This window comes from Schistocerca serialis, chromosome 6 (genome assembly GCF_023864345.2).
Source record: "Schistocerca serialis cubense isolate TAMUIC-IGC-003099 chromosome 6, iqSchSeri2.2, whole genome shotgun sequence".
Classification (NCBI taxonomy): Eukaryota; Metazoa; Arthropoda; class Insecta; order Orthoptera; family Acrididae; genus Schistocerca; species Schistocerca serialis.
In genome coordinates this window covers 333,506,901-334,660,333 of record NC_064643.1, presented here as the reverse complement: position 1 = coordinate 334,660,333, position 1,153,433 = coordinate 333,506,901, and the positions used below count along the sequence as shown (strand labels likewise).

General features: G+C 42.6%; 5 protein-coding genes, 1 non-coding gene and 1 pseudogene across 11 annotated transcripts; 3 read left to right on the top strand and 4 right to left on the bottom strand.

The window, feature by feature from the left end:
- Positions 1-18,048: 18,048 nt before the first annotated feature.
- Positions 18,049-20,788, bottom strand: LOC126483656 (ubiquitin-conjugating enzyme E2 N). The gene has a single exon (XM_050106718.1). It carries the CDS (start codon positions 20,617-20,619, stop codon positions 20,164-20,166), a length of 456 nt encoding a protein of 151 aa, XP_049962675.1. The 5' UTR covers positions 20,620-20,788; the 3' UTR covers positions 18,049-20,163.
- A 140-nt stretch (positions 20,789-20,928) lies between these two features.
- Positions 20,929-117,700, top strand: LOC126483655 (COP9 signalosome complex subunit 2). The gene is made up of 9 exons (XM_050106717.1): positions 20,929-21,105; positions 21,369-21,563; positions 40,553-40,678; positions 55,711-55,878; positions 64,762-64,936; positions 65,311-65,449; positions 75,018-75,208; positions 96,145-96,286; positions 117,001-117,700. The coding sequence occupies exons 1-9, from the start codon at positions 21,052-21,054 to the stop codon at positions 117,143-117,145; spliced, it is 1,335 nt and encodes a 444-aa protein (XP_049962674.1). The 5' UTR covers positions 20,929-21,051; the 3' UTR covers positions 117,146-117,700.
- A 32,946-nt stretch (positions 117,701-150,646) lies between these two features.
- On the bottom strand, positions 150,647-151,633 carry LOC126485123 (THAP domain-containing protein 1-like). 3 transcript variants are annotated; one of them, XM_050108757.1, is made up of 4 exons: positions 151,422-151,633; positions 151,090-151,348; positions 150,840-150,977; positions 150,647-150,734 (listed from the first exon to the last, which is right to left on the bottom strand). In XM_050108757.1, exons 1-4 carry the CDS (start codon positions 151,490-151,492, stop codon positions 150,684-150,686), a joined length of 519 nt encoding a protein of 172 aa, XP_049964714.1. In that variant the 5' UTR covers positions 151,493-151,633; the 3' UTR covers positions 150,647-150,683. The 3 variants fall into 3 exon arrangements, with proteins under 3 accessions (XP_049964714.1, XP_049964713.1, XP_049964715.1); XM_050108756.1 differs by having other exon boundaries at positions 150,672-150,977; XM_050108758.1 differs by having other exon boundaries at positions 150,672-150,977; positions 151,090-151,267.
- Positions 151,634-169,572: 17,939 nt separating this feature from the next.
- On the top strand, positions 169,573-227,223 carry LOC126484295 (nucleolar protein 9). Its single transcript, XM_050107722.1, has 8 exons — positions 169,573-169,811; positions 169,892-170,118; positions 190,479-190,686; positions 193,681-194,015; positions 204,885-205,013; positions 208,894-209,067; positions 218,367-218,510; positions 226,848-227,223. The coding sequence occupies exons 1-8, from the start codon at positions 169,634-169,636 to the stop codon at positions 227,127-227,129; spliced, it is 1,677 nt and encodes a 558-aa protein (XP_049963679.1). The 5' UTR covers positions 169,573-169,633; the 3' UTR covers positions 227,130-227,223.
- Positions 227,224-252,239: 25,016 nt separating this feature from the next.
- On the bottom strand, positions 252,240-1,145,980 carry LOC126484579 (semaphorin-1A). Of its 4 annotated transcripts, none has more exons than XM_050108140.1 (18): positions 1,145,678-1,145,980; positions 997,662-997,796; positions 734,849-734,945; positions 500,491-500,536; positions 364,416-364,478; positions 336,350-336,457; positions 333,519-333,606; positions 330,966-331,085; positions 328,905-328,993; positions 321,172-321,313; positions 304,244-304,446; positions 295,492-295,637; positions 287,113-287,195; positions 274,117-274,348; positions 271,035-271,177; positions 267,145-267,300; positions 265,569-265,779; positions 252,240-256,716 (listed from the first exon to the last, which is right to left on the bottom strand). In XM_050108140.1, the coding sequence occupies exons 2-18, from the start codon at positions 997,771-997,773 to the stop codon at positions 256,356-256,358; spliced, it is 2,400 nt and encodes a 799-aa protein (XP_049964097.1). In that variant the 5' UTR covers positions 997,774-997,796; positions 1,145,678-1,145,980; the 3' UTR covers positions 252,240-256,355. The 4 variants fall into 4 exon arrangements, with proteins under 4 accessions (XP_049964097.1, XP_049964098.1, XP_049964099.1 ...); XM_050108141.1 differs by having other exon boundaries at positions 1,145,732-1,145,980; XM_050108142.1 differs by having other exon boundaries at positions 1,145,785-1,145,980.
- LOC126485619 (U5 spliceosomal RNA) lies at positions 627,357-627,488 on the bottom strand (annotated as a pseudogene).
- On the top strand, positions 765,506-765,579 carry Trnat-ugu (transfer RNA threonine (anticodon UGU)). Its single transcript has one exon. It is a non-coding gene; the product is annotated as a tRNA-Thr (tRNA).
- Positions 1,145,981-1,153,433: the final 7,453 nt, after the last annotated feature.

Here is a 1,153,433-nt window from a genome sequence, read left to right as displayed (position 1 = left end):
CTTCAACTCTTTGTCATTGTGGAAATGCTGAATGGAGAATAGGAATTCCTTGAGATGCAGGAAAAGGGGGATATCACAGGGAGCAAGATCAGTTATGTATAGTGCATGATCAAACAGGTTCCAGCTGACCTCCTTTAGAACAGCTGTTGTGTGCCATGCTATATGTCAGCAAGCATTGGTACAGATCAGTACAACACCGTACGCTGAGAATTACACACCTTTTGTTCTGAGTGACCCAGTGCAATTTCTGTAGATTTTCACAGTAACAGTCAGTGTTCACTGTTTCAGCTTCAGAGAGGAAGTCAATAGGCACAATGCCCTTGCTGCCCAGGACACTGTGAACATCACTTTCCATACCAACACAATCTCTTTGAACTTCGTGTTCGAAGATCAACTATGACACCAATGCAACAACTCTGACTGGTTTCCAGGTTAAAGTCAACAGCCCAAATCTCCTGCCAAGGAACTTGACTCTGTCATCATGGTACTGTTCAGAAATCTCAGTACTGCTCTTAAAGTAACTTATTTTGTGTTTGGGTGTCAGGTTTTTTGGCACTCACCTGACACACACACTTACTTGAACAGCAGGTGCTTAGTAACGGTTTCATGCAATAGGGATCATTATATCTCTGGAAAATGACAGCTGAGATCCTTAAGCATGGAGTCAAAATTCCAATAACATGCTGTTACACCAGCCCCAAAAAGTCATCACTGATGAGGGATGGTTGCCCATGATCCTATTCAATGTGGACAGTTTGATGACATTCAGAAAATTGCCTCCACCAGAAACCATCTTTATGCTCATGCCCTGTGGCTCAAGCTCCTGACAGATGAAAATAATTTTGATCAGCACTATGTTTTGTGCATTACTCCAGAGGTATCAAAGACTGAACTTCCAGTGGGAGAACGAATAAGATCTGCTGTTTTCAGCCACTACTTCAGCACTGGTGACAACAGCCAAGACTTGCCCGGTCATTATATGATTGATGCGTCATGGGTATGCCATGCATAAAGTACATTTTTATTTAAATATGTTTACTTAACAAAGGGAAACTTAATTTCGGGATGACCCTCACATAAGCTGATGATACAGCTCTCCACATGCTGGATTCAGATGTGAATGAGATGAAAAGACAAATACAAACAATGGCCAAAACACTGGCTACTGATTTTATAAAAAGAAATTAACATTAAGCAAAATCAAAACTGAAGTAATATATTTATTTCTCAACACTCTCGGTGAAAAATATGAGTTTTATTCAGTGATCCCCTCCCCCCTATCAACCGTGGGCCTTGTCGAGGGACCGAGTGATGTGGCACAATGGCCAGCATACTGGACTCGCATTCGGGAGGATGACGGTTCAATCCTGCATCCAGGCATCCTGATTTAGGTTTTCCGTGATTTCCCTAAATCACTCCAAGCAAATGCTGGTATTGTTCCTTTGAAAGGGCATGGCCGACTTCCTTCCCTGTCCTTCCCTAATCTGATGAGACCGATGACCTCGCTGTCTGGTCTCCTCCCCCAAACAACCCAACCCCTTGCCCAGGTGGGGTGACTTGCTGTCTCAACAATGCAGATAGCCATTCTGTAGGTGCAACCAAAGTGGAATAGTATCGGCGGAGAGTATCTGTGGTTCCTGAAGAGGGGAAACAGCTTTTCACTAGTTACAGGGGCAACACTCTTGATGATTGACTGATCCGACCTTGCTTTGCTGGTACTGCAAGTGGATAAAAGAAAGCATTTTTTTTCTGAAGTCATGAAGCTCTGCTATGTGGCTTAATGATGATGGCATCTTCTTGGGTAAAATATTCAAGAGGTAAAATAGTTCCCCATTTGATTCTCTGACCAGAGAGGACTCAAAAACAAAGCTGGCATTCTATGGGTTAGACTGTGTGGGTAAAGAATTTAAAAAGGGAGACAGATACATTTAAATTTGATATATTGGGTTTAGTGAACTGCAGTGGTGGGAAAATAGGGACTTCTGGTCAGGGCAGTACTAGTTTATCAACACGAAGTCAAATAGGGGTAATGTACCCCTATTAATGAATAAGAAAATAGGAGTGTGAATAAGCTACTGTGAACAGCATCGTGAATGCATTATCGTAGCCAAGATGGGAATGAACACCACGCAAGTACATATTTAAATGCCAATCAGTCCCACAAATGAATGAACATTTTAAGGCGGTAAAGGGAGAATATTCAGATAAACTGCCTGACAAAACAAAACGAAGCACGTAGAAGACATGGTCAGATGTCAAAGTAACATTTTACATGTACACACCATTGGCAAGTATGTAAGTGACTTAGAGTTGTAATTTTCTGTGACAGGTAGAATGGCCACCAGAGTGCAGTAGCGTTGTTGCCAGGGCTGGTATGGTATACAATGGGTGTGAACAGCAACAGGTGTTTAGTGATCACTACAAAGAACATAGAGACACCTTGTACTCATGTGAGGCAGTGTTATCAGCACCTGACAAGGTTTAGAAGGGGCTTATTGTGGATCTATATTCAGCCAGTTAGTCACATCATGCAGTATTCAGATCTGTGTGGCATTCCAATGTTACAGTGGCCCAATGTTGAACTGCATGGGAAAGTGAGGGCAGGCACACCAGTCATCAAGTTGCAAGACAACCATATCTGACCATCATGTATTGTGCACCAGGCACATCATTACCCCTTCACATCTGCACCTGCTATCTGAGAACAAGTAAAGGGCTCCCAGCAACATTCCGTATCGTCCCGCACCGTAGGTCAGAGACTAGCAGAAGCCAGACTAGGCAATTACCATCCCACTTGTGGGTTGCCACTTTTAACATCACAACACAAATGGCTGCATTTGGAGTGGTGTCATTATCGAGAAGCACAGAGTGCTCATGACTATTGTCACATTGCGTTCAGTGGTGAATCATTGTTCTGAACTATCCCAGATGACCATTGTCGACGAATATGGTGGTAACATGAGGAGAGGTCACATTGTTTTGGAGATGCATAGTGGTGTTACTCCTAGCATCACAGTATGGGAAGCCATCAGGTGTATTATTTCAGGTTATGACTGGTAGTGTTTGAGGGAATCCTGATGGTACGTCACAGACATACTGTGACCTCATGTGTTACCTCTCATGCGACGGTTCTGTTTTTCCCTTTCACAACAGGACACTGCTCAACCACACATAAAATGTATGTGTGTATCAACTGCCCATCTGATGTAGAGGAAGTCCCATAGTCAGAAAGATCACAGATCTGTCCCCAACTGCATATATGTGAGACTAACTGAGACATCAACTATATCCCAAGCTTGCCTTGCATGAGAAAATAATGACTTCATGACAACCGTCCCCACCAAGTCAGTGGTTGCATCCAGGATAGAGAGGTGCAACATCATACAAGGGAGTGCACTCATACTGTCAAGTTATTTGTAAATTTGACTCAATTTTGTAACTGCTGAAATAACATCACATACTCTCTCAACCCATAAGGTGCATTTCATTTCGTCCACCCCTTATGGATGCTTCATGTTTTTTGTAGGGCAGTGTTCTCACAGGAGAGAAAAATTTTTGTGATGGGTGACTGGAATTAACTAGTAGGAAAAGAAAGAGAAGGAAAATTTGAGGAGAATGCAGGTTGGGAGGGGGGGGGGGGGGGGTGTCCAAGGAACAAAAGAGGTAGAAGCCGCCAGGCAGGAACAGATGTGGGATCTAACCAAAATTTATTGGTTATGAACTGCAGATTAAAACTGAAGAAATTGCAGAGAGGTAGGAAATTATGGAGATGGGACCTTGGTAAGTAGAAAGAACCAGGGGTTGTTGAGAGTTTCAGAGGGAACAGTAAGCAGCATTCAACTGAACCAATGGAAAGGTATACAATACAGACAAATGAGTAGCTTTGACGGATGAGACAGTAAATGCAGCACAATACAGACAAATGAGTAGCTTTGACAGATGAGACAGTAAACACAGCAGAGGCTTACCTAGGCAAAAAGCCAAGATCTAGTAGAAATCATTGGATAACACAGCAAATACTGAATATATTTGACAAAAGGAGAAAATATAAAAATGCAACAAATGATGTAAGAAAGTTCTAGTAGAGTGTAAATAGTTTTTGTATTAAAGGAGGCCATTCACTGAAAAGCGTAAGTGTTGAGTTATTGATAGGCACACATGTGTGTCTAATGACCACTCTGTGCTTCTGTTTTTTGGTTTGTGGTCTCCTTTATTCCAAAAGTATTTACATAATGCAACAAGTGAGGCAGGTAAAAGGCAATACAGATGTCTAAAAAATGAGACTGACAGGAAACGTAAAACGATGAAGCAATAATGGCTAGAGGACAAATGCAAGGCATGATCACAGGAAAGACTAGAGAGTTTTGTAGAAAAGAGAAGCAGCTATATGAATATCAAGAGCTCAGATGGCAAGCCAGTACCAAGCAAAGAAGGGAAAGCTGCAAGGTGAAAGGATATATAGACTTGAGGACAATATAATTGAAAGAGAGGAGGAAGTAAGTGAAGATGAAATGGAAGATATGATACTATGAGAGGAATTCAGTAGGGTGCAGAAGGCCCTAACCTCAAAGAAAGTCCATGGAGTAGATGACATTTCCTCAGAATCAGTGAGATTCTTGGGAGAGCCATCTAAAATATATGAGCTAAAAGGAAGTGCCCTCTGGCTTCAAGAAGGACGCAATAATTCCAGTTCCAAAGAAAGCAGGTGCTGACAAATGTTAATACTAATGAAACATAAGTTTAACAAGTCATGCGGCTGGTCCCAGCGGAGGTTCGAGTCCTCCTTCGGGTATGTGTGTGTGTGTTTGTCCTTAGGATAATTTAGGGTAAGTAGTGTGTAAGCTTAGGGACTGATGACCTTAGCTGTTAAGTCCCATAAGATTTCACACACATTTGAACACCCTTTTTTTTTTTTAACAAGTCATGGTTGCAAATTACAGACATGAGTTATTTGCAGAAGAATGGTAAAAATCTGTAGAAGCCGACTTTGGGGAAGATCACTTTGGGTTCCAGAGAATTATTTTAGGAACACATGGGACAATACTGAGCCTATATCTTATCTTAGAAGATAGGCCACAGAAAGGCAAAGACTACATATATAGCTTTCATAGAGTTAGAGGAAGATTTTGACACTTTTTGACATTTTTGAAGACAGCAGGCATAAAATATGGGGAGTGAATTGTTACTTACACCTAGTACAGAAAGAAGACTGTGGTTACGAAAGGTTAACGACATGAAAGGGAAACAGTAGTTGGGAAGGGAGTGAAACAGGTTTGTAGCCTCCCCCTAAAGTTTTTCAATCAGCATATTGATCCAGAAACCAATGAGAAAATTGAAGAGGAGATTAAAGCTCAGGGAGAAGAAATAAAGACTTTGAGGTTTACCCATGACGTTCTTACCCTGTCAGAGACAGTAAAGAAATTGGAAGAGCAGTTGAACAAAATGGGTTGTGTCTTGGAAAGGAGTTTGGAAGATGAGTATCAGTAAAAGTAAGGCAAATAAAAGCAAGGGCAATGAATGTAGTTGAACTAAATCTGGTGTGTCGAGAAATTAGATTGGGAAATGAGAGACTAAAAGCAGTCAATGAGTTTTGGCATTTGAGCAAAAAAATAGCTTATTATGGCCAAAGCAGGGAGGCAGAAAATGCAGAGGGGCTACAACATTGGAAGGAATAGAGATGACTCACGGAAAGGTAGAAGCACTGCGTCATTGACAGGTAACAACAAAAGGTACAAACTTTTGCTTTGCTAGCTTTCAGAATGAAATTCCTTTCTCAAACTTGTTTTACAGACACATACACCTTGTTTTTGGCAACCAAACTGTTGTAAAAAACAAGGTGGACTAGCTGGTGTCAATCAAAATGAATAACCAACACGAATCTGCTGCCAAATACGGTGGCACAACATGCCGCAGAGCACAAAATGCGAGATTTCAATGGCTGCTTTACAACCTGTACCATCTGGATCCTCCCCACCACCACCACCTTTTCTGAGCTGGGCAGATGGCAGCTATCCTTCCCCTTCCCAGTACCCCCACCCAATACATGTCAGCTAGTTGTGTAGTGCCATCTAGTCTGCCCCCTCCAGCTAGCCTGCAGACGGCTCCTCATTTTTCCATGAGCCTCTAGAAGCTTCCCCGCAGCCTCCTCCTTACCTCTCTTCATCTCTCACCCCATCCTGTGTACCTTTTGCTTGTGTGCCTGTCAATGACACAGTGGTTCTGCCCTGTCAATGACACAGTGGTTCTGCCTTACAGTGAGTCATCTCCTTTATTCCTAAATAATTCGTTATTCTCAACCAGAACTTTCCATACAAATTATTATTATTATTTCTTTTCTTTCTCAGACGTTATGTCTGGTTAAAAATGGAAAGTGATGCGGATCTTGATCAAGCGTGACTTCCTTTTAACTGTACGGTATATATCACATTGCATTTAGGAACTTTCGGGTAATTGAACAAGTATCAATGATTACAGATTTCTGTAGTTGTATATATACGTTTGGATGTAGCTGTATTGCGTTGATGTACTGGTGGATATTGCGTGGTATGACTCCTGTAGTTGATAGTACAATTGGTACAATGTCAACTTTATCCTGATGCCACATGTCCTTGACTTCCTCAGCCAGTTGGATGTATTTTTCAATTTTTTCTCCTGTTTTCTTCTGTATATTTTTTTTGTATTGGGTATGGATATTTCAATTAGTTGTGTTAATTTCTTCTTTTTATTGGTGAGTATGATGTCAGGTTTGTTATGTGGTGTTGTTTTGTCTGTTATAATGGTTCTGTTCCAGTATAATTTGTATTCATCATTCTCCAGTACATTTTGTGGGGCATACTTGTATGTGGGAACGTGTTGTTTTATTAGTTTATGTTGTATGGCAAGTTGTTGATGTATTATTTTTGTTACATTGTCGTGTCTTCTGGTGTATTCTGTATTTGCTAGTATTGTACATCCGCTTGTGATGTGATCTACTGTTTCTATTTGTTGTTTGCAAAGTCTGCATTTATTTGTTGTGGTATTGGGATCTTTAATAATGTGCTTGCTGTAATATCTGGTGTTTATTGTTTGATCCTGTATTGCAATCATGAATCCTTCTGTCTCACTGTATATATTGCCTTTTCTTAGCCATGTGTTGGATGCGTCTTGATCGATGTGTGGCTGTGTTAGATGATACGGATGCTTGCCATGTAGTGTTTTCTTTTTCCAATTTACTTTCTTTGTATCTGTTGATGTTATGTGATCTAAAGGGTTGTAGAAGTGGTTATGAAATTGCAATGGTGTAGCCGATGTATTTATATGAGTGATTGCTTTGTGTATTTTGCTAGTTTCTGCTCGTTCTATAAAGAATTTTCTTAAATTGTCTACCTGTCCATAATGTAGGTTTTTTATGTCAATAAATCCCCTTCCTCCTTCCTTTCTGCTTAATGTGAATCTTTCTGTTGCTGAATGTATGTGATGTATTCTATATTTGTGGCATTGTGATCGTGTAAGTGCATTGAGTGCTTCTAGGTCTGTGTTACTCCATTTCACTACTCCAAATGAGTAGGTCAATATTGGTATAGCATAAGTATTTATAGCTTTTGTCTTGTTTCTTGCTGTCAATTCTGTTTTCAGTATTTTTGTTAGTCTTTGTCTATATTTTTCTTTTAGTTCTTCTATAATATTTGTATTATCTATTCCTATTTTTTGTCTGTATCCTAGATATTTATAGGCATCTGTTTTTTCCATTGCTTCTATGCAGTCGCTGTGGTTATCCAATATGTAATCTTCTTGTTTAGTCTGTTTTCCCTTGACTATGCTATTTTTCTTACATTTGTCTGTTCCAAAAGCCATATTTATATTATTGCTGAATACTTCTGTTATCTTTAGTAATTGGTTGAGTTGTTGCTGCCAGTAGTGTTAGATCATCCACATACAGCAAATGTGTGATTTTGTGTTGGTATGTTCCAGTAATATTGTATCCCTAATTTGTATTATTTAGCATGTTCGATAGTGGGTTCAGAGCAAGGCAGAACCAGAAAGGACTTAATGAGTCTCCTTGGTATATACCGCGCTTAATCTGTATTGGCTGTGATCTGATATTATTTGAACTTGTTTGGATATTGAGTGCGGTTTTCCAATTTTTCATTACTATGTTTAGGAACTGTATCAATTTAGGATCTACTTTGTATATTTCCAATATTTGTAGTAACCATGAGTGGGGTACACTATCAAAAGCTTTTTGGTAATCAATGTATACGTAGTGTAGTGACCTTTGTTTGGTTTTAGCTTGATATGTCACCTCTGCATCTTATTATTATTATTATTATTATTTCCATATATCAGGTGGCAGACAGCCTCGTGTGGAAATGAAACATGGACAGTAATCAGGGCAGACAAGAACAGAAGAGAAGCTTTTGAACTGTGGTGCTACATAAGTAGTTTGAAAATGAGATGTGTAGATCGAGTAAATAATGAGAAGTTATTGAATCACATTGGGGGAAAAATTCATTTATGGCACAACTTAATTAAAAAATGGGATCAGTTCATAGGACACATCTTGAGGCATCAAGAAATTATTGATTTGGTCGTGGAGGGTTATGTAGTTGGTAAAAGATGGAGGAGGAGACCAAGGCTGTAATACAGTAAGCAGGTTCAAATGGACGTAGGTTGCAGTAATTATTCAGAGATGATGAAGCTTAAACAGAATAGAGTAGTGTGAAGAGCTGCATCAATCCAGTCTTCAGACTACAACAACCCAACTTTAGTGAGAGAGACATACATACTGAACGAATATTTGGAAGGAATTTATGGAAGCGTCTAATCAACAAATGTTTTTATAACATGTAGTTCTATAATAGTGTCTTATTGTATATGTAACTTGGAATATTTAATGTAAAATCTTGGTTATAAAGTCGATAATACTGATTCAAATAATTTTTGACTAAAAACTAACAAATACATTGTATTAGTCCTATACCGTTTAGCCCATGGTGGAATACAAATAATGAAATGAGTGCAGGTAACCCAGAGCCATTGCAAGGGTAAATCAGCTGTAGCAATCACTTGAAGTGACCTCGTGCTTGCAGCGGGCTTGTGCTGAACTTGTGAAGAGCAGTGCTAGACAGAGCAAGTGAATTTTCATAAATGCAAAGAAACCGCGCAAATGAAATTTTACTTGCTCTGTGGTGCTAAGTTTGTCTCTGGTCTAATAATGGATATAGTACTAATCTGTGGTACTAAACAAGTCTGTCTGTGGATATAGTATGACATCTGTGGGCAGGCAGAGGGACAAGTGCAAAAGTAGTATACCAGCCTCAAGTTGGGCAAAATCTGGCAATGCTGGAACCAGCTCAATGCTGCGCTACAATCAGCTAAAAATGAGAAGCATACATTGTCACTTAGGGTGTTTCTGTAACACTGCTGCTCTCTTTGGCTCTGTTCATCCAGCCTGAACCTACTGCTGCTGAAGGCAAAGGGACACCAATGGCATGCGAAACATTTGCACACTTCGTTGTCTGCAGATTGAGGAAGGGCAGAGTTTTTGTTTTGAGAACACCAACATGAAAGAAACATGTGAAAAACATTTTAACAAGAATGATTGTTGCAGTGGAATTTTTGGCACAAAAAAAATCACCATTTTGAGGTTCTTTGTCAATAATTTACCATTTTGACAGTGGAAATTTCCTGAAAGTGATAGAAATGATTGCATCTTTTGATGCACCGATGAAGGAACACTTACGTCATATTTATGATGAGGAGACTCATTATCACTACCTTGGAAGGCAAATTCAAAAACAAAGTGACTGAAATGTTAGGTAAGTTGTAACTGTATTTGTGTTGGGTCCAATAGCGAAATAACACATGTGAAGTAAGTAAGGCAGTGGGAGGTGGAGGGAAAGGGGGGAAGCAGAATAAAGACTGAGTATAAAAAATTATGTGACAAAATAACAAGATTTATGCATCACCCGTTATACACCCACCAATTTTTATGCAGTTTCATTAGATATTTGAAGTGTCTATTCATCTATAAAGTGCCATTTAAAATAAATGGGCACAATTCCACTCAGGTTTACTACCATTCAAATCTTCCATAAGAATGCATGCTATTTGACAGATGGCCAGCACGAACAAACAGCCTCACTCTTAAATATTTATTCTGCAACCTTTTTTGGAATCTGATTTGCCGCACTGATATTTATTGTGAGTGAAGGTCATGTTAACGATGGTTGATATTTACCATTGTCACGCATGACAGCCTGCTGCACTCATAATTTCTTTTTTTTACCATCATGCATGTTTCCATGTGCCATTTGAGGCAATGCTCTCCCCCACTTTCCTGTATCACTTTAAAGTAAATTTAACGATTTTTTAGTGGTACCGTAAAAATGTGATGTAGTATAAACATAGTGAAATAAGACACTGGAGAATAATTTTAAAATATAGGCAAAAAAATTGTATATTACTGATAGGATAAAGGCACCGAGCATATATGGTTCAAGTGCATCTGTTTGCGAGTGTGGCAGCGCTTCTCTTGGCAGCCGCTCAGCCAACATCCATGCATTCAAACCATGCACCGAGTACATGGCCAGATGCGCTTGGATCGGTCAAGGCTGTGTACAGTCTTGGATCAGACACACTGTACAGTTCAAATGACCACATTATTTTCCCCAAGTATTACCTCCCTCAATGTTCTTTGAAACTAACAGAAAACCCTTAAATTCTTAAAAATATCCTTCATATTATTTTAATTATTTTTTTAATTTTTCTTTACAGTTATGACAACTAAGGGAAGGAATCTAGATGATATTCAAGTTGAAAAATATTATGCCATCATCCTCAATTACACTCCAGACATTAGTCATCAAGAACAAATGAGTTTTATTACCCGTTATGTCAAAATGTCCGGTGTTCCAGTTCCAACCACAGTCGAAAAAGTCATTCAGTTTTTAGTAGAGAGAGATACAACCAGAGAAGGACTAATGAAGGTTTTAATAGAAGTGCTGGAAGAAAACAGTTTAAAAATCATGGATTGTTGAGGCCAATGATATGATAATGGAGCCAATGTGAAGTGAAAATCCACATGAGTACAGGTTCAAGTTTTGCAGATCAACAAGCAGGCAATGTTTATGCCTTGTGTTACTCACAGCCTGAACTTGGTCCTTGGAGACATGGCCAAATGTAGGACAGAGGCAATGACATTTTTCGGCAAAATATAGTGATTGTACACTTTATTTTCTGCATCTATAGAGAGGTGGAATATTCTGACTAAGATCTGTTCTGAACTAAGACATATGGGAGTCTCATGTTGAGAGCGTCGGACACTGGCTGGGGAAAATTTGTGAAGTGTTTGAAAAGGCTGCCAAAACAGCAAAGGATTCATCTGTCTGATCTGAAGCAATGTCTTTAGTAAATCATTCCCTCGGCCCTTTTGAATTCGTTTTAGCTCTTATGACATGGCACAACTTCTTACGTGCTGTCAATGAGATCAGTTCAGTTCTTCAAGAAGGTATACAGTTAGACATTGCCCTAAAGAAATAAGTGGATTGAATGACAAGCCATTGATGGCAGATTTAGGATGGGACACAGTTTTCGACTCATTGCTGAAAAAAGCGCAAATGATTTTTTGACGGGACTGAAGGCAAGCCAGACATTGGCTCTGATGAGACTCTAAAGCACCACGAAGCCGAAGACAGATTTAGAATTGAATACTTCTCAGTGGTCATTGCTGAAGCTTTGAGTGACAAGAGATCAAAACTCAGAGAGCTGATGAATTATTCCAAATACTTTGGATTTATCTTTCACCTGTTCATACTTTGTGACACGAAAAATGAGGAAATTGAAACAAGTTGTCAGAAACTAGTGAGGTGAACTAGCTGATCTACACACATCTGAACTTGTCTCAGAAGTAAAACTGATGCGGTTTACAATTCCTTCTACAGTGAAGACAGTGTTGCACACACTTAAATACTTAAGTCTCACTCAGAGAATGGTATGCCAATATCATCACAGCCTATCAGATTTTGCTGATGTGTCACTGTGGCACCTGGAGAAATAAGTTTTTCAAAATTAAAACTTATTAAGAACTAACTAATATCTATCACGGCACAGGACCATCTTAACAAGCTCACTATTCTTTCAATCCAAAATGATGAGGCGCTTCAGCTGAAGAAAGAAGACATAATTCGAGAGCTTGCTTCATGTAAGGCATGCAGGAGTTCCATATTTGTAAGGAAACACAAGGGAAATTGTGTAGTTCGCAGCTGTCAGGGTATAATTTGCTGATTGTAAAATATTTTACTTACTGTACATGTTCTTGTGTTTGCTGAGATCTTAGTGTGATTTAAGACATGTTTATTGATAATGATCAGAATTCTACATGCATGCAAGTAAAGTGTTTAAGGTAGCCAAAAATAACAGCACAGGTTTCATCAGTTTTGTTTAACTTTCTGCTCACCAAATACTTTGCATACCCAGTGATGTCTTCTATGATTTTGTGTGTTTAAAATGAGGTAATTGACAATTTTACTTAAAGTTTTATTTAATTTTGTCAATAAAGAAAATGAGTTATTTTGAAGAAAGTTTTCAGACTCTGCTCCCCTTCCCATCATTCGTTGCCTCATCTGCCCTAGCATCGGGCCTTTACCACACACCATACAGTGTGGGCACTGATTAGCCTGGTCAGGCTACACTGACAGGACAGTGTAGCCATATGTCTTTGTTCACCTGAAAGCTGAGTCTTGTTTGCATCTGATTACAGCTCAGCATGTTAACTATATTGTGAGTGAACATCTTTACACTTAAATTAAAGATATTATGTTGTATTGTGTTCTACTGAATGGATCTTCTTGGCTGATGCAGTGGCAGAGCACTGCATGTTTTGATGATTCCTGATACCTTCTTCATCACGTTGATGGGAGGGCGCGAATCCATCGTCCTCCAGGGGCACAGCTCCTTGACACTGTACTGCAGGATAGAGACAAACTGGCAGCGGCTCCATTATGCTCTGGGGAACATTTACTTAGGCATCCATGGTTCCTGTGGAGCTTGTGCAAGGCTTTATGAAGGCCAAGAAGTATTGTATACTGGTTGCAGACAATGTACACCCCTTCATGACTATCATGTTTCCCAATGGCAGTTTTTCAACATGATTATGCACCATGTCACTATATCAGGAGCAAGACAGAATGGTTCGAGGAACACAGTGGCAAATTCCAGTGGATGTGCTGCTCCCCCAACTTGCCTGACCTGAATACCATAGAACACATTTGGGATGTGACCAGGTGTGGTGTCAGAGCTCATTGATCCCTTCCCAGAATTTAAGGAAATTAGGTGGCTAGTGTTTGCAGATGTGGTGCCAACTCCCACCAGCATCCTACCAAGGCCTCATTGCTTTCATAGTCACAGTGTTCTGGCTGATCAGTGTATGCTGCCACCTGCCTTAACATGTCAGAAATGTAATGGTTGCTGTTCAAATTATCAGCTATGTAAACTAGATACAATAGTGTTGTGTGCTCAATAGCACACTATACCATCACTCCATGGTTTGGGCCCTTATGATGATGACAAAAACAATTGGGGAATGTTCATTCTCTTTGGAGCCTCCACACATGGATATGTTCATCTTAATGCTGTATACCAGAGGTCACCAACTATTTTAACAGCCGAATAACTGACTAAATGATGAGTGCAGACCCCATCATCATTCTGTACAGTACCTAGACAGAGTAATTTAAAACTGAGCATAGTGAATTTAAAGCACATAGCGGTCAGGAGATCTCCACAGGTGTGAACATTAAATTGTATCATAAAGTATCACGCTCCACATGTTTTATCAGGCATAGTCAAGAGCCGTCGGTGGGCTGGATGAAGTGACTTCGCGGTCGGGGTCTGGCCCATGGGCTGTAGTTTGGTGCCCCTGCTATACACTAATTGTGACTTACCTGAAAAAATACTGTGGTGCCACTCCTGTGCCCAGTGTTGTCATACAGTGCATCACTGTCAACCTGCTTCCCTCCGCTGTCACATTAAGGGAAGCTGCAACAATCGTTACTATGCCTGGCAGTCCTTGGTGCTCCAAATGTTGTCTCTCTGTGTGGTTGTATTATCATGTGCAGCTGAGCAAACAATGTCCATTCCATTAGGTGCTAGTCCACTGAAATCCTGCATGGCATTGAGTCTGGTCCTTTCCAGGTTCACATGACACTCAAGGGATGCTGATCAATGCAAGCAGTAGTATCATGGAACGATAAATCCTAGTTTTGATAGGTCATGATCCTGATGCTGTTGAATTCTGAGGTGTGCCAATAGACGTTTTTCTCCTTAAGAAGGTGTAACACGATCTTCTCATACACAATCAAAATTGAAATGCAATTTCTGAATGAGAAACCCCCTGCGTAATCCCTTATATACAGAATGTAGATGCAATTATGCCTACCTACTTTTTGTGGTAGTGCTGAAATGCTTATCATTTGCATATCCAAGTATGTGGTACACTTTATCCCAGTTTATGTTTGTTGCATGCCACCTTTATGGCACTGCTAACTTCAGTCATACATAATCCGTATGGAATTCCAGCAGAGTATGATTTCAAGATGGATAGACTCTTTATCAAGGCAATTTTCATTTACAGCTTACAAAAAAGAAAATTGTGCATTAAATTTTAGTATTGTTTACCTGTCTGCCTGATGCCAGGCAGATCCTATCTCCAGTGTCAGTTTATTAATTTGCTCTGTGACATTTATGTCATTATTGAAACTGATAATTATGATATTGTCTACTTTGAAAGGTAGGCAAATCTTCCACATAGCCAGTAAACAGAAAAAGTATTGATACAGGAACCACCCTCCCCCCTCCCAAGTTCCTTTAATACAACAATTAGAAAGCCTAAACAACCATTTGTTTCTTGTTGGACAGGTAACATTGTAATAGTGCCAGTTTTTTTTTTTTTAAAAAAAAAGAAAGAAGAAGAAGAAAAAGAGAGCTGTGACTGAACAAAAACACCACAATATCACATAATATTGCAAATATGGTAAAACACTATGGATAAGGGGGGAAAGCAGAACATCGTACAATGTGAGACTTTTCATGACCTTGGTTTAGGCACTGTGCAAGAATTTTGACACTGTAACTCTGGCACTGCTTCATTTGATTTGTTGTTAATGATATGGTTTCATTCAAAAAGAAGTATTTTCTCAGTATCTCTAAACAGACAAATAATTTGCACTGAAGCACATAATAATCTTCTATCTGCACTGTCAATTTAAAGATTTTTAGTGGAACACATTTATTATTATACACAAAAGTCCCTTAATATAGTTTAGAACTTTATTGTTCTTGCGTACAGGTGTACCATCAGAAAGCTTGTTTTCCTATTTTTCCTCTCAAGTATATTCTGTTAGCAATGTTAATAACTGAAAGTTGACCATAATCAGGTAAAAGAAGACAAGGTAACTAATTATGTAAATTACCATAAATATCAGACCCACTAGGTTTCTGATATCTGTGAAGACAAGAGTAGACTAATTACGGCATGCACAGAGAACTTTTAAGCCCCACTCCACACACATCTGGAATGAGAAGCAGCTCTAGTAAATGGTACAATGGGAAGCACCCCTCTTCCACGGACTTCAGAGTAGAGACGTAAATGTACAACTTATATGCACCGTGTTCTGTAGTAATTAACAGAGCACGCATGTTAGTTGCTATTCTATTTGCTACAGAGAATGTGTGACAGTGGACCAAGTATAAAAGTCTACTACTTTTTTACCTTTCCACTCAGTTATGCTTTGAAACCTTCTTTCCTAGTGTACATCTCCACTGAAATATTAATTTTTTTTTTAACCCTGAATATGTAACCTCTGACAGACACCATAACACACAAATAATTTTAGTCTACTAGCATGTTATGTATGGCTGTATTAGGCTTCTCATACAATATTTATACATTAAATAAATTAGGAACAGTAAATTTTGCAATTATGCAAGAGTTAATATACACAATATACCACAATGGAAAAATGCATAGGCTATTACAGAAAGTAAATAAAACACTAAAAATAGTCTGGGCAGTGTACAGTTTGTCATTTAAGAATCACTGAGATTTCTGTTCAGTCCAACATTCCCTGTTAGCATACTGAGATTGACAAAAATGAAGTTGAAAAAGTGTCTCACTACATGTACTTCCGGTAAAGGTTGTTTTTAAATTATCACTACTTCACTTCAAGTGTAGTTGATGTCCTTTTAATTGCATATTACTGTGAACCTTTTTACCTTTATACAAAAAAATCCTTAACATTTTCCTTTCTCCATAAACTGCTATGCACAGTACATAGTAACATGTCACAGTCATATATACATAGTCTAGTACATCAGAGTTCTAAGTGGTGTAATTGATAACCACTGCATTACATATACTTGTATGCCTTTCACTGGTGACATATAATGTGGATAACCTACAATTATACTGGCCAGTGTCTCACTTGACAAGACCTAGGACTACGGCCATTCTGATGGATTACATTTATGCACACATTTAAAAACTGCTTCACAGCTGAAACTGGACAGTATGAAAATAAAATAAAAGGAAGAGTAACTTTATGCAATGATTGCCAAGTGGTCACTTGGAGACTAACACACAGCATGTCAGCATATAAACTGAATCTGTGAGATGTAGTGAAAGAAATATAGTATTTGGATATTTCTGTGCGTTTTTCTTCCCTGCTACTAGAGAAATTTTCCGATAACATACCGGTTTTTCTATTTTTCTAAACCATTACTATTTCACATATTGTATACCATGGGTGTTACAATTTCATTATGCACGCTGATGCTTTTGCATCATATTCCTCACGTGCCAACATCTCCAGAGAATGATTTACTGCTGTTTCTTAAATAAACAAAGCCCTGCCCAAAAGAATGACAAACAAATCTCACTGAACATCATGTAACTGCTGATATGAGGACTGGATATATTTTGTTTTGCCATTACAATCAACAGCTTTTACAAAGCACTGTACTGAGACCAGAAGAATCCAATGAAATAGAAGTAGGCATAATGAAATCTGGAAAGAAAAAATAAAGTAAAAAATACTGCCCTCCATTCAGACCACTGTAACAGTGTGTTCTGTGTTACCTGTCCCTTACTATTTCATAAACCGCTGAAGACACCAAAACAAGGATTACTGGAAAGTGAATACATAAAGGGGAAAACAGCTAGTAGTGTATTTAAAACTCTAAATATTTTTACATATCAAGTGTTTTCTTAACAAATAAAACTTAAAGAAAACAGGGTTTGAGTGCTCCTGATGGGAATGTTACAGTAATATAATAAAGTCAACATTTTGGAATGATTAAAAAATCTCACTGGGTGCTAAATCCGACATTACGAGCTCAACAAACTATTGCCCCAATTATGTTCAGATAACAGGTCTGAAAATGCACTATGCCAGCACATTTCGTGTATATGACAGTTACTTCTGCGAGGCACTGGTAAGTTAATATGAGCTAACTGTTTTTCAGGAACTAATACTGACACAAAGAACATTTCATTATAGTAGTAGCTTTAATACTTCACCAAATAAATTGTTTCTAATATTGACCACCCTCCAAAATTCTTATCATTTGTATCTCTCTCTCTCTCTCTCTCTCTCTCTCTCTCTCTCTCTCTCTCTCTCTCACACACACACACACACACACACACACACACACACACACACACACACTAAATTTATACTAGCACCTTTTGAGAACTACCACAAGACTTCCAAGTCTAAAAACTCGTCCGTGCAATACCACAGGCATGTAGTTCCAGGAATGAAAAAGATTGTTGTATATTGTAACAGCAATTTTACTAACTCTGAAATACAGAAATAAATATGTTGCCTCTACATTAATCTCTTAAGGAAATTCAGTTAAAACTGATATATTGAATGAGAGGCACTGCACACTCAGTACCTGTTCTGAAACCACTACACAGAGCTATTTTGGATGGTTGAAATCATTAAGAATAATGTTTATAATGGTGAGGATTTTTTCATGAAACATGTTCTACACTTAATAAAACAAAAATCACAAAATTTGTAATGTTAGTTTAATAAATGAAACAAATCACTGCCCATAGATCCTGCAATTTCAGTAAAATACATCCACAGCAAACTTCCTGCTGATAAAAGCACACACAATTTGTGTCAGCACAATTTTAATTGTGCTGCACAGTAACAATATTGATATTTGAGTTAATAACCGTAAATGGTATCCAAACATCTAAAACTAGAATTGGACCTACTTGCTCAATCAATACACAAACCTCTGTTCATCAGTTCACATATTTACCAACTAATACACAGCCAGTTAGTTCAGTCATCATAAAAACAATGCCATAATATTCACAGCTGGAATTGGGCCTACTACATGTAAATTCCCTCTACAACCACGATTTATTAAATGATTTATGCCTTCGTTTACAAGCTACAAAACATACCTGAGCAGATTTCAGAAAATGCGCTGCCCTTTATACACAATGAAGGTGTGCCGCATGAGAGTCCCAGCACAAAATAAAACTGCACTCTACCCTTTTGAGCAATGTATGGCACAATAACAAATTGGAGTTTACACAAACTATCACTATGCTGTAATAGTATTTTCTCTGTCTCAAAGTTATGAAAATAAGTATTTTAAAGACAGCAGTTTCGCAAAAAGTAAAGGAATATCATTTGATAAGCTTGTAGAATAACTTTTTTCTGAAGATTTTGGCAATTTCTACTACCAAATTTAAGACAACAAAACATACAATCTGTTTCAGTTCCAACCAAGTATTTCTTTACATGACTGTCATTTAACTTTGACAGTCCAATGAAAGTTACAACTGGATGTTAAATGCGTAACTCCTCACATGCTAATGGTGTTGAGTGTTAAAAAAAAAAAGTTACTGAAAATGGAAAACGGATTGCACGCATTTATTGTGGTATAAAATTCAAAACAAAAATGTATATTTACAAGTCTAATATTTATTAAATCTAAAGACATTCATCAATTTAAATTTCTTGCTGTGACTAAACATAAGTAATTAAACAGCTCCAGAAATAAGTTATATCAACACAAGGTCAAGACATTCTACAAAGCCTTTAAAACCAAAGGATTGCTAATTTTTCAACCACTGAAACTGCTCAGTGGCAAACAGGCACATATTGCTGGTAAAACAGATAAATCCACATAAATCTCTAGTCACATACAATACAATTACACAGATACTTTCAACGAATAAAATACATCAGTACAGTTTCTTAAAAACAAACTGGAAATGAAAGATCTCCTGTAAGTTGTTTCTGTTAATGTGTGTATGCACCTTGCCTTCCTAGAAGCCAGATAAGAGAGATCAAGTAGGTAAGTATTCACACTGGAACATTCATTCATTCGTAGTTTGACCGGCACTTGTTACGAAGGAAATAATGTTTTAATTCACAATGCCTGACATAAATTTTATATAAAGGTGTCTTACTTACCACTACTCTTGGTGTTACACCAAGTCAGACATAATTTAAAGCTGTCCATGACAAAAGGCTGCATCAATACCACAAAATCAGAAATCACAAATAATACATACTTTATGCAGCAAAATTATCAATATCATACTAATGTCTGCTCTGATAAAATTTGCCATAAACAAGGTGGACTTTACAATTAATATGGACATTATTACACTGGTAGTACATCAAGCCGCATTCATTAAATTGGTCTCTGGTGACAAACTGAAGCCAGGGCGAAATGTCAGAAGACTTAGCTGAAGGTACTCTCCAATATTTACAGCAACAGTAGCTAAATGCACATGATCTGTAAGTGTGAAGTATTTCGAAAGATAATAAACACAAAAATGAGAGTACACAATGAATATAAATGGACAGATTCATGGAATAACATCTGAAATCACCGCTTTTTCTGTTTTACCTTATACTATACTCTCACGCGTAAATCATGATTGTAATTAGCAACGTATGGGTTTCATGGGAAATTTCACATTTACAAAAGGTATGACAAGTTTAGTGTATTTTTCCTACCAGCGACAACCTAGCTTGGCAAAAAACCTTACTTAAAATATAACATGGTGATACAGATTCAGTGAAATAGTTTTCATAAAAAAAATAAACCCATACAACGCTCTTAACCTTTCCTTGGAATCGATGCATATCAATTGTCCATTGCATATCTTCTTGTCCACTCTTTCGCGTTACGGATGGCTTCGGCTTCATTTACTTTCCACAGTTCAGCAACATCGTTAGCCAACGGGTCATCTGGATTTGGAGCACTAAGAAGGGCTTGAATAGACAAAAGCACCGTTCTAATTTGAAGGGCCGGGCTCCACTTATCTTTTAGAATGTCCAAGCAAATGCGGCCAAGTCTGTCAATGTTAGGGTGGTATATTTTCGTAATAAATCGAACCTTTGGCGCAGACATAGGATAATCCTCCGGTAGAAAAAGCTCCAACTTAAATAATCCTCCTTCGAACGGTGAATCTTCAGGACCGGTGACAATTACATGAAAGTATCGTGCGTTACTGTCGTCCGGCACAGCACTTATTCCTGGAACAGGCTCTTGCATCAAGCGTTGAGTTTCCTTGATAATTCTCCTAGGTAATGCTGTCATGTTGACGTAAACTTCTTAAAAATACAAGAGTTACGCCTTGTACTGCGTACAAGACAAAATGCTACCTAATCACAACTTGCCACAGCTTCTTACAACCGTAGGAATAAAATTCCGAATTCGCAACAGAGGTGAGTGTTTCTTTTTTGTCTTTGTAGCTCGTCCTGTCACAAAGATATCATTTTATGCTGTTCCGTTTTCGTGAGTCGAGTGGGTCCAAGTCACTTTGGTAAACAAACCGAAATTTTTTATCAGAGGGAAAAATTACTTACCACGGATACAGCCCAAGTCTGTAATTTATTTGAAAATTAATGACAACCACAGTGCTTCTCGATTCTTCCGCTTCAATATCTTCGTGGTGAAGTTCATTGCATCTGTGTAGATTAGTATATATGTATACAGAGGACGGCAGGTTCAGCCGAAGTAAATATTAATATGTCTGATTGTGAAGTTGATTTCATGTGTGAAGAAGAGGAGGACTATGGCTTGGTATTGGATATTACTACATGTTGCTGCAGTTAATCATTCCGTGACATGTTAAGACAAATGAGTTTTGTTTTCATTTTCATCTCTTTATCTAGTCATCGTATAAACATTGTCGAATTGTTTTATGTTTTTCTTTGTAAATCTGGCAACTAACTTCTGATATTTTATAGACTGTGTCCACAATATTCTATAGTGAACGCAGTATTTCAAAAAGAAGTCAAAATAGAACGTTAAGCTGTAGATGTTATTGCTTGCCTCTCCATTAGGAATACTCCGAAGACAGCAACTCTGAGCCAGATGTCGATCTTGAGAATCAATACTACAATTCGAAAGCATTGAAAGAAGATGATCCAAAAGCAGCCCTTGCTTCGTTTCAGAAAGTACTTGATCTTGAAGGCGGAGAAAAAGGAGAGTGGGGGTTTAAGGCCCTTAAACAGATGATTAAGATAAACTTCAAATTGGTAAGTTTTGTACTAAGATTTCTCTTTAGAAATAGTAAGTCAGAGGACCAACATTGGTGTTCTTCCTTCATCACATGAACAGCTTGACAGATCTGTTAGAGGACAATTTTAATAAAGGAAGAACACTTGGGTGGCATCTTGCTTTACTGCCTCCCATAGGAAACGACAAGGAGGGAGTCAATATATTCTTCAATGTGTGGCGTTTATGTAGAATGTTTTCAATCTAGATACTCGTGAGCTGGACATTTAGTGTTAACTACCAGAAGTTCAATGCGTTTTTCAATATCCTACATGAAACTGGTGCTAGTTGTAGCTTTCCATCAGTAGCACCTCCTGTGAGAGCTTATGTTTGGAAGAGCCTTTGAAATTCCTGCCCAGTTTTTGTAAATTTAGTCTTGCAGGTGTCCGTAATTCATTTCAGATGGCTAAATTTACCACTCCAGTTAAGTGACAAACCAAGTTTGGACTCCACCTTCACACTCTGTGTAATAAAGTGCAAGCAAAAGTGAGACAAGAAAGGATTTAATGACTTACTGCTGCAGCTGCCAAGGAACAGAATGCCAGATCTTTATAAAAACCTTTGGGTGATAATTACTAGCTACCTAGTAATGTTAAACCAGTTGCTGTGCTCAGTGAGAGCAACTATGATTCACACTTCTTGGAAAAGATTTTAGTAAGATGAAAGTAATGGTGCAGCAATAGTTTGGATTGCAATCTTAATTAATCAATAGAAGATATCATCAGACACATTGCTGAGAAGACTACTTATACTATACCTCAGCCAGAATAACAAATTGATTAGCTGTTGAGTGTGGGAGAAGACAATATTCTCAGTTCAAATTTGTCTGCACACACAGTATGGCACTGAAGAAACACATAAACAGCCTTATCTATGTGGATCCAAGCTTGAGTAAATTCTAGTGACCACTCATTGACTTTGAGCAATGACGTCATATACGTTGTGATCAAAAGTCTCCAGGCACTCCCAAAAAAAATGTGTATTTCATTTTAGGTGCAATGTGCTGCCACCTACTGCCAGGTGCTCCATATCAGTGACATTAGTAGTCATTAGACATCGTGGGAGAGCAGAATGGGGCGGTCATACATCCGTAAGTGAGATTTCCACACTCCTAAACATCTTTAGGTCCACTGTTTCCGATGTGATAGTGAAGTGGAAACGTGAAGGGACACATACAGCGCGAAAGCGAACAGTCTGACCTCATCTGTTGACTGACAGAGACCACCGACAGTTGGGTCGTTATGTGTAGTAGGCAGACATCAATTGAGACCATCACACAGGAATTCCAAACTGCATCAGGATCCACTGCAAGCACTATGACTGTTAGGCGGGAGGTGAGAAAATGTGGATCTTGTGGTCGAATGGCTGCTCATACGCCACACATCACGCCGGTAAATGCCAAATGACGCCTCGCTTGGTGTTACAGGTGTAAACATTGGATGATTGAGAGCGGAAAAACATTTGTGGAGTGTTGAATGATGGTACTCAATGTGGCGATTTGACGGTAGGGTGTGGGTATGGCGAATGTCCGGTGAATGTCATCTGCCAGCAGGTGTAGTGCCAACAGTAAAATTCGGAGGTGTTGGTGTTATGGTGTGTTTATGTTTGCGCTCCTTGTTGTTCTGCATGTTGGTATCACAGCACAGGCCTACATTGATGTTTTAAGCACCTTCTTGCTTCCCACTGTTGAAGAGCAATTCGGGAAGACCTGACTCCTATAGAACACCTTTGGATGTTTTGGAATGCCAACTTTGTGTCAGGCCTCACCAACTGACATCAATACCTCTCCCCTGTGCAGCACTCCATGAAGAATGAGCTGCCATTCCCAAAGAAACCTTCCAGCACCTGAGTGAACGTATGCCTGACAGAGTAGAAGCTGTCATCAAGGCTAAGGATGGGCCAACACCATATTGAATTCCAGCATTACCTATGGAGGGTGCCATGAACTTGTATCTCATTTTCAGCTGGGTGTCCGGATACTTTTGATGACATAGTGTACCTAAGGCAAAGATGCAGTGTTTAGGCAATCTGTGAAAGCAACAGATTATACTCACAAGCAACTGAATGCAGCATACGGTCATATTTCTCGCAGTTATTTACTTAGTTATGAATTATATCAAAACAAATTGAAGGTAATGGAAATAGTTAAGAACCAGAATTAGCAACAAATTTTCGTGTCCAATAAGAAGTATTCCTATAATTTATGCGAGTAGAAAAACACAGAGCACCTTTAAATTGTATTACAGCGAAGTGCATGATGAAGTCGTATTGTTATAAAACAGCATTAATTTTACTATTAATTATTAAATCTAACAGGAGAAGCACCGGAAAATTGTGGTTTTGGGTGGGGAGAAACTAAAATATAACAGAAAATCAGGAAAATGAAATGAATGACTGTTATGAAACGGTAGCGTGAATCCCGGGAGCGGAAAGACTTACCTTTGGGGGGGGGGGCGTGGAGGAGGAAAGGACAGGTATACACTCGCACGCGGGCGCGCCCACACACCCACACCCACCCACACACGCGCACACACGCAGTGGTTAGACACTGGACTTGCATGCATTCAGGAGGACGACGGTTCCCCCGGACTGATTTAGGTTTTCCGTGATTTCCCTAAATCGTTCCAGGCAAATGCCGGTATAGTTTCTTTGAAAGGGCACGGCTGACTTCCTTCCCTAATCCGATGACACCGATAACCTCGCTGTCTGGTCTCCTTCCCCAAAACAACCCAACCCCAAAAATATAACGAATATTGGAATCGATAACTAGAATTAACCTACATAGGTAACTTCCAGTTACCGATCCCAACCGCTCCATGATTCATTTGTAAATTATTTTTGCAGTTGTTGTTTTATGCTGAAACGTAATAGCATTCTGACATTTGTAATTGCACTGTAAAAGTACTGCAATATATAAGAGAAATTGGCCGGCCGGTTCTAGGCGCTTCAGTCTGGAACCGCGTGACTGCTACGGTCGCAGTTTCGAATCCTGCGTCGGGCATGGATGTGTGTGATGTCCTTAGGTTAGTTAGGTTTAAGTAGTTCTAAGTTCTAGGGGACTGATGACCAAAGATGTTAAGTCCCATAGTGCTCAGAGCCATTTGAACCATTAAGAGAAATTGGAATTGGTAACTAGAACTGACTCTCTATATAGGTCAATTCTAATTTTAGAAACTTTTTTTGCAGTGGTTCAGAGAGCAATTAAAAGTGCAGAAATGTTATTAGCGTAAATTCTTGTGCACACACCTGCTGAAAAAATTATGTAATTAGATGAATCATCGATTGGCTGCAATTGGTAACTGGAATTGACCTATATAGGAGGATTCCAACAGTTGGAATATACCGGAAGATCTACTAGTACTTTGTGACATGTTATTTAAAATCATAAAATGCAAATAGTACACTACATATTGTAAAATAAATTAATATGTAATGCAGATGTAATGTGTGAAGTCTAGTGTGCAAACATAATGTATTACTGCAACTGTATTAATTAATTCCAGCTGTTTCATGTTCCAAAGTTTGGACATTTTTGCAGTAAACCTGTGGACTGTGTTTTTGTTTCTAGATTTCTTGTTGATCCCAGACCTACTATTAAAATGTAACTAATATTGTAGGTACAGCTTCCAAATTTTTCTTTTTTTTTATAGTAGTGAAGAGAGTAATACCATATGTAGAAATCCTGTAACACTTTAGAGCACACATTTGTTAATATGGTCTAAATAATGAACTGTGGGATGGTTGGAATCGGTAACTAGAATTAACCTATATAGGTCAGTTCTAGTTACCGGTTCCAGTATTTGGGAATTTTTGTTTCTTGTGTACTAGTCCCGAAAGCTGACGAGTGGAATTGGACACTTGAATTGATCCCAAGCTGGTATATCATTGTAGAACCAGTAAAATGAAGCGGAGTGGCTGTGTTTACAGAAATTAAATGAAGTCCTATAGGATATTGAATATTGTGTTTAAAAGCTCTTTGAATGTAGATCAAGAGTTGACTTGGCTACCCAAAAGCTAGAATTACTGGCAGTTGACAAGCTGACGCAGTAATTATCTTAAGAGTAGAACAGATTTATTTACCTTAGAGCATTTTCCTTGCATTTGATGTCACTGAACTTTACGTAAACTATGATAACAGAACTATTTTTATGTTTATATAGCAGACTTTGCGCATTACATTAATGTACTTACAATAATTAATTAATACAGTTGCAGTAATACATTATGTTTGCACACTAGACTTCATGCATTACATATTAATTTATTTTACATTATGTAGTGTACAATACTGCATTTTATAATTTTAAATAACATGTCGTGAAAATAGATCTTCTGGTATACTGGCTTTAAATTCATTCACTATGTTGTTTTCTTTACTTAAAATTCACTTTCCAGTCTTGTTTCTGAATTTATTTGTACACACTGTGTAGGCATGTTATGAATGTTTATTAAAAGACTAGTTGACCATGAAGTGGATAGATATATACCCAATAGAACAGTTCATGATGGGACTCTTCATGGTATACAGACACTGGAAGAAACTTTAAAACAAACAGGTTTAAAACAAAGCATGGGGCTATAGATAGATGCTGACTTGAGTTGCATAACTCCCTTGACTCAAGCAAATGTCACATGCTGTGATTTGTGGACATAGACGTCTCAGCAGTGTGGTTTCGAGTTACTCAAACAAGAATGGGAATTGCAGGGGACAGTGGATGTGTACATGAAGTAGTAATGGAGAAATTGAGAAGACTGCCACTTTCATTGTGACATTCTATTCTGAAACACTGCCTGAACAGATTATGGCAGGTTTCCTTTGGCTTAAGGTTAAGCCTTACATAACTCACCCTATGCAGTGTTACAAATTTGGCAAACAGTGCTGAGTTGCAGAGGTGAATTGACCAATAGGAAGTGTGGAAATGCAACTCATGAAGCTGGGATTGACTTTATGTCCCAAGCAATCTGCAGCAACTGCTCTGGGAGCCACCCATTCTGGAGCTGAGACTGCCCTGTTTTTGCTGGGGCCTGCAGACTTTATGAAATAAATGGCCAAATGGATCTGCTGTCCTGGAACCAAAATGGAATATAAGGCAGCGAAATCTCCTCTTTTGGCCACTTTGAATGCTTTAGTGGTACAGAAACCTGTTATCAGGGTTGATGCCTCAACACAGACGACATCCAGCGTACCATTATCTGTCAACAGCACCTATGCTGACAGCTGTACATGGCAAAGGCGTAGTGATCCAGGCAGCTACGACAGGACAGACCAGCAGCATTTTTGCAGCAAGCATTGTGAAGGAATCCTGAAAGCAGAGTGCCTCTCAACAGCCTCTTTCCCCATTGTCCTCAAAGGAAAAGGGAGCAGGGAAAGGGTCACAAAATTCAGGTCAGAATCTGTTCCAAGCACAGTCTGATATAATTCTGGAACATTTGACTAATGATGACAATGTGGATTTTGATGCTTCATCATCAGACCCTGGCAGCCCATCCACTCTCCCTCACTCTAAAAGTGCCTCAACAAGCCAGTGCAAGGATAGAGTAACTCGAAACCACACTGCTGAAATGGCTCCCATACTCCAGAGGAATACGAATGAATAAAAGACTCATCTGAAGGAATTGAGACTTCTCATACGGGACGGACCTCATTCATTTTAAATAGAATGGTGAACATGTACCTGGAGGCTATCAACTCTACAGAAAAGATGACTTTACTGGTGACAGGGTGAAAGGTAGAGTAGCAGTGTTCATCAATATCACTTTCCACTCCTCACCTGTGCCCGTAACCACAGCGCTACAAGTGATCGATGTTCAGATAGGGGCCCATGATGTGCTCTGTGTGCTTACCTCCCCATGAGCCCATTAACAGTTAGGTCCTATCACATCACCTTGATGAACTTACCTGGCCATTTAGGGGAATTAAATGCATACAGTGCACCAGTGTCTTCTAACACCATTTGCCCTAGGGGTTGATTACTTGAAGATCTGACATGAGCCACAGGTGATGTATTGATGAATGTGGGTCAAGCTGCACTTCAGCACTTCTGCAGCTTTGTCTATGGCTGTTGACCTCTCTTTCTGCTTGCTTGCTTGCATTTGCAGACACTGCTCAATGGAGAGTGAAAGATGACCTTCATGCTATTTGGATCCCTTTGCCGATGGAGCAGATCCTGGAGGGAAGCAGCCACAATGGCTCTGCAGGTCTAGCTGAATGTTTTACAGGCAGTTGGCTCTTTTAGAATATTGTTACAGTATCAACAACTGGGTGAATCATATTACAACTGTGAACCACCACGCTGCACATGCATTCATCCCATAGACAGCAGGAACATCTGGGAGGCAGCCTGTTACTTTGTGGGATGATGATAGTCATTCTGCAATCAATGCAGCAGGACTCCTATGCGAAGATTCAATCAGTGCTGTACAGATGTCACTCTTGCAACCTTTTGAGTGGTGTAGGCAAAGGCAGGGAGGAATAATTCAGGAGAGTAAGCAGAGGTTTTGACTAGAGTTCGTGAACTCTGTTACTAGATCCACATTTGCAAGTAAAGCCATTGGCAAGATCTCGAGGCAGAAATCACGACCACAAATTGCAGCCATATGAGAGCAAGGGTGTCTCCTAACATTGCCGAGAGACACTACTCACTCAGTGGATCACTTGTATAAGTCCATTATAGCTGTTCAAAACCAGAATCCAGCTTTCCATAATTATTGCGATATGCAGTAGAGTGTTGAAGGGACTGATAACCTTGTAGGTTAGTCTCTATTATCTCCAACTAACCAAGCAGGAGAGGGTTGGTTTTGATTTCCGTTCCACCAACATTGAGGAATACAACCAGCTTTTCTCTCTATGAGAGTTGGCTTCTGCATTGTCAGTAGCTCGTGATACTCCACCCAGTCAGGACCGTATAATGTCCAGAATGTTGGAGCAGCTGGACCTGCATCAGAGGTGGTCCTCCTTCAGCTCTCTAATGCAATTTGGATGACAGGAGACTTTAACAATTCGTGGAAATAATCTATTTTAATCCTCATTTGAAAATCTGGGAAGGAGTGGACTAACGTCAGTAGTCAAGCTGCATAGGAAAGACATTGGAGTGTATGATCAACTGGCACCTAATGTGAGTTCTCGAAACCAAGTCCCTACTAAGTCGCTCCCAGTGTGGGTTCAGGAGGTGTAACTCAACTCTCAATGACCTAATGTTGCGGACAGCAACAATTCACCAAGCTTTCTCTATAACAAACACCTTATTTGTGTCTTGTTCAATTTGGACAAGGCCTGCAATACTACCTGGAGGCACAATATTTTTTTGCACCTCTATCAGTGTGGGTTGCATGGATGCCTACTCACTTTCGAATTATCCTTCCTTTCAGACAGGAATTTTAGATAAAAGGTTGGGAATGTCCTGACTGACTGTTGTAAACAGGAGGATGGTGTTCCTCAAGGAAGTGTTCTAAGCACCACGGCATTTGCTATTGCAATTGATAGTATTATGTCCACAGTAGGGCGTCATGTACTGTGTTCCCTATTTGTGGACGACTTCTCCATCTTCTACGTGTCCTTACATCTTGCAACAGCTTCTCAGCTGTTGCATATGACAATCAAGCAGTTGGAGGAAGAGTCTAACACCAAAGGTTTTAAATTCTCTATGGAGAAAACTGTTTGTGTCGATCTTAACCGCACCTGCTATCTTTTTAATATACCTGCTTTACGTGGGATACTGTGAATTATAAGGGCCTCACTTTTGATGAGAAGCTAATGTAGCTGCCACACTTTAAAGAACTAAAACTGAGGTGTCTCAAAACTTTAGACACCCTTAAATGCATCAGTCATAGGTCTTGGGAAGCTAACAGGGCACATGTGCTCCAACTTTATAAGGCTTTTGTGTGACCCCAGATGTTAGGTTTATGAATCAGCGAAGCCTTCATGCCTCAAAATGGTGAATGCGGTTCATCACAAGTGGATCTGGCTGTCAAGAGGGGTTTATCAAACAAATCCAGCTGCTAGCCTGTATGCAAGGCTGGTGAGCCTCTGTTGGCTGTTCGAAGTAATCTCCTCATGGTACGCCAAGGACACAGGGCTTTGACCATTTCAAAGTCACTAGCATCCATCTTAGTCAAATAGCCACCACAGGAATATCTGTTCTATCACCATCCATGGGCAGCAAGACCGTTTGGGAACTGTGCTAGGAAGAGCCTTGAGTTACTACTGTTAGGGGTGGGCATTAAGGCCTCACTCTTGGTCAGATGTACCCTGCAGATTGGATGGTACAAGAAGTGCAGGAAACTCTCCTTCTCTTGCACAGGCATGACAAGGAAATATTTTTCTGCTGTGTTAAGGGGTGCATACGGATCTTGGGAAACTAACTTGTTGATGTAGCTGCCAAGGAGGCTTGTTGCCTGCCACCTCCTGCTCGCTGTTCAGGCCCGCTACATTCTCTTAAGGCTCTTACCTCATCTGTTACCAAGACAATCATGTGTTGGTGGGAGGCTCAGTGGATGGAAGTGAGGAGTAATAAGCTGCATTCTGTAATACCCTCAGTACAACCACGGCTTGCTGCTTTCTGACCACAAGGAGCTGAAGAAATGGCACTTACGCAGCTTACAGGGGGACATTGCCTCTTGACATATGGCTTTCTCTTAAGTCGTTAGGAACTACCAGTGCGTCACAGGTGTGGGCACAGCTTTTGATAAGACAGATTTCAATTGTGTGTGTTTTATATGACAACCTGAGAGCTGATCCAGATCTCCTACAGGACCTGTTTGTTTTAGCTGATAATGAGGTGAGTGTGGTTCGTGTATTAAGATTTTGTGTGATGTCCGAAATTCTTCCAAAAATATTTAGTGAGAGATTTTAACGAGTTGCAGAATTCTTTGGTCAACCCATTATTTCTTGGTAGTCATCCAGCCACAGTCACCTGTCCCCTTTTTAACTGTGTCCCTACTGGTAATTTATCCTTGATTTTTATCTAAGTATTCTGCTGTGTTTCATCTGACATTTATTGAGGGCTTTTCTGATGCTCACCATATAGGGGTTATCTTCTCAATTCTTGTGTGTGAATGCAACTTGGTTTTCCAGTTTATTATTATTATATTTTTTTTTTTAAATGAAGTGTGACCACACATGTCTGCACACTGCTGAGCCAAAACATTATGACCATCTGCTTAATAGCTTGTTTGTCTGTCTTTGGAATGAAATACATCACTGATTCTGTGTATCAGGGATCCGACAGTCAGTTTTACCCCTGACGAAGATGACGGAGGTAGTCATCGAAAGCTTGGGATTTTATCCAAATTTGACACGGCAAGTAAACCGAGAACTTTTTATGCAGGGATGCGACAGTTTGTGGGTAGGTCTGTGCAGATATGTGGCATTAGATGTCTACGCACAGGTCATGTAATTCCTATAAATAATGGGCCACTTACCTGCGTATGCAGATCGTGCTTGATAGTGACCCACATGGGTTCCACAGGTTTTACATCAGGTGAATTTGATTGCTGAGACATCAGTGTGAGTTCCTCAAACCACTGAAGAACAGTTCTGGCTCCAAGACACTGACAATTCTACTGCTGAAAGATGACATCACCATCAGAAAAGACATCAAGCTTGAAGGGATGCAAGTGGTTTGCAGCTGTCAGCGTGTTTTCGATTACCACCACAGGTCCAGTGCAAGCACAGGAGAATGTCTCCCAAAGCATAATACTGCTCCCGCCAGCATGCGTCCATGGTGCACTGCCCTTTCCTAGTTGCTATTCATTTCAATGATAGCGTTTGTGGAGACAACCAGCATTCTAGTCTAGCAAAAATGTAATTCACCCAAAGAGATGACATGTTTCCATTGTTCAACGGTCAAATCCTGATGGTCCCATGCCCACTGCAATCATAATAGGCGATGTTGTTGGCTCAACATGTGAACACGTTGGGGTGGTCTGCTGCGGAGCTCCTTGTTCAACAATGTTCGATGAATGGTGTGCTCTGAAACACTTACCCTTGCACCAGCATTGTGCTCTTCTGGCAGAGATACCACAGATCACAATCTATCCCACTTTAGAGAACAGACATGCCTCCGAATCCCATCTTTTGTGAAGAGTTGTGGACATCCAACCATTTAATACCTTGTGGTAGTTTCTCTACCTCTTTCCGTAAATACTCAGAGCAGTCGCATGTGAACATTCGACTAGCTTCACTGTTTGAGATACTCATTCACAGGCTCTGTATAATAATATCTGCCCTTTGTCAAAGTTGTTTATTTCAGTGGATTTCCCCTTCTGTAGCACATATTGTTGCTAGGGGGATCTCCTGTCCGTGTTTGCTCTGCCTACATACTATTATTACTGCGTCCACATGCCCGCGGCACCAGCAGGTGGCATCCAACGTTGCAATAGGCCCCGGTCATAATGTTTTGGCTTATCAGAGTGTATCATTCATGCAAGGCGCTGGTGAGTTTGCTCTTTAGTGCCCTCGCCCACATATTGTCATCATCATCATCGTCTAATTATAAGGAGTATGATTGTATGGGATAACAAGCAAAATTTGTTACTAGATTGAGACTTTTTGGTAGGGAGGACACAGCAAGCTATCTTGGAAAGAGCATTATAGACAAGTGTAAGAATAACTCAGTGTCCCCAAAGGAAGTGTGTTGGGAAACTTATTGTTCATGTTGTATAGTAATGACAGTGTGGATAACATTAGGCTAATAGTAAACTCAGACTTTCCGCATGTGATGTACTCTCTGAAAGAAGCTGTGCAGATATTCAGACATAACTTGATCAGATTTCAAAATGGTGCAAAGATTTGCAACATGCTTTAAATGTTCAGAAATATAAAACTGTGCACTTCATAAAATAAAAAAATATAGTATACTATGACTGCAATATCTGTGAGTTGCAGTTGGAATTGGTTAACTTGTACAGATACCTGGGTGTAAGCATAGTGTGGATACAAAATGGAATGACCACATAGGCTCAGCTGAGGGTAAAACAAGTGGCAGGTTTTGGTTTATTAGTGGAATACTGGGGAAATGCAATCAGTCAGCAGGGGACTGAGACAAATTACTTGTGTTCCCCATCATAGAATATTGCTCAAGTGTGTGGCTCCCATAATAGAAAGGATGAACAGGGGATTTTGGATGGATACAGAGAAGGGCAGCGTAATTAGTCAAAGATTTGTTTGACACCCGAGTGTGTCATAGAGGTGCTGAAGAAACTGAACTGACAGAGTTCTGAAGACAGATGTAAACTATCCCGAGAACTTCTGCTAACAAAATTTCAAGAACGGGCTTTAAATGATGACCCTAGGAATATACAGGGTGGGTGAAAAGTTGTGCCTTAGTTTTAAATGCCCATATATATTTTATTAATGAATATTTGCATACGGAACAAGTTTCAGTTGGTTCTCATGACCATGAGAATATGTGAACTGCACTAAAATCCCACATACTCTCCTGTGTTGTCATCCAAACAACGTAAACATATAGGAATGTCATAAGTTGATTTCTGTGGGAAAGTCACAGGTACATACCTCTTCTCTCGCCAAACCCCACAGTAAATTGCAAGAGGTGAGGTCGGGTTTCTTGGAGGCCATTCTTGGGGTCCCTGCTGTCCAGCCAATATCCTGGAGAGTATTCGTTAAGTCAGTCATGAACGATGCTGTCAAAATAAGGTGGTGCTCTGTCTTGCTGAAAAAGGAAATCTGCAACATTGTCCCACTGTGTTGTCAGTGTCCTTATGTATTCATTCAGCACCTGGTGATACTGGTTCATGGTGTCTTACAGTATGAATGGGCCAGTGAGACAATCCATGGTGTACTGCACCAGACTGTCAATTTTGGCCAACTCTGTGATTTTTCAATTGCTATTCCTGTATTTTTCTGCCCAATAATGGTAGTTGTGTGGATTGATGAGGGCCCCAATGTGAAACACCAACTCATCGTTCCAAATAATGTGCTTGAACAAATAATTTGTTATGCCATGACAGCATAATTTCCCCGTATACCATCCGCCTGTTGTAGTCCTTCAATGATAACTTCTAAGTATAACGAGATCTCCAGAGCATGTCCTTTAACAAACATTCTGAGAATGATGGATGAAGGGCAACATGCAGATTCCATATTTCTAGATTTCCGGAAAGCATTTGAGACAATGCCCATTGCAGGTATGTGCATATGGAATAAGTTCACATACTCAAGTGGCTTGAATACTTCTTAAATAATAGAACCCAGTATGTTGTCCTTGACGGCGAGTGTTCATCAGAGACAAGGGTATCATCAGGAGTGCCCCAGGGCAGTGTGATACAACTGTTGTTGTTCTCTGTATCCATAAATGATTTGGCCAACAGGGTGGGCAGCAATCTGTTGTTGTTTGCTGATGGTGCCGTGGTGTATGGTAAGGTGTCGAAGTTGAGTGACTGTAGGAAGATAGAAGATGACTTAGGCAAAATCTTCAGTTGGTGTGATGAATGGCAGCTAGCCCTAAATGTGGAAAAATGTAAGTTAATGCAGATGAGTAGGAAAATTATACCTGTAATGTAGGGATACATTATTACTCGTGTCCTGCTCGACACAGTCAGATATTTAAATATCTGGGCGTAATGTTGCAAAGTGATAAAAAATGGAATGAGCATTTGGGAACTGTGGTAGGGCTCATATCGAGGCATACAGAAGTTTTTTCCCTCACTCTATTTGTGAGTGGAACAGGAAAGGAAATGACTTGTAGTGGTACAGTGTGCCATGCGCCACACTCCGTACAGTGGCTTTGGAGTATCGATGTAAATGTAGAACTTACACTGTGTGCATGTTGATTCCATTCGCTTGAGCTGACTGGAGTGTTGATTTATCAGGACCTAGTGTGCAAATGTCCTTCACTGCCACTACATTTTCTGGAGGTCACACCGAATGTCATCATCTTTGTGGTTTATCAACAACTGAGCCAGGTGCCAATAGCTTGGTGTGATTCCTAATAGTTTCAGCATCAAGTGTGGTCTGAGCGCCATGAACACCCGTCACAATCGTTGAACAAGGGCTAGATCACCACACTTCAAACCACGAAGCAACCTGGGTGAACTCTTGTAAAGTTAACTTTCCTGCCATCTCGTCATTCACCATAAGTAGATGCTATGGATGGTCAAAATATTCTCAGGTGTCTTGTAACTAAACACAACTATATTCATTAATAAATATCAACAATCGCAAAACTTATGGGCATCTAAAACTAGGGAGCAAAGTCTCACCCACCCTGTACTACAAACCCCCTACGTTTCGCTCCCGTAGAGATGGTGAGGATAAGATTAATTACAGCATGCACAGAGGTATTTAAGCAGTCTTATCTCCTGTGCTCCGTACACGAATGGAACGGGGGAGGGAAGGGGGGGGGTGTTTACAATGGAATGTACCCTCTGCACTGCCATCACTTCAGTGATTTGCAGAGTATAGACATAGATGCAAAGATGTTTATAATGGTGGTAGAGATTTCCTAGTGTAGCGTATGACATGTAAATTGTATTTGCTTTTCTTGTGAAGCTGTGTACTGGGTTCCTACGATTAAGCTAAATAACATTTTCCTTAGTATAGACCAGGCAACTATAAACACAGTGGTAAATGCTAGTTGTTTAGAACACATCACAGTGGTGTAGAGGAAGTTGAGACGAATGAGTTGATACAGGGCACTTCTGGAAACTACCACAACTGGCATGCACAAAGTTTTCACTGTTCTCTTGCTCTCATTATGCAAACTATTGATCCTAGAGAAAAAATGAATAGGACTTTTACTGTAGGAAATTTAATGTAGTCTAATTTTGTGTTGTGATAAGTTTTCACCACAGACTCTCATTTTAAATTTATTAAAGAAAAATGGAAAGGAAGGTGACCTTCAAACCACCTCCCTCCCCCTCAAACCATCTAATCAGCCACCACTGGTCAGGATTTTTAGTACGTTATTTGTAGCACTGTACAAAAATTTGAGGCTACACTAATTTTCCCATATTCAACCTTCTTTTGATTTTCATTGACTAGACAGTTGTTAAGCCACTGGCTTACTCATAGTTACAAATTGTAAAATTGACATTTATGTAGCTAGTGACTTTTAACAGTACGAAATGAACAATTAAATTGCATTGTTTGTCTGGGCATCTTACCATGAAACTACAGTGCTTTTAAGGGTGATTTTGGATCGAATTGTAAATTTACTTAGTTTTTGCACAATGTTTACAAGTCTTGTATTTCCTTGTTCTCATGGGAAAGTAAAATTAATGGTGTTAACGTAACAGCCAACTAAGCCGATTGCGTAACAGCCCAGTCGGTGATGACAAAAAAGGTCGAATGTTGGAAATAATTTGCGTAGTCACAAAGTTTTGTACAGTCCTAGGAGGGAGTGCCATGAACAACATACTAAACATCCTTTCCAGTTGGGGTTGGAGGGGTGAGCGTGGGATGGGGTCGCATTTAAAGGTGATGTTTGTGCATTTTTCTGGAATAACTCATAAAGAATGTGGCCTCTAGTGAAAACGTATCCCATTTCAAAATTAAAGTACATTAAATTTCAAAAAAAAAAAGTCTTACTCATTTTTTTCTCTAAGACCAAGTTTGCACAAAGAGAGACTATTGAAAATCTCCTGTGGCATACATGCATTGTAACTTAGGTCGTTTTTTGTATGCCAGTTTGTCATAGTTTCCTGGCTTGATAAACCACAAATGTATTGCACCAGATTGTTCATCTTGACCTGCTCTTTACCACCATGGTACATTGTATGCCCCCCGCTGAAGGGGCTTGTGGCTCTTTCATGAGTTCGTGTAGGGTGCACATGATGCCCTAAGGTATTGCAGCCCTTTCAGCCCTTTCCTCCTTCCAGGGCTGTATTCCCTTCCCTGTCCTTCTCTCTCCCTGTCCCCTCTCCATGCTCTATGTTCCATCCTTCCCCTCTCTTTGCTCTCTATTCCATCCTTCCCTCCTCCTGGTTTCCTTGCTTACATCGGCCTGGCTATCCTTGTGCTTTCTGGCACTCCTGTTTGTTTGTTTTTTCTCTCTTGCTGTTTCATTTTGACTTTTTTTGGTTCCCCTTTGGGGGTCTCGCCTCCCCTTCTAAATTTTCTTTCTGTAGTGTGAGCCAACTGGGGAAGGACACTTTGCTTAACATCTTCGGTGTGTGGCCTTCCTGTCTCTTCCATCTTTTCCTCGATGCCAATGTCCTATAATGTTAGATAGCATGGAAGCCAGTCCAAGTGGTGGAGTCAGTATGTACCATTATGGTTGAGCCCTCTGACAACACAGGGATGACACTTCGGATACCTAAGTCTGAGTGGAGCATCGGAACTCCCAGCAATAGCCGCCTTGTCTGACAGTCCTTTGCTAGGTTGTGTGTCAACCTTGGAAAGAGCCTCTGATCAGTTCTGGTATTGAGGTGCTATGACTATAAAATGTGTTAAGCTTCAATCTGGCTGTTCCTCTCTGGCCATCTCTTTAGTTGACAATGGATATTTTATTGCTGCTTCTTATACTCCTGCATCCTTCCCTTCCCTGGCTACACACTGGCAGGTGAACCAGGGTCGCCAGCTTAGGGTGAAACCCTTTCCATGCTACCTGTCTGCACCAGGTGGACACTTTCATCACCACCAAGCCATTATTTTTTGTGGATACTGTTGAAGACAAGTTTGGCATAGTGGATTGTCTGAGATGTTGTCAGGTTTGCTTTTGATCAAATGTGCTTCTATCATCCAATTGGCAGCCCTTTGTGCCTGTGACCATTGTAGCAACAACTGCAGGTCCATTGTGTCTCTTGTTGACAATTGCCTTAATGGCCAAAAGCTATAATTGTGAGTCTTACTGTTGTGCCTATCTGCAACTCAGATTCTCCGTTGTATGGGAAGTAGCAACTTTCGTTCTCATAATATTGTTACATTCTGTCCTGGATTTTCCATTCTTTGAGTCGGACCTCTTGTATTTGAATATCATCCCATCCTTGTTGCTGACGGATAGTTAGCTGACAATTGATCCCATTTCGTGTTTATTCAATGGAATTGAAATGGATGCTACCATCACCTTCTGGCATTGCAATCCTTTATTTCCTTTTACTCAGCAGCTTCTGTTGTTCTCCAGGAATCTGTTTTCTGATGCTCACCCATCAAACCTTCATGGGTTTACACTGCAGTCATGGTTTGCAATCTCTATCCCCCTCCTAACAGGCCACCTATGCCTGATATCCAGACTTCCCAGCTTCAGCAACTACCCCCTCCCTTCTTCCTCCTTTGGGTTTTAATGCCCATCACTCCTTATGAAGCAGCACTTTTCATCTAATCGGGGTCCCCTCGTAAACCAGTTTCTTGCAGACTGCAACCTTTTTAATGATGGTTCCCCTAGCAATTTCAGTGTCACTTATGACACTTCTTCTGTCATAGATCTTTCGCCCACTTTCCCTTCCCTGCTCCTTTCATTACACTGGTCACCACATGATGACCACTGCGATAATGATGAGCTCCCGTTGATTCTCTCATTCCCTTCCCACCTTCTGTTGGTCAGATTGCTCCACTGGGCTTGCCATTGCACTGATTGGTTTCTATATACCCCCAGGTTGTGTTCACCCCCTTTTTATCAGGTTTCATTGATGTCAGTTCAATTATTCACGTTGCCAGCATTGCCATCCCTTACTTGACTGGCTCCTTTCATTGCCGGTTGGTCCTGTGGTGGAGCACACTTTTTGTCATCACCATCTGTAATCGTTGTTGGGCCTTGCAATGCCGTAAACAGCATCCGTCCTCTGCCAATCTTATTACCTTTAAATGTCTTGTTGTCAAAGCCTGTTACTTAATCAAACAGAGCAAGTGGGTGTGTTGGGAACATTTTGACTCTTCTGTAGGTTCTTCTGTCCTCTCATCACTGGTGTGGGGTACAGTCCGCACCCTCAAAGATTGCCAATGGCAGTTTCCATCCCAGGCCTTGTCCTTCTGGGTGGCCTTTGTAGGGATCCATCGGTTCTCGCGGAACATGCTGCGATCCATCTTGCAATAGTGTTGGCATCAGTCACCTATCCAGCTGCCTTCCTCCTCTGGAAACAATGGGCTGAAGCTTCCCTCTTAAGTTGTATCCCTTGTCAGGTGGGGTTCAATAGGAAACCATCTTCTGGATGGGAACTTCTTCTGTCCCTCTCCTCTTCCCATGATTCAGCCCCTGGCTCTGATTCTATATGTAACCAATTTCTTAAACGACTGAGTCCTCCACAGTAGCAATATTTCCTCCAGTGTTTAATTGTATTTGGCTCCAAGTCATCTGATCCTCTCATTAGAGAGTCAGGTTGTGGTTCCTGTCCTTAAGCCTGCTAAGAATCTGTCATCCCTCAATAGTTACCGGCTTATCAGTCTAACCAATGTCCCCTGAAAGTTATTTGAATGGATGGTGGCTTGTCAGCTTAGTTGGGTCCTCGAATCTTGGGATATTTTACCTCCTTAGCTGTATGGCTTTAGGGAGGGATGGTCTCTGATAGATCATCTGCTTTAATTGGAAACCACAGTTCAGTAGGCCTTTTCTCAGCACCGCCATCTTATCACAGTTTTCTTCACTCTTCATAAGGCCTATGACACAGCTTGGTACTATAACATCTTACTTACACTCAGTGAGTGAGGTCTTTGGAGCCCCCTCCCAATTGTATTCACCAGTTCCTGTCCCACGGGTCACTCTGAGTTTGGGTTGCCAATGTTCTTTGCTCTCCACAGACCCAGGAGAATGGTGTTCCACAGGGCTCGATATTAAGTGTCCTTTTGCTCATTGCTATTGATGTTCTCTTGGCCTGTCAGAGCACTGATCACCCCTGCTCTGTATGTGGATGTTTGCTTTATTTGGGCTGGTTCCCACTTGGTGGCCTCTGCGTAACAACAGCTCCAGGTACCATCTGGTACACTTGTGTGTGGACACGCTCACATAGTTTTAAATTTTCTGCCCCCTATTAAATCATGGGTGACGCATTTGTTGCCGTATTATGATCAGTCCTGACGATAGCTCTACACAGATGTCCAGTGCCCGACTGTGGTCCCCCTGTTCCTTTTCTTGAGTCTTCTTTTTGACAACAAGGTAACTTGGTTGCCTCATATCTGGCTTCTGAAAATTTGCTATCTCTGTAAACTCAATGCCCTTCGCTTCCATGCCCACACCTCTTGAGGTGCGAATCATTAGACTCTTCTCTGCCTTTATCGGGCATTAATTCTGTCCTGTCTGGATTATGGCTCCACACTGCTGCTCTTGGACCTGGTCCACCATTGTGGTATGTGTTTAGCCAAAGGTGCCTTTCTCACTAGTCCTGTCTATAGTCTTCGGGTTGATGCTGCCAGCAATAATATAAAAGTTTGTATATTCTTAATGGAAAGTAAACAAATTTACTTGTATAATAATCTTTGCTTCTCTGGATATTCTGGAAAACTACTGCAGATACATGTCTGACACGTTTTATTCGATTCACCAGACCAATGACAACAAAATAAATGGAAAGCCTGCTTTACTTTAACCTCGTACAGTTTTGTGATGGCTTTGTGTTAGCAAAGTGGCTACATTTCTGGCAAAATCTTTTATTACCCATAACTCCGTAACTAATCATTTGCGGACCTATGTTTATATGAACTTTTTTCCTTTAGTTTTACTTGTAGAATAACATATTAAAATATTTGCCTATCTTCATGAATCGCCCTGTATTTGTAGTCTTCATTGTTGTTATTAAAATTGAAGATCAAAATTTCACAAAATTCTGCCCTCGCTAAGACTGATATTCACTACGAAAACCATAGATAGGATACAAGATATTTAAAAGCAGCATATGTGGATTATCTGTTCAAAATTTTAAGAATGCTTTTGCTGCTGTAAAGGTTGGCTGTTAAGACATAACGGAGTAAAGTGTTGCTATTATATTATCCATATTATCCATGTAATCAAGTATGCATGTTGCAGTAGTTGTTTTACATATTAATTAAATTGATATTTTCTTTCATTTATGTACATTACAGGGAAACTACAAGGAAATGATGGCACGATACAAACAACTTCTAACGTACATAAAGAGTGCAGTCACTAGGAATCATAGTGAGAAGTCAATCAATTCTATTTTGGATTATATTTCCACATCCAAAAACGTAAGTAATTCTGAATACCACACTTTTCCTCAACTATTATTTCATTGTTATTGTTGTGGTCTTCAGTCCAGAGATTGGTTTGATGCAGCTCTCCATGCTACTCTATCCTGTGCAAGCTTCATCTCCCAGTACCTACTGCAACCTACATCCTTCTGAATCTGCTTAGTGTATTCATCTCTTGGTCTCCCTCTATGATTTTTACCCTCCACAATGCCCTCCAATGATAAATTTGTGATCCCCTGATGCCTCGGAGCATGTCTTATCAACCGGTCCCTTCTTCTTGTCAAGTTGTGCCACAAACTCCTCTTCTCCCAATTCTATTCAATACCTCCTCATTAGTTATGTGATCTATCCATCTAATCTTCAGCATTCTTCCATAGCACCACATTTCAAAACCTTCTATTCTCTTCTTGTCCAAACTATTCATCATCCATGTTTCACTTCCATACATGGCTACACTCCATACAAATACTTTCAGAAATGACTTCCTGACACTTAAATCTATACTCGATGTTAACAAATTCCTCTTCTTCAGAAACTTTTTCCTTGCCATTGCCAGACTACATTTTATATCCTCTCTACTTCGACCATCATCAGTTATTTTGCTCCCCAAATAGCAAAACTCATTTACTGCTATAAGCATCTCATTTCCTAATCTAATACCCACAGCATCACCCGATTTAATTAGACTACATTCCATTATTCTCGCTTTGCTTTTGTTGATGTTCATCTTATATCCTCCTTTCAAGACACTGTCCATTCCGTTCAACTGCTCTTCCAAGTCCTTTGTGTCTCTGACGGAATTACAATGTCATCAGCGAACCTCAAATTTTTATTTCTTCTCCATGGATTTTAATTCCTACTCCGAATTTTTCTTTTGTTTCCTTTACTGCTTGCTTAGTATACAGATTGAATGGCATTGGGGATATGCTACAGCCCTGTCTCGCTCCTATCCCAACCACTGCTTCCCTTTCATGCCCCTCGACTCTTCTAACTGCCATCTGATTTTTGTACAAATTGTAAATAGCATTTTGCTCCCTGTATTTTTACCCCTGCCACCTTCAGAATCTGAAAGAGAGTATTCCAGTCAACATTGTCAAAAGCTTTCTCTATTTCATTATAAATTCAAAAATAGCACTTCAGCTTAATTGGCTTTAATTCTGTTGATCCTTAAAGTGACACTATTAAAGACGTATACTACTGGTAAACAAATATAGTTACCATGTATAATTGTTTCTCTTGATTTATTGGCATGCATGTTTACCAACTTATACCTCATGGTAGTTAAAAATACATCATAAATTAAACAGGTTTATTCATTACTATTCCCAAAGAGTACAGATGTAGAGAAATACGGGATGCAGCAGAAGACTACTAAGAAACTTCTAATAAGATTGGTGAAAATCGCAACAGGAAAAGGAGAGCTCTAGTGGTAGGTAGGAGTCATGGGAGGGGTGTAAGCCAGCAGCTACCATTTTTGAAATTAGTAAAAAGATAACAAAATTAATAATGACAAGTCATTAAAGACACCTTGGATCACTACAGGTATTAGTACCGCCACAGCATGGAAAAAAAATAATTGCCCAGAAATGTTGTAATATAAACAGCACTGTAACATACTATAAAAAATCAAGGGATATGCACATCTTGTAAGAGGAGCTACCTTTATGATAAGTTCTACAAAACTGCCTGCAGAAAGAAAATGGAAAATTTCCTGTGCACAGACATCAAGTTGCAGTGTCAGGTTGTCTTAATAATAAGAAAACCATCTTTGGATTACTGCCATTTGCAATAATTTGAAACATACTGCAATAAAAAGAATTGAATAAACAGTTTGCATTGAAATTAAACAATGTTCATACTGTCATTTTTTACTGATAACCATAAAAGATAAACTCAAAATTGGTAATGTTTATGCAAGTATCAAAATTTACAGCACCGCTGTAAAAGTGTCAGGTCTGTTGTTCCAATGTTAACTGCTTAACTCATCAACTGCTGACAAATGGAGAAGTGTCAACTAGTAAAAATAGTAGATAACAAAAGGAAGGATGCAGAAAATAATGAAACTTAGGCTACACCTCACTACAGTAATATTGCATTGATAACACATTTCTGATGATGTTTCTTGATGTTGTAGTAGTAATAGTAGTAGTAGAAGAGTTTGTGAAACACTAACAAACCTTGGAAAAAGGTGTGTTCACAGAATTGCCGTCATGTCTTTGGAGCTGCTACAGGAGATGACAATATATGAGCTTTCGGTGGTGGGGAGGGTTCCAGTTAGCTAGCCACTAGGTTGGTGGAATTGGCTACTGTCGCACTGGAAGAGAACCCAACACCGTTAGCCCATATTGCCACCAGCTAAATGTGTTTTTGATGGCTCCAGTCAACCACAGCTCAGACAGCACTCACAAAGGCTGGAAAAACTGCAAGTGCAGTATTCATGAAGCACCACTATTTCTTTATCACTAAACTCGACACTAATCTCGGCTACAAAGCGGAGCTGCATGTGCCCTTAGTAACCTGTATCCTTCTTGGAAAGCATTGCAACAGAGAATTGCAGATCAGACAGACTAGATAATGAGAGGCCTGATACCAATACCAGCACTGGGGAAGTATGTAATGGAAAAGAACTGAAAACCTCAGAGCTAAATTCAATACAGCAGTCATGGAATACAGAGGAATATCTCCTATAGATGCTGTGAATCCCCAAGCACAGCATCACCATTATACCAGAGTACCTGTCACAAATGCACTTAAGTTTTGACTGAGTTTAGACAGTTGTCTATGCAGCAACACATTTAAGCAGGTGGAAAGATAGTGCCAGTATATGAACAATGTATTGAGACTACATACCGCCTTGGAAAAGATGTCTCACTAATAGTACAGGAAATTTTAGGAAGGCTTTTCTAACAGTACCCCTGGGAGGAGGAACACTCTGGAGCATTACATGCAGAGTCTTGAAGCCTATGTGGAAGGGAAAGCAAACTCACTGTGCCCTGGACACGTTACGCCACAGCTGACGCAAGAATTCTGTGTTCAGTGGGAACTACGGTCGGTTGTGGGAAGTCCTGTTCCTCAATTGAAGAATACTTTTTTAAATTGAGAGAGATGGACGTCCTGCAGTGCCTCATATGTCACAAAGTATTTAATTCTGCTAAGAAGTACTTCATACAGTGTCATTATGCACATCTTCACACAGCCCATTACGAACAGATAGGATGTGAAACAAGCAAAGAGCTTGTAGCCAGCCTTAAAAATAACATACCTGGGGATGTAAGTTTAAAAAAATAGTTCTTAGGTCAGAAGTTATAGAAATAAACAGCATAGTTCATGTACTGTAATGAGTTTATACTATTCAGGTGAATGACAGTGAAGAAAACAGAACTGAGCAGCAATTTGTGCAAGCTACAAAGTTGCTCACATTATTTATAGTGATGAGTGGCAAGCTGTTTTCTGTGCGGCTTTTGTAAAATTGTGCATGGTAGCAATTGAAGAATGTTTGTTTCAAAGGCGGCTGCAGGTAATCGAAGGGGTTTGCCTTTCAAAGCATACAGTGTCTCGTCGAATCCTTGACCTCGAAGCGAATTTAGCCACAACTCACAAAAAAAGTAAATACCTTTGTTGCATTTTCATTAGCACTTGACAAAGTCACTGATGTATGTGACTGTGCTCAACCTTCAATATTTGTGCACGGTGTCAATATGGGGCCGGATGTGGTACCATTCGATTACACTGCAACAGGGCTAGATATTTTTTTTTAGCTGTCGGTGAATCAGTGGACATTATGAATTTGCCTCGGGCTAAGCTCCATTCTGTAGCCACGGACAGTGTGCCACAAATGGTGGGGGGTGTCATCAAGGTTTGGCTTCTCTTTTGAAAAGAAAACGTGTGAATGGATTAGAAAAAAGATATTGGACTTTTTCACCAGAAGGCAGTGTGTGCTGAAACAGTGGAACTAAGTGGTGTAATGAAAGTTGTGGTCAGGTGTGTGAATTTTGCATGTCATCGTGATGTAAATCACCACCATTCAAAAGGATTCTTGAAAGATGGGGAAACATAGTGTGGGGCCATACCTAAACACAGCACAGTTCATTAGCAGCACAGTTCATTAGCAGAGTTGACGAGAAGTGCTTGATGTTTTCTTTGCCATTAGTGAGGAAATAAATCTCTTTTTGGAAATGAAAGGGGAAAAAATTAGTTGCCAAAACGATGTTAAATTGACATCGGACATAAATTTAAATCTGTCATTGCAGGGTAAAGAGTAGCTAATAGTTGACATATACAACTAAATCAGTGTGTTCATAGGAAAGTCAAGTTTGTCTGAGAGGCAGATTGGTAAAGGAATTTAACTTTGTTCAGGTGTCACACTTATTTAAAATTACCTGATGGTACCAGTTTCAGTGATTATCAAGCTGAGATAAGGCAGCTCATCATATCTTTTAAATCAAGATTTTGAGAGCTTGAATTTTTGAAATGGAAATGAAATTGTTCTGCACGCCTTTATCAGTTTCACACAATGATTTACCATCTTCGCTCCAGTTGGTAGTTATTGATCTCCAAAATTCAACATTGCTGAAAAACAAATACTACAGCAAACTGGATTTCTTATGGTGGTATCGTTCATTACAGCAAAAAACATTTCTGAAGCCCCACAAAAATGCCACACAGATCATGTGCATGTTTTGATTTTACATATTCTAGTGAGAGCTTTTCTCTGCAATGAAAAGAATAAAAACCAAGGAACAATCTTTTCTTCAGGATGGGACACTGAAGGCTATCGTCCACATTAACACTGCAAACACTTTGATGCTTGATACTTCCACTCTTGTTGTGGAAAAAAAGTGTAATTTCAGATGCCCAATAAACGTATGCAATGTCTTTTAAAATAGTTGTTTCTTATTTATTTTCTTAACTTCCCATTTCCCCAAGGTAGCATACTGTTATCTCGTAGCCATTAAGAGTAAGACTTTGGCAATCATTGAAGGTGCGGCAGGCAGGTCAAAAGGCTTGCCCTGCAACTACTATGCCACAGGCTGCTGGCCCATTTGTTAACAGCACGTGACAACGCTCTGCAGCTCAGCACAGGGATCTTAAGCTGGAACAGCCTGCTCTGTGTGGAAAAAAGAAGTGAATTATGACCCAATTGACATCTGGATAAAAGTGAGAAGGAAATAGTGAAACAAACGTAAGAAGTGGAACACAACATCATCACTATATAAGTTGCCACTGTGGCAGTAGCATAAACATTAAGCTGGAAAGTGCCAGACCCAAACAGTATTCAAAATGTCTAGCTTAAACTCTTCAACCTGACTTAAGACTATCAGGTTCAGTACCTTTGTTCAGCAGCCAGATATTATCCTCAAGGCCAGGCACGATATACTTTCTGCCAAAACAGAGAGCATGACAAATACTACTAACAACATGCTTAAAATTATTTAAGTGAATAGATAAAAAAATCCACTCACAAAGTGGCTGCAAAACACATACATAAGACTATTGTGATTGGTAAACTTTTGGAGCCAGTGGCTCTTCTCCAGGCAGAAGGGTTGAAGGGGATGGAAGAAGGGTGAAGGAAAAGGACAGGAGAGGTCTAGCAAAAGAGATAGATTTCGGGAAAGTCGCCCAGAACTGCGGGTCAGTGGAGACTTAACCATACTAGATGAGAAGGAAACCACATACTTATGCACATTGTAAAGTGTTCACTTTATGTGTAAGGAATATGCTGGATATACATTTGATGCAAATAAAAATACTAGCAGAAGAACATAAATGCTATGTGAAGGAATCTAAATGTTGCAAAGAACAACCAATCATAGATTCGGTCATTGTAAAGTGTGCAGCAAATAAAAAAAATAAATAAATAAAAAATAAACAAAACAATTTCAGCTTACAATGATTATAAAAAGAATTTGACTCTGTTCCATATTATTACAGATTTGCAGATTTTGTAAAACAAACAGTTCAATCACCACCACACTGGAATTGTGGTTTATTCATCTCATGCAGTACATTTGCAATCCATTTGGTTTGCATACAGGAGACGTGTCAAAAATTTATAATACAGTTACAGTGATTTTTACATCAATAAATAATAGGACTAAAATAAATAACACTATAATGATATTTCTTGGAATATGTAATACATTCTATCCATCTCAAATTTCCAGTTCATCGTACATGAATTCAGCCACTGAGTAATAACCTTTCGGTATCAGTGCCTCATATAGCTTTCTGTTAAGTGGACCTAAATTCGTCTGCGTTAACTTGTTCCCTTTTAATTCATCACAAATTTTCATTCCCATGTATGCGGTACCTGGGCATATAGTCTGAGGTGGTGTGTGGGGGGCATAAAACATTCTCATCTGTTATGAAGCAATACCTTCAGCTTAAAAACAACAAAATAATAATACGTTAATAACAAAGCAAATTAGGTTCATGAGAGGCATATTTCAAGGATGAAAGATTAAGCCAATTTTGGTTATTTTTAGCACTTCAAAAGTTCTCCTCTGTATCCAGTCCAATTGGATATGGGTTTACCATCGAAAATATCAACTGCTTAAGCTGTATGTTAAATCATCTGATGTACATGGATGACACGTATCTGCAGGCCTCAACAGGTCTACACTCAGACGGGATAGGAACTGAAATTGAGAGTAGCAGAGCAAAATCTGAAATGCTGAACTGTGTTCAAATGTTCCTTTACAAATGGAAAATCCTAAGGTTTTGCCAAAGTTTAAATCTTGTAACACTGCAAAGATGACCGATAGATATTAGTGTTTGATGTTGATGGAAAGCTGAAATAACTATTATTGAACAAAGCTCCAGAGGCTAATGGCATACCTATCAGATTCTATACCAAATTTATGGCCACATTAGGTTGTCTCTTAACTATAATATACCATACATTACTGAAGTGTAAAACTGTGCACAGAATTTGGAAGAAAGCATAGGTTACACTCATCTGTGAGTAGAGTATCAGAAGTGATACATTAAAGAAACATCCAATATCGTTGATTTCCTTCTGTTACAGAATTTTGGTATGTATTCTGATCTCGGATGTAATGAGGTATCTTGAACAGAATGACTCCCTTCATCCCAACCAGCATGAATTGGTTACGGAAAAAGCTGCTCATGCTTTTCCCACATAGCATCATGAAAGCCATAGATCAAAGAAATCAGTTAGGTGCTGTATTTCTAGACTTCCGGAAAGCATTTGATTTGATACTGCTCTAACTATAGTTAATGAAAGTATTATACTGGATATCAAAAGAAATTTGTATCTGGATTGAATATTTCTTTGAGAAGACACAGCACATTATTTTGACAGGGAATCATTACAGATATACTGTGTGGTTATAATTAAAGTGCAATTATTCACAGAGGTTCAGTGTGGGATGCAATTATGGTACGTCAGTGAAACTTGATAGTATTCCAGTGCATTAATGCAGGTTACACTGGAAAAAATTGGTTCAAATTTTGGCCAATACGTGCAAGTTTGGCACCGCAAATGCTAGAAAAACTTGTGGAAATATTTCCATATGCAATTTATTAGGAATGGGACATGGGTAGAAAAAGTTAAACAAGTGAAAAGGGCATAACGTTGATTTTATTATTAACCTTTGCTTGCACAGTTTGTTTAATATGAGCTCTGGAGATATCGAGGATATGCTGAATCTGTAAAACTACGTGATCAACAGTTGCTTGCAGCAACTCCAGTGGTATCTAAGCAATGTCCCTGATGATGAGTGTTCTTTTAGGTATTCCCCCAGCTAAAAGTCACATGGATCAGGTGATCTTGCAGGCCATTAATCTGGAAAATCTAGAGAGTATGGAAGCGTGTATTAAGCAGATTGTTCAGTGGGTGAGGGCATGAGGAGTTGTCCCATCCTGCTTGAAAACAGTGGTTTCCACACAGTAGTGCTCTCCCAAAATGGGAATCACATATTGCACAAAAAAGTCTTGACAACATGCAGACATCACGGTACATCTGACTGTGGCCTATGGTTGTATTCTTTTCGAAGAAGAATGAACTGAGAATAAATATGCTTGTGAATCCACACCACACAGTCAAATATAATGAGTGCAGTTGCTTTTTATACACAACACACAATTTAACAGTACTCTAAAGTTGCCAGTGCTGTGTATTATCTGCAACCTGTAGTGTTGTAACATGTACCTCGTCACTCCATAGAATACTGCCGAGCCACATGTCATCAATTTCGATCTCTTCCAGGAATCGAGGAGCAAATCCAGAGTGTTGCTGCAGATCATGAGGTTTCACTTACTGCATTGTCTGGATCATGTGCGGGTGCCAGTGTAAAATGGACCACAAAACTTGCCGTACTGTTGACCATGGGATGGACAATTCTCGTGACACTGCACGAACACAAGCACCAGTATTTCGGGAGCACGTGCTGCATCATCAGTTACAGCAGTAGCGACCTTGTCAATAACTTCCACTGAGATTGGACACCTTAGTCTTCCAGGTGCCACACCAAGCTCACACATGTTTTCAAATTGCATTATCTTCTCCTTTAAACCATTTAATAACATTGGGCCTCTCCTCAGACCTTTCAGTCAGTGGTACTCTCTCACTGCAGCACCGTAATTGGTGCTGTTCACATAAAACGATTTCACTAACAGTGCACGGTCTGTCTTCTTGATAGCCATACTGTTCACTCGTGCTGTGGCATGTCAAATGACAGCTTGGATGTCATACTATCATATAGTGCCAGAGTTGCACCTGCTATTGGAACTAATTTTTCTGCAGTGTAAATAAATTCCGTATAATGCATTAGCACATCTACTAAGTTTTGGTGCCCTACAATAACTACAGCCCACAATGGGCCTCTGTGAGTAAATACACTTTCATTACGACCAACTGGTAGAAGCAACATAGGGTGTCTCAGACAAGTGTGTCAAGATCCTTTCTGTTAAAGTTATATATTAATGACCCATCAGACAATGTTAATAGTATTGCAGCGTGGCGGGTTAAAAGTTGTGTTGTGTGGCGTAATTGTTTGACCACGGTCTTTCGTTGTACTGTGCGCTACAAAAAGTTCCACCTACCTCAGTACGGCGTCTGGTCACCATCCCGATTCTCTGCATACTTAGATACTGATCAGACGATGTTAAAAGCAGCGTTGAAGAAAAACATTGTCAATACTTAGGTTTGCAAAGTCTGCCTAAACTCTGGTAGCAAGCTATCCTGTAATATCTTATAACGATTTTCAGGTGCTTCGTTCTTTTAAAGAAAATGTCCAAATTCCGCAACAAGTTATTCATTTAAGGTTCAAAATTAATGAATTAGCCATCACCCCGTATTTGTTCAAATGACTAATATCAGTGTCTTCAGCTCACAGTTCATACAACCGAGTATACACGTACGACAGCCAGAAATAGAAATGTACTTAAGTCCGACCCGAATTACTGTGATCTACAGTCGATGCTCTGTTACAATATACGAGTTTCACATTTGGTCTTCTTTATTTTCAGTGAATTTCTAATAAAGGAACTGCTCACCAACTAATCCATAGATGAATGTGAAACATGCCACGCGGAATTCTACAAAGGCCGAAAGTTCACACATATTTATCTTTCCAACTAAACACTTCACAAAGCTTAAATTAACACAATCTATCCGTAAATGAAACTGCTTTTGCGTCAATACCATCCAGACGCGAAATACCAGTAACTTCCTCATTTTACTCATAATGTAGATGGACACATCCAACATGACCTGTACGTCCAATAGCTAGCCAATGACTCCTTCCGTGCTGTTCCTTCCAGGGCCTATAACTACTTGATAGAGTGCAGGAAGTGCTTTACTATGATTGGTTGTTCAGAATGACTAGCCAATCGAAACAATCCTTAGAGTTCTATCTCACGCCAAAACTGTCCTACGCCAATCAATATTCACAGACGCATTTACGTCACTTCATCATGCAAATCTTAATAAAATGTTTAACAAAACCAAACGAAAAGAAAACTAATCTTGAAATGACTTTAGAAAATCATTACTCTGTGTATGTCTATTCTGGCTGCCTTCTTACAAAAGCAAGTACCCTTGGACATACGTCACAGCAAGGTAGGGAAATTACAGCTTTCATTGCAACTGCTTGCTTCACACTTTCCCATGACATAGTTACGCAATGTTTAACATCAGATAATATTGAATCTTTACATATGTCCCACATGTACACTCTCACTCACTCTCATTTATTCACACAACAAAACAAATAGTTATTAAATAAATATTAATCCTTTCTGAATTCTTTGACACGAAAATGAGAAATAGTGAATGTTTTTAATTATATTATTGAACTTCAGTAATAGTTCCAAATGATACTAAAAGACAAGACTGCTCTAAATCTGAAAGTATTTTGGCTAGATATCTGAGATTTTAATATCACCTTCCTTTTAATGACAAAGGGCTGTATATTGGCTTTCAACAAAATTGAATAATATTTAATACTGTTTAAGATTCTTAGGGAGCCTGAATATTCTGTCGCTCAAACTAACAAAGGTTGCGCTTCCCATGACTAGCCTAGTTACAGCCAACGGCTCCAAAGCTACGAGCCTGTACTTCAAAGTAGCTTACTGCAATAAAATGCTATTGTGTATTGACTCTCGACGTTACAGTATCCTCATCATTTTTGCAGATGGTGCAGCTATTTATTGTGAAGTTCCATCTGAAAAAAGCTGCATGAATGCGTAGGTAGATCCTCATGAAGTTTCCAAATAGTGTGACAGTCTGCATCTTGCTTTTAGTGGACATAAATATAAAAGTTGTGTACTTCCCAAAACGCCAAACGTAATAAAGTGCTGTTGTTGACATTGATATCTTCAGTCCAAAGACTCATTTTATGTAGCTCTCCAAACTAGTGTATCCTGTGCAAACCACTTTCTCTCTCCATAACTGGTGCAGTGTACGTCCATTTGAACCTGCTAACTGTAACCAAGCCTTGGTCTCCCTCTACAATTTTTACTCCATGCTACCCTGCATTACCAAATTGATGATTCTCTGATACTTCAGGATGTGTCTTTATCAACCAAGCCCTTCTTTTAGTTGAGTTGCGTTATGAATTTTGCTGCTCCTCAATTTGATCCAGTACATCCTCATTCTATGCCTACAATATCAATGAGTCACAGTTGGAATTGACGAACTTGTGAAATATCTGGATGTAACAAATGGTTCAAATGGCTCTGAGCACTATGTGACTTAACATCTGTGGTCATCAGTCCCCTAGAACTTAGAACTACTTAAACCTAACCAACCTAAGGACATCACACACATCCATGCCCGAGGCAGGATTCAAATATGCGACCGTAGCAGTCGCGCGGTTCCGGACTGAGCGCCTAGACCCGCTAGACCACCGCGGCCGGCCTGGATGTAACAACTTGCAGGAATGTGAAATGGAACAATCACATAAACTCAGTCATATGCTCAGAACTTTGGTTTTTATTCAAATATGTAGGACAAATACCAGGAAGGTCTGACAAGGTACATTGAACATAAAGCGGACATCAGTTATCTCACCAAAGCCTACTTTAAGTTTCAAGAACCAGTATGAAGTGAAGAATCTAGGATTGTATAACAGCCCTGTATGTATTGCTCCTATACTTGTAGGGTGAAGAGATTATTAGTGCAAGTACAGTGCATACAGAAACATTTCAGCACTTTCTCCCTGTGCTCGATACATCAATGGTATGGGAAGAAATCGTATTATGTTGTACTATGGGAAGCACCCTCTGCCACTCACTTAAATTTGGTTTGCTGAATATGGATATAGATGTAAAAGGAAAAAGAAAATTGACTTGAAAAAGTTCTAAAGTTCTGATATTACAATTAGAGAGAATGGCTTGCCAGCACTTACTTTCAGGGGGCATATTCCAAGTAGTGCTAACATACACATTTGGAAGGAAGGAAGGAAGGAAGGAAGGAAGGAAGGAAGGAAGGGGGGGGGGGGGCGGGCGGGCAGGGAAGAAGGGAAAGATTGGTGAAGGTGGGAAGGACGAGCAAGTCGCTCAGATTGATGTTGGGAGGAGCCCACCTGTTGATAGGGCACTTGTTTATTCACTCAGCAGTTATGGCCATTAGTTTTTATTAGACTCCAAATAAATTTTTTTTTCCTTCCAGAATGTCAGAAATTGTCAGAGTCTTAGTAAAGTCTCTGAATTAGATGTTGATAATCAAATAAATTTAAAAAATGAAATTTGCGTAATGAAAGAATTTGAGCAGTTATAAATTGGAAGAGGGGGGGTTACTTAAGATACACCAAAAAATGAATGATGTAACAAAATATCCAAATGCCACAATTCTGTAGGTGTACATTGGCTTGCTGATTACAGATGTAACAAGTTATTCCTTGACTGAAAGACAGAAAATATCAGGAAGATATTACTTTGTATTGAATTGCTAATTTTGGGCATGTAAACTGTAAATAAGAGCAATGTCACAATGCATCAGTTTTTTATCTCTCAGCTATGAGGTTACCGTTGATTTAATTTGTAAATAGATTTTTAATAATACTCTTCATATTCTTCACCATTTGATGGTATGTTCTTTTCCAGAACACAAAACAAAATGAATAGAGATTTTTGAACAGCAGCTTTTTTATTTTATGTGTAACAGCATTGAGGGATTTGATGCCAGCTGTGAAAAAGAACATCTTCTTATATTGTAAGCTATACTGCAGACAGTAGTTTAAGTTCAATATAAGTTATGGTAGAAGATGATTTTCTCTTGTTATTTGAAATTTTAAAGGTGGAGGAAACTTATATCTCCTCTAATGCAAAAGTAAATCCAAATAAAAGGGCACAAATATATTATGGTGTTGTTTACATACATTTTTTTTACACCATACTTTTCTTTCCCTTTTGTAACAGCTATCTATTGTTGTTGTCTTTGGTCTACACCCAGTTGAGAGTGTATTTTACTTTGAGCATGCATTCAGTTTCACATTTGGCATTAAAGATAGACGTTAACCTCTATATATAGGAATTGTTGACTATTGGATTGACTTAATATTCTCTCTCTCTCTCTCTCTCTCTCTCTCTCTCTCTCTCTCTCTCACTCACACACACACACACACACACACACACACACACACACACACACACCTCATATCATGTTATTAAATGTGGAACTCTTAAGTTCCATCAGTCAGTCATTATAACTTGGGTGTGAAAATACCATGAGCGAAATTGTATTTGATGTGATAGCTTTCAATTCTGTCGATGGTCTGCATCTTGATATTAGAATTCTGTAGCTGAATGTTATAAATTATTATTAATTTTTCAGTCTAATGTATAATTTAATTTACTTTCAAAGAAAGAATGATTTCAAAATTGCGTGGTTGATCATGTTTCATTATGTTGGTGCAGTCTGAATTTTCAAATGCTAGGTGCGTTTTCAACTGTTACTTATGTACTGGGTGATCAAAAAGTCAGTATAAATTTGAAAACTTAATAAACCACGGAATAATGTAGATAGAGAGGTAAAAATTGACACACATGCTTCGAATGACATGGGGTTTTATTAGAACAAAAAAAAAGGTTCACAAAATGTCCGATAGATGGCGCTGGACAGCAAAATGTCAGTGACTGCGCATGACAATCATGTATAAAAAAGGAGCTGTAATGAGAGAGAGAATCAGATGCGCCAGCAGTCGCAGCATGTTGACGTTACCTGAAAAGGCGCTTTTCGTGAAGCTATATTATCAGAATGGGGAATGTGCTAGTTCAGCATTACAATCCTATCGCCATAGGAAGGGGATTCGAACGAGTAAAGGTCCGTTGACAAATGCAGCTGTGGCGAGAACGATTTCGGAGTTGGAAGCCGCGGGTTGTTTAGGCGATAGACCCTATAGTGGCTGACCGAGCACAAGGCGTAATGCTGCTGAGACAGTTCAGGAAGAAATGGAGATTGTAGCGGGTTCGTATATGCATGGGGAAGTCAGTGCTCATGCAGTCGCACGTCGCACCGGCATTGCATACACTACTGTTTGGTTGGCACTGAGGCGTACCCTCCAATGCTATCCGTACAAAATCCATCGGCATCGTGAACTGTTACCTGGCGATTTAGTGAAGTGGAGGGCATTTGCGGTGTGGGCGTTTCAAAAGATGGCGGAAGATGACGATTGGTTGAGTAACGTGTTGTGGACCGACGAAGCTCATTTCATGCTTTGAGGGTCTGTCAACGCCCACAACTGCAGAATTTGGGCTACCGAAAATCCTATAACTGTTGTGGAAACTCCATTGCATGACGAGAAAGTCATGGTATGAGTTGGATTTGCCACATCTACTGTTATTGGGCCTTTTTTCTTCGAGGAAATGCGTGATTCTGGTTTTGTAACTGCTACTGTGATGGGTGAGAGGTACGCCGATATGTTACAGAATCGCATCATCCCCAGCCTGGCTGATAAACACCTGCTGGAACATACTATGTTTATGCAGGATAGCGCTCCACGCCATATTGCTAGGTGCGTGAAACATCTCTTGCTCGTGTCATTTGGTGGTGATCGTGTGCTCAGCCGCCACTTCCGTCATGCTTGGCCTCCCAGGTCCCCAGACCTCAGTCCGTGCGATTATTGGCTTTGGGGTTACCTGAAGTCGCAAGTGTATCGTGATCGACAGACATCTCTAGGGATGCTGAAAGACAACATCCGACACCAATGCCTCACCATAATTCCAGACATGCTTTACAGTGCTGTTCACAACATTATTCCTCAACTACAGCTATTGTTGAGGAATGATGGTGGACATATTGAGCATTTCCTGTAAAGAACATCATATTTGCTTTGTTATGCTAATTATTGCTATTCTTATCAGATGTCGGACATTTTTTGAACTTTTGTATTTTTTTTGGTTCTAATAAAACCCCATGTCATTCCAAACGTGTGTCAATTTGTAGCTCTCTATCTACATTATTCTGTGATTTATTCAGTTTTCAAATTTATACTGACATTTTGATCACCCGGCATTTTAAAGAAATAATTTTTAATTGTACCAAATATTGGCTTTGTTGTTAGATGGAATTGCTACAAGACTTCTATGAGACAACTTTGGATGCCCTGAAAGATGCCAAGAATGACAGGCTCTGGTTCAAGACAAACACAAAGCTGGGAAAACTCTACTTCGATCGTTCAGACTTCAACAAACTTGCCAAAATACTAAAGCAGCTGCATCAATCTTGTCAGGTAAAAGAGTAGTCTTGTTAAGTCTCATCCTTTCTACCTTTTTATAAAGTGATATTGTTATGAAAGAGTACGATTAAGCAGGTAATATGGTAAATCCAACACAAAAGTATCTCATTAATGCAAATAAACACAAACTTTGGTATGGTAAAGTGACATTTAAGCAGCAGAAGTGTCCATGATGTTGTACACTGTCTTGAAATTAGGGAAAAAGTCTGCTTTGTGGGTGACTGTAGGCAGAAATTGGAGGAGAGGTAGGTGTGTGTGTGTGTGTGTGTGTGTGTGTGTGTGTGTGTGTGTGTGTGTGTGTGTGTCACAAGCAGTTATTTTGTGGCGATGGGACAAATATATTCATGAGCCAGAACATTATCACCACTGCCTACCGCAATATTTAATGCTGCCTTAGAGCATTGCGGCACATGATGCGATACACAAAGTCTATAGGCAGAGCATAGAGGAAGATAGAACAGTTCTAGCGACAAAATGTGCCATTTATGGGGAAATGCAGGGCAGGTTGTTATGACCTGTTGCCTGAGAATGAGCATTTTGGAAAGGGTGAAGGTGGTTGGCTATCCACTTGATACTGTCGTCAGTATCTGTGGAAAGTGCTTGAAGGTAGGTGAGACCATGAGTAGGGGACAAAGTGCTGGATGTCCACACCTCGTCAGAGATGGTGGGTCATATGACTGCCTGCTCTGTAAAGCTGGATAGTAAGCAGTCTGTGGCAGATTTGATGACAGAGCACAGTGCTGGAGCAAGCAGAAGAGTTTTCAAGTACACTGTTCAGCACACATTGTTGAGGCCTATGATCACCAGAAACATGTCACCTGTTCAGATGAATTGTAATCCTCGTTTCACCACGTTGATGCTCGTGTCAAGCTCCAGTGTCATCCAGGCAAATGGCTGCTGAAAATGTGCACTGCGCTGTGAACACAGGACACAGGCCAGTAGAGGCAATATTATGCTGTGAAGGACATTCGCCTCGGCTTGAATGGGACCTGTGATAATAATTGAAGGCATCATGACAGCTGTGGACTAAGTGAACATTGTTGCGAATGACTTGCATCCCTTCTTACTTGATGTCTTCCCCAACTGCAGTGGTATCTTCCAGCAGTGCTGGGCGGGAGGGTTTGCATACTTCGTTGAAGTCGATAGCTGTGCAGGCAGTAGCATAGCTACTGGCAGGGTCACCCAAGTCGGACAGGTCTTGACTGAGGAGTCAGACAAAGTGTGTCCCACAACATAGGGCAGGGAGGCACTAGAGGTGTAGTGAAGCCAGCTTCCCTATAGGAGTAAATGACATAAAAATCCTGGTACTCCATGTTGGGGTCGGGCATGGGGCTAATAATCCCATACTGGGGAAAAAAAAATTATGTAAATTCAACAGAAGCTTCAGAAACTGGAAGGAAAACATGGATCAAGAGCTCGGCAAAGGAAACAGATAAACGATCTGACAGTAGCGTCATGGAGTGTGAGAACAATGCTTCAGCCTGTAAAAATGAAAGAAATAGCCAATGAAATTTAAGTATTATGTTGTAGGGCTACAGGAAATAAGATGGAAAGGAAATGGCCATATAGATAAACCTGAGTACTCATTGGTATATAGTGGACCAGAAAAAAGAATAGGCCAACTTGGAACAGGGTTCATAATAACTAGGGAATTTAGTAAAAGCAGGGTAAAATTTGAACCCATAAATGAAAGCATGTGCAAACTCGGACCAAGAGGGAAATTTAGGAATATAGCAATAGTGAATGCACATGCACCAACAGAGGAAAAAGTGGCTATAATTAAAGAACAGTTCTACGAAGATTTGAGAAAAGTATGCTGAGCAGTACCTAAATATGACCTGAGATTTTAATGCAAAAATAGGGAGGAATGAACATCCAAATGGAGTTTCTGGAAAATATTCACTACATGAAGAAAACAGTGAAAATGGAGACTTACTATGCCAATACGCAGCAAGGAATAATATGATAAAAGTACGTGCTTCCCACACAAAAGGATCCATCTGAGTACTTGTAAGTGTGCAGTGAATGGAGTAGTCAATCAGATTGACCATATTTTAGTGACTGCATGCCACTTCATGTCAGTTATGGATGTATGGAGGTGCAGAGGACCAAACTGTGAGATGGACCACTTTGTGATAAAATCAGTCTCGAGAGAGAAACTGTCATTAACAAATGGCAACAGAACTTGAAAGAAAATGAAACAATATACTGACAAACTGAGGATTCCTGATGAAAAAAAGAATTAGAAAGTAACACTAAGCAGAAAGTTGAGCAGTGAAGAGACTGCAGTAGTAGACGATGAAAGGTGGAGCAGGATTGACAAATCCATTAAAGATACTGCAGAAGAAATAATAGGCATAAGAAGGAACAAAAGAACCCAGGAATGGTTTGAAGAAGATTGCAGGTCAACTACAGAGGAAAAGAACAGGGGAAGAACAAAAGTACTACAGAGAGAAACCAGAAGACATGTGGAACAATATAGAGAATTAAGAAGAAGAGCTAACAGACCATGCAAGAGAAAGAAAAGAGAGTGGACTAAGGAGAAATTTCAAGAACTAGAAGAGTTAAAGGAACAGAGTGAAATAAGGAAGTTCTATCGTGCTGTAGGAAAATAAAGAACAGACTCCAGCCAAAAATAAAGGCATGTTCCAGTAAAGATGGGAAAATAAGGGGGGAAGAACGGATAGTGGGAAGATGGGCAGAGTATTTAAAAAATACATAGCATAGAAGACGAAGCGATAGCTGATGAGGAGGAAACACATGGAGCTGGAACTAGACAATGATGCCAATGAGGCGAGAAGGCCAACACTAAAAGACGTCTCCCAGGCTGTGCTCAAGACAAAAAACAATTGAGCCCCTGGGGAAGGAATTAATAAAAACTGATGGTGAGGCTATAATAAAGGAACTGTACACATTAATATCAGAGATATGGGAAGTAGAAGCCTTAAAAATTGGCCTCACAGTAAATGAAACAAAACAAAACAAAATATATAATAATGTCACAATTGGAGGCCAGGAGAACCCTTAAAGACCTATTCATCAATGGGAAATGCTTCAAAGAGTGTCCTCTTTTTATCTACTTGGGAGCCCTAATAACAAATGATAACATTATTGGACAGAGTATAAAGGTAAGAATACGAACAGGAAACAGAGCTTCGTTTAGAAATGTGCAACTTTTCAGAAATAGCCTTGTTAGAAGAAAAACAAAATTGCTACTATATTACTCCCTAGTCCGCCCAGTTATCGCATATGAACCAAAGGTATGGATGTTAACAGAATATGATAAAAATGTACTAGGAACCTCTGAGTGGAACATACTACACAAAATCTATAGTCCAATAATAGAGGAAGAAGGCTGGAGAATACACTACAATGCTGAATTACAAGTGTTAATACAAGGTAGGGGCATAGTAAAATTTGTGAAATTGCAGTGAATACGATGTCTGGGACACAGGGAGAGAATGGCAGAGAATAGAATTCTGAGGAAAATGATGGATGGTGTGATCCATTAAGCTAGATGAAAAGTGAGACCTACAATTAGATGGACTGACAATGTAATAATGGACCTCACTAGTATGGGAGTCCAGAGGTGTAAAAGAGCAGCAAACAACCAAGAAACAGGGAGGAAGATCGTTGAAGCCAAGGCTCACCAAAAGCTGTAACACTACTGAAGAAGAATAATTCTGACTTCTGGGGCTGTATCAGGCACCAGGTCCCCACTCCCACCACCATCACCACCCCTTAATTTATGGGAATTGCTTGATCTGTGCATACATGACACCTGACGCTACATGCACCTGGAAACCTTCAAGAACTCATTGAATCCATACTGTGCAGAAACGTTGGGTGGATGAACACACTGTTAAGCGGGTAGTCACAAGGCTCATCAGTGGACTGAAGAAGCAAAAAAGTGTTGGATCTGACAAATACACTTCTCGAGTTTGCCTCTGAACAATATTTCATCATGCAACTACTTGACATCATCAGGTGGTGGTAGCTGCTGCTGTCACTGCTGTGAGGCGTGACTGACGAGCTATGGAGCTATATTTGCAGGCCACAAGTTGCTATCACCCTGGGCAATGTGATACTGTCTTACGCTCTTTGGTGCACAGAGCACATGTGGTCACAGATGCTGACAGTCTACCTGGTGAGCTACAACACCTAACAATGATATTCTGACAGAATGGCTATTCCGATAAGGCAGATATGCTGTGCATTCCGTTGTAAGCAAATTCGAAGCAGGAATGTAAATGAAGATGTGGAGGCACCCACTGCAATAGTGTTCTTGCCCTATTTTGGCGGCATGTCATCAAGAGTAGTAAGAATCCTCAAAAGGCGTGACATAAAGTGTGTATTTCAGTCACCATCAGAATTGAGGAATTTATTGTGCTCAGTGAAAGATGACCTTTGCCTTAGGAAATGTGGTGTGTAGAAAATCACATGCCAATGTGGAAAATCTTATATTGGGCATACATGCTGAACTGTGCAAGAACATTGCGCCGAACACCAATGTCATACATGACTGGGCAACCTGATAACTCTGCAGTAGCAGAGCATTGCCTGGACATGGGATATCGTGTGCTGTATGAAGAGACTGAAATTTTATCCCCAGCGTCATCTTTCTGGGACTGTGTTGTTATGGAGGCCATGCATATCCATACGACGGACAATCTTATCAATAGGGTTGCAGGTTTTCAACTAATCACCACCTGGAATCCAGCACTGGCTGCTGTTAAATCAAAACAGGGAAAATAAGACCTGATTCGTCATGTGATGCAACACACAACTGAGATTTAATTCAGCCTATAACCATGGGAGGGTCCAGCAGCACAGTCATCGCCCATAGCGCACACATGGGTGGCCTTTCTGCGGCTCCCAGCACGGGGGTACTAGGAGTGCTGCTTTCCCCCAACTATGAGCGGCTCGTCGCACACACTTATTGCCTTCTCCTGCCATGATAAATTTCACCACCATTGTGTGATTTTCATCAGTCGTGCCTTGCAGCAGTGACAGCAGCAGCTACCACCACCTGATGATGTCAAGCAGCTGAGTCAATGAAATATTGAGTGAGTTTCACAATACAATTCAGTGGCAAACCCGAGAAGTGTATTTGCAACAGATACATCGGGAAAGCATGAAACGTCACATAGAGTATTGCACTTTGTTTATATTACTATCAATTCAGGGTTGCTGATGTTTGTGTGTAAGATACTGCAGTTCTTCGAAAGAAATGATATGCTAAGTCATTCTTTGATTCCATTTGGTGAACTGCAAGAAAGCACACATCTTCCCATGTTCTTGATGGGATAAGTAGTATGTTGATGTTTGCTACTGTTTGACACATCATTATTATAATATTATGACTTACCAAACGGGAAAGTGCTTTCCCGTTTGGTAAGTCACAGCATCTTTCTTAGGAGACGAGGTACTGGCAGAAGTAAAGCTGTGAGTACCGGGCGTGAGTCGTGCTTCGGTAGCTCAGTTGGTAGAGCACTTGCCCGCGAAAGGCAAAGGTCCCGAGTTCGAGTCTCAGTCGGCGCACACAGTTTTAATCTGCCAGGAAGTTTCATACCTTTCTTAATATTTTTTTCCCATGTGGAATGTTTCTTTCTTTATATTTATAATATTATGAAGTAGTCTTGCATTCTGCAGCTGTGCATTGGCATCAGCTATTTGCAACACATGATAATTTTTGCCGGACTGGGACTTGGACCAAAATTTCCCACTTATCACAGTCGGTCACCTCTGATGATATGAGGGAAATCCAGGTTTGAGTCATGGTCTGGCATAAAATTCTGTGTATGCATGTCTAAAGGACATTGTAATGTAAAGGTGCATACACTGTATAATTACAAACATTATAACCATCAATGATTACTATAATACTATCAGATAAGAATGAAATAACAACAGTAGTGCCATTTTGGACTTTACATTGTTTTATTTGTGTCAAATCAGGAGGTGGTTACAACCAACCAAAAGCAATATTGTGTATATTACAATGAAGTGACAAAAAGTCATGGGATATCTCCTAATATTGTGTATGATCTCCTTCTGCCCAGTGTAGTGCAGCAACTCAGCAAGTTGTTGGAAGTTGCCTGGAGAAATATCAAGCCGTGCTGTCCCTGTAGCCATCCGAAACTGCGAAAGTGCTGTTGGTGCTGGATTTTGTGTACAAACTGACTCCTTGATTACATCCCATTTATGTTTGACGGGATTCATGTCTGGTGATCTGGGTGGCTGGATCATTTGTTCGAATTTTCCAGAATGTTCTTCAAACCAATTGTGAACAATTGTGGCTCAGTGATGTGGTGCACTGTCATCCATAAAAATTCCATTGTTGTTCCTTCAATAGCTGCAGATGGTCTCACAGTAGCCAAACATAACAGTTTCTAGTCTGATTGGTTCAGTTGAACCAGTGAACCCAGTCCATTTCATATAAATGCAGCCCACACCATTATGGAGCCACCAACAGCTTGCACACTGCTTGTTGACAGCTTGGGTCCACGGCTTTGTATGCCTGCACTACATTCGAACCCTACCATCAGCTCTTACCAACTGATATCAGGACTGATCTGAGAAGGGTACAGTTTTCCAGTTGTCTTGGGTCCATCCAATGTAGTCACGAACATTGTTGCACCATTAGTGAAGGAACTTGCGTCGGTTGTCTGCTGCCATAGCCCATCAATGACAAATTTTGCTGCGCAATCCTATGGATATGTTCGTTGTACGTTTCATATAGATTTTCTGTAATTATTTTGTGCAGTGTTGCTAGTCTGTTAGTACTGACAACTCTACACAACCACCATTGTTCTCGATCGTTAAGTGAAGGCTTTTGGTCACTACATTCTCCGCGATGAAAGATAATGCCTGCAATTTGGTATGCTCAGCACACTATCGACACTGTGGTCCTCAGAATGTTGAATTCCCTAACAATATCCGAAGTAGAATGTCCCACACGTCTAGTTTCAACTACCATCCCACATTCAGGTTCTGTAATTCCCGTCAAGTTGAAAACCTTTTCACATGAATCGCCTGAGTACGAATGACACCTCCGCCAAGGCACTGCCTTTTTATACCTTGTGTACATAATACTACTGCCATCTGTATATAAGGTGTGTCCAAAAAGGCATGAAATACATTCTTTTTAAATATTTGTTGGCAATATATTTACAAAGCTTTAAAATTCTTCAAATTTGTTACATCTAATATTTTTTCCAGCATTTCACCCACGATGATAAGCCCCCTGGAGGGCCTCGACTGGAACCTCATTTAAGAGCATTGTAACAGCCTTTTGGATGCCCTCAATGATCTCAAAATGATGTCCTTTGAGTGTGGTTTCAATCCTGGGGAACAGGAAGAAGTCTGGCTGAGAGAGATCAGGACTGTAGTGTGGCTGCAGCAGCGTTGGCATATTGTACTCACGGGTGCACAGAGACGTGTGGCTGGGGAACTGTTGTGATGCAGCAGTCAGGTAGTGGCAGTGTCTTTTCGCACTCCGAGGACCCAATTCTTAATCTTTCCAGTACGCTGAAATAGTGCATCACACCAATGCTTTCAAAGAAGACATTCAGCATCATTCTCACCTTAGATTTGCTCATCCTTGCCTTCTTGGGTTTTGGGGACTCTGGGGTGTGCAATCCTGAACTCGGACACTTCGTGTCCAGGTCACCACTAATAATGTTGTCCAAATAATTTGGTTCAATGTCCATACATTCTAACAGTTCACTCGTGATCAACATTCGATTGGCCTTTTATTCGTCTGACGGAATTTTTAGCAGTAGCGTGCTGCAGACCTTTCATTTGTGCAATGCCTCCATAACAGTACAGAGCACAGAATTCTTTGGAACGTTCAGTGTCAGCTAAAAACCAGACACTCAGTCAGCAGTCAGAATTCGAAAATTTACAAATACAATTCACATTGTCTTCATTTTTGCTTGTTTGATGGTCTTCCAGAGTGAGGATCATCATTTACCCATTCCCAGCCATCCTTAAACTTCTTCACCTGCCTCGTAACTTGCACATAACTCATCAGACTCCCTGTAGGCCTGCTTTAACATTGCACGAGTCTCGGAAGGCTTTGTATCAAGCTTTGTGCAAAATTTGATCACCAAACATTGTTCGACTGAACCAACCTCTGCGTGTCGTGACAAGGTTGCGAAACAGAGGTGCACTTATTCAATGATGGTGATGCTACTGGTGCTTGGAGCAGTTTGAGCTTTGATGTGATGTAAAGTTGGAGGTCTGCTCCCCACTCAACCCACTCTACCAGAGTGCACAGTGATCAATAGTGTCATGAGAAAAAGAAATATTTTCTGATTTCTTGGACATGCCTTGTATGTACATATCACTGTATGGGGCTTTTGTCACCTCAGTGTATTATATTTGGATGTACTTTAATAAAAGAATTTGTGAATAGGGTGTGGATGTGGGAGTTAGATTGCAGTGTACATTCCAATCTATCTTTATAAAGGATCATAGAGGTGCATTGATGTAGGTATTGTACCCTCTTCCCCTGAGAGTGAAAATGTCCATTGCAGTTAACAATAAAGATAAAATTATAAACATAATTACAATCTTTTATCTGGAAAAATACTCTGTATCACTTTATGAACACTTTTGCCGCAAATGATAATTTCTATCGTCATCTAAAATATTCATATTTGCTCCTAGAACTTGCAGTATGTTGCTCCAGTCTTTCAGATCTACCCAGAAATCATTTTCCATTGTGTCTTGAAATCAAAGAACTGAAATATGCATATAGAAAGAAGGTTTTTGCATAGAATTAGTCCAAGTGTAGCACATTGGAGGTCCCAGATGTAACAAATGAAAATCTACTGATGCGTACATTGAAAGAAAACATATGCCATTTTTCAGACAGATGAAGGTGAGGATGACTTGAAGAAGGGTACACAGCTCTTGGAAATTTATGCACTGGAAATTCAAATGTACACTGCCCAGAAGAATAACAAAAAACTAAAGACGTTGTATGAACAGTCATTGCACATAAAATCTGCCATTCCCCATCCACTGATCATGGGTGTCATAAGAGGTGGGTACATAATGTATTACTGGATATCACAGTCCAAACTTTTTTAATTTCTGGTTCTTTGCACATAGCTATCTAAACCCACAGTGCATGGTTGCACTGCTCCATTTTTGTAGCTCAGTATTGAAAGAATTGGAACCCATTCACTGCTCTACAAATAGTGTCATCAGTTTTGAAATTGAGATGCAGAATGTGATGCCTGTGATGTTTCTGGATTTTGATTCAATAGTTTTAATGTTTTGTATGTAAATTTAGCATAACAGTTAATTACACTGCAATTTACTGGGTTACTTATATTTTAAACAAATTCTGGAACAGTGTCATGTTTTACATATATGTTTATGTTTACAATATTAAAATATTTGCACTCATTTTAGAATGTGGGGGTAAAATGCATCTGAGAGAAGGAGAGTTTGAGAAAGCACACACAGACTTCTTTGAAGCTTTCAAGAATTATGATGAATCGGGCAGTCCACGTCGTACTACATGTCTAAAGTACTTAGTGCTAGCAAACATGTGAGTATACGGATATGTCTTAATTGATGTATCTAAATTTTCTCCAGTTGCATTTGTGAAAATAGTGAATCATAAATACTACCTACTTTGCCCATGAAACATGGTCTGAATAATGAAGCCATAGATTTTTATTTGCAATAATACTGCATCTGTGTTGCATCTTCTAGCAAATAACCATTCTGATTTTCTTCTTTACAGGTCTAATTTGTATAAATTTTTTTGTATATGGTCTCTGTAGTTGTGAGAATTCATTGTCCTTACTCCTGAAAATTTTAACAATGTTAACAATAAATTTTTCCTGCTGTTGTGTAGGAATTTTGTCTGGTTGACATAGAGAATCAGTAATGTACAGTCCCTGAGCAAATTAATATGGATTCTTATCGCTAAAAGGAAGAAGAAAATTAAAGAAGACAATTTTCTTTCTTCTAATTACCAGTGTGAGCTAGTTGTGTTAGGTATATGGTGGCAAGTATATTTGTCTTAAAGAACTGTTTTCGTCCAAAATCAGATAGCTGGAAAAAGAACCCCCCTTAAACACAGTAGCCATACAAGATGTTCTCCTTTTTCCTCTTTTCGACACTTTCAACTCACCATTTGAGACATCATGTTGTAATACTATATAATTGAGTGAGATCCAACACTGATTAGAGTTGAAAGTATTTGCCACCAAGACAAATTTAATGAAACAGCAGACTTAAATACAATGTCAAAATCGGAGAAATTCCTCTAAGTATAACTTCAGGAGTTTTGGGGTGCTCTCATTCTAAGTTATACAGTTCTGTTTATAGGTACCAGCTAAAGTCTTAACACTAGGTCTGTATAAGTGGTCAAATATTGAAGTTTCATCTATGTGAAGTGATTCTTTTTCTTTGAAATTTTGCAACTCGTACTAAGCTTCACGCTTCAATGGAGATTTCCCTGATGATATTAAGACCTTAACCTTACTCATTGGTATTATTTCTCACTACACTCCTAGAACTGACAGCAGTCATTTTGACAGCTTAACACAGGCTCGTCCAAACTGTGCCCCTGGGGCGCTAGCACCCTTGATCGCCCGCAGCCAGCGCCCCGGGCGAATTCGTATGTTGTAGCAGTAGGCGAACTGTGTCGCTTAGCTGGTCATTTAAATATTTTGAACATTTCACACCAATGGGAAAATCACTATGTCGTTAATTTAGTGCAGACGATTCAAGCATTTCAAAAAAAAAAAAAAAAAACTTATTTTGTGGGAAAAACAATTGCGCGAGAAGAATTGTGGACACTTTCCTGCACTAGACAGCGTTAAAGAAGATGTGGATTTTTCAGATTATGTTGCATTCATTTGCGAATTACAAGAACGGTTTGAAAACAGATTTTTTGAGATAAGTGAGCTTCAATCGGCCTTATATATATTTGTTCGTCCGTTTTCCCTTCGGCATAGGATGTCTCACAAGTGCTTCAACTAGAGCTGATTGACCTGCAGTGCGATATCCGCCTGAAGGACCGCTTTCTCATTTTGTAAAACTTTGGATGATTTTTACAGCTGTCTTCCACGAGAGAAATATCCTCTTTTGCACAAGCACGCGGCCTAAGTTCTCTCAATGTTTGGTTCCACGTATATCTGTGAGCGCTTTTTCTCTCTTTTAAAGCTTGCTAAACTAAGAACCGTTCATTACTTGGTGATAAAAATTTGACCAATTCTTTGAGGTTATCAGTCTCAGGGAATATTGCACCAAATATTGACAAAACCGTTTCCTCGAAAAAGAAAAAAGTGTAAAATGTTAATTATCTTCTTTAACAATGTTGACTGTAAGAATTAAAGAGCTTTATAACTTTAATTCTATTTTTAGTAAGTTTTCAAACTTGGTCGGTTAAAATTATTACGTACAAAACAGCAAACTGAGGATCCGATTTCTAAACTCTGGAAAGGGATACAAAGAGATGTATCCCGAAGTATAACAAAAAATATTTACTTGTAACTGCTAACAGTAAGAATGAGTCACTATATCCCTTACATAAAGTTATTTCTACAATAGAATATTTATGACTCTAGTTCATTTAAGAAACTGATATATTTTTCAGAAGACGCCTATCGTACATATGACAAGTGTGCATGTGGAGTACTAATAGAATGAACCTGTGGGTCAGAAAAAAACTAAGATGTTCTTTGATTCTTGTTTTGGATATTGTTGTCTAAAGCTTTGCGTAGTAATTCTGCCACACGAACTCTAGTTGTTACCTAAACGGTAAATGGTTTGCTTGTTTTACCGCTCATCGGCTTCTTTTACAGAGGTGCGCTTCCTCTGTTACGGTATTTTGTTTGCGTTGGATCTGACTGCGGGACAGTCCACCGCAGAACAACGCGGTGCTGTGCGGTCTCACTCGCTCCGCAGCTCCCTCTCCCTCTCCCTCTCGCTCGCTCTTATGCCGACACTAGTGACGCACAGTCGCGGATGGGGCGCTGAACTACACTGCCTGGTGCCCGAGGGGTGCGGGCGCGACAGTCGGGCACAATTCTTGGATGAGCCTGGCTTAACATGTCATTTACCCCCCTAAGTCTACAGAGACTTCTGCAAATACATAGATTTGCAGAAGAAGATTCTGCAGTTTTTGGCCAAAGCCTTTTTTGGAAAAGAAAGAAGGGAAACACACACACACACACACACACACACACACACAGATAGATAGACAGACAGACAGACAGAGAGAGAGAGAGAGAGAGAGAGAGAGAGGCATGCTTCATGCACTGATGACTGCTGTCTCTGGCTGCTTTAGCTGGTCTGCAACTGTTGCACTGAGTGAATATAGCAATCAAGATAGTGCCGCCATGCGTAAAATATAACTGTGTATGGAGACAGAAACCCACGGGAAACTAGGAAACAGTTTTCTATTCTCATGCCTCTCATTTGCACCAAGGGAACTGCTATTGTTAGATTATTTTGTTCAGAATACTAGATCAGAAAAAGTTTTCATAATTATAAGGTAAAGGAAGAGATTTAAAGACATTATGAAAATTTTTCACTTCGGTATTTTGGAACAAAGTTCAATAAGATTCAAAGCAGACAGCTGTACTTTGATTTCAGTTGTTTGAAATTGTTTCATTGAAAGTTATTCCCTGCTTTACAGCCTTGGATAAAACATCAGAGTTGAGAAATAACTCTTTCTTACTAAGACAAGAAACTGATTTGCACAGTACATAGCTCCTAAGCCAGATAAATTTGGCATCAAAATTTGATTAGCAGCAGATGTAGACATTAAATCTTGTTCAATGAATTTCCATTGCTGGAAATTGATAATTTCGTGTGTCGGTGGTCTGGGACATGTCTTTCAATTGCACCCCACTTCGGTGACTTGGGCGTCTCTAACCTATTCCATTTATCTGACTGGGAAAATGGGACCTGCAGTGTAATGCAGAATCTGAACCATGTGTCATTTCTGGTGAATCTTCATGTCATTGAGAGGTGAAGGCTAGGCTAAAGACACAGGAAAAAAAATCCAAAGTCTGACTACGATTTGATCCCACAGTGTTTCAGTTTTGAGGTGCAAGCTATACCACTAGACCACCAGGCCCAACTTGGAAGTGGACAAACATTGACCAGAGGATCAAACACATTCTGAATACATTTGCAATGAAGCTTATGGCATCATACCTTAGATGTGGATAGAATGTGACACCAGAAAATGTTTTCACATCTTTGCGCATCACTGTTACATCTGATAACAATGGCATAATGCTAGTGAATTGTTTGGGTAGAGAAATACCAACATCTGGTGGTAGTCAGGTCCTCATCCTCCTCCTCCTCCTCCTCCTTTCCAAAGATTGGTTTCATGCAGCTCTCCATGCTGGTTTATATTGTGCAAGTCTCATCTCTGAATAACTGCTATAGCCTACACCCATTTCAACCAGCTTGCTGTTTCCATGCCTTAATTTCCCCTCAACACACACTTTCCTTCATGCATCAATATGCGGTCCTTTTTTGTTTTTTTTAGTTGTGCCATAAATCCCCCCCCCCCCCTCTCTCTCTCTCTCTCTCTCTCTCTCTCTCTCTCTCTCTCTCTCTCTCTCTCTCTCTGTCTGTCTGTCGCTTCTTCAATTCTGTTTGGTACCTCCTCATTAGTTACTTGATCTGCCCATTGTTCTACAGCACCATATTTCAAAAGCTTCTATTCTCTTCTTGTCTGAACCACTTATCCCCCATGTTTCACTTCCATCAGACAGCTACCTTCAGAAAAGACTTGATAACTATTAAATTGATATTAGATGTTAACAAATTTCTTTTTTATGAACACTTTTTGTGCAGTAGTCAGTCTGCATATTATAACCAACACAAGTTATTTTGCTGCTTTAACAGTAAAACTCATCTACTAAATTTAGTGTCTCATTGCCTAATCTTAACTGCCCCATCATTGCCTGATTTAATTCTACTACATACTATTACCATTGTTTTACTTTTGTAGATGTTCAGCTAATTACCTTTCTTCAAGACAGTGGCCATCCAATTAAACTTCTCTTCCAAGTCCTTTGCTTTCTGTAATAGAATTAAAGTGTCATCAGCAAACCTCAAGGTTTTTATTTTTTCTGCCTGAACTTTAATCCCCCATCCAAATATCTCCTTGGTTTCCATTGCTGCCTGCTCCATCTACAAAATGACCACTGCTTCTTTCATGCCTTTCAGCTCCTACGGTTGCAGTCTGGTTTCTGCACAAGCTGCAAAGACAACCTGTCATTCTCTGAATTTCATCCCTGCTAGCCTCAGATATTTCAGGAGTGTATTCCAGTCAACCTTGTCAAAACCTTTCTCCGAATCTACTAATGCTATAAACATATGTTTGCCTTTCTATACATTTTCTTCCTAGATAAGTCATAGGGTTAGTATTGTTTAGCATGTTTCTATATTTCTCAAGAAATCAAGCTCATCCTCCCTGAGTTCCATTCTTCTGGAAATGCAAGGGTTGTTTGAAAAATTCTTGGAACAGAATAGAAGAAAAAGTACTTACATCACTTAAACTTTTTATTTTTAAATGTATTCTCCTTGCAGATTAATGCACTTGGTCCAACAGTGTTCCAGTGCCTTGATCCCATCTCAAAAATGAGTTTCCTCCAGGCCTGCAAAATAGCTGTCAACTTCGGCTATCAGTTCTTTGTTTGAAGTCAATCTTTGCACACCAAGAAAAATTTTCCGTTTTTGGAAGAGATAGAATTCTGATGGAGCCATATCAGGTGACTTAGGCAGGTGTGACAACAGTTCATACCTTAGTTCATGTAATTTTGTCATGGTGATGGCACATGTTTTTAATCCAGCGTCAATAGTCACGACACCGACCTTGCAGATAATTTTTTTAATTTCTAATTCTTCAGTTAAAATGTGAGATCCCCTTTCAGATGACATGTGGCAAGCGTGAGCAATTTCACGCACTTACAATCGACGATCCTCCATGACCATTTTGTGCACTTTTGCAACCATTTCTGCAATAGTGACATCTTGGCCAACCACTGCGTGGATCATCATCTTAAGCTCTCCTGACCGAATTTAACTTTATTTGTCCACTTCGCGACAGTTGAATATGAAGGAGCAGAGTCCCCCAGTATATCCTGGAAATTGGCATGAATGTCCTTTGCTTTCATACCTTTCTTTACAAAGTACTTAATCACTGCTCGAATCTCTCTCTCTCTCTCTCTCTCTCTCTCTCTCTCTCTCTCTCTCTCTCTCTCTCTCGCTCCCCCCATTTTTCCCCCCTCATCTTCGCAAATCACTACACAGGAACAACAGAAGAACCACATCACCACCACAGCTCTCTTCCAAGAGCATTGACATGGCACGCTTTTACAGGCAACAGTACAATGAATATTGTGTAAACAAGTTGTTGTGCTAGGGCTGACCTCTCGTGGTGATTCCGAGAACTTTTAAAACCACCCTCATAATTCATATCAGTATTTTAGGAGTGTGACTTATTAAAGTGATATTTTGGCAGTATTCATACCGGTCAACACCTGCTTTCTTTGGAATTAGGATTACTACAATCTTCTTGAAGTCTGAGAGTATTTCCCCTATCTCACATATCTTGTGCACCATGTGGAATTGTTTTGTCACGGTTGGCTCCCACAATGATCTCAGTAATTTTGTGGAATTGTTGTTTATTCTATGGGCATTGTTTCAAATTAGGTCTTTCAGTGCTTTGTCAAATTCTTCTTGCTGTATTGTATCTCCCATCTCTTCTTCATCTGCTCTGTCTTCTCTGTTCATAATATTGCCTTAAAGTTAATTTCATTTTACAACCCTTCTAGATATTCCTCCTGCCTTTGTTGCCCCTTCTGTGCTTAGTGTACTGGCTTGCATCTGAGCTCTTGATATTCATGCAGCTGATTCCGTTTCCTCCAAAGATCTCGTTAATTTTCCTATTAGTGGCATCTATGCTTCCCTCAGTTATACATACTTATGTAGTCTTGCATTTCTCATCTAGCCATTCCTACCTCACCATTTTGCACTTCTTGTCACGTGTTTTTTAAATGCTATATGCCCTTTTGCTGCATTGTTGTATGTTCTTCTTTTGCCAATTAAATTAAATGTCTTGTGGGCTAGCCAAGAATTTCTACTTGATTTTTTTTTCTTTTTTCCCCCCATTTGCATATTTGGTCCTCTGCTGCCTTCACTATTTCATCTCTCAAAGCTACCCATTCATCTTCTGTTCGTTCCTTACCCCTATTTTTGTCAGTTGTTGCCTAATGCTGCATTTAAAACTCCAAACAACCTCTGGTTAATTTCATACCTTCCTGCAATTTCTTTGATTTTAATCGTACTTCATAATCAATAAATTCTGGTTTTGAAATCTCTGTCTCACTATTATAATATCTACCTGATACTTTCAGATGCCGACAGATATCTTCCATGTACACAGTCCTCTTTCGTGGTTCTTAAACCAAGTGTTAGCAGGGATTAAGTTATGTTCTGTGCAAGACTCTGCCAGAAGACTTCCCATTTCATTCCTTTCCTCCAGTTCAGGTTTTGCTATGAATTTTCCTTCCCTCCGTTGTTGTACTATTGAATTCCAGTCCCCCATCACAATGAAATTTTTGAATTATGTAAATAATTTCTTTTATCACTTCACATGGTTTTGGCATATAAACTTGTACTGCTTTGGTGTGTTGTGGCTTATGTCTCTTGGCTGCGAAAATGTGTTAACTACACTGTTCCTAGAAGCTTACCTACAATCATATTTCTCTATTATGATTAGGCTTTCTCCTTCATTACCCATTTTGGTTTTATATTTATAACACTCAATTAACGTATTCTTGCAATCACAGTTCACCAATTCCAACTGTATTCGACTTCAACCTATCCGTTTTCCTTTTTAAATTCTCTATCCTACATACCTAATTAAAGTATGTACATTTCATTCTCTGACCCATAGAACTGCAGATTTGTATAAATTAATAAGAGCATCCTCCTGAATAGTCCCCACCTTGAGATCAGAATATTTTGTCCAAGAGGCTGTCATCATTATTTAACTGTACAGTAGAGCTGCATGCCCTTGGCAAAATGACAGCTGTAGGTTTCCTTTGCTTTCAGCCATACCAACATCAGTAAGAACCTCGAAAACACCGCTATATGAAATTGTTGTTGTGAAACATGGAGAGAGTCGATCCTTTTATCAAGGCAGGAACATAATAAAACACTCGTTCTCAATATTCATTCAAGTGTAGTTTTTGGGATTGATTCAGAACAGTCTTATAGAAACTGCAGCTCTTTATTATAAAACAAAGTATTGAGTGTTTACAGGGTATTTGGAAATTCCTGTTTCAAACTTCTACGACTTGTAGAGGAGAGTGAGTACATAATACTTTGAATAGGGACCCATGTTCAGGAATGTACAGTTTCCGTTCCACAATGGTTTCAATTCAGATGTTTAATTCATCCACTTCTGCTTGGGGAATTGAATTAGGCATGATGCAGTGAAACTATTACGTATGAAATATAATAAAGCATCCATTTATCACTTAAGCACATCTGTTTGTATTAACACTTAAACATTACACGTTTACATTATTCCAAAACAAAACAAAACAGGACCCTACATACCATACATACAGTACGAGCTTTGCAAACTGTCTGCTCACATGTACAAAGCACGCAGCTCACTAAATTTAGAGGGCTTGGGCTCACAGGACATTTCTTTAGAAATCATGAAAATTTTTTTTAGTGGGGGGGGGGGGGGGGGGGGGGGTTCATTTTACAGGACCCTCATGGAGAACAGCAGTGGTAGGCATAGTTTAACCTTTGCTTCTCAATAAATGTAATTTTCCTCATCATCTGTCTCTAAAACTTGGAGAATATGCACTGAAAGCGAATTTAGCTTAAGTTGTCTCCAAAAAGTATGACAGATTTGTACTGTATATAAACAGTTTTAAGCACCATGTATTCAGATCCTGGTTACTTACATGAGATGATTACTTAAAATGTGGTCTGTACTCAACAAATGCTGTAGCCTGTAAACTTAACATTCAATATGTAGGCCCCTGTAAACCCCCCCCCCCTCAATATGTAGGCCCCTGTAAACCCCCCCCCCCCCCACTCTCTCTCTCTCTCTCTCTCTCTCTCTCTCTCTCTGTCTGTGTGTGTGTGTGTGTGTGTGTGTGTGTGTGTGTGTGTGTGTGTGTGTGTGTGTGTGTGTGTGGTTTTTTTTTCTCAGTGAATTAGTGTCGTAGATTACTTATTTCACATAGAAGTTTGCGTACTGTCTCTTTATTTATTCAATGATAATGAGACTAAATTCTTTCGACAAAGTTGTTGTGTCTTTCAAGGCCATGTGTTGACAGATTGCCTGTTTGTTTCTGGTTTTGGATCTTGCTCAACATTTAATGATTTTCCTGGTGTTTTACCAGCACAGGTGGCCGGCATTGTTAAAGGTTCACTCTTCATTGCTGTTGCTGGACTGGAGCCAAGCCTGCAGGCAGTTTTTGTATGTACCGGTTGTGCCAATCCCCGAGGGCTTTTCCCTGGCTGTTGCTGTTTTGATACTCCCTGGCTTATGTCTTAGTCCTAATAAAAAAGAAGAAATCCTCGAGGCAAATGATTCTGGATACTTTTGCTACAGTGAACAACTATCGAAGGTAGCTGGGAAAAATGATAGTGGTAATGGCCAAGAGAAAGCTCCCAGATGTTGACACAGTGGGTGTGTGTAATCTCCATCTGCAGGCTTAATTCTAGTCCACCGCTAGGAATGTAGAAAAACCTTGTGACATTGCCAAACTCTCATGCTGCATAAACATCGGGAAACCAGTTGAACAAATGTTGGCTGAAGACCCCAAGACAGAAGCCAATAGACAGTTTGTCTGATTCTTTTTGATTGGGACATCAATATTATAGAGGTGTATGTTTTATACATATTAGAATTTAACATCCACAGAAATCATTGTGGATATTGTAGCTTCATCTCTAAAATGAATGTATCAATATAGCTCAGAGTTTGTCACCTAGGTACTGTTAGATAATTGTTCCTGTACTGTGCATGAAAAGGATATGCTGTATCTGATATGATGCATTGTGTGTTCTGTTCTGAAATTTGTATTAATTGTGACTTCTGTTTGCAGGCTTATGAAATCTGGAATCAATCCTTTTGACTCCCAAGAGGCAAAGCCATATAAAAATGACCCAGAAATATTAGCAATGACCAATTTAGTTTCTGCATACCAAAATAATGATATCAATGAGTTTGAGACCATCCTCAAACAGAATAGACGGAACATAATGGATGATCCATTTATCCGAGAGCACATTGAAGGTATGTTGATTTTTCTTCTTCTTCATACATGAAAAGTACATATGTTTTGAAAATATTCATGCTGATATCATTGCTTGAATGTAAGTATTTTGTAGCATTTGATCCCTAAAAATAAATTTATGACAAAAAGCAACTTCTCTGAAGTCCATCCCAAATCCTGTATCATATCAGTAACACTCTCTCCCCTATTTGGATAATACATAAGTGCTGCCCTTCTTTGAACTTTTTCAATGTACTCCATCAACCCTATCTGGTAAGGATCCCACACCACGCAGCAGTATTCTAAAAGAGGACGGATAAGTGTAGTGTAGGCAGTTTCCTTAGTAGATCTGTTAAATTTTCTAAGTGTCCTGACAATAAAATGCAGTCTTTGGTTAGCCTTCCCCGCAGCATTTTCTTTGTGTCACTTCAAATTTAAATTGTTCTTAATGGTAATTCCTCTTGTAGTTGTCTCATCAAATATTGTTCATATTTTACTTTCTTCATTTATTTGATGCAAACTGTTACATAGCCACTGTTTTGAATATCATGTTAATGTTAAAATGCAGTACCACCACACACTCAAAGATTGCATTTACTGTAAGTTCTCTCAAACACCTCCATTTTCCTGCATTTAGTTATTTCTGTTTGTCTTACTGATATTGGTTAAGTTCCTTAAGTATTCTGTAGTTACACTGATAATTGTTTCTTATTTTGATTGGTTTGTGTATCACTCTCCATGTTTCATACCTCCTGATGTAGCCTTGTCTAGTACTAATTTTATTTTATCTTAATAGTTTTGTTCATTAATAGAAAGTGTTATGTAAGCATGCTGTTCCTATTTTGTGTTAAAGATTTTCCTGTCTACTCCAGTCTTATTTATTTACTGTTCAATTTTTACTTTTTCATTGCATTGCCACCACACTGTCAAAGATGTTACTGTATGTTTGTGCTTCAGTCCAGACATGTTACTTCTCTTCCAATGTTGTTTGCAAACATTGTAACTTCTTTGGTGACAATACTCTGTAAATAGAGTATTGTCACCAAAGAAGTTACAATGTTTGCAAACAACATTGGAAGAGAAGTAACATGTCTACTCTGTAAATCCTCCCCATGAACCATGGACCTTGCCGTTGGTGGGGAGGCTTGCGTGCCTCAGCGATACAGATAGCCGTACCGTAGGTGCAACCACAACGGAGGGGTATCTGTTGAGAGGCCAGACAAACGTGTGGTTCCTAAACAGGGGCAGCAGCCTTTTCAGTAGTTGCAAGGGCAACAGTCTGGATGATTGACTGATCTGGCCTTGTAACAATAACCAAAACGGCCTTGCTGTGCTGGTACTGCGAACGGCTGAAAGCAAGGGGAAACTACAGCCGTAATTTTTCCCGAGGGCATGCAGCTTTACTGTATGATTAAATGATGATGGCGTCCTCTTGGGAAAAATATTCCGGAGGTAAAATAGTCCCCCATTCGGATCTCCGGGCGGGGACTACTCAAGAGGATGTCGTTATCAGGAGAAAGAAAACTGGCGTTCTACGGATCGGAGCGTGGAATGTCAGATCCCTTAATCGGGCAGGTAGGTTAGAAAATTTAAAAAGGGAAATGGATAGGTTAAAGTTAGATATAGTGGGAATTAGTGAAGTTCGGTGGCAGGAGGAACAAGACTTCTGGTCAGGTGACTACAGGGTTATAAACACAAAATCAAATAGGGGTAATGCAGGAGTAGGTTTAATAATGAATAGGAAAATAGGAATGCGGGTAAGCTACTACAAACAGCATAGTGAACGCATTATTGTGGCCAAGATAGATACGCAACCCACACCTACTACAGTAGTACAAGTTTATATGCCAACTAGCTCTGCAGATGACAAAGAAATTGAAGAAATGTATGATGAAATAAAATAAATTATTCAGATAGTGAAGGGAGACGAAAATTTAATAGTCATGGGTGACTGGAATTCGAGTGTAGGAAAAGGGAGAGAAGGAAACGTAGTAGGTGAATATGGATTGGGGCCAAGAAATGAAAGAGGAAGCCGCCTGGTAGAATTTTGCACAGAGCACAACATAATCATAGCTAACACTTGGTTTAAGAACCATGAAAGAAGGTTGTATACATGGAAGAACCCTGGAGATACTAAAAGGTATCAGATAGCTTATATAATGGTAAGACAGAGATTTAGGAACCAGGTTTTAAGTTGTAAGACATTTCCAGGGGCAGATGTGGACTCTGACCACAATCTATTGGTTATGACCTGTAGATTAAAGCAGAAGAAACTGCAAAAAGGTGGGAATTTAAGGAGATGGGACCTGGATAAACTAAAAGAACCAGAGGTTGTACAGAGTTTCAGGGAGAGCATAAGGGAACAATTGACAGGAATGGGGGAAAGAAATACAGTAGAAGAAGAATGGGTAGCTTTGAGGGATGAAGTAGTGAAGGCAGCAGAGGATCAAGTAGGTAAAAAGACGAGGACTAGTAGAAATCCTTGGGTAACAGAAGAAATATTGAATTTAATTGATGAAAGGAGAAAATATAAAAATGCAGTAAATGACGCAGGCAAAAAGGAATACAAACGTCTCAAAAATGAGATCGACAGGAAGTGCAAAATGGCTAAGCAGGGATGGCGAGCGGACAAATGTAAGGATGTAGAGGCTTATCTCACTAGCGGTAAGGTAGATACTGCCTACAGGAAAATTAAAGAGACCTTTGGAGATAAGAGAACGACTTGTATGAATATCAAGAGCTCAGATGGAAACCCAGTTCTAAGCAAAGAAGGGAAAGCAGAAAGGTGGAAGGAGTATATAGAGGGTCTATACAAGGGCGATGTACTTGAGGACACTATTATGGAAATGGAAGAGGATGTAGATGAAGGTGAAATGGGAGATATGATACTGCGTTAAGAGTTTGACAGAGCTCTGAAAGACATGAGTCGAAACAAGGCCCCGGGAGTAGACAACATTCCATTGGAACTACTGACGGCCTTGGGAGAGGCAGTCCTGACAAAACTCTACCATCTGGTGAGCAAGATGTATGAAACAGGCGAAATACCCTCAGACTTCAAGAAGAATATAATAATTCCAATCCCAAAGAAAGCAGGTGTTGACAGATGTGAAAATTACCGAACAATCAGTTTAATAAGCCACAGCTGCAAAATACTAACACGAATTCTTTACAGACGAATGGAGAAACTAGTAGAAGCCGACCTCGGTAAGGATCAATTTGGATTCCGTAGAAACACTGGAACACGTGAGGCAATACTGACCTTACGACTTATCTTAGAAGAAAGATTAAGGAAAGGCAAACCTACGTTTCTAGCATTTGTAGACTTAGAGAAAGCTTTTGACAATGTTGACTGGAAAACTCTCTTTCAAACTCTAAAGGTGGCAGGGATAAAATACAGGGAGCGGCAGGTTATTTACAATTTGTACAGAAACCAGATGGCAGTTATAAGAGTCGAGGGACATGAAAGGGAAGCTGTGGTTGGGAAGGGAGTAAGACAGGGTTGTAGCCTCTCCCCGATGTTATTCAATCTGTATATTGAGCAAGCAGTAAAGGAAACAAAAGAAAAATTCGGAGTAGGTATTAAAATCCATGGAGAAGAAATAAGAACTTTGAGGTTCGCCAATGACATTGTGATTCTGTCAGAGACAGCAAAGGACTTGGAAGAGCAGTTGAATGGAATGGACAGTGTCTTGAAAGGAGGATATAAGATGAACATCAACAAAAGCAAAACGAGGATAATGGAATGTAGTCGAATTAAGTCGGGTGATGCTGAGGGAATTAGATTAGGAAATGAGACACTTAGAGTAGTAAAGGAGTTTTGCTATTTGGGGAGCAAAATAACTGATGATGGTCGAAGTAGAGAGGATATAAAATGTAGACTGGCAATGGCAAGGAAAGCGTTTCTGAAGAAGAAAAATTTGTTAACATCGAGTATAGATTTAAGTGTCAGGAAGTCATTTCTGAAAGTATTTGTATGGAGTGTAGCCATGTATGGAAGTGAAACATGGATGATAAATAGTTTGGACAAGAAGAGAATAGAAGCTTTCGAAATGTGGTGCTACAGAAGAATGCTGAAGATTAGATGGGTAGACCACATAACTAATGAGGAAGTATTGAATAGGATTGGGGAGAAGAGAAGTTCGTGGCACAACTTGACCAGAAGAAGGGATTGGTTGGTAGGACATGTTCTGAGGCATCAAAGGATCACCAATTTAGTATTGGAGGGCAGCGTGGAGGGTAAAAATCGTAGAGGGAGACCAAGAGATGAATACACTAAGCAGATTCAGAAGGATGTAGGTTGCAGTAGGTACTGGGAGATGAAGAGACTTGCACAGGATAGCGTAGCATGGAGAGCTGCATCAAACCAGTCTCAGGACTGAAGACCACTCTGTAAACGTCTGAAGATGGCCTTGTAAGCCAAAAACCAGCTAACACAATATAAAAATAATATTGTTGAACAAAAGCAAACTGGTGCTTTTCATTTATTATAATGTTGTTCCACCAAGAACCGACAGAAGATTCTGTTAACATGTATTCAGTTGAATTTAGGGCCTTTAGATTTGACTGATTTATCATGTAACCAAAGTTTAACGGATTCCTTTTAGCACTCGTGTGGATGACCCCACACTTTTCATTATTTAGAGTCAACTGCGAGTTTTCAAACCATGTTGTTGTTGTTGTTGTTGTTGTTGTTGTGGTCTTCAGTCCAGAGACTGGTTTGATGCAGCTCTCCATGCTACTCTATCCTGTGCAAGCTTCTTCATTTCCCAGTACCTACTGTAACCTACATCCTTCTAAATCTGTTTGGTGTATTCATCTTTTGGTCTCCCTCTACGGTTTTTACCCCCCGTGCTGCCCTCCAATGCTAAATTTGTGATTCCTTGATGCCTCAGAATATGTCCTACCAACCGGTCCCTTCTTCTAGTCAAGTTGTGCCACAAATTTCTCTTCTCCTCAGTTCTATTCAGTACCTCCTCATTAGTTATGTGATCTACCCATCTAATCTTCAGCATCCTTCTGTAGCACCACATTTTGAAAGCTTCTCCTCTCTTTTTGTCTAAACTAGGTATCATCCATGTTTCACTTCCATACATGGCTACACTCCATACAAATACTTTCAGGAACGACTTCCTGACACTTAATTCTATACTCGTTGTTAACAAATTTCTCTTCTTCAGAAACGCTTTCCTTGCCATTGCCAGTCTACATTTTGTATCCTCTCTACTTCGACCATCAGCTATTTTGCTCCCCAAATAGCAAAACTCCTTTACTACTTTAAGTGTCTCATTTCCTAATCTAATTCCCTCAGCATCACCCGACTTAATTCGACTACATTCCATTATCCTCATTTTGCTTTTGTTGATGTTCATCTTATATCCTCCTTTCAAGACACCATACAGATATCTTTTCTAAATCATTTTGCAATTTGTTTCGATCTGCTGATGACTTTACTAGTTGATGAACGACAGCATGATCTGCAAACAGCCTAAGACGGCTGTTCAGATTGTCCCCCAAATTGTTTATATAGATAAGGAACAGCAAAGGACCAATAACACCACTCTGGGAATGCCAGAAATCACTTCAATTTTATTTGATGACTTTCCATCGTTTACTACGAACTGTGGCCCCTCTGACAGGAAATCACGAATCCAGTCACATAAGTAAGATGATATTCCATAAGCATGCAATTTCACTGCAAGCCGCTTGTGTGGTACAGTGCAAAAGCCTTCCAGAAATCCAGAAATATGGAATCGATTTTAAATCCATTGTCAGTAGCACTCAACACTTTGTTAGACTAAAAATCTAGTTGTGTTTAACAATAACAATGTTTTCTATATCCGTGTTGCATGTCAGTAGATTGTTTTCTTCGAGGTAATTCGTAATGTTTGAACACAATATACATTTCAAATTCCTGCTGCATATTGACGTTAATGATATGGGCCTGTGATTTAGTGGATTACTCACACTAACTTTCTTGAATATCGGTGTGATCTGTGCAACTTTCCAGTCTTTGGGTACAAATCTTTCTTCGAGTGAATGGTTGTATATGATTGTTCAGTATGGAGCTACTGCATCAGCATTCTCTGAAAGGAATCTGATTGGTATACTGTTTGGACCAGAAGACTTGCTTTTATTAAGTGATTTAAGTTGCTTCACTACTCCGAGGATATCTGCTTCTATGTTACTCGCGTTGTCCGCTGTTCTTGATTCAAATTCTGGAATACTTACTTCGTCTTCTTTTGTGAAGGCATTTCGGAAGGCTGTGTTGTCAAATTAAACTGTCTAGTGGGTGAAAGTACTGATCCTTGCCATATTCCGTGACAGTCTTGATTTGCACACCCCCTGCTTCCCAAAAGAATGTCTTCGGCTTCATAAGAAGCATCTTTGTCAGCCATATGTCATGTGTGATCAGCAGAAATGTACTTATTAACAGTCAGTGTTCAGTTTCTGTAAGGAAAGTTTAGAATCACCTGTGTAGTGATACCTTACTAGCCTAGTAATTGCACATTTGTCTTTAGTTTGTAGTAAATTTGGTATCATCTTTTCTACTGAAGAAGGGAAGTTTCATTCTCATAACCATTCACCCGTGAACTATGGATCTTGCCAAGACTGCATGGTTTGTGTACTTCAGTGATAAAGATAGCCAAACTCTAGGTGCAACAACAACAGAGGCATATATGTGGAGGGGCTAGATAAACCTGTGGTTCATTTAGAGGGGAGGTCTTTTCAGTAGTTGCAGTGCCAACAGTCTTCATGATTGACTGAGTGTAGTCGTGTAACATCAGCCAACAAGACCTAAGTTGGTACAGCAAACGCATTGTTGGGTTTGACCTACCATTTCTCCTCTAAATTTTGCAGAAATGTGGATCATTTGGGGAAGGTCACCCAACGTGATGTACATTCCACCTTTTGTGCCTTCTTTCTTTGCACCCTTCCATTCTGGCAAAAGTAATACATTGAAGAGCCAATGTGGTAACCATCACTCTGTGTGTGTGTGTGTGTGTGTGTGTGTGTGTGTGTGTGTGTGTGTGTGTGTGCGCGCGTGTACGTGGCGCGGGTTCATTGGCGCAGCACGTAGTGGTAGTCATCAAGTACCTGTATCAAGTGGCCGCACAGCCCCAGCAGTATCATCTGTAGGAAAGGATAATTACAATGCAGAGTGATGTGGCAAACATGACCATGTGGCAGTCTTTCCTTCATGCTTCTCACATGGAATCTACGATTTTCTGTTGACTTCGCACTGGTCACACTTGGCTGATCCATGGCCACATCCTATGACATGAGAATCCATCCCACTGTGAGTGTGGTGCCAACATTGTACTGGACTGCCCCAATTTGGTCACCTTGTGGTGAGACCTAAAACTTGCTGAAACCCTATCTCTGGTGCTAGTGGAAGATGCCAAAGTAGCTGATTTTGTTTTACATTTTACCCTTGAAGGTAGTTTTTACTCCTGTTTCTGAGGTAGGGCACTTCGGCCTCATTGGCTGCCTGAGGTATTGGAGTGGTGTCGCACCATCTGCTCTGTCTCAGAGGTCCCATCACTGCCATTTTTCATTTGCTCATGCTCTTCGTACCTCCGTAATTCTTTTTATTCTTCTACATCTGTCGTTAGATTTCTTTCTTGTTGTCGTTGCTCTTTTTCCTGAGATTTTATCAACTCATTTGAGTAGTTAGTTTTGTTTTGGCATTTATCAACTAGTTTGCATCGTTAGTTTTCTTCTGTTAATGGAGAGTAAGGAACCACTGTTTGGATGCAAAGGGTGCATCTCCCATCACATATTGTATCTCGGTGGCCTCTAGCTGCTTTCTGGGTGGAGAAACTCTCCCGCAATTGTCCTCTTACTGCTTTCTCCCTTCTACTTGCTTCTATGTGTTGGTTATATAGGTTCTCAGTTAAAGTTGGGTTCATCAGGATTTGTCTTCTGTGTCCTTCCTTTCTGAGGCCTCTTCGTGGCTTGACACATATAGAAAGGAAAGACTGATGGCCTTGTAGTTTGGTTCCTTTTAATCCCACCAATCTTGCACATAATATTCTGAACGTAAAATAGTTCCCATTCAGATTTCCAGGTGGGAACTGATCAAGAAGATATTGTCATCAGCAAAAACAAAACTGTCATTCTGTAGATCGGAGCATGGAATGTTAGATCTTTAATTGGATAGGGAGACTAGAGAATTTAAAAAGTGAAATGGATAGGTTAATGTTATAGTGGGAACTAGTAAAGTTCGATGGTAGGAGAAACAGGACTTGTGATCAGGTGAATACAGGGTTGTAAGTACGAAATCAAATAGGGGTAAAGCTCTAACAGTGATCAGAAAATAGCAGTGCAGGAAAGGCTCTGTGAACAGCATAGTGAACACATTTTCATAGCCAACACCCACCGCAATAGTGCATGTTTATACACCAACCAGCTCTGCAGACGATAAAGAGATTGACAGAATGCACAAGATAAAATGAATTATTCAAATAGTTAAGGTAGATGAAATGTTAGTTGTGATGGGTGACTGGAATTAGATAATTGGAAAAAGGAAGAAAAGAAAAATAGTAGTAAACGGACTGGGGGAAAGGAAAGAAAAGAGGAAGCCCCCTGTACATAGCATCATTTAACCATCACTAACACTCGATATATGAATTGTGAAAGAAAGTTGTATATGAGAAAGAGACATGGGAACTCTGGAAAGTTTCAGATTGGTTATATTATGGTAAAAGCAGAGATTTCAAAACTGGGGTTTAAAGTTTGACATTTCCAGGGGCAGATGTGGACTCTGACCATAATATTTTGGTTGTGAAGTGAAGAGTAAAATTGAAGAAATGCTAGAAAGCTAGGGAGTTAAGATGGTGGGTCCTGGATAAATTGAAAATACCAGAGGTTGTAGACAGTTTCAAAGGAAGCATTAGTGAACAATTGACAGAAACAAGGATGTGAATACAATAGTTGAGAGATCAAATAGTAAAGGCAGGAGGAGAATCAAATAGGAAAAATAAGAGACCCAATAGAAATGCTTGGTAATACTGTATATCAAACTTCATTGACAAAAAGTGAAAATATAAAAATGCAGCACATGAAGTTGACAAAAGGGAATCTCATCAAGTCATTTCATACTCCTGATGACATGATGAATAATATCCCTCCATGCACGCCTGGTTTTTGTTTTGGTCCTCAGTCTGCAGGGGTCATTCCAGTCTTTCTTTTATGTCCTTCATCCGTCTTTTTGTTTTTTACTATGTCTTTGACTATCTGCGCATTTCATCTTTTTCTACTGAATGTCCTGCTCTCATGATATATCCAGAGTATCAGAATTTCATCTGCAGTATTTTGATCTCTGAAGATATTTTTAATTTATTTTTTCCATGGTTTTTATTTTTTACTTTTTTAATTAATGGAATCTTCAGAATCCTTCCCAAAACCCAAGTTTCAAAATAATAAGTTTTCTTGCAATCCATTTTTTTTTTTTTTTTAATTGTCTATGACTTCTGTCTGTATAAAAGTATGGGGAAGATCAAAGTTACAGCCATTTTTGTTTTGTTCGGTAGTGACAATTTTCTTTCCTTTATAAACTTGCTTAATTTAATCATAACTGTTCTTCCCTCCTCACTTCCTCAGTGCGGGAACTTCTTTCTGCTATTACAGACCCTAAAAATATATACACTGATGGAAAAAAATCCCAACACCACACTTAATTAATATAGAGTGATGAAATTTTGGGATTACATTTGTCTGAGTAACACATTTAAGTAGTTAGTGTTGCAAGGTTACAGGGTAATGTAAGCATGCGAAAAGCCACTGCAAAAGTGAAATGCTGGTACATTAATAACTGGTGTAACTGCCAGTGTGTCGAATGCAAGCATGCAAATGTGTATGTAGTGTGTCATACAGGTGCCAGATGTCAGTTTGTGAGGTGGAGTTCCATGCCTGTTGCATTTAGTTGATCAATACACGGATGCTTAATGTTGGTTGTGGATAACGCTGGAGTTGTTGTCGGATGATGTCCCGTGCATGCTTGCTTGGAGACAGTTGGTGATCGAGCAGACCAAGGCAACATGCCGACACCACAGAGCACATTGTGTTACAACAGCAGTATGTGGGCGAGCATTATCTTGCTGGAAAACTCCTCCAGGAATGCTGTTCACAAATGGCAACACAATAGATCTAATCACCAGACTGACATACAAATTTGCAGTCAGGGTGCATGGGATAACCACGAGAATGCTCACGCTGTCACACGAAATTATACATCAGACTGTTACTCCAGGTGTATGTCCAGTGTGTTTAAGTTACAGACAGCTTCGCTGCAGGTCTCACCTGGCCACCTCCTAACCAACACACAGTCTTCATTGGCATCAAGGCAGAACTGTGCTTTCATCAGAAAACACAGCAGACCTCCCCTCCACTCTCCAGTGAGCTCTCACTTGACACCATTGAAGTAACAAACAGTGGTATTTTGAGGTCAGCAAAATGCATACTACAGGGAATCTGTCTTGAAACTTTCCTTGAAATAACCAATTTGTAGTGATTTATTGTGTCACTGTGGTGCCAACTGCTGCTCAGATTGCTGCTATAGGCACTTCCTGCCAAGTCTTTCTGCAAGACCCTGGAAGGAACATTCAGCTTCTCGTATCCCTATAACACAACCTCGTTCAAACACTGTGAGCTGTTGATAGTGACACTTTTGTCATCTAAAAGGCATTCTTAACTAATGTTATCTCACAGCGTCCAATCTCAAAAGAAACTAATGCTCATCACAGTTACATTGGCTATTTAAAACAAACCTGATTTGCCTCCTCGGAGTGGTACTACTAGGGCCACGCATATGCTACTGGCACTAAATTTCGATAGTCGTTATCTTCCAGGTGTAGAGACATGCCTACTAACTTTTGTTTATCTTGCACAACTTCTTGGTGTTCAGATTTTTTTCAATCAGTGTATTTATTGACTTACTGATTTCTTGTCCGTCCATCACCACGTGAGTCTCTGTACCTTTTGTCATAGTTTTTGCTTCTTGAAATTTGGCCTCAAGTCAGTTTTTTTCATTTTGTTTACAAATTTTTTCTGATATGCTTTAATGTCTTCTTCACTGCTTGCTGTAAGTGTTGTTTCAACCATACATCTTATGTTGAACACAATTGTTTAAAAAGTGAGATTGACAAAGTACACAATAGCTAATCAAGGATGCCTAGAAGACAAGTCCAAGGCTATAGAAACATGTTTCAATGGGGGGAAGGATAGATGCCACTTGCAGGAAAATGAGAGATACTATTGGGAAAATGAGAAGCAGCTGTATGAATTTTAAGAGCTCTTGAGTTCTGACGGTGGTACAGTGCTCACCAAAGAAGGGAAATCTGCAAGAACGAAACAATGTATAGAAGAGCCATACAGCAGAAATAAACTTGACGATGCTTTTGTGTAAATGGAAGAGAAATTAAATAAAAGTGAGAAAGGAGATAAGATACTGCAAGAATAATTTTATGGAGTACTGAAAGACCCAGGTCAAAACAAGGCCCATGGCATCAATATTATTACTTTAGAATTATTGAGATCCATGGCAGAGCCAAGCAAACCATACAATCTTGTGTGCAAGATGTAGTACAGGCAAAATACCCTCAGACTGTAAGAATAAAGTAATAATCCCTGTTCCAAAGAAAGCAGGTGCTGGCAGGTGTGAATATTTTTGTACCACCAATTGAATGAATTGTGGGTGCAAAATACTGACTCAACTTATTTACAGAAGAATGGAAGACTGCTAGAAGTGATTTAAGGGAAGACCATTTTGGTTTCCAGAGAAATGTAATAACATCCTTGTCACTACAGACTATGTGACTTGACATAGAAAATCAGTTAAATAAAATAAAATCCGTGTATAACATTTGCAGGTTTAGAGAAAGTGTTAGACAGTCTTGACTAGAACTGAAATTCTGAAGTTCATTTACAATTTTTACAGAGATGTCATAGTGAGGTAGTAATTGTTAAGGGAATGAGGCAAAGTAGTAGACATCCTCGATGCTATTAAATGTGTGCATTGAACAACCAGAAAAGGGAATTAGAATTCAGGGAGAAGAAATAATAATGTTGAGGTTTGCCAAGAACATTGTAATTCTGTTATTTGTAAAGGACTAGGAGGAGCAGTTGAGCCAAAGGGACAATGTCATGAAAAGACATTAAAAGATGACATCAGCAAGTGCAATGGAATGTAGTTGAATTAATCCAGGTGATGCTGTGGAACTTAGGTTAGGAGATGACACTAAGAGTAGGAGATGAGTTTTGCTATTTGGGTAGCAAAATAATTGGTGGTGGCAGAAGTAGAGATGACATAAAGTGCAGACCGGTAATAGCAAGAAAAGCATTTCTGAAAATGCCGAATTTGTTAAGATCTAATACAAATTTCAATGTTTGGAAATCTTTCTTGAACTATCTGTGTAGAGGGTAACTTTTTATGCAAGAGATATTTGGATGCTCAGCAGTGCAGACAGGAAGAGTGTAGCAACTTTAGAAATGTGCTACTTGAAAAGAATGATGAAGACTAGATGACTATCTAATCACGAATGAGGTACTGAATGAAATAGGGGGGAAAAAGAAGTTTTGGCACAACTTGACGAAGGGAAGGGATTTGGTGATAGGACACATCCTATTACAGGAACCATAGCAGTTATAATCGAGTGTCAGGTGGAGTTTGCGTTTATGTCCTAAACTCAGTCTGTAGTGAACCTGTGCCTCTTCAAACCCCTCTTGAAGCTGTGGCTGTCAGAATAAGGATGGCACAGGAAATAACGGTCTGCAATGTCTATCTTCGTCCAGATGGTGCAGTACCCCTGAATGTATTAGCTGCACTGATTGATCAATTCCCTAAACCTTTACTACTTTCGGGAGATTTTTAATGCCGATAACCCATTTTGGGATGGCGCCATGCTTACTGGCCGAGGCAGAAATGTCTCAGTTCAACCTCTGTCTCTTAAACACTGGGGCTGCCACACATTTCAGTGTGGCTCATGGTAGTTACTCGGCCATTGATTTATCAGTTTGCAACCCAGGACTTCACCCATGTATCCATTGGAGAGCACATGATGATCTGTGTGGTAATGACCATTTCCCCATCTTCCTGTCACTGCCCCAGCATCAGTCCCACGGATGCCTGCCCAGATGGGCTTTAAACAAAGCGGACTGGGAAACTTTCACCTGTGCTGTCACCGTTGAATCTCCCGCACACGGTACCATCAATGTCATGGTTGAGCAGGTGACTACAACAATTGTTTTTGCGGCAGAAAACGTGATCCCTCGCTCTTTAGGGTACCCAAGGTGTAGGGCAGTCCCTTGGTGGTTGCCGGAAGTCGCTGAAGCAATTAAGGAGAGTCAGTAGGCTCCACAGTGGCATAAGCAGCACCCTTCCCTGTAGCACCTCATAGCCTTGAAACGGCTCCGTGCCCACATTCGCCAACTTATCAAATGACGGAATCAGGACTGTTGGGAGAAATATGTCTCAACCATTGGGTGCCACACATCAACTTCCCTAGTCTGGGCAAAGATCAAACGTCTTTTTGGATACCAGGCCCCAACAGGTATCCTCGGTGTTACCATAAATGGCGTGTTATCTACCAACGCAAACGCAATTGCTGAGTACTTTCCTGAGCACTTTGCTCGAACCTCTGCATCGGAGAATTACCCCAAGCCTTTCGCACACTTAAACGGTGGCTAGAAGGGAACATCCTCTCATTCACTACACGCCGCAGCAAATCCTGTAACGACCCATTTACAGGGTGGGAGCTCCTCAGTGCCCTTGCACATTGCCCTGACACAGCTCTTGGGCCTGATAGGATCCACAGCCAGATGATTAAATATCTCTCATCTGACTACAAGCGACATCTCCTCGTCATCTTCAACCAGATCTGGTGCGATGTCATCTTTCCATCGCGATGGCGGGAGAGCACAATCATTCCAGTGCTCAAACCCGGTAAAAACCCGCTTGGTGTGGAAAGCTATCAGCCTCACCAACATTCTTTGTAAACTGCTGGAACGTATGGTATGTCGGCAGTTGGATTCGGTCCTGAAGTCACGTGGCCTGCTAGCTCCATGTCAGGGCGGCTTCCTCCGGGGTCGCTCTACCACTGACAATCTTGTGTCCATCGAGACTGGCGCGTAGCGGGATGTGACGTCAGCGATAACCTGCTGGGTTACACTGCGCCGCAGCACAAAACGTTATTCGCTCTGCGAACATCAAGGAGTGCGGACGCATAGCACTGGGTCTTGCTGGGCGTTGGCTTGCTACGTTGACTTGTGTTAACGTGCCTCAGCAATGCCTCTGCGATGTCTAGGTTACCGTCGTCGCTGGCGGCGCAATGTACCTGTGTATCGGAGCTTAAAAGCAATTGATATTACTTGGCTGGGCAGTTTAATAAACAGCAATTAATTGGAGGTCCAAATGTGTTTCGTGGACTTCGTCTGAACTTTACGTGTGATGTACAAGCTGTGTTTGGAGGCTCAACATGGCTTACCTTGGCTGTTGTTTGGGGCAATCATGCTGACTATCGTGGCCTTGAAGCATTTCCAGATACCAATATTATTGCTTGGAAGACTTGGAGTATTGCTGAGACTACAGGACTGTTGGCTAAACAGCCTTATGGTACATTGTTTCCCAACATGCCATTCATTTTGTCTACGAGGAAGAAGAAGAAATTAAATGCTGATGAGTATTTGTTCATATGGGCCAAAGTCGGAAATGGCAATTGTAAAATAAATATTAATGGTGACCATATGTTGTATTATAGACAATAAAAATTCCTTATCTCGTTTTTAAGAAACTATTAACAATAATCTTTATTTGAACTGGACGTAATATCTCTGACTTGGAATATTTTATTTGTGGCATTAAGCTCTTCGGCCAACATAGCGGCGCCAAAGGGCGCACGGGCCTTAGTTTTACTAGGCCCGTGATGCTGGAAAATCGCGTTCAAGGTCACCTTCGGCCGCCGCTTGGCCAGAAGTTGCGGTTGCTGCTGCACGCTGAGACTGGCGCGTAGCAGGATGTGATGTCAGCGATAAGCTGCTGGGTTACACTGCGCCGCAGCACGGAGCGTTATTCGTTCTGCGAACATCGAGGAGTGCGGACGCATAGCACTGGGTCTCGCTGGGCTTGGCTTGCTAAGTTCCCGTTTCGTATCAGCGCACACTCCACTGCATAGTGAAAATCTCATTCTGGAAATAATCAGTCATAATTTTTTAAAAATATATGTTCAATTTTTTTTAAATCCAGTTTTGTTTCTGTAAGTAAAAAAAAAAAACATTGTAGGTAGAAATGTTTTGGTGGTTCAGCAGGAGCAGATACTAAGAGGTAACATAATGTAAAATTAGATACTCATATCTGTAATAGTTCCTGAGATAAGGGGTCGTATAATTTTTAAAATAGTCATTTTCAGGAAACCGACTTTAAATGTTTCATTTGCTATTAAATCGTGAATGGAGGCATGCCAGCTCCTAAAAACAGCCAGGCGCATAATCAGCATTATATGGATCCTGTTCTTGGTCATCCTGCAAACCTGAAAGCTTCTTTCTTCTCCTACCTCATACTTCTTTAGTCATTTCCTCTGTTGCACACTGGGCTTTCATGATCCTAAGTTGATCCATTCGTTGGGAGGCTTGCAGTGTGTTGGCTCCTGGAGTGATACCAAGTTTCTCTAGTGCCCTAATTCTTCCCTTATCACTATCATTGAACGATGTTACAGCATCTGCATGAGCTTTGAGGTATTTGCACCATGAATCAACACCAGGTGGGCAAAGACCCTGTATAGATGTATCATCAGTGGCTAATTTTTGGGAGAATGTAGCCCACACTGCTCTTTTCATCCCTTGTAAGTCAGGTGTATTGTTTCTGATTGCCGTTCTATAATGTTGCTGGAGTTTGTCAATATTTTTGTGTGCAAGTCTCCCTTTACCATTTAGAGTCTCCACAGAATGCTTGTGGAATACCGCCATTTCTGTTTACACACTGCATCCAACCTTTTAACACGAACATTGATATGAATTCATGGAATAAATAGCTGAAAACCACAGCCTTCTAGATTGAATAGTTCCAGAGACATAGATACTTAAGGAAGTAAGTGCAGAATGACTGGATTTTTTTTAGACTTGCACTATTCAGTTTGAAATAATAAAAACTATGCTTTGTTGGAATTAATCAACAAATGACCCATCAAATTATTCGAGAGAGATAAAATATTATGAAGAGATAATAATTGGAAAAGATCACTTTTTGATCAATTTTGCCATATACTTCCCTAAAGGAGCTCTGCACTCAGGTCTGCCACCTAATCAAAGCTAGAATGCTGGGAACGGTATGTTTCAACTGTCGGATCACATACCTCTCCTTTGCAGGTTTGTTCTAAGATCAGACGTCCCTATGGTACCAGACACGTGCACGTGTACCTGATATTACCTTGAATGTACTGTCTGCTGACCCAGATGCTGTTGCTGAACATTTTGCTCTGCATTGTGCTCGAGCCTCAGCATCGGAATCGGAGAATTATCAGCTGGCCTTTCGTGTCCTAAAACAGCAGGTGGAGTGAAAGCAATTGTCTTTCACTACTCATCACGTGGTGTCATATAATGCTTCGTTCAGCAAGTGGTAATTTGTCATGTCCTAGCCCACTGCCCCAGGGCCACACTGTATCGAGAACCAAATAGTCAAGCACCTGTTGGTGGATTGTCGCCATCATTTCCTTGCCATCTTCAATCACATATGGAGTAAGGGCAAGTTCCCGTCGCAGTGGGGAGAAAGCATCATTGTCCCAGTGCTAAAATGAGGTAAGCACCGTCTAGAGATAGACAGTTACCGCCAAATAAATCTCACCAATATTCTCTGTAAGGTGCTTGAATGCATGGTGAGCTGACAGCAGTGTTGGCTCCTTGAATCTCGGGGTCTTCTGGCTCCATCCCAGGATGGTTTACGCAAGGCCATTCCACTGCTGATAACCTGGTTTACCTGGAGTCTGCCACCTGAATAGCTTTGCTCAACTTCAGCATCTTACAGCCATCTTCTTTGACCTGCAAAAGACTTATGACACCACTTGGTGACACTATACCCTTGCTACCTTACAAAAGTGCAGTCTCTGGGATTGGCTCCCAATTTGTATCCAGAACTTCCTGTTGCACTGTATGTTTCAGTTTCAATTTGGTACTTCCCACATTACCCCCATATCCAAGAGAGTGGGATCCCACAGGGCTCTGTACTTAGTGTCCCTCTCTATCGACATCAAAGGTCTAGCAGCAGCTGTGGGGTCCCCAGTTTCACCCTCCTTGGATGCTGATGACTTTTGCCTCTACTATTCCTCCTCTAGTATGGGTATCACTGAACATAGACTGCAAGATGCCATTCAAAAGGTGCAGTCATGGGCCTTCATTTTTAGCTTTTCACTTTCAGCTGTCAAGACTCAGGTCATGCATTTCTATCAACATTGTACCCACAACCAGAACTTTACCTCGTTGTTGTGAAGACTTGTTGCTTTCTAGGACTGGTCTTTGATTCTCGGTTGGTACAGATTCCCCATGTTCACCATCTTAAGTGGTTGTGCTGACTGCACTTTAAGGCCTGATAAATCTCATCTTGATTATGAGGGTCTGTCTTATGGTTCAGCATCACCCTCAGCATTGAGTATACTGGATCCAACGCACCACTGTGGGGTTCAGCTTGTGACAGGAGCCTTTGGAACTAATCCTGTGAACAGCTTACTCGTGGAGGCTGGGTACCTCCATTATGGATCAGGCATCAACAACAACTTGTCGATCATGCTACCCATGTTCACAGCTCCCCTAAGCAACCGAACTACCGTCTCCTCATTCCAAACACAGAAATCCATCTCCCGCAGCAGAGACCCAGATCAGGGATTATGATCACTATTCCATTTGCTCTTCCACCTCTCTTCTGAACCCAATCACGTACACCTCCATGGTGCATCCCTCTGCCACAGCTTCATCCTGATCTACCACATGATCCGAAAGACTTGGTCCCTCCGCCACCAATTTTTCTCCAACCTTGGAGCATCTCGAAGGTTGCTGGCGGTGTGGGCTTTGCTTATACCCTCACGGGACATACTGAACTGCACTCCTTGCTGGATGGCTGTAGTGTTTCCATTGCTGAGTTGGTAGCCGTCTCTCATGCTCTGAAACATATTCATTCCTGTGTCGGTGCGTCCTTTCTCATCTGGAGCGTCCCCTTGAGCAGTTTGCAAGCTCTCGACTAGTGTTACCCTTGCCAGCCCATGGTCATTGCTGTTCAGGACTCCCTGTATGCCCTCGAGCAATGTGGACACTCGGTGACTTCTGTCTGGGCCCCGGACCACTTCAGGATACCCGGCAATGAACTCAGTGATAGCCTGGCCAAACAGGCTACCAGTAATCAGCCTCCTGAGATAGGTATTTTGGAAGAAGACCTCAGATCGTATTATGCTGCCAAGTTTTAGGAATTTGGAATGGCTTACTCTGACTTCACCAAACAAACTACGGGTGATAAAGGAGACTATGAATCTTGGAAGTCATCCACGCACGCATCTTACAAGGACTGTAATGTCCTTTGCCGGCTCCTCATCAACCATAATTGGCCGACTCATAAGTCACCTCCTCTGTTGCAAGGACCCACCCCACTGTCGTTGTGCTTCCTGTTTGCCAGTGGTCCACATTCTGCTGGATTGTTCCAACCTATCCACCCTGCGACCCTCTCTTAATCTCCCTGACTCGATACCCCTGGTCTTAGGACATGATGCCTCAACAGCTGGCTTAGTTTTACGTTTTATTTGTGAAGTAAGCTTTTACCTCTCTCTTTAAGGAAATGCATTTAACCTTATTGGCCCATTGAGGGGTTGGCAGAATACTGTTGCCTCTTCTGCCCAGACTGGGCTGTGGCTATCTGGGCTTGGTGGTCCAACCTGGTCATCACCTTACCTGCTCTTGTACTCTTCTTCCCCCCTCTCACATGATCCATCAGACTTGTTCATCTTTTGTCTCTCTGTGCATTTTTTGACCCATCCATGTTGCTAATCTTTTGCAGGAAATTTTTGAGTGGAGTACCTGTGGTAAGTGGTAGGGGCTGAGGGATGTATGTCCCCTCATTGCACATTGCTTTTGGGAGCTTCTGGCTGCTCACTAGATGGGGCAACTCGTCTGCCTTTCTTCGTCTGTCTCCTTTTTTTGTGTTTGTCCTTTATCTCACCTTTGTTGGTGTTTCATAGACCTTTGTATTCTATTCCCCTGGCTTTTCTGTGGTAGGTTATCTCTGATCTACAGTCATTTAGATGTGTTTGTCTGAGGAAAAATGCTGATTACCTGGTAGTTTGGTCCCTTTAATCATCCAGCCAATGAGTAACCTGTAGCTCAAGTAGAAGATAAGAATTGATAAATGAAACTTAACTGCAAAATATATACACTCCTGGAAATTGAAATAAGAACACCGTGAATTCATTGTCCCAGGAAGGGGAAACTTTATTGACACATTCCTGGGGTCAGATACATCACATGATCACACTGACAGAACCACAGGCACATAGACACAGGCAACAGAGCATGCACAATGTCGGCACTAGTACAGTGTATATCCACCTTTCGCAGCAATGCAGGCTGCTATTCTCCCATGGAGACGATCGTAGAGATGCTGGATGTAGTCCTGTGGAACGGCTTGCCATGCCATTTCCACCTGGCGCCTCAGTTGGACCAGCGTTCGTGCTGGACGTGCAGACCGCGTGAGACGACGCTTCATCCAGTCCCAAACATGCTCAATGGGGGACAGATCCGGAGATCTTGCTGGCCAGGGTAGCTGACTTACACCTTCTAGAGCATGTTGGGTAGCACGGGATACATGCGGACGTGCATTGTCCTGTTGGAACAGCAAGTTCCCTTGCCGGTCTAGGAATGGTAGAACGATGGGTTCGATGACGGTTTGGATGTACCGTGTACGGCCAGTGTAGGAGATCGCTCCCCACACCATGATGCCGGGTGTTGGCCCTGTGTGCCTCGGTCGTATGCAGTCCTGATTGTGGCGCTCACCTGCACGGCGCCAAACACGCATACGACCATCATTGGCACCAAGGCAGAAGCGACTCTCATCGCTGAAGACGACACGTCTCCATTCGTCCCTCCATTCAAACCTGTCGCGACACCACTGGAGGCGGGCTGCACGATGTTGGGGCGTGAGCGGAAGACGGCCTAACGGTGTGCGGGACCGTAGCCCAGCTTCATGGAGACTGTTGCGAATGGTCCTCGCCGATACCCCAGGAGCAACAGTGTCCCTAATTTGCTGGGAAGTGGCGGTGCGGTCCCCTACGGCACTGCGTAGGATCCTACGGTCTTGGCGTGCATCCGTGCGTCGCTGCGGTCCGGTCCCAGGTCGACGGGCACGTGCATCTTCCGCCGACCACTGGCGACAACATTGATGTACTGTGGAGACCTCACGCCCCACGTGTTGAGCAATTCGGCGGTACGTCCACCCGGCCTCCCGCATGCCCGCTATACGCCCTCGCTCAAAGTCCGTCAACTGCACATACGGTTCACGTCCACGCTGTCGCGGCATGCTACCAGTGTTAAAGACTGCGATGGAGCTCCGTATGCCACGGCAAACTGGCTGACACTGACGGCGGCGGTGCACAAATGCTGCGCAGCTAGCGCCATTCGACGGCCGACACCGCGGTTCCTGGTGTGTCCGCTGTGCCGTGCGTGTGATCATTGCTTGTACAGCCCTCTCGCAGTGTCCGGAGCAAGTATGGTGGGTCTGACACACCGGTGTCAATGTGTTCTTTTTTCCATTTCCAGGAGTGTATATATGTGTGTGTGTGTGTGTGTGTGTGTGTGTGTGTGTGTGTGTGTGTGTGTGTGTGTGTGTGTGTGTGTGTGTGGAGCATACTGTTTGTGATGATGATGATGATGATGATGATGATGATTTCCCCTCACAATTTCAGCAATTTGTTATTGTAATTTTTGGTTCCAGATCTGTTGCGGAATATAAGAACACAAGTACTTATTAAGCTCATCACACCATACACACGAATTCACATCCCTTTTATCTCTAAAGAGCTGAATATTGATGCAAGTGAAGTTGAGAGCCTACTGGTGTCCTGCATTCTGGACAGGTAAGCTTACCGAAACATTACTGATAAAATCTAAAGAAATGGCATAATACGGATCTACTAAGTACCCTGTAGTAAATGTTGATCGCACCAGCAAAAGTAGATTATCACAGCAGCTCTTTTTGAGCAGACTGTTTGCAACATTAACACTGAAAATATCACTACAATTTGTAAGTGCACCTAAATGTTATATTTTAGTGATTAAAATGCTGCTGCATAAGTTAAAGGTAGTTAAAAGTTCAGTTTTAGTGCATCTGCAGCTGTAAGTGTGTTAGTATGTGTGTGTTTGTAGCAACAAAGTGTATTTTGTTAAAATGTTGGTTTATTTTTATGCTGGGGTAGTGAATATAACGTAACCATGTCTCAGACTCTACCATAGTGACAGTTAAACTATGCATGCAAACACATCTTTGCTCTTCAGACATGTTGTACCTTAAATTTTAGCTTATTCTGTAATATTTAATACACTATCTGACAAAAAATGGAGACATGCAGAAGGTGAGGAGGAAATAAATTGAAATTTCATAGGTAGAGATTGTATGTGATGGTGTTTCAGTAATAACAAAATTGAACCAAATTTACAAAGAACTTAGCAGTGGAGCCCACTTATCAGTATGAGACTGCACCCTTTCTGGCCTGGGTGCATGAACTGATTATGCTGGGGAACATGTAATATAGCTGTTGCATCCTCTCCTGAGGCAGGTTGGACCGCAGTTGTTAAAATTGGTTCTCGATATCCAGAACACTGACATTGGGGCAAAGTTGACATCCTGACTGATGCTGCATATTTTGTCAGAGACAGTTCTGGGGATCTTGCTAACCATGGGAGTACCTCAACATCACACAGGCAGTTCATTGAGACACGTGCCATGTGTGGATGAGCATTCCCTGTTGAGAACTGGTACCACGATACTGTTGCATGAGAGGTTACACTTTTATGATGCAAGGTGTCCATGACATTGAAAGGTTACTTATCTGTGAGTCCTATTCTGCACTTGGTGTGTCAATAAGGAAAGTTCATTGGTTTGCTGTAATACAAGTTTTATGGAAAATATTCCAATAACATATACCACACAACTTGTAATTAATGTGACTTTGTTCACATTTATTTTGACTATTAGCAACATGAAGACCAGTTTTGGCCCTCAAATAAAATGTTTATCTCAGGCAGGCTCTTCCAACAGCCTGTTAATCTGTATGACAGTGGCAAATTACCTAAAGTGCACTTTCACATATGAAGTCTCACAGTTTAACATCAAAATTGGCTTTCAATTACGCGGTCATTGAATACAATAAACTTTCTGATCACTTATAGAAATGAACACAAACGTGACCAGAACCGCTCCTACAGCTGTATCGTGGTACCAATTTCCAACAGAACAAGGAATTTATTGACAGAATGAATCAGATTCATGATGTTTCTACGAGGGCTGTTCAATAAAGAATGATCATAATTTTTTATTTTATTTTACAACATACCTTTACTCATCCTCACAACTTTGATGGTCCTTTTCAAATTAGTCTCCCATGAATCGATGCACTTGTCCCAGCGTTTCTGCCAGTCTTCAAATACATGCTGGAAACCCTTTTCCTTCATTCAAAATTGGCTCCGCAGCCTTCACCACTGCTTCTGATGACTGATAATGCCTCTCACGAATGCGTTTCTTCTTGTTAGGAAATAGAAAAAAGTCACATGAGGCTAAATCTGGGCTATAGGGAGGGTGAGGGATGCACTTCACATTGATTTTTGCAAGATTTCAATAACAACAGTGGCAATATGTGGCCGCGCATTATTGTGGTGCAGCATCCAGCCTGGTTCACGGAAATGTGGTCTTTTGTGCATGATATGGACTTGCAATGTTTTCAGGACATCCCTGTAGTATTGTCCAGTTACTGACGTGTGTGCAGGTACAACAGGCTGATAAACCATTCCATGAATATCAAAAATGAGATGGCCATAACTTTCCCAGCAGAAGCAACCACTTTTGCTTTTTTGGGGGTTGGTGATGGAGATTTCCAAACTGAGCTTTGCTGTTTCCTCTCAGGATCAAAATGATGTAGCCAAGTTTCATCAGCAGTGATTACATTTGAAAGAAACTCTGGATCTTCCTCTAATATCAGCTTCAACTGCGTGCAGATCAGCACGTGAATGTTCTTTTGTTTGGGAACCAACAGTTGTGGAACCCATCGCGCACAAACACGTGTCACATGTAATTTTTTTGTCACCAATGTGTGGGTGGCACCCAATGAAATGTTCAGTATTTCAGAAAGTGTTCTTAAGGTAATTCATTGATCCTCTCTCACGATGACAGCAGCAGTGTTGATGTTTTCTTCCGTTAGAGCAATAACTGGAGCACTGTGTCCACTTCCCTTTGAAATTGATTGTCTCCCTTCTTTAAACATTTTAAACCATCTTCGAGCTGTGCTGTAGGGAAGAAAAGACTCAGCTGAAGATTTGTTGAGATGAAAGCAGAATTTCAAAGCCACATATTGTTCCTCACGTGTTACCTCCATTGCAGCAATAGGCGATACTGAACACATCTGAGCTGAAGATTTGTTGAGATGAAAGCAGAATTTCAAAGCCACATATTGTTCCTCACGTGTTACCTCCAATGCAGCAATAGGCGATACTGAACACATCTGACCTTGCCTGCCTCTCATAGGCGGGAACCAGGTGTCTCAACATTGAAACTATTACGGTGTGTTTGTTGCACATTAAGCTAACAGAATATCATAAGATTAAATTTCAGTGCAAGAAATTATGATCATTCTTTGTATTGATGTCATGTATTGATCTGGCACGGACTAAAGATTTTTGGGTTGAGTGTGCTATTTAAGGACTTGTGTATGAATGCTTTTGGGTTTGTGAAACTACATATTTGTCTGAAGAACCTGTATGTTTGAATTTACTAATTTTGTAAACTAAATGTCTCAACAAAGATGTGATTTACAAAGTATGTAGTGAGTTAATAAAATACAAAAGATCACTGAACTATTTTGTATGTCTGTGCTGATAATTATTAATTTATAAATACAGTTGTCATATTGAAAATTATTATAATTTATGCAAGTTCTTAATTTATTAATGAAGGATGTCATTAGGTCCAGAAAAATTACAGCATCAAAAGCATAGTGTCAAACTTTATAACTAAGCAGGTATAATGGCACAAAAGGCAATAGTAGTTTTGTGTTTCTAAACTTCAGTACCAATTATATTTTAAATTACTTAGTTTCAGTAAAATTAAAACATGTTATTGTAAAGTCTGGAGTCATGGATCTCCAGTGATATGTGTTGACATGTTCACGTTGAATGATTCTCAGTCAAAATTCTGTATTCCATTTTGTAATAAGATTTTCAGGCAGTAGTAACTTCTAATCAGAATGATTTCTAGTAAAATTAAATGTGCTATTGTAATCAGCATGTGAGTAATTGCAGCCTGAATAATGAGTTTGCATAAATTTACACAAAGTGCCATGTGATTAACATTTTGAAAGATTCAAGCATATATTACATATACATTATGCAGAAGAGTAAATTAAAAATCAGTACAACAGAAATAATTATTAGTAGTAGTGGAACAGTAGCAGCTGGTCCCAGCTTGCTATGTTGTAACATACAGTTGTGCTATCGGAGTTCCCTCATCCACTACCAGTCATGACCTGAAGTCACATCCTATGGCTCCTGAGGGGGCTCATGACAGTTATGTACATGCGCAGTGAGCACAGGACCCCCAGCTATTGCTGCAGTCTCTCATCTCAGACTATCTATGCTTCTTTTGCTTACTTCTCACAGTAGCAGCCTTTGATGTTCACCTGGCTATCCCCCAGGTTCTGCATGTCATTTATTTTAAATAACCTTTGGGCTGAAGCAATTTTTGTTCCTCTTCTGGATGGACCTTTATTCTAATTTTTTATGTAGTGTGGACAGACTGTGGAAAAACACCTTAAATAATTCCTACTGCATGCAGTGTTATAGATCACCTGCACATAGTACCTGCATAGTCTCGTACGCTTGAAAGACAACATGGTAGCCAATCTGATGTGGTGAGATCTTTATGTATCCTTTTGGTAGAGGCCCCAACACCACAGATGCACACTGGTGTTCCTGAGCTGCTAGGTCCCAGTGCATGCCACGGATGAGATAAGAGTCTTCCTGGGGCATCAGGACTCCCAGCAATGTCTCTTGTGCCAAATGTTCTTTACTGTGACTGCGTGGCACCTGTGGGGAGAACACTTGACTGGAGCTGGTAGCATCAAGGCTGATGCGTCGCACACGATGCGTACCAAATTAAACCAAAACATTGACCATTCTGACGTGGCTATTTCATCAGGGAGGTATAGAAATTTCAATGTGTGCAGTTATAATACTACTGATTTCCCTACTCTGGCTGCCTTGTGGGTAGGAGGAGCAAGTCAAATGATAGGGATGAGACAATTTATCCAGTATATGATATATACTCAAACAGATGGAGATACTTTTACTGCGACAAAACCATTATTTTCTATGGAACACATTGAAAATAAATTTGAAGCAATTGCGTCTCTGGGAAAAATCCGCAATGGATCGTTATTGGTTAAAGCCTCCACTGCTGCACAGCCTGCAGCTTTTGAGGCATATGAATGAGTGGGTGATATACTAGTGACCAGTGCTCCACATAAAACTGTGAATATGGTCCAAGGAGTCATCTGCCAGAGAGACCTTACCCTCCAGACAGATGAGAAGCTAGGAGCTAATCTGGAGTGGCAAGTCATATATTTCATTCAGCATTTACAAAAATATCCCAAGGATAACCAGACATTCAGTTCTTCTGTAGTTTTAAGATGCTACTGACTTTTAAAGAAATAGTTCTATAACAGCTGTGGATAAGACAAGACACGTTTTCACATCTCCTACCAGTCAGGAACACTAATCGTTGCCAGGAAAATGTATTGTTTTTTATGGTGCTGCTGATAGCTGTAAACAGAGCCCTCTGTTTTTTAAATGGGTCTTCCTTGACTGATTTTTAATACATAGTGACTCAGTGGGCAATCTCCAGGTCATTGACCAACATTACTCTTTACCCTGTGGTCTCTGCTATTCATCACTTTCCTGCTGAATTCAGTCATACTGACTGCTCGATTGTCTTTCTCAGAGTCACAAGTCATGTAGATTTTTCCAGGGAATGAAGTGGCAGAGCGTTTTGCTAGAGAAGCAATCCCCCTCCCTCACTCACTTCGACAATCCCAAGTGCTGATTTTTCGGTGCAAATAAGACCTCTTTGCACTTGAAGATGGAATTACATCTGACTCTAACAATCTCTGCACCATCAAGGACTACTGCTACGTGCCACTGCTCCTTCCGTTCCTCCTGGAAGGAATCAACCATCCTATGTTGCCTCTGCATTGGTCATACCAGGCAAACTCATAGCTTTTGTTACGTAACAAGCCTTGCAGACATTGGCTCATATCCCCCCCCCCCCCCCCCCTTCCTTCTGGCCCTCAGTGCTAATCATTATGTTCTGAATTCCTTGCCTCCAGTATTAGCAGGCAATTCATGGACACTTGATCTGGTTTTCCACTTTCTTCATGAAAGTGGTTTTTATTCTCAGATGTAAGGTTTTAACCTATCTTCAGGGTGGTTGTGGTTGGGGCATCATCCCTCACTGCATCTTGTGTCTGTGGGACCTTTCGTCCTCGACCAGTTAACTCTTTCGTCCCTCTTTTACTGTTTTAATTGCTGTTAGATGCACTTTGCCTCCTTTTCTGCTACTTTTGTTTACCTTTTTAGGGGTAGTACTCTATTGAATAGTGGGCACTCCTTATTCCTTGACTGTAATGGATCATGGGTGGGACAGCTGTGGGTGTGACACCTCTCATTGTGCACAGAGCCCCAGGGACACCCACCTGCTGCTTTGTCTACTTCTCTCATATCGGTTTTTTTTTTTTAATTTTTTTTTTTAATTGACCAACTCATGTCCATTGTGTTTCAGCCTTCTCATTTTTAATGTTCTGAATCTGCTCTACAAAGCATTCTTTGCTCTGTATTTGTCTGTGACGTTCAGTGGGCTGGCAGTGGTTGGATGTGGGCGAGGTCTCTGTCTCCTTGGTCAAGTCCTGGGAGACCCCTTGGCTACTGTGACTTCATGCCTGCATGACCCATACACTTCTCCATAAATACTAGTATTGCCTTCATTGTCTTGATTTTATAGCTCCTCTGTACTTTTGTCATTAGAACACATTCCTGGTGGACATCACTAATTTTGAAATAACTTGGATTGAGAGACTGATGACCTACCTTTTTAGTCTCTTAAACCTCAACCAACAAATCCTAACAAATGGCTCCCAGTACCATGATGCTAGGAGTAACATTACTGTGACTCTCCAAAACATTGAAAAATGGGACCTCTCACCATGTCACTGCCATATTCATTGACAGTAGTCATACAAGTTAGCACAGTTCATCGCTAAACACCATTCATCCGTATTCCATGATTCCTGGTCACAGCACCACTCCGATAGCATAAGTTTGTGTAACTGAGTAAATGGCAGCCTATACCTGGGGGTGAAAATTCCGTAGTCCAGATGTTGCTAGTCTCAGAGCAATGGTATGGGATGATGTAGAACATTGTAGAGAGTCCATTACTTGTTCTCAGAAGACAGGTGCAGATATAAAGGAATTACAATATGATTCGTGCACAATATGGTGATCCTCCCTTCAGATAGTCAGACTTGGTTGACCGGAACCTTGTCGACATCAGGTCACTGTCACATCTGAATGCCTCACGTATCTGGATATTGCGTGATTCAACTGGCTGACCAAATGGGTGCACATAATGAGACCCCTTTCAAACTCTGTCAGGTGCTGATAAATGTTGTCTCACACAAGTACATGGCATATATGTCCTTCACAGTGATCACTCAACAACTGACATGGACTTGTTAGCAACACTAAACACAAATAACACCAATGCACACTTTTTGCCATTCAACCTCTCATGGAGAATTGCAACTCAAATCATTTACATATGTGCTAATGATGTGTATGAAGTTACACTGATGTCTGACCATGCCTTTTGACTTCTTCACTTTTTTGTCATGCATCACATCTTGATGATTCTTCTGTAGATTACATGCCAGTAGCCTAAGCAAGCATTTGTGGGGGGGGGGGGGGGGGAAATTAATTGCAATTTCTTGTAGAACAGTGTCACTAAATTATATGTATATCAGTTAATCAGGCAGGCGGTGAGGCAATTGGTCAGTCAGTTAGTTATTTGCATGTTTCATGGTTCATAGTAGCGACTTCTCACTATGCTATGGAGTCAGTCAGTTTCACAATTGTACAGTGACTCTCTCTCTCTCTCTCTCTCTCTCTCTCTCTCTCTCTGTCCTCCTTTTTACAACCCCCCCCCCCCCCCCCCTCCAACACCACACTCAAATAAACTACACATTCCACAATTCTCCTGTGGAGTAGGAGCATTTTCAAGCATGTATCAGGTATGTTTCCAGCTTGAACTTAATTTTATCATCTACGAGCCTTTTGCTCATGGCTTTACCTGTGTACTAGTTAAACATACATTGCACACAGTGCCTCCTCCTCCCCCAATTTCTGCCCATCTCCTTCTCCCATCTCTCTGCCAGTACACTTATCCCCTGTCTTCCCACCTTGACCCTGCTGCCCTGTCTGCCCACACCTTGTTCCTGCCCCCCTGCCCCCCCCCCCCCCCTCCTCCGCTCTGCACACTCCCTCTCCCTCCAGATCTCTGTCAATAGTCTCCATCCATCTCCTCCTGCCCCAATCACCTTACACCTCCTCCCCGCCCTCTCTCCATCGATCTCCTCCTCCTCCTCCTCCTCCTCCTCCTCCTCCCCTCTGTCTGTCCGCTCCTCTATCCATCTCGAAGTCTCACCAGCAATGCACACCTGGATGAATAGCTCTGCGTAACAGATTGATAAAATAGGCGACACTACTGCAACACACCTGTCATGGCAGGCACCCTACACGTCAAGGGCTGGGAAGCCTTTTTCCATGTGATGTATGGGCTGCGTTAGTGAAACCAGTCGATAAGACAAACTGATAATGCTACTATTACTACTACACAAGAAGACTGTCTTACAGGGAAGCCTATATGCAGGGGCTAAAAAAAGTGGTTGCCATATCTCCACTAGTATTGGAGATCAGAGGCTATAAATACTACAGTGCCAATCCTTGTGAAGTTTGTTTTTTGTGTGCCATTTTTCGTTAAAATTGATCCAGAGGATTTACGTCACTGGGTAGACGATCAAACATTTTTATGTCTAAATACCTCATTTGTTTCTGTGCCACAACAAGGCCAAGTGATAGATAGTGTAAATAATTTCAACTTCTAGTGTTGTATTTATGAGTCTTAACAGTTATTTTGAAACATTGATTGATTGTTGACAACAAACCTCATTAGAGAAATCCGTGAGGCTGTTTTTATATGCCCAACTGTGTAAAGATCTGTCAATAAGGGATTCTAGATGGACATCACATACTATCTTTATCATGGCTCCTGTGGAGCAAGCACTTGCTCCTTGATGAACTAGCATCACTCACCCCCTCCGCCTCCCCCAGATATTAGTGAGTCGATATAAGGAGAATATGTTGACTTTCTTAAATTTTTAGCTCCAAAGTCTTCTATTATATATAATGTAAAAGTTGATGAGCCTAGATGTTTAAGATGACCGGTAACATGTGACTACCAGTTTAGGTTCTTATCAAGATAAACACCTAAGAATTTAGTGGATTCTGGTCCATTTATTATATTATCCTCAAACTTGTTTTTTCTGATTGTGTGGTCATGCCTTGTGCACCACTGAATTGCGCTTACCTGTTTTTCATTTTAATTCATTTACAATCCATTTCCAGGGAACTGGTTGGTAATTTTCATCAAAATATTACTTACGTTTTTCAGTATGGTGATTACTCCATTAGGCTTCATCAAAATACATGAATATTGAACAAAGAGAGATACTTCTGCTTCTTGGGTATATAGGATGTGCATGAATACAGCATAAGGCTTTAATACCTTTAAAACTATGCTAGATATTAACAAATGGTTTTCAACATATGACAACTCATAAAGTTTTGTTTCTTCATTCATACACATCAATGTGTGCACCCTTAATGGCATGGTTAATGTATAGTTGGAATTCCATGTCTCTCAGTGCACTGTTAAAGATCTCCCGAGTGACATGTTCAAATGCCTTGTGAATGCATGCCTTAAAGTCTTGTAGATCCCTAATCTTGGTTCGGTACACCAGATCCTTTACAAAATCCCACAGAAAGAAGTAGAGTGGTGTGAGGTCAGGGGATCATGACAGCCATGGAATTGGAACATCTGGTCCAATCCACCTATCTGGAAACTGTTTCCATAAATGATATTTGCCAGTAGTTGCTTGGGATGGTTCAATACCATGTTCGAAAATTTTGTTGCACTTTGGTGTCGGACCTCACCTGTGTGAACCAGGCCAAATACAGATCTGCTGTGGACTCCACGTTTTCTCAGGTTTTCGTGTTTGATTTTGCATCAAAATTGCATCACCTAGAAGGTTAAAAAAATAATAATAAAAAAATGAGTTTTTGTGTCACACGTGGAAAACCATTTGTTGATATCTAGTATAGTTATAAAGTCATCAGAACCTTAAACTTATGTTTTAAAGCTAATTTATAGACACCCTGTTTTGTGGAAAATCATTTTTATATAACAAGGACAGAGAAGACCCAATATTAATCCCTGTGTTACACTTGCAGTGATTATTCACCAATCAGAAGGTGCCCATTCATTGTGTATACCCCAAAATTTCTCAGTGATACACACTACACCCTTTCATCTAGATATGATGAAAATTGTTCAGCAGCAAGAGTTTTGACACTATAATGTTTGAACTTGTCAAGTAGAGTACTGTGAACAGCACAATCAAATGTTTTGGACACATCACAGTGGACAATATTTTGTTGTTTAAATTTGTTATAATCTGGTCCATTAACTGAAAATTAGCATGCTCTGTCGAGAAACAGTTTTGAAATCCAAAATGAGACTAAATATTTTATTTTGAAAGAGGTATGTTGGGTGGTTGCATACATAATATTGTTAAAATACCTGAGAGATGGTAAGTAGTGAGATTGAGATTGGTCAGTAATTATTTTGTAAAATACCTGAGAGATGGTAATTAGTGAGATAGAGATTGGTCAGTAATTATTTTTACCTGTCTTACCATCTTTTTTGTAAAATGGTCTGCCAGTAGCATAGTTAAGTCTTGAAGATTTTACTTCCATTGGGATCGACAACCTCTTAATGTTTAATAAAAGAATACATTTCCGTCATAGGTTGTATTGTGCTTTATTAAAATCATGCTATTAGCTAACATAAAATGGAATATGATTTTTGGTTTTATGTTTGTAACATAAAGAGTGTGAGGAACACAATATTTAATACTTTGTGTAGTGGATGGGCTTGACAATGGCTCATGGCCAAAATTAGCTAATAGCATGATTTTAATAATGCATAGTACAGCCCACAACGGACAACATATTCTTTATTTATATTTCAATCTGCTATCCCATGACAGCAGTATATTTGCATATGCGACTGTATATGTTGCATGTAAGTGAAGACCAGGATTTCAGTGCATTACTTGAGCTACTGTCAATTCCGTGAGAATTAATGGCTTTGAGGAAGTTAATTACATTGGTTCTTAATTTAATTATCAGGCTGAAGAGTTCTTGTGATTTACCTGTGCATGCTTGCAGTGTTGCTTTTTGTGTGCATTCTCTTTCTTTAATGCTTGCAGTGACCATGCCATTCTTCTAATCTAAGAAGTGATTATTATATATTTGTGATAAATCTCTTTCGTCATCTTCTACTTTCACAGCCTTGTTGGACTATTTCAGGCAATCATTTCTAGCCGTCTTCTTCAGTAGGTTTTCTTTCTGATTTGCCCAGTATCTCTTCATTCTTCCTGATTTTTTTGTCATTCCCTCAGCTGTAAATAACCTCTTCATTATTTTCCATCTGTCTATTTTTTGTTTAAATCTTGTTTTTATGTTTTTCAGTTTTATTAAAGTCTGTTTAGTTTTGTGAATTGCCCAGGATTAATTCTAGCTCTTTCATATTCTCCCTGGAGCCCTTTATCCATCGTACTTGTTGCTTTGTGTCCCAAAAATTCTTTATAATTTTTTTGGGTAATCAGGTTTCTGGTGTCCTCATAATGTGACCAGGAAGAGAGATCTCTCTCTCTCTCTCTCTCTCTCTCTCTCTCTCTCTCTCTCTCTCTCTTTTTTTTACAGTGCGCTGGATTATCATACCATGATGCACAATTGATTAACTTACAAAACTTAGCAGGGTGTACAGTTCAGAAACCATTAAGCAAAAGTGTAAGGTTGCCCAAAGCACTTCAGAGGAAGTTTAAGAAATGTTAATTGGGGAGATGTGCATAATGATCGAAATGCTAATGATAAATGCAACATATTTCTTGATAAATTTGTATCCCTTTTTGAACATTGTTACCCAAAAAAATTACTAAATGTAACACCAAACAGCTTTCAAAGAAACGGTGGATTACTACAGATATTGAAGTATCTTCAGAAAGAAAAAGACAACTACATGAGACAGCAGAAATTAGTGAAGACATAGAAGTAATTTTATACTATAAAAATTATTGTAACATACTGAGAAAAGTTGTCAGGAAATTAAGAAATATGTTTATTAGAGATGAAATTAACAACTCGGGCAATAAAATCAAATCAGTATGGAATGTTGTTAGAAGGGGGACAGGAAAAGTAACCACTGGGATAGGTAGTAGTACTATTAAAGAGAATGAGACAATCTTAACCAACTGTACACAAGTAGCTAATGTACTTAACAACCATTTCTTAAGTGTAGGTGAAAAAAATTGTGAGAATAGTTCAAAAGAAAAAGCCAAGCAGTACATGGAAGAGTCCGTTTTAGAAAAACCTAGTCAGTTTTGAGAAATCTTAGTTAGATTAATTTTCATCTAACAACCTCTTGTGAAAGAAGCAAAATCATTAAATCTTTGAAAAATAAATGTTCTGTTTGAGTAGATGACATCTCTAACAAGATATCACAACAATGTGGGGCAGTTACAGCTGATGTTCTGAGTCACAAATGTAATGCATCACTAACTCAAGATATTTTCCCAGACAGGTTAAAATATGCCATTGTCAAGCCTGTCTACAAACAAAGGGGACACCATAGATGTCAGTAATTACCTCCCAGTATCCTTGATTACAGCATTTTCAAAAATCCGCAAGAAAGTAATGTACTCAAGTGTGATTAGCCATCTCGACCGTAATGGAATACTTAGTAAATCACATTTCAGATTTCAAAAATGCTGTTCCACTGAGACTACAATATACAGTTGCACTGCCCACATAATAGTCTAGAAATAGTAAACTGTCACGAGTAGGAATTTTCTATGACTTACCCAAATCAGTTGAGAAATTACATTAGAGAAATTACAATTCTATGGTATAAATGGATCAGCATGTGAGTAGTTAGTCATTTCTACACATAAGGAAGCAAGAAGTTTCTTTATGTGGTTTAACTGATTTAAGAAAGTTTCCCACTTCATCTAACTGGGGTGAAATTACATTAGGTGTTCCATAGGGTTTGATCTTGGTTCCCCCTTTTGTTCTTGATGTATAGGAATGACGAATGACCGCTCTTCTTAACTGAAACAAGAAGCTAAATTGACACTGTCTGACAATGATACGATCATTATTAATCCAGTAAAAGAAACTCCAATAGAAAATGATACAAATAATGTATTTGGAAAAGTTATTGATTGGTTTTCCGTGAATGGACTTGCTCTGAACTTTGAAAAACGCAGTACATCTGATTATCTACTCAAGGAGCACAGTTCCTTCAACAAATATAACACGTCAACAGAAGTCAATAGCCAGAGTAGAGCATATTAAGTTTTTGGCTGTATATGTAGATGAGACTCTTTGTTGAAAAATTCATATTTTGGGTCTCCTCAAGTGACCAGGTTCAGCAACTTTCGCAATCAGAATAATTGCCAATTTTGAGGATATAGAAATTAATAACCTAACATACTTTTCATACTTCCACTCTCTGATGTCATATGGAATAATATTGTGGGCTGGTTCAACACTTAGGCAAAAAGTATTCATTGTTCAAAAGAAAGTGGTTACAATAATATGTGGGGCTCATAGTCATACATCTTGTAGGCATCTGTTTGAAAGGCTAGAAATTCTTACAACAGCCTCACAGTACATTTGTTCAGTAATGAAATTTGTTCTCAGCAATACTGATCAGTTTAAAAACAACAATGACATTCATGCGTATAATACCAGAAGAAAGAAAGACTTTAACTATCCTCAACTTAACCTGTCTTTGGCACAGGAAGGGGTAAAATATGCTGCTGTAAAACTTTTCAATAAATTACAAGATGAAATAAAATGTCAGACAGACAGAGCGGTAATAGTTTCAAAAATAAATTGAAATCATTTCCCTGGGAAATCTCCTTCTGTACCACAGATGAATTCTTTAATAGAAATAAATAAATCTGTACGTATAATATATGCATTTTGTGCCACTTAAGGGAATGGGGTAGGTAATAAAAAATTTTAAGCTACCCCCCCCCCCCCCCACTTTGATTCATGTGTGCATTTCTTATGCACTTGTCATTTCCTCCTCATAATCATCACTGAGAGATTGATCAATGGAACAAGTAACTAACTACACCACTTCATTTGGCACTATCCACCATTGTCCATCTTTTTGATATTTTGAATTTATGTACATTCTAGCTATTCTTCTCTCAGCTTTTAGGATTTTTGTTGGTTCTGTTTTTCTAGGTAACTTTTAAAAGAGTTTGACTTCCTTATGTCACCTCTGGTTGAACCACCGCCTTGTAATGTTTTAATTTAATTTTGATTGTTAAGACATTTTTTATTGTATGTATACCATGTTAATTTTTGAGCTTTTTATCATTTTGTTAGTTATTACTTGCCATGCACGTTTCTTATCCAAATTGTATGTTAAAATTTCAGCTGCTATTTAAATTGTTTCACTTTCCTGTTATTTACTGTTATGTGGCTGATTATAGGTGGATCTCAGCCTTCTCAAATGATGTGTGAACTCCTGTTTCTTGTGCTGTATTTTGTAGGCTCTTTATAGTATAGTGTGATTATTGATGTCTTCTTCTTAACATAATGTTTTGTAAATATGCCCTCATTGTGACACATCCATCAAATGCAACAGAAAAAATTAAAATTAAAAATCAAAAAATTGCAGAATAGTTATAAAATATTCAAAAGGATATTTTATTCAAATACCAATAAAAAGTGTGATACTGTAAATTAAAAATGTAAAATAGAAAAACATCTGAGCTACGGCAATAATGGTGTTTGACATCAACAAAAATAAGTGCTTTTGGCCAGGTCATTTCTGATTCTTTACTTTTGTAAAGATTAAAAAAAGAAAACTGAGACTTAAAGAATTTGACATTTCCAGTGTTTTTCACAAATACCTTTACAAACATTTGTGGCATATTAGACCAAAATAAAAAAGACCATATAGACATATGTCCAAAACTCCTCCATTTTACACATAATGTAATCGGAGCTTAAGGTCAATACATTAAAGGTAAAAGTCAACAGAAGTGTTTAATCACTAATTAAAATTCATTTGTGATTATCTCATTGCAAGTCACTCCACCTGATTAAGTCATTGTACTGTCAGTGGTGATATGTTGTCATGAAGTCATTTTTATATAATTTGATATTCATATACATTTGAGATTAGTTTGTCTTGAATGTTTCCTCTGTGTAGTAGAGTTGACCTACCTGATGAATGTTCCATCTACCCGAGTTAGGATATTCGTTTTGTGAGTAGGCAAATGTAAGGTCACATGAATGGTAATAAATATGTGGCTATATAAAAACATGTGCTCAGGTAGAATACATCATATGCTGTTCATTGTGGCATTGCTGGAATAGGCTCCATAGCTCTGCAAAATGTGGATTGACACAGATCTACAGTTGCTCATATCCCTGACCAGGAAGAAAGCATTCTGCAGACTGCCTGTCAAAACAAATCCAGGTAGCGGCACATGATTATTCCTTGGCGTGTGATACATGTTGTACTACCACATGGGACAGTTGATGTATTTGAATCATCTCACGCTTGTACAGGGCCCTTGCCTACCAATAATTGAACAGGGAAGATCATTTTCCTGTGACTTCTTGCAAGAGCTGCCAAATCCTTTGTTTGTATCTTCAGTCTTGTTTACAAATGAGGAAACATTTTGAAAAGATGAAATACCAAATTTTCACAAACATTTTTTTGTTGGTGGAACACATCCCATGCCATCAGTCTGACAAGTTGTTGAGCTGCCAGAGTGTTTCAGAACTCTATAATTCTATCTCTGCATGTTGAGTTGTGTTGCTGCACTCTTGAAGATGTCAGTTCCTCTAGATAACATATCTTCTAAGTTTGGTTGAATTTCATGCCATTCTGTTTCCATTTCTAGTACAGGAAATGTTGTGTTTCCATTTGAGACCTTTGGGTCCATAGCTGAAGTGTAGGAAAACAGTCTTACTGTAGGAAATGGTCTTGTCTTCATTGTCTAGTACAGTCTCTGTGTTCATGAAGCTCATTGTAGTCCCAGCAAGCAGCAACCTAAGTCTAATCTGTGTGTGAATGAAAGAGGTATTATTGAGCTGATTATGTTGTGTAGAGTCGAAGGTGATGCCATGCTCATATTCTACATCTACATGACTAATCTACTATTCACACTCAAGTGCTTGGCAGAGGGATCATTGAACCACCTTCAGACTATTTCTCTACAGTTTCATTCTTGTTGGAAAAATGAACACTTAAATCTTTCTGTGCAAGCTCTGATTTTTCTTTTTTTTTATTATAGTGGTCATTCCTCCCTCTGTAGGTCGAAGTCAACGAAATGTTTTTGCATTCAGAGGAGAAAGTTCTTGATGGAAATTTTGTGGAAAAACATTCTGTTGATGAGAAGGGAAGGAAGGTCCAGAAAACTGGAGATGGAATCTAGGCTCCAGGGTGTAGGACAGAGCATTTAATGCAACTCAGTAACGATGTGTATGAGTAAATGACAGAGAAAAGTTAGGAACCCAATTTGACTTTGTTCGGCAAAGGTCCACCACACCTGTCTTCATTGTAGAATTGCACCAAAGCTCCCACTCATCTTGCGGAAATAGCAAAATTTTTCCACCAGCGGCATGACAAACAAATAGTCCTACGAGGGTGGTTTGAAAAGTTCTCGGAATCACCACAAGAGGTCAGCCCTAATGCAATGAGTTGTTTGTGATGTTCATTGGACGGTTGCCTGTAAATATGTGCCATGTCAGTGCTCTTGGAAGAGCACAGTGACGGTGATGTCATTCTGTTGTTCCCAAGTAGTGATTTGCGAAGATGGAAAAAATAGAGATTCGAGCAGTGATTAAGTGCTTTGTAAAGAATGGTATGAAAGCAAAGGACATTCATGCTGATTTCCAGAATACACTGGGGGACTCTGCTCCTTCATATTCAGCTGTTGCCAAGTGGACAAATGAATTTAAACTTGATTGGGAGAGCTTAGATGATGATCCGTGCAGTGGTCTGCCAAGATGTGTCACTATTGCAGAAATTGTTACAAAAGTGCACAAAATGGTCATGGAGGATTGCCAATTGAAAGTGCATGAAATTGCTCACCCTTGCCAGATGTCATCTGAAAGGGTATCTGAAATGAAAAAATTATCTCAATGATGGGTGCCGCGACTCTTGACGCGTGCCGTCGCCATGGCAAAATTACACGAACTAATGTATGAATTGTTGCCACACTCGCCTTATTCACCTAATAATGGCTGCATCAGACTTCCATCTCTTCCCAAAACTGAAAATTTTGCTTAGTGGATGAAGATTCACTTCAAATGAAAAATTGATAGCCAGAGTTGACAACTATTTTGCAGACCTGGAGGAAACTCATTTTAGAGGTGGGATCAAGTGCATTAATCTACAAGGAGACTACATTGAAAAATAAAAAAAGGTTCAGTGATGTAAGCACTTTTTTTTCTATGCTGTTCAGAGATTTTGCCAAACCACCCTCATAAGTTGTGTAGCAGTTGTGAAGAGCATAGTATTTATAATCACTCTCAGCAATATAATGCCAGGATAGACCAAAACCACAATGTGGTCCATTCACTGTTAAGTATTTCTAGAAATGTGGAGAATTATAGATTGAATGAAAAGTGTGTGTCCTGGATTCATGCCGCCCCCCCCCCCCCCCTTTTGCAAATGCCTATAGATTTCATCTACGTAGAAAGATTTTCGTAAAGATTGCCATGTAATGATTTTCTGTAGGTGCCAGGAACCTCAAATATGCAATTGAGCGTAACATCAGGCACTTTACTGGGAACACTCCTCATCCAAATTTCAAGATTACTTTTAGAATGATACAGTAAGTGCTGGGTGAAGTCTTCATTTGAACAAGTAAACACAGGGGTTCAGGTGTTGCCCAAGAGGGTGGGACGATTATGCACGTGTGATTGATCCTCCTCCTCTTACATGCTTGCGTCACATATGAGATGGTTTACATCTGAATTTTTTGGTGAGAAGTTACTTGCAAAGCTAATTTACAGAAAATTTCTGTGTAGCTAGGCATTTTCTGGCCATTCCCTGTAATTTCCAAATTTTCGTTTGGCCTTTTAGCGTAAATGTTTGTTAAAGACAAAGCTGTCAAGAAGCTGTAGGTGCTGTTACAACAATCAGTGGAGAAATGGAAAGGTAGTTTGGACAGTACAAATGGTAACAATTACAATATTTGTACTTCTCTATCAAAAGATACGATTGTTGTGTTAGAAAGATGAGCTTTGCACATCAGTACGTAACAATGAAAAATCTAAAAGCTTTTACAGATATACCATGCATAATTGAACATCATTTGGAAGTCACAGAAATTGAACAGGTACACCTGAATGGATAAAATTTATTATAATATTATTTCCAGCTTAAAATAATGAATGAGGAATGGCAACATACAGACATAGTAGAATAAAAAGTCCTGGGTCACAGTCCTCAGTGAGCTCTTCACTGAGCAGTTCAATAATAAACATTGAAACACGCAAAAAGCATTTCTGACTGTCCACAGGCCTCCCCAATGGGAAAACTTCTCAACTTCTTTAGTGAATGAGAGGGTGTACTAAAGTGAAAAAATAATAGGGAGACTATTGTACGTGTAAGTTTCAATTAATCTCCAATAGATCTGATTGAGGGCACTTTGAGTTAATGCTACCTAGCCTGTGTTTCCTTGTCACAGCAACATCCCCAATAAGAATAGGATGACAGTGCAACGATGGTTGATAATTTGTCTCTAAATCTGTCTGTCTTTCATGAAACAGATGTGTACCCTACAGTGTTTATGTGACCATGATGTCCAGATGGTAGCAATAATGCATCCCCGTCAGTCTGGATTAACTACAAATGGAAAAGTAAAATTCCACAGAATTATAAATGTTATCTCAGTTATACCATTGTGGGAGAATTTACAGTTTGAAGAATGGAAAGTGGTTTATCATGTACACAAAGTAGATGGGAAATTTAATTATTTCCAAAAAATATTTTTACAGCATTAAGAATCCAGGTTTTTTAAAATAATAGCTTAAGGAAAATGACAGTATAAAAAAGAGGGACAGCATGTGTGATAAAGATCATCCTACAATAGGAGCTTTATTTGATGTAGAGAATTAGCTTTAATCAAGGCTTAAAAATGTGCTACAAACACTGTTGCGAAATCTTTCACCACATCATTGAAAAGGTAAAACCATGTACTGTGCACAAAAAAATTTGAAATTCTTGGAACAAGGTAGGAACACTCTGCAGCATTGCTAGGCATTAAGCAGACTCTCTAAGGCAAATGATACTTATCTCCCTAATGACAGCAGCAGTGAGACAGATGATATTAAATTTGATTCATTGACCACAAAATTCAGAGTTCTTCCTAGATGTAGCTGAAAACACAATCACAGAAATCATTAAGTCACTAAAAAGTAAGAATGTGGACCTTGTTCATGTCTCGGCCAAAGTAATAAAATTCTTTGCTGACTTTGTTACCTGTGTAACCAATCAGCGCCAAGGTGTAAGCCCTGAAATTATGCAGTCGTAACAGCTACTTACAAATGTAGAGATAAGCAACTGACCTCTGCCTACGGATGCAGATTCCCCTGCCCTTTACCTACCAGCTACATCCCCTGCGTGCACCTCCACAGGCCACACCATTGTCACCCTCTCCAATTTCCTCATATGCTGCTCTTCCCCCTTTCACTTTGCTTTTTTTCACGTTACCACCATCTACCCACCTAAGATCACTGCTTGCCCTATTGGACCAGCACAGTAGCTTCTGTGAATGACATGCCTAATTTTTGGCATGATAAAGGTGATTGTAATCTCTGTTCACCTAGACAAATAGTGACCAGCGGCTCACGAAACAATCAAAAACATTTTGTAATTTCATTGACAAGAGATCCAGAGTTCCCTTTATTAATTTGTTGGAACAAGGGTTTTTTCATGCCAAAATAGTAAAATAGGCTTTGTACGGAAGAAATTCAATGATATGACTCATATGTAAGTCTGACCCGAAATTTTGTAGTAATATGTATTGAATATTGCAATTTTATGTATATGGCTAGCTTGAAGTTTATGCCACTCTTCCTGGAAACAAGGACATATAAATGAGTTAATGATGATATGAATATAATAGAGGGAAACATTCCACGTAGGAAAAATATGCCACTCTCCCTGGAAACAAGGACATTAATGAGTTAATGATGATATGAATATAATAGAGGGAAACATTCCACGTAGGAAAAATATCATATGAATATAATAGAGGGAAACATTCCACGTAGGAAAAATATGTTTGTGTGTGTATATGTGCGGATGGATATGTGTGTGTGTGCAAGTGTATACCTGTCCTTCCCCCCCCCCCCCCCCCCCCTAAGATAAGTCTTTCCGCTCCCGGGATTGGAATGACTCCTTACCCTCCCCCTTAAAACCCACATTCTTTCGTCTTTCCCTCTCCTTCACCCTTTCCTGATGAAGCAACCGTGGGTTGCGAAAGCTTGAAAATTATGTGTGTGTTTGTGTGTTTTTTATTGTTTATATTGTCTCTATCAACGTACCAACGCTTTCGTTTGGTAAGTTACAGCTTCTTTGTTTTTAGATATATGAGTTAATGATGAGTTCGATTCGTACACCTCTTTTTCTGTGCTGGAAAAAAAAAAACATAACTCTTAGTGAATAATGAAATTGTGAAAATACATTTGTTTTTTCTTTTCACAAGCCTTTGGCCACTATTAATCTACTTCCGGGTTGCTATTCCTATAGGTGAAAAGAGGTAACAGACATCTGTGAGGAGTCAGAATCTGGTTTAGGTGAAAAAGTTGTCTGCTGACACACTCTCCCCCCCCCGTCCCCCCCCCCCCTCTCTCTCTCTCTCTCTCTCTCTCTCTCTCTCTCTCTCTCTCTCTCGCGAGCGCACGTGCGTGCGCGCGTGCGTGCGCGCGTGCGTGCGCGCGTGCGTGCGCGCGTGCGTGCGTGCGCGCGTGTGTGTGTGTGTGTGTGTGTGTGTGTGTGTGTGTGTGTTTTATTATTTTATGCATTATTCTCACTTTAGAAGAGATTTGCCATATTATTTGTTCTAATGACTTTTAATTTTGCCAACAGCACCATCCGTGGTCGCATAGACCAGGTAAACCAGGTTTTGGAGCTGGACAAGCAGTCACTCTGTGCTACGAGGTACTATGCACTGGACAAGTGGACGTCACAGCTTGCAACCCTACATGTGGCAGTTGTCAACAAAATGGCGTAGGAACTACACAGTTTCTCCTTCCCTCCATCCAGATGTTTCCTCTGTGTGAAACTCGCATATGGAGTCTTCATATCTTCAGCAGTGTCATTTCACATAGTAATGATACTCTTCATTTCATCCATTGTTTCTACAGCACTGCTACAGGGCATTTACTTTCCTCCAGAATGTGAAGAAAGATTTTCTGTGATTTTTAAAATGTGAAATACTAGTAAAATGACAATTGGTGTTAAGTGAAGCAACATTAAATTATAATATGTACTCTTGCTGTGTGCATCTGTTGCTGTGAGGGATGACAGAAGCTAAAAACGTGAATTTTGCAGCTGTCACAAACAGTGTGCTTTCTTCCAAAGGAGTAAAAGAAAATTATTTGTCCTTAACATGTGTTGTTACATTATGAATGACCTTTCAGTGTTTGAAGGACTCTTTGGTTAACTTTTATCAGCTAATGTTATTTATATCCCTGTGTGCAAAAATGCTGGTATGTTTGAGTGTACCAAGCATAGTTAACAGGAATTTTGTTGAATGTCTACAAAATTAAATGTGTTTGAAAAGTAACATTTAGCAAATAACCTATGTTTTGTGCTCACAAAGTGGTGAACATTTGAATAGATAGTTTAAAAGAACAGCACTTCAGCTGGCAGTGAAATTGCTATTGATGATGTTGTGTGCCAAAATGCAGGAGTGATGAAATTTTACTATAGTAGTCTGATAATTCGCTCACACACACATGTAGATAGAAACCTGCAACACACACTATTTTATCACAATGTATGGTTTAAGTATCAGCCAAACTATCAGGGATTTAACGTGTGTGCAAACCCCCCCCCCCCCCCCCCCCCCACACACACACACACACACACACACACACACACACACACACACAACTTAAATATTGTTTTATGTGTGTGATGCTACAGGGTCTAACGAGAAAAAAAGAGTAAATGTTAATTCCATATAACAAGGGTAATACGATTAATTTACAAAAAAAGTTGCAGGGAAAATAAAAAATGTTTAAAGATTAGCACATATTGTGTAACACTGTACGACGACAGACAGTAAAAATATGTACATAAAATAAATATGTACATAAAATTAAAAATGGGAAGCAGCAATCATAAAAAAACTAAAGATCAGTGACTCAATAGTTCATTATTGTTGTCTCCCAAAATATAGTCAGCAGATTATTATTATTATTATTATTATTATTTCATTAAAATATGGCACCTTTCCACACTGGAAAGCCCCACAGCTAAACCCTCATCATCCTTACCTTCTCACAGACTAAAAACATAATTTTCATTTTTCTCTCCATCCCCCTTTTTATTATTATTACTATTATTATTATTATTATTTATTATTATTATTATTATCACTATGAATTCAATACTTTCATTCTTTGAACTTCACACAGGAAACAAATCTTGCCTGGTAAAACAGACTACCTACTGGCTAACTATTGACATACTTAATCACAGTTCACACATTTGTTCTTTTCTTTCATGATAATTAAAAGGAAAAACTGTAATAAATGCCTGATTTCAATTTAACATTAATATAAACTGGGAAACTGGCAAACTGTGTCTGTGGTACTCAGCAAGCTGGGACTTATTGGATCCATGTTTAGAATTATACCCGCCAAAGATAAACTCGAATGTATTTTCTCTCTTCCTAACTAAGCTTCATTACTTCATAGAAAAATCATTTAACAGCTCTTTACTTCAAAATACCCATGTGCTACCTTTAGCCAGCCCTAAAATAATAATTGAAAAGTGGGTTAAATTTCATTGCAATAGTTTCAAAAAAAACAATGGTCATAGCTGTCGTTTTTCTTATACTTCCTTTCATTATAAATATATCATAATATTACTATTATGACAATAGAGAATTACCTGCCACTATATATCTTCTCTGTTTGGTGAGTAACAATCCATCCATTTTGTACTGTCATCTTCTATGCTTATAAATCACAATTACTTTGTGTGTGTGTGTGTGTGTGTGTGTGTGTGTGTGTGTGTGTGTGTGTGTGTGTGCACATCTATTGTTGACAAAGGCCTTAATGGCTGAAAGCTTTATTTGTGACAGTCTTTTTGTTGTGCCAATCTGCGACTCAGCATATCTGCTATATGGTGAATGGCAACTTTCCGTTTCATAATATTGTTACAGCCCACACTGGATGAGAACAAGGTTTCAATATGGTGTTGTCTAACTTACTATTCTGCACTTGGAAGAGAAAGGAATGGAATTCATAATAATTAGAATGCATGGTTTGTTATGCCATCTGGACAATCAGGCACAGGACTGCAGTAGCACTTGCATAGGCAAACTTTCATACCTGTGCAGAAGCATCACAATCTTTACTACTCAAAGGGAATAGATACCTGTTAACACTTTCATGGTGTGTGCAGAGTGCAAAATTTATTGCAGTGGTGTTTCAGCATGGTGATTAGGATTTCTCACAAGGGAACCTCCCCATCGCACCCCCCTCAGATTTAGTTATAAGTTGGCACAGTGGACAGGCCTTGAAAAACTGAACACAGATCAATTGAGAAAACAGGAAGAAGTTGTGTGGGACTATGAAAAAAATAAGTAAAATATACAATCTGAGTAGTCCATGTGCAAAATAGGCAACATCAAGGATGGTTGGAGCACAGGAGCGCCGTGGTCCCGTGCTTAGCGTGAGCAGCTGTGGAATGGGAGGTCCTTGGTTCAAGTCTTCCCTCTAGTGAAAGTTTAATTTTTTATTTTCAGACTATTATCATCTGTCCGTTCGTCCGTCCGATGCGATCACTTTTTTGGGAGTGATTATCACATCCACAAGAAAACCTAAATCGGGCAAGGTAGAATAATCTTTTTACCCATTCGCCAAGTGTACAAGTTAGGTGGGTCGACAACATATTCCTGTCATGTGACGCACATGCCATCACCAGTGTCGTATAAAATATATCAGAGCACTTGCCCGCGAAAGGCAAAGGTCCCGAGTTCAAGTCTCAGTCTGGCACACAGTTTTAATCTGCCAGGAAGTTTCATATCAGCGCACACTCCGCAGTAGAGTGAAAATTTCATTCTAGAAACATCCCCTAGGCTGTGGCTAAGCCATATCTCCGCAATATCCTTTCTTCCAGGAGTGCTAGTTCTGCAAGGTTCGCAGGAGAGCTTCTGTGATGTTTGGAAGGTAGGAGACGAGGTACTGGCGGAATTAAAGCTGTGAGGTCGGGGCGAGAGTTGTGCTGGGGTAGCTCAGTCAGTAGAGCACTTGCCCGCGAAAGGCAAAGGTCCCGAGTTCGAGTCTCGGTCCAGCACACAGTTTTATTCTGCCAGGAAGTTTTTATATCAGACGTGTTTTCCTGTGGAGGAATCGGTTGACCTATGACCTTGCGATCAAATGTTTTCGGTTCCCATTGGAGAGGCACGTCCTTTCGTCTACTAATCACACGGTTTTGTGGTGCGGTCGCAAAACACAGACACTGAACTTATTACACTGAACAGAGACGTCAATGAACGAACGGACAGATCATAACTTTGCGAAAATAAAGAAAGTAAATTTTTCACTCGAGGGAAGACTTGAACCAAGGACCTCTAGTTCAGTAGCTGCTCACACTAACTACAGGACCACGGCGCTCTTGAGCTCACTCTCTCCTTGATGTTGCCTATCTTGCGCATGGACTACTCAGTTTGTATATTTTGCTTATTTTTTTCATTGTTCCACACAACTTCTTCCTGTTTTCTCGATTGATCTGTGTTCAGTTTTTCAAGATCTATCCACTGTGCCAACTTATAACTAAAGGGGGGGTGCGATGGGGAGGTTCCCTTGTCAGTGCTGAATTGTCAGTGCTGCACACCATCTGACATTTCTATCACCTTCATTGTAATTATTTAATTGTTTGAAAGAATTAATAGCTTTTTGTTCAGTAGAAATATTTATAGCAAATTATTTCATTATGAAACAGTTTCTTGTTTTTTGAAATATGAAGCAATGCGCGATTCAGTGCTGTAGCTTTGTTCCCACAAATGTATCTTGATTGTAGGCCCATCTTTCGTTTTACCATACACAACACATGCTCTTGTTGAGATTTGAATGTCAGCTATTTCAAATGGTCTTGAGAGTGGCAAATGTGCTAATTACCTCTTTCACAGCATCCATGGACATTTTGCTTCAGACCTTAATCTCTCCTGCAGCAGCATACGGGTTAAGATGAAAACTAGAACTGAATTTTCAGCATTCTTAAATCTATGATGTAGTTTTCATTTCACCCTAAATAAATAGCCCAAGGCACATAACATAATATGCACATATAGAAAGCAATTGCTGTCATAGTCCATTGTAAAAGTTAACGTGTAACTGCATGTCTAGTGCAATATTTCATATCAAACTCTGTCTTATTCATATGCATTTTTGAGTCAGGAACACAAGTTACTTCAAGCCAATCTAATTGAAGGAAATTACAATGAATGTTTGCTACATGTGGAACCCATTGGAGCTTGCTGAAGGGGTTGAGAACAATCTCGAGCATTAAACAGAAACAAAGAGGATGTAGCAAACAGAATTATTAAACAGAAAACTTAAACCTGATTTTATAATGTAGAAGATAAGAGGAGTGGCAGTGAATCCATTAAATCAGTAAAGCTCTCAAATAGAAACTGTGTGTGAATTCAGATGTTAATCTTCTTCTATATATATAAAACAAAGTCGGGTTTGTTACAACACTTATAACTCGAGATCTGCTGGACCAATTTTCATGGTTTTTGATTTGTTGGATTTGTCTCTGCCCCGAATAGCAGAATACATCTTAAAAATAATGAAAAATTGACGATTAAAAATTTTCATGGGATTTGATTTGTTGGATTTGTCTCCGCCCTGAATAGCAGAATACATCTTAAATATAATGAAAAATTGACGAATACTTGAATATAGTGAATATTGTGTGCCCCACATTTCGTGCAGCATGTCAAGAGCTGAATTTGCTTGAAAACGATACTCATTGGGACACGACAATCGCTGAAGCAATTATTTCTGCATCTCCAAGTCAGATACACACATTATTTGCTGTCATCATTTCGACATGCTTCCCATCGAACCCACGTGACCTGTGGAACAAATACAAAGATAACATGTCAGAAGACATTTTATATCGAATTCGTGTCAGCTCAAGAAATCCCGATCTTGAGGAGGTGAATGAGGAGATGCATAACCAGGCTTTGCTCTTGATCGAAGATATGTGTTACCTCATGTGCGGCAGTTTGTTAGTTAGGTTAGGAATGCCAGAGCCAGATCGCGGAATGAATGACGCATTTAATAGAGAATTGGAACGTGAACGTGAATATGATCCACATAAACTAATCCAATCAGTTCAAACGAATGTACCACTGTTGAATCCTAAGCAGAAGGAAGTCTATGATACACTGATTAATGCAATTGATGATGGAAATGGTGGCTTATTTTTTTTGGATGCCCCCGGTGGAACTGGGAAGATATTCCTCATGTCATTGATTTTGGCCACTGTACGTGCGAGATCCGAAATTGCGGTAGCAATTGCTTCTTCTGGAATAGCGGCCACATTGTTAGACGGATGCCGTACGGCTCACTCAGAGTTAAAATTGCCGTTAAACTTTCAAACTACTTAACAACCGACATGTAACATTTCGAAACACTCCGCAATGGCCAAAGTTTTAGTAGCATCAAAAATCATCATATGGGATGAATGCACAATGGCGCACAAACGCGCATTGGAAGCACTAGACCGAACATTAAAAGATCTGCGCAATGACTCGAGATGTTTTGGTGGTTCAATGATTTTATTATCTGGCGATTTCCGACAAACACTACCAGTAATTCCAAGATCTACTGCTGCCGACGAAATAAACGCTTGCCTCAAAGCATCAAATCTATGGCGATATGTAAACAAACTTCAACTGTCTGTAAATATGAGAGTTGCATTGTTGAACGATCTATCTGCTGATGAAGTCTCGAAGCAATTGCTGACTATCGGTAATGGCCGCGTTCCTGTTGACGAATCGAGTGGTTTGATTTCATTTCCTCCAAATTTTTGCAATTTCGTCTCATCAAAAGACGAGCTTATCAACAAAGTATTTCCGGATATCATTGCTAACCACAAAAATACTAAATGGTTAAGTGAGTGAGCAATTTTGGCGGCTAAAAATAAAGATGTAGATGACCTCAATTTTGTAATTCAAAATCAAATCGTAGGTACTCTGTATTCATTCAAATCTATTGACTGTGTAACAAACGAAGAAGAAGCCACTAATTATCCAACTGAATTTTTGAACTCCTTGGATGTGCCTGGTTTACCACCGCACAATTTACAACTGAAGGTTGGCTCAGTAGTCATCATGCTTAGAAATTTAAACCAACCAAAACTGTGCAATGGAACGCGTTTGGTGATAAGAAAACTGATGAGCAATGTGATTCACACGTCGATACTTAAAGGAAAATTTAAAGATGAGGAAGTTCTTATTCCAAGGATTCTGATGATCCCAACAGATATGCCCGTTGAGTTTAAACGAATTCAATTCCCGATTCGTCTTGCCTTCGCCATGACGATCAACAAATCACAGGGCCAATCCTTGACTATTTGTGGCCTCAATCTAGAAAATGCATGTTTTTCTCATGGTCAATTGTACGTGGCATGCTCACGTGTCGGCAAACCAACCGCATGATTTGTTCTTGCGCCTGACCAAAAAACAAAGAATGTCGTTTACCACAAGGTGCTTGAATGAAAATCCGATTAATGAATTAATCAGAGTGTATCCCAACCTGCACAACATAGTTTTCAATGATTTTTTTCTGACATGTGTTTGAAATACTTAATTATTATTATTTTTTTAATTTTTATTCTCATTCTGTATGTATTCATCATCATTCATCAAAATAAAATACTTTTATATTTCTATCTATATTAATATTATTTTGTATCATTGTATTACGTTCATCAAAGCCTAAATTAGTTCAGCTAAAAGGTAACACGACATTCATTGACTGTTAGGCGGTACGAAGTTCGCCGGGTCAGCTAGTTTTAAATATATTGTTGAACTGTAAAGAAATATTAACATACACATCAACAGGTTTAAAATGTTCTGAAATAATAATAAATCAGCTTTAGCTGGAACTGGGATCTGCAATAAATAAAATTAAATGTAAGTTACCTATATTTCAAAGAGACAGTGTGCGAACATGTGGAAAGAGTTAATGTTGACTACAAATTGAATGTCCAACAAAGCAGCTCAGCAACTTTTTGCTACTTTCTTGTATAGTACAAATAACAAAAACACTGTGGTGATTGGAATACAATAAATATTGTTCCATTTCCTGCTTATGTACAAGGTGTACAACTTTGCTTCCACCGTTTTTCCCCAACATTTGACGCTTTAATGAAACAAATTGGTTACAGGTGTATCATTCAAAGTATTTTCCATCATTGGTCACTACTTTCTCCCATCTTTTGGGCAGTCAAAAAAATTGTTCATCTTTTTAAGCGGTCCACGAATCGATCCAATTTGTGGATTCTTCATAAGATCGGAAATGTTGGTCAGCCAAGCCATGCGCCATTGATCTAAACAGGTGATAGTCAGAGGGAGCAATGTCTGGAGAATACGGTGGGTGAGGTAGGACTTCCCATTTTAACGTTTCCAAGTACATTTTGACCTCTTTTGCAGTGTGGGGTCAAGCTTTGTCGTGCTGCAAAATCACTTTATCGTGTCTCTCGCTGTATTGTGGCCTTTTGTCTGTTAATGCTCTGTGTTTAGGGTTATTGTAATGAACCCATTTTTCGTCTCCAGTCACAATGCAATGCAGAAATCCCTTTCATTTTTGCCTCTAAACATAACTGTTCACAAACACACAAACGCCGTTCAATGTCTCTTGGTTTCAGCTCACACGGGACCCAAGTTCCTTCTTTCTGAGTCATGCCCATAGCCTTGAGACGTTTTAAATGGCTTGCTGTGTCACTCCCACTAATCGTGCCAATTCTTCTTCAGTTTGATGCGAGTATTCACTCAGCAATGTCTCCAATTCTGCATCTCTTCCACCACTATGCCAGTCTAAGATGTTAAAATCACCATCCTTGAAGCGTTGAAACCTTTTAAGACATGTTCTTTCACTAATGGCGTCCTTGCCATACATACTGAGAGCATTCGATGAGACTCAGCCGCTGTTTTCTTGATATTGAAACAAAACAGTAACACCTGCAAATGACAAAAATTAGGCTCGTATACTGACATTTTCAATCAAGAACAACTTTATGATGCAGACACAAATCGACTAATGTTTGAATGAGGTTATGTTGACCAAGGTCCAAGCTAACTTCCTGATGTCTGCAATCTGTTTCTTTTGACTGCTACTTACTGTTGTCGCTACCTATCGGCAGAATGTGGAAGGAAAATTCCAGAGAAATCTAAACCTTTAGAAAGAAACCGAATAAAATGGGATGTTTTATCCTTGTCAGTCTCAAGATGAACACATGTACACTCTGTGCCTTTGCAGTGTAGTTCATAGAAAGACATTCTTTCTGAACTGAGATCTGATGTGCATAGCTGTGTTCTTCCTGCAGTTTTAATGTCTTATCACTAAGTTTCATAGAGAGTTCACTGTATCAGATTTCATTATACTCTGAAACGTTCATGCCTCAAAGATGTTGTCTTTTTGAAACACATGACAGAATTGACAGATTCAGCATTAGTTCCTTAGTAGAATTATTTTTATTGTTTCTCAACCAATAAGAGAGACCAACGGAGTGATGTGTGTGTGCATTTAAGACTATAGTAGAGTAGTTTCAGTAGCAATGATTGTTGAATTTGAAGAACACATATGTCTATCTCAGTTATTACTCATAAAGTATCAGTCAGGAGTGTTTATGATCACTTTCTAAATTACAATTTACACTTTGTGATGCTGCACTAAAGTACAAGACCCTTCAAATTACTTTATGTGAGACGTACTGCTTCCATGATATAATGCACATAGCTCATGGATTTGACACACAGTTGCAATCTTGTATTATTATTTGTTGACATAGCAGTACAGTCCTTTATTTGTTACATCAAACTTTGCCTATTTTTGTTGGGATTTTCACATCTCAGCTCTAACAGCATATAACAAAATTGTGTGGGGCAAATGATTTTAAATTCCCTACAAGATGATGATGATGATGATGATGATGATGATGATGATGATGATGATGATTCATCATAAAAGCATTGGTGTGACTGATGAGGAGACATGAAGTAAAGATTAATCAATTGTTTGATAAATCATCTGAATGATATTGATGCTGATGGTATATCAGTTGTAAAATATTTACATTGTCAATACATCAGGTTTCTATACATCAGAAAGAGTCTTTCTTATTTAAAATGGGTTGTAATATTCGAAAAAGGAATTTAATATTGTTTAAATTTGCCCTATAATAGAGGTCTGTCATTGTTGATTTAACAAATTAATTAAAAAAGTTTCTTTACTTTTTGTAAAATATGATTTGGCATTTTCTTTGCTTTTAAATGAAACAAAATCAATAGAGCTGGTTACTTATATTAATTATACAATGGTTCTAAATTGTATTTTGAAATCACCAGCATTGACATTTTTTAAAGCTCTGTTTAGTATCTTAATTCAGTGTTAGCTGGAAGAGACGATATTCAAGAATAGTGTCAGTTTACATACAATATGCACACATCTTAAATAATTTTAAGATGTGCCAAAAGCTGTAGAACACTGAATTTTAAAACTGAGAAGGGTCTTCTTCTTCCTTCTTTCTCTCTCCTCCCCCCCCCCCCCCCCCTCTCCCTCCTACAGAAGGTCTCATTTCTCTCTTTTAAATGTAATGGTTACACTTTTTTTATGCGTATATTCTCACTTAAATGGATGAAATATTCTCATTTCCTATATTTTTGAGCAGTCCAATCAAAAATTAACCTTTGACAAGAAATTACTACACATACCATTTCTTGTTTTGCTGCTGTTGCTACGTTTGAAATTAACCCCTTTGCTGGGACATAATAAGTAACACCCCCCCCCCCCCCCCCTGCCAAATGTCTCCGTGCATCAGTATTATAATCCATGCTTCATTACACTTAGTTACTTGCGTCACACTCAGTGAAGAATCAACTTCATCAGCGGCCATCCACCAATTATTCACACATGCAACACTAGATGGACTTAACTGATCAGTGGGACTCAGCAGGTTGAGACACACAACCAAATTTAGACAAGTAGAGGAATTACTGACTTGGCGATAGGTATATATGGGGTTGACTGACTGGGCAGCTATGTTATAGAGTGAAGGACATGAAAAAGTATGATCCATACAGTCCAGTCACATTAATGTGACCACTGCCTACATTTGACGTCAAAAGTGCAATAGCCACTCAGAGACAGCTGGTGGCAGCACTAGCAGTGGAGGGTATATAAAGCATGTCAGGCAGGAGGTGGAAAAAAGTGCAGTTGTTGCCATAATGTGGGAATGGAGCAATTTATCTGATATCCATAAGGGCATGATCATTTTCTTTTGGGCTAAGGGTGGAAGAATTTCTGAAAGAGCTAAGTTTGTAAAAACTATTCACGTGCCACCAAGGGGAAAGAATACCACGCATTGCAAAATGGCACTATTCAGAATTGGCACCAAGGCAACTTGATATACAGGGGCCATAATTGACAAGGGTAATAGATGGCTATGGAGATCTGTAGGGGTGAACAGATATGCAATTGTTGAGCAACTGACTACTCAGGTCAGTGTCTCCTCAACACTGCACAGTTTCTCTTGTTTGCATTCAGTGAAAGTTGTTGCGTATGGGCCTCCACAGCAGGTGCCTGGTTCACGCGCCCGTGTTGGCTACTGTTAATCAGTGATGAAGGCTGGAACTTGTATACCAATACCGCTGAGTTGCAACAGGTGGCCTTTTCAGATGAATCGTTTTATGCTCTATCTGGCAGATGGCCATTGGCGTGCACAGCGTGAGATATCTGAAAGCAAACACCCTGCAACGATCATCGGATGGGTCCAGGGCAAAGGCGGGAGCATTATAATTGGAGGAATGTTTTTGTGGCATTCCCTGGGTCATCTCGTCATTCTGGAACTCACAATGAATCATGACAAATATGCATCTTGGGGTGTATTTTTTCTTTCTGTCCTGCTGTTGTTTATTTTGTAAGATTTGTGGTGGGTCTTATACCAGCACTAGCGAGAAGTTGCTTCCCTGGCCGATATAACAGGACAATGTTTTGACGACCCCAATACACCGCCAGATGGAAGTAGTATTACCTACATCCTCTCTTCTCAGAGTGGTCCAGATCCTTTGGTGCCACCTCCCTGTCAATCCAACTGCGGTGAAGATCCCCGGAATGCTTCCGCATGTTCTCTCTATTGTGCTACTAAATAAATAGCCACTCTTCTCACAAACAGGGGTACATTTTGCCTAACATTTGCAGTATTACTTTCCACAACACAACTAACAATTGCTACAGTAATACCACTCTCTTGAGTACATTCAAATGTCTGTACATACATACTGTAGGACATGAGAGAAAAACCAGAAAACCAACTACTGCTCTTCAATTGTTCATTATGCCCTTGTTGGTGCATCATTTACTCTATGCCTCGGATTCAGGCACTTGCTGCACCATGGCATAAATGACTCTTGGATGACCAGTGGTTGTAGTACCATTTCTACTGGTCCCCTTCTCACTGGCTCCACCACTGCACCACATTCACTGCATACAAGAAAGGGAACACACACAGTTTCCCTTTCCCACTACATATCCTTATTCAATTTACTCAAGAGCATCTCTTGTCGACAGCTTTCCAGTGGTGCATTGGGATGTCTATAAATATCCCAAAACACTACATATCCCTCCGCTCAGACAAGAGATCTTGTGCTTAAGTCTCTAGTTACATAAACATTTCTAATAACAATTCTATTATTATAATTATCCTACTCTTAGATCTTTAAGCTGCCTTTATATTATCTCCCCAACATAACTTTTTATAATCATTAATGGTCACTCATGACTATGTTCATTCTACTTTGTTCCAGTTTGGCAGGATTCATTCATTTTCTTCATACTTGCAATGTTATTTCTCATATCTTATTACTTTCTTTAATTGTATGGCTATCATTGCTAGATCAGCCGAAGTTCTTGAGGAACATGCATAGTAATACAAACATATTACTTGTCATTAATGTTATTCTTAAGTTCTTTTTATTTGTGATCCTCTTGACCTCATAACTAATTACCTGTTTTCGATTTAAGACAATTTTACTATCTATCAACTGGATACTTTGAGACATTTATTTTTGTATGCTTAGACATAATAATATTATTCCTCTTTAAATAGGCAATTCAATATTAACCTTCTTTACATAGGTAGCTCATCTTTCATTATTGTACTGATTATAAACTTTCAGAGTTTCCATTGAACTGACATCTAGTTCTTCTCTTTTTAGAGAACTTAACTTCCTTAATATCCACCTTCCAAGAGTACAGACTAGTAATCCAAAGCCTTTGTGCGCAATTATGTTAAGGTGTAATTGGCTCGACCAGTGCACTCAAATCCTTTCACTTCTTTACTATAAACAATTGGGAAAAAATCTCTTGTTATTTATAACCAATTTTAAGAATAATCTGTGGATTATCCTTTTAACAAAACTTATCCTCACTTTCACCAAAGACCACTTCTGTGTATTATGTTTCTAAGTACTGTAAAATATTTCTATTTGATTCAATGTGGTAGTGTCCCATATTAATTCCTATTCTACTATAATGCAGGTCATTCCCTTTCTTGATGCCCCTGCCTGCACAGTATAGGTCAACCTTTCTTAAGTCTGCCTATGTGCCTTTTATTCGTCATTCCTAATTAGAGAGTACAATCTGCATTTCAGATATATTTATATCTTCCATTACATTTCCTTCTACTTTTTCCCATATTACTTTGAGGTTCCCTTTTGACTTCCATGTCTGTACTTTATTTCAGGTGTTAAGCCTTTTGCTTACAACCTTCTTCATTTTCAACTCGTAGATTACCAATTCAAAATATTACTGTTTCTTCTGCCCTCTTCTATTAATCCATTTTCTGTACCTGTACCCTATCTTTCTATTTGTCATCCTATTATTACAGTCACGTCAAATACTATTTAGTACTTTGTTTGTTTTGTCCTCTCACCCATTCCTAATTTATGACATGATAATTTTTAATTTAGTTATTGCACAGTTTAATTACATTTCTTTAGTTTGTCAGTATTATATAAACCTTTCTCCTGGGCAGTTTGTGGGTCAATTAAATAGTATGCTCTCGGGTGTGGGCTATTCATGATCTTAAATGATCTTGCATATTTCATAAAAAATTTCTGAGTTTCTTTTTTAAGATTAGAGCTATGATGTACGTCTTTTACCAACAAAAGATTGTTTATTTCAAATGTTGGGTTTATTGCTGATGTATTATAATTTCATAATCTCTTATCAGTGGATCTACACAATTGATTTTGTACTATTTTGTCTAAGTTAGTACTTTCTTCTTGCAGTACCTCTAGCCATTTGAAGAATTTTAGTAGTGGTTTCCCCATAAATTTTCTTCATAGTATTTCTACGGAGACAGTTCTGTTGACAAATGGGGTAGTTCATTCAAAACCATTTGAAATTCTGGCACTAGTTTTGCCCAAGTTGTATGTCTCAGTGAATAGTGAGTTCTGCATAAACATGCTATCTCTTTCATAACCCTTTCACATGGATTCGATTTTGGATTATGTTTTGATATTGTGACCTGCCTTACATTCTCTTTAAATGATTGACTCACAAACTGTGAACCGTTATCCGTTAATAATCTCTTTCGTTTTCCTACCTCTAAAAATATTTGCGCATATAGTTTATAACTGTCTCTGTGTTAGTGTGTTTAATTGGATATGATGTAACATATTTAAACCAACACATTAATAAATCATAAATATATTTGACGCCCACTTGGCTTGTTGGTAGTGGTTCATAAAAATCCGAAGCTGTTAAATCATGTAAAGCTCTAGATATTATAGGATGCATTGTGTAATGTGTTCCTTTATAATTTTCCTTCACCTTTTGACAGACTTGAGAGGTTAATAGTAATATTACAACTTTCTTACCTAGGTGTATAAAACGGTAAAACTTTATTATATGTTTTATATGCTTCCTTATTCCAAAATGCCCATAACCTTTATGTATAAAACAAATTAAATCATTTTTTGCACACTCAGGTACACATAATTTCCAGAATGATATATTTGTATTAGCTCTCCAAAACAATACTTGGTTGAACAGTGTCCAAAATTTGTCTTCTGTAGGTGGTAACTCATTTTTCTCATACTTTAACATTTTAAGATTTAACTCTTTTTCGTCTTTCATTCATTGCCTGATTTTATTAGCTAATACACGTACTTCGTCTTTCATATAGCTTATTTTCATAAAATTTATATTAAAAATTGTTCCTGGTCCAGTAGTTCTCTGAGAATTACTCATTCCTAACGGCATTCGTGATAATGAGTCTGGCATGCAATTTAATGTTCCCTTGGTGTATACTATTTGTATCTGAAACTGTTGTAAAAACAATACCAACCTCATGAGCCTCATATGTAATAAACGACTTTCCATTAAAAATATCAATGCTTGGTGATCTGTATAAATAACAGTTTCTGAACCCCAACTCAGTGTTTCAGATTTCTTTAATCTCCATACCACAGCAAATAATTCTTTCTCCGTTGCAGTATAATTCAGCTCATGTTTGTCTAGGCTGCGACTAGCAAAAGCAATGGTTTTACGTTCTCCCTCTTGCGGGTCCCATTTCCCTTGAAGTACTTCTACCACTATGCCATATTCTGATGCATCTGCTGCGATGCCAAATGGTTCGCAAAGACTTTGGTTTAAAATAGGAGCATTTACTAGGGTATCCTTTACTCCCTGGAATGCATTTTATGCATTTTCATCCCATACCCATTTTGCCTTTTGCTTTAATAGTGATAGTAGATGTGGGTTATTCGTGACTTGTATACATTGACCACAAAATCCCGCTAATCATAAAACGGAATGTAACTGATTCACATTGTGTGGATCTGGACAGTCTTTAATTGCCTTAATGCGTTTTGGATCTTGTTTCATTCCTCTTCTTCTTCTTCTTCCGTATCCGGATGCACCAATTATATCTTCCCTTCCCAGTACTTAGCAACGTAGTTTGCTTTGTCATTGACTTTCAAAATATCATCTTTAGTGCATGTTATAGACATATCTGGGCAAATCAATAGGTGGTCCAAGTCCTGTATTGCTCCGCATTCACACCTATCGCTATCACTGTAACCTCATTTAAATAGGTTTGATTTACACCCAGTTACTCCAGTGCGCAGCCGGTTTAATGACCTCCAAGTTGTAAAAGGTAGTTGAAATCCTGCAGATCCCTCCTCAAGTAGTTCCATTGTGGAGTGTGGCACCATTTCTTCCTCTTATTCCTATGAGATGTCCCAAGAATTTTAGTTCCTCTCGCCCAAAATGTGATTTAGTGAGCTTAGTAGTCATTCCCTTGGTATAAAATTTGTCTTGTGTTCTTGCAAGTAAATCACAGTTTTCCCCCCAGGTTTTTGAAACAATAAGTATATCATCTACGTAAATCAATAGCTCTAGTAACAACTTTCTCCCTAATGCTTGATCTAATGCTCTTATAAACACAGATACTGGTATGTTTAACCCAAATGGTAAAACTTTAATCTGGTATGAATTTCCATCATACAGGAATGCAGTATAAGGTTTAGATTCTTTAGCCGATTTTGTCTACCAGTACCCATCTGTGAGGTCCAGGGAACTAAAATAATTTGCTTTTGCAAAATGAGCAAGTAGTTCGTCAGTGCTTATGGGATGATCTCTCTCCAGTTCAGTGTGATGATTCAAGGTTCTTGCATCTAGTACTAGGCACACATCTCCTGTTGCCTTTCTGACAACTAAAAGTGGATTGTTGTGTACTTCTTTCTATATATTGTTATCTACCATTTTATCTATTTCCTCCTGTAAGGTCAGTTTTATGTCGGCAGGTACAGTGTAAGGTCTACAGAAAAAAGGTTCCTTGTTTTTAATTTTAAGACTACACACATAATCTTCTATATTCCCTGGTTAGTCTGAAAAAACATGTGAATATCTGCATAATATTCCACATAGCTCTTTCTTTTGAGTAAGGTTTAACGGTAGCGATTCGTAAGCCATTGCATACAAATCAGCTTTATTTGCAGTTTGTTGTAGATTACTTACATCCTTCTCCATTGAACTGATATTCACTATTAACTGTAAAGTAGCACTCCAATTTAGTCCTTGACAGCAATCTGTCCTAAACAAGATCTCTTTATTATAGTTAAGAACCACTCTGAAAGTCTATTACTACTGCATATTTCACTAACCAATCTACCCCTAGTAATGCGTCTTTATTTTAGGGACTATTAACATGGTTTGTTCAAACACCAGTTGATCTATTTCAAAAGTAATCCTTGTTTCCCATTTCACTACATTGCTCTTAATACCTGTAATACCTACAATATGTACTCCTGTAACAGGTAACTTAGGAAATTCTTTTATTCTTCCACTTAATAGCCATTCCTCCGAAATTATTGATACTTTGCTACCTGAACCAATGTAAATTTCCACTCCTTTATTGCTTTTCTTCCAAATACAGTTGGTTTGCGTTACACATTTTCTAAATTTTCCTCTTCTGCTAATAACCAATTGTTAATAGGTGATATTTTACTTTAAGCAATGGTTTTACTTATATATGGACTGAGTATTGTTCTGTGACATCCTGGATTCTAGCCCTTGGCCCAGGATTGTTCTCATTTTTTGTCGCTATGACTAGATACCGGTTGGAACTTTCTTCAGTCATAAGCTGATTTGCTTCTCCGTCATTATTTTGTTGCATATTTATTTGCTGGTTTCAGGTTTCAACACCTGCGGGTTTATGTTATCCGTCTGATTTCTTCCCCTCTATGGTTATTGTGATTTAGACCATTATCGCTTCTTTCAATATTCAGTGTGTCTAAACCTTCACTAAACGTTAATTACTCATTCACGGTTTCCCACCCTCTGCACAATATTCCTTGTCAAGCATGGTAAACATCTAATGAGTACTTTTACTAAGTGCATTTCATCTATTGGTTCGTTTTGTCAAATGCCTTTCTGTGTACTTTTTATATGTATCCCCATGAATTATTGTATGGAGTAAGGTCTAATAACTTTAAGATTAATTTTTCCTGAGTACTTGATGACCAGTACTTCCTCTTAAAGCTTTCCTCAAAATCTTCCCAGGACACAAATTCTTCTGCATGAGCATTTCCCCATTCCTCAGCGTCTCCCATTAAATATTGTAGTGTGAAATCTATTTTCTTTAAGTCATCCCACTTTTTAGGTAGAGATCTGGTAAACACACCCAAAAAATAAATTGGGTGTACATCACTGTCTGGTTTATACTTTGGAAATAGCTTTGCTAAATTAAACCCATTTCCTATACATAAATCCTCTATTACATCTTTAGTTACTCCTGTCATAGTTTCAGTTGTCTAAGAAAGCGTAGTAAACACGTAATGAATGGAAAATATAATTTACTGTCACAAATCTGAAACAGAAAGAATGAATTTCTTTTTATTGTTGTCTGTTGCTTCCCATATCCTATCAAGTTCTTGTTTACTGTTAATTGTACCTTCCCCAGCGCAGTGATTTGAGAATTTCTGTGTAAATTGTAGAACCACTCATCTTTATACCGTCTCGAACACATGATATTCTAGATACGAGTGTGGGATGGTAAAATCTTACCTACTGTGCGTCACATGTCTGTGTGTGCAAGTTTAAAATCAATCACCAGAAGATGACTGAAGCGGCGGTCAAACAGCACCGACAAGTACCTGTCAGACAATTCATAGATGTGTTAGTGCATGTTTATGGAAGAACAATGGCGTTGTTATGCAGCTCTGTGCGTATTGTGACACTTGGCTATTGTTATGCGAAGGAAGAACAGTTGAAAAAGTAATCTTAAAAACTCTTAATCCAGCCTTGGTAGAGGCAAGACCTCTCTTTATGATTCATGAGAAGTAGAATCATGGCTATAAATGTAATTAAATTTGTTTCTCACGTTGGACAGAGTGAGTGACTTACTGGAAGTCTATATGTATGTGGAAAGTAAGAAGTTGATTGTGTATGGAGTTCAAATATGCCGTTGGTTAATGAAAAGTTAAGTTCACGTATCTACAGTACTTATTTCACAAGTAGAGAGAGAGAGAGAAGCTTAAATATTCCCATACCTAGCATCATTCTACAGAGATGAAGTCAAGAGAGTTTTCCAGCCGCCAGCTAGCCAGCAAAGAAAATCGGCTGCGAATCTCAAGTAAGTCACCTTGTATAAAAGAAGTGGGAAGTTTGTAAGTCTACTTCACGCTTTAAATCACTGTCAAAAACATTAGACCAGAAGTGATTTTTCTCATTTATTTCTGTTTTATCTTTTACTTCTTGTTCTACAAATAACTGTAAACGTTTTTTGAAATGTTTTATAGCATCAGGTGTCCCTATTACAGCATATTTCTGTATGGACGTGATACGCTTATTTGCGTCTGAAATACTAGCTCGTACTGCATGGGATCGGGAATTCACAGTATCTACATAGCCCATCTGCTGTCGGGTTGTTATTCTGTGTGCACTTTCTTGTAAATCATCTGTTAATACTTGTTTAGCAACTTGTTGTACCTCTAGTGGCACTGATTCTCATAATTCATTTACTTCAGAGTTTATTTCCATTATTTTAATGTTTTGATTATTAATTTGTGCGTTAAAGTTAGTTTCTAAGATAGCTTTAATGTCTTGTATTTTATGGCTTGGTATTTCATGTACTGATTCAGTAATTTGTCCCTTAATGGACTTATTTAATTCTTCTTGTTCTGCTTTCCATCCTTCTTTTCTTGTTCTGCTTTCCATCCTTCTTTATCATTCTCTGCTTGTTCTTTAATTATACCATCTATTTTCAATCTTAACTCCTCGTTTTGCATTGCCATCTTTCTTGTGATCGGCATGCACTATTTATTATCATTCGACAATATTAACATTAAACTCTGTACTCACAGAACTGTTTCTACTTTGTAAATGTTCACGGCTCACCCTTCTGCGTAACTGTGAACTGCATGCTGATTGTAGAGCAGCTGATGCCGAAGCCAGTGCTGAAGCTGAAGCCAACGTCTGCTATTGTCCTGTGCGCTGCCGCTGACTGGACAACACAGCGCCCCACTCTTGTGTAACTGCTCACCACTCTGTGTTGATAACTCCCCCCGGATCGACGTCTGCTCTATGCATTATCCAGTTGAAACATTTTGTTAAGTTTTGAACTAATTCTGTGCACTCATAATTGCTTCTAATATGGGTGCACTTTCTGCTGCCACTGTCTTCTTCTTTCTTTCTGTTTCAGATTTGCGACAGTAAATTATATTTTATATTCATTATGTGTTTATTACTCTTTCTTAGACTATTCATTCAAAAGAAGCTCTTAATTATTTTTTATTTCTTGTTACATGCTTTATAAGGCACTGTTGTTGATCGCTAGTTGTCAGGGGCAACTTCTCTGTCTTCTATTCTTTGGAGTCATAATTATGAATCAAATCAATTTTCTACATATAATTGCTGGTGCATTCCCCATTCACATTTACCGGGTCACCGTATGGGGTGTATTTTTTCCTTCTTTTCCTGCTGTTGTTTATTTTGTAGGATTTGTGGTGGGTCTTATACCAGCACTAGTGAGAAGTTGCGTCCCTGGCCAATATAACAGGGCAATATTTTGCCGACTCTCGGACGACCAGTGGTTGTAATACCAGTTTTACTGGCCCCCTTCTTGCCGGCTCCATCACTGCTCCACATTAACTGCATACAAGAAAGGAAAACAAGCGGTTTCCCTTTCCCACTACATTTATCCTTATTCAGTTTATTCATGAGCATCTCTTGCCAATGGCTTTCCAATGGTGTGTTGGAATGTTTACAAATATCCCGAAACACTACAATCTATCCTTGGACGCCATGTCCACTCCTTCATGTGATTTTTTTTTTTTTTTTTTTTTTTTTTTTTTTTTGCCCCCACCCATGATGGCATCTGCTGGCAGGACAGTGCAACATGTCATGCAGCTCACAGTATACGTGCATGGTTAAAAAAGCAGCATGATGAGTTTAACGTCCTCCCCTGGCCACCAAACTCTTTGATTTAAGCCCAATCGAGAATCTGTGGTACGACCTCGATCAAATTGGTCACATTAATGTGACTGCACATTGTATGAGAAGTGTCTCGATTGCTAAGACGACTTTTTCTTCACGTCTTTGTAGATCACGCTGGGAAGTGTACATTTCCAGAAAGTGACCAAGACATACACGACTTGGGTGCAGGTGTAAGGGTCAGTGGTTTCTCATAGACATTTAATTGGACCGATTAATGAATGATTTGTTCCTTTCTCCTGTGTTGTTTTGTAGTTATGTTTAAAATGATTACACTTCCCCTAAATATTTCTATATGGTCATTAATTCTACTTTCAACTTTCTCTCTGGGCAAGGTGGCAAAGTCTTGGTTCTCTCACAAAACTAAGGGTTGGTTCAAATGGCAAAAGCATTACAGAGATGATAGATAAACTCCACTGGAAGACTCTGCAAGAGAGACGCTCAGTAGCTCGGTACAGCCTTTTGTTGAAGTTTCAATTTCATACCTTCACCAAGGAGTCAAGCAGTATATTGCTCCCTCCTATGTATATCTCGCGAAGAGACCATGAGGATAAAATCAGTAAGATTAGAGCCCACAGAGAGACATACCGACAATCTTTCCTTCCACGAGCAATACGAGACTGGAATAGAAGGGAGAACCGATAGAGGTACTCAAGGTACCCTCCACCACACACTGTTAGGTGGCTTGCGTAGTATGGATGTAGATGTAGATCATGCATATCAATTGGCCTCATTTTTATTGTGCTATGTTTGTTTTGATTATACCGAGCAATTATTTCTGGGAGGATATCTGTCCATTTGTATGAGCCCCAAAGACTAAAACACATCTACATTCGACCTTTTATTGTTCTGTTCAAATGTTTCGCATTACTCATCTTCAGATGGGTGAATGTTGAATAGTAATGTATTCCATACTGCTGCGTCACGGTCTTGAAACACCTATTAACTCTCCACTGTGAACGGTTTGGAGGTTGTCTGGGCATCAATTCGTCCCTGTCTGCAGTAAACACTGAAACACATCCGCAATATTTCTCCTCTTTTTGTTTTTACAGGTAATGGCCAGGTAAATTTGGAGTATGTATCAACAACCATTAAAATATATTTGCATCCATTATTCTCATGTGAATGTTCCCTCATATCTACAAGATCAGCCAGCCATAAGTCATCCAAAGCTTTAATCATTACATGCCTATGAGGGTATGTTTTGCGTGCTGATTTGTGCAGTTCTCGAACTACTGTCTCCATATGTATTTGATGATACCTCCCTCTCTAAGCTCAGAGACTATTGAAACAGCCTCATTCGAGTAAGCTGTATTACCTGCAGCAGCTGATGCTACGAGCAGACATAGTCGATGTATATATATAATATATATACTGCGGGATTCGATTGTTCATTTCTTTATGCTCAATGTCAGTACCATCACCACTGCTGCTGCTGTTGTTTTCACCATCAGGTATTGGTTTTATATTTCTTGTTGCTCCAGCTTCTTGTGATCTTATGTACATCAGTCAAATGCAGTATTTCACAGTACATTTGCCTATCATTAACAGACTAATTTATGGTTTTTTCATGGGTTTTAGGAAAAGAAGATTCATTAAACCCAGTGTTCTCTCAGTTACATTTTTAGGCTGCATATTCAGCATGTACAGTCTTCCCCTGCTGCCGTCGAATGTCCTATCTACCTGGCCAGGGGCATGATGGATAATGAACTTGTCAATGGCAACACCATCGTTATCGTGTTGTTTTGTTTTTTTGCTGAGAGGTGCCTTAGAGGTTCATTAACCGGCTTAAAGGTCTCTCTTAGTGTTTGCTGTTGGTCCATATGCCCTAACCTTAGCAACTGTAATTTCTCTCGAAAGGCTTTCCATGCCTGAATGACTTTATGCTTTGTCGACACCTAGGTGTATACCAATAAGATGTCTCTTCAGTGTGAGGCTTCGTATATCTGCTATTCTTCCTTTTATTATGTGCCTGCTCCCCTTCTCAACAACAAGGGCCTACATCTGTTTTGCTCTCAATAGTCTGAACCTTTTCAGTTAAGTAGATTACTTTCTTACCGATTTCATTAAACAACTCATTTAATCCATTGATCATTCTAAGAAGAGTGTGGTAATATGTCTCTAGTTCCCTGCCCATACCTCCAACTTTATGCACGATAGCCAGAACTTTTGTTTCTATGTACAAGCGAATGTTATGTCAATATACACCCATTCTCTCGGTTTGAGAGCTGGATATGAGCATGAATTTGTCCATGGTGCAGTGTGTACTCACCTCTCTTACCAGGCTATATATATACAGAAACTCTTGGAAGTTTCGCCTGTACCTACCTTCATTCAGTTTTCTTGTTTTATCAATAATGAGAAACCGATACTGTGAATGATTCCAAAAATCGCCACATATGTTTCAAAAATCATTGAAAGACTTGTCAGTTCCTACATGTGCCTGGTAAGTGTGTTTTAAATTCAAAGTGTCTTGTTTGAAGGCTATAATGAAGTTTGGATTATACGTAACTAACTGTTTCGGCACTCTGGAATATGTTTGGCTTAGATAAAATACACCAGTGCCCATATGGCGATCGAAACATATGTGTTTTCGAATTTGGTAGTTGTTTTCCACAACATCATTATCAAATATAAACTCAGTGTTTGGCTTTACTTTTTCACATGGGGGAATATAGCCGCTTCCACTGAATGTCGTGTATGTAACGCCTTTTACACCACACAGTATCTCCTGTAATAGCTGATGCTTGGGCTGAAACAATGTTTTTGAAAGTACACAAACATTTTCAAATCAGACTCAACCTACATGTGTTAGCAGCGTCATGAGGACATTAGTCTTGTCACAACTGGGTGGACCTACAGTAACTCCTCATATATTATAAGGAAGGAGTATCCCGTTCTTCTTCTTCTTGAGGTCGTCTTTTCGTCTTCACAGGACCAGTCACCAAGAAGAAAGTGGCAAGGATGTTTCACCCATCCTGCCATGATACTGACTACATCAGGTACTGACAAGTAGTGGGCATATATAGAAAGATACACTTGTAAGGATGCTAATAGTACGTGTAGCCATTATAGCTCTGTCACTTAACCAACTGAGCTGTGTTGGCTACACAGAGAATTCACTCAGGTGTTTGAGGCAATTGTCTGTTGCTGCATGATTATAGGCAGCAATGAAAATAAAGATATTAATAACTGTAATACTTGGACTATAAATTAACATTAATATTATATTAAATAAAACACAAACACAGTTTGAGATTATATATACACATTATTTATTTAATATCGTACATAGGATGCAGAACTTCAAAAAAAAAAAGTCAGACTCTTTCTTTATCTTCTTTGCACTTGTACAATATTTCCCAAATAAAGCTTTTTGAGATGCAATAACTTCCATCCATATCTCCTTCAAACTGATGGGTATCTCACAATACTTGGGTTTTTCACATGCACACTTAAGTTGTTTCTCTTTTGGCTCTTCGCTCATGTGCAAATAAAGATACTGCTCCAAATGATCAACATGTTCACGTAGAAAGTTGAAAACATCATTGTATGTGGGGTCTATGCTTGGCAACCAAAGACTCAACCTCTCCAGTGCAAAGCCTAGTGCAGTATCCACAATGCATAAGTTCATAACTGAGGCATTCTATAGATAAACACACTTGTCACCTGATTTCACAAAAGACGAATGTCCAGGTGGTGGTGGGGGGAGAGATTTGGATAATACTACTCTGTGATAATTTTCTTCTTGTCCAAACTATTTATCGTCCATGTTTCACTTCCATACATGGCTACACTCCATACAAATACTTTCAGAAACGACTTCCTGACACTTAAATCTGATGTTAACTAATGTCTCTTCTTCAGAAACGCTTTCCTTGCCATTGCCACTCTACATTTTATGTCCTCTCTACTTCAACCATCATCAGTTATTTGGCTTCTCAAATAACAAAGCTAATTTACTACTTTAAGTGTCTCATTCCATAATATAATTCCCTCAGCATTACCTGATTTACTTTGTCTACATTTCAATATCCTCAATTTGCTTTTGTTGGTGTTCATCTTATATCCTCCTTTCAAGACACTGGTCATTCCGTTCAGATGCTCTTCCAGGTCCTTTGCTGTCTCTGACAGAATTGCAATATCATCGGCAAACCACAAAGTTTTTATTTCTTCCCCATGGATTTTAATTCCTACTCCAAATTTTTCTTTTGTTTTCTTTACTGCTTGCTCAATATGCAGATTGAATAACACCAGGGATAAGCTACAACCTTGTCTCACTCCCTTCCTAACCACTGTTTCCCTTTCATGCCCCTCAACTCTTATGACTGCCATCTGGTTTCTGTACAAATTGTAAATAGCCCTTCACTCCCTGTATATTACCCCTGCCACCTTCAAAATTTGAAAGAGAGTATTTCAACCAATATTGTCAAAAGCTTTCTCTAAGTCTACATATGCTAGAAACGTAGGTTTGCCTTTCCTTAATCTATCTTCTAAGATAATTCGTAGGGTCAGTATTGCCCCATGTGTTCCAACATTTCTATGGAATCCAAAATGATCTTCCCCAAGGTTGGCTTCTACCAGTTTTTCCATTCGTCGGTAAAGAATTCTTATTATTATTTTGCAGCCATGACTAATTAAACTGATAGCTCGGTAATTTTCATGCCTGTCAACACCTGCTTCCTTTGGGATTGGAATTATTATATTCTTCTAGAAGTCTCAGGGTATTTCACCTGTCTCACACATTTTGCTCACCAGATGGTAGAGTACGGATATGAGCACCATTTTTCGTTGAAATCGGTTCAGTGGTTTAGGAGGAGTTGTAGGCAACACACACACACACACATTTATTCTTATAATGTGTGTGGATTTCGCTTTATTTTTGCGTCACTTTGTAAATGGATTTCAAGTTTTTTTCTATAAAAGAGGGCTGATATCTGAAACCGAATAATGTTTTATGTGTTACAATATCTTGAGAGAAAATGCCTACACTATGCATAGATAAGTACATAAATTAATGATGCAGTTTTTAATAACTAGCCTTTTATCAACTGTGAATAACTCAGCTCTATTGAAGCAGAAAAATACAGTTATTTTTGAAATTACTTGGTACATCAAAGAAAACAACACGAAGGATGAGGTAAAAAGACTCTTATGTGTTGCCATCCATACATTGTTTGATGTGTTTGTAGTATACATTTTCTCTAAAAAAATAAATGCTCCCGTTTTTTTAATGTTTGGACGACACTTTACCTGTTGTTCCACTTCTCAGTAATTTACATGTAATTTTTATCGAGAGCATGTCCTATGAGGTGAGGTGAGGTGATATTTACTTTGTCCATTAACAAACTTGATCGTTACGGAGTGATACAGCAACGGTTGTTCAATAAATGATTCTCCAGTTGTTTTTTCAAGCCCGGAAAAGTGCCCTCAGGTGCATCAAATTTGACGTTTCTTCTACGTGTGTGAAGTTTCGAACAATTCCTGCAGATGCCAGAGCTGTAGCGAAGCATCAAAAATAGTGTCTACTCAAGACGGACGCTCGTTACGTGCAGTGTGCTGTAATTGAATTCTTGGTTGCTGAAAAGGAAACCTTGGTGAACGTCCATAACGTTTGCGGACAGTGTATGTTAGCGATGCAGCTGATATGAATACTTAAGAGCGATGACTAAAGGGAGAAAGTTTAGGAAGTGCACAAGTGGAGCTCGATGATGGGCTGCGTTCGGAATGTCCTATTACAGCCATTGCCCCCGACATGATGATTTGTGTGGACGCCATTACTCGGGTAGAACAGTGTATTACGCTCTGCAGTTACCTTTATAGTTTTCAGTTAGCACTTCAAGCACATGTGCAACGAATAACACACTTGGATATTCGTACTGTATAAAAGATGAGCTCCACGAAATCTCGTAACAGGCCGCCACATTCAAAGAAAAGCCATTTCATCTCAACTGTTATAGTTCGCGGCTAATGGAGAGGCGTTTCTGTCACAGACCGCTACAGAAGACGAAACCTGGTGATCACTCTGAGCTAGAAATACAAACAAGTCACTAGAGTAGTACCACCTACAATCGCCTGAAACGGTTAATGTTATACGGCTGACTGCCTAAATAAAACTGCTCTATCACTTCTGTGTAAGAAGGAAGTAATGAACGATGGACTGTGTTAATGACCAACACGAATCACTACCTCCAAACACTCAACTGCTTAGCGAAAATATATAGCAGAACTGCACAAATGTCCACGCTGCATTAATATATGGCTACATTCCACGTCTACACTTGCAACTAGAAAGTTCACACACATGTGCATAAACCGGTACAATTATAACCTTACAATAAAGTTTAATATTTTAGTCGGTAATCAGTTATGTCTCAAAGCAGAAAGAGTTACTGCGTTTTAATGTCGGTACTGCAATTTCCCCGGCATAAAACTATGAACGCATAACTAATTATTTGGAATGTACTGAGCGGTCTGCGTTTAAATCGTGATAACTGAATTGAAACTACAGAGTGAGATAGCTGTAACAAAGTTACTACAGTGTAGTGATGGGGAGCTCGTGAATGACTCGTTCAAATGAACGCTTCACTCCAGTGAACCACTCAATTTCAATGAACTGGTACTTCAAACTAAAGCTAGCGAAATGAGGGATGCTCAACTACCGGACCTACCGATAGATGGCTGTAGCGCGTGCCGGCCAAAGATTATATCATTGAGTGTCCGCCATATCTGAATTTGGCGAGAAACGAAGTGTCAAAACACGGATGAAAATGTTTTTCGTTCTGCGCCCTGATAAGTTTTTTATATTGGATATTCTAGATATCTACACATCAACATAATGAAGTGTTTCTAATCTGACGTGAAAAAACAGTGACAGTTCTGCTATGAAATTCCTAAATTCGAGTGTGTTTTGGAAGTTTGGGGACTAGTGCAGCAGGGGATACAACCCGTCGGCTTTGAACAATGACGTCACAAGTCGCCAGAGAGCATGTATTACAGAGATGAAAGAGCTGAGGAGAATGTTGAGAAACAAAGGAATGCGAGAGAGATAAACATTGATCTTGTCAAAAGCATAAGTGTTTTTTGACTTAAAAAAAATCTCACGAGATAGAATAAACTGATCCTACTTTATTAAGCAATATCTTGTCAAAAGCCGAGAAGCGATTGTTCTTAATGTTCTAGCTCCCTTCAGTACGTAATAAGTGTTTTTTGACTTTAAAAAAAAAATCTCACGAGATAGAATAAACTGATCCTACTTCATTAAGAAAGTGTTTTTTGGCTTTTTTTAAAAAAATCTCACGAGATAGAATAAACTGATCCTACTTTATTAAGCAATATCTTGTCAAAAGCCGAGAAGCGATTCTTCGTAGTGTTGTAGCTGCCTTCAGTAGCTGATAAGTGTTTTTTGGCTTTTAAAAAAAAAAATTTCACGAGATAGAATAAACTGATCCTACTTTATTAAGCAATAGTGTTTTTTTGGCTTTTTAAAAAAAAAAATCTCACGAGATAGAATAAACTGATCCTACTTTATTAAGCAATCAGTAAAAAAACGAAATTGAAACATAACAGCAAAAGCTTATTAGAACACAGAACTCCTTTATTATCTATGCCTCGAAGTGAAGACATTACGATCTATGACTAAGGAATGACGTCATTGTTCAAAGCCGACGGGTTGTATTCCCTGCTGCACTAGACCCGAAGTTTGACAAGCTGACCTATAAATTGTTTCCTATTAATTTTATGAGTGCTTTACTTATTTGCCCGTTTTAAAATACTATTTAAGATTCAATGGAGCTCAACAAATTACATTGGTTGCCAAAGCTTTTAACTACAGGTATAATTCGGAAAAGCAAGTGTGGGAAACAGTGAAGACGTGTCTTGGAAAAAAGTTGACATCGTTTGCTTAGGGGTATCTTTACTGACAACAGAAATTACAACTGAACTATTAAAGTATTACTTAGTTATAAACGGAACAACTTATTTTTCTTTATCTGAAGTGATGTATTACCGATCTGCATATATGCTGACACTGTAATTGCAACATTCACTTACGAATTTGGCTCTCTCTTTGATCAGAAATTTAAATTCCGTAATTTTATTAACGCCTGTACATGACACAGCGTATTTTAACTGAGTGTTAAGGTAGAAGCACCAGTTTTTGACAGTGCTTCAGTCTTCCATACGAGACAAGAAATACATTTAAATGAGACAAACACAAAGGCCAACGTTAAGGCTCCTCTTAAATGCATAACTCGTATCATTTGGAAGTTAAGTGTAGTAATAATATTATATTGGACTGATCCATGATGATGTAGGAAGTGAAGGAACTTGTTGAAAATAACATCGATCACAGCTGTTAATTTTAAGGTTGGGGTGTCTTAAAACTGTAATTTTCCAGTCTGACACCCAAATAATGGCTGGTACCATGGCTTTATTTTAAAATTGAATTCAAAACATGCCAGTGAGCAAAATTAATTAGACTATGAATTACAACCATGGAATTTTATTTCTGTGAATCTCGGTTCCAGTCTTTGACATGGTGTCAATCACTGGAATGACTGGTTGTCATGATATGGCCCAAGCAAAAAACAAACCTGAAAGCAAAAGCTGTAGAAGCTGGCCAGACAGGCACCCCAATGGCTGCTACAATCTGTGTTAGACAAGGGTGACATTATATTGCAAATTTAGTGTAAAAAGTTCCATATTGTCTAAATTTGTCCTATACTGACAGGACATTCTAGTCCAGTCGATTTTCTTATCTGCAAAAGTACACTAGACAATACCAGTGGTACAAAGGTAGTGCCAAATTACAAACTATCCAGTAACAACAGAAGTATTGCTGGACAATGTACATTAAATAACATGTAATAACCTGAGACATTCAGAATTGGTTTGAAGAAATAGAACAGCATTTGGAAAGAGAGTAACATTTTGAAAATAACAAATGACAAGTAGAGTTTTCAGTTCTTATGAAAGCTCGCTTCCTTTTTCTTTTTTTTTCTTCTTCCTCTCTCTTCTCCATTCTCAAGGGAAAAATGTGATAAAATAAAAGTGCAAGAAAGTTGTGTACAATGTTGGAAATGATGAAAAAGAAAATCTCACTATGCTTTTAACAGCATATGCTGCTGTAAAGCTTGCTCCTCCTAAGAACATGATTTTCTCCCATCTCTCTCTCTCTCCCCCTCTCCCATCTCTCTCTCTCTCCCCCCCCCCCCTCTCCCTCCCTCCCTCCTCCATGTGAAGAGTATTCCTGTAATTATAGCTAATAGCATACCATGAACATGAGGGTGTCACAGTGGAGATTTGTTTTCTAAAAAATGGCTCTGAGCACTATGGGACTTAACAGCTGTGGTCATCAGTCCCCTAGAACTCAGAACTACTTAACCTAACTAACCTAAAGACATCACACACATCCATGCCCGAGGCAGGATTCGAACCTGCGACCGTAGCAGTCGCGCGGTTCCGGACTGCACGCCTAGAACCGCGAGACCACCGCGGCCGGCTTTTGTTTTCTGATACAGACGTCTGATACAACTATTCCACAGCAAAACTTACTTTCAACAGGTGTGGTAGCAGTGCATTCCCATAGGATAACAGAATATTATGTCCTCCAGGAATCACATTGGGTACACCACTTACAGCATAAACTGTACAGCAACTACAATGTTTTGTGAGCAAGTAATACCAGTCAGTATCTTTAATTTTAACGCACGTCTTGAATCCCTTAATTACCTGCTTATACATGTGCTTGTACTACAGGTTATTGGTAAAGCAAATACTTATTGATACTTAGCAGAAATTCTGAAAAAAGTAAATTCTTTTATTACTGTATCACCTCTATGGTGAATTAAGAGGTACTGACTGGTTTCGTTGAACATTTAATAGAAGCCTTTATTTTACCTGCTATTGATAAAGAGCCATTCCAAGTTCGGTACATTACAACCTCTCGCATTTTTCGTGAGGTTTGTTATTCTGTACACTAATATTTCTTCTTCTAAATGGTAAATATTGCATTCAGACATTGTCGGTATTAAAGGTAATTCATGAAATAAATTATATTTAAACCAGAAAATTAAAGGTTCCACATGACACATGAAAAGTACCTTGTTACACACATGTATGTACAGATTCCAAAATGTCTGTGCATTTGAGTTACAAACTTTTTTAAATAGAAATATGAAGATCACAATACTTTGGGTCTGCAATAAGTCAAACGTAAAATACTTTAGTTCCCTATGGGAAACTTTAATCTTTACGTGACTCGTGCAACTGCTTTCACTCTTAATGGAAAACTAAATGGTTTGTGTTAAAGTTAACTTGCAAAAAGTGTAACCATTGTTACATAATTTCTGTGAAGTAAGATTCCTTAATGTTAATTCCTTCCTTTGTCATTGTAACTTGATAATTTCAGTTCCATATGGGACATATGACCTAAAAAAAAAAAAAAAAAAAAAAAAAAAAAAAAAAAAAAAAAAAAAAAAATGAAATGCTTTTATTACTATGACCAAACAAAATCTTTTTAACATGTAGTACACAGTTCAAATAAGAAAAAAGTGTAACTGTATAATTAAGGTAAATTTTGATGAAAATTAGGCATGTAACATGAATACTGAAATTTCCTAATCCGCAACTTGTGGTCGTGTGGTAGCGTTCTCGCTTCCCGCGCCCGGGTTCGGTTCCCGGCGGGGTCAGGGATTTTCTCTGCCTCGTGATGACTGGGTGTTGTGTGATGTCCTTAGGTTAGTTAGGTTTAAGTAGTTCTAAGTTCTAGGGGACTAATGACCATAGTTGTTAAGTCCCATAGTGCTCAGAGCCATTTGAACCATTTTTTGAAATTTCCTAGATTTTCAAGTGTAACTGTAATCACTGTATTCAGTACTTTGTAGTGCTAGAAAGATAATTCTATATGATTATTTGCATTCTCTTCCCTCCCCCCTCCCTCAACACAGGAAAATATAATAGAAAGACCTCCTAGCAAAATAAAGACAAAATTAAGAAAATTAGGTTTTGCCTGAATCAGGTCCCCTTATTCTAGAATGGTTCTAAAGTAATAAGAATGCTTACGATCAATTGGAACATTGTGTTCATTCTAAGAAGTATTAAAACAAGAATTAAGAGAGTAACAATTTTATTGCTCTTATGTTGCAGAGTATCCACAAACATTACTGTTTGAAACATAGGGCCACTGCATACTCCATTAGATCACACCCATTCTGTGATTAAACTGCTTTCTTAAAGTGAAAAATTCAAGTTAACATAGTTATTGAGGGAAATATTTTCTCACACTGAAAGCTATCTGTCAAATAAGTCTCAGAACTTTTTTTTCATTAATTTCACACTAATCACCTGTTTTTAATGCAAGTGCATATTTTGTAACACCTAACATCTTAAAATAAGCTTATATAATAAATAATTATAATTTTGTTACAATATCTACACAGGATGTAAAGAGTTAATTTTACTTCAGTGTGATTCATCATTTGAAGTTCATCATTATACAACAACAAATCTATGGACAAAATAGTTTTAAAAAATCTGTCAAAATGTCACACCCATCTGTATGAAATGTCCCAATACATAATCTTTTCCAATCTGAGCACTATACATGATTAAACAATATGAGTTTATTTAACTTCTGCCTTATACGTGATTTGTTGTTTAAGATTTTCTCAGCGGGCTTTTTTTTCCATATGTTTTTAAGCATGTGCAGGAGTACAGGGATGCAATCTTACAAACAAGTTGAGTCTGATGTAAATCCTCAATCCCAATTTCATAATGGTAATCATGAGCAGGAGCAGGAAATGGGTAATCTACGAATTTAATTTTAACACAATGCAAAATCTTGGCCTGTATATATTTCTGTCGCATATCCACAGCAATGACAAACATCTGAAACAGTTTCTGAGTATTCTACAACAGAGTACACGCAGTCACTTGTTTTAAACAGTTTTTCCCAGTTAACAAAATTTACAAATGCATTTTTATTGGCCATATTGGGAAAAGCATAGAGATAAATACATTCTAATGCAGATTTAACATTTCTTGCATGGAGCAGCAATGGAACACCAATGATTTTTAAGCTTTTGATATAATTGTCAGTGTCTGAAAATACCAAGCCAATAAGATTTGTTGTCAAGTCTCAGGGGGCTCTTATACCCTTTACCTAATGGATTTCTAGAGTTCAGTATACCAAAAATCCTATCAATATAATACAAAAATCCTACTGTTGCTTCACTTCCTTTAAAATTTGGATCACAAACCCTCCTGAAAAACTCTATACTATCTGCCATGCTAGAACTCAAAGTCTGTGCAGCTAATGAAACATTCATTTTTCTATTTACACTTCTTATATGTTGTCCTGATAGTTTGTTGGCAAATGTCATACCTTCTTCTTGTTGTACCTTGTTCAATTGCTCAATGAAATGCCATCTAATAATGCCAGTTGGAGACTCAATAGCAGATACTTCTGCTAGAGCATTTCTGGCAAACTTAATCATATGGCACATGTCCAAGATACACTAAACATTGTATTTTTCCACAGGATGATGAAAGTAGCTTTTAAAATCACCCTTATAAAAATTTAAAGTAGCCTACAGCCAAGTGAACGTAAAGTGCTTCTATTTACCTTACAGCCATCACATGTAACACACCAAACCCTAATGCCAGAACTATGCAGCCTCTCTAAAGAAGATTTTATCAGTGTGGCCTGATTATTTGCCTGTACACCATTGATAAAGAATTATGCAATCAGGCATTTAAATTTGCCTTTAATAGAGACAAGCATGAAAACCAGAGCCTCAGATGGCTCTATTACTTCTTTTACTGAGGCACTTCCCCACCAAAGTCTAAAAAACCTGTGTACTGCTTAGTTCCTTGGTCCAAACTACTTGCTTCCTAATTGCCACACTGTCTACAATTAGACATGAATCGCTGAACTGGTCCCTTACAATGTACTTGAAAACATCTTTTAAGAAGCCAGGTTCACAGTCTACACTTGCCACCCATTTTGAAATCAATGGGGCAGAGGCATTAATTTTTTCAGGTATTCATATGCTGCTGGTGAATAAAAGTACACAGTCATCGCAAACATTTTCACATTTGTTGTGTATCTATTACCCTTTGATGAGAGAGAGTTGTTCACTAAATTGCACACTAATTCCACTTGTGTTCCTTTCTGATGATTGAGGAAGTTATGTAACTTTCTTCTTCGAATTTTTTCACGGACACACTTCAGTTTACGTTTTAATTCGTGCACAATGTCTGAGAAAAAAAAATGCAAGTTTCGGTCGCCTTGTCTTCCATTTATACTTTCGACTGTATACCACAATCAATTACTGAAGAACCAACTGCACTCTAAATAAGGAAATAATTTCGTTATATACGATTGAAATAACTGAAGGTTTGATGAAAAAATATTATAAGAAAACGTTGGGGGTGTGAAAACATCCTTATACTAACGTTTTCGACACAATTCGCAGCTTCTGCATTGGGTAAGTGTGACATGCTTTCCACGGAAGAATTCTCATTGACAATATTCTCCACGCAATCAGTAGCGTCTGCAATGGGCAAATCGAGCACGGATTCCATGACAGAACGCTATAAACAAAAATATGGACCTGTATTACAACACTGCTTAGACCTATGTAGCGTACGAAATAAATTCACAAAAGTAAAAGGCGCACACATAGCAAGGAAAGTAATTAGCTACCTCAAATGTAGAATCATCGTTGTCACTCAAAATCCTAACAACATGTCGTCGTGGCTGTTTATTTGGTGCATCAAATGTGTCGGAAACTGATGGCACTGCTTCGGGTTTGAAACGTTTCTTCCACGTTCCAGGGCTCACTGCGTAATCATCTTGTCGGAAATGGTTTCTGTAAAGAAAACTGCAAGACGTAGGATTAAAATCTTTCTGCTTCACGGAAGTAATCCACGTCTTTGGTAGCTCTGGGTGCTTTAGAGGAAACCTGTTCAAAAACATCGAATTAGCAAACGCACTAAGTCTGTATTTTTATCGTATTGTATCAGTAGTCGTATTACCTGTGAAATGGTAAGTCACTCTCCTTACTCCATCGCTTCGTACAATTGAAAGCGGAACAAGAAATCACCATTTCGATAATCCGTAATTCCTTATACACCGTACAGACCGAGAGAAACTTCTTGCCAAATACGAATATGGCGGGCAATACAGACGACAGTAATCAGCTGGTAGAGCCATCTATCGGTAGGTCCGGTAGTTGAGCATCCCTCATTTCGCTAGCTTTAGACGCCTGTCTTCAAACTCTTCACAGATAGCACACTCCACACTTTTTTCTAGTTCACTCACTCTCTTCCCCTTCCCCTCCAGCGCTACGTCGCTCATTCACCCATCACTTCAGTCATCCCTCTACTGCCTGTCGAGTGAGTGTCGACGAATCGCGCGGAGTTTGTGGGGAACGATAGGTTTATGAGGGTTTGTGGCGGTGAGGGGCGAGGGGAAGGCAGCGTCAGCTGCTTCCTGCAGTGCTGACATCATTACCCGTAACTATTTGTGCACTTAAACTTCGCGTCTACGGGTAGCCTACCGTTGGCAGCGCTTGCAGACAAATGAATATTAAAGATACAAACGAAGAGGCTGGCCGTGTGAGCACGTACAGCCAACATGAAAATAAATGCTTACCTTGTGAGTCTGGAACTGAAGCATGCGTGGAATCCACGCTTGAAAGATAATCGTTCATGTAGGAATGTTTATCTCGTACACATTATTGAAATAATTACACTAAATGTCAATTTGAGGATTGTCCTGAAAGATCAACGTATTTGGTGAATGTTCAGGGATTTCCGTTTAAAAACATGATTCGTTCGACGTTTTTCCTGTCAGGCGATTTCTTCTGTCAGTTATAAGGTGTCCTGCCTTCGAGAACACTATTTCACACGGCGTGGAGGTTGCAACAATACACAGTCGTATTTTTTCAAGTTCAAAGAGCGAGGGGTATACTGACAGACGTTCAGACCACCACTGAAGTGGATTTCCTTGTCTCTGTAGCAGAGGCGCTTGTATATACACTCCTGGAAATGGAAAAAAGAACACATTGACACCGGTGTGTCAGACGCACCATACTTGCTCCGGACACTGCGAGAGGGCTGTACAAGCAATGATCACACGCACGGCACAGCGGACACACCAGGAACCGCGGTGTTGGCCGTCGAATGGCGCTAGCTGCGCAGCATTTGTGCACCGCCGCCGTCGGTGTCAGCCAGTTTGCCGTGGCATACGGAGCTCCATCGCAGTCTTTAACGCTGGTAGCATGCCGCGACAGCGTGGACGTGAACCGTATGTGCAGTTGACGGACTTTGAGCGAGGGCGTATAGTGGGCATGCGGGAGGCCGGGTGGACGTACCGCCGAATTGCTCAACACGTGGGGCGTGAGGTCTCCACAGTACATCGATGTTGTCGCCAGTGGTCGGCGGAAGGTGCACATGCCCGTCGACCTGGGACCGGACCGCAGCGACGCACGGATGCACGCCAAGACCGTAGGATCCTACGCAGTGCCGTAGGGGACCGCACCGCCACTTCCCAGCAAATTAGGGACACTGTTGCTCCTGGGGTATCGGCGAGGACCATTCGCAACCGTCTCCATGAAGCTGGGCTACAGTCCCGCACACCGTTAGGCCGTCTTCCGCTCACGCCCCAACATCGTGCAGCCCGCCTCCAGTGGTGTCGCGACAGGCGTGAATGGAGGGACGAATGGAGACGTGTCGTCTTCAGCGATGAGAGTCGCTTCTGCCTTGGTGCCAATGATGGTCGTATGCGTGTTTGGCGCCGTGCAGGTGAGCGCCACAATCAGGACTGCATACGACCGAGGCACACAGGGCCAACACCCTGCATCATGGTGTGGGGAGCGATCTCCTACACTGGCCGTACACCACTGGTGATCGTCGAGGGGACACTGAATAGTGCACGGTACATCCAAACCGTCATCGAACCCATCGTTCTACCATTCCTAGACCGGCAAGGGAACTTGCTGTTCCAACAGGACAATGCACGTCCGCATGTATCCCGTGCCACCCAACGTGCTCTAGAAGGTGTAAGTCAACTACCCTGGCCAGCAAGATCTCTGGATCTGTCCCCTATTGAGCATGTTTGGGATTGGATGAAGCGTCGTCTCACGCGGTCTGCACGTCCAGCACGAACGCTGGTCCAACTGAGGCGCCAGGTGGAAATGGCATGGCAAGCCGTTCCACAGGAATACATCCAGCATCTCTACGATCGTCTCCATGGGAGAATAGCAGCCTGCATTGCTGCGAAAGGTGGATATACACTGTACTAGTGCCGACATTGTGCATGCTCTGTTGCCTGTGTCTATGTGCCTGTGGTTCTGTCAGTGTGATCATGTGATGTATCTGACCCCAGGAATGTGTCAATAAAGTTTCCCCTTCCTGGGACAATGAATTCACGGTGTTCTTATTTCAATTTCCAGGAGTGTATTTGTCCACTTCCACTATTGCAGCAGCTCTCGGGTGTGGATTACTCTGCAGCCTGGAAAACACATCATCAAATTCGAGTCAGAGTCTAGAAGTAGACTCAGTGGTTGGAACTGAGATTGTTGCAGTAGCAGTGGATTGTTCATCACAAATTTCTCACAGTGCCTGATCAGGTTTAATTTCACAAAAAAATGTTCAAATGTGTGTGAAATCTTATGGGACTTAACTGCTAAGGTCATCAGTCCCCAAGCTTACACACTACTTAACCTAAATTATCCTAAGACAAACACACACACCCGTGCCCGAGGGGGGCCTCGAACCTCCGCCGGACCAGCCGGTAATTTCACCTTCTCAGCAGAATTTTTATCAGAAAAACCATCTAATTTGAACCGAGGATCCAATGAAGTTGCTTCTGCGAAAATGGAATTTTCCTCTATATTTCGAAATCGTCGTTTTAGATCTTCAGCTAACTTTTCGGCCATCTGTTGCACGTCTACATGAATTTCAGTGTTCAGTCATTGAAAACTTTCAAGAGGCCACAGACTTGTGTTACACTTGCAATGTCCTCTGCAGTCAGATTTGGAAGATCAGGATAATTCAGAGTAATAACTGTCATTAGGGAATTCTTAACCTCGATTATTCTTCGCAGCATATCATAGGTTGAATTCCATCTTGTAACAGTGTGCTGTTTTAGTGCCAGAACTGGCTCTTTTAACTGTTCCTGCATCTTTTTCAGTTTTGTGCAGGCCTGCGAACTTCTTTTAAAAAATTCAACTTTTTTTTTTTTTTTACTTTATTCAGAATGGGTTGATGTGCGGAAGCCCATTCTGAACAATTAAATTGAGTGTGTGCGCAAAGCAGGGGATGTGTTTCCAGGCTGTGAGTCTTATAGCTGCCACAATATTAGCAGCATTGTCGCTAACAACACACACGACTTTTTCTTGTATGCCCCATTCCCTTGTGACACGTAGCAGTTCTTCCGGGAGTTTTTCTAACGTGTGCCTTTCGTCGTATTAAAGCACTCTAGGAGGGAAGACGGCAGCTCCAGGTCTTTAACGTAGTGTGCTGTCACCGACAAATAACTCTCAGTTTTGGCTGAGGTCCACCCATTCATTGTCAGCACAACCGCTTCCGCAGAATTAATTTTGACTCTCAAACTTTCTTTCATCATGGCATACTGTTATTGTAGTAGTGTATTGGAAATGGTCTTCCGAGCTGGCATTCTGTAAGCACCATTCAGTTTACCTACAAAACTTTGGAAATGTTTGCTTTCCACTATGTTGAAGGGCAAATAATCCTTTATAACAGTCTCCAGCCAGCCGGATTGGCCGTGCAGTTCTAGTCGCCACGGTCTGGAGCCGAGCGACAGCTACGGTCGCAGGTTCGAATCCTGCTTCGGGCATGGATGTGTGTGATGTCCTTAGGTTAGTTAGGTTTAATTAGGTTTAATTAGTTTTAAGTTCTAGGCGACTGATGACCTCAGAAGTTAAGTCGCATAGTGCTCAGAGCCATTTGAACCATTTTGAACAGTCTCCAGAAGTGCGAAATCTATCTCCTGATTTCTTTTGTTCGAAAGAGGTTTCGGAAAATACATAGGTAATGTCTGTGATATTGATGTCTGCTGTCTGATAATGAAGTGATACTGTTATTTTCTGGCACCGACTGCTGTTCGCTTCTGGCATTTGCTGATGTTGGTTCCGGATTGTCCGGGTAATTTGTCCAAGAAGTATTGGAAGATGCAGGAGCAGGGGGCGCTAAGCGCCTGACTCACAATGACACTGTTGGATGCAGTACTCGAACATTACGCGCTAGATTAAATGTATTTCCTCCTTTATACGAAATACACTTAGAACAACAATTGCACTTTGCTTTCCCATCACCTAAATCGGCGAAGAAACCCCAAATTTCACTACTTTTACGCGATCGCGAGTTGCTAGCCATTGTATAAGAGTGAACAGACACAAAAACTGCTTTCCGAATAAAATAAAGAGGGATTGTACCTGAAATCGTACCAATGACTAAAGGTGACAGTTTACGTTTTGAATTTGGAGGGTTATTATTCTCAACAAAAATAAAATCTACAGGAAAACTTCCGAATAATTACTTAACGTAGGTATATAGACTTTGTAACAGTGGTAAACATACTCATTCTATTCTGCATTAAATTTTAAAAGGAACATAAAATTGGATTGAATTTCGTTGGTAGCCCTAGTTTTCAGTCCATGAATACAACAAATAAGGTTTCACTTCGCAGATAAGGACTTTTTTGGGCGCTTCATGAGAAAATTATGTCGAGCAAGATTAAATGTAATACCTTCTTTATATGTGACAGGTTTCTCTGTTTATCTTTCCTTTGTCCCCTTCGACCATGCTCTATTTAACCCTCAGACACTGCAAGAGCGTAAAACGTTACTGCTCGTTACTGCATAGTTCGGTCATCTGTTGGTAAAATTATGAAGTACTGCGAAGCGAGCGTAGCCTCAGCTGAGCGGCGAACTGGGCAACTTCGCTAGGCTTCCGTACTTCGTGAATGAACTACTTCATTTGAACGCTTCACGGCAAAGAGTGAAATGAATGAAGTAATTCACGGGAATGAACGAATTCGACCCATCTCTACTAAAGTGGTGCATATAGTCGAATATGTGCAGTGAATACCTTTGTTATCATACTGATGCAATCTCACTATTCTGCTAATATCTGAGAAATGAAGTTCAATTACAAAGATGAAATGTTTTAATCCAGAGTGAACTAACACTTTTCCTTTGAGACGACAATTTCGGTTTTTTTTATAAAGTAATGTGAATCAGCAAACTGCGCTTATGGTAATACTTAACTTTTATCTGCAGAATATAATGTACTCAGTTTCATTATTTTCTTTGGTAATAGTTATCACTGTTCTGATTTGCTTCGTTGTGGAACATAGTTACTCATCAGTGGCGTGTTCTTAAAGTAACTTACAAAACCTCGTTGCCTTGTGTAAATGGCTCTGTTCATAGATGCACAGCTTTATTTTCTCTTTCGCCTTGGAATGCAAGAAGAAGAATGCTGACTCCAGTTCGATAAATGCTTCGCTTTAAGTTAGTGGGTAGCTGCGTAGACAGTGACAAATCCTCAGTTCAAACATTGAAAACTCTAAGAAAATTATGTTCCTTCCAAATAGCTGTTCCAAAAAAGTGATATGATGGTGTAAGAGCATAAAACACTTCCGGTGAATTCTCTTGATTATATTGCGAACATGCAGTCTTCTGATCTCAACAACGGAGGCTCACCTAATAATTTATGTCAGTGGTATGATGTCAATCGCACACCTAGGGATGGATGTTTTACCATCAGGCAATGACAGGCGCACGGTGTGAGGCTTTCTGTGACCGCCAGTGGCCACATGGCGGTCAACGTGTTAAAATTTCCACGGCTATGGCCATCACAGTAAACGATTTTAACAAATGCTGCACTGTTCCCATTCTGTCTTCAGTAAGAAAAGATCCTTAAAGAGCCACTCTCTGTGGTTTGTTTATTTCTCACTGTATGTAAACATTGCTCTCACTGTTGGCGCGCAGCTGGCAGTACAGTCTGTTTCAAGAGTTTCTCCTCATGAGGTTATCTCGTTATATTAAAAGTCTGAGGTCTGTTCAATTTTTTATAAAAACTTCAAAGTTTGTTAAGTCTACCAACGTCCAGTCGTTGCTGCTAACATATGCACTCGAAGAGCGTTCATATTATCACTGATTTGAATGATTTATTACTGCTTAACAGTTTTAAAATGAAAAACACAGTTTGTGCATATCGACTTGATTTTTGAAGTTCTCGTGGGACACATAGTACAAATATTGATTACTGCTGTGTCTCATAGTTCCACACAACAGACGATCTTTATATCACTTACACAGCAATGATATTTGTTCATGACTACATTTGGTATTACGCCAAAACATAAAGACAAAAATCATGTACTATACTGAGCATCACATAAAAAATTAACTGATAGAATCTTCTAGATTTGTCTTGATCAATAGAAGACTTTCAAACCATGTAGATTTCAGTACATCCCCATAAGTTGGTACGTTTTATTTGCTTATTGTCATTTATTCTCATTCATTCACAATCGAATAAATCTAATAATTAATATTTCGGAACAGATGCACATATTCGGCACAGCTACTAGTAAGTAGCTCAAAGAGCTAATGGCAAAGCAAAACCTGATTGTTACAAGTACCCAAAGTGGTATGCAGGAAGCCAAATGCTCCAAAGAGAGCCAACTGGGAAGTAAGCAAACATGGGGACTAGCACTCAACTAATATCTGTTCGTGTGTGTGCACTACATAAATCAAGGCAAAGTACATTCATGACTCATCCACATTCATAGATGCGTGATATACTTAAAGTATATACATATTTACACCAAAATAACTAAGATAGAAAAAATAAGATAATCATATTTACATTAAAACATTTAGTGAATGAACTTTCAGTATTGAAACTTCAGTGCTTTAAATTCTTTGATTGTTCTCTTGTGGGAACTTAGATTTGATCAGGAATTGAAGTTACAGTTAAACATATCACCTGGTCATACATGACCTGAAATAAATCCTTGTAAACTAAGACACAGGAGTAAAAGAATTTACAGTAAAACTACTCTATAGCTACTATTTACATATTTTACAATAATGCTTGTGCACTGAATATTTTGTTAGTTGCAATCAATGAACTGGTTCTTATTGCAAATATTTTTAAGGTCCCTATAAAAATAGAGTCCCTGCATACTTTCAGTATTGATGTCTTGCAGTAAAAAGCAACTGTCATGAGGAATTGAAAGAATCTTGAATGGCCCTTTGTATAATAGATGCCACTTTTTACTTTTCTTCTTAATCAGCATTGGCTTAGGATGCGTTCTAAGTAGTACTAGTTTGTCGACTGAGTACTTCTGTTTATTGCTAGGCTTCTTGTCGAATTTCGTTTTGCGAATTTCGGCCTGGCGAGTTATATTGTTTAATGTAATATTGAGCTCTTGTTGGTGGGTCATCCTTTGGTCCTGAATCTTTGGAATGGCATTAACCCACTCATTTAGTTCATCTTTCTGTTTCCACATTAATTCAGTGGGTGCAAACCCAGTTGAAATGTTGGGTGGTTAATTATAGATTTCCATGAAGCTGTTAAGATATTCGACCCACTTGGCGTGTTTGTTGAGGGCGTACATCCTAATGAATCAGTTCAATTCTCAAAACGTCCTCTCCACTGGATTACTGCTAGAGGAGAAACGTGAGATGAGGACATGCCTGATACCATTTTCTTTCGTTAGAGCCTTCCATCTGTCTCCTGTGAATTATGAAGCATTATCAGTGAGCACAGTTACTGGGCAATCAAAAGATTTTATATATTCACCTGTTGGCTTTCTCCGAATACTGCTTGCCATTGATGACCGGAGAGGATACATCCTAATGTACTTTGTGAATAAATCATACACCGCTAAAATATACTTCACCCCCCCTCTTGCAGTAGGTATGGGTTCCGTTACGTCAATTGCTATGATTTGTCCTGGACATCCTGCTACAGTGGGATCCAAATCTGCATCCCTGCAAACATTAGTCAGTTTAACCTTCTGACAAATGTTGCTGGTTCTGATAACTCCTTGTACACTTTCTTTAGGTTTTGATAGTAACAGTATTGATTGATCTTCATGGTACATTTGGCAACACTGAAATTTCCCCATTCTTGGTGTGTAAACCACATTAGGTCTCTGGGTTGATCGGAAGGAATGCTCACCCACCAGTTACTATCTGGATTGTCTGATTTGTAGAAGAGGATGTTGTTGTTTATTCGATAGTACTGATGGAGGGCACTGTCGTTTTGTTGCCACAGTGTGTTGTTAATTTTCCTCCACATTGGGTCAATCCCTTGATTTGTGGCACATTCTTCGATAGTGCAAGATAGATCTTCCGATATAGTTTATCTTTAATCAATAAGATCCTGTACTCAGTGAAGTTTTCTACTATTGGTGCAAACTCTGATATGCCCTGTGGCACTCTAGATAACGCATCAGCGACGACACTATCTGGACTGTGGACATGCATTATATCAAAATTATGATCCTGAAGCACGAGCGTCCACCTTGCTAACCTTCTAAACTTTTTAAAAGCAAAGACCACCGCTAATGCCTCAAGTTTGGTTACTGTATATGCTCTTTCGCATTTTGTTAGTGTCCTGCTGGCGAACCCAATCATTTTAATCTCCAGCTTATCTTAATTCTGATCTGTCTGAAATAGACAATGAGCGAATCTGTAATTTGGAGCATTGGTCGGAATGTAAAAGACCTTCGACACGTATGGCTGGCTAAGAATAGGTGCATTTACCAGGGCCTCTTTAATGCTGTTCAAGTCCTTTTTACATTGTGGTGCCCAACATCACTGCACATTTTTCTTCAATAAACTCAGTAGTGCATCGCCATTCAGCTGTTGCGTTGTTAGGAACCTGCAGAAGAACGACGCTAGGCCAAGGAAACTGTTTGGTTTCTTCTTTGTGCGTGGGTAGAGAAAATTCCCTATTGTCTCCATTTTATTCAGATCCGGGCCTTGATTCCGTGAGACGAAATAATTTGCCCAAAGAATTTAATTTCTTGGCAGGCAAACTTCGATTTCTTTAGGTTTACTGTGACACCCCTTGTTGAAAACTTCTGTTAATACATCTTGTATCAATTGAATGTGTTCTTCCCAAGTATCAGAACTAATAATAGGTTGTCCAAATAAGCAGTGTCCTGTTCTAGTAGCTGGGGTCCTAGTACATTATCCAGGGCTGCTATAAATACACTATCACTAATGTTTAAACCAAATGGGATAACACAAAACTGATAACTTCTTCCAGTGAAGACAAAAGCAGTATGCTGCCTGGATTCCTTGGATAGTAATATTTGCCAAAATGATGAGTGCACATTGATGGAAGTTAAATATTTCTTGCCAAAGAACTTTTGTATCTGCTCATCAGATTTTAAGGCCTAGTGTGTACCAGTACAATAATTTTATTTATGTTTCGTGCATCTAAGACTAGCCATATGCTTTTATCAGCTTTCGTGACAGCTAATAAGGGGCTGCTGTAGGGTGAATTTGATGGCTCGATTAATCCCCAATCTTGCATTTTTCTTATCTCTCTCATTACCTCATTCTTCTACATGCAAGCTATGAATATGAAGCTTTACAATAGGTCTGGCGCAGGCATACTTTCAAATGATAAATATAACCTTTTATAACACCTGGGCGTCCTATAAATACTTTTTCATAGTTAGACAATAGATTTACTAATTGCCTAGCTTGGATTTTGTGAATGCATGAAGTGTCTTTCACTCTCTCGTCAATCATGGCAGAGATATCACTCACATTGTTGTGAACATCATCCTTTTGGCAAGTATGCCACTCTTTCGATGATCACACTCTAATGTAAGCAATTTTCGTTTGCTGGCCGCTATATTTACAAGTCTTGTCAGCTGGAGGTCTGCCTCGATTTCCTGATTTAGCTGTAAGGTTATCTTTCACTCCTGGTACTTCAGTTCACAGGCTCCTTGGGCGAGATCTATTACTGCTTCCCTATACCAGAGAAATTAGAAGCACAAAATTATTGGTACAGACAAGTTTTCCATAATTAGGAACGTGCACTTGAGGCTATCATTTCAGAAGGAAAGCTCTACCTGCGTTTGGAACTTCACAATCTGTGACTTCTTTCCCAAAGCTCCTATAACTTAACAGTTACTCACTAGCAGAACTGTTAATCGCTCGACTTGTAAAACCCTGTTGAAAGATTGCCCCCTTATCACTGAAATACTTGCGCCAGTATCAAGGAGTACTGAGGTAACAATTACGTTTGCAGGTACACTGACTGTTGCTTGTACACATTCTGCTATTTCATTATCAGAGACGGTATCTTCTTGATATAATTCGTCCTCTAATTTTATTCCATACAGATATATAATCATATTAATTCTGTTGGGAATAGACCTATTGCTTTCATTTTATAGTGTGGTCTCCTGATGAAGGCCTACAGGGACCGAATCTAGTTTGTCGGATTCTTTGTTGTTTGTTCTGTGTCCGATGATACTTCCTCTATTCTCATATTCTGGGTATTATTGGATGGAGGTGTTCTGTTTGGATCCCATGTCTGTTTGGTACAGATACAGTCTGTATATAATTTACAGGCTGACCTTGGTTTGCAAAATTGTGGTGAGGTTGCCAATAACTCAGCTCTGGATGTTGCCAGCACTGATTGTTATTACGTATATTTTTCGGTCCATCCTTGTAAGGACTTCCGGATTTGTTATCGTTTCTCCCTTTTTATTATTTTGATGGTTATTATTTGTATTTTCATTAGAATACTGCTTCTGATTATCATTCGCATCTTGATAATATTGGTTTTCCTGGTAATTAGTATTACTGGGATTGTCTTGTTTCTTGCAATAATTACCTTTTCCATTGTAATTGTTACTATCATTAAATTTATTTTTATCCTTCTTCCAATTGTTTTCGACCCTAGTACTGTTGTTCCCACTCAAAGAGCTTTTCCCATTGGAATAGTTGGTAATAGAATTTCCTGAATCTGAACTTTTTCATACTGATTCGATTAGAGACAGACATTTGTTAGGTCAGTGTCCATAACAATGAACAGATTTCCTCTTTTGTTAATTGGTAACCTTGCTTTTAATACTCTCAGTAGATCTCGGGTAGTGACTAGATCATCCCAATACCAAGTCATATTGGTGTATTTTCATAGAGACCCAGTCATCGGATTATATACTTCTGCACTGTAATCAATTTTTGTAAGTCTTTCTTGTATTGAGGTTGACCAAAACTTATCAAGAAATGCCTTTTCAAAATCACTGAAAAAGTCTCGGCAGCATTTAATGAACAAAGTGAAGCATCTCCTGCAGTACGTGATACCACAAATTGTATCTTCTGTTCCCACATCTAACGATTCAGAAGCACACTTCTGAAGCTATGTATGAATACGACTGGATGGATATTCTTTTTGATCTCTTCATTGAAAATCTGAAATTGACGATATTTAATAAGGCTTTCCTCATGCATCAATGTACTCAAATCCATTGATCAGCTCTCAGTAGTAGGCAGTGTGCTCAAATTGCTACAAGTACAGTCTGCTTCTAGTTTTGAATTTCTTGTATGCATTAGTGGTTGTAGTAATAAAGGTTGGCTACCATGGCATGATTTATCATAAATTGCAACAGGGTTTGCTGGCAAACCTTGTGAATTACTCTGATTTATAACATGGCCAGTGGTCAAATGTTGTGGTCTATTCTGCACTGCCACACTATCAGTTGGCAAATGTTCAATTTTGGTTTCCCCACCAGGACAGGATTCTTAATTACTCTAAGTTTCGATTGTCTAGATTAAAAACTCTGGCTACCTCCATTTGTACTTGTTTTTTTTCACTTTGGTTTGTATTTGACCTTTAATTCTTTCTATGGCAGTAGCCAGCGTTTTAAAACTAGTTTCTAAGTTACTGATTTCACTCTGAATGTCATTTACTTTGGTGGGAATGTTTGCTAACACCTTGATCGTGTCTTTAACTACGTTTATCTCTCCCTTAAAGTGTGCTGACAATGCTTTATCCCTGTTCATTAACACTTGGTTAATATTTTGAACAATTTCTTTCTCCCACTGTATAAAGACCCTATTCATTTGTTCTAAGAATATCTTTCCTGTTCTTTTAATTAACGTTACTTTTCTTTAAGGGCTTCTTCTTCCCTATGTCGCTTTTTTTAAAGCCTTTGCTTCTAAACGCTGCTGCTCTTTAAGAGCTTCTTCTTCCCTATGTTGCTTTTCTATCAACTCTAATTTCTGAAATAACAGGGCTAATATATTACCATCTGGCAATGGCATAAATTGAGCATTGCTGGGTCCTGCCCTTTGCCTGGTGAAATTACTATCAGTTGCTTCTAAGGCTTTCACAACAAATTAAAATCCCCAAAAATATTATGTAACTAACACAAGAAATAATCACTATAACTAAATCTGTGTTTGTGTAACAAGAAAATGTTTGATACTGCTACTTCTTATGGCTGGAGTGATTTTGACTGAAATGCTGTAAAAATTTTGTATCACACCAACAGATCTTACTTGTATGCTGGTATAGTGGGACAATATTTGCATTTGTTCCTACCTTTAGCTGACAGGCGACGTTGTCGGTGAAACAGGACTGTGCACTGCTTACAAATTCCCAAATGAGATCATATAGCACTTCAGATTCAGTTTGTTTAGAAAATTACCATAATATTGCAGATGTCAGTTTGATATTTACAACAGTATTTTGTACGTTCTATGTTGGTACACGAAAAAGCAAACAAAGCAAGCATTAACACTTTACAGTGGCACTCTTCACACACAAAAATACACTGCTTTCAATAAGTACAATTACAATATTTGTACTCTGGCCCCACGTGCCAGGGTACCAATGTGCTGGGTTTTATTCTGTTTTTTTTAAAGTTGTTATGGTGGTGTGTACATGTTATTATAAAACTTATGAAAATGTAGCAGCAAGGATAACAGTATTATTTAAAAGAAATAAACAATCTCTTATAATTCTTATTTATGTGCTACTGAGCCCAACTATAATGAATTATTCTGCCATACCTTATCACTACAAATAAATATTGAAATGCTGTTTCATTAATTCAGTAAGTAACATTAAAATGTATGCACCAAATAATTAATGCATCACACCACAACCTCGTCCCATAACAACATTGGTGTCGTATTTTTTTTTTAAATCACTGATAAATTACTCTGAGAAAAATAAATCTTACACACAGCCTCAAAAATTATTTCATTTACATAAAGTCTATGATTGTTCTATTTTTATTTTGTTTTCACTGTTAAGATAGAAAAATAATAAATTCCTGTGGTTCTTGTCTTCAGAGTTCAAATATTGTAATATCGATCGAAAGAATTAATTTCTGATTATCTCTGCAGTTTGAAATTCCCACTCCGTACACTCACATAAAACACAATCTTGGCTGGGTATTCTTACCAACGTAATTTTCCACAGAAAATCAATAACATCAACCTTTACCTTTATGCTGGATTAAATATCAGAATCCTACACCGTTCTGACTGCTCACAATATCAGTATTATTTCACCAGTTACCAATAATTAAGTATCACCATACCAGGCGCTATTGGCCACTTTGCTGTTTACTGTGGGCACAAAACTTAAAAACATTCATAGCGGTTATCTACTTACAAATAAAAGTCCATACACTAGAATTCCATTTAGTAAATTGTACGTTATATTTTAGTTTACTTGTACCTCTTTCAACACAATTATTTTTTTACTGTATTTAAAAGAACAGACCTCAGCTTAATCTTTGATCTCAGCCGTTTCATACATCATGGAGAACAGTAGAAGAAAAATACTTTCACAGACAGTACAATAGCAATACATTCTTTTAGTGATATTATCTTGCATTGTGCGATTATTCTTTGTACAAAAGTGTTCATAAAAACAATAAAACATATTGTTGTTAGAAATTATTTACATTTACACAATGAAAGAATAAGTCTTTTCTTTATCAGTTTTCACATATAGGGCTGAAAGTCATTTCTGGAAAAATGATTATCACTTCATAAATCTCGAGCACTGTTGAATAGACTGGTGACACAAAATATTGGTGTTGAGATTATAGAGACTATTTTTCACAGATGCTAGAGGACATTCCTCTGCTGACTAGGAGGAACCTGTGGTACCAACATGATGGCTGTCAAGCCCATAGTGCACGAAGTAGCACAGCTTGTCTTCACTAGTTGTTTTCAAATCTTTAAAGTGGATGCAAGGGACCTGTACCTTGTCTGATCTGGTCACTGGATTTGATGCCTCTTGACTTTTTTTTGTGAGGAAAGCTGAAAGACCATGTCTACAAAGACATACCAACTACAGATGATGATATGCAACGAGGTATTACTGAGCCTGTTTGGATACCTCCACTGAAATGCTAACATGTCTGCAGCAGTCATTTATACCAGACTGGAAGCATGTATTGCTGCTACCAGTGATCATTTTGAACACAACCTGTAATGGTCAGTTGTCCCATTACTGGTCGGAATCCACATAACTAGTGTTTGCACTTGTGGGGTTCTTTAGTCTGTGGTGCCACAGGAACAAACACCATTGAATTTCTAATTGACCCTATTTTTAGTATGTTGATGGCAATAGTCATTGTTCCTTTTGAAAAAGTGTGTGTTTGCACAGAATGTATTTTTACAACCTGTTGTTGGCTAACAATCCGAGCCCCTGACTACCAATCCACTCTGTGAAAACCGTATATCAACAACAATTTCCATTTCTGAAATATTTGCAGTGCAAGTTTTAGGTGAATCACTCTGTGTAACAATTAGAATATTGGGTGAACAGATCTTACTAACACGTTAAGCACTTCGTATTTTTTTTTCAGCTTATCACAGTGCAGCCCATTCAAGTTAACTGTCGTGCAGGTCCTCTCATCACCTTTCAGTACAGGTGTCTGACTATGCAAAACTGTATGTTTTTGGTACCCATAAACAGATTTACCTCTCATCAACTTTGCATTGTTTTTATTTTAAACTTTCAGTGTTTGAACATAAATCGTTTCTTGACATTATGAACAATAATTTTTAATGCATGCTCCTTTGTTATAAAATTTACTATCATGACTATCCACATAACACTACATTGAGAAACATAGCTAATTTGCAGAAACTGCCTTTTTTAACATATGGTTCTGCATCAAACATTTGTCTCTACGAGGAGGAACTGCACAAAATTTGCAAATGTATCTTGTTTCACTTCTTTCCTTGTGGCAGCACAGATAGTATAGTTTATGGTACAAAATTTCTTTTTTCCTCTGTCTGAAATGGGCACAGTTTCACACTGCTTCATGACATCTGACAACGTTGTGCTCTTCCTGTTCCACTAGGGGATGGACTGGACACATTTCTCCCTGGTCCAGAGATCATCATTGGTAATTTAGCTTTTCGCCAACAAGTGAAGAAGCGCCTTATACTTTTTTCTCTGAATTCAAGGTATCATAAATCTAAACAAATTGAAAAGTCTACAGTTTATTTGATAACACATGCCTTTTTCGTACATTTCATCAATTTCGTTAGAAAAGCATAGCTTGAAAGCTACTGGTCCACACAATCACCTAGTTTCATATGGATATTGTACTGATTTACACACAAAGGCTTCATTCAATATGTTCTCTCTGGTTTTTCTATTTTTCTTTCCTGTGTTTACAACAGAAGCGCTATGAATTGTTGATATCATTCTGATATTCCGCTTGTCTTTTCTTACGAGGAGAAGAATGTCTGTTTTTCTACAGAAAACCATTCTTGATGCTTTGGCTTCCAGAGTTTGTGGTAAAATTCTGTTCATCCTACTAGTAACACAGACTTTGTTTTTCAGTAGTAACTCTGCAGCAGGGGTACTGTTATGTATGATTATTATCCTGGATGTATGGTGCCACATACCAAGATAAAGGCCAAGAACTGAGAGAACTTCTTCCAGTTTCGCCTCTTCACTAGAGTAAACACTTACATTGCAGATACAGCCTGTGTCATTCTCGCACACTATCCTAACAAGCAAACTGTACCTTGTAATCTTTGGAGGGTTGAGTGTTCGAAGCCTCAGGCGACCTGTCCATGGTGTCATCACCTCTTCCAGAGACTACTGTTACTCTGGTTGTAAAATTCCTGAGTTTACTGAGGAAATTATTCAGGAGAGGGTGAACTTTAAACAGCTATTGTTCCATTATAGTGCCAGTATATTCAAATCTTTTCAAATCTATTGCACTCATAGTCTGTGAAAATATTGGTGTAGCTATTAGAGGGTATATTAACCAATAATCTTTCTGTATATCTTTTCTTGTTTGTCCCATTAGAAGAATAAGGCCAAGGAATTTCTTTGTGTCTCTTTCTGTAAAAGGAGTCCAGTTCAGTGATTTAGTCAACATTTTACACTTCCCTGAGATTTAATCATGGCAGGTGCTCACCTCCTTGTAAAACAATTCGCCGGCTGCTGTGATCGAGCGGTTCTAGGCGCTTCAGTCTGGAACTGCCCAGCTGCTACGGTCGCAGGTTCGAATCCTGCCTCGGGCATGGATGTGTGTGATGTCCTTGGGTTAGTTAGGTTTAAGTAGCTCTACGTCCTGGGGACTGATGACCCCAGATGTTAAGTCCCTTAGCTCTTAGAGCCATCTGAACCATTTTTTTTCTTTTGTAAAACAAGTCATCACCAAACAGCAGTCTAATCACAGAAGCTACAGAGTCACATTGCACTGGAAATGTTATGACTCCATTATGACCTTTATGCGGTTGCAAGTGTGGCTGAATGCCAGTTTCACACCAATCATTGCTATAATTATGACAAAGCGAATAGGTAACCTTCATCGTTATTGTCAAAATCACTTGACAACACTCCCACCTTACGATTCTTTACAGGTCCAAAAATGTCACTGTCACTGGAATCGTCCTCAGAATCACAAATGCATTCCCTCACATACCCATCCAGATCTACATTCTCGCAGGGAACATCTGAACACTCATCGGCAACCCTCCGAAAATATTTCATACTTGTCCATTCCGTTTTCTGAATTGGGCCATTGCAGGAGGATCTTCAAGATGGAAATGGTAACTATCTGAAATGTCAAAATACTGTCACAATGCTAAATCTGCCAATGGTACATGAAGACAAACATGTTTTCTATAATACTCACGATCGTAAAACCCAGCCAGATGAAGTCTATCAGCAGAGTTTATTAAATATAGTAAATAGTTATCTTGTGTCCCGTCCGCAAGAGTTGGCGCACGGAACACACGTAAACTTGAGATTCGTCTGCAATTTGTTAACGAATCTCACAACAGAACAGAAGAGAATGATATTTCTACTCTCCTCCGTGGTCCAGGTTGCTAGCGCACACGCTTGGCCTGGGGATAGGCTAATTCGAATGGTGGCAAAAATTTTCACTGTCAGCATTTGGCTGGCGAGGGGAGGTGATGGCGTAAGGTTCATGATCACCAGACTTGTCCTTGTTTAAATACCAAACCCCCGGAAGTGTCTCATGAAGTGAGGCCATGTGACACGTTTGATGATGATTCCTCTGCTGATAGGGACGTTAAGCTTGGCGGGCCCTTGGTGCTACTCACAAGGTGTAGGTTATGTGCTGGCACTGGGTTTCACCCTCTCCCTTCTCTCATCCTCATCATCATTATCACCACCACCACCATCATCATCATCAAAAACAGTACGCCCCACAAATACACACACACAAAATACATACATGTGGTATTATATATATTGTAAAGGAGTATGTTGCAAATAAAAAAAATTCCTTTCCCTTCACGGCTTCTTTTAACTGTCTCTGGGCGATTTCTTTGTAGGCCCTTTCATAACACCACCAAGTTGCGACGCCGCAGCATAAGGGACCTCTTGATGGCAGGCGGAAATGTCCAATCGCCGTTGCACCTTGGTTACGCTCTGTGTTCGCATGTCAAACCAGAGTGCGCACAGTGGAAAGATCTTCTCATGCTAACTACCTTAACAGCGTCGTTACACGAACATCCTTCATCTGATTGCGAGGAAGAGATGGGACATTGAGTTAAACAACAATGCGAGTTAATCTTCATGAGACGGTGTTGTCTGCAGGTATCGTGACTTATCGGATCTGTGTAAATCGTTCCTGATAGATCGACGTACTGAAATGATCGATAATAAGTGACTTATACCGCAGCACTCAATCGACTGCTGCCTGCAACTAAAGCGGCATGGACAACAAGACTCGTGTGTTTAAACGCAAGAAGAAGTCGTTTTTAAAAAATGCAAGGAAGTATGGCAAGAAAGGAAAATTTGGTAGAGGAAGTCACATAAATGAAGAAACGTACCAATATTTTCTTAGGGTTTTGGAGCTTGACAAAAGTGGTTTCGACAACGCGGAAGAAAAAAGTGAGTGAACGCATATATAAAGAAAGTTTGTTTACAAACATCATCATGAAGTCTTACACGCATTTTCCTTTGTATTACAGAAATATTTGTGGAAAACGTGTTTCAACAGACTGTAGGAGAAGAACTGAATTATTCATACAATCAGGTTGCTTCCAGAGCTCTTGAAAACATTTTGCCTTTTTCAAGTGATGACGTGATTAACAGATTTATTAAGGAATTTGATAAAGAAATAAGAGTCGTTTGTGTTGACCAGTTTGCAAGTCACGTCTTGCAGAAGTTAATTATTGTTGCTGCCGACAGGAATCTGGTAAGTGTGAATGTTTGTCGTGTTTGATTTGCAGTAAACGCTCATACGAACTGCCGTTTTGCCAAAACAATCCTGTTACTATAGTAGAAACAAGTACATCCTCAGTATCTATGATACAGTGCAGTGTCGACAAAATGATTTGCATATAGTATCAACAATCCTGAGTTTGTGGTACCTTCTTTTCACTCTACAACTTTCACAATATGAAAATTCTATACCTAACAAACTTACTTGGTTTTAATGAGTATTTTGTGCATATTATGTCGTAGGCTCTACTATATAACGTAGGCCTACAAAAATGATAAGAGTGAAAAATGCAAAGAAGTCTCCTACAATTTTGTTATGGGGTGAACGGTTAACATTTATTTCAGTAAAAGAATTTTACCAATTAACGTAGTTTCCTTATGAAATACGTATTTTGCAGTAGTTGTTCAAGTTGCAGTGCAACTAACACTCTAGTATTTGTATTATATATCGTAGTTATGAGATGAAGATTGCCCTAAATATTTGAGTCTTAACATGTGTACAATATTGTTTTAGAGAATCTTTAGCTGAATTAACTGTAATGGAAAGACTTTGAATGTGGTGCTGGTTGTGATTGTATGAAGACACCAGTTGTTTATGTAGAGAATGACCACACAAATGACAGATAAAGTAGATCTCCATATTTTTTCATTATAAACTAAGTTAACACAGAAGTGAGTGAAAATTATTTTTCAATTGGGTCATATGATGTCCCCATCACTTCCCCCCCCCCCCCCCCCATATATTTCTATTTCCTTGTATGTAAGTTCGTTTGAATGGCTGGATGCTGTAATTTAATTGTTAAAGGGAACTATAATACAGTTGTTGGGTCAATGGAAACGTCCGATCCCACCTGTCTGCATTGCCCCTTGGCATAAGGGTGTTGTGGTGTGTGACATCATGACGGTGTGGAGTTTAGTTTATGAGTGTGTTGTGTTTGTAGATGTCATCTTGTTTTGGTTGGTGGTGTTCTCTGGTGGTGTGTGTATGGTCCACATGTTATATGGTGTGTTGCGCTTATTTGGGAGTCGGTGCTTGAAGTGTGCATTTATCGGTCGTTACTGTTATAAAAGAACGGAAATTAGTTTCAGTGAGTTAAGAATTAAGTTTCCGTTGTGTTTATGTTATTGCGGTGTCATTTGATGTTATTGGTTTGTCATGCAGTAAGTCATTTAATTCAATTTGTGGCTGCTTTTGTTAGGTATGGATATGACTTCTAAGTTTAATAGTGCATGTCTGTGGACTGAAATGGGGGATTGAGATTGGTCGCTTCCGCCATATTGGTGATGTCATGGGTCAGAGCAGACGGGTGGAATCAGACACTTCTGTAATCCCCAGATGTGGCATACCCGTAGTGTTATGGGAAGTACAGAAACGTCCGATCCTACCCGTCGGCTTTGACCCATGACGTCACAAATATGGCGGAAACGACAATTCCAATATGGCGGATATAAAACCGTTGCATACGTATCATAAAGACGAAAATACACAGATAAACAACACACACACAGGTTTCACAAAAAGCCTAATGACTCTAACGGGACAAGCATGGGAAATTGGGGGTTTTTGGGTGGGGAGAAACTAAATATAAACAAATTTAGCCACCCACCGCCATACAAAACCACACAAGACGACGAAAAAAATCGACATCACAAAACTCAACAAATACCACAAAACACAATCTTATCTGGAATCGGACACTTCCCTTGACCTATATAGATCTACAGTAGCTCCCGATCCCATAAATTGGGATCGAACACTTCCCTTGACCTATATAGCTCAACAGCATCTCCCGATCCCATCCCCCAATACAAAAATCAAAATACACTGCAAAACATTGCGAACAAACACTTCCCTTGACCTACATATATCTACAGCAGCTCCCGATCCCATAAATTGGGATCGAACACTTCCCTTGACCTATATAGCTAAACAGCAACCCCCGATCCCATCTCCCATTACAAAAATCAACATACTCCACCAAACATTGAGATTGAACACTTCCCGCCAACTATATAGCTCAACAGCAGCTACCAATCCCATGACTTAGGATCGACCACTACCCTTGACCTATGTAACTCAAAAACATCTCCCAATACGAATACCAATACCAACCTTCACAGTCACAAATTTCATTGAAACACTTCCCTATACCCCAATACACAACACATACGCCAAAAACAAAAAAAAAAAGGGAACTTACCACAAGAAAGTTCCAGCCCCACAAACTAGATTGGCCACCACAATCACACACACACACACACACACACACACACACACACACACACACACACACACACACACACAAACCAACGAAAAAATACTGAACCAAAAGAAAAACCCAACCCACCCACACCTCAACCCCCTCCCCCCCCCCCCCCCCCACAACCCCAAAATAAAAAACCCACAAACAAAAACCAAATACAACATAAAAAACATCTCAATCACACACTACAACTCAACAAAAACTTCAACAAAATAGATCCTCCACAACTAAAACAAAAAACAAACACACTCCCCCCCCCCCCCCACCTTAACAAACACTATACAACAAAATAAACCACCCACCCCACCCTGAACCACAGCCACCCACCCACCTACCCAGCCCCCCTAACTAACCACTTTCGGCCTATACATTTTACCCACAGCCCTTAAAAAAACCCGAACAATACAATAGCCCTCTGGGACACTCTTCCGCCAACAGTACTCATCTAAATCAGACTGAAGGTTGGAAGAGCGCCTCTTCCCCCTCCCAAGAACTGACTTAACCACCCCCCACATCCCCTCTATTGTATTAGTACAAGCCCCTGTATCATAATTCTTAAACTCTAAACTATGGTTCACTACTAAATGATTAAATCCCCTCTCACCCAACCCCCTATAAGAAGAAAAAGCATCAGAAACTATTGTGGACCCCGGCTCTATATATTCCTCAATTAACCCCACTAATTCAGCCTTCGACCTCCCTTCCACAACCCTAAAAACACATTCGGAACCCCCACCCCCCGGAACAACAGCCCCCCACAGCCAAAGACCAGCCACAGACTTCCCCCTCCCATACTTCCTTTTCCCAAACTGTGACTTGTCCACCTCCACAACCACCCCATGCCCCCCCCCCCCCCCCAACTTACCCCTGTACTTAATAAATTCCGAACACACTTCACGACAAAAGGAATACCAATCTAAAACAGTCCTCTCACTCACACCAGTCTGTGGGGATCTATAACAAAAATAATATGTAACAAGCACAATCTCACGCATGCCCAATCTAGACTTCTCGAACCAGGTACCGCGCCGTATGGAACGCCATATGTCATCTTTACGACAGCGCCACATGTAACCATCCCTGGTCCGAGTGGCCGGAACTTTAACCAATTTCATTGGTTCGCGGCACACGCCGCACTTCACGACTTCGGCAATTAAGCCAAATAGCTGAAGAAATTTAATCAGCTCTATAGCTGTCTCCCCCATCATAGCCCTCAACCGAGCACTATTAATCCGGTCTTTCATATCCATTCCTGAACAAAAAACCACAACCGAATACACTTAATAACAGACTCACCCGACGTACAGCAATCATCATTACATTAACCATCACACAAAACCGTTAACTCACTGATACAAAATTCCGCTTCAAAATGACGCACGCAGCACTCACCACTGAGCAACAGCAAACTGAGCCCAACACACCAAACAAACGAAAACCATGAACATACCACCAGAGGGCACAACAAACAACAACACAACATCTACAAACACGCCACACTCACAAACCAAACTCCGCGCCGTAGTGACGTCACACACCACAACACCCTTACGTCACGGGTCAAAGCCGACGAGTGAGATCGGATCTTTCTGTTGACCCGTGTTATGTATTTTACTTCTCATATGTATAAAAACTCTTTCTTTTACCAATGAAACAGTTGCAGTATGTTATTGATTAGGTGTTGCAATTAATTTCTGTGTTTCTTTTTCTTAATAATTATTAATGCAGATAACACCCTGATGGAATTGTGAAATTGTTATAAACCACTTTGGAATAAAAATGCTGTTGGCTGCTACATAGTGCAGCGAATAATCAGCTAGTTATCAATTGTTGATGCATGTCAGTAATGTGCTTGATCCATGTTTTTATTACTTAACTAGCTGACAAACCTCATATTGCCCCGATATTCATTTTGCCAATTTTCTATGAGAAAAGGAAACAAAAAATGAACTATGTTTATAATGTAATATAAAAAAAAGAAGCTCATGTCTATGTACTTGTGAAAACACCTTTGAAATTATGAAACAGTTTACAAAGAAATATGCATAATGTACTGATACACAAGTACAGCTGCTTTGCGTGTCTACAACACGATTTTGTAAATGTCTCTGACAATACTTCTTCATAGCTCTGTAGACAGCTACTGTTTTTGCCAACAGCTGTTTGAGCTTAACATTTAAAAGCTGTCAGAAGCACTGCCAGTTGTCAGCGATTTCCATGCATTGACTTGACTGTAAAAGAGTGTAAGTAGTGAAGGATAAATGTATTAAAACTTCATGCATGATGCAACATTTTGGAAATACGGAAGCGTCCGATCCCACCCGTCTGCTTTGACCCATGACGTCACAAATATGGCGGAAGCAAAAACAAACACACACACTTTCCACAAGAAGCCTAATGACACTACCGGGACAAGCGCGGGAAATGGGGTGTTTTGGGTGGGGGGGGGGGGGGGGGGCAAACTAAATATAAACAAATTTCGACGCCTTGCGTAGCTACAACGTGTAAGTGAAGACAGCCATGCATGAATACCCACCCACCTCCCCAGGGGTCGTAACCCCTGCAACCCATAAAAGATAAAGATGCTTCAGTAGCTGATTAGTGTTTTTTGTCTTTTTTTTTTTTTAAAAAATCACACGGGATAGAACGAACAGATCAGAAAGATAAATATAATAAACTAAAACAGAAATTCGAGGAAACAGATAATTAAAATAAGTAATAAGTGTTTTTAAATTAAAAAAAAAAATCTCACGAGATAGAACGAACAGATCAGAAAAGTAAATAAAATAAGATAAAACAGAACTGGAGACAGCCACACTCAAACCAAACTCCGCGCCGTCATGACATCACACACGACAACACCCTTACGTCACGGGTCAAAGCCGACGCGTGGGATCGGACGCTTCTGTCGACCCAACATTTTTCACACATCTCAGTGTTTGATGTCATATCTCTGGAACTGTGTGTCGTACAATGATGATGTATTTGCATAGGTGCAGTCAGTGGCATACGTGAATACTGTCTGCAAAATATATTGCAAATAGAATTAGTAGCAAAGAAATAATAAATTTAAACATCATGCATGATGCAGTAGTTTTTCACACATCTCTTTGTTTGCCATCATATCTCATGAAGTATGATAGGCAGTTGGTCCTTATACCAACAACAATTGTTGCTTGCCTGACAGTAAGTAATGTGTGTACCAGGTTTGGCTGAAATTGAACTAGTGGTGTTGATGTGAAACACACACACTCACATTTTTATAAGATGTATCGGCTAACCATTCATAGTGAAAACCACCTGTATTTCTGTTTGTACCAAAGGTACAAGGAATACAGTGGTGTGGCATTTATGTTGCAAAAGAGGTTGTCTATCTTGTTATATTAGTGTTCGTAACTTGGATATTCCCCCTACCCCCCCACGAAACTTATACATCAATTTCTAGAGACTTACCTTAGAAATGTACCTAATACTTGTCCATTGTATGAGCACCTAATCTGTTAACATTATGCTCACTCACAACACAGTCAACAAATTCACCATTGTTTGCTATTTGATGAGTATATAGGCTAATGGATTTAATAGATAAATTGGACGTACTAATACTGAATGATAGGTTTGTCCTGTTGTAACCCTATGTTACTGTGCACGATACTTATTAAAGCCTGTACTATGGTAAGTTGACGGGCTTCGCCTTATAAGAAAGCATTTTTGGTATATATGTTGACCGCGTGTACCTGAATGGAGGCAAATCAGACTTACACCCACTCAGTAATAACAATGATACGTCAATCAATTCCGGAGTGCAACCACATGTTATGGCGGACAAGAAACAACACAGCAGATGCTACCAATTTGTTAATAAAACGGTCACCAGCCTAATTAGGCATTAACTGAGTTTCTTCCCTGTACAAGTTGCTGTACTTTCATACAAAACAACACATAATAACACTGCATAATATGGTAACTTTTAGAACCAGAAAGTTTACTGAACTAATAATTTCACTTTCTGTACTAATATGAACAAGCCATAAATACACAGCAATACACTATAATGTTTACTACAAACTTCGTACTGTCCATTGATCTGATTAAAATCGGTTATAGGTTACCCTAGAAATAGCACTTTCGAAACACACATACAATGTCAATTTTGAAAAAGGTAAAACACTAATAAATTTTGGTTTTTATATTGACTTTAACTTTGCTGGTCAAATCAGTTCAGTACACTTCAGAATTTAAATGAATAGAAAAGAAAAAGGGGGGGGGGGGCTGAAACTGTTATGATCACTGTACTGAAATTTTAATTATTGAGATCATGAAGCACTCAAGATTTCCAATATATGATTTACTACTCTTTTTGTCTTATTTCCTGCTCATTTAATTACTATTTTATCTGCCTCAAATAATTAAACTTCATTACTAAACCAATTTAAACATTATCTTCCAACTTTGCCAGACCTATATATTCATTAACAACAAAGTTCTTTAAACATCATTCTAACATAGATAGGTCTGCAGGTAAGTATTATTAACATAAACTTTAAATCTTCATTTCGGGACACTCGGATTGCACAACATGTGAAAAGGACCCTGTGTAGGTTAGTGATGAGGATAATTAAATGATAGGACAGTTCTGGTAAAAGTTAATTTGTTATTGAACAGTCAGGAACAAAAGTAACACTGGTCCACACGAATACAGTACTAAAAGTTTCAACCTGTTTGTGTCGATGCGGCGGTTGGCGGGCGGCGAGATGGCGAGGCGCAAAGCACACATACAATCACAGCTATGGCTCTTGGTGTATTGGCACTTTGCTTCTTCTTAGCGTCGCAATACTTTTCCATTTAGTGCCTATGGAATATAGCCATGCTGTATAGTCGTCGGAAACGGCACATCCGAGGCTCAATGAAATCACGTTTTCCAGGAGAGCCTCCTCGATCCAGAGCGTGTTTCTCAGACCGATGCCCAACTCCGACTACTACTGCTGAGTCCGTTATGCCGTGCCGCGCCTGTGTGCTTTTTCCCGCGCTCGCCTGCCATCCACCTTTTACCGCTCCCCTACAGACAGGGTATTCACCAAAGGTTTTGCATTCTACATATCCTAATACATTGCCTACGTATGGACCAGGCGCACAATTACATCTTTAACATCTTACAACAGTTTCAGCATTTCTTACATTTCCATTTTGTTATAATATTGCTTGCAATTTGACATAAACATTAATATTCACATCGAAAATTGTTTACAGTTTATTTAACATAATGACATGAAAAAAAAAAAAGAAATGAAATCAGAACATCGCTTACACTAATTTATCGAAAATCAGAAGAAAAAATTATTATATGTACAGTTGTTGTTGTTACACATGCCCCTGTTTCCAGTAAATTTCACTAAGTGCAAATTTGATGGGGACACTAAATTTTATATTTATACAGTGGTTCTGAATCTTTGTGTGAATGTCCCATCAAAAAATTTTATACCACAAACTTCCTTTCACTCACATTATCTAGGTCTATACTTTTTAACATCTCAAGAACATTTGCTTATCATTTACTTAAGTGCCTTTGGCACAGTCCAACCTCCTATCAGAACATGATTTAAATAGCAAATTACTCATTTTTATTAAATTTCTCAAAGAAATAATTTCAAAATCTGGAACACAAACACTTAACTACAAAGCAAATACAAATATCTATATACACTATAAGACAATTTGTTGCTGCTTGCATTGAATGGCAGTCCATTTCCTTACTTACAAAAAAAAAAAAAAACACACTATAATATTTATTAAAATCACTACATCTATTTACTGCATATTATTCAGATTTGGGCAGTCCATTTCACATCATTTTATCACATCTCTTGCATCACACTTACAATTCTCCTTTAATTATTTATCTGCCCTCTTTGGTGTTTGGCAGTCCTTTAGTTTATGACTCATATACTGCCTATTTTGGTTTTTGGCAGTCCCATCTTTTATTTGGCTTGCAGCATTTGCTATTTCTTTTCAGCACTGTTCTCCATACATCTTTACATTTACAGTACATTTGGTTATCTGAAACTCACATAAGTACATTAGCACACTGATATTGGTACACATATATTTACAAAGATTAGTTACATTTGGAATAAATTAGTTTCAGCATAAGATACAGCATATTTAAAGCAAATTGCTCTCTGAGAGTACTTAGGTCACTCACTCCTAGGAACATACAGTTTCAGGTCCACAACGTTTCTTACACCTAAAGGTCTTTTGGATTTCGGGTAGATCAGGTAGTAAGCATTATCGTGTGGAACGTTCTGTATTATATACGGTCCATTATAAATATATTTAAATTTGGAAATTTCATGGTTCAGTTCACTAGACTTTTCGTGGGTTTTTAAAAGAACATAATCACCAATTTTAAATTTGGAAACTTTCAGATTTTTATCATGTCTTTTAGATCTAGATTCAGCTTTTTGCTTTGCCCTTTTTCTGACTAATTCTTTCTTTTGACTCAACCCCAAACTTGTACAAGGTGGAAACTCTAGTTTTTCCTCAATTAAACTTGTACTTTTGCTGCCTAACAAAATTTCTTCCGGTGGGAACCCAGTAGATTCATGATGTAAGGTGTTCATGACATCCTCAAAGTCCAATATAAATCTGCCCCAGACTCTAAATCATGCCCCTTCCTGTTTTTTCCACAACGCACCTTGGTCGACTGTGACATTGTCCCAAGATAAGTTCCTGACCTGTGAACCATTTATATCTGGCGGCTTTTTCGGTTTCTGGAGTTCAAAGTCTTTACTTACTTGAACTCGTTGCAAAATAAACACCGAGTCATCCGGTGGCTCTTTCTTTCTTTGTTCAGTCTCAACATCTGGATTTTGTTTTGAAACTACGTCATCATTAGGTACAATATCGCAGTTAGCTGTACCCCCATTATTTTCACTAGTACCGAAATATTCGTCATCTGAACTATCGTCAGAATCCGACCATTCTGGATCGCTTTCAGGTTTTAACATAAAAGCTTTTCTGAGACAGGAATTAAGTTCTCCCTCTGCATTTTCGTCAGGATTTGATTTTAATTCAATATCCTCTTTTGGCAAAACGGCCTCATTTTCAGCTTTACTCACATCCACTGTTACTTCATATTTAATGTGACCCTCATGGACTTCAATTATTTTCATGTAATCACCTGCCTCTTCCCCACGGTGCCTTTCGGTAGCAGCTTGTACTGTTGGCGGATCATTAACGGAAGTTACTTCCTCGTCTATGCTCAGGATTTCATCCTCCAATTCCTTCCTATCTTTAACCTTCGTCCTATAGGCAGCACGCGTACTTTGCGCAGCGCTATGTACTCTCTCCTCTTCAAATTTGGGCCACGTCACCTTATCGACGTCCCTACTATCTTCTTTTCCACTAACTAACTTCCTTGTCTCACACTCCTTCTTAAAATCCTCCCACTCACATTGCTTTAGGCCCTTGTACAGATCGTCGATCTGCACACTCCAATCAGTTACTTCTGCTAATTCATTCTCGCCATTTACTTCATTGCTAACCCTGCTAACCGCACCTATCTGTGTATCCACAGTTTCATCTATTATTTCCTTCGCCACGGAATTACCACTCGTAATGTATTCACCAGTTCTTACGGCAATGTTCGTACCTAATGCTGCCACATTGCTAGTGGCTTCTCTCTGAGCAGCTGCTCCGCTAGGCTGGGCCGTTGCCCTCTGATGCTCCACTTGCCTGTTAACCAGTATCGCTCTGCGCGGCGAAGATGACTCATTCGTGCTCGCACCTGACGCTTGTTTCGCAACAACACGTTGCTTCATTCCACGTCTGTCTCTAACCTGTCTCATAACTTTACTGTCAGTTCGGTAACCTTTCATAAATTGGGGCCGGTATATACTGTCCGCTTCCGTTTGGCCCGCAACGTTCGCGGAAATCAGTTTCCCGCGTCGTTATTATTTAGTGCGGTGTACCCTCTACCGCGACCTAGATAACTTCCTCGGCCTCTGCCTCTTCCTCTCTGTATCATGTTGACGCGAAACCCATCGCCGTCATTTCTCTCGTCATTATTACGGTTATTCCTGTTACTAAATTTTTGATGATTGGCACAACTATCGCGCCAATGGTCTTCGATCCTTTCGAGAAACGCTTGGAAGCTGCGATGATTGCTTCCCACGTATCTCTTCGAATCTTCTGGAAGCTTTTTATATAGCTCCCATATGATTTCCGACTCGTATCTTCTCCCTCTTAAATCCGTCAACTTCCGGTACCAATATTCGCAGAAATCTTTCAAAGAATTGGCTGCCCCTGTTATCATGAAGCTTGGCCATGATAAACTCGCGCCACAAGTTATCCTGTTTTTGTTCGGACCAATATTCTTCCATAAACTTTTGCTTAAATTCTTCGAACGTCATTCGTTCGGTATTGAAATTAATTCCCCAGCGCTTAGCATCACCTGCTAAGGCGCTAATTACTACGTTTATCTTTTCCTGATCAGACAAGTGTTCAGGAAATATCCTCTCGCAATTTTTGATGAAATCTAATGGATGCCATCCGTTATGTTTCTTGGCGGGATCGAAGCGTTCCTCACCTTCTAACAGCTTCGTAAGTGGTGTGCCATTACAGACAACACCAGGTCTATCTTTAATTTTACTCTCAAGATCGAAAATTTTGCCTTGAATTTTCGAAGAATTTTGTTCACATTTTTGTACACATCCAGTAACTTTCTCACCTAAATCTCTTTCAGTGTCTGAAACTGCCTTTTTCAATTGTGAGATTCCGTGTTTACATTCGTTTACGATCTCAGTTTTAAGACCGAAAACTTTTTCGTCTACTTTGGTTTCAACCAGAGGCCCTACTTTCTCTTGGATGTTGAGGATTTCAACGTCAAATCTACTGTTAATGTTGTCAATTTCCCCCGGCATAGTATCCATATTATTATTATTATTATTATAATTCACGTTTGGGCCCTACTGGACCACGCGAAGTACAATCACGGGGCATTCAGTTATTTTCTTGTAGACTTTCTCTCCGCCCAAATTGTTTTCATTCTCTCGGAATGAGCTCTTTTCCTTTCATCAGACCATGTGGTTCCAGTTTTCTTTGGTTTTTCAGCTTGACCAACTACCCAGTCATGAATTTTTTGCCTAAATAATTTTCTGTCTTGAATTTCATCTTGTTTTATATCTGCCTCTTTCATGTCCTCTTTTATAGCAGCAATCCATTTTATTGTCTCAAATTTAGCTTTACTTCGATTTTCATAGAATTCCACTATTTGTTTAGTTAGTCTGGTAGCATCCATTCTTTTAATATGCCCATAAAATTTTAATCTGCGTTTTTTCATATCCGAATATATGCTGGTGTATTGTTGAATTTCACTATTTGCTCTTAGCCTGTATGTTCCTTCTTCAGTATATTTTGGACCTAGAATTTTTCTGATTACTTTTCTTTCTCTTTTTTGGATTTCTTGAATGTCCTTTTTTCTGTTTAAAATTAGCGTTTCAGCCCCATAAAGGCACTCTGGTTTTATGACCGTGTTGTAATGTCTCAATTTAGAGTACCTCGAGAGACATTTTTTGTTGTAGATGTCTTTTGTAAGTCTAAAAGCTGTCTCCATCTTTTGACAACGAATTTCATTTCCAATTTTTTCTAGACCAGTCTCTGAGATTGTTTCACCTAAATATTTGAATTGCGAAACTCTTTTGATTTTTCCATACTTAGTTTCCAAAAGTTTGGGTGCCAGTTTGTTGCTAGTCATATACTGTGTTTTTTCAAATGAGATTTGGAGACCTACTCTTTCTGCTGTTTCTTTAAGAATTTCTATTTGTTTCTGAGCAATTTGGATGTCCTGCGTTAGAATAACCAAGTCGTCTGCAAAGGCCAAACAGTCTATTCGAATATTTGTTCGTCCTAATTTCACTGGTTGGTCAATTTTGAACTCCAATTTTCGTTCGCGCCACTCTTGTATTACTTTTTCTAGAACGCAGTTAAATAGCAACGGAGAGAGTCCATCACCTTGCCTCACGCCTGTTTTTATTTCAAAGGATTCTGAAATTTCTCCTCTGAACTTTACTTTTGATTTTGTACCAGTTAGCGTGTCTCTGATAATTGCCGTGGTTTTAGGATCCAGGCCTTGTTCTTTCACAATTTGGAAAAGAGATTCACGATCCACTGAGTCATAAGCCTTTCTAAAATCTACAAAGGTACAAACTAGTTTTTTATTGTAAATTTTTTGATGTCTGAGAATTAGTTTGAGGACTAAAATCTGTTCTGGGCAAGATCTATTTGGCCTGAAACCTGCTTGATATTCGCCAATTTTCCATTGAAGTTGTTGTTGTGCTCGGTTCAGAAGACATTGAGAGAGGATTTTGTATGTGACTGGAAGAAGAGAAATTCCTCTGTAATTATTAACATCAGTTTTGTCTCCCTTCTTATGAAGTGGGCGAATCAAGGCGGTTTCCCATTCATCAGGAATTTATTCAGTTTGCCAAATGTTTTGCATGATTGAAGTAATTTCTTTAACGGTTTGTGGACCAGCTGCCTTTAAAAGTTCTGCAACAATTCCATCTTCACCAGATGCTTTGTTGTTTTTCAACCTATGAATTTCTTTAATGATTTCCTCTTGATTTGGTGCAAGTGAAACTGGATTGCGTTGTTGGGGAATTTTTGGTGGAAATCTTTCTGTGGGCTCGGGGCAATTTAGAAGATTCTTAAAATATTTAGAAAGTTCTTTGCAATTTTCTTGGTTGTTAAGAGCCAACTGTCCATTTTCCTTCTTGAAGCAAAGATTCTGGGGTTGGTACCCCTTTATTTTGGTTTTAAAAGTTTTATAAAAATTTCTGGTACTGTATTTCTGAAAATCTTCTTCAATTTCTAAGAGTTGACTATTCTCATATTGTCTTTTTGTTTGTCTAATTAGTTTTGAAGTGTCTTTTTTAGTTGTCAGGAATGTATCATATGTGTCTTCTGTCTTGTTTCTGTCTTGTTGCTATTCCATGCTTTAAATGTCTCTTGTCTGGCTTTGATTGCATGATCACAGTTTTCATTCCACCAAGCATGTTTCTTGTGTTTTTGTAAAGGAATTTGATCTTGAGCTGTTTTGATAATCTTGTGTTTGAGTTGTTCCCAATTTTGTGCACTTGTTTTGTCAAATTCGTCTGCTAATAATGATGGTTGGATTTTACTGGTGTCAAATTTGGGGATTAATGGTGTCCTTTTGTTGAAATTTTGGGGTTTTAGCTTTAGTTTCACACGGGTTAAGTAATGGTCTGAGTCAATATTGGCGCCTTTACGAACTTGAACATTTAAAATTTCTTTGTGACATGGATACGAGATTGCAATATGGTCAATTTGGAATTCACCTATGTCCTTGTTAGGTGATCTCCATGTCTTTTGTTTTGAAGGCTTTTTCTTAAAATGACTTGACATAATTTTGAGATTGAAATTTCTGCAAAATTCTACCAGCCTCTTTCCATTTTGATTGGTCCATTTATGTGCAGGGAATTCACCGACCGTTTTTCTAAATTTTCTCTCTTTCCCTAACTGTGCATTAAAATCACCCATTAAAATCTTTACATAATTTTGAGGAATTTTGGAGACTGTATTCTCTAACACTTCCCATGACTTATTTACTTTTTCTGGATTTGTTTTATTCTCCTGGTTGATAGGCATGTGTGCGTTAATTAAACAGTACATTTTATTTGCACATTTCATGGAAATTGTCATTAGTCTGTTGTTTACTGGATTTACTTCGATTACGGAGCCAAGAATGTCTTGCGAAATTGCGAATGCAACACCCAGATGCGGAGTGTTTTTAAGAATTCTTTTGTCTGTTTTACTTTTAAACAATCGGTAGTTTCCAAAATCCATGGTATTCTCATCAGGCAACCTTGTTTCTTGCAGGGCTAAAATTTTGATATTTTGTTCTTTTAGTGTGTCTCCTAATTTATAGAGTTTTCCTGGTGTCAAGAGAGAGTTAATATTGATAGTTCCAAAAAATGTTTCGACCTTGGGCATGAGTCGGTCAAAAGACTTCGATTTCCTCTGGTTTGGGATATAGCGTTTCAGCCTAGTCTCCCCAGAATCCGATAGACTAGTTGCGCCACTGATGGTGGAGGATTTGTTACCACCTGGGGTAATTTTGTAATTACTAAAACGCTCCATAATAGTACTTAGAATCAAAGGGTTGAGCTCAGAAAAGCTCAGTGGTTAAGACTGGAGTGGTTAGTTCCAGAATTTGTATTACGGCCGCACCTCTGGTGAACAGACACCGACCACAGTGCCGCTTGTTACAAGTCAGACGCAAGGTGGATTTATTGTATTGTGTGCCTCTTCCGCTAGTTCCACCGTACCGAGATTCGTTCTCTCCGCCTTCACTACCGTTGAGGTCTTCGCTGTAACCCTAGCAAAGGGGCCCTGACAGAGTACTATCACCCGGGCCAGGTGAACTCTGGTTTTTTAAACGAGGTTGTTACTCCTCCCCCTCCTCCTTCCTCATCACTTGCATAATGAGGCCCCGGGCTTGGGACCGGTACAGCGGAGTTAGTATCCATATTATTGTTAATTGTGTCAATTTCAAATTTCATAGTATTTACTACAGAGCTTAAATTACCCACTTCTTGTTCTACCTGTTCTATTTGTTTACTAATTTTAATTCCTTGTTCTTCGACCTGTGCTTTAAGCTGACCAACGTGTGTTTTAAGCTGATGGCTCTGTGTTTTAAGCTGCTCGTCAACGTGTGTTTTAAGCTGACTAACCTGACTGCTAACTTGTTTTTGAAGCTGATCATTCTGTGTTTTGAGCTCATCAACATGTGTTTTAGGCTGATCATTCTGTGTTTTGAGCTGCTCGTCAACGTGTGTTTTAAGCTGACTAACCTCATTACCGACTTGTTTTTGAAGCTGATCATTCTGTCCTGCAATTTGTTTGGTTAATTGTTCAAATAAATCGTTCATGCTTAAAATTTTCACACTGTTTTGTTCTACGGAATCTGTGTGTTCCGATCCTACTTCAAAAGTTTCTTTCGGTTCTTTCTTTATCTGTGGTGAATCAAACATGTCAGTGGATTCATTCACATACCCACTATCATCTACAAAGTCACCCTCTACTTCTTGTTTTATCCCTTGCTGTGTTCGAGGCAATCTCGACATTTCAATCTGTTCGTTAACATGTTCGTGATATTGTATGTACGCCAATTGTCTACCGCTAACGCCATCTGTTATCTGGCTGCGTACACTCCTGTCATTGCCAGCCGCATCTTCCATTACGCTCGGCACATCTACCGTGTCTACTTTCCTGTCCATACTGCATGCAAATTCCACCACACTACTATACTTGACGTTCACTGCTATTTACTTTACTAAATATTATTGCAATTTGTGCCACTGAACATCCACTGTTCGGTATTCACATTAATTTGTGACCGACAACAACTGGATGTCCTGTCACGGTCGCCACTTGTAACCCTACGCTACTGCGCACGATACTTATTAAAGCCTGTACTATGGTAAGTTGACGGGCTTCACCTTATAAGAAAGGATTTTTGATATATATGTTGACCGCGTGTACCTGAATGGAGGCAAATCAGACTTACACCCACTCAGTAATAACAATTCCGGAGTGCAACCACACGTTATGACGGACAAGAAACAACACAGCAGATGCTACCAATTTGTTAATAAAACAGTCGCCAGCCTAATTAGGCATTAACTGAGTTTCTTCCCTGTACAAGTTGCTGTACTATCATACAAAACAACACATAATAACACTGCATAATATGGTAACTTTTAGAACCAGAAAGTTTACTGAACTAATAATTTCACTTTCTATACTAATATGAACAAGCCATAAATACACAGCAATACACTATAATGTTTACTACAAACTTCGTACTGTCCATTGATCTGATTAAAATCGGTTATAGGTTACCCTAGAAATAGCACTTTCGAAACACACATACAATGTCAATTTTGAAAAAGGTAAAACACTAATAAATTTTGGTTTTTATATTGACTTTAACTTTGCTGGTCAAATCAGTTCAGTACACTTCAGAATTTAAATGAATAGAAAAGAAAAAGGGGGGGGGGGGGGGGCCTGAAACTGTTATGATCACTGTACTGAAATTTTAATTATTGAGATCATGAAGCACTCAAGATTTCCAATATATGATTTACTACTCTTTTTGTCTTATTTCCTGCTCATTTAATTACCATTTTATCTGCCTCAAATAGTTAAACTTCATTACTAAACCAATTTCAACATTATCTTCCAACTTTGCCAGACCTATATATTCATTAACAACAAAGTTCTTTAAACATCATTCTAACATAGATAGGTCTGCAGGTAAGTATTATTAACATAAACTTTAAATCTTCATTTCGGGACACTCGGATTGCACAACATGTGAAAAGGACCCTGTCTAGGTTAGTGATGAGGATAATTAAATGATAGGACAGTTCTGGTAAAAGTTAATTTGTTATTGAACAGTCAGGAACAAAAGTAACACTGGTCCACACGAATACAGTACTAAAAGTTTCAACCTGTTTGTGTCGATGCGGCGGTTGGCGGGCGGCGAGATGGCGAGGCGCAAAGCACACGTACAATCACAGCTATGGCTCTTGATGTATCGGCACTTTGCTTCTTCTTAGCGTCGCAATACTTTTCCATTTAGTGCCTATGGAATATAGCCATGCTGTATAGTCGTCGGAAACGGCACATCCGAGGCTCAATGAAATCACGTTTTCCAGGAGAGCCTCCTCGATCCAGAGCGTGTTTCTCAGACCAATGCCCAACTCCGACTACTACTGCTAAGTCCATTATGCCGTGCCGCGCCCGTGTGCTTTTTCCCGCGCTCGCCTGCCATCCACCTTTTACCGATCCCCTACAGACAGGGTATTCACCAAAGGTTTTGCATTCTACATATACTAATACATTGCCTATGTACGGACCAGACGCACAATTACATCTTTAACATCTTGCAACAGTTTCAACATTTCTTACATTTCCATTTTGTTATAATATTGCTTGCAATTTGACATAAACATTAATATTCACATCGAAAATTGTTTACAGTTTCTTTAACATAATGACATGAAAAGGAAAAAAGAAATGAAATCAGAACATTGCTTACACTAATTTATCGAAAATCAGAAGAAAAAATTATTATATGTACAGTTGTTGTTGTTACACTGTGATGTAATGATGTTGCAACGTTGCATGTGTGCAGATATTAAGAGAACAGATCATTGTCAATATTTTTGCATCTATGTTATTTTTTTGGAACGTAGGTTCTGGTGACAGCCTGATGTGCAAACGACAGTGTAGCCCAAGATTTGGTTTAGGTTGATGGACAGCAATTTTGTTGGGACTTTGCAAAGTGGTATCAAGGTCTTCACTTAATGCGATATAAATTTTTTGTTAAAAATGTTGAGAAAACAGGCATATTTAGTTCCATCCAAAAATCCAGTGGAAGAGAGAATGACTGAACAGAAATTTATCACTTTTTGTACTGTATGTGAAAATAAGGCTCTAGAGGTGATGTGTCACCTAATTATCGTGTTGATAATAGATCTTACCATTGTTCTACTTTAAATATTTCTATAGTAATGGTTAGTGTTATATACTCTAATATCTTGCTAGGGTCTGTGATTGTATACTTTTAGTGTTGTGGACAGCATTTTGGGTATCTATATCACTTCTCCTGTTCCTCTTCTGTTTTCAAGTGGTGCCTGAGAAGAAAAATTGTGTGTTAGCCAAGGTGACTTATATCCTGTTTCTTCCGTTCCATCTGTTAATGTATTTTATAACAACCAAAATAATCAATTATTGATAATATAATATCAATGGGTAGATAAGAAATCTACTCACCAAGCGGCGACAGGGGAACACATACACAAAAGGATTTAATCATTTTGTGTGTGTGTGTGTGTGTGTGTGTGTGTGTGCGTGCGTGCGTGCGTGCGTGCGTGCGCCCGCACGCTCCCCTCCCACTGCTTGGTGAGTAGATTTTTATCTATCCTTTCATGTTATGTATTTTGTATTTAAGTGCTTTAAAGGTGGTTTTAACTATTAGTTTGATAACTGGTGAGGGAAAGTAATGCTAATACTGACATGTTAAAGTCTCTTGGATAATTTTCAGCATGCACAATGTAGTGTTGTTTTACAAAATAAGCATTTATGTTAAAGTATAGTGTAAGAATGTTATATATTTTCATGATATTCAGTTAGGGCATCTGGGGAGCGGCGGCGTACTGTCGGTATTCCATTTGGAAGGACTTTGTGGTTCACAACAGCTATGCCTGCAGGTACATTGGTTGTTTCATGATCATAAGTATTTGACTCAGTAGTGTGGAATAGTAGTTATAAAAGCTCGCGTAAAAATGAGTGCTCTCCAGTGCTGTCCAGCTCTCCAAATAATGTGTTTGAGGGTTATCAAAAGCTTTCAAACTACTGATTGCAGAATTTCATTGGCTGCAAAGCACAACCATGACTTCTGCACCTACATTTGTACTCTGCAAGCCAGTTTAAGGTGTCTGGTGGGGAGTACATTTTGCACAAATGTCACTTCCCTTATTGTACGTTCAAATTGCAAATGATGCACAGGAAGATAGATTGCTTGTAGTCTCAGTTCCCTTATTTTATCTGCAAGATCAGTGCTTTTACTGTCTTGAGATATCTAGGCACAACAGGTGACCCATTCTCAAAGCCTCAGTTTTCATAGTATCCAGGCTTCACAAAAACATCTTTGACTAGAGCATTGCTCCTGAAAGCCAGACACTGATAATCTCTCAGTTTTTTGCTGAAGGAAATTATGAATTGAATTTGGTTTTTCAGAAGATATAACACAGTACTACTCTCTTCAGCATCGGTGGAACATAAGCTTTCATGCGCAACAATATCAGTTCTGCAAAAAATAAAAACACTTTTTGCAGATGTGTTTGAAAAAAATGATTGTTTTCAAAACTATTCTAAAAGCAACAAAAGGTGCATTTGTTTTACAAATTACAAAATATTGAAACAATAAATGTTTTTGTAGCTGAAATTTATCTTTTATTCTTACACTCATTCATTCACAAATGACAAAGAAATACTGTTATTTCTCATTGACAAATAATGAATAATTTTATCTGTGTTTGATAGTCTTCATTTGAATAAACCTTGTCTATATGTGCTGTCAATCCTATCTGGTAAGAGTCCAAGGTTGATCAGTAATACTCAAGTGTCTGATTATGAGGGTGAGTTCCATAGGATTCTCAGGTTGGTATCTTTCATTCCTGCAGTGAGTTTTATCTGATTATCCCACTTTAAATCCTCCGATATCAGTCATATAGGTCTATAGACATGTTTGTATCTTCATCAACCTCTCTTGATGTCGGGAATGATATGCGTATTTGTTGCTTGGAATATTTCATTCCTGCAGTGATCTATGGTATGGTGCTGTTACAAGAAAAGCAATGTTTTTTGACATACTCTTTGTAGACGTGTGTAGGTATTCCATCAGGTCCAGTTACCTTTTCTGTGTTGTGCAATTTTAGTCGATTTTCTGTCTCACAGTCACTTATTTTGGTATCTGAAATTTGTGTGTTTCTATGACAGTTAAAAGGAGGAACTGCAGTACAATCGCTTCTCCCTATCTTTCTCTCTTTTGATGCCTTTGTGATCCCTGAGTGTCTGGGCGGATGACTTCAATCCATTTTCTAGTAAAAGACCACAGCTTCTGTGGACGCTCTTCTTTTAACGTACTGAAATGTTTGTCAAGAATTAAAGTTAAATTTTCAAAAATCTCACCAAAGCCATTGATACTGAGTTTGGCATATCCATTTCTGTAAATGAAGGTGGACAACAACATTGGAAGATTCATATAAACTTTAGAGCTGTGGTGTAGGTGATGAAACCCTAATGGAAAAGGAACTTGGGGGTACTTTTAACTTACAGCGGATATTTTCTTCTCGGTTATATTGTCTTCAGTTTTTGTGGTAACTCTCTGATTCACTAAATTATGTCTTTGTAGTTTGCTGTGTTTGAAAAATGCTGAAACCATTGGATGTAATGAGCAATTCAGTGTTACCTCTTTTAGCGTGAACCTGGAGGTGAGCGGCTGTGGCTGACAAAAGTTGCGCTATTTGTATTGAACAACATAGAAGAGTTTGTGTGGGACCAGTACGCCAACCACATAGTACGAACTGTGATACAACAGTTAGGAACTCACGCTAATAATCATGAGGAGTTAAAAAAAGTGTTGGTGAGGTATTCTCGTGTGTTGGCTGGTTTGCCTCAACTTAGGGGTAAGTAAAAGTTGGTGTTCTATGTTTTGTAAACTAAATAAGTGCTGTAATATAGTATCGACAGTAATTGGTGTGAAGAAATTAGTTTTATTGTCCTAAAGGGTGACACATTTGAAATTAAAAGAATTTTCAGTCATGTATATTTAGACAAAAATCACTTACACAGTTAATATTTTGATGAACCATAGGCAGTGTTTTGTACTTAAGTGCTGGGCTTGCACTCTTGAAGACTATCTCAAATGCAAACAGCATGTACCTTGTAGGAACAAAAATTCACTGTGGGTTGTTGTATAAAACACTGTTGGTATTTGTATCACATCAAAATAGAATAAAAACATGACACATCTATGATAACTTCCATTGTTTTTGTCAGAAACAACAGACTGGTGTGTTGCAAGAGGTGTGTCTGTCTATGTCTGAGATTCTGGTGGTGGCCAGTGAAAAGTATTTCACTGTGGAAGGTAGTAACACAGTCCCTCCTTTCACCCATTGTGCAAATGTCAAATGACAGATTTTGAGAATTGATCGCTTAATAGTAAAAGAGCTAAAGTTGCTTAGTTGTGGAAAGGCATAGGAACTAGATGAGATATCTATAAGACTCTACAAAGATTATGTGAAAGAACTTTTCCCCTTCCTAGCAGCAGTTTAACATATATCGCTAGAGCAATGAAGGTATCTAGCGACTGGAAAAAAAGCACGTCATTCATGTTGTCAAGAAGGGCTGCAGGACAGTTGCACACAATTATAAACTTGTGTCATTGATGTCAATCTGTTGTAAAATTATGGAACGTGTTTTATGCCCAAGAATTATGATGTTTTTCAAGACTGAAAATCTCCTGTATAAAAATCAACAGGGATTCAGCAAACAGAGCTCTTGTGAAACTCGGCTTGCTCTGTTCTTAGATTATATCCTTAGCGCTGTAGGCAACGGCACATAGTTTGATACCATGTTCCTTGACTTAAGGAAGGCATTTTGCACTGTTCCCATATTGCTAGGTAGTGAAAACATTATGAAATTTTCGAGTAACGGACCAGATTTGCAGATGGCTTCCTTGCAGATGGAACTCAACACATATTTTTTAACAGAACAATATCAGCAGATGTAAAGGTAATTTCCAGAACCGTTATTGTGTATAGTGTGTATAAATGATCTAGCAGAAAGCGTCAGATGCTCTTTAAGACTGCTCGCAGACAATGGGGTTGTCTATAAAAAAAGTGACAATTTGCAAAATTATCTACAGAGGATTGATGAATGGTGCATGCTCTGGTAGTTGACCATGAAGATAAATAAATGTAACATATTGAGCATACAATGTAGATGTAGATAAATAAGAAAAGAAAGCCACTACTGTACAACTACACGATAGATGGGAAACTGCTGGAAACAGTGTCAACCATAAAATTTCTGAGTAACTATCCGGAATGACCTTAAGTGAAATGACCACATAAAACAAATAGTAGGAAAATCATATGCCAGATTGAGAGTCATAGGAAGAAGAGAAATGTAATTCATTCCATGAAGGAAGTGGCTTATAATGCACTTGTTTGACTGATTCTTGAGTATAAAATGTCATATCCAAACACCTTCAGCTCTCTAAATTTCCAGTTGTATTTTACTCTTGCTACCAGTTTCAGTGTTACGTTATGCCACCTTCAGTCCCCTGACCGACATGTACCTCTTGTACGATAAAAATAGGCGCCAGCATACAGTCATTGGTATCCTGTAGACTTCTGCAGGATACCAGTGACTATAAGCTGTCCCCTATTTTGATTGTGCAAAAGATAGGATTGTTTCTACACATCGTTCAGGGGGCCTGAAGATGGTGTAATTTACTGCTGTTACTGGTAGCAAAAGTAAAATGAAACTGGAAATTTAGACAGTTGAAGATGTTTTGATTTGACATTTTACAATGAACATCTTTCAAAAGATGGACTAACAGATTCTTGAGTATTGTTCATCAATATGGGACCCTTACCAGGTAGGGCTGATAGAACAGGTGGAAAAGATACGACGGCAAGCGGCATGTTTAGTCGCGAAATCTTTTAATTGATGTGAGATTGTTACCGAGGTGCTTAGCAAACTCCGTTTACAGAAGTTACAAGAGAGGTCTTGTGCATCATGGAGGGGTTTACTGTTGAAATTTTGAGAGAGAGCTTTCTGGAAAGAGTTGGGAAACATGTTGTGTAATGACAATGATGAGAAAATTTGAGAAATTAGAGCCAGTGCAGAGGGTTACTGATGATCATTTTTACCGTGCACTGTTCACAAATGGAACAGGATAGGAGGGATCAATTAGTGGTATGAGTAGTAGCCTGTGCCATACAAAATTAGGTGGCTTGTAGACATGCGTTTTCCATAAAAAATGGCAATTAGATGAGTGTTGATTTTGCATATATCTGATGCCATAGGTATTCAAATTGAACAGAAAAAATGAAAAAGTTTTTAAAACAAGACTTGAACCAGTCTGTCTTGGGGACTATAGGTGTCAGGATTCGAAAGCAAGCTGCCCGTGTGACAGTGAAGATTCTACCACAGAGCCAGGAGAACCGTCAAAAAATCATCCTACCTCTAGAGAATTAAAGATGCTCAGAGGACTTCAAAGTTTTTTAGAGTTGCATCAAACTGCTTTGGTGTATTGATATTTTTGTGAACGTAACATACCATAAATGTAAAAAAAATGCAATGTGCTCTCCTTGTAAGACTGAACTTGGGCTCGTATGAGCTCACTCATGTGTACATGATGACAAATTTGTTGCTGTATTGTGTTACTAAATTATACCATATGTGTTTTGATTTCTGATGAGACACTTTCAATTGTCATAGGCTTCTTTTCCTTATGTAGTTCTGAGCGTAGTCTCATTTCATTTAGTTCTGAACAGAAGTAGGTGGCAAACGTCAGTTAAAATTCCTATCAAAATTTGCATGTAAAACATTTGATAAATGCTCGTGTTGGACAGTTTACTCTATTCTGACAGTACCCCATTTGTTTTCAGATTTTGCAGGATCAACACTGCCTTCAGGGTTGTTGCAGGTGTCGTTACAAGCATTGGGCGAACACAGCAAACCTCTCATTGAGCGTCTTTTAGCTGACGTATTTAGAGATGAACGTGCAGAAGACAGTGAAAGCGAAGTTCCCACAGAATTGTCATGCGAGGCAAGTTGTCGACTTGCTGAAGCAATTGTCGCAACTGTTGCTGCACACCATCCGTCCCTGCTGACAACTGTTCATAATCAGCTGTCACAAGGACGTGTTGCACTACTTTCTCTTCACCCAACTGCGAACTTCTTTGTCCAGAGGCTGCTGCAAAACTGCTGTGTGCCGTCTGAGGTGAGTGTCTTTCTACTGCATTGATGTATTAGTGGTCAGACGTTGGTAAGATATATGTTGAAAATCCCAAAAGTGCCATTCTGCTTTAACCAGTGATGTCATCATATGATTATTAATTTGTTTATGTAGATTGTGGTAACTATCGGGTCTGCAATCAACACAAGGTCTGGGATAGGTGGGAAAGTGGTAATTTTGTCTCGACTTGGCAAAGCCGAAGAATGTGTCATGACAGTCTTTTAGAAATGCGTTATGCATTCAGTAGTTATATTTACATCCCTGATGAAAGCCACTATTTAGCCACTTTAATAATATTTTGAAGGCTTTAATAACAAAACAACCCATCCAAGATTCTCATATTCTCTCTGTGGTCCTGATACATTGATAGCTAAAATAGAGATTAAAATTCCATGCAATGTTGTTTGGGTAATACTCCGTATCACTTGTTGATATAAACCTATAATTGGGTCCTTATACCAACCACCAGATACCCCCTCCTCACTCCACTTCCCAATATAACTGAAACTTCATCTCCTTAAGTGTGGATGGGTGCTGAAAGAGAGTATTAATTGTCTTCCAAGCTACTTAAATCACATAAACAACTACACTTTGAACCTTCTGTATTCACAATTTCTTTTATAACATCACCATCTTTCACAACACATGCTGTTATACTAAGGGAGAATCAAACAATGGAAACTCTTCAGTTGGAATATCGGGTCTGAACTTCTGGAGATGGTGGTCGTGTGTGCGAGGTGTGCTTGCATGAATGAATGTATGTGTAAATTCTTTTCTTAAGAAGGCTTTAGCCATAAGCTAATGTGTGTCTTTTTGTTGTGCCGGACCGCAACTCAGCATGTTATCTTTATCATGAGTAACCATCTGTTTTTGTACTAAGGAGGTTGACAGGTTTCTTAAACATACGTAGCTTGTGCAAGATCAAGAGAATAAGTACATCTTTTTATAAGCCAATTTGACAGTCATTTTTCATGACATCTATTGTAGCAATGACCTTTCCTTTCTTTTTCCTAGTCTTCTGAGCACTCTCAAAGCATAATGCCAAGGAACAAGTGACCCCGCACAGCAGATGGAGTCGCTCACTTGTCATGTCTCATGGAAATGATGAGTTAAAGTCGTTCTCCTATCTGCACATATCATAATAAAATCTCCCACAGTGAGCTGTCTCAATACTTACTTATTACTAAACATCACGAACATCTTTCATCATTACAAAAGCTTGGAAGCGGGGCATGCCCCCCTAAAAATTTCAGCTCACACTTCGGTCTAATAGTCGACAACATGGCCTATTTGAGAATGCTCACTTTTAAACTGGTTTTAGTTAGCATGGCTTAGTTCCAGCAACAATTATTACCAAAATACGAAGGGCAATGAAAACATGTTGGAAGATTTATATATTAACTAGAAAAGATGCTGTAGTGTTGTATCTCAAGGAAGAACTTGAAACTGTTAAATCTTGATGGATTATGTAGAACTGTAGTTAAAGTTTAGAATGATAATTGACCAAACACTGGCTAAATTTATGCCTAGTAGAAGCATTTGTGATTGGAGAGAGCTTACATAGTGCAAAGGTATGTGATGAAGCTTCTAAAGAAACAGCAACTACTGCACAATAGGTGTAAAACAAAGCAGAGAGCTAGAGAGGTGCTAAATGAAATCCCTATAGCTGTAAAAAGACAATGCTATAATGGAATGTTAAAGACAGCTCACAAAACCCAAAGAAACTTGGATCATTGTGAAGCTGTTAATGGCACAGTAATTAGTGTTCAGATACTCATGGATGGCATAGGATGTGAAACTGAGGATAACATTGTAAACGTAGAAATGTGTACCTCCATTTTGCAATGAAGGAACAAGGTATACTGCCCTAGTTTAACACTCGCACCACAGCAAAGTTGAGCAATATAAATGGCAGAAGCATGCTAAAATCACTAAAACTGAACAAGGCCCCAAAGCATGAGGAAAATTCCATTATATAGAATTTGCATCTGAGGTAGCCTCCGTTTTAACCATAGATCCCTTACACAAATGGCTGTGCACAGTAATTGGAGGAAACCACAGGTCACACCCATCAACAAGAAGGGTAGCAGAAGTGATCAACGAAAGCACCATCCAATCTCATTGACATTCATCTGTTGTAGAATCTTAGGACACATTCTGAGTTCAGATATAGTGATTTATCTCAAACACAATGTCCTCCTCCGTACCAACTGTAATTAATTCCAAAAACATTGGTCTCATGGACGGAACTTGTGCTTCTTGTATGTGATATTCTAAAAACCAGGGATCAAGTCAGTCAGGTGGATGCAGTATTTATTAACATTTGAAAAACATTTGACTCAGTACCATATGAATAGTTACAACAAAAGGACTATAATAACGATGAACTTGCAAATTGCGATTATGGTCCCACATCAGTTGAAGAATATTTCAGAACAAATGAAAATTTGTGCCAGTTGCGAGCGGTCACCTTAACCTCTTTGGTTATCTTCCAGAAGCAGCCACTATCTCCATTTGTCTTTGTGTCTACTCTCCCTTGTGCTCCTGGAAGTGTGCTTGGATAGCCAATCTGGTTAAGGCAACAATTGAGAAAACCGGGTTCAAGTCTCAGTTTCGCATAAATTTGCATTCATTCTTTCTGAAATATTCTAAGCTGATATAGCACCATAATCGCAATTAGCGAGTTCATTCTGTATTGAAATATTATGAGGCGGATAGGTTGCTACTCACCATATAATGGAGATGTTGAGTCACAGACAGGCACAACGAAAAGACTGCTAAACAAGTGAGCTTTTGGCCAAAAAGCATTCTTCTAAAGTAAACACCACACACATACACACACACACACACACACACACACACACACACACACACACACACACACACACACAAAAAACCACAACCACTGTCTGCAGCCGCTGACACCCGACTGCGACCAATACACTTGATGGGAGAAGCGATCTGGGTGGTGGGGTAAGGAGGAGCCTGCGTTAGGAAGGGGGAGGGGTGTGTGACGGTAATGTGCTGCTTGTGTGAGCATACAGGGATGTGGTGGGTCGGGTCAGCTAGGTGCATTCATGTGGTTGGATTGGAGGGGGAGGGGGAGCAGAAAAGGAAAGAAGTGGGATGTTGATGGAATAAAAGGCTGTGTAATGCCAGAGTGGGGGGAGGGAAGGGGACATGTGAATGAAAGGCAGAGACTAATGAAAGTTGAGCGCAGAAGGGTTATGGGAACATAGGGTATATTGTAGGGAGGGTTCCCACCTGCACTGTTCAGAAAAACTTGTGGTTGTAGGAAGGATCCAGATGGAACAGAATCTGAAGCAGTCATTGATGTGAAGAACATTGTGTCAGGCAGTGTGTTCAGCAACTGAATGGTCCAGCTGTCTCTTGGCTACAGTTTGTTAAAGGCCATTCGTGTGGACAGACATCTTGTTGATTATCATGTCCATATAGAACACTGCACAGTGGTTGCAGCTTGGCCTTTAGATCACATGACTGCTTTCACAGGTAGCCCTGCTGTTGATGGGATAGGTGATGGTCATGACCAGACTGGAGTAGGTCCCTGTATGCTCACGCAAGCAGCACTTCTACTCTGCTGTCCCTCCCCCTCCCTGACCCAGCCTTGTCCATAAGGTGCCTTGCAAGTAGAAGCACCTATGTGAGCACAGATGTGAATGCAATCTCACACACCTCAACATGTTGAGGAACAGCCATTCATCTACATGCTTGCCTCTACTTCCATGTAGGGCAAGCGCATTAGCACGGCACATAGGCACAAGTTGTGTAGGTATAAATGTAACTTTGCCTCACCACCCAGATTGCTTCTCCCGTCATGTGCAGTTGCTCGCAGTTCGCCCTTGGCAGTCAGAATAGTGGTCGTGTATGTGTGAATTGTGCTTGCGTGAATGTGCATTTAGATGTGGTGTCTGCTTTAGAAGAAGCCCTTTTGACCGAAAGGTGGACTGGGAGAAGGAGAAAAAGTCTTTAACAAGTTGACTGCCATCTCAAAGATGGTTACATCAGTCTCTCCTCCATATCAAACCTACCATCCACCAGCAATACCTCCACTTTAACAGCTGCCACCCATTCCACACCAAGAAGTCCTTTGCATGGAGCATAGCCACCTGTGGCTGCACCATCTGAAAAGACAATCAGACCCTCGCCAAATATACCAAGGGTCTCACTGAGGCCTTCGCAGACCGAAATTACCCTCCCAACCTTGTACAGAAACAGACCTCCTGAGCCTTATCTTTCCAGTCAGCCAGCACTTCCCGGAATCCCACCATCCAGCCACAAAGGAGCATTCCCCTCGTGACCCAGTACTATCCAGGACTGGAGCAACTGAATCATATTCTCTGCCAGGGTTTGTCATTCCCTGCAACGAGGGATGTCCTACTCATTATCGTTCCAACCTCTCCTACAGTGGTATTCCGCTGGCCATCGGACCTACACAACATCCTCTTATATCATTAGTCCACCCTTGCTCCCAACCCCTTGCCTCATGACTCATATCCCTGTAATAGACGAAGAGGTAAGATCTGTCCCATACATACTCCCACTCCCACCACCACCTCCACCACCACCCATTCCAGTTCAGTCACAAGCATGACCTATCCAATCAAAGGCAGAGCTACCTGTGAAAGCAGCCATATGATGTACAAGCTGAACTGCAACCACTGCAGCGCATTTCACGTGGGCATAATGGCCAATGCCTGCGTGAATGACCACCGACAAACTGTTGCCAAGAGACAACTTGACAACCCAGTTGCTGAGCATGCTGCCCACAACAACATTCTTCACTTCAGCGACTGCTTCGCAGTCTGTGCCATCTGGATCCTTCCTATCAGCATCAACTTTTCTGAATTGCGCAGGTGGGAACTCTCCCTGCAATATATCCTACGTTTGCATAACCCCTCTCGCCTCAGCATTTGTTACTGTCTTTCACCCACGTGTACCGTATTTACTCGAATCTAAGCCGCACTCGAATCTAAGCCGCACCTGAAAAATGAGACTCGAAATCAAGGGAAAAAAATTTTCCCGAATCTAAGCCGCATCTGAAATTTGAGACTCGAAATTAAAGGGGAGAGAAAAGTTTTAGGCCGCACCTCCAAATCGAAACAAAGTTGGTCCATTGTAATATGAGACACAATTTAGGTCAAATGAATGACAATACAGCTACAGTAGTTTGGTTCGAGTCATAAGCTTAGCAGTTAAGCTTTACCAGGTAGCCATTGCTATGCATCAGGCAGTCCGTACCCTTCCTTTTTCACGTGCTTCATCTGGTTTGAATTGATTGATCTGATAAGTGCCGTTCTCTTTGTTTTAGGTGTTTACGTCACTCTAAGCTGAAAATGCATTACTGTACTGTGTCATGCATTGTTTGTCGCATTCTGATAATGCGTGTTTACGACCTGTCGCCGCTCGCAGCATGGCTTGTTTTGTGCACGCTACCGCTGCTTACAATTAAAAAACAAAAAAGAGGAATCATCTCATTAACGAAACAATGGCAAGAGACTACTATTTTTTGTTACTTACACTGCTGCTTTCTTCGATAATGATCAACAAGAACCAAATAATAGACTGTGTATGATAGAAGATGTTCTGAATGAGAGTTTAGCGAAAATTTTCCTCCGTTTGAAAATCTTTGCAGTCGCCTCTTTAGTACATTACATTCTGCACAGAAATTAGAGTCATCTTAGATTTAAAAATCTAGTCAATTGTCGTGCTTCATTTCTGACTGTACCACTATTAGGCATACGAATAATACGAATATAAACATGACATGATATGCATATTCTTCCGCGTTTGCTGTTGTATCACTCAAGTTTCGTAGTTTATTAGGCAGACAGAATTGAAATGAGATAGCAGCAAACACGAAACAATACATGGCAAAATGTTTATATTCGTATTATTCTTATGGTAAAGAGAATACTGTATGTGATTCACAACACATAAAAGTTGCCATTAGCAACCATCTTCTCACAGGTAGGAAAAAATTCAGAACGTTGAGTTGGCCATATTGTCAAACATTCCAAACAGTCTTGCCAGTCGGATTTACATAGTACATTGAAATGCTGCTACATTTGAAGATGAACAATACGGAATTTGTATTTACTTCGTTGGATAATGTATGAAAATGCAGTGGTCGAAACTCGGGGAGGAGAAAAAAGCTCATCTTCCACCTTTTTTTTTAAATTTATTTACTGACACAGAGGTTTTGGCGCCAGTATTTATCTTTGTGCCTGCAAAGCATGCCTGTGTAGCGCTACATATATTCAATGACAGAACTTAGTTGTGGCGGCACCTACCAATATTTTTTCAGAACTTGCACTTACTTTGCACTTGATTCTAAGCCGCAGGCGGTTTTTTGGATTACAAAAACCGGAAAAAGGTGCGGCTTAGATTCGAGTAAATACGGTAGCCTTCTCTGCTCCCACTTAGGCACTATACAGCCTTCTTTTCCACCAACACACCCACAGTCTTTTTACTTCTCTCCTTTTTCGAACTCCCTTTCCTCCTCTGTCGCTGTCCAACCTCCCGATGGCACATAGCTGCCCTACACTGTCGCCACCACAACCCTGTATGCTCACATAAGCAGCACTTTACCACCCCACACCCCTACTGTCCTATTCTCCCCCTCCCTGCCCAGCCTTCTCCTCCCTCTCCCAGTCACCTCCTTATCCCACCACCCAGATACTTCTCCCATCATGTGTAGTTGCAGTCCAGCCTCGGTGGCCAGAGATAGTGGTCGTGTGTGTGTGTGTGTGTGTGTGTGTGTGTGTGTGTGCATGCGAGTGTGTCGTCTTCTTTAGAAGAAGCTTTTTTAGTAGTGCCTGTCTTCAACTCAACATCTTGACTATATAGTGAGTAGCAATCGATCCCTTTCATATTGTCGTTATTACATCCTGGATTTTTCATTGTTTGATTTAATTCTTAATAAATGTGGCTGTTGATCAGCAGTGCAGTGTCTCAAGACACTGCATGCCATAACAAGGTAGTGACGAGAAAAAACAGCGTCTCAAGATATGCGAGAATCACACTGATATAGTGCAAACACATAGGAGAGTAGACACCAGTACACTCCTCAAAGCATGCTCAGATAGCCGAAGTGGCTAAGGCGACCACTTGCGACAACTGGGTAATCCAGATTCGAGTCCCAGCCCGGCGCAAATTTTCATATGTTCTGAAATATTCTACACACTACACTGCACTGTAATAAGGACTATGCCTGTTATCTTGCATGGTGAGTCATCAACAGATGTAGAAATACCTTCAGGCTTGTCTCAGGGAAGTGTGTGTGATCCTTGCTGTTCATATTGTATACTGGTGACCCAGCAGACAATGTTAATATTAACTTGAGATGATGGTGTTATCTATGATAAAGTACTATATGAAAAATGTTGCTCAAACAGATTTTGATAAGATAATGGTGAAAAACATTGGCAACTTACTGTAAATGTTCTGAAATGTAAAACTGTGCAATTCACGAACTGTAAGAACGTAGTGATACTGTGACTACAATATCAGTGGGTCACAATCGGCATCATTGAACTTGTACTGATGTGTAGGTTGGACACTGTGCTGATTTGAAATAGAATGATCACATAGGCTGTCATGGGCAATACTGCATTATTGTGTTGGTACATTGACTAATATTTTGCCCACTGTTGCAATTTGCTACCATCTTCGCCTATTTATGTGCAGTATGTACCAATTTTTGATCGTCTGCATGTCTGCAGAGAAAAGAGAAAAAAAAAAAAATGTTGTCAATTTTCCATCCAACTTCAGTTTTGTGATCATTCTCAAATTTTTTAGAAAAAGTAGCATAAGCTCAACTTCTGCTAAAGGGTTGCGACATTGAGAAGGCTTAACTACACATACAGTGAAAATGTACTAAGTTCCTGTACATCACAGGCTACTGGCATATTTTGTGATGTGTCAAAGTTTCTCATGTATATACCGTGTGGTTATGATTAAACTTTTTGAGTCCCATAGTGCTCAGAGCCATTTGATTAAACTTTCCCTACTTAACACCTTATAACACAATAATCAATTACTGTAAGAGTACCAAACTTGGTAGCATTAATGTCAAGAACATGAGGAAGAGAAATAATTTAGAATCAATTAAATTGAAACACTTTTAATGTTCTGCTACGATACATCATACCATTACATACCGGTACCATTACTGTCCATAGGTACGCTGGCTACCTTTTCTTGATATGGTGCACTTCAGATCCGCACTTGTGTGAATGTTCCTTGATAAACCCTGTCCTTCAAGTAGCGCCACAACCAGAAATCACAGGGAGTGAGATCAGGTGATCATGCTGGCCAAGCTTTTGGAAACATCAGCTGATAATTAGATCATTTCCAAATGTGTTTCAGAGATGCAAGTGATCTCCACAATTTCACTAGCGATGTGCAGTGGGGTCCACATCTTGCATGAAAACTGTTGAGTTCAATGCATCTCTCTCCTGTAGGGCAGGTATGACATGCGGGTGAAGCATATCACAGTAATGCTGGCCAGTCACACTGCACGTCTTCGGTCCTTGAGTGCCAACCTGTTCAAGAAAGAATGGGCCAATTATGAACGTAGCCATGAAGCTACACCGTATGGTGACATGTTCACCACCCAGAGGAACTTCATGCACAGTGACTGGAGGTCAAGATCCCCACACTCGGCAATTCTGTGTGTTCGCCTCATCTATCAGAGAAAAATGAGCTTCGCTTGCCCATAGGATGGTCCAGGGCCAGCCCTCGTTAACTTCAATCCTTGTGAGAAAGTGGAGAGTGTAGTCATCATGTCATTGCACATCCTATGGTGCAAGCTGCTGTACTATATGGATCTTTTATGTAATCCATTTGAGAGTGGTTCGAAGCAACTTCCATACAGTGGGTCATGGGATGTTCAACTGTCGTGACACAGCATGCACACCGCCAGACAATCAGGAATTGCGTTCAGCGTTGCCTGCCATAGCAACAGCTACTTCACCAACCACCTGTGGTGCAACCGGTTGTTAGCCTCTTACCAGAGAGATGGCCAGTTCTCCAGTTGATTCGAACTTCATCATGCTCTGTACAGCAGGTGGAGAAAGAGTACCATTTCGTAATCCTTTAGCTGGCCATATCCTCGAAGTGAAGTTGCAGCATTACTATTGTTTTTATAATAGAGCTTCACCAACAATTCCCTGCTCCTTTTGTCCAAGCTCGTGTTGAGACGTCAGCAAGTGCACTGCGACTGGTCAGGTGTGTGAGACTATGAATCACAGTGACTGATCACAGCACCTGGTGGCTGTAGTGACGCATGGAAATCATGCACCCCAACTCTGGTCATTAATGCTACCAAGTTTGGTACTCATATGGTAATTAGTTTCCATGTTATAATGTGTTAAATAGGGAAAGTTTAATTATAACCACCCGGTATATCAGTGACCTTCCATCAGTGTACATGATCATGTGCAAAGTTTTTTTTTTTTTTTTTTTTTTTTTTGCAGGTGATACGAACATTGCAATAAATAGTAAATCACGTATAGTCTTAGAAAAATCAGTGAGTGAAATTCTCATGGACATTAATAAATGCTCCTAGCCAGTTCTTTGTCCCTAATCCTTGAGTCGTCAGAGACCAAGTAGGACTATGAACATCTGGCATTTACAGAATTAGTTCCAAGTATGGCATTCAGTACATCGGCAATACACATCGTGCATCTCACAGTGATGTTTGGAGCATGGAAAGAGCAGTTGCCTCGGTTAAACTTCAAAGCTGTGCTGTGCCAATGGTTTTAAGGGGTTTGGTAATCAAAAAGGCATTACAAATGTGATTACATGAAAGCCTTGTCAACTAGGACAGTAGTCTCCAATTGAGCCCTGCAAGGGATTTGGCATTAGCAAAAATACGTCAGGAATGCTGTAATGTGAAAGTGGCAGAGGCAGTGTGTCAATAGACAAGCAGCACGAGGACTCAACACCTGGGCCCCTTGCACCCTGCCTGTCTGACCGCCCACCCCCACCCTCTACCCACCCCACCCTCTGGCCCCACCACCACTGGCCACAATATTTCTTCCAGAGGCAAGCAATTGGCCCACCTGTTGGGCCCCTCAGCAGAGGAGTATGTGGTCCAGTGGCTATAAAGGAATGAATTGGACTTGAACACGACACTTCACCTGAAGACAATGATTGGGAAACCCGTCAAAACATTGCGACATCTGACACCACAATTCAGCTGATAATCTGAGAAAATTTCATTAGTGAAATTCAGCAATAAAGCCTGCATTCCCATAATGCATTTTGAACATCACTGCTGCCCTGTGCAAAATACTTAATTCCTTTAGCTACCGTGTTCCCTAAGTTGTATATTTAAGTTTAATAGTTGGGTGCACTTACTTTTCTTCTGTAACTTGTAGTTCCTTTGTTGCATTTGCAGACATAAAACACACCCTTTCACTCCACTGATGCAATGCAGCATTCACCACATGGCCAGCTTATCTTTCTGGAATCCAGTTAGCAATGTTGTATGTTTGAATTTTAGTCAGGAATCTGATCCCTCACTTCTTCTTCTGACCTACTACAACAGACTTCCAACAGGGTTAATATGAAAATTATAATGGTAGTTGTAATTAGTATACAAATTGAGCTCCTCTCGAGCTATTGTGCTCAAAAATTTTTACATAACTCTTTAAATATGGCTTCTTCTTAGTGTTCAATAAATCAATTATATTCTAATGTCACTACACAGAATCCTATACAGCACTCATTACTTCCTTGGTTGTTTTTCATGACTTCCATCCATTTTTGAATTTATTACAAATAGCAGTGTGTAACATGTAATAATGGGTGTAATGTTTCACTGCGCAGCTGGAGAAGATATTTGACGAATTGTCAGGCAGGCTTAGTGAAGTGCTGTCTGCACGTCATTCTGGTGTTCTCTTAAGCCTTGGCCAAGCTTGCCAGCGTCTCGGGATACAGCAGCATCGTTTTATGAAGGTGAGAGGACACTGTCAGCCTTACATCTGCTGACAGTCTTTTTATCCCTAGTTAAATATTTATGAAAATGATGTTAAGGATTTAAGATGAAGGATAGCAAATATAACAAGTAAATCTAAGTCATTTATGCATTTTTGCAATCGTGTCCCAATGTGTCAGGTGTTATTTGATGGCTGTAATATGTAGGCCTGTACATAAAAAAGGTAACTGAGGTAATGTTATGTGCAGCACATAGATATGCTAGTTAGCTAATTGTTAACTTGAGCAAGGGACTCCTGGAGAGGTTGATAAATTTTGCTATCTCAGAAGTAGATCTGAAAGATGAAAGATGCCAGAATTGCATGAGGCAAAACGTATTTCTGTTGAAAAAACACTATAAAGACCAAGGTGTGGATCTTGAGACCAGAAAAATATTCATGGAAGTCTGCTTAGAGCACAGTCTTTTGTAGGTGCAAAATGTAGACTATTGGGAAGACAAATGATAATAGGTACAGAAGTGTTTGAAATGTTGTGTTACAGGAGACTGTTAAATATGAGGTGGGTTGCTTAATAAATGGAGGAGTCATGCAATGAGTCAAAGAGAAAAAAAATTATTTAAGTTGTAGTTTATCTGTAGTTGAACGGATGTGGAAGGAAAGGATTACAGTGGTGGTCAGAGCAAACCTAGGGTTGAGGGCAGCATACCAGCGTAACAAAAGAGAATATTTTGGGTTTTTTCTGACTATGTTTTTTGTGACCAGCCAGTTAGACAACGTAATTTTTTTTACATAGTATTTCAAGGATTCACCTAGCCATTTTGAAAATTGTTTCATTCACATTCAGGACCATCATTATGGTTTGCACAGCGCCCGACAATGATGACAGTGTTCATTGTTAAATGAAATTGTGCATAAAATTAACCTTGCTGGACATCTGAAATTACACCATCCATCGGTCTTGTCTGCATAACCCCATGATTCATACCTGCTTTTTATTTTACAACAAAACACTAACCAAAAAATTTTTCCGTTTGCGTTGAGGTGTCAAATGCATGTCCATATCAAAAATGAATACAGCGTTTTTATTTCAAATACAAGTTGTTTTTTCAACTTAGTCCCCTTTTAGAGTTATATGCATTTCCCAACATCCTAGCCATTTTAAGCCCTCCGAATAACACGAATTGTCAAGCTTTTTAAAAGTATGGTAACAATCTCAAAGACAAGCAGAACTTTTTATGTTTTATGTTCATGAAGTAGAAGCTACTCAGCAATTGACACTCAACTCACTTCAGTGAATCTGACTGTTTGTCAGTGAGAACACAATTGTCATCAAATTGGTGTTGGCAGAGTACCATAAAACTACAATTAATGGAAAGAGTGTTATCCTAAAGAAATGGCCTATGTAGATTCAGTATATGAAGTTGTGCCAGTAAAATTGAAGGTAGTGTGTATAGAATACATCTTGTAAGAGTTGTTGGGCATGTTTTTTGATGTTTTGCAGATATTTAAAATTTTATGTTTACAGTGTGTTAATGGAGTCAACCCAAACCAATACTTTCATCATGTGATTCATGGGACATTCAGCATTATCATAAATAATCAGTTTCTTTCTTATTACAAATGTCTTTTTGTAAATTATAATTTTGTGTGTGCGTGTGATAGAGGTGTCTAAATTTAGTCTGGTGCAGTAACTGGATTAATGACATTTAGTATCAGATACTAAAAAACATGAAGAATAGTGACAATATTATGAAAAGGATAGTTGATACTCACTATATAGTGGAGATGCTGAGTCACAGATAGGTACCAGAAGTCCAGCAGCAACTGAGTACACTGCTGTGTGGTGGTAGCAATTAGACAGCGAGGAAGGGGTGGTGCACAAGATGTCAGATCATGCAAGACATGGAGAACAAACGTTCTGGGGAAAACACCTCAAATGTGATAACTGTATTGAGTTGCATTAGTAATCTGGCTGTTTGGCTTGCTCTTGATCTATCTGTAACAACAGCAGACGCTGAAATATGGATAAACATTTGTTTACCCTGTCTGCCTCGCCCAACATGACTTTTCTCTCATGCTGATCAATGTAGCATTGCCTGGCCACTACCAGCTTACAGCAGCCTGTACTATTTACACATATCGTTAAACCAAATATCGCACTAAAGCAATTCATGACTTCTCTGTTGAATGGATACACAAAATATTAGCGAGAACAAAATGTGAGCACGAAAATCAGCATCTGAAGCTATTAAACAGGAACACATCACAAATGTGCCCTCCATTGTCTGACAAGGCACATCTTAGACACACCTGGTGGCTGGAATCACTGCTAGGAGATGCCTCATGGTGTTTTATCGTTGTTGATTCTAAATATTAGATTGATGAATAAGTTTGTAGCATGTTGGTAATCCAATTGCTATGGGTTTATTTATCAATTGTCATTTTTTATTTCTAGTTCACTGTTGCTATTTTAGTTTATATTTTCCCATTAGGAGATAGTGAGTGGAGCTATGGATGCTAGAAAACGGAGTGCCAAGTGGAGAAATCAGAACATTTCCAACATAATCTTCTGCTTGGGTTCAAGAAACGGGTGACAGCAGCAGAGGCAGCCAGAAACATTTGCACCACATATATTTTGTCATTTGGAGATAGTGAGGGGAGCTGTGGACACTAGAAAATGGAGTGCCAAGTGGATAAATTGGAACATTTTCGACATATTCTTCTGTTTGAGTTCAACAGAGGGTAACAGCAGCAGAGGCAGCCAGAAACATTTGAGAAGTGTATGGGGATAATACCATTTGACAGAGCAGGGCAGGAAAATGGTTTTTCCGTTTTAAGGAGGATCATTTTTTTTTTTTTTTAGACATTAGTGACTCTCCATGTTACGTAACCTGTTCAGGGTTTGATGATGATCGTTTAAATACTTTAATCCACAGTGATCCATGTCAGTGTACTTGAGAACTGGAAAATGCGATCAGTCCACCATTGTATGACATTTTCATGCTAAGGTAAAGGTTAAAAAACCAGGTGTGTGGGTACCACATGCTCTAAGCAAAAAATCACCAAATCAGCTGGGGACCATATGTGATTTCTGCATGCTCGTTATCAGTTGGCTCATGAACAACACTGACCATTCCTATCCTGTATTGTTATTGGTCATGAGAAAGGATGCCTTTGTGCTAACGTAAGGAAAAGAAAGAGATGGATGAGCACAAACAAAGCAAAAACTCCCCATACAGAGACCTGCTGGAGTCCTGAAATGGTAATGTGCGTCTGGGGAACAGTGGCGGTGTAGTGTACTAAAATAGCTTCCCCGAGGTTTAAACCATCACTGCTAACATTTATTGTCAACAACTGAGATGTTTTGCAGACACAATCCAGGAACAAGGACCAGGAAGACTGCATGAAGTGATGCTACTCAACAACAATACTCCCCTGCAGTCTGCTACACAGACAAGAAACATTGTACGTGAGTTGGGTTCGGATGTCATTCTGCACCCACCTTATTCAACTGATCTCTCGGCCTCAGATTTTCACCTTTTTCACTCTGTGTCAAATAATCTTCGAGGAACTTCCTTTCCAGGTGGAAATTTGCTCCGAACACGGCTCAACGAGTTCTTCACTTCAAAACCGTGTGTTTTCTGCAGTTGCAGAATCAAAAAGTTACCCCGCATAGGCGGACCTGTAAATAGTGGAGGAGAACACACCTTTGATGTATAAAGTCTCTGTTATTTTTCTCTGTTGTGTTTATTATACTTACAGAAAAACGCCACAAACTTATGCACAAACCTAATATTTGAGGGACTAATCACCAAGTTGCTTGTTGCATTCTCAGATCAATAAGCATTTCTGTTGTATTTCAAAATAGCTTGCATTTATAATTTTGCTCATTTCATTTTTAGGAACTGTTCCAATGTTTTGAGTGTTGGGAACCTGATGACCGACAGATAAAATCTGCGTGGCAAATTGCCACGTTAAAAAATTTTTCTGAAAATGACTCGGAACAGAAGGTGAAAGTTCAACTTCATGGGTCGCTGCTTCTTCAGGCACTGCTATCTTTCAAGAAGCCTATCAAGGTAAATATCTGTGAGATAATAGCATATTAACATTGTGATATGCTCTAAAATATATGAAAAATAACAAAGAAAATTGTCAAAAGAGAAAATGTGTTTAATCTTTTGATTGCTGTGTACACTCACAGCAGTCAGAGAGCATGATGCCCAGGTGTGGTTCACTGCTACAGCAGATCAGTACTGAGCTCTTGGTGTGGTTGACTGCTGTAGTGGTTTTGAGGTATGCATTTGCTCGTCATTTAGCTGTGGTGGAATACAAGGCCCATTTTGATTGCAGTGCTGCTGACAGACTCTCAACATACCTTATCATTTGCTCTTAACCCCTTTTTTTGTCTGCTTTTGATGGAATTTCACTACACTTTATTGTTTACTATAAGTCCAACAAATGGAATTTTGATAAATGTCCTGCAATTTCTGACAATTTTATAGTTTCGTGTTTGGTTGTTGCTGCAAACTGCAATGAATAGTGTTAATATTGTAAATAAACACTACTAAATCCCTTAACATATGTCCAGGCCTGAAACAATAAAATATTGAGTAGTGGCTAGTGTGTCGGAAGTGTGCAGCACCTAGTATCGGATGAGACCCACAAGATAACACCAAGGCAGTCCCACATGTTACAGTCAAAGGACTGTTGTAGATCTTTTAAAGTATCTGAGCTGTAATAAATTATTATATAAACAGTTGTAGAGAATGGTCTACTAATTTGGGAGGGCGGGGGGGTTACAGAAAGTTGTGGCTCCTACACATCAGCAAAAGGCTAATCATATCAGTAGTGCATAATAGCATGATTTTGTGAATATCCAGGCAGGAGGGTGTATGTCTTAATGAATGTCTGCCAAGAGACAGTGGGATAAAAGCTACTTCTTTGTAGTTGTTGAACTGGGTGATAAGACAAAATGGATAAGTGTACAAATATAGCGCATGTCACAAAGTATTGCCCATCTAATTCATTCCCTAACATAATCTGTTCCATACTTTCAAGTAGAAGCAAACTTCTTCTTGCTCATACTTTGTGTAAATCCCAGCAGTTGAAATATGCACTGGTCTGAACTTGCCACAGTGCTTACCAAAGTACTTTTTCTGACATCATCATCATCATCATCATCTTCTTCTTCTTCTTCTTCTTCTTCTTCTTTGATTGAACAGTCCATGCGTGTACTGCCGGTTCATAGTGTCCGGCACAATGTTTCAACAATCAGATATGTCACCATCATTAGGTATGCTCATGAACTGAGCTCCTGAGGGTGTGCGGCCAACTAATGTCCCCTGCTCCCACAAGCTGCTAAGTCCACAGCTGGGCGGCGGCGGTCGCAGACACCCTAGTACCAGCATCTGTGATAGCATTTATGTAAGTTCTCTGTCCCCCTGGTCACCAGATCAGTTTGTTTGCTGAGAGTCTTCTTAATTAAACTCAGTGCTGGTTCCAAGCCAAGATTATAGTCGGAATCTCGGTTGCTGAGCTCATCCCTGGTGCTAATTTCTATGGCCTCTAATAACACTGTCCCAGTATTTGGAAGTTTGTGAAAGATCCTGGTACGTTCCGTGTGTACTGTCTGTGCAATGTGTGTATCCCACATTGACATGGAATCTGGTACACGCCAGCATTCTACAAACTAAGATTATCTTTGACGCTTCCCAATAGTGCTCGTGTTTTAAAGGGTGGGCAAAGTTTTTGCTTGGTGCTTCTTCAATGTGTCCCATTTTTTCCCGATAGTGTGCCTCTGTGGGGCATAAAGGCAGTGGCTCCCTCTTTCTCTGTGACTTCTTCTGTCTCCAGAGGTTGTACTGTTGCAGTGGGGCGGAGGTGGCACGTCGTCTGCCATTCTGGGTATCCATTTTTTCGGAATACAGTTCTGAGGTGTTCCATCTCCTGGGGCACGCACTCTGTATCTGAAATGGTGTGTGCCATGTGTACTAGTGTTTTTAGTACCCCATTTCCCTGTGAAGAGTGGTAGCAGCTGTCTTCCTCATTGAAGTACTCCATATGCAAATTCACAGCCACAGGAGAGAGTGTGGTGCCTATTGCAAGTCCTTCCGTTTGCTCATAGTATTCTCCATTAAAAAGAAAATATGTGGAAGTCAGGACATGCCTGAAATGGTCGGTGGTCCTCTCCCCCAACAGGAGGAGTTGCAATCGGCAACCCACTCTTGTCTGTGATCACGAATTTATATAAGAAGTACTTGAGAAGGAACCCCTGGCATCATCCATATGGAAACCTACAAATTTTTTCCATTATGTAGATGACACATTCATCACCTGGCCCCATGGAAGGGACAAACTGCTTGGCTCCCTTACACATTTGAACTCTACACATCCCAACATCAAATTCACTATGGAGACCAAAGTAGAAGGAAGATTACCATTCCTGGATGTCATGATCAAGAGAAGAGCTGATGGTGTCCGGGGCCATGGTGTGTATTGGGAGAAAACGCACACTGGTCTGTATTTGTATGCAGAGAGCTGCCATCATGCTTTGCAGGGGAATGGGATACTAAAAACACTAGTACTCAGGGCGTGCACCATTTCAGACGCAGAGTCTGCCCCAGGAGCTGGGACACCTCAGAAACGTATTCTGAAGAAACATGTACCCAGAATGGCAGATTAGGTGCAATCTCCACCCCACCATAACAGTACAACCCGTGGAGATGGAAGAAGTCACAGAGGAAGAGGCGGCCACTGCTACTGTATACTCACACACTATTAGGAGAAATTGGACACATATTGAAGAAGCACCGAGTAAGAACTGTTTTTGCCCACCCAATAAAACACGAGCATTGTTGGGAAGCATCAAAGGTGATGTTGGTTTATGGAAGGCCAGCATATACCACATACCGTGTCAATGTGGGGTACATATGTTGGGCAGACAGTGTGCACTGTCAAAGGTTGTTGCTGAGAACACCAGAAGCACATTCAACTGATGTATCCTAACAAGTCAGCAGTCGCAGGGCACTGTTTGTCCAAGAATTACACGATGGAGTATGAATGTACCAGGTTCTTGGCACAAACTTTCAAATACTTGGGAAGAATCATTAGAGAGGCCATAGAAATTCACACCAGAGATGATCTCATCAACCGAGATTGCTGCTACAATCTTAGCAAAGTCTTGGAAACCAGCACTGCGTTTAATTAAGAAGAATCTCAGCAAACAAAAAGATCTGGGGACAGATAACTTAGATCAACGCTATCACAGACGCAGGCACTAGCATGTCCGCAGTTGCCTGTGTGCAGCCACAGACCATTGACAAAGCAGCTCACGAAGGCAGAAGATATTAATTGGCTGTATGCCCTCAAGAGCTCAGTTCATCAGTGCATGTGACAATGGCGACATGTCTGATCACTGAAATATTGTGCCTGTTGGACGCTGTGAATTGCCAGTACACCCGTATACAGTTTGATCAACAAAAATGCCTGGAGAAACTGAAGAATCACATCATCTTTGTTTACCACCAACAGGGTGTATATGAACCAGGAGATCCGGGAAAAACCCGGGAATTTTTTGAATCAGGGAGAAAACTGGGAAAAACCCAGGATTTTTTTAGAATCCCGGGAATTTTTCATTGTTTTAGTTTTCAGTTAAAAAATTTGTAATTTTGACTGGTAAGGCCTGATACTCTAACAAATAATTTTACTTTAGCCCACTATTGCAGAATAATACTGCAGCAATAAAACATTAACAAGAGAAATAAAACCAAAACAAACTTAAGTTGCAAAAGAAATGCACCATTTCCATCAACAAACGACAGTGCACACGCAAGCGCCTGCCCACACCAAAATGTGTCGAAGGCTTTAGGACGAAGACTATGCAACACTTCATAACAACATACTGCTTCCGATGACTGTGAGGTCACAATGGTTTGCATTAGGTTTTTTTGAGCAGTTGCCAACGGGCTTGTGTGCATGCACAGTTGATTCGCATATGAGCAGAACCTGTTCCTGCTTATGGCTATTTGAAGTGCGGCTGTATCAGCAGTAGCAACAAGCAGTCACACACAGCCGGAAAATTTCTTCTGGAAAGTCCAAGCTGCCAAATTTGCGCATGCACAGAGCAGTTTAAGTATCAGTGGAGAGGACGGTAGTCTTCACATGACGCATGTTTAGCTTTAGTGATTTTGCTGTTTCTTCTTCATTTACAACTCTCACGTCAAATGAAAACAAAAGAAATTTTTGTGGCCGAGAGCTAGCAAGTTAATTAAAATAGTCATATAATCATGAAAGACTGAAATGTTTTTAGTTTTAGTTTCCTGATTTTATTTTAATTCCAGGTTTTTGGCAGTCAAGTATTAATTGCCTTTCATAACACTGAAGTTATTTTTGTCGATTTGCTAAAGAAATTTGGCTTATATTAATCTTTTCTGCAGAGGCAGTCAATTTATTTCAAACAAAGCATTTTATACCACAGTACTGGCTAGTGTCAACTGTTTGCTGAATTACAAGTGCCTGTTTTTATCCCCCGGTACGTTTGGCGTTATGCCATAGTAAAGAACCAAACATTAGATACTGGTACTCCAAGAAAATTTGCAGTCCGAAAACCACACTGAAAAGCTTAACATCAGGTTGGGGCCTATTTCTTTATGGATACAGACATACGAATGTACACTTTCTGCCAAATTATGCATTTTAGTCTGGTTTATGAAATTCCGCTGCTCTTGGAGTACCCTCTGATGATCTGTTTCGTTTACAACGTAATTTAAGATCTCTTAATGCTATATAGGGACGAACATGTGGGCTTCCTACGTCATCGTAGCTGCACACGCTCAGTAACGCCGTTTTCTGGTGCTCTCTGACAACTGCTGAAACGAATCCTAACAGGTCGTGGGAAAATACTGTGAATGGTGGTTGAAAAGCGTTACTTTCTTAATAAATTTCATTTTACACAAGATGAATTATGTTACATGTGCAAATGTGCTTTGAATTTCTTAAATCACGGAGCGTTTGAATCTCATTTAAAGCTTAACATCGTGACGGCCAACCACTTAGCAGAATTTCGTGCCTAGACATTTTATGTATTATTTTAAAATTTACTGGCACATTTGTGTGATGTATATGAAAGTGTAACACATGCAAAAAAGACCAATATTATATGTGAAAGCTTTTCTTGTAGGTACACCATGTGTATTAATTTAAACCATTATCTTTTCATATTTATGTGTTTGCGCTACTGAACAGTGATGTTGGTTGCTGTTGGCTGACTATGTCACATATTGTTTGCTCTGAAGATCTGCTACCATCGGCTGGCGAGATCACATGACATCAGCTGTGATTGGCTTACTAAAGCGCATTGCAGTCTCGATTTCAATTCTTCGGAAACTAACGTGCTGTATTTGGTGGAATTCAAATATATACGAAAGTATGAAGCGTACATGCTGCTGCACATGAAACATCTTCCCAAAACTTTTTTTGGGGGGGGGGAGTGTTCGTTCTCTGAAGTGCCGGTAAGTTCTACGCCAGTGTGTAAAACCTTAACCATTCAAAGGGTTTCCAAATTTTATGGTTCTGAGAGAAAGTTTTCTGTCAAAAGCGTATTTTCACCCGGAAAAAAGTGTATTTTTAACCGGGACATCCAAGAAAAATCCAGGATTTTTTTTCCTTGTCCACGTATACACCCTGACCAACCTCAGTACTGGTTGGCACCTCTTATCCTTTGATCTGAGTGACCTGACCTTCCTTTGTGACCTCTCCAGTCTTTCCCAAGAAAGAAACTAATAGTTCCGAAAGCTAGAATAGTGCCATGTACTGATACCCATCTCTAGCAGCAGCACTCAATATTTTGCCCCCTAGAAGTAATTACTGGCCATGAATTATGTGTCATAGTTTAACAATTTTTACTGATTGTATTCTCCACCTTATAGAAATGTAGGTTTCCCACTTTTTTCCTTGATCAATTAAGGAAAATGGCAGGATGGTTCTTTTGAAATGGGATGCTGCAAGTTTGCTTTTTTATCCTTGTACTAAGCAAGCTTGTATTCCTCAGATGACCTCAGCCTCAATGGAGCATGAGACCTTAATTTCTTTCCTTTAGATCAATACTGGCCAAGATTTGCAGTGGTTGCCACACTGGACTGGCATTCAGTAGGATGACAGTTCAAGCCTGTATCCGACCATCCTGATTTAGGTTTTCCGTGATTTCCCTACACACACAGAGTGCAGCTGCATCCGTCTAACTCATCTGCCACAACTTTACTGTTAGGAGGAGACATGCAGTTAAGATGTTTATATGCTGAAGGCTGGGCAATACTAGTGAGGAAATATAAATTTAGCGATTTGTAAGAATGTGAGTATTGCAGCTCACACTTCCCCTGTTGCCAAAGTAATTTTTCCTTGATGCCTCAGGGTGTGGCTTATTAATCTATCCCTCCTTTTGTACACCATATTTACCTGATGATGAGGTTTTTCCCCAAATCTGTCATTCAAGAAATACAGGTAGTCTTATATTCACAGATCAAACTATTGCTGCTGAGGTTAACATTTTTACATTGTTTAATAGAGCACACAGAGGTTGTCTTATGTTTAGATACTAAGCTTTGGCTATTGAGGTTACATGCAGATTTATTTTGAAGAATTTAGGACAACAGGGCGGGGCAAACGATACTCGCATCCAAACAGGTTGATATGCCAAAGTGCTTGGTACAGTATCGAAGTAGCTCGAACGATCGCGTGACATTTGACTCGTGCGGCTCTAGTGCAAAGGATACGCAAGAAACTATGAACTAGTCACTACAACAGTCTATTGCTGTGCTTAAAATTTGAGTTTTCTGAAACACAGGAGAAAGTAGCACTGAATTCTATCCTCTGACAAGCTCTTGTTGTATTTGAATAGGTTTGCAATACAAGTTCTCATATATGTTTTGGTACTGTGTACAAACATTAATGCTGCATTTTATGTAAAGGTAACATTCAAAAGTAGAATTGTTGTATTTCAAAAAGCGTTACTTGATTCTGAATCCAGATAAATACTTTGATTATGAGAGACTTTAATGACTTAGTAAATGGGTTGCAAATGAGCAGTTCAATCTCATGTTTTAGAATACAGGGTAAGAGCAGTACAAGCTTTTAATCAGCTTTGGAACATGATGATGACATTAAGATGAAACAAGGGAAATCAGTCCAGAATGAAATGTGTAACAAATGAAGTAAATCATAGTAAACTGTCTGTAATTATTGTTGTGAGAATAGATTACAGCAGCAAGACCAGTTGTGGAGATAGTACCAACAGAAATCAGTAAATCACGGGACAAGCAAAAGTTCGAAAATTGGACTGAATTGTGATTGTGATCTTTTATTTATGTTTTAGTTGCTGTTGTTACACATGACTTGTACCCTAGAAGATATTGCAGTCTGTGTTTCACACTTGCTAAAGCTCAACACTATGGGAAGGTTGGAGGGGGGAACACTGATATCCTCTTGACTGAGAACCAGAGTGTGCACCGAGAGGAGTAGCTGGACAGAAAATTACATCATGTTACCAACCATGGGAATCTGTACTGTATACTTTGGCTTTTTAGGAACATCTTCCACATTTAAGCTGTAGTTTGCCTGAATTCATTTGTAATCGGAATTGAATTGACTTTTAAATTGAAGAATACTCCAGAAAAGTATTCATTTCTGCAGGAGACTGTAAAAGCCTACATAGGTGCTAGTGGTGTACTTAGGTGTTTCATGCTGCAGTGTTATTGACACTCACCATGATGTATGATAGAAATGAAAGGGTGTGCTTGAGTGCTGGTTCTATGCTGCCAATGAGAGAGTGGTGGGCAGATGACCAGTTTGAAAGCAAGAAACATTGTAACATCCTCATGTCAGCAAAGAAGCGAAATCTGATATGCATTAGGATAAAAACAGCTTTATTCTCAGGTCCCATGGAACTGCAACCTCAGAAATTGTAAAATATTTGGAAGAAAGAGCCAAATATTTGTGACAGCGAATATGTAAATGTCACAGCTATGCTGTTAAGGTGATGAGATTAAAAATAGTGATACCACAGATGACAGAGCTAGTAAGTGAAAAATGTACAAAAGAAAATGGCCCACAAAGTAACATAACCTTTTTCTTTTTTTCCATGTATTTTATTTCTCCTTTTATTATGAAAATGTAGACAATCAATAAACAGCATAAATTTAGGATAAGTATGGTGTTAGCTTTTTAGGCAGATACTTTATGTTAATAAAACAGTTTGTAATTTTGATTAGTCAGAATTTGTTAAAAATAATTTTTTCTCAAGAAGCCTCTTGAAGAAAGGGGATTGTCTTATAATCAGGGTCATCTTGTACTTGGGTAAATATGGTAATTCTGATTCTTATGGCTGTGATTCCATTTTATTCGGCTGTCATTACTCGTCAATATTGCCCCTCCAAATCTCTGAGGACATCAAGCAATATCACATGAATGGATGAAACTCGAAAGATCCAGAGACTATTCTGAAACACTTAACAAATTACTATGCACTCAATTAAAATCTAGAGAACCAATCTGGGTAAACACTGGCCAATTTGCCCCAGAAAGTTTTAATCTAAGAGATGAGTGGAGAAATGAGTGGATGTCATTCCATGGTTGTAAGAAGTTAGGCAACATTATCCAACCGACCAAGAAAAATGTGGAGCTCCTTATTGTACTGATTCATATTATTTTATCTTACATCAACTTACTTGTATATATTTTTAAAATGTAATTCTGTAAACCATACACTAAATAAATAAAATCCGTACTTTTAATCAAGTTTTGCCATAAAGCTCTTTTCTCTCCAATTTGACTGGGTATCTCTTCATGAGTTACCCAATACCCAATTTATCTTGAGCATTCTTCTGTAGCAACATATTCCATTAGTTTATATTCTGTTCTTGTCTGTACTGTTTATTATCTCTTTTACTTTTCCAGATAGCACTAAATCCATGCAAATAATTCCAGAAAAGAGTTTTTAGCACTTAAATTTATGTTCAGTGTTAACATATTTACATTTTTTGAGTAGCAGTTTCATGTTTCCCAGAGAGATCTTTCTTCTGGCATGCAACTGTGTTGGCAAGTAAGCTGTTAAATTTATCTTTGTTAGAAAGTAGTCTCTCACTATGCTAGTCTACATTTTATATACCCCTTATTTCTACCATCCTCTGTTTTTTTTGTTGCTCAAATAGCAAAACTCCTCTACTATTTTGTGTCCTGTTTCCTAATCTAATTCCCGTAGCATCAGTTGACTTAATTCATCTGCACTCTTTTACCCTAGTTTTGTGTGTTGTCTTATCTCTCTTCGTGACACTCATCATTCTGTTCAACTGCTTGTAAACTGATGTTTATATTTTTGTTCCAGATTGTGCAAAGTCTCTTACAAATGCCTGTATCTAATTTGACTTATCTCATCTGTGATCCCTGTGGAAGTCATATAATGGATGCTTTTGTTAACAGTCCTACTGTGGGAGAGAAAAGCCGGGAAAAGATGGCACATAGGTTAAAGGTTGGTGATTACATCTTCTAAGTCTCATGTTTGGAAAGACTTAAGTGGATTTTAACCATGAGTAATTTTGTGGTGACATTTAAAGTGTCTCAATCAAGATATTGACCGTTTCCTTATTGCTTTAATGGTTCCTGCTGTTTGGGGTCGAGGAGAAGATTCTGATGAAATTAATACAAAAGGATATTCATTACACAATAAACATGCTTGTTAGTGAACCTAGTGTGCAGTGGAGAAACTGGCCGTTTCTTCTGTATGTAAAACAAAGTGGTAATTATGAAGTTGCTTAGGCTGTTGGACATTTGGTTATTATGATGCCTCTGAGACTTTGCAACATTTTTATGAAAAATATGTTGTTAGTCTCCTTCAGGTGGTGAAGTTGACAAAAGACTGTAAGTCAGTAATTATTCTAAAGGTATTTACCGTATTTACTCAAATCTAAGCCGCACTTTTTTTCCGGTTTTTGTAATCCAAAAAACCGCCTGCGGCTTAGAATCGAGTGCAAAGTAACCAGAAGTTCTGTAAAATGTTGGTAGGTGCCGCCACAATTAACTTCTGCCGTCGAATATATGTAGCGCTACAGAGGCATGCTTTGCAGGCACAAAGATAAATACTGACGCCAAAACCTCTGCGTCAATAAATAAATTAAGGTGAAAGACGAGATTTTTTTTCTCCTTCCCGAGTTTCAACCACTGCATTTTCATATATTATCCAACGAAGTAAATACAAATTCCGTATTGTTCATCTTCAAATGTAGCAGCCTTTCAATGTACTACGAAAATCCGACTGGCAAGACTGTTTGGAATGTTTGTCAATATGGCCAACTCTACGTTCTGAATTTTTTCTGGTTGTAACAAGAGATGGTTGCTAATAGGAACTTTTATGAATTGTGAATCAATCACATGCAGTATTCTCTTCACCATCGGAATAATACGAATATAAACATTTTGCCATGTATTGTTTCGTGTTTGCTGCTATCTCATTTAAATCCTGTCTGCCTGATAAACTACGAAACTAGAGTGAGACAACAGCAAACGTGGAAGAATACATATCATGCCATGTTTATATTCGTATTATTCTTACACCGAATAGTGTTGCAGTCAGAAATGAAGCACGACAACTGACTAGATTTTTAAATCTAAGATGACTCTTATTTCTGTGATGTACGAAAGAGGCGTCTGCAAAGATTTTCAAACGAAGAAAAATTTTCGCTAAACTGTCCTTCACAACATCTTCTATCACACGCAGTCTATTATTTGGTTCTTGTTGATTATTATCAAAGAAAGCAGCAGTGTAAGTAACAACAAATAGCAGTCCCTTGCCATTGTTTCACTAATGAGACGATTCCTCTCTCTCTCTCTCTCTCTCTCTCTCTCTCTCTCTCTCTCTTTTTTAAAAAAAATTGGAAGCGTCGGTAGCGCGCACAAAAGCAAGCGGTGACAGGTCGTAAACACTCATTATCAAAATGCGACAAACAATGCATGACACAATACAATAATGCATTTTCAGCTTAGAGTGACGAAAACACCTATAACAAAGAGAACGGCACTTATCAGATCAAAGAAAAATAAGCAATCAATTCAAACCAGACGAAGCGCGTGAAAAAGGAAGGGTAGCCATATAAATTCGGACGGAGCGCCTGACGCGTAGCAATGGCTACCTGGTAAAGCTTAACTGCTAAGCTAACGACTCGAACCAAACTACTGTAGCTGTATCGTCATTCATTCGACTTAAATTGTGTCTCATATTACAATGGACCAACTTTGTTTCGATTTGGAGGTGCGGCCTAAAACTTTTCTCTCCCCTTGAATTTCGAGTCTCAAATTTCAGATGCGGCTTAGATTCGGGGAAAATTTTTTTTCCTTGATTTCGAGTCTCATTTTTCAGGTGCGGTTTAGATTCGAGTAAATACGGTAAACTTTAACTTGCTTGCTGGCATTTATTTTGATTTATATTTGTTTTTCCACCTTCCTTTCCTGTATATATTCGTAGGCCTATCTGCATGTAGTTTCTTTAGTAAAATTGATCTTATCTGAGCTTTCCCTTTCATTTAAAACAAATGAAAATGAATGCCTCTAAAAGGGAGAATGATTTTAATAACAGTAGTTTATCTTATATTGGTTTGACCATCTTCCCCAGTTTTGTTTGTCCTTAAATGTGCTTAATTTTGACATATATCCATCTCAAATTCTTGTCCTTGCTGTGTTTGTGCATTGATGTCACCAAGATAGTTTTGAGAATGTTTCAACTTTGCAGTGAACAATTTTGTTCAGTTTTTGCAGTCCATATTTGATTGTTGTAAGTTTATTACCAACAAATAAAGATGAAAGGCTGCTTATTAAGCAGGAGCATGTGTATATCTAAACAAAAGGCTACAAAATCATTCTCTTATGGAATAGATTATGCCTCATTTAACTATAGAGACAAAAGGTTTGGAGCTAAAAATGCTTTTCAGGGTTACATGGGAAGCTGCTGCTGTTGTTAGTATACGGATAAATTATTTGTAATATTGCGTGATTCTCTTTATGTTTAAATTTGTAGACAAATTTAGTAATCATTTATGAAGTTTTTCACTTTCATTACTATATAAAAACGATTCAGCTTTCCTTGCATGCTGGAGTGCATCATGGGAAGGAGTGTAGAGCTTTTTAATGATCTTAATACACAATTTTACTTCCTCATTTGGATAAATTTTTAACTTCAAAGGTGAAACATCAGTGACCTTGCAGTTAGGTGGTATTACCAGAAACAGAAGTTCTATTGGGGCAAACTCACATATTGGAACAATGAAATTTTACAATAAACTGTTATTGCTTTGTGAACTTCTGGGGAAGAGTAAGTATAAATTTCAGGCTGTAAAGGAAATGATCTCTTAAAGTTAAAAACAAAGAAACAAAAATAGAGGAATGCAGCAAAAGAAATTTTAACACATCCATCAGTGCAATCATTTGGGGTGGTGGACTTGGACACAGTTTGGAAAACAGGAATTAACTGGATAATCCCAGACAAAAGCAGTGTGTGCAGTAACCTTTAAGTGCAAGCACTGATAGTGATAATGCTGACAATCAGATTGGCAACTTTAATGAAATGAGGATAAGAGAAAAATGTTAGAGCATACTTGTAACATCATGGTGCACAAATTGCAGAAGGAATGACAAAATGTCAAATATGGGAGTCTTAGACAGCAATTTCTCATATACTATGAACCATATAATAAAATATGAGGGTATGCTCTAAAGCAATGCATCCATTTGTTTGTGAAAAAACTTAAAAATTTTTAAATAAAATAAATGTTATTAACATTCTGCATCTTTATTCATCATGTCTACATATTTATTTCTGAACATATCCTGGCAATGAACACATTTGTCTCCACTAGAGACCAGGATGTGGATACTGTCACTGTAGAATGTTTGACTTTGTTGATGGAATAATCACCTCACCTCTGCTTCGTTGCGATTAAAATGAAGTCTTTGATGGTGGTGCTTAAGTTTTGAAAACAGATGAAATAGGATGGGGCTAAGTTAGGACCATTTGGAGGATGATCAATGACAGTGAACCCAAGACGGTAAACAGTTACGGATGTTGCAGCACTCATGTGTGGTGTGGCATTTTCGTGCTGATGGAGAGGGTGCTCTGTATGTGGACAGACTCTTCGAATTCGAAGTACGCTTACAGCACACTGTTTCTCATGCACGGACATATTAGCCTTACACACTACAATTCAAAGCTCTCTAACAGCAGATGGCTGCAAATATGTAGTCATGAAGAATAAAGATATAGAATATAAGTAATGTTTGTTTTTATTTAAAAAGCTTTAAGAGTTTTTACAAAAAAAAATTCAGAGCCATTACTTTTCAGCACACCTAGCAAAGGGATTTAAAAAATTATGGGACTTTGTTATAAAAGGTGTCAGAATAAATCCTTTGATAAGGTAGACAGCATTAAGTCAGCAAAAATATGGAAATCGACAGCCTTTACAAATAAATGTTTATGAAGTGATACCTAAATTCTTACCATGATGATTATAAGTAAATAGAAGTTAACATTATGAGTGTGATACATCATCATCAATATCTTGTTTTCAGTACTGTCTGTGTGTTAGAGCTGGCTATTTGTAAAAAAAAGTACTCTTGACACACACACACACACACACACACACACACACACACACAACACTATCATTTCTTCGTTTGAAGGGGGCATATTGGAGGTCTTTCATAATAGAAGCGATCAATTACAGGGTGTGGCAGAACCGACTAAACATTTCGGATCGATTACCGCTGGGACTATGTTGGGGGTATGCAGTTTCACGTAGTCTGCCTTTATTCAGTCATTGACCCCATTGTCAGTGGCTCGTGGTCTTGCAGTAGCGTTCTTGCTTCCCGCGCACGGGGTCCTGGGTTCAATTCCCGGCAGGGTCAGGGGTTTTCTCTGCCTCGAGATGACTGGGTGTTGTGTGTCTTTCATCATCATTTCATCCTCATTCACTCGCACGTCGCCGTAGTGGCGTTAAAGAACTTGTGGAGTGGCGGCCGAACCGCCCCGCGAGAGGTCTCCCGGCCACCAATGCCATACACTCATTATTATTATTATTATTATTATTGACCCCATTTGAGTAGCCAACATGGTCTGGACCAGTGCACATTGTGATTTTGACATTCGCTCTTATTATGAAAACAACAGATCTGTGACCGCTACGCAACGAGCTTTAGTGGGTGCGTGAATAAGCAAAACTTTCACTACTGCACTGAAAATAACCCCCAAATTATTCATGAAAAACTGCAACATTCTCCTAAAGTGACAGTGTGGTGTGCCATATCACAATTTGGCGTGGTAGGCCCTTACTTTTTTGAGGAGGAAGGAATGATAGTGACAGTGAATTCCACACGTTATGTTTTAATGTTGCAAAATTTTCTGCAACCTAGAATAGACGAGATTGTTGAAGAACATGGACTGGGGGGCTTGTGGTTCCAACAAGATCTAGCCACTGCTCACACAGTTCTAATTTCACTTGATGTTTTGAGAGAAATTTTTCCGGGACGCCTTGTCTCTTTGAGGGATGATGTCGGGTTGCCTGCGGGTTCCCAAGATTTGAGCATTTGTGACTACTTTCTGTGGGGATACCTGAAGGAAAAGGTTTTCAAAAGCTGCCCTCTCACCCTACCAGAGTTAAAAGTGCATATTATTAACAAAGTGAATGCCATACCCCATGATACGTGTGCAAGAGCTGTTCAAAACTTCAGGGATCGTCTACAAAAATGTATTGACGCTAGCAGCCGCCGTCTTGAGGACATTATTTTTGAAACTAAATGAATATTGCACTAATTTAGGAAAAAAAAAATATTTTTTCTCTGTACATCCAGATTTACTTTCTATTGCCCCTTAAAACTGCTTATTCGGTTCTGCCACACCCTCTATTAATGGGAGATTAAACTGAAGTAAAAGAGTATCTGAAAATATTGCCACAAAATGACTAAGTCTGCTGTCATTCACTTCAGCAACCATAATCTCGTATAAACGTTCATGACCAATTTCTACACTCATGCTCATAAATTAAGGATAATGCTGATGACTGGTGAAACAACGCTCTGGTGGGTGGTTTACTGGTTTAAATCACCTCGGGGTATGACCATGCGGTGCATTTGACCTGTGGTCGTCACACTGTGGCGCTGGCAGCAGTTCACATACGTAGAGGTGTGTTGGTGCATGTCAGAGTATGGCACAGCGAGTAAGTGTGCAGACGTTTTTAAACGTGCTAATGGTGACAGTGTGTTGAAAATGGCTCAAAAAACACATATTGATGACGTTATGAGGGGTAGAATGCTAGGGCCACTGGAGGCTGGTCGAACACAGCGGGTCGTAGCACGGGCCCTCTGTGTGCCACAGTGTCATTTCAAGATCATGGTAGTGATTCCAGCAGACAGGAAACCTGTCCTTGCGCTACAGTATGGGACGTTACAGTATACAAAAGCACAAGAAGACCAATATCTCACCATTGCCTGCAGATGGCCAAGAAGTATTGCAGGTAGCCTTGCTCGGGACTCTCCCCAATGTTATTCAATCTGTATGTTGAACAAGCAGTAAAGGAAACAAAAGAAAAATTCAGAGTAGGTATTGAACTCCATGGAGAAGAAATAAAAACTTTGAGGTTTGCCGATGACAGGTTTGCCGATGACATTGTAATTCTGCCAGAGACAGCAAAGGACTTGGAAGAGCAGTTGAACGGAATGGACAGTGTCTTGAAAGGAGGATATAAGATGAGCATCAACAAAAGAAAAACAAGGATAATGGAATGTAGTCGAATTAAGTCGGGTGATGCTGAGGGAATTAGATTAGGAAATGAGACACTTAAAGTAGTAAATGAGTTTTGCTATTTGGGGAGGAAAACAGCTGATGACGGTCGAAGTAGAGAGGATATAAAATGTAGACTGGCAATGGCAAGGAAAACGTTTCTGAAGAAGAGAAATTTGTTAACATCGAGTATAGATTTAAGTGTCAGGAAGTCTTTTCTGAAAGTATTTATATGGAGTGTAGCCATGTATGGAAGTGAAACATGGGCGATAAATAGTTTGGACAAGAAGAGAATAGAAGCTTTCGAAAAGTGGTGTTACAGAAGAATGCTGAAGATTAGATGGGTAGATCACATAACTAATGAGGAGGTATTGAATAGAATTGGGGAGAAGAGGAGTTTGTGGCACAACTTGACAAGAAGAAGGGACCGGTTGGTAGGACATGTTCTGAGGCATCAAGGGATCACAAATTTAGCATTGGAGGGCAGTGTGGAGAGTAAAAATTGTAGAGAGAGGCCAGAGATGAATACACTAAGCAGATTCAGAAGAATGTAGGCTGCAGTAAGTACTGGGAGATGAAGAAGCTTGCACAGGATAGGGTAGTATGGAGAGCTGCATCAAACCAGTCTCAGGACTGAAGACCACAACAACAACAACAACAACAATGACACTTCAGGAGTGCCAACAGGCTCTGGTGCAAGAATGGGAGGCTATACCCCAGCAGCTGCTCGACTACCTGATCCAGAGTATGGCAACCCGTTGTGCGGCCTGTGTACGAGTGCATGGTGATCATATCCCATATTGATGTTGGGGTACATGTGCAGGAAACAGTGGCATTTTGTAGCATAAGTATTTCGGGACGGTTTTCTCAACTTATCACCAACACCGTAGACTTGCAGATCTGTGTCATGTGTGTTCCCTACGTGCTTATGCTATTAGCGCCAGTTTTGTATAGTGCCATGTTGTGTGGCACCACATTCTGCAATTATCCTTAATTTATGAGCAAGAGTGTAAATCAAGTAAGTGAAAGTGAGAGCTTCTGTGATGGGGAGGGAGCTTGGTATTTACAGAACTATCCAGAATTTGTTATGATTATCCTGGAAAAAGAAATTTTCAAGTGCAAACAGACCTCTGAGTATACCTCGTGAAAGTTTTATGAATGAGGAGATACATATTTAACATAGAAATGAAACCTGGATTGTTTGGCATGTTATTGGGAGGTTGAGGAGGATATTAATATGAAAGACGACACTGAAAAGTTTTGTGTCAAATCAGATGAGGATGGAATGTGTTGGTATTTCTAAGTGAATGAAATCACTGTGCATGGTCTGGAATAGTGACTGTATGAGGGCTAAGATAATACACCTTAACTTGACGAATGTGTAAGAAGCAGAAAAGTATGAAAAATAAAATACAAAATGAGGTAAGGTAATGTGACATTACAACACAAGATTTGAATCTTGATTGTTTTTCTCCATGCTTTGATTTTTCTGTCATTTTTCTAAATTCTCCTGTTTTCAAAGTATTTCTCCGTATATACATTGCTCTTATAATAGGTACTTCTGTTACTAAAATCCTAATTTTACGTCTCTAATTTTTTTGAGTGTAGGTATTAAATTGATGTGATCTGAAATATGAATGTTTTTAAGTTAGTAGCCAATAATATGACAGAAATCCAAATATCCAAATGTGAGAGGAAAGGACATGTATAAGGTTAGGATCATGAGGAAAATGGTGATTTTTGAAAGAACAATGTAGAATTTGTTTGATCATCTGCAGGGATGACTAGTACCTACATGCCATGAAGTACCTGTAGTTGTTCACCAGCGGTATTCATTCAACAAATAATTTATGTAGAGATTACATATTTTGAAACTTCAACGCTCCAAACCATAATTAATTATGCACACACATTCTGAATTTTCATACTGAAATACTTGTAGATAACATGTTAATCATTATTACAAGTTCATTTCCTGTTTTTCATTGATAATCATCTTTGTTATAAATGGTCTGTTCCGTGATACATTTGGTGCCTCTTTTCTAGGGTAATTTTGTGACCCTGTCATGTTCAAAGCATGGCTCTCGCGCACTTGATGCATTGTGGGCAGTACTGCCCTGTAAGCTTCGGGAGATGATTGCAACAGAATTGAGCAACTCCCGAAGTAAAGTTATTGCAGACAATTTTGGATTTGGTGTGTGGTCACGTTATGCCCTTGATACATTTTGCCACCGTCGGGCAGATTGGGTAGCTGCTCAAGAGGGGAAAAGAAGAGTTCAGAAGTTGTTTGCTGACATCTTGCCAGCAAATTCAAAGTCTGTACAGTGAGGCATTAGAGTTTATATGCATTGCCTTAATAACTGTGAATATTACTGTTATTAAAGACTGTATTTAAATAAATTTTATAATATGATTGAGATAATCACTGAGTGAATGGTGTTCTTTACTCCTAAATTATTCATGTAGGTTGTTATTTCAGCAGAATTTTTAAAAAGTTATTTTGTACCTCCCAATACAAGTGATTTTATGTTTCCAGTATTTTTGTATTTGTTACATCTCAGAAAAGTTTTTTTTTTATCTTTTCCCTAGCTAGTAAATTTTGTAACAGAAGAATCAAAACTATAATTTCTGGAATCTTCAACACTACATAGTAAGAGCAATAATTATTGGAATATTAAATTTTTTAATGACTAACAGATTGAAGTGTGTACATTAAAATATAATTTCAGAACCAAGAATTGCATTTTGGAAAATACTACAAAAAATAAACAGAATATTGGAAAAGTGAGAACTGTGTATTCAGAATCCAGTTTCACACTATCTGAACTTCATTTTGTACAAATAGGGCACGACACCTAGCATATATAAGATGTTAGCTTATCATTCATTGAAGTTTGCTAAAAATTAATTTTTGAAGCTTAATTACCCATCATACCGAAACAATTGTTTTCAGATCACAATTTTGAACCAAAATTCACGTTCAAAGTAGGGGGGAAAGAAAACCACACACACACCCACACACACACACACACACACACACACACACACACTTGACATATAGCTATATATTTTGAGGACAATAACATAAATAAGATATCCAAATGGCCGTCCTACTAAAAATAACTCCCCCCCCCCCTACAGTGGTGTGTGTGTGTGTGTGTGTGTGTGTGTGTGTGTGTGTGTGTGTGTGCGCGTGTGCGTGCGGTCACACTGTTTTTGAAACTTCCTAACAGATTAAAACTGTATGGCACTCTGGTACTTGAACCACAAATTTCGCCTTTTTGCAAGCAATGTCCAAAGTGACTGAATTATCCAAGTGCTACTCATGACCTGGCCTCACAGCTTCAGCACTGCTTGTACCTTTCATATACTTCCAAATTTCCGTTATTTCTCCAGACGTGTTAATTTAGCAAGGTATACAGGTGTGTGTGTGTGTGTGTGTGTGTGTTTGTGTGTGTGTGTGTGTGTGTGTGTGTGTGTGTGTAGTTGAAAGTAAGGAGACAGAAACTGCCAAAATTGAAGCTGTTAAGGCAAGATACAAGTTGTTCATGGATAGCTCATTGATTAAAAGTTATGCGAACAAAGGCAACGCGAGTAAAATCTTACTATTGTGGTGCAATAAATGATGAGAAAAATGAATCATTGCAAACAGTAGTAGAATTAAATTAAAAGAAGAAGAACAGTATCCATCAAAACAAAAAAATGTGGAAACATTTCCAACACTGATTTACCAAAATTACCCATCCCAATATTAAATAAATAATGCTACGATTGCCTTAATGGAGCTTGGAATTTTATATCCGATGAAATGTTACATAAAAAACTACAAGCAGCCAAAGACCATGTGTGTATCGCTTACCACTGTTCTAGTGTCGTATCTGATAGATAACTTGATGATGATAGAAAAGGCATTTTGTTTGCTGGAGATTGGCAACATACAAAGGCTTTCTAAGCCAAGGATCTATAATTTTCACTTAGCAAGAAACACTGATTCTGTCTTGTTTTTCCTCCTGTAAACCTAGAGTTCTGGGTGGTATTCCTGTTTTTCAAGTTCTTTCTCCAGCAAACTGTATCAGCATCTCTAACATCAACCAGTCTTCACATGCTTGGGCACAAAAAAAGGTGAAGAAGTGAAAAAACTGAGCATATTCATGACATAAATTAATACTACGTGTTGTACGTAGTTTATTTCTCATTGATAAATATGAAATTTTGAATTCTTCTGCACTTGCAGTGCTGTAGATGTCTTGTAAGGACATTATACGTATTGGAGGCCAAAGCTCCACTATATTTGAAAACTTTTTATTAAGATATTATTTTCTGGTGCTAAAGCTTATTTCGGCTCCATGGCCATTATCAACCTGTCTGCAAAATATAGAGTTGTTATTGCATATAGCTATGTCTATTTTGTAATGAACAACAATTTTGTATATATCTGTTGTAACACTTCACTTCATTAATGCTAATACCTTGTAGTGCTGTGTTTCATAGATGTAGCTCAGACGAAATTATTCTCTAGCTATGAAATGTCTCAGTAGTGGAATTTGTTGCTGATAATATTTTCTAAGACTTACTTAATATTTTCTGTAAGTTTGAAAGCTAAGTCAACAATGTTATAATGTTACATAGATGGCTTACTTATCATACCTGGATATTTGCAGGTCTGTATGTAGATTGCTGTTTCTTCTAAAAATTCATTATTGTGCCTTCTACTGTAATGTACAGAATTTGTATTGCATTTTTGATCTGGTTTACTTTTTGGTTTTCTCTCTGCATGTGGTTGAAGACTGTGGACGGGTTTGTGTCACTGTGTTTGGTATGTTCTCTGTGTCTGATTTTTAAATTTCTGCTTGTTTGACCTATATAGGTTCTTTTTCTTTCTTTTAAAAAGTCGTGACATCTCCAGACATATATAAAATTAATTGTTGTGACTGCAAAAAATGTATGAAAACTGTGGACAAATATTCATGCTGGGCATCTTAACAGCACAATCGAGGAGCCTGGCCTCTGAACAAAAGAAATGATGGGGTAACTTACATGTAACTGCTCAATAAACAACCATAAATGGAAAAGAAGGACATTGATGATGCAGAAAGTACAAAATTGGAAAATACAACCTCCGTGCTAATGGATTCTGGCATACTGACATTCCCAAATTTGTTGAATCCAAGGATGCTAATCTGCATGTAATCTTTCATGATTAAAGTTCTGTAAACAACTTTTTAATCAAATAAAATAGAAATTACACATTAAAAGTTAATTACAACTAAGAGCCTCCTTTAAATATTTCTGTTGTAGGAATAATCAATGAAATTTTTTGTTTTGGAATTTGAAATAAATATTTGTAACTGGTGTATTAGTCACAGTTACTGCTAACAAAATGTGGTTATAAGTGTTGAAGTTTCCCAAATGGAAAAGTCAGGCTCTGACTTCCTCATGAAATTTGCAAACAAAATGTTGTCACTTTGCACTTCCTCTGTTATTCAGATACTATTTTACCTGCAGTTGCCTTTGTTTTTCCCTTGTGTGTTTGCTTTCCATCACACAAACTTCAAGCAAAGACAGGGTTCCATAGAAGACTGCTTGCTCAATGAGGCAATTTGTTGACACAGGCATCCCATGCATACATGCGTTCTTTCTGCTAGTTTTTATGCATCTGCTTACCTTTAAGGTTTTGTTTTATTAGAGTCACCCACAGGGCATTGATACTGTTAAAGAATCATATCCAAGTAGCATACAACATTTATTCTACAAGAGCAGGGAATAACTAACTACTACAAAATAAAGAATAAATGTATGTCAATGAACATGTAAGTTTATTCCTAATGATGATATGGTACAGGACAGAAATCACCAATAAGCAATTCATTATCAAAAACTGTAATGAAACATAGTAGCACAATACAATTGGACAAGTCATAATTGTGCACAGACACAAAGAGAGCAGGGTCAAAGATCATAACATTAACAATGAACGATACTGGTCTAGAGGTCGATATCACAAAACATAAATACTTTGAGCACTGTGTGACATCCCATAGTCGTCACTGCAATATACGATCACTACATTACTCTCCCACTAGTGTCAGTGATACTTGATGTTGAAACAAATGTAGCTTCCTGATTGCATGGCCATTTGCTTCATGGAGTCTGTTCCTGTATTTTGTGGACTGCCATTTGCTGCATATTGTGCCATAGTCATGTTTGCTGCAGTATCCATGAGTTTGGCGTCTGCTGATTGTTGTGGCTGATTTTTGACAGGTTGGTTTATGGTAGATGAGGGTGCCATATTTCCAGTAGGTGGAGTAGCTGTGTTGCTCACACTAATGTGGGAGCTGCTAAATGTGGCCCTTGAGGCAATCTCCGGAAACTGTGTTGGGAGTACCCATAATATCGATCTTAAGCATCTTTCCATCCCTGGCGAGGGCTGGGTAAGGTCCACCATACTGGGGTTGGAATGATTTGTGTAGTGCATCATACTTGATCACACGCTGGATGCTCGAAAATAAAAGGGTGATTTAATTTTTTTCATTGTATTAGATGTGTCATTTATGATTTAAATAATGACCAGTAACAGATGGAGTTGTCATTATTTTTATCATGAAAGGATGATGAGTGAGTTGCCTTTGTGGTGTAACAATGTGGAGTTGACTGAATTTGTACCCACAGCTTCATCACAGTGACAGATGCCTCGACACAGTAGGTATATGATGAAGGAATTTGTCTGTTAGTAATGTTGTTTGGCATAAAGGAGATCAGCTACTGTGGCCTTGAAATCTCCTTGATGGGTGTGTGGAGGCCTAGAAGCACAGTGGGCAGTGCTTCCATCCAATGTTGAAAATTGTGATATCTTAATGCTGCCTTCAATTGCCTGTATAGTTATTCCACGAGTCCTTTAGTTGCAAGGTGGTGAGCTGTGGTATGTATGTACTTCACACCTAGCAGGACTCGATTGTTGGCCTTGACCTGTGGTGAAATGAAGGACCTTGAAAGAATGTGGTTGCTACAGCATCAGCAGTTATATTACAAATAGGGAAACCTTCTGGCCAATATGAAAAGCAGTTGATGGCCTTAAGGCATTAAGTGAAACCTTGAAATGATGGTGATGGCCTTATTAAATAGATGTGTTCAAATTTTTGATTAGGTGGTAGAGACATGCCAAGTGGTGCTCTGACATGTTGAGAGATTTTTATCCCTCTGGCAAGTTATATACTGAGAGACAAACATTTTACAATCTTTGTCCATATTCAGCCACACAAAAGCGCACTTCACAAGATACAGTGTATCGTGGCCCCTTGGGTGTGCTAAGTTATGTAATGAAGCTATGGCTTTGTGTCAGAACTGCAGTAGGACAAACAGTCACATCTTTCCAGAATGAGATTTTCACTCTGCAGTGGAGTGTGCGCTGATATGAAACTTCCTGGCAGATTAAAACTGTGTGCCGGACCGAGACTAGAGTTCGAGTCTCGGTCCGGCACACAGCTTTAATCTGCCAGGAAGTTTCAGTCACATCTTTGCCATTGAAACTTCAGAATACACCCATATATTTGCAGGTGGTACTCGGACACATTGCAGATCAGTTGGTTACTCCAGTAAAGCACGTAGCTCTGGCTCAAAGTGTTTATTTCTTTGTTGAGAGTCCTCAGTGTTGACGTACTGCATTGTTATACTGGCTGAAAAATGAGGGGGGGGGGGGGGGGGGGGCAGTTCATCAGCGACTACTGTAAATGATGTAGTCAACAGTTTCATAACTGTATTTCAGTTCTTTACTTTCACTGATCACAACCCCCCAATATTACACAATTATTTGGCCAGTTCACTATTGGTACATGTTGATAAGCCTCATTAATAGGTTTCAGGCAACATCATCATAGTGCTACAATAGTTTGCTGTTGATTCTCTGTGAGCAATAAAAACCTAACCACACAGTTCTTGCAGAATAATACAGTACGTGTGACACTATTTTTCAAATAAATTAAACAGACATTGTCATTAATTGTTCTAACATATGGCCTATATGTGTTACACTTATTCCACTGTTAAGTTGATGCATTGTTGTTAATCTAACCAATACATGTTTCACGTCCGAAAATCGGCCTTGGACTAACTGTCTCAGGACCAAAAATGGTCCTTTGTATATCCTTAGAATAATAGGCACTGAAACTATACATTGTTCGATGTTTAAGTTACGGAAATTACAATTAATACATAACTCATTCAATTAACTGAATACATGGAAAAAATCCTTCTTTTTAACAGTACCTTCTACCAAAAGGTTAGGGCAAATTATTTGTTTAAATAATGAAATTAATAGATATAGTTACACAAACAATACTTTTTGACAAACCTGGCAATTATTTTGGAATTAATTAAGGACTGGCTTTGCTAATATGTTTTCGAATAGAGCCAAATAAATACTTTAAGAATCCTAGTAGTTCTTCCAAATGTTTATAATTAGTACAGAATTTATATTTGTTTATAAGTCAAGAAACAATTACTGATTTCACCCTATGGTCAAAATAAATTAGGAAAATTAATTTCATACACAAAACTAAGCACATAATTAGACCTGGTGCTATATTCCTTAAGCCTCTTTCATGGAAATGCAGATTATACTCATGCATGTTAATGGTAATTAGGCAGAAATGAGAATGAAATTAATTTAAGGAGGCAGATGGCAAAACAAGAGATGAAGTAAAGAGATCACAGCTTGCTTCATCACAAGCTTTGTAGTTGATTGTGGTTGTAAGAGTTTCAGAGTAAGTGAGAGCATCTGCTGGAAGTTTCAAATCACCCTGAATGCGAATAACCTGTCATAAGTTGGCCAATATAATCTAGGCGGCATAGCTGTCATGGTGATGCCTTGTCTGGCTTCTGATGAAAGGCAAGTGCCTGTGGTCAATGATCAAAATAAACTGCTGCCCTTTGAGCTTTTTTATGGGGGCATATCTCACGTACAGCTTGTGATTGTATGTTGACCAGCCTTGTTCTGCTGGTAAAAGTTAGTGGCTGAAAAATGCAAGTGGTTGCCAACACTGTTCTGTTTGCTGTTTGCCTATCACTGTTGCCAGTGCATCTACCATCAAAGGGAGGGAGGCCTGGATGACAGGATGCATTAACAGTATAGCTTTTGTGATGACAGTTTTCACTTTGGTGATCGCTGCTTCTGCTTTGCTATTCCACAAGATTTAATCCTTTGGTTTCGGAGCACGTCTTAACAAGTCATTCAGTGGAGCTGTCAACAATGCATGTTTGCATACAAAATATAGATAGAAATTTATTGTGCCTAGAATCACCACAGCTCCTGGATCATGACCAGCCATAAGTATTTGACTATGGCTTCAGCTTTCTCTTGCAGTGACCAAATTCTTTCAGCACTGAAGGTGTATTCAACAAGTTGCACCTCTGTTGCTCTGAATGCACACTTCATACTGTTACTAATCAGTCCCTGTGAACAGAGGCACTTGATGATTTGAGGCAAATGCTCCACATGCTCTGATTCTGAAGCAGACATCACCAAAATATTGTCAATGTATATGTAACAAAAATCAAGTTAGCACATTATCTCTACTATAAAACGGTGGAACATTTGTGCGGTGTTGCGTAATTTGAATTGCATTGACATAAACCCAAAGAAGCTGAAAAGAGTAGAAACAGCAATTTTGGCTGTATCTTTGGGTGCAATAGGTTTCAGGTGATATGCATGTACTAAGTTGGTGGTAGAAAATCTACAACAAATGACAACAAATTGGCCCCAAGGATGAAGTGTCCCATGTTTGCCACTCAGATTTATGTCATAGACCTAAACTGAGAAATAGCCCCACACAGCTACAAGTTTGAATTGAAGATCCAATGGCAGGGAAAAGATGTCATCGTTACAGGTGTGGCATGGCAGACGAGTAGCTGGATACTCCAACACCTCAGCACCTGTGTGCACTAAAACTGCTGCTTCAGATATTGCTCTATGACAAATAGGTGATGGTTGCCATTGGGAGAGCGAGTCACTGTGATCACTAACTTCCTGCTGTGTTTCACATCTCACGTGGGGTTGCATATTCATGCTTCCAGGCTGAAGTTTTTGTAGCACCGACAGACCTTTGCTGGTGATGGTGATCAACTGCACCTCCTCTCCAACCAGTGGCATTTCGGGTGATGATGGGAGCACGAAATTTGCTAAGTGGTGATTTGGGCCATAAGCTCAGCAATTTGTGCTAGTATACTTGTGAAGGCCACTGCAGAGATGCTGTCCATCAGTGGGCCTACAGCTGAAACGCTTGTGTTAGGAAACATTTCTGAAATGTCACATGCAGCCTGAACTGGTGCGTTGAGATCACTGGTGTCCACCATTAATATTTTCTGCACATCATTTGGTAAGTAGACAGGAAGACATTCTAAAGTATATCATCACTGACAGCTCGTACGTGTCCACAGGCAGTGGAGAGGCAGGTAATTTAAAGCATTCTCGATAATTCCATATCGATCGGTGCTTGGCAGTGCAACCAGAATATCTTGCACTTCTGTATCCATATCTTTGTTTGATGCTGCGACAATTAGCTGTACGTAGTCTCATCTGTTGTCAGCTGCACTAACACGAACTGACCCTTTAACATTGCAAACCATAAAAAAAGGACTTTGCTGCCCTTGTAGGCATGAATTACGGACCTTGCTGTTGGTACGGAGGCTTGTGTGCCTCAGCTATACAGATAGCTGTACCGCAGGTGCAACCTCAATGGTTGGGTATCTGTTGAGAGGCCAGACAAACGTGTGGTTCCTGAAGAGGGGCAGCAGCCTGTACACTAGTTGCAGGGGCAGATGTCTAGATGGGTGACTGAACTGGCCTTGTATCATCAACCAAGCTGGCCTTCCAGTGCTGATAATGCGAATGGCTGAAAGCAAGGGAAAACTACATCCATAATTTTTCCCATGGGCCTGCAGCTTTACTGTGTGGTTAAATGATGATGGTGTCCTCTTGAGTGAAATATTCCGGAGGTAAAACAGTGCCCCAGTCAGATCTCCGGGTGGGGACTACTCAGGAGGACGTTGTCATCAAGGGAAACAAAACTGGCATTCTGTGAATCGGAACATGTAATGTCAGATACCATAATAGGGCAGGTAGGTTAGAAAATCTAAAAAGGGAAATGGATAGGTTGAAGTTAGATATAGTGAGAATTAGTGAAATTCGGTGGCTGGAGGAACAAGACTGCTGGTCAGACGAATACAGGGGTATAAATACAAAATCAAATAACAGTAATGCAGGAATGGGTTTAGTAATGAATAAAAACAGGAATACGGATAAGCTACTACGAACGGCATAGTGAGCGTATTATTGTAGCCAAGATAGACACGAAGCCCATGCCTACCACAGTAGTGGAAGTTTATATGCCAACTAACTCCGCAGATGATGAAGATATTGAAGAAATGTATGATGCAAGTAAAAGAAATTATTCAGGTATATAAGGGAGATGAAAATTTAGTAGTCATGGGGGCTGGAATGTGATTGTAGGAATCGGAAGAGAAGGAAAAGTAGACTGTGAATATGGACTGGGGGTAAGGAATGAAAGGAAAGCTACTTGGTAGAATTTTGCACAGAGCATAACTTAATCATAGCTAACATTTGGTTTAAGAATCATGAAAGAGGCCTGGAGACACTGGAAAGTTTCAGATAGATTGTATATATAAAGGTACGACAGAGATTTAGGAACCAGGTTGTAAATTGTAAGACATTTCGAGGGGCAGATGCTGACTGTCTGCAATTTATTGTTTATGAACTGTTGATTGAAACTGAAGAAACTGTAAAAATGTAGAAATTTAAGGAATGGGACCTGGATAAACTGAAAGAACCGGAGGCTATTAAGAGTTTCAGAGAGAGTATTAGGGAACAGTTGACAAAAATGGGGGAAAGAAATACAGTAGAAGAAGAATGGGTAGCTCTGAGAGATTAAATAGTGAAGGCAGCAGAGGATCAAGTAAGTAAAAAGATGATGGCTTGTAGAAACCCTTGGGTAACACCAGAGATATTGAAATTAATTGATGAAAGGAGAAAATATAGAAATGCAGTAAATGAAGCAGGTGACAAGGAATACAAATGTCTTGAAAATGGGATTCATAGGAAGTGAAAAGTGGCTAAGCAGGGTTGGCTAGAGGATAAATGCAAGGATGTAGAAGCATGTATCACCAGGGTAAGATAGACACTGCCTACAGGAAAGGTTGGCAGCCCGGAGTGGCCTTGCAGTTCTAAGTGCTACAGTCTGGAGCTGAGCGACTGCTACGGTCGCAGGTTCGAATCCTGCCTCGGGCATGGATGTGTGTGATGTCCTTGGGTTAGTTAAGTTTAATTAGTTCTAAGTTCTAGGCGACTGATGACCTCAGAAGTTAAGTCGCATAGTGCTCGGAGCCATTTTTGAGCCTACAGGAAAATTAGAGAGACCTATGGAGAAAAGAGAATCACCTGTGTGAATATCAAGAGCTCAGATGGAAAACCCGTCCTAAGCAAAGAAGGGAAAGCAGAAAGCTAGAAGGAGTATATAGAGGGTGTACACCAGGGCGATGTACTTGAGGGCAATATTATGGAAATGGAAGAGGACATAGATGAAGATGAAATAGAGATACATACTGTGTGAAGAATTTGACTGAAAGACCTAAGTTGAAACAAAGCCCCGGGAGTAGACAACATTCCATTAGAACTACTGATAGCCTTGGGAGATGTATTATAATAATAATAAAAAATGATGATATATATATATATATATATATATAATTTAAATGGAAAAAATTGAAGGATAGTACAATTGCATTATTAGTAAATGTTCTGCATTACAAAATTGTGCAATTCTTCATTCACTTTACCTTGTGTGGCTTCTTTTTTTCTGTTTAATACTGTTATTAAGTCTTCCCTTATTCAGAATCACATATAATACAAAACACTCATAGCATGTCATAGTTCGAGCAATACATCTTAACCATCCTTCTGTGTATGAGAGAGTGAAACAAAATCATGTACAAAGAAAAGTGATATATGATTTCCGTTCATCTGTCTGCGCCATACTGCACATTCATAATTAATGTCTTTGCCAATGCTTATGGTCAGTCTTTGCTTCCGTCATTATCATTTCATACTTTTTGTTTTTTAGCCATATCCAGGGGTCTTTCACCATGTATCTACACAGAAAGCCAGTCCTGAAAAAACTCTACCATCTGGTGAGCAAGATGTATGAGACAGGTGAAATACCCTCAGAATTCAAGAAGAATATAATAATTCCAATCCCAAAGAAAGCAGGTGTTGACAGGTGTGAAAATTACCGAACTATCAGTTTTATAAGTCACAGTTGCAAAATACTAAAACGAATTCTTAACAGACGAATGGAAAAACTGGTAGAGGCCGACCTCGGGGAATATCAGTTTGGATTCCATAGAAATGTTGGAACACGTAAGACAATACTGACTCTACAGCTTATCTTACAAGATAGATTAAGGAAAGGTAAACCTATGTTTCTAGCTTTTGTAGACTTAGAGAAAGTTTTAGACTATGTTGACTGGAATATTCTCTTTCAAATTCTGAAGATGGCAGGAGTAAAATACAGGGAGCGAAGGGCTATTTACAAGTCGTACAGAAACCAGATGGCAGTCATACGAGTTGTGAGGGTCATGAAAGGGAAGCACTAGTTGAGAAGGGAGTGAGACAGAGTTGTAGCCTATCCCCAATGTTATTCAACCTGTATATTGAGCAAGCAGTAAAGGAAACAAAAGAAAAATTTTGAGTAGGAATTAAAATCCATGGAGAAAAAATAAGAACTTGTAGGTCTGCTGACGACATTGTAATTCTGTCAGAGACACCAAAGGACCTGGAAGAGCAGCTGATTGGGATGGGCAGTGTCTTGAAAGCAGGATACAAGATGAACATCAACAAAAGCAAAACGAGGATAATGGAATGTAGTCGAATTAGACCATGTGATGCTGAGTGTATTAGATTAGGGAATAAGACACTTAAAGTAGTAAATGAGCTTTGTTATTTGGGGAGCAAAATAACTGATGATGGTTGGAGTAGAGATGATATAAAATGTAGACTGGCTATGGCAAGGAAAGCACTTCTGACAAAGAGAAATTTGTTAACATCAAGTATAGATCTAAGTGTCAGGAATTCTTTTCTGAAAGTATGTGTATGGAAGTGAAACATGGGCAATAAATAGTTTAGAGGAGGAGAGAATAGAAGCTATTGAAATGTGGTGCTACAGAAGAATGCTGAAGATTAGATGGGTAGATCACTTAACTAATGACGAGGTACTGAACAGAATTGGGGAGGAGAGGAGACTGTGGTACAATTTGACTAGAATAAGGGATTGGTTGTTAGGACACATTCTAAGGCATCAAGGGATCACCAATTTAGTACTAGAGGGAAGTGTGGAGGATAAAAATCGAAGAGGGAGCCCAAGAGATGAATATGCTAAAAAGCTGCATTAGTCATTCGGAGATGAAGAGGCTTGCACAGGGTAGAGTAACACGGAGAGCTGCATAAAACCAGTCTCTGGACTGAAGACCACAACAAGAACAACAGGCAGCTCAACCCTAGGTTGCGTGTCCGGCTTGAGTTAATAAATGTCGTGTGACTAGGGCCTCATGTCGGATAGACCGTTTGCCGGGTGCAAGCCTTTCGATTTGGCGACTTGCGTGTCGATGGGGATGAAATGATGATGATTAGGACAACACAACAGCCAGTCCATGAGTGGAGAAAATCTCCGACCCAGCTGGGAATCGAATCCAGGCCCTTAGGATTGACATTCTGTCGCGCTGACCGCTCAGCTAGTGGGGGTGGATGGCATAGGAGTGTAAAAGTAGGATGCATAATGAACATACAATTATGATGTGACTGGCACAGTTGCTTCATGTATGTCAGGCAGCTGGAGTGGCACGGCTGTTTCCAATCACATTGTGTGTTCAAATCACGACAGGGACACCAAAAATGTTGTTTATGAGAGTTACCCACAGGTGTCAATACTCTTAAAGCACCATACCCAAGGAGCGTACAACATTTATTCAACAAGAGCAAGGAATAACTAACTACTGTAAAACAAAGAATAAACATATGTCAATGGACAAAGTAACAGTAAATTTTTTTTTTTTAAATTTCACTGGCTTTATCCATCCAATTTTCAAAATTTTGTTTGTTTATTGTTGATACCATGTTCATGATGTATGTTTGCATTTTCAATTGTTTTGAATATTTAGATTATTGTGTTTTCGAGTGCTGAGTGAAGTTTTACTTTCAAAAAAGACTAATGAAAGAATTTGCATTAAATTTTGCTTGAACAATGGAAGCAAATGCAGCACCACATTTGAAATGTTGACTGTGGCTTTTGGCAAAACTGCTATGAGTAAGACAAGAGTTTATGAGTTGTATAAACATTTCAGAGAGGGTCGAGTTGACACTGAAGATGGCGACCTCCCTGAACATTCTAGCACATTAGTAACTGACGACAATGTGGAAATAGTAAAGAAAATGGTTTCGGAAAATTGCCAAATCACCATCAGAGAGATTGCTGATGATGTCAGCATATCCTCTGGCTTATACCAAGCAATTTTTTTGAATGTTTTGGGCAAGAAATGTGTAGCAGCAAAGTTTGTTCCAAAATTGTTGAATCCTGATCAAAAATGACGTGACATAAACATCACTTGGGAACTGCTGAGTGAAGTCGCCCAATGATCGGAACTTCTAAAAAAGATCATAACAGGTGACAAACGTCTATATGGGTATGACACCAAAACCAACTCACAGTCGCCCCAGTGGAAACAGAAGTACCAAGACAGAAGAAAATTCAACAAGTTTGATCACATGTGTAGGTTCTTCTCACTGTTTTCTTCTATTACAATTGGATAGTTCATCAGGAGTTCCTGCCTTATGGTTATATGGTCAATAAGAAATAATACCTGGAAGTTAAGTGCCATTTGTGTGAAACAATCTGAAGAAAATGGACAGAATTGTGGCAAAACCAGTTGTTGAAATTGCATCATGATAATGCTCCCAATCACCCCTTAATGCTTGTTCGTAATTTTTTCCCCAAAACAAAACTGTTATAGTGACTCAGCCACCATATTTTCTTGACATGGTCCCCTGCGACTTCTTCCTGTTCCTGAGGCTGAAGAGAACAGTGAAAGGACATTGTTTTGCCACAATTGATGAGATGAAAACAGAGTCGCTGAAGGAGCTGAATACCACAACGAAAAGTGAGCTCCAGAAGTGCTTCCAGGATTGGAAAAAGTGCTGGTGCAAGTGTACTGTATCTGTGGGGGATTACTCTGAATGGTGAAAGTTGATGTTAACAAATAATAAAAGATTTTTTAAGAAAAAGATTCCTGTTATGTTTTGATCACACCTCAAAAATAGTTTGAGCAGTGAGTGACATCACTGTTAACATCACTGCAACACTCAATCACTGCAATGTATGTCCACACAATGCCTCTTTCCTCTTGCACAATCACAGATACACAGAATGAAAGGGCACGAATAAAAATTTGTGGAAAGAAAGCATGTATGCATGGGCGCTCTTGTGTCCACACATTACCTCACTGTGCAAGCAGTCTGCTATGGATCCCCTTCGTTGTTTAGTGTGGTAAAATGCTGACAGAAAAACAAAAGGCAGAAGTGACTGTATATATATAAATATCTAAATAACAGAGACATGAGAAATACAAAATGATGACAACATTTTGTCTGCAAATTTTAGAAGGAGGTGACGGTGAGATTTTAGATTTTCTGTTTTAAAACTGCAGTGATATGGCTGGCAATAACATTTCATTAGCTAGCAAATGGTAACTTAAGTACATGTTTGAACTGTTTATTTACGTATAAAAATGTGTTTCAGTGATTATACATAAGGGACACTTTTAGACATTATGTGAAGGTTAATTAACTGTATCATTTTATTTTATTAAAAAAGGTTGTTTACCGAACTCCAATGAAGAATGGTTATAAGTAGATTAACATCCTCAGGCTCAACAAAGTTGGGAATGTCATATATGCCAGGTTCCACTAGAAGTAAGGTTGTATTTTCCAGTTTTGTCTAGGGGTGTAGGTGACTTTCCTTGCATGCAAATACAACCAAAGCAACATTAGTCTATGTAGTGTTGTCCCATGGGATGATGGAAGAACATCTCACTCATATTTTACACGTGTGTACTCAAGTAAAGCACTTTACAAATGAGCTGAGATCAGCAACACAGCAGCTTTCTACAAAAACTGCAGAATGCACTGCAGTTGACAATGGACTTTTTGAACTTTTTTTTGAGAAAATGTAGAAAATTAAAGAAAATATTAGATCACAATGTTTCATTTACTATCACCTGCATTTGACCTGTTCCCTTTTGTTTCCATTAATTTCTTCAGAAACAATTAACAACAGTACTAATGCTGATGTGACGTTTTTTGTTTAGAATCACACCTCAAACCATGTACCTTTTTTCCTGGCCCATCGTGTATACCTATAGTAGCATTATTAAGCATAATAATTAACCATGCTGTGAAATATAGGGTTCATAAAGCCAAGAATAAGACAGCAAACCAACAGTCATTGAGTTTATCCACCAGATTGCTGAAAGACACAGTCAACTAGAAAGAACCATGAGCATTCCTAGGTTAAAATATAAAGGCTTTTCTTTCTCAGAATGGGTAACATCAATTTCAGGCCATCAAACGTACACTTAAAAGTGCTCACAAAAGTGGCAGAAAAACAGTTTCTGCCTGTATTACTTCTGCATGCAATATTCATTATGGCTTAACGACAAAAACTGAGACACTTCTGGCATTTGAATTTTCTGAGGGGAATGGAAAATCAGTACTAAAGAAGTGGGAAAGAGAGAAGATGGCAGGCCTGGAATGGCTCAGGACATTCATTAAACAAAACAGACTTTCATAATGTACACCAAAATAGACAAGTACATCAAAGGCCACTAGCTTTACAGAGGCAAATGTGAAAGTGTTATTCGAAAATCTGTTTTTTCTTTAAAAAATTACAAATCTGAAGTGCAAGAGATTTACAACTTGGAAGAGAAGCTACTGAAGGCATTAGCTGAAATTGGGTGCAGAGCAACTGGACAAGCTTCATCTGCTGAAAGACATGTGACTATGGTTGCAATCATTGGTACAGTGCTCACATTGCTTGTCTTTCCTAATGTGTGCTTTAAAGATTACATACTGTACAGTACCCGCCTGACTGGGGGTGGAGCCTTAACCTGAGGTTGGATGGGCAGTGAATTATTTTCGCCAGTTCTTCAACACTTAGTCACACTTTGTCAACCATGAAATCCTTCATAAAGAACTACAGTCTTTGGCTTTACAGTTTTTCCAGTAGAAAAAAAAGAAAAAATCCTTGCAAGAAGCAGTGGTAAAAAGCATTGTTTTAATTTTTTGGGTCTACGACCTGCTTTTGGGCAACATTCAGCTCCTGTCTCTTCAGTGTTGAAAATACAGTCACCATCAGGAATTACATCATATGAATTTTCTTCTTAAGGTATTTCTCATGTTTCTCAGACCAGTCTCACATAATGTGTTCAGCGAAGCTCTCTTTTCTTTTGGTTACAATTTCCATATTTTGATGTAAAATAGCTGGATCTCTTTATAGGAATAGTTTCACCCATTACTCTCGTGGCTTACAGTTGGCAAAGGGATTGTTTCTTCTTGTATCAGTCATGAATTTTCCCACTTCTCCTTTAACTTTTACAGAACGGATCAGAAAACCAATGTTTGCTTTTCCTAATATTCGGTCTTCCAAAAGCTGTTCTTATTCTGTTGTTGAGCACGTCTGCCTCCTTCAATTGTTTTGCAACGTGGCTTTGTTGATGATAATACTGCTGTTGTACATTGTACTATGCTGATACTTTGCTTAAATTCAAAAGGCCTGATCTTATTGCACCTATTGAATCATCTAATTGTTCATGTTTATTCATCAGGCACTGATCATGTACATGATATTGGTTCTGATATGTATACAATAATAAGATTTTACATTAAGAATTAGACATTATGTATATACAGGGTGTATCAAAAAGAATCATCTGTTTAAAAAAAATCATAACGATTATGTTGTTTGAGATAAGTGCATGAACAACATACTGCTGGAAAGAGAAAACTCTCGAGTTTTACATGGTTCCCACTAGGTGGTAGCAGTGTGTGCCCATTTTAGTTCTTCTAAAGATGGTGTCATGACAACACAAAGTATTTTGTGTTCTACATTTTGCGCAATGCAAGTCAATAATAACTGTTCAGCATGACTTTCGTACTGGGTATGGTGTGCATCTTCCTACAGCACAGAGCATTAGACGATGGCATGAACAATTCTGAGAAAAAGGTTGTTTCTCTAAAGACAAATCGCGAGGCTGTCCCTGAGTGTCTGACACAGACGTTGAACGCATCCACTCTAGTTTCGTAAGGAGTCTGCAGAAATCCGTTTGCTGTGCAGCTCATCAGCTCAACATGCCCCCGATGTCCGTCTGGCATGTGTTGCATCGATGCATAAACATGAAACCACACAAAATTCACTAGGTTACAAGCAGCAATGTGTGGAGTTCTGTAATTTTGTTCTTGGCAGTTTTCCTCCAGACTTGGTGTTTAGTGATGAGGCAACATTCCATTTAAATGGAAAGGTGAACTGTTATAATGTGAGAATATGGGGTACGGAACAACCACATGAAGTTGTACAATATGAGAGGGACTCTCCAAAATTTAATGTGCTTTGTGCAGTTTCATGGGAAAAGGTGTATGGTCTGTTTTTCTTTGCTGAGAACGCTTTTACAGGAAGCATATATCTCCATAAGCTTGAGAACTTTCTTTTCCCACAGTTGGAGACTGATTGGAACGACTTCATTTACCAACAAGATGGGGCACTGCCACACTGGCATCTGGAAATGAGGGCATTTTTAAATCAAAGGATTACTTAACGATGGATCAGTCACACTAGACCAAATGATTCATCCTTACATTACTGGCCTCCAAGGTCACCGGACCTGACTGTATGTCATTATTCCTTGTGGAGGTTTATAAAAGTCTCTGTTTATGTGCCTCTGTTACCAAGAACAATGAATGAACTGAAATATCACATAACAGCAGCTGCGGAAGCTGTAACTCAAGACATGCTCGCTGCAGTGTGGGAACAGTTTGAATACCACATTGACATATGCCGTGCATCTCAAGGGGGCATATTGAACACCTATGAAAAGACATGAAAAAAAACTTTGAGATTCCCCTTTATAAAAAAAAAAACAAATTTATTGTATAGTTTATTAGTTTTAAAAATATAGACCTGCCAAATCAGGTGATTCTTTTTGATACACCCTGTATTTTACATTAAAAATTAAACGTTAGGTTTAGTATGCCACACTATCATATAATTCTTCTAGTTCATAAACACAGCTTTTGATTAATTGGTGCTGTAGGGTGATGATGATGGGGTCCCATACTCTGATGAGTGTAGGCGACGATGCGGGAGACCCGCACCACCATACTAGGCAAGGTCCTAGCGGAGGTGGTTTGCCATTGCCTTCCTCTGACTGTAACGGGGATGAATAATGTAGGGTAAAGTTAACTTCCATTTTGATTTTTTTAATTTATATTTTCAACAACAAGTAAATGTTTAGCACACCATTGTTTGGGTTTCTATATAATAAGTGTCTGAAAAAAATATTAAGAGTTTACCTACATATTACCAAAAGCAGAACAAAATTACCAAAAGCAGAACAAAAATGGAACATAGTTGCGATGGCTGTAGGAGGTTAACTGAACCACTGTCATTAATTGGTATACATTCAGAAACAAAATACAGATGGAAGTAGCCAATGTCTGCAAGCTATGGAACACTGTACAATGACAAACAAGAAATAAATTACAGAATCACAACAGGCTACAAAAGGCTAATAAATAGCTAATACAACATGAAGTCCCTCAAATCAGAATTAAAATAAAATATATTTACACATTGAGCTGATTTTGATTGAAATGTTTTAGGTAAATTCAATATAACATCAGTCTTTTCTATAAAACTGCTTCCATTTGCTCATGAATTTAATTGTTCCAGTCCTACATATAACACTTGAGCTTCATCTTTTAGAACTTGGAAAACTTTAGCAACATAATGTCTGAATGTTGTACAATCTTTGCCATAGACTTTGAAAATCATGAAATTTTCTCAAGAACTCACCATGCTTTCTTCATTTGAAGAAAGACTCAATGCTGATGATGAATGACAAACCTTTCTCTTTAAGTTTTTATTCCTTTCATTTCTAGACCATTTGCCTATAGGCCTGTTAGATTTCTTCATTTTCTTTTTTTCTTTTAATCTAGCTTCTTCTTCAAGGCTGTTTTAGATGGGAGTGCATTTCAGACTCTTTAATTTAGTTTCCTTAGTTTGTTTTCTTCTTAGAACAGTAGTTTTCAAACTCTTATCCTTTTCTGTGAAAATGTTCTTGAAAATATTCACCTTCTTCAACTACAATAACACAGGTTTTATTTACTTCTGTCTTCAAGATTGCAATCAAGGACTTGAAACAGATCTCTTAAACTTAATTTGAATCAGATACAAAGACTTTATCTTCATTTTTCCTCACTTTCCTGACACTGTATTTTTCTAGGGATTCATCCAGTTTTTGCTTTTGTTTTACTGCCTTTCTTCTCTCTTCCTTTCTTTGATTTTTTTAAAACTGCATGATATTCTTTCTGTTTTTCTAGAGTAATTGCGTAAGGAAGTTTATTGTTATTTATTTTCCTTTTTTCATCACTTATTGGGCAATGAAGTTGGTCCTTTAAGACCTCTTAAAATTTTAGATGATTTTCCTGACATGAGTGTGTTATTGCACACACAAAATTAGTATTTCAGGCTGAAGACGTGTGGCTGAGATAGCATATAAAAATACCCCTTCTGTCTGTCTGAGCAACATCTCCTTAATGATGTGACAGGAGGAGTTCTTTGCAGTGCACAGGTTCAGCAGGTTTTCCAAATTCAGTTCCATGTGGGCTAGTTAAATGACTTAATGCTTAATCTAAGGTAATGTTTTGCTTATTTCATCTCACTTTGGTTGAATACTTCTTTCTTACTGAAAAATGAAACTGGCTTTTTAATCTCTTGGTTCTACACATGAAGAAAAACTGTTTTGAACAATTCAAGAGTATCTGAAGGAAATTCAGATTCAGAATCTGCAGAAATATGAGTTCTCTTTTGAGAATGTAGCTCTCCTTCATCCAGTATGTTTTCTTTACTGGCTCTTAATTTGTTTAAAAGAAAAGTTCCATATAAATGTTTGTTCCATTTGCTGACAAACTGAAAGTAAGGATTAGCTCCTCTGAATAAAACATACTTGGTTCTAAGTTAAATGAGATTTGTGCCCTTCCAAAAATGGGCAGAAATGGAAAAGATACAGGTGATTGGAGACATACACATAAAAAGTTAGTGCAAAAAGCACCCTGAACTCACAATTCTGAACACTCATGAGTCACCTAAGCACGGCAGCAGTATCATATGCAGGAGACAACAGTGTTACTTTCGGTTAATGTGTTGTGCCCTAATATTTCATTTGTATATTTAAATTATCTCTATTACAGAGAGTGAGTCTGCAAGTGTTGTACATTGTATTTCTTTTTGGGTTAATTATAAGATATAATTTTTGTACTTTGTGTTTTCATATGACTGTTTTGATTCATAACACTTATTAATAAAATATGGAACTTATTAAGTACTTGTACTTTTTACCTTTTTTAACATATAATTGGCCTTGAAACTACATTTTGTAAAATAATATTCATCTGTGAAGATGTTCATTAGTTCGGTAATGCTGTTCATTTATTTGGTTGTCTCATACTTTTGTAATATACAGTAATTACTCTGAAGATTATAAAAGTTTTTTTTTTTCTTGGTTTCAATTTTTGTACTTATACGAGATAGTTTTCAGTATATGTTTTCAGTTCAAAAATTTACCAACAACTTTTTAAATATGTTGAGTATGTATTTTCCAATGCACTTGTGCCCATAACAGTCCATTCACTGGCTGAACCATCCGTATGGAAGTTAATAAACTGTGATGCAATATAGTTATTTAAAGAAAGAGATTTGAACTATGTTTCATACTTTCTGAGGAAATTTATTTATTTTACAAAACTGAAAAAGGATTACAAAATTTTAAATGAGGGAAAATGAAATATGAATGAGATGATTGACTAGAATTTTTAACATGTTGTGAGCCAGAGAATATGTTATATGAAATTTATCACATAAATGAGTGACATGTGATTCAACTCTAAAGAGCTATGAAATATGCTTTTCTCGTGCAAGAAATTAGTCCTTCTGGTAGTTTTCTTTCTTCTGTGCCAAATAATGCAATCAAACTTGACCTTCAAGAAAAGCAAAATAGCAAAAGAACCTACGTGTATTTAGGACTATTTATTCGAAAAATGATTTTCCTCATTTTGCTACAATTTCTGGGAACAAATCGGATCCATTACACTCACTGTCATTCAAAATTTAGAATAAATGATCCAGCATTACAGTTGATTATTGTTACTTTAAATTTAGTTGTGATGTAGCCTTGTATTATCCTTTTTGGCATTAATGTAATTACACACAAATGAACAAACTGAATCACCTGTTCTCCCTTTTAACACCAGCAGTTTCCCATTTGTGTATTTGGGCATTCTTAAGTATCGCCAATTTACATTGGGTAGTCTGTGAGTTTTGCAGAGTGTTAAGGTATACAGGTGTTCATAACTGTTTCTCTAAAGTGAATTTATACTTGTAACAAAAAAGAATTTAAAGAAAAGTTTGCTCCATCACTGTAGCTATTATTCTACATAATTACAGAAATATATTCTCAAACATTATAACAGAAATAAATATTAACAAATGCATCATTATAAAATCCATTTCTCCAGTGTTAAGTTGGTCTGTTATCCAACATATGTTAGCTGCTTTTTATACCCTACAAAGCTGTTGACAGTCATTGCTACACTTTTTCAGCCACATGCATTCATGTTGATCTTGGATGTCATTGCCACTTCCATTTGATCATCTTCCTTTCCGTACCCCATCTATCCCACTGCTACTGGTACATTTCATTTTGAATGCATTTGTAAATTATGTCTTCCATTCCAGTCTGTTCTGATACATCTACTGAATTTCCTATCTCTTTTACTAATTCCCATTACACGTCTGTCCATCATTCATCGAGTGACCCTCTCAGTTGTTAAATGGTTTTATATTGAAAGTCCATAGTTCACTGCACAAGGCAAAGTTGGCAACACATTAATTGTAAACTTTCAGTTTCAAATGCTTTAGAAGTTCAGTTTTGAAACTCATTTTCAGTTAACCAAAAGTACCAGATACCATTGGCACTCTTCTCTTTATTGCTTTTCTTGTCCATCAATTTTTATACTCAGCTGTCTAAGACACAAAAACTCATCCTCAAGTGGTTCTGTGAGTTCATTGTTCATGTGAAGCATTTTCTTTTCACTGTGTCTTATTTCAGTTTTTTTAAAACCAATTATTAAAATTCAGGCCTTCTCCAGGCTTGTTCTATTAAGTTCTTCCATTCATTGTTAATTTTTTCTATACAAGAGCAAACGGTACACTATCAGCAGCAACATACAGGTGGTTCAGATATATTTATTTACCAGAAATTCCTTGCAAATTGTTGCTTTCATTGTCTTTCCCATCAGCCTCACAAATTTTAGCGGGACTCTGAAATCCTTCATACTTTGGAGAATCTTAGTCCTGTCTAGGCTGCTGTATGATTATTTAAAATCAATATAGAACTTGTGCAGTTACTTGTTATATTCATAAAATTTCTCAAGAACTTGTCTCAACAAAAATATCTAGTCCACTGTGGATCTATTTTCATAAATCCAGTTGATAATCACCCAGTATCCTTTCCACCGAGCATTCTTCCCAAGAAGCTAAAATCTTACTAAACAATGATAATGAGTGTAACAGTTTATAAGGTCATAACAGGAGTTATCAGGAGAGTTCCATGCATGGAGGGGACCATAGCAGAGAGATGTGATCTGTGTGCTACTCTTTATCTTAGCAGTGGAGAATGTAATGTGGCAAATGCCAACAAACACAAGGGGAACAATATTTAACCAGCTTGTACATATGGTGGCAGTGAGGAAGTTACTACTGGAAGTGAAATAGACAATATGCCTGGCAGGGATAGGAGGGAGACATCAATAAAAATAGATGGGAAAGAATGTCAAAGAGTAGAAGGGTTTAATATCCAGATTTAATAATAACAGAAGATAACAGAGCAGCAGAAGAAATTCACGAAAGAATAGCAAGTGAAAAAACATGCATATATTCTGCAAGAAAAACAGCAAGTTCAGAAATGTTACTTGGAATACAAAAGCCAAAATAAATTTCACTATATTAACACATTTAGTAATGTATGTATCAGAAGGGTGAATGATAACTACAAAGTAAGAAGGCTTTTTATTGAAATGGGAAAGGAAGATTTTAAGGAAGATACTCGTGTTTTATCTCATAGTGTGGGTTCTAGAGGGAGAGAGCAAAGAATAATTAGAACAACTGTTGTAATTATAAGGTTTTTAGCTAATGAGTTGCAGTATACACAAGCAGCCAGATCTGATAGACTTTTCCAGAGTGTCCCATTTCATAACAAGAGTTCATTATCCTACAGTCACTAATAGAGACAGAGTCTGTATACTCTCAGGCGGATATCACAAGATGGGAGGGCTGACTGCAGCACGCAGTGGCCTCTTATTCACTTCAATCGCTGTACCGCCTATGCCAGCTGAGGAGGGACTGTCCACAGGGTGGTCGTCAATTGGTGGCTGTATTTGATGTGTGGTTGCCTTTGTCAGCATTACACGTAATGTCTGATGCCGACCTACGAATGACAGAGTGACACGTCAGCATAGTATCTAATGCTAATGAAACCATACTTTGTGGCAGTTTGAGAAAGGAAGAAAGCTGGAGATTACAAATCCAGCATGGAAGATTAATATAGGCTGATGATATACAGAGATTGCCAGAAACTCTGAGCTTTAAGAAAGTGTTTGTAGAAAAACCCAAGGAGGTGAGGAGAATATCAAGACACTGTAAAAAGTAGCTTGAAGATGTGAAAGAGGACTTCAAAGCAATGGGAGTCAGGAATTGGAGAAGGAAAGCTATGGACAGAGAAGAATGGAGGCAGGTGGCAAAGGAGACCAAAGTTCCTCAAGTACTGCACTGCTGATCAGTAAAGTAAAATACCAAGCATTACTTCTTTGTTTTCTCATTTTTCATTATATGAGAAATTTTTCTTGGGCTATTGTGAATAGTTTTGGTTATGAAGAATTTCTTTTCCCAAGTCTTCTATCAATTGTGAATTTCCCACTATCCTTATGAAGCCTGATGGAAGCTGTTGCATTAATGTTTGTGTATCAGTATACTACAATCGTTGAATCAATAACTTTTCCCTCAAGGGTCGCTAGTATATACTTCATTAAGATATCACCAGCTTTCTCAAGATCTATGAATTCCAGACAAAGTGCAATATTATTTTCACTGCTCTGATTTATAATTTTGATCACAATGTGCTCTTTTGTGTGATTAAAATCCAACTTTTTTCCTATACAGTTGACGATATTTTTTAGTGGTTATCTTTAACATTACAGAGAGGAGGCTGATGGAGCTATAGTTTTTATGTCTGCTTTTGTGTGAAGCATAACAGTTCCATCATTGTTCCAGATTTGGAAAATTGACCTCTGCATAGATAATTTTTTTCTTTTGAATCATACAACTGTTTCTTACACAACTATTTCACCTCAAATATTTTGTCACCCATGAAATACTTCATAAATCTATTTCTACCAAGAGAATTGTCACAAGGGGTTCACAAAATAATGACCATCCTATGCTCATAACATTATTAACCACTGAAATACACACACTGATACGATGTTTTGTTGATAAGAAGTACTTGATCAGTTGTGTATTGTCCTGCAAAGGATTTGAATGAAGTTGTCGTTTACAGTAAGTTGTCTATAATATGTTTTTGAGTATAGCAAGGGCAACCAGTTGCAAGAACCATTGCTTCTGCTGTGTTGTCCCATCAAGCCTTTTGACAATATTGATGGAGGCGGGACGAGCCGAAAAATTCTGAGTATTCACTGTTCTACATCTCGCAGTTCATATAGATAACATTTCACTTGCATTAATACAATGCTGATAGTTCTTGCTTGGTAAAATTATTAATCATTATAGGTCTACCAGTTTTTCTTCTCACTGTGAAAATGATTTACAATTCATATGATGTAGAACTATGGCATACTTTACAACATATCATATCTATGCAGGCATTTGTTCCGTAGCACTTCATTCAGTACACAATCTATCAAATATTTCCCATCCAGATGAATCTCTTCACTGTTTAGAGGTGCATAAATTCTTCAGTGCAAGAACAACAAAAAAATTCAAATTTTAATACAGTTTTACTCCAGAATAAAAGTCAGATCTCAGTAGTTTCAACAGTACATTTGTATCATTGGGAACAGCTGCTTGGTCAAGAAAAAGGAGTAGTTGTCTTTATCCAATAATTGACAATGTTACAAAAACACATTTGATCATTATTTTAGGAGACTGACTATTAGGAAAAGTGATTACCATTATCTTTAATGACTCAATAGGTACTTGAGATGCCACACCCTATAAACCTGATCCTAGTTGTGTGTATCATGTGTTGTGTTGTGTTGTGTTGTGTTTGTGTGTGTGTGTGTGTGTGTGTGTGTGTGACTTAACAACAAACAGTTGAATTCTACCTAAAGAGTTGTAGAATGTGATCAATTGTAGCTTTTGTGTACTCATTTTGTCAATAGAGACATGAAGCAAATTTGGTAAGTTTATGGTGGCACTGGAGTGAAACACTGTCTACAGTTCCAATTTAAATTTAAAGTAACTAAGTGAAAGATAAGGCTTTTGCTCATATGAAGACTGTATTAAGATAAAAATATTACATTTTTTAATGAACATACATATCATTCAGTTTCAAAGAACAATAATTCAAAAGCCAGCTAATAAATCACTTATGTCCTCAGCTAATGAAAATCATTTATTGTTTAATTATTAATTCATTACAGTAAATTTACAAAAAATAATAAGGGACAGATGATACAAAGGCAGTTTAATGTCTCACTGTAATGTTCACAGAAACAGAACTGACACTAAGGCAACCAGACCCACGGTCATATAATATAGTGTTTCAAAAGATACTAACAGATGGCACTAAATGCAGTCTCGATACTTGAACAAATCTGACTGAGAACCTCCACCTTCAACAAACACTATGGCTCACTTTTCTATTAACAGTAAATTACACTATTCCTGCAAAGACTGACAATAGTACTTGCACAAATATAAAAAGACCTGCCACTTCAGAACTACGGCACCGACTCCACAGTTTAAAAAACTAACTAGGAAACACCAGTGACGTCCCGACACGTGGCAAGTTACTCGGCAGTCGCTGACTGTACTCTGACTGGCTACATTACAAAAGAGATTCAACTCGAATTCTACAGGCACGAGTCCACAGTGAGGGCTACATTATATACCAGCTCCTTTAGACAATGTCATATTGCAAAGCTGGAAAAATAAGTTGAAAGCCTGATTTCCCTTACATATGAAATTTTAAAGTGTAGGCCTATTCGTAATAAATATTTATTACAGAGAGCAGGTATAAACAATACAAAAAGTAACACTCCTTTCGAGAGGATCTCGAACCGGCTAGGTTCGGAAATCGACAGGATTCTACACTGCAATCCTATGCTGTATTTTGCTACACTAGAGTTCCTCTCAGTTTTCAGTAAGTGTGAATAAGACTTTACTATAAAAAGTGCATTTGTTAATTTTTCACACCTAAGAAGTTGTGTAGAAAGATATCTCGAATTATGACTGGTGAAAATAAAGTTTTCATTATTCTGAAAATTTGCTGTTTGTATTTTTGATGCCATAACCTAACCATTTCTATCTTAATTGTGATGCTCCTGAATTCTCAAAACCTACTTTTCTAAACTGAGAATTGATGAATACGGTAACATGAAGTGTAATGCAGAATTGCTTTTACTGACCACATCTGTGAGTGGTAACAGTCCCTTCCGAGCTTCCTGTGTACTGCTCAACTGTCGACGATTTGTAGGTCATCCTTGCATTACTGGCTGGTTTCCTTACAAATGCAGATCTTACTGTGAAATATGTCTCAGTTCTGTTTCAGAAAGACTACTGTACACTTTCAACAAATCCACACATACAAAGTGCTAGAAGCTCGAGATAAGGCTGCTACATATACATGGTAAGTATCACCTGTGTTAATGCATGTTATGAATGTTGTATAATAATTGCACATAGTACGTACTTTTACAATCTTACATCACTGTCTCAGGAAAGGGAATATTTTTTCGGCACTTTAGGATCGTAACAAAACTGAGTCATCACTCGTGTCGTTGAAATGTCATATATCCATATGACACGTACTTGAGAACTCCACTTTATAAAATTTTTATTTTACAGTACAAAATAGCTTAGCTGGCCCTGCATATAGGAAGAAGCATAATATTTAAAAACATTGTTTTATTTATACATATTAATATTTTTTTAAAAATTTGTTTTTAAACAAAGTGGCAAGTAACACTGAAATTGTATGTAACATAATAACTAACTTGAAAATACATGGCACTTCTAAAAATATTTAAATATTATGTACAAATCATCTTACAATGTACAAACAAAACTGTCTTATTTCTAACAGATACAATAATGAACACTCTCGTTAAATATGGGAACTAGGTTGTGTAATAAATTAATGACTGTGAAAAATGCAAAGCTTAATCCTAAGGATAGTACTTTATCCTTACTGATGCAGTACAAAGAACACTTTTTACTAGTCTTCCTGTTGTAGAAACTCACCTACATAATCACATATCACATTTCTCACATAAAAAATAACAAGACTTTCTACAAGCAGTCCACTTACACATCAAACAAAATTTTGACTTTACACTATCACACAGTGAACAAAATTCCCATTCATCACATCAGATTCATTTCAGACTTCACAAACATCTCATAATAATAAAGAGCACATTATAACAACCTCATAGAAATCTCAATGTGTTCCATGCACTTCAAAATATTAGTTGTAGTCTTTTACTTGGGGTAGAATCAACTTTTCACTCGATCCTAAGTTCTTCCTCATTTCTTTCATGTAACTGATAACAGTTTTTGATGAACTTATCACATGGCTATTCTATTCTTAAAATAAATGTAAAAGCACACAGACCGAGCCTGCTGAAACTCCTGCCCTAAGGCACTAACTAGTCGTCACAGAATCTGTCACGTTAGCTCAAGTCAATTTTACAAATGTTGTCAAAATGAGAACATTGTATGACAATAAGGGAATATACTTTTACTTCACTGTTCTTTCCATAAATCAGCACCTCGCTGGTGATGCCCCTATTTAATGCGGCAGGCTCAAAGACAATACCAAAATGTCTTTTACATATTCTGCTCTCACGATTCCACGTGCAATGACGAGAATTACAAGTTACGTATTATATAAAAATGCACAGAGTTTATTAACTCCAAAATGGAATGTTTGTGGCAATCTTTTCCACACTTGGCTAAAATAAAATAACAAATCAGTTCACATTGCTAAATGAGTATTTCGTCAGGTAAAATTCTTATGTGAAGTACATGAGAAATGAAATTTACAGCAAGCAGTCTACACTGTTCTCTTCAGCTTTAAAACATAACAATGCAAACATACTGAGCCATCACAAGGCACAGAAAAATCTGGAGATAATGTTCTAAGTTGTGTGGAACTTCAATTCGTGCTGCATATTAAACTTAAAATGACTATTTTTAAAATGTTCTTTGGTTTAAAGCATCAACAGACACATTTCTTTGAACCAGAAAGTAAAAAACAGCAAGCACAACCCAAAACCCTGCATGCTCCCTCAGTTGTTACCAGACTCCAGCAAATGAAACCTCAGCTTCTGCACATGTGTGCTGCAGGAACCTGCCACAACACAATTTTCTAGAAGGCAGATATGACATCTTTTCTGGTCACACAAGTCAGTACGCACTGCTAAAAGTGACCTCAGGCACACTAACATCACTGCAGCGACAGAATGCCGAGTACAAGTATCCCGATTCTTCGTTTTAAACAAGCAGTGTTAACCGAGTATTGCAAATGTCAGCATTTTGACACTTTCTGCGTGGATGATATAGCTGGTAATATTTCAGTCTGCCTACAATGGAATCAGAAGCTGATATTCCTAACAGTACATCTGGAGGACCCACACACAGATTACCACAAATGGCGAGCAATTGCCCTCCACTATGTGCGGTATATGTAGGAGCAGGGTGCACGCGAGTGTGGGGGTGGCGAGGGTGAGGACGAGGGCGGGGAGGGGGAGGTGCTGCTGCTCCTGCTGCTGCCAGAGGGGGGGCCCGACACCGACCCCGAAGCAGAGCCCGAGCCGGAACCGGAGCCCGGCGGGCGAGTCCGCCTCCCCCCCGCCCCCGCCCCCGCACCTCAGAGGTACACCTTCTTTACAGAGCGGGTAGTGCCGAAGCCAGAGTCGGGCCCTCCGCCAGTTCCCGGACCTGTGGCCCTCCGGTAGCCACCTCCCGGGCCCCCGTCGTGGGGACGTAGAGTGCCAAAATCGCGGCCCCGGCCATACGGCGAAAAGCTGTCTTGGAACTGGAACAGGGTCTCCGCTGCCTGCTGCTGCTGTTGCTGAGCAGCACTCTTTCTCAGTGTGCCCTTTGGGGAGTTGAGCTTTTCCGGGCCACCTCCCCCGCCCACACCTGTGCCAGCACCGGGTGTGGGAACTAAGACAGGCTCGGCATATGTGACTTCTTCTTGTGGCAGGAGCTTTGGTTCCACAGCCAACCTGCAAAAAAGTCTATTGTAATGAACTTGGCACATGGTGACACAGCTGCTTGTAAGCAGAACATTAATCCTCTGATAAATTCCAGGTTATATGCAATGTGTGAACTGTGAAACATCTCTTAATGTACATTTGTAAATCATAAGACATGTCTAAAATTTGTGATAGGTTTTTAACACAAATGAAGTACAGCATATGCTAGCAACAGTGGCCTAATACTAATAAAACTCTGTTGGGGAAGGAAAGTTACTCTATAAATCTAATAATGCCTTTCTCAAAAATCGTCTGTTCCTTCTGCATCAATTGACTGGGTATGTGTCTGTCTTTTACTTTACTGTATACTTGTAGTTTCATCTTCAAATACCATGAAGTCTGAGGATGTAGTTTCAGTTGATATATGGAAAGCTAAAAATTATGTGTTTCTTATGCTCTTAGTATGGCCAAAAAGATTTTCTACAATTTTAGTTTGCTGTGTAAGAAGATTATAATTTCATAAATGTTTAGAGAGGGACAGTTAGAAGTTGTAGCTTTTGAAATAATGTACAACATGATTAGTATGCCTGTGCAGTTCACATGTTTGACTTTTCTTTTGCAGCTTCAGTATCTCAGATGTGTTATTTGAACTTACCCAGAAAACTACACCATGCTGAGTGCAAGCAAGTAAACTGATAAGTTCATTTGCTAGGAATTCAACATGTTTAGTTCACCTTAAATTCTTGTACAAATATAATCTACAGAACGCCACTATGTTAAATTCTTCTATAAGCTGCTTGTTACTATCTGTTTCAATATTCTGGCATTTTGAATGTTTGGCCTTTAACTACACCATATGGTTTTTGAGGTGTTCAGTTTTTAACCATTTAGGTGAAATGAGTTTTCTTGAATATTCAGAGTGTTCATAATGGAGGTTGGGATTTTTTCTGTTATCATTATGATTAATATAAAGGTACTATCTGCAAACAAAACTGGAGAAAAATTTATATTTATGTCAAATACAAACAGGCAGGTACCTTCCCAATGTCGCTGAAAATATCAAAAGTTATTCCCATTTTCAAAAAAGATTACGATAAAGAAGTGAACAACTAGAGGCCTATCACATTTTCATCCTGCTTCTTTGAAGTATTTGAAAAAAAACTGTGCTCAAAAAATTGATGGGCTTCATTTACAAAAAGGTATGCATGAGTATATCCCAAACATGGGTTTTGAAACAACAAATGAGCAGAAATGACTATATATGAGTCAATCAATATAATACCCTATTTCTTAGATACAAATTAACCACTGTAGGCATATTTTTTTCCTTTGTCTGTCAAAGACTTTTGACTGAGTGTGTAACAAAATATGACTTATAAAAATTGAACAGTATGGTATCAACAAATCGACTGCATCATTCCCAAGTTATTGCTCACTGGTCAGTATGAAGTACATTGCCAAACAATTCAATAACTGAAATCCTCCTGATAGTAAAACTGTTAAGCAAGGTGTGCATTAGAGTTCAGTACTGAGGCCTCTGCTTTTCCTCCTATATACCAATGACTTGAGCCTGAATGTAAATGCTCACATAAACATTATTAATGCAGATGACAACTGTACTCCTCAGAAGCCATACAGAAAGCTGTGAATGCGGCTACTGATCAACTCGGCAACTAAGCTACATATGGAAAATTAACAACCAACAGTAAAAAGACTTTTTCCACGGACTTCTGTATCACACAAAAACAAACCCCTCCCAACCACTTGTAACAGTAAATAACCTAACACTGAAAGCATATTCGTGGGTCTGTAGTTATGACATAACCTGGTATGGAATAAACATACTGAACACACAAATTCCAGTTAGCACCTACTTACTTCACTTAATCAAGTCAGATGTGCTGTACCCCCTTCTTCACACTTATCCATCCACAGACTTGCAACCCACATTACAAATTTTTTATTTATTTTTCTCTGATCTCATTGTGCCTCCATGCCAATTTCAGTTAACTTTTGCCATTCACTATTGACCTACTCCCTCATTTAATCTTGTTTCCCCTTATTTCATCTGTTTTGCGATTTTTTCCCACGTGTTTGGGTGTATTTTTGTGAATTTTTTCAGGTGTAATTCTATGTCATTTATGTATTTTTGCACAATTTTATCCACCACCATGAATCCTTGCTCCTTCCATCTGTGTCAATAGACAAACGTTTCCTTATTACTAGCCGGAAACAGTCCCACATACTTTTCCTGTGTTGTTGCTTGGCTCATGGAATCCCCCCCAAAGGCCTTACCAGCAAATCATTCATCATCAAATCATCCATCAACATATTATTCATCTCTGGTTGCCACCCTCCCTTCCACAATGATCTCAATCTGTTCAGATTCTACCAATCCTTAACCCTCACCAACATAGTCCTGCAAAACCATACCAATCAGGCCCAGACCACATTGCAATACCTTCTCACCCTCTGTAAAATTCTCCTGCTATACAATCCCAAATACCTGCATTGCATAACACACATTGAAACTCTTGCACTCCAGGAACTAGAGCAACATGCACACCACCACCTCAAAAAAACTCTCCACCCTGTTCATTTCCTACTCCTGCCTTGGACTACCACTATCCACCGCCTCTACAACCATCTCGAAACCTTCCCCCACATCCCTTCATAGCTGACAAATCCTCCCTCACAGACCTACTACATTTACCACACCCTCAAAAACTCTGTCCCACCATCATACAGAATCCGGAAAATAAACAGACCTGAAACACAGTCATGAACCTTTCCTCTGAGAGCCTTAGTTCCTGCAGAAGTTTAACTCCTTTTCAAAGCCCTTGCCTTTTTCTCCACTCCTGGATTCAATCAGGCAGGACTTGTTAAAAACTCTGTCCTTCTCCCGACCCCTACAATGTAGACGCTTTTTCACCACCAGCGCTAACAATCACACTCAACCAAAGACCAAAGTTGAACTCTGCCTGACTCAGTTCACTCCTCCATCCAATTATAATCCATCCCCACTGCCCCCTAATCAACCCCTGTTAACTTTACAGCATTTCTTAACCTTGAACCTTGCCTCACCATCATTCCCCAAAACCACCAATAATGAAACTAAACTCACATCCACAGAAAGTACCACCATCTAAAATTGATCCCAACCTCATAATTCTACCTGCTGACAAAGGCTTTATCACTGTTTTGAGAACTGCAAGGATTACCTGGTAGAAGAACTCCACCAACTGTCAGATTCATCCACCTACAAACCATGCCAGAGTGACCCAATTCCAGCAGGACCTTCTGTCTCTCTTCAAATCATAAGGCCCATCCCAGAACCTCTCCCAGAGTCTATCTCCCTCCTCAACCCTACCACTCCCTGCACTCCTATCTTCTACATGCTTCCTAAAGTCCATAAACACAACCACCCAGGATGCACAATTGTGGCCGGTTACTGTGCTCCCACTGAGAGAATCTCTGCTCTCGTAGATCAACACCTTCATTCTATTACCTGCAACCAACCCTCCTAGATAAAAGGTATCAATCATTTCCATCAGCGGCTCTCCACAGTTCCTGTTCCTTTACCACATCGTGCTCTGATTGTCATTATTGATGCCACTTCTCTTTATACAAACATCCCTAATGCTCATGGCCTTACCACTATTGAACAGTAGCTTTCCCAACGTGCAATGAATCCCAAACCTACAACCTTATTCCTCATCACCATGAGCAACAGTATCCTCAACCACAATCACTTCTCCTTTGAAGGCATTATCTAGAAACAAATCTGGAGCATGGCTATGCCATTCATATGGCATCATCCTATGCCAATGTATTCATGGGTCACCTAGAGGAATCCTTCCTAAACACCCAAATCCTAAACTCCTCAACTGGTTCAGATTCACTGATGACACCTTCATGATCTGGATCAAGGGTGAGGACACCCTATCAACATTCCTCCAGAACTTTGGCACCTTCTCCTCCATTCGCTTCACCTGGTCCTGCTCAACCCAACAATCCACCTTCCTCGGATGCTGACCTCCACCTCAAAGATGGCTACATCAGTATCTCCACTCATACCAAACCTACCAACCACCAGCAGTACCTCCACTTGATGGCTTCCATCCATTCCACACCAAGAAGTCCCTTCCAAACACCCTAGCCACCCATGGCAATCACATCTATAGCCAGGAGTGGAGCAACTGAATCACATTCTCTGCCAGTGTTTCGACTACCTCTCGTTGTGCCCTGAGATGAGGAATGTCCTACCCACTTCCTTCTCACAGTGGTGCTCCACCACCCACCGAATTGACACAATATCCTCGTTCGCTCGTATACAACTCCTGCTCCCAAACCCTTGCCTCCTGGCTCATATCCCTGTAACAGACCTAGATTCAGTACCTGTCCCATATATCCTCCCACCACCATCTACTCCAGTCCAGTCACAAACATCATCCATTCCATCAAAGGCAGGGCTACCAGTGAAACCAATCATTTGATCTACAAGCTAAGCAGTAACCACTGCACTTCATTCTATGTGGGCACGACAAACGGTCTGTCTGCACAAATGGCCACCTACAAACTGTGGCTAAGAAACAGCTGGATCACCCCATTTCTGAGCACACTGCCCAAAACAACGTTCATCATTTCAATAACTGCTTTACAGCCTGTGCCATCTGCATCCTTCCCACCAGCCTTTCAGAATTGCGCAGGTGGGAACTCTCCCTGCAATATAGCCTTTGTTTGCATAACCTTCCTGGCCTCAACCTTTGTTAGTCTTTATCCTTACCCTCTAGCCCCTTCCCTGTTCCCATTCTAGCACTAAACAGGCTTCTATTTCAGCAACGCACCCACAGTCTTTTTCCTGTCTCCTTTTCCTCTTACCCTCCCCCGTCTTCCATCTAACCTCCCGATTTCAGCTAGCTGCCCGACCCTCTCTGCACCTCGTCCCTATGTGCTCCCACAAGCACCACTTTTCTGTCCCCCACCCATACGCTGCTATCCCTCCTCCTTACCCCACCACCTGGTTGCGACTTCCATCATGTGTTGCTACTCATAGTGTGGCTTCAGCAGCCAGAGACAGTTGTGTGTGTGTGTGTGTGTGTGTGTGTGTGTGTGTGTGTGTGTGTGTGTTATCTCAGGCCCTGTTGGCTGAAAGCTCTTTCTCTAATTCTCTAACAGTCTTTTTGTTGTGCCTATGTGCAACTCAGCATCTCCGCTATATGGTGAGTAGCAACTATCCTTTTCCTAATATTGTTACATTCCATCCTGGATTTACCACTGTTGAACAGATAAATGCTACAATAAGTACTGGCTGCTATGCACTGAATGAGCTGCAAGCATGCACTAACCAGAAAATGGTATTAAATATTAAGCAATGCAGATATGAGATTTCACACATATTCTAGCTCCTCAGTCATTTTAACAACTTGGGAAAGTTTTCAATACATGTTCTCTGTAATTTCATTCAACAATATGTCACTAATAAAAGTGTGTTGCCCTGTTCTTAGTAAAGACATAACCTGTTTCCCTCTCTCTCTCTCTCTCTCTCTCTCCCCTCCCCCCACCCCTGAACCCAAAACACACACACACACACACACACACACACACACACACAAACACAAAGTAGTGAAATTTTATGGCAAATAATCATATTAATCATCTTGCATCTTGCTCGATGGCCTGATGTTTACGAGGTTCTCAGTTATGTTTTTTTTTTCCCTTATGCTTGGGTCCAAAGCCATCAAACATTGATTTAATGCTGTCATTGATCTACTGAGTCTGTATATTATTTGAATAACTATCAGGCAGTGTTAATTTAAGAGACATTTTCAAATATACATGTTATCAGCAGATCATAGAGGAAATCAAAATTAAAGAGAAAATGTCCTGAATACCTCTTCAGGCTGACTGAATATAAATCGCATTATAGAACATAACACTAGGTGACTGCTTAAACTTACTGCCACACAATGTATACAGCACACATACATCATCCTCTACACGTGTGACTCTAGAGTGACCAAAGATTAGAGTCTTTAAAGTAGAATATTATTTTGGCCACTTTTCAGAAAACTGAAAACTTCAGTCCACTTTCAAGCATGCATATCTCTAATAAAAAAGCATGCACACAGCTTACCCACAATTGGCATGTTCACTCTTACTTCCTCCCTTCTTAATGCACTCTTATTTTCTACTGGCTTTAATTTCATCTATTCACTCCTATCTCAGTCATCCTCTTTGTCTTATTTTCTCCATCACTCCTTCAGTCAGAGTAATGATTTTGAATGAATGACAACATACGTGGTTAACTCTGTTGCTCCTCTTTGCAGTGCCTGTTTTGAGTACAGGTTCCTTATCTCTCCTGATCTTTTATGTTTGAGACTATGACAGTCCATTGTTTTTTCAATATCTCAAATGCTTTCAATCTTTTCTTTTCTGCCTTCCTTGTCAGCTAAGTTTCTGCCCCATACAGGTATATTCTCCAAATGTAGCTAATTAAGAATAATTTCCTGGTAGTCAGGGGGACTGTTTGACATCAGTAGTATTCTTTTCTGGATAAGTGTTTCTTTTTTGTGGGCTACTTCACTTCTACCATTCACTTGATAAAACTTCTACGATACCTGAAGGTAGTCACACATGCCAGCATTTTGCTTCCAAGATGTTTTCTATGTATTGTGTAAATCATAATTTTTGTTTTGTTTCAGCTGATGTTCATCTTCCACACCTGTGTTAAGAAGTGACTCATCTGATGAGTATCTTCTGTAGATAGTCGTCATTAATGTAATCCCATTGCTGCTGGTTTATGTGAATGCCTTCATTTTATTTTTGTACAAATTAAATAATATTAGAGACAATCAACATTCCTGCTTTAATCCCTATAATATTTTTGTCTGTGGTTCATCCTCTCCTATGATAGCATTCTAATTCTTGTAAAGCTGTAGGATTATTCTGTTGTCCCTGAAGTCTATTACTATTTTCATCATCCCTTTGAACAATTTCTTCCACTTAATGTTAAGCAGTTAAGCATTCATCAAAACTTTATTTATGAAAAGGAACTTTGTGGCAAATTAAAACTGTGTGCTAGATTGAGACTTGAACTCGGGGCCTTTGCCTTTCGCGGGCAAGTGCTCTATTGAGTGAACTGCCCAGGCAAGACAACAGACCTTCCCTCACAGCTCTGCTCCTCCAGTATCTTATCTCCTATGTACCAAACTTCACAGAAGCTATCCTGCAAAACTTGCAGGACTAGCACCCCTGGAAGAGAGGATATTGTAGAGACATGGCTTAGCCAAAGCCTGGGGGATGTTTCCAGAATGAACTTCTTGCCCTGCAGTAGAGTGTGTGCTGACAAGATCTTCTGTGAAATTTGGAAGGTAGGAGATGAGGTATTGGGGAAAATAAAGCTACGAGGGCAGGTCATGAACTGTTCTTGGGTAAATCAGTCTGCCCGCGAAAGACACAGGTCCCTGATTTCGAGTCTCAGTCTAGTGCATAGTTTTAATCTGCAAGGAAGTTTCATGTCAGCATACATTCCACTGCAGGATCAAAATTTCATTCTGTAACTTTTTTTATGTCTATGAAGGCAATCAATATTGATGTGTCTATATGATTGCTCAAAAATTACTTGTAAAGGAAGTATTGGTTCCTGTGTTCCCACATTACTTTGAAATGCATACTGGTCATTTTGTAAACAGTCTTCTACTTCCTGCTCCATGCAATGAAAAATAATTCTAGTTAGGCATGTGATATGAAGCCGAGTGCTGGACTAGTTTTGCTTGGCTGGTCTTCCAAAATCATATCATACAAGTTGCTCACAATATTTTCAAGAAGTACCCTGCCCATGACAATCGTACCACAAATAAAATAAGTTGGAACTAGAATGTAAATTCCTGAATGGTACTCTTATTTAGTTAATCTAGATGTAGAATACATCAGAGTCATAGAATGCCAAAAAAGTCAAAAAATAAAGTGTCATGAAGCTGTACAACTAATTACCCCTGCCTATCAGAGACTTACAAAACAGGGAGCTTGAAAAGCATTTCCAAAAAAAATTTAAGTAACGAGTGTGCATGAAATAGGAAATGTTTGGTAGATAATCAGTGTGCACGACTTAAATGTACCTTAGTTTTGGAAGATTCATTGGTTTACTTGTTACGTGACTATACATACTCCGTAAACTCGTCTGTGTTTTATAGTAAACGTACAATTATCACTACAAATGTAAAACTGACAATGACATTTCAAAAAAAAAGGTTGGCTAGTGAGAAAGAAAGACATTCTATCCTATTCCAGAAATGTGCACTTTTTTCTAAGGGTTTGTTGGAGCCTGAAACTAACTACATTTAAATAAATTATTTAGTCAACAAATTTGTGACTAGCTGTGTGGGTCAATGGCATCTTTTTAAGTAGCCATGCTCAGAGTTTTGCCCCAGACTCAGTGAATCTACAGATTTATCAGTGTTATCATGGGAGACTGCAGTGATTGCACTGACACAGCATGACATTATTAAGCATCACTAGTTACCAGTGACTTAATGGATTGTATCAGCATTCACAACTATTTGTCACTATCAAAAATATCACTCTTATTGTATGTAATTCAGCACCGCAGAATGACCCACAGCACTTCAAAGTAATATATAACCCAGCTATTAAGTGTATGTGTTGTAAATAAACTTATTGAATTTTTGTGTTTTTGTGGATGTATGATTGTCTTTATTGGCCACCTCAACTACCAACAGATCAAGTTGCAGTGTTTCTTTTTCATTCAAATTTCCAAAGCAACACTGCTCCAGGAATAACCATTTTTGAATGTGCTGTCTTAATACTCACTTCACATATGTGAAACCATAAAATATTTTGCAGCGATGAAATTTCCCTACCTGTTGACAGTCTGCCTCTGTTCAAAGTATTCATACTCTGTGTCAGGATAAGGCAGGTTGTCTTCTTCTTCCTTATGGCACTTGCGGCCACAGAGGTAGCCTGTCACAAAACCCACGACCAGCGCAGCCACAGATCCTGCCACGACTGCCAGTGCCAGGGTTTCTACAGAGTACTGGGGGAGCGGGCTATCTGCTGCACTCACTTCTGGACCTGAAACCAATCGCATACTTCAACTTTACTTTTGTTACAGCCTGAAGTATCTTGTACATAGTTAATTGCTTAGTTTTATTAAAAAGAAACATCATGGAGTGTCACAGTGCAGTAAAAGAAGCATCTCCTTTACAATGAGTAGCATGAAAACTGCTTGTTCTCATGCTTTCCATAAAATTTTGCTAGTAGAAATGGAAATTATTTTAATAAATAGTTTCTGTAGCAATGTATGCATGGGGTTTTTCTTTGAGGAGAATGAGATACAATTAAATTACACTTGCTATACAGGAGACCATTTTCAAGTAGACTATAACAGCATCTTGTAACACTACATATAAGGCTGTTGATATGGTTGAGTGACAGTTCCCCTCATGCTTGCATGAATACAATGGTCTCTCAATAATAACTTTTTACTGTTGTTTATGCATCTGCTTTTAAATTTTTTAATCTTGTCAAGAAGCATAACATATGGCTTCGCATAATAACAAACTTCTCATTATTTTACTCCTGAAATAGTTACAATGAGATTTCACCAACAAAACTTTCTAAAATTTATTTCTTAATGGCGAATTCTGAAAGTGTTATCCAATTGAAATGTTTTATCAATCATCAGGTTTTTCCATGTGACTGCAAGCTCAGATTTTGAAAAGTGTGTGCAACTGTTTTCTATGTTTCTTTTTTGGAACTTCTGACATGTATCTTGTAACACACCACAATGCTTTTGTGGTTATAGGAGTTTTTAAATACTTGTAGCAATAATAAATTAATGTACTGCAGAGTGGTGATCCCTTTTCATCAGTAAATGTTCACTGCCCTGTTTTCTACAACTTCTAATTGCTCATTATTTTGTGCTTTAGTGACAAAACAGTCTCCTTGACATTAAAGGTGGTTGCTAAGATTTGGATATTCTTATATGCATTCATGTTTATATAAATTTATAACACCTAAATGCATTTAAGTAGATTCCAATTAAAGCACTTTGTTTGAAATGCCAATAAAAGGTATGTACATGGCTGACAGTAAGTTTTTTTGTTGAAATGAGAATGAAAATTTCTACAAAATACTATTGTATCAAACTTGATTTTTAAAAATGTCATTCTCTGTAAAAGTTTGTGTTCTATTTCCTTTGCCTATAACCCTCCACAAACATGTTACTACAACATCTGATTATTTAATGTGACCAATGTTGGATGGGCAAGACTGCTGAGAAAATATTCTCAATAAACTATGTTTCTTAGAATCCAAACTACAAAGCATGTTTTCAAAATTTAAACTGTAGTAACAAAAGCCAATGCCACAAAATGTTCCAATGTTAGTAATAATAAATTGAATAAGTTATTTCACCAAGGTAAATAGTTCACTGACCACTGTGTTGTCCATCATCGTGGACAATGTTGATAACTTCTCCTTCAGGCACATCTTTAGTTGGGCCAGTTCGCCCACCAACATCCTGGTTGTATGGCTTTCCAAAGTTTGAAGACAGTCCCTCTACGCTGCCTGTACTTTTACCCAGTACTTTGCCTGGAAATTATTGAAATTTGTTACACATACTGTAAACAGATGCATTTATTTTTAGTAACATCTGAAATTAAGAACCTAAAATGTAATCATCAGTAAAATGTCTGTAGAGCATTTCCCACTCACATTTCTTATTTAATGTGTCTTATTACAATCCTTACGAAGGTCATGGGTATGTTTCTTTGAACTTCATAATCAATAATTTATTTCATTGTCAAGCTCACTGAATCACTGCCTTTCATAAATCACAAGTCCAGTTCTCTGGTTATGTTGATTTTTTTTTTAAATAAAAAAGAATAAGCGAGGGAATTCTAGCCAAATGATGTTCTCTCAAGGCTGTTCCATCTCCATTGCATTTGTCTCCAGAGAAATATGTTTGTCCTTAATTACATTGTAACATCCTGGTCTTTTTTGTATTGTCATCTGTTACACATGTTGGTAATTTCAATGTGGAATGTGTAAGACAGGGAAGACTACCACTTGTACAACAAAGTTAGTGACAATATCATCCAGTAAAATGCAATTGCCACCTTGTGCACAATTCATTATATGTGCTACAAAAAAGTGTGCACATACTATTTTGAGGTTCTGAAAAATAAAAATGGAGCATCAAACCACTGATGATATAAATAATGATGAAAGATTTGGTATCAATCATCAAAGTCCTACTTTTCAAGAAATGGGATTCCCTCAAGTTGATTATAGTTTTCACAATATGTATAGGATGGTACATAAAGTAGGGTACTGTTATTAAAGCCCTAAAATACTTTACCTGCTTGACACACTTTCTGTTTTAAATCCTTCCCTTACCACAACCCCCTTACTACGAATGGCAAATAAATCCTGTGATGAAGGTAACTTTCAGGCATTGTCATATAATGCCAAATAAATTTTTAATATATATAGATATGATCAGTTCAAAGCTGAATGGTGAGGAAGTTAGATATCACAAATTATTGATCTTGTGTAGCTCATTATGGAATACACAAAGTTATTTTACTTTTTCCCAATCCTATACTTTTCATGTTTCATACTAAGCCAGAAGCTACTCAACTACAGATATTTTCATAGTAAATGGCAGACAAGACCAGCTGAAAGAACAAGGTAGTGTAGTGGTTAGCACACTGGACTCGCATTCAGGAGGACAACAGTTCAAGCCTGCGTCCGGCCAGCTTGATTTAGATTTTCCATGATTTCCCTAAATCGCTTCAGGCACATGCCGGGATTGTTCCTTTGAAAGGGCACAGCCAATTTCCTTCCCCATCCTTCCCTAATCCAATGGGAACAATGATCTTGCTGTTTGGTCCACTCCCCCCAAATCAACCAACCAACCAAGACCAGCTGAACTTACCACAACGTTGTATTTATGTTTCTCGAATATAATGGAAGCATTCCTGTTTTTGATTTTCACTATGCTACACCACAGACTACAATACCAAGCTTTTAGTTACATTTACACTAGTGACAGATTTTGATGCTGTATGGAAATTATCCTGTAATTTTACAATTAATGTCTGTTGGAAACAGCAATTTGCCATGAAGTACACTTTCTTCACCATACGCATTAAGGCACTAAAATGTGAAAAGTCCAGTCAAATTGTTGGGGATAAAAGCCTATGCCTTGTAAAAGGTGGGGTAGATTTTATTTTTTTAATTCATCCACATGTTTGAAAAGATTGGAAAACAAGTTTTGTCAGCAAATTTTATGTGAGCTAAACTTTCTTTCATCAAAACACTACAAAAATTTTCGATTCCAGTTAAAAAAAAAGTCTCAGTTTATTGTGCTCCTAGCACTTTGACATATATTTTCTTTTTAAAAGAGCACAAAATTCTCTTTGCATTTGATTACTACGACTTCTTTCTGCATCGAATACCAAGGATGCCGCAGTTCATCAAAAAATAATGATTTTTCAAGTTTTGTGCAAAATGGCAAAATACCAAGTTTTTGAGTACTTTTACTTCAGTTTATATTTACATAAAAGAAATACATTATACAATGTGTTACACATTGTAATTAAATATCTCACTTTGCGGCAAGGCCAGGATATAAAGCATCACTGACGTTATTCAGTATCTACGAACACAATCAGGTCAGATTGTGAGAGAGAGGTACCGTACATTTTTATAGCTGAATGATGCTATCAGAAAAAGACATGTGCCTTAGTTCTAGTGAAGGAACTCAATTGCACTGAATAAATTTTTTGTTGTTGATGGAAGGTACTTTATACACAAAGTAACTTGGCCTTTAGATCTTTTCTTCAAAACGATAGCCCAAAGTTATGTTTCTTACTTGCATTGTCATTTTCGACTTAATTTGATATTGTATTTGATGAGTAGGAACAGCAATGTCGCACAAAGAGTGCTGGGACAATTTGTAAGCCTAAAAAACATTCTTCAGGTGAGGTAAGTTTTTGTTTGATGAATGAAAGAAGAATTGCTTATTAAAAAGGAATTTTGATATTGTAGCATTGAGATGGGCCAAGCAGAAGAAGCTGATATTATGATTGTAACATATTCCTTTTAAAGAACTTACAGTTTTGGAGTGCGGTTACAGTGGGAGAACATGTTGACTTCCTTGTGTTCATGACTGATTTAGAACAAGGCATCGAAAACTTATTTTTGCTAAAGCCAGGAAGAGGAAGTGCAGAAAACGTGGTTTTTCACAGCATCTCACAAGTCTGACAGTAAACATTGCAAACGAGCCAAAGGCTGAAGTACACTGTCAGAAGTTATGCATTCAGGAGTATAAGTAAATTTTAATGGCTTTTTAATTATAATAAAGCTACCTATGTTTAATTTGTATTACATGGTTCTTTATACAAGTATAAGTAGCTGCCTATTTCAGTTTTTCTATTTCAGCAAATAATAATTCAATTTTTTGTTGCTGGTTCTTAATATATATAATACAATTAATAACAAATATAGTTTTATAAATGTGCATGAGACAGGGCTGAACTGCCCTGGATCTTAAATTTGACTAGCAACATAGTAATCACATAGAGGGATGCCCAAGAATCATGCGATTGCACATGGAGTACAATTCTGCAAAGTGAGATGTTCAATTCATATACATCACACATGCACAAAACAGAAATATGAAATAAAAGTGCCCAAAAACTAGGTATTTCGCCTCTTTGCACACAGCTTGAAAAAAAATCATTATTTTTTGACGGGCTCCAGTGTCCTTGGTACTGGGTGTAGAAAAAGTAGTTGTAATCAGATTTGTTGGAATTTTGTGCTTTTTTAAAAAGGAAATGCATGTCAAAACATCAGGAACATATGAAACTGAGCTTTTCTGAAAAAAAGTTCGAAATTTTCAAAGTTTTTTTTGATTACATGAAGTTTAGTCAACATAAATACATAAATTTTGTTGACAAAACTTGGTATTTCACTCTTTCCAACTGTATGAACGAGTAAAAAAAAAAAAAAAAAAAAAAAAAAAAAAAAAAAAAAAAAAAAAAACAACTTCTTCTCCACCTTTCACAAGGCATATATATTTGAATGGACTAGAACGCATCAACACAGGAAAGAATGTTTAACAAACATTAGCAGCAATAGATGTGAAAAATATATGTAACAAGAGATCATAACCACAGTTCTGTGGTGTACCTTCTGAAAACTGTTATGAGTAAAGATAAGGGTACAAGCAGACAAGTGTATTTTCTATGACCTATGGGATCATCTTTCACATAAAAACTGAAACCATATTTAATCTAATTAGTAAGTTAGCTACTTACTTGCAGGACAACCTGAGTGCACACCAGTGGCAATGCTCTGGATGAAGATACTGTCATCACTCCAACGAGGAGCTCCAACAGCACGGCACTTCTGGCTCTGCTTGTCCCAGGCACAATATGGATCTTGCAGTGCAACACATTCACTGTTGGAAGAAATGGATTTGAAATACAGCACCTCATTATTCTCACAGATCTGATACAACAATTGATAAAATTTATTATCCAGAAATTGCTAGCTCTTTCCCTCTTCACCTCCCTCCATGTGGGGTTAGAAACTGTATACAAATGAAGCAAACCTAAAAGCAACAATGAAAGGACAGCCTCAAGGAATGGGAAACCTTTAAAAAGGCGCCAAGTAATGCTGCATTAAATAATTTTATGACCCGTGTGTACTTTCAGTATAGGAAACTAGATTATCAACATCTGGATTATACTAACAGCTGGAATTCCTCCCCACAGTGTCACCATAAACTGCCTTGGTGGAGGTGAGGATAGCAGATTGTCATGTAAATTATGGGACTGAATTGATTGCTGTGTTCTATGTGTGTTTATTTCTCATGTTTCTACACTCTGACAAAAAAATTTGGAATTTTGATGATCATACGCTAAATGGCTGTAGAAAACCATATTTAGGCTGAGCATTGTGGAAGATAATTTATCATTTACCTGGTGAATGGATCTGACATGGGTCTAGTGCAACTTCTCATCACAGAAGAATTGTGTATTATGATGTCAAATGTTTTTGTACAAATGAAGTCAATCAAAAATGTCTGTATGACATCAGTATAGCTATCAAAATTTTCAACTGATTAACTTCATACACACTGAACAACCACTGGAGGAACAGAATGTGTCATCACCAGGGAATGGATTGATCAAATCATTTAAAACAGAATTTAGTTAAAAGTGACAAAAAAGATGAATTATTGGTGGATAAATCTAGATTTAATCTACAAGATTTACATCATCAGTGCAACAAATTGTTAGTGTCACAATAATTTATCAAATGTCAGCATTTCTAAATGTTTTCTGCACATATATCAAAATGGCAGAAAAATTTTATTGACGAATTTGAGGTTATGTTTGTGGGAAATGAATAAATGGGATTTATGTTTTGCCACATACATTTTGCTTCACTTTTTGCAGCATCCTCAGTGGCAGGGTGTGCTGGTATTGCACTACATGTGTCCTACCTTTTCTGCAGACAATGGTTGAATAAACAGAGGGAAAATCTGAATGGCAGAAGACAAATTGTATTTATTCAGCTGAAGACAAACATAACCTAAAAACCATCAATATAATATTACTAGCAACTGAGGATCGATAGGTTGACAGTTGTCAGACAAATCACTTGTATATTATCAGTGAATATGACGGGGGAAAATTGAATTGTTTCAGAACATTGATGGCCACGTATATTACTCCTAATATTTAATACACAACCACAGTGGAAATCATTCAGTATCTGACAGCCTCTGAATTGCATTCGTAATACATATAAAATGAAAATAAAATTTTCCCTCCCCCTCTCAATCCCTGAAGGGGGGGAGAGGGGGAGGGGGGAGGGAGAGAGAGAAAGGGGGGAGGGAGGGAGAGAGAGAGAAAAGTGGGAGAGGGAGGGAGAGAGAGAGAGAGAGAGAGAGAGGGGGGGGGGGGGGGGGGAAGATTCCTTCTAGGCATCTGAAAGATAATAGCCGCCAAATTTTATCAAAGCAAAACTACATTATTTAAGGATACATGAATGAGTACCATGCATTTAAAAACTATCCAAGATTCTGCATGGTAAAATTAAAAATTAGCTTCATGTGCTTTATCATTCCATTTTTAATCCTCCAATGTGCACATGATACTGCTACTTTGGATTACTATCCACATCTTTTCTCTCTTTTTACTTTCTTTGTTCAGCAATAGAATTGACCTTTTCCTTATATGCTAGATCACTATCTCCTCCAATTTTTAAATTTACATACATATCATAAACTATGCTTTTCAAGGCACATTCATGTTTTGACATCATGCATATTCTCTAGATATAACTGATCTGGATTTTTAGAACTCCTACATTGATTGTTCTAAAGGTTTCCATACCCTAATAAAAGCAGTCACGCTATACTGAGAGAAAAATAAAAAAATAAATACAATCAATATCTCCATCATGGCTGCAACAGCCATTTACAGTAATGACTTTGAGTTTGCACACAACCTTGTGATCAGATGCTACCGATTCCCAGTTTGCAATGTTAAATGGCGCAACAATTTTCTCAGATGTCTTTTTGAGACTGCTGCTAACTTTTCTAGTATATTCCCAGTTAAAATCAATATGCCACCTGCCACTCTCTCTGAGCAATGGGTCAAAGTGACATTGGTGATTGCAGCTGGCCTACGCGTGTATTGGTTCCCACACTACACCAGAAGCAACACTTGTGTTGTATATTAAATACCCTGTATATTAACACATTAAAAGTAATTTAGATGTAATTACCACAATAATCTGTAAGAGTATTAGCACTAGCCATTATTTGTGGTTAGTAAACTTTACGTAACAGTGTGCAGGGTCTGCTTTATGGAACACAATGTATGAATGAATTTCATCACAGCAGCTGGCAGTGGTAACTTAAACTAGAAGAAGAGCAGCAACATGAAGGCTAATGCAACTTACTGTGATGATATTTGATTTTTGGGGTGCTCAACTGCGCAGTCATCAGTGCTCCTGCAAAGTCCTAATTTTTTCATAGTCCAATTTTTTTACACAGTCCAATCTAGTCACTCTCACGAATAATGATGAACATGAAATGATGAGGAAAACATGAACACCCAGTTCCCGGGCAGAGAAAATCCCCAATCTGGCCAGGAATCGAACCCAGGACCCTGTGACCCAGAGGCAGCAACGCTAGTCACTAGACCACAAGCTGCAGAATCTAAACTTACTGTATTGTTACACATGTGTATATGCCATGCATCGTTCAGCTCATGTGAGTGCTTGTATCTTCTAATTTTTGTTCATTTTAATCACTGGTTTTATACATTATAAAATATGGATAAAAACTGTTAATCACAAATTGCATATGTAATTTGAACTGACCTGCAGGACAGTATTTTGTCGGAATAGCAACGATGGAGGCGTAAAGCTTGGACTTCTGTGTCAGCCACAACAACAAGGCGTCCATCAGGCAGTGCAGGATCGCGGACGACTTTCAACCCACGAACAGGCATATGGGTGGGGAACACCTGCACTTCTTCGATGACAACTGGTGATACACGTTCTGTTGTATCTGCTGCATCAGCATTCACAGCTTTTATCACTTTACCATTATCTGCAACATAAATTTAGATGGAATAGTTTATCACAGGCTGAAAATGATAAAAAATACATTGTTTAAATGCTTAGTATAGATGTCGATAATATGTAAATCCAGCTTTTAGGGTATAAGATACTAGATGAACACATCAGCTTTCACTTGACTAATCAATCAGCAATAACTCTTACGAAACAAATAACAAAAATATTTTATGGACTATAAGACACTACGGACTATAAGATACACCTTGATTTTTAAGCAATTTAAAGAAAGATAACATTTTTACCATTCTTATTATTAGATTGCAAAGCCATGCTAAAACAAAGATTCTTAGTTTATAAAACTGAACTGATCATGAGAATCCATGAAAATCATCATCTGAACTTTTTTCTTCTTCTTCTTCTTCTTCCTCTTCTTCTTCCTCCTCCTCATTTTCACTGTTGTCCTCTTTATATACAGATGGTCTTCACTGCCATTGAGAGTGTTACTTACGCTGCACTTCTTCTCTCACTTTAGACCACTTCTCTCACTCTACACCACAACTGTTTTGTCCACTGATGCACTTGTTGGATTATAGGTTGTTTTAAAGCTCTCTTTGGCATGAATTCATGTTTGGGTTCAGTCATCATCCATTTGTTCCATTCCTCTATCACATACAATTTAAATGGTTTTTCTCTGTCTCAATTACTCTTTCACAGAATTTTTCAAATGAAAATTAAACTGATCCAGCACAAGAAGAGAACTCTTCTTCAATAAAGCACCTTTCCTTCTCTCCCACATTCTATTAATCTTTAATTTCATACCAGCCTTGTCCATCCCACTCTTGTAATGTACATGAACAACAACACCTGTCAGTATTTCAGAAAATATTAGCATTGTTTTGCATTTGAAAATGATCATTGGATTAAGTTTAGTACCATCAGCACAACATGAAAGGACATCAGCGTAGTGCATTTTTTTGTGTCCACTTGTTTTTACAGTCAATGTTTTACCACTTTTCATGGCAACAGTTCTGTTACTCAGCACATCAAATGTCAGAGGAGTTTTGTCCATCTTTATTATTTGGCTTAGTTCCACACTGGTTTTCTTTCAGTGTTGAATAATAAAGTGATGGAAAGACAATATTTTCTCTTCATACTCTTGTGGCATTTTATGAGATATTTTGGTTTTGATTCATGTGCTAAGTCCATGATGCTTCATAAACCACGTAGCACCAACCTACTCTATCCTTAAAGTCTGTTAAGTTCCATCGTAGTGCTAGCTTACGGGTACGTATTTGAATCATTTTTGTATTAATTACAATGCCATTTTGATGGCGTCCTTGAATCCAATTCACGATGCCCTCTACTTTAGGCCATTTTGCATTCAGTTCTCTATTTGCACATTTAGTCTTCCTCATTTTTTTCTGTTGGTGGAGGGCTGAAATGCTGCTAGTTGCTCTGTTTTCATGTAGTTCTGCGTATGCTATTACTTTCAATTTGTAGCCCACATCATACAAATACCTTTTATTTTTTCCCCATTACAGACCAGCTAATAATAAAAATATTTTACTGGTGCCGATAACAGAAATCACTTTCAATTTGTCTGTAACAACACATCGTATGCTAGACAGAGTCCTGGATTTGTAATGGCGGGGCAGTGTGAAGTTACATTTTGGTCGGGAACCCAATCAAGACTTAAACTTAGACATAAAATTATAATTAATGACAAAAACAACAGAAAATATTAAGCTTCTAGAATGTATGAACTCCAGTTTAGATCAAGTGACTCTTTTATATATGCTAAACAGGTTGTTATTTTAACACTATATTTAAAGAATTTATCAGATAAAAGAATGCAGCAAGCAGTAACAAAATGATGATCTACATGTTGTAACTACAAAATTGGTAAGTCATATACAACACACTCAGCTGTTGGCTGTAATACGATGCAGTGGAAGAGGTCATATATTAATGTTTCTGAATATAATTTTAAATGTTCCAAAATACTGTCAAAACTACATTTTACTAACGGTCAATACTGTATACTAAGCTGGAATCAATACATTAAAATGTTAATTGTTTAGTATTCAAGAGCAGAAAGGATAAATATTATTTACTGTTAATGTCTAATTTGTAACTTTAGCAGCTAGTGCACAAGATTTGTTATTGAATATCCAGGTGTACAAATGAAATATTAGTGGAGGTATACTAGCACAATACTATGATCTCACAGCAACAGTTACCAGAAAATAAAGGACATGGCAAACAGCAGCAAGCAATTAACATTAACCTCCACAAACCAATATTGACAATGGTAAGAGGGAAACAATAAAAAAGGTCAAGCTAGACAGATATTAAAATTATATTCTGAAGGATACCTGAAAATGTAGAAAGTCAGCTTCAGTTTGCAAAATATTCTGTGCTTTGTGAGAGAAAATACTGAGGGGAGTAACATGACTCAGGCCATCTTTCTGTTTTATAAAAGAAGTGCAACGGAGATTTGACAGTCTGCTACAAAGAAAAATACACACTAGACTAACAGCACACGAAGAAAAGAAAGAATCAGATAAACAAACAAAGAAGATATGATATTAAGAAAGTTCTAAATAAAATGAGAAGATGGTAAGATATCAAACCTGAGAACATGTATGAAGAAAACGAAGGGTCAGGTTAAAGACTGTTACAAAAATATTAAAATCCATTGAGAGGAGATTATGCAAAAATCCAAACACTGAAGTTTTTTGTACTGTATATAAATGATTGTTCTGCCATATAATATGTGACTTGTTTGTGCAGATAGTTTTTGGACCCTTTTATCTTCAATGTAAAATCTTACAACATTTGGATTCTTTTTTTTTTGTGGGGTTTATGGGCGCTCAACTACTGAGGTCATTAGCGCCCAGTCACTGTTGTTAGAGCACATGGAATCTAGTAAAACTCAAGGGGATGGGGGGGACACCAGAAGGACCTGACAAAAATGCAGATAAAATAAGTAAAAAGGTTAGATGTCTTTGGACAAGCCAGTCAAAGTTATAAAATGCAGAATACGAGCAGCTGCTCGAGCGTCATCAGCTAAAACATCTGGTAAAGTAGATGGCAGGGACAGGACAACACGAAATTGACTAAAACGGGGACACGACAATAAAACATGGTGCACTGAATGCCTGACCACAAGGGCACTGCGGGGCTGGGTCACCGGAGAGCAGGTAGCGGTGGCTAAACCGGCAATGCCCAATCCGCAACCTGGTCAGAAGGACCTCCTCTCACCGAGATGGTCGGGAGGAAGTTGTCCAAGCAGTTGGGAGCGGTTTTACTGCCCGGAGCTTGTTTCCTTGGAGGGATGACCAAGCATCCCACCACAACAACACAAGCCTCTTACATACATCCCCACGAACGTCAGATGACGAGACACAATGGGAGGCTGGCCGAGGCAGGAGGACTGCAGCCTTGGCTGCAGCATCCGCAGCCTCATTCCCAGGCACTCCTACATGTCCGGGAACCCACAGAAAGCTGACAGGAGAACCATTATCAGCGAAAGAATGGAGGGACTGCTGTATCTGTTGAATCAAGGGATGGACCGGATAGGGAGCTCCAAGGCTCTGAAGAGCACTGAGTGAGTCAGAGCAGAGTACATACGATGAATGGCGGTGGCGGCGGGCATACTGAACGGCCTGATGGAGAGCAAAAAGCTCGGCCGTAAAGCTCGAACATTGGTCGAGGAGCCGGTATTTAAAGGTGGCGGCCCCGACGACAAAGGCACAGCCGACACCATCGTCAGTTTTGGAGCCATCGGTGTAAATAAAGGTGTGACCGGCAAGTCGAGGACGAAGTTCAACAAACCATGAGCAATACACTGCAGCCGGAGTACCCTCCTTCAGGAGTGAGCTGAGGTCGAGATAAATACGAACCGGAGCCTGGAGCCAAGGTGGTGTCGGGCTCTCACCCTCTCTGAAGGTGGTAGGGAGGGCAAAATCCAATTGTCGAACCAGGCAACGGAAGCGGACTCCGGGGGGCAACAGGGCAGTCACATACAACCCGTACTGACTGTCGAGAGAATCGGCGAAGAAGAACTGGTAAGAGGGGTGGTCGGGCATAGACAACAGCCGGCAGGCATACCGACACAGCAGTACATCGCGCCGGTAGGTCAATGGTAATTCGGCAGCTTCAGCATAAAGACTCTCGACAGGACTAGTGTAGAAGGCTCCGGTCACAAGACGTATCCCCCGATGGTGGATAGAGTTGAGCCAGCGTAAGAGGGATGTCCGAGCGGACGAGTAGACGAAGCTCCCATAATCCAGCTTCGATCGCACTATGGAGCGATACAAGCGAAGCAGGACAGTGCGGTCTGCTCCCCAAGATGAACCGCTAAGAACTCTGAGGACATTAAGAGAACGTGTACAACGGGCCGCCAAATAAGAGACATGTGGAGACCAACACAGTTTCCTGTCCAACGTGAGCCCTAGAAACTTAGTTGTTTCCACGAATGGGAGAACAATGGGACCGAGATGTAAGGATGGCGGAAGGAACGCTTTATATCGCCAAAAGTTGATACAAACCGTCTTCTCTTCAGAGAACCGGAAGCCATTTGCCACGATCCATGAGTATAGGCTGTCTAGACAACGCTGAAGGCAGCGCTCCAGGAGGCATGTTCTCTGGGCACTGCAGTAGATCGCGAAGTCATCGACAAAGAGAGAGCCTGAGACATTAGGTGGAATACAATCCATAATTGGATTGATCGCGATGGCAAAAAGGGCTACGCTCAAGACGGACCCCTGAGGCACTCCGTTCTCCTGGAGGAAGACGTCGGACAATACGGAACCCACACGTACCCTAAACTTTCGATCCGTTAAAAAGGAATCAATAAAAAGGGGCAGGCGACCGCGTAGGCCCCACCTGTGCATAGTGCGGAGGATACCTCCTCTCCAACAGGTATCATAAGCCTTCTCCAAGTCGAAGAACACGGCTACCGTTTGGCGCCTTCGCAAAAAGTTGTTCATGATGAATGTCGACAAGGGCACAAGGTGGTCAACAGCGGAGCGGCGGCAACGAAAGCCGCATCGGACATTAGTAAGTAGCCGTCGAGATTCAAGAATCCAGACTACATCTACATCTACATCCATACTCCGCAAGCCACCTGACGGTGTGTGGCGGAGGGTACCCTGAGTACCTCTATCGGTTCTCCCTTCTATTCCAGTCTCGTATTGTTCGTGGAAAGAAGGATTGTCGGTATGCCTCTGTGTGGGCTCTAATCTCTCTGATTTTATCCTCATGGTCTCTTCGCGAGATATACGTAGGAGGGAGCAATATACTGCTTGACTCTTCGGTGAAGGTATGTTCTTGAAACTTTGACAAAAGCCCGTACCGAGCTACTGAGCGTCTCTCCTGCAGAGTCTTCCACTGGAGTTTATCTATCATCTCCGTAACGCTTTCGCGATTACTAAATGATCCTGTAACGAAGCGCGCTGCTCTCCGTTGGATCTTCTCTAACCGAGCATTAACCATGCGCTCCATCACCTTACACACACAGCTTGTAAGAGAAATGGGGCGGTAACTATAAGGAAGGTGTCTATCCTTCCCGGGTTTGGGTATAGGAACAACGACGGCGTCACGCCAACGCTTGGGGACCTGACCTTCGGTCCAGACGCGATTGTAGGTACGAAGAAGGAAGCTTTTGCCCGCCGGAGTAAGGTGCGCCAGCATCTGAACGTGAATGGCATCTGGCCCCGGAGCAGAGGACCGGGACAGTGCAAGCGCACGTTCGAGTTCCCGCATAGTAAAGGGGGCATTATAAGTTTCCAGATTCAGCGAGTGGAAGGAAGGTCGCCGAGCCTCTTCTGCCTCTTTCCTGGGAAGGAAGGCAGGGTGGTAATGGGCAGAGCTTGAAACCTCCGCGAAAAAGCGGCTAAAGGTGTTGGAGACAGCCACAGGATCAACAAGGACCTCATTACCTGAGGTCAGGCCAGGTACCGAGGAGTGGGCCTTAATGCCCGACAGCCGGCGCAGGCCACCCCAAACGATGGAAGAGGGAGTAAAACTGTTAAAGGAGCTGGTGAAAGAGGCCCAACAAGCTTTTTTGCTGTCTTTGATGACTCTACGGCATTGCGCTCGGAGTCGTTTGTATTCAATACAATTCGCCAACGTAGGATGGCGGCGAAAGGTGCGTAAAGCACGTCGTCGAGCACGGATAGTATCCCTACAAGCCTCGTTCCACCAGGGGACGGAAACGCGATGTGAAGAAGAGGTAGTACGAGGAATGGAACGTTCGGCAGCATTGATGATAACAGCCGTGAGGTATTCGACCTGACTGTCACAACTGAGAAAATCGTGGTCCGGAAAGGTAGCCAGGGAGGAGTAAAGTCCCCAGTCAGCTTTCGGTATGTTCCAGCGCGAAGGACGTGGGGATGGGGTGTGGTGCAGGAGACGAACGACACAGGGGAAGTGGTCACTCGAATAGGTGTCAGAAAGGACATACCACTCGAACCGACGGGCAAGAGTGGTAGAACAGATCGAGAGGTCCAAGTGGGAGTAGGTATGAGTAGAGTCCGAGAGGAAAGTCGGGGCGCCGGTATTGAGGCAGACAAGATTGAGATCGTTGAAGACATCCGCCAAGAGTGAGCCTCTTTGACAGGATGCAGGAGAGCCCCAAAGGGGATGATGGGCATTGAAGTCGCCAAACAATAAAAACGGCGGGGGAAGCTGAACGATCAGGTGCATCATGTCAGCCCGAGTAACAGCAGATGACGGTGGAGTGTAGATGGTACAAACTGAAAAAGTAGAAGCAGAAAGAGTAATACGGACAGCTATTGCTTGGAGTGGGGTGGTCAATGGGATGGGATGGTAATAGACATCGTCCTGAACGAGCAACATAACCCCACCATGAGCTGGGATACCGTCCACAGGGGTGAGGTCATACCGCTCCGAGGTATAGTGGGTAAAGGCAATACGGTCAGTCGGGCGCAACTTGGTTTCCTGGAGACCAAGGACGAGCGGACAGTGCAGGCGGAGGAGCACTTGTAATTCCTCCCGATTAGATCGAATACCTCTTATGTTCCAATGTAACAAGGCCATCGCTAGTCAGAAAGTTGGGGGAACGAGACGGGGGAAGAGCTGGTCACCTCGACGGCCGCGGAGGGTCAGGTTGTGAGGGAACAACGCTACAACCAGCGGGAGGCGGATCCGGTTCCATCGAGTCGTCGCCAGCTGCGGCCGCTGTCCCTGGTTGTGTAGGAGGGGCAGCATCACTTGCCGACGAGAGGCCAGCTGAGCACCTGGCAGCAGAATGTCCCGGCGAAACTGAGGACGGCCGGGAGCAGACGAAATGCGCCGGGGTGGAGAGGGGGATAGAGACTTCTTCTTGGAGGCCTTCTTGGAAGACCGAGGAGGCACAGGGATGGTGGGCTGGACCCAAAGAAGGTCCTCACGCGCGGGGTCCGTTTTGGAACGCCGGATCTCGGAAGCTGAGGTCCGGAACGTTTCCCCGATGGACGCCTGAGAAGAGGATCGCTTCTCAGGTGGCGGGGGGAGAGGAGGAGGAGGAAGGGTGGCCCCTGGGGCAGAGGGGGCGGGGGCCACGGGGGAGGAGGATTTGGAAGGGAGGGATTTGGGAGGCAGAGGCAGAGCCCCCTGAGGGGCGGAGGAGGCGGAGGGGGGACAGGATATGGGTGAGGATACCGCGGAAGGAGTGGACACAACTGAGGCAAACGAAGTGGTCAATGGCACGGGATGGAGGCGGTCATACTTCTTCCTGGCCTCAGAATAAGAGAGCCGATCCAAAGTTTTGAGTTCTTGTATCTTCTTCTCCTTCTGATATGCGGGGCAGTCTGAGGATCTAGGAGAGTGGATGCCAGGACAATTAATGCACCGAGGTGGTGGGGTGCATGTATGTTCCTCATGAAGAGGAAGTCCACAATCGCCACAAAGGGGCTCAGCCTCACACCGTGACGACATGTGCCCAAAGCGCAAACACCGAAAACAGCGCATAGGAGGAGGGACGTAAGGTCGCACGTCGCACCGGCAGCGCATCACCTTTACCTTCTCCGGGAGAACGTCCCCCTCGAAGGCGAGGATAAAGGCCCCGGTGTCGATGCGACGGTCTTTGGGGCCGCGCTGGACTCGCCGGACGAAATGCACGCCTCGGCGCTCCAGGTTGGCCCTGAGCTCCTCATCAGATTGTAGCAGGAGGTCACGATGAAAAATAACCCCCTGCGTCCTATTTAGTGCCAGATGCGGGACAATGGACACTGGGATGTCCCCTAGGCGGTCGCACGCCTGGAGCGCCGCCGACTGTGTGGCGGAGGTGGTCTTGATAAGAATGGACCCTGAAGCATCTTGCTGAGAGCCTCGATTTCCCCGAAGATGTCCTCAATGTGCTGAACAAAGAACATGGGCTTGGAGGTGGCGAACGTCCCCCCAGTCTGAGGATCTAGGTTCGAAAACAGACCAAATAGCGGGGGAAGTACTTCGCCCCAAGCCGGCGGGCCTGTCCCTCCTCCCAGGGAGTGGCCACGGGGGAAAGGGCAGGAGAACCAGAACTAGAAATGGTACCTTTTCTTTTGAAAGACTCGGCCACAGAGCGACCTGATACGTGTTGACGTTTCATCTGCGAAACGTCCGCCCCGATACCACCCACTCCGACCAGGGGCTCTCCCCACGGGCGCCACCCAGCCTCAGCAAGGGCCACTTGGCAGGATGACCGTTGCCGGGAGTCCTGATGCCCCAAGGAGACGGGCATCTACTCCTTGGCCGACGTGGGGAGGGTGCAGCTCAGGTATCGGCAGTACGATCCCTGTGTTGTCAGGGGGCTACAACCTAGAGGGTACATGACGACCCCACCACAACGGGCTGGCTACCGTGCTGGATTTCTGGTGCCATGGAAAGTCCATCATGATCGCTGGTGCAGATGGGGACGCACTATGGGCGTAACTTGTACAACCCATCAGGCGTTTAGGCCCAATTTGAGGAATAGTGGGTATGGTTACAACGCCGGTACAATGCTGAGTGCCAAGGTCTTAGTGCACTTAGGATCAGTGGTACACCACGTAAGGTGTCCTTCCCCGAAAGGCTCATACTTCTGTAGAATTTTGAAAAATGGAGGTCAAACCCCAAGGGGGACCATCACATGGAAGGCCGAAACGGTTGAAACTCCTTTTAGACGGCCTCTTACGACAGGCAACACATTTGGATAATGAAGGGTGGAGCTGTTTTAATGAGATTGCTACTGTTTTTGTTCATCATTGCAAATGCAGTCTTAAAGATTCACAAAAAAAATGAATTGATATTTGAAACGTCTACTTACTGTGATTACATTTAGTGTCAAATAAAAAGATAATGTGCAAATCGTTAAATTAGATATTTTACTGGGTTACAGGCTATGACTGTCGGTAAAAAACAGACCCACCTAGACAGCCACTTGCAGAAGGATTTGAGGATCCACACCAGCCTTAGCTGTAATTCATCTGGTGAATTAACAAGGAGCACTAGTGTGCTGGCCAGCCTGGATGTGGTTTGTAGGTGGTTTCCATACATCTGACTGTGAATATCATTCTGTTGTTCACGTCCTCAGTTATACAAATCACAAACATTAAGAATTCAATTCTAATGTGAGGAAGGGGAAGGCAATGGTGGCGACAGGAAGGGCATCCGGTCATCCTCTACTAAATCCAACAATTAACATCCAACCACATGAAGATATGTGATAAATGTTATGAAGAAAGATTGCAGCAAAAGAAAGTGAATATTCTACAGCCAGATGCAGAACACTGTTGTAAAATGTATTCTGCCACACAGCAAGTATTAGATGGTTACCATCACAATAATGAAATACTTCTGAACTTATAATTCAGAACCATTCCTTCTTATTTATGACTACATATGTATGTTATTTGAATAAATAGGTTTGAGTAAACGGGACCACTTACCAAATAGCAGAAGCACCGAGTCGTCGATTGGCACACGTAAAAATACACTGAAAACTTGATGGCTTTCAGAAAAAAATCCTATCCAGGTCATTACACTTTCCAACAAAAAACTTAATCCTACAGAAGTTTCAGTCCCATCCAAGGACCTTGCCTTCAACCCCACACCAAAGTTTAACCATGTTATATTTGTCAAAGTCTTACTCTTCTTCTCCCAGTTTCTACAGGGGAAACATTTCTCTGCCACAAATCCCTCCAACTAAAGCCAACTTAATCCTATCATTGACTCTTACATCTTCCAGTTCATACCACAATCCAACTGTAATCTTCTCATCTAAACACTGCCTAGTCACCTTTCAGGAACTCTTAGCTCCAATGTGGCATCTTCATCCTATCAGAGGTCCCATCTAAGAAGACAAACCTTATGACAAAAGGAAGGGCAGCCATACACAACCTCGAAACAGACCCCGATTTAATCATCTTTCCTGGAGACAAACATTCCACCACTGTTATGATGCAACACAGTGACTACCTGACAGAAAGCTTCTGCCAACTGTCAGACACCTCCACCTACAAGGTCTGCCATAGTGATCTCACACTACAAATCCAACAGAATCTCCGGTCCCTACTGAAATCCTTAGGCCCATCCCACAGTCTCTCTTGTTTATTCATCTCCCCCCTCATCTCAATGACACCCCACACATCCACCTCCTGCACATTCCCCAAAATCTATAATCCCAACAACCTTGGACACGTCATTGTTGTGCTCCTGCTATAAGGATTTCTGTTCTTGTTGAGCAATTGCCTGAAGCCTAGCCATTCACATCAGTGATACTAAGCACTTCCCTCACAGACTTTTGACCATCCTTCACTTGCATCCCTACTCATCAATGTTGATTCCAGTTCCCTATACACCAACATCCCTCAGACCCAGGATCTTGCTGTTAATGAACACTTCCTCACTCAACGTCCTTCTGACTCCAAAACCACAACCTCATTCCTTGTACACCTTATCAAAGCCTATATAGCCTGACCACTCATGGACAGCCTATCTGCAGTGAAGATAATTCTCTTGTCCAGCATTCTGAAGGTCTCACAAGGTCCTTCACTTATGGGCATTACTATTCAAAGCTACTCTGCAAACACATTTTCCATGGCATATCCTCATACATCCCTAATCCCCCCCAACCACCCCCAAGAATCAACTACAAAGATGTGCCCTCTAATCTCTCACTGGCACCCTGAAGTGGAGCACATGAATCATATTCTTCACCAGGTCTTTGATTATCTATCATTAAAAGCAGAAGTGAGGTATATATTACCCAAGATCATCCTTACATGTCCTAAAGTAGTATTCTGTCAACCAATAAACCTACACAGCATCCTAGTTCATACTCATGTCACATCCACTCCCAACTACTTGCTACAGGGCTTATATCCCTGCAGAAGACCCAGGTGCAAAACCTGCCCAATTCCCCACCAGCACTTCCTACTCCAGTCCTGTCACACGACTACCTTATTCCGTCAAAGCCACCTGTCAAAGTGCCCACGTCATACAATCACTGCACAGCTTTTCCTATCAGCATGACAACCATTCAGCTGTAAACCAAAATGAATAGCCATCACCAAACTGGCTGAGCATGAAGTTGGACATTACGTGGCACAACATGCTGCTGAATACAACATGCTTAAGTTGAAGGGCTGCTTCACAACCTGTCCCACCTGGAACCTTACATCCATCAACAGCCTTTTTGAAGTACACAGATGGGAGTCATCCTTGCACCATCTTTCGCTCCAGTAATCCTTCTGGCCTCAGTCTCCACTAACCCACTGTCCCCACATCCTCTACCCAATAATAGTTCCCCCCTTCTCTGTCCTGTTAGCCCGTCTATATCATCTTCATCATACACCACTCCTATCCTTTTCTCCACCCAAGTCCCACACACTAAACTGAAATCCTATCATTTTTCATATAGCTGGAGCACCGTAACGGCACAGCGATAGCGATAGGTGTGTGTGTGTGTGTGGGGGGGGGGGGGGGGGGGGGGGGGGGGCTGGCATGTGGTCTAGCTCATCACAGGATTCTTTTCCAAAAACTAGCAAGTCTTCATTCCCTTTTATGTGTCTGATTGACTCAGTGCTTCTGGAACTAGGCGAGTGGTCCCCTTTATTCCAAATCATTTACATTCTGCCAAAACTTTCCTTCCCATACTTCTTTCAGTAAATGTCTGATTAATCTACTCAGCTCCCCTCCTTCACTGTCACCCTTACAGCTACTTTTCTTGTTTCTACATTTTTCTGGTTCATCCCAACTTTTTTTTTTTTTTTTTGGTTCTTCTTCTAACACCAGAGGCTACTAAAGTTACATTTAACTTATTTTCTATAGAATTCTCATTGTTATTGAACAAACTGCAACCAGTCACTCTTTTTCTGCCGACTTCCTTTTTATGATGTGGTCAAAGCCAGCCTACGTGTTATCTATAGTACAAGACAAGTCATTAAGTATAATTGTCATACTTACTGGCTACAATGCTGGAAAAGAAGTAGTGAATGGAATAAGAGTTCCAGCTCATGGAACACCATGCTATTTACTTTAAAATGGGAAGGAACTGACATGTTTTAGGTGCTCTCCTAAGCTGAGATTGTAACTGACATTCTTTCCCTGCTGCCTCAAAACACTCTCTCACTCCTGCCCCTTCAAATTGTATAAACTATGCTTTGTATAGTTCTCTCTGTGAAGCAACAAGCCACCTATTTTAACAATTATATGACAAAAATTCAGTTTTTATAAAGACAAATTTACTCAGATTCTTCACAATTACTAAGTCTAAGCAGCTACTCCAAGACAGTTATAGGATTCTGTAACCAAAAAAAGAACACTTACCTGTGCCAATGAACAGCACATCATATGCCTTGCCTCCAGGGGTTTTGATCTGTGGATCTACAGCTATCTGGGAAAATCGGTAGCTGTAATGTGAAGAATTTTACTAATACAAAAGCTGCTCTGAACCTCCATAAACAATAATCTGCTAATAGTAACAAATTTGTTATTAAATTTTAATCTTAGAAGTAGTAACTTTTATTTTCTTGACTCTGAGATAGTAAAATCCAAAACAGAAATAAAAACTTTATTTTACTTTTCAATACAGTTAAGTATGTGAGATATGGAAACTAGAATAAAGCGATCTCTGCAAACAGGCTGTGTACAAAATAAGCTTCTTGACTAATTCAAACAGTGACTCTCTAGGAGTTGTTCTCACATCTGACGCATATTACTTCATAGACTCCTCAATCTGACAATAGAGAACATGACTGTAGGAAACTGCTCTATGCATGTAAGGTTTATGCAGAGAAGTCATCAATTACATATTCTAGGGTGATATAAAATATGTGTATGCATGTGTGTGTGCGTGTGTGTGTGAGAGAGAGAGAGAGAGAGAGAGAGAGAGAGAGAGAGAGAGAGAGAGAGAGGGGAGGAGAGGGAGAGAGAATACTTTTCTGCTGAGGCTGCTTCTTTCAACCATTTGCTCTTTTCTGTTAAGCATTCGGTTTGCGAAATCTGATCTGGAACAACATTTTTTTCTATTTTATTGGGTTACAGTATTCAGAAAGTATTGATTGATTGGATTTGTGATTGCACATACACCTTTATGATAGTGAAATACTAGTTTGTTTGATAAGATAATCTAAATCATCCTACGCATTTATCACACTGATCATGAGCTTCAGTACAAGTAGTTTTAGAGAGAGAGTGACATTTCATGCCACATACTCGTTGCTTAAATTTTTGACTGCAAAACTGATCTTTTATTTCTGCAAGATATTTTGAGTTACACTTTTTCAAGCACTCCACAGCACACACCAAGACTAAAAATTGTCACAGTTAAGATCCATGTATAGGCTAATTAAATGTGTTGTGACCCTATAGAGTGAGTGCACATACTCAAACAGCATCTGCTTACATGGCCTGCCTAAAGGGGTCCTACGCACTGGCACAAGTGATGCAGCAAGCAGTGTGCCACGTGCTAAACAGCTTTGGATAGGCCAGCCCTTGGGCAGACTAACGTTTACCTGATTATATGCCCAACTGTTAGACTGTGCTTAAATGTTTTGTATGGTTAAGTCTGATTGTACTGATCCCTTTTTCAAGCAGTGTCTTCGTGTATCCCTCCTTGTGGTAGTGGATTAAGAATTGGTTGTTGGGAATTTTTACATCACGTTTGTAAAACATTACAACATTTTTTATGATGAGGATGGGATTCTGCTCCACGTGTTTCATTTCTCAGTTCACTATGGCCAGCCCATGTCAGTGTAAATTCTTCAACCTCTCGTTGAACAGCAGCGAGCATTCATTCACCAACCGGCAGCAGGCTCTCAAAGTGGCAGTAAACAACATGGCAGCATTGCTGCTTCATCACTGTTATCACTGTTGGTGCAAGCCCCATTATTTCCTCTGTATAATGATTCTGCAGAAGATTGGGACATACACGAAAAATGCCTCTGGCAACATTTTCAAGCTTTTGGAGTTGCCAACCTGAACATGTGTGAGGCTTTTTTCCGTCATGGATTTCTCCACACGTTTATCACCTTTCGTGTCAACTAACTCTTCTTCAGGAACCTACCAGTCACTCTTTCGATAAAATGTTTCAGCTGCTCTATATTTACCACTACTCATGTTATTGCTGTTATACTGTTGTCAAAAGCAGCTGCAACAGTCGTACAGGGCTCGGGCAGCGGAACTTCGTGGGCTTAGCTGACATTGCCAGTTTATTACAGAAGCTCATCGGGACTCGTATGTTGACTCAGTGGTTTGTGATGCTATGATATGCCTGGCCCCTGACAGAGAAATTCTTGAATGTGCATTAAAATGTGAAAATCCATCACTCTCAGAGGTTTTGAAGAATAGCCAGTCCTTCAAAGTCTCTAGGGCAGCAGGAAATCAGATAGAAGCTTGGTGTAAAATAGTCACCATTGCTTTTCTCCTCCTCAGCTGCTGTTGGTCAGCTCACAGAGTAAAGACGACATCACAGCCATGCGCCACACTGCACGGGGCAGCGCCATGCTAAGTAGCAACAGGAGCCAGTGGCCACCTGCTCCTCTCCCACTGTGCCCTCCCTGTTTTTGGAAGGTTTAGGGTGTGCTACTGATTTTAAGGCTCACATCACAATGAAATCGATGGCAGGGCCCCACTTTTTTTGTCTCTGCCCAATCCCAATAGGTTTACAGGAGAAAGTCAAATTAGAATTGGATCAACTTATGTTTTTGGTTGTTATCACACCTATCTCCTCATGTGAATGGCCTAATCCATTGTTAATTGTCACAAAACCTAATGCAACCTTTGGCTATGGTGATTTTAAAAAGTCTGTAAATTACAGTCTATTATTGATACCTATCCATTACTCTAGCAGGATGAACTCTTAGCACAGCTTTCTGGGAGCCTAATTAATATGAAGCGGAGACGTGTGGTATCACCACTTACAGACATTAACGTGCAGTGTACTGGCTTTATTGCTGTGCCCACGCACTGTGTTCAATGGAGAGGCTTGGTGACGGAAACAACTAAAACAGTTTTGGTCGTGGCATATTTATTCTTCACAAGTCTTACACTAAGTTACAAATACAATTCATCACTAAAGCCCATCTGTACAGACGCACTGCACTGGCGGTAGGGCTCAATCACCAATCCTGGAGGGTACGCACTCCGGCGATGAGCCGTGGCGCAACCGCATGTACCGAGCGAGACAAAAGCTGCGTCGCCAAATGTTCGGTTCCTGGTACGACTGGAGGCACTATGATGTCCGTGAAAGGGAGAAAGGCACTGCCAAACAGAAGGATGGACACCACGCAATGGGTGACTGCATTTAAGACTGCATGTACGCATTTGCAGGGGAGTCACGTTAACTCGCCGCACGCGGTCGGTGGTGCGAGAAGTCAGAGACTTGTGTTGCATCGCGTTGACCAGCTCACACTGTTTGCCTGCTTTGTCCCGAGCGGTCCGGCGTGTGACACACCGTAGCCAAAATTTGGCATAACGGTATAGCTGCACTCGTGAATGCTGGGAATCGCTTACTTGTGTCGGCCGTGCCGTAGTTCAGCCCTTTGCAAGTATGAACGGTGTGGCCGCCACACAGATACCAGTGCCTGCCATTCGGCATTGTTAGTGCCCCTCCTATTTTCCAATGATTTTTGGGGCAAGTCAAGGCCTCTGTGCCAGGATGCATTAACTACCTGGATGATACTGTGGTCTCAGGTTCCTCAATGGATGAACACTTTCATTCCCTTTGTGCCTTGTTCACAGTGCTGCAGACTGCCAGCTTGAAATGTAACTTGGACAAGTCACAATTCTTTCAGCTGTCTATCATCTGTTTCAGTTTTAAAGTCTCACGTGCTGGCATCAAGCTCCTACTCCAGCGTGTTTATGCCATTACAGCTCTGCCACTCCCTACCAATGTCAAAAAGTTGCAGTTATTTTTCGGAAAGATTGCATACTACCATAAATTTCTCCCTGATGTGGCCACATTGACTCAGCCACTTCATTCTCTGGGAAGTAAAGGTGTTCACTTTCACTGATCACCTACCTGCAAGTGTACTTTTACCCTAATGAAGTCGACATTACACTTATCACTGTACTTGGTTACTTTCCAAATGGGCCAACATCTTGTTTTAGCCACCAATGCTTTCTCGTACGGCCTTGTGGCCATTCTTGTAAACGAATGTGCAGATGCTACTCACAAACAGAAAAACAAGCCCTTGCTAAAGTGTACACACTCAAAAAATTGATATTTTTCTAAATAGTTCTAAATTTCATTTGATCACTGATTGTAAACTTCTGGTTTCTCTTTTTCATCCTTTGGCGTCTTTCCTGGACAAAGTAGCCCACTGCATGCAGTGCTGAGCTCTGTTGTCATGCTATAACTATGAGATTAATTTCCAACCCACTGCCTAACATGCTAATGCAGATGCTCTTTCTTGAATCCCAATTGCCCCTGATCCAGCCTTTGATCAGGATGAACTATTGTGTTTCCATTTAGACATTGAAGCCTAAAACACTGTGCATGATTTTCCCGTTACCAGTTCTCAGACTTCAGCAACTGTTGAGAGCTGGTCCTGTCTTTCATCAGGTTGTTCAATACATCCACTATGGCTGGCTGGATAAACCACCAGGCCGAGTGGCGGATCCCTCGTGTAATCATTATCCTCTCTCCCACCGCCTCTCTGTTCTTGACGGTGTGTTACTTTGGGCTACTGAAGAGTTGGCATCCAGCCAGGCCCCCGTGCCACTGAGAGCATATTCACGCTGGTTTTGTGGGTCCGTTTCTTAACTCCTTTTGATCTATAGTAGTCGATGCCTTCTCAAAATTTTCTTATGTTGCCATCCACATTCATGGTGGCTACAGTCACAGCCCTTGCCGAGATTTTTTCAATGGAGAGATTGCCTTATATAGTCGTTTCCATCATGGTTTCCATAGATCGAAATGTAAGGCAATCTATTTTATTCCATAGGTCTATCTGTATCTTACTAGCAAGGAATAAATGTAACTGCAGTAACTTACGGTCAACAGAATCCATCTCTTGTCTTGTATAATGTATCCTCTCTCGAAGTAGTGCTGCTTCTGTATAATCAAATATCCGACTACTAGAAGGCATAAGAAGAAGTTCGAAAAGTTACAAACTTATGCAGAATCTACAAATAATATAGTGATGTCCGAAACTGTTATTAACAAGTCAGACAGAGTTTTATCTCAAGACGAAATTTCAGTTCTTGCAAAAGGAGGAAACTACGCTATAACACCTCCGAAAGTTCCTGTTGAGGATATTATTGCAAATGTAGAAGTAGGTATACATACTCTCCCCAAAGAAACTGCAAATGCAATCCGGATTGAAACCACCAGAGTATTATGCCGCAGTAAACCTCTGGAAAGTAATTTAACCAATGGCGAAAGAAAGGCTCTGAGAGATTTAAATGCAGATGAAGACATAGTGATTGTTCCTGCTGATAAAGGGAATGCTACTGTCGTTTTAAATACAGAAGATTATCAAAGCAAAATTTTGAATCTTTTAACGTCAGGACAATACAAAAAACTTAAGAAAGATCCTACAGCCAGCGTACTACGGAAAACAAATAATCTGATAAAATTGGCCACTTCTATTCAAAAAGAAGAAAAAAGAGCTTTATTGAAGACTGAAGCTATGTGTCCTAGACTCTATGGCCTACCCAAGGTACATAAGAAGGACCTCCCTCTGAGACCGATTGTTAGTACTATCAGTTCTCCTACGTACGAAATAGCAAGATATCTAACAACTCGTTTACAACCATATATTGGAAAAACTGACTCATATATAAAGGACTCACGTCATTTTATAGAGAAAATTGAAGGTTTAATTCTGACTCCTGAAGATATTTTAGTAATTTTCGATGTAGTATCTTTATTTACTATGATTCCAGTTAATGAAGTTATGGATTTTATAACGGATATTTTTCCAGAAGATCTGACTGCTCTTTTCAGACATTGTCTTACTTCCAGTCATTTCCAGCGGAATAATGAGTTTTATGAACAACTTAATGGCATAGCAATGGGTAACCCATTGGGTCCTGCAGTAGCTAATTTCTACATGGAGAAATTCGAACAGTCAGCCTTGGAAAAAGCAGATAAGAAACCATTTCGCTGGTATCGGTATGTAGACGATATATTTGTGGTCTGGCCACATGGTAGAGAAGCCTTAGGCGAATTTTTTGATTACCTTAATAATATAAATCCAAGAATCCAGTTTACCATGGAGAGAGAAAATGATAACAAAATACCGTTTTTGGATGTTTTAGTTATGAGACAGACGGATGGAAGATTAAAACAACAGATTTTTAGAAAAATAACGCACACAGACAGATACTTACATAAAAACTCTAACCACCATCCAAAACAAAAAGAGAGGTGTGATTACAAGTCTCATTGACAGACCCAGACGGATTTGCACGCTGGAGTAACTAGACGACGAACTAAAACATCTGAAGCACGCTTTTGAGAAAAATGGCTACTCAAAGAAAGAAGTAAGCAGAATTCTGCACCCAAACAACAAAAAGCTTAAGGACAAGTCCGAAAAACGATGGAAGAATACAGTCTCTCTCCCTTTTATAAAGAAAGTAACGGATCAGATTGGAAAGATTTTAAGTAAACATGACATTAGACCTGTTTTTAGACCAACGAAGAAAATTTGTCATGTTCTTTGGTCTGTAAAAGATAAACGCGCTCCTCTATCAGCCAATGGCGTATATAAAATTCCGTGTAAATGTGGTAAAGTTTATGTTGGAACAACAAAAAGAAGTGTAAATACACGGTTAAAAGAACACAGAAGTCTTTGCCGATTAGGAAAAACAGATAAATCGGCTGTAGCAGAACACGCTTTTCAGCCAGGAAATCATCAAGTGAAGTTTTTCGAAACAAAAATTTTATCTATGATGACGAACTATTACCCACGGCTTTGTAGAGAAGCAATTGAAATATATAAATATAGGGATAATTTTAATCGGAAAGAAGAGACCATGAAACTTAGTGATATTTGGACAGTAGCACTACAGAATTGCTAGACAGTTTTATCCATGACGAGATTACGATCGATAGTTAAGTTTTATCTCTGACAAAGATTATCTCTGCATATCACGTGTAACTCCGGTCACGCCCACTTTCTACGATATATAAGTCGCTCTCAGACGTCCGACCTGTCAGTCGGTAAGACTCACCAGAGGAGAAACCCCCCCTCTGAAGATGTCCAGCACAGCTCTGGACGAAACGTTACGGAGCTGAAGAGTTTCATGGACCACGACCTTACATCCCGGAAGGTTTACCAGAAGATATGTCATCCAGTCGTGAAAGCTTTCATACTATGATCTGCTGTCTGAGCCCAATGATTTGGCTGGCAACCTAAGTGGATACGAGCAATTGTCCATCACTGCCAAGACTGCCACCTCTGCATCACTTGCATCTCTGATGGCTTAGTGTCATGACACTAAGAGCAGCTCCACCCACACTTAACCAACTGCGCACCACAGAGCCCTCCAATCCTGTGGCCACCTCCGAGGTCTTTGCTGGACCTCACAGTGTATCCCGTGCCTCCTCCAGCTCCTGCGCAGCCTCCGTTCTGCCGCCACCACCAGGAGGAGCAGAGCCACCTCTATCTCTGCAGCCCATGCTGTTGCAACAGCTCTTTTCTCTGCTGTCTCCTACACTGATGCTCCCTTATGGCCTTTTGTGGTGCTGTGAGCACTAAACATCTCCCTGCATGTGTCATTTCAGACCATATTCTCCTGTGATGGCACAATACTTGCTCTAGCAGTCGCTCCCTTCCGATGAAGGCACGGACATCTCCACAGTAAACATTTTTCTCCGAGGGGGAAGGAGTGCTGTAACCCTATACAATGAGCGTGCATAATCAAATAGCAAGTGCCTACACTGTTGACCTAAATAGGTCACTGTGCATCAGCACAGACAGTGCAGCAAGCACTGCACCGTGTGCAAAACAGCCTTATGTAAGCCACGCACTAGGCTCCACTAAGACTACTTGACAGTTGTATGCTCACCTGTTAGACTGTGCTTAAATGTACTGTGTGGTTAAATGTGATTGCACTGATCCCTGCTTCATGCAGTGTCTTGCTGTATCGCTTGATCGAGAAGCAGAATAAAAATTGGTTGATGGGAATTTTGATGTTGTGTTTGTGAAACATTAAAGTAAAATGTTTTTATATTGTCATTTTCCAGAGAAGAGGTGATACATCAAAACATTTTACAAAAATAAAACTATACTTGATGACAAAAAATTGTGGCTGTTAGTGACTTGTTCAAAAACTAAGTTCATTTAAACAGACAGCTTCATTATTTGTGCCACTTATCACCACATCCTTATAACTACCAGTTTCTGGATAAGTTGTGTGTTTGTAATTCAACTGGCTTTTGAGAAAATCTGGCAGACAGAGAGGGAGTGTTAAACAACATGTAACATTTTAATTTCATATGAATCTAAGGTATTTAATTTTTTACAGCTTGTACAGACTTAGTGTACTCTAATGAGACCTGTGTATTCCTAAAAGCAAAATGAAATTACTTTCTTGATGGAAATATACAGAAAATTAACTTTTGAATAGTTATGAAACCTATACTGCCTAGAGCTTCAAAAGAAAACTAGGAAGAAACGCAAAGATAATTCTACAATGTTCTCGATATATAACAGACACTATACATAACTAATACTGGTAAGCAGCAGTTGTACTTACTGGAAGCTAGTCCTTATAACAACAGGCTGGCCAAAGAATGAAGGCACTGACTCATCCATTAGAGAATGTGTCTTGATAAAATTAAGCGTGAGATCAGGAAGAGTTCGTGAGTCGTTGACACACTGTCCAGGACGTGGGTCAGGCACCTACAGAACACACCCAAATAGACTAAGCACATTTTGGCTGAAGCACAAAACATAGTGTTTTGTGAATGTTATTATGTTAGTACACAGGACTACCAAACTGGATCTAAACATCTAGTGTGTGTGTATATATATATATATATATATATATATATATATATATATATATATATATATATATATATATATATATATATATATATATATATAATGGAAGGAAACATTCCACGTGTGTGCATGTTTGTGTTTGTTTGTGTGTCTATCGACCTGCCAGCGCTTTTGCTCAACAAATATATATATATATATATATATATATATATATATATATATATATAAACAAAGATGAGGTGACTTACCGAACGAAAGCGCTGGCAGGTCGATAGACACACAAACAAACATACACACAAAATTCCAGCTTTCGCAACAAACTGTTGCCTCATCAGGAAAGAGGGAAGGAGAGGGGAAGACGAAAGGAAGTGGGTTTTAAGGGAGAGGGTAAGGAGTCATTCCAATCCCGGGAGCGGAAAGACTTACCTTGGGGGAAAAAAGGACAGGTATACACTCGCACACACGCACATATCCATCCACACATACAGACACAAGCAGACATCAAGGTAAGTCTTTCCGCTTCCGGGATCGGAATGACTCTCTACCCTCTCCCTTAAAACCCACTTCCTTTCGTCTTCCCCTCTCCTTCCCTCTTTCCTGATGAGGCAACAGTTTGTTGCGAAAGCTTGAATTTTGTGTGTATGTTTGTTTGTGTGTCTATCGACCTGCCAGCGCTTTCGTTCAGTAAGTCACCTCATCTTTGTTTTTATATATATATATATATATATATATATATATATATATATATATATATATATATATATATATATATATATATGTATATGTATATGTATATATATATATATATATATATATATATATATATATATATATATATATATATATATATATATATATATATGTATATATATATATATATGTGTGTGTGTGTGTGTGTGTGTGTGTGTGTGTGTGTGATATAACAACAAGTTAACAACATAGTCTGGTGTGAAATTTTAAAAACACTAGTGTGATAAAAAGACACATACAGAAAGAAGAGCTTAGCATAACAATCCACAGCAAAAGAACAAAAACTGACTACATTAAACCATTAAGATAGAAGTCACAAAGCCTTTCTCCCTAGTTCTGAATCATTGAAAGTCAGCTGATGTCAGCCCAGTCATGTTCTGTGTCTGGCTGCAACCAGCCTCAGTGATCTAATACAGAATATGTAGCCATTGCAAAGTGACTATTGTGTATTACTGTGTTGCATAGTAAAGTAATACATCTCTTGATGAGAGATGAAGCAGTTGCTGGCATATCAGGGGAAATGCCAGATACTCCTTCCACTCCTTGGAGAAAGACAATGGGCAGTACATTAAGGAGCAGAGTATGAAAAATAATTAATAATGTCATTGAATGATGTGAGCAAGAAAGCAAAAATAAAGAGTTGCTCGACCTTCTCTCTCAACTGATAAGATGAACAATGACACATATAGAGGCAAGCTCCAACGCTGTGAGAAGAGTTTGCAAATTTTGTAAAGATAATACTGGGAAATTTTCAAAAGCTCCTGGCAAAAATATGTAAATTTCTATTCAAATTTTTCAGTTTGACAGTACTTTGAAACTGCCCTCTCCTTTGTCTGGATTACTTTAAAGTGGTCATTTTGTTTGTGTGGGTAAAGGAATTTCTTGTCATCCAGGAGGTGCCTAAAGCTGCAATATCAATTTTTTTGTTTTTAGAAACTCCTATGCAGCATTAATATACTTGGCTGTCATGCAGAAGGTCATTGGTATGAGTCCTGTCACCTGTCAGTTTTTCTTCCACACTTTCACACCATAATAGAAATGGCAGTCATTAGTTTTATTCAATTAAATGTGGCTGCATAGCTGCAGGGACTACAACATAAATTGCCATAAGGTTTTTTCAAAAGGTTGATCTTACGTCTGAGAACCTCTCCTTGTTACTTGTAACTATACATTCTGTAAAGAGTGCAGTCGTACTTTCTGACATTTTTAAGAATCTCTCTTTCACTGGGGCCAAGACCTACTGGTAAAATACAGTTGGATAATGTCAACAGAGTGTCTTGAAACAAACAACTGAACGCTTCACCTTGGTGCAGGAGATTGCTCCCAGTCTGCAGAAACTTTGACAAATACTCAAGGAAAAGATTGACTGGATTTGGCAATTACATCTCCAGAATATTTTGCTGTCCACAGAATTCACAAGGAAAAAAGTGAATAATAAGAGGTTTTTACTGGTAGAGCACGGAGATATTTTCAATTGGTAGTTGCATTTCTTTGTAGGAATTAAACATTTTCAGAAGCAGCAACAGAAATATTCTATCTGGATGAAACTTGGAAAGCCAGATAAATTTTGGCAGAAGGATGATGATGTTGCCAATATGGGGTGGGGAATCTCCTCTAGGGGCCCAATTAAAACTCATGACTAAATTTACAAAAGGTGATTACAGTGGTTAAAAGAATTCTGGAAACTTTGAAAGGTGGTTTGTAAATATAGTTTTCCCAAATCTTCTATCAAGGACAGTCAGTCATGAGGGACAATGTTCCATACCATTACAGATGGGTGGGCCAGCCGGAATAGCCGAGTGGTTCTAGGCGCTACAGTCTGGAACCGAGCGACCGCTGCGGTCGCAAGTTCGAATCCTGCCTCGGGCATGGATGTGTGTGATGTCCTTAGGTTAGTTAGGTTCTAATTTCTAGGGGACTGATGACCTCGGAAGTTAAGTCCCATAGTGCTCAGAGCCATTTGAACCATTTTGAACAGATGGGTGGACAGAACACCCACACAATATGACACCAAAGCAAGGATGTTAGAATAGCTGCAAAAGAGGTGTATTGCATGCCTTTGAATTACCCACCATTCAACTAAAAATAGTGGTTAAGGAAGTTGTTTCTATTCTGATATTTCTGTCATCAGTTGACTCGTTTCATACAGAGTAAAATTCGCTGCAATTTTACTTGCTGACTCATGCAATGGCTCCCTTGAGATCTCTGTTGTCTGCTAGCCGGCTGCTCTTCAGAGGGCTGTGCATGTTTCCATGATAGGTCTGGTGCTATTTTTCTTGTGAGGCTTAGTCAGGTTCCCTGCATGCTACCTGCACTGGCCAGGTGGGACCCCTGTTTGGCAACTGATGTCACAACCTACAGGGCAGGACCTCCGAGACAATGCCAGTTCACTTTCAAGACCAAACAGAACATCTTGTGCCCATCAGCCGACCTGCGATCTTTTTCAAACAATTGTAGAGAAAATATTCAGTAAAAAAATTTAATTCTCTCACATCTTATAGCTTCACTCATCAGCTTCATGATGAACTGCCTATCGTCTCGTTAATGATCATACGTACTGTGATATTTAGGATTAAGTAAACTGTTCCAAGAATTTCAGAAAGTTTGCAGTGAAAAATAGAGGTCACTATGAATTTGTGTTTGGCACATGTTAGGTCATATGTTGCTGCGTAAGAAATGCAGCTAAATATTACATTTTTCTTTAAATTTGGAACATATTGCTATCTATTACCAATCTCGAGAAAATGGATCATATACAGGGTTATTACAAATGATTGAAGCAATTTCACAGCTCTACAATAACTTTATTATTTGATATATTTTCACAATGCTTTGCACACACATACAAAAACTCAAAAAGTTTTTTTAGGCATTCACAAATGTTCGATATGTGCCCCTTTAGTGATTAGGCAGGCATCAAGCCGATAATCAAGTTCCTCCCACACTTGGCGCAGCATGTCCCCATCAATGAGTTCGAAAGCATCTTTGATGCGAGTTCGCAGTTCTGGCACGTTTCTTGGTAGAGGAGGTTTAAACACTGCATCTTTCACATAACCCCACAGAAAGAAATCGCATGGGGTTAAGTCGGGAGAGTGTGGAAGCCATGACATGAATTGCTGATCATGATCTCCACCACGAGCGATCCATCGGTTTTCCAATCTCCTGTTTAAGAAATGCCGAACATCATGATGGAAGTGCGGTGGAGCACCATCCTGTTGAAAGATGAAGTTGGTGCTGTCGGTCTCCAGTTGTGGCATGAGCCAATTTTCCAGCATGTCCAAATACATGTGTCCTGTACCGTTTTTTTCGCAGAAGAAAAAGGGGCCGTAAACTTTAAACCGTGAGATTGCACAAAACACGTTAACTTTTGGTGAATTTCGAATTTGCTGCACGAATGCGTGAGGATTCTCTAACGCCCAGATTCGCACATTGTGTCTGTTCACTTCACCATTAAGAAAAAATGTTGCTTCATCACTGAAAACAAGTTTCGCACTGAACGCATCCTCTTCCATGAGCTGTTGCAACCGCGCCGAAAATTCAAAGCGTTTGACTTTGTCATCGGGTGTCAGGGCTTGTAGCAATTGTAAACGGTAAGGCTTCTGCTTTAGCCTTTTCCGTAAGATTTTCCAAACCGTCGGCTGTGGTACGTTTAGCTCCCTGCTTGCTTTATTCGTCGACTTCCGCGGGCTACGCGTCAAACTTGCCCGCACGTGTTCAACCGTTTCTTCACTCACTGCAGGCCGACCCGTTGATTTCCCCTTACAGAGGCATCCAGAAGCTTTAAACTGCGCATACCATAGCCGAATGGAGTTAGCAGTTGGTGGATCTTTGTTGAACTTCGTCCTGAAGTGTCGTTGCACTGTTATGACTGACTGACGTGAGTGCATTTCAAGCACGACATACGCTTTCCCGGCTCCTGTCGCCATTTTGTCTCACTGCGCTCTCGAGCGCTCTGGCGACAGAAACCTGAAGTGCGGCTTCAGCCGAACAAAACTTTATGAGTTTTTCTACGTATCTGTAGTGTGTTGTGACCATATGTCAATGAATGGAGGTACAGTGAATTTATGAAATCACTTCAATCATTTGTAATAGCCCTGTATAAATCATTTTGCCCTATTTCACGAGCCGGTGAAAAAGCCAGGATGAAATATTCACAAAATTCCTCATGTATCGTAAACGATATCAAAACGATATGGCAAATGACAATATGCAAAGAGGAGAGTGTTTTTCCATATGATTAATATGCAGAACTGTCATATCTATCGCAACATTTAAGTGGCTAAAGATTTTTTCACTGAAATGATGTAAGATTTAAATGACATCAATAGCTGGTGAAACGAGTATTACTGCGGGTATGGTACAACATATGTGAAGAAATTACAATTTATTTTTATACTGAGAATGGGCATTTACATTAAATATTGGCATGTCTTTATGTAAGTTGCTCTTTTATGATTCTGTAGCAATATCGACTGCTTTAGAATGTCAGTGAGATGAATATTTATAAACACAGTTATATATTGGCAAAAGAAACTGGTTAATGTGGAAACAAGGTGTCTTACATTTTACTCAAATCTCATCACTGATAACGTTTCTCTGAAGAAAAATACAGGTCATGATAAGTCTGGAGAAAATAAATCGCTACTTCTGTCAATATTTTGGCAAAATCCAATACCCCCGGGTATTTTTAATAACGAATGGTATGTATTGAAACTGGGCAATGTACACTCCTGGAAATTGAAATAAGAACACCGTGAATTCATTGTCCCAGGAAGGGGAAACTTTATTAACACATTCCTGGGGTCAGATACATCACATGATCACACTGACAGAACCACAGGCACATAGACACAGGCAACAGAGCATGCACAATGTCAGCACTAGTACAGTGTATATCCACCTTTCGCAGCAATGCAGGCTGCTATTCTCCCATGGAGACGATCGTAGAGATGCTGGATGTAGTCCTGTGGAACGGCTTGCCATGCCATTTCCACCTGGCGCCTCAGTTGGACCAGCGTTCGTGCTGGACGTGCAGACCGCGTGAGACGACGCTTCATCCAGTCCCAAACATGCTCAATGGGGGACAGATCCAGAGATCTCGCTGGCCAGGGTAGTTGACTTACACCTTCTAGAGCACGTTGGGTGGCACGAGATACATGCGGACGTGCATTGTCCTGTTGGAACAGCAAGTTCCCTTGCCGGTCTAGGAATGGTAGAACGATGGGTTTGATGACGGTTTGGATGTACCGTGCACTGTTCAGTGTCCCCTCGACGATCACCAGTGGTGTACGGCCAGTGTAGGAGATCGCTCCCCACACCATGATGCCGGGTGTTGGCCCTGTGTGCCTCGGTCGTATGCAGTCCTGATTGTGGCGCTCACCTGCACGGCGTCAAACACGCATACGACCATCATTGGCACCAAGGCAGAAGCGACTCTCATCGCTGAAGACGACACGTCTCCATTCGTCCCTCCATTCACGCCTGTCGCGACACCACTGGAGGCGGGCTGCACGATGTTGGGGCGTGAGCGGAAGACGGCCGAACGGTGTGCGGGACCGTAGCCCAGCTTCATGGAGACGGTTGCGAATGGTCCTCGCCGATACCCCAGGAGCAACAGTGTCCCTAATTTGCTGGGAAGTGGCGGTGCGGTCCCCTACGGCACTGCGTAGGATTCTACGGTCTTGGCGTGCATCCGTGCGTCGCTGCGGTCCGGTCCCAGGTCGACGGGCACGTGCACCTTCCGCCGACCACTGGCGACAACATCGATGTACTGTGGAGACCTCACGCCCCATGTGTTGAGCAATTCGGCGGTACGTCCACCCGGCCTCCCGCATGCCCACTATACGCCCTCGCTCAAAGTCCGTCAACTGCACATACGGTTCACGTCCACGCTGTCGCGGCATGCTACCAGTGTTAAAGACTGCGATGGAGCTCCATATGCCATGGCAAACTGGCTGACACTGACGGCGGCGGTGCACAAATGCTGCGCAGCTAGCGCCATTCGACGGCCAACACCGCGGTTCCTGGTGTGTCCGCTGTGCCGTGCGTGTGATCATTGCTTGTACAGCACTCTCGCAGTGTCCGGAGCAAGTATGGTGGGTCTCACACACCGGTGTCAATGTGTTCTTTTTTCCATTTCCAGGAGTGTATTTTATTTCTGTATCGTAATAATCTAAGAAATATGAAAACAATTAAAAGCACATATCATTCCCTCTTTTTTTTCCTATCCCTATACAGAATGAGGGATTGTACTTTTTCACCACAAACATCTATTTGTCTGTAAAAGATAATGGTAATCTGTTTACACCTTGATAGGTTGGATTTTGCAAATTTAAATGTTTTCATATTTCTCAGATGATTATAGAGATACAGAAACGAAATTCTTTGGCCACTGCCAGACCACATCGTTCGTTCATTATTAAAACTACACTGGGATGTAGGATTACACAAAAATATTCAATAGAAGTATTCATTTATTTTCACTAGACTTCTTATTCCATTTAAGTTTTGTCAGATATGTGTTATCAGTGGCGAGTTTTGAGTAATATGTTAAGTTTCCTAGTTGCCATGGTCAAATCTGCATCTTTCTCTAAAACACAGCTGAATTTATAAATACTCACCTCACTAACATTCTAATACAGTTTAAATTGCTACACAATCATAAAAGAGCAACTTATGTAAAGACATGTCAATGGTTTATGAAAATTCCCTTTCTCAGTATAAAAATAATCTATAATTCCGCCACATGTTGTTCCAAATCGACAGTAATTCTCATTTCACCATCTATCAATGAGGCTTAAATATTACACCATTTCATTGAGGGGGGAAAAAAAATCTGCAGTCACTTGAATGTAAGTGTAGATATGGAAGTTTTGTATATTAATGATATGGTGAAATACTCTCCTCTTAGTGTAGTGTCACTTGCCAAAATCTTGTTTCTATATCTGAAACCATTTATAAGATAGGAGGAATTTTGTGAATATTTCATTCTGGCTTTTTCATTGGCGTGAGAGTTTGGGATGAAGTGGTTTATATATGATACATTTTCTTGAGATTTGTAATAGATCACAATATCCTTCAAAGTTCAGAGAAACATTCAGTATAATAGCTACATTTCATACACAACAATATGTGATCTAAAGGAAATTAAAAGCAATCTATGTATTTCACTGCAAACTCTCTGAAACTCTTGTGGTAGTTTACTTACTCCTAAAATATCACAATAAATACGACCATTAATGAAATGACAGGCACTCAATCATGAAGCTACTAATGAAGCTATAAGATGTGCAAGACTTAAATTTTTTACCAAATAGTTTGTTTACAATCTTTTGAGAAAGATTGCAGTTCAGGCGGCTTGCATGCCTTGCCATTCACGGAGTCCCAGCCAGCTAGCTTCCGTGCCGAATCGCACACCATGTGAGAGGTTCAGCACGCGAAGTAGTCGTCACACCTAACTGCTAGCTGGCAGTCATGCACGCCATCTAGCAAACATACAGGGAACCTTACTCTGTGTGAGACAGGCTTAAGTGAACAGTCTTATTACACGCACAGATTATATTTTACTCAGAAAAATAAGCAGGTTCTTTCCCCATTGTTTCTTTTTCCTCTTATAAAAATTATGGAAAGATAAACAAATACTGTTCTCAGAAATAGGAATTATAGACAGTACACATTCAAATTAAATGGAAATGAAGATTAGCCATGCAACTGCCATGAAGTATGTCATGTTGTACAGATCATATTCTTACCTTGGCACTTTGCACAGGCAGCCAGTTGGAGTTCAGCTCAGCCTGCTCCTTGAAGTTTCCTTCAAAGGTATCAGTGATGTCTTGGAGTGAGAAGGCACACACGGCTGAGCCACTAATGCTGTTAGGGGGTGTTGTGAACACTCCATATATGAGCTGTGCATTCACAGAACCATATGTGCCCTCAATAAGCTCTGTTGTAGATTCTAAAACACACATGAAAACAAATATTTTAACGAAAATATCTCCATGGATATAGTTTTGCTTGCTTCCAGGTCTTAAGTGTGGTGGTTCTATTTAATATCAAAATTTTTTTGTTATTCATGCACACATTGTCAACAGGTAGCATATTTCTTCCAGTAATCTTATGACCTGAACAAACTAGTAATCATCATAACTAGTATCCTTTCTTGTAGCATAATGTTATGATAAAGTTGTTGTGTCTCATAATACATACAGAAGGAAGGAAGGAAGGAAGAAAGAAAGGAAGGTTAGAGTGTAATGTCCCATCCACAGTGTGGTCATTAGAGATGGAGCACAAGACTGGATTACAATAGGATGGGGAAGGAAATCAGCCATGTCTCTTTTTCAAAGGAACAAGCATTTGCCAAGATCGATTCAGGGAAATCGCAGAAAACCTACATCGGGATGGTTGGATAGGGATTATAACTGTCATCCCCACCTCAATGTACTTGGTGAATCAGAAATCCACTGACACACTTCCAGATGTGATTGTATGCATGAAAACAAGAAAAACAGTCTAGCAAATATGGGCCCCAAAATGCACACCTTTAGAGTTGTGACCACCTGTTCATCTTTGTTACTATGAAATACATCTCTTCTACTGAAGAAATACTCATAGCTATTAAGGTAAGCATTTTAAGAGGCTATGTTTAAAGGGATTATTCTTCTTGTTCTGATCCATACAACTCCTGTGAAAGTTTGTCCCAGTTCAGGTCCACCCTGTATGTGGAAAAACACTTCTTTGAATTCTCTCTCTTGCTCTCCCTTTCTCAATCCCTCATAATAATTTTTACACAATGTAAATAATGTTCAAAAATGAAAAGTTTGATAGTAATGGATTTTGCTTATAGTATACAAATAACAGATAAATATATTTTGGAAAGTATCAACTGTCACAGCTCTTATCAATAATTTTTAATCAAAAATTATGCTTCTCTAGTACCAAAACTTTCACTAATACCCAAGCAGTTTCAGCTCTTTCTCCCAAACACTCCACTACAGAAAATCACAGCAGAAATCTGGTCATTGTTGTTTTCAATTTAGCCCTGCAAGTTTTGAGGCAAACGTGAAAGCTGTAGGCAGTGTAAAGCAATTTTTAAGTTTTTCATTTATTAATGCTATGGATCTTAAATGTGCAATAATGAGGAAATTTGGAAAACAGAAAAGTTTAAGTCAAGATATAACAGGTGTATTTGTTAACTATAGGGATCCATACTGACCAGTAAGTGTCCCTTAGGCCAAAGCTCTGAGATTCATTTGACTAGAATGCTTGCTAGCAGGAAATGCTCAAACAATAAATTGGAATTTCAAAAAAGAAACAACCCAAAAGGACTTTAGGAATAGCAAAAGAAAATGGTTAGAACGAAAGATCTCTTAACAGTAAACTGTACCTGCTCACCATACGGAAATGAGGGATGCCTTGTGTTGTCATATAATATGCATTTATGTTGATAAAGCACAGTGACTCCTGCTATCAGCTTAACTGTCTGACTGCTGAACACCCACCTATTTATGTACCTCAATTTGAATATTCACAGGAAGACACTTGATGCATTAATTCACTTACTTAGCCTGTCCATCCATCCATCCATCCACCCAACCACCCACCCACCCACCTGTCAAATTCCACAGATACCATCATAAAGGAAAACCGTCAAGGACATGGAACAGGTTACAGTACACATTACAAGAGGGAACTAGTTGTCACTATTCACACCACAAACTAACATAACGTTACCTGGAAAGCTACTACTTTGATAAATCTGTTGTTTCCTCAATTTTATTACACAGCTGCTGCTTTATTTACTTCTGTTTGCTTAATTTACACATGTGCACTGATAATTGTCTATGTATGCAGCTATCTACACATTGTAAGAACAGATTTTTATTTAACAAAGAGTGTTGTTACTTGTCATGTCACTAGGGATCTAGATAATCACTTATCTGATTTGCTATTTAATATAATTAATTTTCAGAGATTTTCAACATAATTTTTATGCCTGCCAAAGCTTCTTAATGTCTTTTTCATCAAAATACAAAACTCTATTCCGAATCCTAGGTAAAGAGGCAAAGTATGTTATATCCTAATCATATAGATGACGATATGGCTGAAACTAATTTTTATTACAAGGCATAAATACCATTCAGGAGTGATTATTCTGGGTAACAAGTATAAAAATGGAATGATCCTCTAAGAGGCCACTGACAAATATGGCTACCTACTTTTTTGCAACCTTCTTATAACTCATTTTTGCTTTAATTGCATTGCCCTTAGAAGATAATTATGTATCACAACAGGTAATGAAAGTATGGAACATAAAACAGCACCCTTGCCTTAACTCAATGCAATAACAGATATTTCTAAGTGCAAAACGTGTTGGACTGGATATCTTGATTAAGTTATCTGTTTTGACTTCACCTTTATTCGTTATCCAGAGAGACCCTAACAGTATTTCATTTCATGTATGACTGTAAATATCTATTTTGCTTATTTGAACTTCCATGATACAAGACCTTATGTCACTAAGACATTCACTGTTTGCAATGAATCAGCTGCAGCAAGTTTGGCTGTCACCAATACAGTTGAGTCTGGGTCTCTGGAAGAATATGGAAGGTTGTTTGTCTGTATGTTGGTTAAAATTGTTAAAATGTTAAGTAGTGTAACTAGCACTAAAATTTTCAAAATATTGTTTCCTTCTCCCAAATTTTACAGGTTTGTCCCAAAAATTTTGAGAGTAAAATTCTCTAGTGATCCAGAAGGACTAGAGATTGACACAGTTTTCAGTGGAGACAGTGCTGTTAGGTCTTGGCTAATGAAAGCCACTTGGTTCAGTCACCTCTGGCAGTGACATAATGACGATCCTGTTTCGCACATAATGCATTTTAGTGATGCATCAAGATTCAAGGTGCAGTAGTCAATTAATTAGAAATATGCAATCCAATTATGCATTAAACTAAAAACAAAATTCAGCCTCTGGGATGATGGGCCTGATCAGGGAAGCCTAGTCATGAAGGTAGAAGTGGCACAGGATGTTTCCGGAGGGCCGAGAAAATATTGATGGCAATAAGTGCTTTGGGAGTCTGTCAACATCCCAAATGCACCAAAATGGGGAAAAGTGCAAAGAAATGTAAACTGGTTTCCACACTTAAGCATAAACAGCAGAGATGAATTAAACATGAGAAAGGTGCACACAAAGATGGTTCCAAAAAGTATGACCTATAAACAGAAGGAAATCTATGGGCTGCATTGTCACGGGTTGCTGGAATGCCATGAAAGTGACCCTAATTTTTTGGGTAGAGTGGCGACACACGAAGAGACCTGGATTTTTGAGTCAATCCCAAATCAAAATGATAAAGCACAGAGTGGCACAGGAAACATCACCTCATCCAAAAAAGGTATGAGTCACACTGAATGTGTGTTTTAAGGACAAATAGTTAATGGCCAGTTTTACATTTAAATCCTCATCTTCTTGTGGGACAGGGTGGAATGCATCAGGGAAGACATCACAAACAACCAGACTTTGCATCACGAGAATACGATGGCAGAAACAGTGTGGCAATGCTGCCTCAGCCACCATGTAGCCCTGACTTCTTTCTGTTTCAAAGTATACAGAGAAGCTTTAAGGGACACCACCTGAGGGGGTAAAAGAAGCTTTGATGTGCCACATGACAGAGGTTCCCAGAGACACCTTCCAGGAAGACTATGCAGACAGAGTGAAACAGTGGCACCATAGATGCAAAAGGAATTTATTTTGAAGATTTTTAAACTTTTGTGCATCAAAAAACAATAAAAGCACTCCTTTAAAAAATTATTTTGAAACTCTTGGGACAGCCCCCTTCTACAATAGAGCTACCATCTGCAAAGTTATCTGTCACAAAGTACATCTTGAGTCACAGATTTCTTCAAAAAACTTTCTCGATTTTGGGTGTGTCTGTCTGTATGCGCGCGTGTGTGTGTGTGTGTGTGTGTGTGTGTGTGTGTGTGTGTGAGGGAGGGAGGGAAGGAGGGAGAGGGGGAGAGAGAGAGAGAGAGAGAGAGAGAGAGAGAGAGAGAGAGAGAGAGAGAGAGAGAGAGAGAGAGAGAGCGCACATGCAGGTATTGTAAGTTCGTCTTTACTTGTTGCAATGTTTGATTATTTTTGTTTTTTACATAACAATTCAAATTATATTATTTAGTGTGAAAAGTATAACTCTTAACATCTTGTCCTCAAATTTAGATTGAGCACATTCTTTCTGGAACAATATATTTTAAAATGAAATGGCAGAAGTACATATTAACTAAGGTGGCAGCCTTCAACTGGATAAGGCACGAGACATAGCCATTTCCTTCATTCATTCACAAAAGTAAAATTTCATCCATGACAATTAATTTTATCAATTTCATTACCAAATTCAAAGGCCACATGCACATGGTTTGACAGAAAGCATGCATAATGACACAGCTGCACATGTGCTGGTGCATCTCAGATGCAACACTGCTTAATAGTGTGTGAAATTCTACAGTGGGCGATACTACAGCCAAGATCTGTATGCATGGAACATTGCACCAATTTTTTGAATAAATGTAGCAAGTAATCTCCAGCCATAAAGTTGACCTGAAAATGGTGTCCAGGCGGTCAGCTGAAATACCAAGCAAGAAGTCAACATTATTCAGATGCAATCCCAAAATCTTGTGAAACCTTGTTATGATGGGGAAACTTCCATATCCACACACCTCCTCTTAAGGTGCTTTACAAATACTAGTAAATAGAAAACTCTGCAGAGGAGAAAAGGGTGACAGTTTCTGTAAGGAACTACTGTTATATGCTGGAATCCTGCTCTTGAGCACAATTTCAGCTCAATAATACAAGAAAAATAATACTGAAAAGGTGAAGTAGAACAATTTCTTCTTCTTCAGTAAGTGTTGAATACCATTAGTCTTAGTGTTTTTTTTCCAGAATTATGGCATATTCCTTTTAACTGTAGTATGATGCACACTTGCTGACAAAGTTAAGCACTTGGGAGGAATGGAGATGAGGATTAGCGCTTACCATGTCGTCATAGCAATTATGATTATCATTAAGTACATCAAGAAGAATAGGATGAATCTAATACTGGAAATAGCACATAAGCAGTTGTAAGTATCCTACTTTGACAATGAATGGGCATCATTTAGTTAAAATATGATGGGCACACAGGAATTAAGGTTAAAGTATTAACTGACTGTAAATTATGTTTTGGAGAGCTAGCTGCCAACCAAATGTATGAACAATAGATAAGACTCACCATCATTTAATAACAAAATTAAGAAAATACTGAGGAAGCAGAGATTGTATCTCATTCCAAAAAATGACATGGAAAAGTCGACAGGCAAAAGTTAGAAGAAATTTGTGCATCTATAAAATGATCGATGTGAGAATCATACAACAATTTCCACCATTGTATATTAACAAATGAGCTCCCTAGAATTCTGGTCCTACGTAAAATTGTGAAACAGGTCAAAGGATTCTTCGTATTCACTCATCAACCAGTTTGGTATCACAACAGAAGACAGCAAAAGGGAAGCTGAAGTTTTAAATTTTGCATTAAAAAATTACTCATGCCAGATGTCCATATGGACATATCGTCATCTGACTTCACACAGGCTCTGTAACGGGGACACAGTAACAGTCATTCCTGGCACTGAGAAGCAACTGAAAGAGTTGAAAACGAATAAGTCACCAGATATAGATTAAACCCAGATTAGATTTCAAAGAGAGTACTCTTTGTCACTGGCCCCTTACTCATCTTGTTTTTATCAAGAATCTCTTGCCCAGTTGAAAGCCTCAAGTGAAAGTAAAAAAAAACGCAGGTGAATCCTGTATAAAAGAAGGGCAAAATAATGTAATGGACATACAAAATTACAGACCTATGATGTTAGCATATGTTTGCTACAGAATTATTGAACATATTCTATGTTTGAATATAACAAATTTCCTTAAGACAGGAAAGCTTCTATTCATTAGTCACCATGGATTTAGAAAGCACTGCTTGCGAGGAGCTCAGTATGCCCTTTTCTCACATGGTGTCCTGGAAAGCAAGGATGAAGGGAATCAGGCAGATTCCATATTCCTAGATTTCAGAAAGTGTTTGACATAGTGCCCCACTGCAGGCTGTTAATGAAAGTCTGACATTCCCAGACATGCTAGTGGCTTGAAGACTTATTAAGTTATAGAATCCAATACATTGTCCTGGACGGTCAGTGTCAATGGGGATGAGGGTACCATCAAAGTTGCCCCAGGGAAGTGTGATGGATTGTTCTAGATCTATAAATTCTATGAGATGGATAGGGCAAGAAGAGTCTGCATTGCTGATGATGATGTAGCATACAAAAAGCGTCATCATCATCACCATCATTATCATTATGTGACTGTATGAGAGTACAAGATGACTTACATAGAATTTATATTTGCTGAGATATATGGCAGCTTGCTCTAAATGCAGAAAAAATTAAGTTAATGCAAATGAGTAATGTTCAAGTGCCGTATTGCTTGTGTGTTCATTGACATAGTCACAACGATTAACTGTCTATGCATGATGTTCTGAAGTGATATGGAATGGAATGAACACATAAGGTTGGTAGTAGGGAAGGCGAGTGGTAGATTTCAGTTTACTGGGAATATTTTAGGAAAGTGTAGCTCATCTACAAAGGAGTACCGCTTATACATCACTAGTAAGACTCATTTCTGAGTACTTCTCAAGCGTTTGGGGTCCCCACCAGATCAGATGAAAGAAAGATATCAAAGAAATTCAGAGGCAGGCTGCTAGATTTATTACCAGTAAGTTCCATCAAAAAATGAGTGTTATGAAAATATTTTGTGAAATCACGTTGGAATCCCTTGGGGGCAGAGGACATTCTTTTTGCAGAACAGTATTGAGAAAATTGAGAGAAACACCATTTGCAGCTTAGTGCAGGACAATTCTACTGCTGCCAACACACATTTTTCATAAGGACCATGAAGGCAAGATAAAAGAAATTAGGGCTCGTAAGGGGGCATTTAGACAGTCATTTTTTCCCTCACTCCTTTTGCAAGTGGAACAAGGAAGGGAAGTGTTAGTAGTGGTGTAAGATACCCTCCGACATGCATCATATTGTAGCTTGTACAGTAAGTATTATATTTGCAGAATGGTTAAATGCATGCATAACTCCATACACACACAGCTCTGTGAATGTTGCATACATTTATGATGAAATAATTTAATTGGATAGATAAAAATTCTACTCACCAAGCAGTGGCAGAACACACACATGGAAGAGGATTGTAATTAGGCAAGATTTCAGAGCCAGTGCCTCCTTCTTCAGGCAGAAGGGTTGAAGAGGAAGGAAGAGGGGTCTTTCCTTATCATCCCGTGCGGTAAGTCTACCCGGACCCGCATTTCCAGTTGACTTTCCACAAATCTACACATTTTCCTAGGCCTCTCCAGTCCTTTTCCTTCACCTCTCTTCCTTCCCCTTCAACCCTCCTGCCTGAAGAAGGATCCACTGGTTCCGAAAGCTTGCCTAATCACAACCCTCTTTTATGTGTATGTTCTGTCGGCACTTGGCGAGTAGATTTTTTATCTATCCAATTAAATTATGTTGTCAAAAATCGATTGTTTTTGTTGTTAAACATTTATGGTGGCTAGAATAATCACCAGAGGATGTTATAGGTCACTATGTGACCATGTAATCAATTACAAGTTAAGTAATGGGCATGCAATTTATCAGGGGGTTAGTGAGAATTGTGAAAGATTACAGATAATGCCATGTGGTTGCACGAGACAATCTTATCATCATCTGGGAGAGTTTGAAATGGGCTCGTTTTGGATCTACATCTGGTCAGTTGGTCAAGGTGTGCAATACACAGGCATGTGGGGTGTTTGGATACAGTGTTTGCTCACTGTCGGACTGAATGTGAATATGAGATGAAGCAAACATGTCGCTGAAGCTCTGGTAAACCAAGTGTCAACTCACATTGTATCTCCTGCACCTCTGTATCTGTCACTTCGACAAAATTAAAGGACTTATTAAGACATTCTGTATCATCCTTAATCACTGATTGGGGACTATTAAATGCCAAGCTACTGAAACACTGTCCAAAAAGCAGGCTACCTTTAACACCACAGCACACATGGCTGCTTTTAATATTTTCAACATTTTGCGGCACTGTTAGCAGCTGTATAAATATTAATTTTAAAATTAATATACATGGCTGCCTTTGGTGTGGTGCAATATCTGGGTTGAATGGACTGTTGATAAATGGTATTGCAAATAAATGGTGTTGCATCATTTTCAGACGTGAATTTCTGTTCTGAATTACTTCAGATAACTATCGTCTGCAAGTATGGTGTTGCTGAGAGGGAAGGATATGTTGTGTCAGTGTTTTGGAGAGACACACCGATACTACCCCTAGCATCATGCTGTGGAATGCTGTCGTGTGCAAATTTGGATCACCTCTGGTGGTGATTTGAGGAACTCTTTTGGCAGTAAGTCACAAATATCCTGGGCCCTCATGTGCAATACATGGGGATTGTCCTGTGGCTGCCTCATGAGACAGTGTCCAGATGCCCCCTCTCAAAAGAACAACACCTCAACTACATATGGTCTGTGTGTTGTTGAGGTATTCTTGGCCAACAAGAACTGTACCCAACAGAAAACACATGCAATCAGCACAGGGATCAACTCAATCCCAGTTCCAGTATCCAGGGCCATTTATAACAGTAGGGAGCCAACTTACCTCAGGAAAAGATGCTATGGCTGTGAGATACCTTTCCTACTATACCAGTGCACATGTCCAGGACTAATAACTAACAGGGTGTAACACATGATAATGGTCCTGCTATGTGCTTACACTGCCAATTTTGTTAAATATTTAACTTTGTTTTGTAGTGACTGAAATAAAACCCAATAACCTCTCAATCTGTGAAGTTTCATTTCACTTCCTCCTCTCCTACTAGGTGCTTAACTTTCCTGACAGTGTGTGTATTTCAACTGTATTTTTTACAAAAATACTTGCCCCAGATCAAGATGTGTGACAGAATGACTAAATTATACAAAATAATACATGCACTTTCCATGCAACAATATACTACAGAACACTACAGAACTTACATCAAGCCAGTTGCATGACCACAACCATTAATTGCCTCAGGATGGTTCATTCTATACCTAGGACCAGCCATCATGCTCAAGACACACATGCAGCTTCAAGCAATCTTCTTCCAGCTGGGCTCAACCTATATACCAAATCATGACTGTGTCCTCAGAGATGCAATGACATGAATTAATCAAACTATCTCTAACTCATTTAACAGGGGTTTGGAAAGGGAAGACATGATAGATAAAACTTTAAAGAATACAGCAAAAAATAGGGAAAACTGAGCCAATGTCAGAGAATGTACCTAGGACCTTTCATACGCTTGATGCTTGTACTACTGGTTTAGAACAATATAGACGTCAATTATTATTTTATTTAGAATATAGGCTTGTTTGATTTTAGGCATTACAAAATGCAATGAACATTTTTCTCATAAGTTGATCAGTATGTAATCTGTCTGTAACAATTACTTACTGCAGTAAACAAAATTTGTCTCTGCCACAGTTTGTCGTAATCATCCTTACCTGAAAGTGAGTATTTGAGCTTCACTTGCTACATTTAATCCTTTTGGGGTTACTCCTTGTGGGGTTTATGGTTCGAGTGAGGATTAAACAGGGTGATTATAATTGAATTTTTGCTACTTGAGAGGGCACCCACAAAAAATGAATGATTATAGAATAATGAAACTTTGTGGAAACATTTTTAAAGAGATGCTGAAGAAAAATAATGAATAAACCACTGAAAGAAACACACTTTAGTTTCCACATGGGAGGGTACCATTTGTTGATTGTGTCCATGTTGCTCAATGTAATACCGTTTGCATCCACAACAGCCTGAAATCACACTAGAGATTCCGTTTCAAAACTGTTCACAGCACTTTCTAAACGGTGGACCGTGGAATGTTCAACTATCATGACACAGCTCATGTACTGCTTGAAGATCTCGAATTGCATTCAGCATTCTCAGCCATGGCATTAGTAACTTCAACAATCTGTGATGAAACTGGCCATCTGCCTCTCCCAGGAGTAATTCCCAGATCACAAATTAAATCAAACGTTTGAATCATGTTCTCCAACTTCAGTGTGGAAAGAGGAACTTTGATATTCACTACTGCTATTGTTTTGATAAAACAGCTTCATGAGTAAAGCTCTGCTCTACTTGTCCAGGCCCATGTTGACTATCTGCAGCTGTAACACACACTGGTGCTTGTGTTTCATCCCTATGTCACTGTACTATCACTGGCACCTAATGGTAAGTCATGACACTAACACAACTAGCTATGTATGTCCTGCAGTGCACAGTCTGAACATTATTCATATAAAGTTGCGTTCCCATTTGGTAAATACTTTTCTGCCTGCACCTCCACAAGTAATAAAAGTTTAATTGTAACCACCCTGTATCTAGGCAAAATGTTTAACTGTTGCAGTTCAGTTTTAATGTTAATACGTAGTTTGAGGTTATTTTGTTTTCATGTTCAAGTTTATTACATAAAATTGGAATGATGTTTTGACATGTGATAACTTCGGTAATAATGCTTTGTTTTTGGCTAATATATTATGCATGGAATTTTTATGCTTATGGATACTGAACATTTAACTGGGACACATTTTTCTTAAGGTACCACAGCTCATGTAATTGGAGGCTTAAACCCTATCCCACACCATGTGGAATTTGATGAAAACCGCCTCACTTTTACAGTATTACTTTTACTCTTAATTACTTTATTTATTTTATGGTTCTACTAGTCAGTACTGTGGATATGTTCCAGTTAAAACTTCTTGGCTGACAGGCAGTGGTTAATATATAAAACTATTCAGAGTGTGGGAGACAGCCTCAGAGATAAATTTCTAACTGCATCAAAAACTCAAGGGACCCATGAATTTTTAGATGTGGTTCCAATGTATCAACATTCCCTCAGCCAAACATAAAAGGGACAAATTAATAAATGGCCAATAGTGGAGCATGTTTTTCAAACCAGGAACTTGCAATTAAGTGAGATTAATGTTTCACTCAACGCAACATGTGGGAACACTGCTCTGCAAAGTAACATCACTGGTAGTCGACGTGGGTCCCATGCAAGAAACTATTTGACCAGCAATTGGTCCAATGACTGTCACGTTCAGCTCCTTCTATAGTACATGTTTATATCGTCAATAACAGTTTCATACAGAGTATTTGGATCGGGTTATTATTCATTGTAATTGTCTCCTTTACTTTGTGAATCCACAGTGGTGACCTCAATGATCATGATTGCAAGCAAATTTCAACATTCCAGACTACTGCACAACAAAATGTTATTGGTGTGCCCACATTGTGCTACACAGTTTTTGCTTGTTGACAAAGATTCTCAAACCATGATGTAAACCATTATGGATAACACAATACGTGCAGCTCATTTCATAAAAAAATGACAGTTGCACTCTCACGGACAGTGCAACATTAATGTGTAACACCACAGAACAATGGAAGATGATAAACAATGTGCCTCATAATCTCACAAGGGACCCTGTTCCCTTTGTAAATCAAGCTACACCTGAGCCACAGCAATCCAACTGGTTGTACTCATGCTTAACTGCTTTCTAAGAGGAACTGCATTGCACACAAACATGATCACTCAAACTCACGCAACCAGCTGCACTGCCTTGCTCTCTGCCTCCCTCCCACACGTCATGTCATGCTGTGTACGGACAATACTTGTTCGGCTGTCCTACCACTATGAACATTGCCCTGACTATCTCTGGGCCACAGGACACACTTCAAACTATCACCTTTCTGGCCAGACCAACCTACTTTGTCATTTACCATCACAGACAATATCTTCTCATTGAGTGATGTCATCAGCTATGGTAGTAAATTGATCACTTTATTAAGCCACTAGGGGGTACTTGCAGAGACAATAAGTGATATCATCCTCACTCCCCCTCCCCAGCTGACAATAAATACGAGATGGTTGAAGCTGCTCTACTCTGGCACCTCACCAGTACCCTGGAGGAACAAATCTATCAGGTTATATATGATGAAGATTTAAGTGACAAGACCCCATTGCAACTATGACGTTGTCTCCACAAACAACTTGACACCCATCTCATGAACGACCACACGTACGGAGTCTATGAGTTGTGAAATTCCCTGTACAAGTCCAACTAGCAATGGTCACACATGAAAATGAAATCCTGGACACGTACCTTATGCTTGCTGATCAAATACAGTCAATCATACAACACAGACAGTACATCAATAATACTGGAAGTGTGACTTGCAACTTCAGTGGCAGTACAAGGAATGGACAGCCAACTACGAGCCAAGCTGACCCCATCTGACCTCTGGTGATGCTGATGTCACTGCGCCCAGCCACAGCGATGACCTACGTGCGACACCAACAAACCCAGGCCTTTGCAGAACGTGGTCGACTGCATCGTTTCTGTGACTCAGTAATGCAGCGACAATCTCGATGTAACGCTGGCACAGAATCATTTTTGTTGGTATCGTGCAGAGGTGCACTAGGCCATCCAGGATTTTTAAGTCACCTCGATATCCTGACGGCAATGATTTGTTGCATCTAACCCAATGCCTCCACGATAACAGACTTTATATGTGACCGTATCAATGGCTATTCATGCCTCATCGACACAGGCTCAGAAGTCAGCACTTCGGCATCCTCCTTCCCAGATCAAACACCATCCTGTGCATTCATTTAATTCTGTGCAGCAAGTAATTCCACAATCCAAGTCCACACTCACAAGCCTACACACTAGACCTCGGCCTCAATGAACAATTTACTTGGACATTTACCATTGTGAATATAGCAGAACCAATAATCAGCGCAGACTTTCTCCAGCACTTCCACTTGGTTTTGGGCCTGACTAATGTTATGCCTTGCTCCTTTGGAGACCCAACATAATGGCAGAATTTACTTCTTGTGACAACTCCCGCTCCCCGTGGACACATCCAACAGTCGACAGATCCTTCAGGAGTACCTCCACACCATCAATCGCATTCAACACGTCTGACAACTCTACTCCGACATGCGTGAAATAAACTTTCACCTGTGACACGGTAACAATGTCATCAAAAATCATGTCAGGTGAGAACTCCATGCTACATCAACTGGTACAACTCTTGCCATCAGCTTGCCAACATCTCTACCACCATCCATGGAGATGCTTACAGCAATACTTCCAGGTACCCCTACAGAGGTCAGTACTGCACCACTTGCTTGCCCACCTGCCTCCGAATCTTCTTGTGTCCTCCCGCCAGAACAATTCAGACAGTGTGACATTACATACATAACAGTCTGCAAGATCATCAAAACACCAGAACCTGCCAGGATGCCACAGACCACGTTGACTACCACCAAATTATTTATGGCCATCAAAGTAGAAGTAGACGAGCTCTTACACGCAGGGATAGTTTGCCCCTCCAGAAGTTGTGGGCTTCTCCCACAAAACTGGTCCCCAAGATGAATGGTCTCTCAGGTTGTGTGGTGATTACAGCATACGCAATGCTCCTGTCATTACGAACAGCTAGCTAGTACCAAACATCCAGGACTTCACTCATTATTTAGCAAACACTTCTATTGTTAGAGTCACTGATTGTAAGGTGGCGTACCTACAAGTATCCATGTATCCAGATGATATTTACAAAACAACCATTGCCACATCTTTTGGTCTGTTCAAACTTACATTCATGCTGTGCAGACTTAACAACATGGCAAAAACATGGCAATGGTTTACTGACGGTTTACTCTTCAAATTCCCATTCTCCTATGCCTATCTCGATAACACTGTAATTTTCACACAGGATGAGGAATCTCACAGTAAACGTCTCACAAAAGTTTTTGACACCCTCTTTCACAATGGTATCATAATCAATGAAGTTAAATGTTAACTCTGATTCAGAGAAGTCTTCTCCCTTGGACATTATTAATACATTGGGTATTCGTCCCACACCAAAAGGTATAGAGGCTTTTCAACAACTGATTCTATCACCAGGCTGGCAAGAAATACATTGGTTCTTAGGTATGATAAATTTCTACAGAAGACACCTTCCACAGGCAACTTCCCAGAAAGCACCCTTAACACAAGCCATCACTGGCAATAATACCACTGACACTTTGGCTGCCCCACGTCCATCACAACAGACCAAGGGAGGCAGTTCAAATCTGCTCTCTTCTTTGAACTTCGCAATACGACAGGCACTAAGTGCTCAGAACTGAAGCACACCATCCTCAAAGCAATAGTTTGGTCAAGTGGTGGCAGTGCGCATTAAAAATGGCCCTCATGTGCCACAGAGGCACGGACTGACGCACTCCTGTGGGTTCTTGTGGGAATTCAGGAGAGAGACTTGACCTGAGCCTCAGTGTCAAATTTTATACGGTGAGATGCTGTTTCTCTCAGCATACTTCATGCTCCAAGAATCATCACCTATGCCCCCAGACCTACCGGACTAATTGTGCATGTGAAGAGTCACACATCACACCACCTTATACCGCCACCGACCCCCTCCCCCCTCCAAACTTGTTGTCTAGAGTCTTTGTTCACAGAGTACTCACAGACTGTGACTTCATAATGTAATGAGACAACATGGGACAACTTGCCCTACAGACCTCTACACGGGCCCCACAAAGTGCTCCGAAGGGATGACTGAACCTTCCACAGATTAATAAATATAAAACTGACAACTGTGTCCATCAGCTGACTCAAAACAATGTGGGCACTTCAAGATGCCTCACCAGATGACAACACATGCCAAGCGTTCCTCTCTCCAACACTTTCTGACTCGCTTGCCAGTGACACCGAACAGTCGACCTTCGTATTACGACCGGAGATCCACGACTTACTTCCTGAGGACCTCCACGTCAAGCTCATAGACAGCAATCTCCTCATCGAAGGTCAGCTTGCTGATCACCAGGTCGCAGACAGCTCCATCTCATAGTACTTCTGGAAGACTGCAAAATTTCCATACCACCATCCTCACATACCACATTTCCAGCAACGCTAGCCTCACAATCATGGCATCATGTTTACATCTGATGAACCCCATACTATTGCTGGCACCACCCAGCCTTGGCAATATACCCTCCAATCCACCTCTCCTGATGCCACCACACACACACACTATGGCCGGCCCCACTACATACTGGCCTGCTTCAATTATCACCACCTGTACGCCATCCGGCATACGTCACTGCCGGATGTCCTTGACGCTGCAGATGACGATGCACCCAGGAGGCCTACCAATCCATGTCCAATCTCTCCACCTGAACACTTCATGCAGCCTCCTTCACCACACTTTGCACAGGCTCCATTGCAACACCTCTCCACTGGCAGTCAATCTGGGTCCCGTGCAGGAAACACTCTGACTGGTAGTTGGTCTGATGTCTGTCAGATTCACTTGCTTGTACAGGTTACGTTTATATTATCAATAAAACTGTTATGCAGAGAATATGGATTGAGTGATTATTCATCATAATTGTCTCCTATACTCTATGGATCCACAATGCATTAGTATGTGTGCTTGTATAGAGAAGCAATAGAGGTTTATAAACACCACAATAATTTTGATAGGAAAAAAAAAGAGGGAGTTTAATGTAATTTAATTTGGGTGCCAACTTTGTACCAACGGAGCAACGGTACACTCATGAATAATTTTTAATCATGAATAATGTCAACAGCCAGAGCTAATAACGCATTCTGCGACATAATTATCATATGCCCACTATACACTTCTGTAAATTTGGGCTCCCAATGGCCTCTCAATATTTTTTATTACTGCCGTTGTCTCTCAAAGCAGGAGGGACAGCCAATCAGCCTCAATGTTTTAACTGAAGTAAACACCAACCACGAAAGCCACATCATATTTTTGTAGTCATGTTTAACAGATGTCTAAAGAGGAAGGAATAATTTTGTGAAACTTAAACTGGTAACGTCTGTTACAGGAGTTTGAACGAGAGGATAATTTCATTCATGGAATATTTTTCTCTTACATATTTGTGACTAATTTGAATGAAATAAAAGTACTAAAAAGGAAATTCTGGAGAGAAAGAGAGAAATAACTCATTAAAATAAATGTGAGAATGACTGGACAGCAACCTGACAGTAGTCTACAATCAGCACACAAGAACAGTCTTAAAAAGTGGAAGACTAAGATGTTTTGATACTAATCATTACACACAATGGTTAAATGTTTCACTCTCAATGCCCAAAACTCTACTATCACAAAAATCTGTATTAAAATTGAGGGATGTGAATATCTAAAAAGATAATGATTTTTCCTTTTACACATCAAATATGGCATTTGATTCTTTCCGCAAGCATATTCTTAGTATCATTTTTATCATTGCATCTCAAAAAATGTTAACTCCTCAAAGCATGCAGAGAAGTATACTGAATACTTGTGTTATTAACCCTCAACACACTACAATACATATAATTTGAAAACAGTAATGGAAGTAATGTAAAAATAAATTATCAGCATTATTAAAAGACAATGTGTGGTACACTAATTGCAGTGAACTGTTTCAAACCAGATAGTGTTTTCACAATGCTTTTCTACTACATGAGATGATCATGCAAAAATTATGGAGGTACTCACGGATTTCATTGAAGTAGAAGGGGAAGTCCCCCTGAACAGAGCAGTTGAGACGTGACTTGAGGAACGACGTCCAACGGTTACGGAAGCGATGGGGACCACCACGATCATACTTGCAGACACGGGCTACTCTCGAATACACGGCCTGTAAATAGGTTTTAGGATTGTTCTTCTCACTGTAAAGGCAAACACTAAGTGTATCAAATTTTCAACATGTCAGTAAGCAAAATGAAGTATACCACATTTCTGCCTAGCTATGTAAGCAGTGGTACAACTTCAGTATATGTTCTATAGGCCTAGAGAGATACTTAAATGACTTGTATACATCAGAAGCAGTCCTGTTCATAAGCCAGCTGGGCAGGTATATTCGGTTGATATGCGAGTGATTACTGAATTGTCTGAGTTATAATATTTTCTGTGCTATTGGCCATCAGGTAGCCAACTTCTTTTCTGACACTTTCAGTTAATAAAGAATGATTTCTTTTATTACAGAAAAGAAATTATACCTTGTATTTTCTCCTTTTCATGGTAGACTCAATCTGCATAATTTTTCCTCCTACACACAAGTTTTTCCTATTAACAGCATTAGCTGGCTTGAGACTTCCTTTCTAAGTCTTCTATGGAAAAAAATCTAGTCTGTATTTCCTTTCCGTCCTACCACTGAAAACGCTTCTTGTCTAATAACTGGATTCTTATTAGAAGAGTCTTCATGGTACTACTAATCTACTACCACTGTTGTTGTTGTTGTTGTTGTTGTTGTTATTGTTACGGTCACAAATCCAAAAACTGGCTTGATGCAGCTCTCTGTGCTAGTATACACGGGATAGGCAGAATAATGCGAACACATCTGTACTTACTTGGTATGGTTTACTAAAAAGGGGTTGGACTCCCATTACCCGTAACACAGCACGATTCTTCTTGGAATACTGGCATATAATGATTGTATTGTTTCCAGTGAAATGTTATGCCACTCTTCAATCAGAACCTCTTCTAACTCCTGTAGTGAAGAGAAAGGTGAAAATCTGCTCCAGAGTCTGCGCTCCAATACCGCCCACAAGGGTTTGATAATGTTCAAGTCGAGGGACTGTGTTGGCCAGAGAAGACACTGCAGTTCAGTTGCATGCTCCTCATACCACAATTGTACTGTCTTGTCTGTGTGAATGGGTGCATTATCGTCCTGAAATATGGCATCGTTGCTGAGGAACAACATTTGAATCATGGGGTGCACCTGATAACCTAAAATATTCACATAATTGTTAGCCGTAACATGGCCTTTTGGAGTCATGATGGGACCAGCAGAATAATATGCCTACAATATTCACATAATCGTTGGCTACAACACGGTCTTTGAGAGTCATGATGGGACCAGCCAGAACACCATGTTATGGTTGCCCACACCATCCACATTTCCACCTCCAAGCTTAACTGTTGGAATCATGCAATCAGGACTGTAGGCTTCTTTAGTATACTCCAGATGTCAACCCGGCAATGATGGGAATAACAAAAACATTGGCTCGTCAGACCATTTGTGACATTACCAAAGAACAGCCGTCCAGGATTTATGCTCCTGACACAATGTTTTACATTTCCTTGCATTGGTTGTCATCACTAGTGGTTTTGGTATAGCAGCTCATGCACGAATATTCACTTTATGGAGTTCTCGGTGGACAGTGTCGATAGATATGGGGGTCTCAAAGATGGCTATTGAGCTCTGCAGTCACTTTAGCCACTGTAGTTTTGGGTTGTTTTGACACAATTTGTGTTAGCATACAATGATCTCTGTCATTTAGTTTTGATTTGTGCCCACTATTATGTCCCCTGTATCTTTCCATGTTTTGTAGGCTCTTGAAACATTCAATAAGTTGGCCCCCACAATCTGCCCTCTTTGGAACTCCGTTAGGTCTATCATTGCATGTCAACCTCAACCTCAGCCTCTAAATGCAAATATGAAGTGTGCATTACTCGTAAACAACCTGCACTGATGCCTAGTCCGTACTGAACGCATACAGTCCGGCACAACACATGCCTTACCCGCCGCTGTTGACTGTCAAACACAACCACCCCATTACTGCTACCACTGTTCACATCATTTTGCCTATCCTCTGTATCTTGTACAAGTCCTTTCTTATTTCAAGCCTTGGTCACCCTGTTCTTTTTTCATCTGCATACTTATCCTCATTATCAACATATCCCCTCTTCAGTCAAGCTCATCCAAAAAGATCTTTCTACCTCTACATCTACACGATTACTATGCAAATCACAGCTGAGTGTCTGGCAGAGGGTTCACTGAACCACCTTCAAGCTTCTTTTGTACCGTTCCACTCTTAAAAACCATGCAGGAAAGCTGAAAACTTGAATCTTTCTGTATGAGCTATGATTTCTCTCATCTTATAATGATGATCATTTCTCCCTATGTAGGTGGGCACCAATAAAATATTTTCACAGTCTGAGGAAAAAGTTGTGATAGAAATTTCTTGAGAAGGTCCTGCCGCAGCAAAAAATGCCCTCATTTAAACAATTACCACTCCAATTCACGTATCATATCCATGTCACTCTTTCACCTATTTTGCAATACAAAACAAACTCCCTTCTTTAAACTTTTTTGATGTCCTCCATCAATTGTATCTCATGTTGATTTTACACCACACAGCAATACTCCAGAAGAGGGCGGACAAACACGTAAGCAGTCTCTTTAGTAGATGTGTTGCATTTCGTAAGTGTTCTGCCAATAAACTAATATGTTTGGTTTGCTTTCCCCACAACATTATCAATGTGATTGTTCTAATTTAAGTTATTCATAACTGATTTCCTTAAGTATTTAGTTAAATCTACAGCTAATGGATTTGTGTGGTTTATCATTTAACTAATTTAGCAGATTCCTTTTAGTACCCATGTAAATGACTTCACACTTTTCATTGTTTAGATTCAATCGTCACTTTCCAAACCATATGTATCTTGTCTAATTTTGCAATTCATTTTGATCATATGATGAATACACAGGATTGTAAATCCTCTCCTCCATAGTTTGATTCAGTGCTTCATTAGTTACTTGAGCTACGAGGGTAACTCCAAAAGAAATGCACATTATTTTTGTAAAAATACAGTTTTCATTCTGCATGTGTGAAAGTTTTACAGTGTATAGATACATCCTTCCCGCTTGATTTCAAACTTAGTTCAACCTGTTCCCATGAGTGGCGTCATCACAGCATGTCTTCAAGATGGCTGCTACACTTGACGTTCGTCAGAAGCAACATGCTGTCATAGAATTCCTGTGCTGTGAAAACAAGACAGTGGGAAACATCCACGAGGTTGAAAAAGGTGTACAGAGATGCTGCTGTCAATCACAGTACAGTTAGTCGGTGGGCAAGCAGGTTACATGATGAAAGCAGGCATGGCAATATTGAGGATTGTCCTCGCAGCGGCAGGCCTCGTACTGCACACACTACAGACAATGTGCAGAGAGTTAACGAATTGGAGACTGCCAATAGATGCATCACAGTGAACGAACTGTCATGCTACATTGAGACAGGGGAAGGAAGTGTTGGCGTTAAAAAAGGTTTGTGCCAGGTGGGTTCCCAGGATGTTGACAGTGGCCCACAAAGAAACAAGAAAAACAGTATGCAGCGAACTTTTGGAACAGTACAGGAATGGTGGAATGAATTTCTTGGAATAATTGTGACAGGTGATGAAACATGGCTCCATCATTTTCCACCAGAGACGAAGAGGCAAGTAATGAAGTGGCATCATGCAAATTCACCCAAGAAAAAAAAATTCAAAACCACACCTTCTGCTGTAAAACTTATGGCTACGGTGTTTTTCGATTCTGAAGGTCTCTTGCTTGTGGACATCATGCGAAGTGGAACCACCATAAATTCTGATGCATATGTGACGACACTGAAGAAACTTCAAGCTCAACTGAGTCGTGTTCGACCACATCGGCAAAAGCAGGATGTTTTACTGTTGCACAACAAAGCACGGCCACACGTCAGTCAAAAAACCGTGGAAGCGATCACAAAACTCAGATGGACAACACTGAAACACCCGCCTTACAGTCCTGACCTGGCTTCATGCAACTATCATCTCTTTGGGAAACTGAAAGACACTCTTGGTGGAACAAGGTTTGAAGATTATGACTCCCTTGTGCACGCTGCCAAACAGTGGCTCCAACAGGTTGGTCCAGAATTTTACTGTGCCGGTATACAGGCGCTGGTTCCAAGATGGTGTAAGGCAGTTGAGAGGGATGGAAATTATGTGGAGAAATTAAAATATTGTTCCTAAAGGATGTATCTACACACTACAAAACTTTCAAACATGTAGAATAAGAGACGGATTTAAAAAAAAAAAAAAAAAATTGTGTGCATTTCCTTTGGAGTGACCCTCATACCTACCTAATCTTCAGCATTCTTGTGTAGCACCAAATTTCAAAAGCTTATATTCTCTTCTTGCCAGTACTGTTTTATAGTTCACATTTTATGTCATCATGAAGTTATTCTCCCTATAAATACTTTCAGAAAATGCTTGATCAGACTTGAATTAAAACACTGCCCAGAAAAAAACGATGCAACACTCTCAAGGATGGAGGTGAACAATGGTATGCTGAGGGATTGCGATGTTGGCAATTCATTTGTCACGGCCACTGGCAATCAGATGGTGCTCAGGAGGCCTGTCTGTGTGCCCTATGTTTTGACTCTGCAGGCAGCAGCTACACTTAGTTTAGAGGTGAAATGTTTGCAACATTCATTGTAGGGTACAACCACACTACACTGATGAATCTATACTGCTGTCGAACAGCTTCAGCTATTTGAACAGAGTAAGCAGGGATGGCAAGAGGACAAATGTAAGGATGTAGAGGCTTATCTCACTAGCGGTAAGATAGATACTGCCTACAGGAAAATTAAAGAGACCTTTGGAGAAAAGAGAACCACTTGTATGAATATCAAGAGCTCAGATGGAAACCCAGTTCTGAACAAAGAAGGGAAAGCAGAAAGATGGAAGGAGTATATAGAGGGTCTATACAAGGGTGATGTACTTGAGGACAATATTATGGAAATGGAAGAGGATGTAGATGAAGATGAAATGGGAGATACGATACTGCGTGAAGAGTTTGACAGAGCACTGAAAGACCTGAGTCGAAGCAAGATACTGCCTACAGGAAAATTAAAGAGACCTTTGGAGAAAAGAGAACCACTTGTATGAATATCAAGAGCTCAGATGGAAAAAAAAGCAGGTGTTGACAGATGTGAAAATTACCGAACTATCAGTTTAATAAGTCACAGCTGCAAAATGCTAACACGAATTCTTTACAGACGAATGGGAAAACTGGTAGAGGCCGACCTCGGGGAAGATCAGTTTGGATTCTGTAGAAATATTGTAGCCCCGGGAGTAGACAACATTCCATTAGAACTACTGATAGCCTTGGGAGAGCCAACCCTGACAAAACTCTACCATCTGGTGAGCAAGATGTACAAGACAGGCGAAATACCCTCAGACTTCAAGAAGAATATAATAATTCCAACCCCAAAAAAAGCAGGTGTTGACAGATGTGAAAATTACCGAACTATCAGTTTAATAAGTCACAGCTGCAAAATGCTAACACGAATTCTTTACAGACGAATGGGAAAACTGGTAGAGGCCGACCTCGGGGAAGATCAGTTTGGATTCTGTAGAAATATTGGAACACGTGAGGCAATACTGACCTTACGACTTGTCTTAGAAGAAAGATTAAGGAAAGACAAACTTACGTTTCTACCTAGAGAAAGCTTTTGACAATGTTAACTGGAAAACTCTCTTTCAAATTCTGAAGGTGGCAGGGGTAAAATACAGGGAGCGAAAGGCTATTTACTATTTGTACGGAAACCAGATGGCAGTTATAGGAGTCGAGGGGCATGAAAGGGAAGCAGTGGTTGGGAAGGGAGTGAGACAGGGTTGTAGCCTCTCCCCGATGTTATTCAATCTGTATATTGAGCAAGCAGTAAAGGAAACAAAAGAAAAATTCGGAGTAGGTATTAAAATCCATGGAGAAGAAATAAAAACTTTGAGGTTCACCGATGACATTGTAATTCTGTCAGAGACAGCAAAGGACTTGGAAGAGCAGTTGAACGGAATGGACAGAGTCTTGAAAGGAGGATATAAGATGAACATCAACAAAAGCAAAACGAGGATAATGGAATGTAGTCGAATTAAGTCGGGTGACGCTGAGGGAATTAGATTAGGAAATGAAACACTTAAAGCAGTAAAGGAGTTTTGCTATTTGGGGAGCAAAGTAACTGGGGATGGTCAAAGTAGAGAGGATATAAAATATACACTGGCAATGGCAGGAAAGCGTTTCTGAAGAAGAGAAATTTGTTAACATCGAGTATTGATTTAAGTGTCAGGAAGTCGTTCCTGAAAGTATTTGTATGGAGTGTAGCCATGTATGGAAGTGAAACATGGACGATAAATAGTTTGGACAAGAAGGAAATAGAAGCTTTCGAAATGTGGTGCTACAGAAGAATGCTGAAGATTAGATGGGTAGATCATATAACTAATGAGGAGGTATTGAATATAATTGGGGAGAAGAGGAGTTTGTGGCACAACATGAAAAGAAGAAGGGACCGGTTGGTAGGACAGGTTCTGAGGCATCAAGTGATCACAAATTTAGCATTGGAGGGCAGCTTGGATGGTAAAAATCGTAGGAGGAGACCAAGAGATGAATACACTAAGCAGATTCAGAAGGATGTAGGTTGCAGTAAGTACTGGGAGATGAAGAAACTTGCACAGGATACAGTAGCACGGAGAGCTGCATCAAAGCAATCTCAGGACTGAAGACCACAACAGCAGCATTGTGGGTCTGTGGGAAGCTGGGTGGACCTACTGATGGACTGCTGCACATGTCGGGCACAGTGTATTGGTGGCATGTCACTGCTTTCAGCAATTGTCTGTGGAACATTCCCACACTTGCAGACCAGATTCTGGATGTCAACATAGTACAGATGCACGTCAAGTTCGATGCATTGTGGGAGCAGCAGTGGACACCTATGTTGCACCTGTTGTGTCATCAGGGACCATTAGGAACCGTTCGCTTTTGCAGCAGGATTAAGATCACATGTGCCTAGAAGGCTATCACTGATACCACACCACCATCGATCATAGCTAAACTGATATCATGAAAAAAGTTGACTGTAGAACAGAATAGTGCTCTGTTGTCTATAGTGATGATGATGATGATGATGATGATTGAGGTGGTGGTGGTGGTGGTGGTGGTGTGGACCTGGTGAACTGCCTATTCTGCAGTGCATTTATTCACAACATACAGGTCCTATCCCAGCTTGATGGTGAGGGAAAAGGGGGGGGGGGGAGGAGGAGGAGGAGGAGGAGGAGGAGGAGGAGGAGGCAATCACTTACAACACATGGTCATACTTGATGTTTCTGCACGGTAAAGTAGCCAGTGCCTGCTACGTTGCACAGGTCATTACCCCCTTGCTATAGCCACTTATTTGACAGGAAGGTGATGTGCTTTATCAGCAGGACAGTGAACATCCACATGTAGCTGTTGCAATGCAACACATAATGGTGTACAAGATGTTACGCTCAGGACAATCAATCTTGACGCATTTCCACATAGTGGCTGATTGTCGTTAAACTACAGCTGCACAATTAAATTCATAGAGGAAGGAAATTTTAGTTTCTTGGAGGATTTTCTTGCTCTACAAAATAAAACTACTATTTTAAGTGTTCAGTTTTGAGATGGTACTCACCTTACCACAGTTGATGTACTCAACAGCAGTCTCACGAAAGAAGAAATAGACGAAGTCACCCTTTGTCATTGAACTCACAAAGTTGGGTGCTGTAACATGAACAATACAACACAGCGGATAGACGGAGTTCATTACACTGAAAGGTAGAATTTTTACGTATTAGTCATTTTAAAAGTTCAAGACAAACAATGGAACTGATGTTAAATGGACCTACTGTCTTTCCCCAAATTTATTTAATTTATTCATGAAATATATGTTGTATTAAAATGTATCCTACATAAAAATGTTTAACTTGCTTAAAATAATTGTAATGTAGTATGCCATTTGTGCTGCAATTTATTAATCTTGTAAATTTGACAGTCTTTTCAGTCATGGCTGATAAATAATGCACACCTGATGATAAATTATAACAAAAAATACTACCCCAAGTGATTATAATTTGTTTTAACAGACACTTTTTTATTATATTTTATTCATATTTAACTCCTTCCATTTTTGCTTAAAAGATTTTATTTCACTTGTGAAATTGTAACAGAAAAGAGGGCAGTGCTGTGGGCACTTTGTCAGTGACAAACTGAACATATGAAACAGCATTAAAAAAGGTGTTTGAAGTTAATCATTATTTACCAGAGTCAAAAATACTGACTCCCTTCAAACATAAAAGTCAAAAGACGTTCTGTTAACATAAAAGGCAAAGTAATATTGATAATTTCTTCTGCACTGAGAAATGACTACACATACCTTTCACAGCTCTCGAACAAAGTAGCATTAAATGAGCATGTTGATTAAATAAACCAGTTATCTAACTGCACAGATGACCTTCCTTTCATGACACAAGGCCCCAAATTTTCAGACTTTCATAATTCCCAAAACTATTAAAATGTGTAAATTCAATACTCTTTTCCTTCAGAATATGTATCTCTCTTTACATTAGAAAACATTGGTTCAAATCAGAATTAAGGCAAGGGAATAATGTTAAAAAGGAAAAATACAACTACTCACACAATTAAGCTATCAAAAAAACTCAAATCATCTATATTTAGCTTAGCATCTTCAGAGCACTTTGTAACCTGGCAGGTCTTTACATAAAAAGCACAGCAATGCAACTTTGTTGGATACAAAGAAAACAAAGATGAGAAAAGTAAAGGCTACATAGCCTAAATCATGAATGTACAGATTTTGAACTTGAATTTATTGCTTATTAACAACAGAAAAATGAATGAAATTATGAAATTGCAGAATTGTATGATGTAAAACCTAAAGAGACCAGAGGAGTGACACCACACATCATAAATGCCTTCCATAACACACATCTGATGTTTTCTTTCTGTTTTTTCCTCCTTTGTACCTTCTACCTATGTGTCTAGTGCTATTTCAGGGGGGCAGTAAGATCCTGTAATTTATGGACATAACGTTAACTCAATGAACAATCTGCCTGTATAGCATAATTCATAGCACACTAGCTTGCAAGGCAGGGAGGTGAGTCACACCTGGACCAAATCCACATGACAGATTAATAACTTTAGGCTAGTACATCAGCCAGCCTGACTGTAGTCTTTAGGTGATTTTCCATGCACATTTGGCTAAATGCTGGGCTTGTCTTCCAACTGCACCTCAGAAAATACAGTACACAACTGGTCAAAACACAAGAACACAAAGAACAAAGTTTACACAATTCACAGACAATTGCACCCCTTCCCCTCTCCCCCAACGGCCACCTTGATGATGGTGGTATTAGAAAGGGCATTCAGCTACAAAGTCAAATAATAAAATCAAAGTTGCCATATCTTGAGAAAGTAGACACCACAGCAGATGAGATAAAGATCATTAAAAAGGAGAAGAAACAATAATTCAGTGAACTGTCCACTGTTATTAAAACATTGGATATAACACCGATTCTGAACTGGTAACTGTGATACACCAAGTTGTAAATTAATTTGATGTTTTAAATACACACAGTATTTATGAGATTCTAAGCTTTTTTTTTTTAATTTGACACATTATGAAATTAAATGATAAAAAATAAATTCCTCATACACACAAAAAAAAAATCTTACTCACCATTGAGGCTCATTGAATCATACTGTTCAGTCTGCAAAGGGTGACGATAGATTATTGGATCCATGCCTGAAAAGTCTGCCACTGTCCCTGTGTAGAGTTCACCACCACCTGATGGATTTTCTAGAGACAAAGAGAGAAATAAGTTAAGACAGGGCTCCTCAGCAAACATAGCTGAGCCTGAGCAAAATTAAAGACAGCTAATCTGTCTAAATATTTTATTGCCTCATATCGTTTTACTCACTGATTGTACGTATGAACTTAGATCTTTTTCTTATTTTAATTCGATTACCCACACTTACCAATTGACAATTTATCACATTCTTAGGAAAACTTAGAAGAATAAAGTTATAGCATATGTAGCATTTGTGCTTACTAAGCTATTTGCCTACAGTTATCCTCTCTGAACACAACATGGTACTTATTTTAGTAATTTTCATTTAGTACAGCTGGCCTGTGTCTGCATTTGACAGTTCTTTATCTGACAAAAAGATAATGACATTCAACACTGGGATGACAAAAGTTTAATAACTTTCTGCTCCTAAATTCTAGTCAGTCCTATGTGTGACTAAAATTCTCCCACCCTTCCTAAACTTTTATGTGTTGAATATACCCTTATGTGCATCCATGTAGAATTTGTAAAAGCATCAGAATTCTACCTAAAAAGCATCTTTAACAGGAATCAAACACTGTTTTGTTTCACCTTGTCAGTAAAATGGATTTTCTACTGAAGGAATGGGAAACTTACTTTCAGCTTCTTTATATACTCTTTCCAAATGTAGTCCACAAACGAATAAATTTATATGATTTTTTCCTTGGTCATTTGAAAGACATAAATGGAGATAAATATATTACCAGTTATATCTTCTCTCCACCAACAACTAATTTACATCATATTCAGTTACTTACTTAACACTCTTAGTATCTGTCTTTCATTGTAAATAATGATTTATTCCTTAAATTAGCAATGCTACGTTAACATCAAAAGCGGTTGTGAGTTTGAAGAACAGCACTAGGCAACAAACGACATACAGGGGAAATGAATGGGTAGCTTTCAGAAAGGAAATAGTGAAGACAGCAGGGGATCAAACAGGTGAAAGGACAAGACCCACCAGAAATTGTTGGATTACCCACGAGATATTGAATTTAACTGATGAAAAGAAGAAATCTAAAAATGCAGCTAATGAAGCCATAAAAAGGGAATACAAGCATCTAAAAATGTGATTGACAGAGACTGCAAAGAGCAGAGCAGGAATGGCTAGAGGAGAATTGAAATGCTGCAAAAGATACACTTTACCATGGAAAGACAGATTCTGCCTATAGGAAAATGAAGGAGACCTTTCAAGAAAAAGGAAGCAGCTATATAAATATTAGGAACTTGATGGTAAGCAAGTACTAAGCAAGGAAGGATAGGCTGAAAGGTGGAAGGAATATATAAAAAGTCTATAAAAGGTACGTGAACTTAATACCATGATATAGAAAAAAAAAATGAAGAAAAGCTGGGAGATATGATTTTGTGTGAAGAATTTGACAGAGCACTGAAAGATTTAAGTCAAAGCAAGGCCTTTGGAGTAGATAACATCTCCTCTAGAGTGTAGCCCTCTACAGGAGTGAGATGTGAAAAACAATCAGTTTACACAAGGAGAGACTAGAAGTTTTTGAGATGTTATGCTACAGAAGAATATTGAAAATTATCTAAGTAGAATAAATAAGTAAAGCATCTGAATTATCTGACGCAAAAATTACCATCATTAACTTGAAAATCATCATTAAATGTTTGTACGAACATTCTAAAATGCACCCAACAGATAGGAAGGAAAGAACTGAATTAGGGAGAAGAGAAGTGTATGGCAGAACTTCTCTTTGGTTGATAGGACACTTTCTGAGGCAGTCAGTTAGCTAATGGAGGAAACTATGACTAAGGCTTGACCACAGTAAGCAAGTTTAAAAGGCAGTAGTTATATAGTAATGATGACGCTTTTTTGTGGTACACACTATGACTTATTCATTGTTTTCGAGTCATCAACACAGCTTACACATTTTTTACTATCTTCACATGGTGAAGAACTATTCTCAAAACAGCAAGAAACCAGTCTCACTCTTTGTAGATTCAGCTTGAAATTTACAACAAAATACTCAAATAAGGGTTTTATAACAGGAATCATTTCATATTGTAGTAAATCTAAGTCAATAGGAATTAGACAGTGCTAGGTGAAGGAAGGTAAGTTAGGGTTTGATGTCCCTGTAATTTAGGCAAACCATGGAAAACCTAAAACTGGATAACTGGAAGTGAATATAAACTAGTATTCCTCCAAATGTGAGTCTAGTGTCTTAACCACTATGCCACTTTGCCCAGTAATTGGAATATGAAAATGGAAATAAACACAGCAAAATATGAAGTTATTTAGAACTAGCAAGTTAGGAATTTGGATATTATGGGTGTTACCACACACATGGTTGCATTCCACAAGAGTTGAATACACTACTGTTAACAGCTAAATCTCAACTACAACAAACTGCATATCTGTAGTTCAAATTATTTTGAATCACACTCACTGACAAAGACAGCTGTTGAGTTGTGTCTTGGGTCATAAGGACATAACGCCTGTCCTGCACGCTCCTTCTCCAACGTGTAGCCGTCATTCTATTCATAAACACAAACAACAGTATTTTAGGAACTGATGTCACTATTAACACAAATTTTATCTAAAAAATTAATTGTCAAAGAACGAAGCAGCCCACAACGTAGATCTGAGTCAATGTTTTATCTGTTTTCTAAACTACTGGTCGTCTCGGGCTTCAAAAAATAATAAGAGAAAGAAATGGAACTAAGGAAGAAAAAGGGGGAAAAAAAGACTAATTTTACACAGTAATTCCCTCCAGTGCCGACACTCATCTCTCTTTGGATCTAGTATTATACATGATCTAGTCATTCAGTTATATATGGTATATTTAGTACCTAAAATTATTATTCCGCAAATCCCCATGACAAGTAGACCATCAGTGTTATGCTTTCCTGTTATTATGGCATGCAGTTTGGGATGTCCGTAGAACATTCACTGATTTTAATGTTAATGAGGGCAATTCTGTTATCAAAGCAGCTGAACTCCCCCGAAAGTGGCCCCCTGGCCAACAATGCCATCCAATCATTTCATTTCACTTCACTTAAGTTTGACTGAAAGAATCTGGATTTGGCTACGTTAGTGACACATAGTGGCCAATGCATTTCTTGCCCCCTCCCCCACTTTCCCATGATGAAATTTGTGTACTCCATCTGTCTGCATCTTATGTTACCTACATGAGAATGTTTTAGAAATTTTTGCAAATCTTTCAAATGAGGCAGGATGTTGATATCAGCCCAGTATTCACCTAGTAAGATGTTGGAAACTGCCTGAAAACCACATCACTTTTATTCTGTCAAACATATTTGATTTGTGGCCAGCCTTCCTCCCCAGGTCTCAGAAGTGGCATGATAATGTGTGCAGCTATCCAAGTGGGTTCACTATGAGACAAGACGCAAATGATCAGCAATTTATAAAATCAGTTTGTATAAGGTCTCTTGAATGAGCAATGTATTACAGGCACTTGCTTTTAAACTGCGTATGTTTCATAACAAACAATAGCCTTCAGCATTGACATCAACGGTGTTACCCTGCGGAGAAGAGCTTGTGATATGTCAGTGGTAGAGTATAACGCTGTTTACAGTTCGTAACTAATTGTCAAAGCTGCAGTATTTCAAGCTACAGGAATTTATAAAGATGTAAGAAATATGTAGAGCAGCCAGGACCTAGAGCGCAGAAAGTCAATAGATTGCACAGAAAAAGTTTTGCAAGTGCTGTCACCCTAATCAAGAGATATTTATTGCCACAGATAGAAACGTATGAAAAACTATGTTGTTCGTACCACAGAGAGTGCACCAAATTCTTGAGAATTAATTGTGCACAGAGCAGAACAGAGGATGCAGTATAGGAGAAAGTTCATCAATAAGTATCCATTAGTGCATCTATGAAAGGTGCACTTTCATTATTACAGTGCTGAGGGCACTGGTGGAACAAAAATTACAATCAAAGGGGCCAAATGATGCTAAAAGCAGTGTTCACTTCTGTCTATGTATTGTGGTCCCACATGTGCATAGAGCTGAAGTTGTTGCTACTAGGTAAGTTGCTTTGTGTAACTAAAAACTAAGCATTCATTTCCAACCATTTGTTCCTGATCTCAAAGTTTATCTTTCAAGATCCTAGAACACATGTATAATGTTGACCCACAAGTTTAGGGACAGACCAGTGTACTTTATGCCCAATTAAAAACTTAGAATATTGTCATTGGTAATCTTATGATGCCAGCAGAGACCAAAGTGCGTCCTGCAAATTATTTTAAGTATTTCATATTATGATGTTGTCTTACAACCAGAAACATTTTCATTAAATTGGCATCAGCTGATGAAGACTTCGTGTTTATATTCATCTGGGATGTCATGTACCTGTTCAAATGGAACCGCACCTATCTCAGTATGATGTATCTTAAAGCAACAGCATTCTATTAGAACACGATGAATTTTATTGAGGATTTTTTCTAAGGGAACTTCAGTTGAGTCCCAAACTAAGTTGGCTCAGTAGTGTTTGAACAATCATGTAAAGTTTATTTATCCAATAATAAGCTGTCTTTAGTGGTGGTGGTGCTCAAATCCCTTCCAATCAGTTTTTAATTGGGTCTCAGTCCATTTAGATAATGGTACTGTTACAGTGCACAGAAGTGTTCTTCACCTATTTTCCAGGAACTTGCAACAGCTGTAATGTACATAATTGCAAAAACAAACTGCACAACAAATTTTATGGAATTTAGTGAAAATTTACTTTACTTAATAATCAACACTAAAATGACACCATGTTGTCTCAACTATTTTTCTGTGATATTCCGCAAATTGAATTTTTCTCCAGGTTGTATCGATGTCGCCTTTCTCATAAGTTTGAACCCGAGGATTGAAAGATTCATGTGAATTTTGTCTCACAGCACACCTTTGAATTTTTTTCCTTAAAATACAGAAAGCACTGCAAGAAATGGAAGTCACACAAAACTCAAGAACAAACCTAGATGGCCAAACTTTTGGAATTTTTATCTGACACATGACAAACCAACAAGCCAGCATCTTGCGGTAGGTATTGACAGCATTAAAAACAATTTGCAGCATATATTTTCAGTAGGTCTGTGTTATTCAAAATAAAAGTTTTTGAAAAAATGAGTGATGAAACTTCTTCTTTCAATCAGGAAGTATTCTCCTAAAATGTGAGCTTTGTACTGCAAGACTTACATGTATGAAGTCATCAACACCTTTAAACAGAAATGTTTCAATACACAAAAGGATTTAAAGAACACACAAGACGACTCACCTCAATTACATAATCCCTGCAGACAGGTTTGAAGGAGTTGGTCCCACAGACAAGTAGCTTACCGGGGTCACTCTTTGCCAGGATACGAATGTAGTTCTGGCACGCTTCCTGTAACAAGATACATAAATTAATACAACTGACTACAAGAAAGTATTTTCATAAAATAAAGCTTTCTACTTTGCTGTCTTTCACATTGTAAGAGAAATGACATAAGAAATTAAACCTTATCTGCATGTATTTGGCAGGTGATAGCAGAATGATAATAAGATAAAAGGGGGTGTGGCTTGAAAAATGCACACGATGATAAAGATAGCATTACTGGATCCCCTGAATGAAGGAAATTACACCCATATTCACTCACTCGTACAGTCTGCATCAGAAATGATTTCCTGCAGAGATGTATCAACCTGAAACAGTGATTGCTTTCTGCTATTATTAAGTTTCTAACTGTGCAGTATTTAAGCTTTTGCTATGCTGATTACAGAGCATGACATTTAACAATTACTCTATTAAAAACACTTTAATAAACTTAAATAATTCCCCCCTTACTTTCTGTTTATCTACACACATTCTACAAAGTGTGTCCACCAAATAGGTAATTACTGTTATCTACAAAAACCTCCAGAGTTCTGCTATTCATGAAATACAACAAACATCCCAGAGGCATTATGAACCAGTCACTGATCTTTCAGTCTTATTTGAAAATATCCTCTCCCAACAAACCAACAAACACAATATGGCACTTATCACTTCTGATGGACACCATCTGTTCCTCTTATATCACAAAACAGCAAATCCGTGATATTAGTCTCGTTTGGATATCAAAAAGCCTGCAAACATGTTAAGCATTCTGGTCTCTAGAGAAGTTATACTACAGTATAACAGACAACAAGCTGCTTCCATGAAGTATAGCAACAATGAATTATGAGTAGTGCTAATCTACTCATATTAATAATTACACACTTACTTCTACAGTGATGAGTAAAAACATTATGATCACCTGCTTAATAGCTTGTATATATTGTATATATGAGTCAAGTCAGATTACAAAAACTCATGAAGACAGTCATCTTCCTCTTGTCTTGAAGGCAAAGAATACAATTTTTCCATTTTAATTTCATCAAGATCAGAATAAAACTCTAGATTTATATACAATTACACAGGGTGGTCCATTGATAGTGACCGGGCCAAATATCTCACGAAATAAGCATCAAACGAAAAAACTACAAAGAACGAAAATCGTCTCGCTTGAAGAGGGAAACCAGAGGGCGCTATGGTTGGCCCGCTAGATGGCGCTGCCAAAGGTGAAACGGATATCAACTGCGTTTTTTAAAATAGGATCCCCCATTTTTCATTACATATTCGTGTAGTACGTAAAGAAATATGTATGTTATAGTTGGACCACTGTTTTCGCTTTGTGATAGATGGCGCTGTAATAGCCACAAACGTGTAAGTACGTGGTATCACGTAACATTCCGCCAGTGCGGACGGTATTTGCTTCGCGATACATTACCCGTGTTAAAATGGACCGTTTACCAATTGCGGAAAAGGTCGATATCGTGTTGATGTATGGCTATTGTGATCAAAATGCCCAACGGGCGTGTGCTATGTATGCTGCTCAGTATCCTGGACGACATCATCCAAGTGTCCGGACCGTTCGCCGGATAGTTCCGTTATTTAAGTAAACAAGAAGTGTTCAGCCACATGTGAAACGTCAACCACGACCTGCAACAAACGATGATGCCCAAGTAGGTGTTTTAGCTGCTGTCGCGGATAATCCGCACGTCAGTAGCAGACAAATTGCGCGAGAATCGGGAATTTCGCCGGCCGGTGTGGCCGTGCGGTTCTAGGCGCGTCAGTCTGGAACCGCGTGACGCTACGGTCGCAGGCCCGAATCCTGCCTCGGGCATGGATGTGTGTGATGTCCTTAGGTTAGTTAGGTTTAAGTAGTTCTAAGTTCTAGGGAACTGATGACCACAGATGTTGAGTCCCATAGTGCTCAGAACCATTTGAACCAATCGGGAATCTCAAAAACGTCGGTGTTGAGAATGCTACATCAACATCTACTGCACCCGTACCATATTTCTATGCACCAGGAATTGCATGGCGACGACTTTGAACGTAGTATACAGTTCTGCCACTGGGCACAAGAGAAATTACGGGACGATGACAGATTATTTGCACGCGTTCTATTTAGCGACGAAGCGTCATTCGCCAACAGCGGTGACGTAAACCGGCATAATATGCACTACTGGGCAACGGAAAATTCACGATGGCTGCGACAAGTGGAACATCAGCGACCTTGGCGGGTTAATGTATGGTGCGGCATTATGGGAGGAAGGATAATTGGCCCCCATTTTATCGATGGCAATCTAAATGGCACAATGTATGCTGCTTTCCTACGTAATGTTCTACCGATGTTACTACAAGATGTTTCACTACATGGCAGAATGACGATGTACTTCCAACAAGACGGATGTCCAGCACATAGCTCGCGTGCGGTTGTAGCGGTATTGAATAGCATATTTCATGACAGGTGGATTGGTCGTCGAAGCACATGGCCCGCACATTCACCGGATCTGACGTCCACGGATTTCTTTCTGTGGGGAAAGTTGAAGGACATTTGCTATCGTGATCCACCGACAGCACCTGACAACATGCGTCAGCGCATTGTCAATGCATGTGCGAACACCACGGAAGGCGAACTACTAGCTGTTGAGAGGAATGTCGTTACACGCATTGCCAAACGCATTGAGGTTGACAGACATCATTTTGAGCATTTATTGCATTAATGTGGTACTTACAGGTAATTACGCTGTAACAGCATGCGTTCTCAGAAATGATAAGTTCACAAAGGTACATGTATCACATTGGAACAACCGAAATAAAATGTTCAAACGTATCTATGTTCTGTATTTTAATTTAAAAAACCTACCTAACTGTTCGTCTAAAATTGTGAGCCATATGTTTGTGACTATTACAGCGCCATCTATCACAAAGCGAAAAAGTGGTCCAACTGAAACATACATATTTCTTTACGTACTACACGAATACGTAATAAAAATGGGGGTTCCCTTAAAAAAAAAAAAAAAAAAAAAAAAAAAAATGCAGCTGATATCCGTTTGAGCTGTGGCAGCGCCATCTAGCGGGCCAACCATAGCGCCCTCTGGTTCCCCCCTTCAAGCTACACGAGTTTCGTTCCTCGTAGTTTTTTCGTTTGACGCGTATTGCGTGAGATGCTTGGCCCGGTCACGATCAATGGATCACTCTCTATTTTTCCTAATGTTTGGAAAATTAATCTTTTAAAGCGTTAAAAAATTCTCCTTGTAAGTTCATTTATCCTTCGTTACAGCAAGCGAAACCGATCATCGTGAAATAAATAATATTTAGCGATCTCGGCTTCAAAAGAAATTTCTTTCCAGTTTTCAAAATTATCTAACACCATTCTGTTTTCTAAAACAACTGTGTGTAATTTGTATCGGTCATAGTATCCCTATTGTGCTGCTAGTGGGTCGAAACAACACTAAACAAAAAATTGGCCGCTTGCTCAAACTATAGAAAATGCTTGGCCAGCGTTCTAAAACAGTGTTATCTCTATAACTGAAAGTCATTGATTACGTTGAATTTTTCAGAGACATAAAAGAAAAAGGGTAAATTGTTGCGATAAACACAAACTAACAGAACACTTATCACTTATGTAAAAATCACAGAAATACTATCTCTGAATAGACAAATGTAATCACCGACTTTCCGCGAAACAGAAATTCCATTGTAAACATAAGGCATCGTTGGAGCCGAAGCGAAAAGCTATCAAAAAATAATTTTACAAGATCACGCAAATAAAAAGTAAACATATAAATAACGTGATCATATCACAACAAAAAGACAACCGACATTTACGCTCCAAGATGCCAGGTGGATCACGTCATACCAGCTAAGACGTAGGCATAAGGAGCCATGTGTAAAAGTAGAATAACAGACGCAACGAACAATATTACACCACCTTCACATGTAGACTTGATAATGGCAAATCGCCGAACGAGTTCGTCGTGTAGCTTATATTGCTACGAGTAAATAAATAGTGCAGCAAAAAAATTGCACGTCAAAATAAAATATGTCGTTCTTCGACATCATGCAAGCTGCGGGCCCACTGGAAAGGAAATTGTTGAATTCAACAGTGTTGCGTCGTCAAAATTTTGTGCCCTATAAACAGTCTTATTTTATAGACTGTATCCGTTTTCGTTTCAAAGCAAATTAGGAGCAGCCCTCGAGGAGAAATTGCTCAGCAATAGGACACTCTGGATATACTGTCGCGAAAAGATAAAACATAACAATGTCACGGCGAAGACTCCGGGAGAGCGATTGCTTTGGCTGCAAAGCAGACAGCGCGGTACAAACGGAAATTATTCGAACCCTTGCTCCGCCCCCAATCTGCATTTTAATGGGAGTGCAAGGCAGCGCGCCTATTAAAAATAATAGCGGCGGGGACGGCTCGCGTGCTGCGGCGCAGCTCGGGTGATCGGCGGAGGGGGAGGAGACACGTAACAGCGGCCGGCCCCACACTTACTGGGCGTGGTCGTCTAACACCCTCTCGTCTCGCGTTTAACTAACTGCACTCCAAGCAGTCAGGAAACAAGCCTGATGATATGCTGCAAGCTTCCCGCAAATTGCGGCCAAAGCTGACAGCGGAGACCTCGCGTCTCTACAGTACGATTTAACGTTAACTGGTGAGCAAAGTTTAAATGCGAAACTAACCTTCGCACGATGTGTCATTGTCAAATAACATAGCTCGATGAAACTTGGACCATACATAGCAAGAACAGCTACACTATGGTACGGAAGATGACCGACAGCAATGCGCAATGAGGCGAACAGAATTCTTTTATTCAAAAACAATCATTACACTGAAGTCACGGCTCTTTCTAATGGTTCCCTGGAGATTACAAACGGCGAGACACGGTTTTTAATGGGACGTGTGATCACCACAGACGCAATGCATGCTCTGCAACGTGCTCCCACGCTGGCCGCTAAGTTGCTAAGTTCTTATGTTAGGGCGTTCCTTCCTCCACCAGCGCAATTTCCAACTGCTGGATGGTAGCTCACACGTGCGGATATGCTGCTACACGTCTCCAAAACAAGCCAATGGCCTTGCCGCAGTGGTAACACCTGTTCCCGTCAGATTACCGAAGTTAAGCGCTGGCGGGCTGGGCGAGCACTTGGATGGGTGGCCATCCGGTCTGCCAAGTGTTGTTGGCACGCGGGGTGAACTCAGCCCTTGTGAGGCAAACTGACGAGCTACTTGATTCAGAAGTGGCTGCTCCGGTCTCGTAACCTGACATACGGCCGGGGGAGCGGTTTGTTGACCACATGCCCCTCCGTATCCGCATCCCGTAACGCCTGTGAGCTGAGGATGACACGGCGGCCAATCGGTACCTTTGGGCCTTCATGGCCTGTTCGGGAGGAGTTTTAGTTTTTAGTCTCCAAAACAACCCACACGTGCTCGATGGGATTTAAGTCGGGAAACGGACAGGTCAGTTCATTAACTAAATATCCTTCCGTTCCACGAACATTTCCACCCGCACAGCCTGTTATGGTCGCGCATCGTCATACATAAAAATTGAAGAGCCGAATGCATCTGGAATAGTAGTAGGAGTAATCCACTAAATTACAGGCCCATTTCGTTAACGTCGATATGCAGCAGGATTTTAGAACATATATTGCCTTCGAACATTATGAATTACCCCGAAGAAAACGTTCTATTGACACACATAGGTTTAGAAAACATCGTTCTGTGAAACAACTATCTCTTTATTCACATAAAGTGTTGAGTGCTATTGACAAGGGATTTCAGATCGATTCTGTATTTCTGGATTTCCAGAATGCTTTTGACACTGTACCACACAAGCGGCTCGTAGTGAAATTGGGTGCTTATGGAATATCGTCTCAGTTATGAGACTGGATTTGTGATTTCCTGTCAGAGAGGTCACAGTTCGTAGTAATTGACGTAAAGTCATCGAGTAAAACTGAAGTGGTTTCTGGCGTTCCCCAAGGTAGTGTTTAGGCCCATTGCTGTTCCTTATCTATATAAACGATTTTGGAGACAATCTGAGCAGCCGTCTTCGGTTTTTTGCAGATGACGCTGTCGTTTATCGTCTAATAAAGTCATCAGAAGACCTAAACAAACTGCAAAACGATTTAGAAAAGATATCTGAATGGTGCGAAAAGTGGCAGTTGAACCCAAATAACGAAAAGTGTGAGGTCATCCACATGAGTGCTAAAAGGAACTCGTTAACCTCTGGTTACACGATAAATCAGTCTAATTTAAAAGCCGTAAATTCAACTAAATACCTAGGTATTACAATTACGAACAACTTAAATTGGAAAGATCACATAGAAAATGTTGTGGGGAAGGCTAACCAAAGACTGCGTTTTATAGGCAGGACTCGTAGAAAATGTAACAGGTCTACTAAGGAGACTGCCTACACTAGGCTTGTCCGTCCTCTTTTAGAATACTGCTGCGCGGTGTGGGATCCTTACCAGATAGGACTGACTGACAACATCGAAAGAGTTCAATGAAAGGCAGCACGTTTCGTATTATCGCGAAATATGGGAGAGAGTGTCACAGAAATGGTACAGGACTTGGGCTGGACATCATTAAAAGAAAGGCGTTTTTCGTTGCGACGGAATCTTCTCACGAAATTCCAGTCACCAACTTTCTCCTCCGAATACGAAAATATTTTGACACCGACCTACATAGGGAGGAACGACAACCAAGATAAAATAAGGGAAATCAGAGCTCGTACGGAAAGATATAGGTATTCATTCTTTCCGCGCGCTATACGAGATTGGAATAACAGAGAATTGTGAAGTTGGTTTGATGAACCCTCTGCCAGGCACTTAAATGTGATTTGCAGAGTATCCATGTAGATGTAGATGTAGACCCACATAGAGAAGGACTACAAGGTCACAATGAATTTGATCGCCGAGTGTACCGTGTTCAAAGATTTGGATGTCAGTAAACGCCCATGCAAAATTATGCTTCCCCAAACCCTAACACCTGGACCACCAAAAAGCTCATGTACAATTTTCAGAGGTGCTTTACGTCCAACTATCGCCATATGACGATACGTCCGGAACCACAACTGAAACTGAATCTGCTCTTATGCGAGAAGAGCACGCGACCCCACTCCTCACTGATTCATTCCCTATACTCTAGGCAGCTTCGCAAACGGTACTGCTGATGTACGCGTGTCAGTGGAACGGAGTACTGGTTAGTGGGCAAAGAGGCCACCCTCCTGCAGTCGCCATGTCTGCGTGGAGTTTGAGACTGCGAGACTTGCAGCCTCGTTAAATGTCGCTGAAATTGCACCAGTTTTTGACGTGGGTCCCTTCACGCCTGTTGCACAATGTTACGTTCATCTGCTGTCGCACTACTGCGTGTGATTCGGAACGCTCTCCATGCACGTGAAACAATGCTATAGTTCAGACGGCTCCTGTCGCAAGTCGAGCCCCACATTGATAAAGGGGGTCCAGTATCAGCAAGGCTGAGGGGAACGCTGAACCATATGCAAGACACCCATAATCAAGACGGGACAGAATCAGGGTTTTGTAGAGGCGCAAAAGGGTAGGGCAATCTGCACTGCAGCTAGTGTTACTGTGACCGCCAAGTGTATTGAGATGTCGCCGGCACTTTCACTTAAGCTGGCGAAGGTGGCGAAGCCACGTCAGCCAGGAATCCAGAACCAATCCGTTGTGTCTCAACTACAAAAAGTAACTGATCGTCTAGGTAAAACTCTGGGTGTAGGTGGGCAATACAGCGACGACAAAAGTGCATGAGACGAGTCCTGGTGGCTGAAAACTGAAAGCCATGGGTGAGAGCCCATGGCTGTGCCTTTCGTAAGGCGCCATATAAGCAACACTCAAGATACACACATACTAGAGGAGCAATAATAAATCAAACACCTTCGGCATATAAGGAGGGCGATACCGAAGACCCCACAGCCACCGCTAGACCATTGATGGCCACCAAAAAAACGGGGATATTCAGTACAGAGCCTTGCTGGATCCAATGTCTTGGATATCGCGGCGGGAGGGGGGGGGGGGGGGGGTACTATACTGAATGAAGCACCCACCTGAACCCAAAACATACAGTGCAACAAGAAATTCTTGGTAAAAATCGGGAGGGGACCCCGGAGACCCCACTCATGTAATGTAGTAAAGATGTGACGAAGCTGTGTCATGTAACAATGCTTCTGTAGGTCGGAAAAGACAGCGAAGAAGTGCTGATGATGTGCAAAGGCCGTCTGGATGGTGGGCTGACTGCAAGTGAACCAAATTATCAGCAGTGGAGCAGTCTTTGAAAAAACCACCCTGGGATGCAGGCAAAAGACCCCAAAGACTCAAGGAGCCAACTCAGCCACTTGCTCACCAAACATTCGAGCAACTTATAGAGAATGTTGGTAAGGCTGACTGGCCAGTAACTATCCATTTCTAGGGGGTTATTACCCGGTTTCAAAACCGGAACTAACATGCCTTCTTGCCACTGAAATAGGAACTCACCCCTGTTCCAGATACAATTAAAGAGGGCAAGGATGCGATGGTGACAATCTACAGAGAGACTGTAACGCCGGAAATGCATATCCTCCTATTTCCATCTATTGTACTATTATTTTTTTTCTTTTTTTTCCTTGTTTTGTTACCTCAAGATATGACATTTCTGTCTCTTTATATATTGTAATTGTTTTACTGCTTGTATATATATATTTATGCACTCATGTCGATGTATAATTGGTTTGTTTCGTAAATATTATTTGTATTTTTACGCTGGGTCTTGCCTAGGGAAAACTGCTATCGAACGATTACATCGATGGGTCGTGTGAAGAATCAAAGTGTGTAGGATCTTTGGTAGTGTTAACTCTGCCGCGTGGAGCGCGGGCAGAGAGAGTCTGGCTGGAGTAGCGAGTGGAGCAGGTGTGTTGTGTGACGCTCCCGCGAGTTGCCGCGCTTTCGGGGTTTGGCAGCATGTAATTGCGCTCGACTCGCGATGATAGTTTCTGACATGGTGTCGCGGACGGGAAGCATTAGCTGGCGCACATCAAGAGCCCGTTTCGCCTGGTGACCGTGTCGAGAAGAAGGCGCGCCAACATCCAGCTTCTGCAACAGCGACGGCCGACAATGAGTGACTGTCGCCACCTCCTCGATCGACGGCTTCAAACCTTCAATCAACCAACAAGGAAGACTAAAAGCACGTAAAGTTTCAGAACTGTATGGCAGACCTCAGCTTTTCAAACTGTTCCATTTGCCTCGCAAAATTACAACAACTTAGCATGAACCTTTGTTGCTCATTGTCCCAATTGCATTGCCAAGCAGGGTCCCTTCCTTTTCCGAAATGAGCCCGAGGGTCGTTGAAATTCAAACGCCAGCATCAATCGATTTCACTGCTTTAATTTCAAAGTTCAGCCGGCTACAATATTTAGATTGCACAAGCACAAATTAAGAGTGCGAGTTTTGTTACCGTATTTTAGTTACCTGTGACTGCAGCTCAGCTTGGTACGTACTAAATTTTACTATTGTTAATTGTTCAGAATCATTTAATTCAAGTTCAAAGTTAATTCTCTTATTTCTAAATTGCGTAGATTCAAGTAGCTTTTGAAATGATTGTTGAGGTAGTCCAAGACTAACCTTATTTTACTGAATGTCGATGTGCTTCAGAAAGAAAGCTCACTATTAACTTCAGTCACTAAATTAACTTTCGATTTTCCAGTTTTATTAATTCTTTTGCTAAATTAAGTCAGAGTGTAGCGAAATTTATTACTTCTGACAAACTTTCAGTTTTCACACTACACGTGTCAACCTTCAGTTGCCACGCTTCTAGTGCTAATTATATGTGTAATTACCTTTCTTTTTCAGTTACTATAGTAATTGTCCTTAGGACTGGCGACCGTAATTTCCCCCAAATCTCAAATATCTAATTACCGCTAGTTAATTGGTAACGTAACGGCCGCACGTTTACTTTCTTAACTAACTTTACCCCTTTTCAAAATTAATTTCCACCAGTTTCATTTGCATTTTTCCTTTCATTTAGATGTAACCCTTTCCTCCCTCTTTACCGACAGATTAACTTCGGTGACGATTGCTTTTCCCAAATTTCCATTAGGTACACGCGGTTTAATTTTTCACTGTCATTAAGATCGATAAGTGAGGGGGAGGTTACAAGACGTTTCAGTATTTCGTTGTGGATGCTGTCTGGCCTGGGACCATATCACGGCAATGGGCTAGGGTACCGCAGTTCACATTCAAGAATGGGAAACGTGGTGGGAGCTGAGAGAGTAATGCAGACAGTACATCCTGGGACCCGACTTTACCAGGACGGAGATCAACATTACAGATGATAAAATCCTGATGTGCCCTTACCCGAACAGCCACACCCTCTAATGGTGTATCAACAGACACAAGGTATATAGAGTCCAGAGCATACGTACACACTACATGTGATACTTTCTCATAGTCGGTACAATTCTTAAAGCAACCTCAGAAGCCACAAAGGGCAGAGGTCCAAGATGCTAGATCCACTGACATAGGTTCTGTGGTAGGGAGATCTGGTGCCTCAAGGGTAACCAGGATCTTGGAAACAGAAGGTGTACATGCAGAGCTCAGTGGTGCGGTGGGCCATCAGAGTTTCCTTTGTCTTAGAGGATTTTCTTTTGTCCTCCTAGTCTTCCTCCTCCTCCTCCTCCTCAGAAGACAAGGACTGAAGGTTTCCCTGAATTGGTTTCAGAGACAAGAGGAAGAACGAGAAATCCGATGGCCAGCAGCCTGTCGTTCCTGCAGCCACCAGCTGGCATCTGGGTTTGGACAACCAGAAACCATGGAAGGGAGATTCCTGAGAGACCCCTTCTTTGCTAGAAAAGCCAGAGGACGATGAGGCAACTCCGGCCGGGAGCTGGAGCTGATGTCCCTGGCAGGCAGGGAGCCGATGCTCCCTAAATGGGTAAGCACCAGAAGGGTCCCCAACCACCCAGTGGGCAGGCATTAGTGGGTAACTCTAATGGCCCACTGTAAGGCGCAACAGAGGACAGCACCATCGGCAGAGAAGGTGAAGACGTTGTGGCTGTAGCATAACATTGTGTCATTTGTATGGGATTAAGATGTCAAACTTTTTCTGGCCTCTTAATAAGTGTGCTTCCCCAGGGTCTTGTACTCCTGGGTTTTCTTCTCACGCTTAAAAATTGAGCATTCTGGTGAGCAGGGAGAATGGAGCTCACCAAAGTTTAATGACTATGTTTGGTTTGTGGGGCGCTCAACTGCGCAGTTAACAGCGTCCGTACAAATTCCCAACCTTTGCTCGACACTTTCATGAAAGATGATGCAATGGTGAGGACAACACAAACACCCAGTCATCTCGCACAACAGTTTACACAGATGGGGGAGGGGCACAAGGGATGTTCATGTGCAACAAAGACCAACAATACCTGCAGACAAGGGTAAGTGTGCAACGAGAAGACATATGTCCAAACATCATACACTTGATGCATCTCGTAAGAGGAGGAACATAGGGTTTCTTGTCACGCCGGTACACCATCACCTTGACCTTCTCAGGCCATGTACCGTCCTCAAAAGCCAAAACAAAGGCCCCAGTAGCAACTCTGTTTTCCCTTGGTCCCCTATGGACGCTACGGATGAAGTGCACAACCCATCGCTCTAAGTTAGCCAATAGCTCATTGTCAGACTGCAAAAGAAGATCACAGTGAAAGATGACGCTGTGGATCATATTGAGCCTCTTGTGGGGAGTGACAGTCACGAGACTGCCACGCAACTTTTCATAAGAGAGCAGGAGGGAGCTGCTTTTCATCTTAGAGATGGCTGCAACTTCCTTGTCTGTGTCTTCAAAGTGCTCGACAAAAAAAAAAAAAATAAAGGTTTTGTGGACAAAAAGGTGTTCCCGTTGGTCCTGGCAGAGACCAGATATTGGAGGGGAGTACTTTTCTCCTTGTCGTCTAGTCCAACATTCCTCCCATGGCGTGGTCAGGGAAAGGAAAGCATTGGGATCATATTGCGTTGACTCATACGAAGCATTTCTATTAGGAGAGACTCCTGGACCACGAGCAGGAGAAAGTTTAAGTCGCTTCATGCGCGAACTATCCACCATGGGGTGACACCCAATCTGAACAGGGGCTCTCCTCTTGGGCGCCACCCAGCCTCAGCAATATTTACCTGGCCAGTAATGCATTGCTGAGAGACCCCATGCTCCAGTCATGATGGGCACATACTGTACTCCACAGTATACATGGCGAGTGTGCATTGTACGCACCAGCAGTGCGATACCTGTATCCCCCCCCCCCCCTCCCCCTGGGTTGCAGGTACTTGGTGACTCCCCCACAATGGGGGTTTTCGGTATACTACAATAACAGGTAGGAAGGGTGCCCGGGTGGAAGAGCACAGATGCAAAGCATACACTTCAGTGGGCGATCTTCCCTGCACAACAACCACTTCTGTAATATTCGGAAAAGATGACAGGTCAAACCCAATAATGGGGACCATATAATCGTTAACGGAAGGTGAAGATAGCGCTGGGAGTGAAGCTGGAAACAAGACTAAAATCGTGAACCAAGTCCAAGACGGAGTGGCCGAGCGGTTAAAGGCGCTACAGTCTGCAACCGCACGACCGCTACGGTCGCAGGTTCGAATCCTGCCTCGGGCATGGATATGTGTGATGTCCTTAGGTTAGTTAGGTTTAAGTAGTTCTAAGTTCTAGGGGACTTATGACCACAGCAGTTGAGTCCCATAGTGCTCAGAGCCATTTGAAACAAGTCCAAGAACGGTCAGCACTAAAACGACGATGCGACAGAAAGTCAGACGAGGTAAGATATATTCGAAATTATAACTGCCCAGGTCGTGTTGTGCCGACTCCACTGTAGCTTGAATGGGTTTTTAAGTTTGTTTTATATGCCCGACTTCTAATTTCACCACACAAGTCTCCAGGGTCGAGCAGTTATTGCCCGATGACGACACGCAATACGGTTTGTTAAAGCGGAGGTCGCCGTTATTGATTATGTTTTTAAATTTAATTTTATTACTCGTACAGAGACTCAACGTTCCTTTGTTTAACAGCGCGTCGTCAAAATAAGTGTGAAATGCTAATGTCCTTGCAATACATAACGTCGACTATTGAGTTAAAGTTCGTACCTATTTTGCCATTTTAGAGAAGAGAAACCTTAAGCGCTTCTGCTTCTATAGTCTCAGTATCAAATGTTCACTAATTTCAATTTACTTCCTGTCTCAGTTCAGTATTTAACACAAATTATATATCAATGTCATTTCAGAGATATTACCTCGGTTCCACACTAACGGAATAACACGTAATTGTCATTTAACATCACTTTTATTAATAATCCTTTATCTTATGACGTAAATGTTAATGAATGATCACTATCTAGGAGGAAAGAGGGATTGATCCTAATCATGAGATAATAGCTTTTAATGAGCCCTCAATCGTTAATTAAATAAAAAGTCACGTTCAAGGATGATATGCGAACAACATTCGTTACGTCCCTTTTCACGTATCTCTCAAAACTAATCCTGTCGCCCACAATTCAAATTAACACTGACGTTAACCCCTTTTGTCGGAACATCGAATTGTAACTATTATGTAAAAGTTTATTATAGTCCCCGAATTAATTCCTTTCAGATACGCGCACGACCGAACAGCAGAACGGAACACAAACGACTTCTTTTAAAAACCGAACAACGCAATGACGTTACATTACGGCAATGTCCGCCCAATGAACATCTCTTTGACTTTATCTTTTCTACTCTGCTTAATTAAATTATTCCTAATTACAATTTATTCAGCTATTTAACGAAAACATCTGACAAAAAATAAAATAAATTTATCCCAACGTAAAAGATCCGTTATAAAGTGTAGGTTTGCAGCACAGAAAGTGAAACTGGTGCTGCAAAGGCTGGGGCCCCGTGGTAGCCAACCACATACTCGTCCAACCAGGGGGGGGGGGGGGGTAAGAAGATATCCTATGTAGCTTTTCCCCCTTAAATGGAATAATGCTCTTAGATACTACTAACACATTCGAAATTATGTTAAAATTTTGTGGGCTATATTCACGTCAATTCATGCGCAACGTTCCGTCTGTCCTTTTACATAGATAACAGACTGAAATAGCAAATAAATAAAATATTAATTTTTGTTGCAGTCACCTGATGCCGAAAAATACATTAATTCAGTCAAGTATTACATACTGCTTTAATTCAGGCATTTGGAGAGAATATTAATGGCTCGTATAATTACCTTGAAAAATATAGAGCATTCATCTCTCTGTGAATTCTCCCGTTTTACTTCCTGACTTGAATATTAAAAGCGCATTTGGAACAAAACCAGATTTTCCTTCTGTAGGGAGAAGCAATAACTTATTTTTAAGAGACAAATAAATTCTTCTACTAGTGGCTTCTCTGCCACTGTGTTTCTTCACCCTTCTTTCCACGCGTTATATGACCTCGTTCTACGTTGAGGGATGTGTCTGGATGCATTGAAATCCGTGATAAGCAAGTACCCGTTGTGGGTTGCAGCATCCTTTGCTAAGAGGTAAAAGTAATCTTTTTGTTGAAGACCTTGGTGCGATTAAATTCACAGGAACTTCGCCAGAGTTCCATATTACTGTAGTCCATTCACATTCTTCATAATATTTGTAAGATTGGTGTTATTGCCCCGCCATACTGCTGGAAAACTGAGAGCCGATATTATCACGAGCTTGTTCAGTTCAAACGAGCAGACGAACCGGATAGCTTGCCAGACAACGAGAAGGGGCAGGACGACAGGACATCCGGGAATAAACTCCATGGCACGAAAGGGAGCTGTACAGGGTAAAAATTGTACGGTAAAACAAAGATTGGAAAACACCCAGCAATAATTGTGGATGTAGCGTGCAAGTGCTTTTCTGAAATGAAGAGAATGGCACAAGAGCGAAATTCATGACGGGTCGCATCGAACCAGTCAGAAGACTGATGTAAAAAAAAAAAACTGATAGAGGAATTCGGACGTTGTCCCTTCCTGCGTAAATCAGAGCAGTTGTTTTTATGATAGTGAAGCGTTTTTCATCACCACGAGTGATCTGTCGCGCGCAGAAATTGGTGATAAAGAGCACCAGTAAATTTGTCCTGCAAAGAGTATAAGAGCTTCCAGACCTACAATCATGTCCACACACTAATACTTACATGAAAGTGATGCCTTGACTATATGATAACCAAAAACTTTCTTTTACCCACGTGTACCTAATGTGGCAATTTACTATTCCATTCAACAGTAAAGAACAGTTGTTTCAGGACATATTTATAGGGGTTTTTACAGCATCAACTAGTACCATCTCCTGTAAGATAAAGGGACAGGTCGTCTTTGAACAAGCCGTACATCGATATATCAGAAATATCGATATGATTAATCAGATATCTATATTATACTGGTAACATATCGACAATATTGATGCTTTGCCTCAATAGATTCTGGTTTCTATGTACATTGTTACTAAATATACGAAACTGATATAATGTCGATGCCATAGCGTAAGTTTATCACAGGTGCTCATGTGCCTCAGTATCTATAAACATAGAACAACTCGGTTAGTTCACGCAGATTGTGAAACTGAGCGATCAATGAATTCCTGTTTCATCTGGTCCCAAGAAGATAGTAGCTCTCCTGTTTATCCGAAGCCAATCATGCGTCTCCATCCGCTCAGTACGGCTACCGAAGTGCTAACTTACAGCTGACAAACTGGCCTGTAAATCGTGGTTTTTCCAGAGTGTTGTGTGAGTTACCAAGCTTGTGTGATGAGGCAAGACTTCTAGGAGTGACTGTAGAGACACTTCACAAGCAGCGTTAATGAGTCAATACTAAGTGTCACGTTTACGATAAAACTTTTGGGAACTGAACCTTCAGTGAGATAAGGCCAGATTACAAGTCATTCACAATGAATGCAGTGAAGAAAATGAGGGTAGCCTTGAGCGCGAATCTGTGTACCTTGACTCTGAAGAAATATCCCTCTACTTGTTAGCAGCTGTAGTTATCAGCCACTGACTGAAACCTTTAATATACTGGAAAAATCTTGAATCCATGTTCCTGACACTTTGTTTTAGCGAGTCAGTGTACCTGAGTATTGCTGTGACTCGTCCCAGCATCCGTTGGAAAGAAATCGTGTGGCAAGCTCTTATTAAAGACCCCCTTTTTTAATGGACTGCCTAAAACAATATGGCCAGTAAGCATGTTAAGCCGGCCGCTGTGACCGCGCGGCGCGATGCTGCTATGGTCGCAGGTTCGAATCCTGCCTCGGACATGGGTGTATGTGATGTCCTTAGTTTAGTTAGGTTTAAGTAGTTCTAAGTGTAAGGGACTGGTGACCTCAGATGTTAAGTCGCATAGTGCTTAGAGCCATTTGAAGTAAGCATGTTAGCGTAAATACCAATACAGGCCTTTTCATTGAATTGGAGAAGCTGTCATTTTCACAACAGAGAGAACTGGGCCTGCTTAGATAAAGTAATCTTAGTTTTAATTTGAAAGCAATGGAAATATTTCTGCATGATGGTTTTGCACGTCTTTCATGTTTTAAACCGCCTTACTGAAAATTTTTGTTTATAACGTAGAATATCACTTCTGAATGCCATTCCTTGGGCTAACATCGAACTGAAATAGTAAGAGAAACTGTAGGTTTATCCACAGTTACTCATTTCAAAATACTATTTTATACTAAGAAAAACTACTTTTTCTCTGTTTTCTATATTACTTTACGTTTAGTGTTATTAATCGGTTCTATATGTATTCTTCAATATGCAAGTAATTAAAACGTTAATTGATTACAATAATTAAATAAAGATATTGACAAAACGCGTGTGCGTATCAACAAAAACACACTTATAATAGAACAAATTTAAATCATAAAGATTTTCCAGTTTCAGTCCCATCAGCTTCATTTCAAAAAAGAATCACTCTGTCAAACATACGGAATGTTCGACATATCCACAGTATCGATAGCTCACAGCTAACAAACACAATGGTTGAAATATCGATATTTCAGATAATTTTTCCATTTCTGTGCGGGATGCGTGTTCGGATGGCGTACCTGGCAGCTCACTGTCCGCGGGTTCAGATCCGGGTTCGAATCTAGGTCCAGTAGAGTGTTTTAAATTTTCACATACACTCACGTAACGTTTCACCGATCGGTCGCATATATTTCTGGTTACATTATTGCAAAATCGCTAAGTGCAGCCACTTGATGTACAAATTTCGCATTTACGTTCAAGACATTGACAGCAAAACAGTAGCTGCATTTGTTGCATTTCTGCTACGGCACTGCGTGTGCACTTTCCATCGCCGCTCAATTCGGATATGACATCAAGAGTCTAGTTCTTTGAATCTTCTCTTGGTCCTAAACAGAGTGGGCACGTGAAGCCGTTTTCGACTGCTCCTTCACGGCCTCATAAATCTTTCTCACAGTTCCGACGAGAACCCTAAATATGTACATTCTCCTGAGTAGGATGAAATCGCGTGCAATCATATAAAGGGAATGCGGAAGCTGCTAGACAGGAAGAATACTCTACTCACAGAGAATGCAGAATGACGCGGAGTCTCGTCTGCAGTTATCTGACCGGCCAGCTGAATTAGGAGGCAGTTTCAGTTGCAAAGCGCAGATAATATTTGCGAAAGTCGCGATTCCTCTCATACTTTCCTTATATTACGAAGTGGAACGCCCTTTGTAAGCTCATTCATATCCGATGCACGAATAATCAGAAACGATTTTGCACCGTTCAGAAAGGCAATTTTCACCAAACATTGCGATGGCAAGAGAAAAAATGAAATTTAACGTAATTAACAATGCAGCAGAAGGTATGCTTCTGAGTTTCGAAACTTCTGTTGTTGAAACATCTCCCTGATGGAAAAGCCGAACAACGGCGGGAACTCGAAAGTTGTGACGTCAGCGAGAAGAACGCGTTGGGTGTAACAAACTCGTTGTGCTGTGTGGTCGTTACGAGATTGTTATTTAAGTACACACAAATCAGTGTTATTAAGTTGTGATCGCATGAGTTTAACGCAACATAATACACCTTTATGCAATTTCATCCTCATTACATTATACAGTGTTGCGTGGCAAAAAGTAATTGTAATTCAAGTTTCCTGGAGACGATGTAATGAGACAGACATTGCTTTATTCAATTCCAAGGCAGTATTTCGCAATTCTTAATTATTCGTTGGTAAGTTTCGTTCTGAATGTACTTTAGTAATGTATGTTTTAGATTATGGCATATTATTGTTTGACGGATCACTTGGCTTCAATACATTACGATTAATGTACTTCCTGCTCATTTTTCAGGTGTGTCGCAGTCATTTCAGAGGTAGCGACAGTAAGTAGGAAGTATGTACCACTGACGGAAAAACCATAGCTGCTCCACTTTCAGAACCACGACTTGATTCAAATGTCGTGACAGCCATTTTTTCTAGCTGTCCAGCCTACCTATCTTCGGATGCAGGACCATCCCCAGAGGGACCAGAAGAAGAAGAAAGGAGCGCGTTGGAGGCAGTAGTATTGCGGGAAAGCGCAAAGAATAGTGTAGCCGAACATAATGAGTTTTTAATAAAAAAAATGACAGATAACGTAAAGTCTTTACAGAAGAATTGGATGAAAATAGTGAAACAAGAGTGTATTTTTTATTTGTATCGATCTCTCGGTGTAGTCCTGTTACTTAGTGTATACTGTGATTCGTTATCATTTGAAAGTGGAAGTCTATTCAAAAGGAGTTTCGTTAAATAAAATTCTTGTCACTGAACTTGTTCTGGGAGTTGTACCGGTAACAGAAAATTGTGTGGATACAACCGACTGTGATTTTCATGCCTTAGTGTTTTTGTGTAAAAATATTATTTGGAAAGTTGTGAATGTTTTACTAAACAACTGCTGTACCTTTAAAAATGTCCCAGATGTTCCTAACAATTCATACGCACAAAAATAACGCATTTTTTTCAAAGCCGTCAGTAGCTATGTTTACAAATGTGCTAGTGGTGTTGTCTGAAAGCCCACGAAGCTGAAAAACTCCATGGTCCCACCGCCACGCTGACATCCTCGCATCCTGACGATAATTTACGCAGCGATGAGTATATCTGATCGCTAACATGGCAGTCAGAGCCTAATGGCGGATTTTCTCGTCTGTAATGGTATGGCCATTGTGCTAATGACTCGACAGCTGTTGCGCCCATTACTTGGCAGCTTCGTGACTTGGCAGCTCAGCGCACATAGCAGCTTGGCACGCAATGCCTCACAAATGAGATGACCATCATTTCTTTTCCTCTTATCCTGTCTCGCTTTACGTAGCTCCTTCCTTTGCCCTTATACTGATAATCGTAAAGGGGGAAACAGGCATCCAACTTAGCAGCACTTCCGGGCAGATAAAAATTCCCTTGAGATTCCTGAAAACGATTGAGGGAGGAACGAAAATGTCGCTTGGTAGCTCACACGGTTGTGTGGCCAGCTGTACGTGTGCTTCACATTTATTCTCGTTAATTTTCACGTTTCACCATTTGGTATCGGCATGCTATAGCATGCTCTGCCTAAGATGTTCCAAAACGTTGCGCATAGAAACGGGATTCTTCCGGAGCTCATACCTCGGTTTCTATTAGTGGTAGGAAGGGAGGGTGAAGTGTTTTGCATGGCCCTTGGGCTAGGGACCATTTGTATGCCCAACACAAGGATCGTCTTAGTGTCAATATCCTACAGTACAGGGCCAAAATATGAATATTACACACTTCCTCCCACTTAGGCAAATGAAGCAAACTGGTTGGTTCTTTTTGTATTTACTGTGGTCTACGGTGGACCTTAAGGGGCTCATGGAGGCACCTTTAGTTCATGGGCGGTTCTTTGGAAACAACCCCACCCCCCAAAAATGTTTTTTTAAATCATCTTATCGTACCAAAAGCCAGGAACGGATTCCAAGACGGCTCTGAACACCAAATGGCTGACGTTTTCACTATATATTCGTAAGATCCAGATCTCTAACAAGCTTGAAATTGACTTAATATCTTTATCCGTTTCCAAGAAGCAGAAGTTCAAATTCACCTTCACATGCATGTAAAATACGCACGTAAAATACGGTGGGAGGCTAACACGTACTTTATAATGTGACGTAGCACGGAGAAATACGCCTCCGTCACCATCAGCATGGTTTCGGGAACCGCATGTTGCAGTACTGAAGTACATCCGAAACTTTTTTGCACGTAAAATCCGGTCCGAGGTGTAAAATTAGTTTTACTTTACTTCAGTTTCAATTACGTAAACTATCTAAATTTTATTTTCACATGAGTTACATGCCCTGCTGCGCCGGCCGGTGTGGCCGTGCGGTTCTAGGCGCTTCAGTCTGGAACCGCGTGACCGCTACGATCGCAGGTTCGAATCCTGCCTCGGGCATGGATGTGTGTGACGTCTTTAGGTTAGTTAGGTTTAAGTAGTTCTAAGTCCTAGGGGACTGATGACCACAGATGTTAAGTCCCATAGTGCTCAGAGCCATTTGAACCATTTTGCCCTGCTGCAGCAGGGAAAAGACTGGAATCAGCGGAAAAATGCTCTATCGGAGCACAGAAAATGCGTATATGTTCCTGTTTATTTAGGACTCTGACTGAAAAGTGGCGTATTAGCTGCCTTATTCTACCTTTCTCGGAACATTTAAAAACTTTCCCAAAAATTTTGGCATGCGAACATATTCGCGCTTTAACATGCGGAAATAGAAAACAGTAGTAGTAGCAAAGAGACAGAAAAGTAATAAATACTGGATGATAGTAGACCGCGGTTGGTGTATAGGAAGAACAAAGGTGACAATAGCAGTATGAGAGAAGAAGAGGGATAGAGTGGCAGCGGAACGTAGTTGACAGTGACAGAACAGTGCCAGGAAAAGAGTAGAGGAGGCAGGAGGCAGTGCCGGAGGGGGTGGGGAATGAAGACAAAGTGGAAGTAGGCGAGAGCCAGTGATAACGAGAGTCAGTCTGTGACCATGTCAACGAGGAAGAGGAACCTGAAGTGAATGATAGTGAGAACATGTAGCAGCAATAGGAAGAAATGAGTGAGACACTAGCAGTAAAAGAGGGGAAGACGGAAGCAGTGACAGTGAGAGGAGATTGTAATAGTAGGACAGAACGAAGAGGACTGTGGCTATATACACAATGACCGAGAGATACAGAGAGATACGGAGAGATAATGGCAGTGAGGTGGGCTGAATGTGTGAGTGAGAATGGGCAAATGGGAGTGGATGTGGAAGACCGATTTACAGCGATGGGCTTGTTGGTGTGTGTGAGTGAATTAGCTATAGTTAAGGAAGCTTGTTTGAGTTGCATGTTAAAAGATGCGCGAGAATATGCTCACATGTCGAAATTTTTGGGCACGTTATTGAAGGTGCTGAGGGAGGTAGAATGAGGCAGCTTGTACCCCACTTTTCAGTCAGAGTCTTTTAATGAACAGGAACATGCTTGCTTTTTTTTGTAGCCGACAGGACCACTTTTCTGCTGTTATTTACTTTCATGACATTGCTTCTATTCTTGTAGCATTTAAGTGTGCTGTAATTTTTCAAACCTCACTATGTTTGTAAAATAATCGACCGTGTATGGCGCTGTTTGTCGTGTCTGTCAAATATAGAACGTGTGTGAGAGAAATTTTGACTGACGGAACATTTGAAAAGATGGCGAGCGTTGTGTATTTTGACGTTTCGCCGCGTATGTTTAATGAAAGAGGGTTTTATTAAAATTTATCTCACTGTATCATTAGTTGCCACAACTTTGGAAACTACGATCAAAGATAAAAACAAAAAGACACTGACAATTAGCAAAACTGTAGAGGTGTCGCGTATTTCCCAGCTATATTCTACGAGGTTAAGAGGAAAATAAATACTCTACGCACAACATACAAGCGCGAGTGCAGTAAAATAAAAAATAAAAAAAAATCAAGCCTCTCCGGTTCTTCCACGAACGATGTAGACTACATGTTCCCACATTGTGCTATTTTAATGAACTGTCATTAGAGGACCGTGCAGAAGAGAAAAAAATTCGTTTACTTATGTCTTCTCTTTCAGTGTGATGGGGGAAGTAACTCAATGCTTCCACTTGTAGCCATTCCCAATAAGTCAAAATACAGCATACACGAACAGCGCCTGCTTCAAACGTGAGGTCAAACTGACGAACTTTTTAGACTGTGTAAGGGCTTATTCGGCAACAACTAGATTCGAGCGAGTTGGATAAGTATATGCACAGGGGCCTATATATTTATCTACAGTGACAACATTTGACATTTTGTTTTTTCAACTATTTCTACATAAAAATGTGTCACTGCTGTGTTTGTGTTACTCTGTTCTCTTGCATATCTATCCAAACTGCAAGTCGAGTTGTGTGTTTTACACAATGTGCTAGTGAAATAAGCGCGTCATATTATCCTGCATTAAGACAACTGGCTACTACCAATTAAACTCTCATACCGTCGTATTCCAGAGACACTGTGAGACCTCCTTTACCTGTTTTGGTGAATAACAGTAAACGTTTCATTCAGAGTGAGTATAATGTAATATTCACTCGAAAGTCAAAATTTTATGATTTTAATTATTCCAAGATTACATACAAGAGATCTTATTTTATTAGAACTATATCGTCTTTCTTCCACTTTTAATACGTTTAGGTCGAATTCTATTTCAATTTGAAAGACTTAATAATAATATTTATTTTTATTCTACTAGAAGTAATCACGATATTAAGGAGTCTACCTTCTCGTCACAGATTCCACCCACCATCAGTTTTTCCCAATACTACGGACGAGCCGTCGTCCTTCCTTATGAATGAGTCATTCCTTTTTTTTTAACATATCCTGTACGTATACTGTGCCTCCATACTACAGCCATTGATAGATCTGCGCCAAGTTACTGGACAGAACTGATCAGAGTACCTTGTCTACTTACGCAGTCTATGGAAAAATTTCTTTTCATAACAGACTCAGGGACAGGAAATGAATCCAACAACTTTATCCTTGATAGTCTGAAGAACGGCATACCTTTTAAAAAAATGTATCACCTTTTTTCACAAAATCAAATGTTAACATTTATTTCCTTAATTCAACCAGAATGTTTAACTGTTGAGACTAATAGGAGCTTACGAGTCACTAAACTCATCAAACAGTTTGACTGCGCTGTGCGCTGCCTAAATGAGCTACTTAGTTGACATTTAATCCTCTGTTGCGGAGGAGCGAACTGCTCACTTTGGCTGGAAAGGGATTATCCTGTCGTCTTGTTTAAGGCACCATCTCAAACTTTACTTAACGTGACTTCCGGAAACCTCAGACGTCTGCACTGCTTCCGCCAGAATTCCGTTTCAACAGAGCCGCTCCCGCCCCGCGACACAAATGCTTATTCTGAATATCAGTGTCGAGGCGAGGTAGTCAAAGTCTGAAAAAGTAAATTTTTGTTTGTTGACGTACTACGAGAACAGTTATAAGAATCGGACATAAAAGGGTAGCAGTGGTTGAGGATGGAATGAGATGGGTTTGCAGCCCATCCCCAATGTTATTCAAAATGGTTCAAATGGCACTGAGCACTATGGGACTTAACATCTGTGGTCATCAGTCCCCTAGAACATAGAACTGCTTAAACCTAACTAACCTAAGGACATCACACACATCCATGCCCGAGGCAGGATTCGAACCTGAGACCGTAGCAGTCGCGCGGTTCCGGACTGAGCGCCTAGAACCGCTAGACCACCGCGGCCGGCAATGCAGACTGGCAATAGCAAGAAAAGTGTACAGAGAAAGAGAAAGAGAGAGAGAGAGAGAGAGAGAGAGAGAGAGAGAGAGAGAGAGAGAAATTTTAACGATAGAAAGTCTTTTCTGAAGGTATTTAGAAGTAGCGTGGACTTGTCCTGAACTGAGGCGTGGACGATAAACAGTTAGTTCAGACAATAAAAGAACAGAAGTTTTTGAAATGCGATGCTACAGAAAAATGGTGAAGATTAGGTGGGTGGATCGATTAGCTAATGGTAACGTATTGAATCGAATAGGGGAACAAAGAAATTTATGACACATGTCGAGTAAAAGAAGGAGTCTGATAAGGCCACATACTAAGGCATCATGGAATCAATTTGGTAATGGAAGGGAATGTGGAGGGTTAAAATTATAGACGGGGACCGAGGCTTGATTGATGGCAGTAGGCTGAAATGGACGTAGGCTACAGCAGTTATGAAGGTTGCATAAGCACAGAATGTACTAGAGAGGAGAGCTGCATCAAACGAGTATTCGTACTGAAGACCACAGCGAGAACACCACCAAGACGAGAAATTTAATAGGTCAGAAACTATCTACGGAACAGCATTCTGCCGATAAAAAATTTAACTATATCTTCACTTTCTGTTTCCCCAATCTACGCATAACGATTTCCGGCACAGTTGTGAAAAAAATTGTCTTTTACCAGTAGCAGAATCACCGAGGGATGGAAACAAAACAAACTCCTGGCCTGTTCAGGGATCTTGTGGAATTGCCTTCCTGTTGTGAAGCACCAAGTGTTCATCTGCATGACGTGGATGGGCTGTATATGCTGACCAGACTAGAGCATCCTGGTCGTTGGATAAAACCTACACTGAAAAATATTCCGTCAGAGTAAGGAATTAACACCTAGACTCGACATGCGGAAATTTCTTCCCCGCCTGCCTTGAAACGTATTTGCTTCAAAGCTGAAACACATCAAGTGAGGCAGAATTCCAAAGGGAAGAAGGTGTACCCAGTATCTGTGCGATTGTTTCCAGGTACTTTCATAAATGCTTCTTTTTTCGGTCTCTGCGAATTCCAAAGCAGAGAGAGAGAGAGAGAGAGAGAACCTCTACAAAACCTGTGCACTAAACACATAGGCGTCGCAAACCGTTTTGCTGAACGTGTGTGCTTTTGCCTCTGAACAAAGGGAAGGCACTCTACTGAGCGCTTGCTGGGGAAGCAGGTAAACATAAAAGACACGGCCCACCTGTGTAAACGCAATTTCACGCTGGTAGAACCACGCAAACAATAGTACTGTGCACGGAAAAATTTAATAGGGGGAGATAAGGCGTCAGTTCTACCTGCTGCTGAATAAGCCTGCCTCTCTCTCTCTCTCTCTCTCTCTCTCTCTCTCTCTCTCTATCTCGTATACATGATGAGTGTAAATGTCAAACATTCTAAGTGCCAAATCTCTCATCTGTAAGGAGAATCAAAAAACAGTCTCTTTTTGTACGTAACTTATTTGCATCCAAAAAATTGAGAAGGTGTTTTGATACCACAGAGTTACATTGCTCAACGCATCACCGCAAAAAGAAAGACACGTTTGGAAATAAATACTTCATTAAGAATGTTCTGAGTGCCGCACCAGAAAACTGACTGGTTCTAAATGCCAAAAAGAAAGTTTTTACAAGTTGATTCTTGCAAGGAAGAAAACAAATAGCGCCGCTACCGATTTCGAACGGACAGGTTAATCTTCGGACGACTGTTCACGTTTAAATTACATTTGTTGTCTACATTAGTTGTTTGCCTTTTTTTCGACAACTAATGTAAACAACAATAAAATTAATATAAACGTGAACAGTCAGTCTGTTCGAAACCAGTTGCGGCGCCACTGGTGTAGATAACCACCACTATTGACATCCGCTGGTTGCTGTTTCCTTCTTTGCAAGAACCAAATTGTATTTTGTACACAGCCATTGTCTCAAAAACCTGTTTCCGAAATAATAGTGGGGAAGTAGTTTTTGTTCCTCGTGACACTAACACTGAGGCACTACCTTTTATTTTCGATAGTACACGTACAAAAATACAACACTAGGTTTTTAACTAGTAGAACACAAGTCAACAAAAACTGTTTCTCGTATGTTCCAAATTATCGTATTCCAGAGAGAAAAACATCCGTCAGTAGATGGAGATCTATTGACGGATTTTTGAAACACTTTCTCCATGGTCTGCAAGCTGGATCAAGTTTAGCGACATGCAACAGAGTACCGAGAGCACAACAGCACTGACAACTTTTTATGGGAAAAAAACCTGCGCTCAGAACATTTTCTATTTCCATTTTTGAATTGTCTGAGGTATAAAAATTCGTCAAATATTTCTATAATTTCATCGTTCAGTTTTACTACCTTGCTACAGACATACTGACTGTGCATTATTTTGGTAGTACTGTAAGTAATCTTCCGCTTGTCTGACCACAAAACCACAAACCGAGCGAGGTGGCGCAGTGGTTACACACTCGACCGCATTCGGGAGGACGACGGTTCAATCCCGCGTCCGGCCATCCTGATTTAGGTTTTCCATGATTTCCCTAAATCGCTCCAGACAAATGCCGGGATGGTTCCTATCAAAGGGCACGGCCGACTTCCTTCCCCGTCCTTCCCTAATCCGTTGAGACCGATGACCTCGCTGTCTGGTCTCCTCCCCCAAAACAACCAACCAATCTGACCACAAGTTCTGTCTGCCTACCAGCTCATCTGCACAGATCGTCGGACGGGTAAAAGAAACCGATGTACTTCGGTAGGGCTCACTCACCTCATTTCTCGCGTACGTCAATCATAGATCAGCTATTGTCTTCCATAACAACTGATTGTTTGAAAGCAAAAATTACTGTGTTGATGGAGTATCGTACTCACTGGTTGAGACAAAGTCGCAGTCGCGCACAAGACCTGCAACTATTGCGTGAATATTGATAACGCCTATTCTTCACAGCTTTATTTCGTTTCTAATATCAAAGCTCGTATGTCGTCAATTGTTTTGTTTTTTTTCGCATTTTGGGCACAGCCCATCATCAGAACATGTGCTAAAAACATAATTTAATAAACGTTCTGGTTGCACTTCGATGACAATTATGATCTTTTTGGCAGATACCCTGTGATGAGGGCTATGTCCGAAACAAGTACACAAATAAAATTTTTTATCATCGAGTGGTTACTGTTGCGAGGCAATCAAATACAGCGGTGGAGAGAAGGCGTATTCATTATTAATCTCCAGGCCTACAGTCATACTTGCTCTTTTAATTTTCTCCAGTGTTTGTTGAAATTATTCTGGATAAGACAGTGACATCTGGAAGTCTAAAGTTAACTTGATGATCCGAAGACATCTTCCGTGGCTGCATAAAATAGATTTGGTGACACTGAATCACCCTTTAAAGCCACATTGACTGCTAACCGACTGTAACTGTTCCAAAAATAGGGAAAGGTTTTTCAGAGACCGCTGTCAGTCTCAAAACTCGTTGACAAATTACTTAATGAAGCAACAAGTTTCGAGGTAAAATTCTCAGCTTCAGGCTACACCGGTAATACAAAAACATTTAACAAAAGTACACATAGGTACTAAAGTTGTTCTGTACAGTCTTGGCATGTTCTGTGGTCAGTCTGTGAAGAAAGATAAGAATAACGTAATGTGATGGAATATGCAGTTCTTACGTTGGTTTACTGTTCATTAAAAATATTTAAATAATCACTCACTTTGTTAATACAAAACGGATGTATTTTTTATGTGAACAGCAGACCGACATACGAAGTGAATATTTCTTCAAATTACGTTGTCCTCTTTATCCACAGAGTGGCAACACAGCACATAGCAAGAGTGTACAGAGCAAGTTTAATATCTATGTGTGCTTTTGTTAAATGTTTTTATTCTGACATTGTTGCCTGAAGATCAAATTTACACCTCGAAACATGCTGCTTCACTAAGTGAATCAACAAATTCTGTGACTGGTAATAGCCTCTGACACACCTTTTCATAGAGTCAACTTGCCTAAATCCTTTCTCAGTTCTGAACTTTCCACTCTCTCGATGTAATCTTTCAGCACTTTGTAAGAATAATTTTAAAGTCTCCAGACAACAGAGTAGGAGGGGGGGGGGGGGGAGAGAGAGAGAAATACATGGCTATTTCCTAAAAAGGCATCGAAGGGACAGGGGGAGAGAGACAGCTGTCTAGAATGCAGACGTCTGGGCACCGGGAGACCATGGAGAGCGTTTCACATGCATTGCTGTGCACTACACTACACTACACTACAGTTGGTTGTCACTCACCTCGTCCTTGCCCTTGACAATACACATCTTGACGTCCTCGTCCGGCGAGTACCACGTCAGACGCTGAAACAGAAGGAGAAGCTTTTGTTAGTGGTGGCAAGATCATTAGAAAAACCACGCAGTTGAGGCCTGTAAAAATGGAAATGCCGTGTGGCCAGGGCCACCCGTCGGCTAGACTGTTCGCCTGGTGCAAGTCTTTCGAGTGAACTTGCGTGTCGATGGCGATGAAATTATGATTATAAGGACAACACAACACCCAGTCCCTGAGCGGAGAAAATCTCCGACCCAGCCGGGAAACGAACCCGGGCCTTTTTTTTTCATTTTGTTCGGTATTGTTCGTTGCGTTTGGTCTGGGCGGACTTCACAAGACATCCGTTCAAGTTGATCGTTGATTCCTTTACTCATTTTTTTTTATTACAGAGGGTAAGCGGCCTTCTGACCAAACACGCTGAGCTACCTGCCGGCATCCGTTAGGTACGACATTCCGTCGCGCTGACCACTGAGCTACCAGGGGATGGACAGCTGAGGTCTATGATGCCTTGCAACAAACCAACTGCACCAAATTTTCGTGTCGACGGGTGGAGTTCGTGCGGGTTGCAGGCCGTGCAGTAACACGGGCACGCCTCGCTGTCTCGTGGGATTTCGCAGCCAACAGCGCGCCGCCGGGAAAAACGCGGCCTAGTTGACGCCCTTGGCAGGCAAAGTTGTTTACTCGCTGGGCCAGCCTGCAACATCACCTCTCCCATGTTCTGTATCTCTCCTACTCTGTTTTAGCGTGAAAACATTTATACTTTCGTTGGTCGAAATTTCTTGCGTGACAAAAAACCGTCAGATCTGAATCGCTAAAACAACGCTGCAGAATTTTTAAGCAATTTAAAAAAAATAACATTTTGACCATTTTTATTATTACATTTTTATTATTAGATTGCAAAGTCAGACTAAAGAAATTCTTAGTTTATAAAACCGCTGACCTTTAAACTCCCTGAAAATCGTGAGCTGAACTGTCTTTTTCTTCTTCTCCCTCCTCCTCTACATCGTTACTGTTGTCCTCTTCATTTATAAGACGGTCTTCACTGTCATCGAGAGCGTTACTTATGTCGCAATTATTGAAAGGTTTAACAATAATACCTTCTATCACTCTAGACCACGACTGTTTTGTCCACTGATACATTTGTTTGATTAAAGGTTGTTTTAAAGCTCCTGTCGGCGTGAATTCATGTTGGGTTTCATCCATCATCCATTTATTCCATTCCTCCAACAGATAAAATTTAAATTGTTTATTTATTGAGACATCAAAAGGTTGCAATTGTGAGGTAAGTCCACCCAGAATAACAGCAAGCTCTGTATTTCCCTGTCTCAATTTCACTTTCACAGAATTTTCCAAATGACTGCTAAACCGATCTAGCACAAGAAGATAACTCTTCTTCAATGAAACACCTTTCCTTCTCTCCCACATTCTGTTAATCCATAGTTTTCTTTCCAGCTTCGTCCGTCCAACACTTGTCATGTACATGAACAACAACACCTGGCAGTATTTCAGAAGGTACTGGCATTGTTTTGCGCTTGATCACTGGATTAAGTTTAGCACCATCAGCACGACGTGAAAGGACAACGGTGTAGTGCATCTTTTTCTGGCCATTTGTTTTCGCAGTTACTGTTTTACCACTTTTCATGGCAACAGTTCTGTTACTCAGCACATCAAATGTCAGAGGAGTTTCGTCCACCCTTATTATTCGGCTTAGTTCCAAACTGGTTTTCTTTCAGTGTTGAATAATAAAGATATGGAAAGACATTTTCTCTTCATAGTCTTCTGGCATTTTCTGAGATATATTGGTTTTGGTCCTCATGCTAAGTACAGGGGCCTTCATAAACCTGTAACACCAACCAACTCCACCCTCGAAAAAAATTTGGAAATTTGTGGTTAGGTCTTATGGGACCAAACTGCTGAGGTCATCGGTCCCTAAGCTTATGCACGACTTAATCTAACTTAAAGTAACTTACGCTAAGGACAACAAACACACACACACACACACACACACACACACAAACACACACACACACACACACACACACATGCCCGAGGGAAGACTCGAAGCTCCGACGAAGGGAGCCGCGCGGACCGTGACAAGACGCCATTGAAGTCTTAAGTTCTACTGTAGCGCTAGCTTACGAGCGTGTATTTGAATCATTAATTCCAATGCCATTTTGATGGTGTCCTAGAATCTATTTCAATAAATCTTTTAGTTTTGGTCAGTTTGCATTCAGACATCTATTTGCATGTTCGCGCATTTAGTCTTCCTCTTTTTAAAAAGTTCTTTACTAGCCCATCAATCGCGAATGGTTTTTTCTGTTAGTGGAGGGCCAGAATGCCGCTCATATGCTATTACTTTCCATTTATAGCCCGCGTCATACGAATATCTTATTTTTTCCATTACGAAAATAGCTACTAACAAAAAAATTGTACTGTTACGGATAACACAAATCACTTTCAATTCATGTTCACTGGCAATGTTGACTGCAATGTAGCATCATAGACTAGACAGTGTTCTGGGTGTGTGGTGGCGGGGCAGGAGGGAGGCAGTGTTACCGTGCTTGTGAATCTCCGCAACTCATGTTCGTCGCATCGGTGCACTGCTGCTGCCAGTTAAATTCAATGTTTGCATATACAGTAGGATTAGGTTTCCCGAGGTATCGAATATATGGCCATTTTTAAGACTAGCGGGAATTTTAAATCAAACACTGGATATTTTTATATTAATTTCGAGTATAAGGCGATCTGAAGTTTCGAGGTTATTTTCAGAAGAAAAAAAGTGTGTCTTATACTCCGCAGCCGCGCGGGATTAGCCGAGCGGTCTCAGGCGCTGCAGTCACGGACTGTGCGGCTGGTCCCGGCGGAGGTTCGAGTCCTCCCTCGGGCATGTGTGTGATTGTCCTTAGGATAATTTAGGTTAAGTAGTGTGTAAGCTTAGGGACTGATGACCTTAGCAGTTAAGTTCCATAGGGTTTCACACACGTTTGAACATTTTTTATAGTCCGTAAAATTCGGACAACGCGCAAACAGTGGTTGAGCCCACTACGGATAGATCATTTCTGCACAGGTATCTCGCGTAATATTGATGAAGTCATCGTACCAATGAAGGCGCATGTACGTGATTGTTACAAATTACATTTGCGTAAAGTTATAAATTGGCGTAGCGTGGAAATGCTTTTAGCTAGAACATTGCTTCTGGGGTCATTGTAATGAGTATGCGGAGTTTTAATGGGACCTAAAGGCAGACAACACAAATTCAAGAGTAAATAGGTATTAAACTGAAAATTACAGAGTAATGAAAGGTGTCGTATAACTGGTAAATATGTTCGGAATTACAGAAAACGCAGTTCAGAGGAAAGCTCGCTTCGGAAGGAATCCGAAAAGTCTAAAACGTCCAGCGCCACGCGAATGCGAGCGGTACAGTAGCTTCGAAAAGCAAATGATAAAAACGGTATTTCGCGATTACGTAGCTGGCACACCGCGTAAATAGCGGCCAACGACAGGATTAACTTGAGATTTATCTGTTCTGTAACCACCGCACTACTTTGTGTAACGACTGTACTAAAGATACTGATACTTAAATTACACAATAATAAGAAACACTTATTATAAATTTATCCCAACGTTTTCACAAAAATATTATTGCCCAATCTGGTACTGCGCGCACATTTTTAATATATATATATATATATATATATATATATATATATAATTTTAATTTTAATTTTATTTACTTCGGTTTTCGGTAACATTGACCCCACGGCCAGCAATAGTTATAACTGTACAGAATTAAAGTAAAACGAAATAATAAAGTTAGGTTTGTTGATACAATAACACACGCAGGAACTTCAGGAAGTCGTCTCACGCTAACACCACTAAGCGAAAAGTGTGGTCCATTGACAGCAGAACGTTTCCGGATTTCCTGCAGACACATTTCTGCTACAGTACGAATGACAGGCGCCATCACAGTGTGAGAGTGAAATGGCAACTAGAAACGCACTCTTAAGTTGAAATACGGAGGACAGTACGATTCTTGTGTGCAAAACGTGTGAATTGCACACAAACTGAGCGTGAAACTCTGACAGTATATGACTAAAAACGATGTCGCGTCCTGCCATAGTGAAACGGTGCCAACAATTTGGCCAATGATGCACAGACACCATCCCATTTCCGTCTTTTCGGCAAGTTGAAAACTGATTCCCGAATGTCTCCGTGAGCAAGAAGCGGACTGCTGTCGTCGAGGAACTAAACAACATTTGTAGAACGATCCGACCGTTGTTTACAGATGTTTGGTGACTATGTTGAAAAATAGTGTCATGCATCTGTGTCACTTTGAAACGTAGTGCAGCATTCAATGAAAGTTACTTTGCCTGCCACCAAAATGTGTAGCTTATCTATTGAAGTCTCCTCGTACTAAAGAGATTTCGTTATGCTAAGTCTACTCTGAGGAGACGAAAGTCATGGCACACTTCCTAACTTCGTGTAGGATCTTCTTTTGCCCGGCGTAGAACAGCTACTCGGCATGTCATGGACTCGACAAGTCGATGGATGTCCCCTGCAGAAATGCTGAACCACGATACCTCATAGCCATCCGTAATAGCGGAAGCGTTGCCAGTACAGGACGTTGTCCACGAACTCATCTCTCGATTATGTCCCATTAATATTAGATGAGATTTGTGTCGGACGACCTGGGTGACCAAATCACCCGCTAGAACTGTCCAGAATGTTCTTCAAAACAATCCCGAACAACTGTAGCCCGGTACATGGAATTGTTGTGTGGGAATATGAAGTCCACAAATGGCTGCAAATAGTTTCCAAGCAGTCGTACATAACCGTTTATATTAATGATCGGTTCATTTGGACCAGAGGACCCAGTCCATTCACTATAAACTCAACCCTCACAGTTATGAAGCCATACCAGTTTGCACGTTGCCCTCAGTCTTTGGCTTCGTGGGGTCTGCGCCAAACTCGAACCGTAGCATCAGATCTTACCAAATGAAATCGGGATTCATCTGACCTGCCCACGGTATACCAGTCGTCTATGTTCAAAAATGGTTCAAATGGCTCTGAGCACTATGGGACTTAACATCTGAAGTCATCAGTCCCCTAGGACTTAGAGCTACTTAAACCTAACTAACCTAAGGACATCACACACATCCATGCCCGAGGCAGGATTCGAACCTGCGACCGTAGCAGTCGCGCGGTTCCGGACTGAAGCGCCTAGAACCGCTCGGCCAGCGCGGCCGGCAGTCCTCTAGGATCCAACCGACACGGCCACGAGCCCAGGAAAAGCGTTGCAGGTGGGTCTCGTGCTATTAACAAAGCATTCGCGTCGTCTGTCTGCTGCCATTGCCCAAAACGCCAAATTTTGCCGCGCTGTCCTAACGGATACGTTTGTCGTACGTCCCAGATTAATTTCTTCAGTTATTTCACAAGCGTTGTTGGTTTGTTAGCACTGACAACTCTAAGCAAACGCCGCTGCTCTTAGTCGGCCACTGTGGTGTCTGATGGGAGGCAATGCTTGAAATTTGGTACTTTCGTCACACTTTTGACGCTGTGGATCTCGGAATATTCAATTCCCCAACGATTTCCGAAATGGAATGTCCCATGCGTCTAGCTCCAGCTACCAATTCGCGTTCAGAGTCTGTTAATTCCCACCGTTTCACATGAATCAGCTGGGTACAAATAACAGCTCCGCCATTGCACTGCCCTCTCATGCCTTGTGTACGCGATACTGCCTTCACGTTAATGTCGCTGTACCATGGCTTTTGTCACCTCAATATATTCTAACTACAAAATATGTGGCCATTGGCCAGCCACATCTGCTCAGGCACAAATATAGTTTGTTCCAATGCCGCAGGCGCTCCTCTAACCGTGTCACGTCACGCGTCGAGCATCGCTAGTACGCCCCGTGTTATGTAAACATTACTGCGACGAACTACAACACGGCTGCTGGCACGCCGGCCTCTGGCAACCGGCACCAGGAGCGCCAGCGTCACTCTCCAGCAGCGCGCGCATCGCCGACTGCGGCGCTGCCATCGCCGGAACTGCGTTGCATCCGCCGTCACGTGAAAGCCGAGTGCAGCGCGGTAACATTCCCCCAGCTGCCTATAAAGAAGCCGCTGGAGCAGAAGCCGGCAGCAAGCAGACCAGTTCATGCTCCGGGTCAAACGCCGACTCACTGCCCATCACTGGCAGTTGACAATGGCCGTGCCACGCCGATCCGCTGGTCATCGCTTACGGAGCTTCGCCCTTTCAACGCTCGTCTCCTCCGTGCATCCATGGAAGATACGCAACTGCATCAACAGCGATCCGTCAGTCTTCACCCTTGGTGCCTCGCCTCCTTGGACGCTGCCTTCCCCAGATTTGGTGTCCCCGGAACTGGTATTCTTTTATGTGACCTTGTAATTGACAAGGGATTTCAGATCGATTCCGTATTTCTGGATTTCCGGAAGGCTTTTGACACTATACCACACAAGCGGCTCGTAGTGAAATTGCATGCTTATGGAATATCGTCTCAGTTATGTGACTGGATTTGTGATTTCCTGTTAGAGAGGTCACAGTTCGTAGTAATTGACGGAAAGTCATTGAGTAAAGCAGAAGTGATTTCTGGCGTTCCTCAAGGTTGTCTTATAGGCCCTTTGCTGTTCCTTATCTATATAAACGGTTTGGGAGACAATCCGAGCAGCCGCCTTATGTTGTTTGCAGATGACGCTGTCGTTTATCGACTATTAAACCAAACAAACTGCAAAACGATTTAGAAAAGATAACTGAATGGTGCGAAAAGTGGCAGTTGACCCTAAATAACGAAAAGTGAGGTCATCCACATGAGAGCTAAAAGGAATTCGTTAAACTTCGGTTACACGATAAATCAGTTTAATCCAAAAGCCGTAAATTCAACTAAATACCTAGGTATTACCATTACGAACAACTTAAATTGGAAGGAACACACAGAAAATGTTGTGGGGAAGGCTAACGAAAGACTGCGTTTTATTGGCAGGACACTTAGAAAATGTAACAGACCTACTAAAGAGACTGCCTACACTACGCGTGTCCGTCCTCTTTTAGAACACTGTTGCGCGGTGTGGGATCCTTACCAGATAGGACTGACGGAGTACATCGAAAAAGTTCAATGAAAGGCAGCACGTTTTGTATTATCGCGAAATATGGGAAAGAGTGTCACAGAAATGGTACAGGATTTGGGCTGGACATCAATAAAAGAAAGGCGTTTTTCGTTGCGACGGAATCTTCTCACGAAATTCCAGTCACCAACTTTCTCCTCCGAATGCGAAAATATTTTGAGACCGACCTATTAGGGAGGAACGACAACCAAGATAAAATAAGGGAAATCAGAGCTCGTACGGAGAGATATAGGTATTCATTCTTTCCGCACGCTATACGAGATTGGAATAACAGAGAATTGTGAAGGTGGTTCGATGAACCCTCTGCCAGGCACTTGAATGTGATTTGCAGAGTATCCATGTAGATGTAGATGTAACTAGCAGTCACCGTCATAACATTATTACGAGCCAGGTCACGATAGACTTGACACCGCGTTCATACCAGATCAGGAGGAACCTTTTCAGTTGCATTTATCGTTAAGTTACGTTATATTCTCTACTGTGTTAATAAAGTGTCATACGCAACCCTGAAACTCAGCAGTTAAGTCTCATAAGATTTCACACACATACGTTTAGTACCATGAGTGGCAGGCTGTACACAATAAATGATAAGGTCATCAGTCCCTAAGCTTACACACTACTTAACCTAAATTATCCAAGGACAAACACACACACACCCATGCCCGAGGGAGGACTCGAACCTCTACCGGGACCAGCCGCACAGTCCATGACTGCAGCGCCTATGACCGCTCGGCTAATCCCGCGCGGCACTAAACTCACTAAAGCTTTAAAAATAAAATAAACTTTAGTAACGTTCTAAATCATCATTCCACATATCTACATGTTTATTTATCAACATAGTCACACTGGCGAACGAAACATTTCTCCCAATGACAGACCTATTTGTTGATAACGTCACTGTAGACTGTTTCACTTTGATGACGGAGCCACCACCTCATCTCTGCTTGCACCGTTGATCACTATCAAAGTGATGTCCTGGAATATAATTTTTCAGTTTTGGAAGAAAAAAATATCAAATGTGACCAAGTTAGAACTATGTGTCGGATGATCGATGACATCGATACCAAGGCGTCGAATTGTTGCAGATGTAGCGCTCGTGTGTGGTCTAGCATTTTCACGTCGAAGCAGAGGGTGCTCCCTGTGTGGACAAACTCTTCGAATACGAAACTCGATTACAGCACACTGCTTCTCACGCACAGACAGAGTTACATTACACACCGCCGTGCTGCATGCTACGATTCGGAGCGCTCTAGCGGCAGACGGCTACAGATTTGTATGCATGAAATATAAAGACGTAGAATGTTAATAAGATTTGTTTCATATAAAAAGCTTTAAGAGTTTTCGCATAAAAAATTCGGAGACACACTTTTCGGCACGCTCTCGTACTTTTTACATATACACATAGCAGTTCATTAAAAAAGAAAACAAAAATACGAAGGTACAATGCATTATTCCAACTAGACTGTCTCCATAAAATTACTTTAGCCAAGTGAACTTACAGTAACGAAAAAGTGGAAACCGCGTGATCAGGCCAAGAAGACCAAATGCCGTTCATACTCACTCCCTCGCCATGCTGGGGCATGGAGTCAGTGCACCGCATTCACGGCCGTTGCCGGAAGTTCCTACAATGGAACCGCTACCTCTCAATCAGATAGCTCCCTAGTTGGTCTCACGAGGCTGAGTGCATCCCAGTCCAGTCCTCCCACCAAATAAAAGTCTCTGGCATTACCAGGACTCTAACCTGGGCCCGCAAGGATGGTTTTTTAGTTGACCATTCGGCTATGGAGGCGGACGGACTTAAAGCGCAAAGTTTAAATCTGTATAATATTCTCCTTTACTCTTATTACGTTTAACTATGAAGAACAGGTTGGAAGCGGTTTCAACGAAACTCGCTAACTGTGCCGCTAGACTGACTAGCACTCGGAACTTCGGCCTTTGTGGTCTGCAGGGAAACACTACACCGACTGAGTTATCCAAACATATTTCATGGCTCACTTTCACAGCTTTATTCCCATCAAGTTTTCACACACGGAATAGTTTCATACAATAGCGTACGACTGCATGACAACAGACCGAAACGACCCGACTATTTTCTCTCGCCAGTAGTCTACCACAATCTCACACGGCCAAACGATCTTTCACCAATGACGGTGTCTTCAAACTACCGAATAAACTCAGCTGTTAATACGATACGATAGTGCATCGCCTGTATTCAGAAATACGATGCAGGCATGCATATCTGAAGGAACAGGCACTGCAACGACTACAGTCGTTATGAAATAGATCGAATGTATCCGCAGTTGCGAATATGGACAACCATCAGCTGTATAATGGAATGACGACAATGAAAATATATGCCAGACCGGGACTAGAATTCGGATTTCCTGCTTATCACGAGCGGGCGCCTTACCATTAGGGTATCCGAGCCAGACCCACACTTCCATATGTCGTCAACCATGTTTCTACAAGCTGAGTCGTACACGCATTGTGTACACTACTGGCCATTAAAATTGCTACTCCAAGAAGAAATGCAGATGATAAACGAGTGTTCATTGGACAAATATATTATACTACAACTGACATGTGATTACATTTTCACGCAATTTGGGTGCATAGATCCTAAGAAAACAGTACTCAGAACAACCACCTCTGGCCGTAATAATGGCCTCGATACGCCTGGGCATTGAGTCAAACAGAGCTTGGATGGCGTGTACAGGTACAGCTGGCCATGCAGCTTCAACACGATACCACAGTTCATCAAGAGTAGTGACTGGCGTATTGTGACGAGCCAGTTGCTCGGCCACCATTGACCAGACGTTTTCAATTCGTGAGAGATCTGGAGAAGGTGCTGGTCAGGGCAGCAGTCGAACATTTTCTGTATCCAGAAAGGCCCGTACAGGACCTGCAACATGCGGTGAGCATTATCCTGCTGAAACGTAGGGTTTCGCAGGGATCGAATGAAGGGTAGAGCCACGAGTCACAACACATCTGAAATGTAACGTCCACTGTTTAAAGTGCCGTCAATGGGAACAAGAGGTGACCGAGACGTATAACCAGTGGGGCACCCCATACCATCACGCCGGGTGATACGCCAGTATGGCGATGACGAATACACGCTTCCAATGTGCGTTCACTGCAATGTCGCCAAACACGGAAGCGACCATCATGATGCTGTAAACAGAACCTGGATTCATCCGAAAAAATAACGTTTTGCCATTCGTGCAATCAGGTTCGTCGTCGAGTACACCATCGCAGGCACTCCTGTCACTGATGCAGCGTCAAGGGTAACCGCAGCCATGGTCTCCGTACTGATAGTCCATGCTGCTGCAAACGTTGTCGAACTGTTCTTGCAAACGTCCCATCTGTTGACTCAGGGATCGAGACGTGGCAGCACGATCCGTTACAGCCATGCGGATAAGATGCCTGTCATCGCGACTGTTAGTGATACGAGGCCGTTGGGATCCAGCATGGCGTTCCGTAATACCCTCCTAAACCAATCGATTCCATATCCTGCTAACAGTCATTGGATCTCGACCAACACGAGTACCAATGTCGCGATACGATAAACCGCAATCGCAATAGGCTACAATCCGACCTTTATCAAAGTCGGAAACGTGATGGTACGCATTTCTCCTCCCTACACGAGGCATCACAACAACGTTTCACAAGGCAACGCCGGTCAACTGCTGTTTGTGTATGAGAAATCGGTTGGAAACTTTCCTCATGTCAGCACGTTGTAGGTGTCGCCACCGGCGCCAACCTTGTGTGAATGCTCTGAAAAGCTAATCATTTGTATATCACAGCATGTTCTTCCTGTCGGTTAAATTTCGCGTCTTTAGCACGTCATCTTCGTGGTGTAGCAATTTTAATGGCCAGTAGTGTATATTCCCATACAGGGGAGACATATTAATTGAAAGACGCTTGTCCGGTGCCGGGGGGTAAGTACGATATTCCTGTGCCTGCGTTGTTCTTAAGTATGGCGCAATGTTTCTTTGGATATGCAAGTTTGGGTCTAGACGTGAAGCGTGCTCGGATAGCCTAATGGCAAGGTGATAAGCGAGAATTTCGGGTTAGAGTCCCAGTCCGGCACAAATTTTCACTGTCGTCATTCCATTGTGATGGTTGTCCGTGTTCACAACTGCGAATACATTTAATGTACAGCTGTTGATATGTTCATCTGCTCACTATCTCTCGCACTGATGTACGACTGACAAGTTTTGAAATAATCTGTGGAATCGGATCACTTTGAGAGCAAGCTGGGCTCCTCTACTCCGGGTAAGTGAACCAGCTAAATGAAACTGTGACAAAGCTGAACACGAAGATTATTGTATACTGGTGAAAGAGAAAATGTCCTCCACAAATATCTTTTCGGCGCTTGCTGGTAATGTTAATGATGTTTGACTTTTCTTGTAGTTCTATTTCCCTCCCTATCTCGCTGGATGTTCATGGGCATGTTGGAGAAAATAATTTCCACAAACATGCTAAGGAAAACTGCTCATTGCACCACCACAAGCAGCCAACGAAATAGTGAAAGCAGTAATACTGTTGGGCTTTTGTGTTATGTACATAATTATTAAGAAAATGTTGCCTGCGTTCACAGGAGAAATATACCTAAAGTAAAACTGCGTCGATGCGAGCACGAAGTGCTCCTAGAACCAATGCAAAATTAACACTGGAAGTTGTCCTGTGCATTGATGGCACGCAGTGGTAATGTGATGGACACAGACGTAAAGTTCCGAGAGTTAGCGACACAAAATATGTGCATAACATCGGAGATACAGCCACAGGCTGAATAAATACTGCGGACGCAATGACCCCCACCAAAAGTCTGGTCGAGGCGGTCTTATAGGCTAACCGCACAAATCCCACGCTCCAGAGAAACTCTGAACAGATTAGTAAATCACAGCTGGAATAGTATCTGGAAAACACTTACTGCCGGTACCCAAGATGGCTTCAGAAAAAGAAGGGAAACAGATTCAATATTAACTACTGACATCTTGGCTGCAGTAGGCCGACGCAGCATCCTCACGGAAGTATTCCACAATATCTCCACTTTATTGATAACATCCATATTCCTACACCAACACATAAGCTCCGCGGTCTTAGTATCCCAGATACCTTAATCACAGAAATCTATTAGCTGTCCCACACTCGTTGGGAATATATTCTGTTAAGGAATGAGAATAGTGTGTGCGACGGCAATAACAATTGCTGAATATCTTTTGATAGACTCTTAATTTAGAAATAGCGCAAGTCAAACATACATTGACGGCTAAGGCGTCGTGTTCTTGTAGCGTGGAATGTCTAATCACCACAGTGTAATAATCAACTGGCGTATAGTAGGAATCACTTAGGACATATTGTCAATAGACAATTCTCTCCTGTTCTTAGGAGAGGGTCTGACGTGTGGGTCACCGATTATGATCAAGTTTTGCTAGGACGTTCTCGATTTAAAATAAACAGATACGTGTTTCCATTTTTTTTTTTTTTTGCTAGATACTCCATAGTTTTTGAAAAAATTTAGGTCTAATTTAATGACGGGAAATCATATTTTCAATGCTATACATCGGAAGATCCCCTAAAAAACCTTTTTTTAAATTAATTTAATATGGTGTCCATGGTTAATAATGTTCGAGTTATTCACGTTTCGTGGTTCAAATGGTTCAAATGGCTCTGAGCACTATGGGACTCAACTGCTGCGGTCATAAGTCCCCTAGAACTTAGAACTACTTAACCCTAACTAACCTAAGGACAGCACACAACACCCAGCCATCACGAGGCAGAGAAAATCCCTGACCCCGCCGGGAATCGAACCCGGGAACCCGGGCGTGGGAAGCGAGAACGCTACCGCACGACCACGAGATGCGGGCTCACGTTTCGTGGTTCCCTGTTGTATTTAAGGTACCCGCCATTCTAAGCGACTAGTAGAGTAAGATCTGTGTTCGAGCGTTCGAGGCATTAGGCTGCCAAACCACTAGTCCGTGTTCGATTCTCGGTCGTGGCTTATTTTCCATTCGATATTTTTTTCAGTGTACCTGATAATATTCTGATATTCGAAATATCTTTGTTTGTCTTTTTTGAAATAAAACATAGGGATGTGTGATTAATAATCCAATAAGTGATCCTGATACATGGCGGACGACGAGAGGTCTTCCCTAGATGATTACACTCAGCCGAACTGCACCGTGAAAGTGATACCACCGAAATGTACCTCTCTTTGTCAGCCGAGTAAGTTTAGTTTTTCCGACAGGTAACGAATTTTATTGCACAACTTCAAAATCATGTGGCATCAAAGCAGAGTAGGGCCGACAATATCTAAATTCATGCGTTTGTAACATTACGTTTGGACTGCTTCTAAGCTAAGTCTGCCACCAAGCTTTTGCAACACACACCATTAGACGAAGAGTTAGGGTTACGCAATAATATACTCTAGGTCTATTTTTGTACTATGTATCACGACGAAAATAACTGTCTATACATCATACCATACTTATTTGTTTGTTAATATCTCCCGATGTTTTACTTTAACAAAATGCAAAGAAAAGTTTCAGAATATTATGAGATACGCCGAAATAAATATCAAATGAAAAAAAAAAAACACGACCAAGAACGGAATACGGGAAAGCAGTTTGGTAGTCTAATGCCATGACCGCACGACCACCGACGTCACTCTGCTAGACGCAGAATGACGGGTCCTCGAGTTACAATACGAAAACATAAAAACGTTAATAACTCGAGCATTATTAACTTTGGACACTATACTATACTAATTTTAGATGATCTTTTGATGTATAGCAATGGACTAAGGAGTGTCTAGCAAAAGGCCGAAACACTTGTCTCTTTATTTTCAATATAGATTGCCCTTGCAAATCTGGATCGCAATCGGTAACCTGCATGTCAAAACCTCCCCTTGTCAGGCTTTAGATTAGATGATTAGATTAACGTGTCAGGTTAATAAAAAGTGCCTATACAAGATATTACATTACACAAAATATTACATGTCACTTATTATTTTTAATATTTTTCTTTGTGGGGGTTGCGGAAATTACCCCCTTACTATATTGAAAAATTCATCTAATGAGTAGAAGGAGTTGCCATTAAGAAATTCTTTTAATTTCCTTTCAAATGCTATATGGCTATCTGTCAGACTTTTGATGCTATTACGAAAGTGACCAAAGACTTTTGTGGCAGCTTAATTTACCCCCTTCTGAGTCAAAGTTAGATTTAACCTTGAGTAGTGAAGATCATTCTTTCTCCTAGTGTTCTAGCCATGTACACTGCTATTACTTTTGAATTCGTTCGGATTGCTAATAACAAATTTCATAAGTGAATATATATAATGTGAGGCTACAGTGAAGATCTCTAGCTCTTTAAATAAGTGTCTGCAGGATGATCTTTGATGAGCTCCAGCAATTATTCTGATTACACGCTTTTGTGCAATGAACACTCTTTTACTCAATGATGAGTTACCCCAGAATATGATGCCATACGAAAGCAGAGAATGAAAATAGGCGTGGTAAGCTAATTTACTGAGATGTATATCGCCAAAATTTGCAATGACCCTAACAGCATAAGTAGCTGAACTCAAACGTTTCAGCAGATCCTCAGTGTGTTTTTTCCAGTTCAACCCCTCATCAATGCACACAGCTGGAAATTTTGAATATTCTACCTTAGCTACCGATTTCTGATCGAAGTCTATATTTATTAATGGTGTCATTCCATTTACTGTGTGGAACTGTATATACTGTGTTTTGTCAAAGTTTAATGAGAGCCCATTTGCAGAGAACCACTTAATGATTTTCTGAAAAACATCGTTTATAATTTCACCAGTTAATTCTTGTCTGTTGGGTGTGATAGCTATAAAGTACCAGCTTTGCATCTTCGTGAATACAGAATGTCAAGTCATTATGATATATTAAGAACAGCAGAGGACCCAAGACCGAACCTTGCGGCGCCCCATTCTTGATTGTTCCCCAGTTTGAGAAATCACCAGTTAATTTTTACAGACAGATGGAATGTGCGCCGCAGTACAGAAGACGGACTGGAATGGTGAATACCGCAAGTAGAGCGCTCAGTGAAGCGGTTTGGGCTGGTGAGCTGGCGTACTTCAATAGTTCCAACAGACTGATGTCTGTGGCACCGCAGGCTGTACTGTGATCGCCAGCCCGTGGTGCGCCCAGGCCAGCGTGCGTGACATGGGCTGCTCGTCTACAGCCGGTATCATAATAAATGAGAAAACACCCTCTGGATCACAGTTTCTATTATTAACGAATACCAGTTTCGATCTGCCCCTCAGATCATTAGTCTACAGTGATATGAAGGACAAAAAACTTGAACTGTTGTCATTCATACCACTGTTGACAAAACTACACCTTGCGGCGCCACACCTGATGGTTATCTGCAGGGCAGATCGAAACCGATAGTCGTTAATAAAAGATATTCTCATGCAGATGGATTATTTTCATTTACCATAACTGAGAGCACGGACTCTTAAGACACTGCGTCAATTATGAAATCAGTATGATGTCTAGATTCCTTACCTAAATGTATTATGCCAATGTGGATACCGTGAAATAATCACTGTTCAGTATCTTTATATCGTCGTTTCCCTGTATTCAGGTTTTTATCCCCCATCCCACACGAACTATGACCTAGCTTGCGTGCGTCTATGATACCTCTGAGTGGTTTTTCTGAAAATCTGAAGGAAAACCTAACTGAAACTGAACTTTGAGTCGGTCCAGAGAAGTGCAGTGGACCAATTAGTAAATGCAGCTACTCACTTCTGGTCTGGTACAAATTTTCATTTGTTAAGACGTATTTGATTCAGTATTTCTGAACGGACTGCACTGTTATCATTTCTTATCAGTCCGTTCCATACCCTCAGTTCAATTCATTCCACTCGATAGTAGGAACATTTAGATGAGCGCACATTGCGTGGAAGCGCAATGAGATCATCCATTGTTTGTGCACATGGTTCCTGCTTTAGTTGCTAGATGGCACTGCTGTAACGTAAACAAACAATACGGCTGTTGCGTTGAGCAGTGTCGAAGCTATTTCAGTGATTCTGTTTTTGTATTTGCATGTCAAATCGCCGAATTTAATTCGCGATGGAATGATGATTGTGTAGGGAAATAATTCGCCAGCATACGAGAATATGCACACAAAACAGGAAGGCGTTTGTGTAATTAACGAGGCGCCTTAGAGAGTGGAATCTATTAATTTCGAACATTAAGAGGGGTGAGTGTTGACAAAAACGCCATTATTATTATTATTATTATTATTATTATTATAAAAGTAAACATTGTGAATAAGACTGTCGCGCGGAATGGCCGCGGTGTTTGAGGCGCCATGTCACAGACTGCGCGGCCCCTCCCGCCGCAGGTTCGAGTCGTCCCTCGGTCATGGGTGTGTGTATGTGTATGTTTGTGTGTGTGTGGTGTGTTTTGTTCTTAGCATAAGTTAGATTAAGTAGTCTTTAAGTCTAGGGACCCATGACCTCAGCAGTTTGGTCCTTTAGGAATTCATACACATTTGAACAAATAAGACTACTATGATGGAATTGTATTTTATCACTAGTCTAACACTTCCCAAGCATTCACGACTGCTTGATATCTCGGCGGGTAATTCTTGGAGATCCCAGTAAAGTGACTTGAGTGGCTTCTTGTAGTTTGCAGGATGATATTTTATCGTTGTGAACGATTTTCAAGTCTTTCATAGCTGCCAGTGTGCCGACAAAAACACTGGGACCACTGTCAATAGTTTACGTCAGAATCGCTGTAGGTCGATTTTCAAGTTTCGTATCTGGCAAGTTATTCAAGCTGTTTCTCGCCGATTCTGTTATCACCTGGGACAGCAATGTCAATGATCCGCACTTTGTATTTCTCCACAACAGTGATACAATTATTTCCTCAGTTTCTCTGCAGACACTGTATTTTGGGTCTCCTGCTGATTTCTCGATTCCGGCTTTGACGATTTGTTCCTGTGCAACAAAATCAGACCTTCAGACTCTTTCTTTAGGCTTCCGTTGGTCAGCAAATACTAGGTCTTTTCTTTATCTATTTTGCCTTAGATTTTCGCCAAAGACTGCCCACAAAGTGCTTTATTGTGCAGGCTATCCACCCAGTAATGAAGTGCAATTTTCTAGTATTGTTTCTTGGTTTGCTGTACTTTGAAAAACTTTCTGTTATTGACTTCAGTCAGAGCTAGTTCTTGGCTGTCTTTCACGTAGTTTGTCAAGGTACGTTTCTCTTCTTCCACTGTCTGTCTCATTTGCAACAGTTCTCTAAGCCTATCTTCTGGGCAAGTACAGGCTGTCGACGTCACTACGTGCTTGGAGTGCATGGTCTATTCTTATGAGTTTTCTCGCTGTCCTGTCCATATTATCCAGCTGTACTTGTGTCCAGTTCACGATGTCCGTAGTCTATCTGATGCGGGATTGCCTTGACGGTATTGCCATAATTCAGTCTGATTTTCTAAACTTTTCTGATTCTTTGGGTGTACTCTATGCTGAGCACACTTTAACGTCCCTACGCTTGACACCTAGGTATTGGGTGGACTTCTGGCTGGTGGCACTTGATAGCTTGTCCATTCGGCATTTCAATGTCTTCACTTTCTGAGATTTTCCCCTTCTTTAGTGCCAGTGTTGCGCACTTGTGCAAGCCGAATTCAATTATTTATAAATTCCACACGCATTATTAATTAAAGTCCCTAGTCGCACTTCCCTGTCAACGGTTTGGATACTGTTTTAACTAATGAGGACAATGATACACGAGGAAGGTTTATGGATTTATAATTTATTACCACTACGTCACAGAAGTCGTCTGGTTGAAGATTCTATTTGCTACCCGTGCGAAATCGGGGCAGGTCGCTAATTATTATAATACTTAAATAGGTTTAATTATAGCTCTAAAGTTTTTCGGATACGTCATTCTCTACGGACAGGCTCCTTCACTGCGCCCAAAAGTTTTATGTAATGTTTTCCTTTCGAATATTCTGAGGGCCTCTTCACGTCTTTCTCTCACAGGCCAGGTTTCACATGAATGTTAGAACTCCTTGCATAAGTGACTTATCTAAGGGGCAGTCAAATGAAAACGAGACAGACGTAAAAAGTAAGCATGCTGCTTATTATTTCAAAAGTAATCGCCATAACTGCTAATACCACTTTGATACAGTGTCTTCATGGACAAATCTGTATGATTTCCTACGGGACCACGATCCTTCGGGCGTGCACCTCTTCGTCCGAAGCAAATCGACGGCACCAATGTCTGTCTGCTCCAAAAGCACGGAAATCGCATGTGGGTAAGCCCACATGTTGCCAACGTTGTTTCGACGACGCTGCAGAAGTTTCGCTGGGAAGCCCTTAAAAACGTCCTCCGTACAGTCCCGATCACTCCCCATGCGATTTCCACATTTTTGGAGCCCCGAAGAAAGACATGCATGGCTGTCGATTTGCTTATTTCGAAGGGGTGCAGGTGCACTCATGGTTCCGAAGGCAGTCGCAAGTATTTTTGCACAAAGGCATTGGCTGTCTTAAATCATACTGGGATAAATATGGTAACAGTTAAGGCGATTACTTTTGAAACAATAAACAGTTTAGTTCCATCTGTTTCGTTTTCCTTTGCTACCGCTTATAAATGCATATTTTGATTTTATTAGACACATTTCTACCCTAACCTGTTCTACAGGTCATAATACGTCTTAATTGCATTTTGAATTCTAATTTTGATTTTATCTTTTAAATTATTTGCTATATGGAGCACGTTCTCAGATATTGAAATTCGTTTACTTACTCCATTGTTTCATTTTGGACTTTCAGGTTGTTATTATCAACGGGAGTACGGTACAGGTAAGGAAAATTAGTTTTTTTGACATTTAATTGCAAACATGCGCCTCTGAGGGCTACGACTTACGGCTATAATTTGTCTTTTATTCCCTCTTAAAAGAACTATTCTATCTGCGTCACCTATATCGAAATTTAATTTCAGTTTTTATATCTTTAAGTGTTTGATGTGGTGAGTCATTTTTCCTGTTGTTGTGATGTAGATTAGTTGGTTGATTTGGAAGAGGTGACCAAACAACGAGATCATCGGTCCCGTCGGATTAGGGAAGGAAGTCGGCCGTGCCCTCCCAAAGGAACCATTTCGGCATTTGCCTGAAGCGAATTAGGCAGATCACGGGTAACCTAAATCAGGACGGCCGGACGAAGTCCTTCCGAATGCGAGGCCAGTGTGCTAATCAAAGCGCCACCTCGCTATATAGTGTAGAGAACTAGTTATAATATATCTCCGCGTTTGGGAGCAAATTGGATTCTGCAGCTGCATATAAGGAAATTTTAATTTTCATCTTGAATATGTCAGTTTCTGAACGTATTTCGGTTCAATTCACAATTTTGTGTGCGCTTCCGAATCCTTTCACAGTTTGCCACAAACATTTGCTATTAACTCTGTGAAACGATTAGACCAATAAAAAAGTGCATGTCGTTGTTACTTATATAATATTTCAAACGGAATTATTAGTGTAAATATATGGTACATATGAGATCTGTTCCTCTGGGAAGTGTCTTGCGTCATCTTTCATATCTTTGGCACAGATTGTGAATCTTGATGTAGTGTACTAGCTACGATATTTTATGCTGTATTTATCGACGAGATATCTCTGTAGTTCGCTCTCTACGCTGTATGAGAAACTGCGATTTAACCCGCTCGAAAGGAAAGTGAAAGATCTTCGTGGATACAAGGTTCAGAGTATACCAGAAAATTAACGTCTGTAACCGTCATATCGCGACCCACTATTACGAGCCGAAGATAACAGAAAGGAATAAGTGATGGAGACACTGGCGAACGACAGAACGGGTCGGCAGGAGAGCTCGGCGACTTGGAACGTGGACCACTCACTGAAAGCCACCTGAGTAACAAATACATGAGGGACAACTCAGTCCTTGTGAAGCTGGTGATGTGACTAAAGTGGATGAGCTAAACCAAGACCACGCAGATCTCACGTGCTGACGGACAGGGACTGTGCAGCATTGCACAGAGTGGTTGTACAAAATCACATGAAATCAGTGGAAAGGCTTACTCGTGATGTCCAAAGTGTTACCATCACTCCAACCACTCAATGACTGTCCGTAGGGAGTCAGAAATAGTGTGTTCGCAGCTCGTGATCTAGTGGTTAGCGTTGCTACCTCTCGATCATGTGGTCCCGGGTTCGATTCCCAGCCGGGTTGGGGATTATCTCTACCTGGGCACTGTGTGTGTGTGTGTGCGTGTGTGTGTGTGTTTTATCTTCCTCATTCCATTATCGTTCATGAAAGTGGCTAGATTGGACTGTGTACAGAATGGGAATGTGTACGGGCACTGATGACCGCGCAGTTGAGTGCCCCACAAACCAACCACCACCACCACCACCACACCACCACCACCACCACCACCACCACCACCACCAGAAAAAGTCAGATACAGCGGTCGAGCAGCTGCTCATAAGCCACACATTTCTGTACTCAATGCTAAGTGATGCTTCAGGTGGTGTAAAGAGCAACGCCACTGCATTTGGATGACTGTAATTGAGTGATTCGGAGTGATGAAACCCGCTGTGAACTAGGGCAGTCAGATGAGAGGGTCTGGGTTTGGCGAATGTCTGGAGAACGTCACCTCCCATCACGTGTAGTGTCAACAGCGAAGTACAGAGGAGGAGGTGTTGTTACGGCATTGGCCTGTTTTAAGTTAGGGTATGGTGTCCTTATTACACTTAAATATGGAAGGGTTTGAACACATTGTGTACCATTATGTACTTTGTACAGTAGAGGAGCTGTTCGGAGGAGAATGATTGTTTACATCAGTGTGAGAATGCGCCCGGTCATAAAGCAGCACCCTTGAGGCAAAGGTGTGTGGACCATAACATTCCTGAAATGGAATGGCCTGCCCGTAGTGCCCACCTGAGCCCAATAGAACACCTTTGGGATGAGTCAGAACGTCGCCTTCGCTCCACACCCCTGCGTCTAATATCACCTTGTCTGGTTTCGGCTCTTAGGAACAAAGGGCTGTCATTCCGATACAAACACTCAGACATCTCATTGGAACTGTCCCCAGTATAGTTGAAGTTGGCATAAACGATAAGGACGGACATACCCCATACTAATAAAACGCGAAGGATGGACGCGCCCCATACTAATGTCCACTAATAGTTGTCAGAAATTTTAATCACATACTGTACATCGACTACAGCTACTAAGCCTGAATGATGTGACAGAACACCGACCGCGAAAGCCTTGTTCGTGTCGACCAAGTGCCAATCGTCTTATATTCACTTGGCGACAGCGTCACATGGTGTATATGACAGATCATTTATGTACTTGGAGAACAGAAGTCGTCCTGTCACACTTCCCTCCCTCCCAACCCCCCCCCCCCCTCTCTCTCTCTCTCTCTCTCTCTCTCTCTCTCTGTCACACACACACACACACACACACACACACACACACACACAAAAGAGCGCGCGCTGATAGGACGATTTTATCAAGTACTAGTACCCAATAGACTCAACAGATATCAGCTACAGAATATTGGCTCCGAGATGAAGCATATGTTACTATACTACGCGAGTACTAGCAAACATCGCCCGCATCTCGTGGTCGTGCGGTAGCGTTCTCGCTTCCCACGCCCGGGTTCCCGGGTTCGATTCCCGGCGGGGTCAGGGATTTTCTCTGCCTCGTGATGGCTGGGTGTTGTGTGATGTCCTTAGGTTAGTTAGGTTTAAGTAGTTCTAAGTTCTAGGGGACTGATGACCATAGATGTTAAGTCCCATAGTGCTCAGAGCCAGAGCCTAACAAACATCAAAAGGTTACCACATTTCGTACACAGTTCTGGTCTCACGTTCCAACATTTCACATGTCTCTGATGAAATGCTGATTATAACATGACGCCCGCCATTATGGATTCTTTGCGTAATTAAATTAATCCGGCAGCATATCCACTCAAATCAAACAAATGTGTGCCTGTAATTCAAAAAGGTCTGGAAGCGGCACCGGACGTGGCCATGATAAGATCTACAGAAAGTTCAATACATGTCGCTACGCTAGCGGAAAACCGTGCGCTATCCACAGAAATGACGCTTTTAAAAAAAACGAGTGGTAAAATCGTTATTACTTACACATGAAAACTTCACAGACGCAGCGTTATTTTCGAGTAAACAGCTTGATGAAACTATTACTATGGAGCTGTATAATTTGAGCTACGTAGGTGCCGTATTGTGTGCTCTAAACTTTGGTTAGGTTCTATTACACTGGAACAGGCAGAATACGGCGCTGCGGTCGATGACGCCTATATAAGACAACAAGTGTCTGGCGCAGCTGCTACAATGGCAGGTTGTCAAGATTTCACAGAGTTTGAACGTGTTGTTATAATCAGCGCACGCGCGATGGGACACAGCATGTCCGACGAAGCGATGAAGGGGGATTATCCCGTACGACCATTTCACGACTGTACCGTGAATGTTAATAATCTGGTAAAACATCAAATCTACGAGATCACTCCTGTCAGAGAAAGATCCTACAAGAACGGCACCAACAACGACTGAATAGTGTAACAGAAGTACAACCCTTTCGCAAATTGCAGCAGATTTCAATAGTGGGCCACCAATAAGTGTCAGTGTGGGAACCATTCAAGAAACATAATCGATATGGGCTTTCGGAGCCGAGGACCGACTCGTGTACCCTTGATGACTGCACGAAACATAGCTTTACTCCTCGCCTGGACCCTTCAACACCGGCAATGGACTGTTGATGACTGGAAACATGTTGCCTGGTCGGACGAGTCTAGTTTCAAACTGCATGGAGACAACCTCACCAATCCATGGACCCTGCATATCAGCAGGTGCTGTTCAAGCTGGTGGAGGCTCTGCAATGGTGTGGGGCGTGTGCAGGTGAAGTGATATGGGACCCCTGATAAGTCTAGATAGCACTCTGACAACTGACACGAATGTAAGCATCCTGTATGATCACCTGCATCCATTCATGTCCATTGTGCATTCCGACGGACTTGGGCAACTCCAGCAGGACAATGCGATACCCCACACGCTCAGAATTGCTACAGAGTGGCTGCAGGAACACTCTTCTGAGTTAAAACACTTCCGCTGGCCACCAAACTCCCCAGACATGAAGACTGTTGAGCATATCTGGGATGCCTTGTAATGTGCTGTTCAGAAGAGGTCTCCACCTTCTCGTACTCTTGCGGATTTATGGTCCGTCCTGCAGCATTTCACGGTGTCAGTTCCCTCCAGCCCTACTTCAGACATTAGTCGAATCCACGCCACGTCGGATTGCGGCAGTTATGCGTACTCGCAGGGGCCCTACACGATATTAGGCAGGTGTCCCAGTTTCTTTGGCTCTTCAGTGTATAATGAGTTGACAAAATCAGGGGACACTTTCCAATATCGTGTCTTATTGGCCGGCTTAGTGCAGCAGCTCGATGTGGCATGGACTCAACAAGACGGTGGAAGTACTCTGTAGAAATACGAGCCACACTACCTCTACAGCCGTCCATAATTACGAAAGTGTTGCCGGTGCACGACTTCGTGCACGAACTGACCACTCGATCATGCCCCATAAATGTTACATGGGATTCATGTCAGACGATATCATTCGCTCAAATTATCCAAAATGTTCGTAAAACCAATCGCGAACAACTGCGGCCCGGTGGCATGGTGCATCGTTCATAAAAATTCCATCGTTATTTGAGAACAAGAAGTCTCTCAATGGATGTTAATGATCTCCAAGTAGCAGAACACAACCATTTCCAGTCTATCATTGGTTCAGTTGCGTGAGAGGATGCAGTCCGTTCCATGTAAACACAGCCCAAACCATTATGAAACCACCACCATCTTGCACAGTGCCTTGTTAACAACCTGGGACCATGGCTTCGTGGAGTCCCGCGCCACACTCGAACTCTCCCATCAGCTCTTAACAACTGAAATCGGGTTTCGTCCGACCAGGCCACGATTTTCCAGTCGTCTAGCGTCCAGCCGATATGGTCACGAACCCTGGAGAGGCGCTGCAGGCGATGTCGTGTGTCAGCGAAGGCACCCGCGTCGGTCGTCTGCTGTCACAGACCATTAAGGCCATATTTCGCCGCACTGTCCTAACGGGTACGTCCCACACTGAGTTCTGCGCTTATTTCACGCAGTGTTGCTTCTCTGTTGGCACTGACAACTATACGCAAACGCCGCTGATCTCATTGTTAAATGACGGCCGTCGGCCACTGCGTTGTCCTTTATAGAAGGTAATGGCTGAAATGTGGTGTTCTCGGCACACACTTGACACCATGGCTCTCGGAATATTGAATTCCGTAACGATTTCCGAAATGGAATGTCCCATGCCTCTAGCTTCAACTAACATTCCGCGTTCAGCATCTGTTATTTCCCGTCGTGCCGTCATAATCACGTTGTAAACCTTTTACATGAATCACCTGAGGACAAATGACAGCTCCACCAAAGCACTGCCCTTTTATAGCTTGCATGTGCGATACCAACGCCGGCTGCATGTGTGCATGTAGCTATCCCATGACTTTTGTCACCTTAGTGTCCAATCTGTGTTGCAGCATTTTGAGATTTTCGTTTATTTAAGGAAACAGGTGAAGTAAGCTTAGAGAACATCCAGTCTTCATTGAATGTACACACGACAGATCACCCTTTGGATACGGTTTCAAACTGTTTGTCATAGATCATGAGACTAGAGAGCATAAAATGACAGCTCCACCACCACCACCCACGGTAAATTAGCACCAAATCATTAAAGGCTGACGTCGCGCGGATCTACTGTCTCCCAGCGAAGCACTGCAGACGAACGTGCCATTATTTTTACGCCTGATATCGCTCCAACATGCTATGGTTACAAATGATCGCCGGCACGATTTTAAAAGGTCACATCGGAGCTCTCGCTGTATTACACGGAAGGAAGTCTTTGTCAAACTGCTATAGTGTGTTTGCTGGATCGCATGGCGGACACCTAAATATAGCCAACACTGAAATAGCGTCGCTCGTGACTTGTCGCACGATCCGATAACTGTTGGCAGTCTGTAGCGACCAGAGGCAGTGGCACGCCAGCCCGTGGATACGCACGAGCCACTCACAGGGAGCTAAAAAACAGTGCTTCTAGATACGAGAGAACACAGTTTCTTAAGTAGCTTAACATCGCTCATTTGTGACGACAACATAAGCACACCGGACAAAACAATAAGTTACCCGCCAGAAGAAATCACGCTGACACCATGTAACAGCGCCCTTAGCCTTGATGCTGGCTTCTATTTGGCGAGGTAGTGTCCGCAAGTTGCTTCAGATATACATAGCTCCCAGTACTAAAAAACGATGGATCAGGAGATTCAATTTTGAAAATCGGAAAGTACGAATCATTAAAAACTCCGGCTAATTTTCAGTATGATCCCGAGAGAACTGATGGGATTCTTTTCCTGAAATGTCTTAAAGCTGTACACTGAGCTACCGAAAGTCATGAGATATCGATAAGCACATATACAGATGGCGGTAGTATCGCGTGCGCACCAGAGACGGGCAAACTCGTTCATCCTTGGGGACTAGTTCACTGGTGATCGCTCTTTTTTGGGAACCGTTCATTTTTACTCGTTCACCGTTCATCTGTGTTTGGTATTTGGTTCTTATGAAAAATTGAAAATTAGTAGCATAGGTGACTGAAGAGAAGACGCCAAAAGGGAGCACTTGCCTCCCTCCTGGAGTACAGAGTTTTTATTCATAACAGAATTCTCACACACTTGTCATTTTCGTAAGTCTGTAAAATATCTCATTTAGCCAACTGTAGCGTTACGTGGCCGATCGCAGTGGAATAATATAAGGTGCCGCACGAAAAACCGGCTCCGAGTACAGACTGCTCGCCAATAACACATGATTTGTTGAACAATACGAGCAGAATAGATAAACATGTATTAATTAGGCAGTGAAGAAATAACAAATAAGCTAATGCAAACAAAAACTTTGAAATAATAGATGACGATTGGTGGGCGACAGTGACCAGTCTAGTACTCGGGGCCGATTTTTCGTGCGCCACCCTGTACCACAGAAATGATATTGTAGACGTTATCGTATTCTCTTTACAAAATGTGACGCCAGACACTCGATTATGGAACGCGGGCCTCATTCGGTTGTAAGTCGGTCTGCCTTCCATAACAATGAACATGCTCTTTTACCTTGGATCAAAAAAGGACGGAAAACGGCCACTCGTGTGTGCCGTGCCGACTTCCTTTGCATGTGTAATAACAAAAAAATCTTGCCTTTTTACAAGTATTTCTTCTGCTGTTAATCGAAATAGTGAAGTAAGCTGATACGCCATTTCGTTACCTGAAAAGATGTATGTATTACATACCACGTAATTTTTATGTAATTTACGTAATTATAAAACACATTTTAACTAACGGTTGTGGACGCTGAATAGCCCACGAAAAGAACCTGAAGTTCAGATTTCAAAAACGGTTTGAAGCATCTAGAATGGGCGTGCGCAGTGAACGAAACGAATAACAACTCCATACTGAACTATGAGCAGTCGGCAGAACTGCGACGAGTGGCCACGCGAAGAAGGACGAGTTCGGCCGAGCGAGACCGAGACAGATGGGAACAGGATCAAGGCTGGAACGAGACCGGCCGACTTGCCGTTGCGGGAACGAGACCGACCGATTCCCGATCCCCGTTCCAGGGAACTGTAAGTAGAAAGCAACGACCGTAGTTAACTATGAAAGACCGTTACTTACAATTCGTTCCTCGCTCGTTGCGTTCATCTTGGTGAACCGTTCCTTTGCACCCGTTAATTCGCGAACGACCCATCTCTAGTACACAAGGTGTAAAAGAACAATGCATTGGCGGAGTTACTATTTGTACTCGGGCGATTCATATGAAAAGGTTTCCGGCGTGATTTTGGCCGCACAACGGGAGTTAAGACTTTGAACGTATAATGGTAGTTTTTGCTGGGAGCATACGAGATTGTATCACAAAGATCATTAGGGAATTCAACATTCCTAGATCCACAATGTTAAGAGTGTGCCGAGACTATCAAATTTCAGGCATTACCTCTCACTGCGGGCAACACAGTGGCCGACAGCCTTCACTTGACGACCGTGAGCAGCGGCCTTTGCGTAGAGATGACAGTACTAACAGGTAAGCAACATTGCGTAAAATAACCGCAGAAATTAATGTGGGACGTATGACGAGCGCATGCGTTACGACGGGCGGCGAAATTTGGCTTTAACGGGCTATGGCAGCAGACGACCGACGCGAGTGCCTTTGCTAACAGCGCGACATCGCCTGTTGCGCCTCTCCTCGACTCGTGATCATGTCGGTTGGGCCCCAGGTAGCTAGAAAACCGTGGCCTGCTCAGATGAGTACCGATTCCAGCTGACGGTGGAGTTCGAGTGGTGTTGTCAACAACGCATTGTGCAAGTAGCGGCTCCGTAATAGCGTCGGCTGTGTTTAAATGGAATGGCCTGGATCCTCTGGTCCAACTGAATCATTGATTGGAAATTGTTATGTTCGACTATTTAGAGACCATTTGCAGCCATTCATAGACTTCACGTTCCCAAACAACAGTGTCAGGTCACCGGGCTACAATTCGAGCGAATGATAGACACTAATGTCGCCAGATATGTACCCCATCGAACATTTATGGGACATAATCGAGAGATCAGTTCGTGCACAAAATCCTGAACCAGCAACACTTTCGAAATTATGGACGGCCACGGAGGCAGCACGGCTCTTTATTTCTGCTGGAGACTTCCAACCTCTTGTTGAGTTCATGCCACGTCGAGATGCTGGACTACGCTGGGCCAAAAGCAGATCCGACGCGATATTAAGAGGTATCCCACGGCTTTTGTCACCTCACCTCAGTGTATAGCCTGCGTTATTTCTGCATGTTCAGCTTCAGAATTACGGGGGGCGTTCAACAGGTAGTGAAACACATTTTCCTGAAGGAAGGTTGGTTTTATTCGCGATTCCCATACACCGCCATATTATTGGTTACAAAACATTTTTCCACCATAATCTCCGTTCAATTCGACGGCCTTACGACACCTTAATGGGAAAGCCTGCATGTCCCGTGGTACCCCTCTACTGGTGGACGTCGGAGCCAATGTCTTGCTGCGCCAATAAACCTGCCCGTCGTGCACGCACTGCTTCCCGCGGAGTGCATCCTTCGTTGGGCCAAACCTCAAATGAGCGTGTCCGCAAGTTCCAGCATTGCAAGAGTTACCGGCGTGTGCGAGATCGGACAGGTTTGCGCTACCTCGTTGCGATGATCACAGACACCTTGCCCAATGACTCACCGTGCTTTTTTCACTGCCAGCTCTCCGTAGACATTCTGTAGGCGCCTATGAATATCTGCAATACTCTGGTAGTCAGGCAAAAGAAACTCAATGACAACTCTCTGCTTTAGAACGCGCCTCCGTCTTGGAGTGTACGTCTAGCGCCGCCAACTATCGGAGCGTCAGGAAAGCACAGGGACTAAAGCGGGAATGTTCCACGATGTCCCACAACAAATTCCGCATCTTTTCAACTGAAATGGGCCGAGAAAAAAAGTGTTGCATTACTTATTGAACATCCCTTGTACTTATTTCGCTACGTTAGTTCCAACTAAACAAAATCTCTTCTTTCTGCCATTCTGTGAGGTCTCCACGTGTATCCATCATACTGCAATAACTCCATACAATCGACTGGCACAAAAAATGGTTCACATGGCTCTGAGAACTATGGGACTTAAACATCTGTGGTCATCAGTCCCCTAGAACTTAGAACTACTTAAACCTAACTAACCTAAGGACATCACACACATCCATGCCCGAGGCAGGATTCGAACCTGCGACCGTAGCAGTGGCGCGGTTCCGGACTGAGCGCCTAGTCGACTGGCACATATGCATCATTTCTCTGTCATGACTTACGTCAGCGGGAAATGACCACATGACCGCCTGATGCCAGTCCGGAGCTACCAATTTGCTTTTTAAAGGGTGAAAATTATGTTGTCCGGTGAGATTACTAGCTCAATAATCGGTATTTAACATATGTTTATCCCTACAGAACGAAGAATGCAATCTGACTGAAGTGCAAAAATTAATTTATGAGTGTGCAAAGCAGATGTTGATGCAGGCGTTTATGCTGAAAAAGAGTGTAGGTGAAAAGATACAGCACTGGATAACTGTAACAAACGAATCACATAAAATACATCAATTTCTGTACATACAGAAGGCATTATTACAGCAAATCAGAATTGTATTCTGGATGATCACCATTCAAACCATCCACCCATCATCTGCCTCAATGATTCACGCGTAGCTGTGCGTCATCTAAAGCATAACATCCCTGTCGTTACAACTATGGAAGACACTGAATGCTTTTTGCACAGTTGATGATATGGTCCATCACAGAAACGAGTATAACACGACAGTATTTGCTGCTTCTCTCTCTCTCTCTCTCTCTCTCTCTCTCTCTCTCTCTCTCTGCCGGCCGCGGTGGTCTCGCGGTTCTAGGCGCTCAGTCCGGAACCGCGTGACTGCTACGGTCGCGGGTTCGAATCCTGCCTCGGGCATGGATGTGTGTGATGTCCTTAGGTTAGTTAGGTTTAAGTAGTTCTAAGTTCTAGGGGACTGATGACCACAGATGTTAAGTCCCATAGTGCACAGAGCCACAGAGCCAGCTCTCTCTCTCTCTCTCTCTCTCTCTCTCTCTCTCTCTCTCTTTCTCAACCACTCACTCACACTATGGAATTACACAATCCGATTGCCTTCAATGGAGGGAAGGGAGTTGCCAAGGAGACATGATTTCACTTTGTGTCTAAAGTTCATTTTATTATCTTTTAGGTTTTTTGCGCCATTGCATAGGTACTTACAGATTTTTGTGCCTGAATACTTCGCTTCTTTCTGTGCCACACTAATGCTCAATCGGGGATAATATCCGTCATTTCTCCTTCCAGTATTACACTTACGAATGTTGCTCTTGTATTCGAATTGCCACTAATCGTTGACAACAAATTTGACACTTGAGGGGAAATAACACGTTACCCTACAAAATGTTGTGTACCAAGACTGCATATATACCTATTACATCGTAAACCATACGAACGGTTCTCAGTTCCACCAACAAGTGATAATATTGCGGGATTTGTAGATGACAGATGTTTAAAGTGCCGTTCTTTCCTATATTGTTATGTGCGTTCGAATTCTAGTTTTGCGGCACATCATTTACAAAATGTCTGTACGTACATACATACTGTAGCACTGCAGTACATAACTGGTATCTGAGATTGTGTAAATCCGATTAACTTACTCGATTGTGTCTCACCAGATATGTAAAGAATTGTTTCTTCTACTTCATTTCCATTATCAAAAACTCCCATGATTACAAAACAAATATATGGACAGCTACATGAAACGGTACAGGGCGAAAACCAATGAGTTCCACAGCTCAAATCCATTTTGAAATTTTCTTGAACTCGTTCTGATATGCCAGAAGTTCGAGTATATGGAAAAAAATGTTAACTTGACTCCATATATTTGTTTTAAAAATAGAGCACTCACGGAATACGTTGTATCTTCATAACCCTTGTCTAGAACATTGAATGTGGGACTTTAGTATACGAATATGTATTTGATGATTTTATCTATAATATCGAAGTGCGCACTCCAATATACGCTGTGCCGTCACTCTACGCCCCCCGTCTCGTTGCTGAAAGGAGCAAGGGAAAATTGGCTTACTGCTTCCGTATGCGTTCCGATTTCTCGTGTTTTGCTTGTTTTACAGGATACAGACAGAAGGATCAGCTGGCAGTACCTTAGACAATGTGTACAACCTATCTGCGCAATGATGACTACCTTTTTATTTTTATTTATTTATTGGCCGTGCCCATACAGCCATCACAACAGTGGAATGTCAATTATGGCGATACGAACGTGGGGACAACACAACACCCAGTTCCGGAACGGAGAAAATCTCCGACTCGGCCGGAAAATGATCAATACTTCGCAGAAATATAAAATATTCTAGCCACTGTTTAGCAAGGCTCTACTGCTGAAGAAACTTGGTATACATTACAAGCGACAATATGTATATACTTTCCACAGTTTGGCTTCCCTAATACAAGTAGGGCAAATGTAGTATTACAGTTGACATTGCGTAATTTTTGCGAGGGAGACAAATGTCACTGCATACAGAAATCAAATTGAACAGTTGACAAGATAACTAGGTAATCGTAATTTTATACAGCAGTGTATGGGACTGCATTATGTAATGACGACAATATCATTTTGCGAACTGGAAAGACCGCAGCTGATGGAATGCATGTGTCGATAAATCTGACACACAATGACGATAAATCAAAAAGCACAGCTCATCAATACCGCGAATTACATTTAGCTCTCAGAATGCGAACAGTTTGGAATACATTAGAGCTTTAACAAATTGCCATCATTTCTTTCATTTTGAAAATAAATGGACTCTCAGTTATTCAAAACAAAAAACAACTTTTGCACTACCATTTCCACCAATGCAGAGAAGACCGTTTTGTTACACAGGATAACCATTAATAATACTTAATCTGCCTGTTAATCTCATCTGAGACACTTTCTCGTAAAATTAACAGCTGTGGCGTTCATTTACTGCTAGGTGGTAAAGTGATGTAGATGTAACGCCTAAAATGTGAATGTAGTGCTTCAAACTTAATTATAGATCCGGAACGCGTTAGATTAGCTGATGAAAATACAATATTTTGACAGAGGACAGCGTATTACCAGTAAAAACATAGAACGCCACAGACAGCCCATGAAAAAAAAATATTTTTATAACGTGTTAATCTATTCTCTTCAAATAGCAGAGCTCTACGTACTGACCCTGGTGGACCAATCGGGGCCGACCGACCGCCATGTCACCTCAGCCAATGACGACATCGGATTCCGTGTGGAGGGACGGGGGTCGGCACACCACTCTACCGGCCATTCTCGGCTTTCTTCGTCTTCGAGCCACTACTTCTCATTCAAGTAACTCTTCAATTGGTCTCACAAGGCTGAGGGCACGCCGATCCTCCGCATAGGAATCAAACACGTTGACCACTGAGCTACGGAGCGGATACGTTCTACAAATATACACACATCAAAAAAAGTTTTGCATCACCTCGGTTCCGAGAGTTCCAGAACCTGTACAGAAAATTGGAATAGAGATCAACATAAACATCATTTCCGCCCTTGTTATTGCTCATGAAAACCACATATTGCATGTTGTACCCTCATACAGCGAGACCTTCAGAGGTGGTGGTCCAGATTGCTGCACACACCAGTATCTCTAATACCTAGTAGCACGTCTTCTTGCATTGATGCATGCCTTATTCGTCGTGGCATACTATCCACAAGTTCATCAAGGCACTGTTGGTCCAGATTGTCTCACCCCTCAAGGGCGATTCGGCGTAGATCCCTCACAATGGTTGTCGGGTCACGTGGTCCATAAACAGCCCTCTTCAATCTATCCCAGGCATGTCCGATAGGGTTCATGTCTGGAGAACATGCTGACCACTCTAGTCGAGCGATGTCGTTATCCTGAAGGAAGTCATTCAAAAGATGTGCACGACGGGGGCGCGAACTGCCCATGAAGACGAATGCCTCGCCAATATGCTGCCGATATGGTTGCACTATCGGTCGTAGGTTGGCATTCACATATCGCACAGCCGTTACGGCGCCTTCCATGACCACCAGCGGCGTACGTCGGCCCCCACATAATGCCACCCGAAAACAGTGAGGAACCTTCACCTTGCTACACTCGCTGAACAGTGCGTCTAAGGCGTTCAGCCTGACCGGGTTGCCTCCAAACACGTCTCCAACGATTGTCTGCTTGAAGGTAAATGCGACAGTCATCGGTGAAGAGAATGTGATATCAATCCAGAGCAGTCTACCCGTCATGTTGTTGGGCCCACCTGTACCACGCTGCATGGTGTAGTGGTTGCAAAGATGGATCTCGCCATGGAAGTCGGGAGTGAAGTTGCGCATGATGCAGCTTATTGCGCACAGTTTGAGTCGTAACACGATGTCCTGTGGCTGCGCGAAAAGCATTATTCAAGTTTTTTTTTTAAATTACTGCTACCAGTCACAAACTTTGTCAACAATTATATTATTTATTTATTTAGCGACATGTTTCGAGGGTTAAACCTAATCTTCAGGCTAAATGGCTTCACAAAAACAACTTTACAATAAGGTCATACTGATATTACATAGTCTTTTCGTAAATGCTGTGGTCATCTTTGTTCTACTGGCGTGGCAGCCTCCTTGTGATGTGTTGCGGTGTATGGATACATGCCACGCCAGAATAACAAAGATGACCACAGCATTTACGAAAAGACTATGTAATATCAGTATGACCTTATTGTAAAGTTGTTTTTGTAATGCCATTTAGCCTGAAGATGAGGTTTAACCCTCGAAACATGTCGCTAAATAAATAAGTAATATAATAGTTGCCAAAGTTTGTGACTGGTAGCGGTAATAAAAAATAAAAAAAAATAAAAAAAAGACCTTTACATATTTCTTGAGACAGTCACGGTCCAAAAATAGTCAAAATGGTTTCAAATTCTATTATTCAACGTGGTGGCGTTGCTGTCAGGGTTCCTGCGAGCTATAATCCGTAGGTAGCGGTCATCCACTGCAGTAGCAGCCCTTGGGCGGCCTGAGCGAGGCATGTCATCGGCAGTTCCTGTCTCTCTGTATCTCCCCCATGTCCGAACAACATCGCTTTGGTTCACTTCGAGACGCCTGGACACTTCCCTTGCTGAGAGCCCTTCCTGGCACAAAGTAACAATGCCGCAATCGAACCGCGGTATTGACCGTCTACGAATGGTTGAACTACAGACAACACGAGCCGTGTACCTCCTACCTGGTGGAATGACTGGAACTGATCGGCTGTCGAGCCCCCTCCGTCTCATAGGCGCTGCTCATGCATGGTTGTTTACATCTTTGGGCGGGTTTAGTGACATCTCTGAACAGTCAAAGGGACTGTGTCTGCGATACAATATCGACAGACAACGTCTATCTTCAGGAGCTCTGGGAACCGGGGTGGTGCAAAACGTTTTTTTGAAGTGTGTATATGCTGCTTCCTTGCATTAACAAATAAAGATAAAGGATTACATTACTGGGTATAATGTCGCCTATTATGCAAAACACTGTTTTTTCGTATAGACCCAAACATGTTTCAGCACCTCTGTGCCATCGTCAGTGGGTTTTAAGTAATGGATGGTTGTAATTGAAGTGCAGGTACTCAAGGAGTCCACTGTGGTCTGTAATTATCGTACTGCAGCGAAACGTGGTAAATATACTCTAATACGTTAATGCAGAACCGATTTACGCTGAAAAAAAGATCAGTTCCAATTTTGGGCACCAGTTCCAAATCTGATGCTGTGAATGTATGAAATACGGATGGAAATGTTTCCTAATACAGTGGATCAGGAACGGGACGTGCAATAGAAGGTCAAACAAATGAGAAAGGCATAATGTTCATTTTATTATCAAACATCTTGCATGAAAACAATGGTTTCCACACAGTGGTGCTCTTCCAAAGCATGAATCACATGTTGTACCAAGAGGTCTCGATAATGTGCATACGTTACGGCAAACCTGACGGACCCGCTGGTGTATTGTCTCGAAAGAAGAACGAACCGACAATAACGCGGCGAGTGCAATGGCTCTTCGTACAAAACATGTGGTTTAACAATACCCTAAATTCCGCAGTTATCTGTATTCAATGCACGCTGTAGTGTAAAATGTGCCGTAGAATATTGCACGACCACATGCCATCAGCTTCGATCAGTACCTGAAACTGAAGAGCAAATTCAAACGTTGCTGCCGATCATGTAGTTCAAATTTCTGCTACGTCTGGATCTTGTATGGGTACCAGGGTAATACACAGCCCAAAACTGTCCGTATTGTAGACAATGGAATGGGCAATTCTCACGACACTGCACAAGCACATGCACTAGCACTACCTAAGGCACGTGCTGGATGGTCAGTTACAGCAACAGAATCCTCGTCAACAAATTTTACAGGGCCAGGACGCTTTCCTCTTCCAGGTGGCACACCACGCTGACTCATGGTTTCGATATTCATTTTGATCATCTTTAAATCATGAGTGACAGCAGCGCCTCTCCTCAGATCTTTAAGGCGGCGATACTCTCTCAACGCAGCGCTGTAATTGCTGCCGTTCGCATTAACACTCTCACCAACAACGCATGTTCTCTCTTCTCGATAGCCATGCCGTTCACTCATGTTATGGCTTGTCAAATGACAGCATGCATGTCATACCATCACACAATCTACAGCGCCAGATTTGCACCTGGTGGCCAAAACCGGAACCAATTTTTTTCCAGCGTAAATCTATTCTGCATTAACGCATCAGCATGTCTACAAAGTTTCGCTTCAATACGATAATTACAGCCACACTGAACCTTCATGAGTAGGTGCAGTTTAATTATAACCAGCCAGTAAGCCGGCCGGGGTGGCCGAGCGGCTCTAGGCGCTACAGTCTGGAACCGCGCGACTGCTACGGTCGCAGGTTCGAATCCTGCCTCGGGCATTGGTGCATGTGATGTCCTTAGGTTAGTTAGGTTTAAGTAGTTCTAAGTTCTAGGGGACTGATGACCTCAGAAGTTAAGTCCCATAGTGCTCAGAGCCATTTGAACCATTTTTGAACCAGCCAGTAATAACAACAAAAACAATCATTGTTACTAGGTTTAATTTTCTTAGGTTACTTATCAATTAAAACATATTCACATCTTTTACTACAATATCCGTCACCAATGCGATAATAGTCATTTCTTCGTGGTGGCTCTTACCGCAGCTGTTACGGATATTGGAAGAAAATCTTATGTATGTTCACATATTACAAATATGAGTAAGAGAAATTCTATAACGATGACAAATGTGCGGAAACATGTTTGGGACTACTGGAAAAAACAGTGTTTTACGTAACACGCGGACCTTATGTCCAGTAATTATGTATACAAACACGGCCAATGCGAGAGCGGCAAAACCAAATTATGAATACGACAAATGAACTTCGCACTCAAGACCCGGGGGATCGCGCGATGTCGAACCGACTGCCCATTCCTCCGCTGCCTATGGCATTACTGGGATGAAACTTCTACCCGCCGTCATTCACAGCTTTCGAAACAAGAACTGATATTGTTCTCGGTGCTACTCAAGTACCCTCACCAGGCTGACACAATTGCGTGGCTTTTCTCACGAAAAGAAATATATTATTATCTAACAGGCAAATGTGACTGTGTCGTGAAGTAATACTTACAGAACGTCAGAATTTTTCCAGATGATACAATTATCTATGCGAAGTACTATCAGAAAAAGGCTGCACAAATATCCAGTCAGATCTTGATATGATTTCAAAGTGTTACGCCGGCCGATGTGGCCGAGCGGTTCTAGGCGCTTCAGTCCGAAACTGCGCTGCTGCTACGATCGCAGGTTCGAATCCTGCCTCGGGCATGGATGTTGGTGATGTCCTTAGCTTAGTCAGGTTTAAGTAGTTCTAAGTCTAGGGGACTGATGACCTCAGATGTTAAGTCCCATACTGCTTAGAGCCATTTGAACCATTTGTCAAAGTGTTACCAAGATTGGCAACTTGCCTGTAATGTACAGAAATGTAAAATTGTGCACTTTACTAAACGTAGAGAAATATGGCCTACTACTATCATACAAATACGACGTCAAAGAGTCACCACTGGAATCAGTGAACTCATACAATTATCTGCGTGTAATGATATGTAGAGACATGAGATGGAATAATCATACAGAACCAGTCGTAGAAAAGATTGCTGGCAGACTTCAGTTCACTTGTAGTAAACTTGAAAAATTCAGTCAATCTACAAAAACTGGTAAAAAAATCACTTGTGCGTCCCATACTAGAATATTGTTCAAGCGGGTGGGGCTCTTAGCAAATAGGATTAACAAGGAGTATTGAACATATACAGAGAAGGGCAGCACGAATGGTCACACATTTGTTTGACTCATGGGAGAGTCCCACATAAATGCTGAAAAACCTGACTCGCTCGAAGATAAGACACCAAATACGATGAGAAAGCCTACTTACGAAACATCAAGAACAATATCAAATGAAGAATCAAGATATGTTCTTGCCTACCACGCACCACTACCGTAGAGACTGCAAAGATGGGTTAGACCAGTAATAGTGCGCACAGAGCATTTATCCGTGTGCAATTGTAACTGGAGGAAACCTAAACATGTGGTACAATGCTAAGCACCCCCTGCCATGCACTTCACAGCGGTTTGCACAGTATGCATACAGATGTAGATTTGGCACTTTAAAGGATACAACACGAGTCTTTCATATAGCAGTCATTTTGGTGACCGTTTAACAACGGTTGGGTAGCAATCAAAAGGAGGAAGGAGGACTTGCCCCTCCTCCACTTCACAGTCTAGGGGGTGGGGCACGACATAAGCTTTCTGCCTCCTGCGCCCCCCTCCCTTCCCTCCGCCACCCCTTCCCCCTCCTGCCACTTTTCCACTTTCACTCAGTGATGTACCGTACATGACCTACAGGTAGCAGAGCCAGCGACAAAAGTTATGCTGTGCGCTAGCAAATATGCGACTGGTATTTTAGCAAACGGCAATTTTTCCTCGTAACTGAATCAAATAATCGCATACTTGAAGCTCCTATCTTTCAGGCAAATGATAAGTGTCTAATAACTCCGATTACATTCTGCCTTGCCGTACATTTCAGCGAGGAAATGGACGGTCTTGTAGATTTGTATGTTTTGTGTCCTATCCATGGCACCACAAAAAAAGACCCCAATGCTGCTCACTGCACTGTATTAGGTCTATCCACAAAATGGCGACAAGAATAACATAGAAACAGACGGATTTTTTTAACTCTTTAAGTGACAAAAGGTTTTTTCCAGCGTTACAATGAAATACATGTCAGTACCAACTTTTTGGGAATAGCAATGAATAAGCCTGTGATACCAATGAATCAAGAGAGGAACAATTACACACGATGATTCCAGATGTCTACCAGTAGTATATGTATTTACCAGTGCCACTTTAAGGGTTAAAGATGGTCTCTGCAGCTGGAAAAAAGCTACGGAAAAGTTCGAAATATACGACAGTAGTCTTTCCCATGGAAACTCGCGCCACATGTGCCTTACTCATGACGATCAGTTCAGTCAGGTTCCTGGATCGAGCGCACTGTGAGGGCATGAAACGATCACTCAAAACTTCATGACGCTTCTAGATTAACAAAAAGAGCTGTGTGTCAGAACTGAAAGTCTACCTGAAGATCCCCGACATTTGGTTGACGCCAGCGATACAAAACGAAATACTGGAACTTATAGATCACATGAGAATTTTGCAATAAATAAAAAAATTCTCCATGTTTACTGAATTATGGAAGACTTAGCGATGGAACTGGCTGGCCAAGCGCAGTTCATCCTTCGTGTACGCTGCATCGACAGAGGCGCAGTAATTAAAATAACTTTAAATGATTCATACAGACCGCCGCAGTTCAGGGCACAAACTCTGGAAAAAAATACAGTCTTGTAAGATTCTCAGTGTGAGGATTTCTACGCGCCCGCTGGTTCTAGAGTGCAGTCAGCATTTCTAGGCGAAAAAATGGCGTGAAAGAAATCCTTCAAGACCAGCCAAAGACCTGTTACATCAGCTGCAACAGTCATTGTTCGGACCTTGCACTACAAGAAGTTTTAAGAAGTTGTGATCTACTGTGCAATGTCTAATAACTGTGAAAGACTTCTCGAATATAATTCTGGAATTAAAAAAAAAACATAGATGACGTGCTACCATTTGGAGTCGAGGAGACGAATCCAAATTCGAAAGTTCAACGGTTGATACTAATCTGTCCGACTCAATGAGGTATAAGGGTAAAATCTTTGAAACATCTCTGAAACATAAGATAAAATAAAATAGTGGCCGAAGTATCGAACGCACAGAGCTCAATTACAGACGGAAGATCATCAGTTCTGGGGGTTAAGCAAAGCCACTAGGAATGTCCGAGACTATTTTTTATATAACAGTCCCTATTGACGTGTTCAGATTATGCAAAGAATTGGGCAGATCTCTACATGATCCAAATTTTAATGCAGCCGGAGTGAAGCGTTCTGAACAGACTAAAAGCAGCTCTTGCTAAAATTAGGACTGCGGAAGCTGTGAGGGAAAGACAAGAATCTAAATTTGAAAGACCCAAGTATCTCACGGTCAAGAAAAAACACCAGCGAGATTGAATCAGAGGACAGCCATCTGTTTTAACAACTGCCTCATGAGCGTAGATTTAAGTGTGTTTGAAACTGTTTATCTCTTTCTGAATGAAACTGATCGAAGTTTCAGCCAAGAGGATCTCAAGTGACTATTCCATTTTGAAGAGAACCTTGGTATGTCTCCACAAACAAATCCACCGTTCACATGACGTTGGAAGAAGTGTTTGGAGAACACACATAGCAGACTTCAACCCGCACAGGTTTCATGGGAAACTCGAAATGCTGCGAATCATTATGACTGGTGTACAGCAGTGTTATGTATCCTCCTTTTGCCGGCCGGGGTGACCGAGCGGTTCTAGGCGCTACAGTCTGGAGCCGCACGACCGCTACGGTCGCAGGTTTCGAATCCTGCCTCGGGCATGGATGTTTGTGATGTCCTCAGGCTAGTTAGGTTTAAGTAGTTAAAGTTCTAGGGGACTGATGACCTCAGAGGTAGTCCCATAGTGCTCAGAGCCATTTGAACCATTTTTACCCTCCTTTTGAAAGCAACTTATAGCTGAAAGCGAAGGAAAATTATTCGCCTGATCATTCTGATTATTACACTTCCAGCATAATCGGCATCATCCGAGAGGTCATTCAGCACCTGGCGAGGACATAAAAAGTTGCCTCAGGTCAACAATGACGAAGTCGAGACTCACCCTGTTACTCATAATTCATGTTCGTCAAGACAAGGCTGGGAAAATTAACCTTATGTGCGCTACGAAATAATTTGCTTCTCGAACTGTGAAAAGAAAAGCTACGTTCCGAAACTGTATGTAAAATTAGAAATCAAAATAAATGCTTTTTCTTTTACAAAGCAATAATGATGCGACGCCTAGCGATTCAAAAATGGATAATAATAGCAATAATAATATGTTTATCGATGGCTGATTGTTACTGCCGTCTATAGTGAATCTGAAGTACTATTCGTTCATGGTCTCGTAGGAAAAGTTGAACGACTGAGTTCTTCGTTTTTTAAAGGAAGCTGGGCTTACCGAATTGACCCCATTTTACAACTTTTTCTATTAACGAATTGTTCCTCTTTGCATCACGACATAAAACTGTCTACCCTTCCCACACTATCGATATACATATTTGATTAACGGTTTTGCTGAAAAATGTTTGTCTATTTTACATTATACAAAAATCAGGGGATAGGTTTACCTGCCCATCATTACAAAAATAACTGGTATACTACTGCCGTTTGGTTAGGGAGGGACTCAAACTAAGAAACACAGCTTCATCTTTCTAGCATCTTTGTCATTTACAATTTTGCTATAGCTCTTTGTACTTCTCAAAATCAACTGAATATATTTCTATGCAGTGTAATTTGAGTTTTTACCTGCGTAGAAAAATGTAGCTGGTATTGTTATCTACGAGTAGCATAACAAAATCATAGCGGAAATCGAACCGGCCTACATGCGAATCTACTGAACATTGACATTTAAAAATATTTTATGTAATTTTCGGGTTTGCCGAAGCATGCCATCTGGATATGATATGCAAAAAGAACGCCCATCATTCGGGATGCATTGCGAAACAGCAGGTCTCGTCAATTTATGGTCTTCACTCTTAAATACGATTATTTTGATAAATTTTCCTCTTCTGACACCTATCAGGCACAGATAAATGCGCCATATCCCCACTCTCTCTCTCTCTCTCTCTCTCTCTCTCTCTCTCTCTCTCTCTCTCTCTCTCTCTCTCTCACACACACACACACACACACACACACAGAGAGAGAGAGAGAGAGAGAGAGAGAGAGAACACAGAGAGAGAGAGAGAGAGAGAGAGAGAGAGAGAGAGAGAACGAGCGCTAGCGATCTCTTTAGGGAGAGTGTGAAACATGAAAAGCTTATTGGTGAAACCCGTCCGCAACAGAACCGCAATTCATCCGCCGTGCATCTGACAACAGTGGATCAATAGAGCACTGCCAGCTTATTTAATGCCCATCCTCTGCAGCTACGTCATTCTGAAGTATTTTCCTTGCACAGTGCGTCTGATTACTTTGTATGTTTTCGGACGCTTTTCAGAGATTTAGCTAACTCATGGAAATTCATTTGAGCGGCATCTGTCATAATTACTGCAACGCTGAAACAGAGCAAAATACCTAAAACCGACCCCGTCACGAGCTCCTTGCTCATTTTAACGCAAAGAAACGTGCAGAATTTGCAGCAAAATCACAACGGACGTGCAGGATACCAACGGTGGACAATGTTAATTATTCCATTCTTTCCTACAATACCGGTTGTGTTTACAGAAATAAATGGTGCACAGAGTTATTTATTTATTTATTTATTTATTTACTTCCTCCTGATCCGCAAACCAAAAGGCTTATCTAAAAAAATAAAGATATTTATTTTTCGTATGGCATACATGACAAAATGGCAATACAAATATGCAAGTATAAAACGAATATTTAGACATAGGAGATGTAAAACAGTATGTAGTACTGGAACAGAGTGTATAGCTCGACAAAATGAACCGTAGTCCCAATCGCAGCGACGAATTGGTCATGTGACTGGGTACAGCCCGTCCAAGTTCTTAGTATTACCGTGCGCATTGTCACGTAGTGCAAGCTTGGAAAGTGATCGTGGAAAATGCCTTTGCGGGCGACGATGGCTGACTATATGAATAAACGAGTCGATAGGCAGCAACTTCTGCAATATGACGAATAGTACGAAGAAACACCAACGTCTCAACATCGCCACAGCTTTTGTTGTTCTGAATATGGACTTTACTTCAAGGCTATTAAGGAAACTCGGAGCAAAATTATTCTGATGGGAGGTGAATTATTCACGCATCAGTTATGTACAGCATACAACCACGTTTTTCGTTATAAACCCTACTAGTATTTTAACATCTATTAAAAATTAACCATAAAAATTTTTTAGAAATATCTACTGTGAATGGGGTACTAAAACTTTATTTTTATTCGAAAGTTATTTTCTGCTGTTTAGTTTCGTGTGTGTGAAAATTTTCACTCGATTTCAGATATCTTGATGAGATTACAACAGAGACATGTGATAAATTGTAGATTTATTTCAATTTTTCTTCACCTGGGTCAACTAATATATTGCTTCCTCCGAAGTACATCTCGCGAAAGGACTGTGAAGACAAAAATCAGGGATATTAGAGCTCATCTGGAAGCTTACCAGCAACCATTCCTTCCGCGAACCATTCGCGACTGGAACAGGAAAAGCTGAAACTGGCACTGTTACATGAAGCACTCTCCGCTACACACCAGACAAGAAAGCAGGTTAATATTGCATTGTCATCTAGTTTTGAGCCATGTTGAAATTTTCAAGTCTCTAGCTCATCGGGAAATGACAGTGGTAGCTGAAGTGCCCTCTGTCGACACCACACAAGAAAGAAAATTAATGTTGCCTTGTCACCCAGGTCTGAGCAATGTCGTAAAATTTGTACTGAGATAACACAGAAGAGAGCTAGTAAATACAAACATATTAAAAAGATTCATGTATGTACCAATTTTGGTTGAAATTGTTACAGGTGCCTCTGAGTTGTTCTTCAGTATCACCCCTTTTGCGCTTCCATCCACAGATTTAGGGATGCTAGGGCGTCTTACTGTCACAGTAATTTTTTTCGAAGTAGCCCACTTCGGCAGAAACTGCTTCAAGCGTTGCAGAGCTGCACCTGTAATCGGATGTGTTGTCGCAGACACTTTCTGCAGCGCGTAATTCACATACATTGTGCCTGTAGGGGAAGTGACGCAATCTGCTATGCACAGCCATAGTGCAGGAAATCCAATTGGGCAGGCGTTATGCTTCTTTATCGTCCTGCTCTCGGCCCCATCCCCTCCCTTAATGCAGGTAGGTGGTTCTTACCTCCACACTGTTACATTCTCATCCTGTTCTATGTTTAAAACTTCAAACTTCTAGCTCAATGGTCGTCAAACTTTTATGCTCTAGAGCCAGTACTGACAGTGTGGTTCGGCATGTCGGGCACAATTTACCATTCTTATCGTAAGTCGTAACCGACATAATTAGTGCGTTACGAGTCTCGGCAGACTAGGTACAGTAAGGGCGCAGTACGTTGGCCGCCAACCCCCAAATACTGATAGTTAAAAGTCGGCACTATTCGCAACACTTCGTGTCGACTGTTATCTATTTCAGATTGCTGTCCCCTCATCGACCCCAAAGTCGTGACACTGTAATTTCATGATGATGTGTTGCTGTGTTTTCTGTGTGAACGGAAGATTAATTGATTAATGACAGTATCTGTACTCATATTTAAATACATAATGTAAAATGTGACACGGATACGAATGTTTACTAAATGTTTTTAAAGTCTTTTTTTTCTTGTACTCACTGGGTTAAATTACAGCAGCCTTAATTCTATTTCATATTCCTTGCTACAAATAAGGGTCGCATTTGAAGATGACTGTCTCTGCAACGCGTATTCACGAATCCATGTTACTTCCGTGTCAAAATTTATACCACAGCAATTCATCAGCACGAGTGACGCACGAATGTGAGTTTCCAGTACTGGAAGGTAAGCTTAGAATTCCCCCCCCCCCCCCCCCCCCCACGCATCCTCCATACCCGCAGTGGCCGCACTACTTACCCCTCTGCCTCTGAGATAAGCGGCCAAGTTTACTTTGCTCATGGCCGAATTCAACAACGGCCTTGTCTTAAAATATTACTGCCTCTCTAAGTATTTTTGTTTGTTGCTGAGTAGGAAAACTACTCTCTTACGAAGCTCTTAACGTTATCTGCCGTTTTTAGATTCGGATGTTAGTTTCTAGATGCATTCCCGCGGGCAACACTAAGACGGGTTTCGGGCAGCATGCGACCGGGGGGGGCGCAGTTTGACGACCAATCCTCCAGCTAATCGAGAAGTTAAATTGCAAAATTTTTACTAAACGGACAAACAGACAGAGGAGGAAGATACTTAATAAAACGTGTTAAAAAAGGGACACCACATTTTTACGAAAAACTGAAACATCAGAAGGGAATTGTCCACTCGTTTATTCAGAAGAAACGCGGATCCACACACAATAACTGTTGTGAAGTCACAGTGCCGGTCCACGTGTAATACATTGAAGCGCCAAAGACACTGGTATAGGCATGCTTATTCAAATACAGAGATATGTAAACAGGCAGAATACGGCGCTGCGGTCGGCAGCGCCTATTTAAGACAACAAGTGTCTGGCATAGTTGTTAGATCGGTTACTGCTGCTTCAATGGTAGCTTTCAAGATTTAAGTGAGTTTGAACGTGCAGTTATAGTCGGCGCACGGGCGATGGGACACATCATCTCCGACGAAGCGATGAAGTGGGGATTTTCCCGTTCGGCCATTTCATGAGTGTACCGTGAATGTCAAGAATCTGGTAAACATCAAATCTACGACGTCGCTGCGGCGGGAGAAAGATCCTACAAGAACGGCACCAACAACGACTGGAGAGAATTGTTCAGTGTGACAGGAGTGCAACCCTTCCGCAAACTGACGCAGATTTCAATAGTGGGCCATCAATAAGTTTCAGCGTGGGAACAATTCAAGAAACATAATCGATATGGGCTTTCGGAGCCGAGGGCCGACTCGTGTACCCCAGATGACTGCACGAAACATAGCTTTACTCCTCGCCTGGACCCTTCAACACCGGCATTGGACTGTTGATGACTGGAAACATGTTGCCTGGTCGGACGAGTCTAGTTTCAAACTGTATCGAGCGGGTGGACATGCACGGGTATGGACACAACCTCACGAATCCATCGACCCTGCATATCAGCAGGGGCTGTTCAAGCTGGTGGAGGCTCTGTAATGGTGTGGGGCGTGTGCAGTTGGAGTGATATGGGACCCCTGATACGTCTAGATACGACTCTGACATGTGACACATACGTAAGCATCCTGTCTGATCACCTGCATACATTCATGTCCATTGTGCATTCCGACAGACTCGGAGTGGAGTTAACGAAGCCGACACAGCTTGGGTAACACTCTGTGCCTTGTGTACCCTTATTTGTTACATGCACAGTCATTACTTGCAACTGTCTTACGTACAAAACGGGTTTGATAAATTCACTGCTAATTTATATCATCTCACTGCACATTATTTCAGTCTTACTATATTTCCTTTTCGGACCTAGTTTCAAATGTTCTGTGTTGAAGTTCACCCACACTTGACGCAAGAAATACAACATCGGCGAAACCAAAGTGGTTCAGATACTTTCGTTGATTTTCTCTGTTTAAAGACATGGAAGCCTGCTCTAGGAATGCTGACAATGGTTTTGGAGATGCAGAATCGCTTTGCCTCTCACCTTTTTAAATTCTAAATTTCTTACTATTATGATGATGTTAGCTGTACGGTTGACGCTTGTGTGTTCTTGAGTATACTGATACAGGTTGCCGGCACGGTAGCTCAGCGTGTTCGGTCAGAGGCTTAGCTACTCTCTGTAATAAAAAAAACTGAGTGAACGGATCAACGAAGAAGCTGAACGGGTGTCACCGGACGTCCATACAGGTTGAATCAATCCTTTGTTTCTCAAGGCTTTCACAAATTTTTTTGCTTAATCTGGGTCTGAAGTTTTTCCAAAATATATGAGTCTCACACGAAGTAATAATTCACAGTCATATTCACTTCCGGTACCGCGCGAAGTTAAAGTTAGGTTAAGTAGTGTGTAAGCCTAGGGACTGATGACCTCAGCAGTTTGGCCCTATAGGAACTTACCACAAATTTCCAATTTCACTTCCGGTGACGAGTTCAAATGGTCCGCTGCGGTATACCCACTTTCTGTACCTATTTTCCGTTTATTTGCTTTCGTATGCAGTCCATGAACAAATTACCCGCCGCTGACATTTATTTTTAGATACGAGATTCACAACTAGTCTTTTCACGCTTTGTTTATTAGCACACCGTGAGTCTGCGCCGCTGATATACGGAGGGTGTATCAGTACCACCAGACAAATGAACTGTTTGCTGGTAGGCAGTCTGCATTAAAATCCTCATTAAACAGTTATACGTGGTAGGCTGCTCGTCATTTAACTTTACGGGTTGATACAACATTTGACTGCGGCCCGTTTATTGGCGCAGCTGTCATTTATCTTAATACGGCGCTACAGAATTCCCGGCCGAGTACATTTTCACTGCGCTGCACTGAAAACCTTCATCATCATATGGAGATTAATGACGCGCTGACCAACTTTGTCCGAAATAAATATTTAATCATAACTTACATTACCAAGCAATGCAACAGTTTATATCTCGAATATATCGTTTTATATATGTTAGGCTGACGTATTATTTTGAAGTACTTATTTGTGGGCTAATAATACTGCATTAATACGAGTTTATCAGCCGACATTCATCGTTTCAGCTGCAGCGCTGTAATGATAAACGCAACTGCAGTTATAAATCTCCCGCAATCTTTCCTTACGTTAAAATGATAAGGAAAAGTAACAGCGGTAGCTTGAAGAAAAGAAAAAATAAGTCCTGTGTGCAAGAATAATACAATTTCAGCATCTGCTGTACGGTTTTTTTAAAGTTCGATTTCCGAACAAGTAAAGGGTACCGATGATTTAAACAAGAAGACCGTCGTTACGTCGGTAATTGTCACTTTAGGTCTGTGTTAGAGCAACTGACAAAACCTCTTAATGCACACGCATTTCGCCTTTATCTTTTTGAAAGGCTTGATCATGATGACCGCTCGCATTGCTGGTCTGAAGGCTGCTGTTTGGCTTTCGTGCAGAGTTGCAGCTACAAACCTTGTAAATGAACAATCAAGTTATTATTACGTTATAGTACGTTGAAAAGTGGCAGAACTGTTTATAACTAGAAAGTGCAGTGTCTAGTGTATAATACAAAATTGTCCACAGAAGTATGCATATATTTCAGGCCAAAGATGACGCCGTTCTAGAATATAAAGGCGAAACGCTTATAGCATGTTAAAAGTGGTTTTATTCATTTGCCGATAGATCAATAGTTCCCAAAGTTTCTGATATCATTACCCAGTAAGTGGAATCAGATACTAGCTACTAAGATATTAGCTAGAATTCAATCCAACACCCCCCCCCCCCCCCTCACACTCTCATGAACGTTAGTGGCTAGCTAAAATTTAGAACGAAAAAGAATTTTATTTGAACATTTTTATTTTTAAAATGATGAAAGATAAAAAATGTTCAAATGTGTGTGAAATCTTATGAGACTTAACTGCTAAGGTCATCAGTCCCTAAGCTTACACACTACTTAACCTAAATTATCCTAAGGACAAACACACACACTCATGCCCGAGGGAGGACTCGAACCTCAGCCGGGACCAGCCGCACAGTCCATGACTGCAGCGATGAAAGATAAATGACACTAAGTTTTTGTAGATGTTTATTAAACCATAAACTAGTACGTGAATGAGATAATTGATACTGCTTAATTCTAACAACGTTTTTTTGAGAATGATGAAGCAATTCTCAATCGATCGGTGCTACCTACAACTCCTCCTCGAAAAAGAACGATAACTATCCACACTGGTGCTAGACACTTGTTAAAATATGTTTCCTCTGTACCACAATATACAATAATAATGCAGTGAAGGCGCTACAGCAGTGAAATAGCCATTACGAAGTTAGTGTGGCATTGTGCTGTCAATTAGTTCGTTTATTGTTGCGAAGTGAATAATGAAACAACTTCTGATCTATTGCGGGAAATACCTACAGCTCGGAAGAAGGCATTTTCATGGGGTATTCAATCATACGTGATATACAGGCGAACATTAATACAACCGAGAAACTGCAGGGACGGATCCCTGACTGGAAATGGAGGAAACAAAGTCCTATCAACATGTGTTCGGAAATGCATCGTTGTCATCGTAGATGGCGCTGACGAATGACGGTTCCTCTGACCACGTGCCACGTGTTCCTTGTGTATTGCAGGCTGTGTGACTGGCGCAGCGTATTGTAAGCAGCAGCAAGGTCCGATATTCGTGTCGGGAATAAGTCGAAATTGTGTCTGTGTACGGCCAAGCAGATGGAAACGGTCGAAAGGCAGCACGGCTGTACCAAAACCAGTACCCTCACAGACGCCAGCCAAACCACACAACATATCAAGTCCTTTTAGGGCGTTTGTACGATAATGGGTCCTTCCACATAGACGGACGCGCAGGGAAGCGGCGAACTGTGCGTACACCACATTTAGAGGACCGCGTTCTACAAGATCTTGAGACGAACCCTGGTACAAGCTCCAGGCAAGTGGTCCGTCAACATGGTGTAACCTGAAGTATGATTTTGTGTATGGCTTTCAAATGGCTCTGAGCACTATGGGACTTAACATCTATGGTCATCAGTCCCCTAGAACTTAGAACTACTTAAACCTAACTAACCTAAGGACAGCACACAACACCCAGCCATCACGAGGCAGAGAAAATCCCTGACCCCGCCGGGAATCGAACCCGGGAACCCGGGCGTGGGAAGCGAGAACGCTACCGCACGACCACGAGATGCGGACACAACCGCTACTATCCCTGTCACCTGCAATTCCATGGAGGCCGCTCTGAACATCTGTTGTGTCGTGGATGTGATGCAGCTCTGTACTGTGCTCCGGGACGATTCGTTGTCGTTGCACGCACACTGTCCATTCCCGGACATATGTTGATAGGACCTTTTTCCCTCCATTTTCTGCTAGGAATCCGTCCCTGCACTTTGTCGGTTTTATTAATGTTCACCCTGTATATGTCCCAATTTTACTATCTTAGACACGTGGTACAGAGTATCTGTGTAGTGCCTGACCTATGCGACGAAGGTGTTCATAGATTCGTTTCACAAACTGTAACGTCCATCACATTAAGTCACTAGTTACTGCTAGTATTTGAAATGGAAAAGTAATTATTGCTAACTTATGTAATCAGTATTGCAATAATCGAAAATAGTAATGTTTTAAAAATAGTTCAGTTTCATGACAGAAATACAACTAAACCTTTCTGTTTATACCCTTCAAAAATTTCGTTTTACCTCTCGGGATAATCACCTTCAGGTTGGGAACCACCGCCATACAGAGACCTGACGTGATAATTTAAACGTACTATAAATATACGCAACTGAGGACGAATGGGCTACAAAAGTTAAAATACAGTGCAATACATGAACAGATCCCCGTTCTGTTGAGCACAGATGTAACAAGCAACAGCAAATATGTTCTCTATAGGTTATTTCACAATTCATGTTTTAAACTTCTAGAGGTTGTATAGGGGACTTACTTAGTAGATCAAGTTTTACATAGAAACCGACGTCCGTAACCGTCGCCCGCATCTCGTGGTCGTGCGGTAGCGTTCTCGCTTCCCACGCCCGGGTTCCCGGGTTCGATTCCCGGCGGGGTCAGGGATTTTCTCTGCCTCGTGATGGCTGGGTGTTGTGTGATGTCCTTAGGTTAGTTAGGTTTAAGTAGTTCTAAGTTCTAGGGGACTGATGACCTAAGATGTTAAGTCCCATAGTGCTCAGAGCCATTTGAACCATTAGAGCCGTAACCGTCATCCGACGACGCTGCAGATCGTCAAAGTTGTAGGCGCCGGCACCTGGAAATGCATGTACGTACTGGGTTATTACGTGATGATGCTACAGACTTTCTAGGATGACGGAGAAGGATAGATTTATCAAGGTAAGGGTCCCTACAGGGGAAACGAACGAGTCGGAAGTTAAAAGCGAAAGCGGTGCTGATACCTCTAACAATGCAATACACGTACTGGTACTGTTGTTCAGTAGAGGAGATGCGTTTCACAGTAGCGAAGATGAACAACTGCATCTTAAAGCCCGTGTTTACTGGATATTTTTTCTTGTTTTGGTCTATACTATCACCTCTGAAAGTTTTCTATTCTACAATCTTAGCAACAACGGTACCGTACATGTGTTCCGTTGTGGGAATGGTAAAAACAGAACGGTTGAAACCGGTATTGGTATTTTAGTTCTGAATAACCAGTATTTTTCGATATTTGATTTCGGTTTAACATATGTTTATTTTTTACTAATAACCAAGTAAAAAACGGAAATATCAATTGCCCATAGATGCAGATCCAGAATTTTTCGTTGCTAAATAAACAATTTTCCAAAAACAAATGATTTTTATTCGTAAAATTTGCATTGGTTTGAAATGTTGCACTATTACAGAAAACGGAAAAAGCAATCAGTGCTAGATTAATAAAAATGCTGACAGAAACGAGCTACAAACATGTGGCATAAGAATCAGTGCAGCATTGCTGAGACAGTAATGTCCGTGTTGCCGTGCGTCGTGGTTTAAGGTAGGCGTGTACGTGCAGTGAGCAAGACTTGCCCCCGCCTGGTCTATACGGTAGTTTCTCGCTTTTGTCACCAGACAGCCACTGTATTACAGAATGGCACCAATCCTAGACTGGAAATATTTTTACGATTTGACGTAGCAATGAAGTACAATGCTCCATTTCCTTTAAAACATTAAAGATTTGTCTGTTATTCCTATGCAGTAATAAAAGAGGAAGGAAATTATGGTGACAGTAATAAATTAGAAACTTGACAACATTTTATTCACAGCATGTAATAAAAATAGAACGAACCTGGTCTGCTGGCTGTGTCTACATAATATGCCTTTATCTGGTTGTAGCCCTTGAAAACGGACAAGTTAACACGAAAACCACAGTTCTTGAGCCTCAGTTTTCCCCCTGTGGCACTGACTATTCGTAATGCTCGAATATTGGTATGATCCCAATGATGACATGAATTCTGAGCAGAATTTCAAAAAATTATCAATAGGAGAATACTCGTAATTTTTTGTAGTATTCAACCACGGGTCACTTTTCGAGAAAACACTTTAATTAAATATTTTGATTCTATGTATCTTGAAACTGAGATTGATATTTTTCAATCTTTGTTCAGTTTCTGCGTTTATTACAGCAAATAGCAGGAATAAAAAACGGAAACTGATGATTTCAAAAACCCACTATTTTGAGCAGTTTTAACAATCACGTTAAACCGGCGTGCCAAAAATCGGTATAACCTAAACCTGGTTGATTCAGCGATAACCGAAATCCCTATTCCATTGTCACAAGTATCAGAACGAATTTCGTTTATAATTTTCGACTTGTTCCTTTCCGGACCAGAGTACCTTAACTCAAATTGATACGTTTGTCCTTCTCCATCATCCTACAAAGTTTGTATCATCATCCCAGAATCACCCTGTGTGTCCATACATTTACAGGCGGCTACGCCTTTCACTTCGACGCTCTGCGGTGTCTTGGAATGACGTTTCCGGACATGTAATACTTGATCTACTAAGTCCTCTCTACAACCTCTAGAAGTTTGTAACATGAATTGTGAAACACCCTGTATAATAGCTGGAGAACATTGGCACTTATCGAGTAGACAGGTGGGAGCTGAAGCAGGGGCAGCACCACAGTCTACTGCCGCTGGATAGTGACTTCTGGAGGAGAAGCAGTGAAATCTCTAGAATCGACCACGTGCGAAATGGTAACAAAACGTAATATACGGGGCAGGAGATGCTAATAAATGGAAACCATACTTCTTTGTGTCATCAGCCTTCAGAGTGGTTTGGTGTGATAGGCTGAGACTTCCTCTCCTGAGCAAACCTCTTCATGTCGGAAATAGCACCTACACAGAACATCTTCGATTATTTGTTCGGTAACGTCCAATCTCTGCCTTCCATTATAGGATTTGCCCTTGAGACTGCCTCCGGTACCATGGAACTTATTCCGTAACCTGTTAACAAGTGCATTATGCACTGTCTCTTCTTCTAGTCAGTGTTCCCCATATACCCCTTCCCTCGCCGACTGTGCAGAGACCCTCTCGATTTCAGCATTCTTCTGTAATATCACATCCCAAACGCTTCGATTCTATTATTTCTCGGTTTCTTGACAGTTCGTGATTTACTTACATACAATACTCGGAAATTTCTTTCTCAAATTAAGACCTGTGTTTGATACTCGTGGACTTCTTTTAGCAGAGAAACCTAGATACATTCTGCAAGTATTATAGGACATCACGGAAGCGAAGGAATTCAGACGGAATACTTTATCTTAAGAATAAAAGATCATCATGGAATCATTCACGACGAAAGACCTAGCAAAGAGGAGCACTGCGCAAGTTCAGCTGCAACTGACGTAGACTGCAAAACTACAGTCTGGGAATCTTCCCAAATCCAGTTTAAATTGTTTAAGGCTAGAGAGCCCTGTCCACTACGACTCTGAAGAGATCGACGTCGACGGTACGTTAAACTCTTAATCTTCCTTGTCCCCTAGAATAATTTTATGACAAGTATTTTACCGACCACACAAACTGTCTTTTATATCAATAGCAATACCCTTAGGAAGATAGCAACTGCCTTGGGATAACAAACCAGTTTCCTGCGGCAGAGATCATACTTCATCCATATTACTCACAAGTGACAGTGCATGGCTATTATACGAGGGGTACTCCGTGTTGATTTACGCTTTATTTTTTCCCCTCCTTTCGTGGTTCGCATTTGAAAATTTTGGAAATTTGTGGTAGTTCCTATGGGTCATCAGTCCCTGTGCTTACACACTACTCAATCTAACAAACTAACAACGCTAAGGACAACACACACACCCAAGCCCGAGGGAGGACTCGAACCTCTGCCGGGGAGGGGGGGAGGGGGGGGGGGGGAGGAGGGGAAAGGAGAGAGAGAGCCGCGCAAACCGTGTAAGTCGCCAAATAGACCGCGCGGCAGTTCGCCATTTGACTCATCATTACAGATGAAAGTATGTATTACTTTGCTCTAGCTAGCCGGACAAGCATTAGAAGTGTAATCCCTACACAGTACTGCCCATTATCCCAACTTCTGTGATAACGTGAGCGGACAATCTGGAGCATGAACATCAAGGACAGCGCTCTGTGGAAGGGTAGGAAGGGTATTCGAAGGCAATTAGTGGCAGTGTGTGGAGACTAATCCCGTCACGAGAACGCTCGTTCACTACAACGCTCGTTCACATAAGAATCGGAAAACGACGGCTGCCATCGCTGAAACGGGTTTCCACAGTAATCTCTTGACTTGGCCCCTTTAAGTTCCGTAGGCCCTCCTCGAACCACTTTCCTGGAGGCTGTCGCACCCGACGTGGGACAACTGCTCGCGGTTCCTGCAACTCTATGAAATGATGTCCACACAGAGGTATCTTCATAGCTCCTAATAGGTGGTAACCAGAAGGAGGCAAGTCAGGAGACTACGGTGGGGCTGGCAGTACCTGGAACACCATTTCAGTGACGACAGCCGTAGTTTCCAGACTCGTAGGCACACGAGTGTTGGTTGTCGTGCTGCAAGAGCACTTTTTTCGTGACGGTGCACACTCTCCACACATTGCCACCAATCGCCAGTGAAGATCCGCAGTGTTTAGGCTACTCCTTCCTTCCGTAGAAACTATGTCGTCCAGCGCTGTCCTTTATCATCACACTTCTTGTTATCCGCCTCAGGTAAAGGCATCAGTTGGTAAATTGGGCTGTACTGTACACGGATTACACTTCTACTCATTGTCCTGTCACCTACGTTAAGACCAAAGTACTAGTTACTCGCATCAATGTTCAATGAAATGGCGACTCATGAATGACAGGGGAAAAAGTAAAGTGTAAATCAATATGGAACGCACCTCTTAAATGATCTATTCACTTTCAAAATATGCATTTTCTCGCATATTAAGATTCACAATAACGACCGATACGAACATGCAGAAACTTTCTTTTCATATACTACGTGTCCTCCATTCCTGCTGGATAAGCGACACTTGTCTAATCGTAAGTCCATACAAACAAATATTTTTTGACATTTTCTTATTTCTAGTCACAACGTGCTCGGAATATTTCCTGTGTCAGTAGTGTACTTGCAAAGGAAAATGAAACACGCACAGTTAAATTGAACCAGTTCTGCCGAGATGCATGTGGGGGCCGGAATGTGTGTGTGTGTGTGGGGGGGGGGGGGGGGGGGGGGGTAGTGGACAGGGGTGTGTGTGCTGCTGCTGCACGCCCTAAGTGCCAATACGTTCTAACCAATCCAATGCAGCGATGTGGAACTACTCTGTCCTGGTTGAAGATACGACCCCAAACAAGACATACTGAAGTAAGTATCATCCACCTTGGGTAGAAAATTAAAACTGATCAAAGCGAAAAAAGCACCTGACGAAATGGCAATATGCGCCGGAATTAACTTTCTCCTAGTTCATCTTTATCTACGATCTCTCATTGTCTCGTATCGCTGAAAAGTGGTGGCGGTCACTCCTGTTTAAGGTAGCGGCAAACGAATGTACTGTATCGTACGGCTAGCGCATGCGCTCAAACTACTACTCACACATCTACATCTACATGATTACTCTGCAATTCACCATTAAGTGCGTGGCAGACCGTTCATCGAACTACCTTCAAGCTATACTATGTGATCAAAAGCATCCGGACACGTGGCTGAAAATGACTTTCAAGTTCGTGGTGACCTCCATCGGTAATGCTGGAATTCAATATGCCGTTGGCCACCATTAGCCTTGATGACAGCTTCCGCTCTCGCAGGTATATGTTCAATCAGGTGCTGGAAGGTTTCTTGTGGAATGGCAGTACATTCTTTACGCAGTGCTGCACTGAGGACAGGTATCGATGTCGGTCGGTGAAGCCTGGCACATAGTCGGCGTTCCAAAACATCTCATAGGTGTTCTATAGGATATAGGTCAGGACTCTGTGCAGGCCAGTCCATTACAGCGATGTTATTGTCGCGTAACCACTCCGCCACAGGCCGTACATTATGAACAGGTGCTCAATCGTGTTGAAAGGTGCAATCCCCATGCTCTTGAACAGTGGGAAGCAAGAAGGTGCTTAAAACATCAATGTAGGCCTGTGCTGTAATAGTGCCATGCAAAACAACAACGGGTGCAAACCCCCTCCATGAAAAACACGACCACACCGTAACACCACCGCCTTCGCATTTTACTGTTGGCACTACACACGCTGGCAGATGATGTTCACTGGGCATTCGCCATACCCACACCCTGACAACGGATCGCCACATGGTTTATCGTGATTCGTCACTCCACAAAACGTTTTTCCACTGTTCAATCGTCCAATGTTTACGCTCCTTACACCAACCGAGGCGTCGTTTGGTATTTATCGGCATGATATGTGGCTTATAAGCAGTTGCTCGACCATGAAATCCAAGTTTTCTCACCTCCCGCCTTACTGTCATAGTAATTGCAGTGGATCCTGATGCAGTCTGGACTTCCTGTGTGATGGTCTGGATAGATGTCTGCCTATTACACATTACGACCCTCTTCAACTGTCGGCGGTCTCTGTCAGTCAACACACGAGGTCGGCCTGTACGCTTTTGTGCTGTACGTGTCCCTTCACGTTTCCAGTTCACTATCATATCGAAAACAGTGGACCTAGGGATATTTAGGAGTGTGGAAATCTCGCGTACAGACGTATGACACAAGTGACACCAAATCACCTAACCACTTTCGAAGCCCGTGAGTTCCGCGGAGCGCCCCATTCTGCTCTCTCACGATGTCTAATGACTACTGAGGTCGCTGACACGGGGTACCTGGCAGTAGGTGGCAGCACAATGCACCTAATATGAAAAACATATGTTTTTGGGGGTGTTCGGATACTTTTGATCACATAGTACATGTGTAATAAAGATACTTGTTTTTCCCTCGCTCCATATGCTAATGATTGGGATAGAAAATCATAAATGGCACAAAGTAGTCTTGCTGTTAATATACGCAGATGTAGATTTCCAGAGGTGGGTACCAAGATCTCTCACTGGGAAGATAAACCCCAAATCAGAACTGGGTTTACCATACAATATTCGTCTTAAATAATTACGTATGAGGGTGATTCAAATAAAACCCTAAAAGTGCAATAAATTCCTAAAAGTTGTACTATTGGTTTAGCAGTTGGCAGCAGTTATCCTTATATCCTTACGTTTCGACAAATGACCAACAGTCGGCAGAATAGTGTCCGCAAGATGGGCGTCACGTCAGGTGACTACTGAATTGAGAGATTAACGTGTCTATGCCTGTGACAAACTTTTGCATCGCTTCCAGATCGAAGGTAATGGACTTCTGGGCGAAAGTATTACAGGAGACGAAAGCTGCGTGCACAGCTGTATCTCCAAACTGAAATGAAATGATTGAGCAAGGAATGGTGTCACAGCTCTCCGTAAAAAATAAATAAATACATAAATAAAATAAATATCCGCATTTAACCATCGGCATGTAAAGTGTGGACATTCTTTTGGGATGGAAATTTTGGAATATTACATGGAAAGAAGTCACCAGCAATTCATACTCAAATCTGCTACAAAATCACTTTCGCCCTGCAACAGAGTTGCCGTTGCATAATACGTAAAGTCGCTAACCGGTGTTAAAAAATCCGCTAGATACGTAAAATAAGGGTCACTAAAAATCCGCTAGATGTCGCTAAACTTTCTTAAAGGCAAAGATATGTTGGCGGGCGGGGGGAATTATTATATTTATTTTCAGCTCTTGGGTACTACAACGCCTACAACATATTTTTAATGGTCCTATTTTGCTTTTATTCCAGCGATATTTTAGAAACTTGGTATGAAACACTACAAATCACACTGATTAATTGATAAATGGTACTGAAAGCTTATTATTTTCAACTACAAAATAAGTCTAACATATGCACAGTTAGAAAAATCTGGAAAAATCTGAAAAAAATTAAATTCGTAAACGAAGCCATTAAATGTGCCACTCAATCGAAATTATTCGTGTCTCAAGCTTCCGATCTGAAAAGACAAAATGAAAAGTATGCTTTTAGCTATTAAAATTCTGTAGTTGTAACTATGTACATGAGATTATTAATAAAATACATACACTGCGATATTTTAAACGTGTTACATTGAAAAAAAAATGGCTAAAAAGTGGTTCAAATGGCTCTGAGCACTATGGGACTTAACATCTCTGGTCATCAGTCCCCTAGAACGTAGAACTACTTAAACCTAACTAACCTAAGTACATCACACACATCCATGCCCGAGACAGGATTCGAACCTGCGACCGTAGCAGTCGCGCAGTTCGGGACTGAGCGCCTGAACCGCTAGACCACCGCAGCCGGCTGTTACATTGAAAGCCCAAATAATGTAGCTACTCATAACTCCAACTTTTATTATGAGACAAACCCTGAAATCGCAGAAAAAAATTGTTTCACATAAAAAGACCAATGCCACTCAAAAATATATGGAATAGCTAATTTTTTGCGATTTCACGGCTGGTCCCATAGCAGAAGTTGTTCGCAATGATGAGTAACTTCGATGCAACATATCACGATGTATATATTACACTGCACTTTCATGAAAGAAAATGTAATTATTAGCTGAATGCTTTTACCTAAATTTCAGAATCATGTAAGAAGTCTCCAGGATCATTAACTGCGTTAACTGAAGAAGAAGTTGAAGCCTCTCCAGTTTCTCTTGGTCTTCCTTTGCCGATTTGGTTAATAACATCTTCTGGGAGATCATAAGTCGAGCAACTCATGTTTTTAATCTTGAGCTGGTTTCTGATGATAAGAAGAGAATTTACAGTCTGTTCAGAAAGTCTGCTCCGAAGCTTATTTTTCACAATATTCATGGAGCTAAACACCCTTTCTACTTAGGCGTTTGAATGTGGTAAAGATAGAACAGCAATAGCGAAATCCTTGAGTGTTTATTCCAATCGCACTTTTATTTTCGGCTACTTTAACCCAAATGCTAATAGTGTCCCCGTTTAGCGGATTCCATCAACGAAGTGAATAGTTTGCCACTGCTGCAAGATTTTGTCAGTTTTTTCGTCAGGGTATCCCATTTCCTTTACAGGATTAGTTAATGACGTGTCTTTTGATTGTTTCGAAGTTTCTTCCTTACTCAAAAGTGTCATTTTTTCGTTTTTTGATTTCTTCTCCTAACTTTACGTTAAAATCAATATACCGTTTTTTTTTTTATTCCTGCAATACTAAAATTATGATTTAGTGGAAGCTTCTGCACATGTGACTCAAAAAAAGATATCCGAGGTAGGGGAGAGGATTAAGGTGATCTCTTATTTTGAGATCTATGTAGCCTTGGTCGGTTGTTACTACCGTCGGCAACGAAATTCTTTGGCAGACTGAACGTAGCAAAGACATTAAACAACTTAACAGTTTTACGGGGTTTGCTTTTTCACTCTCAAAGATTTTGATTGTCTGTTGCACCTCACCAAGAATTGTTTTCAGAAAGTACATATAGAGTCATTTCTGTTCATCTGAGAACACATTATAAAGCATCTCCGCTGTGTAACATCGATCTTTAGTAGTCTCAAAATGCAATTTTAATTCATCCCACTGGGATAAAATTCTTGCTATAGCCGGTTCGATAGGTAGCCATCGTCTGTCACACGCTTTCAGTATTTTTAACGGTGCATCCCCGCAATTAATTAGCTGAAAAATATTTTTATACTCAATTTGGTGCTTTGACGAATGTGAGAACAAAGTGTAGGTTTCACGGACCAGAAACACTATGTTTCGTGGCAGTGATTTCTGACGCGTGCGTTAATGCCAACTGTAATGAGTGACATACACAAGGTATCAAAATGAGATGTGGAAGATTGTGTCGAGTTTTCAGAATTGTATACACGCTGTGGCTGGAACCAGTCATAACAGCTGCGTTATCGGTTCCTATTGCAATTACATTCTGTAGTTTGAGGCCCTCAGCTTTTAAACACTGTAAAAGTGCCGATACCATTCCAACGGCATCAGAACTCTCCAGAGGCTGCAAAGCTAAAAACGCAGACACAACTTTTTTTTTATTTAAACTGAAATATCTTACGACGATCCCGGGATATTTCCTGATGCTTACATCTGCTGATTCATCTAATAATAAACTATATTTTTGGTCACCTATCTCACTTAAAAGTTCCTTTTTGAAATGAGGTGCTAGAATATAATTTATTAGCTCCGTGCATTTGGTTTATGTAATTTCATGTCGTTTGTTGATTTCGAATCCTTAAAGCATTTTTTACGCACGTCAGTCAAGTGATCAATGTTGGAAATTGAGCTATGTTCAGCGATGTACAACGCTAACGTGCACTCAGCTCTTGCACATGAATTACATGTTTTCACTGGTACTGCAGAAAATGTCAGTTGCTTATTTTGGGAAATTAGTTCATATTTTGCTCTATGTTTTTTCGTTTCCAAATGCTTTTTCAAATCGTTAATTTTTGCGTACATTTCGGACTGACAATAGCTACAATAGGCTTTAGTTAAGTTACCTGGAACAGGCTTCAACCAATGTTTGAACTCTATGCAGTTTTCCCACTATTTTCTATAACGCTGGCTGTAGACCTTTCTTTTAGGCAGCACTTCCATGATTTTTTTTATAACTGCGTTAATTCCACACAACTACTATCGTTACACACTCAGAACCGATAATTTGTACACAACTGCAAGAACTAACAACACCGCAACACATCGATACAACTAAAATGAATATGACATTCCAAACAGTCCATTTCCAATACAGTATTCTTGCTGTCACTCATTGTTGAGTCACGAAGCTCCTACAGTTTTTCTGCAGGTTCGCTACTGCAGTGCCGCCAAGCGGCTTTTTTTTTTTTTAGTGTCACAATGTTGTTGAACAGGCTTATCGGCTTCGCCGATTTTCCGTGTATTGGTGTAGTTGTGTTTAGGTAGTGCTGTTGGGGCACCATTTATTCACTTTGGGGGTCAGGATCGTGATTTTGAACTTAGAAGTTCACCAATCCGCCGCCCTTGGTGGGGTACTGCGCCTTGCAAGAAGGCTTGGTGTTTGTTTCTCCTTTCCTCTCCTCTTGGTCCTTGGTGTTTGTTGCGGCTGGGTTGCCGCTTTCTTCTTTGTCCATGGTGGTTCGAGGTCTGCTTGTCGTTAGATTGTCTCTAGCAATACGATCTACTTGGTCTGGTTTAAGGTGGTTGGTGTGGTTGAATTTTGCTTCTGACTGGGAGTTGGGGGGTATTTCCTGATTTAATCTGTGGGATCCTCTGTGATGGAGCGTGGCACTCTCTGTTTGTGCCAGGTTTTTGGTCTTTGGGTGCCTACGTCTGTCAGGTGTCTGCAGCTGTTTCTGATATTGTCTATCTTTTGGAAAAATTTTGTAGTCTGTTTCCTAATTGTTTGATCAAGTGTGTCCATCTCCAGCTGTTCATGTAATTGGGATACTCTAGTCCAGTAGGGTGCTCCTAGGATCCACCTGAGCACTTTGTTCTGCACTACCTGCAGTTCATATTTCCTTGTTGGGCAAGCCACTGCCCATGATGAGCAACCATATGTCATTGTGGGCAGCACCGTTGTCTTGTATAGTGTCCGTTTTGTTTGTTTTCAAGTTCTTGCTCTTGAAGAGAGGGTAAAGGGCCTTGGCTAGGTTCAGGGCTTTTGTTTTCTTTTCTCTGATGTGGTGGTGGTACAACAGCTTTCTGTCCAGCGTCACGCCAAGGTACTTGACCTCATCCCTCCAAGGTAATTCCTGGGCGTTGAGTCGCAGATGGTTTTGCAGGACTGGTCGCTTTCGGGTGAAGTAGATGGCGGTTGTTTTTGCGGCGTTTAGCTGAAGTTTGTTTGTTCTACACCAGTTTTCCACGCGATTGAGCTGTCGTTGTAGTCTGCCGATGGATACGTGCTGCCGATGTTCACTGGTGTAGAACGCCGCGTCGTCAGCGAATTGGGCGATGTGGACCCCTGCCTCCAAGGGAATGTCATTGACGTAGATGTTGAATAGAGTTGGCGAGAGGACAGACCCTTGGGGGGTGCCCGCTTTCAGCTGGCGACGAGAGGAACGTTTGCCATCCACCTCGACCACGAAATGCCTCTCGTTTAAGTAACTGTCAAGTAGCTTGGCGTAGACGTCTGGGACAGATGTTTGATGTAGTATCTTCCAGATTAAGTTGTCATGCCACACCTTGTCGAAGGCTTTTTCCCAGTCAAGGAACACGGCTGCGGTAGACTTGTAGTAAGCTGATTGGTCTATTGTTTGAAGGGATTTTTGGATCTTTGCCGGCTTTCGGTATGGTGATTAGTTTTGCTGTTTTCCATGAGGAGGGAAAATACGACAGTTGCAAACACTTGTTGAATATCCTGGTCAGTAGCAGTTTGCGTGGAAGACTTTTTTAGGTGCATATGCGTTATTTTGTCGAGACCAGGTGCAGAACCCCCCTTTCTCTTTCGTATTTCCCTTCTGAACTCAGTTGGGGTGGTTAACTGCGGTGATGTGGAGGGTGGCGTACTCCTCAACGTATCGATGGCCTGTTTAATTCTGTCTTCTAGGTCTTGGTCGTCGCGTGTCTGTAAGTCGTGGGATGGGAGGGTGTTTTGGTCTTCAAAGGTGTCAGCAAGTAACTCGGCCTTCGACAAGGCGTCGTAGATTGTGCCCTGATTACCTGTCATGGCCCTTTTGGGTGGTTGGGTGGCTCTTATGTTCTTTACTACTTTCCATTCGTCGGTGGTTTGTAGGTTAAATGAGTCCATTTAGTCCGCCCATACTTCCGCACGCCACTCCGTTAGCCGTTTGTTTAGCTCGCGCATGAGTTTGTTTGCAGTAGTACGGTCTCTTGGGTCGTGAGTTTGTTGCCAGCGCCTTTTGGCTTTGTTTTTGATGCGACGGAGATCACGGAGGAGGGGTGGGAGTTCGAACTCATTGCTAGGTTGATTTGTTATGGTCGTTGTCTGGCGCGAAACTTTTTGGATCTGTGTGGTGAGTGATTCGATCGCTGAGTCGATCTCGTCCGTTGTTCTGAGCTGGGTATCTGGGCGGATGGTCGCCGTTAGGGTAGTTCTGTGTAAGTCCCAGTCGGTTTTGAATGTTTGGTGCTGTGGTGGCGGTGGTGACATGAGCCTGTGGAAATTAACCAACACAGGCTTGTGGTCAGAGGATAGGTCGTCCTGGACATCCAAGTGGATTTTGTCTGCTATTCCCTTGGTCACAACGATGTCCAAGACGTCAGGCCTCTGTTGTGGCAGTAACGGGACGTGGGTGGGGTCATCAGGGCCCCAGACTGTTATCTGAAGTGCTTCTTCTAAGCTTACTAATTTGTTGCCCTTGGGGTTAGCCACTCGGGAGTTCCAGAAGGGATGCTTGGCATTTAGGTCCCCCCCCGAGTAGTACCCTTGGATGGAGGTCAAACACCTGCCGTAGCTCATTTTCCCGAAGTTCTCTGTTTGGGGCAAGGTATGCTGCCCCAATCAGCAATACTCCAATGGTTGTGTTTATTTTTAATAGGGTGGCTTCTATTTCTTCCAGTGCAGGGGTTTCTACTGTGTCATGGGTAATGTTGTTTTTGATAAAGATAGCCGTGCCACCGCCTCTCTGGTGTTGTCTATCGGTTCTGTATGTGGCCATGTTTCTTAAGCGGAAGATGTCAGGTGGGCGTAGGTGGGTTTCAGTTACGAGCATTATATCAATGTCGTTTTCAGTGATAAAGGCTTGTACTTCAGTCTTTTTGCTTTTTATACCATTGGCATTCCAGATGCATAATGTCATGTTCCGTTTGTGTGTTCTGCGGCCCGCCATCTCTACTCCATGATGGTGAATACTGCCTCCATCAGTATTAGCGCTTTGGTGGCTTTGTCATTTGTTTTTCGGAGTTTTTGGGGCGGTGAGTTTGACTGTGTTCAGCAGTCGCTGCTTGTCAAAGAGCTTGATGGTGCTGAGTATTTCACCTATATCTGCTCCCAGTTCAGTTTGAAAGGGAGTTGGGCCTGGTTCTGTATTTTGTGGTGGTGCTGGTTGTTCGGTATTTTGTGCTGGTGCTGGTTGTTCGGTTTCTGGAGTGGTTGGTTGTTTAGTTTCTGGAGCAGTTGGCTGATTGGGTACTGTTGCGGTTTCCGCTGGGTAGCTTTCCTGGAGGTGTGTAGCTTATAGTTGTGTTGGCTCAGTTGTTGGCACTCGCTCGACTTCGGTGGATTTTGGTCTGTGCCCTGACTCCCTTGGCTTCGGGATTGGTATTTGTTCCCTAGGCTTGGGGGTAGGCGGTGGTTTCGAGGGCCCTTGGATTGCCGTCTTGGTATCATCCCTGCCTTCCACCTGGGTGTGCACTGGTGTCAGTTGCTTCGGTGAGACTGCGCTTGCATATGTGCGGACTGTTGCTTGATCGGGTTGCTGCTGAGTCCTACTGCTTTGTGGTTGTGGTGTTTGGGTGGTAATTTGCCTGACCTCTTGGGTTCCTGTGGTTTCAGGTGCTCCTTGGCGCTGCACTGCATTTTGGTGCTGGGCAGCCCGCTTTGGTGGGTGTGTGCGTTGTTCGGTTCGTGCAGTTGGTAGGAAGGGTTTCAGCTTGCTTTGATAGACTTCGCAGCCTTTGTAGTTTGCAGGGTGCCTTCCATTGCAGTTGGCGCACACTGGGCTGTCTGATCGCGGCTTAGTGCAATCTTTCATCTCGTGTAGGCCCGCACAGATCAAGCACCTGGTGGGAAGAGTACAGTAGTTCGCCGTGTGGTCGAACCTTTGGCAGCGCCGGCAGTGTCTTGGTCCAACTCTGGGCTTGTATGATTCGATACGAATCTTCATCCCCAGGAGGAAGCGCTCATCATACAGGCGGTCGGCTTCGGGTCTGGGTGGTGTGTTAATTTGATAAGTTCCTTCGTGAATCAGTTCCCTCGTTTCATAATTCCTTTTCTTGCACTCAAACACTGATACTATTTCGTCGCCTCTTTCCTCAAGTGCAGTTTTCACGTCTTCCTCGGGCGTCCGTGGGGGGAGGCCCTTCATCACGAATCTCCTTTGCCTGTCTGCGGGCAGCTGGTGTGTGAAATGGGTAACATTTTCCTCTCTCAGGAATTTTTCCGCAGCGCGGAAATCTTCGACAGAGAAAAAGTGATACTTGGTGTTGTCCCCACGGAAGATTGCTTTTAGGGGGCTTTTTAGCTTTGTTTTTAGGATCTTGTTTAGTTTGATATAATCAAACGGCTGGTGGACAATGATCGGTGGTATCGTGGGGAAGCGTGTGTGTTGATTATGGCTTTCACCATCGTGTGGTACTTCCTCTTGTGGTGCGGTTTTTGGTGACCCGTTTCCCTCTTTGGGCTCATTTTGCGTGGCCAGTGCGCCAGGGAGCTCTTTAGGTTTTCAGTCTCGAAGGACAAGCGCTCTGGCACCGGTTCCGGAGAGGGTCTGGGTGATCGCCTACGCCTGGGTGATCTGGCATTCTGCCAGTCGCCTTCGGCCCCTTCCTGTGATGAATCGTTTCCGCTGGGGGATGGTGTTTCCGCGGTGTTGTCTGGTTGTTTCTGAGTGATTTGGTTGCTCCTCGTTTCTTCCATTTCACGTGGTGGCATGTATTTAGGCATTACATTTAGGTGGTTTGGTGGACCCTAACAGTGGAGATGGACACACCTGATCGCGAAATTCTTCACTAACCCTAATCTCTGGCCTGGCCTGGCAGAACGTGGGCTGGCCCCGCCGCAGCAGGGGGCCCTGGCTCTACAGCGTACCCTAACACTAATCAGCCCTAAATTCCAGTTGTCCGAAATTACTAGACGCTATCCCTACTTGCGAAGACAAACCTATTGACAATTTGCTTTTCCTTGAAGGCGGCGCACAGGGCGCGGCGCCGAAGGCGGCGGCGGTGGACTGCAGCCGGCGAAGCAGCAGCGGTACCTCCCCGCCAGGCGGCAGCGACAGTGGCCGCAGCGACCACGGCGGCTAGTCTGCTGTGAAGCAGCAGCGAGCCCCCTCGCCGAACACAACTTTGCCTCAAGCGTCTGCGCCACTGGCGACCGAAGCGAGCGCTACGACTGCCAGCGCGAGACTGCGCCCAGCGGCTGTTTTGCATAAACGCTGCGAAACGATTGTGCGTTTTATAAATGAAATGCAAAATCACATTCAAAATAAAAATGCGGTCGTATTTCGGACTTACTATGGCACTATAAATTGCAGCAGCTTTCAAAACTATCACTTTTCGATTTCCAAAGAATGCTGCGAGGAATGTGAATAATTATTATAGGAATTTAAAAAAAATGCCCATTTTAACGTGCTTATGCTTTTAGGCTTGGGAGAAAATATTTTCATTTTCTATTCACTCGTTTGGCATCAGAACTTTGACACTTAACGAGACTGGCAAAAATCTCTTTATCATCTTTTCATGATGTTACTACTGTGTAAATGTTTCTCGGATACAAATAAGCTTGTCAGTTGACAACTTTTCCAATCTCTACCTATTAATATACTAGTATTTGGTCTCATACTTCAATTTCATGAAAAAAGAAAAGTAAACACAGCTGTGCATTTTTGTACAAGATTTAGGAAATATGTGGATCTTTTTGTACATAATTAAGATAGCCGTGTATAAGTTTCCAAGAAAATTGTTAAAATTCGCAGGTCGTAAGAAAGTTCGTGATGGCAAGGAAGCGTTTTGAATCCCAATTGACTACATTATTATGCGAGTATAAACGAAGGGTTAATTAAAGTCTCTAGCGGATACTGGTGGTGTAAAAGTATTTTCGGTACAATATGCATGCGTTGAGTTTTTCTCCATAGAGCAATCTTTTATTTTTCCTCCCCAAAAGGGGAATTAGGGAAGTAAAGGAATGTTGATATTTATTAGGAAGAGAAAATTAGAACAACACTGAGGATGTAGCGGTGGTCCATAGCCGAAAGTGATGGAGTTTTAAGACCAACTCATACGCAAATGATGTAAAAGGTAACTTAGTCTTGACTGCCTAAAAAGTCGCTAAAAATTTTTTTCCGCTAAAGCCACAATTTTGCCCGCTAAAAGTTCATTAAAACCGCTAGTTCTAGCGACTTTGTTGCTAGAACGGCAACACCGCCCTGCAACCGGAAGTAAACGACGAGGACTTCTGACTGGAGAGGTTTTGTTGCAACACGGCAATGCTCGTCCCTTTACTGCCTGTCCGAGCGCAACAACAATGCAGGGTATGGAATCTGAACTTGTCGAACAGCCCACCTTGCTTACTAAGCCTCGCCCCGAATTACTACCTCGTGTCCAGACAGCTCAAATGAGCGCTAGGAGATGAAGAGATGAAAATCGCGATGCACATTCGCAACCAAAAGAATTCTCCTCACGAAATATTCACGCGCTACCGAAACGATGGCAAGCGTACATTACAGCCCACGTGCACTAGTGGCGTTTGTAGCAGAAACAGTTGTCAAAGGTACGACATCTCCGTGAGAGATACTTTGAGCTGTAGCAGCGCTGGCAGAGTTGGCGGGGTCAGCACTGCGAGAGGGCGCGGTCGCTGCCTGCGTGCACCGCTGAGCGTATGCAATTATGCAATGTTGCCAGGAGGACGTAATTAATTACCGACGCCACTTCCCGTGACTACATCATGTCTCGCCGTGGTGATCCATGGACTGGAGAAAGCCTCCTACGCGAATCCTCGGGCTACGCATAGAGAAATGGTCCACTATTCCCGTTTATGTAATACGAGGGCTGTCCAGAAAGTAAGTTCCGATCGGTCGCAAAATGGAACAACATAAAAATAAGAAATGTTTTATTTGCGACATCTAGCTACACCTTCCATCGACTTCTCTACATAGTCGCCGCTCCGGCTTACACATTTTTCCTAGCGTTGTAATAATTTCGAACACTCTCGCCACAGAAAGCAGCAGCCTTTGTTTGTCGTCACTTCTCTACGCTGGTATGCAGTTCGTTGTTTGTGCAAAATGTTTCATAGCCAGCGGTTCACGTGAGCAGAAATGGACACGGAGGGAACCAAGTCCAGGCTGTACGGTGGGTGTTCAAAGACGTCCCATCGAAAACGCTGCAGTAGCGTCTTCATGGGCCCTGCAGCGTGTGGTAACACTACTTCCCAGGCATCTTTACGTGCTCACTGCGTGCTAATAACTGAAAAGAGTTGCGTATTCGACGGGCCTACTAGAAACACTGCCAAAAAAAATCTGTGCATAGCTTCATCGGATTTTCATTGTGGTTTCAATTGCGCAATCGATCGGAACTTCATTTCTGGACAGCCCTCGTACATTCTATTGGCATCAATGTTGGCAGCGACTCTCTATGTAACGAAGTACGACAATCCGATTATTGAGGCAGCCACACCAGATTTGCAACACAAAAAAAACTATTTAAATTCAGCTGTAAAGTATAGCAAAGCGGCAGGTAATTGAAATCACGATCTGTAGCTGACCCGTTCACATTTCTTTAATATAAGTTTGCCTAAAAACTGTTCAGTTCGTTTCGTAAACAGTGCGATTTTTAAAAAAATTTCAGGCAAGTATTTCTCTTTGGAACATAATGTTTCTGCTGTTGAGAGTGAATGTAGAAAAGTGTTGTTACAATTTTGCTCATGACTTTACATGTTGAAGGTCTTTAATATATGTTTATTGCCTGCGTGTACACATGACGACGCACGCTTATATTTTTTTTGTTTTCTACGCAATACAACAACTGAAATTTAATTGCGTAGTGTATTTGTTTTCTTCGGCCACCCATAAGAAACTGTAAATCGGCCCGGAAGTCCTGGTAGAGGTGTGCGACCATAATAACAGTAACTATGAATGTGAATTTACAAATGTTGGTAAGTCGCGTAAGTAATACATATCCACATCACATTAAATTCTTTATTGGGCTCATGATGCGTTTCGGGCATAGCCCATCATGTCTGCCTCGTTAGCTGAGAGGTCAGCGCGACAGAATGTCAATCCTAAGGGCCCGGGTTCGATTCCCGGCCGGGTCGGAGATTTTCTCCGCTCAGGGACTGGGTGTTGTGTTGTCCTGATCATCATCATTTCATCCCCACCGACGCGCAAGTCAGCGAAGTGGCGTCAAATCGAAAGACTTGCACCCGGCGAACGGTCTACCCGACGGGAGGCCCTAGTCACACGACATTTGCATAGCCCATAATTAGATGACCTGGTAACAAATAATTACAAAATGTGCAAATAATAATATCATACAATACAGCTATACCAAAGAAATGAAGTTATATAAATTTCAAATAAAAATATTTTGCTAATAAAGGAATGGACATTTTAGAAGAGACTGAAACATGTATGCATAATCAGGTAAACCCAGTACTTGTAATTAATGAGCAGATTTCAAACCGTCGTTGGCGGTTCTTTGACTTTTTCCAATGATTTACTTTCGGGTAGAAAAAAAACACTAAAATTCCCCAGCCAACTATTGTTTCTTATAACTTTCTCTATTTTTTATGGAATTCTTAATTAGCACATGTAATTTTATTAGACAACTGTGTTTCCTAAGTCCTATTAGAAACGTAAATATGACATGTGACAGTACGTTTGTTTTACGAAACCTGCACTATTGCATTGTTTTTTACTGTTTACTCTCTTTCACAACTGTGTTTGTAAAAATGAAATAATTATTTCAGTTAACCTGGTAGCGGATGTAATGTCTTCTACTGAAATCACGAACAATCATACCGAATGCGGTTGCATATGACATTGTTGGATAAGAAATATTTTCTACTATTTACACTGTTTTTACATAGTGTTGACTGAGCATTTATTATTTTATATTAACATTTCTGTTTTATCAAGTTACCTTCCATTAGGAATGTGGGTGCACTCAACGACCGTGATATGACTTTCAAATGATAGAGCACAGCAATCAGTCTACCTTTTCTTTCAGCTTTTATTAGGCAAATCAAGATTTCGGCTAGGGCCTACCCATTATCAGTGCAGTATTTCATAGTATCAATGCACGTTCTAGTACATCACTCCCCTGTTGATCGGGCTTCTGTCACAATTCGTTCAAGACTCTTGAGTCTTGCACGAACTGTGACAGAAAGCCTGTCAACAAGGGATTCTCGTACTAGGACATGCATTGATACTATTAAATAGTGCATCGATAATGGCTAGGCACTAGCCGAAATCTAGATTTTCCTAATAAAAGCTGAAAGAAAAGGACGACTGATTGCTGTGCTCTATCATTTGAAATTTCTATTTTAACGTCATCAGAAGTGCTGCCTTCTAACAGAGCGAACTTACGTTACGGCTCCGTCAGCGGTGCCTTGACATTGTTATTGTAGGCAGCTACTGGTTAGGTCTACTTATTGTAAACAGTAGCACATATTTTGCTTGGCATTTATACGCACATTATTCAACGCCCTTGTCAATGCATATAATGATCATAGGTGATACGCACTTACGTTCTTCACGAACGTGTACAATTAATTTAATTTGCGATTTAAATAACCTCATTTCTTTGGTAAAGCTGCATTGTATGATATTATTTGCACTTCTTTTTATTCGTTGTTACCAGGTCATCTGATGTGGCCTATGCCTGAAACGCACCATGAGCACAATAAAGGGCTCAATACCATCTGGCTTGCATTACTTGTGCGACCTAACAGCATTTTTAAATTCACTTTCAATCCGTGAACAAAAGCGCGTGATTTCAAAGCTGCGCGTCGCAGTTGTAACCTCTGTCGCAGAGGTGCCAATAGAAGGGGGTTGAGATTTGGGTAAGGAGAGATGTGACATCATTAACGTCCCTTAAATCTCACCTGAAAGTCTAAAATTTTCTTTTCTTTCCACGAAAAGCATCACGGAGCCACATCTCGAACTTCGCGTTGCAATGGGATAAAATGACGGAATTTCACGAAAGTGATCCTTTAATTATGATGTACAGTGTATTCTCACTCTAAATAACGCACATACATTAACTGTCATATTCTTATGCTAATGTTATTGGTAACTGGCACTCATGTTTTACTTGAGTAAGTTTTGTGGGATTCACAATTGGCAATAGTAACTAAGGTAGGCAGGACATGAACACTGAACACAAATAACCAATTGCAAAATGACTGCATATGATTCCTCCTCCTAGTATCAGGTGCTAGTGCGCACTTCTGGAGTGAAATCAAGTAATGCGCTTGCTGTTGCTCGGCGTCTTCATCGGGTCTTTTTATGGAGGCACAGGAGATTCCCATTCTCAAGAAAGCCCTCGGACACGCACGCATAATTATAGGTCTATATCGGTGACTGCAATTTGTTGTAGGATTATGGAACATATTATACGGTCACGCATTATGTCTTCCTTGGAGAATGAAATTCTCCTCTATAAAACTCAAGGTGAATTTTGCAGACAGAGATTTTGCGAAACTACAATCGCTCTGTTCCTCCATGAGATCCATAACGCTGTAGATAAGAGCGTTCAGGTTCGTGTTGCATTCCTAGATTTCCCGAAGGCATTCGACACAGTTCCAAGCCGTCGTTTAGTGATCAAAATACGAGCTTATCGAGTATTGGAACAGATTTGTAAGCGGATTCAAGACTTCCTTACAGACAGATTCAAATGGCTCCGAGCACTATGGGACTTAACATCAGAGGTCATCAGTCCCCTAGACTTAGAACTACTTAAACCTAACTAAGCTAAGGACATCACACACATCCATGCCCGAGGCAGGATTTGAACCTGCGGCCGTAGCAGCAGCGCTGTTCCGGACTGAAGCGCCTAGAACCGCTCGGCCACTTCGGCCGGCTCCTTACATACAGAACTCGTCTTTCTTAACGGAACAAAAATTGTAAATGTAAAGTTAATTTCCAGAGCACCCCAGGGGAGTGTTGTTAAACCGTTGCTATTTACAATTCACCTGTATGTTAATGATGTAGTGGATAATGCTGGAGGCTCTGTGAGTCTATTTGCGGACGATGCTGTTGTCTAAACGGAGATTGCGAAGTCAACAGACTGTACTGAAATTGAGGGGGATCTGTGCGAAGGAATCAGTTACTGTTCGATTACACTATTGGCGATAATTCACTAAAACATTACTTACCGTAAAGTATATAGGAGTAAACATCCAGAATGACTTAAATTGGAAAAACCACATAAAACAAATAGTACGGAAAGGAGATGCTGATCGAGAATCATAGGGAGAATCTTAAGGAAATGTTATACATTAAAGGAACGAGTGGCTTACGAAGCACTTTGTCGACCGAGTCTTGTGGAGGAGGAGGAGGATTCAGTGTTGAACGTGCCGTCGACATCGAGGTCATTAGAGACGGAGCACAAGCTCGGATTGGAGAAAGACAGAGAAGGAAAGCGGCCGTGCCCTTCCGAAGGAACCTTCCCGGTATTTGCCTTCAGCTATTTATGGAAATCACAGAAAATCTAAATCTGGGTCGCCGGACAAGAGTTTGAACCGTTGTCCTCCCGAATGCGAGTCCAGTGTGCTAACCAATGCTCCATCCCTCTCGGTGATTATTGAGTATTGTTCGTCTATTTGGGACCCCTACCAGGTTGGATTAAGAGGGGAGAGACGCAAGATCAAACGAAGAACTGCACCTTTCGTCACGGGATCGTTTAGTTTACGCGAGAGCTTTACGGAAATGCTCAGCGAACTCCATGGGCAGACACTACAAGAGAGGCGTTGTGCATTGAGAGGTTAACTGTTGAAATTCCGAATGGGTACATTGAAAGAAGAGTCGGGCAACATATTACTTTCTGCCAGAGACAGTACGTCTCGTAAAATGATCACGAAGAAGAAAAAATTGGAGAAATTAGCTGTCGTACGGAGCTTAGCCGACAGTCATTTCTCCCAAGCGCCATTTTTAAATCGAAGAGAAAAGGGGAAAATGTTAGTGGTACCACGTGTGCCCTCCCCCCTGCACCGTAGGATGGCTTGCGAAGCACTGACGTAGACAGATGCGGATGCAAATGTCGATCGTGTCGTTCAGTATGGCCGAAACGTGAATACTACTACTACTACTACTACTAATAATAATAATAATGGAAATGGACTGAATTCCCATGCTTCTTTACAGAGCGTAGGGGAACGATGCGGGAGACCCGCACCACCGTACTAGGCAAGGTCCTAATGGAGGTGGTTTGCCATTGCCTTCCTCTGCCCGTAATGGGGATGAATGATGATGAAGACGACAGAACACCACCCAGTCATCTCGGGGCAGGTGACAATCCCCCGCCGGGAATCGAACCCGGGACCGTGGGCTGGGGAAGCGAGCACACTATCGCGAGACCACGAGTTGCGGAGAACAACAACAACTACAACTATTATTATTATTATTATTATTATTATTATTATTATTATCTTCTTTCCTTTCTCAGACCTTAGGTCTGGTTAAAAATGGAAAGTGACGCGGACCTTGATCAAGCGTGACTTCCTTTTAACCGTACGGTATATGTTACATTGCATTTAGGAGCTTTCGGGTAATTGAACATGTATCAATAATTACAGATTTCTGTAGTTGTATATATAAGTTTGGATGTAGCTGTATTGCGTTGATATACTGGTGGATATTGTGTGGTATGACTCCTGTAGTTGATAGTACAATTGGTATAATGTCAACTTTATCCTGATGCCACATGTCCTTGACTTCCTCAGCAAGTTGGATGTATTTTTCAATTTTTTCTCCTGTTTTCTTTTGTATATTTGTTGTATTGGGTATGGATATTTCGATTAGTTGTGTTAATTTCTTCTTTTTATTGGTGAGTATGATGTCAGGTTTGTTATGTGGAGGTGTTTTATCTGTTATAATGGTTCTGTTCCAGTATAATTTGTATTCATCATTCTCCAGTACATTTTGTGGTGCATACTTGTATGTGGGAACGTGTTGTTTTATAAGTTTATGTTATAAGGCAAGCTGTTGATGTATTATTTTTGCTACATTGTCATGTCTTCTGGGGTATTCCGTATCTGCTAGTATTGTACATCCGCTTGTGATGTGATCTACTGTTTCTATTTGTTGTTTGCAAAGTCTGCATTTATCTGTTGTGGTATTGGGATCTTTAATAATATGCTTGCTGTAATATCTGGTGTTTATTGTTTGATCCTGTATTACAATCATGAATCCTTCCGTCTCACTATATATATTGCCTTTTCTTAGCCATGTGTTGGATGCGTCTTGATCGTTGTGTGGCTGTGTTAGATGATACGGATGCTTGCCATGTAGTGTTTTCTTTTTCAAATTTACTTTCTTCGTGTCTGTTGATGTTATGTGATCTAAAGGGTTGTAGAAGTGGTTATGAAATTGCAGTGGTGTAGCCGATGTATTTATATGAGTGATTGCTTTGTGTATTTTGCTAGTTTCTGCTCGTTCTAGAAAGAATTTTCTTAAATTGTCTACCTGTCCATAATGTAGGTTTTTTATGTCGATAAATCCCCTTACTCCTTCCTTTCTGCTTAATGTGAATCTTTCTGTTGCTGAATGTATGTGATGTATTCTATATTTGTGGCATTGTAATCGTGTAAGTGTATTGAGCGCTTCTGGGTCTGTGTTACTCCATTTCACTACTCCAAATGAGTAGGTCAGTATTGGTATAGCATAAGTATTTATAGCTTTTGTCTTGTTTCTTGCTGTCAATTCTATTTTCAGTATTTTTGTTAGTCTTTGTCCATATTTTTCTTTTAGTTATTCTTTAATATTTGTATTATCTATTCCTATTTTTTGTCTGTATCCTAGATATTTATAAGCATCTGTTTTTTCCATCGCTTCTATGCAGTCGCTGTGGTTATCCAATATGTAATCATCTGGTTTAGTGTGTTTTCCCTTGACTATGCTATTTTTCTTACATTTGTCTGTTCCAAAAGCCATATTTATATCATTGCTGAATACTTCTGTTATCTTTAGTAATTGGTTGAGTTGTTGATTTGTTGTTGCCAGTAGTTTTAGATCATCCATGTATGGCAAATGTGTGATTTTGTGTGGGTATGTTCCAGTAATATTGTATCCATAATTTGTATTATTTACCATGTTGGATAGTGGGTTCAGAGCAAGGCAGAACCAGAAAGGACTTAATGAGTCTCCTTGGTATATTCCACGCTTAATCTGTATTGGCTGTGATGTGATATTATTTGAATTTGTTTGGATATGAAGTGTGGTTTTCCAATTTTTCATTACTATGTTTAGGAACTGTATCAATTTAGGATCTACTTTGTATATTTCCAATATTTGTAGTAACCATGAGTGGGGTACACTATCAAAAGCTTTTTGGTAATCAATGTATGCGTAGTGTAGCAACCTTTGTTTAGTTTTAGCTTGATATGTCACCTCTGCATCTATTATCAGTTGCTCTTTACATCCTCGTGCTCCTTTGCAACAGCCTTTTTGTTCTTCATTTATAATTTTGCTCTGTGTTGTATGTGTCATTAATTTCTGTTTAATGACCGAGGTTAATATTTTGTATATTGTTGGTAGGCATGTTATGGGGCGATATTTAGCTGGGTTCGCTGTGTCTGCTTGATCTTTAGGTTTCAGATATGTTATTCCATGTGTAAGTGTATCAGTGAATATGTATGGGTCTGCAATGTAACTGTTAAATAATTTAGTTAGATGTGAATGTGTTGAGGTGAACTTTTTTAGCCAGAAATTTGCTATTTTATCTTTTCCAGGGGCTTTCCAATTGTGAGTAGAATTAATTGCTTGGGTGACTTCATGTTGCAAAATTATCACTTCAGGCATTTGTGGTATCATCTTGTATGTGTCTGTTTCTGCTTGTATCCACCGTGCAAGACTCTTATGCTGTACCGGGTTTGACCATATGTTGCTCCAGAAGTGTTCCATGTCTGTTATGTTTGGTGGATTGTCTATTTTAATGTGTGTGTTATCTATTGTCTGGTAAAATTTCTTTTGGTTTGTGTTGAATGTTTGGCTTTGTTTCCTTCTATTTTCACTTTTCTTGTATCTTCTAAGTCGTTTGGCCAATGCTTGTAATTTCTGCTTCTTTTCATCTAATTGCTCTATCGCTTCTTGTTGTGAGATTTTACCTAACCTTTTTCGTTTTTTTCCCGACATTTCATTTCTTATAAATTGTGTTAGCTGTCCGATGTCTCTTCTCAGTTTTTCTATTCTGATCTGTAGCCTGTGTTGCCATGCTGGTTTTATGGGTTTCTCCTGTGTGTTGGTTGGTTCTGATCTCTGCCTAGTGTGTATATTTAGTGTAGTGAGTGCTCCTATATAAATCAATAGTTGTAACTCTTCCATAGTTGTATTTTCATTTATTTTGTTGTGTATGATTGTGTTCATAGTTTTTATTGTTGTTTCGACTTGGGGGTTATTTGGCGGTCTATGCAAGAATGGTCTAATGTCTGTATTTGTGTCTTTGTATTCTGTATATGTCAGCTGAAATTTTTCTTCTATATCTAACATGTGTGTCACTTCGTGTTCTATTTGTGCTTGTTCTGGTGGCTGTCTTAAGATTTCGTTTCTGTCTGATTGTTTAATTGATGCGTGTTGTTCTTTGTTTGTTTGCTCTTGGATGTTTGAGTCCATTACTGTATTTTCTTCTTCTTCTGATTGCACATTATTTTGTTCCAGTATTTGTTGCACTTGCTATTTGATGTTTTCTAATTCTGACTGGGGTATCCTGTTATTTTTGATTATTACACGGATCTGATCAGCTAGTCGTTGTTCTGTTAAAAATTTTAATTCTGGGTATCTGGTAATAAATGTTGTGTATACTTGTGATCTGTATCCAGCTGTGTTGGTTCCTAAGTTTGTGGCTTGGTAATAACAGAACATGAGGTGCCGGTTAACTTCATCTGACCATCTCATCCTCTGCCTTTGTTTTCCTTCTAGAGTGGTTGCAGGTAGCATATCCTGCAAAACACCTCTATTTGGATTTAAATCATTTTCCGTGTGGCTAACAGTGTCGTTACCATTGTGGGCGGGCATAGGGTTCAAGCGTCGTCCCCGACCATGACGGCGCTTGTCCGAGGCTTCTTTAGTTCTGTCATGAACCAACTAATCACACTAAAAGGGAGGTTAGCCCTATTAGTGGTTTGTTCTTTTCGTCGCCTTTTACGACTGGCAGAACATACCGGAGGCCTATTCTTTTCCCGGGCCTCCACGGGAATTATTTATTAATAACCTCGGTATTGTGGCACATTAAAAATGGGGGTGAAAGCAAATCTTTCTGGGAAGGGGAACGGAAGCAACAAATTGTAACCTCTCAGAAACAAACATTACTGACGTCCTAATCTAGTAAAGAAAATGAAACCAGCTGGATCTTCTGTTCCAAGGTTCGCTAGCCGAAATGTGATACTCGAATTGATTAACATCCTTTCATGGGGTGTCGCGCAGTAGTACAGGCGAAAATGAAGCAAGGAACAGAAGATTAGAATTTAACGTCCAGGAAAAGGATGGGTGAGAGGCGAAACGGCTGTTTCCTTTCCAAAGGGGAAGCTGCTGAAAACCTAAACGTGCATAGTCGGATTGGTAATTGAAGGCCAACCCTCCCGATCCGATTCTAGTGTCTTAACTACCGCATCTCGCTTGGGCGGAGGATAAAGAGTAAATGGCCGTCATGAACTGGATCCGTGGCACGACAGGAAAGACACGCACTTCTCGTCGAATTCTGACAAGAGTGTGTGACAGTATAACGTTGTCTACCCCTTCCCAATGTGGCGTTTTAAATTTGTCGCAATTGTCTGCGGAATGCGTCTAGAATTCAGGGGCTCCCACGTTCTATCTGACGTTCTGCAACTCTTGCTGCCACCTAGTGTACCGTATGAAAACTACACGAGTTTCTGCTCCACTCCGTGTTATCAATCGTTATTGCATGTGTAATACTTAGGACTGGATGAATAATTCATAGTAAGAATTCATATAGCGAAAGCCAGCTGAGCGGATAGAAAATCTGTCTGGCAGCACAGAGTGCATAATCTGCATGGCGCCAGAGAGCAAATAATGTACGCGGCGCCAGCGCACGGAGGGCGAGAGAAAAAACGTTCACGCCGCCGTAGAGCTAAAAGCGCGCACGTTGCTAGAGAGCAAAAAAACTTACAGCGCTGGAGGGAGCAAGCTTGTGCTGGCCTAGAAAACAAATCTGTGCAGCGAGAAAAAAATTGTGTTTCGGTGACACGAGAGGGTGCAGAGTTGCGTTCAGTGGCCTACAAAGTGGCCAGCCGGAGCACGGAAGTCGCGGGTTACCCTCTTTCACTAACTACCGGGTCGTTGGCAGCCCGGTACACATGTGCGGACAGTGCCTCGGCAAAAGTGAGACTTCTCTGCACAAATCCGGAACGGGCTGCCGTCGTCTCCGTAGACTACCTACACTACTGGCCATTAAAACTGCTACACCACGAAGATGACGTGCTACAGACACGAAATTTAACCGACAGGCAGAAGATGCTTTGATATGCATATGATTAGCTTTTCAGAGCACTCACACACAGTTGGCGCCGGTGGCGACACCTACAACATGCTGACATGAGGAAAGTTTCCGTCCGATTTCTCATGCACAAACAGCAGTTGACCGGCGTTGCCTGGTGAAACGTTGTTGTGATGCCTCGTGTAAGGAGGAGAAATGCGTACCATCACGTTTCCGACTTTGATAAAGGTCGGATTGTAGCCTATCGCGATTGTGGTTTATCGTATCGCGACATTACTGCTCGCGTTGATCGAGATCCAATGACTGCTAACAGAATCTAGAATCGGTGGGTTCAGGAGGCTAATACGGAGCGCCGTGCTGGATCCCAACGGCCTCGTATCACTAGCAGTCGAGATGACAGGCATCTTATCCGCATGGCTGCAACGGATCGTGCAGCCACGTCTCTGTCCCTGAGTCAACAGATGAGGACGTTTGCAAGACAACAACCATCTGCACGAACAGTTCGGCGACGTTTGCAGCAGCATGGACTCTCAGCTCGGAGACCGTGGCTGCGGTTACCCTTGACGCTGCATCACAGACAGGAGTACCTGCGATAACGACGAACCTGGGTGCACGAATGGCAAAACGTCATTTTTTCGGATGAATCCAGGTTCTGTTTACAGCATCGTGATGGTCACATCCGTGTTTGGCGACAACGCGGTGAACGCACATTTGGAAGCGTGTATTTGTCATCGCCATACTGGCGTATCACCCGGCGTGATGGTATGGGGTGCCCTTGGTTACACGTCTCGGTCACCTCTTGTTAGCATTGACGGCACTTTGAACAGTGGACGTTACATTTCAGATGTGTTACGACCTGTGGCTCTACCCTTCATTCGATCCCTGCAAAACCCTACATTTCAGCAGGATAATGCACGACCGCATGTCGCAGGTTCTGCACGGGCCTTTCTGAATACATGCACTCTAGCTATTAGAAGGTGAACATCAATGAAGAAAACGAACACACTGTCCGTTTCATACGTGTGTACCAATACTTTTTTGGATGCAGAAGAGCGATGTTTATTTTCATAACACAGTATGTTACTTTACGGACAGGTGATTTGGACATATTTGTAACCTATGTAATAAAAGTGGCACGTGTCTGGGTTATGTTCTGTTCTGAAGTATATGTTACGTTTAACCTACAACCACTAAAATGTAACTGTGCCAATACTTTTTGATGCGATTGTATTTCAGCTGCCATACACAACGGCAAGCGCAGAGGAAGTGGCTACACAGGGGAGCCTACAATGCCAGAACAGCCACCATTCGCGTATTCGTGACGCTAGCAGTTCACCCTACTAGCCGTCAAATGATACTAGAGTGCCAGGTGAGCTGTGTCTGAGCGTCGAAGATGAGGGCACCGCGAACTGAGCTTGGCCCGGTACTCGCTACTTTACAAAACGCTGCTGCACAACCATGATAACTGTAAAGGGTAAAGCAAGTTCAGAAAGTTAATACGAAAGCCGATAGGGCTTGATCGCTGATTCAAAACAAGGCGAACCCTGAAAACTGAAGGAATAATAATTAAAAAAAAACTCAAGAGCAGCTATAGGATGTTCAGTGAGTCTGAAGGCCGATCATCTGCATTGAAGTAAAACGATCCAAACAACTTTTTGTCATCTGTTAAACACGAGGCAATATCAAACTCATCTAACAAATCTCAGTTGGTGGTTTTGGCAACAACTATCTCCACTGAGCACGGGACCGGCCTCTAGGGATTTTGCACCCCGAGCGAAAATTCCTAGCACCCCCTCCCCTCCCCCTTGCACCATGCGTTTTCAGGCATAGTCGACCTTTTTCCCCAAAGTCATTCGTAAAATCTTATTTTCACGCATCACTGTTAATCATAGGTCTTTATGACATGAATACACCTTTAAGACCAGAGCCAAGTTTTGGGGCAACAGTCAGAACAGAAGAGAAACGTTTACACTGGATATTTTACTGTATCTGTATTTCTTAATCACAAGATGTTTTTCACAGCTATACTACTGCACGTGTTTAAGGTTGCTGTATAGGAGCTGTTAGGCCATCATATGCCGACGTTTATTTATTTATTTATTTATTTATTATGAGAGCATACAAAAACTAATGCCTCGAAATTTTTTATGTAGAAACTCTTACAGGTTTTTAAATCAAACGAACTTTATCATCAGTCTACATAGTCGTTATTCATATCCACAAATATATTTCTCACTATAGTCATCTAAGTGAGAGACCGTCACTGTAGAATGTTTCACTTTGTTAACAGAGCCACAACCTCACCTCCGCTTTCACTGCATCCTCAGTATCAAAGTGAAGTCCTCGACGGTGATCTTTAAGTTGTAGAACCAAATGAAAATCGGATGGGGGCAAGTCGGGACTGCATTGAAGATGATCGATGACACTGACCGCAATGCGTCGGATTGCTGCAGATGCGCAGCGCTCGTGTGTGGTCTGACACGAGAGGTGCACCACGTGTGGACGAAGTTCTCTAGTTAGACGACTACAGAACGCTGTTTCTTACACACTACAATTCGGAAAGGTTTGCAACTTGCGTCAGCGAAGTGAGAAAGTCGACCGAGGAATATGCAGAACGCGTAATACCTCCATCAATATTGAGAAGAGAATAAAAATTTCGGAGGCGTTATTTTCAGCACATCCTCGTAGAAAGATTTTCGCTTCTGTAGGGGCTTTCAAGCTGACGTAGCAACATTTAAAGTGTCGTGTAGGAGTTTGGTTGGGTTGGGAAGTCGTTCCGCATCCACCTTATTGATTTGAACCTTGCTCCCTCAGGTTTTCACCTTTTCCGCCCTCTATCGAACAACCTTCAAGCAACTTCCTCGCCGGATGAAAATGCGCCCTGAGCATTGCTCGACGAGTTCTTCGCCTCAAACTCACGTGATTTCTACAGTCACGGAATCGAAAAGTTATCCTCAGCGTTGGTAGACTGCTGTAAATAGTGAAGGAGAATGTATTATTGGTGAGTAAAGTGTCTTATGTGTATCTGATATGTTTATTTAACATATGGAAAAACGTTTCGAACTTACACACCAATCCAATAGAAACCGTAGACTCAAACGCTCTATTTAGTCTTCCAAAACAAGTTTCCCATCGATATTGTTGTAAGGAACGAAAAGTGACAGATCGTCAAATAAGTGATTGCAAGTTCGAAGAGCAGTTATAATCCTCCAATACAAAAACCGCTAATAGGTCTAAGGAAGTACCTGTTAGATTGCATTTCTGTTATGGGAAATAACTGACCTCTCTTCCAGTAGGTTATCCTAAACAGCTAGAGCAACGGAGTGTCAGAGGTGACTGAATGAACGCAGAGATAGTTCAGTTTCTTTAGAGGGGCACACAACACAGTTCAGCAAGAGAAACAGATGGTCAGCCACCGGCAAACAACTTTTGACACTAGTCTCATAGTAAATATTTTATCACCTTTATGATGTAGTCTGTCCAATCCGCCCTATCTTTTCATAAACGTCCAGTGGGCTGAACAAATGAAATAACAAAGCTAATTCTGCAGCAAAATCACCCTTGTTGCGTCCTCAATCCTCATGAGCCGCTCAGGGGGAAAAAAAGAGGGAAGCTTCGTCTCATCATTATGTGAGTAACGTACACTATCTCATCAAAAGCATATGGACAATCCTACTAAAGCAAAACTGACGACTTGATGTGACTGGAGGCGGACCCGCCAGTATCAAAGGACGCAGGAGAGCACTGCGTTGTCACTAGAGAAGAAGTAATAGTAGAATGGATTTGTCAGGACAGGTCACTCACTTCGGACGTTGACTAGTCACTGGATGTCACCTGACTAACACATCCAACGTTGCTGAAGTCAACTGTTGATGACATCGTTGTGAAATGGAAATGCGAAGGAACAGACACAGCTAAAGCAAGACCAGGCAGGACGGTCAAGAACCGTGAAGCATTACTGAGGGTGATTGTAAAAAATCACATGAAATCATCATAAGGAAACACTCGTGAGTTCGAAAGTGTTATAAGTGGGCCAGACAGCTGAGTGTAGGGAGTTAAAAAGAACAGGGTACAGTGATCGTGCAGCTCCACAGAAGCCACACATTTCTGCAGTGAGTGCTGAGCGGCACTTGATGCAGTGTAAAGAGCGACGCCGCTGAATAGCACATGACTTGTAACGAGTGATTTGGTGTGACCAACCACGCTATACCCTGTGGTCAAGTCTTGGGTTTGGCGGATGCCTGGAGAACGTAACCTGCCATCTTGTGGAATGCTGGAAGTTAAGCAGGGACGTGGTGGTGTTACAGTAAGGGGATATTTTTCGTCGTTAGGGTGTGGTCCCCTTTTGCACTCAAGAAAAACACTAAATACGGAAGGATATGAACATATTTTACAGCATTGCGTTCTCTGTTGATTAAAGGAACAGTTCGGAGCTGAGGATTATTTGTATCAGTACATCAATGCATCCAGTCACACAGTAGCACCTGTGAGGCTATGGTTTGTGGACGTTCCAGAAATGGGCTGACCTGCCCAAAGTTCCAACCTAATCCCAATAGAACATCTTTGGGATGGGATAGAACGTCGACTTCGATCTAGACCCCCAGTATGCAACATCATTACGTTCTCTGGTTTCGGCTGTTGAGGAAGATTGGGTGCCATTCCCCACAGATATTCAGACACCTCACTGGAAGTGTCCCCAGCAGAGTTCAAGCCGTCAAAAAGGCGAAGGGTGCATACACTAATATTATAACGCACTAACAAGTGGACGGATACTTTTGATCAGACGGCGCAACCTGCGAACACCTAGACACTGATGAACAAACAACAACGCCGTACTGATTGATCCAGGGGCCCTATTCTGTATCTTTCCGCCATTTTGCAGATCGGTTCGGTACGCGAGCGCACAGAAGGGTTCTGTTTTCGAAACAGAGTCAAACATTATTCAGTAAGCATTTCGAAAGCGATGCCGAAAGGTCCTAGAGAACCGAAACGCTGTTGTCAGTTCTCCTCGCGCCAACCAATGAAAAGCAATCGGCCCCAGATCCGGGCATGCGCACTGCAGCGCCACTGTGGCACGAACTCTAAGCAGTTGGCAGCCGACACAGACATGCCATTATTCTTCATAGTACCGAAAAGTGTGGTTGGAGTACGTCATACTGTTCAAATTTCGCTGACCACGGGCTTCCACGAATGCGTGATAACGATAGAATATTGACTGTGTTCTGGAAACAGTCGTAAATGTCACATTATGTCATTTTATTCTCATTCACATCGACGTCTTGTTTTGGATTTAACGTTTCGGAGTATGAGTTAGGAATCGAGTGTAGTACCACATTGTACAAATAAATCTATAGAAACACCCAAAAGTTCGTCATTTTTTCTGTTTTCCGTCGTTCCTTAGTTGCCTCATAAATTCATGGAGGTACGTTCCGTCTATGCAACTAATTGAAGGTAGTTTCTTTATTGCCATACGCTTTTCACAAATAAAAGAAGCGAAACGTTAATAAAAACAAAATTTACAAAAATCGCCTCTTCAAGAGCGTTTGGCGTGTGCAGCTATAGAAGTTCGTTGTAGTTTATAACATGCATCTGATGAATCAAAATGTTTCATTTAATTATGGTGGTATAGTCCGAAAATATTGTGGCGGGAACTTTTCATCTCTGTCTAATGTTGTTAACGATTCGATCGCAGACAATACTTGTGACACGATAGAGTATAAGAACAATTGCTGCTAGTTTCATTCGCAGTAATTTACGTTGTGCTCTTAGATTCCTGTCTGACCACACTCTCGGGAATCGCTACGTATTCCGAAAAATATGGTGAATTATTTGCGATAAGAAGAAGTATAAATGCCACTGTCAGTTGTTTCATGCACAGTAATTTCATCTTTCAGTTTTAATACATATGGGAGTCACGAAATCGGAGATACCCGTTACTGAGAAATCGCGATCTTAGTGTAAATTATAACGAATATTTCAGAAAAATGCTTAACTTTGACGATTAACGAAGTCTAGAATGTGCTGCAAACACGAAGAGAAAAAAAAATATTTTCGCAATGAGTGGTTTGGGATGCCTCTGAGTACTAAGGGAGTGAAATCGCCTACTCTTTTCCACAAATGGTTTACTTATTTATTATCTAAACGCGTTTAAAACTTTTAAGTAACAATTCAAAGGAATTTTGTGAAGTCTGATAGAGGAAACCTTCCAAAATATCGTGCATTAACGGCTTACGACCGCATCAACGAAGCCAGCATGCGTCTCTCACCACTGGAATACATAAAATAAAGCGCCAACAGCATGCAAGTTGTAGTAGCGAAGTTGGTAAGGCGACGAACTGCTGTGGCTAAGCACTTATGTTCCTATACCACTGCCGGCCGGTGTGGCCGTGCGGTTATACGCGCTTCAGTTTGGAACTGCGTGACCGCTACGGTCGCAGGTTCGAATCCTGCTTCGGGCATGGATGTGTGTGATGTCCTTAGGTTAGTTAGGTTTAAGTAGTTCTAAGTTCTAGGGGACTGATGACCATTTCAGCTAACACTCATGTACACTACTGGCCATTAAAATTGCTACACGACGAAAATGACGTGCTACAGACGCGAAATTTAACCAACAGGAAGAAGATGCTGAGATATGCAAATGCTTAGCTTTTTAGAGCATTCACACAAGGCTGGCGCCGGTGGCGACACCTACAACGTGCTGACATGAGGAAAGTTTCCAACCGATTTCTCATACACAAACAGCAGTTGACCGGCGTTGCCTGGTGAAACGTTGTTGTGATGCCTCGTGTAAGGAGGAGAAATGCGTACCATCACGTTTCCGACTTCGATAAAGGTCGGATTGTAGCCTATCGCGATTGCGGTTTATCCTATAGGGACATTGCTGCTCGCGTTGGTCGAGATTCAATGACTGTTAGCAGAATATGGAATCGGTGGGTTCAGGAGGGTAATACGGGACGCCGTGCTGGACCTCAACGGCCTCGTATCACTAGCAGTCGAGATGACAGGCATCTTATCCGCATGGCTGTAACGGATCGTGCAGCCACGTCTCGATTCCCGAGTCAAGAGATGGGGACGTTTGCAAGACAACAACCATCTGCACGAACAGTTCGACGATGTTTGCAACAGCATGGACTATCAGCTCGGAGGCCATGGCTGCGGTTACCCTTGACGGTGCATCACAGACAGGAGCGCCTGCGATGGTGTACTCAACGACGAATCTGGGTGCACGAATGGCAAAACGTCATTTTTTCGGATGAATCCAGGTTCTGTTTACAGCATCATGATGGTCGCATCCATGTTTGGCGACATCGCGGTGAACGGACATTGGAAGCGTGTATTCGTCATCGCCATACTGGCGTATCACCTGGCGTGATGGTATGGGGTGACATTGGTTACACGTCTCGGTCACCTGATGTTCGCATTGACGACACTTTGAACAGTGGACGCTACATTTCAGATGTGTTACGACCCGTGGCTCTACCCTTCATTCGATCCCTGCGAAGTCCTACATTTCAGCAGGATAATGCACGACCGCATGTTGCAGGTCCTGTACGGGCCTTTCTGGATACAGAAAATGTTCGACTGCTGCCCTGGCCAGCACATTCTCCAGATCTCTCACAAATTGAAAACGTCTGGTCAATGGTGGCCGAGCAACTGGCTCGTCACAATACGCCAGTCACTACTCTTGATGAACTGTAGTACCGTGTTGAAGCTGCATGGGCAGCTGTACCTGTACACGCCATCCAAGCTCTATTTGACTCAATGCCCAGGCGTATCAAGGCCGTTATTATGGTCAGAGGTGGTTGTTCCGGATACTGATTTCTCAGGATCTATGCACCCAAATTGCGTGAAAATGTAATCACATGTTAGTTGTAGTATAATATATTTTTCCAATGAATACCCGTTGATCATCTGCATTTCTTCTTGGTGTAGGAATTTTAATGGCCAGTAGTGTATATACGTGAGCAGAGCCGATGTCTTGATATTTAATTATCTTTCAACTCTTAATTGCATAAAAATAACAGATATTTTGACAAAATATTGAGTGGAAATTTTTTTTTTATGTTCTAATCATCACAGTAACAGCCTAACCTAACCATATTTCTATCAAAGGAGAATAGTCTATTATGAACTCACTTTCCAACTGGACGCGTCCTGTGGTGATTCTTTAGTAACACAATCACTAAATCCAAAGCTAAAACCGCTCAATATGTTTAAAATAACAAATTATAGGCGTAAATAAACCACAGCTAACTGAACGACAGGGCCATACCGAAATCCAAAACCTCTCGGTACAGTTCTCGAAAAATCGACGGGAAGACTGTTCCGTAACAGGTCTCAGAAGCTTACTGCACAGGAAATTCGGATAAAGAACCGAAAATGACGTCACTACCGAGACTAACCTACTGCACCGATCGGTATGAACGATATAGAATATGGCTCCTGGGTGCCCCTTTGTGATTGCTGGAAAAACTGACAGCAGATGGGGCACAGCGAGCTGACCACGAGCCGTTCGCGAGGAACGTGCTCACTAGCAACCTGCTCACGGGTTGCTCGACTAGCAAGTATATCCGCACCTTTACTTTGTCGGCAGGTGGAAAAACGATAGAGGTAAATGCGGGATTACAGTGGGCTGAACGTTAACTGCGAGCCTACACACTTTTCTCATGGCGACATTTCCGGACAGATAAGCGCGGCCGACCTAGTTGGGCACGCCGCAGTAATGAAAGCAGATCTGGCGCGCCGTCGCGTGGCGGCCATTGCGGCGCTGTCACGCACCTGACGGCGGCAGCTGTCCGCCGCCAGCTGCCTGTTGTCTGGCCGCCGAGGCTGCAGCTGCGACGGCCGGCCCCCACCACACTTAATGAGGCACACTCTGCCGCTGGCGCTCTCCATTACCGCCCCACCTCACGACTCTTCCGCACACAGGGTCTTCTTGTGTAAACACAGACGGCGGGAGGGCAAACTAGAATGAACGATGCAACAGCGCCGAGGAAGCCGCAAATCTCTGACCTGAGTAGTGCTACGTACGGGACAGTGGAGTAACCAGGGTTGAGACGGCTTAAGTAGCGCGAGTTCTGTAGTACATTAGCGGGAGTGTACCTTATCTAGTAATATGTACTCATGTTGTTGTGGTCTTCAGTCCTGAGACTGGTTTTTATGCAGCTCTCCATGCTACTCTATCCTGTGCAAGCTACTTCATCTCCCAGTACTTACTGCAGCCTACATCCTTCTGACTCTGCTTAGTGTATTCATCTCTTGGCCTCTCTCTACAATTTTTACCCTCAACACTGCCCTCCAATGCTAAATTTGTGATCCCTTGATGCCTCAGACATGTCCTACCAACCGGTCCCTTCTTCTTGTCAAGTTGTGCCACAAACTCCTCTTCTCCCAATTCTATTCAATACCGCCTCATTAGTTATGTGATCTACCCATCTGATCTTCAGCATTCTTCTGTAGCACCACATTTCGAAAGCTTCTATTCTCTTCTTGTCCAAACTATTTATCGTCCATGTTTCACTTCCATACATGGCTACACTCCATACAAATACTTTCAGAAACGACTTCCTGATACTTAAATCAATACTCGATGTTAACAAATTTCTCTTCTTCAGAAACGCTTTCCTTGCCATTGCCAGTCTACATTTTATATCCTCTCTACTTCGACCATCATCAGTTATTTTGCTCCCCAAACAGCAAAACTCCTTTACTACTTTAAGTGTCTCATTTCCTAATTTAATTCCCTCAGCATCACCCGACTTAATTCGACTACATTCCATTATCCTCGTTTTGCCTTTGTTGATGTTCATCTTATATCCTCCTTTCAAGACACTGTCCATTCCGTTCAACTGCTCTTCCAAGTCCTTTCTTGTCTCTGACAGAGTTACAATGCCATCGGCAAACCTCAAAGTTTTTATTTCAAATGGCTCTGAGCACTATGGGACTCAACATCTATAGTCATCAGTCCCCTAGAACTTAAAACTACTTAAACCTAACTAACCTAAGGACAGCACACAACACCCAGTCATCACGAGGCAGAGAAAATCCCTGACCGCGCCGGGAATTCTAAGATAAGTCATCCATTTTTTAAATCTTTTACTTTACTTTTTTGTAATATGTGGACGTAATTCTCCATAAAACTTTGTATTACTCGTTTAAGCAGTAAGACAAGCTATACAACTTGATTTTTTAACACTTATCAAACCAATATGACGTTGTCATTGATGTTGCTGTTGTTATTGTAGTCTTACGTCCGACGGCTGGTTTGATGCCGCTTTCTACTCTGGTCTACCTTAACTACAGTAGCCTAACACCCATTTGAACCAGCTTCTCTAAGCAAGCCTTTGTCTCCCTCTACAATTTATACCTTCCGCACTTACCTACATTATCAATCTGACGAATCCTTGATGCTCCAGGTTGTGGTCTATCAACCATTCCTTTCCTTTATTCAAGTATTGCCACAAATTCCTGGTTTCCCCAATTCCATTCAGCACCACCTCATGCGTTACTCGATGTACTACCCATAAAATCTCTAGCATTCTTCTGTTGCACCAAATTTAAAAAGTTTCTATTGTCTTCTCGTCTGCAGTGTTAATCGTCTACATTTCACTTTCGACAAGGTCGTATTTCACACAAATACCTTCAAAAAGACTTCCTGACATTTAAATTTATATTCGATGTTAACAAATCCCTTTTTTTCGAAATGCTTATCTTGCGACTGCCAGTATGCATCATGTTAACATTAATCACATCATTTCGACAAAAAGTTCTTTCTAATTCTCTATGGAACATGTAACGAACTAACTATCCCCTTTATTTCGGCTGTCATCAGTTCTTTTGCTGCCTAAATAGCGAAATTCATCTACTTTTAGTGTCTGATTTTTTGATCTAATTGTCTCAGCATCGCTTTTCAAGTTTCTATCCATTCCGTCTGACCAGTAACCTGGTAAGTCAACTGTGATGGGCAGTTTTTTGCATTTAGATTAATGTTGATCATGACGAATGTAATGAACAATATTCGAGCAGCAAAAACTACCCGTCACTACTGACTTATCAGATCCATTCAGACAGCAAGGAGAAACAATTTCTTGCGAATAATACAGTAGGTCTCTCAAAGACATTCAGAACAGTGAAAAATTCAGATCAAAACTTAAAAAAAAACTTTAAAGGTGTAAAATAATTGAGGATACACGGAAAAATCTTCACTCCAGAACAAATACAGCAACAGAGCGAGCAATTAATCATCCCCGAACGTAAAACAACAGAGCGAGAGAATGAAGAAGTACTGAGAAGATAGGAAGGAGAATCACATTTCAATGAACAGCTCCTCTGAGTGTTCTTCGTGATTAACAGTCAGCAGGATTCGCCGCAAGAAGCAGTACTCTACATCCTAAAGCTGAACTATAGCTTTCGGACCACTGCTTGCTTAAGCCGTGTACAGAATAAAAAAATGGCACTGAGCACTACAGGACTTAACTTCTGAGGTCATCAGTCCCCTAGAACTTAGAACTACTTAAACCTAACCAACCTAAGGACAAAACATACATCCATGCCCGAGGCAGGATCCGAGCCTGCGACCGTAGCGGTCGCGCGGTTCCATACCTAAGCGCCTAGAACCACTCGGCCACCTTTTTTTTTTTTTTTTTTTGCTGATAGGCGTTTATATATATCAACGGGGACAAGTGAAAACGTGTGCACCGACCGGGACTCGAACCCGGGATCTCCAGCTTACATAGCTGATACTTTATCCATCTTTTTTTTTCGTAACCAATGTCAGGCTTACCACCTTTGCTGACATACATTTTGTTGTACTATCGCATAAATAGTGTCTACAAAATCCATATGTTAACAAATAGTGGCTAATTATAAAATTAATTAATTAAAGAAATGAATAAAACTGAAAATGTCCAAATGAAAGACATGAAGACATTGCGGATAGTACAAATACAAAAGAAACATGCTCCTGTAGCAATGAAATGAAATTCGTGTCGGGGGCGACACCTGCTCACGACCCGACGTTCGATAGAGCAAGAGAGCCATCTATCGACTCGTTCTCCAGACGTTGGTGTAAGTCTGGGTCGTCTTCTCGAAATTAACTAAGGGTCCGTAAGTGTGATCGATGTCTATCTCGGCTTCTTCGTCTATCTCATCTCTCACCCGTCACACCCCATCTGGCCCGCGGGTCGGTTAATGTAAGTCGCAGTAATTAGCGAAGTCTTGCCTATATTTCTTATGCTGTTGCAGCTTCGTGTGTCCATCCAGGAGAAAATGCCAAAAATCAATTTTGTCCTTTTCCGATTAGTTATACACGTAGCTCACCACCATTCCTCCGCAACAATGTCACTGTATTGGTTTTTTGGACCGGGAAATAAGATTCTTGGGGGAAAAAAAGTATGTCTGATGAAATTGTGTGAGGGGCGGAGCGTAACAGGAACGCCAATATCTGTTGTGCCAAGTGCCACACTGGAGCCGTCCCACTACATGCTAAACGATGTTCATCAGTGTCCACTGTTGCGCAGCCTAAACATAGTGGAGTGTCTGCCAAATGAATCGCGTGCCGCCGTTGATTCGTTGCGAACTTCCTATTTATCACCACATACCATGTTGAGCGTACCGACGTTGGGAGGTAAACGTTCCGTATAACGCGCCATATCTGTTGCCAGTTCTTGTCTGGGTACTTCTTTTCCAGGGTATTCCTGGGGCACCGGCGCAGTAAGAGTTGGTACACGTCTCGCGTGGTCGGTAGTCGTGTTGTTGGGAAGGAATCTCTGACATAGCTAAGCTCCAAAAAAAAAAAAGACTTGAAATGTGACAGCTTCGGTGAAATATGGCCCACATTGACTGGGGGCAGCATTTAAGTGGGCGCTAGTACATCGGCCAACGCACCCGAGATATTGCGAAATTGACCGCGCCACTGTCGGAAAATCGTACTGACGAATAACGCCCGTGCCTTTTCATATACGTTCACTAGACCAAGTCCACCCTCTCCAGGTGGTAGCGTAAGCGTTGTGTATCGGATCTTAAACAGGTGTCCCACACTCACGTAGGTTCCGAAAGTTGCTTGTATCCGTGATGCCATTGTGCGCGTTAAAGGCAGGACATGCGCTACGTGAGTGAGTCTCGGCGCTAGGTATACGTTAACATAGGTCACCCTCTGAATCATATCCAACGCTCTCAATTTCTGTAACAGCACCATTGTCCGCATCAGCTTCAATATGCGTCGGTAGTTATCCGCTGCTGTCCGCTGCACATCCGTGTGGAACGTAATACCTAGGCATTTTATGGTCTTAACTAAGATGAGCGGGCCTTCCTCCCCCGGTTGTAATCCTCGACCGACATTCATGCAGCGTGATTTTTCTAGATTAAGCACGCTTCCTGCCGCCATCCCGGGTATCGCTGTATCCATGCCAACGCCGTACGTACTTCTTCGCCTGTCCGTGCCACCAGCATCACATCGTCAGCATAAGCGCGGCAATGAAAGGTCAGTTGTGGCAACGGCACTCCCTCCAACCGTCTTCGGAGACCATATAGACAGGGTTCCAAAGCCATTGCATACAAAAATATCGAAAGGGGGCAACCTTGACGAACTGACCTTGAAATAACAATGTAGTCAGTGCCCCGCCCATTCACCGAGACCTTTGATCGTACGCCGTGTAACAGTCGCATGATCACTAGGATGAAGGCCTGTGGGATTCCCAATCTGCCCATCACCGCATGCAAAAAGGTATCATCTACTCTGTCGAACGCATGATCGAAGTCAATAGCGACGAGTGCCCCACGCACTCGGCATGCCGCTGCTAATGCGATGATATCTCGGTAGTCACCGAGCGCCGTATGTACGTTACTCTTACCGCCGAGGCAAGTTTGATCTACGAGGAGTCTATCAGAAAGTGAAGACCGCAGGCGAGCCCCAAGGATGCGCGCGAAAATCTTATAGTCGCAGTTCAAGAGAGTGAGTGGTCTATAATCTCCTGGATTTCTACCACCGCGTGGATTGGGTATTGGGATGATGATACCCTCCGTGAATTCGGCAGGTATCGCAGTCTGCGGTAACAGGAGTTCGTTGTACATCTGAATCCAGGTCCGTCCCATGAGGTATGCAAAGGCGCGGTAAAATTCAATTGGGAAGCCGTCCTGTCCTGGGGACTTGTTCGGAACCCCCCTGGCAATTGCGTCTGTCAGCTCGTCCTCTGTTATCGCTGTGATGAAAGTCTCTGCATCCAGTGGTGGTCCTCTATCTGGCATTTCCGAGATGACATCATGTAGTGTCTCGTGGTTTACATGTACAGGTCCATATAACTGGCGGAAATAGTCGGTAAACACATGCGCAATATCACGCTGGTGCACAACTTGCTGGCCAGTTTCAGAGATTAGTTCCCTGATCAATGTCCTGCGTCGTCGTTGGCGTTCACGTACCACGTGGTGCATGGAGGGGGTTTCGGCAGCAACTGTGACCGCCAGTCTCGCCCGGACCATTATACCTTCCATTCTTAGTCTCGTCAGCTGTAATAACTTGGCTTTTATCCTGCGCATGGCCATGTGCCTTTCCGGCGATGGTTGTTGGGTCATCAGCTCCCTCAGGGCTGTAAAATAAAAATCAGCCGTCGTGCGGTTCCACTGCAATTTGTCCTGCCCGTATCGTATCAACGTTCTCCGTAACGTTGGTTTTGCGCATTTAATCCACCACTGGAGAACCGAGGTGTATGCTCGTTGGCGGCGAACGCAGGTCTCCCAGGCCGCCTCTATCGACCGGTGACATTCAGTGTCACGTAAAAGTGCACAATTCATTTTCCAGTGACCCTTACTCCGCCATATCTCCTGACGCGTTAGTGAAATCGTACAGACGTACGCCATATGATCCGTAAAAGCCGCTGGCCAGATTTCGGCATCCAGTATCGCCGTCCGTAGAGCTCGTGTCTACACTCTATTAAGTCTACTCGCCGAGTGTCCCGTGACAAACGTATAACCCGGTCTGTCACCATGCTGCAGTTCCCAGGTATCCAGAAGCACCATTTCGGTAATCAAAGCACGCAGTTCCATGCATGGCACATAATGAGGTATTTGGTCCTTTTTGTCGACGACACGATTAAAGTCGCCGCCCACTATATAGTTGTCATAACGTCCAGCGAACAACGGTGCTATCTCTTCGGTGTAAAAAGTCGCCCTTTCTCTTCGTTTTGTGGAGCCAGATGGTGCGTATAAATTGATGAAACGAACGCCGTCGACAGTGATCGCTATGCCACGTGCCGAAGGGAGAGACACGACGTCCTCCAGTCCTATTCCTTCCCTGGTGAGAATCGCCACACCGCATCCACTTTCATCGTGCACTGAATAATGTGCCTCGTAACCATAGAACTCTGGCGGCGATGTGAAACGCACTTCTTGTAGGAGTACAATATCCACGTCCGCAGCGCGTAACATATCTTTCAGCATTTGAATTTTAAGCGGTGTCCGTATGCCATTAATGTTTATCGTGGCAATGCGGTACGCCTGGCCTATGTTCATCAGTTGTAGGGCGGTGTCATTAAGCGTCTATCTGCACCCCCGGCGCTCCTCAACACACTAAGTTGTTCAACATTTCCCGACCCCTCTCGGCCTCTGGCCAGGACTATCCTCAATCGTCGCGTTCGTATTTTCATCCTGTTCCTGTTGGTCCATTTCTTGCGCCCAGTCCCCCAGCATATTTCCGGAACTGGTCGAAGGATGGGAGGCAACGTTGTCATCGCTCTGATGTTGGACAGTTGTCACCTCCACTTCCGCCTTCCGATCACCAGAAGGAGAGTTCAAGTTATCGTCGCTGTGTAGTTCCTGCATCGTCATCTCGGTATCTGTTGAATCCACTGGTCTCAGGTCGATACTGTCGTTGTCGTCCACTGTCCCCTCGGGACTATGGATATCGTCAGCAGAAGTCAGTCGACGCTTCTTTCTTCTCTTCGGCGAACGCTGTTTCCGTTGCCTTGCTTCCGCAACGGCTGTTTGGGTTGCATATCCTCCGTCTTGGGCCTGGCCTATCACGCTCTCGGTGGAAGCACTGGCAGCCACCACGGATGAGCCTGGAGCGGCCGTCAGCTGCATCTCTTGTGTGGTGTCCTGTGTCTGCTGTGGTGGAACCGGTGGTCGGAGTTCCAGTCCGTTGGTGTCCATGTTCTCTATAGGGGGCAGCTGCTGGTGCCAATCGGAAATCTCCCTCACGTCGCCTCTCAGGGCTTCCACATAGGTCAACGGTTAGACAGTCGTCTGTTGTGGCGCCTGAACGTCATCCCGTGGAGTTTGCACTAAATGTCGCTAGAGGCATTCCGAGCGGACGTGACCTTCTTTCCCGCACCCCGAGCAAGTGCGAGGTTGCCCATCATAGATTATAATCGCTCGACAACCTCCTATATACAAATAAGAGGGGACGTGCTTTCGCAGTTCTATCCGTATTTGTCTCACCCCATTTAAAACGGGGTACGTGGTAAAACTCGTCCATTTTTCGGCCACATGGGATAGAACTGTACCGTATGGTCGAAAGGCGTCGGTAACAAGTTCAGACGGGACCTCAAACGGAAGTTCGAAGACTCGTATAGTGCGGATCCCCATTCCCGCGTGATCGACCGTAACCGCACCAACATTCCCGTCGGCATGACAGAAACGATACCCGTTCGGTGATCGTTGTAGAAGTCTTTCGCAAGCAGTCTCGTCGACAAGCTTGACATAGACGACGCTTGAAACGAGCGATAAATTGATTCCCACGATTTCCTGTGGATCGATTTTTACCTCTTCTCTGAAGAAACGTTCAATCCCGTGTGCCTTTGGTCGTGTATAGTCGTTCGCAAAACTGAACTTCAAAGTCGTTTTTCTGTACGAGTGTGCCATCTCGTTCTAGACTCACAACACCACACACGCGAAGCTGCTCCGGCGTAAACAGACAGGCGCGCGCACCACAGAGCGGCCGGCAGGCAACACGGTCCGCTCTGTGTCACTGCCGAAGGCAGACTGTGATCCGAACCTGCGACCGTAGCGGTCGCGCGGTTCCATACTGTAGCGCCTAGAACCACTCGGCCACTTCGGCCGGCTACAGAATGAAACTAACTGCAAGCTACCAGCGAGTCTCTTTTCAGTGAGTGAGGCAACCACTGCACCACCTTTAAACTGTCGCTAGTATTATCCGCAAGCAGATGGGACGTTCATACGCCGTTGCTTGTGCTGAACTGTGAATTGTCTCGAAACTTGTTATAAATTAACATCATTTACTTTAAAAGGTAAAATGCACCTTATTACAAATGTATAAATTTTACAACTACTGTCAAGAACAAAACTACGCGACACATTCCATATTTCTATGCCATAATATAAACGCTCTGTCAGATTTTTGGGGCCGGCCGGGTGGCCGAGCGGTTCTAGGCGCTAGTCTGGAACCGCGCGACCGCTACGGTCGCAGGTTCGAATCCTGCCTCGGGCATGGATGTGTGTGATGTCCTTAGGTTAATTAGGTTTAACTAGTTCTAAATTCTAGGGGACTGATGACCTCAGATGTTAAGTCCCATAGTGCTCAGAGCCATTTGAACCATTTAGATTTTTGGGGAAGTCTGACCTGCGTTGTGCTTAGGAGCGGAAGCTGGAAGGGACATAAAACAGCTACGCCACATTAAGGGGGAAGAGAGCTGGAGTACTGGAGTATGTGAAGGGGTTAAACATCAAATAGGGGGTGAAAACTTTGCAGAAATGCGTTGAGACAAGCTAGACAAACATATCGTAAAGACATACTACTACTGACAAGAGCGTGCGACTGCTTTTTGTACATACTATTGTGCTTTTCTGCTAGGTAATTCTCCTTCCGTTACTGACAGTGAACTTGTTGCTGGATAAAGAATGACAAAAATTAATTAATTAACTAATCAAAAATATACATGTACGTTCAGTCAAATTTATTAAGCCTCCAGATTAAATTTTACCATCACAGATGATGTTTGACGTAAGTGATGGTTCCGATTGCATTACGATAATTTGATTGATTATAAACGTAAATACGTGTGACGAGCAAAATTATTATTATTTGATTTTATACAGCGGATTGAGATAAAAATTTACTGCAGGAATTACAAGACCTCGAACAAGCTACTTACTGCACCCTCGCCGCTGTGATGTGTGTGCCAGGGACTTCGGCTGCAGATAAGGATGCTGTAAAGGCAGTTTATAGGCTCTGACGAGTCTTTGATAAGCCAACAGTTTCACCCACCGTAACTTTTCTCTGATGTTATTTACTGCCATTGGTCTGCTTGGCGTTGTTGGCTTCACTCTTCAATGCGCCACACAGTACTGCTGGCGTAACAGATACTGTACGACGCGACTGCCTGTCGCTGTGTGTGGGGTGACGGAGGCGCTGGCGGCTGGGACAATTTCATGATTAACGCCGCGGTTCGCCGCTTCTTGTAGGACAGCCAATATTGGAACGTCGACACCCCAGGAGGGCTATGAGCCAATTTACTCTCTCACGCCACCGTTCTCTCAGCACCTGCCCGATGCTAACTAGGTTGGTGCAAATGGTATTTTGCATTGCTACTCCTTACTGCTGCTACAACCTCAAACTGTCAGATAAAGCAATTCGAAAACACTGAAAATTTTAAAATTTAGCAAACGGAGCAGCTCATAGAGAATAAGACGTGTAAAACAATGGAACTGAAAGTACATTCAAGATGGGAAATCAGGAATGGCTAGAAAAGAGACGTAGGAGCTTGCATAACTATGCAAAAGATAATGCCGCGTATAGTACACTACTGGCCATTAAAATTGCTACACCAAGGAGAAATGCAGGTGATAAACGGGTATTCACTGGACAAATATATTATACTAGAACTGACATGTGATTACATTTTTGCGGTGCTATGCGCTTCAGTCTGGAACCGCGTGACAGCTACGGTCGCAGGTTCGAATCCTGCCTCGGGGATGGATGTGTGTGATGTCCTTAGGTTAGTTAGGTTTAAGTAGTTCTACGTTCTAGGGGACTGATGACCACAAATGTTAAGTCCCATAGTGCTCAGAGCCATTTGAGCCATTTGATTACATTTTCACGCAATTTGGGTGCATAGATCCTGAGAAATCTGTTTAAATGGCTCTGAGCACTATGCAACTTAACTTCTGAGGTCATCAGTCGCCTAGAACTTAGAACTAATTAAACCTAACTAACCTAAGGACATCACACACATCCATGCCCGAGGCAGGATTCGAACCTGCGACCGTAGCGGTCGCTCGGCTCCGGACTGTAGCGCCCAGAACCGCACGGCTACTCCGGCCGGCTGAGAAATCTGTATCAAGAACAACCACCCCTGGCCGTAATAACGGCCTTGATACGCCTGGACATTGAGTCAAATAGAGCTTGGACGGCGTGTACAGGTACAGCTGCCCATGCAGCTTCAACGCGATACCACAGTTCATCAAGAGTAGTGACTGGCGTATTGTGACGAGCCAGCTGCTCGGCCACCATTGACCAGACGTTTTCAATTTGTGAGAGATCTGGAGAATGTGCTGGCCAGGGCAGCAGTCGAACATTTTCTGTATCCAGAAAGGCCCGTACAGGACCTGCAACATGCGCTCGTGCATTATCCTGCTGAAATGTAGGGTTTCGCAGGGATCGAATGAAGGGTAGAGCCACGGGTCGTAACACATCTGAATTGTAACGTCCACTGTTCAAAGTGCCGTCAATGAGAACATGAGGTGACCGAGACGTGTAACCAATGTCACCCCATATCATAATGCTGGGTGATACGCCAGTTTGGCGATGACGAATACACGCTTCCAATGTGCGTTCACCGCGATGTCGCCAAACACGGATGCGACCATCATGATGCTGTAAACAGAACCTGGATTCATCCGAAAAAATGACGTTTTGCCATTTGTGCATCCAGGTTCGTCGTTGAGAACACCATCTCAGGCGCTCCTGTCTGTGATGTGGCGTCAAGGGTAACCGCAGCCATGGTCTCCGAGCGAGCTGATAGACCATGCTGCTGCAAACGTCGTCGAACTGTTCGTGTAAATGGTTGTTGTCTTGCAAACGTCCCCATCTGTTGACTCAGGGATCGAGACGTGGCTGCACGATCCGTTAGAGCCATGCGGATAACATGCCTGTCATCTCGACTGCTAGTGATACGAGGCAGTTGGGATCCAGCACGGCGTTCCTTATTACCCTCCTGAACCCACCGATTAAATATCCTGCTAACAACGCGAGCAGCAAAGTCGCGATACGATAAAACGCAATCGCGATAGGCTACAATCCGACCTTTATCAAAGTCGGAAACGTGATGGTACGCATTTCTCCTCCTTATACGAGGCATCAAAACAACGTTTCACCAGGTAACGCCGGTCAACTGCTGTTTGTGTATGAGAAACCGGTTGGAAACTTCCCTCATGTCAGCACGTTGTAGGTGTCGCCACCGGTGCCAACCTTGTGTGAATGCTCTGAGAAGCTAATCATTTGCATATCACAGCATTTTCTTCCTGTCGGTTAAATTTCGCGTCTGTAGCATGTCATCTTCATGGTGTAGCAATTTTAATGGCCAGTAGTGTAAAACTAAACAAATCTGTACATAACTGTTGAGGCTTTCATGGACAATTGTTGACGTATTGTCTGTTGTATATCCTCTAGAAATTTTTGACCAAAGTCCGTTCAATGATTTTTTGACGTTTCGCCAACACGAGTGGCTGGCATTCATCCTCCAAAAATTGAGAGTTAATCTTTGGCAACGCCAGCCATTCGTGTTGACGAAGGATCAGAAAAATCATGAAACAAATGTCGGCCGAAGATCCCGCGACGAAAGAGAACAGGAAGTACGCAAAGAAACCTTTGGTCAATAGAAAGAAGAAGCTCTACGAATGTCAATACCTCAGAAGAAAATCCGATACTAACGTAAGCAAAAACCAGAAGGCTGAAACGTGGAAGGGATATATACAAGGACTACATAAGAGGAATAAACTTTGAAATATTGTTACACGAGAGGAAGGGGTGGTAGATGAAGATGAGATGCGTGATGTGATAGTTCGAGAAAAATTTGTTTGGGCGCTGGAAGACGTAAGCCGAAACAAGGGACCTGGAGTAGCTTACGTAACCTCAGGGTTATTGAGATCCTTGGGAGAATCCGTGAAAAAGTATTGTATCAGTACACACGCCCGCATCTCGTGGTCGTGCGGTAGCGTTCTCGCTTCCCACGCCCGGGTTCCCGGGTTCGATTCCCGGCGGGGTCAGGGATTTTCTCTGCCTCGTGATGGCTGGGTGTTGTGTGATGTCCTTAGGTTAGTTAGGTTTACGTAGTTCCAAGTTCTAGGGGACTGATGACCATAGATGTTAAGTCCCATAGTGCTCAGAGCCATTTGAACCATTTTTTGAACCAGTACACAAGATATACTTGTATGAGGCGACTTCAATAATAATGTAATATGAATAAAATTTATGACTCTGACAGCTGCAAATCGTCAAAGACATTGAGTTTTAATAAACGCAGTTACTGCATCACCGTAGATAATGTCACCAATTAATAAAATAAAGTACTAATTCCACATCCAAAGAGGGCGAGTGTGTACAGTACAAACCCCCAATTTAGTGTCATGATTGCAAAATACTAACACGAATTATCTATAGTAGAATGAAACGACTGGTAAAAGCTAATCTGGAAAAGAACAGTTTAGGTTCAGAAGAAACAAAAGGACACACGAGGAAATAAATGACACTACAATATTTCTTAGAAGATAGGTCGAAGAAAAGACAGCCGGCCGCTGTGGCCGGGCGGTATACGGCGCTTCAGTCCGGAACCGCGCTGCTGCTACGGTCGCAGGTTCGAATCCTGCCTCGGGTATGGCTGTGTGTGATGTCCTTAGGTTAGTTAGGTTTAAGTAGTTCTAAGTCTAAGGGACTGATGATCTCAGATGTTAAGTCACACAGTGCTTAGAGCCATTTGAACCATTTTGAAGAAAAGGCAAACCTACGATTATAGTATTTGTAAATTTAGAGAATACTTTTTGACAATGTTGACTATGAAGGCAATAGGCACAAAATACAGGGAGCAAAAGGTTATTTACAACTTGTACAGAAACCAGACAGTAATTTTAAGAGTCGAAGGGTACGAAATGGAAACGGTAGTTGAGAAGCTCCGTGTTCGGTGCTCCGTATCGAAGTATTAGTAATTTTAGAATTCCATTCATGTGAATAATTAATTTATTGATGCGAAATCAAGTCAATAAGGATTTGATGCGCTTTTGCCAGCCGGCGCATGCTGCATTTGGAACAATTACAAACTCAAAGTTCTACGTCCACAAACTCGTTTTCGTGTAACACGTTTTTAAAAGGAGACATGCCTAGCATAAAAAAAATCATCAAAAGGATAAGAGAGATTCCATGCAGCAATCGTATGTGAAAATATTTTCGCGGTGGTCTAGCGGTCCTAGGCGCTCAGTCAGGAATCGCGCGACTGCTACGGTCGCAGATTCGAATCCTGCCTCGGGCATGGATGTGTGTTATGTCCTTAGGTTAGTTAGGTTTAAGTAGTTCTAAGTTCTAGGGGACTGATGACCACAGCTGTTAAGTCCCATAGTGCTCAGAGCCATTTGAACCATTTTTGAAAATATTTTCAGTCTAATGAATCATTTTTAGCCGGACGCTAGAAAAAAACTGATGTTCGATACGGTAAAAGCAGATTTTTTCCATTAGTTGTAGTTTGAAGTTTGCAACATGCAAAGACTTTTACCAAAAAATAAAAAGCAACAAAAATTTGTTGGAACGTGCAAACAGCGATAATAAATATAATTTTGAATGTTCACTTACAGTTTTATTGTGTTCACTTTCAGCCCTCAGCTCAACAAATCCGTTTGCCAGGTAATGTTCGGTAATTTTGTCAGTTTAATCTGGCAACCCTAACTGCAATTCTGATAGACAGCAAAGGAGTTGCAAAGTCCGTTGAACTTATGGATAGTGTCTTCAATAGACAACAAAACCAAACAACGCTAACAGAATGTAGTCCAATTAAATCAAACGATGTTGAGGGAATTTAGTTAGGTTCTAGGTACTAAACGTAGTCAGATCAGTTTTTCCTATTTAGGCAGAAAAATAACCGATAATGGCCACAGTAGAAAGGATATAAAATGCAGACTGACAATGGTACGAAAAGTGTTTCTGAAGAGGAGAAGTTTGCTAACAACAGATATAGATTTCAGAGTTATAAAGTCTATCCTGAAGATGTTTGACTGGAATGTAACGAAACGTGGACAATAAACAGTTCAGATAAGAAGAGAATAGAAGCTTTTAAAATGTGATTCTGCAAAAGAAGGCTGAGGATTATGTTAGCAGATCATGTAACTAATGAGGAGGTATTTAATAGAAATGCAGAAAAAATAAATTTACGGCACAACTTGACTAAAACATGGCACCAGTCAATAGGATGATTCTGAGGCATCAAGGAATTGTGAGTTCGGTAATGGAGGAAAGTGTGGAGGATAAAAATTTCAGAAGGAGACCAAAACTTCATTACAATAAGCAGGTTCAAACTGATGTAGGTTGCCATAGTTATAGAGAGGTACGAGGATAGACTATCGTAGAGAAGAAGGAAGATTAGGGTTTAATGTCCAGTCGAGAACGAGGTCATCAGACACAGAACACAAGCTATTAAAGTTTTCTAACAATGCCTGTTGTACCGTATTAAATTCACCAAAATGCTCGAACTGTGTGCATTTATAAGGCGTTCAACATTCTGAAAATGCGCAAATGACCTGTCTCAAATGCTTTATCCACAACATTAATTTTCTTTAAAGCCCAAAACGGTATCAGAAACATTGGTGATTAGTTTATGTGTACCCTGCAAAATTATACTAAAGTCATTCAGATGCTTTGCAAAGTCAGTTAAAAACACGGGATCTAATATTCGCAAGGGGTCTTCCAAGTGTTTTTACTGCCGTTCCTTTCACGTCCACGAATAATTGTTTGAAATAAAACATTGTCCATAGAAGTCTATGTAATTATCTTTTATTCGTTGTGCGACTGGCCAGTTTCGACACTAAGTATTTTAAAGCACTTATGCGTTTATGCGTAAGCATTATGGAATACGTCGTACGTGTTGTGGCATACTTTGGCCGGCCGGAGTGGCCGAGCGGTTAAAGGCGCTACAAAAGTTTTAGTTCTTAGATTGCAATGACGATAAAGTATTTCTCAAATGGTTCAAATGGCTCTGAGCACTATGGGACTCAACCGCTGTGGTCATAAGTCCCCTAGAACTTAGAACTACTTAAACCTAACTAACCTAAGGACAGCACACAACACCCAGCCATCACGAGGCAGAGAAAATCCCTGACCCCGCCGGGAATCGAACCCGGGAACCCGGGCGTGGGAAGCGAGAACGCTACCGCACGACCACGAGATGCGGGCAAAGGCGCTACAGTCTGGAACCGCACGACCGCTGGTTCGAATCCTGCCTCGGGCATGGATGTATGTGATGTCCTTAGGTTAGTTAGGTTTAAGCAGTTCTAAGTTCTAGGGGACTTATGACCACAGCGGTTGAGTCCCATAGTGCTCAGAGCCATTTGAACCATTTGAGAAATACTTTATCGTCATTACAATCTAAGAACTAATAAAACTTCGTCATCTCAGACATGAACCATAAGACTTCACGCACAGTCTGTACGTGCAAGATGACTAGCAGTACGCAAGCCCGCGTCTGTAGCAAACGAACGATGTCAACAGAGAGGTGGAGGCGTAACTACTGGCTGACAGCATCCGCGGGCAAGTAGAACGGGCACACACGGGCACCCGCGTTAGCTCATTTGCCCATCCCTGCCTCACATCGTTGATAGGTGACGGCTATGTTAAAACGAACAATAATCCGGGGTCCGACCGAGAATCGATCCCGCGACCCCTTTGTTTCCAGGCAGACGCTTTACCGCAATACCACCAGGCCCGACACGTATGCAGATACATCTACATAGATCTGCAGGTCTTGAAGAATGAGTCTGCGAGTATCGAAATATGTGACATATATGGTTGTGGCTTTTGACTGCACTGACATTAAGCTTAAATGTTTTACACGGTCAAAGGACCGTAGACCTTAGTATGTGACATAAATGTCAACTTAATACCTCCACCCTCTCCTGAGAAATGGGGTCGGACGCACAGACAGACAGAAAATGTGATCCTGTAAGGGTTCCGTTTTTGCCGATTGAGATATGGAACCCTAAAAAGTATTAGCTGGTGTCCAGACTGCTCAGGCTTTGAGACTCACTCTTTAGATACTCACTAACTCGCCATCGGTGCACGCACTGTGCTGCGACGAGTTACTGGCATAGTCCAGCTGTCGTTGAACGCTCATGGGCCTTAGCTCGAACAGATATCACTGCCACTACCACGGACGGAACACGTTTATCGGGTTTTGCGGACGAAGCTGTCTTCTGGAGCTATACAATGTGAACGACTGCCCAGGGATACATCCCCCATAACAGCCCGACATCCCTGTGTTCACCGTCTGGTCACTCGGGTACAGTGGTAGATTGCGCGGTCATCTTTTCAGAGGGACGATGAGGGGCGGCATACAGCAGAGCTGTTACGTGTACAGCGTCAATACTATCTCACGACAATGCAGTCCGCCTGAACTTGTTACAAAGATGTTTACAACGTGCTGTTCTTCACAGCCGCTGTCAATCTTGCTTCGTGGTCTTTCACCACCAACGTCGCTCCGCAAAGCAGAAGTTGGAGGCTGACATAACTTTTTGTGCTGAAGCAAAGTAAAACATGTATCAAGTAAATGTTCTTTAGCCACCAGAGGACATTAACCGCAATGACTGCCTTTCTTGTAACTTCGTTCGTTTCGAAGACTCAACTGCCGGACGCCCTATTTAAAAAGCATCTAACATATTTTTATCCGGTAATCCACTACCTTTCCTCAAGACCTGTTCAAATGCGCATCACAGTGTACCATTCACCTAGAAATGACATTGTTACAAAACTAACAGAAAACTGATTGACTCCTATGCACCAGTACACAGTCCAGCTGCCCAGGGTAACGTTAACTCTCCCACCTGCTGCAGCTGATAGCACACATGCGGAAATACTAAGAAAAAGCACGCCGCTCATTCAGTCAACCGTCCTTACATGAATGTTTGAGTATACCAACGAAGAGGAGGTACAAGTGATATATATTTAGGGTTTTCGGGGTAAATGGTACACCCTCTATAAAAGTCAATAAAATGGTCGACTTCATCAGCACAGTGAGAAATTCGAAACTGAAAGAGGGGCACACACCAAAAATGACTCAAAGGCCGTAGAAATAGATTTCACATTACCAAACTCAGAAAAGGAAGAAGTAATATTTGCTACTGGAACATTTTGTTTATCTATAGCATGTTTACTGAACACTATCGTAAAAACGACTGTTTACTTCATCACAACAATACAGCGGTATATTCGGCAATGGGCTATACTTTCAGATTCTAGTGGCATTGCTTCCGTAATTTTTTGGTGATTAATATCGAGTTTTTAGTTAGCACGTATTTCATTTATTTTCTAACATAAATAACATTCACTCAGAACATCTAAAATTTTGACGAAGTACACAAGTTGTTTGAAATTAGTATTTTAACCTTATTTTGTCCCAAAACATCGCATCTACCACCAACACTAACTTTTGATTGAGGAGGTTAAAATACATTGTTTCTTAGTTAACTCTAATATTTTTTGTGGTACGTCTGACGGGTCAAGGCTGCATGTCTCTTCAAAGTAAGAACATCCGATTAAAGCTATAATTCTGTTGCAATAACATTATTTGTATGGTAGTGGGCATCAAACTGTGTTTTTCTGCAGGTCTCTTACCGGAGCAAAAATCAACAAAAAGTAAATCTGCAAAAAATGTGGTTGATGTGTTGTTCTTCTCTGACCGTATGCAATGGCCTGGCTCTTACGATGGGGACTTCCCCATCTGGAAGTACTCGTTATTGAAGATAATTCTGTGATCGTCGTCCCTAACCGTTATAAACGTGGCGAGTCTAGTCTCGGTGATACTGCCACTTTCTACGCTATGCTTCTCTCTCTGTGGATCGCACAATTCCGAAGTAATCTGCAGTCAGCATGCCGCCACGAACTGCTACTTTCCGCACAATCTGTGCTATTCTGCAGTCTGCCAAAATAGCGCCCCCCCCCCCCCCCCCCCACACACAAGACAACACAAACACAGAGAGAGAGAGAGACAGAGAAAGAGAGAGGGGGGGGGGATGTCAATGTTAGTTGTCCCGCTGTGGATGAAACCTTCAGGTACAGAGAGCATTAGTGGAGAGAACAACTGAAATTGTAATGAGGTTTTGCGGTTGTGCGGCTAACATGGAGTTCTTCAGCGTTAATACTGAGAATATCTGCGGTGTAGCTGGTTTCCCGCTGAGCGAAATACGCTGCTCTGGCTGCGATGTGGGAATGGCAGCTGCCGCGCTGCAGCCCTGCCCTTACTCATGCCACCGACGGGAACAAAGAGAAACGTACCAGCCCTTACCGGTCACATAACACTTCAACCCCTTCTGCGAGAGGAATCTCTTACCGGAAGCAACAAGAGTGTTTTCGACGACCGTGCTGTATATGTTAGTAATGCAGATTGTCCATGAATTATGTTTACAACTTAAGACATCAATAACTTTAAAATTAGACTAGATATTGACAAATGGTTTTCAGTACGTGATAAGACAACTCTAAGTTTCTTTTCCTTGTGATGCAATTTTGACGCAAAATTGAACTTGGAAACCTGATGATATGTAGACGCCAAAGGAGAAAGGTCAGGGTGTGGTCGCCACCTTGACCTTACACCAACAGTCTTTCTGTGGGCTTTTGTAAGGGATCTGGTGTACCGAACCGAGATTAGATACCTGCAGGACTTGGCGACACGTATTCGCGATGCAATTCAACATGTCACCGTCGATATCTTAAATCGTACGAGAAGAGAAATGAAATTCCGACTATACATTATCAATGCTGCCAAGGGTGTACGCATGAATGAGGATATAAAACTTCATGAGCTATCTTATCACATGTTGAAATCCATTTGTTAATATCTAGTATAGTTTTAAAGGTATTACAGTCTTAAATTGGGAAGTAAATTTATGGACACCCAGTGTTAAAGATATTTAAAATCCACCTGTGTTACTGCTAAAAATACGTTTTTACGTATACGCGTCTCATTTGAATGGCTTGGCCGTGTGCTTGTTGATGATCACTTTGTACGACTGTACTATGACGTCAACAGAGTTTTCAATTCAGATTTCAAACTTAAGACTGGCTGTTGAAGTTCTACGTTTATTTTCTAACACGCATTCACCCTTTTTGCACAGTTGTGGTTAGCTTTTTCTTTGGGATCCTACAAAAGCGAATAGTTCCTGTGAAATTCGATGAAAAGAAAGTGGTTCACATGGCTCTAAGCATTATGGGACTTAACATCTGAGGTCATCAGTCCCCTAGACTTAGAACTACTTAAACCTAACTAACCTAAGGACATCACACACATCCATGCCCGAGGCAGGATTCGAAGCTGCGACTGTAGCAGCAGCACGGTTCCGAAATCAAGCGCCTAGAACCGCTCGGCCACAGCAGCCGGCTGAAAAGAAAGATTAGGGCTTAATTCCCGTCAACATCGAGGTTATTAGAGGCGGAGCACAAGCTCGGATAGTTACAAAGGTCGGGTAAGAAGTCGTCTGTGCCGTTTCAAAGGAACCATCCCAGCATTTGGGGAAATCACGGAGAAATTAAATCTGGATGGCATGTGCCTTTGTTAACAGCACGGCACCGCCTGCAACACCTCTCCTGGAATCTTGACCATATCAGTTGGACCCTAGACGACTGGAAAACCGTTTACTATTCAGCGTGCGGTTCCAGGCGCTACAGCCTGGAACCGAGCGACCGCTACGGTCGCAGGTTCGAATCCTGCCTCGGGCATGGATGTGTGTGATGTCCTTAGGTTAGTTAGGTTTAATTAGTTCTAAGTTCTAGGCGACTGATGACCTCAGAAGTTAAGTCCCATAGTGCTCGGAGCCAGTTGAACCATTTTTGACTATTCAGATAAGCCCCGATTTCCGTTGGTAACAGCTGATGGCAGGGTTAGAGTGTGGCACAGACCCCACGAAGCTGTGGACCCAAGTTGTCAACAACGCACTTTGCAAGCTGGTGGTGACTCCATAACGGTGTGGGCTGTATTTACACACAGTGGACTGGGTTCTCTGGTTTGACTGAACCGAATATTTGACTGGAAATGGTTATGTTCGGCTACTTGGAGACCATCTGCAGCAAACAACGATGGAATTTTTATGTATGACAATGCGTCATTTTACTGGGCTACAACTTTTTGCGACTAGTTTGAAGAACATTTTGGACAATCCGACAGAATGATCTGGCCACCCAGATCGCCCGGCAAGAATCCCACCGAACATTTATGGGACACAGGTCCGCAGCTCGTGGTCGTGCGGTAGCGTTCTCGCTTCCCACGCCCGGGTTCCCGGGTTCGATTCCCGACGGGGTCAGGGATTTTCTCTGCCTCGTGATGACTGGGTGTTGTGTGATGTCCTTAGGTTAGTTAGGTTTAAGTAGTTCTAAGTTCTAGGGGACTGATGACCATAGATGTTAAGTCCCATAGTGCTCAGAGCCATTTATGAGACATAATGGAGAGGCGAGTTCATGCAGAACATCCTGTGCTGGCAAGAATTTCCCAATTATGGACGGCTATAGAGGCAACATGGCTCAGTATTTCTGCAGCGGAATTCCATCGACTTGTTGAGTTGCTGAACTACGCCAGGCAAAAGGAGATTCGACACGATATTACGAGTTAACCCAGGACTTTTGGCACCTCAGTTCATGACCATTCCATGAAAAGTAAAGCTTTTGTTACGCCTGTAACACTTCCGGTTACTTTGTTTCATGGCAAATCAACACAGCTCGCATCATTAAACCTTCGCTGTAGTATATTATTCATACTCGGGTTTATCTGTTTCTTTTACTTTCATGTTAATGCTTCAATGTCAATTGTACAAATGTTACGTCCGTAACAATGAAATGAGCAGTTACCTGCGTTCGTGGTCACTATTTAGCAGTCACAGCAAAAAGTTAACTATCTGATCAAAAGTATTCGGACAACTAGTATTGGACATGAATAATGGGTGTGTCGGCTTTAGGACGGCTTGAACCCTGTTGAGAACACTTTCAGTGAAGTGTGTCTGCTGGGGACCCTTGCAGTGAAGTGTTTGAACGTCTGTAGAGAAATGGTAGCCCATACTTTCTGAAGGGCCGGAACTAAAAAAGGGAGTGGTCTGGGACGCTGTAGTTGGCGTGAAGTCGGCGTTCTAGCTCATTCCAGAAGTGTTCCACTGTCTTCAGGTAGAGAATCTGTGCAGGCCAGTCTATTTGAGGAGTGTTATTGTCACAGACCATTGCCTGGAATACTTATAGATAAGTTCAAGTACTGTAGTATGAATGGGACAGCACTCAAATGGTTTAAATCATACATAACTGGAAGAGTGCAGAAAGTTGAAATAAGCATTTCACATAATATACAAAAAACTGGTTATTTCTCAAACTGGGGATCAATCAAGAATGGGGTACCGCAAGGTTCGGTCTTGGGTCCTCTGCTGTTCTTAATATATATTAATGACTTGCCATTCTATATTCACGAAGATTCAAAGCTGGTACTTTTTGCCGATGATACAAGTATAGCTACCACACCCAACAGACAAGAATTAACTGATGAAATTGTAAACGATGTTTTTCAGAAAATCATAAAAAGTGTGTGTGAAATCTTATGGGACATAGCTACTAAGGTCATCAGTCCCTAAGCTTACACACTACTTAACCTAAACTATCCTAAGGACAAACACACACACCCATGCCCGAGGGAGGACTCGAACCTCCGCCGGGTACAGCCGTACAGTCCACGACTGCAGCGCCATAGACCGCTCGGCTAATCCCGCGCGGCTCAGAAAATCATTAAGTAGTTTTCTACAAATGGGCTCTCTTTAAACTTTGACAAAAAACAGCATATACAGTTCCACACAGTACATGGAATGACACTATTAATAAATATAGACTTCGATCAGACATCGGTAGCTAAGGTAGAATATTCGAAATTTCTAGGCGTATGCATTGATGAGGGGTTGAACTGGAAAAAACACACTGGAGATCTGCCGAAACGTTTGAGTTCAGCTACTTATGCTATTAGGGTCATCGCAAATTTTGGCGATATACATCTTAGTAAATTAGCTTACCACGCCTATTTTCATTCTCTTCTTTCGTATGCTATCATATTCTGGGGTAACTCATCATTGAGTAAAATAGTGTTCATTGCACAAAAGCATGTAATCAGAATAATTGCTGGAGCTCATCCAAGATCATCCTGCAGACACTTATTTAAAGAGCTAGGGATCTTCACTGTAGCCTCACAATATATATATTCACTTATCAAATTTGTTATTAACAGTCCGAACGAATTCAAAAGTAGCCGGCCGCGGTGGTCTCGCGGTTCTAGGCGCTCAGTCCGGAACCGCGCGACTGTTACGGTCGCAGGTTCGAATCCTGCCTCGGGCATGGATGTGTGTGATGCCCTTAGGTTAGTTAGGTTTAGGTAGTTCTAAGTTCTAGGGGACTGATGACCACAGACGTTAAGTCCTATAGTGCTCAGAGCCATTTGAACCATGTGAATTCAAAAGTAATAGCAGCGTACATGGCTACAACACTAGGAGAAAGGATGATCTTCACTACTCAAGGTTAAATCTAACTTTGGCTCAGAAAAGGCTAAACTATGCTGCCACAACAGTCTTTGGTCACTTACCTAATAGCATCAAAAGTCTGACAGACAGCGATATAGCATATAAAAGGAAATTAAAAGAATTTCTGAATGGCAACTCCTTCTACTCATTAGATGAATTTTTGGATATAGTAAGTGGGTAATTTCCCCAACCCAACCCAAAAAAATAAAATAAAATAAAAATATTAAGTGTCATGTAGTATTTTGTGTAATGTAATATCTTGTACAGACACCTTTTATTAACCTGACACGTTCCATATCATTACGAAGTGTCGTATTCATGATCTATGGAACAAGTACTAATCTAATCTAATCCTGATATATGATGTAAGACAAGGTGCATTCTCATTCACTGATGCAGTCAAATCCGAAATGTTCCTATATTACATGCAAAGGATAATGCTGTAAAATTCGTTCACATCTTCCACATACAGCGTTTTCTTAAACGCAACAAGGGGACTAGGCCCTGACACCGGAAAACATCCCCATACCGTAACACCACTTCCTCCATACTTCATTATTGACTCTACACACGATGGCAGGTATCGTTCTCGGTGCATTCGCTAAACCCAAACTCTTCAGTCAGATTACCACAGGATATAGGGTGAGTCATCGCTCCACATCACTCGCTGCCAGTCATGCACTGTCCAATCGCATCGCTTTTTGCAGCACCTCAAGCTTCACTTAGCGCTGACCACAGAGAAGTGTAGGTTATGAGGACTTGTTCGACCATTGTACGCCATTCTGTTTAACTGCCCACGTACGGTCATATTGCTAGATGGGCTGCTGACAGCACATAGAAAGTCATAATAAAATATTTCTATTTATATCACTTGAAGGAATGTTAAATCTTGTTAAATAGAGGGAATATTTTAAAATTGAGATGACTTCTATTGATAGTAAATAGTAACATTTATAAGTTAAGTTAGCAACATGAGATTTACCTTTTGTAGTTTCTGTAGTAAAGTTCTGGAAGAAGTCATTCAGCGGTGAATATATCGTTTTTGGTTTGTATGACAGCTAGCTTTTAAAAAGCAGGGTAAAACTTTGCACAGGAACGTATTTTTTTCTTATTAGTGTCCAGAAGTTGGGTCGGCTAATGATGAAATATAGAATATTAGAGACTCTGGAAATCTAACTACTAAATAATTTTGTAAAAAAACCCTTTTTTTACAACAATTCAGGTTATTATTTAGAAAAATTATTTCGTACATTTACAAGTTTCATGGCAGACAGCTTCTGCAAAGAAAACACAATGGAATTTGCGAAAATTAGTTATCGTTAATAAAGTTTAATATTTCCTGTTTAGAAATTAGAATGCTCATCAGCAGAGTAAATCATTGTGGGAAATAATAATATGGCGGAAATTGCGATGAATAATATGTTATAAGGCAAAAATAATAATTACAATATTAAGAAATAAAGTTCAGTAGAGATAAAATGTCTGATAAGATAGAATCTGATAGTCCGAGAGGCTAACAGAAAAGCGCTAGAACAACAGAGCGCAAAATCGGTCACGCATCGCAATTTCTAGTAGTAACAGAGATGTTAATGCCGCGCCGATCACAGTAAGCTAGGCATTGACACTCAGACAATCAGCGTTACATGATCGCCGCAGTTAACGCAAAATATATCTTTCCTTTGATGTAAATAATTAACTATTTCTACCGAATCACGGGAGGCGTTATTTCACAGTGATTTCTTTCCGCTGATTTCACACGGTTTTTACAACCAAACTCCGCCATGCTCGACAGTCCCTGACCGTTAGTAAATGAAATCTGCCTGGTCTTGTTTTCCCTGTGGCCGTTTCTTCGCGTTTCCACTTCACAATCGCAACACCAACAATCGACTTGGGCAGCATTAGAACGGTTGAACTTTTCCTCACGTGACACCCAATGACCGGTCCACGTTCGAAGTCACTGGTCTCTCCAGACCGACACATTGTGCTGCTACTGCGTCTCTACCAACATCATAATATCCCCCGCCTCTTTTTAAACTGGAAAACTGACCTTTCGTAACATCTAAGGTTTCATTTCGGATTACATAGGGACGTGCGGATACTTTTGATCAGACAGTTTATTCAATAAAATGAAACACAAAACAAGTATAATTAGAAATATTAGGGGCACAATAAAATTACAAATTACTCCTCTGGAGAAAACGAGATATCGAATAAATTCAATTTCTAAAGGCGTTCGAGCCGGCCGCGGTGGTCTCGCGGTTAAGGCGCTCAGTCCGGAACCGCGCAACTGCTACGGTCGCAGGTTCGAATCCTGCCTCGGGCATGGATGTGTGTAATGTCCTTAGGTTAGTTAGGTTTCAGTAGTTCTAAGTTCTAGGGGACTGATGACCACAGATGTTAAGTCCCATAGTCCTCAGAGCCATTTGAACCATTTTAAAGGCGTTCGATATTTCCTATTTTTGGTCTCACTATCTGGCAGAGACAGCAGAAAATTTCATTCGCCTCGCGTGGTACTCCAATCGGCAGCCTACGCACGCCACCATCGCTTTCAATTTGCGCGTCAAATTATCGGTAAATTCGTAGTGCTGGTCCATATTTCTTTGCTTAAGTCCGAACGAATTCCGGGATCCTAATATTCCAGTAAGTACACTTTTTTTTTTTTTTTCCTGGAGACCTACTCGCCAAACTACTACTAGAGCGATGTTTGATCATTGTATCGATTGCTCAAAGAATTCCCGAATTGCAGCCTTCACCGGCCAAAGGTAGAATGATTGACTAAAGTTAGTATGCATGTCCATCAAGTAAGACACTGCCCATCGGCTAGATTACATAAATCACCAAACAGAGAACTGCTGGCTACACCTACTTTCCTCACTGCAACGATTGAGAATGTGTGTTAAAGAGTTCAACGGAACGGTACAAGAAATCCAGCCGGACCACTGCAGTAAAGACGGCGGAACGAGACGTCAGTGTAGATTTGTTCCTCACAAGAAAACAAAAAAAGCTTGCCTGCGCTAGTTAGATTCGCTCATTTTGCACACGGTTATGAGTGAATTACTGCAAGGGATGCGTAATTCGATAAAGAAGTCTCAGTTGAAGTTTGTGAGCGTAGTTTCTGCGACTGCGAAAATTCAATTTGACTCCAGGCTTTCATCGTTAACTTGAGCGAAGATGTGATAACCACCTTGAGTTTTCTAATACTACCTGACAGAAAAGGCGAATTCCGAATTTCCCACCCACCGGGAAATACAGTCGCGTAGTATGAAATGAAATTTAGTGAAACACTGGACGTAATAAGAGAGAAAGCGTAAAAACGCAGCTCACGCAAACACGACGCAGCCAGTGGCTCAGTACTACGGTTCGTCTCTTGTCACGTAATCCGCACATGTCATACCTGAATATCAACCTTTAGATTAATGAACAAGTTTGTGATGTTTTTGCTGATTAACACAACAATGCCTTGCTATGACACTGTAGCCGTTTTAAATACCTGGTGATCAAAAAGTCAGTATAAAATTGAAAACTGAATAAATCACTGAATAATGTAGATAGAGAAGTACAAATTGACACACATGCGTGGAATGACATGGGGTTTTATTAGAACCAAAAAAATACAAAAGTTCAAAACTGCCCGACAGATGGCGTTTCATCTGATCAGAATAGCAATAGTTAGCGTAACAAAGTAAGACAAAGCGAAGATGATGTTCTTTACAGGAAATGCTCAATATGTCCACCATCATTCCTCAACAATAGCTGTAGTCGAGGAATAATGTTGTGAACAGCACTGTAAAGCATGTCCGGAGTTATGGTGAGGCATTGGCGTCGGATGTTGTCTTTCAGCATCCCTAGAGATGTCGGTCGATCACGATACACTTGCGACTTCAGGTAACCCCAAAGCCAATAATCGCACGGACTGAGGTCTGGTGACCTGGGAGGCCAAGCATGACGAAAGTGGCGGCTGAGCACACGATCATCACCAAACGACGCCGTCTGTCGGACATTTTGTGAACTTTGTTTTTTTTTTGTTCTAATAAAACCCCATGTCATTCCGAGCATGTGTGTCAATTTTTACCTCTCCATCTACATTATTCCGTGGTTTATTAAGTTTTCAAATTAATGCTGACTTTTTGATCACCCGGTATGTTACTCATTGTACACTGTGAAAAAGAATTACGAGACAACTTTTCGAAACCCCATAGCTGCCTACTACTGGGACGCATAAATGTAAAATTTCGCTCATAGCTGCCTACAACCTTCCCCTGTAATAGTGGAAAAGCTTGGCACCCTGTGACGTCGCCGTCGGTTTGCGACGTTTCGAACACCAAGGTCTCGACACAAGGGAAAAAAGGCCACAATAGCCCAGAAGTTGAGTGAGCTTTAAGTTGGGTTAATGGTGCCACATTGGCACCAAATTTCGCTACAACCTGGCCAACGTAACCGGACGTACAACACGATGGGAGATCGTTTCACCCCCTTTTACGCACATTTAACCCCTTCTTTTAACAACTCTGCGATGGAGGTCGGAACCGCGAGACCCAGCGTTGAAGTCAACCGGTCCTCTTGTGGGTAACCGAGGAAAACATTTCAGACACACCTCCGCTCCGGATCGACACGAAAAGGCACTAAGGGGTAGGGTAAGGGGCGTCAATCAAACCACCCCATTTGCCCGGGGCGTTGATTCCCACACATTTCGTGGTCGAAAACGACAGTTCGTAATCCGATGAGCAAGAGAAATACGTTCTCGACAACCTTTGACACAACCGACACCCTCGGACGTTTCAACCCTTCTCCAAGGAAATTTTGAGGCTGCCTTCCCACTGAACGTGATCGCACCCCTTTGGAGGGCAGCGCGATCGCAGTTTCTGCTCTCGCGTAGAGGTTGGAACCACTAGGGACCCTTCAAGAACACTCGACGAAATTTGAACGTGATCCGAAGCAGCAAAGGATACTTACGCTTTTTCTGCCCTCCCTGTTTTCCACCCTACTGTGGCGTGACTAAAGGGGAGCGCAACATTAACATGTACGTCAGTAAAACGGCAGAGGGTCCCTCTAAAAGGCCATATTTCGGCCAGACACGCAACTTTGCTGAACACATTTTAAGTGGACCTGCCAGAAACGTCGTCACTAGTTCAGCCTGGCGGCTGCTCCACCGCCTGACTGCAGGCAAACGTCTCGCCTCTGAAGTGTGTCGAACGGGTTGCCCAATCCACAGGCGCTACAGCAGCCGTCGGGCTGAATTGTGCGGTGTGCGGACATTTGCCACGATTTTACCTGCTCCGAAGGGTTGGGTCCCTTGTCTCCCCCTCCTCCTCCTCATCGCTGTCGTGCAGTAAAGGTACTTACTGAGCCTTTCTGCTGGTTTACTTAACATAGGACCAGAATCTCTTTGGATTGTCTACCACATTTCTAGAGAGACTTTCGTTGTGGAAACTATTAAATGGATCTCGCATTGAAATCCGCACCAAATTTCGAGCCTCAGTAAAACTTCGCCAGTCTTGGAGATTTTGCGTTCGTCTAAATTATACGTGCCTTTTTTGGTGCTCTTGCAGCAGCTTTTTATCGTGTTTTGTGTACCAAGGGGGATCAGTTCCGTCTCTTATTAATTTATTTGGTATGAATCTCTCGAGTGCTGTTGATCCTATTTCTTTGAACTTAAGCCACATATGGTCTTCTTAGAAAGACGTCAACCGAATTTTTAGCTGCTTTTATGAATAGATATATTTCGCGTTTAGTTTTGGTGAATTTACTTTGTTACGGAATTGAGCCTCGCTCGACTGTGTGTTCACTAATCCCTGTATCCGTCGTGAGGCTCAGGACTATTTGTGGCTAAGAGGTCAAAGTGTGTTTTCGTAACGATTTACAATTTGAATGGCCTCGTGAACTAATTGTTCAAAATAATTTAAAAAAGCATTTAGAACAATTACGGAAGTTGTTTTCTAGCTACAGTAGGGTCTGAAAATGTATTTTTGTCAACATACGGAAGGTAGATAGAAGTCACTGACAACTATAATTGTATGAATAGCGTACCTGTTTGCGATGAGACTCAAGTTTTCTTTGAACTGTCTAGCAACTGTTTCATTTGAGACCGGGGATAGGTAAAAGGAACCAGTTATTAATTTATTCCGGTTGTCAGATATAACCTCTGCCCATACTAAGTCACAGAAATTATCTGCTTCAATGTCGCTTGTGAGCTGAAACACACATTACATTATTTTTCCTTAAGTTGTGCTTCTTGCTTCTGTTGTAGTGCAGATCATTACGATTACGGCTTTTCCCTCCAAAACCTAGGATGCTTTCTCTGTGACCCTGTAAATACCAGAGCTAAACAATGTAGAACAACAACGTACTTTACAAGTATAGCATTCTGTATTACTTCATTTTCTTATTTCTAACATTTTAAAACTGTACGTCGACTTTAGATGACATGTCACTCACAGATGTCCTTATCTCTTATTTAGCGAACGGATTTTCAGTCATGTTTTGAACATTGTCCCGCTACACTTTACTAACTAATGTTTCGCCGCAAGGGATATCGGATTTTAGAGAGTAAATTAATATGGAGTATGTCGTTCTTCTTTTCAAACATTCCCATTTCTTCTTTCCTTATCGTCTTTTGGGCATGCAGTTGTAGTATTTAAAGTAGACACAAATGCAGTGATCAAAAAGAAATGATTAGTGTACATTCGCATTTTCTTCACATCGTTCCTTTCTTGTTGCTCCCATGGGGATGGACTGTTTCTATCGCAATCAGTAAGCGTGAAAGGAAGCTACCGTACAGACAGAGGGATCTATATTTATAGTTGGCAGAACTAATTACATACTGACATAATCGTCGGTATTGCTTTCGTTTCCCGAAAGTTATAAATATTTCGATTTCGGGAAAGAAGTTTGTATTTCGCCAATATGTCGAAGAAGAAGGTCGCTTACGTACTGGTTGTATCGAGTAAGATGTGGAGACGGCGGTTTGAAAGCGGACAGAAGTAGTAAGAGGAAGGGCGTCCCTTACCTGAGGGATCGCTAGTCAAAGCTACCTGGCGAAGGGGCAAGTGTGGCAAATGTCCGGCATTCGAATTGTGCAAGAATGCACATGTTTAACTTGACGGTGATTTGTATCAGAATATTTTAACGATCTGAAGATAGCGATAAGCCGAAACCGGCTATAAAGTGTACAGAAATCTATGTGATCAAGACTGACTTGTGAAAATAAAAGTGTTCAAAACAAAACGATCGCGGACTCATATACAGACTTTATGTCTTCAGTTGAAATACAATAAGCATGTGCGCGGCTGCCACGTACAGAACTATACACACATGACAAGTATTTTAAAACAGTGTCAGTTCTGACGACACTCCACGCGAACAACAGTTCATACTGAAGCTATGAAGGAAGCTGCAGCGGAAAACTTTATCGCCACATTTAACGAAACGATGAAGGCATGATTCACAGGGAGGTCGAAGGGCCGTATAAATACACGAAAATGGCAATATAAATCTGTAGGCGAGTACCCACGCCAAACGCGCGGCCCCCTGCGCCGCTGGTGGGAGTAGTTAAATACGGTGGGCGCTTTACAGCTGACGCGACTTCGGTATTATTAAATTCTCGCGGCGAGATCCTAGCAGCGCTAAATTACCCTCCTGACTACGGGTAATTAGGCGAACGTAAAACAGAAGCGACAGCGAGTGGGCGCCAGACCATTGTAATACGACCAGCGTTTTAAAAGAGGAGTCACAAACGTCGTAATTTTTTCATTATTCTTTATTTAGCAATTTGGCAGGCAGAATTATACACATGTAATCCTACCATTGTACAACAGCTCATTAAATCCGATAACGGCCTTTATACCTCTGCAACACTGCTGCCACCACTTTGAAATACATCTTTATTCACTCTAAAAACGTCGCAGTTACTTCACGTTCTGTGGATAATTATAGGATTTAAAGCAATAAAGTGAAACGGGGCGATTTATAGATTTATTTCATTATAAATCAAATTTTTATCAACCAGGTTATTAATTTCGTTCAACGATGACCACCTTCAGGCCCGCGTAGATGCACTACACAGTCACAGCTAACTGTTATCACCGTACCGTTTTTTTTTTTTTTAAAAAAAAATTCTTTATTCAGCATTAATTAATATTTATACAATAGAACCCACCACCTTAGTGATTAGTGGGTCTTAACTGATCTACATACATGATGTTCAGCAGCTATTTCTGTTTATTATTGTTATTATATTATACTATGTTAATTATTGTAAGCTACAGACAGAATACTAGAAGACAATAGGCAGACTACAGCTAAAATCTACTTACTAATTGTTAATATCTTCCTAATAGTTAATTCCTAACTGCCTGCAGCGTTACAGGTGTGTCAGCATAGATATAAACCTACTGCTTTAGGCCCTGCTCATCGAGCTAATCCCGATGAGCGTGCCCCTGACACTGGGCTGGCCAAGACTGTTTGTCGCTGCAGGTTCCTAACTTAATATCTATATCTAAAGCTACAACAACTACTAACCTACGTCAATTCCGGTGCTTTTTAGTCATCATTCGTGTACCCTGATCCTCCTAGTCCTGCACGTGGCGGATTGCAACTAAGAAGTCGACCTGTCCACGCGCAGGCGGTATAGGATGAGGGTAATCGGACACATTCGGTAAATGTCACTAATCGTGAACGACCCTCATGTATCTCGTAATGGGACACATTTGGTATATGTCTTAATCATGAAAGTCAGTCAGGTATGCCGTCAATACTTTTCGTGACACCTCGTCTGCCAATTTGTTTAATGTGTCGAAAGTTCCTTTGTGTCTTAATAGGTCATATGTGTTATTGTGTGGAAGTTGTTGTCTTAGTGTCATTGCTACATCATCGAAAAGGGGGCACTCGTAAACCACATGGTCGGGAGTGCCCTCCGAAGCACCACAGTCACACTCGGGTGTAGCCTTTTTCCCAAACCGACACAAGTATGTCGGGTAGGGCCCATGACCAGTGAGAAAGTGTATTAGACCCCGCGTTGGCTCAAAGTACTTCATCCCTAGCCTTTCTTTTACGTCTGGCAAGAACTCAAAGGTTCTTCTGCCAGTTTCTTCCATTTCCCAAGACTGTTGCCACAGGTCCTCGCCCCTTCTACGTATTTCTCTCTTATCTATTACCAGTATTCCCATGATGTTCTCTGTTTTCGCGTTGTTCCCTTTCTTTACCCAGTACCAAGCTGCTTGTTCCCGAATTTTGATGTCTAAAGGACAGAGCCCCATTATTATTAAGAGTGCATTTCCTGGAGAAGTTCTATACGCCCCTATGGATCTTAGAAGCATGTTTCTTTGTACTCTTCTCACTGCCATGGCGGGCACCACCCTTGTGAGCCTATGTGCCCAGACTCCCGATCCGTAACCCACTACTGATGTTAATATGCTATTGTGATACAACTTGATTAGATGTGGTGGAAGATGAAATCGTTTGTGACCTATTGAGGTAAGATTGTTTAACAATTGCAATGCTTTTTGGGATACGGACTCAATGTGCTTTCCAAAGTTCCACCTTTCATCGATGATGACGCCCAGGTAACGAGTCTCTTGTCGTCTTATTACTGGTGAGCCTCCGATTCTAACTGTAGGGTTCCTCGCCAGCTGTCCCTTCAGTAATAAGTACGTCGATTTGGTCGGTGAGATCGTCATCTTAGTATTTGTGCACCATAGTTTTAATTTGGTCATCGCTCTGTTTATTTTTGGTTCGATGTCCTCGCGGCTTCGGCCGCCGACCAGCAAGAGGAGGTCATCCGCGTAGGCTATCACCTCTAGCACTTCTTCACTCTGTTCCAAACTGTCTAAAAGCGGTTCCATGTGGATGTCCCAGAACAGGGGACCTAGTACGGAGCCCTGGGGACATCCCTTAGTTATGGATTTTCCTACTCTGCCGCTAGGGGATGATAGCCAGACCTCCCGCCCTTCACAATAGCTCCTCAGACAACCATATAGCGACCCTGGACACTCCTTCTCCCGCAAGCAGGAGAAGAGCGAAGGCCACCACAGGTTGTCAAAGGCGCCACTGATGTCAACCATGATGCCAACTACGTACTTGTATGGGGTAGAGTCACAGACCTCAGCCGCCAGAGCGATCGCATCAGTTGCCGATCGCCCCGGCCTGAAGCCGAACTGCCTGCCACTCATCCCACACAGCACTCGGTGTGCAGTCAGCCTGTCAGCTAGCAGTTTTTCGAATAATTTCCCAAGGATATTCAGTAGGCAAATCGGCCTATAAGACTTAACATCCGCTGGGTCCTTGTTGGGTCCCTTTTTGATTATGACAACGTTTGCCTCTTTCCAGATTTTCGGGAATTTTTCCTGTCTTAGGCATTCATTATACAACTGGGTTAGTGGTGCCACCAGTTGAGGTGCCAGGAACTGCACCACCTCCGCCACAATGCCGTCTGGGCCGGGGGCTTTTCCTGTTTTCAGTGCTTTAATGTGGCCAGCCACCTCCTCTTCAGAGAAGGGGTAGACTGCCCTGTTGTTAGCAACTCTATCCAGATCTCGATTTCGTAACTGGGACTGTCCCTCCGTGTCGCTGGCCTCATCGTCGTCAGGGAGCAGGGACCGGAGAAGAACCTCGGCAGTCTCCTGCCAGGACTCTGTCATCCCATCCCCGCACCTGACCGTTGATAGCATCATTGGGGACCGGATCTTTTCCCTCACTAGTTTGTAGGGTATTCCCCATGGATCCAGGGCCAGCTGGTCCAGCACAAATCTTTCCCAACTACGTAGTCTGACTTCTTTTAGTTCTTTTTGGAATTTGTCTTTTGCCTCCCGGTATAGCTGTAACCATCGTTGTTTCTCCCACCAGACGACACTGCGCTGGTAGTGCCTCCTCAGCCTTCTGACAGACTGACGCATTTCCTGAAGTTCAGCTGACCATGGTGACGGGGAGGCCGCCATGGCTCTCCTCCTGGTTGGAACAGCTGCCTTGACCGCTCTGGTTACTGCGCCTACCAGTTCTTCGGCTCGCTTGTCTATGTCCAAGTCCTGTTGTGCATCACCTTCTGGCAATGGAGGAATGTCGCACTCTCTCGCTAGTCTCTCCCAGTCAGCTCTCTTAAAATTCAGTTGCAACTCCCACCCTGCAGTCCAGTGACAACCTATATTTCCTAAGCTGAACATTATAAGATTATGGTCGCTTGTTGTCGCGTTTTCCTTGACTTCCCAATTCTGAATGATGTTGACAGAATTTGGTGTAACTAGCGTTACATCTAATATTGGTGCCGCGCCCCCCTCCCGCTGCGTAAGTGGGAGGGTTGCCAGGTCTATTTGCAACCACAAGTTGTAGAGCCATAATCATTTCCTCTACTTTTTCACCGTTTTCATCTCTTGTGCCACTGTACCACAGGGGGGATTTTGCATTTATATCTGCTGTTATAACCAGTTTGCGACCTCGCAACGCCGTGGCTACTCTGGTCAGGTGATCCAGATGTTGTTCGATGTTTTCCCCGTATTGAAAGTACATGTTTATAAAGGTTATAATTCCCATGGGAGCCTGTACCTCCACGACGTTGCAGTGACTGGTAGAAAACTGTGCAAGTGTTGTTGCTCGTAGAGACTGGTTTGTGATGACAATTGCCGCTTTGGGGGCTTCCCCACTACTCGTTATCTGCCATGTAGCGGCTGCAAATGAGAGTTTTCCAGCTTGAGAGTACGGCTCCTGCAAGCAGAGTACATCAAGCCTCTTCTCCTCCACCTCTCTTCGGAGCTCCTGCATCACTAGCCTGCTGTTATGCGTGTTCAACTGTCCAACAGTTAATTTTGTCATTATGGGAAGTAAGTGTGCATTCTATCATCAGGCCAAGTCTTGCTCCAATCAAAAGCGATCCGACCATGAGCTAGGACTGATTGAGAGTAGATGTCATTTAAGTCAAACTTCTCCCCACATCTGTCGAACACTTTCTTAAGTAAGTCTCGCAGGGCCCCGAAGTCGGTGGGAAGATTCACTGACTTTAATTGTATTCTATCCACAGCCTCCATTACTGAGAAGGTGACCTTTCTTCCGTCCTCGTGTCCTACCCGGACCACATGTCTTAAGGCAGTGGTCAGGATAGCCGGCTGCTCCAATCTTGCCAGTTGCATTGTGAATTCTATATTGGGATACACCCTAATCGGATCTACAGGCGGTAGCCTGATTACTGGGATATCTGCCTCAGTTGGGTTGGTGCTGGTGCTGGTGACTGCACTTTCTTGGAGAGGTTGTTTGGTTTGTACAGCTTCGTGTGTAGGGGCCAGGGAGGCCGCCACCACTACAGGATGCTTCTGCCGTTGTAGGTTGTTGTTCGGCCTTTCTCCCCGGTTTAGGGAAGGGGGGCCCAGACCGCCGAACGACTGGGGGACCGACCCACCACCTGAGTAGGAGTGGGTCCTTGGCCTTCAGGTGGAAGCTCGGGCAAGTAGGCGGCGAAGGGCGAGGGGTGCATCCGCCTCTCCGGAGTGCGGGGTGCAGTTGCCGAGGAGCGTCGTGTGAAATCGTCGACGACGAGGCCATCGATGGGGACCAGTGCGCTGGCGACGGCGCGCTGAACCCGGCAGCTCAGAAGTGCCCTTGACCTAGGGGCGAGGTCGGTGGGCGAGCTGCAGTAGTCCCCCCCCATGCCAGAGGAGCCGGTCCGGGGCAAGAGACGGGCTCCCACATCTTTTATCACTCGTTACCTATGATGGCTGAAACCGAAGCGAGTGATACGAGTGCGTCTTTACGGGCTTCTATGATGTCTGCTCCCTCACCACAGGACGGGATGGGACAGGCAGACGAAGAGAGCGTAGTACAGAGACACACAAGAATAACCATGCTCTTAGAGCAAAACGTAAAAAACGGTAAGATAAGTCAAGCGGCTCTTAATACAATTAAAAATGAGCTATCGGCCTGGGCCATAGCTCATGCAAGATTGGAAGGCCGCGTAATGGAGTTAACAAAGGAAAACGAAAGGCTAAGAAAGCAACCTAGTAAGACTTGGGCGCCAACTAAACAGACTTCAACAAAGGACACTATAGAAAAAGTTGCCAAACGGTCAGACACAGCAGTCTTCTTGAGGACTCTGCCTGGCCAAGACACCAGCGTAAAGAGAATCCAAGAGCTGCTAACAACAACAATAGACCCAGTGAAGGATAAAATTAAAATCAAAAAGGTCAAACCCAGTAGGAATTCTGTTATTGTGGAAGTTGCTAGTGAGGAGGACAAAGAGAAACTTTTAAATAATCAAAAATTAAATGCAGTCGTTAAGTGTGAACCACCTAGAAAAAGAAACCCTCTAATAATATTATACGATGTGCCCACGGTTATGACCAATGAGGAGCTACATGAGACAGTCAGATCACAAAATTTCGATGACATAAATGAGCAAGAATTCAAAAACTCTTTTAAGCTGAAATTTAAAACAGGACCTCGAGATCGCGATGTGGTACATCACGTGGCCGAGGTCTCTGCGCAATTATGGAAAAGGATAAGAACAATGGGCAGACTTTATGTAGGCTCTCATGCCATTAACACTAGGGACTATATAGTGGTACCTCGCTGCCATAACTGTGGCGACCTGGACCACATTCTGAGGCACTGCACCAGGGGGTCGGCTTGCTCCAGGTGCGGTGAGAGTGGTCACAACCGCAAGGAATGTAAAACAACAGGGGTCTGCATTCCGTGTAAAAATCGGGGAAAGAAATCCTGTGGTGCCACGGGACGGAACTGCCCCACTTACCGGATGCTTGAACAACGCCTGATCTCAAGAATTGACTATGGCTGAGCAGAGCGCAGGTAACAGGATGCTCAAACACAAGTCCCCGAGTAAAAGAAGGAGGGATGCTGTGAGGGCTAATAAATTTAAGGAATTTCTAAGGTCGCTTTCGGGCACCTCAAACATCATGACAGTTGAGAGGGAAATTCAAACAGATCCCTTTATGGTGGACAGATGCATACAAACCGATTCTCCGGACAAAAACACCGTACCGTTTATCTAATGTATGAAAAAGAAACGATACACGTAATATACAGCATCTTCTCAATGACACTAGCCTTCCTGTGTCATTACATATATAGGCGGTACAGTCATGGCTAATTATTATGACTGTACCGTCTGTTTAATATGTAAAGATACGATATGCGTAATACTCTGCATCTACGCAGGTCTGAAGATGGTCATCGCTGACGGAAATTAATAACCCAATTGATGAACATCTGTCGCCCGCGATCGGATTTATAATAAAATAAATATTTCCTGGATCACTGTGGCTGTGTCGCAACTTTTGAATTTAGATTATATATAACTCTATAATACTACTACCATACACTGATATGTGATCCTGGAATTGCCGACCAAACGTAAGTAACGAATACTTTTTTTAGTTAAATTTTGGTCAAAACATAATTTTTGGTCCACGATACTGGGTTAGCCACTTTCAGTTTTGAAAATCTAACTTCAGATTTGTGTTCAGCAACATCAGAAGCATATAATAATACGTAGTTTTTATTATGCAATTTGTACTAATAATACATATAAAAGTTTTCCCTAAACTTTAAACAGATTTTTCTCTGGAAAGGATTTCTCAAAACTGCATGCAGCATGTAATAAAAAAAGTTCAAGCTATTAAATTCTACCTTTGACCCCCGAAAAGTAGACACTTTTCTTGGGAGCTTATACCTATAACATGAAATTTCATAATTTCATCTTTTGTAAAGTCATAAAGAGTTATACAGACCCCCAAATATCGACCTCGAAGTTCCATTTAGCACCATATCATTAAATTTTAGGTTATTACATTGTGATGAGGTATAGGCTCCCATGAATCTAATTTGATATCGACTGATGTTACCCATTTTTGATTTCATATAATTCTTGAGGGGCTACACTGCATGCAGTCTGCGTACTTCAAACTCGCAGGCCCTTGATCACACCATACTTACGGGCGCCATTCATGTAACTGAAAATCTAAAATAAAGTTTTAAGTGTGACCAATCATAATTCCAAACAGATACTAAAGTTTTAAGTAAGAACAATCATAATTCCAAACAGATACTTTTTACGTCTTTTCACTGTCGCAAAAACAATTCCAAACTTTTCGTATTTTTTGCTCATTTGAATGAGAACCTGGCCTTAAGCGAATGAACCTCTTCCCCGTCAGTGCTGGAAAACTTAATTCTGGATGTCCTGATGGGTGGCTGAACCGTTTGCCTTCCGAACGTGTATGCTTCGTCTCACCAAGCGCAACCGCACTCCGTGTGTTATAAAATCACAGAACTGAAGTTCACTGAAATGAGATATTCTGAAGCCGCTAGACTGCTTCTACACAAATAGTAAATTAAAATACCCTGCCGCGTTTTTCAGTCTGTATGTGAAGGCTAATCTCAGATTTACTGAAGGGGTATTAATACGGTTTTCACCAGTAGACACAGTGATTCACGAACTAGGTTTGTGTATATAATTGCCGGCCGCTGGTGGCCGAGCGGTTCTGGCGCTACAGTCTGGAACCGCGCGACCGCTACGGTCGCAGGTTCGAATCCTGCCTCGGGCATGGATGTGTGTGTTGTCCTTAGGTTAGTTAGGTTTAAGTAGTTCTAAGTTCTAGGGGACTTATGACCTCAGCAGTTGAGTCCCATAGTGCTCAGAACCATTTTGTGTATATAATTATTATCGCTACGCCAAGCAAGTCGTCCGGCCGTAAATACTTAGGGAAGCCGGAATGCGTCGCTAGTTACTAACTAAAATATTTAACAGCATGGACGTAATGTTATTAAGTTAAATATACACTGCCTACACGTGAAAAAGCTTAGGACTTTCATATATTTTACGTCTGTGGTCAGAACATAGATTATCGTGATGAGAGCGAAACAATTTTTCGCGCTCACGCACTGCGGATTTTCACTAGAATCGATAGGAGAGAGTTTGAATGCCGCAGCCAAATGTGATTGACGTGCTGTAGGCGTTGGGCTGATGAATGAGACTGCGATGAATTCCTATAATTGAATCCGCTGGTCGGCGAGTAATGACGGAGTGGCCGCCCCAGGTTTCCCAGTATTATTAAAAATGAGCGGATGGCGCTCACTGTATTCGGAACAGACAAACCGGCTTCGTTCTGCGGGCCCACAGCTGAAGTGAGCATCATTTCTGTGGATGCGGTTAGATGCACCCAGTTCAGAACATCATGTCGGAGTTGCACAGATCTGAAAGCATGCTTTGCATAACGCTTAAAGCAACAACGGCAAGAATGACATAGGAAACGTAGGTAAAATAAGTCCTCTACAATAAAAATTTATGACACTAGCAAAGCACGCGAAGTCTGTATCAGGAGCAGTAATTTAATGGTAACCGTGCACACGACACACGCACTATGATGACGGAGCAACCTCAGTAAACAGATCATCTTCCAAAGTACATTATAGCGAAATGAAGAAGAACGAAGTGAAATCGTCAACAAACTAACAAATACAGACACTAGACGATATTTAGAAACAATGGATCCGACTCAGATTCACAAACATATAAACAAGAAACTCAATAAACTTGAGGACGAAAGAATTATACACATCACCCTCATACACACAACACGGAATGAAAAAAAAGGGGGGTGGGGCAATCTATGACCTTCCCCATAACCGAGATTGCAGATGCACTAATACTGAAGGCAAATAATCTGCTCACAGATATTAAAGAACTGTGACCAGCTACTTCAAATGTACACTTTTAGCCTCTGAATCTACCAGCGTGCTTAGGGACCCTGTACGAGACCAAGGACGAACTGAATTCGAGAGCCTACTCCTACATTCGAAGACAATTCCCATAATGATTTTAAAAATTCTACAGACCACTGCAATCATAAGTTCCTTTGTAGAGGCAGAGGAAATAAGTGCTGATCTGTTTGCCGGCCCCTGTGGCTGAGCGGTTCTAGGTATTTCAGTCTGGAACCGCGCGACCGCTACGGTCGCAGGTTCGAATCCTTCCTCGGGCATGGATGTGTGTGATGTCCTTAGGTTAGTTAGGTTTAAGTAGTTCTAAGTTCTAGGGGACTGATGACCTCAGATGTCAAGTCCCATGGTGCTCAGAGCCATCTGAACCATTTTTGCTGATCTGTTGTTTATTCTGGAGCCATACCTTACAGAGAGAGAACTCACGCAAATCCCCCCTGACTTCAGTTACATACTTGAATCAGCAATTGCGAAAGCAGTTACTGCCGTTATAAATACATATATCAACAAAATCTCGGAAATGTGTACCAAACATTCAGGCTTCTATCGCTTTTCGATACCAAAATAGTACGCGTATTCGCACAGACATACGGGATGATTCAAAAGTCACATTCCAAAGGTCAGATAGGATGAACCTAAACTCCACCGACAAGCATTCAGAGGTGGTAGCATGGACGAAAACAAGAAAAAGACGTAGCGTAAATACGGGGTCTAAAATGCATACTTTACGAGCTTTGAGCATTTGTTCATCTTCGCTACTGTGGAAAACATCTCTTCTACTGAAGAAGGGCAGTACCTCTTAAGGTATGCATTTTAGAGCCCTTGTTTCATTCACTGTTTCTTTTTTTTTTGTTTTGGTCCATACTACCACTTCCGAAAGTTGGTCGGTGGGGTTCTGGTTCACCCTACTTCTATAGGACGTGATTTTTGAAACACCCTGTATACACACAACATTCATACCACAAAGAACCATATATTGAAAAACAAGAGAATCTACACTCACAGCAAAAAAAATTTGATAACAGCCGAGATAAATACGAAAAGTACGCTGTGGTTTAGTTGACACACATACGATAGGGGTCAAAAGTTTTTAGACATCATTCAAGAACTTGACCTGTTAGTGGCAAATCGTCCGGAATAACGCGACACATACCACGAAAGACCTAGTGCAGCTATTAACAAACTTCGCACTAAAAAATAGAAGAGATGTAAGTAAAATTTCTGACTGGACAGTCCACTCTGGACTGCTGATCACAGCGCAACCACTTTCACGTCTAACGATAGAAATAACACTGGTCAAAATCTAATTACAGCAGGAAGATTTAAAGTAAGGAAAGTGCTACAAGCTATGCGAAACAGCTTCCAGTGGCAACAGAATATTAAGCAGTGTTGATCTCAGACATAACAAGAACTAATACAAATCGCGCCACTCCATTGTGTCCCCAAAACTGCCATCACATCGTTAAGGAAGATTCAGTTGTCACTTGAGCTGGCGGACATTAGACAGTATAGAAGGCAAATCATTAACGTCCGATTTTGTTCGTTGTCGTTTCCATGATGCTTTCCGTCTAAGAAGAAAAAATCACTTTGGAAAAAATGTTGTAATCGCTCTGGAAAACGTTAGGGTTGTAAGGCACAAGTTCAAAAAATGTGCACTTAAGCTTTCGGAGCAAATTCTTCGTCGGTGCAGTAGAATGCGGGCGAACGTTATCACGATGAAACACAATGCCGCTGTACAGCAATCCACGGCGTTTGTTTTGAACGACGCGGCGTGGTAGGTAAAGGAGTTCACAGCATGCCGCTGGTCTCTCTTCTAGGCTTAAAGTCGGTGAGTAGAACGTCCCTTCTATCCCAAAACAATTTGGCTATAACCTTTTTGGTGATCCGAATTTGTTTAGCTATTTTTTGTTTTGTTGGGGATCGTGAATGATACCGCTGCATTAACTGACGCTTTGTTTATGGGCTTTTAGACTAAACCAAGGTCTCGTCAACATTAACAATGTCCTTCAAAAACTCCTAGCTATTCATCCCATGGCGAGTGAGGTAAGTCCTTACAGCTCCCATTGGTTCTTTCTTTTTTATGTTCATCTGCAAAAAAGTCGGAGAACCCGGTTGGCACATGATTCTCTATATACGGAAAACAAAGTTTCAGGCCACCAATAGCGAACCGTCTATCATACTGAATTTTGTCCTCAATACTTGATTTGAATTCGCCACTCACACCTATAGGTCGCCATAATCGTTTTTCATCACGAATATTCGTTAGTTCGCCGTTACATATGAGGCACTATTTTTGAACTGAGGCGTCGTTCACATATTTTCATGAACTTCGATACCGGTCTGTAAATTTCGATAGGACGGTTTTTTTTCCAATCATTCAGAAACCGTGTTACACTACGAAATCACACTTGGCAGGATCGTTAATTTTATCACACATTTTAAAATCGCACAAATACGAGTGAACTAGCGTTCCTGTTTTCTATTAGCGTCATACTGGCGCCAACGATTAGTAAGGTCTATGACATGGCGGTGGGGGTAGGGAGGGAATTGACCAGCTCGTCAGATCGAAATATATGCTATGTAATTGATATTTCCAAGTTCTCATCGGTAAGGACGTCGGCAACGGAAGAACCGTCGCGTAAGGATTCTCACTGGGCTCTGTACTTTGAACAGTTCTCTTTAATCTTTACTCTTATGCTGCCGCTATTCTTCATGCCAACACTAGAAAATTCGTTTACGTCAATAACGTAGACGTTAACATCCACAGAAAGTCCATAGAGGAAACTGATACGATAGTGACAGATTATTTCTGAATCTTGTGGCTGCTCAAACCCAGCCCAAGTAAAACAGAATGCTTGTGCTTCCATCTCAATAACATAGTAGCCAGCCGCCAACTGTTTTAATGGGAATCTGGTAAAAGACAAACCTATCACCTAGACAAATCCATGAGCTATTTAATCACACTTGATAACATTACAACCCAATTTCGCATCAGGGATGAAATTCTTCCGAAACTATGTAGTACCACGTGGAGATTGGCGTACAGCACAGCACAATGATGCACTCCTGTGCTAGCGGACAACAAGCTCGACACTCTACTCAACACAACAAAGAATATGATCACATAGTGTCTAAAATAAAACTTGTTTTATAAAATTTCGGGAGAACTGCCGGATGTCTGTAACTTGCTGGTATGATATATTGGCGCTGGGTCTTCTGGCCGTCTTCAGATGAGTGCTGACGAGCAATAAACTGAGCTACCCTATTTAAGGTTCCGCCGGCACATGTGTGGTGTCCCAGTTGGCATAGCGCATTGGTGTCCAGTTGGTGTGCTTCTCCCAAGTCTGTACGCATCCTCCGAGGTGAAAGATCGCCTCTTCGATATCAAAACGATTCTCTTCGCACGGTAAGACCGCAGGACGACGCCGATTACGCAGAGCACAATGTTTTTCTTTAATCGTGTCCCATGCAGAATTTAAATGGAAACCGCCGTCTCGATTCATAAGGGATTCATACAGTATTATTTCCACAGATCCAACTGCTGAATTTTGACGCCTGGGCTACAGTTTTTGTTTCATTACATTTCATCGAACGACCAGTGCAAAGGCAGAGTTCATCGATGGCGGACTTAGTTGCTTGGAGAATGCGAGTACGCCGCTGATGTTAATAATGCGATCATGCACAGTGCGTGTCGTTTGCCCTATATAATATTTGCCGCATTCACGTGGAATCCTGTTAACACTTGACTAAGTCATCTTTAACAGATCCCAAAAAAGCTGATATATTGGAAGAAGGTCGAAAGATTACTTTAACTTTATGTCTTCTTAAAATTCTTCCTATTTTAGCTGAAACATTTCCTATAGATGGCAGACAAGCAGTCGTTTTTGAGGTCTCATCCTCCTCTTTCTCTGACGTCTGTACGCCTGTAGTGCTCTCCGTACTTGAGACGAACATCCGCTAGTCAGGAACACAGTCTGCAGGTGTTCCAGTTGCGTTTGTAGGCTATCGGCATCTGAGATGGTATGGGCTTGGTGGCTCAAGGTCTTTAGAAAGCCCACCGTCTGTGCAGGATGGTGGCAACTAGGAGACTGTAAGTAAAGGTCAGTATGAGTGGCCTTTCGAAACACTGAATGCCCAGTAGTGGCGTCGCTCTTACGTCGCACCAAGACGTCTAGAAGCGGCTTGCTACCTTCTTTCTCCACCTCCATAGTCAATTTTACTTTATCATGTATGGAGTTCAGATGTTAATGGAACTTTCGGGGACTGTCCAAACTATGAAGCCAAATTATACAAGTGTCGTCAACGTATCGCCAAAATACCGTTTGTTATATAGAAGAGGTGAGCTTTCACCGTGGAGGACGCGCAGACCAGTGCATTGACTTAACATCAGAAACGCATGCGCAGTGCCAACTAGGACCCCACGCACGTGTCGGCAGGACCTTAAATAGTGGAGCTCAATGTACTGCTCGTGAGCATTCGCCTGAAGATGGCTAGAAGACTCAGCGTCGAGGTATCGTACCAGAAAGTTAAGACATCCGGCAGTTCTTCCGGAATTTTGTAGAACAATCTCAACGCCAGCAAAGTTTTAAATTTCAAACACCAACTTACTGGCTACCAACTCCACGTCATATCACTCCGTCAGAACTCACAATACAGTTCCGATTCTACTTCAAGTATTACATCTGACAGGCTAAAATCAAGTTAAACAACAATAAAAACTGCTGCAGAAGTTCCTGGTGATGAACTTGATATGGGTTAAACCATAAATGAGAGCAAATATGAATCCACCGGGTACCACTAACTGTACAAACCGACCTAAACATCTGCAGTAAACCAGCAGGCTTCAGCCTGCCCCAACGTACATGGAAAACTGTTAACAGAATCTGCACAAACTAAGGAGTATGTAAGGACTTACTTTGAAAAGGGTAAAACTGTCTGACCCATCTTGCAGTCGCCAGACCATTCACCACATGGTGCAAAAGTTCTATAGGCAGTCAATACAAGAAACTTCCTGTCACTGATCCCGAATGCAGTTAACTAGATTGGGAAACTGTTAAATTTAATATTATAAACTAGTGCAGCATGTGTGTAAGATATTTTCAGTCTTTGTTTCACCTATTTTTAACTAGCACCACCACTGTTTTATGTCTGACAGTGTACAATAATATCATGCGTTTCGACACTCGCTAAATCAATAAATCACTTCATCACATTAAAACAGCAGAGATATTCCGATGACTTTCAAACTGCATCTGGAATATTAACTAATTTCGTTGTTCTGTTCCTCTCTGCTCAACTAGTATGTGAATCACCAATTTTTTAATCAATAACAATAATTTCAACCGTCACTGTTGCACTGAACTGTAACAGATCTCTCTAACACATATGAACCGCGGAAATAAAAGATTACCGAGTATTATGACTTGTCACAGTAATAGCCTTGATATGTATATCAGTATATCATTCTGTGTCTCCATTCTTGCGACAGTTTTATTCAAGTCATTGTGGGGATTAACACGATATTAATTCAAAGTGCAGATATTCCAGACAGGTTCACGAGTAATAAATCAGATGATATTAGTTTTAGCCGACTTGTTTGTTGGAAAGCCTAATTAAGTAGTGTAGAAGAGAGTGTCATAGCTGGAGGATAGTGTGCCTAGGAATACATGATGTTTCGTGGTCGGTGTTACAATTTAGTGATTGCTTATAGAATCACACGAAGGAGTGCACTACAGATACCGCTGTAAGCAGTTTTCGACATTTTCTACTGTTTTTGTTGTTGTGAGACACAATGCAGTGTTGCGCGCATCGTTTGTAAATATTACAAGTTCTACATAATCAGCTGCCGTATAATATATATAAGGTATTTGGAGAATACTGTTAGCTATTCATTTACAGAGTTTCATGGTGACTAAAACTCTATATATTTTTAAAACTAGTTACATAAAGTGTGACGATTAAGCCTTACATCGCCGGTCATGCAACATGTAGCACGTTGAAAGGGAAGGTTTTCTGCGATGAAACACGTAATATTTGCAAATTAACTGAGTATCTTTAATGTCTCAAAATGTTCTCTATCGAAACTGGAAATTTGTGTTACTTGCCAGTAGCTTCAATTTGAAATGTTTCTTAACTTTTAACTGGTTTTTGATAATGCTACTTCTTAGTTTGATTTCACATACTGATTACTGGTGTGTAGTAGATTAATAATGTAACGGAACTATTTGTAAGTTTTTCTCAATTGCCACACTTTTAAATTTGAATAAAATATTTGATCCTAAGTACACGGCTATGTTGTATATTGGAACAGATCTTCACATTTGCAAAAACCTTACTTTCCAGAATAATTTTGTAATTTCAGAAAAGGACTGCAGCACATATAGAATGAATGCTATCACTTACAAATTAAATAAGAAATTATATTAAACTTCTGTTACAGGACTAGCAAGAGGCGGAAGTCTGGAAAGAGCTTCGTGTAAAAGACTCTCCCCTGCGGCAGAGATAGCTTCAGTTGAACACAAAGTGTTAACACTTTATGTTACTTTTAGCTGGAGACCGTCGCGGATGTTACTGCTTTCCTTATAGAAGATGAAGATGGAGAAAGCGAAATATACAAATTTGAGATTGCAAACACTGGTCCGGAAATGATTGGGTATAATGTTATAAGCGAAAATGTACTGTTGGTCTACTGAGAATGAAAAAGATGCTTTCTGTAGTAATTTAAATCATTGGCACGTATTTTTCTCAGTTATAAATCTACAACTGCTGTTCAAAGCGGCGCCTCCCAGCTTCTAAGCGGTCTTCCGTCGTATCTGTTCTAATAACTCGTATGTCATTCGAACAATATCTCAGACAGCGCGATTCTTTCCAGGTGATCCTCTTTATTTTCAACTGGTATCTCGTAAACAAGACGTTTACACTATTACCCCACAGTAGTAACCAAAGTGATCAAAGTGATCAAATAATGGGAACATGTTAGCCACGACACCGGACCTCACCATTCCACCTTTCAGGGATGTCTGGCGAAGGTATTCATTAAAAAGATGTCCAAAGGAAGCCGGGTATTGAATGTTTTCAGGGGACTGGGAGTTCTTTTAGATGACTACAGGCGTTTTCACTTACTATCGGCAAGCGTTCTCTGTCGTTTTGCTATTTTCGTGACGTGGGGTATTAATTGTTCATTAGTATTTACAAATGCGTGTGAGTCTGTAACATCCAAGTCAACTTTGAGACACACTATACACTTTCAACGTTTTGTAGAGTTTTATATAAATCAATCATTTTAGATTTGCAACACCATATATTTCATGGAAACATTTATAGAAACGTATATTGAAATTCAAAATGTAATTTTGTAAATTAACTGTATAAAATATACCTATTTAACAGAATTCCTTTTTTATCTTTGAAATGTGGATCTTTGATAATCACGCTACCTTCGGCTTTTCGCACAGTACAAGTTATGAAGCAGGTTGTGAAGGACCCAGTCTCAAGCTGGAATTGTGGCTAGGCGAAGTGTAGTGTGAAAAACAGAAATAAGTGATGTGTTCGTTGAAAAACACACAGACTAATGACTGAAAAGTTATTTTCACATCATGTACGTAATTTAACTAAAGGATTCAGGATAGTTGAGGGAGATGCGTAACAAATGGCTACAATGAAGTATCAACAAAACCGACAAATACCAGGTAAGCTTATTTGTAGTAATTTTATGAACTTTTTTTAGTATGGGAAATACAACAGCTTACAGTGGTAAATTCTATGGCGCACAGCCACTGGCCTGACTGCAGCCTTCTTAGCCACGGCAGTAGGAGGGCGAGGGCTGTTGGCTCTTCGTCCCTGCCGCCTCTTATCCCCAGACCGCACGAGATGGCTCAGTGATTAGCACAGCGGATTCGCATTCGTAAAGACGATGGTTCAAATGCGCGTCCGGCCATCCCGATTTTAAGTTTTCCGTGAGTTCCCTAAACTGCTCCAGGTAAATGCGGGGATTGTTCGTTAGAAAAGACACGACCGATTTCCTTCCCCTCCTTTCAACAAGAGGAGCGCGGGTTGGTGGCAGGAGGACAGAATGTATTAGCTTTCCGGATGATGTAGTGTTATTGGTAGAGAGCGAAAGAACTATGACTGGAATGTTAAAAAAATTAAATACCACCTGGGAGGGATTCGGAACGAGAATTAAAAAGAAAGAGAGAAAATCTATGGTGATAAGTGCAAGAAAAGTAAGAACAGCTATAATGTTAAGGCAGGAAGCTATAGTACAAGTTGGTGTTTTCAAACATCTGGGAAGCATAATTTAGGAACACAGAAGGTGCAACAATGAGGTGAAAACGCATATGGCAACTGCCAAGGACCCATCTAATAAGAGGCGGCGGCTTCTATGTGGGTGCATGGACAGGGACCTGAGGATAAGACTGGCGAGATGCTTCATATGGAACGTGGCATTATACGGAACTAAGGAAGAGCAAGAATGAAGAATAGAAGCATTTCAGGTGTGGATTTGGAGGAGGGATCAAATGGCTAGACAAATTGAGAAGTAAGGTGGTGTTGAGAAGAGTGGAGGACAAGAGAGAAATTTTAAAGATAATCAGGAAGAGAAACACAACTGACTTGTACACTGATGGTGAATAGTGCAAAGATAGAAAACAATTATGAAAAAACGAAGAGGATGACAAATGACAGGACCGCATGGAGATCTACATGGCAAGATCTGCCGTGGGCAGAACATTGATGATGATGATCATCCTTTTGTAATCCGATTCTGAGTTCCGTCTCTAATGACCTCGCTGTCGACGGGACGTTAAATCTTCCTTCCTTCCTTCCTTCTTTTTATTCCCGGGAGAGATCCACAGTACTCATCTGACAGCAGAATGTGTGGGCATGAGGGCATCTTGGAGGGACTGGAACGAGGAAAAGTCTCCCCTATCCGGAATTGAACCCGAGGCCTCCAGGGACGGAGTCCAGAGCTGCATCAGCTAAACCGACAGGGCCACGAAATGCAACCGTCTGTTACAATAAACTGCACTCCTGTTGATTTTTCATGGATAGGTGAGAACTAGCAGAAGGTTACAGTATCCATCATGCTGGACCTACACACATGCACGAAGATCAAACGGAATATTGTACGACGGAGTGGAGCTTTGTCCATCAGGAACATTGGCACAATTAAACGGGAGGAAAGGAGATATGGGTCTTTTAAGCGGTCACTGGCTATTATTACCAACATGTACAAAATAAATCAGTTTATTACATCACATAAGCGATTCGTTATGTTCGTATCACACTGCCACAGTTCTCTGACACATCGTGTTGATTCTTAGCTTTCGCACAGTGGTTTCACGAGCAGGGTTTCTCGTATCTCACACCGATTCATTAATTCTGTGGTGTCACCGCCAGACACCACACTTGTTAGGTGGTAGTTTTAAATCGGCCGCGGTCCATTAGTACATGTCGGACCCGCGTGTCGCCACTGTGTGATCGCAGACCGAGCGCCACCACAAGGCAGGTCTCGAGATACGGACTAGGACTCGCCCCAGTTGTACGAACGACTTTGCTAGCGACTACACTGACGAAGTCTCGCTCCTTTGCCGAGCAGATAGTTAGAATAGCCTTCAGCTACGTCAATGGCTACGACCTAGCAAGGCGCCATTAGTAACATTGCATGTATCTAAAGAGTCTCACTTGTATCGCCACAATCTCCAGATGTACCAAAAGGATGGATTAAAGTTAAGTATTCCAGAAGCTACGTACTTTTCTTTATAGCATTCATTACTTATCCTGTTTCAGACCTCACGCCCATCTGCGTGAGCGTAGCGCGTGCCTTTCGGCTTCCTCTCATTGTGTCTAGGCTGTCTTGTCTAGACACAACAAATTCTTCCCTCAGACACCCTTTAGATGCACAGCCGGACTCTTTCGAATGAAGAAGCTTAAGTGAACCAGGCAGATACTTTTACTTCACACAGTCATAAAGCTGCTAACTTTTTCTTTTTTGTGTGTCAGCATTGCAGAAAAAGGAAAAAAAAAAACGGTACGTTTTGCAGGGGAAGCGATTCATTTCAGAATGGTAAATTAATTAAAAAATTAGTCGCCCCACTGTAAACAAAGCTGCGCTGAAGCGTTTCAGCAAGCCATTGACGGACAAATTTCTTTAACGAGGTGATATTACAAGTGTCGAACCAGAGAGAAGACACTCACCTGCGTCTCGGACAGGTCGACCAGGCTGAGGTTGTGCACCAGGTTCCTGAAACACAAACAGCAGCCGCTTAAGTAAGTTGTGCAGCAGGGAGTATCACATCTGGAACATTGCTGTGTGTCAGCAAGTGTGGCAAATTTTTGTTTTGTTGTAATACACGACTACAAACGTACTATGCCAAGCAAAGAATTTATTTCGTTTTTTGTCTAACACATTCAGTTTCATATGTTGTGTGTGCATAAAATACAGCCTGAATCTGGACTCCGTCACAAACTTTCAGAGACGTTAGTAAAGACCAAAACACGAAAATCGCTAGTAAGCAAGAGTTCTAAAATGCATAACTCAAGAGCTAAAAGCCCAAGTTCATCTTTGATACTGTGAAATACATCTCTTCTGCTGCAAGCTCTTTGCTTTTCATGTTTCGGGAAGTACAGTTTAAAAGCTATGCATACTTATTCAGTAGAAGAGATGTGTTTCACAGTAGCAAAGACGGACAAGTGCTCACTGCTCTTAAGATATGCGTTTTACAGCCCATATTTATTAGACATTATTTAATGCTACAGGCATGAAACACCGGCATGGTGCTAATGAAAAATAGGCGACAAAGAGACGAAAAGAATCTTAAATATATGGTGTACTAGTTTATGATGATAAATCTAATTTCTCGATCCAGTCAACAGCACTCTGAGTCAGTGACAGGAAGTTTCTTTGCATTGACTGGGTATCATGTTAAAGTTCACTCCTGCATGACATGTTGCATGGTCTGGGGTGCCTCACAAGTCTAAGATGAATCGGGCACTTTTTTCTGTTTGAGAAATATGTGCTTGCAAAGTCCACAGTTAATGCGGATTCTATTAAATGTCTTCGACGTACGTCGGAACAAATTGATGCCTGCTGGTTTAGTGTCGTTATTAGGTCGGTATGTATTTCTGGTTGTACTAGTTGGATCCATATTTGTTCCCTTTCATGATGTACCCCATATCAAATCCATGAACAACTGCTGCAGCAGTATTTATTGGTGTCTGACTGGACTTAAGCCTGTTAGATGTAACATTTGGAATATGACAGGAACTTATATAACAAAGCTTCGTACTTCCGAGCCCTGCTGGAGCGAGATGGCTTAGGCTTGGGAGCCAATACGGTGATGTTTCTTTTTAGACAGTCTGTGTTCGTACTCTGCAAGTTTGTCAGTGGATTTCTGGTTTCCTGTGTTATAGTAACATACACTATCTGACCATTAGATGGCGCTTTGTGGCAGGGTGCATTGTCATGTTGATAGTATCATCGTGTCTGAACTGATTCATAGCCGTACGCAGTACACAATGTTGGAAACTATGTTCATATCTTTCTTATCTGCAGTCTCCAGTCTCTGCTTCAGAAAATTGTAATATACAAAAACAGCTAGCGTGATTAACGGACATCTGGCGCATACGACTTACCTCCGTTAGGTTAACTGACGGCAGCGGTTACGAGGAGGGCATCAGGCAAGAGCCAGTTTGCCAAATCACGAAAATAGCGTTAGGATGGAGATTTTGTAACTGAAGTTTGTGATATGATCCACTTCCTAATTTCTAGTTACTTTTGAGATGATTCTCGAAATATACACATAAGCGGCAAAGAAACTGGTATAGGCACGCGTATTCAAATACAGAGATATGTAAACAGGTAGAATATGGCGTGAGTTTGAGCGTGGTGTTAAAGTCGGGGCACGAGCGATGGGACACAGCATCTCCGAGGTAGCGATAAAGTGGGGATTTTCCGATACGGCCGTTTCAAGAGGGTACCGTGAGTATCAAGAATTCGGTAAATCATCAAATCTCCCATATCGCTGTGGCGCGAAAACGATCTTGCAAGAACGGGACCAACGACGACTGAAGAGAGAAATTCAACGTGACAGAAGTGCAACCCTTCCGCAAATTGCTGCAGCTTTCAATACAGGGCCATCAACAAATCTCAGCGTGCGAACCATTCAACGAAACATCATCAATATGGGCTTTCGGAGCCGAAGTCCCACTCGTGTACCCCTGATGACTGCATGCCACAAAGCTTATCGCCTAACGTGGGCCCGTCAGCGCCGACATTGGACTGTTGATGACTGCAAACATGCTGTCTGGTCGGACGCGTCTCGTTTCAAACTGTATCGAGCGGATGGACGTGTATGGGTATAGAGTCAAACTCATGAATCCATGGACCCTGCATGCAAGCAGGGCACTGTTCAAGCGTCTGGAGGCTCTGTAATTGTGTGGGTCGTGTGCAGTTGGAATGATATGGGAACCCTGATATGTCTAGATACGACTCTGACAGGTGACACGCACGTAAGCATCCTGTTTGATGACCTGCATCCATTCATGTCCGTTGTACATTCCGACGGACTTGGGCAGTTCCAGCAGGACAATGCGGCAGGCCACACGTCCAGAATTGCGACAGAGTGGCTCCAGGAACACTCTTCTGAGTTTAAACACTTCCTCTGGCCACCAAACTCCCCACACACGAACATTATTGAGCATATCCCGGCTGCCTTGCAACGTGTTGTTCGGAAGAGATCTCCACCCCCTCGTACTCTTACGGATTTATGGACAGCCCTGCAGGATTCATTGTGTCAATTACCTCTAGCACTATTTCAAATATTAGTCGATATGAGCCAAGCTTTATTTTAATTCGCAGTTTTCTTAATTATATGAACTAATTTTCATTGAAAGTATTAGTTCAATAACAACAATAAGCTTCCGGTCTGAAGACTAATCATGAAGTGCCAGCAATTCCAGACACATTAAAAGATAGTGGTTCATAACTTTTACGTTGTGTGTCATTCTGCGTTTATCTGATTTCGCATGGCTTCAAACTTGTGTATATTTATGTACGAATATTGATATAATGTGTGTTTAAACAGACCATGTGAAGTTAATTAGGGCACAGCACAACCTTTAATACTAAGCGTTGATACGTTGTAACGATTGCGTTTTGATAAGTGATTGCTTATTTCAGTTACTATCGTTAAGCCATTTTGGTACTTATCTTCTAAACTGACAAGTAACATGTATTTTTCAGTGTAATTTTAATTGGTTTAAACAGTATAGTTTGTTCGTGTGGAATGGAGACTGCATTACTAAACTACTCAGTTTTTCAAAAATTTTTAGACGATTTGAAACCAGTATCAGCTTCATAGCGACCGGGACTATTAGTTAATTTCATTAAACTTTTTACGAACAATAACGAGTTGGTCGACGTCCTGTTTTTGGGCAGTAAGACGTATATGCTCCACACGCCGACTCATTTTACGCCGAATTGATGCCTTATTTCCGAACCAAATAGCTACGTTAACGTCGTAATGTGATTTACCAATCAGAGTAATGAGGACGTAACAATATGTCTAACGAAGAACAGAAGCAGGGCATGTTGTGTGGGCTTTTTCTTTTCGTTACTGTTGTTTACTTTGTTTTCAGATTAAAAGAAATAATGGTTACCCTGCTAAGGGAAAGATAAGTATTCAGTGAAGTTTCACAACAGTTGGTGAAAATTGAAATCGTGTAGGACATTACCTTTATTTCCTTTTTACCATTCGTTAATTTTTTTCCAAAACTTAAAATGTCTTATCGTTTGCAGCGTGGTGAAACTGTTTCGGTTGGATGTTGTAGCTCTTATTAATTTCGAGCCTGCTAAGAAAAACGGCAGAGGAATTCCGATTCATGCAACAAGGTTACAAGATAAATCTGACAAATCTAAAGGCTGTCAATTCAGCTAAATACCTTGGGATTACAATTAGGAACAACGTAAACTGGAACGATCACATAGCTAATGTTGCGGAGAGTGCGAACGAAAGACTGCGTTTTATTGGTAGAACACTTAGAAGATGCAATAGGTCTGTGGAAAACGACTCCCAACACTACGCCTACTCGTGTCCTCGGCTAAAGAAAGGAAGCAAGCAAGGTAGGAAATACTGAAAGAAAGAAGGAAGGAAGGAACGAACGAATGAAGACCAGTATTTAATGTCCCATGCAGTACGAAGTTATTCGAGGCGGGGAACAAGCTCTAATTGTCTGAAGGTTGGGGATGGACATCGGCCGTGCCATTTCAAAGAAACAATCGCGGCATTTAGCTGGAGCGATTTAGAGAGAGCACGGGAAACCCAAATAAAATCCAAATCTCGACGGCAGGAGGTGGATTCAACCGTCGTCCTCCCGAATGCGGGTTCAGTGTCCTAACCACTGCGCCGCCTCTCTCTGTCTGTCTGCTGGAGTTAGCTGCGATGTATGGGATCCTTGACAGAAGGACTGACGGAGGACACTGAAAAACTTCAGGAAACGACAGCTCGTTTCGTATTATCGATAAATTGGGGAGAGAGTGTCACGGATATGATATGCAATCATTAAAACAAAGGCGTTTTACGTAGAAGCGAGTTCTTTTCACGCAATTTCAATCACCAAATTTCTCCTACAAATGCGAAAATATTCTGTTGACATATTATATTAAGAAACACTGCAACCAGCCCCTTTTTATTTCTTTTTATATATGTGTGCCAATACGCGTTTCGGGCTTTCAGCGATCTTCAGTTGGGGTAATACAGGGTGGGGCAAATATAAGTGGCCCGGACGAGTGGATACGAATGGACGTGATTGTTTGCATACGTCCACACCCCGTGTCGCGCACACCCCTTGTACGCGCGCCATATGATCCACACCTACTCAGAGCGTAGTGCGGGCGTGTCAGTGCGAGTGGAGCAGGGAACGGTGGTACTCACAGTGGAACAGCGGTTGTTCGTTGTGGAAAGTTACGTGATAACGAAGTCGTGGAAACGGCGTGGTCAGATGTTTGCTGAGAAGTTTAATGATGTGGAGTCAAAACGCCATCAAAGAGTGCCATGCAACACTAGCCCCGGAATCAGCGTCAGGCAGGATCTGTTTTGAAGAAGTCAAAAAACATTCCGAAACGTGCCCGCACAGCAGAAAATGTTGCTGTGATCCATCAGAAAATGCTTCACAGTGCTACCAAATAAAACCGACGCCTGTCGCAAGAGACCGGCTTATCAGTCGATCATGCGGACGAATACTCCAACTGGACCCTAATGCATCCCCTCGGAGTGTGTGTTGTTCATTCATTAAAACCAGCAGATGCTCCTCACCCCTCTAGTTGTGTGTCTGTCCACTCAGATAACAATGAATGGCTTGGACATGGATGTCTAATGAAGCCTGATTTCACTTAAGTGGTTATGTCAACTCGCAGAATCACAGGTTCTGGGCAGCAGAGAATTCGCTTATCATCCGCGAAACACCATTGCATGATCAGAAGGTTGGGGTTTGGTGTGCAGTCTCTGCACGCCGCTTTATTGGTCTCATCTTCTTTCATCAGACGATGAATTTTGCGCGTAACATTGCTAACATTTTGAAACCATTTGTGGCAGCATTAACGGAGAAGGAAAAGACCTACAGTTACTTCCAATAGAATGGAGCAACTGTCCATACAGCCGGCCGAACCTTCGAGCACATTTACACGCCTAACAGAGTTGTTAGCAGAAGTCAGTCTGGTCGTGGCCCTAGCTGGTCACCCGATCTGTCAGTGCGCGTGTACTCTGTGTGGGGAGTCCTCAAGTCTACGGCGTACAGCAGGCACCCTCATAGTCTTCAAGCACTGGATCAGAACATTTCGTATGAAATTGCAGCAATTCAAGGAGTCCAGCTTCGATCCCCCTTCAGCAACACGCGGACCAGGACCCAAGAGATAAATGGGGATTACTTTCAACACCTGCTACAGTCAGGTTAGTACTTTTATTTCCTTCCCTCTGCTGTGTTCTTTGTACACTGAAACTCTGTTCTCCCGGCCACGTTAATTTGCTCTACACTGTACACATTTCAATCTTCTGTAAGTACAACCTTAAAACATCGATAGAATGCTGCGGCTGGCCTGTGCAAAATAACGATCTTGTTTAGCTAACGAGTTGTGTGTTTGCGATACATTCGCGTTTATGTATTTGGCACAAACACTTTTTAATTTTCATCTTGCACATGAACAGCGCAGTAAACGCAAAGTTGCTGACTGACAGTTCTGTTACTTCGGAAAAGATAAAAGTTATATTTACAGAGCTCGCACGGACAGATTTAAGTGTTTGTTTTCATCCCGTCCTATTCGAGAGCGTAACGGTAGAGAAATAGTGTAAAACTGGTTCGGCGAACCCTTTGCCAGGCACTTGAGTGTGAATTGTATAATGGTCATGTAGATGAAGATGTATTACCTTTGTTTTTACACAAACAGGTTTCAGCACTTGATGTGTTATCTTCAGTGAGATTTTTTGTTTATTTTTTGACGCAGCAAAATAACCATGACAAGCTGTAGAGCGCCAGGCAGATAGAAAACTACCAGCGTAGCAACTAATGGCATCACATCAGAAAGAAAATACACGAAAAATCTCACTGAAGATAGCACGATGTGCTGAAACATGTTTGGGTAATAACAAAACTAATAAAGCGATGTCTTGTATAAGGCGAAATTACTCTCCAATTAATGTAAGAGACTTTTGAGCTGGCTTCACGACGATTAATGGGCAAAGTTGAAGACCATCTCGTCTCGTATGGTCAGCAGCCACCTACGTATACACCTAGACCTCGCAGGCAGTTCAGAATATGGACAATGGCGAAACTACACACACCGGACACAGAATTTGTCACCCACCAGAACATCATGCTAGTACTGTGTAACACCGCCTCTGACTTGGTTCATGGCCTAAATTCGGCGAGGATAGAGACCACAAGTTTCTTCATATACTCCACACAGAGCTTAGGCAATTCGTTTCAATTTAGTTGCCGCAGAGCTAGCAAATCGTAAGGTACCGATAGATCCATTTGCCCGTTGTTCCATATAGTCCCAGACACTTTCTATGGGATTAGCATCGTGTGATTTTGTGGGCCAATAGATGTCCGAAAGTGCGCTTCAGTGTTCGTCAAAAAAGGAACATATTCTTGCTGCGCTGTGAACACGGGCGCTGTTGTCTAAAGCCCGTCTCACACGGAGCAAGATTCGCTGTAAGTTTCCGAGCTGGCTCGCGCGACGGCTACCTTGCGGGCTCCGTCGTCTGCTAGCGGGCTACCTTGCTGGGAACCTTGTAAGATTTCCAGGATATGTCCGGTGCTATCTTTCTTGCAAGATTCCCTGCGTGCTACCTGCGTTGGCCAATCATGAGGCGTTTCGTTTGTGACGTCAGACGCGGAAAGCTTGGGCGGGAAGCCTTTGTTGATAGTCGCTTTTCTGCTGTTGTGAGGTGCGGTAGGAAGTTCTTATAATTATTAAATAATGGCACCGCAGTGGTCCAAGGAAGCTATTGAAGCATTGATATGTACTTATAGGGAAGAACAATGTCTGTACGTCGTGAAAAGCGCAAACTATTATAATAAACACTTGCGTGCAGAGGCACTCAAAAGAGTTGCAAATAGCAATACATTCATTCGTATAAAATTTGCAAAGGATGTACGATCTTCTATCCTATAAAATAAAGTCGTATATAAGTCATTATTGGTATATTTATAAAATCAAACAGTAATGAAATGGTGATACTTTTCAAACAAAAGTAGGTGTTATGCGAATTAACCTCAACTCTTTATGAAGCATGGACAGCACACCTTTTCCAGCGTTTCTCCTCTTAATCCAGTTTTTCGTCCATTCTTTCTTTTTCTTCTCTCATTAGCATGCATTTCTGCATAGTCTAGCACCAAAACAGCTAATAACGCCAGTTTGCTCGGAACATCTGTACCTGAAGCAGCCATCTTCGTTCGATACAACATGCAGCCGATCACAACACAACTAGCTGCCGATCTTGCACCGTGGGAGAGCTTCGGCATGGAAGATACCCGGCTCCTTTTCCTGCAAGCCGGCAGGCATGCACGCCATCTCGCAAACTTGCGGCGAACCTTGCTCCGTGTGAGACGGGCTTTAGGAATGGGAGTGCCCAAGCATACTCATTATGAAGATGCAGAAGAAAGATGGTCACTGAGGACGCTGAAATAAACATCATGGTTCATGTTAAAGGTAATGTGAGTAAGTGAACAAGTCATTATATCAAAAACACCTCCAAAAGAATCACAGAACCACGCTGGACACAAGCCTCATTGGGCCATCCATGGACTCGATGCCTCGAATTATCCAAAAAGGTACAAAATCGCAACTCATCGGACCGTACCACACGACTTTAAACAGCTACTGTCCTGTTTTCATCTTTGTTTTGCCCACTGAAGTTTGCAGCCTTATGTGCTTTTGGAGCAATGGCCTTTTGCGAGACACACTACTACAACAGCCCACCGAACGCAGTTCCCTCCGCAATGTTTGTTCTGAAACTAGTTGAGATGGATCTGCAGTCACTGACAGCAACCATTCCTCTGAAGTCTGAAACCGACATTTATTAATGAGTATTGTATCTGGTCTCCGTCTGACCTTTTTAGGACCACTGTTCATAAAGGGCTCTCACACGCTCAATATTCATTGCGCGATAATACTGCGAGGAAGTAAAGGCCACGGATGGCAAAACATTATTGTATAAGCAACATGAATGCCAGGAACAAGTCAGGTACAACTCTGCTTTTGTAACGAACATGTCGGCGCTCGATGACGTAGATATTCGTGAGAATTGCGCTTGAGTTGCTTGCCTTAAAACTACAATCAGAAATTAAGCAGAACGGACGAAATAAGTCTGAAACGCTTCCAGTAAAAAATTCATGGCTGATTCACTGCAGCATAGATTCGTAAACCGTAAGGACGACTGAGAAATAAGTGAACTGTGTCATTCACCGTGTACATGTTCTGTTTTCTATATATTTCTCTACTGTAACAACTGCTACGAAGAATTCTTGATTGAAAGCTAACACGATCTTATGTCCGTGGTGTGACAACTGTTGCAAGGGAAAAAGAACGTATTTGCTGACTGGCCAACAGATCTGATATTAGAAGGTTGTCCACAATTAATGCAACAAGCCGCTATTTCACCTTCCTGTGTTTAATTCACGATATAATCATACGAACTGTCAGCAAATGTCCGTACGATCGTGTTCTGCAGATTTCAATCCGCCAACGATGACGCCAGGGCACCTATCACACGGGGTAGTATTTGCTGGTTATTCCCACAACCACAATCGCTTTGTACTGTCACAGACGGAGCAGTATGGCACAGAGAAGACGCCTGCCAGACTCTGCAGTGGAGAGGCGTCAAGACCAGGGCAGAGCCAACCACGTGTGACATCAGAAAGAGAAATAATCATTTGGCTGTAAGGATAAAACGGTACCGCCTTAGTACTGAACCTCTGACGCGCCTTCACAGAAGGGAATGTGTAGAGCGGAGTCGTCAACATGTCTCTTGAATGGTCGAATAGTGGTCCAATGTTCTTCTGACAGATGAGCCCCGATTTGGTCTGGAGAGAAATTCTCAACGGATTCGCCTCTGGAGGGAACGATTTCGGGACCCAAACATTGTGGAAGGAGGCCGATATCGAGGAGGATACCTAATGGTGTGCGCAGGGATTATGCTGATCATCCGAACAGCTCTTCAGAAAATTGTACGGATAAATCAGAAAGACGTAACTGCTCTGAGGTATCATGACGAGATCTTGGGATCTCATGTGCGATTGTCCGAGGTGCTATGGACCCAGATTTTGTATTGATGGACAATAATGCTCGGTCTCATAGAGCACTGGTGGTTGATGTTTTCTTCGACACGGAAGATACCGCACGCTTGGCGTGGCCGGCTCGCTCTTCCGATTTGAATCCCATTGAGCATGTCTGGGATGCACTAGCGAGACGGCTTGCTTCACGTCAACGTCCACCAACCACTCTTCAAGACTTGCGAGCAGCTCTGCAGGAAGAATGGGCGCTATTGCCTCAATACGAGATTGATGACATCATTCACTGTACGTCTCGTCGTCGTCACGCGCGTGTTGTTGCCAGAGATGGTCACACGCCATACCGAGCACATTTATCAGTAATCGGAATGTGTGTGCAAATCTGTTAAGTTGGAAAAAACGAAGAACACTTTTGTCTACCGTTACGCATATTGTAGTTGTTTACGTTCTGTATTCTTCACATTGTTTCTACTTTACTACCACCTATTTATACCGTTTTATGGCAAAATAAACGCAACCTTGCAAAAATTACGTTTGTTGCTAAAATTTTGGACACCAGTGCATTTGCCATTCCTGAAAACTGCCACAAGTAAAATAAACATTTCTGCTTTCTGCTACTGTTGACAACGAAGTATCTGGCATTTTCTTTTAAGTCACGAATTTAATTTCTCTCAAGTACCGCAAGATGCTTTAATACATCCCCCAGCACACTCCCTAAACTTTTGTCATTCACCTTTTTCACTTCTTTGCGGGAATTCGTTCGGAGCGAACTGAATTTCCCTCGGTATCGGCAGGAACTGCCTGTTATTGGGCAATACTACCCCTATAATAATACTGAGCGTCTGAGGACCCCTTTATGTCGTATTATATGGCTTCGAATGGTACATCATACCTTGCAGACACCTTGGACAGTTTGTGCTGATATATAGGCCAAGTGTTAAAAAGAATTAGGGAATATGGGTTATCAACGTCCGGTATATTAAATCTATTTTTATACAGGCGGTACTTGTGTTTTTATAGCACGGCTTGATATCTTCGCTTTCCATGTATGCAACAGTTAAAAATCATTCGCCATCTATTGGCTGCGCAATGCATTACAGCTTCATGTGATCCGTCAGAAGAATGTGAGTACCGGTGTCCAAGTGTTTTTTTGGTGGGGTATACAGATGGCAGTTGCCATTTGTGGACGTTGTGTTCAACCAAGGACATGCAATGCGACACCTTGATGCAGTGAAAATCCAAAAAGGATATACTTTTGGCCGTTTTCCTGCAGATGCCAATGCCTCTCCATGTGTCAGGGAGACAGGTCAGTGCACAAGGCGAGTGGGCAACGTCGTCGACGCACTACAGCCCCACGTGAAGAACGATATCTGGCCATTTGTGCGTCGTTGTGTCGTACGGATAACGCCACAGAGCACTGCAAGACGATCTCAGAAGGACCACTGGAGACTGTGTGTCCGATCGGACTGTAATGAACAGGTTACGAGAAAGGACCTTACGACCAAGACGTCATGTTGGAATACACCGATTGACACATCATTTTGCAGCTTGCATTCAATTCTGCCGCTCCCATGTCAACTGGCAACTCCTTCAATAACGAAACGAGTTATTCACAGACGCGTCAAGATATCCTCTGACGCGAGGTGACGACCGTGTTCGTGTGAGAAAACCTGTGGTGAGTGATACGTGCCAATCGACAAATTTCCAGGCTTCTGTGATGTTGCGAGGAGGCTTCAGTGTTGACAGCCGTCCGGAACTTGTCGTTGTCCATAGCCGCCATATTGTCAGGTAGTACATCGAGCAGATCCCGTTGGACTGTGTGGTGGCTGCTGCATACTTTGGCAGCCCTGAGTTCTTCCTCCTGCACGATAATGCCAGCGCCCATGTGGTGGATGTCACCAAGTGTGTCTTGCGAAGCCTGGACTTCGAAGTAATGGGATAGTTAGCGGTGAGTCCCGACCCAAACGCGATCGTAGTGGAGTGGAACACGCTTGACAGATGAGTTCGTGGTCGTCCTCTCCAGGAACTCTCACGGGGTTTCATTGATACTTGTCAAGCAGTAATAAAAGCTCACAAAGGCTCTCAAAGTCCCATGAAAAACATCCAGGATGATGGGATGAACGATTGTTTCCACTTTGTTTTCGTCGCCTGTCAATCATTTAACTTCTTCTTATGTAGACTAACGAGGATGTAACGATGTTTTGTTGTACATTTAGTTTTTAAAGATAAAAGTATAATTTCACGATATACCCAATCCTCAATTATTGCGCAATGGATACAGCAGACGTCCAAAGTCATAGTCCCTAATACTTTTGAGCAGTGTATGAAAAAATAAGGCAATTTCATTGACTGTGTGATCATTTACACGTTAAAAGACGATAGCTCTTTTCACGGCGACCAATCTTATTGCCTTTATTCCTTTCAACCGACTGCCAATTGCAGACAACTTCCCTCCCGTGATTTAGATCAGCGGTGTAGTCACGTGCTCGCTTGATACCAGTTCTACCCCGGCCGCTGTGACCAAGCGGTTCTAAGCGCGTCAGTTTGGAAACGCGTGACCGCTACGGTCGCAGGTTCGAATCCTGCCTCGGGCATGGATGTGTGTGATGTCTTTAGGTTAGTTAGGTTTAAGTAGTTCTAAGTCTAGGGGGCTGATGACCTCGGATGTTAAGTCCCATAGTGCTTAGAGCCATAACCATTTGAACCAGTTCTACACTATACTACAGCAGCGTGGCCACGGCTGGCGGGCAAAGACCCGGCCAGTCTCGGATTTGCTCGGTCCTTCTCGAAAGTATCCGGAACAGCGCGACATCTCATTGAGCACTGCGCTGTAGCATTTTTCGGTCGGCACACCTCTCTTCAGTTCGGCAGAACCGTGGAGTCAGCTCTGTTTCGTGGTATGGAGGACGCTCGCAGGTACAGTGGCTGTTTGCACTCAAGAGAACTCTCAATATCTGTCATACAGTCGCATGATCGACAGGTACCGCAAATTTGCTGTGGAACGACATTTCAACACTGTAAAAAAGAACTCAAAAATTTACTTGATGATGAAAGATACAAGAACCCCCCACTCGTACTAAACCTCCAAAAATGTCTCAGTTTGCCCGGTGAGTCCGAAGCTGGTGGTATAAGGTGCGTACAGTATAACTGGCCACGCTTTCCCACCCGAAATTCCGATTAATTAAGCCAGTCCGTGCTTGAACTGACTTAGTGAGCCGCCGCGTAGGAATTCTTCGCACCTGTTACTTGGAGAAACTTTCGCAGTTTTATGTCCCCTTGCAGACACGTAGCAGCGCCGTCGGACTCTGGAAGTGCAATACTGCTGTCTATGTTTTACGTAATGAAGCTGGAAAAAATGTTTATGTGCAAATATTTTTTACACGGGATGCCATTATGGTGCCTTTATTTAAGAAACAACGTAAAATGATTGTTGACTGTAAGCTAACGGAGTACGAGAGCATGGCCTACCATATGACTAGATCGAAAGGCATCCTATCGAGGTCTGCCATCTATGGAGCAGTCTGTAACTTGAGCGTAGAACTGTTATAGTTTGTATAAGATCGTACATCTTTGGTTATGGCAAAGTTATTCATTTATTGATTAATATGAATGTTTCTTCGCATCGTAAAATTACTAAAAGATAGTATCTACGACCTGTAGACTTCTCCTAATGTCAATGTCAAAAAGGCAACTTTTGTTAGCAAATTTTTATTAATAACAATTACTTACTAAATATCTCTTGCTGATGTCACGAGTGATTTCTGCATCGGCACCTCACCCTATTTGCTCTGAAAGCGCCAAATGGCTAACCGCCTCTGCTAACCGGTGTGGGAAGCTACCGCTGTCTGCTCGTTACGTACAGCAGTGCTGATACATTCGCTTGACCTTTGTGAAATAGCAAAACTGGAAATAAAAGTACGATGCACTCTTACCTGCAAAGAAAGGGTACTAACAGCAAAAGTCTACAACGAGCAACCGATGGGATTCAATGTACTGTACATCAAGAAGCACTTTGCGACAAGCAGGCATCCAGCGCGTGAAGAAATTGGTGGTGCGAATAGCAAATTTTCTTAAGTCACACGCGTTACTCCACTATCAGTTGCATCAGGTTTTGATGGAGTTAAGCAAATGGTATAAAGACCTTATATATTACTGTGAAGTACGTTGTTTAAGTCAAGGGATACGTCTGGAACTATTTTTCGATTTAAAACATGGTATCGTTGAATTTATAAAGGAAAAATGAAACAGGAACGCAAATTAGAATATCCAGAATGGGTTGCAGACCTCTCATTTTAAGTGAAATTGATTGCGCACTACGCACATTAAGGCATTACAAGGGGAGAAACAACACATTTTTGATCTGATGGACATGCACTTAAAAAGGAAGTCCAGTTCCCTAAGCTTACTGGCGTAATGGAAAACGCGATGCTATAAGCATTCATTATAACCTTGAAAGAATTACGCGGTTAGTTTCCTAAACGTTTTTAGTACACTACCAATCTTACATCTGTTTTCGAGCCGTTTTCGAGACCGTTACTCGTGTCGGCTGAAAGTACCCCTGCGCCTGTGCAGATGTAACTTATTGATCTACAGCATTATTCCCATTTCAAAAACAAATCCCTTTAACGTTAAAACTGTCCAGGATGTCTACATCGATTTGCTTAGGTAGCGTTTCCATGCCCCCATAATGAGGTCGCAAAATTGCTACAATATTTTGATCAACATACATATATCAAAGACATTGTTTTTATTATTAAACAAAATGATTTCCGATTATGTGACAACCTGAGTCCGAAAATCTGGAATTTTCTGCGACTGTCTGAATGCCGACAGTTTGTACCACATAAAAATTTTATTCAGCTCGCCGAAAATAATTAAATAATATTGAAAATTTGTTTTGTTTTTGATATATGTTGTTGAGAAATGTGAAACCTAAAACGAAGGCGTATACAGTGCAACTTCATCGTCATTTAAATGCGTGTTCACTGTTTCTCCCACCCCCCTCCCTCCCCAGAGTCAGACAGCGTGGCGTGGTGGTGGGGGAAACGTGCCAGCCAGGCTGAGCGCTACAGCACTCGTGCCAGATCACGGCCCGCGAGCCGAAACTTGGCCACCCCTTATCTATACTGTGCTGTTTTAAGGGGAGTGACTAATATTTTGTCCGGTTTTGAAGAGAATAGAGAGCAACGTTACTCGTCTCCCGACCGAGTTCTGTCCCCACACGTCCCGTAGTTTCGCATGCATTCCCATACTCGACGATTCGTGGCTCGCGTTTGCAATAGCGATTGCTGAACAGTGTTACACTACTAGAACCGCGGCGGCTAACGACGTGGCAGGCACTGCATTACTCGCTTCTTGATGCCCGCAAGCCGGTGAGTGAACAGGTTTTCCAGCTCTATTTTGAGGCAGCGCCGCATTGTTTCCAGAATGGACAGTGTCCTCGCAGAGGCGCGTTCACACGCCAGAGGAAGCGCACAACGGTCAGAATTGTAACGGAGCCAAGTCCGGCGGCGACCCCGCCCCTAAGAACTCGAGCGCTGCGGCACGATATGTCGGTGTGGCGAACTCTACCTGCCGCCAGCGCAGGAAATATATTCCCCCTTTTGTCCGCGCGCTCAAGAATAAAGTTTCTGGCCGAATGCCACGCTACAGCAGCGCGCTGCGCAGATATGGGCTGAATAATTCAGCTATCTAAGTACGCGTCCGCAGCGGCAAATATCCGCTGCAAGTATCGTATTTGCGCAAGCGCCTCCGCTGCGAGCGGCGCCAGATGCGCCGTACAAAAGCTCACCACAAACAAAATTGCATTCGTTATTAAATTCAATCGCTGTATCTGTTTCGCTAGCAAACGAGAGCTTGATATTAGCTCCACACGTCTTTTTTTTCCCCTCGCCTCTGCTTCGCATGTTATCCCTCTGTTACACAAGCGGAGGCCAACCAGTTCTTTGCTCTAAGGTTGGTGGTTTATTCCTCTGCTCTCTCTATAATGCAGGGCCGTTCAGTGCACCATTCGCAGCAGACGGCGAACCACACAAAATAAAGAAATCTTCCGTTCTGTTAAACTTTCATTTTTCTTAAATAAATTCTCGTATAGCATGAATAAATCTTTGCAAATTTCTTATTTTAACAGATAAATGAGAACTTCGTGTGCCGCTACAAACTCGTCGTCCTGTTACTTTTTATGCAAGTGGAGTGTCCTGCTTGTAAAAGAAAGTAATATTAGAGAATAGCAGGTTCATTCCTATTAAATTTAAGCGCTATTTTCGTAAACTGTAAATGGCCAGCAAGCGGTTACGCTCACAACAAATCACTTACACGTACAAGTAATGTAACTTATATACCGCTTTTTGCGACTGTCCTAAAAATATAATTTACATCATGCGTGTATCGCCTTATTTAAAAGCACGTTCAGGACAGATTTTCTGATTTGCTACTTCATTCCTAAGGTTCTTCTAACGTAAGTAAATTCGAGCGAGGTGGCGCGGTGGTTAGCACACTGGACTCGCATTCGAGAGGACGACGGTTCAAATCCGCGTCCGGTCATCCTGATTTAGGTTTTCTGTGATTTCTCTAAATCGCTTCAGACAAATGCTGGGATGGTTCCTTTGAAAGGGCACGGTCGACTTCCTTCCGCATTCTTTCCTAATCCGATGGGAGCGAGAACCTCACTGTTTTGTCTCCTCCCCCAAATCAATCAATCAGCCAACCAAATCTAAATTAAGTATTCGATTCTACTACAATGCACTTCACTGACACTAAATATGTTGTCCTTTTCATGTTGTGTAGATCCACATACACTGCGCGTACTTTGTGTAAGTGGATCTACACAACACGAAAACGAAAATATATATTTCGTGTCAGTGAGGTGCTGCGTGCTAATATCGAACACCTACTTGTAGAAGAACATTAGGAATGAAGCAGGAAACAAAAAGATCTGACCACTGAATGTGCTGTGAAACAAAGCAAAACGCGGTTTATAACTAACGTCACTTGCATTACTGTGACTGTGGAAAAGTGGTCTTACAACAAGACTTACATGCAGTCTGCACACTCACTCATTACATATATCAGTAAAAATCGTGGCAATGATCTGCAGAACATGTAAATAACTAATGGGTAAAGTGTTACGGTGTGCGGGTGTTTTTCTTGTTTAGGGTATGGTCCTCTTATTGTGCTAAAGAAACTGTAAATGCAGAAGGATAAGAACACATTTTACAGCATTGTGTATTGGAGACGGCGTTTGCTTGTATCAGCAAGATAATGCACACTGTCAAAGCATCAGTGAGGCAATGGATACTGAAAAATAACGGTCCTGAAATACACTGATCTGTCGAGAGTTACGACCATACGCCAATGGAACACCTCTCGTTTCGGCTGTTACTGAAACACAGGCCCCCGTTCCTCCACAGACATTGTCACCCCACTGAAAGTGTGTGTACCAGGGCGGAAGCCGTTATAAAGGCGAAGGATAACCACACTACATATTACTGTACACTAACAGGTGTACGGATACTTTTGATCAGACAATACATTTCTGGATATACTATTTTCCCTTCGTGTGCTCCTTAAGTGCCACGTTATTTCTGGTTGTCGTACCTGATATCCTATTAACACGTCCCTTCTTCTGGGGCCGGCCGCGGTGGCAGAGCGGTTCTAGGCGCTTCGGTCCGGAACCGCGCGACTGCTACAGTCGCAGGTTCGAATCCTGCCTTGGGCATGGAAGTGTGTGATGTCCTTAGATTAGTTAGGTTTAAGTAGTTCTAAGTTCTAGGGGACTGATGACCTCAGATGTTATGTCCCATAGAGCTCAAAGCCATTTTAACCTCCTCCTGGTAAAGCCCTCCCTCTGCTGGACTGCATGCCACGTAATTCCTTTTAATACTTCCTACCTTACATTATTTGTCGCTCATTTTTTAACGTTCTTCAAAATCACCTCATTTCCAAATCTTCCAGTTTCTTCTGCTTCTGTTTTCCGGTGATACAAATGGCTCTGAGCACTATGCGACTTAACTTCTGTGGTCATCAGTTGCCTAGAACTTAGAACTAATTAAACCTAACTAACCTAAGGACATGGCACACATCCATGCCCGAGGCAGGATTCGAACCTGCGACGGTAGCGGTCGCTCGGCTCCAGACTGCAGCGCCCAGAACCGCACGGCCACTCCGGCAGGCCCGGTGATACACATCTTACTTCTAGACAATGTTGTCCCCCCCCCCCCCCCCACATTCTTCTGCATTTCGCTATCAATATCTGATGCAGTATAGCTCTTTTGTTATTTAAAGTTTTGGCCGCCCGTGCCAACCTACTTCCGACACATTTCTTGCTTCAGACATCCACTTTTAAAGAATGAACCCAGATTCAAGAATTCGTCAATGTTAAACTAGCTTTCTGACTGTGATGCCGTACATAATCTGCTAGTAATAGGCACGGTCCGCAATGAGCCCCACTGTTCACAGTTCACGCAGGTGTTCTCTTGATGTTTTGTCGGCTGTCATATCTCTGAACTGTCGTCCCGGGGCCCGCATCTCGTGGTCGTGCGGTAGCGTTCTCGCTTCCCACGCCCGGGTTCCCGGGTTCGATTCCCGGCGGAGTCAGGGATTTTCTCTGCCTCGTGATGGCTGGGTGTTGTGTGCTGTCCTTAGGTTAGTTAGGTTTAAGTAGTTCTAAGTTCTAGGGGACTTATAACCACAGCAGTTGAGTCCCATAGTGCTCAGAGCCATTTTTGTCGTCCCGGGACTGGATATTTAGTGAGCGAACATTATGAGGAGCCACCGGCAGTGTGTATGAGATCTGTAGATTGCATAAAATACACTTTTTGAGCGCAGTTTTCAAGTCGTCTGGAATATATTTACTATTGCGTGTTTCACAAATATTTCTAAAGAGAATCCTTTTTCGTAACTTCTCTCGTTTTTCTATGTTCAGAATCTTAATTGGAAAATTCCCATAAATGGTTTGAAGTCGATATGGGTTGGACATAAGAATGCCACGGCAGTCTGCTACTTGCAGAAGCACAGCTGTGTTGATTTCATTACCTCCGAAACAGCGCAATCATACAGATACAATTGCTAACACCTGTACAAATCTCAAATTTGCCATCGATCGCTTGATTTGTGCGACGAAAACAGCGCGCAGTCACTTTGATACGATCAAGCTGTCAACTCAGACCGCTTGCCAAGTCTGTTTCCTCTAGGGGCGCAATCCCACCGCCCCTTTCACAGACACACTGTGTCAATGTCGTAAATATTTCCGGCAAGAAACACCCTCATACAGTACCTTGGATGGGGAAGGATACAAGCTTCTTGAAATTCGTGGTACTATTACGAAGCTAAAACATTCAACTACATCTGTCGTTAACATAGATTGCCGGATTTTCGAGGCATTCGTAGATTAGTGACAGTGCGCGGGCAAAAATTCAAGAAACACCACTGTAAGGCAGTTTTTATTCAGAAAACAGAACATGAGTAGTCATGGCAACAACTGGTCCTTGTAGACGTCACAAAATACAGGTTTTCGTCAGAGAAGAAAAAGTAGAAGAACGGAAAGATGACTAGGCTACTGTTTATCGAGCCACCCACTTTCAAGCCTTATTTGAACGTGTCTCCGCATACTTAAGTGATGTATGATCCCCATCTACGAGAAGCAATTCCATGGCAACGATGTAGATTGTTGTTGTTGTTGTTGTGGTCTTCAGTCCAGAGACTGGTTTGATGCAGCTCTCCATGCTACCCTATCCTGTGTAAGCTTCTTCATCTCCCAGTACCTACTGCAACCTACATACTTCTGAATCTGCTTAGTCTATTCATCTCTTGGTCTCCATCTACGATTTTTACCCTCCACGCTCCCCTACAACACTAAATTTGTGATCCCTTGATGCCTCAGAATATGTCCTAAAAATCGATCCCTTCTTCTAGTCAAGTTATGCCACAAATTCCTCTTCTCCCCAATTCTGTTCAGTACCTCATTAGTTAAGTGATCTACCCATCTAATATTCAGCATTCTTCTGTAGCACTACATTTCGAAAGCTTCTGCTCTCTTCTTGTCCAAACTATTTATCGTCCATGTTTCACTTCCATACAAAATACTTTCAGAAACGACTTCCTGACACTTAAATCTATGCTCGAGGTTAACAAATTTCTCTTCTTCAGAAACGCTTTCCTTGCCATTGCCAGTCTACATTTTATATACTCTCTACTTCGACCATCACCAGTTATTTTGCTCCCAAAATAGCAAAACTCCTTTACTACTTTAAGTGTCTCATTTTCTAATCTAATTGCCTCAGCATCACCCGACTTAATTCGACTACATTCCATTATCCTCGTTTTGCTTTTGTTGATGTTCATCTTATATCCTCCTTTCAAGACACTGTCCATTCCGTTCAACTGCTCTTTCAAGTCCTTTGCTGTGTCTGACAGAATTACGATGTCATCGGCGAACTTCAAAGTTTTTATTACTTCTCCATGGATTTTAATTCCTACATCAAATTCTCCTTTCGTTTTCTTTACTGCTTGCTCAATATACAGACTGAATAACATCGGGGATAGGCCAGAACACTGTCTCACCCCCTTCCCAACCACTGCTTCCCTTTCGACTCTTATAACTGCCATCTGGTTTCTGTACAAATTGTAAATAGCCTATCGCTCCCTGTGTTTTACTTCTGCCACCTTCAGAATTTGAAAGAGAGTATTCCAGTCAACGTTTTCAAAAGCTTTCTCTATGTCTACAAATGCTAGAAACATAGGCTTGTCTTTCCTTAATCTATTTTCTAAGATAAGTTGTAGGGTCAGTATTGCCTCACGTATTCCAACATTTCTACGGAATCCAAATTGATCTTCCCCGAGGTCGGCTTCTACCAGTTTTCCTTTCGTCTGTAAAGAATTCGTGTTAGTATTTTGCAGCCGTGACTTATTAAACTGATAGTTCGGTAATTTACGCGTCTGTCAACACCTGCTTTCTTTGGGATTGGAATTATCATATATGTAGATTATGCAACCATGAAACACCGAGGCTGTGACGCAAAGACATTTGACTTTCAATTGTATAGAACTTTTCCCACAATAGTTCTAACCCAATAGCTGCTAACTGCCAGGAACTTTCTCATTAATAGGCTGCGTACACAATGAGTGCCGGCCGTTGTAGCAGAGCGGTTCTAGGCGTTTCAGTGCAGAACCGCGCGACCGCTACGATCTCAGGTTCGAATCCTGCCTCGTGTATGGATATATGTGATGTCCTTCGGTTAGTTAGGTTTAAGTAGTTCTCAATCTAGAGGGCTGATGACCTCAGATGTTAAGTCCCATTGTGCTCAGAGCAATTAGAACCATGTTGAACACAATGAGTTCGTAACTCCTGGGAGGACAATGTTTTGAAACAAACAAACAATTATCCGTGACAATTGCCGTGCATATCAATGGAAATAACGGTTCTGACCAGTTTCTGCATATCACCAATGCACAGCGTCAGTTTATGATGATTATATTTCGAGTACCGATTTCGTTGATGTTTAATTGTGATTGTCTGTATACCGTGACAAAAGAGAGTACACCAGGCAACAAATTGTCAAATGGGCATTTCTGTATGAACACCAGGTGTACAGCCACTGCAGAGAGCAGTCACTATACACAAATTACATGAGATGCTTCGTGAAGTGGAACTGAAGTTGCACAAAAACTTGGATTCTTCAGTGCGTGTGACGGTGGCAGGGGCATCTACGCGCACAGCCTGCCCCACAGTCATTGCAAGCAACACAGACAGTCACAAAATCGGAAGAAGCCATACTATACGATGATTTCAGTGAAGCAGACAACTAATTACAAACAAAAAAAAATTCGCTAAAAGTACGTATTTCGAAGGTTATATATATATATATATATATATATATATATATATATATATATATATATATATATATATAATCCTTGAGGCCTTCAAGCGGTGCTTCACAAACACCGGGCACTATCTGCGATAGGGGTTGCTCCGAAATTTGAAATAAACATTCAAGACTGAAAATCTTCCGTTGCCAAAAAAACGAAGAGTAACAGCAAGTCTTCGGTTCACCAGAGTTTGATTTCCTGAAATTTGTAGCGCTATTTGAAACAAATGGTGAGAGCGTGTTCGCCACAATTTCAAAATCGCTTCATAAAATCCTACTGCAATATTATGTAAACCAACGCCGCATTGTATTTTCAGCTCCCGCAGCAGGTTATTCTCACCATCTCATCTACCGTACATTTTCTTCCATCAACACCGACTATGTCTTCCTCATAATTTAAACTTCAGTGCTCTGATAGTGCAGCACCACATATCAATATAGCGTTCCTGTCAATAGACATAACATTGCAGACAACGCAAATTAACTAAGATAAATGTTTACCACCACCGTGGGCAGAGACAACAGCAAGAAACTCAGGTCCGAGCGTCGTGACACCAGCACAAGAAACATGTTTGCAACACTAACATGTTCCAGCGGCAGAGTGTATGCGGCTTAAACCAACATTTCTTCCACGATCGCGGACGACAAAAGGCGCGAAATTCTCTTTTTCTTTCCCATAACAGCTAGGAAAGACTATTAAAAGAACAACAACAATAAGAAGAGATCAAGAGAACAGTGAAATTCGAGGGCCTAGTTATGATTACCACTCCAAACATTAACGATAAGGCACCAGTTGACGAAAAAACCTGAAACGCAGCACTTCGAATATTCCGGAACACTAAAAAATGGTTCAAATGGCTCTGAGCACTATGGGACTTAACATCTATGGTCATCAGTCCCCTAGAACTTAGAACTACTTAAACCTAACCAACCTAAGGACATCACACAACACCCAGTCATCACGAGGCAGAAAAAATCCCTGACCCCGCTGGGAATCGAACCCGGGAACCCGGGCGCGGGAAGCGAGAACGCTACCGCACGACCACGAGCTGCGGACTCCGGAACACTAACGAATATCAAATACTAAGCCCTATCTTATCACGCCAAATCCAGACACCACAGTACCGTAGTCAAGACTGACTGCATATATGCAGCAAAGACACTTGCTAGATAGGGTTCTCAAAAAACGAAAGCACAGAAATGACGTTTCTAAGAAAAATCCTCGCGCCGAAAAAACTAACAGCGTTATGAGCTTTCCACTTGAGATCGAACAGGGAATTATATACAAAATTTGAAAACATCTTAACCACAATAAAAAAGAAAAGGATGAATTTCAATGGCCACATTAAAAGAAAGAAGGGTTGCAAATAAGATATTAACTTACTATGAGAACAGAAAGACGCTAGTGCCATTTGTGAAATCCAGTATCCAAGGAAGAGCGGAACCTGTAAATAAAACACAGGTAACAAAGAAGTTTAGAGCAAAATGGTGAGAGTGGAGGAGCTACCAGTCGAGATAGCAAAAACGGGAAGAGTATTCTCGGAAGAAGAGCGAGGCAAGACTGAGTCAGAACTGTAAAACTGTGCCCTTTACAGTTCTACAATATCAACGAGTCAAGGAATCGGTGAACTCATAGAAAGTACCTTCATAGGGATGTGAAAGGAAACGGTCACACAGGCTCGGTTGTATGTAAAGCAGATGGCAGACTTCGGTTGACTGACATACCAGGGAAATCTGTTTACAAAGGAGATAGCTTGCAAATTTCTCGCACATCCTATCCTAGAATATTGCTGGAGTGTGTGTGACTCGTACCACATAAGACTAATATGGAATATTCAATGTAGGCAGAGAAGAGCAGCGTAAATAGTCACAGGTTTGTTTGAGCTATGGGAGTGTGTCATGGAGATGCTGAAGAAACTGAACTGGCAGGTGCTTGAAGATAGACCCCGAATTATCCCGCAAAACCTACGGAGAAAGTCTTTTTAAGTCCATCTTTGTACAATTTTTTTTTTTTTTTTTCAAAACAGCAATGTTACAAGAAGTTCACCACAATAACATGTTAATGCCGTTGCAGTTGCGACGAAATTATTAAACAAGCAACGAAAGGTAATATAGGTCAACAACTTAAGAGGAAGTTCATTGGCGGTATAAAATTAAACGTGTTATTTCGTCATTTGTGTAGCCGAAAACCCACACAAATTCTGGTATCAACAGCTATCTATGGCCCTAGAAAATTACATCATTTAATTGAAAAATTTACAGTTGCTTTTATATCACAGTAGATAAAGCCTCACATATTAACCACATGGTGAAATACTCTTTGCGTGGTTTCCATTTGTCAAAAACTCGTTTAGATATCCTAAACTGATCATGAGATACGAGGAATGTTATGAATACTGGTAGTTCACTGCCGGCCGAGTGGCCGTGCGGTTCTAGGCGCTACAGTCTGGAACCGAGCGACTGCTACGGTCGCAGGTTCGAATCCTGCCTCGGGCATGGATGTGCGTGATGTCCTTAGGTTAGTTAGGTTTAATTAGTTGTAAGTTCTAGGCGACTGATGACCTCAGAAGTTAAGTCGCATAGTGCTCAGAGCCATTTGAACCATTTTGGTAGTTCACTATCGCTACGTTGTTTGCGCGTTCGGAGGAAGTGAGTGTGCTGCGTGTAACCCACTCTCTCAAGATTGGAGATATATATACACAAAAATGGTTCAAATGGCTCTGAGCACTGTGGGGCTTAACATCTGAGGTCATCAGTCCCCTAGAACTTAGAACTACTTAAACCTAACTAACCTAAGGACATCGCACACATCCATGCCCGAGGCAGGATTCGAACCTGTGACCGCAGCAGTCGCGCGGTTCCGGACTGAAGCGCCTAGAACCGCTCGGCCACGGCGGCCGGCCATATATACACACTAATGAGCCAAAACAATATGACGCCTGCTTAAAAGGGTGTTGGCCAGCAAATTCTGCTGATCTGAACGTGATGGGGCCAAGCCATCTAGGTGATTTCACTATCACGCTACTCAAACCACTAAAGCACGATTATGGCCTCGACATGGGCATCGTCTTGCCAGAAGATGTCACCGCCGCCGAAGAAGACATCAAATCCACAGCTATCATTCGATTAGCATAATAGTGCCCCCACCAGCATCAATTCGTGGCGCAGTGCAAGTTTCGAGCAGCCGTTCTCCTGGACGCCACCAAATGGAGACATGACTACCGAGGTAGTGGCACAAGAAACGTGATTCATCCGACCACGTCTGATGTTTTCGCTGATGCGTGATCCAATTTTGATGATCTTGACCCCGCGTGGTTTGAGGCACCATGTCACGGATTGCGCGGCCCCTCCTGACGGACGTTCGAGTCCTCCCTCGGGCATAGGTGTGTATGTTGTTCTTAGCGTAAGTTGTGTTATGCTAGGTTAAGTTAGTTTCAGTAGTGTGTAAGTCTAGGGACCGATGACCTCAGCAGTTTGGTCCCTTAGGAATTCACACACATTTGAACATTTTTTGATCTTGTCCCCATTTCTATCGTAATTTACGATGCCCTTGGTTCAGAAAGGTAAGAAGTAGAGATATTCGAAAACACTTCCACCTGCACCAGCGTTGTACTCTGTCGTCATATCTGTCAATGATAGCCTCCTATCCTGCTTTACGAGCGATGAACGGCCAACATCTTGTCGCTTACTCATGGTTTCACTTTCCTTCAAACACTTCTATATTCTGTTCTAGTTCTACACTTTTCGCATCGCGGCGCAAGCCCGCAACGCCATCAGGCAGCCTTCATTCTCGCACTGGGCAGTGGTCATAATGTTTCGGCCTTGCCGCGCAGGATTATCCGAGCTGTCTGATGCGCTGCAGTCGTGGACGGTGCGGCTGGTCCCGGCGGGGGTTCGAGTCCTCCCTCGGGCATGGGTGTGTGTGTCCGTCGTTAGGATAATTTAGGTTAAGTAGTGTGTAAGCTTAGGGACTGATGACCTTAGCAGTTAAGTCCCATAAGATTTCACACTCATTTGAACATTTCTATTTCGGCCTATCAGTATAGATCTCCTGCCAAGTTGAGAGAAAAATTCAGACTGTTAGCTAGAGTTCACACGTAGCAATGTAAGGCACAAACATCAAATACCAACTCGTAGCAACTTCCATGTTTCATTGCAAACTATTTGACTTTCGTGCTGTATATTATGTACTTTCTAAGTATCGTAATAACTAAGACCATTACCAAAAATATTGGCAGTTCACCACAAAGCTGACGTATGAGACTAGGTTGCTGAAGAATTAGTTTTTTATACTGAACAGTTTCTTTAAAAAAGTTTGATACAGACTGCAGCGCAGCTGGCGTGCGCGCGGTGGAGTTTCGGCAGTGTGGCAAGTCGGCCACCAGCAGCGCTGAAGTAGGCAAGGAATGTTTTGTTCATTCCGCCTAGACAGGCGGCGCCTGCCTGGTGGGGGCCGCGCTCCCATTGAGTGCTGCCCTTTTAGATAACACCGAAATATTCTTCACGCAACTTCAAGCCGACTCGCGCTGACCTCCAGCACGTAGGTGACCTACTACCATTGTGGCCTCACCATGAGAAACAAGTACGGATGGCACGGTGGGGAGTCGTCAGCGAGGTGGCTCAAATTGTTTGGTGTTCCTTTTTTTCTACACATCTAGAACAACAACTGAAAATTTGTGCAACTTAAGATAATTGTTACGTCTCTGAAATGGTGAGCGACTGCTGTAACAGTGCAATAGTACTATGTGCTTACATGGAAATGTACGTATCCTGTTATGGTATGGTGTGCAGTCCGGGGGAATTGCATGTCTTCTATAACAATTTATTAAAATTAAGTAACCGGCAATATGGATAATATAAGGGGTTACGAATAATGAAATGTGCTGGAAGATTTTTAAGGAATATAAAATTATTCTTCTTCCAGAATTATAATAGGGGTCATGGGAATTTTGTAATTGTGTGTGTTTGTTACTCGGATACGAGCGACTTTTCCGTTATTGTGTCAGGTACCGTGTTAGCCATATCGGATATTTAATCTGTTGCCAGCTGTCAAAGAGTTTGTGTGTGTTTTGGTAGTATGGCCGATTATTTATTTTTTGTAAAAATTAATCAGACAATTTGTATTAATTTTTACTCTAGTAACGGAATAAATTTCAACAAAATTTTAGAAATGTTAGACACTGCTTTTGGTGAGTACTACGAGTAAAACAAGGTTCGTAAGTGGCATCGAAGAAGGCCACACAAACGTTGAAGACGACAAGCCCCATGGAATACTCAGCTCATCATCAGCCGATGAAATCGTGGAAAAAGTGAAATAAATTATTATGAACGATCGCCGAATCACAACCAGAACAATCTCTGACAATATTGGAATATCAACTAGCTCATATCATTTTTGCGGAAGTTTTGCACATGAAACTTGTGCCAGGAAAATTTGTTCCAGAATTGTTGAATTTCGCATAAAAACAAGATGCGCAAGAGTCACTAGGTGAAATGCACAACTAAGCAGAATTACGGATACGTGCCGTAACAGACAATGAATTGGGGGTTTACAGATAAAGACGTAGAAAGTAAAGCTCAATCGCACCAGTGGAAGAAAAACAGGAAAAATCTCCACACGTGCGGTCAAAAGTCAAGGTTATGGTCATTGTGTTCTTCGCGTGTAGCAACATAGTGCACCGAGAGTTCTTGCTTCACGATCGAATGGTACGGAGTCGTGCTTAAAATATCAACGCCGTTTGCACGAAGCAATCCGAAGAAGCCCGGATTCGTGGCGAAACAATTATCAATTTTTGTGGCATGGTAACGCATATGCTCACACTTCACTGTTGTGAATTTGTGGCCAGAAACAATACAGTGATGATGCCCAGATTCCATATATTCAGTGTGACGTATGTAAGTTTCTTTCCTTCACAAAAATAACGCCTTAAAGGACCGTCGTTTCAGAGCGACAGACGAGATTAAAAACGGAGCGCTGAGAGAGCTAACATCTGTCCTAAAATCAAGTTCCAGAAGAGCTTCGGGAACAGGAAAATATGCTTTTTTTCCCTCTTTTTCCCTTTTAACATCCACTGATGAGCAAAAATATTACGACCACCTGTTTAATATCGTGTTGGTCCACTTTTCAATCAGAATATAACAGCGATTCTACTTGGCACGGATTAACCAACTTCGTAAGTTTCCAGAGGTATGCGACACTACTGTGTGTGTCACCGTTCATATCAGGCAATTGCCCTAAATTACAGGCCGGTGGTTTGCCTGTGCGCAGCTGACGCTCGATATGAGTTCCAAAGGTTACAGATCAGGTGCATTTGTTCGCCAAGACATGAATGTGAGTTCACTATCATGCTCCTCAAACCACTGCAACACGATTCTGAACTTGTGACACAGACGTTAGCCTACTGAAAGATGTCATCGCCCTAAGGGAAGACATCGAGCATGAAGTGATGCAAATAGTCCTCAATAATGTTCACGTAATCCACAACTGTTATTATGCCTTCGATTACTGCATTAGGTTCCATGGAAGCCCAACTCAACGTATCCGATCGCATAATTCTGCTCTCACCGGCCTGCATCTGTGGCGCACTGCATGTTTCAAGCAGCTATTAGCCTTGATGACGGCGTGTAAGGACAAAACCATCCACCTGGAGTAACAAGAAATGCGATTCATTTGACGAGCCGACCAGTGTACAATGATCCACGGCGAAAGCTCTGTGATGCCGTGCCCACTGCAGTAGTAATTGACGATGTCGCTGGGTCAACAAGGGAACAAGTAGGGGTCGTGTGCTGTGAAGCTCCATGTTCAACGGATTGCTCCGAAACACGTTTACTTGCACCAGCACTGCATTCTGTCGTCAGATCTGCCACAAATCGCTGCCTATCCTATTTTACTACACAGCGGGCAGTCCTCCGGTCTTCACGCTTTGTGTTAAGACGCAGACGTCCAATAGCATGTGGCCTACTCATTATTTCCTCATTTTTCAATCACTTTCCGCAGATGCTCAACAGCCAACCAGCTTCGCCTTTCAGAGACACTCGTTCTCAGTCTCAGGGCCACAACAATCTGACCTTTGTCAAAGTCACTTGTATCAGTGGATTTACGCATTTGCTGTCCATGTCTTTGTTATAAGAACTACCAATTCGTTCCGCCGATATTCTTTTCTCACCGTGTCACTTTCCGACTCTTTAAGTGCAGAACAGGGAATCAGTGATCATAAGGCCGTTGCAGCATCCCTGAATATGGAAGTTAATAGGAATATAAAAAAGGGGAGGAAGGTTTATCTGTTTAGCAAGAGTAATAGAAGGCAGATTTCAGACTACCTAACAGACCAAAACGAAAATTTCTGTTCCGACACTGACAATGTTGAGTGTTTATGGAAAATGTTCAAGGCAATCGTAAAATGCGTTTTAGACAGGTACGTGCCGAGTAAAACTGTGAGGGACGGGAAAAACCCACCATGGTACAACAACAAAGTTAGGAAACTACTGCGAAAGCAAAGAGAGCTTCACTCCAAGTTTAAACGCAACCAAAACCTCTCAGACAAACAGAAGCTAAACGATGTCAAAGTTAGCGTAAGGAGGGCTATGCGTGAAGCGTTCAGTGAATTCGAAAGTAAAATTCTATGTACCGACTTGACAGAAAATCCTAGGAAGTTCTGGTCTTACGTTAAATCAGTAAGTGGATCGAAACAGCATATCCAGACACTCCGGGATGATGATGGCATTGAAACAGAGGATGACACGCGTAAAGCTGAAATACTAAACACCTTTTTCCAAAGCTGTTTCACAGAGGAAGACCGCACTGCAGTTCCTTCTCTAAATCCTCGCACAAACGAAAAAATGGCTGACATCGAAATAAGTGTCCAAGGAATAGAAAAGCAACTGGAATCACTCAATAGAGGAAAGTCCACTGGACCTGACGGGATACCAATTCGATTCTACACAGAGTACGCGAAAGAACTTGCCCCCCTTCTAACAGCCGTGTACCGCAAGTCTCTAGAGGAACGGAGGGTTCCAAATGATTGGAAAAGAGCACAGGTAGTCCCAGTCTTCAAGAAGGGTCGTCGAGCAGTTGCGCAAAACTATAGACCTATATCTCTGACGTCGATCTGTTGTAGAATTTTAGAGCATGTTTTTTGCTCGAGTATCATGTCGTTTTTGAAAAACCAGAATCTACTATGTAGGAATCAACATGGATTCCGGAAACAGCGATCGTGTGAGACCCAACTCGCTTTATTTGTTCATGAGACCCAGAAAATATTAGATACAGGCTCCCTGGGAAAATGCTGTTTTTCTTAACTTCCGGAAGGCGTTCGATACAGTTCCGCACTGTCGCCTGATAAACAAAGTAAGAGCCTACGGAATATCAGACCAGCTGTGTGGCTGGATTGAAGAGTTTTTAGCAAACAGAACACAGCGTGTTGTTATCAATGTAGAGACGTCTACAGACGTTAAAGTAACCTCTGGCGTGCCACAGGGGAGTGGTATGGGACCATTGCTTTTCACAATATATATAAATGACCTAGTAGATAGTGTCGGAAGTTCCATGCGGCTTTTCGCGGATGATGCTGTAGTATACAGAGAAGTTCCAGCATTAGAAAATTGTAGCGAAATGCAGGAAGATCTGCAGCGGATAGGCACTTGGTGCAGGGAGTGGCAACTGTCCCTTAACATAGACAAATGTAATGTATCGCGAATACATAGAAAGAAGGATCCTTTATTGTATGATTATATGATAGCGGAACAAACACTGGTAGCAGTTACTTCTGTAAAATATCTGGGAGTATGCGTGCGGAACGATTTGAAATGGAATGATCATATAAAATTAATTGTTGGTAAGGCGGGTACCAGGTTGAGATTCGTTGGGAGAGTGCTTAGAAAATGTAGTCCATCAACAAAGGAGGTGGCTTACAAAACACTCGTTCGACCTATACTTGAGTATTGCTCATCAGTGTGGGATCCGTACCAGATCGGTTTGACGGAGGAGATAGAGAAGATCCAACGAAGAGCGGCGTGTTTCGTCACAGGGTTATTTGGTAACCGTGATAGCGTTACGGAGATGTTTAATAAACTCAAGTGGCAGACTCTGCAAGAGAGGCGCTCTGCATCGCGATGTAGATTGCTCGCCAGGTTTCGAGAGGGTGCGTTTCTGGATGAGGTATCGAATATATTTCTTCCCCCTACTTATACCTCGCGAGGAGATCACGAATGTAAAATTAGAGAGATTAGAGCGCGCACGGAGGCTTTCAGACAGTCGTTCTTCCCGCGAACCATACGCGACTGGAACAGGAAAGGGAGGTAATGACAGTGGCACGTAAAGTGCCCTCCGCCACACACCGTTGGGTGGCTTGCGGAGTACAAATGCAGATGTAGATGTAGACCACAACGCTAAGAGAAGGCATTCAGTCTCGCGATGTGCAGTGGTCATAATGTTGAGCTATCAGTGTATCTCGTATTATATATATATATATATATATATATATATATATATATATATATATATATATATATATATATAGAGAGAGAGAGAGAGAGAGAGAGAGAGAGAGAGAGAGAGAGATGTCTGAAAACAGACAGCGAATTTTCATCATTAAACAGCGAAGTTCACAAATATGAATTTAGAAAGGTGTATGATTTTTATTTAGATGCTGTACAGACACTAGGTGATCAAAAGTATCCGGATACCTGGCTACAAATGACAAGTTCGTGGCGCCCTCCATCGATAATGCTAGAATTCAATACGGTGATACTCGGCTCAGGCATACGTTCAGTCAGGTGCCAGAAGGTTTGTTGGGGAATGGCAGCCCATTCTTCACGGAGTGCTGCACTGAGGAGAGGTATCGATGTCGGTCTGTGAGGCCTGGCACCAAGTCGGCGTTCCTAAACATCCCAAAGGTGTTCTGTCCTTAGGTTAGTTAGGTTTAAGTAGTTCTAAGTTCTAGGTGACTTATGACCACAGCAGTTGAGTCCCATAGTGCTCAGAGCCATTTGAACCATCCCAAAGGTGTACTGTAGAATCCTGGTCAGGATTCTGTGCAAGCCAGTCTATTACAGGGATGTTACTGTCGTGTAACCACTCCGCCACAGGCCGTGCATTATGAACAGGTGCTCGATCGCGTTGAAAGATGCAATCGCCATCCCCGAATTGCTCTTCAGCAGGTGGAAGCAAGAAGGTGATTAAAACATCAATGTAAGCCTGTGCTGTGATAGTGCCGCGCTAAACAAGAAGGGGTGCAAGCCCCCACCTTGAAAAACACGACCACATCGTAACACCACCGCCTCCGAATTTTACTGTTGACACTAAACACGCTGGCAGATGACGTTCACTAGGAATTCGCCATACCCACACCCTGCCATCGGATCGCCACCTCGTGTACCGTGATTCGTCACTCCAAACAACGTTTCTCCACTGTTCAATTGTCCAATGTTTCCGCTCCTTACACCAAGCGAGCAGCAGCCGCTCGACCATGAAATCCAAGTTTTCTGACTTCCCGCCTAACTTTCATAGCACTTGCAGTGGATCCTGATACAGTTTTGAATTCCTGTGTGATGGTCTGGATAGATGTGTGCGTATTACACATTACGACCCTCTTCAAATGTCGGCAGTCTCGATCAGTCAACAGACGAGGTCGGCCTGTTCGCTTTTGTGCTGCACGTGTCCCTTCACGTTTCCAGTTCATTATCACATCGGAAACAGTGGACCTAGGGATGTTTAGGAGTGTGGAAATCTCGCGTACAGACGTATGACACAAGTGACACCCGATCACCTGACCACTTCGAAGTGCTTGAGTTCCGCTGAGCGCCCCATTCTGCTCTCTCACGATGTCTAATGACTACTGAGGTCGCTGATATGGAATATCTAGCAGTAGGTGGCAGCACAATGCACCTAATATGAAAAACGTGTGTTTTGGATGGTGTCCGGATATTTTTGATCACATAGTGTAGGGATAGTGCATGTAGATATACAGATGTTTCTACAGGGTGAAGCAGAACTCCATCGAGAAATTTTCAGAGATGGTAGTATGGACCAAAACAAGGAAAAACTGTCTAGTACACATGGGCTTTAAAATGCATACCTGAACAGCTATGAGCATTTGGTCAGTGGAAGAGATGTTGTTCACAGTACCGAAGATGAACAAATGCTCGTTACCCTTAAGGTATGTACTTTTATTCCATTTGTACTAGACTTTTCCTTGTTATGGTACACACAGTCATCTCTGAAAGTTTGTCGGTGATTTCTGGTTCTCCTTGTACATGTGTATATATCAACCAAAAATAACTTCCAACGCATTCCTACAAAAATTATTATTATAAACACATTAAGTATATTTAACAAAGAATTTAATAAGATACCAATATCGATTTATCTTAGACGAATATCTGTAGAAAAGCATTTGCAGATTTTCTCAGCTTTTGACGTGGACTGTCCTACACTCTTTGAAATTTTGAAAGTAGCAGGGATAAAATACGGGAAGCGAAAGATTATTTAAAACTTGCACAGAAACCAGAGTGCTGTTCTAAGAGTTGAAGGATATGAAAGGGATGTCACATTTGAGAAGGGAGTGAGACAGGGTTGTGGTCTATCCACTGTTTTATTCAATCTGTTCATTGAGTAAACTCAGGGCGAAACCACAGAGAAATTTGGAAAGAGAATTAAAATTCAGGGAGAAGAAATAAAAACTCTGAGGTTTGTAGACGACACTGTGAATCTGTCAGAGATGGAAAAGGACTTGAAAGACTAGTTGAACGGAATGGATAGTGTCGCGAGAAAAGATTATAAGACGAACACCAATAAAAGTGAAACAAGCGTAATGGAATGTAGTAGTTTTAATCAGGTGCTGATGAGCGGATTAGATAAGGAAATGGGATACTAACAGTACTATAAGACTTTTTTTATTTGGGGAGCAAAGAAGCAGAAGAAACAGGAAAAAGAGGAATTTGTTAACATCTAATATAAACTGTTACGAAGTCTGTTCTGAATGTGTTTATCATGAATGTAGCCATGTATGGAAGTCAAGCTTGGGTGATACGGATTTCAGCCAAGAAGAGAATACAAGCTTTTGAGCTGTAGTGCTGTGAAAGAATGCTGAAGATTACCTGGGTATATCTAATAACAAACGACGAAATACTGAATCGAATAGCGTATAAAAGAAATTCACGGCACAGCTTGACCGAAAGAAGGGAGGGGTTGCTTAATAGGACACATCCTGAGACCTCAAGAAATCAATTTGGTTTCGGAAGGAAGTACGGGGGTAAAAAAATGTAGAGGGAGTCCAACCCTTGAATACAGTTAGCAGGTTCCAATGGATACAGGCTGCAGTAGTTATGCAGAAATGAAGAGGCTTGCACAAGACAGACTTGCATGGATAACTGTATCAAACCAGTCTTAGGACTGAAGACCACAACAACAGAAACAACAACAGTCTAACAGTTTGTATAGCACTGAGGAATACACTAATTATTCGCAATGACACAGGTCTGTCATAGTGTTAAAAAGTATGTGTTATATACTCACCACGCCATCAATATGAAGAATATTTCCGCTGCTACTGTTCCGTTTGAGTGCTTTAGTGCATTCGGGCACCCGCAAGCTGTCGCAGTGAGCAGAGGAAAGAGGAATAAAGACACTCGTAACTTCGAGTGTGGAACAGTGTCAGCTTAACTCTGGAAGTAATGTGCGCAAGAATTAGCACGTAAACTTTAGTTGCTCTTGGACATAGTAAAAAGACAAAAATTTGTTCGCACGTGACATTCTCTACAGTCTGTGCATTTTATACACATGTCTTGTCCGTATCGTTGTACAAAATGACCAAAGGATGGATACGTATCATTCACAAGCAGTCTCATTAGCCGTGGGTTTCCCAAGCACGCCCCCTGGCGCGACCGAATTCTCAGTGTCACTTGCAGCACGTCCGCTCCACTTACGGAGATTTCAGTTGTGTGTAGCGGTCACAGTGGTTACAGGTGGAGAACAGAACACCGGCGACACGATGTCGCATTAAACAAGAGACGCTGACCGCATGGAATGCTGTGACGGGCGTGTGCGGAGAGACCGTAATTGCCAAGTATGCAACGCGGCTGTCACGCCTCCGCAAGCCACACGCCGATTTAGAAACGTCACACCAGTGCCAAAATAGTCTGCACTGCGGCCCGTTGTTTTGCATCAGAGAGAGAGCGAGACAAACACACACACACACACACACACACACACACACACACACACACGTGTGTGTGTGTGTGTGTGTGTGTGTGTGTGTGTGTGTGTGTGTGTGTGTGTGTGTGTATACGTTCATATTATTATTATTATTATTATTATTAGGCTTTAGTTTGTTGAATCACACTACCAACGAAATGGTACGATTATAAAATCATATATGAAGAGAAATTGCAACGTAAACAGTTTTAGCTATCAAGTAAAATTATTTACAATGTCCACTTACATACAAAAATTAGAGCTAAGGAATCTTAACAGATCAACTATACACGAAATAAATATAAAACTCAACAGAGATTCAGAAGCACATACCCGGAGATTAGATTGCTTAAGCACCCACAGATTGTTTAAGCATCCACAGATTGTACACCACATATCATATAAAACAAACAACGGCTTTGTATATTTGAGGATCTACATCAAAGAATAAAGCAGGAGCACTTGTTGGAAAGCTCATCTTCAGTTCACAAGTTTTGCGGTAAACAGTTTTGCTTTGAAGAAACTGCAGGAAAACAGTAAGTGATTTAGATCGCCTTTTTTCTGACAGCTGCCATTTTGCATATCCGCTGTTAAGTAGGAAAGAGCTGAACTATGGTTGGTACAGTTTCGAACCAGATAGTCATCACACACAGTCGTTATATGAAGGAACCTATAGTTAAGCGGCTGATACTTGACACCTTAGCGGGTGGAGTCTCCTTTGTGCTCATAATCTGAAAGGTAAACTTGGAAGAGTAAGTTGTATTGGAACATTGGTGGCAGCTGTCTGTTTCACATTCTTCCAAAAGCTTGTTGGGAGTTTTACCTGACACGGAAACGATATTCTTATTCGAAATCAAAGACGTTCGACACAGATAGATACGTGATTTTGAGCAGGGCGGTCTAGCAAATACGTGACCCTTTCTTCCAACGAGCCAGAAATGATGTTTTGCTGACAAAAGCATGCTATCACGCTGGTACAAAGATGATCTGTTTCCAAGATGCTGGCTCAGCGTAGGAATCATACTGCTCTGATGTGTTTTCTTAAGCACCAGTCCTCGTTTTGTCACTGACTAAAACTATTTATCCGAAACCAAAACCGAAATTATATAAGATAATCTTCATAGAGGTCAATCAAGATGGTACAGGTACATAATGAAAGAATGCCCAGATCACATTTCTCTATATTAACTGTAAATTACCAGTTTCTAAGACAAAAATAAATCACAAATGAATTAACAGAGAAGTAAAACGTTTTAGATGTTCTTAAAAAAGAGAAATGACATTTCACCACAAACTATCAGTTATGCCTACTGACTACTTTGATTCCAACCTAACTGTCGAGAATTCTCGTTTGTCGAAATACAGTGCAGCTGAATGGAATAACGACTCAATCGAACACTCGAAAACACAACAATGATTAGTCGGTAGTATGAAGTACGATGTCGAAATCGACAACTGGCACCTAGACATGGTACGGCACAGAACACTAGACGATATATTCTGTACTAATTATTTGTTTCTTTTTTCTTGGTACATATTATTTTCGTGTATTCTGATAGTTTGTTAAAAAGTGTGATTTCTCTGCTTAAGGACATCAAAAAAGTTGATATTAATTCCTTTCTCTGTTAGTTTTATGACAGAATCTGATGATGGCATTTGGCTGAACACGTAGTTTATAGCTGAGAATAGTAACGTGGACAGTTCTTTCATTATTTAACCACATTAAGAGATATGGCCTCGCTACAACACACGGCGTGCGACAAACTTCACTGCCAAAACACAATCAGGTTCGCGCGTCATCCTCCACTTTCACAAACGTACCTCTGAGTTTCATTTCACCGCATTAAACCATCTTCCGCCAACCCACACAGAAATATCTATGTTATTCGCACGACACTAAGCGACGTTGCGCATACCGTCAGGTGGCTTCCGGAGTATGGATACAGATAGATAGATACGTTCATGTCGTCCGTGAGTTGCCTGTATCCGTAGCCGAGGTCGGTAAGTCGAGTTTATGCCGTGGTCATCGACTCTGACGTACGAGTAGTCGCTTCGAGTTCGGGTGGCAGATGAAATTTGTACCACCAGAATATGGCCGGCAAGGGGAAGAGCCGTGAAGTTCCTGATCACCAGACTCTGCGCGAATGTTGTTGTTGTTGTTGTTGTTGTTGTTGACTTCAGTCCAGAGACTGGTTTGATGCAGCTCTCCATGCTACTCTATCCTGTGCAAGCTTCTTCATCTCCCAGTAAGGTTCTTCATCTCCCAGTACCTACTGCAACCTACATCCTTCTGAATCTGTTTAGTGTATTCCTCTCTTGTTCTCCCTCTGCGATTTTTACCCCCCACGCTGCCCTCCAATTCTAAATTGGCGATCCCTTGATGCCTCAGAATATGCCCTACCAACCGATCTCGTCTTCTAGTCAAGTTGTGCCACAAACTTCTCTTCTCCCCAATCCTGTTCAGTACCTCCTCATTAGTTACGTGATCTACCCATCTAATCTTCAACATTCTTCTGTAGCACCACATTTCGAAAGCTTCTATTCTCTTCTTCTCCAAAATATTTATCGTCCGTGTTTCACTTCCATACATGGCTACACTCCATACAAATACTTTTAGAAACAACTTCTTGACACTTAAATCTATACTCAATGTTAACACATTTGTATTCTTCAGAAACGCTTTTCTTGCCATTGCCAGTCTACATTTTATATCCTCTCTACTTCGACCATCATCAGTTATTTTGCCCCCCCCCCCCCCAAATAACAAACCTCATTTACTAGTTTAAGCGTCTCATTTCGTAAGCTAATTCCCTCAGCATCACCCGATTTAATTCGACTACATTCCATTATCCTCGTTTTGCTTTTGTTGATGTTCATCTTATCTCCAGTCGGCTATCTGCCGGCGCCTCGTTCACCATATCCCTTGTCATCTTATAGGGTCTTTCAGAAAGCGCGCCGGTTTTGATTTTAAAAAAATGGTTCAAATGGCTCTGAGCACTATGGGACTTAACATCTAAGGTCATCAGCCCCTAGAACTTAGAACTACTTAAACCTAACTAACCTAAGGACTTCACACACATCCATGCCCGAGGCAGGATTCGAACCTGCGACCGTAGCAGTCGCGCGGGTCCGGACTGAAGCGCCTAGAACCGCTAGGCCACCGCGGCCGGCCCGGTTTGGATATATCAAATTAATAGCTTTATTTTTCCCGAACACATTAACAGTACACAAAAATATACTAGGTTAATGTAAAACTGCATCACTTTTTTCAATAACTATTTATTATTCCACGAACGGGTTTTCGAACCTTTTCAGTACATCTTCAGACGGTGTTCTGTAAGTTACATCACTATTTCCAGCATAGTGCTGGCTCTGTCACAAAACATGAAACATTTTTTAATCTATCGCCATGAGTTGTTTATCTGTCGATATGGATGCCAAATTTTAGTTTTGTACTTACTGCAACAGTATGGGCGGCTTTTTTCTGTTAGTGTCCATCTGTCTATTTTCATTTTGATCGCCAGTTGGTACATCACTTCACACACTTTCATACAATCAGTATACATTTACACTGTGATAGCGAAACTTTGACAGCATCCAGCATGTGCTATAAAACTGTTGTTTGCTACAAAGATCTTGACAAAAGGTTAGGACATAAGACTACTTTGATCACAGATGTTATTTGTTTTTGTTTACATGTAAAAAAATCGATATATGGGCAAATACTTTAATCAGATCGGCGCTAACATGGGAGCTCAAGACAAAATAAATAAATGAATTACTACAAGAACATAATTCAAATGATGTGACGTCTTATTTCTAGTCGTACACTAAGGTATAATATATTCAGTTTATCAGCAAATACTTTAATCAAGATTGGCATTAACATGAAAGCCCAGGAATAAAATATACGGGATTATAGTATCTGTAATGAGATACAACTATTTGTACAACCATTAACTTTATGTTTAAATTTAAAACAATTACAAAACTTCACATGAACTGCTGACTTATTTCTGTTTTTACAAATGGTTCAAATGGCTCTGAGCACTATGGGACTTAACGTCTGAGGTCATCAGTCCCCTAGAACGTAGAACTACTTAAACCTAACCAACCTAAGGACATCACACACATCCATGCCCGAGGCAGGATTCGAACCTGCGACCGTAGCGGCCGCGCGGTTCCAGACTGACACGGCTAGATCCGCTCCGCCATTGCGGCCGGCTCTGTTCTTACATTAACATGATTTGTAATACTAGTAAGGGTACATGAAATGAAAATGCACATCAAGGATAGATTATTTTAGCTAAAGGTAATATGTATGAAAGTTATAAGACTTGTGATGAACTAAAGCTCATTGTATGACCATACACTTTATATTTAAAACCAAGAACAGAGTTTAAATGAAGGGTTGATTTATTTCTGTTCTTACATTAACGTGATCTGGAGTATTAGCAGAAGTAACTTCCAGAAAACCATTTGAAGATGAACCTGAAAAGGTTCGAAAACCGGTTCATGGAATAATAAATAACTATTCAAAAAGTGACTGGTTGCAGCTTTATGTACTTACATTCAATTAACAGTCATGGGTTCTAAAATATCCGTAACGGGTAAGCATAATACACTAGGGGATTTAAAAAGAAAAGTACATTTCAGTTGTTTATTACAGACAAATTATAAAAGATAGAAACACATTGCGCTTATCACTGAATAGAGAACGGTTCAAACTTTCGACACAGCTGTTTGTAACAACATGGCGACTACGCCACAAATGTATACATTGTGTGTATTGGAATCTGTGCGAAGTCAATCGGTTGTTCAAGTGCAACGTGCACTCCGCCGTCGATTTACCGTGCCGCCTCTGTAAAAGCAAAATCATAATTGGTAGATAACTTGTTGGAAGTTGGTTGCATATGCAAATGGAGTAGCGCTGGTCGGCAACGCACGTCTAATGAAAATATCGAGTGTATACGAGATGCGTTCACACAGAGCCCTCACAAGTCTATACGATGGGCAGATCAGGAACTTCTGTTTCCTCAAACAATGGTGTGTGTTCTGAATCGAAGTCTGCATACGAGGCTTTACAATTTGCAGTTACTGCAACAAATGAGTCCCGACGTTGGTACCGCTTCTGTTCACGAAGTATATGGACCTTTCTTTTTTGTGGAGTGAACTGTGACAGGAATGTCATACTGGACATGCTGCAAAATTTATTGTTTACTCAACTTCACCAAGATTCTAGTGATTTCATTTATGATGGCAACACAACACCCAGTCCACTGATGGAGTAACCTCCAACCCGGCCGGGATTCGAACTCTGGCAGCTGCATGGTAGGGAAACACGTTACAACTCTGCTAAGCAAGCGGACGCACCTTCAGGTACGGCGTTATCTTAACACCAGCCCGCAACTTTGGATTGGAAGAGGTGGACAACAAGATCTTGTTCACTGCTTTTGGCCTCGCAGGTCACCAGGCCTCACACCTAGCTATTGTTTTCGTTTAGGAATGCGTAAAAGACAGAGTCTTTGTCCCACCTTCGGCAGCTACTCTTCAAGAGCCGGGAAATCGAATTGTTGAAGCTGTCGATTCAATAAACAGGAACTTTTTGATTCGTGTGTAAAATGAAATCGCCTACCTTTTCGCTGTTTCTCGAGCAACGCATGGTGCTCATGTTGAGTGTATAATATAGTGTCTGTGTGAACATAAATCTTTGAAACTTCCTCTATCCATGATATGCGCCACGAGTTCCTATCTTTCATAATTTGTCTGTGAAATACAATAGAAATCTGTTCATTCTTTTTTGAATCACCCGTGATTGATCACATCTTCCAATTTCAGATATGGAAAAGGATGTCTGGCTTATGAACTCTATAGCGTTGGCAAGCAAATACTCTTGTCTGTGAAATTCATTATGACTGCATGAGGAGACTCCATTTGAATTTCGCCAATAACACTTCAAAATTTCTCCTTTAATTCGCCGATGTTTCGCGGATTATTGACGCACAACGCACACCAATGTTTTTAGACAACCCTCAAGACAAAAATCCTACCCCCATGAACCATGGACCTTGCCGTTGGCGGGGAGGCTTGCGTGCCTCAGTGATACAGAGGGCCGTACCGTAGGTGCAACCACAACGGAGGGGTATCTAATGAGAGGCCAGACAAACGTGTGGTTCCTGAAGAGGGACAGCAGCCTTTTCAGTAGTTGCAGGGGCAACAGTCTGGATGATTGACTGATCTGGCCTTGTAACACTAACCAAAACGGCCTTGCTGTGCTGGTACTGCGAACGGCTGAAAGCTACGGCCGTAATTTTTCCCGAGGGCATGCAGCTTTACTGTTCATGCAGAGCTGCATCAAACCAGTCTCAGGACTGAAGACAACAACAACAAAGACAAAAATAGCAAGGGCTTAGGTCACATGACGCTGGTGGCCACAGTTGTCACGATTACGAGATATGAGGCGATCCGAAAACCTTTCATGAAGCAACTCAATCGTATTGCGCAGGTGTGACAGTTATACCATACAGCTGAAATAACTACTCTTAGAAGTCCATTCCACTGAAAGGAGGCCACAAAAATCTCATATCATCGTACGGTAACGGTTTCCATTAGCTGTCACAGCTTGTCCTGTCTCATGTTCAGAGAAATAAGGGCCCATGATTCTGCCCACCTAAAAGCCATACCATACCATACCATTACTCTCTGTAGATGCATTTGCCTCCCTTGAACCATGCAAGGTTTTTCTGAATCTCAAATAAAGTGGTTCTGATTTTTCACGAAGCCATTTAAGTGGAAGTGCGCCTCCTTACTAAAGATAATGTTCCTAGTAAAACCGCCGTGTTCTCGGAACTGAATGTCATCTATTTCTGATGGTAGTTTGAAAGTGTTCCAGTTTTCAGAAAGTGTAATTCAACGTCCCTCGTAAACCCCGTTTCTAAGCTTTGATCAACAAGGCTCACACTATGATGTCACAAACTGTACGATACTCGCGTTACCTTTCCACAAGGTGCCATTTCAAGTGTTTACATACGTTAAAAAATGGCTCTAAGCACAATGGGACTTAACATCTGAGGTCATCAGTCCGCTAGACTTAGAACTACTTAAACCTAACTAACCTAAGGAAGTCGCAAAGATCCATGCCCAAGGCAGAATTCGAACCTGCGACCGTAGCAGCAGTGCGGTTCCGGACTGAAGCGTCTAGAACCGCTCGGTCACAACGGCCGGCTTACACACTTTAAGACACGCTTTACTATTCTCTTTATGAAAGACTAATATTACTCCTGATACACGTCGATGTCCACTAGGGACCACCACATACGGATATCGATAACACATCGAAAGTCAACATGGCACTGAAACTACATTTTCTCCTAAAGGAACAATTACTTCGGCTACAACAATCATATAGCCAGTTATGTGGTGTGTCAGTGAGGGCCTAGCTGCTTCACTAGCGAGCAGTCTAGACTCTACATTCACGTGCGCTTAGTCTGCGGTCGGAGTGACGCACCACGGTACAGAAACGCTCACAAGCTGAGGCCCAGCCGCCGCCACATCACAGACACTAAGAGGCTTTGGCCCACCACAAGAAGCTGGCAGGCCCACTACTGGCAGATTACGGGCGCACACATCCGCACGCAAAGGCACGCGACAGACTGAAAACAATGTGACATAACGAATGCCGGCACCAAGAACCAGTGCAACAAGTCAGTTTTTTTCCATTTCGCTTACTGCGTTTCCACTGCGCTGCTGTCTGTACCTATCAGGTCAAGCACATTAATTAACGTCGGTCAATAGTAGTTAAGTGTGATGACAGGGCGTTGTACGCCCAGTTACACCCTAATTAAATTATAGATAATGATTAAGGTTTTAAATAAGTGAGACAAGTAAGGTGCTCGCTATTAGTCATGTTCGGTGGGGATACTTTACACGATCACCATATGTGCATAAAGTCGTAAGGGTAATCCTTAAACTGTGTATACCCAACCATGTAAATTTCCTACCATTTAATACAATTTGCGTATAGTTAATACACATCTACATAATGCTTAGTTTGCTTACAATTACGGCTATCAGTTCTCAACACGTGATACACGGACAGCCAATGATATACAGCTTTGACACTCCGTATGCGCACGCGCACGGGTTGCTATGTGCTCAGTGCAATTCCGCGTGCAACGATCAGTGCCAACGTAGTTGCCGCTGCCAACCGACCGCGTGGTGAAGTGATGCCGGGGCTGGACTTCAGTTAAGTAGTTTTAATTCGACATTGTACCACGGTACTATAGGTTTTAATGTTTTCATTTTTAATGTTGACTGTGCCTTACTCTGGCATGTTACAGAAATTTTATGCTTCTGAAGAAATCTAGATTATTCTACCCGAAACCTGGGTAAAGACCAGAAAATTTTCCCAACTGAGGCGGATTTTTCGATATATTGTTCTGTGAAGTACTTGGAGACGGATTTCGTGGTCACGCAGGGCGATGTGGTTTAAATTCCGTTGGGATAGTACCTGGAGAATATATGGGTGTAAGGCTAGGAAGACGTGCTGGTGCATGTGCAGCAGAGTACGATACTTGACAATCAGGGATGAAACAGGCTTGCCCCTCAATTACTTGTACCTGAGATCTGGTGCTCTCGACCCAGCAAAAAGATGTCGACGACCTGAGAGAGTATTCAGAAGCCAACACCCTGAAGTCAAACCCTAGCAAATCAGTTGTCAATGCTTTCCACACTTGCAAAATAACTTGCCAACTAAAAGTTAAAAGCTTCGTGGCTGGAAACTCCTCTCCACCACAATTGTATCCCTAAACACCTCTAGGTTATTCTTGACAGGAATCTGACATTCACGGAGCGACATGACAGTGTCAGAATTAAGGTCGCAGTACGACACATCGTCTTGAAAAACCTCAAAGGTACAAGTTGCAGAGCGTGCCCATCTATGCTTTGGACGTCGGCTTAAGCAGGAGAATATGCTTACCGTGTGTGGCATCAATCTTGCCACTATGAACAGGTTAACATTGCTTTGCACCGACCTCGCCACCAGGTAACAGAATGTTTGATAAAAAATCCGGTCGAGAAGATTCAAGTTCTGGCCGGAATAGCATCACTCGATATCAGATGGGTAAAGACCCGAAAGGAACAAAGTCAACACTGACGACAGACACCCACTTCATGTTCGTGAAACTGTCGCTCAGCGGCTTCGCTGCAGGAAAAGCTTCTTCAAGCACCTCTCCCTAGTAAAGTCAAAGGCAGAAAAGAAACTACGATGTTGGCAGGACAGACCTAGAAGTGATTGGACACCACCAATAGAGGAGCTACCCCGAGGAAACAACCTGTCTTGGCCTACCTGAAGATCACTGAACCGTCTACGCCTAAGAACTGGCCGAAATAAAACTGGTATGTTAAAATGGGGACTCTGCAGTAACCAGTCCTTTGACGGTGTTGCTAAGAAGACGATGAGATACTCCCTTAACATCAGCAAGCCCAAGAGCAATGCACCATGTTAAGATGCTACACTTCACCTAAATGACACATAAATGGTTGTCATCCACAAGCAAAGAAGAAAGGGAGGTACGAAACGAGTACCTGAAGTATAGGAAATCAGCTGTTCAGTTTGCGAGAAGATAGAGGGGACGGGGAAGGGGTTAATTAAGGGGTAGTTTTCTTTGAAAATTTCAACAAAAAGATTCTAATTCTGTATGTGAGTAATAATCGTCGAGCACAGCTGGTCGATTGAAAATTATGTAAGCAGCCGTGTGACAGATTACTCAAATTGCTCCGTTGTTACGGATCGTGGTATCGCGGGTTTTGCTGCCTTATCATTTCCATTATGTCGATACCATTGGAATTGTGCGATCAGTGATCGCAGAGCTCCTTCGAAAGTAACACCAGATGTCAGATGTTCCGCAGGTGCATTAACATATCGTTGAGGCCACATGTTTCACATGTGAAAGTTGTGCTGAGGTGGATGTTGTATAATACACTGAGGTAATAGTCATGGGACATCGAAATGCACATATACAGATGGCTGTAATACGGCATACACAAGGTATAAAAGGGCAGTGCATTGGTAGAACTGTCATTTATATTCAGGTGCGTCTCGTGGAAAGGTTTCCGATGTGATTATGGTCGCACGACGGGAATTAACAGACTTTGAACGCGGAATGGTAGTTGGAGCTAGACGCATGGGACATTCCATTTCGGGAATCTTAAGAGGATTCAGTATTACAGCATCCACAGTGTCAAGAATATGCCGAGAATACCAAGATTCAGGCATTACTTCTGAACACAGACAACGCAGTGACCGACGGCCTTCACTTAACGAGCGAGATCAGCGGCGTTTGCGTCGAGTTGTCAGTGCTAACAGACAAGCAACATTGCGTGAGATAACCGCAGAAATCAATGTGAGACATAAGACGAAAGTATCTGTTAGGACAGAGCGGCGAAATAAGGCGATAATGAGCTCTTGCAGCAGACGACCGACAGGAGTGTCTTTGCTAACAACACGACATCGCCTGCAACGCCTCTCCTGGCTTCGTGACCACATGCGTTGGACCCTAGACGACAGGAAAACCGCAGCCTGGTCAAAGTAAAACCGTCGCCTGGTCAGGTGAGTCCCGATTTCAGTTGGTAAGAACTGGCCGTGGCGTTCGAGTGTGGCGCAGGGCGCAGTCCCCACGAAGCCATGTTGTCAACAAGGTACTGTGCAAGCTGGCGGTGTTTACATGGAATGGACTAGCTCCTCTGGTTCAACTGAACCGATCATTAACTGGAAATGGTTACTTCGGCTACTTGGAGACCATTGGCAGCCATTCATGAACTTAACGTTCCTAAACAACGGTGGAATTTTTATGCGTGACACAATTGGTTTGAGGAACATTCTGGACAATTCCAGAGAATCATTTGGCCACCCAGATCGCCCGACGCGAATCCCATCGAAAATTTTCGGGACATAATAGAGAAGTCAGTTCGTGCACAAAATGACGCACCGTCACAATTTCGTTGTTATGAGTGGTTATAGAGGCAGCATGGCTCAATATTTCTGCAGGGGACTTCCAACTACTTGTTGAGTCCACGCCATGTCCAGCTGCTGCCCTACGCCGACACGATATCCCACGACTGTTGTCACCTCAGTGTACTTCGTTAGACCTCAGTTTTTTCATTGACGATGAACTACCACATCTCTACTATTAGATGACAGGGCGTTCCTGTGTGATTCCTCCAGATGATATTGCACTTTATCTCAGGATAGATTTCCTCTAAGTGATTTTGTTTGTAGTTCTTCGTTGAAAAGTCACAGCTCTTTATTCAATCATTTTTTCAGACTTGCATCCGGGATATTTTTATCAGTTATTATTGGTTTCTCCGTCTTAAGCTTACTGCAATTTAATGAAAGAGACTTTTACACCAGACGCGTTTCGCTTTTATTTATAAAGCAACATCTGTCGTTATTTTGCAAATTAGATAGGTATGTTTGTTTTAGATTAAAAATAGCATTTTTGTTTATAAATTAGTGTGCACTTTTGTTACAATGTGTCTGCCTCTTGTTTACAAATTATCCAAACCACTGGTGGTACCCACTTTGTAAGCAGAGGCTGATGTCTGAAGACTTCGTTTCACATATACTCTTAGGATTTTTTGCCTCTCTGCACTTTTTCTTAAGCTGTATGTGAGTTATTTACACTTCACTTCTGGAGATCGAAGTGAAATTGTGTGTTCTTATTGAGCACAGTAATGCAGTGTTCATTTCTTTTTAAGCAGGTTGTGAGCATTGCCAACCTGTGAAACAACATTTTTAAAAATATGCAAATGGTGTGTGTGTGGGGGGGGGGGGGGGCGTGGACTAAATCTAAAGTAACTGATAATGTCTTGTATGTTCTGCAGAGACGTGAGAGGAGATTGGCGGCAGGAGGTGATTGAGAGTTGTGGTTCGTGTTTTTTTTTTTTGTGGGGGTGGGGAGGGGTTACGATGATTATAGGAAAGAAACTGGGAGGAGACGGTAGCGGTAAATGAGCCTGTGTTTGTACTTTTAATTAATCTGCCGATATTTTGGCTGAAAACCTCTTAGCCATTGTTAACCGAGATGAGGGTTTCCAGCTCGACAAGTCATGGAAACCCTTCATTTCACTTTTGCACGCTCAAAGAAAATACTGTACGTCTTCATGCCATCCGTAATTACCAACAGAACTGTGGATTTGCTGAGTCAGAGTTTGTTTAGTCTTACTCTTAGACGCAACAAAGTTCACTCTCTAGAAACTTGCAAGCGACTCACCCTGAGAATGGCTGAAATGTTGCCAGCCGAAATATCGAAACATGAATTAAAAATATCCCGGATACACGCCCGGAAAATGATGGGATAATCGATGCGGCGGAAAAACTTATTAAAACAAGTCATACATGTGTTTGTTTGTTAAGATATGTTGCGGACTGTGGCTCTTTTATACGTTGTAGAACTCGAAAAAATATGTTTTAAAGCTTTTGCTATATCCGTAGTGTCAACCAGCGGCTCCATGCTTACCATCTGTTCATTAAAGTCTTAGTAGTACTACGGTTCCCACTTCCCGTTCTTTCGCTTACTTCAGGGCTCATGATGAAGGGTCTGCAGTGAACCCTTTTAAATAGTTTCATGAAAAGTCAACCATACCTCATTCTATACATGGTTTTGTAGAGAAATTCGTGACTAATGAGGTCATATGCGTTCTCAAAGTCTAAAAATAAAAGTGCACCACAATCCCTGCTCTGTGCAACGCAGGCGGCAGATGTTACGCTGCGGGCGGGTGTGGCGTTGTATTGATAGCCATCGAACTACTTCTTTAGAACTGGTTGAATTCTCAGTTTATTAGCCCTAGTCACGATTTAAAAGAGTGATGGGACTCATTTTGATAATACCCTGGCGGTTGTTCTACTTGGGCAGCGGCACGATGACGCCATCTCTGAATGTGCGAGGTATACAGGGCGTATCAAAAAGAATCACCCGATTTTAAAAAAAATCATAACAATTATGTTATTTGAGAGATGTGCGTGAAAAATGTACTGTTAGAAAGATCAAACTCTCGAGCTGTAATTGGTTCCCGCTAGGTAGCAGCAGTGTGGGCCCGCTTCAGTTCTAGTAAAAATGGTGCCGGGACAATAGAAAGCGTTTTGTGTTCTACGTTTTGTGCAGTGCGGGACAGTAGTAACTGTTCACAGTGGCTTTCGTACTACGTATGGTGTGGATCCTCCTACAGTACAGAGCATTAGACGATGGCATGAACAGTTCCGAACAAACAGGTTATTCGTGTAAAGGCAAATCGCCGGGCCGTCCCCGAGTGTCTGACAAAGACATTGAATGCATTCACCATAGTTTCACGAGTCCGCAGAAATCTGTTCGCCGTGCAGCTCGACAGCTCAACATGTCGCCGATGTCCGTCTGGCGTGTGTTGCGTCTACGTTTACACACGAAACGATAAAAAATTCAGCTAATGCCAGCTCTTCGTGAAGGTGACAAATAACAACGTGTGGTGTTCTGTAATTTCGTTCTTGGCATGATGGAGGATAACAATTTTCTTCCGGACTTTGTGTTTAGTGACGAGGCAACATACCGTTTAAATGGAAAGGTGAACTGTCATAATGTGAGAACATGGGGTACGGAACAACCACATGAAGTTGTACAACTGTCAATTTTTCTTTGCCGAGAACTCTGTTACAGGCAGCACATATCTCGATATGGTTGAGCACTTTCTTTCCGCACAGTTGGACACTGATTCGAACGGTTTCGTTTACCAACATGAGGAGGCACCGCCACACTGGCATCTGTAAGTGTGGGAATTTTTAAACTAAGGATTACTGAACGATGGATTTGTCGCACTGGACAAAATGATTCAGCCTTATATTGCTGGCCTCCAAGGTCACAGGTCCTGACTGTATGTGATTATTCATTGTGGAGGTTTATGGAAGTCTCTGTTTATGTGCCTCCGTTACCAACAACAATGAATGAATTGAGACATCAGCTTTGGAAGCTGTAACTCATGACATGCTCGCTGCATTGTGGGAACAACTTGAGTACCGCACTGACATCTGCCTTGCATCTCAGGGATAGGGGGGACACATATTGAATACCTACGAAAAGTTATGAAAAAAAAAACACCTTGAGTTACCCGTTGATCAAAAAACAAAATTCATTGTATATGTTTATTAGTTTCAGAAATATAGACGTGCCAAATCGGATGATTCTTTTTGATACACCCTGTATTTTGGTCGTCCCATAACTCTACTGCCACTTCCAGCAACGCGGGAACCCGTCCGAGCAAGATGATTTTCCTTGTGCGGCTTTGTTAACAGTTTCTTTGATGTCGTCTTCGGTGAAGTGTCTCATTCTGTTTCATTCTGCGTCATTCTTCTGACAATCTTTTCAGTCCCCCTGCCAGAAACATGTTCCTTAAACTACTTTATATGGTAGATGCTGCTATAATAGTCCTGCGGGCGGGTTACAATTTCGCGCTCATTTAGTAGTTGTTTCCTGCTACGTCGGTGACATCATCCACAAAATTCGCATTGTAGTGCCCGACCATTAGCAGAAGGTGGTACAAAGAAGCGACTTTCTCGGAGGATACACCTTGGCGGGAGTAATGGAATTTTCGAGGGGCGGAAATACAAATGACGTTGGTATAATATAGGGTTGGTCGTATTAAGGCTTTCTAGGGCAGGTGTGCGGCGGAGGGATGCAGTCACCGGGTTTGGTCGGTTACTGGTTTCTGTCTACTGTGGGCTTTTTGTTGGGTGGTTTAGTCGATGGAGATTTTCATTTTAGTTTACGATCGAGGGTTAATCCAAGATATTTTACTGTCAGTTAACTGGAGAGGGCGGTCACAAATGATGAAATCGTGGGGATGGGAACTGCAAATGATTCGATCTATAATTGTGATCATGTTTGAATAACTTCTGATAACATTTAGTTAATTACTCCTAAGAAAGTTCCCGTGTAAAACAATCAGCAGCGAGTTTGTTCAGAACCGCGGCTGCTGGTTATTGGTCGGAAAACAGTTAATTAATACACGGGCGCGTGGGCCACAACACTTCTACCCCCGCTTTCGCGCTTCTGCGTAACGATACAGCTAATTAGATCCCACACCGTCACGGGGCGGTGAGAGCTGAAACATCTGTTACACACGTACGTAGTAGTCTTGCCACGTCCGTTACACTCGCGGAGATTGGACGTCATTCGCGTCAAAGACTGCCTCCGCAACGGCCACATTATCACGCGAGGATCCTGGCCGTCCGAATGCTTTTGATCTGCCATCAGCAAACGTCCGCTGCAGCCAAGATTCCGTAGCATGAGTGGTACTCCTGCTACAAGCGGGGAACGGACCGAATCTTACGGACAAAACAAGAAGCTATTTTACCGCGACACCTATACGCACAGTAGCTGCTTCAAAGATAAAATCAGTATCCAACACCTGTAAAACCTGTTATCGAACACTTGTTCAAACCTACACATAAGCCAGGACTCAACCAACAGAGTTTTGCCCTCCTGTGGCGTACAAAACAGCTGCTGCTGCTGCTTCTGCGACGCACCGATTCTGCAAGTGAATGGTATGCTGTCCGATACATTGTTCACTCACGTGTACTTAATTCCTGTCAACTGTCCGGCTATGAAGGGAGATGCCTGTGATGCTGCACCGTACTTATCAACCACTCACTCACTCACACTACGGAATTACACAATACTATTGCCTTCCACGGAGGGAAGGGAGTTGTCAAGGAGACATGATTTCACTTTGTGTAAAGTTCATTTTATTATCTTTTAGATTTTTTGCGTCATTGGGTAGGTAGTTACAGATTTGTGTGCCTGAATACTTCGCTTCTTTCTGTGCCACACTAACGCTGAATCGGGGATAATATCCGTCATACCTCCTTCCAGTATTACACTTATGAATGTTGCTGTTGTATTCGAATTGCCACTGATCGTTGACAACAAATTTGACACTTGAGTGGAAATAACACGTCATCCGACGCAATGTTGTGCGCAAAGACTGCACCGGACCACGGTTTCACACATACAACACTATTTTTAACATCGAAGTTATCAAACAAATAACACTTTTAATACGGCAAATAGTATTAAAATAATCAGAGTGTGTCTGGAGAAATAGTGAGAAAATAATGTTGACTATTAACTAATAAAATTATTCAGACAAAAGATTTAAGGTGAAGGAGAGATATGAGGCACGTGTTCATTGATAAGACAGTTGAGAAGACAGAGTATGTGGGAGATACGAACGGTTCCCAGTTCTACCTACAAGTGATAATACTTCAAAATATGAAGGCTTGGCCAGATTGTACAGCGATACTCCCCGCTGTTCTCTATAGCTTCTGAAGCACAGAGCAAGGCGCCTGACATCAACAATACCAAGGTACGCATTCTGCACAACCAAGCGGTATGTATTTCCGACGCACCCCGGGACATTTCAATTTTTTAAATTCATCTGCACTTAAGGATCTAATATACCGCTAAAATAACAAAGACACTCCCAAAAAATTCTACAACAAATGAGTAAAAACGACCAAACCATTCATTCATATATAACTTCGTGTATAAACGACCACCAATCACTATTTCAAGAAAACTCACTTTGTAATTGCCCGCCATTATGAAACACAAAAGACCTGGCATCACAAGCAGCTACTTCTCACCCACGCAGAACACACTAGGGTGCAAAGGTATGATCTACTTGTCTTTAAAAAAGAGTGTGGGTTTCTGACCCAACCGTAAAATGAAAGAGCTATTGACAGGTAACGACAAGACTCCTAATGCCACCATATACTGCATGGACACTGTGTAATTACGACAGAGCCGGCCGTTGTGACCGAGCGGTTCTAGGCACTTCTGTCCGGAACCGCGCTGCTGCTACGGTCGCAGGTTCGAATCCTGCCTCGGGCATGGATGTGTGTGATGTCCTCAGGTTAGTTAGGTTTAAGTAGTTCTAAGTCTAGGGGATTGATGACCTCAGATGTTAAGTCCCATAGTACTTAGAGCCATTTGAACCAATTAGGACAGGAAAAGTAAACCAACTGTGTTCGGTTCCTATTTGTTGTTGTTGTGGTCTATAGTCAGAAGATTGGTTCGATGCAGCTCTCCATGACAGTCTATTCCGTACAAGCGTCTGTCTCACCGTAACTAACCTCTCCCCCCCCCCCCCCCCCCTACCCTCTCACTTTCGACACCAAATTCCTTCATGCTTCAGGGGCGTCGAACCAACAGTCCCTTCTTTAAGTCAAGCTGTTCCGTGATTGGATTCAGTACCTACATGTTCATGAGTTGCTCGATCTACCCATGTAATGTTCAGAATTCTTCTATAGCACTACATTTCTACAGCTTTGATCCTTTTCTTGTCTGAACTGCTATTCGTCACCGTTTCACTTCGGTATAAAACTGTACACCAAATCGATGGCGTGCAAATTACAAGACGGGCACGATGCTGAGCGATACGAGGGACGTTCAATAAGTAATGCAACATGTCTCTTCTCGATCCGTTTCAGTTGAAAAGATGACGTGAGACATCGCCTAATATTTCCGCTTCAGCTCCTATACTTCCATAAAGTTCCGGTAGGTGGCGGCGCTAAACGTGCACAGCCTTCAAAATGCGTTTGTAACGGAGGTGCGTTCCCGAGAACTGTCATTTAGATTCTTTTGGCGGAAAATCAGAGCGGCGCAGATATTCATCAGTTCTTGCAGAATGTCTACGGGGACGTGGCAGTGAAGAAAAGCACGGTGAGTCGTTGAGCAAAGCGTCTGTCATGATCGCAACGAGGTCGTGTAAGGCTGTCCTGTCTCCCGTGTGCCAGCCGGCCGCACACAGCTGTGAGTCCTGCAGTGTTGGAACGTGCGGACACACTCACTCCACGTGATCGACGGAGCACAAACACACACCTCGCTGCTCAACTGGACGTTTGTGTTGGTAGAGCTGATACACTCGTCCACCAGCTGGGATACTCCCAGGTGTGTGTACGCTGGGTTCCTCGCCGCCTAACAGAAGACCATAATGAGAAAGAAGGACTATCTGTATGGAATTGGTTGAGCTTTACGATGCTGATAGCGAGTATTTTGTCGAACATTTTGACAGGCGACGCAACATAGTTTCATCATTTCTAACCGGAAACAAAGCGGCAATCCATAAAGTATAGCCAGACGACGTCTCCTCCGACGAAAATGTTCAAAGCCGCACCGTCAGCCTGTAATTCCACGGCGTGGGTCTTCTGGGACTCTGAAGAGGTTATTCTGTTTGATGTCCTCCCCCAGGGTGCAACAATCAATTCTGATGTCTATTGTGCCATCCTCAGGAAGCAAAAGAAACGACTTCGAGGGTTCGTCACCGCAAAAATACGAAAGAACTTCTCCTTCTCCATGACAATGCAAGGCCTCACACAAGTCTACGCACCCGAGAGGAGCTCACAAAACTTCACTGGACTGCTCTTCCTCATCCACCCTAGAGTCCGAACTGGCACCTTCTGACTTCCATATCTTTGGTCCAATGAAGGATGCACTCCACAGGAAGCAATACGTGGATGACGGGCAAGTTATTGATGCAGCAAAAAGCTAGCTCCGACGCCGACCAGTAGAGAGGTCCCATGCGGGCATACAGACCCTCCCAGTATGCTGGCGAAGGCCTTCGCACGGAACTGAGATTACGTCGAAAAATAGAGTTTTGTAGCGAAAACAATGGGGAATAACATGGTGTATTGGAATCCTAAATAAAACCAAACTGCTTTCAGAAAAAAATGTTGCATATTTATTAAACGTCTCTCCTATCTGTCCTGGAGAAGAAGAAGAAGAAGAAGAAGAAGAAGAAGAAGAAGAAAAGTGTACATGAAAATCCCATTTACCGTAAGGATAAATGTGTTCATAGGAAGCAGTATCTGCGGAGTTACGAAAATACAAAGAAATTTCCACACCGAAACTTCAAAACTTTCTTCCTACGTAACTGGACATGTGCTTTCAGAAAAATAGTTGTGTCAAAGGGGTTTTGTTTAAAATATGTTAGAGTATAGGAGTAAATATGTACGAACGAAACAACAGAGGGGTAAAAAGAGTCTTACATTCTACGACAAAAAGAATCAACAAAATATGAAATGAAATGTCGTGTGGCTGGGGGCCTCCCGTCGGGTAGACCGTTCGCCTGGTGCAAGTCTTTTGTTGACGCCACTTCGGCGACTTGCGTGTCGATGAAGATGAGATGAAGAAGATTAGGACAACACAACACCCAGTCATTGAGCGGAGAAAATCTCCGACCCAGCCAGGAATCGATCTCGGGCCCCTTGACATGACATTTCGTCGCGCTGACCGCTCAGCTATCAGGACGGACAATCAGCAAAATGAGAGTGGTCGTTGGTTTATTCAGACGAAGTTTCACACACATTACACTGTGAGTAGGCCCTAAATGTTGTCAGAATTGGCCAGAAATGGTATTGCACAAAAATGCCTGTCAAAGTTTAATTACTGTACCACGCGAGACACTGACCTCTAGTCAATGAACATACGACAGCACTCTCCACCAGTAAGAATTTTGCAGTATATGCTGTTACCATCTCTCTTACCTCGTTCTGCCACCTGGGCATTTCTCGGTAGAGCGCCACAGCAATAAAATAGCGTGCGCTAGCGATCTAAGCTACGGAGGCAGTTTGCTTGTCTGGGATAATTCAATGTCATTAGACAATCCTAAATTGGATCTATTACATTAGGAAATGGGCCACCTTCATCTATGCATAGTCCTCTGAATACCAAGTACTGGTCATCACAGGTGTCTGTAGTTACTACGATACCGGTACTGTTAGTAATGTTCCATTCCCTGAACTCGTCACGGACATCTTGCACAGTAGCATCATTTCCAGCACTGAATTTCAAATGTGAGTGCAGCTGGAATACGGATTTGGTGTCAGCCAGTGTCGAAAAGCTCCTGCTGCCTCTCAGGAAACTGACTCCGTCTGATTACCTCGCACGCCTGAGCTGCGAGATCAGCATTTCGGTCACGTCGAAACATGCTCTCTTCAAAATATAATACAGCGAAGCTGCAGTTAAAGCGGAGCCGGCCGTAATCGGTACGTGTCGCGCATCGCTACTGCGAGAGTCGGCCGTGCGTCATATTTTTGTCGCTTTTCGAGCGGCACGCTTGCGACGAGGTCTGTGAAGCCAGCTGTGGTACCTAGCAAGACGCCTACTGGTCCCTATGACAGACCGAGGACGCAGGAGGTACAGCAGAGCAGAGAAGTTATTCATTCAGTAAACATGATTTAAAAAAAAGAAAGAAGGAAAGAGAGAGAGAGAGAGAGAGAGAGAGAGAGAGAGAGAGAGAGAGATGGCTCGCGTTTCATCACACTTCCCCCATATTACAATATCGAGAAGTATACATTAGAATCAGTCTTTCCCCTCGACGAAAACTACGTAGACAAGTTATTCGCTATTGTTACGTCAACTTGCAATGCAGTGAATGCTGCTACGTTACAAATGCCTTCATATTTGAATATATGGCAGGTATGCTTAAAGTCCTGCACCCCACCCCCATATCTTGTTGTTGTTGCATTCTTCAGTTAGAAGACTGGCTTGATGCAGCTCTCAATGCAATTCTAACCTGTGTCCGTATGTTCGTCTCTACACACACACACACACACACACACACACACACACACACACACACACACACACACACACAGAGAGAGAGAGAGAGAGAGAGAGAGAGAGAGAGAGAGAGAGAGAGAGGTGACAGAACTCATACGATAGCGAAATGCAGATATAGAGATAGCGGTATATCGCGTACACAAGGTACGAAAGGGCAGTGCCTTGGTGGAGCTTTCATTTCTACTTACAAGAGAACCTCCCCATCGCACCCCCCTCAGATTTAGTTATAAGTTGGCACAGTGGATAAGCCTTGAAAAACTGAACACAGATCAATCGAGAAAACAGGAAGACGTTGTGTGTAACTACGAAAGAAATAAGCAAAATATACAAACTGAGTAGTCCACGCGAAGATAGGCAATATCAAGGACAAATTGAGCTCAAGAGCGCCGTGGTCCCATGGTTAGCGTGGGCAGCTGCGGAACGAGAGGTCCTTGGTTCTAGTCTACCCTAGAGCGAAAAATTTTTCTTTATTTTCGCAAAGTTATGATCTGTCCATTCGTTCATTGACGTCTCTCTTCACTGTGTAATAAGTTTAGTGTCTGTGTTTTGCGACCGCACCGCAAAACCGTGCGATTAGTAGACGAAAGGACGTGCCTCTCCAATGAGAACCGAAAACATTTGATCGCAGGGTCATAGGCCAACCGATTCCTCCATAGGAAAACACGTTTGATATATTCTATACGACACTGGTGACGGCATGTGCTTCACATGACAGGAATATGTTGTCGACCCACCTAACTTGTACACTTGGCGAATGGGTAAAAAGATTCTTCTACGTTGCTCGATTTAGGTTTTCTTGTGGATGTGATAATTACTCCCGAAAAAGTGGTGAAAACAAAGAGTTTGTCACATAAACTGCAACAAATGAATCCAAAAGTCTCACAGTCGCACACTTTTCCCTGTGCTCTGTCAAAACATATGTTTTTAACGTTTTCAAATTTTTCCTTGTGTAGACCGTCAAATCCTGCATATGTCCAAGCAAATCTGAACATGTCCTGGAATTTTGGAGAGTGAAGTTGATTTTGTGTGAGTGCCTGAACTTTGATAACTATCTGAAAATAAAAAATTAAAATTTTCACTCTAGGAAAGACTTGAACCAAGGACCTCTTGTTCCGGAGCTGCTCACGCTACCCACGGGATCACGGCGCTGCTGAGTCCTTTCTATCCTTGATGTTGTATATCTTGGTGCATGGACTACTCAGTTTGTACGTTTTGCTTATCTTTTTCTTAGTTCCACACAACTTCTTCCTGTTTTCTCGATTGATCTGTGTTCAGTTTTTCAAGGTCTATCCACTGTGGCAACTTATAACTAAATCTGAAGGGGGTGCGAGGGGGAGGTTCCCTTGTCAGATGATTCACGTGAGGTTTCAGACGTTGTTATGGCCGTACAACAGGAATTAACAAACTCTGAACGCGGAATGGTAATTGGAGCTAAACGCATGGGACATTCCATTTGGGATATCGTTAAGAGAATTCAATATTCCGAGATCCACAATGTCGAGACTGTGCCGAGAACACCAAATTTCAGGGATTGGCTCTCACCATGTATTACGCAGTGGCCGACGGCATTCACTTAACAACCGACAGCAGCGGCGTTTGCGTAGAGTTGTCAGTGCTAACAGACAAGCAACACTGCATAAGATAACTGCTGAAATCAATGTGGGATGTACGACGAACGTATCCATTCGGACAGTGCGGCGAAACCTGGCGTTTATAGGCTATGCGATCAATCGACTTACGCGACTGCCTTTGCTAACAGCAAGACATGCCCCGCAGCGCTTCTCCAAGACTTGTGACCATACCGGTTGGACCCCAGACGACTGGGAAACCGTGGCCTGGTCAGATGAGTCACTGTTTCAGCTGTAAGAGCTGATGGTAGGGTTTTTAGAATGGCACAGACACCAAGAAGCCATGGAGCCAAAAAATGTCAACGAAGCACTGTAAAAGTTGGTGCATGCTCCATAACGGTATGGGCTGTGTTCACATGAAATGGGCTGGATCCTCTAGAACAAACTGAACTGATCATTGACTGCAAATGGTTATGTTCGGCTACTTCGAGACTTGCAGCAGTTCAGGGATTCATGTTACAAAAACGATGGAATTTTTATGAATAAAAATGCGCTGTGTCACCGGGACACAATTGATAGTGACTGGTTTGAAGGACGTACTGGACAGTTCGAGTGAATGACTTGGCCCCCACATCGCCCGACATTGGTCCCATCGAACATTAATGGGACGTAATCGAGAGGTCAGTGCACAAAACCCTGCATCAACAATACTTTCGCAAATTTGGCTGTGGCAGCATGACTAACCAAAGACTGCGTTTCATTGGCAGCACACTTAGAAAATTTAACAGACCTACTAAGGAGACTGCCTACACTATGCTTGTCCGTCCTATTCTAGAATACTGTTGCGCGGTGTGGCATCCTTACCAGATAGGACTGAGTGAGTACATCGAAAAAGTTAGAAGCAGGGCAGCACGTTTCGTATTATCGCGAAATATGGGAGAGAGTGACACAGAAATGATACAGGATTTGGGATGGATATCATTGAAGAAAGGCGTTTTTCGTTGCGACGGAATCTTCTCGCGAAATTCCAGTCACCAACTTTCTCCTCCGAATGCGAAAATATTTTGTTGACACCGACCTACATAGGGAGGAACGATCACCACGATAAAATAAGGGAAATCAGAGCTCGTACGGAAAGATATAGGTGTTCATTCTTTCCGCGCTCTATACGAGATTGGAATAAAAGAGAATTGTGAAGGTGGTTCGATGAACCCTCTGCCAGGCACTTAAATGTGATTTGCAGAGTATCCATGTAGATAGATTTAGATGTGATGACCATCAGTTCATAGCCACGGATAACTGCGAACCACCATCCAGTACTGAAGCCGCTGCTGATGGGCAGTCCACGGCTCTACCAGCAGTGTTCCAGTTCAGGGCACCATCTGCTCTAAATCTTCAGCATCGTTCAAATTAGACGGCCTACCGTACAGACGGGCCACGATCAGCGTTCCACACGACATCATGGCATCCGACATCACGGTCCATTTGATGTGACAACATGGGTAGTATCAGAGAGGGACAGAGTACTCTTCTGGCGGAGTGTTAGCCAGACACACACGAACTACGGTCACGTTCTCATCCACAGCAGACTAGCCGACGAGAAGCGCCTTCCGATCCGGCGCGAGACACGCCACACTTCGAGTCGCTCTGGGCTAACGCAGCCATCTTCGGCAGCCCTGAGTCTGCCTCTGTATTCTGCAGATCCCACTCCGACTTACGAAGCTACCAGCCGCCACGCAAGACACGACGACGAGATGTATTCTGAGGAAGAAGTGAAACCATATTTCATCTCGTTTTCTGGCGTCTGACGACACCATAAAGGTTCCTTGACCTCTATCCTGATCAAGCAGTTGAGTTTTCTGCCCGGATGTGGGCAACCCCTACAGCACGCTCATAATCAAATGAAGGTATTACAGAAATATTGTTTCATGGATCTTGTGCAGCTAGACTCAACGGTCGTGGTGCTCGTGGAAATGACAAATTTAGGCGCAACTTAACGATTTGTGCACGGAACATTGAGATCGCTACGTTTAAGGATACTAAAAATGCATTGCATCTTGCAGCACTTTTCATATTACCCAGCATCAAATTTTATTTCACAGACGTGTACTTTCAACGGGTTGCCTTCATTGCGGTTACTGTATTGCTTTTATATCGCTGTGGAGCTTTTTTTGTTTTGTTACATTAACTTTTTCTTCTTTCACGTCTTGAATCTGAGCCCATACACTTTCGGAGATATGTAGGTGGTACAATCCAGTTTCTTAGCAGTTTGTTTTAACTTAAAATGATAGGTACATATCTTAAAAAACGTAACAGTAGTATACATAACCTCTTGCAGACGGCACCTATACAGAGACTCTGGTGAGAACTTACAATAAGATTAGCTGCTGAAGTCATTCGTCTCCACCAGAAACACACATTTTGGAGAATTGTCAAAAAAATGGTTCAGATGGCTCTGAGCACTATGGGACTTAACTTCTGAGGTCACCGGACCCCTAGAACGTAGAACTACTTACACATATAACCTAAGGACATCACAAACATCCATGCCCGATGCAGGATTGGAACCTGTAGCGCCTAGAACCGCTCGTCCACTCCGGCCGACAGAGAATTGTCCTTTATGAGTAGAACAGAACAAATTTGTTCCATTATGAAGAAATTTAGCATTTAGATGTGTTTATAAACTCCATTCCGGCCCGGTTCTGCAACAGTAATCCAGTTCTCAAATAATAACGCAGTCTCTGCTGCAGGTATTTATTTTAAAACTAACGCGTTTCGATCAAGTAGCGCATCTTCAGATTGTCTGTAAATTAACAATAGCTTACGTCTTACATGAAGTTGTGACCACGAGCCATCCAACCCCTACTAATGACTTAAGCAACTAATAAAAGAACTTATCCTAGACATCATAAAGCGCACTAGTAAAAAAGTATACACGTCTACTTTCCCATTAGTGCGGTTTACACTGTCTAAGGTAAGTTCTGAAGTAACGTCAGTCAATAGTTATTTAGCAGGGATTGGATAGGCTCGTGGTCACAACTTTATATAATACATAAATTATTGTTAATTTACAAAAATTCTGAATATGCGCCAATAGCGCGAAAAGCGTCAATTTTAAAATGAACACCTGCAGCAGAGCCTGCCTATTTATTTGAAAATTAGCATTTAAGAATATTTCAGGATGCCAGTGTGTGACAAGGAAAATATATTTTGTATTGTGTCTGTGGCACAATCAGCCAGAGTTTACTGGGGGTAGGCGCCCGCTATTCGTGGCCTTTTCGGTGGGAATAGTCCTGGAGTGTGGACATGGTATTAATGACGTGAAGAATTGGTTTCCATTGTGACTCTCTCTTTTCCTACTACCACACACTCATAAAAGAGCGTGAACTGTCGTAGTAATTGGCACTCCTAAGTGGAAAAGTACCCAACATCTGATCATCTCCTGGGCCACTCAGCCGTGACAACTTTTGTTATGCGAACATTTATTAGCTAGCGAGCGGCACGTAGCGTTATAACCCTGTTAGGTTGTAGTAAATATCACCTGTCGGTGTCGGGTGAACGCAACCGTTAGCGAAAATTAAATCATTTTCTAGACAGCAGCCGAGGCGGTGACTGACAAATACCTCGACTACGGAGGCAGGCCCCTAATGACGCCGACGCCTGCGAGACGTTAGACGCTAATGTAGCGCACTTCCGTGGGGATATGCGGGATCAGCATCAGCTCGTCTCGCCGCCCGTATCGGCGGAAAATCCCCCCAAGTTCCGCAAGTCACGGACGTGCTTCCTGACGGCCCGAGAGAGAGGGAGAGAGAGGAGCAGAAGACTTGTGAGGGACTCGTCGAGCGACGTCTGAGGCCGCCGGGAGCAGGAAGGGCGCACTTAATGCCAGCACGAGACCGCAGCCGCAGCGCCACGGTCCGAATCGATTGCATTCCTGATGGCGCCGCCTGCCACGAATCCCGGCGCGAACCGGCGCCGGCTACGACGACCGGGGCAGCCGACACGGGCAGGCTGACTCATTAGTGCCGCGCTAACGGCGCGCGAGATCGTGCGCGCTGGCCTGCACGGGAGCAAAACGGGCATAACGGGCATAACGGCCTTTTCCGCCAGACAAAAAAAGTAGCGCTCGGAAGGACTCTAAACCCACGGCAAAAGCATTGTTTCACGATCGGTCATCAACAAAACACAGCTTTCTGTTCGTTGGGACAGTTGCAGAATTGCGTCTAGGTTGACACCAAACTGGTTTTCCTGCTTTCAGTGAGCAACCGACTTAGGATAAGGAGTCCTCTCACGGGACGTGGAAGTGCTCGTGGACGATGAGCCGGTCGAGTTTTGTGACGTCACTGGGTGGAATTTCATGTTCCACTAAACTGTGACGGAAACTGCCAAGTTACACTTTTCGATCGTCATGAGCACCGTGGCCATTGAGATAGACCATTGGTTTTACGTCACAAACTTATGGGACGCCATAAGGAGCGAATTCCGTACTTGGTGGGTTTAATACACTACTGGCCATTAAAATTGCTACACCAAGAAGAAATGCAGATGATAAACGTGTATTCATTGGACAAACATATTATACTAGAACTGACATGTGATTACATTTTCACGCAATTTGGGTGCATAGATCCTGAGAAATCAGTACCCAGAACAACCACCTCTGGCCGTAATAACGGCCTAGATACGCCTGGGCACTGAGTCCAACAGAGCTTGGATGGCGTGTACAGGTACAGCTGCCCATGCAGCTTCAACAAGATACCACAGTTCATCAGAAGTAGAGACTGGCGTAATGTGCCGAGCCAGTTGCTCGGCCACCATTGACCAGAAAGTTTCAATTGGTGAGAGATCTGGAGAATGTGCTGGCCAGGGCAGCAGTCGAACATTTTCTGTATCCAGAAAGGCCCGTACAGGACCTGCAACATGCGCTCGTGCATTATCCTGCTGAAATGTAGAGTTTCGCAGGGATCGAATGAAAGGTAGAGCCTAGGGTCGTAACACATCTGAAATGTAACGTCCACTTTTCAAAGTGCCGTCAGTGCGAACAAGAAGTGACAGATGTGTAAGCAATGGCACCCCATACCATCACGCCGGGTGATACGCCAGTATGGCGATGACGAAAATGATGCTGTAAACTGAACCTGGATTCATCCGAAAAAATGATGTTTTGCCATTCGTGCACCCAGGTTTGTCGTTGAGTACACCATCGCAGGCGCTCCTGTCTGTGATGCAGCGTCAAGGGTAACCGCAGCCGTGGTCTCCGAGCTGATAGTCCCTGCTGCTGCAAACGTCGTCGAACTGTTCGTGCAGATGGTTGTTGTCTTGCAAACGTCCCCATCTGTTGACTCAGGGATCGAGACGTGGCTGCATGATCCGTTACAGCCATGCGGATAAGATGCCTGTCATCTTGACTGCTAGTGATGCGAGGCCATTGGGATCCAGCACGGCGTTCTGTATTACGCTCCTGAACCCACCGATTCCATATTCTGCTAACAGTCATTGGCTCTCGACCAACGCGAGTAGTAATGTCGCAATACGGTAAACCGCAATCGCGATAGGCTACAATCCGACCTTTATCAAAGTCGGAAACGTGATGGTACGCATTTCTCCTCCTTACACGAGGCATCACAACAACGTTTCACCAGGCCACGCCCGTCAACTGCTGTTTGTGTATGAGAAATAGGTTGGAAACTTTCCTCATGTCAGCACGTTGTAGGTGTCGCCACCGGCGCCAACATTGTGTGAATGCTCTGAAAAGCTAATCATTTGCATATCACAGCATCGTCTTCCTGTCGGTTATATTTCGCGTCTGTAGCACGTCGTCTTCGTGGTGTAGCAATTTTAATGGCCAGTTGTGTATTATAGTGTGCGTGCTGTGAATATAAGCTGTCTCAAAGTACCGAGCCACTGTGTTCTCTCGATAACGCGTCGTTTTGGTACGATTTGCTATATAAAGCGGCGGTCAAAAAGTTAGTTCGAGAAGGTTGCTGCAACATACATGCAACGTAGCACGATTCCGATGCGGGTATATAAGCACCGACAATAACGCAAGGGATTAATGTGGCATTCGTGTGTGTCTGATGTGCGTGGGGCAGATGTGGAAACGTGATGGCGATGATGTTACCAAATGCGTCCAAATACGACCAACGTGCTCTTATTCTTTCTTGGTTACCGAAAAACAGACACCGCTATACATCCACCGGGGAAGGAAGTGTGAGAATGGGGCGGTAATGGTGCGCGACAAGGAGTACTGTTGCTTCACGATCACGGACGCCCCCACATCTCAAATACCACGACGCAGAAGATACGCCAACTAATGTGGGCAACACTCTAATACCCGCCATACAGTCCTGAGCTCTCCCCACGCGGATATCACGTTTTCGGTCCCTTGAAAGAAGATTTGAAGCGTTGGCTGATTTCCTGTGGGACGAGAGTGCGCAGCACGCAGTTCAAAATGGTTCAAATGGCTCTGAGCACTATGGGACTTAACTTCTGTGGTCATCAGTCCCCTAGAACTTAGAACTACTTAAACCTAACTAATCTAAAGACATCACACACATCCATGCCCGAGGCAGGATTCGAACCTGCGACCGTAGCAGTCCCGCGGTTCCGGACTGCGCGCCGAGAACAGCACGCAGTTATGGTCTTCACGCAGCAGGACGTGATATTATACCAAACGGATATCTTCAGCCTGGTGAATCCGTGGGATTATTGCCTCAACGCGCAAGGTGATTTTGCCTCACTGGCATAACGGTTATGGCCATCGAACGGAGACTTTTTGAGCGCCCCTTATGATAAAATGGCAGGAAACTATGCATCAGTAGGTAAAGGCTTCTGGTATTTAACGGTTTTCTTATTATAACTTGCTTGTATGAAACTATGCCGTTTCAATGCTATAAATCATTGATGATTTGTCAAATGTACATCGTTTTTCATAGAGTTTGTTACAGTTAAATATCAAATAATGACATCTATGTTAGAGCCTTTAGACATTTGTACACATCCTACAAGGCAATGGCGTGCCGTTAGAACTGTACCTTAGCTCACAGATTCGTGAATTACGAACATGGAGTAGCATGTATGCGTCTGGCTACATAGATTTTTTCCACTTTCTGTTTTTCTGAAAGATTGTGGGAGTTCCTTATTTAACCGAAGCAAGATTTGCAATGCTCGATGCTGTTTATTATGGAACTTTGATCAATGAATTGCAAGTCACTGACTGATTCACTCAAAACTCAGTGCACTTTATAATACAAAGAAAACAACAAGTTGTCACGGGAAAAAATATTTATCTTCATACATTCAACCAAGGAGGAGCAGGGTTTATTCAACGTTAAAAGTATTAATTACCACAACAAACATTTCCGGACAAATGGAAATGAGCGTACGGCATCGATGGCCGGGAGGCCCCTATTCGGCCGCGAAGTGCAAGTCTTATTTCATTCGACGCCACATTGGGCGACTTGCGCACGGGTAATGGGGATGAAATGAAGACAACACAACACCCAGTTCCCGAGCGGAAAAAATCTCCAACCCGGCCGGGAATCGAACTCGGGCCCGCTTGCATGGGAGGCGAACAGGTTACCACCCAGCTAAGCAGGCGGACATTGCCGAACAGCAGTCTCGCGTCTTTGACAAAGTGGAATGAGTCAGGTCGAACCTATTGACTTCAAAGAAATGCCAAACAAAATTTTTAAATATGTAGAACTTGTACAACATAGAAAGTAGAAAAAATAAAAATGGCGTGTGACGAGGTCCACCCGTCGGGTAGACCGCTCGCCTGGTGCAAGTCTTTCGATTTGACGCCACTTCGGCGACTTACGCGTCGATGGGGATGAAATGATGATGATTAGGACAATACAACATCCATTCCCCGAGCGGAGAAAATCTCCGACCCAGCCGGGAATCGAACCTGGGCCCTTAGGATTGACAGTCTGTCGCGCTGACCACTCAGCTACCGGGGGCGGTCACAGAAAGTAGAAAAGAGAGAGAGAGAGAGAGAGAGAGAGAGAGAGAGAGAGAGAGAGATAACAAGAGCGGCAGGTGCTGGCCACATGATGTAACTATTTTGGCATTAATAATATATTTTATAATATAATTTTTGCCAAAAGTGCTCTTTAGTACATTGTGTTTTCCATTGTTAACTTTCTCCACTCTTCTTCGACGATTGCTAACAGAGTTACTGCAGCTATTTTACGCACGTCTAATTTCGTAAACGGAGTGTGAGCTTGGCGCCCACATGCAGCCGACTGCCGCTGTAGAGCGACGCAGCCGCAAACCACTACGAGGAACACGCTATGTTCCGTGAGCTGCAGCGGGTCGTTCCGGAGCGTGTAGCAACCACGACGAACACCACGTGTGGCGTTCTTTGCGATGAAAAACACGTCCCGAGTGTGGACAGTTTTTAGGGTATAGGAGCACACTTCTGGTCTGAACCATACTCTTAGTCCACTTACGTATCCACGGAACGTTAATACGAGATGTTCTCCCATGGGGTATGTGGGTATAGCATCAGTGGGGAACGAATTTAAGGAAGAACCGTAACTTGGCCTATCACAAGCGAGTTTATCCTTTACCGTCTGTCTTTAATGGCCTCGACGTCGACGTCGACAGGGTGTTAAATGATGCAAGAAGTAGAGAGGATGTAAAGTGCAGACTGGCAACAGCAAGGAAAATGTTTCTGAAAAATAAAAATATCTGTTAACATTGAACATAAATTTAAATATTGGGCTGTCTTTCCTAAAATATTTGTCTGGAATGCAGACTTGAACGGAAGCAAAACGTTGAGGACAAATAGAGCAAAGAGAATAGTAGCTTCTGAAATGTGCTACAGAATAATGCTGAAGATTTGTAATTTCTTCGACCACCACCCGCTGTCCCTATAGTTTTCAGCTAAGAGGAATGTGTCAGTCGATAGGCATACTTTTATTAGTGCATACGCGCAGTTTACACGGGCGAATGGATGTGCCTTCCAGTATGTGTTGTTTCCAGTTTAATGTTCGTTCTTCAGCTACGGTAGGCCCCTTCGATCGTTAGGCTAAAACGAAGAGATAGGTAACTCCTTGGTAGCGTGTAAGCTTGCTGTACTGGTAGCTGGAGTATATGATGGATCGAACCTCACTGCAATTTTTTTTTCGTTTCTTTTAATCGCGTGACAAATGTTCGCGCTTTATTTACTTTCTGTTGTTAAATTATATTTTCTCCTTTTAGCTGTTTTCAATATTCTCTTGGGTAAATAACTAATTATGGTTTGTGAATTTGATGTCTAAAAAACAATCTTCCTAGGAAAGTAACATTTGTCTGACCTCCCACAAAAATAAAAGTAATCATCCTTGGAGTGTGATATTCATCCGACCTCCCACAAAAATAAGAATAATCTTCCTTTGAGGGTGATATTAATGTGACCTCCCATAAAAATACAAACAACATAATACCAGGAAGATCTGTATTTTGAAATTAATACCATTGGCCTAATAACTATGTAGATCTTTTACAGAAAAATGAAATAAAATAAAGAGTAGGCTATGTGTAGCTTCAGTATTTTGTCCAGATGCCATTCACATCAAGAATAGCTTGGATCCGTCGAGACATAGAATTGACAAGTCTATGGAGCAAATCCTCAGCCATCACAATTCTCTCGCATGAAGAGTGAACCAAATCCTGTAAGTCATTTGCAGTTCCCGGAGGAGGGTCTGGCCGATTCTCTCGCAGTCTTCTTGAGCTGAGCCCAAACGTGCTCTATGGGACTGAGATCAGGTGACTTTGGAGGCCACGGAGGGCAATGGATAATATTCTCCCTTCTTTGAAACCAGTTCTGAATCCTAACGCTAGTGTGTGATGGATGATTATCACGTTCGTAAGCAAGACGTCCTTCGGAGTACCAAAGTCTAGCTCCAGGAATGATTACATTTTCAAGGAAATGTTCATAACATGCTGAACTGAACTTGCCTTGGATACGTCGTAAACTTTCTGCATCCATTTAAGACATCCAGCCCCAATATTTCACACTTATACGTCCGCTTCTAGCGCGTGGGGCCACGAAACGCGCGTCATTTCGTTGCCCATACGTGCGGTAACCGAGAGCATGACCTCTACTCGTGGACTCAGCTGTGCACTCGTCGGAGAAAATTACTTTCCTTCAATCGACATCTTCCTAGGAACTCTCAGTTTCTATCCATGGCTTGTTCGTCAGACAACGTCTCTTTGATAAGAGCACGACGTGACTTGATTCCGTGGTCTTTTAGTCATCTGAGAGCATTTCTCGACGAGCCCGGGAAATGTGAAGCTCTCCTTAGTTCCTAGATGAGCGAAAAAGGATCATTCTGGGCCGCCCAGACCAATTCTTCATGCTGTCTCAGTAAAGGGAATCGTGGTCTTCCAGGTATTGGACGTCTCCCTACCTCACTATTGTCTCTAAATAGTCTGATCGATCTCCTCGCTGTGGAAGGATAAGCACCATAAATGAGTCCTGCCTCAGATGCACTAACACCGTTTCCAAAGAGCACAATGACTCGTTCGCGAACATTCACATCAGCCATTTTAAAGCAGACCTATGACGCATGCCAATCACCTGATACGTTTCTCTTTGCTGAAAACTATAGACACACCAAGTGGCAGTCAAAGTAATTACAAGTAAATACATCCATTTTCAATATTTTTACTATGTGTGTTTGTTTAAAGATTAGCCTATTCTAAACTGGAATCTTTTGAAAGAATGTGGAACCTAGAAAAGCCTACAACCGCACAATTTGTAGCGAATGAAGGTTTAAAATACACGTATTACCTGCACAGATCTAAAAAAAAAGTGACAATTGACTCCAGTTAGATTCGAACCCTCACCCTTTACGTTTGTAAGCCGTCTGCCTATCCACAGAGCCACTGTAACAGATGTGACACGCTCCTCGTTGGAATAATTCTACCGACATGGGGTGCTTATATTTCGACCATTTGTAAGTGCTCGAATAATGATTTTCAAAAGAAATGATACGTTGAGTTGAATTGCAATGCAATGAATCTTAAAAAATGGTTCAAATGGCTCTGAGCACTATGGGACTTGACCTCAGAAGTTATCAGTCCTCTATAACTTAGAACTACTTAAACCTAAGGACATCACACACATCCATGCCCGAGGCAGGATTCGAACCTGCGACCGTAGCGGTCGCGCGTTTTCATACTGAAGCTCCTAGAACCGCTCGGCCACAACGGCCGGCAAATGAATCTCAACATATATTCTATCCTAATTATTATATTGCTTCTATTTGACGATATAAACACCAAGCTGAAGCTCCACATACCGCTAGAGTAGTTAACACCGGCATTTCTGAGCTAGGGCATACGCAATGCTGTGTTCTGAGAGTCTAGATTATTCGGGGCGGTCAATCTTTTTGCCTCTCACTGTACACAACAAATGTTTGAGGCTTGAAAAGGTCTCCGGAAACATTTATTTTTATTTGACTACTTTTATTTGCTTAGACACATTATAGAGAGCCATACCATACGTGGATTTCACATTTATTTTATTTGATTTGTTTAGGAAACTGGGACTTGAACGCGATTTGTTATCTTGGCGGAGAGGGAAGCGCTGTGGCGGCTGCCTACGGACAGCACTCGTGGCGACAACCTCACAACTTTGGTCCCCAAACGTCATACGCTAACTATTTAAATCCGACTACACCAGGGAAATCGCAGCCGTGCCGCGAACACTGCACAGACCGGCACTGTGCCGAGCTGGGGCCGCGCCGCCCACTGGAGCGTTGCTCGGGCTGGATCGGCTAGTTGTTTACCACGGGTCTAGCGGCTCGCGGGCCGGCGTCCAGACGTGTCACGTATTGATTTGCGGCCGAGCGTTGGCCGCTGGCACGGCACGCCAACACACGCGGCGGGCCGGCAAGACCGAAACAGGGGGGCGTAGGCGCCAGCGGAAATAATCACCGGCCACCGGCCTTGTCGACAGCCACACCTGACTCCTCACCCTCGGGAGGGGAAACCGCTTTCAGAAAAAAATATCCGATATTTGTCCTCAAAGCGAGGTGCGTTCTCCTCTGGATGCACACTGATTTAATGTATCTGTGGCCTTGTGTATAGGGTCTGGAAATTTTTTTTTTATTTCAGCAAACGAAACAATTTTTCAAATCAGCTGTATCACACAACTTATTTTGATTAATGTACAAACGAATCCGAAAGAGCAAGAGCGAACACCATTTTGATCCATCAGCCACTATGAATTAAGACAAAGTAGTTACAGACATTGGCTGCGACCAGGCACCTGATTGAAATCAATGGGGAAAGTTGGAAATTTGTGCCAGACCGGGATTCGAAATCAAGTCTCCTGCTTACTAGGCAGATGCTCCGATCACTAAGCCATACGGACACAGTGGTCATTGCAACTGCACGGACTACCCCCATACGATGACCACTGTGGCTTAGTGATCAGAGCATCTACCTAGCAAGCAGAATCCCACTCCGGCACGAATTTTAAACTTTCTCCATTAGTGGCAGTCAATACCACCTCGCAGCCAATGTCTGTATATCCCTTGTCTTTTTGGAACCGCGCGACCGCTACGGTCGCAGGTTCGAATCCTGCCTCGGGCATGGATGTGTGTGATGCCCTTAGGTTAGGTTTAAGTAGTTCTAAGTTCTAGGGGACTGATGACCTCAGATGTTAAGTCCCATTTGAACCATTTACTTGTAGAATGCTATTTATATTCTGTAAGGATATAAAATACGTAATGAACTAACACTGAACGATGTGCAATTCTAATTAAGCGAAAAAAATCGTCGACTCACATTCTCTCTCTTACACATTCATTTACGTTTCTTATCCTACCAACTCTGCCACTACTACGGGTAATCCTAATATTTACTACATCATTTATGCAGCCAACTACAGAACCGTGGTTTTGGTAGAGCGCAACTCAGTGTGTGCCTAATTTACCTCAGTTATTCACCTGGAAAAAAATGGACATACCGTTTAGCGATGAATCATGTCTACTTACCGTTCCTGGCGACTCGCCACATCGTTGAGAGGTGAAGGCGAGATTAAAGCCAGACTGACAAATGCCGTGGTCCGATCGGGATTCGATCCCGAGACTTGAGTTTTCTGGCACGCGCGTTACCGCTAGATCACCAGCCCCGACCACCACATATCGTCTAGTTTCATGCAGCAGTGGGTGGGTATCGTTGTGAGGAACGTGCGGCGCGCTGAAACCGACACTAGTTCATTTTCGTATGAAAATGTTGTGGCGGAACTTCTCTGGTACTGACAACATTCTAATTTTGAGGCGTGTTTGGTACATGGTGAGACAAGCTAAATGATTAAAAACTGAACTCCGCGATCAGCCCCAGAGGACCGCGCGATGTCGATCGGCCGCAGTGACATCCTACGCCACGTGGCGTTATTCGGCGGTATTCGGAGGCGGCATGGAATGGCGTATGGTCTGCACACCGCTCTCCGGGCCATTGTCGGCTTTCCAGACCTTGGGGCGGCTACTTCTCATCCTAGTAGTCCCTCAATTAGCATCACGAGGCTGACTTGACCCCACTTCAGTTCGCCTACACTGGAAATATCTCTGGGAGTGTCGGGAATTAAATCCGGGTCCACCACATGCCAGAAGCGTAGTCACTCATCTACGGAGGCGGATGCACGATGAGGCAGTATCCCTGAAATCGATATTACATTAACTGAATCTGAAAATACGTCGTGTGCTGTATGGAGAAATTCACACTGCTACTGAAAAACTGAATAAAATATCCAAAGAAAAGTAGAGTGTTTCCTCACGCCTTCATTTAATAAGCACGAAAGCGACACGTAGGTAATCTAACAACTGCACTGACAGACGCTGCAATACAGGTGTTCTGCATTATGGTATGGTTTATGTTTAAAGTGCCGAAAGCATACGTTCCTCGAAGAGTCAACAAACATATTGCTCTTTCCTACATACATCGCGCGAAAATACCATGAGGATAAAATAATCCGTGTGGAAAGGGCCCGGAGGGAGAGAAAGAGACAGAGAGAGAGAGAGAGAGAGAGAGAGAGAGAGAGAGAGCAAACAGTGGTACGCAAAGTATCCTTCGCCACACAGCAATGTGGCTTGCAGATTATGGATGTAGATGTCCAACACACCATGGAATCCATGAGAATAAGAGACAACTCCTGTAAAATATAAACTTTTACGGTCGGAAAATTCACACTTATTGAAATATTCCGGGCTATTATGACGTGGTCGAATGACTGTCCTGCTGAAACCCAGCTTTTCGTTCCCTTCTGTGGAGTTCTAGAGTTTTTCAAAACATGTGACGTCAAGACTTTTCACAGGAGCACGTAGAAACGGAGTGTTACTTCAGACAGTTGTGAGCCAGTGCCTGCAGCGGAACTTCGAAAAAGCTAAAAACCTGGAAGATGTCCTCCGCGGATTGGGATGAAATGTCAAATTTCAACACGAAATTGAATCGACCACTGCACTGTAGTCCGGAATCAATACACATTATAAAGTGAAGGACCAAAGAAACTGGTACACTTGCCTAAAATCGTGTGGGGGCCCCCGCGAGCACGCAGAAGTACCGCAACACGACGTGGCACAGATTCGATTAATGACTGAAGTAGTGCTGGAGGGAATTGACACCATGAAGCCTGCAGGGCTGTCCATAATTCTGTGAGAGTACGAGGGATTGGAGATATCTTCTGAATACCACGTTGCAAGGCATCCCAGATATGCTCAGTAATGTTCATATCTTGGGAGTTGGGTGGCCAGCGCAAGTGTTTAAACCCAGAAGAGTGTTCCTGGACGCGTTCTGTAACAATTCTGGACATGTGGAATGTCGCATTGTCCTGCTGGAGCTGACCAAGTCCGTCGGAATGCACAACGGGCATGAATGGATGCAGGTGGTCAGACAGAACACTTCCACGTACGTGTCACCTGCCAGAGTCGTATCTAGACGTATCAGTGGTCCCAAATCACTCCAACTGCACACGCCCCACACCGTTATAGAGCCTTCACCAGCTTGAACAGTCCGCTGCTAACACGCAGCGTCCATCGACTCATGAAGTTGTCGCCATACCCGTACACGTCCATCCGCTCGATACAATTTGAAACGAGACTCGTCCAACCAAGCACATTTTCCCAGTCATCAGCAGTCCAATGTTGGCGCTGACGGGCCCAGGTGAGGCGCAAAGCTTTGTGTCGTGCACTCATCAAGGGAACAGGAGTGGGCCTTCCGCTCCGAAAGCCCATTTCGATGATATTTCATTGAATGGTTTGCACACTAACACTTGTTTACGGCCCAGCATTGAAATCTGCATCAATTTGCGGAAGAGTTGTTCTGTCACATTGAACGATTCTCTTCAGTCGTTTTTGATCTCGTTCTTGCACGTTCTTATGCCGGCCGCAGCGATAGCGGCGATTTGTTTTTTTACCAGATTCCTGACATACACAGTACACTTGTGAAACGGTCGTACGGGAAAATCTCCATTTCATCGCTACCTCGGAGATGTTATGTCCCGTCGCTCGTGCGCCGCCTATAAAACCACGTTCAAACTCATTTAAATCATGATAACGTGCCATTGTAGCAGCAGTAACCGATCTAACAACTGCGCCAGACACTTTTCGTCTTATACATATCTCTGTATTTGAATGCGCATGCCTATAGCAGTTTTTTTGGCACTGCAGTGTAAAAGCTAATTAAATTGTAAAAAAACTGTATGTAAGTGTAGCAAAGATACATCAACTCCTGGAGTTTTTTGGTAGAGCTTCCCCTCTTCCTTTAAAAAATTAAATCTAATTTTTTGCATTTGCACATTTCCTTCGCTACTGTATATAATACGTCTCATTCGATTCTGACGCATAAAATTGATTTTTTTTCCGTATCTTATAGTTTTATATCGCAGCCCGATGAATATGTCTGTGTTTTCTGTATTGGTCATAGTTAGTGTGATTTCCTAGTACCCTGCAGCATAAAATTTGAATGCTTTACAGTGAGAAATGTGGTCACTATTTTACGTTTGGTTCATTTTAGGTGACAAGTTGTTGGGTACTTAATGTAGCTACCAACTGAAATTGTTTTTAAAGTTGAAAGGAAAGCCACATCTCACTACAGTATGGACAGAATAGAAGTTAAAGTGGTGTATTTGAGCATGCAGCCTGACGGCAAGTGCCGGAAACCCGCTGTTCAGCCGCGAACAGTTCATGCAAGCAGATGTACGTTTCTCAAAATTAGTGATCGCGATTTATTGCTGTAGGCCTTACTTATTGCTGGAAGAAAACGACGATGACGGAAATATCCCACACCAATAGTTATATAATGGAACAGCTGATACGCATCTCGTATTTAGGACAAGGCTTGACATAAGTTTCTTTGCGACACTTAACAGTCATCATTTACTTAACGAATATGCTTCTTATTAAATGATATATTGGAGTCAGGGTCTAATTTAAAACATTTGCATAAATTAAATTTTAATGCAGGCTATAGTCTTCATTTAAAGTAATACCTATGTTAATTTGAAACACACTCGTTGACTGCGGATATCTAGGAATCAACTGCATTAGGTGTAGATATTGTACCTATTAGCGATATAAGAAAATTTATGCCGGACTGTGAACCGAACCCACATTTCCGCTTATAGCGTGCGGTAACCTTAACCAATCTGGCTATTTGTACTCTCCAATTCATTTAGAATTAATTTCGGACGGCTGTCGTCAAAACGGCTGTTTATCCAGACATGCAAGTAAATGTGTTACTATAAGGCTGAAAACGCAAGTGAACATTCCAGCAGTGATACAAATACTGAAACTCCAGCAGAGTGTCCCCTGACATCTGTTTCTGTTGGAAGTGAAGCTGATTGATCAAGTCACTACTTACTATCTGAGGTCATCAGTCCCCCAGAACTTAGAACTACTTAACCCTAACTAATCTAAGGACATCACACACATCCATGCCCGGACTGAAGCGCCTAGAACCGCTCTACCACCGCGACGACCAAAACTGTTGCAACACGGACAGAGAACCAATAGTAAAATGGTGAGAGTGAAAAATGGGAAAATGTGATTTGACACATAAGATGTAAATTTGAAGTGTAGTAAGTATATTGAAGATGAAAAACAAATTCATGAAAACACCAAGCGACCCACTACAACAGAAGACGAGTTCTTCCTTGCGCTAAATAAGTTAAAATCAATTAACGCAACTTGTACAAATGACGTCCCTGCAGAGCTCCTACAAAACATTAGTGACAAAATCAAAGCTAAATTATTTACTGCGGTATCTAACTGTTTTGAAGACGGTGCATCCCACCTGAAAAAAAATGGCTCTGAGCACTATGGGACTCAACTGCTGAGGTCATTAGTCCCCTAGAACTTAGAACTAGTTAAACCTAACTAACCTAAGGACATCACAAACATCCATGCCCGAGGCAGGATTCGAACCTGCGACCGTGGCGGTCTCGCGGTTCCAGACTGCAGCGCCTTTAACCGCACGGCCACTTCGGCCGGCACCTGAAAAAAGACAAACTACTGCGTTCCCAAAGAAGACAAATGTATAGGGCTGTACAAATTATAGAACGCTAGGCGTTGTCACATGTATCAAAAATATTACCATCAATAGTTAGGAGAGGATTGGAACGTAGCCCGATCAGTTTGACTTTAGAACAGTGAAAGGAACGAGACAAACAATACTGGCATTATTTGGAAAGAAGATCAGAAATATACAGAAAAGCAAAAATAGCATTTATTGACCCAGGAAAACCATTTGATATGGTTGATTAGAGGTTAACATTTACAGCAATGTGCAAAGTAAGACTTGACCGAAAGGACACGCAATTTACTTTGAGTACATACAAAAGTCAACGTGCTGAACTGGATGTTAATGGAAGCAAGAAAGAAGCAAAAAGGGGGGTGTCCTCTGTCACCTTACTTATTAAATATGTTCATCCAGGACGCAATAAGGACAGTGTAAGAAAACACACTGGAATAAAAGCTAATGCTATCCACATTTACAGCATTCAGATTTGCCGATGCCATTGCAATAGTGGCAAACTCAGAGAAAGAACTAAATAAGAAGATAAAAGCCATGTTTATAGATAAGAGAGGTGGTGGAGGTAAGACTGACATAAAAACAGGTAGTAAGCAGCTGCAGGAAGTAACCGAATTTAACTTTCTCGGTATCATTGTATAGGAAAACAGCAAATGTCACAAGGACATCAAGACAAGAATAAGGCTGAGAAAGAGTGCTTTCCAAAATAAGAAGAACCTTCTATTGAACAAGAACATCAGCTTCCACACTAAGAAAAGTTTTGTTAAGACTTTTGTGCCGAGTGTCCTGACGTACGGATGCGAAACCTAGACGATGGCAAAGCAGGAGAAAGCTCGCCTCGAAGCTGCGGAAATGTGGTTCTGGAGGAGAACTGCAAGAACTAGCTGGACAGACAAAAAGACTAATGAGACGCTTCTACAGGAAATAGAAGAATGAACTACGGAATGTTACGGACCAACGCAAAGCGAAACTCATTGAGCACTGAATGAGACGGGATATTCTTCTACAAAACATTTGCAGAGGCAAGACCGTAGGGAAGAAAACGAGAGGATGACTACGAACATTTAAAAAAACACGATCAATGAGATGGGATTTTCTTCACACGTGGAGATGACGAGAACTGCTGAGGATTAGAAGTTGTGGCTGCGGGGACAAGGCTTAGCTTTCTGAAAGATTAAGATCTTTTTAACAGCTGTACCTCTGAGAGAAGTACGAATTGGACACATGTTATATGGGATGATGTTCTTTATTACCGCCTCATAAAATATTTACTTTTCCTCCTGATACACCGTGTGTACACTTCTTAAACGAACGCGGATGTAACGCATTGCGTTCGGAAGATCACACGAGTGGAATGCAACAAGACTACGGTGGAGGGCTGGGACTTCTAACAAAATTGCTTGCACAGGCAGAGAGAGAGAGACTTGTGTGCGCGCGGGGGAGGATCCGGGGATAATATTCAGAGCCACAGAGTTCAGGTTCAGCAAACGGGTCGCTAATCCGTGCGGTAAACAACCTCTGCAAACAGCACGGGCTGCTGTGTAAGGCTCTGTGAATCGCTTCGCATCTTCTCAGTGGCAGCTTCGTGTGTTCTTCAGACCGCCTCGCAAGGCGATTTACGTGTCGCAAACGAAAAGGCTTGCGACCGCTATCGTGTACCAGTTGATAATTCGGTCGTGTTCAGTTGCTTATCTCAGTTTTATATAACATGACAAAATCAATTAAATCTGTAGCCTATAAACATTTTGCGGATTTGATTACTACATTCTTTCTTTCCGGTTATATCAATATGTCAACTCCTCTCCACTGTTGCTTACCCTAATCTTTTATTAACGTGACAAAGGCAATTAAATCTGTAGCATATAAACACTTTTACGGATTTTTTTACTACATTCTTTACTTTCTGGTTATATTGATGTGGCAATTCTTCGGAAATTCCCGTTACAAATTTCTACGACTTGCAGAGGTTAGTGAGAACACAACAGTCTGAATAGGAACCCATGTCCGAAAACGTACCGTTTCCGTTCTACGACGGTTTCAATTCAGACTTGTAACGCGTCCACTTCTGCTGAGAGAAAGAGAAAATTCTCAGAGTTGCTTGTCCTGTGTAAGTGATCTTATTACAGAGCGTATTAGACCCGTTCCTGGGCCGGCCGGAGTGGCCGTGCTGTTCTAGGCGCTGCAGTCTGGAGCCGAGCGACCGCTACGGTCGCAGGTTCGAATCCTGCCTCGGGCATGGATGGGTGTGATGTCCTTAGGTTAGTTAGGTTTAATTAGTTCTAAGTTCTAGGGGACTGATGACCTCAGAAGTTAAGTCGCATAGTGCTCAGAGCCATTTGAACCATATGAACCCGTTCTTGGAAGCTGTGCCGCTGAAAGTGGTTTCAGTTCGTGCACCACCTCAATTCTCACGCGCGGTTCGGAGACAACTCACAGACCATATGGTGGAAGATCGACAGGCCGGGGATTTCCAACCGCGTGGCTGCCGCGATCGTCGTATTTAACTCCTATGGACTACTTCTTGTGGGGGTCGTACGTTAATTTTAATTTACGAGACTCCTATAGGGACAAAGGAAGATCTCCTGACACGAGTTCTGGCCGCTGCACTGGGAACTGAAGAGAGACACGATGGGATGGAGAGTGTGAACCAGGAACATGTTTCGTAGGTACAACAGATAGAATTTCTGTAACAACGTTGGTGATCGCCTCACCGAGGCGCTGTTGCAATGCATCAGTACTGTTCGGTACGAGCCGTCAGCGGTGGACGAGCGGTTGTAGGCGCTTCAGTCCGGAACCACGCGGCTGCTACAATCGCAGGTTCGAATTCTGCCTCGGGCATAGATATGTGCGATGTCCTTAGGCTTAAGTAGTTCTAAGTCTAGGGGACTGATGACCTCCGATGTTAAGTCCCATAGTGCCTAGAGCAATTTGGACCAGTTGCTCGGTACGTACAGTACGCTGGGTTCTTTTTTGTTTCGAATAATGGAAACAAACATTAAGTGTTAATACAAAAAAAGTGCTTAAGTGATAAATCGATGTTTCGTTACGTTCACTTTCGAATTGTTACCTAATAACCGTACTACGCCATGCCTAATACAGTTCCTTAAGTAAAAGTGGATGTGTTAAAAATGTGAATAGTAACAGCCGGAGGACAGAAAGGGTACGTTTCTGGAAATGGGTTCCTATTCAAAATATTATGTACTCATTCCCCTCCACAAGTCCTAGAAGTCTGTAACGGAAATTCCCGAAGACCCTGTATAGCTTACGTGCTGCGAATGAAAGCTGTTTCAAAACATTGGGAAACTGATGATATCTCGAAAACATGCTTCGATTTTGGTATGTTTTTTAATAATAAAACGGCGGGGAACTATATACCAGTATTTAAAGGGTTATCTTACTTGATGTTGTTCGTCTCATAACTTCCGTGCTATGAAAGTATGCCGTTTTAGTGCTACAGGGCATTGATGATTTATCAAACGTGCGTCGTTTTAGGTGCAATTTGTTAAATATTAAATAATGACGTCTGTGATTACAGTCTTCACCTTTAGACATTTGTATGCATTGTATAATATAACGTTTAAACTGCATCTTAGTTGACAGGGTCGTGAATTATGAACGAAAAGATAGCAGGTACGCGTCCGGTTAAGTGCATATTTTCCACTTCTAGGAGTTTCTGATTTATATAATAGAAGTATGATGTAAAATGCTCGACATTATTTACTATGGAACATATAATAATGAACTGCGACACTGCTGTCTACGTCACTGCGTGATTCCCTCGCAGTTCAGTACAGTTCAAACTACATCGCTAGCATGTGGTCATTGGAATAAAAGTGTGACTTAATGGAGTCAGTCAGGGAGAGTTAATGCACATGTAACATCAAAAGTAAGAATTATCACAACAAATATTGTCGAGTCGCTATCCCGCGTGTCTGATGAAGCTTAACGCGTCAGGCCGAACCCAATGACTTTAAAGGAATCCAAAACAAAACTGTTATATACGTGGAACAAGTGCAGCATGGAAAGTAAAAAGGGAGATTAAGAGAAGTAGGGCCAGGCTATATGATGTAAGTATTATTGTATTAATAGCGTATTTTATAATACAATGTTTTGCCAGAAGTGAATAATTGTACTTTTTGTGCGTCATTGTGAACTGCAGCATACGTGGTGTTCCTGTATTAAGCCACCGCCGAGACCAGAATCTTCTCCACGAGTTTCTCCGGTTTTCTTCGACGATCGCTAGGAGAAGTAACGAAGCTACTTTATGGGCGCCCATTTTCGTAAACAAACTGTGCAATTTCCGTCCAGATGCAGCCGAGCAGTGCCGCTGAAGAGCGCTGCAGTAGCGAATCACGAGGAGTATCATGTTATGTTCCGTGAAATGTAGCAGGTAGTTTCAGAGCGTGCGGCAACCGTAACAGACACTACGCCTGGAGAGTTTCGCGATGAGAAACACGTCCAATGTGAGGACAGTTAGGCGAGCCACCGAGAATCCTTTCAAAGTCACTACGGATAGAGCTATTGGATATGATATGTATTCGTTATTAAGAATCGAATATGCCATCAGATTATAAATATGTTTCATTAATGTGTCAAACGTTTCGTTACTCGTGTGTCTTCTTACCCGAACGCAGTTCGTGCCGACTCAGCAGTTTTCTATAGTGCGTTTAAAATTAGTTGAGACTTCTGACGTTTGGTTCAGCGGCGGAAATGTGAGCCGTTGCCCAGGTAACACCAATGGCGATCCGGCTTTCCGTACCACACCGCCAGCAGTTAAGTTGGTAAAGCGCCCCTGTTACAAAAAAAAGGGTAAACATTACGACGAGGTATCACGAATCAGAGGCACCTACGTTCGTTAGCTCTCGTTGTAAAGTGATACTTCCTGGCGCTGAAGTGTTCTACAGGCGTCAGGTATTGTGAACGAGTGTTTCCTGTTGGTGCCGCATTAATAATAACAGTCCAGTACGTCAGAAAACACAAGATTCACAATAAAAGTGGACGTTCAGGAACACATTCATGGCTGTGAAAATAATGTTACGCTGCAAAATATTCCTCCGACTTCGACAATAATAATGCACACTACGCCGTACCACTTTGTTATGATGGATAAAGCTACAACAATGCGTTGGATGAAAGCGGATATTTGGTTCTGGGTACAAAGAAATGTTCCACTGGATAAAATTGAACCTAGCATGTGTAAGGCGAAGTTAATGGAACTTGAAGTGCTGCAAAAGCCAAAAAACCCACGGTACTAAGTCGACAAACTGGCTGACGCTAAAGGAATAGTTTAATCAGCCTTCGTCCGTATCACGCTAATTTAAATCCAAGTAAGAATACGTTCAGTGAAGCTAAAATGCTGAAACAAGCCACTGGAAATGTTACACCACAGGACAGGTCTCGAGTTGTCAGCCTTAAAAATGGTTCAAATGGCTCTGAGCACTATGGAACTTAACATCTGTCGTCATCAGTCCCCTAGAACTTAGAACTACTTAAACCTATCTAACCTAAGGAAATCACACACATCCATGCCCGAAGAAGGATCGAACCTGCGACCGTAGCAGTCGCGCGGTTCCGGACTGAGCGCCTAGAACCGCGAGACCACCGCGGCCGGCTGTCAGCCTTACCAAGATTGTAGTTTAGGAGAGATGGATTCATAAGGAACTATGATGAGTTTTGGGTAATACTTAACCTCTGTCGTTGTCAAGTTAAAATCTGCTTCATTTGTCAATACACAGCATAGTTTATAAATATTCATCTCATTAACATTCTAAAGCAGTTCAAATTGCGACAGAATCATGAAATAGGGTGTTGTTAAACTAGTATCTGAGGGCAGGTCAGGTCAATAGTTTATGAAACAGCCCATTCTCAGAATAAAATAAACGCGTTATTTCTTCACTTATCTAGTCACAAAACCCACAGCAATTCTCGTTTCACCAGCTATAGATAGTCCTTAAAAATTATATTATTACATTGAAAAAAAAATCTGTAGTTTCTTCATTGTCGCGGCGGATATGAAAGTTTCGCATGTTAATCATATGGCAAAATACTCTGCTCTTTGTATGCTCTCATTTGCCAAAAGCTTGTTTCGCTACCACGGAAGTTTTATGAGATACGTGGGATTTATGACTATTTGTTTCTTTTTTTTTCACTGGCGCGTGCTTTAATGACGAGTGATTTACATACATTCCATTTTCTCGAGACTGCAGACAGATCCCTTCAAGTTTAAAGAATAATTTAGTATGTTTTTTACATTTCATACAAAGCAACATATGACCTAACATGCACGAAACGCAAATTCATAGCGGCCCTTGTTTTTCACTGCAAACTTTAAGAATTCGCATGCAATTCGTGTCTTGCTCGAGCTTAGACGACAGCATTCCTAAGTCTACAACACCTTACTTCCAGATACATTTCGCCAGTACTGTGCGAGCAGAAGATGGGGTGAGAGACTTGAGCGGGGACGTCTCTGACATCAACTAGTTCGACCTATCTGCGTTTCTTGTGAAGTGTTCAGCTCGATAGTAAAATTTAACTCTGTTCCGAGTTGAATGTAGAGATTAGTTCTATTTTACGACGACTCTTTATACTGCACGTGAGTACACATTAACGATTATTTAGTACATTTCTCAATGTGTGCATTCACATCATATAGTGGAAGAGAAGCAGGTGGTGTGCTGTGTTTCTAAATACATGTACAGTGTATGCAATGGTCGGGGTAAACGTTGCATATTGCTGAAACTTTAATACTGAACATTGTGATCTGGAAAGACGATATGATATTAATGCACTGGTTTGTTTGTAATGTAATTCTAGCGGAAACACACCATGTTTCCACTATGACGGGGCAGTATGTGCAGTCTATAGCAACTGTGTCATCTGTAAACATTGTAGTACTTGTGCTGCGTGTCGATACGAGAGCCGGACGGTGTGGGCGAGCGGTTGTAGGCGCTTCTGTCTGGAACCGCGCGACTGCTACGGTCGCAGGTTCGAATCCTGCTTCGGGCATGGATGTGTTTGATGTCCTTAGGTTACTTAGGTTGAGGTAGTTATAAGTTCTAGGGGGACTGATGACCTCAGATGTAAAGTCCCATAATTCTCAGAGCCATTTTTTTATTTTATTTTTTTTTGTCGATACGAGAGTAGTGCAACTTCAGGATGGTTCGGACAACAATAGTTTACGGTCAAACGCTACATCTACATCATCTACATTCTACATTTATACTCCGCAAGCAACCCAACGGTATGTGGCGGAAGGCACTTTACGTGCCACTGTCATTACCTCCCTTTCCTGTTCCGTATTTTCACTCCAATGGAGCAGGGAACGAGAGAGGTAGACGTCCCAACCGATGTGCTTTGAGTCAAAGCGTTGTCTCTAGAATGAGGGACGCTAATAACCTCACCGTTGAGCGCCCATAGGCCCCAACCACACCGGGTCTAGAATGGGGAACAACTTTCTGGCGACAGGATGAATTGAGGATCGTCACGAAAGTGGCCGCGGAAAAATGCAAAAGGCGGTGCATGAACGATATCTGCTTACAACAGTACGTTACACGTATACGGCGGCAATTCCAAACAGCACACGAGTGTAGGTGTCCACACAAACGATACGAAATAGACTCTGTGAACAGGGAGATATTACGTGCCCGAAGACCTCTCGAGGCTACTCCCTAAAACGGGTTCGGAGAGGAGCTCGTGTCGCATGGGCAAGAAACCACTCTCTGTGGATTAAGCAGGCCTGGATCAGAACGCTCTTTTTTGATGAGGCCTACTTCAGTCTGCACCCTGAAAATACCTATGTTCGTGTGTGGATGCAGCGATGGTAACGTATCGTATGCAACCAGCCATGTCAAGGCAGTTCAGTCACGTTTTGGAGTGAAATCATGTATAAGCGCACGACTCCTCTAGTGCTAGTATACGGTAGGATGGCTGGTGTAAAGTATCGGGACGACGTCCTTGCACGCATTCTGGTTCCATTTGCTGAACATATTTGAGAGGGTTTCGCGCTGATGGACGACAGTGCACGACGCCATCATCACAATCTTGTGAACACCTTCCTAGTGGAGAATAGGATCAGTTGGACAGAATGGCCTCCATATTCTCGAGATCTCAACTGCGTTGAGAATACATGGACCATGCTAAAACGAGCGGTTTGCAATCGACCTGCCCCATCAGAGACCGCACAGGGCATCATAGGGGCCTTTTCGAGGAAGGAGACAATATACCAAAGGGTTATCTGACCAACCTGGTAAGGAGTATGCCTACTCATATTGAAAAGTCTCTCCATTTATGTAGAGGGCCAACTGGTCCACAAACAACTTTATGCAAGATGACGGCGAGAAGAAATTGTAGCGTTAATAATGGAATCTTTTATAAGCTTTTTTGTGTTTATCAAGTGGATATGCGTTTATTTTCCTCATTTTGGTTTTCTTATGACTGTACGCGACAGACGAAAATCTGAGTGGTTTCTTATCATGTTCAGTATTCACAATAAAACAATACGTAACACTTATTTTGACCACGGAAAAATGATATTCAGTAACTGATGACTACAAATACCTTGTAATGGTTATGTGTCCCGAAAATACTGAATATGCACGGTTCAGAATTTGTTACTTTTACAGACGTAATTGCGGCACGAGAGTTTTCGTTACAAGAAATCTCCAGACACCCACTCGAGTTACCGCGCTTGAAAAATCCCCGGAAATAGCCTGTGCCCCTAAGAGAAGAACCAGATCCAACTGGACAAACAATGGTTGAATGGAGAAACGTGAGATGATAAATAAAATGGAGCATCTGAAGTTTAACTGATTTCATGATCAATTAAATGATAATGCTTCTTTTTAATAGAAAGTAATTTTAGGAATAAAGAGCAAAGAAATATTTATCCTCCTAACGTAATTCAAGTTAAGAAGCTACAAACTGTTGAATTATTCTCCCTGGTATCTGGTTCAGTATCGTAAACCATGAAAACCCTAGTCCTGGGTCTTCATGATAATGGTTGCACTCCATTCACATACTGGTACATTCCCCATTACGTACTCTCTGGCTTTTATTTTACCCTCGATGGCATTCCTTCTTTTACTGTCACAATCTCGGACATCACCACCATTTTTCAGAGTCCAGAACTGCTCACAAAACCTCCATTTTATAAACACGTCGCATTTGTGCAGTGCTCACGCAGGCACTCTTCGCAGATGTGTGGCGGGCTGCCTACGACACGAGAGTTAGGAGCGTGCCTTGTGAACACTGAGAAGCGACAACGCACCTCTTATCATGAAAAGCACACAAACGCTTGTACATCGTGATTTAAAAATCAGCCAAGTTTCTCAGGTCAGACAGGCGAAAAACGAGTCTAGTCCTGAATGAAATAGATCAGTTTTTTTATTATTATTTATGTCCCATGTGTGACAACGTTCCCTTACATTATTCATGTGTCCTAAATGTACAGCCAGGCGCTTGCGACATATCCCGAATATAAAAGACGGAAAGAAACTGCCTTGCGTCTAGCTGCCGGAGCACCTCGGTAAGACAGTTTGGTAACGCACTGTGCACTATATTCACAGAGGAGATGGCTGTTACGAGACACGAAGGCGAAGTAGGCCACGCGGGAGAGGAGGGTCGAGGCAGAACCAGTTTGTTCTATGTCGTTAGTTGCAGCTCTGAACGAAGTTCCCTTTCCACGCTCTCTTTTTATAGGTAGCTCCTTCGTTGCTGCTCCATGCCACTGCCTTTGTGGGTTCGAAAACCGTCCAGGGCACGAGTGAATATGCCGTTACTGCACACGCACAAAATGAACTCACCTTCAAAAACTAATTTGAGCTTATTGAATGGCTATGTAGATAAATTAGGCACGTTGAAAGGGGACATCAGAAAGAACAGCATATCACAGAATATAATACCATCCCTCTCGTTGACAGTACTGAACCTCCTCCACACCAAGCTACCGCTTACACAGATTAGTGGGCAAGATTACTTGAGCTTTTTTCACGAGACTTAGCAGTGTAACAGCAGCAGTTGACTTGTAAATTTATGTCATATTCTCTTAGTAACAGCAAAACCAAGTAGTAAGGAAGGATTGGCTTTCTTCCCAAGGCTTGTAATTGGTCGACTTCAGGTCTTCACGATCAAAAGCCAATTAGTATTGACCGTTGGCTTTATGTTAAGTGATTACTGGAAACAAAAATTTGGATGCCCATCTCTGGATTTGAAACCGCTTGTCACTAGAAAAAAGGCCACACGTGGAAAATACAAGTCTTTTGTTGATAAATATTGCTTGGTCCTTAAAGATTTCTATATTCTTATGCTTCCCCCTCTTCCCCCAAGCAGTTGATCTAATGGCCAGGCAGCTTCAAGTCTCCTTTCCTTTGAGCCATCTGCTGTTTGGTTTGCCGACGTTTCTTCTCCCTTCTGCTTGGTGCTTGTAAAACATTTCAACTGCATATCTTATGTAAGTGCTTCCGCCATTTGAACGCAATGTAATATTTGTATTTGTGAAATGAAATGTGGCTGCTACCAAAGGAGGAAACGTCGAGTATATATAATTTCCTTGTGTTTTTGTAACGAAATTAACTAAGCTAATTCCAGTCACCAAAGAAAAGGATCACATCCCCAGATGCCAAGTGATAATGTCAATCCTCGTCGAACAAGTTAAGGTTCATGTTGCTTCTAAAATCTTTCGGGTATGGAGCGAGAGGCCTGTGATAACAAGGCTTCAAACCGATAATACGGGTAAGGCTGTGTTCACAGTGGCACCGACTACGGCCGTCAGACGCCTTTTCAGAGGTCTACCGATAACGTCTGCCGACAGCTTAGTCCCATCTCGCTCGTCAGCTTTTGGCAGGGTCAAAGAGGTTAGTTTGAGTTACAATCAATTCTATGTATGAAGTAAGTTACATTTTAACCTCGTAGTCTGCGATGGATACCACGATGCGTCTATGCTTGTAGACGAGCGCTGCATTGGGGCTTTAGCTCTTAGAAACACGCACAATGCATGTGAATGAGCTACATCTGTATCGAAAAGAATCTGGCGAGTACTGTACCCTCCGTCCTCACTCATCGGAATAACCAGGCAAGATTCACGACTATATGATGATTCTTGGTGACCTTGAATAGCAACTGTGCAGACATACGTCAGTTAAATGGTTCAAATGGCTCTGAGCACTATGGGACTTAACTTCTATGGTCATCAGTCCCCTAGAACTTAGAACTACTTAAACCTAACTAACCTAAGGACATCACACAACACCCAGTCATCACGAGGCAGAGAAAATCCTTGACCCCGCCGGGAATCGAACCCGGGAACCCGGGCGTGGAAAGCGAGAACGCTACCGCACGACCACGAGCTGCGGACATACGTCAGTTAAACTTCAACGACTGTCATTCAGCGTAAGCATGACCAACAAGCATAAAGTTTACAATAAGATATTCCGAACACCTAAAGCACTCAAAAATGGAAACACATACACCACATCCGCAAACCACTTCATATTACAAAATGACCATCCTACTGCCATAAAAGTGGCAGAAAGCAGTAATAACAATTTGTAGAGAGCTAATGCCCATCTATCAAAACCCAAAAAAGATCCAATTCAGCAACTGTAAACATAGGACACGCCACCATTATTACTTCAACAAATTATTTTCTGCCCAAAACTTCCGATAAAGATTTAGCCTATTTGTGGTTTCGAATAAACTCCGAACTACATCCCGATTAAGATATTTTTCGTCAATGTCGGTCGATTTGATCGGAAAAAAATTAAACCAGACTTTAATTTCATCCCTTGTCGACCGAAGTTTATTCTTTCGGTCGGTCACAACAGCTACAGTGTGACCGCACACTTAATGGCGTACTGATTTAAAAAGTTGTCAGAAACCTCCGATATCGGTGCCACTTGCCCATAGCACAACACTGAAGATACTCCATACCTGTGTTAGTCACAAGGATAGCAAGAGCACAGAACACATTCGGCATCACACATAGAGGTAGCGATTTTACAGGGTGGTCAGAAACAATACGAAAAGCTTGTAAGGGTGTCGCAGGGTAGTTTATGCAGGGAAATAACTGTTAAGAAAAAAAATTCGACACGTTACGCCGTTTCCGAGTTAATTAGCACCGAAGTTAACGAATCAGGCTACTGCGGGCGCAAATTCAAGCGGCCCGGCAGATGCAATTAGTGTCAATTGTTTCTCACAGCATAGATGATAGCGCGCGAGACTGCTCAGCCTTTGGTTCGGATTCTATCCCTACTACCGTCCCATGCCCAGTTTTTGTATCTTCGGTTTCAGGAATCCAAACGAAGATCTTGGCGATATCAACTCTGACGGGCCGCTTGAATTTGCGCACGCAGCGAACTGACTGGCTAACTTCAGTGCTAATTAACTCGGAAACTAGACAACGAATCGAATTTTTTTCTTAATAATTATTTCTCAGCGCAACCTACCCTGTAAGAAAAAAAACCTTACAAGCTTATCAGACTGTTTCTGGGCGCCCTGCGTTTGCAGCTTTGTAAACGGGAATTCTGTTTTCTGCCTAATAATCCCACATACGTAATCGGCAGGCCACTGTATGTTGTATGAGGCCAGATTCCTCCAATTTTAGCATCGTGGCCATTATGCAGCATGTATGCTGGAGGAAGCAGTATGTCTGTTGGACCATTTCGCAACGTGGGCTCTTTGAATACCGGCAGTCAGTCTCTCCGCGACGCTCAAGTCTATCTTGTAGCGCCTCCACTGCAGTTCGCTGAGCAGTTACAAGGCACTCTCACGCTAACTGAGCAGATTCACGTCGAATCATGCAGCTCTCTTCTTTCAATATTTTCTATCTCTTCCGCTGATCCAACTTGTTAAGGGTCCCAGACTGACAGACACACTCAAAAATTATCCGAAGTAGAACTTTATTAGCGAATTCTGTCTCGTGTTGCTCATAATTACTTGTAATTCCTCCCATGAAATGAGTCTGGCATCTACCTTCGCCATGGTTAAATTTATGTAGTTATTCCTTCCGGACAGAAATAGTTGCTCCTTGCCTCTTCCGTATTTCTTTTACTGAGCATCTTTGCCACATTATGGTCCCATCGTGAACATAATTCCTCATCCTTCCTGCGTTCGTAAATTACTTTCATCGTTTCCTTCTTAATAAAATTTCATACTTACCTTCATTCTGTTCCGTAACATACTTTAAAGAGAGCGATCTTCTACTGGCCCATTCTAAAATATTTCCGGTTCCTTTGCTTTGTAGAGCTTTGCATTCTTAGAGACACAGAAACCACATTACTTCCTTTTAAGAGAACCTACAAAGTTTCAGTGTTTCTTCCTAACATTCCACCTCTCCTGATTTAACACTGAACAAATTTCTGTACACCAAATGTTTTCTTGCGTGATCGTCTTACAGTTCTGTTTTGAAAAATCTTCCTATTGGAACAATCTCTGCTATGTTCTTAGCTTTACGCAGTGTGAATTTCTAACCCATTGTTCTCTCACTGGAATGGCTAGTCGTCTGATCGTTACGAATGATGACTTTCGAATTGAGTCAACTGCGACTTTTGAAGAGATATTAGAACTCACATTGCTTTGCAATTCCTTTCCGTGAAGTTTATTTGCTCTGATACTGAACAGTGTATTCAGAGGCGGCTGCGATCCCTCCAGCAAAGGCCAAACAATTTACAAGGATTCGCTAGGATTTTGATATTGGTCCCATTTCATGATGAAGTCTCCTTTCTTTGAGTTTCTCCTCTCACACGCTCATTATCTTCTGCAGGACGCAATTAAAGACATCGGGAGGCGTCTCGCTCTTTGTCTGCCAGCGGGCTTAATTTTTTTATTCCTCTGAGAACTCCTTCAGATATTTAATTTTGAGCTTTGCGTCTGTGGGTGTTTGCTAAGTCGCGCTGATTGTTCTGAACCAACTCCAGATTCTTCCAGTCCGTTAAGTGTGCATTTACTGTCTATAAAGTTGTATGTACTTCCTTAAAATACACGAAGGCCGTTACGATCTCATTGTTTCTCATTCATTTTGGCTGCGAAGGCGCCAAGTACTGCTTTACCAGTAAGGTCTATCGTCTAAGACGATATCAAATGTATGTTAGGTATATCGTGTGATCAAAAAGTCAGTATAAATTTGAAAACTTAATAAACCACGGAATAATGTAGATAGAGAGGTAAAAATTGACACACATGCTTGGAATGACATGGGGTTTTACGAGAGCAAAAAAAAAAAGTTTTGCTAGAGGCGTGAAAGATCTCTTGCGCGCGCCGTTTGGTGATGATCGTGTGCTCAGGCGTCACTTTCTTCATGCTTGGCTTCCCAGGTCCCCAGACCTCAGTCCGTGCGATTATTGGCTTTGGGGTTACCTGAAATCGCAAGTGTACCGTGATCGACCAACATCTCTAGGGATGCTGAAAGACAACATCCGACGCCAATGCCTCACCATAGCTCCGGACATGCTTTACAGTGCTGTTCACAACATTATTCCTCGACTACAGCTATTGTTGAGGAATGATGATGGATATATTGAGCATTTCCTGTAAAGAACGTCATCTTTGCTTTGTCTTACTTTGTCGTGCTAATTATTGCTATTCTGATCAGATGAAAAGCCATCTGTCGAACATTTTGAATTTTTTTGGTTCTAATAAAACCCCATGTCATTCCAAGCATGTGTGTCAATACCTCTGTACACACATTATTCCGTGATTTATTCAGTTTTCAAATTATACTAACTTTTTGATCACCCGGTACTTTGGCTTGCAGTAGGAAGTGAACGGATGCTCTGCGGCATGTCTAAAACCGATTGCTGGAAGGGCTCGGCAGAGGAGGGAGTCACTTTATTCTGATTTTGGCTGCCAAGAGGATAACAGGTATCGCACATCAGCAAAGTGGTATAAAAAAATGAAACCGAGTGTCATTAACACATTACTTTAACCAATCGCCACAACTTATCACATATTTGAAAGTATATAACAGCTCTTATTTTAAAATTTTAGTGTCTCCAGATATGGCCTTGTTGCTTTCAGACCAAATACTGTTCCTAAATCGGCCACTGGTGTTCTGTTACTACTTCTGGTGTCACGAATTTTTATTTTCCTTCGACGAGCATCCTATATCTATAGCTACACTAGGCAACAAAAACGAAGGAACACTTTTTTTTCGATATCCCACAACTGTCCCCCTTTGCGACACGTAAGTTTGAAATTGGCACAAAGGTCCCTACAGCTCCCTCTGTAACGGCGCAAAACCGTGGCGCCCTGCGACATACCTTCGGGCACGGCGACGCTAGAAACAGAAAGGTGTCGACACAAGCGTAAAAAAAGGCCACAGCTCTGAAGTTCAGGTCAGTTGCAAGGTGTGTTAATGATGTCACATTGGCACCAAATTCACCACAATGAATGCGTCACACAATGGGTAGAAATGTCACAGCCCCTCTTAACTATATTTCAGCCCTTCATTTGACGTCTCTGCGACGGGAGGTCAGAACCGCGATACCAAGCGTTGAAATCACATGGTTTCATTGTGGGCAGCCGAGGAAAACATTTCACACACACCGCCACTCGAAATCACCACGAAAAGGCCTGAAAGGGTGGCATAATGGGCGTCAATGAAACCATCGCTTTCCTTGCGACGTTGATTCCCGGCGATTCACGGCCGAAAACGGCAGTTCGCAGCGCGATGTGCAAACGACGATATTCTTGACAACCTTTGGCATCCCCGGACGATTCATCTCTTCTGTTCGGACATCGTGGGCATGCAACCCGGTTGGACATTGGACGTGATAGTACTCCTTTGGAGTGTAGCGTGAGCAATTTTTGTTCTGGTGTACATGTTGGAACCACTAGGGGCCGTTCAAAACCATTCGACGAAATTTGAACGCGATCAGAAGCAACAAACAATGTTAACACTATTTCAACTGTCCTATTTTCCGCCCTCCTGTGGCGTGACAACACGGAGGTGCAACATTAATATGTGCGTGAACAGAACGGCAAAGTATCCTTCTAAGACCCCCGAGTTCGGCGACACATTCGGTGCCACTCACGAAACTTTGTTGAGCACATTTGAAATGTACCGTCAGAAATTTCGACACTAAACTTGACGGTTGCTCTTGCGTTTAAGGGTGGGGTTTGTCTAGAAAAGGACTGATGTTTTCTCAAGTATGCATCAGAGAATGGATCGTACATTACAAATATGATCCTCTAGTCAACATAATCAATGTAAACAAACAAATCTTAATGTAACAGCTGCATGATACAAAAATGGGTTCATGGTTTTAAATTGATTGGGGAAGATTGGTTGCTTGCCAAGAGACCCCCTTTCCACAAACTCTTTCACCCCTCTGAAGTCCACACAATATTTGAAAATTCTGGATGGAATGCAAAAAATGAAATCAGTAAAGAAAATCACTCATCATATGCAGGGATTTAACAATGGATAGGTTAAAAAACAAGAACTCTTAACATTGCAACAGTACATATGAACTTGCATTATTCTTCAGAGCATACTAGTTGGCAAAAATGGTGAAGACCCTACGTAGCCCCACGGAAAACGATATGAAGAGATTTTTGTGCAATGTAATGAATGACTACGGCATGAGAAACATACTTTGTATATATATCAGTCATTCCTTACGTTGCACAAAACATTTCTTCATATTTTTTTCCATGGGGATAGGGAGGGGCTTTACCATTTTTGTCAACTAGTATGCTCTGAAGAATTATGCAAGTTCATATGTACTGCATATCATATATCATCACAAGTCGTCGTGCTCACTGCCGAGTGTCGTGACCCCATGAACCAAGCGTCTCAGTCCCGGGCGGTTGCCATATTCTCTTAGTGCCTGAAGAAGAGGTAGACTGGAGATGATCTTGATCTGATCTAACCATCTGCTCGCTGCTCTTCCTCTTGGTATCGTGCCCTCGATCTTTCCTTGCAAAATTATTTTCTCTAGATTTTCTCCCTCTCTTCTCACAGTATGGCCAAAGAACTGGAGAATTTTTTCGGTGACTCGAAAAGAAAGGCGTCTGGAGGTATCGAGTCGTTAAATAATGGACACATTTGTTCTTCTTTCGGTCCATTTTATGCGTAGCATCCTACACCACCACCAAAGCTCAAACACATCAATGCGCTCTTTGTCTCTGGCCTTGAGTGCCCATGTTTCGCAACCATAAAAGAAAACAAAAAACAAGAGTGTCTCGACTAGCCGGATCGTTGTGCTGTCTGTTATTGCTCTGCTCTGCCAGATCTTGGTTGTCTGCTTCATAGCCACTCGCCCTAGCGTCAAGAACATCTTCCTTCGCTCATCGCACTGCGAACTGTCGTTTTCAATCGCCAAATGTATGGGAATGAACGCCCTATAGAAAGGGACGGCTTCATTGAGGCCCTTTATGCCATCCCCTGGCGCCTGTTCGTGTCGATGCTGAGCGGCGGTGTGTCTGTAATGTTTTCTTCGAGCACTCAAATGAAAACCGCGTCATTCCAACGCTCGGTCTGTTTGTTCAGACCTCCATCGCAGAGACGTCAAAATGAGTGGTGAAACGTGGGTAAGAGGGGCTCCAACGACCTTCTCATCGTGTGACACGTCCACGGTGGTGTTGTGCATAACTGTGGTAATCTTGGAGCCATCATTAACGCACCCTACGCCTCACATGAACTTCCGAGCTGTTCTTTTTTTTCGCAAGTGTCGACACCTTGCTGTCTGAAACGTCGCCGAGCCCGAGGGTGGCCCGTAGATGGTCACGCTTTTCCACCATTACAGGGGAAGGCTGTACACATAAATTAGCCAAATTTAAAACTTATTTCAAACTTATAGTACACCAGTCCTCCACAGTCCTCATAGTCTGACCAATATACGAGTATGACATGCCACAATTGCATGGAATGCGGTAAATCGATGAGACGCGCGTTACACTATCGACCTACAGAGCACAGGTTGAGTGATGAACATACCGAGGTGGCATCACCGTCAACGGCATTTTTGCCTTACGCAGGGAGCATTTCCTACAGGACTGCTCGTATTTAGCAGAAATATGATGTGAAATATGGTTTTTGACCATCATCTAAGATTAGAACCCCTTTTAGGTTCCGTAAAGGATGATCTTGGTGTGCTTAACACGGGTGTCCTTGTAGTTGGGGAGTGTCATACCTTGATCAAAATGTGTGTGAAATCTTATGGGACTTAACTGCTAAGGTCATCAGTCCCTAAGCTTACACACTACTTAACCTAAATTATCCTAAGGACAAACACACACACCCATGCCCGAGGGAGGACTCGAACCTCCGCCGGGACCAGCCGCACAGTCCATGACTGCAGCGCCTTAGACCGCTCCATGCCTTGATCAGACAGAACATTATGACCAGAACGTTATGACGACCTACCTAATAGCCGGTATGGCCACCTTCGGCGCGCGGCACGGATAACAGCGGTGACACATCATGGTATGGAGGCCTTGGTAGGTCGCTAGAGGAACTTGGAACCATATCTGCACACACAAGTCCCCTAATTTCCCATAAATTCCGGGGAACGGGGCGGGGAGGGGCGGGGCTGAGGGGGGGGGGGGGACGATAAGATCTGACGCCACGTTCAATTACATCCCAGATGTGTTCGATCGGACTCAGATCTGGCGACCTGGGGGACAGAACATCAATTTGAACTCGCCACTGTGTTCCCTGAACCACGCCATCACACTCCTGGCATTGTGACACGGCGCAATATCTTGCTGAAAACGAGCACTGCCGTCGGGAAAATGATCGTCTTGAAGGGGCGTAATGGTCTGCAACCATTGTACAATACTCCTTGGCCGTCGAAGTGCCTCGCACGAGCTCCCTCGACCCATGGGTGCCCACATGAATGTTGCCCAGATCACAATGGAACCACCGCCAGCTTCTCTCCGTCCCGCCGTACAGATGTCAAGGAGCTGTTTCCCTGTAAGACGACGGATTCGCGCCCTCCCATCGGCACGATGAAGCAGGTACCGGGATTTATCGGTCCATGTAAGGCTCTGCCGCTGCGCCAACGGCCAGTGCCGACAGTCACGTGCCTATTTCAGTCGTAGTTGCCGATGTCGTGGTGTTAACATAGGCACATGCATGTATCATCGGCTGTGGAGGTCCATTGTTAACGGTGTTCAGTGCACTGTATGTTCTGAAACACCTGTACTCTGCCCAGTGATGTTAATTCCGCCGCAGTTCCCCACCCGTCCTGTTTTACCAGTCTGCCCAACCTAAGGTTTCCGACGTCTATAATGAGGGGTGGCCGCCCAATCTCACGACGTCTGGACGTGGTTTCACCTTGGTTTCGCCAGGTGTTCAAGACACTTACTACAGCACATCTCTAACACACGACAAGTTGTGCAGTTTCCGAAATGTTTGTGCTGAGCCTCTGGGCCACCAAAATCTGCCTTCGGTCAAACGCGGATAGATCGTGCGCCTTCCCCATTCTACACACGGACAGAACGCTCCCTGATGTTGTATGCACCGCGCGTGTGTCTGACTACCAGTCATTCCTCGCCAGGTGACGTTGCTATCGCCTGGACGGGATTAAATCGTTGGTAGGTCGGTGGTCATAATGTTCTGGCTGATCAGTGTGTATTGGTCAGACTATCAGGACCCTGAAGGACTAGTGTACTGAGAATACGCGTCAAGCACGATTGTAACAGACGAGCAAATCCGCTATTGCAGAACATTTGTCATCCTACAGAATATATCAACACGGAGATTCTGGCATGCACTAACAGCTATTGAAATAGCGTTACTACGGAAGCAGTTGCAATTAAATTAGCGTCTTACGTTACACATAGGGATGGAGGTTTTTGTTTAAATTCTGCGTGGAATACAGCTCTTTCCCTCAACAAAAAACAGACCGACAGAGCTAATGCTACGTCAGTTGTTGTAATTAATTTCCACTATCCATAAATTCTGATCATGTTCATCTTTGGTTGTGTGATGGCGTTACTGTTTACAGTGTGGTGTGTGTGTGTGTGTGTGTGTGTGTTCACACCGGCAGTGCTCTGCAAACCGAGGTCCCATGCACAGTGCTTACTTTCTGCAGTTTTATCTTTAAGATGACAGGGTGTGCATCTATCGAAATATCGCGGTTGTCGACGACGTCATTCGGCTGCATTCCCGTGAGTCATTTGAACATTGCATACGCCGGAAGAAACTCACGTCTAACATTTCATTTCGCTTTACTACATTACGCCAAGATATTTAATCGACGTGATTATGTCGAAAAGAACACCACTGATATTGTATTCTAAACATTACGGGACTGTTTTTCTGATCTTTTAGAATAAGCTATCTTTAGGGACAAGCCGGAAAGCTGTCAGACCTTCGCTAAAGTATTGGTTTTGAGGCGAAAAATCAATCCCTTAACAGACGCCAAAGTCAGTGGACTGTGTCAAACCTTCCCCCGGTGGTAAGATCACATTCCTCAAGCGCCTGTCTGGAACATATGCAAAATACCAAATTCTCCGTTGAACTCTGAAACACCAACCAGTCACAAATGTGTTTATATGAGAGTATGGATCAAACTGAAAAAGTGGCAGAGCTGGTCATAAAGATGAATTTTCCAAAATTTCGTTCTTTAAATGACTATTTTGTCACTGATAAAGCACTTTTGCGAGCAAGTGTTTATGACAGGTGATTATTTCCCTTACGCAACCAAACGGCATTTTCATGTCGTTTTGTTAATCCTGTCGGCCCAGAAGACTTGCTGAGTCTTTGCCAGTGATAGGTTTACCACTTGAAAAAGCAATCAATGAGATGATTGGCGTTTGCGCCAGAGAATATACGGGTGATAGCCTTTCTGGGCGATGAAATCGATTTCAACTTTTCTGTTTCCCGGTACCTGCTTCTCATAGACAGCTTCGATCGCACATTCATTTCTAGCAGAAAACGCTGGAGTTACTTTTTTCTCTGTGTGACACATCAGCGCACAAAATAAGTTAAACTCTTTTTTTTATAAAAAAAACGTCATTTAAGACTCTCTTCGAGAGTATCCCTAAGGAACGAATACAGGACCGTGAGTGCTCATTATACAAGTGTGCAGCGGATAACGTCGGTAGCCCCGCGAGATTGTTTGAGGATAATACTGATATGTGCAGGACATTTGAATCACCAGAAAACTGTACCGAAATGCAGGGCATACAAAGGTTCGAAACAGGCAGCTGAACAACGTAAACAATTAAAACGTGTTGTGCGTGTACGACTGTCGTTAGATTATGTTATTGATGAGCAATCACAGGAAACGGTAAAAACCACAACATTCTAGGACTATCCATTCGGAGCGATCTAGAGCTGAACGGCCATATAAAACTTGTCGTACGAAGACGAGATGACCTGAGATCCATTGGAAGAATCCTTAATTTAATCCATCTACGAAAGATGTAGCTTACAGAACACGAGTGCAACCGATTCTTGAATATACGCATTACACGGTAGGATTAACAAAAAAGAGAGAAAATAAATAAAGACGAGCGAAAACGCTACGGAGATGGTAATCAAACTCTACTGGCAGACGCTGCAAGAGAAGCGCCGTGCATCTGCATCTACATGATTCCTCTGCAATTCACAATTAAGTACCTGGCATAGAGTTCATTATTATGATCATCATTTGTCCTTATATAGGTGGGCGCCAACAAAATATTGTCACACACTGAGGAGAAAGTTGGTGACTGGTATTTCACGAGAAGATACTGCCACAACAAAAAACGCCTTTCTTTTAATGACTGCTATCCCAACACCACAGAAAAGGTTACTGTTAAGATTGCTAGAGAATACAACAAACGTTGAAAACCTTTGTCGTAATCAGATCTTCACGTAAAATCTAGCAGATTTGTTTTTCCTTATTCGTTTATGGAGTAAGCTATTTTACACATCCTTAAACTCTGAGCCTCAAAATGACATAATGTACAATTTATGACTAAATTTATCTGAACGAAACACACGCGACTACCTTAAAAAGGCGAATAAATAAAACCAATCTACAGATCAAATTGACATATGACTCTCGTTATCGTGCAAAATTGTGTTTTTATGAACATAATCTTTGTGTTGTTGAAGGAGTTTCTGCTTGCCGTCGTAGTGGAAGGGTTCCTTCGTATTAATTCACGGCTGTCTCGTCACATTTCTTATGCAGCCCGCGTATCAGCCGTTTCCTAGTCTCGTGCCTCCCTCTACTTATTTTCTTTCCGTTCGGGCTGCTTCCTCTGTCACGTGATTTACGGCTAGCAGCTCTCGATACTCCTACGCCGTCGTTTTTGTAAGACCTCCGTTGGGACATGTGTCTCATTCAGTTCTCTCACAGCTCTTACTGTTGGAGAAACGACCTACGGCGATAGTTTTTTTTTTCTGAATACAGAAGTGTGTTATCATAAGAATTATACTTCGTGTTAGTTCTGAAAAATTCCCCAGAGACGTCTTCTGAAACCTTGGTATTTTTCCCAATACACGTTTTCACTAAATTCATTTACTGTTACCAAGGTTTCTTGTTATTTAAAAAATTCGGATAAGTGCGAGTAGCATTAGCGCACCGAGGAATCCGTACAAACTTAACTATGTATATGGATAGTTCATCCATCCCAGGAATCGAAAATTTCGACGATTTTTGCCTGTTATCGATATCGATACTGGCAACACATCAAAATGTGTGACCTAAAGGGCCGTAGCTTTTGATTGCATTGGCCTAGAAGCTTACATGTCTTACACCGCCAACGGACTGCAGAGCTTAGTATGTGGCATGAATTTGCACATGCTACGTCTACCCGTTCCAGTGAAAACAGGCGGAGGGACAGACGAACAAGAAAGTGATCCTATAAGGGTTTTACTGAACCCTAAGAACACCGAAAAACTTGAATATAATACTAGGACCAAAGAAGTCTCTACAAATATTGTAAGGGATTAATATTCCTAAAGAAAGAAGTTCGATATCTGGGTATACATGTATCCGACAACCCCCTAGACCTTATGAAATGTTTCGTATGAGAAATAATCGAATACTTTGGAGTTCAAGAATGATTCAGAGACCTCCCCACTAGACAACTGCTCCCACTCCACTGAAGCTTATCTCCAGAGAAATTAATGACAATGTTTTAGTTTATTTTGCGATTACCAGCACTGCAATACAATAATACTCAATGTTATGTCACTGTGCTGCAAAAAAAAAAAGTCAAATATTTGGTGAAATGTTTTTGTCCAAAAGGAAGAAATAAAACAGATTAGAGAAACTTGACATGTACCTATGTACGATAATCGAAACAGGTATAGCAGCTGAGATGCTTATACGTTAGTGACGTAAAGAGACCACTCAGTGACATTTCACCACGATTTTCAGTTAAATAATGAACTTTAAATCTTCAGCTGGCACTCCATTCTAAGTACGTTATCACTAGCATCAGTCAAAGGCCACAAATGTTTCTTTGATCTATTTTAATTCTTCACCAAAATTTGACCTTTTTTCAATTTTTTTTTAAATTTTCAAGTTTTGCTCTTCGAACACTTCTTCAATGACCAGTGACTGAAATTCTTTATTCACTAGCAGAACCTGTTTTTCAATCGTGGTTCTGTCTTCATCAGAATCAGACGTCTCTGTCTTTAATTTTGCCGGAAGACCTTCCACGTTTACCGTGCGCTTTTGGTCGTCGGCCGCGTTCGCGCACCACCGGTAGTTGAGTCGACGTAAGAAAGTCCCTGACAGATAACAGGAATGTTGCCGGGTTTCAACTGTTAAGTGCTAACGGCTGCAGGAGAAACAAGTCATCCAAAGAGCTGCGACGTCTACAAGATCGCTTTCCTAGCGTCTTCTGTCCTCGACATGTCCTCAATTTAGTACTTGATTCCAGGGATGTAATTTTGACAGTTAAATATCATACCAATGTAAAATGACTACACCCTGAAGAATTGAACTTTTTTTGATAGTTCATTTGTACAGGGTGCTCAAATAAAAGTGTCGAACACTTTCAGAGGTGGTAGCACTCATCGATACAAGAAGAGTAATTCCACTAAACATGGGTCCGGAAACGCATCCTTTCGGAGATAACCGCGTATAGGAAAGGCTGGGCACGCTTGGTGGCGGATATTAGCACAGACGGTTGTAATGGTTCTTTATTTACGTGACCATTACGGAACTCCAACCCCAGCTCACGATACCAGTAATATCCAACTACTTTTCTGCGAAGTAAGACGTATTTTTGTGACAATATTCACATTTGGTTTTATTAATGTATAGGTACTCCGATGGATATTATGGTATACCATAAGGTGGTTCTTGTGTGTATGCATTTCTGTAAGACTGTCATAATCTTTGACTTCCTTGTAACCGTTTTGGCGTGAATGCGCACAGGGCAGTCTTTGTTTAACTTTGCAGAAGTTATGTTGTTATTTCGCTTTGTAAAAGAACAGTCAAGTCTTGTGTTTGGTTATAGTCGAAATTAAATATGTGATGATTGATACAAAACTGTTTTCTTGATGATGTGACAATTAAAAAGAAGTATATGTGAACTTACAAGAAGTTTATTAAAAATGTGGATCGTGAACACCAAGTCAAAAATTATTTCTACCATACCACTGTTCTGATCTGGGATTGTTTGATCATTAAGAATTTCCTGAAAAACGCATTTGTTAGGTCTTCAAATATTGCTAAAATACAGATCCGGACCTTCTAGCAGCCAAAGTGGAATCACCCTAGAATCAACAAGATGAGCCATAAGGACTTCAACGAAATCTACGTGGGAATCCATTCAAGATAAGTGCCAAATTAATGACTTATTTACAGTGACCTCATTATTTCGATTCTGACGATTCCATCCACAGTCAACAGTTTTGTTGTTGGCCAATAAAGCGAACATATGCTACGTGAGCAACATTATTAATCTGATTTCTAATCTACTTTGCAAGTGGTGGTATTGTTAGACGGTGCATTGGCGTTCCGTCACATGTGTCAGCTGGATATTATGGTATACCATAAGGTGGTCTACAGTCAGTTGTGTGGTTTGAGACGTGTTGTAGGCTACCTTAATTTCGTCGTTCAAAAATGGCTCTGAACACTATGGAACTCAACATCTGAGGTCATCAGTCCCTTATAACTACTTAAACCTAACTACCCTAAGGACATCACACACAGCCATGCCCGAGGCAGGATTCGAACCTGCGACCGTAGCAGTCGCGGTAGTTCCAGACTGAAGCGCCTAGTGTGGTGTCACCGCCAGTCACCACACTTGCTAGGTGGTAGCTTTAAATCGGCCGCGGTCCATTAGTATATGTCGGACCCGCGTGTCGCCACTTTCAGTGATAGTAGACCGAGCGCCACCACATGGCAGGTCTAGAGAGAGACTGACTAGCACTCGCCCCAGTTGTACGGACGACTTAGCTAGCGACTACACGGACGAAGCCTCGCTCCTTGGCCGAGCAGATAGTTAGAATAGCCTTCAGCTAAGTCCATGGCTACGACCTAGCAAGGCGCCATTAGCCTTACATAACAATTGATAGTTATCGTATGAAGCATGTCTCATCAAGAACGATGTATACAACAAGGATGGATTAAAGTTAAGTATTCCAGAAGCTACGTACTTTTCTTTATAGCATTCATTACGTATCCTGTTTCAGACCTATCTCTTGCCTGCGTGAGTTAGCGCGTGCATCTTGGCCGCCTCTTTCAATTAGTGTGCGTAGTGTTGGCAAGTCTGCCGACACTACACCTAGAACCACTCGGCCACACCGGTCGGCAATTTCGTCGTGTTTATGTGCCTTGTTGTACAATACTATCAACCCTAGGTACGTATCACGACGTTTTACCTTCTTCCAAATTCTCTTGCTTGTTTACATTTATTGCACTTTTTGTACTTACAAATGGTGTAGTACATTTACGTTTTCTCTCTTCAACAACTTGTTAGCAATGGAAGGCCACTGCTCGATAAGCGAAATGGCGGATTTGATATTCTGCTATGGTTTAGCAAATGGACACAGCCTGCGAGCCCGTGCTCTCTACGCTTAAAAATATCCAGAGAGGAGAGTGCCATCTGATAATCTGTTCGGCAGACTTCTCCAGTGCCTGATGGACATACTCGTAGGTAACTGAACACCTCGGAAGACTGACAATGGAAGGCCGTGCACAGTCTGCAGCCTGACATGGAGGAGTGTGTGCTACGTTCGGTGGAAGAAACTCCAGGGACCAGTGTCCGACGATTAGCAGCAACAGAAGGCGTGCCTCACTCTCATATCTGAGGGGTTGCCTCACGATCAGTTGCTGTACCCACGTCATCTACAACGCGTTCAGGCCCCAAGGCCACAGGATCATCATGGCAGAGGGTGGTTCTGTCCATGGCTGTTGCAGAAGTGTGCCGAAGATCCACTACTCACATCCATGATTTTATTCACCGATGAGGCAGGGTTCGCAAGAGATGGTGTTGTGAGTTTCCATAACCACCATGCAGATGTAAATATCCAAGAAACTCAGGAAAGAGGGCATCAACACCGATTTTCAATCAACATTGGCGATAGATTGATAGGGCCATACGTGCTACCACAAAGGATAACGGGGCGCATTATCTGGACTTTCTCATTAATGTAGTGCCGACCTTGCTGGAGGCTGTGCCACTGCAGCAACAGATACAAATGTAGTTCATGCATGATCGCGCACCAGCACACTTTCGTCACAGCGTTCGCGAACATCTGACGCAGACATTTCAGGAGCGCTGGATTGATCAGGGGAGCCCCACACCTTGGCCTGCTCGTTCCCCAGACCTCAGTCATCTAGACATTCTGTTATGTGGACACGTGAAAGAATTCGTCTACGTCACGCCAATCAATGTGTGGACACCACTGGTTCGCGTCTTCAAAGCGTGCCAACTGGTACAATAGCAACCGGGTATACTTCAAAGACTGCATCATTCCTTACGCCGGAGGGCAGAGGAGTGCACGGACATGAATGGACGCCACGTTGAACAGCTCCTGTAAACACGTGTTTATCGCAGAAAATATGCATTTCCGAACACATATTTATTGGACTTATTTTTCTTGTTTCGATAAGTACTATAAAGTATTCGACACATTTTTTTTAACACCCCGTATAGTTAGGAACCACAATTCGTGAAATATTTTAACTTTCCCCTCAAATAACTAATTAACTTTTCTTAATTATCGTGATTTATTTCAAGCAGTTTTTCTTTTTTTTTCCCCAAAACTACACCTTATGCTGGTCAGTTTGGTACCCCATTTGTTCATTTCCCACTCTACGTTTGGCTATGAAAATAGGTGCAAAAACCCATTGTGTAATTTATAGGGGAGTCGTATTTTCATTACTCTCAACATTTTAGTAAAAGTATCTTGATTTCCTTGCACAGCCCAGAAACCCTTCTCCGTGCCATCCATGGAAGACGACTAATGCACTGTAAGGGTAATGTTATACCGACACAATCAACTTATAATTAAGGCGCCATTACTGGGGTATTAATTACGTCAAAACTACAGGAAAGAAAGAAAGAACGAACGTAAGACGTGGAAACGTTATCACTGGTGGCAGCTTAGACTAACCTCGTAAATTCACTTCAACATTTCTGAACGTCTTTTTCTTTTGAACCTCATTCTCTATTTCACAATCAGCAGCAGTCAGAATTCTAGAGAATACACAATGAGAACAATTTTAAAAATCAAGTTGATAGTTTTTCTGTGCGTGTTTTAAATGCAGGTCAATTATGTCGTGAGTACAAATTAAAACTAGTAACGTACGATGGTTGGAGCTTAAATAGTGGCAACTATTTATTCACAACCGAGTTGCTGTTTGCACCTGTTAGTGTCCTTCAAAGTAGTCACCAGCGTTGTGTAGAACCCGTTGCCAGCGATGTGGAGGGCATAGTATACCGTTAGGAGAGCTCGTTCTGTTGTTGGTGCGAATGGAGCTGTCTACTGCCTGTCGAATCTCTGAAACAGTTCTGAAGCGAATGCCACGAAGTGGTTCCTTCATCTTCGGAATCAAATCAAAGTCACAAGGACTTACGTCCGGGGAGTATGGTGGATGATAGAGTGCTTCCCAGTCCCATCGACCGAACAGAGCAGCCACAGCTTGCGCTGTATGCGCCCGCGCATTGTCGTACAAAATGATGGATGGGTTGCGCAGAAAGCGTTGCCGCTTCTGTCGCAAAGCTGGTCGCAGGTGATGCTCCAAAAACGAACAGTAATACTGTGCACAGACGGTCTGCCGTGGAGGAACGTAATGCGTTAGGATATCGTCACAGTCGCACACGAGGATCACCAGAACTTTAAACCGCCCCAGTCGCATCATCAACAGAACAGGCTCTGCTAACGGTATACTACGCCTTCCACATCGCTGGCAACGGGTTCTACACAACGCTGGTGACTACTATGAAGGACAGTAATAGGTGCAAACATATTATCTCTTTTGTATCGGTTGTGAAAAAATAGCTGCCACTATTTAAGTTCCAACCCTCGTAAATGGCTACCATGTATCAATAAATCCACTGAAAAAAATGTATTATATTTGGACACATTCCACATCACAGTGAGAAATCATGATCGTCAGTAATGGAACATGAAAATAAATGGGTAGCTAAGTGGTCTTATATCATGCAGATGCGGTAGAAACGGAGTCCTGCAAGCCACAGTTTGCGTGGCTACTCAGCACAGCACAAAGGCCACGATTGGCCATTAACCAACAGGCCCTCGACTATCGGTTGAAGCCATTAAAGTTTGCAGAACTTGGACGTCGGCGCCCGTGGCCACGTGACAGCTCCAAGTTTCCTGTGTCGCGCTGAGCTAATAGACACCGCTATTTACTCCGCCCACCTCAGGCTCGGTCTTCTCTACCAGCAATATCGATAACCAGGTCGCATATCAATTCTGCAACCCTACGGTAAATTCGAACACTAACAGAACTGTAGGTTTCGTTCAGAAGGAAACTAATAGTGTTACAGCGTAAATAAAACCGAAGTACAAGTCGCACATCTTTTTTTAATAACTGGCTACTTGTTTCCCTGGATTCACATATGAACAGTGGAGATTGCCATTGTTGCACAAAAATGGGCGACATAGTGTTATCGATACTATATTGCATTACCCTAAACTTTATTCATGTGTCAAACTTTTTCAAACATGTATTAGTACATAGCGCACGGTCTTTCTGCCAAGTTGTGCTTCCCTCTGTTGTTCCAACATCTAAAAATTGTCCACGTCCGTAGCTGGGCTGCCTACAGAGACCTGGGTTCGATTCCCGGCCGGGTCGGACACTTTCTGTGCTCGGGGAATGGGTGGTGGTGTACTTTGGTTCGCATCGTCGTAATTGACATTCCACTATTGAGATGTCTAGGCACGACCCGAAAGAAGAAGAAGAAGAAAAAGAAGAAGAAATGCTTTGGATGGCCACTGTTAAACTACCAAAAACCTAATGCAGTATTTCTGAAGTTGTATTATGACAAATAATCAGTATTTGTGGCACTTCGAAAAAACCTTTCTTCTCGCAATTTTGCCTAAAATTGACATTTTTGAGAGCGTGGTTGTTGTCAAGAAAGAAACAGCAGCCAGCCACCGTTAATAATGGCATGTACTTTCACAAATAGCGCCGATACTGGTTTCGAATAGACAGGTTCATATTCAGACGGTTGTTCGCATTTATATTACGTCTGTTGCTGTCTGCTTTTGCTGTTGGAAAAAGTTTTCTTATTGGCACTTACAACCAGTCAGTTTCCTGATATTCCACTTAGAACGTTCGTATCAAAGTATTTATTTTCTAATTTACCTCCTTTTTGTGGTGATTCGGTGAGCAGCATAATTGTATCGAATACGAATACCTTCTCAATTTTTTGGATGCAAATCGGTTATGTACACTCACGTTCAGAAAAAAACAGAACGCCTTGAATGACGTTCATTTTCACAGGACAAGTATATTAGCATATTCTGCAGAAATAGTTAGCATTTGAAACAGGTCGGCCCGCTGGTTCAAGGTCAACATCGATATCGCGGAGCAACACCACCTACCGGTAAAATGTGTCTACGGCTCTCGTCGCTGTAAACCGAAGGTAATGGATCAGTGTGACTTGAGCAGACGTATGCGCGAACAGTGCCGTCAAACCATGAATGAGGGCGCATTATTGGCATGAGAGAATGTGATGCATCCATCCGGGAAATAGCTTCTCGTGTGGGACGAAGTGTTTCGACAATGACACGGGTGTGTGCAGAATTTTTCACGAAAGGCCGTAGAACACGACGAGATGGGTCCGATCGCACCAACCAGACCATCCCCGAGTTGATCGACATCTCATCCAAATGGCATTGCAGGACAGATCTGCGTCATCCTCGAATCTGGCGCAACAGCGGAACAGTTGCAGAAACATGCTAGACAGCAATGGTGTAAGGAACACCACTGGGGACAGGAATGGCCTCAGACAGTGTTTTAGAACGAATCTAGGTTCCGTTTGTTTGAAAATGGTGGCCACGTTTTGGTTTGCCGCAGACAAGGGGGGAGTGGCATCACAGTGACTGCATTCGCACAGGACATACAGCGCCAACTCCATGCCTTATGGTGTAGGGTGCTGTTGGGTACAACCACAAATCACAGTTGATGTGTGTCCAGGGCTCTGTAACCAATAATGTGACCTACGTGAATGACATCCTGTGACCCCTAGCCATATCCTTTCTGCACAACACCCCAGACGCCATTTTTCAGGAAGAAAATGCACGACCACATGTTGCTGCACGAACACGCAACTTCTCGGTGTCCACAGGATGTCAGCCTTTTGCCATGGCCAGCCAGATCATCAGCCTTGTCGCCAATCGAAAGTGGGTGGGATACGGTGAAACGACGGGTGCAGGGCTGTGACCCGATGCCAACAACCACAGGTGAACTTTGGAACCAGATGAATGCAGCATGGGCGGCTATACCTCAGAACGCCATTCACGCCTTATAAGCGTCGACGCCATCTTGCATGGAACAAGTTATCAGGACCCATGGCGGACACTGTGCCTACTAGGCAACACGACACATGCGGAACCGATGTGACTGAAATGTTAATCATTTTTGCAGAACATACTAATTATGTCAAAATTAATTCAGCAGTGTTACCTCACCATCGTATTATGCTTATCTAGCCCGTAACCGAGTATGATGTGTAATGTGAACAAAACAAACAGTATCTCACAAAAGAAGAGCTGCTCCCACATGTCAATGTAGGTTGGTACACGTACACACCATCGTCAGGTATGTGAATGATTGGATTTCTATTCCTTCGTGACAGAAAGGCCATCACAGTGCATTAGCGTTGTTTGCTTATAATATTGTCACCAGGCCTGGTAGGATATATAACAAGCGTCAACAGCGCCAGATTTTGAGAGATCACTGAAGCACACGGAGTGACAAGTACTCGTGCGAGGAAGAATTACCAGCATCTGACAGAATTTTAAAGGGACCTAAATGCGGGTCTCATTTAACCAGCTGATGCACTGAAGACTCAAAAAAACTGGTACACCTGCATAATATCGTATAGGGCCCACACGCAGAAGTGCCGCATCACGACGTGTCATGACTATTAATATCTGAAGTAGTGCTGAAGCGAATTGACACCATGATTCCTACAGGGCTGTCCATAAGTCCGTAAGAGTACGAGGGGGTGGAGATCTCATCTGAACGGCGCGTTGTAAGACATCCCAGATATGCTCAATAATGTTATGCCTGGGGAATGTAGTGGTCAGCGGAAGTGTTTTACCTCAGAAGAGTGTTCCTGGAGCCACTCTGTAGCAATTCTGGACGTGTGGGGTGTCGCATTGTCCTGCTGGATTTGTCCAAGTCCGCCGGAATGCACAATGGACAGGAATGAATGCATGTGAAGAGACAGGACGCTTACGTACGTGTTACCTGTCACAGTCGTATCTAAACGTATCAGGGGTACCATATCACTCCAATTGCACATGCGCACAGCCACTTCAGATCCTCCACCAACTTGACCAGTCCCCCGCTGATATGAAGGGTCCACGGACTCATGTCTCCATAGCCGTACATGTTCATCTGTTCGATACAATCAGAAACGAGACTCGTCCGACCTGGCAACGTGTTTCCAGTCATCAACAGTCCAATGTCGGTGTTGACGGGCCCGGGCGAAGGGTAAAGCTTTGTGTCGTGCAGTTCTCAAGTGCACACGAATGGACATTCGACTCCGAAAGCCCATATCAATGATATTTCGTAGAATGGTTCGCACACTGACACTTGCTGATGGGCCAGCACTGAAATGTGCAGCAATTTGCGGAAGAGTTGCACTTCTGTCACGCTGAACGATTATCTTCAGTCGTCGTTGGTCTCGTTCTTGCAGGATCTTTTTCCGGCCGCAGCGATGTCGGAGATTTGATGTTTTACCCGATTCCTGATCTTCACGATACACTCGTGAAATGGTCGTACGGGAAAATCCCCACTTCATCGCTACCTCGGAGATGCTGTGTCCCATCGCTCGTGCGTTCAAACTCACATAAATCTTGATAACCTGCCATTGTAGCAGCAGTAACCGATCTAACAGCTGCGCCAGACACTTGTCTTATATAGGCGTTGCACGTATTCTGCCTGTTTCCGTATCTCTGTATTTGAATACGCATGCCTGCACCACTTTCTTTGGCGCTTCAGTATATTTATTGCAATATCCAGATCTTAGGCTGCTCAGGCGTGACACTGGGCCGACGTCGCGCTGCAGTCACACTTGTTATCAAGATTCTGATCGACCACGTCAGACTAACAAAAGGGAGGATCGCGGTGTGTGCATTAAGCACATCGTAGCCCCTGGACATTTGCGCCACTAGCAGCAGCCGGACTGGGGAATTACTGCACCATACGTAGGCTACCGTTAACACAACAACGCAAAACAGCTGCATTTGCAGCGTTGCTGTGAGCGGGAAGCATGGAGTGCTGATCAATGGCGTCGCTTAGTGTTCAGTAATGAATCGTGGTTCTGCAGTAGCCCCTACGACGATTGTCGGCGAGTACAGTGATGATCTGGAGAGACGTCGCATTCCTCCCATGTTTTGGAGAGACACAGCGGGGTTACTTCTGGCGTCATGGTGTGGGGAACATCGGGTATGACTTGAGGTCATGGCTGGTAGCAACTGAGGGAACTCTGACGGCACAACGGTACGTCACGGACATCCTGCGTATTCATGCGACAGCATCAAGGTGCCACTTTTCAACAGACCAATGCTCGACCACATATGGCATATGTTTCTATGGCCTGCCTGTGAGAGTGATGTTGAGGTACTCTCATGGCGAGCAAGATCCCCAGATCTGTTCCCAATAGAACATGTGTGGGTCCGGCTCGGACGTCAGCTACGTCCCAGTGCCAGTTATCAAGGATCAGTTACAACTGCTGTTCGTCAGCTTGCCTGAGGAGAGGATACAACGCCTTTAAGACAGCTTTCCCAAGCAAATCATTGTATGCATTTAGGCCATAGGAGGTGCTGATATGTGGACCCACAGGCCTAGTTCTTTCTAAATCTAACTCCATATTGTAACTTCAGATAGCCGGATACAACGCCTGTAAGACAGCTTTCCCAAGCAAATCATTGTCTGCATTTAGGCCATAGGGGGTGCTGATATGTGGACCCACAGGCCTAGTTCTTTCTAAATTTAACTCCATTCCGGCCGAAGTGGCCGTGCGGTTAAAGGCGCTGCAGTCTGGAACCGCAAGACCGCTACGGTCGCAGGTTCGAATCCTGTCTCGGGCATGGATGTTTGTGACGTCCTTAGGTTAGTTAGGTTTAACTAGTTCTAAGTTCTAGGGGACTAATGACCTCAGCAGTTGAGTCCTATAGTGCTCACAGCCATTTTCTAACTCCATATTGTAACTTCAGATAGCCTTTGAACCCATGAAATTACGTTTCCTCCTCACTTTCTGGGTGCTTCACCCCTTTTTCAGGTAGTGTATTTTAAAACAAAAGATCCAATGACCAACAAAAATTCGATCAATAGTCGTCCATAACGGCGGAACTGTTGCCAGTGCAGGATTATGTGCACCAAGTGACCTATCGATTCTGTCCCAACATGTTCGATAAGATTCATGTCAGGCGATGTGGGTGGCCAAATCTTTCTCTCGAACTGTGGAGAGTGTCCTTCAATCCAATCGCGAACAATTGTCACCTGGTGACATGAAGCACTCTCATTCATAAAAATTCCGTGGTTGCTTCGCAACATGAAGTTCGTGAATGGTTGCAAATTGCCTCTAAGTAGCCGAACATAATCATTTCCCGACAACCATCGGTTCAGTTGGAGCAGAGGACCAAATCCATTCCACGTAAACCCAGACTACACCATTATGAAGCTACCATCATTATGCGCAGTGCCTTGTTGACAACTAGGGTCCAGGGCTTCGTGGGTCTACCCCACACTCTGACCCTACCATCAGCACTTACCGACTGAAATTGGGAAGCATCTGACCAGACCACGGTTTTCCAGTCGTCTTGGGTCCAACCGATAAGGCCGTGTAGAGGTGCAGCAGGCGATGACGTGCTGTTAGCAAAGGCACTCGTGTCCGTCGTCTGCTGCCGTAGCCCATTAACACCAAATTTCGCCGCACTGTCCAAACTCATGCGTTCGTCGTACGTCCCACTCTGATTTCTGCGGCTAATTCAAGCAGTATTGCTTGTCTGTTAGCACCGACAACCCTAGGCAAACGCCGCTGCTCTCGGTCGTTAGGTGAAGACGTTCGGCCACAGTGAAAAGTAATGCCTGAACTCTGGTATTCTCGGCACACTCTTGACGCTGTTGATCACGGAATACTGAATTCCCTAAAGATCTCCGAAATGGAGAGTCCCACGCATCTAGCTCAAACCACCATTTGGCGTTCAAAGACTTAATTCCCATCATGCGGCCATAATTACACCGGGAACTTTTTCACATGAATCGCCTGAGTATAAATAACGGCTCCGCGAATGTACTACCCTTGTATCATTCGATTAGGCGATATTACTGCCATCTGTATACGTGGATATCGCTATCCCATGAGTTGTCACTCCAGTGTATATTTCCTAAGATTCTTCCTGCGAATCTCAACCTGACATCTGCTTTTCCTACTACTTGTTTTACGTCGTAATTTCACCTTAGGTCTCCCCGAATGGTTACTACCTGGTATTTCACGGAATTTCCTGTTTCCAGTGATTTGTCACCAATACTGTATTCCAGCAGTAGTGTATCTTTTCGCCTATTTATGCTCAACACGCTACTTTTATTTACGTTCGGGATCAACTGCCAGTCCCACCTTCTTACAGACAACTGCATCATTCTGCGAACAGAATCGTGTAGCTTCCGGCGTTGTGCATCAGATAATTATACAACGGTCGCTCCACACTTCCTTGGTGTTCTCCTGACATTACCTTCACATCTTTCGATTTTTCTTTCCATTAAGAGCGACGTTTTGAGCTTTATCTACAAAGAAGTCCTGGACCCAGTCACCAATTACGTCCGATACTCGATAAGCTCTTTTCTTTCACTAAACGACAGTGGGATATTGTGTCAAATGACTTCCTGAAGTTAAGGAACACGGGATCACCCTGGGCGCCAGTTGTGGCGTTTCTCCTGTCCACTCGTTTTTGTGTTTTTAGGGAGCGGGTGGTTCGTTAACCGCCTGACCTGTGGGAACCTGAGTGCTTCAAGACGCCGTTATAGATTCAGGGGGAAACCACACAAGAACGGAGCTTCAACTGTCATCTTCGTAATCATTCCGATTCTAATAATCGTTGGAAGTCTCGACCTGTTTCTTCACAGTCTGACTAATCAGAAAGGCCGAGGAGAAAGTGTCAAAACCGACCGTATGCAAAAATTAGCTGATATCGAAGAACAACGTCGCGACCATTGAGTAAGAAGAAACTGTCACTTCCTAGTAGTGAGTTTAAATCACAAATAAACTATAACAACTTGACGTGAGTTTCCAAGACGCTTATACAATATTACAGTGACTTCAACACAGGATCTTTTATTAATAACAAGTCACAAACCGTAACTGCAACACAACGATTTATATCTTGAACTCAATACATATTTACCGCCAGTCTTGTCCCTAGGTACCACACAGTCATTTAAGTTAATCAGGCACAATATAAATGAAATCTGGCTACACGCTGAATAGTTGCCGTACATAAGATCATATCGAACAGACCATAACAACTGACAATAATGTTTCATTCATTTTATCTGCAGCCGGCCTCGACGGGGAATCTAACTGGTCCCTCACACAGTGTCTACGGCGCTCTGAGGCACATGGACCCACAGAGCAAGCTGAGTTTCGGAAGGTGTCTGTTCGCGGAATACATGTTGGTTTTAACAGAGGAGATTTTCGTTCTCCAAAAATTTCATAATACCTGAGCACAACTACCACAGCGATGGATAGGTCACTGCATAGACGGCTATCAGATGCTCTTGCCCTAGCCACCACTTTAACCAAATACGGCACTGTGGTATTTTTTTCCAGTGAAGGTAAGTTGGAGATCAAGTATTTTCTCCTTCTGATACTTGAGAAAGTTCTGGAACTGAAGAAGCGTAAATATTCTGCTGACATGTAGGGGCTTATGGCGGAAATGGTGGACAACCACGTAGATGTGTGACGAATGGCAAAGGACGCACACGTTGAGCATTTGTAATTCATATAAAAAGCTGTAAACGATATTAAGAAATTTGTGTTACAGTACATGACAAAATACGATTCTTACTCATAAATTAACTGCACCGTGTATTGGTTATTATGCTTGTTCTCATTTTGCATAATAAATCAAAATTGAGATATAAATTTCACAATTCACTAAAGTTAGAATTAGAACAGCGCCGCGCGGTTTGAGACACCATGTCACGGATTGCGCGGCCCCTCCCGCCAGAGTTTCGAGTCCTTCCTCGGGCAAATAAATATATATGTGTGTGTGTGTGTGTGTGTGTGTGTGTGTGTGTGTGTGTGGTTCATAGCGTAAGTTACTTTAAGTAGTGTGTAAGTCTAGGGACCGATGACCTCAGCAGTTTGGTCCCTTAGAAATTCACACGCATTTGAACATTTAAAACAGCTCTTTTAGAGAAAAGTAATTGAAGGAGAAGACAGAAAGATGATGATCAGCTGGAAAGTTACAGTTGAAGAGGTGCTGAGAAGAGTACAGCAAGCCAGATCTATGTGGTGAGACAGCCAAAGAGGACTGACGAACTCGTAGTAGGACACATTTAGAAGCACAACATCATCACTAGAACTACGGCAGAAGGAGATACGAAGGAATCGTCTAGGATGACCAAGGATGTCATACATGCAGCAGATTGTGAGTGATGTGGGATGCATTACGTACGCGGAACGAAGAGGAAGGAAGATAGAGGACGAGAGTAGCGTACTGCACTGCAAACCAACATCAAGGTCGAACACTAGAGAGAGAGAGAGAGAGAGAGAGAGAGAGAGAGAGAGAGAGAGAGAGAGAAAATTGGAAGAGCTTCGATAAGAAGCCAGGACTTCCTGCATCCAAAGGACACACACACACACACACACACACACACACACACACACACACTTGCATCGGTTTCAGAACATAATCTTAATGGATTATGGAAATTAAAAACTTTTTTCTTCAGGAAGTTAATACATTTATCCACAAAAACAAATCGCCTTATTACACTCTTCAATATCGTATTAGGTCTTCCTCAAATGTAATTCTAACATTTTATGTAAGTTACAGTTCAGGCTACCACTGTTTTTTCCCCAAAACGGTGTCTCTATATACGCTTAGAAATCGATTGTCTTGTCAGTACAGCATACTGCAAGTGTATCTATGGAGCAGTGTATCCATGAGCCCACACAGCACAACAGTGGGACACTGATGGGTATAAAATGAGGATCCGCACGGCCCCAAGCGTTAGGTGATGCGGTATCTTAGCCCCTAACGCAGCACTGCGCGTGGCACACTTTTCAGGGCGGGCTGAAAGATATACGGAAAGGGGAAATAGGGGAGCTCGTGAAGGCAGCAAGGGGTCGGAGAGGGGGTGCGGTCTGCGGAGGTAGGCCCTGCTTTCCGAGGCAGGGCTCCCCTGAAAGCGCCGGCGAAATGCATGAGCATCTCAAACGAAAAGAGGCCGGGAAAGACCATTTTCTTCACGCGGGGCTGCCTAGCGAGTTCAAAGACGAGGGGGCCGACATCAAACGCCACTGGCAGAATAGCATTACGTCCACGTATGAGCACTAACGATGTTAGTTACTGCCAACAAATGCCAAAAATGGGAGGGGGGACTTAGAAAGAAACTAAGTGCCCATCACGTGCTCCGACAAAGACAGTGAAATAACAAAGCATACTGGACGTGTACAAGTTGTGGAAGAAATACGCGACCGTCATCCGCAAATTCCAATAATTCCAATCCCAAAGAAAGCAGGTGTTGACAGATGTGAAAATTACCGAACTATCAGTTTAATAAGTCACAACTGCAAAATACTAACGCGAATTCTTAACAGAAGAATGGAAAAACTAGTAGAAGCCGACCTCGGGGAAGATCAGTTTGGATTCCGTAGAAATGTTGGAACACGAGAGGCAATACTGACCCTACGACTCGTCTTAGAAGCTAGATTAAGGAAGGGCAAACCTACGTTTCTAGCATTTGTAGACTTAGAGAAAGCTTTTGACAATGTTGACTGGAATACTCTCTTTCAAATTCTGAAGGTGGCAGGGGTAAAATACAAGGAGCGGAAGGCTATTTACAATTTGTACAGAAACCAGATGGCAGTTATAAGAATCGAGGGGCATGAAAGGGAAGCAGTGGTTGGGAAGGGAGTGAGACAGGGTTGTAGCCTCTCCCCGATGTTATTGGCTCTGAGCACTATGGGACTCAACTGCTGAGGTCATTAGTCCCCTAGAACTTAGAACTAGTTAAACCTAAGTAACCTAAGGACATCACAAACATCCATGCCCGAGGCAGGATTCGAACCTGCGACCGTAGCGGTCTTGCGGTTCCAGACTGCAGCGCCTTTAACCGCACGGCCACTTCGGCCGGCTCCCGATGTTATTCAATCTGTATATTGAGCAAGCAGTAAAGGAAACGAAAGAAAAATTCGGAGTACGTATTAAAATCCATGGAGAAGAAATAAAAACTTTGAGGTTCGCCGATGACATTGTAATTCTGTCAGAGTCAGCAAAGGACTTGGAAGAGCAGTTGAATGGAATGGACAGTGTCTTGAAAGGAGGATATAAGATGAACGTCAACAAAAGCAAAACGAGGATAATGGAATGTAGTCAACTCGGGTGATGCTGAGGGAATTAGATTAGGAAATGAGACACTTAAAGTAGTAAAGGAGTTTTGCTATTTGGGGAGCAAAATAAGCAAAATAACTGATGATGGTCGAAGTGGAGAGGATATGAAGTGTAGACTGGCAATGGCAAGGAAAGCGTTTCTGAAGAAGAGAAATTTGTTAACATCGAGTATGCAGTGAAGTGTCAGGAAGTCATTTCTGAAAGTATTTGTATGCAGTGTAGCCATGTATTGAAGTGAAACATGGACGATAAATAGTTTGGACAAGAAGAGAATAGAAGCTTTTGAAATTTGGTGCTACAGAAGAAAGCTGAAGATTAGATGGGTAGATCACATAACTAATGAGGAAGTATTGAATAGAATTGGGGAGAAGAGAAGTTTGTGGCACAACTTGACTAGAAGAAGGGATCGGTTGGTAGGACATGTTCTGAGGCATCAAGGGATCACCAATTTAGTATTGCAGGGCAGCGTGGAGGGTAAAAATCGTAGAGGGAGACCAAGAGATGAATACACTAAGCAGATTCAGAAGGATGTAGGTTGCGGTAGGTACTGGGAGATGAAGAGGCTTGCGCACGATAGAGTAGCATGGAGAGCTGCATCAAACCAGTCTCAGGACTGAAGACCACAACAACAACAACATCCGCAAAACAACTGACGCATACAAAACAATACTATCTCCAGAACCACTTGAACAACTTGCACACTGATACCAGCCACCCACAAAGATACAGTATTTACGTGGTAGGTAGCAGCAAAATTCACTTGCAACGCAGAACCGGTTTTTTCTGCGTAGCCTATTGCTACCAGTAAGGTAAAGACAGCCGCAACCCGAAAGCTGCTTTAATAATCTCAGTAGATCTGTGGAATATTGTTGCTGAGTAATATGTCACGATACAAAGTACCGTTGCGTTAGGCTACAGCTGGTGCTGGTGCTTTGAAGAAGTTGATATTCAAACCACGTACTTAATGAGAAAGAAAACCCACCAAAAAAGATGTTTAACGCTTTATAATTCGGCGGCTCCATCCTCTGCTTCTAACGTAGAACGAAGTCTCATTTCATTGGCCACTGAAATGCCAGATTCTTTATTGAATTGGAACGTGGAATTCCACACAGTGACGTCACCAGTTCATCGTCCACGTGCTTTTGCACGTCGCGTGAGAGAAAGGCCTAGGCTATAGAAGAAGGTTCAAACATCCATGCAGGATGCAGGGACTATGCAGATACGAAAGGGCGTGCACAAAATAGACTCTCGTGAAGAACGCCACCAAAGCTGTATTCGGACTGACTGCAACAACAATATTCTTTACATGACGGGGACCTACTCTCAGTAAATAAATAGGATTCCGAGGGGTTCGCTTCTTCCTATGCAGGAGGAGGAATGTAGAGCCATATTAAAAACAGCATTATGGCACGGAATCACTTTTACAGAAATGTTGTGATAAGTTCGTGATGCTATAACACTAGGAAATTCGTTGATCAGCTAAACGACGTAAGAGAAGAAGTCGTTACGGAGGGTGTCCAGAACAGCTAGTTCCCGCTTTATGTCCACGCCCAGAGTGAACTTGAAGGTACTCCGGAACATGGCAGATACACGTCCCGCTCACAAGGACATCCTATCTTCCAGTAACTGACTGCCATCATACGTCACAGCAGTTCTCGGTTACGGCGACGAATGTGTTCAGGGTCTTAACATAATTAATGCGTTCCCTTTGGCTCCCAAATTCTGATTTTCGTAAATCGATTCCACAATAATGTTTCTGTTTGGTCATTTAAAGAATACAGTACTAAAGTTTGTTGGTGTCACTCATTCCTGCATCAAGAATTTATATATTCTTTTCAAAATTGAAATGGTTTTTTCTTGCTGCTATATAATATTTATATGCGTTCCAGATGTGTTTTGGCTTTTATATTAAAGGCATCTTCAACAGATTTTTTGTGGACTAAAATACTTTTGATTTAAAAGCTGTTGAACTGGCGTTGAACTATTTCGAATCTTTATCTTTTACATGAATAAAATGATACTGACAAATACTAGCCTATCTTGCCGAAATCAGCTTTCCCTCTGGTGGTAGGATAGACGGCACACTTCCGCTTCACGGTTGAAAAATTGGCACATACGTATTCACATTGAGATCTGTTCTCACCTAACGAAATACGAAGTATGAAAACTAAAAAACCAAAAGATTCGAGGTGACTATGTGGTGATTTTTCATATGTGATGTGGAAGTGCGGCATCTGACCGGTGACTAGGTGAGAGAAAATGGCGATTAGGGCACCACAGAAGAGAAACTTGTAAGGTACATTTTATTCATGTAAAGTTATGGTCTGATCTATTGTGAATCTATAAGTATCATTTACAGAAATAAAATTGTTTTATTCGAGACAAAAATCCACTAAGGATGACTCATGTTAATGTACGTACATATGTGTGACGTAAATTAATATTACACCACAGCAAGAAAAAGGCGTTTGAATTTATAAATCTAAACCACCAGTATTGATCCTGGTCCACTCTAATCGTGAATGGGTTGTCACAGTACATTACTACTTGCTATTTAAAAGTTTGGATAATTTGGGCGAGGTGATTTTCTGTGAAATGAGGGAAAAAGAGATACAATGAAGTCTGGCACTACAACACTGTCTTCATGCTTCAGAATGCTGTTCGTTAAATACTGCTGTATAAAAAGCTGAAGCAGAAAAGAAGGAAAGAAAAATAATAATGAAAGTCTTGGGATCAAAATATGAGAAAGGGAAAAGGAAACAGACGTAATAAAGAAGTTTTTCATAAACTAGAACGAACATCAGACACAATAAGGAAGACAACAGTTGTATTTCATGGGCACCTAAAACAGCTACATGAAATTACGATACATAATTTTTAACTTTTTTGGAAGAAACCCAAAAACTTCAATGACATGGATCAAAAAAGTTAAAGCAGACCTGAGAGAAAAGGAAATAACGGTGGAAGAAATACGAGAAAGAGAAAAGTTCAGAGCAAAAATAAAAATTCTCAAGAGCCTCCGGGAGAAAACAAAAAGACAGGCGCAGTATGGACAGCAGAAAGAATAGGAAAACATAGATAAATAATGAAAAACTACTGGAAAGAAAATAAGAAAGAATGGAGACAAGTTATTTCATGTGGTCCTTAGCAGGTCAAAGCAATAAAAGGAAAGTTTGACAGTAGCAAAACCAACTGACTAGTAACGACGATACATCCTGCTATTCTCTCTCTCTCTCTCTCTCTCTCTCTCTCTCTCTCTCTCTCTGTGTGTGTGTGTGTGTGTGTGTGGCAAAGGATTTCGTACAATACAAAATCACTGGCTTGTGGGAAAACATTCGCAACTTCTGTGCACTGTAGTAGGAATGCGTTGACTTATTTCGAAGTTTTCTAGCCATTCCAGGTGTCGAAAATGTTGGAGTGCAATGATGTAACACCAATGACGATTTTTCCCTTTTTTCCACAATACATGTGACCTTGCTGGATGTAATGGAACAATTTCTTACGCATTAACTGACGTGAATAAGATTTTAAAAGTCTTTTTGGACAATCTCGTCGACGTCCTCTTCTTCACGAATTCGAATTCACTGACATCCATAAGGAAACAGTACTTACTCTTTATAGAAAAAAATATAAAGGAACAGACAATCTCACTTAATCCGTCAAACGAGATCGAAACAGCTGAGTTACGGGCACCAGTCGTGTAAAATTATTTACGACCGCGAAAACGATATTTTATCGGGGTATCTAAAGCTATTCAGGTACCACATGTAAACACGGTAACGAAAATCGGTTTCCGAAATTCTTTTTTCGTATACGGCAAGTTGTGTAACATGTAAATATGGTGACTGACTGTGGTGATGGCAGCCTACCGATGGGGCACGCTATTCTGAAATACGCCTTCGCTTCCAGCGCCTACATGATGGGAGATATTCGGAAGCGTTGAGAGCACTCACACACGGCGATTCGGTCGAAGCGGGACGACAGATTGCCTGCTCCGTTATGCTAGCGCACTCTCCGCAAAAATCGGTTCAGCTTCGACTACTAAATGTGTAACGTCCATCTCTCCAGCCATCTAGAAGAATACGACGCCTTCTAGCTACCGTACAAGACACACGACTCTGTTCACGTGGAACGTATAACATTCTTTGTGAGTGCAGCAGATCTTATACCGGAGCGACACATCGCTGCGTGTTGCAGCAAGGTCAAACTCTGACAGAAAGAATGGGCAGCCCTTGCGCGGTGTAACTTCACAGTTGACAAATTATTATTCTGGTGCAAAGAGGGTTGCATCTAGCTAATTTCTGTATCTACCTCTACACTCGGCAACCACATTACGGTGAGTGGAGGAGAATACTTCGTACACCACTATCACTTCTGGCCTCCACTGTTCCAGTCTCGAATGGTCCGAGACACGAACAATAATGTTGGTAAGACTCCGCGTGAGGTCATCTCTCTCTCTAATTTTACCTCTATGGTCCTCCACGTTGTAGGAACGCACGCTCTCCGAATTTTAACAGTAAACCACGAAGTGATGCAGAGTGCCTCTCTTGTAGCGTCTTCCACTGAAGATGACTGAGTATCTCCGTAACAGTTTCGCGGCCTTGTAAATGAACTTGAAACGAAATGCGCTGTTGTTCTTTGTATCTTCTCTGTTTTCTCTGTCAGTCGTGTCTGATACAGATCGCATAATGAGGAGCAAAAGGGTCTTATAATCTACCTTCTTTGTGGGGGGGGGGGGGGGAATACGCTTCCTGGCCAGCGATGACTGCTACCGCCATGCATGAGCGCTGCTCAGTTGCCACTGGAGTACTAGTTTACTACGTATTCCTCGTGTTTTACTCTTCCTACTAACATTTACTGATAAAACGAATATCACGCTAGACTAACTTAGTATTGCTCAATCCAACAGGCGGGTAAAATTTCGCTTTAAAAATCATTTTGTTTGTAAAGGGAAACAAACCAATGCTTTCCATCGACAGTGGGAGTCGCGTAAAGACGTTTTGAGCAATATTTGTTCTGGCTGACCCCAGCTACACACTACTGCAAATAGCTGGCGAAATACCAAAGAAAAGGCCCCTGACGGCTCTTAGGTGAGACAGCCGGTACATATTGAGTGTAATGGTCCTAAAAACTCTCCTGGGATACGCCCGAAGTTAAATTCCACGTCTAGAGATTTCTCTTCGTTAAGAACGACATGCTGTGTACTGTTTGCTAGAATCTCTTCAGTACAATGACACAGCTGGGATGATAATCCGCACGCTCGTATTTTGTTCACTAGGCGGCAGTGTGGAAATGTCTCTAAACTCTCCCGAAAGTCACGGAACATGGCATCTACCCGGGTGCCGATATCTACTGCTTTCTGTGTCTCGTGAACGAACAGAGCGAGCCGAGTTTCACAAGATCGTTGTTTTTAGAATCTTTCTTGATTCCTACAGAGGGTGTTTACGGTGTCCATATATATCATAATACAGGGTCCATAATTCTATAACACCTTGACGTCAGTGATATAGGACTACGGTTTTGTGAGTCTGTCCGACGACGCTTCTTGAAAATAGGAATGATATGCGGTTTTTTTCTAATCATTAGGAATGCTTCGCTCCTCCGGCGACTTGTACATTGCTGCTAGAAGGGAACAAATTATTCGCATCCTCTATTTAGACCGGTATAGGTATATCCCATTAGGCCCAGCGCTCCTTTCTCCGTAGACCGATTTAAGTTTTCTTTCCTGTGTACACTTATTTAGATATTTGTCATTATGAAATGATGCACAGAAGTTAAAGTTTTACGCTTCACAGAACGTACAATTGAAGAAGTCTCTGACTAAAGGACTAAGAATTACATACAGAGCGAGACTTACCATATAAATACCGCAGAGTAATAATCTGTGGGAGTATGAATGCTAATTGTGCCGCAAGCGCAGTTGTACGTACAGAAAATGGTAAGCTTCGGACTGCTGGTAGGAGAGTGCGAAGCTAACAGTTTTGCCTACGAAGGAGACGGCTTACTAAGCGCTGGTACTGACCACAGAGAAAAGCTGTTCCAGTGTGTGAGATCAACATCAGATGGGCTCTACAAGGTGCATATTAGTCACAAATCGGTCCACCCACACGAGTTCGTTGAGCTCTTAAAATACGTAACGAACAACGGCCACTTGCTTATCCACGACGTAGCATTTTACTCCTTCCGTCAAGTAAGAAAGGGCATCCCGTCGACGACGAGGTCGTTAGATACCGAGTTGAAGCTCGGACTGGGGAACGATACGTGAAGAACTGTGCATCAACACATCGTAAACATTTTAGGGAAAACACAGTACTCATGGACAAAGAGCAATACATCACAAAAACCAAGGAATACATAAACACCAACGCCATACAAAAACTGAAGTCAGATCCAACTACCCGATTCCAGGCAAATGTGAAACGAACACTGAAAAACATTGAACACACACTCACAGACAAACAGAAACACCACTTAACACAGAATAACCCACAAGCACCAACACTCCGCAGTCAACCGAAAGTACATAAAGACGGAATGCCAATGAGAGCTGTTGTCAACTTCAAGAAAGCCCCAACATACAACGCCTCCAAAAGTTAGTTACAAAACACTATAAAGTAGAAAACAACAGAACAGTGATAAACACAGGAAACATACAGAACATACAGGTACCACACACAGCATCACTGATTTCATTCGATATAGAAAATATGTATACCTCCATCCCTATCACAGAAACAATAGAAATCATAGAACAAAATCTCTCATCCCACAGCAACCTCACCACAGACGCAATAAAAGAAATAACAGATATGCTCTGACTGACAACTGAACAAAACTACTTTCAGTTTGAGAAAGAATATTATCTACAAACTGATGGACTGCCCATGGGATCCCCAATATCAAGGAACACTAGCAAACATTTTCATCAGTCACCTAGAAAATCAGATATTTGATAAGATAACCACAAATGAAAGTTTCAAAATCGTATATTGGTACAGATACGTGGATGACATTATTTGTCTGGTGGATGAGCCAAGTGAAAAAATAGATGAACTCCATTCAGAAATAAACAAAGCTCATCAGAACATAAAATTCACACTTGAAAAAGAAAAAGAAAATCAAATAAATTTTCTTGACATTAGAATTAAAAAAGAAAATGGTAAACATACATTTAACATCTTTAGAAAACCGACAGCCACAGACACAATAATACATTCCACATCCAACCACCCCCACAGCCAGAAACTTGCAGCACTAAGACACATGTTACATAGATTAAACAGAATCCCACTCAGCAAGAGAAACTATGAACAAGAAATGAGTACAATCATACAAATAGCTAGGAACAACGGGTATGACACACATGTGGTAGACAAACTCAATCAAAAAATAAAAACACAAATAAAAAACAAACAACAGTTCCACAATACAAAAGAACTCACAAGCTGAAAACTTACAAACACACTCAACAAACACACACAATGACAACACCACACAGAAAAGAACCAGATGGTACACCATGACCTACACACAAAACTAACACACAGCGTTGCAAACATCCTAAAGAGACAGGGCTTCAAAATAGCATACAAGCCTGGGCAAACCCTTCAATCACACCTAAGCCAGCCAGCTACCAAGAGGGACAAATTCCAACAATCAGAAATATATAAACTTGAATGTCAAAGTTGTGATGCAATATACATAGGCATGACATGCAGGAATTTTGAAACAAGATACGAAGAACATATCAGATGTTGGAAGTATGAAACAAACCATTCCACATTTGCAGAGCATTTAAAACACTACAACCATCATTCTACAAACATGGAACAAGAAATGAAAATAATGAGAATAAGCAACCATGACAAACATCTTATACAAATGCAAGAAAACTTCCACATCCAGAAAGCCATAGCAGAAAACAAACATGTGATAAATGAACAAACACACATCAGCACAGGCTCCCTACTACACTTAATAAAGCAAATGATAACATAAAACAAAAACAAAAAAACTCTTCCCCACACCATCTGGACACACACACACACACACAGCCAAAAAAAATAAAAATTATACAACACCAAAATACACACACACACACACACACACACACACACACACACACACACACACACACAAATACATGCACGAACAGACCACAGATACTCCAATAGTTACACTCATAAGTTTGGCAAAAACATTTGACAGTCGGCAACAGAAACCAAAGCATTGCATTAAAACAAGCGTTCAGTGCGAGTGCTGTGGAATGTGGAAAAAACCGCAAATTGGCGTTCATAAGAAGAAGAACAACACCAAAATTGCAACAGGAGCGTAATATGTAAGAAATTGTCCACGCAACCTGTAAGTACAGTTCAAAACATTACTACTTAATAGGAAATACCAACCACCAGAACTGTTTATAACCTATAGGCACAATGACAAAAATATAAATAATATAGCTAACATATGTACATATTCCAGGCCACTGATGATGCCTTGCAGAAAATAAAGGCGAAACGCTTATGGCACTAAAATTGTGTTTTATTCAGTTGCTGTCAGACGGTCCATAAGTAAAAATTATCAATATACCGTAATATTACACGCAACTGAGGAAGACAGGACTATAAAAGTTGAAAACACAGAAAACCTAACCTGGATGGAGAAGTAGTAATGCGAATATTTTGATTCGTCACAACAAAGCTGGACATGTGATAGTGTGGCGATGTTAGGTGTGTGTATAATAACTGCCAATGATATGAACGAGGCAGATGCAGAGGAGAGGCATGTGTCTATTTTGGCGACAAGTGGATCTTGTTCGTGTATTTGGGAGGAAATTTGTGCAATAGCCGCTTCTTGGGATGGCGTAGTCCATGGAATTCAAATACACTGTGCAACAGAATTGAAGGATCACTCTTTTGAAAACCCGTAATTGTATTACGTGGCGTCTGTAATTGTGAAATTTGGCCCAGAGGTGCCTGTAACCTACCTCTGTAATGGTGCAAAAGCATGGTGCCCTGCGATGTCACCCTTGGACATGGCGGAGCTTCAAAAAGCAAGATGTCCACACATGTGAAAAGAAGGCCACAGTTCAGAGGTTGAGCCCCTCTTACTCACATTTCACCCCTTCGTTTGACGCCTCAGAACCGCGACGTCCAGCGTTGAAATCACGCGGTTTTGTTATGAGTGGAAAACATTTCAGACTCACTGCCGCTCAGAATCGACACGAGAGCCTCAAGCTGTGACATACAGGGCGTCAATCACACCACCTCTTTCCTTGGGACGTTGATTTCCATACAGTTCGCAATGAGACGAACGAGAGGACGATGTTATTGTCAACTTTTTATGCTGTTGACACCTCCTGGACGATTCAGTCTTTCTCAAAGGACATCACGGGGCTGCGACCCCACTGAACGTGTTCTCACCCCTCTGGAGTGCAGTGAGACCACAATTTTTGCCCTGGTGTACAGTGTGGAACCACTACGGACCGCACAAAACAATTCGACGAAATTTGAACGAAATCTGAAGCAGAAAAGGGTGCTCATGTTTTTCCACTACTACTGTTTCACACCATCCTGTGGCATTATCTCAGAGGGGTGCAACAATGACACTTGCGTAAATGAAATGGCAAAGAGTCCAGTTTGGCAAAACACTCGGTGGTGACCATCCATATTTATTGAGAATTTTAAAAATGTGTCTTTAGAGAGAAGTCTGGCGAAGTAGCCTTAGTCGCCTGCAGGCAGGCAACTGGCTTTCGAGGTATGTCAAGTGGTAGCCTAACTGCAGGTGCCTATGGCTGCTTCACAGGTTCCCTCTGTAGAGGCACATTTTTAAAACTCTCAATAAATGTAGACAGATGCCACTACGGGTTTTGCCGAACTGGGGGTTCTTAGAGGGACCCATCGCCATTCTATTAACACATGTGTCAAGGTCTCACTCTTCTATGATCATACTACAGGAGGGGGTGAAACATGAGGCGCTGAAGAAACACGAGCACCATTTGCTACTTCAGATCAAATTCAGATTTCGTTGAATGGTTTTGAACTGTCTCTACTGGTATCAAAATACAGATTCTGTTTGCTGTGTAGTCCCCATAGACAAACAAGGACTTACTGTCTATCTATACTGCTGGGTTATTACCAGATTTGTAGAGAAATTCCATCACTTCATACTGGCGTATGAAGGTGTCATGTTGATCATCTGTGTTGGCTTACCTGCAACAACAGAAAACAAAAATTAGCGAATATATATCAAGGGATTCTACTTACACAATTTCATTTACCTCGTACCCATAATATGCTAGTTACAGAGAACTACACATTACTAACTCTAATTAAATGAATTTTTCTTGTTGTTTGAAATGTATATGTGTAACAACAGATATCTCTTATGTAATCTGAAGTCTCACACTAGGTTTTGTCATATGTATGTGAGGGCTAATCTCAGGAACTACTGTAGGGATTTTGATTCGGTTTTCACTACTAGATAGACTCATTCACGAGGAAGCTTTGTGTACATAGTCTATTACCTCTACGACAGAAAGGTCTTCCAGCTGTAAATACAATGGTCTGCAAAACGTAAGGACGATAGTAACTTTGGGATGACGTGTAACTGCAAAGTAATATAGCTCCGTGAAACTTGGATCAAATATAGAAAGAACTGCTACAGCATAGTACAGAAGCCAATTGAAAGAAGTATGCAATGAGACGAACAGAAATGATACTTTTATTCAAAGATAATAACTGCACGGAAATGACCACTATTTGTGATGGCACCTTCTGCACTACAAAATGGGCGATACGGTTCTTAATACGGTGTGTGATCACCACGAACGGCAATGCATTCTTTGCAATGTGCTCTCACGCAGGCCACAAAGTTGACAGGGAGTTCTCGTGGTACGGCGTTTCATTACTTCTCCAGCGCCCGGTCGTGGAGGCCGAGCGGTTCTAGGCGCTTCAGTCTGGAACCGGGCGACCGCTACGGTCGCAGGTTCGAATCGTGCCACGGCCATTGATGTGTGTGGTGTCCTTGGGTTAGTTAGGTTTAAGTAGTTCTAAGTTTTAGGCGAGTGATGAGCTCAGAAGTTAAGTCCCATAGCTCTCAGAGCCATTTGAACCATTCCTTCTCCAGCGCGGCTGACTACGGCTGGATGGTCGCTGGGGGACGTGGACGTACTGCAATAGGCCTCCCCAAGGAATTCCATACGTTCTCAATGGTATTTAAGTCGAGGGGAACGGGCAGGCCAGTCCATTCGACGAATATTCTTTCCAAACAATCCTGCCCGAGGAACATCCGCAACTGAGCATTATACCAGAGGTTGAAAATACCTCTACAGTTGTAAGGTTCTTTTTATTTAACACACGACCGGCTCGGGCTCTTATACGCCTATCTTCAGGTGTCGTAACTCGGTGCTGTGACCCCGAGTGGAGCGGTGGGCGTGTACAACACGCGGTGTGCTACCAACGAGCGCAGAGCATGCTTACAGATGTAGCGTTATTTTCAACCTCTGGGAATATTCTCTCGTTCCATAAGCTGCTCCACCTGCGCTGTTCTATGCGGTCGCGCATTGTCATCCATGAAAAACTGGCAAAGTGCGAGTAGGGCAGCCGCACTGAGGGTTGCGTACAAACTTACACTACTGGCCATTAAAATTGCTACACCACGAAGATGACGCGCTACAGACCCAAATTTTAACCGACAGGAAGAAGCTGCTGTGATATGGAAATGATTAGTTTTTCAGAGCATTCACACACAGTTGGCGCCGGTGGCGAAACCTACAACGTGCTGACATGAGGAAAGTTTCCAACCGATTTCTCGTACATAAACAGCAGTTGACCGGCGTTGCCTGGTGAAACGTTGTTGTGATGCCTCTGTAAGGAGGAGAAATGCGTACCATCACGTTTCCGACTTTGATACAGGTCGGATTGTAGCCTATCGCGATTGCGATTTATCGTATCGCGACATTGCTGCTCACGTTGGTCGAGATCCAATGACTGTTAGCAGAATATGGAATCGGTGGGTTAAGGACGCTAATACGAAACGTCGTGCTAGATCCCAACGGCCTCGTAACACTAGCAGTCGAGATGACAGGTATCTTATCCGCATGGGTGTAACGGATCGTGCAGCCACGTCTCGATCCCTGAGTCAACAGATGGGGACGTTTGCAAGACAACAACCATCTGCACGAACAGTTCGACGACGTTTGCAGCAGCAGGGACTATCAGCTCGCAAACCGTGGCTGCGGTTACCCGTGACGCTGCATCACAGACAGAAGCGCCTGCGGTGGTGTACTCAAACGAGGAACCTGGATGCACGAATGGCAAAACGTCATTTCTTCGGATAAATCCAGGTTCTGTTCACAGCATCATGATGGTCGCCTCCGTGTTTGGCGACATCGCGGTGAACGCACATTGGAAGCGTGTATTCGTCATCGCCATACTGGCGTATCACCCGGCGTGATAGTATGGGGTGCCGTTGGTTACACGTCTCGGTCGCCTCTTGTTCGCATTGACGGCACTTTGAACAGTGGACGCTACATTTCATATAATACACGACCGCCTGTTGCAGGTCCTGTACGGGTCTTTCTGGATACAGAAAATGTTCGGCTGCTGCCCTGGCCAACACATTCTCCAGATCTCTCACCAATTGAAAAAGTCTGGTCATTGGCGGCCAAGCAACTGAATCGTCACAATTGGGAAGTACTGTATAGGTTTCGATGAGCGAGTTTGCGAGTATCAAAATATGTGACATAAATGGTCGCATCTTTGCATTGGCCTAGAAGCTTCGACGTCTTACACCGCCAAGGGACCGTAGCCATTAGTATGTGGCATGAATATCGACTTCAAACGTCCCTTCGTTGGTGAGAAAAAGGGCTCTTAACAGTGGGACAGATAGACAGACAACGGACAACGAAGCGATTCTATAACGGTTCCGTTTTTATCAACTGAAGTGCGGTACGCTAAGATGAATTCAAGAGCGAATACATCCCTGATAAAACGTACACGAGGTCAGGTAAGAGTACAGTGTTAGAATGAAGTTGATCGTGGAGTGTACTATGTTCAACATTATGCCTCCCACTTCATCCCCCTGGATCACCAAAACCACCATGTTCGACAATGCTCGACGTACCCTCATATGTCGGGGGATTGAGGGGTGTGAGGTTTCAACACACAACATACTGGTTCTTGCCATTCATTACAAGTACAAGTTGTGCATTACGCTGGTATTCTAGATAGCTAGGTTTGAGTTATTTGTGATAAATACTCCAGAAGAGTAGAGCACTATGAAAAATTTATAAGACACTCATTTATTGTTCCCCGCCACGGAAATACTTAGTAAAAGGCGAAGGACTTATTCGTCTGAGGGTGGGAGGGGGGGGGGGACACACGTAATACACCCGGGAACAGAGGGAGATGGGTGGGGTGACGGACAAGGGGAGGGGTTGGAGCGGAGGATGGAGTGTTAGTTAAGTCAGTAACGTCAGAAGTAGTGAACCGGATGGCGACATTTTTGAAGTAGTATGTCGTATTAATCACTAACGTATGGTATTTCATTGATTACTCCTTGTAACCAAACTATTTGATATATCTAGCGGTAGAAATTGAGGTTACGCAGTGACAAAAATTTCAAAAGATGCTTTTAGCACCTCCACTGCCTGATTCGGAGAACGACAGTCGGCCTGCATTTATCAGTTCACTTCTTACAGAAACAAGCAATCGACGTACGTAATGTGAAGGACGATCAAACATTTTAAAATCAGAGATGGTGAAATGGTCTATATTTAAGTGAATGAAATTCCAAATCCACAATAGCTGTTTATTGTGTTTTCAATGAATACCCTGGAGGTATATCTTCAGGTTATATAAAACTAATACTTCATGTGCCACGAATTACAAGTGCGCATAAAACCATGTCACTCGTTGGTAAAACCTTGGATGAAACGGCAGAAGGGGATACGATCCGAACCGTGCAAGATCAGTAACACATCTCCAAAACACAGTCAAAAGACGAGCCCGGACAGCACGTGACAGTCCCCTTATGATAGGATAAAACCATTGTCAAAATCTGCGGGAGAAAAAAGGAAAACCAGTTAAAGCACACAATCCTTTGACTGTGGTTTCATCCTATCAAAAGTCGATTGTTATGTGTCGTATGGGCTCGTCTGTTGACTGGGTTTTGGAGATGTACTAGTAATCTTGCATGGTTCGGATCGGATCCCCATCTCCCGTTTCGTCCAAGGTTTTACCGATGAGTAACATGCTTTTATGCGCACTTGTAATTCGTGGCAGATGAAGTATTAGTTTTATATGACCTGAAGATATACCTCCAGGATATGAAACAGGTCGTTGTACAGTTAACACACAATGAACAGCTACTAAGAATTTGGACTTTTACTCAGTTTAATAAAGAGTATTTTACCATCTCTGATTTTAAATTGTTCGATTGTCCTTCACTTTAGGTACAAGTTTGTGGTTGGCCGACCTATAAGGTTATTAGAAGCAATTAACGCTTAATTGTATCTTTTGAGATCTTGTTAAAAAATTACTGCTTGAGCTGCCGGTAGTTTTCCGATACTTTACAGCAGGGTGACGAGCTCAATATGCCAATAAACCTCTTTGGCCTGCTCTGAAACTGTTGGGCGCGAAGGCCGACAATAAACAATCACGCGAGCGCGTTCTGTCTAACAGGGTCTCCTCCGAAGCGCTTGTTTGCTCGACACACACAAAACAACGGGAACACGAGACTATAATTCAGATTTACGTATGCTCCGATAGACCGTCAGGCGCATGTCAATACAGAAAGCGGGAAGCGCAGCAGGAGCAAAGGTAAAAATAGTGCGAGAAGAGAAGAGTTCGGCAAAGGAAGAACATCTGCGCCAGACCCGTTAACCGGAACGTCTGTCAAAACTAACAGCACCGCGACGGAACATAAATCTCCCGCATCCTCTTCGACACAGATATACTGCCAACACACTCGGCGGCAGCCGCCTGCCGCATTTCCGTACCGTTGATCGGGCCACCACAGGTTCGTTATCTATGCTCTATGTAGCTCATGGCCTCAGTAAATAATGACTTTTACTGAATAGCGGAAAGACTCTCTCACTAAGGGGAGGTCTACTATCTTTGGTCCGAAAAAAAGCAAGTTCTTTGAGAATCTTTTCTCGGGATGTGTTATAGATACCAATGTCAAATTTGGTCAAAATGTTAATTGATATTTCCTCTATAGACTGGAACTTTTCCCACCGGAAATGTCGAGGAGCAAAGGCGCAAGTGCCGTCGGAACGAAACAAAATTTCGTTGTAGACTTCCACGCGCGGTATGTCACAGGTCAGCCGGTTCGCCTGAAATCAAAATTCAGTTGACGTTAGCAAAAGTATATAAGATTCTTTAGGAGTTATACCTCGCTTAAGTTATTTGGACCATAGGAAACATAATGGCGGCCATTTGAAAAAAATAGGGTTTTTTCATCGATTTTCCGACTTCGTCGGCCAAGTAAAAATTATTTATAGTTGATGGATCGGAATAAAAGTGGTACAATTCCTAGACAATTTAGTTAGCTTCGTCGGAAACAAAGAATCATGCCAATCGGTTCAGTAGATTTGAAGTTACCACACCGCGCGATAAAAATGAGTTTGAAGTTTTGACTACATATAAATTCAATATTATGCAACGTATGTACAATCTGTTTTTCCCGGTCCATAAACTGGTCCTTCCTCTTACTCATAGAGGGCGTTCTGCTCGATCTCGGTCATCCTCCGCTGCTCAAGAGCCGCTCGTACGGCCGGTGACAAGCGGTTTTCGGCCGCTTGAATTCGGTGGTCGTCCGAATGCTTGGCGAATTGCGTCGAATAGAGTCCCAGCGTGATGTCCATCGTTGTCATGGTCTTCAGATTTGCTGAATACCCTTCGTTGAAGCTGCTCACTGCCAGGAAAGTTGCAATCTCCAAAGTCTTCGCCCCTGAATGCAAAAGCTTGGGGGCTAGCTTCCAAACACACGCGTTCAAACATTCATTTGAATTTTGTGCGTTTCCTCTCAAGCACCGGAACAATAACTCGTCCTCCGAAAGAAAAAAAAAACTGGTGTATGAAAAAGGCCGATTTTAGGAAGGTGCATTTTTTTGTTCAACCACGAACAACAAACATTTCCGTACGTACTCGGAAACCCGTTTCAGGGTTGGATTCTAAACACTTTTATGGATCCAAATACGCAATTTTAAAAAATCGATTTTTATGAACCAAAAGATAGTAAACCTCCCCTTAACAGTATCCGCACACACCTGTGTAATACGGTATTTCCCCGTAGATGTCACGACATACAGCCCTATCAGTATAGAAGCAGGCAGTGAGTACTGTGTTCCCAGTAGAGTCGGTCAGGAGAGCTCAGAGACTTCGAAAGTCGATTTAGTCATTCAACAGCGACTTTTCAACCTTTCTAAAGCTGCCCAAACCAGTTTTGGTGATGCGATCGTTAAGTGGAAACGAGAAGAAACAACTACAGTTGAACAAAGACCTCGTGTACAGACAGATACCGTCGAGAATTGCGACCGGTGGTTATTGAAAATGGCGTGAAATCAACGGGAGGGATCACCCATGAGTTGCAAAGTGCTACCAGCAGTCCAGCTAGCACAATGACTGTGCGCAGGGTGTTAAAAGAGAATGGGTACAAAGGTCGAACAGCCCGTCATGAGCCACACATTTCTGTACTCAGTGGAAAGCGACGCTTGAGGCAGCGTGAAGAGAGACGCCACTGGACAGGTAACTGGAAATGGGCGACTGGAAGTGACGATTACAATGAACCCTTTGTGGCACTGAGTTCGAAGGGCTTGGGTTTGCCGAATATCTGGAAAGTTACCTGCCATCATATCTACGTCCAACTATAAAATACGGACGAGGTGGTGTTGTATTACGGCGGTGTCGTTGGTGGCTTGGGTGTGATTCCTTCACTATGCTTAAGAAAACGCTAAATGCGGAAGGATGCAAACACATTTTACAGCATTGTGTACGAATACTTTCGATATGATGATTCCATCAGCATGACAATACATACATTGCCAAAGCAGCGACTGTGAGGCGATGGTTTGTGGACAGTAACAAAAACATTCATTCTTAAAATACTTATTACAAAAGCGTTGATTTCGTTTATAGTCGTAGGGGACAACCACTTGATAATTAGCTACCACTATAAAGTGAAAATTTCATTTTGGTTTTAATTTTTGCAGAATATTTAAGTAACGAGCCGAATCACTCGTGTGTCATTGGCTTGGCGCCTAATGACAGCGCAGCTAGACGGTTAGTGCTACTGAACTTCAGCTCCTGGTTACGCCGTAGACAGGATATTCGTTACGGAGCAAAGTTTCTAGAATTTAGGAGTGCGTCCTAAACCAAGACTCTGCGAGCAACTCCTCCGTCCTAACACGCATTGGAAAGCCCAACGGTACCGACCGGCCGCCGTGTCATCCTCAGACCACAGGCATCACTGGATGCGGATACGGAGGGGCATGTGGACAGCATACCGCTCTACCGGAGTGTGTCAGTTTACGAGACCGGAGCCGCTACTTTTCATTACAGCAAATCCTCAGTTTGCCTAAGAAGGGCACCCCGCTTGGGAACAGCTCTCGGCAGACCGGATGGTCACCCATCCAAGTGCTAGCCCAGCCCGACAGCGCTTGACCTCGATCTGACGGGAACCGGTGTTACCACTGCGGCAAAGTCGTTGGCACCTGGGATCAAGACATTGTGTATTTAAGCGTGGGAAGTGCAATTTGAATTGTGAAATACTAATAAAATTTTCTATCACGGTCGTTAGTGTGCAAGGGTTATATATGATGGTCAGAAACAATCTGTAAAGCTTGTAACGATGTAGCGGGGTGCGTTTTGCTGAGAAATAGTTAAGAAAAAACTTACCTAATTTTTTTCTTAACAATTATTTCTTAGCACAATCTACCCTGTAAAACCCTTACTAGCTTTTCCGACTGTTTCTGACCACCATGCATATGTAAATAACAAGAGAGATTAATGGCTTAACGTGAAAAATCTAGTAGGCGAACGTTTCTGTCCACACAATTTCTGTGGGTAGTTTTCGATCTTACCTGATGAAACGTCAAATGTAAAAAGTCGATGGTATTCCAACAACCCTCTTGATTTTAATTTCAGTAGCAATGAGCCTCAACCAAATTTGTGAGTAATCCCACTAGTGCAGATGTTCCCAAACTTTTGTTTGTCACGCCCCCCTTCTGCCGAAAAGAAAACTTACGTGCCCCCCCCCCCCCCCACCCCCATAAAAATATAGATTTTTATTAATTATCAAGAAACTATTGAAAAATTTGTGATGGTGACGACATGTAACATGGTGGGCTGTTAATGTATAGAGTCGCAGTTATTACGGTATCAGTCTAGTCTAGTGATTATAAGCCACTCCGAAAGTAAAGAAAGTCCTTGGTAAACAAGGAAAAATATTTGCGACCTTTGGAGATTAGTGGATGCGAGCTATTATTTTAAGTTGAGTGTAGCTTATTACTTTCACTCATTATCAAAAATAGTCACTCAAGTCACGGTGTTAACGAACATCACTGATTTGTACGCCTATAGCGCTCCCCACTGTCATTGCGCATAGGTTGGCATTTATGTCAACGACGACAGTTACCGAACGGCGACAAAGGCCCAGTTCCCAGAACCAGACAAAAAATAAAATATTAGTTTTACGCAATAGTCGTGCAGACTACACAGAACTTTAAAAAAATATGAATAAAACTACTTCCTTACCTTGCTGCATACCATTTCTTCACCCGTATACGATTTTTGGACTACTCTTCGCTTGCCATATCTAGGATAAACTTTCGCTGTATCTTCATCCAGAAGAAATACTATTATTAGTTGAAATAACATACCACACATAACATCAGAATCCAGAAGGATCACACGCAGTATTTATATTTAAATCAGATTCACTAAGTTTATTTTATATTGTTTCTTCGAAATAGTTTTCTATAATTTTACAGTATTACCTACATGTAAGGATAGTTAGGATGAAAATAACAAGTTCTCTTATAATGTGACGTATTTATTATAAAAATATTATTTCCACACACATATGGCAAGAAACAAACAAATAAATCAATGTGAAGGATGAGCTTGCATATTTTTTACAAGATTTTGAATTCTTGGCTGAATAGTAGAAACTGCGCAACGTAAATCATTGGCAATACTGAGTTTGCTTCTAAGCTTATTTTTTATTGCCACCACCGCCGAAAATGCTCTTTCGCACAAATAAGTGCTTGAAAATGGTAAATACAGTTTCAGTGCTTGTTCTGCTGTGCTGGGATGTACCGTGAGATATTTCACCCAAGATAAAGGCTTATCCATCTTGTCAAAGTTATACTTCGCTGCAGAATCATTTTTAATTTCTAAGACTTCCTCTCGTAGTCTGACTGGCAACACATCCACGTCAACGTGAAATGGATCCGTCGTTAACCTATAATAAATTTTATCATCACAGCTGTTAGGGAAGTATCGTTCGAATTCATCAGTGAGGTGCTGCAAATGGTTTGATATTTTACGCTTAGTATCAGTATCCTTAAAATCGTTTTGAAATCGGGCTTCTTCCAGGATTCCAAACAATTTGGGAAAGCAGGAATAATTGCAGGTTAAAATTTTACGTTTCCATAGTTGAAACTTATCTGTAAACGCTATGATGGCATCCCGATGAAAAATCGTTTCACTCTCCACCTTGTAATTTCAAATTCAATGTGTTTAAAGATTCGAAAATATCTGACAGATAAACCAATGCAACATGAACACCGGGCTTTCTAAATTCCACATACAATTCAGTTTCTTCGTTATTTTCTACCAACTGCATCACTTCGTCTCGAAGTTCAAATAATCTTCCTAGCATATTTCCTTTTGAGGGCCAGCGTACTTCTGTATGAAGTACTCTGCTTAGAACGAACACTTGTACTAGTTTCGCATTCACGTCATGCACATTTTTCTGGCGTCCAAATTACGAACCCGCCAGTTCATTTGAAGAGTATACAGTCTATTAAAGTCACTGTAATCGCATCACATGGGGATCCGCGGGTTGACAGGGTAATAAAACGGCATTTTTGCAGTTACGCAATATAAGTGGTTATTACTCTGAAGAACATAGCCTACTACGGCCAAAAGTTATAACACGATTACGTTCACTTCATGTGTACAAATGTACGGAATAGTTAATACCTGACTTTTCTGTTTTCCAATTGCCAGAAGTAAGTTGTTTACAAATCTGATATATTAGAATTAACGCATATCGCCTTAGTAATTCTGAGAGTTTCTGTGTTTGACATTCTAAACGTGTCATACTAAACGCGATCTTCAAAAGCTGTATGTTCTAGGATAGGTTATTGAGATAGGATTGCGGGAAGTGGGACGCCAAACGATTGCATTTAGCACCGTAATCTATCATTAATACCTGCACATTCATTTTTATTAAAATATCGACATTAAAAAGAAATATTAGGTTTATACCATCACGCCCCCCCCCCCCCCCCCTCAAGGAGAGCGCGCCCCCCAGTTTGGGAACCTCTGCACTAGAGCCTCACGGCAATAGCAGTGGACTCTCAGTCTATGTAGTACCGCTATGCTGGGACGGAAACTTCACTCGAAGATCTTTCAGAATTTCACTGTTTTGCTTTATATGTCGTGTGACTAGGGCCTCCCGTCGGTTAGACCGTTCGCCGGGTGCGAGTCATTCGATCTGACGCCACTGCGGCGATTTTCGCGTCGATGGGCATGAAATGATGATGATGATGAATAGGACAACACGACACCCAGTCCCTGAGCCGAGAAAATCTCCGACCCAGCCGGGAATCGAACCCGGGCCCTCAGGATTGACATTCTGTCGCGCTGACCACTCAGCTACCGGGGCGGGCAGTGTTTCGCTTTGATCTGGCAGCACACAACTGAGTGCCCTAAACGATCCGCTACTGCAGTGCAAATGGAGACAGTTACGTGCAGTATGTGGTAACAAGACACGGGAACCACAGGCGGACTAACACACTGGTAACTGACTAGCGTCATATTCAGAAGCGACGCGAATGTACAGTAAACATACACACTTCTGTAGAAGAGGTTCGAGGTGAAACACTGCCTTGCGAAACCGGATAAATCTTTTTGGAACAGAACGTACATTTTCGTCTAAGGTAATGATTGATCTTCTCCTTGACAGGAAATCGTTTTTTTCGCCAACTCAGAAAGGAATCGTGAGTGGCCCTATTGAAGGGAAGACAGGCCAGCGTTCGCTCGGAGAGCCACCTAAGAGCGAAGACTCGGATGGACAGGCGCGGAGTGTGTGATATTTATGTGAGCATTAGGTTTGCAGAAGGCGGCCGGACAGGGGAACACGGAGGTTGTCGGCTGGCAGCGGTCCAGCGCGCCGCGCGCTGCGCCGCTGTTCCGCTCCCGCAGACAGGTTCGCCTCTGGCGAGAAGCCCAATGTCGGCCACGGCCACCGCCACCACCACACTGCCAACACCAATGTTTCCCCTCGCCGTCTAGCCCTACAGGGCAGGGCCAGTACAGGTTGCAAGCCCAGCACCCGAAACGTTACACCGTCGTTTCTGAAACTTTCAACGACCACAAAAAAGGCTAGAATGGGTATCTCGCGACTAATGAAAATTTGTTCCGGACCCGAACTCGGCCTTCCTGCCTTTCGCAAGCAGTCGCCTCAACCGTTCCGCTTACTGAGAACGCCTCCAGGCTGTCTGTTCTGTATCTTTCCGCTATTGTGCCGATAGTTCCGGTACTCAAGAGCACCGAACGGTCTAGTACTCGAATTAGAGCTCCTGCGTTATTCAGTATGCATTTCGGAAGCGATACCGATCGGGTCTACAGAATCGAAGTTCTGTTCTCGGTTCGCGTCGCGCAAGCCAATCAAAAGCAAGGTCACAGATCCGCGCTTGAACACTGCAGAGCGCACAGCGCCACGAACACATAGCGGCTAGCAGACGACACAGGCGGGCTATTCTTCCAAGTACCGAAAAGATAGCGTATTTGAGTGTATTCTGCAGATTGTCGTAAATGCCGCATTATGTCATCTCATTTTCATTCACACTGACATCGTGTTTTGTATTTTACGTTTCGGAAAATGAATTAGGAACAGTGTTTAGTACCACATCGTACAAATACATGTATAAAAACATCCAAAAAATTGATTCTGAGAGTTTCAAAGAATAAGAACAGGTTAGGTTAGTGGTGTTTCCGAGTCCAGTGTGCTAACCACTGCGCCACCTCGCTCGGTAAGAAGAAACAGAATGTGGTTATAACTCGCTCCTAGAGATCCAAATGATTAAGCAGCCCACTTCCCTGCATGATACGTCAACGATTAGGGTTTTAAAAACAAAATTTAAAAAACGCGTTTTCGAGAGCTCCAGCAGTTCGTCGAAGTTTATAACATGCATCTCATGAATGAAAATGTTTCGTATATGGTGCTACAGTCTAAAAATATTACAGCGGAGATCTTTCATCTCTGTCTACTGATGTTGAGGATTCGATCGCTGATAAATACTTGTGACAAGCAAGATTATGAAGATGACTGCTGCTAGTTACATTCCCTGTATTTTAAGTTGTGCTCTTAGATTCCTGTCTAACCGCATACTCGGAAATCTCTACATATTCGGAAAAAAATGGTGAATTTTTTCTGACAAGAAAAAATATAAAGTTCACTGTCGGTTGTTTCACTCACAGCAATTTCATCTGCATCAGTTTCATATTTCGTTTTTTAAACGCACAGAAATCACGAAATCATTACTGAGGAAGTGCGCTCTTACATGTAACTAACAACGAATATTGCAGAAAAATCTAAACTTCCTCGAATAACAATGTCTCAGAACGTGTTGCATATATGAAGAGGACAAAAAAAAAAAATTTTTTTTGCACCCATCCGTACGTGAACCCGCGTCTTTTCGTAACCCATTCCCGCGCGCTAGCCACTTTCCCACGCCAAACAATTGGTACTCGGGCCTCAATTCTTGTACTATTGCGTAGAGGAACGTAGGCTGACTTCGTTGCCAAACGGTTCTGCGTAAGTTATAAATATGTGATAGTTTGGAAGGTTTCCAATATCAGGGTTCACATAATTGCTTTCCACTGTTACTTGAAAGTTGTAAACACGTTTCGATAGTTACTAACTAAACCATCTGTGGGAAAAAGTACACAAAGTCACCAGTAACGTCAGTACACACTCATGTAATATACGTAAGCAGAGCCGATGTCTTGATATTTAATTATCTTTAAACTCTTATTTGCATAAAAGTAACACGTATTTTGAGAGAATATTGACCGAAAACGTTCTTTTTTTTTGGATATAATCATTCACAGTAACAACCTAACCTAACCTAACCATATTTCTCACAAAGGAAAATAATCTATTATGAACTCACTTTCCAACCGGATGCGTCCTCTGGTCATTCTTTAGTAACACACTCACTAAATCCAAAGCTAAAGCCGCTAAATATGTTTAAAATAACAAATTATAGGTGTACATAAACCACAGCTCACCGATCGACAGGGTCACACCGAAATCCAAAATCTGTCGGTACAATTGTCGTAAAATCGGTGGGAGGACCGTTCGGTAACAGGTCTCAGAAGCTTACTGAATAGGATATTTCGATAAAGAACTTAAAATGACGTCACTACCGAAACTAACCTACTACACCGATCGGTATGAATGATACAGAATAGGGCCCCAGGGCTGATTCAAACTTCCGTCGTCAGCTACGGTTTCCTTTAATACGAAGCAAGCCGTCGAGTACACGAAGAGCTCAGTGAAGGTGTACAACCTACAGTATCTGGAAGGTGGTGCTCAGACTGAAGGTAGTTCTGTGATGTGGTAGGGGTGTTTTTCGTACCTTCACTTGCGCATAGTCTTTCAGGTTCCCGTGAATATGAAGCAGGATGCTTATTTTGATATTCTCGGTGACTAAGTGTTGCCCTTTCTTCTATATATTCATGATGAGTATGCTGTGGACAGTCTTGTCTTTCATGATGACAACAGCCGTGGTCACACACATACGTTTGGGGTTTGATGGTTATTCTGGCATCTAGTCGCACCTCTAATTGTCCACTAAATTGCCCACCTCAACCCGATTGAAATCTCTGAAACTATTTAGGACAGCGGCTGAAAATTAGCGACTGACATCCCCAAAAATTTCATAGGTGTACGGGATCCAGTTATAAGAATTGCTTCAGCTGGAGATGGCATACCCGAAATAGTTTGTGGACCCACTTCGTCGCAGAACTGAAGCCTTTCAGCGTTTCAGCGTGTTGTCTCGTGCTGACAATTTTTATTTGTACGGTGTCCTTATACAGGCTGTTTACAAGAAACCTGTCACATATTCGTACAGGAGGTAGCACTAGTCGAAATTAGTAGAAAAGTTGCTTTAATTACACAGGACGATTCAACATGCAACCCGCCGTGTTACAACTTCCCTCACAAACCACGCGCGAGATTTTCATATTCTCTCACTCGCCACGTGCTAACTACTAGCCCTACAGAAAAAAATGTACAGGACGTTTCCATAGCAAATTTAATGTAGTTAAATTTCTTACTGGGTACGTTTTCGCTCGAGCCCTTTGTTTTCGAGTTATTCAAGAAAAACGTACAAAAGTGACCTTCAAACGTACCCCCACTCCTACACTCAGCCCCCACTGGTCAGGATTTCTAGTGTGTTGCTCAAGGCACTCCCTCCCATCACTGTACAAATATTTGCGACTGTACGAATTATTTCCCACATTTGACCTTTTCTAGTTTTCACTGATTGGCCTCATTACGCCACCGGCTTCGTCGAGCACTTACAAATTGTAAAATTGACGTTTGTGTAAATTTTACCTAACAATTTTGTGAATTTTAATAGCATTAAATAAATAATTACGTCATTGTATTCGTCAGGCCTTCTGGTTACGAAACTACCGTGCTTGTAAGGCTGAATTTTGGATCGAATTGTACACGTAATTAGCTCTAGCGTAGCGTTTACGAAAATTTTTAGTTCATTAACAAATGGTTCAAATGGCTCTGAGCACTATGGGACTCAACTGCTGTGGTCATAAGTCCCCTAGAACTTAGAACTACTTAAACCTAACTAACCTAAGGACATCACACACATCGATGCCCGAGGCAGGATTCGAACCTGCGACCGCAGCGGTCGTGCGGTTCCAGACTGTAGCGCCTTTAACCGCTCGGCCACTCCGGCCGGCGTTCATTAACATCCCGAGCACATTTAAAGTAATAATATTAACGAATAGCCAACTATTCTAGTGGCGTAATATTCCAATCAATACAGATAAGAAAGATCGAATATCGGCAATAGTTCGTGTAGTCAGAAATTTTTGTACAGTGGTAGGAGCGTGTGCCGCGAACAAGATACTGCAAATCTTGACTAGAGAGGGAAGAGTGTGGGGTAGAGGTCCGTTTGACATCCTTCAGCCCTACTTCGTAGTGAATCACATGCACTCTTCCATATACACCTGGAATCATTCGCACTGCGCCACATGCAATGGTCATACAGTTCTGTACCTTGCGCAACACTGTTGATGCGTTGGGTGGGTCACGTGTTGTTCTCTGATAAGAGCACATTCAGTAGCAGTAGTGATTTTGGATGTGCGCTCATGTGGCGACAGATGGGAATACGTAATGCACCCAGGAACACTGTCGAACATGATCGTTTTGGTGGTCCAAGTGCTGTGGTCTGGGGAGGCATGACGTTGCATGGGCGTACTGACTTCCAAATCCCTGAACACTATAGTCACCACACAACGTTAATTTGAGACACTGTCCTTTCCCATGTGCGTCTTTTCCGGAATACATTCAACACGTAAGTGACTTTCGTGGATGACAATGCACGACAGCGCAGGTGGAGCAGCTCTTGGAACGAGAGATATTCAGCGAATGGACTGGCCTGCCTGTTTCCCCGGCTTGAATCCCATCGAGCACGCGTGGGATGCGATGTCCACCCGTACCAACAACCATCCAGCAGCTCGCAGAGGAACGGAGCGCCCTGCCCCAAGTACTCCTTTACAAGCTCGTGGTCAGGATAACAGCACGCTGCAGAGCATACATTTCATCCGTGGTGATCACGATGTCCCACCTTTTGTAAAGTCCAAGGCACCATCACAAATCGCGTTGAATTCAGTGTAATTACTGTCTTTGAATAAAAGCCTCATTTCTGTTCCTCTCAGCCGGCCGCTGTGACCGAGCGGTACTTGGCGCTTGAGTCCGGAACCACGCTGCTGCTACGGTCGCAGGTTCGAATCCTGCATCGGGCATGGATGTGTGTGATGCCCTTAGGTTAGTTAGGTTTAAGTAGTTCTAAGTTCTAGGGGACTGATGACCTCAGATGTTAAGTCCCATAGTGCTTAGAGCCATTTGAACTATCTGTTCCTCTCAATGTGTAGTTCTTTCTGTATACGGTCCAAGTTTCATCGAACTATGTGAACTGGAAATAACACGTCTGGCGATAGTTACTTTCGTTTTTTAAGTTTTGCGCATCAGTGTATTTCCACTCGGTGTAGTGATTGTAGCTCGCGCTAAATGTGGATAAACGTAAGATAATGTCAATGAGAAATGGGAATCTCTGGAAGATTGTTCCGCAAAACCCTGCATGGGAAATTTAGAAAACCGGTTTTCGGGAAGGCAGTGGGTCAGTTCTTCTGCCACCACCACACAGCCCACGTAGGCCTCATTAGAATGAGATGATAAGTGCATATCCAAGTATACACACAGCCACTTCCCTCCTACAGAATGCGAATGGTGCAGGTCCGAAAATCCCTCATTTTTTACTAAGTAGCCCTGCCACGTGCTGTGTTTTATCTTCTTCAGTATTCAGCGTGTAAACGCTAACTGTAGGGGTAATCGAGAGAAACAGTTTGATGTAAAACACTGGCGGTCTATCATGCCGCCACACTACCTCTAGCTAGCCTACAATAGCTACCGAGGCTATATCGTATGCGCACCCCGCAACATTTTGAATATCCTCTAGTCGTCTTGTACCACACCCAAACCTCCAGATTTCAGACATTCAGATCGATACTAAACGTTTTACATCGATAGAGTGTCAACCAAAACACTGATATACACTCCTGGAAATGGAAAAAAGAACACATTGACACCGGTGTGTCAGACCCACCATACTTGCTCCGGACACTGCGAGAGGGCTGTACAAGCAATGATCACACGCACGGCACAGCGGACACACCAGGAACCGCGGTGTTGGCCGTCGAATGGCGCTAGCTGCGCAGCATTTGTGCACCGCCGCCGTCAGTGTCAGCCAGTTTGCCGTGGCATACGGAGCTCCATCGCAGTCTTTAACACTGGTAGCATGCCGCGACAGCGTGGACGTGAACCGTATGTGCAGTTGACGGACTTTGAGCGAGGGCGTATAGTGGGCATGCGGGAGGCCGGGTGGACGTACCGCCGAATTGCTCAACACGTGGGGCGTGAGGTCTCCACAGTACATCGATGTTGTCGCCAGTGGTCGGCGGAAGGTGCACGTGCCCGTCGACCTGGGACCGGACCGCAGCGACGCACGGATGCACGCCAAGACCGTAGGATCCTACGCAGTGCCGTAGGGGACCGCACCGCCACTTCCCAGCAAATTAGGGACACTGTTGCTCCTGGGGTATCGGCGAGGACCATTCGCAACCGTCTCCATGAAGCTGGGCTACGGTCCCGCACACCGTTAGGCCGTCTTCCGCTCACGCCCCAACATCGTGCAGCCCGCCTCCAGTGGTGTCGCGACAGGCGTGAATGGAGGGACGAATGGAGACGTGTCGTCTTCAGCGATGAGAGTCGCTTCTGCCTTGGTGCCAATGATGGTCGTATGCGTGTTTGGCGACGTGCAGGTGAGCGCCACAATCAGGACTGCATACGACCGAGGCACACAGGGCCAACACCCGGCATCATGGTGTGGGGAGCGATCTCCTACACTGGCCGTACACCACTGGTGATCGTCGAGGGGACATTGAATAGTGCACGGTACATCCAAACCGTCATCGAACCCATCGTTCTACCATTCCTAGACCGGCAAGGGAACTTGCTGTTCCAACAGGACAATGCACGTCCGCATGTATCCCGTGCCACCCAACGTGCTCTAGAAGGTGTAAGTCAACTACCCTGGCCAGCAAGATCTCCGGATCTGTCCCCCATTGAGCATGTTTGGGACTGGATGAAGCGTCGTCTCACGCGGTCTGCACGTCCAGCACGAACGCTGGTCCAACTGAGGCGCCAGGTGGAAATGGCATGGCAAGCCGTTCCACAGGACTACATCCAGCATCTCTACGATCGTCTCCACGGGAGAATAGCAGCCTGCATTGCTGCGAAAGGTGGATATACACTGTACTAGTGGCGACATTGTGCATGCTCTGTTGCCTGTGTCTATGTGCCTGTGGTTCTGTCAGTGTGATCATGTGATGTATCTGACCCCAGGAATGTGTCAATAAAGTTTCCCCTTCCTGGGACAATGAATTCACGGTGTTCTTATTTCAATTTCCAGGAGTGTAGTTTGTGCCAGGTGCTGTCGTTCAAGAGAACTTGCGTAAACTGTAAGTAATAAGTGCCACATGATCCACGGAGCCCAGGACAAGCTGAGCTTCTGTCGCGTGGAGCTCCCATGGCGAAGTCAGTAGAGCATTAGTCCGTCCAACCAACGGTCCAGATTCGAGCCCTGGTCATGCCAGTTTTTGCAGTGTAGTACGAGTACATGTGAAATGTTATGTGGGACAAAATGATCTTGACATTTAAAAGTTCAAAGTTTATAGATGTAGGCAGTACTGCTATCTAGCAGTTAATTCTTCTTCTTCTTCTTCTTCTTCTTCTTCTGCACAGGTGGTGAAATTGTTTCTTTGTTCTTCTGTTCTGATTGTTTGTACTTATTCAGTGAAACTACAAATGCACTCTACAGGTTTGCTACTTTCAAGTAAACGAAGCGAAACCGGACTGCCAATACAACTTGCTATAAACTGCGAACAGTCCTTTTACATATCACGAACATGTTGTCCCATTAACAGTTTCACAGGTTCTACAGTACAAAAACTGGCAAAACCAGGGCCCGAACCCGAGACCGTTGGTACAACAAACTAACGCTCTACCCACTTCGCCAGGAGAGCTCGACGCGACATGTGCTAGCAGTTACGCTCCGTAGGTCATGTGTTGCCTTTTACTTGCCGTTTGTGCAAGCACTGCTGCACGGAAGTACATAGCACAAACTATATCTGAGTTTTGATTGATACTCTGTCGATATACAACATTTAGTACCGATCTGGCTGACTGACATCTGAAGGTTTAACCGCCTATAGACGATTTCTTTTTCCTCTACAAACTCTGCTTTTAATACTAAGCACACATTGTTATTGAACTTGCTAATTGTAAAATTCACGTTTCTGTAACTTTTACCTCAAGATTTGTAAATTCTAACAGTATAAAATTAATAATCATATCGTTTTGATTTTCTAACCTTCTTAGGAGACTACTGTGCCTGTTAGGGATAAACTGATACACAATTGTAAACGTAATTGGTTTCTGCATAATGTTTACAAAAGTCTTCTTACTTTCTTTATCCTCGTAAGAAATTTCAAAAATCTGTTCGACTATGCCGATGGCCTAGGAGGACGGGACGATATTCAAAATCGCGCGCGGCGCGCATAGGCCGCAGCTAAGGTGGCTTTTGCAGGTCAGTTTGAGGCCGTTTGCCGTCTTAATAGACCACAAATGACCTATATCGAGTTGTTAGTCTCGACTTCCTTTAAACCGCTATGGTACGTTGTGATAAAGATACCGATTACCGTGAATGCGTAGATACTAATCAGAGTGTTCAATGTTACACCAGGTTCCGTCTGAAAAGTGGCGCGAAGCGAAGTGGAAACGTTAAATCAAGTGCCGTTTTTTAAGTTTTGTCGACAACCATACTTGCATCTGAGTTCGAACAAAGCAGAACGATTGGTCTCCTAGAAATGGGTTTGTCCTAGCGTGACATGCCTGCTGGTTTGCCAGCACAACAATATGTGGTATTTAAAGATGGCAAACATGAAACAATAAACACACAAGAAACAATAAACACACAAAAGATACATACCCTGCGAATCATTCGACACCACTTCGATAGACATCGTGCTCTTGAATTGGGGGAAAAATTATGTAACTACTTATCCATAAGTGGCTGGAAGGAGGTCACGCGGATGCTGGACATTACTACGTGACCTCTTGACTTCACGGGCGCCAGTCTTGCCCGCACAGGCCGGCCGGAATAGCCGAGCGGTTCTAGGCGCTTCAATCTGGAACCGCGCGACCGCTACGGTCGCAGGTTCGTATCCTGCCTCGGGCATGGATGTATGTGATGTCCTTAGGTTAGTTAGGTTTAAGCAGTTCTAAATTCTAGGGGACTGATGACCTCAGCTGTTATGTCCCTTATTGCTCAGATCAATTTGAACCATTTTGTCCGCACAGCTGGTCCAACACTTTACGACTGGAACGGTTGTGCGGTTCGACGCTGTCTGCTGCTAATCTGCTCTCGTCCGTTGTCACGCGTCTCACTGCATAAGCGTTCACTGTGTGGAAACCAGTAACGCCCTCGATTACTACGGGCATGTGAACGCCATCGCTCCGCACTTCAAGAATCGCTAATAAAACTGACGCGGGAATTTTACGTGCGTCTATCTTTCAGATGCAAAATCTGTGAGTTTGGAACCCCCAGGTGCACCCGACAACTGGTGTTGCAGATCGTCGTCGTTGTCGCAAATCACGATGGAGAGCACGTCCCGTATGATAAGTTTCTGAGCGTTCGCCAAACGGCTTTCAAACCATACCTACGTCCACGTGCGAATGTGTGCCCTTTTACGTTGTGAGGGTATAGAATTTGGCTCAATTAAATTCGGAAAATTCCCCACAAATATTACAGTTGCCAAGTTTATGGTACGCTCTGCGTTTATAAATGAGCAAGCGTGTCTACAGCTAACTAACTAACTAACTATATATAGAAAGAAATATCCTGACTGACTGACTTATCATCGGCCTGGGCGATCCGCTAAGGGTACAAAGTTGAAATTTGGTCAGGATGTTGATCTTACATTGTACGAATGGTTGACGAATTTTTTTTCAACTTCACTTCTAAGGGGGTGAAACAGGAGATGAAATGTTTTTTGAAAACATGGAGCTATTGTGGCAATTTTGAAGCTAGAACTACGGAAATTGGTATTTGGTTTCTCGGTCAGAAGAAAAAAACACGTGTTTCAGCAGAAATTCAACCTCTAAAGGAGCAAAATAGTGTGGGAAAGCTTTTTAAATAAATATTAATTAAAATACTACAAAACATTTTTAGAGCTATATCCATGAAAACTGGTATTTGATTTATCGGTTCTAAATAAAAAAAAATGTGTTTAGTGTTTGTGAAAATTCGACACCTAAGGTGGTGAAAGAGTGGATGAACTTTTCGTCCAAATATTTCATTATATAAAATCATTTTTAAAGGTAAATCACAGAAAGTTTTTATTTGACTTCTCGGTTGGAAATAAAAAAAATACGCGTTTCAGTGTGTTTGAAAATATTTCGTCACATTAAAACATTTCTGAAGCTAAATCTATGAAAATTGGTGTTTCACTTCTAAGCTTCTCTGGAAACGACGAAAGCTTCTCTGGAAATATCACCAAAAGAACCCAAAAGGCGGATTAACAAAGACTCTCGACTCCAGTTACCAGAATCGATTTTTGGTCAGCGAGAAAAGTTCAGATGATATTGCAATTTGTGAAGAACATAAAAATTTGGCTAAAGACTAATAAAAACAAAACTCTGTGTAGTCTGTACAGTGTACGCGAGGGAACCAGTGAGCGCTAAGCTAATTTATTATTATTTCTGAGGCAGACACTACAAAAGACATAATTTAAGTGTATCTGATACAATGTATTTGTTCAAATGTGTGTTTTATTTTTCATTATTTGTTTGAGATACCGCTGGGGCAGAATGCAGCAGATGGAATTCGTCAGCAGATGTCCTTACGTCATATCAAGTGCTGCATGGAGTTATCAGCGCCGTACGGAATGCGAAGACGGCCTCAGGTCACTGCATTACCAGGGTCGTCAATGAAAACGAAAGGCGACGATATCAATAAAAGTATATATTCAGAACTGTAATCAATCTTTAGTTTTCAGTCTGAGACAAGTATCCGCTCAACTCATGTTTGTACCTATAAATGTCAATAGTGGCTTAAAACTGTTGAAAATTATTTGGAAGAGAATAATACTGGAAGAGAATAATATTAGAAAATTATTAACTGATTACGATTTACAGAAGAACGATGTACCCAAAACTGGTGTCATACCTTTAACGTAGCTAGTATGTTGAGATGGGAATCTGCAGTACTCAGAGGAATGTAACAGAAGAAGAGTGCAGACGTTCGAGTTGGAGAAACTACAAAATTTAAAAAGAAGAATAGACTTACTGAGAAGCACTTTAATTATGACTACGCTCATCGATATTCAAGAATTATATCGTGTAGAAAATGACAATCTGCAAGATTTTAATGAATTCAGACAACCACGTTACACGAGGAAACGCTGCAGTGCAGTGATCAAGGCTGAGCAACTGTATAATGTAAACAGAACTGAAGACTGTGCAACCATCTATAATTTATTTCAAGTGGTGCAAATTGCGTGTTTATAACATTCACACCGATGAGGAATCAACGTTGGCTAGAAGTGGGACGAATGCCTTTTTAATGCATCAAGAAGTTATCAAATGCTTAACCATATTAACTTCCAAAAACTTTAAAACAATAGATATTACATTCACGAAATATATAAGAGTGAATTTTTCATAGCAACAACAACAGACAAGACGTCAAGAAATGAAAAGGCGAGAACATACAGTAATAACGATTTTCCCGTCATATTTGAGCGAACAGTAATAAATGTAAAGAGGATTTTCTGGATATCGAATTTACGAGAAATTCTGAATTAACATTAGCAATGAAGAACCAAAAGTCAGAGTACATATAGAGACTCTGCGTCATGTTCACGTAGCACGCTTGCAGCTCAATCTCTAGGAAGAAAGTTGGGGAAACAACGACAAAGAACACACTGGGGGTGTGCTCAACGTTTTAGCGACGACTGACAGCCGGGATTACACACACTCTCAATGTCCATTGTTAGGGTTAGGAAAGAGTGTTTCAATATAGTGCACGAAGAAGCGTGCAACGTTGTCAGATCTTCCGCTTCAGAATGATTACTACCGTTATTCATGCTAACATACAGGTCAAGACAGCGTATGTATTCCTCCGCGTTGCCGTTACGTCACAGGATTCCCTTGTCCCGTGGTCCGCCTCGATAGCTGAGTGGTCAGCGCGACCGAATGCCGGGTTCGATTCCCGGCTGGGTCGGAAGATTTTCTCCGCTCAGTGACTGGCTGTTGTGTCGTCATCATCATCATCATCATCATTATCATCTCAACCCCATCGACGTGCAAGTCGCCGAAGTAGAGTCAACTCAAAAGCGACCGGTCTACCCAATGGGAGGCCCTCGCCACGCATTTCATTTTACTTCCTGTCCCGGGGGAAGTGAACGCGACAGCACAGTAGAGACGCGTATGATTACAAGGATTCATTTATACTGCACCCTCGCAGTTCACACGCCAACTTACTGGCGCCTTTGACCGGCAGCTGGCCTGTATTTCTAGGCGGTCTCTGGGATCCGTGCTACGCATGGATTAAGCTCCAGCTGCAGCAAGAAAGTATCCAAATATCCGACCAACAAAGCGGTGAATTTCATATATAATTCGTAAAAAATGAAGAGACTTCTAACCGTAACCTTTAAATTCAATTTTGCACAAGTTGCAAAAACTATGAACAGAGAACAATTTGTTTCTCACCGCCTTTCGGCGCCTTTCTGCGCTTATGTGTCACTGCGAAAACGGACGTAATTCCACTCACTATCACGGCACTCACGAGTGGCGCACGAAATGTATCACAATTTGTTTCGTACATAATTTATGAGTCGCGCTCGGTATCTCATTGAGCATGTCAACAGTAGTAGCAGTAGAGCTTGGAGAAACGAATGAGTTGTGAAATGCCGCTAACTCACGATGCCGTCGCTAGGAGACTAGTGTTTACAACACGGCCAACAATGGACGACTAATAAAGCAGCAACGATCGGCAGCTGTGTTACGTTTTCACGAAACGAAAAAGTCCTGTTGCGACTCAGAGGCGCGTTCGACAATAGTTTAATACACGGTGGCCCCCCTGCAAGAGAACCATTCATAGGCTCTATGATCAATTTGTAAGGGAAGGGTCAATAGTGGAAGCGAAGCGACCTCGGCCGAAGGCTGTTTGTTCGCCGGAGAATACTGAAACGGTACGAGTAGCTCTACGGAGAATAGCCGTACAAGATAACCTCTGCTCGAAAGCTCACTACGGAATACAAGCAGCAGTCTACTGTTTGTCCGCTGGGCAAAGGGCAGGGAACAAACGATCGGTTTTCAGACGACGCCCATTTATATTTGGACGGCGTAGTTAACTAAAAGGATGTAAGCCTGCGGGCTACTGAAAACCCGCAAGTGCTTCGTGAACGACATCATACTTCGAGAATTACAGAGTGGGTCGCTATTTCCGGTCACGGACTTACCGGACCTCTTTTCTTAAAAGAAACTGCACAGTGCGCGTCATTTGAGCACGCTTCGCAATAACGAAATTCCACAGCTTCTTGCTATTGCGTTGCCCTTCAGCATGCAGTGGTTCATGCAAGATGTTGGATTTCTTATGCGTTTCGACATGCGGGTCATTTCACATAGGTATCCAGATCGTTTCAATACCGGACAAATTAGGCCTCCAAATAGTCCACACCTCAACCCATGTGACTTCTTTCTTAAGGGGTAGCTAAAGGAAATAATTTTCCCCCCGAAATGTCCATATGATTTAAAGGCGTCCAGAGGCCTTATTCCTCAGACTTGCAGTGAAACCAAGGGAGACACGCACCGTAGGGTTGTCGCTAACATCAACGACCGTGTGAAGGAAGAAGGAATCAAACAATGGTGAATACACTGAGCGTTTGCTGAGCCAGAACAATTCTCCAAAGGGTGTTTTCCATGGTAATATACAGTGAGGTGACAAATGACATAGGATAGCGATATGCACAAATACAGATCGCGCTACTATAGCGTACATAAGATAAGAAAGGGCAGTGCACTGTCGGAGCTGTCATTTGTTTTCACGTGATTCGTGTGAGAAGGTTTCCACGCAATTATGGCCGCACGACGGGGATTAACTCGAATGCGGAATGGTAGTTGGAGGTAGACGCATGGGACATTTCAGTTCGGAAATCATTAGGGAATTCAATATCAGAGATTCACAATGTTAAGAGAGTGCCGAGAATACGAAATTTCAGGCATTACCTCTCATCAAGGACAACGAAGTGGCCGACGGCCTTCACGTAAGAACCGAGAGTACCGGCGTTTGCATAGAGTTATCAGTGTTAACAGACAAGAGGGAGGAGGAGGAGATTAGTGTTTAACGTCCCGACGACAACGAGGTCATTAGAGACGGAGCGCTAGCTCGGGTTAGGGAAGGATGAGGAAGGAAATCGGCCGTGCCCTTTCAAAGGAACCATCCCGGCATTTGCCTGAAGCGATTTAGGGAAATCATGGAAAACCTAAATCAGGATGGCCGGAGACGGGATTGAACCGTCGTCCTCCCGAATGCGAGTCCAGTGTGCTAACCACTGCGCCACCTCGCTCGGTAACAGACAAGAAATACTGCCTGAAATGACCGCAGAAATAAGTTTGTGGTGTAAGACGAACGCATCAGCTAAGAAAGTAGGGCGAAATTTGGCGTTAATGGGCTACGGCAGCTGACTACCGACGCGAGTGCCTTTGATAAAAGCACGACATCGCTTGTAGCGCCTCTCCTCGGCTCGTGATCGTATCGGTTGGACCCTGACCGACAAAGACCGTGGCTCCGTCAGATGAGTCCCGATTTCAGGTAGTAAGATCTGATGATAGGGTTCGAGTATGGCCAAGGTGGCCGAGCGGTTCTAGGCGCTACAGTCTGGAACCGCGCTTCCGATACAGTCGCAGATTGGAATCCTGTCTCGGGCAGGGATGTGTGTGATGTCCTTAGGTTAGTTAGGTTTAAGTAGTTCTTAGTTCTAGGGGACTGATGAACTCCGAAGTTAAGTCCCATAGTGCTCAGAGTCATTTGAACCATTTTTGTTCGAGTATGGCGCAGACACCCCCCCCCCCCCCCCCCTCCCCAAAGCCATGGATCCGAGTTGTCAACAAGGTACTGTGCAAGCTGGTGGTAGCCCCATATGGAGTGGATTGGGTCCTCTGGTGTTCGGCTACTTGGAGACCATTCCCAGCCATTCATGGACTAAATGTTCCCAAACAACTACGGAATTTTTTTGGATGACAAGGCGCTATGTCACCAGACCAAAATTGTTCGCGTTTGGTTCGAAGAACGAACTGGACAGTCAGAGCGAATGATTTGGCTACCCGACACGAACTCCTTCGAACATTTATGGGACATAAGCGAGAGGTCAGTTCGTGCACAAAACCTGGTCAACACTTTCACAATTATGGACGGCTGTGGACGCAAAATGGTTCAATATTTTTGCAGGGGACTTTTTTCTTTCTTTTTTTAAAAAAATTCTTTATTTCAACAACAACAATAATTATACAACATAACCCACTTCCTTATATGATTAGTGGGTCTTAATTTATTGAAACATCAATTGCAGCTAATTGCAATTTAATTAATTATGAGCTACAGATATAACTAATTACAATGGACAGCTAAATTACTACGAGTATTAGTATTTAGTGTTTGATATATTAACTAAACTCTACTGCCTGCAGCGTCACAGTTGTGTCAGAGATATATATAAACCTACTTTATTGTCTTGCCCATACCAACGTCTTGTTGAGTCCGTACCACACCGAGTTGCTGTACTACGCCGAGAAAAAGAGGCCCGAGACCATATCAGGAGATATCCCGCGACTTTGGTCACCTCAGTGTATATTCCTTTGAGTCTGTCTTGATAGTAAAGTATTCAGAAACAAAGTGGTGTCATTTCGTGTGTCACCCTGCACAAGACAACATGGACGAGACTGGTGTGGACAGAGAAAGTGCCTGTTCAGTTACATTTGAAACAAGAACTACACGGGTTTAGTTGCTTAGCGTGCCCCCCCCCCCCCTCCCCAAAGTAGAGATACTGCTGGGAAAAATTATCACATATTCCAACTGGAATCCTAGATACCCAACAGAAAGAAAGCTTGGCACCTCGACAACGTGACTCGGCAGCAAGAGGACCGGAGCGAAGAAGTAGTGGCCACGGCCCTGGGGACAGGGCGTAGACCGTGGACAAAGCGCAGGGGAAGAGGACAAAGAATTATAGCAGAAGAGGGGAGGACAAAGGAGGGAACAGCGAAAAATGAGAGGCTGCAGGCGAGGCACAAGTGGCCACAGAGGACGGCGGCCGACATAATTTATTAGCGCTGTTGTTCAGAGGCTGCACAGCCTGGCAGCCGGGAGCCGCCGCCCACGCGGCTGCGCCACTCTTCCACCCCGTCGCGGGTACAGTGAAGCCAGGCATGGCACAAGTCTCAAGCAATTCGAGCTCACCAGTCATCTGCATGCCACCTGCCTGCCACCTGCCTGCTCCGGCATGCTGTTTGAGCGTGGCGTCAAAAATCGCCGAACTTTGTTTCTTGCCTAACTACAATGCGGTGGCCATGAAGTGTCATTACAACGTACAAGAAAATACTCTATTCGATGAAAAATATCCGGATACGCCTATGAAATGCGGAACAGCCCCCCTTGATGTCATGAAAGGCAGACACGCCAGTATAAAAGGGGGTAGAGAGTTGTCAGTAGAGAAGCCCTAAAAGCAGACAAGGGTCTTGTCGGTCAGAAATTTCGAATGTCAACTAGTCATTGGATGTCACCCGAGTAACAGATCCATCAGGGACGTTACAACCCTCCTAAAGCTACCTACGTCGACTAACTGTTGGTGATGGGACTGTGCAGTGGAAACGCGAAGTAAAAATCTTAGCTATGCCAAGACAGGCAGAGGTCGTGTGCGGACAGTGTGTGCCCGTCGAACATTGCCAAGTGTGTAAAAATATCACATGAAATCAGAGGAAGGAGTCACTCTTGAGTTGCAAAGTACTAACAGCAGTCCATCTAGCACAGTAACAGCATAGGGAGCTACAGCAGCTCCTCATAAGCCACACATTCCTGCAGTTAGTACTAGGCGACGCTTGAGGTGGTGTAAAGAGCGACGCTAGGGGGCGGTAGATAACAAAAACGAGTGACTTGGAGTGACGAATCACGCTATACCGTGTGGCATTCATATGCCGGGTCTTGGCCAGCTACTGCCTGCAGAACTTTACCTGCTATCACGTCTGGTGCCAAAGCAGATTCCATATTAATGAAGACTAGTAACTGTCCAGATACTTCTATGTCAGGCAGGGTATTTTCCAGTTCCGTGCCGCTATGAGCCTATAACAATAAAACGCAGTATTCCAGTTTTCTGGAGACGAACAGAATGAACTTTTTCAAAAACTAGTGCGAAAGACGGTGACAACTCCGTTGCATGATTTCAAAATTCATTTGTGAAACGGACACTGACAGACTGATTAGAAATTTATTTCTGCTTTATTTGCGAAGTATATATGCGGAGTGAAGAGACGAATAAAAATTTGTACTAAGCCCTCGATTCGAACCCAGGGCTGCTGTCCACTAGACAAATACGCTAACCACCATGACACAGTGGCTTTGCACAACTTCACTGCCTAGTACAGCACGACTCCCCTCTAAAGTTCAAACTCCGATTCCCACCTGAGCCAACTTGGCATCGCCCCTAAACTCTAACATCATTGCAGACGCCCTCCATCTGCATTGGTATGGGACCTCGGCATCGAACGAAACGGGGTATCCTGTCTGAAGCCGAAGTCAAGGTGCTTTAATCAAATAAAACTATGCGGTTCCAGGGACCTTGAAAAGGGAGGTGTGACAGGGTAGTCCGAGCCGTTGTGCAAAGCCACTGTGCCACGATGACTTCAGTCTGCATGTGTGTGTAATCACGAATGTCTGAGACTTGAAAAGGTGTCTCGAACCGTATAGTTTCATTTGCTTTACTCATCCATTCCATCTGCGTGCTAAACAACGCCATGAGATGCAGCAGAATTTGACAACATAGATATTATTGTGACATCCATTTTTCTGGTCGTCCCTGGGTGTGCTCTTGCTTTCTTTATTTTCTGCGACAGGGTCGGGTGCTTTGGGCGTGGGTCGAAGGGGGTGAGTAGGAGCTGGTAGATCGGTCTTTCCCCATACGGGTTGCGCTCGGGACCTGTATATCGTAAAGGTGAGAAATTTCCCCGAGACGGCTGGTGTTTCCGACATCAGACGAAGAAAAAGTTCTTTAAGTGCTGCAGTGAAGTTCTCTCATCAGTCTTGCATGATCAGCCCAGATTTGTCTCACAAAACGTTGCACGTGGACGGAAGTTTGACAGTCTTGTATAAGCAGAATGAAGTTTGACAAAGTCGCAAAATACTGACGCGCTAGAACTTTCTGTACATGCAAGACTTACGACAAGTCTAAGCATGTAGTCGCACGTCAAATGTCACCGTTCAAACTTAGCCCACCGCCAGTCTATTCTCAGTGACGCTAGAGCTTGCAACTTATTTTAGTGCGTGTAGTGGCGAAAGAAAATGGCAGACTTACGAAATGAATGTTTCACTGAGTTCATAGAGCTGTGCCAAAGTTTACCTTGCCTCTGGCAAGTAAAATCTAAGGATTACAGCAATTGAGACAATGAAAACAAGGCATACGCCGTTTTGGCTAATAAGTACAATGAAATGGATTCTGAAGTAACAAAGGGGTTTGCTGTCACCAAGAAGATCAACTCATTTCGAACACTTTACCACAAAAGAGAATACGAAATTAAAAGCGTCCAAGCTATATGGAGCTGGAACGGAAGAAATGTATAAATAATTCTTGTGGCACTTTCATTTACTTCCCCTCTTAAATGTCGAAGGCCAACACCTGAGAAAAACCACGGTCAAACATAGTACATGCTGAAAAGGAAGTCAGTAATAAGAATCACTTTTTATTTTCGTTGCCAACAACCAATATTTATTGCGTCCCTCATACAAAATTTTTTCAGTTTTTAAATGTACTATTTTAAGTATTACGTACACTATAATTTTTTGTACGTTATAGTGAGTTCACAGGATGTTTACCGACAATAATTCATCCCACGTACGATTCGTGAATGGAACAGAGGAGACAGTTCTGCTCCACTCGATGAGATTCCAGTCCGAAGACGAGTGTGGAGACTCCCCGTACATCTCTGGGGGTACCAACCGGCTGCCGCCCGCCGTAAGGCCCGACAACCGGAAGTGACGGTCTGAGAAGCCATTTCATTTCTACGCCCAGTCTTGTTCTCTTTAATGGTATCCTGAGCTTACATATCTTGCCCGCCCCCATACGGCGTGTGTTTCTACTGCTTGTCTTCGTGCTTGCCGACCCTACCTTGGCCGTGGTGGTCGCCCCATCGCTCTCCAGTTGAGAATGTTTGAAGACTTATGGACAAGTCCCTCCAACAACCTCTGGACTTTGACGATCTAACGCGCCGATTAGACAACATTTGGCACGCTATTCTTCAGGAGAACATCAACAACTCTATCCGTCAATGCCAAGCCGAATAACTGCTTGAAAAAAGACCAGATGTGGACCACCCCGTTATTGACTTGCTCAATATGTGAAGCTCTTGCTCTGTTACAAACCATCCAATTATTTCCGAAATTTTAATCATTTGTTCGTCTGTACATCTACATCCCATCTAAAAATTTCCATCCCACTCGGATAAGTTACACACATCAAAAAAAGTTTTGCATCACCTAGGTTCCGAGGGTTCCGGAACCTGTACAGAAAAATTGGAGTAGAGTCAAACATAAACATCATTTATGCCCTTTTTACTGCTCATGAAAACCGCACATTTCATGTTGTACCACCATACAGTGAGACCTTCAGAAATGGTGGTCCAGAATGCTGTACACACCGGTACCTCTATAACCCAGTAGTACGTCCTCGTGGATTGATGCATGCCTGTGTTCGTCGTGCCATACTATCCACAAGTTCATCAAGGCATTGTTGGTCCACATTGTCCCACTCCTCAAGGGCGATTCGGCGCAGACCACTCAGAGTGGGTGGTGGGTCACGTCGTCCACAAACCATCTTTTTCAATCTATCCCAGGCGTGTTCAGTAGGTTTCATGTTTGGAGAACATGCTGGCCAGTCTAGTCGAGCGATGTCCTTATTCTGAAGGAAGTCATTACAAGATGTGCACAATGGAGGCGCTAATTGTCGTCCATCAAGAAGAATGCCTCGCTAATATGCTGCCGATATGGTTGCACTATCGGTTGGAGGATGGCCTTCACGTATCATACATCCGTTAAGGCGCCTTCCATGACCACCAGCGACGTACGTCAGCCTGACATAATGCCACCCCAAAACAGCAGGGAACCTCCACCTTGCTGCACTCGCTGGACAGTGTGTCTAAGGCGTTCAACCTGACCGGGTTGAATCCATACACGTATCCGGCGATTGTCTGGTTGAAGGCATATGCGACACTCATCGGTGGAGAGAACGTGATGCCAATCCTGAGCGGTCCATTCGGCATGTTGTTTGGCCCAACTGTACCGCGCTGCATGGTGTCGTGGTTGCAAAGATGGACCTCGCCATGGACGTCGGGAGTGAAGCTGCCCATCATGCAGCCTATTGCGCAGTTCGAGTCGTAACACGGCGTCCTGTGGCTGCACGAAAAGCGTTATTCAACATGGTGGCGTTGCAGTCAGGGTACCTCCGAGCCATAATCCGTAGGTGGCGGTCATCCACTAGAGTAGTAGTCCTTGGGCAACCTGAGCGAGGCATGTCATCGACAGATCCTGTCTCTCTGTGTCTCTCCATGTCCGAACAACATCGCTTTAGTTCACTCCTAGGCGCGTGGACAGTTCCCTTTTTGAGAGCCCTTCCTGGCGCAAAGTAACAATGCGGACGCGATCGAACAGCGGTATTGATCGTCTAGGCATGGTTGAACTACAGACAACACGAGCCGCGTACTTCCTTCCTGATGGAATGGCTCTGAGCATTATGGGACTTAACATCTATGGTCATCAGTCCCCTAGAACTTAGAACTACTCAAACCTAACTAACCTAAGGACATCACACAACACCCAGCCATCACGAGGCAGAGAAAATTCCTGACCCCGCCGGGAATCGAACCCGGGAATCCGGGCGTGGGAAGCGAGAACGCTACCGCACGACCACGAGATGCGGGCTCCTGATGGAATGACTGGAAATGATCGGCTGTCGGACCCCCTCCGTCTAATAAGCGCTGCTCATGCACGGTTGTTTACATCTTTGGGCCGGTTTAGTGACTTCTCTGAACAGTCAAAGGAACTGTGTCTGTGATACAATATCCACAGTCAACGTCTATCTTCAGGAGTTCTGGGAACCATGGTGATACAAAACTTTTCTTGATGTATGTGTACTTGTGGCGTAACTTTTCTTTCTTACTTAACTTTTTTTATGAGAGTAGATTTGAATATGCGAAGTAGCAGTTGTAAAATAAATTCCCCGCCTTACTTTAAAATCACACACGTATAATTTAGACCACAGACCGGAAGTTTGGTTTGGTTTTGTTTTGCTTTAGGGCGCAAAAACAACTGTGGCCATATGCGGCCAAGTCAAAACTATGTAACACGAAGACAGAGGGGAGTTAAAATCGACTATACGTCAGTCCCAACTGACACAATAGAAGACAGCTAACAACAGGCACGTGGAAAAAGGGCTAGAAAAGACACCTTACAGAAACGGAGGTCGAAGACAAAAACTTGAATGGCATTCGCCATAATGCTTTGGCGGATAAAAAGACGCAGTCGAAATCCCGCGCGTCATTTGGTAAAACGGCCTATAACTCAGACGGCGAACCCAAACGGGAACGTAAAAGGTTACAAAATGGACATTCCATCAGGGTATGACGGACAGTTAAAACTTGAGTGCAATGTGTACTAAGTGGTGGGGTAGCGCCACTTAGCAAATTACGATGGCTAAAAAGCCAGTGCCCAGTACGCAGCAGAGTTAAAATAATCTCCTCCCGGCATGAGGGCCGTCCAAGCCGCTGGGAGAGGCTTAATAAGCCGGAGCTTATTCCCGTGAAGGAAGGACCACTGGCGCTGCCAAAGGGACACCACCTCCTGACAGACGGCAACACAGAGATCATCGTAGGAAATATAGGTATTCGCGAGCTGAGGTACGAGGACTGCAGCTTTGGCAGCAGCCTAGTTTCCTGGCAGACCGACATGACCACGAACCCACATAAACATTACAGTGCCTCCACCAAGAGTGAGCAAGTGACAGTTTTCCTGAACCCGCTGCACTAAGGTATGGGCAGTGCACAGCGCACATAGACTTTGAGTGGCACTGAGTGAGTCTGAGCTGAGGACACAATTGAAAAGGCTGTGTCGCCGGATGTACTGCGTGGGCCGATACAAAGTGAAGAGCTCGGCTGTAAATACTGAGGAGTGTGCTGGAAGCCTATATGGAAAGACACGGCTGCCAATGACGAAGGCACACCCGACCCCACGGTCAGTCTGGTAGCCATCAGTGTATACAAAAGTACTATCGCGAAGTTCCATGCGAAGGTCGTTAAAGTGAAGGCGATAGACCGAGACTGGACTAGTGTCCTTAGGTAGCGAATGAAGGCCAAGGTTAACACGGGCCGCTTCACGAGGCCAAGGTGGTGAAGGGTTCACACCCACCGGGTAAAGCCGTCGGCACACGCACCGTGCTGTCGAACGTTAACTTTGAGCGTGCCAAGTTGAACGTGCTGCTGAACGCTCAGGAACGATGCGACTTGTGCATACGGTACGTGGGCCCCAACGTAGTATACGCGATCGCAACGCACTCCAGCGGCAGTTGAGGGATGTTTCTAGCTCGTAAATCACACTGTTTACTCAATTCCCACGTTAGCTCTATTAAAACGCACATTTCCTCCATCGTCCACGAAAAGGAAAGTACTATGTCCAATCAATAAGGACACAGGCTTATAAAACTTCCATTACAAACAGTGCGGTACAAATTTGGAATACTTCTCCGCATAAGAATAATAAATAATGTTTATTATTTCATCATTCCCACATTTTAGTAAAACCCCAAGGTCAGTCTTACTTGATCACTGTTCCTACTCACTTGCAGAATCCTTGCAACATGTGAATTACGAAGCGTGAAAGAAAAAGGAGCAAAATATCTTTATACAAGTAGCTCAAGCTGTCTAGTAGATTAAGTCAATCGAACAGTCACCCCCCCCCCCCCAAAAAAAAGTGAACTTATATTTACAGAACATCAAATATTATAGTCTATACTTATATTAAACTAATAATAAAGTATCAGAACCTAATAAAAACGCGAATGTTAGGAAAAAAAAAATCTGGAAGTGTCTAGACGCGAACCACCACCCCGACAGTTGACCAACTATAAGTCGGTGATTCTACTCATTACGCTAAACGAACGACAAATCTCTTGTTCTACTGGTGGTATCTTATTGCATGCTGAAACCTTAATCGTAGATAATTACTAATAGAAATTTAATTTTAACAAATTGTACCAAGAACAATGCGTTTTGGGTGGATCTTCAGCGTGTCGCTGCCCTCAAATAGCCTACTCTCATAATACACAAGTTACAATAATTCGTTCGCCACGAATATGATGTTTCTCATTATTTTATTGGAACGGATCGCATAGCTGACAACGGGTTTTCCAGTGATTCTCAATTTTCTGGTGCTCAGAAACGGCATATATACATATAGGCTTGAAATGAATGCCAATATGGCGCCTCATAATTCTGTACTGAAGAGAGACGTAGGTGGCGATGTGCCACCTCATTGGTCAACGCTCAGACGCACGCTCAGAATATCCGACATGCCAGATATTGCTCTGCACGTTCGGAAAGACTCCAGAACGTGCTATTCCACGCTATGACGTCAGAAACTGGGCACGCTCAACGCTCAACGTTCGGATGCACGGTCCGTGTGCCGACGGCTAAAGGTGCAGGTAGTGCGAAGTTAAGCCGCCGTAGCAAGTGCCGAAAGGACTCCAGGAGGTAACAGAAGAAGGACGAGCCCCATACTGACGATCAAAGAAGGAGGCATAGGATGGGCGGCCGCACATGGCAGACAAACGGCATACATACCTGCTGCGGAGAAAGTCACAGCAGGACAGGGTTGGCTCAGCAGCTTCAGCAAACAGACTCTCAACTGGGCTGGTGTAAAAGGTGCCTGTGGCCAAACGGATGCCACGATGGTGAATAATGTTAAGACGGCGTAATAGGGATGGGAGTGCAGACGCATACACAAAGCACCTGTAGTCGAGTTTCGAATGGACAAGGGACCAGTAGAAACGAAGGATGGTGGTTCGATCGGCACCCCAAGAAGAATCACTGAGGACACGTAGGACATTGAGGAACTGCGTACAGTGGGCTGCCAAGTAAGATACATGGGAGGACCAAGAGAGTTTCGTATCGAGCATGAGCCCCAGGAATTTCGTAGTTTCAACGATCGGATGGGCATCAGGCCCAAGACGTAAATATGGTGAAAGAAACCACTTGCATCTCCAGAAATTCATACAAACAGGTTTCTCAGAGGAAAAGTGAAAGCCACTGTCAATGCTCCAGTAGTAAAGATAATCAAGACACCGCTGAAGACACAGCTCAGTGAGACAGGTCCGTGGAGAACTGCAATAGATGGCAAAATCGTCAACACAAAGGGAGCCGGACATGCCTGGTGGGAGACAGGCCATGATAGCGTTAATGGCGATAGCGAAGAGGACGACAGTCCAGACGGAACCCTGAGGCACAGACTGAAAGTAACTGAAGCGGAATTAGAGGTATTTCACAAAGAGAAGAACAGAAACACACTTTAACAACTTGAAGGACTGGAAATAGTAATTCACCAGTACAGGTTTGATAACTTCCGTAATGTACAAACAGTACATAGGCAGAATGGATTCCTTAAAGATTTCGTGGAACTTTCGTGATATTCATATAAACACAACACGAGTAAAAAGATAGTAGATAACTGATCTAACCACGTATTGTTATCTTTGGAATAGGAGAGAACAGCTTTTTTTTTATTGGCTCTCGGGGACGTGCCCGTACAGGCATCTCAACAGTGTAACATCAATTATGGCGATAAGAACGTGAGGACGACATACCGTCGAATCCCCGAACGGAGAAAATTTCCGACCCGCCCGGGAATTGAACCCGAGCCCCTTCGTTTAGCAATCCGCTACGCTGACCGCGCAGTTACCGAAGTGGACTGGAGGGAACAGCTGAAAACACTGGTGAACTAGCAGCAATGTGATGGCGCGGAAGTGAGAAGCAAGCATTGGTGATTTGCAAACACGATGACGGCATTTTGCCCAAACAGCAAACAGCTTTATTTGATTATTTCTAATATTCATGTTTAAGTATTTCTGATTGTTGATTTAAACACGGGTAACCAGAGGAGAGTATGACTCTCGTAATGCGCACCTGTGTATTAACATTTCTGTACTGTCCGTTGTTTACAGAGTAAATACAGTTACTGAATGATTATGTGTGGATGTTCTGGAAAACTGGTGCAGATATACGTCTGGGAGATGTTTTATTAGATTCACCAAACCAATAACTAACAAATAAATGGAAATCGTGCTTTACTTTAACCTCGTATAGTTTTGTGATCGCTTCACATCAGCGAAGTTGCTAAATTTCAGGCAGAATCTGTTATTAGCTGTAACTCTGTAACTAAACATTTGCGGACCGATGTTTATATGAGCTTTTTTCTTTAGTTTTACTTGTAGAGTAACATATTAAAATATTTGCAGATCTTCGTGAATCACCCTGTATAAGTGAAGAGAGAGGATTGAATGAAGAACTTTTCTTATTTTCTTACTAAAACGTGACAACAACTTACATTTTATGTTTGTATGCAATAATGTTTTTCTATTACGCTTTTAACAGATGCCGGCCGATGTGCCCGAGCGGTTCTAGGCGCTTCAGTCTGGAACCGCGCGACCGCTGCGGTCGCAGGTTCGAATCCTGCCTCGGGCATGGATGTGTGTGATGTCCTTAGGTTAGTTAGGTTTAAGTAGTTCTAAGTTCTAGGGGACTGATGACTTCAGCTGTTAAGTTCCATAGTGCTCAGAGGCATTTGAACCATTTTTTTAACAGATGATGAATGCAGTGTAAGAGTTCTAGTGGCGAAAAGATATTCAGTAGGAGATATAACTAAGATTTAGTAGTTTTCAGATTTTTTTCTCTTACCTGTACTGTGAAACCTTGCTTCTTGTCAACTACGTCAACTGGCACAATCCTACAGGTTTTGATGAAAGAGAGTGCATGTGACACAAATGGCCGTATCTTTCGATTACGTTGATTAAGAAGCTCACATGTTTTACATCTTAACAGGTTCTTTACTGACGGACGGACGGACAGACAGACAGACAATGGTGCGATCCTTTAAGGCTGGGGCCACAAGAGCGGAGTGTTTTCGCAACGGGCGACGGACTACGAGGAGTCGCAGCAACACCGACTCAAAGGAAGGCCTCGGCGGTTGTTCGTGACGTCACGTCAGCTAGGTACGGCGAACGCCAGGTCTGTTGCAGGCATACTCTCCCTCTCTGACACAGGAAAATGTGAAACTATTGGCGGTAGTTGACCAACACACGTTTTCTGAGAGATTTCTGCAATCAATTAATTGTGCAATTCATTACACTTCTTAACAAACAGTGTGCTCCTGAACTTAAATTTCCACCTGTTTTAAGGATTGACATACAAAAACAACTTCATGGTCCAGCAGCAACAGAATTCGTGCTTGTTTACCTTATTTGTAAATCTGAGGAAGTTACGTTTGTACTGGGTTGCTTTTACAAGAAACTGTGAACATATTGGTGCTCTTCTTTAGGTATCTTGGCTGACTATGGGGTGAGGAGCACTGAATGTTAATAAAATATATTGCGATTGTACACGTTGGGGCAGGGGGTGGGGGACAGAAGAAGAAGCAAAAGAGAGATACTAGTTTTATCAAATAAAATTTTTTATCTTATAAAGTTTCTCCTTTCAGTTGCAAGGGGAATATTTATCTTTTCTAATGAGCATGTTTAAAAAAGTTTAAGCTCAGCAGTATTTTCGATGTATGAAGCTATTTTGTTTCCTGTTTAGAATTCCTTTCGTTGAAAACGACTGTGGTCTAATGACTGGCTACAGATGGACATTTACACATGTAAATTAGTTCACATTTCCAGTGACAATGTCAAACGAAAATAGATAAATAAAAGAAACGAGTTTATTGTAAGGGGGTTGGGGTAAGTTTCGATAACGAAATGGATCAAGTAAATATAGTTACTTGAATGTAAAATTTCCGAAGCTTGCAATGGGGCGAAACATCTTCTCATATTGATCTACGTTTGTTTCGACAGGCTTCAGTAATACAGAACCATGATCTTCATTTGTAGCTTTACGATAGTAAGAAAATCTTTCATCTAAATAAAACTGCAGAATCCAAAACAATACCAAACATTTTGTCCAAAAGTAAGAGATTTATAGTGATAAGCACGCCCAGGCGTTTCTGCCTGCAACAGACCTGGCGTTCGCCGTGGCTAGCTGACGTGACGTCACCAACAAGCGCCAAGGCCTTCCTTTGAGTCGGTGTCGGTCGCAGTCATGTAGCCATGCGGCTAGCTGCAGAACGAAATGCAGAGGGCCAAATTTCGACTGATCTGCTGTGCCTCTAAAAAAAATGTTATGTGGAAGAAGCAGAGCTACATCTGTATATGTAGTTTTACTCATTAAAACTTTTACTTCTCGCGTAAAAAATGAAAAATCACTTTTTTTCTGATTTGCGTGTTTCCGCGCTATGCAATCTTTCTCATTCGATTCGGAGGAAACTATTCGAAGGAAAACAAAATTACGCATCTAACAGTCTGGCACCACTGACTGATAATGAACTAGCTTATTGTGATACTTCGTAGTTAAACAAAACACAGTGTTTATATTGAGAAGTCTGCAGTAAAAAATGTCGCTGGCCAGTTTACGTTTGGTGCATGTTAGAATATGTAATGCTGCGTAACAAATGTAAATAACATTTCGAAATTATTTTTAACGCTGGAAGGAGATCCATACCTCTTCCCAATCCCGAATAAATAAGTTATATGTATTGGAGTTTGGTCGGGAGAGATTACGGCGCATGATTACAGAGATTGTTGCCACTCACTACACCTGGTTGTGCCTCGTGTTTCTCTTTCGTACGTTGTTTATGAAGTCAGTAACAGTCACACTTTAAGTTAACGTTGCAGAATTACTTTCATTTTAAAACTAGACATAGACATTCGCTGATCAAGCGGCAGCTATCTATATGCTGTGTTTTTCCTTGTCTGCATTGTTTTATTTACGAAACATTTAAAAGCTGTTGTCGTTAATAAAGATGAGCAAACCCGAACTGATAACAGTTCACTTGTGACTAAGTACCAACAGAAATTCAAGACAGCCGGCCGAAGTGGCCGTGCGGTTAAAGGCGCTGCAGTCTGGAACCGCAAGACCGCTACGGTCGCAGGTTCGAATCCTGCCTTGGGCATGGATGTTTGTGATGTCCTTCGGTTAGTTAGGTTTAACTACTTCTAAGTTCTAGGGGACTAATGACCTCAGCAGTTGAGTCCCATAGTGCTCAGAGCCATTTGAACCATTTTTTGAAATTCAAGACACGAAAGCGGAAAAAATGCTCATTTTGGTATAGTCAGAAATATTCTTAGAGTGAAGATAATGCGCTTCGTAGACGCGAGGAATCCACGCACATAGAGTGAATTTTTTTCGTTTCTTTTTTTCAACTGGCAGACACGAATAATGCTCGACACTGCAGAAATGGCGTACGTAAGGCTGACAGTTTTGAAATAGAGATAAATGCATAGGAAGTACTCGGGAGCTAGTAGTCGGTTACTACAAGTAGCTTTTTACGTTTTGTTTAGCGAACTGTGAAAGGATGAATCGAAATTTTACAACTACTTCAGAACGTGTTTCTCAAGCTTCAATGATTTACACCATTCGCTTCGAAACGAATTACAGCAGCACAACATGAATATGGACTAGCTATATCTTCAATGGAAATGTTGGCTGCACCTTTAAGGTATATTACTGGTAAATTATTCCATGTTGTTATTCTGCCTCAGCCAAAAGTTATCCCAGCTGAAAACAGAGTAACTCAGAAATGTCTATTAGTATTTTTAATACGTTAATGTCAAACTACTTCAAAAAGATACTGATAAGGCCAGTAAACGGACAAGACGAATTTTATTCTCTTTACAAATATTGAACGAAAACACATGAAACACCGTCTTTTTAAATATAATAAGAAATAGCAATGAATTTAAATGAAATTAACAATATAAACATGCAAAAAGAGAAGGAAAAAGTTTTAGTTCACTTTTTTGAAAACATACATAGCTCAGAATCAACACATTATTGTGAAACGGGAGGCGATTGTTGTATGGACACTACAGTTATTTTCTGGTTGATAATATTGAGATTGCATCTGCCCTAATTAAGGATTGATTGTAAAATATCTCTTGGTGTATGCATACGTATGTGTTATACACAAGGCTGCCACTTTGCATAAAAACAAAGACATGGTTGTGACTTTGCGTTTCGGAGGCGCTGAGAAAGTCGTAAAACCTCCACACAGAATTTTTGTTCCGTATTGAACTTACGCAAAGTAGGCAGCAAGGAATTGAAAAACGATTTATCTTCGTCCTCCAGGGAAGGCGAAGAGATTGTTATTTTCATTTTCAGAATTGATGAGTCTACTGAAGTCTGTTAAAGGTCATCTGAAGTTACTGATTGCCCGTTTTGACTTCTGCCGGAGATAAGTCCAAAAACGGTACCACGTGCTTATACCATCTTCTTATAGACTTGAAACTGAATCTCTTGGTTCTAACACCATTGCTAAGAACCCCAGCTAGTCAGCATATACGAACTTCAATAAACTCAATCCTTCTAAACCTGGTATCGTCACTTTCTCTGCATTTTTCCGACAATAGTCCATAATGTTTTGCAATTATTGGAACCTTCTGGCCTAGAAGAGACAGAGAGAGAGAGAGAGAGAGAGAGAGAGAGAGAGAGAGAGAGAGAGAGAGAGAGTGAGAGAGAGGGGGGGGGGAGAACGAAACTGAAAATTAACATCAATTTCGGGATCTTTCACGACACTAAATAATGGCTAAATATTGACCTTATGTTTTATATATTGTCTCTTTGGTTTTAGGTACTTGGCTACTTGTTCTTACTTAACACATCTGCGCTGTACGTAGAGAACTGGTGGGCCAACAGACAGTGACCTAGTGAGAAAAGCGTGCTGTGCGGGTTTTTGCTGTATGCGTGAAAAGTGTCTGCCTCAGCGGACAGAGGGGGAGTGGAAGAATTCTGTAAACCGATTCCAAGCCCGAGAGAATATCCTGAAGTGAGTAGGTACAATCAATAGTAAACATGTACAGTAGGTGAAGCCAAGGACGAGTGGGTCACTACAATTGTAAGGACTTCTTTCCCATTATTCTCCCAGCAGTGGCAGACACTGGCTGGTTTGTACACGATTCAGACGATACAATTTTTAAAGTATCAACGTTGTGGAACCCCCTGAGTGAAAATACATTGTACATTCCAGAACCCTCTGGGTTACCAAACGCCAGTGATGTAGTTACACCGTTTTTGTGTGCTGGTCAGGAAGCATTTGGACTCTCAGAACACGTACCACGACCACATGGTGGTAAAATGTTGTCTGATGAGAAAAGAATTTTCAACTGCCGTTTGTCAATGGCTCTTCGGTATATCAAATGTTCCTTCTGCGTATTTTCGAACAAAATGGCAAGTGTTCCGGAGATCAATGAAAGTGAAATTCGATTTTGCTGTTGGCGTAACAAAAGTATGTTGAGTTATGCATAATTATGTAAAGAGAGATTTGATGACACATTTATTGTGAAAGGATTTGAGACTACAACGAACTTGGATGGAAGGAGAACTGTGTCAGCAATAAGAAACAGAGACGTAATGGCAAGTTCTTTTGTAAATGAGGCTGAGACAATGATTTGTCAGGACAACAAAACTTGAGGTGTTACATAAACCAGAATGAGAGTAGTCATATGCATTGTCTTTTACACGTACAACTTTACCAATCTGATTGTTATTATCGGTAGCTGTACCTGTAAATTAGCGTCAGATACAACAAATAACTAATCCGCTACTGTTGAATCTTTCTCACACTAACCATAAATCCGTTACACAGTAGTGCTTACTGAAAGCGGAATGTTTAATGTTTTATTTTTAGTGACGAACCCCACTCTCTAATAACTTAATTTTCCAAGGCTATCAAGTGGCTTAATTCATCAGACGCAAAGGAATCGATACCACTATTGCCGATTCTTCACCAACAATGAGTGGGAAAAGTATCCTTTGCCACACTTTCTACGAAATTGCAAAGAATACTGCCACAGATGTTTCATTCTTATCAGTCATTCACTGGACTGGTTGTGCATATTTACAATAAAAATTAACGAATTACTTTTTTATCTTGGTACCAACCATAATTATATTAGTCACGTTTCCCGGTATCTGTCAGGTCCTAAAATAGAAACGGTGGTCTCTGCGTTAAATTTAGCCGGACATTTTGCCCGAAAACCGGGACGACGTATTTTAAATAGAAAGTGTCATGTGGGCATGTTTAGTCGTTTCTTAACAATGGGTCAGTTTTTTGCGAGAGCTTTAAACGAGCTTGAATTTCACAAAAATCAGTAAACAGGCTTATAATTTGGCACTTATGACAGCAGGTAAGTGCTCCGTCTTTTTAATTGCTCATTCTTCCTAAGGTAATCTTATGTTAAAATGAAATAGAAATCTATCATTAAACAAAATAAACACTTATCCGTTCTTCTCGGACTGAAACCGAAAAGGCATTCTGTAACTTTAGTCATTTAATAAGACTTATAAAGAAATAACAATGATCTGTTAAATAATTAATATTTCTCATTTGAACCCACTTCACCAAGAGCGATACTTCTCTTGCAACCTATTTCGTGGAACTGTTGACAGGATAATTTTAAATTACAGAACAACATCATCTTTCTGGTTGTATCGGTTTACAATTTCCAGAGTTCCTTTATCCATCGAGTGTAAATGAAAAATAACCCCCTTTCAACCTTGGTTCGCCTGAAATTCGACAGCAATCTTCAACACTTTCAACAATTGCGAATAAAATTCTTTATTATGCTGTAATCTGAAATAAGGCATTCACTTTTGATGTGCCAAAAGCTTTTTAAACGCAGAGTCGTGTGTTTTTTCGCAGCACGAATTTTGTGAAGTTTTGCCACTGAACAATGAATTTCCTATCATGCAATTTCACATTTTTCCTACACAAAATATCTGTAATTTGCGATATTTGTTTCCAGTTTGCTCTTATCTGCGCGTAGCGTAGCTGTGACACTGCGTGTTAGGCTCGCCCCTATTCGCACACCTGCCGCACCACTCGTGCGAACTGCCCAATTGATTCTCGTGGCCCACAGCACTGCGGCTGCCGCCGCGCCATTTCCGGGTCGCCATCGGCGACGCGACTGGCAGGCGGCGAAATTCCGCAGATGTTCCGCCCCGTGCGCACTGCCGCATCCACCCCGGGCGTCACAGCGGTGCGCCCATTCACCGCGCAACTGACGTTCCGCAAATATTCCGCTCGTATGAACCTATCCTAAGGGTTCCGGCTCTACGAATTTAGGTGCGACACCCAAAAAATATAATAAATAACACAATGAGTCAAGAAATAGGACGGTTGGGAATATATTACGAGGAGTCTTTTGTGAAACCCGTGACTGAAGCGGACACGCCTGTACATTAATGCAGGAAATAAATCGTCGATGGTTTAGACTGCAACAGTTAGAGCCAAGCAACAAGCCTGGAGAACTGCAAGAAATTAATCTTTCATTGATAGTTCTTTGTCATTGGTCATCCGACTGGTTCGATGTGCCCTGCCACGAGGTACTCTTTTGTGCCAACCTCTTCATCTCAGAGTAGCACTTGCCACCTACGTTCTCAATTATTGTTGGATGTATTCCAATCTCAGTTGTCCATTAAAGTTTTAACCCTCTACAGCTCCCCCTAGCAACTTGGAATTTATTCCCTGATGTCTTCACACATGTCCTACATCCTGTCCCTTCTCCTTGTCAGTGTTTCCCGTATGTTCCTTTCTTCGCCGATTCTGCCTGGAACATCCTCAATCCGTATCTTGTCAGTCCACCTAGTTTTCAGCATTCTGCTGCAGCACCTAATCCCGATCGCTTCGATTCTCTTGTTTTCCGGTTTTGCCACAGTCCTTGTTTCACTACAGTACAATGCTATGTTAAAAATGTAAATTCTCAGAAATCCGTTCCTCAGTTGACGACTAATGTTTGATGTCAGTAGAGTTCTCTTGGCCAGGAATGCCCTCTTTGCATGTGCTAGTCTGCTTTTCATGTTCTCCCTGCTTCGTCCGTCATTAGGTAGCAAAAATCCTAATTTCATCAACGTTGTGATACCAATTTTTGATGGTAAGTTCATCGCTAGTCTCATTTCTGCTAGAACTCGTTACTTTCATTCTGCACCTTACTCTCAATTCATATTCTCTACTCATTAGATTGTTCATTCCATTCACATACACTGCAAATACTTTTCACTCTCCCTAAGGATAGCAACATCATTAGCGAATCTCATCATCGATATCCATTCACCCTGAATTTTAACCCCCAATCTTGAGCCTTTTTCTTATTTCCGTCATTGCTTCTTCGATATATGGACTGAACAGAAGGGGGGTCAAATGGTTCAAATGGCTCTGATCACTATGCGACTTAACTTCTGAGGTCATCAGTAGCGTAGAACTTAGAACTAATTAAACCTAACTAACCTAAAGACATCACACACATCCATGCCCGAGGCAAAATTCGAATCTGCGACCGTAGCGGTCGCCCGGCTCCAGACTGTAGCGCCTAGAACCGCACGGCCACTCCGGCCGGCCAGAAAGGGGGGGGGGAGGGAGGGATGGAGGGGGGAGGTGTAGGCCATGTTACACCCATTTTAATCCGAGAACTTCGTTCTTCGACTAACATTCTTATTACTTCTGTTTTTCTCATCCTTTCGAACTTCTTGAGCAATTTTACATTGTCGAATGTTTCTCACACGTCCAAAAATCCTATGAACATAACCCTTTTTTCAGTGTTGTTTCCAGTAGCCATCTCAAAGTCAGAACTGCCATGAGGACGACCTGGGTCGGATTCCCGTTACTGCCAGGGATTTTTTCCTTGGTTGGAGGACTGCAACGGGGTGCACTCAGCTTCGTGATGCCAAATGAAGAGCTGCTTGGCCGAGCAGTAGCTTCTCCACGTTACAAAAAATTAGCACGGTATGCTGACCCCAGGACCCTCCATAACGCATCCAATGACGCCATTGCCAGAGGATGACATGGCGGTCGGTTCGTAGCGAAGAGCCCGCCAGGGCCTGTGGACGCAATTTACGTTATATGGTGTAACAGAATTAACTGCAGATATTTTTATATGTGGTACCTTACTATGTACACATATCACTGTGTTGGTTATTTTTCTCTGCGTCGAAGAGTCTTCGCACAACCTTGTCACAAACTTTACGCTCTGATGCCTTCTGCATCGCCGCCCCTGGGCGCTAAGTAAACGACGCCCGTCCCCTCCTAAGAGTCATCAGTCGCGTTTTCTTTGGTGTTTCGAAAAATATTTGTAATTTCGTTTTTTCGATATGCAGCTGGAGTCAGTCCAAACAAATATTGCTCATCACGTATTTCATGCGACGTTTAGAGCGGACGGAAAACGTCTATTTTTTCCCGTTACAAACAAAATGACTTTTAAAGCGGAATTTTACGTGCCCATTCGATACAGCGGCTCCAAGGTAGTCTAGTGCGATATTCGTGTTATCAATGTGGTAATAGGGACAGGAAAACACAAAGAACAACCAGTATTCCGGCAGCAACTAAGCAATCAGCGCGGACCACGCCATTGCCGTCGCTGCAGGAGTCTTGTTTGTCCTTCGTGTTTTACTGTCCCCGTAAACACACATCAACAACACGAATATCGCAATGGCCTAATTTCGGACCGCTCTATTGAAAGGACTCTTAAAATTTAGCTTTAAAAGTAATTTTGTTTGTAACGGGAAACAAACCGACGCTTTAGGTCCACTCATAAATAAAAAATAGCTCTGAGCACTATGGGACTTAACTTCAGAGGTCATCAGTCCCCTAGAACTTAGAACTACTTAAACCTACCTCACCTAAGGACATCACACACATCCATGTTCGAGGCAGGATTCGAACCTGCGACCGTAGCGGTCGCGCGGTTCCAGACTGTAGCGCCTAGAACCGCTCGGCCATCCCGGCCGGCCCACTCATTAACAAGCTTTGTTACAGACAAAATGTTCAATGATGCTATCTGGGGATGCTAAGTGCCATTTGGGACTTTTTATGCCCTGAAAGTCTGTAGGGCGTAGGCGCTCTGCGGCGTTCGTATGCAATGTGTGCGGCCTACCATCCAGTCACCCACTCCGTGTTCAAGAAGGTAAGGCAAGCAAAACTAACGTTAGTGATTCGCTTCTAAAATGACAGTCTCCGCTTAGAGACACTCATTCTTCAGGTTTTCTTATTTAAAATCACTATTAGTTTACTGGGCTAGGTAGTATGCTGCACACTTCTTTAGCAGACCCTGCTAGTACGGTGAAAACTCTTCGTGCCGGGGCCAGCTAGTACTAAAGGATGCATAGTGTCGCTGGCGTCTGTGAACAGCTTGTCTCTAAAAGAAGCTGTTCCCCAAGAAGTGATCTATCACACTCAAATTCCCCGTACACTCAGGTAACAAAAGTCATGGGGTACTTTCTAATATCGTGTTAGTCCTCCATTTTCTCGGCGTAGTACAGCAGCTCGATGTCGCGTGGACTTAAGTAGTCGTTGGAAGACCCCTGCAAAAATATTGAGCAATGCTGTCTCTGCAGCCAGTCATAATTTCGACAATGTTGTCGGTGCAGGATTTTGTGCACGAAGTGACTGCTCGAATATGTCCGAAAAATGTTCCATGGAATTCATGTCGGGCGATCAGGGGAGACCAAGTCATTCGTTCGAACTGTCCAGAATGTTCTTCAAATCAATGGCGAACAATTTTGGCCCACTAACATGGCCCATTGTATCCACAAAAATTCCATCGTTGTTTGGGAACATGAAGTCCTTGAATTTCCTCACAGGGGAAGTGACACGTCTCCTACAGCCTCTCCTTCCCAAGTGGCTCTTTCCGCCTTCCCTTGGTGCCAGATGTTAAGCTTAGCATTCTGCCTTGCGACAAAAGGGAGAGCTGCGACCCAACCCGATGCGAAAGCGAAGGGTGCGTGACACAGGGGGAGCTGTGTCAAGGGACCGAACACCAGTCCCTCTGTTCGCAGGGTACAGACCATCAGGTGCTCTGCATGCCGGAGACCTCGTTCGTCGGCGTGGGATCGCGGCGCGACTCGGAAGGGTGCTTCGCCGCGCCCCTGGGTAACCGGGGCGTGTTCTGCCAAACCCAGGAGGTGGTGACATCGCCTGGGCTAGGTTAGATGGGTCCAGACCGCTGAACGACTGGGTGACCGACCCACCACCTGAGTAGGAGTGGGTCCTTGGCCGAGAGGTGGAAGCCCGGGCTAGTAAGCGGCGAAGGACGAGAGGTGCATCCGCCTCTCCGGAGTGCGGGGTGCAGTTGCCGAGAAGCGTCGAGTGAAATCGACGATGACGGAGCCACCGAAGGGGACCAGTGCGCTGGCAACGGCGCGCTGAACCCTGCAGTTCGAGGAGTGCCCTTGGCCTTGGGGCGAGGAACCCTGCAGTTCGAGGAGTGCCCTTGGCCTTGGGGCGAGGCCGGTGGGCGAGCTGCAACAGTCCCCCCCCCCGCCATGCCAGAGGAGCCGGTCCGGGGTAAGAGACGGGCTCCCAACCTTTTTTCACTCGTCAATCAACATGGCCGAACAAGAGACGAGTGATTCGAGTGCGATTTCGAGGGCGAGTATGTCTACTGTCCCTACCTCGCAGGGGAAGTGGGACATGACGATGAGAATGTTTATGAGAGACACTGTTGCATCAGTCAAATATTAGACTCCAGCATCAAGAACGGTAAAATAAGCCAGGCTGCGGTCCTGGCAATAAAGAACGAGCTCGCTGCCTGGGCTATTGCAAACGCGAAGCTTGAGGGGCGTCTCGAAGAGCTGGAGAAGGAGAATGCCAGCCTGTCAAGACATGGGCCGGGGTGGTGGCGCAAGCCGCCACAAAAGCCCAAACAACTAAGGAAACAATCGCGAAGATCTCAAAGAAACCAGACACGGCAGTCTTTTTAAGACCCCTGCCTGGTCAGACTATCAAAAAGGTACAGGAGATCTTCACAACAACAATCGACCCGGCAAGAGACAAAATAAAAATCAACAAAGTAAAGGCCACAAAAAATGTAGTAGTTGTAGATCTTGCCACCGAGGAAGACAGAGACAAAATATTAAATAATTCTAAACTTAATAAGGCTATTAAATGTGAACCACCTAAGAAAAGAAATCCTCTGGTGATATTGTACGATGTACCTGTGGCCCTAGCTGAAAGCGACATTTATGAAACCATGTATAATCAAAACTTTGATGATACTGAATCGGAAACATTTAAAAACGAATTCAAGCTGCGTTTTAAAACGGGACCTCGGGAACGGGATGTTGTCCATCACGTCGCCAAGGTCTCCGGCAACATGTGGCGCAAACTTACCGCTATGGGGAGAATTTATATAGGGTTTCACGCAATTAATGTTAGAGACTACCTAGTAGTCCCCCGATGCCACAACTGTGGCGATTTGGACCATGTCCATAAACACTGTGAAAGGAAGCCGGCCTGCTCCAGGTGTGGATCTGAGGACCACACAAGAAAAAACTGTAATAAAAACGCAACCTGCATTCCATGTACGAAAAGCGGAAGGAAACCCTGCAACACCACTGGAAGGAACTGCCCAACGTATAGGATGCTAGAACAGAGATTAATTTCTCGAATTGACTACGGCTGAGGCCATACTTGAACTCAGGAAGCCAAAAAGGAAATCCCCAAGCAAGAGGCTGAGGGACGCTCTGAGGGCAAACAAATTCAAAGAATTTATACAAAAAATCACGCAACCACGATCTCTGGTAATAACAATGAAAGACGTTTGCATACAAACTGATCCATGTGAAGAAGACGTTCCCTCTCCTCCTTGCTGGGGACCTGGGTCGAACCAAGAGCATTCTCGACCACACAGGCATCCTGTACTTGGGAGTTCACAATTTCATAGCAAAGAAGTAGCAACCACCGAACATGTCCAGTATAACGAAGTGAGCAGATCAAATCCATCCTCTGACTCACCATCCCAGGGTGTAATGGGAATTGATCCCCAACGAATATACCCCAATCTGGAGCATGCACTGCAGCTATCAAGATTAGAGGAGCCGGCAATCCTCGCTACTGCATTGAGACATGTGGTACGTGTCGGCCACGAATATGGTAGAGATGTCACCTTTCCAGTAATGGAGGCTGTGGACAGAATGCAGCTCAAGACAATGAATCTCCCCACCGACTTCGGAGCCCTGCGAGATCTAGTCAAAAAGGTCTTCGAAACAAGAAATGAGAAATTCGACATGGATGAATTATATTATCAAGCAGTGATAACTAATGGCAGAGTAGCCCACGACTGGTCCAAAAACTGGCCAGAATCACATATTCATACATACTTCCCACGTGAGCCAACTAAACGTGGGTCAGATAAACACTCACAATAGTAAACTAGTCTTGCAGGAACTCCGGAAGGTGGTGGAAGAGAAGAGTCTAGATGTACTCTGTTTACAGGAACCGTACTCCCAAGCGAGGCGGATCCCATTCATGGCTGCCAATTGGCAAGTCATACACACTGATCTAGAGCCAAAAGCTGCAGTAGTAATTACCAACAGATCATTTAGAGCCACAGTCCTTGCGCAGTTTTCTGGCGAACACTGCAATGTCGTGGAACTTCAAACACCTACAGGAGTGATATACATCTCCAATATATACTTCCAATATGGAAGAGAAATAGACGAGTTCTTGGAGACACACACACAAGATGCCACGGCATTGCGGGGACGCAGGATGCTCGTGACGGCGGATATAAATGCAAAGTCCCCCCTATGGTTCAGTCGCACGCACGACGATCGGGGGCTAAAGGCTGAGGAGACTACCATGGCATTGCAACTGGTGGTTGCCAATCAACAAGGGAACCCCTCCCCCCCCCCCCCCCCACCTATATTGGCGGCGGGGGAGAAGGCACAAACATTGACGTTACGTTAGTAACACCAAACCTGGCCACAAAAGTCGACAACTGGACAGTGTGGGACAGAGCAACCACCAGTGATCATAATTTAATTACATTCACTATTGGGGAAAGGGAGTGCCACTGGGACATGGGGTGGGAGCTGCAGCTCAACTACAACAAGACCAACTGGGACCGTCTCGCGGAAGAGTGCAACATCCCGACATTGCTGGAGGGTGACGAAAACGTGGAAGAACGCGCCGAACTGGTACAGGCGATCACCAGGGCGGTGCGAGCTGCTGTACCAACCAGGAGGGGAGCCGTTGCGGCCACCCCCACACCATGGTCGGTCGAATTAGGACAGATGCGCCAGGCTGTGAGGAGGGCAAGGAGGTACTACCAGCGGAGTGTCGTCTGGAGAGAAAAACAAAGATGGCTGCAGATCCACAGAGAAAGTAAGGATCAATTTCAACAGGAGCTAAGGGCAGTCAGACTTAGAAGCTGGGAAAATTACGTAAAAAGCCAATTGGCTACAGACCCATGGGGAGTCCCGTACAAACTGGTACGGGAAAAGGTAAGATCACCTATGGTGCTATCCACCGTCAGGGACGGGGACAGGATGACGGGCACGTGGCAGGAAACTGCTGAGGCCCTCCTTCGGGTCCTGTTACCTGACGATGTGGAGGAAAACGACACAGAAGAACAAAAAAGAATAAGGAGAGAAGACCGAAGGGACTACAACAATAACATTAGAACTTACCCCTTCTCTGAGGAGGAGGTTGCTGCCCAGATCAAGGCCCTCAAAAGAGGAAAAGCTCCTGGCCCGGACGGCATTACTGCGGAAGTGGTGCAATTCCTTGCCCCCCCAGCTCGTAGCTCCTCTCACTACGTTATACAACGAGTGTCTGAAACTCGGGAAATTCCCAGAAATATGGAAAAAAGCTAATGTAATCATCATTAAAAAGAGTCCAGACAAAGATCCCACAGAAATCAAGTCCTACAGACCCATCTGCTTGTTACACGTACTGGGTAAACTTTTTGAGAGGCTACTGGCGAACAGACTGACAGCACACCGCATGCTGTGCGGGATGAGTGACAGACAATTCGGTTTTCGGTCTGGGCGTTCTGCGTCTGACGCAATCGCCCAGGCTGCCGAGGTCTGTGGCTCCACCCCGCACAAGTATGTCGTCGGCATCATGGTGGACATCAGTGGCGCCTTAGACAACCTGTGGTGGCCCTCACTCTTTTCCTGCTTGCGGGAGAAGAACTGCCCAGGGCTACTATACGGCTGCCTGAGGAGCTATTGTGCAGACAGGGAGGTCTGGCTATCGGCCCCTAGCGGCATAGTCAGGAAGACTGTTACCAAAGGATGTCCTCAAGGCTCTGTCCTAGGACCTCTCTTTTGGGACATCAATATGGAACCACTATTTGAAGACCTACAGAACTGTGACGATGTGCTAGAGGTCATAGCATACGCTGACGACCTCCTCCTGCTGGTCGGCGGCCGAAGCCGCGAGGACTTAGAGCCGAAAGTGGAGACAGCCTTAACTGTATTAACATCGTGGTGTCACAAAAGCAAAATGACGATTGCGCCCAATAAATCCACATACCTGCTCCTCAAAGGCCAATTGGTCAGAAACCCCACTGTAAGAATTAATGGCACGCCAGTTCTTCGGCGCAGCGAGGCCCGATACCTGGGTGTAATCATCGATGAGAGGTGGAACTTTGCATCACACATTGATACCGTATCTCAGAAATCCTTGGTTCTATTAAACAATCTCATCGGAATTGGTCATAAGCGGTTTCACCTTCCACCCAACTTAATCAAGTTATACCATAATAGCATCTTGACCTCAATAGTAGGATACGGATCAGGAGTCTGGGCACACAGACTTACGAGGGTCATGCCTGCCATGGACGTAAGAAGAGTGCAGCGGAACATGCTTCTACGTTCAGCAGGGGCCTACAGGACAACACCTGGGGGAGCGCTGTTAGTGCTAATGGGAATCTGTCCATTGGACATAAAAATTCGTGAGCAGGCTGCCTGGTACTGGGCGAAAAAGGAGAACAGGCACAAAATCAGGGAGACACTTGGGGTTTATGCTGGGGACAAGTACGCCATCAAAAAGAGAGGAATCGAACTGCGGCAAGAACAATGGAACAGTGAAGATACGGGACGCAGAACCTATGAGCTGCTACCGGACATAGAGGAAAGAATAAAACTTACATTTTTCACGCCTACGAGAGGAATGCTGCACTTTCTTACTGGACATGGACCATATCCAACATATCTATGTAGGTTTGGGAAGCAGGCTACACCAGCGTGTGACTGTGGTGCAGTGCAAGGCACCCCAGAACATGTGGTGTATGAGTGCCATCTCTTCCATGATGTAGCGCATGAGTTAAGACAACAGCTACCAAACAATGACACGTACCACTTATTAAGGCACGACAACACCTTTAACACCCTAAATAAACTCACAGATGAGATATCAAAAAAGGTACTTAAGAACTTTTTAAGGGACAACCATTATTAAAGACAAAAAACTTTCACCGACTTAGACTTCGTGCACCCTTCCTGTACCGCCGGGTAGGGACTGGCCAGCCGCTTCACGGTTGGAATCCGCCTTGCCCTGGAACTAGGAGGGAGGGGGGTACATAAACACCAGACTAAAACGCACACCGATTATGACTTATGTAATTAGAGTAGATGTAGAAGATAGGATAACACCTTAAAATAGACTGCAGCGATACTAAGTTAAGGGCCAGCCCAGTGCCAGGGGCATGCCCACTGGGATTAGCTCAGTGGGCCTGGCCAACAACTAGTAGGTTTACAGTAGCACTGGCACACTTGTAACGCTGCAGGTAGCATGTAGTTTCCTCGTAGATTAAGTAGCTTAGAGCCTCATAGCGGTAAGATTAGAGTAAATAATAATAATAATAATAAAATTACCTGTAGTGTAGAACAGAAAGCTGCATTTTCTCTGTAATCATTATTAGGACCCACTAATGTAGTCAGGTTGTGGGTTATTATGTAAAATGTAATGGATTGAATAAAGATTTAAAAAAAAATGGTCTTCAAGAGGTTCGCTTGGACCAGAGGACCCAGTCCATTCTATGTAAACATAACTCACACCGTTATGGAGCCATCACCCGCTTGCATAGTGCCTTGTAAACAATTTGGGTCCATGGCTTCATGGGGGTCTGCTCTACAGCCAAAGCTTACTATCAGCTCTTACCAACTGCAATTGGGACTCATTTTATGAGGCCATGGTTTTCCAGTCATCTAGGGTCCAACCGATATGGTCACGATCCCAAGAGAGGCGCTGTAGGCGATGTCGTGTTGTTAGCAAATACACTGGCCTCCGTCATCTGCTGCCATAGCCCATGAACACCGAATTTCGCCACACTCTTACCTGTCCTAATAGTAACGTTCGTCGTACGTCCCACATTGATTTATGCGGTTATTTCACACAGTGTTGCTTGTCTGTTAGCACTGACAACTATCTGTAAATGCCACGATCTCCGTTGTTAAGCGAAGCCCGTCGGCCACTGCGTTGCCCTTGGTGAGAGACAATGCCTGAAATCTGTCTGGTATTCCCGGCAGACTTTTGACACTGTGGATCTCGGAGTACTGAACACTCTAATGATTTCCAAAATGGAATGTCCCACATGTCTAGCTCCAGCTACCATTCTACATTCAAAGTCAGTTAATTCTCGTCGTGTGGCCGTAATCACGCCGGAAACCTTTTCCCATACATCACCTGAGTACAAACGACAGCTCCGCTAATGCGCTGCCGACCGTTGTGGCCGAGCGGTTCTAGGCGTTTCAGTCCGGAACCGCGCTGCTGCTACGGTCGCAGATTCGAATCCTGCCTCGGGCATGGATGTGTGTGATGTCCTTAGGTTAGTTAGGTTTAAGTAGTTCTAAGTTCTAGGGGACTGATGACCTCAGATGTTAAGTCCCATAGTGCTCAGAGCCATTTGAACCATTTCGCTAATGCGCTGCCTTTTATACCTGGTGTACAGGATATTACCGCCACCTGCATATGTCCGCATCGGTATCCCGTGACTTTTGTCACCTAAGTGTATATGTCCCTTACATTGGTCTTTTAACTAGTTTGAAGCGGCCCGCCACTGATTCCTCTCCTGTACCAAACTCTTAATTCCAGAGCAGCGGTTGCACACAGTGTACTTAATCATTTGCTGGGTGTATTCCACTCTGTCTTCCACAACAGCTTTTACCTTCTGTAGCCCCTTAAAGTACTATGGAAATTATACCTTGATGTCACATTCCGTAGTGACGCATGTCACAACGTCCTGTCCCTTCTACCAGTCAGTGTTTTCCATAGTTCCTTTGTTCTGCGAAACATCTTTTCATTCCTTATCAGTCCACCTAATTTTCTACGTCCTTCAGTAGCATCACATCTCAAACGCTTAGAATCACTTCTTTCACCTTCAACACAAAATTACAAAAACAGAGAACAACGGACTGCATGAGCATGCATCGAAGTCAACCGTACTATCGGATTACGTATTTGCGATCGAGGTGGCGCAGTGGTAAGACGCTGAGTTTGGTTTACGGAAAGACAGAGTTCAAATCTCCGCCCGACCATCCGGATTAAGGATTTCCGTCTTTTTCCTGAATTTTTTAAGGGATATAGCGAGACTGATTGTGTGTGTGTCAGTGTCTAATGACATCGTTATCAAACGAACGTTGTCCGTCCTAAGGACGCATTAGTAGATAAAAATAACGCAGATGATTCAGAGTCATGAAAGTGACTCTCGGGATGATGGCTATGTTGGGCTTTGATCAATATTTTATAGCAAGAATGAACTAATTCATTTATGATTGAGTGTGTTGTTCGGTCCATGCACATTCCATGCTAAACTTCCTACAGAGTTCCAGGTTTTCCCACAGTTCACTGCTGAAATTTTGCTGGGCAGAGTACTTTTTCGGCAAATATACAGGCCTCACGTAGAAGCCGAATAATGTACTTGCAAGAAAGTTTGGTTGCAGTTGTCACCGAATTCCGTGAAGCAAGTATCGACCGGTATTCCAGAGTAGCCTGGATTCGCAGAAACGTACCGTGACTCTGGGTGGAATGGCGATTCTGGGAAGCCATGGCACACACCTGTTTTCATCGCCGTTAACGGGCGTTAGTCATCACTAATGTACAGCCTTTGTTACGAAACGTGCATACGTGATTTATATCATATAAGCAAATATCCCACAAGAAGATACCATCAATGTAGCCGACCATTACGTGAGCAAGAGATATTCTCCTTGCCGTCTGCTAACCGTTAAACCCCAACAGAAAGGAAAACAATCACAATTCGCACAGAGAAATTTTAGTGTAATGAGGACAACGGAGAGTGCTAACGTATTCACACAATACCTTTTATATACCACCGGAGAAAAATTAATCTGTGTCTACCCTTTAACAGGGAATGCTCACAGCCGGAAGGCTCAGTGTGACGCAAGCAAGCACGAAAAACGCGCTCGTGTTTCACACAGACAAATGAGCGAGTTTGAAAGGGGGGGCAAACTGTGGCCTTCCGAGTGGCCGGACGGTACTTTCGGAGAGTTTTCACACAAGTTGGACGTGCTGCGCACATGTGCAACGATGCTCGTCTAAGTGTTCACGTGAGCATTCTCAGACCCGTAGATTAAGCTATGGGCGTCCACGCAGCACAGACACCCGTCACGATCGTCTTATTATAAGGGCAGCAGTGACAGATCGTACAGTTACCGCAGCACAGATAAGAGGGCTTGTGAGCCCAGACGTGTCAACATGAACTGTTGCGAACCTGTTCTTAGTAGTGCGGCTACGGGCAAGCACATCTCTAGACTGTCTTCCAGTCACGTCACAGCATCGACGCACAAGGCCCGACTGGTGCCGTCAAAGCATCACTTGGGAGACAAAAAGGCGAGTTGTGGGCTTCAGCGATGAAAGCAGATTCTCCCTACACGCAAGTGGCAGTCGTCTTCGCGTATGATGTAGACCTGGCGAGCGCTGTCTCGTAGAGTACATTCGTCCAAGACAGACTGGCTCCGCCCCAGGACTTAGGGTCTGGGGTACTGCAGACTATCGCTTTTGTTCTCCTTTGTTGTTTCTGTAGGGGACACTAACCAGCGCTCGGTGCGTGCAGAATGTTGTCAGACCTGTTCTTGGAACAGGAAGGTGATGTATTGTTCCAACAGGATAATGCTCGCCAACACAGTACGCTTGAACCTCAACGTGCTCTGCAAGACGTGCCGCAACTTCCCTAGCTACACCTCACACGATTTGTCTCCAATCGATCACATGTGATATATGACTGGACTAGGAGTGACTCGTGCGGCTCGTCAGGCAAGTCTTCCAGAACGATGTGATCAAGTCGAGCAGGCGTGGCATAACGTATCCCTTGACAGTATTCGCTATCTGTACGATCGACGGGAAGCCACCGACAGCGACAGCGCCTGCGTTGCCGGCCGTGGAAGCTACGCCATGTACTTATAGGGGTGTTTCAGCATGGGTCGCTACCTGGCATTTCAATACCTCTTGCGCTACTGATCTGTAAATGTAATCATTTCATGTACTCCATATTCATTGTTGCAACAATAATCTTGGGCGAACTGGAAATTCTACAAGTGTGTACTAATTTTTTCTGACAGTGAAGACTCCAAGCTTGTGTTTCTGATAAACCTGTTAATAAAATTTATGGAAACGAAAGGTATAGCCGTATGGTCAGTTGGCTGGGTCATTACCGCGGTTCAATCACGTCCGCATTGTTATTTTCTGCCAGGAAGGGCTCTCAACAATGGTAGTGTCCAGGCATCTCGGTGTGAACCGAAGCGATGTTGTTCGGGCTTGCAGGAGATACAGAGAGACAGGAACTGTCGATGACATGCCTCGCTCAGGCCGCCCAAGGGGTACTACTGCAGTGGATGGCCGCTCCTATGGATTATGGCTCGGAGGAACCCTGACAGCAGCGCCACCATGTTGAATAATGCTTTTCGTGCAGTCACAGAACGTCGTGTTACGACTCAAACTGAGCGCAATACGCTACATGATGCGCAACTTCACTGTCGACATCCATGGCGAGGTCCAGCTTTGCAAACATGACACCATGTAGCGCGGCACAGATGGGCCCAACAACATGCCGAATGGACCGCTCAGGACTGGCATCACATTCTCTTCACCGTTGAGTGTCGCATATGCCTTCAACCAGACAATCGTCGGAGACGTGTTTAGAGGCAACCCAGTCAAGCCTTACACACACTGTCCAGCGAGTACAGCAAGGTGGAGGTTCCCTGCTGTTTTGGGGTGGCATTATGTGGGGCCGACGTACGCCACGGTGTTCGTGGAAGGCGCCGTAACGGCTGTCGATACGTGAATGTAATCCTCCGACCTATAGTGCAACCATATCGGCAGCACATTAGCGAGGAATTCGTCTTCATGGACGACAATTCGACCCCCATCGTGCACATCTTGTGAATGACTTTCTTCACGATAACGACATCGCTCAACTAGAGTGGCCAGCATATTCTCCAGGCATGAACCCTATCGAACATGCCTGGGAGAGATGGAAATGGGCTGTTTATGGAAGATTCGACCCACCAACCACTCTGAGGGATCTACGCAGAATAGCCATTGAGGAATGGGAGAATCTGGATCAACAGTGCCTTGATGAACTTGGGGATAATATGCCACGGCGAATACGGCATGCATCAATGCAACAGAACGTGCTACTGGGTATTAGAGGTCCCGGTTTGTACAGCAATCTGGACCACCACCTCTGAAGGTCTCGCTGTATGGTGGTACAACATGCAATGTGTGGTTCTCATGAACAACAAAAAGGACGGAAATGATGTTTATGTTGATCTCTATTCCCATTTTCTGTACAGGTTCCGGAACTCTCGGAACCGAGGTGATGCAAACCTGTTTTTGATTTGTGTATTTAAGAGATACGTTAATAGATTCACTGTTTTTACATCGGATTATTTATATGCCATGTTATACATAAACGAAAGTCAAAATGTGCAGTGAAGGTTCAAAACGATGGAGTGTCCTAAAACAGCTTAGCCTTGTGGCAAAGATAATGACCGAAATATAACCCGCCTCCGTAGCCAAGGACGCTAACGCACGCCTGTGCAATGGCACGTAACTGGGAGGTAAGCCGGTTCGAATCCTGGTGGAGAAAGAAATTTTCACTACCAGTATTTGGTTGGCAAGGGGAGGAAAAGTTTTGGCTCAAAGTTCCTGATCACCAGTCTTCGCGCCTATGTTCCAGACCTCGTGCAGTGAGAGCATATGACATGAGACTGTTGATGGTGACCCGTTCGTCGGGTGGGGACAAAGGCTGCTGCTCTAGAGGCGTGGGCTACGAGCTGGCACCGGGTTCCACCCTCTTCTTTCTCTCTAAACCATCACCCTTGAACATAAACATAACACTGCAGTGTAATACACATCCATTATATTCAACTACACTCCACAAATACACATACGACAACACACTCACAGATCCATTAGGCAGCAGTCTACTTTTGGCAGTGTAATGGTGCGGACACACCGCCAGTGTTCCGCACGCTGAGTGAGTGCTCACTTCTGTTTATCTTCTTTCGGCCGCCAATTGCACACCGCCACAGATTACACGATAACATGACGACTCAGTATCTCAAATCAACCTTCAAGTTTATGATCAGCAGCGTCTTTGCCCGACATACGGTCGTCGAGGTGGAAGGATTTCTATGTTAAGACGCAAAGATACCAGCAGCCGGTATTATAGGCAGCCACTTCTCGATCGCAAGTAGCAGGGCCCATGTTAAGGTCATTAACGACGCTTTGTGTGACTGGATCATCAGGGAAACGAGTCGTGGTTCGAGGACTCCGATTTTTGCCACGCTAAGGAAACGTCAATAATGTCAGCATGGACCATTCCAGATTAGGCACGAGAACGATCCGTATATTCGTGTTACCTTTGGAATTGCCGATCGAAGACCCTGTTGCCTAGCTCCGCCGCTATTGCGTAGTGCACAACCAAGCTGCGGAAAAACGGACGCAAGTCAAGACTTACCACGTCCTGAACAGAGTCTGGCAGATCTGAATTGACCTACACAGCCAAGTGCTGTCATGTCTCCAAATCGGTGGATGCCGCGCCATTATTAAGTACGACAACCAAACCGGACAAGTTCTGGATGCAGCAAAGAGGGACATCTCTGTTACGAATGCATACAATGCAGGATTACAACAACTCCCACCCGCAGACACGTTCATCCCGTCGACAAAACTATAACTCCAGTGCCGTACGTGGCAGCCCTTACATTTAACATCGTCTCACAGTGCCGCCCAGTTACGTCGTCTGACCCATTGCACCACCAACAGGAACATTGCCTACACGATCCACTGACCGCAGCGGCCCCGATCCTGCCCCACAAACGAAGCCACGGCTGATTGACGACGCGACCAATAGCTACGAGATGCAAATCGATTCGCTTATCATGCCGACCGAGGCCTTCACGCCAGAACGACGCGGCTCCTCGACATCGTCTAACACAGAGACTCACTTCTGGAAACAGTGGTACCCGGGACACCACAAGCGGAGATATAGGATAGTGTCGGAACAAGTTGATCACAGTCAATAGAAGATGACAATAATTCCTGTCGTGACACACATCATAACACGACAGCTGATGGTGACAGTGACAGTGCGGCACAGCCGATAGGGATGTCTCAACTTGGCACTCCAGCAAAATGCATAGTACGTGTCATTCAGGATGAAACATGCACCTCCTTTCTAGCACCCCATGCGCTTCTCCCATGTCCGGAGGAACACACGGCAGGCAAGCAACGACCCGTAGCCGTTGCATGGAGTGACAACGAGGACGACGCGCATTATCATACATAATGGACAGTGCAGACAGCGCTAGCCCCCTAGATGTGTTCCATGCTGGGCCGCATCTTGGAAGAACACGGTGATAATGGGATATGACGAGTTCCATACTAATACAATGACATTGTTGATCCTCCGGCGCTGGTCTGCCAACAAAAATACAGGATGGCGATGATTAATACCAACGCAACTAGTGCAGAGACGAATATCCAACTTCTACGTGAGATGCTCTGAGCGTCGGATGTCGACATCGACTTGTTGCAGGAGATGGGGATCGACAAACCCCCTGAAGTTTATGAATACGCTGCCCATAAATCCACGAGTGATCCTGTCAGTTGTGGACTGGCCATCTATGTTCATAGCCTTGGCTTCACCCCCCCCCCCCCCCCCCCCACCAGAGAAATGGCTCACAACTTCAGGAATGAGTATTGTTAATGTAAGCGCCTCGTCCACCACAACTCAGCGCCTTGAGCAATCCGGATTGTACTCTGAAGACACTGCCCTAATTTTCCTTCGAGGTACGACCACAACATCCTTGGGGATAATTTCAACTGTATGTTGCACCTCAAAGACAAGGTGACACACTACACAGTGTCAGGAACTTTGTACAGTTGTGCCTGACCTACATTTCACTGCTCCATTGGAGAAGATGGACGGTGACTGCCCCAATCACAGCTTTCTCACCAACCAGTCAGCCCAGCCGTCTCGACCAGATACATGTCTCCTCTGAACTCCAGCTGGGCATGCACAATGCCGAGAGGAGGCTACTCACTTTCTTGAATTACAATGCTATGATCTGCACCATGTTCCTCCATCAGATTGTCTGGCATAGCCATGGGCTGTGGAAAGTGAAAAGGTCTCGTCTACAAGACCAGGACTGCCGTCAGTGCGCAGCCACTGTGAAGGCAACTTGTAAACGCCATTTCCCCAGGTACCCTTCCACACCATCATTTTGGTTCGATTGCACCAAACTGACTTTTCTACACGTGCTGGTCCAGTATAGGAAAGAAGAAGCTGAGTGGCACTGTTACACCTTGACTAATATTACATCATCGTGCATGAACTCCATACCCAATCACCATCTCAGGGTAACCAACAGGAATGGTACTGAATCAAGGCGAAGACAGTCGCTGACTCCCCACAAGCTACAGGATATGGTTGCCAAATCCCAGTGACAGACCAGGCAGGCGAGGAAACATCTTCCACATACCACACTGTGGCTGAGCACTGTTGCCACCGTCGGCAGCTCGTCACGACTCTCACTACAGAGGACAGCCAAAAGGCTACCACCAAAAGATCCATTGTCGACGCCTTTGTAGAACATTACTGCGCCTTCTACCACAAAAGAACGTGAATGAAGGAGTAACTGAGGGCGTTCTAGGACAGGTGACACGCTCACTAGACATACAATGGTAACGTCACAGATCATGGAGATCAAGCTGGATGATGTCAGTGCAGCTCTCGAAAGGAGGCAGTGAACAAGTTGCCTGGACCACATGGTATGCCATGTTGAATTTTACCGAACTTTTCGCGACCTAATGATGTCATGGTGGGTTGATATATACTGGAAAGTGATGATACCCAACTTTAGTGTACCTTCTACCTTCTTCACATGTCTACTGATACCGACCCATAAGCTGTCTCAAGGATCACCAATTCCTGCTTACAGTCCTCTTACCACGTTAAACATGGACTATAAAACCTATGCTTGACTTCTGGCAACGCAAAAACGGATCATACCATCACTGATCCTTTCTCTGGAGCAGACATCAAAAGGGGGCGAAATCAATCTAACAATGGCCAATGGCGAATGCCTGGGCTTGGTAGCACTATCGGCACCTTGTCACCTTCATGCTGCACTCATCTCCACCAACTTCGACAATCCCTCAACTCGATTTACTTCCATACTTGGGTATCATCTTTATCACAAACGTACATCGGATGGTGACGAACTACAGCAGACTGTTTCAGTGAGTTTGTACAGACATCTGCCAGCACCTCCTTCACAGCCTAGACTCCCTAGATTATGCGAAACTCATCAACGTTGAAGTGGCATCAAAACTGGTTGATGTAGAACAAGTCCTTCCAATGCCGTTGGTGCTAGGGCGCCAATTAGAGGCGGCCTTTGAATATTATATCTCTTTGGGGTCTTCGTTCATGGTTTATTATGATACCTTCACCTTCCCTCTACGTGAGGGTTGACTGAGCCTCATCAATGTGCAGGCAAGGGCGATGGCCTCATACTAGAGTAGAAGGGAAATGATGGACTGGATGCCACATTTCCCTCACGTGCAGTTTCCTCGAAATCCTCATGCCTGCCTCCACTTCACCACTAGTCACAGTCGAGTATGTTGCACCCCTCTCTGTATCATAACCCCAACTGCCTCACAGAATACGCTAATGTACATGCTGGGCTCCCGATTACACACCCTCGCAGATGCTATTCCGACACGATCCCTGCAATATCAGAGAAACCAAGCACCAAGAATTTCGATGGTCAACAGCATGGTAGTTGGCCAACATACCCTTTCTTCACACCGCAGTCAGGTCATTGGGGTGTCATGTTGGCATTCACAAATTTGCGACGAAGCTCCGTCTCCCCATTACTGAACTAAGTGACACCACCTTGGTGCTCATGTTGCCTTCGAAGTATGGCAATTAATGACACACATCCTTGCGTCCCATAGTTGTTGAACCACAGGTGCTTCTCAGTCCTGCAGAATGTCACTTCCCACAAACCAAACATTACACACTCACATGGTGTAAGGGCATGTCCATTGTGCATCTCTCTGGGATAAACTTGTTTACTGCCAATACGTCCAGGACACCCATGACACGCTTGAACGCACACCGCGATCCTGACGCTACTTTGCAGCTCTATGCCTGCGAGGGGTTATTTCCGATCCAGGAATTGGGGGAAGGGGGGGGGGGGCATAACATCCTGGTGGTGGGTCTTTACTCCATGTACCAACACTGGGGACCCCATAACTGGCGAAGTACAATAAGCTCACAGATGGGACGCATGCACGAAGAATGGCGTCCATTGTTCTCTTTTATTAGAAATGTCATTTTTTCTGGTGACACACACACACACACACACACACACACACACACACACACACAGTGTATAATCTAGGTCTCTAGTTTTCTTACTGTATTCCGTGTATTTTCTTTCCTAGTCGATCAGTGCAGCTAGCCACTGGCTGAGGGGGAATACCTTGGCCAGGACTCGGGTTTTCGACCCCTGCCACCCAACCACCTGGAGGACCGCTTTGTTACACCCAATAAAAAATAAGAAAAGATCACAAACGCACGCCTATGCGGTGGCGCGTAACTCTGAGGTAAGCCGGCTCGAATGCCGGTGGTGGAAGAAATTTTCGTTGCCAATGTTTGTCTTGTAAGTGGACGAAAAGTGTTGGCGTGATGTTCCTGATCACCAGTCTTTGCGCGTATGTCAAGGATTAAATTCCAAACATCGCGAAGTGAGAGCATATGATACTGTTGATGGTCATCGGTCCGTTGGATGGGGACATGAAGCTGGGCGGCCCCTTTGTTGCTACTCTAGAGCAGTAGGCTACGTGCCGGCACCGAGTTCCATCCTGTACTTTCTCTCCTCATCATCGTCATATAACACAAACATAACACTACATTGTATTATGCTTCTATTACATTCACCTACACTCCACAAATACACATATGACACGACTGACAGTTCCATAAGGAAAGGGAACTACCTGCACAAAGGAAGAACATCCTTTTCATTAGGCGGCTCAACCTCCTCCGTGGGATACCACAGCCAAAAGTTCCAAATGCCATTTAATTTTTTTAATCTGATGATAATCACAGTGATTCAAGCGTTAAAGTAGCTTCTGGTACGACGCAACAGAATGTTCGTGTAATTCTGCGGAAAACCGTCCTTACTTAGCACTTGCAGATGTCAACCGTATCTACTGCGCATTTAAGACAATATATTGGCACTCCGTCCAGAGTGGATATCAGGAACGATATAAATAATAATACAGATAACAATAACAATAATAGATTTTAATGGAACCAGATGAAACTTATAACTTGTAACTACAAATTAATTACAGTGGTTATCTATACATGTGGACATCCGCATCTGGTATGTCTTATCCGCAGAGTAAATATTACCTGTAACTATTTGGAAGTAGCAGTACGGCACATGGACATTCCAGGAAGATGTGTGCTGTTGAACCGGGACTCGCCAGATGGTCTAGCCCATTAAGATGAGAATGGTGGTGCTGATCTTTCTCCGAGCAGTGTGACAGAAGGTGACGCTAAGCAAACATTCTTTTCTCTGACAGCAGGAAACAGCACGGCGTTATGGAGAAAGACTGCCTGCGACTGGCGAATTAAGTAACAGTGCGAGCGGCAAAATGTTTTTGTGCTGCGCCGGAGAGTGATAACGGGCAGTAAAACTGTCAGTTTCAGTAATGCTTTTTTTCTGTAAGAAATGTAACGGAAGTGCTATCTTCTGCGCTCCCCTGCAGTATTTTCTGCGACACAGTTTTGAGCACTCTACGAACGTTCGCTCTACCGCCCATTACTGACGAAGTACACACACACACACACACACACACACACACACACACACACACACACAAACTGGTTTATTAACGGCGTTCCTAGATCACCGTCTCTTCCTGCCTTAACAGCTATTTGTTTATTGGACGTATTTTATGTGCATTTTGCGAATATCTCAACTTCAGTAGCGCCACAATCTATAATTTTACTTCTTGCTGAGATGTGTTTGTCGTTTCTCAATCAATCCTGACTGCTTTGTTTGTATTTTTCAGACTTTATACAGCTTCCAGTACGATATCGGCAGGTTGTTGTGTGCAAAGAAGAATTCGTCGCTGTCCGAAACCAGATGGAAGCTGGGCTGGCCAAGGTCGGCAGGCTTCAGGTTACTGTTCAACGCTGCCATGCCATCGAGGCATAAGAGCGTTGCGGACATGCCCAATAAACTCGTGTCAGACGCTGCAAGAGAGGCGTGTTAAACTCGGAGAGGTTCTCTATTGAAATTTCGGGAGAGTACTTTACGGGAAGACTTGGAGAATGTATTGCTTCCTCCACTTAAGTCTCGCAAAATGAACACGACGAGAAAATCCGAGAAATGAGAGTTAATACGTAGATTTACTTGCAATCAATCTTCCCACGCGTCAGTCGCGAATGGAAAAGGAGAGAAGTTTCATATAGTGGTATCAGAACCATCCTTCGCAACACGCCGTAAGGTGGCTTCGGGGGTAAACACGTAAATGTAGATGTACCACAGCATAAGCCGCTAGCTTTCTTTGGCAGTAAAGTTTTTCGTTTTATAACAGCATAGAAATAGTTGTCCAAGATTATAACTTGAGTTTCGTTCGTAAGAAAAACCTAATCTTAGTGAAGACAGCGTTGGGAACCTTTTGATATGATCTAACAGGGAAAAGCTGTCACCGCGACAGGATTGCCGTGTTCAGTTTCCCCGTCTTACAAATGTAACGTGAGAATTGGGGACGATGAATGCACACAAAAGATTTCATCCTCGAAGACTGTAATAAGTATGTCTTAAATGTATTTTTCTGTTCACTTGAAATTCGCTTGTAATGCAACAAGCGGGAAAATAGATTTATTATGTGTTCTTGACCGTAACATACAAGGTCGTATCAAAAAGTAGCCGAAATTTGAATTTAGTGTGCAAATGATTACAAGGGTAATGAAATACCGCTGGGTATATTCCCATACAACCTCTCCGAATCAGTGTGTCAGTAACTGCGAAACAACTAATTTGATTGGTTGTTGGTGAGAAGCCGGTCGGGGAGGCCGAGCGGTTCTAGGCGCTACAGTCTGGAACGCGCGACCGCTACGGTCGCAGGTTCGAATCCTGCCTCGGGCATGGATGTGTGTGATGTCATAGGTTAGCTAGGTTTAAGTACTTCTAAGCTCTAGGGGACTGATGACCTCAGAAGTTAAGTCCCATAGTGCTCAGAGCCATTTGAACCATTTTTTTGTTGGTGAGAAATTGCCATTCTTCCCGCGAGTTTCCGATTTTTCGAAGGCAGACCTGAAAGAACGGTATGTATGCATAAAGTTTGGTTTGAAACTTACGAAAGCCATCGTACAAACACAGAAAATGTTGAAGCAAGTTTCAGATCCCACACAGATTTATGACTCGCACACGCCTTTCAAAAAGGGGGGTACACCGAATGATTATGACGAAACGGTCGGCTGTCAGCTGAGATAATATTAGAAAGTGAGAGATTTGATTCTGCAGGATGGAAGACAGACTACTCAAGGCTTGTGCAATTACTTGGGTATAAGTTATGGTAGACGCAAACGTATTTTGTCAGACTAATTGAATACAAGGAGTATTGCGGTTAAGTTTTGGCCACGATTGCTTCAAGACACCGCGTGCAAGTCTGTAGCGAACTTCAGCAACTGCTTCACGACGATCTAAACTTTCTTTAAAAGGTTGTCACTGTTGGACAAAAATTTGTTTTATGCCTGTGATCCTGAAACAGCAGCAATCGTCGGAATGGATGAGCCGTTTTTCAGCTATGCCCAAGATGTCGACATGTCAAGGCATTGTTGCTCTTTTCCCTTTTTTATAATGTCGGATTTGTTCACAAAGACGATATTGCAGTGTCTGTGTTAAGAAGTACGATTCAGTGTTCCTTTGGACGTGTACGTCAGAAGAAACAGGCACTGCACCGACTATATGCATGACCGCAGTAACGTGCATCGTACTTCTTAACATAAATTATAAAAACTACTGTGTTATATTAAGAAAAGTTATTAAAAAATCCAGGAGTATGTGTACCGAGCGAGGTGGCGCAGTGGTTAGCACACTGGACTCGCATTCGGGAGGACGACGGTTCAATCCCGTCTCCGGCCATCCTGATTTAGGTTTTCCGTGATTTCCCTAAATCGTTTCAGGCAAATGCCGGGATGGTTCCTCTGAAAGGGCACGGCCGATTTCCTTCCCAATCCTTCCATAACCCGAGCTTGCGCTCCGTCTCTAATGACCTCGTTGTCGACGGGACGTTAAACACTAACCACCACCACCACCAGGAGTATGTGTATCATGTCTGAAATCAGCAACTCTGATAATAAAATTAAAACAATTTGGAATATTATTAAAAGAGAAACAGGTCAACCAAGAGCAGAGGAAGACAGTATTACCATCAAATTGAATGAAAACTTTACGAACAAAAAGTCAGAAGTTGAAAATATTTTTAATAATCATTTTCTAAATGTTGTGGATATAGTAGGATCCAGGTGTTCATTAGAAGATGCTAGGCTGTTAATGGAAGAGGCCATACCTATGCAATTTGATACAATTGAAATCTCACCCACTTCTCCCTCTGAAATTAGGAAAATAATAAACTTGCTTAAAAGCAAAAACTCACATGGAATTGATGGCATTTGCAGCAAAATACTAAAAGCTTGTTCTCAACAGATAAGTAAGATTCTCAGCCACCTGTGTAATAGCTCTATGGAACAGGGCATTTTCCCTGATAGACTGAAATATGCTATTGTTATACCTTTGCATAAAAAGGGGGATAGATCTGATGTCAACAATTACCGTCCAATCTCCCTTCTAACAGCTTTATCCAAAATTTTTGAGAAAGTAATGTATTCAATAGTAGCTTCACATATCTGTAAAAATGAAGTACTAACAAAATGTCAGTTTGGTTTCCAGAAAGGTTTTTCAACAGAAAATGGCATATATGCTTTCACCAGTCAAATTTTGAATGATCTGAATAACCGAACACCACCCATTGGGATTTTTTGTGATCTCTCAAAGGCTTTTGATTGTGTAAATCATGAAATTCTGCTAGACAAGCTCAAGTATTGTGGCATGAGTGGGACAGTGCACAAATGGTTTAATTCGTACCTAACTGGAAGAGTGCAGAAAGTTGAAATAACCAGTTCTCATAATATGCAAAGATCAGCACATTCCTCAAACTGGGGAACTATCAAGAATGGGGTTCCACAAGGGTCAGTCTTGGGTCCTTTGTTGTTCTTATTATATATTAATGACTTGCCATTCTATATTCATGAAGAGGCAAAGTTAGTTCTCTTTGCTGATGATACAAGTATAGTAATCACACCTGACAAACAAGAATTAACTGATGAAATTGTCAATACTGTCTTTCAGAAAATTACTAAGTGGTTCCTTGTAAACGGACTCTCACTGAATTTTGATAAGACACAGTACATACAGTTCCGTACAGGGAATGGTATGACGCCATTAATAAATATAGACCTTAATCAGAAGCATATAGCTAAGGTAGAATATTCCAAATTTTTAGGTGTGTCCATTGATGAGAGATTAAATTGGAAGAAACACATTGATGATCTGCTGAAACGTTTGAGTTCAGCTACTTATGCAATAAGGGTCATTGCAAATTTTGGTGATAAACATCTTAGTAAATTAGCTTACTACACCTATTTTCACTCATTGCTTTCATATGGCATCATATTTTGGGGGAATTCATCACTGAGGAATAAAGTATTTATTGCACAAAACCGTGTAATCAGAATAATAGCTGGAGTCCACCCAAGATCATCCTGCAGACAATTATTTAAGGATCTAGGGATATTCACAGTAGCTTCTCAGTATATATACTCTCTTATGAAATTTGTTATTAGCAACCAAACCCAATTCCAAAGTAATAGCCGTGTGCATAACTACAATACTAGGAGAAAGGATGATCTTCACTATTCAAGATTAAATCTAACTTTGGCACAGAAAGGGGTGAATTATACTGGCACTAAAGTCTTTGGTCACTTACCAAATAGTATCAAAAGTCTGACAGATAACCAACAAGTATTTAAGAAGAAATTAAAAGAATTTTTGAATGACAACTCCTTCTACTCCATAGAGGAATTTTTAGATATAAATTAAGAAAAAAAGAAAAAAATATTTAAAAAATAAAAATAAAAAAATTAAAGAAAAACAAAAAACACAAAAAAATAATGTTGTTATATTAACTTAAGTATGTTGTTAAATTAACCTAATTATGTCATGTATTAGAAAATTCGACTCGTTCCACATCATTACGAAATATCGTATTCATGATCCATGGAACTAGTATTAATCTAATCTAATCATAGGCACTGCGGTATTGTATTTATCCGCCGATACCAGGCAGTGACTTTGAATTAAGATGTTGATAATATTGTGTGTGTGTGTGTGTGTGTGTGTGTGTGTGAGAGAGAGAGAGAGAGAGAGAGAGAGAGAGAGAGAGAGAGAGAGATGAACGACGACACACAGAAGTTTGGGTGCGGCCGTGAGTCGTGCACGGATAGAAAAAGCGGTTAAGGCGACCGCTCGCATAAAGCGGAAAATCCCGGTTCGAGTCCCTGTTCGTCACAGATTTTCACTGTCGGCATTCCATTACACAGCTGATGGGATTTCCTGATGTTCATAAACATATCGTCCCTCTTGGTGAGATTATCAATAAGGAGATCTATTGCGATGTTCTAAGAAGTGTGAGAGGAGATGGAGATGAGGCGAAAACGTCCACGGAAATGGCGTAGGAACGACTGGGTGCTTCTCCACGACAATGTACGATCGCACACGGCTGCATTATTCAGGAACTTTTCACCCTCAATAAGATAACAGTAGTTCTGCACCCGTCGTATTCGCCAGGTTTATCTTCCTCTTCCCCAGAAGGAATATTAAAGTGTCGAAGATTTTTCGCAGCGGAGGAGATGGATGAGGAATCGCATAGGCGCTAAACATCCTAATAAAGACAGACTTCCAGGATGATTTCAGAGGTGGCAGAAACGTCTCCATTGGTCAATTCGCACTCAAGGAGACTCCTTTGAAGATAATGATGCAGAACAAGATCTAAGTAAGACGTAATAATTTTAATAATGTATTTCCGGAACTTTTGGGTACGAGTCCGTAAACTGTAACAAAACCTAGTGCCAATTCATGTTTAGAATACGAATTATACTTTCTTTGTTTACAAATATATGAATTAGATTTTCAGTCACAAGAGGGCGAGCGAGAGAATTCAAAGTGCCATAGACAGCAAAACTGGAGAAGTTAACAATTAAGAGCGACCTCGACTGAAGGACATTAGTTTTGTTAGCATGTGAGTGGGTTTGTGAGATCCTTGAATGTAATTGTTGCTTTAATATTATAAGGGCCGATCAAAATGTTTCCGTTCGAAGGCCGCACAGAATCGGTATGCCAATCAGGCAAAATTGCCGTGAGCACTGATTCAATCCTCCCGCCAAAGAACCAGGCTGGAGAAACCAGTTTGGAAAAACACCGTGTCCTGCTGCTTGAAGAAGTCCGTTTGCTGCACATCCTCATCTCACAGGAAATGTCGATCCCTCAAGGCCTTTCCGAAGGGACCGAAGGCGTGATAATCGTATGCGGAGAAATCACGACTTCAGGGCGGGCGCTCGAATGTCTCCCACTTGAATTGACGTAATTTCTGTGCTATTCTATTTGCGATGTGAGGACGTGCATTATCACGGAGCAGTTTTCCGGACGTTCCGTCTTCATTGCACGCCGTAATTTCTCAAACGTTGCGCAGTTACATTTCCCAATTATGGGGACACCTGGTTCCTCAAAATCAATAACTATTGGGAGCCGGTAATCAAGAAACAGGGCGAGCATTACCTTTCCAGCAGATGGCTGGATCTTGAACGTCTTGAGACGAGAGGACGAAGGATGCCACGACGGCATCGTCGATGGTTTCGACTTCGGTTCCCAGTAGTCCTCTGCTGACTCCACAGATCGCGACCAGCACGGAACTCTGCACAGCATTCCACATCAGTGGTTTCCGACAGACATGCTGCCTTATACACATTCTTCAGTCTCCGCCTAATGTCTAACAATTTTTGTCCTTTAGCACTTGGTAAAAACGTTGCCAAGTACACGTTACCTCATTTACCGCACGCACATCGGAAAATGCGAATGCCACCACTAATCACTTTCTTATACGTCAGTGATTATACAGCCGCATCAGAGTCGCGTTATATTGCATATACGCTGCGGCAACTACCTCTAACGAAAATTTTTTAATTGCTCCCTTATACACTCCCTACCGCCAAACTGCTTTTATTAGTACAAACATTCGCATATGTACACTTTGAATAACATTGATATTAATTAATGCTAGTGTGTAAAAGACATGGGATTCAGTTCATATTCTGAAGCCTGGCTAACCTACGTAAGTATCCACATTAGTAGTTTGGAACTCCGTTTTGATTCCGGAGCCCTTTGTGTATCAGAGTTTTTCGTAGTGCTCTAACTCAAAACAGTGATGTTTCTAAACCAATTTAAGTGCTCCTCCCGATGCAGTAACCGTTTCCCATCAGTCTTAGCCAAGCTGAAACGCTTCATTTCGTTGCTATCGCTGTACGAGTTGTTACAGAAGCATTTCATTTATTGCATCACAAAAATGCAAGGTTTCTGCCATCAGTTCACGTTTTATGTTGTTGTCATCGTCGTCTTCAGTCTAAATACTGGCTTGATGCAGGTCTCCATGATAGTCGATCCTGTGCAAGTCTTATCTCCGCATACCGACTGAATCCTTTGCCCATTTGAAACTGCTTACTGCATTCGAACTTCTGTACTCCAGAAGTTTTTATGCCCCCACTAACCTTCATTACCAAACTGACAATTCCTTGGTGCGTAATGGCTTTTCCTACCAACCGATCGCTTCTTTTAATTAACTAGTACCACAAATTTCTTTTTAACCGAATTCGATTCAGTACCACCTAATTAGTTATTCATTTCACCTATCTAATAACTTTAGACATTCCAGTGTAGCACCGCATTTCAAAATGTTCTGTTGTCTTTTTGTATGAACAGTTTTGTGTAAGGCATGAACACAATTCGCACTTCCACTCCATACATCCCCCCTCCATCCCAAACCTGTTACATCCACCGAACAAAAGTTATCCGTTAATAGGCTCTAGTGCATTTAGACATGACAATATTTGTTTTTACATTTCATTTAAAGATAAAACCTTATTTCAATACTCTTCAATTTTTCCATCAATTGCAATGCGAAACTATTAGCGCTTCGGAAAAAATGATTAAAAAATTTTCTGTAGTAAATGTAATGTAGTTTTTGTACTGGGAAACATATTCACTAGAAGCTTCAGTTTTCGAGTCACTCAAGAAAAACTTAAAATAGTGAACTTTAAACGTCCCCCCCCCCCTCCCCAACACTCATACGCTCTCGGACACCATTTTTAGATTGGTTTTCAAGGTACTTCCTCCTGTCACAGCACAAAAATTTGCAACCACGCATAGTTTTTACCTAATTTTACTTCGTAGACTGGATTAATTGGGGCGAAGATGAAACGTGTTGGAGAGAGAAAGGGGGAGGAGGAGATGGACAGAGAGAGGAGGGAGGGGGGGAGGTCGAATGGACTGAGAGAACAGCACGAGGAGATAGATAGTGGGAGGAAACGGAGATGGACTAATAGAACATTGGAATAAATACATACCCGGGCGACACACCGGGTTCTCAGCTAGTAATAATAATAATAATAATAATAATAATAATAATGAAAATCTAAGAATGGAGACAGATTTTACGAGCAGTCCCATAATCGTTATTGGTCGTTTAATAACATGGGAGAACTACGCACTGCTGTTCCGCGAGCAAGCTCCTAAACAGATGTGCTTTGCATGGCCTTCTCCGATCTGTTGTTAAGTGTCAAGTTATATCTGTCTCATAAGAGTGACTGCAATGAGACGTTTGTGCTACGGTAATACAGTATTTGTGTCGTTAACGGCTGAGCAGCTAATTAATGAAGGATGAAGGACAACACCGGAAAATAGCCTACAACCAACTGCTCTTGGATGCAGGGACTGCCAAGCTTAACGTCCGGCGTCTTTCGTGTCACACGGCCTCAAAAAAATGGTTCAAATGGCTCTGAGCACTATGGGACTTAACAACTATGGTCATCAGCCCCTAGAACTTAGAACTACTTAAACCTAACTAACCTAAGGACATCACACAATACCCAGTCATCACGAGGCAGAGAACACACGGCCTCACCCAGTAAGACTTCGCTGAGGTCTGAGGGTCGATCCAGGACACTGTCGTGCAGTCTCGGTGTGGTGACTTTACGCCACCACTTTTCCCCATGCCACTCGAATCATAGCGATGACAATGTCCCCCCCGGCATAGCTCTAAGAGTGTTAACGCTCAGCGTGCGTTACCGACCTCTGCCACGCTGGAGGCTCAAATATTGCCTACTCCGCACTTTTTAATTCAAACCACATTTGCTTTTTAAGGGAAATTCCAAGCGAACGCTGGAATGTTTCGTTTACAAAGCCACGCACGATTCCCTCCATCGCGCTTATGAAAAGAGCAATATGAGTCTGCAAAGAATACACGTACTAAGCTCACGTTTAATTTAAACTTTTTCCGCTGTGAAGTGGTAGCCGAAAACTTGTAACTGAATAATTCAACTGTTTCGTTTTTAACACACAGATTTTTGCTGTTGACAGTCTCTATATTCTCACAAGGAAAGCACGAAGCTCAACGGAAAATTATTTCAATTTTCAAAATAATGGTTCAAATGGCTCTGAGCACTATGGGACTCAACTGCTGAGGTCATTAGTCCCCTAGAACTTAGAACTAGTTAAACCTAACTAACCTAAGGACATCACAAACATCCATGCCCTAGGCAGGATTCGAACCTGCGACCGTAGCGGTCTTGCGGTTCCAGACTGCAGCGCCTTTAACCGCACGGCCACTTCGGCCGGCTTTTCAATTTTCAAATTCGTCTTATCATATAATACATTAAACACATTTCCTTTGTTTCTGTGAGATGCATTTTTTGTGTGGCGAAGGAGTCTTAAATCTCAAACGCAAAAACGTACGAATTACCATTTTCCTTTGGTAAATGTAAAAAATTATAATAATAGTAAAGCGAACCACTGTCACGGAATTAATTTAGTAATCACACTCGGTGTTTCGTAAGGCCTATCTTCACAACGTTAAATTAATTCAACGATGCTAATATGGTCGTCACCACTCCACCTTCAATGCTGGACAAGTTTATGCAGACACACGAATGTGCAGACATGCTACAACCGTTGCAAAATTGTCATGTTCGTTCGATATGGCAGTTGCAGTATCCTCTTTAGACAGTGTATGCTACAACTTCCTACAACTCCAGCATGAAATTGTTTTTGTACAATTCCTGTTTACTTCAAAATGATACCTGGGTACATCATACTGTGTATCTTGCATCGGAGCAACTTGTTCATGGTCTTCCTGTAAACAAACCCTTCCACTGTGAAATCGGTAAGGTACCGTAGTTGAACTTTCTACCATTGTGCACTGTGAAAACAATCAAAAATGTGTGTTTTTTGTTGTTATTATTATTATGTAGTCTTTATTTAAGGGGAGGTTTACTATTTTTCGGATCAAAAAATCGATTTTTTAAAATTGCACTGTTGGATCCACAAATGTGTTTACAATCAACCCTTGAAACGGTTTTTCCGAATACGGAACAGAAATGTTAATTATTCGCGGCTGAAAAAAAAAAAAAAAAAAAAAAAATGCACCTGCCTGAAATCGGCCTTTTTCACGCACCAGTCATTTCTTTCGGAAGACGAATTATTGTACCGGTGCTTGGGAAGAAACACGCAAAATTCAAATGAAAGTTTGAATGCGTGTGTTTGGAAGTTAGCCTCCAAGCATTTGCATTCTGGTGCGAACACTGTGGAGATTGTGACTTTCATGGTAGTGAGCAGCTTCAACGAAGGGTATTCAGCAATTCTGAAGATCATGACAACGATGGACGTCACCGTGGGACTCTATTCGACGCAGTTCGCCAAGCATTCGGACGACCACCGGATTCAAGCGGCCGAAAACCGCTTGTCACCGGCCGTACGAGCGGCTCTGGAGCAGCGCAGGATGGCCCAGATCGAGCAGAAACCCCCCCCCCCCCCCCACTATGAGGAAGACGAAGGACTAGTTTATGGACCCGGAATAGTAGATTGAACGTACGTTGCATAATATTGCATCTACATGTAGTCAAAACTTCAAATGCGTTTTCGTCGAAATGACGATTTTTTTTTATGGCGCTGTATGATAACTTCAAATCTACTGAACCGATTGGCATGATCGTTTGTTACCGTCGAAGCTAACTAAATTGTCTAGGAGTTGTACCGCTTTTATTCTGATCCATCAACTATAAATATTTTTACTTGGCCGTCGAAGTCGAAAAGTCGATGAAACAAACCCTTTTTTTTTTTTCAACTGGCCACCATTTTGTTTCCTATGGTCCAAATAACTTAAGCGAGGTACAACTCCCAAAGAATCTTATATACTTCGCTAACGTCAACTCAAGTTTGTTTTCAGACGAGCCGGCTGACCTGTGACATATCGCGCGTGGAGGTCTACATCGAAATTTTGTTTCGTTCCGACGGCACTTACGCCTTCGCCCTTCGACATTTCCGGTCGAAAAAATACAGTTTGTAGAGGAAATATCAACAAACATTTTGACCAAATTTGACACTGATATCTATAAAACATCCCAAGAAAAAATTCTGAAAGAACATGCTTTTTTCGGGCCAAAGATAGTAAACCTCCCCTTAAGTAACTTTTACCTTTACTCTACCTGGTTTGTGACATATGAGATGTGCCGGAACTAACTGAAAAATACAGGGATAACTGACGTCAGGTTCAGGTTTTCAAGATAACGCTCTTCGTAATCTGGTGTATTCGTTCAGCTGTGGGACTGGTTTACGTACTGCAACGCTTAATTTAACAAGTCGAGCAGAATTTCCCAGTTACGGCAATTTTTTTAAAAAAATGCTAATAACAAGACTGCATATTCTTGATATTTTACACAGAAAAATTCGTCGCCATTCGACATCCATCAATGACGGTTACAATGTCTGTGTTTATACAGTGTCCGTATGTTCATACTACAATGTCCTTCAACATGCATGCACGCTTGAAGGAACAGACACCCTCCTGACGATTACAGCCGTGGCAATTATTACGAAATGGAATCGCATTTTGCGAACCTGGATTCACGTCAGCTGTCTGTGCCAAACGAAAATTGCTTCAGGAGAGGGACTCGAATCCGGATTTCCCGCGTTTCGCGAGCGGTCGCCTTAACAACTTCGGCTATACGAGCACGCTTCCACAGTTGACCCAAATTCGATTTGTAACGAAGTCCACTACCGTTGGCTCACATATTTCATGTTTCCCATACCGGGAGACAGAAGTATTTTATCGTCATTTTAGGCCGTCGGGGCATGGATACATCAGTGATGCTTACAGTGGTTACAACAGGATACTCTTTAATGAGTAATAATAAAGTTATTATTTATTCAGTTTGTAGCCCATTTACCCACGTTTGTGTGAAATGCCTCCCGAACAATGAAACAGCCTGAAAAATGCATTCATCAAAACATGCAAGACAAACCACAGAACAATGCAAGAGTCTTCATATTCACAAGTACTATGTTGTAGTTGCTGTCGCTGCGACGACAGCTCCGCCTAACATCGTAATGCCGCTCTCCCACTGCATTCAGTTAACCCGTACACGAAGTGCATATCGGCAAACTCATTACTAAACCAATCCTCTAGCAAACAGAACAAAGCATGCCTTTCTTAACGGAGACAGATATTCAGACGTAAAAGCAATCACTGGCATGCCTCAAAGGAAAGTTACAGAACTATAACTTTCCAAAGGTAGATAAACGACGTGGAAGCGCCTGTGGGAAGGCGAAGGGGTAAACACTGTACTGGGGGACCGAGGCACTTATAGTTAGCATGTTCAGATGGATGTAGGTTGCAGTAGTTGTTCAGAGACGAAGAAGGTTGCACAGGATACACCACCACCACCACAACAACAACGAGCCTTTTGTGGATGATATGCAGGGTGATTCAGTGCCTCCACGCATGGCTTTTATGCATCCCGCAACACCTTCAAATTCCACGTGCAAAATTTTTATATTCTCTCGCTCGCTACACGTAAATTGTTAGTCCTACAGAAATTATGAATAAGACCTTTTTGTACGAAATTTGACGCAGTCAAATTTTGTACTGGGATACAACTTCGCCACAGGCCACAGATTTCTAATTATTCAAGAAAAATGCTAAAAAATTAACCTTCAAAAGTCTCTCTCTTGGCCAATACGAAAATCGTGGCCTCCAGAGACAACGTATCCAAGTACAAAATTTAACTACATTACATTTCCTAAGAAAATGTCTTGTTCATTTTTCTGTAGAACTAGTAGTTTGCATACGCGAAACATAGAAATCTAATCCCTGAACGCCTGTCGGTAATGGCAGATGAATCACCCTTTATAAGGAGACGTTGCACGCTAGAAAAATGCGGAGGAATGCAGGAAGACCTGCTGACGATCTACGTTTGGTGCACGCATTGGCAGTTTACCCTCAACAAAACAAATGCTGCGTATTGCGCATAAACGTACTACCTAGGATTGATAAAGAAAGAGAGAAGCTCCAACGACAAGCAGTGCGTTGCGTCACAGGTTGATTTAGTAAGCGCGAAAGCGTCGCGAGTAGGCCCGGCCAATTCCAGAGGCAGACGTTAGAAGAGAGCCGTTGTGTATCACGTTCTTAGAAGAGTCGACTGATTTACTGCTTCATCCTACTTATATCTCGCGAGAAGACCATGAAGGTGCGACTGGAAGCCTCCATTTTATATCCTCTTTACTTGTTCCGTTGCCAGTTATCAAAAATGGTTCAAATGACTCTGAGCACTACGGGACTTAACTTCTGAGGTCATCAGTGCCCTAGAACTTAGAACTGCTTAGACCCAACTAACCTAAGAACATCACGCACATCCATCCCGAGGCAGGATTCGAACCTGCGACCTAGCGGTCGCGCGGTTCCAGACTAGAGCGCCTAGAACCGTTCGGCCATGTAAGTTATCTCTCAACCCAAATAGCAAAAATCGTCTGCTTCTTTCAGCGTGTCATTTCCTGATATAATCCCCCCACCTTCCCCTGATTTGATTCGGCTACATTCGATAACCCTACAGACACCCAAAGAACGTGTTTAAAATTTAAAACCATAAAAGCGTTATCGATTAAACTTCGGAGGTATACAATGAATGACCATCTTCGTAAAATTAATGTACGTCTTTTGTCTGACATCCTTCGCCCTTCACTCCCTATGCACCATACCTCCTCCTGGCCTTGAACGTTTATGGCCCATAATGCAGTGCGTTTGAACAGTAATAACCAATAAACTTATTTCACGAATTCTGTAATGGACAGATTCAACTGTTATGAAACTTCCTGGCAGATTAAAACCGTGTGCCCGACCGAGACTCGAACTCGGGACCTTTGCCTTTCGCGGGCAAGTGCTCTACCAACTGAGCTACCGAAGCACGACTCACGCCCGGTACTCACAGCTTCACTTCTGCCAGCGCACACTCCGCTGCAGAGTGAAAATCTCATTCTGGAGATTCAACTGTGTTTTTTTCCTCTTAGTATTCTTCTGTACTACTAATGTTTCCTACTATCCGCCTCCGGCACTGCGAATAATACGGATGTAAAAAAATATGGTTTTCCTTTCTCCTCACCTGGTTTCCCTTCGAAACAATGGACAGTTTTATTCTCATAACTAGATACATATTTCGTTTGCATGAGCTACAAGCAGCAAGTGCTGTTATTTTATAACAACAATAACAATATTATTTATAAATTATAGAGTGCAGCAGCAATCAGTCATCCTTTTTAGATTTTATTATGCAAATCCAGATTTCGGCTAGTAGCTAGCCATTCTGAATGCGCTGTTGAGAATGGCTAGCTACTAGCCGAAATCTGGATTTGCGTAATAAAATCTAAAAAGGATGACTGATTGCTGCTGCACTCTATAATATATAAGTCACATACAGTCGCTGAGTGAATCCACTTTCCGAATGATAGGTAACTTGAATAACATTATTATTATTCTTTCTTTCTTTTCTCAGACGTTATGTCTGGTCAAAAATGGAAAGTGACGCAGACCTTGATCAAGCGTGACTTCCTTTTAACTGTACTGTATGTGTTATATTGCATTTAGGAACTTTCGTGTAACTGAATATGTATCAATAATTACGGATTTCTGTAGTTGTATATATAAGTTTGGATGTAGCTGTATTGCATTGATGTACTGGTGGATATTGTGTGGTATGACTCCTGTAGTTGTTAGTATAATTGGTATAATGTCAACTTTATCCTGATGCCACATGTCCTCGACTTCCTCAGCCACTTGGATGTATTTTTCAATTTTTTCTCCTGTTTTCTTTTGTATATTTGTTGTATTGGGTATGGATATTTCAATTAGCTGTGTTAATTTCTTCTTTTTATTGGTGAGTATGATGTCAGGTTTGTTATGTGGTGGTGTTTTATCTGTTATAATGGTTCTGTTCCAGTATAATTTGTATTCATCATTCTCCAGTACATTTTGTGGTGCATGCCTGTATGTGGGAACGTGTTGTTTTATTAGTTTATGTTGTATGGCAAGTTGATGTATTATGTTTGCTACATTGTCAAGTCTTCTGGGGTATTCCGTATCTGCTAGTATTGTACATCCGCTTGTGATGTGATCTACTGTTTCTATTTGTTGTTTGCAAAGTCTGCATTTATCTGTTGTGGTATCGGGATCTTTAATAATATGCTTGCTGTAATATCTGGTGTTTATTGTTTGATCCTGCATTGCAATCATGAATCCTTCCGTCTCACTGTATATATTGCCTTTTCTTAGCCATGTGTTGGATGCGTCTTGATCGATGTGTGGCTGTGTTAGATGATACGGATGCTTGCCATGTAGTGTTTTCTTTTTCCAATTTACTTTCTTCGTATCTGTTGATGTTATGTGATCTAAAGGGTTGTAGAAGTGGTTATGAAATTGCAGTGGTGTAGCCGATGTATTTACATGAGTGATTGCTTTGTGTATTTTGCTAGTTTCTGCTCGTTCTAGAAAGAATTTTCTTAAATTGTCTACCTGTCCATAATGTAGGTTTTTCATGTCGATAAATCCCCTTACTCCTTCCTTTCTGCTTAATGTGAATCTTTCTGTTGCTGAATGTATGTGATGTATTCTATATTTGTGGCATTGTGATCGTGTAAGTGTATTGAGTGCTTCTAGGTCTGTGTTACTCCATTTCAGTACTCCAAATGAGTAGGTCAATATTGGTATAGCATAGGTATTTATAGCTTTTGTCTTGTTTCTTCCTGTCAATTCTGTTTTCAGTATTTTTGTTAGTCTTTGTCTATATTTTTCTTTTAGTTCTTCTTTAATATTTGTATTATCTATTCCTATTTTTTGTCTTTATCCTAGATATTTATAGGCATCTGTTTTTTCGATCGCTTCTATGCAGTCGCTGTGGTTATCCAATATGTAATCTTCTTGTTTACTCTGTTTTCCCTTGACTATGCTATTTTTCTTACATTTGTCTGTTCCAAAAGCCATATTTATATCATTGCTGAATACTTCTGTTATTTTTAGTAATTGGTTGAGTTGTTGATTTGTTGCTGCCAGTAGTTTTAGATCATCCATGTATAGCAAATGCGTCACTTTGTGTGGGTATGTTCCAGTAATATTGTATCCATAATTTGTATTATTTAGCATGTTGTATAGTGGGTTCAGAGCAAGGCAGAACCAGAAAGGACTTAATGAGTCTCCTTGGTATATACCACGCTTTATCTGTATTGGCTGTGCTGTGATATTATTTGAACTTGTTTGGATATTGAGTGCGGTTTTCCAATTTTTCATTACTATGCTTAGGAACTGTATCAATTTAGGATCTACGTTGTATATTTCCAATATTTCTAGTAACCATGAGTGGGGTACACTATCAAAAGCTTTTTGGTAATCAATGTATGCGTAGTGTAGCGACCTTTGCTTAGTTTTAGCTTGATATGTCACTTCTGCATCTATTATCAGGTGCTCTTTACATCCTCGTGCTCCTTTGCAACAGCCTTTTAGCTCTTCATTTATAATTTTGTTCTGTGTTGTATGTGTCATTAATTTCTGTGTAATGACTGAAGTTAATATTTTGTATATTGTTGGTAGGCATGTTATGGGGGGATATTTAGCTGGGTTTGCTGTGTCTGCTTGATCTTTAGGTTTCAGATAAGTTATTTCATTTGTAAGTGTATCATGGAATGTGTATGGGTCTGCAATGTAACTGTTAAATAATTTAGTTAGATGTGAATTTGTTGAGGTGAACTTCTTTAGCCAGAAATTTACTATTTTATCTTTTCCAGGGGCTTTCCAATTGCGAGTAGAATTAATTGCTTGGGTGACTTCATGTTGCAAAATTATCACTTCAGGCATTTGTGGTATCATCTTGTATGTGTCTGTTTCTGCTTGTATCCACCGCGCAAGACTGTTATGTTGTACTGGGTTTGACCATATGTTGCTCCAGAAGTGTTCCATGTCTTATGTTTGGTGGATTGTCTATTTTAATGTGTGTGTTATCTATTGTCTAGTAAAATTTCTTTTGGTTTGTGTTGAATGTTTGGATTTGTTTCCTTCTATTTTCACTTTTGTTTTTTACTTCTAAGTCGTTTGGCCAATGCTTGTAATTTCTGCTTCTTTTCATCTAATTGCCCAATCGCTTCTTGTTGTGAGATTTTACCCAACCTTTTCGTTTTTTGTCTGATATTTCATTTCTTATGAATTGTGTTAGCTGTCCGATGTCTTTTTTCAGTTTTTCTATTCTGATCTGTAGCCTGTGTTGCCATGCTGGTTTTGTGGGTTTGTTCTGTGCGTTGGTTGGTTCTGATCTCTGCCTAGTGTGTATATTTAGTGTAGTGAGTGCTCCTATATAAACAAGTAGTTGTAACTCTTCCATAATTGTATTTTCATTTATTTTGTTGTTAATGATTGTGTTGATAGTTGTTATTGTTGTTTCGACTTGTGGGTCTATGCACGAATGGTCTAATGTCTGTATTTGTGTCTTTGTATTCTATATGTGTCAGCTGAAATTTTTCTTCTATATCTAACATGTGTGTCACTTCGAGTTCTATTTGTGCTTGTTCTGGTGGTTGTCTTAAGATTTCGTTTTCCTCTTATTGTTTAATTGATGCGTGTTGTTCTTTGTTTGTTTGCTCTGGGATGTTTGAGTCCATTACTGTATTTTCTTCTTTTTCTGATTGCACATTATTTTGTTCCAGTATTTGTTGAACTTGTTGTTTGATGTTTTCTAATTCTGACTGGGGTATCCTCTTATTTTTTATTATTACACGGATCTGATCAGCTAGTCGTTGTTCTGTTAAAAATTTTAATTCTGGATATCTGGTAATAATTGTGTGTTCAAATGGCTCTGAGCACTATGGGACTTAACATCTATGGTCATTAGTCCCCTATAACTTAGAACTACTTAAACCTAACTAACCTAAGGACATCACACACATCCATGCCCGAGGCAGGATTCGAACCTGCGACCGTAGCAGTCGCGCGGCTCCGGACTGAGCGCCTAGAACCGCTAGACCACCGCGGCCGGCTATCTGGTAATAAATATTGTGTATACTTGTGAACTGTATCCAGTTGTGTTGGCTCCTAAGTTTGTTGCTTGGTAATAAGAGAACATGAGGTGTCGGTTAACTTCATCTGACCATCTCATCCTCTGCCTTTGTTTTCCTTCTAGAGTGGTTGCAGGAAGCATATCCTGCGAAACACCTCTTTTTGGATTTAAATCATTTTTCGTGTGGCTAGCAGTGTCGTTACCATTGTGGACGGGCATATGGTTCAAGCGTCGTCCCCGACCATGACAGCACTTGTCCGAGGCTTCATTAGTTCTGTCCTGAACCAACTAATCACACTAAAAGGGGGGTTAGCCCCATTAGTGGTTTTTTTCTTTTCGTCGCCTTTTACCACTGGCAGAACATACCGGAGGCCTATTCTTTTCCCGGACCTCCACGGTTTTTATTATTATTATCACCACCACCACCACCACCATCATTTCCATACTTATTAACGTTTGCCAAGTATGGGCTCAGCCAGCCGCGGCTATGTTACTTTTGTTCTGTATATGAATAAAACCAAATTACATAAAAATACACTGAAAGTGGCAGGAATAGAATTGACTATCGAAAGCTTCATAGGGGAATGGTGATACGTATCGTCTTGAAACGTAGAAGGGTGTTGGTGATAAGGACTTCCCCATTTTCTAAGGGATTAATTTGGATGCAGATAGAACTAGAGTTGTTATTTCCCTGCGCAGGCGTGAGTTTCAATTCTTTAACAAATTCATAGTGATAAAAATGATTCTCTTCGGTTTACTGGACCGAGTTGTGAATGTGAATTTCATTCACCAGTCCATATTGGTACACGCCCATCTGCTAGGGTGACTTGAAGCCAGCAAGCAAAGGTTTCAGAGGGGGGACGCACATGAGCCGTGCTTTGTGTCCCGTGTCGTCCCACCGTTTCCGGTACCGCGAGGCGTAACCTGGGAAACCTGTTCCCAAGTTAGTCTCGGTCTCACCGACAGATGGTGCCACTGTCACATGGTGCGAACTTATCCCTCATCACCAAGAACGTCTCTTTCACCACGTTTACAAACGACACGAAAAAGAATATCGAATTTCGTATCTATGTTTACATGTAAGATCTGAATCGATTTTGATATCCAGCTCTAACGTCGGGTTTTCCGAGCGTCTGTTGTTTTAGACTAATTGTTCTGTCAATCTGCTGTTCCAACTTCTCCACCACGATGACGTGGGGTTAACACTACCTTCGTAAATTTTTTCCTTGTCAACGTCAGTTAAGTCGCAAGGAGGAGGAGGATCAGAATGTTCAAGAGCAGGCAGTATTTACATATTTATTTAGCGCATGGCTTACAGACGTATTTTAAAGGCACATACAATAAAAACAGATGTTTAAAAATTTTAATCGTCCCAGTGAATGTGCTCGTAGTTGTGTTATTGCATGGACATACAGCACATCACACGCTTGGTGGAACATTAATGCATTCAAACGTTTTGGAGACTACGAACAGCTAGAACACCTCCACATAAGTGAAGATCTTTTCCTATTCCTGTGCACCAAATTAGGGAATGTTTTGTTACGAGCCGCTGATTGTGTATGAGGGCCTCTACCATTAAATGAGAGAATGGGTACAGCCGCATACAAAGTAGTAACTTTTGTAGGATATAGGCTTGAAGACAAGCAGTTCTGTTTTGCTAACCCAGTAAGTACAACAGCATTAATTTACCTCTTTATGGCTAATAAAAGTTAAATGTGCTTCTCTTTAATTAAATAATGAGAATCAATAACTTACGGACCAGATCAATAACACTACATTTTCCACACAGAAACATCTTTTCCATATTACACAACGCCTTAAAAACCAAGCAGCAATCTGACAACCCAATCACGAATCGAATGCGGTAGAGCGTTTGCATGGTAGCGAATACAGGTTGTGAGTGACTTTTGAGAAGCAAAAGTATCAGCATACACCGCATTAAAAGAGTTCTGACTGTATTTTATGAGCCGGCCGGGGTGACCGAGCGGTTCTAGGCGCTACAGTCTGGAACCGCGCGACCGCTACGGTCGCAGCTTCGAATCCTGCCTAGGGCATGGGTGTGTGTGATGTCCTTAGGTTAGTTAGGTTTAAGTAGTTCTAAGTTCTAGGGGACTGATGACCTCAGAAGTTAAGTCCCATAGTGCTCAGAGCCATTTTTTTGTATTTTATGAATTCCTGTTAACGTGATACATTCAAACCTATCAGAAGTTATATGGCTTGTTCGTTCATGTACACTCCGTTATTTTACATTAAGATGTGTATTTTATGACAGTATCTGTATTTCATATTAAAGCATGGCATTAACAGACTTCCGTATCGCCCAGATTTCAGGCCGGCCGAGCGTTTAACCACAGAAAATTACTTCTCGAAAGACCACATTTTATCTGACAGAAGGTGTTATAAAAACAGCACAAATTTAGCTCTGTATAGGAAAGTGGAAGGAAGAGCAATGAGGATAGCACACAGACATATAATCAGGCTACAGAAGCGAGCGCTTCACTTCACGAATCCGGTGTTACGTTGTTCGATCACAAAAGAAATGGCTCAGAAAAGGCTAGCAATATACTCGAAACTGTGGGAAACATAAGTATTGCGAAACTGTCTATCTAGCAAGTCTAGCAGAACTCAATATCACATGGTAATCTGTATTTTGCTTCCGAGATAGGACATTGCAAGAAGAGGAAGAGGAAGAGGGAGAGAGGCACGATTAATCTTATGAGTGAGGTTGTTCAGTGTACTACAAACGAATTATTGTCGCTGTCTCAGAAAATGTTGCTGTTCAACACTTGGACCTGGTCTCAATCGAGCGAATCGGATCAATAAGCAGTTCATGGCTATTTTTGTACTCATCAGGGTTATGCCACGTTATTCCAACAGACACGCAACAGGTTTGAGGCAGAGAAGAACCAAATTAATAAGTGATTTGTTGACGACGTTGCCAAGCGAGCTTTGAACCTTTAACGCGTTACCTTCAGAGCAAAGTATATCAGAAGATATTCTCGTCTGAAAAGCGTAACTAGCAATGCAGTAAACGATATGCGAACTTTGGCAGTTTATTTGTATGTTAATTAGTGAATGAGCTTCGCCTTTGAGAGAACTTTCCATTAATTACTGCATACATAATCTGTCATGAGACCTCTCATATAATCCCGAAACAATTTAGTCTAGTTTAGTACTTCCCGAGCAACGTCGACAACTCACTCGCCTGATTACCATTATGGAATATCTCTTAATTACTAATGAGGCAAAATGGTAACTCCACAGTGTTTTCTGAACAAGAACAGCTGCGAATGGAAACGGAAAAGGGAGCAAATGATTCTGGTACAGTGTGTAAACACCACACACCGTACGTTTGCTTACAGAGCTCCAATGTAGATGTGGAGCGTAATGGTGAAGATGCTTCATCCTTGTGTACTAAATGATAAATACTTAGAGGACGACGATTCCAATTTCAATTTCTATCGACAACTAGGTCATTAAGAAGGAAAACAAGCTAGGTTTGTGGAAGCACAGGGAACGAGATCAACCGCGTACTTTTCAAAGGACCACTGCAACATTCTCCTTCAGTGAGTTGGCGAATCACGGAACATCTCAATCTGGTTCATCGAAAGCGGAATTGCACAGCCATTCTCACGAAAGAGGGTATCACTGCCCCAATTCGAGAGCAATCAAACAGATAACTCAATAGTATAGCTGACACTACAGGAATTTTTTCAGTACGTTGATGTAGCTTTTGTTGTTACGGAATGAATGTATGAGAGAGGATAAAACCTAGTGCCGATGCACGGTATTTCTTTCCTAAATAGCACCGAGGGAAAAAAAACAACAGATTTTTGTTTTAAATTTATCCTAAATGGCATTTTCCAATTTAGCCGCGAGGCTACACTATTTGTTCTTTGGTCAGGTGACGCACAGTAACAGCCCATTTAAAACCCACCCTCAAATCAAAGGCGGAACTCTTAACGCACGACTGCCGTTCTACACTTGAGACCACTGACGCGAAGATTATTGTGCACAGTGTCCCCGCAGGAAGGACACATCGTTATGAACACTGCCGAATCACGTCACTCCAGTAGGTAATCTGGAGTTTGAAGCAGGATATCCGTGCCAATCACATGTTCCTTCTGTAACAGGTATAAAGTAACCGCCAATTTCAAGCATTCTACTGGCTGCTTAGTAACCAAGCAATGAGACGAAGCAATCAGATGAAGCGGGATTTGTTTCTTTCATTCGATAACAAATTACCCTTTTCCACGGAAACACAGTACCATCAAAGACTGCGCAATACTGTAGCGTGAAATGACGAGCTCTTTCGTTTTTTTTTTTTTTTTTTTTTTTTTTTTTGTGCTACTTTGGTTTTCTTCTGTGGGGCACCCATCGAAGACTACCACAGCATTTTGACCACTATGTCGCTGCATGTTGGTCACAAATCTCTTAAAAATAGAAGTAAAACATTCGCTCCGATTCCAGTGAATTATGTGTACGAGATACCACCATCTACTCATCAACTTTGCTCTTTCCCATTTCTATGTCACTTGGCATGGGCGAGAAAACGTAATAAAATGTGGACTTTGTCCCACAGCAAAATGCCTTCCCCAGAAATTAAATGAATTTCGTAATATAAATTTAGGCTTAAAGATGATATTACATTCAGGAGTACTATTTTTGACTGAGGATGGTATTTTCAGTTTGGACCACTCGTTCACTACAATTGTTAATGAAACACTTCTCGGCGAATAGGTAGTAATTATACGTACTTTCTATCAGTCTTGAAGGAAATTAAATTCTGGATAACTCTGGTTATTTTGGATTGTGCACAAAACTGCACTAAAAAGTTATTAAGGCGAAACTACAGACACATCCAACTTCATAAGATTTTTGATATTATTATAATTTTCACAGCCTTGTATCTCAGTAGCTGTTCCGAATTTTCCAATCTGTTACATACGAAACTTGCAGGAAATTTAACGATCTTTAAAATTGATAATGGCGTGTTTTTGTCTAAACCCCAATGGAAGCGAGTTACTGATTAAAAACTGAAAATAGTGACATTTCTTAGCGGTTTTTCAAAATGGCGGATAACGCACGAGAGGGGCAATACATATAGCATATCTTAAAAATCAAGATTACTGTACCTTTTGCAACGAAACCCATTTTTACTTCGGCATATTGTAGCAGGTATTACTGCATGCAGTGAGGATATTCCTTTAAAAAAATTTACAACTTTTAAAATTCGTACAAACTTATTCAAACGACTTACAGATCCATTCTTGGCTTAATTGCCCAGAAAAATTGGTCAAGTTTTGATTCAAGCAGTAAGTTAGTACTGAATCACTGCACAGCAAACGCTGACGACAGAAGTAACAAAGATATCGCCGCCTTCACTGGTCCCCGAGCGTGCTCGCCGCGTATTACAGTTTGAAGACTAAAAATCTGGACAGCTGTGCAACACAGTTTTCATACCGAGCAAGGAAATGATCCTCCCAAGTCACAGTAGACCTAAAATAGTTGTGAGAGGGGGGGGGGGGGGGGAGTAAGCGCAGGTCGACCGTGTGTGTCCGACGATATCGGGGGGCAAGAGGGGCACAGGTTCCTTAACAGTCCTACAAAATCAGCCAGTTGGGTGTCCCACATGTGACTGACTGGCACGTGTTAAGATAACATTTACACCACAAGCCGCAAAATTTAACACTGGTGCAGTAATTAAAATACTCTGATAAGACTACTCATAGGCACTTTTGCGGGGAAATGTTACATCGATTGGTTAATGACCAAGACTTCATTGAAATATAATCTTAATTGATGAATTGACTTCGCACTTAAGTGGTAAAGTTAATAAACACAACTGTAGGATTTGGGGCACTGAAAGTCCACCGACAAACCTTGGAATATGATCGTGATAGGCCTAAAGTTTGTGCATCGAGCAAGAGGAAAGTTTAGGACCGTTTATTTTTCCAACACAAAATAATCAACGGAGCAGCGCATTCAGATACGCTGGAAAACTGACGAGGCTGACCAAGAACGCGGCATGCACTATCTCACCGCTGTCCAGTACTTCCTCAACAACCATGGGGGTCTTATTCCACCTGCTTAGTTACAATGCAAAAAATTTATGCTCTTTGCTAAAGAAAATTGTACCAAAACTAGGTCTGTAAGTCATATGAACAAATCTATATGAATTTTCAAAACTGTTAAGTTCTTTCAGAAATACCCTGTACAGCCTATATGAAAATTTGTAGTTCATTTTGTCCCAAAATTACGTCTTTTAATAATTAGTTACATTTTTATGGTCCGCGATACATTTTAATTTTGCTAAGTATATCTACTTAGCCTACACAGTAGTCTTAATTTTCATCGGCAATAGATATGATAGCAATCAGCGAATTATTAAACATCTAGCTACTCCCAAACACTTTACGGCACGCGCAAATGTTAGGCTGTTAAGTGTTGTCATCTTTTCAGATGATTTATTCGTGATATTCAGAGCTGTCAGAGGTATCTGCTTCGTCCCGCAACTTTTTCGGAAAGAAAGAGACATACGTATGTCTATGAGTGGGATGTCTTATTTCTTACAAAAGGGCGTTGTGTCACCAAAGAAAGAATGCACTCGTTATACATACGTACACTGCTGATAATGTAGCGTCGTCCAAGATCTACGCTATACAGATAGGAGACACCAACAGACGGACGCGAAGTAAGCTTCGTATTTTATTGCGTGTTCTGTCTTCGAAAACTTAAACAATAGTAACGGTTACGTTGGGGATTATGTCAAAACTTCGCAAAGCAATATCAAAGGTGGTGTAGTTAGTAAATAACGAAGTTTCATAGTTCATTTTGGTTGGACGTCTAGTGAGGAAGTAAACGAAAAGCCAATAAGCTTCAAAGCTTCAGTGTTCTTTACCCTTTTATGTCTCATTACCAGTCCCGCATTAGTTCTACATGGCTCTCGCAATGAGGTGCGCGCAATGAGGTATTAAATAAGATCTTACGTCTTCGAGATCGTTCTCATTTCTCAACACTCCCGAGTTACATCATGGCTAGAAAATTCGTATGTAGGTTCACATCGATGAAGATTTCGGCTTCTTGCATTCCTTCCAGGTTAAAGAACAGACCCATAGCAAAAATTAATGTAAGAAACAGAGCGTGTCATGTGTCAAAGCAATCGCCTTTTATCTAACCGTTCTCCACTTTCAAACTATCACTAGCCTGCACACTTTTTTCGCCAGTTATTTGCTAGAAGAGGTTACATTACAGAATTTTTACATATACATAGACACTCCGCAAGCCACGTACGGTGTGTGGCGGAGGGTACTGTGTACCACTTCTAGTCAATTCCTTTCCTGCTCCACTCGCAAATACAGCGAGGGAAAAACGACTGTCCACAAGGCACAGTACGAGCTCTAATTTTGCTCATCTTACCTTCGTGGTGTTTATGCAAGACGTACGTTGGCGGCAATGGAATCGATCTGCAGTTGGTCTCCAATGCCACTTCTCTAAATTTCCGCAACAGTGCATTGCAAAAAGAGAGTCATCTTCCCACCAGGGATTTACACTTGAGTTAACGTAGCATCTCTGTAACTCCTGCGTGTTTATCCAGCCTACCGGGATGGCTTCTGTTTCTTCCTTTAATCCAACCTAGTGGGGATCCCCAACACCCGAGAATCACTCAAGGATGCCGCGCGGGATTAGTCGAGCGGTCTAGGGCGCTGCAATCATGGACTGTGCGGCTGGTCCCGCCGGAGGTTCGAGTCCTCCCTCGGGCATGGGTGTGTGTGTGTTTGTCCTTAGGATAATTGGATAATTTAGGTTAAGTAGTGTGTAAGCTTAGGGACTGATGACCTTAGCAGTTAAGTCCCATAAGATTTCACACACATTTGAACATTTTTTTCACTCAAGAATGCCTTCTCCTTTAGAGGTGAGCTATACTTCCCCAAAAGTCTCCCAATAAAGCGAAGTCGAGCTTTCACCTTTCCAACTATCAGTCTGACGTGCACATTCCATTTCATATCGCTCTGCAACGGTACATCTGGATATTTAATCGACATGACTATATCAAGCAGCATATTAATAAAGCTGTGCTCGAACGTCACTGCATTATTTTTCCTATTCATCTGCATTAACATTTTTCTACATATAGAGCTCGCTGCCATTCATCACACAAATTATAAATCCTGTCTAAGTCATCTTGTATCCAGTGACAGCCACTACGGACGACACCTAAACATACACCACTGCGTCATCAACAGAAAGCCGGAAGTAGCTCTTCACCACGTTCGCCAGATCATTTATGTACTGTCTATAGAGAATAAAAGTTACCCCAACATACTTCCCTGGGACACTCCTGGCTATTCCCTTCTGATGAACACTTGCCGCCGAGGACATGTACTGGCTCCTATTAATTAACTAGTCTTCGAGCCACTCACGTATCAGGGAACCTAATCCGTGGGCAAGAGTCTACATTGGGCCACCCTGTCAAACGCTTTCCAAAATATAGGAATATGGTATCTGCCTTTAGCTCTCCATCCACAGTTTGTAAGCTATCGCGTAAAGAAATGGTAAGCTGAGGTTCGCAAGAGCGATGCTTTTTAAATCAGTTCATACTTACGAACAGAAACGTCTCTGTCTTAAGGAAATTCAGTACAGTCGAACTCAGCTGTTCACAAATCGATGTTAGGGATATTGATATGTAATTACGAGGGTCCGTTCGTTTGCCTTTCTTATATACGGGAGGAACCTACACTGTTTTTCAGTCGCTTGGGAATTTCACCTGGACGCGAGATTCGCGATAAATGAAAGCTAAGTAAGGGGCCAATGCCGGAAAGTACTCTCTGTAAAACCGAACTGCGATTCCGTCTGGACCTGGCGTCTTATTTGTTTCCAACTCTTTCAGATGTTTATCTATGCCAGAGACGTCTATTTCAATGCCCTCTACGCGAGAGTCTGTTTGACAGTCAAACGACGGTTATGTTTTTACGATACTCCTGCATGAATGATTTCTTAACCACGAAACTGAAAAACTCCAGCTTTCCCTTTGCTTTCTTCTGCCGCCACACGACACTTGTCGACGAATGACTAGACAGAAGCCTTCGAACCGCTTCATGATTTTACGTACGAACAGAATTTTCTCGGGTTCTCGTCAAGACCTTTTGCTAACGTAGGTAGAAGTTGCATTATGCTTCGCGCATTTATCTTACAGACGCATCAATTTTCACTAACTTTTGCCTGCGGATATTTGCACGTTAGTTTTTAACCGAGAGTGCAACAATCTCTGCTTTCTCAGTATTGACCGAATTCTTGCACCTTACAGTTTCCCTTATCCGGATGTGATGGGGATACCAGTGGGAAGTCAGCTGCATACGCTTTTAGTAATCTTACAAGAATGAGGTAGAGTACACTATGATTTCCATAATTAACTTTACTGGTATCTGCAATGGCTAAAAATTTCCCCGCTGCTCTCTTTTTTCTTTCTTTAACGTTTTAAAAATAGGAAAATAGCTTACACAGCAAAGAATTTTAATATGCAGTACTTACTCGTACAGAAAAAGGTAAGGCACGGCATCTAGCCCATTCTTTATTAAACCAGCGCGTCACTTTTCCGCAGCGAAGGTAGGTAAAGTTTGAAATATAAAAACCATGTGATTCGAATCTCTTTCTCATCATATTCCTCCTCTTATTAATTTGGAGCTTTGCCAATGGCGATTCGGTCGGAGATTAGATTATTCTGGGTTCTGGTTTATTCGTTGTGTAGTAGCGCACATATTTCTCCTACCGATAACACATCGGCACACAAATCCAGTTTCATTTCTCTTGGAGAAGCAGTATGTTGCTCACAGAATAACAGTCAGATTAGTTTTCTATCGGCGCTCTACAGCGATGTTTATTTAGCAGATAATGTTTTCATGCGTAATACTTCCCTCGAAATGTACCATCTGTGCCGGAAACGCACACAGCAGCATCGATTGCGTGCATCTTTAATCTGTAAACTTTCAATCGTATAAATACTTTTATCAGAAAATTGCGTTGCGACGACGTAACACGGTAAATTCCCGCAGGAGAGCAATCGTGAGAGTTATGACCAACACGTTCAGGTGCACCCATTGTAACAACGTACAAAGTAGGTCAGACAGGTGCCGGAATGCTTCCTACAACATGAGAAGCGAGGGGGTGGGGCTGGGGGAAAGAAGGTGTGTGGAGTAGGACCGGCTATTGTTTCTTCAAGAATTAACACACAGTATTGACATGATCAGTCCCACAATCTATTCACAACTGAACAATACTGCTCTTACCTTTTTTTAAGTGTGATAACGCGAAAGGTGGACTTCATTTTCCTTATCATTTCCTGGTCGGGCGATCAGGGTGGATAGTTTGACACACGACACGAAGTAGAGATGTGTTTTTTTTTTTTTTTTTTTTCAGGCAAATGTCAGAGAACCGAGAGTCGGGCATAGAGCATGCCTAGAAGGGGACTTCCATTTTTTCATCTGTCTTACACCTGAAAACAAACTCCCGAAAACCTTAGCAGCAACAGTGGGATCAAGCCCATTTTTAATTTATTTCTGAGCTCATATGCTCCAGACAAAAATATCCAGGCTTAGTGTGTGGATGAATACCTGTTATTACGTGTAACAAATTACAGGTGATGATTTGCTCGACATTTATACCGTTCAGTGATCGTTTCGTTAGGGTTCAAATGGCTCTGAGCACTATGGGACTCAACTGCTGAGGTCATCAGTCCCCTAGAACTTAGAACTACTTAAACCTAACTAACCTAGGGACATCACACACATCCACACCCGAGGCAGGATTCGAACCTGCGACCGTAGCGGTCGCGCGGTTCCAGACTGTAGCGCCTAGAACCGCTCGGCCATTCCGGCCGGCGTTTCGTTAGGGAACGTCTATATATGTTCTTGGCTATAGTTGTGGGATTTTTACGCTGCACTAAGCACCCGTTTTGTTAAATAAACTACAGGGAGAGACTCACCAGAGAAATACGAAGGAGAACAGAACAGTACGACGCTGCATGTGGCCAAGTCAAAGGTGCTGAGATCTCCGTGTAAGCCTCGCTCTTAATATTTTCCATGTTCGAGTTACACGCTCCAGTCACATTAATGTGAGCATCGCATATTTCTGACGTCAACGAGCAATAACCACTCACACACGGCAGGTGGCAGCAACAGCAGTGGATGGAATATATAGCGTGTCGCGAGGACGCGGAACACAGTGCAGTCGTTGTCGTAATGCGGAAACGAAGCGATTTATCTGACGCCCAAAAGGGCACGATCATTGGCTTTCTGACCAACGGTGCAAGCATTTCCGAAACCGTTAAGTTTGTAAACTGTTCGCGTACTGCCACGGTTAGAGTATCTGTTCGTGGCAAAATGGCACAATCCAACACCGGCACCGAGGCAGATGTGGTGTATCACTGACCGTAGATAACAGGGGTGAACGTTAGTTTCGAAGACGTATACGGGCGAACAGACGTGCAACTGTTGAGCAACAGACCACTCAGATGAACCGAGGGACTATCACCAGTGTCTCCTCAAGAACAGCTCAGCAAACGTTGTTGCGTATGGGCTTCCGCAACAGGGGCGTGGTTCGTGCACACATGCAGACTGCTGTCGATCGGCGACTAAGGCCGGAATTTGCACGCCAATACCGCAACTGGACGTTCAGTGACTGACAACAGGTGACCTTTTCAGATTAATGATGACCGTTCGCGTATACAGCGTAAGACGTCAGAAAGAAAACACCCTGCAACAATCGTCGACCAGAGAAGGGAACGTTACGGTTTGGGGTACGTTTTCGTGGGATATCATGGGTGATTCCGACATTCTCGGTGCGTGCTGGTCGCAACAGCTGCTGTTACGAAAGTACTCGAGTTAAGTCAGACGGAAGAATGAAGCGGCGAGAGTGGCCCACGGAACAGCGATGCAAAGGCTCGCTGCAAGCGTTGTGAGGGCAAAGTGCATCAACCTAAGTATGCATGCATCTACCCTTGGGAACCACGACCACCCCTACATGCAGTTTGTTCTCCCACAGAACGATGGCGAACAGTGCAGCGTCCCACACAGCTCACAGCCAAAGTGCGCAGTTCGACGAGCGCCAGGATGAGTTTCACGCACTCCCCGGGCCCTCAAGCTCTCGTATTTAAGCCCTATCGAGAATCTGCGGGTCCACCTCGCTATGACTGTTCACGTCATGGATCCTCAACCCAGAAATCAAGCGCAGCTGGTAACGACACTGGAGTCTGCTCCACATCCCCGCCAGCACGTTCCGGGAACTCGTCAGCTTCTTCCTGCACATCTCACAGTGGTCTGCGCTGCAAAAGGTAGACGCTAGTCATTCAGGCTTCTGACAGGTGGCCACATAACTGTAACTGGACATTTAATCGGGTTCGTACTGTTGTTGTTGTGGTTTGATGCAGCTCTCCATGCTACTCTATCCTGTGCAAGCTTCTTCATCTCCCAGTACGTACTGCAGCCTACATCCTTCTGAATCTGCTTGGTGTATTCATCTCTTGGTCTCCCTCTACGATTTTTACCCTCCACGCTGCCCTCCAATGCTAAATTGGTGATCCCTTGATGCCTCAGAACATGTCCCACCAATCGATCCCTTCTTCTAGTCAAGTTGTGCCACAAACTTCTCTTCTCCCCAATCCTATTCAATACTTCCCCATTAGTTATGTGATCTACCCATCTAATCTTCAGCATTCTTCTGTAGCACCACATTTCGAAAGCTTCTATTCTCTTCTTGTCTAAACTGTTTATCGTCCACGTTTCACTTCCATACATGGTTACACTCCATACAAATACTTTCAGAAACGACTACCTTACAGTTAAAACTATACTCGATGTTAACAAATTTCTTCTCTTCAGAATCGCTTTCCTTGCCATTGCCAGTCTACATTTTATATCCTCTCTACTTCGACCATCATCAGTTATTTTGCTCCCCAAACAGCAAAACTCCTTTACTACTTTAAGTGTCTCATTTCCTAATCTAATTCCCTCAGCATCACCCGACTTAATTCGACTACATTCCAATATCCTCGTTTTGCTTTTGTTGATGTTCATCTTATATCCTCATTTCAAGACACTGTCCATTCCATACAACTGCTCTTCCAAGTCCTTTGCTGTGTCTGCTAATTGTAATTGCTAATCTTGAGGGGAAAAAAAGTGTCAACTTTCTCACATATTTTGCACATTTTCACTCAGAAATGTCTTACGGAATAATTTTATTGGATAACTAATCACTAAGGAAGAGAGTGTTGATTGCAAAAAAGCGAGCAGTAAGAATAATAAGTGTTCATCCACGAACGTCATCTAGTTATCTCTTCAGGGAACCATGCATTTAACTACGCTCTTACAATGGATATATTCGCTAATGAAATTCGTCATAAATATCCATCAGAATTTGAGAAGAACAGTGATGTCCATACCTACAACACTAGAGGGAAAAAGACCTTTATCATGCACCGTTGAAGTTGCCAGTGGCACAGAAAGGATTTCAATATGCAATAACACAATTTCTGATCATTTGCCCAATAATATAAAAGCCCACCAGATAGCAAAGCAAATTTTAAACCTAAGCTAAACGCGTTTCTCTTGAAGAATTCCTTCTCTTCCATTGATAAATGTGTGTGTGTGTGTGTGTGTGTGTGTGTGTGTGTGTGTGTGTGTGTGTGTGTGTGTGTGTTTGCATGAGTAGGACTAAAAATAATATGTTCACAAAATGGCTCTGAGCACTATGCGACTTAACTTCTGAGGTCATCAGTCGCCTAGAACTTGGAACTAATTAAACCTAACTAACCTAAGGACATCACACACATCCATGCCCGAGGCAGGATTCGAACCTGCGACCGTAGCGGTCGCACGGTTCCAGACTGTAGCGCCTAGAACTGCACGGCCACTCCGACCGGCAATATGTTCACAAATGTTAACACTAATTATTTATATATATTCTGTAAACTGACATGTTTAACATCATTTCGATAAAAGAATCGTTAAAATTATCTATGGGATATGTAACTAACTTTTCAGGTTACACATCTTTCTCCGCATGCTATAACTAGAGGGGGAGATGGTTGCTGTAGTAGTCGCTAACCCGAGCCGACAAAGCATATACAGGGTGTCCCACAAATGGATTTACACTGGTTGAACTTTAATAACTGGGAGGTACCTATGATAACCTGATCCAGTTGTGATTATATGGTGCTCTCATGACTAGTCTGTGTAGCCATTCACTTTTTCCTTTATTTATTTTCCGTTACCAGTAACTACACGTATTTAACAAGATGGCTGGAAACTTGTCTTTGAGTAAAAAAGTGGATTTTAAAATTTTATTGGAAGTGTGAAGACATGAAAGATGTGCAGAGACTATGGCGGGAAGACCCACATTTCCAGGTTGCTTCACACGGTGAATCGAAGATCCGGATAGGCACCTCGAATTTAATGAACAGATTTCAATAATGAACAGCTGACTGATATTTCTTCTTGGTGTGGTGAGGCAACGTTTTAACTGCATGGAACCATCAACCGCCATAACTGTTTGTATTGGGCAAGAGATAAACCCCATGTTATGGAAGAAAGAGCAGTTAATGTTCCTGAGTTATCGGTGGGGTGTGGTGTGTCAGAGGAATTGTAGGGTCATTCTTTTTTGGAGGAACAGTGACAGTGCAATGTACCTTACCATGATGCAGGAACGAACTATAACAGCTGTTCAGCAACTGCACTGGGATGAATACGGCATTTTTCCGACAAGACAATGTACCGTAACTTTACCGACGTGCCGTGCGGCAATTCCTGGATGAAGCAATTGTTGAGAGCTGGATACACCGACGAGGAAGTATTGAGTTTCTACCCATATATCCTGATCTAAGGACACCGACTGCGCCACAAAGCCACGCACGCTGGATGACAGAGAGGCGACCGCGATTGCCGGTGACGACATTCCAATGACAACCGTAACACATATGTGTGTTACTGTTCAAAGCGTTGCAAACCGCCAGCCGCGGTGGCCGTGCGGTTCTAGGCACTTCAGTCCGGAACCGCGTGACTGCTACGGTCGCAGGTTCGAATCCTGCCTCGGGCATGGATGTGTGTGATGTCCTTAGGTTAGTTACGTTTAAGTAGTCCTAAGTTCTAGGGGGCTGGTGACCTCAGATGATGAGTCCCATAGTCCTCAGAGCCACCAATGGACGAAACCTTCAACAATGAAACATCAGTAATGTCGTGACCATCTGTGTGGCTTAAAATTCATAGTTTTTGTAATATCTGTTCTGGTCATTAAGATTCAAACTGTAAACTCCTTTTTAGGACACACTGTTTATGAGTAAAATCGAGTGTTAATCATGACAGCCCAATCTCTCTGGGCCATCACTAGTCGCAATCCTGTATCAGTCTTCCACTGCCTGACATCCTTCCACCGCCGCGTTAGGCTGCACGTCGTATCGTTGCTACAATGACTCCCCCTTACTTTCTTTTCGGCATACGCACTGAGGCGAAAATAGTCATAGGATATCGTCTCGGACCTCCTTTTGCCCAGCGTAGTGCAGCAACTGGACGTGGCATCGACTCAACAAATCGTTGAAAGTCCACTGCAGACATACTGACCCATGCTGCCTCTATAGCCGACCATAACTGCGAAAGCGTCGCCTGTGCAGGAGTTTTTGTACGAACTGATTTCTCGATTATGTACCATAAACGTTCGATGAGATTCATATCGGGCGATCTGGTGTCCAAATCATTCGCTCGAACTGTTCAGAATGCTCTTCCGAAGCGTAAACAACTGGGTCCAAGTGACATGGCGCATTGTCACCCATAAAAATTCAATCGTTGTTCGTGAACAACAGGTCTATGAATAGATAGAAATGGACTCCAAGTAGCCGAACATAACGATTTCCAGTCAATGATGGGTGCAGTTCGACCAGAGGACCCAGTCCATTCCATATAAACACAGTCAACAGCATTATGGAGCCACCACCACCCTGCACAGTGGCTTGCTGACAACATGGGTACATGGCTTTATGGGGTCTGCACTATACTAGAATCCTATCAACTCTAACAAACTGAAATCGCGATTCATCTGACCAGGCCACGGTGTCCCAGTCTTCTAGCGTCCAACTTACACGCTCACGAACCCTGGTGAGGCGCTGTTATTAGCAAAGGGACCGCCGTGGGTCGTCTGCTGCCATAACCCATTACCGCCAAATTTTGCCGCCCTGTTCTAACAGATACGTTCGTCATACGTTCCACATTGATTTTTGAGTGAGCCCTGTGTCGGCTCTCAACATATATCGCGCTGTAAAGGTTGTTCTGAGTCCTTCCATTCCATCGTTAATTGATTCTTTCATATTTATCGTTATGCTGCGTACGATTCTGTTGAGATACCCCTCTGGCGGCGTATCTAGTCTTATCGATCTTCGAGTCGTTGCTTCCTGTTAGCCTTGTGTAAGGGAATAATATCTTTGGGAATTAGAGAATGTCGTACGATGAGACCGCGGCGTGGCGTGGCGGTGGAGAGTTGGCTGTTGTTCCGAGAAGCCGCGTGGTCTACCCTGGCGGTGCGAGACGAGTGGGACGAGTTGACGGGACAAGGCTGTAAGCTCTTGCTGCGAGCACCCGGGGCCCACGGCGGTGGTTCCGAGTCACTACTTGGTGGGAGCGGCAACGGATGTCTTTAAATTTTCCGTCTGGAGGCGGGAATGACGCACTAGTAACTCGCCTAACCTGAGGAGTGGTATTTCGCCGCCGTGGGTGAAGAGAAGACGAGGGCTCCGGTGACAGAGCGCGCGGCTGCGTGGCTGACCAGTTGGGTAATCTGGTGACATGTACACGGTCGGGTGTGAGGAACCTTTGCATCGGAGTTCACCTGCTGTTCCTCTGATAAACTACAAGTAAAGTTGGCTAAAGGTTTAGATGTTAATTGAAGAATTTTGGTTTGTGCAACCAGCGTCTTTTCTGCCTTGTGGCCTCCTGCGTTCGGTTTTCCTGTCCCTGTCGTCAGTGTGATTATAGACAGCGATCTTTTGACTTCTTATTAACACTGCCTGGGAGGAAGTATATTTTTGGGCAGGGATTATGGTTCTTGATTTGATTCCTTCCCCTGGCCTCGCGTGAGGTCGATGTGATTGTTGAATGTGAGGCGTTGTGGGTCTGTTAGTCCGCTTCTAGCCAGAGCATCCTTTGGGAGACAATTGTGGCCGCCCTTACACCCGGTCGGTTAATTATTTCTATCCCAAGATATTTTGGTGACAGGACATGGTATTAAAGTTGTTAGGTATTGTAAAATGTTAAATGGTTGTATTTTACTCTGATTGTTTTTGGCCACTGTTTAGAAAGGTTAAGTTTGCCTTTCATTGTTTTTTTCTTAATTACGTGGCTTTAAAATTGTTAGTTACTGTAAAAGGTGAATGACTGTATCTTTACTTTGATTGTTTTAATCTACTTGGCATCCTTTGAAAATGCTAGTTCTGCTTCCCTGTTAGCGAGCCCCTGTAATTGAATATCTTGTTGTACCAAAGTTTAAAAGAAGTTGGCTCCCTACATGTTCAGTAGCGAAATTGTATGCAAATTGGTGGTTTTTTTGTTTCATTACTTGCAAAGTTTTAATTTTGTTATTAAATGCTTTATCAAAGTCTGTTTTAAGTAAAATGGCTGGGCCGTTAATTGTAAAGTAAATTGTTATAAAAAGGCACTCATGCCTACTAGTTTTTTGGATCTGTTCCTGGTCAAGTGATAAAGAAATGACTTTTAACGGTTGAAGTAATCAATAAAGAAATTGTAAATTGCAACTCGACAGTAACCAACTAATTTTGGCCCCGTTTTTCAGCTGGGGGTTTTCCTTGATTAATCGTGACACCCGTCTCACTGAGGTTATTTCTCGCAATCTTTCTTGTCTGCTTGTACTGACTGACAACTCTACGCAAACGCAGCTGCTCCCGGTCGTTAAGTATGCACTGCTCTTTTATAGCTTGTGAACGTGGTACCACCGCCATCCGTACATGTGCATATCGCTGTCCCCTTGGCGAATACCTTCCTTACCGTGTCACGTGCCCACATCACCACAGGGCGGCATTCAGTCCACCGGTGCGCAACGGGCATAATGCTTTGCCTCATAAGTGTGTAATCTGGCATAGGCGCATGGCTGACAAGAGTATTACACTGTTCTTGAGCACACAAGTCGGCCACGCTGAGAAGCAATCGTTCTCTGATCTGACAGTAGTTCAACGCACTCAAGTTAGTTTCCGGCCAAGTGAAGCGAGTTTCTAGCCCCTTGCCGAAACGGGGAGGGAGCTTTTCTCGGTGCGAGCTGCTGGCAACAGCTGCTGTTGCGAAAGCACTCGAACTAAGTCAGACGGAAGAATGAAGCGGCGAGAGTGGCCTACGGAACAGCGATGCAAAGGCTCGCTGCAAGCGTTGCGCCTCGCGCTGGAACGCTGGAAGGTGCGTAATTTCTTCCGGCCAAGTGTTCCCTGACAGACACACAATTGCGGCTGTAACTGTCTGTATTCCTCGGGCGGCGCAGGGCGTCGTGAATAAGTGAGGCCGCCGTGGAAACACAATATGCAGCGCGGCGCGCCCGCTCTCGCCGCTGCAGGGCGGAAATTGCTCAGTGGCTCAAGTTGGACGGACCGCAGGCTGTCAGTGCGCGTTAATAATGCAGCCGCCGCGGTCGGCTGCCGGCAGGTATCTGCAATAATGGAAGCGCTGCTGCCCAGGTGCGTCGCTGCCACCCGCCGCCAGGGATCCAGTCTCCAGGCTCAGCTGCGCCCGCCCACGACTGCGTTTTTCCACGACAATATTCAGCGTAACATACCTGTCCGCCGTGCTGTCTTTCTAGGTATCCTTCCAGCACTTACGTACACAGTAAACTTCACTGAGGGCAAAATTATCATCTTAACTAAGCGTGCCTGACTATGAAAAAGATAGTTGTCACCAACAGAGGAAAAAAAAACTTAATGCTCAAATGATTTGTGATTTGAGGCGTCTAAAACTACATATTATACAGAGTGGTCCATTGATCGTGACCGGGCCAAATATCTCACGAAATAAGCGTCAAACGAAAAAACTACAAAGAACGAAACTTGTCTAGCTTGAAGGGGGAAACCAGATGGCGCTATGATTGGCCCGCTACATGGCGCTGCCATACGTCAAGCGGATACCAACTGCGTTTGTTTTTTTCAATAGTAACCCCCATATTTATTACATATTCGTGTGGTACGTATTTTAATTTAAAAAAACCTACCTGTTACCAACTGTTCGTCTAAAATTGTGAGCCATATGTATGTGACTATTAGAGCGCCATCTATTACAAAGCGAAAACAGTGGCCCAACTAAAACATTCATATTTCTTTACGTACTACACGAATATGTAATAAAAAATGGGGGTTCCTATTTTTTTTAAAAAAAAAAGAACGCAGTTGATATCCGTTTGACCTGCGGCAGCGCCATCTAGCGGGCCAATCATAGCGCCATCTGGTTTCCCCCTTCAAGCTAGAAGAGTTTCGTTCTTTGTAGTTTTTCGTCTGACGCTTATTTCGTGAGATATCTGGCCCGGTCACTATCAATGGTCCACCCTGTATTACCACATATTACAGAAATATACCCATGTTAAAAAATATATGTAAAGAAACCACAACACCTTGAACGACTAGAGATGGGGCGTTCATATTCACAGGACACGTATATCAGTAGGCCTATGTTCTGCAGAAACAGTTAGCATTTCAGTCACCTCGGTTTAGCATGTGTCCTGTTGCTTAGTAAGCATAGGGTCCGCCAAGGGCCCTGATAACTTGTTCCATGCATGATGGCGTCGGCGCATTTAAGGCGCGATTGGTGTATTGTAGTATAGCCATCCATGCTGCATCCATCTGGTTCCGAAATTCATCTGTGGAGGTTGGCAATGGATCACTGAGCTGCACCCATAGTTTCACCATCCGCCACATATTTTCGACAGGCGACACGTCTAGTCATATGACGGGCCTGGGCAGAAGGCTGAGATCCTCTAACACCAGGAAGGCACGAGTTCGTGCAGCAACATTTGGTCGTGCATTGTACTGCTGAAAAATGGCATTTGGGGTGTTGCGCAGAAATGGTATGGCTATGGGTCGCACGGTGTCATTCACTTAGGTCACACTGTCCATAGTGCCGTGGACACGCACCAACTGTTATTTGTTGTTGTACCCAATAGTATCTCGCATCGTAAGGCCTTGAGTTGGCCCTGCATGTCTTATGCGAATGCAGTCATTGTGATGCCGCTGCCCCGGTCTACGGCGACCCAAAATATGGTCATCATTTTCATTTACAAAACCAGAATTCGTCCGAAAAGAGTATCTGATGCCATTCCTGTCCCCAGTGACGTCGTTCTACACACCATTGCCGTTAAGCATGTTTCTGCACATTCGTCGAAACTGGGCGGAGAAGTGGACGACGCGCACGTAACCCATTCCGTAATAAACGACTACGGACTGTCATCCCTGATAGTGTACAATGTGTTACGAAGGACTCAGATTTGTCCTGCAATGCCATTAGGATGAGATGTCGATCTTCTCGGGGGGAAGGGGGTGGGGGGTTGTCTGGGTGGTACGACCTGACCCATTTCGTATTCTACGGCCTCCCGTGAACCATTCTACACACCCGTTACACCGTTACACTGGTGAAACATTCCGTCCCACACGAGCAGTAGCTTCGCGGATGGATGCATCCTTCACATTCTCTCTTGCCAATAATGCACCTTCTTTCAAAGTCACCTATTTGACAGTACGGTTCGCTAATACGTCTGCGAGGCATCCTACACGTCTGCTAGAGTCACACACACCCATTACCTTCGGTCTATAGCGACAACGAGAGCCGCACGCACATTTTACTGGTAGATGGTGTTGTGCCGCGATATCAATGATGACTTTGAACCAGCGAGCCGACGTAGTTCAAATGCTAATCATTTATGCAGAACATACCAATGTGCATGTCCTGCGAATATCTCTAGCCGTTCAAGGTGATCTGTTTTTTTGTGTGTATTCCATGAGCCTTTGAATGATGCATGATATCTCCTCCAGCAGCTGAGATGCTCATACGTTAGTGACGCAAGACTGAAATCCACCAGACAAACACCCACTGGTACTCTATATTATTCGAAGTTAAACACCGGACTTCAAATTCTCAATCGCCACCTCAGTTTCTGTACATTATTTCAAGCATCTCTTAATGGCGAGTCAAATGTTTCCCTAATTGGTTTTATTTTTACTTTTATGTAAATCATTTAATTTCAAGTTTTGCTCAGAAAGCGAGAAAAATATTAAAATGTACATCGCTAGTCTAAGACTTTACAACCTACGCTTTTTTCCCCAAACTAGATCTCCTGTTGGTCAATTCGACATACTGTCTATTTCCCACTCTTCGTTTGCAGTAAAAATTCAGACAAAAATCCATTGTGTAATTTCAAGAAAGCCTCTATTTCGCTCCGATCGAACATATGACCAATTAAGGAAACCTTTGGAAACGGGAGGAACAGCTCTATGAATATCAAGAACTCAAATAATAAGCCAATACTAAGCTCAGGAGAACGTCTGAAAGACGGAACAAATACAAAAAAAGGCTAAAAGGAAACGAATCTGAAGGCAATATAATAAAAAGCGAAAAAGAATTCGACAACATTGGGAGACCAAAGTCGAAACAAGGCCCCTAGAGTAGCTAACAATCCCTCACGATCATTGAGAGTCTTGGAAGAGTCAGCAATGACAAAACTATGCCACCTGGTGTGTAAGGTAAATGGGGGCAGGTCAAATAGTCACAGACTTCAAGAAGAATATAATAATTCCTATTCCGAGGAAAGTTGAGGTTTGCAGATGATATTGCAGCTGTTTCCGAGACAGCTATGGACTTGGTAGATAGTTGAAAGTAATGGATAGTGTCTATAGGAGACACAATATGATGAACAATAACAAAAGTGAAACTAGGGTAATGGAAATTAATCTAACAATATTAGCAATTCTGAGATAATAAGACTAGGAAATGATACACAAAAAGAGATAATGAGTTCTGTTATTCGGGCAGTTTAATAAAATGATAGTCGAAGTAGAGGGGATATAAAATTCAGATTGGTAACAGCAAGAAAAGCGTTTCTGAACAAGAGAAATTTGTTAAGATCGAATATAAATTTAAATATTAGAAAGCGCTTTCTGAGTGTATTCGCCTAAAATTTATGTACAATCTGACTAAAAGAAAGGATAAATCTGTGGGTCACATTCTATGCGTCAAGGAACCGTGGGTTTTGTATTACAGGAAGTGTTCTTTTGTCCCATAGCCAGTTTTCCATTAGCTCCATAATTGAAAACAGGGCTGTCACCAAGAAAAATATACAGTTAAGTGACTGATAACACTTGCTCTCTAAAGGTGGTAAATACCTGCTACTTCCGCTACTCCTGACACACGACAACCAGACTGTAAAGATCCTAAATGTAAATCCCGTCCACAGGACGTGGCAGACTCATCGGAGCCGACCGACTGCCGTACCATCCTATGCCAATGGCGTCACTGGTTGCGGTATGGAGGGGCGTGCGGTCAGCAGACCGCTCCCCCTGGCAGTTGGTCAGTTTTCATGACTGGAGCCGCTACTACTATGTCAAGTAGCTACTCCGCTGGCATCAAGAGGCTGCGTGCACACCGTTTCAGTCCTCCCACCAAGGAAAAATCCTTGGTAGTACCAGGAATCGAACTTGGGTCCTCAGCATGGCAGCCATCTACCTGACCACTCGGCTACGGAGGCGAACAGTCTGTGAACATCGTCTTATGAAATTTCACGCCCCACTTTTCACTTCGAGGGCCAAGAACTACGTTTCAGAAGCTGCTTCTATCTCTTAATAACAATAGAAATGTTTTCGAAATAAATCTCCTTCAGACACTCAACTATTTGGACCATAACTGGGCTTTGTTGTTCGGTGGCTCTAGCGAGACATGCGCAGCACGGTTGTTTGGCCACAGTGGTGGCGTATGTGATATCTGGCGTGGATCCTACCCTACAAACATACTGCAGCACAAGAAGCGGCTGACAATTGTAGCTTCTGCAGAAAAAGTAGATCTACCTGGAAAGCAAAATGCACTAAAAAAAAAACGTACCATGAAGCAATTATACGAAACGGACGGAAATCAGTCGATGTGATGTGCAAGTGCAGTCAAACAAGTGATTACAACTTCAGAAAAATTGGATGAATCTATTCAAGAGATTAAGTTTCACAAATTGAGCAAGTCAGTAACGCGTTGGTCCACCTTTGGCCCGTATGGAAGCAAGTTAATTCGGCTTGGCATTAATTGACAGAGTTGTTGGGTATCCTCCGGAAGGATATCGTGCCAATTTCTCTCCATCTGGAGAGTTAGATCGTCACAAATCCAAGCTGATTCGAGGGCCCTGCCCATAATGCTCCAAACGTTCTCAATTGAGCAGAGATCCGGAGACCTTGCTGGGTGTAAGGTAGCGCTCGGAATGCACAAACGCAAGCAGTAGAAACTCTCGCCGTGGACGGTCGGGAATTATCTTGCTGAAATGTACGCCCAGAATGTCTTGCCACGAAAGGAAAGAAAACGGGGCGCAGAATATCGTCGACGCATCGCTACGCTGTAAGGATGTTTCCTATGAAATGAAATAGCACCCCAGATCATCACTCCCAGAGGGTCGGGCCGCTTGCGGGGCTACAGTCAGGTAGGGATCCGACCACTGTACAGGGCGTCTACAGATACATCTTCCGCCTGGAATCTCGTTCACTGTCAGAATTGGACAGAATTTGGTATGATATGCTTCAGGAGAACATGTAACAACTGTATCAAGTAATGCACAGCCGAATAACTGTTTATATGTGAGCCAGAGGTGGACCAACGCGTTATTGAGTTGCTCTATTTGTGAAGCTCTTTGTCTAGAATAAATCATCCAGTTTCCCTGAAGCTGCAATCATTTGTTTGTACACACATCAAAAAAAGTTTTGCATCAGCTCGGTTCCGAGAGTTCCACAACCTGCACAGAAAATTGCAACAGAGATCAATATAAACATCATTTCCGCCCTTTTCACTGCTCATGAAAACCACACATTGCATGTTGTACCACTATACAGCGAGACCTTCAGAGATGGTAACCCAGATTACTGCACATACCGGTACGTCTAATACCCACACAGTAGCACGTCCTCTTCCACTGATGCATGCCTGTACTCATCGTGCCATACTATCCACAAGTTCATCAAGGCACTGTTCGTCCAATTCACCCACTCCTAAACAGCGATTCGGCGTAGATCCCTCAGAGTGGTTGGTGGATCACATCGTCCATAAACGGCCCTTCTCAATTCAGCCCACGCATGTTCGATAGGGTTCATGTCTGGAGAACATGCTGGCCACTCCAGTTACCCTGAAGGAAGTCAATCACAAGATGTGCGCGATGGGGGCGCGAACTGTCCATAAAGAAGTATTCCTCGCCAATATGCTGCCGATATGGACGCACTATCGGTACAGCCGTTACGGCGCCTTGCATGACCACCACCGGCGTACGTCGGTCCCACATAATGCCACCCCAAAGCAGCAGGGAACCTCCACCTTGCTGCACTCGTTGGACAGTGTGGGCCGGCCGTTGTGGCCGTGCGGTTCTAGGCGCTTCAGTCTGGAACCACGTGACCGCTACGGTCGCAGGTTAGAACGCTGTCTCGGGCATGGATGTGTGTGATGTCCTTAGGTTAGTTAGGTTTAAGTAGTTTTAAGTTCTAGGCGACTGATGACCTCAGAAGTTAAGTCGCATATTGCTCAGAGCCATTTTTTCGGACAGTGTGTCTAAGGCGTTCAGCCTGACCGGGTTGCCTCCAAACACGTCTGCGACGATTGTCTGGTTGAAGGCATATGCGACACTCATCAGTGAAGAGAACGTGATGCCAATACTGAGCGGTCCCTTCGGCATGTTGTTGGGCCCATCTGTACCGCGCTGCATGGTGTTGCAAAGATGGACCTCGCTCTGGAAAATGGCTCTGAGCACTATGGGACTTAACAGCTGTGGTCATCAGTCCCCTAGAACGTAGAACTACTTAAACCTAACTAACCTAAGGACATCACACACATCCATGCCCGAGGCAGGATTCGAACCTGCGACCGTAGCAGGCGCACGGTTCCGGACTGCGCGCCTAGAACCGCGATACCACCGCGGCCGGCGGACCTCGCTCTGGACATCGGGAGTGAAGTGCGCATCATGAAGCCTATTGCGCTCAGTTTGAGTCGTAACACGACGTCCTGTGGCTGCATGAGAAGCATCATTCAACATGGTGGCGTTGCTGTCAGGGTTCCTCCGAGCCATAATCCATAGGTAGCGGTCATCCACTGCAGTAGTAGCCCTTGGGCGACCTGAGCGAGACATGTCATCGACAGTTATTGTCTCTCTGTATCTACTTCGTGCCGAACAAATCGCTTTGGTTCGCTCCGAGACGCCTGGATACTTCCCTTGTTGAGAGCCTTTCCTGACACAAAGTAACAATGCGGACGCGATCGAACAGCGGTATTGACCGTCTAGGCATGGTTGGAGTACAGAAAACACGAATTGTGTTCCTCCTTCCCGGTGGAATGACTGGAACTGATTGGCTGTCGCATCCCCTCCTTGTAATAGGCGCTGTAGGTTGTTATATCTTTGGGTGGGTTTCCTGTTCCACTCCCAAATGAAAGAAAGGAGAAAATGATTGCCTGTATACCTCTGTATGAGCCCTACTTTTCCTTATTTCGTACCCATAGCCCATACACGATTGAACGTGCAGTTGGTCCCTAAGGCACTATAACGATCCGGTTACATTCGCCATACATTTACATTTTTATCCCGCGGCAAAATGTCAGATCAAAACGTGGTACTGAAATGATGAATTGAAAATGTTTGCTGTGTGATCGGGTAAGAGCAGGAGGTAGGAAAAAATCCTCTAGTTAATTTTGTTTGGAAAATTAGTTAGATGTTAAGCCGCCACGTAACATCACATCCCGGGGAATAAATATCTGCACAGAGAACGCGTGTGTAGTCGAGGCGAGAACACAAAGAGTCAGGGTCGACAGGTGCTGTTGACGTACCATTGTAAAAACTTGATTAAAACGTCGTACATACCAGTTTTTGTATTATGTCCGTTCCTGAATAACGCACGAGGGGCGTGCAATAAATAATGCAGCATTTTTTTCTCGGCAAATTTCGCTTTAAAAAATGCGGAATTTCTTGTGGGACGTCGTGGAATATCCCCGCTTACGCCCCTGTAGTTTCATGAACTTTCGATAGGTGGCGGCGCTATACGTAGCCTTCAGAATGGCGTCTGTAACAGAGGTGTGTTCCAAGCAGACAGCTGTCACTGAGTTTCTTTTGTCGAAAAAAGAAAGCATCGCAGGTATTCACAGGCGCTTGCAGAATGTCTATGGAGACTTGACAGCGAACAAAAGCACGGTGAGTTGTTGGGCGAGGTGTCTGTAACCCCTGCACCAAGATCGCGCAAACCTGTCCGATCTTCCGCGTGCCGGCCGGCGGCACACAGCTGTGACTCCTACAATTGTGGAACGTGCGGACGCTCTCATTCGAGGTGATCGACGGATCAAAATCAAACCTCGCTCTCTGTTGGTAGTCCACCGTTCTTCCTCATGCCCCCCTACAGATCGGATCTCAGATCTTCCGATTTCCATCTGTTTGGCTAAATGACGGATGCATTCCGAGGGAAGCATTACGTGGATGATTGGGAGGTTATTGATGCAACAAAATGTGGCTCCAACATCGACCAGTAAAGTGGTAACATGAGGACACACAAGCCTTCCCAATAAGGTGGCGTAAGCCCGTCGCAGTTAACGGAGATTATGTCGTAAAACAGGGTTTTGTCGTAAAATAAGGGTTTTGAATAAAACGAACCTGCTTTCAGAAAAAAATGTGTTGCATAACTTATTAAACGGCCTTCGTAATATTAATCAACATTTGGTCTGTGGAATACAACTCCCTATGGGGTTTTATGACCATTTCAGCGTAACGAAGCAACTTTTTCGGAACTAGAGGCCAAGAAAAAATAAAGACTAAAATACGGTACTACGCTGTCATCATAATGGTCGTAAGGCGAAATTTGGTGGACAGTAACTACGGCAAATAAAAAAAATTATTCACAGTTTTCGGCAAAAACAAAAAACAACTTTTTTAAAATTCAGTATTTCAAAACTTTTTACTGCGAGTCTGCTGATAATCCCGCACCTTAGTGAGCAATTGAGCTTTTTACATTTATGACAATTTAACTTAAATAAGGCGATTAGCGAAATAAATGGACCAGATTTTACAGTTCTATTGCACTGTTGTTTAAGCTGAAAGAAGCATGATTATAAACTTAGCTACCCTAACTTCAAATGGTTCTAAGAGTGAGCAGCGAAAAATTTCGGAAAATCCAGTAACACTGACCAGGATACCTCGTTCATCTGACATTTAATGACGCAAATTCTTAATTAAAAGTGAACGAACAGGAGCTTGAAACCATCCCTGCTGCAGCTACCCACGCTTAGTCCGTTGAATATACGGCGCGTCTGTTACGTTTTCTACAACGCACTCCTCAGTCGTAACAAACGACACTTGATTTCCAACGGGCCTTACAAGTAGTTCCAGCACAGCAGGAACTCGCAACGCCGCTACCCCAGATGTCTATCCCCGGCTCTCGCCCAACTGCCCCTCGTAGCTACGAGTATGCGACACTGGCGAATCTGAAGGCTGAAATGAGCGACTCTACTCCCAGGTATTGGCTTCTTCGCAACGCCGCAGGCGGCGCTCTCGTCGCACGCGAAACATCCTGTACCGGCTTTAACTGAAACTGGACACGTGAAAGCGCATCCCACTGAGGCATTACCTGTGGTTCTGGGGCCGCTCGTGTAGATGTGGGAATAGAAGTGTAAGCCGACGGGGTACGCTGTAGCACCATACACGGCGAGTACTCACCTCCCTCCGACGAGTAGCGAAGTGCCGTCCCGCAGCACTCGCAGGAAGTAGTCGGGGTAAGTCTCGTTGCCCGCGAAGCGGAACACCTCTTCGGCCCCTGCAACACAAGGAATGCACCACGTCAGCACTGCACCGTTACTTCTCTGCTGTTTCAAATTGTATTACGCGTAATCGAAGTTTTGATTATTGCATCGAAAAATAGTTATGTATTTAATTTTTTTGTTTGAAATGCATATTTAAGAGTGTATTCCACGACAACTGCGATTTCTTTTTAATCGTGTTCTTTATTTTTCTACTACTACTTTCGAGCATGACTCATTTCATGTGGTAAATGTATAAAAATAAAATCGAGATGATATATACACACTGACGGAAGAAATCTGAACACCAAAAAATAAATAATGCAGAGTAATAAAATTTCGGAAATACATTAGTCTAGGTAACATTACAAGATCACAGGTTAATGTGAACGCGAAATAAGGTGTTGCAAATGTAATTCTGGTACATTAATAAGCAGTGTAAGAAACAATGTTGAATGCAAGCACGCAAACGTGCAAGCATTGTGTTGTATAGCTGCCGGATCTATTTGAGGGATGGAGTGCCATGCTTGTTGCACTTGATCAGTCAATGCAGGGGCGGTTAATGCTGTTTGTGGATGACATTGAAGTTGTGCGATGATGTCCCACGTGTGCTCGACTGCAGATGGATCTGGTTATCGAGGAGACCAAGGCAACATGCTGACAGTCTGTAAAACATGTTGTGCTACAACAGCGGTACGTGGGCGAGCGTTATCCTGTTGGAAAACACCCCCTGAAATGCTGTTCATGAATGGCAGCACAACAGGTCGAATCATCAGACTGACGTACAACTTTTCAGTCAGGGTACATGGAATAACCACGAATGTGCTCCTGCTGTCTTACGAAATCGCACTGCAGACTCTAACTCCAGGTGCAGATCCAGTGTCTCAAGCATGGAGACAGGTTGGTAGCAGGGTCTCAACTAGCTTCCTTTTGACGACCTCACAGCCACAACGGACACCGCCGCAGAACCAGCTTTCATCAGGGTACAACACACCAGACCTCCACCCTGCCCTCCAATGAGTTCTCACTTGACATCACTGAAGTCGCAGTTGGCGGTGGTTTAGGGTCAGTGGAATGCTACATGGCGTCTGGCTCACAGCTGTCCATGAAGTAACAGTTCGTTGTGTCACTGAGGTACCAACTGCTGCTCAAATTGCTGCTGCAGATGCACTACGACACGCCAGATCGATACGCCGAACACGATGGTGCCGCGCGGTTTGAGGCGCCCTGTCACGGATTGCGCGGTCCCTCCCGCCGGAGTTTCGAGTCCTCCCTCGGGCATAGGTGTTTGTGTGTTGTTCATCCCATAAGTTAGTTTAAGTAGTGTGCAAGTCTAGGGACCGATGACCTCAGCAGTTTGTTCCCTTGGGAATTCACACACATTTGAACGTGATGGTCTTCCCTTTTGGTAGTGTCACGTGGCCGTATGGAGCCGGGACTTGTTGCAACCGTACATTCTCGTGACCACCGCTGCCAGCAATTACATGCAGTGGCTACAGTCCTGCCAAGTCTTTCTCCAGTATCGCAGATGGATCATCCAGCTTCTTGCAGCCATTTTTACAAGACCTGGTACAAACTCAGTGAGGTGTGGATAATGGCGTCTTTGTCGCATTAAAGGCATTCTTGACTAACATTATCTCAACATTTTCAACCTCAAAGGTAACTAACGCTGACGACTGTATTTAAAGCAAACCTGGTTTGCATCCTCATAGTGGCGCAACTTGCGCCACTCTTAATAGACAGGCGCGGAAATTTGAACAGACATCATCTTCCATATGTAGAAACATTCCTACCAACTTTCGTTTATGTGGCATAACTTCTTTGTATTGCGGGGCAGTGTACATACACGCGTTTGTTATATATGGACACCGTTTACTTGCATTTGCAGGATCTTTAATATTGTTTATGAACTATGACATTATCATATTTAGGATTTTTTAAATTGTTCATTCGGTCTTCCGCATCTGATGGACATTTAGCCAGGTAAAATGTACACTCGACATACAGTTAAAGACAAATTGATGACATAATATTGTATAAGAACATACAGATACAAGTGTAACCAACAACTTTTTTAAGCCTACTGTTTGACATCTACAGAGGGCGGTTACAAGTAAACTTCTGTTACTTGACGGGCCCCCATAAAAACGAGCGACCGTAGGACAATGAAAACTTGCCGCAACGTTTGGAAGAACACTGAAAGAAACACATTTTTATTTCCGCATAAGGGGGTAACATTTCTTAATTTCATACGTTGTTTACATTCCAGATTGCAAAAGGTGCTCAATACGACGACCATCATCTGCGACAGCCTGTAACCGCACTAGAGATACCATTGCACAACTGTTCGCAGCACTTTTCGAACGGTGCACCACGCAATGTTCAGCTGTCGAGACACAGCACGTGCACTGCTTCAAGATCGCATTTGCGTTCAGTATTCTCAGCCATGACAATTTATGACGCAATTGGCTGTCGACTTCTCCCAGGAGCATTTGCCAAAGCGCCAGTTAATTCGAACTTCCGCATCACGTTCTTCAACTCCGCTGCGGTAAGAGGATCTCTCCGTAGTCGTTCAACACAACAATACTCGCACAGAACAGCAGCACTATTGCTGTTGTCTTGACAGATGAGCTTTACGAGTAAAGCCCTTTTCGCCTTATCCAGACCCATGTTGACATACTGCAACTGTAATGCACACTGATGCTTGTGCTTCAACCCTACGTCGCTGTACGGCGTACCTTCAGCGGCGCCTAACGGTAAGTAATGGAACCCTGTGGCGCACAACCTGATCATCATTCCTGTAAAATTGGGAACCTAATGCCAAATAGTTCTCCGTTTACACTGCCTCAAGTAGCAAAAGTTTAATTATAACCACCCTATATGTAACATATTTACAATGGATTTGGTTACTGTACAGGAAAAGACATAGAACCAATATAACAACGTTAATGATTAACAAAGCTATTGTGGCACAAATATAGATATAGGTAAAACGTAAGTATACATATACACTTTTAACAAACGTATTTGACACGCTGTGTAAAATTTTACAGGGTAGTTCGACGGAGAAAGATCTTATGGCACCACAAATATACGAAATAACACTAAAAGAATAAAAAGGAAATGATACAAATGTTCGATGCCTTAGCTGAAATAATTGTACGCATGTATAAAATGTATATAAGATGAAACGACTGTTATCATAGCTACAAATGCTGCATTATTACTACAAAGGTATTTTCTTGATGGCTTGTAAAAATTTAAAAAGATACTCATTAAATGCCGGATTACTCACGGGAAGTAGAATGACCAATCTATTGGGAAATACTGCATTCAGACGACCTAAGTGTGGCAAACACCTGTTCCTCTCTCATTTTACGCATGCAAAGACGATGTGACTGATGCTTCTTTACTCAGTGTTAGCACAGTCACAGAACAGAGATAGATTAGTTCCAAAGCGGTGAAGGTGCAATGGAAAACTACTCTCCTTGTATCTTAGTCTGCAGGTACCGGATATCAACCATCTGTGTAAGCGTAGGTCGTGAAACCAGTTATGTACGTGGACTAAAAGGCTGAATGCAGGCGAACTATCTTGCCCTGAATAACAGCGAGGCCTTCCAGTTCTCTTGACATCTTTGAATGGCAACTTGTAACATTTTTTTTAACAGTTAAAAAAAAGGCTCTATGGAGTACACTTTCTGAATGCTGAGCTACCCAGGAAAATACGGAAAGCAGATTCGAAAAGGCTTCAAGTATGCGACACCACTTATAAAACGCAGCTTATTCCACTAACGACCGTTGTAATTGCAAAGGAACACGGATGCCGTCCGTGTAAATATGATTGTGGATAATTTTTATTCTCTCTCTCTCTCTCTCTCTCCCCCCCCCCCCCCCCTGGAGCGACATTCCATACATATTAAAACAATCGTAAAAGTCTCTTTACGCATTTATGTTAATTTGTCGGTGTGTGGCATGTTTGCAACGATGTAATCAACAGTTTTGTATGTTAATTACTCCGTACTAGATTGTTAGCAAGGTAATGTAACAGACAGAATCGAGCCGTGTGTTCCGAAATTATCCAAACTATTACAAAGAGCGAAAGTGCACGAAATAGTAATTGCTATCGTGCAAAAGCTACCTACAATACATAGATTAAAATGTGCACAGTTGTCGAGCAAGGCAATATACATAGAGAGGAAGAAATACAACAATGTTGTGCCATAACGCGGCCTCTGGTGGGGATGTACATCTTTTCTATCACCTAAGGCGATGGTCGCGGGTTCTAGATCCGTCTCGGCTATGAGTATTTCTTTCAAATTTGGCGTTACGTAATACGCACTCTACAGGCGCAGGAATTAAACACATGCACGCCGATTAAAACGAAACAGGATGAGATAATTCGATACAAGGCGGTCTCTTTTGTCTATTTTCTATGCGTCTAAATATGCCATCGTGCATTTATAGTTTGTACACTGCGGAGACAAAAGTTATGAGAAACCTTCTAATATCGAGTCGGACTCCTTTTTCCCTGCGTAGTGCAGGAACTCGACATGGCATCGACTCAACAAGTCCCCTGCAGAGATACTGACCCGTACATCCTGTATAGGCGTCAAAAATGGCGAGGGTGCTGCTGGTATACGATTTTGTGCACTAACTGATCTCTTGATTACGCCCCATAAATGTTCGATGGATTCATGTCGAGCGATCTGGATGGCCAAATTATTCGCTCGAATCGTCCAGAATGTTGTTCGAACCAATAGCGAACAACCGTGGCCCGGTGACATAGCACATTGTCATCCACAAAATTTCGATTACTGTTTGATAACATGGAGACCATTTGCAGCCAGCCATGGACTTCAAGTAGCTGAACATAACGAACTCCAGTCAGTGATCGGTTCAATTTGACCAGAGGATGCAGTCCATTCCATGTAAACACCACCTGCCCCACTGTGAAGCCACGACCAGCTTGTGTTGTTGACAACTTGGGTTCATTGCTTCGTGGGGTCTGCACTACAATCAAACCAGACCATCAGCGCTTACGAACTGAAACCGGGAATCATCTAACCATGCCAAGGTTCTCCAGTCATCCAGGGTCCAACTGCTTTGGTCACGAGCTCAGGAGAGGCGCCGCAGGCGATGTCACGCTGGTATCAAAGGCACTCGCGTCGGTCGTCTGCTGCCATACCCCATTAACGCCAAATTTCGCCACACAGGCCTAACGGATACGTTCGTCGTACGTTCTACATCGATTTCTGCGGTTATTTCACGCAGCGTTGCTTTCTGTTATCACTGAGAACTGTACGCAAACACCACTGGTCTCGGTCATTGTTGTTGTTGTGGTCTTCAGTCCTGAGACTGGTTTGATGCAGCTCTCCATGCTACTCTGTCCTGTGCAAGCTTCTTCATCTCCCAGTACCTACTGTAGCCCACATCCTTCTGAATCTGCTTGGTGTACTCATCTCTTGGTCTCCCTCTACGATTTTTACCCTCCACGCTGCCCTCCAATGCTAAATTGGTGATCCCTTGATGCCTCAGAACATGTCCTACCAATCGATCCCTTCCTCTAGTCAAGTTGTGCCACAAACTTCTCCCCAATCCTATTCAATACTTCCTCATTAGTTACGTGATCTACCCATCTAATCTTCAGCATTCTTCTGTAGCACCACATTTCGAAAGCTTCTATTCTCTTCTTGTCTAAACTATTTATCGTCCATGTTTCACTTCCATACATGGCTACACTCCACACAAATACTTTCAGAAACGACTTCCTGACACTTAAATCTATACTCGATGTTAACAAATTTCTCTTCTTCAGAAACGCTTTCCTTGCCATTGCCAGTCTACATTTTATATCCTCTCTACTTCGACCATCATCAGTTATTTTGCTCCCCAAATAGCGAAACTCCTTTACTAATCTAATACCCTCAGCATCACCCGACTTAATTCGACTACATTCCACTATCCTCGTTTTGCGTTTGTTGATGTTCATCTTATATCCTCGTTTCAAGACACTGTCCATTCTGTTCAACTGCTCTTCCAAGTCCTTTGCTGTCTCTGATAGAATTACAATGTCATCGGCGAACCTCAAAGTTTTTATTTCTTCTCCATGGATTTTAATACCTACTCCGAATTTTTCTTTTGTTTCCTTTACTGCTTGCTCAATATACACATTGAATAGCATTGGGGATAGGCTACAACCCTGTCTCACTTCCTTCCCAACCGCTGCTTCCCTTTCATGTCCCTCGACTCTTATAACTGCCATCTGCTTTCTGTACAAATTGTAAATAGCCTTTCGCTCCCTGTATTTTACCCCTGCCACCTTCAGAATCTGAAAGAGAGTATTCCAGTCAACATTGTCAAAAGCTTTCTCTAAGTCTACAAATGCTAGAAACGTAGGTTTGCCTTTCCTTAATCTAGCTTCAAAGATAAGTCGTAGGGTCAGTATTGCCTCAAGTGTTCCAATATTTCTACGGAATCCAAACTGATCTTCCCCGAGGTCGGGTTCTACTAGTTTTTCCATTCGTCTGTAAAGAATTCGCGTTAGTATTTCGCAGCCGTGACTTATTGAACTGATAGTTCGGTAATTTTCACATCTGTCAACACCTGCTATCTTTGGGATTGGAATTATTATATTCTTCTTGAAGTCTGAGGGTATTTCGCCTGTCTCATACGTCTTGCTCACCAGATGGTAGAGTTTTGTCAGGACTGGCTCTCCCAAGGACATCAGTAGTTCCAATGGAATGTTGTCTACTCCCGGAGCCTTGTTTCGACTCCGGTCTTTCAGTGCTCTGTGAAACTCTTCACACAGTATCATATGTCCCATTTCATCTTGATCTACATCCTCTTCCATTTCCATAATATTGTCCTCAAATACATAGCCCTTGTACAGACCCTCTATATACTTCTTCCACCTGTCTGCTTTCCCTTCTTTGCTTAGAACTGGGTTTCCATCTGAGTTCATACAAGTGGTTCTCTTTTCTCCAAAGGTCTCTCTAATTTTCCTGTAGGCAGTATCTATCTTACCCCTAATCTGATAAGCCTCTACATCCTTACATTTGTCCTCTAGCCATCCCTGCTTAGCCATTTTGCACTTCCTGTCGATCTCATTTTAGAGACGTTTGTATTCCTTTTTGCCTGCTTCATTTACTGCGATTTTATATTTTCTCCTGTCATCGATTAAATTCAATATTTCTTCTGTTACCCAAGGATTTCTACTAGCCCTCGTCTTTTTACCTACTAGATCCTCTGCTGCCTTCACTATTTCATCCCTCAGAGCTACCCATTCTTCTTCTACTGTACTTCTTTCCGCCATTGTTGTCAATTGTTCCCTTATGCTCTCCCTGAAACTGTACAACCTCTGGTTTAGTCAGTTTATCAAGGTCCCATCTCATTAAATTCCCACCTATTTGCAGTTTCTTCAGTTTTAATCTACAGTTCATAACCAATAGATTGTGGTCAGAGTCCACATCTGCACCTGGAAATGTCTTACAATTTAAAACCTGGTTCCTAAATCTCTGTCTTACCATTATATAATCTATCTGAAACCTGCCAGTACCTCCAGGCTTCTTCCATGTATACAACCTTCTTTTATGATTCTTGAACCAAGTGTTAGCTATGATTAAGTTGTGCTCTGTGCAAAATTCTACCAGTCGGCTTCCTCTTTCATTTCTTACCCCCAATCCATATTCACCTACTACGTTTCCTTCTCTCCCTTTTCCTACTAACGAATTCAAGTCACCCATGACTATTAAATTTTCGTCTCCCTTCACTATCTGAATAATTTCTTTTATTTCATCATACATCTCTTCAATTTCATCGTCATCTGCAGAGCTAGTTGGCATATAAACTTGTACTACTGTAGTAGGCGTGGGTTTAGTGTCTATCTTGGCCACAATAATGCGTTCACTATGCTTTTTGTAGTAGCTTACCCGCATTCCTATTTTTTTAATTCATTATTAAACCTACTCCTGCATTACCCCTACTTGACTTTGTATTTATAACCCTGTATTCGCCTGACCAAAAATCTTGTTCCTCCTGCCACCGTACTTCACTAATTCCCACTATATCTAACTTTAACCTATCCATTTCCCGTTTAAAATTTTCTAACCTACCTGCCCGATTAAGGGATCTGACATTCCACGCTCCGATCCGTAGAACGCCAGTTTTCTTTCTCCTGATAACGACATCCTCTTGAGTAGCCCCGCCGGCAGGAGTGGCCGATCGGTTAAAGGCGCTACAGCCTGGAACCGCACGACCGCTACGGTCGCAGGTACGAATCCTGCCTCGGGCATGGATGTGTGTGATGTCCTTAGGTTAGTTAGGTCTAAGTAGTTCTAAGTTCTAGGGGACTTATGACCACAGCAGTTGAGTCCGATAGTGCTCAGAGCCATTTGAACCATTTTTGAGTAGCCGCGCCCAGAGATCCGAATGGGGGACTATTTTACCTCCAGAATATTTTAGCCAAGAGGACGCCATCATCATTTAACCATACAGTAAAGCTGCATGCTCTCGGGAAAAATTACGGCTGTAGTTTCCCCTTGCTTTCAGCCGTTCGCAGGACCAGCACAGCAAGGCCGTTTTGGTTATTGTTACAAGGCCAGATCAGTCAATCATCCAGACTGTTGACCCTGCAACTACTGAAAAGGCTGCTGCCCCTCTTCATGAACCACACGTTTGTCTGGCCTCTCAATAGATACCCCTCCGTTGTGGTTGTACCTACGGCACGGCTATCTGTATCGCTGAGGCACGCAAGCCTCCCCACCAACGGCAAGGTCCGTGGCATGGGGGAGAGGGGGGTCACGGTCCTTAAGTGAAGGCAATCGGCCGCTGCGTTGTCCCTGGGGAGTGGTAACGCCTGAAATTTGTATTCTCCACACACCCTTGACACTCTGGATCTCTGAATACTGAATTCCCTAACGATTTATGAAATGGAGTGTCCTGTGCGTCTAGCTCCAACTACCATTCCACGTTCAAAGTCTGTTAAATCACGTTGTGCGGCCATAATAACGTCAGAAACCTTCTCACATGATTCACCTGAGAACAAATGACAGCTCCGCCAATGCACTGCCCTTTTATACCTTGTGTAGGCGATACTACCGTCATCTGTGTATGTGTATAACCTATCCCATGACTCTTGTCACCTCAGTGTAAAACACGCACAGTTGTCGACCACGAGAATGCACGTAAGGAAGAGGAAATACAGAAAAGCTGTGCCGTAACGCGGCCAAGTAAATTGTCTCTGGTGTTACTTCTTTAAAATTTGGCCATACGGAATATGTAGCCAATAGAGGCAGGATTCAAACACGTGTACTTCGACTGTAAATGAAACAGAACGTGATAATTTAATACAAGATAGTGTCTTTATGTCTATTTTCTATGCATGTACATTGTAAATTTATAGTCTGTATATCACTAACAGTTATTATTGTGATGATAACATTGGGCTCTTGAGAGAGGAAGTTTGAATAAAGAGAGTATTTGGTTGGCGAAGAGAAGAGAGATAGTGGAGTACGGTTCCTGGCGGGGAAACCGCAGTCCGGGCTATGTCCGAGATCCCTCCGCCGCGCCGCGCGGAGTCAGGGCACGCGATACTGTTGACGGAGATCCGTGCGTCGGATGGGGACGTCGAACTCGGCGGCCACCCTAGATGAGTACCCTACGTGCCAGCACCAAGTTCTGCCCTCTCTGGTCACCCATATCGAACACTAACAACGTTATCGTGACAGTTTTTTTTGTGTCAGTGAGGATCTTTGGAGTTCGGCGAGGTTGTTCCCGTGATAGCCTGTTGGGTAAATTTAGAGATCGGTATTCGAGGACTGAGACTGCATAAGAGTATGTCCCGTACTACACGTCGTGTTCGAAACGACGCTGCAGATGTTCATTCTCCTCGTCCGTAATGAATGGCCGGATGGGGGGGGGGGCAGCAGCTGCCAGTGGTACAAACGTTCCGCACCGGTGTCCTTGCAGCTTTAAAATGTAAATAAAGACGATCCAAATATGATCACAAGGTGAAAATTTTTTAGATCTTTGAAAATCTATGAAAGTATGATTTAAGTTGATGTTTACATAACAGTAACACTGTTGTGATTTCTCAGGGTTTCTCCACTCGACTGATTAATAGTGTTGATTTTCTCTTCTGTTTAAATTAAAATCGAAAGGCTGAAAGATAAACATAAAACAAAAATGTACAGCGTATTTTAAACACGTTACAGAAACGGTGATGTTTTCGTAGGAAAAACACTGTACTTTCACTAAAAAATCTAAAGGACTTTCAGAGGAAGAAAAAGGATTTGGGGAGGGTAAAACGTTTTCTACAGGGGTGAAGGATATGGATATAGAAATAGTGGTGCGTTGGGTATTATCTACTGAAAAGAAAGTAGATGATGGAGTGGACAGTGGGAAGACAGCAAATGAGGGGCAGTCTGGTGTGTGGGTGGCTCTGTGGTATCAAGAGGAGAAGGGAGGGGTAAAGAAGAGAGGGATAGGGAGGAGAGGAGCTCTGGTGTGGAGTAGGGAAGGTGGGGAAGAGTTATACAGTCTGTTAAGTAAGAGCGTGGCCGCCATTACACACAGATGGTAAAATATACCCCCTTAGTTCTTTCACAATCCAACAGAGTGAACCTTTGACCTTCACGCAATGTCCACAAGGCATTAGTTTACTTTGAAATCTTGACTGAGATACACAAAAGATAAATGCGTGCATCTTACGCGTCCCGTTTATCGAAGATGTTTGATGCCGACTGACAAGCGTTGGTTCATCGACAAAAATGAAGACTGGATACTGCAGGGTGACAATAATGCGAAACTCCGCAGTAGGTTTTGTAAAACTGGAAAAAGGAGAAAGGTACCAGATTGGCGCTCACAGTCGCCTGACGGCAATCCTTTTGAACATGTATGGTCTGACGTCAAAATGAAGTTGCAAGGAAGAAAGATCTTCACTTTGATGCAACTGCCAATCCAATTTCTACGGATTCGGAGGTCTCTTCCACGTGAATAGGCGGAAAATTTGGTTTCAGCCTACTTGGAGCATGCCAAGCAATTATCAAAGCTGCAGGTGACTGGACGTATTATTAATTGTAATTGCATTCTTGTTTTGTTAATATACGTCAAACATTTCTCTACTGATGATCCGACCACGATCTTTCTTAACAGAGTGTAAGAGGTAAGACGCATAAATATCGGGGCGGATTTCATTGTCTGGGCGAGGGAGTCAGTTGGAGTTACGTTGGTATAGGATATGGAGTGTGTGTGGATAAAGTTAGCGTCGGTGGGATGTGTTGGTATTGGCGCAGCAGCATATCGATATTGGTAATCAGAGGGGAAACCATGTGGTTTGTGGATAGTAGAGGATATGCGGAGGTGTTCGAGGTGGGTGAGGAAGAGTGGAAAACTGCTGAGATGGCACAGGATCCATATGGGCGGAGGTAAGCAGATACGGAAAGCGTGAAAATTGTTGAAAGTTCGGCTTTTTACAGTTATAGTTAAAATAATTTATCGCTGATGAGCGGTGGTTGGGCTGCTACGACCCTCCACCCCCACCTCCCCTCGTTCCTTTGGTTTAGAATAGAGGACGTGATTATCAATAAAGCAAAAGAATAGCCACGTTGATACTCAAGCAGTTCCAAACTCCGCTGTCCTTGCAGCCACACAATCCCTCTGTTATGTATCCCTACCAAGCAAGGTCGTCCCTTTGTACTAGACGTTATAGAGTGTGAATCCACTATTCACTTACGCCGAGCATTCCGCATTTTACGAGTCAAATAAATTCACAAGGCGTGGGTTACATATGCTGATGAAGAAGGCCCTTGCTGGTCCTATCGTGCCGTATGAAACTTTTGAGGAGGTGTCCTGAGAGACTGGCAGCGGTGGACTTGCAATTCCTGGAACAGTAACGTGCCGTGCAATAAAACACTCTTCATATGAAATCGTAAAACCTGCACTTGCTGGAACCACCGCACACTAGCAATCTCAAGAAAAGATTCAGATGTAAAGTGGCATTCTTTCGGTGAAGGGAAATGTAAATTTTGACGGAGAGTTAATTTTATTTAGAGTATTGCCCGCTTCATATTCCCAGAAAATTAAGTTCACATCGTGGAATTCTGGGATAGGAGTAACAGTAGACCATTGCGTATAACATTAGTGAGTGGCGAACGTGCTCTGCGCCGCTCCTAGAAGCAAAATGTATGGAAATACCTTTACCTGGCAGAACCCCATCAAATTTATACCTTCAAATGTTTTCCCAGCTTCAAATAAATTCACTTCACGGTTTCGTGATTGTTAACAATTTGAATTTAAGTGCTATCTCAACAACGCAATGTGGAACTTCAGATAACATTGTCGACAAAAAAAGGAACCAAATGAAGAGGTTAATCCAGCATACGAGAAATAGAACAATTTTAATACCACCTTATTTGTAACATTCCGTCTTGAACGCACCGAGTAAAGTACAGTCCATACTTGACGGATTCAGACTGCGTTAAAATGAGAGACTGACAAGACACGAATCTTGCAATAGACAAGTAAGTACAGCACGCCGAAGGCCATAGCATACTCCGATAGAGTGTTGTTCTGATGTAAGCTTCAACGTCAGTGTCACTCTACATGTAGGTTCCTTGAACAAGGAGTGTGTCCCGTACTTGCAAGTACACGATTTATCGCCGATGACTGCGCTGGCAATGTTATTTAATTTATTAATTTATAATAACTATAAAAGGATATTCATTGCCATTATTTCAAATTGTTCTAACATGCGCTGATGTGTGGTCGTAACAATGAAACATACGGTATAATCTAATTCATATGAATAAAATCCATATCTAAAATCAGAACAGATATTTGTGAAATTACTATACAAGTTACTGGTAGTAATCAATACAAGTGGTGCAAAGGAATTCAAAACCAAATTTTATGACCATGATGAAATAAAGCAGCAAGCATTAAATCAACTATTGTGTTTCAGTTTGCTAGGAACGCCGCATATAATTGCCGCGCTGAGCGGCCTCGCGGTTAGAGGCGCCATGTCACTGCGGTCCCTCCCGCTGGAGGATCGAGTCCTCCCTCGGGCATGGGTGTTGTTGTTGTTTTTAGCGTAAGTTAGTTTAACTAGTGTGTAAGTGTAGGGACCGATGACCTCATCAGTTTGGTCCCTTAGCCGTGCGGTTCTGGGCGCGACAGTCTGGAACCGAGCGACCGCTACGGTCGCAGGTTCGAATCCTGCCTCGGGCATTGGATGTCCTTAGGTTAGTTAGGTTTAATTAGTTCTAAGTTCTAGGCGACTGATGACCTCAGAAGTTAAGTCGCATAGTGCTCAGAGCCATTTGAACCATTTGGTCCCTCAGAAATTCACAAATATTTGAACATTTGCATATAATTTTTTTTTCCAAATAATATCGTCTGCAATGTGACCCACGCAAGATCTTAGAAGTGAAATGTGCTCAAAATTTTTTTCGAGATATTTGGATCTAAGTAACCAGCTGATGAAAAATTAATCCAGGAGAAAGGTGTTTTGGACTGTCATGTAAAGGAGTGTCATAAATACTGATTTAACAATCTTACGATCAATGAAAAAATCCATTCCACAATCGAATGATCGTGTGACTTACACAATGGAATGGACCAATCCGTCACGTCGAAACCTACCCTGAAATTTTTCATTAAGGGAAAATACATCCGGCCGTTTGTAACAGCGGTTTGTAAAGCCCTTCCTGGCTAGTGCGGCATCAGCGGCGTCCAAAGCGCAAACACGCGAATTTTAAGCCGTTAAAACATACCAAAAATGCCTCAAATCATTAATTTTTTGAGTAACTTTCAATTCCTATCAACAAATAAACTGCTGCAGGTGTAGTTCTTACACAAGTGATTAGTAGAGGAAATAAAATCATGGCAGTGTAAGATGTTACATTACTTCCACCAGTCGGGGCTTTAATTTCTTGAAATTAAAATTGCATAACAATTCCTGTTACACCGTTTTTATGATAATTTTTGAATAATGTATATTTTGCTAACAATGGAACAGTTCCTTCTTTATTCCCCGTAGCGGCACAAACTGCGACGTGTGTATTGGATGACGAAAATAAACATTTTACCTACACCACACAAACCTGATAAAAAGAAAAATTAACGCATTCAGGCGCTTCACAGAAATTCCTAGTTTTATTTAGACAGAACTGGAATGGTGTAAGATACGTTCGTGGCCGATGTTCTTTTCGTCAGTTCCTGAACAAGTACTCATTCCTAAACTGGGAAAAATAAAAAGGATTGTGTGTTAAATGAATTCTGTGAACGAATTTTATTTTGCTGACGACATTGTAGTGTTTGTGTGCCACGGTTTATGCGACACACAGACCGCAGTCAGTAATACGCCGTTTTGATCGTTGGAGTGTGTCTATCCCATTTCTATCTAGTGCTATCATCTAGCACGGAACTACCGGAATTTGGAGAAAAATAATACGGACCGTGTGCTGGGAACATACAGGGTGATTCCGTGAGGAGATCACAAGCTTTCAGGGATTATGGAGAAGGGCCATTGTACCAATTTGACGTGAAGGGCCCTGGTCTGGTAACGACTGATTCGACAGTTGTAAGCGAAAATCGTACCGATACTTCTGACAGTGGACATATACATGTATTCCACTATCACGATTTTCGCTTACAACTTTCGACTCTGTAGTTTTCCGGACCAGAGCCCCTCACCTCAAATTGATATTTTTGCCCTTTCCTATCATCCCTGAAAATTAATGACATTGCGGAGTCACCCAGTAGAAGGCTGTGAGCGATCAAGTGGGGGTGGAGAGTGTTTGTAGCTAGCACAGCGTCTTTGTTTCACGAAAATCAAAATGGCCATCTTCTCTACTCCAAGAATGCCTGAAGTGACCAATGATGTTTCCTTATACTTCACAGGCACTGTTTTAAGACATCACTGCACTCAGCTACGAGGGTGAGTCAAATGAAAATCTTAAATATTTTTTTAAATATTATTTGTTGTGCAGAAGTAGTACAAAGCTGTATCACTTTTCAACATAATCCCCCTCACGCTCAATGCAAGTCCTCCAGCGCTTACAAAGTGCATAAATTCCTTAAAAAAAATTCTTTTGGTAGTCCGCGTGGCGTACCTCTTCATCAGAACGGAATTTCTTTCTTCCCATTGCGTCTCTGAGTGGTCCAAACATATGGAAATCACTTCGGGCAAGGTCTGGTGAGTATGGTGGATGAGGAAGACACTCAAAATGCAGGTCTGTGATTGTTGCAACTGTTGTACGGGCAGTGTGGGGCCTTGCATTGTCATGTTGCGAAAGTACACCTGCTGACAGCAATCCACGTCCCTTTGATTTGATTGCAGGCCGCAGATGATTTTTTTTAGGAGATCTGTGTATGATGCACTGGTGACAGTGGTCCCTCTAGGCATGTAATCCTCCAAAATGACGTCTTTTTCGTCCCAAAAAAGTGTCAGCACAACCTTCCCTGCTGATGGTTCTGTTCGAAACTTCTTTGATTTTGGCCGCTCTCTTCATTTCCGGTTGGTGGAAGTGAACCCAGGTTTCGTCCCCAGTAGCGATTCTTGCAAGGAAGCCATCACCTTCTCGTTCAAAGCGCCGAAGAAGTTCTTCACAAGCATCAACACGTCGTTCTCTCATTTCAGGAGTCAGCTGCCGTGGCACCCATCTTGCAGACACTTTGTGAAACTGGAGCACATCATGCACAATGTGGTGTGCTGACCCATGACTAATCGGTAAACATGCTGCAATGTCATTCAGTGTCACTCGGCGGATTTCCTTCACTATGGCTTCAACTGCTGCAATGTTCTGTGGAATCACAACCCGTTGTGCCTGACCTGGACGAGGAGCATCTTCCACTGAAGTCACACCATTTGCGGACTTCGTACTCCATTCATAGACTTGCTGCTGCGACAAACATGCATCACCATACCGAACCTTCATCATTCGTCGATGAATTTCAGTAGGTTTCACACCTTCACTACGCAATAACCGAATAACAGAACGCTGTTCTTCCCTGGTGCAAGTCGCAAGTGGGGTGGCCATCTTTATACTGATACTGCGACGGTATGTGTGCATCTGCACTATGCTGCCACCTACAGGCCATTCTGCACGCTGTTTGTAGCACGCGTACCAACTTACAGGATAACGGCGCGAAATTTCGATTTGTTATTACAAATTTAAGGTTTTCATTTGACTCACCCTCGTAGTTGGTACGTAATATGTAATAAAATTCGACGTTCATGCCCTGGCAAACTTTCCACAACAGGAAAAAAAATTCAACACTGGTATGTGATACGTCAAAGGCATTTTCAGATTTGAAAATCTTAGGCTCCAATGAAAACACTGACATGGGCCACATAGGCCTACCTAAACAGTTTTCAAAATAAGTCCGCTTAAAAATGTCCATGGGTGTGAGTGTAATATTGACGAGAAAGTTTCCGGCCTTTTATTTTTCAAATATGTGCAAAATGAGTTTTAACCACGAAAGGATTAACAGGGCGGGTCTGAAAGTAGGGCTTGAAAGTGAATTGTTATCACATTATTCTAATGTACAGTCAATTTGTGAAAAAGAAAATTCGACAAAAATATATGTGCTGCCCTATACATCCAGTGGAGCAGTGTCCATTTTGGTAAGTACTCGTCAGAGCAGACCTAAAAGCACTTAAACTGTAATCTAAAAAAAGAGAAGGGGATTGGAGGAGGGGGTGGAAGTTTCTGGAAATGAAGAGAGCTTGGAAAAAAAAGCACCAAATGAATCAGCGACAGACTGTTCCCGGTCTGCGTCGCGTCTCTCTCTCTCTCTCTCTCTCTCTCTCTCTCTCTCTCTCTCTCCCCGCACACGCACACACCGTATTATTATTTCACCACATCTCATCCGGAACTGCATTAAATATTACTTTAATTCCTGCCGAAATATCAGTCGGTGCGCATTATTCACATACAACGCGATGCTTTCGCAGATCCTGCAATAACAAACGCTGTGAACGCCGCATCCGAATCCGACAGGAAATTATCGCATAAATTACTCATATTACACCAAGAAATGTTTCGGTTTTGTGGAGTGACAAATTTTCTCATGTGAACGTGGCTCTCCAAATAATGAGGCCTAGCTTTCCAGTCGTTGCTGGGCTTAAGTTTATGCCACGTCAGTAATGTCTCGTCACTTGTTACTGGTGTCCCATTCTACATGCCCGTCCAGTTTCGATACACTGGGTTCATTATTTCTTGGTGTTGGTATTTTCTCAAACAATGAACCATTTAAAACACTTCGTAGGTAACAAAAACTTGCGTCAGACTGGGATCCGAACTTTGAGCTACTGCTTTTGGAGAGCAGTTAGGCTACCCCCGTACGCCCTACAACATTAATCATCATTCTCACTTAGTACTTCAGGACAAACATAGGAGAGTTCTCCATACTGGCGTAGGAGCACAGGAGATACATACTGATGAAGGGTTAGTGGCATACCATGCTACATGGGCTACTACAAGCTGATGACAAGAGTTTTTTCCACCAGTTTCGTGACTTTCGCAGTTCTTGTTTTTCTGATCGGAAAAATTGTTCTCAATACTCTTCATTCACAGGAGATCGTGAACAGCCACGCATGTGATAGCTGTGAAAATGAACATGCAGTTCAGCTGTTAACGGGACGCTGCGGCTGGTATAGACTACTGAGACTGTCAACAGGCATCTGTGGCTGATTCCGAGCTTAGGAAGCGACCTTACCGGCTGGCACTCTCCCGAGAGAGAACTTTTGTGATGGCGCATAAGCGTGGATAGTGGGTTTCGGCATTAATATTTCCATTCATAAATAAGTGACTAACAGCGTGTAACACCCCGGCGCGTAGCTAGAACACCAATAAAGCATCTTTGTAATGGAAAGAAGATTCTGGAATTACACAGAAACAAAAAGAGACACGCTTCCTATTCGTAACGGAGAACTGTAGAGTCAGCGAAAGCTATGAACCCGGTGCATGCTAACTTCAGTAATACACACGCCTTTTTTGATATTTAAGATGCTGCTGAAATATGACTGTCAAGGCAGATGTTTAAGATCTCCAAATGCAGAATGATTCCGGTATCCCACAAAAATTCTTAATCCGAAACAGGAGAATGGGGAAAACGTTAGTGTATTCAAAAGCAGAAAGACCATGGCCGATGTATGACATGTTGTACTTCATCTGAAAGACCCGAAATATTTATCAGTCTCAAAAACTATAAGACCAATTGATAAACTTTGTCAATTCTTCCTCAACGTCACAGTAAAAGAGTACAATCTGCAAAATATCATTACAGAATGCGAGTCACAATATCTTATCAGTATTTTGGACACAGTTAAATTATTTACAAGGAGAGATATTTATATTCTCCTGACAAATATGAAATTTTCACTTAGAAAGTTTGCCATTTCCACTCATTCTGAGCAATAACAGCCCTACAATACTTCTTTGGGGTAACCCTAAAATTAGCATTACATCTGCCTTCTTTTCCCAGTTACAGAAGAGTCTAAGGGATGGTCTGCTCGTTACACAGAAGTGAAAATATTTCGACTCATCTATGCCACTTCCATCTCGACCAACATTTACATTAACTGAATGTTTAGTTTTATCCTATGTGCGTGATGTTGGTATTATGAGTGTGTTTATACAGCATACTTATCGGTCATTTTGTTTCTTCCACGTCTCGCCTTCAGCCTGACATCGTCTTCGACGAGAGTGGGCAGTTTTTCTCTAGCGACAGTTCTGAAAGGTTAAAACCGGTAACAGTCCAGTGCACTCAATGTTTGCATTTTCAGTTGTAGGAACTGCCTGTTATGTAGATAAATTAGTCAGTTAATTACTCGCAGATTCATATATCATAATTACGCTGTCTCGTTACGATGTGGAACGAGCCAGTTAGTTTACAATTACACAACTTTCTCGGTGGCAAATAAAGCAGCATGCTTACTATTTAGCTATTTACGTACTCTCTCTCTCTCTCTCTCTCTCTCTCTCTCTCTCTCTCTCTCTGTGTGTGTGTGTGTGTGTGTGTGTGTGTGTGTGTGTGTGTGTGTGTGTGTGTGTGTATATATATATATATAGAGAGAGAGAGAGAGAGAGAATACGACCATTTACAAAGTCTTCTATGGAATACATGTTGTTGTGCAGATATAATTTCGGTTTTAATTAACATTAATTTGACCACTTGAATGCTTATTCACATCACCGTGTAAGTGGTCAGATATGTCCGAAAATACTTCCCTCATTTCTGTGTCGTGATTGCTGACGACAATTTTCATGCGGTAGTAAATGTACTGTTGGGTCGTTGTCACTACGTCCGAATGTTTAGAGAGCTGTCTACATGAGGTTAGCCGGCCGTTGCGGCCGAACGGTTCTAGGCGCTACCAGTCTGGAACCACACGGCTGCTACGGTCGCAGGTTCGAATCCTGCCTCGGGCATGGATGTGCGTGATGTCCTTAGGTTAGTTAGGTTAAAGTAGTTCTAAGTCTATGGGACTGATGACTCAGATGTCAAGTCCCGTAGACCTTAGAGCCATTTGAACATGAGGTTATGGACTGGACACCACATATTATACTTGTGCACCCTTCTGTGCAACGAACACTTTCTCCCTCCCTCTCTCTCTCTCTCTCTCTCTCTCTCTCTCTCCCCCCCCCCCCCCAAATTACGAATTCTACTAGAATACGATGCTACAAGGTTTGGGTTATCAGTCTGTAACTGTTTTGATGCGCCCTGCACGACTTCCTCTCTGTATTTCATGGTAGCGCTTACACTCTCAATCTCAATTATTCGTTGGATATATTCCAAATGGTTCAAATGGCTCTCAGCACTATGGTACTCAACTGCTGTGGTCATCAGTCCCCTAGCACTTAGAACTACTTAAACCTAACTAACCTAAGGACGTCACACACACCCATGCCCGAGGCAGGATTCGAACCTGCGACCGTAGCAGCAGCGCGGCTCCGGACTGGAGCGCCTAGAACCGCACGGCCACCGCGGCGATATATTCCAATCTCTACTCCCTCCCTACTGTTTCTTCCCTCACAACTCCTGCCTCTAGGGCCATGTACGTTATTCCCTCGTATCACAACAGTTGTCCTATAACCCATGGCATTGGTGGAACACTGCGACAGTGCAGTCAGTCTACAAAACAGAAAGCTTATACAGTGATCTAAGTCATGGGACAGCGATATGCACACACAGAGATGGCGGAAGTATTGCACAGAGTAGTTACAAAAGGAAAATGCATTAGCAGAGCAGTCATTTGCACTCGTGTGAAAACGTTCTCGTCGAGATTATGGCCGCACGACGGGAATTAACAGACTTCGAACGTGGAATGATAAAGGGAGCTAATCGCATGGGCAATTCCACTTCGGAAATCGTTAGTGAATTCAACAGTCCGAGATCCACAATGTCAAAAGTGTGCTGAGAATACCAAATTTTAGGCATTTCCTATCACTACGGAAAATGCAGTGGCCGATGGTTCTCATTTAACGACCGAGAGCAGCGGCGCTTGCGTATATTTGTCATCGCTAAAAGCGAGCAACACTGCGTGAAATAACCGCTGAAAACAACGTGGGACGTACGGCGGACGTATCCATTAGAACAGTGCTCGAAATATGCCGTTAATGGGCTCTAACAGCAGACGACCAACGCCAGTGTCTTTGCTAACAGCACGACATCGCTTGCAGTGCGTCTCCAGGATTCGTGACCATATCGGTTGGACTAGACGACTAGAAGACCGTGGCCTGGTCAGATGAGTTAATTTCAGTTGATAATAGTTGATAATAGCTGATAGTAGGGTTCGAGTGCGGTGCAGGCACCACGAACCCGTGGACTTAAGTTGTTAACAAGGTACTGTGCAAGCTGGTGGTGGCTACAAAATGGTGTGGGTTGTATTGACATGGAATGGACTGGGTACTATGGTCCAACTGAACTTATCATTGACTGGACATCATTATTCATGATCTTCAGGTTCCCAAACAACGATGGAATTTTAATGGATAACAATTCGCCATGTCTCTGGGCCAAAATTGTCCGTGACTGGTTTGAAGAACATTTAGGACAACTTGAGCGAATTATCTGGCCACCCAGATCGCCAGACAAGGGTCCCGACAAACATTTGTGGGACATAATCGAGAACTCAGTTCGTGCACCACAAACACTTTCGCTATTATGGATTGCTGTTGCACTACGCCAGGCAAGAGGTGGTCCGACACGATATTGTGAAGTATCTTACGACTTCTGCCACCTCAGTGAAAATCACTTGTGCGTCCCATCTGCAATGATTGTTGAAGTCTGTAGGTCCTGTACGAAATAGGAAAAAAATGTTCAAATGTGTGTGAATTCTTAAGGGGCCAAACTGGTGAGGTCATTGGTCCCTAGACTTACACACTACTTAAATTAACTTACGCTAAGCACAACACACACACCCATGCCCGAGGGAGGACTCGAACCTACGGCGGCAGCGGCCGCGCATTTCGGGACATGGCGCTAGAGGCCGCGCGGCACGAAATAGAACAGAGAGGTGATACTGAATGAATGCAAATCAGGGCAGCGCGAATGGTCACAGCTTTGTTTGATTCGCGGGAGAGCACGATACGTATGTTGTAGAACCTGAATTGGCGGACGCTCGAAGCTACACGCCTTATTCTGTGAAGACCGAATTACAAAGTTTCAAGAGCCAGCAATAAATGACAAACCTAGGAATATATTGCATCACATGCGCATCGCTCCCTTAGCGAGCTTTAAGACAAAACTGGATTACTTACATCGAGTACTGAGGCTTTTATACAATAATTCTTCCCTCACTACTTACGCGATTCGAACGAGAAAAACCTTTAACATGTGATACCATCTCTCTCTGCCACGCAAGTCACAAAGGGTTGCAGAGTATGCAAGTAGATGGAGATCAGTAGAAAAGATGCAAACTAAAACATTAAAGAAGATCTATCGAGGAGGAGGAGAAAAATATTGCAACACCGCAAGAAATACATGGTTGAACATAAATGCAGATTCTGGCGAAGCCTGCAGGTTGTGCTCTTTTACTTGTGTCTGACCATGAATGGTAACTGTGCAATGTCATCAGTAAGTGGCAAGCGCCAGTCGTGGTCAGAACAGTGTTCGGTGTGGTTGTGATTCCATTAAGTCGGAGTTAAGTGAATTTTAACGGGGGCGAATTGATGATGTTCGTTTGGTGGCTTCGATAACCAAGGTAGCCAAAGTGTTTAGCGCTTCAAGTGGCAACGTATCGAAGATTTATACCGAGGAAAAAATTAATTGATACGTCACTACGCGGACGGAAGTATGCGTTGAGCTATCGTGAGAAGCGGTCATTGAAGAGGATTAAGACGAGAGGTAAGATGACAACACCTGCAAAAATCTCTGCAGCAATATATGCCGCAGTAGCGAATCTTGTCAGCATCAAAGCAACACGAAGGGTGCCCCATAAACAGGGAATTGCAAGGCAGAATGGAATTCCAAAGCCACCCATCAAACCACCCATCAAATGGTTCAAACGGCTCTGAGCACTATGGGACTTCACATCTGAGGTCATCAGTTCCCTAGAACTTAGAACTATTTAGACCTAGCTAACCTAAGGACATCACACACATCCATGCCCGAGGCAGGATTCGAACCTGCGACCATAGCAGCAGCGCTGTTCCGGACTGAAGCTCCTAGAACCGCTCGGCCACACCGGCCGGCCACCCATCAGTGATGCCAATGCCCGTAACAGGAAAACATGATACCGAATCCATAAAAAACCAGGACTATGGAGCAATGGAAGAATGTTGTTTACACGGATGGCATGTTTCACGCCGTTTCCAACTTCTGGCCGAGTTTACGTCTCAAAACTGAAACTTGGAAGGCGGATCGGTGATGATTTGAGCAGCCGTACTGTAGTATTCCGTGGGCCCCACAGTTATTCTACAAGGTCGTATTACTGTCAAGGTCTATATGACTATTTTCGCTGAGGAGGTGCATCCCACGTACAATGTTTGTTCCTCAAATGGTGATCCTGTTTTCGAAGAGGACAGCGCCCCTGTCACACAGTTCGCATCGTCCAGGACGTGTTTGGTGAGCACGAGGATGAATTGTCGCATCTCCCGCGGTCGTCACAGTCACCAGATCTGAATACTCTGTTGAAATGAGACTCATCTGTGTGTGGGGGGCCAGGATTCTTTCAAATCGTCCCCGCGGCCGCGCCTTCGGCCGCCTCCCGCCAGCCGGTGGGCGGAGGGGAATAACGGAAGACATTCCGCGCGGCATGAACAGGCGGCGTGTTTCTTTTGGCCGTCGGAAAGCAAACGCTCGGGAAGTTAACCGCGTGGCGGGGAGCCGCGCGTGTCGCCCGGGATAAAAATAGGACACCGCTCTGGTCGTGGGGTAGCACAGACCTGGAGAACGTCGCTAACGCCAATGGGCCTACGTGGTTTCCGTTTGTTCACGGTAAACGTCTTGTTCCACACGTTCTTCACTGTACAGTAATCTCCAACTGCCTTTCCTTCTTACTGTGCTCTGACGGGGATATGGAGTAATACTTCACCTTTTATACGAACGCATAATGTCTGTTCTTTCGGAGTTGTCCGAAAGAGCATACACCACCCGGAATCCACAGCTGTGATACGTATTACGTAAATAGAAGGTGGAAGGGGGAAGAAAGGAAAGGAAAGGAAAGGGAAGGGAAGGAATTTTTGATGCCAGTCGCATCGGGACTTTATGCAGAATCAGCGGCGAGGAGTGAAAATGTGTTCCGGAACGGGATTCGAACCAGAGATCATCTGCTTGGCACGTGCGTTAAGTCCGAACTCTCTTGGTACGCCCCTTGGGCGACCCACACTCCCACCCAGCGCCACCTATTCGCAGTCCCCCTTGCTCGCTAATTTGTGTTTCCCATAGGACGACGGACGTGATTGTGTATTCGCAGGTTCGAATCCTGCCTCGGCCATGGATGTGTGTGATGTCCTTAGATTAGTTAGGTTTAAGAAGTTCTAAGTTCTAGCGAACTGATGACCACAGACGTTAAGTCCCATAGTGCTCAGAGCCATTTGAACCATTTTTTGTGTATTCGCAATAAAGATGGTGGATTCATACCTGGCCCGAAAGAACAGACACCACACATTCACACACTGATTCCCCTGGATGGGCTATGAATCCACCACCTTCAATGCAGATGCAGTTTACGTTCGACCTCTACAGGAATCTCACAGTAGGGAGCATGGAGACATGGACGAGAACTGCGGGTGGCCGCGCTCGGTGATGGTGGGGGTCGGCCGAGAGGCGTGCCGAGACAGTCCGGGCAATTGCGACGGACACTGTCGGGATGGAGCTGTAGATCCCGGGTTCGAGTCCTGGTCCGGCATACATTTTCACTCGTCGCGACTGAACCCCCACCTTTGCCAGTGTTTCCATGAAGACCTTAGTAGTTTGACCGTATTGTCAAATTTTCGCTCGTAGCTGTAGTCGCGGATCCTATGAGGGTGACGGGAGACAGAGGGTCATGGGCGTCTTGAGATCCCACCCACACCCTCAAGAAAAAGAACAGTTAATTAAAAGTATTTTCGTTTTCACTTATATTAATTTCTAAGTTATTCCAACTTTAGTAAACTTCGAATCTCGACAATGGCTAGGAATTCTGAAGATCAGCCATGGCAGAAAATAATCCGAAAAGCTAAGTGTGTACGTTCACTGACGCAGATCATTCATCCGCAAGACCGTAAGTACAAGAAAAGCAAAAATGAAAACAAAGAATAACAGAAAGACAGACCTTACTCGATCGCAGGCGGAAACGACGGAGAGAGACAGCATTATCCACATTTACACGCTCCCGTAGCCACCGTGTGCAGATCTGTGTTCACGAACATTGTGCTAAATGAAATGCGGTTAATACTGAGTACATATGTCGATTTTATACCAGGGAATCCATGAGAAACTTTCGCACTTTTATAGTTCAAATAATGACAGTATTTGGAATAATGTTCAAATGTGTATGAATTTCCAAGGGACCAAACTGCTGAGGTCATCGGTCCCTAGACTTACACATTACTTAAACTAACTTATGCTAATAACCCCCCCCCCATATATATATATATATATATATATATATATATATATATATATATAAACGCCTGAGGGAGCACTCGAACCTCCGGCGGGAGGGGCCGCGCAATCCGTGACACGGCGCCCTAAACCGCGCGGCTTAAGAATAAATGTAGTCGTTGGTATAATGGTAGTTGTGGAAATTAAGAGAAAACATTGAGTTGCATAGATGCAAAACTGTCCATGTCCTCCATAACCGGTTTTGAGAAAAAGTGGAAAAACTATTTTCACTGGGTAAATACACACTCCCCTACACTGTATGTTGTATATATAAGTATGGATTAGTACAAAACCATTTGGGCTATTGAAAAAAAATCGGGAACTCAATGCATGTAAGATATAAGCAAAATAAAAATGGACTTGGACAGTTTTGCACCTGACTTGTTGTACGTGAGGAGAGGATATGGGGTGAACATAAAACTGTGTATTCAGTTTTAATTTTTTTTAATATTTCTGAAGGTACGTGGTGTAACAACTGACAAACTGCAATCCACTTAATACATCATATCTGGAACAATGTCTTCATCTTCTCCTGCTAGGCATTCTGATTCAACTGATGCCCCTGACCCGCTGGAACCTAGTAATGTCATGTACCACGACAGGGATTCACGTTCCCTCCAGGACTCACCATAGTGTTTCTCGAGGAGTTTTGAAACATCCTCCAGTTTCTTTTCATTAATAGGAACAACCGTGTTCGTAATGCAGCTCGAGTTCATGTGTCCTAAGTGTTTCCTACCTTTGCATACGGACACCGGTATGTTGATTTCAGAATTATAATTAGGCTCCCCTTGGACTTTTATAGCATTCTGAGAATGTGTATCACTTTCAGAATAAACAGCTGTAAGATACCACACAAATACAATGTTTACATGCTTATGGTAGCCATCTTGCATTACAGTCACATGACCCCAGCCTTCAATACGATTTGTCAAAAGGGACAAGGCAAGTTTTGCACCCAGCTTACTGATGAACATGGACAGTTTTAAATCTAACCACACTTTTCGTGAGCTGTTTTCCATAGGACATGGAGAGCTTTGAGCATAAATAGCATTTCAAGCATGTGTAAAATGTCATGCTCTACAATCCAGAGTTGCCAACTCAATTTTTTTAAAAAGTGGACATGGACAGTTTTGCATCTAAGCGACTCCTATTTAAAAATGAATCGAGCAACGACAAATAATGATCATGAATTTATGATACATTGTTGCATATATCTTTCCTCTTGTATGTGTGTTTTCCATTCGGAATGTTTGTCCCGGTTTGTACGACGGGCACAAATCAGGGACTGCTAGTAGGGCTATTTAACTTTAAATCGACAAACAGTTTTAATTGCAGTAAGCGCGTTAGGCCGTAGTAGCAATAGGTAAATCACAATTCAAGGAGACAATAAGGAATGTGTTTGTCGTTTCGGAAAGTACATTAGTTAGGAAAAGTTACCTTGTACGACGGGCAGAGGTAATGGACTATCGCAGTAGTCAATATTATTATCTACGACGATGTATACAAATAATCCAGTTGATAAGTACTTTAAAACAGATAAACGGTCTTTGTAATAAGTTAACATCAAAAGGTTCAAAAATGGTTCATATGGCTCTGAGCACTATGGGACTTAACATCTGAGGTCATCAGTCCCCTAGAGTTAGAACTACTTAAACTTAACTAACCTGAGAACATCACACACGTCCATACCCGAGGCAGGACACGAACCTACGACCGTAGCAGCAGCGCGGTTCCAGACTAAAGCGCCTAGGAACCGCTCGACCACATCGACCGGCAATATCAAAAGGGACACACTTATTCGTGGCTACCAAGTTAGCTTCGTAAAGTATGCGTATGAAGCTGGGCAGCCGTGAAGCCCTTTTGCCTATCATAGTAAAAAGTCTCTTATGTTTCAGTTTTCCACAAATAGTAAGTTTTAGACAAAAATCGGTATGCAGTGTCAGAAGCCGGTTAAAAAGCCTTTCTGACTATACCTCATTCATCCCAGAATGATTAGTATGTGCCATGAAAAACTGATGTTGACTTGAGAAATAATTCATATGATGTTCTTGCATACTATCACGTTGTCGAAGTTGTGCGAGTTTGTTGCTCTTACAGTTCTTAAACCAGATGCAGTATACATATTTCTCAAATTTTTAGGATGAGTGCCTTTCACATGCTGTATTCTTCTCAACTGCAATTTGTTGAAAGTTACGCTAAAGCGATGTACACAAATGTCATGTAGATAAATAATAACTAATATTACTATTATCAATACTTCAAACATCTCACGTACTTTATTGTTGTTCATATTCAAAACCTACTCGTTTGTGGCACCTTATAGCTAGATTTGTCAAAGAGGGGGGTGACGGGAGTTACAGTACCTCTGTGTCCATGCAGAATCAACGGTGAAGGTGCTCTATTTACTGAACAGCAACAGAAGCTGGAGAGCTACAGGTGTCAATCATTTCCGCCCATCGCCCCCCCCCCCACCTCCCCCCCAACCTGCCCCCCCCCTCCCAAAGATATGTCGTCGATAAAACTTCGTTTTAAACTGACTAAAATATGAACCCCCCCCCCCCCCCCCCACACACACACACACACACACAACCGGATGCTGGATCCGATCTTGCGCGGTAAGCACAGGATTATTCTTGGGCTGCGTCCTACGCGAGTCACAGGAGCGAGACCGACAGCATGCGACAAAACACTGCCACAGGTACAGCTGTGGAAGTGTCGTAAGCCACCGCCATTCGTGGTGCTGCATGTCTTCCACTACAACGGGTACAGTTTGATTACAGAGTTCTTCGGATTTTATCTCTGTGGCATGTGCGACACGCATTCGCAAGTATACTGTCACCTAGTGCTTATTGTTAGAAGTATTTTACAGAAATTACGGTATGAGAAGTGTACAAGAGGCGCTCAGTATGGGAATTGGGACAGAAAAATTATTAGAACAGATTGTATCTAATCAGAAGTGGGATGATAGTGGTCAATAGCTATTTTGCCGTACCACAATACGATTTATATCTTGGTGGAGGACAAAAGAATTCCTAGTTTTATGAGTTAGGGACGCTCAATGACAGGGTTATTACCGCATAAATCCTGTGACGCACTGACCACGAAATGGCTGCCAGCTCCTTGAGATTATTTCAATTGGGCAAGGTAATGCACCAGAAAATGATGGTTCGAAACTCGTTTAAGTCAAAATTTTACGAAGACGAGTTATGCAGTGCAATAAGTTCGTGTCTATTGTGTGTTTCAGCTGGCAAAGACTGACATCGGAATTTCCATAAGTCAGTCATGCATTTGTAGTTTTATCAAATTAAATTTCTGAAGTATCTGAGAGCAGTGACTATCTTGTACGTCGAATAATGTTACAAATTTTATGAGTAGTTGAGATACGTTTCGGATGTATGTCGTCTGAGGTTCCGTGAAGTAGTACGAGACCAATTACGAGAGGTGTTGCATACATAAAGGAAGATTAGAGTTTAGCTTCCCGTCGATAACGAGATCATTCGAGACGGAGCAGAAGCTCGGATAAGGGAAGGGCACAGATGCAAATCGGCAGGGCTCTTTATCTGCACAGGTCCTTGACGAATATACTATTCAACACTCTTGACAATTTGTGAACGATTTCATCACATAGCCTGCTGTAAAGACTGATCTCAATGTACGTTTCTGCAACATTCAGCACGGTGGAAATAATAAATACCAGTGGATTAATTATCGGATAAAGCCGAAAAATGTGTATTCAACAACATCACAGATATATTTTTATTGGCATTTGCCTGTAATGTTGCTAGCAGCTTATTTTGTAACTCACACGTTTGATGATTAAAAATAATATTTGTTTAAGGACATACAGAGGACTTCTCAGCCAATGTCTTCTAAAAGTCTATTTTCAGGTGAACGAGAGAATTCTTGTGCAATGTAGTATTGTGAGAATCAAAAAAAGGGGAGAAGTGAAGATAGCTTAAGCGAATATTCGACTCCTCTCAAATACTACACCAAGGGGCCGCCGAGCTTAACGTGCCCATCCATACAATGAATTTCCAACGCAGTCACATATCTGAATCTACATGTTTGTAGCTACATAGCGTAGGTACACTATATGATCAAAAGTATCCGGACACCTCGCTGAAAATGACTTACAAGTTCGTGGCGCCCTCCATCGGTAATGATGGAATTCAATAAGGTGTTGGCCCACCATCTCGCAGGAATACGTTCAATCAGGTACTGGAAGGTTTCTTCGGGAATGGCAGCCCATTCTTCACGGAGTGCTCCACTGAGGAGAGGTATCGATGTCGGTCGGTGAGGCCTGGCACGAAGTCGGCGTTCCAAAACATCACGAAGGTGTTCTATAGGTTCAGGACTATGCAGGGCAGTCCATTACAGGGATGTTACTGTCGTGTAACCACTCTGCCACAGGCCGTGAATTATCAACAGGTGCTCGATCGTGTTGAAAGATGCAGTCGCCATCCCCGAATTGCTCTTCAACAGTGGGAAGCAAGAAGGTGCTTACAACATCAATGTAGGACTGTGCTGTGGTGATGGCACGCAAAACAATGGGTGCAAGCCCCTCCATGAAAAACACAACCACGCCATAACATCACTGCCTCTCAATTTTACTGTTGGCACTACACACGCTGGCAGATGACGTTGACGGAGCATGCGCTATACCCACACCCTGCCACCGGATCGCCACATTGTGTGCCGCGATTCGCCACTACACACAACGTTTTCCTACTGTCCAGTCGTCCAATGTTTACGCTCCTTACACCAAGCGAGGCGTCGTTTGGCATTTAACGGCGTGATGTGTGGCTTATGAGCAGCCGAAATCCAGTTTTCTCACCTCCCGCCTAACTGTCGTAGTACTTGCAGTGGATCCTGATGCAGTTTGGAATTCCTGTGTGATGGTCTGGACAGATGTCTGTCTATTACACATTCGACCCTCTTCAGTTGTCGGCGGTCTCCGTCAGTCAACAGAAGAGGTTGGCCTGCACGCCTTTTTGCTGGAAGTGTCCCTTCACGTTTCCACTTCCTCATCACATCGGAAACAGTGGATCTAGGGATGTTTAGGAGTGTGGAAATCTCGCGTACAGACGTATGACACAAGTGACACCCGATCACCTGACGACGTTCCAAGTCCGTGAGTTCCGCGGAGCGCCCCACCTCGAGATATATCAACACCACCTGTCGGCAGCTGAGGGTTTCAAATAATTACCATTTATTTTAGAGAAGCTGCACGGTGATCAATGGTATCTGTTCTTTCGAGAACAGTTACTATCTTCATATATATAGTTAAAGGCTACACAGCCATTGACCTTCGTCTGTGCGAATGTGCACTGGTTGCCCGAAATCTTACTGGAATTGTCACCTTAGTGTGCGCGAGTAATGAGTGGATGGGCAAATATCTATTAGGTACATAACGAAAGCAGATTGTGGACAGTTGGGAATGTGAGTCTCATGGGAAGCGTGCAAGGGTAAGTTCCTGCAGTCGCGCTATTCCTCGGTGGCTCAGATGGATAGAGCGTTTGCTATGTAAGCAGGAGGTCCCGGGTTCGAGTCCCGGTCGGGGAACACATTTTCAGCTGTCCCCATCGAGGTATATCAACACCTCTCGGCACCTGTGGGTTTCAAGTAATTCTGAACTTATAGGGCTGAAAAGTGTGAGACTCCTTTTAGTCGCCTCTTACGACAAGCAGGGATACTTCGGGTCTATTCTAACCCCGGACCCCTATGGATGACAATGTGCCATGCCACCAGGCGGCAATTGGTTTTAAAAAGATTATGGAGAATTCGTACGAATGATTTGGCCACCCAGATCGACCGACATACGTCATATTGGACATTTTCGGGACATAATCGAGGAGCTCAGTTCGGGCACAAAATCCTGCACGGGTAACAACTTCGCAATTATGGACGGCTGTAGAGGCATAGGTCAATATTTCTGCACAGGACTTCCAACACCTTGTTGAGTCCATGCCACGTCAAATTGCCATACTATGTCAAGAAAACGGTTGGTGATGATGATGAATTGAGTTGAGAGGGCGCTCGACATCATGATCATCAGCGCCCTCACTAAAAGTCAGCATGCAAGGCTAACCCCACATGAGGAGCAGTTTATAATGTGTTACAGTCCGCCGCCCTTCCCCACCAATTCAGGGATGAGGCCTAACAGTTCACAAAATTTCACCACCTAGTAACACATTGGTATCTTCGAAGATCGTGGGCACTTCACCAGCGAGACTGAGGGCTGCCCTAATATCAGTATGCAGGACAGACATAGCCACAGTATTCCGAACTGAAAGCAGCACGCCACAAATTTCACAGTGTGGTAGATCTTCCCGCCGGAGGAGGAAGCCATGAGTGAAAAGGCTATGCCCGATGCGCAGTCTAGTAAGCGAAACCTCCTTCCAGCGCTGAGCGTGACATGAAGTCCGCCAAGCCTTTGTGGCCGATTTGAGCGACCGCAGTTTGTTGTCTGTCCCCTGCAACCATTCAGTCTTCCACTGGCGCATGATGCATCTGTTATAAAATGAGATGATAGCGTACAACGGGAGAGAAAAAGGCGCGGTGTTAGGAGATATCTCACGACTTCCGTCACCTCAGTTTATGTCTAGATGGTCAGGAAGTGACTTTAACCGCGGCCCTCTTGAATGCGAGCTCAGTGGCTTCGCCACCAGACCACTTCGCTCGGTTGACGGCTAGCTCCTGTGCGCCGCAACTTTGCAGGCCAGACACTGGAGATGCAAATTTCGCCAAGGAAGAGAGCTGGTTAATAAGTAAATATGTGACCGTGGATTAGGGCGCTGATGCTCGTGCGCAATAAAGCGCGCAGCCCGGCGCAGTGTGTTAAACAGGCGATTTAAACGTAATGGAGTTAAACACCGCGGGGAGGGGCTGCACACCCCCTACCCCTGCAGCTCCGCTCCGCCTGCTCTTGCAGCCCCTTCCGTTTTCTCTGGGGTTAACGACCAGCCGGCGCGCCGATTTATACCTGGCCTCAAGCTAATCTGCTTTGTTATAAATAACTGGCTCTGGCTGTACCAGCACAGTCTACGCTTGTAAGTCACAAGCGCACATTTAACGAAAGAACCCCGCTTCTAAAACGAAATTAATGAAAGAAAAGCTACTGTGGCTAACATAAAAAAGGACTCTTACGATATCCAACTACACAGAGTCAACCCACTTCCACTGACAAATGTTCAGAGCTGGTTCAAGGTATTTACTCATAATACTTGTACAAGAGACACGTGGTCTCCAGCGGCTCGTTACAGAGTAATAATGTAAGTCCGATTTATTCAGTTTCTTGCCCCAATTACAATTTTTTTATTTTATTATTAATGGCGACAATGGTTTTTTTTAGCTACTGCTGCAATGTGAAAATCATGAAATGAATTCATATATCGTGTATACATATTAGCGTCAGCTACTTGTGAAAAATGAAAATTTGTGTCGGGCCGGGACTCAAATCTAGATTTTCCTCTTGTCATGAGCGGCTGTCTTAACCATTTAGGCTATTCGAGCACACCCTCCGGTGAAGGGTCCACACACCCCTGCGTCATGCAGTCACAATCCGAATGTCCGCACTTTCGTGAAACTCAGCACAGCAATACTAACGTTATTTTAGAGTCGACATTTTAGCCGTGCCAGGCGTCATTATATTATTAACGCCGACAGTGTCTGTGTTTCTGCAGTAACTGCATTTATTACAATAAAATATCCTCCATACATAGATAAATACAGACAGTGTCGCCATTAATAATATAATCACGCGCGGCGGAGCTGAATTACCAATACTAAGATAACATTAGTCTTGGTATGCTAAGTTCACGAAATGTGTGGGCATTTAGATTGTGACTGCGTGATATATGGAGGTTTCGACCGACACTAGAGGTGTTCTCGGACAGCCGAAGCCGTTAAGACAACCGTTTATTACAAGTTGGAGATCTGGGTTCAAGTCCCGGTCCGACACAAATTTTCATTTGCCGCAAGTAGCTGCCGCTAATATGTATTCACAACATGTTAATTCATTTCATGATCTCGTTTATTGTTAAAATGCCTTCACAACTTTGAGATTCCCGGCGGGGTCAGGGATTTTCTCTGCCTCTGCCTCTGACTGGGTGTTGTGTGATGTCCTTAGGTTAGTTAGGTTTAAGAAGTTCTAAGTTCTAGGGGACTGATGGCCATAGATGTTAAGTCCCATAGTGCTCAGAGCCAGCCAACTTTGAGAAAGGCTGTAATAGCCAATCTCATTAAAATAAATTGAATAAAGTGGAGAAATGTTTTGTAAAACCTTTTGTCTAATAATAAGAAATAAAATAGATTAGAGAAACATTTGACGCTTAGATATTGCTCGAAATCATGCACAGCAATTGAGGTGCCGATTGATAATTTAAAGTCGAATTATTAACTTAAGATCGTAGAGTGCACTAAAGGCACAGATGATACAAATATATCAAGGCCTCAAAACAGGGGAGTGCACTGCCTATATAATCCATCCTCTAGTCTTCTTTAAAAGTCTACCATTGTGAGTTAAACATTGAATTTTAAATTCTCAATTAGCCTCTCATTTGCTGTATACGGTTTCGACGTCCGCGTCAAATGCTTCTCTAATCTAATTTATTCCTTGCTTTTGGATAAATCATTTCCCAAAACGTCTTACCGTTTATTTATTCAGTCTTTTTTAGTTTCAGGTTTTGTTCAGAAAAAAATAAAAAGAAACATTTTTTGACGCATCACGTATCTTCTAGTTGTTCTGTTGTCGAAAGTCCTTATTTCAATACTGGATTTAAAGGAAGCCATTTTGGAAGTTAAATATCACACCAATGTAACTTTTTATGTGCACAATAACTACTCCTTGAACTTGATCCAGCCGCAGACACAGGTGAAATATCCCAATTTTATCTCGGATCACTAAGTTTCTCTTAATTACGCTAATTGCAAAACTATACCTCTCACTGGTTAATTTGATACCCCATTTGTACATTTTCCCAGTGTTTATGAAAATTCGGACAAAAACCCACTGCGTAATTTCTAAGGCCTCTCGTCTTTGCTCCGCTCAAAAACATTTGGAAAAAAAAGAAACGTACAAAACAATACATAGAGTTATGCAGCAATTCTCACACGAAACGCTAACACTTTCATAGTTGTGTGTTTCATCTGACCTGTTAGTGTACAGTGCAGTACAGCATGCAAGAAATGTAAAATTATTCCTTACCCATATTGTGTAAAATTTCGACTGCCATGTTCGCAGCACAGTGAACTGCAAAGCAACACTTACTTACGAGCTAAGGAATCGGAGGAATTTGGCGTACTACTTTCGCGACTTCCACTATCCCAGCAACCAGAACCACGTGAGTATGTATGAGTCTCGTAAACTAGGCTGTTCACATGCAACCAGAGTAAGTAGTGCGTCGGTGTCAGGTATAGTCAATGAGCTGGCCAGAAACAGGATCAATGCGAGAAAACCATTGTTGTCCAAGCCGTACATCAATTTGTTCCTGACAGAGTACAAAGGCAACACTTCCACATTAAATCTGCTTGTACTGCAGTGTACAACTATTAACTTACAACTAGTCCGGTCCCTTTGCCGAGTGATCAGCGCGTCTGGCTACCTTGCAGCGGGCCCGGGTTCGATTCCCGCCCAGGTCGGATATTTTCTTCGCATGGCGACTGGGAGCTGTGTCGTCATCATCATCATCATCATCATCATCATCATCGACATGCAAGTCACACAAAGTGGCGTCAAAACTTACAACTCGGCGGCCGAACTTCCACAGGTAGGGACTTCGGCCACCAATGTCACACGATAATTTCAACTTAACAACTGACACTGCCGGAAAAACAAACCACTTAAAGGCCGCAAGTTCAACAAGCGTCATGAGGCAATTTATTATTCCCGATTGGGATCCCCCTGCCCCAATGCCAGCTAGACTGGGCTCAGAAGATCTAAGTTCTGAAAGGCCCTGTTCTCTCCATTTCGGAAGGGAATGAAAGATGATTAAATACAACGAAAAAATTACAAGAACAAACGGTGGGAGCGGGCCGCCAGCAGATCAGGGATGCAAGACCGCGGTACGTTGATGTAGAGTAGAGTGGATATTTTTGTTGTCAACAGTGAGTACTGTGAGTGATTGCAACAAGTTTGTCCCTAAACAAGAGACACAGCGTTTGTGTCGACATTTACACTGTTGTGCAAATATTTATAATGCAATACATACACAAAGATAAAAGGGGATAAAAAAAATCAAGCAAAATCCAATTACTTTGCAACGAACCACCGGACATTACGGGTCTCTTGCAGAAATATATTGAGAAAATATCCCACAACAACTTCAGAAATTTCTTCCACGCTGTGCTGTAGTCTTGAGCATTATTCGTTTCAAAATGGCTCTAAGCACTATGGCACTTAACATCTGAAGTCATCAGTCAACTAGAATTAGAACTACTTAAACCTAACTAACATCACACACATCCAAGCCCGAGACAGGATTCGAACCTGCGACCGTAGCAGCAGCGCGGTTCCGGACTGAAGCGCCTAGAACCGCTTGGCCACAGTGGCCGGCTATTGTTTCAATAACGTGTCCTTTAGCAGCATGTATCGAGCGTTTAACCGCCACCTATTCCCTGCTTGATCTGCCCCTTTTCGTTCCGTGTGCCGGCTATATTGCGATATCTTGTCAGTCACCGCCATATAGCAGCGATGGAGTCCTGGCTATTATTGTTTTGTTATAATGTTATACATACCGTCGAAACAAACATGGTACTCGACATTTTAGACTGTTCTATCTAAAAGTCACGTAAATTTTCACTTAAAACTTTTCTTCATAATGGGAAACAAACCAAAGTTTCGGTCATCACCAGGCGTCGCATGAAGTTTAACAGCTTTTGTTTTGAACTGATTTCACTTCACACTCAAAAAACTAAGATATAAATGTCTTCCAAAACAAGAGAGAAAGCCCGACTAACCAAAACACACACACACACACACACACACACACACACACACACACACACACACACACAGACAGAGAGAGAGAGAGAGAGAGAGAGAGAGAGAGAGAAACGATTGTCTTTACGCGTTTCGTACGTTCCTTATGGTCTCTGGAAGAATATGACGGACACTGTAGAACTGCAACGTAGTCTAGTATTTCAAATAACAGTTCTCTGCAGTCACCCGACAGAGCTTTGCGAAAACACCGTCTTGTTTATGGAATTCCAACATGACGTCGGCACAAGGATCAGTAATCCTATTTATTTCATTCTTTATTTAACTTTCTCCTCAGCTAAGCTCACATATGAGGTAACTGCGACTAGTTTCGAACGTGTTCGTGCATTTTCAAACCAGTACCTGATCAATTATCTTGTGATTAATCGAAAAGTTCATAGTGTAAGATTTATACACAAAGTCTGTCGAAAGTACCGAAGTACCCAGTAGACATGATCAAATGTACAGTACACATCATCAGCGGTGTGTAAATGCAGCCGGTCGCTGTGGCCGAGCGGCTCTAGGCGCTTCAATCCGGAACCGCGCTGCTGTCTCGGGCATGGATGTGTATGATGTCCTTAGTTTAGTTAGTTTTAAGTAGTTCTAAGTTCTAGGGGACTGATGATCTCAGATGTTTAGTCCCATAGTGCTTAGAGCCATTTGAACCACTTTTTTGTGTAAATGAAATTTTGTGTGACATGTAGAACAGTCACCAGCGTGCCTTCGTGTTGCTATCTGGCTTGGTAGGGCATACAAGGGTCTTCAACAGCGTCAGATGATGTTTAGTCACTGAGGCAGCGCTATCAGCAACTAATTTGAAAGAGGCCTCATAATGGGTCTACATGTAGTCGGCTGGTCGAATCCAGCAGTATCCACTTTTGTGGGAGTTTCAGAGGTGACAGTAGCCCGTTGCTGGACTGCGTAGCAAAGAGAGGGCACGCATTTTCGACATCAAGGTTCCAATCGACCACGTCTGGTCACCGCAAGGCAGGATCGCCGTTGCACCATGCACATCACAACCTTTTTGCATCTGTGTCTGCCATCCGACAACAAGTAGTAGAGTCCACGTGAAACACTGTCATCCTGTACCATTGGTCGGATACCAGCAACAGCTGCACTAGGGTATTACCGTCCCATGCGTAGGCTGCCGTTAACAAAAAATCAGAAATGGCTGCGTTTTGAGTGGTGCCGCGAGCGGAATCATGAATGGCGTCGCATTGCGTTCAGCGGTGAATAACAGTTTTGCACTAAACGAGATGAGTATCGATGACGACTATGGAGGCGGCCTAGGTAGAGATTGCATTCTCCCAATGTTTTGGAGACGTATAGCGGTGTTACACCTGGTTTCAAGGTGTGCGCAGCCATCGGGTATGACTTCAGGTCATCTGGTAGTAACTGAGGGAATCGGACAGCACAACGGCACGTCATGGATTCCCTGCGTCCTTGTGTGTTGCCTCTCATGCGACACTATAGAGGTGCCATTTTTCAACGGGACAATGCCCGTCAACACAAGGCACGCCTCTCTATGAACTGCCTGCGTTACGTTGAGGTGCTCCCGTGGCCAGCAATATTCACAGATCCGTCCCTGATAAAACATATGTGGGAGCACCCAATGCCAGTATCCAGGATATCAAGCATCATATAAGACAGTTGTGGGCCGGCTTGCCTCAGGAGAGGGTACAACGGCTTATGACTCTCCTACCAACCATATCAGTGCACGCATCCAGGCCAGTAGGGGGGCCTACTGTCAAATTCCTTGTAAAGGAATCGATTTTGTAATGTCCGAAGTAGCATCACTTACACAACCCGTGAAGTTCCACTTTGTTTCCTGTCTCGTTTTGAGTGCTTCACCTCCTGCTGCTCAAATGTGGACAGTTATGAACAGTTCGAAATGTGTAAATGTTTTACTACGACATTATTTCCTCGGTCTCCTCAGTACGACTTAGGTAATAATTTGCAAATAAACGAATACGTTCGAAACTAGACACCATTAATTCAAATGTGAACGCAGTTAAGAACAAACTAAATGTAATGTCTTTCTTCGAAAGATTGCCATTTAAGCTGACAGAGCATTTGTCATTTGTTATATACTTCCGTACGGGCTGTGTCGATAGCCTATCTGCAGGAATCTATGTCGTCTGAATGCAGCGCTCGGGATGGAGCAAAGGCGACATACATATCACACTTCACTAGCAGCAGCCTACTGGAGATTTTGTCAGCTAAAGCAAACTACATAAGCCGGAACCAGTTTGCGATTCCAAGAGTGGAAGAACGTGAAAGGGTGGTGGTAACTGATAACTGACAGGAACGCAATCCATCCTCAGTTGTTCAGTCTGTAATTCGAGAAAGTAGTAGAGGAAACTAAGGAAGAACTTGGAAAGGGAAGTACAGTTTAGGGGGAAGAAATAAAAACTTTGTGGGTTTGCAATGACACTGCAGAGATGACAAAGGACTTGGAACAGCAGTGCAAGGAAATGGATAGTGTCATGAGGTTATAAGAGTAATACCAAAGGAAGAAAAACAAGGTCAATGGAATGGAAATCTCCATCACACGAGGCCTCTGACTTAAGGCGACATCAATATTATGAAGTAGTTGTTATCTGCGACTGTGTTCGCTTATCAGTAGATTTGCTATGATGAGTTATGGTAAGCAAGCTATTGTACGTGCAATAACATCAACTTGCCTCACGTGCCTGCCTGTTTGGATAAGCATAGCTCATTATGTGCACCCCAGTCTCCCCCTCCCCCCCACCCACTCAACGCGCTATGCTTCGGCATGTGCAACGTCGCTGCCGAGCTGTGCGTGCAGAGGCATAGGCAGGAGTCCGCTATTGAAAGAGCTATACATTATACGAGATACATATTAAGCAACAAATAGTGTTGAAGTATTAATTAAACTAACTGGAGATTGTAAAACCATTGTTTTCATTACTTTGAATTGTATCACACAGCACGTATCAAGCAATAAGAGCATTTTCACAAATGTGATAAAGATCAGAAGTCAGAGATTAAAGTGTTTTTTCTAATTCGCGTAATATTCTTCAAATCAATAATTATCTTGTACTACACACTTTCTAAAGTAGCCTATGTTCTTCCTCAGGGTTCAAGCTATGTCCATACAAAGTACAGTCGAAATCGATTCAGCGTGTTAGTCGCGAAAACGTAATAGCCAGAGTGACTTTCGCATATACACTGAAGCGCCAAAAAAACTAGTATAGGCGTATTAAAAAACAGAGAGATATAATCAGCAAAATACAGAGCTGCGGTCGGCTACGCTTATGTAAGACAACGAGCGTCGTTCAACGTAACGGAAGTGCAACCCTTCCGCAAATCGCTGTAGATATCATTGCATTCATGTACCTTTGATTGCGCGACACAAAGCTTTACGCCTCGCCTGGGCCCGTCAACACCGACATTTGACTGTTGATGACGGGAAACATGTTGCCCCATCGGACGAGTCTCTTTTCTAATCGTATCGAGCGGATGGACGTGTACGTGTTTGGAGGCAACCTCGTGAATCCATGGACGCTGTATGTCAGCACTGGACTGTTCAAGCTGGTGGAGGCTCTGTAATGGTGTGGGGCGTGTGCAGTTGGAGAGATATGGGATCCCTGATACGTCTAGATACGACTCTGACAGGTGACACGTACGTAAGTTCAAATGGTTCAAATGGCTCTGAGCACTATGGGACTTAACTTCTGAGGTCACGAGTCCCCTAGATCTTAGAACTACTTAAATCTAACTAACCTAAGGACATCACACATATCGATGCCCGAGGCAGGATTCGAACCTGCGACCGTAGCGGTCGCGCGGTTCCAGACTGTAGCGCCTAGAACTGCTCTGCCACCCCAGCCGGCCGTACGTAAGTATCCAGTCTGATGATCTGCATCCATTCATATACATTTTGCATTCCGACGGAATTGGGCAATTCCAGCAGACAATGCGAGACCCCACACGTCCAGAATTGATACAGATTGGAACACTCTTCTGAGTTAAAACACTTCCGCTGCCCACCAAAGTACCCAGATATGAACATTAATGAGCATATCTGGGATGCCATGCAACGTACTGTTCAGAAGAGATCTCCATCCCTTCGTAATCTTAAGAATTTATAGACAGCCCTGCAGGATTCATGGTGTCAATACCCTCCATCACTACTTCAGACATTAGCCGAGTCCATGCCACGTCGTGTTGCGGTACTTCTGCGTGCTCGCGGGGGCCCTACACGATATTAGGCAGGTGTAACTGTTTCTTTGGCTCTTCAGTATATTAGGCCTATGGCCAAAACTTTCAGTTATTATACATTTTCCCCCGATCCAATTTTGATGGAGTAAAGTCTACACGGTGCCCCAAATTATGCTCTATTTACATGTGAAAACCCCATGAAAATTCATGTAGTAGTTTTGGGAGAAGCGGGTTCAGACAGACACACAGAACGGTTTTACAGAGTTATTGTTAGTATAGATTATGCCACTCGTATTTAATATTTGTCTATAAATCGGGTGCTAATCGAATGTATAACGACTGGGTCGAATTATACGTAGGGAAACGCTACATCTTCTCTGAATTCGCAAACGCCTGTGACAGAGTTTGAATTTTTGGAGCACGATACGAACCTTTTCCTACGGCTCCTGCGTGGTGCATCACATTGCAGGGGACGGTGGCTGCATGCTGCTAAATACTCTGGGATCGGAAACCACGTGCGGTCCGTATGGCACGCAGCGACGGTTCGGAAGCGCAGAGAACGGCGCTAGCGAGCGCGGCCCAACTCCCGCGGAGACGCGACGGGCTTTTTGTGTGGGGCAGCTGCTAGGTCGTGTCACGAGCGTGCCCTAATCGGTCGCCATCTTGCCGTGACACCGAGTGCTTTTTTACTTAAGTTCCGTTTTCTTGCTCTCGTTTCTGTTCTACTTCTCTGCCCAGCGCCTTCTGGCCACTCGTCTAATTATTTTCGTCAGCCATTCCAGAGCCTCCAAAGCCTGCGATCACCCTTTTCCTGAGAGGAATTCCATCCTTCGTTCCTGTGTAACGACAGGAAAATTTGTTGGGATTTTGGCACGTTTTCTCGGTCGTATAATAGGCTACTTGTAGGAATCTCAAAATTTTGGCAATTACTTATGCCTTGAATGAGAAAAACGGAAAATCTGAAGCTGGTTTTTTAACTGACAGATACAGAAACTGTGAATATCAGGCGAATCATTTTAATTTGTTATCTATGTTTCACATTGCGACAATCGTTGGGGACGATCTGGACGTCATATTATTCTTGAAGAATCAAGTTTTCCAAGATTGCTAATAGTTCTTCTTATTACTATTACATGTTTCGACAGATTTACGCCGTCATTATCCGATTTGAAAGATACAGAAACAAAAAGTGAAGGTAGCTCAGACAGACACCATTGCATATAACCACTGTGTACTCCACTGGAACATTAGAACATGCCTTTTAACATTATTAACATGTACATGCTTTTTATACCACTAAAAGTCAGATAGTGAAGTTGCATCAAACTCTGATAAAAAGTGGCAGGGAACATCTGCATATCAAAAATAAAATATCACACAATTAAAACATATAACGTGGTGTGCTGATGTCCCAGCATACACTGATCACTTGACGCCACAGATGAGACTAACAAGTACAATATTTCCACAAATAAGTAAGTATACAGTTGCTCACACAGTAACGTTCGATAATCTGTAAATTTCGATTACATGTGCCACACTGCAATTATGTCTTCTCCCCAATCTCATTAAAATTGAAACTTCCTGGCAGATTAAAACCGTGTGCCCGACCGAGACTCGAACTCGGGACCTTTGCCTTTCGCGGGCAAGTGCTCTACCAACTGAGCTACCGAAGCACGACTCACGCCCGGTACTCACAGCTTTACTTCTGCCAGTACCTCGTCTCCTACCTTCCAAACTTTACAGAAGCTCTCCTGCGAACCTTGCAGAACTAGCACTCCTGAAAGAAAGGATATTGCGGAGACATGGCTTAGCCACAGCCTGGGGGATGTTTCCAGAATGAGATTTTCACTCTGCAGCGGAGTGTGCGCTGATATGAAACTTCCTGGCAGATTAAAACCGTGTGCCCGACCGAGACTCGAACTCGGGACCTTTGCCTTTCGCGGGCAAGTGCTCTACCAACTGAGCTACCGAATTTATGTTTAAGAAAAGTTACTTAACATTTCAAATCTCGCAGTTAAGGTAGCTTTATTTCTCGAAAATCTACAGTGTCTTCTTTTAATGTAATATTTACAATGACATATACTTTGTCATCCTTTACATGTAAATTTATAATAAACTATTGTTCAATGAAATTCTTCACAAAATAAGTTTACAATAACTGGTGCATATGACTTATTGTAGTTCATTTTATGTAGTATGAAGAATAAATTTATGTAAACCTGATAGTATTTCATGGAGTGGTTTTGTAGGGTCAAAGGCTGTGGCCTATATATGTCTTTCATACAGAAACCTTGATGACTCTTTCTGTCAGGATTTTTGATATGGCTCTGTGTTACGAATAATCTGAACTATTCTTTATTCTAAACTTAATCTGTAAGAAATGACACTGAAATATAGTATATTATAAATTTATATGTAAAGCAAGACAGTCTATTTCGTGGTAAATTTTAAATTAAGATAATGACACTGTAGATTTTCAAAACAATGTTATTTCAATTATGCGATTTAAAATGTTACATAAATTTCCTTAAAATAATTTTAATGAGTTAGGAGAGGACACACTATTGCAGTGTTGCACATTTAATCGAAATTTATCGATTATCTGACAACTATAAAAACACTTGTATACTTACTTATCTGCGAAAATACTACACTATCTTGGTCGCCTTTTGGTGCAAAGTTATTAGTGTATGCTGGGACATAAGGGCAACATGTTGTATATTTTAACTGTTTCATATTTTATTTGTGACATGTTGATGTTCTCTGCCTCTTTTTATTGCAATTTGACGCGACATTACTGTATGACTTTCCGTCTTGTAAAAACCTAGTGCATCTAATGTCAAAAGGTACATTCGAAGGTTGCAGTGGTGTACACGTGGTCATACCAAATCGAATTTGTTTGAGCCACCTTCATTTGGGATGTTCTGTTTTTGTAACTTTCAAATCCAATGATGTCAGCATAAATCGGTAATAGTAATAAAAACGATAACTAGCGACCTTGGCAATCATGATTCTTCAAAAATAATATAATTTAATATCTGATGACTGGCATTACCCACCAATACATCACAGAGTCCTAGGCAGGATCGCATTTCCGAGCATGCTATATGCGCTGCAACTTATGTACTGACAACTACCAAGGAGCCCACACCACAAAAATTTAAAATAAAAAGATGGTTTAAGAAACTCGAATGGGCCCCCTTATAATCGTAAAGATGTTCACTGAATTACTTTGTACGGACTTATTCGGCTGAAGTCTTCAATGGATAGCTGAGCTATACGTTCACAGGCCGCGAAGGAATCATCGGTACCGACCTACCGCCGTGTTATCCTGCGCCAATGGTGTCACTGGATGCCGTAAGGAGGGGCGTGGGGTCAGTATACCGCTCTCCCGACCCTTGTCGGGTTTCTTCACCTGGAGTCGCTACCACTCGATCAGGTAGCTCCTCAATTGTTATCACAAGGCTCCCACCAATGGAAAAACCTTGGCAGTACCGGGAATCGAAACAGGGTCCTCCGCATGGCAGCCAGCCGCGCTGACCACTCAGACTGATCCATACATGTTACAAATTTATGTTCCCCGCCACGTTTTTCTGTCGGTACGTGAAGGCTAACTCAAAGTGTGGTAGGGATTTTGATATGGTTTTCACTAATAGACTGGATTCACGAGGAAGTAGGGTATATATATATATATATATATATATATATATATATATATATATATATATATATATATATATATATATGAGATACCACACAATAATGACTTTACTTTCCTCTCAACTGATATATACTAGCAATAAGCAGTGGTTTAACCGCGTTCTTCAAACAGCGCTAATTCATACAGAATAATATTAATATAATTAACATACTTTAAATATTAAATATTTTAAAATTTGTGATAAAACTGAATGAAATTAAACTTCACTGCTAAGTTAAAAACACAAAATTCCTTGAGATTTTATGAAATTCTTGAAACAGATTGATTTTTCCATGCAAAATATAATTCCCTGAGAATAATGTATTACCGCTGCGCCATACAAGTCGTCCGGCCATAGGAAATTAGCGCTACCCGTGCGATGCCGGGAGGGTCGCTAGTACAAATCTGCATCCGCCTCTCAAAAATCGTGCTCCCTAGCGACAAGTTTACAGGGCTAGTCGCTCAAAACCGTGGCAATTCAGTTGGCTAATCGTTAAAGCTTAGTAAGAGAATGGTAAACGGTATTCTAGCAGTTTGTAACTAATTCGATTTGCACGCGGAAAGTCAATTAGTTACACAACTCTTTCATCGAAAGCAGGATGATTTTACTCACATGTGGGTCGCTCTAAGGACGTATCTGTCACAATTACTAACAGTAGTGTATAAACGTCTTTTTCAAAATTGTAGGCGATTATAAGCCGGCGTCTAGCCTCCATGGCGGAAGACAGGCACAAAGGCTTTTGTTTCTCTGAGTACTGAAAGTGATATTTTCAGACAAATAATGATGCAGATATTAAACGAAGCTTAATTAACACGAATTTGAGACCCAAACCAATTAGCCAGAAAGAGTACTTAAAGCTTTGATTTTAAGGCTGATTTTAGTGAAAACATTGTATCTGAATTAGATACCGCTAATATTTGCTTCGTTGATACATTCCTACTGATTTTTGCATGAACAAAAAGTCAACTGTTTTCACGCAAAACCCAGTTATTCATAGTGATTTTAATAAATCGTGACTAATACCTAAAATAATTATAATTTGTTAAAAATTTCTTCTATTCATTAAATCATAAATTGTAATGTACATTTTTATATGATAAAGTAATCAATCTTAGAAGTTGCATTACAAGCTTTTACTTCGAAAACTGATCTAAAATTTTATTTCTGCGAATTATTTACAACAAAATCTTCCGCCCCCGTCTCCCTCCGTGCCTGGTAGGGACAGAATCGTAGGCGCAGCCTAGGGGTAATCACATCCTAAATACAGCCAAAGTCCTAGCCACTTGGAAAGTGCCCGACTGGAGATACTATTTGAAATACAGCATAATGGTCTGATTTGCTATGTCTGTCTTTGTCTTTTATGTTAATAAAGAGTAACAATAATAATAACAGAAAGAATGTAGCCGTTGTGGTCTTGCGGACAGAGCACTAGAATCCGTCCGTGGAGGTCCCGGATTCAGGGCGGGGATTTTCCTCCTTCCAGTCCCTCCCGGACGGCTCCAGGGCCACTCAGCCTGCTATTAAGTATTTTAAAAATGGACACGAACAATATCCGCCGAAAAAACATTTATTTTTTGATAACTGGTTTCGGTTTCCTGTAGTCTACAGGAAAGTAGTATCACACGAAAGTTGTGAACAAATCAATGAGGATTTGCAGAAAATAAATGCGTTTTGTAATGACTGGCAGTTATCTCTCAATATTAGTTAAGTGTAACCTACTGCGCATAACAAGGCGACAATCCCCATTAATGTACGAGTACAAAATAAATGATCAGTCTTGGGAAGCGGTAACATCAGTCAAGTATCTGGGTGTGACTATTTGGAATGATCTCAAATGGAATGATCAGATTACACAAGTAACGGGTAAGGCGAACTGTAGATTGGGGTTTATTGGTAGAATCCTGAAGCGATGAAGTCTTTCAACAAAGAAAATAGCTTACAATAAGTTCGTCCAGGAGAGTATTGTTCGTCTGTATGGGACCCTTACCAGATGGTTCTGATTCAAGAGATTGAGAAGGTCCAAAGAAGAGCGGCGAGATTCGTGACTGGTACATTTAGCCATCGCGAGAGCGTTACAAATCTCATAGAAAGTTTTAAGTGGGATACACTTGCAGATAGACGACACGCTAAACAGAAGGGGCTGCTCACTAAATTCCGAAATCCAATCTTCACCGAGGATGTAGGGCATATATTATTACCACCAACTTTCAAATCGCGTAATGATCATCATTCAATGATAAGGGAAATAAGAGCTCGTACTGAGGCGTTCAGACAGTCGTTTTTTCCTCGCGCGATCCGCGAGTGAAACAGAGGGGGGGGGGGGGGGGGGGGCGAGATATGACTTTGGCGCGAATTGTGCCCTCCGTCACACACCGCTTGGTGGCTAGCGGAGTATATATGTAGATGTAGGTCATTTTTTAACCATCTTCTGACCCTCATACCATGACGGTAGGCCTTGGCGGTGAATGGAGCGGGTGTTTTAACTCCACGAACGTCAACTACTCAACTGCTGTAACGTTCGTGGATTTACAACACCCGCTCCAATCACCGTCACCACCTATCAGCATGATACGATGCTCTGAGGAGCGTCAAAAACTGATCGACACCGGTTACCAAAAAATAATTTTTTGTGGCGTTCAATACTGTTTGTGTCCATTGTGAAGTACTTTTTGGCTGATAGCTAGTTCCCACGAGAAATTTTGTCAAAAATTGCTATTAATTGAGTAGTGGCTACCTCTACCGCGGGGTAAAATGCGGCCGGGGCGATTGCCTGCCTGCCCCCCCGCCCCATACTAGTGCCGTGGCGATCAAAGACTGGTGCTCTACCTGCATCAGGCCAATAGCTCTGTTAAGGACTTGCGCCACAGACTTTAGCCTTTAATAGGAACAACTCTACTCAGCTATGAAACGAGGTTGGAAGAGAATGCAAGCAGAAAAGTCACGCCTGGATGGTTTTCATCAACGGCACAATCTCTGGAAAACTGTAGGGTAGGAGTAGGTAGTGGCGCGCCAATGGTAGTAACAGAATGCAGCAGCCGGAGTTCCCACCGGTCGTACGCACAATGAGGGCGCGCCAATAATGCGTGAAGTGCGTGCAGCTGCGCCGCAGCGCGACAATGGATCGCCGACGCACGAGCCGTTTATCGCGGCAATCGCCCGCAGCTCATTATCCAGACTAGTACTTTCGTCCCCATTCCGACTGCAGGGCGACATGTGTTTCACGTGCATAATAATGCGGCCAACCTCGCCTGTTTTACCATCTGCAAATGCGCTCGTGCATCGCCATGCGGTCAGTAACCCCCCTGCCCTGTCCTGCTGCGGTGCCTCTTAAGATCAACAGCGTAAGTAGTTAACGACTGGAGCTATCATAATGCAGCATATGCGTGGTCAACAGTGCCACACGCGGTTACGACTGCACTTCCCTATTCCCTGAGATTACTGCTCCAAGAACACGTCGTATAGTTCTCTGATATGGAAAAGAAAGGCATCGTGCAACCGCCAAATATAAAAACCGACAGTCCATTGCAGTATTCGACATATTAGTTGGGCAAAGTCGAGTCATTTACACGACACATTCCGCTATTAAAAACAGTTATGTACACTCATCAACAAAAGTTTTGCATCACCCTTTTATTTCGAAATTCATGGCACAAAACACAGAAACTGTCTCAGAGGCATGAGTACGTATTTATTTGCAGTGCGTCTAGATCATCAAATAATTTTTTTTAAAAATTGTGTAACGACAAAAGCGTTTGTTTCCCAAGCGGGTTCTCCACATGATTCCTAAGCAATGTCAATTCGTGGTGGAACACCACCTTGCTCGGATGAATACTCGAGTCCGACGTTGTATATCGTCGATGAGACCATCAAGCCAATACTGGTTCGAACTGTCCCCCCTCTTCAATGACGATCTGCGTAAGTCACTAGAGAACTTGATCGTCGTCGACATCAAAAAACAGCTCGTTTCAATCGATTCCACACATGTTCGATTGCGTTCACATCCGGGGAATGTGATGATCTGGTGATTAAAGCAAGCTGACGGAACGTGTTCACGAGAACAGCACGACGAGCACGTGATTTATCATCCATAAAAAAAAAAAAAAAAAAAAAAAAAAAAAAAAAAAAAAAACCCACCACCAAAATGTTGGTGATTCCCACTACTGGTTGGAGAACCTTGTCCCTATACCATAGACCAGTCAGACTGCCCTCGACAACCACGAGAGATGTACGCTGGTCCCATATAATCCCACCCCAGAAAGAAACTATTACTACTTAAAATGCATAATTTTGAGATGGTATGAAATTAATTCTATTACTATTACATGACAGATGGTCAAAATTCTCTGAGTATTACAAATTGAAGACGGCGGCAGATAATTTATTAGGGGTGTTTTCCTTCCTGAACAGCATTATGTACTTCGTCTACAACTCACTGATAGAAAGGTGGCGTCAGGTCACACGATATTCTCTCCAATGGTCTTCTGCTGCTAATAATTGCTACATCATCGGAATATGCACATATCCGAGTACACTACGAACCTACAGTGTTGACACAAAAAGTGTAGCGCTCAGAAGGGGCGGATGAAATGAAATGAAACTTCACAGGTTGTGTGACTACGTGATGCTAATGTCGCGATTATAAAATAGAGCCAAATCTGCAAAGAGCTTTGCAGCAGGCGCCCACTTATCGGTATGGCACTGCACCCCCTCGAGCCTCGACGCATGCACTGATTCGGTTGGGAAGTGTGTTATAAAACCGTTGTATCTCCTCCTGAAGCGAGATGGCTCACACCTGTTCTAAATAGCCCTTGATATCCTAGTTACTGGCAATGGAACGGAGTGAAGTCCGAGCTGATCGCACCCGTGTCCTACAGTGGACAGTTCTTGGGATCATACTGGCCACAGCATTAACTCAACAGCGAGCAGATAGTTCAGAGAGAGAAGTGCCATGTGTGGACGAATAGTGTCCTGTTGGATAATGGCACCACAATAATGTCGCATGAGAGGTGATACATGAGAACAGAGAATGTCTCTGACGCACCGTTGTGCCATCAGAGTTACCTCAGATCACTTCCGGCAGTGGTCTGAAGTCACACCCGACTGGTCCCCACACCATGACGCCGCTGTGCCTCTCCAAAACACTGGGACCTCTCCCCAGGTCGCCGCCATACTCGCCGATGATTGTCATCCGGAATATTGCACAACCGTAATTTATCACTGAACACAATGCGACGCCGTTCACCAGCAGTCCACACTTCCCGATCACAACATCATTCCAAACGGAGTCGTTTGTATTGCGGTGTTGACGGCAGCCTACGCATGGGGCGATAATCCTCTAACTACTGCTAGTCTGCGACCGTCAGTGCGGGATGACACGGAATGTTGCTGGGAGCCCATTATTTGTTCTCGGATGGCAGGCGCAAACATGAAGCGGTCACGTTGCACTTAGTACAAAAATGGCTCTGAGCAGTATGGGACTTAACTTCTGAGGTCATCAGTCGCCTAGAGCTTAGAACTACTTAAACCTAACTAACCTAAGGACATCACACACATCCATGCCCGAGGCAGGATTCGAACCTGCGACCGTAGCGGTCGCGCGGTTCCAGACTGTAGCGCCTAGAACCGCTTGGCCACCCCGGCCGGCGCACTTAGTACACAATACGACAATCCTCCCGTGTGATGGTCATACGTGGTCGGCTGAACCTTTGTCGACAAATATGCCTTCCCTCAAGTTCCCATGCAGCCCACCATTGGGCCACTGTTACATCCGAATGGCCCTCAAGTCTTGATATTGCACCATTCTATCACCCGGCCAAATGGAGACCCAGAATGAGGCACCTTTCAAACTCTGTCGGGTGCTGACAACGTTGTCTCTCAGGAGTACACGGCATTCGTGTCCTTTACAGTGATCGCGCAATCTAACAACAACGCGAATTCTGGTTATCGTTCATACCTCCGACAGAAAACTGCCATTCTAATCCTTTACAAATCCGTCGATGCCGTGTCCACGTACACGTACATCCGACGGCGCTTTATTTTTTTTTGGTCAAGCTGTGCGTATAACCACAGAATTGGACTAACCCAATTAACAGCTTCCAAAGTAAAGTTGAAATTCATTGTGAAAGGGCGCCTCCTTGTCTTACAGATGCTAAAGCATTACTTAACTCTCTATCCATTTGCAGTGCAGCCTTGCAAACAGAGAGAGACAAAACGAAAGTATGGCACAGTTACAAGGGGGCCCTGTTCGTTGTTCTTCATACTTTTTGGATTCGGTCACTCCCGGACATCAATTTCATAAGTAGTACGACGGAATTCTTATTTAAAAAGACACACTTTTCAAGATCAGACTTCCAAGCACTGGTAAACACAAACTATTTCAAACTTACAAACACAGTACACAGTGCATAGGTTAGTAGGTTTGCAATCGCAAACTTGCTGGTTCGAATCTCGCTAGTAACAAGTTTTCTCACTTTTATTTAAATTCCGTATTTGTTATGACATGAAATTTAATTAAATACTGAATCACTACCTTCAATTAAAATAATGTCGTTCTACCTTTTACTACTTATTGCATGAAAATAAATTAGAACATCATACAAACATGCGAAATGCCTTTTCGTTAAACGAAAAAAAATTATGTGTCAGTAACACTGTTCAATCACCAGAAATAAAGTAGTTTATTTTGTATATGTCTCGCATTTATGTACCAAATATTAATTCATTATGAGTAATGCATTGGCATGCAAATAGTAATGTAAAATTAAGAGATTAATTTTATTCAAAAAGTATGATCCAATATTTGTTAACTAACATTTCCATTTGTTAATACACCGAGGTGACAAAAGTCATGGGATAGCGATATGCGCATACACAGATGGCAGCCCTATACAAGGTATAAAAGGGCAGTTCATTGGAGGAGCTGTCATCTGTCCAAAATGTCCGCCGACTGACTTCGAACGAGCAATGGTAGTTGGAGCTAGACGCATGGGACACTCCATTTCTGAAATCGTTAGAGAATTCAGTACTCCGAGATCCACAGTGTCAAGAATGTGCTAAGAAGGCCAAATTTCAGGCATTACATATCACCACGAACAGAGCAGTGGCCGAAGGAATTTACCTAACGTCCGACAGCTGCGCCGTTTGCTTATAATTGTCAGTGCTAACAGACAAGCAACATTAAATGAAATAACCGCTGAACTCAATGTGGAACGTACTACGAACGTGTCCTTTAGGATAGTGCGGTAAAATTTGGCGCTATGGCAGCATGCGACCGACGCGGGTTTTGCTAACAGCACGACATCGCCTGCAGTGCCTCTCACGGGCTCGCGACTACTCATATCGGTTGGGCACTAGACGACTGGAGAACTATGGTCTCGTCAGATGAGCCCCGATTTCAAATGGTAAGAACTGGTGGTAGGGTTCGGGTGTGCCTCAGACCCCAGCTGTCAACACGGCAGCCGTGCGGAGTAGCCGTGCGGTTACAGACGTCATGTCACGGATTACGGGGCCACTCCCGCTGAGATTCGAGTCCTCCCTCGTGTGTGTGTGTGTGTGTGTGTGTGTGTGTGTGTGTGTGTGTGTGTGTGTGTGTGTGTGGTTCTTAGGATAAGTGACCTCCGCAGCTTGGTCCCTTAGGAAGTCACACACACATTTCAACACGGCACTGTGCAAGATGGTGGTGGCTCTATAATGGTGTGTGCTGTGTTTAAATGGAATGGACTGGGTCCTCTGGTCCAACTGAATAGATCACTGACTGGAAATGGTTATTTTCGGCTGTCTGGAGACCATATCGCCCGTTACCTATCCCATTAAACGTTTATGGGACATAATCGAGAAGTCAGTTCATGCACAAAATACTTTAAGGGCAACACTTTCGCCGGCCATGTAGTCGAACGGTTCTAAGCGCTTCAGTCCGGAACCACGCGGCTGCTACGGTCGCAGGTTCGATGCTTCAAATGGCTCTGAGCACTATGGGACTTAACATCTGAGGTCATCAGTCCCCCAGAACTTACAACTACTTAAACCTAACTAACGTAAGGACATCGCACACATCCATGCCCGAGGGAGGATTCGAACCTGCGACCGTAGCAGCGCCTAGAACCGCTCGGCCACTGCGGCCGGCACGCAGGTTCGAATCCTGCCTCGGGCATGGATGTGTGCGATGTCCTTAGGTTAGTTAGGTTTAAGTAGTTCTACGTCTAGGGGACTGATGACCTCAGATGTCAAGTCCCATAGTGCTTAGAGCCATTTGAACCATTTTTTGCAACAGATATTATGGACGGTTATATGCAGTGGATGCTCCGGGGACTAAGTCTAGAATATTGTAAGCGTGAAGAAAATCGAAGAGGGCCAATACATGAGGTCCCTTTGCTAGATGCGATACCCAGTAATAAGATACAGTGGTTCGCAGACTGCAGATGCAGATTTAGTGTGCCTTCCAGCACACAGCCCAGAGGAAAGGAGAGTAGCAGCAACAGAGGTAGCAGGCAGGCAGGCGGCCGTTCAGCGCTCGTTAGGGCCGCCTCCGTCTCGGGTGACTCCGGGGTCGGGTTACACGGCAGCGCCGAGACCAAACAGGAATACTCTCCCAGCTAATGGTCCGCGTCGGAGGCGTGTTCTCTAAGCATATGACTGACTGGTACGTCGCGGCTTGTTTCAATATTTCGCCCCTCCTCTCCCCGTCTATCAGAACTGTACTTGTCCAGGGCAAACGCTCTCGACAGGGAGCAACAATGGCGAGGCATACGCTTCGTTTACTACCGAAAGCCACCCTCCAAGACGCAACGACGCTATAGTAAAGAAACGTTACGCGCGCGCCCATTACCTGCACGGTTGTCGACTTCGAAACGAATATCTCTAACGTCCCGTTTCTTTTCTTTTGTGCGACAGCACCTTCTCGTTTGGCTACTGCGCAAATAATAATAAAAGAACTTTTGTGCACTCATTGACAGAGTAAGCATTATTTTTGGAATGTCAGTTGAATTAAATAAACTGATACCACAAACTGACTTAATGAAGCTGAATTCAGTGAAGATGCTATAGTGTGAAATAATAATTGAGAAAACCGTTCAGAAATAGTGAAACTGCAATATAACAAACATGTCATGGCAAATGGAAACAGTTGCTGCTAGTTCCTCAGACTTACTACCAGAGGTACTGGAACGCGAGATTTGGAAATACCTGGCGAAAGGATTTCATATAGGACTCTGGCTTGTTTTAATAACGCGTAGCGAATGTATTAAATTAACTGAAATGAAATAAGAAGTTAAGTGAAAGAGACTAAAATCAGTTACATTCCACGACATATTCAGTATATTGCATGTTCACCATTTATAGACTCTTTCCACTGATGATATTACATGTTTTTGCATCATTTACTTACTTATGTAGCCGAGGTCGCTAAGGCAAGCTCGTAAGCCACATTCGACTTGATTGTACTCCATTCGAATCTCCGAACCTCAGCCAGGGAGTAAATTATCCATTATTTCACCGGTAAGAGAACGTGATTAAACTAACCCTCAAAGCCTCACAGTGAACAATACCAGATGACTTATTGTCACTGAGCTCTTCCCCCCCCCCCCCCCCCCCCCCCCGGCAGAGTACTTTTACTGCTGCTGCTGCCACTAACAGTAATAGTAATAATAATGACAACAATGGCAATAATGACAGTGATAGATATAAAAAGAGTTTATAGGTGTACAAAATAGATGTTTTGTGATATAGTGAGTTCTGGGGAAAGGAAATTTAAGGAGACTGCATCAGCTAAGAGTAGTGGGAAATGAGGAAGACCTGGTAGGAAAGATGGATGTACAAGGATAACGAGTGCATACAAGGACAACGGTAATTCTTACTGTTACTTAGGTAGATATGCCATTAACTGTCTTCTACAGCTGGAGATGTTATTCAGTTCTGTAATATAATGTGGGAGGCTGTTCCAGAGTCTATTTCCTGCTACTGACAAGGAGAGGTCCCTAGGGGTGGAATTGATTTTCTGAAAGCATCTATGTGGTGCGGTAGGTAAAGGTCCCAGTTATCACACCACGCAGCCATTCACCCGGGAGTGCCCTCATTATGAGTAATCGACAAAAAAAATTTCTAATTTCGGGTGACCCTCTAGAGCAGGGGTGCTCAGGCCGTCGATCGAAATCGTTAGGTCGATCGCCATGGCTTTATGAATCAATCTTTCAAAACTCTGTCAGAAACGTGTGTTTAAATGAGCTGTTTTGGTAAAATATCAATTTATTGACAATGAGTGTTTCGCACAGTATTTGTTGGTTGCAAATCTGACAATACTGTCTCTACCTCTTTCACTGCTAGCGCCAAGCCAGCATGGTCACGTCATTACTCGCGAAATGTAATTTGGCGCGTTGTGAGCAGGGAATGCCCTTAGGATTTGCTGCGTGATGAAGTGTGTGTTGTGCGTTGCGGGGGGCAGGGGGGGGGGGGGGGAGGGGGGAGAAAAACAAGCACCGCCTCCAGGAGGCAACACAAACCTCTGTTTTCGAGTTTCCACGAAACAACAACACGCACGACGGAGCTAACGGTCAGTTAAACAGTCGCAACCAAAATAGTGCAGGAACACACACCACAGCGACAGCTCCGCTTAGCGACACTGCAGCCAGCCAACACCGGTGAGTAGTATGCCGTACAGCTGCAAACAACTACGATGCCAAGTCCCCCGACCGCCGCTAAGTGCTACGATTGGAACTAGTGAGTCCAGGCGCTACGTTATAGCTCTCACTTAATAATGGTTTTCTAAAACAATTAGTGCAGCTAAACACAGGGAAAATATACCGCCTGCTAGTGAGAAGAATAGCTTTTGTTACAATGCATAAATGTAGATGTGTAGGTTTGGTTTGAAATGCTACTATAGCCATAACTAAAAAGAGGAATACTGAAAGGCATTTTAGAACAGTTCACAAAGACTTCGAACCGGTAGGTGTTCTTGGCAGTGAGATGGAGAGGAAGTCTTTCTAATCTTAGCACTAAATTACAATCGCAGCAGTCGTTTTTGTAAAGCCTGTACAAAAAAAAGTCTTTCGTCAAAGATAACATTATCTCGTGTTCCAGAATACTGACTAAAGATGCAAAACCATTTGACGATGGCACACTTGTTAAGAAGTAGTTTCAGGCAGCTAGTGAGTCCTTGTTTTCCACATGTAAAAACAAGTCAGATATATTAGCCATCAGACACGCGCCTCTGTCAAGACCCACTACACAAGAAAAGTGGAATTAATGGCGGAAAACATAAATGGTCAACTGATAACAGATTTGTAATCCTGCTCGTGATTCCCACTGCAGTTAGACGAGTCAGTGGGTGCAGTCGATTCACCTACATTTGATTTTTTTGTAAGATCGTTATTTTCGTTAAAAAAAAGACTTGCTTACAATTTTGACCTTTGAAAGGTGCAACACGAGGAGAAGATTTTTACAATACATTCAAATCTTTCATTTTTGAGTATGATTTGCCAACTCAGAAGCTTGGGTCTGTTACTACAAACTGAGCGCTTCGCATGCTAGGCAATCACTGCACAGTGCATCAGCGAGTGTTTTGTGGACATATTTTGAAAATAGCACATGTTATGAGTATTGTCCGAAAATCTGTTACTTTATTTCGCTGACAATCACTACAGAGAAGAAGTTTACAGTGCTATTAGAAGAAATGGATGGCCAGCGCAGGCATTTGCTATTTCACATCGAAGTTCGGTGACTGAGTGGAGTTATACTTCTAAATTGATTCAGAGAACTTCTGCAAGCGATACAATCTTTAGTGTCTGAAAGAGAGGAAGATTACTCGCAAGAGTATGATTTGGGCTCGTCATTGAATCTAGCATTTGTGTCCATTATGACAGTTAAATTAATTGGCTTAAACAAAGAACTCAAAAAAACCCGTCATAACTCTTGCGTCTTCAATAAAGTGTTTCATGTAAAAATTTGACCTTTGGATACATTGTTACAGAAATTAAATGTGAAACACCTTCATCAAATACAGTCATGACTGATTTATCAAGAAACGTCATTGGACGAAGCTCCAAAGAAGTATACAGCCAACCTGGCAGCACTGAAGACAGTTTGAAAATTGATTTTCAGATTTCAAGCCAAACCTGTACTAGGTTTCACAGTTCACCCTTTCCAAAAAGTGGACGTGGAAGACACTTAAAGTAAAATAAGTACGCTTTTCTCTTGTAGTGAGAGTGAACTTTAAGATAAAATAATTCTATTTGAAAATAACCTCTCCTTAAAGTCAGAACATAATTAAGATAACTTCTGGAAATCAGTGAATGTAAAAACTGACCTTAACATTGTAAGAGTGGCATCGTATGTTTCGTCGTTTTTTGGTTCAACTTCTCTATATGAGGCAGCATTCTCAACGATGAATATAGCGAAATCGAAGAATTGGTATAAACTAACTGATCTTCTTCTTTAAGACTGTGTAAAGTTGGTTCTGACAAAGAAATTCATCAAACTATAATAAATACCAATGCTATGAAAAAACCTCACTGAACATTTTTCAACTTTTATAATGATGCATATTTCAATTTTTTTCAGATGTGTAATATCAAGCACTAGGCCTACAACTTTTGTTTGAAAGAAAATTACCTTTTATGTATTTTGAGTAATTAAAATGGTTAACTCTGAATACAGTATTCTTTTATGTTGAAACCTTTACGGATTTTTAAGTCAGTAGATCTCTAAATGGACTGAACTGCAGACAGTAGATCTCAAGCATGAAGAGCTTGAGCACCCCTGCGCTAGAGCATTGAAAATAGTAGCAGGAAGCAGCATTTCAGTACAGTGTAACGATTAAGGTGCAATTCTCACATGCAGAGAGTTGTGGGTTCGAAAATCCTCAAGTGCTCTGAGATTTTTTATTTTTGATCTTTATCTAAATGATTTTGATTGTTATTTTTATTCAATTAATTGGTTTAAATGTAATTTTTTAATTTCTAATGATTTGTCCCATCATTTTAACTTTATGATTTCTTCTCATTTTTTCCACTTCGGATCTGTATGAATATGTAGTATTTTTTTTTTACTTAACTATGATAATAATTGACCGTTTGAAAATGCCGATCTATCGATTAAAAACAAAACCACGCGCTATATTTACATATATTGACTCAATAGTGTCAAAAATGAATTTTTTTCGTTACAAGATGTACATTTTTCTGTGATGTGATCGTCATAGAAACATTTAAAACATTGATTCTTGTTGCACTCCGGGCAAAATAATGCAGATTTAAACGAAAGAAGAGATTATGAGTGAAAATAAATTAAACAAAAATGAAGAGTAGAAATAACGAACGCAACAGTATGGACAAAAATAATAAGACGACAAAACGAATGCAATACAGTCAAAGCAAACACACAATAATAATATCATACAACCAAAATTCTAAATGAAACAAGAATGAAAGGAAGAAAACGTGAGGGCAAATCAAAAAGTTAATTCAGAAATTAAATTGACGTGAATAAGGACCAGAAATAAAAAAAAATAGATTTCAACTACTTCATTGAATAAAAATAGAAAGCATTTCGATAAAGACTAAAGAATAAAAAACTTCACAGCACCTGAAGAGATTCGAACCCACAACATTCTGCATGGAGGGAAGGCACCTTAACCGATACGCTACGCCGGCATCTCCTCACTTACTATTTTGTAAGCTCTAGAGCACCACGGTAAATTTAGTCTTTTTTTCTCTTCGATTACTCGCGAACGAGGGACCACCGGGATGAATGGTTGCAGGGTGTCATACCTGGGACCCTAACTTATACAACCGTACAGATGGTATCAGAAAATCAGTCCCACCCCTGGGGACCTTTCTTTGTGGGAAAGAGTTCGAGAAAATGCCTGAAAGATGGAATGGGACAGAAACGACTTTGCTCTGATGGAAACGGTAGTTTCTGCCATATTTTTCAGACAAGAGAGTTAAGATCGAGATGAGGGACAGAGCTCGTTGATAAAGTAGGGGAGACAGAGAGTATGGAAATCAATGCGCTTGTATACACGAAGCCAGGATAGCTCTGCATATGATGGAGGAACATGATAGATAAGTCGCAGCCTTCCACAGAATGGAAACCACGAGCAGTGTTTGCCTCAGACTGAAGACCCCCAATAACAACAGCAACTGTTAAACATTTGTGTATACACATCGCACACTATTTGCAATCAAGCCCACGGTAAGTACAGCCACTGTGAGACGGGCTGCCCGCGCCACAGTGCTGTATTTGGCGACGCAGTGGGAGCGGGCCGCTGAGAGCCGCGAGCGCCCGCAGCGCGTCGCGTCGCGCCGCCGTCATGCGGGCTGTCTGCTGCCGGCGCCCACAACCGCCCCCGCTTCGCCCTCCTCGCGGCCTTTGAAGCGCCGCGCCGCGTCCCGTCCCACCCCCGCCCGCCGCGGCTACAAATTCCCTCCCAGGAGCTTCACACTTTTTACTACTAGGCCCAGGGGCAGTAAACTGAAACAACTTGCAATGAATTCTCTGTTGCGACTCAAACGCTCTCCGTTTTATCTGCATGACGGAGTCCCGCCAACAACAACTCCGATCTGCTCACTTTCGACCTCGCGCTTGTGTTTTGTCTCCAAAACGGCATCAGCCGTCACTGAAATAATTCTAATTCGCTTTGTTACGAGGAGCGTTCAATAAGTAACGCAATACATTTTCTTTTTTCTAAAAGCAGTTTGGTTTTGTTCAGGATTGCAACACACCACATCATTCCCCCCTCTTTTGCCTACAAAAATCTGTTTTCCAACATAATCTCCGTGTAACGTGACAGCCTTACGCCACCTCTACATCAGACTCCCCAAGCCACCTAATGGTGTGTGGCGGAGGGTACCTTCGGTACCACTATGTGATCCCTCCAATCCTGTTCCACTCGCGAATAGTGCGTGGGAAGAATGATTGTCGGTAAGTCTCTGTACTGGCTCCAATTTCCCGAATTTCCTCCACGTGGTCAATATGCGAGATGTATGTGGGGCGAAGTAATATGTTGTCTGACACCTCCTGAAAAGTCCTGTCCCGAAATTTCAGTAGTAAATCTCTCCGTGATGCACAACGCCCCTCTTGTAACGCCTGCCAGTGGAGTTTGTTTAGCATCTCCGTTGTGCTCTATCGCCAGCTAAACGATCCCGTGACGAAACGCGCCGCTCTTCGTTGGATCTTCTCTATCTGCCTGATAGGGATCCCAGATAGATTAACAATACTCAAGAATCGGGCGAACAAGCGCCTTCTTTCGTGGATGAGTTACATTTCCTTAAGATTCTTCGACGAATCTGAGTCTTGTGTCTGCTTTTCACACTACCTGTTTTATATGATCGCTCTGGATAGTTACGCCTAGAGATTTTACGGCAGACGCTGTCTCCAGCTTTTGTCATCAATAGTGTAGTGGATTTCTTTTCCTATGTATGCGCAATATGTTACATTTATTTACGTTCAGAGTTAACTGCCAGACTCTGCACCATTCATCAATTCTCTGCATGTCTACAATTGCGTATGCTTCCGCGGCCAGAGTCAGTCGACATAAAAGTTTTCTGGGTGTGGCACCGCGCCATAATGTATAAAACTAGTGCTGATGGAAAAAAAACCAGCGTTTCGGCCACGGTTGCAGCGATCTTCTTCTGGATCACCATTCTAGTAGTAGACTGCAAAATGGTTCAAATGGCTCTGAGCACTATGGAACTTAACATCTGAGGTCATCAGCCCCTAGTACTTAGAACTACTTAAACCTAACTAACCTAAGGACGTCACACACATCCATGCCCGAGACAGGATTTGAACCTGCGACCGTAGCGGTCGTGTGGTTCCAGACTGAAGCGCCTAGAACCGCTGCGCATCAGTAAAGTCTGAATCACCCCTTACTGCTTCCTACGGAATGCATCCTTGATTGGATCAACCAAATGGAAGTCGGAAGGTGCGAGCTCTAGGCTGTAGCGTGGATGACGAACAACAGTCCAATGAAGTTTCGTGTGCTACTCTCGGGTGTGCAGACTTATGTGAGGAGAAGTAGTCGGTTTGCATTTTTGTGTACGACGAAGACGCTGAAGGCCTCTCTTTAGTTTCCTGAGGGTAGCACAATAAACCACAGTTAATCGTTGCACCATTAGGGAAGACATCGAACAAAATTACCCTTCAGAGTCCCAAAGACAGTCGCCATGACTTTACTGGCTGAGGATGCACCTTTAAACTATTTTCGGAGGAACGAGTATGTCCGCACGTTCCAACAGTGCTGGAATGACGGCTGGGTGCGGCCGGCCGACAGGCGGGAGATCGGACAGGTTTGTGCGACCTTGCTGCGATGATGACGGACGACCAGCTCGACAATTCACCCTGCTTTTGTTCACTGCCAGGTCTCCGTACAAATTTTCCACGCGCCCATGAATACCGGCGATGCTCTGGTTTTCCGTCAAAAGAAACCGAATGTCAGCTTTCTGCTTGGAACGCACCTCCGTTGTGGACATCACTTTGAAGGCTACGTATAGCGCCACCACCTATCGGAACTTCATGAAACTACAGTGGCTGAAGTGGGAACATTCCACAACGTCCCACAATAAATTACACGTTTTTTCCAACCGAAATTGGCCGAGAAAAAAGGTGTTGCATTATTTATTGAATGCCCTCCGTAGCTATAGCTTTGCTTCTGCTATGGCTCTCCTGGTTTCATGTCAATTCACATCAGCCTGGAGTACACAACGTCACTGAACTGAATGGCCACCAGTCAGGGAAGGGGATGTCTTATTTGACGATGTGCTTTGTATGACGCTCGGATGTCGCGGCGAAATGCGTTGTATGAGGCTAGTGCAGGAACGATATCTGAGAATTCTGTTATAGGATGAATAGGGTTTCCAGGGGACTCGACAGCGTTCTCGTAACCAACGAGTCAATAGAAGAGTTTTGCGGGTAATACAGAGAGAGTCGGATCAATAACTCGGAGCTGTCACAAAAAAGGACTTAAAGAGAGAAGAGTGAAAAGAGGGAATAGTGAAAAGAACATTTAGAACATGTATAGGCGAAGGCAGAGACGCGAGAGAAAGTGTGCGGTCAAATATTCTCCCAGAATAGGAGCTCTAAACTGTGATTAGGAATGCGTGTCATAAAAACGAAAAAAGTCAATGTTTCTGTGAGTGACAATGAAAAAAACACAGATTTCAAGTATAGGGGGTTAGATTTCAAGTTTGTGCAAACGACTGGAGGTGGATCGGGAATCCCTGTCTCTACAATCACTGTGGCAAAACAGACATCAGGCATCCTTAACTCCACCACGAGTCAACCATTAAAACGAGCGCTTTGAATCAAATGGTAATACCCATTTTTCCGTAGCAAGATTAGAAGGCGAACTGCTTTCGGTGTGTCAGTTAGAATCTGTAGCAATGACTCGTTAAGACGTAAACTAAGCAGTAGGTGACGTGAGTCTGGACATGCCTCAAGAATGTGGCGTACTTCGAGAGGGGGCGCACGGACGTTCTCCACTTCTTTGTGGATGTTGTTATCGCTCCGAGTTTGTAGGACCGAACGTTGCTCATCCAATTGCCTCCCTATCTTTGTAAGATGCGGCGTCTATTATGGATAGGTGTTTAGTGGACGGGGCAGGACGTCGCAAGTTAACCAACTCTGAACTTCAGATGATAATCGAGACAAGACGCACGGCCCATAGCGTTCCCGAGGTTACAAAAGGACTTGGTTTTCTGAGGTCAACAAAGTCCAAGGCGAGTCTTCAATTCCGCCTATACAATGTTGACCCACATCAGACAGGAAGACGAACCATTATTTTCTGTTTACTTGCCGATTTTACTAATGGGGACAAATATAGGAAACGACTCTGCGAAGATAAGGAGCGAAGAAGATCATATTGATGTACGGACAGAAATGCGTTCCAACGGAGGTACAACCACTTGCACGCGAAGATAAATTTTTATACACTGTGATTTCGGCATCACCTGGAAGCAGGTGGATTAAGTCAGACGAACCTGTCGAACATTCTCCACGACGAATGCCTTTATCCGTATCACTCAAAACGCCCGCATGCCGTATTACCTACGCATCCTATTGCCTCTGCGGCGGTGGATTTGTCGCTAGTTCGTCGCAACAGGCTACCATGGAGCTGGGAATTTCCATCAGCCGGAGTATTCACCGCTGAGCCTATCTTTACGAGGCCAGTATCGTCAACCTTCACAACATTCACATGTGGGCTACGGACAATTCCCACAGTATGGTGCAGTAAGCTATCTGCACAGTTTCAGCCTCAACGTATGGACGAGGACTAATGGCGACCGCCTCGTGGTACCAGTCATCCCTCTACAACGCCTGACAGCCACGGCACATCTGCACTTCCTGAGGGTAACCCGGCCTCCCGTGATGTATGTAAGCAGTGCGTTTGGGTAATGAAGATGCTACAGCTCACTTTTGCATTTCAGTACAGAGACATCGCGATTACATCAACCCATGATCGACGGATCGGACAAGGTGGTCATTACATGGCCTTTTTAGATTTCCAACTGTGGGACAACCACAGAGAAATCGTTTTATGTTGAGTCCATGCTGCCGGGCGTGGCCGGTACTAGAACAACGCATTCATACTGCCTGTTTTGGTTTTCACTTTTTCATTATTCTATAAGCGAATAATCAGAAACTATCAAAATCAACATGATGAGGATTTTGCGTCTTCAACCGCAAACGTTTCACATGCTTACGCCTGATAAAGACTTGAACTAATTTGTAAAGCTATCAGACGTTTGAATCTGTTTTATACATGAAAGTTAGATTCCTAGACTGTTTTTAAATTCGTTTATTCCACACGATCGCTTTTTCGGCTTAAAGGCCTAATGCTGTTTTCAAGTGACAAAAAAATGGTTCTGAGCACTATGGGACTTGACATCTGAGGTCATCAGTCCCCTAGACTTAGAACTACTTAAACCTAACTGACCTAAGGACATCACACACATCCACGCCCGAGGCAGGATTCCAACCTGCGACCGTAGCGGTCGTGCGGTTTCAGACAAGCGCCTAGAAACGCTCGGCCACTCCGGCCGGCTTCAAGTGACAGCCCACTATAAAGTGCGTCAAAGCATCGTTCTTTTAAGAACATAAAGTTCTCGTGTTACCCACATTTAAATATTCCATGCATATAAAAAGATAGGAGTCTTCGGCACTTCTATAAAAGAGCGTCGCACTTCGTATAATAAGGTGCGGTTCGCGACTTGTCGTCACACACACCTAAAGTTTTAGTAGCCGTTTAAGAGAGTTAAATGTGTGAGTCATCTCTAGCACTCAGGATATCTACGCGATATTCCAGTGCCCCCTTGTCAGACCTAGCATGTCCTCATTACCGCGTGCAGTTGCTTCTCTCAAAAAATGGTTCAAATGGCTCTGAGCACTATGGGACTTAACATCTGAGGTCATCAGTCCCCTAGACTTAGAACTACTTAAACCTAACTAACCTAAGGACATCACACACATCCACGCCCGAGGCAGGATTCCAACCTGCGACCGAATTGACGCGCGGTTCCAGACTGTAGCGCCTCGAGCCGCTCGGCCACCCCGGCCGGCCTTGCTTCTCTCGTCCGAGCTCGCAGTTCCTGCAGGTCTGGCACCAAGGTCTTGTACACAGCATCCTTCACAAAACCCCAAATAAAAGAATCTAATGGAGTTATATCTGGAGAATATGGGGGCCACGAAATGTGTCCTCTTCTGCCAATTGGCCATCTGAAGATGTGTCGCCGAAGCTTTCCTAACGATCGAGACCCAGTAAGAAGAGAACCATCACGACTTAACATGATGCCGCATTACAGTTCTTCGACCTGTGGAAATGGAAGTGTTCCTACACCTCCAAATAAACATTCGAGGTTCCTAACGCCTCTGCGAAGAAAAGCTGTCCCACCACACATTTACGTTTGGACAGTCGCGTAAAATTTCCATGCCAAAGGAGGGATTCTAAGAGCTCCAGATCCTTACATTGTGTCGGTTTACCTCCCAGGACACACGAAAGCAAGTTTTGTCCTTTTTCAAATAGTCTGTATCATAGTCGATATTGAGAATGTTTTGCGCTTTGACCTGTCATCTGGTTCAAGTGCATGCAGCATCTGCACTTTGTACGCATGAAACTCTAGTCTCTTGTGTCTGCCTCGCGATTTGCGCTAGTTGCAACTGTCGAGAGGTTTGAAGGACTGATTTGGTTGGGTTCACGATAAATGCGTGTTGTATCCGTTCCAGTTCTACGCTCATTCGTGTTCAAACGCCGAGAACTCGTCCTCTTCGTGACACTTCCGGATTCTTTGAACCTCATGTACAACTGGCTGATAGTCAGACGTGGCAGTGGTGTGCTTCTGCAAAGTGTTAGGATGTTTTGCTAACCTGGGTGTCAGATTTGGTCTGTCAACCACTCCATGCACTGTGCCATCGGCTGAAAGGTGGGAATTTTCGTCAATAAGTTTTCTTGCAAACAAATAAAAAAGTTTAGGTGTGTGGGAGCATCACCCTGCAAACCATACCTTTCTATCTATCACCATTTCTGAAATATACTTACTTACTGCGTTGGCCACACAAACCGCAGTCGGTCTTTGGCCTCACCAATCAGCCTCCTCCAGCGTCCTCGGTCCACGTATTATTCTTCAGACAGACCCAGCGTACTCATATCCTCTCTGACCTGATCAATCCATCGGAGTCGTGGTCTTCCCCGTGGTCTTTTCCCTCTAATATCTTCCTCCACTACCTACCTGATGATCTGGCCTTCTCGACGCATTACGTGCCCATACCATTTCAGTCTTCTTTCTTAGATCACTGCCACGATGTCCATCGACTTGTATAGCTCATGCAATTCACAGTTCTTTCTTTTCCGCCATTCATCTCCCTCCTTCACTGGCCCAAAAATCTGTCTGAGGATGGCATTCTCAAATGTCAGGAGTTTTCTTTCCATCTTTTGGGTGATGGTCCAGGTCTCTGCTCCATATAAGACTGCAGGTTGTATTACTGTTTGTAGATCTTGGTCCTTGAGGATTGCCGGTCGGAGTGGCCGAGCGGTTCTAGGCGCTTCAGTCTGGAACCGCGCGACCGCTACGGTCGCAGGATCGAATGGATGTGTGTGATGTCCTTAGGTTAGTTAGGTTTAAGTAGTTCTAAGTTCTAGGGGACTGATGACCTCAGAAGTTAAGTCCCATAGTGCTCAGAGCCATCTGAAACATTTTTTTCCTTGAGGATTTCGATAGAAGCCGGGACTTTTAACAGCTTGCCTAGAGTAAACCTAGACCTGTTTCCTGCTTGTATCGTGCGGTAATTTCTTGGTCTATCTCGTTCCTTTCATTGAGTATAGCCCCTAGATATTTGAAGTCTTTAATGACTTTGTCCTCGATTCAGGGGTCAGTCATTTTCTCTCCTAAATACGAGGTATTTTGTCTTAGCCATATTCAACTTCAGGGCTGCTCTCATTGCCTCTTCCACTAATGTTCTTGTCGTCTGAACCAGGCCTTGCTCCTTCTCTGCTATTAAAACTACATCATCCGCATAGGCCATGGTGTTGATCCTTCTTCCCAGCTGTATTCCTGTTTCTAGGCTTGCTACCTCTCTCAGGGCTCTCTTCAGTACCAGGTTAAACAGAAGAGGCAGTCTGCTTGTCGCACTCCAGTCCTCACCTTGAACTTCTTCGATATGTTTCCATTTACTTTCACCATGCATGTTGTCTCTTGGGTGCATGTCAGCGTCAGTCATATGAGTTTTCTGGGAACTTGAGCCCTTTCGAGTTCTTGCCATGTTGCTGAAATATAAGTTATCAAATTCGTGAAGACTCTTTAGAACATGCTGTATAGAAAATGAAGTGACTGAGAGGAATGGCGGGGTGAGGAGTACACAAAAAATGGGGGAGACAGGAGGGAAGAAAAGGGGCGGGGAGAGAAGTCGAATCCTATCCCGAGCGCCAGAAATCCTAGTTAAACACACAGTCAGACAATTTTACAGCAGGTCACTTACAGACACGTTAGCTGCAGCGTGCTGGCAAGCCTAGGGCCGAGCTGGCACGAGGGGCGCGCGCAGGTGCCTCCCGTGGCACGCTCTCGCACAGTTTCGGCGATCTCGGCGGCAGTGTTATGCAGTGGAGCGCCCGTATTGATCTCGGGGTCAGCCCGTCCGACAGCACGTTGATCTCCCGGCTGACACAACGCCGCCGACTCCACGCGGCCGCCGGCCAGCAAGGGCGCCCCCATCCGTTACAAGAACGGCATCCTCGAGACTCACTGCACGTCCTCCCGCTTATCACTGTTGTGAACGCGGCGAGCAAAGAAGTTTAACCGATTGTTACATCGATGAACAACATACGAGTACTTGATTTCTACAATAAAAAACACTGAGGTGCCAAAGAAACTCATATACGCACGCGTATTCAAACAAACAGGCAGAATACGGCACAGCGGTCGCAGCAGACAAAAGTCTGGCGCCGTGGTTAGATCCGTTACTGCTGCTACAATGGCAAGTTACCAAGATTTTAAGCGAGTTTGAACGTGGTGTCATAGTCGGCGCACGACCGATGGGACACAGCACCTCCGAGGTAGCGATGAAGTGGGGATTTTCCCGTACGGCCATTTCACGAGTGTACCGTGAATATCACGAATATGGTAAAACATCAAATCTCCGACATCGCTGCGACCGGAAAAAGATCCTGCAAGAACCGGGCCAACGAGGACTAAAGAGAATCGTTCAACGTGACAGAAGTGCAACCCTTCTGCAAATTGCTGCAGATTTCAATGCTGGGCCATAAGTAAGTATCAGCGTGCGAACCATTCAACGAAACATCATCGATGTGGGCTTTCGGAGCCAACGTCCCATTCGTGTACCCTTGATGACTGCACAACACAAAGCTTAACACCCCGCCTGGGCCACACAGTCACCGACATTGGACTGTTGATGACTGGAAACATGTTGCCTTGTCAGACGAGTCTCGTTTCAAATTGTATCGGGCGGACGGATGTGTACAGGTATGGAGACAACCTCACGAATCCATGGACCCTGCGTGTCAGCAGGGGACTGTTGAAGCTAGTGGAGGCTGTGTAATTATGCGGGCGTATGTATTTGGAGTGATATGGGACCCCCGAAACGTCTAGATACGACTCTGACAGGTGACACGTACGTAAGCATTCTGTCTGATCTTCTGTATCCATTCATGTCCGTTGTGCATTTCGACGCACTTGGTCAATTCCAGCAGGACAACGCGACACTCCACATTTCCAGAATTGTTACAGAATGGGTCCAGGAACACTCTTCTGAGTTTAAACACTTCCGCTGGCCACCAAACTCCACACACATGAACACTGTTGAGTATATCTGGGATGTCTTGCAACGTGCTGTTCAGAAGAAATCTCCATCCTCTCGTAGTCTTACGGATTTATGGACAGCGCTGCTGGATTTATTCCAGTACCACTTCAGAAATTAGACGAGTCCATGCCTCATCGTTTTACGGCTCTTCAGCATGTTCGCGGGGCCCTACATGATATTAGACAGGTTTACCAGTTTCTTTGGCTATCATTATATATCCACTGATGGTGCGTACGCGCATGAAGTTAGATTGACATGCGGCCATGTTTTCTGGATGCTCCACTTTTTTGTCAGGCAGTGTATCCTGGAACGTAGCATATTATTTAGTATTTGACGCGTGTCTCTGGCACTGTAAGAACAGTGCTCTTACAGTCGGGAAGAACGATACTTCAATACCCGTCCATCTATCGGGATTCAGGTTTTCAGAGATTTCCTTGAATCTTTTAACGTAAATGCTAAGATGACTTTATTCAAACAACACCTTGCAAACAGTAGATGCAGGTAAACAGGTAGAGTCTACCTTCCTAAACTTTTTAAAGGCGTGCGACCTAGTATCACATCATCCACTACTGGCCAAGATATGATCATACGGAGTAGCTGCGCAGACGTGTGGATGGCCAAGGAGTATTTCATTAATGAAGCTCACTATGTTATGCTAGACGGCGAACATGCCACAAAAATGAAACGTAAGGAGTGGCATCAGGAAGCATAACAGGCCTTCTAAAGCCTCGGTATACATCAACGTCTTGTCGGACAGTATCAGCAGCACTGTAGGCTAGTTTCCTGACAGTGATGTTGTTTGCGTGGAACTAGTGTCGTTGGACGATGTTTAGGAAATGCACAAAGACTTACACAAAAGTCCAGCTCACTGTTATGATTTACTTCCAAGTCTGGATAAACAGACATGAATGAGGGTTGACAGCCGTCCGAAATTAATTCGCTGAATGTGAATATTTTGATATCAGCTGTGTTAGGTATAGATATACTGTCTGTAAGTGAAATGTAGAAATTTATGCTAGACCGTGACTCGAACCCAGATTTCCCGCTTACCTTGCGCGATCGGCTTAACGACTTCGGCTATCTATGGACTCTCCTCAGATCGACCCAAACTTCGATGTATCCTACTGTCTACAGCCTTATCTCATAGTCCAGTAAATTCATCACCTAATTCTGGCAACATTACTTGAATTCCCGCACAGAGAGAATGAGATAGTCGGGCCGGCCGAAATGGCCGCGCGGTTCTGGCGCTGCAGTCTCGAACCGCGAGACCGCTACGGTCGCAGGTTCGAATCCTGCCTCGGGCATGGATGTGTATGATGTCCTTAGGTTAGTTAGGTTTAACTAGTTCTAAGTTCTAGGGGACTAATGACCTCAGCAGTTGAGTCCCATAGTGCTCAGAGCCATTTGATTTTGAGACAGTCGGGAATGGAGACAAATGTTGTCATTATTGCCTGCCCTGCTAGGCTTTTAATACTTTCAAGGCCTTTCATACTTCCCTGACATCAGCTTTATTAATATACATCTGCTACCCAGTACTGACATACGAAAATTTGTACCGGACCGGGACTCGAACCCGGATTTCCTGCTTATCGTGAGTAGCCGCCTTAACCACTTCGGCTATCCGTGCACGCTTCCTAGATCCACCCAAACGTAAGAGGTGAATGTAAGGAACTTTGACATAAGGATGTGGACGATGTGACATATGGTGGTTTGAATCGGTCTGGGAAGCGTGTACTGAGAGCCGAAAGGTTAAAGCGACCCCAAATCTGGGTTCGAGTCCTAGTTTGGCACATATTTTCATGTCACTTATACGAAGTATATCTATATCTGACGTAGCTGATAAATGCAGCTCTGTTCAAATGTGGATAAATGAGAGATAAATCCTATAAAAAAAGAGAAAGAATCATATAGCACCTAATTACAAGCTTACCTGTGAAAATCTTAAACATGTCACATCATGCAAGTATTTAGGGGTAGTACCACAGTCTAACACACATAGTCAGGACACTCATGCTATTTTTTTTTTTTTTTTTATAGACTGCGACAGCGGTGCTCCCAGTGGACAGAAAGCTACACTTCTGAATACGACATCGGATGATGGCTAGTAAACAACAAAATACCTGACCTGCTACAGAAAGACGTATATCTACTCAACAAGGTGAAGTTTTCGCTACACTTCCAGTCAAGTCATTGAATGTGAAAGGCAGGAAACTCACATGGAATCTCATTCCTAGATTATTTAAGGTACCAAATAAACCAGCACAAATGTAGCGGTAGGGAAAACCACACTGATGTGTTATTTTAAAACATCAAAAGTAACAAAACGGGTTTGAATATACAGAAGAAACCAATCCCTGAATTATGGCCACATCAGGGCCACGATCGGCAACACATTCGATTTTGAAGCAGAAGTAATTACATTTCCAAAAATATTCATGTATTTAGAAAGTCGAGTGATTTGTAAGAGCGTGCCTTTCATATTAACACTCTGCCGTCCGCACGTCTCGTACAAATTTATTCGCTTGGCGCCGGCAGCGCTAATTCGGATTACTTGGCTTGTCGCCGGCCGCTTGTCACCTTTCCGTTGATGACAAGCTTCAATCACATTGACTTTTGCGCGCTTTAATTTTTCCGGAAATCCTCTACTTTGCCGTGTCGTTCCACAAATTCAAATTTTCTTTTAAAGTAACTTCTCTGCAAGGTCTACACTGTTATAATAATTATTCATGTAGAGGTGATGCCACTTTCCATACGAAGGTGTCAATAGTTCCATCACTATTTTTGCTACAGGTTGTTCAACTCTTGAATGAGGAAATTTAGCCTGTACTCGAATCACACGGCATCTGAATCAGTATGCCATATTTCGTAATTTTCGACGGACTGTATACTTCTAAATTTAACTGTCCACGCCACGGTATCATTCCTTCATCAATTGAGAAATTTTGACTTACATTAAACGTTTCTTTAAACTTTTTGGAAAAATAATTACGAATTACTTTGAAAAGCCGGTCGGCATTATCCTATTTATGGTTGTTGTCGGAAAAATGTAAAAATGATAATATTTGTATGAATCGGTTGCGGGACATCGTTTTGCGAAATATCGGTGTGTAACAACGGATTTGTTAACCAGTAATAATCGATCCTTGCTTTTTTTACAATTCCCATAAGGATAGCAAGCCCAAATCATTTTCTAAGTTCGGGTCCCGCAACGTCGACAAATTTGGCATTTTTTTAAAATCCAGTTTCCTTCTATTGCAATTTTGACTGTAATATTCGTTGGTTTCGTTGCTAATATATTCAAATAGACTGTTCCCAATATATAATTCTACGATATCCACGACGCTCTGTTTATCTTTGGGAAATGTGTGTGGACCCGGAGATCCTTCAAATTTATTATTGGTCTTCGGTAAATCAAAGTCTGAAAGTCTGTCCTCTTCGTCTCATTCATCCGAATCATTTGGCAACCGTAGCGTTCGCCGAATTCTTCTTGGACATACTTCACTATCTTCCGGAGATTCTGCTCCACTTTCATTCTTTTGATATCCAATGTCTTCTTCCCAATCGGCCAAGTCGTCCGGAACGTCAGACAAGACGTCCGCGCCTTCATAGTAAATAATCGTATAGTCTCTTTCGTCTGCCATGATGAAAGAGCACAAGTACTTATAAAAACAAAGAACTTGTTGACGTGTGTAACTTATTTTTACTTAAGCAAAACACCAACAGAATGAGAAAGATACTACAGTGCTGTCACCGGCCACTGCGCGATACTATGCGCACGAACCACTGTGGTGTCGCCGGCCGGCTTAGTGTTAAGAACAGGCACCAGAAATACACACATCAAAAAAAGTTTTGCATCATCTCGGTTCCGAGAGTTCCAAAACCTGTATAGAAAATTGGATTACAGCTAAACATAACCATCATTTCCGCCCTTTCTATTGCTCATGAAAACCACACATTGCATGTTGTACCACCATGCAGCGAGACCTTCAGAGGTGGTGGTCCAGATTGCTGTACACACTGGTACCTCTGATACCCAGTAGCACGTCCTCTTGGATTGATACATGCTTGTATTCGTCGTGGCACACTATCCACAAGTTCAACAATGCACTGTTGGTCCAGATTGTCCCATTCCTCAACGACGATTCGGCGTAGATCCCTCAGAGTGGTTGGTGAATCACGTAGTCAATAAACAGCCCTTTTCAATCTATCGCAGGCATGTTCCATAGGGTTCATATATGGAGAACATGCTGGCCACTATAGTCGAGCGATTTCGGTATCCTGAAGGAAGTCATTTATAAGATGAGCACGATGGGGGCGAGAATTGTCATTCATGAAGACGAATGCCTCGCCAATATGCTGCCGATGTGGTTACACTATCGGTCGGAGGATGGCATTCACGTATCGTACAGCCGTTACGGCGCTTCCATGAGCACCAGCGGCTTACGTCAGCCCCACATGTCACCCAAAAAGCAGGGAACCTCCACCTCGCTGCACTCGCTAGACAGGCGTTCAGCCTGACCGGGTTGCCTCCAAAAACGTCTCCGACGAGTGTCTGGTTGAAGGCATACGCGACACTCATCGGTGATGCCAATCCTGAGCGGTCCATTCGGCATGTTGTTGGGCCCATCTGTACCGCGCTGCATGGTGTCGTGGTTGCAACGATGGACCACGTCATGGACGTCGGGAGTGAAGTTGCGCATCAAGCAGCCTGTTGCGCACAGTTTGAGTCTTAACAAGATGTCCTGTGGCTGCACGAAAAGCATTATTCAACATGGTGGCATTGCTGTCAGGGTTCCTCCGAGCCATAATCCGTAGGTAGCGGTCATCCACTGCTGTATTAGCCCTTGGACGGCCTGAGCGAGGCATGTCATCGACAGTTCCCGTCTCTGTATCTCCTCCATGTCCGAACAACATTGCTTTGGTACACTCTGAGACGCTTGGACACTTCCCTTGTTGTGAGCCCTTCCTGGCACAACGTAAAAATGCGGACGCGATCGAACCGCAGTATTGACTGTCTAGACATGGTTGAGCTACAAACATGAGCCGTGTACCTCCTTCCTGGTGGAATGACTGGAACTGATCGGCTGTCGGACTTCCTCCGTCTAATAGGCGCTGCTCATGCATGGTTGTTTACATCTTTGGGCGGGTTTAGTGATATCTTTGAACAGTCAAAGGGACTGTGTCTGAGATACAATATCCACCGTCAACGTCTAGCTTCAGGAGTTCTGAGAACCGGGGCGATCCATAACCTTTTTTGGTGTGTGTATATGTTCTTCATGCATGAAACTTGTGTTTATTCTTTCTTGCCTTCAGGGGAGTAGGCTGTAGTTATACACATATTCGAAAATATTTCTTCACAAATAAATTGAAGCTTCTGTTACTGAATCAATGAGATTCGACTGTTTTTACATTCACTTCACGATAATTCGTGTCTCTTGATACATTACTAATTCTTGGAACTAAAAAAAAATGTAACAACTGTTTCGTTAAGTAAGTAGAGAAATAATTAGAAATAAAAAAATTAACCTTACGGGTGGGTTTTTCGCCGTTAGAAGGGCGCTAGTGTCGTTCCACCTGCCAGACGGTAACAATTTTGGCAGCAGTGTGTTACGCGACTGTATATGTTATACTGTGGTAACACTAAGAAGCGTCATGAAATGGGAAGACCACTATACTCTTCATTAGGGAAGCCGAACGGAAATCATTTGTGTTGGAAGAGATCTGGGAAAGTGCGGAGCGTGTCGTGTTGTCCTTATCATCATTTCATCCTCATCATCGGCCGCAAGTCGCCCAATGTGGCGCCAAATTAAATAAGACTTGCACTTGGCGGCTGAACAAGAATGGGACATCCTGGATAACAATGCCATACGATCATTTCATTGTTATACTTATTACACTGTTTTTGAGAAAAAGCAGTTGTAGAGCCTTTTGTATTTTGACTTTCATTTAATTTTAATTCTGATGTGTTACTTGTTCCGTTTGTTGATACACTTGAAAATGGGGGAAGTTCGAAACTAGCTAGTGGTGAGCAAAAAAATAAAACAGCCTGATAGAAACTATGTCATCCCCTAAGGATTCTGCAAAGAAAGGTACTGTCGGTGTAGAACTAGATTTATAGGAATGCAGCCGTGTTTACTTGGCCCGAAGTCTCTGTTTACTTGGCCCGAAATCTCATATTACAGCATTCATGTATATTTTCAAGAGAATGATGCACAGGCACGAACGCGTACTGTCTTCTCAAACAACTGTTTGGAAGTTGATAACTTGGTCGCCTCTATGCGTGCGTGTATTATAGAAATACTCAGGATTGTCTGTATCGCTATGCTATGTCAGCACTGCAGAATCTGAAATTTCAATTGTGTTTGGACTCTTTCAGAAACAACAACCCGCAGCACATCATGCGTTGTGACACCTTTTGTGGTATCTGCCTAGTGACGCGGCTGGATGCCTGGACTGGTTCTAAAGCTGGAGACGGCCTCCACAGAACACCCTCCTGGCCGTCACTGCACTCGCAGATAACGGCCTATCAGCGCGACAGACAGGACTGCGAATAAAATGTCCGCGACACGGGACAGTTACATTAGCGGCCGTCGACACGAGTGGCTCGGCGCATGCGCGCGAGCCGCCCCTCTCCTGCCCCCTCCGCTGCCCCTTTGGCGCCCTCCTGCACGTGGCGGCCCACGTGTCCGCAGCGCGCTGCTGCTATGCCGCCGTCTATTGATCGCAGCAGACACGCGCCTCTGGCCGTCCTTCCGCGGCGAGAACACGTGCGCTGCCTTCCTCCGACGGCGGAAGGGAAGCCTGCACTTCCGGCACGGATGCAGTGCTCGTGACCGTCTCGGGGGAGCGCACGCTCAACGGGCCCGCAATACCGAAGCAGACTGACCGTGCCGCGGCGAGCGAGAACAATAGGGGACTCCGAAACAAACAAGGAGGCACCTCCGCCACATACTGATACACACCGCCGGGCCTATGCTGTCCCGATAGCAAACCCAAGTCTGCACAACCAGCGGTACCTTAACGTACGATCACCGCGTTCCTTAACCCCATGACGGCCTGCCGCAACTCCATAAAACGGTTTACTTCTTCGATTCGGTGCATGCGTATTATGGTGAGATTGTCTCTCTACGAAACATGTTCTTCCATGCAATTTTTCATGGGGGATTACAATGATGGCGAACACCAGCTTGATTAGTTTTGTCCCACGCCAAGTTGACACTCCATTACCTACCTTCTGTATTCAGTTGAATAACGGCGAGAGTACCAATCCAGGACTACAACACTATTTTATAACTATTGGTATCGGTTCCTGCCTTGAGCAAAGACAAATTAATACCCATACATGTTTCGGTAAATATTAACCATCGTCAATGGAGTCATTTTATTTCTGACGATTGGACGACTGAGATGAAAAAATTTTCAGAATAATATATACAGTTTCGGGGTATGGTAGTTATATTTGCACCACTGTCAATAAAACATATATTGGACCTTAATATCATGCATTCTGTCATTTGTAGTACATCTGATCTTTGTCCAGTTTGTCGTCTGCAACAAACCAGGATTCCTCAATGGCTTATTTTTACATATAAGAAATTGAAGTCCCCCCCACTGCGTTTTCCTATCTGCATCTTAAAGCTAATCTCACGAACTACAGCAGGGATTTTTGATAGGTTTCCATTAATACACAGATTCAGTCACGAGCAAGGCTTATGTATATAGTTTATTATCGCTGTAGATACTTAGTGCTACCCGTGCGAACCTCGGGCTTATCTCTAGTTATATTTATTTACCGAAATGTTAGGACTAAATTGAAACTTCGCTGTTTATCCTCTGCTCTACTAATTTTAAATTATACTATTGCCGCTATTCTATTTTCTGTTGACGACACCCATTTGTTAATTATCTTGTAACTATAGTTTGCTAGGTTAAAGAAATAGCTTTTCGAAAATGTTGTTAGGACATTATATTTTAACTAAAGTTCAGTCTTGATCACAACACTTACGTCTCAATAACATAGGTGCCCGGTTTCGGTTATATTTATATAACCATCTTCAGACCCATGGCTTCCTTGGAGGATGGTAGGCGGAGCTCTGGGATCAGTTGACTTCGTAGCAGCTGAGGAGAGCTCCGCCTACCATCGTCCAAGGAACCCATGGGTCTGAAGATGGTTATATAAATATAACCGAAACCGGTCATCTATGTTATTGAGACGTAAGTGTCGTGATCAAGACTGAACTTTAGTTAAAATATAATAATCTATTGATCACGTATTCCAAAAATGTTTACCAAAATTGTTAGGACATGTTATTTGCACTGATGGGCTTTGTAAATTCGTGTATGGTAGCGGAGGAGGAAGATGGGGATGCATCAAATTTGTATGAACTTATTTTTTGCTGTTTCCGCATGTTCATGCCTCTATGCAAACTCAACTTCCCAACACGCATTGTGTAGCCTACTGTATGGCAGATACTCATCTATTCATCCATCTTGTTTTCTATGTTCTGGGTGAGAATTTCGCACTACGAAGAGACAGTATGGTAATTTTCTTCCATTACAAACTTCTGTGCTGAGTTGTTGCTGGATTTAACAATTTTTAGGGCTATGTTTGTGGCTTTTGGGCTGTGGTTCGTACGAAACGAAACTGAAGGATCACTTATTCGAAACCACATATCTGTGTCTCATTACGACGCATAAGTTTGAAATTTGGGTCCAAAGTGCCTAGAACTTCCCTTAATAATGGTGCAAAAGCGTCACTCACGACCTCGCTTCAAACAGCAAGGTATCGACATCTGCTCACAAATTCACATGAGCTGTAAGATGGGTTAATGATGTCACACTGGCACCAAATTTACCAGACATCTGCCCAACGCCACTGTGGGCGTGTCACACAATAGGAAGGTTGTCATACTCCCTATTATTTACGTATCAGCCCTTCTTTTGACGCCACTGCGATGGAGGTCGGCCGTCTATTGTTCCTGATCTATATTAACGACATAGGAGACAATCTGAGTAGCTGTCTTAGATTGTTTGCAGATGATGCTGTCATTTACCGTCTTGTAAAGTCATCAGATGATCAAAACGACTTGCAAAATGATTTACATAAGGTATCTGTATGGTGCGAAAAGTGGCAATTGACCCTGAATGAAGAAAAGTGTGAAGTTATTCACGTGAGTACTAACGAGGGAATCTGCCCATCGCACCCCCCTCAGATTTAGTTATAAGTTGGCACAGTGGATAGTCCTTGAAACACTGAACACAGATCACTCGAGAAAACAGGAAGAAGTTGTATGGAACTATGAAAAAAAATAAGCAAGATAAGCAACATCAAGGATAAGTGAGCTCAGGATCGCCGTGGTCCCGTGGTTAGCGTGGGCAGCTGCGGAACAAAAAGTTCTTGGTTCAAGTCTTCCCTCGTGTGAAAATTTTACTTTCTTTATTTTCGCAAAGTCATGATCTGTCCGTTCGTTCATTGACGTCTCTGTTCACTATAATAAGTTTAGTGTCTGTGTTTTGCGACCGCACCGCAAAACCGTGCGATTAGTAGACGAAAGGACATGCCCCTCCAATGGGAACCGAAAACATTTGATACAAGTCACACAAATCTGAGGGCTGTAAATTCAACTAAATACTTCGGGATTACAATTACAAATAACCTAAATTGGAACGATCACATAGATAATATTGTGGGCAGAGGAAACCAAAGACTGCGATTCATTGGCAGAACACTTAGAAGGTGCAACAGGTCTACCAAAGAGACTGCTTACAGTACGCTTGTCCGCCTTATTCTGGAGTATTGCTGTGCAGTGTGGGATCCGCATCAGGTAGGACTGACGGATGACATTGAAAAAGAACAAAGAAGGGCAGCTCGTTTTGTATTATCGCGAAATAGGGGAGATAGTGTCACAGACATGACACGTGAATTGGAGTGGCAATCATTAAAACAAAGGCGTTTTTCGTTGCGACGGAATCTTCTCATAAAATTTTAATCACCAATTTTCTCCTCCGACTGCGAAAACATTCTGTTGGCACCCACCTACATAGGGAGAAATGATCATCACGATAAAATAAGAGAAATCAGGGTTCGCACAGAAAAATTTAAGCGCCCGTTTTTCCCGCGTGGCGTTCGAGAGCGAAACGGTAGAGAGACAGCTTGAAGGTGCTTCATTGAACCCTCTGCCAAGCACTTTATTCTGAACAGCAGAGTAATCACGTAGATTATGTAGATGTAGAGACACCCTGCGTTGAAATCATACTGTTTTCTTATGGGTGGCAGACGAAGACATTCGAGACACTCCACCGCTTTCGAAAAGCCCTCAGGAGTTAGGATAAAGGGCGTCAATGAAACCACTCCCTCCCTTGGGGCGTTGATTTCCACACATTTCGCGGTCTAAAACAACAATCCATAGTGCGATGCACAGTGGGCTGCACAAGAGGATGATATTACTGACAACATTCGACACTGCTATCAAACCCTTTGGAATGTAGTGCGACAGGAATTGTTGTTTTGATATACAGCATAGAATCACATAGGACTGTTAAAAACCATCCGACGAAATCTGAACGTGTTCCGAAGCTGCAAAGGCTGTTTATGCTTTTACAGTCTTCCTGTGGCGTGGTCACGGGAGGGTGTAACATTTAACATACACGCGAATAAAGTGGTGAAGGGGTTCTCTACGCCCCCTCCCCCCTGTTCGGCAACACACCAGTTACCACCCGTGCATCTTCGTTGATGCACGATAAAAATATACCCGTCAGAAACTTCGACACCAATTCAGTCTCGAGGCTGCTCTAGTGCCTGAAGGTAGGCAAACCCCACCTAAGTGTGGTCCAAGGGGCTGCTCGGAATGTCTGAAGGATGAGGGGCCTGGTACGATGTCGGCAAAAATTTTAACCGTCGTCTTACCGAATGCGAATCCAGTGTACTAACCACTGCGCCACCTCGCTCGGCCAGATGACGAGAAAAGAGATAGATAGATAGATAGAGAGAGAGAGAGAGAGAGAGAGAGAGAGAGAGAGAGAGAGAGAGAATGAGAGTAAACAATGAAGCACACAACAGTTTTGTATAATAACTTTTCGAACGCGCCGAGTCAACTCTTAAAACACGATGCAGTCGAGGTCCCCGTGTCGGCTAGGGGCGTAATCTTTTCCATTTTCGAATTCGTTACGGTTGTAAGGTTGCGGTTTTTGTTTTTGCTTGCTTATTCTTGAATGGTGAACACTGTGTGATGTGAAATGACAAATTTAATGTCGCAATAATTCTCACCAAATTACAGCTTTTCGCGCTGTTTTCAGCTCGCCAACATAAAAACAGCGCAATGGATAAAGCATCTTGCCTACATCAAAAGGTGAAATAAGTTTATACACAACAATGTTAAATATTAACTCTCTGAAATAACATTAATCTTGTGCACAATATTATGAGAGTTTAATTGGAAGTTTCTTTACATTAATCCTAAGCACAATAACATGAAAATTTAATTTGACGTTTCTTTACAAATTTGCTCCTACACATACGTTATGATGTTGGTCAGTACTATGAAAATCGTCGAATTCCGGTTCAAAGTTCGGTACTATTTAGGATGACAATCAAGTCTACGGTGGATGGTTAGTCAAGTGACAAACTTGAGCGCAAGATTACCCAAGGCCGCTAGAGGTTACAGTGGACGCAAGCTGGTGAAACCAATAAAGTTTACGCCTCTGCACGCGTTATTTACCTTAAGCTGTGACGTGCTGCTGTCTGCAAGGCCGCTCTCTCCCACTGAAATTCCTACAAAACTAATCTGGCCTTTACTGAAGTTTCCAGCAGAAACTTTCCCTATGTTTCTCCTTATGTGAGAAAACATGTACTCAGCCCTAAGTCTTATTATGTGGCGATATACACGTGCATGGTTGGAGCAGTGTGCATATTAGAATGCCCTCTCAGTTCTCGCAAGAACAATTAACTAATTTGGCTGGTTCATTTCTCCACAGTTGGAGCTAAACGTTGCTACAGCTAATTTTAGCTGGAGTGCAGCCGCAGTGTCCACACAGATTTCTTCTCTGGGTCGTATGGAGCGTTAAGCGCTCCGTTCTGCACTTGACACCAGTTCGGAGAAGAGTCCCCACCACAAATTTCTCTCTTGTCCTACTCGTGGCAGAACTACCTCCCTCCACTTGGGTTCCTTTTTCATGTCACGGGTATTTCCGACGAAAAGGAGCGTTCCTCTCATATTGTAGGAACATCCTCTACCAATCGCAACGTCCCTTCTATCAAACTACGTCGAAACTTCAGTAGTTTTCTCCTTCATAGTGAGTTTCCGCCAATCGGACGTTTTGTGTCTGTTCTAGACGCCTAAAGTACATTGACCTTTCCGTCTGTCGCACTCTCTGGACGAAAATGCGTCACTTGCTTTTGTTCGTCTCTCGTTGGAATTTCAAAACGCAGTTTTCTAAAGCTGCTTCTCTGCCCTTGTAGTCCGCAGCTCGTGGTCGTGCGGTAGAGTTCTCGCTTCCCGCGCCCGGGTTCCCGGGTTCGATTCCCGGTGGGGTCAGGGATTTTCTCTGCCTCGTGATGACTGGGTGTTGTGTGATGTCCTTAGCTTAGTTAGGTTTAAGTAGTTCTAAGTCCTAGGGGACTGATGACCATAGATGTTAAGTCCCATAGTGCTCAGAGCTATTTGAACCATTTTCTGTCCTTGTACCGATGCCCTCGCTACAGGCGGCCCTCCAGCTTGATGCACCTGGCCCGGGGTTGCTGTCCTCTTTCCTGCCACCCCTTTAAGTGGTCGCTGGCGTAACTCCCGCAGCCCAGTTTTGCTACACCGTTGTGGAGCTGGCTTTTCAAAACTAAAAGCGACTCGACTCGCGTTCCCTGTTCTACCTTCCACTCAAAGACACGCACTGTATAGGAATGGTGTGCTAATTACCGTCGATTGACTGCCATCCCTTTTTGCATAACATATTGATAGGCAAAAGTTCCCATAATTGTCGATTTACGTTAGGTGTCATCTTCACCTTCTCATTGCGATTTGTAAAGGTCTCATGCAAGGTGCCAATCTGGCCATTGATTCTGCCACCTTACACAGTTACTGCTGTCAGAAGTGTGTTACTGTAAATTTCACGGAGTTTATTTACAACAAACACACTGTGATAGCGTTCCAGTGTTTAATATATTAATTTGAGCCCCCTTCAATCTTTCCAGAAGGCGCCCTTTATTACCACACAGCACAACTCTCCAAACTTATTTGACAAATGGCCACAATCGTTTACATGAATTGCTATACAGGTCGCACGGTTGTTAACGACGTAAGAAGGTGGATTACTGGTTATGAAAACGATTATGTACATTTTGTTGTATAAACACTACAAGGTTTACTAGTTCTGAACTACAGGTAACTTTCAATTGCCTGTTTTCAGTTCACTGCAATAGTTGCTCTGCCTCTAGTACTTCCGTAACTACGAAAATAAGCATTTGCGGACCGATGAACATTTATAGTTTTCCTGATTAATCAGTATCTCCAAATATATTTTACTCTGATTGTTCTCAACCTCTCTATTGAATTTCACTCCCACCCTCATTTAGGTTCCTAGAGGGTTGTTTAAATAATGCGTTCAACAAAAGGCGACAAATCATATATCCCCATGCCTGTACCACATAGCTGCTACTGTAGTGGTCTCGCGATCGGCTGAGCTGATATCACAAGAAGAGGGAGAGTCCTGCTGAAACCGTTAATTCAGCAAAGTTCTGTGACGGGAGTAGCCGCTTTTACCTACGCTGGCATCCGTAAGGAACCAACCTCCTCAGAGAAGAAAGACGATGAAAAACACTCAGACAATTAAAAAAAAAAGAAAAAAAAAGAAAAGAAGGTGAAGCATGTCCCTGGAAACTAAAGGTCGCGGGATCGAACCCTGGTCGGATCACGGATTTGACAGTCTGATTTTTAACTTGTAATTTCTCTCTCAATGGCGTGCTGCGTGATATGTCCTATGATGATGCCTTTGGCATTTTGTATGAGCTCACCAATGCCTGATGTCTTCCCTTCTGTAGGGAATATTCACAATCTACATGGAAGTGCCTTGCCCGGGATGCTGGGGTCACCAAAACAATTCCGTTCTGTGTGTTGTCCGAATAGACAAATAATGCCTTATTATCGATCGGCACTGTTGAGTTATTACCAGGTTTGTAGAGAAACTTCATTACTGCATGTTGACGTAGCAGGGTGTCATGTTGATCATCCATGTTGGCTTACCTGAAACAACAGGAAAACAAAAATTAGGGATGGATTACATACTAAGGGAGCAAGGATTCTACTTGCATTAATTCCTTTCTCTGGAACTTATAACAAGCTAGTTTCAAGAGCACTGCGCGTTAATAACTCTAATTAAATTAAATCATATTTGTTTGTAACAACAGATCTCTATATAAAGTCATCTGCAACTTTTTTCTGTATGTGTGTGAGGGCTAATCTGAGAAGATACTGCAGGGATTTGGATACTGTTTTCACTACTAGATCGATTGACTCACGAGGACGGTTTGTGTATATCATTCATTACAGTGTGCCGGACTGGCCCACGTGAATGCCACCGCCATACAGCAGCGTTGCTTAGTCGCTGCTGTCGTACTAATTATTCTTCGTGTTTTGTTTGGAAAAAAAATAAAAATAGTGTATACCTCTACCAACCGCGACTACGGGACGAGGCAGGGATGAAGTGTCACGACATGTATAAATATTCGGTTACAACTGATATTAGTATCGAATGCATAGTTTTCGGTGTCATTACGCTTGCTGATGACAATCTTGAACACGTTTCGCTTCTAAGTGTGTGTGGTAGGGGTGGGGGTAGGGGTGGTAGGGATAGGGTGCATGGACAGCCCGTCTCTGTACCCGTAATGCGTGAAGTAATATCTGCCAAACTTGGCACATGTATCACTCGCAATATCTACGTCTGCGTCGTTACTCTGCTATTCACAATAAAGTGCCTGGCAGAGGGTTCAATGAATCAAATGGGAAAAACGAGCACTTAAATTTTTCTGTGCGAGCTCTGATTTCTCTTATTTTATCGTGATGATCATTTCTCCCTATGTAGGTGGGTGCAAACAGAATATTTTCGCAATCGGAGAAGAAAACTGGTGACTGAAATTTCATGAGAAGATCCCGTCGCAACGAAAAACGCCTTTGTTTTAATGATTGCCACTCCACGTATCATGTCTGTGACACTCCCCTATTTCGCGATAATACAAAACGATCTGCCCTTCTTTGTACTTTTTCAATGTCATCCGTCAGTCCCACCTAATGCGGATGCCACACCGCACAGCAATACTCCAGAATGGGACGGACAAGCGTGGTGTAAGCAGTCTCTTTAGTAGACCTGTTGCACCTTCTAAGTGTTCTGCCAATGAATTGCAGCCTTTTGTTTGCTCTACCCACAATATTATCTATGTGATCGTTCCAATTTAGGTTATTTGTAACTGTAATCCCTAAGTATTTAGTTGAATTTACAACCTTCAGATTTGTGTGACTTATCACGTAATAGAAATTTAGCTGGTTTCTTCTAGTACTCATGTGAATAACTTCACACTTTTCCTTATTCAGAGTCAATTGCCACTTTTCGCACCAAACAGATATCTTATCTAAATCATTTTGCAAGTCGTTTTGATCATCTGATGACTTAACAAGACGCTAAATGACAGCATCATCTGCAAACAATCTAAGATGGCTACTCAGATTGTCTCCAATGTCGTTAACACAGACCAGGAACAGCAGAGGGCGTATAACACTTCCTTGGGGAACGCCGGATATTACTTCTGTTTTACTCGATGACTTTTCGTCAGTTGCTACTAACTGTATTGTGACTGTAAGACTCTCCTCCCCCTTGCACCCCTACGGCCGAGGGTTGGGGTGACATTAAAGTGTAACTGAGACACGCGACGACTCATTTATTTGTTAGGATGAGAAAGGGTTGATATTTAAAAATGTTCTAAAACGATCTAATGGTATTTCTTTCCTGTATTTAGTTGACTTCGAATACTTTAAAAGTATGAAGTGCAATTTGTGTCTTACTTGTGCTGTTCAACCAGGTCGCAAGAATGAGCATTGCAGGAATAAATGATTTTGTCAATGTGTTTCGGGCTCAAGTGTTATGCCGCATGGCTGAGTATCGTAGATAATTTTATCATCATCTTTGGAATCGTTGTTTGGTTTGTGGGAAGTTCAACTGTGCGGTTACCAGCGGCCGAGCTTTGGAATCCTATAGCGCGAAACATCAGAGAATCGGACACACATTTCTGAGACACACATGCGGACGAAGCAATGGATAACTGTTAACGGCAGCGGCCCTATTGTTTCACTACGCACGTACGTACGTCGTCAGCTCTACCCACGCGCCATTTCTACATATGGTACACTGTACACGTAACGCAGACAGCATTGGTACTTGGGAGCACCCCTGGCCGCAATTGCGCAAGTCGGTGAAGGAGAGGCGATAGTCGATAGCCACCGATAGTCCTCGACAGGCTATCGACCACGGAGCTGAGCCCCCCGGCCCCTACCACGGTCTCGCGTTGCAGTCAGCCACTACACTCGACACGGCTGTGTGGTCTCACCACAGAGCGTCAGTGGCGGCGAAATGCGGCTCATTCACATCGTTTCTGACACTGTCCTCTTCCCGTGGAAAGTGCCGTTCTAATATTTAACTACATATCTGACACAGTTGACTTCGCACTAATCATCAGCAAAGTGCAAACGTTACAGTGGCGCCAATGAAAACCTCTCTTGTTACGTACTTTTTGACTAACAGCTACCATTCGCTTTTTACGTTATTGCTGTTTAATTTACTGATCAAAACGAGTTTCAAGATTCAAATCTTATCTCTGAGTGTTATAAATACATGATCAAAAATTAAGTATTTTATTACTTACGGTCTGCATAAAACCGGACACTACGGCACGTTCCCTCTCGTTTTTGGGTTTCTATTATTTTGTAAGCCATTTGTACCTGACTGCTAGACGTCACAAGATATGGACCCCGCGGCACAGGAGGTGGTGGGGAGTATTGTTTTGTCAGTACAGAAGTAGCAACAGCAGAGGGCTGGTCAGAGGAGGTCGGCGATGTCGACCGTGGATTAGTCATTCAGTGTCATCTGGGTCACAAATTCATGAAGTGCATTTCATGGTTTCTAAATCTTTGAAAGTCACATTTGCTGATGCGATTGTGAAGTACAATCGCAAAAGAACAACCACAACTAAGCCAAGACCAGGCGACCACATGAACTAACGGATGGGGACTCTTAACCATTACGGAAGCCAGTTGTTAAAAAAAAATGGTGTGAAATCAGGGGAACGTATCACTCGTTAGTTCCAAAATGCTGCTAGCAGTCCAGCTAGCACAGTGACCGTTCTTATGGAGTTAAAAAGAAGGGGGACAATAGTCGAGCAACTCTGTAGTCGCTGCTAAGCGACGCCACAGGACAGTGGATGACTGGAAACGTGAGATTTGGTGTAGTGAAACACGCTATACCGTATGTTAGTCCGATGAAAGGGTTTGTCGTTTGGTAAATGTTTAGAAAACGCTTTTGCCACCAGGTATAGCGCCGGTAGCGAAGTATGGAGGATGTGATGTTACGGTATGGGAGTGTTTTTCGTGTTTATGTTGTGGTCCCCCCCTTATTGCGCTTAAGAAAACGCTAAATGCGGAAGGATATGAAAACATTTTACAGTATTGTGTATTGCGCTCAGCAGAGAAACATTTAGAAGACGATGATTATTTGTATCAGCATGGAATGCACCTTGTCATACAGCAGCATATATGAAGCAATGGTTAGTGGACAACAACATTCCTGAAATCGTCTGGCCGAGCGAGACCCCGGCCTCAACCCAAAGGAGCAGCTTCCGGTACAGCTAGAAAGACGACTTCGCACTAGACATCACTAATGTTTTCTGGTTTCGGCTCTTGAGGAAGAAACGGCTGTCATGCTTCCACAGACATCCAGCCACCTCACTGAAAGTGTCCCCACCAAAGTTCAAGCAGTCAAAAGTCGAATGGAGGGCACACACCATATTAATGTCCATTAATAGGCGTCCCGATACTTTTGATCACATAATGTACGCAAGTATTCGTATGAACCTTAAGGGGTTAACAAAATTACTTACTAGTGATATAATAACGCGATAAGAACCAAAAGGAGAAAACGTAAACTGAAGTAAATAATCAGCACCCTCTGTTGGCGCAACCGCTCTGACTTTGTAATGTTAGGACATGTTTGAACCCTGTGGTGCATAGTGCCCACTACAGAGGACAGCTGTTAATGGTCGCTTGTTTGAAGTTCCCAGTCAGTCCTGGGGCTGCAAATGCACACAGTCCACTGAAGTTGCCGCTCCCTACTAATATTGCGCCCTGCATCCATTTGCACACCCGTGACTGACTGACCATTAAAAGCTGTCCACTGCAATGAACTTCATTCACCACAGTGTCAAAAAAGTACGCTTCGTCACATATTTAAACTCATGTTTTCTATATGTATGAAAGTAATGCCTTTCCACTACCTCATAATTTATTGTTTACGAGATGTAGATTGTTCATTAGCTGTACTTGGTTTTCTCTTTTTTTGCCGATCTGAAGATGGTCGCCACTGACCAAAATCAATAGTCTGACGACAGTTTTTGTGATCATCACAGACTGAAATAAAAGAAACAAATTCTCCAGTTCTTGGAGCACAGATTTTCTTCGCGAATAGATTACATCTTTCTGGTCTCAAACTTTACTGGCGCTTTCAATTACATCAGTTTTTGCGACTGTATCACCACGCCCCATGTCCTTAGTAATTCTCAAGCCCCGCTTAGATCTTAATACATAACGCTGCCGGTGGATGTCGGACTCACAGTTCGTGCCGATATCAACTTTATCTCAATTCCCGAGAATTCTCTGCATTGTTCAAAATTGTTATTAAAAGATGGTCCGTTGTTAAATCCACACATTTGTTGGAGACAGAAAGTCATGCTCTAACTGCCCTGTTCATCATGTGTGCGTCCACGATGCTTCATAGTAATCTAACTGCAAGGTATCCGGCGGAAGGCGTTTGCCCCGTGGTAAGATGTACAGCGCCCCTACTCGGATTCATACGGATAACTGCCAGTTTGCAACCAAATACAAACATTCCTCGTCAAAGGAAATTCAGAATATTTGCAAAATAGTAGCCGATCTCTGGCAGCCTTCATAACGAAACTTACACGAGTCGTAAATCTACATCTACATCAAAGCTCTGCAAACCACCGTGAAGTGCATGGCAGAGGGTATGTCCCACTGTTATCAGTTATCAGTGTTTCTTCCCGTTCCAGTCACGAATGGAGCGCAAGAATGATTGTTTAAATGCCTATGTAAGTGCTGTAATTATTCTAATCCTGCCCTCATGATCCCTATGTGAGCGATACGTAGGGGGTTTTAGTATATTCCTAGAGTCATCGTTTAAGACCGATTCTTGAAGCGTTGTTAGTGGACTTTTTCGGTTTAGTTTACGTCTATCTTCAAGACCTTTCCAGTTTAGTTTCTTCAGCATCTTAGTGAGTCTCTCCTATGCGTCAAACGAAGCTGTGATCGTTCGTGCTGCCATTCTCTGTATATACGTTCAATATTTCCCATTATTCATACCCAGTACGGGTCCCACACACTTCAGCAACATTCTAAAATCGGTCGCGCGAGCTATTTGTAAGCAATCTCTTTTGTAGACTGACTGCACTTCCCAAGTATTCTACCAATAAACCGAAGTCTAACACCTGCTTTACCCACGACGCAGCCTATGTGATAATTCCATTTCATATCCCTACAAAATGTTATATCTAGGTGTTTTTATGAGTTGGCAGACTCCAACAGTGCCTCACTGATATTATTAGTCATAGGATACTATGTTATTTTTTTCGTTTTGTGAAGTGCCCAACATTTCTGAAAATTTAAAACAAGTTGCCAATCATTGCACCATTTTGAAATATTATTAAGAACACCATGAATAGTTATGCAGATTCTTTCGCCCAGATAACTGCATTATCTGCAAAAAGTCTGAGGTTACTGTTAATATTGTCTGCAAGTTCATTAATATGCAACATTAACAGCAAGCGTCCCAACATAGTTTCTTGGGGCACGCCCGAAGTTACTTCTACATCTGACGGTGATACTCTATCCATCCCTACCAAAAAATCGTGTGATTTAAATGTGACTTGTCTACTTTGTGACGCAGCACGTACGTGCAATAATGTCAATCTACCAACAGTCTCAAAAAAAGCGATTTGGTTGCGTTGATTCTTACTTTCGTGAAGTTGCAGCCGTAGCATTTATCTCCGATACACGAGCGATTACGCACAGCGCATCAAAAGCAAAATGAACTAACTTGCACGACAGGTAATGGACCTCATCAAAAAGTGTAATTGAGCATTCAGAGCACAACCATCGCGATGCTGCTTAATGTTTATCTGTGACCTGCAACAGTTAATTATTATTAATAGCTAATTATTCTCAGTCGCCTGTTCGGTGTTTGCTGTGGGACCGGCTATCTGTCATAATACGTCCACGTGCGCGGCGCGCGTATAATTGGACGCATGAATAATTACCGCCCTTAATGGTGTTATTTTGAACTGGCACTGCCTTTGGTGTAGTTGATGAACTGCGCCAGAAACGTACTTCGGCAAGGTTGCAGCACGCACTGCCACGCGAGGATAGCCACGGTCATCGCGTGCTTATGTTCTTTTCTGGTCTCAGAAAAATCCCTGACGTGTGTAAAATCTGAAAGGTACCTGTCTGTCAGGTTTACTGTATGGTTAAATGATGATGGCGTCCTCTTGAGTAAAATATTCCGGAGGTAAAATAGTCCCCCCATTCGGATCTCCGGGCGGGGATTACTCAGGAGGACGTCGTTATCAGGAGAAAGAAAACTGGCATTCTACGGATCGGAGCGTGGAATGTCAGATCCCTTAATCGAGCAGGTAGGTTAGAAAATTTAAAAAGGGAAATGGATAGGTTAAAGTTGGATATAGTGGGGATTAGTGAAGTTCGGTGGCAGGAGGAACACGACTTTTGGTCAGGTGAATACAGGGTTATAAATACAAAATCAAATAGGGGTAATGCAGGAGTAGGTTTAATAATGAATAAAAAAATAGGAGTGCGGGTAAGCTACTACAAACAGCATAGTGAACGCATTATTGTGGCCAAGATAGACACGAAGCCCATGCCTACTACAGTAGTACAAGTTTATATGCCAACTAGCTCTGCAAATGATGAAGAAATTGATTAAATGTATGATGAGATAAAAGAAATTATTCAGGTAGTGAAGGGAGACGAAAATTTAATAGTCATGGGTGACTGGAATTCGAGAGTAGGAAAAGGGAGAGAAGCAAACATAGTAGGTGAATATGGATTGGGGGGAAGAAATGAAAGAGGAAGCCGTCTGGTAGAATTTTGCACAGAGCATAACTTAATCATAGCTAAAACTTGGTTCAAGAATCATAAAAGAAGGTTTTATACATGGAAGAATCCCGGAGATACTAAAAGGTATCAGATAGATTATATAATGGTAAGACAGAGATTTAGGAACCAGGTTTTAAATTGTAAGACATTTCCAGGGCACAGATATGGACTTTGACCACAATCTATTGGTTATGAACTGTAGATTAAAACTGAAGAAACTGCAAAAAGGTGGGAATTTCAGGAGATGGGACCTGGATAAACTGACTAAACCAGAGGTTGTACAGAGTTTCAGGGAGAGCATAAGGGAACAATTGACAGCAATGGGGGAAAGAAGTACAGTAGAAGAAGAATGGGTAGCTCTGAGGAATGAAGTAGTGAAGGCAGCAGAGGATCTAGTAGGTAAAAAGACGAGGGCTAGTAGAACTCCTTGGGTAACAGAAGAAATATGGAATTTAATTGATGAAAGGAGAAAATATAAAAATGCAGTAAATGAAGCAGGCAAAAATGAGATCGACAGGAAGTGCAAAATGGCTAAGCAGGGATGACTAGAGGCCAAATGTGAGGATGTAGAGGCGCATATCACTAGGGGTAAGATGGATACTGCCAACAGAAAAATTAAAGAGACCTTTGGAGAAAAGAGAACCACTTGCATGAATATGTAGAGCTTAGATAGAAGCCCAGTTCTAAGCAAAGAAAGGAAAGTAGAAAGGTGGAAGGAGTATATAGAGGGTCTATACAAGGGCGATGTTCTTGAGGACAATATTATAGAAATGGAAGAGAATGCAGACGAAGACGAAATATGAGATATGATACTGTTGGAAGAGTTTGACAGAGCACTGAAAGACCTAAGTCCAAACAAGGCCCCGGGAGTAGACAACATTCCATTAGAACTACTGATAGCCTTGGGAGAGCCAGTCCTGACAAAACTCTACCATCTGGTGAGCAAGATGTATGAGACAGGCGAAATACCCTCAGACTTCAAGAAGAATATAATAATTCCAATCCCAAAGAAAGCAGGTGTTGACAGATGTGAAAATTACCGTACTATCAGTTTAATAAGTCACAGCTGCAAAATACTACCACGAATTCTTTAGAGACGAATGGAAAAACTGGTAGAAGCCGACCTCGGGGAAGATCAGTTCGGATTCCGCAGAAATGTTGGAACACGTGAGGCAATACTGATCCTACGACTTATCTTAGAAGAACGATTAAGGAAAGGCAAACCTACGTTTTTTGCAGTAGACTTAGAGAAACCTTTTGACAATGTTTACTGGAATACTCTCTTTCAAATTCTAAAGGTGGCAAGGATAAAATACAGGGAGCGAAAGGCTATTTACAATTTGTACAGAAAGCAGATGGCAGTTATAAGAGTCGAGGGGCATGAAAGGGAAGCAGTGGTTGGGAAGGGAGTAAGACAGGGTTGTAGCCTCTCCCCGATGTTGTTCAATCTGTATATTGAGCAAGCAGTAAAGGAAACAAAAGAAAAATTCGGAGTAGGTATTAAAATCCATGGAGAAGAAAAAAAAACTTTGAGGTTCGCCGATGACATTGTAATTCTGTCAAAGACAGCAAAGGGCTTGGAAGAGCAGTTGAACGGAATGGACAGTGTCTTGAAAGGAGGATATAAGATGAACATCAACAAAAGCAAAACGAGGTTAATGGAATGTAGTCGATTTAAGTAGGGCGATGCTGAGGGAATTAGATTAGGAAATAAGACACTTAAAGTAGTAAACGAGTTTTGCTATTTGGGGAGCAAAATAACTGATGATGGTCGAAGTAGAAAGGATATAAAATCTAGACTGGCAATGGCAACGAAATCGTTTCTGAAGAAGAGAAATTTGTTAACATCGAGTATAGATTTAAGTGTCAGGAAGTCGTTTCTGAAAGTATTTGTATGGAGTGTAGCCATGTATGGAAGTGAAACATGGACGATAAATGGTTTGGACAGGAAGAGAATAGAAGCTTTCGAAATGTGGTGCTACAGAAGAATGCTGAAGATTAGATGGGTAGATCACATAACTAATGAGGAGATATTGAATAGAATTGGGGAGAAGAGGAGTTTGTGGGACAACTTGACAAGAAGGAGGTACCGGTTGGTAGGACATGTTCTGAGGCATCAGGGGATCACAAATTTAGCATTGAAGGGCAGAGTGGAGGGTAAAAATCGTAGAGGGAGATCAAGAGATGAATATACTAAGCAGATTCAGAAGGATGTAGGTTGCAGTAGGTACTGGGAGATGAAGAAACTTTCACAGGATAGGGTAGCACGGAGAGCTGCATCAAACCAGTCTCAGGACTGAAGACCAAAACAACAACAACCTGTCTGGTGTTATATGGAACGAGACATCATCACTACACTCACTCACGGCACTTTATTGTAGTTTATGTGAATCGAAATTATGATTTGGACTTTTTGCAAATTGGTTAACATTACAGCTCGAATACAAGGAAATTATACATTACGTATGGCTACACTACTGTGTATTCGAGCACACTTACTATTATTTGATGAACAGTTGAAGTCGTTGAGAAACATCTCCAGTCCCATAGAAATGGTCACCGTGAAGCCCTGACGTTACCACCCCAGACAACTCATCGCAGACAACAATTATGTCCTAAATGGTTCAAATGGCTCTGAGCACTATGGGACTTAACTTCTGAGGTCATCAGTCTCCTAGAACTTAGAACTACGCAAACCTAACTAACCTAAGGACATCACACACATCCATGCCTGAGGCAGGATTCGAAGCTGCGACCGCAGCGGTCGCGCGGTTCCAGACTGTAGCGCCTAGAACCACTCGGCCATCACGGCCGGCTAATTATGTCCTATGTGGCCTCACCTCGGTTCAGGACTAATGAAGCCATTCGAAGTACAACTCCTGATATGCTCACAAGATGTCAAGCAGGACACAGAGACGGATAGATTGTCACGCCACGCGTTGTCCCGAACATGGTACAATAAGTTTATGAGCAGATGCAATGTAACTTTTTCTCCCACCTGCAGCACATTTCTTCACGAAAGGGACAGATTTCCGTACGGATGTCGTGGAACATCACAAATATGATACAGTTAGTTTAAGCACGAGTAAGAGACGGGTGAGAAGTCTTGAAGTTTTCCTTTACTGTGTTTTTTGATGCAACCACGTTTTGGTGCGGAAAGCCGAGACAAGCTTTTTTCAGTCGATCGAATCGCGTTCTGTATTATCACTATACAAAAGAATGTACAGGCAGCTCCAACAGGGAGCAGCACCGGAGACACCGGAAATTGCGACTGTAAGTGGAAATTTTGAACTCTTTGCAGAGCGGCCTACAACGGAAGTCACTTTGAAATGACTGTTTATGAAATATGAATATACTGTAATATTGTGTCTTGAGTATTGTCTGGTCTTTGGCTTTGATGAACATTTAAAAATATTACACGTGCAGACAAGAAAAAATGAATCGATAATGTTAAAATATCAAGAATTTCTAGGTGTCAATACGACTAATGTTTCGAGCAGATAATTCCTAGATCTTAGGTTTCTCTTCACTTAAAGGAGAAAATGTATAATTCTATGTTTCGAATTTATACTCAGTGTGTAAAGATGTGTTAATCTTTGTTTCAGTACAGTAGCGCAAGAAAAATGACATTTTATACTTTTTTTCCGTCTGGGCTTATTGATGTGTGTGCTATTACTAAGGAAGCTACAGTCTCTTCATTGCAACGATATAACATATTAATGATTATGCATTTAGAACTGATTACTTGGGGGTTTGCAGTACTGGAACTATATAATATTCAACTTACATATTACAGCTCGGAGTCACAACCATTACTCACTTTATGGATTGTGTCTCAAAGAACAACATTGTTTTCGTTCTTGATCACTAGTATAGCCGCAAATATACGCATGAGACATGCTAACGGATTATGTGGACTTGGTTCGTGTGTGTAGCGACGAGTACCGCCAAGTACAGGTCAGAAACGGAGCGAGTACGAGCCCTACGTTGGGGTTGCACACTTCACAAATCGGGGCGCCGCTGTTACATCAGTGCTAACGGAGCATTCATTCAGGAGTGTAAGGCTGGTCGTCACTTATTGTTAGGACGGAAGACGAGTGCACGATCTTGCTGCTGTGAAGAAGCACTGACAAGGCGAGATGACCAATTTTCGGCATCAGGCGGCCTTTAACGAAGCTATGTTCTGTAAGAATGTGGATGGTACAGGCCGAAAATTAATTTATGCATAGTACACAACTGAACACATGTTCCATTAGAGGAAGAATGGTATCTGAAATAAGTTTCACGCTATAGTCCACACTTCAGACGAAAAACATACAGTTTCGTCCCGTGCAAACAAAATGGTTACATTCTTGTTTATTCCACCTCCAGCGTGAGAAAACGTATGTGCAGCGTCAAACGGAAATTGCGCACATAGCAACATCTCTGTTATATCCCCGCGACCAAAAAGCGCGCTATTTCTGTATTCCTTTGGTCATGTAAACTTGTCTTTAGGGGCCAACAGCGAGTTGTTTAACTTATCACTCATTAATATAATTTATTTTTAATTATTAATCACCGTTTAGAGGCCGGCCGGGGTGACCCAGCGGTTCTAGGCGCTTCAGTCTGGAACCGCGCGACCGCTACGATCGCAGATTCGAATCCTGCCTCGGGCATGGATGTGTGTGATGTCCTTAGGTTAGTTAGGTTTAATTAGTTCTAAGTAACTGATGACCTCAGAAGTGAAGTCCCATAGTGCCCAGAGCCATTTGAAGCGTTTAGAGACTGCACCTCGTCCTCATGTCATGTTTTCTGGTACTGTTGTTACAGACTCGGTAACGCCTCATACGTCAACGTAATTGTTGGACATTCTCTGAATAGTTATTAAGTATTAATATAAATTTACAGCAGGTTTCGAAAAAGCTTTACCTATGTAAAAGTACATACAAACAGAACAATATTCACTGCTAACGGATCAGTTGTTATTTTGGTACAGAACTTGCTTCTGTCATTTAGCAGGTCGGACGTTTTGTGGCATTTCAACTCGCACTTGAGAAATGCTACAATCATTACTGTGTGAAATAAATGAACAGTAATTTACAATTTAATGACTAGAATTTCTTTTAAAACTTGTGTATGTAGCGGGAATGCTACGAGCCGACAGTTATACTTGCGAATTCGTGTAATCGCTCTCCTTTCTGACCGATTCGAGTACCAGAGAACAGACTCAGGTGACGAGTGGGCTGCGGCCGAGACTCCGAGCCGAGTGTACGGGCACACGACACGGGTAGTTCGCAGCGAGTATACGGAGCTCACTTCTGATCTCAGCCGCCAAGTTGTATTAACACTGTTTTCCTTGGCGGTGAGGGCCCACCAGGAAACAGCAGTGATTGTAACTGTATCATGGTTCAGCTGAGACGCGATACTATCTCCGTGTTTGGCACAGTGGTGCGCACACGGGCCTGCTGCATACATTGCTTTTATATATACTCGTTTGTCTTTGGCCTACGGGGACTTTCCGAACACACTGCCGGACTTTTAAAACCATGCGTGTGCTTGCTAGGCCGAACTCCACACGGCAGTTGCAGGTAGAGAAGTCAGAGAAATTCGCTTAAGAATTCACACGTGACAATGATGCAGACACACAGACATAATGACAATGAGTGGCACTGAATGACTGAGAATGGATGGCTGTGAGCGACTTAAAGCGATGACTAGTGGTTGCGAGCGATTTACGGTTAGGAGAACTTGAGTTTAAGGTGAGTTGCATGTCTTTTAAATTTTTATTATTATTATTCTCGTGTCAGAAACATACAGGTACATGAACATACATTTTACACAGTTATGATTAAATTACTTTTCACCAAAACTTGGTCACTTCCAATGCATTTTCTGTTGCTTATTGAAGATCGTCATCTGTACAGGAGACTGGTCACAATCGACACCGAAGAATGTGCCGAACTGTCTGTTCTTCTCCACAGTCACACCGAATATCGTTTGCATCAGTGTTTCCCCAACTTGCCAAGTTAACTTTTGATCTTTAAACTCCGGATCTCAGTCTATTCAAGGACTTCCAAGTTGTCCATTTCCCGTCACGGCCTGGAGGTAAAGCTTCAACAACTCTTTTCCAACCTGGGGGAAGGTAGGTCGTAGTCCTCCATAGTTTTAACTTAGCTTTTTCAGTAGAGGTTCTAAGTTCCTTTGATGTCCTAAGGAAACTCTTCCTTGACTTCAGTCGTTACGGATGCGGTTCATGCCCATACAGAGGATGGGTAATTTCCTGTTCCACTGCCTTTCTTTCCTGGTTCGCAGCTCTCTCTCTTCCAACACGTGGTGGTGCTTCCTGCGAGGAGGTAAAGCAATTCGACTGGAGTGGATTTGAAGCAACGTGTAATAGTTCCGCAGGTCTCGTTGAGAGCTACATCCACCTTTTTGGCATGAGTTGAATTATACTAAACAGGACAGGCATACTCTGCCGTAGAATAGCACAGTGCCATTGCAGATATTCGGATTGTTTCAGGTTGACTACCCCATTGTGATAGGGCCAGTTTCCGTAGGACTTGTATTTCATGCACTGCTTTTTGAAAGTGAGAGATCTGTCAAGTGTCACTCTGGGTATTTTGGAGCCTCGTAGTGTTCCAGTTAGACCCCCGACCACACTAGTTTCGACTTGCGAGTGGCTTCCTTGTTTCTCAAATGAAAAGCACACACTTGGGTCTTTCAAGGGTTTGATTTAAGCTGGTTTGTGTTTTAGTATCTGGATAGATCTTCAAGAGCATTCGTGAGGTTGTTCTCTACTGATTCAAAATCAGTGCTCTGAGTGGCTAGAGCGAGGTCGTCAGCATGTAAGAAGCTCCTGGTGTTTGGGACCATAGTTTGGTCGTTCGTGTATATATTAAACAGAATTAGAGTCAAAACACTTCCTTGCAGAAGGCCAATCTTCTGTAGTCTCCATCGACTACGCTGTCTTTTAAAGTCGACGAAGAACCTCCGATTCTGCAGAAGGGAGGCGATGAGTCTAAATCTTTGGTCAGATTGTAGACCTTGACTATTAGTAGCTGGTCTTTTAAATAAACAGGTGCAAATTTGCGATTTTTGTGCTCCGATAGCAGTATTTTTCCGCTGGTCTGGGAATATACTACAACACAGACTAATGCAAGCACTGAAGCAAAATACCTCTCTCTGCAAGAAAGGATCAGAAAGAAACCCTAATACATGCCACATTGGGAGTACCCTCTGTCATACATTTCAACGTATAACAGGGGCAGTGCATTGGCACAGCTGACACTTGTACTCAGGTGTTTTACGTGACATGGTTTGCTACGTGATTATGGCCGCACGACGGAAGTTAACAGACTTTGAACGCGGATTGATAGTTGAGCTAGATGCATGGGACATTCTAAGACATTGTCAGGGAATTCAAGATTCCGAGAACCACAGTGTCAAGACTGCACCGAGAGTAACAAATTTGACCCCATTACCTCTCACCACGAACAGTATGGTGGTCGATGGCTTTCACTAAAGACTGAGAGCAGCGCGCTTGCCTAGATTCGTCAGTGCTAGCAAACAAGGAACAATGCCTGAAATAACCGCAGAAATCAATGTGGGACGCACGAACGCGAGTGCCTTTGCTAACAGCAAGACATTGCCTGCAGCGCCTGTCCCCGGCTCAAAACTACTTCGATTGGACCCTAGACGAGTGGAATACCGTCGGCTGGTTAGATAAGTGCCGATTTCAGTTCGTAAGAGCTGATTCTAGGGTTCGAGTATGGCGCAGTCCCCACGAAGTCATGGATCCAAGTTGTGAACAAGGGACTGGGCAAAATGGTGGTGGCTTCATGGTGGTGTGGCCTGTCTACACATGGAATGGACTGGGTCCTCTGGTCCAACTACATCGATCATTGAGAGGAAGTGGTTAATTTCGGCTACTTGGAGACCATTTGCAGCCATTCATGGACTTCATCTTCCCAGACAAACGATGTAATTTTTGCTGGTGCCAATGCGCCACGTCACCGTGCCACAAATGCTTGCGTTTGGTTTGAAGAACATTCTGGATAATTCGAGCAAATGATTTGGCCACTCAGGTCGGCCGATATGAAAGACGTAGAACATTTACGGAACATAACCAAGAGGTCAGTTCGTGCACAGAATCATGTACCGGCAGCACCTTCGCGATTATGGACAACTATAGAGCCTGCACGGCTCAATATTGCTTCAGGAGACTTCCAACTAATTATTGAGCCCATGCCACTTCTAGTTACTGGACTACAGCGGGGCAAAAGGAGGCCCGCCTCGATATTACGGGGTATTCCATGACTTCTGTCACTTCAGTGTAGACGCATATGAAGTAAAGAAGAACATGAAGAAGAAGAATGTATTTAGTACCTTAGGGCCCGTTACCTGTTTCAAAGAGAAGTCAGCGTTCATCATCATACGTCATGATCCCATGAGCCAAGGCGTCTCTATAGAGCACGGTTGCCAGCTTCCCTTAGAGTCTGCTTAAGATGCAGACTTATCATCTTGTTTTGACCTATCCACCTGCTTGTTGCTCTTCCCCTAGGTCTCTTGTCATCGATCTACCTTTCCATCATTACTTTTACTATATTTTCTGTATCTCTCATCACAATATGGTCGACGAACTGGAGAATTTTTTTGGTTGATATGGGCAGAAAGGCGCCTGGAGATACTATATTGCTCAATAATGGACACATTTGTTGTTCTTTCGGTCAATTTTACGCGCGTCATCCTTCGCCAGCACCCAAGCTCAGCTGCTTCACTAAGCTTCTTGTCTCTGGCCTTAACGGTCCACGTTTGGGTCCATGAAAGAAGACTGAAAACATGAGTGTTTCAAGAAGCCGCATCTTTATGCTGTTTGCTATAGCTCTGCTCCGTCAGATCCTGACGAGCCATTCGCCCTAATGTGATTCGTCTTCTTATCTCATTTTCACCGATTTCCCTGTCGCACTAGGTTGAGTCAAGACGGATGAAAGAATGTAAGACTTCGAGATTGTTCTTATTATTAAAATCCCAGACATCTGTCACACGTTGAAAGTGGAACTGACCGCAAGTTATATTTGGATGGGGAAGGTTGTTTAACGAACTGTGATCGCCTCCCGCCCCCAGCCTAACCCTGGATCTGCACCTGCCCATGCAGAGCGTAATGGTCAACGGTTTCTTTTATGGCCTTTTGGAATCAACAATAGAGCCATTCACAGACCATAAAGAACAACCATTATATGTGATATCCATTTAAACTGAAGTAAATGATCTAAGTAAATTAATATATTTAATATACAATAAAAATAATAATAAATCTGTTTCTGGCAGATTAAAACTGTGTGCCGGACCGAGACTCGAACTCGGGACCTTTGCCTTTCGCGGGCAAGTGCTCTACCAACTGGGCTACCGAAGCACGACTCATGCCCCGTCCTCACAGCTTTACTTCTGCCAGTACTTCGTCTCCTACCTTCCAAACATTACAGAAGCTCTCCTGCCAACCTTGCAGAACTAGCACTCCTGAAAGAAAGGATACTGCGGAGACATGGCTTAGCTACAGCCTGGGGGATGTTTCCAGAATGAGATTTTCACTCTGCAGCGGAGTGTGCACTGATATGAAACTTCCTGGCAGATCAGTTGGTAGAGCACTTGCCCGCGAAAGGCAAAGGTCCCGAGTTCGAGTCTCGGTCCGGCACACTGTTTTAATCTGCCAACTTCTCCACCACGATGACGTGGGATTAACAGTACCTTCGTAATTTTTTTCCTTGTCAACGTCAGTTAAGTTGCAAGGAAGAGAACGATCAGAAAGTTCAAGAGCAGGCATTATTTACATATTTATTTAACGTATGGCTTACAGACACATTTTAAAGGGACATACAATAAAAACAGATGTTTAAAAATTTTAATCGCCCCAATGAATGTGCTCGTAGCTATATTACTGCATGGACATACAGCACATCACACGGTTGGTGGAACATTAAAGCATTCAAATGTTTTGGAGACAACGAACAGCTAGAACACCTCCACATAAGTGAAGATCTTTTTCTATTCCTGTGCACCAAATTAGGGAATGTTTTGTTACGAGCCGCTGATTGTGTATGAGAGCCTCTACCATTAAATGAGAGAATGGGTACAGCCGCTTACAAAGTAGTAGCATTTGTAGGATATAGGCTTGAGGCCAAGCAGTTCTGTTTTGCTTACCCAGTAAATACAACAGCATTTATTTACCTCTTTACGGCTACTAAAAGATAAATGTACTTCTCTTTAATTAAATAATGGGAAACAATAACTTACGGACCAGATCAATAATACTACGTTTTCCACACAAAAACATCTCATCCATATTATACAACGCCTCAAAGACCAAGCAGCAACCTGACAACCCAAACACGAATCGAATGCGGTAAAGTGTTTGCATGATGGCGAATACAAGGTGTGAGTGACTTAAAAAGCAAAAGTATCAGCATAAAAAAGGTTCAAATGGCTCTGAGCAGTATGGGACTTAACATCTGAGGTCATCAGTCCCCTAGAACTTAGAACTACGTAAACCTAACTAACCTAAGGACATCACACACATCCATGCCCGAGGCAGAATTCGAACCTGCGACCGTAGTAGTCGCGTGGTTCGGGACTGACGCGCCTAGAACCGCTCGGCCACTCCCAAGAAGAGGGAGAAAGCGGAAAGCACCGGCTACAGATGACCGATATTTGGTTAACTGTTCTCTCCGCCAGTGCACTGCGACTGCCTGGGGCCTACAAAATCATCTAAGGGCAGTGACTGGTTGCAGTTTCAGTGACGAAACAATATATAACAGATTCCGAGAGGCCGCTTTAACACCAAAAAGAGCTCATAGCGTCCCTCGATCAATTGCTCGGCACGTGAGAGATCGACTTCGATTTTCTGAGGAACATAGGCACTGGCACATGCTTGACTAGCGCAATGTATTCTTTACAGACCAGTTGAGCTTTCGTCTAACACGGTGCGACGGATATATACTGGTAAATCTTCGTCGTGGTGAACGTTATAGCCGGCCGAGGTGACCGAGCGGTACTAGGCACTACAGTCTGGAACCGCGCGACCGCTACGGTCGCAGGTTGGAATCCTGCCTCGGGCATGGATGTGTGTGATGTCCTTAGGTTAGTAAGGTCTAAATAGTTCTAAGTTCTAGGGGACTGATGACCTCAGAAGTTGAGTCCCATAATGCTCAGAGCCATTTGAACGTTATAAAGACGCAGCAGTCCAGGAAATTGACAGATTCGACTGTGACTCAATAATGGTGTGGGATGGCATCACTTGATGGGCGATTGCACCTTCAGATACCCGACTCAATACTCAGACGAAAATCAACGAGATTGTACTGGGTCACGTCACGTCCGTTGGAGTTTCTATGTCCCCAGTTTATCCCGGAAAAGGCAAATAGAGCGCATTCAGCAAGAGCCGCCATGGAGACGTTACAGGACCTCGCGATTCAAACATTACACTAGCCAGCTCCTCGTTCCTAGTGAGCATTTATGAGATATGCTGGACAAAGAACTGCGGGCTCGTCCTGTAGCACCTGCTCTTAACTTCCACAGGTCCTAACTGAGGAGTGGGAAAAACTTCCACAGGAAAATGTGGAACTTACCGAGAGCATGCGTCGAAGATGTGAGGCAGTAATACGGGCACATGGAGCTCCTACCAGATGCCTTATGTGAAGGAGTTTCCACTTTGGTTTACGGGACTGTGTCATAGCACCAATACGTGTGATGAGAGGAGAGCAGGAATTGTACGTTTCTTTTAAATGAAGGTTTCATTTTCCAGAACAGAGGTCTGTTTTACTCCAAATATCTCTGAAAAAATAATGTAGATGTTTAAAATGTTGTCCCTCTAACTTTTTGGGAAGTGTATATTACCATCTTAGAATGTTACACGCTTTTGGCTCTGGCTCTGAGCACTACGGCACTCGACTGCTGAGGTCATTAGTCCCCTAGAACTTAGAACTAGTTAAACCTAACTAACCTAAGGACATCACAAACATCCATGCCCGAGGCAGGATTCGAACCTGCGACCGTAGCGGTCTTGCGGTTCCAGACTGCAGCGCCTTTAACCGCACGGCCACTTCGGCCAGCTTACACGCTTTTAATTCAGGTGTAAAGGAGTATCTGGGCTAACTAGAGCGTTAGCGCGAACTGCTCCGATGAAGGGGACGTCACGTGACCACTACAGACAGGGTGCAATTTTGGAGCGATCGCGGACTGGGGGAGTGCTGAAACATCAGATCTTCCATTCAGCGCGCGGATGTCGTAAGTGTGCCACTTGTCCCGGCAATTCTGGCCAACCTGTTTGTTGTGGTCTCCTCCGACAGAAGCCGTAGGTATCCCGCAGGGAGAGAGAAGCCAGACAGAGACGCCGGCCAACAGGTAAGTCGGTATGCCCGTAAAGGGGAGGGAAGGGTAGGACAGAAGAGGGGAGCCGGAGCCGGTGCCGGAGATGGAGTCTGCGGCGGCGGCCCTTGCGGCAGGTCAGCCGTGGCTTCCGCGCGGCGCGACATCCCGGTGACCGAGATGCGCCGTCTGCAGCGCCACGGCGCAGGTCGATCACCGCCACGTGCGCCGCCGCCAGCTCGCAGACTCCACGCGCCGCTACCTTATACACACCCCACCTGGTCCAGAGATCAGCAACCGAATGACTGTTTACTACCTAGTGACTCGAAAAAGCGAAAGTCATTCCCGTATTCGAAAAGGGTTCTCGAACAGATGCATATAATTATAGGCCTAAAAGAAGTCAATCTGTGGAAGAATTTTGGAACATGTTTTATGGTCGCGTATTATGACGCCTTTACAAACGAAAATCCCCTTTATAAAACTCGTCATCGTTTCCACAGAGCCGGCCGGTGTGGCCGAGCTGATCTAGGCGCTACAGTCTGGAACCGCGCGACTGCTACAGTCGCAGGTTCGAATCCTGCCTCGGGCATGGATGTGTGTGATGTCCTTAGGTTAGTTGGGTTCTAGGGGACTGATGAACTCAGATGTTAAGTCCCCAGAGCCATTTGAACCTTTTTTTGATTCCACAGACAGAGATGCTGCGAAACTCAGATCGCTATGTTTGGCCATGAGATCCAGCACGCTGTACACATCAGCGCTCAGGTTGACGCAGTATTCCTTGGCTTCAGGACATACATCACTGTCACTTAAGAGTTAAAAAAAGGAAGACAAAGATTATCAAGTGCTGGACCCCATCTATGACTGTGTAACTGGATTGAAGAATTTTTTTTTACAGATAAAACTCAACACATTGCTCTTAATGGAACAAAATCATGACAAAGTTAATTCAAAGAGGACCTAAAGGAAGTTGACAACTAGCATTTTCCCTGCGCCTTCACCTGCATGTGTGTTCGACACATATTGATCACACCTCCTACTCCCTGTCTGTGTCCATCCCTTCCCCCGCCTATCTGTCCACACCATCCTCCCACCTATATCTGTCTATCTCCTCCTCCCCTTTCTCTGACCATTTCCTCCACCCCTCTCCCTCTGAGCATATCCTCCTCCCCCTCTTCCTTTCCTACCTGTCCACTACACCTTCCACCTGCCTCATGCACCTCCCCTTCATGCCTTCTCAGCCCATTCCATCCTCCCCTTTCCTCTGTCCATACCATCCTCTATCCCTCTCAACATGCCCCCAGCCAAAAACATCGGCACGTGTAGCCCATGCAATACAGTTCAATAAAGCAGGACGATATTACTCCCACAAAACACCTGTCATGCAGGGGATACCACACATCAGCGACAAAAAAAAAAATCATTATTTGCCCCCTGATGGTCAGGCTGTCATGCAAAGCAGGCCAATACTACTCCAACACAACAAATCACACTCATCACACAGAACAGCCTACATTTTGGGGCCTGAAAAATTATTGCTTTCTCCTTACGTGCAGGCTGCCCTGTAAAGCAGATTAATGTGGCAGGCCAATACTGTTCCCACGGAACGTACCAGTTGTGTAGATCGGCTTATACGTCAGAGGCTGGAAAAACACATTTTTGCCCACATCTCCATTCCTACTGAAGCTAGGACATTATAAACACTATAGTGCTGCTGTTTCTGTGCCCAATTTGGATGAAACCGGTCCAGGGGTTTGGGAGGAGATCCTGGACATACACACATACACTTTGCTTTATATATGTATAACACACGATAATGTCAGAAGCTCGATGAGGTTAAAAAAAATGGCTCTGAGCACTATGGGACTTAACTTCTAAGGTCATCAGTCCCCTAGAACCTAGAACTACTTAAACCTAACTAACCTAAGGACATCACACACATCCATGCCCGAGGCAGGACTCGAACCTGCGACCGCAGCGGTCGCGCGGTTCCAGACTGTAGCGCCTAGAACCGCTCGGCCACGCCAGCCGGCTCGATGAGGTTATTTTTACATGATGCGGTTGTCAATAAAAAAAAGTAGCAATGTTAGAAGACTGTACTGAAAGGCAGCAAGACCTGCAGAGGATAGATGAATGGTGCAGCGATTGGCAGTTGGCCCTGAATGTAAATAAATGTAATGTATTGCACATAAACAAACAAAGCGACCCACTACCGTACAATTAAACTACTGATGAAAAGTGTTGGAAACTGCAATTACTGTAAAATATCTAGGAGCAACCATTCGGAGCGACCTTAAGTGGAATGACCACATAGAACTAATAGTTGGGAAATCATATGCCAGACAGATTCATACGAAGACTCTTAAGGAAACGTAATTAACATAAGTAACTTACTAAACACTTTTCTGACCGGTTGTTGACAACTGGTCATCAGCCTGGGACCTTTGCCATGTTGGATTAACAGATCAGAGAGACAAGATCCAGCAAACAGCTGTACGTTTTGTCACAGGGTCATTTAGTCGCCGCAAGAGCATTACAGAGATTGTTTGACGAACTCCGGTGGCAGACGCTGCAAGAGAGGGGGTTACTACTGAAATTCTGAGAGATACGTTTAGGAAGAACTGGACAACATATCACTTCCTCCCACACACATTTCACGAAATGACCACAAAAGGAAATTCGAGAAATAATACGGAGGACAATCATTCATTTCACCGGGGGGAGGGGGGAGGGGAGGAGAGAGATCAGATAGTGTTACAGGACTTAACCTTCGCCAAACACTGTCAGGTGACTTACGGACTATAGACGCAAATTTAGTACCTTGTGGTGTTAGCAGTCCTGCATTAAAGGATATTGTTCAAAAATGACTTAGCTACGGTCTTTGCAGTTCGTCGCGGAATGAAACTTTCAGTCTGCACCCAAGTATGCACAACATAGAAACTTTTACTTCTGAAAACTATCATGAAGTGCATGGAAGAGAGTACTTAGCTTTGTACCACGTGTTAAGATTATTCCTTTTCAACTGCGAATGTAGCAGGGAAAGAATGAACGCTTAAATGCCTCTCTGCTCCCTCTAATTGAATCTAGTCTTCGTCTAAGGGAGCAATACATAGGAAGCTGAACAATGCCTCTATAGTTTTCACTTAATACTAGTTCCTGAAACTTTGTATGTAGGCTTTTGCGGGATGTCTATCTTTAAAAATCTCCCATTACTTCTCATATAAGTTAACTATCTTCCATCTAATACACAACAAGGAGAACTAGTTTTTCGCAGATGACACTAGTGTTGTAGTCAATCCAGACACACATACAGCAACAGAAGAAATGATAAATAATGTTCTGGAAAGTATTATTGAGTGGTCTCATTCTAAAAACATATTCAGTTCTGCACTGCTAGACGTACTACATCAGTAACAATTAACACCTATGGTGAAGAAAAGAGAATGTAAACTGGATAAAACAAATTTTGGAACTCGTGAAACAACTTAGTTCCGTTACATTTGCACTTTGCATCATTGCGTATCTTGGGATGATACAAATCAGAAAGTTGACGTATCTTGCGTATTTTCATTCACCATTATCGTATGGAGTAATGTTACGTGGTAAATCACTAAGAATGAAAGTCTTCATTGCACAAAACTGATCAGCAACAATTATGTGCAGCTCACCAACAATCACCTTTTCAACAGTTGTTTGTTTAAGGAGATAGGCATTTTGGCTACAGCTTAGCAGTACATTTCCCTCATGAAGTTTGTTTAAATAATCCATTGCAGTTCAAAAGGAACAATGATCTACATAATTACAATACTCGAAGAAAAAAAATGCATTACTCCACATTAAGGTTGTCTTAACATAAAAAGGGATGCACCAGTGCTGCCACCAAAGTTGTTGATCACTTATCCAATGATATAAAACTTATAGAAAAGTAAAATTTGAAAACAGACGGAAAATGTTTGAACTTGGAAACTACTACTATTCCGTAAAAGAATTTCCGCTTTTCTGATGTATCAAAGGTGAAAATAGGTATTACTAACTCACGTCTGTACTCCAGAACACCCACTTCTAAATGGTCAGCTTTTAGCCACATTTCCACACGAATGTGTAATTCCACATCATTAAAATAAATGTACTGTAACAGGAAACTGACTAATAACTTTTCGCCGCGCTGAGTTGCCGCGCAGTCCGAGGCTCCTTCTCACGGTTCGCGCGGCTCCCCCCCATCGGAGGTTCGAGTCCTCCCTCAGGTATGGGTGTGAGTGTGTTGTCCCTAGCGTTAAGTTATTTTAAGTTAGATTAAGTAGTGTGTAAGCTTAGGGCTGCGATGACCTCAGCAGTTTGGTTCCATAAGACATTACCACAAATTTTCGAATTACCAATAAGTTTTCAGCATTTCCCCGACGCACTCCCGCGAGCCAAACAAACTTGCGATTATTCGTGGCATCCTCCTTTGTATAGTTTCAGCCTCCCCAGATAGCCCAATTTGGTACTGGTTCCACACACTTGAGCGATATTGTAATATGCACAAGCGATTTATTAGTAGTTTCATCTGTAGAGTGGATGTAGTTGTCCAAGTATCTTACCAACGAAACAAAGTTTACAACCTGCTTTTACCTTCGAGTACGCTTATGTAATCGTTTCATTTCATATTTCTTCGAGTTCACTAACTTTATCTGCGACTCATTGATACTGTAGTCATAGATATGACTTTTTCTTGTCTTAAGAATTGCACAATTTTACATTTCTGAGCATTTAAAACAAGTTGCGCCACTTTCGTATCTTAACAAGATGTGATTGTATATTTTTGCAATATTTTTCAGATAGTACTTGATTACAGGTAACTGTATCATCGGCGAAAAGTCTGAATATTATTAATATTGTCCGCCACGTCTAAAATACACAATATGAACAGCAAGGGTCCCAAAAGATTTCTCTGGGGCACGCCTGCAGATACCTCTACTTATGTACATGACTCTCCGTCCAAGATAACATGCTGCGTACTATCGACCAACAAGTCCTGGATTCAGTCACAAATTTTGTTGATACGCCATATGATAGTATTGTAGTCAATTAACATTTGTGCGGTTCTGAGTGAAATGCTTTTCGAAAATCAAGAAGTACTACATCCTCCATATCGAGGACAACATTATACAGACATCAAAATGCCCCAAGCTGTGTACTTAAGACGTCAGCAACCGAGTAAGTATTTCGTACCATGCGGCGGCTAGCATTCCTGAAAGAAAGGGCGTTGAGAAATGGCTTACAAAGAACTTTCTGGCAATCACAGTTCAGAGAAATTTTGAATAACAAGAAAAGTACTCTAATCCTCAATAACCATTCGAATTATCATAAAAATGTAATTACATTTTTCTGGAGACACAGCGAGTCTCAACTTCATCCCGGCCTTGGCGCAAATTTTACTTCACTCCGTCAGCTTCCATTCTTATCATAAAAATTATAACGACTACAAAGTCAAGCATAATGAGGTGATTCCAAAGGTCGCATAGCTGTATAGGTGCTTTATACACAACTAACAGTTTCACGTCAGTACAGATGCATCTTAAGGTTTATAATTGTTATAGTTTCATAACGCAGTGGACAATTACGGAGTCCCAGCATTCAGTAAGTTATCCACGGAGAGAGTCAAACCACGTTGGTGGACTGTCATAATAAAATTGAGTACGCCCAAAAGATGCTTGTCAAAATGTACAAAGCATAACTGCCGAATGAGCCAAGCCGGATAACACCCCGTACGATATATTACTGTATCCCATACACACCAGCTGAAAACCAATGAAAATACAACTTAAAATACTGTGTGATTGCGAACAGGACGACGTGGTGTGAGCAGCCTATGGAGGCTAGTAATACACTGGTTTAGCCACGGCGCAGGGGACTGTTCCCAGAATCAGTTTCTCACTCTGCAGCCGACTGTGTGATGTAAATTCCTGACAGTGTGTTGCACGGGAACGTGGAACCTAACCTCATGCACATCTCGCGAAACGACCGCGGAGGGGAAAAAAATCGGTGAAATTAAAGCAAGTCGTTATTCCTACACATTCGCGAAAGGAATAGTAAAAGGGACGTAGGTGATAATCGTACCAGAAGCACATCCCGTAACGTGGCTTGCAGAGTATAGACGTAAATGTAGTGTGCTTCCGATCTCGGCTGATAGTGGTAGCATTAAGACACATCCCCAATAACGATACACTGTACAGAACTCCCATGTTCTGCAGCATATTGATCCAATACGCTGTTGTCGACTTCGATTCAGTCTCTATTTCCGTGGAATCATATGCGGGTATCCAACACAGACTTGAGCTAGCACTGAATGCATTGTTCCGAAAGCTTTACATACGACGGTTTAAACCGATCACATAGTTCACTGGAGGCAAGCCGCCAATCTGTGCGGGCGATCTCATTGAGGCGCTTGTCATGGAGATGGGTTGCAGATGAGCACGACGCTTATCGTTCACGCCCGTTTCCAGCACTCCTCAAAAGCAAATCCTCTCCTTGTCTATGTTCGCATCAATTGCATCGATTTCGATTTTACAGTCATTCGTCCAGCGTCAGTGAATGGGGGTAGAGGTGGGAACCGACAGACAGCGAAGAGGAATGATACCTACTTCACACAAACACACACGCGCGTGCGCGCGCGAGAGAGAGAAGTCCATGTCCGAAATCATTTTGGCACACTACGCAGGCACTGCTTTATGTTGCACGACAACAATACCGACCGAACATTAAAAGGAATCTGCCCCCACAACCACATCAGAAAATGGAGCAGGTACTGTACGGCTGTGGACGCGCATAATTCGCTATTCTGCACGTGCGTTAAATCTGCTATGGCCTTTGATGCATCTAATGCAATTGTAAAATGTATCCCGGAGTTGGACGTACATGCATGTAAGGAATATACCCAAATAAAATCTTAAGCTTTCTTTGAAAATTAAAAATCTGCAGTCCTATGCGTAAGTTAAGATTTATCCCCAAGTTTCCAATTTCATTCATATAGATGAAATAGCCCCGTGAAATTAGATAAACTGTTGGAAACAATGTGGACAATAACAACAAAATATGGTGTCTGTTCGCAGTTTGTATTTTGTTCGCTAGGTCGTGTGGGACGCGTCAACAGAAGAAACAGGGAAGACATATTTAAAAAAAAAAAAAATTCTTTATGCGGCTGCACGCCAGCCAGTTACTGGTTTTTCCGTACAATTTACTAGTTATTTTGAACAAACAATTTCACAATGATATACGAGTTGTTAAGGAGAAACTTTTATAATCTATATTTGAAAACACTTGCTCCATCTGTCAGACGTTTTATTTGCGAGGGTAGATTCTCGGAGAGTTTTATAGCTATACATTTCAGCTCTTTCTGCGCCAAAGTCAAATTCATTAAAGGATAATGCAGACTATTTTTCCCTCAAGTGTTGTACGGAAAATATCTTTGTTAATGTCACAGATGGGTTATTGTCAAATTTCCTAAGTGGATAACGTACTGTGAGGCTGTGGTTAACATTCCCAGCTGCTTAGAGATGCCGGAAAGTTGTACGACTGTGAACCCAACACATAATTCTACTTACCTTCTTTTGAGAGATGAATACTTTCTCAATGAGGAGTTATCCCAGAATATTATCCCATAAGTCATCACTGACTTATACAGGGTGGTGAGGAATTGTCTGAAAAGCTTACAATGGTGTTGCAATGTAGATTGTGCTGGGAAGTAATTGTTAAGAAAAACATTCGATGCTTTGCGCTGTTTTGAAGCTAATTAGCATTTAAGTTAGCCGTTCAGGTAGTTGCACGTACAAATTCAAGCCGTCCGCCAGAGATGGCGTCGCCAAATGTGTTCCTCGTTTGGTTTCCTAAAACTGAACAAGAGAACGATACAAGAATTGGGCACGGGACGGTAGTAAGGATAGAACCCGAGCCAAAGGCTGAACAGTCACCGTGCGTCATCACCTACGCCATGACAAAATTTGACACTAATTTTACCTAGGAAGCCACTTTAATATGCGTGCGCAATAGCCTAATTAGCTAACTTCAATGTTAATTAACTCTGAAAGGCGCAACGTATCGAATTTTCTTGAGAGTTATTTCTAAGCACGACCTACTGTGCAACACCCTTACCAGCTTCTCAGACTGTTCTGACCACCTTATATATCCCCAAAGTTGGCAGTTATTCTTCTGACCCAGTGACTTAAAGAATGCGGCGCTTAAATCCGGACAAAAGAAAATTTTCTTTAAAAGTAAATTTATTAAAACAAAATACAATTGAAAATGAAAATCCTTCTATACATAAGTAGTGGTATTTTGCAAGAATAACATTACTCGAGCCGGCCGGAGTGGCCTTGCGGTTCTAGGCGCTACAGTCTGGAACCGAGCGACCGCTACGGTCGCAGGTTCGAATCCTGCCCCGGGCATGGATGTGTGTGATGTCCTTAGGTTAGTTAGGTTTAATTAGTTCTAAGTTCTAGGCGACTGATGACCTTAGAAGTTAAGTCGCATAGTGCTCAGAGCCATTTGAACCATTACTCTACGTAACCCCCTTAGATGCAATGACCGCCTCCAAAACAGCGCTGTCCATATGCGCGAATACGACTTCGATAGCGGTGCGTAGGGATGCGACATTACAGTGCCTCGTCTTATTGGTAACTCTTTCGACTACGCTCTAAACATAGTAACGGAGGGGGTTCAAATCCGGGCTATTGTGGGAGGGGGCGGGGGGGGGGGGGCAGAACTCCTTTGACCAGAACATGTGTCCGACCCCGGTACCTGAGTGGTCAGCATGATAGAATGTCAATCTTTAGGGTCCGGGTTCGATTCCCGGCTGAGTCGGAATTTTCTCCACTTAGGGAGTGGGTGTTGTGTTGTCCCAATCATCATCATTTCATCCCCATCGACGCGCTAGTCGCCGAAGTGGCGTCAAATCGGAATACTTGCACCCGACGAACGGTCTACCCGTCGGGAGGCTCTAGTCTCACGACATTTATATTTTACCAGAACATGTCAGTTTCGAACTAAGTGCCTCGTATGAAGTCTTCCTCTACTATCCGACGTATTGTTCGCTCGCTGACATTCAATACTCACGTCAGTTTCCTCAGTGACTGCCCCGGTCCTCCGAAATCAGCGCCTGAGACTTTTCGATGAGTGCCGCAGTTCGTGATACGTGTTCCCTCGAACGAGGTTCCGTCGCCGGGTTAGAGGGGCCTTCCCCAGACTTCTCCGAAGTATTACACAATATCGTAAACAGTTGATCCCGGGTACCCGAAGAATCGAAATATTTCAGTGTGTGAACGCCCTGCGCGAAGACTTCCGATAATCGTGCTCTTCGGTTGTACTCTGTACTTGTCCGTAACATCTCGGCCATTTTGAGGTTCCGAGTGCTTAATAGATGCCTATGGCTTTCCTGAACGCCACTCATGACCTCCAGCGGAACTACGATATGGCGGGAAACTCACATTGGAATTAGTACGGATTTTAGCGCCGCACCCCGTACAAAGCAAACTTCTATTGGATTGGTCCACGACTGGCAGCACTCTGTTAAAATCAGACAAGATTTGATGTGTTTCTCAAGAATGTCAAAGCTCTAAAGCGCCTACATTTTGAGACAAGACAAACTCGCGCCACTTCTCGTCCAAATTGTCTTCCGTGTGCCGTGTGAGGATGCCTCGTGACAATACAGTGAAGCACGTACAGGAGCAGGTGAGTAGTCGAGCAACGGCAGACTGAAGCAAGCGTGAAGAGACGCGGCAGACAGGCCGATGGCGCTCCAGGGAGAGCGGCAACCAAACACGTGGCGATGTGCCGGCGCCGGACTCGGCGCTACGCCGGAGCTATTTCCACGGGCGCTCTGGGACTCCAATCGAGTCTCCCTAGAGGGCCGCTGCTATCGATCAGCGGAGCCTGCCCACCTCCACCGCTGCTCCTCGTCCTGATCGCCTAACGCCACTTACACGCTCCCCACCAAATAAATTCTCAGCCTCTCGTTCAGCAAAATATGTCCAGAAAGAAGAGGTAGGAGATGAGGTACCGGAGGAAGGAAGGCTGTGGTGACTGGTCGTTGAGTCGTGTTTTGGTAGAGCACTTGGCCGCAAAAGGCAAAAGTCCCGAGTTCGAGTCTCGGTCTGACACACAGTCTTAATCTGCCAGCAAGTTTTATAACATCTCTCTTCACGGAGTGACGGTATTTAGGCTAATTCTGTCTACAAGACGGCATTTAGTGCAACTGTCTACATCTACATACATACTCTACAAACAACTGAAATACATGACAGAAGGTATTTCCCATTCCATCACTTATTAGGACTTTGTCACATTCCATTCGCGTATGGAGCGCAGGAAGTATGACCACTTAAAATGTTTCTATGCGAGATGTAATTTTTCTCTCTCTTCTTGGTTCTTGGGGGAGTGTACCTTGTGCGTTGTAGTATATTACTAAATAAATCACTAAAAGCTGGTTCTTCAAACTTTGTAAATAGACTTTCGTGGGATAGTTTGCGACTATCTCCATGGATCTGCAAATTCTGGTTTTTCAGCATGTCTGTAACACTCTTTCATTCGTCAAACAAAATAGTGTACATTTGAGCCGCCTTTTCTATATAGGTTCAATATCACTGTGTCTTGAAAGGAGGGTATAAGATGAACATCAATAACAAAAGCAAAACAAGGATAATGGAATGTAGTCGAATTAAGTCGGGTGATGCTGAGGGAATTAGATTAGGAAATGAGACACTTAAAGTAGTAAACGAGTTTTGCTATTTGGGGAGCAAAATAACTGATGATGGTCGAAGTAGAAAGGATATAAAATGTAGACTGGCAATGGAAAGGAAAGCGTTTCTGAAGAAGAGAAACTTGTTAACATCGAGTATAGATTTAAGTGTCAGGATGTCGTTTCTGAAAGTATTTGTATGGAGAGTATCCATGTATGGAAGTGAAACATGGACGATAAATAGTTAAGACAAGAAGAGAATAGAAGCTTTCGAAATGTGGTGCTACAGAAGAATGCTGAAGATTAGATGGGTAGATCACATAACTAATGAGGAGGTATTGAATAAAATTGGGGAGAAGAGGAGTTTGTGGCACAACTTGACCAGAAGAAGGGATCGGTTGATAGGACATGTTCTGAGGCATCAAGGGATCACCAATTTAGTACTGGAGGGCAGTGTGGAGGGTAAAAATCGTAAAGGGAGACCAAGAATGAATACACTAAGCAGATTCAGAAGCATGTAGGCTGCAGTAGGTACTGGGAGAAGAAGAAGCTTGCACAGGATAGAGTAGCATGGAGAGCTGCATCAAACCAGTCTCAGGACTGAAGACCACAACAACAACATCACTCGTTGGTTTTATTTAGTATGGGCCCCACACACTTTAGTATTATTTTGGGATGAGCCTACTGTAGACACATTGAATCTACATCCGCAAGTCACCGTATGTGCATGGTGGAGGGTACCTTCTACCACTACAAGTCACTTCCTTTTCTGATACTCTCGCGAATGGGGCGAAGGAAATCAACAGCCTATACGCCTCCATACGAGCCTTCGTTTCTCTTGTCTTGTCTTCGTGGTCCTTGCGTGAAATGTACGTTGGCGACAGTAGAATCGTCCTGCAGTCAGTCGCAAATCCCGCTTCTCTAATTTTTTTTAAAAAAGTGGTTCGCAAAAATAACGTCGCCTTTCCTATAGGGATTCCCTTTCGACTTCCCCAAGTATCTCCGTACGTGTTGGCCGAAGCAACTAGTAACAAATCTAATAGCACACACTTCTGGATTTCTTCGATGCCTTCCTTTACTCCGCTCTGGTGGGGATTCGGATTCCAAACACTATCAACACTCCAGAGTGTGCCGCACAAATGATCTACACGCAGTCTCCTACACTTTCCTACAATTGTCCCACTAAACCATTCGCCTTCCCATCTACGGTCCTTATGTGCTCGTCCCATTTCATATCGCTTTGCAACCTTACGCTTCGATATTGAATCGATACGCCTAGATATTGAATTGATGTGACCGTATCAAGCAGCACACCTGTAATACTGTTTTAGAACGTTACACAATTGCTTTTCCTACTCATTCGCATCAACTTACATTTTTTCTACAACTAGATCAAGCCGTCATTCATCGCACCACATGCAACTTGTATCCTACACCCTCTTACAGCCACTCAATGATGACTCTTTCCCGTACACTACAGTATCACCAGCAAACAGTAGCCAACCAATGGACGGAAATCTGCGACCCTGCCACCCGATTTACCTATGAATAAGCCGACATGATAATTCCATTTGATATCTCAACAAACTGTTGCAGTCAGGCTACGTTTTTTCGCTTCTGTACAATTTTATATTTCTGAATATTTATAGCATGTTGTTCATCTTTGCACCATCTTGAAATCATATCATGATATGATTGAATATTAGTACAGATGTTTTCTGAATGTACTTCATTGTGAGTATTATATCATCTGAGAAAATTTTTATGTTTACTATTAACAGTGTTTCCCGGATTATTTATATACAACATGAACAACAAAGGTCTTTCAAGCGAGGGCGTCCAGAAAATACGTCACACTCGTATGCTATTATAGATGAAACGTTTTTCTGCAAATAGTGCTGTACTCACTGTATGGTATACGAACATTAGACCAGAGATCGACAAACTGTGGCCACATGCGGTCTGCGAAACCACTGAGTGCTGCCTGCGGGCCCATCATTGTGTTGGTAATGATATGCGAAACAAAACACCACAGATTTTATCATTTTCGTAGAAAAACTTTCAAGAAATACCTTGCGCGCACAGCAGCACCACTTTCGGCAATTATCGCTTTGCCTCCATTCAGAGTTCATCTTCGACGACTACTTTATTCATATATCATTGTCGTACGCGGCGAGTCAGTAGCTACCAGTAACGAACACTTTCAAAACTTATATAAAAAAAAAGCTCTGCTTCTGCTAGTTATCGCAGATAGGGAATCCATCCTCTGTCATATGTGCAATCCAGTCATTAGTATACAACCTTATCTAAAGGATTTTAAACTGTTCAGTGATCATGGCTCCTATTTTTTCTGAACTTTCTTTGTGACTTCATAAACTTTGCCACTCCTTTATCGAGAAGACTGAGATGCATCTTTGATATCAAAGTTAATAGAAAGAAAACACTTTGATCTGTTGTGTGCGTCATGTGCTGATATCGCAACATATTTAAAAATTTCGCAAACAGTTTAAGGTAGCGTGAGCAGCATTCGTCCATTCTTCTACACAAATTTCATTATGTATATCGACGTTTTTCAGTGTTTTCAATCAAATTCAAGATACGCAACCTTTGCTTCACTATGCTGTGCTTGGATGGTGTTGGATAGTGACAGGTCGGAGTAACATTTTCAGAATCATTTACTGAAGAACAGGAACTAACCTACTCTTCATCGCTTTTTTTCCCCTTTATTTCCTTCCTACACTGCTATAATGTTGAGTTGGACATGTAAACCATCTTATGTGTACAGCTGTAAGCGCCTATGTAAATTTTTGTTTTTCCCTCTGTTTAAATTACACTTTAGAAACGTTCAATACGTTTCTTTCACAAACTTAACACATATCTTTTATTTTAAGCTAATTTCTAATAATGTTACGAGCAAAACAAAACATGTGGTAGAAATTTTAGTTTATTTCTAAACCCATAAAATATCTTAGAAATATGCGAGGACCAAAAGATATTCAGGCTTAGACAACGGGGCCCGTTGGTACTAAAAGTTTGCCGACCGGTGCACCAGACACTCTCTCTAAATGAGTATGTCGCGAATGATGAAAATTTATGCCGAGCTGCGACTAACCAGGATTTCCTGCCTTTAGCGAGCAGCCGCCTTAACCATTCCGCTATCAGAATACGCCTGGAGGTCTGGCTCGAACTTTCACTGTCACTCATGTTGGTTGTTTGAACATTACTACCAAAGATAAAAATACGTTAGCTTTCACGACTGAAGTCAGGCTCATCAAAAAACCTTCTGGGTGCCTTCAGCGTCATGTTATATAATACTTCAAATCCTAAAGTAAACCGACGTTTCGGTCGAGTTGCGGCTTACTTCGTCAGGACAAAAGCCTTTTCCCGGAGGAAGTTAGCTGCAACTCAGCCGAAACGTCTGTTTACTTTATATTTCAAGTAGTTTATAACACGACGCTGGAGAAAAGCCAGGAGACTTAATGAGCGTAGTACCACAGGTTGTCCGCCTCCGTAGATCAAAATAATAAAGATTCCACTCCATAGTAGCAACAGTGCATACTGTCAACATACTCTCATACGCTTGTATCCTACAAAAATTTTTATGCTTATGATATAAAATTATTTATTTGTCCACTTTAATCGTCAAATAGGAACTTATATACAATGAGGAAAGAAGTCAAAAAGACGTAACTCGAAAACTTCATAAAAAGACTGAAAGCATTCCAAAAACATACACAAGAGAAAATATCCTGAAATCGAAACCAAAACGAACTCTAAAACATCAAGAAGATATTCAATGAAAATGTAGTAAAAGAGGGCAGTTTTAAAAGGAAAATATGAAACGAAAAAGAATGTAACATTTTTTAATAATTTTTGATATTTGTATGTATACACTAAATTGAATGAGTTTCTTAAAAAAGTGGTCAGAGCGGCTGACTGCCTCGGGGAAGACACACGTTCGATTCCCGGTACTGGTTTTCCTTGCTCAGAGGTCGGGAACTGAGTGCACCCAACCTCGTGAGGCCAGTTGTGGAGCTACTCGATTGTTTAGTAGCTGTTCCAAGATCAAGGAGCCCGACACGACCGGAAGAGCGGTGAGCTGACCACAAGCTCCTCCACGCCGCATTCAATGGTGCTATTGGTAGAGACCGACACGGCGGTCGGTCTGGCCCGTTTTCTCAGTCTCGAACCGGGATTTTACCTCTTACTTCAACAGATTCACTCACGGCGTGTGCGGAACTACGTAGCCACAAGGCCTATCTAAACCTTCATCATACTTCACAAGCGTGGTGGGGGTTACCTTGTTCTACTACTAGTTATTTCCTCTGCTGTCCACTTGCGAATGGAGCGAGGGAAAATGGACTGTCTATATGGTTCCGTATCACACCTTATCTTCGCGGTCCTTAAACAAGACTTAAGTTGGCGGCAGTACAATCGTTCTGCAGTCAGCTTCAAATGTCGGTTCTCTAAACTTTCTCAACAGCGTTTCGCGAAGAAAACGTATCTTCCCTCCATAGATTCCCATTTGCGTTCTCGAAGTATCTCCGCAATACTTGCGTGTTGTTCGAGCCAACCGGGTACAAATCTAGCAGCCCGCCTGTGAACTACTTCGATGTCTTCCGTTAATCCGACCTGGCGAGGCGTCCCTAACACCGAGCGAGGTGGCGCAGTGGTTAGCACACTGGACTCTCATTCAGGACGACGACGGTTCAAACCTGCGTCCGGCCACCCTGATTTAGATTTTCCATGATTTCCCTAAATCGCTTCAGGCAAATGGCGGGATGGTTCCTCTGAAAGGGCACGGCCGGCATCCTTCCCAATCGTTCCCTAGTCCGATGGGACCGATGACGTCGCTGTTAGATCACTTCCCCCAAATCTACCAACCAACCATCCTGAATACTCTAGCACTTCTCAAGAATCGCAAGAATAGATCGCACAAGTGTTCTACTCGCTGCCTCCTTTATAGATGAGCTACACTTTCCTATAATTCTCCTAATAAAACGAATTCGACCATTCGCCTTCACTACCACCGACCTCGTGAACTTTAATTGTCGACATGAGTCACTAAGCACACTACTAATACTGTGTTAAAACATTACGGGATTGTGTCTTATGCATTAATTTACAATTTTCTTCGTTTAGAGGACGCTGACAACGATCACACCAACTAGAGGAGATGGTATCCGAAAGTTACCGAAATTTAAATTTCGCGGGCACATATTTACTAGTACACTGAAACACCGGTAGGTCTCTCTCCATATAGCCTTCTTGAAGAGGGCTATGAGCCGAGTGGTTCGGTTAGTTATTGATAATCATGTTTCCAGTGTCGTGTTTTTGTAAGTTAATGGTTGTGATGCCCCGCCCTCCTGGGGTGGCAAAGTACAGAGATCAAAATAAATGTTGCGTACTGCCGACACTCTAATATTGAACGTTGTGGTCCAGGAATATGTTACGATATCAATACATTGTTTTGTGAAGTAATCCTAGCGGAAGCAGTCCCTGTTTCTACCATAACGGGGCAGTATACAGCCTATGGCAACCCGTTACCTGTAAATGCTGCAGTACTCGTGCTGTGCGTCATTACGAGAGTTATGTTGCTTTAGGATAGTTCGGATAATAACTTACGATCAGAGGCTCCGTACAGTCATTCTAATGGAACAGGGAGCGAAACAAATAAAGCGAATGTCGACGTAAGTCAAAGAGATGTGTCTAGAATATAGAAAAAGTTTGTAGTGACAGGACCAGTTGAGAATAATCACAGAAGTGGCCGCGGAAGAAAAACAACTGGAATGCAAGATCTACATCTGTGTATAAAAGCAAGCAAAAGCTCTCAATACAATGCTACACGTTTACGGCGGTAGTTCCAAAAAATGTTTACCCTGCGTCTGCACTTCAGCTGTATCATAGGCCGCCACTCATATGAAAGCGGTTCAGTCATGTTTTGGGGTGGAATCATATTCTGGCCGCAGGACACCACTCGTGCCAAGACATGGCATGGTGACTGGTGTGAAGCACCGGGACGACATCCTTGCACGCACTGTGTTTCCCTTTGGTGACCATATAGGAGTGGGATTCACGCTGATGGACGACAATGGACGCCCCAACGCCACAATCTTGTGAACAGCTACCTAGTGGAGCATAGAATCAGTCAGACAGAATGGCCTCCATATTCTCCAGCTCTCATCTGCATTGAGAATGCATGGGTCACGCTGAAACGAGCTGTTTGCAATCTTCCTGTCCCATCAGAGGCCTTACGGAGCATCACAGAGGCTGCTGTGGAGGAATGGGGCAGTATCCATAGGCTGATCGGGGCAGTTTGGTAAGGAGTATGCCTAACTGCATTCAGAAATGTCTCCAATTACGAGGAGAGCCAACTGCTTCATAAACAATGTGTTGCGCAAGATCAAAGTGAGAAGGAACTGTACTGCTTGCGGTGGAATCTTTTGTAAGGTTTGTTTTGTTTTTTCGTATTTACTATCAAGTGGAAATGTGTTTATCATTTAAATTTTTGTTTTCTTGTAACTGTACCTGACAGAACAAAATAAACTTTATTGCCTATTACGTCCAGTATTGATGGAGTATTGCCACAAATTTTGGGGGTCGTGAATGGTAGTAATACAGGTGATAGCAATTTACGTCAAGACGGTGGTTTCCGTTGTAAGGGAGCTCTTTGTGCGTAGTTTTAACGATCCTTCACGCAGGAATACATCAGAGAGGTGCCAGAAAACCGATCCTTCTCGATTATTTTCCCAATATAATGGACGGAATAGTTCGTCAACAGTCCGCTCTCATTGTCAGGCCGTCAACAAAAAGTTCTATTGCGACTTTCTAAGACGTATGCAGGAGGGCGGGAAGAGAAAACGTCCACATATATCGTGTCGGAACGACTGGATACTCCACTATGACAATGTACAATCGCATACGACTGACATTATTCACAATATTTTCAGCATGAACGGGACGGCACTTGCTCCCCATTCGCCATACTCTCCGGGTTTGGCTTCCTCTTCCCCAAAATAAATATCTAGAGGGAGTGACGAAGATTTGACAGAGTGAAGGAGATTAATGAGGAATCCCAAAAGACACTAAACATCCCGAATAAAGAGGAGTTCCAGAATACATCTCAAAGGTGGGAGAGACGTTGACGTCAGTGTATTCGCTCACAAGCGGGCTATGTTGAAGGTGCTGATGTAGAATAAGACTTGTCAATCTTAATTAGTACGAAGTGTGTCCGGAGAAAAGGTTCCAATAATTACAGAAGATGCACAGCGCATCAAAGGAAGCGAAAAGTTCCTACTAACATTTGTCGTAAACCTCCTATCTTCGTAGTTATGACTTGTTTGTGTATGAGGAACACATCTTGCACACCAAGCGTTTTGGCACTAAACAGATGAGGAAACAGCGTACGTACTAGACATTTATGCAGTACAACATGTCTGCATTGGTACCAAGCACGCACCCAACGTAAAGACACATTCAGTATTCCACAGCATACTACAGTATCTAGTGAATTGGGCAGGCACATCATTTTCACCTGGTGTACCCGCTGGGTTCAAACGGCGTACTGTCTGTTGTGACACAGCAGCACATTACTGTTATTTGCTTCCATGTCCGTCACTGGATGTACAGCTCCCAATGGAGGCCTACTATTCAGTACAAGAGATAGCAGATACGGTCTTCTGCTACGGGCATGCAGATAGAAGCAGCGTACACGCATCTAAACTGTATACTGGCAAATATCGACGACGCTGTACACCATCCGTAGTAAAGGCGTTTACTACCTTGTTCACATCGAACACATGTTGTGAAAACTAGTGCAGAGATATGGTCATCAATAGTAGTAGTAGACCACAGCTCCAAAGAGGTTAGGTTTACGACCAATGTTTATTGGAACTCTTTCTTCCCTCGTTGCATACAACATTCTCTGTAAACATTGGAAGCTTTTTTCCATACACCCTGTATTTTGGGAACTTTTGGATGCCATCTCGTATACCAATTCTATGTCATTCACTCGAATGTACGCTCACGAGTTATTTATGCTGCTCAGAAGCATTACTCTGTGGTTAACACTAGCCCAAGGCAGCAGGTAACCGTCGGTAAAGCAGTAAACTTTCCTTTCCGACTATCTGATAGACATAGCAACTATAAAACAGGTACAAAAGAAACATCGGCACACAGTCTCTTAAAGAAAGACAAAACAGTATCATAAAGTATCTCGAATATCCAATCGATTCTGTCCCGTTAATTAAACTGGACTCCCATGAAATACGAATTTAATGTAAAACGATGTCAGTGGACAAGGCTCTGAACAATGCGTTCGTTGCACAATACTCGCTTTTGTATACATTTTATAAAATTGGTATCTTCCGTTCTTTAATGACGGACTCGCGAAATGAATGGATAACGAGCTTACGCTCTGAGCTCCGATGTATTAGTTGTTCCATCCAGAGCAGCTTCCTTTTGTATCTAACTCCTAAAATTGTATGTAAAACATAATAGCTCACAAGTATTTTTCATCTGTTTATTTCATGCGAATATGAACAACCGTTTTAAACAATTCATAACTTTTATTTTTAGTATGGAATGTTATGAATACTCTGTTTTATTTATTCCTGCTAAACTTCTAAACTTTTCATACGTATCTGGAATGCAGATAGTTTCTCACAGTCCATGTGTCCATACATGTATCGCACCGGTAAGTAAATTTCGTGCTAACTCATTCACTGACATTTATAGGAGCCCCGCAAAAGCTTCCAACGTGTACGTGAGATTTGCCGACAGTTCAACTGTTTATCACCTATACAATATATCAGGTATGGCGTTTATCACTGAAACAACCGGTTTTCGGTTGTACCAGTTTTTTCGTCTACAGTTTAACGTGACTTAACACAGTTCAAAATAACCGGTTTCTGAAATAACTGATTTTCGAATTTTTTTATTGCTATTACTTCCAGTAGTAAACGTACACTTTGAAGAAAGATTGGAAAATTCTAATGAAGGTAAAGGAGCAGGATTTCTCGATCGATATGGGGTTGGCTGTGGCAGAAATCGGTCTTATCGTTTCCAGCAACGAAGGCGAAGGTTGAGGAGGCGGGAGCGACGATAGCGAGAGCAAGGTGTCACAAGTTGATAACTGCCCTGCGTCTTTACTTTTGGATGTTAACTTTTCGTTCTAAAGGAATCGCAAAATTATCGCAAGTTTATAGCACGACAGTAAAGTTATAGGCATGTCAATCAAATTTACATTCTTTTCTAGGGGAAACTGCGGATGATCTACTTGTACGATCTCTCAAGTCTGCCCAATAGGCAATGCCACACGGTAACATGTGCACGCTTTTAACTGCAGGCGTTTTTATTAATATGGAATGATAGCTTTTCCCATTTTCCACAATAACACAGTATTTTAAAGACTGGAAGTCTTACATTTAACACTACTCATTATAAATTATTTGAAAACCAAAATTTTTGCAGTACTGCTACAGAAATCTGATATGCCGGTTTTTATACACGGTTATTTGAAAAAATCAAAATACCTGTTATAACAGAGACCAAAAACCTGCCGAAAAATACCGGTATCGGTTTCAACCAGTTGGTTTTTCCCATCCCTATGATACATCCGCAGTGTTCCCGATATTAGCGAGGCAGTGCTGCACACACTGTTAATAGCGGGTATTTCACGTGCGGCCCAGGCCAATACCGGGCTCGCAGGATCAACAAACGTCGTCTGCTTGGACTTTTTAAGCTATTCCTTTGTTTGGCACGGGCACTGCTGTTGTTTTGTCTAATCTCACATTGGTTTGCAGCACTACACATTTATCAGCGTGAAATACAACAATATAGCACCATTGTTGTTTGTTTCCTTGTTCCTGGCTGAACGTGTTCGTGCGTCTTTTTGTGTGAATAGTGCTGCCATCGTAAGCGCTAATTTTGGTCTGCAATTTATCTAAAGATGTTCTCTTCGTCTGTGGTTTGTATTGTGCGTACTACGTCGTTTTACAATCTTCCTCTGTAATAGTGTAAAGCATGACGCCCCGCATCGTCACCCCCTCAGGTTCGGCGACTCATTAAACAGCAGGGTGTCGGAACATGAGAAAAAATGGCCACAAAGTTCATGTAAGGTGTAAGGTGGGTTAATGATGTCACAATGGCATCACATTTCACCACAGTTCTGTCCAACGTCACCGTGGACGTGTCACATGATGGGAAGGCCCCGACCACATTTCGCGCCTTCTTTTGACGCATCTATGATGAACGTCAGAAAAGCGGCAGCCTAATTTGAAGTCGTGTGGTTTTCTTACGGGCGTCCAAGGCAAACCTCTCAGACACACTGCCGTTCCTAATCGACAAGGAAAGACCACAGAGGAGGCATAAAGGACGTCAGTGACACCATCTCTTCCCTTGGGGCTTTGATTCCCACACATTTCTCGGTCGGAAACGACTGTTCGCAATGCGATGAGCGACAGGTTCAAATGGCTCTGAGCACTATGGGACTTAACTACTGAGGTCATCAGTCCCCTAGAACTTAGAACTACTTAAAACTAACTAACCTAAGGACATCACACACATCCATGCCCGAGGCAGGACTCGAACCTGCGACCGCAGCGGTCACGCGGTTCCAGACTGAAGCACCTAGAACCGCTCGGCCATACCGGCCGGCGATGAGCGACAGGGCGACGTGCTTGACAGCCTTTGACATTGCTGATGCCCGCCCCCCCCCCTCCCCCCCACTGACGATTCATCCCTTCGCTAAGGACTTCGTGGGCCTGGAAACCAATTAAATGTGATTGCCTGCCCCCCCCCTTGTGGAATGTTGTGTGACTACAGTTTTTGCTCTGGTGTAGCGTATGGAACCACTAGCGACCGTTCAAAACCATTCGACGAAATCTGAATGTGATCTGAAGCAGCAAATGATGATTACGCTTTTTTAGTGCTCGTGTTTCGTGCCCTACCGAGACGTGGTGGCGGGAAAGTGGGACTGTGACACAGTCGTGAGTAAAATGGCAAAGTGCCCCTCCAAGGCCTGTCGCCAGCGCCCCATGTCGACAACACCCTCCTTACCATAGACGCGCCTTTGTTGGGCGCTCTAAAAATGTTCCTATACGGAGACAAGGATTCACTGACTCCTAGGCGTCAGTGTGATAGGCAGACAGCCGTTTAGACACACCTCAGCTGAGTGGCGCCACGTTGCTGAACTAGCACCTGCTGGCCGCATGCTAGTTTCTAAGAGGTGTCGAAACGAATGCCTGTCACGCCGGCGCCTTGAAATCAACGGACAGCTGTCTCCGTACAGGGACATTTCTAAAGTGCCAAACAAAGATGTGCGGGCTGCACCAAGGTTGTTGCTGTACTGGGGGTCATCTGGGATCTTGCACTGTTGATGAGGAAGGCTGTAGGCATATTTGACCGACATTTCAAATTTATGCGTTCGAGTGGGACACAATTGTATGGTTTCGAAAAGGTGACCCTTTAATTATATTGTGCGGCGTATATCAACGTTGTAGAGGGTGTATACACTTTCATAGTCGTTCAATATGCCCGCCTTGAGATGCACGGCATATTTCAACGCAGTATTCAAATTGTTCCCACACTACAGCGAGCATGTCTTGAGTTACAGCTTCAACAGCTGTTTTTATGCGATTTTCAGTTCATTCACTGTTGTTGGTAACGGAGGCACATAAACATAGTCTTCTACACCCCCCCCCCCCTCTCCCCGCAAAAAATAACATACAGTCAGCTCCAGTGACGCTGGAGGACAGTAATGTAAGGCTGATTATTTGGTTCAGTGCGACCGATCCGTTGTTCGGTAATCCTTTGATTTAAAAATTCCCTCACTTATAGATGCCAGGGTGGCGGTGCCCCCACCCTGCTGTAAATGAAGTCGTTCGGATCAGTCTCCAACTGTGGGAAAAGAAAGTTCTCCACCATATCGAGATAAGTGCTTCTTGTAACACGGTTCTCGGCAAAGGAAAATGGACTATACATCTTTTCCCGTGAAACTGCACGAAACACATTAAATTTTGGACAGTCCCTCTCATGTTGTACAACTTCATGTGGTTGTTCCGTGCCCCATATTCTTACATTATGAAGGTTCACCTTTCCATTTAATGGAATGTTACCTCGTCACGAAACACTAGGCGTGGAAGAAAATTATCCTCCATCTTGCAAAGAACGAAATTACAGTACTCCACTCACTGTTGTTTGTCACCTTCACGAAGAGCTTGCAGTAGCTGAATTTTTTATAGTTTCATGTGTAAACGTAGACGCATCACCCGCCAAACGGACATCGGCGGCATGTTGAGCTGTCGACTTGCACGACGAACAGATTTCTGCGGACACCTTGTGAAACTATGGCGGATGCGGTCGACGTCTGTTTTAGAAAGTCGGGGACGGCCCGGAGATTTGCGTTTACACAAAAAACCTGTTTCTCGGAACTGTTCATGCAATCGTCTGTCTAATGCTCTGAGCAGTTGGGGGATCCACACCATACGTAGTACGAAAGTCACTCTGAACAGTTATTACTGACCGCACTGCACAAAAGGTAGGACACAAAATGCATTTTTTACTGAAGTGGACGCACATTGCTGCTACCTAGTGGGAAGCATGTGAAATTCGAGAGTTTGCTCGTTCCGACAGTACGCTGTTCAAACACATATCTCAAATAACATACGATTTTTGTTTTAATCAGATGAATTATTTTGATATACCCTGCACATTAACTGCATCAAAATTGTAGAATGCGGCAAAATCTCAGATCATGTTCTTCGCCTTTTTAACGTATTGCCTGGTATGCAAACAGGGTACTTACGTGCATTCTATAATTTTGTTGCAGTTATTATATATCGTTGCTGTAGATACAAATGATAGCGATCGGGCACATGTGTTGGAATTAATGTCGTTTTTTTATACCTGAGGATCATCTGTTTCATCGAAATGGTAATTTTAATAAAGTTCAAATATCGTTTTTCAAAAAAGTTCATATTTTTTAGGGAGTCACTGGTATACTGCTGAAGTAAAAGCTTTTTTAAGTGAAAAAAATCACACAGTTACCTTGTGACCAAAAACATCGCTATTTTGTATTACAGCTTCCGGTCGCCCATAATGTGTGTGACAGCGGCGCGATTGTTGCGCTGTTAATGACGTCGTCTGACTTGTCTCTAACACGAGAGGAAAGGCGGTGGCCACGAAAATAACGACAAGCCTTTACAGCGCCGTCGAAGGCTCGTTATCGTGCTCACCGTTTTCTGGCTCCCATTTCACCCGTAATTTGTTTCCCTTTATTTTGCATCACGCGCCGATCACCACGAGATTTCCGCCCGTTTATTACGTTCTTTCTTTATTCCACTTTCTCTGCAATCAGAAACGCCTAACAAGGTAACGACGCAACGAGCGGAAAAAAGCTTTTAGATTATATGTATAAAAATGTTTATCGAAACTAAAAGCAGTATTGTTCCTTTGAAAAACGTATTATTAAGCCACATCACTGTACTCATTTTGACAACGAAAAATACTGTTGTTTACTACTCTTTCACCAGGTGGCCAGTTTGTTCGCAAGAACTTGTTTATTGAGATAAGAATGTAATCTCCTTCCGTTGGTTATAAACAACTAATATATTTAACAAGAACTGGCTCACTATCATTCTCATAACTAATGCTTGTTTAGAGCTACAGTTATCATTTCACAATGATCTGATTGATAACTTAAAGGAAACCGAAAGGTAACTTGATCGAATCCCAGTCGAAGCGCGGAATTTTTCGGTCTAACTGTAACCTAGGCCTCGCCTGTCAGAAGGGAACAGCGCCTATTCATCACCACCGATTTACTCCAAATTTATGGTATATACAAGGGTTGACCAGAAATAGAAGTTGAAGTTCCAGAGGGCCAAGCGATTAGAAAAAAAGTAGGTCCGGCGATCATGAGCCAGTTATGCTAATGTATAAGTTCCAGGCAGCGGTTCGCGGAGTGAAAAGAGTACAGAATGGCAATGCCATGGTCGTGGGATCCAGTGCCCATGTGGAAACACGTTTTTTTAAATTGCAGTTTATACGTTACTTTCACTGCAAGTAAGCTATGCTCAACGTATTGTCTTTATTAACAGGAATGGGTGCTGGAAATTAAAGCATGCGAATTTATGTGAAAATTCTTTAAGGGTTTTTTAAAAGTAAAACAAAGGTTATCATTATTCTACATCATTGTTCTTGATGTGAAAATGCTATTAGCAGTCTACTAGGTGCCGAATTATAGCGTCTGCCATGGCGTTGTATAACGTAACTCTGTCGGTGCGTGGGAAACAACGTGCTGTAATCGAGTTTCGAATTCGAATAATTCGTCCACACATGGAGTATGACAATGCCAGGTCACACACGAGCGTTGCGAATCTGCAACAATCCGGCGCATTGGGTTTGCAGTCATCGACCATCCACCATACGGTCTCGACTTCGCCTCACCCGGTTTTCAGTTGTTTCCTTAACTTACAGAACTCCTTCGAGGACTTCACTTTGATAGTGATGAATTGGTGCAAGCAGTGGTGAAGTTGTGGCTCCGACAACAGTCAAAGATTCTACAGCATCAATAAAGTGGTCTTCCGTTGGGAAAATTGTGTTCATCGCTAGGGTAACTATATTGAGAAATAAATATGTAGACGTGAAGAATAAAAATGTAGAACGTTTATAACGTTTTATTTAAAAAGCCGTAAGATTTTTCACATAAAAATTCGGAAGTATTACTTTCTAGCACGCCGTCGTATTTTCATAAAAGTCGTGGAAAGGAAAGGCGTAGGAACATTTTGGAAGGCAAATAAAGTTCCCAGAATTGATTGTAGTTACAGCGTCCACGAGTGTTCTGCAGATAACTTTCCAAGAAAGGATTGTAATTGAAACATCATATCCCGTGAAGACTGCATTAAAATACATTCTATTGTACATTTGCAGCTGTTCTTGCCTATATTTGGCGAAATGATGCGTACGCGTGGCTTACTGCCAAACAGTGCGGTGAGAGAGAACATTTATGAATGTAAACAGAGTTTGTTTTTCTACAGACACTTTAAAACAGCTATGTAATTGTAAAACTGCGGCGTTTATAACGTATGCAAGCTGTCTAGAACATTATTGCTTTCCATGGTTTTACCAGAAAGATTATCCCACCAAGTATAATACGTCAATTGTAAAAGAATAGAAATATCTAATTTTTCATAGGAAGTTCTCGTGTACGCTTTACAATTTCTTCTTGGAAGTGTATTTGCAGTCGAAAATTTTCCTTTGCCTTCACTTCTCATGCGTTTTATGAAAATACTAATTAATGCGATAAAAAGGAAACATTAAAAGTTGTTTGGCTGTCTTTTGGTAAACTAATGGATTTTCAAAAGGAACCTAGTAATGTGTGAAACTGAATCTTCACATGGAGTGCATATTACCAGTTTTGTCACATGGCGGTGAGATACTCATTTTAAACACAAAAACCATTTAAGACTTTGGGTTGTTCAGTCAGCTTTGGAGTGATGCGTGTTGGGAATTGTTAAGAGAGATCGGATGACCAACTAATAGATCCGGGAACAGACTGTGATAGAAGTCACAATTATGACTGCAAAAAAACTGAAATGGAGGTGGCTAGGACATATAGGCAAGCCAATGAAAGGTAGATGGAACAAGGAAGTTTACTAGATTGTAAAAGAACTGACCGAGGTGTCAGCAAACGAAATGTGGCTAGAGAACATCAGAAAATATTCCGCGGCGGCATAATACATATTACTGAAAACTAATACATGGCAGCCGCAGACAGAACTGGCGTCGCCTAGTGATGAGAAGTGATCGGCGTTAGCCAGATCGCAGAGTCACAGCGGGACAGCGGCTGCCGTCGTGTATGCAACCCGCCATGCGATTGTGCATGGCGCACTGCATCGTTAAATACGGCAAGGGGCGTACACTGCCTCGCATATACGTAGCCGAAGTTCAGTTTTAAATGACTGAATTTAGAAGCAGTACATGTATACTCAGACAGTGAAAAAACACTTATTTTGTTCGAAACACTTTCATCGTTTATTTAAATTATATCTAAAATAGGTATATAGCGTTTCTGTTCGTTGACAACAACATATACGCGCTAGAACCAATGATTCATGTGTGGTAGTAAAAAAAACTAGCAACACCAATGAGACCGAAAACCCTACTGCACACAAGCTCACTGAGGTGTTGGTATCGAGGAGCAATTAAAGCCCATCTGTTATCTTCGATTGGGTGAAGTCACGTAGTGAAATTTCTGATAATTTAGTTGTTGAGCATCTCGCCAAAGAAACAATTGACGTAAACTGTGTTCTAAAAAAGATCTCGCACCTGAAGTGTGCGAAGGCGGCAGTTTTCTATCGGCGCGTACAGTATCAAAGCAACGGAAGATTTCCGGCATTTCGACACGCTGTTGCCAGCTTTCAATAGTTAAATGCAAAAGGCTGTTGAAACACTAAATGCCACAGTTGTCTAGAATTGCGAAAAGTGAAGAGTTGACTAAAAAAAGTATGAAAATCGCGTTACTTGGCTGGTCCTGACAAACACGCGAAGCAGCTCACCATGACCGCTTTAACTGTCGTCAATATTGTGTGGCTGAATGAAGCACAAACATCGTTGGCACAAACTGGGAATTTGAGAAGAGCGAACAGGTGCCAAATTGGAGATACCAACGGTTTTACGTCACGAATCTTTCCTTAAATCATACTTAGAGGCCTGACTGTTGCAGCTGTCGCGCCTCACTCTTACAGCAGTGAACTGCTCGGCCTGTAATATCAATAAGTTGAATTTAAACTATATTTATTGGCTACTGTCTAGAAATCTACTAACTGCTGAACATTCGTTAATCATTAGTTTCTTACTAACCATGTTTGCACACAGACACGCCGTTACCGCTGCCTTGTGATTGGTTTATGAACACACAGGAACACGCCATATCTGATTTCATTACTCTTAAGGTAAAGCGTCGAATCTGGTAGTTTTGGATTGGAGCTTTGGAGAGAGAAAAACAGTTGTTTGTAGTCACAGACGCATTAAAGACCCATCGAAAACTCAGTTTTTATATGATTTGCTAAAAAAAATAATGGTGTATACAACGTTCCATTGCGGGAGCTTATGGATTGGACTGTGATTACACTTTAATTGTCCAATGTAGTACATACGTACCTCTACTATGTAGTGTCTCAGTGGGTAAATAGTAGACAACGAAACGCCTCAATTTTGTTCAAAAATTTTTCCTGTCGCTTGTCGCTTTTTCACGCTTCCCAATGCTTACAGGAAATCTTTACCCTCTTTACTTACTATCCTTCCTAATTTAATATATCCGTTTCATTATTACTGCAGGTACTGTGTTATTGTGCATCCGAGAAATATTGTCAGCATCAGTGATTGTCCACGAGCCGCTTTACGCATCTGCACTAGATGCATTAAGTGCTGCGCCTGTGGGTACCGGCTTAGCCAAGCAGTGTCAAACGGGGCACGTGGCCCAGTTAACTCTCCTAGTGGACGGCTTTGACACACCTGCAGCCAGCCACCTGAAGGACGAGCTGCTACTATGCAGTGAGAGAAATGCTGGCGGGTGGCTATCGACCAGTCTACTACCTGAAAATTCGCTGAAACATCTCAGTTATGCTGTGTTCGCTCTAGCATTATCCGCAGGAGCACAGCCAGACATTGGCGATCCAACATGTAACACCTAGAGAACACTTGTTTCGCTCATAAACAATCTGCTTTATACACTCATATCTAGATTACCCCCATGATTTTTTCCTTCTATACTCTAACACAAGCTTGTGACCGACGATTCAGCGATTCAACTTGCGGCGGCCAGCCGCCAGCCAATCACAGTTATTTCTCGAACGCCACAAGTTCGCTGTATTGCCAGTTTTGTAGGTAATGCAGAGCCTTGTATACTGTCGCTGGCTGCACGCCACAGTATAACATCCCTTCAGCTAATATTTTCAGCAAAGACTTATATACTAACAAACGCCCGAACCATTTTACGTCTTCAATTCATCATGTTCCTCACTGGAGAGTTCTTCCTCACAGACTAGTTGCACGTCGCTTTCATTTCTTACTCGTTCAAACTATCTTATCTTCAACAGTCTTCCGTAAGCTACATTTCTGAGGCTACCAGTCGTTTTATGTCTTGTCTTCCTCACTGACCACGTTCTGTAACTATACAAAGCTTGCAAGATAGCACAATCCGTTTAGTTTTGTCGCCGTAATATGTTTGTTTTGCTATGTGATCTTTCATGCGGCTTTTTCTACAGACGACGCTCACTTGAGCAAATACATCTCTGCTTCAGACTCATTTTCATTTCTCAACGACGGAAGCAGGAAAACCGAAAGCGTCTTCTTCTGGTCGTATTCGTCGCCACTAGACGCGAATCAGAAGCGCGGTCGCGTTTTCTATCTGATTTAGTGCCATATAGTGATAAGTCTATAAAAAATTTGGTGTATCCTCCATAATTTCATGGGAAACAATTATAAACACCGTACATGTCTAAGCTCTTCCACAAAGCAGAAAAGAATTGTGGAGTGCAGATGACAGAATTGTATTGTATATGGCGGGCCGCTTGAATTTGCGCGCCCAACGGCCTGATTGGCTAACTTCAATGCAAATTAACTCGGGAGGTGTCCAACGTATTGATTCTTTCTCTTCAGAATTATTTTTCAGTACAACCTTCCCAGCAAGACCCTTACAAGATTTTCATACTCTTTCTGACCACTGGGGATATTACCAAGCGACTATCCCGGTGCACGGAACCGAGACCTAGTCGCAGGGTGCCCATCTAATGGCTTCTACGGATAGCAAAAAGTTTATTTTCAATATTTCAAGTAATTATTAACAGAATTTAAAAACTGAAAATATTGTCACAATCTACTCATTAAGTGGAATAATCTTAATGGTTCAAGATCGTAATATCGGGTGATCAACCGACATAGATGTTAGGTGATCAAGATTGGTTAGTTTATTGGGGGGGGGGGGGGGAAGGAACTATACAGCGAGGTCATGGATCCCAGTAGATTAGGGAAGGATGGGGATAGAAGCCGGCCGTGCCTTTTCAAAAGAAGCATCCCGTCAATTGAAACTTCCTGGCAGATTAAAACCGTGTGACCGATCGAGACTCGAACTCGGGACCTTTGCCTTTCGCGGGCAAGTGCTCTACCATCTGAGCTACCGAAGCACGACTCACGCCCGGTACTCACAGCTTTACTTCTGCCAGTATCTCGTCTCCTAACTTCCAAATTTTACAGAAGCTCTCCTGCGAACCTTGCAGAACTAGCACTCATATCAGCGCACACTCCGCTGCAGAGTGAAAATCTCATCCCGGCAGTTGGCTGAAGCGATTTAGAGAAATCACGGGAAACCTAAATCAGGATGGCCGGTCGCGGGTTTGAAATGTCGTCCTGCCGAATCCGAGTCCAGTGTGCTAACCACAGCGCCACCTCGTTCGGTCAACGTAACATAATACGAGGGCTATCCACAAAGTACATTACGTTTTGGAATTAAAAATAAATAAAGTATTGGAAAATTTTTTCATTATATACAGATGAAAGCCACACTTAAATACTGTACTACTTTTCTACATAGTTGCCATTTAAATTAAGGCACTTATCGTAGCCATGGACGAGCTTGGAAATTCCTTCGTCGTAAAATTCGGCCGCCTGCGCCTTCAACCACGTGGTTACCTCTTCTTGAAGCTGTGCGTTGTCATCAAAACGCTGCATAGCCAACCACTTCTTCATTGCTGGGAATAAGTAGAAGTCGCTCGGTGCCAGGTCGGGACTATACGGCGGATGAGGAAACAACTCCCACTTAAAAGATTCGAGAGCTTCACGAGTGGCATTTGCCGTGTGGGCCCGGGCGTTGTCGTGAATCAGCAAGATCTTTGAGCCCAACTTTCCCCTGCGCTTGTTTTGTATTGCTCTTCTGAGGTTGTCCAGAGTTTGGCAATACGTTTGAGAGTTTATTGTAGTGCCTCTTTCCAGGAAATCCACAAAAATCACACCTTTTCTGTCCCAAAAGAGGTAACCACGTGGTTGAAGGCGCAGGCGGCCGAATTTTACGACGAAGGAATTTCCAAGCTCGTCCATCGCTACGATAAGTGCTTTAATTTAAATGGCAACTATGTAGAAAAGTAGTATTTAAGTGTGGCTTTCATCTGTATATAATTTTAAAAAATTCCAATACTTTATTTATTTTTAATTCCAAAACGTAATGTACTTTGTGGATAGCCCTCGTATTAAGAGGAATATTACAGTTCGAAACGTCAAATATGTAACACTCTAACTCATTCGTAAATTAATCAGACGTCTGAAGCTGTTTCACACGTGGTAGAATCGGGGCTTACTGGTATTAGACTAATTACAGCGTGCAAGTGGCATTTAAGCAACCACTTCTTCCTCGTCGCATACGTGAATGGGATGCGAAGAAGCCCAACTAAGTGGTACAATAGGAATTACCCTCTGCCATGCACTTCACAGTGGACTGCAGAGTACGCATATAGACGCAGATATACCGTGATACATACCAGCTGAGTGTTATCTGCGTGCATAAAATGTGGACTGCGCGAATAGGAACGTGTAGGTGGAGTAAGACTCTGGTGAGTGACATGGCGCAGGGAGGCACGTTAAGAGAGCAGGACGAGGCGGCCGAGGTGGGGTCGGGTCGGGTCAAGGGTCTGGCAGCCAGGCGGCTCCGCCCACGGGGACCCGCTCTGCTGGCCGCGGAGAAACCTGCTCTTCGGCGTCACTACTTGGTTCCGCGGATCACGCGATAGGTGTTATGTCAGGGAACGTGCCAGTTGATCAACAGAGTGCAAAGAGAGCTATACTGGGCAGTTTTACTAAATGGGGACAAACTGCAGGAAACGATTGCTGGCCGAAAAAAACATCATATCGATTAAGACCGGAAATGCATTCCGAGGAAGGTACACCCACTTCAAGACAGAGAAAAAGATCTTATGGGTGTCATTCATTTGCAGAAATTACATTAATCTTATACCTGTATGCCACTGATCAATATGCCGGCCGGAGTGGCCGTGCGGTTCTAGGCGCTACAGTCTGGAGCCGAGCGACCGCTACGCTTGCAGGTTCGAATCCTGCCTCGGGCATGGATGTGTGTGATGTCCTTAGGTTAGTTAGGTTTAATTAGTTCTAAGTTCTAGGCGACTGATGACCTCAGAAGTTAAGTCGCATAGTGCCCAGAGCCATTTGCTGATCAATATAATGAAGTATGAATTTTGTCATATAACACGTTTGGCAGAATCACGCTAAGATACAACACGTTACCTATTTGTCACTGGACAACACATTTTAATTTGTATTTGTCAAAGTAACTTAAATAATACAATCTACACAGTGTTTCTCAATTCCGGTAGGGTAGTGGCTTTGAAAAATAAAAGTCACTGATTATGTTAATAAAATAAGTGTATTGATTCAAAATGGTCTCTCCCTGATACGAAGCACAGCAAAATCCATTTTAAGGTGTTTTGAAACAGATATTACGCTCCTTTTTTGGAATTGCATTTACAATGAAGCGCCAAAGAAACTGGTACAGGCATCCATATTCGAATACAGATGTAAACAGGCAGAATACGGTGTTGCGGTCGGCAACGCCTATGTAAGACAATAAGTGTCGGGCGCAGCTGTTAAATCCTGATAACCTGCCATTGCTGCAGCAGTAACCGATCTAAATGAGGTTGAACGTGGTGTTACAGTCGGCGCACGAGCGATGGGACACAGCATCTCCGAGGCAGCGATGAAGTGCGGATTTTCCCGTACAACCATTTCACGAGTATACCGCGAATATCAGGAATCCGGTAAAACATCGAATCTCCGACATTGCTGCGGCCGGAAAAATATCCTGCAAGAACGGGACCAACAACGACCGAAGAGAATTATTCAGCGTGACAGAAGTGCAACCCTTCCGCAAACTGTTGCAGATTTCAATGCAGGGACGCCAAAAAGAGTCAGCGTGCGAAACATTTAACGAAGATTCATTGATATGGGCTTTCGGAGCCGAAGGCCCACTCGTTTACCCTTGATGACTGCACGACACGAAACTTTACGCCTTGCCTCGGCCAGTCAACACCGACATTGGACTGTTGATGACTGGAAAAATATTGCCTGGACGGACGAGTCTCGTTTCACATTATTTCGAGCGGATGAACGTGTACGGGTATGGAGATAACCTCACGAATTCATGGACTCGGCATGTCAGCAGAGGGCTGTTCAAGCGGCGCCGCCAATATCCGCGCAGTTTGAGGCGCCATGTCACGGACTGCGCGGCCCCTCCAGTAGGACGTTCGAGTCCTCCCTCGGGCATGCGTGTATGTGTTGTTCTTAGCGTAAGTTATATTATGCTAGGTTTAGTTAGTTTAAGTAGTGTGTATGTCTAGGGACCGATGACCTAACCAGATTGGTCCGTTAGGAATTCACACACATTTCAACATACGATTTTTTACTGTTCAAGCTAGTGGAGGCTCTGTAATGGTGTGGGGCGTGTGCAGTTGGAGTGATATGGGACCCCTGATACGTCTAGATACGACTCTAACAGGTCACACATACGTAAGCATCCTGTCTAATCACCTGCATCCATTCATACCTATTGCGCATTCCGAAGGACTCTGACAATTCCAGCAAGACAACGCGACGCCCCACACGTCCACAATTGCTACAGAGTGACTCCAGGAACACTCTTCTGAGTTTAAACACTTCCGCTGACCACCTAACTCCCCAGATATGAACATTAGTGAGCATATCTGGGATGCCTTGCAACGTGCTGTTCAGAAGAGATCTCCATTCCTTCGTACTCTTACGGATTTATGGACAGCACTGCAGAATTCATGGTGTCAATTCCCTCCAGCACTACTTCAGACATTACTCGAGTCCACGCCACATCGTGTTGCGGGGGACCTACACGATATTAGGCCGTTTCTTTGGCTCTTCAGTGAATAATCGACTCTCCCAGAGTCCTGAATCAGATACCAGTTCCGGATTGCCTATTTGATCGCTTCCAGGAGCAACAAAAATTTGGTTTTAATATTTCGTGTGATTATTGACCGAATTTAAAAATTTAAAATGTTGTCGTAGTCTACTCATTAAAAAGTATAGTCTTTTGTTTAAAGTTTAACGCAAGAAGACAAGTATTACAGTTGGAGACAATGTCTTGAGGCAGTGTAAATGACGGCGCCCATAATACATGGACTATATTTGTCCAATATTTCCAACGAACTGCACACTAATTTTAAACCCTTTTCCAAACTTTTTCTCGCTAACATGCTTAAAGTCAAATATTTAGCACATTAATTCAATTGTAAACTAATCATACTTCGAAGTTGTTTCCGTTCTTTGAAGAATTCAAGTTCACTGGTTTTACACTAAGTTGATCAACATGATTGTTCTGGTTACTATATTGTGCGTGTTCTCCCATTAATGATAGATATTAGGGGGAAAAATTTAGAGATGTCATTTGTGTCCCATGTTGCTTACTGGGGCGCTATGCTTGTAAATAACCTCATGGGAGCCACCAAAAACGAGGCGCTTTGGGCGGTATGCTGCAACTCGACATCCAGTTTAGGTAGGGATCACTGTGCCCGGCTGCCTATTCGTCCCGGTACCTGCGCGGTAAAGGTCACGAACGAAGCGCCAAGCAAGTTGCTGAATGTACGCGCAGCACTGTAAGCAGCAAGGAGCGGCCCCTGAGCGTCCGTTCCCCGTCTCTCCAGCCATTTAACGTCCCGTCGACAGAACGATCAGTCGGGCCTCGCTGGGCCAGCCCACTGTTTCTCCCTCCCTTTCCAGCCTCCGTTTGTGCGAGAGAGGAAAGGAGAGAATACGGCACTGCCTCCCCCCAGCAATCAATGGTGCGCAGTCCGGAGCAGATCAGCGCGTCCACTGTCTTTCTCCCTCCGCATTCTTATTCGCCTTTTTTCCTCCATTTCCTGCAGACATCGGCTTAAAACTCTGGCTTTACCGAACCAGTCCGTAGAAGTACACGACATACCACTTAACAAACCATTACCTTTTACGACATGTTGCAAGTTTCACATTTTGTTCATTACTAGCTGCTCCCGGCCACCCGTTGTTGTCGTTCAGTTTGGTTAAATGGAAAAGAAAGCAATGAGAAAGCACACGTTTGTAATACGTATCAGAACTGGATGTTGCTGTGGTCTTGTTAGATATAACCATCTAATCTTCAGCAGTCTTCTGAAGCACGTTATTCCCAAAGTTTCTATCCTCCTCTTGTCTGGATTGTTCATCGTCCACGATTCCCGTATGTACAAGACTACATTCCGCACAAGCAGCATCAGAAAAGTCTTCCAAACATTTAAATTTATATTCGACGTTAACAGATTTCTCTTCTTCAAAAATGCTTTTCTTGCTGCTTCTTTACATTCGCCATCATTTATGTTGATGCCAATTTAGCAAAACTTGTCTAGTACTTTAAGTGTCTCGTTTCCTAATCTAATTCGCTCAACATCATCTGATTGATTCGACTACATTACATTGATCTTGTTTCCCTTTTGTTGATGTTCATCTCTACATTACATTGAAGTACTCTTCAAAGTCCTTTGCCGTCTCCGACAGAACTGCAATGTCGTTGGCAAACCGCAAAGTTTTTGCTTCCCTCTCCGTGATCTTTAATTGCTTGTCCAAATTTATCCTTTGTTTCCTTCACTGCTTTCTCAGTGTGCAAATCCGTGTCTCCTCACACCACCACCTCCCTTCCACGAGGTCTTGGTCTGATGCAGCTCTCCATGCTATTTTATTCTGTGTGAGCCTCTTCATTTCACCCCCACACCTCCCTCCAGTACTATACTGGTGATCCTCCGATGTTTCAGAATGTCTCCTATCAACTGACCCTTTTAGTCAAGTTGTGTCACAAATTTCTTTTCTCCCCTCAATTCTACTCAGTACCCCGTCATTAGTTATGTGGTCTACCCATACAATCCTCACCATTCTTCCGTAGCACCACATTTCAAAAGCTTCTATTCTCTTCCTCACATTCAGGAAACACTTGCTAACATTCCAGTCCGAACTCGATACTAACAATTTTTTTTCTTCAGTAACGCTTTTCTTGCCATTGTCACTGTACACTTTATATCCGTTCTACATCGGTCATCATCATTAATTTTGTTGCCCAAATAGCAACACTCATCTACTATTTTAACTGTCTTGTTTCCTACTCTAATTACGTCAGCATCTCCTCATTTAATTCGACTATATTCCATTATCCTTGTTTAGCTTTTGCTAATGTTCATCTTACAACCTCCTTACATCCTAATCTTCTTCTCTCCTCTCCCCGTCTTCCCCCCCCCCTCCCTCCCTCCCTCTCTCTCTCTCTCTCTCTCTCTCTCTCTCTCTCTCTCTCTCTCTCTCTCTCTCTCTCTCTCTCCCTCCATCACCTTCTCACCCCTTTCTATGTCCAGCTTCTCCTCTCTCCACCTCATCCTGTCCCCCTCGCCCTGTCCATCTCCTACTTTACGCTTTCTAAGTACATTTTCTCTCACCCCTCTGTCCATCTCCAGTTCCCCCCTCTCTTTGAACCTGATTCCTGTTTATTGTTATTACTAATTCAAATTCAGTAGTAGTATTTTGATCATAATCCGATAAGCCATGAATTCTCCTTTCCTGTTTGCTCACAACGCTTCACTAGTATGTATTTTATACACATATTTGCGTGTCAAAACGCTTATTACAGTAACACACAAAAATTTGAAGTAAATCGGTGGCGTATTTTTTGACATTTTTGGTCATAATGTTCCCCCCACAAATATTACATGTATATTTACATACTATATATATATATATATATATATTAAAAATATACACTATGTGATCAAAAGTATCCGGACACCTGCCTGAAAATGACTTAAAAGTTCGTGGCGCCCTCCATTGTTAATGCTGAAATTCAATACGGTGTTGGCCTACTCTTAGCCTTGATGACAGCTTCCACTCTCGCAGGTTACGTTCAATCAGGTGCTGGAAAGTTTCTTGGGGAATGTCAGCCCAATCTTCACGGAGTGTTGCACTGAGGAGAGGTATCGTGCATTATGAACAGGTGCTCGATCGTGTTGAAAGATCGAGTCGCCATCCCCCAACTGCTCAACAGTGGGATGCAAGAAGGTGCTTAAATCATCAATGTAGGCATGTGCTGTGATAGTGACACGCAAACAACAAGGAGTGCAAGCGCCCCCCCCCCTCCCCCCCTCATCTCCCCCATGAAAAACTCGACCACACCATAACACCATCGCCTCCGAACTTTACTGTTGGCACTACAGATTCTGGCAGATGACGTTCACGGGTCATTCGCCAGACTCTGCCGTCGGATCGCCACATTGTGTCTCGTGATTCGTCACTCCACACAACGTTTTTCCACTGTTCAATCGTCCAATGTTCACGTTCCTTACACCAAGCGAGCGCGTCGTTTGCCATTTACCGGCGTGATGGGTGGCTTATGAGCAGCCGCTCGACCATGAAATCCAAGTTTTCTCATCTCCTGCCTAACTGCAGTGGATCCTGATGCAGTTTGGAATTCCTATTTGATGGTCTGGATAGATGTCTGCTTATTACACTGTCGGCGGTCTGTCACACAACAGACGAGGTCGTCCTGTACGCTTTTGTGCTGTACGTGTCTCTTCACGTTTCCACTTCACTATCACATCCGAAACAGTGGACCTAGGGATATTTAGGACTATGAGAATTTCGCGTACAGACGTATGACACAACTGACGCCGGCCGCGGTGGTCTAGCGGTTCTAGGCGCTCAGTCCGGAACCGCGCGACTGCTGCGGTCGCAGGTTCGAATCCTGCCTCGGGCATGGATGTGTGTGATGTCCTTAGGTTAGTTAGGTTTAAGTAGTTCATAGTTCTAGGGGACTGATGACCACAGATGTTAAGTCCCATAGTTCTCAGAGCCATTTGAACACAACTGACACCCAATCACCTCACCATGTTCGAAGTCCGTAAGTTCCGCGGAGCGCCCCATTCTGATCTCTCACGATGTCTAATGACTACTGAGGTCACCGATATGCAGTACCTGGCACCAGGTGGCAGCACAATGCACCTAATGTGAAAAACTTATGTTTTCGGGGGTGTCTGGATACTTTTGATCACATAGTGTATATACTATGTCCGTCCGAATGTTCATTGGAGTATCGCGTAAAAATTTGAAGTAAACCAGTCTGAATTTTTGGATTTTTGGTAATAACGTTTCGCCTTTATATTTGTATTTATATATTAAATACATTAAAAACAGATACATAAAAAAACGCGGATATTCGAATGCAACGTTGTGTTAAAATTTCGAGCAATCGATGAAGAACCTTCGGAGTTTTAAGATTTTCAACAGACGAACACGAGATTTATGCTACCAACGTACCTACTTTTACCAAATGGCGCTTCAGTAGGAATGAAAAACCACCATAGTATTCGAATGCAACGTTGTGTAGAAATTCAAAGCAATCGGTTAAGAACTTCCACAGATATACAATCTCGAACAAACGAACATTTACAATTTTATTTATGTAGATTGAATTTACTCTTAGTCCTACTGCAATAAAATCAAGTGCTGGCAGGTGTCAATATAACCTAACCATCAGTTTAAGAAGTCATGGTTGCAAAACACTGAAATTATTTACAGGAGATTGAGAAACTGGTTGAAGCCGCTCTCCGAGATCAGTCTGGTCTACGCAGATCTGTAAGAAGCCAGGAGTCCATACTGACCTGACCCAACGAATCATCATAGAAGACACTTTCAAGAAAGGCAAACCTACGTTTTGAAGCACGTGTGGACTTAGAGAAGGTTTTTGACAATGCTGACAGAATACAGTCGCTGATATTCTGAAGGTAGCAGCGGTAAGACACAGGGAGTGTCAGTTCATATAAAAAAAAGACTGCAGTTGTAAGAGTCGAACGACATGGGAGGGACGTGATGGTGTGAGGAGACACGGATCTCTGCACTGAGAACGCAATGAAGGAAACCAAGTATAAATCTGGAAAAGCAATTAAAGTTCACGGAGAGGAAAGCAAAAGCTTTGCGGTTTGCCAATGACACTGCAGTTCTATCGGAGATGGCAAAGGACTTTGAAGAGTTCTTCAATGCGATGTAGTGTCTTGAAAAGAGCAGAGAGATGAACATCAACAAAAGTAAATGTTATGTAGTCGGATCAGATCAGATGGTGCTGAGCGAATTAGATTAGGAAATGAGACACTGATGCCCATTTAGCAGAACTCCTCTAATACTTCCAAAGTAAGTGATGATGTCTGAAGTAAAGAGAATATAAAACGCAGCAAGAAAAACATTTTTGTAAAAGAGTAATATGTTAACATCGAATATAAATTTAAATGTTTCGAAGTCTGTTCTGATGGTATTTGTGTGGAATGCGCCTTGTACGAACGTGAAACGTCGACGATGAACAATTCAGACAAGAAGAGAATAGAAAATTTGGAAATAATGTGCTAAGAAGACTGCCGAAGATTAGATGGGTAGACTGAATAACTAATGAGGTGGTACTGAATCGAACTGGAAAAAAAAGAAACGTATGCCAAAGCTTGACACAAGGAGGGATCGTATAGTAGGTTACATCGTAAGGCACCAGGGAATCAAGCCCAAGATATCTGTAACATTAAACACTTTTAACATCAAAACAAATTTGTAGACGTCAGAAGGAAAAAAAATAAAACTTCACTAGATAAAAGCAATGACTTACAAGCTGAAAAATGCTTTATAAACGCAAATAATGAACTGCACACGAAATAGTCGAAATGTTAACACCTTGTTGAAAGGGGGGGAGATACTATAAAAAAAGGGTTCAGGTGCTTGGGAAGCTGTATTTCTTCTGATGGAAGACTTAATTAGACGTACGCGCTACAACTTTTCATGCCAAAGAACATTAGCAAAGCGCATAGTCTGCTGACACATACGAATAATTTCAGGGACAAGGAAGCTAGAATACACAATGCATACGATGGACATTTGATGCAATTCTTTTACCTTCTTTATTACCGACATCTTGCGTGATTAAGGTATGTTGCTCACAATTTTTGTGTTACACTGAAATTTGATGTTTTTGTCATGTCGTCTTTCACAAATGACATGTCTTAATTTTAACTTAATTCCCTTGTTTGATTTGTACAGTTTTACAAATTATTTGCATTTAGGTACAAGCTTGGTAATATTTGTCTTGAAGTATTCCGGCAGGTTTACAATTTGGCTCGCTCCGATGATGGTTTTAACAGCATACTGTCCTAGTCTTGCTAGCCCATAACACGCGCATGTCACTGTGTGATTCTTGCTAATGATTATGTTTTTCAATCCATACTCAACTCGTTTTTACGGTCTGAACGGTAAGTCATCTTAAACGCAGCAACATATTCCCTACACAACATTCTTAAGTGGATTTAATATATGTTCGTTTTTACTATTACAGTAGGTTCGTCTCATACATTTTGTTCAGATTTTATAGATTTTTTTATATTCTATTTTACTGTACAAAATATTCTTAGAGTATTTTTTCTCTCTGCTTGTTTACTAATCTGAAGATGGTAGTTGTACGCAATCTAATCTAGTAATTGTGCAATAATTGTATTATGTAAATTGCGGTTTAGGCAGTGAAAGTTTTTTATACCAAAATTTTTACGGGACAATGGCAGGCTTCACTGATACCCTCGTTATAACTGTATCATATTTAGGAAATCCCATTTCCAAGTCCTGAATGCTACTTTGTAATTGATAGTCAGTACTAAACTGTCGGCATAGAGCAGCGTCTTTTGAAGCTAGTTTAGTGACCTAAGAGGCTTGGGTATGGGACTGACCTATTACAAAACCACAACTTGGCGATCTACGAATGACAAGAGAATAGATGGGTTGATTCTTTACCAAGTATCATTACATGACGCACTCCAGTAGTTGCCGCTATCTTACATGACGCAGCACTCCCGAACGACCTTCTCTGTGGCGAAGGGAAAATCTGCTCTCGTAACAAAAATTTGAGCCATTCCACTCTCTGGATGGGCCCTTCGCTACTTCGCTACGCCGTCGGAATTAGCACTGTAACAGAGAGAGAGAGAGAGAGAGAGAGAGAGAGAGAGAGAGAGAGTGGAGGGACGGGAAGGGGGGAAGAGGTGGTGCGGCAGACAAGTGGCACGTATACTATGCAGCGTAACGGAGGTTTCAGCAAACTTACAACGTCTCCGTTATAGAACGACCATCTTTTCGTTACTTTACTTCATTCGATTCAGTTGAACAGACTTCACAAGAAGACTGATTTAATGCAATAAAGTGTTGTTTAAGAATGTATGACCGTTCTTTAGAATCATCAATTCGTTCATTCACACACGAGAGAAGAGCTTACGGCTCACTTCAGCTAGCCCAGAATGACGGTGGACGACGATATGGCTAGTCCAAGACAACGAATGTTGACTTTTGCGGGATGATAACGCTACGAGTTGCAATAATACGAATAATATTCTAATGCTGATTTCACAATAATAAGTTCGCGGTAGGAGATATTTCTTTGGGTAGTCGGAACAAGACACGTAGTCCACCGTGCCGATCTCGGTGTTCCGGCTTAATTAAGCTCTCGTTATTCGGCCATTAGTCAAGCAGCCGTGCGGTAGTTCGGGCATTACAAACATTAACAATAATCAATATTTATGAGCTTCATTTCTCCTTTCTGATTTTTTTGCCTTCATTACGCCTTCTTTTCTAACGAAGTAGATGAACCGTATAGATCACGCTACAGTTGTGGAAACAGTGGGGCGAAAGCACGATTGGTCCGGATTTTTACGATGGTGACCGGGGAAATATATACAAGCCCGGCCATTCCCATTCTTGTGTAACTTTCTAGTGCTGCAGTTGAGAATGCACAATTATGGCCGTTCCAAGCTAATGTCGTAAGCGCGAGGAATAAGGAGATATATCAGTCATACAGATATTCCAACCAATGCTATTCTTATATCTGTGGTCAATGTTTTTCTTCGTAGGCCGAATTAGCCTAACACACACTGTCACTATCAGACTAGGCCCAGAGCGAGGGAGGGAAAGTAGAATATGGCTATCATTCGATGCCAACGCGTCACTCTCGCGTGTCGCTTGTGTAGGTTCTTTAAATGAGCCACATACATAAATAAATATTCGCGCCGTCTCCGTACTGCAAAGATACCATTGGGATGTACGATTATATCTACGGAGACAGAAAATTGAAGAACAAAAATAGAAATTATTTTACGTACCTCATTTGTCTTTTTTCACCGATCTCGCTGTCTGATGGTCTTCTGAGTTGGCGTGAGAAAGACGCATCCAATTGAGTCTCAGTATTATGTTAAGTAAAAATTATAATATGAGGAAGTCGCAAGTTTTCATTCTACTGCCGCGTTGCGTCATAATTTACTTGCTTTTTTAAATGGACACATTCGCAGACGAAGTTATTTACGAAGAGAGAATTTCCGTCGCAACCACGCCGGCATTGTTGTACATCATTGGAGAGAAAAGGTATATTACCAAGCCGCACACACCAAAACGACGATATTGACATGTATCTAATGTTTTAGACTGCATTTATGCCTTCGTGTGTTTCTGGGCAGACAATTTTTGGCCCGATAATTAATGCATATACTCGAATATCTCTTTCCCCAACCAATACACGCTCCTGCCGGTACCGAGACTCTCATGTTGACGTACGATTATCTTAGGGAGGACACTAATAAATTAAGGAGACTGAGCAATTAAGTTGTTACCGTAAATGCCAAATTTTACGGCTGTTTACTAATTTCTTATTTTAATCACGTTTATGCTTGACCTCGCAAAAATCTAACCGTAATTGATTGTTAACAATCATTTGAAACTACCCAACTGACGATTTCTGTTTAAAATATGCAGTCGGCCATTTAAGGTAAAATTTGTGGCTAAATATAACGCCGAGTCTGGTTTTTCTATTATTGGACCTGGTAACCCTAGGCGGAAGACTTATTTAACCAACATTCAGTTGTCGACTGCTGTAAGGTTGTCAAAGAAGATCATTATTTTAATGGTTAAAAGGATGCACATGAGGCTCAAGAAATAAACAATGGAAAAACTGGCGTAATAACGAACAAACTTTATATAAATGAAACAAGTGGTATCTTGAATGTAAGAAGCGCCTTTTTCAGTGAGTTTTCTACATAAACGTATAACAACTTCTTACTTTGCGTGGTGTGCGGTGAATCTAATACCTCGTTTGAACTTTCGTGTACGTGTACGGACCACTGAATAACTAACATTATGAGGCAAGTGAACCAATGAACGTCTGTTCATGATATGATTTTTACCTTTTTTGCACAGCTTGTCTGATCTGTAACTATAAAGGAGATCCATGAAGTCTCAGATAAATGGAGCACTGGTATGAAATATCCTGGCAGATTAAAACTGTGTGTCAGACCGGGACTCGAATCTTGATGAATTGCCTTTCGCAGACAAGCACGACTCACTACCCGCCCTCACAGGTTTCCTTCCCCCAGCCAGTAGCTAAGGCATTTCTCCGCAGTATCATTTTCTTCTACACAACAGAATTTTTCTGTAGTTTGGAAGGAAGGAGATGAGATGATGACAGAAGTAAAGTTGTGGGGACGAGTCGTGAGTCGTGCTCGGATACCTCAGTCTGTAGTGAAGTTGATCGCGAAAGGCAAATTTCCTAGGTTTTGGTCCCGGTCTGGCACACAGTTTTAATCCGCCATAGAGTTGCAATCCAAAAATGTTCGTATCTGTCACGCGGAGGGGCAGATTATTTTTTTTTGGGCGGTTTATTTCGTGCAGGTCGCCTAGCCAGTCTGACAGGTATAGGAAATCTATTTTATTTTTCGTTTGATATTCTCCAGTAATGTTCAAGCAAAATTCATTGTAGCCTACGTGCCTAGTGGGATCGCCACTTCAGCAGAGGTAGGTTGTTCCTGTGGAACGTGGTCTGCTGACGAAATGCTCACTGCACACCCTTTCTGTTTAGCCAATAGCCGACCGGAGTGGCCGTGCGATTCTGGGCGCTACAGTCTGCAACCGAGCGCCCGCTACGGTCACAGGTTCGAATCCTGCCTCTCGCATAGAACTAATTAAATCTAACTAACCTAAGGACATCACACACATCTAAGTTCTAGGCGACTGATGACCTCAGAAGTTAATTCGCATAGTGCTGAGAACCATTTGAACCATTTTTTTGTTTAGCCAATAAGAAGCATGGAAGAGAACTGATGTGTCGAATGCACGCCGCCGCAAAGCGTGTCAGCTCCAAGCACAAGCACTTTAGCCCTGGCTTTCAGCTACAATGACGTGATTCCATTCCTACTCATTTTTTATCGGGCACCAAAATTAACATCACCTTATAACCGCAATGACTGGATAAGGCTTCGTAAACTAACTTGACCATCCTGACTGTATTCCGGACAAGCATTAAACCTCCTTTTCCTTCAGAAATATTTACACCTTATGCACTGAGGTGATAAAACTCATGAAATACTTCCTAATAGCGTGTCTGAGCTCCTTTTGCCCGGCGTGCTGCAGCAACTGGACATGGGGTGGACTCAAAAAGTCGTTGCAAGTCCCCTGCAGAAAATATTGAGTCATGCTGTTTTTATAGCCGTCCATAACTGTGGAAGTATTGCCGGTGCAGAATTTTGTGTACCGGCTGACCTCACGATAATGTTCCATAAATGATCAATGGGATTCATGTCGGGCTATCTGGCTAGCCAAATCATTCGCTCCAGTTGTCTAGAATGTTCTTCAAACCCAACTAATTGATACCGGGTGACGTGGTGCATTGTCATCCATAAAAATTCCGTCTCTGGAAACAAAAATCCATGAACGACTGCAAACGGTCTCGAAGTAGGCAAACATAAACACTTCTAGTTAATTATCGGTTCAGTTGGACCAGAGGATCCACCCCATTCCATGTAAATAAAGACCGCACCATTATGGAGCTGCCACCAGCTTGCAAACTGTCGTGTTGATAACTTGGGTCCATGGCTTCATGGAGCATGTACCACACTCGAACACTACCGTCGGCTCTTGCCATATGAAATCTGGACTTATCTGACCAGGTCACTGTTTTCCAGTCGTAGACGGCCCAGCCGACAATTGTAACGAGCCCAGGAGATGTGCTACAGGCGATGTCGTGCTGTTAGCAAACTCAAGTCGGTCGCCTGCTGCCATAGCTCACTAACGCCAAAGTTCGCAGCACTGTCCTAACAGATACGTTCGTCGTACGTCCCACATAGATTTCTGCGGTTATTTCATGCAGTGTTGCTTGTCTGTTAGCACTAACAAATCTACGCAAACGCTGCTGCTCTCGGTTGATAAGTGGAGGCCGTCGGCCACTGCGTTCTATGTAATGAGAGAGAATGTCTGAAATTTGGTGTTTTCGGCACACTCTTGACACTGTTGATCTCGGAAAATCTGAATTCCCTACAGATTTCCGAAATGGAATGCCCCAAGCGAATAGCTCCGATTACCATTCCGCGTTCAAAGTCTGTTAATTTCCGTTGTGTGCTGCATAATCACACCGGGAAACTTTTCACACGAATCACCTGAATACAAACGACAGCTCCGCCAATGCACCGCCCTTTTATACCTTGTGTACACTCTATAGGGCCGTCTGTACTTGAGCATATGGCTATCCCATGAAAAATGTCACGTCTGTGTAATTCAACAGACCCTAAAGGATTACCGCACCATGCCTACCTTGCCCAGGTCCCTCTGCGTCAGTACAGTTTAACGGAAACACACACAGGTAGGACAAAATTAAAGTGGCCGGGGGAATATTTCATGCACCTTAAGATGGGAAACCCAGCTTACATCATCTACCCCAGATGTGGCTGATGCAAGTTGGTTGCCTATCGTACAGCGCATGAAATACTTGCCGGGCCCGTTTTATTCTACTCACGCTGTAGTTTGATAAAGGTCTTGTACTCATTTCGACAGTATAATAACGGAGACGTAGTTACTGAAGTTTCATAAAAAAATTGTTCTTTTCTAGTAAAGAATAAAATCTTCCAAACAACATGAGAGTACTCATCTCTGTGAGAAAAGTTTCATGCTGGTTACGCATCTACGTGTAGAATAATTTTGACTTTATTCAGATTTGAGATGCAATGAAAATTATCATTCCTAAGACGTTTAAAAACATGTTCCCACGGTTCATATCATCCAATGGCACCAGCAACGAACAAGCTCAGAGCAACATTGCAACAAGGACAAGGAATGACAAAGAGTGGTTTGGCCATAAGAGAGAAACAGAGAATGAGGTAGAACTCAGAGCAACGTAGAGAAACACATCACCTTCGTGAAAGAACGTCTGGTAATGTACCTGGAATATTTTCAACCCTACCCTTCGCCCCCCCCCCTCCACACACACACACACACACACACACACACACACACACACACACACACACAAACGATTTCTCAACATGCAGAGCACGAAGACTAGGTCACGTCATCTGAATCTTATCGGTGACTCAGAAGTCCAAGGACATTACCAGGGCTACGATTTCGGAATACTAGTACTGTCCATCCGTGACATGCATCGAAGTGAACTACCTAGTGCTTGAAATAAATACAAGTCGCTCAGTAGTGTTAGCGAGTTGCGTTCAGGCTCGATGAACACGAGTGAATCATTACCGCGAGTTCGCAGCTATATTTCTTTGCGAGTTTTAGCAATACATGTGAAAGAATGGCGCCCTGGAGCCACGCACACTACGGCAGAAAAGCGAAAATCTTGCTCTGCGACCATCACTGCATCGCAGCGATCTCGTCGATCGCCGAGGTGCTGCAGTCGTTGTGGAAGAATTGCTCAGTGCACATGTGTTCGCAGCCCTAGCCACAACTGCCAACAGCTTGCCACGGGTGTGGAATTGTTTACTGAAGTGGCGAAGAAATACCCTCAAACGTCAGACACCTCGTAACGTGCACCAAAAATGATTCAAATGGCTCTGAGCACTATGGGACTTAATATTTGAGGTCATCAGTCCCATAGACTTAGAACTACTTAAACCTAACTAACCTAAGGACATCACATACATCCATGCCCTACGCAGGATTCGAACCTGCGACCGTAGCAGCAGCGCTGTTGCGGACTGAACCGCCTAGAGCCGCTCGGCCACAGCGGCCGGCTAACGAGTTCCATAAGTTCAGGAGAGAGCCGCTTGGTTCCTAATGTGTGGAATGTTGGTCGGGGTTTTGCTGCGGAACCCCTTCGGGAGAAGGATGATATCGGCAAGCAGCACTTTTAAACTATTTTACTTTTTGTTCTAGTGTTTCGGTTTTGCTCGGACGTGGCTATTCAGAATTGTAAGTAAAGGTAACCAGCAAATGCTTTGATCCCTGGCAAGGAGGATCCTCTCATCAGACTGTACAAATTTTCAGTCAATAACAACAGTTTAAGACATCTTCTGTTACTTCAGCCATTTCAGTATAATCACTCATTTATTCTACAGCAGCAACAATGCATGTTTTTATTTGCCTACGCCAATACTTACCCTCCTTTCTAGTACCGTTACGCGTTTACCGCTGCGGTGTCGCTGTTTGTTTTTCGCCGCGCTGTTAAGAATCCCGTCGTAAGCGGCACACTACACATCTAAGAACTGTATCTACAACAATACGGAAAAAATGAGATGTTGCTGCGCACTTTCTCATTGGCTGACAGTCACACCCAAGAATTTTCTGCATTATAGTTTAGTCTCTGTACCCAGCTGTAGATCGCGATTATTCCGACGCTTTCTTAGCAATGGTGCACTCAGAAATACAGTGAAAAGACAGGAGATGAAAACTGCTAAGGAGGTAGGAATTCCATGGTGGAAAACACACAAACTGGTGGCCACGTACTGAGAGAAAATACAAGTACGTGGATGAAACACATACGGAATTCTATGGTCTATATTTTAGATGGTTTATGACATTGTTATAGATACTAGAGGGCAAAAATAATGCAGCTCATAACTTCTTACCTTGGAACTTGGATGAAGGCAACAGGTAGGTTTTCGAAGAGTGTTTGACATAATGAAACACAGTACGTTGTCCTGGACTGCGAGTGTATCAGAGACGAAGATATCAAAAGGAGAGTCCCAGGGAAGTGTGATAGCACCACTCCTCAGCAGACGGATAGGGTGAGCAGTAATCTGCGACTGTCTGCTGCGGTGTGCACGTGAAAGTGTCGTTCAGACAGTTTCTATTTGGTGTGATTAAGTGCAGCTGGGCATAAATATGGAAAAACATAAATTAATGCAGGTGAGTATGAGAAACAATCCTGAAATGTTCGAAAACAGTATTAGTGGTGTGCTGCTTGGGACACTAACGGAGATTCGGTATCTAGGCAGAGCGATATGAAATTGGACGATTTTAGAAGGCGAATGGTCTACATTCGTTTATTCGGAGAATTCTAGTAAACTGTAGCTCATCTATTAAGAAGACCGCATACATGATACTTGTGGGATCCATTCGTGCGTACTGTTGGTGTGTTTGGGATCCACACCAGGTTGGATTAAAGGAAACATCGAAGCAATTCAGAGGCGTGCTGGTTGATTTGTTAGCGGTATGTTCGATCAACACGAAATATTACCGATATTCTCCGTGAGGAGAAGCTCTTTCTACTCAAATGGCTCTGAGCACTATGGGACTCAACATCTGAGGTCATCAGCGCCCTAGCACTTAGAACAACTTAAACCTAAGTAACCTAAGGACATCACACACATCCATGCCCGAGGCAGAATTCGAACCTGCGACCGTAGCGGTCGCGCGGTTCCAGACTGTAGCGCCTAGAACCGCTCAGCCACACCGGCCGGCAAGCTCTTTCTGCGAAACACCTTTGAGAAAGGTTACAGAACTGACATTTGCGACGGACTACAGAACTATTCTACTGCCAACATATATCATGTATAAAGACCGCGAAGACAAGAGAATACAGAACTCGTACGCAAGCAGACAGACAGTCGTTTCTCCCTCGATTCATTTGCGAGTGGAACAGGTAAGCGGTTGACTTTCAGTGGCAGAAAGTACCCTCCGCCATGCACCGTGTGACGCCTTGCGGAGTATCTAGAGGTAGAAGTAAGTGAGGGTTTTTTTTTTTTTACCTTTTTGTAATTTTTCTTTGAAAAACGGTGTACATGTAATTAATGCTTGAGATTCAGTTAAACAACACAATTGCTAATGATGAATTCTCCTTTCAGTTTTCTATGTGCGTGTGCGCAAGTACGCTACGCCTCCAGCATTTTCGCAAGTCCCATTTAACGCTGTCTGGCTAGTGCCTATGTGCAGTTGTCTGAGCTCTGAAGCGGAAACGCTGCATCGGGCGCCGTGAACCTGCAAAGACTCGTACTATGCAAGTCTCCTAGAAAGTAGCACGGTGCTTCAACTCTCCTTCAGAGAAGCTTTTACTTCCTGACAACGTGTTGTCCGTGATTACCGCTTCTGTCGGTTAGCGAAATACGGCGTCGCCTGTGAACGAGGCGCGTAGCCAGTTTCGACTGAGCTCTGCCCGCGGAAGATGTTTTCAGGGTTTGCACTCTCCTCGCTCCTTCAATTTGCCACAATGCCCTTCCTCTCGCAAATCGCAATCGCAGACCCCATCTTCCCTGCAACAGCGTCAAGTCACAGCCAATTTCAGCGACGGAAAAATCTTCCCCTCAGCGAGTCACACAATTTGCGTTCTAACCAACCTAGTTTCGTGAGATGTCGCTGTGGAAGGAAGTGTTCTGCGCCAGTTGCGTGCTTCGTGTCACGGGCGGGAGAACCTTATCTCAAGCAGACACCATATGGAAGTGTCCATGGCCGTGTTGTCGAACGATTTATATAACTGGTTATTTTACTCAAATAGTTCCTCATTCCTGCTCGCGATATTTCACGGGCCCTGTTACACAAACCTTCCCCAGCCAGAAAAATCCAAACAGGTCACCCTGGACTTCAACTCCGATGGCTAATATCATAATATTCAATAAGTATATTGCGAGGCAATAAGAGAAGTTAAATAGTCTCTCGTCGTGGGAGTGATGTGTCATGGATAGGAAAAATCGGCATACAGAGGAGAACCTGACCTACCTAGTTCTGAATCTTCCATTAGCCATTGAAATGTATGTTATTGGAGATACTTCTTGACGTATTAATTTGTGTTCTAAACGGGGCAGTAACTCTTGATAGTTGGCTTTCGCAGGTCAGGCTCTTACCGTCAGAGCTATGCATACACAATTCAAACAAATTTTGCTGGATACGGCGCTTGGCAAGACCATTTCTTGTCAAAAGCAAGGGTGTTGCTTGGAGCTCAGAACTGGCATTGACGATAAAACGTCAAAATTGTTGCACGCAGAGAATACTCTAATGAAAAGACAAACTTCGTCCCAATTACTTAATTTGGTAAGTAAGAGACTGTACGAACTTCTGATCACTCCGCATTCCCTCCCACCCGTCGCTGTGTACGGGAAAAATTACCTCTTTACTATGAATAAATTTTTTTTTTTTTACAATTGTGAAAAAAACCTCTGTGCTTTACATATATTAAAACTTGATCATATTTTATTATTAATATTTGCCAGTCAAGAGAAGACGGAAGGAAGGAAGGAAGGAAGACTAAGTTTAACGTCCTGTCGTCGAGAGAGAAGATTTAAGAAATCTGATAATTTCCTACGTGGATTATGACGACTTTCCCCGAATACGCCGAAAGTCCCGACTGTTAATCGACCAGGCCTCTTCCAAAATTTGAAAATGTTTTTCAGACACCGCAACCAGTCACAAATTTGATGACTGACTTCAATTATTTGACGAGGCAACATGTTTCGAGACACAAAACATCTTCAGGCTGTAAATGCAACACAAATAAATTCAACGAAAGTACACCAGCTTGCGGAGAAAGACAAGGATAACCTGACATAAGGGCATATTCACTTCGTTTGTGGGTCTGCTGTTCATATAAAGAATTTTAATTAATGACTTGTGTTGTTCATATGAAATGGCTCTTTCTTGTGGTGGGTTCAGTTACATCCACTGCTAGCCGGCCGCGGTGGTCTAGCGGTTCTAGGCGCTCAGTCCGGAACCGCGCGACTGCTACGGTCGCAGGTTCGAATCCTGCCTCCGGCATGGATGTGTGTGATGTCCTTAGGTTAGTTAGGTTTAAGTAGTTCTAAGTTCTAGGGGACTGATGACCTCAGATGTTAAGTCCCATAGTGCTCAGAGCCATTTGAACCATTTTTGAACATCCACTGCTATGGCTCCTTGGATCTTGTTAACCACTGTAAATAAACTTGCAATGGACACTTCAAACATGACATCACAATTAACTCTGTGCATTAGAAATAAGATACGAGGTCAAAACAGAGCAAATTTTGATTAATCAGTCCATGCGTATCGCTGGTGTTATAGGCCACTGGCATATTGCTGACGCGTTTCTTATGTTCGTCGACGAATTACATTATAATAAGAGATACTGTGACTTCATGTTGAAAAAAATTGTGTAACTTTTTATAACCATTCTTAAAGAACATGTTGACTATTTCAGACCCGATTAAACTAACAAACCAGCTATAGCGAAGCATATGGACGAAACACGACACAGTGCTGCAATAGACGAAGATCTTAAAGTAGTGTATATTTTAACGGAGGGCTGGAAAATGAACATTATGAGAGAAAAGAAAATATTCATCCATGGCCGAAAGCAGAAAAACGAGAACCTAAACAACATTACAGATTTCAAGAGCTCACATAAACGACAGGACCCAGCGACGGAAGAACACGGTTTCTCTACCATTTATCAAAAAAGTAACGGATCAAATCGGCAAGATTTTAAGGAAATATAACGCTCGACCGATTTTCAGGCCAACTAAGAATGTGTGATGTCCTTAGGTTAGTTAGGTTTAAGTAGTTCGTTCCGTTAAGGATAAACGTCCCCCTCTGTCTGCAAGTGGTGTATACAAGATTCCGTGTACATGTGGTAGGGTATACATTGGAACTATAAAGAGAAGTATGAATACACGGTTGAAGGAACATGAAAGTCTTTGCCGAGTAGGGAAAACAGACAAGTCAGCGTTGCGGAACATGCTCTTCAGTCGGGTGATCACGTAGTGAAATTTTCGGAATCTTAAGTTTTTATGTACTATGACGAACTATTATCCACGGCTATATAGAGAAAACGTCGAAATATATAAACATGGGGATAATTTTAACAGACAAGAAGAAGCTACGAAACTCGGCGATATATGGGCAGTGGCGCCACAGACTCGATGAGAAGTTTTTATATTTGACGTACTATGATCAATAGTTATATTTTATCATTGACAAGGTTTATCTCTGCCATCATGTAAAATCCTGAACCACGCCCACTTTCCACGGTATTTAGGCCGTTCTTCCGACGTCTGACTCGTCAGTCGGAAAGACTCAGCACAACCAGGAGCACCTCAGAAGGTGTCCAACGTATCTTTGGACGAAACGTCAGGGATAGAAGAGTTCCATGGACCACGGCCATACAACCTGGAAGAATTCTCAGCAGCTGAAACATCCGGTCGTGAAAGCCTTCACCCTCATATTAGGTTATGATTCTCCTTCAGTGCAGTACGATCACAGGTCAAAACTGTAAGGAACAACTTTAATATCCATGCGTTCATTTGTTAAATGTTTTTGTGTTGCCATTCTAGCCTGAACATGAGACTTTAACCTGGAAACATGTTGCTTCATCGAATAATGTAAGTCAGTCCACAAATTTTGTGGCTAGCAGCGGTCTCTGAAAAAGAGTTTGATACCAAAGCACACTTAATAACCTCAGAGAAAGAATGGAGGGGTGTACCATTTTAAGGTATTACAGCTCTTACCATAATACATGACGTAACACAGTAACGGAAATTCGTGTTTACCTCTACGCCAAAAACACTTAACTCATCATTTCGCAAGACGTATGTGAGAGAAAGTAATGCGTTGCCTGATTTTTCCTGGATCTTATTCTCTCGGAATCTGAACTCTAAACTTATCCGTGTAACCCCGCTGACGATAAACTGGCATCGAAAACTAAAGTCAATTTTACGAAACCGCAAAAAAGGTAGTCGCATCATTAAATCAGTATTTACCATACACATACAAACTTAAACAGTAAATAAATAGGCCGGGCATTATAGACGTATTGTTATATACATGTACATACTCCACAAGAAACTGTATAGGGCGTGGCGGAGGAGATTTCCTACAAATATTAGAGACACTATGTTTTACTGCATTTCTCGTACTGAGCCAGAGAAAAATATCTGTATGCCCCTGTTAATATCTCTTTCTTATTCCCATGTCCTCTACGTGAAGTATTCGGACTAGACAGAACTGTCGCACAGCCCTCCTCGAACACTGTTCCTCTAAATTCGTCCAAGTGGCGAGAACAATTTAGCCTTTAGTCCAAAGTTTATCATTTGAGGTCCCAGAGGTTACATGCTACATTTTCGTGTGCGCTACATTGACCTTTTATGATCGCAGCAGCGTGTCTCTAATTTCATTCGAGATCTGCTGTAATGTCTAGTTGAATAGGACTCCGAATGTTGGAGCAGATCTTTAGAATTTGTCGCACTAGTATCTTGAATATGTTTCCTTTCCAGATGCACTGCACCTTCTCTATAATCCTACCAAGAAATTTTTGTAGTCAATTCTCCTTTCTTTTCACTGATTCAACTTCTTCTTTCCACTCCACGTTGGTTCTTAGAATTAGATATCGATTGCGGTAGAGATCGAAAACATCTCACGCTCAAATCAATTTCAGCAATAGATGCCACTGCAGATGCAAAACCTCCGCTAACAATACCGTCGAGCAATTGTCCGCATTTCGCCATCTCACCTAGAACTCAAGTGGTTGGTGCTGAATCATGTTTGATGGTGATAGGACTTAGTTGCGCTAGAAACGGTGTAACAAAAGTCTTCACTTTTTCTCCGCAGAGCCACTGTCAGCCTTTCCAGGAGTTGTCGTTGTTTATATTACCGTCTTCACATTTCTCGGCACAACATTCACACAGCAAAATATCTGTTTTCGACTTGTACGGTTAGAAAATGCCATGCGTTTTTCCACCTTCTCAAAATAAATTACTTTCTGTCCATTCTGGAAACAGGTTTTACATTGTGTGATCCTTGAAATTTTCCCAACTTGGAGAGTACTACATGAAGTTTAGGGATTGCAGTCGGATGACGTCGACTTCTCGCTATGATGCTTATGCTAACAACCATTCAGGCATCTTCAGGTGTGTGTTTAGCGCTGGAGATTGCTTGTTCATCGCTAACTTTATACGAAAAATTGAAGCGGAGACGGATGCGTAATGGTTAATGGTTGATAATACACTTGCGCTCTCTGCTGGAATGTAGGCTTGTGAAGAAAACAGAATACCTTGCCAGTGCGGCAAAGCCTACCGTGGTCAAACATTGCGCACAGTGCGTGAAAGGTGTGTTGAACAGAACATTTACTGGATTATTCTGCCACGGAAATCTAGACATCGACGAAATCCTTCTGGGATGCAATTATTAAGATCTTATTAATCGTGATGGATGTCTTTAATATATACAGAAAGGAAACAATTTATGATTAGTTATATGTCTAGTGACAACAAGTTTTATTATTTTACCATCTGAATTTTAACTCCGCAAGCCAGCATTCGAACAGAGAGCGCGCGTGTAGTATCACCATTACGCACGTGCCTGCGCGCCACAGACGGAGCAATATTCGAAGAGTGGTACACCTGCCTAATGCAAGACGACGTGGCATGGACTCAACTAATGTCTGAAGTAGTGCTGGAGGGAACTGACACCGTGGATCCTGCAGGGCTGTTCATAAATCCTCAAGAGTACGAACCGTGGCGATCTCTTCTGAACAAAATGTTGCAAGGCATCCCAGATAGGCTCAATAATGTTCATATTTGGCGCGTTTGGTGGCCAGCGGAAGTGTTTAAACTCAGAAGAGTGTTCCTGGAGCCATTCTGTAGCAATTCTGGACGTGCGGGGTGTCGCACTGTCCTGCTGGAATTGCCCAAGTCCGCCGGAATGCGCACTGAACACGAATGGATGCAGGTGACCAGACAGGATGCTTACGCACTTCTCAGCTGTCAAAGTCGTATCTAGACGTATCAGGGGGTCCCATATCACTCCACTGCACATGCACAACACCGTCAACAGAGCCTCCACAAGCTTCAACAGTCCACTGCCAACATGTAGTGTCCATGGACTCCTCAGGTTGTCTCCATAGCCGTACACGTCCATCCGCTCGATGCAATTTGAAATGAGACTCGCCCGACCAGGCAACATGTCTCCAGTCATCAATGTTGGTGTTGACGGGCCCAGGCGAGGCGTAAAGCTTTGCGTCGTGCAGTCATCAAGGATACACGAGTGGGCCTTCGGCTCCGAAAGCCTATGTCGATGATGTTTCGTTGAATGGTTCGCACGCTGACACTTGTTGTTGATGATCCAGCATTGAAATCTGCAGCAATTTGCGGAAGGGTTGCACTACTGTCACGTTGAACGATTCTCTTTAGTCGTCGTTGGTCCCGTTCTTGCAGGATCTTTTTTTCCGGCCGCAGCGCTGTCGGGAGATTCGATGTTTTATCGGCTTCCTGATATTGACGGTACACTCGTGAAATGGTCGTACGCAAAAATTCCCACTTCATCGCTGCCTCGGAGATGCTGTGCCCCATCGCTTGTGCGCCGACTACACCACCATGTTCGCCCACTTAAATGTTGATAACCTGTCATTTTAGCCACATATCTTACAACGGCGTCAGACACCTTTCGTCTTATACATACAGGCGTTGCCGACCGCCGCGCCGTGTCCTTCCTGTTGACATATTTCTGTATATGAATACGCATGCCTATACCAGTTTCCTTGGCTGTTCAGTGTAGCAATCTCCATTGAACTTCCACTGTCGGAAGGTGGTATGGGACTTCCATTGCCGCCGTCACACTTTCAACGTGCAACCCAATGATGATGTCACTGGATTGGCATCACTGTAGGATAGAACAAATTTACCTTTACACCAAGACAGTAAGATCGAGATCCACCGGTGACGCTGTACCTCAACCAATCACAAAAAAAAAGCAATCTCCAGTGCTAAAAGTTCACCTGGAGACGGCTGAATGGTTGTCTGCCGAAACATCCTGGCAAGAAGTCGACGTCATCCGGCTGCAATCTCGAAACCTCATGAAATAGTTTATATATATATATATATATATATGTATTTTTTTTTTTTTTTTTTTTTGACAGGATTCATTGTATCAATGCTTGTCCATTTGTCAAAGGCTTACTACATTTTATGAATTTAAAACTAAGGCAACTGGTACGTTTTAGGAAGTTATTCTTAACACGGCCAAATTTTTTAATACTTCTAAATTTCGATTATTACAATTTTGGTGTTTCTCGTTGTATTCTGCTGCATCTCCACGAGCTCCATTGAGTATCAGAACTAACGACACCATGGTTTTCCGTTGCTTGCAACACTCACCCTCCCCGCGACCTCACAGGGGATGCTGCATCAATAAAGCCGAAGTTTCTAATGAAAATCATCTTATTTTACAGTTCTCCTAAAACGGAAAAAAAACAAAATTATACTTCTGACGAAATTCTGTTTGGTTTTTGTTTTCATATTGGGAAATTTCACAGAATTGTACGCATATAAAGGTACGTATTTTCTGTCACTCCAGATCGCAATGTAAATTCGCCTCACATCAGGAATGCCAAATTACAACGAACACTGAAGAAAAAAAATAGAGCGCAAAACAGTCAGAGAGTGGAAGTTCGTCATTTGCGCGTGCATATGCCACAGGCTGCCAGATGAGACTGACAGCGTGAAGGACGCTGGTTTATGGTTTTTTGATGCTAATTTCACAGCGTGCTTCATCGGCCGTGTACTGCATTACTGTCTGCGTCAGCCGCAGTAAAAGCCCACCGACTGAGCGTGTGTAACTGGCAACGAGTGCGCGGAAATCTGCCGGTTCCCAACGTCGTCCCCGTTCCAGGGACATTACGTCTGCCAAGAAAGAAAGAGGGCTAAGGAGATTAATGTACTGTCAGTGTAATTGTCATCATTCCGAGCTTGGACTCAGTGTTTAAGCATGAGGAATGAATCTGGCCGTGGCCTTGTTTAACCGGCCAGCTGACATTCACTCCTAGTGACGAAAAAAAGCATGTAAAACCTAAACATGGATGATCGAGCGGGAATCTGAATACCAGTGGTTCCAGATGCCAGGCGAACATTTTAATAGAGACGCCACCACGCCCGACATCTTAATTTTATGATCACTTTCTGCAGATAACATTCATTCCAGATGCAGTGGAAACGAGCATCACCTCAACTGCAATTTCAATGAAACGCGTCAACATGTAGGTTCCTTTCGTCACGGATTTAGTTCATTTTGGTGTGTAAGGTATTCGACGATTGAGCAAACGCAGACTGCGACACTCTTGTTTAAACACAGATTTTTTCAGTTATTTTAACGAGCACTGATATTCTTCCAAGGAACACTGTACATAGTTCGTAACAGTGAAAAAGGATACATTTTTTTCTGGACAGAACAACGAAGGTTACTGAAGGTGAAAGATAATGGATTTGGAATTTCAATTCAGCTCTGTTGCGCTCGCTCTCTCTCTCTCTCTCTCTCTCTCTCTCTCTCTCTCTCACACACACACACACACACACACACACACACACACACAAGAGCGCGCGCGTGTACGAGCTGGTCAGTGTAGGTATATAAATACGTATGCCTGATACGGGTACGTCTAACCTGCCCTCCTTCCACGACGTTTAATAGCTTGCTTGCTTTTTTTACTTCCAGTTATAAACTTTGTTTGCAGTGGAGATCGAATACTACTTTCGAATAAAATTTCGTGTACTTGCTGTTAGAACAGCGGATAAAATATTAAATTAGTATATCCCGCGTATTCTAGGTGAAAGAGCGACGGTAATTAATTCCGCATTAGAACTATGCCTGATACTTATTTTGTACGCTTAATAGTCTCGCGCACAACTCATTTGCACAATGCACATATTTTGCGTTCCCAGTAGCGTGTGTTTCTGTCATCACTGGAGATGGACGTAAGATCTTGATTATTGAGCATTAGATTATCTGACCCACTTGAAGTGTAAAAGTTTTAGCAGGGTATTACTGTGTGTCATGCTGCCTATTTTGTGCAGTATTATGCCGTCTTTGAAAACAGTTGCAAAACTGCGATGCAATGCTACACAAAATATGCTGGTGTACAAAGGTTAAAGACGTAAGTAACTTTCGTATGATACTAGTATGTGACTACCATATAACATAGCTCGACGAGAGTTGGACCATACATAGGAAGAACTGCTTCAGTATGGTACAGAAGGTAACTGAATGAAATAGTAATGTGCCGAAAAGAAATGACACTTTTATTCAAATGGCTCCAAGCACTATAGGACTTAACATCTGAGGTCAACGGTCCTCTAGACTTAGAACTACTTAAACCTAACTAACCTAAGGACATCACACACATCCATGGCCGAGGCAGCATTCGAACCTGCCATCGCAGCAGCAGCGCGGTTCCGGACTGAAGCGCCTAGAACCGCTCGGCCACCACGGCCGGCTAGAAATGACACTTTTATTGACTAAAGTCTTCCCCGTTTATGACGGTCCCTGGTCTTTACATAGTTCTAAAAGTGTGTGTGACCACCACGGATGGCGATGTATGCAGTGCAACGTGCTGCTATACTGGTCATAAGGCTGCTGGTACGCAATAGTTGTGGTAGGGCGTTTCATCTCTCCACCAGCGTGGTGTCCGCCCCCGGTAGCTGAGTGGTGAGCGCGACAGAATGTCAATCCTAAGGGCCCGGGTTCGATTCCCGGCTGGGTCGGAGATTTTCTCCGCTCAAGGACTGAGTGTTGTGTTGTCCTAATCATCATCATTCCATCCCATCGACGCGCAAGTCGCCGAAGTGGCGTCAAATCGAAAGACTTGCACCCGGCGAACGGTCTACCCGACGGGAGGCCCTCGTCACATGACCAGCGTGGTGGCAACTGCTGGGTGGCCGTGCTGGATTGACGTGCCGTAATAAGTTTCCCCAACGCATCGTACGCGTTCTCTATGGGATTTAAAGGCGCATACACACTAGGCCAACGAACAACAGCCAATGGATTCGGCATTGGCCTATGGCCTCATTCTCACCAAACCAAGGGGCTGGGTCCACGGGATTCGGCCACGTGCAATCAAAGTTGGCTCTGGCGACTTGTCAACGTTGCTCTAATTTTGTTATTGTTTTATCTGCAATTTTACCGGCTGACATTAAGGGCGTCATCGCAAGAGCAGGTCTTATGTTACAGTAAGAAGCTGATCGTCAGAAAAAGGAGAAGGAGAAGAAGGAGGAGGAGGAGGAGGAGGAAGAGGAGGAGAAGAAGAAGCGACGCTGGTGGACTTTTAAAAATAATTTAAAAAAAATAGGGAACATCATGGGAGCGGGTGGGGTGGGGGTGGGTGGGGGGTGGAAATTAGTGTTTGACCTTAAAAAGCTGAATTGTCATACGGGCTATTTCATAATTTTTCCGAATAAAAGCTACAAATGTCAATACAGGTTTCGTTTTGTTCTCCACAACGTGCGCAGTACTACTAGCGGCTCACCCATTCCCCTCCAACCGCCTAATCTTTTCAATTTGCTTTTGTAATAGCAGTCCGTAGTGTCCCATAAACATTCACGCTCACGATTTGCTCCATTAGCTTCCATGCTGTCTCCGTATGCCTCTCAACAGTCCAGTATTTTTAAATACAATAAGTGCACAGCCGTTCAACAGACACAGCAAATCGCTGATGAACCAACGAACATTCTATCCGGCGTCCGAGGGGTCCCAAGGCCAATCTGCCGCCAACGCTTTATGTTACCACTGGCAATACGAACCACAACCAAAGCAAACCGCTTCGTTGGTTCCTATTAGCCGCCCGTACACACTAAGCAAATCTCTGCCAACGAAGCGGTTGGTTGTCGTTCGTTAGCCTTCGTCGGCACAATGTGTGCACTCCTCAAGTTGAGGGAACGAGCAGGCCAGTCCATCGGCGAATATCCTCTCGTTAAAAGAGCTGCTACACCTGCGCTGTCCAGAGCGGCTGCTCTCACGCGGTAAGAGCACGCGACCTCACCGCTCCTTGGCCCAGTCCCTATGCTCTCGGCACCATCGAAGAGATTGCCGTCGACGTGCGTGTGTCAACGGAACACAACATACTGGTCGTCGGACAGAGAGGGAGCACCCTCAAGCAGTCGCCGTGCCACTGTGGAGCGAGAGATTGCATGGCTTGCAGATCGTGCTGAACTGCGACCGCTGTTTGACATGGGTCGCACAATGTGGCGGTCACCTGCTGCTGTAGTTGACCACGCTCGACCACCTCCTCCGTGCAAGAGTGCCTGTCATTCAGAACGCAGCCCAGCCGCGTAAAACAATGCTGGGAGCAATACCCAAACTCCTGGCCTACACTCGTCACACTTCGTCCCGTTTCCAGTTTCCCGCTGGTTCTTCCCCGTATGAAGTCATCCAAATGTTGTACGAGACCGTGTTTTAATGAAGACCACCACCACAGTGCATCGTAACAGCTTGCCGATTGACACTTATAACACCCCCATATCGATAGAGCAGCGATGAGATGAATTCAAGAATCTCTGATTAGTCTCTGTGATGTATTTTGTTTAAATAAAGGAATGATTGTTTTACGTGTCCCTCGCTGGTGCAGAGAAGACGATTCTATTTTACCTCTAGTTACGACTAGACGCATTTTCCATTACAGATGCGATAACCATTTTGTAACGTGTAATGTTTACGTAAATATCGTACAACATATTTTCGTTAATTCACTCAGTCGTTCAAATAATTCAATTAACATTAATCACCACTTTATTAAATAATTATCCATTTTTCTTATTACAGCTTTATATTGTCGCCGGCCGAAGTGGCCGTGCGGTTAAAGGCGCTGCAGCCTGGAACCGCAAGACCGCTACGGTCGCAGGTTCGAATCCTGCCTCGGGCATGGATGTTTGTGATGTCCTTAGGTTAGTTAGGTTTAACTAGTTCTAAGTTCTAGGGGACTAATGACCTCAGCAGTTGAGTCCCATAGTGCTCAGAGCCATTTGAACCATTTGAACTTTATATTGTCTGTGGGACTGTCGCCATATGCTCATTTCAAAGAGACGCAATTGGCCACCAGAAATTGGCAATGCTGCTAGCGCAAATTGCACGGCCAAAATAACTAAGAACTTCGCCTTCTCGAACGCTTAGTTCGAGCATTTCAAAGTCCGATGCCTTCAAATTATTCTTAGCACGGTCACGGAATATCTTTGTTAAACAGGCAGTGGCACAACTACTAATAGGTCTTCCAGCTAGCCCCGCGCACTTACGCACCGAGCGAGGTGGCGCAGTGGTTAAGCACGCTGGACTCATTCGGGAGTACGACGGTTCAAACTCGTCTCCGGCCATCCCGATTTAAGTTTTCCGTGATTTCCCTAAATCGCTTCAGAAAAATGCCGGGATGCTTCCTTTGAAAGGGCACTGCCGATTTCCTCCCCCATCCTTCCCTACTCCGAGCTTGTGCCTCGTCTCTAATGACCATGTTGTCGACGGGGCCCGGCCGGAGTGGCCGTGCGGTTCTAGGCGCTACAGTCTGGATCCGAGCGACCGCTATGGTCGCAGGTTCGAATCCTGCCTCCGGCATAGATGTGTGTGATGTCCTTAGGTTAGTTAGGTTTAATTAGTTTTAAGTTCTAGGCGACTGATGACCTCAGAAGATAAGTCGCATAGTGCTCAGAGCCATTTTTTTGTCGACGGGGCATTAGATACCAATCTCCTCCTCCTCCTTCTCACGCACTTACGCCGTTGCGTAAGTGTGCTGCTCCTTTATAACTGATCCTCCCATATGAACTAAATTTCATTGCAGTCACATTCCGAAATTCAACATGCAACCAATAAACCTTTCACAGGATCGGTGGATAAAATCATTGCCCTTCCTCATATCATCTCTCATTAGTAAAAGAACACATGTAAACTGAGGTAATACACGAGGGAAGAATAAACAATTATACAAACACCGTCTTTTCCCGTTCCTTCAACTGTCTCGTGTTGCGTGGCAGGCCCCTTTTCGTGCTATAGTCAGATGACTTCACGGCACGTGACGTCCACCTTTTTTGCAAGCGACTACGAGACCTCTGGCAACACTTTCCTCACTTTTACCGAATTAGAGTTTATCTTCCCGCCGACAACAAGGTCATTAAAGACGCAGCCTAAGACCGGATTAGGGAAAAAAATCGGTAGCCGTCTTTTCAAGGAAACTATTCCAGCACTTGTCTTGTCGTACGTAGCACGGAGAAGAGTCATTTACGGTTTTCCGATACCCGATTAGAGTTTTTGCCGCCCCAGAACGCAGAAAAAGGAACGTATTGTATGTATGAGTGTGGGTAAATTTCTACGTGTCTAGGCAATAATCGCTGTGTGAGCAGTATTTCACGGCGCTTGCAAAACCTGCAGCATAATCGCTGGGTTAGCAGTATTTCACTGCGCTGATAAAACCAGCTGCAGCGGCAATAGATTTTTGCTTGTCCGCTGCTTTCGTAGCTACAAGCGACGGGGCGCTTCACCGTAAAACTGGCAAAAGCTAGTGAGAGGTGACGCCCGCGCTTCGTCACAAAACGACTACGGGTTGTAAACGATAACTATTTTACATCGTATAAGGGGAGTTCAAGTGAAAAGCGAACACCCACCACAACGGTATCAAGGAATGTTTCCATTCAAAAGTAATCACTACACGCGTTAAGACATTTATGCCACTGAGAGAAGAGACGATCAGTTCCTGTTTCGTAGTACGCGGTCGACAGCTGACGGATCCAGACCCGCACGACTGAGACCGACGTCCAGTCACGTCTTTCTTCAGGTCGCCGTAGATATAAACATGACACGGTGAAAGATTCGGGCGGTACGGAAGATGTTGCAGTGTCTGCCAACCAAATCGCTGAAGGGTAGCTTTGGTCCGAATGGCAGTGCGGGGTGGCAGTTATCGTGCAACAGGATGATTCCGTCAGACAAACCGAGGGCAAGTGGCATAGTAAACATTGGAAACATACTAAATCTCTCACGTCACACAAATCTAAAATCTTCACTTCGGTTCTGGTAAGGTCATGATCACTTTCTCCTCTGACTGCTGGGGCCCTCTGCTCATAGAGATCCTCGAGCGTGGACCTGCAGCCAATGTGCAGCGCTGTGAAGACACTCTGCAGAAACTGCGACGCGCCATAAAGTCAAAATGCCCAGGAATGCTGTCTACCAGAATCGTACTGTTTCATGATAACGCCGGCCCCCACACTGCCTGTCGGACCAAGGTTACGCTACAAAGATTTGGTTGGGAAACACTGTAACATCCTACGTACAGCCCACATCTTTCACCGTGTGATTTGGCGACCTGAAGAAAGACATTGGAATAAATGTCTCAACGCGTGTGGTGATTATTTTTGAGTGGAACCATCCCATGGACCCTTCCTTAGCCGGCCGGTGTGGCCGTGCGGTTAAAGGCGCTTCAGTCTGGAACAGCGTGACCGCTGCGGTCGCAGGTTCGAATCCTGCCTCGGGCATGGATGTGTGTGATGTCCTTAGGTTAGTAAGGTTTAATTAGTTCTAAGTTCTAGGCGACTGATGACCTCAGAAGTTAAGTCGCATAGTGCTCAGAGCCATTTGAACAATTTTTTGACCCTTCCTGGCTGGTGTTCGGTTTTCATTTAGCTACCGCTGATAGGTAGGGTAGAGAAAGTCGAGACGAAGAATTTGGTACCAGACACTTGCGGTCTACCAAGCTGCGAAACAGCCTGAAATTGGCCTACAGAAGCCATCTGAGACGCAGTGCATGGGCGCCACGCGAGTTTCTGAATATCCTCTCGTCATCTTACGCTAGCAGTTGATCAGATTTTTGAAACTTGTTATTGTTATTTCGTTGATATTCGTAATTTAAACTTTCTCTTGAGGGTAATGGAAGAAAATAGATTTTTATAAATGTCGAGCAAACATTAATTACGTTCACAATTCGATCTAAAATTAACCCCTACAAGCACAATAGTCTCGTAGTAAGAAGTCCAGAGAAACAAAGCGATCCAATTATTAATTTTAGGCAGTTAAAATTCATAAAATTTTGACGTAAATTTACACAAACGTGAATTTCACAATGTGTAAGTGGAAGAACAGTGTGTGTTCAATATTCAAGGAGATTTTATCGAGGAAAAGAAATGAGTTTCAAATGGTTAGGAGCGGCTAGGTCGGTTGAGTAAGAGGGAGAGTCGATACCAAAATCTCACGCAGCGCGCGTGCGCTTTCGCTTAGTTGGCCATTTTGAGGCTGTTTCCCGGCTTAATAGATCACTAGTTTCCCACATCGAAGTGTCTGTCTTGACTTCCTTTACATCACTGTCATGCGCTGTACACAGTTACCGTTTACAACCCGTACACCCTTCCGCCTTTGTCTCCTTTGAGAAATGCTGCGACCTATCAGAAAATATTAGATTGGTGCATAGTCTCGTAGCGTTTCTCTGTTGAATGTTGGTATTCTAGTTGCTGTGGGTTTATTTACCGATTGTCTCTTTTTTTTATTACTTGTTATCTGACTTTACATATTGTCATTCGGAGATAGTTAGCAGAACTGTGGACGCTAGGAAATGGAGTGCCAAGCAGGGAAATCTGAGCATTTCCGACATATTCTTTCGTTTGAGTTCAGCATAGGACTAAACAGCAGCTGAGGCAGCCACATACATTTGCGTCGTGTATCGGGTAATGCCACTGGACAGGGCACGACAGGAAAATGGATTTGCCTTTTTAAGGAGGATCGTTTTGACATTTAGTGACTCCACGTTCATGAAGACCTTCGCGGTTTGATGCAGATCATTTAAATGCATTAATCCATAACGACCGACGTCGGTGTGCTTGAGAATTGGCATACGTGATTAACTGTGAACATTCCACCATCGTGCGACATTTGCATGCAATGTGGAAGAATCAAAAATCAGGTATATGGGTACCATACGTCTAAGCCAAAATCACAAAAATCAGTGGGTGGCCACATGTGCATGTCTGTTCGCTCGTCAAAAACTGACTCGTGAACAATACCGACCATTCCCATCCTGTATCATTATTGGTGACGAGAAATGGTGCCTTTACGCTAACATAAGTAAAAGAAAGTAGTGGTTGGGCCCAAACAAACAAATAACTCCCCGAAAAAGACCGCGCATCCACAAAAGATCGTGTTATGCATGTGATGGAACAGTGACGTTGTGGTGTGCTACGAATTGCTTCCCCCAGATGTAACCATCACAGCCCACATTTATTGTCAATACACGATACGTCTTGCAGACGCAATCCAAGATCCAGGGAAACTACGTGAAGTAATGCTACTCCACGATAACGTCCGGTCAACATTCTGCTAGACTGACAAACACTACGCAACGGATGAAAATGCGCTCCGACCATGGCTCAACGAGTTGTCCGTCTTGGTGTGGGAATTAAAGTCCAAGGAGAAGAAATACACTCCTGGAAATTGAAATAAGAACACCGTGAATTCATTGTCCCAGGAAGGGGAAACTTTATTGACACATTCCTGGGGTCAGATACATCACATGATCACACTGACAGAACCACAGGCACATAGACACAGGCAACAGAGCATGCACAATGTCGGCACTAGTACAGTGTATATCCACCTTTCGCAGCAATGCAGGCTGCTATTCTCCCATGGAGACGATCGTAGAGATGCTGGATGTAGTCCTGTGGAACGGCTTGCCATGCCATTTCCACCTGGCACCTCAGTTGCACCAGCGTTCGTGCTGGACGTGCAGACCGCGTGAAACGACGCTTCATCCAGTCCCAAACATGCTCAATGGGGGACAGATCCGGAGATCTTGCTGGCCAGGGTAGTTGACTTACACCTTCTAGAGCACGTTGGGTGGCACGGGATACATGCGGACGTGCATTGTCCTGTTGGAACAGCAAGTTCCCTTGCCGGTCTAGGAATGGTAGAACGATGGGTTCGATGACGGTTTGGATGTACAGTGCACTATTCAGTGTCCCCTCGACGATCACCAGTGGTGTACAGCCAGTGTAGGAGATCGCTCCCCACACCATGATGCCGGGTGTTGGCCCTGTGTGCCTCGGTCGTATGCAGTCCTGATTGTGGCGCTCACCTGCACGGCGCCAAACACGCATACGACCATCATTGGCACCAAAGCAGAAGCGACTCTCATCGCTGAAGACGACACGTCTCCATTCGTCCCTCCATTCACGCCTGTCGCGACACCACTGGAGGCGGGCTGCACGATGTTGGGGCGTGAGCGGAAGACGGCCTAACGGTGTGCGGGACCGTAGCCCAGCTTCATGGAGACGGTTGCGAATGGTCCTCGCAGATACCCCAGGAGCAACAGTGTCCCTAATTTGCTGGGAAGTGGCGGTGCGGTCCCCTACGGCACTGCGTAGGATCCTACGGTCTTGGCGTGCATCCGTGCGTCGCTGCGGTCCGGTCCCAGGTCGACGGGCACGTGCACCTTCCGCCGACCACTGGCGACAACATCGATGTACTGTGGAGACCTCACGCCCCACGTGTTGAGCAATTCGGCGGTACGTCCACCAGGCCTCCCGCATGCTCACTATACGCCCTCGCTCAAAGTCCGTCAACTGCACATACGGTTCACGTCCACGCTGTCGCAGCATGCTACCAGTGTTAAAGACTGCGATGGAGCTCCGTATGCCACGGCAAACTGGCTGGCACTGACGGCGGCGGTGCACAAATGCTGCGCAGCTAGCGCCATTCGACGGCCAACACCGCGGTTCCTGGTGTGTCCGCTGTGCCGTGCGTGTGATCATTGCTTGTACACCCCTCTCGCAGTGTCCGGAGCAAGTATGGTGGGTCTGACACACCGGTGTCAATGTGTTCTTTTTTCCATTTCCAGGAGTGTAAAAACTCTGAGATTTGCCTATGACATCGTAATTCTGTCGGAGAGAGTTGAGTAGTTGAACGGAATGGACAGTGTCTTGAGAGGACGATGTAAGATGAACATCAAGAAAAGCGAAACAAGGATAATGAAATGTAGTCTGATTAAATCAAGTGATGACGAGGGAATTAGATTAGGAAATTAGATATTTAAAGTAGCAGATGAGTTTTGCTATTTGGTCAGCAAAATAACTGATGATGGTCGAATCAGAGAGAATATAAAATGTAGACTGGCAATGGAAAGGAAAGCGTTTCTGAAAAAGAGAAATTTGTTAACATCGAGTATAGATTTAAGTGTCTGGATGTCTTTTCTGAAAGTATTTGTAGGGTGTGTGGTCATGTACGGAAGTGAAACGTGGACGATAAGTAGTTTGGACAAGAAGAGAATGGATGCTTTTGAAATGTGGTGCTACAGAAGAATGCTGAAGATTAGATGGGTAGATCGCGTAAGTAATAAGAAGGTACTGAACAGAATTGGGGAGAAAAGAAATTTGTGACACAACCTAACTAGAAAGAAGGGATCGGTTTGTAGAACACATCCTGGGATATCAAGGGGTCATAAATTTAGTACTGGAGGAAAGCGTGGGGGGGGGGGGGGGGGGGGGAAGGGGGTAAAAATCGTAGAGGAAGACCAAGAGATGAACAGAGTACGCAGATTCTGAAAGGTGTAGGTTGCAGTAGTTACTCAGAGATGAAGAGGCTTGCAAAGGATAGAGTAGCATGAACAGCTGTATCAAACCAGTCTTCGGACTGAAGAAAACAACAGCATGATGAAACACCAACTTTGGAGTTGCTGAGCCATTTCAATGGCACACTGATGCACCTGTTATCTGTACAGCAGCAGAACTGTCCAGAAGGTGTACTCTCTTCTGACAATACGCCACTCTTGTTGCGAAATGCTCTTAGCGTGGAATGACGATATTAACTTACTCTCTGAAGTCGCTACTTATTTTCTACAATTAATGACAGAGAGTTTATCTTTTTGTGACTCACTGAATTTAACAATATTGTTCTGTGTTACGTTTGTCATAATTTACTGTTTTTACAACTATTTATTATTTATTTACTCATTCGGCATTCACTAAGGCAATCATCACGTTAAATGCTTAGCGCAATGTATCAACTAAAATACTCTTATAGCTCCGTGCTCAACAACAATATCCTTTGTAAAGCTCTTATAATTCTATATTATATTGTAGTAACCTTCTTTAGCCACTCCATGGCCGACTCAAGAGTCTGCGTATCGCCTTTAGCTCACCCACCTAGTCATGCACTTCAGACACAAGTAAATGGTCCATTGGTTCGATTTCACAGCACTCACATTCACGACTAGCCGACAGGCCCCATTAATTCACCAGTTGCATGTACACTCCTGGAAATGGAAAAAAGAACACATTGACACCGGTGTGTCAGACCCACCATACTTGCTCCGGACACTGCGAGAGGGGTGTACAAGCAATGATCACACGCACGGCACAGCGGACACACCAGGAACCGCGGTGTTGGCCGTCGAATGGCGCTAGCTGCGCAGCATTTGTGCACCGCCGCCGTCAGTGTCAGCCAGTTTGCCGTGGCATACGGAGCTCCATCGCAGTCTTTAACACTGGTAGCATGCCGCGACAGCGTGGACGTGAACCGTATGTGCAGTTGACGGACTTTGAGCGAGGGCGTATAGTGAGCATGCGGGAGGCCGGGTGGACGTACCGCCGAATTGCTCAACACGTGGGGCGTGAGGTCTCCACAGTACATCGATGTTGTCGCCAGTGGTCGGCGGAAGGTGCACGTGCCCGTCGACCTGGGACCGGACCGCAGCGACGCACGGATGCACGCCAAGACCGTAGGATCCTACGCAGTGCCGTAGGGGACCGCACCGCCACTTCCCAGCAAATTAGGGACACTGTTGCTCCTGGGGTATCGGCGAGGACCATTCGCAACCGTCTCCATGAAGCTGGGCTACGGTCCCGCACACCGTTAGGCCGTCTTCCGCTCACGCCCCAACATCGTGCAGCCCGCCTCCAGTGGTGTCGCGACAGGCGTGAGTGGAGGGACGAATGGAGACGTGTCGTCTTCAGCGATGAGAGTCGCTTCTGCCTTGGTGCCAATGATGGTCGTATGCGTGTTTGGCGCCGTGCAGGTGAGCGCCACAATCAGGACTGCATACGACCGAGGCACACAGGGCCAACACCCGGCATCATGGTGTGGGGAGCGATCTCCTACACTGGCCGTACACCACTGGTGATCGTCGAGGGGACACTGAATAGTGCACGGTACATCCAAACCGTCATCGAACCCATCGTTCTACCATTCCTAGACCGGCAAGGGAACTTGCTGTTCCAACAGGACAATGCACGTCCGCATGTATCCCGTGCCACCCAACGTGCTCTAGAAGGTGTAAGTCAACTACCCTGGCCAGCAAGATCTCCGGATCTGTCCCCCATTGAGCATGTTTGGGACTGGATGAAGCGTCGTCTCACGCGGTCTGCACGTCCAGCACGAACGCTGGTCCAACTGAGGCGCCAGGTGGAAATGGCATGGCAAGCCGTTCCACAGGACTACATCCAGCATCTCTACGATCGTCTCCATGGGGGAATAGCAGCCTGCATTGCTGCGAAAGGTGGATATACACTGTACTAGTGCCGACATTGTGCATGCTCTGTTGCCTGTGTCTATGTGCCTGTGGTTCTGTCAGTGTGATCATGTGATGTATCTGACCCCAGGAATGTGTCAATAAAGTTTCCCCTTCCTGGGACAATGAATTCACGGTGTTCTTATTTCAATTTCCAGGAGTGTATATACCAACAGTCGTTTTTACACGATTCAAAGATGCCCACAATTTACACGCGATGTTGAAACCGTCGATCTTCTTGTTGCATTCGTTCACCAAATTTCCATAGGTACGTTGACTCACAGACTTTTCAAGCTATCTTTGAGTCGGAGTCTCGCGACCGGCCGCACTAGAACCTCCTGGTCCATAACAAGGAAAACGAAGCAAACATGCAGTTTTAATGATAAAGAGACTGCATTAATATGTCGTAACTAAAAACGCGACACTGTTGCAAAACAAAGATTTGAGAAGATGGTATCTGACTTAAAACATATCGCTCTGACGATCTACGAACCACATTTAGGGGTACTTGTCCTTTGCGACATAAAAATGTTTCAACGCACTTGCATCACTCTAAATGGGTGCCTATCTATATAAAAACCATTGTATTTATGTACAAATGTATCTACTTCCCATTTCTCCTAAACCACTGGACCAATTTCCATCAAATTTGGTACACGTTATCACTTTATATTTGGAAAGAACCTGTGAGGCTAAGAACCACGTACGTTCCACAGCGATGGGAGTGGACGTGAATAGGGGGTTACAAAGCGTACGTCAGAAATGTCTGCAGCATTATCAACCAAATTTTGTATATACATGACTCAATATTTGTATGAAAGTATTGAGGGGTTAATATACCTCTGCCACCAGTGGGGGGGTGGAGGTGAGAAGTCGTGACATGTAAAAATATTGGACAACGGCCGCTATTAGCATCGAACACACAGTTTTCGGAGTCGCTACGCCCATTGATGGTCGTCTCGATGACGCTTTACCCCAAAGGGTATGGATGGACGGCGCAAGGAAAGTGACCATCAGCACATCTCCGTTACCTTTGAAGCCATCTATATCAAACATGGCACACACTTTATGTACTACCTGGAAAAGATTACTGTAAGACACCTGTGCACCCCTCATGCTGAGGCTGGAGATGAAAAGGTGTAACTAAAGCACTACTCAGGAACGCCTGGAGCAATTTCAACCAAATTTGTTACATACATGACTCGTTGTTTGGGTATAAATTCTGCGGGAGTGTTTGGGACACTTTAAAAATATTAAGCTCAATCTGTGTCTTCTTTGTGCTGCCCAATGCGATTAAAAAAATATGAAGAAATGAGTTTAAACATTTTCCCTATTATAAACGTAAAAAGTGTTTGTTCCATTTTCACACCACATAGCTGAGTCACTATCTACAACTTCTAGCGTACTTCTACCCTAAACGGAATTAAGTTTCTCAGGAGATATATATATATATATAATTGTGTGTGTGTGTGTGTGTGTGTGTGTGTGTGTGTGTGTGTGTGCGTGTGTCTTGAAGTATGTCTACATTGGCGCAGCCGCTTGAAAGAAAATAGTTACTTAATAATTTGAAAAACTGCTTCAGAAAATTGACAGCAGCGTGTGTGAAACTTTGCAAAGCCAGGTGTTTATCAACTTTCTATGAGCAGGCAGTTTTCGCCAGGTTCCTGCGTAAGCGGTTGCATTACCGCGGTGGATGATGGGCCGCGGCAAAATGAGATAGCGTGCTGCATTAGAAGGCTGCTTCGAGCATCAAGGCAGCCGCGAAGGGGTGAGCGTGCACGATACGGGTGGAATCGCGTCCTGGATTAACGGCCAACAGTCTGCAGACTAGGCGCGGCTCTGTGCGGGCTTTACGCCACTAACACACCCATCAGGGCAACAAAAAGCCTCCATGCGAGCGATTAAAACCGGAAGACGCGCAGCTGATACGATATCGTGACAGATGGCGCGCGGCTTTCCAAGGTAAAGAGCCTGTATAGGGAGAGAGTGGCCAACCGGACGATACGGCGGCCATTTTTCTGCCAAACTGCGGGCGGGACTTTTGAATGGCCAGTAGTGGAGTACACACTCACCGAATCAAAAGAACAAGACAATATGGCGAAATCATTCGTTAAATGCCTTTCTTTACAGCTATAATATACTCATAGTACCCTACTATGTACAGCACAGGAAAATTGATATAGTGGCTGTAAAAATTATTCGTTACTTGCATTTATCTCCTTTAAAGTTCGTTTACTAGACATATTGCAATGAAAGTAACGTAAACAAAAAAACTATAGTGTATAGCATTTGTTTTGTATCGGAAGTGCATAACGCTAAAGATTTAACGTACCTGTATTACGTCAGATGAATGAAAGTCGTAAGCAGTTGTTTACTTGTGACATGCAAAAAGTGTACCTCTCGTAGATAACAAACGAAAGAGATTACAAAAACCAGGTAATGTTAAATGTAGACTACTGTAATAACGACCAAATATAACAATAAAACTACAGTATCCCTTCTACCCCACAGTAAGTTGGCCTTTTAAAAACTGTCTTCAAGAGTACCTACAATTATTTACTACGGATAATCTTTTAGCAACCACGACAACTGCGGAAAACGTGCTTACAACTTTCCTGCGTCAACAGTCAGGCAATAATACTGAAACCAAAATAATGCGTAAAGTTCTGATTCGGAACGAAATAAAGTTTGACGCTATAAAGTTGAATGAGCATGGCACAACAATTATAGGAACTTTCCGTTTCCAGCAAGGACTGTCAGGTGTTGGCTTCAGAAAAGCTTGTGATGCTACCAGTATGCAAGCAAACGCTAACTACGTACTAAAAACGATATACAACTAAATCGAACATGCATGCACAACGCATAACAAGTCTCTCAATAATTCAAATACCTTTTAATCGTTTCCAAAAGTCCTCTGAACTTCAACTCAAAAGCACGACGAACATAGGAAGCGCGAGAGACGTTTGGCAGAAAAATGGCGCCAAAGCTAATCAACCAATCACGGGCAACTTCACCTATGGCCACTCTCTCTGTACACAGGCTCTCTATCCAAGGAACTTCACTCTCTTGATCCCCACAGGTAAAATACACTCAAGTGACAAAAGCGATGGGATACCTCCTAATATCCTGTCGGACTTTCTTTTGCCCGGCGAAGTGAGCAACTTCATGTGGCAGGGACTTAAAAAGTCGTAGGAAATCCCCTGCACAAATACTGAGCCATGCTCGCTCTACAGCCGTCCTTAATTATTGCCCTCTGTAATAAAAACCTGAGTAAAGAAATCAACGATCAACTTTAACGAATGGGCCGGCCGCTGGCGCCGAGCGGTTCTAGGGGCTTCAGTCCGGAACCGCGCTGCTGCGCAGGTTGGAATCCTGCCTCGGGCATGGTTGTGTGTGATGTCCTTAGGTTAATTAGATTGAAGTAGTTCTAAGTCTAGGGGACCGATGACCTCAGATGGTGAGTCCCATAGTGCTTAGAGCCATTTGAACTATTCTGAATTACGAAAGTTTTGCTGCTGCAGGATTTTGTGCACAAAATAACCTCTCTATTACTATCCATAAATGTTCGATGGGATTCACGCCGGGGGGGGGGGGGGGGGGTCTGGGTAGCCATACCATTCGCTCGAATTGTCCAGAACGTTCTTCAACCAGTCGTGAACAATTGTGGCCCAGTGACATGGCGCATTGTTATCCATAAAAAGACCGTCGTTGTTTAGGACATGAAGTCCATGAATAGCTGCAAATGGTCTCAAAGTAACTAAATATAACCATTTGTAGCCCGCATCTCGTGGTCGTGCGGTAGCGTTCTCGCTTCCCACGCCCGGGTTCCCGGGTTCGATTCCCGGCGGGGTCAGGGATTTTCTCTGCCTCGTGATGGCTGGGTGTTGTGTGATGTCCTTAGGTTAGTTAGGTTTAAGTAGTTCTAAGTTCTAGGGGACTGATGACCATAGATGTTAAGTCCCATAGTGCTCAGAGCCATTTGAGCCATAACCATTTGTACTTAATGATCGGTTCAGTTGGATCAGAGGACCCAGTCCATTCCATTCCATGTAAACACAACCCACACCAATTTGGAGCCACCACCAGTTTGCACAGTGACTCGTTGACAACTTGGGTCCACAGCTTCGTTGTGTTTGTGCCGCACTCGAACCCCACCGTAAGTTCTGACCAACTGGAATAGGGACTTATCTGACCAGGCCATGGTTTTCCAGTTGTCTAGGGTCCAACCGATATGGCCACGAGCGCAGGTGAGGCGCTGCAGGCAATGTTTTGCTGTTAGAAAATGCACTCGCGTCGGTCATCTACTGACATAGCCCACTGATGTGAAATTTCGGCGCACTGTCCTATCGGATACGTTCGTCGTACGTCCAACGTTGATTTCTGCTGTTATTTCACGCAGTGTTGCTTGTCTCTTAGCGCTGATAAGTCTACGGAGACGCCGCTGCTCTCGGTCGTTAAGTGAAGTACGTCGGCCACTGTGTTGTCCGTGGTGAGAGGTAATGCCTGAAATGTGGACCGATGAACTTAGCAGTTTGGTCCCCTAGGAACTTAACACAAATTTCCAATTTCGACATACTCTTGAAACTGTGGATTGCGGAATATTGAACTCCCTACCCATTTCCGAAATGTTATGTCCCATATGTCTAGCCCAACTATCATTCCGCGCTTAGAATCTGTTAATTCTCATCGTGCGGCCGTAATAACGTCGGAAACACTTCACGTGATTCACCTGGGAACAAATAACAGGTCCGCCAATGCAGTGTCCTTTTATACCTTATGTACGCGATACTAACGCCATTTGTATGTGTGCATATCACTATCCGATGACTTTTGACACCTCAGTGTAAATTTGCTCACCACGCATTTGATTATAGCAAGCGCAACTGACATTATGTTGAGCAAACTGGTATGAGACTACTTATAACATACTAGTAACTTGTCAAAAATGCTTGACACAGATCTGATCAGAGAGATGTCTGATTTAAACGGAAAATGCCTTTACGGTACTCCTTTTAAAGCGCGCCGTGTTTGATCAGCGATGTTCGGCATTACGAGGCAACCTACTTAAAAGGACGTATTCCGTGATCTCCTTACTCGGTATCACTTTTGCTGAAGGACCCAAGAAACATCATGCAATGCCAACCGAAGCATTCTCACAGAGTTCTCATTCGACCGATACTTTAAATATTGCTCGTCAGTGTAGGACCCTAAGAACAGGATTGACAGAGGAAGTAGAGGCATTCCCAAAAACAGCAAAACGTTTGTTACAGGTTTCTTTATTAGGAGCAAAAGCGTCACGAATATGCTCAACCAACGCCTGCGGCAGACTCAACAAGAGAATCATGTTGTGGGTAACTGTTAAAATTCCGAGGCGGGAGATTCCTAGAAGAGTCAACCTCCTCCTCCTAAATATATCTGACAAAAAGGAGAACCCTCGGCCATGCGCGATAAGGTGACTTCGAATCTCCTACATAACACGATAAGCACATGTCAATCATGCCTTATAGAGGGTGTTTCAAAGTATATGTAACAAACTACTCGAGGAGATAAATTACGTCGTGGGGAACAGCTGTTAGTTACAAGATTTTCAGTGACACTTACCAGCGATGCAGGAGGAGGAGGTGGTGGTGGTTAACATCCGTCGACAACAAGGACTTTGGAGACGGAGTAGAAAGTCGGATTAGAGGAGGATGGAGAAGGAAGTCGGCCGTGCCCTTTCAAAGGAACCATTCCGGCATTTGCCTTAAGCGATTTAGGGTAATCACGGAAAATCCAAATCAGGGTGGCCGGACGAGGATTTGCATCTTAGTCCTCCCGAATGCGAGTCCAGTGTACTAACCACTGCGCCACGTCTCTCGGTACCAGGGATGCAAGGCGTCCTTGTCTATCGATGATACCCATGATAGGTGGCAGGCGTAGGCATTCTGCGGCATGTATCTGAGTCGTGTATCGCCTATAATCCAGACATCAGCTCTGTATGAAAGGGAAAACACCCAGCAAAATAGAATTTCATAATTTATTGCTTAAATACCTTCCCCCGCTTAGAGACACTCATTCTTAACGGTTTTCTTGTTGCAAATAACTTCAATTTACCTGGGCAGACAGCATGCACCACATCTGGGTAATAGATTCTGCTAGTTCGATGAATCTCGTCGCCCCACAGCCGTTAAGCACTAAAGGGGACTAGCATCGCCGCGGAGCATCACCGAACATTTTCTCTCAAACAAAAGTTGTTCCTCATGACGTAATGTATCACCTCTAGACGTCGAAACACGCTGTATATACACTGCCCAGTCCAATTAATGTCATCGTCACCTATGTCAGACGTCAACGTGCAATAACCACTCACAGAAGGCAGTTGGCAGCACTAGCAGTTGAGGGCATATAAAACGTGTCGGGAAGACGCGGGATACAGTGCCGTCCTTGCCGTAATGCCGGAACGGAGCGATTTACCTGACGTCCAAAAGGGCACTATAATTGGCTTTCAGACCACCGTTGGGTGGAAGCATTTCCGAAACGCGTAAGCTTGTAAATCGTTCGTGTGGCGTCGTGGTTACTATATTGTGAATGTGAAAATGGTTCTATCCAAAACCGGTGCAGAGGCAGCTGTGGTGCACTACGGTCCATGTTTGGATTGGATTGTTTGGGGGAAGAGACCAAACAGCGAGGTCATCAGTCTCATCGGTTTAGGGAAGGAAGTCGGCCGTGCCCTTTCTAAGGAACCATCCCGGCATTTGCCTGGAGCGATTTAGGGAAATCGCGGAAAACCTACATCAGGATGGCCGGACGCGGGATTGAACCGTCGTCCTCCCGGATGCGAGTCCAGTGTGCTAGCCACTGCGCCACCTCGCTCGGTTACGGCCCATATCTGACAGGGAGTGAACAACGGCAGCGGAGATGTGTGCGGACGAACAAACGTGCAGCTGTTGAGCAACTGACCGATTAGACCAGGGATTCCCAAAGTGGTCGATATCGACCCCTTGGGGTCGATATCGGTTTCCTAGGGGTCGACATAAACGAAAACTGATTTTGGGGGTCGACGAGGTCTAAAAATCGACCCCTATTAAATTAACACAAGTTCTTATTTAAAACTTTCAAGATAGGTAGGTACTGTATTGTTTATGTTGTGTTACGTGTACTAAGAATCGATTTTTCAGGCCGTGGAACTTTTTTTACTGACAAAGCTATTCCATGGAAGAACATTGTTTCTGTTGCGACTGATTGTGCACCGTCTATGGCTGGTCGTCATCGTGGTGTTATAGCTCACTTAAAGCGACAACTGCCTGATGTACTGGTCATTCACTGCGTGATTCACAGGCAGCATTTAGTAGCAAAAAAGCTGAGTCCTAGATTGCATAAGTCTTTACAATATGTAATAAATGCTATCAACAAGATTCGAAGCAATTCTTTGAACTCTCGGTTATTTGCTCAGCTATGCGAGGAAAACGACGAAGTCTTTACTCGATTACTTCTGCACACTGAAGTTCGCTGGCTATCAAAAGGGTCTTGCTTAGAAAGATTTTCAGCGTCTCCTAGAGCACTTACCCGCGAAAGGCAAAGGTTCCGAGTTCGAGTCTCGGTCCGGCACACAGTTTTAATCTGCCAGGAAGTTTCATATCAGCGCACACTCCGCTGTAGAGTGAAAATCTCATTCTGGAAACATCCCCCAGGCTGTGGCTAAGCCATGTCTCCGCAATATCCTTTCTTTCAGGAGTGCCAGTTCTGCAAGGTTCGCAGGAGAGCTTCTGTAAAGTTTGGAAGGTAGGAGACGCGGTACTGGCAGAAGTAAAGCTGTGAGGACGGGGCGTGAGTCGTGCTTGGGTAGCTCAGTTGGTAGAGCACCTGCCCGCGAAAGGCAAAAGTCCCGAGTTTTAATCTGCCAGGAAGTTTCATATCAGCGCACAGTCCGCTGCAGACTGAAAATCTCATTCTGGAAAAATCAATAATATCGGACTTCGTGGGTAAACTAATCCTTTATAAACAAAATTTAGGCAGAAAAGAATATTCGCAGTTTCCGCATTTGTCAAAATTACCAGAAATGCTTCGACATGATGACATTTTATATGTCACTCAGTTGGACGCATTGCACAAGGATTTTACGGAGAGGTTTGAGGATCTTTTAAATTTACAAATTCCTCAATGGATAATAAATCCGTACAATACCACAGCCATAGAAGAAGCCAATGTGATAATGCAAGAAGAGTTGATTACCATCAGCACAGACGAAGAGCTTAAGCAGAAGTTCAACCAAGGCTATCAGAAGTTCTGGTTGCAACGCAACATTGAAACACAGTATCCTACATTGTGGAACATTGCTGAAAAATACCATATCGCTTTTCCATCATCATACCTAGTTGAAAAAAGCTTCAGTGTGGTAACAAACATTTTGACGAAACAAAGAAACCGTTTGAAAATCAACGAACGTGGATATTTAAGGCTGCAACTCACCAATACTGAACCGGATGTAGCTAGATTGGTGGATAGTCACTAGGTTCATCCATCACACTGAATGTTTTATTTTCTCTTTGCGAATTAATACTTTTTTCAATATAATTTCCGACCTACTTAAGATTCTTTAAGTACTTAATTTGTAATAATCATTATAAATTAAAGTTGATATTTACTGACTTGTATGTCTTTTTATTTTGTTAAATTTTGATGAGAAAATGAAGTCAACTTTATTCACTTAACGAAGTGCAAAGTTTTCCAATTGGTACCTTAGTACCTAGGTATTTTGTATCAATAGGAAAAAACTAAAGATAGGCCCCCTTATTCATAATAGTCTGCTAACTTAAAGCATTGCTAATTCTCACTCTGTGTTCTTCTATTGACCTAAGTCAGAATGAAAAATAACATTGTGGCAGCTGTTTTAAATTAGCGGACCATTGTGAATAAGGGGGTTGATCTTAAAAGTAGGTAATTTAGCCATGGGGGTCTAAGGTAACAGTTCATTTTGGAAAAGGGGTCACTTGTCCAAAATAGTTTGGGGATCCCTGGATTAGACGAACCACGGAGCTATCAAGAGTGTCCCCTCGACGACTGGTCAGGGAACATTGCTGCTTTATGGGCTTCTGTAGCAGGTAGCTGATGCACTCATACTGACCGCTGTTCATCGGCGACAAAGGCTGAAATCTGCACGCCTACACCGCAACTGGACGTCCACTGTGCGGTGTCAAGTGGCATTTCATATGACAGACGTCGTGGACGGCGTGAAACGTCCGATAGGCATAATCGTTGTGAAGGTCCGGACTGGAGGATGGGTTGCTATGGTCTGAAGAATTTTTTTAGTGGCAATCCCTTTGTGATCTCTTTCCGGAAAGCACAACGGATCAACACAAGTATGCATCCGTACATGCAGTATGTTTTTCCTCGACACAATGGGCCGGCTTCTGTGGACGAGCGGTTCTAGGCGCTTCAGTCCGGAATCGCGCAACCGCTATGGTCGCAGGTTCGAATCTCGCTCGGGCATGGATGTGTGTGATGTCCTTAGGTTAGTTAGGTTTAAGTAGTTCTAAGTCTAGGGGGCTGATGACCTCATATGTGTAAGTCCCATAGTGCTTAGAGCCATTTGAACCATTTTCGGCATGATGGCATTTACCTGCAGGATAATGCAATATGTCACACAGCTCGCAGTGTACGTGCGTGGTGCGAAGAGCACCCCGTTGAGTTTACCCTGGCCACCAGACTCCCCGGATTTAAACCCAGTCGACAATCTGTGGGATCACCTCGATTGGGCTGTTCGCGCTATGTATCCTCAACCTAAAAATCTAACGCAGCTCCCCGTGACACTGGAATCGCGCATGGCTCCCCATCCCTGTCGGTTCCTTGCAGAAACTGAATGGCTGTCTACCTACATACGTCAGGCTTTTGGCAGGTGGTCACATTAATGTGACTGAATAGTGTACAGTGAAGAGCTACCAACTCCACAATTTAATGTCATGTTGTAACCTCAATCAACATCAAATCCGCAAGGAGGGTTCTCAATGAAGTGCAATACTTACCACTTAAGCACATTTATTACTGAGAGCAATATACAGACAGACCACAAGTACTCCTGGAAGGAGCGAGCTGCTATTTACACAAATATTGAATATTCTAGAATATGCTAACATTACTAACATGAGAACCTTCTAAAAACGATAAATACTAAGTTTAAAATATGTTCTGGTGATTGGATTTGTACTGGCGGTGGCAGCACGCCAGGCAGCGACGTTAATAGCTACTTCACACTGCATGAAGCAGAGCTCGCGGCAGTATTTCCAGAGCTACGACCTGCGCAATCGTGTGGATTCTATCGTTTACGAAAATAATGGAAATTATTGAAGACTTCCTATTTAATACGGAGCTGGGTCACATTTCTCATCACCCGCAGACGCAGAATGAACTGGTCCAAAATTTATTTTGGATCATTCTTTAAGCAGCGTAGCCCTGATGTTACGAAAGAAAGGATGTAAGATTAGGGTTTACTGTACCGGTGACGTCGAGGCCATTATACAGCAAGCTCACGTACGAACTGGGGATACGTGGGGTTACTTTTTGGATGTGATCTCTTCAAACGAAGATCCCTGGGATTTGCATAAAGCGAGGTACGAAAATCACGGAATATCTGAATTAGAGCAAGCTAACGGAGATTTGATCCTTACTCCTCTCAAATGCGAGGCCACTACGTCATCGAACAACGTTTTACCTCGTCAGGTCGGAGGCGACAAGCAAGCCACTGCAACGCAAGGGACATCGTGTGATCGCTAATAGAGATACGAAGTTAAATGCTACCGCACAGGTGACAGCCGCGTTCTAGAGGCACCTGTCCTATCACGCGGCAGAGTGATTCCAATAGCCTGGCTCGTGTTGTAGCCTGCGCAGTGTATGCACGTCCAATACACCGTATTGGCAGCTCGTCCGGCGCGGGCAGCAGCAGTCCGGGCTCAGCCCGTGGCGTCCCAATAACCCCGTTGCGGTCTAAGTGCGGTGAGTGTCTATAATGCACTACCGGCCGCCCACCACGCCTTGTCTGTGGCAGCTGTGCATAGCGCAACCGACCGTCCACCATTCAATGCGTTGTAACACTACCGCTACTACTCTGTCTCAATTTACTGGACGCCATGTTTAACGCTCCTAGTAGAACTCGGGGCGGAATGGGATATTTAATGTTTCACTATGCTTGTAAAAGAAAAGAACACAGGAAAACATCAAAGATGGAGACTACAGAGGAATGAGCTACCCCGGGGCAGTGTTCTGGCCCCCTATCCTTTTGATATGCATACGAATGATCAACCACTCCCGCTGTACACCAGGAGTTTTCTGTATGCGGACGATCTCGCACTGGGCACCCAGGGAAAGGATTTCCATGATGTCGAAAATAAGCTGTCTGAAGCACTGGAAGAACTAGGACGGTTCTACAAAATTGACTTTATGCCTAACCCTACGAAAACGCAAGTCTGTGCTTTCCACCTAAAAAACAGACAGCCCAACCAACAACTAAATATTTCATGGAATGGCACTCAACTTGAACATTCATTTTCCCCAAAGTATCTTGGGGTGACCTTAGATAGGACCCTAACGTTCAAACCCATTGTCAAAACACCAAAATGGAAGTATCCGCAAGAAATAATATACGAAAAGTAAGGGGATCTAACTGGGGAGCACAGCCAGTCACTATTCGGACTTCGGCTTTGGCGTTGTCCCACTCTGCGGGCGAATATGCAGCGCCTGTCTGGCATAAGTCCTGCCACGCTAGGCTCTGAATGAGACGTGCCGCATAATCACTGGCAGAAAGACGTACAGCCTTCACATCTGACACTCACCCATTATTTGGCCATTCGCCAACACCGTATCATTTCAAGTCCAGAAAAAGTTGTATAAGCGTCTACGTAAACAACAACAAGGCTAGACATGTGGGGAAAGAGAGTAGAGACTGCTCCTCTAGCATGGAGACAATCTAAAGAAGAACTACCTCCCGGTGACAATGAGAACTGGTGTACCTGGAAGTCCCTCGACAGATTACGAACTGGTGTTGGGTGGTGTAAGGAAACTCTTGAAAAAACGGGAATACGATAGAAGACCCTCAACTACTGAGTGTGGAGAGGAGCAGACGATGTCTCACCTGCGCAACTGCCATCTGTGCCCGTCATCATGCACCGAAGAAGAGTTGATGCTGGCCAGTTCAAGCGCCTTGGACGTTGCCCGTTTCTCGGCGAAGACAATTTAATTCAATGTCTGTTAGTCTATACTTAAGTGTATTTATGAATGTTCATTTATGTACAATTACTTCTAACTGTGTGCTAACTGTAATGCTTTGAACGTAGCTTTTGGGCAAAAGCAAGTTAATTATAGATTTCTTTGTCCTTTTTCATGTTTTACATGTTAATGTCCATTGTCTACTTACATGTTTTATAACTGTTAATTTCTGTTAATTCCCTCGTAATTGATGCCTTTGACATAAATAAAAAACAAGAAAATAGTTTTTAGATGTATAAAGAAGTCACCTTGTAGTATAAATAAAGTACCATACTTGAAAATCACTTAAAACAGTATGTTATGTGTTTCTTACACTTTTTTCCTAAGAAATGCTTGCATATTTCATCTTCTGCCCAGGCACAGTGGGATAAGAAAATTTTGTTATGAAATTACTGCATAAACGTTGAAATTATTAGGAATACCATCTTAAAACTTAGACAAATTTGTTTACTGATCAATTTAGACTACAGAAAATTGAATCTTAAAGTAAACAATAAGAAAATATCGTGTCATTCTGAAAAAACTACACTTATTTTTAATGCTTTATACCAAGTTACTGTTATTGCTTCACTGAATCCCACCACTTGTGCGCCAATGTATTTTCTGGTTTCCGAATAGACAACATATGATGCCTAGCAGTAACTCCTACAATCCAGTCTGCCTAGCTAGACAATCTTCTTTGTCAAACTGTGTGGTAAGCCAAATCTTTCTGCTAGTCGATACATCAGTGACCTGATAATGAGATGTTTCATAGTTGGGCTAGAGAGTGTGCTCTCCACTGACTTTAAGTATGCTAACAATTCGTATTCTTGTTCTGCAGTGAACACATTTTTAAATTTTCGATCCTATTTGTCTTCTGTGTAGTTGTCATTATTCTTAGCTTTAAGAACGTATCTTTCTAACGTTGGTTTCAGTATGGTCAGCTCCTTAGATGCTTCTAAAACTCCAATTTCAGAAGATAAAACGGGTTGCATAGATTTAATATCCCATAGCTGTCTCTCAGTTTTCTAATACCTAGCAAGATTACACGCTTCTAAGTTTCCGTAATCCGCAGTCCATCATCCATAGCACTGATTTATCTAGTCTCCACCAACCGCTGTATGGAATAACAGGGCAGTTTACATTGTTTCAGTTTCTACTCAAGTTTTTAACAGTTCTAGGCTAATATTCTTTTTCGACATTGAATCGATCGATGTCGGTCTCTATTTAAGAATCGTCCGGTATCATTTTAGGTCATGTTTGCGCGGTACGACATTATTGCAGGGAGGTTTTTTTATAGCTGTTATCTGTTATTTCTAGTTCTTAATCCTATTTGATATTTATGAGAATATTCGATATGCTTTTTATGCAAGAGTATTACGCTCTAGAAACCAAGTCATCCTGGTATTTATTACAATCCATTTAAGCAAAAACGAATGAAGTGATATATTTCGCACAGTAACTGGTGTTTCAAACAGTAAATATTACAGTGCTTTCGCGAACAGTCGTCAGGAAGGCATTCTCAGATTTTTTCTGATCTTAACGATATAGTTCATTCAGTAACATAACGCTTTCGGCCTCGTTAATGCAACTACGTTTTTGTTGCAAGTTTCGAATAACCAAGGAGCAAAAATGTGACGCGAAAAGGCTGCTTTCGTAATCCAGCCTCTTCCTGTATATGGACTGACGAAACTGACGTTCTGTCTATGTCCTCCTTCCAAAAATGCTGAGAACATATTTTACTGTGTCTGGACGGTTTGCAATACTTTCTTCTCACAGCGTTCAACCGGAACGCTCTTCGAGTTGAACTGATAGGAAATCTAAGTCAAATTACAAACATAAATGCACTACATTAAAACTAATCAGCGCAACTAAGACTCGTGCACATAAAAGAAAATGTCGCTTGAACGAGTCCACTGACGAATGAAATGTCATTCCTCCACACTTTACACTATAATCTAAACTAGTACACCTGTAAATGACGCAAGCTGGCATTTTTTATTAAAACATTTCCAAAATAAGCTAATTTTTGGGGCTACTAACAAGGCGGACGCTGGTTTTTAGTTTTTGAAGCCATGACAGCTCTCATTATACGTCCATGGTCTAAACAGGGAAAGTATGTATCTTTGGTGTAAGATAGTATTTGGAAGTCGTTGGCGCTATGCGAGGCGAGTAGTGGTGGTCATGGGGGTGAAACTCATATAGGGACTTCTGGTAACATGCCCGTGGTTCACTACTAAGCCACTTGGAGCGCTGCAAGTTTATCAATCCATCATCTCGCTTTCCTATTGGCTAATTTTTGGTCTTCCTCGTTTCTTTTCGTTTCATATTTAAAAGAAGTTGGTTTCATCACACTGTGCTGCTAATTACGAGTTCTCACTTATATTGCACTCTTTGAACTGCGTTGTAAAAATGTAACTCGTATTCGGATTTGAATTCTTCTCGCATCCGTAGTAATGAGTGGAGTAAATGATTCCAAGCCCGCCCGGTTAGCCGATCAGTCTAACGCACGGCTTTCCAGAGCGGGAAGCTCTGAACCATGGACCTTGCCGTTGGTGGGGAGGCTTGCGTGCCTCAGCGATACAGATAGCCGTACCGTAGGTGCAACCACAACGGAGGGGTATCTGTTGAGAGGCCAGACAAACGTGTGGTTCCTGAAGAGGGGCAGCAGCCTTTTCAGTAGTTGCAAGGGCAACAGTCTGGAGGATTGACTGATCTGGCCTTGTAACGATAACCAAAACGGCCTTGCTGTGCTGGTACTGCGAACGGCTGAAAGCAAGGGGAAACTACAGCCGTAATTTTTCCCGAGGGCATGCAGCTTTACTGTATGATTACATGATGATGGCGTCCTCTTGGGTAAAATATTCCGGAGGTAAAATAGTCCCCCATTCGGATCTCCGGGCGGGGACTACTCAAGAGGATGTCGTTATCAGGAAAAAGAAAACTGGCGTTCTACGGATCGGAGCGTGGAATGTCAGATCCCTTAATCGGGCAGGTAGGTTAGAAAATTTAAAAAGGGAAATGGATAGGTTGAAGTTAGATATAGTGGGAATTAGTGAAGTTCGGTGGCAGGAGGAACAAGACTTCTGGTCAGGTGACTACAGGGTTATAAACACAAAATCAAATAGGGGTAATGCAGGAGTAGGTTTAATAATGAATAGGAAAATAGGCATGCGGGTAAGCTACTACAAACAGCATAGTGAACGCATTATTGTGGCCAAGATAGATACGAAGCCCACGCCTACTACAGTAGTACAAGTTTATATGCCAACTAGCTCTGCAGATGACGAAGAAATTGAAGAAATGTATGATGAAATAAAAGAAATTATTCAGATTGTGAAGGGAGACGAAAATTTAATAGTCATGGGTGACTGGAATTCGAGTGTAGGAAATGGGAGAGAAGGAAACATAGTAGGTGAATATGGATTGGGGGACAGAAATGAAAGAGGAAGCCGCCTGGTCGAATTTTGCACAGAGCACAACATAATCATAACTAACACTTGGTTTAAGAATCATGAAAGAAGGTTGTATACATGGAAGAACCCTGGAGATACTAAAAGGTATCAGATAGATTATATAATGGTAAGACAGAGATTTAGGAACCAGGTTTTAAATTGTAAGACATTTCCAGGGGCAGATGTGGACTCTGACCACAATCTATTGGTTATGACCTGTAGATTAAAACTGAAGAAACTGCAAAAAGGTGGGAATTTAAGGAGATGGGACCTGGATAAACTAAAAGAACCAGAGGTTGTACAGAGATTCAGGGAGAGCATAAGGGAGCAATCGACAGGGATGGGGGAAATAAATACAGTAGAAGAAGAATGGGTAGCTTTGAGGGATGAAGTAGTGAAGGCAGCAGAGGATCTAGTAGGTAAAAAGACGAGGGCTAGTAGAAATCCTTGGGTAACAGAAGAAATATTGAATTTACTTGATGAAAGGAGAAAATATAAAAATGCAGTAAGTGAAACAGGTAAAAAGGAATACAAACGTCTCAAAAATGAGATCGACAGGAAGTGCAAAATGGCTAAGCAGGGATGGCTAGAGGACAAATGTAAGGATGTAGAGGCCTATCTCACTAGGGGTAAGATAGATACCGCCTATAGGAAAATTAAAGAGACCTTTGGAGATAAGAGAACGACTTGTATGAATATCAAGAGCTCAGATGGAAACCCAGTTCTAAGCAAAGAAGGGAAAGCAGAAAGGTGGAAGGAGTATATAGAGGGTTTATACAAGGGCGATGTACTTGAGGACAATATTATGGAAATGGAAGAGGATGTAGATGAAGATGAAATGGGAGATATGATACTGCGTGAAGAGTTTGACAGAGCACTGAAAGACCTGAGTCGAAACAAGGCCCACGGAGTAGACAATATTCCATTGGAACTACTGATGGCCTTGGGAGAGCCAGTCCTGACAAAACTCTACCATCTGGTGAGCAAGATGTATGAAACAGGCGAAATACCCTCAGACTTCAAGAAGAATATAATAATTCCAATCCCAAAGAAAGCAGGTGTTGACAGATGTGAAAATTACCGAACTATCAGCTTAATAAGTCACAGCTGCAAAATACTAACACGAATTCTTTACAGACGAATGGAAAAACTAGTAGAAGCCAACCTCGGGGAAGATCAGTTTGGATTCCGTAGAAACACTGGAACACGTGAGGCAATACTGACCTTACGACTTATCTTAGAAGAAAGATTAAGGAAAGGCAAACCTACGTTTCTAGCATTTGTAGACTTAGAGAAAGCTTTTGACAATGTTGACTGGAATACTCTCTTTAAAATTCTAAAGGTGGCAGGGGTAAAATACAGGGAGCGAAAGGCTATTTACAATTTGTACAGAAACCAGATGGCAGTTATAAGAGTCGAGGGACATGAAAGGGAAGCAGTGGTTGGGAAGGGAGTAAGACAGGGTTGTAGCCTCTCCCCGATGTTGTTCAATCTGTATATTGAGCAAGCAGTAAAGGAAACAAAAGAAAAATTCGGAGTAGGTATTAAAATTCATGGAGAAGAAATAAAAACTTTGAGGTTCGCCGATGACATTGTAATTCTGTCAGAGACAGCAAAGGACTTGGAAGAGCAGCTGAATGGAATGGACAGTGTCTTGAAAGAAGGATATAAGATGAACATCAACAAAAGCAAAACAAGGATAATGGAATGTAGTCTAATTAAGTCGGGTGATGCTGAGGGAATTAGATTAGGAAATGAGGCACTTAAAGTAGTAAAGGAGTTTTGCTATTTGGGGAGCAAAATAACTGATGATGGTCGAAGTAGAGAGGATATAAAATGTAGGCTGGCAATGGCGAGGAAAGCGTTTCTGAAGAAGAGAAATTTGTTAACATCCAGTATTGATTTAAATGTCAGGAAGTCATTTCTGAAAGTATTCGTATGGAGTGTAGCCATGTATGGAAGTGAAACATGGACGATAAATAGTTTGGACAAGAAGAGAATAGAAGCTTTCGAAATGTGGTGCTACAGAAGAATGCTGAAGATTAGATGGGTAGATCACATAACTAATGAGGAAGTATTGAATAGGATTGGGGAGAAGAGAAGTTTGTGGCACAACTTGACCAGAAGAAGGGATCAGTTGGTAGGACATGTTCTGAGGCATCAAGGGATCACCAATTTAGTATTGGAGGGCAGCGTGGAGGGTAAAAATCGTAGAGGGAGACCAAGAGATGAATACACTAAGCAGATTCAGAAGGATGTAGGTTGCAGTAGGTACTGGGAGATGAAAAAGCTTGCACAGGATAGAGTAGCATGGAGAGCTGCATCAAACCAGTCTCAGGACTGAAGACCACAACAACAACAACAACATACATTTCTCCAGGTGTTTGACGTGCAACGAACTTGGCAATTTTCAACATTCTTTTAAATAATTCCCCCTGTATAAAAAATTTCATGGCAGGTTTCGACATGTCTGACTCAGCAGTTTCCTTATCAGTGCAAACAATGTCAACGCCCGAACACAGGACTTTGAAAGATGGTCGGTGGAATTCAAATCAGTTTACGTTTATCGGTCGAATCGCCCGACATTCCCGCATGCAAAACATAGATTGTGTGACATTTCTAAGTTTAGTAGTGCGCAGCTCGTGGTCGTGCGGTAGCGTTCTCGCTTCCCACGCCCGGGTTCCCGGGTTCGATTCCCGGCGGGGTCAGGGATTTTCTCTGCCTCGTGATGACTGGGTGTTATGTGATGTCCTTAGGTTAGTTAGGTTTAAGTAGTTCTAAGTTCTAGGGGACTGATGACCATAGATGTTAAGTCCCATAGTGCTCAGAGCCATTTTTTAAAGTTTAGTACAAGAAAGGAGTTTGTGGCATCCTGAGGATGAGAAACAGGGATATGTCTTCGAATCTATGGTCTGAAATCACTACTTTGTTGGAAACCACGAGTTTTGAATAGTTTAAAAATGTAATAATAATTTTCATCTTGTATTATATTACGCATGCCCTGTGGCTGGCTAGCCAGTTCAGCATCATTTCTATACGTCTTAATGGAGCATGTTATCAGCAACATGGGCCAAATCTGTATCGGAAATTTTAGGCCTAGGTTAAAACCTAAAAAAATTGTGTGTTCAAGTGAGATAGTGTGTGTAAATTTTGATTTTTCAGGTTACTGTAGTGGGTGTGTTTCGTGTTGTGGTACTTGGGCATAATTAGCTGTCTACAAATTATTATTATTCTTTACTTGTGTGGTTATGGAGGTAAAGTGGCAATTATTTTATGTGAGGTGGCATGCAAGTGTGGGGTATGTGTTTCCACTAAAAATGGCTCTGAGCACTATGGGACTTAACATCTATGGTCATCAGTACCCTAGAACTTAGAACTACTTAAACCTAACTAACCTAAGGACAGCACACAACACCCAATCATCACGAGGCATGTGTTTCCACTTTTCAGAGCTTTAGGTGTTCACAGTACCTTATTCCGAATGTTATATTTGTCTTCCACGCATATGCTGAACGACAGCATACATTGAAGGGCCAAACAAATAGGTACACCTGTATAATACCGTGTAGGGTCCCCGCGAGCATGTAGAAGTGCCGCAATACGATTTGGCATGGACACGACTAATGTCTGAAGTAGAGCTGGAGGAAACTGACACAATGAATGCTGCAGGGCTGTCCACAAGTCCGTAAGAGTACGAGGGGTTGGAGATCTCTTCTGAACAGCACTTTGCAAGGCATCCCAGATATGCTCAATGATGTTCACGTGTGGAGAGTTTGGTGGCCAGCGGAAGTGTTTAAACTCAGAAGAGTGTTCCCGAAGTCACTCTGTAGCAATTCTGAACGTTTGGGGTGTCACATTGTCCTGCTGGAATCGCCCAAATCCGTCGTAATGCACATTGGACATGAATGGATGCCGGTGATCAGACAGTCTGCTTAGGTACGTGTCACCTGTAAGAGTCTTATCTAGACGTATCAGGGGTTCCCATCATCCAAACTGCACACCTTTACAGAGTCTCCACCAGCTTCAACAGTCCCCTGCTGACATGAAGGGTCCATGGATTCATGAGGTTGTCTCCATAGCCGTACACGTTCATCTGCTCGATACAATTTGAAACGAGACTAGTCCTGCCAGGCAACATGTTTCCAGTCAGCGACAGTCCAATGTCGATGTCGATGTCGACGCGCCGAGGCGAGGAGTAAAGCTTTGTGTCGTGCAGTCATCAAGGATATAGAATGGGCCTTCGGCTCGAAAGTCCATATCGACGACGTTTCGTTGACTGGTTCGCACGCTGACACTTGCTGATGGCCCAGCGTTGAAATCTGGAGCAATTTTTGGAAGCGTTGTACTTCTATCACGTGCACGATTCTCTTCAGTCGTCGTTGGTGCCGTTCTTGCAGGAGCTTTTTCCGGCCGCAGCGATGTTGGAGATTTGATGTTTTACCGGATTCCTGATATTCACAGCATACTCGTAAACTAGTCGTACGGGAAAATCCCCACTTCATCGCTACCTCGGAGCTGCTGCGTCCCATCGCTCGTGCGTCAACTCTAACACCACGTTCAAACTCACTTAAATCTTGATAACCTGCCATTGTAGCAGCAGTAACCGATCTAACACCTGCGCCAGACACTTGTTGTCTTATATAGGCGTTGCCGACCGCAGCGCCGTATTCTGCCTGTTTACGTGTCTTTGTATTTGAATACGCGTGTCTATACCAGTTTCTTTCGTGCTTCAGTGTATGTCTGTTTTGTAAAATTTATTTGGAGTTGTGCAGTGTGTTTGTAATGTTGCTTTTCAATGTACCCACAAATTATCTGCAATATGTAGCAGAACATTTCTCTCTTGTCTCATGGAGTGTGTCCCAAAAGGAATGGTCAATACTCAGTAGTATGAGAGGAACGATCATTTGAAGCAAGGTACTTCATATCGACATAAGCCCTTTTCCGAATAGTTTGCCACATAGAACACACTGAATGTACATTGTTATTTATTTTCCGTATTGTTTAATACATTATCAGATTTGCATATGTACAATAGTAATAAACATTACAACATGTACTTTACAAAGTTTAATTGAAAAATACGTATATATAACACATCCACGTCTGAACATTATCGTACGAGTCACTTTACAGCTGTTGCACAATTCACAATAAATGTTCGACTATCCCACAATTAACTTCAGTGCATTTGTGCACTTTAGGAAGAACACGGTAACGGTCGCCCCTCGAATTAGGATGTCAGTGGGTGTCGAGGTTGGACATTGGAGGCGGGGACGTTATGATGTGTCGGAAGCCGAGCTGCGAGGACTGGTGATAATTTCAGTCCTATGCTTGAAGGTGCCGGAGAAACAGTGGTTTCTGAAATAACATTTTATTAACGTGTTTGCTACAACGAATATTGTCTTCTCGGTGCCCGGGAGACTGCTTGCCCAGGCGTCGACATAAATTTTGGACACATCACCCAAACAGCTCGATTTGCGACAGGCCAGTCCGCTCACATTGTGCCGTTGGTTTTCATGGTTGGTTTTTGAGGGTATTCCCGTGAGCAACAGCGAGTGTTCGAGTTGGCGAAAGTTTGGCCTCCATCCGGTGGAGTTTCACTGTATTTTCGTTATTGGAAGTCCAAATGCACCAGCGGAATTTTCTGCCTTATGGCCGTTAGCGTCCCGTTTACCTGCCCTGGCCGCTGACGTAAAATTCAGGCGGTGTCCTTTCCTCACCGTGTCGTCGCTGTCCAACATGTGTGTGTAGTTTTGACAGTTTATGCATACTTGGTTGTGGGCGGCTACGCCTTTTACGTTTTGGCTTTGGAGTGCCTTGTGTACTGGTCGGGTGGAAAGCAAGTCGTCTTGTCGGTCGGTTCGTTCATTGTCTCTTGGTTGGGTTGCCGGCGGATCGAATATAGTTGGGCCGACTGTCTCCCCCTAAGCGAAAGATAATATTTGAAGTGCAGACCGACCCCCGGAAACTTCTGAGCGCCGTTGGCTGTACTGCCTTTTCTTATTGTTGTCTGATCGTGTATTTTAATGGCTCATAGCCGATGCTTTGAGTTTGTATGCTTTTAGTTGGGTTTTAAATAATGAGCCTTCAGCCGTTTCAAAATATTTTTGGATTAAGCTTTGGGCCTTCTGCCTGTTGAAAATTTAATGTAGTTTGGTTTTTCAATCATGGGCCTTCTACCGTCTTAAAATTTAAATTCCTTACTTGTTAAATCTTAAACTGTTTGGGCCTTCAGCCTCATTTGAAATATTATTTAAGGATAAAACCTTGCGCTTCCTGCCTTTTGAAAATTTATTGTAGTTGTGTTTTTAAATCATGGGCCTTCAACCGTTTTAAAAATTCAAGAGGTAGTGCCCTTAAGCCACAGGATTGTGTGACATATTCAGTCGATAGTTAAGCTCGGAAATCTGCGCTGTAATGTTTGGGCAACTAAATAAAGTTGTGTATGTTCGAATGTAACAGACAGCCGCTCATTTCTGGCCCCTTTACACAATTCCAACTACCTGATCTGTCCTGCGGATTTAACCAGGCGTTTCAAAGCGGAACTGTCATTCCGTGGGGATCGGCGATGCGGGCGGAATGAACACGCTCGCTGAGGACGAGCTGTCCGAAACAGGTCTATATAAAGCGAGATATCGCGACATTGTAGCAGGTTAGGCGGCCACTTGCTCTCGTTAAGCGGTCCTGTCCGCACTGTGGTGTCTCAAGTAAGGACTGTTTTCCCTGTCTCTGCATCCCATCAGTACTAGTATGCCTAGGGGGTGGCGGAGCTCGGATGTTGCATGTTATCACTTAGTACTGCAGAGTTTGCAGAACGGCGTTGTGGGTGCCGTGCTACAGTACCGTTTGTATTCATTTGGTATAGCTCTGCTTGCCATGTAGCAATGATGTGCGGGCGTTGAGCAGATTTCGCAATACCGGCACTCTTCGAGTGTTCTAGGTTACGGTAGTGACACAGGGTCTGAGTTTGACTTGATCGTTTTACAGTTTGTGTCGAGCAATAGCTTCGAAAACTTGTTAGTGGTCCCTGGAAAAGGGTTGGTGTGGAAAAGGGTTGGTGTTCTCCAACTCCTTGTGCTACTTGTCTGAATGCCCCTGCACGTTCCCTAATGACGGCAGAACGCTCATGATGCGACCAAGTAGTTGATCTCGCGTATTCACGCTTCGTTCTTACACCTCAGAATTCATCCAACCCCAAAAACAAAAATGTACTACCGTCAGGTCTAGTGATATTGGTGGCCAGTTAATTTTACCGCTACGACCAACCCAGTGATTAGCGTAGTGTGGTTGGGATGACCCCTCAGACACCTGGTAAAATGTGAGCGGCTCCTTCACGCTCTAAGTGCATTGCAGTCCGCGTGGCCGAAAAAAGATGTTCAATAAACGAATTTTGCAAAAAAAAAAAAAAAAAAAAAAAAAAAAAGAAAAAAAAAAAAAATTGCAAGTAAGTTTGTCCCATCATTCGTTGCCACAACCCCAAAAACAGATATACGAAGGATATTGGGAAAGTAAGGTCCGATAGGTCGCGAAATAGGAATGTCAGAGAAAATCAGATATAGTTTTGCACAGATATGTTGCAATATGTCTAGTACTCTTGTCGATCGCGTCAAGTTCCTCTTTCCAGTTTTTAGCACATAAAGATGCTTAGAACAATAGTGTCGGTGGGCAAGTATGAGTGCCCGCTGTGAGGTTGCGCCTGATTTCATGCAACCCCACATAGCCTCTCTCTCTCACTCACACACACACACACACACACACACACACACACACACACACAATCACAATATATTTATCTCTGTCTCTGTCTCTCTCTTTTAATACAAAAGTAACGTTTCCAAGAACGGGTACGTAACACAGCTAAATTCATAGAGCACTTTCTTTCATAATATTTACTCCCGTCTTCCTAACGTCCGGGAATTTTCTTGTAAATAAAACATTGATAACAAGAGACCAATCTGTGTTAATGCAATGTGTTGTAAGCGTCATATAGTGCATCTGATTATACGAATCAGTCCACATATCAACTCTCGCAGCACATGTTTTATTAATAACTTCCGCAATATCAGAAGGCATTATGTTGTTTCGTATTGCATCAGCTTGTTCTTTGACATGTCTGCTTATAGTAGAGGGATGTGGCATGACATCTCCCACGTTAACTTCTCCATAATGCGCACATAGATGTATTAATTCTTGGCCTGGTTCTCTGAAACCACCAGAAACAGCATTAAAAGGTCTCATATCTTTAGCACACATTGCAACACACTTTGCAACACACTTTGCTGTAATACTATTTTTTATTATTGCCGGTATTCCTAAAGGAACTGTATCTTTGTGAGGTTTCTTGCAACTGTGTTTCTTTAAATGAGTGGTTCCCGATTGCAAACACAATAATGTGGAGCAGTTTATGCACGATACGTACCCAGTGGACGCACTGTTTTCGTCTACAACCAACAAAAATATGCTCCATACTTAGCTTTTTAGACCTTCCCGTCTCTTCAATGTGTAAACATTGGTTTCAGTCTTACGTCTTACTGCATTGGCTTCCTCGCACTGCATGATTACAGAGAGAGAGACACACCACAAATGAGAAGCCCGTACTGGCTGCAGTCTCTCACGGATAATGACACGTTTAATGTGTTTGAAGTTACGTGCTACGTATTCGGTCACGGCTTCTATGCTCGGTCACTAGAACTAGTGCGGGCAGCCTATCCAGTTAGGGTGTGCTCGCCCCATCTCGTATTTTGTGCTCGCTTACTCGGTCATGCAGCACTCTAGTCGGTGGGCAAGTATGAGTGCCCGCTGTGAGGTTTCGCCTGATTTCATGCAACCCCACATAGCGTACCAGTCGGGCATTCCCATCTTCATGAGAATTCTAGGCCACACACTGCATGCGCAATGAGGACGCTCCTGCAGCATTTTCGATGGGAAGTGTTTGAGCACCTAACTTACAGCCTGGACTTACCTCCCTCTAATGTTGATCTCTGCTAACATGAACCGCTGACTATGAAGACAACAGTTTGGCACAGACAACTGCAGACCGGCATAGAGAAGATGCGGAAAGAAAAGGCGGCTGCCTTCTATAACGAGGATTTGTAGACTAAAGTTGGTACACCGCTACGACATATGTCCTAGTCGGAGCTGCGATTGTGTAGGGAAGTAGCTGGAAGGTGCAAGTAACTGTTGCAAATAATTTTTATTTTTTATTTTCACTAAGGTTTCCATTTCACGACCGATAGGACCTTACTTTCCGAATAGCCCTTGTATATTAAATGTGTATGTCTTACACCAATTGGACTAGGGTATATGTCCAAATGAAGTTTGCTTCTTCAAACCAGCTTTCAAGTCATCCGTGAATATTAAACCCTATCCTGGGGCACCCTGTATACAGGGTGGTCAATTGATAGTGACTGGGCCAAATATCTCACGAAATCTACATCTACATTTATACTCCGCAAGCCACCCAGCGGTGTGTGGCGGAGGGCACTTTACGTGCCACTGTCATTACCTCCCTTTCCTGTTCCAGTCGCCTATGGTTCGCGGGAAGAACGACTGCCGGAAAGCCTCCGTGCGCGCTCGAATCTCTAATTTTACCTTCGTGATCTCCTCGGGAGGTGTAAGTAGGGGCAAGCAATATATTCGATACCTCATCCAGAAACGCACACTCTCGAAACCTGGACAGCAAGCCACACCGCGATGCAGAGCGCCTCTCTTGGAGAGTCTGCCACTTGAGTTTGCTAAACATCTCCGTAACACTATCACGCTTACCAAATAACCCTGTGACCAAACGCGCTGCTCTTCTTTGGATCTTCTCTATCTCCTACACTGGCCGTACACCACTGGTGATCGTCGAGGGGACACTGAATAGTGCACGGTACATCCAAACCGTCATCGAACCCATCGTTCTACCATTCCTAGACCGGCAAGGGAACTTGCTGTTCCAACAGGACAATGCACGTCCGCATGTATCCCGTGCCACCCAACGTGCTCTAGAAGGTGTAAGTCAACTACCCTGGCCAGCAAGATCTCCGGATCTGTCCCCCATTGAGCATGTTTGGGACTGGATGAAGCGTCGTCTCACGCGGTCTGCACGTCCAGCACGAACGCTGGTCCAACTGAGGCGCCAGGTGGAAATGGCATGGCAAGCCGTTCCACAGGACTACATCCAGCATCTCTACGATCGTCTCCATGGGAGAATAGCAGCCTGCATTGCTGCGAAAGGTGGATATACACTGTACTAGTGCCGACATTGTGCATGCTCTGTTGCCTGTGTCTATGTGCCTGTGGTTCTGTCAGTGTGATCATGTGATGTATCTGACCCCAGGAATGTGTCAATAAAGTTTCCCCTTCCTAGGACAATGAATTCACGGTGTTCTTATTTCAATTTCCAGGAGTGTAATTTTGAGCATTTATTGCATGAATGTGGTATTTACAGGTAATCACGATGTTAACAGCATGCGTTCTCAGAAATGATAAGTTCACAAAGGTACATGTATCAAATTGTAACAACCGAAATAAAATGTTCAAACGTACCTACGTTCTGTATTTTAATTTGAAAAACCTACCTGTTACCAACTGTTAGTCTAAAATTGCGAGCCATATGTTTGTGACTATTACAGCGCAATCTATCACAAAGCGAAAAAAGTGGTCCAACTAAAACATTCATATTTCTTTACGTACTACACGAATATGTAATAAAAATGGGGGTTCTTATTTTTAAAAAACGCAGTTGATATCCGTTTGACCTATGGCAGCGCCATCTAGCGGGCCAACCATAGCGCCATCTGGTTTCCCCCTTCAAGGTAGACGAGTTTCGTTCTTTGTGGTTTTTTCGCTTGACGCTTATTTCGTGAGATTTTTGGCCCAGTCACGATCAATGGACCACCCTGTATTGTCGTTTCGCTATTCAAATAACCGAGGAAAGAATGTACAGTACTCGCCAAGTTAGTATGGATTCTAACCACCTCGATTCCACCAAAAAACTGACAAAGGAGATCGGACGGACCGTGACCAAGTTGTCGGCCGATGCTAGCGGGCCTCTTGCGAGCGATGTACTGTAGGTGCCACTGTGACCGCTGCCTAAGGCCCTCTGGCCACAAACATTATGCAGTGTCTGAGATGCAGGACTGGTTGGGCCGAGATGACGGTTGGCGGCAGTCTCGCAGATGAGCGACACGGCTACGGTGTTGGGCCCACTAAACAGGCCGGGTCGCGCTGTTTGCACCGGCTGCCGCGTCGTTAACATAAGCCGCTTCGATCACAAACGCTGCGCGGCGCGGCCTTGTTATCGCACGCCCCAGGTGAACCGGAGGCTGTTTGGCGCCGCAGCTTACCCCGGTATAATGACTGTTACACGAGCAGCAACAGTCAGCTCCAAGTCGGGCAGCCACCGGCCACTGTCACTCAAAGGTTCGATGCCGCCGCCGCCTCCTCTGAACAGCAGAATCAGCTCTCCATCTGTCACGTACTACAGGTAGACCCAGTTATATATTGTTTTTCAGCGTTTTCGCATATATGCGATTTTAGTTTTAAGAGCAATGTTGCCATCTGTTAACAGTACGCGAAAGCAATAAAGTGTTAGCGCTCTTCAACGCGCGTCTTCTGTTGTGTTTTTAGAGACGTGAATTGCCAGTTCAGGTCAGTGGAGCTCTGAAGTTGCAGTTGACAGGATCTGTATCAAAAATGTCGGGAAAGAAACTGCACCTGTCGAGATAACAAAGCGTATATGAGCGTCATATTCATTAGAAACAAAGAGGAAACTTTTGATCACTGTGGAAAAGGTGAGCTTACTTTTGACACTGTGTGCTTTGATCTTCGTGAATCCTCTATGAGAACTGTTCGCAAAAATGTGGAACCATTTCGAAAACCTGCTCACTGTTCATCTGACTTAAAGTGTGATTACAGTGACCAAATCTCGCACGGAGGCGATGGAAAGAAAGAAAAAAATGCTCGTTTCGGCTTTCACAACATTAAAATGATAGGACAGGCACCTGCTGCGGACGAAGTTGGAGGCGAGAAATTTAAAGAAATTGTGACAGCAAACGGCTTTACTGCCTAGCAGGTTTTCAATCGTCACGAAACGCGCTTATTTTGGAAACTAATGCCTAGCCGCACTGTACTGAAGAAAAGTCATCATCTAGTTTTAAAGGCTGTCAATGACCGATGCACCTTTCTTTTTGAAGAAATGCTGCAGGGGATTACATATTAAAGACCCTTAATATCTAGCACACTCAAAATCCTAGGGCACTAAAGGGTTGCGACAAGAGCAGGCTGGTAGTTCTTACGAAATGGAATAATGATCTTTGTGTATTACTAAGTGTTTATTACATTTTTAAGAGTACAAATTCATCATTAAAATGCGACTCGGTAAGATAATAATGGTTATATTTGATAAAAATACTAAGAGACTCAGCTAATTTAAACTTAATATGTGAGTAAACGTGAAGGTGACCCCATACTTTACATATAAAGCGACTCGCGAATAATGCGAATTCGGTACGCGCGTTGATTCGGAGGAACGTAACTATCGCATACGCGAGATTTACCTGCTCACCCAGGTAGACGAGATCACAAGCTGTGCTCTTATTATCTACGCACATCTTGTGTAACTGTTGGGACGTCAGTCTTGAAAACTTTAGCTGAAAAGCTAGGTACTGAATTAAATTGAAACAGTCATTGCGTTTACAAGAAGAGGCCACACTTCCCAGTCCCAAGTTGGCAGGCTACGACGTCCTAGTCAAGGGTCACTCGAAAGCTACTGCTTTCGTAAAAAGTCAAAGATCGTAACCCAGGAACCACGTAGAATCGTTAGAACATTCAAAAATAAGGGGATTTTTTTGTACATATCAAGCCCACAGCCTAACAGCTTCCGGGAAATCGAGGATTTAGTGTTTTCGATTTGTACCTGATATATTCGTACTTGAGGGAGGTGTTGGCCAAGTGATATGAGATCTGCATCTACGACACTGTCACTCTGTGCGTGTAGGTTTCAGTGGCGATTTTGCAATACATTTACTATTTGGCAAGAGAATAGAAGATATCGAGAAATTTACATATCTTTTATTTTAAAAAAATGTTATAATGAACGAAGGGAAAAGTTATTAGCTTATGTGCTTACGTATTTTGACAAGTGTTTTGATCGTCTGTGCAAATTATGTTTTTTGTGTTTGTACTTCTTCTCACTGTTGCTGCCTCCTACCCCACCCTCTCTCTCTTTTCGTAAATCAATCATCGTAACAGTCGTAATCAGAACACAACAAAAACATGGATAGCAAATTTTGTTAAAAAATACAAAATTGGTCTGTATTTCCATTTGCTTTCTGAGAGCATTCCAGATCATTCAAGAGCATTGTGAAAATGAACATTCAAAAAATTGCAAAACTTCAGAATTTCCCGCTTAAAAATACTGTAGACAGCTCAAAAATATGATTAAGTACTCAAATTCAATGAAGTATTAAACAATACCCTAATCTGAAATAAAAGTACTCTGTCACTCATTTACTGATTTCTGTGTAGAAAATAGAGATGTACCGAAACATTCGAGAATATTTTAACAACATTCGAAGAGATTCATCGACGCTCAAGAATACTCACAGAAGCTCGGGATCATCATACCTTGAGACACATGCCAATTTAAAAAATGTGCCTTTAAATACATAAATTATAAAACTAAACTAAATCATCATATTCTCAATACAGCTCTATTTAATTTAGTGGAAGAAAACTGCTTTGTCTTCACTTTATTTCATATTTTATTAACTTATTCTTTTTCAATACTTGCTTGTGAACTACAATTAGAAATAAGAGTGAGATAAGCACGATCCTTTAAATTAAGATCACGATATAACAACGTTCGCACTTGTGCCTTATTTATAAAGATACCAAACAAATCGCAGTCTTTTGGAAACTGCCCTTCGGTAGATACAAACGGAGTCCTGTTTTTCCTATATCTTTTCCAGACGTTAGACTTCCTTCAATTATATTGTTTACTAACTGTTTCACGGTTGTTCTTGTTCCATCACATAATCTTAGTGACTCTATATGAGTCAACAAAATAATTGGTGATCATATTTTTAATCTTTAACCTTGTGCAAGCGATCCCGGCATTTGCATCGAATTCAAAAAATCAGCTTGTTAAGAGATACTTCGAGTATTTCGGTGTAAGGAAAAAGTGGTATCAAGTGGCTCGTTGTAGAGTAAATGCATTTCGTCTCATCCTTACCCTCATTTATCTTCGTACCTGTAGTGCACTGAAAATATCTGCATAACACAGCAAATATCTACCATTCGCTCACGCTACTTGCTGCTGGCAGCAGTAATGCCAATTTAGTCTTCGCCCTCAAGCTTGCATTTAGTAATGCTCGGTTACGTCTCGGGTTTTGTTTCTCGGCGGTGTTAAAGAGTAATACATAGCAGTATGGGTAGGTTTACGCTTTACTGATGAGAAGATGATCGATACCCACCTCGTGTATGAGCTCACTGAATAATGGAATAGCGGTGGTATCAACATCACAGTATACAAAAAAATTTTGCAACTGTAGTAGACGCCTACGAGAAACCGGATCCTTCCGTGCTAGAATGGAAGGTATTGCAGGTTCTCTCGCTATTTTAAATGTATTTGGCAGAAATAAAGGTATCTAAGGTAACAAACCAAACAGATCAAAACTACGTCATTACTATCAAGATCAGCTGAACGGAATTGATATCTTGAAAACAAGTTACATGATGAACATCAACAAAAGTAAAATAAAGGTACTGAAATGTATTGGAATTAGATCAGATGACGCTAAGGACATCAGATTAGAAAATGAGAAACTAAAAGTAGTAGATGCATTTGCTATTTGGTTAGCAACATAACAGACGATGGCCGAAATAAAGAAACTATGAAATGCAGACCGACGTTAGCAAAGAAACCTATTTGGCAAAAGGAAAATTTGTAGCTACTAATATAAATTTAAATGTTAGTAAATCCTTTCTGGAAGTATTTGAATGGAATGTAGCTCCGTGCGGGAGTAAAACGTAGAGAATAAACAGGGTAGACAAGATAACAGGAGCTTTTAAAAGATGAATGCTCAAGATCAGATGGGTAGGTCGAGTAACTAAAGAGGATGTACTGAATCGAACTGGAGAAAAAACAAATTTAGGGGACATCTTGATTAAAAGAATTTATCAGTTTATTCAAAAAATGGTTCTAATGGCTCTGAGCACTATGGGACTTAACATCTGAGGTCATCAGTCCCCTAGAACTTAAAACTACACAAACCTAACTAACTTAAGGATATCACACACATCCATGCCCGAGGCAGGATTCGAGCCTGCGACCGTAGCGGTGGCGCGGTTCCAGACTGAAGCGCCTAGAACCGTTCGGCCACAGCGGCCGGCTATCACTTTATTACGACACATCCTGACGCATCAAGGAATCGTTAATTTCGTAATGGAAAGAAGTGTTGGGGGTAAAGTTGCAGATGGAAACCGTGGATTGAACACAGTAAGCGTATTTAAATGGATTTATGCAGTAATTTTACAGTGACTTCCAGAACACACTAGCGTGGGGAGCTGCAGCAAACCAGTTTTTGCTGAACAATAACTCCACCACCACCATTATTATAACGACAATAGCAACAATAGGAGGAGGAGGAGGAGGAGGAAGAGCAGCAGCAGCAGCTATTATTGGTAGAATCCTGAAGCGATGCAGTCCTTCAACGAAGGAAATTCCTTACAATACGTTAGTTCGTCCCGTGTCAGAGTATTGATCGTCTGTATGGGACCCTTACCAGTTAGGTCTGATTCAAGAGATTGGGAAGGTCCAAAGAAGAGCGGCAAGATTCGTGACTGGTACGTTTAGCCATCGCGAGAGCGTTACAAATCTCACAGGGAGTTTGAAGTGGGACACACTTGCAGATAGATGGCGCGCTAAACGGAAGGGGCTGCTCACTAAATGCCGAAATCCGATCTTCACCGAGGATGTAGAGCATATATTATTACCACCAACTTTCAAATCGCGCAATGATCACCATTCAAGGATAAGGGAAATTAGAGCTCGTACTGAGGCCTCCAGACAGTCGTTTTTCCCTCGCGGTAGCGTAGTATATATGTAGATGTATAGATGTAGAACAACGAACCACCAGAGACAACCGATGCCTTATACCGAAATACTCAGAAAATATCCCTGAAAAGACTCCGATGTTTTTTTCGATGGAGTTCAAGTTCAGTGGCGTGCAACCGAACAAGGTGCCACAGTGGCACAATACAGAACATTTTGCGTTGTCGGGTCCTGTCCGGGTAGTGAATTTTAGTTCCGTAATCTCTTTTCCTACCACAATTCCCATTTCCAAACACACAACAAAAACAAAATGATACCGACAAATATGGTGGCCCAATGGCGCCTCATCACGGCTTACGCCGCTCTGCACGGCAGCTAGGCAGGCTGAAACAGGTATGCAACGCGTCGGTCCCCTACAAGCCCCACGGTAAATATTCCACGGGGATTAGCTGTCCGTCATCCCGCATGCGAAACGCGCATCACAGCGGGACAAACGCTACGAGAGGGCGGGAAAGGGAAGGGGGCGCTCAAATGCTATCGATTGGGCACAGTGACATGGAAGTCTGCTGTCGTCCTTGCCACCAGGGCATTCAAAAATCCTCCTCAGTGCTTCAGAATGGTTACAACTTGTGCAAACGAACCCGCGTTTACCCACGTACCGGGAGAGGTATCTCAATCATTAAACCAGATTCAAGTGTTCCGCAGTTGCCCTTAAAGCGAGTAGCACGATGGTTTCTTCGATATGAAGAGGCTGATTTTCTTTCCATTCACAGTCGAAACTCGTGATTAAATTACTGACATCGTGATCGACATTTTTGTTTTTGTAAACAGTGCTGAAAGGCTTCCATGTACGTAAAAAATGGTTCAAATCTGTGGTGTGCGTACTGTAAGGGCTTTGGTACACACACCATCAGATTATTTGACTTGTCGCTCTAACGAAGCAGGCGAGTGTCAGCAATATGTCTCGTGGTCTAGTTGTGGCGTGTTTATCTTCTGCCGTTAGGTCTGACGATAGAAATGCCACTTGCGCGCTTAGAGTAGCAGATTGACGGTGACCAACTTTAAACAGAACTTGATCAATTTTCACACATATTTATTACAATAATAAAAATCATAAACCTTACTTAACTTGATTCTGGATGCTATTTACAATTGACAATCTGAAGTTCCTTTGGTCTTGGTACGTTAATCTTATTCTCACATATCTCTGATGCTTGACAAAGTGTCTATACATTTCTCTTCATGGCTATGTACAGGAATATGATAATCTTATTAGGCGCAGACTGAAACTTGACCATAGACTGGTACAGACAAATGCAGACTAATGCAGACTGACTAATCGGAGGTCTGTACACTCGTTATAATACCTCGAGCGTTCAGGTATCACTGCGCGAGTGTGATCCACGAGGAGAAAAGGTTCTACGTTAGCAGCAATCTCATTGGCTGCGTTACATATTAATACGCGGATCGGCGGAAGCACGATTTGGTCCGTCTCTGAGACAGCGCCATCTCGTAGTGCGGAGAGGGACGAGCGCTGCGCCTACGCTGTTGTGCTTAGCGGGGCGCGCTCTATTGGGAAAGTTGTGTACGCGCTGACTACGCGGAACTATGTACACAACAAAATGGCTCTGAGCACTACGGGACTTAACATCTGAGGTAATCAGTCCCCTAGAACTTAGAACAACCTAAGGACATCACACACATCCATGCCCGAGGCAGGATTCGAACCTGCGACCGTAGCGGTCACGCGGTTCCAGACTGAAGAGCCTAGAACCGCTCGGCCAGACCGGCCGGCACTTAAAAAAACACGGCAAAACCGAACCACTAAAAGCTGATATAGTCTGTATTTTATTCGCTGACAATTAGTTTCGGTCAAGCAGTCATCTAGAAGTCATGGATTACACTATATAAAGTTAAAGGAAGGTTCATTGGCGTCAAATACACAATAGTTTTCAGTTCCAGAATCAGTTTTTTGAGAAACATTATGACAGCCTGCTTTATATCTTGTTGGTCCAGCTTTGGAACGCAATACAGCAACGATTCTGCGTGGCCGTGTCATGGATTCGAGAAGTCCTTAGCAGCTTCCCGAAGGTACGTGATACCAGATGTCTACGCTCATGTCACACAATTCCCATGAACTGCTGGCCGATGGATTGTGGGCGTGGAGATGGCGCCCAATACCATCCCAGATGTGTCCGATCGGGCTCAGATCGGGCAAATTTTGCGGCCACGACATCGACGTGAATTCACTATTATGCTCCTCAAACCACTGTATCTCCGTTTTGGCCTAGTCATGCCGGAGGACGCTCTATCATGGTCGGGGAAGATATCAAACATGAAGGGATGCAGGTGGTCTGCAACAATGAACGCAAAACCTAAAGCTGTGACGGTGCCTTCGATTATTGCCACAGGACCCATCGATGCGCAAGTGAATGTCTTCCTTGGCATGTTACTGCGCTATTTGGCCTTGTCCGTATCTCGGTGCAAGTTTCGCGCACTCGTTGCCTAGATGACGGCATATACATATACGACAATCGACCTGATATAACAAGAAGCGTGATTATCCGACGACGCTACACGTTTCCATTGAGCCAAAGACCAGTCTGTATTATCCAGTGCCCACTGCAGGCTTAACTGACGATGTCGTGTCAACACGGGAACATGTAGGACTCGTTTGATACGGAGCTCCATATTCAACAATGCGCGCTAAAAGGTGTGCTCAGATACACTTGTGGCTGCACCGGCATCGTGATTTGTCGCCAGATCTGCCACAGATCGCCAGCGACTTCCGAGAGACCCTCACGACGCGACCACGCCAATAACCGACCAGCGTCCCCTTGTGAGACGATCGTACCCACGTGCCTGACCTTTTTCAAAGTCGATTAAATCAGTGGACATCCATTTGCTGGCCGGGTCACGTGCTCGCATCCCCACCAGGCAGCATTCAGTCTCCCGGTGCGTATTAGCTATAACTTTGTTTCACCACTAGTGTAGTACTGTAGTTACATTTGTGAGAGACAGATACTGCAACTGAAAAAGCCTGAAGCATCTGGGAACGATGGGTGCAATAAAAAAAATCACTTAAATCGTAGTAGTTGTTTTCTCATCTACAAAATAAACATCATGGAACAGCTTTCAGTACAAAGCAAATGAAGTACATTTCATTCAAGTTCGCTTTCGAGCACGTACCTAGAAAGATAACCTAAGTTCTGATTTAGTGGGAAACTACCAACCTTACATTTCTGGGGCGGAATTTCAAAGTAATGCTCAGAGTCGCCAGCCGCATAAAATCTGTCCAGATACATGGTCAGAAGTGATTTCCCGCACAACAATAATTTTTTTCGATCATCATCTTTCCATCGTGAGGGAAGCCAACGAAAAATGATTTATTAATTGCGTAGCAGACATCAAGGAGAAATACTTAACTCAGTATGTGTGTCTGTCCGATGAAATCAGCATTCACGCGGCGTCCGGCAGCTGATAGAGGCAGGATGCCTAGAAGGACTAAAAGGGAGCCAAGGACACCTGCGCACACCTGCTTGAGTTGCAGATGTTACTCTTTTGTTGACGTGCTTGGCTTCAGGCAACTCGTTCTAACGCCACGAAAATTCTTTGCTGCGGTATCAAAACGCTACTCGACTCTCTCTCTCTCTCTCTCTCTCTCTCTCTCTCTCTTTTGTTAAGTGGACACATCGAACCATTTGAAGATCGGAACTATGAGCTTTCAGATCCTTTAACCACCTTTGTTTTGCTGATGACATTGAACTGTCGTCCCCTAATCCAGGTAAACTTCTTGACGGTCATTAATAAATGGAGAATAGGTATGTCATTTGCTGCTGCACTTCCGCACCCTCGATTTTTTAATGAGGCGAACTCCCATGTATGAAGTAGCTTAAAACGTCTGTTTACTTTACAAATGAGTTGATGTGTTAAATATTTGAAGCTATCCACGTAAAAGACGCTCTGTTTTAAAAACAACTTGTTTTCTCACATTTTTATACCGTCCTATCTTCTGTCCTACTTTGATATAATTTGGCAGGTACTTTCAGTAGTTCTTGTGGATAGATAGAGTTATCTACGAAGAAGTAATATACTAAAACGTCATGCCTGATGCTCAAAATTTGACTGCATAAACAGCGGAAATGTAGTAACCGGTATTTTTTTTCTTTTATTATCATTTGATGGCTGACAGTGGAAAAATTTTACAGAAAGTCTGACATTATGTGTAAAGTTCGTCGGAAGTAGCTAAGTGCTGTCATTCACAAATACCTCGTGAATGAAGTCCGGGTATTTGCGCACCGCGAGTTACGCTGGCTCCAGAAATATACACAGATTCTAACTTTAATATTTGACTTACTGTGTTAAGGTTACATCTCTCAATGAGTCGATTATGACAGTATTTTGAATTTTTAAATTCAATCAATAATTATATGGAATGAATCATATGTGCAGTGCCCCTGCAAGCTGTTAAATAGGCACCCTGCAACTGGGGCTGTGCACTGTGTTAGCTGTTTAACCTTCAAGCGCTCGCGCGGGCGGTGAAGTGACCGCCTTTTTGCAATTTCGCGCCATACTTACTCCACAAAAGTAACGAGGCGGCGGGAGCGACATGTATTCTCTAGTTGCACCTTTTTCCGACAGATGCCGCTCAAAGTTCGTCCAAGTCGCACCTCTCTGCCTCTCAGGACAAGTTCAAATAGGTCCGAACACGTTCGGCGGTCAGTTTACCGCCTTGCGAGCGCTTACGGCACTTACAAAAACGGTCAGTTTACCGCCTTGCGAGCGCTTACGAGACTTTGTTCTGCTCGTCTACTTCGGAATGTAAGTATTTCTTTTTGTAATTCCCTTATAATCCTTCAATTTTATAGACTCTTCCAATTCTCTTGTGAATATGCATGTGCTCCAGAATTTCAACATCAAGAACAACACAAAGGTGGCCTACATGTATATTTTTCCGCTTACTCGAATTGGCAGGAATAAATTCGTTACGCATTTTTCAATTCAACACAGATAATATGAAAGAAAAAACGAGAAGGTAACTCTTACATGCGTTATCTTTGGAACTGATGAGCGAAAACTTGAAAGAAAGAGCTAAATTGAAGCATTTACCAAAAGATTTGTTAATATTTTTGGAAAATTACAGAGAGAGTGACGTAGTTTATCCAGCTGTATCAACCCCTACAAGGAGAGGAATATGTTATTTGTGTGGCTCAAAAAAGAATATAAAAACAAAGTGAGAATGCGGTGAATGTGGAAGAAACGTCTGTCTACGACATTCAACCACGACAGTTACGTGCAATAATTGTTGTCAGCCTCAAAACGAAAATGAAATGCATACAGACTGATCAGCATTTTTCATCTGACAGAAATGTTTGTGACGTTTTCAATCAAAAATTCTTTTTTCAAAGCAAAATTAACTTTTCTTGTGACGAGTTAAGACAATGAATAATTCTAGTCTTAAGTATTACATTATATAGTCCCAAAACATTGCAATTAAAAAAATGTTCATATATTTCATTTGGGTATTTGGCTTCCTTTTTGTATTCCATTGTATATTTTATTGTTAAATAAATAATTTTGATTACAAATGTGTTTCCAATATTGTGTGAGATATCCTATGTCGATATTCTATGGAAATATGACCTTTAAAAACGGAAAACCCCATGAGATCGATGAAAACTGTCGGGCGGTCGGCCGACCGCCCGCGCGAGCGCTCGAGTGACTATTTCTAGCGCGAGCGCATGAAGGTTAATAATATAGGTAGCTACCCACATTAAGAGAAACCACACATCGTCACTACAGCTACCCAGTGCGAGGGCATGACCAGAAGAACTGCAACAAGGAGCAGGTAGAAGTCCGCTAAACTCTTATTCAAGTGATTAATTCAAGGACGGACGAACCTCACCTCGCCTTCCTACTTGAAATAGTTTTGCCCTGTATATCCGTACTGCTCATGGCTGAAGTGCTTGCCGCTAACTGACAATCGTATGAATGCTTCGTGTATGTTCTTTCGGACAGACCCCTCGCCGAATCCGCAGCTCTGATACTTATATGTAAACTGAAAGTGGAAAAAGGGGGGGGGGGGGGGGGAGAGAAGAAAAGGGAAGGCATTGCTGATTAAGCTGTATCGGTACATAACGCGCAATTATCGGGCGAAGAGTGAAATGTCTGCCGGATTGGATTCGAACCCGGGATCTCGTGCTAGGAGGAGCGCTAACCACTGCCCCATATGGATCACAGTGTCCATCGCAACTGAGTGTACTATTTCGGCACGCCTCACATTCCCACGGCACCCATTTTCATTAGTCACCGCTGATTTCGCGTATTGTCCCGGTGCAGCTGATATCAGTAATCTTTTTCCTTTTCTTTTTCCCCCTCCACCTGCGATTTTCACCTAATTGACAATGTTAGTGGCAAAGCGCATGAGGGCACCACAAACCGAATTAGCATCCTGACCCACCAGACAAACGAATGAATCAATTCAGGTAGCTGTTTTAAGACAGCCTACAACATGTGATCCATTTAAAAAACTGACATATTGGCAAACGAAAGTATACCATCTTTTAATGTTTGTATAATAATAATTTATTATGTCGAAAAGACTTAAAATATGTGACCATTGTAATTCATTGACATATTTTATACGACTTCATGATGCTGAGAACGCATAACTGGAAATGTTGCGTTACATCGGTGGAGTTACTAGCGGATTAATCATATCTGAATTGTGCAATCAAGTACTGAAACTGGTTACGTCAACACTGTAATTTTTAAGCCATCTTCGAAGGAATACATTATTATACAGGGTGATCAGAAAGTCTGAAAAGCTTGTAAAGGTGTTGCACGGTAGGCTCCACTGAGAAATAATTGTAAGCAAAAATTCTATACGGTTACCGCGTTTATTACCATTGAAGTTAGCCAATCAGGCCGTTACCGCGAATATTGAATCGACACGCCAGATACAATAATAGTGAGTTGTTCTCATGGCGTACATGACAGCGCATGACACTACTCAACCTTTCACACGGGTCCGATCCTTAAAATCGTCACATGTCCAGATTTTGTATCGCCCTCCTGTCTGGTTTTAGGAAACCAAACGATGAACACGTTTGGCGACACCGTCTCTGGCGGGCCGCTTCAACTTGCAACGCAACGGCCTGATTAACTTCAATGCTACTTAACTCTGGAACAGCGCAGCGTATCGAATTTTTTCTGAACAATCATTTCTCAACACAACCTACCCTGCAACACCCTTAGAAGTTTTTCTGGCTGTTTCTGACCATTCTATATAAAAATGAAACCGATATTTACTGATAGCCAGTGTACCCACAGCCAAGTTGAAAATCTGAAACTATGTCGCCGTTCGCCGCTGTTCTCCTTGCAAGTCAAAGTTCCAGATGATTCTAGATTCTAATAGGTTACAGCAGCATTGTATGTTAAAGTAGCTACTTTTTTACGAGGCAACAACGACAAATGTGATTATAGAACGTACAGCCATGTAGGTGAATACTACCTTTTCAACAACATAATATGTACAAACCTCGTGCAAACTATACTGTCCCATTATTCTTTGCTTTACAGCTCTAACGTAAAGAAAAATTTACAAATGACATAAAGTGTCAGTGGCCCAATTTTGGTTCCAACAATTATTACGTAAAACACGTTTTCATTCTACTGACCTGAATAAAACTACCCATGGCTAGTGGCGTAAAAATATCGAAACATCTTCATCTTCGGGTAATAAAGAAATTAGTTGTATGAACAATCGGAATACTTGGATTCCCATAATACACTCTCTCAGTTAATTACATAGTACGTAGTAGGTGCCTGTTACGCAAAGGTAGCGTTAGTATGCTTGGTAATTTCGGAGGCTTTTGCTGCAGCATTCCTGAATAAAATCTTCTAGGTTTACAAGCCGCGATATTTCGAATAAAATCGTCGCATTTTTGACAGCTATCTCGAGTATTCAGAGTCAGCAGTTTTACTTCTGATGACGATGGCGGAGACTGCTGTTAAAAAACCCTACGACTTCATTCGAAATGACAGGGCTTGAATAATGATAGGATTTATTTACGTTTCGCGATTAACCAACATAGTTTTTCAATAGTTTTGACGCTCATATTAAGAAATTGTGCTTTCTCTCCTCCATCCCTTCTCTTCCACCAAAATATTAGGAGTTACCACTGAAGAAAAAACCGAAACTGCCGCGCGGGATTAGCCGAGCGGTCTGGGGCGCTACAGTCATGGACTGTGCGGCTGGTCACGGCGGGGGTTCGAGTCCTCCCTCGGGCATGGGTGTGTGTGTGTGTGTTTGTCCTTAGGATAATTTAGGTTAAGTAGTGTGTAAGCTTAGGGACTGATGACCTTAGCAGTTAAGTCCCATAAGATTTCACACGCACACACAAAAACCGTAACGGGCCATACTTTTTGAACGAATGGTTTATTTCACGGTAACTAGGCCGTAGTTCATGGTTCAGCATGGCATTTTAATGAAGCATAGCCCTATGTTGTATTGTACAAACAGAAGTTTTTTCTCAAAACGAAAATGTGTAATGTCTACGAGAAATATTCGCTGTTGTCTGACGATGGGCCTCGCCCGGAAACTAGGTGGTTATTGTTGTGGTCTTTAGTCCTGAGACTGGTTTGATGCAGCTCTCCATGCTACTCTATCTTGTGCAAGCTTCTTCATCTCCCAGTACCTACTGCAACCTACATCCTTCTGAATCTGTTTAGTGTATTCATCTCTTGGTCTCCTCTATGATTTTTACCCTCCACGCTGCCTTCCAATACTAAATTGGAAACTAGGTATGGTAAAATAAATCATTCTTTCAAAAAGTATGGCTGTTTCAGTTTTTTCCTCAGTAACCAAAATGTAAATGTCGTACGGTACAAAAGTTTACAGGTTCAGTGGATGTTTGCAAAATAAGAAGCCGTCCTGCGATTTATTCTCATAAGCCTTTAAAAATGGATGGGAACGATAGAAGAGAAAGGTAAGAATCATCAATATCTAGTATGCGATGTAAGTCGCATAATCGACAGGTACCATTAATTTGCTACGGAACAACATTACAACACAATGCAGAAAGAATTTAATGATTTAGTTGACTATGAAATGGCAAAAAATGAGGACTATCGACAGATGTGCTTCATTCTTCTGTGCACCAAGAAGCATTTTGTGTTAAATATGCAGGCATGCAGCACATGAAGAAACTATTTGTACGAATAATAAAATTTCGGAAACCGCACGCATTATTCCACTGCCTGTTACAACAGTTTTTGAAGGACCTGTGCGAAGAACAATTCAAAAAGTATGGCTGTTGCAGTTTTTTCCTCACTAACCAAAATGTAAATGTCGTACGGTATAAAAGTTTACGGGTTCAGTGGATGTTTGCAAAATAAGAAGCCGTCCTGCGATTTATTCTCATAAGCCTTTAAAAATGGATGGGAACGATAGAAGAGAAAGGTAAGAATCCTCAATATCTAGTATGCGATGTAAGTCGCATAATCGACAGGTACCATTAATTTGCTACGGAACAACATTACAACACAATGCAGAAAGAATTTAATGATTTAGTTGACTATGAAATGGCAAAAAATGAGGACTATCGACAGATGTGTTTCATTCTTCTCTGCACCAAGAAGCATTATTGTAAAGTTCGTTGGTTAATTCAAGGAGCATAGCTGAAACGATTTATCGATTTAAAATTCGCTACTGTTGAATCTGTGAAGGAAACAGGACAGCAGCAACGAAAATGAGAACATCTGGAATGGACTGCAGATCTCACATTTTAGATCAATTTGACTGCGGACTGACGACAGTAAGACACTGAAAAGTGAGAAACAATTTGTATCTGATTTGATGGGGATGCATTTAAAAAGAAAATCGCATTGTGACAGTGAAAAATTCTGACAAAAACACTGTCCATTCCTGTAAGCTCACTGGTGTCAAGAAGAAAACGAGGTCTGAAGAATGCATTGCGGTCTTGAAATAATTACAAGGATAGCTTTCTAAACGTTCTGATAACACTGTCAATCTTGCAACTGCTTTCGATACCGTTTGCAGTTTCAGTTGAAAGCGCCTTTGCATGCATGTAGGGTACTAATTGATCTACAATGTAATTCCCGTTTAAAACAAATTCCTTTACATTAATATTGTCCAGGAGGTCCACGTTGTTTTGCTAGGTAAGAGTTTCCGCGTCTTCAGAATGAGGTTGCAAACGTGAGAAAATATTTAGATTAACATGTGGTCATGTGTGTCAGGATTTCTTCGATTATGAAAGTGAGCCAGTCATGATTATATGGCATTGTAAAATGTTTGTACCAGATAAAAATTATGTCTTCCCAAGGAGAATAAAACGAACTGAAAATTTGTTTTGTTTGTTATCTATGTTGTTGAGAAATATGGAATCATGTTGTAAGCAGTGCGACTGGACTGCCATTTAAATGAGATGCTTTCTTGCCCCTCCTCATGCTCAGAGAGCGTGGCGTGGCAGTGGGGGGAAGCGTGCAGTCATGCGAGACAGCTACGGACACGAGCAAGAACACTGCTCCCGCGCCGAATTCTTCGCTGTCCCTGGTGTAACTTTGCGTGTATACTGCAATGTGATGTTTCTGTTGTTATGGATGACGGAAAAGGAGAGGGTAAAACCCGGTGCGACACGTAGCACACTCCTCTCTAATAAATCCAAGGGAGCTGTCGAGCTTAAAGGTGGATCACCGTCAACTGTGTCCATACCCTCCCTTCATGAAACACTGCGGTGAGGTTTGAAATTTAATTCAGGTAATTGGCGCACGGACTGGTGATCAGGTTCTTTACCCACTCCCTCTCCTCTCCTTGCCGGCCAAATACTGGCCGTAAAAGTTGCATCCTCCAGCGGGATTCCAACCGATTTACCTCAGAGGCGAGCACCGCTGCACAGGCACGCTTTAGCGGCTTCTGCTTCGGTGGTGGGTTTCTTCTTCAGTTACTAAATAATAATCAGTTGTCGCTGCTCTCCCTTCATTCCTTTGTTTATATCTTGGGTACGCAGTTGCCAGCAAGAGGCACTATAAGGGCCTGGTGTGACTATTAGGCGACCACAGTATTATTGGCCCTGGGAGTGAGTGCGCCTCGGTGGGCTAGTCGTTGGTTCTTATCGTGATATTTTACGGGGACACGCTGAAACACTTCACAGTATACACACAACTGTCATGAAATCATTCGCAATGCGATGTGTTGGCCTTACAAGGGAAGGGTCTGTCATGTGGGTCACCCCTTTTGATCAAGTTTTGCAAGGACGTTCTATATTGAAAATAAAGAGGTACGTCTTTCGGCTTTTTGCTAGACAGTCCTGTAGTTTCTGAAAGAATAGAGGCCGAAGATGTTGATGGAAATTCGTATTTTCAATACTATACACCAAAAGAGTATCTAAAAACAAACATTTTTATTGATATAATACGGGATGCAAAGTTAATAGTATTCGAGTTATTGACTTTTTGTGTTTTCATGCTGTCTCTTGGGCATCCGTCACTCAATGTGTTGAGCAGAGCAACATCGGCTGTCGGGCAGGCAAGGCATTTGCTTAACAAACTGCTGGTCCGTATTCGACTCTTTGTTGTGACTTTTTTTGTCGTTCGATATTTTTCTCGATTTATCCGATGTTGTGATAATCGGAATACCTTTCTTTCCCTTCTTTTTTTTAAGTAATAAAGCTTCGAGAGGTGGGATTAATTTATCAAATAAGTGTATACCATGTACTGAAAATTATTTTCACTGCGATACATGACGCACCGTGAAAGTGATAGCAGCGAAATGTACCTCTCTTTGTCAACAGTGTGGCGTTTACTTTTTCCGACAAGTAGCGAATTTCGCCGCACATCTTCAATATCAAGCGACATCACAGCGAAGCAGAGAATTCCAAGACAGAGCGAATGCCATAAAAATTCATGCGTTAATCCACAACAAGTTGTGCACGCCTGTCTTTCAAGATATGCTTATACACGGTTGGTGCGCATTGAAATTAGTATTTAATAGATCTGTTTTTAGCAACGTGAATCAGATATTTTTCCCACCAATAAGATACTGGAGCACACGTCAATGTGGCGAGATTCCGTTCCTGTGTTGCGCATGGTGCGAGATATACTTGTTTTGCCTGTTTCTATGCTAAGATCTACCCCATTATTTGCGAGAAAGTTCACCAGTAGACGATCAGTTAGGATTACCAAATAGTATACTTGGGGTACATTTTTGTACTACATACCACGACTGAAATAACTGTCAATATTTTATATGTACTTATTTGATTATTAATCACAGCCGGCCAGGGTGGCCGAGCGGTTCTGGGCGCTGCAATCTGGAGCCGCGCGACCGCTACGGTCGCAGGTTCGAATCCTGCCTCGGGCATGGACGTGTGTGATGTCCATGGGTTAGTTAGGTTTAAGTAGTTCTAAGTTCTAGGGGACTGACGACCACAGCAGTTAAGTCCCATAGTGCTCAGAGCCATTATTAACCACACCGCTCGATGTTTTATTTTAAAAAAATGCAAAGGAAAGTATTCCGATTATTTTTACACCGAAAAATATCGAAAACAAAACGCGTTGTCCAAGGATCGAGCAGGTTCAAATGGCTCTGAGCACTATGAGGTCATCAGACCCCTAGAACTTGAACTACTCAAACCTAACTAACCTAAGGACATCACACACACCCATGCCCCTGGCAGGATTCGAACCTGCGACACTAGCGGTCGCGCGGTTCCAGACTGAAGTGCCTAGAACCGCTCGGCCACAACGGCCGGCGATCAAGCAGGGATCGGCAGTTTGGCGTAAAGGCGTTCCTCCGCGGTGAGGCTCTTCGACTGCACTTCGGTCCAGCTGATCCCCGCGATTACTGCAAACTTAGTTCGGGTGCATCATTTTTGGTAGTCGGGACTGAGTCCGCGCTGTCCCGGTGCTTCTTACAATTCCAAACGCAGAGCATTTTGTGATGGCAGCCGATACTCAACGTAGAGCACGAAAACAAAAAAAAGGTTAACAACTATAACATTATTAACTCTGTACCTCATATCCCATATTATATTTACAAAAATGTTTGTTTTGAGATGCTTTTCGATGTACAGGGTGGGCCATTAATCGTGATCGATTATGTAGGGAAGTAGCTGGAAGGTGCAGCTAACTGTTGGAATTGAAATTTTTTTTTTAAACTTTCACTGTGGTTTCCATTTCACGACCCATCGCATCTTACTTTTGAAATAGCACTCTTATATTAAATGTGCAAGTCGGAAACCAATTGGACTAGGGCATATGTCCAAATGAAGTTATCTTCTTCAAATCAGCGTTCATGTCATCCGTGAATATTAAACCCTATCCTGGGGCACCCTGTATACAGGGTGGTCCATTGATCGTGACCGGGCCAAATATCTCACGAAATAAGCATCAAACGAAAAAACTACAAAGAACGAAACTTGTCTAGCTTGAAGGGGGAAACCAGATGGCGCTACGGTTGGCCCTCTAGATGGCGCTGCCATAAGTCAAACGGATATCAACTGCGTTTTTTTAAAATAGGAACCCCCATTTTTATTACGTATTCGTGTAGTACGTAAAGAAATAAGAATGTTTTAGTTGGAACACTTTTTTCGCTTTGTGATAGGATGGCGCTGCAATAGTCACAAACATATGGTTCACAATTTTAGACGAACAGTTGGTAAGAGGTAGGTTTTTTAAATTAAAATACAGAACGGAGGTACGTTTGAACATTTTATTTCGGTAATTCCAATGTGATACATGTACCTTTGTGAACTTATCATTTCTGAGAACGCATGCTGTTACAGCGTGATTACCTGTAAATACCACATTAATGCAATAAATGCTCAAAATGATGTCCGTCAACGTCAATGCATTTGGCAATACGTGTAACGACATTCCTCTGAACAGCGAGTAGTTCGCCTTCGGTAATGTTCGCGCATGCATTGACAATGCGCTGACGCATGCTGTCAGGCGTTGTCGGTGGATCACGATAGCAAATATCCTTCAACTTTCCCCACAGAAAGAAATTCGGGGCGTCAGATCCGGTGAACGTGCGGGCCGTGGTATGGTGCTTCGACGACCAATCCACCTGTCACGAAATATGCTATACAATACCGCTTCAACCGCACGCGAGCTATGTGCCGGAAATCCATCATGTTGGAAGTACATCGCCATTCTGTCATGCAGTGAAACATCTTGTAGTAACATCGGTAGAACATTACGTAAGAAATCAGCATACATTGCACCATTTAGATTTACATTGATAAAATGGGGGCCAATTACGCTTACTCCCATAATGCCGCACCACACACCCAAGGTTCAAATGGCTCTGAGCACTATGCGACTTAACTTCTGATGTTATCAGTCGCTTAGAACTTAGAACTAATTAAACCTAACTAACCTAAGCACATCACACACATCCATGCCCGAGGCAGGATTCGAACCTGCGACCGGAGCGACAGCCAAGGTCGCTTATGTTCCCCTTGTCGCAGCCATCGTGGATTTTCCGTTGCCCAATAGTGCACATTATGCCGGATTACGTTACCGCTGTTGGTGAATGACGCTTCGTCGCTAAATAGAACGCGTTCAAAAAATCTGTCATCGTCCCGTAATTTCTCTTGTGCCCAGTGGCAGAACTGTACACGACGTTCAAAAGTTGTCGCCATGCAATACCTGGTGCATAGAAATATCGTACGCGTGCAATCTACGTTGATGTAGCATCTCAACACCGACATTTTTGAGATTCCCGACTCTCGTGCTATTTGTCTACTACTGATGTGCGGATTAGCCGCGACAGCAGCTAAAACACCTACTTGGGCATCATCATTTGTTGCAGGTCGTGGTTGACGTTTCACATGTGGCTGAACACTTCCTGTTTCCTTAAATAACGTAACTATCCGGCGAACGGTCTGGACACTTTAATGATGTCGTCCAGGATACCGAGCAGCGTACATAGCACACGCCCTTTGGGGATTTTGATAATAGTCATACATCAACTCGATATCGACCTTTTCCGCAATTGGTAAACAGTCCATTTTAACACGGGTAACGTATCACTAAGCAAATACCGTCCGCACTGGCGGAATGTTACGTGATACCACGTACTTATATGTTTGTGACTATTACAGCGCCATCTATCACAAAGCGAAAAACGTGGTCCAACATTCATATTTCTTTACATACTACACGAATATGTAATAAAAAATGGGGGTTCCTATTTAAGAAACACAATTTATACCCGAAAAAGACCTATGGCAGCGCCATCTAGCGGGTCAACCATAGCGCCATCTGGTTTCCCCCTTCAAGCTAGACGAGTTTCGTTCTTTGTAGTTTTTTCGTTTGATGCCCTATTTCGTGAGATATTTGGCCCGGTCACTATCAATGGACCACCCTGTATACATTTTTGCTTCATCAATTTTGACCTCCAATCTTTCAGAAGCTAGGAGAATATGCAGCAGAAAGCCGAAACAGGTGTCTTTTTATTTTCAATTTTTAACTTCTAAACTTCAGCCCCATGTCAGACTCTCCCCTGTACTTGTTTACCGTAACGTCACCGCGTGTTCCAAGAACGGCCACGGGTGGCCAAGTGCAGTAATATCGTAATGCGGTCATACAAGCCAGTCCGTTCACTAGGAGCACGCCTAGTTTTCGGAGGACGCCGCCGACAGTGTCGCGGCCGGTATGTGTTGTCAGAGGTCGCAGTGGCCCGCCGTGGGCTGTTGTGACGCGCGGCGTGGCCACGCAGGGAAAGTTGCCGGCTGGCGTGGCGTGCCTTTGTAGCGGCGCTGCACCCACGGATCGATAGGCGACTGTGGCGGCAGCGGGAGCCCCACTGTTGCCACACGCGGCACGCGCCACGCGCAGACACCGCCGCCGCCGCCGCTCCGCGCGTGACCGCGCTACCGTGCCTGCCATTACTGCGCTGCACCTCCTACATAACACCACACCACACGTCTCTTACTTTCCGGATACTCATCCTCTGCGCTCGAAGCCCGCCTGCGGTCTGTTGAACCTACCGATTCCGGACGTCGGGGTTTCGCGCGTGACGTCATGACGTGGGGTGCGACGACATACGTACGCAGACAAAAATGAAACAGAGCTATGACTATATTTATTTTGCTCCTGTATTACCTTTTGAAACGGAATTAGGACACCGAACTTTATTGGCCGACTTTGACTATTGAATTTTTTAAGTAAGGGGTCTCAGCATGTAACTAGTTGGTTACCTTACAGCAGGTTCTTTATTTCATGTTAATAACCAAGTTAACCGACTGTCGGCCCACATGTAGCTCATTCTGATGAATTTATTATGCACACAGTTTTCTTGTTACAGAAATAAATAGCAAGATTAAAAGAAAAGACACTTTCATCTTAGTAACAACATTATATTTTGAATCACCGGCCGGCGCTTGACTCTGGAACCGCGCTGCAGCTACGGTCACCGGTTCGAATCCTGCCTCGGGCATGGATGTGTGTGATGTCCTTAGGTTAGTTAGGTTTAAGTAGTTCTAAGTTCTAGGGGACTGATGACCTCACAAGTGAAGTCCCATAGTGCTCAAAGCCATTTGAATCACCGACGTTCTATTCTTAGGTAATACGGATAGGCGAGTCTAACAGTGCGCGTGGTGAACGCAATGCCTCATCACAGCCTAGGAGCGCGTTTCTCTTATGTTCCCTGTCGCCCGCGTTCGGTTTCCTTAACCGTCTCCAACTTATACGCTCGCACATCACACTAGACACCTTGTAGCTCATATTATCTCCTGCTACGAGTACTAGTATGTTGGTGCCAAACACACATATGCGTGTTGGCTTCCAGTAACAGTGGCCTTCAGCATAATCATCTTCCTTTCGACCATTCGTAGCCCCCAAAAGATGCTAAAAATAATTTTATTCGGTGTATTTTTATACATGACTGTATTAGATTTCATAATCAACTTTGTTCGTTTTTATTTTTTAATCACTCCAGGACCCAGTACTCCCCGGACAACATTTACGAGACACATCGTCCGCTACATGACGTAGACCCATTAGAACATACTCGTATTTTAATCGATCAAATAATGACAGTTCATAGTGATTTTAACGCAAGTCAGGTCCGTTTTCGTCAACTGTTCCACGTTACATGGGACTGATCCCATCTCTTTTATTTTAGTTACCGCTTCATTGTTTTTCAGTCAAGGATCAGTTTCTGATTCCTAATTCCACTCCTTCGCTTTTATAGACAGGACATTCATCACTGATGGTGGTTTTTATCAACCGAAGGAGGCCGAGAACTTCGTCTACCCACGGTGTTACTCTGCGGTATTCTGTAATAACTCCCTATACCACACAACATATCAGTGTAAATAACCATCTTTTGGTAAGAAACTACAAATCTTATTACATAAGAAAAGGCACGTTCTTTGTGGAACCTATGTGATCCTCACCTAATATCCCAACCAGGTGCATAATATTTGCTTCCTTATTTAAATTATCCACTAAATACTCTGAAAACATCTCAAACAGCTTCATTTCCCCATTATCAAAGTATTAATTTATAAAACATTTTTACACAGATACAAAACCAGATCACACAAGTTAAAAGTTGCGAAGCTGGTTGTGTGAGTCTAATCAACGTCAATAAATGCAGCTATTGCTAACTACTGGACTTCTCATTCAATTTTATTTTTTAAAAATTCTAACATCTGTATGTAAACGCCTGTGTAATAAATACGTCATGAATGATCAATCAATTATGTATTTTTGCTGTGTAGACTATGGTGACGGATGGGTCTCCAGGTGGAGGTCTGAGCGGATGAGGATATCCGCAGTAATACACGGACCTGCACGGAAAGTGCAACAATACAATTTCCTCAAAAAAAATTTTTTTAACGTTTTTATTTTAAATTCAAGTCACTCCTATGACACCAATATACTATTTTACGGCAAATATTGTGGTACCACCGCCCCCCCCCCCCCCCCCCCCCCCCCCCCCCCTACGTGTGGATTCCCATGTAGGGAATTTTTTGGTAGCTCATTGAAGATAATGCACCTCTGTTTTAGTTTTCACTTCAAAGACTTCTCATAGCATCTTCAAGCACGTGTATTACCTCCTCTTGCGCCAATCATAGCATCCAAACTTTCAGGCGTGCTGCTGATTACTGCCACGGTGTCCTCTTGATGGATCATCTCCCACTCCTTTATGAGGACCTCCCGTAGATTCTACAGCGTATCTGAATAATGTTGATGCGCCCTTCTCGTCAGCTAGTCCCATACATGCTCAATAGGAATCAATTAGGGCTTCTAGCACGCCCCACTTTAGCACGAACCTCCGCTTCATCTTACAATTCCTGCACATTCTCGCAACATTTGGGCGCGCATTGTAATGGATTAATGTACAACTATCATCAATAAATGGCGTGAAAGGCACAAAATTCTCCAAATGAACTTCTGCCACATACTGATGTGCTGTAAGGCTCCCACATGCGACGACGACGAAATCCTACCTTGCAGCCAAACTGATTCCTGTCCACACAATCACACAACCACCCTGAAAAGGTGTCTTGGATGGGAAGGTGCAAGGGGAATACCCCTCCCCAAGCCTTCTGCAGACTCACTCTGTACAGTCAGGCCAAATCGTTACTCATTGGTGACCAACACTTGCTCTCACTTTTGTACTCCCCATCACCGACCTTCCCTAGTGAAACGTAAACGAGCTGTTGCGAGTTCTGTAGCTGTAGTAGATCTTCTGGATTGAAGACGGGCTTCTTCCAGTCTTGTTCGGAACGTTGTCTCACTTAAATTCTTCCCTCTAACTTGGTGACGCCTTCAGTTTCATCGTACCTATTTACGATTCTGGAAACCGTGGAAGGTGTAGTTCTGAACATTTCTGCAACATAATGCATGCTACGGGCATACCTCACCATAACAGCAGCTTCTGCAGCATCACCTTAATTCCAGATTTATTCCAGAGAAATCCATTCGTCTCTTCAGGGTTTAAATAACACAGAAAACAACACACACACACACACACACACACACACACACACACACACACACACAAACTCATTAAAAAAATCATCAAACTCCCCAACGTTTCAAAACCCAAATTCAGGCAGAAGGCATTAAGGAAAAGTCCACCGGTCCTTCACAACAACAGACAAGCGTCCAGACATGATAGATTATGATAATCGCAGAAATACCCTACAAAGTCGTGTGACTGTCAGGGGAACATCACAAGGTATAGTATCAAGTACTACACGAGCAGGAAAACATTACTGCCTGACATTCAGTTGTGTATTTTCCAGGTTGAGCAGGAAAAAACATTTAAGGTGGGTACAGCAAACAATCGACGCTTCACAGTGTGCTCGCAAAAGTAGCACTAATAACATACCAGTCACATACGCCGTCTAACAGCATAGGTTAAAGTGTTACGCTTTAATTAAATAGGTAATTACACGTCACGTATTTATTACCAGTTGTGTTTTTCGTGCACGGCTGTGTAATTACTTTGCGAATAAAAGCTTGTGCCGATGCGGATATCTCCGATGTAGATATCTACGGATATACAGTGCGAGTTTCGTGAATGAGGACAAACCGTTGGAAACGATTCCAGAGCCGATAAGGATCATGAAAGGTCATATGGGCAAAGGGACGGAAATGCGTCCAACAGGGGTACATCCCCTCGAAGGTTCCTGACAGTGACTAAGATACCAGCACCAGGCAAGTGGCCCGCCAGCATGCGCAACATTCTCCACGACATCTGTCACTATCCATATCACTTTAACGCTGCCTTATTACCCGCGAACTTACCTCCGCGGCGACAGTTTCTCCGCTGTTTCGTCACACGGCCACCACGGTGCTGGAATTTCCATCGTCCATCCTATTCACAAACGAGACTACCCTTACGAGGGGTTGTAACGTCATCACTCGTAACACCCACCTGTGGGCTACGGAGAACCCTTACACTATGGTGGCAGCGAACCATCAGCACCTGTTCAACGTGAATGTGCGGGCGGCGATGACTGGCGACCACCTCGTGGGACCAGTCATCCTTCCGCAAAGCCTCACAGGCGAGACATATCTGCATTTCCTAAAGGCCAACCTGCCTCCTCTGCCTTTGGTGGTACGAAGAGTAATGTGGCTACTACGTATAGGTGTTCCAGCTGTGTGCCCTTTCGATTATGGAGTAAAAATTCTAGTACAGACGTAATATTCCCATTTTTCCTCCTTTTTTATCATGTGCGCTTTATGTCACTGAAACCTACTCTGTCAAAGATCATTTACCTGCACCTTCGAGTGCTCGTATGTCCCTTTGAACGCACTTCTGGCCGTAAGTACATATGGCCTATTTCGCTCCGTATCCTCTTACGGATCGTTGGCTGAATTTAGTCCCATTTAGCAAAATGAAACTGGAGCTGTGGATCGTGATATTACTACCAGTTTCGTCGATTTGCGTTATACGTGGTCGATTATAACAATTATTTTTTGTTTACGTCCCTACTAGAGCCCATTTCGTTTGGTAAGCTACTGTATTTGTTGCAATGGGCAGAGCAAAGCGAATATGGGTTGTTGACCTCTGCAAGGGGTGAAGTGGCGACATGCCGTCCTTCCTGCCTTTCCGCACCGTTATACGACCATCATGTCCACCTCGGTAGCTGCGCGATCAGCGCGGCGGATTGCTAAGCGAAAGGACGCGGGTTCGATTCCCGGCCGGATCAGAGATTTTCCCCGCTCGGGGACTGGGTGTCGTGTTGAATTGTTCTTATTTTCATATCATCGTAAGTGACATCACTGCTGAGATGGTTGAAAGGGCAACTTGCATCCTGTTTCTGTGATACCAAGCTGCCTTACGTGGTACTCAGTCGTGTTTCCTTTACAGTAACATAGATCACTTAACATTTACAAAAACTACCACAAAGCGATGTGCAGGATCTTGCAGGATATACCAAACATGGGAAGCTCGTTAAAGTTTGTGTATCACAGACGACATAAATCTGTCAACACGAGAACTGTGCAAGGGCTTGAAGTGCAGTTCATGCGGGTTTACATCACTCCAATAACGCATATTCTGTTTATTCACTGAACCACGTAACTCGAAATGAGCTTCATCTGACATGAGGATGGTGTGCAACATTTGTGGATTTTGGCGAAGGAGATCGCGCATGGTTAAGCAGAATGTTTCGCGTGAAACCGAATCGCGAGGCCTAATTTCCTGAACAATCTACAGCTTATATGGGTGAAAATGGAGATCTTCCTGTAATATTCTCCTGAATGAGCGATCGGACATAGGCACAGTTTGCGCATGACGGCGAGCAGATCTTTTTGAGCTACGCAATAGTGCAGCACGAACATTTTCCACAGCTTCTGGTGTCCCCACAGTTCTTTCACTTCTTCCCGCTTTGCATTGCAAACATAACCTGTTGTTCGAAATTCACGTACCCACCTCACAATGGTCCGTCCATCTGGAACTTTCCACGACGTCCCAAGTTGAAATGTTGCCGAAATAGACGCTGAGTAGCAATAACAGAGTCGTTATTCTTGAAATAACTTTCAACAGTAAAGGCTCGATGCCGTGCCCTCCACCGCTCGATATCACTGTCACACTCAAAATGGCAGCTCATTAGTACACGAATGCACACGAGCTGGTGCGCAATCCTGCAGTACGTCATTGTATTACGCAAGTCAAATTACACTATGAACGTCGCCGCACCCTGTATCTCCTCTGATTATCAGGCGAGAGACGCGGTTCTCTTGAAGGAAGATTTCAATTCTTTTCCTATTCGTCATCCTATTCTGAAGAAGCCTCCTTGAACCATCGTCCCCGTCTCTAATCACGAATAGGAGAAAACCTGTCGTCAAACCTAGTATGGTTCTAATTTCTCTATTTACGCCAGGAGACTACGGTCATTTCGCGAAATGAGTCTGGGAAGGTGTAATGTGCTGCGTCACTCCTCTTTGGACTTGTGCACTCCAAACTTTTAGAAATACGTGTCGGCAATGTACAGTTCCTCCCCTCTCCTTTTCGACGTTATGCCAGAACACGTGGTTAGCATTTTCATGGGTTTACTACCAGTGATTCCCCTGCTGGTCTACATCTCAATTTATATTTAATTTTTCTCACCACAGCGTGTTTGGGCGGTTTTGCATTTCCTGATTGGCTGGCTTTCAACCCGTCTGATTGGTTCGCTCAAGCACTGTCCATTGCCGCTCTCCATTTCAGTTTAGTCATCGTTATTTTCGGCTGTAGTAAAGTCCACACACTGTTCATACGCAGTGTTTGCTCTGCCCCGTTATGGCAACTGTTTTGTTTATGTATTTCTATGGCCTTCCTAGTTTGCAGTGAATAACTCTCTTTCTTTTAGATAGCGCTTCCGTCTCACTGAATTTCACCGTGTGGTTACTAAAAAAAATATTCGGATAGAGCTTATTTTTGTTTTGAACTAGTCGACGAATATCTGTTGGGTTCCTGAAATCTTGTGTTAACCGTTCTTTGAGTGTTTCCCATGCAGACTTTAACACAGAAACATGGAATAAAGTAATCGTGATCCTTTTGCAACATCATGTTGTTAGATAACATCAGAGAAGACATTATAAGGCAGGAATAGACGAAGGAGGATACACTTTTAGGGAAAAAACGGCGGGGACTCTTTGATAAGGCAAAAGAATGGCTTTGGTTCGAATGGCCAACGTATTAATCGTTTAAGAGTAATAACGTTCGTTCTTTCCGGGTACAGTATTTCACAGACCTCAAGTTCATATAAAACCTGTGAACCTTTACATGTAATATTTCTTTTGAAGGCTATCGATGGCAGGTACTCCACAGGACGTCAAATAACATCCAACTGTTGAAATAATTAGGTAAATTAAATTGCAGACCGCCAACAAAGGTCCATAACGAAGCAGTGTTAGAGCTGTTCGCGTTCGTTGTGAGTCGCAGTGCTATGTAGTCGTGGGAGAAGGAGTTCTGCATTCATATAGATGTCAGAATACTGGAACAGACAATGAGAGAGACACTGCCGGAGTGCAAAATGAAGTCTCGTATGTCTCTGCAAATTAGACAGGCGATCTAGAATTTATATAAACATAAAGTAAATGCTGTTCGTTGGTTAAGTACATCAGTGGAGAAAGACTGCACCGATCGGGTTAATTAAAAAAAATTGTACACAACAGTTCGAATAAGGGAAGACAAATTGGGAAAGTTGCCTGGAAAAATTGGGAAAATCTGAAAGTACTTTTTCTATAGGATTTTTGTGTGGAGAGACCGTAGCTCAAGATTCGAACGACGGATTTGCGAAATCAATTTTTTTTTTCGTTATGCTCCGGAAAAAAGATTTCAAGAAAAAATTCTGGACGATTAGAAAGGAAAGTCGGAAAACTCAACACACTGCAAAAATAATTTTCGTATGCACTCTCCATCATGACTGACGATAAGAGGTTCTGATTTGGTTGGTTCTTTTTCTTGTTTTGTTCACTATGCTCCCGGGATGGTAATAACTCAATTGAATGTTTCCAATTTAAAAAAAAAAATTGGAAGATTTAGAGAAAAATTTGCAAAAACGTATTCCAGCCAAAATTAAAAATAAAATTATTTTTAACTTTTGTATTGTTTCGCGATCTGTCCAAGAAATGTAGTTATTTCATTACTATTCCAGTTCCAGTTTATTTCGCTACTTCGTGCGTAAATGTAGTTATCAAGCCGATCGGTCACATTATTTTCACTTGGAGTGTGATTCTGTTGTTAAGTTCATCGCAATCGATTCATAAAATTAATTAAGTTTCATCGTTTTAATCTCAAACAAATTCACCTATTTACCTAGGAAATACTGTGAGTTTTAAAGAGACAAATGGTTATACAGTAACAACAAAGTCTATCAACTACCCATGTTGTTATTCGCATCTCAAACTGTGGCGCAATCGACGCAATTGAATTGACACAATCACAATCGTTGATAGATACAATGCTGACTCAAAACTATGTTTTTTTTCACTTTTATTTTCTTCTTCTGAGAAATAATTCGTAAAACTATCAAATCAAGTTTACTGAAATTTGGATAGGATAACGTCTGTCGGATCAGCTAGTTTCAGAATGAGAAAGTGTTGGTACCTCGTGTCGCACATATTTTACTTTAATGTGAATCCTTGTTGGGAGCTGGATGACAAACGATAAGTATGAAACAACGATCGTGATTCTTAATATCAAATTTCTAATATTAGAACCTTCATTATTCATTTCGTTAGAAAACACTCATTTACTTTTGTTTTGGTAATGAGTAGAACCGGCAGGAATACAACATCAAACTAAAATCGACATCACATCAGATTTTTGGAATTTAAAATTATGAGCGCTACCCAGAAATGAGAACGCTCTTCTCAGATCGGGGAATTGGCTCGTGGCTCCGTTGCAGATGGACAGACCATCCACCCGGAGGTATTTCTGCGTTCCAGTATTTACTCTTTTCAGGAACATGACATGTCCTACAAGGGAACAAGATTTACACTTTTCCCTGCCAGACAGTACATCTTTATCTCATGGGGTCACGCTGTGCACATTAATTCCGGTCTTTGTAAGGCTGCAATCTCTAGGGCGGTCGCTGGGTGGGACCCCGGCTACCTGCAGGAGGTCGAGATCTGTAGGGACTTAGCCGCCCGTAGGAAAGGCCTTTGTCCCGCAGCCGTATGGAAGCAGCACACTGGAAGGCACTGTGGGGCCACGTTGCCACATGATCGGCACTTGCTCTAGAAAAACTTCGCAATGCCCACTGCGATATCTTCATCATTAGCCATGTAACGATCACGGCAGCATGAACTCCTTTTTCAGACTTCAAAGTTTTCCATTTTCCTCTATCCATCTTATTTTCGATATACTGACTATGTGTGTAGCTCAATAGCTCAAATCTCCTTGTTGTAGTATTCCAAAATCGATATCGTTGTAACAGGGAATAGATACCGAAGAAACACTGAACTGACCGATGAAACGGTGGATTTCTATTCTATTTAACTTTTATTATATTTCAACTTATTTTTGTTACGACGTTAGAAATATTTTAATTACAAAAGTGATATAAAACAAAAAAAGGAAACAAATAAAATATCCATTTGAAAGTACGAAATCAGGTTCCTAACAGACGACTCTAAACTCTGAAGTACTTAGTAAAGGCGAGACTGAAAATTGCTGTCAGAGACTTTCTGCAGTCAACGTCTCAGGAGAACGCATGAACCACAGAATGAAGAATTAGGGCTTGCATACTCACAGAGAGAAACATCATGATGCGCAAGAATAAACAGGAGAAACATGAAGGCCACCACTTAAGACTGCCGGCCGCGTTTGCTGTGCGGTTCTAGGCGCTCCAGTCCGGAACCGCGCTGCTGCTACGGTCGCAGGTTCGAATCCTGCCTCGGGCATGTGTGTGTGTGATGTCCTTAGGTTAGTTAGGTTTAAGTAGTTCTAAGTTCTAGGGGACTCATGACCACAGCAGTTGAGTCCCATAGTGCTCAGAGCCATTTGAACAATTTTTTTGAACCACTTAAGACTGGCGGTGGACATGTGCTTCCAAATAGCAGAATGAAAAAAGTTCTCTGTTAATGAATGCTGCAGCTATTACTTCGTGTCAGTGATCTAAAAATCTTACTTACAGTCTCAATGTAATAATGGTTAAAAGCAAAAAAACGCAATACCAGAATGGATTTTCACTTCGTGCGGAGTGAAACTTCTTGGCAGATCAAAATTATGTGCCGGGCCGGCACTCTATCCTTTCTTCTAGACGTGCTAGTCCCGCAAGTTTCGCAAGAGAACTTTTGTGAGATTTGGAAGAACTACTGGCGGAAGTAGAGCTGTGAGGGCAGGACGTGACTTTGCTTGGATAGCTCTGACGGCAGAGCAACTGCCAGCGGAAGGCAGAGACTCCGGGTTCAAGTCCCCCTCCGGCACTGCGGTGTTAATTTGCCATACAGTTTCAAAACCCCAACTGTTTGAAAAATTGAGATTATTTTGTACAAATATGAGAACAATAAAGATTAAGTTCAGTATAAATAACGGGCGATAATGTATGCGTGTGTGGCGTCGCACGACTCTGTGGTCGTCTATTGGATGCTTGGTGAAAAAATTTCGACAACCTGTATTTGGTAAGGAAAGGGAGGAGACATGATGACCAGTGGCGGATTTAGATCGGTGTGGACCCGAGCGCAGTAAAGATTATATCCTCGTCATCGTCCACAAAAAAGAAGTACATGTAAAGGATATGGCTCTGAGCACTATGGGACTTAACATCTGAGGTCATCAGTCCCCTAGAACTTAGAACTACTTAAATCTAACTAACCTAAGGACATCACACACATCCATGCCCGAGGCAGGATTCGAACCTGCGACCGTAGCAGTCGCGCGGTTCCGGACTGAAGCGCCTAGAACCGCTCGGCCACCGCGGCCGACTATGTGAACGATACTTTTAAAAGATTAATTCGTTACTTGCAATAAAATTTGATTACAAAAAGGTGGTAAATTGTTCGATTACGGAACCTGAATTCTTGGGTTCTATTGCAGAATGATTGTAAGATTTATATTTGTCACTTGTCACTTATTACTGTCGAGTTGCACCGTGTTTCGCAGGCCAAAAACAACAGACCCTCCCATAACTGGCTGAGTAAGTCAGTTTAAGAGTCGAATGAACACAAGGGCAACACTATACCTAGTAAATCACTGCAGTGTTCAAAGCAACCTTCGGTTTGAAGACAGTTTTTTGCCTTGCATATAGATTATACGTTATTTTAATTGTATTATAATTACTTTTCAGGCCCACTTTCAAATTTGCTCTATTAAGTTCTTCCGTCTCCGAGGTGAAGCAAATACACTGTCCAGTCACACTAATGTGACCGTATGGCAAAAGCCTAAATAACGACCTGCAGCGTGGACCGCTGCGAGACTGCAGGAAGGGAGTCTATGAGACTCTGGAAGGTAGCGACAGGGAAGTGGAGCCATGCCAGCTCCAGTCGTGGCCAGCTGCGCCAGGATGCATGGCGGGAACAGCCTGTTCGAGGTGGTCCCACAGATTCTCGACCGGGCTTAAATCCGCGAAGAACGGTGAACTCGTTTTGGTACTCTTCGAACTGCGCGCGTACACTGTGAGCTGTGTGACACGTTGCATTATCTTGTTGGTAAACGCCTTTCTGCCAAAGAAAAACAAACTGTTTGTACGTGTGGACTTGGTCCCAAAGATAGATGCATACTTGTCTTGATCCGTCTGCCTTCCAGAATGAGTGCCTCGACAACATTCCCAAGACCATGAAGTTCCCTCCTCCGGCCTGCACCCTTCCGACGATCGTTGCAGGGTGTTCGCTTTCAGACGTTTCACGCCGTATACGCAAACGGCCATCTGTCCAATGGAGCATAAAACGTAATTTATCTGAAAAGGCCACCTGTCGTCACTCAGTGGGCATCCAGTTGCAGTAATGGCGTGCAAATTCCAGCCTTCGTCGCCGATGAACAGCAGCCAGCATGGGTACATGGAGCAGGCGCCTGTTGTGGAAGCCCATAGGCAGCAACATTCGCCGAACGCTCGTTGAGGAGACACTGTTGATAGCCCATTGGTTTATCTGTGCGGTCAGCTGCTCAGTAGTTGGACGTCTGTTTGTCCATACCCACCTCCGCCACCGCCTTTCACCCTGTCATCTGCCGCAATTGCCTCGGCGTCGGTTTTGGATATTGCCATTTTTTTCAAATAAAATTAAATGATCGTATGGCATTGTTGGCCGGGAGGCCCCATTCGGGGGAGTTCGACCGCCGTATTGCAAGTCCTTTTTAAGTGACGCCACATCGGCGACTTGAGAGTCAATGTTGATGAATATGATCATGGACTCACAACACCCAGTTCCCTGCCGGGAATCGAACTCGGGCCCCCTGCGTGGTAGGCGGTAACGCTACGTAGGAGGAGAGCATCTTTCAACCACGGCGGCACGCGAATAGTTCACAGACTTGCCGTTTCCGAAATGCTTCCACCCTTGACACGAAAGCCAATGATCATGCCCTTCTGGACGTCAGATAAATCGCTCAGTTTCACCATTCTGATAATGACTGCACTGTTGTCCGGATACCCCCGAATTTTTTTTATATACTCTCCACTGCTTGTGCTGCCACCTGCCGAATGTGTTTATCGTACGCTGACGTCGAATGTGCGGTGACCACTGTAGTGTGACTGGGCCGTGTAGTAAAATGTCATCAGCTAACTAAGAAGGTCTCTTTCATTATAGCAACAAGGCTAGTCTTGATAAATCGGAGACAATGGCATAAATGGAAAATCTTAATAACAAAACCAGTCTGCTGTCTTTTAAATAGCATACTTCTTCGTTAATATTAGTGTTGTCTTTGTTTGTCTAAGCACATACACGACTGTATATAACTTAAGGGAGATACCTCAGACAGATGTCACACACAATAAAAAGCGACAAAATTCACAGGTACACATTTCTGACACATTGGTGTACCAATGGGAAGGAAGGAAGGAAGGAAGGAAGGAAGGAAGGAAGGACAAATGAGAGTTGAACATCCCGTCGACAGTGCGGTTATTGGAGACGGAGCACAAGCTTGGATTACGAAAGGGTGGAGAAGGGAATCGACGGCACTCTTGTCAAAGGAAACATTCTAACATTTGTCTGGAGCCTGTAAAGGAAATTACCGGAAATCTGTATCTGGATGGCCGGGCTTTGATTTGATCCGTACCGAGCGAGGTGGCGCAGTGGTTAGCACACTGGACTCGCATTCCGGATGACGACGGTTCAAACCTGCGTCCGGCCATCCTTATTTAGATTTTCCGTGATTTCCCTAAATCGCTTCAGGCAAATGCAGGGATGGTTCCTTTCAAGGGGCACATCAGATTTACTTTCCCATCCTTCCCCAATCCGATGGGACGGATGACCTCGCTGTTTGGTTATCTCCCCCAAACCAACAAACCAAATTGATCCGTCATCCTCCCAAATGCCAGTCCAGTGTGCTAACCAGTGCGCCACCTCATTCGATCGACATGACATTGAAGATTATCCCTTAGCCAAGAGAAAAGATAAAGCTGCGCTTCGAAATGAACTTCTACATTGATCAACCAGAACATTATGACCGCCTACCTAATAGCCGGTGTACGTCCACCATTTGCACGGATAACAGCGGCGACGCGTCGTGGCATGGAGGCAGTGAGGCCTTTAGGTAGGTCGCTGGAGGGAGTTGGCACCACATCTGCACACACAAGTCACTTAATTCCAGTAAATTCTGGGGAGGGGCGATGAACTCTGACGCCACGTTCAGTCACATCTGATCTCGTGAGATGGGGGAAGGGGGGGGGGGGAGCAGCACATCAAATGGAACTCGCCACTGAGTTCCGCGAACTCGTCACACTCCTAGTCTTGTGACGTGGCGCATTATTTTGTTGAAAAATGCCATTGCCTTCGGGAAATATTACCGTCATGAAGGAGTGTACGTGGTCTGCAAACAGTGTACGATATTTGTTGGCCGTCATGGTGCCTTGCACTGGACACCTAGAGTGCCCACGTGAAAGTTCCCCAGAGCATAGCTGAGCCGCCGTCAGTTTGTCTCCGTTCCACAGTACAGGTGTCACGGAGCTTTTCCCCAGGAAGACAACGGATTCGTGTCCTCCCATCTGCATGATGAAGAAGATTTCGGAATTCGTCAGGCCATGTAGCTCTCTACTACTGCGCCAAGGAACGGTAGTTGCCGATGTCGTGGTGTTAACATTGGCACATGCAAGGGTCATCGGCTGCGGAGGCCCACCGTTAGGAGTGTGTGTTCAGATTTGTACTCTGCCCAGCATTAAAGTCTGATGTTAGATCCACCACTGTTCGCCGCGTGTCCTTTTTCACCAGTCTACCCAGCCTACGACGTCAGACATCTATAATGAGGGGCGGCCGCGCAACCCGAATGGACGTGGTTTCACCTTGGTTTCGCCTCTGTTGAAGACACTCACATCACTCCTCGAACACCCGACAGGTCATACATTTACCGAAATGCTCGTGCCGAGCCTCCAGGCCATCACATTCTGCCGTCGGTCAGACTAAGATAGATTGCACGCCTTCCCGGTTCTACACGTGGACAGCGCGCTCACTTACACTACATGCACCGTACGTGTGTCAGACTAGAGTCATTCCTCGCCAGGTGACGCCGCTTATCGCCTGGATGGGTTTATGTTGATAGTAGGTCATAATGTTCTGGCTGATCAGCGTATCTGAATAAAAATGTAAATGTTCGTTTGCTTAAAATCTTAAATCTCCAAAAGTCCTTTATCGATTGTTTTTAAATTTTGACGCAACATCTTATTCGAATACGTGCGTCGTTTTATGTACCTACTGGAGCGCCATCTTATATATATAAAAGGGGAAACGTTGTTATGGAACTTCTTGAGGAGTCCTTTACCGATTTGCTTCACATTTTTACACGATAAAATAATAAACAGTCAGATGGACATACGCTACAAATCTATTTAAACGACAATGTGTACGTTTTCCATTAAAAGCAATGCGAAAAACAAAATGCTATGCAATGCTCTGCTGTGAACATGTGCAGCCTTGTTTTCTTCCTCGCAAACAGTTTAACTACGTACGATAGCAGTGCATTTAAATCAAAAGGCAAATTATACTCCCTTGAATATTAAACAAAAATTGTACACACAGCACACGGGGAGAAGCAGACGGACAGAGAAACGTCGGGCGGGGAAGGGGGGGGGGAGGAGGAGGAAAAAATGGGCAGAGAGCAGAGAAAGGGGAGGGGGGAAGAGAGGAGGATAAGGAGATGGACAGAAAGAGGGGCGAAGAGATCAGGTCGTAGTCCAATTCACATATATGTTTGGCAATTGTAAAGCATAGTCGGGTTCGCTAGCTAGTAACTTGAAAATTTAGCAGATAGATTTTTTTATAATTAAGCTGTCCAGTGAAATTTTCCTTCGTATGTTGCAATGACTTTATAAAATTTCGGTTGTGTTCCTATTTGTGCTTCCATTTTCACGTTGCATCCATACAGAACTTGGAATCTGATTAGTGTTGTCCTTGTCGTTCTCATGAATAATATCGCAGACTAAGTAGTTAAAATGAGGAATTTGTTTGATTGGGTTATTGGCGATAATTATTTTAGATCTATATGGGCATTATGGATTAAACACTCATTAGCTTTAATGATACGGAGTTGGCAATTAACTGGGGATTTCGTCGGGCATGAACACGACAGAATGCGTAATGCGGCAACAGCACTGCTACAATTGACAACATCAGCGCCGCAAAGGAATTTTTGCTCCCAACGTTAAATACTGAGGGCGATTAAACTTAATACTACGGCGTTAATGAATTTTCTCAGCATTTTGTTACTTACAGTTACTTTTCCTGGCACTTAATTAAATTACAATAACATTTAAGTGAATCTCATGGTTGAAGCTACTGGTTGCCCAAAATAAAACTGCCCTGAAAGGTGTTTGTGGGACCCCTTAACAATGTTGCCTGAACAGCGACTAGATCATTACGAATACGGACTAAAAAATTAAATGTGAGAAGTAGCAGAACACACTGCACATTCAGCCCTGGCTGGAGTCCATGAGTTATTAGACAAGACGACGAGATCAAAGGCAGTAAAATGTCCTGACCCCGAAGATCGTCTGATCTATTTCGCTGCGGTTTTTACCGATGTGGCTGGTTGGAAGTTCAGGCCTACTCAAAGCCTATGCACTGATGGATCCACAGCACAACGTTTAATAAGCCATTATTGCCATCCCTTGGGCAAATCTGCTAATGTGTGTCTCAGTTCACAAATAACAAAGCGCTACATCGGGTTCAACGCTGTTAGCACCGTCTTCGAGGAAAAGCAGTTCTCCTCTTCATTAACTAGAGGCCAGGTTTTTTTGGACCACCCAGTACATAATGCCAATCCTGTGTATCAGTGACACACAAATAATATTTGTAGCGGGAAACAACGAAATGTTATTTACACCTCAGGCTGTTCTACATTTACATCCATACTACACAAGCAGCCGTATTGCGGATGATACCCTGTACCACTACTAAGTAGGTCATTTCCTTTCCTGTTCCACTGGCAAACAGAGCGAGGGAGAAACTACTACCTACATGCCCCCGTACGAGTCCTTATCTCTCTACGCTCATCTTCATCTTCACGGTCCTTACGACAAATGTACGTTGGCCGCTGTAGAATCGTTCTGCTGCCAGCCTCAAATGCCAGTTCTATAAATTTTCTCAACAGTGATTCTCGAAAAGATCGTCGCCTTCCTTCCAGTGATTCCCATTTGAGTTCTCGAAAACTCTCCGTAACATTTGCGTGTTGTTCGATCCTATCGGTAACAAATCTAGTAGCCCGCCTCTGAATTGCTTCGATGTCTTTCTTTAATACGACCTGATGCGCATCCGAAACATTAACAGCATTCAACTACGGATCGCACTAAAGTCCTGTGTGCGGCCTTCTTTACAGATGAACCACACTTTCCTAAAATTCTTCCAATACACCGGAGTCAACCATTCGCGTTCTCTACGACAATCCCTACATGACCATTCCACTTCATATTGCTTTGCAACGTTACGCCCAGATATTTAAACGACGTGACTGTGTCCACCAACACACCACTACTGCTGCATCCGAACATTATGGGTTTCTTTTTCCTATTCCTATGCATTAACTTACACTTTTCTACATTCAGAGCTCGCTGCCATTCATCACACCAGCTAGAAATTTTGTCCAAGTCATCTTATATCCTCCTGCAGTCACTCAACGACTAAATCTTCGCCACAGCATCATCAGCAAACAGCCGCATAATGCTACTTACCTTGTCCACCAAATTATTTATGCATATGTATAATAAAAGCGGTCTTGTCACACTTAACTGTGACACTCCTGACGATACCTTTGTGTCTGACGAACACTCGCCGTTGAGGACAACATACTGGATTTTATTACTTAAGAAGTCTTCGATGCACTCTCATATCATGGAAACTACTCCGTGTGCCTGCTGTACCTTCGTTAACATTCGGCAGTGTAGCACCGTGTCAAATGCTTTACGAAAATCTAGGAATAATGAATCTGCCTGTTGCCCTTCATTCACGGTTCATAGGATCTCGTGTTTACCATTCTTATGTACAGGAGTCACCTTTTCCAATCGCTTGTGACTGCGTTGGGCGGGAGATTCGCGATAAATACAAGCTAAGTAAGAGCCAATGCTCTAGAGTATTCTTTGTACAACAGAACTGGGATTCCAGCAGGACCTGCGACTTATTTGTTTTCAACTCTTTCAGTTGTATCTCTACACCAGAGATGCTTTGTACTATGCTCTCCATACGGGAGGGTGTGCGGTGGTCAAACGTTTGTATACAAATGATTCTCCTGTGTGAATAATTTCTTAAATGCGAAATTTTAGAACTTCTGCTTTACTTTTGTTGTCTTCTACTGTCACGCCAGATTGGCCAACGAGTGACTAGAGATAGAAGTCTTGGACCACTTAGTGAATTTATAGAGGATCAGAATTTTCTGGGATTCTCGGCAAGATCTTTTGCTAAGGTATGACGGCGGTGGTAGTTGTAAACCTCGCCCATGGATCATCTTACAGAAGCACTAATTTATATTAACTTTAGCCCGTCGTCATTCGGGCTTTCATTTTTGAACGGAAAGTCAACAACTTTTCGCTTTCTCAGTATTTTTCGAATTTCGTTGTTGGACCGGTGGGTCTTACACGTCCTTCATTCACTTACTCGGCACATATTTCTCCAGAATTTGATATACAATCCGTTTAAACTTCGCTCATAAGACATCTTACTGGAACTAAAGACAATGTCAGAGTTTTTTTTGTTTCGGGAACTGTATTCGCTTAGACAAGTCAACTTGTATGATGGCCAGAGCTAATGGACTACCGCAGTGGTCACGTTTATTATGTATAACAATGCTGCACGCAAAGTATCCAGTTAATAAATAGTTAAAAATAAATAAAATGGTATTTGTAATAAGATAACACGAAAAGGGAGTCTCTTATTCTCGATTAATAAGTTAGCTTTATAAAATATAAGTATGAAGCTGGGCATTCATGATGCCCTTTTGCCTATGATATTTGGAAGTCTCTTACGTTAAATTTTTTTACAAATAGTAAATTTTAGTTCAAACTCGATATGCAATGTCAGAAGCCGGTTAAAAAAACTTTTCTAACGGTACCTCATTCATCCCTGTAAGATTAGTATGTATTGGGGAAGAAAGGATGTTGACATGAGAAATAATATATATGAGAATTTTATATTATTGGAGATGTTAGAATCATAATTGTTGATGTGATGACGATGATGATGATACACCTTCTGTGGCAGGATTCGGAGTTAGGCTGATTACTGTATCAGGTGTGTCAAAAGCACTCTGAACACGTCCGTCCACACCACATATAGAAAATATACGAAATGATGCTTAGGCTTTCACGCCCCGTCGAGGACTATGCAATTAGAGACTGAGCACAAGCTCAGAATACACACAACTTACACCTCGCCGCGCGGGGTAACCCCCCCTCCCTGGGAAGTGAGAGACCTTACTCGGGCGGGCGCGCGCGCGGGTGTGTGTGTGTGTGTGTGTGTGTGTGTGTGTGTGTGTGTGTGTGTGTGGTCCTTGGCGTAAGTTAATTAAAGTTAGATTAAGTAGTGTGTATGTCTAAGGACGGATGACCTCGGCAGTTCGGTTCCATACAAGCTTAGCACAAATTTCCATTTAAACCTCGTACCTCGAAAATGCGATTCCCTCCTCTTAACCAATGTGCCAATTCGCTCAGACCGGTAATGTGTACTTCAAGAAACGAGCCGTATGATGGTATTTTTTTTCCTTTTTCGTGTTGTTCTGTAGAGCAGAGACTTCTCTCTAGACTACCACAAGGTGTGCAGTGGGAGGGACTGACACCCTGTCCAGCCTTTCTGTCTAAGAGAGAGCGTCATAAAAAAATAATTTACTTTTCTGATAGGTTCAAACCATACACAAATTTACGGACCATTTGATATATCACAAACGTCGATCCCACTAATATTCAGGAAGCCGATAAAACCACATCGAAGTAATTTTCCACGACAGCCAGATGTCACCATACGCTTCCCTAACCAGAAGACTGTTGCATCCTCTGGGGCGTAGTAATTTTCTGAGCCTTGATTTAAATCTTCCTAATAATTTACAACATGGCCAACAGCCACAAAGGGTGTTCGGGCCGTTATTTTTGATTCAAGACCACGGATTGTTCTTGGCGGAGGAACACCAATCTGTCCCTCCCCTTTCGGCAAGTTGCCGCCACACGACGGAACCCAATCTACGGCACCGTAGGACCAGGCCTTGCGGGCCGAAACAAAACTTAACCGTCACTCTGGCTAGGTTGGATAGGGGCTCTGTCTTCTGCCGGCGGACGCTTACTGAGTTGCGATGCCCTCGGTAACAAATCTGTCGGGAGAGCTGCTTGCAATGGTTAACTGGAACAGGTCCGTGGGGCTCAGTAGCACAGAAGTTTCCGCTTTTTTGTATGTCTTTGTGCTTGCCGACTATTGTTAGTAGCAGCCATGCACCTTACAACTTCAGTTCCAACAGTTTCGCATTAAAGGTAACGCAACCGCGATTATTTCTGTCGTGAACCGTCACAAAAACGATTTGCGCATCGATCGATAGGCTTGACAAAACTAAACAACCTCGCTCGATATCACTATGTACTGCCCCTGCCTGGGCTTCAGTTTATTCTTTCTCGTGAATAATAATACCCTCGGGCATCGGTGCTTGTATTATCATAAGTTAGTTTAAGTTAGATTACGTAGTGTGTAAGGTGACGTCAGCAGTTTGGTCCCATTAAAAAAAAAATAATAATCACAATTTATCTCCCTGTGTTCTCTCTCTCTCTCTCTCTCTCTCTCTCTCTCTCTCTCTCTCTCTCTCGTCTCTCATGATCAAGGGCTGGACGAGTTAACAGGACACTCGTTTACGTTGCAGATTGTTCCCTTTGTCTTCTCCTGCAGCAAGACGTTTTCTGACTGGTCAGGTCTGTGCAACTCTTGTGTGTGTCTGTAGTATCCGATATTTCCATTCCAACATGCTATTTCCATGTGTTTGTTTATGGAAATATATCCACGATTTTAACAGATCTGACCGGTTCCTGGACTGTAGAATTCCCTCTTTGCCTCCAACAACCCTTTAAATAACAGACAGAAACCAGAGGTCCGATGCTTGCACAGTCAAGACAGCATAAGATAAGAAGGCAAGGTCAAATGTACCTGTTAAATGGGAATCTGAAGTCGGACAGCCATTTTAATTTCCACCACCTCCATCGCCAGGTTCGTTCCAACATCTACAGTTTCTACGTTTGTTTAATATTCCTTCGCGCACTCGCCATCACCACGGCACCCTCACGTCTTTATACCACGCATCCCACTTCTTAATATTCCATACACAACTGTTAATACGTTTGGCCTTCTTTCACATTCTACACGATAGAACCAACATTGTCCACGGTGTCCTTAATTTCCACTCGTACGCAAAAGCTGGTTATTTACTGTAACCTGGCATTAACGATTCCCTGACAATTATTGTCATTAGGGGCGCATTACTCCTAACACAGCTAATGGTTGGCTACAGTGATGCTATCTGCTTGTGGAACATTCGCACACCTGATACAGATTTCATATGCATACTTGCGGACGAGGTTTTTTAGAGAGACCACAACGAGCTTCCGCGAACAGCAGTGAGAATATTCTGGAGGACAGGTCTGCGACGTGACTTTACTGAATCGCCATTTCGCCCTGAGTCACAACGCACTTCTTCGAATCCAGGCTGCTCCCTGAATACCGATCGATATCTGCTTCACGGAACTTCCGTGACGATTGCATCGAAATTTTCTTCTTGGAGTATTATTCAGCTACTGCATAAGGCATGTGTATGCGCTTAACAAATACTTCACACGCAGATACCGCTAGTCCTGCCCAATGGGACATCAGCAATGGATAGCTGGAAACCGGGAACAGTACAACAGCAGACGTAACAAGGGACACACGCAGATCATGAGACGTTCTACCGACACACAACTAGTTTACGACTGCTGCAAAATAGATATCATCTACTGAAGAACAGTGTCACCAACACCATCGCCACTTTGCGTGACATTGTAATTTCTCCCTCCCATCTTACTCGTATTTTACGATTTTTATACAGAATTTTCGATAATTACTGAGTGTTTTTATATGACTTGTTGTGCATGAATACAGAACATACATACACACTTTCACCATAATCCCAAATTCGGAAATTAGAAGCTTCTATAGAATGTCCCAAATCTTCAGGATAGCAGAAGATCCTGAAAAAAGTACTTAGAGGTAAGGAACTTACAGCGCAAATAAATCTGTGGTGTCATCGCCAGACACCACACTTGCTAGGTGGTAGCTTAAATCGGCCGCGGTCCATTTAGTACATGTCGGACCCGCGTGTCGCCACTGTGTGATCGCAGACCTAGCGCCACCACAAGGCAGGTCTCGAGATACGATAGAGCACTCGCCCCAGTTGTACGGACGACATTGCTAGCGACAATACGGACGAAGCCTTCCTCTCATTTGCCGAGAGTCAGTCAGAATAGCCTTCTGCTAAGTCCATGGCTACGACCTAGCAAGGCGCCAATTGTAACAGTGCATGTATCTTACGAGTCGCATTTGTATAGTCAAGAGAGATGTATCACAAGGAGTCATTAAAGTTAAGTATAAAGCAGCTACGTACTTTTCTTGCTACCATTCAATAGTTATCCTGTTCCAGAATTCACGCCCGTCTGCGTTAGATAGCGTGCCTATCGGCCCCCTCAAAATAACACTGTGTCGGCACTTCTGTCGACACATCAAAATCTATAGTTTGTTTATAGACAGAACCTGCTTACACCCAACGGCAACGACGTAAGTCCACAGCATGAGCATCTGTTCGAAGTGACGACCGCTAGTCTTAACGCACGCCTTACAACGGCTGGTAATATAAGACAAACGTGGCTAATACATGTTCGTTACTCCACACATCGTTATTCTGGTATTTGAAAATATCATCGCGGTTCAAACATATCTCATTTGTGAACAAGGCATACTTTGTAATGTTCGACGATGCGGTACTCTGCTTTTAACACTCTTCAATATTTTATCGAGTGAATGTTTGTTCCATTCCATCAGACACCTCTCAATATTTCCACGTTTTTCAGAGCACAGAAATCTTATTTTATAAAGGATGGACTGTGCGATGCCACACACAAATCGAATCGCACTTGGCGACTTCCCTCCTCGACTGCACTCACAATTTGAAGTTTATCCTTTAACATCCTGAGTACAGCGACGCACTTTCCTGAACTGTTGAGGCTTCCCAATTATCTCGTCTCTTGTTTCCTAACGCTAAGCGCAAACTGAGCCGCAAAGAGCACGTGTGGAATGACACGAAATTACTACTGTCATTCACGGGAGTTGCTCGGTTGTTTTAGCATCTAGTGAAAATGTGATATCTGTACGCATGTAGTATGTCTCTTATTACATCGATATCCAAGTAATCACAGTGAATCTTATAGACTTCAGATATTGCACGTTTCTGAGCAGGCGCACAAAGGGGATACATCTGTGGAAATTACCACTTTTAAAATTTTTGTAACAAGTCGTACAGACACGCCACGATAATAGGCAGCACCTAAACAAGGTTTGTTTCACTGTATAATGCTTAAAATTTCCTGTCTTGCTACTTAATAACATGATTTTCTAATATCACTTCCTATTTCACTATCCACCGATAATATTTTGTCCCTTCTTGCGATATGAAGACATTATGGAGGCAGAAGATATATTCACAGTGGCTAATGGCCCACCAGTTATTGAATTGTGCGTTGTTCTTGAAAAAAGAAAAACAAAAGAGCAGAAGTATATAAATAACTGAAAACTGTGTTGTCCTAATGAGAAAACACCGTAAGATTAAATAACGAAAAACGAAACATTATTAAGTGACAAAGTTGAGTAGTAAGGCAATATTTTTTCCGGACGGCCAAGACTACCACTGTCCATACGCGCGGCGTCGCCCTTCGACGCTGTTTTCCCCCTCCCCGCATCACCTCTCACACAGTGAGAAATTGCCACAACCACAATGCCACGCGACCTGGCGCAGGCGCGGATCGCGTCGTCATCGCTTCGCGTCCCAATTAGCGGTGTCGCACCTGAATCTGTTTAGTTAAAAAAACGCGCGCTGCCATGCACCGCACCACAAGCAATGCAATGTGCTGCAGTAAGAAAAATTGGTCTCGTATTCTGTTCAAATCCTCGTCTCGCCATCCAGATAGTTTTCCTTTGCTGACTAAATCGTTCAAGGTAAATGCCGGTTTGGTTCCCTTGTAAAGGACTATTTCCTTCTCCATTCTTCCACAATCCGAATTCGAGTTCATCTAATGATTTTTTTCTCGATGGGACGTAAATACGCTCATCTTCCTTCCTTTTCCCTCTCTACCCGGAGTATCCGCAAACAATCTAACAATCCACTTATCTGCACACTTACAGTTTATCCAAATTCAGACACTGTTCCACAGACGTATCTGTATCTATGTGAAATGCAGCATTAACTGACTGGGTAGGTAATTAAATGGCTCCCCGCAGTCACTAAACATTACTCTCGCTTATAAAGAAGGAAGGTCAGTTAGACTTCTTTCAGACAGTGAAATGATGATTAGATGTGTATTTCGGTGTCTGGGCGTAATGCAGAAACGCGGCGCGTTGAAAAGGGACTCAATGTTTAGCGACGAGAAACGAAGACTTTGTACCGCCCAAGTAGAGACGTTTCAAATACAGACTGGCAGCAACAAGAAAAATCAAAAAATGAATCTGTTAATTTAAGTGTTGGGGAGTCGCTTCCGAATGTGCTTGTCTTGAGTATAGCTTTGTATGGAAGTGAAGCAGACCAGACGAGAACAGAAGCTTTTAGAAATGTGGTGCTACAGAAAAAAAATTATTTTGATGGGTAGACAGATTAAGTAATTAGGAGGTACTAAATGTAACTGGGGAGGAGGGAAAGAGCATTTGGTGCAAATTGACTAAAAGAAGGGATCGGTTGATAGAATACCTCCTGTGGCATCCAAAGAATACTCCGTTCTTCATGGAGGGAAGAGTGTGTGTGTGTGTGTGTGTGTGTGTGTGTGTGTGTGTGTGTGTGTGTGTGTGTGTCGGGGGGGGGGGGGGGGGGGGACTGCAGACGGAGGTGAAGGCATGATTACCGTAAGCAGGTTCAATTGGATGTAGGCTGCAGTAGTTAGACCAGGCGCACTTTGAGAAGCAGCCGACGAAGGGCAGGGCAAAGCAGCACAGCGGAGGAAATACTCCGCGACACGATGTGATCGTATGTTGGGTGGCAGTTCCATTGCCGCGGCCACCACGCCTGAACACACGGTCTGGATTCACCCCACCATCTTTGTGGCGATCGTGCAGTGAACTCCGTCCTTCGCAATACTCATCGAAAACGGAAGCAAGCCCTGCCCTACACACCAGTTTGCACCGTCGTACGAGGTCTGTTCACAAAATTCCGGAACATTCGTAACTTCACGTCAATGGTGTGTTGGAGCGAAATGCGGTTGGCATCCCTGCACACGCCTGTGTTTAATGTGTAAGTGTCGGAAGTTTCATTGTTATATGTCTGTTAAGTTTTTATTCAGTGCTGTAATGATTAGAACATTGTGTCGCACAGTTTACGAATTTCGAGATGGCAGAGTTAGAGGAGCAATGCGTCTGCATTAAATTACGTGTGAAACTCAAGAAAAACTTTACAGAGACACACCAAATGACGAAGCAAGCCTTTAGTCATGAGTGCTTAAGCCATACTCGGTGTTACGAATGGTTCGCACGGTTTAAAAATGGCCGGACGGAAGTTGAAAATGACCTTCGTTTAGGACGCCCTTCGACGTCTGCCAACGACGCGCATATCACGAAGGTTAACAAAACTCCTTGCCAATCGGAGACAGACTGCCCGAGAGACGGTAGAAGAATGTAAGATTTCAGTTATATTATGTCATGAAATCGTGACGCTGCATCTTGGAATGCATCATGTTGCCGCCAAGTTCGCCCCCCCCCCCCCCACCACCACCCAACGGCCCATGAGCCAAGACCAGGAAGACCTTCGCCTCGTAATCGGTGAAGAGCTTTCGGATCGCGCAAATAAGAATGAGATGTTCCTTAAGAGAATCATAACTGCCCATGAGACGTGGATCTACGATTATGATGTTGATACCAACGTTCATTCTTCACAATGTGTCTGGAAAGGTTCTCGACACACACACACACACACACACACACACACACACACACACACACACACAAAAAGCGCTCGTCGGATCAGGTCAAACGTCTTTGACTTTGAGGGATTAGTTCATCATAAATTCGTGCCACAGGGATGGTTAATCGATGGTATTATCGGGACGTCTTACGAAGTCTGCAAGAAAATTTGAGAAGGAAATCACTGGAAATGTGGCGAAGTAATTAATGTCTCTTGCATCATGAAAACGTGGCGAATTCATCCCTGTTATTGCGTGACTATTGCACTGTGCTGCCTCATCCTCCGTCCTCTCCAGACCTGGACCACGCGGACTTTCTTTTTATTTCCGAAGTTGAAAACCCCGTTGAAAGGACGACGATTTGCAACGATAGACGAGATAGAAGAAAATTCTCAGACGCCGCTTCGCGCGATCTAGCAAGACAATTAACACGACTCCTTCCGGAAGTGGAAACGACTTTGGGAGCGGTGTATCAAATGTGCAGGAGAGTATTTCGAAAGAGATCATGTACAATATGTAAAAGATAAGCGCAGAAAAAATTTGTGGCCAAAGTTCCGGCAATTTTTGAACAGACCTCTTATTTGAGGAAGAACTTTTCAAAACCCACAACGTCCACTGGTGGGTAACATTTAGTCTGACATGAAGTCGTTTATTTTCTGGCCCGCTCTAAACCTTCCCACAATAACATACTGCCAAAAGGCGTTTTAAGGCATTGAAAAGGACCTCTGGAAAGGGTTACGTGCTACAAACAGCATTTGCATTCTAATATGAATGCATCAGACTGCACGAAGACCATCAATTTAATTTTGTTCTACTAAGCAATGCTGTCTGCAATTTAAGACTGGTGGAATGAAGTGAAACCTGTTAACTGACCACCAATAACGAATTGCCATTTGTTTCAGTATTACAGCATTGCTGTTTGTCATTTTTTCATTCTGGCTGTTGTAAGTGCAGAAGTTAGCTGTAAATACGTTTCACAATAAAGATTGAATGAATATTTTTCATTGATTTTCGAGTTTTTCTGTTAGAAGAGAGTTTCCATTGGGTAGAACTGACGTTCCAATCTGCTTTCCAGTTCTAAAAAAGTCCTTTTTAGGTGCTGACCGAACAGTAAAGAAACGTCGTAAAATTTCAGAAATATTGAATCGAAACATGTACCAAGAAGGTTATGCAGAAGTGAGTGGCAATAATTTTGGGGAAATATTGGAAAATATTTGATTAAAAGAAATTAAGTAAAAATTTGAAGCCTATAAATGGGATCAGTCACATGAAAAGGATTCATCTGAACAAGTACATAGTAGGCGAAAGGATAATTGATGTGAAAATCCTAGCTCACCTCAACTACTTTTCTAATGATCCTCCAAAGAGCTTTTTTGCTATCACGCAAACGCGGATAAGGCTTTAGCAAAATAGCAAATAGATACAAAGTAACATCTATTAGCAAGATTAAACAAGAAACGAAAGACTATGTAAAAAACTACAAAGCCTCAGATTTTGAAACAAAACAAGAGAAAATGACACTTAAGTTTACATCACGATTGTCAGTTTGCCACGTAACAAACTTACTGCCCTAGATGCTGTTCTGACTCTAGAGCAGAGGAGCCTGTGTTGGAAAAATAATATAAGCACTATCATTGGAAGTGATGCACATTTGTGTGTTTGTTTCTACTAAATGTACTAAACTGCTTTATTAAATATTAAAAAGTGAATTTTCACACGTAAAATGTATTTGCCAGCTCTGTGTTACTGAAAATTAATCGTATGCACGATATCCAAAATAATTTACAAAGGCATATTGTCCAACGTAACACAACAAACCGCATTTAGTCCATAATATAAGCCCTCTTACCTTTAAAGTAAAAAAATCTTGTGATAAAAACATTTTTATCAATAGCCATCGTGTTTTGTGTAAAATTCGGAAAAATAATATACTTTTCGTGGTATACGGTTTTCGCTTCTCTTGAAAATTTTACTATCTCTGACGTTATGTTTTCAAAAAATTGCTCTTCATTTGCAGCTGTGAGATACAAAAACCTTCGCTAGCCTAAGCTCCCCTGGGTCGGCTGCATTCGTAGACGACGAGGCATATACAGGATAGACTAGTTCCATCAAACCAGTGTTCCGATCGAAAACAACAACAACAACAACAACAACAAGGTAGTTCTTCAGTGCGGCGCCCTGGGGAAGTTACATCTCAAACTGATGATCCTGCAGTATTAGACATTTCCCCATTAACCGAGCGTCGACGTCGTAAATAACAACCAAAGAAAATGAAGAAACATGTTTCCAAGCTTATGCAACCCACCACTGCGTAGCGTGAAATATTACTGTGACATATCAAGATGCAAACACTGCGTCTAGTGCTTTACATAGGGGTACCTTACTGTACTTCTCGTTTCATGTGATTGGAGAGGTCTACATATATCTTAATTTACGCCGGTCATGCGCGTCACCTGGGCACATCTTGCCGCACTACACGCGGTGTTTTGGATCTTGATTTGCCACAGCAATATTTGTGTGCGCGCCAAACGTTCATTATGCGGTGTGCGGCTCAAACTGCGTTAATTTTGTGCTGCTTTGGCGGAGTAAGCTGGTGTGCTCAAGGTAACATGCGGTAGTCCGCTACCTTCCTCAACCTTCTTGATGATATATTAGCGGTTTTCAACCATGTCCACTTTGCGTTTTATATATGTTATGACGGATGGATTACATATCCAGTTACTTTTGCGTCCATTTTCCATTTTATATGGCGTTGTGACGGGTAACTTTTCACATCCAAGTACTTTTTCTTAGTTTTCTACAGAATGTGGCAAACAAAAGAGGCCCGAACGAGTGTATGCGATTGGACGTGAATTTATGCATATAACCACACACCATGACGCGCACACCACGTGTAAGTCTGTCACGTGATCCATGCCGATTCAGGGCGTAGTGCGAGCTTTGTCAGTGTGAGCGGAGCAGTGCAAAGTGGACGATGGTACTCACAGTGGAACAGCGGGTGTTCACTGTGGAAAGTTACGTGACAACCGAGTTCTGAAAACGGTGTCGTCAGTTGTTTGCTGAGAAGTTAAGTTGTGTCAAAGTGGCAGCAGAAAGTGCTGTGCACTCTCTAGTCAGACAGAATCTGTTTTGAACAAGTCAAAAAACATTCCGAAACGTGTCCGCACACCAGAGAATGTGGCTGCAGTTCACCAGAAAATGCTTTAGAGTCCTACCAACTCAAACCTAAGCATGTTCCAAGAGGTCGGCATATCACGTTGATCATGCGGATGCATATTCCACCTCGACCTGCACGTGGTTCCCGACGGAGTGTTTGTTGTTCATGCATTCAAACCAGCAGGTGTTCCTCAGCGCCTTCAATTTTGTATGCCTGTTGAAGCCTGAATTCACCTGAGTGGTTACATCAACTCACTGAATCACAGGTTCTGGGCACCGGAGAATCTGCATAACTTCCACGAACCACCATTGCATGATCAGAAGGTTGGGGTTTGGCGTGCAGTGTCTCCACGCCGCATTACTGGTTCCATCTTCTTTCATCGGACGCTAATTTCGGCGCCTTACAGTCCCAACATTTTGAAAACAATAGTGGCAGTATTAACGGAGGAGGCAAAGACCAACAGTTACTTCTATCACGATGGAGCAACTGCTCATACAATTGGCCGAAACTTGGAGCACATTTACACAATCTTCAAGCCTGAAGAATTGTTACAAGAGGTCACTATGGTCGTGGCCCTAGCTGGCCACCCACGTCACCTGATTTGCCAGTGTGCGATTGCTCTTTGCGGAGAGCTCAAGGCCGGCCGTGGTGGCCGAGCGGTTCTAGGCGCTTCAGTCTGGAACCGCGCGACCGCTACGGTCGCAGGTTCGAATCCTGCCTCGGGTGTGGATGTGTGTGATGTCCTTAGGTTAGTTAGGTTTAAGTAGTTCTAAGTTCTAGGGGACTGATGACCTCAGAAGTTCAGTCCCATAGTGCTCAGAGCCATTTTGGAGAGCTCAAGTCTAAGGCGGATCCAACAATCCTCATAGTCTTCAAGGAGTCCAGCAGAACAGTTCGGCTGAGACTATAGCAATTCCAGCAGTTTAGCTTCGATCTGCCTACAGCAAGTTACTGACCAGGCCTAACAGCGCCAAGAGATGAATGGTGGTCGCTTTTAAAATCTTCTATAGTCAGGTTAACACTGTATTTCCTTTCCTCTGCTGTGTTTCTTTGTACCATTGAACGTTGTTCTCCAGGCCAATTTTATTTGCCCCACCCTGTATTACTTGTAGTTCAGTTTATCTGCGTAGTCGTGCAGGACAGGACCATGCCCCTCCCTCTATTTGTTTGTAAATGATTGTTTTCTTGTTTTATAGACAGTCTGATAAAGCACCAAAATAGGTGAAACGCGTCATTTATGTCAAACAATTTCGCAACCAAGACACTCTTTATTGCGTAATATGTGAAGGATTACGCAATCTGAGGCTTCCCTCTAGTTCAAGAACTCGAACCGCCACCGACGCGAGAAGTGGTTTATATCTATTTTACTCGTCGGAAGCCAGCGATACTTCTTTGACACTTCCTAAAAGCTCAGTGGACTTGCCTTCAAGAAGTGCTGCTGTATCTTACGCTCAATTCATGGCTCTGAGCACTATGCGACTTAACTTCTGAGGTCATCAGTCGCCTAGAACTTAGAACTAATTAAACCTAACTAACCTAAGGACATCACACACATCCATGCCCGAGGCAGGATTCGAACCTGCGACCGGAGCGGTCGCTCGGCTCCAGACTGTAGCGCCTAAAACCGCACGGCCACTCCGGCCGGCGCTCAATTCATGAATAGTAGTAACAATTTCTCTACCTAATATTGCGGAATAACCTATGTAACTCTTGCCAGACAGAACGCTGCCTGTGCGGCAGCTTAGATTGTAGCGGATGTCTGCGGCTTGTAGTGGCAAGGGGGGGGGGGGGGGGGACACGCAAGAGCGGCTGGCCGCAGCGATGCTGTTGCTGCATCAGATGGTACACTGAGAGGCCCACGACCACGAGAAAGGCAGACCGTGGAGCGGACGTCACGGTATGTGACAGTCCGCGTCTTACGACTGCCAGCAGCCGTCTCCGGCGGGGACCCAATAACAATTTCAAATGCCTGCGCATTCAAACGCATACTAGCTCTCGATGGTACACGACAGAGTTCAGACCTTTAGTAGATACCTTCACAACCACTTACTGATTTTCCGTGGGCCCTGCACGGAACCGAGCGTTCGCAATGGGTGACGTCACTAGTTCGTTGCGGGGCCCGTATTTCTCGTGGGCACTGGTACACTGGAAGGGGCCGAAATCTCAACAGCAACCTGCATGTGTAGTGCGACTGGAGTGTTGGCGTGAGAACACAGCAGTAAAATGAGCCAGCAAATAAGCACAGCTGCCGGCCTCGAGACGAATCCGTATTGCCAGACAACTCGGCGCTGGCTAGGACTGCAGGCCGGCGGCCGCCTTCTGCGTGACTCACACGACGCAATAACGAGAATTTCTGCGAAGCGCCCTGGCCGCCGAGATTCCAGGCCACGTGCCCCGCCGCAGAGCGGCGTTCTGTCTGTCTTTCGACCACAATATTATTGCACCTGGGGATAAGAAAGCTTAGGTTGGGATATAATGAGTTTTTATCGCGATATTTCACGAGGACACGTTGAACCAATTGGTAGTACACGCATGACTATCCTGAATGCACTCTGCGATGCGTTTTCCTTAGTCATCGCTGTACATGTTTACTGTAACTTCAGCACGTATGTTTCAATAACGCCTCCAGGAGGCCAAGTGCAATAATATTGTGTTCGGATAGCACATTTTTGTCGCGGCGCAACCAGTGTGATAGGGACAGGAGCTCTGGCCCTTTTCACTGCATGATCCATTAAGTCACGAGCAAAATGCCCCAAGTTTGCTTCACCTGCGTGCATGTTTGTGTAATAATTTAGATCTACTGGTCAACCGTGAGGCAATAATTATCACAGTTCTAAGCAGGCCACCTTGCTTCCACGTTGTTGGGTTCAGTGCAAATACTGTTTTAGTGCAGCTCTCCACGTTAATATTTGTACAGTAAGTCGCTGCATACGGTGACATAAATCTCGGATTAACACTACAGGGCGAAGTCTGGCTAAATATCTGCAGCAGATGACAGAAGGAGAGTAATAAACTATATGTATTTAGAGAACGAAGCCTACTTGAGCACATCGTAAAACAGTTTTATTTCTAAACTGAACGACTCACTTTATTTATATAACTGAAATTCAGGTTCGAATCCTGCCTCGCGCACGGATGTGTGTGATGTCCTTAGGTTAGTTAGGTTTAAGTAGTTTTGAGTTCTAGGTGAATTATGACCTCAGATGTTAAGTCCCATAGTGCTCAGAGCCATCTGAACCATTTTTTCCTGTGTCGAGTCGCGGCCAGCATGGAGCTTTTCGCACCATTCCACAACGGTGGTTTTCGACAGATATGCTTCCCCATATAAATTATTCATTCTCCGATAAAGGTCTACTGGTGTTTGGGTTCCGGAAGCTGAGAAGAGGATAACAGCACAATGGTCCCATTTGGACGCGTTTGGCAAGAACGTCGCCATAGTTCACATTTCCGCGTTTAGCGCACGCACGTCGGACGTCACGAATGCCATATGATCCCTTGTCTACATGTCGGTGCTTAAAGACCATCATCGGAATCGCGCTACGTTGCATTTACGCTGCAGCGAAGCCCCTCAAACAAACTTTTTGATCGCCCCTCATAATTATTATGACAATAATAATGATGCCATGCGGTCGAAGGCGCCCAGCCACAGTTCGCGCGGCTCCCTCCGTCGGAGGTTCGAGTCGTCCCTCGAGCGTGTGTGTGTGTGTGTGTGTGTGCGTGTGTGTGTGTGTGTGCGTGTGTGTGTGTGTGTGTGTGTTTTGTCCTTCGCGTAAGTTAGATGAAGTAGTGTGTAAGTCTAAGGAGCGATGTCCTCAGCAGCCGGTCCCACAGAACTTACCACAAAAATAATATGACGCAGCCGTTATGTGAGGGCAAATTGGAACCTAAGGCGAGATACGCCTATTATTTAGGATCAGATCCACGAGTCATTACTTAGCATTGTTGAATTAGTGTGGTAGGAAGCTGCAATGCGCCCTCTGACTTGTTCTTTTCACCGCGGGGCAAGGCAAAAGCACTGCTCAGTGTTCATGCTGCGCTTCGCAACGCCGCAGTGCGCACCATGCTTTATACAAAGCTTTCTTACTTCTCTAGGTTTCATTTCTTCACTCACCTCTAATAATAATAATAATAATAATAATAATAATAATCCCTAACGAAACATATGCCACTGACTAATACACGCAGACGTGGAAAAATTGGAATATTTATCACTGAGGAAAAAATACTCTGCCTGCAAAAAATTAATCTCGCAGTCGTGATAGAAACGCAAGTTCGGACCTGACTAATACGTAGTTCGGCACGTAATATGGTCACAGCTAAAAAATTGGGACCTTATTAAGAGCTTGGTATCACAGGAAAAATGTGTGTGTGTGTGTGTGTGTGTGTGTGTGTGTGTGTGTGTGTGTGTGTGTCACGGTAAACGGAAAGCGCTCTAGCCTCGGGGGTGGTACAAACAGATGGCTTCTGCGAGTGACCACGTCATTCTGCCCGCTTCCATTTACAGTAATAAGTTATAAAAATTCATATGGAGAGCGTACGAGGTTGAGAGCAGAGGGGTGTGGGAGGGGGGGGGGGGTGGAGGCTGAGGGGGGTCGGCGGTCAACCGGAACAGCGGCTACTCTGGCTGGGACGGAATGTGTTATTAAGAGACTGCGGCGAAAAACCGCGGAAAATTCCAATAATCCCGGTAAGAAACGAGTGGCCGCAAAAAAAAAGCGCGCCGCGTGTGTGAGCGGTTAATGACGGGGGTCCGGCATATTGCGAAAGTTGGCCCGCAGTGCTGGCCCGGCCCGGCCGCGGCCGGCGTTATTAGTCTGAGGCGGCGTCGACGTCTGCGTCGGCGGGGCCGCCCCCCTGGGACTGCAATATACCTCGCACGTGCGCCCGGCGCCGCTACACGGCCTCCCGGGGAGCCCCTGCATAAGGCCCGGCGTGTTATAATAGTAATCTCGGCGTTAGCGCAGCCGAAATAACGGAGACGTCGCACCGAGAGGCAACAATTTTCCCAGAGTTCCTTGCACTGGAAGACTGTCTCCCGTGGGGGTACCATATGATAAAGATCTTTTCGCATATCCTGGTGGAAGATCTCACTGAGAACCACATACAACGTTTTTGGTGCATTCAGATACATGCCAACAGTCCTCGTACATTTTGAAAATACCGCGCCATTTCGAACCGCTTTGCAACGTTATGCCTAGGTATTTATTTAAGCGACACGATTGTCTCAAGCAGCGAGGACCGTTGCTAAGTGTCCCGCCCTAGGCGAGAACTGAAAAATGGCGCCCTCCCCCCTTCTTTTACTACCGTCGGTCTCCCTGTTGTTACCCACCCCCACCCTAACCATTAACATCCAACAGCACAACATTGAAAATGTCCTGTTACCCTTGTAATCATTAAACCCAAGGTGACCAGACGTCTTCATTGTCTGGGTACAGTCCTCATTTTCTCTGCTTTATCCTTAATTCCTTTAAAACTGACTGAGGACAACAAATGCCCTCAATTTCTTATTTTTTGTCCTCAGTTTTTCAAATTTCACAAAATAATTGAAACAGGAGCAATGTGGTGAACATTTTAAACTAGATCTCAACTGAACATACCAGTGCAACCAAATTTGGCATCAATTACTTATTTTATTTGGTTACAAGAAAATGGGTTAATAACAGTATGGAACTATTTCCTGGTGCGAATGAATCTTTCCTTGAGTTCTATACTGACGGGAGACAAGCCAAGCGTCAAGCTACGTTGTCTGGATAATGTGGTGGCACTTCGTTTCTGTTTTAACAAGTCATATTTTTAGAATGAGGAATAAATATAATCTTTCTCCCCATCCACTTTCTTGCGATTAAATAAACACTACTGTCGGCTTGTTCGCATTTTCTGTTCAGAGCTCCGTAATTTTTATTAGCCAGTGGCGTAGCGGTGTAAGTCATTTCTACATGGTACTCAGTAGCGGCTGCTTTAGTTTTGAGTTATGTAGAGGCAATGTATTCGCTTCCGTGTCAAAGCAAGTAAACACTCATTATGTAACTGTTCCTTATGCTTTCAAAAACAGTTCGGCGTTTCAATTTTTCCTCTTTTTATTTTTTCTCCTCATTCGCTCTATTTCTCGCTGTTAGAAAAAAATGGTTTAAATGGTTCTGAGCACTATGGGACTTAACATCGGAGGTCATCAGTCCCCTAGAACTTAGAACTACTTAAACCTAACTAACCTAAGGACATCACGCACATCCATGCCCTAGGCAGGATTCGAACCTGCGAGCGTAGCAATCGCGCGGTTCCAGACTGAAGCGCCTAGGACCGCTCGGCCACCACGGCCGGCTCTCACTGTTAGATCTGAAATTAATTTTTTCTGCCCTTTGTCGCCCCTAAAATTTTGCCGCCTTGGCGGCCGCCTGATCTTGCATAATGGTAAAAACGCCCCTGCAAGCAGCACACTACCAATGCTGCATTCGAACACTATAGATTGTTTTTTCCTGCTCATCTGCATTTGTACATTTAGCAAGCTGCCATTCGAAATTTTGTCCGAGTCGTGTGGTACGCTCCTGCAGTCACTCAACGGCAACAACTTCCGTCATCACCGTGTCCTCAGTGAACAGGTTTTGTTTTCGAGAAAGCAGTCAGGTCATGAATGAACGTTGCTTGCCAACCAGTCAGTGTGTGAATTACTGAATACGGAAATGCTCTGTCTGCTGATTTTCAGAACATGGATTTCTGTACAAACGGTGCTGTAATTTGGATTTTACGCGTATTTTTGTAAGTCAGTAGCGTACCCGGCAATGTTTCTCAATTGCTGAATATGTATAGGCATTGCACACACATCCTAACTTCCTTGGTCTCCCTCCCTCCCCCCATTTTCTCATCCCCCTTCTCTTTCTGTACATCTCCTCCTGCCCTCATCCCTCTGTGTAAAACCTTCTCCTCCCTCTCCATGTACATTTATTTCTGAATTTTCAGTAGAGTATCCAGGAAAAATCTCAAATAAATTCGTCAATATCTTTTCGAGAGTTTTGATAGTAACGTTTCCCCTTTATATATTACACATATATTTAGATACGTAATATATTACAAAAATGAATAACCTATGTTCGTCCGCATGTTCGTTATAGTATCGTGTAAAAATTTGAAGTACATCGGTCAATAACTTTTCTAAATTTGTGGAAACTACGCTTCCCATTAATATGTTACATATTACAAAAATATATAGCTTATGTCCGCCCGAACGTTTATTAGAGAGTAGTGTAAAAATTTGCAGTAAATCAGCGAAGAACGTTTCCAGATTTTCTGTAACAACATTTCCCCTTTATACATTACTTATCTATTTCTGTATTGTATAAATAACTCAAATCAATTTTTTCGTTGTGTAAATGTGTTACAGCAGAACCGTCAGACTGTAAGCATTTTTTTTTTTTCATACCAAAAATACAATTACCATCTACAATTACGAACACAAAAAATTAACCAAATCGGTCAAGCTGTTCTCAGGTGATCTTTCATACATGCCGCAACTGATTTTTTTTATTTACATAGATTTGTACATACTGACCACTTGATTATGTCCATTGAGACCAAAATCAACTGATGGTGGTAGACGTACGCTGCTGCTTCTACCCCTCTCTCCGACCTAATTATCGACTGCGTCCGCTCCCGGTAGCTGAGTGGTCAGCGTGACAGACTGTCAATCCTAAGGGCCCGGGTTCGATTCCCGGCTGGGTCGGAGATTTTCTCCGCTCAGGGACTGGGTGTTGTGTTGTCCTAATCATCATCATTTCATCCCCATCGACGCGCAGGTCGCCGAAGTGGCGTCAAATCGAAAGACCTGCACCAGGCGAACGGTCTACCCGACGATTGGCCCTAGCCACACGACATTTCATTTTCATCGACTGCAAATTTCATTCAAGATAATCGGAATTATTTTAGTTGGACAGTAGAGTTCACGTATAGGTAAACGGGGGAAGGTTAAGAGCTGTGACCGTGTGCCTGCTATGTCTATACTATGTGCGTGTTTCGATTAAAATATAGTTTGATTATTATTTATTGCATTTCAGATACTCAACATACGACAAGGGTCCATATTCAGTAACTCAAACGAACACATACGTGAATATAATCTGTTTATTTGACGAGCATTTGAACCGTAACACACGAATGCTGAAGATTAGGTGGATAAATTGTTTAACTAACGAAGGGATGGAGAATCAGACTGGGCAAATCAGAGTTTTATAGCTCAACTGGACAAAAGAAGCGATAGACTAAAAAGCCATTATCCTGTACTTATGTTTCTTCTGTAATAGTCTCTGCGAGTGTATTCACTTACGCCGCAGGGGAAATTTATCGATCAGCGATGTTGAAATGACCTTTCGCTGAAATACAACAGAGAAGGGAAAAATTTTCTCTTTTTTTCGTGTAACAGCGCCAGCTCCGACACACTTACTTTGTCTTTCTCCGGTTGCCTGTCGTAGCAACAGATATGCTGTGTAGCTTGCGCTGAAATTACATATTTTGCTTGCTTCCAGTAATTAAATGTGGTATCTGTTTAGAACTATTGTAATTATTTTAAATTTACGTACTTCCAGTGTGGATAACTACATGAGTTTTAGCTGTTGCATAATTTCTTATCGACACGATCCAGAGAAGTCGACACATCATTGTGGAGAGACGAATAAACTGAATGGATATTGCGTTCAGTCAATTTGTCTTTGCTCATAGCAATCAGCATGAGATTAAAGGCAGATCTTGTTAATGTATCTTGCATTCCTTTTATGCAAGAAACGTGCTAATGACTAGATCATTCGTCTCCGAACAATGATGTTGTCCAGTTGTTCATATTCGCAACTGCGAATTCATTACATACATATATTTCTTACTGGCACAAATGTCCTAAGGAACAGTGCATCGTGCTTCTGACGGATGGCCTAATGGTAAGGCAACCATTCGCGATAACCTCGAAATCTGGGATCGAGTCCCTGTCCGACACGATTTTCATTGTCGTCATTCCATTATACAGCTGATGGTAGTCCATATTCGCAACTGCGAATACATGTCACGTAGCGCAGAAGATACGTTGATATGAAGAGACTTAACACAGGATACTCTAGTGCGGAGAGCATCAAATCAATCTTCTGGCTGTGTAGTACTTCCAGGCAACTGCAAGTTTGTGTAATTTTGATAGCAATTGCTTTGGATACCCTCTTTAAAGATGAGCACGTCACGTCTGTAAGATGACGGAGAACGGCCTGCGAGAGGTTCCTCGCGTCCAGCAAAGGCCATGGGGGCAGCATGACGTCATGCCGTGGCTAACAGAACGGACAAGGCGACAGCTGCGTGGACCAGCGCCACACCAAGTTCTTTGTTTCATCCTAGCGACGGCTCGTCGATAGCCACACAGCACTTCAGCTGGACACAGAATCTGCAGTTGTCTCGTACAAGGAAGCAGTCCCGCGTTCTCCTGAATGATTCACTTTAAAGGTTCAATAGGGACACTAAGTTTATTTTCTCCCAAGTAAATAAATTACGTATGAGTAAAAAATTGGTGTGAGCAAAGCACTAATGTGCTTCCACATTTCAGTCTTTTAAGTATACAGTTGGACCTCATCGCAGCAATAAAAATAATAGTTAAACGTCTTGTCGATGACGAGGCCATTATAGATGAAGGCAAGTTTCGACTTGCTTGAGGCCGTCCTCACGGGACGAGGAAGCTAATGTTGACGTGGACCGAAATCCAACGCCACACGAGACAGTGCAGTCGGCACAAGTGACGAGCTGGTTAACTTGATTAGCGCTCTCCAGGGACAGCTGTCGGCTTTATTGGGCTCGCAAGCCACAGAGTTTCTTTACGAAAACGCACGTGCGTAAAATATCTACGTAAACTCTGTTAGCAATTGTCGAAGAACAGCGGAGAAAATCGCAAAGTAGATTCAGGACTCGTCCATGGCTTGAACAGCGAAATGCTGGTAGAGGCACATTAAACAGTGCTCTACAACGATCTGATACATACTAGTCGAAGTTTCCGTTAACTCAACTGCATTTGCATGCCATTTGCGGTTTTCAGTCGAATATAGGTAATGTATAGTGTGTAATACCAGTGTGTGCATTATAATATCCATATTCTAAGTGTTGCATTCACCAATTCTCTGAAATAACGTACAGTGATCAGCCAGAACATTGTGACCAACGACCTGCTACCGTTAACTCGTCCAGCCGATAGCAGCGTCATACAGCGAGGAATGACACACGCACGGTGCATGTAGTATCAGTGAGCATGCTGTCCGCGTGTAGAATGGGGAAGGCGCCCGATCTACCTGAGTTTGGCCAAGCGCAGATCGTGATGGTTCAGAGGCTCGGCACAAGTGTTCGAGGAGTGTCTTCAACACGTGGTGAAACCAAGGTGAAACTACGTCGAGACGTCGGGTGGCCACCACTCATAACAGATGTCGGACGTCGTGGACTGTACACATTGGCAAAATAGAACAGGCGGCGAACTGTAACGGAACTAACATCAGAATTTAATGCTGGGCAGAGAACAAGTGTGTGTGAACACACAGTGCACCGAGCATTCCTAACTATGGGCCTCCGCAGCCGACGACCCATGCGTGTGCCAATGTTAACACCACGATATACGACGCGCATTCAAGTTCTAAGGCCTCCGATTTTTTTTCTCCGGACTGGAAAGAGATATAAACATGCGCATTGTTTTAAAATGAGGCCGCGTTCATTGTCAATACGTCCCAGAGATGGCAGCACCGTACGGCAGATGGAATTTTACCGCCAGCGGCGAGAATGAGAACTGTTTTAAATGCTTAAAATGGCGACGTTTTCCTTACTTGAACATCGTGCAATCATTCGTTTTCTGAATTTGCGTGGTGTGAAACCAATTGAAATTCACCGACAGTTGAAGGAGACATGTGGTGATGGAGTTATGGATGTGTCGAAAGTGCGTTCGTGGGTGCGACAGTTTAATGAAGGCAGAACATCGTGTGACAACAAACCGAAACAACCTCGGGCTCGCACAAGCCGGTCTGACGACATGATCGAGAAAGTGGAGAGAACTGTTTTGGGGGATCGCCGAATGACTGTTGAACAGATCGCCTCCAGAGTTGGCATGTCTGTCGGTTCTGTGTACACAATCCTGCATGACGACCTGAAAATGCGAAAAGTGTCATCCAGGTGGGTGCCACGAATGCTGACAGATGACCACATGGCTGCCCGTGTGACATGTTGCCAAGCAATGTTGACGCGCAACGAGAGCATGAATGGGACTTTGGCGCTTTGTTTCTGGATTGAAAAATGGCATCCACGTCTCATCCATTGTCACAACCGACGAAAAGAGTCAGCTCAATGGAAGCACACAGATTCACCGCCACCAAAAAAATTTCGGGTAACCGCCAGTGCTGAAAAAATGATGGTGTCCATGTTCTGGGACAGCGAGGGCGTAATCCTTACCCATTGCGTTCCAAAGGGCACTACGGTAGCAGGTGCATCCTACGAAAATGTTTTGAAGAACAAATTCCTTCCTGCACTGCAACAAAAGCATCCGGGAAGGGCTGCGCGTGTGCTGTTTCACCAAGACAACGCACCCGCACATCGAGCTAATGTTACGCAACAATTTCTTCGTGATAACAACTTTGAAGTGATTCCTCATGCTCCCTACTCACCTGACCTGGCTCCTAGTGACTTTTGGCTTTTTCTAACAATGAAAGACACTCTCCGTGGCCGCACATTCACCAGCCGTGCTGCTATTGCCTCAGCGATTTTCCAGTGGTCGAAACAGACTCCTAAAGAAGCCTTCGCCGCTGCCATGGAATCATGGCGTTAGCGTTGTGAAAAATGTGTACGTCTGCAGGGCGATTACGTCGAGAAGTAAAGCCAGTTTCATCGATTTCGGGTGAGTAGTTAATTAGAAAAAAAATCGGAGGCTTAGAACTTGAATGCACCTCGTAGAAAACTACGTCTGAAATGGGCACGTGACCATCGGTACTAGACGTTGAGGCACTGGCAGACTGTTGCATGGTCTGATGAATCCCGAAACCTTCATCATGCTGATGGGAGGGCGCGAATCTGTCGTATTCCAGAGGAGCATCTCTTTGTCACCTGTACTGTGGGACAGAGACAAGCTGGCGGCGGCTCCACAATGCTCTGGGGGAGCATTCGATGGGTTCAGCGCAGCTCGTGCAAGGCACCATGACTGCCAAGGAGCATCGTACACCGACTGCAGACCACGAAGATGATGATCATGTTTCCGGGCGGCAATGGGATTTTTCAGCAACATAACGCACCATGTCACAATGCTACACGTGTGACGGAGTGGTTCGCGGAACACAATGTGCTTTCAAACTAAAGTCCGAAAAAATGTTAACTAAGTTTTGGAAACAGATAAAAATCGGATGGTGCAATGCCGAGACTGTGTGGATGATGATCTATGACAGTGGAGCCAAGTCGTCGGATAGTTGCAGATGTCACACCGATCGTGTGTGGTCTGGCATTGCCATGTTGAGGGAGAAAGTGCCCCAAGCGTGGAGGAACTTTTCGAATTCGGAACCCGATTACAGCACGCTGTTTCTCACGCGCCGGCATAGTTACATTACACACCGCCATTATACACGCTACAATTCAGAGCCCTCTAGCGACAGAGGGCTGCAAATACGTAAATATGAAGAACAAAGATGTAGGCATTACTTTTCAGCACGCCCTCGCGATCTGTATGCTACTGTTACACATTTAAAATCACGTAACAAAAATATTTCTTTGTTAGGCTTCATAGAGATAAGATTCCTCTTCCTGTTTCAACCAAAGTATACAGAAGTGGAATGAGGGGGGAAAAAAACGCACATGAGTGCATCACTACGATGTACTGTGGTCACGGCACGAGATGCCCGCTGTGACAGTGGCTGTAATGGCAGGTTTAAGGGGAACTTAATCGCAATGTTTAACTACGTACCTGTCTTTCTTAGGTTAACGTCAACGGGGGAAACCAGCTGTGGATGCCGGCCGCAGGGAAAATATCATGATCTGGCTAATGGTCCCCGGAGAAGAGTGTGGCCTCGCCTGCGTGTACTGTACAGCGCCATTGTGAAGCCAGAAGGCGGGCTCGCCCACGCGCTCAGATACAGTAGTCTACGAACCGCCGGACACAGCAAAGTCAACCTGTCGACGGCGAAAAGGCTTACGCGGTATCTGGTGTAGTTATGGAACTGTAGCTGCTGCAGGAACTCTTGAGGCTGTGGGGATGTAGGTTTTCAGCTGCGAAGTGTTGCTTTCATTTTGTAAGGTAGTGTATGTGATTTCAGGAATACAGCAGTATCGTAAATTCACCTCGGCAGTGGGAGGCGGGAAGGGAGCTGACTCATCAGCAGGAGCTCGGTTTTGTGCATTTTGGTGACAACCAATCAAAAAGCGAAAATGTGTCGGCCGTAAGCGTGAAAAGCGAGTGAGGAGCGCGGCGAGGGGCGATAACGAGTAATCAACACGAATGGAGACGTCGGGAGTCCCTGCCTCGGGGAGCGGAGAGACGCAGTGTTCGCAATTGAAAGCAAACTGCTGAAGGGAACTCGCTGTGGTTTCTTTACCTTTTGGATACCACAGATTTGTAAGTTACAGCAAGTAGCTTCCAGAAGACACTGGGATTTTAAGGGTAAGTTAAGCCTTACGTTTCTGTTATGTCTTTCTTTGCACGCTGGGTGGTTCTTAGTGGATACAGGTGCAAGGAACAGATGTCGTTCATGAACAGAAAATTCAGACATGAATTTATTCTACATCTAATGTATATAAAAAAAACACGTAACTTTGTTGCTATATTGGCAGCTTCAGTTGCTAACAGCAGACTGAATGCAGAAATACATACAGGTACAAAAGATTTATACATCTGTCACTCTTCAACATAATGTCTATTCAGAAAACGTCTAGCCCTGGCCACTTTAAAATCTGTAAATGTTATTCAACTGGCAAACACACAAAATAGGGCTCTGTGCATGAATGTACGAACTTAACAACACCCGCCGTTGGAGCTCCGGAGATGGGACGCTTTCATCTCATTGGTAGCGGCGTAATCGTTCGTGGCAGCGCCCTCGTGCCGTCGTGGCGGCCTAACTTGCGACGGATGGCGGCCGATACCGCAATTTCAAACTACTTAAAAGTATGGAATTTCCTGAGAGAAATAATGGAGCTCCAATTAATTTACGCTAGCGTGCTCTCCTTAGTAGGAAGTGTTTTTTCTCTTTAAGAGTTTATAGGTATTTTATGTTATCGCTGTTTTTCCTGTCCGTCGTAATCTTTGAATGGTGTGTACCAGAGAACGGGAGAAGAATTAGTCTAATTTTATTTCTTGTTATTTTATTTATTGTTGTCAGTCTTCCGACGTTGATGTACTGCAATGCTCCGATCCTACGAATGTATTTTGGGGCTTCGAGACAGTGAGAGGAGGAAAATTACACTTGTCTCACGGGATTAACGTTTCACAGAGAGACTGGCGGCCCAATCAGTTTGTTAGATGTATAGGTGCATGGAATTTCAGGCAGTCGAAAAGGAATATTTCTATTTATGTATGTATATAAAGGGTAGTACATCACATCACGATAGACAAGGTGAGAGGAAACTGCATTGTGCGCAGGCGTGAAACGAATACCGAATATTTTGTAGAAAAGTGCAGCCGTCTCATGGTTGGCGTGTTAAATGCAAAGATGCTGGCTGTAGGGATGTGGTAAAGTGTGACTTTCTGGTATCTATGATTTTTATAAACGCTGCTTTCCGGCAACCGATTTTGATTGCGGTTTGACACAGTTTACAATTGCATTTTACAAATTCTCATACTGTATCACTTCGCACTCCATCACCGTAGACGTTACCGTGCGATTAGTCCTAAGTAGCAACCAACAGGCAGTGGCAAGTGTATCTGCTGACATTTCTGGCCAGGTAAACTGTGTCAGTGCAACAGAAGTGACATGTTCAGGCCTGTAAAATGTGCGAATGGAGTATTTTTTAAATGTGCCATTGAAGTCATGAAGCAAGTTGAAAGGGATGATTGATAAATGTGAAATACACTGTGAGTGAATAGTGAAAATTCATTCTCTCCTTGCCAAAGCCGCGCCACAAGCCTAAATTTTCCGCCAAGTAGTTATTGATAAACACTTGCTTGTGACTTTGATGACAGAGCGAGTCAAACTGTGAGAATTCCAGATCTTGCAGTTGAGAGCTCACATCGGGAATAGTTTAGTGCAACACTTTAAGACACACGAGTTCACGAGATACACGCCATGATTCGTCAGAAGCGGCGTATTACCGTAGAAGCTTTAGCCAGGGAACTGAGTATCGGTGTGGTATCTGCTCATACCATTATCAGTGAGGTTCTCAAGTACTGTCTTTTACGTGCACGATGTGTGCCTAGATTGCTCACTGGAGAACGCAAGAAGACGTTCTCAGAGGACGACGATTTGAAAGTGTGATGAGGTTAAAGGAGCGGTGCAGTCTAGGTTGCGAGCACCATCTAAAATAATATTTTTAAGAATCAGACTCAGTTGCGCAAATTTTCTGATCTCTACCAGGTTTCGGCTAAATTAATCTAGCCTTCTTCAGAAGCATAAAACTACTGTGCCTTACTCTGGCATGTTATAGTAAACATTAAAATTAAAACCTATAGTACCGTGGCACCATGAATTCCGCGTGCAACGGTCAGTGCGAACGTAGTTGCCGCGGCCAATCGACTGCGTGGTGAAGACATGCCGGGGCTGGACTTCAGTTAAGTAGTTGAAGTTCGTGGATTGTGCCTTTCTCTAGCACGTTATAGTAATTTTATGCTTCTGAAGAAGGCTAGATTAATTTAGCCGAAACCTGGTAAAGACCAGAAAATTTGCGCAACTGAGGCTGATTCCTCAAAATATTAGTCTATCACAGTTGCTGACATGGCTGCAATTAAAAAAAAACTTTCATTCGAATGGAATAGAAAAGTTGGTACAACGGTGTGAGGAGTGTATCGGAAGGAAGGGTAGTTACGTTGAAAAATGAGATCTTGATGGCATCTGTAGAGATAAGGACACGCTTCGCAAAAAAATAGTTTGCTGTTATTTTTCGAATCACCCCCGTAGAAGTACGAACGTCGGTCAGGAGGTGGCAAGTAACAATGTTTAATGCTGCTTTCTGTTGCTACTCATTACTACTAGCTGCGACTGAAATTGCAGCCAGACACTATAAAGTTGTTACTGTCAACACTACGAATTCTCAACTACTGCGATTTGGAAGAGATGCCACCGCTTAGCCAGTAGCGTCGGCGCCAGCTGCGGGTACTCACCGAGCTGGACGTACATCTTGGGTCGGACGTTCTCCTGCCAGGGCGTGGCGCTGGCGGTGGGCGTCGCGAGGCAGAGCGCGGCTGCCACCAGGAGACACCGTCCGCCAGGCATCTCACATCGCCACCAGCCACGGGCTGCGGGCACACACAAACACACACACCTGTAAGCACCGCACGCGACTCAAACGAAGAACAAACATCAAATAAGGATGATGTTGCTGTCTACATCTACATCGATACTTCGCAAGCCAGCTTAAGGCGCGTGGCAGGAGGTGCTCCGTACCACTCGTGACGTATATATATATATTATATATGGTGCCTACAGTGTCACGTCTTTCAGTGTCATACGAATTTTTACTTTTTAAAGGGGATCACTTAAGACTATTTCCACGGGTTCGCCCCTCAAATTTCTCCCTCATATCACAAAATCGTCGTCTGATGTAGTACAAACTGAAAAAAAATAAATTCCTTTTAAAGCACAGTTTCGTGTATAATTTATATTCAAAACCTTACACCTGTGTCACAGAACAAATCCTACATCGAGAATACTTTACACAAGTTTAAGGCAAGAAATGCTTCCGATAATTATTACAGTATTTAAAGACCATCAAAATATGAACAGGCTGAAATGAACAAACAGTACATGAAACTATGTTAATCAATTCAACTGTAAAAAGCTAAGGAGAATATTATTAGCAAAATGAGAAATATGCACAAGTGAAATGCCAAAATGAGCACTTCTCAATTGGGAGTAAATCAAAACAATCAGAATGGCTGAAAGAGAGCACAATAACATGAGCCATAAACGAATAAGAGCTAAGCAACTAAGCAAATAAGAGAATAGGCAAAAATGAGATGCCAACAAAATGAGAGCTGGCCGAACTGCGTAGGCACTTATGTACGGTTGCGCTCCTGGCGGCACCTCGCGGCCCGTACGCAACACGCGCGCCTGCGATCGCAATGCACTCTTAGCGCTCGCGGCGGCGTCTAGCTGCCCGTACGCAAGTTGTGCGATTGCTGTCGCAGGTCGACCCTTAATCTATGATGTTACACACTACTAGTCATTTCCTTTCCTGTTCCACTCGCCAACAGAACAATGGAAAAACGACTGTCTGTATGTCTCTGTATGAGCCCTAATTTCTCGTATCTTATCTTCGTCGCCCTTACGCGCAGTTGGAGGCAGCAGAATTGTTCTACAGTCAACTTCAAATCCCGGTTCTCTAAATTTTATCAATAGTTTCCCTCGAAAAGAATGCCGCCTTCCCTCCGGGGTTTCCCAGTTTAGTTCCCGAAGCATCTACGTAACTCTTGCGCGTTGTTCGAAGCTCCAGTAACAATTCTAGCAGCCCGCATCTGAACTGCTTCGATGTCTTCCTTTAACCCGACCTGGTATGGATCCCAAACACTCTAGCAGTACTCAAGAATAGGTCGTACCAGCGTCCTATTTGGGATCTTCTTTACAGGTGAACCACTCATTCTTAAAATTCTCTCAATAAACAAACTGTTCTCACATGCTCGTTCCATTTCATACAGCTTTGCAACGATACGCCCAGATATTTAAACGACTTGACTCTGACAATAGAACACCACTAATGCTGTATCCACATTAAAATTCATTTTCTACATTTAGAGCTAGCTATCATTCGTCTCACCAACCAGAAATTTTGTCTAATTCGTCTTGTATCCTCCTACAATACACCTCCTGTACACCAGAGCGTCATCAGCAAACAACTGCAGCCGGCTGCCCATCTTGTGCGTCAAATCATCAAATCATTTATGTATATAGAGAATAAAAGCGTACCTAGCACACTTCCTTGGAGCACTCCTGAAGATAACCTTGTCTCTAATGAACACTCGCCGTCGAGGACAACATACTGGGTTCTATAGCTTACGAAGTCTTCGAACCATCCAATCACATCTGTGAACCTATTCCGTGTGTTCGTACGTTCTTTGACAGTCTATAATGGACCACCGCGTCGAACCCTTTCCGGAAATCTAGAAATACGGAATCTGTCTGTTGCCCTCCACAGAGCATTAAGCATACTGTAAGTTCCATTATACTGACTCCTGACAGTTTATTAAGTGATTTGGATATCCACCTTTTGCTGTAATCTCCTACTTATATAAGAACCTCTTTCCTCATCGATCCAAAAATCAGCCGGACAGACTCCTAGTTTTTATGATACTATATTCTCCGAAAGTTAGCTATAACACCTGGAAATTAATATACTTAAAATTATAAATGCTTCTACAACAATAAATTTTTTCTTGGGGTGGGCTGGGGGGGGGGGGGGGGAATCCAGAACCTCATAAACCTTCTCCCCACTTCCTCATGGTTATCAGCGCCCTTGTTAAATATTAATTAAATGCTTACGTCAGTGATAAAAAAAAGTCCTGCCTCGTAACAGACGCTATTCCAAAACCAAAAGGCCGGCCGTTGTGCCTGCGCAGTTCTAGGCACTTCAGTCTGGAACCGCGCGACCGCTACGGTCGCAGGTTCGAATCCTGCCTCGGGCATGGATGTGTATGATGCCCTTACGTTAGTTAAGTTTAAGTAGTTCTAAGTTCTAGGGGACTGATGACCTCAGATGTTAAGTCCCATAGTGCTCAGAGCCATTTTTTCGTCCCTTTGGTTTTCAAATGGCTCAGAGCCATTTGAAATGGCTCCGAGCACTATGGGACTCACCTTTTGCTGTAAAAAAATGGCTCTAAGCACTATGGGACTCAACTGCTGTGGTCATAAGTCCCCTAGAACTTAGAACTACTTAAACCTAACTAACCTAAGGACATCACACACATCCGTGCCCGAGGTAGGATTCGAACCTGCGACCGTAGCAGTCACACGGTTCCGGACTGCGCGCCTAGAACCGCGAGACCACCGCGGCCGGCCCCAAAGGGACGAGAGGAGGTTTGGGGAGGGAGAGGGGGGAGGAGAGAGAGAGAGAGAGAGAGAGAGAGAGAGAGAGAGAGAGAGAGAGAGAGAGATTTGGGGGGGGGGGAGGGAGGTTTATGGAGTCATGAATTACCTCTCCCTCCCACCAAAAAAATTATTTTTCTAGAAGCGTGTACAACTTAAAATATATGTAGTTCGCAGGTATGATAGCTAACTTTCGGAGAATATAATACCATAAAAACAAAGGGTCTGTTGGGCTCATTTTAGGATTGATGAGTGGTGAGGCTTTTACACGATTGGGAGATTACAGTAAAATATGGATATCCATATCGATTAATAAAATGCAAGAGGCTGTGTAATGAAACTTACTTTATGTTTGATGCTCCCAGTTGCGCAGGGTAAAAGAGTTCAATAAACCAAGATGTGACACAAAGGTGTATTTTTCCGCCTACTTAATGTATGTAAACGATAATATCAGAAAACTGAAAGAAACGGGGTCATTATAAACAAGAACAAATAAATTAACATACTACTACTGCTGAGGAAATTTTATACTGATGTTCAAAACTTACAGATGAATGTAACTTTCACATCCTGTGTCACTGCCAAATAACATAGTTCGGTGAAACTTGGACCATGCATACAAAGAACTACTACAGTATAGTACAGAAGTTAACTGAAAGAAATACGCAATGAAATGAATAGAAATACACTTTAAATCAAAGACTGAAGTCACCGTAATTTATGACGGTCAGCTGGACATTACTTAACACGGGATAGTCATCGAGAAAATGGAAGGAGATGTTTCATGTACATAGAGAGAGCGCCAAACCACAGGCTGTCCAAAGGAGAGGAATGGTCGACCACGGTCAACTACAGCAGCAGACGGCCGCTACAATGTGCAACAGGCAAGAAGGGACTCATGTCAAACAGCGCCTGCAACTGCAACGACGTTTAACGTAACTACAAGGCACACGATCTCACCCTCCACAGTGGAACGACCACTGCATGGGAGTAGTCTGTTTGCCGGATGATCAGTACACTGAGTGTTCCTTCGGCATCCGCACATCGGCGGTACCGTTTGAGATGGTGCCATGAGTATAGGGACTAAGCCAACGAGGAGTGGGACCGCGAGCTCTGAGATGAGAGCAGATTCAGTCTGAGATGTGACGCTTCACATAACCTAAAATGTCAAGAGGTGGTTGTTGTTGTGGTCTTCAGTCCTGAGACTGGTTTGGTGCAGCTCTCCATGCTACTCTATCCTGTGCAAGCTTCTTCATCTCCCAGTACCTACTACAACCTACATCCTTCTGAATCTGCTTAGTGTATTCATCTCTTGGTCTCTCTCTACGATTTTTACCCTCCACGCTGCCCTCCGATGCTACACTGGCGATCCCTTGAAGCCTCAGAACATGTCCTACCAACCGATCCCTTCTTCTAGTCAAGTTGTGCCACAAACTCCTCTTCTCCCCAATTCTATTCAATACCACCTCATTAGTTATGTGATCTATCCATCTAATCTTCAGCATTCTTCTGTAGCACCACATTTCGAAAGCTTCTATTCTCTTCTTGTCTTAACTATTTATCGTCCATGTTTCACTTCCATACATGGATACTCTCCATACAAATACTTTCAGAAACGACTTCCTGACACTTAAATCTATACTCGACGTTAACAAATTTCTCTTCTTCAGAAACGCTTTCCTTGCCATTGCCAGTCTACATTTTATATCCTCTCTACTTCGACCATCATCAGTTATTTCACTCCCCAAATACCAAAGCTCATCTATTACATTAAGTGTCTCACTTCCTAATCTAATTCCCTCAGCATCACCCGACTTAATTCAAATGGTTCAAATGGCTCTGAGCACTATGGGACTCAACTGCTGAGGTCATTAGTCCCCTAGAACTTAGAACTAGTTAAACCTAACTAACCTAAGGACATCACAAACATCCATGCCCGAGGCAGGATTCGAACCTGCGACCGTAGCGGTCTTGCGGTTCCAGACTGCAGCGCCTTTAACCGCACGGCCACTTCGGCCGGCCCGACTTAATTCGACTACATTCCATAATCCTCGTTTTGCTTTTGTTGATGTTCATCTAATACCCTCCTTTCAAGGCGCATCTAGGAACATTGTAGAACACGAGCGTTTTGGCGGTCCAAGTGTCCACGTTGTAGGGAGGCATGATGTTCCATGGACGTACTGATCTCCAAATCTTTGAACACGTTATACTTTAATGGCCAACGTTGTGACTCAATACTCCTTCCTTCCTTATGTGCGTCTTTTCAGCGGTGCACTCAGCTCTTCAATTTTTAAGTATGACAATGCGCGACCGCTTCGAACAGCAGTGATGGAGCAGCTCCTGGAACGAGAGAACATTCGGCGAATGCACTGGCTGGCCCGTTGTCCCCGACGTCAACTCCATCGACCGCTGTGGGGTGCGTCGGGGAGCCGCGCTGTGGCACGTCAGCACGCACAATGACTATCGAGCAGCTGTCATCCGCGCTGGTGAAGCAATGGAACGTCCTACCACAACAGCCTTGTGTCCAGCGTGGGAGCACGTTGCAGGGCGTGCACTGCTGGCCGTGCTGACCACACACCCTATTAGAGCCTTGTCCCGCCGTTTGTAATGCCCAAGGGACCATCTTGATTCGCGGTGACTTCACTGTAATTATTGTCTTTGAATAATAGTCTCATTTCTGTTCGTCTCATTGCGTATTTCTCAGTTACATTCTGCACTGTACCTCAGCTATTCATTCTATGTATCTACATCTACATCGATACTCTACAAATCACATTTAAGTGCCTGACAGAGGGTTAATGGAACCAACTTCACAATTCTCTATTATTCCAATCTCGTATAGCGCGCGGAAAGAATGGACACCTGTATCTTTCCGTACGGGCTCTGATTTCCTCCCTATATAGGTCGGTGTCAGCAAAATATTTTCGCATTCGGAGGAGAAAGTTGATGATTGGAATTTCGTGAGAAGATTCCGTCGCAGCGAAAAATGCTTTTCTTTTAATGATTTCCAGCCCAAATCCTGTATCATTTCTGTGACACTCTCTCCCATATTTCGCGATAATACAAAACGTGCTGCCTTTCTTTGAATTTTTTCGATGTACTCCGTCAGTCCTATGTATGGTAAAAGTTTCATCGCGCTATGTCACTTGGCAGTGACACATCATGCGAAAGTTAATTCCGTGGTTAAGTTTTGCATACCAGCGTATTAATGGTAAATTCTGAAGTAAAGAACAAAAATCAATCCATCTTTTAAACTTAATTGGAGAGGACCATATTTTTAAGGTAGGAGTAGGTACAACTAAGACAACGGCATTACATGAGTAATAACCATTACGAAATAAAACTAATTGAAGATCGCATTCTGGACCAAGTTATGCCCTTCAGTTACCTAGGGAACTACATAACTTTTAACGAACGTAAGGATATAGACGTCAGGTGAGAAAGATATCAAAGTATATGTAGCACTGTAACGAGAAAAGGACAAAAATGAAATTGTATAAAGTGATGAATACAATTTTTCTACTGTATGACTGTGAATCTTGGATTATGAAGAGAAAAGATTCTAGCCGTGTTCAGGCGGCTCAAATGAAATTTTCACAAGCAGTCAAAGGTTGCACTACGTTGGAAACAATTCCTAATGAAAACATTGCTGCGAACTGAATATTTTTGCAGTGGGTGACAAGAAGAAGAACGTAAAACTGGGAGAAACATCTGCAACGAATGGAAGGAACAAGAATTCCACAGATGGTCTTACAATACATACCCAAAGGGACATAAGACGGCCATTTAAAACATGGAACTATGGCCAGAACAGGTCGGTAGGCCTCATCTGTGAAAGAAGAACACAACTAAGAGTCTCTCAAAAGGAGAGGAACTTATAAGCTACTTTTAACGCAAGCTGCTTGCGTCAGAGCCAGCTCACGTGGTCTGACCGGTAGCATTCCAGCCACATAAGGATGCACATTCAAAGACTGATCCCACCTGCTACCAACAAGATACCCGACAAATTTCGTGAGCCCACAGGTAGAATCAGAAAACAACAGGTAGTTTAGTAAAGCACAACAGAAAAAATACCCACCACTAAAAATAATAAGTAGCAGAAAGGCTGAATTCTTCATTTACACGCTCGTATACCCATAGCTAGGAGATCGGTGTTCGGTGTTCACAACCTTGATGCTTAGTGAAATGCTGCTAACAGTGCGTGCACACTTCGATTTTCTAATGTGTAAAGTACGACGTTATCAAAATTTTAAGTCTGTTGTTATTATAGTTCTTAAATTTACTGTGTGACAAGTACTTACAAATTTCGGACGTAAGCTTTTCAAGGGCTACAGTTTTCTGAAGTGCAATTCGTTGGTCGTTATGCTCTTCGGCAATTCGGTGAGTCTATTAAGATCAAAACTCCACGACATCAGTCTTGATAAGGAAGCACCAACATTACAAACATGTACTTGAATCAAGGAGGTTGTATCCTCGTCAGTTCCAACATCATAACAACCACAAAGTGCAAAACATCCCTGGATACCACAGTCCACACTACAGAGAAGCTGTCTGAAGAGAATTGGTATACACACTACCCAGGATCAGGGCACACATAGGAAACTGTGCAGAGAAATACAGCGCAATTGTGAAAGGATCAGACATTTCACTAACGGTGTCTGTGAAGAAATAGAAGAACATAATAATTACAATCAAGTTCGTAGTCTTTTCAAGAAACCTGGTACCATCACAGGTGAATTTAACCCTCGTACGTGGGTGGTAGACGAAGAGAATGGCAACCCTACCGGAGACAAGGAAAACGCTGTTGCGAGGTTGAAAAAGTATTGTGAAAAGTTGTATTCTGGAATTAACGATCGTGTGGAAATCAAGAAGTTAAGCAACTTACTATCTTACGGGTCAATCAGGAACAGCAGATTTTGCTGAAGTAAAAGGAACTTGTGAACAAACTCTCGACATGCGACTAATGAACGAGAAATTGCGAGAATTCTGTGTTCCTGTTTTTGTCTGCTTGCTTTAATATAGGAAAGCGTTTGACTGTATTTTCTGGGAAAATTTCTGGCAGATGCTTGAAGAGCTTGGTATCCCACACATCTGACAGCACTGATCAGATGTCTATACAATAACCACCAAGCATCTGTGAAGAATAATGCCTGCACGGGTGATTTCTTCAGGGTACTAAGAGTGACAAATGGTTGTATCCTATGCCCCCAGCAGCCCATAATCTATACGAACATGTCATTAGGAAAGCTCTTAATGGTTGGACTAATGGCATCTCATTTAGTGAAAGAACTATTAATAACCACCGATTTGCTGATGAAACCATGCATTTAGCCATCAGCGGAGACGAACTTGCTGAGCTACTAATCGAAGTAAAGGACGTTAATCTATCGAATGGATCAGACATCAACATCAGCAGCTCTAAACTCATGATAATTGTTCGAGGACCTCAGGTCCTACTCTCAAATCGATTAAAAGAACAGGTAGTCATTCATTCTTTGTTCTGTTTTGGGTCAACACGGGACGTTGTGAAGGTGAGAAGACCAATCAAGAGCGAGTGGCTACGAAGCAGCTAACCAAAATCTGGTAGAAACAGATCCATATCGAACAACAGAGAGATTCGACTTGTTGAAACGCTCATGTTTTCAATGTTTTTTAAAGCTAGCAAAATAGACTTTTTAAGAGCAGAGGTAAGCATCGTAATGCTGGCGCAGGATGCTGACCATAAAAAGGTTCAAAAGAAAACTAATATGCCCACTATCGAGCAATTCACTATTTCCAGGCACCTTTCTTCTAATGCCAACCAAAAAAATTCTGCAGTTCTTTGGCCATATTTTGACGTGCAGAAAGTTTAGAGAAAATAATCACAGAAGGAATGATGGAGTGCACGAAACCAAAAGGGAGAGCAGCGAGGAGGTGGATGGATCAAAGCAAGAACAACTTCAGTCTACCTCTTCAGCGGGCTTGGACACACTAGGATAACAGTGTCACAACGCTAAGCAATGAGCACAACTACTTATGATGATGATGATGATGATGATGATAATGATGGTGGTGGTTATTCTAAACCAAGGTAGTATTCATAGATTAAAAAGCTATTACTAAAATTGTACACGTCTGCGGCGCACTTAACGTGGGGGTGACTGGAAGTTACACTTTCTTTGGGGGGAGGGGGCGGGGGGAGAGGCGAGGGAGGAGTGGGCCAACGGAGACAGTACGGAAACCCTAAGAACCGAATACTGGATCTGTGCCTGTCTCTTCAGCAATCTTCTTGGGACAATGGCCCATGGACACAGACTATGAGCGCCTTCCAACAATGACACCACCCACAGTTGTTTCTTATCAATACATTACAACGGATGGTAAAAAAAATCGCGTTTGGAAGGACCCATTTCTACATACCCTTCCATTACGCTTGAATAAAACCGTAATACAGTCACGAAAAGACACTAAACAAAACTAAAATTAGCTGAAAAATGCTAAATGTTAATCCTCGTACATATAATGGCTTACCACTAATAACAAGGAAAGAGCCAACCACTGTGAGAACAAGTAAACTCTGGGTGACAGTTCTAAGCGCGGATGTTACATGTATTAAAATAAACACCTGAGTCTCAGTTTAAAATTCTGTAACAAAAGAGAAATGGACACGCAGTCAAAACTGTAAAACTGAGTCTGATAATCGTGGCTGGCTTTATTACCGACTAAAAAATGGATGAACCAATCTGCCATACATCAAACTAACATATCCAATTTGAAACTTCGTGTCACATTAAAATTGTGTGTTGGGGTGGGACTCGAACCTGGGACCTTTACCTTTCGCGTGCATTTACTCAACAGACTGTCATTCAAGTACGACCCAAAGACCCGAAAATGAAGCTGTAAGGGCGGGTCGGTGAGTCGTGCTTGGATGACACAGTCGGTTGAGTACTTGCACTTGCACCCTAAAGACAAAGGTCCCAGGTTCGTTCCCAATTCAACACACAGTTTTAATCTGTCTGGTAATTTCAAACCAGCGCACAATCCGCTGCAGAGCGAAAATCCATTCTGGAGCCCCGCAGTAATTTGGGCAGGAGTTCTGACAACAAACAAAACCGCAACATCTTTTCCACACTCGTAGCACTGACATTTTAATACGAGTACAATGGGCAAATTGTTATCAAGAAACAAAAACGTGCCCTCTTGTCAGAATATAACGTACACTCGAAGCAAGAAGCGGGGGGATATGAAATAGGACCGCGAGTAAAATCTGTAGTATCGAAGGCGAATGGACAGCGGCGGCTCAAAAACATTTTTCCACACAAGAGACTCAACATTTGCCATCTGATCCCCCTCGCTTCCCCTCGTACATTTTCACCCGTGTCAGTTTTCGCTACTATTTGCGATACACACAGTATATAAATATTGCACTTGGGCGCTCTCTCACCTTGGTGCCCCAAGAGGTGGCTGGTGTCACTTGTGCCTTAAATGGGCCCTGAGACTGGAATACGTACGCACTTTGGGAAAGTGCTGTGCATCTGTAAAGTTAATCGCATACAGTACGCTTGCTCGGTCTTTTCGAGAGTACTGCCGCAACATTGAGTGTCTTCACCAAGTAAGACATAGAACGAATTCACAGATCCGCATCTAGGCACGCAGCAGATCGATATAAGCCAAACCAAAGTGTTACACAGATGCTCAGGCAATTCCTGAAAAATATTCTCAGTAAAGGCTACAGTTTGCGTCACAGAATCCTGTAGCGTACATTTAGAGAGCCAGCATTCGAGCAAGATTGTACGACAGCACTGTTCCCACCACTGTATGTCACGCGTAGGTATTAGGAGAATAAAAGGGAGACACCAGGAGTCGTACAGAAAGCATACGGATAGTCATTTTTCCCATTGCTCAATACAGAAGTGAAATACTGGGCATTAAAATTGCTACACCAAGAAGAAATGCAGATCATAAACGGGTATTCATTGGACAAATATACTACACTAGAACTGACATGTGATTACATTTTCACGCAATTTGGGTGCATAGATCCTGAGAAATCAGTACCCAGAACAACCAACTCTAGCCGTAATAACGGCCTTGATACGCCTGGGCATTGAGTCAAACAGAGCTTGGATGGCGTGTACAGGTACAGCTGCCCATGCAGCTTCAACACGATACCACAGTTCATCAAGAGTAATGACTGGGGTATTGTGGCGAGCCAGTTGCTCGGCCACCATTTACCAGACGTTGTCAATTGGTGAGAGATCTGGAGAATGTGCTGGCCAGGGCAGCAGTCGAACATTTTCTGCATCCGGAAAGGCCCGTACAGGACCTGCACCATGCGGTCGTGCATTAGCCTGCTGAAATGTAGGGTTTCGCAGAGATCGAATGAAGGGTAGAGCCACGGGTCGTAACGCATCTGAAATGTAACGTCCACTGTTCAAAGTGCCCGCCGTCAATGCGAACAAGAGGTGACCGAGACGTGTAACCAATGGCACCCCATACCATCACGCCGGATGATACGCCAGTATGGCGATGATGAATACACGCTTCCAATGTGCGTTCACCGCGATGTCGTCAAACACGGATGCGACCATCATGATGCTGTAAACAGAACCTGGATTCATCCGAAAAAATGACGATTTGCCATTCGTGCATCCAGGTTCGTCGTCGAGTACACCATCGCAGGCGCTCCTGTCTGTGATGCAGCGTCAAGAGTAACCACAGCCATGGTCTCCGAGCTGATAGTGCATGCTGCTGCAAACGTCGTCGAACTGTTCGTGCAGATGGTTGTTGTCTTGCAAACGTCCCCATGTGTTGACTCAGGGTTCGAGACGTGGCTGCACGATTCGTTACAGCCATGCGGATAAGATGCCTGTCATTTCGACTGCTAGTGATGAGAGGCCGTTGGGATCCAGCACGGCGTTCCATATTACCCTCCTGAACCCACCGATTCCATTTTCTGCTAACAGTCATTGAATCTCGACCAACGCGAGCAGCAATGTCGCGATACGATAAACCGCAATCGCATTAGGCTACTATCCGACCTTTATCAAAGTCGGAAACGTGATGGTACGCATTTCTCCTCCTTACACGAGGCATCACAACAACGTTTCACCAGGCAACGCCGGTCAACTGGTGTTTGTGTATGAGAAATCTGTTCGAAACTTTCCTCATGTCAGCACACTGAAGGTGTCGCCACCGGCGCCAACCTTGTGTGAATGCTCTGAAAAGCTAATCATTTGCATATCACAGCATCTTCTTCCTGTCGGTTAAATTTCGCGTCTGTAGCACGTCATCTTCATGGTGTAGCAATTTTAATGGCTAATAGTGTAGGAAAGAACAACGATAACAGTCGAACGAAGTACCCTACGCCGCGCACTGTACAGTAGTTTGCTGAGTACACAGGGTGTGGAAAAAAATATGGAAAACCGAAAAAAACAACAAATTTCCATTCCTAATTCGTTGTAGGAAAACTGTTGCCATTCAAAACAACTTCCAGTCGTCTCGGATTGGATAAACGCAGGTGCTGTATAGTTTTTAAGTGACTCTTCTACAATTCTTGTCGCAGAATAGTGGCAAGTTCTGGTGCCGATATTGGAGGTGGAAAGCGATCACGCACCCTTCTCATCAAAGTGGATCACAGAGGCACAATAATATTGATATCTGGTGGCTGTGGTAGCCAAGGGAGATCTTACAATTTATCTTGGTACTCACAAAACCAATTCAGGACGATGGTAGTCGTATGAACAGGGGTACCTGTCGTCTTGGAGCGCAACGTCGTCATTGGGGTACAAACACTGAACCCTGGGTTGGACCTGATCAGCCAAAATGGTAATATCATCTGTGGCAGTAATGCGACCTTGCGGAGTAACTATGAGGTCCATGGAATACCACGATATGGCTCCCACATATATCCGAAGGCCCGCCATGTTTCACTATTTGGACGTAAACTCGACCTGAAGTTGGAAACAGTGTGAAACAAGACTTATTCGACCAAATGACGTTCTACTATTGCTCTAGTGTCCAGGTTTTATTGCTTCGACACCACACTTTCCTGCTTCGCGCATTTGCATCAGTGATGAGTGGTTTTGGAATTCTACCTCGCCCTGCAATTCTCTGTCCATGGAGCCCCTTCGTATTGTTTGGTGCTGACAAGGTTCGCAAGTGCGACATTGAGTTCTGCAGTAACTTTTGCAACTGTCATCCCCTCATTTTTCGTGACAATCCTCTTCAGTGACTACCTGCCACACTCACTCGATACAAATTTTGTCTGCTTTGTGATTTAGCGGATGATGTTTTTCTCCTTTCCCTGTAAGTGGTATTAATCTTCGATACGGTGCCTCTTGAAACACCAAACACTTCGACTACCTTGCTTACAGATTCACCCAGCATACGATTATCAACAATTTGCGCGCGTTCGACTTTACTTAGTTCCGACACAACGCACTCACGACTACACAGAACACTGTACTGACCACGACTGACACTTAGAACTTATTGGGGGCCTTGCACAGGTGTGATTCATGGTCAAATACGAGTACAACAGTGCAACATCCAGGCTTGGCTGGTATCTGCCTTTACATTCAAGCATGCGTTTCTGGCGGTGTTTTATCCAGCACTTGTATGTATATGTAGATATTGACGACGGTGACGAGCACTTACCCAATATAGAAGAGATCGCACTCTAGATTCACACAGGAAAGCCAAAAGCAGTGAGACACAACTCAAATATCGCCTAGAAGACCATTTGACCTGTCATAGAGAAAAAAATGCGTCACCTACCTGCCAATTGATTACAGTCCGTAACTGACAAGGTAATTCAAGAAGCGGTGTGTATAGGCACATAGTATCACAGCACTGAATAATTGGGTTAGTTTTCCTTGAACACTTAACTTGAACCTTGTCATTAGCTCATGAGAAATTAATTCGAGAGTCACCAGGAAAAGTTGGTTGGGTGTCAACAGAAGTCAGAAAATACATACTCCTGTTGGAAAGAGGAACTAAATGCAGCACGATATGTTAGTTGCATCTGTAAGATGACACTCTTTCTCCGTGCTTGCGGGAAAAGTTGGAAGATACACTTACTCATGGGCCATATTTTATCACTTAAACTCACTTGTTGAAGCAAACATGTTGGTTGAAGAACGTGACGTAGGAGCAAGAGCATGGAATTTACTTCATTCAGTGAGAGACCTGAGAAGAAGCGGCATTTTTAGATAGAAGAATGACAGTGCCAGAAAGTCGGCAAAGTACCGTTTTGCAATGAAATCTGTAAAAAAGAAGCGAAATATGAACATTCATTTCTAATCTACAGCACTACTGGAGGGTGGTATTCCGCAGCAGTGCTCCTACTTCCAACGACTGTAATTTTTTGCAATCAGGATTCAAAAACCCCTATCTATGGATTGAACACCAGTGCATTGCTATGCTACGGAGAGGTTATATTCCATTTTGAGAAAAATACTTAGAACCTATCTACATGCAAACAGTTACGCCTAATTGCAAATGTAGTTTTTAACCAGAAGGTGGTAGCAACACGAAAGAACTACCACCAAATGGGAAATATGATGGTGATAAAATTCTCTCAGAAATAGCCCTCCGAATTTTGCAACAGATCGCAATTATATGAGATGTTCATTAGATCGCAGGTGTTTTCCTGATGTCGTTACTTTTCCATCGTTGTTTTCACCCGCGTCATAAAATATATTACAAACGTTCTCTCTCTCATTCTATAGGACGATACTCCTTTGTGAGCTTGCCACCGCGCTGCGAAAGGTTTGAACTATGTGGCGCAGCATATCAGTACATTCAATTAAGGCAAAAGCCGTTTGCATATACGTTCCTTGAAAAATTGAATTATAAATTGCACGTATCCTGAGTTATGGTCACAGATGCACGACGTATGCGACTGGTCGTGATAATAAGTACACGCCTGCTCGCCCTATGTTACAGCGACACGCAATCGGTATTTCACGAGCGCTGCCTGCGACTGAACGACCACCAGTCCTCGCCATGCATTATACACCCATAAACCACAATCGCACACATAATAAACTGTACCTCATTTACACACACACACACACACACACACACACACACACACACACACAGCGAGAGAGAGAGAGAGAGAGAGAGAGAGAGAAAATACATTTCAGAATCAGCTCGCCGCAGCACGCCCAAGGTAACAATAAAACGACTGAAGGTCAACTAGAGTTAGCAGTCACTTCCATCGCCAGCGGTGCACAGGCAATCTAAATGGCCACGCAGTCGTGTGGATATGGTCAGACCGTGTGTAGCTGCGTCGTATGACAGAACTCTTATCGGGTCTTTTCAGATAGTTGCTACAAGAAGAAAGTGTTTTGTGCGCGTGCCGAACAGACGACTGAAGGCCTAGCGACAAACGTAAGCCGCCTCGTTTTTGGTGTGGTTAAGTGAGCCATTGCTAAGCTAATGCGACATCTCCTGGTGGGAGAGAGGGGGAGGGGGGATAGTAGAGAGCTATGTGAAAATGCATACCTGAACATGTGCATCCGTAACCAAGGTAGTCGAAGTGTATGGTGTTTCAAGAGGAACCGTTTCGAAGATTTATACCGCATACAGGGAAGCAGAAAAACATCATCCACTAAGTCAACGCGGACGAAAGCATGTTTTAACTGATCGTGAGAAACAGTTACTGAACAGGAGTGTGACGAAAAATAAGCGAACGACATCTGCAAAAGTCATTGCAGAACTGAATGTCACACTCTCGAATCCTCTCAGCACCATGTGATCTTTCTGTCTTAAGGGCAGTCTGTGTGTAAACATGGTAACGTTTGCTGCAGAATGTGACGTGAGAAGCGACTTTTTTCATCTTATTAGGACTGCTGCTTAAAGTTGAGAGTAATGAAAGATATAAAATGGTGCGTGTAGAAAAACATTGCGGTATGGGGTTAACAGCACAAGGCTGCGTAATTTGTGTTTTGTATTTCGTTAGCATAGCGCATACACTCAAGTCACAGAGACGGAGAGGAACGAATAGCTGACATGTAATACGTGTGTGAACAGTGCGGCAGAACAATTAATGAGCAGTTAAATACTTCGTCAAGTCGCCTTAAAATGTCGATATTTATGTGTATGCTCTACTTACTAGGTATGTTTTACAAGTTCCACTAAGCAGTCGAGATGAGCAGACAGGATGCAATGACTTAATTTGTGAGAGAAGTAGTGGAAATCCTACAGGTAAATGTTGTTTCGGCACCGGTCGTATATCTCTCGGCATCGTGCTTACCTGCAACATGGAACAAAATGGCAGAAATAGCGAACTACAGCATAATTTAGGTCTGTTGTGGTCAATAGCTAAATTCGCCAGTTGCACTCATTACAATGGTTTCAGTTGCACCCATTACAATGGTTTGATATGGAATACCTGAATATTCTCTCATCACCTCTCAACAGTCAAGTATACAGACGTCTGACCTTAAGTCACATGCATCCGTTTACTCGCCTACATAAAGTATGACTCCCCACGATGAAATCGTTCCGGAATTCTCAGCCTGCTTTCAGGAACACTCCGCTGACGCGAGGGTACTTGGTTCAATCCCATCGTCACTTCTATGATGCAACCGAGGCAGGTGAAACTTCCTTGGACTCAGCTCCTATTGCTCATCTTAAGTTTGGGCGGCGGCTGAGCGATTACGATTTAGGATGGCTTTCCATCGCTTTCGGTCTCTCGTGGGGTTCATCTCACGAGTTGCTACCCTTTGTCAAGACGAAAAGGAATGCTCCACAATGCTAAACAGGTGTGTCAGATTCAATTGTTTCCGAACGTGTTTCTGCCCTCAGTTGGTGAAAATTAATCCTTATGACAACGTCCAATAGTGTGCAAACTGTCTTCTAGAGATTTAAACCACCCGACGACATGTCGGTAGCATCTTGTTTCTGCATGAGGTCAGCGTCGTTTCAGATACAGCAGATATCCGTGTACCAGAAATATCCGTTGCACGATGACCTGTTAGCAAGTATTTGAACTCTGACGCAGTAATGTAGATATGGAGCGCTACTACTGGCACAGAAGTGATCCATGAGTCAGCTGACACCAGGCACGGGTTGATACTTGTCGCGCGATTGTAGCTGGACAGTTTGGATGTTTACTCAAGAAACTGCGTGCAGAAGGCGGCAGAGTTTTATCAATATCAGAGCAACATTACATTAAACGAGTCGGAGGTAATGTCATCAGTAGTACGAAAACAGAATGCGAACCACACCTGTATTAATTTGTTGTCCCATCTCTGGTTTTCTACGTAGGTGCAAAATCAAAGCGTAGAACGGCTACTACAACCATATAAACGAGAATAACAAGAAAATATTACATTAAATAACGAAAAAATCTAACAATAAAAACTTATTATCTTAAAAAAAGATTTCATATGGAATGTGCCCTATTCCGAACTGTTTCCGAGATAGAACACATTTGACATGGTGATTTATCTGGTTATAAATATGCAACAAGTCGCTTTTTACGATATATTCAACCATGAACATGTTTTCGAGCTACTGCAGACATCATCAGATGGAGATCTTACAAGAACATTATGCTGTGGACGAAGTATAGCTGGTGCTGCTGGCGGAAATGACGGAAATTAGTAATCGGTGATTAAACTACGAACCGAAAGTATGTTTTAGGTACTGCCTTGTGGTATCCACATCAGATCTCTTCCTGTAAAGTATATTATTAAGCTATGTACACAGTATTTGTGTGCATAGCTTAATAATTTACGTAACAGGGAAGAGATCTGATATGGATACGACAAGGCAGTGCACTGTGAGTACCTAAAACATAAAAAACTTTCGTGTTCGTAAACATTTCGTCAGCCGTTACTAAATTTCCGTCATTTCCGCCCACAGACCAGCACTGCATCTAGCTACACTTGGTCAACAAAATTATGTTCTCGTAACATTTCTATCTGATGATGAGCCTGCAGTGGCTCGAAAACATGTTCAGGGTTGAATACATCATAAAAGAGCGACTGGTTGCACGTTTATTACCACATAAATCACCAATTTAAATCACAGTCGCAGTTCGTCATCCACAATGGATACACTGACATTTGAGATGAACCTCTGGCTTGAATCGGGAGCTTTTTTTTTTTCTTCAACGTGATCGTTCCTGTCACATCCCTGAGTATTGACCATTCCTTCAGGGACAGTCAGTATACCACATATTTTGTTTTCTGTATAATAATCACTTTCTCGTATTTAGTTGTGGTGGTTGATTATGTATCGCAATGGTTGCCTTACACACAGTGTCGACCAAGAGGCACCCTCACCGGGCAGGCGTTCAGTTTCTCTGAACTCTCGCAGGCTGCTTCAAGAATGTGAAATAACTCATGTTTCCTACCGTTAACTATACTATCTCTAGAGGTCGAGTCATTATGAAAGACAGTAAATGAGAGAGCATGGAAACAATATTTATGTTTTACGTCCGGTATTTGCGTCCTTGTTAACTTTTTTATATGGCCATAACGCTGTTGTTTAGGTATGTAAGATATGTTTCTGTGACTACCGTTTCGTTTCCTCTAGCTAGAGACGTCATCATAGGTTATGAAGATCAATTATTTTCAAATTTAAATAAGCTCAGCAAGTCGAACTGTTTATACGTAACTCACGTAAGTGACCTTTCAATGTGACGACAAGTTCTGTGAGCCAACCGATTGCCTGGCTATGGAGAAGCCACTCAGCGCAGTTGTAGTGTATTTCTATAAGGAGAAAACTGGAAGAAAGATAAAAAGAAATGAAGGAGCACCCCTACAGACAATGAAGAAGTAATCCACTTAGTGGTTTCGATTCGTCGGTAATACTTTTTCATGGAGAAAAAACTCTCGAATTTCTAAATTTTCTCAATGATATTAACTTTAACATAAGGTTCAAAATGGGAAAGGCTGTACATGGAAAAACTGGCTCAACTCAACAAAAACCCCACTGGCACAGATCCCCCCAAATCTAATCAAAAAGGAGTGATTAAAACAGTGGAGGATCGGGCTACAAGAATCTACCAGTCATAGTAATCGGGGGCTCGATCATTTAACTACTTTCGGAAGTAATGGCTACTTTTGAGGGAGGTAAACAGTGCCCAACATCTCGATTAATCTGGAGCTTCTAGCGAGAAATAATCATCCATATTTAAGTTTAACAGTCACGGATCGCATCAGCAGTGCTAAGGCGAGACAATACTGACAAAGTGTTTACACCGACAAGAATGGTGCGTGAATTACTGAACGCTGCACAGGACCTACACCCGCGGATGGTCACGACACACAGGAATACAAAATGCCCTAGCAGATGTAGCGAAGGGTTGCACTATCACTGGTAAACTTCGAAGATTTTATTTCTTATCCCCAAATTTTAATTTCCTTCCTAGATTTCTGCTTGGTTTCCTGTACTGCTCGTTCAGCGTAAGGATTAAATAGCACAGGGGATAGTCTACAACCCCTCTCACGCCCTTCTGCTTCCCTTCCTGTCCTTCCTTCTAGTATGGTTTCTCTGCAAGTGGTAAATCATCTTTCGCCCCTGTATTTTATACCTGCTACCTTCAGAATTTCACAGAATACATTCCAAACAACATTATCGAAAGTTTTCTCTAAATCTATAAAAGCTATAACACTAGATTTGCCGTTCTTCAATCTACCTTGTGAGGTAAGTCGTACGGTCAAGTACTAACACCTATGGTCGCTTCTAGCATTTTTCCATTCGTCTGTAGGTAATTCGTGTCAGTAGGTGGCATTTTGCCCCATGACGACGCACATTTAATTATATTTCATCGTATAGTGAACAGAAGCTTACGCTGCTGTACGCCAGCAAGCAGTTAAAATCGCTTGCAATCCACACCCCACAAAACAGGCCTAGCCAAATAGCGCTCCGCGAGAGCGAACACTCCTGCCTAGCATTCCGAGCGCAGCGGAAGTAGGGCTGGGGAGTGAGGAGGAATAGGAAAACGAAGGCTGCAGTGAGACGCCACTACAGCAAAGCAATGGACCTTCCAAACACCAAGCAATTTGCTGGCAGAACTATCTGCGTTAAATCGGATTTTCGTTCAGCATTTGCAATATTATGGCGTCTATGTGCTTGTCCAAAAACGGATAAGTGGAGAAGCCACATCGTTCGATCCCAAATGTAAATTGCCTTACTGTTTCGTATCGTTTAAGGGCGATGCAAAGTGCTTAAGATGCCGTCGCACTATTGTGAGCTGGAATACATTTAATGGAAAGTCATTACATCATCATCCTCGAAGACGATATGATGTACTTGTCTTCTGAAGAGACACGGAATTGGAGGCGGCCCTTATGGAAAATAAGTGAGTTAGTGGTTAGTATAGTGCTGACAAAATATGTTATGGTCGATAACACACAGTATTTGAATTCATTAAGTGTCTTAATGCAAGTTGAGTATCATTTAGAAAGAGGCGGACAAGATTAATGCTGTTAAAAAAGTGAAGTAATCCTATGGAAAAACCATCTTCAAGTGCATGACATGAAACATTTCCCGTAACTCAGAGTAGTCTTTCGTGGACCTGATATGACTACGTTTCAGTAGTTCAATGTTTCACTGCGAGTTCTCAGACATTACACGACATTGCACGACTAAAGACAGATTTCGATTTATTTCTCTGAAGCCTCTCCCTTTAGGCTGCTAATGTACCTCATTCCTTCCAACCTTAGCTAATAAACGTACAGGGTAGCACCCAGCTCAGCGACCTGTTTGTCCAATCCAAGAATTTACAAGGCTTCTTTATTATGTTATCCAAGAGCAATGTCCTCGACTAGACAGATATTTCGCTAAAGTTATTTCAATGTTTTGTTGAACACGTGTGTGTGAATGTTTTGTTTCTGTTATGAAACTGCCGAAGTCCCGTCAACTTTTTAGTTTAACAGATTTTAGCCAGCATAACTCCGTGGGTTTGACTGTATCGCGAACAACAGTTCCTGATATATTACATATGCTAAAGGCAGGAAGTATAAAACATCACAACTTAAGCTAAAAACCTTTATGTGAAGCCTTTTTTTTAGTTCCACTCATCGTATTAGCACCATCTCAAGTACTTATTTAATCGAGTAACAAAAGTTAGAGCTTTGGAAGAAAAATAAAAAATTGAAAATAAATACGAGAAAATCCTTTTTATAGAAGTATGCTGTCACATTCGCCTCATAGAAGTAGTTGCGCTGAATTGCAATCAAGTCTCTCCTAAATTTCCAGCGCGTGCAGCCTTCGGCATACACCCGTCTCACTCGCTCCCCTGCTCGGAGTAGCGCAGTGGTGGGAGAAGCCGGGGCGGGAGCAGACCCAGCCGCGCTCGCGGAGCGCAAATCTTAGCAAGGCCTGTCAGCGAACGACAAATGGTCACGGAACATGAGAACGGGGATGCGAGGAGGAACCGTGTCATAACGGAGTGTGCAGAGCATGCGGTGATTCACACCGCGAGGCTTGACGGCAAAATGTAAATTTTCTTAATTAATAATGTTTAAATACGTCTCCAGAGTGTCGAAATTATCCACACTGATGGCTTCCCAACCACGGTCACATTTTAATTAGGACCTTATACAGGGTGGTCCACTGATCGTGACCAGGGCACATATCTCACGAAATAAGCGTCAAACGAAAAAACTACAAAGAACGAAACTTATCTAGCTTGAAGGGGGAAACCAGATGTCATTATGGTTGGCCCGCTAGATGGCGCTGCCATAGGTCAAACGGATATCAACTGCGTTTTTTTTAAAAATAGGAACCCCATTTTTATTACATATTCGTGTAGTACGTAAAGAAATATGAATGTTTTACTTGGGCCACTTTTTTCGCTTTGAGATAGATGGCGCTGTAATAGTCACAAACATATGGGTCACAATTTTAGACTAACAGTTGGTAACAGGTAGGTTCTTTTTAAATTAAAATACAGAACGTAGGTACGTTTGAACATTTTATTACGGTTGTTTCAATGTGATACATGTACCTCTGTGAACTTACCACTTCTGAGAACTCATGCTGTTACAGCGTGATTACCTGTAAATACCACATTAATGCAATAAATGTTCAAAATGATGTCCGTCAACCTCAATGCATTTGGCAACACGTGTAACGACATTCCTTCCAACAGCGAGTAGTTCGCCTTCCGTAATGTTCGCACATGCATTGACAATGCGCTGACGCATGTTGTCAGGCGTTGTCGGTGGATCACGATAGGAAATATCCTTCAACTTTCCCCACAGAAAAAAATCCCGGGACGTCAGATCCGGTGAACGTGCTGGCCAGGGTATGGTGCTTCGACGACCAATCCACCTGTCATGAAATATGCTATTCAATACCGCTTCAACCGCACGCGAGTTATGTGCCGGACATCTATCACGTTGGAAGTACATCGCCATTCTGTCATGCAGTGAAACATCTTGTAGTAACATCGGTAGAACATTACGTAGGAAATCAGCATACATTGCACTATTTAGATTGTCATCGATAAAATGGGGGCCAATTATCCTTCCTCCCATAATGCCGCACCATACATTAACCCGCCAAGGTCGCTGATGTTCCACTTGTCGCAGCCATCGTGGATTTTCCGTTGCCCAATAGTGCATATTACGCCGGTTTACGTTACCGCTCTTGGTGAATGACGCTTCGTCGCTAAATAGAACGCGCGCAAATAATCTGTCATCGGCCCGTAATTTCTCTTGTGCCCAGTGGCAGAACTGAACACGACGTTGAAAGTCGTCGCCACGCAATTCCTGGTGCATAGAAATATCGTACAGGTGCAATCGATGCTGATGTAGCATTCTTTGTAGTTTTTTCGTTTGATGCTTATTTCGTGAGGTATTTGGCCCGGTCACTTTCAATGCACCACCCTGTATATTACCTACAATATCTGGCCTATTAAAAGCGACCAGTCTTACATGCGCCCTGTGCAGGCAGGAGCAAAACACAAACTATCCCCCGAGGCAGTTAAATCCAGCTTTCAAGCAGTACTCTGAAATGAAATGTGTGTGTGGCTATTATGGCCAGGAGATCCCCTTCTGGGGAGTTTGGCCACGTAGTGCAACTCTTTATTTGACGCCACTTTTAAACTTCGATGATTATGATGACGACGACTTCACACACACCACTTCAGGCCGACACCATGTCGTTACTATGAGTGAATATTTCGAATTGTTCGATTAAGGTAAAACTATAAGCCTGCCTTCGGAAACGTTTATTAGACATCTTCGACTAGTAATGAGACCGACAACATGTACTTACTGTAAATGGACATTTTATATTACTCAACTTAAATGAAAGCATTATTTGGCCTCGGAAAACTTTTCTGTTTAACTAGTTAGAACCGGGGCTGTGCTCGTATGTGCCCTGATGAGTGATCAGTAAGTAAGCTACTTTATGTCCCATAACATCAGCTATCCTCATGCGTGCCCGTGCGGATAAGCACGGCTCCTGATGGTCGTCTTGCTCCCCGCACTGCTCCACCAAGCTGTCTCAGCGCACTTTGTTTCGACATGCGCAGCATCACTGCCGAGCAGTGCCTCTTAAAGAGGGGCATGGGCAGCAGCGAACATCTTGCACTGTGCTATTCAAGTAGCTCTACTTATACATTATGCAGCAAATAGTGTGGAAGTATGGATTAAACACACTCACGATCATATAACCATTGGATTCATTACTCTGAATCGTATCACGTAGCACGTATCAGCCAATAAAAGCATTTTCATAAATATGATAAAGATCAAAAGTCAAAGAGTAAATAGCTTTTCCAAAGAGTAAATATTTTTTATAACTGGCGTAATATTCTTCAAATCAATAAGTATCTCGTACGATTTGCACTATACATTGTTTCACTAGCCAATGTTTCTTCCTGGGGGTTCAAGCTACCTCCTAATCAAATTTAATCGAAGTCGGTTCAGCGGGTTGGTCATGAAAACTTAACAGAGTTACTTTCGCATTTATAATATTAATATGGATACAACTTTCAACTCCGAAATGATTTTTTCCATGATCTGATTTTGACGAAATAAAGCCTTTACGATGCCCCAATATATGCTCAAGTTATCGAGTAGTTTTGGAGACGCGTGTTCAGACAGACAGACAAGGCACTTCTGCAGAATTATTATTAGTATACATCTCGCGTGTGGGAGAGATCTCGTGCGGTTCATCAAAGTCGTGTGGAGATGTTTGTGAGCTTGAAGCGGTGCTTGGTAGGTAGAGATTAGACTCTGCAAACATAAATTCAAGTGTTACTGTTACACTGCCTCTTTAGACTTATTTTTCCTTACTTTTATTAGCTACAAACAAGGTGGCATCTTTTTATTTCGGACTTTCATTGAAGCAGCATTGAGACTTTCCCACTTGCCATGCCAGCATCCACAGTTCTAAATGTATGTATGTTAGGATCCATGACCGGGGAAAAAAGACAAGAAACTGAGACATAGAGACAACTTTACAAGACACGAGGTCGTCGTGATGGTGAATTTGGGATCTTGCAGGTGTATTAGACATCCTTACGACTTGGTCAATGTAGCCTGCCACATGCAACGATTCGTGAAGAACAACTCGCGCTGTTTAGCATGACCGACGCAGTAATGTGTGACGGTAGGAACATTCCTAATAGCTAATATTAGTTAATTAATGAATTAATTAATTAGACACTGGGCATAAACTCAAAAATAATCGCTAAATTTGTATCCCTTGTATGGTGAAAATACCATTAAACAGCGGAAAAAAATTAGCCATGTGAAAGTAGGAATCGCGTTCTGACGGTTCCGTACAAACTTAATTATTATGTATACAGTATAGACAGCTTCACTCCAGAAATCGAAGATCTCTAAGATTTTTACCTGTTGTCGACACTAATACTGGAAAGACAGCGGTTCCGAGTATCCCAAGACTTTCGAGAATGGTTTAACTTCAAGTTTTAATTCGGATAGCAGATGACAAGATTTTTCTAGTGATATAATTAAATAAATTAACAAATTTCTGATATTTTTCCTTTAACAGTACTATGGAACGGTTGCTTCTTGTCAAATTTAATTATTCTAGGTCAACGGGAAGAGGCCTACAGGCTGTAATCAGTGAGTTTGCGATTAGCAAAATGTGAGACAAAAATGGAGTTTTGTTTTGACAGCACTGACTCAGACGCTTAACTTTTTTTTACACCACAGGCCTTAGTACGTGACATAAAATTTATGTCTACTTGTTTCTGAGAAAAATGGGGTCTTAACAGACGGAAGAACAGACAGGCAGATGGATAACAAATTACAGCCGGCCGCTGTGACCGAGCGGTTCATACGGTAGCACAGCGTGTACGGTCAGAGGGTTTAGCTACCTTCTGTAATAAAAAACTGAGTGAACGGATCAACGAACAACCTGAACGAGAGTCATCGGACGTCCGCCCCGAACGAATTCAACGAAAAAGCAGTTCTACGTGGTTCAGTACGAAACCGCACGGCTGCTACGGACGCAGTTTCGAATCCTGCCGCGGGCATGGATGTGTGTGATGTCCTTAGGTTAGTTATGTTTAAGTAGTTCTGAGTCTAGAGGACTGATGACCTCAGATGTTAAGTCCCCATAGTGCTTAGAGCCATTTGAACCATTTTTGAACAAATTATGGTTCAAATGGCTGAGCACTATGGGACTCAACTGCCGAGGTCATAAGTCCCCTAGGACTTAGAACTACTTAAACCTAACTAACCTAAGGACAACACACACATCCATGCCCGAGGCAAGATTCGAACCTGCGACCGTAGCGGTCGCGCGGTTCCAGACTGTAGCGCCAGAACCGCTCGGCCACCAGCGGCCGGCTGAACAAATTCAAAAATTTCATGTGACATGATTTCAAATAGAAAATTTCGGGTTTCTCCCGTTTACTTGTACTGTGAAACCTTTCTTCGTGCCAAATGTCATGATTCTCGGTCAACGGGAAGTACTCTATCGGTTTTGATGACGGAGTCTAGGAGTATCAAAATGTGTGACATAAATGACCGTGTCTTTTGACTGCATCGACTCAGAGCTTATATGTTCTACACCGCCAAGGGACCGTAGATAGAATGCGACCTAAATCTGTACTTGATACGTCTACTGCGTCCTGAAGAAAAGGGCCTTTAAAGAATGAGACCGTCCGCAGCTCGTTGTCGTGCGGTAGCGTTCTCGCTTCCCACGCCCGGTTTCCCGAGTTCGATTCCCGGCGGGGTCAGGGATTTTCTCTGCCTCGTGATGACTGGGTGTTGTGTGATGTCCTTAGGTTAGTTAGGTTTAAGTAGTTCTAAGTTCTAGGGGACTGATGACCATAGCTGTTAAGTCACATAGTGCTCAGAGCCATTTGAACCAAAGAGTGAGACAGACGGACAACAAAGTGATCCTATATAAGGTGTGCGTTTTTACTGGTTGAGGTACGGAACTCTAAAAGGATGTGTTAAACGTAGTTTGCAACTGTGTGATTCAACAATATTCAGAACTATCAGCACCTGTGTGCTTTGGAACTGGAATTTTTACACTCTTCTTGAAGTTGGCTGTATAAAATGACAGTCACGTCCACGATGGCGAAGTGTACACAGTCAAATGTTAAAGAAACGTTTTCTTCAGAAGGGACCTGAAACGGAGCCATGGAAATGTTCACGAGTTGTAACAGCCCGCTATCAACATCTTGCAATGCTCGTTTCTGTCGCGCTGCAGTGGCTGAAGGGATATTCAGAGACGGCCGCAATGCAGTGCCGACCAGCGCCGATAGAGGGTTACGGTCTATTTTCTTGCGCTCGCTGATACGATGTAGAGGCAACTGGGGCGAGGAGATGGGAAGGAAGGCAGGCAGAGCAGACTGCGAGGTGCGCCTGCGGCTGGTCGATATTTCCATTAACAGGTCGGCGGCGGTCCACTGCGCCGAGCCGCGCCGCCCAGCGCAGAGCACGGCTGAAACTTTTATCGCCAACTGCGGTCAATCAGCAAGATATTAATCTTTCCCACCAGGGACGAACCAGGGTATTAAGCATGTAAAACGCATTACGCTGATGACGGCTCTGTCAGTCTGCGCACCACACATGCTGTCTGACCTGCACCGGTCCGGTCAGCCATTGGATAAACAAAAAACACTATCGGAACAAAAGTAGCCGGATGCCTCTGAGCGGACATTAATATGCCCTGTATCCACCCTTCGCTTTTATGACGCCTTGAGCTCCGCTGCGGACACTTTGATTCAAGCAATGGCAGGCAGTTCGTCAAAAGCCGAAACCTGAGAAGTTAGTGATGTTTGGAGCCTAGGGCCTGGAGTCCATTCGACGCATCACAAAGGTGTTCCAGTGGGTTCAGGTAGGGACTCTGTGCTGGCCAGTCCAGTTCCGGAAAATGTAGTCGCAGTTGCGAATATGAACAACCGTCGGCTGTATACTGGAAGGACGACATTTAACATTTGTGTCGGGCCGGGACTGCGACCAGGAGTTGCCGCCTTATGCGAGCGATCGGTCGCCCTGCCACTGGACTATCTGAGAACGTAACGCAGTCAGATCCAAACTTTCCATATGTCGTCCTCCTTGTGTCACAACCTGCATTCGTACGTTCGTATAATTCCATGTGCTTGTGCTATTAAGAAGTATAATGCGAAGTTCCTTCTCCTTAATAAAACAGGAAATGCCTTTTCGCATTTCAGGATTGTTATTGTCCACATATGTTGAGGACAATATTATGTAAATGGAAGAGGATGTAGATGAAATTGGAGATATGATACTGCGTGAACAGTTTGATTCAAAAAAATGGCTCTGAGCACTATGGGACTGAACATCTGAGGTCATCAGTCCCCCAGAACTTAGAACTACTTAAACCTAACTAACCTAAGGACATCACACACACCCATGCCAGAGGCAGGATTCGAACCTGCGACCGTAGCGGTCTCGCGGTTCCAGACTGAAGCGCCTAGAGCCGCACGGTCACACCGGCCGGCAAGAATTTGACAGAGCACTGATAGACCTGAGTCGAAACAAGGCCCCGAGAGTAGACAACATTCCATTAGAACTACTGACAGCCTTGGGAGAGCCAGTCCTGACAAAACTCTACCATCTGGTGAGCAAGATGTATGAGACAGGCGAAATACCCTCGGACTTCAAGAAGAATATAATAATTCCAATCCTAAAGAAAGCAGGTGTTGACAGATGTGAAAATTACCGAACTATCAGTTCAATAAGTCACAGCTGCAAAATAATAACGCGAATTCTTTACAGACGAATGGAAAAACTGGTAGAAGCCGACCTCGGGGAAGATGAGTTTGGGTTCCGTAGAAATATTTGGAACGCGTGAGACAATACTGACCCTACGACTTATCTTAGAAAATAGGGTAAGGAAAGGCAAACCTATGTTTCTAGCATTTGTAGACTAAGAGAAAGCTTTTGAGAATGTGGACTGGAATACTCTCTTTCAAATTCTGAAGGTGGCAGGGGTAAAATACAGGGAGCGAAAGGCTATTTACAATTTGTACAGAAACCAGATGGCAGTTATAAGAGTCGAGGAACACGAAAGGGAAGCAGTGGTTGGGAAGGGAGGGAGACAGGGTTTTAGCCTATCCCCGATGTCATTCAATCTGTATATTGAGCAAGCAGTATAGGAAACAAAAGAAAAATTCGGCGTAGGTATTAAAATCCGCGGAGAAAAAATATTAACTTTGAGGTTCGCCGATGACATTGTAATTCTGTCAGAGACAGCAAAGGACTTGGAAGAGCAGTTGAACGGAATGGAAAGTGTCTTGAAAGGAGGATATAAGATGAACATCAACAAAAGCAAAACGAGAATAATGGAATGCAGTCGAATTAAGTCGGGTGATGCTGAGGGAATTAGACTAGGAAATGAGACACTTAAAGTAGTAAAGGAATTTTGCTATTTGGGGAGAAAAGTAACTGATGATGGTTGAAGTAGAGAGGATACAAAATGTAGACTGGCAATGGCAAGGAAAGCGTTTCTGAAGAAGAGAAATTTGTTAACATCGAATATAGATTTAAGTGTCAGGAAGTCGTTTCTGAAAGTATTTGTATGGAGTGTAGCCATGTATGGAAGTAAAACACGGACGATAAATAGTTTGGACAAGAAGAGAACAGAAGCTTTCGAAATGTGGTGCTACAGAAGAATGCTGAAGATTAGATGGGTAGATCACATAACTAATGAGGAGGTATTGAATAGAATTGGGGAGAGGAGAAATTTGTGACACAACTTGACTAGGAGGTATCGCTTTGTAGGACATATTCTGAGGCACATCAAGGGTTCACCAATTTAGTATTGGAGGGCAGCGTGGAGGGTAAAATCGTAGGAGACCAAAAGATGAATACACTAAGCAGATTCAGAACGATGTGGGTTGCAGTAGGTACTGGGAGATGAAGACGCTTGCACAGGATAGAGCAGCATGGAGAGCTGCATCAAACCCGTCTCAGGACTGAAGACCACAACAACAACATCAACAACGACAACAATATGTTGCTTTATGACAGGATCCCATGTCAAGCTGATGCAATCAATCACCGTTACACTACTTCCACCGTACTTCACTGTTCGCACTACACGCGATGTAACGTTCTAAAGGCATTCGCTAAATCCAAGCCCTCACATCGGATTGCCACAGGATATGCTTCGTAACGTCGGTCTTTACACCACCGCAAGTGTCACTTATCATTGACTACAGAAATGTGTGGCGTATGAGGAACTGCTTAACCACTAGGCCCCCATTCTTTTAAACTGCCTACGCAGTCATTGTGTTGGCCGCCGTCAGTACATGAGACCTTCCTGGTGTTGATTTAGCTCTGGTTGTTCCTTAGTGTTTCCTCTTCAAAATCGCATCATCAACAGTCGAACTGGCCAACGTTAGAAGGGATGAAATATCAGTTATGGATTTGTTATGAAGGCATACTGTAGGCGTTGACACGGCTACGTGTCGGCATCACGCGGTCCGCTGGGCGTGATCGACGAATTTTAGTTTTTTAATATTTGTCAAATGCCACCAAGATATTTGTGCACAAAGAGTTTATTTTACACAGATCGTGTGTTCCAATTCGACAACGTCACACTTCAGAATCGGAGTATTCTCCGAGTGTGAAGGATAATAAGGATTATGTGGTGAGATGGCATATTGGAATGGTTGCGGAAATTACTGTAAAAAGATTTGGAAGGAAATAACTGTAAACTACTGGAGTTATAATGCAACTAAAAATCCAACATCAATAATGGACGCAGTAATTTCGCAGAACGAACAAACAAAGACACGCAACCATCCGTCGGATGCCAAGTAAATTAATGCCTTCGCTAGAAAATTAAATCGAAGGAGATTTACACAACTGAACAAAATAACCTGCTGCAGAACTCTGTTCAGCGGGTAACAAAAGAATTCACAAAAGAGGAAATTAATAATCCTTTTTTAATTATTTTATTCATTACAGCCGCCATGGCGCAGCTGTTGTTCAGTATAAAACTGGCGAAAGATTGGCAGTACTGCGGCCCGTCTCTCAGCTATTACGGTCTGCGATTCATGTCAGCCTCAGTCATCCACAAATAACGAAGGGCGTTACCTTCTCGATTACCTGCTATGCTTAATTGGGTATGATATTACGCCATGTTGTGAACATACCTTATTAAACAACTTCGTGGTCACTGTATTAACTTTTAACTTCAGTTTTTTTACCTCTTTTTATTTCTTCTATTGTCTCTAAAGGCACGTACTCGATCATATCTGTGGGAAACTTGACCACTGTGACTACTACGAAGAAAGTCATTTTACGTCTTATTAGCATATCAAGACGGAGTATCTTTAAAATATCAACAGTGTAACGGTTCCCAGACGCATCATGTTTTTAATTATGACAACCGTCTTATCAACACACTGCCGAAGACAGTTCGCTGCACCCAATTTCTCTGGCTGTACGGCATCGAAGAGTGTCCAGTGGCTTGAGCACCGTGCCGATTAAATACGTCCAGCTTTACGAGTCGCGCTTTAGTGAAAAGTGGTACAATGTCAGTACTTTGTTTATTCTATTTTTCTAGTATGGAAATGAGTAAGAGAAAGGGTTATCAACGATTTACTGAAAAGTATTCAGCACTCTAGTCCACAAATAAGCTGCATCGGTCTCTGAATGTAGGAAAAAAAACGGCTGCCTGGAAAGATTGTTGATGTTGAGAGCTTGTCTGTGTCTAATATTTGTGGCTTTACAGCCATCATATTCAGCTACGAGAAGTTATCTTACAGCAGTTGCGAAGGCAGCAGTGGAAAGATGTAATATGCTGTGAGGTACCGGTGGACAAATGGTTTATTTGGTACGTGTCTCGCGAGAAAGACCGCCTAAATTGTGGTCCTTCTCCACGATTGGTTGCTGAAGAAGCACGCCAAAATGATAAAACTGTTTTTAACATTAGAAAAACTAAGTAGCGTATTTACTCACCTTTCATATAAAAACTATCTTTCAATAACAAGCTATCATTCCACTATGTCAAAAGTGGTAATTACCAGCAGAATAATAAACTATTATTAAACGAAAAGGTAGATGAAGCACTTCGGAGATCTTCGGGTCGCATCTAACTTGGATGGCGACCGAGGTGATTCGGCTGTCAGAGGTAACAGCTCTATCGGCATTTCGGAGACCAGACATGGTGTCTGCTGCCGTCGGTATCAGTTAAGACTTAATTAGCAATCTCTTGTTTGTAAATGTAAGAGCTCGATCGGCAATCTCTGAGAACATACATGTCGTTTGCCGCTGTCGGTATTGGTTAACAACTTAATTAGCAATCTCTGGTTTAAGGACACGTGATTGAGTACTAGTTTGATAGTAATTAGGGAAACATGTAGTTCATTATTTAGTTTATTCTCTGTGAAGGTGTGAAGAATGGAAATTATTTGTGATTCGTCAAGTGGACTATAATTGTGCAGTGTCTCGTATTCTGCTAGAAAAAAAGCGAGTAGCATCCCGTTTAAACAAACAAATTCACATTTAATTATATATACGATACCCCCACGTTAACAGTTTATTACAGCCTCACGATAACGGATTCACGACCAACAGGCTGTTTTCTGCGTATGGGACAACGAAGATAGGTGATCACTATTCAGAAAAAAATGGCCCTGAGCACTATGGGACTCAACTGCTGAGGTCATCAGTCCCCTAGAACTTAGAACTACTTAAACCTAACTAACCTAAGGACATCACAAACATCCATGCCCGAGGCAGGATTCGAACCTGCGACCGTAGCGGTGTTGCGGTTCCAGACTGCAGCGCCTTTAACCGCACGGCCACTTCGGCCGGCTCACTATTCAGAACTTATGCATTCCACTCAGGGCGATGGAAGCAACTAGGTACCTGGCGTCTACTGAAGTGGCTCTCTCTCTCTCTCTCTCTCTCTCTCTCTCTCTCTCTCTCTCCCTCCCTCCCTCTCTCTCTCTCCCCCCCCCCCCCACACATATATATATACACACACACGCCATATCTGGAGCAATTTTGAGCGTATTACAACTATCTATCAATATTCGGTCGATAAGTTTGGATCTGCCGCTGTGCACAAGCATATCAACTGACTTTCATTAGATGTTTATACAGTTTCAATTAGATTTCAAATTGTAGGAAAGTAGTATTGATGAAATTTTGTTTAGAAGTTTGAAATACTGTCATGATATAATGATATTCGTTAACAACAGACTAGTAGTGATCGACTATTCTGCATCTGCAGCTCAATACGAAACGAATGAATCAGTTGACGGAAGACAGTTTACGAATTATAACTAAGAGGATACAGTTCTTTAACAACACTTTCGACGTCCTTAATTACTGGCTGGTGGAACCAAAAATGAATACTATAAAGTAGGTTCAGAATCTGGTTAGTGAGAGTGCTAACGCCTTAAGTGGGGCAGAATTTTTTTTTAAGTAAATGTGTGGCAGCAACACATAGTAATTCATGGTTAGTTTTGCTTTTAAAATCAAGACCAGGCTGAGAGAATAGGAAAGGCAATGTTAGTCGATGGGTTACATGTCCATAAGGAAAGAAATAAATAATTTTTCTTGTTACATAAAAAAAAGAATTCACTGGCTATTAATGAACGGTATACAGTATTCCATATAGAGAATCTTCCACTTTGTGGACGCATAGGTCAGTGGAGAGCCGCGGCTTTTAAAGTGACGGCATGCATTTGTTAACTTTGCATTTCAGAAACGGTATAAATGATTACATGAAAATTCTGTCTTGGCGGCACGCACAAAAACCATCGCGGGCCGCTATTTGCCCACACCTGATCTAGAGTATAGATGAACAAAAATATTAGTAATTACTTTCGAAACAAAGAAAAATGATCAAATCTTACAAAAAAGGCATTCTAATCAAAACTGAAGAGAAAGGAAACAAAGGTATTCTATAAATGATAAAAATAAGAAGTGATAGTTGAAGTCGTGAGAGATCGCAGTCAGATTTCATCGGCAGCTAACAATATTTCTAGTTTCCGAAGTATTACGAAAGACGAAGGAGATAATATAACGAAACAAGAGCTCTAGAATGCATACTTTAAGAGCTATGAGCACTTTTTAGTCTTCGCTACTATGAAACGAATCACTTCTACTGCACTGACTTTGCTTTCCATATTTTGGAAGGATGTATGGACCAAACCAAGAAAAAACTGTCCAGTAAACATGGGGTCTAAAATGCATACCTTAAGGGCTATGAACACATTTCTTTTACTGAATAATAGTTCACAGCTCTTAAGGTATGCATTTTAGAGCTCATGTTTACTAGATTTTCTTTTTGTTTTGCGATTGCCTCTAGTTGCTATAGCACGGCGCGGAGTTAATTTGGGGCGTAGTCACAGCACACACTCCCGGCCGCGACAGCAGTGCGCTGACGTGCTATTTGTCTTTCTCCACTCAACCGCCCCACCTCGTGTTGGCCGTTGGCGGGACAGCCTTGTCTAAAAAGAAGAAAGAAGCGTAAATAATGCTGTAACGCCGACTGCCAGCACGAGGGCTCAGGTCACACAAATCACGTGACACGTCCGACCATTCCACTCGCCTGACTCTCTCTCTCAAAGCAGCAGCTTTCTCTAATTCAATTGCTCTTGGTGTAGTCGGGCCCTGAGGGCCGATGGCAGAAACAGTAGCTGTCCATTTCCTCCAACGTGAATATCCCATGCAGTAGGTTACCTCCACCCGGCTGAAACGTGTTGTGTTGGCAAAGGGGATGCAACGTTCTCTTCGATCGCTTGCAGTGCGCGTTAGATGTGTGAGAGCATGTAATGCAGCGGAAGTCAGTCCGCGTGAACATCTTTTCCCCACTTTACAGCGTCCTAATTCGGTATCTCTGCACTCATACTAATGTGTGCTCTATGGGTTCTATATAACGTAGCGTGCTGGCTATTAGAAATGGCGTGACTGGTCATACGTTGTCTAGCGTTTAATAGGTGAGACATTTGCCGCACTATGACTCATTAACCGCTGCTACCCTCGAAAAACTGATTTCCCGAATACTGCTTCTGGTAGCTCATATAAACACTCCAACGTCCAATTTGGAAATGCAGTTTTGGCATTTCAGCTTTCATAATCCATTTTCGAGCCATGTAAATGCTCTACTTCAGTTGACTCGTGATTGAGTTGTAAAGCTACTATTTACTTTTTGAAACTACGGTTAGCGTAAAGAAATTGAGTTGGTATGGAATGAAGGTAAAGTACTGGATCAACCAGGAATCTATTCATTTCCTTCATTCAACTGAAAACAAGCACAGTTACTCTAAATTAGATGTAAACAGATACACACATGGTGTCCCAGTAGGAATGGTCATTGTTGAGGGATGTGACAGGAACCATTATTAGAAACAAATCAGTCTAGTAAACATGGGCTCTAAAATGCAAACTTTAAGAGCTATGAGCATTTATTCAATAGAAGAGATCTGTTTCAGAGTAGAGAACATGAACTAGTGCTCACATATCTCAAGGTATGCATTTTAGAGTGCATGATTAAGGCTTTTTGCGTCGAATAATTGTTTCTGTCATATCGCTGAATACCGGCCATTCCTCGTGGGACATCCTGTATATCCAAGAGGGGCATTCAGTAAGTAATGCAACACTGTAAGCCAATTTCGGTTGAAAAAAAACACGGATTTTTTTTGTGGGATAACGTAGAAAACGTAGAATATTCCCGCTTCTGCGCCTATAGTTTCATGATGTTCCGATAGGTGGTGACGCTACATTTGGCCTTAAAAAAGGCGTCTGTAACGGAGTCGTCACATAGTTTCTTTTAACGGGAAACTAGAGCTTCGCAGATATTCATAGGCGCTTGCAGAATGTCTATGGAGACCTGGAAGCGAACAAAAGCAGAGTGAGTCGATGGGCGAAACGTCACCGCAACAAGGTCGCGCAAACCTATCCCAATCCCATATCCCAGACGGCCGCACACAGCTGTGATTCCTGCAATGTTGGAACGTGCGGACACACGTTGGAGGTGATCGACGGATGACATGTAAACACTTCGCTGCAAAACTGGACGGCTCTGATGGTAGTGCTGAAACACCAGAGAAAAGCTCACAGAACTTCATTAGGCTGTTCTTCAAAATGGTTCAAATGGCTCTGAGCACTATGGGACTTAACATCTATGGTCATCAGTCCCCTAGAACTTAGAACTACTTAAACCTAACTAACCTAAGGACATCACACAACACCCAGCCATCACGAGGCAGAGAAAATCCCTCACCCCGCCGGGAATCGAACCCGGGAACCCGGGCGTGGGAAGCGAGAACGCTACCGCACGACCACGAGTTGCGGGCGGGCTGTTCTTCCTTATCCATCCTACAGCCTGGATCCTTTCGACTTCCATCTTTTGGCCCAATGAAGGATGCACTCGGCAGGAAGCAGTACTTGGATGATGAGGAGGTTACTGATGCAGCAAGGTGTTGGCTCCAACATCTGCCAGTAGAGTGGTACCATGCAGGCACACTGGGCCTTCCAGTAAGGTGGCGTAAGGCTGTTGCATTGCAGCGAGATTATGTTGAAACATTGGTTTTGTAGCCAAAACGGTGGGGAATATTATGGTGTACACGAACCGCGTGACCTCTACGGTCGCAGGTTCGAATCCTGCCTCGGGCATGGATGTGTGTGTTGTCCTTAAGTCAGTTAGGTTTAAGTAGTTCTAAGTTCTAGTGGACTGATGACCTCAGAAGTTAAGTCCCATAGTGGTCAGAGCCATTTAAACCATTTTTTTGTACACGAATCTTTAACAACAGTAAATTGCTTTCAGAAACAAAAATTGTATTGCACTACTTATTCAACGTCCCGCGTATACTCCGCGAGTCATTTCATGGTGTGTGACGTAGGGTGATTTCTGCACCACTGTCACATACCCCTTTCTGTTCCAATGACAAATCGTCCTTATGAAGAACGAAGCCTGCGTATGAGCTCTAATCTCTTTAATTTTGCCTTCATAGTCTTTTCCCGAGACATACGTAGGAGCAAGCAATATATTGGTTGACTCTTCTACTGGTGTATGTTCTCAGAAATTTTAACAATAAACCACACCGTGATGCTTATTACGTGTCACAAAAATGTGCTGCCTAGCACTGGAAATAGTTTGTCGTATTACGGCGAAACGATTTCTTGCGGCGCACAATTGCCGAACTCCGAAAGGCAGATTTGCTCTTGCTATCGGTTTCTTGCCGCATTGGAGGCGAATCACGTATTCGGATCAGAGGAGGTTCACGGAAGGAATCGACTGCGGCTGCGATTAAAAAACCAACAGGGGACTTTCCTAGTGCAATTTATGACCGCCACCAAGCTGCGGCCCTGATTCAGAATGGAACCTCCACGAGAGAGACTGCAATCGATCGGAGAATCGCGGGCAAGTGCATTGTGCAGAAGGAACGAGTCTGCAAATGTGTTACCCGCGGCGCTAGGTAGAACGCCGCATTGTGATACAAATAATGTAAACGTAAGCAATGCTGGGGAAGGTCCTACGTGAACATTCTGCAGTTAGTACGTATGTTTTGTCCGTGTGCGCAATATTCGACTAATGTCATTACAATCACGATGTCGTTACAAAAAAAACATTTTCTTTTTAGTTTTTTAGGGACCTGGTTCGTACTAGTTTAAGAAATTTCTGCCTGGACACTGACCACCAAATTCTACAAGTATGAAGAAATTTGTATGGGCCAGTCTTAGAGTCCCCTTCTCAGATCGGCACGAAATGAACATAGACTGAGCGTCCACTGGAACAGTACTCTTACGACTAGCTTCACGGCCCTATCTGACTAATCACAAGGTGAACTTGCATCTGTTACAACACGCGCATCTTCAATGAGTACTCTCTCATTGTCAATTAAAGGTTCGCCCCAACAGTCGTATTATGGTTCGCAGTCAACTTTTTATAGCTCCCCCTAACCTGTCTACGTGAAATGTCAGCAACAAACGAACTACAGCCAGTTTCATCTGATTACGGATTTCTTGCAACAGAGAAGGAGAAGCTGAAATTCTTCCAGCAACGCTGTTTTGAAGGAAGACAGCGATTGCACGTTTTTGATGGGCCTGCAACTCTTTTCAAAGTCTTAACTTACCCACAGGAAACTAACTCGTTATAAACTGCTGCTAGTTCTGGTTGATGAAGAACAATGTGCTATGCCTACCACCCTCCTATCATACAGTGTATCTTCCGAACCATCAAGAAGTGAATGGTCTGGAAACAAGCCGCCTGGAGGACACGTTTTGTTTCGTAAAGATACAAATGCTACGAACGTGAACTACGCTGATGAAGTTCAAGCTGATGCAAACCAAACCGTCCCTCGCCGACTGCAGCCATCTATCACTAAATTTTGCAGGGAACAGTACAGACTCATTTACTTCTACATATATAATCCGAAAGCCACCATATGGTGTGTGGTGGAGGGTACCTTGTACCATAGTAGTCATTTCCTTTCCTGTTCCTCTCGCAAACTAAGATAGGGAAAAAATACTATCTATATGCATCCATACGAGCCCTAATTTCTCTTAACTTCGTGGTTCTTACGCGAAATGTTATGTTGATGGAGGGAGACTCCTTCTGAAGTCAGCTTCAAATGCCGGTTCTCTACATTTTCTCAGGAATGTTCCTTGAAATGAACGAAATCTTTTATCCGTTCCGTGTACATTACCTGCAGATACACAGTAGTATCTAGGCGTATGACGGGTCCCGTATCACTCCAACTGCATACGTTCCACACCATTACAGAGCCTCCACCAGCTTGAACAGTCCCCTGCTGACATGCAGGGTCCATGGATTCATTAGGTTGTCTCCATACCCGCACACGATACAATTTGAAACACGACTCGTCCGATCAGGCAACATGTTTCTAGTCATCAACAGTCCAATGCCGGTGTTCACGGAACCAGTCGAGGCGTAAACTTTGTGTCGTGCAGTCATCAAGGGTACACGAGTGGACCTTTGGCTCAGACAGCCGACATCGATGATGTTTCGTTAAATTGTTCACATGCTGACACTTGTTGATGGCCCAGCACTGAAATCTGCAGCAATTAGCGTTCTTCAGTCGTCGTTGGTCCCGTTCTTGATCTTTTTCCGGGTGCACTGATGCCGGAGATGTGATGCTTTACCGGATTCCTGATATTCACGGTACATTCGTAAAATGGTCGTGAGGGAAAATCCCCACTTCATCGCTACCTCAGACTCTGTGTCCCTTCGCTCGTGCGCCGACTGTAACACCAAGTTCAGACTCACGCGAATCTTCATAATCTGCCATTGCAGCAAGAGTAATCGATCTAACAACTGCGGCACATACTTGTTGCCTTATATAGGCCTTGACGAGCGCAACGCCTTTACTAGTTTCTTAGGCGCTTCTTCTTCTTCTTCTTCTTCTTCTTCGTTTCACCCAACTTTGGGGTACGTTGAATCAATCACTTCTGTGTGTTCTGTGCCTTTCTTTTCGCCCAGTACTGCTTCATTCTTTCTGATCTTGCTTTTCTTTCCTCATCAGAGATGACAATCGTTCTTTTCTTTCTATTTTGGAGCTGGAATCCCTCTTTTCTGTCTTTGCTTATCATTTTTGCGGTCCTGTCTGTGAGCATTTTTTCTGTGATGTGTAGTTCTCTTAAGTCTTTCTCTGTTTGGATAAACCAATTTGGTTTGGATTTTTTATTCCTGAAGTAGTCAAACATTCTTTTTGTAAGTCTATTTGGGTTCATTCTGAGAATGTGCCCATAAAACTCAATTCTTCTTTTCCTCATTGTATCCGAAAGTTTTTCTGTGGTTTTGTAGAGTGTTTCATTTTTGGTATGAATTAGTTTGTCGTTATGAAATTTGGGGCCTAAAATTTTTCTCAATATTTTTCTTTCTTTGATCTCTAGCCTTTCAATTGGGCCATGGTTAGTGATAGATAATGTCTCAGCTGCATATAGTGCTTCTGGTTTAATGACAGTGTTGTAATGTTTTATTTTTGAATTCCATGAGAGGGACTTTTTATTATAAGTATTTTTAGTAAGCTGAAAGGCTAGTTCAACTTTGTTTCTTCTTAATTCTATTGCTTTTTTCTCAAGGGCGTTCCAGCTAATCCATTCACCAAGATATTTGAATTCTTTAACAATTTCGATCTTTTGGTCTCTTACTTTAAGATATTTCATTGGCTTTTTTATATTTGTGATTATTTTGGTTTTTTCAAAAGAAATTTTAAGGCCTGTTTTCTCTGCTTGTTTCTGTAATTCGAAGATCTGTTCTTTGGCTTCTTCCCATGTTTCAGCTAGTAGGGCCATATCATCTGCAAATGCTAGGCAATTAACCTTGATGCCTTTGTTTTTTGTTCCTAGTCGGATTCCACTATTGATTTTCTTGTTCCATTCTCTTACTATTTTTTCTAGGGCACAGTTAAATAACAATGGAGAGAGTCCATCACCTTGTCGTACTCCAGTTTTTATCTCAAATAGGTCTGAGAGTTCTCCCATAAATTTAATTTTGGAGTATGTGTTGGTGATGGTTTCTCTAATTAGGTTTGTAGTTTTATTGTCTAGGTTCAATTCTTTTAATATGGAGATTAGAGATTCCCTGTCTATGGAGTCGTACGCCTTTTGAAAGTCAATGAATGTGATGACATACGCTTTTGCTCTCGATTTTTGGTAGGCCATAAGATTTTTGAGGTTTAGAATTTGTTCTGGGCAGGATCTTCCCTTCCTGAAGCCTGCCTGGTATTCTCCAAGTTGACAATCTAGCTGGGGTTCTGCTCTGTTCAAAAGGACTTTAGACAGTATTTTGTATGTTACGTCAAGGAGCGAAATCCCTCTGTAATTGTTGGGGTCTGTTCTGGATCCCCTCTTATGAATTGGGTGAATGAGGGCCATCTTCCATTCATCCGGAATTCTTTCTGTTTTCCATATTTCTTCAAATGTACAGTACAGTAGTTCAAAAATTTTCCTGTGACGCTCTTCAGTTCTTCATGTAAGTGAAGAAATTCTAGTAAGCTTAGTTTGCTTAGTGTAGAGCTGACCCGGAACTTCCTTCGTTTCAGTTTGGTTCTCTCCTTCGTGAGGTAGCCTACTTATTTTCTACGGAGTACGAGTCACTGCCTATTGCGCAGTCGAGCAGTTCCGTTGACCCGCGGTTGACTGGCCACCGGTCATGTGTCGCATGTTACTCGGCAGCAGTCAATGAGCTTCATCGATCGGCCGTAGTCGTACGTCCGTAACACAGTCTGGTAGTCGGACGGACACGGCCTCGTGATTACGTCCAACTTAAGACTCCACGGGAGGCAGGATAGTGTTGAGGAGCTATCTAGGTACAAAGCTTCACATCCGCTGCACGTTACTCACAGAGATTGGCTGGAGCTGGGCCCAAACCGCTAAGAATCTCACGCGATGGCATCCCAGATGCGCTCAATACGACTGAAGTTGGGTCCCGAACGCTTGTGTGTCTGAGTCCTTGCCAGGACGCGTCCCCTTCCTCAGCAAGGCAAAACGGTGTGCTACACGCAACTAGGAACATGTCTCTAATGACATTGCTCATGGGTGTTAATAGAGTGAGGAGGAAAAGAGACGAGAGCTTATCACACTATGGACATTACACAGAGGAAATTTCATAGAAATTGAACCTATATTCTCAACGCCTTCCCAAATCACAACTTTACCATAACGTTTCGATGTTGGCTATCTGATTGTGCACGTGACACGGGTGAAAATCTTATTTACCTTATTATCTGATCACCGCCAGTATTTTTAAACGGTATCATTAATAACAGTTATTGTAGACAGTCATTTTAACAGAGCACTGTACCTGCGGAACTGCTAAAGTATTTGGTAGATGATCCAATTTGGAAGGAAGATTAGGGTTTAACGTCCCGTCCAAATCAGGGTCATTGGAGACGGAGCACAAGCTCTGTTTTCAAGGCTAGGGAGCGTAATCGGCGTGCCCTTTGATAGCAACCATCCCTGCATTTGCCTGGAGCGAGTTCGGGAAATCACTGAAAACCTAAATCTGGATGGCCAGTGGGGGGATTTGAATCGTCATTCTCCCGAACTCGAGTCCAGTATGGTAACAACTGCGCCACCTCGCTCGGTTTCCAGTGTGGGTTGTTACGTACTTGCAACATGGCGAGGCTCTGAGTATCTCTCAGCACTATTTCGACTGAGCCTCAATGAAATTTATTCTACGCGCTAGTGGTGGCGTTGCTGTCACAGGTGTCACGTTTCCCCGCTAGTGTACTACTTGTAAATATGGCTAACGACCCACTCCCACAGACAAAGAATACTTTCATTCTGGATTCTAGTGCACGTATTAAAAAAAAAAATGTAAACATCAGATCCAGTTAGGAAGACCGTAGCTGATTCCAGAGCCGCGAAATGCACTGATGAAGTTTTGTGTAGATTTTGAACATAGATTGTAAAGCAAAACTAACAGTATGACAAGACATGATCTGAAACTTTCTGGCAGGTTAAACCCGTGTGCCGGACCGTGACTCGAAACTGAGATCTTTCCCCATCGCGGGAGAGTACTCTAACGATTGAGCTATCTAACCACGACGCAAGATCCGCCCTCACAGCTTTCCTTTTGCCATTACCTCCTCTCCTACCTTTACAAATCACAATCGTTCTCTTGCACACGTTGCCGGTCTAACGCTCCCGGAAGAACTCTTGCGCAGAAATTGTTTCGTCGTACCCTAAGGGGACTGTATCCAGAACGATGCTGTGGAGGTGGGCCTTGAGCCGTGCTTGGGCAGCCCAGTAGGTAGTCGAGTCCCAGTCCAGCATACAGCTTTAATCTGTCAGGGAGTTTCAAATCACCGCACAATCCGCACCATGGGGAAATTCACACTGGAAGACACGATCTGGAAGTGTACTATGAACGCTGTATAGTTTTCCTAGGAGCAGCGTTGTGGAAACCACGGAGAATATAATATTGTTCATAACATTTTCTCTTAATGGTATACAGGGGGACTTGACGATGTCTAAGAAAATTCAAACGACGTACTGATAACGCTGAAGGGAATCCGAAAGTCTTGTTGTATCTTTGACACAAACCAATATTAACAGAGCTGTCTCTACTTTTATGTCGCTCCCATACGATAGGCCAGAGAGCATAAAACTGATTCATACGTAAAATGATCACGTTATAAATATCTAATGAAGATGCTCCGTCTAAACAATCAACGTTGGTCATAGAATGTACGAAAAGTTTTGTTAGAGAACCAAGTTAAAGACTGTCAAAACAGTGGAACCACTGTAAGTAATTGCTCTGGCTTGGCTCGTAATGCTTCTTGTCAAAAGTTGTCGAACGAGTGTAGCCATGTTTCCTTGCATGTATCAGCCGCGTACTGTCAAAAGGAACCAGGCTAGTCACAGACGGTCTCTGATATTTATTCCTGAAAACAAAATATTTTGACGTTAATTATTGAGTAATGGGCAAGGAAAAGATTAAAAATGTATCTGTAAATTGTCTGCATTTCTGCACGCGAATTTCCCGTATGCGTTAAAAAGTAATACTGTATACGTGTATAATATTGGTTCCTGACGTATAAGTGCTCACACCATCCGGTGAAGATCCCCGTCTCCAGCAAAAAAGTACATCATTTCACTGTTCTACATCTACAAATTCTGACGAGCTCTAACATCAGGAACACGCGCTTAAAAGTATGTTTGTTCACCATTGTAACGCAATACAACAGAGGTTCTGCTTGGCATGGATTCTACAAGTTCTCGTTACATCACATGTCTAAGCAGAGGTCACGCTTTCTCGTAAATTATAGGGGAGTTGTTTACTGGCAAGGAGTTGGCACCCGACAGTAACGCAGCTCTCTTCCATCGGATTCAGGCAAGGCAAATTTTAATTTATTCATTTCGAGCCACTGTAGCACGTTTCTGGCTTTGTCATCCTACTGGAAGACGCCATCGCCGTCAAGGAAGGCATCAAGCATGAACCGATGCAGGTGGTCTGTAGTAATATTCACTTAGTCCAAGGCTGTCATTATGTCTTCGATTACTAACACTGGGGTTATGGAAGCCCAGGTGAATGCCTCCAATATCGTAACACTGCCTCAACCGGCTTGCATCCGCAGTTTGGTTGGTTGGTTGGTTGGTCGATTGATTGGGGTTGAAGAGACCAAACAGAAGGTCATCAGTCCCTCGTTTCAAATGTGGTCCATTCAGACAGTTTGACATCTCAGAAAAGTCTGAACGATAAAATGGAAAAGACTAAAAAACGTAAAAGTGCAGTCGTGTCGTCAATGGTAAAAACACAAATGAGGGAAGTCAGCAAGAGAGCAACCCCAAGGCTATGTGAGAAGCAGTAGAGGCAAGACCACCTGCTATTTAAAAGCGTTCAATCGGTAGAATGGAGAAGTGCGTATGGGAAAAGGGGACTAACCAATTCTAAAAAGTGATGAAAACAGGGATAGAAAAGAAGATATTGGCCAGGGAGGGGAGTCGGGAATCTCCGAACACAGCTTACCGTGGGAGACACCCCAACACTCACCGCCCTGCCCCAACACCAGAGTGAGATTAAAAACCTTAAAACTGAGAATAAAAACCACTTTCACGGAGGAAACTGAGAACCAGTTCGACCATCCGGGAATCGTCAGTCAACATTAAAAAAGTAAAGTGCGGGGAAGTCTGTACTTAGTACGCAGAGCCAAAAGAAGGGGCCATTCCACCAGAATGTGAGCTACTGACTGGAAGGCTCCACAACCACAAAGTGGCGGTGGCTCATTACGCAAAAGAAAACCCTGGGTCAGCCTGGTATGGCCAATGCGGAGACGACACATTGTGGTCGAGTCCTTTAAGGAGAGGTGGAAGGAAGAACGCCACGGGCCTGGTGTCACCTTAATCGCACGAAGTTTATTAGACGGGGAGGTAGTCTCCCAAGAGTGGGCCCATGATTGTGCGAAGTGGTATTTGATGTGAAGCCGTAAATCCGCTGCAGGAGGGCTTACAGAGAACGGGGGCTAAGTGACTGCTCCCCCAGCCAAACGATCAGCAAGCTCAATACCTGGGATACCCACACGGCCAAGGACCCAAAGGAAGTCAACGGAACAAGCAGCACGGTGAAGATCAGCGAGATGGTCATGGATGGCCGAGACCAAGGGATGGCGGCAAAAACACCGGTCAATAGCCAGAAGGCCACTCATTGAGTCCGTACATAACAAAACGCGGTTATGTTGGGACTGTTTAATAAAGTTAAGGGCCTGGGAAATTGCCATCAATTCCGCAGTAAACACCCCACATGTAGGTGGCAGGAGATGATTTTCCATGCCAACAGAGGACGTGAAGGCATATCCCACACTATCAGCAGATTTAGAGCCATCGGTGTAAAAAACAACAGCACCCCGAAACTCCCATAAAATTCGGCGGAAGAAACAACGGAACACCATCGGGGGGATGGAATATTTCGGACCTCGGCGGAGATCCATCCGAATTCGGGGCCGAGGAACTAACCAAGGGGGGGGGGGGGGGGGGGGGGTGTTGGGGAGCGAGCGTGGAAGACAGGACAAAGAAGGAAGCTGAAAATCACGTTCAAGAGACGCAAGGCAGAGCCCAACCGGTAAACTCGCCCGAGGGCCGGAATCAGGTGGGTGACGTCCATGGTTTGGGAACAGGATAGAATAGGAAGGATGAGTGGGAGAGGAACGGACAGCGATTGCATAAGAAACCAGAAGCTGGGACCGCCGAACAGAAAGGGGGGAGGGGGGGGGGTGATCCCAGCTTCAACCAGGAGACAGTCAACAGGGCTAGTAGGAAAGGCACCGGTGGCCAAACGGATACCACGATGGTGGACCGGATGCAGCAGGTGCAGTGCGGAAGGAGCAGCCGAATCATGAACTTGACAACCATAGTCCAAACGAGACAGCACTAAAGCCCGATAAAGGCGGAGAAGGATGGAGCGGTCCGCACCCCAATAGGTGTGTGCAAGGCCGCAGTTTGTTGCGTGTTTCGGGCAGCCATTCGCCTGGATGACGCGGTATCAGGACACAACCATCGACCTGGTGCAACAAACGTGATTCACCGACCAGGCGCAGGCGGGGCACCAGGCCACACTCTTAACACTAACACTGCCAAATCGAATAATCAACATGCCGAGCCCTTTCAGATACACGATAAAGGTCATGAAAAAGACGGAGAGATCCTAAACGTCAGGAAAGCTCTAAGGGGAGTGTGGCACGATCGGAGACAGACTGGTTATGAATCAGCATGGCTTTAAGTTTCTTGGCTAGTTTAGAATGGCATTGAGCACTATGCGACTTAACTTCCGAGGTCATCGGTCGCCTAGAACTCAGAACTAATTAAACCTAACTAACCTAAGGACATCACAGACATCCATGCCCGAGGCAGGATTCGAACCTGCGACCGTAGCGGTCGCTCGGTTCCAGACTGTAGCGCCTAGAGCCGCACAGCCACCGCGGCCGGCGGCTAGTTTAGAAAAGTTGCCGCTGTTATCATGAGTAAAGTGGGTATAATTCAAATGACTATCACTGTATGCAAGCTGAGTATAGATTTAGTTTTGCATACAACAAAGCGTCTGTTTTCTCTCACCTTATTGTCCACTTCCTGCACCAAACTTTCATTAACGACCGAAGGACGCCCACTCGGTTGTTCATCATGCACATTTGTGCACCCATCTTTAAATGCTCTCACCCACTTTCTTACCATTCCATCACTCATAATGTTTTCTCCGTAAACTGCACAGATCTCACGATGAATATCGATCGCTTTTAGGCCTTTAGGACTAAGAAATGTTACACCAGCCCGTACTTCATAGTCGGCGGGTACTGAGACATCTTAGCACGTCTTTTTTTAATTTCAAAACGTTACTTTCTTAAAAAAACATGTCTCCTATTTGTATGGAGGATAGCCATGTATGGAAGTGAAACATGGACCATAAATAGTTTAGACAAGAAGAGAATAGAAGCTTTCGAAATGTGGTGCTACAGATGAATGCTGAAGACTAGATGGGTAGATCACATAACTAACGAGGAGGCATTGAACAGAATTTGAGGAGAGAAATTTGTGGCACAACTTGACTAGAAGAAGGGATCGGTTGGTAGGGCATATTCTGAGGCATCAAGGGATCACCAATTTAGTATTGGAGGACACCTTGGAGGGTAAAAATCGTAGAGGGAGACCAAGAGATGAATACACTAAGCAGATACAGAAGGATGTAGGTTGCATTAGGTACTGGGAGATGAAGCTTGCACAGGATAGAGTAGCATGGAGAGCTGCATCAAACCAGTCCTTGGACTGAAGACCACAACAACAACAACAACAACAACAACAACAACAAACCTACAATGGAGGGTTTAGGGTTCTACGAATCAAGTTACAAAGCAAGGCTACATGCAAGCAGAAAATCATCTCGTCTAAGTTGCAGCGAAGTACTGAACGCGAATTCACCGTAAATGCTAACCCTGCGGCAGAGTTTCACACACTGCTGAAGGCGAAGAGTCGACAAATAAAATGAGACAAATGAGACGTGAAAACGAGTGCGCTTAATGCGTGCCTCCGCGCTTTCCTGACTTGCCAGACACCTGAGGCCGGAGCGGGATGTTGGCACGTTAGCGAGGCTTTATGAAGACGGCGGCACGTGCGTGGCGCACAGCAGAGAGCACGCCGGCGGGCCGAGCCGCGCGGCCTGCGAAATCGTTACTGGATGCGCACTGCGTCCCCGTCCCACACCTCCGCAGCGACAGCCGCGATAACCTGCTACTGCTACACTCCACCAGCAACGCACCTCTCTCCAGCGCCGGACCTCCTTCGGGCCACTTACCGCTTCTCTGTCGCAACGTAAAGCGGGCTAACGAACGCTACCTCTACTTAACATGGGTGCCGATTTTCTTCTTCTTGCAGCAGTTTCAAGTCAGTGTCGGGACCCCAATTTTACGAAGGGCGTTCCATATTGATTTACACTATTTTCTCTCATGATTCCTGCATTCCATTTGAATCATCTCTAATACTGCAATTATGTACGAGAGAATATCGGAAATCAACGCACAATACTTTTATTACCAAAAAGTTGAATAGGTAACAAAACAAAATACCACAAATGAACTTATATTTTTTACCTACATGTTATGTTATGTTACGTTAACCGGGGACCTAGAAACGACGGAGAGGCTCCGTCTCGGCCGCAGTGGTCCGCGACCCCACGACGACTACCGCAGTCAACTTCACCCCTCCGCCGCCCCACACCGAACCCAGGGTTATTGTGCGGTTCGGCCTCCGGTGGACCCCCCAGGCAACGTCTCACACCAGACGAGTGTAACCCCTGTGTTTGCGTGGTAGAGTAATGGTGGTGTACGCGTACGTGGAGAATTTGTTTGCGCAGCAATCGCCGACATAGTGGAGCTGAGGCGGAATAAGGGGAACCAGCCCGCATTCGCCGAGGCAGATGGAAAACCGCCTAAAAACCATCCACAGGCTGACCGGCTCACCGGACCTCGACACGGATCCGTAGGGCGGATTCGTGCCGAGGACCGGCGCTCCTTGCCGCCCGGAAAGCCGTGCTTTAGACCGCACGGCCAACAGGGCGGGCCTTTACCTACACAGTCAACAACGTTCTCAATACATTTCGCCCATCGTGGTACCAGTTCCAATATGGCCTGTTCGTAGAAGTCCGTTTGGGTGGAGTACAGTCATCTGTAGACTGCTGATTTCACTTCCGCTAGCGTCGCAAAGCGTTGGCCGGGCACGATTTTCTCATGGGACCAAACGCATGGAAGTGTGAGATTTCCGCTCGGTATGGTGGATGCAAGACTATCTCCCACCCCAATTTGGCGATTTTGGCACGAATAGGAGTAGCAACAAGGTTGCGAGCATTGGCATGAAAACAATGCTGTGGTGTTTGTCACGAAAGTTTTAATGTTGGTTGCTGCATTCACAGTGGTCCCGTGTTCAACAAAGTCCACCAATAACATACCATGCATATCCCAGAACACTGTCACAAACACTTTCCTAGCAGACTGAATCACTTTGAATTATTTTCGTACTGGGGAACCAGCGTGTTTCCATTCCATAGAGGCCCGCTTAATTTCGGGTGTGGTGATGCACTCACAACTCATCACCAGTGATGATTCCTTTGCCGGCAGGAGTGGCCGAGCGGTTCTAGGCGCTACTGTCTGGAACCTAGCGACCGCTACGGTCGCAGGTTCGAATCCTGCCTCGGGCATGAATGTGTGTGATGTCCTTAGGTTAGTTAGGTTTACGTAGTTCTAAGTTCTAGGGGACTGATGACCTCAGCAGTTAAGTCCCATAGTGCTCAGAGCCATTTGAACCATTTTTTTATGATTCCTTTCATAAAGACACTTCCTTCTGCGGCGTAACGCGTTAACTGATCCAAGCTTGTCACCATTCGCTGGCCCTTCGGGTTGTCTGTCAGGTTCTTAGGCACACGGCGAGCACTAGGTTTACGACATTTCAACGTGTCACGAACGATACCGTACATCGCACCATACGAAATGTTGAACTGCTGCGATAAGGTTCGCAGTTGCACACGCCGGTCGTTCAAATTTGCTGCCTCACCGTCTCCGACATTCTGCGGGGTTGCAGACGTTACCGGTCGTCCGAAACCTGGCGAATCACGACGGTTCACACGGCCCTCTTGGAACAATGGACACCACTTGGAGACATTGCAGCGGTCCATATAGTCGTCCTAATCTAGGCCACGCGTGTCCCTGTCAATTTCCCATGGTTTATGCCCTTTGGCCCACAAATATCTGACTATATTTCGCTGATTACAAGTGGACAATAGTAACACGCGCGCCATGTTTGTTCCGTAGTTTAGGCTTCTCTCGCTAGAGGTGCACAGGAAAGCAAAATGGTCTGGGTAGCGCAAACTTTAAACCATGTCGTCGTGAAATTTAAATATACCGCGGGAGGGAAAAATTATTGTGCATTATTTTCCGATCCACCCTCTTAGTATTTTTGTATAACAGTAAGTTCACGACCCTGTCACTAGGAGTGTTATCCTTTAATAGTACAGTCCATTTTCCCTACATGGAGTGTAATCATAAAGGACTGTATAAAACTGCTACAATTTTCTAATCGACTGGTCGTCATCCGAGTGCGTAGCGTATAAGAGTTGTAATCGTGAAAAATAACTGGTTCAATTCTCGCTTGGAGTAACATCTTTCTTTTACTTTTAATTTTATTTAAATCCAGGATGTACACTCAGCACTCCTGAGGAGGAAGGATTTCGTCCCGTTGACGATGATGTCATTAGAGACGCAGCATAAGATCAGACTAGCGAAGGAAATTGGCCGTGTTCTTCCAGGGGGAACATCCCGACATTTCCCAGGTGCGATATGTGCAAATAACAGCAAAGCTACGTCTGGACGGCCGCACGGGGATTTGAACTTACTGTCCAGTGTTTCGCTATTGTGCTCGCTCGCTCGACTCGAGAATTTTTATGCCTCTTACGCTCTATGTTTATCCATTGGCATTTCTAAAAGTATCAGTAAATCCCCCGATTCTTTAAGGAATTCAACTCCCATGCATAAAACAGCATCAAACTTCTGACTGCGTCACAAAAGAGTTTGTGTGTTAAATATTCGCATTTAACCACGTCAATGAGAAAAAGTTTAGGAAAGATTTGAATTTTTTTCAAAAGTTTGTTGCAAGTCAGTAAGAGCTCTCCCTTTCAAATACTGGACGAATGAGTCCGGGTATTTGCGTGGCGTCAGTTACGCTGCGTCAGGATAAATACACAGTTTCTAATGGCAATACTTATCTTATTGTGTTGAACTTTAAACTTAAGGTTATGTCTCTTAATACATTACCACGGCATTTTAAGTTTTTAAATTCGGTCAATAATCACGCGAAATACTGAAAATCGAATTTTTTCTGCCCCTACGCTGCATCTCGTTCCGGGATAGTGTTTTAGTAATATACATGGCCGAAGTTCGCCCGTAACTGCATGTCAGAGGACAGCCGTTCACTGCACATTATCTTCCTACAAGGTTAACATAAGGTTCATGGGAGCTGAGAGGATAACAATGGAATGGGATGTTGAGGTGAGGAGGATTGTGTGTGTGTGTGTGTGTGTGTGTGTGTAGATATAACTTTTTATTTTACATATTTTTAAATTCAGATCATTTTTCATTTATTTTACGGTAAGTTGTGATTTCGAAGGAATACTGTTTTTCTGTTTGTACTTGTTGGTCATTAAGTACACAGGGTGAGTTAGGAGGAAGTTGCATACGTTGAGGAGTGATAGTGATTCTGAAAGAAAAAGCCACAGGAACATATGTTCATTTCCTAACTGCTTCCGAAGAAATTGATGAAAACAACGGCGAACCAGACCAAAGCAGTTGATAGTAAATGGAACTTTGTGATATAAGGTTTTGTTTAATTGTGTACATTTCCCCACAAAAGATGTTCAGAAAGTCCACCAACTGCAATGCATTTTGCAGCTCTTGTAGACAGCTGCTATGTTGCTGATCTCAGCTCATTCGTATAGGCCTTTACTTATGCACACGCTTGGAAAATACGAGCGAAAAGGTCCTTTGTGCCCATTCTAAGCTTGTAGAATTCGCTCTTACCCACAAACAGTAATCTAATTGTGTAAGATCGGGTGACCTCGGTGGAAAAGAAATGATCCCGTATTAATGAGCTCATGTGTTATGGCCTCTACTGCGCTACAGATCCATTGTCTCTGAACAACCGCATCTCGAACCTTTGTTCTGTAAACACCGTCCTTGATAAATCCCCGTGCACTGAAATCCTGCAGAGTCAGATCGGGAGGTCGAGGGGGACAGTCAATTAAACCCCCGCCACCACCCAGGAAAAGTCTCATCGAGAAGTAGGATAACATTCCCCAGACAGTCTTGTGGGCCACCATAATGCTGCATAATGACGTCGGGAGGCTTCCGTGGAACTGCGTAGTTCGCCAACCGATCGAGATCGGTGTGGCCTGTCACTGTAGACTTCATAATGAATATGATTAACTTTTGGTGTGTCTCTTTCGTACTCAGTCACTTTTCCTGGACTCTCATTTACCCATATTCGACAGTTAACTTTGCCACAGACGTGGAAAGTAGATTCATCACTGAACAGCACAGCACAGGGTAGTCGTTTTCGTCTATACGATGTAACATTTCGACATGGCCTAATGTGATGTAAAAGTTGGAATTCGTAAGCAGGCAACCGAAGATCGTTGTACACAATGGCGTCTGCCGTCGAACGGGGCAATGCTAGTTCCCTATTAGCTTGTCTTATGTATTTTGGCGCTTCTAGCGAATGCTTCGCGCTCGCCTACCACGGTCTCTTCACTGTGTTTTTGGAAGTTCTGCAGCATTTGTAACCGAGCTTCCCGTTTCTCGGTGAGTTCTGTTCCATTGATAAGTGGATTTACTTGTGGGAGGATCCCCGTTACATTCTCTTCCCATGCCGCTGAACACGTATATAGATAAAAAAAAAAAAGTTCAAATGGCTCTGAGCACTATGGGACTTAACATCTTAGGTCATCAGTCCCCTAGAACTTAGAACTACTTAAACCTAACTAACCTAAGGACATCACACACATCCATGCCCGAGGCAGGATTCGAACCTGCGACCGTAGCAGCCCCGCGGTTCCGGACTGCAGCGCCTAGAACCGCACGGCCACCGCGGCCGGCAAGTATTACAGATTTTAACTCCGGTAACCATAGCACACACTGCACAATTCGTTGTGACATTTTGAGTGCCAGGAATACGTCTGCCAGCTGCGCAGTGAACATTTGTGTGCATGCGTCTGGATTCAGAGCTGTTCATGAAATGGCGAAGATCACATCTTTGAAACTGTCCCTCTCGATTGCGTATTTATCCAACAACATAAAATAGCGAGTTCTTTCGCTATAAGCATTTGTTTGTGTATGCCTCTAGCCCAGGTACCGAGTATATAAATTTCTGAAATACCGGGTGATCAAAAAGTCAGTATAAATTTGAAAACTTAATAAACCACGGAATAATGAAGATAGAGAGGTAAAAATTGATACACATGATTGGAATTACATGGGGTTTTATTAGACAAAAAAAGTACTTAAGTTCAAAAAAATGTCCCACAGATGGCGCTGGACAGCAAAACGTTAGTGACTGCGCATGAAAATCGTGTATAAAAGGAGCTGTAATGAGAGAATCAGATGCGCCAGCAGTCGCAGCATGTTGACGTTACCTGAAAAGGCGCTTTTAGTGAAGCTGTATTATCAGAATAGGGAATGTGCTAGATCAGCGTTACGATCCTATCGACATAGGAAGGGGACTCGAACGGGTAAAGGTCCGTTGACAAATGCAGCTGTGGCGAGAATGATTTCCAAGTTCGAAGCCACGGGTTGTTTGGACGATAGACTCCGTAGTGGCTGACCGAGCACAAGGTGTAATGATGCTGAGACAGTTTAGGAAGAAATAGAGACCGTAGCGGGTTCGTCTATGCACGGGGAAGTCAGCGCTCGTGCAGTTGCACGTCGCACCGGCATTCCATACACTACTGTTTGGTTGGCACTTAGTCGTATCCTCCGATGCTATCCGTACAAAATCCATCGGCATCATGAACTGTTACCTGGCGATTTAGTGAAGCGGAGGGCATTTGTGGTGTGGGCGTTTCAAAAGATGGCGGAAGATGACGATTGGTTGAGTAACGTGTTGTGCACCGACGAAGCTCATTTCACGCTCCGAGGGTCTGTCAACGCCCACAACTGCAGAATCTGGGCTACCCTGGGCTACCGAAAATCCTAGAACTGTCGTGGAAACTCCATTGCACGACGAGGAAGTCACGGTATGGGGTGGATTTACCACATCTACCGTTATCTGGCCTTTTTTCTGCGAGGAAATGCATGATTCTGGTTTTGTAACGGCTACCGTGACGGGTGAGAGGTACGCCGATATGTTACAGAATCGCATCATCCCCTGCCTGGCTGATAAACACCTGCTGGAACGTACGATATTTATGCAGGATGGCGCTCCACCCCGATGTTGCTAGACGCGTGAAAGATCTCTTGCGCGCGTCGTTTGGTGATCGTGTGTTCAGCCGCCACTTTCGTCATGCTTGGCCTCCCAGGTCCCCAGACCTCAGTCCGTGCGATTATTGGCTTTGGGGTTACCTGAAGTCGCAAATGTATCGTAAATCGACCGACAACTCTAGGGATGCTGAAAGACAACATCCGACGCCAATGCCTCACCATAACTCCGGACATGCTTTACAGTGCTGTTCACAAGATTATTTCTCGACTACAGCTGTTGTTGAGGAATGATGGTGGTCATATTGAGCATTTCTTGTAAAGATCATCATCTTTGCTTTGTCTTACTTTGTTATGCTAATTATTGCTATTCTGATCAGATGAAGCGCCATCTGTCGGACATTTTTTGAACTTTTGTATTTTTTTTTGTTCTAATAAAACCCCATGTCATTCCAAGCATGTGTGTCAATTTGTACCTCTCTATCTACATTATTCCGTGATTTATTACCGAGCGAGGTGGAGCAGTGGTTAGACACTGGACTCGCATTCGGGAGGACGACGGTTCAATCCCGCGTCCGGCCATCCTGATTTAGGTTTTCCATGATTTCCCTAAATCACTCCAGGCAAATGCCGGGATGGTTCCTCTGAAAGGGCACGGCCGATTTCCTTCCCCATGCTTCCCTAATCCGATGAGACCGATGACCACGCTGTCTGGTCTCCTTCCCCAAACCAACCAACCATCCAACCAACCGTGATTTATTCAGTTTTCAAATTTATACTGACTTTTTGATCACCCGGTATTATAAAAATGATTTTTCTCGTGTAGATTTTCATAATTTAATTTTTACTATTTCTTTTAAAAATTGTTTTAATACCACTATTTTAAGGCGTTGTTACTATTGCGTATGGGATAGTTGCGACATGTCTTGGTCTGCCACTATCTGCTACTGCTTTCGTTACGGGAAGAGTTTTCCACTGTATATAGTCACACGCCTGAAAACGTTTGTATCACAATTAAGTACACATTTCCTCGAATGTCCCGTACTTTCTCCAAACGCATAGTACGTATTTTAACTCGTGATCAATAATCCGCTGCCGACGCGACGCCACTAGGCAACAGAAAACTGTGGGATAAAAAGCCAGAGACAAAGAGAGCGCTGAATTTGGCAGGGTTACTGGAAAACACAGCCAGTGGGCTCTGTCAAAGAGCCGGCCGGGTGCCATTCAGCTGGAAGGATTTAAAACTCGGCAGCGGTCACAAAAGGAGCGACGGAAGCGCTACCTGGCCGCGGCCGGCTCACAGGGCCTTCCATTTGTGCGGCCGCAGCGTCAGCGCCAGCCAGCACTGCTGAAAGGAACCTCACTCAAGGCGGCCGCACTCTGCCGTGTCGCACTGCCAGATCCTGGGTTACCTACGAGCCGCAGCTCTCGGTAACAATCCGAAGGCCCGCTACCTCTTTCAAGAATCTTTTTCTTGCAGTAAATGTTTCAACAGCTTTAGCTGCAGAAAATTTCAATCGTTTGTATACTTACACAAATACTTACAGAAATTCAGAGGTTAATACCACATAACGAAGAAAACAGCAAGGCAAAATCCAAATGGCACACCTTCTCCATATGAAATTACATATAGGGGTTGACCACAAATATGTCAAAACACAGGGAGAAATCGCATGTTTGCAGGTAAGTGCAGATGGTAACCAAGACCTCAGTAGTCTTTAGACATCGTGAGAGAGCAGAATGGGGCGCTCCGTGGAACTCACGCACTTCGAACGTGGTCTGGTGATTGATTGTCACTTGTGTCATACGTCTGTATGCGAGATTTACACACTCCTAAACATAGCTAGGTCCAGTGTTTCCGATGCTATAGTGAAGTGGAAACGTGAAAGGACACGTACAGCACAAAAGCGTACAGGCCGACCTCGTCTGTTGACTGACAGAGACAGCCGGAAGTTGAAGAGGGTCGTAATGTGTAATAGGCAGACGTCTATCCAGACCATCACACAGGAATTCCAAACCGCATCAGGATCCACTGCAAGTACTATGACAGTTAGGCGGGAGATGAGAAAACTTGGATTTCATGGTCGAGCGGCTGCTCATAAGCCACACATCACGCCGGTAAATGCCAAACGACGCCTCGCTTGGTGTAAGGAGTGTAAACATTGGACGATTGAACAGTGGAAAAACGTTGTGTGGAGTGACGAATCACGATGAACAATGTGGCGTCCCGATGGCAGGGTGTGGGTATGGCGAATGCCCGGTGAACGTCATCTGCCAGCGTGTGTAGTGCCAACAGTAAAATTCGGAGGCGGTGGTGTTATAGTGTGGTCGTGTTTCTCATGGAGGTGGGATTGCACCCCTTGTTGTTTTACTTAGCACTGTCACAGCACAGGCCTACATTGATGTTGTAAGGATTTTCTTGCTTCCCACTTTTGAAGAGCAATTCGGGGATAGCGATTGCACCTTTCAACACGATCGAGCACCTGTTCATAATGCACGGCCTGTGGCGGAGTGGTTACACGACAATAACATCCCTGTAATGGACTGGCTTTCACAGAGTCCTGACCTGACTGCTACAGTACACCTCTGGGATGTTTTGGAACGCCGATTTTGTGCCAGGCCTCACCGACCGACATCGATACCTCTCCTCAGTGCAGCACTCCGTGAAGAATAGGCTGCATCTGATAGAACGCATGCCTGCGAGAGTGGAAACAGTCATCAAGGCTAGGGGGGGGGGGGGGGGGGGCAACACCATATTGAATTCCAGCATTACCGACGGAGACCACCACGAACTTGTAAGTCATTTTCAGCCAGGTGTCCGGATACTTTTGATCACTTCATTAACGTATGTGATCAGTGTCTTATTCCCCTAGGAACTGGAAGCAGTGAACCGTCTCAAAAACGAATGAGGGTACACAAAGGGCCATATAACCTAAGGAATATTTTTGTTCTACATAGTTATCCTGCTGTTTGTTACTTAAAAATAAACACTATTTATCCCAAAATTAAAACTGTTAATGCTTAATACAGGTTTTATTTGAAAATTGTTGATTTGTAAGGTGAAACGGAGGGATTTTGTAATAAAAACAAGAGAAACAATACACATCTACCACACAGCGCTAGAAAACGCAGATTCCTAAAAAACACTTATATAAAACATGTTTCTGTTATTCATTAACAACTTTTACATTTATCAGTAATAACAGGAAACTTTTCCCTTTAATTATGACGATAAAAGTTATATTGAGTACAAAAAACAACAATAATGATAAAATTTATATATTTTTAATTTTTCTGTATGTAAACTGAACTTTAAGCAAAAGTAACTGCTTTGGTTAAATGAAAGTGCATACCTTACGCGATCAAATAATTTTTATTACTTATAAAATAGTTTTCTTCTGTAAGAATAGAAAATACAAAATGGACTAACACTGAATGATGTGCGGTTCTAATTACGTACAAAAAAATGCCGTCGTCTCCAAGTTTCTCTCTTACACATTCATTTATGTTTCTTTCCCAAGCAATTATACCGGTAGTCCAACCGTTTACTAAGGCATTTATGTACGGTACCAAAATTAGCGAACCGTAGTTTTGGTAGGGCTCATCTCTATTATATTACCGCACACAGGGGAACGGGAAACACTGTTAAGTCACAAAGCAGACAAAAATGTGTATTGAGTGATCGTGACAGACGATAATTGAAGACGAGCGTGAAGAAAAATAAGGGGACGGTAGCTGCAAACATCACTGCAGAACTGAACGTCGCACGGCGAACCCTGCCAGCACCAAAGAAACAGGAAGGGAGCTCCATAAGCAGAAACTGTGGGAGCGAGCTGTAATTCCAAAACCAGCCATCAGTGATGCAGATGCCCGTCACAGGAAAACGTGGTACCGAAACTGTAAAACTTTCTAAACTTGGGAGCAATGTAATAACGTAATTTTTTGGGATGAGCCTTGTTTCAAACTTTTTCCAATCACCGGCCGAGTTTACGTCCCAAGAGTGAAACATGAGGGGAAGGGGGGGGGGGATTCGGTGATGCTTTGAGCAGCCATATTGTGGTATTTTATAGAAATCATGGTTACTCGTAGTATCAGGCATATTACTGCGTTGTGTTTCATCTGTTTCCATGTTTTTGTCCGACCCCTGCATATGGCTGGTAAATGGCACACAGCTACAGAAGCAGTGCATAGTTCCCTCTGTGTATTATTACAGACAGCATGTAACTGTCTTAAGTTTGTTCTTGAATAGCACGACGTGTAAGAGATCCAGTGGTATCTTGCCACATCTGAATAAGACGCTACAATTCTCACTGTTCTACAAACCAAGCGTCTTCATGCGATGACGTTGTCCCAACACAGAAACAGCATATAGGTTGTGTGACCCTAAAGCTTTTTTACCACATCTAAATAATGAACTCTGTAGTTTATACGGATGCAAGTTATTTTTTTATGAAAAACATTTCTTCAGAGAAAGTAGCAAACTGTGTTCCACAATGTCGCATAATTATGTGAATGTCTGTCCAGTTCATTAACAAAAAACCTATCATTTTCATACACCATATACTCATTTTTCAATTTCTGAGGAGCTCATGCTATAAACATATGACAAGTCAAACTACACATTCCTGAACTGACAACGTAATCTGCTTTTCTTGCGAATGACTGAGCTTAGCCACACCGTTCCTGAAGCAATTCCATCAGATTTGACACTAACTGGTGCGAACCAGTTCGCTGGTCGGCCATTCGTTATATTGCCGATGACACACGAAGTGACTATCTAATCAAAAGTCTCCGCAAACATGTTAGTGGACATTAATTTGGGGTGTGTCCGTCTTTCACCTTCATGATTGCTTGAACTCAGGTGAGGACACTTTCAAAGATGTGTCCGAATGTCTGTGGAGGAATAATAGCCCATTCTTATCCCTTCGTACACATAGAAAAGACCGTACTGTGCGTAAACAGTCCCAACAGCTCCATTACTGCCACGGTACGACTCCTGCAAATATTGCAGGAAAATTTTCGTGACAATATGCCGCCTCCGTTTTAACCACAGCACCGCAAAGTGGGCAGAATCGTCCTTTTGCCATTATAAGGCAAAGCTAGGCACAAACCAAATCCATAAAAGCCATCGAAGACCTAACTGGCGTCCATGAACGTGCGATTCTTTCTGGGAAAAAAAAAGGTTCAAATGGCTCTGAGCACTATGGGACTTAATATCTGAGGTCATCAGTCGCCTAGAACTTAGAACTACTTAAACCTAAGTAACCTAAGGGCATCACACACATCTATGCCCGACACAGGATTCGAACCTGCGACCGTAGCGGTCGCGCGGTTCCAGAATGAAGCGCCTAGAACCTCTCGGCCACTAAGGCCGGCGATTCTTTCTGACCACTACCTCATCAGTGTCTACATCCGCGCCGAAATTCACATTCGTGTCTCGAGCGAGGATGGCTTTCACGATGGCCGTTGCGTGGGTCTTTCCGACACGTCTCTCCACATGCGCTAGCAATAATGTATCTTCAACACGCTTCGCCATTTAGTTATCAGCCAACTAGCTTTTTCATGCGAAACTTGTATTAAAATGGTCAGAACTTACAATACTGTACGAGTGTCAATAATAGAAACAAGACGTGTCCGTGATTGAAGGCCGCGATCTTACGGTTCACTAACAGCAGACAGACTTCGCGCATATGAGGGAATTGGTTACGTAGTCTCCACACACACGCGAGAGCGTAATATAACGATAGTATCGCGTGTCTGGAATTTCGCCTGGTGCGCATACTACAGCCAACCTCGAAGATCGCGTGTTTGTATTGGCAGATCAACCTTTCCCACAACTTAAAACTGCGCGCTGGACTGCGTCTTACCCTGAATGTTTGCCTTTGGCGGATACCCTTTATTAAATGCATGTATAGCGTAATTGGTTCTGAATTATACACTGGTCCTGACATCTGATTTAATAAATGCTTACCGAAATTTGAAAATCCATTCATCTACGTACTACTCGAGATCTTCGGAGTTCGCTAACGCGCGCTTGTGCGTTACACGGAATCAATCCGATAGATAACTACAAGGTTTTTTTTTTTTTTTTTTTTTAAATACAGGCACTCAGCGTCGAAGTTCTCAGCATCCTCACACATATTAAAGGAAACCAGTGTCGATCAAATGTCTAAAGTTGTTCTTGCACAGTGAAGAGGAAACCAAGAAAATGATATTCATTCACTCACTCCCACCTAACTCGCGTTGAGCCGCTCAGTCTGTGGTATCGTTAGCAACGATGCCAAGACACAGTTTCATAAGTTGGCACTATGAGACACCGACTACAGCGCACTCTAGCCGGAGCGGAAGAGCTCCGCGAGCTCCGCTCCAGATTCTGTCGATTTGATGAAGAGCAGCCGGCCGGGACACTTCACACCTCATTGCAAAGTTATGTATTCTTCTTGCTAGAGTAAAGGTGATTTAAATTCATACTGCAGTACCGACGTGTATTAACTTTCCCTGCTCCTACCCAAGTGCCGCCTTCCAGGCGGGATACAAAACAGTCATTCTATCTCACATGCCTTAATACAACGGAGAAAGGTGTGTGGTGCTATTCCTGGGATCGAAACAGAAGTAAAACCACAGAAGAGCTCAAACAAAGGCATAGGGAAATGTGACCGGCTGGCCACTTAAAAAAAGCATGGATGAGCCAGTCACACATTAAGAGCATTTCCCCAAAATTCTTCGAAACAAGTTGGACACATCACAGAATTCTAATCACGTTCATTTCAATGTCAATGAAAATATAGAGCAGATCTTTTGGCTGCAAGTTTAATGCTGAACATGTTGAGCACGTCACAGTGTGCAAGTGTAAATATTCACGAGTAACACTAAGAAGCGACGTGAACTGGGACAATCGCATAAAATGCATATTATTTATTTAACCTGGCAACATTACCACCATCAGCACTTACTTCGTACGACCCACTCAGATTTCTAGATTAATTCCACACACAAAGACAGAATACTGACTGCACAGAAACGTGCTGTAAGGTTAATATCTAATGTCCATCCCCGAACTTCATGCAGGCAAATGAATAAAAAAAATTGACGTACTAACAACAGCCTCATGATATGTATTTACTCTTACGAAGTTTGTTGTGAAAAATTAGGCACAATTTGACAATAATAGTGGCGTTCATAAATATAACACGAGGAAGTAAAATAGCCTGCATTATCCGAACTTAACATACTCCTGCACAAAGTAACAAATGAAGTATCGGACCAGCTCCTTTGTGAATTAAAACTTTTAACACATAATGAAATTTTATGAAACAGTTGAAATACTCGTGTCTGATGACTACTCCTATTATACAGATGAACGTATGTATGTACTGTATGTGACTAGGTTGTTGTTGTTGTTGTTGTTGTTGTTGTTGTTGATGGTGGTGGTGTCTTCAGACCGAAGACTGGGTTGATGCAGCTCTACATGCTATTCTATCCTGTGCAAGCTTCTTCATCTCAGAGTAAATACTGCAACCTACATCCTTCTGAATCTGTTTTGTGTATTCGTCTCTTGGTCTTCCTCTACGCTTTTCATCCCACACGCTTCCCTCCAATACTAAATTGGTAATACCTTGATGTCTCAGAATGTGTCCAATCAACCGATCCCTTCTTTTGGTCTAGCTGTGCCAAATTCTGTTCAGGACTTCCTTATTAGTTACGTGATCGACTCATCTAATCGTCAGTATTCTTTGTAGACCCACATTTAGAAAGCTTCTATTCTCTTTTTACCTAAACTGTGTATCGTCCATGTTTCACTTGCACACATGGTTGCACTCCAGACAAATACCTTCAGAAATAACTTCCTAACACATATCTAATTCGATGTTAACAAATTTCTCTTCTTTAGAAATGCTTTTCTTGCCATTGACAGTTTACATTTTGTACCCTCTCTACTTCGGCCATCATCAATTATTTTGCTGCCCAAATAGCAAAACTTATCTACTAAGTGTCTCGTTTCCTAATCTGATTCCCTTAGCATCACCTGATTTAATTCGACTACATTCCATTATCCTTGTTTTGCTGTTGTTGATGTTCATCTTACATGGTGAATTTCAAGACACTGTTCATTCCCTTCAGTTTCTTTCCAAGTCTTTTGTTGTCTCTGACAGAATTACGATGTCATCGGCAAACCTCAAAGTTTTTATTTCTTCTCCCTAACTTTAACTTCTACTCCAAATTTTTCTTTGGTTTCCTTTACTGCTTGTTAATGTACATATTGAATAACATCGGGGATACGCTGCAATTTTTTCTCACTCCATTTTCAACCACTGCCTCCCTTTCATTCCTCCCAATTATCAACTTTTGCTGTAGATTAAGATTTGCTGATGACATCGCAACATCTCCAGAATCCGAAAAAGAAATCAATAGAACGCTGCAAGTCCTATCAGGCACTCAAACCAGGGAAATTAAAAAAAAGTTACTAAGACTAAACGAAAGGCATGTTAGTGCGGAAAACTGTGGAAGAAATTCAAACCAATATACAATTGAAGTCAGAACTGATCAGATAAAACAACTTTGCTATGTCGGTAGTATAATCACAGAGGACAACAGATACTTAATGAAATTAAGTACAAGAATTGCACTGGCGAAACAGGCAATTATAACTGAGAAGCATTTTAACCAGCACAAATATGAATATAAATGTCAGAAACTCGTTTTCAAAGTCATTTGTATGGAGTACACTGCTGTATGGAAGTGGAAATGGGACTCTGGGTGAATTGGAAATGAATCAACTTGAAGCTGCTGAAATGTGGATGTGGTGGAATTAGAGAATAAGCGCTAGACGGAAAGAGAAATCAACCTGGAAGTCAGAGGAACTCAACGAAGAAAGAAGATTCCTGAAGGAACTGGAAAAGACAAAAATACAATTTACTGGATATGTCATCAGAAGCAACACATTCTTGAAGGGAAAGGAAGGAGGAGGAGCACGGCCTAGGAAGAAATGTTTGGGAGACATCGAGACGAGAATAGAATTTGACCGTCATGTGGAACAAGTGATGACAAAAGGGCGTGGTAGCATCGACAAGACATTAACCTTTAGAATATGATCAAGATTTTTAACAAATCTAATTGGTTCAAATGGCTCTAAGCACTATGGGACTTAACATCTGAGATCATCAGTCCCCTAGACTTAGAACAACTTGAACCTAACGAACCTATGGACATCACACACATCCATGCCCGAAGCAGGATTCCAACCTGCGATCGTAGCAGCAGCGCGGTTCCGCACTGAAGCGCCTAGAACCGCACGGCCACAGCGGCCGGCGGCAAACGTGTCGCAGTGTTAAAGATAGAAGTGCTGAACATAGACGCCACACCAGACTGGTTCAGCCAGGAAAGTCTGCTCTTGCTGAACACTGCATTGACGAGGGACATAGCATGAACTACGAGACAAAGTCCTTTTCTCCGTCCTCAAGTACTGGGTCTCCATCCTTAAAGTAGCAGTCGAAATGCCTGTTAAGTAACGACGTAATCAGTAGAGATACGGGATTTCAATTTAGTACAGCATGAGAATCAGCATTGGCGGCATTAAGGCATCATCGGTCGCAGACGAACGAATCCACAGACTGGGACTGAGTCCGGACACAAACTTTTTTTTCGGTATTGTTCGTTGGGTTTGGTCTGGACGGACGTCATAAGACATCCGTTCCAGCTGATCGTTGATTCCTTTTCTCAGTTTTTATTACAGAGGGTGAGCAGCCCTCTGACCGAACACGCTGAGCTACCGTGCCGGCAGAAACTGGGCGGAAACAAACCGCCAGAGCGCGCGCGCTTGGCCGCAATAAAAGCTCCGTTGTTCCCGCGTCGAGTGTGCGAAGACCGTGGCCCCTTCCTCAGGCAGGAGGCAGTGAATGTAGACGTCCTCTATGATTCGTCCACGATGATGTTACAGCCCTAACCCTTGACGCTTGCTCTTCTCTGGATGCCAGGGCATACATTGGCGAGTCACTGCACCAAAACGTCAGTAAACGCCCGAAGATGAAGAGCAAATGTCTTATGGAAATACTGTGCAGCTTTCAAAACACAATCCGACGCGACGCCCGTGAACCAAAAGTGGCTCTTAGGACTATAGGACATCTGAGGTCATCTGTCCCCTAGACTTCGAACTACTTAGACCTAACTAACCTAAGGACATCACACACATCCATGCCCGAGGCAGGATTCGAACCTGCGACCGTAGCAGTCGTGCGGTTCCGGACTGAAGCGCCTAGAACCGCTCGGCCACAACGGCCGGCGCCCGTGAACCACTGAAGCAAAGTGTATGTCATTTGTAAACCTACTCCCAAGTTGCACATCATAGCGAGTTGTCACAAATATGATCGACGGAACAGGGAAAAACTAAAACTAAGTGCCTCACTAAACTAGTACGCTGCGTGCCGAACCTATTCCCTTCGTTTTTAAAAATACACTACAACACTGTACAAGCACTAACAAAATACACACACACACACACACACACACACACACACACACACACACGTTGGAGGAAAACAAAGGTACTCTCTCCCATGGCATTGCCCAGGACACTGTATACTGCATCAAGTGCCTTGTTTTATTGTGGATGTAATTTACGAATTGCATCACATGGTTTTCGTATTTATTATAAAGTCAAACATTAAGAGAATTTTAAAATACTGCCCGACTCATGTTGAATTGGGGACATACTTGTGACCGGAGTATGTAGTTAGTCCGCATCCCTAGGGTATACGTGCTAGCAGCAGAATGACCTTGAGTTTGCTAGCGAAAAACAGCCCCGTGTTTACACACACGCGACGGCGATAACGTTGCGTGCCCGGAACTTTGTTCGCTGTCGGGCGCATGCTTCAGACAGCGACTAAATATCGTGCATGTTAACAGCACGAAGCTCATAAATTGTTAAAAACCTGAACCAGCTTTTGCACGTCTACGTTATTAGTGACGTCTTACATCTACAAAGTGGTCCGCGTTCTTTCACGCAACGGATTTAAGAGAACTATAACTTAAACGACTCAGTTCAGGAGCACTATTAGAGACTTCCACTTCGTGAAATAACGTAGTCAACGGCATCACTTGTTCTTTTTCTTGGTTTACTTTTTCGAAGTTAAATAAGTTGCCGAAACCAGGTAGGAGTCTTGACGAAATTAGGTTGGGTAGTCAAAGTTTTAATTAACACAACGAAAAAGTAAAGTTGCGTAATTAATATTTTGTTTGTTGGCAGGTGCACGCCTGTGGTCCTGGTACACAACGAAATGGCAGCGCCACAGTATCGTAACGGGTCGCTAGAGTAGCCGTAATAAAATGCCACAACCCTTCTATTTTGTCGACGTGACAACTGAAACTTCAGGACTAGCTCTGCTACATCAACGACAGATCTGGACAAGCTGTTGTTTACGTGGCGATACTGGTGAGAATAGAAGGTACTCTGTTGCATTCATCCACTATATTTAAACCTTTCAACAGTGATGTTTAAAAACTTTTTTTGGGGTGGGTGAGTGGGTTGGGGAGGGGGGGGGGATGAGCAAGTGTCTACATGTTGCCTCATTTACTTCTTGGAATGAGCTAGTTGGTGCAGCATACTTGTGCATCCCAGCTGACGAACGGCGCGACTGCTAATGGGAGCGACCTTCTGCAGTTGCTCCTTCAGCCGTAGCGCCTGTGTCATTGTGGATTGGGTGTATAGTATTTTGTACATCCGTTGCGAAAGAGTGGGCACTGATGCCCCGTATGGCCAACTTAATTTAGGTTCTTCGTGGTTTCTCTGCGCTATTGCTGAATATTCCTTCGAAAAAGACACCGTCGAATTTATCTCCCGATCTTCATCCTAACCAAGCTTTCGCTCTGCCTCGAGTGACCTCGTCGTCGGAGGACATTAAACTCTTACCTGCCCTTTCCTTTCTACGAGGCGCGTTCAATAAGTAATGCACCACATTTTTTTCTCGACCAATTCTGGTCGAAAAAAATGCAGAATTTGTTGAAGGTTATCGTGGAATCTTCCCTTTTCAGCCCTACAGTTTCATGAAGTCCCGACACGTGAGGGTGCTCTTCGTAGCCTTCAAAATGGCGTCTGTAACAGAAATGAGTTCCAAGCAGAGAGCTGTCACTGAGTCTCTCTTGGCGGAAAACCAGAGCATCGCAGATATTCGTAAGCGCTTGCAGGATGTCCACGGAGACCTGGCGGTGAACCATAGCACGGTGGCTCGTTGGGCGAGGTGTCTGTCATCGCAACAAGGTCGCACAAACCTGTCTGATCTCCCGCGTGCCGGCCGGCGGCTGCTCCTGCTAAGTTGGAACGTGCGGACACACTCGTTCGAGGTGATCGACACGTCACAATAAATCATCTCGCTGCTCAACTCGACGTCTCCGTTGGTAGAGCTGACACTCTTTCACCAGTTAGGGTACTCAAAGGTGTGTGCCAGCTGCGTTCCTCGGCGCCTAACGGAAGACCATGAAGAGCAACGCAAGACCATCTGTGCGGAATTGCTTGCGCGTTACTAGCTGATTGTGACAATTTTTTGACTAACAGCGTCACAGACGATGAAACATTGATTCATCACTTCTAACACGCAACAAAACTGTATTCCACGGAGTGGGGCCATATCACCTCTCCTCCCAAGATAAAGATCAAAGCCGCGCGCTCAGCCGGTAGAGTCATGCTGATGGTCTTCTGGGAGTCTCAAGGGTTTTTCTGCTTTATGTCCTCCCTTATGGTGCAACGATCAACTCTTACGTGTGCTGTGTTACCCTCAGGAGATATATATATGGCTTCAGCGTGTTCGTCACAAACAAAAATGCGAAACAACTTCTCCTTGATACCGCACAGCCTCACACAAATCTGCGCACACTTTATTGGACTGTTCCTCTCCATCCACCGAATAGTTCGGACCTCGCACATTCCAACTTCAACCCAATAATGGATGCGCTCCGCGGGAAGCCGTATGTGGATGACGGAAAGTTATTAATGGAACGAGAAACTTCCTGGCAGATTAAAACTATGTGCCGGACCAAGACTCGAACTCGGGACCTTTGCCTAGGTTCCAAGTTCGAGTCTCGGCCCGGCGCACAGTTTTAATCTGCCAGGAAGATTCAGGTCGGCGCACACTCCGCTGCAGAGTGAAAATTTCATTCTGGATGCAGCAAGACATTGGCTCTGACGTCGACCAGAGAGGTACCATGTGGGGATACGAGTTCTCCCAGTGGCTTAACTCCGTGACATTGAATGGAGATTGAGTTGAAAAATCGCTATTGTAGCTAAACAAGTGGGAAACAACAATGTGTATTGTAAAACTAAATAAAGCCAATTTGCTTACGGAAAAGAACGTGTAGCGTTATTTATTGTACGTGTACGTGTGTGTGCGCGTGCAACATCGCACGGGGTGCGCTGTTTTAAATCATTTGACAAATTAATTTCACTTTAATATCTTGGGGCCGGGTGCCCTTCCTGCCCCCACAGCTGTCTGTCAACCTAAAGGAGGGATGTCGTTTACGCCATCTGTCGGCGAAACATGCCACCTTTGTCTCGTTTGTTTTCCTATTTTAAACAGTTTTGGGTTCCCATTTTCTGAGGCCGAAAATGAGGAATAACCTAGCATATGCCTAAATGTACATGGAAAAATCAGATAAAAACGGTCTTTAATCCGTCGAGCGCATTACATGCGGTTGTGGCTCAACTTGCTATTTCGCAAGATCCGCAGTAAGCTACACGATCATGTCGGATTATATTATTGTACTTAAAAAAAAAACAAAGATGAAGAAACGCGCGCTGCTTCCTCTCGAAAGTTTTGCATACATTATCCATGTCACGATTTCATGTGATTCTTACTCATGTCATGGTTCTGTTTGTACACACACACACACACACACACACACACACACACACACACACACACACACACACACAAATTTTTAAGCATTCCGCAATAGAGATAAACTGTCTTATGCGACACTTTAACACTGTATGCTTCAGTTAGTCTGCTGTTTAAGCTGACGCAGAAAATGTTTTCGTGATAAGTAAATGTATTTACCTACAAGCCCTTAAATTATAGACTTAATATGTAGAGACAGACTTCAACTGTCAATTTTATCCGGACTACAGTAACAAGTTCGAAAGTAAGGCCTATTTTCAGAGGCGCCACAGCACCCACTGCATTTGCACTGCGGCCGAGGGTCAGGTTCTGAGCCGACGTTTTTTTATTACAGGCTCGAGACCAAAGGGTGGGTTACTATGGAGTACGAGTGAAACTTGATTCACTACTCCCTCGTCAGAAACATAGGCGAGACATAGCGTCAGCTGTAAACGTAATTGTGAAAATACGCAGTTCTGAAAGGCAAAAGCGCCTGCAACGAGAGCGTTATGTATGCTGCTCATGAAAGTTTCACACAAAAATTGAAATTCCCGGTACACGAGCAGCTCCTCTGCATAGAAAGAGGCAGCGAAACGCACGGGCAGCCGCGCTGCCGCCGCCGGCGCCGAGGCTTAGCAGTCCGTCGGTTCATCAGGAGCGTGCTACGTGGCAGTCTCAAGTGGATAACCGGGCCACTAACAGCTCCCAAACCGCATTATCCGCTTAACCAGATACGTGCGTGGCGTGCACTAACCACGTCACCGGGGTCAGTCGAGACGAACCAATTACGGCCGCGGAGCACGCCTTCCGCGGAGCCACTGGCTGACTACGCGCGGGACCAAACACATCAGGACTGCCTTGTCGATAGAGACGTAAACAGTAACAGTGAACGTTCCAGTGCGTTTCACTTGTAAAAAGGACGTAAAGACTCTGGGAGCCATCTGTTAACGACGGTAGCGTTATACTTCTATGACTTTTTTACGAATTGGGCAACTATGGACCGCCTAGAACGAAGCCTTCTTTGTCCTACCTTTTCTTCTCTTCCCAAAACCTCTTCATTCTTTCACTTCTTTCTCTCCTCCTCGGAAGTGCGATGTAAGGACCTCCCTTTTAGTGGTTCCTCTTCAAATGATTTTATGTTGTTGACTTTGCTTTCGAATCAATCTGTGTTTTGGATCATCTCTAGGGTGACATCAGTTGCTTCTTGTTTTTTTTTTATTTTTTTTTTACCTCTTCTGCCCACAGAGATGGAATTTAATGATGTGATTCACTTGCAGATCTTTTTACTCAGTCGCTTTTCGTTAGTAAAATTTCAACCGTCGTAGTGTTTCACTTTTATTAACTCTTTCCATAAGTATCCCTGATCCGGGACAGCATGCTCCAGAGTAATTTCGGTGTCTGTAACTAGGTCACTCGGTAGCGTGTAGACACAAGCTAATCTACGCACAGTACACCGAAGATCTCAGTTCCAGGAGAGCCCGTAACGGTACCAGATTAAACCACCCACAGCGGTTCCTGCGTACAGCTGTAATGAGCAGAATGAGATTTTCACTCTGCAGCGGAGTGTGCGCTGATATGAAACTTCCTGGCGGATTAAAACTGTGTGCCGGACTGAGACTCGAACTCGGCACCTTCAATTTCCATATAATGCATCACAACTGCGGATTCCGTATGGTGTGTTCTTTCGGGCACGTCCGAAAGAACAGACACCGCGCACTCATATAAGCGGCATTTAAAGCCAGATATATAATTATAGCAAATTAGGAGGGCACTTGCTCGCATTTAAGCGGAAGTGTCAGTGGTCCTTTCCGCACCGTGATGTCTCAAGAACGGACCGTTTTCCCTGCCTCTGGAGGGAGGAGGAGGAGGTTAGTGTTTAACGTCCCGTCGACAACGAGGTCATTAGAGACGGAGCGCAAGCTCGTGATAGGGAAGGATGGGGAAGGAAATCGGCCGTGCCCTTTCAAAGGAACCATCCCGGAATTTGCCTGAAACGATTTAGGGAAATCACGGAAAACCTAAATCAGGATGGCTGGAGACGGGATTGAACCGTCGTCCTCCCGAATGCGAGTCCAGTGTGCTAAGCACTGCGCCACCTCGCTCGGTCCTGCCTCTGGATTTATTGTCAGTAACAGCATGCCTTGCAGAGGCGAAGCTCAGATGTTCCACGTTATTACTCCGTGTTGTAGCATTTGCTGTGTTACTGTACCATTTGCGCTCCTTGCCGTAGCTCTGCTCGCTGTGTAGCGATGACATACGGGCGTTGCCCTACTTTTGTACAAGTGGCACTCTTCGCGTGCTCTAGATTGCGGCTGTGACACACGTTCTTAGTTCGATTAGGTTCTTTTACCTTCTGTGTCGAGCAATAGCACCGAAAATTTTACTGCACCCGGTAACAGGGTTGCTGTGCAGCAAAACGTTTAGTTCTAGGCACTGTAAAAAGTAACTAGCGTACTAAAGTTCAACTGTCAAAAAGAAAAATACGAACATTGCGTAAAAGTTAAAATGGCGCCCCAGTATTTGTAGTTAGCATCTTATGTTCAGTGATACAAATACCAATATTTTGTCGTTCATTGTGTGTTCAGGCGCGTAGAACGGACAGGGTGGAGCCTCGGTGCTAAATCGGCGGTGAGGGACCGCGCTTCACCCTCTAAGCCCAGATATAGGTGTGTTGTCATTAAATCTTGTTGTAATACCCTCTCCTACGTAAGAGGTGCAGCACACAGCTTATAACACCCAGATATCAATGTTAGTTCACAACAATCTTCATCGAGCCACTGCATCTCCTGTGACATGGGCAGTTATACTGATGAAAGATGCCATCGCAGCTGGGGAAGAGCATGATGGGCTGCAGGTGGCCCGTAACCTGTAGGTCTGTCTCAACATCGCACTGCTTTACTAGGCATGGCACTACTGGAGCTGGTATGTCCATGTCTTCCCTAGACCTTTCAGCTGACTTACTTAGATAGTTGTAGAGGCTACAGTTACAGATCGACTCCTAACAACGGTGCACCTGGGCGTTTTTCACATTAATCAATTTTGACAGACGGGGAAGAAGTGGTAACACATAAAACTGCAGGACTGACCGGGCATCGAACTCCTTGTATTTTACACAGCCATCGAGGCACATGAAAGGTTAAAATAGTGTAATTCAAAAAATTCTACAAAAAGAGTTCGCTTACAAAACCCTTGTTCGAGCAACTATTGAGTATTCTTCGGCGGTCTGGGATCGTTGCCAAATTGGAATAAAGTGAGGGAGGGGGAGAAACTGACAAAAAAGAACTGCACGATTCATCACGGCTTTGTTTGGTCAGCGCTGAATCAGTCACAGAAATGTCCAACGATCCCGAGTCCGCAGTGGGACGTGCTACAAGGTGTTGCCGTGTAGTTCGGAAAGCCTTGTAAAATTCCGAGAGCACACGTTCCAAAATGTGCTATCGTCGATTCCTGTGCCAGTCTCCAACCGTTCAGGATTATGAAGGTAGAAATAAATATATAAGCAAGCAAAAATCCTTGATTTCTTTTCTTCATTAAATTTAACTTTTGAACGCTGACGTTCTTCAGCGCTGCAGTGGGTGCATCCCGATGGCACATTTTCTTTTGTGCCTGGCTCTGAGCACTATGGGACTCAACTGCTGAGGTCATTAGTCCCCTAGAACTTAGAACTAGTTAAACCTAACTAACCTAAGGACATCACAAACATCCATGCCCGAGGCAGGATTCGAACCTGCGACCGTAGCGGTCTTGCGGTTCCAGACTGCAGCGCCTTTAACCGCACGGCCACTTCGGCCGGCCATTTTCTTTTGTTTTCACATTCCATGTAGAGCGGAATGTTCGAATATTGGCCGACGGTAGATTCAAGAGTTTTCAGCCGTATACCAGGTGAACTGGTAGTGGAGCAGATGGAGTCCTAGTTGGAAATATCCGGTTGCAACATATACCGCACAGCAAAGGGGAAACCTAAAAACCTTTGTCTGAATTGGAGGATAGCAACTACAATTCCGTCACAGAATCCACCACACAAGATATTTAAAGTCTAGTACATATGAGATTGTAATCGTTCGTCGAGGCGTGGATCCAAAGTTCGGTTGTGGGAGGATTAAAAGGGGGCGAGGGGAAGCGGTGGGTAGAGAGAGAGAGAGAGAGAGAGAGAGAGAGAGAGACAGCGAGGGGAAGCGGTGGGTAGAGAGAGAGAGAGAGAGAGAGAGAGAGAGAGAGAGAGACTCGCTGTCTCTGCCACTGCTTCATTCCTCCCCCCCCCTCCCCCCCCCCCCCCAAATGCTATTTGTTGTCACCCCAACTTTTAACCCGCCACATGTACGTACGACTTCTTCAATAATAACAGCAGTAAACGTGTAATAGCAGCGTCTGCAGGCTCTCAGAGAGGGTCGAGGTGACGCATGTGCGGATGGTGAGTTGCCAGATCAGAGGCGCTCCGTCCCACAGCGGGACTGGGTGACGTCACGTGGCGCGAGGAGTCGACTCCACAACCGGAACTGCTGCTCCCGCCTCCCTCCAAGCGCCAAGCGTTCGTCTTAGCGAGAGCCGAGGCGCGCAGTTTCACCCGTGGCGCCGGCCTCTCGTCCCACATGACGTCACTCAATCCCGCCGGGGGAAGAAGTTTCCATGAGCTGGCCAACTCACTTTCAGCACATGCGTCACTTCGGCCCTCTCTGGAAGCCTACAGACGTTGCTATACATCCATATAAGAAGAACACCGTGCCAAACCTGACAGTCAGTGATTTTTAACTCCTGATGAAGATGGCTACGCCCACTGGAAACTCAAAAGTTTTATTCCAAGTGGTGCGGCTTGTAAACCGAGAAGATTTTATCGAAATATGCCTCCACGAAAGACACTGCGGACAAATTTTAATATAACAACAAATCGTTTGATTACTAAACAATGTAACGTATTTTATTGTAACAACAGAGGTACGTCTACTTCAGCGTAACAGCCAACAAATTGCAATTCAGAAAGATGTATCCCTTGAAAAGAATACATCCGAAAATTTTGAAAATTTGATACATGCATATTTAATGTTAGTAATCTAAGAAATTATAATAGTAACAGCAACAAATTCTAGGGAATTTCAAAACGCCGTAATTTACGCAATATAAAATCGAAGTGTATTCATAACTACACTACTGGCCATTAAAATTGCTACACCAAGAAGTAATGCAGATGATAAACGGATATTCATTGGACAAATATATTATACTAGAATTGACATGTGATTACATTTTCACGCAAATTGGGTGCATCTTTCCTGAGAAATTAGTACCCAGAACAACCACCTCTGGCCGTAATAACGGCCTTGATACGCCTGGGCATTGAGTAAAACAGAGCTTGGATGGCGTATACAGGTACAGCTGCCCATGCAGCTTCAACACGATACCACAGTTCATCAAGAGTAGTGACTGGCGTGTTGTGACGACCCAGTTGCTCGGTCACCATTGACCAGACGTTTTCAATTGGTGAGAGATCTGGAGAATGTGCTGGCCGGGGCAGGAGTCGAACATTTTCTGTATCCAGAAAGACCCGTACAGGGCCTGCACCATGCGGTCGTGCATTATCCTGCAGAAATGTAGGGTTTCGCCGGGATCGAATGAAGGGTAGAGCCACGGGTCGTAACACATCTGAAATGTAACGTCCACTGTCCAAATTGCCGTCAATGCGAACAAGAGGTGACAGAGACGTGTAACCAATGGCACCCCATACCATCACGCCGGGTGATACGCCAGTATGGCGATGACGAATACACCCTTCCAATGTGCGTTCACTGCAATGTCGCCAAACATGGATGCGACCATCATGATGCTGTAAACAGAACCTGGATTCATCCGAAAAAATGACTTTTTGCCATTCGTGCACCCATGTTCGTCGTCGAGTACACCATCAAGGGCGCTCCTGTCTGTGATGCAGCGTCAAGGGTAACCGCAGCCGTGGTCTCCGAGCTGATAGTCCATGCTGCTGCAAATGTGGTCGAACTGTTCGTGCAGATGGTTGTTGTCTTGGAAACGACCCCATCTGTTGACTCAGGGATCGAGACGTGGCTGCACGATCCGTTACAGCCATGCGGATAAGATGCCTGTCATCTCGACTGCTAGTGATTGGAGGCCGTTGGGATCCAACACAGCGTACCATATTACCCTCCTGAACCCACCGATTCCATATTCTGCTAACAGTCATTGGATCTCGACCAACGCGAGCAGCAGTGTCGCGATACGATAAACGGCAATCGCGATAGGCTACAATCCGACCTTTATCAAAGTCGGAAACGTGATGGTACGCATTTCTCCTCCTTACACGAGGCATCACAACAACGTTTCACCAGGCAACGCCGGTCAGCTGCTGTTTGTGTATGAGAAATCGGTTGGAAACTTTCCACATGTCAGCACGTTGTAGGTGTCGCCAGCGGCGCCAACCTTGTGCGAATGCTCTGAAAAGCTAATCAGTTGCGTATCACAGCATCTTCTTCCTGTCGGTTAAATTTCGCGTCTGTAGCACGTAATCTTCGTGGTGTAGCAATTTTAATGGCCGGTAGTGTACTAACAGCAACAAAATCTAGAAAATTTGATAACGCAGTAATTTACACAATATAAAATCGAAATGTGCATTCATAACTACTTAAAAAGTATTTCACTAAACTACAGGAGTGTGAATCCTGTTTCTTTGGATCACTTCTGCGTACTTTCGAGAAGTCAGTATTGTTTTAATCGAGGGTCTTTTGCTCCCTGCCTTCGACCACTCACGTTTGTGGCTGTCAAAACGGTTCTACGTATGGACACACGAACCGTCGTGATTTGTTGCTGGCAGCTGGTAGGTAAGTCTTAACTGTCAGGCCGCAACCCCATCCACGTCAGTAGCCTCTAACGCAAGCAATGGCAAAGCGTCCTGTGTTGAACGTAGCCCTTAAGTTCTAGAATTCCTTGCCACTTTCCAGACTTTTCAGTCAACTTTATTCTATAAAAGTTAGCTGTGAAATTTGGAAAACAACATAAGCAAATATGTAAATGCTAATACAATGTAAATGCGAATACAATTTATTTTGTGGGGAGGGATTGGTCACGACCCCCCTCCCCCCCTCTCCCTCCCTCCCTCTAGATCTGCGCCTGCGTCGATGGTTTGCTCGACACGTGCAGAGCAGCTAGCTGCATCGTTGTGGCACGTTAAATGGAGCACATGCATTATGCCGAGAAGCGCGTCTTTGTGCAACGGACCGCCTGCGAACAGAACAACGGGAGCGGCATTAGAGCGGAGCTGTGGTCAACACAGCAGGCTTGTTTCATGAATTTCAAAGTGTGAGCGCTGTGCAAAGCGGGCGCCAGACAATCCGCAAGCCCCGCCCCAGGAGTCGCACGCGGTTCCCGCTCTCATTAAAGCGCTTCATTTCCGGACCCAGCATGCACACACTAACTGCGCGCCGCCTTTAATCTTGAGCTCGGGAGAGCGCCAGACCACACATTTCCAATTCGGCGACTTGAGCGCTGCAGGCTTACCGCCACTGGGCCACTAGTTAGCTGAAGAACTGCTAAGTAGGGAAACAAGCGCCCTGCGCGAGACGACGTTTAGCCCGGCACTACTTAGGAACCCACTGGGCAGCTGTCTGGCGGTGATATGCCACCATATAGGGACGTTACACGTCATTGAAACTGCCTCTATACACATTTCTACGGAAGAGGCAACTTATTTACAATACCGGGGAGGATACAGGTAACGAATTTTTACTTATTGCACTTGAACAATATAGTAGTAAGAATACATGACTAAATTTGTAGGTGATTTGAAGGGTGTGAAAAATGCCATTGCCGTCGTGAAACATGGTTGTCATGCTGGGGTGTAAGTGGTCTGCAACCAGTGTACGATACTCCTTGGCCGTTACGGTACTTCGCACGAGCTCTACTGGACCCATGGATGCCCCCGAGAATGTTCCGCAGAGTATAATGCAGCCGCCGCCAGCTTGTCTCCGTCCAGCATAACAGATGTCAAGGAGCTGTTCTCCTGGAAGCCGACGGATTCGCGCCCTCCGATCGACATGATGAAGAAGGTATCGGCATTTATCAGACCATGCAACGCTGTGCAACTGCGCCAACATCCAGTGCTGATACCTATTTCAGTCGTAGCTGCCGACGTGGTATTATCACTGGCATATACATGGGTCGTCGGCTGGGGAGACTGATCATTAGGACTGTAGGGTGCACTGTGTGTTCACACACACTTTTACTCTCCCAGCATTAAAGTCTGATGTCATTTCCGTCACGGTTCTCAGTCTTTCCTGTTTTACCAGTCTGCTCAATCTATGACGTCCAACATCTGTAACGAGGAGTGGCCGCACATCTCCACGATGTCTGGACGTGGTTTCACTTTTGTTTCGCCAAGTGTTGAGGGCACTCAACACCCGACGAGTCGTCCAGTTTCCGAAATGCTCGCGTTGAGCCTCCGGACCATCGTAGTCTGCCCTCGGTCAAACTCAGATACATTGCGCTCCTTCGCCATTTTACACGCAGACCTTACGCTCATGGATACTACATGCATCATGCGCGTGTCTGACTAGCATTCATTCCTCGCCAGGTGACGCTGCTATCGCCTGGACGGTTTTATATCGGTAGTAGGTCGATGGCCATAATGTTCTGGCTGATCAGTGTAAACAGTGGACCGCAGCTCATGGCGATGTTTCACCGCTGAAACTGAAAAGGAAGAGAGCGTATTGAAGCAAGACGTTGAAATCATGTATTTCATTGAACAAAGTGTTTTTCTGGTACTGGAATACCACACGTTAAAACAATGAACTACGGCAACAAGGAAACAATGAACTACGGCAACAAGGCGCAGTTTTCAAACACGATTAAATGTTCCAAAACGATGCAATGCGAAAACCATTCACAAACTCTTTGTGAAATTCCAATGCAATGATCTAGCGGGTAATTTTGGCCCCAGGTAAACTGTAGTTACTCCTGAAAAGTCGCCACGTTTTCTGGAATTAGTCAGCAAAGTCCAAGGAAATCCGTCCGAAGTATTGGCGCAGAGACTGATTTGAAACTCCCCAGGACGCAGAAAATACTAAGTCAGAGACTACACATGTTTCTGTCCAAAATACAAAAATCATCATCAGGCTATATCAGCTGTGCGATAGAGGGCTGACTTTGCAAACCAGATTATCACAATGATTGATAGTGAAGGATTTGATGTTGGCTGCATTTAGTTCACTGATGAAGCACACTTAAGCCTGAATGGTGTTGTGAATATACATAACGGGCAAATTTTTGGTTCCGAAAATCCATATCTGTGTTGAACGAAACCACCGTATTCTCCAATAATCACTGTTCGGACTGCCGTATGCAGCAAAGGCGTTATCGGCGCTTTTTCACGTGAGGAACGATTCGTAGAGAACGTTACGTTAGGTTACAATTTTGGATCAGTTTGTGCCACACATCAGAGGATCAAAAAATGGTTCAAATGGCTCTGAGCACTATGGGACTTGACATCTGAGGTCGTCAGTCCCCTAGAACTGAGAACTACTTAAACCTAACGAACCTAAGGACATCACACACACACCCAAGCCCGAGGCAGGATTCGAACCTGCGACCGTATCGGTCGCGCGGTTCCAGACTGTAGCGCCTTGAACCGCTCGGCCACACGGGCCGGCCATCAGAGGATGGACTAGGCACCGAGTAGCTCATGCAAAATGGGGCCAGACCACATCACACCGAACAGGTATTTTACTTTCTGGACGAATACTTCGGGAATACAGTCACTGCGTTAGATTACTGCAAATTGACTGGCGCATGCATGGATGGCCTCCATATTCGCCCAGTCTGACTCCTTGCCATTACTTTCTGTAGGGCACAATGAAGAACACCGTCTACCTGAACCATACCATCACGTTGGACTAGCTTTATTTGGCGATCTGTGCGGCATCTGAATCCATTTCCGTTGAGACACTACAGGATGTGATGGAAAATTTCGTTTGCGTCACCTCTGTATTACGGGTGGTGGACATTTCGAAAAGATTGTAATGTGATTGCAAAGTCTGCTTACAAACGAAGAGTTTAATTATGCATGCTGATACTTTACGAGCTACACAGTGCATAGCGTCGGCTGTTTGAAGTTTTTCGACCTACTTCCACACTTCTGTAAAACATTTTTACGGCTTTCAAAATAAATATACCTTTTATTCCACTCATCTATCGATCTTAATTTTCAACAAATTTAATTTAAATCCGGGACTCTTTCGCTTGACATCCTTTATTAGCTGGCAGGTGGTGGCTTGCAAATCTCTGGACAATACATGACCAGACGTTTTTAGTGGGTGAGAGTATAATAATTTATAACGTTACAATCGATTAATAATTGCAAGGTTCACATTAACCGCTTCGGCAACTGATTGTTGTCTTTAGATGTGATTATTGCACTAACGGCTACGACATGACATAGGCCTGTAACAATTCCAGGTACCCAGCTGAACATCATGATGTATAAAACATATCAAATATTTATAGCCTACATCACGTCGTATAGTGAGAGAGATTCAAACAGCCGAAAACTGATAATGTAAACATTTTAATTATTAAGAGACCCTGACTTCATAAATTATTATACAAACATTTCTAATGTCACACACTTTCGTTTGGCAATATGTCAGTTCTAAAAATAAATAGGTGAGAGATCTGTTCTATCTGCCGGGTAGTGAAATAGTCTGACACCCTCTGTATCGAGGCAGGTAGGGACAGCACGGGGAGCATGCGATCTTGCGTCATCTTGTTGAAATACACGGTCACACAGATCTCGAAAGTAGGCCACAAGTATCAGTCCCAGGAGGTCAGAACTGTGACGCCTGCTCTCCAAATTATCGACTATGTGAACCAGAGGTGATCATGTAGTGAATTCTCTTGCCAGCCCAAAACGGCGGGTGCCGGTCCCTTATGACGACGACGTATACAATATGGCGCCACACGGTGTATGAAAACAGGTGAACGTCCACATGACAGACACGCATTGGTAACATAAACGTTGTGATGTGTGAAGTTCAAAAATGTAACTAGCGCTTGGAAATCGTCAATAATATGTAGCACTGTTGGTTTTTCCGTATAGGCAAAAAAAAGTAACCAAGGAATTGAAAATGTATCCGCGAAATATTTTCGCTCAGCAAAATTACATCTATAGATTTAATGATTTGTCAACTTGTAAGAAAACCCATAACAATAATACAGGGTTATTACAAATGATTGAAGCGATTTCACAGCTCTACAATAACTTTATTATTTGAGATATTTTCACAATGCTTTGCACACAGATACAAAAACTCAAAAAGTTTTTTTAGGCATTCACAAATGTTCGATATGTGCCCCTTTAGTGATTCGGCAGACATCAAGCCGATAATCAAGTTCCTCCCACACTCGGCGCAACATGTCCCCATCAATGAGTTCGAAAGCATCGTTGATTCGAGCTCGCGGTTCTGGCACGTTTCTTGGTAGAGGAGGTTTAAACACTGAATCTTTCACATAACCCCACAGAAAGAAATCGCATGGGGTTAAGTCGGGAGAGCGTGGAGGCCATGACATGAATTGTTGATCATGATCTCCACCACAACCGATCCATCGGTTTTCCAATCTCCTGTTTAAGAAATGCTTCTGCTTTAGCCTTTTCCGTAAGATTTTCCAAACCGTCGGCTGTGGTACGTTTAGTTCCCTGCTTGCTTTATTCGTCGACTTCCACGGGCTACGCATGAAACTTGCCCGCACGCGTTCAACCGTTTCTTCGCTCACTGCAGGCTGACCCGTTGATTTCCTCTTACAGAGGCATCCAGAAGCTTTAAACTGCGCATACCATCGCCGAATGGAGTTACCAGTTGGTGGATCTTTGTTGAACTTCGTCCTGAAGTGTCGTTGCACTGTTATGATTGACTGATGTTAGTGCATTTCAAGCACGACATACGTTTTCTCGGCTCATGTCGCCATTTTGTCTCACTGCGCTCTCGAGCGCTCTGGCGGCAGAAACCTGAAATGCGGCTTCAGCCGAACAAAACTTTATGAGTTTTTCTACGTATCTGTAGTGTGTCGTGACCATGGAGCTACAGTGAATTTATGAAATCGCTTCAATCATTTGTAACAGCCCTGTATTTAGTTGCAGATGATTACCTACCGATGTACAATAACGTAAAGAGCATCCTACAGAACCCAACAATCTGTTGTAGGACTAATTTCGTTAGAATAATATTATTTCAAACATGTTAACATTTTATAAAACTGAAGAGGAGTCCCCACCGACGATTGCACAAGAATGCTGAACCATACCTGGCCATTTAAAGATAACAATTGTTTGCATAACAGGCAGATCTGAATCCCCATAACTTACCTTACATCAGCGAAACGCATACCTTGCACCTTAAGTGATCTTCATAATTGTACAGGGTAGTCAGAAACAAAGGTAGGTTGTACTGAGAAATAACGGTTAAAAGAAAATTCGATGCGTTGCGCCGTTTCAGAGTTAATCAGCGTGTTATCCAGTCAGGTCTCTGCGTACACAAGTTCAAGGGGCCCGCCAGCTACAGTCAGTGTCAGTTGTTTTCATAGCGTGGATGACAACGCACAACACTACTCAGTCTTTGGGTCGGGTTCGTTCCTTACTACCGTTCCATTCCCAATTTTTGTATCGCTCACTTGTTCGATTTTAGGAATCCAAATGAGGAACACTTTTGGAACACTAACTCAGGCGCGCGAAAAGGCTTGATTGGATAATTTCAGTACTAATTATCTCGGAAACGGCACAACGTACCAAATTTTTTTCTCAACAATTACTTACCTGCAACAGCCTTAGACGTTTTTCAGATTGTTTCTGACCATCCTGTGTAGACCCATGTCTCAGTTCTTAATGCCGGCATCAGTAAGTCTATGAATGTAAACCACTACAGTTCTGTCGTAATGTACAAGGACGTGTAACCGGAAATTTCTGCGCAGAGTGAAACTGTATGCCGCCAGACTAGGATTCGAACCTGAGAGCTTTGGTTTTGCGAGCCGCTGCTTTACCGACTGAGCTATCCAAGCACGACTCACAACCCGCCCTCACAGCTTCACTTCCGCCAGTACCTCATCTCCTACCTCCCAAACTTCTATGAAGTTCTCCTGCATAATTTGTGGGGCTAGTAAACCTCGAAGAAAGCATACTGCGGAGACATGGCTTAGCCACAGCCTACGGGGACTGTGACTTTAGATTAAATTTCCAATATACACAAACTGCATTACTCAGCCACACGGTGAACGCAGCGTTGACCCTAAAACTGTTTGTGTTATGCATATAAAGGGGTTACAAATTACAAAACCCAAGCAAGTGCAAATAACAGTTAATTAAACGTAAATATACAACTCGGGAAACGTGATGCTAAACGAACTGTTAGTTTGCATAGGGCAGCTGCAAAATCGTTGTACCGACGAAGCTGTAAATGTGTTACGACAATTTATATGACTGTAATAAAGAGCAGCATCTCCAAGTTTAGTTATGAAGGAAGTTGTGATAGCAGGTGCTCGTTTGTTCTTATTTTTCAGAAGTGCAGTACAACAAAGTTTCTCGTTCTAGCACGGTTATTATTCATATTTCTTGTGTATCTGATGTAAGCTAACTGTAGACTAAATTCGTATTGTTGTAACCACTGTTTTCTTTGCAAATCACAGACAGCGCCAGGTGGCACTACACTTGCTTTGCACAAACGAGCGGGGATCTACATCGTGACAATAATATCTTTAAGTGCGGGAAGAGAGCATCCCAGAGGCGGAAGATCTCGAAGATATTAGTTGCACAAGTCAGTTATTTCCATCGGAAAACGGAGCTCTTAAGCGCTGTGAGCATGTTTGTATCCACATGTCACGCACTGTGTAGAATTTTCTCCATTAAATTTCAACGGAATAATTACATTTCATTAAGTACAATTAAAGCAGCATTTAATCCATTACAATTGGACTGGTATAGCTAGTACGCATAAAGTTTGTAAAAACTGTCATTTTGGAGGCGATTACTTTGTGCATTTGTACCGTGGCGCAAGCAGGGCAGACTGCGAGGGACACACTCTGCTTGGCGTTTTCCCGTTGGAGGAGTGCAGTCGTAATCGGAATAAAGTGCAGTATATGATTTAAAAATTACCTTCCTTTGTCTAAGAAGCTGCGTACGTTTTAACAGATCATGATTTAACGAGACAACTGGCACTGCAAAATGGTAAAGAAATTAAATTATATATTTCACGTGATTATTTCCGAAGTCTGAAGTGTCGCTTAGCTTTATAGTTCGAAGCCCCGTCCGGTCATCCTGAGCTGGATTTTCCATGGTTTTTCCCAAGTTAGTACCTACCCTTGTCTAATCCGATCCAAGTTTGTATACAGGTATACACACCTAACGAGAAGGGAAGAAACCTGAACGGGAGGAGGAACCGAAAAGAAACTTGCCGCGGGAGAAGGTATGCTATTTCAGTGACTAGAAAATCGAGTAAATTTACAAAGATCTTGGCAGTATGAGTCCACTTACCAGTATGACGTTGCACCCGCTCTGGTCTGGATGTATGCACTGATTCGGTTAGGAATGGTGTCAAAACATTTGTATCCTTCCCGGAGGCAAGCTGACACGCAGCTGTTTTAACTGGCCCTTGATATCTTGGATACTGCGAGAGAATTTACGTCAGAACTGGTTTCACGCATGTTCTATTGCAGACAGGGCTGAGGATCTCGATTGCCAGGCGAGTACCTCAATATCACACAGATAGCTCACATGAGGGTTGCTCTGTTGCAAAATGGCACCACTACCCTGACGCATGTGAGGCGACACCTAAGGGCTCAGGTTGTCCTTCGTGTAGCGTTGTGCCCGCATAGTTCCCTCGATCACTACCAGTTCTGACCTGAAGTCGTATCTGAAGGCTACCCACACCCTGAGGAGATGAGTAACACCACTGAGCCACCCCAAAGCACTGGAAGAATGTGACCGCTCCCCAGGCCTACATCTACAGGGCTATTACAAATGATTGAAGCGATTTCATAAATTCACTGTAGCTCCATTCATTGACATATGGTCACGACACACTACAGATACGTAGAAAAACTCAAAGTTTTGTTCGGCTGAAGCCGCACTTCAGGTTTCTGCCGCCAGAGCGCTCGACAGCGCAGTGAGACAAAATGGCGACAGGAGCCGAGAAAGCGTATGTCGTGCTTGAAAAGCACTCACATCAGTCAGTCATAATAGTGCAACGACACTTCAGGACGAAGTTCAACAAAGATCCACCAACTGCTAACCCCATTCGGCGATGGTATGCGCAGTTTAAAGCTTCTGGATGCCTTTGTAAGGGGAAATCAACGGGTCGGCCTGCAGTGAGCGAAGAAACGGTTGAACGCGTGCGGGCAAGTTTCACGCGTAGCCCGCGGAAGTCAACGAATAAAGCAAGCAGGGAGCTAAACGTACCACAGCCGACGGTTTGGAAAATCTTACGGAAAAGGCTAAAGCAGAAGCCTTACCGTTTATAATTGCTACAAGCCCTGACACCCGATGACAAAGTCAAACGCTTTGAATTTTCGGCGCGGTTGCAACAGCTCATGGAAGAGGATGCGTTCAGTGCGAAACTTGTTTTCAGTGATGAAGCAACATTTTTTCTTAATGGTGAAATGAACAGACACAATGTGCGAATCTGGGCGATAGAGAATCCTCACGCATTCGTGCAGCAAATTCGCAATTCACCAAAAGTTAACGTGTTTTGTGCAATCTCACGGTTTAAAGTTTACGGCCCCTTTTTCTTCTGCGAAAAAAACGTTACAGGACACGTGTATCTGGACATGCTGGAAAATTGGCTCTTGCCACAACTGGAGACCGAAAGCGCCGACTTCATCTTTCAACAGGATGGTGCTCCACCGCACCTCCATCATGATGTTCGGCATTTCTTAAACAGGAGATTGGAAAACCGATGGATCGGTCGTGGTGGAGATCATGATCAGCAATTCATGACATGGCCTCCACGCTTTCCCGACTTAACCCCATGCGATTTCTTTCTGTGGGGTTATGTGAAAGATTCAGTGTTTAAACCTCCTCTACCAAGAAACGTGCCAGAACTGAGAGCTCACATCAACGATGCTTTCGAACTCATTGATGGGGACATGCTGCGCCGAGTGTAGGAGGAACTTGATTATCGGCTTGATGTCTGCCGAATCACTAAAGGGGCACATATCGAACATTTGTGAATGCCTAAAAAAACTTTTCGAGTTTTTGTATGTGTGTGAAAAGCATTGTGAAAATATCTCAAATAATAAAATTATTGTAGAGCTGTGAAATCGCTTCAATCATTTGTAATAACCCTGTACATGGTTACTCCGCAATTCACACTTAAGTGCCTGGCAGAGGGTTCATCAAACCATTTTCATACTTCCACTCTCGAATGGCGTGTGGGGAAAAAGGAACACCTAAATCTTTCCGTTCGAGCTCTGACTTCTCCCTAAGTAGGTGGGTATCAACAAAATATTTTTGCATTCAGAAGAGAAAGATGGTGATTGAAATTTCGTAAATAGATCTCGCCGCAAAGAAAACCGCCTTTGTTTCAATGACTGCCACCCTAACTCGCGGCCGGCCGAAGTGGCCGTGCGGTTAAAGGCGCTGCAGTCTGGAACCGCAAGACCGCTACGGTCGCAGGTTCGAATCCTGCCTCGGGCATGGATGTTTGTGATGTCCTTAGGTTAGTTAGGTTTAACTAGTTCTAAGTTCTAGGGGACTAATGACCTCAGCAGTTGAGTCCCATAGTGCTCAGAGCCATTTGAGCCTAACTCGCGTATCATATCAGTGACACCCTCACCACTATTGCGCGATAACACGAAACGAGCTGCCCTTCTTTGCACTTTTTCGATGTCCTCAGTCAATCCTACCTGGTAAGGATCCCATACCGCGCAGCAATATTCCAGCGGAGGACGGACAAGTGTAATGTAGGCTGTCTCTTTAGTGGGTTTGTCTCATCTTCTACGTGTTCTGCCAACAAAGCGCAGCCTTCCCCACAATATTATCTATGTGGTCTTTCAAATTTAAGTTGCTCGTAATTGTAATCCCTAGGTATTTAGTCGAATTGACAGCCCTTAGACTTGTGCGATTTATCGTATACACAAAATTTATCGGATTTCTTTTGGTGCCCATGTGGACTACCAGGCTTAGTAACAACTCTAATGCACTCTGGTGACCGTTCCACCTGTAACAGAAAATTGCAATGTAATAATTTATGTAAGCGCTGATAGCTTGTACGTGACCAAAGTTACTATGACATCTGATTGTCTTTTGCATGCTTCACTTTTTTTTTGGCCAGGCAGTGTGTATGTATATACCGTATTTGGTATGTCTCTGACATGTTCTATGCTGTTGTGTTGAATGGTCAAAAGGCGAACATAAATACGAGGGCGTGCAATAAGTAATGCAACACATTCTTTTTCTGAAAACAGATTGGTTTAATTCAAGAGTCAAATACACCACATTATTCCGCATGTTAACGCTACAAAGCCGCAATTTTCAACATAATCATCGTTAAATGGGACTGCATTACGCCACCTTACGGGGAGGGCCTATATGCCCGCATGGTGCCACTCCACATCTTGCTGTATCAGTAGCCTACCCACCATCCACGTACTGCATCCCGCAGCGTCATTCATTGGGCTAAACAGATGGGAGGTGAGAGAGGGTGCCCGAGCAAGAACAGTCCAATGAAGTTTTCTGAGCTGCTCTCTGGTATGCAGACTTCTATGAGGCTCTTTCGTTGCTCTTTGTGGTCTTCTGTCAGACGCCGCCCAGCGAGCACCTACCTTCGAATACCCCGACTGGTGGACGCGTGTGTCAGCGGTACCGACAGAGACATCCATTCGAGCAGCGAATTGCTTGATTGTGATCCATCGATCGCACCCAACATTGCAGGAATCACAGTTCTGTGCGGCCGGCCGCCACGCGTTAGATCGAACAGGTTTTCACGACCGTGTAGTTTTATTTAATTGTATGGCTAGGGCCGACCCCGTCGGACAGGCCGTTCGCCGGGTGCCGCTCTTTCAATTTGACGTCACTTCGGCGACCTGCAGTCAATGATGACGATGATCATGATGATGACAGCACAACACCCAGTCCCTGATAGGAGAAAATTCCCCGACCCAGCCGGGAATCGAACCCGGGCCCAGAGGATTGACAATCCGTCACGCTAACCATTCAGCTACCGGGGTCGGAAGTGTAGTGATGATGACATACGCCTCGCCCAACGACTCACCGTGCTTTTGTTCACTGCCAGACCTCCAGACACAGTCTAAAAATTGGCTCTGAGCACTATGGGACTTAACTTCTGGGGTCATCAGTCCCCTAGAACTTAGAACTACTTAAACCTAACTAACCTAAGGACATTACACACATCCATGCCGGAGGCAGGACTCGAACCTGCGACCGTAGCAGTCGCGCGGTTCCGGACTGAGCGCCTCAACCGCGAGACCACCGCGGCCGGCCCACACACAGTCTGCAAACCCCTAAAAATACCTGCGATCCTCTGGCTTTGCGTCAAAAGAAAGTCAATGGCTGCTCTTCGCTTGGAATGCAACTCGGTTACAAACGCCATTTTGAAGGATATGTACGTATAGCGCCGCTACCAGTCGGAACTTCATGAAACTGTAGCGACTGAAGCGGGACTACTTCACGATGTTCCACAACAAATTATGCATTTTTTAAATGAAATTTTCCGGAAAAAAAAATGTGTTGCATTACTTACTGAACGCCGCCCGTCAAGAAATACTCTGTACATGTCTTGACAGAAATAAAGCTGTACAAAAAGTAACTGGTCGCTGTACTTTAAGTTATCTGGTTCACAGCTCAGTTACCGCGAACGTGGATAAATTAATGTGAAAACCCATGCTGTGGTTTCGCTAAACGCTACCAGCACCCAATCCACGTTCACTGTCCCGAATTTTTTAAGCGCAATTTAGCGCTCCAGTGAAAGCGCTGAGCTCGTGTCAGGACGGCTGTGGGTTCGGCTGTACGTTCCGGCACGTTAGTTTGCCCTGCCACCGCTATCCCGTAACACTGTGGATCAGACCAGCGTTCGCAAAACAGCAGCGTGCCGCTTTGTGCTCGCCGGATGTCGCGGGCGCAAGGAGCGCACCCGCGGCAGCGCCCGCTAACGAGCCCGCCTATCCTGAGGGATCGGCGGCTTAATTTCCCGCCAGACGGTATATTCCGATCGTCATTTGCATGGCATTACACCACCCGTGACTGGCCGATCCGTAATACGTTCGATACGCGCGCCGCACGGCACGGCCTACCCTGGCTCCGACAGGGGCGCGCGCCAGACGTGCGCTGCTCGCGATTTAATCTGACTGAGCGCTCGCTATCGCATTTGCGGAGCAGCTTTCCATGCTCTTCAACACACACACACACACACACACACACACACACACACATACTGCGGTTTCGTATGTACGCGAGTTGCTCACGTTCTATATCCCTCACCTGATTACGAATGCGTCCATAGAAAAGGAAGCTAGTGGAAAATTTAGAATAACGTTTCGAAGCAGTGGTGCTTCGCTAAGTAAAGCTGTCGCCAATGAGATCAACCAGAAGGTTATTTTAATGAATCCACATTTCTTTCACGTGTCAGAGAGCGACACTGAAAGCTGCTTATTAAGGGTCACTGCATACGATTCAACGGGCCACGGATGAACGTACTGGGATTCGACAAAACTACGGAAACACCAAGAACACGACAGAGTACCAAGCCTAATCCGGTGTAAGAAAACCGTTGGCGTTCAAAGCCGTTACCAACGTCTCGGAATGGATAAATACGGGTCGTGGATGGTTCTCCATAAATCTTATACCATTCTTCCAGCAAAATAGTGCCAGTTTGAGGTAACGATGATGGAGGTTGCGACGGCGCGGTTCCTTCCTGTGCCAATCGTTTCGGTACTCAATAGCACCGAACGGTCTAATGCTCGAATTAGAACCCCTGCATTATTCAGTATGCATTTCGGAAGCGATACCGTTCGGGTCTAGAGAACGGAAGCGCTAGTTGTCGGTTCGCGTCGCGCAAGCCAATCAAAAGCAAGCGGCCGCAATCCGCGCATGCGCACTGCATCGCGCACAGCGCCACGAACACAAAGCGGCTAGCAGACGACACAGGAGCGCTATTTTCCGAAGTACCGAAAACTGCGTTTACGTTGCCATAACGCATGACGTCGCATTCCATCGAGCTGACGTACCCGCCTTCATCGCTCTTGTCTCCTTATCAGTATCAAGCACAGTATATCCATTTCCATGATTCTCAGCTAAAATGCATAGAAATTTTTACAGTTTTCCTAGTCGCATGTTTCCATGCATGCATAATAACGACAGCGTATTTGACTGTATTCTGCAGATTGTTGTAAAGCTGCATTATGTCATCTTATTCTCATTCTCACTGACATCGTGTTTTGGATTTTACGTTTCGGAAAATGAGTTAGGAATAGTGTGTAGTGCCACATTGTACCAATACAGCTATAAAAACACCCGAAAAATTGATTCCGGGAGTTTCAAAGAATAAGAAGGTAAACTCGCTCCTAGAGATCCAAATGATTAAGTAGCCCACTTCCCTATATGATATGTCAACGATTTGGGTCTTAAAAACAAAATTGAAAAAACACATTTTCGAGAGCTCCTGCAGTTCGTCGAAGTTTATAACATGCATCTCATGAATGAAAATGTTTCGTATATGGTGCTACAGTCTAAAAATATTACGGCGGAGATCTTGCATCTTGTCTATTGTTGTTGAGGATTCGATCGCAGATAAATACTTGTCACAAGCAAGATTATGAAGATGACTGCTGCTAGTTACACTCCCACTAATTTAAGTTGTGATCTTAAATTCCGGTCTAACCGCGTACTCTGAAATCGCTACATATTCGGAAAAATAGTGAATTATTTCTGACAAGAAAAAATATAAAGGTCACTGTCGGTTGCTTCACTCAAAGCTATTTCATCTCCAGCATTTTCATATTTCGTTATTTAAACACACAGGAATCACGAAATCATTACTGAGCTCTTACATGTAAATAATAACGAATATTGCAGAAAAATCTTAACACGAATAACAATGTCTCAGAATGTGTTGCATATATGAAGAAAGAAAAAAATAATAATAAAATAAAAAAATAAAAAATTGCACCCATCCGTGCGCGAACCAGTGTCCATTTGTATCGCATATAACTTTCTTTTTGGCCCCGTCAAACAATAGAAACACAGTGCTCAAATATCGTACTATTGCGTAGAGGAACGTAGGTTGACTTCGTTGCCAAACGGTGCTGCGTAAGTCATAAATGCGTGACAGTTTGGAAGGTTTCCAATATCAGGCTTCACATAATTGCTTTCCATTGTTATCTGAAAGTTGCAAACACGTTTCGATAATTACTAACTGAACCATTTGTGGGAAAAAGTACACAAAGTCACCAGTAACGTCAGTACACACTCATGTAATATACGTAAGCAGAGCCGACGTCTCGATATTTAATGATCTTTAAACTCTTATTTGCATAAAAGTAGCACGTATTTTGAGAGATTATTGACCGAAAACGATTTTTTTTATGTAGTCATTCACAGTGACAACCTAACATAACCATATTTCTAACAAAGGAAAATAGTCTATTATGCACTTTCCAACCGGATGCGTCCTCTGGTGATTCTTTAGTAACACAATCACTAAATCCAAAGCTAAAACCGCTAAATATGTTTAAAATAACAAATTACAGGTGTACATAAACCACAGCTCACCGATCAACAGGGCCACACTGAAATCCAAAACCTCTCGATAAAATTGTCGTAAAATCGGTGGGAGGACAGTTCGGTAACAGGTTTCAGAAGCTTACTGAATAGAATATTTCGATAAAGAACCGAAAATGACGTCACTACCGAGACTAACCTACTACACCGATAGGTATGAACGATACATAATAGGGCCCCAGTACCTAACTGTGAACTCGTCGCAGCAGATCGCCGGTAGGAAAGCCGAGCAGAAACCTACCGTACTGCGCCTCGCACCAGGCTGCATACAACGTAACTATTTTAAAAATCGGGAAAAGGTCTTAATTTTTAATGAAAGGTGGAAATACTGGCAAAACTTCGGTATATTCTGAACCTTGTGAATTAAACTTTCACTGCCAAGCCCGTGCTAATCCTAACACAGACATGCACAAACCCTTCATTCACGTTAGCAAGATTATGGTAACGTATTTTCCGAAATCTGAACAGTTACTAGGCACAGCTTGTTCTTAAATGAAAATGCTCGCCATACTATTAAGTTTATCAGTGCCTAAAGCACTCAAATTTTTAGTCACCGATTTGCTCAATATGCCACACCGAATTACTGTCTTTTCTCATTCACAAAATTACTTAAATATCCGTACTTTCTAAAAAAAACACACCGGGATGAATACGCCTTCACTGTAAAGCACTTTTGAGGCATGTAGGACAACTAAAACGGACAAACTATGACTTCCTTCGGAGCTCATACTACACACGACCGTACCATTGAAAGGCTGGGCTCCGACTCTTTTAGACTGCTGTAAGCATTCTCTAGCTCCAAGAGAAAAGACGCGCGAAGAATACTCCGTTCTGACTGGTCAGTTTTCTTGAAGGCCAATAGAAAAATAATATTCTCCCGCGTTAGTCCGCGCTTTTCATGACTAACCAATCAACAAATAACACACTTTCGAATTGTACTTTTTTCCAAAATAAATATTTAACAATCTTATAATTTATTTATACTTTACGTTATTAACTATTTTCATTTGCACTCGAATTAGCTTTCCTTTTACCACAAACTTACTTAACATATTATGAGAAAAAATTCCCTGTCGTTTGCATTCACACTGTCTTAAAAATTTGACCACTAGTTCGTACAGCGTTTGTCAGTATAATAATGACTTTAGACCAAATTAACGCGTCATTCACGCTGCTAGAAACATATACAAAACTGTACATACACAAGTAAACAAAAAAGCCTACAAGAAATAAACAGAACAACGCATAAAAACATTCTGTTGACCTGTTTCTTGAATATCTCTGTTCGCTACTGTACTCTGGTGGATGAAATTTACAACTACGTACTCGACTGAACCCGCTGCTGACCATCTGTCACTGTGCACGCAAGAGTCATTCTCCCGATACACAGGCTCCAGACAGGAGCGATATAAAGGCGCTACGCCTCGAGGTGGATAGAGATCATACGCCCTTGTCTCCAAAGCAGACCACAAAGACTGGATAATATTGAGATCCCGTGTCTGTGCTGGCCACGGGAGATAACAATAGGTCATCCTTGTGCTCAGAAAACCAGCTCTGGACGATTCGAGCTTTGAGAACACAAGCACTGCATCCTGGTTAGGGAACAGACACAGACATATTGTACCGTGGGATGTACCAGATCTGTCAGAATCGTCACGTGATCCTTAACAGTAATGCCATGGGGCTCACAGGATACCACGATACGGCTGCGCACATGACCACCACCATGTAGATAAAGCGGGAAGGCATTATCCCGTAACTCACAACGTGGACAAAAGAGAGTATTGAGTGATCGTGACAGACGGTCATCGAAGACTATTGTGACGAATAAGAAGATAATGACTGCTGCAAAAGTCACTGCAGAACTGAATGCTTCATTCGTGTACTCTGTCCACACCAAACCAGCCCGAAGGGGGCAGCTGGAATTTCAAAGCCGGCCGCTGTGGCCGAGCGGTTCTAGGCGCATCAGTCTGGAACCGCGCTGCTGCTACAGTCGCAGGTTCCAATCCTGCCTCGGGCCTGGATGTGTGTGATGTCCTTAGGTTAGTTAGATTTAAGTAGTTCTAAGTTCTAGGGGACTGATGACCTCAGAAGTTAAGTCCCATAGTGCTCACAAGGGAACCTCCCCATCGCACCCCCCTCAGATTTAGTTATAAGTTGGCACAGTGGATAGGCCTTGAAAAACTGAACATAGATCAATCGAGAAAACAGGAAGAAGTTGAGTGGAACTATGAAAAAATAAGCAAAATATACAAACTGAGTAGTCCATGCGCAAGATAGGCAACATCATGGATATTCTGAGCTGAGGAGCGTCGTGGTCCCGTGGTTAGCGTGAGCAGCTGCAGAGCGAGAGGTCTTTGGTTCATGTATTCCCTCGCGTGAAAATTTTAATTTCTTTATTTTCGCAAAGTTATGATCTGTCCATTCGTTCATTGACGTCTCTGTTCACTGTAATAAGTTTAGTGTCTGCGTTTTGCGACCGCACCGCAAAACCGTGCGATTAGTAGACGAAAGGACGTGCTTCTCCAATGGGAACCGAAAACATTTGATCGCAAGGTCATAGGTCAACCGATTCCTCCACAGGAAAACACGTCTGATATATTCTATACGACACTAGTGACGGCATGTGCGTCACATGACAGGAATATGTTGTCGACCCACTTAACTTGTACACTTGGCGAATGGGTAAAAAGATTCTTCTACGTTGCCCAATTTAGGTTTTCTTGTGGATGTGATAATTACTCCCAAAAAAGAGATGAAAACATAAGAGTTTGTCACATAAACTGCAACAAATGAATCCAACAGTTTCACAGTCGCACACTTTTCCCTGTGCTCTGTCAAAACATATATTTCTAACGTTTTCAAATTTTTCCATATGTCCAAGCAAATCTGAACATGTCCTGGAATTTTGGAGAGCGAAGTTGATTATGTGTGAGTGCCTGAACTTTGATAATTGACTGAAAATAAAAATTAAACTTTTCGCTCGAAGAAAGACTTGAACCAAGGACCTCTCGTTCCGCAGCTGCTCACGCTAACCACGGGACCACGGCGCTCCTGAGTTCAGTCTGCCCTTAATGTTGCCGATCTTGCGCATGGACTACTCAGTTTGCATATTTTGCTTATTTTTTCATAGTTCCACACAACTTCTTCCTGTTTTCTCGATTGATCTGTGTTCAGTTTTTCAAGGCCTATCCACTGTGCAACTTATAACTAAATCTGAGGGGGGTGCGATGGGGAGGTTCCCTTCTCAGAGCCATTTGAACCATTTTTTTACATTGTACGAAAAGGTACATTTTCTAATTTTGTATGCTCCAAATGTATGTGTACATTTCGTACTGCACGACAAAAATCAATGCGGTAGTCAAGCTCGAAACATACACGTTCGACTATGTTCCTGTCAGTATTCACCATAGTAGTAGTGACGTCATCCCGGAGTTCCGTAAATGGTTTCAGCAAATGTAGCACGTGAACGCTGTCTTTCACACATCCGCACAGAAAAATAATCACGAATTCTTAAGTCTGGAGATCTTGGTAGCCACTGGAGAATGCCAAATCATCCTGAGTGCAGTGCCTAATCCACTGGTTTCGAAAATCCTCGTTCAAATGGCTATGCACTATTCTATGCCTATGTGGCGGAGCTCCGTCTTCTTAGAATATGAAGTTTGGGATACCAGCTTTCAGTTTCGAAAATAATCAGTCTTGTAACATGGGTATTCATCATAGTTTTCAAAAAAATCGTAGGGACTGAGCTACATAAAACGGCACTTAAGACTTTCACCTTTGGAGAATCTCTTTCAGTCTCCACTGTGGGATTTGCCGTGCCCCATACGCGGACGGTGTGACTATCCAGTTCAGTTGATCGTCTATGTGGAACGTCACCTCTTCACTGAACAGTAATTGGAGAAGAAGGGAGAGGGGGTAAATTTGTCAACTTCTATTCTTTCCCCGAAAAGATACCAAAATTCGCGTCTGATGGAGCATTCGCTTGACCTTAAACGTTGCAGCAGCTGTATGTTATATGGTTTCTGACGCAACCGCTTGCACAGAATCTTCAACACAGTAGTTCACGACTGCACGACGTGTGTATTTCTTACTGCAATGAAGAAACGCTTTTCGAACATTCTCCAGCAGCACCTGGTCGTTCGGAGCTTTTTCATTGATATAGACCATCCGTCTCATTGAACAGTTGATACCACCGCAGAATGCTTTGGTGAGCTGGTGACTGTCTTCGGAACGCATGCTGCGCTGTAGTCACAGATTCAGTTTGTCATACGGCAATACAAAAAACGCTTTCTGTTGGTAAGTTCCATTCTGCGAACTGCTATCACCCTGTGAATCACAGTGAAACCTCCAATGACAAACGAAACTTGAGCATATACTCTTTTGATTGGTTATCAGCACCGACGGATGCATATTCTACACTTGAAGCTATAAAACGCCAAAACCGAACGAATCATTTGTAATCACCCAGTATTTCACAATCAGAAGTCCGTCAACTGACTGTACATTATTGTTATTACTTATTTTTTTCCGATACGTATTTCGGAAGGATAGGACCTTCATCAGGGTGTTTAAGGTTCACTTGGAGTTTTTCGTCATGACATGGTGAAGTAGACAAACATGTACAAACATGTAGCAGTTTCTGCTGTTATGTAAACGGAAAACACAGACACACGCGCGCGCGCACACACACACACACACACACACACACACACACACACACACAGAGAGAGAGAGGAGGTAAATCATCTTGGTCGTCACACTGAATGCTGCCTGGTGGCGTTGCGGGCAAGCGACGGTGTAAGTGAAGTATGTTAGCGGAGCAGAGACGAGTTGGCAATGATTCTAGGGACGATATGCGCTGCAAATGGGGAATTCCACAGTCATAAGCGAGTTTGACAAAGCGCTAAGTGTTATCTCCCGGTGCCTGGGAACTAACATTATAGGTGGAAATCTGCGCCAGATCTGAAGATAGAGTACAATGCTGGTAGAAATAAGTGTTTCGCAGCACACCGGTCAGCGCATGTTGTTGCACATGAGGCATACGTGTTCCAGTGTAGGTCCAACATCGTCAGATACGAGTGGATCTTTGAGACTCGACTGTGGATCGATGGACACGTGCCGCCCAGTTCGGTGAATAACATTTCTTGTTACTCCAGACCGAGGGTCGCCTCTGGATATGCCGTCACCCATATGAACGGATTCTCTAAACACGTATCTTGCCAGGGTGCAGACCTGTGGGGGCTGTATTATGTTGTGAACTACGTCAACATTGTTGGGAACCACATGCATGCATCCATGCTTGATGTCTTCCTCGACGGCGGTAAGCATTTTCCAGCAGGTTATCAGAGCGTGCCGTAAGGTCAGAAATGGGCTACAGTATTTTGAGGTGCATCGTAGCGAGCTCGCGTTGATGACTGTCACCAAATTCGCCAGATGGAGACACCATGGAACGCATCTGGCATGCTACCGGGCGGCTGCTCCGCATCCACAAACCATCGGCCCGTGATGTACGGGAATTGGGTCACCTGAGCTCGGACGTCTGGTGTTGCCACATCCGTTCGGAAATCTACCAAGGACTTCTCGAATGAATGCCACGCAGAATCGCTGTTGTACTACGTTCCAAGTGCGGACCAATACGCAATAAAACAGGTAGTCATAATGGTTTGGTCCATGAATGTGCGAGAGCTATTAAGACAAACTGCAGAGCTATAGAATACCTTCTCAGGAAAGCTCGCGGCGCCTGGAACCGGTTATGAATGCCAGTTCTCGTTATATCTGTGCTGTTCGACTCTGATCATACATCATATGCACAGCTATCTTGGCTGCATGCAGACAAGCGCAGAGATTTCTGTGTCCTCTGTCTTCTCTACTGTTTTATCAACGCTCTGTCTTCTCTACTGTTTTATCAACGTACACTATCCCTCATATCTCCCTTCAGCCTTAACGACCTTGTCTCAACAACATGGCAGAAGCACCCTTTCTCATCGGAGCAAAATCTTTTCTGTTCCACACCGTCGTTCAGCCGTCACTTTCTCAAAATCCTTCACAGCAGCAGGAACCCGACTCTGGAATAACTTCTCATAGTATATTACAGAACTGTCCCTGAACGCACTTGTTACCCTTGTACATCCTTCTTTCCCACCAGGTCTTCCTCATTTCCCAATATGCAGTAGACAGTGCAGTCTCCTTAAATGTCCTTTACTCAGAGCTCGCTACATCAGAAAAGATCTATTTTGTACGTCTATAAATTCGTTTTCGATCTGCTATCATCATCACCACCACCACCACCACCACCACCACCACCACCACCACCACCACAAGTATTAGTGTCAGCAGCAGCAGTAGTAGTAGTAGTACTGCAAGTGCTGCCAGTATTAACTTGTTTGTTCATAGTCAGTATTACTCACTCAAATTACCACTTTAGACACTCAAATCATTTTAATACCATCTCTCTTATTGTCAATTCTTAGATAACTATGATGTAAAAAGGTACTGTCTAAGTGAAACCCTGGTCCGATGAAAGCGAGGGCCTGCTCGTACTAATCAGATCGGGTTAAATAAATAAATACGTTGGATAAAAAGTAGTGGCAACAGTGTTATAACTCATACCAGGCTTTCCTGACACCGTATTACATGCTTTCAATATAATGGTCCCCATCTCGATTACCTTCCGCAACACAAATGCAAGGCGTCGAACATTTCAAATCAAACACCGTCAGCGCGCCAATCTTCGCCGATGGCCCGCAAGGATCGTCCTACACCGTCTTTTGTGTAGCTGCGCATGCCAGATAAGGTTTCTTCATTTTGGCGAATAGTTCGTAATCACACGAACCCATACCGGATGAATGCGTAGGATCTTCCAGTATCCCCCATCCCCACGTACGCCCCTGCACGAGGTCCGCCGTGTGGCATCGTACACTGAACGAAGGCTGATGGCACGCTGTGCCAGGAGGTGTCGTTTTCTTCTCAATGCACTACTTCAGCTGGCCCGCTACGAGCTACTGACAGCGCGGTTGCCATTTGACGCACATTCTTTATGGAACGGCAGTGTTGCCACTACATTTTATCCAACCCATGTATATTTAAAGACTCTGCTTCACTAGTCGACCACGCTGAAATTTCTCTAGCGTTCAAATGGCTCTAAGCATTATAAGACTTAACATCTGAGGTCATCAGTCCCCTAGACTTATAACTACTTAACCCTAACTAAAGGACATCACATACATCCATGCCCGAGGCAGGGTTCGAACCTGCGACCGTAGCAGCCGCGTGGTTCCGGACTGAAGCGCCTAGAACCGCTCGGCCACAGAGGCCGGCCTTGCTCTAGGGACTTCAGTTTTCATTACACGTGTAGCACCAACAAACTAAAGCAATCAAACATTGAAAAATGGCCATCCTATGTGACCAAAAATATTCGGTTGAAGTAATTCTATTCTACGATGTGTTATCAAAATTTTCATCTCGAAAAAATCAAGTTACGTAATTAGTTTGTTTGTTCGCAGATACACGTCTGCAGTGCTGGTAAACAACGAAACACCCGCGTCACAGTACCACAGAGGAGTACCTTTTCTGTTGTACTCCTTACACGGCCTTGCTTGCTTCTCGTTGATTTACTCTACATCTGGCTATGCAGTGTGCAACAGAAACTGTATAAATGTGACCTATCAACTGGAAATCAGTACTGTGTGCGTCTAGCGCTTACAGAAGGCTCCATACATACATGAAAAAAATACAAAAATGAAAACTACAGATCATGCCTTGTATGGATAGGTAAACGTGTTTGATTAGAGACAAAATATATATCCAGTTGCGAAAACCTAATTTTTTCTGATCCTCATGACAAACACAACCCGGAATTAGTTTCCTTTTCAATTTGGGTCTTCAATTTTTTCGACAGTTGCACTGCCTAATCTCAAAGTAACAGTCTCTATAGTAATAGCAATATACCGGCAATTTTATTGGCTGTTAAAATCTAATTTTCATCCGCGAACATCAAATTTCTCACAGTCGTCTTAGGTGCCCAAGAAACGTGACACTTCGAATCAAATGTATCACGGAAAATTTTACGACAAGCGGTACTCTGATGACAACGAAAAGTTTTGGCTCAAATGGCTCTGAGCACTATGCGATTTAACTTCTGAGGTCATCAGTCGCCTAGAACTTAAAACTAATTAAACCTACCTAACCTAAGGACATCACACACATCCATGCCCGAGGCAGGATTCGAACCTGCGACCGTAGCGGTCGCTCGGTTCCAGACTGTAGCGCCTAGAACCGCACGGCCACTCCGGCCGGCACGAAAAGTTTTGAGGAACCATTTAACATGCGACGCAAATGTCTGAAAGCTTGTAAAACCCTTAGCACGTCCTTATGAAATTAATTTTGGGTGTTATCGTTACAAACGGACACAGCATAGTGAGCAAACTGCGAAGACATACGAGGGCTATCCACAAAGTACATTACGTTTGGGAATTAAAAATAAATAAAGTATTGGAAATTTTTTTTATTATATACAGATGGAAGCCACACTTAAATACTACTTTTCTACATAGTTGCCATTTAAATTAAGGCACTTATCGTAGCGATGGACGAGCTTGGAAATTCCTTCGTCGTAAAATTCGGCCGCCTGCGCCTTCAACCACGTGGTTACCTCTTCTTGAAGCTGTGCGTCGTCATCAAAACGCTGCATAGCCAACCACTTCTTCATTGCTGGGAATAAGTGGAAGTCGCTCGGTGCCAGGTCGGGACTTACGGCGGATGAGGAAACAACTCCCACTTAAAAGATTAGAGAACTTCATGAGTGGCATTTGCCATGTGGGCCCGGGCGCTGTCAATCAGCAAGATCTTTGAGCCCAACTTTCCCCTGCGCTTGTTTTGTATGGCTCTTCTGAGGTTGTGCAGAGTTTGGCAATACCTTTGAGAGTTTATTGTAGTGCCGCTTTCCAGGAAAGCCACAAAAATCATACCTTTTCTGTCCCAAAAGAGGTAACCACGTGGTTGAAGGCGCAGGCTGCCGAATTTTACGACGAAGGAATTTCCAAGCTCGTCTATTGCTACGATAAGTGCCTTAATTTAAATTAAATGGCAACTATGTAGAAAAGTAGTATTTAAGTGTGACTTTCATCTGTATATAATAAAAAAAATTCCAATACTTTATTTTTAATTCCAAAACGTAATGTACTTTGTGGATAGCCCTCGTATAACGCTTCTTACTTGACGACGAAACCGCCATTCTTCTGACTTCATGAGCTTCGCCAGTCAGCAGACCCGACACAAGTATGCCCGGGCTTGTTGGATGTGCCGCGCATCGTAATCAATCAGTCTCTCTGAGCAAGCGTTGCCGTGGTTTTTACGTCGCACCTTACAGAAGATACCGCCGATTTCCGCAATTTCAGCGCTAGACACGCAGAACGCCGGCAGCGCCCCGTCCGCTGCGAGCAGAGCACAAAGGCAGCGATCGTTCCCCGGCACTGCGCGGCACGGTCACCTCATTCGAGTGCGCTGCGGTTTTCCCCTTGCCATTGTTCGCCTGTGAATGGCCGCGTATTCGCTCTCCCAAACCACCTCAAATCCGAACGGAAATGCTTAGCCTCTGACAATGCCGGCGGGACAGCTCGGGAGCGGGTCGTCGCGCACTGCCACAACCCGTCCAAACGCGCTACCCTGTCCGATTCTCTATGGCAGCTGCAATATTACATTCATCGTGCGACCTGAAGTAGCAACTATGTTACAAAACACGCATTATCACTGTAGAGAGCATCTGATTTTCTGTTATCGAACATTACATTATGGAGCAGCGTAGCGACTTCGCATACCGTAATTTTTATGCAGTGCGCTGCACAACTATTTGCGGAAATAACGCGAGATAGACAGCACCAAGCAAAAATAGCATTTCGAATAGGCCCACCAATAACATTTTATTTTATAATGCTACGGATTTTTTTATAAAATGTTGAGAAATACACGTAGACTGAGGTGACGAAAGTCATAGGATAGCGATACGGACACACACAGACGATTGTATAGCGTACACGAAGTAGGAAACGGCAGTGCATTGGGGAGGCTGTCATTTCTACTCCGGTGAATCATGTGAAAGGGTTTCCGATTATGACTGCACAACGAGACTTAACAGGCTTTGAACGCGGAATGGTAGTCTGGGCTAAACGCATGGGCATTCCGTTTTTGAAATCGTTAGGAAATTCAATATTCCGAGACCCACAGTGTCAAGAGTGTGCCTAGAGTACCAAATTTCAGGCACTATCTCCCACCACGGACAAAGCAGTGGCCGATGGCTTTCCCTTAACGACCGAGAGCAGCGGCGTTTGCGTGGAGTTGTCAGCGCTAACAGCCAAGCTACACTGCGTGAAACAAACACGGAAATCAATGTGGGATGTACGACGAACGTATCCGCTAGGTTCAAAAATGGCTCTGAGCACTATGGGACCTAACTTCTAAGGTCATCAGTCCCCTAGAACTTAGAACTACTTAAACCTAACTAACCTAAGGACATCACACACATCCACGGCCGAGGCAGGATTCGAACCTGCGACCGTAGCGGGCGCGGTTCCAGACTGTAGCGCCTGGAACCGCTCGTCCACCGAGGCCGGCTATCCGCTAGGACAGTGCGGCGAAATTTGGCGTTAATGGCCCATGGCAGCAGACGACCGACGCGAGTGCCTCTGCTAATAGCAGGACATCGTCTGCAGCGCCTCTCCTGGGCTCGTGACCACATCAATTGGCGCTAAGTGACTGATAAACTGTGGCCTGGTTGATGAGACCCGATTTCAGTTGGTAAGAGCTGATGGTAGGGTTCGAGTGTGGCGCTGACCCCACAAAGCCATGGACCCAGTTTGTCAAAGCATTGTGCAAGCTGGTGGTGGCTCAATAATGGTGTGGGCTTTGTTTATATGGAATGGACTGGCTCTTCTGGTCCAACTGAACTGATCATTAAAATGAAATGGTTATGTTCGGCTACTTGGAGACCATTTGAAGCCGTTCATCGATTTCATGTCACAGATGACAATGCGCCATTTCACCGGGTCGCAATTGCTCGCGATTGGTTTGAAGAACATTCTGGACAATTCGTGCGAATAGTTTGGAGATCGAGATCATGCGACATGAATCCCCGAACATTTATGGGGCGTAATCGACAGGTCAGTTCGCGCATAAAATCCTGCACCGAGGACACATTCGCAGTAATTGACGGCTACAGAGGCAGCATGGCTCAATGTTTCTGCAGGGGACGTCCAACGATTTGCTGTGTTCATGTCGCGTCGAACTGCTGCACTACGCCGGGCATAAGAAGGTCGGACACGATATTTGGAGGTATCTCATGACTCGTCAGCTCCGCGTGTATCGTGTTAAAACGTTTTTAATTCTATTGTGGAAATTCGAACTGTGTAATGCACACACTTTGCGAAGTTCGAGTTTTATCTCATTAACGGAAATGATACCAAAAAACTGAACTCAGAGCGGGAAAAACATGGAATATGGAAAGTATGAATTCCGCAAGGCCCACTGCTGTTCTTGACCTGCACAAACGAGATAATGGTAACATTGGAGGGCTCTACAGAAAACTGCGATGTTTACTACTGACAAATATACCAACAGAGGGCTCCAACACTTCCTTATCAGACAACAGTCAGAAGAGTAGTTATGCAGGCTTACAAATGGTTCACAGAAAACAGTGTAATTCAATACTGCGACAATCGCTCCAATTACATAATTCTAGACAAATAAAAATGACTCACAGGTGCCAGAATTGATTATGCAGGAAGTTCCAGAGAAACTTATGATAATGAAATGAGACACAAACACGTCGATAAGCTTATCAAGAAAGCAAACTTATGCTTACTTTCCACTTACAAATCACCCTCATTGTATTAACCTGCAAAACGAATTAGCATATTTTCATTCAATACTGTTCTTTGGTACAATATTCCGGGGCAATGCACCTCTGTTTAAAAAGTATTTTTATTTCTATAAAACATTGCAGTAAGAACACTGTTTGACATTAATACCTGAAAATCTCGCAGAAGCATCTTCAGAGACCTACGTATTATTACACTTACCTTCCAGTACGTTGGAAGTCTAATTGTATTTGTGGCTTATAACAGTAAATTTGGCATAAACTGTGATGAATTTCCAGGGTCGTGCTGCACAGCTGTAATACGTTTACTGAAAGACATATACACCTTATACAAACACTCATACAAATACTTGGGTGTAGCGTTTTGTAGGGATATGAAATGGAATCATCACATAGGCTCAGCTGTGGTCAAACAGGTGTTAGACTTCGGTATATTGGTTGAGTACTTGGGAAGTGCATTTAGTCTACAAAAGGAGATTGCTCACGAATCTCTCTTACGACCCACTCTAGAATACTGCTCAAGGGCGTGGGGCCCGTACCAAATAAGACTAACAGGGGATATTGAACGTATACAGGGAAGTGCAGCACGAATGGTCACAGGTCTGTTTGCCCGTGAGAGTGCGTCACAGACGTGTTCAAAGAACTGAACTTGTAGACTCTCGAAGATAAACGTAAACTATCCCGAGAAAGTCTGCTAACAAAGTTTCAAGAACCAATTTAAATGATGACTCTAGGAATATACTATAAGCACCTAATTTTCGCTCACATAGGGATCGTGAGGACAAGATTACAATAATAACAGCACGCACAGAGGCGTTCATACCATCATTCTTCCCACGCTCCATACGTGAATGGAACGGGAACAAACTCTAATGATAGAATAGGATGTACCCTTTGTCATGCACTTCACAGTGGTTTTGCAGAGTATGAATGTAGATGTAGATGAAGATGTCTTTCAATGAACTATTTTACCCACTACTACGATACTATAATTAAATAATTTCCTGACAGACTACCCATACTCGTCCAGAGTTCAGCAGAAGATAGCCAACAGACCTCAGGCAGGAAACTGGAAATCGCAAAATGTCTATTAATAAACCCTGTCCCGGAACACGGCACTAGTCGCAGGCTTACTATCGAACGGCTTCCAGGGGTAATAAAATTTTGATTTTCAATATTTCGCTTAGTTGTTGACCCAATTTAACATGCTGCCATAAACTAATCATGGAGAGGTACAATCTTACGTTACGAGTTTAACGCAATAAGACAAATATTACAGTTAGAAACTGTGCGTTCGTCTCGAGGCAGCATAAATGACGGAGCCAAAATAACTGGATTTTATTCATTCACTGTTTGGGAGTCAGAGCGCTCAGCAATTTCTAACAAAGGTTACACACAATTTCAAATCTTTACGAAACTTTTATTCGCCGAGACAGCCACGAAATCGTGTAAATTTTTTTTTATCGCTTACTTCAGTTTCGCTGCTCATGCAGTAAAATTGCCGCACCAGGCATGACATTTTAATTTATTACTTATCCACTACTAACTCCATTCGCAATACATTTTGCAGACACCATCCACAGGTAACACTGAAGTGCAAAATTATAGCACTGTACGCCACGTCGTTTAGGAGATTTGACCTCAAACCTTGAGATGCGCGAAAAACTAGATTTTGCTTACAATGGGACGTGTTATGCAAGCTTAGCGCAAGATATTTAACAGATTAACTCAACTGTACAGTGCTCAGGCCTCTGAAGCTGTTTTATACTCCTGGATTTAGATTCTTTAGAGAATGGAGGGATGGAGGGATTGGGGGGTTTACTGGTCAGAAATCAAACAACTATTCCAAGTCAAACAAACGCTGTCCCTGAATCATGTTAACTGGGCACTGTCAAATATATAACGTGTTTGTTCATACAATCGGACGCTGCGAACGAAATAGTTTCCCTTTGTCCTCTTTTTCTCATTATAGTCACTTCTTCTGTGTATGGTCAGGTTGTTACTGAAACATTTTTTAAAATTTCCGCTGCACGCGTGAAAGCGTATTTTCGTTGTACATACCCCCTAGCCAGCTAAGACGTACTCCTTCCGCTTGGCTCCGGTTTCCCTCCGATTGTATGTCTGGTGACAAAATGAGAGTGTCTGTATTTTTCTCGCCTCATTATATCAAGGCGAGAAATGGAGTTGCGCATTTTAATGGAAAACAGAACCTCTCGTCATTCATTCATTCCTTTCAACACCTGAGGGTGTCTGACCTTTTCTGCTCACGAAGTGTGCAGCATTCAACTAAAAACAACACATTTCAAAAGACTCCTGCCTCTGGCACCGCAATATTGCAATATCCGGCTCTCTCTTTCACAGAGAAATTCCGGATAAACATATGCTCCTGCACTTCAGGTCGTCCCGCCCTACGAAAGTTCACTCCTTCCATTGTGATTTGCAGTTAGTTTCCTCGCAGCAGCCACCCTTTTACCGTGTACTGCGCTCTACGTAATTGAGTTGTCAGGCGTGAACTGTTTTCTCCCCGCCTGCTGTTGAGAGCCTGAGACGCATGTGGGCCATTTGATAACTCATTAATTTTCATGAATAAGTGGGAAATTTAGTTAAACTACACTGATCTAGAGAACCATTATTCGTGGAACGCTTTTGCTGAAAGTTTCGAACGGCGGGAGAGTCAAGAATTTACAGCCCGTCCGCGTCTCTAGAGACTGGACGCTCAGTCTCACAAGATTAAGGAGGTAAATAGGGTGTAACCTTATTCAAGACATTTCAACATTCGCCCAAATGAAGTCTGAGGAAAACCGCGGAAAACAAAACGTTTGATGGTAGGACGAAGATCTGAACGCCAATCCTCACGAAATGGGAACGCAACATCTTCTTCACCACTACGACACATTTCTCAGTTTCCACCGAATGCAACGTATGATTTTCTTGCAGCCATATTCTCAGGGGGGGGGGGGGAGATTTGACAACGATTTGCATGGTATAGAATCTTGGAAAAAAAAAACTCCTGCGCTGTTACTAAAAGCTTTGAACAAAATAAAATGCTTTTAGTTCCTGCGATGTCATAGCACACTATTTTGCAGAGTTTGGCAAAAGTATTATTACGTTGACACAAATTAAAAATACGCTGAATCGGGAGTATAGTTATGCTAAGGAATAAGTTTTTTTCCTCGAACAAAAAATATTTTTGCTCTCTTGTCGCAATTATCAAAGGGCTAAGTTGTCATCATGACAAAATATTCATAACAAAACATCAGAACAAGAGGCATCGTCTAATCAAAAAACGATGGTCGTGTCCCATGGCACCTACAGTTAAGTAAGCTGAGCGTTTCTCCAATACTGTTTGCATATATGCACATGATTACAAAGATGGTGTTACAAAAATATTATTGTTACGTCGCTGAAGATGCACAATAAAAGCAGTATTTCGACCCATAATCTGCAACTCACCATTGTTAAAACCAAATGCAACGACGAGCATCTACATTAACTTACGCTAAGGTGACTTTCAGAAAAATCACTAAGTCACTGAAGTTTGCAAAGAGAATTACATTACGGTTACAATCCGAAGAGATATTGGCTTGAATTTTTTAAGAAGAAATACTTGGCCATTTGGACGTGATTCAGCGTAAGAATGTTGAAAAAACAAAGTCACCCACGAATGAAGGGGTTTGTAGTAGACTTGTTCGCTGTATCCTTGATTATCATTGATCTGCTTCGCTTTCGTACCACGTCGGAATGATCAGAGAGAAGATGACTGGAATATGAGGTGCTAGATTTTTAGTCATGACGTACGCGATCTGAAATAGTAGGAAACAAAACCGGGTACATTACCAAGAGTGCTATTAACGTTTTACCATATAACACCGTTTCATTCACACGCGTTTCGTTTAGGCCACCTATGGACAAGTTCTGACAGTGTTTCACTTATTTTTCACCACTTCTGTCTTTACTTTCTCCCAGCACGCCTCTGTCCCTTCACTGAGCTACTTCGATTGTCCGTACAGGATCGTTTCTTCTCTGGGGATGCTGGCCTACTATCCTGCACTGTCCCTGATCTTTCAGCTCTTGTCTCAATTTACTTCTATGCAGTAGATCCTCCTCTTGTATTCTTAACTTTATGGGATGACTTCACACACAATTAAAATATTTCGGCTCCGATTTCCTTTGATCAAAGAAGATGAAAATTATCATCAGCCCTCATCCATTCTAAATACATGTTCATAAGGATGAAGAGTTTTTTTCGCCAGTGTTACTATTCCTTCTGTCTTCTAGTACAGCTTCGGGTTAAGTCTGGGCCTGGTCTTTCCATCTGCACCGTCCATTATTTTTCGTAGTATCTCTTTTACTCCTGTTTCTAATACCAACATGGCCTCTTTTTCTGAACGTACCGCATGTTTCTGCCGCGCACATGCATTCCGGTATAGAGACAGTTTGCCTGAGACTCATACGACAACATGTCATGGTTACAGGTGCTTCTATACAATGTGCGTAAGAAAGAACAGTCAATATTCAGGGGTATTACAGTAACGCTCATTTGAAACAAAGACGTACGCCTTGTTTCGAATTGCTTCCGAGACAGAACACATTTGCTGTATATTCTTATTTATGAGACTGACGGCTTTACTAACAACTGCTTTGAATCACACTTAAATACAATGCAAAAAAGTTAGTGTGAACAATTAGATCACTCTTCGAAAGGTAGAAAATTTCAATGGTTGGGGACAAATGACAAAGGGAGTCCCACAGGGTTCAATTTTGAGCCCACTCCTATTCCTATAGCAGAAAGACATACGAAGCAGAAAGGTTGAAAGCAAAGAGGTAGGTTGGGCTAGAATAAAACATCGGAGAGGTTCAGTGGGCAAGACACATACTTGTATGCCACTAGCCCAAAAACAAATCTACACTGAGTGTGTAATAGGGCATATCTCCGCGGGAAGTTTTCTTCCTTCGCATAAGCGTTCCTGTAATATCCCTTGACATTAACTATTCCTCCTGGGACACAGTTCTTCGCTATTGTCTTTTTCCAACGTACACGATGTGATCAAATGTATCCGGACACCTGCGTGAAAATGACTTAGAAATTCGCACGCGCCCTCCATCGGTAATGCTTGAATTCATTATGGTGTTGGCCCAACCTCAGCCTTAATGACAGCTTCGAATCTCGCGGACAAACGTTTAATCAGGTGCTGGAAGGTTTCTTGGGGAATGGCAGCCCATTCTACACGGAGTGCTGCATTCAGGAGAGTGACTGATATCTGTCGGAGAGGCCTGGCACAGGATCGCCAAATTGTGTACCGTCAATCGTCACACCACACAACGTTTCTCCACTGTTCAATCGTCCAATCTTTACTCTCCTTACACCAGTCGAGGCGTTGTGTGGCATTTATCGGCGTGATGGGTGGCTTATGAGCAGCCGCTCGACCAATAAATCCAAGTTTTCTCACCTCCCGCCTAACTGCCATAGTACTTGCAGTGTATCCGGATGCAGTTTGGAATGCCTGTGTGATGGTCTTGATAGATATCTGCATATTACACGTTATGTCCCTCTTCAACTGTCGGCGGTATCTGTCAGTCGGCCTGTACGCTTTTATGCTGTACGTGTCCCTTCCCGTTTCCACTTCACTATCACATCGGAAACAATGGACCTAGGGATGTTTAGGTGTGTGAAAATCTCGCATACAGACGTATGACACAAGTGACACCCAATACCCTGACCACGTACGAAGTCCGTGAGTTCCGCGGAGCCCGCATCTCGTGGTCGTGCGGTAGCGTCTCGCTTCCCACGCCCGCGTTCCCGGGTTCGATTCCCGGCGGGGTCCGGGATTTTCTCTGTCTCGTGATGGCTGGGTGTTGTGTGATGTCCTTAGGTTAGTTAGGTTTAAGTAATTCTAAGTTCTAGGGGACTGATGACCATAGATGTTAAGTCCCATAGTGCTCAGAGCCATTTTTGAGTTCCGCGGAGCGCCCCATTCTGCACTCTCGCGATGTCTAATGGCTACTGAGATCGCTGTTATGGAGTACTTGGCAGTAGGTGGCAGGACCATGCTTCTAATATGAAAAATGTATATTTTTGTTGGTGTCTGGATACTTTTGGTCACAGTGTATTTTCAGGAAGTGTTGGCCTACAAATGGTTCAAATGACTCTGAGCACTATGGGACTTAACTTCTGATGTCATCAGTCCCCTAGAACTTAGAACTACTTAAACCTAACTAACCTAAGGACATCACACACATCCATGGCCGAGGCAGGATTCGAACCTGCAACCGTAGCGGTCGCGCGGTTCCAGACTGTAGCGTCTAGAACCGCTCGGCCACTCCGACCGGCTGTTGGCCTACATATCATGGATAATTAAACGTCATGATTACCGCTTTGAGCTGCTGACAAAATCTTTATTTCTATCAGCAACTCAATACGATAATCATGATATTTTCCAAATTTGTCTTTTCCTATGTTCTCTCCAAAGTGCGTGGGTTATCTTCGCCACCAGTCAAACTCCCATGAGATTATAACTGGTCTTGTCATTTTCCCTCCCAGGATACAGTGTAACAGCACTGACGGACTCCTATCGCCATATTTCACACCAGTCGCGATACCGAAAGAGCTAACCGATTTCTTAGGGTAATTTCCAATATACTATATGCACGTTTCAACCCTAAAAACAACTCTCCAAACAATTTCGTAGGAGTCTTCTGGTAACTAGGCACACACACCGCACCACGCCTGTAAGAGCTAATCATTCGTATAAAATATCATCTTCTCACCAGAGTTTTCATTAGTGGAGGCTACGCAAAATCCACATGTTGTACGGTGGGGTTGCTTGGACGGATGTCAACAGTCTTAAATCTTACTGCGGTTAGACCCTCAGCACACGTTTTTGTCTGATGGAAAGCTGTGACTGAAAAACCAATTTGGAACCTCGGAAGAACTGGGGAAGAAAACCATTTCGCCCTTTCCAAGGGAATCATCCCAGCTTGCCTTAAACGATTTATTTAAACCAAGGATAAACCTACACCTAGGTGGCCAGAAATTTCAACCGCCGTCATCCCCACTGGGAACCGACGTCTTACCACTGTGCAACCTGGTTCGATCCGGACCTCGATGGATTTAAGCGTCTTCATGACCTGACACTTGCCATTTCTTTCGCGCACCGTTTTCCCAGGGTTGTATCTTTAAGGCAGTTTATTTTTACAGTCCCACGTACCTGGCAAATGACTGAAGATTAGTTTCGATCATATGCTCAGATCACCTTCAGATATGAGTGTTCACTACTGGTGACAGGTTAACATCTTTTAGGTAAAGGTTGTAAAAATAATCAGTCTTTACCTGAAAGATATTGAGCGGTCGCTAACTGGTAGTACTCATATTTGAAAATGATTATTGCAAACGAGCGAAACAACTTATCAGTCATTTAGTCACGAGACTGACTCTTTACAACTACACTTTTCTTAAAATATACAGTGTGATTTTGCTAAATTGGGACAAACTGCAGGAAACCGATCCCTGAGAGGATAAAAAGATCATAGGGATATGTTATATCGAGGGAAATGCGTTCCAAGGGAGGTACAAGCACTTTTGTCCTCACTTAGCTAACTCATCCATTATATAGCTGTGGTACCTTTAGCAGCGAGAGTATACCCAGAACGTGCCTTGGTCGTATGTTTGCAATCAACAGTGACATAAGTATATTACACGTGTCACACAAGTCATAGACATCGTGTGTAAACACCAAACAAATACACTTACGGGTACTACTCAACCACGGTATCATTGCACGCACCGCACTATCAATGCTTTCAAGGGTGTTGATATACTACCAACCTGATTACGCGCTGACTCACGATAAACGGACCGGATAGTCCTCACTCCCAGGTGCAGTAGTATTGTGGTCGACTAGTACACTAGGCTTCCATATTTTTGCCTGAGACATTGTCCTATATTAGAAGAAGTTCATATACCTCGGTTCTTATCAAGTTTATTTTGGGGGTTTTCTTTAGATGTAAGACAAATGTCGGAACGGAAATCCCTACCCAACACTTTCTAATTGGGAGTCCTTCTGCCCCACTATCAGTTATCAGACTGAAAAGGCCCTGACTCTACTATTGGAGTGAGGACTCTAATAGGAGCAGAGAGAGGAAAGCACTGTCTATGTATTTTTTTTAAAAAGAAACACGTGTCAACATTGTCTTTATGGTGAGTGTGTTCTTCATTCAAGTCGATAGACAAGATTTTTCTCATTGGAACAGGTGCACTGCTATTTTCAAGCACCCATACTTGTGCCTTACTCTTGTGCCGTCCAGAGTTGCGTCGATCACTATCAGGCAAGACCTGTAGTAATACCGAATGTCTTTCCACACAATGACGCCAGGAGTAATATCGTTGTGGAAGAATAGTCTCTCTCCCTATATCGCTGTCATATTCGCCGACAATGGTTATCCAGAGTAAAGTAGAACTACAGTTCATCGATGGACACAATGCAACAACATTCATCAGCAGCAAATGCTTCCCTGTCACACCACCACTCCAAACACTAGTGCTTGTGTTGCTGTGTTGACGGCAGCCTACACACAGGACGGTTCAAAATGGCTCTGAGCACTATGGCACTCAACTTCTGAGGTCATCAGTCCCCTAGAGCTTAGAACTACTTAAACCTAACTAACCTAAGGACATTACACACATCCATGCCCGAGGCAGGATTCGAACCTGCGACCGTAGCGGTCTCGCGGTTCCAGACTGTAGCGCCTAGAACTGCACGGCCACTCTGGTCGGCCACACAGGATGGCAATTCGCCACTGTGGTTGCAGCAACTCTCCGACCAACGGTACGCAATGACACAGAACGTTGCTGGGAGTCCATTACTTCCTCTCGAATGGCAGGCGCAAATGCGAATTGGTTACAATGTGCTTCTGCACAATTTGGCGATCCTCCGTTGTAGTGGTCAGACATGGTTGATATCAAGAGACCATAGTACTACTGCTGCTGCATCACTGTCCTCTGGCAATGCATTACAAACATTCAAACACAGAAGGGTTAAAACTCCCCTACGATTTTATAGCAGGACAAATAAGAATACAGGAAAAGCGATTTTTTACAACATAATATGACAAATGAGTAACTATGTTTTGTGCTATCAGCCCTCCTACTACATTAGTTAAAGTATTTTAATTTTCTTATTTCATGGAGTTAATTTCACGCTGTATAAATGTAACTGATAATTATTGGAATTGTACCTATGTTCCCTTTAATGGTTTCAGACTGTTACACATTTAAATACTGCAAACACATTCTGGAGCTGGCTGCATAGGTGATGTCAAAATCCATTAACCTGTTACACATACAAAGCAGAGCACATTTCTGTGCCTGTGATTGCCTCCAAAACCAGATTTGTTACAAAAACTACAAGAATCAGCACTGTGGAGTTTGTAACGTCCTAGCTCCAATAGGCATGGAGATACAGGCCCCTGCCATACAAACTGCGCTGCAAGCCAGGCATGTTGTGTGGGAACAGTATCTGGCCTGACAAATCAACCTGGTTTGCAGGGTAGCCTGTATGTCAGGGACAAGAAATGGGTTCCATACCCTGGCAAGCAGACTCCCCCTGCACGACGTGATGTGTTGTGTTGAAGTAGTATTGACCTGCTTTATTGACCTAATTCGCATGGCAGACTGTAATCAGGGGAAAATAAATTATTTTTTCAAGCCCCTGATGTGTAGCTGCCCTGCATGAAAGGGTGTTGTAATAATATTGGCCTGCTTTATTTAACTGTATTGCAGGCACTACACATGCTGATGAGTATGTTTGAGGACAGGTTGAAATGGATAGAAGAGGGGATAACAGTGAGGGGAAGAGGAAATTGGACAGAGAGAGAGAGAGAGAGAGAAGTGGGGGTTGAATGAGGCAGAGGAAGGTGTAGATGGGCAGTGGGCAGATGGAAAAGGACGAGGGGGAGGGGGAGGTAGAGATGGAAACAGTGAAGTGGAGGAGGATATAGTCAGAGGGAGGGAGGAGGAAGATATTGTCAGAGACAGGGGGAAGAGGAAATGGACAAAGAGAAGGGAAGGTGGATATGAAGAGACTGAGGGAGTGCAGAGGGCGAGATGGACAGACAGACAGGGAGGAAGAGGTGGATACAGAGAGGGTGTCGAAGAGGTATATTCAACGTAACGTATGTGTCGTACGGATATGTGGGCAAAGACACGAGGAAAAGGCTAATAAACTTAAAAAGAAATAGAAATAAGCTTGATCGACTAGTGTCAAACCAGTGGCCTTGCTTGGGTCTCAAGGCAAGGAAATATCCTGTTCCACCAAACTGCTTGACAATCTCTTTTCTTCTGTAGACACAACTTCTAATATTCAAAGAAACAAAACAGATCCAGCCATCTCAAGGTCTTTGGTACAGTGCTATTTGTAAATGATGTAATGTCCTATATTTCTCATAAATGGTCTGTGTATAATGTTTATCATACTTTTATTTTACCTTAATCAACACGTTTTTGGTTTCTAATTAAAACTTACTTCTTGTTTGTACTGATCTTATTCAAGTTTGCTTTGAAATATGATTGGGAACTCTGAATGAACGTATAATAGATAATACCGCCGTTTTGAAAAGTCGTTAATGCGCTGCACGCCAGTGCGGGTCTGGCGCGAGAATAAACGTGAGCTGCGCGGTAAGCTCGTGGTGAGAGAGGCGTTGTGGTCGCGCACGCTGTAACTAGGTGTGGGCAGAAGCTGCGATGGGCGCATTAAACTGCTCATTGTTCTAAGGACGGGGTCCAGCTATATGAAGACGGAGATGCATATGGGCGGATGTACGCTCACGGTCGCGCAGCTGCGTGCGTGGACTGCAGCTCCTTCACGGCATCGTTGCGGTAACGCGTCGCCTCCATCAACCTGACCACTAATTTTTCATAAAGACAAATGATAACACGGAGTCAGTATTTTTACAAGTAATACTTGTATTCCAATATGCTATTTCCTATCTCTTGATATGGCATATTGAAATGTTAAGAACTGCTAGAGAGATGCACGGTATCTGATACAAGATTGCTAAATTCACAAAAAAAGTATTGCTATAGATATTTAGTGTTACACTGCATTGAACAAGCAGTTTGACAGAAAAAACAACTGCAGTATTGCACTGTCGCTGCAATCCATTTCAAACTGCTTACTGTTTTTGTCACTGGCCCCCTTCTACAATTTTTACTCCTCCCCCCCCCCCCCCCCACTACAGTACCAAAGTGACGATTCTTTGATGCCTTAGAAAGTGCAACTGATCCCTTCTTTTAGTCAAGTTGTGGCATACTTTTCTCGTTTCCCGCCAACTTGATTCGCTAACTCCTCATCTGTTATTCGATCTGCCCATCCCATCTTCAGTATTATTCTGTATTACAACATTTCGAAAGCTTATATTCACTTCTTGTCTGAACCGCTGATTGTCCACGTTTCAATTAATTTTTACAATAAAGTAAATTCAGCAATCACCCACTGTTAATAATTATATCTATTAAAAACAAATAGTATTATTACCTGTTGCCGATCGGTATGTTCATCGGCTGATTGGCGTTCACATTTAAAACTATATACCCAATAGTTAATGTATATATGATGTTCAATGATTTACGTTGTGACCAAAGTTTCTTGGGAGAGGGGAGAGCATAGAGCACTGCATGAAATGGGCTACTATTTATGTAAAATGACGTAACAGCGAATTGAAACAACGTAAATAGACAAGAACTGAATTAATTTTGTGGTACTCACCTATATAAATATTGTGATGCTTTATAAATACTATGTATATGTGTTAGTTGAATGACACGTACGTGGGAATATACGAGTCCTGTTTCACTACTGGTTTTAGTTATAGTTCTCGGAACTGGTACTTAAATGGAATTGATTTCGGCAGCTCTGATTCGGTGTTGACATTTAAATTAACTGTGACATTCCTTGATCATGAAAGTTTCAGTTGTGCTATTCTGTTTAGGTACGGGGTCTAAATTTACGTGTATGTCGAGTCCATTGCGTAATACTGTGTGTGGCTTATTTGTTCAACCACATACACGACCAGTTCTGTGGTATCACCGCCGGACACCACACTTGCTAGGTGGTAGCCTTTAAATCGGCCGCGGTCCGGTAGTATACGTCGGACCCGCGTGTCGCCACTGTCAGTGATTGCAGACCGAGCGCCGCCACACGGCAGGTCTAGAGAGACTTCCTAGCACTCGCTCCAGTTGTACAGCCGACTCTGCTAGCGATGGTTCACTGACAAATTACGCTCTCATTTGCCTAGACGATAGTTAGCATAGCCTTCAGCTACGTCATTTGCTACGACCTAGCAAGGCGCCATTATCATTTGCTATTTATCTTGTGATGCATGTACCGTCAGACCGATGTTCACCAATTACGGATTAAAGTTAAGTATTCCAGAAGCTACGTACCTTTTTTGCTAGTCTCTATTCCTTTAACTGTTCCAGACCTCACGTCATCCTGCGTGAGCTTAAACGCGTGCCTTTCGGCCTCCCGTCCTAGTGGATTGGCTGTCTTGCCAGTCCACAAAAAGTTCGATTGTCAATAACTAAAAACACATGCCAGTTGTGGCTATTGCTCTCTATAGGCGTACTTCAGTACTGTTTCGCGTAATATTTTTAAGTTTGTCTCTCTTTCATGCGCGCTGTGTACATGTTGTGGTTTGGAAGCAACTTTAAGTACTGCAGATTTGGCTGTATATAAATCCAGAACCGTTCCGTTGCATAACGACTTTAACACCTTTAACCTCACATTGCAAAACCAACTTCATATGTTTACCACATGACGGCGGGGGTTCAAATGGCTCTGAGCACTATGGGACTTAACATCTGAGACCACCAGTCCCCTAGAACTTAGAACTACTTAACCCTAACTAACCTATGGACATCACACACATCCATGCCCGGGGCAGGACTCGAACCTGCGACCGTAGCGGGCGCGCGGTTCCAGACTGTAGCGGCTAGAACCGCTCGGCCACTCCGGCCGGCCCGGCGGAAGTGCATCGGTGAATGTTAGCATATAATCACATCGCCTTAACGAAGCATAACTATCGTTCCATGTCCTCGGTAACGCACATATACGTAAGAATTATTTTAGGAGTTAAAATATACAAAGGAGTTAGCAAGGTTTTTTTTCTGTAGGCTATTGACAATGCCACACGGGTACACATTAATACATTTAAGACATACTTCTGCTGCACGCTATCTTGAGTGTAAACGTTGACGCAGACGCAATGGAGACACTATCTATTCCTTCCCTTACAGGTAAGATGATAAATTTGAGAACATCGTCAAGTGGAGAGGGAAAGTGTTCTGTACAAATTAAGCATCCAAAGGTAGCAATGCCGTAATGTAGAAGAGAGGCTTAAAAAAAGCTAACAGTGAAACTTATCCAGTACACGAGATACGTACACGAGGGCAACGCAACTTAGTTCACAAGGAACTATTTCACAGGAGGAAGACCACCAGCATCCGGAAAATATGACTCAAACCGCATCACAAAAGATTTCCTGTCACACCAGCAGCTGCCTACGTCTTATCGTATCAACGCCGAACGAACTAAAGCTATCAGTTACGAAACTAGTATCATGTGGTTCACCAACTTTCCTCGTAACTACTCCTGGAAATAATTCCTCTACAGTGCCCACATTTTTAATCGTCGCTCTAGATTAAACGTTAAGTGGTGCAAACTTAGAAAATACATTCCTTCCAGAAATAAGTTCATTCCGCCACGTGCAATATGGTAGTATTAACCACGGCATTTGTTCGTGACTATAAAAACATCGCTGAGACCAATCAGCAATAAATAAGCCCATAAGAGCTTCCCCCATCCTTCCTTAGTGATTTTATGCATCGTACCCAATGTTTTCAGTGTTGAGGTGGCGTCAAACGCCCACAAAAAAGGAAAAAAGGGAATTATTATAACACTTTGAAGCCGAAGTTGATGCTGGAAAACATTTCACATATATATATTACACAACACAGAGCTGCATAGCATCGACGTCACAATAGATGTTCATAGTGGCCTCCCACCACGTTCGTCTGCCTGAAAGGCTCATAGGACTTTTCTTCCTCAGTTTCTAGTCAGGAATCCTTCCCAACGGTTTTCCGGTTATATTAAGGTTCGGTATATATTAACAAACGTTATGATCACTTAAGGGCGACTCTTCAAATCCTTTCACAATATCAAACTAAGAAGGCATTTTTTGTTAATGTTATTCGCGAAGTCTTGAAAAAAAAGGCTTGAAACTTTTGACTGCTTTTAAAGTGAAAGTTGATTAAAACAAAAAGCCTAAATTATGAACAGAGCGCACTATGAACCTCTAAAATAAGAAGAATAATGAGGTCCACTCAAAATTAAGATAATACCAGACTCTGTCCATAAGCCTTAATAGCAGCAGAAAGTCTGAGCTTCGTAAGAATGGATTATATAAAAGGTTAGAACTTATGGAACAATGGATAACCAGGAGGATATCTGGCGTATCGTAGAACAGAAGATAGTCAATACAGAATACGAACGAACCAAGAACTGTGTACCCATGCATAAAGGATCTGTGACTCCATCAGCTGGCTATCTTCCGCTGAAACATCCATAGATAGGATCAATGGAGACTGACACAGCAGACATTTAAGATTTTCGTCAGCAAGTGAGCCGAAATATGCTAGAACAAAAACGTGCAGAAGGATCTGGAAGAAATGGGGATACGCGAAACAGTTTTTCACCTGGGTAACAATAGAACAGACAAAGTGAGCACGTTTCTAACGTGCAACTTTTACTCATATCCTAAGACGTTTATGAAATATTAGGGGGTCACGCTACTCTTGTCATTTCAGTCATCAATCCTAAGGTAGATTTGATGCAATTCTTCATTCCTGTTGCTTGCCAGCTATCGTAACCATCAATATAAATTCTGCATCCAACATCAACAACGGTCTGCGCTGACACACTATCTTTTACCATCCTTTCGACTGCAGTTTTCAAGAACTAACAACGTAGTAACTGACCTAGCGGAACATTCTCTTTTTCGGTCCTTACTTGTGACGTTATATGGTGTGTGACTTTTCGTCAGCCGGCTTTTCTCTGGTCCTTCTTTCTTCACATGTCTTAAATGTAATAGCATCTCAAACAATCATGTCGCTGGCCATTTCATTCCATCCGGAACTAGGAAACACAGAGGAGGAAAAATGTCACATGATCGGGAAAACAAATACGCATGTAACAGTTCGACGAGGTTACTGCCAAATTATTGATCAAAAGAAGCCCATTTCAAATACCCTCTAGGACAAAAAAATAATGGACCACGAAGAAATTATCCGAATGGGTAGAGACGATGTACATGTGCAGACAAGCAAATGGTTACAATTCCAGAGAAAGAGCTTCACAAGCTGAGCAAGTCAATAAGTTGTTGGTGCACCTGTGGCCCTTATGAAGTCAGTTATTTGGCTTAGCATTGACTGATAGTGTTATTGGATGTCCTCCTGAGAGACTTCGTGCCTAATTCTAACTGGCGTGTTAGGTCTTAAAAATCCCGAGGTGGTCGGAGGGCTCTGTCCATAATGCTCCAAACGTTCTCAATTTGGGAGAGATCTGGCGACCTTTCTGGATAAGGTAGGGTTTGGCAAGCATTGAGACACTCAATAGAAAAAAAAAATGTTCAAATGTGTGTGAAATCTTATGAGACTTAACTGTTAAGGTCATCAGTCCCTAAGCTTACACACTACTTGACCTAAATTATCCAAAGGACAAACACACACACCCATGCCCGAGGGAGGACTCGAACCTCCGCCGGGACCAGCCGCACAGTCCATGACTGCAGCGCCTAGACCGCTCGTCTAATCCCGCGCGGCTGCTGAAATGTTACCCCGGATAAATGTAAATTAATGCAGACGAATAGGAAAAAGAATTCCGTAATGTTTGAATACTCCATTAGTAGTGCAGCGCTTGACACAGTCACGTCGATTAAATATTTGGGCGTAACATTGCAGAGCGATATGAAGTGGGACAAGCATGTAATGGCAGTTGTGGGGAAGGCGGATAGTCGTCTTCGGTTCATTGGTAGTATTTTGGGAAGATGTGGTTCATCTGTAAAGGAGACCGCTTATAAAACACTAATACGACCTATTCTTGAGTACTGCTCGAGCGTTTGGGATCCCTATCAGGTCGGATTGAGGGAGGACATAGAAGCAATTGAGAGGCGGGCTGCTAGATTTGTTACTGGTAGGTTTGATCATCAGGCGAGTGTTACGGAAATGCTCCAGGAACTCGGGTGAGAGTCTCTAGAGGAAAGGAGGCGTTCTTTTCGTGAATCGCTACTGAGGAAATTTAGAGAACCAGCATTTGAGGCTGACTGCAGTACAATTTTACTGCCGCCAACTTACATTTCGCGGAAAGACCACAAAGATAAGATAAGAGAGATTAGGGCTCGTACAGAGGCACATAGGCAGTCATTTTTCCCTCGTTCTGTTTGGGAGTGGAACAGGGAGAGAAGATGCTAGTTGTGGTACCAGGTACCCTCCGCCACGCACCGTATGGTGGATTGCGGAGTATGTATGTAGATGTAGATGGATGGTGTGCCATGAAGGGCAACAAAACGCGGCATAAAATATCATCGACGTATTACTGTACTATTAGGGTGCCGCGGATGACAACCAAAGGGGTCCTGCTATGAAAAGAAACGGCACCCAGACCAATGGACCTGGTTGTCGGGCCGTATGGCGGGAGACAGACTACCCTACCGTTGTCCGGGCCGCCTCCAGACATGTCTTCGCTGGTTGTCGGGGTTCAGTTCGAAGCGGGACTCATCACTGAAGGCAATTCTACTTCAGCCGATGAGATTCCAGGCCGAAGACGTGTCGCCAGACGTCCCAGACAGCGGTGGGCTACCACCCTCACAGTTGCCCGCCATACGGCCCGACAAGCAGGAGTGAGGGTTTGCACAGCGGTACGTCGACGATATTCTATGCCGCGTTTTGTTCCCCTTCGCATTTCAGCAAGATAATGCCCGCCCGAAAACGGCGAGCGTCTACTGCTTTTCCTTGTGCTTGCCAAAACCTACCTTGGCCAGAAAGATCGACGGATCTCTCCCCAATGGAGAATGTTTGGAGCATTATGTACAGGACCCTCCAACCATTTCGGGGTTTTTGACGACCTAAGGGGCCAATTGGACAGAAATTGGAGCGATATGCGTCAGGAGGATGCCCAACAACTCCGTCAATCAATGCCGAGCCGAATAAGTGCTTGCGTAAAGGGCAGAAATGGACCAACGCGTTGCTGACTTGCACAATCTGTTAAGCTCTTTCTATTGAATAAATTCTTCTGAAATAGCCATCATTTGTCTCTCTTTAGATATACATCATATCTACCGATTTCCGTCCCATTCGGACAATTCCTTCGTGATGCGTCGCCTTTTCTAATGTTTTTTTATATTTCTATTCTGTACACACACGTCGCTACCGCTGACAGTTCAGTGTAAGGCACCTGGCTTACATGCTGCCTATACAAAATAGCAGCACTAGGAGCAGACGGCGATAAATAGTCGACTACTTCATACGAGAGCACAGCACCCCCCCCCCCCCCCCCTCCAAACTTACTTTCTGAAAGATTTGTAGTTAAAAACACCAATAATTACATAATATAGCGGTCGCGCGGTTCCAGACTGAAGCGCCTAGAACCGCTCGGCTACACCGGCCGGCTAATTACATAATAAATTTCAAGTCAAAAAATTTGTTAAGTAATGCCAAGCTCCAGTGATGTATGCAGGATGTAAACAAACCTCATCTACCAAGCCGAAACTTTTCCCTCTTGGCTCTATTACACATGACACAAACACAGGGTCAACTACGTTTGTTGTAAATGAAACTATACGCTTTCTTCTGTTTATCAAGATAGTCTTAAGAAAATTATTTCAGATAAGTGCACGACCTCGTGCTAAGCGAACAGCTTTTCCTGTCCAAAGGACTAATACAACCAGGACCGTAGTGAGATCCCCATTAAGGGTGCAATCACAGAAAGATCGTAAACTCGAACGAAAGAAAGTAACAAGTTCGCCTATCATTCATGTTTCTGTCCAGCCTACTAGAAGCAGCATTTTTTTTTTTTTTTTCACTAGACCCGCAACTGTAAATGAACGCTGTTGCCACACATTCATTTCTGTAGTGTCATATCGTCCACGTACGAGGGGCGGTCAATACGAATGCAACACTTTTCTCTGAAATCATGCTCGTTTTATTCAGGATTCCAGTACGCCATATTCTCCATTGTTTTGTTTACAAAACCGTGTTTTTCAATATATTTTCCGTTTAATATGACAGCCTTATGCCACCATACTAGTCGACGTCGGAACCAACGTCTTGCTGCAACAGTAACCTTCCATCATCCAAGTACTGCTTCTCGCGTTCTCGCGGGTTGAAAGGTTCATTGGGACTATTAGATGAAACCGGAAGGTGCGTAGGCGGAGAGGAATGCAGTGCGCACACACTTTTGAGTACCCCAGCCGGTGGACGAGTGTGTCAGCACTACCAACTGGGACGTCCAGTTTTGTTACGAGATGTCTGATTGTGGTCCGTCGATCACCTCGAACGAGAGCGCCCGCACGCTCCAACTTTGCAGAGTCACAGTTCTGTGTCCGGCCGGCACGCAGAAGATCGGGCAGGTTTGTGCATCCTTGTTGCAATGATGGACACCTCGCCCACCGACTCACCGTCCTTTTGTTCACGGCAAGACATTCTGCAGCACCTGGGTGCTATGGTTTTCCGCCAAAAGGAAGTCAATGACAGCTCCTTGTTCAGAATGCACCTCCGGTACAGACCACTTTTAAGGCTACGTATAGCGCCGCCACCTATCGGAACTTCATGAAACTACACGGGCTGAAGTGCGAATATTCCACAAATTCCGCAATTTTTCAATCGAAACTGGACGAGAAAAAATGTGTTGCATTACATACTGAACTCACCACGCAGCGCCATAAAGAACCAAAGATTACTGAACCGACCTCTACCGTCGGAGTCCTTGCTGTTACTTCGATAAGAGGGTGCCGAAGTACATATACTTTTTAATCGTAGGCATCCGAGTTTTTTCAATTTCTACCGATTGAGGACTGGAACGAGATGCAACTGTGGAGAAAGCAAGGAAGAAAGATGGAGGCCACATGTAATTTACTTCGGCTGATGCAATGTTTCGTTTTGTACAATCTAGTGTGAGTGTAATTAAAGAATTCAAGAACAAGCCTTATGTGGCTGATTAATAACATTACGGAAGTTAATAGTTGTTGTGCTTGTAGACAGCTATACTCGGTTCATCTAAGTAGAACACTTGTGTAAACAAACGTATTCTCCGCCACTGGTCAGCGGCCGCATTGCTCAAGTATCTGGTGGCGTATGACCACTGCAACTGTAAGCAGGCTTTAGTTATGCATTAAGTACTTCGTTGTTCTAACGTGAATGAAACTGGTACATGATGAAGCATCGAAAGTATCGAGTTTCGTTGGCCATCACAGAGCTGAACGAATATTCCACGCAGTTCGCATGTCGTATTTCACTACAAAGTCAGGTTTCAGTGAGCTGTTTATATCTTAAACCTACTTATAAAATCATAAAATTTGCTAAATCTTCATAGAAAAAATTTCAGAAAAAAGTGATATGTACGGAGCTTTGTCGGACTGCCTTAGAAGCAGGATACATCGATTGAACCTGGTGTGGGAGACCCCACTTGACGATGTTCATACCACCAGTAGCAGATTCCAGTCACCTTGCCTTTCATTTTAGTACATTTATCGGACATTTTTATAAAAAATTCAGAGCCAACATTAACAACCGTTATGTCACTGTACCCGTCTTCCCTACAGCTTTCCATTGCCGTTAAAAGATATATCTTTCCATTAAAAATATTCTTATTTTCAATATCTCGGTTGACAGAAGATTTAAGAGGGGGGTTGGGCAAACGATACTTGCGTTACAACGAGCTCCGGATCTCGATACAGTATAGAGTGGTGCTCAAACAAGAACGTGGCATTTGAACCATATCGCGTGAGAGCAAGAGATCGCAAGGAACTAAAATACTGCCACATGAGCAAACTCTAGCTTTAGAATGAAATTTTCACTATGCAGCAGCGTGTGCGCTGATGCGAAATTCCCTGCAAGTTAAAATTGACGGTCCGAGACTCGAACTCTGAATCTTTGCCTTTCACGGGCAAGTTTTACAGGAGAGCTTCTGTGAAGTTTGGAAGGTAGGAGATGTACTGGCGGAGGTAACCTGTGAGAACGGTTCGTGAGTCAGTAGAGCTCTTCCCCGCGAAAGGCAAAGGATTTTTAATCTGCAGTAAGTTTCAACTTTTAGCTCTGCTTGAAATTTGGCAGCATCGTGGAACACAGGAAGTTTCAACTAAAGCTCTACTTGAAATTTGACAGTTTCGTGAAACACTACTGTTGTATCTGAATGAATTTGCAATAAGAGTTGTCATAATTTGTAGATACTGTATAAAGGGTGTAGCTAAATCAGCTTGACAGACGTTGAAGACTTTTAGTGGGGACCAAGACGGCACAGGAAATACCGTTTTCGTCGTACATGTAAAATACGGCAACACACGTTCAAATCTCCCGCATTTTTAGTGATATTGACTGGGTATTACATACGTGGTGACCTGATTGGTTGGCCTGCACGTTTTCCAGACTTGAACCACTAGACTGCTACCTGTGGTTTAAGAGACCCCTGTGGCATCCGCGAAAGACCTCCTAGCGCTGATGCTGGACGAGCAGAAACTGGTGATCGTGTGTACCGGAACATGGTGCGGAGGTACTGTATCTGTGCTGACGTCGGTGGTGGTCACATCGCGAGCTATCTCTAAGTAGACCCAGTTGACAAGCAGAAGGAGCCAGAGAGCAAGGTGCATGGTGTTGTTTCAGACACTAGTTCCTATGCTAAACTTAACCGTCTTGGTCCCCACGCGAAGTCCTGAAAGGCTGTAAAGGGAATTTAGCTTCACCCTGTATAAAAATTTATGTTGATTTTTTTCTGTAAAACTAGCAGACAGGGCCAAAGATACTGTCCTTCAAAAATATTACTCGATTCTGAACCCAATACATTGTTTTATTTGGTTATTGGAGACTATAATAATTTACCTAGTGAGCTGCAGAAGATCATTTCGAGGCCTGTTCACGTGTTAGAGTAACGTGTAAAAAAGTAAATCAGCTTTGAAACAAGATGGTAACATTCAGACGTAAAAAGTAAAACTAATTGCGAATTGAATGCTTAATAAACGCAATAAATTACAGACAATTGAATGTAATTCAAGTCACGAAAATAAATGACAGTAGCAATATTCGTCGTGGAGACAGTATGAACAGACATCGTTAGATCGCAGGCCGAGTTAAAGCTCGACATATAGATAAAATCTAAAATAAATAAATAGTCCGATTAAAATTACAGGACAGCTTTCGCCTGTCACGTGCCGCTACAGCGTTGCCACATCGGCTGCCAGCTACCGCTCGGTTATAGGTTACACACAAACACGGAGGGTCACTTCACAGACGCTGTTATCGTGCAATGCGGAGCAATGCTGGGAGCGACCGCCGCGAGGTATGACGGAAATGCGGAATGCTCTTTCAGCAGCTGATTTTAAGTGACCACTGACCGAACTGCGGCAGGAGACGCGTATTGTACGCCTGAATTTAAACTCTTGTCCTAAGCTAAAAACCACAACCTCGTCAAATGCCATGTATCCGAGAAAACAGCTGTCAACAATGTGAGAAAACTAAAATCACGATCGCTTCTTGGCGGAGATTAAAGGCAACCCGTACGAGCAAACTCAAGACAGAAAAAGTTCAGTTTCAGCGCTTAACTCAAACTAATTTCTGGCACCGTTGGTTACCTAAAACTAAGCCCACACTGGCTACACGAGCTGCCGCGATTCCAACAGACGTGCAGTCCTCATTGGCACTTTGTTGTAATTAGAGAGTACACAGCCAGATTTCAAACGAAAAATGACTGACCAGAAGAAAAATACGAGAAAATAAAGCCAAACCATGCTGAAAATGACGCGGTAAAGAATTAGAAATAAGAAAATACATTGAAACAAACTAATGATAAACTCTTTTGATTACATCTAAAATTTTTAAAAAAATCGGTAGATTTGACGAGATTCGAACCTTGGACCTTCCACGCGCCCGATTTCTACGCTAACCATTGCGCTACACCACAACAAAGCGTTAAATAAGTATTGTCATGACGACGACCCAGCCGCAACGATGAATTTCAGCCTTCAAAAACTCAGCTTCACGCAATGACGTACGAAGCTTCTCTAATGTAATCCGATCTCTGTAATTATGATAATTGTATATTATGCGACGCTGAATCGCGTCTCGTGCGGAAATATCCAGTAGTGTTTGGTTAGTGCTGTGTATGAGACGTGTATTTCATAAGCGCCCTTGTGTTAGCTGGTTGATTGATTTGGAGCGAGGGGACCAAACAGCGAGGTCATCGGTCCCATCGGATTAGGGAAAGATGGGGAAGAAAGTCAGCCATGTCCTCTCTCTCTCTCTCTCTCTCTCTCTCTCTATCTCTCTCGCTCTGCCTCTGTGTGTGTGTGTGTGTGTGTGTGTCATCGTGTGCAATGAAACACGGAATAAAAGATAAAAGTACCAATGAATTGGAAGTGAACTGACCAATTGCCGCCGGCCGGAGTGGCCGAGCGGTTAAAGGCGCTACAGTCCGGAACCGCACGACCGCTACGGTCGCAGGTTCGAATCCTGCCTCGGGCATGGATGTGTGTGATGTCCTTAGGTTAGTTAGGTTTAAGTAGTTCTAAGTTCTAGGGGCTTATGACCACAGCAGTTGAGTCCCATAGTGCTCAGAGCCATGTGAACCATTTTTGACCAATTGCCATGATGGTTAGGCAACGATTGGGGCTGACGTTGAGCGATTTGATTGGAGGACACCAGCTCCAACGTGCGAAGTGTCAACTGTCAAGCAGTTTCAAATGGATTATACTGACTGTGTTTACGTACGACCAGCACTCTATTAAGATACTGCAGTACGACTTTCACGGCTACTTTGCGATTAAAAATCCACAACATATTAATAACGCCATGACACATCATGAGCAGAACTCGTTACAACGTGCGGCGAAGGAAAGTTCGCGCCATGCCGAGATTGCTCGAACTGTGACGTCAGCTGCTCGAACAGTTCGAGACGTACTCAGGCACAGCAAGAGTTAAGAAGGTTAAATGATAAAATTACATGCCCCTCTGCGTTCTATCAAATGCCGAAGACATTGTTTTGATATCATGAACCGTTAACAATATAAAATGGGTGTTACGTGAGTCGCGCGACGCACCTCACGCAATGTTAAAGAGCTGCTCTTACTTGGTTCTGTTGCAATCACCAGTGGCTCCGACCGATATCTGGTAGGTCAACACGCCCAGTGGCTGAGAATCGCAAGCTCGATATTGCCCGCAGCCTGGACGACGGAAAGCCGCAGCACTCTTGCGCAGCAGAGCCCCATTCGAACACTGCCCGAGTATATTTTATTCGCGCAGCGCGGCGCGGCAGTTTCTCCCCTGCGCACTCAGATATGTAGTAGGGCCTCCTGCAAACTCGGCCCGCCTGGCAAACTTTCCGGCAAAGTAGCTTGGTGCGAATGCTCGAGCTAAGCAGCCGCCCAGAATGGCTTCCCACTCAAGCTTCCCGTCGCGCACTCGCCAAGAAATACCCAAAACTTTGCATCTATTTCTCAGCTGCTCCGTTTTATCTCGGCTCTCGCATTTCCAGTTTTCAGATTTTTATTCGCCTGTCCGCGTCTATTTTATCGTGTTGGTGTCCGTGATGTGTAGCAGAGCAACTTTGAACAGTAACACTGCGCACAGGAACTTTCGTTGATAGCGACCTGGCACCATTCGACGTTACACACTTCCAACAAGAGGCTACTTTTTTTCTTTACCGCTACTTGCGTTGAAGTTCGGTATTTCAGACCGAAGAAACTTATGGAGCTTTGGTACCTTGCGGGCCATAATTTAATTTCTATATAAAATTTCATTCACTGCTATGGCTGCGCGTGTCAGGAGAGATTGGCAACCTATTCACTCCGTTCTGATACGAGGGGCGTTCATTAAGTAATGCAAGACATTTTTTCTCGGCCAATTTCGATTGAAAAAATGCTGATTTTGTTGTGGGACATCATAGCAAATTTTTGCATCAGCCTTTATAGTTTAATGAAGTTCCGATACGTAGCGGCGCTTCACCTAGCCTTCAAAATAGTCTGTATCGGGCGTGCGTTCCAAACAGAAAGCTGTTACCGAGTTTCTTTTGGTGGAAAACCAGAGCAAGGCAGATATTCAAAGGTCCTTGCAGAATGCCTACGGAGACCTAGCAGTGAACAAAAGACTGCAACGAGGTCGCGCAAACCTGTCCGATCTCTCTTGCAATGTTGGAACGTGCGGACATACTCACTGGAGGTGATCGACGGATTACAATCAAACACCTCGATGCACAAATGGACGTCTCCGTTGGTGGAACTGACACACCCGTTCACTAGTTGGGTTAATCATAGGTGTGTGCCCGCTGGATTCCTTGCCGCCTTGCAGAAGACCACAAAGGGCAACGAAGGACCATCTGTGCGGAATTGCAGATTGTGACGAGTCTGGAATGGAGGTCACAAAAGTTCCACTATACTGTTCTTCCTCGTCTACTCTTCGCCCGGATCTCGCACCTTCCGACTTCCATCTGTTCGGCCCAACGAAGGATGCACTCCGTGGGAAGCAATATGTGGATGCAGTACGACGTTAGCTCAGACGTCGACCAGTGGAGTGGTATCACGCAGGCATACAGTCCCTCCTAGATAGCAACCGTAATGCCTTCGCACTGAAAGGAGATTGTGCTGAAAAATAAGGTTTTGTAGCCAAAAGAGTGAGGAGTACTATGGTGTATTGCAATTCTGAATAAAACCAACCTGCTTTCACAAAAAAATGTGTTGCATTACTTATGGAACGCCACTAGTAGACAGTCAAGACAATTGAAACTGGTGCGTGGGAAAGTTTCAGTCGGTACGAGACACTGTACTTGCGCTACGACAGACTGTTGAAACTCCTGTATAAAAACGGCAGCAATATGCGTAACAATAACCAATAATAATGGATAAATAACCCATTACAGTCAAAGCTGACTATACTGGAAGCCTTATTCGTGGTGACATTTCATTGTTGCAGCATTTTTTATTAAAAAGAACCTTTGAAAGATAGATGAATTAATCAAATTAACGGGACGGACGTCCGCAGAGATCATCGATCTCTGACAGAAATGCGACCTGTGCGGGCAAGTGATTAACCTTTTGGTTTGGTCATTAAGGAGTCTAGCTCGGTGCTCTGTGATAACACGTAACTCGTTACCGAACGAACCGAGTGGAAGAGGTCCAGAACTACGTCTATTATTTCTTAATCTCATTTTTTAAAAAGAACACTTCCCAACACAGCTTTCAAGCTCAACAGTACCGAAAACTTTTTCGCTATTATTGTCGGTTCAGTCGTGGGTCTAGCGTTCAACTGGCTAAGATATCTTCTGGCTACACCCTGTTCATTGTAAATTTGATACAGATGTAAATATTACGCAATGAATTCTACCCTATTAGCTGTAACCTAATTGCTGGTGCAACCCAAGATGATAAACAACCTCACTATGCAGTGCCAAAACTACTCTCGCGACATACCTCGTATCGATCATCGGGCCTGCTAGACATAACATGGTTTCGAGAAATCTCAGTATCGAGACTTTCATGTTCAAACATTGTGCTTATTTGGAAATGAAATTAAAATAAGCCTGTTGTGTCACAATTATTCATTTTATAGCTGATGTCAGTAGCGGTAATGGCGACTTCTACCAACCTGTACCGCTCAAACTGTAGTCCGACTAAAATTAGTTGACAGTTGACGTCTGTCACCTGCCGCTACAGCGTTGCCACATCGGCTGCCGGCTACCGCTCGGTTACAGGCGACACACAGCCGCGGCTGGTCATTTCACAAATGCTGTTAACATGTAACGCGGAGCAATGTTGGAAGTGGCCGCCGCGAGGTATGATGTAAATGCGAGATGCTCTGCCGCGAGATAATTTTAAGTGACTGAACTACCACAGACAACGCATTTTGTGACGCTGAATTTAAACTCACGTACTAACCTGACCACAGCTTATGTGCAATATATCCGACAAAGCGGCAGACAACAAATTATACGTACATCAAAAAAGTTTTGCATAACTCCTGAAGATAGACGCTGACTGTGGATATTGTATCATAGACACAGTCCCTTTGACTGTTCAGAGATATCACTAAACCCGTCCATAGATGTGAACAACCATACATGAGCAGCGCCTATTAGACGGACGGAGTCCGATAGCCTATCGGCAGTTCCACTCATTCCCCCAGGAAGGAGGTACACGCCTCGTGTTCTCTGTAGCTCAACCATGCCTAGACGGTGGATACTGCTGTTCGATTGCGTCCGCATTGTTATTTTGTGCCAGGAAGAGCTCTCAACAAGGGAAGTGTCCAGGTGTCTCGGATTGAACCAAAGCGATGTTCGGACATGGAAGACATACAGAGAGACAGGAACTGTCGATGGCATGCCCCGCTCAGGCCGCCCAAGGGGTACTACTGCAGTGGATGACCACTAGCTACGGGTTATAGCTCGGAGGAACCCCGACAGCAACGCCACCATGTTGAATAATGCTTTTCGTGCAGTCACAGGACGTCGTGTTACGACTCAAACTGTGCGCAATAGGCAGCATGATGCGTAACTTCACTCTCGACGTTCATGGCGAGGTCCATCTTCGCAACCACGACACCATGCAGTGCGGTACAGATGGGCCTAACAACATGCCGAATGGTCGGCTCTGGATTGGCATCACGTTGTCTTCGCCAACGCGTGTCGCATATGCCTTCAACCAGACAATCGTCGGAGACGTGTTTGGAGGCAACCCGGTCAACCTAAGGACATCACACACATCCATGCCCGAGGCAGGATTCGAACCTGCGACCGTAGCGGTCGCGCGGTTCCAGACGAATCGCCTAGAACCGCTGGGCCACACCGGCCGGCGAAATTTATGTCTATTTATTCTTACACCTCTCACCATACATGTACCAGGGGAAGGGTCTAACAGAGATTGCGCTGGGAAAGAAGGGCTAACTCGTAAAAAAGGCGCGAATATGTCAAGACGTTTTAGTTTAAATGCATTCGAAGCTGCCAGGTAAGTTGAAAAGCTAGTTACCTTCTTTTACATCCCGAACTCTGCTCAGGACACATTCACCTTCCTTTGTGCTACGATAGGAGCGTTTTTCATTCTGGTAATTCTTACGGCCCTTTTCTGTAGTTTGAAACCGAGTTCATATGTTGTGCTCTAGTTCCGCAGAAAAGAATTGCAAGCTAAGAATTTAATGTAGCCTACACGAACAGTAGAGGACTACAAGACACTGGCTGCTAGACAGTGACGGAAAGGGCACGGCCGCTTCAATTCTTCAACCTTCCCTAATCCGATCCTATGCACCGTCTCTAATGACACGTCGCAGACGAGACGCTGCGCCCCAGACTCCGTTCCCCTGCTCCGCCGCCGTCTCGCACTGCGGTTGTCGGACCGGAGGCGGAGAGGGGTCGCTTGCGGCGGGGAACTGACGGCTCCCCCCTGGCCCACACCTCCACGTGTCTCGTCCGCCGCCTACTGGCGAACGGCTCGCCCAGCGCGGCACTCGCGACCGCGTAAGAAATGCTGTGCACACACGTTTGGCGAGCTCGTTCCTTTACTGCGGGCTCGACTTGTCAATACGGCTTCCTCACCGACGGTTTGGCTGTAGCTGCAGGCCTAGCGTATCGTGACGCGGTGTCTTAATAGAACCCAGAATAACTCCTCGGCGTGCTGTCGCTTGCAGGGAGTTTAATTGTAAACTACAAGCGGGGGCCGTCTCTTCATGTGTCAAATGGTTCAAATGGCTTTGAGCACTATGGGACTTTACTTCTGAGGTCATCAGTCCCCTAGAACTTACAACTACTTAAACCTAACCTAAGGACATCACACACATCCATGCCCGAGGCAGGATTCGCACCTGCGACCGTAGCGGTCGCGCGGTTCCAGACTGCAGCGCCTAGAACCGCTCGGCCACTCCTGCCGGCTTCTTCATGCGTCGTCCCAGGTACATCTGCATCTACATCTATACTCCACGAGCCAACTGGCGGCGTAAGGCCGAGGGTGTTGCAGTACCACTGTCACTTCGGCCGCCCCAGTCGCGAATGATTCGCGGGAAGAACTGTTTAACATCTCGTCGACAATAAGCTCGCTAGAGACGGCGCACAAGGTCTGATTGGCAACGCTCAAAGAAAACCTGATTCTGCATGGCCAGACTTGGATTTAATTCACCGCATCCCTATATGAGAAGCCGCTGTCTTACCTTTGTCCCGCCTCGCGCCATATCTGCCTTCGCGGCGAGGAGTGTATCACTCCACAATGACGTGACTATGCCTTCACTAGGCAAGATTTAATGGTTCTTCTTCAGCTAGATGCTCTATTCCGAAAGACTGTTTGTTCGATCTAGGCAAGCATTTTCAGATACCACCTCAACACACACACACACACACACACACACACACACACACAACCAAACAAAGCGATGGGCCAAACATGACCACTGCTAACCGCGAGTTGTCTCCCCCCCCCCCCCCCCCCCACATACACACACACACACAAAACAAAGCGATGGGCCAAACACGACCACTGCCCACAGCTAGTCTGAATGTCGTGGCGTGCAGGCACGTGACGCGGTACGGAAAAATCACTCCACGAAAAGTGAAGTATTTGTTACGTCAGTAACGCTTCCCGATCCTTTGTTCAGTGGCAAATCAACACCTCGCATCTTTAAAACTTCCCTGTTTATTGTTCATGTTTCATATCTATCAGTTTCTTATTTTCATGTTAATACTTTAATGTCAGCTGTATAAACCATAATCTGTAACCGTGGAATGACCCGTAACTATATTTATTTACTCGAGTCAGAAGCAGTACAAAACTCTACATTACATAACTCTGTAGTATTATGAGACATTTCCAATACGACAATTTACATAATTTATAATTTATATAGTTTACATAATTGCTAAAAAGGGGAGAAAACTAAATTATCTTCAGTAATTTTGAAAGTGTTTTTATGGAGAATAAAACAGCGACCTCAATGGAATATTTCAAAATAAAAACAGTCTTGATCGCAACAGAACATTTATTAAAGATGGTAACTCGTTTCAGTCCTGCAGAAAAAGTGTCATGGCGGAGGTTCTGATGACTTGAGGCTCAGTTCCCCAGTTGCTATCAGTGACATTCCGAATGATGTTATTTCGGGCTGAGATTTTCAGTCTGTTGCTGAGACAAGGTTTGCACTACGTTAATGAACTCTGAAAGTGCCGCGAAGGTAACTGGGTGTTACGCCGCGGTCAAAATTTAGTGGCCTCCCAATTAGTCTGTTTCGGAGGTGGAAAGCACAGACCAGGGTTTTCTATGGAACAGATTTCAGGTGGTTCTTACCATAATACTGGGCGAAAATTCTCAGTGCTGTTGTTATGAACTTAATACGGGACGCAAATGAAGACGTCCACTGACCAACGCGACCCTACTCAGGGCAGATTGTTATGGCGCGGCGCATGGGAACGAGAATTTCGGAAACGGCGAAGCTGCTCTGCTTTTTGCATGCTGCTACCGCGATCATCGATGAAACAGAGCGTAGGCGACAAGATGTTGAATGTCCACGCCTCAACACAGAACACGGAGATAGGAGGTTTGCACCCTCTGTAAAGCAGGACAGGAGGCGACCTGTCGCAGAACTGATGAGAAATGCAGTGAATAAGGCAAAAGTGTTTCAGAGCACGCCGTTTAGCAAAATTGTTGAACACAGGGCTCCGCAGCAGACGACAGCGAAGTGTTCACGTGATGTCCGTACGTCATCCTCATTTGCGATTGCAAGTGGTCGTTGTCAATGGACCCCGGAGATCAACGAAAACCTGTCGCCTGGTGGGATGACACGTTTCTCGTTACACCAGGTCGACAGCCGTGTACGAATAAGCTGGGGCAGTATTATGCATTGGTGAGACATTCATCTGGTCTTCCATGGCACCAAAGTCAGTGCTCTAAGGCACCATGGCAGCTGTGGACTACCCGAAAATTATTGCGGACCGCCTCCCTCCCTTTCGCTTATGTCTTTCCCAACAGCGACAGCCTACTGCAGCACGATGACTGTCCTTGTATGGGCTGAATAGTGCTACAGCGGTTTGATGAGCACGATAGTGAACTCAAGTTGATTATCTGACCCGCCGATTCGTCTGATATGAACTAGATGGTACACATTCGAAACACTATCGGACGCCAGGTCCGCGCCCACAAAGCACCGGCCCGTAATTTACGGGAACTGCGTGCCCTTTGCCGACATCTGGCTCCACGTAGCTCCGAAAACCTACCAAGGGCTTCTCGAATCCATACCACACACAATCGCTGCTCTCTTGCAATCCAAAGATGGATCGACACGCTATCACAATGGTTTGGCTCTTCAGTGTATATACACCGATGCTCAAATATGCATCACCCTTCACTAGAATAACGTCACGTTAAGAACTGAAAGAACAGACGGGAAAGAGGTTCCGTATCATCAGAACAGTTTTCATCAGCACTATAGGAAGAACTCATATCCACAAAAGGGAAAAACGCGAAAGAACAAGTGTTACTGGAACATACTTGGATCACTTTCGTTATGATGATAGCATTTTTATTGTCTGTTTCTAGTGCAAATGAACTCCAGAAACAATGTAATAATTTAATATAGCAAGACCGTAAGTAGGCCAGACACTTAAGCGTAGTAAGATCCGAGTAATTGCAACGGAGACATGGAAATGAATACTATAGCTTTAAACAATGAAGGCACAGAAGCAGCAGAGTTTTGTGTAACGGCAGCTCGAAGACCAACGACTGGATGGGCAGCCAAAGAAACAATTAGATGATTAAAAATAGCATGAAGTCCGTTTCGTGAATAATACCGTTTAAATCGCTTAATATATAGGTTTATTTGTGACGTCGTTTCGGTTACTGTCACCATTACATCAAATGATTCCAGAACCGAAATGTCATTATAAATAAATTAATACATTAGGGGATCCGGAGTGTTTTATTCACAAAATACCCACAATGATTGCAGACACATTCAGGAAGTTCATTTCCTTTATTAATTCATTGCCTTTAGCAAGCTACAAATATTTACCAAAACTAAGCTCCCAATGTCTGGAAAGATGTATATATTAGCGCGTACTACTGGGAATTGATTTATGGCAATAAGACCCATTTTGAATGCTACAACTATACAAGAAGTAAGTGCTTTTGATCGATCAGTGGAGATATGCAAGATGGAGTTAGTATGAGAGACAAGAAAAACAAATTGGTCAGCGAACGGACTGGATTGGAAGAAGTAATTACAAAAATGAAGAGGAGGTGGGCCGGACATGTATCTTGCCGAATGTATAGCAGATTGACGAAGAAAGATGTTTCCACTGTTCCCAGAAGTAAGAACAGACATGAAATTAACCTAATGGAAGATTGGTAGGTGACATTACAATATAAGCAGGAACAACATGGTTACGTACAGCTGAAGACAGTAATGCCTCGATCCAGTAGTGGATATACAATGGATGATGATATTAGTGATATTAAGTAACACGTAAGAAAATGTAGACCTGACAAAATCGATACATCAGCCGCTAAAATCGTGTCGAGGTTTATTGTTTTATCTTCCACCTTTTTCAAGATAGGTGAAAGCAGTTAAACTGAACCATGTACTAATGACCAATATCCTCGTTTGAATGGGTTGCCCCTGTGATTATCAAAACCAGATCTTAGCGTGTGCAGTATCATATAGGGACTTATGTCTCTACTTGTTTAGGTGGCCGAATTCTGTGATTGAATATTCGACTGAATGAGGATATTTTGGGTCATTCTCTATTTAAGCTCAGCTTTTTAGATCGGCGTCATATGCTTCGATAGCACAATGTTGGAAGCTAAATTGTGTTCACGTAGTAGCTTCCAGCAGCTATGTGTCCCTTTTGATCGGACCAAGCTATTTCGAAGACTAAACTGTTCAAAGCAAACGTAAGTACTGTACAGGCAGCTAAAGAAGGGAAAAAATGTACTACAGGTTTCATTTTATGAGTTAGTTTATCAATTACTGCACTGTTCATTCCTCTTCTAGAATTGAGTATGTTCACTTCTTTAGTAACAAGAGGGTGGTATTACATTAACCGATGTTGTTCAATAACAGCGTAGAATCTATATTCATAATTTTATCACAATCCTTACTGCAGTTTTTAGTTATGGGCAGCATGTTACTACGATAAAGAGTCTACACTTCTACTGTATTTGTGACGAATATAATTTTGACACAAAGGAATTACAGAAACTGGCTGCGAGCGGGCATTGATTTAAGTCAATGTGGAAATTTGAAAATTTGTGCTGGACCGGAATTCGAACCCATGTCTCCTGTTTATTAGGCAGATGCGCTGGCCACTAGGCTACTCGGACACAGCGATTATCGCAGACTACCCTAGCACGCCTCCCAAATTCTCAACTTACCCAGACAACTAACGCAGTGCCCCTTGCCCATTAGGTTCTAGGTGCTCAGTCCGGAACCGCGCGACTGCTACGGTCGCAGGTTCGAATCCTGCCTTGGGCATGGATGTGTGTGATGTCCTTAGGTTAGTTAGGTTTAAGTAGTTCTAAGTTCTAGGGGACTGATGACCACAGATGTTAAGCCCCATAGCGCTCAGAGCCATTTGAACCTTGCCCATTATCCTCATTACTCTGGCATTTCGCCGATTCCCCTAAGAGTTCGAGCCTCGTTTCCATCCCCACTGAAGAGATCATTGGCCGACCTCACCCTAATCGTTTATTTGTGGTGTCTGCTCTTTCGGGTATGTCCTAAAGAACAGACAACACATATATATGAATATAATCCATTACGGTATATTGATAATTTTTACTTATGGACCGTCTGACAGCAACTGAATAAAACACAATTTTAGTGCCATACGCGTTTCGCCTTTATTTTCTGCAAGGCATCATCAGTGGCCTGGAATATGTACATATGTTTACTATTTAATTTACATTTTTGTCACTTTACCTATAGGTTATAAGCACTTCTGGTGGTTGGTATATCCTATTAAGTAGTAGTTTTGAACTGTACCTACAAGTTGCATGGACAATTTCTTACAAATTACGCTCCTGTTGCATTTTTGGTGTTGTTCTTCTTCTTATGAATGCCAATTTGCGTTTTTTTTCCATTTTCCACAGCACTATGAACTGAACGCTTGTTTCAATGCAATGTTTTGGTTTCTGTTGCCGACTGTCAGATGTTTTTGCCAAAGATCGCATGTTGTTGCCCAACTTCCGAGTGTAATTACTGAAGTACCTGTGACCTGTTCGTGTACACATTTGCGCGATCCACCATCCACCGACGAAATTCCATCGAAATCGTTATGTCGGATTAGTCGCGAAAACATGACAGCAGAGTTACTTTCGCATTTATACTGTTAGTAGGGGTAAGCCTTTCAACTGCTGTATCTTTTTTTCCCGTGGTCCGACTGTGATGAAATAAAGCCTACAAGGTGCTCCAAGCTATGCCGAATTTACATGCGAAAATCCCATGAAAATTCGTATAGTAGTTTTGGAGAAGTGTATTCAGATAGACGGACACGACCGTCTTACAGATTTATTACTGGAATCTACGAGAGACTAATTGCTAAACGGAAATGTAGAATCGCATCAAAAAATTCTCAAAAACACAGACAGAAACGATCTTAGCGTCGCAATCGAAGCACTCGATGGGTTTATCTTAGCTGTCTACGACGTCAGCTGCGATATTCAGCTTCCTGTAAAAGACGTTGCTAGCACCATTTTGTGTGCCACCGAAGTGTATAGCGCGAGAAAACGGGGCATTGTGTTCTCAGAACTGTTTCTGTCATTACCACTAAGGTCGTAACAGGAAGCGGAGAGAGAGAGAGAGAGAGAGAGAGAGAGAGAGAGAGAGAGAGAGAGAGAGACTCACCCGCGCATTCGATTCAGCTTTCTGTGGAAGAAACAGAACTGACAATGGCTGCCATTCGACACCGCCGTCCTCGCCTGAGGTTGCGGGGTGAACGACACAACGGTGTAGTTGTACCTGTCCATTTGGAAAGCTCAGCCAAATAACTAACTAGTACCGCAGCAGTGTCAGAGTTTGGGCGTGCACTGTTAATTCTCGCTACTGCATTCTGGAGCCAAGAACTGAGTGTCCGAGATGCCGAACAATAATCACAGGGCCTTACCAAATCTTCACCGCAGTTGACAGGTTGCAATTACTTGCGTATTTCGGCTAATAGTCACTGTTACTCATAAAAACGTCCTCTTTGACGGTTTGTAACACCGAGTAGATAAAATTTTGCGCAACTCGGAGCTCTACACTTTACTTCCTGCGCTACAAACTGGTAAAATTATGTATTTCACTCTTCTGTGTGTTTCTGTTGTGAAAGCGATACTAGTTTAGTGCGAGTCCCGTAATTACCGCATCTATTTCTACTCCGCGAGCCACGTTACGGTCTATCGCAGAGGATACTTCGCGTACCACCAACCTCACCGATCTATTCGCGAATGACGCACGGTAAGTACGCTTGTGTGTAAGCCTCAAAATGAGGTCTAATTTCTCCATCACGATCATTTCGTGAAATGTTTTTGAGGGGAGGTTAGTATGTCGCCGGACTCTTCTTAGAACAAACGCGCTAGGAATTTCAGTAACAAAATTCTCCATGATACAAAATGTCTCTCCTGTAGCATTTACCACGATAATTCGATGAGTAGAGGAAACCGGGTGAATACCGACACCCTAAGGACTTTTTCGTTATGTTCTAGAATATGTCACTTCCATGGAAAAATTCATGGCACCTTGTGTGACCCAGCAATGTTAGACCACAAAAATCTAAAAATGATGATCTTTGGAGCTATATACACATTTTCTGAAGTACGCACTCTGTCGATTTTACTCCGAGCACCTGAGTCTTACAGGGCAATACAAACAGTATGAAAAATTCTGTACATGGCTGCACGTTCAGAGACCGTGAATAGTTACAATTAAAAGAAAACAGCCCTCGGTCACTAATTTTTAACGAATTAACCGGGTTTCGACACTACTACGAGTGTCGAAACCCGGCTAATTCGTTAAAAATTAGTGACCGACCGCTGTTTCCTTTTAATTGCAAAGAGTATGAAATACAGATAGAATAAAATTCCTGTTTTAAGAAACATTTTAGTATCTCAACTGTTACTGCGTAAAGTCAAGCGCCGGCACGCCAGTCGGAACGACAAAGAAGAGAAGGCTGTGAGGAGAAGTCAGCCAACCGCACGCTGACCGACCTCCCTTCCAGGACAACAACGCGACAGCAGCGGCTCCTATGTGAAGAGGATGTAAGCGCCGCGCCCGGCTGGTGACGCTCCACTTTGATACGAGCGTCAACGTTAGCCACTTCGTTAGCGACGCATCGTAGCACCGATCATTCGGTATCGCTATGTAGTACAGACTTGTGGTTGTCTATTGTGAGGAAGATTGATTATTTTGTATGTCGCCCCTTGCTTTCGCACCATCTTACTAAGTCAAGTTTTGTACTTGTCTTATTGTAATAAAACTCGTTAATATGAGTCGTTTGTTTGTCTAGCGAACCGAGTAGGCAGGATTTCTAGACACAACATTAACAAGTATCAAAATACATATACAGCATATTTTTCGAGAACGGTGTTTCAGTCGGAAAAAAATCAGCTCAGATTTACTGAAACCTAGAACTGTGTTGATACTTGTTGCTTATGGTTTTCTTGAGTTTATTTTAGGATTTCTATTTATAAAACCAGAAACCTAGTCTTCTCCAGCCATTTTAGCAATTTTATTCAAATTACGATTAAGACCTAGTTCTTCGGCAAGGTCGCAGGCAATTCGCTGCAACTCAGACATGGAAATGCCGTAGAATGATTGTACCAATGTAGCCCTATAGTTTACTAATTCTTGTTCTTGTTCAGGAGTAAAAACTGATCTTCTAGCACGGAAGATTCATTGTCTGATTCTAGTCAATCATAAAATGTAACTTTTGTATGTTTAGCTCCTTTGATACGCTGTTCAGTGAGCTCCCTGATTTAACCAAGCTTAATGCCTTTTTTAGCTCTTCTCCAATTCATTTAATCCTATACGATTTTCTTTTTCGTGCCCTCGCCATCCGAAATTAGATATAAGACCTTAATAAACAATTTTTTTTTCTTAAGTTTAAAGCATGGGGAAATATCGACATCCTGTAGACATTGCCCCACATAATTGTGTAGACCAAATTTAATGACTTTGCTAATGCTCTGAAAGTTATAAAACCCATGTTAACAGACGCACTAGTTAAAAAAGTACTGAAACGCTTGCCTCAGTTCAAGCATTAACCAAAAATAACATCGAAATTTAATTTAGTGCCGTAAAAAGACATGAACTCGTCGCCACTGACCATAGCGCTACTCAGCTGAGAAAGCGATGCTGTCGGTATTCCTCCGATGTCCCTATTTCTATGATGCCGACGCGCTTACTAAACAAACCTGTGACGAAATGCACCACTCTTGTTTGGATCTTGCCCCTCTTATTAATTCTTCCTGGTACAAGTCCCAGATTAACGTGCAGTACCCGAGTCAGTGTTACATGCGATCGGGGAATTTCAATAAGTCTCTTAGTTCTCGCGATATTATGTTGCGTAATTTTAGAGAATCTGTATTCGAGGAATAGCATCTTATTACGGAGAGTAATTTTTTTCCTCGCTCACTAAGCAAATAGAATACGAGAGAAAATTTGTAATACTTGTACGAATTACCCTGCGCCACGCGCCGTACGACGACTTGCAGAATATACATGTTGATGTAAAAATGATCGAACAAGCGATATGGTTTGCATTTAAATACGAATCTTCCAATGAATCTCAATCTGGCATCTGAACTTCCTAAGACTAGTTTCGTGTGGTCACTGCAATTTAAGTCGCTCCGGAAGCATTCTCGGAGATATTTTACGGTTGCTAATGCTCCCAATGACTTACAAGCAATAACATAATGGAATATATACACAGAAGAGCCAAAGCACTATAACCACTTGCTTAATAGCTTATTGTTCCACCTTTGAAACGCAATACAGCAACGATTGTGCTTTGTATGAGTTCGACACGTTCTTTGTAGGTTTCCGAAGGTTTTTGACTACGGATCTCTACGCACAAGTCACGCAGTTCCCGGAAATTAAGGGACGGTGGTATGTAGGTGCGGAGTTGGTGCCCGATGCGCCCCTGATATGTTCAACCGGGCTAAAGTCATCAGATTACGCCGGTATTACACTATCAAATTTCTTTGTCCAATATCTTTGCCAAAATCTATGTCAAATATTTGATCAAATTTGGAGCCTCGCTGTAGATTTGATCGAAGAAGTCGCTTGTCTTCTGTTCACTGCAATGTGAAATGTTACGACGTGGAGCTCTAGCATCGCTGCAGCGTTCTGTCATCTGTAGTGTTTTTATAAACATTGCCGGTAAATACAATTGGTGTGTACCGACAACTACAAAATTAATAGAGATGCATGAAGCTGATGAGGCGGTTTACAACGTGTGGCACCCTGAATACAAAAAAATGGCTCTGAGCAGTATGGGACTCAACTGCTGAGGTCATTAGTCCCCTAGAACTTAGAACTAGTTAAACCTAACTAACCTAAGGACAACACAAACATCCATGCCCGAGGCAGGATTCGAACCTGCGACCGTAGCGGTCTAGCGGTTCCAGACAGCAGCGCCTTTAACCGCACGGCCACTTCGGCCGGCACCCTGAATACAAAAAGAGATTAAGAAGATTGGCGACCTGACCTAACCTAACCTAACCTAACCTAACTCTCTCCTGTAGCAAGGAATCTGAGTGTTACAGTGAGCCTGTCTTCTGCAGATATAGCTGTTCTTGAGTGAGTATTGTGCTTTGTAATATAAGGATACGCTTCACTGAGCACATACAGAAATGTATGCTCATCCATTCTTAAGTAACTGATGTACGACTTGACGTCCTCCACTATATGCTCACGTAACAAGTTTTGTTGAATGCTTTTAGCTGTCGTCGTAAAACCCATGGCTTCACCCTGGTACATTTCCATCTCCCCCCCCCCCCCCCCCCCACTTCTCTTCCGCATGTGCACACAGTGCAATTGTGGTACATGCAACTGCTGCGGTTAATAAAAAGTTGTTGTTGTCAGCCATCTTCAACTTGACGAAAAATATGATGACAGTGTAATACCCCTTTTTAGCGCCACGTCAAAGATCTTTGTCAAATATATTTGACGAATATTTGATCACATCTTTGATCAAATCTTTGTCAAAGAAATTTGATAGTGTTCAAATGGCTCTGAGCACTTTGGGACTTAACATCTATGGTCATCAGTCCCCTACAACTTAGAACTACTTAAACCTAACTAATTTAAGGACATCACACAACACCCAGCCATCACGAGGCAGAGAAAATCCCTGACCCCCCGGGAATCGAACCCGGGAACCCGGGCGTGGGAAGCGAGAACGCTACCGCACGACCACGACATGCGGGCTATTTGATAGTGTAATACCGGCCTTAATGCCGTGACCAAGACATCTGCGTGAGTTAACTATCGTGGCCCTCAAACTACTGCATCACGATGCAGACTCTGGAGTTGTGACACTAGCAGTTATTCTGCTGGATGACGCCATCGCAGTAGAGGAAGAAATCCAGCATGAAGGGATACAAGTGGACTGCAATAATGTTAACATAACCCACTGTTGTCATGGATTACCGCCTCAGGTCTCACAGAAGCCAAGATCAGTGACCCACATAACATACTGCCACCACCGGCGTCCGTCGCGCTGTCCATTTTTCAAGCCTGTATGACGCCGTACCCGGAGGCGGCAGTCCAAATAGGATGACATGAAACTTGTTTCATCCTATCAGGCGACACGTTTCCATTGATCCATGGCCCAATCTCTTCACGTGTCCACTGCAATCGTAATTGGCGCGGTCATTGGATCAATATGGGAACATGTAGGAGTCTTTAGCTGAGGAGTCCCACGTCCGACCATGCGCGCTGAACGGTGTGTTCCGAGGCACTTATATCAGTTTAGTCCGTCGTCAGACATGCCACAGATCGCCACCTCTCCTCCCTTACAGAGCAGGCAAGTCTCTGATCTCCATGTTCTGTGACGAGGCGTGTGCATCCAACACCTCGTCCCCTGCTCATAGTTTCACCATCCTTCAACCACTTCCCGTCGATGCTCAAGACAGTAGCACGCGAACAGCCGATCTGCATCGCCGTTTCCGAAATGCGCGCTACCAGGTGCAAGACCGTAACAATCTGCCCTCCGTCAAGGCCGCTTATGTCAGTAATTACCGTCAAATGTTTATTCCAGTCTTTGATCACAATATCAATTCTTTTGACGATGACCGGTTTCAGTCCGTAATGATGTTTTCTACACCATGTCTTAAAGTGATAAGGCCAAAATATATGAATACGAGGGTAATCACAAAAGTAAGGTCTCCAATTTTTTATAATTAAATAGAGCTGTTTATTTCTACAATGGTTTACATCGGTTTACAGCTTGAACATTTAGCTATTTTTCGACATAATCACCATATCTGTCGATGCATTTTTGTAGACGCTATGGCAGTTTTTGTATGCCCATGTCATACTAGCTCGCCGCCATGCTGTTCAGAAAGTTATGACCCTCTTCTTTCACCTCGTCGTCGGAGCTGAATCGCTGGGACCACAATTAATGCTGACAGGTACTGTTAGACTCTGAAAAAACTCAAACGGTCAATTCAGAACCGAAGAAGAGGAATGTTGAGCAAGGGGGTACACATTCTGCATGACAACGATCGCCCACACATCGTTCGGCAAACCGTTGCTCTCCTGCAACAGTGTCAGTGGAACATACTCACCCACCCTATAGTCCTGACTTGGAAGCGATTCAGCTCCGACGACGAGGTGAAAGAAGAGGTCTAAAAATAGCTAAATGTTCAAGCTGTAAACTGATGTAAATCATTGTAGAAATAAACAGGTCTATGTACTTATAAGGAAATTCGAGACCTTACTTTTGGGATTACCCTCGTATAATGAGCACAGCATCGTCACACAGATCTTAAATAAGGTATGGAATAGGCCACATTGTCCACACAATCATTATTGCAATACTGAGTTGCAATAATGAATGTGGCCTATTCTACACCTTATTTTAGATCTAGGTGACGATGCTGTGCTGATTATGTGTTTTGACGATGCCATTATGGCCTTATCACCTTAGGACATGGTGTTGAAAAGATCTGAGGATGGTCATTACGGGTTGAAACCGGTCATCGTCAAAAGAACTGATATTGTGTTCAAAGGCTGGAATAAAAAACATTTGACAGTATTGAGTCACTGTTCGTATACGCAACTATGTCGCAGCTGGTGAAAGTAATTACCGTATTTGTGGTCCGTGTGGTCGCTACAATGATGCTCCGTTCGTCTCTGCCCCACTTATATAGGGCGATTTTTTTTAAAAAAGAAAGTTGAAAAGCTGACATAGCACGTCGGGCATAAAACAAAGGTCAGTAATCACATAGGTACCGGGGTCGTAAGCGCCACGAGCCCACGAGAGGGCGTTGCTATACAAAAACGGGCGGAGCGCACGGAGACCAGTGCCATTCACGCCTGGAAGCATTGGAACTAACATGGCTAGCTACACGTAGCGCGAAATGGCTGAGATGCATTGGATTTATGGCGCGGCTAACTGCAGTTGACGAGAAGCCGTGTTTGTTTATTCGCCACCCTGCATCGCCGATTGTGCGGAACCGGCTCTTTCCACGTGCACAAGGCGGAGCTGGTCGCCAACGATCAACACAGACAGTTGTGGCGGGAGGAAGCGTTCTCGAAAGGGTGCAGCGTACACAACAAGTGTACACTGATATACCCCAACCCTCCGCCTGGCGTATTCGACAGGACTGTCTGTTTCACTTCCAACGCGTCCAAGCATTGCGCATGGGATTTGCGAGTTTATTTCTGTAGGAATCCGCAACTGAGCGAATGTCTTCTTCACTAATAAGGCTGGGTTCTCAGTCGAATGTGTGATGGACGTTAATAGTCTGCACACACGGACAGATGTCAAACCATACGCTACACATACGCATGCCTCAAAGCGCAAATTTACCCGTAACTTGTGGGCTGGCATCGTCGGCAACTGTTTAATTGGGGCGTACATTCTCCAGGACTGACTTTATGTCGCACGTGTCTCGTATTCCCGTGGGATGTTTTGCCGGACATGCTGATGCTATCTGTTCGTTGCCGCATTAGATTTCAGCACGACGGAGCCCCCGCGCATATCAGCAGACAAGTGAGGGCACATATGCAGGCAATCTTTCCCTACCCCTGGATTGGTCCGATTGGTCACGATGGGGCAATCGCATAGCCACCACAATCACGCGATAGATTGTTTCCTGTGAGGGTATATGAAGGGCCCCGTGTACGAAACGCCAAGGGACCTAGGGACAGGATTGTTGCGGCAGCAGGCTGTTTTCGTGATACACCTGGCATCTTTGAGAGGATGTGCCGTTCACTGCAGCATAGATATCAGCTGTGTCTCGATGCGTCAGGACAAAACTTCGAGCATCTCTCATAGCCGGCGTCCGGTTGTAGTATGTGACCAAATAACTGCAACGCCATTTAGTAGCCCCGAAAGGCCTTCACGAACCCGGTTCCTATGTGATTACTCATTCTTGTTGTATGGACGATGTGCGATGTCAGTTTGTATTTTTTTTTTTATACCTTGTACACTTTCCTTACCGTGTCACACGCTCGCAACACCGCGAGGCGGCATTCAACTCTCGCTGTTAGGAATGCTTGTAATGTTTTGGCTCATGAACGTATACAAATCATGTACAGTAGAGGCGCTGTAATATTTCCTAGGGGAAGTCTCAAAGTTAATTTTATATCTGAAAATTTAGTCCCCGTTAAGAACGACGACTGGAGCTCTGCTGGGAATCTCCCAAATCTAATCACGCAGTTAGTCTCGTATTCCTTAACATTCGTCATCAAATAACTAATGTGATACCACTGCCGTATGCTACCAACATTAATAGTCGTGGAACAGAATACTAACCACCAGATGGAAGAGGGGACGCCGAGTATACACGATGAACGAGAACACTGTATTGTTAGCATAGAGCAATGTTACATAATATTGTTATGAGTGTAATAATTCACTTAACACACAACAAATTACCATCGCCTTTTCGTTAGAAGATGTGGGAGACTGAAATAAAGCACATTTCACGAGCGCTAATGTAGTATTTGGTGGTATGTTACGGTCATAGGACCCTATTCTACACGTCACCTACTGTTTCCATTACAAGCATCAAAGTGTGCAACGTGAACTTAGAAATGTCCTGCATAAGTTTTGGCGTGGGGTCAAGAATTGCCTCGCGTGTTCCAACATTTCTGCGGAATCCAAACTGATATTCCCCGGGGTCAGCTTCTACCAGTTTTTCCATTCTTGTGCAAAGAAGAATGGAGGGGGCACGAAAGGGAAGCAAGCAGTGGTTGAGAAGGGAGAGAGACAAGGTTTGTAGCCTATCCCCTTTGGTATTCAATCTGTACATTGGGCATGCAGTAAAGGAAACAAAAGAAAAATCTGGAGCAAGAATCTAGTTCAGTGATAAGAAATAAAAACTTTGAGGTTTGCCGGTGCCTTTGTAATTCTCAGACAGCAAAGAACTTGAAAGGAATGGACAGTGTCCTGAAAGAAGGATGTAAAATGAACATAAAAAGCAAAACAAGGATAATGGAATGTAGTCGAATTAAATCAGGTGATGCCGAGGGAATTACATTAGGAAACGAGATACTTAAAGTAGTTGACGAGTTTTGCGATTTGCGCAGCAAAGTAACAGATCATGGTCGAAGTAGAGAGGATATAAAAGGTAGACTGGCCATGGAAAATAGAAGAGGCTCTGTAGAAGAGAAATTTGTTAACATCCAGTATAGCAATAGTTACTCTGAGGTGATGAAGGTTGTACAGCATGGAGAGCTGCATCGAACCAGTCTTCGGACTGAAGACATTAACACGCTGTGATCGGGATAGGTCGAAACAAATGAGATTTATTCAACGATTGGCAAGTATATGTATCGCTGCGAGGGGATGTCTGGAAATTTTCGTCCAATGGCACCGTAATTCTGCATAATTTAGTAGCCCCTAACAAAGCACAAACCGTGTCAAATTCGTGTTTTGGCGACTGTAAGCGACGTTTCGTGTTCCTCTGGTAACTGATATCAGCAACGAAACTACCTGATACAAAAAATCATCGTTTCGCGCACGACGCTGAATAGGGTGAGAGGTTGAAAAATCAATTTCAAGAGTATGGGCCTTGAGACACACACACACACACACACACACGCGTCGGATCTTTTGGGAGGTTATACACTGTAGGCGACCAGGTCATTACTGCTTCAACGCTTGTTTTGAGGGGAATCAACGTTGCGTCGACAGTGAGGTCACTATAGACAGCAATAACCTCGGGTTTTAATTTTAAAAAAGTTTGGGGAGGAGGGAGGATTTGTTTGTGATTTAAAGCATGTTGTACGTTAGTATGTTATGAAAGAAATTACTTGGCTTGTAACTGCAATGCATATTGCTATGTGGACATACAAGTTCTGTATTCGTAATTCACTGTTGGCACTACACATCATCGCTGCTAACGTTCTGCAGGTATTCGCCAAAGCCAAGGCTTTCTATGGGATTGCCACAGGATATAGCGTGATTCACCACTCCAAAGTCTCCAGTCATCCACTGTCCAGTGTCGTCCCTTTTGCACCATGTCAAGCGTCGCTTATTAGCACTGACTATAGAAATGTGTGGACTATAAGGTGCTCCACTGTATCCCATTCTTTTTACCTTCTTTCAAACAGTCATTATGGTAGCTGGACTGCTGGTTGCACTTTCAAAGTCTAGGAATGATTCCTTCCGCTAATTTAATGCGATTTTTATAACCACCTTCCGCATAGCCTTCCCTAAGGAAATCTGAACTGATACAAGTACCTCCACACGTAATTAAATTCAAGGTTGACTACATGCGCTATGGTTGCCCGTCAGTTAACCAGTAACAAGAAAAATTTATAATTTCCGATGCAAGTCGAGAATGAGATATTTCGCCAACTTGCGTGTAGGGCGTACGTATACGGAGACGTACACAGCGTCAGACCTTGGGCTAAGGTCTGCGAATGGACTGGAAAGGGGGCAAAAAATGAACTGGTACACTAGGTATCTCCCATCACAAACCGTACCGTGGCTGCTGCAGTGTGCATATGTAGATATCGACACGAATCAGGGTGATCATACGCTGCTTCATTTCATTGTCTTTGATATTACTCCGTACGCGCAATTCACGTGATTAGAAGAAGAGAAATTTCGCCGGTCTTAAAATTCCGAAAGAAATGTAGATTACACTGTAATTTCACTAGTTCCCCTGCTACACATCCCGCGTGAGTGTAACTATAAAATCGATGAATTTATAGCCCATGCGGAGAGTGATTCAGATGAAGACAGGTTTATGCCGTTGTGGGAAATTATCAAAATTGATGCTCTTTGCGAATCACAGCTGTATAATGCTAAAAATCTCCAATACAGCCTTCGGGTTTGTGGAGACACTATATACAAGAGCATTAACACGGTCATTATCTCGTTATGATTGCCCCATCTTTATTTATACATTTAATACCTTTCTGATTACTTTTATAACTCTTTTAAGCAAATAATTAAAAAAAAAGACACGCTATAACACTGAATGGATTTTCTGCCAGGGCTTGGCCGAACACCAGAATAATGGCAAACAAGAGAAAAATTTCTTGGTGTGTTACAAGTTTTATTTGTCCAAGAAATGTTTTTTTTACATTCTTAACCCAACAGAAGGTGACTTACGCTCGCAAGTGCTGTTGACATTAGCGCACAAAAGCAATTGATTTGGTAGTGACTGTCTATAATAAAACTTACTTAAAAAGTGAAATTCTAAAACACGACACAAAAATGACAAACCACCTAGCAAACGCTATTTGGCTTCAGAGTGCAGAGTGTGTGTGTGTGTGTGTGTGTGTGTGTGTGTGTGTGTGTAGATCAGTGCCGTATCAAAAAAATTTTCCTGCATTGGCGTTATGATATAATAATGCATGCAAACTGCGTACAATAAGTACCAAGCTCATATCGTACACACCGTGAATGATACTGGTATCGCCTGTCGAACGCTTCGTGGTTGCTGTAGTTACGACTGCGTGTGTACAGACGCCGACGGCGAGCGCTCTTCAGGAGACGCTCCCGTACTGTTCCGCAGATTCCATGCGGTGTAGATCGGCCGTCCGTCCTCGCCGGGTCGATTCGTATCGCGTCAGTCAGCGCTTCCCCGATGTCTGTACCATCTACATTTCACATTTTTGCTGTGACCTATCGCTGTTTACACTACGACTATCACTAATACGACCTTTCTACAGCCACAGTCCCTATTGTCGTTACCACGAATATTACTGATTGTCGCAAAAGTGGAGACTACAACGAAGCGCGCACCCTTCATACTTCACAGAAGGGATACACAGTGTGCTGGATTAACGAGACACGACGAGAATAAAACTCCCTGTCAGTCACTTCAGGAGAAAGCTAAACAATGAACGGTCTAACTCAAAATTCCTAAAATTCATTTCTCATTTGTGCCTAGTCATTGGGTCTATACACTTCGGTAAGACTTTCAATAATGAATTTTGGAAAAGGTGCTCATAGTTATTCCACCAACCATTCCTGTCTAGCATGACTTAATTAGTTTATTTATTCATCCAAGGATCGTCTCTCAATGTCACAATGGTATGAAATTAGCTATCTCAAAACACGCACGCGCACACAGCGCACGCATTTTCGGCAAAATTTGACATCTCATGTTTATTCACTTAAACGTCGAGAGGGTATAACGGCATATTCGTAACATTGTGTGTTGTTTTACAACAATACGTCCCTCAATTTAATATAGCGGATACCGCAAAACTTTTGTTTCTTGCGCTGGGGGTAAACACGAAAAGCTAATCTTAAACCATGACCACATTACATCAAGAGCAAGTGTAGTAGGGAAATGTTTGCTCAGTATGAGCCACGAACCATGGAATCTATTAAATAAAGTGACCCATTTCACATGAGCATGACGAGAGAAATCCTAACATATGAAGCCTAACATTTTCGTAAACGACAATGATCCATGCATGTTACCTGATAGTCATTACTTTTCTTTCTGCTGATCAATATCTTTCAGCTGATGCTATGTAGCTATGTTTACAACAAGTTTGAAATCGGATACGGCTTTCTTTTCAAGGCAAGCTAACTATTAACTGGAATTCGTCTTAACTGATTATCAATCACGTGCATTCAGTGTTCGAGTTGCAAAAGCCTACACACACTACATATTTTGTTGTTAACATGTATGAGGAGGCAACTTTGAAGATGTTGTCGATAAGATAATTAGATACAGATGTTTGTAACAACAAAGATTCTCACAGGGCTGATCATTTCTGGTATTACCACAGCGTAACTACGCTACGGTACATCAAATATAATCGAAATGCATTAAAAGAAAATGCAAAATGTAGTGTTAGGATGCTAAACACAGATTTTTTTGTTGAAATGCTCCATAAAATACACGTCTTTTCCTCCGGCAGTCTCCACAAGCTACACGTGACGTTGCAGACCGCCACTTACCTCAGTCGCCTGGCCAAACACATATTTTCACTACCGGTGAGTAATCACAAGCAAAATCCATCTGCACTCGCATCCACATTGGAAACTGAAAAATATATGGGAGAGTTGATGGTATCGTTTACAGCTGTACAGAAAGCGAGGAACCATTTGCTTCCTTCTTCACGGGCGATTTGTTTACACCGCCGCAGTTTTTCCATTTGAAGACTGTTATTGTTGATATGACAGACATCAATTACATTCGTTTTGAGGTATTCACCATTTACCAGTTTCGGATTCTGACTGATTCTAGCTGTCAAATAAGTTACGTGGATATTTTTTATCTGATGATAAAAATAAATCCTACGGGAAAAAGACAACTACAGCAACAACTACAATGAGAAACAGATAAGTACTCACGTAATTTACGGGATTCTCTAGCTTCTGGGGGCACGACACACTGGGCGACCCTACCTTTTACAACATGACAGGCGCTGCGGCATGGAAATTTGAGAGAGATCGCTTACTTTCAACGGTAAGAAAACTCGAATCATCAATTGCGGAAGATTTGCTGCCTGTACTAAAGGTCACGCGCTTTTGCGAGCGAATGCTGAAGCGGTATTATAACGACGAACACAACCGCATTCCGAAACACGAAAAACCGAAAACTTCACAAGCGTGTAGCGATCGTGCCAGCCAACAAGCGTTTAAGTAATCGATGCCTCAAATCCTGCAAGCGGACGTGACGTCACGTGTTGTTGGTGATTGTGCTGCCATCGCGCGGTAGCCTATGGAACGACTTCACCTCTGTTTCTAAGTTGCCGATTAGATGGCGTGTGGTACAATGTCCACGATTTTGTTGTCGATGAACGATGACAGCAGTGAAAGGAGGCGATCTTAAATCTTTATTCTAAAGCTGAATACTTCTGATATATCTTGCTTAAGCTTCTCTCATTTGAGTCTTTTTGCTATGTGATGGCCAAACTGGTTCCATTGGAGGCGCTGGTTGCAGCTCTATATTAGGCCCAACAGTTCACGCAATGCTGACCGACGGTTGCCGAAAAGAGTCATAGATAGATAGCAGCTCTTCAACGATGCCAGCAACCATCAGTGATCATTACGTGATCCATTGGGCCTAATATGCGAATAACGGAAACGAAATATGCTTTCTTGGTATAGCCGCCAACAGCCCTTCTTCATTGGGACAAGTGAGATAAAAATATATCTAATAAATAAAATCTATTGCTCTTAAGGCGTATTTATTTTCTGCTAGTCAATTATTTATTGTGATGTTCATTTGTCATAGTTTATGACTAAAGAATAAAGAAAGCATAGATAAATAACCATCCTGCAATAGTGCCAGTGGTGTCCGTTATCAGCAACCATCGATCAGCATCGCGTGAATAGCACCATAAACTTTTAAAACAAATTGCTGCCAAAATGCTTCAGGCAAGACAACCGTAGTTGCATTATCACCTTGGCACAGAAGTTAAGTTTGCAACCGAACAAGCTATCGCTATGGTAGCGCAGTACTTACTGAATTCTCATTACAGTGAAACGCAGTTCCAGTCGACGTGCAAATGTCAGGTAGTTTCTCATGCAATACCACGGTTTATTCCTTCTCCCATTCGAGCTAATGCCCCTATCTTTGATATCGAAACGTTAAAACTAATGTTATTTTCTACACTTATATTGTCCCATCCATTAACAATTGTAAACGAACTCACTGCCGAAAAGGAGTTTCGTTCGTAGCATAAAAAAGATCAAATTAAAGCAGTATTAGTTCCCAACGTAACCAGAAATGACAGTAGGTCTACTACAATGGATATTATACCATAGACTTCATTCCTTCAAAAAATAAATTAATACGAAACTGAAAGCTATCTTGCAATATCGCAAAGATGGTGCAATATTCAGAAATATGCAGGGGAGAAAATTTATTCAGAATCACACACAAGACATTTAATTACATTGGTAACCATGGTATACATTTAATTACACTGGTAAGCAACATAGCATACTTCATAGTCTTATGTTGGATTTTTTTTAAGTGTACAGCAAAGAATAACTAACAAATGAAACAAAGTACCAAATAAAAATTGATGTACTGCAAACAAAGGAATTAAGAAGTAATCACTGTTGCTCCTCCTTTTCCTAACCCAGTTAAGATTCCTGTCATTTGTCCTACCTTTACTGTGTCTCCTTGTTTCTTCCACTTATTCCTGGATTATCCTATCTTTAGTACCCAGTCCCCCCTAATTCAAACACTCAAAAATTCTCAAGCTGTCTATTACACTTCTATAATGTTATCTATCACCACATGCTAACTTCCATTCCAGAATATTTTTGTATTCAGTGTGACTTTACAATCTGTTTTTAGGAACTTGGTCACAATTTTAAGTCTCTACAGGTGAATCATAAGTTCTTTACTATCTTAAACATTCCAGTCCAGTTGTTATATTTCAAGCAAAAAAAGTCTACTAATGTACCAATGACTACTTGTGACAAAAGTCAAACATTACCACTTACAGAATCTGCCATCATTTGCCCATTTCCATGGGTGAAACTGACTTCCATAAATTCTCAGCAGTATCAAGCCACCACTCTTGAGTCATTTTTACACTACCTAAATTATATGATCCCACCTTCTTCTAAAGATACACAAGCCTAACCATCCTGGTTGTCAGGTGTTTGATGGTTTCAAAACTCCTAATAAATGTCCTTTGCTTGGATCAACATTTGCTACATACTATCTGAAAACTTAACATATTACAGACACTAGTCATTTCGTGGATCATGTAAAATCTGTGGCTTGCTCCATGTAGCTAGTCAACACTGATGCCATCTCCCTGTGTGCCAATATTCCCAACATACATGAATTGTTTGTCCCTGTACATACCCAGTCAATATCTACCAGAAATGAATAATCTGAGATCCTTTCTTCTGATCTTGGCCAATCTAATATGCATTGATAAAAATTTCATCTTTGAGTAGAATACAAACAAAACAGGAGATACAAATGCAAGGCTTCACGGCAATATGTACTGATATAAATTCACTTGAGCTTCTAGCCATTTCACATGGTTAAAATCTGTGGATTTTAAATCACTTTACATGGCCGGAAGCTTGAGAGAACTTTATCAAAATGGCGGATACAACAAAAGCAATCTGGGTGCTACCAGTATCCAACTCAATTTTTACAGATTAATTTTACTTACCCCTTTTTTCTTTTTGTCTCATTTTCCTCAATATTGGTCTGCAGCAAAACGCTACTGCATTACGCACCAAAACCAATGACAGACACTGGTACTGCACTATCAGTTTTCATATGACTTACAATTCCTGTACCTCTAAAGCATCACAATTTGTGGTAAATATGCCACTTTGAACAAAGATTCCCTGCACAAACACACAGCCTGTCACACCACAGACTTCTCTTTTCACAATCATCGCACTAACCCTGTTGATAAGCAAGTTTACTTTGCTGTCTTAATCAGCCCTAAAACTATTTCTCCCCATAAAAAAATAATGAAGAGGTGTACCTCTCATGACATACGGGGTGATTTTTTCCACTGTGTACAAACTCTAGGGACTGATCGATGAGAGGATATAGAACAAAAAAGCTCTTATGAACTTATGTCCAGAAATTCATGATTTCCAAGCTAGAGACCATTTATTCAATCATACATTGTTACAGTGACTGTGGTGTAATACGTGCAGTACCATGCAGCCACAGTTACAGTACATGTTGAAATTGATTGCCATATGCCTCAATGCATGTTCTGTCTCTCGCGTTCACTTTGGCCAGACTACATCTGATCAGTGTCAAAGGCAGCATGAATGAGCTAGTGTCTCCACGGGCTCTACATACGAGATCCTTTTGAGATGGCCCTACAACTAGAAATCGCACAGATCAAGATCCGGTGAACAAGGAGCCCATACAATTGGACCCTTCGTCTGATTCATCAGCCAGCGAAGACACAATTGAGATGTGTCTGGCTTTAATGGTTAAGTGGGCTGGAGCACCAACATGTAGCAGCCACATAACTCTTCGAATCATCAATGGCACTTCTTCCAGTAGTGGAGGTAAAGTCACCCCCAAAAAATACCAATAGTTCCAGCCTGTCTGGCAGCATGGAAAGAAGACTGGTCCCAAAATACGGTCGCCAATTATCCCGGCCGACGCATTCCAGCTGCACTGACGCTGATATTTCGCTGTCACCATACTATGGGGGTTCTGCATACTATCCCACAGATGACTGTTATGAAAGTTGAAGATATCACTCCATGTAAAGGTGGCTTCATTTGTGAACAGGATGGATGAGAAACCTGGAATCATGGTTACCTAGTGAAGAACCCAGTGACAAAACTGCTCCTGATGTGGAAAGTCTGTTGCTAGAAAGCCCTGTACACGCTGTAAGTGATAAGGGTAGTAACAATTGTCATGGAGAATGTTCCACATGATTGTCTAGTTTACCCTGTGCTAGTGGAACAACTGCCCAGTACTGACATGGCAGTCACCTTCCACAGTGTTGATCACATTTTCCTCCGAGTCTGGTGTCCGATCATTTCAGGTACGCCCTTCAAGATTTTGTGCTTCCTGGAATGACACTGTCTCAGACAAATGGTGGAACACTGTTGCAAACGTTGAATGCTGTGGTTGTTGTCAGTGAGGATAGATATCTTGATAAACCCACGCTGCCCACTGCCCGTTGCCATTTACCTTTCGGTAAATAAACACCATGTTGGCAAGCTCTGGGTTCAAATACGGAAGTGTTGTGTACAATGCTGTATTATATCCAATACAAGGTGAGTCAGCAAGAGAATTGAATCGGATACAACACTACCAATTACTATGGCAGGGGAGGGTGCTAGGGCATAACAGATGAGGAACAGTACCACCCTCTAGGAGGAAACCAAGGATAACACTGTATGACTGAATAAATGGTCTCTAGCATGGAAACTATGCATTTCCAGACCTTTTTTGTTCCGTATCCTCTCCTCAAGCAATCCCTAAAGTTTGTACACACTGGAAAAAATCACCCTGTATAATCTTGGCCTGGTATTTATAAACCTTCCGCACTTCACAGCTGATTTTGCTGATACTGTCCTAAAATATGCGTCACTCAATTTAATACTCTCTGCACTACATCCAGAGTGTCATTTCTTCAACCTCCCAATTTTCACAAGATTTGATTAAACTTTCACCCTTCCTCAGGTATTTCCTTACCATGTGGTACCTACCTTAAAGAGTGCATGAACCTATCCTATGCATCACCAGCTATGCTACCCACATCATTGTCAGAATCTGTTTCAAGAAGTGGAGGTCCACCTAAGCAACCACCCACACAATTTACTAGATGACATACACTGGTGGCCAAAATTAAAACAACAAACCACTTTTTCCCCATCCTGTGTCTAATTCACCATATAATCATTTTTAACTGTCAAGAGATGTCCATATGATCGTGCTCTACATGGAAGATGGCATTCTAGTCAATGAACAACCATGCCAGTGATGACGACAGGGCACCTATCAAATGGAATAGTGTTTGCCAGCTAGTCCCACATCCACAATATCTGTGTATACAGTTGCAGATGGTGCAGTATGGCACAGAGAAGGCGGTGGAGGGCAGCAGGAAGAATGGAAGCAGGACAGTCACAAACTGGTGAGGCCAGATGGCTTAATGTGAATCGTTCTGTTGTTTCTTGTATGTGGTGACATTTTATAGAGACCAAAACTGTATCCTTAAGATCAGGGCAGGGCCAACGACGTGTGACATCTGAAAGAGAGGACTATATTTGGTTGCATGGGCATGACAGTACTGCCTCAGTACAGCATGGCAACTGGCATCTGACCTCAAGACATCCACTGGATGAGTTGTATCGAGACAAACAGTGTACAGAAGGCTTCAGCAGAGTGCCCTGTATTGTATGTGTACCTCTGACACTTCTTCTCAAAAGGGAATGTCTAGAGTGGAGTCGTCAACATACCACCTGGACGGTTGAACAGTGGGCCATTGTTCTTTTCACAGATGAGTCCAGTTTTGGTCTGGTGAGTGACTCTCAACCCATTTACATCTGGAGGGAACATGGAACAGGATTTCGGGACACAGACATTGCGGAAACTGACTGCTATCAAAGAGGACCCCTAATGGTGTGGGCAGGGACCACTCGATCACTCGAATACCTCTTCATGAAATTGTCTGGGTGAATCAGCAAGGTTTAACTGCTGACAGGTATCGTGAAGAGATCTTGGGATGTCATGTGCGGTTGTTGTGAGGTGCACTGGGCCCAGACATTGTAACAGTTGATGATGATGCTCACCCTCATTGAGCACGGATGGTTAAGGTTTTCTTGGAAATGGAAGATATTGCACGCATGGTGTTGCCTTCTCACTCTCCCGATTTGAATCCCACAGAGCATGTCTTGAATGCACTAGGGAGATGGGTTGCCTCATGTCAGAATCCACCAACCACTCTCCGAGATGCAGGAAGAATGGGAATTACTGCCTCAACATGAGACTGGTGACAGCATTCGCAGCATGCCCTGTCATCATTGTCAGGCCTGTATTGCTGCCCGAGGTGGTCACCCCCCCCCCCCTCGCCCCACTCCATATTGAGCACGTTAACCAGTTGTCACAATGTGTGTGCAAATCCATTAAATTAGAAAAAATGAAGAACATTTTTGTCAACTGTTATGCACATTGCAGTTGTTAACGTTCTGTATTGTTAACATTGTTTCTATTTTACTGTCATCCATTTGAACTGTTTTGTGGAAAAATAAATGCAACCTTGAAAAATTTAAGTTTGTTGCTTTAATTTTGGACATCAGTGTATATCCCCACTGCAACACTACTGCCATGACTTTGGTGTCTATTCCACCATAAGAATTCTTGATTTTTCTTATCACTACCAACCCTTCACAGCAAAAGGGAAGACAATAATGGTGAAAAAGCAACGGACAATTGTATAGAAAAGACTCTGGAGAAAAACTACAAAAGGCAATAATAGGGGTGTTTAGTGGAAGTTAAGATCTGATAGGTAATATTGCCGACATCTCCATTTCTCCAATAACTTTTTGTAGTTTTTGCCACATTTAGAGCCTCTTGTATATTCCATCCTCCATTACTTTTTCATTGTTACCTTCCCCATTTTCTTACAGTTTTTGTTTCATTGATACATCTAATCATATTTTGTCTTTCACTCATCAGACTCTCCTACCTGCCTTCTCATGTTTTCGAAGATTCCCATTTGCTAGCATCTTATTGTGAATAACCTCCCACCCCCATTGTTTTCTACACTTTTATGCCTTCGTCCTGGGTTTAATAATTCATGAACAATCCCACTTTCTTTAATGCTTTTACTGGATGAAGGGATCACTGACTCCAAAAGCTAGTGTTTAAAGGAAGAAAGGTTACAGTTTAACATCCTTTTGTGGAATAAGCTGAGGAGGAACATCAACTCTGTGTCAGACAAGGATGAATGACTGAATCATCTCAGATGTTGTAGAAGGAACCATCATGTCCTGTCATTTGCCTAAAGATATTTAGATAAATATGGGAAATTTAAATCAGAATGACTAAATGGAGTTTTGAACCCCAAATATGAGTCCAGCTCACTGTTACAAGCCATGTTAGGAAGAAAAGATGATTAAGATTTAATGTTCCACTGATGATGAGATCATTAGATATAGAGCACAAGTTTGGATACCAGTAGTAAATCAACATTGTTCTTTTTTTAAAACAATCATCTCTGCATTTGCCTCAAGTGATTTAGGGAAACCATGAAAAAGCTACATCTAGATATTGATCTGAACTATCATCCTCCTGAATGTGAGTCCGCTGTCTTACCACGGTGTCACCTCACTCAGTAGGCCACGTTAGGGAAAGCTAGTTTGTACTTTCTGACCTGACGTGATGATAATTTACGTGCAATGAGAAATTCAACAACCTGCATGACAAAGATAAACACATCACAAATTTTTTTTTATTTTGGCTCTGTTACATAATCTTTTTCAACTCAATTTTTTTCCTTGTTTGCTGAAACTGAAGAACAACTATCAATTCTAGTGGCTACATTCCATAATCAGATCTGAGGACTATGGCATAACTTACTACTCAAGATACAAACTGTACTGTGACAAATGAGGGCTAGCACACTGTCAGAGCAGTGAA

Coding starts and splice junctions, on each gene's coding strand:
- LOC126484295 (XM_050107722.1), top strand. CDS start 169,634: ATGGACAACAAGACTCGTGTGTTTAAACGCAAGAAGAAGTCGTTTTTA. Junction 194,016..204,884: donor ACTGCTGTGTGCCGTCTGAG/GTGAGTGTCTTT, acceptor TTCACTGCGCAG/CTGGAGAAGATATTTGACGA. Junction 205,014..208,893: donor AGCAGCATCGTTTTATGAAG/GTGAGAGGACAC, acceptor TTTCATTTTTAG/GAACTGTTCCAATGTTTTGA.
- LOC126484579 (XM_050108140.1), bottom strand. CDS start 997,773: ATGCCTGGCGGACGGTGTCTCCTGGTGGCAGCCGCGCTCTGCCTCGCG. Junction 500,537..734,848: donor TCGCTACTCGTCGGAGGGAG/GTGAGTACTCGC, acceptor TTTGTGTTTCAG/GAACCTGGTGCACAACCTCA. Junction 267,301..271,034: donor GCACTCAGGTTGTCCTGCAA/GTAAGTAGCTAA, acceptor AATAATTTCCAG/GCAAAGTACTGGGTAAAAGT.
- LOC126483656 (XM_050106718.1), bottom strand. CDS start 20,619: ATGACAGCATTACCTAGGAGAATTATCAAGGAAACTCAACGCTTGATG.
- LOC126483655 (XM_050106717.1), top strand. CDS start 21,052: ATGTCTGATTGTGAAGTTGATTTCATGTGTGAAGAAGAGGAGGACTAT. Junction 55,879..64,761: donor AGCTGCATCAATCTTGTCAG/GTAAAAGAGTAG, acceptor GCCATTTTTCAG/ACAGATGAAGGTGAGGATGA. Junction 96,287..117,000: donor GTGTCCTGCATTCTGGACAG/GTAAGCTTACCG, acceptor TTTTGCCAACAG/CACCATCCGTGGTCGCATAG.
- LOC126485123 (XM_050108756.1), bottom strand. CDS start 151,492: ATGGTGATTTCTTGTTCCGCTTTCAATTGTACGAAGCGATGGAGTAAG. Junction 151,349..151,421: donor AGTGACTTACCATTTCACAG/GTAATACGACTA, acceptor GTTTTTGAACAG/GTTTCCTCTAAAGCACCCAG. Junction 150,978..151,089: donor ACGATGATTCTACATTTGAG/GTAGCTAATTAC, acceptor TTTTGTTTATAG/CGTTCTGTCATGGAATCCGT.